The sequence below is a fragment of the Tenrec ecaudatus genome, chromosome 8 (assembly GCF_050624435.1).
Source record: "Tenrec ecaudatus isolate mTenEca1 chromosome 8, mTenEca1.hap1, whole genome shotgun sequence".
Taxonomy (NCBI): domain Eukaryota; kingdom Metazoa; phylum Chordata; class Mammalia; order Afrosoricida; family Tenrecidae; genus Tenrec; species Tenrec ecaudatus.
In genome coordinates, this window is record NC_134537.1 from 97,555,654 (window position 1) to 98,709,086 (window position 1,153,433).

The 1,153,433-nt window shown below is 41.6% G+C and overlaps 2 protein-coding genes, 1 long non-coding RNA gene and 2 other non-coding genes across 5 annotated transcripts; 2 read left to right on the top strand and 3 right to left on the bottom strand.

Annotated features, from left to right (window-relative positions):
• Positions 1-107,347: 107,347 nt before the first annotated feature.
• On the top strand, positions 107,348-609,307 carry ZMAT4 (zinc finger matrin-type 4). The gene is made up of 7 exons (XM_075555744.1): positions 107,348-107,475; positions 224,776-224,881; positions 301,497-301,586; positions 395,580-395,736; positions 444,957-445,184; positions 552,315-552,411; positions 607,108-609,307. Exons 2-7 carry the CDS (start codon positions 224,780-224,782, stop codon positions 607,121-607,123), a joined length of 690 nt encoding a protein of 229 aa, XP_075411859.1. The 5' UTR covers positions 107,348-107,475; positions 224,776-224,779; the 3' UTR covers positions 607,124-609,307.
• On the top strand, positions 594,895-595,038 carry LOC142455899 (small nucleolar RNA SNORA48). The gene has a single exon (XR_012786009.1). It is a non-coding gene; the product is annotated as a small nucleolar RNA SNORA48 (small nucleolar RNA).
• A 31,737-nt stretch (positions 609,308-641,044) lies between the features above and the next one.
• On the bottom strand, positions 641,045-661,571 carry LOC142454426 (uncharacterized). The gene is made up of 4 exons (XR_012785696.1): positions 661,472-661,571; positions 655,068-655,224; positions 653,810-654,754; positions 641,045-642,361 (listed from the first exon to the last, which is right to left on the bottom strand). It is a non-coding gene; the product is annotated as an uncharacterized LOC142454426 (long non-coding RNA).
• A 44,303-nt stretch (positions 661,572-705,874) lies between these two features.
• Positions 705,875-705,981, bottom strand: LOC142455722 (U6 spliceosomal RNA). Its single transcript, XR_012785868.1, has one exon. It is a non-coding gene; the product is annotated as a U6 spliceosomal RNA (small nuclear RNA).
• A 342,316-nt stretch (positions 705,982-1,048,297) lies between these two features.
• Positions 1,048,298-1,050,066, bottom strand: TCIM (transcriptional and immune response regulator). The gene has a single exon (XM_075556633.1). It carries the CDS (start codon positions 1,050,003-1,050,005, stop codon positions 1,049,685-1,049,687), a length of 321 nt encoding a protein of 106 aa, XP_075412748.1. The 5' UTR covers positions 1,050,006-1,050,066; the 3' UTR covers positions 1,048,298-1,049,684.
• Positions 1,050,067-1,153,433: the final 103,367 nt, after the last annotated feature.

A 1,153,433-nucleotide genomic window follows, 5' to 3' on the forward strand; every position in this document is an offset into this window, starting at 1 on the left:
AGAAAGCTGTGGAAAGTTAAATATGAACAGGCCCGTGTGTGTATTTGTTTATTTTTGCATAGAAGAAATAAACAGGAAAGCTGAAAACTCCATGCAGACCCTACAGGACTGAGTAGAACTGCTCTTACTCTTTCAGAGCCTGTTAGTCTTTATAGAAGCAGACTGCCTCATCTTAGGGGGCAACTGGCGGATCCAAACCAGTGACACCTTGGGTAGCCCAACACTTAACCTGTCATACACCAGGGCGCCTAAAAAAGGAGATCCTAATATATTGTTAGGGGCTTGGTTGACATAGTGGTTCAATGCTCAGCTGCCGACCGAAAGACCTGCCTTTCCAGTCCACCAGCTTCTCTATGGAAGACAGATGATCAGTTTGCTTCTGTAAAGATGTACAGCCTTGGGATCCTTAGGGAGCATTTTCTGAGTCTAGAGGGTCTCTAAGAGTTAGAATAGACTTAGGCAATGGATATGCTTTGTTATTGCTTTTATATTCATTAGCTTTAAGTTTCTCCTAAGCCATACATTTTTGTTTCTTTGGTTTCTTCTGCGATATCTCGTTCTTCTGATTTAGGAACAATTTCTTCCTTGCAGTCAGGACCAGTTCAGCGTGACGGGGGGAGCTCATGCGTGGGTTGATCTGACCGTGATCTCCACAAGTTCAGTGCCATCTCTTAGGGGCTTCATTTACCTGGATGTGCTCAGTGACCAGAGAACCCACATCTAAACCTTTAAGTTCAGCATTACTGCCTACTTCTTAAAAGCACATGCAACAAAACTTAGTTTTTAGGGCCACCGAACCTGTGTCCAACCCCACTGTTCGACCTGGGCATGCTTACCAAGCTCCACCATTGTGACATTGGGACCTCACACACACACTGCTTCCGTAGAGTGACATCTTTCAAACACTTGGTGGCTTTCTGGACATGCAGGCCGCTGATGCCCTGGGCAGTTTCACGTGTTCTTAAAATGGATCCAAAGAGTTGACCACCTTGATTTGTATGATTTTGTGGGGTTTCCTAGGTGAAGCAAGTAGTGAACCATTTTGACAGGTCCCTTCAGGTCACTGTGGGAAGAGGGCTTGACTTTTGAATATAGCAACGAGTCTAACCGGAAGACACAGTTGTTATTTTTATTTTTCAGATTGTAAATATTTCTAAGATAAAATGTTCAAAACGAAATGAACAAAACACCCATGAAACTCTCAGAGATGTTGACCAGGAGAGAGACTTGCCCACAGACTTCCCCTCGCCGACGAATGAAGAAACAGTACAAAGTACACAATTGGCATCTTTTTGAGGACAAAGCCCTCGGCAAGCAGATTAAGGTGATTCTGTGTCTGCTGTTCCGGGGTCAGCCCTCCTAGTTTATGGTTCTTTAGGGCACAGCACCTGACCCAGAGGCTTGCTTTATAAACCTTAATAGACTTCTTATTTAGAAAGCCTTTTAGTGATCCAAGTAGATGCCTTCAATCAATGGGATCCCATTCTTGCTGTGATAGTTGTAAAGGGGGTGTGGGGGAGAGGAAGGAGGTTAGCTCCACTTTGACCTTTGGTTTAGAGATTCTATGTCTTGGTGAAAGTCAACATGGATTTATTTTGTTGGGTTTTTTTGGGAACAAGCAGCTGCAGTGTCACCTTGCTCCACAGGGTGGCAGGTTCTGCCTGAAAAAGAGGCTCTGCCCTTGGGTGGCCGGCTGTCTTCCCTGGTGCAAAGCTTCACAGAATTATGTTCCTTGACAAATGTAATTTATAGCGATCACTTTTGTTAATGCTTTAGAGAGAATGTATGCTCGGGATGCATTTTTGTTAATGTTTATAGCCATATCTATTAAAACAAAACAACCTCAGACAAATAAGGCTCTAATTCTAGCAATGGATCTTCATTACAATGGATCAAGCAAAAATAATGCTCAGAGTTTGGGGGAAGAATGTTGATAGGAAGAGAGGAAAGACACGGCCACCCTAGATAGACAATTGCAGAGCCTTGCACGCAATTCTTTCTGTCACCTTGACAGTGAATGTCACATTATTGCCTCGTAAGTGATGTTGGAAATGGCTTGTTTTTCTTCCCTTCCTGTTGGAAAAATGATGCTGGAGAATGGGGATGGCTCTCCTTGTAAGTGCTCACCTACTTCCGGCAAGGCCCCGCCAGACCCTGATTCTGCCTTCTTGTTGGAATTGTTCCTGTTTGTTCTTAGTACGGGAGTTTCCAAATAAATAGCTCTTGTAGGCATATCCTATCGGAGAAGAAATAACGGCCCAAGGAGATGTGAAGAACCTCTTCCCTCTAAGCCTTTGCTCACCTGAAATGTAAGAGAGAAATCAAACATCCAAGAAGCCAACCAGAAAAACCATTGATATAATTTTAAACAGAACAATGATTTTTTCCTCCTTTTGGTAAACACATAATTTGTGCCAGACCTTTTCTGACACTTAGTGTTTTGTTATTTGACATTTCTTTTCCTTGAGTCAGGTTTGAACTCTCAGAGCACACCACTCAAAGGCTAGGAATTTGCAGACAGACAACTAAGATGACACCAAGCCCTTCCCACAGTGTCCCCCCACCCCCCAGTATGCCCCACCCCGCCCCTTCTTGGTCCCCAGCACCTGATCACCTGTTCACAAGTCATTGTGCGCTGGCAGGAGCCGAGCAGGAGTGCTTCTATTCTTGGAACCTCAACACGTGACTCAGCAGGCCAGAGAGGCCCTCTCAGACTTGAGGCAGAAATCACGGAAATGACTCACGGTCAATTACCCAAATAGGGAGAAGGCAGCCTGGCGGGGAAGGTTGCCCGGAAGCCAATGTCAGGGGCAGGCGGCAGGGGCAGGAGAGAGCAGCTGCACAGACAGAGGCCGCCGCTGGCCACGCAGGAGCTGTGGACTCTGGACAGGACACTTGCCAGTTGCTCCCAGCTGAGTTCCCAATCAAAGAGCCTGGCCCAACATTGCTTCACATAGTTTCCCTAGAAACAATTTTTGTGGAACACTTCTAATAGAATGCCACTTTTCCCCAAGGTGCTCTGCCTCAAGCTTCAAAACAGTTCTTTGGATTCTAAATCTGTGGCTTTTAAAGACTCCACCTGGCAGAATGAATTCTGGGGAGTTTAGCAGAGAGGCAGGTCAGAAATTTGAGCCCCACTCTTGTGGGGCTCCTAAAATACCTGACAGTCAGTACTGAGTGTTTGTCCCTTGCAGGCCCGTGGATACAAAGACACTCCAGCCCTTCCTCTGCTAGCCTGGAACTTCACCTCCATGACGTTCACCTTGGCTTTCATGAGGCCAGCATTCTGTATTTGCCTAGGCAGCTCTGAGGGAGGCAGCGATGGGCTTTTACTCACTTCTCTACTCTCGCATGGCAGCTAAGAAACACTTTTTTCTTTTTTCCCCCAATCCGTGACTTTTCTCTCCGGCTATTTCACTGATGGCATTGCAACACCTGGAGGAAAACTCTCAAAGACACTGAGCACCGTCTCCTACTCCACACCTTGCAATGTAGACCCAGTCCCTCCAGTCCTCCAAGTTCACAGCTCCAACCAATCTCCTGGCTCTCCTCCCTTGCAAATGATTTGCTCTCCAGCCTCTGGACCATGCCAACCTGCATACACACACTCCGTTATTTCTCCCGTTTCACAGACCGCAACCCAAATCAACTCTCTCTAGACCCCACTTCCTCCACCAGCCTCATTTCCCACTCTGTTTCCTTTTGCAACAAAACCTTCCTTTCCCTTCCCTTCCCTTCCAACAACCTGCTCTCACCAGGCTGGCTTGCCTCCACAAATCTATGGAAGAAGTTCTCGTCAGGCCACCACACTGTGAAGCCAGTGGCCATGTCTCAAGTTCCAAGTTATGTGACTCAATAGCAGCACTGGACACAGCTGATCACTTGTTCTTCCGTGTTGTTCTTTTGAAGAAAAAAAATCACTTGGCTTCCAGGAGACCATCCCCTACTTTTTCTCTTCAGCTTGAATCCTACTCGTTACCTTGCTCATCTCCTCTGCTGACTGTCTCCTCCTTGGGGAGTAGCTTGACCTCTCCCCTCCTCAAATGGGAGTGCAGGGACTCGTACTCCCTTCGCGCCTTCGGCAGCACAGTGGCTGTCATTCCTACCTCTATGCCAATGGGCCGTGAGTGACCTAAATGAACGGCTCAGCTGCAAACTGAAAGGTTAGTGGTTTCATTTCCCCTACAGTAGGGGTCCTCAGTCTGTGTGTCACGACCCCTTTGGGGGTCAAACGACCCTTTCACAGGGATCACCCGATTCATAACAGGAGCAAAATCACAGTTATAAAGTAGCAACAAAAATAATTTTATGGTGGGGGGGGCTCACCATAGCATGAGGAACTGTATGAAAGGGTCGCCGCATTAGGAAGGTTGAAAACCACTGCCCTAGAGAGTCTCAGAAGAAGGGCCACTGATCTACTTATTAAACAAAACAAAACAGCAACGGATAACCATCGGAGACACTTCAGAATGGGACATTCGAATGAGAATTGACTTGATAGCAACTGACCTTTGTAAGCGAATGACATTGGCCTTCTATCTCCAGTCCACTGGATCCCGCTGCTAAACATCCCACTACCCTCACATCCAATTGCCTTCTCCACATTTGCACTTGACCGACAATATTCCCTAGCGTGTGGACAGAGTAGAAGGGCATTGTTCACACTTCTCACTTGCTGCCCTCACAGGCTTTCACTCCCTCCTAGCAACGAACAGGACTCCTCTCTCTTAGATCAGCCCAAGAGGGGATGCTGTTGACTCTACCTTCAAGGGCTGCGTGCATGAAGAATTGGACCAATTGCTTGACATCTCCACAATGACCAGCCCGCCCCACGCCACTGTTATTTTCTTGCTCCTTGGAGGACAGGAGACCGTGGGGGCTACAAATGCTTAGCATGCTTAGCTGCGAGTCCTAAGGTTGGTTGTTTTGAGTTTACCCAAGAAGCCCTTTGGAAGAAAGGTCATGGAAGTGTCCTTCTGAAAAATCAGCCATTAAAAACTCTGTGGAGCCCTTCATTGTTTACATAAATAGTGCCCGGTCATTCAAGCTTTTAATATGTACAAACCAACAAGTCACATATTTTGGGATAAAAACCTTCTACACATGCCTACTTAGCTTTTCTCAACAGCTTTAAATCATATACTGTTTGCTAAATTAATGGTAATATCAATAGTATTGGAGCCCTGGGGGTGTAATGGTTACTCATTGCATTGTGATCTGTAAACCACTAGCAGGTCTGAGAGAGGAAAATGGGGTTTTCTACCCCCATAAACAGTTATAGTCTTGGAAACTCACAGAGGCAATTCTACCCTTTCCTATAGAGATACTTTGAGTCGGTATGTCCCGATGGCACTATGTTTGTTTGTTTTGGCTTATGGTATTACCATATGTATCATGAGGATGATTTATAATGCTCCCCAATAAAATCACAATATTGTATAATAATAATATTTCTAATAGGAGACATATATAAACCATAGATATATGAATACATATTGAGCTCACCATTAATCATAGCCCTAACCTAAGAACAATTAGACTTTTTTTCCTGTTCTAATGCTCTGTTTCTTCTTCTTCTTCTTAATATTAAATCATTTTATTGGGGGCTCTTACAGATATTATAACAATCCATAAATCAATTATATCAATTGAACTTGTACATATGTTGTCATCATTTTCAAAACATGATCTTTCTACTTGAGCCCTTTGATATCAGCTCCTCTTTTTCCCTCTTTCCCCTTAATAAATGATATATTATTATTATTTTCCATATCTTACACTGACCGCTGTTTCCCTTCACCCATGTTTCTGTGATTTTTCTCACTCAAGGAGGGTTATACATCCATTATTTCTATTATTCTATCATTTCTCCCTCTCCACCCTCCCTTCCCCTACCCTCATGGAATCAATACTCCCATTACTGCTCCCTCCTGAGGGGTTAATTTATCCTGGATTCCACATGTTGAGAGCTCTTATGTGTACCAATGTACAACAGGATTTCTGAGGTAGAACTGGGGTCATGATATTGGGCAGAGGAAGCATTAAAGAACCAGAGGAATATTGTGTGTTTTGTCAGTGCTATGTACTGAATGAATCATCCCTCCCATGTGTCCCTTCTGTGAGAGAATATGCAATTATCCACAGATAGGCTTTGTGTCTCCACACTGACCCCTCTCCTTCCCTTCAACAAAATTGTTTATTTTTGGTCTTCAGATATATGATCCTGTCGGCACCTTATGATCACACAGGCTGCTGTGCTTCTTCCATGTGGGCTTATTTGCTTCCCAGATAGATGGCTGCTTGTTTAACTGCAAGCCTTTAAGACCCCAGATGCTGTATCTTTTAATAGCCAGGCACCATCAGCTTAAGAACAATTAGATCTTATGAATGTAGCCCTGCTTGATACTTGTCCTCATGAAGAGATCCCTGAAGATATGGGTGCTATAGTAAAGTGTGGTAAAGAAAGCAGATGGTGCTCAGCCATCACAAAGAATAGTGCCTTGGATCTTACAGGCTTGTCTTGTCTTAGAACAAGAAGCCGTCTAAGTGAGACATCAGCATTAGCTAAATCCACACAGATGCAGTCCACCAGCCCATGTGATCCCAGTATTGCAAATCACAAAATCCAAATCTGGAAGAAGGAATAGTCTCAGAGAGTAAAATCAGAACACCCAGTTTTGTAGAAGGTTGTGGATGACAATCTTTTGCATGGTCCCTGCATGGATCAAGCCTCTGGGGAATCCGCACAGACAGGGGCCAGGGATGGGAATGGCCTTGCAGGGTGGATGGTGGCAGGTATTAGGTTGGAGTGTGACACCTTGTCATGTGACCTCCTTTTGGATACATTTTGCATTTTTTCTGTTTTTAGTGTTTTTCACTTTTTTAAAACAATTGAGGATTTCTTTGGTCATTGTTGTGTATTTTTTGTTTTTGTTTTATGTTTTTTCTGTATATGAATCCAGGATAGGTCAATCAATCGAGACCTGGATGTACCTGGATGAATAGTTCCCTAGGGTCCTGGCAGGGGAGGTTTCAGGGATATAGGGGAGCTAACAATAATGGGGACAAGAATGAAGAAAATGTCCTAAATTGATTGTGGGGATGATAACACCACTTAAAATTTTTTTATCACACTTTTTTATGTGACTGAACTATTGAGTTATATGCTGTGCACCAGATGTCCTGCTGGTGTGGTAAAGGGCCCGAGAGCACTTCTGAGTGGGCGAGGGACAGGTTTGCTGCTCTCAACTTCTGGCTATGAGGTTCAGAGTGAGTGGGCCCAGACATTCTTCCACAAAGACATAAACCATGCCCTGTCTGCTCATCACTGCATAGACTGTCTCTAGACTAGTACCTCATAGTAGATGGGTAAGCAAACCCACTGCCACTGAGTTGATGTGGGCTCCTCAGAGGCTACAAATATGGACCACCACAAATATTTCTCCCATGGAGTGTGGTTGGTGGGTCTGGACTCCGGGTCTTGAAGTTAGCATCCCAATGCTTACCCAATAGGGCCCTCAGGGACTCTTCCTAGATGGTGGCCTGGTGGTTTGATAGCCTCAAAGTGGAACACACTAGTCATTCTGCTGGAGAACGATGAGGCTGTCCGCTGCCGTGGAAACCCCAGGGAGCAGTTCTACTCTGTCCACGCTGTAGACCATGATGGGAGGGGACACGTAGTAGCTGTTTGTGGGGTGAATGACTTAAGTGAAAGGGACAGTTGCCTGGCTGGTCCTCATGACAGTTTTCTGTCTCTAAACACATTCCCATGAATAGCCTGGCACCCCTGTCGTCAGAACGATCCGAGATCTTGATGATCTGGGGTGCTTCATTCTTTGGCTCTGCAGGCAAATTCCCTGGGGCTGAATCCGGCTGTGTGACCCTGCATGTGTTGTTCGAGCTTTCCTTAGGCTGCAGCCCCTTCCTCTGTAAAAGAGGAGTGAGGATGGCACCGCCTCCATCATGAGGCCGCTGGCTGCCACTGCTCTCTTCACAACACTTCTTGGGCAGAACTCCAAAACCTGTCTTTGTGGTCCGAGTCACACAATGGATGACTGCACCCCGGAAGCAGATTTCTATGAAATCAGAATGTCACCATCAATTGTATTCCATGTTGCCAGATTGCACCTACATTTAGGGTTGCCCTGGCCCTCTGACCCCACTGTTGTGTGTCTGTTGGCGTTTAGACCAATCAGGAGCTCACTCTCGCTGCCCCATGGACACTGACCTCTCCTATGAAGAACTAGAACCATTCCTGGTTAGTGGCCATTGATCTGGCTCAGGCAGTTCTAATGGACTCCCTGGTGGACCATGGTGCCAGAGAACTTGTACCAAACCAGAGGGTGATAACAAGGGGCTGCTGGGGGCCAATATTTCCAGAGATGGTAACCTTCTGGGCCTATGACTCTTTCATAAGCAACTGGTTATTCCTTCTCCATTCTAATAGGGTGTCCAGACCACTGGCGATTCCTCCCTCGCTTTAGGCTGACTGTGGAATTAAGAAAGTTGGGGAGGGATTTCAGCAGTAGTCTGGTTAAATGATCATGTGGCAGAATGGGGAGGATTCATTTGTACAGAGTCAGCTCCATTTAAACATGTAAACAGCAACTGTTACCATCTGCTTAAGCCTCTGGGTATTTGCTTAGCAACTTCAAAAAGATGTGCTTTGACCAGAGTCCTGAAGTGCAAATGGGTTTGGAAATGACTTCTTGCTGGCCCCTGGGGCAGGGTGAAGGGAAGGGCATAGATGGGGGTGGAGGTGGTGGCAGTTGAAAAGTCTAAATTTAGTCCATACTCTGCTTTTCTGCCATTTTCTTATGACCTTGGACAAGTCACCTCTCTTTTCGAGGCTTCTAGGTTTTCAATTTTGTTTTACTGACAGTCTTTTTTTTTTTTAAAAAAAGAGCTACCTCACCTGGAAGCCAAATTTATAGCTATTCCCACCTAGAGCAAATATAAATCATGCTGAACTCCCCACAGAACTATGCACACATGGTGGCATATGGGCATTTTCACTCTATATCACCCCCACCCCCCACCCCTGGCTTTGCCTAACATGCAGTGAAGGTGCTAGACTGGATGACAATGAGTGATTTTATGAATTCTTGCTGCTGTGGGTATTCTCGAAGGGGCATAAAGGAGTGGGGTAGCAGGGGGAGCAGAGAGGAATGAGGGAGTGATGGCCTTGGGAAGCCTGAGAGGACAGGCTCTTCCAGGGAGAAACAATTTCCACGACAATAGCCTAACTGGATTCTGTCTGGAACCTTGACATCTGGGGGTCTTCTGCAGACATCCTACTCTTCCGGAATGCTCTCCAGTAAGAAGCCCTGCCCTGTTACAGCATAGGCATCGACATTTGCCAGCTGCTTTGTAATTCTTAGATGTCAGATTGCCTCATCTCCCAGTTGGAGACATAAAGATAAATGTGATAGGAGTCTGTCCTGGGGGAACTTGCAGTCTATGGAGAGGATGTTCAAGCGCCTGGGAAATATTTGCATGTCCAGGTGCTTGCAGGGAGCCCTGGATCATACAAATGGTTAAGGTACTCAGCTACCAAACAAAAGGCTGGCAGTTTGTGTCCACGCAGAGGAGTCTCAGAAGAAAGGCCTGGCGATCTGCTTCTGAAACATAAGCCACTGAAAAACGTCTGGAGCACAGGTCTAGTGGGACACCCGTAAGGGCACCATGAGTCAGAAGTGACTCCAGGACAGCTCCTCTGTGTGTAGGTTTACATCCTAGGAACCCTGGGGGAGCTGCCAGGGAAACACTGGGTTATTAACTGGGCTATTATCAGTGGTTCAAACCCACCAGTCATTCTTCGGGAGAAAGATGAGACTGTTTGCTCTGATAAAGATTTCAAATTGTGGAACACCACAGATAGGGCCGCTGTGTGTTGGAATGAAATCTAAAGCAGAGCTTCTTTCTTTCTTCTCTTTTCTTCTCCTTCTCCTTCTCCTCCTCCTCCTCCTCCTCCTCCTCCTCCTCCTCCTCCTCCTCCTCCTCCTCTTCCTCCTCCTTCTTCTTCTTCTTCTTCTTCTTCTTCTTCTTCTTCTTCTTCTTCTTCTTCTTCTTCTTCTTCTTCTTCTTCTTCTTCTTCTTCTTCTTCTTCTTCTTGTCCTGTGACTCTCCAGCCATATGCGGCTTTCTCAGTACATATACATGACTCTGAAGTCAAATTGGAAATGAACTAAAATGGTCATTGTTTCATTTAAAGAATATTATTCAGATAATGGTGATTGCATCTATTTGTAAAGATATATTTATGGCTCTCCATGAATTTTTAAATCGTTGGGAAGCATAGGATTGGCTCTTCTTTCTCAACAGTTTGCCGTCCCCCTGGTCGAGGCCAATTGTAGAAGGGAGGATTGGAGCTCGGAAGAAGACCTTTAGGGAAGGAGCAGTGGGAACAGAGATTGTGTGTGTGTGTGTGTGTGTGTGTGATGTGTGAGAGAGCTTCCAAAAAGTACCCCAAACCAAATACTCTGCCATTAAGTCAATGGCAACTCATAAGGACCCTACAGCAGCGGTTCTCAACCTGTGGGTCGCAACCCCTTTGGGGGTTGAACGACCCTTTCACAGGGGTCGCTTAGGACCATTGGAAAACACGTTACAATTTACATTGTGATTCTTAACAGTTGCAAAATTACAGTTATGAAGTAGCAATGAAATCATTTTATGGTAGGGGGTCGCCACAATATGAGGAACTGTATTAAAGTGTTGCAGCATTAGGAAGATTGAGAGCCACTGCTCTATAGGATGAGGTAGAACTGGCCCCTGTGGGTTTCTGAGATGGTAACTCTTTAGAGGAATAGAAAGCCTCATCATTCTCTTGCAGAGGGGCTGGAGGTTTCGAACTGCTGGCCTTATAGCTAGTAGCCCAATGAGTAACTACTAAGGCTCCAGGGCTCCTGATGAGAGAGCTTAGGGCTATGTTCAGACCAAATCTGTCTCCACATGGAAACTGGAGCATTTAAAGGGAAGGTCACATCTTCCTTCTCTGAGACCCACACCGCAGAGGAAAACATCTTTTCTCGCAATCCCCAGACACTGCGGTGGTGCTGTGGTTTAGGTGTTGGGCAGCCAACCTCAAGATTGGCAATTTGAACCCACTACCCACACTACCTGAGAAATTGGAGACTATCTGCTCCAGTAGATACATATAGCCTTGGAGACTCTATGGAATAGTTAACTCCATCTGGTTATAAGTTGGGATCTACTCAACAGCAGTGAGCTTGATTTTACTCACTATATCTATATGTGTATCTGTATTGTTAGGCGTAGTTGTTACACACATACACACATTTATTTCTGAGGAAGCAAAAGTAGCTACTTCAGTTCAGTAACTTCTCTCTTTTAATGAAAGATAAAACCAATGTTTGAACTTGGTTAAAAGTTTCCCTAAGAGTGGAGGCCTTCTAGCCTGGTCTGTTCTGCTTTCCCCTTCTCACTGCTGGGATATTCCGCCCTATGCTGCTCCATCTCTAGAGTGTCTCTACTCTGGTCTTTCTATTTTACGGTGAGAAAGCAGAGAGTCATAGCATGGAGAGATTGCCTAACTTGCCCAACACCACTCAGCCAATTAACAATTGGGGTGAGACTGGGACCCAGGTCTCCTGACTCAGATACTTGCCTTTTGTGGTAGTTACACAATTTCATGTCAACTTGATGCATAGAGTGAAGGGGTGGAGTTTAGCCTGTCAATCAGGTCACAGCCTGATTGTGCTTCCTAGTGGACATGATCTCATGTGAATTCTGGGAACTTCATTTCTTTCTCCCTGGAGGCGGGACACACTCTCTGTTTCACCTTCCTGTTGACAAGTCACATGGAGCCACACTGGTGACAGCCAGAGCCCTGGAGATGCGTCCACTGCCATTGGATGCAGAGGGCTTTCCTCCCACTGGCTGCGGATTTTCCTGCATTTGGCATCATATTAGACTAATAGACTAATATCAAACTTATGGACTTGAGCTGGGCTGGGGGGGTGTTTTATTGATGCATAATTACTTTTTGAGTTAGTTTATTGTGCCAATCTGGCCGATAAATGCATGCAGGGTTAATTGAAGGGTGGAGGGATAAATGGCTCAGTGAATCTCGCCTTTCTAGTTCTCGGGTCTCTTGCTTTCTGATGGTTGGACCAGGGTGCAGCTGCCTTAACCAGTTTCCTGCTTCAGCTGGCAAGGCTCACTTTGTGCAAGCCATCCTTGAGGAGAAGCTACATGGACCTACTCTGATGCAGCCCTGAGTGCTGAAGCATCTGTATAGAGATCCCTGCCAGCGCTGAGATGTTTTCACATCCACTGACAGCCTTCCTCCTGCAGGCGGCATCATTGCGTCTGTTTTGTGAGATGGAGGAGGACTTGTGGATTGGTGTCAGACATATGGGTTAATGTTGGACTTGTGGTCTTGGGCAGCACTGACTTGGGATGCTTTCTTGATGCACACTTAACCTTTATATAAAACTCTTTCTTATACATGGGTTTCTGTGGGTTTATTTCTCTAAAGTACCCAGACTAACACACTGCTTGATATCAAGTTCTCGCTTACAGATATATGAGTGTCTGGGTTTGTTTCTCTGGTCAGCCCGGACTGATACACCTTTGGCATCACACTCACGTTCCCCACATTGCTGTCTTCAAAAACCTCTCTTTCCTGAGTTTTCACAGTCACAGACTCTGAACAGAAAGGGCCGATGTAAATGGCGAAGATTGCTGACTTTGCTGTGGTTCTAACGTCTCTCCCTCCGTTTCTTCTGGCTCGTCTCCACCTCACCTAGTAGGAAGCTACTTTGGTCCAGATCGTTCAGCAGGTACAGCATCATATTCCGGTAGCCTGTGGAGTTTTGAGCATAAGGGTTCATTAGGAAAAGTAATTATTCACGTGCCGCAGACAGAGCAAATTTTACCTTTTCACTCCCTCCTCAACACCCTGCGAGCGGTGAGGACACAGAGTCTCCTCATCTGCATTCTTGCCATAAAATGTGTGCTTTAGTGATACGAGATGACGGGTCGTCTTCCTTTATTTTCAAAAGGCACACGTGAAACCAACACAAGAGTGGGAAGATCTAATCAAGGTCCTGAAAAAGCAAAGGCTGGTATCTCCATTATCTGGCTGGCGTAAGATGATTGTGTTCTTTCGCCTCTGTCACGGATATAAATGCGCTCTTAATTCCTCTTTTTGTACAGAACAGGTTAGCGTGCTTATATTCATTAATCTACTTCAGGGCTCTGCAGCAGAGCTGACTGGCCGCTTCAAGGGGCAGCCTCTCCTTTGGCGCCGTCACTGGGCCAAGAGTAAGGAGCACTGGGAAAGGCAATGCATCTTCCCCGGGCACCTGCCCTTTCCAGTTTGGGTGAGGAAGCCAGAGGCACCTGAGTGATCTTGTAATGATGTGAAGGATAGTCTCACCTAGGGCATCCCTGCACACAGGATAAAGTTTGAATGACTTACCTTAAGGAGATGGCCCTTCATGATGGTTTCTCTGCGGCGTCCGTCACCGGTCTCCGCTGTTCTCCCCGCACTGCCCCCGCGTTCACGCACAGTCATGCTCTGGGCAGTCCTGCTGCTCCAGGTTTCTGGCTTCTGCCCTGCCGTTGGAATGTTCTTCTTCTCCGCCACTTGGACTGAGGACCCTGGTGGACAGGGTCTTATTTTTCTTCGTAAGCAGGGGGCTTGACTCAATATCTGGCCCAGAGAAGCTTAAGCTTATTGAGGAAGGAGGGAAGAAACAGGAGGAGAAGAAATCAGTGAAGAGGGCAGGGCAGGATAGGTTGTGAAGGGAGGAAAAGGAATTGGACATTGGATTCTTCTCAGACCTAGACACTTGACGAAGACGGGCACATGGCGACCCTCCCTTCTTCACTCAGCCAACACTGAACATTAATATCGAACAACTCTCTTCATCTCGCGTACTTTGGACATTTTATCCCTGAAGAAGAGCATCATGTAAGGTAAAGGAGAGGGCCAACGAAAGAGAGGAAGGTCTCCGAGGAGATGGGTGGACACAGAGGCTGCAGCAATGGGCTCCAGCATAGGAACAGTGGTGAGATTATGAGCATGGTGCAGGACAGACAGTGTTCGGTTCTGTTGGGCATCAGGTTGCTATGGGGCGGAACCAACTCGATGGCACCTAAAAACGACAACAATTTCCTCTGCAGTTCTTGCCCTTGATTGACCTCTGGGCTCCATCTCCAACACAGCGGTTTCTCTCCATTCCTGTCCTTCCCCACCTTTTGCTGGATGACCAAGTTCAAGGCACTGAGATGTCTCTTTTAGAGCAGTTTCAAGAGCGAACAGGTTAGATGGGATGACAGTCTTCAGAAGAACATCCCTGGAAGTCTTCAGGAAGGCACCAGGAAGATGGGGAGATGATTGGGTGCTGCAACCCTGTGTCTCGATTTCAGGAGCAAACCCTTTTCGGTAATGGATCCATTCCGAAGCACAAAGCTCTATTATTATTAATTATTATTATTAATTTCTCTGCTTACTTCATCTGCCGCCTGCCAGGTGACTGACTCACGGCACCTCCCTGTGTGTCCGACAAGAACTGTGCTAAGTGTCTGGTCTTTTGGAGGTAGCACCTCAGGTCCTTTTGTCACAGGTGCTCTGGCTAGATTTGAACCCCCAGCCTTCCAGGTAACAGCTGAGCATGCAAACTGTTTGCAGCCCTCAGGGACTCTGTTTTACTGATTGACTGCAAATTTTGTCAGCTTTCCCAGGGGCAGATCAAGGATTTATGTCTGCATGATTTATTAAGGATATACTCCCCCGAGAAACAAGAACTGGAGTAGGGGAGAACCAGACACGAAGGGAAGGAGTTGAGTGGGCGTGTCTGCTTCAGCGCAGCTCTGACGTGAGGAGCATGGACCCCTCAGAGCTGTCCTGTAGCAGGCAAAGGAGCTGGGCTGTCACACTCCCAAAGAAGCTATTGGGGAAGGTCTTCCTGTCCCCTATTCTCCAGTGGGATGCCATTTGCCCGCCCTTCTAGGTCTCCATGGCTGTGGACAACCTGCTCAAGCAGCTCAAGGTCTGACAGGAGACAAGTCCCAGACACGGGCTACCAGACCCAAGACACGCAAAAGCAGTGACAGAGATCCAAGGGGAGCTGGGGGACGCCTACCACCACACCCCCTCAAGGTCAGCAGTTCAAAACCACCTGCCTGTTCTGCAGGAGGAAGGCAGAGCGCTCTGTACAGAGTTACAGTCTCAGAAATACGGGAAGTTCTACCCTGTTCTAGAGGTTGACTACGAATCACTATCAACTCGATGGTTGTGTGTTTCTACCTCCCTTTTTGATGTTGTACTTAGCCTCGCCATGATATTTCAATTAAAGGGCTTCAAATGGTTTGTGAGAAATTTCCCATATTTTTCCCTTTGATTTTCCCATAAATGATCTGAAGCTCTCTCAGGTGTGGAGGGAATGAGTGACTCTTTCAGTACGACACAGCCCCTGGGCACAGAGCTAGCACGTGACCACAGATGCTTGGCCCCTCAGTCCAAGGCTTTGTCTGCCAGGCACTGTGGAAGCCAAAGACACACACCAGTCACCCACTGTGATGCAACCCAGTCTGTTGGTTCTAAATCTGGCTGCCATTACTTTCAAAATAATTTTTTTGTGATACCAGAGTATTCTCTTGAAAAAAAAAAAAGCAGCTACAGATTTCCATTAAACTGCAAGGTCCCCTACTGTCTACAAGGTTCAATATTTTGCCAAAATACTTAGCGCACTCAGAAATGGAATACATTTAGCATCTCAGGTTTCCTGCTTCTTAACCCTGCTGGGCACTGCCCCCGCTCTTTGTAATAGGACCATTGACATTTGGGGCAGCAGTTTGACCCCAGTCCAAGAAATGATCAATGAATGTGTAGGGGAGAAAGCGCAGGCCTGTCCTCAGACACGTTGAAGGCCAATGCTAGCCCTACCACCAAGGTGGATTGCTATCCTCACTGTTTTTAAGTGGTAGATTTTTCAGGGAAGCTTTAAGGACAGTGGCATGCGGGACTTGAGATCTGGTCTCCACAAAAGTGAAGTCCCTCTGCTTGTCAGGAAGTGGCCAGCACGGCTACAAATCTATCTGCCGTGACACTTAGCACCAACTGGAAGCTCCGGGCTGCAAGTCCTGCAGAATTTCTAACACTGGCAAGCCCATCACATTCCGCCTCTATTGTATTCAGTTCTTCAGTGAAGTTTTGCCAGCAAATTACCCAGCTGCGGCAATCTTCTCCACACAGCACATTTACCGCCATCGCCACGGGCCTTTCAGGGGACAGAGAATAAGAATTTGGCACAAAGAGCTATACTTGACTCCCCGCCTGAATGGCATCTTTTCTGCGTCAGTCAGAAATAGCAAAACTTAATAAGATGCAAGAGCTGAGGGAGTGTTATTACCAGCAAGTGTTGAAAGTGCTACATCTTGGCTAATAGCGTTTTTAAAATTAGGGTTTTTTTTTATGACTGAATTTCTTCAGAGCATTTATTGACAAATCATATGGAAAAACAATAGAGATGTTTGGCAAAGAGCCATGAGATTTGGTGGCTTGGATGAGCGAGGAAGACCCCAGCAAGCTGGCAGAAGGCAGGGTTGGTGGCAGACAGGGAGGGGGAGCCCGCTGAGATCTACCCTGATCCCATTCACCAGCTGAAAACAACGGGAGCTGTGGCGGGGGCAGGGCGGGTGGGCACTGGAGCCGACGGGGTGTACGGGACAGATTGTAAATGTTGACAAATCAAGCTAATGGCTTTTGCACCAAACGCACACTTCGCTCCTTAGGCAGACACGATTTTCAGGGTCTTTCTGATTCCCTGTCCGAGACAGAGGTCCCAGGTTATGCCAAGGGCACACACTGGATTTCCAAATAGAAGGGATGATGGTTTGAATCCATCCAGGCCGGGGGGGCTCAGAAGAAAGTCCCCATGATCATTTTTCATAAAGCATACAGCTGATAAAACAGGATGGTGCCCATTTCCACTCTATAACCCGTAGCCTTGTCATGAGTCAGGATTGACTTGATGGCAACAGGTTTTTCTGTTTGTTTGTTTGTTTTCTTTTTCTGTCTGAGATAGAAAGTGCTTTGCTGATTTGAGAGCTGGTCAAGGATCCAACAAAGATTCTATTAGGGGATTTATTTTAAAGAGAGCCTCTTCAAGGATTGCCTGGTTTTGAGACAGTAGCTATGAATTGCTTTTAAGTGAAATTGAATGGATTGCACTCTGGTGTTTGCTCGCCGTCCTCTGAGAACCCTCAGACCTGTGTTCCAAGCCCCAGGAAAGAACGTCAGAATTTGGGACCCGGGCACAAGCACACACAGCGCCTCCTGCAGCCGGGGACAGCATTCCATTAGGAAACTTATTAATCTAGGTCCCCTCTTATGTTAAACTTAAATTGACTTAGAGGTATGGCATTCTTGTTACTGTCACATGTGCACCAAACAAACAACCCAAACTCACTGCCATGGGTCCGTTTTGACTCATAGCGACCGTGTAGGGCAGAGTAGAACTGTCCCTGTGGGGTCCCTAAATTGTTGAAGGTGACTGGCAGCATGTGGGTGAGCACAATCCAGTCTCTTGTGATACAGTGGTAACTCCGAAGTATTGCTGCTCCAGTCCCAGTTCTTGCTTGCCTGGGTTCATGTCAAAGGAAACATACTTACACATGTCTCTGTGACCAGTGGATGCTGCAGACAAGCACTCAGAGGAACAGACTTGCCTTAGTTTCATTAGTGTGTCTGCAAAGCAAGGGTCTGCTCGAGACCATGACTTTCAAGGGAACCTGCTCAGAAGGTTATGGTGACTGTCTTGGGGACATCCCAAGGGTAGTCTTGATAGAAAATGAGCCTTAGTGGCATAGTGGTTATGAGATGGGCTGTTAACAAGGTGAACAGTTCTAACCCACCAGCTGCTCCGGGGGAGAAAGATGAAGCTTGGAAGGAGTTACAGTCTTGGAAACCCACAGGAGATGGGTCAGTATGTAGGGTCAGTATGAGTTGGCATCGACTAGATGGCAGTGAACTTACTTTGGTTTGAATCTGGGTAGATTTTCTCAAAGAACACAACATGGTCACTCAAGTTTATTATAAGGAGGTTTTAAGAAAATTGAAAACTGTATCGGGGAGGAAAAGGCCAGGAAGGTTGTGCCGTGGGTTCCCCCCTCCCCGCCACCCCCTATAAGGCAGTGCCTCTGCCTACTCTTGATGGCAACCAGGGCAGTCCTATGAGGATTTCATTGGTCAACCTTACCCCTTCTTCCCTTCAACCTTGCTATTGCCCCTTCAGAATTATTTTTCTTTCCCAAACTCAAAGAATATTGAAAATGAATATGATTTGAGTGTCCTGAGGATAATAAAGTTGTTATTTTGATGTGGTATAAGTTGAAGAGCACAGGGTTTTTCAGGGAAGAGTTAGACAGATGGAAACACCGTCAGAACTGTACAGCCTCAGGTGGAGGACATGCCAGGAAACAATAGCTTCAGATTTTGATATTTTGTTTAAGGAACATTTCTATGACTTTAAGGCTGCAGTAGAGTGAAATTTCTTCTATCAATGGCTTTGTAACTTCCACCAAATGATTGGGTGGGGCTATGCAAATAAGGCGTGTGCAACCCTAACAGACATGACTGCCCAGGTTTAGTTGCCATTCTCTTGAGTATAAAAGAGCTGCGTATCTCAGAAATAGGAACAGAGAAAATTCCCAGGACCATTAAGGAAGAAGGAACCCAAGGCAAGGAGAGCATGAGACAGAACAGAGGAGCAGTGCTGCGTCTATGGGACTGTGAGGCAGAGCAATGTGTGGACTTCTAGTACCATGGAGCCCGAGGCCAAGGGACCAGGTGCCTGAGAGTCTAAATACCAGACAGAAAATAGGTTACTGGTTGACGAGAGGCACTGATATGAACCCAAGGCTGTATCCTTACTGTTTTAGGATCCTGACTTGTGGTCATCTGTCAATGTCCCTTCTTAAATCTCATAACTGTGAGTATTGTCTGTGAGCTCTGTGTGGACATTGCCATGAATGTCCACACTCCGCAGAAGCACAGAGTGACCTGGGGAGAGATGGTTGGTGTCAGAAGAAAGAAGATGGGGGCAGAGGCGAAGTCATGGCATTGGGCCATGGGCGGATGTGCAGCTGAATCCTCCTTCTCCCTTGTATAGGGCAGGTGTGGTCTCCTGTGTCATTTTCTCAGTAGCAATACTTTTTGAATTACCTTCTGAGATCACAGCAATTTTAAGGGGATTTTCCATGGTTTAAAAGCTTTATCTGTCAGAAAGAAAGGTTCTTACAATTAAGAGTGAGCATCTACAAGAGTCCTCATGGAAGCAGCCAAAGGAGGTGATAAAATCATCTCCTTAAACCCCTGAGACATTTGATTTCCAGCTTGAGCGGGGTGAATGTCACCTCTGGAAGTCATTCAATCTTTAAGAGTTTCTGAGACTCTGAGGTTCAAAATCTATCTCACAAGAGGTGGACAACTTCCCTCCATGCGTTTTTAGCTACTTTTCTCACCTGTGCAATGGGGGCAGCAATATCCCCTCCCTTCACAGTTGTCTGATGCTCGGTGTCTTAGTCAGATGGCCTACAGGGATGCAAAAGAGACGGTTGGGTACAAACAGGAGAACAACTTCCCTTTCCGGAGGCAAGGTCACCACACTTTCAAGAGCTCAACCTGCCAGTCTTCAGTTTTCTTATTCATACAATGGAATGAACACATGGGCCTTCTTGTATTAGAAATAAACATTTCCCTTGTTTCAGCCACTGAGGGATAGGACTCTTTGCTTTAGCAGTTTGGCATTTGCCCTACAAATACCAAACCAAACCAAACCAAATACTCACTGGGATTGAGTAGATTCCAACTCTTAGTGACCGTATAGGCCGGAATAGAACTGCTGCGGTGGGTGTCTCAGACTGTAAATATTTATGGGAGTAGAAAGCCTCATCTGTCTACCAAAGAGGGACTGGTGGTTTTGAACTCCTGACCTTGTATTTAGCAACTGACCATGTAACCCACTATGCCAATTGGGAGAATTGCTAAATAATTAGGCCTGCCTATCATAGGCAGGGATGAGCCGTTTCATAGCTGCCAAGCAGCAGGATTTGTAGTTCCACCCTCCAGGGCACTGCCAATAAGTGCTTTCCTCTTCCTTGCCTTTCACCACGGGGCCTCTCCATTCAGTTCTCAACTTCTCATGAGTGATTCTGGCTGGCCTAGCTTAGGCCAGGTCTCTACTCTAAGATTAATAAGCTTAGCCAGAAAGGTAGGACAACTACAGAAATGGGAACACCGAGGCCCTGTCCCTTTGAATGACAACCTTTGCTGGAAAGGGGTTGGGGGATGCATAGAAGAGCTGTTGGGTCATGGACCATGTCCACAGTAGAACAAGGCAAGGTAAGGATGGACCATGTCCACAGCAGAACAAGGCAAGGTAAGGATGGACCATGTCCACAGCAGAACAAGGCAAGGTAAGGATGGACCATGTCCACAGCAGAACAAGGCAAGGTAAGGATGGACCATGTCCACAGCAGAACAAGGCAAGGTAAGGATGGACCATGTCCACAGCAGAACAAGGCAAGGTAAGGATGGACCATGTCCACAGCAGAACAAGGCAAGGTAAGGATGGACCATGTCCACAGCAGAACAAGGCAAGGTAAGGATGGACCATGTCCACAGCAGACAAAGGCAAGGTAAGGAACCCATGGGGAAGGGAAAGTGCTTGGACTTGGTGGAGAGAAGTAAATGAATGGACAATTACATTATAAAGAAGTAAGAGCTTTTCCAGATGCTATCATGAGAGCTCAAACCATGCTCCCCACAAACACGCAGACAAACCAACCTACTGCCAGCTAATGAGGTCTGACTCGTAGTAATCCTATGGGGGGGCTTCTGGGGATCTAAATTTTTGAGGGAGCAATTGATCTCATCATATCCTGCAGAGCTGGCAGGTGGGTTTGGACCACTGGTCTTGTGATGAACTGTTCAAGTGGTTCCCTAGGTAGTCCAACACCTACCTGATAGCTCGAGGCAACTGATAAAAGATTTGAGAAAGGAGTGGGCTGCAGGGCGAGGTGAAATTGCTTACACGTGACACTTCTATCCATCTCTCTGTCACTCCCACCAAATGACAGGGTAGGAGTGTCCAAATAACGTGTAGAGGACTCTAACTCAAGTTGTGGTCAGTTTGCTAAACCTCTGGATATAGAAGAGCCTCTAACAGAAGCAGGAGGACAGAGAATCCCCAGGGCCATTGAGGGGGAAGAGCCCCCATCAGAGCACATTTGAGATCCTTGTCTGAAGTGGAAATGTCAGCAGAAGCCATGACACCCAGAGACCAGAGGCATCAGAGCCAAGGATCCATGCTTCAGAGACCATGTGACAGTGAGGCAGAGGGCAGGCAGGTGTCCTGGCCTATGGAAGCAGAGGCCAATGGGCAGCATGACTGACAGAGTGAGGACCAGACAGACACTTGGCTGCTGACTGAAGAGAGGTGCTGCTGTGGACAAAAGACTGTATCCTTTTGATACTGGCTTGGGATAGCCTGTTAACTTCCCTAGTAAACCTGCATAATTATCACTATACCCTGTGACTTCTGTGTGGCCATCGCAGTGGTTATTGAACTCAGCAGACAAGTGGAGCGCCGTGGGAAGTGACAGTTGGTGTCAGAATAGGGTCAAAGAAGGAGGGAGGGAGAAGGCATGTCTGACATCTGCTCTGCGGCCATTGGCTTGGGGCTGGCATAGAGACGGACTCTTCTTCCTATGAAAGCCAGTTTGTCAGATATGACTCTCTTGCCCTTTTCTCAGGCTGATAACCAATAGGTCAGTGGTTCAACCCCACCCCCCGCCCCCACCACCAGCCACTCTGCCAAAGAAAGTTGAGGCAGTGAGTGTGCTTTATAAAGATGTACAGCCCCAGAAACTCTCTGGAGCAGTTCGGCTTTGTCCTCCTGGGGTGCTGTGAGTCAGAATTGACTCAATGGCACAGCAGTGGGTTTGGTTAGGGTTTGGGTAGTGTGTTGGACATGGCCACAAGCTGTCTTGAGCTGAAATACCAACACTAGTGAGTGAACGAGGGCAGGGTACTCGAGTTACTTAACTACTCTGAACACGTTTGCTCGTGCGCAAACTGAAGATGATGATCTACGGGGTCATTGGGTATTTCCCTAGCCATCCTGGCAAAGAGGAAGGTGTCATCAGTAGGAAAGAAGGGTTGGTACAATGGTCGCCCTGCCTGCATGACATCAATGGGAAAATATTCCTAGATGCCCAATTGCCCACAATGAATTGCTTACCAATGACTATGCCCATCTGAGCTGACTGCCATCTTTCTTCTCTTTCCCAGGCGAACTGCACCCTGGGCCTTATGCAACATTAAGCAGCTCTTCCCTGAAAAGTAGGGCATTGGACATGGGTCCGAATTTTGCTCCTGGAAAAGTTCTTCTGCCTTCTTCCACATACCAGGGGGTAGCACCCCTCACCCGGTATTCAGAGGCTGCCCTGACATCATAGGGTGAGTTCCTGCTTCCCCTTTCTTATTGTTTTGTTTCTGTAGCTGTAGAAGATTTAGTTGTTTGCATTGTAGATGATCTTACTCCATGTATCTCCGCAGGGTCACTTTGCTGTTGCTATGCCAGTCATTCTCTTTTATTCCTCCCCCTCCTGCTTCCCCCACTTAGGAGATCTTTCTGAGGCACTGGATACGATGCGCATGCTTTCATATTGCCTGGGCTTTTGTGGACGATGGATGGTTGCATAGAGTGCAAGTATTTTTAGTACATTACTGGGGTGAGGTTGCTTTTCCTTGCTTTGGATCAGGGACATGTTTGTAGCATCTTTTCATGTTGATTACGTACTTCTAGTCTATTGTCTAGCACAGAGCACGGCATCATATGCTATGTGTGCCCTCACCTCATTTGTTCTATCCCTTCCCCCCAGAAATGGACAATTAGATTGCCCCTGCCTCCCACCAGCAATGCTGCAATAAGCAGCATCATATGGGGTAATTCATCTGCTATATATACATATACCCAGGCACAGAATTGCCAGGACATGGAGTAGCTGAATATTTAGTCTAAGTGCTTCTAGAACGCATGAGCCTATCTGCAGGTCCACCAGTACAGCATCAGGACTCCCCTCTCTTCACATCCTTGGCAACAACTGGCTTGCTCCAGCTTTTTCAAGTTTGCCAAGCTGAGGAGTGTTAAGTGATAGAGCCTGTTTAATTTGCACTTCTCTAGTTAATAATGAATTTGAGTGCCTTGTCATGCACCTGTTGGACTTGTGGGGTTTCCTTCTGTGAATTGACTGTTCAAAGCTAGTGAACATTTTTCTTTGGGGAATTTCTGACTTTGTGTTGATTAGCAAAAGTTCCTTAAAGATAGTAGGCTATTACTGGTTCAGACATTATAGTCTCCTGTATTGTCACGTCTCATTCAATTATCATCAGCAAAAATTATTAGTTTGATGGGATCAACTCTCCATCCCCTTTTGACTGAGGTTCTTTTTGAATTTTTGAAAAACTTCTTTTGTCTAGTCCTAAGTCAGAGATCTTTTATTACATGATCATTTATGTTGATTCTGGATTTATCTTTCACATTTCCATCTTTAATCTCCCTGGAGTTTACCTTGAGATGTAATACAAAGAGGTCCAAAGACTGGAATGTACATATATAAATATATTTATAGGAGTGTGGGGAAACAGATCTATGCGTATATAATAAGGCAGCAGATGGACATTGGGCCTCCACTCAAGCACTTACTCAATGCAAGAACACTTTGTTCAAATAAATTGGCATTCCAGGATGCACACCTTCCCGACAGGATTGCTAAAGAAAAATGTGTGCATAGGCAAATGTGGTGAAGAAAGCAGACAGTGCCCAGCTACCAAAAGATATAGCATCTGGGGTCTTAAAGGCTTTAAAAAAAACAAGCGGCCATCTAGCTGAGAAGCATCAAAGCCCACATGGAAGAAGCATACCAGCTTGGCCGAGCATGAGGTGTAGAAGAGACCAGTTGTCAGACATCAAAGAGCTAAAAACCATATCAGTGGGTGCTCACCTTTCTGACACAACCACTGAAGACAAACGTGTGCATAAGCAAATGTGGTAAAGAAAGCTAATGGTGCCCGGCTATCAAAAGACATAGCATCTAAGGTCTTAAAAGCTTGAAGATAAACAAGTGGCCATCTAGCTGAGAAGCATCAAAGCCCACAAGGAAGAAGCAAATGAGCCTGTCTGACCACAAGGTGCAGAAGGGGCCAGTTATCAGACATGAAAGAGCTAAAAACCATATCGGTGGGTGCTCACCTCCCTGATATGATCAATGAAGCCAAATGTGTGGATACGCAAATGTGGTGAAGAAAGCAGATGGTGCCCAGCTATCAAAAGATATAGCGTCTGGGGTCTTAAAGGCTCAAAGATAAACAAGTGGCCATATAGTTCAGAAGCAACAAAGCCCACATGGAAGAAACACACCAGCCTGTGTGATCACGAGCTATCGAAGGGATCAGGTATCAAGCATCAAGGAACATAAAATCATATCATTGGAAATGTGGGTGAGTGCAGAGTGGAGACTCAGAGCCCATTGGTAGCCAACCGACACCCCTTGCTGAGGGGTGTGGGGAGAAGATGAACCAGGCAGGGTGCAGGGTAGCAACGACGAAACATATAACTTTCCTCTAGTTTTTGAATGCTTCCTCGCCCCCACTATCAGGATCCCAATACTACCTTGAAAATCTGGCTGGACCAGAGGATGTACATTGGTACAGATAGCAACTGGAAACACAGGGAGTCCAGGACAGATGACTCCTCCAGAACCAGTGAGGAGAGTGGCGATGCCTGGAGGGTGGAGAGAATGTGGGGTAGAAAGCGGGAACTGATTACAGGAATCTACATATAGCCTCCTCCCTAGGGGAGGGACAGCAGAGAAGAGGGCAGGGGGAGATGTCATGGCAAAATAATAATAATATATGAATGATGAAGGGTTCATGGGGTGGGGGGAAGTGGGGAGGGAGGGGGAAAATGAGCAGCAGATATTAAGGGCTCAAGTAGAAGGCAAATATTTTGAGAAAGATGATGACAACAAATGTACATATGTTCTTGACACAATGGATATATGTATGGGTTGTGATATGAATTCTACGAGCCCCCAATAAAATGATTTCAAAACAAAACAAAACAAAACAAAACAACAACAACAAAAAGAAGGGATCAAATTCCAGTTTTCTTATAGTTTAATGAGTTAATTCCCCCAGTCCCATACACTAATTGTATAAAACCCTAACTCACTGCCATTGGCTCACTTCTGACCCCTAGTGACCCTATAGGGCCAGGTAGGATGCGTCTGCAGGTTCCTCTTTAGAGGCGTAGGAAGCCTCATCTGTCTCCCGAGGAGTGGCTGGTGGTTTCAAGCCACTGACCGTAAGATTAGCAGCTCAACGCATAACCACTGTGCAACATTGCCCTTCAATTTGAACAAGTAGATATACCTTTCATATGGACACAGGAATCCTAGCTCTTTCTTGTCTCCCATTACACTGTTTATTCTTCCATCAGGGGCCATGCTAGGATTTTTTTTTTTACCATGGCTTTTAAAAATCATTTTACAATCATTTCTCTTTTTAGCTTACCTTTTAAATATTTAAGCGCATCAAACATAGTTATTTATTTTTTTATCAAATACTTTTAGTGGGGATCTCATATGTCTTATCACAATCCATACATTCATCCATTGTGTGAAACACATTTGTACATATGCTACCATCATCATTTTCAAAGCATTTTCTTTTTACTTGAGCCCTTGGTATCAGCTCCTCATTTTCTCCCTCCCTCCCCGCCTTCCCTCCTACATGAACACTTGATAAAGTTATAGATTGTTATTTTCATTTCTTACATTGCCCTCTGTCTCCCTTCACCCACTTTTCTGTTGTTCATCCCCCTGGGAGGGGGTTATATATCTATCCTTGTGATCAATTCCCCCTTTCTCTCCCAACCTATCCCTTATTCACCTCGTATCTCTGTTCTCATTATTGGTCGTGAGGGGTTTATAAATCTTGGATTCCCTGTGTTGTGGGCTCTTATCTGTAGCAGTATACATGTTCTGGTCTAGTCTAATTTGTAAGGTAGAATTGAGGTCATGATAGTGTGGGGGAGGAAGCATTAGAGAACTAGACGAAAGTTGTATGTTTCATCAGTGGTATACTGCACTCTGACTGGCTCATCTTTTCCTTGTGACCCTTCTTAAGGGGATGCCAAACTGTCTATAGATGTGCTTTGTGTCTCAACTCCATATCCTCCCCCTCAATTCACTTTGGTATGATTTTGTTCTGGATCTTTGATGTCTGATACCTGATCTCATCGACAGCTCATGATCACACAGGCTGGTGTGCTTCTTCCATGTGGGCTTTGTTGCTTCTCAGTTAGATGGCTGCTTGTTTATCTTCAAGCCTTTAAGAATGCAAACACTATATCTTTTGATAGCGAGGCACTATCAGCTTTCTTCACCACATTTGCTTATGCACCCATTTTGTCTTCAGCGATTGTGTTGGGAAGGTGAGCATTACAGAATGCTGGATTTTTAGAACAAAATGTAATTGTGTTGAGGGGGTACTTGAGTGGAGGCCAAATGTCCGTCTGGTACCTTAATTCTTAACATATAGATATAAGTACATAGATCTATTCTCTATTGTTATATATAAATATTTTTACATATGTACATGTGTATATTTAGACTTCTAGAAATGTTCTTTGCCTCCCAGTTCTTTCCTCTATCTCCTCTTATTCCATTATAATGTTTGGCCTTCATTTGCGTTTAGTAATTCCTCGCTGTTACATTGCTACATTGCCCTTGATTAAATTCCACTAGGCATCCTACGCCCTTCTCTCCATTGATCGATTTTAGTTCATTTGTTGTTCCTTTAACCCTAGTTTGGTTGGCCCTTCCCTTCCTCTCTCCCACCTCCCCTTCTCCTGTGTTCCGCCGGAACCGTTGGTCCCATTGTTTTCATCTCCAAATTGTTTATCCCATCTATCTTATCTAGATAGACATGCAGAGACAATAATAAGCAGAAAACCACGGCAAAGCCAAAACAACAAAGGAAGACAAAACCAACAAAACAACAACAACAACAACAAATAATAACAACAGAAAGAAAGCCAATGGCACAAAAGAAAAAGCCGATAAATAGTTCCAGGTCTGTTTTTTGACCTTTAGGAGTGTCCTCCAGTTGAGTCTGATGGGGTGTCACACTCTATCCCCAAAGTGTATTTTTGGTATTTCCTGGGGATTTCATTGCTTTGCTCTCCTTGCTGCTCTGTTGCATGCCGTTAGAGTTTCACTCCAGTGTGATGGGATCAGATGGGCACAATTCCCACACTGTGTCTCTGTGTTGCCCCCATAGGGCTGTGGTTCAGTGAGAGACATCCTGTCTCGTGGTGGGGCCTTCCCTATGGTCTTCTCTGTGAATTGTCTGCTCCGAGCAAAAATATCATCTTTGGGGCTTGGTGGACCAAGATGTGTTCCCTCACTCTCCATCCCTCTTCGTTTCTCCTGTGTGCTCTAATCAGACGTGCCCCTGTCCCCAAACTGTTGCTTCAATGCTGTCCTCTGAAGTGCATTCTTCTGGGGGTCCACATAGTTGTGATTGGCGCTGGCCCCTCAGACCTCTCTATTGGTCCCCTGGTACATGCGATATGTTGTATTCACGTCTTGGCGCACCAGGTCTCTCTCCTTCTACTGTGAGGATATGAACAATACCATCCCCTTGGGTGGTTTAGTGCCCTGTGCCCCACCACCCATGTTTTTATTCTCTCTTTCTTCCCCCTCCTATTTAGTTGGCTGCCATATGTATCCCTGGATTGGGTTTGGCTCCTGCCATAGTACCCGAACCTCACCCCAGGAATGTATGTATATAGTAGCTTTCCCTCATGCCCCATTTTTAAAGCTTACTTCAGTGGACTCATGTTTTACTTGTCCTTTTGTGCTTGGATTACTTTGCTGAGCATAATTTCCTCCAGTTCTTCTGATGAGACAATGTGCTTCATGTGTTCATCGCTGCTTTTTAGGGATGCGTGATATGTATGTATGTACCACATTTTTTTGATCCATTAATCCATTGGTGGAAATTTGTGTTGTTTCCGACTCCTTGCAGTTGTAACTGTGCCACAGTGAACATTAGAGCTCAGATGTCTGGCTGTTTGTTTCTTTCCTCTTTTGGGTATCTGCCCAGTAAGGGGATTGCTGGATCATATGGTGGCTCAATTTCTATTTTAGATATTGCCAAATTGATTTCCATAATGACTGTGCATACCTAGGGGTCTACCAGCAGTGGACAGGAGTTCCTATCTCACCACAGCCCCTCCAACACTTGTTACTTTGTGAGTTTTTGAATTGGTCTGTCTTTGAGGGTGTTAGGTGGTATCTCATAGTTGTTTTAATTTACATTTCTCTTATGGCTAACGATCGGGAGTATTTTCTCATATGTTTAATGGCCTTTCTTATTTCTGCCCTTGTTAAACTTCTGTTCAGGTCCTTTGCCCAACTCCTGAGGGGGCAATTAGTTTTTAATCTTATTGTAAGCTAGCAAAGTAGTGCAGATTTTAGTAATAAGGCCTTTGTCTGATGTGTCATTGCTAATGATGTTTTCCCAGTCTGTGGGCTCTCTTGTTACTCTTGTGAACTCCTTCGACGTAAACAGGTGTTTTATCTTAAGTATATCCCACTTGTCAATTTGTGACTCCTCTGTATTTTTACCTTTCCCTATTTCTGATAGCCTGTGTATTTCTTGTGCCAAGGCTCTCAGGTTTGTCCCAATTCCCTCATTAATGACTCTAAATGTTTGGGGTTTTACCTCAAGGTCTGTGGTCCACCCTGAGTTTATTCTTGTGCATGGAGTGAGGTAAGGGTCTTGCTTCATTTTTCTGCAGGTAGAGCTCTATTTCTTTCAGCACCACTTATTGAAGAGGGCATCTGCTTCCCATTTGATAATTTTTGGGCCTTTATGAAAATCAGTTGTCTATATGCTGATGTTTTTATGTTTTCAGTTCTTTTCCATTGTTCTGAGTGTCCGTCATTATACCAGTACCACACTGTTTTGACCACTGTGGCTGTATAATAGGTGCTAAAGTCAGGTAAAGCAAGCCTTCCTACTATGTCCTTCTTGAGGAGTTCTCTGCTAATTCTAGGCTTCTTCCCACTCCATATCAAGTTGATAATCAATTTTTCCAATTCTCTGAAGAAGGATGGTGGTATTCCTATTGAGATGGCATTAAACTTAGATAGTGCCTTGGGGAAAACTGACATCTTTACAATATTGAGTCTTCCAATCTAGGAGCATGGGATTATTTTCCATTTGTTGAGGTCACTCTTGGTTTCTTGTAATAGTGTTCTGTAGTTTTCCTTGTACAAATCTTTTTTTTTTTTTTAGGTCAGGTATATCCCTAGATATTTCAATTTGTGCTTGGCTATTGTAAAGGTTACTTGCCTTTTTAATCACTTCTTCTGTGACCTTGTCTAATGTGTATTGCAGTCCCATAGACTTCTGTTTGTTGATCTTGTGTCCTGCCACTCTGCCATATTCCTCTACGGCTTCCAACATTCCACTTATGGAGTTTTGGGGATTTTCAACATATAAAATCATATCATCTACCAAGAGCTCTGAGCAAAAAGCAAATGTTTTGAGAATGATGATGGCAACAAATGTAGAACTGTGCTTGACACAATAGATGTATAAATGGATTGTGATAAGAGTTGTACAAGCCCACAATAAAATCATTAAAACAAACAAACACACAAAAATCATATCATTTGTGAATAATGATTGTTTCACCCCTTCCTTCCCCAAGCCAATACCTTTGATGTCTTTATGTATTTTCTTTGTCGTTAGCTAGGACCTCCGGTATGATGTTATATAGGAGTGGGGACAGGGGGCATCCTTGTCTGGTCCCCTTTTTCAGTGGGGTTGTTTTCATTTTTTCTCCATTGACAACCACGTTGGCTGTTGGTCTTTCATATATACCTTGTTTGATATTTACCATGGCTTTATAGTGCGTCCAGTTGGGATCCCTTTGATAGCAGTGAGGGCTTTGTTGTTGTTGTTTGTGTAGAGCCACTCTTTGCATGTTTCATTTTTAAAATTGAAGTAGCTTTTTAGGAGATTTATTTTTCCGTATAATTTTTATTGTCTTGTTTACAAAATAAAGAGACACGCTAGTCATTTATAAAGATGTGAAGAGCACGAAGAACAAAAACAGGAACAAATATCCCAATGGATACATTGAGACGTTATTTTTCAAGTTTCCAAAGTCCTATGTCCCAACTCATCCTGTTTCTTTACCCTCAGAGATAATCTCTGTCCCAAATTCAAGATTGATCATTCCCTCACTTAGCTTGGTAGCTTGTGCAGTTAAAAACAGCTTAGATTTGAATTTTTTTGTTCTTAGTTTAGAATATTTAACATTTATAAGTAAATATATGAATGGTATTATATACAAATTGCATTGCATGTGTCATAAATAGCATATGCATGTATTCCTCTACTCACCCCCATTCCAACATGATATTAATCAAAGTCATCTCGGTTGTTACATGTGTTTTAAAAATTTTAACAGTTTTTTTTTTTAATTTTAACAATTTATTAGGGGCTCATAAAATTCTTATCACAGTTCATACATATAAATACATCAATTGTATAAAGCACATCTGTACAGTCTTTGCCCTAATCATTTTTTTCTCCTCTTTTCTTTTTTTACATTTTATTAGGGACTCATACAACTCTTATCACCATCCATACATATACATACATCAATTGTATAAAGCACATCCATACATTCCCTGCTTTTTATTGACATAGTATTTACATATCATACAATTCAATAGTTCAATCACATCAAGAAGAGATGTGCAATCATCACCATAATAAATATTAGAACATTTTATCCATTCTTGTATCATTGTTATTAGCTCCCAGTTTCCCCACAGCCTCCCATGTTATACCAACAAGTAACCATTAATACTGTTATTGTCTCTATAAATTTACCTATCCAAATTTCATATACAGGAAAACATTTAAGAAACAAAATTAAAAGTAACAACAATAACAAAAAACAAAATTAAAAGTAAAAACAATAACAAAATAAATAGATTAAAAACCTCAAAATCAATAGATTAAAAGCCTCAATTGAAAAGAAAGCAGAAACCTCAATTGAAAAGAAATCACCTGTGTCACAAGGTGTTGATGGGATAATGTATCAGGCATCAGAAGACCCCAAATAAACAATCATATCAATACAAATGAGGTGAGATGGAGTGGAGATCCAGAGCCTATCTGTAGACAAATGGATATTTCCTTACAGAAAGGTCACCAGGGGGAGAAGAGCCTGTCAGCACTGATGAAACACACAGCCTTCCTCTAGTTCTTTAATGCTTGCTCCCTCCCACTATCAAGACCCTAATTCTACCTTACAAATCCAGTTAGACCAGAGCATGTACACTGGTAGAGATAAGAGCTCTCGACACAGAGGTCTAAGACAGATAAACCCCTCAGGAACAATAATGGAAGTAACGATAGCATGTAGGTAGGAGGAAAGTGGGGGAAGAAGAGGGAGAAAGGGGGAACCAATCCCAATGATTGACATATAACTCCCTCCCCCCCTCCCCCTGGAGGGATGAACAACAGAAACGTGGGTGAAGGGAGACAGCAGTTGGTGTAAGATATGAAAATAATAATAATTTATAATTTATCAAGGCATCGCAAGGGTGCGAGGGTGGAGGAGGGTGGGGAAAAAAGAAGAGCTGATATCAAGGGCTCAAGTAGAAAGAAAATGTTTTTGAAATGATGGTGGCAACATATGTACAAATTTACTGGATACGTTGGATGTATGGATTGTTATAAGAGCCCCCAATAAAAATATTAAAAAAATAAATAGATAAAATACAACCACAACAAAAAATGAAAAGAAAAGAAAGCAGAAAATATTAAAAAGTAGAATGAATTTTAAATGTATTAGAAGGAAAATCAAATGATAGGGTGCTAAATTTTATCCTCACTGCATCTGCAACAATCCACTTTCCCATGCATTCTGCATGATGGCAGGCTATTCACATCCCTGGTCCATGGTCAGAGGGGATTCACCTGATCACTTGTATTTCTCCTTCACTTTTTTGTTTTTTAACTTAAACAATTTTAAAATGAGTCAAAAGGGAGATCAAATGATAAGCTATTACATTTAAACCTAACTACATCTGTCATAATTGGCTTTACAATGTCTGACAAAAGGGCCATTCACACCCTCAGCTATGGTCAGAGGGGATTCACCAGAACCTTAACATGTGTGGACGCTGCAAGTGGATTGTGGGCTTTCACTGTCATCACAGCCTTATGCAAACCTGGTGTCCATAATTTTTGCTTGATACCATTACCTCCTTGAATTTGGATTATATTATCTACAATTCTTGGATCATACCAGCTGGTGTGCTTCTTCCATGTGGACTTAGTTAGCACCTCAGTTAGATGGATGCTTGTTTGAAGACAAATCTTTAAAACCTCAGATGCCATTCCATCTAAGAGCTGGGCACCGTTTAATTTCTTGATCACACTTTACGATAGCATCCATAGCTTCAGTGATCTCTTCACAATGGTGAGTATCAAGCAGGGTTGTATCATAAGAACTGATTGTTCTTCGATTGGGCTAGACATAAGTGCAAGCCCCCAATCCATTCATACATTTATGGTTGACATATGCCTCTGGTTTACCTGAGAGACATCATTGCCATTTTATATTAGACAACATTATCAATCATTCCATTGGGGCTGATTGCCATTACTTCCAATACCATTCAAAATGGACTCATAGCAACCCAATAGGATAGCATATAACTGTCCCTGTGAGTCCCTGAGACTGCAAATCTCGACAGGAGTAGAAAACTTCATCCTTCCCTTGAGTAGCTGGATGGCGGTTTCCAGCTGCTGACCGTGCACTGTGCATGGATAGTGTCACTAGGTTAGCCAGTGGTGTAGGATTTAAAACACTGTTGAGAAAAGGAAATTATACAAGTCCCGGGCAGCCGTGGACATGAATTGTTGACTTGCACACATTAAACTCTTAAGTGACTGGATATTCTTTACCCAAGCGATTGGGGTTGGTGTTGGGGCCATACTAGCAATAATATTCATTCACAACAGCAGAGTCCTGCCTAGCAGGTTAATACCTGTCATAAGGAAGCAAGGAGGGAATTAAAACAGTAAGAAGGTGGTAGTCCCGGGCCACCATTCATTGGGTCCCCTCAAGGCAAGAGAATCATACTAAAGCCCAGAGTTCTTCAGTTCTGTGCCCTTGGACTAGCAGTCACCTACAATTCTTCACACTAGGGAATGTCAGCCTTAAATCCAACAGCTACTGGCGAGCTTTGAAAGTGTAAGGTTTTTCAGAGACGAGAGACGGAGTGAGGTTTTTAATTAATAGGTCTTTAGGGAAGTGGGATTTATAGAGGATGGGAGCTCAAAGGGGTGTGTGTGTGAAAGTGATGAAGATATAGAATACTCACCCAGAGGAAAGAGAGTCAGCTCTTGCTCTGAAGCCAGGGCACTAACCAAGGGAAAGAGAGTGAGCTGATAGAGACCACAGGAGCCGACACAACAGAATACAAAGGGAAAGTTAAAGTAGACACATGGCAGGACTGCAGTGAAGTTCTCAGGTAAGAATAACTCTAAGGAGCTGCCAGCAGGCAGGACACAGACAAAGTCAGTGTCATGGGATGGGCACTGGGTGGGGAGAGGGCAGAACAGGGACTTTGTAAACAAAGAAAATATCTGGACCTGCTATCAGTAGCACTTCTGGCCCATCAGAAGGAAGAACGTCTAAAGTCCTAGTAGTCTATAGCACACGGACTACTAGGTTACCAAGGAGTGCATAGAAAGTAGGTCAAAAGTATCCAATTAAGAACTTAGTACCAGGCATATTCTCCCCTTGGGTTCTACATAAGGATTGTTAAGTGATTTTCCCCCAAATAGAGGTTGCTCCACATGGTTTTTCTGCCAATAAAGACCCCTTTGTCTTCTCTGAGACCTACATGTCCCCCTCCTCTTGTTTAGTAGTCCAGCCAAGACGATTTACTAGACTTCAGCCTTGCAAAGGAATTGGACAAGTTACTATGCAAATACGGTGTGATAAACCCATTCAAGGATGAGTTCATTCTTCCACAAACGAAGTGACCATGGCCCACCAACGAACTGGTCAGTTTTACCACTCTACTAGGCTTGTAAGGACTCTTACCAGAGAGGTTGGAAGTCAAATCTCACACTGTCAAGAGGAAACACCTCGAACTGAGTGCATCCTTCAAGCCTGGAAGAGAGAGCTTTAACACTGAAGATGGCGAGATAATGAGAGATGGTGGGCAATGGCACAGCATGAGTGGCATGGTCTTAGATGGCAGAAACCAGGAGATTGGCTTGAGATGGCTTCAACGGACCTTGAGGCTCATAAAGTAGCACAGAAGCAGTGGAATTGCTGGCCCACTGAGCAAGGGAGCCGAGGGCCTCATGCAGTGGACTGCTCGGTAAACGGAGTGCCTCTAGACAGTTGGTGGAGTCAAAGAATTGGAACATTTGTTCCGGCAAGGCAGAGGCCAGGCCAAGCAGACTCTCATGTCAGAATTAGTCAAAAGTCAAAGAACTGACAGTGGAGTTATGTCTGACCTCCCCATAGTAGGAGTTTGTTTGTGGCTTCAAGTGACTCTCATTCATCTCCCTGACTCTAATTAATGACATCAACAGAGCAGGCATCAACAGAACATTCAGAACACAAGAGACTAGGAGGAAAGATCTGATTATCTACATCGGAAACTTAAGTCCTCGTTCCACCAGGATGGGGGCAAAGTCCCCCTCTCTTTGATTGCAACAAATGCAAACCTCACGGATCATAAAGAACATTTTCCGGCTCATTTGCTTTGAGAAGTCACCAGGAAAAATTAATCACCAGATGAGGACAAGGTGTTTGGTGGGCTACAGCGCCAGCACAGGTGAGCTAGGTTGACTCAATAGTTCAAATGAGGAATTTGAAAGTGATAGCTGTCATGAAGATGATCTAGGACCAGGCCACATTGTGATTGATTGTACATAAAGTTGCTGGGAGTTGGCGTCAAATCCATGATAGTTATCCATCCTTATACCTACACAGTGCCGTCAAATGGATTCTGACTCACAGCGACCTCATAGAACTGAGTAGAACTGTTCCATAGCATCTCCAAAGACGTAAAGCTTCACAGAAGCAGGCTGCCTCAGCTTTCTCCCCGGCGCGTCTGCTGCATTTCAGTTAGCAGTCTAACGCTCATCCTACTTTGCTCCAAGTCTTCTTATTTATATCCTTATAAAGAAGAGAAATCGAGTCTCACTCAGAAATGTAGTTAGCAAGGTCATATTTCTTAAGAACCGTTTCAGATCATTGTGAAGGTTCGTTGTTGACACTATGGCAAACCTTGATAAAGGATCACTTTTTAAGGATTCATTGCCATGTGGAAACTGAAAACAAAGCAGTCACTTGCTTTGTAGCCTGTGACATTACAATGAACTGATACCTAAATAAATAAACAAACAAATATGCAATTTACTTGTGTTGTGGCTCTTGTCCTTCAGTGGACGTCTTACTCATGGGTGATGTGGTGGTACCCTACATTGATGATTTGAGTATTATTTGGAACTGCATTTCGCTGAGTTATGCAGATCTCACAAATATTGACCTCTTTTATTACACAAAATGGAAACACCACATTTATGAATGCCATTACTTTAATCAGGGAAATGTTTAAGTATTAGGAGGTTAATTTAGTTCATTATGATGAGCACAAATTTCTCAAAATTCCAATTTTTGCTTGAAAGCTTGAATTTAACCATAGGCAGCATGTAATGTCAGTTGTTTTTACTAAAATGAAAGGCTTACTTTATTCATTTTTCAGAAAATATCTCCCAAATATTTAAGTCTGAATGACCACTTTTTGTCTGTCGGTGTTCGTTTCACGTCAAAATGGTGTTCCGAGAAAAGGCAGGGGGTGAGGGTGGGGTGTCGGCGGGGGCTGGTTCAGCTTAGAGCTCAAACAACTAATCCCACAAGCGCTTTTCCTTAAGAAAAGCATCTTACTACAGTATGCAACTGAAGTTCTTCACGTCCATTTCTCTCTCTTTTTCACATAGAACTATTATTTTTAAAGCTTACGAAGGTGTGATATTTAATAAAAGAAATACTTTTTACTTCTTCAAGCTGGACAATGAATGGGGAAGACTGGAGAAGTATTGCTTCCTTTGAATTAGAGGAAAATGGAATATATCACGAACTACCAGAAGAATGAACCAATTCATCTTTGAAGAAGTGCAGTCATCCTGGTCCTTAGAACCAAGGATGGGGAGCCTTTGTCTTGTGTACTTTGGACATGCTATCAGAAGAGACCAGTCCCTGGGGAAGGGTAGCATGCTTGATAAGGGAAGAGTCGATGAAAAAAGGAAGACTCTCAACAAACTGGATTGACACGGTGGCTGCCAATCTGGCTCACGCTTAGCAACGTTTGTGAGGGTGGTCCTGGGATCTGGCAGTGGTTTGATTCGTCATTATTAGTAAGAACCCACTCAAAGACACCGAACAGCAACATGGCTTCCTGGATATTACCATTGATTTGTCTGTTTTATTATGTGCATGTGACTGTAAAGGGCACACATTATAAATGTGAACACAATGACAATGACCAATTGGTACTTTGTCTTAATATTGAACAGGCTTGACCTTGAAGACCCCTTCGAAGTGTCTGGAGGACCCTCTGGAGTTTACGGGCCACATGTTGAGAGCCACAGCCCTATAATAGTTCACCTGGGAATGAAATTGTTTGGTCGTAGGATATTCGTATAAGCATATTTTCTGGATAATATCAAATTGCTTTCCAAAGTGACTGCCATACATTTTAGTCCTAGTAGAAGTAATGGATGGATTTTCCCTATTCTGTCTTCTAATCACTGCTTGTTATGACCAGATATTTATATTTGGGCCAACCTGATCGCTACGCATGTGCACCTCACTGCAGCTGTCATCTGCATTGCCATGTGTATTAATACAGTAAGCATCTTTTCATCCACTTAGGGGACATTTGATTTATTTTTAAATGAAGTATTTGTTTTTTAAGTGTCTTGATCTTTTTTTCGTTGTTGCTTACCCTTTCCTCTTGGTTTGTAGAATTTAGAATCCTTACCTCCTTCCCCCTACCCTCAGCTTAATTTTGTTGATTTTGACAACAAACACAGGGAGCAAAGTATACACTAATTCAACAGTGTCAACATGATCCATTTAGTTGCATTTTTTCACTTCTTTTTCAATGGCTTAATTGGAATATACTTCGCCTATCATTTCATTGTGCGTCCACCGTAAGAGGAGTTGTGCAGTCATTGCCACAGTGTTTCAGAGCATTCTCTTCTCATCCTTGTTATTAGCTCCTCACTTCCCTCCTCCAATTTTATCTATCCCAAGTTCCTTTCCTTTAATTTCTTTCTTTTCTCCTTTTATTCTGGGGTCTCTCACCTTTTTATATAGAATTTATACTGTTTCAGGAGCAGCCCCCAGCCCCGGCCTCTTATTGTGGTTTTCAAAGTCTGTGGCCACTGGTCTGCCTAAGATGTACACATTGTGTTCCCCCAAGGATCCATTGCTGGGCTACCGCAAACTCTACTCTCCAGACTGACAGCTCTGCAGAGCGAAGTGTTCCAGGGGACACTCTTGCCCCTGAGAATTGCCTACTAATACTTCTGCTCCAGACTTCTGTTTTCTTAGAGATGGAGCTCATTGCACAGTAGCTGTCACAGGTGAGTAAGGAAGAAAAGGGAGAATTTTTTTTGGTGTAGGGAAGAGGGAATGAAGATATTTACACAGGCCAGGAAAGGGAAGATGCTAGAAGCTGTGAGAACTTCCACCTCAAACTGTGACAGTTCACTGGAGATGGAGCATTCTTTCAGAGGGATACAGTAGCTCAGCCAAGATCCCCATGTGCCAACGATAGCATGGAAAGAGCAGACCTCCAAACTAAAAGATCCACTGACAACATAGAACAACAACAACAGCATATCACTGCCATCCAGTCGATACTGAGCTATGGCAACTCTCCTGTGGGTTCCTGAGACTGTAACTATTTACAGTCAGGCAGAAAGTCAGGTCTTTCTACCTTGGAGCTATTGGTGGTTTTGCACAGTTTACCACGAGGATCAACACCAAGTTCATAATCACTACGCCATTAGGGCTCCTACTTGCAACATGGACAAGCTGAATATCAGCAATGACCGTGAATTACCGGGAATCAGTGGCCTTCGAATGGTTTCCTAGGTAGCTCATGAACCTAGGTTTTCTGAAGTGATGTAAGGACTAGGGTGTTGAACATGCCGATGATCAAATAGAGGGTGACTTCTTTTTCATCCTGGTGGGAGGAAGACTTAACGTTCGACTTAGAAATTTAAATTAGGAAAATGCATATTTCTTACATACAAGTTTAAAGACTGATACTTATGTCTGCTAACATCATAGCTTTGATTTTATTTCTGTGACTGAAAAACACTAGCTATTTGTGCTGATAACATCCATTTCCTTTCTTGCCTCAAGTTATAAATCCTATTTTCCTATGTTGACAATAAAGAACAGACCCATGAAAACATTAGTTCATTGAAGTGTGTGTGGAGCCCAGGTATGAGTGTTTTAAGGAATCCTCTAGCTTTATCACAGTGGTTGACGAGAAGCCTGTGTGATCACAAGGTGTCGATGGGAAAAGGTATCAGGCACCAAAGAACCCAAAGTCATATCATTGTGAATGAATGGGAGTGCGGAGTGGAGACCCAACACCCATCTGTAGGCAACTGGACATCCCCTTACAGAAGGGTTGTGGGAGGAGACGAGCCAGTAAGGGTGCAGTGTAACAATGATGAAACATACAACTTTCCTCTAGTTCCTAAATGCTTTCTCACCCCCCACTACAATGATCACAATTCTACCTTACAAATCCAGCTAAACCAGAGGATGTGCACTGGTATTGATAGGAACTAGAAACACAGGGAATCCAGGACAGATAAACCCCTCAGGACCAATAATGAGAGTGCCAATACCAGGAGGGGAAGGGGAAGGTGGGGTAGAAAGGGGGAACCAATCACAAATATCTACATATAACCCCCTCCCTGGGGGGCAGACAACAGAAAAGTGGATGAGGGGACACATTGGACAGTGTAAAATATGACAAAATAATAAAAAATTATAAATTATCAAGGGTTCATGAGGGAGAGGGAGAGTGGGAGGGTAAAAATGAGGAGCTGATACCAAGTAGAAGCAAATGTTTTGAGAATTATAAGGGAAACAAATGTACAAAAGTGCTGGACACAATGGATGTATGTATGGATTGTGATAAGAGTTGTATGAGCCCCCAATAAAATGATTTTAAAAAGAAAACAAAAAATAAATAGCAATTCTTTAAAACCCAATAAAGTCATACCACTGCTCTCAGTCAATATGGCAAAACAAAGAAACAAGCAAACCCAGGTGGTTGATGAGAAGATAAAGGTTTCATTCTATCTTGGCCTATTATCTTTCATGTAAGGTTACTGCTAGGATTAAAATGTTTGCCGAGTGGCCAGCATAAAATAGGGGCTCAATTAATGATAGCTTCAACTATAATGATTTACCAAGGAAAGTAATGTTCCATTTAGTTTAAAAGGTTGGATAGAAATTGATCAAAGAAGGATGAATAGGGGTGATCCGGTCCCAGAAGATCAGTACACTCATAGGAGAGGCTGTCATATGGAGGGCGTGGTGAGTCATTCTATGAGGCTGTGTGTCAGTCCGGGGAGACTAGAAAAACAAATCCAGAGAGACCCATATGTGTGTACAAAAGAGCTTTAGATACAAGCGCAGTTGAATATTGAAACAGCATCCCAGCACAGTCCAGATCAAGTCCATCAGTCTGATATTAACCCATAAATCAATACCAATCTACAAAGTCCCCTTCAGATTCACGAAACAAATACAATGACACTGAACGCAGGAAGACCACAGACCAGTGGGTGGAAAGTCCTGTGGATCCAGAGGTGTTGTAAGCATCTTGGCGCTGGCAGGGGTCTCCATGTGGCTTCTCCCAGTTCCAGAGGTCTGGCTCCATCAGTGTCTCTCCATGTGTCTTCTCCATAGAGATGTCTCACAGGAAGTCAGTAGAGAGTCTCACAGGGAGTGAACTTAGAGAGCAAGTGTCTCCTGCCTCCAAGGAGGAAATACAGGAGTTTCCAGAATACTCAGGAGAAGGCCATGCCCACAAAGAGGCCTCATTGCCTATAACCTGATTGACAGACTAGGCTCCGCCGCTGTATGCCTAATCCTCCAATTGACACCAGATTATGTAACTACCACAGCTGGGTTATGGAGCTAAAAGCTGTCTTCACAAGATGTTGCTTCAGAAGGGGCAAGGCTCTCAGTCTGTATGCCAAGTGTTTGAAATGGGAAATAGTGTGTTTGGAAAAATGAATAGAAGAGAGAATGGAGCCATGGTGATCAGCAAGAGGTTGTTCTAATAATCCATCCTCATTGCCTTACAGTGGTGCATGAGAGAATCTCTCAACGCCACTTTCAATTTTTGGAGTCTTCATTGAGTTGTTTCCTTACTAAAGTTGTGTGTGTGTGTGTCTTATATTTGTCACTATAGCAAGCAGTTATTGAGCTGTCAGTCTCCAGAGAGGGAGATCTTATGAGACTTCATGGCTGGAAAATCAAGGAAAGAAAGCTAGCATGCATTACAAAGTCAAGAGAATGGAGCATCCTCATGAATTATAGACCCAAAGCAATAACAAAGGAATTTGGAGCAAGTAATGCTAATTGATGTATGGATTGTGATGAGTTGTATGAGTCCCTAGTCAAATGATTAAAAAAAAAAAAAGAAATGCAGGTGGTGAAACTTTTCTTATTTTGGACTGGCATCAAGAAAGACCAATGGCTAGACTAAGGCATCCTGTTTGGTGAAGCAGAGGGTCAGCAAAAAATGAGGGAAGCTCTCAATGAGATTGGATTGACAGAAGAACCTCAGCAATGGATCCAATCAGACCAATGATCACGAAGATGGTCCGGGCCCAGCAACATTCTGTTCTGTTATAGTGACAGTAGCTACCAAGAACAACCAAGCTACTTCCTCCAGCAACTCTATTCTCATCTAGGTGATCCTGGGGTACATGAAATAGTCTTAACTTGGAGAGTGACTTTCAGTGTCTCTACCTTACTCAGAAAATAATCTACTAGATATTTCATGGGGAAAACAAAATGAAAGATAAAATAGGAGTCAACTTCTATAAGCTGATATTTCATGGGGAAATATCTACTAGATATTTCATGGGGAAAACAAAATGAAAGATAAAATAGGAGTCAACTTCTATAAGCTGCTGCTTCCTTCCCCAGAAATCTGATAAGATTTGTAGACAGAACATCCTTAGTCAGTTTTGGTCGCCATGCTTCTAGCCTATGATTTTGTTTTTCTGAAGGGAAACAGTTTATTTAACCTTATTTGTTGTGGTTTTTATTTGTAGTAGGTTTTTTAAAAGTAAAAAGTGAACCCATTTTTACTATGTTTGTTTGTTTTTAGGTAAGCTATTTATTTCCCCAAGGCATTAGTTTCTGTTTTTTTAAAAAACAGTTTTATTGGCATATAATTCATGTATAATAAATACAATCCAAGGACTTAGATATATTAAAAAGAGTTTTGTAATCATTGCCATAATCAGTTTTAGAAAATATTTTTCTTGTATTCATTAATATGAGCACCTCATTATCTTTTAGCCTTCCCTGCAATAATCCCAAGTAAATATTAATCTAGTTACTGTTTCTGTGAATTACTTATTCTAGATTTCAAATTTTCTTTCTATGAAATCTAGAATAAGTAATTCACAGAAAGAGTAACTAGACTGTAACTAAAACACAGAAATACCTCAATCCAAAAGAAAGCAGAAGATCATAGACACTAGAACAGATTAAATATGAGTCAAAATGTAAAAAATGAAAATATATTATATTTAAACTTAACTATATCTGTAGTAATTCACTTTGCAATGTGTTCTGCCTGAGGACAGGAGTATACACATCTCTAGTCAGTTGTCTGAGGGAGTTCAATGGAGGCATAACCTGAGAGAGGATTCTGCAAATGGATTTTGGGTTATCCCTGTCATCTATAGCCTTGTGCAAACAGGGTGCTCAGAATTTAAGCTGTAATACAACTCCCTTCTCTGATCCTAGATTTTATTTTTTACAATCCTTTGATCACATGTAGCCTCTGATTTTTATCCCCTTTTTTTCCTGGTGTATCCACGGCATCTAGAACTGTGCCAGGCACATATTAGACACTCTGAGATATTTGTTAGATGAATGAATGGCCTCAGAGAAAGTTATGTACCTTCTGCTCAAGTCTTATTTTTCTGTCTGCTTTCGCTTCATGTCTTTCTTTCCCAGCTCCCTAATATAGGCCAGTCTCATTTTCTAGTAGGTCCTTCCCATAGCCCATAAAGAACCCCAGTCTTCCACATGCGAAAATAAAGACACTCGATTCTGGCCTGTGAGCTAATATTTTGTCTACCTTCCTTTTCTTTCATTCATCTCTCAAGTCTTTCCAAGCACTCCTTCCCCTTTCCCTTGATCGAGTTCTGATGAAACTCCAGAAGAGCTCGCTCGCTAACTGCCCAGTTTTTCCACGACCTCCTAGTTTCACCATTGTCATCCTTGGACCCCACAGCTCATCTCTCAGAACCACAGCTCCGTCGTTCTAGCGTGAAGCGCATTGTCTTGCAGTGTGTTGTGAGCCTCTAGTCGAGTACGGTGACTCTGTGTTGCACAGCATAGCTGTCTCAGGGGTTTTTACAGGGCTGTCCTCTTTCTTGCCAAGAGCAGATTGTCAGGTTGTGCTCCCACAGAGCCACTGGGTGAGTTTGAACTGCCAACCTCGTACAGTGTTTTGGGCTCTGTGTCTAGTGGAGGCATAACAAAACTTTTCACAACTGAATACAACTGATTACAGTGTGTTTGGCTTCAGCTCACTTCAATTAACATTCACTGAGTTCCTTTCTCCACAGGCTGGCTAATCATTTTTGTGACATTTTCCCATAAAATATGAGAATCAAGTCTGCGTGGGATGGCTTCTCTGTGAAGTTCATATTCATTTCAATTTATATATGTATTTATTTTTCAAACTAAGACACAGACTTAGTTTAAAGTAAAATACTACTTGACAAACAGAACAATTTGTAACAAAATATAGCAACCCCTTCCTACTCCTCTGCCTTTCAGGCCAGAGGCAACTCCTCTCAGCTCTGTATCTATCTTGTGGTATTTAACTCGGCATTTCCAAGTAGCCCTGTCCCTTCAGTTGCAGTTAAAGGCCTTTTGGCAGACCTGTCAGAACCACACACGTGTTCCCTGGGCCCTGTCCCTTCTGTATGGCTGGTCTGCTCCAGTTGCCAGTCTCTACATCTCTTTGACTGAGGTCTTCCTTCTATGGTTCCCTTGGGTTCAGGATCCCTGGTAGTGTAGCGGGTTATGCTTTGGCCTCCTATCCATAAGGTCAGCAGTTCAAAAAGGGAAAAAAAGGCAAGACTTATTCTTTTGTTAAAGTTACAGTCTCAGAACCCCCCTAGGGATTTCGACCCTGTCCTCTCTGGTGACTATGAGTCAGCTGCCCAGGGCAGCTCAGAAGGGCTGGGGAATTCCCCTAGAAGCCAAGCTCAACAACCTAACTGGACTTGGTTTATAAATATCCTCATTCTCTCACCCCTTGGATGGGATAACATGAGATCTGAATGCTCTACTGCTCCCCAGCATTTCTGCTCATGATTAAGCTATAGTGGCCCAAGTGGGTTCTGGCTGCTAGTACATCCTGACTGTCGGTGTACGCTTCCTCTCTGACTCTCCCATCGGGCTCCTCTATGGTCTCTCCAGTTTGAGTTTAGGGCAAAAGATTAATTAATTACTGGTTTTCATACTCTGCAAAGTTGAAATATATGTTTACCTTCACTGACAAATTTGCCTAGGATCTATGGGGTTTGGGGTGGTTTGTTTTAAATTTTACACCATCATAAAACAGAACAAAAAAACAAAACCTATGTATAAATACTTTAATTCCACAGGGCACTTTAGGGTTTAAATTATTAAGACAATCATTCTTTTAACAGTGTCATATTTGCAGAAATTTAAGGTTTGGGCATTTAATTATTTTTTGAAGTCTGATTTTAAAGGAATTCCTATAAATAAACTCAATTTTAAAGGGCTGCCTCTAAGGAAACTCTTGAATAAAAACAAAACACTCAAAATTAGGAAAAATCTTGCTACAAAATTATAGAAGCCCGTACTAAACAAAGATATCCTACATGAAGCGACTCTATCTTAAACCTATCCTCCATCTCGATCTGTAGGCTTTGGAAGGTGGCGTTTGCATCTCTCTGGTGGCGCTTTGGATTACGTGCTGGGCTGCGATGAAGCTCTCTTCTCCGCAACATTTAGTTCAGAAAGAAACCCTACACAGGGTCCCTGTGAGTCAGAATTGACTAGAGAGTAGAGGGAAACCCTTCACCAACGAATTCTGTGATCTTCAATTTCCCCCGAGTCAAAACATCAGGGTTGCCACCCCCGAGGGACTCAAGTTGTGTTCCTTTGCACTTTCCTTTGAGTTTGGGGAACAAAGAGAAGTCTGGCAGGTCTGACAGTGGAGGCCCAAATCCATTTTCAGAGTCCCCACATGGATGAAGCCTCTGGTAAATTCCTTCTGCCCATAGACCAGGGCTGTGGGAAGCCTTGCAATGTCAGAGGTCTGTAAAGTCAGTTATGGCAGATATAGTTAGGTTAAAATGAACCACCTTATCATTTGATCTCTCTTTTGACCTATTTTAAAGTTATTTCAATTTTTAATATTTTCTTCTTTCTTTTCAATTGAGACTTTCCTCTGTCATTGTTGTTAGTTTTTGTTTGTTTGCTTGCTTCCTGTTTGTGCTTGGAATAATTTTCTGCATCTGAAATCCGGTCTGTATAAATCTATAGGGACAGTAACTGAATTAATAATTACCCAGGAGCATAGCAGGGGGTATAGAGGGCGATGGGGAGCTTAGCAACAATGACTATGAGAAAGAAAAAATGTGCTCTTAAATGGATTGTGGTGATGATTATACCACTTTTTAATATTATTGAAATAATCCAATTGTATATGAATTATATGACAATGAAACTATTTTAAAAAGACATCTGAAATGAACAAGATCAGGGGCATAGGTAAGGTTTCTCCGTGAAAGCCCCATAGGACAGCCTTTCCTATTCTCCAAGAATGAGCAGGTGCGTGGTTTTGATGAGGAAACTCGGTCCAACTTTCCTAGGCTTTTCCTTACCACTTCAGTTTTCTGTTTTCTTAAAACTTCTTCAAAATAGCCCCCATGTGCTGCTTCAGAAATAATGATCAAGATTACCCCCCGGGAATCTGAGAAAAGGCCCCATAACCTTTGGAGTTTGAACTGGCCAAGATGATTGGCAACTGGCCAAGATGATTGGAAGCCACTGTTTCAATTGGACATCTTTCTTGAAGATACCCTAACGAGACTAAGACAAGTGTGTTTCTGAGATAACGGGTCTTCAACGAGCCAGTGAACACAGAGGCTTGGTTAAGCCCACTTTGTTAGGAATATACTGTGCATGAATGAGCTGCAATGCCAGCAGCAATACTTTGTGACTTACTCTTGTATGTCTTAAATAAATGTTTGGCCCCAATCCTCCTCTTGTCTCAGGGTTGGCTTCTGGAACAATTCAAGTGAGGCCAGATCTTGCTATTGGTTTCCTGACATGGTGGCTCGTTCGTTATCTTAGTCAAAAATGTTCACTGAATGTCTACCATGGGGCCAGCAATAATCTCGCTTTGGGGGAAATAAAACCATACTCTAATATCAGAAACGTTGCAAAGTCAGATAAAGGAAAGTAGGATGATAAGAATGCTATAGGTCGGCGGGCATTGTTTTAGTGCAGCGGTTCTCAACCTGTGGGTCGTGACCCCTTTGGGGTCGAACAACCCTTTCCCAGGGTTCGCTCGATTCATAACAGTAGCAAAAGGACAGTTATGAAATAGCAACAAAAATAATTTCATGGTTGGGGGTCACCACCACATGAGGAACTGTAGGAAAGGACCGTGGCATTAGGAAGGTTGAGAACCACTATTTTAGAGCTACTGAACAAAAGTGATGCCATTCAAGTAGAGACTTGAATGAAATACAGGCGTGAGCCAGGTCCTGCCTGGGTTAAATGGTGTTCTAGGCAGTGGGCAGGGAAGTGCGAGGGCCCAGAGGGGGGCATAAACTTGGTGGAGGCTTTCGTTTTCTTAGTCCTCCCACCTCCCTCACATACTTCTTCCATCTTTCAATATGGCCCCTCCCCCCCATTCTGGATAGTTTAATAACTAGTTGCTACGTTCGTGAGGCTATGCAAATGTTCCCTGCAAAGCCACATAGTGCGGCGTTGGTGTACTACGGCGATGAGGAGGACGAGGATGAGGACTGCAGGCTTCTTTGTTCAGTAGACAGACATCATTCCCTCCCCTCCCATGGGCTAGCAGTCACCTGTGTCTACCAATGTGCTTTGGGTATGCTTCTCTGAAGCCTCTTCTGTAGAGGCAAGGAAGGCCATCCTTGTGTAAGGCATGGGAAGGGCATTTGGGAGGCTGGCTATTCTGACAACAGCTTCACACAGTTCTATTTCCGGCTGGTTCTCCCAGTGCCCCACCTTTCCCAGAACTCATGGCATTCCTTCTGGAAATTCCTTTCAAGGGCACTGATCCACTTAGCTTTTGTCGGTTGTGCATAGTGATTTGCCACTCCTTCAGCCACGGTCTGAGTTCTAAAACTGGTTAAAGTCTTCATTCTTTTGTAGCTTCCCTTCCCAGCGTGCCTTTGTGCACGCATTCATTTCTTTCCTACCACACCGCTGCTTTTCCAGGAGGGAGAATCTTTAGGCACCCTGGTAGCACAATGGGTTATGCGATGGACTGCTGACTGCCTCATTAATAGTTCTAACCCATCAGCTGCTTCGAGGGAGAAAGCTCCTGTAAAGATATCCAGTCTTAGAAATCCTACGGCGCAGGTCTCCTTCAGCCTCTCTGAGTTGGTATTGACTTGACATCTATGGGTTGGGGCGCCCTCTTTGGGTAGGTGGCTTGCACTGGCAACTAGTGGCTGCTCTACTTGTAGCCAGACTGCCCTTCTGCAGAGTGGGGCAGGGATGCCAGCAGGAGCAACAAGACGGGATGCTGAGGAGCATGGGCCGAGACTCAACCAGTGTGTCTGCTTTGCCACTTAGAAAAGGCTCATTCTCTGTGTCCCCAAGTCCTCAAGTATAAGTGAGGACTATAACAGTACCTGCCTCACAGGGGAATTATGAAGATTAAATAGGACCAGTCTTAGAAAGTGCTTTATTCTTTCTGAGCACAGAGTAAGGGCTCAACACAAAGGTGCAAAGTTTATGATTAGTAAAATGCATGTATGAATATATGAGTGTGTTCCTCAGAGATGAGGAAGTCTCAGCAAAAATCATCATCATCATCATAAACAAGAGGCCCTAAGGATTCCAACCAGGTAAATTCGATAATAAAATACAAACTCACTGCCATCGAGCGGATTCAGACTCCTCTGGACCCTGTAGGACAAGGGTAGACTTGCCCCTGTGGGTTTCTGAGACTGTAACTCTTTATGAGAGTGGAAAACCTCATTTTCCCATGTGGAACAGCTGGTGGTTTCGAACTGCTGACTTTGTGGTCAGCAGCCCAATGCATAGCCACTGTGCCACCATTTGCTATCTACCTAATGGAGTTCCTGGCTAGAGTAAATGGTACTGTGTTCAGCTGCTGTTTGAAATGTTGGGGGCTAGCGTACATCCAGAAGTGCCTTCACAGAAAGGTCTGATGATCTACTTTAGACAAATTGGGCACTCAGAAGGGTCATGAGGAAGAGACGAACCAGTCAGAATGCAGTATAGCACCAACAAAACACAATTTTCCCCTAGTTCTTTAATGCTTTCTCCTCCCCACCCCCTATCATGACCCCAATTCTACCTTGCAAATCCGGCCAGATCACAGCAAGCACACTGGTACAGATAAGAGCTGGAAACACAGGGAATCCAAGACAGATAACCCCCTTAGGACCAATAATGAGAGTAGCGATACTAGGAGGGTAAGGGGAAAATGGTCACAATGATCGATGTATAACCCCCTCCCAGGGGGTCGGACAACAGAAAGTGGGTAAAGGGAGATAATGGTTGTTGGAAAGCATGACAAAACAATAATTTATAAAGAATCAAGGGATCATGAGGGAGGGATGGTGGGGGAGGGGAGAAATAAGCTGATACGAAGGGCTCAAGTAGAAAGAAAATGGTTTGCAAATGATGATGGCAACATATGTAAAAATGTGCTTGACACAATGGATGGATGGGTGGATTGTGATAAGAGCCTCCAATAAAATGATTTTTTAAAAAAAGAAAAGAAAACCGACCACTGAAACCTGGAGGGGTCACAGTTGTACTCTGTCACACGTGGAGTCACCGTGAATTGGAAACAACTCGACAGCCACGGTAACATATCGAGTGCTACGCTGGGCACTGTCGGGAACCCAGGAGTCCTGAGAGGCAGGCTCTGTCTGGAGGGAGCTTAGAGTTCTGCTGGAGAGAAGGATTATAGAACAGTTAGACCCTGAACCATGAGTAACGGGCTGTCTTAAACTAGAGATCAAGGAGGGAGAAGATGGGGAATCAGATTAGGGCAAACTGCTTTGGGGAAGGTGTAGAATCTGAATCTCCCCCAGGTGGGATTGGCAGTGGAGGAAGGAGAAGCTTCACGTTTGCAGAGTGCAGGGAAAGGATGGTCCATTAGGAGGAGCAGTAGCTGGAGGCTTGGATATTTAGATGCAACCAGATTAAGACCAGTTTAGAGAGTGATGTCTAAGAGCAGGCGGTGGATGCTGCCGGCCCACAAGTCTGAGCAGGAGAAAGGCAGGCAGAATGGGCGCAGGGGAGACCTGAGGCATAGCTCCAGGCTCCAGGCTCCCTCTCACCCTCAGGATCATGAGAACTCTGAGAGGGAGAGGTTTCCACACTTGCCTAAGAAGTTGAGGGATGGGAGGGATGAAAAATTGATGTGGGTCATAAATATTGTAGGAGCAAATGCACTAGATACACTTCAGGATAAAGTTCAGGCAGAAACCTGCAGCTGCTGAGGGAGAAAGACGCTGGTAGAAACAAGGAGGGAGCGAGAGGGTGTTGGATGCTCATTGGTGGCCCAGTGCTGCTGCTCTCAGGGTGTAGTGCTCCTGGGATCCTTGGTAATGTTGCTGCCCAGAGAGGCTCCTGATGTAACAAGATTGAAACTGTCCATTCACCTGGGTCTGGGGAGCCTCTTCCCCCTTTCAACCCAAGGCTGCCTTCTGGAATTTTCTTCTGCTTCTACAGGAAGCATGCAGATTTGGTTTTGAAAAAGCTGAGGGCCCTACTGGGCTTCATTGGACTGTGTAGATATAGGGTATTTTTGCTGTTATTTTTATCAGCCTCTCAAGCTCAGGCTAGGGAGGTGTCCGGATAGAGAGTTTTGTTATGAGGATTCAGTTGCACCCAAAATTCCTTGTGACCCCAAACCCCATTGCTGTGGAGTTGAATTAAGCTAATGGCAACACCATCTGTGTCAGATAGAACTCTGATCTCTAGAGTTTTCATTGGCTGTAATCTTACAGAAGATGGCCAGGTCTTTCTTCCACAGTTCCCATGGGTGGATTTGAACTGCCAACCTTTTCATGCAAACTATTTGTGCCACCTCTAGAAGTCAACATTCCAGGGCTCTGTTAACAATTGCTCTGTTTTCTTCTTTGTCTCACCTGTACCTCAAAGAAGTATTTGGAGAATCTTCATTTCTAACCGGCAGAGCTGAGCTCTTGATTCTAACTGTCTTCTGAGAAGGGGCACAGATGAGTAAAGGGACAAGACCTAGGGTCTCACCTTAATGTATAAAGCGTGCTTTATATGAATATCAGGCCATTTCTCATTGGTTGGTGTCTGTCAGTTAATTTCAGGAGGAATTAACCTGAGAGTTTGCTAGACAGGCCAGCAATGGGGTATGTAGTATGAATGGAATAGTTAAAAGTAACTGAAGAAGGGAAGGGGCAGTTGAAAAGGCCCCACTTGGAGGTGCTAAATATATGTTTAACTATCAGTTATTTGGGGAGCTAAAAAGCAAAACAATAATAACAACAAAACAAAAAACTCATCTTCATGCTCGCTGACGGCTGTGGTGTGAACTCTCCCTCTGTGGCTGAGCTCCACCCACCCACGTCATGTCAACCCATTTGCCAAATTCCTCAAGTTGATCACTAGATTCGCCCACGCGGATTGAAATCTTCTCCAGCACATCGCTGCTCCCAGTCTCTCAGGAAGCTTAGAAAGCAGAGTTTCCATCATGCCTTTACCATCAGTCACATGGGATCTGGCATCTTGCTTCTCTGTGCCCCAAGTGGGGTCCAGAGCTTGGGTTCCTCTGGCACCTCGGGTGGGCCCCCAATGCAGAAGTGACAGCCTGGGCAGCCATGTGGAGCTCTGGAGGGCGTCTTTTGGTGCTGTGACTAGTGTCTGACTGCGCAGTTCATGTAGGTGCAGGAAGAAGGTGGGAGCAAGTGGGAAATTGCTGTAGCTGCCCCAGACTTGCCAGTCATTGATCTAGGTTTCCCTGGGTAACAAGTCTATAGATCACAACTCTTTTTGCAGCCTGGAAGGTTCCAGTGTAGCCTGTGCGTTCCAACAGACACCCTGATCACAATGGTTAATATTGATCGAGTTTTGTTAATGTGCTAGGCGGTGATATAGCTACTGTACAGGCATCTTCTAAATTAATCCTCACAGCATAATGAAGGGTGGGGATTAGGGGTGTGGGTGATTCTTATCCCCATTTTCTATCTGGGGAAACTGAGGCTTAAGGTACCCGGGGTGACACAGCTGGTGCGTGGAAGCGGCAAGACTGCCGCTGTTTCTGTCTGACTCCAGAGCCTGCCTTCCTCACCATGATATGGAGGAGGGAGGCCGAATCAGTAATCAACCCTCTGATTTAAACTGAACTCACTGCCCTCAAGGGATTCCAACTCAAGGTATATAATCAAACCACTCTTGCGGGTTTCTTTTTATAAGAGAGCCTCTTCTTCCTGAGGAGCGACTGGTGGTTTTGAACCACTGACTTTGCAGCAGTTAGGTGCAGGAACACATAATCTACTACAGAACCAGGGCTCCCTTCCCTCTGATACAGAAGCCAATTAACTGTTGCCAAAGATGAGGGACATCAGTCATCTGCGAAAGCAGCCCACCTTCCAGAGAAATTTTTCTCTGCCTTATTGATAGGATGGGGGAGACTTTAAATCGCAGCCTGGAAGTGAGGCTGCTCTGGAGGACGCTGTCAGGAAGATCCCAAGGTGCGGAGCAAGGAATGCCAACTAAGCTATAATCTAATGAGCTGCAAGAGGTCCATCATCAAGGATGGCAGCAGCTTATAATGACTGATAAGGAATAAGGAAGCGAAGCAGGGGAGACAAAGGCCCTGTCAGGGAGTCTGCCACATTTCGTGGAAGATGCAATTTCAAGTGGCCAGAACTGATTATGTACCCAGGACGCTCCATGCCCTGGAAAAGGTGAATTCATCACTCTTCCCTTGCTTGATTGACACATCCCCTAAGAACTGCCTGCTCTATTTTCTCTGCAAGTGTAAGATATTCCAAAGCTCCTTCTTCCCCCAGTCATGGGGTACCTCACCATCTTTCTGGTATCCCCACACCTCCACTATATCTAATGAGTTACTCAATTCCATGTAGGACCAGGGAGCACTTTGTTCCATTGTACACGGGGTCACCATCAACAGGGAACTGACGCCATGGCAGAAAAACACAACACAACACAACAAAACATGTGTCTTTGCTCATCCATTTCCTCTTCCTGAAATGACCATCTCCCTTCCCCTTGGGTACAATCTTCATTCTTCTTTCAAGATCTACAGAAATGGAGTCTCCTTCTGTGGCTCTGGTTCTCTCATCGCTCCCCACGCCCCCTGCTGGAGGAACCTCTCCCCCCTCTGCACCTTTCCTGTAACACAATCTCATCTGGACCACATTTACTTGCACAAGAGTTTCTCGAGAGCATCTTCCATGTCTAATTTTTCTCTAATGTCTCCACCAGAGTATCTCGTGGCATGTCGGGAGCATAGTAAAGTCTTAGAAGATATCTGCTGACAAAGAGCCTTCGTTTTATTTGGGGGCTGAGCCCATCCAGTAAAATTTAAAGTGGGGCAATGACCAAAAGAGTTCTTCAGTTAGGCCTTCATCTCCCACTGCAGGAATTGCTGCCAGTGTCTGGGAAGGTTGATGTCCCTGCATTGATTTCCAAATATGGGCTCCCCCTGGGATGAACCAATGACATTTAATTTATTAATCTGTAAAACGGAGACCCAGACAGACCCTGACCTTTCGTAAGTCCACCACCTCCACATACACACAAACCACAAACTGGGAGCTGGCTCACTTGGTGGGCGTCAGTCTGCACCATCCACAGAACGTTGGCATTTAAGGCAGGCGTCTCAATTAGATGGGGAAAGTTGTGATAATGTGTTCAGCGCAACACTTCAAAATGATGAAGTACTGAAGCTAGCCAGGCAGGGGATCCCAGACATCTAAATGTGGAATTGTGTAGAATTGCAAGTACCTTTTTCTTGGTCTGCCATGTGAAAACTGCCTCTGTCGGCTTTAATTTCCACTCTGCTGAGTAGCAGAAAGGTGAGGGCTGAGCAGCCAGAGTTGCAAAGTGGAGTGTGTATATCTGCCATCTACCAGAGGGAAGTGCAGCATTTCCAGCTGCAAAGAGAAGAATTAGCTCGGTGCCCCCCATCATGATGCCCGAGGGCCAAAGAGTAATGGGAGAAGTCAAAGGGAGAGAGGCACATTCCCGGACTCGTGCCTGCAAACCACAGCAGCCCGGTACATCTCCATCCACCAGCCTGGCAGGACCTCCAGTGCCGACTGCTGCGCCTGCTCCAGCCTCCGGGGCCACACAACCCTGGGGCTCCGCACAGCACACTGTCAGATGCTGTGAACAGGCAAGCCCATCCCTGCAGTGCCTGGATAGGAGGGCCTGACCCTGCCTCTTCTTGTGCTTGACTTTGGAGCTGAGCCTTCAGGTCTAAAGGTGGTCTCGGGACTGAAGCTGGCAGTGCTCCAGCCATTTCTCTTTAGCCCACCTTGAAGGTCCCCTGGGGCTTTGATGGACACGTCCTTTGCTTGTGGATAGCTTCTATATGTATTTTCTATCATTGCTTAACAAATGGCCACAGATGTACTGGCTTAAAACTTCATGCACCGTGTGTTATTTTGGAGTTCCCATGGCTGAGGAAGATGGGGATAGCTTAGCTGGCTCAACTGCTCAGGATCTCACAAGCTGAAGTCCTGTGGTTGGCTAGAGTTATTGTTTCCTCTGAGACCCAGAGGGGGTTATCTTCTGAACATCCTGTTGTTGGCCTAAGTCTTGCAGCAGGTGTAGGAATGAGATGGCTCTTTTCTTGCTGTTTCCTAGTAGTTGCTCTGAGCCCATAGAGATTGCACCCAGTTAGATCATTACCAAGCTATCCTCCCCAAAAGCTTATCTTTCCAAAGCCATAAAGAATGTCCGCTGCTGTTTCAGCACTCGTGTGTTTTCAGCACGCGTCTGACGAAGCCAGCCCTTCAAAGGATGATCTCTGAAGAACTGAAGTCAACTGATTAGGGACCTTTATGACATCTACACTCATTATATTCAGCAGCCGGTGCACACTCAAGGGAAAGAGATTCCACAGGGTGTGTTCTTTAGCAAATGGGAATATGGGGTGACAACTTAGATGTCTCTCTACCTCAAAATCCCGATTTGACTGACCGAGGGCTTTCTCTGACCACAGTAACATTGGAAGATCTACGTGAAAATTATTTTACACCTCCAGGACCAATTTTCAACCAAAAAAGGAAAGGGGTTGGTAAATTAAAACTCTAATTTCCTGGTCCCTTGTTGAGACAATTCCGAGCTGTGTTTCATGAGGTCTTACAAAAGCTCACCAGAGGGAACTGAATCCAGTTTCCTAAAGCAGTAACACATCCAGGGATATCCCTTTATTAGCTTCTCTCCCGGCCCTCTCTCAAGTCCCCACTTCTTCCTGGGATCACCAACTTTCAGGAATGGAATCCTGCTCTCTTAAGATATGTGTGAACTTGGCTAGACTATGATTCCCTGTATTATATCATTATTCTTTGCTTTGTGATCTCATGTAATTATCCTATGTGTTGTAAATCCTCACCACAATGATGTTAACAAGGCACAATTAAAGGTAGCATGTTAATAAAACAGGGTGCAATGCAGCATGGGATTGTATCTTAGGTCAATTCTTTGGAGAGATAAAAAAGACTAAACAAGGGAGAAGAGATCAGAGGGACTTAGTACCACCTGGAAAGAAGACCTGGGAGTAGAGTGCATCCTTTGGACTCAGGGTCCCTGTGTCTTCTAGACCTAGGGGAGGCTTGATGACCGAAGGCATAGAAATCTACAAAGAAGGCTGAAGCCACAGATACTGGACAAGAATCTGCCTTATAAACTGTGAGTCAGTACAGCGAAAAATCCTTCCTCTAGAGTAGCGGTTCTCAACCTGTGGGTTGCGACCCCTGGGGGGGGGCGGTGTCTGAGTTAAAGTTTATTATGCCAACCTGGCCAATACACACATGTGGGGTTAATTGAAGGGTCGAGAGATAAGTGGCTTGGTGAGCCTTGCCTTTCTAGTTCTTGGGTCTCTTGCTTTGTGATGGGTAGACCAGGGTGCAGCTGCCTTGGCCAGTTCCCTGCTTCAGCTGGCAAGGCTGACTTTCTGCAAGGCATCCATGAGAAGAAACCACATGGACTTACCCCAATGCAGCCCTGGGTGCTGGAACAGCCGTGTGGATACACCTGACAGCGCTAAGATGTTTATACATTCACTAACTTGGCTTTCTCCTGCAGTCGGTGTCATAGTGTGTGTTTTGAGAGATGGAGGAGGATTTTGTGGATTGGTGTTTGACATAAAGGTTAATGGACTTGTGGGCTTGGGCAGCACTGGGTTGGGATGTTTTCTTGATGTGGACTTAGCCTTTGTTTAAAACTCTCTCTTATACAAATGAGTTTCTGTGGATTTGTTACTTTAATGTACCCACACTAACACAGGGTCGAACAACCCTTTCACGGGGGTTTCCCGGTTCATAATAGTAGCAAAATTACAGCTATGAAATAGCAACAAAAATAATTTTATGCTTGGGGGATCATGACAACGTGAGGAACTGCTTTAAAGGGCCGTGGCCTTAGCAAGGCTGAGAACCACTGCTCTAGAGCATGGGTTCCCAAACCTAGCACTACTTTTTAGAAAACAAACAAACAAACAAACCAAAAATTCAGTCAGTCCCTCTGGCAATGAAAAGATTTTCAGTCCCTCTGGCAATGAAAAGATTTTGTACTATAGCAGATTAATGCAGGATAACATGTAGGCATCGGCTTTTGCCGCTCCCTTGGATCATTCCAGTGTGTCCCCCTCCGCCCCCCGGGGACGCTATCACCCACTGTGGGAAATACCGTACTGGAGCTAGCATGCTGAATTTGAACTTCTAGCCTCCTAAACTGTGAGATAATAACTTTCTCTGACTTAAAGCCATCAACATGTGGTATTTCCATTATCAAAACACTAGATAATTGGTTGGAAAAGTAGGATACAATTTGTTACCAGAACACTGGGTGTTGCTCTTACAGATAGCTAAAATATGGATGCAGTTTTGCGTAATGGGTAGAGGCGGAGAGAGTTTTAGGATGCTGAGTAGTGAAAGCCTAGATTGCCCTGAAAAGGCTGCTGATAGGATTACAGATAGCAGTAACAATTCTGGTGAGGGCTTAGAAGGTAAGCAGGAGAGTTATAACACCCGGGGCAGTACAGACAGCATGCAACAGCAGCAGAGAATCAGTGAAAGCTGAGCAACCCGAGACCACACAGGAGCTGACCCACAGAGCAAGAGAGCTAAGTGGCTGCAGGAAGCAGGCTTTCTGGTAGAGAGGAATGTCTCTGGGCATATGTCAGCAGTGTTAAGTTTGCTGACCCATGGAACAAGACAGCTGAGGCTTATTGGTGGAGTGGGGTGCCTCTTGGTATTTATTGGTAGAGCTAAAAGACCTTTGTAACATTTTCCTGAGCAAGGCAGAGGCAAGGTTGGTCTCAGATGCCCCAATGGCCAAGAATCCAAGAAACCATGAAGCAGAGGCTGAAGAAACAAGAAGAATTGGAAGCAGGACTGCACTGGCAAGAGTACAGTCACAACCTGTGGGTTCTCAAAGAGTGGAATCATGACTTGTTGGAGTTTCATATGGTGGGAATAGGGCCTTCAGGTTTCAAAGAGTCAGATCCTCACCACCTTGGTTCTGGAATGTGGAGCTGCTGTTCGTGAATGTCAGGGGGCATAAGATTAAATTTGCTATCCAAAGCTGATGGGGTGAAGCTGCCAGGCCCAGGAGATAGATGAACATGGTCTTCTAAGGCCAAGAAATGTGTTTACTACTTAGGGACAAAGAGAATGTGACTGTCTTAAACTAAAGATACAGTGTTGCCATCCCAGTGAGCCTACGAGGAAGTGCTGAATCCCATGACTGAGGGCTGGCGCTAAAACCGAATCTGGAGAGGTAGCTTCAAAGATATTGTTCTACTGAATTTTGGACTTCCTTGGTGAGATATAGTCAATTAATATGGGCCATCTAGCCATAATCTCATGTATTATACAAATTCTAGTCTCGATACCTGTGGTTACAAACCCACGTTGGAGGGAGTCCTCTGTTATGCTGATGGGCGGGTTTAATGCAGGCTGTATTCTGAGTCTCCATCTCACCAGAGAGTGTGAACCAAGTCAGCAACCTATGTTTCTTTGGTCTATGGTCCTATGGTCTTCTGAAAGACGAAACCCCAAACTCTCTCAAAGTCATTCCTCTGTGTTTAAGAGCCATCGCAGGAAATTCCCTGGAGCAGCAGAAGAAAAGCCACCAGTAGAGAACTCTGGTTAAGGTTGAAACCAGAGACCATGGACAGAGCAAGGGAGCCAGGCCAAGACCAGCAGCCGAGGCAAGGAGAGCATGAGACAGAACAGAGCAGCTCTGAGACTCTGAGGCTGTGGTCTCAGTGATATTGTTCTATAGTTTGAGCATTCTGTTCTATCACCTTTCTTTGGAATTGGTGCAAAAATGGACCTCTTCCAGTCAGTTGGCCAAGTAGCTATCTTCCAAATTTCCTGGCCTAGATCAATGAGTGCTTCCAGCGCTTTTCAGCTTGTGGAAACATTTCAGTTGATATTCCATCAACTCATCAACAATTCCAACTCTTCATCAATTGTTTGTAGCTAGTGCTCTCAGTGTAGTTCTTGCGCATAGTCTACTTCTTGATATGGTGGATCATCTCCTCATTCTTTTTGCTACTATGACTCTCTGTATTCTTTCCATCTTCTTTTGATAATTCCTGATTCGTTCAATAATTTGCCCATAGAATCTTTCAATATTGCAACTCAAGGCTTGAAATTTTCCTTGAGTTCTTTCCGTTTAAGGTATGCTGAGCATATTTTTCCTTTTTTGGGTGATTGTAACTCTAGGTCTTTGCATATTTCATTATAATATTTTACTTTGTCTTCTCCAGCTGTCCTTTAAATTTTCCTTTTAAATTCTTTGACTTCACCATTCCTTACATCTGCTTAGCTACTTTGTGATTGAGAGCAAGTTTCGGGGATTCTTCTGACAAGCACTTTGATATTTTCCTTCTTTCTTGTCTTTTTAATGACCTTTGGCTTTCTCCATGCATGATGTTCCTGATGCCCTCTCACAGCTCCTTAGGTCAGCTGCCAAAAGTATGTCAAATCTGTCCTTGAAATGTTCTTGAAGTTCAGGTAAGATAGACTCAAGGTTCTTTTCATTCGTATGGACCCAAATTTACGTGTGAACAATTGGCAGAACATTTGAATTCTGTATTGTCCATCTGGAGAAGTCACAGTTAGTTGCCTTTTATGTTGACCAAAAAAGGTGTTGGTTATGCTATCGTTGGTTTCGCAAAACTCTATCACGATTTCTGGCTTCATTTTTATCACCAAGACCATGTTTCCCATCTACTGTTTCTTCCTCTTTGTTTCCAACATTTGCGTTCCAATCATCAATCATATAAATGCACCCTGCCTGCATGTTTGATCAACTTCAGACTGTAGACATTGGCAGAATTCTTCAACTTCTTCATCACTAGCTTAAGTAAGTGCATACATCTGAATAATAGTTGCATTGGTTCGATTTCCTTGAATTTGAATAGATAATGTCCTACCACAGACAGCATTGCTCATGACGTTCTTGAAATGTCCTTTTTAACAATAAATGCAACACCCACGTTCTGGATCACTTCATTCCAAGCTTGGAATATGATTTTTGGATTCAATGGTCAATAACAGTCCATTTCAACTAAACCAATGCCTAGGATATTTATATTGATGAGTTCCTTTCATTTTTTACAACTTTCCAAGTGCTTAATTGACATTTGCAGTTGTTTCTTCTCATTTTAGGTCTTACTCCACTAGCAAATGATGGTCCCAACTCCCACAGGCTTTTTTTTTACATCATTCTGGTTGACTCTACTTTGTGAAGGGGGCTCTTCCTTGGTCATATTTTGAGTGCCTACCAACCTGAACTGGTTATCCTCTGGCACAATCTCTGACAGTGTTCTACTTCTTTTTATGAGGTTTTCAGTATCTGACAATGTTTTAATTCTATGAGGATTTCAGTGGCTAATTCCTCCACAGTGAACAACCTATTCCTTCTTTGTAGTCTGTTCTTATTTTGGAAGCACTGTTGAAACCTGTTCACTCTTGGTGACCCTGCTGGCACTTGACATACTGGTGATATAGCTCCCATCATCACAGCAACACACACACGCCACCACAAGGTGATAAACTGACAGACAAGTGGTACTGTTTCCCAGTACAATCCTTTTAATCCTGAGTGTGCGAGAAAGACGAGGTTTTTTACTCCCATAAAGAGTTATAGCCTCAGAAACCCACAGGGGCGGTTCTACCCTGTGTGATAGGGTCACTAGGAGTCAGCACCTTCTTGATGGATGCGAGTTAATCATGAGTATTGCTTGTGAATTCTGTGTGACCATTGCAATGAATCATGGAACCAGCATAGAGTGTCATGGGAGGAATGGTTGGTGTCAGAATAAGGTAGAGAAGGGTGAAGGGTGGAGGCATATTTGACCTCTACCTCATGGCAATAGGGAAGCTAGAGGAGGTCAGGTATAGTCTTCAGTGCTGTTTAGGCACCTAATGTTTGTTATTCCTCCTACTTGTAATAAAAATATCAACCTTGTGCCTCTTCTAGCATTGTATTTGGAAACAGATTTATTTGTCGTCTATATTTTGCAAGTGAAGAGGTATTTTTTTATTTTTAGACATTTAGGATGATATATATGTTGGTTTAGTGTGGTGTATATGAGACAAGGACATGAATTTGGGGAGAGTGAGTGGCAAAGGGTAGAATGTGATTAATTGAATTGAGTATCCTAAAATAAATGTCAACTTGACTGGTCCATGATTCTCTTAATTATGTAATTATCTTCTGTTTAGTGATATTATGTAATTATCCTACATGTGTTGTACATTCTCATTTCTTTGATGTTAATGAGTCAAGATTAGGGGAAATTATGGTAATGAGGCAGGATCCAATTTGAAGGACTAGGTTGTAGTTTTGAGTCAATCTCTTTTGGAATATAAAAACAAGTAAAGAACATAAGTAAAGAAAACATAAGCAGGACATGTCCTGTGGGCCCAGGATCCCTGTGATATGAAGCGTCTAGACCCAGGGCAAGATTAATACCAAGACATATGGAGATCTCCAAGGAATTCTGGGCCCACATATCCTGAAAGGAGATGAGAACCTTCTCCTAGGGAGAAAAATCTTCTGCTGGAGCTCAAACCAGAATAAATAGATAGATAGATAGATAGATAGACCTACTGCCACTGAGGTGGTTGTAACTCATAATGACTCTATAGGACAGAGTAGAACTGCCTCCCTGGGTTTCTGAGACTATAAATCCTAAAAGGCTAGAAAGCCTCATCCTTATCCCACACAGGGGCTGCTGGCCTCAAACTGCTGACCTTATGGTTAGCAGCCTCAGGCATAACCTACTCTATGTCCCCAAGGCTCCTCTCCTAGAGCTAGGGCCCTGAATTTGGGCATTTTGCCTCATATTCAATGAGACACAATATTTCTGTTTGTTAAAACTGTCCGTGTGTGGTCTTTCCATTGTAGCAGCCCCAGGTATGTAACATACCTCCTCAATATCCTTGTTAGGCACTGTCATGTTGATTACAATTCAGATTGATGCTATCTGACAGAGCAAAACTGCCTACAAGGACTTTGTAGGCTGTAATCTTTACTGGAGCAGAATACTAGGCCATTATCTCACAGAGCTGCTCGGTGGGTTTAAATCACCAGCCTTTCAGTAAGCAGTTAAGTACAGGTGTTTATGCCATCCGGACTCCGTCCTAAACAAACTATTTTTCTTGTGGCAAACTGAGATGATTGGACTTCTAGTGTACGAAGGGGTGGAGCCTAGCCTTTCAATCAGATCACAGCCAATGAGGACTCTGTGTGGGGATAACCTTCTCCTGAGGACTCTGGGAACTCCTATCTGCCTCCCTGAAGGTGGGACACACTCTCTCCCTGCCATTCCTGTTGACAAACCACATGGAGACACACTGATGGAGCAGAGCCCTGGAGCTGGAGGAGCCACGTGAAGACCCACACCAGCGCTGCGATGCTTTCTTCGCCACTGGATCTATAAGACTTTCTACCCACTGGCCTGTGTTCCTCCTGCATTCAGCATCCATTGTATGTACTGTGTTAGTCTCAAGATGAACTTATGGACTAGTATCCGACATAGGGGGTAATATTGGACTTATGGACTTAATCAGGACTGGGCTGGTATGTTTTCACACATACAATTGTTTTTTTACATAGAGCTCTTTTTTTATCCATATATGAGTGTCTATTAATTCTTTTCTCTAGTCAACCTAGACTGACATCTGTAATGATCCTATATGACGAAGAAGAACTTCCATGTAAGGTTGTCTAGGTGGCAATCTTCATGTGGAGCCTGATCATGGACCAAGAAGCAATTGTTCCAACAAAACAAGGGAAACTGCATGGTTTAGAATGAGGTGAGGCATGTTTCAGGGTTGTATCCTCTTGCCACAATCCATTTGTATAGTGAACAAATAATCTGAGAAGTTGGACTATATGAAGAAGAATATGGCATCCATCTTGGAGAAATGCTCACTAACATCCTGAAATATGCAGGTGATCCAATTGAGCTGGCCAAAAGCAAAGACGTCTTAAAGCACCTGTTGATGAAGACCTAAGACTGCACACATAGATATAATCGACACCTCAACATAAAGGAAGTACCATTCCTCGCAACTGGACCAATAACCAACACATCATGATAAATGTAGAAAATATTGAAGCTGCCAAGAATTTCTTTTCACTTGTATCTATGATCAATGCCCGTGGAAGCAGGTCAGGAAATCAAACCATGCATTGCATTGGGTAAGGCTGCTGCAAAAGATCTCTTTAAAGTGATATAAAAGCAAGGGTATTACTCTGAAGACCAAGGTGCATCTGACCCAAGCCATGGGATTTTCAACTGATATCTCTCTCTCTCTCTATATATATATATCTATATACACATATATATGTATATATATATATATATACTCTCTCATATGCATGCAAAAGTTAACCAATGAATTTGGAAGACTGGAGAACTGATGTCTTTCAACGAGGGGTTGGCGGAGAATATTGAGTACACCCGGAACTACCAGAAGAATGAGCACAGTGTGTTTCCAGAAGTCCTGCCCGAATGTGTTCTGGAAGCGAGGATGGAAAGGTTTTGTCTCACATACAGTGGCTCTGGTATCAGAAGGGACACATTCTGGAGATGGGCGCCATATGTGGTGAAGGAAAAGGACATGGGAATAAGAGAAAGGCCCCAGAGAGATGGATGGACACAGTGGTTACAAAGGGGCTCCAATGTAGGAAAGACGATGAGGATGGCACAGGACCAGGCAGTGTTTCCTTCTGAGTCAGAATTGACTCCGTGCCCTCTACCAGCACCGATCTGTAGGGATGCAGATCCGCAGGTCTTTTCTCCTGCAGAGCCACTGGTGGGTTCGAACTGCCCACATTTCACTTAGCAATGAGTGCTTAACCACTGCGTCACCAGGGCTCCTTCCTAAATACCCTATTTGCACCCAAATTGATGCTCCAGGTGCTGTTAAAGGTGAAATACATGTGAAGGCAGGCTTAACCTTTTATCACTGTGTCCACTTGGCTTGTCCCGTAGCAGCTCTGCTAAACATGGTTCATACTGTCTGGGTCTCAGCGACATCACCCCACTCCACCCCACCTCGTCCCTGCCCTCCTGGGGGTGGGAAGTGGCTCAGCCTACTAGATCAAACGTAGAAAATGGAGTCGATTCCTGCTACCTCTCTTTCTTTCTTATGATATTTTCCCCATCCCTTTATAATCCTCTGCCCTACATTCAGAGGAGGAATGCCTCTTTCCAGGGACAAGCCTGAGGCTCCATCCCTCCCCTCTGACTTGGACGCCTTGCCTCAGTCACAGTCTTTTTCCTTCTTGAGTCAATTCTTTCCTCACCACAAATTATCTTTCTTCTCACCAACATAGATGAGGGGTTTCAAAAAGTTCATGAAAAGATGGAATTAAGAGATCCACAAACTGTTTGAAGCTGCCTTTGTATCTCCACTTCTCCTCTGAAGCATTTATTTCTTTAGTTCAGTAGCCATCCACGGTTCCCAACCTGAGCCACCTTCTCTAAAAGCAAAGCTTGTGCTCCAGTGGCAGTGACCTTCCCACGCCCATGACGTTTCACTTCTGTCTCACTATCTCCTAGAAACTGCCTTGGTCATGGACCCTCCAAGCTCCGATCACAGTCGGTGGGGCCTTTCTTGGATTGCTTCTTGTCGCTTCCAGTGTTTCTGTGGGACATGAAGCTCCCAACTCTTAAAACTCTTCTCTTTTGGTTGTCTTGAAAGTGACTTTGTTAGTTTCTTTCTTTTCCTGACAACTCTTTTTGACTTCTCCGTTCATCTCCACGACCCCAATGTTGACATTCCGAACTCCCTGCTCTTTAGTCTTTCTTTCTATATTCTCACCCTTGGTGGTCCTGCCACTCTAATAAGTACCATTCTTGTATTGGCTCCCTGTCCTGGCTTCCCCACACTACTCATGACGGAGGCTGTCGCAAGCTCTTACCCTGCTTTCACAACCAACACTGGTCAGAGTCAGGAGCAATTTAGCTAATGGTCAACAGTAGTTTGAGAAATACCGCATCGACATGTAGGCAGCCTTGCTGGCAACAAGCTTTGACCTCTTTCCCACATCTAGATCTGGTTCCACTCTCTTTATGTGACCATGGCTTCACCTTGCCCTTCCGGGACTGGCGACCATAATGAGGGCTTACCTCATTGAACACACCAGGCAGGCTATGCTGAGTTTCACAGAAACCATACTATTTATCGTATTCTTAACAATGGACATGTAGTGTAAGCCTAACAATGGACACGCGGAGTGAGACCGTACAACAGACACACGTAGAGTTACTCTTTTACAACTGAATACACTGCGGCCTAAACCCGCTGCTATGGAGTCACCACTGACTCCTGGTGACTTTCTGCATGTCAGAATAGAATTGTAGCCCATCGAGATTTCTGCAGCTGATTGTTTTCTAAGTAGATCTTCGAGGTTTTCTTCTGAGGCAGCTCTGCGAGGACTCGAACTGCCATCTTTCCTATTAGTATCTGAACACTTAGCCCTTTGTACCACCCAAGACTCCAGAACAGAGGCTAGGGAAGAGAAATATTTAGCCCAAGAAACATGCCTTCTCTTTTCTCTGTCTGCACCACCTGCCACTTACTCCTCAGCCCTATTGTCAACCAGTCTCTTAAATTTCACATCGACAGCATCCATTAATTAATATGCCACTGGTTTCTCAATCCCAAATCATCCAGAATGGATTTCTAATCCGCTCCTTCTTTTGATTCCTTTTCCCTCTCTCGCCCTTCCTCACACTGTACTGACACCAGAGAACCTCATAGGAACCTCCTCTTACTCTTCACTAAATCTGTGATAAAGGCCAGCCTCCCCTCCTGAGATTTTTAAACTGCAATCCTCTGCCTCTATCCATCTTCTCCAGCCTCTCCTTCAACCTCTTCCCACATGGTCCATGCAGCTGCCCGGCTCTTCGGTGTCCCCGTGAATCTGTCCTAGACTTCCGTGCCTCTGAATCTTGCCCAGGTCCTCCTTTCTGCAGAGCACACCTGCTCCGAAAGAGCCTCCGCTCAAGTTCTAGCTGAAATGCCCATCTGGCCAGTCTTCTTTTATGCTTCCTCAACGTCACTGGGATTCCACCTGGTGAATCGGCCAGCCTCTGGAGTCTGTAACTAGCCTTCCCAGCTCCGTGTCAGCTCCTGGGATTGAAGGCTGCCTTTCCCAGCCGTGCATTCCACAGTGCAGACAGCGCCCGAGTCACATTAGATACTGTTTAGAGTCCACTCTTTAGAGTTTGCTCACCCAGTGCTTTATTCAGTCTTGACGAAACTGTGGAGGAGAATGGGGCTATAGCACCAGACCGGAGGGAGATAAAGCTAGGAATAACACTGGCCATGTTCTTCCGGGGAGAGCTGGGAGGACAGGGCAGATGGAAAAGTGATGAAGGCCACATGGCTGGCCTTCGTCCACCACCGCATGCTACCAGTCGGGGGCAGAGGTCCAATCCGCCCCACTGTCCTGCTTACCTACACAGCCCAAGGGTGCTAACTGTCCTTCCATTCGTCTTACAAGACTCAGTCCTCCTCAGCAGGCTGACCTCATTTGGCCCAAGTCTTCTCTGACCAGACAGGTGTTTCAACCTCTGGCTGTCTTGACTTGGAGTTGCCTTAGGCTATTCTCAGACTCTTCAGATCCAGAGGGTCCCCCCTCCCCTTTCCTCTAATCACCCTCAGACATGTGAGTTCATCAAGGAACTCGGTCTCCCTCCAGTTTCAGTGCTCACAGCCCGCCGGCTTAGCTGCCACAGCTTGTCCGACTTCCCTTTTGTCCTTGATTGAGTCTCCTCTTGTTCCCTAATCGCTTGCCAGTGTGGTCTTGTCACTCCAAGAACAGCGCCAGCTCTTTCCAAGAGGCCTCCGGCCTCCATACTGTTCATTCCCGGAGCTGCACCCACAGATGGCTGACTACCTGCCGAGCCATGCCTCCGTTCCAAATTCCCACGAGCCCCCGTCTGCCCTTTGTGGTCTTCTGTCCTCTCTGGCTGGAAAGTGGGGAGTCAGAACGACCCCACTACTCTCATTCTCTCTTGGAAAGCCTCTGTATCAACATGTGGACGAAAGGGGCTGAGAATTCCTGTGACAAAGAAACCTGTTTAATCTTTACTTAGCCTGCTCTGCCTACTTGGTATTCTGTGCCCACTCCAAACACACACACACACACACACACACACACACACACACACACACACACACACACACGGCAACTTTCAATATCCTGAGCTTATAAGCAACCTGCCAAGCAGAAAGCCACGGATTGGAGAAAGAGCAAAGGAACCAGCTGAGATCCTGCGCGGGCCACTGCAGCGGCCACTGCAAGGGCAGCGGGGGACAGGGCCCAGCCTGCCTGCGTCCCCGTGTGAAGGGCTCCCTGGGCCCAGGGCTGATGGGTCAGAGGCTGGGGGACTGTCCCTCCCCACAACAACCACCGCAGGGCAGGACGGCTGGGCAGCCCGGCCCTCTCTGGCTTCCTCCTGCCTCCCCTCCACCAGCACCCACCCTCCTGACACACCGACACACTGCGCTCCTGAAGGAGCCGGAAGCTTTAAAGCTCAGCCTCTAGCTTGGGTCCACGGAGGAAAAGAAAACAAGACAAACAAGTGCTGTCCCTGAGGCAGGCCGCGTGAGGGTGGGGTGCCGGCTGTGGAGGTGTGGCTCAGAAAGGCTGTGGGAGCCCATATCGTAGATTGGTATTCTTCGGATGGAATTTCCTCTTTGGCCTCGGGGAAGAGCCTGGTAGGTGGCGAAGCAGCTCAGTCCTGGGCAGTGGCGGATTTGCTATGCAAAGCACGTGCTACACCTCCTGGGGGCCACCTGAGGGAGAGTACAAGGCGCAGAGAACCCCTCTCCCGGGTGGCACCCCTGCCACACAGACCCGCTCTGCTGGGCAGCCAGGCCTGGAGAGACCTGCTGTAGCTCCCGATGCTGGAGTCCCGGGGCTCCCCAGGTTCGGCCTGATCAGGCTGGCAAACCAGCCATCACACCACCGAGGGAGAAGAGGTTCCAAGCAGCCAACCCAGCAGAGTTGTAATTATTGGCAAAGATTCCCTGCTTTATTCTAGATCTCATGATTAACAGAGAAGGTCTTAAGAGTATGCTGGCTTACTTACTGAGCTGGCACCCTGGGAAGCCAGACGCCTTTGAAGCCCCTGTTTTTCTGGGGGAGGTGCTCTGGAGTCTGCTGGCTGCAGCCACTTCTGTAGCTGGATTTTCAGAGAAGAGGCAGGGGGCCCAGCACAAAGAAACCCTGAACAACCTAGGTCTCTGTTGCACCTGCTGCTGCAGCGAGGCCCTGCAGCCGCTGGGAGCTGCGAGTTTCCCAAAGGTGGGACAAGGGAGGAGAGGGACAGCCGGGGGAAGGAGAGTCTTACTGTTCTGAGAATGTTGGGGATTCTATGGGCAACACTATGGCCAGCTGAAAGGTAAACAAACAAATAAACAAAACACACAGGCCATTGTGGGCACAGCCACGGCGGTAGAGTGTAACAAGCCTAGATTCAGATCCCGCCTCGACCACTTAATGGTCTTTGACATTTTTTGCTCACTTTTCAGAGTCTGGATTTCTTCATCCGTAAGATCAGATCATAATACACAGTTTAAAAAAGGGCTGTTGCCATTGCTTCCGTTCCCACTGCTGTGACCCCACTTGTGAGTTTTCTTGGCTGGAGTCTAGAGAGCAGATCACTGGGCCCGGCTGTCAGGGTCGGCCAGATGGGCAGGAGACCCATCTTCAGGGTCACAGCCAATGCCACCGATAAGTGACCTTGGATTATGATACCTGCCTTTATTTATTTAGCAAATTATCTGAACATGCAGAAATAAAAACGAAGCGTTATTCTCATTCCTGGAAGGAAAGCCGTCAGAGTCTCATATAAGATTTCCATCTGAATGCAAAAAAAAGGAGCCAATACATACTATCATGTGTCAGGTGGAAAAAACATAGTAAGAAAGGAAATAAAGCAGGGCTAAGGGGGAGAGAGTGAAAGTGTTCTCGTGTGGGTCTAGTCTTTTGATAGGGTGGTCATGGAAAGCATTTTGGATAACGTGTACAAGGAGGGAAGCTGGGAAGAGAACACTAGGGCCATGTAGATGCCCAGACCCGCGCTAGCTAGCTGGAACGGAACGTGCTGGTCGTGAAGAATGCTCGGGAAGCTCCAGGCACATCACAATGCTCAATGATCCTGAAGTGACCTGAGTGAGGCGCAGAGGTGTGTGTGTGTGTGTGTGTGTGTGTGTGTGTGTGTGTGTGTGTGCTGCCCCATCACACAGGCCTCACAAGTGAGGAGAGGAGCTAGTTTAGAGCCACAATATGATGCAACAAACATTTTAGGAGAATCATTGTGGCAGCTTGGTGAAAAACAGAGTTTTTAAGACCATAAAGGGGGAAGCAGGAAGACCATTTTGACTGCGGAATCTAGGTGAGAAATGTCGATGGAGGGAATAATGGCAGGGGGGTGTTGTGAGGAGTAATCAGGATCTGGATATGTTTTGCAGGTAGAGCTGGCTGGATTTGCTGATGGGTGGGCGTGGTGTATGTGAATGGAGAGAGACACAGCAAGGTGATTTCAAGGTTTATCCCAATTTACTGGTAAAATGGAGTTGCCAGGCACTGAAATACAGAATGCTGGCAGGGAAGAGATAGGAGCCACGGTGGCTCAGTGGGTTAAGCAGTAGGCTGCTGATAAAGGTCAGCAATTTGAAACCACCGCTGTTCTGCAGGGGAAAAAGGATGCTTTCTACTTCCAGAAAGAGACACGGACTCAGAAGCCCACGAGAAGCTTCTAGCCTGTCCGATAGGGCTGCGATGAGTCAGAATCAATTCGGTGGCAGAATGTGAAGCTTTCTGTTTTAAATCAGGGGAGAAGCCTGGAATCAAGCATTGGCTTTCGACATGTTAATTTGCAGATGACTATTGGACATCCACGTGTTGGTGCCAATTTATTGTATGTAGTGAGGTGCCATGGAGTGACCCTGTGTGCAACAGCAGACAACATTGCCTGGTCCTGCAGCTTCCTCACGACCATTGTCATGTGTGAGTCCATCCTCGGAGCCACCCTCTGTCTCGTCAAGGGCCTTCCTCTTATTTGCCTCCCTTCCATTTTACCAAGCATGATGTCCTTTTCCAGAGACTGGTCCCTCCTGACAACGTGCCCAAAGTACGTGAGATGAGGTTTTGCCACACTCTCTTCTATGGAGCATTCCGGTTGTATTTCCAAGACAGATTCGTTGGTTTTGGGGGCAGTCCACAGTACTTTCAATATTCTTGGCCGACAGCATAATTCAGATGCATTGTTACATCTTCAGCCTTCCTTACTCAGTGCCCAGCTATTACGTGTGTATGACGCCACTGAAACTACCATGGCTGGGGTCAGGTGCACCTTAGTTCTCACAGTAGCACCCTTGCTCTCCAGTACTCTGAAGAGATCTGCCCACAGATTTACCCAGATGCGACGTGTCCCTTGATCTCTGGTCTGCCGCTTCCGTAAGTGTTGACTGGGGATCCAAGCACCATGATCCTGACAATGTCCATCTTCTCTCCCCTAACCATGATGGTTCCTACTTGTTCGTTTGGGAGGATTTTTGCTTTTCTTTCCATGGAGATGGAATCGATCCTGAAAGCTGAAATCCTTGATCTTCACCACTTTATCAAGTGGTAGTGGGGTCAAATAATCAGTTCATTATGTGTCCCGGACAGAGGCGAGGGCTGGGGGATAGCACTGGGAGTCTTCAGTGGACTGGGGATCACCCAACAGTGTTTACACGTGAGGACTGCAGGAAATCAGAGGAGCGGGTGAGGATAGAGCAGAGAAGGGCTCTACAGGCTGAATCCTGGGATCCTCTGGTGTGTAGAAGTCAGATTAAGGAGAAAGAACCAGTACAGGAAACCAACACAGATCACAATACACAGAACAGGTACTCATGGAAAACACAGTCACCACCGCCGTCACAGTCAGCGTTGTCTGCATGGGCAGAGTGCCGGCAAAAAGAAGTGTCGAACAAAACCAGTAAGGGTCCAGGACGGTCCACCTACTCTCACTGTTCTGTTTTGTTTTCTCCTCTCTTGTTCTGTATCATTCACACTCTCACTCTCCCATTAGTTTAGATAAAACAAAACATCAACAGCAACAACAACAACAACATGCAGATATATAAACAGGCAACTCACAACTCAGTTAAGATACTTAGAAATATTGAGGATTTGGGGGATAATTGGAGTCCCTGGGTACACATAGTTAACACTCTTGGTGGCTGAGTGAAAGGTTGGAGGTTTAGGTGTACCCAGAGAGACCTCAGAAGAAAGGCATTGTTTACTTTCAAAAAGCAGTCCCTGGAGACGCGGTGGCACACTCTTTGTTCTGCGCGAACATGCATGGGGCTGCCATGAGTTGGAACTGATGCAACAGAAACTGATACTGGTTTGGGTGCATCTTCCAGCGAGTAATCATTAGGTAGGTTTGTAAGTACCAAGTGAGGACTTGATTTCTACCTCTTACCAACTCACCATGTTACCTTGGACAAGTTACACGCTGCCAGGCTTCATGCTGCCTAGTCTTGAAGAGTGTAGTGAGGTTTTTTTCAGGTGAAAACACAGAAAAATACATCATTTCTCGAATACATATGCCTCCATTGTCATTTGTTTTTCTCATCCCCAAAGCATATGGCTATCTCCTCAATTATCAGTGCAAATAATGACTCTGTGGCATTTTCTCAGCGAGTCCAACTTGAATTGTCAGCCACTACTCTGCGATGCTCACCTTTCTGATGATCGCTGAAGACAAAATGGGTCCATAAGCAAATGTGGATGTGGGGATGGTGCCCAGCTAGCAAAAGATATAGTTTCTGGGGTCTTAAAGGCTTGAAGTTAAACAAGCAACCATCTAGGAGAGAAGCAAATAAGCCAGCATGGAAGAAGCATACAAGACTGCGTGATCAGGAAGTGTCGATGGGATCAGGTATCAGGTATTAAAAGATCCAAAACAATTATATTGATGCAAAAGAAGGGAGGTGGAGCAGACACTCAAAGCCCATCTGTAGACAATTAGACATTCCCCACAGAAGGGTTACAAGGAAGGAACGATTCAACCAGGGTGCAGACTAGCACCTACGAATTACGCACCATTCCTCTAGCTAGTGAATGCTTCCTCCCCACCATGCCTGCTCCACCATGACCCAGTTCTACCATACAAAGCCAGTACAGATGAAAGCTCTCCACACATGGAATTCAGGACAGACGAAACCCTCAGGAACAGTAGGAGGAGTAGCGATGTCATGAGGGGAGGGGAGGGGAGGGCATCTCAAGGTTGGATATAGAGCACAACCCCCCATGTGGGATGAATAACAAATGTGGGTGAAGAGAGACAGCAGACAGTGTAAGACTCAAAATAATAATAATAATATATAAGTGATCAAGGATTCCCTAGGGTGGAGGGTAGGGGAGGGCAGGGAGAAATGAGGAGCGGATACCAAGGACTCAAGTAGAAAGAAAATGTTTTGGAAATGTTGATGGCAATGGCAACATATGTACAAGTGTGCTTAATGCAATTGAACGATGGCTCATTATAAGATTTGTAAGAGCCCCCCAATGAAATGATTAAAACAAACAAACAAAAAAAAATAAGTACAAAAAGAATTGTTAGCTACTTAGGACCCACAAAGCCTGCTAAGAGGAGTGACATTTAGAGGTGAGCCCTTAAAGTAACACATCCCATATATCCATGTCAGCATTGTGAGACCTAGGGGTCTCATTGGACCACCAGAGGGCCAATTTCTTGAGCCATACTTGTTTATTTCCTTACATCAGTACCTTTATTAAATTGTAGTTTAGGACTCAGGCCTGGGCTTTAATTAAACACTCCTAAGAGAATGGGCCAGGCGACGGTGTTCCCGGCTACATTTGCAGCAGAGCTGCTGTTGCAGACACTGTCCTTACACTACACAGGAAACACCTTCTCCCGGGGTGGTTTATGGAGCATGTGTCTGCAGGAGATTAATAAAATATTCATTATGGGAAAAGGTTAATAAGTTTGGGGAAAACTGGTGTCTTATCTGAAGGCTATCTCAGAGACTTTGCCAACAAAAACATTTCAGATATTTCGAAAGGAGATACCCTAGAGCATGTTTCCCATGCTACAGGAACATAGACCCTCCTGTGATGGTGCATCTCTGGGGATTAGTGTTCTGCGCACATAGCAGAAGAGACGCTGGAGGCTTTGTGCTCCATCCAGCATCACGGGCTGAGCCATGGGAAGGCAGACAGCCATGGGAAGCCCACATAAGCAATTAACTGGGGCAATAGGGGACAGGCAGGGGGTCATCAGTGCACAGTGATCCTCTGTCCTTACATTTTCAGGAGGATGCTCAAGGTCCAGGCTATGTCCCAATTGAGCTTTCGGTATTCATGGTGTCTGGGGATCCAGTTTCCTATATATCACTCAGCGTGCCTTCAGTTAAAATAGGTTTTCAAAAGTAGAGGTAGGAAAGGGCATAGGGTTGAGTCTGCCAATGTTTCAAACAGTAGTGGCCAGGGGGGGGGGGGAGTGGCTTGCTGATTGCTAGATGAGCTTCACACTTAGAAACAGCACTGAGAGTTTCCGTTTTCTCTTCCACACACATACACCTCATCAACCCCCCCAAGTTTTTGTCTCTGAAACTCCAAGAAAGTCCTTGGGAAAGCTTAGCTTAACCCCTTCGCTGGGCAGATCGACCCAGTATAGGTATGTGTGTAGATTACAAGTCCTGCTAGTGAATCAAGGTTAATTATTTAGAGGCTAATGATTTTATTTTAAAATGGGAATTGAAATATGTTTTGCTAAAGCTTCCAAAGGGGAGGAGGAAGGAGGGAGGAAAGTGGCAGATCAATGGGGAAATATGATTGCCTGCTAGTCTGAGTCCAGTCTTATCCCTAAGGCTCCATCTCTAGCTGGGTGGAACAGCTCCATAATCAATATCACACGCACCTTATGGAGAACCAAACCGGCCAAACTAACCAAGTCTGCTGACAGGGTTTCCAGTTGCGCAGATGCTCAAGAGATATGATTTAAAGATGTGCTTGGTTAGTTCTCTAACTCTGATTACTTTCTAGACCATCTATAACTTCTCCATGAGAGAGAAATTCCTAATGCTTCAAGATCTTTTGGTATTTGAAGGCCCTTGAACACGAGAAACTTCTGGGATGGGGCTGTGCCCTGCTATCAGCTAATCCTGTAGCTCCAGAGTACACATGAGGGGAAGGGGAGTGGAAAGCTATATCCATTGGTCCTAAGCCTTCCCATGCGTACTGTGAGGTAAACAGAACATCAGTGCAGCCTGAGAAAGGCTGACAAGACAGTATTACCTGTGGGGTGAGAGCATGGACTGACACTCCTCTAAGGGTTTACATACGTGTTGTTAGCTGTTGTCAAATTGGTTCCCAACTCATGGCAACCCTGAACTCAGGGTGACCCTGTACCCTACAGAACAATGTACTGTCTGGCCCTATTCGCTCCCCACACTCGGTTGCAGGTTAGACCACGCCATCATTAGGTTTCCGCTGGCTAGTTTTCAGAAGTGAGTTGCTAGGTCTTGCTCCCTCGTGTGCCCAGCCTGGACACACGACTGAAACCGATTCAGCATCATAGCAACCTCCACGCCTTCACTGACAAACAGGTGATGGCTATACATGGGGTGCACTGGCTGGGAAGCAACCACTGCTCCCACATGGAGGGCAAGAATTCAAACCCCTGAGCCAGGAATGCCATGAATGAGGAGATTGAACCAACCCTGGTATCATTTGGTGGGCTTGAGACACGGCCCCAGGAGCTTAGCTGCTCTGTGGTGGTTAAGCGGTGAAGCAATAGAGGGACCCACTTTAACTCTGGGCTGAACAACTCTCTCCAGCTCCTGCCCTGCGAGGTTTACTCTGTGTGTTTAGAGTAGAGGGGAGGGGAGGGGAGGGGAAGGAAGGGGTGGCTTCTCAGACACACAAGGATTGAAGACCAGGCGAGATAGGGAGGTGGCATGATTCTCTCAGATGAGAACTATAGGGGTGGACCACACCCCTCTCCTGGGAGAATTTGGGGGCGTTCTTTAGTTGGGTTCTGTCAGCTCTCCGAGTGGAGACAGCCACTTCACTCAACTTTTGTGAGGCCCGGGCTTCCATGGTGGTGTTCTCGGAAGACCTGCCCTTGGACTCCTGCTCTGTGGGAGAACACACAGAGAAAACGGGCAGAAGCAACTCCAGAGCCTGGAGTGAGGAGCAAGCAGGATCGTGCCTGCTGGGCAGCGATCAGGCTGCTGGCAGGAGCTTTGGTCGTGGGCTGTACTGGAACCTGGTCATCCATGTGGGAGTAGCAACTAATGGGTGCCCTCCGGCTGTGGTTGACAATTGGGCAGGGGTCACCTTGAATCAGTTGATTCATCATCCAAGAGTTGATTCCAACTAGTGGTGGCAAGCCCTGAGAGAGGTGTGCAAGCTGAACTGCGTTCCATTTCGATTTCAAAGGCTGGTATTTCGGAAGTACCCCTCCTGGCCTTTCTTCTCAGGTGCCTCTGCGTGGATTCCAACTTCTGTGCTTGGAGTTTGCAGCAGCCTCTTAGCTGTCCGCACGACCCCGAGCTCCCCCAGGGCACCCATCGCCACCCGAGGCTCGCGGAGCAGAGTCTGGTCAGAGGGCGAATGCTTACTCCTCACTCTTCCTTTCAACAGTTCTTTGGAGAGTCTTTCTGGGAATAACAAGAATATGCAAATAGGAATATGAAGGGGGGGAGCAGAAAGGAAGCTTTTCAAATCGGTGTCTTCCTTGTGGTACTCAGGTGGCGTGGAGCCGGTTCCTACTCCGCGTTACCCTATGGACGACAGAACGGAACTCAGCCCCGTCTGATGCCCTTCTCACAACTGTCCTTGCGTTGTGTCAATCCATCTTCTCAAGGATCGTCCCCCTTTTTTGCTGCCCTTCTGCTTTCCTAAGCATGGCGTCCTTTTCCAGAGCCTGATCTCTCCTGATCACATGTCCACAGTATGTGCGACAAAGTCTTGCCCTCCTTACCTGGTTAAACTGCTCTAAGATGGATTTGTTTGTTCTTTTGGATGTCTGGGGTGTTTTCTATGTTTGTTTATTTGTTTTCTAGCACCAAACACAGGCACAGTGGCTATTTACAGAGCTAGCTCTGGAGTAATGTGAGATTTGTTGATATGGCCCAAGTGCCAGCCTCCAGAAGAACCAGTTGGTCCCCTAAGACTCCTGAAGCAGATTGGGGCTATGCTGGAGCAGTGATCAAAGGCCCCAGAGGACATGGGCGGGCATCACCACAGCAAAGAGTAGCCACCTGGAGGCACCCGACTCATCACAACTTCCTCTTCAGGAGTCTTTGCTTTGTAGAGACCAGAGAGCTCTATTCACAGCAGGTGCTCCATAACTGCTCACAGAGCAGATGGGTCACTCATGAATGCCAGGCAGGGCGCCATGATTAAGGATGAGGGACCATGGGCTTTACTGCTTTACATTTTTATCCAAGGCTGGCCCCAGCAGCTGGACTTGACTTTCCATTTTCCTAAGGGTGAGCTGGAGTGACCCTATACAATGCAGGAATCCTGAAATATTTAGGAACTCTAACGTTGGTGTGAAACGAGAACAGAATGCACCTTGGATGGGAAATTCAATTATTCAGTAAGCGGAGTGCTCCCAGGACATCCAGCAGACTGCAGGCCCACCTGCCAGGCTGCCTGGAGGCCGGGCGCCCCACCTGATGGCGCTGCCTGGGAGACCCGTAGATCCAGTGTGCCGTTTGCCTCGTTTGCCTGGTGACATGGCCCCTCTTCATGCGTGCTCGGTCTGAGGTGCTTTTGCATGACAGAGCTTGTCATGCAAGTGCTGGCCCAGCCCTTTCCTTCGGACAGAGTACAAGTCTGAGTCAGGCCAAGGTTTGCTTTGAGCCCAGTTCTGTTGCCAGTCCCTTCCTGCCCTTTGTTCTTGGCAGTGCCATAAGGGGCAGGCACCACAAGTTCTCTGAATGTAGAGTGACTTTTTTCCTGACAAAGGAGCCCTGGTGGCATAGTGGTTGAAGCATTGGGTTGCTAGCCGAGAGGTGGGCAGTTCAAACCCACCAGGTGCTCTTCTGGAGAAAAATGAGGCAGTTTGTTCCCGTCAAGGCTTCCAGGCTTGTAATCCTATAGGACAATCCTAGAAATCCTATAGAGCAGCTCGATTCAGTCTTCTAAGGTTGCTATGCATCAGAATCGATTTGCTAGCAGTAGGTCTTTTTTGTTTTCGTTCGGACAGAGCTTGTCACTGTTTGCGCACATAAATATTCATGCAGGTGTGTGCTGGTCGGATTTTAGCCTTTCTCTGGAAAGCGAGGTTCAGAGCAGCATCAGGCTGGCGGGCTGGATGTTTTATTATTTTGAGAGTCCTGTGGGGGCAGCCGTCATGCCGTGCTACTCCAGCAGCCACGGCCTGCACAGAACAATGCAATGAAGACTGCTTCATCTAGCACAGGCGACCACAGGGGACAGTTGAGAATCCTGCCGCATTTTACATGTCTCCTAAGGGAAGAACTTCTATAAACATGAGCTCATGTTAGGGGTTATTGTCGTGGATGCATGGTTTAGCTCATTCATTCCTTCAGCAAACATTTATCCTCCTATGCACTGGGCGTATGCAGGGAGCTAGAAATGTCTCCAGGTTCTGCATATGTCTGAGAAGGCAGTTGTGTCCGTTCGTGATTTCAAAGCAGCATGGAAGTACGATGAAAGAATGGTGTGGGTTATTCATTCACCCACTCACTCCCCCATCCATAGCAGCTACACAGGTTAAAGTGCTGCAAATGTGATTTACTGCTAACTGAAAGGTTGGAGCTTCAAGTCCTCCCAGAGGTGCCTCACAAGATAGGCCTGGCCAGCTCCTTCTAAAAAACCAGCCGTGGAAAACCCTATGGACCACATTTCTCCTGTGACACACTTGCGGTTGCCGTGAATCCGAATGGATTTGATGGCAATGGGTGACGGTGGGAGGTACTGGATGCTCCAAATTTGGATCACTGGTATTCTAAAGGGGGAGAAGGAGATGTGACCCCCCCCCACCCCAACACACACATAAATGAAAACTAGGGATGTATCCATGGAGGGAGGCCGGAGGAGAGTGCTGGGGCATCGCAGAGAGGAAGGAGCAGTTTGGGTCCCTGAGGTCAAGCGGGTGCCTGCCTTGTGAGGCTCCTGCTGGGACTGCGGGGCCTTTCCGGAGCTTTGCTCCCTCCCCAGAAGTGTGAAGACTGCAGCCCTTCTGGGCTCCGGCCACATCTCAGGGTCACCCAGAGGCCATCACCACCTCTACCAGGCTGCTCTGTTCTCATGCTGGTGTTCTGGTGCCTCTCCTGTGAGGAGAGCCATAGCTGCGCCTCCATAGCAAGGTGACCTGGGTTCGTCCCTGGGAGAAGGTTGGAGGAAGGTCAAGTCCATGAGAAATTTCAAAGTGCGGAGTTCGTGCTTCTCCATCACCAACCCACCAGTTCCTGGGAGTGGGAGTGGGTGGGTGGGATTTCTTCTAAACCCAGAGACCACATATTCTCACAGCGCCTTTAGGGTAGACTTAGTAGAGATTCCCCTCCCACCCCTGAGGCAGGTGCTAAATATTCTAGAGAATTCTCTGCCTCCTCAGGAGTATACCTACCTCAGGTACTGAAAAGGTCCAGAGGGGCATTCAGGACCTCAGGACTTCAGGGAGAGATAATTGAGGAGAGGAGAGAGTGAGGTACCATGCCCAAACAAAAGCATATGTCCCAGAAATATGAACACATGTTCAGCTACCTGGCCATCAAATGAATTCAAGAGATAAACGGTAAAAAAAAAATTAACGTTTTTATTTTTTCCTTTTTGCTCATGTGATCAGTAAATAGTTAAAGAACCAAAACAACTGTGCTTGCTGCTGAGGAGGTGAGGAGAGGGATGTTTTCAGCTGTCGCTGCCGGTGGGGGTGTCAATTGGTGCAAACTTTCTGGAGGGTAATTTGCAATTCGTGTATCAACAATCTTAAAATGTTCATGCAGTTTCAGCGAGGGATTTTACTTCCAGGGATTTGTCCTAAGGCAATAATCAAATTTATGTACAAGATTCATGTTCCAGCATACCCATCTTACTCATTAGTCTAATAGGAAAAATATTAGAAGCTACCTCAAAGTTCTACAATAAGGGGGTTGGTTCCCTAATTGATGGCATGACTATAGAATGGAAAACAGTTCATTCATTAGAAAGGATTTTCTCAACGATTATCTTTAATGATGAGAGAAACTCATAAAAAAATAAGATGCAGAATAATAAGTGGGCTATTTTAATTTTGTAAAATTTTAGAATCCAAGCTGAAAAGAGAGCAATTAGCAGTAGAGATTGAACTGTAGGGGTTTTTAGCCCTGTATACTCTCCTATATTTAGGTGCTTATATAGGGAAACATATATTCTATGTGAGTCTCAGTTTACTAGTCTGTAAAATGGACTCACCATGCCTACATTATAGTCTTGTTGGGCAGATCAGCCACAATCCATCCATCTGTAACACTTCACACAGTGACCAGTACATGGTAATACTTAGTGATTGGCTTATAGTACCCTTGATTGGCAGCTGCCAATGAGCTACACCCAGTCCAGATATTCATTCAAAAGGAAGACAGAAGAAAAATGGATGTCTTTGAACTGCGCTAGTGTAGACAGTGCACTGCCTGAACAGACACATCCATCGTAGAAGACTAGAACCAGAATAGTCCTGAGAAGCCTGATGGCATGATTCCAACTTGCTAATTTTGTGACTGTTATCAGGAAAGACCGACTTGAAAAGGACATCATGTGTGATCAGGCAAAAGGTCCGCAAAATAAAGAACACCATCCATGAGATGGCTGCACACACAGAGACCCAATGATGGACTCATAAAGATGACTCAGGACCAAGCAATGTTTTAATTCTATTATGTAGAGCAGTGTTTCTCAACCTGTGGGTCGCGACCCCTTTGGGGGTTGCACAACCATTTCATAGGGGTTGTCCGGCTCATAACAGTAGAAAAAATATAGTTATGAAGTAGCAACAAAAATAACCTTATGGTTGGGTGGGGGGTGTCACCACAACATGAGGAACCATATTAAAAGGTCCCAACATCAGGAAGGGTGAGAACCACTGCTATAGAGTCATCGGGAGTTGGAGCAAACTTGATGCCTACTAACACCAGGCCACATACTGACCCATAAGAATTCCTCACCTTGTGCCCTTACCCTCCGTGTAATAGTTACACAATCTGTTGTCAATTTGAGACTTAATAGTGAAGGGGTGGAGTTTAACCTGTAATCAGGTCACAGCTTGATGACCTCATTTGGAAGTTCTATGGAGAAAAATAGCTTGCTGGAGGCAGGATACCCACTCACTCCCTATGAGACATTCCTGCAGACAAGACTCATGGAGCTGAAGGAGCCATGTGGAGACCCCCTCCCAGTGCTGAGATGCTTATACCGCCTGGATGCACAAGAATTTCTACCCACTGGCCTGTGATCTTCCTGCATTCAGCATCATTGCATGTGTTGCATGAGTCTAAAGAGAAATTTATAGATTGGTATCGGACATATAGGCTAAAATAAGACTGATGGACTTGGACTGGACTGGGCTGGGATATTTTCTCAATATTCAATTGCTCTTTTTATATAAAACTCTTTGTTATACACATATCAGTGCCCATCTCTAGTCTACCCAGAATAACACACTCCACCCCATTGTGGTAGGTTTGTTGTTATTGTTTTAATCTAAAGACTATAAGAGGATCCATTGAAAAATCAAAGTAATTATTACTGAAGCTCTATTCAACCTCTCTGCTTCTTTGTAAGGATTAATGCAACTGATGGCTTCTTGTGCCCAGTGCAGTAATCTCGTTCTTACCCAGTTCAGGGGCTCCCTCACAGCCTAGGTTGTTGATCCGCGGCATCTTACTCCAGAGCAGTCTGCGTTGGGATGATGCATGCTTCATCGTGTGCTGTTTTCTGATTGTGGAAATTCCTGGTCCCTGCCGCAGTTCAACGTTCCGTTGTGGTAGACTGCTCCTCAGTGATCGAAACAGTAGCTTTCTCTGTGAGAGTTCGTGTTTCAGTTCTCTCCTCCTTGCCTCTTCCCGCTTCTCTCTTTCTCTCTGCCCGACACTCAGCTCTCTGCCGCGTGAGGCCTGCCCACTGCAAATTCCGGTGGGAAACATTCCTTCCAGGTGGGACCAGAGATGCAAAGAATCCCGTGTTGAGTTTAACAAAAAAGGGGCGAGGAGGGGGGACAAAAGGACATGTTCACAAGATATGATTAATTACTCTCTGACTGACACAATCTGGAGTTTTAGTGTTGAACTAGTTCACCGCTAGGCACGGTGATGACATAATGATTTGCCTCATTTTGAAACCCGCAATAGGTGTTCTGATGGGTGGTGAGTTTGAGGTGCCTGGCACTTTGCTGTATTTATTTTTTAAGGGTATGTACACATGCCAAGACACCTTCTTGTCAGAGTGCCACAAGCACCACCCATCTTACATCTGCCAAAGGGATGGGAAATGGCGGAGGCTACAGTGGGAGGCATTTTATAATTCATCAACATATGATTTGTCTGGTTTGATAAGACATGCAGACTTATAAAAAAGGTCATGAAGCAAATAGAATGAAACATTGAAAGGGCCGGACCGGCTCAGCCATCATGTCTGCCATGAAACGTTGTGAAAGTCTAGTGCAACTGACCCTCCCTGCTCTGCTGTATTTTGTGGGGAGCAGAGAGAAGATAGAGGAATGTCAATATCATGCTTGAAAATCCACAGTTTCTTGTGTACTCCTGTTTTGAGTCCAAATTCAGAAGCTAGGACCTGTGTACACGAGATTACATGCATCTATGTGTTGCAAATGAGGGGCCCAGAAGAACAGGACCACTCACTGGGGGATTACAGGTTGGGGGTCTGGAATGTGAGAGTAGGACATATCACAGTGAGCCCTTCCAGGAGCCTGATGCACGCTGACACTGGCTTGTTGCCAGTGCCGTGCAGCTTGATACACACCGTGATGAGGTTTGGTCATTATCGTTGAGCTGGGCACCGTTGTTTTCCACTTAATCAGTGAAGAGATTCAGTTGCTATGAAACATGCATGGCACCCTGGAGATTCGGTTTCTAGCAGGGTCTGCACCTGTGACTTTGTCCCATTCTGATTAGGTCTGGTTCATCCCCATTTTACAAATTGGGGGTTGTTTCACTGTAACGTCATCGATGTGACTGGGGGTGACGGAAGTGTTTCCAAGTTAGTTCCCTATATTCTGGTTGTGACTTTTTTCTCAGTTGGCTCCTCAGCTTTAACAAGAGGATGTTGTCAGCAACCTGCTGCCGCCCAGAGACACTGTGAAGGCTTCCAGAGTACTGGGCATGATATGCTTTTAAAAAAAAATCACTGTTGCCCAGGAGTGGTATTATTTATGACCCCTGGGATAAGCTCTGTTCTTTTTAATTCATTTTAGAAAATAAAATTCTCCTTTGCTTTGATGCCACCTGCTTAGGAGGTGTTTACTGATGGGATTACAGAGGTCTTATGAGTAATGTTTGCTTTGCTCTGTTATAAAATCATATTGTAGAGAATTTAGAAAATACCCCAAACTATAAAAACACAAAAACCAATTTCACTCATAATTCCATCACAAAGAGGTAACCACTTTTAGTGGTTTTGTTTGTTTGCTGTCTTAGCTAGATAGTTAACTAAACAAATAAAAAAAAGAGAGAAACCAAAAAATCAATAAATAACCTTTCTGGTGGTTGATTTCCATGTCTGTCCAATAGAATGTGCTTGCAGTTACCTCTGAGGACTGGGGAAGGACAGGCTTCTTTACTTGGATTGGTTATCTTCTGGAAGATAACTCTTGCCTCCCAGTAGCCATGATGAAGACAAACCTGTTGATGGTCAAACATCTGTGGCTAATTGCTCCACCTGGACCACAGAAGAGCCCCAATGAATACTGTAGCGATTCTTGACTCAGCTCATGGCCATGGAGCCATTCCTGACCCAGAGGAACCCTCCAGGACCAGGTAGAACTGCCCCTGGGGGTTTCTGAGACTCCAACTCTTTACAAAAGTAGAAAGCCAATTCTGTCTCACGAAGGGTGGCTGGTAGTTTCCAACTGGTGACCTTTAGGGGAAACAGGCCAATCCATCACCACTATGCCACCAGGCTCCTCATTCTTCGCTAAGGAGGTGAGGTATTTGGCTTTGTATTGCATCCCTCATCAAAATGGTTCGCTCTCCTGGACCCAACCAAGAAGTCTAATTGCCTAGATTTTATTTGCAGTTTTAGGGGGAGTTTCCCTTGGACACCCCGTTCCTTAGCTTTGTTCTTTTATTTTAGAGACTCATTCTCTGTACTGCCGTTTAGTTCCTTTTCTGCGGGATCTTTCTCGTTTCCTAATGAAATAGTCCAGTGTCATTTTCTTAGGTCTTTCTTGTGTCTTCACGTTGCTAAGTGCAAACCATCTGATAAATAATAGATTGTTCTGCCTCTTGCTGCTGCTCCAGAGGTTGGGATGACTCCACGTGGTGACGTCCTTGCTGGTTTGTACAGTCTGCATGTTAGAGGAATCGTGGGAAGACACTGTTCTTAGGTGGGGTTGTGGAGCAGACAGAACATGTGCATAGGGAAACAGCATTAGGGAGAGAATGCAAATTCAGGCTGTAGCCAATGTTCTTAAAGAAAATTCAACTTACCATTCAAGAAAATGATTTTCCTCAATTCAAACAAAATCTCTCATTCATCCCTTTAACATAATGTTACCCCTTTCTTGGAATCTCATGAATTGGGCCTTTATTAAGCTAAACATTCTTTCTCTTTTTTGCCCAAGTAAACCACAGAGCATCTTCCCTTACTTTGAGTGGCAAAAGGAGACCCCAATTCCCTCCTTCCTGCAATACCAAGGACCCTCTTTGGCCAGGGGAGCGAGGAGAGCAAGGTGCTGACTGTGGTGGCAAATGAAGTTGCTCTGCCACAAGAGGGACAATGGGTGGACGTTGTTGACCAGTTTCTAAGCTTTTCTCCCCTCTTTCTCATCTGCATTTCCAGTCAAGGCAGGCAGGACGGGGCCTTTAGGGGTGGAGTGCAGGAGGACTAGAGGTGAGTGGGCTGGCTGAGAACAGTTGGTTACCGATGGATTTTTGAAAAGAACACCATGGGAGCAGCTGCTGCAGGAAGGAAAGTGCACAGCCAAGCTAGGGGAGCATTGAAAAGCAATTCTGCGATGAAGGAACGAACCCTTCTCAAGGATTCCAAGTAAAGCAGTGGAGTTATTTCGCAATTACTTTTTGGTTGCTAGACTCTGCAGGCAAAAAAAAAAAAAAAAAAGAAGAAGAAGAAGAAAGAAAGAAAGAAAGAAAGAAAGAAAGAAAGAAAGAAAGAAAAAAGTTCACTTAACTTTTATATACTAATCTTTTTCCCATACCAATAAGCAGTCTTTTAGAGACGTGGTTTAATGGCTATATAATGCACTTGACTTTAGCCAATCCCCTACTTTTGGACAGCTGCTTTTAATGATTTTTGTCCTTCGTAAATATTTCGATGCTGAGTGCTTTTTCTGTCTGGAACTCTGATTTTGTAGTTCTGTCAGCCAAGTTGACAACAGTACCAGTTGTAGTGGCTTTAATGCATTAAAGGTTGGATTTTCTTTTCTTTAATCATTTTATTAGGGGCTCATACAACTCTTATCACAATCCATACATACATCATTTGTGTAAACCACATTTATACATTCATTGCTCTCATCATTCTCAAAACATTTGCTCTCCACTTAAGCCCCTGATATCAGCTCCTTATTTCCCCCTCCCTCCCTACTTCCCCTTCCCTCATGAACCCTTGATCATTTATAAATTATTATTTTGTCATATCATGCCCTGTCCCACATCTCCCTTTACCCCCTCTTCTGCTGTCTGTCCCCCAGGGAGGATGTCACATGTGGGTCCTTGTAATCGGTTCCCCCTTTACAACCCACCCTCCCCCTACCCTCCCAGTATTGCCAGTCACACCACTGGTCCTGAAGGGATCATCCTCCCTGGATAAAGGGGGAGCCAATTACAAGAATCGACATATAACCCATCCCTCCAAGAGGGATAAAAAACAGAAATGTGGGTGAAGGGAGACAGTGGATGGTGTAAGATATGAAAATAATAATAATTATATGTAATTTATCAAGGGGTCACAGGCATGGGAGAGGAAAAAAAGAGGAGCTGATACCAAGGGTTCAAGTAGAAAGAAAATGTTTTGAAAATGATGATAGCAACATATATGTCAAAATGTGCTTGATACAATTGATGCATGGATTGTTATAAGATCTGTAAAGCCCTCAATAAAGTGACTTATTTAAAAAAAAAAGAAAAGAAGGTACCATAGACTTTGACTATCAACTAGACAAAGTTCTGCTCCTTTACTCTCACATCATTAGCATCCACAGGACTACATTTTCCTAATCTTTCTGAGACTATAAAGAACAGCCAGCCTCACCTTTCTAGCTGCCATTGATGGACTCTGTGGTAGTTACATAATCTGTGGTTAATTTGAGAGGATTAAGAGTGAAAGGGTGGAGTCTAGGCTGTCAATCAGGTCGTAGTTTGATGACCTCACTTGGAGGTGCTAAGGAGATAAACAGCTCTCTGGAGGCGGGACATACCCTTACTCCCTGCAAAACATTCTTGTTGACAAGCCACATGGACGCATGTTGATGGCAGCCAGAGCTTCAGAGCTGGAGAAGCCATGTGGAAACCCTTGCCAGTGCTGAGATACTTATACCACTACTGGATCCACAAGACTTTCCACTCACTGGTTTGTGATCATCCTGCATTCAGCATCATGACATGTGCTGCGTGAGTCTGAACAGGAATTTCTAGATTGGTATCAGACATATGGGCTACTACTGGACTTATGCACATGTTATGGGCTGGGCTGGGATATTTTCTCAATATTCAGTTGCTCTTTTATATAAAGCTCTTTCTTATACACTGTGTTAGTCTGGGTAGACTAGAGAAACAAATCCATGGAGACACTCATGTATATAAGGAGGGGGTTTATATATAAGAGTAATTTTACATTAATAAAGCATTCCAACCCAGTCCAGCCCAAGTCCATAAGGCTGATCTTAGACCATATGTCTGATACCAATCTATAAAGTTTTCTTCAGACTCATGAAACACATGCAATGAAGCCAAAGGCAGGATGGTCACAAGCTAGTGGGTAGGAATTCTTTGGGTCCAGTGGCATTATAAGCATCTCAGCACTGGCAGGGGTCTCTCTGTGGCTTCTCTGGCTTCAGAGGTCTGGTTGCATCCATGTGACTTGTCTTCTGCAATGTCTCCCAGGGAGTAGCAGAGAGAGAGAGAGAGAGAGAGAGAGAGAGAGAGAGAGAGAGAGAGAGAGAGAGAGAGAGAGAGAAGTGTCTTCTGCTTCCCAAGAAGGAAGTGCCAGAATTCTCAGGAGAAGGACATGCCCACATAGAAGTCTCATTGGCTATCTCCAGATTGACAGTCTAGACTCCACCCCTACACTCTTAATCCTTAACTTGACACCAGATTAGGTGACTAGCACATACACATATGAGTGTGTCTATGAATTTGTTTCTCTAGTGTACCTGAATTAACAGACTCAAACCACCAACTTTGTGTTAGTAGCCTGATGTTTAATCCGTGATACTATCAGTGATGCCGGAACTAGAAAATTCTAATTTTATATTCTCTTTTGCTCTTAGAGACATCTCCTTCCAAGGCTCTTCCCTCTACTCCAGGCTCTGCCTCCTCAGTGTCTTTGGTGGGAAACAGGCTGAATAGAATGGAGCAGGTCCAGGGAGAAGGAGCTTACTTCTGCTTCAGAATTCACATGAGTCTCTTATAGAGGGACCCAAGCTCCCTACCCATATCTGATCCTGGCTTATTTTCCCAGACACACAGCAAAGCTCTAGTTGACTCCAAGGGCTTTCCAAGGGCCCCTTGATTTCAAGACTGAAAATGACTCCCTGACCTTGTGAAATGTTATTAAATACCAGGCCCTCCAGTTGGGAGGTCCGGTGGGGAGGGGGAAGGTGGTGTCAGGTGAGATGCATTGACATTTCAAACACAACTGGCTGCTCTAGCCCTGGGTAATAACTCTTGTTGCTTTGCCGCTGATCCCTGGGATTGAACACCGAGGTGATTAAATGCTAATTGAGTTGAAAAGCTTCCCTCTCACAACTCCCAAACTTCCAGTTGGTAAAGGGCTCCCAGCCATGTCTGGATGGAGTTTGTGTTGTGGATAACTGCATTGGCTCCCTCTGTCCACCCTTGCTGCTGTACATCTTCTTGAAACAGCAAAGATTGCGAAACACAAATAGAAGTTTTCTTCTTCAGCAGAATGCCTGCTGCGGGGCTGCTGAATCAATACGCAGTAGCTGTTTGCCCTCAAAACTGCTGGTGCCGCAACCGGAAGCTGGCCTAACCCTGATATGCACCCTAAGGTCCAGTCACTGTGCTTTTCAGATGTGCTGGTTCAGCAGTTCTGCAGGTGGAGGTGGGGTGGAGGGGGGAGGGGAGGGGTGCTTCTGGAGGGACTTTCCCCAGGTGGATGTGATTTGGTTCTAGGGGCCCAGGAGAAAGGTGCTCATTTCCATATGTGTCTCCCTCCTCCCACCTCATCCACGTTGTTTTCTTTATTCTCTTCTCTCTGCCCTACACCTGAGAGAGTAACCGAGAATCAAGTCCAAAGATAAGATTTTTTAAGGGGTGGCGGGGTGGCGCGGGGATCACTGTATTATGTGCTTGGCCAGATGAGCCAACAAGGGAGCTTCATGAAATTTGTGGGAAAATCCCATTACCTTTTCATTCATTTTGTCCACAAATTTGGGACCCTGTTTGTACAGAGCCAGGAATTGGTCAAGTTTCCCAAACCAAATTAGACTCACTGTTTTCGATTCCAAGTTAGAGGGTAGAACTTCTCCTGTGGGTCTCAGAGTCTCAATCTTTATGAGACTAGAAACCCTTCTCTTGGAGCAGCCAGTGGTGCTTTGAACTGCTGACTTTATGGTTAGCAGCCCAATGTATAACCCACTATGCCACCAGCACTCTTCCTAGTCAAGTATTGGTGTTGCTAATGAATAGTGTAGTTGGCACAAACTTGCTTGCCAAAAGGGAGGAGGATTTGAAGCACTTGCTGAAGAAGATCAAGGATTTTGGTCATCAGTATGGATTGCAATTCATCATAAAGAACAAAATCCTCACAACTGGACCAATGGGCAGCATCATAATGAAGAAAAGATTGAAATTGTCAAGGATTTTGTCTTGCTTGAATCCACAGTTAATGTTCATGGAATCAGCAGTTAAGACATCAAAAGACACTTTGCATTGGGTCATTCTACTGCTTGAGATCTCTTGAAGGTGTTGAAAAATAAGGATGTTACTTTGAGGACTCAGGTGAGCCTGACTCAAGCCTTTGTATTTTCAATTGCTCATATGCAAGTGAAAATTGGACATCAAATAAGGAAGACTGAAGAATTATTGATGCATTGAATTTCTGGTGCTGGTGAAGAAGATCGAAAGTACCACGGACTACTAAAGGGACAAATTATCTCAGAAGTACAGTCAGAATGCCCCTTATAGGCAAGGATGGTGAGACTTTGTCTTGTGCACTTTGGACATGTTGTCAGGAGAGACCCGTCCCCGAGAAGGACATCATGCTTGGTAAAGCAGAGGGTCAAAGAAAGAGCTCCAGCAAGACATGCTGACATGTGGCTGCCCCAATGGACTCAGGCATGGGGACAATTGTGAGGAGGGTGCAGGACTGGGTAGTGTTCTGTTCTCTTGTGTACAGGGTCGCTATGGATCAGAACTGACTCGATGACACCCAACCCAGCACTTTTGTCACCCCTCTAGGCTCTGTGAGAGACCCACTCCATCTTTGGTCTTGCAAAGGTTAAGGGCTCTGCAGCCAGAAACTCTTTGAGAGAAAGACCTGCTGATCTGCTTCCTTAACGAAAACAACCTGGGAAACTGTGGGCAGCTCCCCTCTGTCACACGGGGTCCCCGTGAGTCGGATTCAGATTGATAGTACCTAAGGACAACAATGGCCGCATCTTTTGAGAAATAAAAAGCCAAGCCTGAGACCAGTTGAGAAGAGGGAGTGGTCCTGCTGGTTGGTGGTCCCTGAACCCTGCCTCCAGGGCTGCATGCACGTTTCTCCTGGGTGTGCTGCCTCAAGCCTTCCTGGAGTAGCCTGAGTCCAGCCCACCTTTCCATTGGTGCTTCCTGATGATCACTTAATGGAACAACGACTGAAAGACCTACTATGACTGAGGGGTCACCAAAGGAAACGGGCTGTGCCATATAAGAGTCCTAGAAAACAGCGATTGAACATTTACTGTTTGTCAGATAGGGTGTCCGCGCCTCACGCCTCGTCACTCACATCACTCTGTTAATAAATAAGCACTGTGATCAGGGTAGGTTTCATTGAGATGGCCAAGAGAAGCAAATAGCTTCAGAGTGGTTAAATCAAAACCAAACTCACTGCTGTCCAATCAGTGCTAACTCATAGCAACCCGATAGGAGAGGGTAGACTTGTCCCTGTGAGTTTCTGAGACAGTAGCATTTTATGGGAGTAGACAGCCCAGTTTCTCTGCGATGGAATGGCTGGTGGATTCAAACTCCTGACCATGAGGTAGGCAGCCCAATGTGTTTCCACATGACCAGGGTTCTTTAGCCAATTAAATCAAAGCTGCCCCTACATGAATGCGTCCATAATGTATATAGCAGCGGTTCTTAACCTGTGGGTCATGACTCCTTTGGGGATTGAACAACCCTTTCACAGGGGTCTCGCGATGCATAACAGTAGCAAAATTGCAGTGATGGAGTAGCGATGAAAATAATGTTATGGTTGGGGTCACCACACATGAAGGGCTGTATTAAAGGGTTGTGGCGTCAGGAAGGTTGAGAACCACGGGCATGTAGCGTAGCAGTTGAACTGTTTGCATGGCTTATTTCTTTGCAAGTAGATTTCCTGGACTTTCTTCCAAGTTCCCTCTTGGTGGACTCAAAGTGCTAACCTTTTGGTTAGCGGCCAAGCATGTAAACTATCACCCAGGACTTTCCTCTTATGTAAGAGGGCAGACAAAGCTTCATTTTTCTCCCTCTGAGTGGCTGGTGGTTTGGAACCGCTGACCTTGCATATCGCAGGCCAATGTGTAACCACTTTGCCACCAGGGCTCTAGTATATAATATATTTTATAAATTCCTCATATATATTTTACATGTGCTGTATGTATTCTATATAATTTTTTCCAAAACCTTGCAAAGTAGCTGCTTTTTATCTCAATTTATGGTGAAGGCACGGTCGGTCAAACAGGCTGGGGAATCTGAGCCCTGGTCCTCAGTCACAACTCACCTGTGCTGGGACAGCCCTTTGAGCCCAAGTCACACTGTTTGGGTCAGAGGTCCCTGCTCTGCGAGTGCTCCCACACATATTTGGGTCCAGTGATTCATACCACTTTCCTGCATGCTTGTCCCCAAAACAGCTAATAAGACCCTGTGATACTCAATTGGAAATTATCCCAAGGCAACCATGCAGCTGAGGAAAGGAGGCCGAGGGGTGGGGCCATGCATGAGCTGGCTAAATGCCCCTGGAAAATGGGCCTTACTTTGTAGAGTTCCTGTGTGAGCGATGGGTCTGGTTCCAGGTGTCCAGTACAGGTTCGCCTTACAGAAAACCCGAGCAGAGCACCAGTCTCCGCTCATTTACAGTTGCAGGAAATGATTCCTTTGTCTTATCTTGTTTTGTTTTGTAACCAACAAGGGGAAAGGATCCTTGTCATTCGGATGTAAAGTTCATCATGTCTACAGTTTTGGAAAAGCACAGTTTGGATCAGAAAGAATAATACTGGCTATTGGAAAACAACCACACTAAAAATGCATTGATTGGAATCCATATAAATGCAGACTTTGCAGAGAGTCATGGACATAGACTGTCTCTAACACATGGTTTTAAGGGAAAGGTTAAGGGAATCATTTTATTTAAATGAAGAGGAAGTCTCCTGAAATCGTTAGCAGCTGCTAATCCCTAATTTGTTGGCTAATGCTGAAGGCAGTTAATAAAATGACCTTTAGGGAAAAATCCACGAGATGTTTTGTAGAGCAAGGGAGCTAGGGGGACCGCAGAGACCATCCGTGGAATGACCCCATCATAAAGTTGTGGGAGCCGGGCCCTGGGGAGAGGAGCCTCCTGCCTGCGATCTGTAGGCTCAAAGCGACTGAAATGAACCCTGTGCGCAGGGGAAGCCTGGAACGTGACTGCCACTTGGCTTTCTAGCATCCGGCTGTTTCCTGTTAGCACTATTTACCTTTTAAGCTTTGTTTTCTTCCCTCCTCATAGCAACCTCTCTTTCTCTGATGACAAGAAAATGTTACGTTTTCATTAAAGAGAAGAGCAAATCCAAAGGCTTTAAGCATTATCATCATTCTTCTCAAACACAGAATATGTGCATATGATACAAAATCAGAAGGTTATCCATGTCTAAAACAGAACTTGTGGATTTGCAAACCCTTCCTCCGCCTGGCCTCAGCTCCCCCGGCAGATACCTGCATCCTCTGCCATCGGTGGCTTGCGGACATGTACACTCAGGGGTGAAAGATGTACTTCTCTTTGCCTTCTTTCTTCCCAGAAATCTTAGCCCACTCTGCATAGTGTTCTTCATCTTGCTTTGATTATTTAGCAACACACCGTAGAGACAGCTCACGTACCAGAGCCGATCGAGTGGTTTCTTTTACCATGTCTGTGTAGGCTTGCGTTCTCCAGGAGCTCAATCATTCATTTAACACCCTTTGGCCACGTCCTCTCCCTTGCTATTTCAAACAGTGCTGTGATACATATCTTGATGCATCCATCTTCTCCTCTCCCACCTGTGGGACTGGATCTATTGCATAAATTCCTACGAGTGAAATGACGGGGACAAACAAAGGGAGAGTGCTGGACATTTTGTTGATTTTGCCATCAGGCCTTTCAAGCAGGGTACACCAACTTTTTATTGCACTAGCAAGGCACGAAGGACCCTTGATAGGGCAGCGATGAAACACTTGCTGAACCGTCTGCAGCTGAGACCCACCAGCCGCTCTGCTCTTGGGGACAAAGATGTGGCCTGCTTCTGTAAAGATAAGCAAGCCTTGGGAGGTCCGTGGGCCAGGTCCACTTTGTCCTGTGGGGTTGCTCTTCCTCTGCGTAACTCTATAGCCATGGAGTCTCAGTTTAGCAAAGAATGGAGGGCCTCTTTCCCTGCACTGTGGCCAATCCTAGCATTATCGAAACTTGTACTTTTGAGCCATTAAAGTTGCGGTGGGGGAAGATCTGATTGGATATTCCATTTGCATTCAGAGTCAGGTTAAGTGTCCCTTGATGTGTTTAAGATGCTTTGTAGAAATAAATATGGCTTCTTTTGCTCATTTTCCTACTGATTACTGGGCTTTTGTCTCCTATTGATTTGTTAGAAATATTATGTATTAAGGATATTAGTTTCTTCTATTATATGTTACAAAGGCTATATTTTCCCATTTGTCTTTGTACCTCGGTTTATTGGGTTTAAACTTCTTAGACATGCACAAGGTTTTTTCCTTATTTAAATGGTCAAATTTATGGCTCCTTTTCTCTAATGGTGCTTGGGTTTTATAGTCATACTTAGTGAGACTTTTCTGATTAAAAACTATAATAACGAATATCCTCAGAGAACTTTGAGTACTTTTAGTATTTTCATTATCGTATTTTAACTTTGGATCTTTTGAAGTTTAAGTTAAATATGCGCCTAAAGGAACACCCTTGTTTCTCACGTAGCCAAGTTGTCTCACCACCTTAAAAAATCGATTTTTATTCCACTTTTTTGAAATTCCAACTTTTTCATGTGAATCTGCGTCTCCTTCTGGCTTTTCTACTGAGAGCCATTGATTATTAGCTTGTCTAGTCACAGAGGAGCCCGGCTTTGGTTCTTGTAATTTATAGTCTTTTAATAATTGCCAGGGCTCTACTTTAAAAACATTCTCCACTCTCCTTGTTTATGAAGTGTGTAATCAGCGTGTCTGCACCACTCGCCCAACAAAAGCGATCGCCAGTTACCTTACCTGTATAGATTCATTGGAGACAATTGGCATCTTTATGATGGCACCATATTAATGAAAATTAATCGGTTTGTGATACTAATTTTATAGCCAGCTAATTTTCTTAATATTCCTATTATTTATACTTCTAAAAACTGGATATGGATGCACACAAATGAAAATATATGGCTCTTGTGACATGCTTCTCGTTAAATTGTTTGTAAGTGTTCCTCAATTTTAAAGTTTTCCTTCCACTGCTTTGTGGTTGTTGGGTGCCATAGAGTTAGTGCTGGCTTGTGCACAGTGAGAACCATCGATGCCAGGTCCTGCGCCATCCAATCAATTATCTTTGAATTTATTAATCACTGGTTTGATCTTAACTAATATCTATTTTAGGGATATTTCATTTCTAACTATAGGGAGCTTAGTGCATTTTAAAAATTATCAATGTCTCGAGGCTTTCTTGTTTGTTAATATATTCTTAAGGAACTTTCTTTAAAGAAATGCTTTGGTTGTATGCCGTTGTTTCTATCATTTGCTGTTTTCACAGAGGGCCACTGTTTGGGGTGAACAACACATGTATATATATCACTACAGTTAAAAGTAGCAAGAGGTGAGGACTTTTGATTAGAGGCATAGAGATTCAGGTGTATTAAAAAAACTATTTTCTTAATTGTTTAGGAGAATCAAGTCAGGTCAGGTTAAAAGAAGCTTGGTATAATTTTAAGATACTGGATTATATCTATTGTTTGGCTAAGGAAGTAAATTTATTCCTGAGCACTGTCTTTTGAATGGATAAAGTAACATTTAGAGAGATCAGTATACTTTGTGTTCCACTATGGTTATGCCTGAGCCTATTGCGCAGCCAGGTTATGTAAGGAATGGGTTATGGGTTGGGCTGATAACCACAAAGTCCATAGTTCAAAGCTACCAGGAACTCTGTGGCAGATAGGAGCCTTTCTGCTCCTGCAGAGAGTTATGGTTTCTGAAACCCACAGGGGAAGTTCTACCCTGACTTACAATATTCACTTGCTCTTGTCTGTGGATTTGTTTCTCTAGTCTACCCAAACACAAGAGAGAACTACAATTAGTCAAAATCAAAAATGATAAAGGAAAAATACCCTCAGATTTTGAAAATATAACAATCTAAAGATCATAAATTATTCAACCATATGCAAATAAATTTCTAAATTCAGATATAATGGGTATTTTTCAAGAATATATGAAAAAAAACTACAATGTTTTGCTGCTATTAGGTGCCAGAGCATCATCGGTTGTGACTCACAAGGCCCCATACATACTGTAGAAGACACTACATGCAGGGCCAGATGCTGCCCGGCCCTCGGACATTCTCACAGGTGTGACTTTATGTCTATTATGGCAGGCACTGTGTTGAGCTCTCCTTGATGGCCCTTCACTTTCCCCCGATCTTTGACTGACTCATGCCCTGTCCTTGTGCCAGCATGTTCAACGTACATGAGACAAAGGCTTGCCACCCTCATGTGCAGGAGGAATTCTTTATTCGCACGCATGTGAGCTAATTCAAATTACAGGACTGTCAGGCATATTTTAGCACTCCCCTTTGCACTTTAACACTTTAAATAGGTCCTCTGCAGCAAATTTTCCCAAACAATTTTCTACTGTTTGATTAAATAAATAAATGTATCTCTGAGCACTGTCTTTTGAATGAATAAATTAATATTTAGAGAGATCAACATTCTTTATGTTCCACTAAGTTGCCCTTTTAAAAAGGATTCCCAGTGGTGCAGTGGTTTAAGCACTCTGCTGCAAATCAAACAGTACACCAGTCTGCACCCACTCCTAGTGCACTAAGGAAAGACACGGCAGTCTGCTTCCAGAGAGATGGCAGTTTGGGAAAACTTTTTCGGGAGGTCTTTTCTGTCCTAATGAGCCATTATGATTTAGAATAACCCCATTGCAGTATTCTTTGAACAAATCGTTGGTTTTCAAAATCCTATCATGCAATCTTCAGCTTCATTTATATCACAAGTTCATATTTTCCAAGTAGTATTGCTTCCTCTTTCTTTCCAACGTTTGCATTCCAATCACCAACAATTATCAGTGCATCTTGATTGCATGCTTGATCATTTTTAGACTGAGGTTGATGGTAGAATTCTTCAATTTCATCACCAGTACCTTTTGTGGTTGGTGCGTAAATTGGAACAATCATTGTATTGATTGGATGTTATTGAAGGTGGATAGATATGACCTTATCACAGACAGCATTGTACTTCATGATGGCTTTAGGAAGACCCTTTCTAGTAATGAATGCCACACTATTCCTCTGGAGTGTATTATTCCTGGCATAGTAATTCATATGATTTTTCTGATTCAGTACGGCCAATATCAGTCCATTTCAGCTCCCTCATGCCTAGGATGTCAATGTTTAGGAGTTCCATTTCATCTCTGGCCACTTCCAATGTTCCTAGATTCCTACTTTGCACATTTCAACTTCAGATCCTTAGCAGATGTTTGTAGCTGCTTCCCCTTGACTTGATTGGTGCCGCATCAGCAAACGGAGATTCCATAGGCTCCACTCCAATGGGCTTCACAAGACTCACAGGAGCATCGTTGACCCCAGGCCCTCCTCCTCAGACAAAATTCCTGTACCCTCAATGCTGAGGAGCATATCTCTGGGTGCTATCTCCGACCACTATCTCCGACAATGTTCTGCTTTTGGGGGGCTTTCAACAAACATTTCTGACCATGCTTCAAAACTATGCATAATGTTGGCAGAAGCTTCTTCCTCCACCGCGGGGAGGAGCCGAGTTCCTCTTTGTTGTATGATCTTAATCTGGAAGCTGTGTTGAAACGTGTTTACTCTGGGAAACCCTACTGGCATTTGAAATGCCAATGACCATTTCACCGAGAATCACAGCAGTACACAAACCACCAAGTTGACAGACCAGTGGTGGCTGTAACCTACAGTTCATGTATATTTTCTGCTTCGTGGGTTTCTTGGAGGGTTTCTGGTGATGCAGTGATGTAGCTGCCAAACACAAGGTCAGAAGTTGGAGCCCCCTAGCCGCTCTGTGGGAGAAGGGTGATACGTGATGCTCTAGCGAAGACGTACAGAGGGACAGCACTGCTCTGTTCTATTGTGTCGCTCTGACTTGAAAGCGAATCTATGGCAGTGAGTGTTGTGGAAGTGAATGTTTAAAAATCATTTTATTGGGGGTCCTTATAGCTCTTATAACATTCCATACATCAATTGTATCAAGCATATTTGTACATATGTTGCCATGATCATTTCTGAAACATTTTCTACTTGAGGCCTTGTATTTTGGGAGTTTTAAAAAACAATTTTATTGGGACATAATTCAGACACCATACAATTGCACAATTCAGCCATATCAAGAAGTGTTGTACAATAGCTACCAGAATCATTTTTAGGATGTTTTCTTCCTTCTTGAACTCCTTGTTATTAGCTCCCCATTGCCTCCAGACCTCCTCTGCCATACCCCCCAGGAGCCTTCATCTAGTGATTGTCTCTATAGATTCATCCGTCCTTGGTTTCTTACACTGAAAAACATAGAAAATGACATAACAGGGAGTCAAGGCTACCAATAATAACATAGGATTCTTGAGAAGTTTTTGATCCCTGTTGTACTTGCTGGTATTAAAGTAGGGACCCAACATGCCAAAAACATATGCTGTCTTGAAAAACTGTTGTATGAATTGGTCTGTCTTACTGAAGTGATTATGTAAAACTTTTGTCTCTGGCCTTCTGCCAAGTTAAATGAGGGTTTTAAGTATATTTACAATTTCCTATGTGTTATTGGGAAGGAGCACTGTTTGATATTATGCAATACTTAAATAAATATTTTCAATGTCTCATCTTAGATACTCTAGCATCAGAGTTTACTGGGACACATGTGTGCCATGTAATATCAAAAATCTAGCATACTTAACAAAAATTTTAAATTTCTCAGTGATTCAACATGAATTCCATTAGAGAAAAATATATATCTACACAATCTTACAAACAAAAAAGAATTTAGTAAAAGAAGAAATGAGTCAGAATTGGAATGGCTGTCTTAGTTAGTTTAGACAGGCCACTACAAGGGGGGACTATAAGATATTACAATCAAATTCTTTTGGTGAGATGAAAGAACATACTCTATTTTAGAAGAGTTTTCATATTGACAACAATGCTCTTGGTAGTGACTGATGTAAATAAAGTAAAAGGTTATCAGGGAGGTGAGTGGATCTTACAGAAAAACTCACTTCATATCATTAAGAAGATATTTTATTATTTGTATGCTTCCCACTTCCAGGAGCACATTTAACTTTTAAGTCGTTTTAGGCAGTATGTAGGGGCCTATCAAACTTCAGTGCAGATATTTGAGGGGCTGGATGGGGAAAGGTGAGAGAAGAAAAGTTGATGGGCGAGTTGCTTGTGGGCCTAGGAACTTGCAATATAGCATTTAGAAGATATTCTGTATCATTAAACGTGAGTTCAAGAAAGGAAGCGATTCCCTCCTGCTCACATACCATTTGCCATTCCTGGTCATGATCGGTCTTGCTCAATGAGCCCAAGGTTTAATCCCCAGGTGACAGGTTTCTCCCATTCATATTCTTTCTTCCACATATACTGTGCCACCCAGGCCCTCCCTGCACTCTGCTCCCACGGTCACGGAGCCACTCTCTCAGATGCCCCAAGTGACATATTAATTGCATAGCAACATTTAGTGTTCTTCATCCTTTTCATTTTTATTACGTTCTCTTGGTCAGAGCTTTTGATAAATATTTGCTCATCAGAATATTCATCACTGCTATTTTTCAAGACCATTCTCAGGATGAGCAGCTCAGCCATATGTTTGCTACGAGGCGGAAACGACTCCACAGCGCCCCCTGGCAACACGTTTTGAGGAATTCTGAATTCACGCTCTACCCTTAGTCGGGACGGAGAGTCCAAGTTAGGCTTTATGTGCACCTGGTTATAAGTTTTATAAAAACATGCACCTGGGAATCTGCCACAGTCGTGCTCCGACGCTGCAGCCCGGGCCGTTCGTTGTGCCTATTACAAGGGCAGACGGGTCACGAATATGGGAGGGTTCTCAGTGGCGCCAAACGGGAGGAATCATGAAAGAAATATCAGTTCATAGAAGCTGTAAATCAGAGGAGCTCAGCAGTGCCTTGGAAATTCGGATAAAGAGACAAGGAAACGATTAAAGGCACCCCACTCCTGGCACCGGCATTGCTATAAATACATCTGCAGACCCCTCCTTTCCCAGCCCTTCAGTGTCTTGAGCGATGGAGACTGTTTTAAGGAGATTGTGTCGATTTCAAAGCATTCCTTTGGAAGCTTAAGCCCGTCTTAACAGTTCTTTAATAGCTAAAAAGCTGAGTTGAATTCTGAAACCCCATAACTCAGACAATTTGTTAAACTGATGCTAAGACGATTTAACCTGAAATGTTGGCATCATCGTTCTTTATTTCTGATCTGCCAGCCTGATTTATCCTCCAACCCCATTGGACATTCATGCCATGTACTTAGAGATGGGGTTGGTCTTATTGAATTTCAGCACCAGGGAATCATGTGCTGAGGTTAAACTGCCTTTGAGTCTATGCCACCTTACGGTGACCCTACAGGGCAGAGTGGAACAGTCCCCTGGGGTTTCCCAGGCTCCACATCTTTCTGGGAGCAGCAAGCCTCATCTGCTGCTGGGTGACCTGAGAATAATTCCCCACCCCAACTCCTAAGGAAAGGAGCAGGGTGATGTCTGTGGCTGTTTGCCGTCCTGCCCTCACAGACACCTTCTTGTCTGAAGTCATTAAACAACAGAACAGTTTCCATTCTGGTTTTCTGTTTATACAAAGAGAGCTAAAATTGTGTTTACTTCTTCTGGCTTTGTCATGGTTCCTGTCCTCTAAATGGCTCCACAACCGTATTAAAAACAAAATGAAGCAAACCGACTCGAACCCACTACTGTTGCACTGACTCCGCGTCAAGGTGACCCCGAGCACTACAGAGGAAAACTGACCCAGGGCGTCTTCTTGAGTGGAATCACAAAGGATTCTAATCATCAGGTCTTTCTTCCACTAAGCTAGGTTGGCATCTGAGCACAAGTGCTTATACCACCGAGGGACCTATAACCACTATCAGCTGACTTTGAGAAGGGAGAGGACTCATTAGGGTTATTTTTCATGGTATTCTAAAGTTGGGAATTGGAAAGGAAGACGGGAATCACAAGGATAGCATAAAGAAGGGAATCCAAAAGCCTAGCTTTCAGGGGACTCTCACGAAATAATTCCCTTAAGAGGCAAGGGTCTTCCCTTTTCCTAATATATTGAAAGAGCTGGCACTGCTTTCTAGTCGAGATGGAGAGATTGCCTCTTCACAGCCAGCCCATCTGTTCCTTGCCACCACACACAACCCAGGCGCGCCTGTCCTGGTCTCTCTGGGAATTGGTCATAATTGGTTATTCCTCACATTTCACATGTGTGAGGAGATCTCTATAACGATTGAAAGTAGGTTCTCCTTTTCTTATAATCTTAAAATAGAGACAAAGAAAAAGTGTCTGGTCCACTTAAGAAATAGGCACTAAAATAGCCGTGTCTCTCAGGAGGAGGAAGGCGTTTTCTTGTAGGCGGAGTAGCGCTGAGGAAGGAGTCCTAGTAGTGCAGTAGTTAAGCATGAGGCTGCTAACTGAAATGTTGGCTGTTACAATCCACACAGTGTATCTACAGGGGAAAGAACTGGTGATGTGTTCTTGTAAGGCTCACAGACAGAAAAACCCAGTGTGTCACACAGTGTGTGCGCGTGTCAGAATTGACTTCAACAACAAGGTCAGGGAGGAGTTAGCTGGAATCAGATGAAATCTTCTAGTCTTCCTTTGAAGCAGAGCAGTTCACATCATTGACAAACACGTGGGATCAAAGGCTCAGAGTTCTCCTGGTACACCAAGGTAGACCTTGGTGCTTGGTGGGGAGAAGCCAAGGGAAATTGATGTTTGGGGAGTTGTTATGAAGCCTAAGACCTGTGTTCTGGAGATTGGCCCAAAAGAGGTGGCCCAGGCTCCAGCTTGGTCTTGAGCAGCCCTGAGCATGGGAGAAAGGGAAGTCGTCCTTCTCTTAGGGAAAAGGAAACTAAACATTAATGAGTCCAAATCCATGACAATTATGTGTATTACTTCCCAATTAACCACATTTTCATTTCCTTTAAGTTTTGAGATAAAATGTAGGGCAACTAATCATGAACCCTTGGGAAATGAGCCATTCATGAGAGTTGCCTGTTTTCAAATCCCGCGTGCCGTTGTAAAGGGAGGGAATATACTATGGATAATCTCAATTTTACTTACTAATTGAAGATCATACCTACAATTCTCTTGACACCTGTTGCATATAACGCATTGGTTATGCCACAGAAATTGGAAAGCTATGGAGTTCATTACTGCCCCCCCCGCCCCCAATTATCTTACTACTAGTCAATCCTGGATATATATAAATCCAGAGAACTGTGCAAAAAACATTCCTTTACTTTTTCCATCAATCACCCTTCCTCCTTAAGATGAGCCTACGATTCTTCCCCTGTCTGACCTCCCTCTTCAATTATCTCCCAATGCCCTTCAGTTTTTCTAACCTCTATTCTTCCCAAGTCCAAAGACCCCTTCTCTGTTTCAAATGGGCAAACTCTCTTGTATTGTCACATCGGGGCATAAGGTACTTCTTTCAAGTTCTTATTCATGAAGAAAACCAAAATTTTTCCTTACCAATGCTCACCAATTTGACCAGGTAACTTAGATGCTTCATCCTGCTGAGGCTCTTCAAATGGAGCAAACTGTTAAGCACTACCAACTCAATTACCCACCCAGAGGTACCTTGCTATCAAGGCCTGGTAACCTGCCTCTGAAAGAGCATCATCTTCAGAATCCTAGGAGGTGCAATTTTACTCTGCACACATGGGCTCCCTATGACCTGGAATCAATTCCATGGGAATTAGTCTTCCATTTTTATTTCCTTGTTGAGAAAAGAACAGGGGATTAAAGGGAAGGGAAAAATCAGGAGATAATTGTGATGCTCTTCGTTTTTGCTTTCAGACAGATGCTGAGCATGGTTTGACTGAATGAAAGTGGGATGCTTCCTTCTCCCACGAACACTGTCACTCTGTCAGGATGACATGGGCTGGATGTTATCTCAGATGTCTTCATTTTGTAAAAGTCGCTCATTGCCTCAGCTGTGAATGAGATAGATCTAGCCAGCTTGGCATTCACTATTCATTTGGGGAAGTCCTTAGTCTGCGTCCTGCCCTGTCTTAACTGTCATGGGTATTGGGGAAGGTTGATGGAGAGGGTGGAGCTCAGGATACTAAAGAATCTTACCTCCTATAGCAGATATTAAATCAGCCACGTGGAAACAGTAATGGAAATATAAATGAGAATGTAATTAATTGTGACTTGTGTGGTCCAGGGAAAAATTGAATTGAACAGGCAGATTGGTGTACTCAAGGCAAGAGAAATGTAGGCTGGACATCAAAGGGTGCTTACAATTCCAAGTTCAGAAAGCAAGGTGGGAGGTGCTGTAGGTGAGGGGCAAAACGGGAGTAACCACAGGCAGATGAAGACAAGCCAGTTCATGGGAGACCTAGGATAGCAGTTGGAGTACTTAGCATGAAGTGATTAAACAGGTTGAGTGCGCGAGTTTGGGCTATACTTCACCCAACTCCAGAAGCTAACAAGACATCACACTAAAGGCTATAGACCTGTCTTTCTCAAACCCAACCAGTTAGCCAGTTGTCAACCTCGACTCCTGGTAATCTCATTTGGAACACAGTAGAACTGTGAGGCACAGTTTTCTTTTAAATATTTATTTATATTATTATTATTTTGATAGTTTTATTAGGGGATCATACACACAACTCATCACAATCCATACATACATCAATTGCATAAAGCACATTTGTACATTCACTGCCCTCATCATTCTCAAAATATCCTCTCTCCACCAAAGCCCCTGGCATCAGCTCCTCATTTTTACCGCTCCTTCCCCATTCCCCTCTCCCTCATGAACCCTTCATAATTTATAAATGATTATTTTGTTATGTCTTTCCCTATCCAACGTCTCCCTTCACCCACTTTTCTGTTGTCCGTCCCCCAGGGAGGAAGTTATATGTAGATCCTGTAATCGATTTCCCCTTTCCTTTACCCTCCCTGTATCGCCACCCTCACCACTGATCCTGAGGGATCATCTGTCCTGGATTCCCTGTGTTTCCGGTTCCTATCTGTACCAGTGTACCCCCTCTGGTCTAGTCAGATTTGTAAGGTAGAATTAGGATCATGACAGAGGGGAGGGAGGAAGCATTTAGGAACTAGACAAAAGTTGTATATTTCATCATTGCTACATCACACCCTGACTGGCTCATCTCCTCCCCGAGACCCTTCTGTGAGGGGATGTCCAGTGGTCTACAAATGGGTTTTGGGTCTCCACTCCACACTCCCCTCCCATTCACAATGATATGATTTTTTTTGTTCTGATGATGACTGATACCTGGTCCTTCAACACCTTGTGATCCCACAGGCTGGTGTGCTTCTTCCATGTGGGCTTTGTTGCTTCTGAGCTAGATGGTTGCTTGTTTACCTTTAAGACCCCAGGCTCTATGTCTTTTGATAGACGGGAACCATCAGCTTTCTTCTCCTCATTTGCTTATGCACTCATTTGTCTTCAGCGATCGTATCAGGGAGGTGAGCACACATGATGTGATTTTTTTGTTCTTTGATGCCTGGTAACTGATCCCTTCTGCACCTTGTGATCATGCAGGCTGGTGTGCTTCTTCCATGTGGGCTTTTTGCTTCTGAGCTAGATGGCCACTTGTTTACCTTCAAGCCTTTAAGACCTCAGACACTATATCTTTTGATAGCTGGGCACCATCAGCTTTTTTCACCACATTTGCCTATTCACCTGCTTTGTCTTCAGTGGTTGTGTCGGGAATGTGAGCATCAGAGAATACCAATTTAATGAAAGAAAGTATTATTGCATTGAGGGAATATTTGAGTGGAGACCCAATGTCCTTCTGCTACCTTAATACTAAACCTATAAATATAGCTACATAGATCTATTTCCACATCCTCATATATAAACATATTTACACATGTATATGCCTTTATTTAGACCTCTATAAATGCCCTTTGCCTCCTAGCTCTTTTCTCTATTTCCTTTGATTTTCCTCTTGTCTGATTATCATGCTCAGTCTTCATTTGGGTTTCAGTAATTCCTCTTGGTTACATTAACCTTGATCACGCCCTACCAGGCCTCCTACACCCTCCTCGCCACTGATTTGGATCACTTGTTGTTCCCTTGTCCCTCGGTTTGTTAACACCACTACCTTTCCCCCCACCTCCCCCTCTCCAATGTCCCCCCTGGAATGGCTGGTCACATTGTTTTCTCCTCCAGATGGTTCATCCAACCTATCTTATTTAGACAGACCTGCAGAGATAATAACATGCACAAAATCAAGACAGAGCAAAACCAAGCAACATCATACAACAAAACAACAACAATAACAAACCAATGACAAAAAACAAAACAGGACACAACAAGAAGGAAAAGCTTGTAACTAGTTCAAGGACAGTTTGTTGGCTTTTAGGAGTGTTTTCCAGTCCAGTTTGTTGGGGTACCAAGCCCTGGCCTCAAAGTCCACCTTTGGCATTCCCTGGGGACCTTGCTACTCCATTCTCTTGCTGTTCTGTTGAACCCCTTTAGTGTTTGAGGCTAACAGTTTTCAATGGTTGATATTTTAAAAAGTAAATAGTCCTTCCTTCCCAGGTACCTACAGGTGAACTTGAACTCTTAACTTTTTGATTAGCAACTAAACACATTAAGCAGCATCACCACTCAAGCCTTTGACGCCGTGAAAGCCAGGATACTCATAAGTATAGAGCATCTTACCGGACCCTCAATTTACACAAACATCTGGGTGGAAATCATCCTTTACCCCAAGTTCTAAAGTAACCCTAGATACACACACACAATACAAAACTAGCACGACCAATTCATGCACATTTAGAGAAATGCCATCTTATAGCACACCTCTTGGAGGCTCATGTCACACCCATGGGTCCTGTCCTCCAGTGTGGTGTGCATCCATGGGGCAGTTGAAGATAGTTTAATTGTGTAATAGAAAGTAGAACTTGAATGGGGTTATCTGAATTTGTGTCCCTGAGCCTAGAGCATTTTTGTCTGCCTTTTGAAGCATTTTCAGGTCCCACTTTCACAGCTGATTGGACATCAGTTTCACCCAAACCTCTTGCCTAACTGGTTATGTATCTCAATGAAAGTGGCCCATGCCAAGGCATTGCTGCTACTATTACTATGCGACTAGGTCACCAGGTAGGACACTTATCTAAATAATGGTTGACTCATCATCAACTTTTCAGCAGTCCTGGAGAGAGTTGTTGTTATGACCCTGTCTTACAAGTGAAGTCATGTAAACAGGTTAGATGGTCCTTTTCAAGGGGCTATTTCTGCAAGGCCTTGCGTTCCGCCTGGTAGGGCAACTGGCAGCCATCAACATGGGCGCAGGTCTTCATTCTGAAAAGATGCTCCATGCTGCATGTGGCCTGCCAACTCGCAGAAGGCACACTGGCTTTCTTCCTCAAGTTCCTCAGCTCCTGGCACTTGGTACACTGCCGGGCAATATATGACGACAGCTTTCTGCTCCATGGAGGCCCTGGGTGGTGCAACCGGTTAATGCGTCCCTAACAGAAAGGCAGGAGGTCAGCGTGCACCTGCGGGGGCCTTAGGAGAGAGCCCGAGTGATGACTTCTGACGACTCGGTCATTGATAACCCGAGTGAGTGAGCACAGTTCTACTCTGACGCGCATGGGGTGGCCGTGGGTCAGACGCAAACCCATCGCATTTGTTCGTTTCAGCTGCATGCCGCTTGTGGAGCTGTTAGCTGAAGCCACAACGAGTTTAGATGGACGATTTAATCTTTGTCTCTCACGCTGTTCCTCTCGCGGGCAAAGTAGGGGTAACCTGCGGGTTAGTTGCCACCCTGACTCATCAGGTAATGAAATCATCATGTGAGCCAACAAACTCACCTGCCTTTATTTAGCAGGATATTTTATATCATAAGATCTCCCTCACTGTCTTCAAACCCCACGAAGCACAGTCTATTTTAATACCAAGTTTCTGAAGACTCATTAGTAATTAATGAAATCATTAAGAAGGCCCATGGTGACTGACACCCTCCTGGCAAGCACCGTCTCCTCGGGTACTTGGTGGAAATGCCATTGGCACCGGAACTCTGATGTGGGGCTGTGGTGGGTGGGTGGAGGGGGAGAGAATTTGATGGCCTGAAGTTTTACAACAGCCAGCACTTACCACTCAGAGCTCTGAGGATGCTTCTCTACGTGTCTTTGCTTAGGCTCTGTGCTTGGGGACGTTTTCTAAAAAAGCCGTTCATTCATCCAAGGCTGGTTGTCAGAAATCCTGCTCATATCATGTTTTCGCTAGATGATATCGTGTGGCTCAACTGAATTAGCAAAGATGTAGTGTTGAAAGTCACCCCCCCTGCCCGTTTATTTTTTTCTCCTGTTTTCACACATTTTCTTCTTTCTTGGCATCACTCACATTTATTCTCCTCTCCTCCCTGTAAGGAACAAAATTTGGCATAAATAAATGATAACTGAGAAAATGGTATAAACAGAAGAGTCAGGGCAGAGATTCTCCAGCTTCCCACTGGAGGTCAGGAGACTTTGTGGGAGAAAGTGGTTTCCCAACAAGAAAGACGGCGTGGATCCAGGCTGCTAATGTTTCATTTGTGTTTTAATAAAGAAACTCGCACTTTTTCCTTAATGATTCAAAATGGCACATGCCCGCCCCCCGCCCCCAACATGTCCCCAACAGCTTTTTAGACAGTTAATGCACCACAACTGTTCAACCACAGTGGACTGCTTTGCCAGAGTGCTGCCACCCCTAGAATGGGATTTGGTACATTTCATACCCCAATGAATTTAAATTGTATGGAGCTGATATTTCATACAAAGGCAAGTGCCAGTGAAATCTGCATGCTTAATATGCACTCTCTAACTCTCAGAACTAAGCAGTTGATCTATGGGGCACAAAGGGATCATCCTTCTTTCAAAGAGAATATTTTATGACCAGGCAGTTTAAAAGGCACAGCCATAAACAACAGTTTGCAGCCCTCACCCTCTCGTCTTCAAAAGTCAAAAAGTTCATGTGAGGCCATGGTGTTGTAGAAACAAGCATTCAAGAAAGCCACCTGAAATGTTTTCCTTTTCTGTGGGGTCAACTGGATGTCTGATAGCTACTCAAGAGAGTCCGTATAAGTTACTTTATTATCTCTCTCTCTCTCTCTCTCTCTCTCTCTCTCTCTCTCTCTCTCTCTTCTCTTCTCTTCTCTTCTCTTCTCTTCTCTTCTCTTCTCTTCTTTTCTTTCCTCAGAGTGGGGCAAGGGATTATGTGCAGGCACAAAGTTGAAGGCTTTACAGCTAAAATCATAAAAATGCCATTTACTGTTTTTACACCATCACTGAACATTCCAGAATTTTGGAGACGGTGTCAATTTGAAATGTATAGCTCAATTTAATCTCATCACTGTGACTTTGTCAGGTGATTTACTTGAATAAATGAAAGAAATGAAATACCTGTTTTATTATATTGCATGTCCTGACTTTTGATTCCTAATATGTGCTGAATCTTGTCTTAACCATGCTGATATTTGCGAAGCCATTATTTTAAAACAACATCTTTTTCTTTTTTGTTCTAACTCAAAAGACAGACAAACAAACAAACAAACTCACTGCCATCAAGTTGATGCCTGCTCATAGTGACCCTGTAGGACTGAGTAGACCTGCCCCCTGGGTGTTTCAGAGACTGTAACTCTTTTTATGGAATGGAAAGCCTCCTCTTTGTCGCAAGGAGTGGCTGGTGGTTTCAAATTGCTGATCTTGAGGTTAGCAGCCCAGCACTTACTCACGACATCACCAGGGCTGCTCCCGGAGGTAAACACCTCACGAATAAAATGAGCATCCCACATCACTTCATTACTTTCAAATGCTTCGTGGAGAAGGAAGATATGAAGCAAAGAGCTGCCTCATGTTTCTAAACTATGGAGGGAGACCGGGGTGGGGGGGAAGGGGGGTGGTGGGGGTGCTTGAAGAATTTCAGGGTTTAGTCCTGCCTCCTCAACACCTCTGGGGACTCCGGGGTCTCACCCTCCAGCAGAATGAGCAATCACAAGAGGAAAGATGATTCTGTGAGGTCAGAGCTGTGTGCACCTTACGTGTGGAATTATGTATGTGAATCATTTATTGAGTTCTTGGTGCTGTCTGCAGAGTTAGAGAGACTATATATATATAGTCTATATGTAGACTATATATATAAATATATATTTCTGTCTTTGCAGAGTTGGCAAAGTTAAGGAAGCCAGGCATGTGTGCATGAAATCGAAACTCAGTGTACAAGGCGGTGCGGTGCCTGCCATTTACTACAGAAGTTGCAGACCGGGAGCAAGATTGCAGTAGCTCAAAGCCACCATGTAGGCAGCTGGGCTGGCACCCAGCTCCACACAGGCCCCAAAGGAGCATGTCACCAGGGTAGGGCCAGGGGTTAGTGTTTGCCTCATCCTTTACTAGCTTGATTGGAGAAGATACCTTTTCAATTCCTTTTTTTCCTCCTACAATAAATAATAAATAAATAACAATCCACAACAAAATGAGCCATAGTGACCAAAGACTGTCCTTTCTGTATGATGAAAACGACATTAAGGGGAAAGGGAGGTTGAAGAGCAGGACAAGCGTTTCCATTGTGCCTGCGTCTTGGGAGGTTGGTTCTCTCTCTGGGTCAGGCTGAAGATGTGAACTGCTCCAACTTATCGCTGCCCCAAAGCGAGGGTCCACGCAGAGGAGTTAACTCTCCAACCTCGGTCCCCCCCCCAGATCGCCCAGTGACTGACCACTGGGGGGACTTGAGGCTTTTGGAGACTTTTAGAATCGCTCTTCTCAGATGTATTCTTTGGGATGCAAGGGACATTCTTATTTCAGCTTAGGGGGGTTAGGTGGGCTGCGAGGGGGAAGAACTGATGAATTCACACCAGTTAAGGTGCCTAACAGGTTCCCCCCAGATAGCCTAAATGACCTTCACATGCCCTCCATGGTAGCCCCTGGGAAATATCACCTTTCCTCAGTCCCTTACCTTGCTCTGCTTCCCAGAGCCTGGCTGACAGGGGCAGGCACGCCAGCGTGAGAATTCGCTCTGCCCTCAGGAGCCAATGTACCAGCGAGGGGGAAACGATGGCCAGAAAATTGTTGCTATGGGCTCTGTTTTGTGGAAGTTCCAATGCTGGAGCAAGAATCTGATTGCTTGATAGATTCATGTCTCTCTCTCTCTCTCTCTCTCTCTCTCTCTCTCTCTCTCTCTCTCTCTCTCTCTCTCTCTCTCTCTCTCTCTCTCTCTCTCTCTCTCTCTCTCTCCCCCCCCCTTTCTCTCTCAATCCCCCTCCTGTCTAGCTCTCCCCCGCCCCCACCTTTTTCTTTGCTCTCTCCCTCTCCACCGGACTTCCAGCCGGACCCCACCACGGGGCCGGAGGAAAGCCTTACAGGTTGTCAATGAAACATGGAATTATTTCCTTTGATGGCTTAGATAATAGTAGGAGCCAAGGCGGTGAGTGAGGTCGGCTGAAACCAATGCAGTCCGGCCCGGGTTTGGGGAGCCAATCGCAAGAGCAGAGGGCGGGGCGTCGGCGCCAGCAGATAATTGCTAAGTGCATCCCTAGCACAGTTGGCCCGGGCTGCTGAAAGGTCTGGTCGCAGAGACAGGGACGCCTAATCCTCAGCGTGCTTCCCACCAGACAACCTCCTTCCACCGCGGAGCATCGAGCCCCTGGGCACCGGCCCCTCTGCTCCGCGGAAAAGGTACTTCTGCCTGCGTCTGGGGGTGCTGCTCCTGCCGTTCCATTCGCAGTGCCTTGCGAGGTAGTCTCCCAAGAGGGTTGCGGAAAGAAGAGAAAAGTTTAAGGCAGGAAACGCATCAAAGGTGGGAAATCACGGTCTTTTGTTGGGAGGAAACCAAGCTGACAATTTGGAAAACTTCTGGGCTGTCGAGAATGGGGTTTGTTTACTACTGCTAATGAGCTCAGCTCAGCTCTGTGGGAGTAGGGCTGGTGTTGGGCTAGGGTGCCTGCAGCCTTGGGTTGTAGATTCAGGTTGGTTGGGTGAAGGGAGTTGGAGTCCCTGAATGTGCGCTTTCTTGGGTACCCATCCTTGGGAGGCGACTTGTCAGAAAGGTGACTGGTTGGTTGGATTTTGTACTGTAGCGTGTGTTCCCTGGTCATGGTTTTGACCTGCACTTCCCAAACTATTGTGACCTTCAACTTGAATCCTTTCTCAAACTTCTCCTCTGACCTCCTGCCCACCCTGTCTCAGTTCAGGTTGCTTGGCAGGAGTCCCATTCACTTCCTGGAGGGTAGGCTGCTGTGCTATATGACATGGTGGGCATCTATATGTTCCACGGCTTGCTGAAAACCAAAAACGACCCAACACGAAACAGTCGCTCAGAGCAAAAGAAACCTCTTGGTCAATTAGTGGCCCCCAAGCTCAGAACTGCTACCCTGGCTTGGTATGCACTGGCCTAAAAGGGCTGGAGCTCAGTTTTAGCCTGTGTCAAGGTGACATCCTTATCAGAGCAGAGTGGCCCAGCCCTAAGCATCCTTGTCTGTGGAAGTGGAGGCTGATGGGAGGTGGACACCCCTTAGGACCCTCTCTGTTTAGGTTTGTGGACACCTTTGGGCCAAAGAGGTTGCTGGAGTCACCAGCTATATGCACTTCAGATAACCTCTCTTCATTGCGCCCAATGGCACCCTTGAGCCTTCCAAACTCATGATGGTGGTGTGTGTATGTGAGGGAATCCCAAGCCCTCCTTTCCCCCAGAGTCCAGCAAGGAAAGGTGTCCTGTGTGTGCACTTCCTAGGAAGCTGGGTCCCCTGGGGGTGGTAATGGTGGGGGTGGTGCTGTGTTGGGTCTTGAACTTCCACCATGACTTCATGCAGGCGGTTCCTAATTTTATGCCCGCAGCATTTCACCAGGTGTGTATCTGACCTGCTGGTCACAAAGAAGCTGCCAGTCCAGGGCTGAGCTTCAGAGGAGTCCCTGAGGCCCAGGGGAGTTCAGGGGGATTTGCCAATGCTGCTGGGTGCCCTAGACCTGAAGCTGAGCCTTTGGTTCCGAAGCCAAGCTGATGTTCCGGGGAGGGAGTCTCCAGCAACACCTTTTCCCTCTGACACCCGCCCTGCTGAGGTGCAGATGACAGTCTGGATTCTCTGCCTCCACACATCGCTTTCACTTTTTCATCTTTAGTTTCTTTAACCCCCACAACAGGTTCTCTTTCACCTCCTTTAGGCAGCTATTTTAGGTGGAAACCGTTATTCCTGACATTCCATTCACCATTTTTCTTTTAAGCTTCCTGACTTTTTTGTTGTTTTCCTAGTCAGGTTACAGCTAGCACTTCTTTGCACATGCTGTCTGACAATAAACAAAACAAACTTGCTTGCTGCAAATTAGAATTCCTTTTCACTGAGTGGGGATGGGGACATCTGAAGATGAAGCTGACGTTTTTTCCTTCTCTGGGACTTAATTGATGGAGAGGTTGCTCTTTCTGTGCCCTCACTATGACCCCAAGCAAGCCCAGGAGCGGCGACACTGTGCCACCAGAGCATCTTGAATGGGTACACCTTAGTTTTCAGGAAGAGAGTGATAACACTAGAAAATGCTTTGGTGTGGAGGACCAGAAACAGGGAGCTAAACTGAGGGTCCTTTCAGTTGATGCTGAGCTGTTAGATTTATGTCATGATAGAGGACATGAAAAGTAATGCTTTTCAACCAGCTTCTGGATGGTGACTCATGTGCTGAGGAAAAGGCAGGGTGGGGGAGGGAGCAGAAGGGAGCTCTGGGAAGTACAAGTGGGACACACTGGGGCGCTGGCTTTCCCTCCCTCTCCCTCCCTCTTGTTCCTCTTCCTTGTATTTCCCCCTTTGGAACAGAGATCATTAAAATAACAACTTTAGACTAAAAAAAGGATAATAGGAGCTGAAGAATAATTGACGAAATGCAAAACACCCTCTTCGCAGCTTCACCTTGGATGGGGTGTGAAAGCCAGGATCCAGGAATCACCCAGCTGAGCTGATGTGTGGCGGTGTCTGTTGGTCTATGAAGGACTTGATGGATGCTCAGGGAATTAAATTTGTTGTTCATTATGTCATCAAACAGTCGTATTCACCAGGACCCCAGAGAAGCACCATCCTTAGAGCCAGTGACCGCTCCTCTCCACAACTGGCCAATTAGAACGTGGGCCCTCTCACCTCTGTGGGGTAAAAGTGTTGCCTCTTCTTGCTGTCACAAGCCCAGCAGCACTTACCTGATCCCTTCCTTTCTCTTCTCTTCATCCCTCTTGGTCACCCTTCCTCTCACCTCTTTTCATCACAAACACATCAGCAACTAATAATCTCTTGGCCAGCCTGCTTTCAGCCTGTCATTGTGTGCTGGTTTTTCTGTTAAAGAAACCTGTCCCCTGAAAGAGGACTGCAAACGTATTAAAATTTTTATCAAAGACGAGCCTTTTAGCCTTTCCTTTTTTAAAATTTAATTTTGGGATTTGGGGGAAATCAAATAAGCACGCTTATTGTGTTGGGGTGCTTTGGTAAGTGCAGTTAAAGTGTGTGTGTGTGTGTGTACATGTTCAGCCTCTAGTTAACTGAGGGGAGGGGGCGTCTGGAGGTCTGGAATAGTCTGGAGCATCCTCTGGAAATTGAAGTGATTGGAGCAAGAGCTGTCGGTTTCTTAAAGATGAGGGTGAAAGTGGATTCAAAATAATCTAGCCTCGAAAACCATATCTATCCCCCTTTGCCACCCTTCACCCCTACTCAATCATTTGTTTAGGAAAACTTGGCTGCCCAAATGATTAGGGTAGAGTTCGTCATCTGATTCGCGTTTCTTCACACACACTCCCAGATCATCTCCAGCTGGGGGTGATTTAACCCTCAAGCAGGTAACTGAATAATCTTACTTAAATGTGACCTGTAGGCACACCTGTCTTTCCTCTTTCCCGTCTGGTGCTTTCTTCTTGGTATTTAAGGGACACCCTGCTCACCTCACTTCTGAACGGGTTAAACTGGGGGAGTCTGGAATTCTGGGATGTACACAGGGAGTCGGTCCTGGGGGAGCAATGAGGTAATCCTTTCTCCAGGTCTGCTCCCGCAGACCTCACGAGAGAGCACATGGAATGATGCAGCTAACCTGCAGGAGGCAGGCCGGCCAGATGTTTCTGAGCGCAGGCTTGTCTTTCTATGGGGCTGCCCCACCAGACTCAGGTTGTCAGGATTCTCACTGGCCTGACAGCCACCCACCAGACTGACCTTGAATCACCCGCAAGGTGTGAAGTATGCCTTTCCGCCTCCCGGTTTCTTTGTTCTGTGCGCTTTGCTCACTCCCAAATCTCTCTATTAAGAATGAGAAATGAACAAACACACTCCTTCCTACCAAGGTGTGAACAGCAAACATTGGTACCTCCTGCAGGTATCCACTAGGAGGATTGGGCAGATCTGAGTTGAAATCGTTGGGATTATACTATACGGGGGCCCTTCGCATTTTCGTTGAGTCAGACCGGACCCCTGCTTGCACGCCTGTCAAGGACATGCTGCAGCACATCCTTGTGATGGCAAATATTCAAGGTTCAAATTCAAATATTCAAGGTTCAAATTCAAATATTGTGATGGCAAATACTCAAGGTTTGGCATCTGGGGCTGGGTTCCTTAGATTTGACCTTGGGTCATGGCCAAAGCCCTTTGTGATTGTCTGTTGTTTCATACGTGAAGCCAGAGGCTGGAACGGTAGTCTTTACAGGGCCCTTTCTTTTCCGGCCAGTCTCCCTGGATGTTGCTTCTGGGTGCCTCGATTCAGGAACCACGGGAGAAGGTCCCAGAGCTTACAGTGCCCACCACCAGGTTCGGTGAGGGCCTCCGAGCTAGGATGCCGGAGGGCAGGTCAGAGGAGTGGTGGATGTGATACCAGAAGAACAACAGGCTTAGGGGTGATGTAATAACTGATTTTGGTTTAGGAGGGGTTGTTATATGGAGGATGGGGACCAGCTGTTCCCCATCTCCAGTAAGGACTGAGCGAGAGAAAATAGACAGAAATTGCAGCAGATGGACTTAGATTAGGTATGAAGAAGAATTTTCCATCAGTAAGAGTTGTTAAAAAGGGAAGGTTGTGGTGCCTCTGTTGTGATCTTCAGGAACTGCGTGAGCTGGAGGTTTTAACTAGATGAGAAGCCAGAGGGTCGTGAGGAGGGGACAGGCCAGGGCCATGTAGTCTAGGCATGGAGCCTTCTCCCCACAAGGGCCCCTAATCTCTGAACCCCACTTCACTCTAACTACACTCTCCAAGTGACTGAAGATCAAAATCCTGAGACAACTGGGCAGAGGAGGATGGTCCACCCTGCCTGTGCTCCAGCGTAAGGAGCCACCTCCTTCTCCCACTCTCCCCCCAGCCACAGGGTGGCTGTCTCTACTGTCCTGGGCTCGGGGTTGGGGTCGGGGGAGTCCTTTCATGGAGTCTCATCCTTTCACTTCCAGATGTGGCACAAGAGGCCCAGAGAGGAGTCAGTGGAGACCATACTCAAGGTCCTGTATCTCCCAGCACAGTCCTCTTGGCTTTGTAGCTCCTTTTTCTTCTCATTTTCAAATTGAATACACCGTTTGCAACTTCTGGGGACCTAATTTCTCTTTAACCAATGGCTGAGACAGGGACATCTGCAGCTCAGCAGTGTTTATTGAGTGCTCATTACTAACATAGGTGCTCAACTCCAGCTTCCCTGATCCACAGCAGGCTCCTGAGTTCCAAGGAAGAGGCTGGAAGGGGCCTGTTGTAAGGTCAAAGGTGGGGGTGGGAGTGGGGGTGTCAGTGTGCTTGAGTGCTTCCAAAAGTGGACCAGAAAGGAGGGGACACAGAGAGCAAGGAACCGGGGGGGGGGGGGGAGCAGAGAGAGAGAGAGATGGAAAGAGAGAGAGAGAGAGAGAGAGAGAGAGGATTTTATCTGAATCTTTCAAAGGTAAAGACTTTAGATATTTAATTCAAACTCATCAATGGGTAAATAACACAAGAACTAGAAATGAAATGAGCATATCTCTGGGAAAGACACTTGGCCAATTATATTTACAAAACAAAATAGACTTTTGAATTTCAAAGTCTCATTTCAGACAGAAGCATGGGGCCGGAATTCATCATTCCTCCTGGGCAGACTTGAAACATGTCTGAGCCAGAAACATCTTGTGGGTGTGCTCAGAGGCCCCTGGAGGGGGCATTAGTGGTTGGGTGGAGAAAAACGGGTGGGGGGGTGCATGTGGTGAGAGGAGGGTGGGCCATCTCAGGGCCTTGAGTCTGGCCACTGGGCTGGGCAGGGAGAAGAGGCGCTGGTGCTACCGTGTAGCTGCAGCCTCTAGAAGACAGAGCTCTACTCACTTGGCAATGCACCAGAGACCATGGCTGTGGGACAAGGGGTGGCTTGAGTCACAGGAAGCAAGATAATTGGGCCAAATAACCCCCAAAATTCAACCAAAACCCACCGCAATTTTGTCAATTCTTACAGTGACTACTGCAGGACAGAGAAACACTGCCCCTTTGTATTTATGAGACTTTAAATGCTTCCAGGACAAGACAACCTCATCTTTCTCCCAAGGAGTGACTGGTTGGCTTGAACTGCTGACATTGCAGTTAGAAGTTTAATGCATGATCTGTTATACTACCAGGGATGCTTAGTGGGGCAAAGCGCACCACAAAGTCAGCGTGTAATCAGACAGTGCATGTGTGTAGTCACTGAGAGAAGAGAAGGCTCCAGGTGTGTGCTAGGTTAGGCCTGTGTATCAGCCGCAGGTTATCAACAGGGAGATCAGAACCCAGAGCTCATTGGTATCCTTCCCTGCTCTGAGACAGGCACTAGACAGAAGTTATTGCCCTACCTTCACGAACTGTCTTTATATTTCTATATGCATAAGAATGGGAAGACTGCCAGGGCCACAGGAGAGCCCCAATCTGCTGTGTGTCCACGGAATGGCTGGGACACAAGATGTGGAGGAGTCAGGGAGAGGAGAGAGGGCGGAGTGGGCGTCAGGAGCTGGATTGACCAGGGTCAGCTGCCTGGCTTTCAAGGGTGGTAGACAGGCTTGAAAACCAGCAAGGACTTGGGGTTGATGAAGACGAGGAAGAGGACTGGAATGGCAGGGGAATGGAGACCTGTGGGACTGGCAGGCACATGGGGAGAGAATTCTGGGAAACAGAGCCCCGCACTCTTGGAAATGAAGCAGAGGCTGGGGCAGGTTTGAATTGGGGTGGTTCCAGACCTCTGTGATGACTACGTCCTTCCAATGCTGTTCAGTTATTTTCACACGTCTGGGCTTAATGTCGAGGCTACAGATTGAGAGGAATGGGAAGTGACTGAGACAAAAGAGGTGGGGTCCTTGAGGGGCATGGGCATGTAAGCACTCAGCAGTGGAGTAGAAAGCTGGGTGATTGGAATCTACCTCAATGAGCTTTACAAGAAAGGGCTGGCGACCTTCCCAATGATCCCAGCCTTCAAATTGTGGGAGCATGGTTCTCCATTGCCACGCAGGGGGTTGCTAGGAATTAAAGTGAACTCAGCACAGGGGATATGGCGTATTCCACATAACTGGTATGTTCTGGTTGCATGCTTAATCTTATTTGAGATAGTTGGAGCAGGCATCTTGAAAAAAGTCAAACCCAAAGTGGGATGAGAAATAGATGATCTACAACCAGGTAAATGAGAGAAGAAGGCGGGGTGGGGGGCGGAGGGAGGCATTGCAGGGAGAGAGGAATCATGCAGGGAGAGAGAACCAGAGAGTTGCAAAACCCAGAAGCATGGAAGAGCATGGTGTGTGCTTGCCTGACACTCTGCGTCAGTGGTTCTCACCCTTCCTAATGCCGCGACCCTTTCATACAGTTCCTCATGTGGTGGTGACCCCCCAACCATGACATTCTTTCCATTGCTACTTCACAGCTGTCACTTTGCTAGTTATGATCGGGCGACCCCTGTGAAAGGAGTCTGGACCCACAGGTTGAGAACCGCTGCTCTACGTAGTCCTTGTTTGCTGCTGTGTCTGAGCCTGTGAGGTGTGTGGTTAGGGAAAGGAGCAGAGGAGGGTTGGGTGTGCTCCAGGGAAAGAGGGGCCAGCGGGTCAACCTGAGGAGTTGGGGCTAAGCAATTTGAACTGGCAACTTTTAGGCAGGAGCTAATGCACTTTAGGGGAAAAGAGAGATACTGCTATTTGTGAATTGGAGCGCAGGGGTGCAGTTTGGAAAGGGAATGGATTCAGAAGGAGGAGAAAACCTGGGACCTGCTGTTGTTGACAGGTGCCTTCGAGTGGCTTTTGACTCCTTGTGACGCCATGCTGTAGCAGGAGCCCCTGCTGGCTCTGAGGCCTTCTCACAGCCATTGCTGTTTCAGGCTGTTGCTGCCGCTGCTGTGCCAATCTAGCCGACGCAGGGTCTGCCTCTCTTTCAGCTGACCCTCTACCTTACCTCCTTCTCCAGAGACGTGTCCTTCCTGGTAACGCGCCCCAAGCACATGGAATGAAGTCTAACCATCCACTGTTCTAAGAAGCATTCTGGATGTCCTGCTTCCACGATAGATTTGCTCATTTCTGGCAGCCCGGGTATATCCATTCTTCTTGGTTAACAGTGCAATCAATTCTTCTTTCTCCCTTCTCTATTGTCAGTGTTCGCATGTGGATGAGGCGGTCGAAAGAACCAGGGCTGGGGTGACGCACACTTAGTACTCAAAGCGGCATCTTTGCTTCTGCCCAAGACCTTTTGCAGCAGACTTGGTGCATGCAGTACACCCTTTGAGTCCATGACGGCTGCTTCTATGGCAGTGATGTGGATCCAAGGAAAATGGAATCCTTGACAACTTCAGTAGCTGCTGTTTATCACGATGCTTCGTATTTGACCAGCTGTGAGGTGTTTGTTTGTTTGTTTGTTTGTTTTCCTCTTGGTGTGGAGCTGTGATCCCTACTGACAGATGTGTCCTTTGATCTTCATCAATAAGTACTTCTTTACTTCTCGCAAGCAAGATTGTGTCGTCTTCATCTTGCAGGTAGCTAAGGAGTCTACCCCCATCCCGATGCCGCGTTCTCCTTCCTGTTGTCTAGCCTCCCAGATTATCTGCTCAGTATAGGGACTGCATAGGTAGAGCCGCTCCACTTCCTTTCTGATCTCAAATCACCCAGTTTCCTTTGTTCTCCTTACATCACTACCTCGTGGTCTATGTCTAGCTTCTGCACGAGTCCAGTGAAGTGTTCTGCAATTTCCATTCGGCCCAATGCTATCCATGGTTTGTGCTGACTACCACACAGCCGTCTGCTTGTTGCGATGTTTGTGTGTTACTCTGATGCTGGAGACTGTGCCACCAACGTTTCAATTACCAGCGGGGTCACCCATGGTCAGCAGCTTTCAGCAGAAGCTACAAGGCTAAGAGAATAAGAAGGACCTGTTGACTCACTTAGAATGCAATGTCCAGTGAAAACCTTACGAAGAGGCAGACGAACACTGTTAGCTGTAGTGTCAGAAGATGAGCCTCTCACGTTGGAAAAACAAAACCCATTGACTCTATTGCTGACTCATCGTGACTCTTGAGAGTAGGATAGAACTGCCCTGTGAGTTCCCGAGACTGTATCTCTTTATGGGAGTAGACAGCCCTGTCTTTCTCCTAAGGAGCAGCTGGTGGTTTTGAACCGCTGACCTTGCACTTAGCAGCCTGACTGAGGCAAAGCTGCCACCTCAAACTAGAGTCAGCCTTAAGGACATGATTGGAATAAAGTTTTGGTGAGTTTGATTTACTGCGGTTGCCCATCCCAAAATGAGAAGAAACAACTATAAATATCTGTTCATAATCAGAAGGTATGAAGTATGACTCTAGAAAAATGGAAAGTCTTCAAAAGACAAAATGGAATGTGTAAAAGTTGGTGTCTTCGGGCTTTGGGAGCCGAAATGGCCTGGTGGTGGCTGTCTTGAATTGGACGGTCATATTAAGTGATGCTGGGACTGGAAATATTGAAGCCTTGGCTCTCGGGAGGGTTTAGGAGGTAATGTGCTGCTGCCCGAGTGAGAACTGATGGAGTCCTGGAGGAAGCCAACAGCAATGGTGAGCAGGCGGAGGGACAGCATCCAAGAGGCCTGCTTAGATTTTATGCATTCTCCTGCATCAGGGAAAAATGAAGCGGACACGTCCCCAGGAGAAGTTGATGGTTGATGAGGAAAGTAACCTGCTAGGTAAAGGATATTATTCCGAGCACGGGGCCCTTTGTGGAAGGCGGAGGAGAGGAAATGGGTTTCAATGACAGGAAAAGGATGCACGTCGGACATTAGAATTAAAGGCTTAATGGAGGGATTGTTAGACCCAGGTCAGCGTCATAAAATGAGAGCATGAGCAAATGCTCTTTTCAAAGGAATATTTTAAAAAATCAGTCTGCCCCTGATGGAAAAACAGGCAAAGGATATGACTAGATAGACCAGAACTACAAATGGCTACAGATGGTCTATCTCAAGAGTAGCTAACATGAGAGACTAAAAACAAGATCTCGCTATCGACCTCTCAGATGAGGAAAAATGAGCCATGATGACACTCAGTGTCGTCAGTGTTTCAAACTGGACATGCTCCAGCTGTACAGGTAGCACCAGGGGAGCCCTTTTTCAAAGACACACCCTTGGAATCAGTGAGCAAGTCCTCACCTAGAAATGTATCCTAAGGAACTCATCAGAGATGTGCAAGCTAGTTCTAATCAAGAGCGTGCCTTTCAGCATTATTCATGATAACCAAACATCTTGTGAGGGGATTAATTAAATCTACTATGGTTCACCCATAAAATGGAAAACCAAGAAGGCTATTACAATCACATTGAATAATATATAATAAGAATATAGCAAAATGCCACGTGGATTAAATAATTGGTGGTTTAAAGGTAAATAGCTTTTAACCTCAGTCTTGTGAGGATAAGGTGTAGATGTAGATAAACTAAAAGCCCAACCCCACCGCCCTCCAGTCAATCCTGATTCATCCCGACCCTAGAGGACAGAGTAGAATGACTTCTTTGGGTTTCTGAGGCTGGGACTCTTTCCTGGAGCAAAATACCTTCTCTTTTATTTCTCAGAGCAGTCCCAGTTTCAAACTACGGACCTTGCAGTTAGCAGCCCAACATGTAAACCACTGAGCCACCAGGGACTGTCATGTAGTTAATTATGGGAAAGAGACTGGAGTAGGAAATAACAATATATTCACAGCGATTATCTCTGGGTTTCAGGAAATACATGGTTCTTGATTTCTTGACTTTTCTTTATTTTCCACATTTCCTATAGCGAATCTATATGATCTTACCAAAGAGGAATAACATGCTTTTAAAATTCAAACCACGGATGTTTAGGCAGGATACTTACATCCACCAGTGGGTTCGGCATGATGCTGTGGTTACCTGCCTGTGTTTTCCCTGTGGCGAGAGAAGGTCAGTGGACCCGTGAAATCCCGCAGGTGTTAACCCCTATCAGGCCTTGCTGAACACCTGTGCTTGTGGCCCATGTGAGGGGCTCTGGTGCAGAGTCTGGTCTCAGTGGACTATTACATCCTTGGTCTTTCCTTCCTAGGCTCCTTCCTCTCCAGGTCCCTGTAGCCTACAATGGTCAGCTACACGTTTGTAACTCAGACCTCTCTTAGCATCTCTGCCATTCATCTGTCTAGCTTTGATACTTGAATTTTAAATTCCTGCAGGGCTACCCAAGGTGCACAGATTTCAGGGAAATTCCACACTAAGATAGATTAGGAAGGTTTGATGATCTATTTCAGCAAATTTACTCAGTTACTCAGTCACTCACTCACTCACTCGATCACTTGCTGCCATTGAGTCGATTCTGACTCATGGTGACCAAGAAAGACAGGGTAGAACTGCCCTGGGTTTCTGAGACCAGCATTCTTTATGGGAGTGGAAAATCTTGTCGTTTTTCACCAAGCAGCTGGTGATTTTGAACTGCTGACCTTGTGATTCACAGCCCAACTCATAACCATTATGCCACTTCAGCAAATTAGTCAACAAAGACCCTGTCGATAACAACAGAACATTGTTTGACGCCCCCTAGGTTGGAAGACACAACCCAATTGCTGCAACGATGCATTCTTACATACAAGGTTAATGAAGAGGCCGGAGCAACACTGACTTCACTGGGCAACTCCCAACAACATGGTAGCATTTGAGGTGGGGCACTTGCACGCACCAGGATGGTCAGTGTTCACACACACACATCCGAACATTTCACAGAGAAGAGGAGGCTCACTGAGGCTGAGACTCACCCAAGGTCATCAAGCTAGTGAATGGGCAAAGCTTGACATGGAGATAAAGAACTTTGATACCCAATCCCAAGGTCTTTCTGGGCAGCTTTTGGGGGCTCTGTGCACAATAGAAGAGGGCTGAGAGATTTCCTGAAGAAGGCGGGGGCTGCCTTTGCTCTCCTGCTTTTCAGAAGCCAAGTCTATGGCTTAGTTCACTTCTCAATTAAGTAGGACCCAATGGATCACTCTGGCTATCAAATTTGGAGATGCTACTTTGGGTGCTGAGGGCTCTCCAGAGGTGACCTCTTGGCTCTGCCTCCCGACTGCACATCTCATTTGCTTCCTGCTGTGTTTTCTTTGGTTGCATAAACTCTGGGCAGCCTGAGACAGCCCTGCGCAGGGTGGAAGTCACAGCTGGCTGGTTCTGTGATGTGTGCTGGGGCCACGTGGTGGCTCTCGAGTGCCTTCCCCCAGCAGGGCAGGGACTAGGTCTCATGGGCACCTCCTTGGGGCTTTTCCAGGCTTAATTGGGAAAAATTGGACAGGCCTTCTAGAAGGCAGGGCAGGATGTCGAGGGGTGTGGGTCGTGTGGATGATTTGCGGCTCTATTTATTTTAAGAAGAACTTGCATTTTTTTGGTGTTTTGTATTCACAGTGGGCAGGAAAGGTGTTACTTACCCCATTTTGCAGAGGAGGACATTGATACTTGGAAGGCAAAGCCATTTGGTTTAGATGGTACAGGCAGCAGGCAAAATGGCCAAGTGGGGAACAAGCCAGACTTCTGCTGTCCTACCTTGTGATCAATGACGACCCCTGGATGGTCCTATTCTGCCTGGGTTCAGGCCAAAAGAAGAGTGTGATACGATACTGGAAGACCTGCAGGAAACCATAGAAATCCAGCTGACTCGTTGCGTCGATTCTGCCTCGTGGTGACCCTGTAGGACCGCGTAGAATGGCGTGGGTTTTGAGGCTGTACGTCTTTAGAGGAGCAGAAACTTTCGTCTTTCGCCTGTTGAGAGACTTGTGGTTTTGAACTGCTGGCTTTGTGGTTCTCAGCCCACCTCACAACCCACTACACAACCAGAGCTCCTGCAGCACCAGGAACATGTACAACCTCAAAAGCAGACTCACGCTCATGGAGTCCGTCCTGACTCATGGCGGCCTGGAGGACAGGCCAGGGGAGAGCTGCCCTGAGGGGTTTCTGAGTGGAAATAGCCTCATCTCTTCCCCCCAGCACAGCTTGTGGCTTCAGCTGCTGACCTTATGGGTGATAGCCCAATGCGTCACGGCTGCACCACCAGCGCGGGTGTGTTTAACCACGCCCTGCAGTGGGAAGCCAAGGCTAGGTGCTGAGAGAATTGGGTGTCCTTCAGTGTGAGAGCGGTCTCACACTGGCTAAAGGTGGCATCGAGTCCTGAGCCCTGAGAACTGAAGGGGAAAGGCCATTTGGGTGGGCGTGGAAGTCTGGAGCCAAGAGCTAGCATGGGGCTCGCATGGCTGCTAGCTAAGGGGCTCTTTGGGGAGAGGCAGGGAGGGGCTTTGGATGCCCCATAATGCCAGGCGTTTCTTCATTCCCAGGAAACTCTTTACCCCAATCAGCTCCAAACAATTGTGGCCATGAAAGGCGAAGATCTAAGGTCAATGGGTGGAGGAAATATGTTGCCGGTTCTCCTTTCACCCTGCAGTTGCTCTCTCTCTCTCTCTCTCTCTCTCTCTGTGTGTGTGCTTCCTACTTCTTTCTCTCTCTGGTTTGCTTCTGTTGGAAATGAACTTGCCTGTGGGGGCCCAGGAAGAGAGCTTAAGAATTTGGAGGTTGTCTTTTGTACCAGTCCTCTTGCCTGTCAGGAAGGTGGGTTTTTAGAATACGGGGAAAGGAAGGAAAAGTGATGAGATGAGACAAAAACAACAAACAAACAAAGGAGGTGGGGGGACATATGTAGAAATAGATCGGGGATTTTAAGAGGGATGTTCAGGTATGAGGAAACAGGATTATAGCAAATTGAAATACGTAAGTAGCATCTCCTTTTAATTCTGAATTGTGGTATTTTCAGTGTAATAAGCTCCAAAACTTGACCCAATGTTACAAATGTGAAAACTACAGGAGCCCAGCGCTGGCCTTTGTTTCATATCTGTCATGTCTGGTCATCACCCTCACTGGACAGAGGTGGGAACTGAGATTAAGAGTGGTCCCAACTCCCTCCCCCATGTTAAGCTGCTAATGATTCTACTCATCCCCCGGGGACCAGCATTCTAAACCAGGTGACATAAGAGGGCCTGGAGGAGAGAGGGACAGGGATTACTCTCCAGTCTAGCCCCTGGAAGCTACTTCTCCAAGCTGCCCTCTCCTGATCCCTGGGGGTGGGGGCTCTGAGAGTCTCTGCAAAAGCTGACAACCTGGTTTTCTTCAGTCCATCTCTAGGACAGGTGAGAGAGGGATACCAGGAGGCACCTCCGGAGCTTGGGTTAGGGGACGCGGAGCTTTGATTGCCTGTGATGGGAGCAGCATGGTGCTCGTCCCTAGCCTTCGGTTTCCTTACTATGAGACAAGAACTCCTGCAATTGTATATATGTCCTCATTTATGCGCGCCTCAAAATATTTACCCAGTTGGAAAGGTTGGGAAAGCAGCAGTGGACAAACTACTCAATCTCCATGTGCTCGAGCTTGTGGTCTAGTGGGGACAGGCAGGTGACTGACAGCCAAGGGAGTCACAGGAGGGCTGCATAAGTGCAGAGAAGTAAATGAAACAGAGCAAACGGGCTAGAAGCCGGTTGGGGGAGTCCACCTGGTGCGCCTCAGAAGAAAAGCATGGAAAGATAGCTTAGAGAGTCCTAGGGAGCAGTTCTCTTCTGTAACACACGGGGTCCCCAATAGCCAGGGTAGACTTAATAGCAACAAGTTTGACTTTTGTGGTTTTGGGGGGAGAAAGTGTTCTCGAGGAGCCGGCATGGGAGGTCACAGAAAAGTAACAAATGAGCCTAGACCTTAAGGCAATGGTAGGTGATTCACTTGGCTATTTAGGGAAGCACCATCGGGCTGAAAAAAGTTCCTGAACCTGGAGACATGGGTGAGCTACTGGGTCAGCACAAATTTCTTTAAGCCACTGGGAAGTTTAGAGCAAAAGAGTGACATAGTCCAACCATTGTGGGAATGTGCCACTGTGGCTGCTGTACTGAAAACTCTCATAAGGAGGCTCGTGAGAAAGGACCAGCCTGTAGGCCTGATGGTATTCCCACAGGGTGGTTGGTGGTGTGGGTCTCAGGGTGGCAGCACTGGAGGACTGGGGAAGTGATCTAAATTCTGGATACATGTATTTTCAAGGTTGGGCTGCCAGGAAGTGCCAATGGTGTGAGGTAGGGTTTGATAGGAAGGGGGCTGGTTCTTGAATGACAACCCCCCCCCCCCCCCGCGCCAGGCTTTTAGCCTGGATGTCAAAGACTGTGAAAGGAGCAAATTAGAAGGGCAACAGGAAGTGATGAGTTTGTTTTGGGAGGTGTTAGTCCTTTGAATGAGACTATCCAGCAGGTGTTCGGTTAGAGATTATCAAGTGCATGCATGTAGGAAGATCTGGGGTCTCTAAGTCTAGATGGAGCACACACCCACTGCCATGTTTGATGCCCACTCATATTGACCCAACGTTGAGCTTCTGACATGATGAATCTTGCTGGGAGCAAGCAGCCTTGTCTTTCTCCTGTTGCGTGGCTGGTGGGCTTGGTTGGCTGACCTTGTGGCTAGCATTCTGACACCTAACCCACAGTACCACCAGGGCTCCCATGTAGAAGAGGGATCAGCAGACTTTTCTGAAAGGGTCAAAGAGTAAATCTTTTAAGCTCTGTGTGTCCTACAATCTTTGCTGCAGCTATTCAATTTGGATGTCATAATGTACAACATAATGTACAAACAGCCAGAGCGAATGCATAAACGGATGTCTATGGATAATGCATGACGCATAACTATTTTCTAATGGAAAATACAAAACCATAGTCAACATTTGGGGGTGGAGCTTGCTGACCTGAGATCTGGGGCGTAAGCATGAACTAACGAATATCACTGGAGGGAGTAGAGAGAGGGGAAACCAGCGAAAATGATTGCTTAGAAACAACCAAACATTTTCCAGGAAGCAGGGAGTGATACGCTGACCCAACCACTGCCGCTGTATGAAGCCTCTCAAGAGGGATGGACACAAGTGGCCGCAACAAGGGGCTCCAGCACAGGAACAATTGGGAAGGTGCCGTGGGGCCGGGCAGTGTTTCTTCCTGTTGTACACAGGGGCTCTCTGGGTTGAAACTGGCTCGATGGCCCCTGACAATAATGTGAACTAAGAAGAGGACTGGCCACTGAACCTTAGCAACCTGGAGGCCTTTGGTGACCTGCTGATGCAGGGTGTGGGGAGCTTGGTTAGAGGGCGCTCACGAGGGAGTGGAGAGGGGCATTCCAGAGAGCTAACGGAAGCTCTTTCTGTCCGGGGACAGGACAAGAACATCAAATGTGGAACGGAAGTCAGTTTTGTCTCCCAGAAGTGGGAAAGGTGATGACACCTGTTTATGCTCAGGGAAACAATCTAGAAGAGAGGATGCAGAGATGGGAGGGAACACCAAGAAACACACAAAAAAATAAAATAACCATCTCCCTGCTATTACGTCGATTCCAGTCCATACTGTTCCTAGAGAACAGAGCAGAACGACTCCATAGGGAACCTGAGCTGTCCGTTACTACAGAAGCAAACACCTTCCCTCTCCTCTTGGCTTCGACCTTTTATTTAGTATCACGGTGCTGAACCCGCTGTGCCACGTGGACTCCTGACGGACGTAAAGAGGGGCGGGAATATTGTAGTGATGATCCTGAGGAAGGGGGTGGGTCGGTGGCCTGAGACCCAGGGGCAGGGAGGGCCAGGAAGAGCTGGCAATTTGGGCAGTTGTGGGAGAGGAGCAGCGCCAGGAGGCACCAAGGCACGTGGGCGGGTGGGAGGCTGTGGTGGGGTGGGTGGGGTTGGGTATGAGAGCAAAGGGAAAGACCTTGGTCCACCATGCGAAGGGCATGGATACCCGTCCTCCCCTGTGCAGAGAGGCAGAGGGACTCCAGGCAAGGACAGTGGAGGGTCCCGAGTCTTTAAATCAGCATCCAACGGTTTCTGATGACGCTACCACTTGAGCTTTTCACGGGCGAGGAGGCTCTGTAAATTCTGAAGAGTTATGACTGAATTAATAAGGCCAAGATAAGGGCAGAGATGGAGAATCCTCAAAACGAGTAGGACTGTATTTAATTTTTTTTTAAGGAATCACGTGCCTGGTGGTAGTAAACGTTTTCATCAGAAGGCTGGCAGCAGGGCAGCCGGTGGGGGCCCGAGAGCCTCTGAGCCTGGCGTTAGGAGGGCTGAGGGGTGGCCCCCAGGGTTTTCTCTTTCCCTGGAAAGCTCCCCCCTGATAGAACTGGTTTGCTTCTTACACCTTCTTAGGACACTCAGAGAAGTCTCTGGGTGTCACGAATGATGAAGTGCCCAGCTTCTCACCCATTTCATGGTGGTTTCAAGCCTCCCTGAGGCACCTTGGAGGAAAGGCCAGGCTGTCTGAAAGGTCCAGTCTGGGAAACCCTATGGAGCAGTTGTAGTCTGCTCGGGGTCAGCACGAGTCTGAATGGAGGATCACTTAAAGAAAAATCAGGAGATGGAGGGGGAGGGAACACAAGGGAATGGTTATTCTCTTAACTTTTTTACCTTAAGAAAATTACCCAGAAAAGGAACGCATCCAGGGCCACAGGACTTGAGAGGAAGAGGGTAGAACTCAGAAGGTGGGGACTGAACCACTGACCTCCTGGTTAGCAGCCCAATGCTTAACCCAGTATGCCACCAGGGCCCCTTTAGCCAGAAGGAATTGAGAAAGCCCAGTGGAGTGGTGGAGGAAATCCTTGCAGAGGGAAGGGGCCTGTGCGGTCGTCCCAGTGTGGAAAAAGGGAAACCGTGTTAGGAAGCTTGAAGACATAGAGCAGCTCCTTCATTCTCTTTGGACAGTTCTCAACCCCACCCCACTGGCTGCCGTGCATCCACTCCATCCAGGGGAAGGAAAAGTGCTGGTGGCCCAGGCGCTCGCACCACCAGCAGCGCTGTGCTGGACAGCTGAGGCTGGCTGCTACTTCTGTCAAGACTGGCAGTCCCGGAATTGCTTGGTGCTGTTCTACTCTGTCCGAGAGGGTCACTATCAGTCATTATTGCTTCGAGGGCAGAGGGAGCACTGATAGCTCTGTGGATAAGTCACTGGTCTGCTAACCACAAAATCAGAAGTTCAAAATCACCAAACGCCTTGAGTGAGAAAGATGAGGCTGTCTGCTTCTGTAAAGATGCGCAGTTCTCAGAACCCCGACATGAGGTCACTATGAGTCAAGCTCACAGTGGGTTGGGTGGTGCAAATCAATGGTGAGGGTGTCCCGCTCTAAAAGGAAGGTTGGAGCTGTGTCTACGCAGAGGTGCCTTAGAAGAATCCCTGGCGTTCCACTTGTAAAAGAAAGTCAGTCCTTGAAAATCCTGGCACACAATTCTCTACCGACACCGTGGGGTCACCGTGAGTTGGAATTGCCGTATGGCAGCTAATTCAGGGAAAGAAAAAGGCACAGACCAGTAGGCCTCCTTGGGGTGTGCAGCTTGGAGGAAATGGACAAGTGGGGCCCTAGGGAAGGACAATGACTTGGACTTTGGGGAAGAGGATTGATTATCTAATGTCAAAAACATGCCCCAAACAGGGTCCCTGGGTTCAGCCAAGGTTGGAAGGTACACTCAGGGTACTTCAGAGAGACTCCCAGGGACCAGGTTTACATAAAGGCACCATCAGCCCAGCTCAGCTAAGCCTTTGGCTTTACAGGGTACGGGGTGGGCCCTGGGCCCAACACTTTTCCTAGAAGAAATGTTGGAGAGTAAAGGGTCTCAAACTGAGTGGTCTCCTAAGGAATGAGGTTGCTAGTGGGAGTGGTGAAGACAATAAGGACTTTGGGGTTGAGGATTCATCAAGGGGAAGGACTCTCTCCTGTTTTTTCTTCCAGAAAGCTTGTTTCTGGAAGCTGTTTAGAGGTAAGATGGAGATAGATCACATGGTGGTGAGAACCAGTTCAAACCAGCTTCCATTGAGTCTGACTCATGGCTGTGACCTTCCAGAGCACACGCCCAGACCTCTGTCCTGAGGATGTCAGGGTGGATTCAAAGGACTCACCTTGATTCGTCACTGAGCACGAACCGCCTGCATCTCTCTGGGCCACTCCCCCAAACTCTCTTCAGCCCTGGTTGCCAAATCTGTGTGGCTTCCCCAGAATTCAGTTTCTTCAGTTGCAAAATACCTAAAGATCCCTATCCCTGAATTGTGTGGTAGGGATTAGACAGAGTGCTAATGCACAATGTTCATAACTGAAAGGTGGGGGCGGTGGGGGTGTCTTCTCTCTGAAGCTGCAGGGTTAGTGGGCTGGGCTGAGGAGGAGCCTGGTTCTGCATGATTCTGCAGTAGTGAGTCTAAAGGGCCTAGTAAAAAGGCCAGTGGACTTGTTTCCTGAACTTCAGGGCTTATGTGAGTCCTCCTACATAGCCTGCTGCTGGTCAAGGATTTCTGGGTCTTTGGAAAAGAAACGGCAGAGAAAAACAAGGTAGCAGCGCTGAAGAGTGCAGTACCTTCAAAAAATAAATCCTAGGGAGGAAACTCGGAGCACTGCAAGGACCATAATATTGAGAGAGATTTAAAGTGCACCGAAAAATCCCTGCAATGCTTAAAACAGCAGTAACAGATTTCTCATACAAATCAAGTGATTTGTGGGAAAACCCTATCCTTCTCCCTAACCTGAGCTGAAGTGAGCGAAGCTCATCTGGAGTTGCAGAGTGAGCTCGGAGGCAGGCAGGCGCCAGGCTGGTTTAGGATCCTGCAGCATGAATTCCTGGGCCAGCAGGTGACTCCTGGGGGAGGAAACACCCTCTTTTCCCCCCTCCCCTCCCCGTCTTCCCTCCATCCCTCCATCCCTCCATGATTGCTTGGCTCAGAGTTGGTGGCCACCACTTCTCCGCCCCTAGGACTCTCACGGTTTGCCACCGTTCTGGGCACTTCCCTGTCCTGTCCCTGAAGAACGATCGTGATGGACCGGTGCTGGGCTGATTCTGCGTGCAAATGTAAGGCCGTCATCGGGAGCTGTGTGAGCAGCTGAGAGGTCCATCATTTTATTGAGAGAAAAGAGTCAACCCCTCTCTCTGCCTCCTACAAGGAAAGCAACGGATGTCTCAGTTGTGCTGTGAGAGCTGTGTTTTCAAGCTGGCCTGTGCTATTGGGTCCATGGACTTGAACTCAGCCATGACTTCTTGGCCTGCTCGCTGATGTTGCCCCGGGAACATTTAGATAAATTTTAGGGCATTTTGTGTAACTCGAGAGGTGTTAGGGAAGACTGATTTAAATTATTTTAAAATTTGGTTACAGAGGCAACGTTGTCATAATTCACAGTTCTAGGAAAACACTTGGTTGTGGGGCAGGGGGGTGGTGCAGAGAAGGGGCTGGGGATTGATGTGGGAATGTTCGTTCAAGGATAGAGGGTCAAAAATCCCAAATTCTGAGGGTATTTTTGTTTTTAGACAGAAAGAGCACTATGGAAATACAATTGCCAACTTCCGTTGGAAAAATGTTTGACTGGATGAGTAATCAATATTCATGCTCAGTGTATTGGCACTGAAAGTTAGTTGTTTGACTTTGTACAAGTCACTTATTTGAGCCTCAGTTTCATCCTTTGTAGCTTGAGGATCAGAGGACCTACTTCCTAGGGATGTCGTGTGGTAGTTAAATGTGATAATTCAAGTGCTTACAACCAATAAAAATTCCAGTAATAACAATAATAAAATGCTAATGAAAATGAAAATGAGATGCCATTTTTCCCACAATAAAATTATTGAAGGTTAAAAATGACATTGTGATACCAATGTTCTTTGCAGTTCTGCTCACAATAACCCCAAAGGGGAAACAGCCTTAATGTCCATCAGCACATAGAAGCTCTAGACCTAGACTGGAATGGTTACTGTTATTGTTATTATTAGGTACTGTGTGTCAGTTAGGAGCCTCAGTGGTGTAATGGTGATGCTAACTTCAAGGTTAGCAGTTTGAAACCACCAGCAGCTCCCTGGGAAAAAGATGGGGCTTTCTATTCCCATAAAGAGTTATAGTCTCGGAACTCAGGGCCATTTCTACCCTGCCCTGTAGGGTCACGATAAGTCAGCATTGACTCCATGGCAGAGAGTTTAGAGCATTTTGGCTGTGTTAGTTTTGACTCATAGGGACCCGTGAGCAGAATGGAACACTGCCTACTCCTGCAATGTCTTCACTCTCGTTGTGATGTTGGAGCCTATTTCTGCAGCCACTGTGTCCATCCGTCTTGTTGAGGGTTTACGGCTTTTCCATTGACCCTCTACTTCGCCAAACATCATGGCCTTTTCCATGAACTGGTCTCTCCTAATAACATGTCCAAAGTACATAAGACAAAGACTTACCTTCTTCCCTTCTTAGGAGCATTTTTCCAAAACTTCTTTTAAGAAAGATTTGCTTGTTTACCTGAAAGTTCATTTTATAGGCAATATTCTTCACCAACATCTCACTTAAAATTCATCTGGAATATTAGTCCACCATAAAAAGAAATAAAATTCCTGATACATCCTATATTAAGGCTGTACTTTGAGAATATTATGTTGAGTAAAATAAGGTTGTCAGAAAAGGAAAAATATTGTGCAATTCCACTTATGTAAAATACCTAGAATATGGAAGTATATAGAGACCAAAGTTTATTAGTGGCTACTAGGCCTGAACAGGAGGGTAGGGGGGCAGGAGGACTCAGTGGTAGGGGACATGGAGTTTCTGCATTCGATGATAGTAAAATTCAAGAATGGATAAAGGTTATGGTTGAACAATATGATGAACATCACTGAACTCTATATAGGTGACGATTGTTGAGAAGTCAGATATTATATATATACTTACCACTATATATATTTATGCTTTTATATTCATTTTTTGCCATTCCACAAATATTTTAAGGTGAAAATGATATGGTTTGTATTTCGACAGTGTTATTTCTTCTCAACAGTTTTATGGGGACGTAATCTACATATCATACCATTGAATAGTTCAGTTGTTCAAGCATATCAAGGGGAATTGTGCAGTCATCGTCACATGACATTGCTAGTGGCATGAAGGTGTGGTAGAGCTACATGTTATATTGTTGTGAGGTGCTGTCTAGTCCATGCTAATGTCAATATCCTTTGGCAACACCACAATTCAAATACTTAAATTCTTCTCTGCTCTTTGTTAGTCATTATAAAGGTTTTAATTGTTTGACTTTGTACAAGTCATTTAACTGGGCCTCAGTTTCCTCCTTTGTAGCGTGAGGATCAGAGGACCTACCTCCGAGGGAGGTTTTGTGGTAGTGAAAGGTGATATTTCAAGGCTTTACATCCAGGAAATCCACATACAGATGAGGCAATTGAACATATTACGATCCTCAAAGTGACGTCTTTGATCTTTGTGGTAGTTAGGTTTTGTGTCAACTTGAGTAGACCAAGGTTCTCAGTAGTGTGGCAGCAATCCCCCATGGTGTGATCTAATACAATGTTATCAAGTACATGATGGGATGTAACATAGCATAATCATCATGAATTCTGTGAGCAAGCAGTAATTGTGGTGGAATGCAGGCCCCTTGATTAAGTGACAACCTTGATGTGATCAGAAGAAAGACTACTTGGGTGTGGCCTACTCCAGTTTAAGCAGACTGTGTGGGAAAGCTTCACTGGAAAGTTTGCTGGATAGGGATCCTGCATTGGGGTCATTGACGTCCTGCCATATTGCCTGCTGATCCCAGGAGCCATCAGCCAACTGCTGACCTTGGATACATTTGACTTTGCATTTACCATCCTTTAGTCTTCCTGCTTCTTTGTTTGTCCATTTCTAGAAGCTCCACTACTCAGGAGAAAACTCCAGCTTGCTACCTGACCCATAGATATGAATTGGACTTAATCCAGTTCTACAATTGTGTGAGCCATTTCTTGATTTTAAATCTCTTTCTATAGACTTATACATATAACATCATTGGTTTTATTCTCTAGAGAACCCAGTCTAACACAGTTTTTAACACTTTATATAAATCTGTGTAGCAGATTTGCCCAATGTAATATGCTATGTAATCTCTTGACTGCTGCTTCCATAAGCATTGATTGTAGAGTCAAGGAAAAGGAATTCTTTGACACATTCTGTGTTGATCATGTGTTGTCTATTGGTCCAATTGTGAGAATTCTTCATATTGAGTTGTAATCCATGCTGAAGGCTACACTCTTTGATCTTCACCAGTGTTTCAATTCTTGGCTTTCAGCAAGCAAGATTGTGTAATTTGCATATCACTGCTAGTTAATGAGTCTTCCTTTAATTCTGATGCCATGTTCTTCTATGTATAATGCAGCTTCTGGGATGTGTTCAGCATACAGATTGAATAACAATGCTGAAAGGAGACAATCCTAGCACTCATTTTTCCTGATTTTAAACCACACAATATCTATGTACAAGTTTCAAATGAGCACAGTTAAATGTTCTGGAATTCCCATTCTTTACAATGCTGTCCATAGTTTGTTATGATCCACAAAGTACAATGTCTTTGCATAGTCAATAAAACACAAGTAAACATTTTTCTTGTATTCTCTGCTTTCAGCCAAGATGCACCTGACATCAGCAATGGCATCCTTCACTTTAAGTCTTCTTCTGTGTCCAGCTTCAACTTCTGGAAACTTTCTGTTTATTCAGTACTGCAACGATTTTAAAAAAATTTTCAGTAGTTTATTTTTTTAACTTTTCTGTTATATAAATGATACTGTTCAGTAATTTTCATATTCTTTAGGGCCAGCTTTCTTTAAAATGGGCACAATGATGGAACTATTTCATGTTGGCTGTGTACTGTATTCCAGACTTCTTGACATAAACCAGCGATGACTAGTGTTGCATCTCTAGGGTTTTTTTTAAAAAGCATTTCAATTGGCAGTCAGTCCACTGTCAAGAGTCTTGTTTCTCACTAATCTTTCAATGTAACTGGGACCTCTTCCTCCAGTGCCATTGGTTCTTGATCATAATGTTACCTTTTGAAATGGTTATTATTTTTGGCACGGTGGCTGTATTTAGTCCTCCTTTGGATGCTTACTGCATCATTCAATATTTTGACCATGGTGATAGTTAGACTTTCTGTTAACCAGGTTGGGCTAGGAGGTCTCAGTTGTTTGGAAGGTAGGGCCTAGAAATTCCTAACTTGCCTAAAATAACGTAAGAAAATCCAGAATAGGAGCTGTATGAGCAGCCTAGCAGTTATAAGAACAGACTGGAGTGCAGCCCCCTTCACAGCCCTGATGAAATTGAAAAGGAGTTTCGTTAGGGTATGTCCTACTTCCTACATGAGTAGATCCTGTGGGAAAGCTTGCTAGCATTTTGCTGGATCTGAATCCTGCATCAACCTCTAGTTCTTTGGATTTGAGCCAATAGCCTGGCATGTTACCTGCTGATCCAGGAGGCATCAGCAGCCTACCATCTGATTCATTTGCCTCTCCAGTCACAGACTGACCACTAACCTCTGATTCATTAGCCTTTGCAACCTAATATCAACCTGTGGTCTTTCTGCCAATCTTGGGTTCACCAGCTCTCAAATCTGTGTGAGTCAGGACAAGCCCTAGCTTAACATTTTGCCCATAGAATTTAGACCTGATGTGCCTTCTTCGATAACAATATGAGTTGTTTTCCCCACCCCCTCTCATTTATCTATCTATCATCTATCTATATATTTATCTATCTATATAGAGAGAGCGCCCGGCCTGACATATTCATAGAGTCCTTCAATATTTCAACTTGATGCTTGAATTTTTTCTCCATTTCTTTCAGCTTTGACATATGTTAAGTGTGTTCTTCTTTTTTGATTTCAAACTCCAAGTCTTCACACATGAATTATGCTGCTTTACTTTGTCTTCTTGAGCTGCCTTTTGAAAAAATCTGTTCAGTTTTTTTAATATCATAATTTCTTTCATTTATTTTAGCTATTATATATTCAAGAGCAAGTTTCTGAGTCTTTCACTTTGCTCTTTTGTTTCCTGGTCTTTTTAATAATTTTTTTTGTTTTCTTCATGTATTATCTTCATGAGGTCATCCTACACTTCAGTTATTCTGTAGTAGTTAGTATTCAATGTGTCATATTTTGTGGAAAGTCATATTTTGACTCTGTTGGACTTGTTTTAACTTTTTTCAGCTCTAACCTGAACTTGCATATGAGCAATTGTGACTTATTCTATAGTTGGGCCCTGACCTCTCTCTTCACACAGAAGTAACTTTTTTTTGACTCCTGTGTATTCCATGTGGCAAGGCCCATGTGTACAGATGCTGCTTATGTTGTGGAAAAGGGGTTATTTTCAATGAAGAAGTCTTTAGTCTTTTAAAATTCCACCATGTATCTTCAGTTTTGTTTCTATAATGAGGGTAATATTTTCCAATTACTAATTCTTCCTCTTCTTTTTCACCTTTGTATTCCAATCACCAGTAATTATACATACAGATTGCTTGCATTCTTGATTAATTTCAGATTGAAGAAATTGGTAGAATTCTTCAATTTCTCAGTCATTGGTTGATGCATCAATTGTCTTTTGTGCTTGATATGTAAATTTGAATAATAGTTGTATTAACAGTCTTCTTTGTAGACATGTAGAAATTATCCTATTGTGATGGTTAGATTTTATGTCACCTGGACATATCTTGGTGAAGGATGGGGGTGGAGGAGAGCCTAACCTGTCAGTCAGATTGCAGCCTGATGATACCTCCGTGGGAGTGTGGCCTTTTGTGTAAAAGAGATCTTGAACAAAACCAAGCTCTTTCTCACTCTGTCTTCTGCTGAATCTGGATTCTGGTCTGGTTCATCGATCTCCTCTTCTGTCACCCGCTAATCCCAGGAGCCATCAGCAGACTACTAACATTGAATGTATTTGGCCAAAATCAGATTCATGCACCTCTGCAAACTCAGATACATTCAGCTCTGTATCCACCAACCTGTGGCCTTCCTGCAGTATCCACCAACCTGTGGCCTTCCTGCATTGCCTCCCTGATTCCTGTTCTTCCGTTTCTGCAGCTACAGGAGTGAGGAAATGCCTCCAACCGACATCTGACTTAAGGATGTCAACAAGGCTGAACTTACCTACTTTGACAATGGTGTAAGCCATTTCTCGATACAAATTCCTTTCTATACACAACACATACATCACCGGTTTGGCTTCTCTAGAGAACCCAACCTAACATACCTACTAAAACTAGCATTACACTTCAGGATAGATCTTGAAATCTTTTTGACCATGAATGTGATATCATTGTTCTCAAATTTGTCATTCCCCATATAGTAAACCATATGATGATGCAATTCAAAATGGCCAACCCCAGTTTATTTCAGGTCAACAGTCTTTTGAATATTGCTCTTTAGATGTTCTGTTTTATGGTGGTGACATTCTGTTTTCCTAGATTCGTGCTTCAGACGTTCCGTGGTCCAGTTATTAATGGATGCTTGAAGCCATCTCTTCTTTCTCGTCATGCCCATCAACATATGCAGGTTCCCAAAGCTTTCCTCCAAGCACACGACTATGGTCAACCCCACTTTGAAGAGGCAGCTCTTCCCCTGCGTGTTTGCAGAGCCTTCCAGCGAGAAGGGCTCCTCTCCTAGCACTATATCTGACAGTGATCCCCTGCGAGTCATAGATTTTTAATGGCCAATCCTTCAGAATTGGATCCGTTATTCCTTCTTCCTACTCCATTCTTAGCCTGAAAGAGCCACAGAAATTTGTTCACCATGGATTACCCTGCTGGTATTTCAAATACTGGTGACGTGATTTCCAGCATCACATCAAGACATAAGCAACCACAATACAACAAAGTGACAGGAAAGTGGGGAAATAGATGAGAATGACATATTGTCCTATTAATGAAACCTAACTGGTGTTTCTTGTCTGGAAAGCATGGTTTTCAAGGGTTGCCATGCATTTTGATTCACTTCAGGGATTCTATTCTATGGAATAAATTAAAAATGTGGGAAAATATTTGTGTGCAAATGTTCATTACAATGCTATTGATTATTCTAAAAAACTGAAATCAATATTCTGCAACAATAGGGGACTAGTTAAATAAATTATGGTACATTATTCATACAAAGGAACTATATACAAGTTTGTAAACAATGCTTAATGGCGCAAAGTAATATTTCTGGAGGTTAATGTGAAATATCTTCTAAAATGGCTAATGAAATTTACATGTATATATCTTTCTGTGTATCTATCTATCCAGCTAACTGCTCTTGGGGGCTCTCAAAAGTTCATGAAATAATACAATTAAAAAATAATGGGATTTTTCAATGAACCTTTGGAAACTCTGTCCTATATGTGTGTGTATATCTACATATACATATGTAAGTGTAGACATACACACAAAATAAAGCACACCAAAATACTGGTAGAGATTTTCTCTGGATAGCATGATTATAGATTTTTTTTCTTCCTTTGAATTTTTTCTGTAGTTATCAAACATTTTATCATGAGTCACTATTAGTTTTGATAGTATAGTTAATTTCTAAAATAGGTAGAAAATAATATGCAAGAGCCTTCAAGTGGATCAGGGTCCTTCCTTGCTTAGGATGAGCATTTTTCCTATGAATTGGATCTGTGTGGACAGCCTGGATGTCTGTCAGAAGACTTTTACCACTTAACCTTCTCTGACTAATGTGGAGGAAACAAATGTTGGGGGGACAGAAGCAAACATTCTGGAATGAAGAGTAGACGTGGGTGTGTTGTGAAGACAGTGCCAAGCTCAGTGGATAGCCTATCCTTGTTTGTTCTCCGCCTTGAATCCATTAGCTTCTGCGAAGCCATAGCACGATGGACTCCCATGTGTTAGTCACGACCAAAGCCACAGCCCCACTGGAAACCTGCCTCTCTTGGGTAGCTGGGAAGCCAGGAGGAGGTTTCTTAAAACAAAAAAGCAGCCTTGCTTATGCAGTGCTCACAGAACATGGGGGCTGGAGACGCCAGGCATGGTGTACAGGGGCACTCAGCCAAGGCAATAGATTCACTCTGGAAGCTTCTTACAGGAGAAGACCCTTCCCAAGCTGTGGCCATCATAGGTGTTATGTCTCAACGATCACACTGCACTTGGTGAAGAATGCGGCATATGAATGAATGTCTTCACAAGCTCAGAGTACATTAAGTGTTCTAGCAGCGCTGATTATTTAACAGAGCAATTCTGTTATTCATACACAAGGCACTTGGCTCTAGAGCTAGGAGCAGGCCATTCCTTGGTAAAGAACAGAGGTCTTGACCTTTGCGGAAATTTACTGGGTTTGAGATTTTGTTGTTGTTTTTTTAGTTTTTGATATTTGTTTATTTTGTTTTGTAAGTTGGGCAACTTAGTTCTGATATATCTGTTTGAAACTCTGGGTTAAAATAATATGTTGGTTTTGCTTAAAGTAGGACACTCTTGCTTTAGGTCTGCAGAATATCATAGAGACGATTTTTTTTCATTTCCTGCAGATGTCTAAAGGGTTATATAAGTGGAAGTATATATATTTTAATCCCATTTTACTAATTCTGTATGAGATGGGGTGGGGACAGGGTCACAGCCTGTCGAGGAACAAGGGTGTTGGGGGGCATTTTCAGCTGTAGCCTCAGCCCTGCTGAAAATGGTCTAGGACAGTCGCCGACCTTGATGGAATCAGGCTGACTTTCGTAAGTGATCGCCGTCTGCTGGACCCTTGCAGACCCCTCTCTGAGGAAATGCTATATGTTCTCTGCCTTCCGTAGCCATAGCCCTTTCCGATTTTTAAAAAATACAATGGCCAGTGTATTATTCTTCAATCAACCCCAGTGCCAGCATGAGGTCGCTGCAAGCCTCTGAGGCACTGGGTTATGTTTAGCAAATGTAAATTGTAACTTTTCTCAAATTCTGCCTCTACTGCGTAATGTGTTGTGACTTGGATTCTTCCGCTTCGCTTTGGAATGAGCCCAGATGTTTTCCTGCTTTTAAAGATCTGACATGACCATGGCCAGCTCTATAAATAGTTCTAAACATCAGCTATAATGCTGGAATGATGCTGATTTTTTTTCCTTCTGCCACCCTCTGAAAGTGTTGGGAGAAAATCCTTTCTCTCTGCTCCCCCCCTCTTTCCCCCAGGCATATGTGTGTTTGTAGTTATATTTAGACATTAGTAAAAATCTTGAATGTGTTCAAAACCTAGAATTCTTTCTTTCTTTTTTAAGGAGCTAGGTGGAAAGGAGTTCAAGAGCTTTCTACAACAACAGACAACAAAGCATGATCCCATATCTGGGCATAGTGCTAGATTAAATTAGTCCCTGTCATCAAAACCCAAGTCTAGCAAGGGGGCAGCTTTATTGGTAACTAATTGCACTAGGCTTTGGGGGATACAACGTGAAAAGAAAACTTTTTAGCAATTCCTGATAGAGAGCGAATCTTCACCTGTCTTTAGGGTAATACTGTAGTTTCTGGCAACAACCTTCCCAGACATGGCAGTCCTCAGACCTGGCAGTCCTTGGGGTCATTGACTGTGTTGTCTATTGTCATTGAAGGCTCTTTGATTCCTTTTCATCTAACTCCTTAAAAAAAGAAAAGAGAACATTGAGATTTTTCCAGATTTCCAGAGTGATGAGACTACTCTCTTTGGTTCCTTATTAAAGGAGTCCTGGTGGTGAGCTGGGTTAAGCAATGGGTTGCTAACTGCAAGGTTGGTGGTTCAGCTCTTACCAACTGTTCAGTGGGAGACAGATGAGACCGTCTGCTTTTATAACAATTTTCGGTCCCAGAAACTCCAGAGATCAGTTTTACTCTGACTGTAGAGCCACTCCGAGCAGGAAACGATGTGATGGCAGCGGGCGTGGCATTTATTTTCCATCTCAGGTAACACATTTCCGCAATTCACATTACTTTTCAGTTTAATTTCATTTGCCAAATCCTTTCCTCTTGCCCGGAAAGGACGGGAAATAGCAGATCTTTACCCCTGAGCAAACTGAGCGGCTCAGTCATCTCCATGACTACATTGTGGTTGTTAGGCGCCATCAAATCGGTTCTGACTCAGCAAGCCTGCGGACAGTAGAAACACTGCCTCAGTCAATGGCATCTTCACAATTATTGTTTTTGTTGAGCCCTTTGTTGCAGCCACTGTATTAATCTATCTTGTTGAATGTCTTCCTCTTTTTTGCTTTCTCTCTACTTTATCAAGCATGATGTCATCTCCCAGGGATTCTTCTCTCCTGAACAATATGTTCAAAGTACACGGGACGGAGTCTGGCCTTTCTTGCCTCTAAGGGACGTTCTGGCTGTACTTCTTCCAAGATAGATTTGTTCATTCTTTTGTCAGACTGTGGCACTTCCAATATTCTTCACCGGCCCCATAATTCAAACACATTCATTCTTTTTCAGTCTTCCTTGTTCAATGTCCAATTTTCACATGCATGTGGGACAACTGAATCTATCGTGGCGTGGGTCAGGCATCCCTTAGTCCTCAAAGTAACATCCTTGCTTTTCAACACTTTGAAAAGGTCTCGTTTCCTCAGATGTACCCGTGCAGCTCATCTTTGGATCTCTCCATGGCTGCTTCCATGAGCACTGCTTGTGGATCCAAGCAAGACTAAATCCTTGACAACTTCAATCCTTTGTCCATTTATCATGATGTGGCCTATTGGTCCAGTTGTGAGGGTCTGGGTCTTCTTTACATTGAGTTATAGTCCCTACTGAAGGTTGCAATCCTTCTTCACCAGCACTTGCTTCAAGTTCCCCTTACTTTCAACAAGCAAGGTTATATCATCTTCATATCTCGTGTTGTTAATAAGCCTTCCTCCAGTCCCAATACCACATTCTTCTTCATATAACCCAGCTTCTCTGACTATTTTCTCAGCACACATAGAGATGGGAGAAGTATGGGGAGAAGATGCAACCATTGTGCACACATTTATTTTAAACCATGCAGTATTCCTTTGCTTTGTTCCTATAACTTTCTCTTGACCCATGTACAGATACATCCATGTACATCAGCACAAATTAAGTGTTTTAGAGTTCCCATTCTTCTCAAAACCATCCCTAGTTTGTTATGATCCACACTGTTAAGCTCCTTGGCATAATTAATCAAACACAAGTAAACATCTTTCTGGTATTTTCTGCTTTCAGCCAATATCCATCTGATATAAGCAATGATGTCTCTGTTCCACAACCTTTTCTGAATTCAGTCCGAACCTCTGCTATCTCCCCGCCAATGCACTGCTGCAACTGCAGTTGGATGATCTTCAGCAAAATTGTACTTGCCTGTGATGGCAATGATATTGTATTATAATCTAAGTCATCTTTTAGCTCACTTTTCTTTGGTGTGAGTCCATATGGATCTCTTCCAGTCATTTGGCCAAGTAGCTGTCTTCCAGATTTCTTGGCATGGATGAGTGAGTGCTTCCAATGGGTCATCAGCTGGTTGGAACATTTCAATTGGTACTCCATCAGTTCCTGGAGTCTTGTTTTTGGTGAATGCCTTCCGTGCAGCTTGGACTTCTTTAGTCTATTGGTACTTGAGCATATGCTACCTCTTGAAATGATTGGATGTTTACCAGTTACTTATGGTACAGTGACTCTATATGTTCTTTCCATCTTGATTTTGATTCTTCCTGCCTAATTTAATATAGCAACCATAGAATCTTTCAATATTTTGACTTGAGGATTCAATTTTTTCTTGAGTGCTTTCAGCTTAAGAGATGCTGATCATGTGCTTCCTTTTTGATTGTCTAAGTCTTTGGACATTTCATTATAATATTTTACTTTACTTCTAGAGCTGTCCCTTGAAATATTCTTTTCAGCTCTTTGGCTTCACCAGTTCTTCCATTTGCCTTACCTACTCTGTAAAGCAGGTTTCACAGTCTCTTCTGACATTCACTCCGATCTCTTCTTTCTTTCCTGTCTTTTTAATGACCGTTGCTTTCTGATCTTCTTGATGGCTATTCCACAGACCTTTGCTGTGTGTTAGTCTTGGTGAGATCCCACAGCTCATCCGGCCTTCTATTATTAGTGTTCAGTGGGCCAAGTCTATTCTGGAGATGTTCCACAATCCGGTTGTGGTAGACTCAAGGTAACATTTTGGTTCTCACGCACTTGTTTTCTCTTCAGCTTAAACCTGAACTTGCATACCAGCAATTGCTACCCTATTCCATAGACAGCATTTGGCCTGGTTTTAAGTGCTGCTATTGAACTTCTCCATGGTCTCTCCTCACAGCTGTAGGCCATTTGATTTTTCAGTAGAGCATCTGGAGAAGTCCGCGAGTAGAGCTTCAGTTTGTGTTGTTGAAGAAAGGGATTTGCTATGAAGAAGTGATTGGTCTTGCAAAAGTCCATCGTGCAATCTCCTGCCTCATTTCTATCACCAAAACCACATTTTCTGATGAATATTTCTTCTTCTTGATTTCCAACTTTTGTATTCCACTGGCCGACGATTAGGAATGAATCTTGAGGGCACGCTTGATCAGTTTTGAGACTGCAGGATTGCTGGCGCTCTTCGCGCTCCACATCACTAGCTCGAGTGGTCGGCGCGCACATTTGAATTCTGACCACTGTCACTTTCCTAGCTTCTTCTTTTGCCCATCACAAGTTCCAATTATTAATTGGTGTTTGCAACTGTTTCTTCTCTTTTGCGTTTGCCCAACCAGCGAGTAAAGGTCCCAAAGGCTTTATTCTCAAAGGCTTTCCTCCATTCACATATCCTTATTATCACAAACTGCACGTTGAGGAGGCAGCTCGTTCTTAGTCATATTTTGAGTGGCTTCTGACTGGGGTTTGGGTTGGGGCACTATCTCTGACAATGTTCTTCTTCTTCTGTTCGTTAGGTTTTCCGTATCTGACAGTGGTGCACGTCAGCCATAAGGTTTTCACTGGCTAATTGCTCAGAAGTAGGTAGCCCATTCCTTCTTTGTAGTCTGTTCTTAGTCGGGAAGCTTCACTCTATGCGACCCTGCTGGTGTTTGAAATGCTGGTGATATAGCTTCCAGCATCACAGCAACACGCCAACCACCACAGGATGACAGACGGACAGAGGAGTGGTGGCACAAGGCTCTGTAGCATGTCTAGTTTTCCTCTTTCCCATTCACATCTTGACCTGCCATTGGCATGGGATTTTTTTCTAATGTCAGCCTTGATCAGATGCAGTAGCAAGGCAGGATATTTAATGGAAGTCCTCACCTCAAGGGAGTGGGTAAGTGGCCTCCTCTGTATTTCCCTATGGCCTGCCCGGTCCTCAGCTTCATGCAGCCTTGGAGAGCAAGTACGATCTGAGCAACTCTGCACCCAGCATGACTGGTCCTGGTTTGTATATCCTCCTCCACTCTCTTCACTCTCTTGGTGTGTGTGTGTGTGTGTGTGTGTGTGTGTGTGTGTGTGTGTGGTGTGTTTCCTTCTTCCCACCTGGAGAATTGTGCATGTAATAGCTACTATTTTTATTGCCTGTGAGAGACTTAAAGATCTCTTTATGGTACAATTTGTGCTTAATTGCTAATGTAAAGCTTGGCAATTCGGATCCACTCAGTGGTCCCGCAGAACAAAAAGCCTGGTGAGAGGCTGCTTTCGAGGTTCCTACTCCAAACTCATTGCCATCAAGTTAAATCCGACCCATAGCAACTCTTTCGGAGAACGTGGAGGTTTCGGTGAGAAACTTGGGGGTTCCTGAGACTGTACGTCTATGTAGGAGTAGAAAACCTCATCTTTCTCTTGTGGATCGGCTGGTAGTTTCCAACTGCTGGTCATCTTGGGGTTAGCAACCTAGCATGTAACCCACTGTACCAGTGGACTGTACTAAACAGCGGTCCTTCTCTGCACCACACGGGGTGGCCTTGAGTTAGAACGGACTTGACAGCAGTGAGTTTGGTTGGGTGCTTCCCTGGGGGCTGCAAGCACCAATGCGCCATATTGGTATCACTTTCTTTTCAAAAGGACTCACATTCACATGCATCAGCTGCTGCTTTGAGCCCAGTCCCTCTTCTGAAACAGTGCACTTCCATGCTTGCCCCTCCTCACTCTATTATGCTTTTATACTCATGGTGGTCACACCTGAGGCAGGCCGTGGTACGTTCTACATCCCACGGTGTGTTCATATTACGTGTAGTGAGTGATCAAGAGGCTCTAGCTGTCCTACCGGAGGTGACACAGAGGCATTCTGTTTGTGCAGAAGCAATCCAAAATTCATTGAGAGAGAGCGCTAGACATCAGAAGGACAGGAATCTGGCAAGACACAAAAGTGGGAACTTAGTTCATCTCGGGCAATGCTGATACCTTCTTTTGGGTCTTTGAAGGTGGTCCGGGGTAGTTCCTGAGAGCAGCCAACCAAGTCTAAGACAGGCAGGGCTGCATTCTCCTGTCTTAGGCCTTGTTCTGCCTTCACCTGACTTGCTTAATAGCAGCAGATGCTTCAGACTGAAAACCTGCAGGAAAATGGGAAGAGGAGAGGCCCTTTTCTTCTGAACAATTATCACTTTCGATGTTTTCCATGCCAAGCAGGCTTTAAAACCACGCCCAGGCCGCCCAGGCCCAGAGTGATCCTCAGAGAATCTCCAAGAGGCCTTGGGCTGCCAATGAGACAAGACAACTAAAAATAAGTCCCGATAGCAAAAAAGCCACTCATGTGCAAAATTATAACCATCGAATTCAAATTTCTTTGAATTAAGCATGCTTAACTGCCCAGGGGAGGTTACAGCATTCCAAATGTAAAGCAGACTTTCATAGTTTCCATTTGGGGGTGGGAATGAAATGAAAGACACTTGGTGTTTGGCTTAGGGACCTGCTTTCCACTGGGCAGGTCAGCTGTAACTGTGGGGTGCGAACTGTGAGACTTGAGAAAGGAGGCTCATTGCAATCACAAAGTAGGAAACTCACTAAGGTGAATTTCCCCATTTACTCCCATTTTGAATGTGTGGCCCAGTAGACTTTGTACCCATTCACTTACAGACAGACAAACACAACTTTTATCCCAAACCAACCGACTTGTGTGGACTTGATTCATCCAAGAAAACTCAGTGCTATCAAGTGGATTGTGACTCCCAGCGACCCTGTAGGACAGGTTAGAACTGTGCCTGTGGGTTTAAGAGACTGTAACTGTTTCCAGGAGCTGTCAGCCTCAACTTTCTCCTGTGGAGTGTCTGGTGGGTAAGAACAGCTCATCTTGTGGTGAGCCGTCAAATGCTTCCCCAGCAGCACTGCCTGAGCACTTTCACCTTGTTGCCAATGCTTATTAGTATCTCTTACACCACCACCTTCAGCTGAGCCCAGAATTGAACTCCAGCTCCCTCGGCCTTTCTTCAAGGACCTGCCAATGATAGTGATCTTAGCAGCTGGATGTACAGGGTGCGGTCATTGGAGACAGCATGCTTACTAGACCAGTTCTGCCTCTGGAAGCGCACCAGAGCACTAATGTGAATAGACCCTTCCTCTGTCTTCAGAGGAGCCCTGCTAGTATAGTGGGTAATGCACTGGTCTTCAACCAGCAAGGTGGGACCCTGTGCACATCCGACTGAAACACCTGCTGGTCCTTATGTTTGACAGTATTGTTGTACTCACTGTGCCAATTTCCGTCAATGAGGGTCTGCCTCTTTTCCACTTCCCCTGTGATGATGTACTTTGTCAGGGAGCGGACTCTTGACCTGATGGTGAAGTGGTTACATTATAGGCTACTAACCACAAGGTCAGTAGTTTGAAATCACCAGCCACGATGAATCTTTCTATTCCTGTAAAGAGTTAGTCTCAGGAACCCACAGGGCTAGTTCTGCTCTGTCCTCCAGGGTCACTGTGAATCGGAATCACTTTGATGGCAGTGAACTTATTAGTTTGTTTTGCTTTGGTCTCTCCTGACAGCATGTCCAATGTACACGAGAAGTGTCCATATCTTTGCTTCCAAAGAGCATTCTGGATCTCCTTCTTCCAAGACAAATCTATTTGTTATTTTGGCAGTCCTTTTGGCTTCTATAACAGAGAAGTGGCTGAATGCAAACCACTATGTCCAAATTATCACAACATGTCTAGTAATTTTTGTCAATAGACTCCTTTCCCTGAACATCAAGGCTATGGCTCAGTTTGTTTTATTTCCAGCCCCCATCTCTCCCGGTTCCCCACTTACTGCCTACACTTTATCTAATTGCCTCACTCTGCTCTTCTCTACAGCTCTCTGTTTACTGTTTATGGAAGGCGTGCTGTTCCCCTCCCCCCTGAATGCGTTCCTTCAACATTGCAGGCTCCAATCCTATCCATCTTTCAATTTTTGTTTAAATGCTATGTCCTCCTTGGAACCTTTCATGATCTTCTTTCTCCTTCTGTCCCTAGCTTAAAAGATGCTCAGACTATTTTACATGCGCCATGCTCAATTATTCTTACTACTAAGAATATTCTTACATGTAATTAGTTAATTAGAAGAAAACCACTTTCCATCAAGCTGATTCTAATCTATAGCACTCTATAGTGGAAGCAGACAGCCTCATCTTTCTTCCCCAACGTGGCAGGTGGCTTTGAACCACCCACCTTGCAGTTTTCAGCCAAATGCCTAACTCAAAGCACTGCCAGGACTTCTTCCAGTTTTGAGTAGGCACCTACTCTGTACCAGGTATTGTTTTGTTTGTTAGTTTGTTTTTAAATCAATGAGAAAATAAAATACTTCTGCTTCCTTCGAGCTTCAGTTCTAGCTGAGGACAATCAATGTGGAGTGATAGAGGGAGTAATTCAATAAAATGTTAAAAAATGACACACACCCCTCTCACTGCCATCAAGTCAATCCCAACTCTTAGCAACCCTGTAAGACAGGGTAGAATTGCCCTGTGAATTTCCAAGACTCTAACTCTTTACAGGAATAGAAGTCTCATCTTTTTCCCACAGTACAGCTGGTGGTTTTGAACTGCTAACCTTGTGGTTATCAGCCCAATGTGTACCCGCCCCACTACTAGGGCTCCTGGTGATAAGTGCCACCATGGAACAATGAAAAGACAGCAGGACAATGGGGATTGAGAAATCTGAGGTATAGGATGGCACTTTAAATAAGGTGGTCAGAATCAGCTTTCTGAGGAAGATGGTATCTAAGCTGTAAGTTGTTCAGGGTAACCTGAGGCAGACATGTTCTCCATGCGTTCAAGCAACCAGGAACATGGTGTGTTTGGAGTTGAATCAAGTAAATTATGACTTATAGCAACCTTAGCCTTAGTGGGCTACGATCTTCATGGTCAGCGGTTCAAAACCACCAGCAGCTGTGAGGAGGAAACACCAGGCTTTCTACTCCAGTAAACAGTCACAGTCTTGGAAAACCACCAGGGCTTGTTGCGAGTCTGCATTGACAGGATGGCAGTGAGAGTTGAGTATAGGGTGGAGTAGAACGGCTTCCTAGGATTTCTGAGTTTGTAAATCTTGCTAGTAGCAGAAAGCTTCTTCGTTCTCCTGAGGAGTTGCAGGTGGGCTTGAACTGCTCACATTGGAGGTCGCAGCCCCATGGCCTAACCATCAGATCTCCTTTGAGTAAGAAAGAGGAGAGAATTAAAGACTAAGATGGGTGCAATTATGAGGACCAATCATATTTAGTCACATTTCATCTGTTCTGAAGGCTCAGAGAGATGAGGAGCCATTGAGGATTTTGAGCACACAAGTGACATGGTATGACTTATTCTTATTATTTTAAAATCACCGTGGATGTTGTGTTTAGAGCAGACTGAACAGAGTAGGGAAGGAAGAAGCAGGAAGGCCAGCTAAGAGACTGCTGCAGTAATCTAGGAGGTCTTGGCTCAAGATGGGAACAAGGAGATGATGAGAAAGTGGTAATCATTTTGTGTTTAATTTATAAATGAATGTTTTATTGTTATTAGCTGCTGTTGCTTCAGTCCTGGCTCATGGAGACCCATGCACAAGGGAATCAGACAGTTGCGATCCATCGGATTTTCATCGGCTGCTTTTCAGAAGCAGATAGGCAGACGATTGTGGTTATTCTGTCTTAGTCTGGGAGCTGCAGTGAAACCTGGTCAGCAGTCTCTCAACATGCAAGCTTCTACTGGCAGAGAATGATGGATGCTCTTGTGGTGTATTAATGGGAATCAAACCCAGATCTCCAGCCGGAAAGACAAGAGTTCTCCACTGGAGTTTGCAACAGATGAGAGAAAGCAACCTTCACCAGGAAGATTGTAAAATTTTGGCCTGGACATCTGGAACACCTGAATGGCTGACACTAGCAATAGGGATGACTGTGAGTGTGACAGTCGGTGAGTGAAGCTCTTTGGACGTGGTTCCCACTGGACTGGAAACTACTCGAAAAGATTCACAATATGATTCATCTGTGCCATTTCCTCAGGGGCACAGGAATTATAATCGAGGGATGCATCATATTTCAGGAACTGTTATGGTAACAAAGAACTCCTGCTATGGAAGGACACCAACTCATTTTATTATGATTGTTTAGGTTGGGTCTCTCTGTCAGGCTGTTTCCCCAGCTGGGCACCTTGGCTTCTCTGACATCATCCAGAAGTTCAGTGACAGGTCTCCAGTGGAGCATGGCAGTTTGAGGAGGGTTTGATCTTACTGGGGTTAATCCCTTGAGCAACCCGGACACTTGATGTAGGCACAGAATATTTTGTTGGCACTACACAGCAACCAACTCTTTTCCCTCCCAGACACTATCACACCTAATGAAGATGATTAATTGGTGTTAATTGGTATGCCGACGGAATGTGAGTACTGATAAGATTAAATGTTCCTCTTCGATTCCAGAAACTAAGGTGGGGGTTAGAAAGAAAGAAAAGCAATGCTTTGGGCTAGTTAGCTGACATATTCCCAGTAGGGTTGTATCCGTAGAAAGAATGCTTCTCTTTCTGCCATTTCACAAGGGGATGCCTCACTCCACAGGCACTTACAGAATACCTGCTCAGTGTCATTCACTTTATCGGGCAGACGCAGGGAGGTAAAGGCTGCTTGATATGCAGTCCTCCCCTTTAACACATATTTTAATCAGAAGAGAGACATGTGTGAAGAGTGCGAGGCAGTGTTAGGCATTGGAGGAAGAAGTGGTCAGCCACGCAGCTGAACCTGGAGGAACTATCTAGAAGAAATGGTAGTCGAGGCAGGTAGAGAAGGAAAGGATGTGCAGAAATCCGTGCTGCTAACATGGGAAGATTGGCTTACACAGATGGTAGCAGTGTGGTAGGAGGCAAACCTGAAGAGGCAAGACCCCAGCATGAACAGCTTTGTAGACCATAGTAGAAAGTGTGAACTTTGCCTCATGAGTAATAATAAGTAAAAAGGGTTTTTAAAGCAGAAGTGTTATTGTTAGGGATCTTTTTTAGGCCAGATTAACTAGAGAAACAAATCCAGAGATACTCATATATGTGTAAGAGAGAGCTTTATGTCAAAGAGCAATTGTATATTGAGAGAACATCCCAGCACAGTCCAGATCAAGTCCATAGGTTTGACATTAGCCTATATGTCCAATACTAGTCTATAAATTCCTCTTCAGACTCATAACATATGCAGTGTTGCAAAATCCAGGAAGATCACAAGCCTGTGGGTGGAAAGTCTTGTGGATCCAGTGGCCAGAGGATTTCCAGGGCTATGACTGACATCAGCGTGACTCCATGTGGCTTGTCAACAAGAAGGTGAAGCAGAGAGAGAGAGTGTTTTCTGCCTCTAGGGAGGAAGAGAGGCAGGAGAAAACCACACCCAAAAAGACATCAGGCTGTGACCTGATTGACAGTCTAGCCTCCACCCCTTCATTCTTTCATCAAGTTGATGTGAAATTGTATAACTACCACGGGATCCTTTGTACCACTACCCAATCCTGCACCATCTTCACAATTGTTGCAGCCACTGTGTCAATTCATCTTGTCGAGGGGCTTCATTTTTTCACTGGCCCTCTACTTTGCCAAGCATGCTATTCTTCTAAAGGGACCAGTCCTTCCTGAAAATTTGTCAGATGTATATGAGACAAAGTCTTCCCATTCTCCTTTCCAAGAGCATTCTGGCTGCAATTTTTTCATGACCGATTTCTTGTTCTTTTAGGAGTGAGTCCGTTCTCTGATAATGTATTCAATATTCCTTGCCAGTATCACAATTCAAAGACATTGACTCTTCTTCTACCTTCCTTGTTCATTGTCCAGATTTCACATGCAAATAGGGTGATTGAAAGTATCATGAAGTGAGTCAACTGCACCTTAGTCCTCCAAGCGGCATCTTTGCTTTTTAGCAGCTTAGAGTTTTTTGTTTTTGCCATAGCAGATTTGTTCTATGCAATCTGTTGTTTGATTTCTTGACTGTTGATTTCATGAGCATTCACTGTGGATCCAAGCACAATGAAATCCTTGATCCAAGCAAACTTTCGATCTTCCCTTTGTCTTTCATGATCGTGTTATATGACTTGTATGGATTTTATATCGACAGTAATCCATACTGAAGCCTGTATTCTTTTATCTTCATCAGTCAGTGTTGGAAACCATCTTCATTTGCAGCAAGCATTGTTGTGTCATCTGCATAAAGACGCTTGTTGATGAATCTTTCTTCTATGCTAATATATTCTTCTATATATGCAGCGGCTATTGTTCTCAGGTGGCAATAAGTCAGCTGTCACAGCAGGTCTATGTACACCATAACAAACATTGCCTGGGAGACACCTTCATCATTGTCTTGAGTCCATTGTTGGAGCCACTATGTCAATTGATCTTGCTAAGTGTCATCTTCTGTTTCATTGATTTTCACTGACCAAGAATGATGTTCGTTCCCAGGGACTGCTCTCTCCTGATAACTGAGTGCTCCTAATAACGAGAGATAGAGCCTTGCCATCTTAACTTGTAGGGAGCATCCGTCAAGTATTGTTTTCAAGATAGATTGCTTGTTATTCTGGCAGTCCATGATACTTTTTAATATTCTTTGCCTGTATATGTCCAACTTTGGGGATTATTTTCTAGTCATGCAGTGTGAGTAAGTATGGTAAAAGGATTACAACCCTGATCTACACTTTTTAAACCAGTGTCCCCTTGTTTTGTTCAAAAGAATGTTTCTTGGTCTATGTAATGGAATTACATGAACACAACTAAGTCTTTTGGAATTCCCTTTTGTTTGTGTGTGATGTTAGCCCCAATTTGTTACAGTTCACACAGTTGAATGCCTTTGCATAGTTAATAAAATGCATGAAAACTTCTTTCTGGTGTTTTCTGCTTTCAGCGAAGATCTACTTGACATCAGTGTGTTTAGTTATCATTGGACATCCTCTTATGAATCTGGCTTGTTTTGTTGGCAGTTCCCTTTTTATGTATTGCTGCAGCCATTTAAAAATTATTGTCATCAAAAGTTTACTTGCAGATGATATTAATGATATTGTTAGATAATTCCCACATTCTATTAGTTTACTTTTTTCAACTGGGTACAATATGGATATCTTCCAGTTCATTGGTCCAGTAGCTACCTTCTTATTTTTTCTTGGCATAGATGATTGAGATCCAGTCAATACAACTATTATTCAAATATATGCTACAACCACAAAAACTTGTGATGAGGAAATTGCAAAATGCTAACCATTGATTTCAGTTGGAAACTGATCAAGCAGACAATCAAGATGCGTTGATAGTTATTAGTGATTGGATACAAAACTTGGAAACTAGGAGGAAGGAACAGTAGTTGGAAAATATGGACTTGATGACAGAAATGATGCTGGAGATCACAAGGTAGAATTTTGGAAAACCAACGACTTGTGCATAGCAAATGAGTTTTTTTCAACAACATGGAAGATGACTATACACCTGGACATCCCTGGATGGAATGCACAGAAATCATGTTGACTACATCTGTGGGAAGGCATGATAGAAGAGCTTGCTATCAGCAGCTCAACGGTGGATCAGACCATCAATTGCTCATATGTACAGGATAAATCTGAAGAAAATTAAAACAAATCAACAGGAGCCAAAATATGACCTTGAGTTTATCCCACCTGAACTTGAGAACATCTCAAGAACATATTTTATGCATTGAACACTAATGACAGGAGATCTAAAGAGTTTTAGGAGGAAATCAAGAACATCACTCACGAAGAAAGCAAAAAGGTCATCAAAAAGACAGGACAAAAAAAAATCAAAGCGGATGTCAGAATGGACTCTGAAACTTGCCCTAAATCATCAAGTATTTAAAGCCAAATGGAAGAAAGGATAAAGTCAAGGAGTTGAATAGGAACTTTCAAAGGACAGCTCGAGAAGACAAAGCCAAATATTATGACTAAATGTGCAAGGACCTAGAATTAGAAAACCAAAAGGGAAGGACACACTCAGCATATCTGAAACTGCAAGACTCAAGAAAAAAGGCAGGCCCTGAGTTGCAATTCTGAAAGATTCTGTAGGCAAATTATTGACTAATGCAGGAAGTGTCAAGTAAAGAGGGAAAGAACACAAAGAATCACTGTTCCAAAAGAACCAGCCGACAGTCCACCATTTCTGAAAGTAGCACTTAAGTAAGAACCAATGGTGCTGAAGGAAGAAGTTCAAACTGCATTAGCCAAAAACAAGGCTCCAGAAATTGATGAAATGCCCACTGAAATGTTTCAACAAGCTGTAAACGCCCTGGGAGCACTCACTTGTCTATTCTAGGAAATTTACAAGACAGCTATTTGGCCACCTGACTGGAAGAAATCCATAGTTGTGCCCATTCCAAAGAAAGCGGAACCAACCAAATGCTCAAACTATGAAAACTGATACCATTGACATCACAAACAAGTAAGTGTTTACTTAATGTCATTCAACAATGGTTGCAGGATTACTTTGACAGGGAACTGCCAGAAGTTCAGGGTGGATTCAGAAGAGGATAAGGAACAAGGGATAACTTAGCCGAGGTAAGAAGGATCCTGAGTCAAAGCAGAGAATCCCAGAAAGATGTTCAATTGTGTTTTATTGACCATGTAAAGGCACTCGACTGTGTGGACCATAATATAGTGAACAACCTTAAGAAGAATGGGGATTCCAGAATACTTCATTGTGCTCATGAGGAACTTGTACAGGGATCAAGAGGCAGTTGTTGGAACAGAATGAGGGAATACTGCATGGGCTAACATCAGCTAAGGTGTGTGTCAGGGTGTATTTTCGTACCATATTTGTTCAATCTATATGCTGAGAAATCATCAGAGACTCTGGATTATATGAACATTATGGCATAGGGATTTGAGGAAGGCACACAGGTGACAACTCCTTGCTTGCTGAGAGTGAGGAGGAATTGGAGCACTTGCTATTGTAGATCAAGGATTGTAGCTTTCAGTATAGATTGCAACTCAATGCAAGGAAGACCCAAATCCTCACAACTGGATCAACAGTTATTAACATGGCAAAAAGGGAAAAGGTTGAAGTTGTTAAAGATTTTGTCTTACTTGGATCCCAATCAATGCTCTTGGAAGCAGTAGTCAAGAGATCTAAGAAAGCATTGGTCACTGTGCTAGTCTGGGTTGACAAGAGAAACAAATTCTTAGGCACCCATATGTGTGTAAGAAGAAGCTTTATATACAAGAGCTATTGAAAACTGAGAAACATCCCAGCCCAGTTCAAATCAAGTCCAAAAGTCTGATATCAGGTTAGTAGCCCATATGTCCAATACCAATCTATAAATTCCTCTTTAGATCCAAGAAACACATGCAATGATGCCAAATGCAGGAAGATCACAGGCCAGTGGGTGGAAAGTCTTGTGGATCCAGTGGAGGTAGAGGGCTCTTAGAACTGGCAGGGGGGTCTCTACATGGCTCTTCTGGCTAGCATAGCTCCATGTGCTTTGTCAACGGAAATGTCTCACAGGGAGTGAGCCTGTGTTCCATCTCCAGTGAGCTATTTATCTCCTTAGCGCCTCCAAATGAGGTCATCAAGCTGCGACCTGATTGGCAGGCTAAACTCCATCCCTTTGCTCTTAATCGTCTCAAATTGACCACAAATTATGTAACTACCTCAGTCACATTAGGTAAATCTGCTGTGCACGACCTCTTTAGGAGGATTGAAGAGCATGGATGTTACTTTGAGGACTAAGGTGTGCCTGGCCCAAGTCATGGTCTTCTCCATTGCATCACATGCATTTCAAAGTTGGACATAGAATAAGGAAAGCCATAGAAGAACAGATGCATTTGAATTACAGGATTTAGTCTTACATACTTAGGACATATTGTCTAGAAAGACCAGTGCCTGGAGAAGGTCATCATGTGTGTTAAAGTGGAGGTGTGTTGAAAAAGAGGAAGACCCTGGACAGGATGGACTGAGATAGTGGCTGCATCAGGCATCAGAACAATTCTGAGGATGGCGCAGGGTGGTTCAGTGTTTTATTCTGTGGTGTGTCACCAACTCGGTGGCGTCTAACCACAGATGAGGGAGTTCTTTCAGCTTTGCATTGGCACTATTCTCAGTGAGGGGATTGAGTGACATCACGAAATTCTTAGCTAAATAGAGAAGATTTGGAGTCTAATAAGTTTAAGAATCATGATAACCTTTGGCTACTTCTGACTTTCAGAAAACATGTAAGAAACTTAACAATATTTTTTGGTTGTAGTTTTTTGGTATAATTTTAAACCCACATACAACCATTCATATTCCAGGTGATACTAAATAAACTCTAATCATATACTGCATTGTGCCTTTGAAATTAATTTTGCAATCATATAATGTCTAATAGGCACCAGGGTTTGGAGGCAGATGAGGTTCCACACACCGATCAAAGAATTTAAGCTTTTAGAGGTCATGCTTACCTGAACATGTGACTTCTGGGCCCTCCTAGGCCGTGTTAGGTAGAGCAGCTTGTCTCCAGCCTGCAGAAGGGAGGAATAGAGAGATGTAAAGTGGGTCTTCAATGGTCGGCCCTGGAAATATGCACATATGTTTTACCTCTTCTGAATCTGGCTTGAATTTTTGTCAGCTTTCAGTTGACTTATTGATACAACCATTTAAAAATTATTTTTATAAAATTTTACTCACATCTGATATTGATGCTATTGCTCTATAATTTCTGCATTCTGTTGAGTTGCCTTTCTTTGGACACACTACAAGCATGAGTGTTCTCCGGTTGTTTAGTATGTGGTTGCCTTTCCAAGTTCTTGGCTTAGATGGGCCAGCCCTTCTGGTAGTATATGTTTTTGTTGGGACCTTTCAATCGGTATTCACTTCCACCTACAGCTTTAATTTTGCTAATTTGTCTAAAAAAAACCAGCAGCTGAGACTTCTTTCTCTAATGACATTGGTGTTGAATTGATTGCTTTAAATCTGGAATGGCTTAATTCTGAACAATCTTGTTATGCCATGGCGACCCCGTGATTTTCGCATTCCTCTGGTGCTTCTTGCATTGTTCAATATTTGCCCTATACAATCCTTCAGAACTTTAGCTTGATGCATGTGCTTTTTCTGTAGGCCTCTCATTTTGAGAACCATCAAGTGTACTCTTTGCATTTTGTGTGGAAGCCAGGTCTTTGCATATTTCATTACAGAATAGTGATAATTTACCGATTCTGTCCCCAAATGGCAGGATGAAGCAGAAAGTTGGGAAGTGGGACTTTGGTGTCAGCAAGACTAAAGGATTCTTGGCATAGGCAGGAAAGAAGTAATGACAGTCTGCACTAAGGCGTTAATGGGGGGGACAGAGTGAGTGGTATTGATAACTCTCCATGCTGAGAGTATTCATGATTCTCACAGGTCCTCTGAAGCGATAACGATGCCTCTGGTGATTTCCCCTTCCAACCACATGATGCCGGAGGCCTGGCTGTGAACTCACCCTGATGTGAGGGGAACTGATGCCCAGAAGGTTCAACTGGACAGGATGGGGTCATGTAACTGTTAATTGATTGAACTTGGCTAATCTCTGGACACTACTGTCCTTGGCCATGCTCTGTGGGCAAAGTTCACATCATTACCATGGTTGCATGGATGGATGATATCACTCCCACTTCATGGTTGAAGGACTGAGGGAGAATGAGGGTTCCACAGAGAGAGAGGGAGCAGGCGTAGTCCAGATGGCTCCTTGTTCGGGGATTCCCAAGTCTGGAGAAGTTTGAAATTGCTGTTGACAGATGCGAGGGTCCCCTAATTGACATGCTGGGGAAGGACGTGGTGAAAAAAGGGAAGAGAAACGTGCACTTGCAGGAGTGTGCTTTTGCCAGGCAGAGAAACTTTGAGAGGAGAGAATACAGTTCAAGTCCCACACTATCCCGGTCTTCCTGTTTTCTTAATCTGAAAGTGGGAACAGGAGGTTTGCTGTGAGAGGTCAAGGTGATCTTGTAAACCTGGTTTACTCAACAGATAGGAACTCCCTTGCCTCTTCTCACCAGGGGCCAAGGTGAGAACCTGCACCTCAAGAACAACGCAAGTCAGAAAGTGTGTGTGTGTGTGTGTGTGTGTGTGTGTGTGTGTGTGTGTGATTGAAGCTCTCTAAAGGTTCAAATTTTTAAAATCATTTTATTGGGGGCTCTCACAGCTCTTATAACATTCCATACATCAATAATATCAAGCATATTTGTATATAAGTTGCCATCATCATTTCCAAGGCATTTTCTACTTGATCCCTTGGCATAAGCTCCTCTTTTTCCCCTCCATACCACACCCTTCCACTCTCATAAATCCTTGATCAATTGTATATTATTATTATGTCATATCCTACACTCGCCATTGTCTCCCTTCACCCACATTTCTGTCATTTGGCTCCTTTGGGCATGGAGCTATATAGCCAACATCGTGATGGGTTCCCCCCTCTCACCTCTTCCCCTCTGAAAGTTCAATTTTTAACTCACAATGAAGTTAACTGTTTTAGGACCACTGACCTGGAAGTCTAGTAGGTCATGTGTTGGGTTAATAACAACATGGTGAGCTGTGTAAAACCATTAGCCTCTCTGTGGGAGAAAGATGAGAATTTCTACCCCCATAATGATTTGCTGTCTAGAAAACTCATGGGTGGGAGGAGGTGGGGGGGGGTAGGTGGAGGCAGTTCTACTCTATCCTATGAGGTCGCTATGACTCAGAATTAATGCCACAGCAGTGAGTTTGGATTTATGTTAACCATTTGATTATTATTCCAATATTAAACTCAACTGAATTCCCTGTCTCCTTCAGCCAGTCAGGGAGGAAAGGTGAAAGACCGGGAGGTAGTGAAGACACCTCCAGGAGAGCGAGGCCCTCTATGGTCCCCACCATCTGCATAAGGGGAGATTCTGCTAGGAAGTTCAAAGACCTGGAACAACTCCTTAATTCTAGTTCCATGTCTCTGGGAGTCTAGGGAACATACAGGGTTCCATGCTGGGCTGCTCACTTAATGTAGCCAGGCTTTTGAACACACCAGCCGCTCTACGATGAGGCTTTCTAATTTCATAAAGAGTGACTGCCTCCGGAGCCCCCACAGAGGCAGTTCCACTCTGTCCTGTAGGGTCTCTGGGAGTTGAAAGCACCCCAATGACAGTGAGGTTTGGGTTTGAGGGCTAGTTTCTTGAGGAGATGTTCTTGGATGGATGGATGGATGGATGGATGGATGGATGGATGGATGGATAGATAGATTGATTGATTGATTCTGCATACTTATTTTCTTTGTTAGCGGCTATGGAATAGCTTTGTACTGGCTCGTCAAAGTGCCAGATTAGGTCAAAGCCCGCTCTCTTTGGCTGCATCTTCCCTTGTTGCTGGATGACCTTGCTTTCTCATGAGAATCTGGGACACTCAAGAAAAGTCTTTTTGGAGGAAACACAACTACAACAATAACAACCATTTCATCCAGAAGATTGCAGGGCCTTCTGTAAATTGAGGGATCACTGTACCCGCTGGGCAGGGCTGAGGGTGGGGGGCCAGGGGGATGTCGCATCAGACACATCCTGTGGCAGGACTTCTGTCTCAACGGAAGACATTTCCAAAGCACAGGCTGGTGATTACCAATCCTCTGTTCACTCAGAGGATCCTTCCATTGAGATAGGCCAGCAGGGAAGGCTGCTGTTGATTTGGAAACATCTACTCAGCGACAAGGAAAGGTCATAGCAACAGCTTTCAGTGACTCATTTGCATCTTGGAGAATGCTCTAAAATAGCTTTATTTCGGAGCGTCATTGAATCCTGATAAGTGGGCATTTTTGTAGATAGGAAAACAAATAAGAAGAGACATTAACATTATCTTGTCCGTGCACATGTGCCCAGCGTGCAGGCGAGGCTGGCTTGGGGTTTGGGAGAACACCAGGGGGGCTTCCTCACGTGGGCTGAAGCTCCACAGCCCCAATGCTGCAGCTGCCCTTTTCGTCCCTCCAAAGGATACTTGCTCTAAATCTCTTTGTCACCTTGCATGGAGGATTTCCCCCCACCCCCGAACCTCTCAGGGCTTCAGAGACTGAGGCTTATTGGTACTGACAAGCCCTGATTATTTAAAACACTGGAGGCCACGGTTTCTGCTGTGATGGGCCACAGTGAATGCAGCTGGCCAGTCCCTGCTGACTGCTCGGGCCATCCCTGCTTTGTTAAGGACTGCACGGAATAGCAAGACCCCCACCTTTGAAATCGGAAACAGCTGATTTACAGGTAATACAAGCACAACCGCCTTCACTTCTGCCCCACCCTACCCTGACCGGCAATCCCCACCCTAACTGGCAATTCTCTTTCCCCCTGATCAAATCTAATCCCCTGACAATGGTTTTACTGTAAGCACCTAAAATGTTGCAGACAGTTCCTACAGGAGGGTTGGGATGACATGCTACTCTATCATCACCTCCTCCGATGCTCTGAGCACACTTGACACAGCCCCTCAAGACAGACAAGTAAATGCCCACCTTCCCAGGATCCAGGTGTTGAGAGAGCGCGGGAGGCACTTACCAGGTTTCACACTCTCTTTCTCCAGGGTGGAGAGACCTGAGGGGCTAGGGAGGCACTGTTACCTAGCAACAGACACATCCTATGGCAAGACTTCTGTGTGAAGGGAAGATGTTTCTACTGGCACTTGGAGAGACAGAGTCTCACTGACCCTCCTCTCAACCTGGAGAGTTCTTGGTGGTGCTCCATGGGGTGCCTGCCCTTCTGAGCTCATGACTATGATGTCTTTCCCAGTCTTCACAAGGTGCACCAGATGGATGTGTGTGACAGTGTATGTGTGTGGGTGTGTATGACCTTGTGCATGCATGCGCACAGTGGAAGTGGTGGGGATTGGAGAGGGTGCAGAAACATCATGTGATGTAAGAGGGCTCTGGGCATCCCTGGGTGGCACCAACTAGCTTCAAATGGAAAGATTGGTGAATTGAGTTCACCCAGAGGCTTAGCAAGAAAGGTCTGGAAGTCTAGTTCTGATAAAGCAGCCATTGCAAATGCTGCAGAGCCCACTTCTACTCTGACACACAGGGGCTCCTAGTGAATGGCAACTGGCGTAAGAAGCCTTGGGAGTTGCCCTTTGCACTAAGCCTTTTCCACTGCTGTAGCAACCATACTTCCTAAATTATCCCAAGGTGGCTCGGATTTTAAGTATTCTACTTGGAGACCATGTCACTTTGTTCCTCCTGAAAGTCCCAACAGTTGAGATTATCTTCTCTCACGTGCAGCTTGAACTCAAGATGAATAACAAGGTGTTGGGAGTCACAACATATGACTTGGTATTGTCATCTAGACTCATCAGTAGTTAGCTTATTAATTTATTTTCCGGGCACTTGTGCTTTTGGGGAAGAGAGGTGAGAAGTATATGAGGATCCTAGTCTACTCTGGAAGAGGCAAGCATCAATTGCAAAGGAAGTGAACTGCTAACGGGAAGACCATGCTGGCATTGGAGAGGGATTCTGTGTACACGGGTGTTATCCAGGGCTGGCCTTCTAAGTCATCCTTGGGGAAGTTGGTGAGATTACTGTCTAATAGATATTCTACCCAGGAATCTCTTTTTTATGTCTGTTTTCCTCCTTGCCTCATTGTTTTCACTCCTCCCAGGCCATCTTACCAGCTTGATGGCCATTGTTGTTGTTGGTAGCTGCTCTCCAATCAGCTACTGGTTCCTGGTGACCCCATACAAAATGGGATCAAACTGTAATCCATTGGGTTCTCATCGGATGTTTTTTGCAGCTATTATACCAGGCCTTTCTTCCTGGTCTCTCTTAGTCTTCAAGCTCCAATGAAATCTGTTCACCACCATAGCAACACACCAGCCTTCATTGATGCTGGCCAGGAATTGAACCTCATTCTCCTGCATGGGGGTCTGGAATTCTACCACTGAGCCACCATGTCCTTGAAGTCCAGGAGAGAGCGAATTCCCTTTACTGTGACTTAACACTTGATATCTCGGGTACAGCATCAGAAAATTATGGTGACCCTTTTTCTGCTGTTAACCCTGTTTGTGGCCCTCAGCCCTGCTGGCTGAGGTTGGGATCGAGTGGGTGGGGTAGGAAAGAGGCGAGAGGCACCATGGTTCCACACACGAAGAAAAGGGACAGTGGAACAGAAAGCCTTTGGTGTGTGTGTGTGTGTGTGTGTACCCTTTTAAAAGAGGGAGGAATGATCTCTTTAAGGAATGCTTTCTCGGTTTCATCTTCTTTACCTGCCTTCTGTCACCTGGCAGCAAATGTAGCAGTGTTCATAAAACGGCAGTTGTTGCCTCATGTCTCTGTGGGGCAGTCAGAGAGAAGTCTCATCCATCTCCTTTGAGGAGCCCATTCCCCTGGAGGATGGGAAATACTTCAAGTGAACTGTCACATCTGTCACCTGCCTCTTTGTCAGGTCATGTCGAGGTCATGGGGCTTGCTGTACAAATAGGGGAGCTGGTGACGGGAGTAAAGTGGCCCGTGGTGACATCGTCATTTATGTATTGGGCTGTTAGCTGTAAGACCAGCAGTTTGATTCCTCCAGTCGTTTTGAGGGAGAAACATGAGATTTTTCTGACCCTGGAAAGATTTACAGCTTGGGGAGCCCAAAGAGGCGCTTCTGCTCTGTCTTAGAGTGTTGCCGTGAGGTGAAATGGACTTGATGGCAGTGAGTTTGGAAGACTGGCTTGCCTCCCGGCAGTCTCTTCCTCAGATTGGGAAGGAAGGCTCTGGTTTATTTTCAAGACCACAATCCAGCACCATTTTGCCATTAGGTGCTACCGTGTGTGGTCAAATTGATGGCTTAATTTAATCAGTCATTCCTTTCAATCACTTGCTCAATAATGGTTTATTTTCAGCATCTAGTCTGTTGCCAGGTGTTTCAAGGGATGAATATGGGTCAGAGGTTACTGCGTGTCTAAGAATCTTCAGTCTGGGTACACGATGGGTAAAGAGAGGACAATGCACAGACTTTATTAGTACAAGAAAGATGCAAATAGAATCTACCATTAACTTCCCGTGAAGGCTAATCTTCCCTCCCAGAATTAATCAGCCTCCTTAATTTATATGCCATGTGAAAATTGGAAAGATCTTCAAGGATGGAGAAGAGGCCATAAGAACCCGAGGCCACAGAGAAAGAGCTAATGGGCCGTGATGTTGAGCCCGGAGAAGGGGAGGCAGAGAGGGCCTGGCAACGGCTGTCAGGTGTTTGAGGGCTTCTTCAGGAAATGGTAATGTATTAGCTTCAAGATAACGCTGCTGGTACTAGATTTTGATTTTTGATGATCTATCGTACACTACGCTGTGGTTTCAAATTGGGCTACCAGTGCAGGGTCAGCAGTTCTAGTCACTCCTAGGAGAAAGATGAGGCTTTCTATTACAGTCAAAAGTTATTGTCCTGGAAACCCACAGGAGCAGGGCAGTCCTTCCCTGACTGACAGGGTTGCTATGAGTTGGAACTGACTCGATAGCAGCGCGGATCGTACCCTGAGGAGCACAGTGTGAGGGATTTTATGTCCATCGTTCACTGACATACCGTGGTACTTTGGCTCAGGTGTTGGATTTCTCACAGCATTGTCTGTGTGCGTCAAACCCAATGGCCTTTCCGCGAGAGCAGGGCGAGACTGCTCCCTTAGAGATTTAGTCTCCGAAACAAATAGACAGTTGCTATGCCCTATGCCCGATTGGCTGGATCTCAATGGGTTTGACTTTTTGGTTTATTCATTCACATTTTCTTTCATTTTAGTGTGTGTGTGTGTAGAATATACACAGCCAAACCTACACCACTTCAGTCATTTCTTACAATTCAGCATCACATCCACTCCAACCCTCCTTTCTGTGTTGTTCTCCCTCCATGAACACAAACTCATGCCCCTCTCCCCCACAGTTCCAGCCCAATCTTTCTTTCCAGTTGCTGTTGCCACTCTGATCCCATAGAAACAGTTCCTAAATGAGCACAACGCTTAAGGCCGATATTTTAATATGGATAAGTCAGGCTATTATTTAGATTTAAGAAAACTTTAGGGGAGATTTTGGTTTAAGGTTTAAAGCTTCCTGCAGTGTGGTAATTGTAGGGGTTCGTCTGACCTTCATGGCTCCCAGACACCTGACATCCTCGAGAATTTGAAATACTATTCTGCATTCCCCGCCCCCCCTACCCCTGCCCTTTTTGTCAGACTTCTTCTATAGAAATGTTGATCAAAATGCCGAGGAAGGGTAGCTGAGCACCATCCAGTTCTTACGGTCTCTTGGCACAGGAGGCAGTTGTTCAGGGAGGCACTGAGCCACACACTTCATTTCATCCTCCTGTTCTCGAATCTCCTGTTTCCTCTATTGCTTCAGAGGAAGCTCAGTCAGAGACTCATTGCTGTGCGGTGGCTGGCTACTCACCAGCTTCCAAATCCCTCAGCTCTGCATACTGATCTGGCATAGAGAATGGAAGCCCTAAGCCAGCCATTTTCCTTCTCTCTGCTCGCTCATCTTGGGTCTTTTGGAATGCTGATGATGTCCCAGGGCAGGGTGTGATTAGTGGATTCTCCTTGGCCATGGTCTCAAGTCAGGGAGACTTGGTGCCCAGAGGAAGCCTTCAGGCAACGCAGGCACAGGAGGTATGCTAGATTTTGTTCTTTGTTCATCGTTTCCTAGGAATGAAACACATTTGCTCCTGCAGGTAGTCCAGAGCTGCTAGGAAATTCAGGTACAGAGAAGGGCTTGTTTCCTTTCAGTGGACTCAAATCGCCAAACTTTCAGTAGCACCCAGGGAAGGATTGCAGACCAGGGGAAACTGGCATGATATTGTTTCTCCATTTGTGTCCCTAGGCGTGTTGTCACTGTTTCCTGGATATGCCACAGACTTGTTGATGTATAATTTTACTGCCTGTTATACAGCCGAGTGGTGAGGAGTCAGGCTGTGGCATGCGAGGTCAGCAGTTTGAAACCGCCAGTCTCTCTGCAGGAGAAAGATGAGATTTTCTACTTCTGTGAAGAGTTACAGCCTCTGAATAAGATACACTATGAGTCATAATCAACTAGATGGCAGGGAGTTTTCTTTTTTGTTGGTGGGAGATTTCTAGTGTAGAACTAAATGGGATTAAAGCATTTTTATAAGTATAATGGAAAAATAGACAAAATTATTTGCTTATTTTCATTAAATGATATGTATATATTATTAATATATATTAAGGTGACTGGGTTAAGGTGATTTTGATAGGACATCTATTTCAGTCTGGCTCATGGAAACCATGGTTGTTCTGTGGCTATCCACGGGGTTCATTGTTGCTAGTTGCTGCCCAGTGCATATTGGAAGAGAATGTTGCCAGGTTCTATGCCATGGTCCTATGTTTGAGCCCACTGTGGTGGATATAGTGACACTCCATCTCATGAGAATTCCCTTCGTTTTCAAAGATATTCTCGAAAACGATTCTGGTCCATTGTGACCCCAAGTGTTTCAGACTAGTTTTCAATGGATGATTCCTTCCCCCCCCCCCCCCGCCCCCCGCCAGAAGTGGTTTGCCAAGTCTTTCTTTCAAAGTACTTTTGGGTAGACTCAACTCCCCAACCTTGCTTTAGCAGCCAAGCATGTTAACTGTTTGCATCAATGAGGAGATGATTACAGAGCAGGAGAAAATCATATAGTGTTCTCTCTCCATTTGTGTTCCTCTGCGTGTGTAAAATGTGTGGGTGTGTGCATGCACATGTGTACGAATAGGAGCTTGCAGTCAGATACCCCTCCTGTTTAGGATGCTCACACCCATAGCTCTGAATCGATCACCTTTATCTCTGGACTCCCTCTGCTCTTGCCAGCTACGCACACACATCAGAGCGAAGTAGAAGTGCCCCCCCCGCCCCCAGCAGGGGAGAGCAGTCTGGTCGCACATTTTGCAGGTGTTGCCCTCCCCTTAATTATTCTTCAACTTCCTTTCCCGACCCCCTCCTTTCTTTTTTTTTTTAACTTGTAAAAAAAAAAAAGGAAAAAACAAACAAACATCCAGATGTGAGCCTAGTCTCATCAGTAATCTATAAAACACCAGGCACACCCCACTCATCTCTCCTGCTTTATGAAAAGTTAAAATTAAATCAGGGAAGTGTTATTAAGCTAAGTGATTTTTTTCTGGGTTCACATGGATTTCTGTGTGTGCCACATCGTTTGCTGGAGATGTGCCTGGGGAGCCAGTGGGCTCAGAATGCAAATCCAACAGCTATTAGCAGGAAGGGATCTGCTCGCAATGGGGCACAGGAGGCTTCCCAGCGCTGGGACACTGGCATTGCATGCAGAGCCCTCATGCCCACAGTCCTGGATCTGACGGCTCCTCAGGTGCCTACCAGCCCTACAAAACAGGGAGGGGGAGGCAGGCGACCAAAGCAAAGGAAGGTCCTAGCAGACACCATCCTGTGGATGGCTAGGACTGCAACCTATCGAATTGCTGGACTGCCTCCTACCCAGGGGCCTGCTGCTCAGGGATGGGAGTGCCGTGTTCCCAGAAAGCAATGAGGCACCACTGTTGTTTCAGGTGTTCGGCCACAAGGTGTCTGGGAGCTCCAAGCCCACATCGAGCTCAGTGCATCAGCGGTAGCTCCTTGGCTCTGCTCTGAGCATTCCTTGGCTTCCTTTCCTTTTGAGAAGCTGCTAAGTTAGTTGGCCTGGCTTTCTAAAATCCAGAAAGTTTATTGGGGGAAAAAAAAAACCCAGATTGATTTTCAGGAAACAGGAGAAGGATTATCTTCTATAGCCTAGATTTGTCCAGACTTTCCCACATTCTGCCTGGTACAGTCAAACACTAGAAGATGGAGTCAAGAAGTCTGGGTTCCCAGCCCAACCTTGGAAATGTAATTCAGAACTATGAAGCAACTCGAGCACGCGCCAATGCCAGAGTTCCATCGGGCTTCCAGAGACTGGTGGTTTTTGTTTTGTGAGGTGGATCACCCCGCCTTTCTTCAGATGCACCTTTAAGCATACTACAGTTTCCAACCCTTTGGCTGGCAGCTGAGTGTCACATTAACCACTCGTACCGTCCGGGGACACCCTTTATAAATGGAGGCGATGTGCTTAGGTGATTAATTTTATGAGTCCCAGTTTCCTTCAGAGCCCCAGTAAATGAAGAACCGAAGTTTCTCCTCGGGAGAAGAGCCAAGCATGTCTTTCTATCCCCCAGCTGGGTGTTTAGCATAAAATCAAAGCAGAGTCAATGTTTGTGCCCATCCCTTGTAGGACTGGGAATGGAGAGGCCCAGGGTCCTGGACAGGGTTGCCTTGGGGGACCTATCTCCCGTCACTGTCACTCGGTGAGGGTGTGAGTGTGAGCACCGGTATTGGGCCATCTGGCTGGAGGGTCTGCCAGGACCCATTCCACACCTAAGCCTCCCCACTCCTGACACACCCGGCTTTCCACACTGATGGCAGCGCAGGCAGAATGGCACGGGAGATTCTAGGATGTTTTTGTAGGGGCTATTTTTCTGAGGCATATCAGTCTTGGCTTGTGTGGGCACGTTGACTTAGAATTCAGGCCTTCCGTGGGGGTTAGGACTCTGGACTACAGAACACTGTGTTCAGCTCAGGAGTGGGAGAAAGTGGCCTTTGTCACTGTGGCCGCCCGCCCTTGAAGAACTTGTGAATGCAGCTGACAGCCGATCCTTTCAGCCCTGCCTCTGCTGAGAGATACCCACAGAAAAAAAATGGCATATTTACAAAGGAAAACTTGCATCAAAATTTGCCAGAACGATTTAATTTCGCGTTGTCGCCTGACCCCGTTCAGGATTCATTCAGGAACATTCTGTGCTGAGTGCTGTTGTCACTCTTGCTTTTCTGCTTTTTTTAAGGACTCGACTTCCTAAATGGAAGGAGAATTTGAAGAAGCATTTCAATGAAAAGGTTCAGGATTTTATAGTTTTAGGAACTCAGTATGCCATAAATATTGGAATTTCCGATCATCAGAGTCAGCTTCAGTGCATTTCCAATTTTTGATGTGTTGTGACATATAGTTCAGTCTTTGAGAAATATAATTTGGAGGCTTTTTACAGCCTCCCCTACCATGCTGGAGGCTGTCTATATTTTTACTGAAATTCACCATACACCATCATAGTGCATAAAAAGACCAGTCCCTTGAGCAAATCACACCCCCTACAAGAGTCACAGAGTCAAAGAACTTCAAATCCAGTCCGCACCACCTGTGAGCTGTGGGGTTAGAGCCCTGTCACCTGCACACTGCTGCCCAGAAGGACAATGGCGGGGTGCCCAGGTTGCACGGGGCAAGCACATTGCAGGCCCTCCCTTGCCACCATCATCAAGAAGCCTTGGCCATCACCTCGGTCATCAAATCCACTCTTTCCTATCTCTAAGGGGAGGACTTGAGGTGTGCCAACTTGGCTCCCTCTCCTATGGTTGCCTTCTTTCCCACCCACCATTCCTGATCCTTTTGAGAGGAAAAAAAAACCACCCCACACCAATTTCTCTTGAACTACACAAACTCTCCTTATGTATCTATTTATGTCTCGGTACCGAGTACAAAATGACACCTTGAGAGCAAGCAAATAATTCCTTCAGAAGCTATTTCCTGTCGACTTCCAGGACCCTGGTAGATGCGTAGATAAAAGCCTGTATTTCTCATCTCCGGTGAAGCTGGCCGAGCCTAGGAGAGCCAGCTCTGTTTTATTAAACCCAAAGCTAAAGCCAGATGTGTTCATTAATTGGTAAAGTGATCCAGAATTTCATTTAATCAAGGAGCCAATTCTTTGTAGTGCACCAACAGTGACTACATACCTTCTGTGTTCTGAAAATCATGCAAGGTACAGGAGATCCAAAACTGAACAGCCTATGAATTTAAAAAGGCCCACATTCTAGGCCTTTAAGATCTTATTACTGAGCAGGTAGCACTGTACAATCAGAGTTTCATATTTGCAAGTGTTGCAATAGAAGTGTAATTGTGTGTATGCATGTGTCTTTAAGTGAGTATTAGATTTTGGGCATTGGTGATAGATAGCTGTACTTGGGTTTCTGACATACCTAATAATTTTCACATGGTCTACCATCATTAGTATCTCATAAGAGTATACTCTTTTGATTAATTTTGTAGAACTTTATTCCTCTGCTTCAATGACTGTCATTATATGGATTTCTCTAAAATCTATATTTCCAACCGAGATCTTGCACTCCATTTTACTCTGGCACATGCACTTACCTACTGGATATTTCTACGCAGAAGCTGCTTGGAAGCTTGAACTTTAATTAGTTGTCTTTGAACCCATTGTCCACATCCAGGTTCCCAGTCTCTGGTCTGCCTCTTCCTGGACGCTTCTCTGCTGCTGGGAATAGCACCCTCATTCAGGCTAGGGCATCATGTTTGGCTCATTTCTTCCGGCTAGCTCTTTAAACGGTTTCCAAAGACGTGCAGATACCAGCTGCCATCGAGTCAAGGTCGACTCGTAGCTGTAGGTTTCCGAGACTGTAACTGGCTATGGGAGTAGAAAGCCCAGTCTTTCTCCTGCGGACCTCCTGGTGGTTTTAAACTGTGAATCATGGGAATCACCTCCCAGTGTGAAACCACTAAGCCACAGGGCTCCTTATGCAGATCCCAGGCCCCATTCATTTCTTTTCTACCTCTCTTTTTCTCCAAATTTGATTCCAATTTCTATAACCACTTACCTCTGTCTTCCACATAGTGTTCTACAAGCCCTGTGATTGTGAGCTGCTGTAGGCTTGGTGTGGACTCATGCTGATCCCATGGGGCAGAGTGGAAGGGCTCCCTAAGGTTTCCCGGCTGGGACTTTGTAGAAGCCGATCATCGGGCTTGTCTTCCGTGGCGGCACCTCTAGGTGTGTTTAAACACCAACCCCAAGCATTGAGCTGCTTGTGCCACTCAGAGACCCCTTAGCGATTCTATTTACAACTTGTTTTCCCACTTCTAACGCTGGCCCTATGTACACTGTAGCAAGAGTAATACAATTGGGTCACCTCCATTATTCTGCTAAAAGTTCTTTTGCAGAGGTACATATTGTCCTTGGGGTATAATCCAAATGCTTTCAGATGGCCTACAGGTGCCATCTGGCTTGTCTACACTTTTCTTCTCTAGACTCATTTCTTGATACCATCCTGCCCCCAAGGTGATCTCTGGTGCACTTGAATGACTTTTCTGTCCTTTGAATGCAGCTTGTGTTTGCAATCTTCATCCTTTTGCACAGGCTCATCTTCCTGCCTGGCTCATTTTTCTCAGTCATAACCCATTCATCACCCCCAGGCAGAACCCACAGCATGGATCGGGTGCTGGACTAAGTACTGGGAAGTGAAACAGACCTCATCCTCTCCCTCCTCCCTCAGAGTGTTTTCAAACTAGTTGTGGAACCAAGTATTAAGTATCAATATATAAGCAAAAATGGTAATAAGTATTAAGAAGGAAAAGCAACCAACCAGGGACGAGAAGAGACTGTAAGAATGGCCTGAATTAGACAGGGAGGGCTCCTTCAAGGTGTCATGTTCTTGAGGCAGTGACTTTAATCCCAGCCTTATTCATTTACGTCATTTTCTCAATGCTTCTTCAAGGAATTTCCCACCCTAATCTCAACCAGTATGGATGAATTATCTCTCTACACCTCCTGTAGCACCACGCATTCCCCTCATTAGAGGATTGAAGTGTGTTGCAAATACGTCTCTATTTCTGGACTGAAAGCTTTTCCTATTCCAAGCAGAGAAGTAGGTGCTTATGCATATCTGTTGATAGTTCTTGGGTAAAGCTGCGAGTTCTTCCCAGTAATGTGTGAGAGACTAGTGTATAGTCTTTATTCTCTGCCAACATTCTTTATGAAGTGGAAAGACTTGGGAGCTGTGTTAGGCTGGGTTCCCTATAGAAGTAAAATCAGTGATATGTGTATACATATCATCATGTCTATAAATATAAAGGGAAAAAAGGAAGGAAAGAGAGAAATATATTTATACTGAGAAACTGCCTCACACAGTTACAGCAGCAGGTCAGTCCAGTCTGGCTCAAGTCTGTGGGACATGTGTTAAGTGAAGGCTTCCTCTGATGAACTGGGATGCAGGAAGATGAAGCAGGAAGATCACAGGCTGGTGGATGCAGAGTTGAGTGAATCTAAGGTTGGCAGGCATCTGATACCTCCCAGGATCAGGAGGCAATATGGCATGCCATTGTCTCAAGACCAAAAAACTAGAGATTAATGGATCAGATGCAGAATCCAGGCCCAAAAGAAGTGAATAGTTCCCCACAGTGTCTACTTAAATAGGAGTAGGTCATAATCCTGATGAAACATCCCTTTAATTGCATCAGGACTGTGAACTAATTAAAGAGTTAGCACTCTACCTACCCTGTATGTAAGTTTTTCAGATCGGTGGCTTGTGGTGTTATTGTGATACTGAAAGCTGTGTCACTGGTATTTTTCAAATATTGACAGCGTCACCCAAAGTAAACAGGTTTCAGCAGAGCTTCCAGACTAAGAACAGATTATGAAGAAGGAACAGGCTGTCCACTTCGGAGGAGTGAGCCACTGAAAATCTATAGCTAGCAAGGAAATATTTTCAGATACTGAAAACCTAATCAAAGTAAGTGGAGCAGTGTTGGAGATCGTGCCAGAAGATGAGCCTCAGATGGAAAGGAATTTGCATATAACCTAGGAAGAGCTGGCTTCTCAGCGTAGAGCAGACCATAATGACATGGGCAGAGCAATGTCTTCAGGACCTTCATCTGCTTGTGGGCCATGACTCAACATGAGGAGGAATTGCTGCAAATGTCAATTAGTAATTGGAACAAGAAGTAGGAATCTGGGAAAATTGGAAGTTGTGAAAAATGAAATGGTACATTCTAGTTACAATACAAGATCAGGGTTCTAGGTATTAGTGAGCTGAAATGAACTGGTATTTGGTTATTTTGAATCAGAAAAACCTAGACTTACTATGCCAGGAATGGCATTTCAAGATTGATCTAGACGTACAATGCTGTCTGTGATAGGATAATATCTATCCATAAACAAAGAAATTCCATTACCATAACTAGTTAAGTGAATTTATACAACCATCACTAGCTAATGAGGCAGAAATTAAAGAATTCTAGCAACATCTTCTGTCTGAATTTGATGAAATATGCAATCAAGATGCATTGATAACTATTGAAAATTGGAGTGCAAAAGTTGGAAACAAAGAAAAGGAACAGTTTTGGTAACAGAAATGAAGCTGGGGAACACATGGTAGAATTTTGTTAGATCAATGACTTCGTTATTGCACATATGTGTCTTCAACAACAGAAATGTGATTTTATACATGGGCTTATCCAAATGGAATCCACAAACAACAAATTGACTACATCTGTGAGAAGAGAGCAAAACAAAGTTCAATATTGGCAGCTAAAACCAGGTCAGGGGCGGAATATAGAATATAGAACAAGCCACCAGCTTTCCATATGCAAGCTCAGGTTGAAGCTTAAGAAAATTAAAACAAGTCCATTCATGAGAGCCAAAGTATGACATTGAATGTGGTCCACCTGACTTTTGAGAACATCTTAAAAATAGATTCGACTCTTTGAATACTAATGAAAAAGACCTGATGAGCTATGGGATGACATCAAGAATATCATACATGAAGAAAGCGAGAGGTCATAAAAAAGATAGGAAAGAAAGAGAAGATAAAAACTAATGCCAGAAGAGACGTGCTTTTTATCATAGATTAGCTGATGCAAGTGGAAGAAATGAGGAAGTCAAAGAGCTAGACAGAACAGTTCAAAGGGCAAGATAAAGTAAAATATTATAATGAAATGTACAAAGGTCTAGAATTAGAAACCAAAAGGGGAAAACAACCAAATATCTTAAACTGAATGCATTCAAGAAAAATTTTAAGCCTTGTGTTGCAATACCGAAAGACTATGAGCAATATATTGGATGATGCAGGAAGTATTCAAAGAAGACGGAAAGAATACACAAACTCATGCTACCAAACAGAACTAATCAACATGCAAACATTTCAAGAAATTGCATGGGAGAAAGAACCAATGGTACTGAAGGAAGAAGTTCAAGTTGCACTGAAATGACTAGTCTCTAAGAATTGATGGAATACCAATTGAAATGTTTCAACAAGAAATTTGGAAGACAGCTATGTGACCAACCTCCTGAAAAAGGTTCACAGTTTTACCAGTTCCAGAGATAGGTTACCCAACAGAATGCTCAAATTATAAAGCAATATCATTGATATTACCTGCAAGTGCAATTGTGCTAAAGGCTTTCCAACAATGAATGTAGCAGTACATTGAGGGGGAGCTAGCAGAAGTTCAGGCTGAATTCCGAAGAGGACTTGGACAATGGATAGCATTGCTGATGTCAAATGGCTATTGGCTGAATGCAGTGTATACCGGAAAGATGTTTCCTTGTGTTTCATTGCCTATTCAAAGGCATTAGGCTGTGTGGTTCATAACAAACTATGGATCACCTTGAGAGGAATGGAAATTCCAGACCACTTCATTGTGCTCATGTATAACCCATACAGGGAACAGAAAAAGGGGATACTGCAAGGTTTAAAATGAGAAACGTTTGTGGTAGGCTTGTATTCTCTCATGCTGAGCAAATAATCAGAGAAACTGTATTCTAAGAAGAAGAATAAAGCATCAGGATTGGAGTAAGGCTTATTAACAACCTTCAATATGTAGATGACCCAATTTGCTGGCTAAAAGTGAATCGAAGCTCTTGCTGATGAAGATCCAGAAGTGCACCCTTCATAATGGGTTGCAGCTCAATGTAAAGAAACCCCAAATCCTCACAATTAAACCTATAGGTAATAGTCTGATAAACTGAGAAAAGATTGAAATTGTCAAGGATTTTGTGTGGCTTGGATCCCTAATCAATGCTCATAGAAGCAGCAGTCCAGAGATCAAATCATGCGTTGCATTAGATAAACCTGCTGAACAAGACACCTTTAAAGTTTTGAAAAGCAAGGGCGTTACTTGGAGGATTAAGATGTGCCGACCCAAGCCATGGTTCCATGTCCCATGTGCATAAGAAAGTTGTACATTGAATAAGGAAGACTGAAGAAGAATTGATCCATATGAATGATGGTGTTGGCCAAGAATATTGAAAGTACCATGGATTACCAAAAGAACAAACCAATCTCTCTTGGGAGAAGAACAGCCAGAATGCTCCTTACAAGCAAGAATGGTGAGACTTCATCTCAAGTACTTTTTCCATGTTGTCAGGAGAGACAAGTCCCTTGAGAAGGATATCTTTCTTGGTAAAACAGAGGGGCGCTAAAAAAGAGGAAGGCCCAGACAATGTGAACGGACAGACTGGCTACAACAATGCACTCAGATAGAAGGACAATTATGAGGACGGTCCAGGACCCGCCTTGCTTGGTTCTGTTGTGGTTCCGGAAGTGACTCCGAATGGACTTGGTGGCACCAAACAACAACTGTTCCCTAATGCTTCCCTAACTGTGTAGCGCCTGATATCAGACATCATCATGGGTTTGTTTTATGTCAGATCACATGCCAGGAGAGATTTTATCTGCCAAACATGGAGAATACTGACACAGTCCACAGGAAATGCAGTTGCCAGAATTCTTCACCCCAGCTAGAAGTCCCCCTTTTAAGGTGGCCACCCAGCAGCTTCCTAGGCCATCTTCAGAGAGCGCCCTGTCTGATTCAGGCGGCTGATGGAAATCTCGCCACTGCTCACGAAAGCAGTATCGTGATGAAACGGCACACAATTGTCTTTTTAAAGCACCTAAGAGGGTGCTATTGTAGTGCAGTGAAGCTTTTCCTGTCCTTATTGATAAATTAATTATGCCTGTACGTTCTGAGGGGCAACGTGAGACAGTGACTCTGGTGAACACTGCCCAGCCCCGTGTTCAGCTTGGCAGTTGCTGTTTTGTGAAAGGTTCTTGTTAAATTTTCCCTCACCTCATGCTTGCACTGAAACCACGCAAGTGATTTTATTTTTTTTTTCTTTTTGGATTTAAATATCTCTAGGAAAAATGTTTTTTTTGAAAGGCTCATTACTGAACTCTGAATATATCTAACCAAGAACTCACTGCCGCTAATATAAGCAAATATTATTACCCATTGTTCACTCCCCAAATGGAAAACCATTGCTAGGGTTGATTTTGACTCATGGAGCCCAAAGTGTTTCTTTAGGAAATCATTAAAGGAGCAGATGGCCTCGTCTTTCTCCCTAGGAGTGACTGGTGGGTTAGAACCGATGACTTTGTAGTACATTAAGAGTCTAGTGCTACCTTGACAGCACTACTGGGGCAAAAACTGAGACTGGAAAGATGTGTGTCTTGCTGCAGGCACAAACCACAGAACTACGATTGGCCCTTGGATGAGCTCACCACCCAAGCCCTAGGGATTTTGCTGTCATGCATACAATTTTGTGCCTGCTTGGTCACTAAAGTTAAGAAATGTCTTTCTTCAGACTACCATGACCATCCTTGCCCATGTTTTACAGTCGCTTGAGTGACTGGGAAGGAGGCCTGGAAAGGGGATCTGTGGGGTGCTGCAGAGACAGGGCCCCTGTGACCCAAAGACTGCAAGGTGGAGCTGGCGTGCTTCTCCCCACCCCCTACTTAACTCTCCTCACCTAACACCTCATGTCCCCAGCTGCAAAGGACTCCTCTAGACGTTGGTGTAGACTGCAGGCTCACTTAAACTCCCCACCAATGCCACTGCCACTGGGTGACTTCCACGGGGACCCTGGTGGGAAATGTATGAACTGGTAGCAGAGTGACTACATCTTACCTAGCACTGCTGCTTCTGGGGCTGCTTTGATTATGTCGATAGGCTCACGGAGAGGAAGAGCTAGGTTTGTATCTCTTCTTGCCTGACAATTATCTTTTTCATTAAGATATTTGTGTGTGTGTGTGTGTATGTGCGTGTGTGTGTGTTTAGCTAGACCTTCCTACTGCCACTGACAGATATTTTGGGAGATTGAAGATTTGGGATCCTTTGTGTGCACTGCTTGTGGGAGGGGTGGAATGGAGAAGAGATGGAGGGACATGACCTTTATTTCTGTGGATTTGTGTCACTTGATGGAGCCTCTCCACCGTTTGATGAGATCAGGGGACCATCCTTGGCAGGGAAAACTGCTTGGGATTTGGCTCCTGGGCAGTTTCTGAGGCAGGCACGGGAGCAGGGAGCCCTTAGAGGCAGGCATGTGACTTCACTGAGAATTTTGCATAAATCTAATTTCCCAGGAAAATGCAATCCTTGTGAAGTTGCTGAGGTCAGGAACAGAGAGCAAGTCAGATGCCAGCAGCCCTGGCCCAGCTGGGGAGGGAACAACATTTACATAGTATTTATTTTCTTGTCAAGGACAATTACAAAGGCATTCTCTGGGTCTCCTGAGTCCCCCCAATTTATTTAGGTGTGAGCAAAATTCATCTCCATGATAAAAAGATGACCCTTTGCCACTGCTCAGAAGCCTTGCTTGGCTGCTGGCCCGCCTTTTGTTCCCAGGGCAGATAAATGGCAAAGGACTGTGTAGAGCGAATGCAGACAGGTTTCAATCTTTGATCACATTGGCAGGGAGCACAAGGGGCAGCAAAAAGAGCATGCTGGAAAAGAAGTGCAGGGGATCAGAGAAAAGAAGGGATTTCTACCTGGATACAGTTTGCTTGTAGCAGGACAACCCAGAAGAACTTTCCATAGGTTCATAGGAGAAAGGCGCGCAACCCTTCTTGTAATATCGTCGGTGATGGCCTTTCTTTTAGTCACGCCTCGGGGTCAAGACTTGGACGCTCAGCAAGACCCACAGAAATGGGCATCTTCTTCATTAGAGGGGCACTGTAACCTGTCATCAGGTTAAGCATTTGTTAATGCTTAAATACACTTGCCTATTCAATTTGCCTACCGTAGGACCCCGAGGGAACAGAGCAAATCGCCATCTCATTTTAATTCCAAGGGAACAGAGAGTTATTGTGGGTCTATTCTATGCAAAGTCCCCAATAAAAGGACCACAGGGAAAAAACCAGACTAAAACCAGAGTATAAAGTATGAAGAGTGAGTTTCATAAGAGGTGAAAATGAACACCACTTCATTGCTCAGTGATCCCCCTACTTTCTTAGTGCCAAATGTCATCTTCCTGCCCGCTTAGCTGAACCCTGTGACATCTTCTACTTTCTCTTTCTTCAGACTTCTTATGCCCCAAAATACCGAAGGATTGCACACTCTTCAGCTAAGTATACAATGCACCGCCATTTGACAAACGTTTATGCTGGGTTAGCCTTAACGCCAATAGAAATATACCACCTTTCTGTCACCCTCAGAGTTCATTCATGTCCCCATCAGTCAATAGCCCTCCCTCCCCCTAGACGACCAATGTTCCAATTTCAATCATGTACAATAGGCGCGTCTCTCCATGAACTTCACTTACATGGGTTCATACACTCTTCTGAGTCTGGCTGCTTTTGCTTCACATAACAATTTTTTACAGTGTTGTCCCAGTATCATTACTTCTTTAGTTTTTTCACGTTGTTTTATTGTATTAAAATATACCAACATCTGGTTATGTGTTTTCGTGCTGAAGGGCACTTGGATTATTTCTAGTTTTATTTTTCCTCCTTCAGGTTTTATTTTTCTAGTTGTTTTGTTTTGCTTCAAGTTGCTGTGTGTGTGTGTGTGTGTGTGTGTGTGCGCATATACGTCTTTTTGGAGACATGTTGTATTTCACTTCTTTTGAATGAATATCTAGGTGGAAAATTATTGCCTATGGGGCTATGTGTACGCTCATTGTTAATGAAGGCTGCTTAAGGTGTGTCCAGGAGGCTTGGTGTCATAGTGGTGACGGGTTGGGTTTCTAACTGCAACGTCGTCACCAGTCTGCTCCGTTGGGGGAGCAGGCTTTCTACTCTCCCTGAAGAGTTACAGCCTTGAAAAACCAGAAAAGCAGTTCTACTGTGTCCTACGGGGTCGCTGTGCATCAGGATTGCCTCAGTGGCAGTGAAGTTTGCTTGTGATGTGCTATTTTACATCCCCATGCACAGTGCATGAGCAGTCAAAAGTCTCCACTTTTCACCGATACTTGATATTTTGAGGTTTTTTACTTTTAGTGAGCCTAGTGATTGTGGTAGACAGTGGGCTGCTAACCACGAGCGAAGCAGTTCAAACTCACCAGCGACTCCGCAGGGAAAAGACGTGGCTGTCTGCTCCCATCAAAGGCATAGTACCCCAGAACCGTGCATGGGCTTCCCGTGAGTCAGAACCAACTGCACGGATTTCTGTGGGTGAGAGGATGTGTAGTGAGAGGTTCCTCACAGAAACACAGCTATCGAGTCCCGGCAATTCCTTCTTGATGCTGCCTTTGGAATTCATCTTTTTCTATCCTTTTTTAAAAATTGTATCCCCAGCCACCATCACAGCCCAATCAACTCTCCTCTCCACGAAGGCAGTGGTCTCTTCACTTGCCTGCTCCTGTCTGCTCAACCATGTGACTTTTCGTGCCACATGGCTCCCTGATCACGCCAGTCCTTGGCCAAAAGCCTTTACTGTCTAGCACCAGGCAGGTGTGTGGTAGAGGGAGGGGTGTGCTGCCTTCGGAGCAGAGTTGAGCTGGTTGAAGAGAGAGGGGAGCCCACTTACTCATCCTCACCATTTGCATCCTGCTTCGTTTCTAATGGCAGCCCCCCCCCCAGAGCTTCTTTTGCAGAAACCGAGGTGCTTTGGGGAGCATGCCATGAAAACCACCGACTGACCGTGAGCTGGAAAGCTGTGCACCGCTAGAGCCCCTGCCCTGGATGTCCTTTGCTCTCGCCACATCATAGTACCTATCTTTGTGGGGGTTGCTTAGCAAATGAGAAACGATGGGTATAGGTAAATACGCTTGTTGCTAGGTGCCATTCTGTTCATGCCCACTCACAGCCACCTGTACACAACAGAACAAAACACAGCCCAGTCCCGCGCCATCCTCACAATTGTTATGACAGTGAGCCCATTGTGGTACCCCTTGAGTCAATGCATCTGGTCACGGCCCTTCCCCTTTTTCATGGCTTCTCACTTTACCAAGCATGATATCCTTCTCCAGGGACTGGTCTCCCCTGATAATGTGTCCAATAGATCAGTGGGTACCCACCACCTCAAACCTGACTGTTTTCCCCAAGCTATGTATTTAATTAAAAAAAATAATCTTATCACCTTCAAAGTACTCTCCATTACAGTTAATATATTTGTCAAATCTGAGATACCATTCTTGGAAACATTTAAAAAAACTCATCTGCTTGGATGGCTGTCAGCATCTCCCTCATTTTTATTCTTCACCTTTTCTATGCTGTCAAATCGCTGTCCTTTCACGTACCTCTTCATTGGCAGAAATAAAAAGAAGTCACATAGAGCAAGGTCCGCTGAGTAAGGTGTGTGGGGAAAGAGAGGTATGCTGTTTTTTTTTTTTACCAAAAACTGGTGCACCGAGATGGCTGTGTGAGCAGATGCATTGTCATGGTGGCAAAATCAGTCCCCTGTCCGCCACAAACTGAGCATTTTTTTTGTCACACACTGTCATACAATCTTTTCAGAACCTCTAAATAGGAAGCTTGATTAACAGTCTCACCTGGTCGAAAGAACTCCAAATGTACTACCCCCTCATATCAGTAGAGCTTTATCCCGTTTTCTAAGGGGGGGTACCCCCTTGTATGTGAGATGAAGTCTGGCCATCCTTACTTCTAAGGAGCATTCTGACTGTACTTCTTCCAAGACAGACTTGTTTGTTCTTTTGGAAGTTCATGGCAGTTTTGATACTTCACCAGCATTATAATTCTAACGCATCGATTCTTCTTTCTTGGTCAATGTCCCACTCATATAAAACTGTTGAATTTTGTTGCCAACAGTTTAAACTACTTATCAAACTCCCCAGTATCATACTCAAGGAGATAGTGCTTTTAAAAAAGTATTTTTTTCTTTACTGAAGGTGCCCTGGCTCCTCTGTTTGGAATCATCAGATCCTCATAACTGGGAATCTGAGGGATTTCAAGTCATTTGGCATCAAAAGCCATCAAAGATGCTGGCAGGAATGCCCATATGTACCGCTGGTGGCTCCACTGAGCTCCATTAGGATTCCAGGTAGCGCATCTCTGCAGTTTAACACACCACATGGCTTGTCAGAAAAAAGCAACCGAGGCTCAAATGACTTTTGCTTTGGGCAAACCATTTACCCAGAGCCTAAATTAAGTGGGCAGGTGGCCAGTTTTTGACATTGAGAGTCATTGGAAAGGAATACAAACAGTGAGAGGGTGGAGGAAAATCACGAGTGAATGCTGCCGTGTTCAAATGAGCTGTGGCAGTTTCAATGTTGTGAGTATACAGTTGCCGTCGGACCTACGCTCCGTTTTTAAAGTGCACTACCTGCCCAAGGACTTTGAGCTTCCACCAAACCAACTTTCTTTATGTTTTCCCTAAGAACGAGCCCTTTAGGATCATCCATGCTGTAGCCCTGCTTTCTACTTTCCCTCACTCCAAATGTAGAACTGGATCTTTGCAGGTGTCCCACCAGGGCCTTTTGCCTCCACTGTAATAGATTAACTTCCAGAAACGCTTTTCAGGTATTCTGCTGCCGTCCTGTATGGATCCACCTGCGGTCCTAGGGATCATTAGGCCAGACCATTCCTAGGGAAGACCCAGAAACCGCGGCTGACTCTGAGAACTGACCTCCCGGTGCGCTGCCTGAGTAAACCCGTGTGACTGCCCGCAGGGCACGGTTCTGGAGGAAACACCAGCGCGCTCCAAGTTTCCCTTGTAAGCTCTCTTTTGTTGTCACTGACATTCCCTCGTGTTCTGCCGGGTACTTTTATGCACCCGTTGTTTACATAATTATACCCTGAACTCCTAAGGAAGGAAGGGACTTTGTCATTTATTTATTTTGCGCACTCCTTAATTTGATAGTCATAAAAATTTAGAACTCGGCCTGCCTACAGTTGGCAGTCTGTGAATATTCACGAAAACCACCCTGCAGTGTGGAAGGTGTTATTGGTAAGTGATCTAGAACAGGGGCTCACAACGCATGATCCGCAGACCTGGGTGTTCCCTGAGAGGTTCCCTGGGCTCTGTGGGGCCTGCACGATTTGCATACTACTATGAAGGCGTTATTTGATTTTTCCACTTTTAAAAACTTCGACTTCTGATACTGAGCAGAGATGGGCAAAACGGTTTGATGACTTGTTGCTGCGACCACCACATGCTGGACACAAACAGCATGGTCAACTCGGCTTCAGAATGCCCTTGCTGAGTTTGTGGAAATTATTCCTATGATTAAACACCTATCTTTGAGTACATGCCTCTTTAACACCGCGTATGACAACATGGCATGCAAGTAGAAAGTGCTTCAGCTCCACACGAAGTACACAGGTTACCTTGACGACGCGCACTTGCATGGCTGAGCTGTAATCCATTTAATACTACCCCCCCTCCCCCCCCCGCCGGACACCATTTTTAAATGAGGAAATGACCGGTAGATAATTGGCGGTGATCAGACTTAAAAAATGAATAGAATGAGCCGATAGTTCAAGAACATTTCCTTGACTGTGCATTCCCCAATCGTAGAAGTCAAGCATTCAAGTAAAAATTAGAATTTTGGAAAATTTGTATTCACAATGAGCTTGACAGTTTCTGAAATCCCTTTTTACTTCTCTGAAGAGATGTTAATGATATTAATGTATGTTCTCTAAAACATATCATATAATGACATATGTCAGTATTAAGAAAATCTACATGATTCAGTGAACTAACGTTTTCTAAATGATCAATGAATGATAGTAAAATAGAATCATCCAGGGGTGCACGATCCATTCAGAAAAAATGATACACCAGTAGACTGTCGTGTAAGTGGATAGAAAGCTTGCCAATAGGGCCTTAGCTTTCACATTGCAACTAAACTTTAAAGAGCTACCCATTGACGGGTTTTGGTGTCGTTCCAAAGAGAAAGAGCCATAATTATATGATGAAGCTATGAGAGCATCACTTTTGTCAGACAGGTAGGAATCTACGTGAGACCAGGTTTCTCCCTGTATGCCAATTAAAACAGCATTAAGAGCCCATTCGAAGCACATGCAGATTCGAGACTCTCTTTTATGAAGCCAGTCATTGAAGGTATTTGCCAAAAATATAAATAATGCCACTTTTCTCATGAGTGTTTTAAAAAGAATAAATTGCACCTTATTTATTTATATTGTACTTTATTTCATTAGAAACTTAACCTTTTTTTGGATTAGCCTTAGATGTACAGAAAAATTGCAAATTCAGTATGCTTGTTTCTATAAGAGTTTCCATATACCTTTATTAAGTTTCCCCTACTATAAACATGTTACATTACTATGGTCAAGTTTTCACATTTAAGAAATCGTTGTTGGCAAACTACAAATAACCACACTTTAGGCTTTATTTGGATTTCCCTTTTTCTGTTCCTGGATCTATTCTGACTACCACCCTGTATGGCAAACAGAAGACAAACCCAGGGTCACTATGAGTCAGAATCGATTGGGTGGTTGTAAGCTTGGCTTGATTTGATTTCATTTAATTTGATCATCAGGTGGATTCTGATTCATAGTGACACTCCTTAAGGTTTCCAAGGCTGTAAATCTTTAAAAGAGAAAACAGCCTCATCTTTTTCTCATTGAACAGCTGTTGGGTTTGAACCACTGACCTTGAGGTTAGCAACCCAATACTTACATGACAATGCCACCTACATTGCGTGCAGAATATAGGTAATTTACAATATAAATGCATTTTATATGCTAGTGTGTCATGTGTTATTATTGTTATTTTAAGATGAGTTAATAAATCAGTGGTAAAATACCTCAGGATTTATTTCGCATTAAACTTGACAGATAATGACCCACATGAGAAAACGTCTTTTGGATTCGTAATCATCTCTCAGTGTGTAGATGGGTACTAAGAGTTCACGAACTGCTGACCTAGACGATTCTGTAAGAGGAGAATGTTGGTATATTTATTTGCAAACGGCTAGCCTGTAAAGATCATCATAACATCGAGGATTTATAAAATGTCTCCAGAGAGGTTGTGTTTCGTCCCCACTCCCCAATGCGATCTATAAATATACATGAATGTGCAAAGCGACATTCAGCGAGAAAGACCCTGTATAGTAGAGGCAATCCTAGAGGAAACCACTTAATGTACCCAGTCTATCTGCTATGTACGTGGCAGCTTTGTAGGCACGTTCAACATAAAGACCGTATCTACATCCCTGGAGAGCTTCAATTATCTCAGGGGAGCTAGATGACAGCTACACACACAGGTACATGCATCACTGCACGCCCTGATGAGCACTCAAAGCGGGGAGCAAAGGGTGACGGGAGAGAGCGGACACAGCAGGGAAGGCGGATGAACACCTTAGGGCTTGGCCATCTTTGCAGGACAGTTGGATAAGTATCTGTGGGAAAATATTCTGAAGCATGACTTGGTGCTTTTGATTGAATTAGGAAAAGACCAGTCTGGCTGGAGCGTGGAGAGTGTGGAGGTGACTATGGGTAGACACAGCGAGGCCTCATCAGGGGCCAACATATTGTGTGAATTGCTCTGTCTTACTTGAAACAGGGCACCGATGGGGTGGGCGGATGGACTGTCTGGTAAAATCAGTCTGGAGAACTGGAGAATGCACCAGTGGCAAGAGGGAGTCAGAGAGATTCCCTAGGCTTCTTGCAGTAGCCCAGGTGGATGATGACAGTGGATTAGGCTCCAGGTGTACTGATACAGAAGGTAAGATACTGTCCGATTCAGGATTGATCATGGCAATAGAAGTAACATGCCTTGCTAATCAATTGTGTTGTGTGATGAAAAGAAAATAATGAAGAGGAAAGTGTAGGTTTCATTCCTTAGCAGCTGGTAGATGGTTGCAGCATTAACTGAGATGGAGAAACCATAAGGACAATACGTTTTCAGGTAATATCTGAGGTGGAAAGGAGCCTCGATGGCACAATGGGTGACGGGTTGGGGCTTCTAACTGCTAGGTTTGTGGTTCAAGTCCACCAGCTTCTCTGTGGGAGAAAGATGAGGCCACTCTGTGGAAAGGAGACAAGAATGTCTTTTCCTGTAAGGATTTTCTGGCTCAGAAACATGAAGGGGAAATTCTATTCTATCCTGTAGGGTCAGTGTGAGTTAGAATCAACTCAACAGGAGTCAGCTTAGATTTTGGCATCCAGAGCAGAGTATTGTCTGATACAGTATGGAAGATGAGGCCCTCAGGTTCTAGGCTCTCAAGAAATGACAGGGAAAGGATAGGCTCGTCACAGTAGAGTGTATCTAATGACATGGATGGGGTAAAACGTTTGACATCTTCATTTACTGATGCTTATGAAGACCGTGTACAGAATCGATTTTACTCACCGAATACTGATGACTGAGGACCAGATAAGTTGTGGGAGACCATCAAGAACACCATACATTAAGAAAGAAAAGGGCCATTAAAATGGGGAAGAAATATCAGACCAAAATGGATGTCAAGAGAGGTTTTGGAACTTGCTCTTGAATAAGTCTTTGCTCTTAAAGCACAAGGAAGAAATGGAGTACAAGAGCCAAACAGAACATTTCAAAGGGCAGCTCAGAAGACAAAGTAAAGTACCACAATTAACTATCCAAAGATCTAGAGTTATAGCACTAAACCCGAAGACCATGCTCAGCAAATCTTAAGTGGAGAGAAATGAAAAAAAATTCAAGCTTCAAAATGAAATATTAAAGGAGCCTGTTTGTGAGAGAATTGGATGACGCACAAAGCATCAAAAGAAGGAGCGAAGATACAGTCATTGTTCCAAGTGGAATCAGTCCGCATTCAGCCACCCAAAGAGGGAACACGTGACCAAGAACCAATGAAACTGAAGGCAGAGGTTCAAGTTGCACTGAATGCATCAGTGAAAAACAGCGGCTTCGGGAACTGGTGGAATACCAATTGCAATGTTTCAACAAGCTGATGAAACATTGGAAGCACTCAACTCGTCTATGCTAAGAAATTTGAGAGACAGCAACATGCTGGTAGAAAACCATATTCATGGCTATTAATAACAAAAGGGTGATATCAAAGTATGCTGAAATTATCATAGTAGGTCATTAATATCACATGTAAAATGTTTCTGAGTGTAATTCATAAAACAGTTGCAGTGGTACACGGACGAGGAGCTGCCAGAAATTACCTTAAATTTTTGAGAGTCTGTGGCTGAATCTTGTTCGAAAGCAGAAACTGCCAGATGTTTTAATAGAACTCTGCTATCAAGACCATGCTGATTCATAGCAACCCTATAAGTTAAATAGAAGTGTCCCTGTGAGCTTTTAAGACTTAAATCTTGTTGGCAGTAGAAAGCCTTATCTTCTTCCGCCAGGGTGGCTCATTAGTTTGAACTACTGACCTTGTGGTTAGCGGTCAAGCACATAATCCGCTGCACCACCATAACTCACTGACAGATACATATTTTGGTACCCAAATGTTAGACTTATTTCTGGGCATATTTGACCTGCTGATTCAAAAATGACACCAGTTTTCCCTTATCAGCTCTAGTTTTTGAGATACAGAACACATGCCATATACCGCTCATCACACAGTGCTCCCATTAAAAAATACATCAGGATATTTTAATGCAGTCTTAGCTAGCTTGAGGTAGAGGGAGTGCACGCTGGCTTCATTTAACATCCTGCGTGCTGTACTAAGTATCTGGTCCAGTTATACTTCACATGGTGTCCAAAGATGTCATTGAACAGTGCAAATGACATGAACTTGGAATTCTCTCCAAGTATCACTTCACCTTTGTTAGGAACTACATAGGAAGTAGTTCTAATTTGGAACTTTGTTGGGCCAGAAATAAGAGTTACTGTACAATATAAAAGGAGCCCCGGTTGTGTAGTAGGTTATGTGTTTGGTCAACTTTTCCAGCCCACTAGCCACTCTGCAGTAAGATAGACGAGACTTCCTGCTTCCATGATGGTTTATAGCCTCAGAAACCCACAAAAGATGCTTCACTCTGTTCTATAGGGTTCCTAGGAGTCGCAAGCTACTGACTGGTAGTAAAGTTGGTGCAATAAATAAAGATTCAGATGTTCTAAAACCCAAAGTGGGCCCATCAGAGTTCAAAGCCCTTTGTTAAAATTAAAATGTTTCCGTTTTGTTATAAGATGGCACAACTTCTCCACCTGTGCACAAAAAACTCTTACAAGTTAGAGTTTTTCTTAGAAAGAAGCTTGCCATCAACCTGACTTCTGAAACACTGACCATGAGTGAGTCATGGAATTCTATATAGTTGAACATTTTACATGGTCTGAAATGTTTACTGTATAATTTGAAGAAGAAAAATTTAGATCTTCAAACTATTTAGGAACATTTCTATGAAGTCCTACATTTTTTACACTTCATTGCCCATATACCTTCCATATATTTGCCTTTTAAATTTTCTTTCTTATTTTCCATTCTGGGTTTGCAGTATCAAACTTGTAGTGTGTGTATATATTGCACATACCAAAGAGAAACCCCACTGCCATCTAATCTCTTCTAACTTATAGTGATCCTACATGACAGAGAATAACTGCCCTTTTGGTTTCCAGATCTTTAAATCTTTTACTGGCTGAATGTATTCGTCTGGGTAGACTAGAGAAACAAATCCATGGACAGACATATGTGTATAAGAAAGAGATTTATATACAATTGAACATTCAGAAAACCTCCTATCCCAGTCCAGATCAATTCCATAAGTCCAATATTATCCCAAATGTCCAATATCAATCTAAAGTCCTCTTCAGACTCATGAAACACATACAATGACACCAAATGCAGGACAATCACAATCCAGTGGGTAGAAAGTCTTTGGGTCCAGTGATATTGTAAGCATCTCAGCGCTGGCAGGGGTCTCTCTGTGGCTTCTCCGGCTTCTGAGGTCTGGTTGCATCCATGTGGTGTGTCTTCTGCTGTGTCTCCCAGGGAAGAGCAGGAGGAGGAGAAGGAGGAGGAGGAGGAGGAGGAGGAGGAGGAGGAGGAGGAGGAGGAGAGAGAGAGAGAGAGAGAGAGAGAGAGAGAGAGAGAGAGAGAGAGAGAGAGAGAGAGAGAGAGAGAGAGAGAGAGAGAGATGTCTTCTGATTCCAAGGAGGAAGTACCAGATTTCCCAGAATCCTCAGGAGAAGACCACGCCCTCACAGAAGTCTCATTGGCTATCCCAGATCGACAGCCTAGACTCCACCCCTACACTCCTAATCCTTCACTTGACAGCAGATTGGGTGACCACCACACTGTAGACTGACTGTTGGGATCAAACCACTGGCCTATGCTTGGCAGTGTAATGTGTAACCAACTGGCTGCCAAAGGTCCATGTGCAGCTGGCCTGGGAAGTTCCTTAATACCGAATTATTTTTCAAGTATTTCTTACCTTTTTGTCTTATCGTGTAATTTTTTTTCTTTACAAACCCTTGTGTCGAGGGCATTATCCTGTAATTTGTGGGTCTCAATTCTTCTCATAAGTAAAACTAGGATCATAAATTAATAAATTAGTATAACTTAATAGTTAAAATCATAGTGGAGCATCGTCTCTAAGAAAGTCGAGCTGATGTGGTCTAGCCAATGCAGGTTTTTGAATCAGTGTCCCAGTAAGCCACGTAGCAGGCCTAAAAACAAAGACACGAACTTATTTTGTTGTTGTTGTTTAGCTGTGTTATGCAAAAGCATTCAGCTCTATGGATTATAACAAATCATATAGTATTTAGGAGAATAGAAGTTCCAGAACACTTCATTGTGCTGACGAGTGGACCAAATTGTTCGAGAGCAGATTAAGGGAATATTGCACGGATTAGAGTCAGGAAAGGTGTGTGTTAGGCTTGTATTCTTTTATCATATTCATTCAATCTGTATGCTGAGCAAATCATCCAAGATGTTGTACGTTGTGAAGAACTAGACATCAGGATCAGAGGAAGACTCATTAGTAACTTGAAATGTATAGATGACACACATTTGTAAATTCCAAATGGTTAATGAGCCTCTGACCCTGATGCCTCCTTCGTCGTCAACCCTGCTTTCTGAAATCAAGGATTTGAAGTATTCACTGATGCTATAGAAGACTGAGAGTTCACACCTTAATATGAAGTAAACAGTCCTCATAGCTCGGCCAATAAGCACCATCGTATTAAATGGAGAAGACACTGAAGTTGCCATAGATTTCATTTTACTTGGGTCCCCGATCAATGACCCCCAAGTGCTGGTAGCAGAGTTGTGAAGAACTCTGGAGTCAAGTGCAACTCAGTGACCTCATGGACACCAGAATGTACATGTGTCTCATTGAAGGTCGTCGTCTTTGTTTCTGACTCTCTACCAAATACAATGGTCTTTTTTTCAGCCACTGGTCTCTCTGGACAACATGTTCAAAGTATTTGAGGTGAAGTCTTGCCATCTTGACTTCTACGGAGCCTTCCAGCTGTACTGCTTCTATGACACGGTTGTTTATGGTTCTGGCACTCCATGGTACTTTGATTCTTTTTCAATCCCATCATTCAAATGCATCGATTCCTCTAAGGCCTTCCTCATTCATTGTCCAGTTTTCACATTCATATGAGGCAATCGAAAGTACCAGAGTGTGGGTCAGGCTCCCTTCGATCCTCCAAGTAACAGCTGTGCTCTTTTTCATCCTTTAATGAGGTCTTGTGCAGCATATTTTCCCGGTGCAACCATTGTTTGTTTTATTGATTGTTTCTCCTATGACCATTGATTGTAAATCCAAGTAAAACCAAATCCTTCACAACCTCTGTTTGCCCTGTTTATCATGATGCTGTCTATTGGCCCAGTTGTGATGGTTGTTGTTTTCTTTACATTGAGTTGCGATCCCTCCTGAAGACTGCATTCATTGATCTTCATCAGCACGTACTCAAATCCCCCTTATGTTCAGCAAGCAAGAAATTAAAGGACTATTTTGGGGGGGAGAGTCTGTTGCACAAGCCCTCTTCAAAGTCTTACAGAGTGAAAGCGTTTCTTTGAGGATTAAGAATCCTTGACCTAAATATGGCATTTCTAATCGCCTCATGCATGCCAAAGATGGACAATGAATAAAGAGGACGAAAGAAATGGTGAATTTGTACTATGGCATTGGCACAGAACATTGAAGATACCAAGGACTGCCAAAAGTATGGAAAAAAATCTGTTTGGAAAGAAGTGTAGCTGGAATGCTCCTTAGAAGTGAGGCTGCTGAGACTCCAGCTCCTGTATTTTGCATGTGCTATCAGGGACTGTTCTCAGTCTCTGGAAAGGGGTATGATACTTGCTCAAGCAGAGGTCAGTGAAAAAGAAGAGGATCCAATAATGTGACTTGACACATGGCGGCCACAGAAGGCTCAAGCGTAACCATGATGACGATGGTACAGGGCTGGGCACCGGAAAGTGCTTTGCTCTGTTGAATATACGGTCTCTGTTAGTCAAAATTGACCAGAGGGCACCCATTGATCCAATGTGCTATCACCAATTGCTCAGTGGTGTTTGCATGTTGCTCTGATGAACAAGTTTCAGTGGGACTTCCAGTTTAAGGCAGACTAGGGAGAAAGACCAGGTGGCCCCCTCTCCAAGAAACCTCCAACGAATACCTGATAGTTTACAATGGTTCAATCCCACTTTTCTTTTTTGTTGTTATTTTATATACCAAGAATGTTCAATAAAGGTGAGGATAGCAAGGCTTCATGTCATATACTTTGAGCATGATATCAGGAGGGACCGGTCCATAGAGCAGAACATTGTACTTGGTCAAATAGACAGTCAGTGACAGAGGAAGACCCTCAAGGGGACGGATTGACACAGTGGCTGCAACAGCCACACAATCGTATGGGTGGTGAAGAGCTTGGCAGCATGTGGGTCTGTTGTCCATAGGGTCACTGTGAGGTGACACTTACTCCATGGCACATGTGTACAGTCTCATTAGTTGAGGGTCAAGTTCACACCCGCTGAAAACATCCAGTAGTTCTGTGTTGGTTCAAGTCCAGATGGAGTCCTATTGGTTATTCAGTCATGTGCACTGCATGCATTTGAGTCAGTATTGATCAGGTCTCCACTTTATGCAAAACGCTGCTATAGCTATAGAAGGAGATCCTCATGAATGAGAAATAAAACATCACAGTACTAAAGATAATAAATCAAGTTTATCCCTCTGTGGTGTCACGGTACTTTGGAAGCAGAGAAGGTGATGTGATTCATGCCATCTGAGTGTCATTCTCTGTTCTTGGGGAGTGCTCTGAGTGGGGCTGAGATGCAGAAGAACATTGAAGAATCAGGGTAGGTGTGTATTCTTCAGTGCGCTGGGAGCCTGGTTGGGTGGCAAATTTGGCAATTTGCTGGAATCCAAAGCATAGAAATAGAATATCTTCTTTCTCTTGAAAAGCAGAGAGCATTTTATCTTCCCCTCCTTCTTGTGTGAGTGGAGAAAAGCCATTACTTAAAAATATATTACGAGTAAATAATGAAAGCACTCGGTAGAGCAGAAAGGAAGGCTCTTGGTTGTGGAGTCTCTGGCCACATTTGTTTTGTTGAAAGATGATGGAAATAGAGTGGCTGTGCTGTGAGTGGCCAGAAGCAAACCCCAGCCCATGCAGCTCAGGGGAAGGATTCCCAGACTTTGCTTCTTCCTCTTAACTCCCCTTCCTCCACCTGGGAAGCTGATTTGCAGGCTGGTTCCCTGACTCTCTCCAGGCAGCTGTGCAGGGCTGACCTGGCAACTTGTGAGGCCAGCATGGGGTGGTCCCTGCCAGACCACCAGCAGCTTGTCCTCCCTGCAGGACTTGCCATCTGCCAGGAATAGAGAGCAACAGCCTGCAGGGGACGGCTGAGCTTAGAGTCCATTCCAACCCAGATACTTTGGGGGTGACTTGACTGATGCAGGCACTGACTTGGCTTATATGGGACCAGGAACCGTAGCGAGGCGATTTTTGAAGTAAGCAAGGGAACAGATATGCTACATCACCCAATTCATTTCTATTCCAGCAAGGTCAGCAGTTAGCAAGAACCAGCCTTTCAGAGGGAGAAAGATGAGACTTTCTGCTCCCAAAGAGATTTGTAGCCTTGCACCCCAAAGGGGGCATTCTAATTTGCCCTACAAGGTCACTAATGAGTCAGAATCTACTTGATGGCAGAGAGTTTGTCTTTTGATGGATTTCATACCCTCACTTGTATGAATGAGAATTAACTTGATGACAATAAGCTTAGATTTGGATTGATTGAATACCAAGACTCATTCGAATAGGAATCAACTAGATTGCAGTTGATTTGGGTTTCTGTTTGGTGTACCAGAAATTCTCAGTCATCTTAAAACAAGATGACAAGAATGAATATCATGTACGTGGGGCATGTCATCAGGAGGACCCAGTCTCTGGGAGGGAAATTGTGCTTGGTAATGTAGAGAGCCAGTCACACAGAGGAAGGCCACCAGAGAGAGGTTGTCATAGTGATTGCAATGACGGACTCAAACGCCATTGTAATGAAGGCCCAGGGTGGCATAACATTTCATTCACTTAGACTTAATGAGTCAGAATCAACTTCATGGCACATAATAACAATGTGGACCAGGAGCGATGGGCGTGATGGTTCAGAATCATGATTTCCGTCTGGAGGACCTAGATTTGAAGCTGAGGCAATGCATCTCAATTCTATCCACCATCCGTGTGTCGGTGGTGGTTTACATGTTGCTACAAAACTGGATGGGATTCAGTGGCACCTGAAGACCAAGATGGACTAATAAGTAAGGCCTGGTAATCTACTTTTGATAATCAATGGACACCTGGTAGATCACAACAGTGTGATCAACCAGTGATCATGGCAATGGGGTGGGGTTGTGTGCAGTGTTTAGTTATGTTGAGTGTGGGGTCACTATGAGCCCTGGGCTGATTCCATAGCAGTTTATAAGAAGATGTACAAAGAACTACTGGTTGCTTTATATTCATTTTACTGCTTGCAATAATGATATGAGGTGGCTCTCAGTATCCCTATTTTACAGGTGAGTAAACAGAAGCTTGGCGATTCAAAGGGACAAGCCTAGCAGGTAGCCAAGTAGGCATCCAAACCTTCATGTTTATTTCCCCAAAGCCTAAGTTGTTTTTTTTTAACTTTCTTATATAGTATTATCTGAATCTCCTCTAATTTGCTTCCTATTTTTGTTCAAAAGGTTCAGTTCCTGCAGACATTGAAAATATCCACATTCTTTTACTTTTTCGGTGTGGTGGTGGCAGGAGTAGGGTGTTTCATGTAAACATCCTATTGGACTTTTGGGAATGCCCTGGTAGGCACTCGAGAGTGATCACTGGGGTCCCCAGGGTAGAACCTGGGGTCAGAAGTCTCAATGTGACTTGCATGTGGAGCGGGTGCATCACCTCCACGGCTTCATTCTGGGATCAGAGGCTTTCCCTTCACAAGCTATTCTCTACTATCTGAAACCCTTGCCCTTCATTTCTCTAGTTCATTGCATTTAATTTTCCCCTAATTAGTGCGAACATCTTTTCCCCAGGATGGCTAACAGGATGAGGAGATAGAGCGGGGGCACGAAATCGAGAGCTCCATCAGAGAAACCTCTTCTCATTTTCCACATTACCCACTGCCCAGGAGGCTGCCAGGTCCCCGTGGGCCTGAGGAAAAGTCTGGGGCATCAAATGAGAGGCCACATTGTGTGTGCTTTAGAAATAGGTTTCACATAACCCTTCTGTAAGTTAGCACTCTCTGGAGGCGAAGAAGAGCTGACCTCAGGTTTTCCTGTCACGGTCCTGCAGGCAGCAGACTTGATTTAAGCAGGTTGGACTGCACCTGGACGATAGACCTCCACTGCCACGGAGAGGGAAGCCAGGAAAGTTCCCAGGACAGGACACAAACCACTTCTGCAGGTGCCTTTATTTGCCTCAGCACATAATTGTAGAGAACACGGACGTTATTAGAGGGAGGCCATTCTTCCTACACTTGGCAATGGTAGGTTGCTGCATGAGAAAGCATTCTACAACAAGCAAGACCTCCTGACTGTCTCAGGCCTAGTGTAACTTTCAAAAGAGAAACCTAACCTTTTGTCATCCATGGATCGTAACTCATGTTGACTCCATGGTTTACAGAGTAGGCCTGAACTACCTGGAGTTTTCTTGGCTGTCATCGTTATGCCTGCAGACTGCCAGGCCTTTTATTCTGTGGTACTGTGGGGAAGAGATGTGTTTAAGCTACCAAACTTTAGGTCAGTAGCCCTTGAGGTTGTCGCTCTGCATGCTTTTGAGGTCAATCTGGCTCACGGTGACTTTATAGGCCAGAGTAGAGCTTCCCCATAGGGTTTCCTAGACAAGCCGCCATTTGTCTGTCAGTCCGTTGTTCTCTGGTAGATTTTTATGTGGCTGTGATGCTGAAAGCTGTGTCCCTGCTGTTTCAACTACCAGCAGAGTCACCGAAGGTGAACAGGTGTCAGCAGAGCTTCCAGGCTGATGATTGACTACAAAAAAAAAAAAAGAGTAACTTGTCTACTTCCTATGGAATAGCCACGGAAACCTTATAAATAGCATCAGGACATTATCATACATAGTGCCAGAAGTTCAGTTGGAATGTTTGACTGAGAAAAAACTGCTTTCTCAAAGTAGAATCTGCTATAATGATGTGGTTGGAATAAAGCCCCGGGGCCTTCACTTACTGATAAGGTACAAGTAAACATGAGAAAAGATAGCTGCCAACTTGTATTAATAACCCGAACTTGGAATGTATGAAGTCTGTATCTGGAAAAAAATGGAAGTCATAAAAAATGAAATGAAACACATAAAAATCAATAGCCTGGGCATTACTGAGCTCAAGTATTGACTAATGCATTGGCTGGTATTGACCATTTTGAATCAGATACTTAAATGGCTTACCATGCTGAGAGTAATCAATTCAAGAGGGTTGGCATCACATCCATCACCAAATGACATTTCAAGATCGTCTTGAAGTATAATTACAATACTGTCTATGATAGGACAATATCCAAATGCCTACATGGAAATCTAGTTAACACAAATATTTGTGCATTAACCATTAAAGTCAAGGATCAACAAATGTCATAATTCTACCACCTTTTTCAGTCTGATATTGATCAAACATACCATCAAGATACATGGATAATTATTGGTGATTGAAATTCAAGTGTTGGGAACAAAAAAGGACTAGTATTTGGTAAATATGGTCTTGGTGACAGAAGCAAAGCTGGAGATTGCAAGATAGAATTTTGCAAGACCACCAACTTATTCATTGCAAATACCTTCATTCAGCAATGTAAGTGGCAAATATATAGGTAGATTTGGCCTGATGGAGTACCCAGGAATCAAATTGAATCCATCATTTGGAAGAGACGATCTGAAACCAAACCAAACTATCTGCCATCTAGTCAATTCCAACTCTCAGTGACCCTAGAGGACAGGGTAGAACTGCTCATATGGGTTTCCAAAACTCTAACAGGAGTAGAGAGCCTGGTCTTTTTCCAAAGGAATGGTTGGGGCTTAAGAGCTGCTGACTTTGTGGTAGCAGACTACTGCACTATCACTAAGCTCTTCAGGAAGAGATGCTAGAGAAACTCAATATCACCAACCAGAATGAGGCCAGGAGATGCCTGTGGCACAGACCATCAATTACTCATATGTAAGTTCAGGTTAAAGGTAAAGAAAAGCATAGCAAGTCTATTGGGATGAAAATATGATCTTGAATGTAGCCCATCGGAATTTTGAGAGCATTTGAAGACTAGATTTGACTCGTTGGACACTAATGAAAGAAAGCTTCATGAGCTGTGGAGGACATCAAGAACAGCATGCAGGAGGAAAGCAAAGGGCATTAAAAAGACAGGAAAGAAAGAAAAGAGCAAAGCGGATCTTAGAACATACTCCGAAACCTGCTCTTAATCCTAGAGTAGCTAAAGCAAATGGAAGGAATAATGGAGCCGAAGAGTCGAAAGGATATTTTAAGGAGCAGCTCGGGAGGACAAAGTAACATATTATAATGAAATGTACAACGATCTTGTGTTATAGAAAACCAAAATATTGAACGAACTGACAAACCAGTACAGAACAGAATACCTCAGTCCTTGGGTTGTACTATTGAAAGGTTCTGTGGGCAACATATTGGACCAGGCAGGAAGCATCCAAAGCAGAAGGAAGGAATGCATAGAATCACTGTGACCACCCACCTCCCCAAACAACCACAAGAACCCAAACTGGTAGACATGCAACCATTTCATGAGACAGCATTAATCAATTGGTAGTGAAGGAAGTTCTCCAAATTGCACTTCAGGCATTAATGAAAAACAACACTCTTGGAATCGACAGATCACCAACTGAAATGTTTTTAAAGGCTGATGAAGCACTGGAAGCACTCATTTGTCTATGCCAAGAAATCTGGAAGACAGCTATTTGGACAACTGACTAGAGAAGCTCTATATTTGTGCCCATTCCAAAGAAAGGTGGCCAAACAGAATGCAGAAATTACGAAACAGTATCATGAATATTAGATGAATGTAAAATTTTCTGAAGATAATTCAAAACTGGTTGCACTAAGGCATCCACAGAGAACTGTCAGAAATTCAAGTCAGATCCAAAATAGGACCTGGCATGAGGGAGATCATTGCTGACAAGGAGCTGGTCCAAAGCAAATAATACCCGAAAGATGTTTACTTGCATTTTATTTGTGTATTTTGTAGATATTCACTTGCATTTTATTGGTCATGGAAAAGCATTTGTCTCTGTGGATGATAACCAGGTATTGCTAGCATTGAGAAAAATGGAAATTCCAGAACACTTCATTGTGTTCGTTCATATTGAACCTGTACGTGGACAAAGAAGCAACCCTGCAAACAGAACATGGGAATATTGCATTGTCTAAATCAGGAAAAATGTGTGTTTGGGTTGTACCCTTTAACGACACTAATGAAATTAGTATGCTGGGCAAATCATAGAAGAAGCTGTAGTACCTGCAGAAGAATGCAGTGGCAGGGTTGGAGGAAGGCTTATTAAGCATCTGTGATATGCAGATGACACAACCTTGCTTACTGAAAGTGAGGAGGACTTGAAGCATTCGCTGATAAAAATCAAGGACTGCAGCCCTTAGTACGGATTGCAACCCAGTATAAATAAAATCAAAAAGCCTCAAAACTGCTCCATCATGATAAATGGAGAAAAGATTGAAGTGTCAAGGGCTCATCTTGCTTGGCTAGCCAATCAATGTCCATGCAGCAGCAGTCAATAAATCAAGGAAGGCATTGCTTTGAACAAATATGCCGCACAAAACTTTGGTAAAGTGTGAAGAACAAAGCCGTCACTCTGAAGACTGTGATCCAAGCTCTGATATTTTCAGTCTCTTCATGTGCATGTGAAAGCGTGGCCATTGCGTAAGGAAGACCTCAAAATAATGGATGCATTCGGATTATGATGCTGGCAAAGAACATTGAAGATGCCACTCTATTAGTCCGGGTAGACTAGAGAAACAAATCCAGAGACACTCATACATCCATAAGAGAGAGCTTTATAGAAAAGAGTAATTGTGAATTAAGAAAATATCCCAGTCTAGTCCAGATTAAGTCCATAAATCCTATATTAGTTCATATGTCTAATACCAGTCTGTAAATTCCTCTTCAGACTCATGCAACACATGCAACGATGCCAAGTGCAGGAAGATCACAGGCCAGTGGGTAGAAAGTCTTGTAGATTGAATGGTGTAGAAGCATCTCAGTGCTGGCGAGGGTCTCCACGTGGCTCCTCCAGCTCCAAGGTTCTGGCTGCCAAAAGCATAGCTCCATGTCGCTTGTCAACAGAATGTCTCACAGGGAGACAAGCAGATAGAGTGTGTCTGGCCTCCAGTGAGGTGTTTATCTCCATGGCACCTCCAGATGATGTCATCAAGCTGCGACCTGATCGACAGGTCCATCCCTTGGAAGGTTGACAGGATATTATGTAACTGCCATAACCACAGACTGCTAGAAGAACAAACAAATCTGTTTTAGAAGTACAGTTCCTTGGAAGCAAGCATGGTGGGACTAGGTCTCACCTGCTTTCAACATGTTATCAGGAGAGTCCTAGAAAAGGACATTATCCTTGATCAAATGCAGCAGCGGAGAAGAGGGAGACCTTCAAAGAGATGCATCACCAGTTCCTGCAACAATGGACGCAAACAGAACAGTCGGGAGGATGGTGCAGGGACTAGCAGTGTTTTTACTGTTGTGCACAGGGTTGCTATGAGTTGGGACTGCCTTGATGGTACCTAACAACAATAGCAACAACAACATTTTATGCAAGAGCAGTGTGCCAGGTCTTTTCTTCTGTGGTGCTTCTGGATGGGTTTGAACCGCTAACCATAAGGTTAATAGCCCCTTGTGAAGCGTAAGAGAGCACCCTCTAGGTAGGAGAGGAGAGTGAGAAAACTTACCTGGGACATCTTTGTCCTCTCAAGTCTTCCCATTTCTGGTCCCTCCTCAGTGTCCCTTGCTTTAACTGTAGTTCTCTGTCTCTGAGTCAACCCCTTACTCATGGCTACTCTGTGCACAATGGAATGGAGTACTGCCTCTTCATGTGACAGTCTCAGGAGTGCTTGCAGATTGGGCTCTGGTGATCCATAGGGCTTTTGTCAGTGGGTTTTTGGAAGTAGATCCAAAGGGCATTCTTCCTAGTTCTTCTTGGTTGGGAAGCGCCACTGAAACTTGTTCAGCACCATAGCAACCGGCAAGCCCCCGTAGACAGAAGAGGGGTGCTGGATGCACGTGAAGTACATTGGCCAGGAATCAAAACCCAGGTCTCCCACAGGGAAGGAAGGCAAGAATTCCAGCAGTAAACCACCCCTGCCCCATTGGGAACTAGCAAATTGCTTCGGGAACTAACTGGGCTCTCTGGGCTCTCTTTCTCCACTCAAAATGCCAAGCAAGAAAGACCAAGGCAAGCGCCCTACCTGTGTAGATCATTGTAGTTCATGAGGTCCATTTAGGTATAACATGCTTAATTCACATAGCATCTCAGTGCAGCGCTCCTGACGAAGACTGTGCTGAGTTTGAAGAAGGGGGTGAAGCTTAGTTATTTTCTCCAAGGTGACTGATTGCCACATTTTTTTTTCATAGGGGCTTAGAGAATGAAGAAAGCATGTAAAGCTCACACAGAAAAGCTCAAACTTACTTATGCTCAAAAAAATTAAGACCTTCCTGGGCCCCTTTCAGCCTTCAGAGCTTGCAAAGGATGCCCCTAGTTCGCTCAGGCCGCCCCTAACGGGCAGTCTCACATGCCCAGCCTTATCCTCTGGCATCTCCAAACCCATCCCGCCTATTTCCACCCCCTGCCCCAGCTCCTGCTCCTGCGGTTCCTGACTCAGTGTGGACTTGCATCGAAATGGGGAAAGCCAATGGTGAGTGACGTGGAACATTACTGCTTTTGCTCATTAACGGTTTCCACCATTTATCAAAGGAAATGAAAAGCAAACAGTGCAGAGCTTTTAATTACTCTGCATCACAGAAGTGATCAAACACACCGTGACTTTAATTCTGGCATCCTGGGACAGGCAGCTCAGAGTCCACTAGGAGCTCAGTGCGGCTGGCACCTCGCCTGGCAGGCACCCACTGTGGAACACGGCTCACTGGCCTCAGGCCGGGGAGCTCCCTGGACCTTTCTTCTGTCTTTATGTTCAAGAAGAATGTGTAGAAAACAGACGACTCTGTCTTCCTGGGGAGGAGGAGACAGGGCCAATGATGGAATATTCCGTGGAGAGGGAAGTACTGTAACCGTCTTTCCAAAGACTCTACCACTCATCTCAGCTTGTGGTGGCTTCCCAGTTGCTATGGTGCTAGAATCTCTGTGACCCACACTTTAAATACCCGCAGGGTCAGTCATGGTTTCCGTAGACCTTCCAGACAGAGAATGGCACTGCCATCAAGTCGATGCCTACTCCCAGCGACTCTACAGGATAGGGTACAACTTCCCTGGTGAGTCTCTGAGACTGTTACTATTTATGGCAATAGAAAGGCTGGTCTTTCTCCCTCGGGGCAGGCTGGTGGTTTTGAACTGCTGCCTTTGAGGATAGCAGCCCCACATGGAACCCCTACCCCAGCAGGGCTTCTGAGTGGGAAGAGCGGATTGCCAGTCTAACTTCAGAAGATTCGCCAAGGCAAGCCCAATGGTGCACCCCCAGATATGGTTCAGTTCGGTGCTGGAAGAGGAGCTCTGTATTTTGCGAGTACTAGAACTGCCCTGTGGTCAGGAGTGCAGGCTGGCGTTTACCCAGGAGTGCATGTAGTCTCGAACCGGGCACCTTTTGCTTTGTTGCGCATGGGGCTGCTGGGGCGAGGGCCAGCTTAATGGCAACCAGCAACGAACGAAAAGAGCGATGTGAGACAAACAAGTGCCCTTGGGGAGTGCATTTGGATGGAAGCATACCGTGTGGCGGATGTTTCCCAGGTCTCTGCTAGTGCCGCATGGGCCCAGGCCTGTTTAGTGACATGTGGACAGATCAGGCTGCTCGTGTTCCTAATGGCCCAGGAAGGTTAGAGAGGAGTCGCTCTCTTGGTGGTTTGAAAGAGGCTGAAGTTTGAAATGTCAGTTCCCAGGACACACCAACGAGGAGAGGGCTTTGCTCTCACCCCTGCCTAGGGAATATCTGCCATGGACGGGCCCCTTCTGTCGCTGCCTTGCAGCCTTTCTGCACCAATCCTGGCAGACGCTCCGCTTCATCTTGTTAAATACATTTTCTTCCTCCTGGCTCCATCCAACTTTAGTTTATTTATTTATTTTTTTTAAGTAGTGAGTGCATTTAGCTTGTGAAGTTGAAACCTCTCCTAACAGGCTTTTTGCAGTTCTGGGGGACAGTGAACACAGGTTTTCACCACGCTCCCCAGGGGTCTCCAGGGGTTCCCACCCTGCGGGCCTCTCTTGCCTGTACATGAGCAACTGTCTCGCTTGCAGTCAAATTTCAGGGCTCTGCCTCCACCTTCTTTTCCCCAGAAGGCCGTCCCAACCTACAGGAGCATTTCACCAACTGCTGCAAAGGCTGCACTATCTTTCAGAAGCAGACAAGTTGCCAACTGGCAGACAGCATCTGGGAGAGACCGGGAGCCTGAGGGCAGCAATTTTTTCATTGCTTGGAGTGGCCCATTAATAAACCTTTAACTTACCTTCCCCTTTTGTGGACAAACAACAGAGCGCCGGATCTCGAGACCAAGTGTTTTCTCTGGAGAAGCAATGCTTTTGAAAATAATAATGAAGAGGCTTAAAAATTTTTTTTTGAGCTGTTTGTTTAACTGTATCGATCTGGGAGCAGAGGCAGGGGATCTGCGCACTTCTTTTAAGAGATGCTGCAAGCCACAGGGAACTGGGCAGCTGGGCTCATGGAAAGGTGAGGCCATCAAGGCTTGCGATGCACCGTTTAGTGGTGATTGATCTTCTGCCTAGAGCCTTGCTTAGCACCTGCCACCATGTTAACTGGGATTGAATCAAATGTAACCCTTCTCCAGGCACATAGTATATAATATCTTTGCTTTTGTCTCATTGATGCACACAGTCTACGCCACTGAGCCCACCCGGCAGACCTGCCCTGACAAATCTTGTCACTCCACGGCCATAGGTGTTTGATCTCTGCTCCTGTCCCTGTCCCCGACCATGTGGCACTAGGCAAGTCACTTAATTTCTCTAGGCCTCAGTTTCTTCAACTGCTGTATAGGAAAGACACTATGTGAGTTTAAAATTCCACGATGCCATCTGAGGCCACTTTAGAAAGTTAGAAGGCCTGTGTGTGAATGCAGGGCAAACTGTTATTTCATTTTAACGCCTACATTTCCTTTTCCCTCTTTAGCTATGAGCTCTACTGGTGATATCCTTGGGCATTTCTTAAAAGGCCCCGGGCTGTGCTAGAGAAGACATTCGTGGGGAGTAGTTGTGCTTTTGCTAAATCATTCCACTTCCAGTTGTCCTCTCCTGGTGTCCAGGTGTCTAGTGCCCGAGAAGCAGGATGGAAAGAAGGAAAGTGACAGATCCTGGAAGGCAGTGCCCTGACCTGATGGCTTTGTTTTCTCCTCAGGCCTCCAGGAGCTCAACCAACCCAAATCTGAGGTCAGCACCCGAGCCATTCTCCCCATTGTTCACGTCACACAGAGGTTTTGGGGTGGTTTCTCTTTGAGCCTCTATTCTCACTAGGATGTGCTGATGACTTGCAGGCACACATGCCCCAGAAAGTAGACGGAAAGCCGTCTCTGGTGTGACTCATGGGTATATTGAATAAACCATGCCCTTCTGCCACAAGCCATGGTGAGCGTTGATGGCGGAAGAAGTGCTCAGGACCTGGAGACACAGTCTGAACTACTTAGACTTGGCGGGTGCTGCCGCTGCTTTGGAAAGGTCAGTGAGGACATTCCAGGCCAGCAGGTAGAGGGAGTTTCTGTGCCCTTGGTATTCCTTTTGCTCCCTAGAAAAATAGGGATTGCAAGTGGAGCCATTCACAAGCTAGGAGCAGGGCTATGTGGGCTCCCACTGGGTCTCTGATCCAACCAGCACCTGTAAATTACAGATCAGGGCCTTTTTTAGGGTAGCCATGTGGGGTAGGAGTTGGACTGCCAACCTCAAGGTCAGGGGTTCAAACCCTACAGCTTACCCAGGGGGAGACAGAGGAGGCTGTCTGCCCTTTTAAATACTTACAATCTCAGGCACCTTTTAGAGGGCCTCGATGAGTTGGAATTGACTCAATGGCTGTGGGTTTTGGTTTTTTGTTAGAGTGCTATGGAACTGGGCAGTGGCTGCAGCGGTCACCCACATGAGAGGGGTTGGAATGAAGGGGCTGATTTCTGTTGAGAACAAGCTCCAGCACTGGTAGATATGCAGACAATTTGGCTTCATGATGAACGGAGGGAGCAGAAGGAACCTCATATTTTCCTTGGCCATGCCTCTCTGCCAGGGGCTTGTGGGGCTTAGATTTCTGGAGTGCAGATGCTTTGGGGGAGTCTTTTGAAAACTGTATTTTATAATACCCTATGTCTCTAGTGGGCTCAAGACCCGCCAAGGACCAGGCAGATCGGAGCTCGGTAATTATTACCTTCTTCTTGCGGAGACTTAAAGTGGAATTAAGTGATTAGAGGTGCCTAATTGCTTATAGACTCCCTTTATGACACTGGCAGGTGAAGACAGCTTGTAAATTGCTGCTTTCTCCTGACCCCCACATCAAGTGCAGCAACCCAGACAGACGCCGTGACAGAGCCGGGCCGGCAGCAGCTGCAGCTGGCACTGCCTTTCCGGACCACGAGATCTGGAATTCTGTCCAAGCCTCAAATAATTTCAGGGTTTTGGCAAATGCAAAGAAAGGAGTAGAACAGAAACATCTGAACATGAGGATTAAACCCCTGCTGTGGAGTCAAGTCCAACTCACTGTGACCGTATGTGCCACCGAGTAGAACCGCCCTGCCCCTTGGGTATTCAGTGGCTCTGATCTCAGGGAAGGAGATCTCCAGGCCCTTTGGCACAGTACTGCTGGATAGGCTTGGCCCACTCAGTCATCGAACACAAGCCATTTGTGCTACCCAGGGGCCTGGAAGATGGATTAGATAACCCTGAAAGCAAATGTTGAAATCATTTTCCTGGAAGCCTCTAGACAGGGTCAACAGACAAGTTCAGGTTTGAATACAGCCTGGAGCTGTCCTTGAGCTTGTTGGACCTTAATCACCACCTTCAAGGAGAATAGTGAGGGTTGTGGGAGGTCAATGTATGTGGGATTCCTGGACATGACTGAAAATGGGAGATGAGCAAATGTTGGTATGGTGATGACTATCTTCTGGGAGAAACTGTGTCCCATGCGCATGAGTCATGGTGGCTGGGGATAAATTGGTGGGTCTGGTGTGGAACAGAGATGGCATTGAATGGGATTGCAAGAGAACTGGGGGACTTGCCTCATTCTCTTGGGATGCTGCTGCCATGCTGCTCCTGCTGGTCCTTTTCCTTAGCGCCATGTCCTATCACTGCTAAGACCTAGTGTGAAGAAGGGACTTGCAGTAGCCTCTTCTCCAAGACCTGGTCCCAATCCCTGAGGCAACGCCCCAATATGGGATCCAGGACTCTGCAGTGCAAGCTGCTGAGAGCATCCTGCCCAGGACCCCCAAGATATGGCCTGATATGTCCTTGGAGTTATTTATGCAGGCGATGTTTCTAACAATTTTCTGGATATTGCTCTCTACTCAAACAATTGAATCAAAATGTTTTCTTTAGACGCCGTTGACGCTTGACAGTGCATTTATTTTTCCTATTGCTGTTGTTTTTGTGTACCAGCAAGTCGATTCTGACTCATAGTGACTCAGATATGATAAAGTAGATCTGCTTCACACGGATTCCTAAACTATAATCTTTGTGGGGGCAGACCGCCAAGTCTTTGCTCCTACAGAGCCACGGGTGGGTTCACACTGCTGATCTCTTGGCCAGAAAAGGGCCACTTTACTATTGCACAATCATTGCTGCTGCTTCCGGTTTTAACCACTGCAGCATTAGCTAAAGGACTTAGAGAGTGTTGGGGGCAGAGGTCGCTAGGGCAAACTAGAGAGGAGTCCTTAGCTCAGCCTGAGTGAGAGAATTAAGGAGAAGGACTGCAGAGTGACACCTGACACCGACTGGAGAAGAGGGGGGAAGGCTCACCCTTAACATGAAGGGGAAGGAAAGAGGATGCAGGGCATATGGTCGGTGTCCCAAGCCGTTTGGAATGGCTGGAGTGGGTTGGCAATGCAGCTGCCTGGGAAGCCTTCCCTGGTTCCCAGATGCGTTTACATTTCATGGGAATTAGTTTGTGTTCAGGCTTCTAACAGGTTCTCATCACACACTGTAAGAGAAGCTATGATCTTGGAGGATAGCCAACCAGCAATTGGGGCCAATTCTTTTCGATGTATTTACTGCAAAATGTCTTATAATGTACCCAGTTTCACCCGATGTTTAAACTGACCATGGGCCAAACGACATCTCTAAGTGACATCTTGTTATTGCAGGATAAAATAACCTGTGATTTAACACTTCTTCATGCCCCTCCTCCCCCTGACATCAGCACCCAGTGAGGTTCTATTGTATCAAGTTTCCATTTTTTTGTGGGGTTCCATAGAAAATTAGTCAAGGAACTCCCCCGGGTGCCAGGTGGCTTGAAATATCTCATTAAGAATAGCTGTGTGGGAAGAGACAATATTTTTGGCAGTGGGTAGGAAGTGTTACTGAAATATGACTTATTTGACATTATGGAACTTAGAATCATCGGTTCAAGTCAAGTGCAATAGTAGCCGTAACCACCCCGGGGACCCCAAATAAAAAGAATGAGAAATTGGCTTCAACACACACACTCTCTCTTTTCTGGTTTCACATTTTGAGAAAGCACTGAACCTGTCTCAGGATACAGTGTCACCAGAAACAACCCTATTCCTAGAATCACATCAATGTTACTGTAAGAATGGGTTTATGAAGTACTGGAGGAATTTCTGAGTTCCCTCTGTGGTGTAAAGGGTTTGTGCTCAGCCACTCACCTAAAGTTTGGCGGTTCAAACCCACCCAGCAGCACAGTGGGAAAAGGGCCCAAGGATGTACTTTCTTAACTAGTACAGGCAAGCTGAATAGATGCCAAGAGGAAAATGCCATCTCCCTGCCACCCAGTCGATTTCAGCTCATAGAAGTTCTACAGGCCATAGTTGAACTGCCCCATGGATTTCCCTGGATGTAAATCTTACAGGAATCTAAAACCTCATCTTCTTTCCTTGGAGCAGCAAGTGGACTTGAACAGCTGATCTTGCTCCACTAGGGCTCCCTTTGAGAAAACCCTATGAACGTTTCACAGGGGTTTATTCCAAACTCTATTCTGTGCCATGTGTAGTCATCGTGTGTTGACCTTGACTCAATGGGTTTGGTTTGTTTTTTGGAGGACTCCTGGGGATTTGTAAATTGGCCTGGTGTCGCAATGAGGGCTAGCACATCTACAGTGTTTAATGGAGGCGGACCCTAAGAGAGGCTACTGGCCAGGCTTGCTTCACAAGGAAGGCAGATGAGAAAAGAAAAATGTCGTGGTGTGGGTTCTCTGGGAAACTGAATGTTGATAGGGATGATTCTTGGGAGGGATCCTTACAGAAGAGAGGTGCAGAAGCCAGACAGGGCCGGATGAGAAATTGAACTATGATACAGAAACCACAGCCTCTGTTTCACCCATGAGAGTTCTGTGACCTATCAGGCCTGTTGCCTTTGAGATAAAAAGACGGGTTGTCTTACATTTGCACGCATGCATGTGGGTCACCCTGGGTAAGACTGTGTGGGGCACTCTGCATCAGCCATTCCTCTTGATTGTGTCATTCCCAGCAGGGCAAAACATATGATTTTCTGATTCAAGATGGTCATACCAGTCCATTTCGATCATTAGGCATTTCATTCCATTTTGGGATGACTTCCAATTTTCTTATATTCACACATCATATAGTTCTTAGCATCAGATTTTTGCAACTGTTTCTTATCTTAAGTTGTGCCCCATCAGCAAATGAAGATGCTGGTGGCTCCTCTTGGATAGGCTTCACTGCAGGAAGGTCCCCCTGGTCAACTCGACTTTGAGAAAGCAGCTCTTCCCCAGTCCCAGTTCAAATGCCTAGTGACTTGAGAGGCCCATTGTCTAGCAAGTTCTCCAGCAATGTCCTTCTTCCATTTATTAGGCCTTCGGTATTTGATAATCTTTCAGATAAGGTGTTCAGTGCCAGTTCCTCCAAAATGAGCAGCCAAATCCTTCTGTGTAGTCTGTTCCTCGTCTGGAAGCTCTGCTGAAACCTCTTTACTCTGGGTGACCCTGCTGGCATTTGAAATATCAGTAACATAGCTTCCAGCATCAGAGTAACATACAAGCTACCACAGTGTGACAAACGGTGGCACGGCAGACAAATGGCATAATGCCAAAAGAACAAATCAATATTCCATCATTTCAGGAGGTAGTATATGAGCAAAACCCAATGATGCTGAAGGAAGGAGTTCAAGGTGCACTGAAAGCACTAGCCAAAAACAAGGTTCCAGGAATTGATGAAAGACTGAGTGAAATGCGTCAATGAACCGATGAAGCACTTACTTGTCTATGCCAGGAAATTTGGAAGACAGCTACTTGGCCAACTGTCTGGCCAAGAGAATTATATTTGTACCCATTCCAAAGAATGGTGACCCAACAGAATGCTCAAATTATAGTACAGTATCAGTGATACCACATGCAAGTAAAATTTTGCTGAAGATCCTAAAACAACAGTTGCAGCAGGACATTGACAGGGAGCTGCCAGCGATTCAGGCTGATTCAGAAGAGGACCTGGAACCAGGGATGTCATTGCTGATGTCAGATGGATCTTGGATTGAAGCAGAGAATACCAGAAAGATGTTTACTTGTGTTTTATTGGCTATGCCAATGCATTTGTCTGTTTGGATCATAAGCTATAGATAGTCTTGAGAAGAATGGGAATTCCGGAACACTTCATTGGGCTCCTGCAGAACTTGTACACGAATCAAGAGGCAGTGTGTAACAGAACAAAGGAATTATGTATTATTCAAAAATCAGGAAAGGTGTGTGTCAGGGTTGTATTCCCACAACATACTTATTCAATCTGCATGCTGAGAAAATAATCAGAAAAGCTAGATTATATGAAGAAAAATGCAGCATTAGGATTGAAGGAAGGCTTAATAATAACCTGAGATAATCAGATAACATAAACTTGCTTGCTAAAAGTGAAGAAGACTTGAAGCCCAACTGATGAAGATCAAGAATTGCAGTCTTCACTATAGTTTACAACTCAATGTAAAGAAACCAAACTCCTCACACCTGTACTAAAAGGTAATATCATGATAAATGAAGAAAAGTTTGAAGTTGAAAACGATTTTGTCTTGCTTGAATTCACAATCAATAATCATGGTAGCAGCAGTCAAGAGATCAAAAGATGCATTGTTTATATTAAATATATCTCCTCCACAAGACATCCATAAAGTATTGAAAAACAAGGATGCTATTTTGATCCCTAAGTTCCTCCTGTCCTAAGCCGTGGTATTTTTCATTGTCTCATATACATGTGAAAGTTGGTCATTGAATAAGGAAGAATTGATGCATTTGAATGGTGGTGTTGGAGAAGAATATTGAAAGTACCATGGACTGCCAAAAGGACAAACAAGTAAGTCTGTCTTGGAAGAAGAACCACTGGAGTGCTCCGAAGAGATGAGGATGGTGATACTGTGTATACATACTTTGGGCGTATTGTCAGGAGAGACCAGTCCCTGGAGAAGGACACCATGCTTGGTAAAGTAGAGGGGCGGTGAGAGAGAGGAAGGTTCCCAAAGAGATAGCTTGGCACAGGGGTTGTCATCATGGCCCCAAGCATAGCTCCACGTAGGCAGATGATGCAGGAGGGCGGTGTTTGATTTGATTGTGCATCAGGTCACTGTGGGTCGGAACTGATTCAATGACACCTAACAACACCAACTACCCTGCAGCGGAAGCCTCACTGAAGGCTTACTGATTGCTGAAGGCCACCCACCAACAGCACTCCCAGCATTTGGGATAAGAAGACATAGCATTGGGATCAACCAAGCTGCTGCCCACTCACTATAAGGAGAACCAGGCAGTTGCTTGAATGGGGGTCCAAAGCCTCAGTAAGCATGTCACCTCCTACAGATTTGGGCGGATGGCTTTTTATTCATGGTTGGTAAAAAGTAGAAACTGTTGCTTGACATAGTGCTCAATTTAGATGGCATCAATTTTCAAATTTAGTGGCCCACTCGTACCCAAACATCATCACAGGTCAAGGATCTCTGAACTTTCTTACCTTCCACACACGCCCACCTGCACAATCTAAGAAGGTGATTGGAGAGGTGAACCACAGATCACAGCCCAGATGCTCGTTCCCCTTTCTCTCACCAGCCCCTCTCACCAGCCTCCCTGTGATTTGTCCAGGAAAATTGGTCTTTGGTAGACATATTTTCATGCTGACTTCAAGGGGTTAAAATCTCAAGGGTCTTGTTTGTTCAGAGTTGAAAAGGATGGCTTGGGTTCCTCCTGGACCCAATGATTCCTACAAGGTAGAGAGTGACTATTCTGGGCTAGACAGTGAGGTACCAGGAAAGATTGCTCTTTTACGAGTTGGTATCATGGCCTTTGCCTTTTATGTGCAGGGTGAACATGGGCAAGTCACACAATCTTCCTGAGGATGTTTCCATCTTATTCATACATGTTTAAGGATTAAGCTAATGTAATCCTTTCTGCTGCAGTGATTTCCCTGTTCCTCTGCCTTGAATTGAAAGTGGCCTTATTCCCTCTCCAATCTGCTCAATTCCTGATCGCCCAAGGCTCAGCCCTTTTCCCTTTTCCCTCTCTCATCTTTCAACCCCACGTCCCCTGCCAGGGCTGACTGTTCCTTCCCTGCTTCCTGGCTAGCTCTTTGGTGACATGCATCTTCTCTTTCATTGACAGCTTTTTTTCACTTTTAGCTATCATCTTCTAATTTCCATCAGATCATTAGGCGAGGCCATGCAAATAAGGTGTATGAAACCCTAATGTGGGGATTGGTCAGTTTGGCCATCCTGCGTGGTCTATTCCAAGACTGAGACCTTGTGATAACCAAGAAAGAAGAGTCAGGAGTGGAGTGCATTCTTTGGACCCAGATCCATGTGCTGATAACCTTTTGACTTTGGAAGATACACAGATACACACACACACAGAGAGAGAGAGAGAGAGAGAGAGAGAGGACTTTGTTGACACAGCATGAGGTGAGAAGCAAAAGTAGAGAAGTAGAAATAGCAGTAACAAAGCCACAAGACTGGCAGGAGACCAGCAGGAGAGCTGTCAAGGCTCATGGAGCAAGAATGCTGACCATCTTTGAATAGGACACTTGCTGGTAGTGTGCCTTACTGCTAGGCCCTTGGTGGAGCTAGAGCTGAGCATTTGGGGGCCAAGGTTACTGGCAGTGTAGTGCTTCGAGGCATGTGTCAACAGAATTATAAGAGCTTTCTTTAAAAAATAAAAAAAGAGCTTTCTAACACTTGTCCAAGCAGTGCAGAGACCAAGGGGTCATGGCTCTGAGAGATCAAGGGCAAGGGAGAGGTGTGCCTATGTACACTGCTGAGAAGAGACTATCCTGTTTGAAGAACTGCATCCTGAATAATTTGATCCTGAATTGCAGCCTGTTTGCTACTTCCCTAATAAGCCCTATAATTATGAGTATTGTCTGAGATTTTTGTGGACTTTGCAACCAATTATCAAATGCAGAAAGAAAGAAAGAAAGAAAGAAAGAAAGAAAGAAAGAAAGAAAGTAACCTGGAAGGGACAATTGGTTAAAAAAAAAGTTGGAATGTAAAGGCATGTCTGATTTCTCTCTCACAGACTCAATTTGAGTGTTGAGCTTGGTCCTCCTTTCTCTAGTGAATCGAGAGGAAATCAGATGCTTCCATCACACCCTTTTTACACAGTCCTACCTTCCCACTTAGCATATGGGATGAAGGAAGAAGGAGGCAGGGCCAGTGGAGTTGATTGTAGGTCAGTCTGACCTTAGTATATGGGGGCAGTGGAGGGAGGTGCTGACAAGGCTCCTCCAGGTTTGGGACGGTGGAAGGCTTGAGCAGAACATAAGGGGGGCGCACAGCCTCACACTGGAAGGCTCTCCACCTGCTCAGACCTAATAGGCCCATATTCTCCAGACCCAGAAGTTGCTCAACCAGGTGATAAATCTATATTAACTTAGTCTGATTTCATAGGAAATTCTCAATCCCAGCTCACGCCATTTGGAAAAGTGAGAAGAATAGCTTTAGGGAAAGAATTTGAAAGTATAGCTACATGAATAACTGGCCTGGTAAGATATGTGCTTCTTTACCAACATCAGGGCTGTTGCCAGACAGCCAAGCTGTCATTCTTGGCTAGGTGACAAGACCCTGATACGCTGATGTGAAGCACTTGCTCATTACCTGGCATCCCAGTGGTCATGGCCATCTGCTCACTTAGCCCCCTCACAACATGGCAAAGCAGATTTCATAAGACACCAGCAGCAGCGTTCCAGGAGGTGAGTGGGATGAATCTGCTTGAAGCCACAGAACATGAGAACTGTCTTCCTAAAAGGCTTCACTGGTCATTAACATGGTTCCCCTCATCAATGTGCCAGAAGACAGACCTCCGTTCTAAATTCGTGCTAGGATGTTCAGTAAACTGTTTAACCCCCGCGAGAAGAAACATCTTCTATTCAAACAGAAATTATCTTGTTATGATATGATGCCATCAAGTTGCTTCCAACCCATTGTGATCCTACTTACAAGAGAAGGGGGCACTGTGCCGTCCTACCTGCCCTTCCAATAGCTGCTATGCATCAGCTAATGGTTACAGCCGTTGCATCAACCCCTGGACACATTATCAAGAGGGACCAATCCCTGGAGAAGGACATCATCCTGGGCAAAGCAGTGGGTCAGCAGAAAAGAAGACCTGCAACAAGATGGATTATTTATTTCAAAAAATAGGTCTTTTGATCTCTTGACTGCTGCTTTCATGAGCATTGTCCTTGGATCCCACACAAGACGGATCCTGGACTATTTCATTCCTCTCTCTGTTGAACATGTTGCCTATTGTCCCAGGTTTAGGATTTTGGTCTTCTTTACATTTTGTTGTAATCCATACGAAAGGCAGCAATCCTTGAGCTTCATCAGCAAGTGCTGCAAGTGCTCCTCAGTTGCAGCAATGATTGTTGTCTAATCTGCATATGCCAGGTTGTTAATAAGTCTTCCTCTTGTCCCAGTGATGAATTCTTATTCACATCATCTATCTTCTCTGATCATGTTCTCCGCATACAGATTGAATAGGTATGGTGAGAGGAGATAACCTTGATGCTCACCCTTCCTGATTTTAACCGTGGGGGATTCTCTTCTGGCTGCACAGCAACCTCTTAAAAATCATTTTATTGGGGCTCATACAACTCTTATCACAATCCATACATCCATCCATTGTGTCAAACACATTTGTACATTTGTTGCCATCATCATTTTCAAAACATTTTCTTTCTACTTGAGCCCTTGGTATCAGCTCCTCATTTTTCCCCTTCTTCTCCCACCCTCCCTCCCTTATGAATCTTTGGTCATTTATAAATTATTATTATTATTATTATTACTTTTCAAGTCTTACACTGATTGATTCTCCTTTCACCCACTTTTCTGTTGCCCATCCCCCCTGGGAGGGGTTTATATGTAGACATTGTGATCAGTTCTCCCTTTCTTTCCCCCTTTTCCCTCACCTTCTCCTTCCCTTCCTGATATTGCTACTCTCAATATCAGTCCTGAGGGTTTTATCTGTCCTGGGTGGCTTGTGTTTACAACTCTTATCTGTACCTGTGTACATGCTCTGTTCTAGCTGGATTTATAAGGTAGAATTGGGGTCATGATAGTGCCGGGGCAGGGGGGGAGTAGTATTAAAGAACTAGAGGAAAGTTGTATTTTTCAGTGGTGCTATACTGCACCCTGACTGGCTTGTATCTTCCTTGTGACCTTTCTGCAAGGGATGTCCAATATCTATAGATGGCCTCTGGGTCTCCACTCCACACTCCCCCCCCCCCCATTCACAATGATATGATTCTGTGTTCTAGGTCTTTGATTCCTGATTCCAGATCCCATCGACACCTTATGATCACACAGGTGCACAAAAACCTCTTAATCCATGTACTAGTTTCACAATAAAGTGTTCTGGAATGTTGATTTTTCTCAGGGTGTCTGTAGTTTGTTATGGTTTACACAGTCAAATGCCTTGGCATAAACAATCAACCATAACTCAACATTTCTCTTGTATTCTCTGTTTTCAATCAAACCCCATCTTCCATCCATAATTATATGCCTTGATCCATGTTCTCTTCTGAATCCAGCCTACACTTCTGGCAGATCCCTGTTAATATACCACTGCAGTCATTGGTGAATAATTTCAGCAAACTTTAGTTTTATAAAAGACAGTGGTGAACCTCAATGTTTTCAGCCACAACAAGCTTAGGGGCTAACTGTGGACAGGCCTGTAATAAATCATGTACAAATGTAGGTTGAATGTAAAGAGAATTAAAACAAGTCCACGAGGGCCACAACATTAATTGAGCATATCTCCCTGGATTTAGAGAACATTTGCTGACACACTGAACACGAATGACTAGAGACTAGATGAGTTGCAGTGGGACATCAAGAACATTATGTGTGGAGAAAAAATAATTAAAATATTGGAAAGAAAGAAAAGACCAAAGTATATCTCAGAAGAGACTCTGAAATTTGCTCTTGATTGTACAGTAGCTAAAAAAAGGAAGAAATGATGAAGTAATCGAGCAAAATAGAAAATTCCAAAAATAATCTTGAGCAGACAAAGTGAAGCAAGATAACAAAATATGCAAAGACCTGTAGGCAGAAAACCAAAGGGAAAAAAACCTAACATCTCAGGCTGAAAAAAAATGAAAAAAATTCCAGGTTTGAGTTGAAATATTAAAGGATTCTGTGTGTGTGTGTGTATTGAATGACATAAGAATCAACCAAAAGAACATGGAAGGAACAAGCAGTCGCTGTACCAAAAATGAATTTGTCAACATTCAACCATTTCAAGAGGTAGCATGTGACCAAGATCAATGATACTCAAAGATGGAGCTCAAGCTCCAATGGAGGCATCATGAAAACCAAAGCTCCAGGAAATGACAAAGCACCAATTGGTAGGTTTCAGCAGTTTCTGTCTGTGCCAAAAAACAGTGGAAGAGAGTTCCACGGCCAACTGGTTGGAAGAATTCGCCTTTGTTCTCATTCCAAAGGTAGGTAGGCTAATATAATGGAGAAAGTATTGAATGATATCATAAATATCATCTGCAAGGAAAATTCGCTGAATGTAGTTTAAAATTGGTTTTAACTAATTAAAACCAATTTGTGGCAGTATATTGATAAGACCAAAAAAAACACAAACAAGCCCTAAACTCGATGCCGTAAAGTCAATTCCCACTCCTAGTGATCCTATGTAGGATCTCTGAGGCTGCAAATCTTTACAATAGCTGACCACCTCCTCTTTCTCCCTGGGAGCAGCTGGTGGTTTTGAACCACTGACCTTGAGTTTAGCAGTCTAATACTTACTGAGAAACTATGACAGATTCAGAAGAAGACTTAGACCAAGGGATATGATTGCTGATGTCAGATAGATCTTAACTGAACACAGAGAATATCAGAACAATGTTTGCTTTGGTTTTATTAAATATTCAATGGCATCTGACTTGGTGGGATATAAAATTATGAAGTGTGAAGATGGACAATTCCAGAACACTTACTTGTGCTTATACGGAACCTTCCCACAGACCATTTGAACTGAACAAAATTAGAAAATATGGTCACTAGGACCGGACCATTTTACCGCACTTATTCAATCTGCATACTGAACAAATAATCTGAGAAGCTAGACTGTATGAAAAATAATGCAGCATTGGGTTTGGTGGAAGCCTAGGAACCAACTTAGCAGATGGCACATCTTCCTTTCTGAAAGGGAAGAAGACTCGATGCACTTTCTGATGAAGGTCAAACAGCGCAGACTTTTGTATAGATTACAACTCAATATTAAAGGAAACAGCCTTCAGAACTAGATCAGTAGAGAGCATCATGATAAATAGAGAAAATAATGACATTGCAAAGGATTTTACTTAGTTCCACAATCAATGCTCATAGAAGCAGCTGTGAAGAATTCAAAGAAACTGTTGGAGTGGACAGAGCCTTTGCACGAGACCTTTTTAAAGTGTTAGAGAGAAAAATTGTAATTTTGAAGACTAAGACACTCTTGAATCAAGCCATCTTATTTTCAATCACCTTATCTGCATTCCAGGAGCCCTGGGGGTGTAGTGTATTATGAGTTGGGATACAAATCACAAGGTTAGCAGTTTGAACCCACCAGTCCCTCCTCAAGAGAAGGATACATTATCTCCTTGTTCGTGGATCAAAGAGACAGTTGTGCAGAAAGAACAAGGGAATACTTCATGGTTTTAAATCAAGAAAGGTATGCATCAGGGTTGCATCCTCTCTCCATATTTATTCGAATTTCATGTAGAGCAGATAATCAGAGAAGCTGGATTATGTAATGAAGAGGATTATGTAATGAGGAAAGTGGCATTAAGATTTGAGGAACATTTGCTAACAGCCTGTGATACACAAATGGCACAACTTGCTTGCTGAAAGCAAGGAGAACTTAATGCCCTTACTGATAGAGACCAAGGATTACAAGTTCCAGTATGGATTACACCTCAATGTAAGGAAGCCTGGATTTCTCAAACTGGACCAATAGGTAACATCATGATAAAAGAAGAAAAGATTCAAGTTGTCAAAGACTTTAATCTTACATGACTCCACAATTAAGGCTTTTGGAAGCACTGTTCAAGAGATCAAAAGACATTGCATTGGGTAAATCTGCTTCGCAAGACTGTTTTTTAGTGTTGCAAGTAGGGACATTAAGGATTAACGTGCAGTTGACCCAAGTCATGGTACTTTCAATTGCCTCCCAAGTCTGTGAAAGTTAGACATTGAAAAAGGAAGCCTGAAGGAGAAGCGATGAATTTAAATCATGGTGTTGGTGAAGATTATTGAAAGTAACATGGACTGCAAAAAACAAACAACTCTGTCTAGGAAGAAGTATGGCCAGAATGCTCCTTAGAGGCAAGTATTGTGAGGTTTCTTCTCGTGTATTTTGGACGAGTTGTCAGGAGAGCCCAGTCCCTGGAGAAGGGCATCATGCTTGGCAAAGCAGAGGGGCAGCGACAAAGAGGAAGGCCCTCGACCAGATGGACTGACGCCGGGGCTGCAGCCACGGGCTCAACCGTGAGAACAATTGTGAGGACGGCGTGGGACTGGACAGTTGTTCATTCTGTGCGCATGTGGTCAGTGTGAGTAGGAACTGACTCAATGGCACTTAACACCTCCAGCAACCGTGATGACGGTGACCACGACGTCAACAATGACATCTCCCATAAAGAGTTAGAACGTTGTAAACCTTAGCGAACTGTTCTACTCTTTCCTACACGGTCACCATGAGTCAGACTTGGCTCCATGGCAGTTAGCATATTCACGTGAAAGCTGGGCAGTGCATTGAGGCCTTTAGGAGACCTGATGCATTTGAATCACAGTTGTGAAACAGAATATTGGAAGCTTGCCAGCAACACAAGCACATTGGTCTTGGAGGAGGTGCAGCCAATATGCTTCCTAAAAGTGAGGATGGGGAGCCTTCGTCTCATGTATTTTGGTACACTATCAGGAGGACTAGTACTTGGGAAAGGACATCCTGGGTAAGCTAGAGGACGTGAACAAGAGGAAGCTCTTCCACAAGATGGCTTGACAGTTCAGATATAACAATGAGCTCACAAGAACAATTGTGAGGATGGCGCAGGGTTGGGCAGGGATGCATTCTGTTGAACATAGGTTCACTATGAGTTGGAGACAACTTGATGGTGCCAGACAAAAAGAATAACCTTCAATGTTCTTTTCTCAATTATCTGTACTCCGATAGGCAGCAGAGTTGGAGGGGTGTAAGTATGTGCTCCAGATAGTCTAGGGACTCCAGCTCTCAGAGGTCTTGCTGCCTGAACACGACTTCCTGGTCATCCCAGGGCATTGTGGGTAGAGCGAGCTTCCATGTCCAGCCTGCATAAAGGAGCAAAGAGCACAGGGTTGTGCAATAGGCCTTTAAGGGTCATGTCTGGAGATGTGTACATCATTTTGCCCACTTTTGACTGCTCAAAACTCTATTACACATCATACCAGCTGCTAAGGTGACTGAGAAGTTTAGTCTAATATTTTGTGAGCAGGAGCAAGGGGACTCAGACATATACCCAGTGGTGAGTCTGTCACAGATCATGTAGAGGAGCCTCTCTCGCTCTCCTTCCTCTCTCTGCCCTTCCCCCATTTCCCAATTTGTGGTAACTCCCTTTCCCTTACCTCCGTTATCCTACCAAAGTGTCACTACCCTACCCACTCTATCTGATCCTTCATCTATCTCTGTACGTTTTCATCTTTTGTTGTGAATGAATACATGTAACATTTTCCCAGACAAAGCTACCCTGTTTCCCCGAAAATAAGACAGTGTCTTATATTATTTTTTGCTCCCAAAGATGTGCTAGGTCATATTTTTAGGAGATGTCTTATTTTTCCATGAAGAAGAATATGGTACACATTTATTGTTTTATTAAAAGAGACCTTGCACTTCCTGTCTGCTTAGGCTGCCCTCTGCTCAAGAGTGAGCTGTGCGGCAGTGCCTGCAGCTACGGTCCAGAATCCAGAGTTAGGGTAGCTTCAGGGGCCCTTGTTTTGAGGGAGGTCTTATTTTCAGGGGGATGCCTTATATTTCAGTGAGAGGCAAAACTGTAAGTAGGTCTTATTTTCGGGGGTGTCTTACTTTCAGGGAAACAGTAATTCTCTCAACAATTTACATAGTACTATGGGACTCTATCTTCCTAGACTTTTGCCTCCCTTACCTGAGATAATCATCCTGAATCATGAATGCGTTCCTGTTTACCCTTCATTTTTTCCTGCACTCCATTTCTAGAGTCATATATATCTACAAAAGAGCCCGATGGCACTGTCAGGTAAGTATCGGACTGCTGACCCAAAGCTGACAATTCAAACTCACCCTTTGCTCTGTGAGAGAAAGACAAGGGCTGCCTCCTTCCATCAAGATTTACAGCTTCCAAAAACGCCATACAGGGTCGCTAATAGGCAGAGTTAACTTGATGGCAGCGGGTATATATCTCACCAAGGGTTTATTTTTTTATTTTAGTTGGTTTTGACTCTACAAAAGTATCTCATGTATCTAATCTCCCTTGACTTCCTTTTTCATGTAAGTATCATATTGCTACGATTCATCCACATTCTGGTGTGTTACTGTGCCTCCTTCATTTTGTGACTCTAACTCAATTTATCCATCTACTCTCCTCTAGAGTGCATTTGGGTTGATTATAGGCTTTGCTGTTTGAACAATGCTACTACCTTCATCTTGTACACGTCTCACATTGTGCACGAGCGAGAGTTTTTACTGCCTGGAAACTAGGGGTCCTATTGCTGGGCTGTTCAGCTTTATTAAACAATGCTTAACTTTTTCAGAGTGGTTACATCAATTTAACTCCCTATTTAAAATATATAAAAGGTCCTGGGTGTCTCCACCCAAGCATTTGATACAGATGCTTTAATTTTGCTAATTAAAACCCTATTATTGATTAGAACACAAACATCATAACCCTCAATGGTAACCAAGCTCTCTACGTTACCACCATTTCTACTACTTGTGATTGTCGTTGTTAGGTACCATTCAGTCAGTTCTGACTTGTGGAGCCCTATGTGCAATAGAATAAAACACTGGTTCTGTATCGTCTCCACAGTCATTGTCATGTCTGAGCCCATTGTTGGAGCTTCTGTGTCAATCCATCTTATTGAGTTTCTTCTTCTTTTTTTCCTTTGGTCTCTACCAAGTATGACGACCTTCTCCAGGGATTGTTCCTTCCTGATAATATTGTCTAAAGTATGTAGTATGAAGCCTGGTCATCTTCACATCTAAGGGGCAATTAGGCTGTACTTCTCCCAAGACATATTTGTTGATTTTTTTACTGGCAGTCTGTGGAACAAGTAACTTTCATGTCTTGGCAAAACTATAATTCAAAGACACAGATTCTTCTTCAGTCTTCATATTCATTGTCCAGCTCTCACATGCATAAGAAATGATTAAAAGTACCATAGCTCATGACAGAGACAACTTAGGCTTCAAAGTGACATCTTTTCTTTTTAATACTTTAAAGAGATCTTTTGCAGCCAATTTACCTAATGCAATATGTTGTTTGATTTCTTAACTGCTACTTCCATAGCCACTGTGGTAGTTAGTTTATTGTGCCAATCTGGCAGATAAACACATGTGGGGTTAATTGAAGGGCAGAGGGCTCCATGGCTCAGTGAGCCTCGCCTTGCTAATTCTCTGGTCTCTTGCTTTCTGATGGCTGGACCAGGGTGCAGCTGCCTTAGCCAGTTCCCTGCTTCAACTGACAAGGCTCACTTCCTGCAAGACATCCCCAAGGAAAAGCCACATGGACCTACCCTGATGCAACCCTGGGTGCTGGAGCAGCCATGTGGAGACCCCTGCCAGTGCTGAGATGCTTGCACATTCACTGATTTGGCTTTCATCCTGCAGTCAGTGTCATAGTATGTGTTTTGTGAGATGGAGGAGGGCTTTGTGAATTGGTGTTGGACATAAGGGTTAATGTTGGACTTGTGGGCTTGGGCAGCACTGGGTTGGGATGTTTTCTTGATGTGCACTTAACCTTTATATAAAACTCGCTCCTATACATGAGTTTCTGTGGATTTGTTGCTTCAAAGTACTCAGACTAGCACAGCCACTGATTGTGGATCCAAGTAAAATGAAATCTTTGACAGCTTCAATATTTTCTCTTTATCATGATGCATTGCTCATTTTTATATCCACTCCAGCTGCTTCTCAAGCAGGAGGTGTCCCAAGACCTCAAACCATCTGTCCAATCTGAAAAGAACTTCTGACCCCAAGGTGTTGTGGAAGTGGTAGAGCTTTGTCAGTTGGCGAATGTGTATCTCTACCTCCCCTAACGTGTCATTTAAAATACCCAAATCTTCTTATCTCAGCCACTCTAACTCCTTTTTGCATAGATACTTATCGTCTGGCTGATTCGAGGAAGACAAACTGAGACCAAACCAGCAGGGTCCCTCAGAGAAATGAAGGCAAGTTGTTATGCCTGGAGGAGAAGCGAGTTGAGATGATCTCCTGAGCAAGTGAGAGCCCAGTGAGCAGCCTCAGAATACACTGACAGTACAATCATAGCTCGTGCAGTCCTGCAACCACTCCGCATGCCTTGTGTGGGTGCAAACCCAGAGCTGGGCCTCCCCACAACCTGGATGGGATGGCCGTGTTGAAGTCTGCCCTCAATCTGCCGGGTTCAATGGGGGCAGCCTTGGAACGATAAGCCATGTAAAGCATTTACAGTGATGGAGACAATATTTTAGAAGGCTTGTAACTAGCAGTGAAAGCAAAGGTCCCCTTGTCTCCCGGGTTGGTAAGAACACTTACCTGTGTTAAGCATGCATCTGTTTTAGGCAGGTACCTCTCGTTTCTAATTGTCAAGAGAGAACCCCACAACTGCTTTCCTTGTTTGTGTGCAGCAAGAGGGTGGTGGCCTCACCTGTTATACCTGAGTGGCCTGCTCATCCTGGGCACACAGCCCTTCATGTGATGGCATGAATGAGGGAAACCATCAATAGCATGTTTTAATCCCTCATATTTTCTCCTCACCTTCTTCTCTTGGGGGTGGGTGGTTAGTGACCCTTTTTCCTATGGCTTTCCCCCTGTGATGTGGACTCTGAGACAAATGTGGCAACCTCATGGAAAATCCAAGCTCTCTACCCCGCTGCCCACATCTGCAACTCCTGAGAGTGCAGAGAAAGAAAGCACATCCTCCTGACCCACCACGACCAGTCCATTATCGTCCTACAAAAGCAAACACTGCTTTCACTGACAAGAGCACTTCATCACGCCGCCCAGACCATCAGCTCGGGTGCAGCTGGGCTCGCTGCTCCTTCCTGCCAGACACCTTGTGCCCTCCCTATTGGAAACTCAGATGCCTGGCTTTCATCTTTCAGAAGATCTGCTAGCCCTGCCTGCTCTGAAGCTCACATCCTCCGCCTACACTGTGCGTGCTCTCGACACAAAGGGCTAAGCTACAACCTTAGTGAGGATCTTTGGGTCATGATGGGGCAATTCAAGATCCCAGAATAACACATGAGAGAGCCAGGGCATGCGTTCTCCAGCAGGCATACACACTGATCTATCCGAGAGTGAGATGGGAAGCCTGTGTGTGCATCAGTGGAATAGGGGATACTGGATGCCAGCACATCAATCTTCCCCATCAGACTGGGGTCCTGTCGGTTTGCTGCGCCGCACACCAGCAGGAGGCCAGATCAGCAGGAGGCACATAGTAAATCCTCAATAAAAAGCCATTTAATGAATTAAAGAGCATCGTGGTGAGGCTTTGTACGGTCTTGGGCTTGGGCAGGGGCCATTAAGAACCACTTTGGAAATCTGAAAGGGATTGAAGCAGCCAGAGGCTCACAGTGCCTCTTTCACTAATGCCCTGAGATGGGCGACTCACACGTGCGCATTCGGACACAAGCCAAGGGGCCTGAGTGGGAGGTGTGCCAGGCCAGATATTGCTTGTGCCCTCAGCATCGGCCTGGGGAGCCAGCCTGCAAGCCAGGGCTGGCTTTGTGTTCTCCTCCTGCTATTGCTGTCACCAGGCTGGCATGTGCCCTGATATAAAAGAGACTGACAGCTCTGACTTTGTGGCCGGCGTGCCCGGCTGTGGCAGATGCCTGTGAGTCAGGAATCGCAGAGGCTGGTTTTACAAGTGGAGAAAATGCTGTCATTAAAAGGCAATTATTCAAGGGCGTGAGTCAGCTACGCAGCTCCTGGCAGTGCCAAGGAAGGGAAGGGAGTAGAGTGAGGACTTCTCTGTCTTATTCTATTTATTTATTTATTTATTTTTAACAAACTCGGGCTGGAAAGCAGGGCTTGTCCCTGCATCCAGACCATGTTTGTTGGGCAAGGTACCTGGGCTGCCAATACCTTGATCCAAACCCCATCAGGAATGGAGAGGGCAGGCTGAGAGCAGAAGAGAAGTCCCTGCCCTGAGAGCCAGGGCATCCAAAGGGCTCTTCAAACTTTTCACCAGTTTGCCCCGCCCCCGCGCTCCGCCCATTGCCTGGCAAGTGGTTCCCTGGCCTGCTGCCCTGGCCTGAGGGCATGTCTATGCTACATGATTTCAAGAAGACCAATAATGCTGTCATTTCAGGCCCACTTTACTTACCCGAAGTGTTGTCTTTTTACCTTTTTCAAAGGCTGGTTTCCTAGAGAGTCCTGATGGCACTGTGAATTAGGTCTTGGGCTGCTGGCTACAAGGTCAGTAGTTCAAACCTTGCAGCCCCCAGGTGAGAGAGATCACAGTCAAGATGACCCTTCTCTCAGACCCTATCTAGGGTCCTTATGAGTTGGAATCCGCTTGATGGCCGTGAATTGTGGGCTCAGGCTGTTTGGTCACCTGTTCCAGCTATAGGAATTCTGTCTTGTGTCACTCACCTGCCCTGGGAGCGAGGTGTCAGGAGGACAGAACAGACCCTGATTCGAATTCTTTTTGCCGAGGCTCTAGGGCGCATGCAGGGGGTGGTCAGCACGGAGATGCTTGCTGGAGCCACATTGTTTTGTCTCTGAAATCATTTGCCATTCGTTGCTAGGGAGGCTAGAGAGGAAAGAGTGGTTAGTTGCTCAGAAGGACAGTGACAGGAGCCATAGGGGACAGGAGCAAAGATCAAAGCAGAGTCACAAAAGCACCCAAAGTGGATCTAGGGACCCTTTTGCAAGTAGAATAAAACCTCACAACTATCACAAAGGAGTAGTCCAAGGCCTATTGGATTTTTTGGTATTTCACTGAGAATGAAAAAGCCTGAATCCCCACAAAAATATTCCTCCTCCCCGGCCAGAGAAAACGAAGCAGGAATGATTTCCATTGTTTTTGGATACTGTTAATGTCAAACTGTACTGGGAAGGGCACTGGACCTAAATGGCAGCAAAGCGCATCCTGTCGGTTGCATAGTCATCTGTTGCCGTGCAAACGAAGGAGGTTCATTTTCCTTGATATTTTCAGGCCACTCATCAGCGTGTCCTGGAACTCTGGTGGCTTAGTGATGACAAGTTGGCCTGCTAGATGGTAGGTCCGCAGTTCACAACCGCTACCCTCTCTGAGGAAGAATGACAGACTGGGTTGTCTGCTCCCCTAAAGAGTTAAAATCTTGGAAACACGCAGCGGCAGCTTTCCTCTGTCCTGTGGGGTCATTCTGAGTTGGCATCGACTCGATGGCCGTCAGTTGGGTTGGTTTTTGAGCTTACTCAGCACGTCAAATTTGAAGGAGATGAAACTGTGGTCCCCTGCACTGGGTACTGGGAAGTTAGTCTGCGGTAGTTGTGGTAGGGGGGAAGTGGGGTGTGTGGTACGCAGACCCGGGCTGGATGGAAGTGCGTCAATCAGCCTGGAAAGAAGAAGCAATGGCATGCCAGAGGTTCAGGCCAAGGCAGAGGGCTGAAGTGGGCACTCAATCAGCGGCGAGTCAAAGTTGCTGAAGCAGAGACCTTTGTGAAGGTGCAGCTTGAGGCAGAAGTAGAGCTCACAGGCCAACATCCATGCAGCCCAGCTTCACTCAGGTAAATGTGGAGAAGAGAGTGGGGGAGGCCAGGGCTGCACCTGGACAGCTGGGGGCGATTCAGGCCATGCCGTATTAATGCTAGGCAGATGTTTGCCCCCGCCTCTCGTTTAAATAATTTCCAATTGTTTGGAGTGAGATAGGCTGCCCCTTTGAGGTGCACTGACTAGACTAAGGCCCAGACTCCGTTCAACCACAGGGAGGCAGTCCAGGGTAGGGTAAGCCTATAGGTGCAGGAGTCAGACAGGAGGTGGAAAATGGGCAAATTCCCAAACTCCAAAGCCTTCATCTTTTCATTTGGAAACAGAGTCTGAGGACTGTGCTTACATCTTGGAGGACATTCACTCAGGTCATCACATAGAGCTCTTAGTCCATTATGGACTTGTTGGAAGCAATTAGTATGTTTACAGTACTAACATGGCATCCCTGTGCCTTCTGAGTCTGGTGCTTTCTGACCTAGCCCTGCTGGCAGCATCGTTGGAATAACCACACTCCTTGATTCCAGAGAGTTCACCAAGCCACGCCCAGTGGTGGTTTGGAAATGCAGAGCTCTGCCCTGCTGGCAAGATGAGCCCTGTAGTTGGACTGCCATGAATCTGAAATCTTTTACTTAAAGAGAGTGGACGATTCTATCGCATCAGGAGCTTTATAAATGATGAATACCGAGACCATGACTCAAAGACACAGCGCTACTGAAGGGGCATGCTGGGAAAGTCCGCCACATTTTTGCTAACTGCTTGGTAAGAATGAGTATGAGGCCATTTTCCATCAGGGTGTCGACCCACGCATCCCCTTCCTGCATCTCCATTTCTTATCACCAGCTACTGCTGTGGTGCTTTCTCACCCAGAGTCAGGTCAGAATTCATTTATTGGAGGCCAGATCATCAGTGTACAGAGTTTGGGCATGGTACCTCACCAACGCTGATTTGCTATGGGCGAAGGAGAATCAAAGGTCACATCAGCCCAAGGCCAATTCCTAGGAGCTAAAGGTCAGTCATGCATCTTCCCTCCAGGCTTCATTACCACTTGTGACACCAACCGTCCCTCCCGCTGTATTCTGCTTCTCAGGCGGGTTCCAGAACTCACTGCAAGGGCCACACAGAACTCAAAGCCATGTTCACAATTATGGGCTCGATTAGGGAAGTTAACAGAGTAGGATTCAGGTTCAGAAATGCTCAGACACAGTGTTCCAGGCAGCACAGTCTCTTCCTAGTGATACTGGACCTCTGCTGGGCCTTGGCAATGTGACATAGTTCTTTCAGGGCTCCTGATAAAGACCCAAAGGGCAAAGCTCTCAACTATGAACCTCAACTCCAACAAGAGATTGAACAAGCAGGTTCTCAGACCTCACTCCTCGGGTAAGCAACACTGGTTGAGTGTATGCCCCCCCCCCCAGTTATGCAAGTATGTCTCCTGCCTAAAGATCCTCAGCTGTGCTTGATCTGTGGTCAGGAAGTCCATCAGTCTGTCTTGTGCTCTGGTGCTTGGTTCTGAAGCGACCACTCTATTTACTGCCAAACTTCTGCTTCTCTTCTGGTATCATAGTTTTTGCCCCACATCTCAGCCCACGCTCCTTTGCCCGTGTTTAATTGTTGCCTGGATGTCTTAGAAAGCAAAGCCCCACCTCGATTACTCTAAAAGGTTTTCATAGATCAGAGACTGAAGGCTAAATCAAGTTCACTGCTAGTTACAACCAGTGATTCATTAGGGTGTAAGGGGAGTGGCTGTAGGGCCCCAAGTGCCGGGGTCACCTCAGAGCTACCAGCGTGGTGGGCTCTGTGTCTGGAGATTGTGGTCCAGGGGCCTCTGACCCCTCTGATTTTGTAGAGTGTGTGCTTCCTTAGTGTTCCCTAGGGAGCAGATCCAAAGGAGGAGGGAGAAGAGACAAGGTTCTCATCAAACCTTTTGCTCCTAGCTGCAACACTTACTGAAAACAAAAATCAATTTTAAATGTTTATAGTGCACGAGGCCTGCACAGGCATGAGGCCTAAACATTAGCTGGCAGGAAGAGCACCCAGCTGCCTTTCAGTGGAAGTGGGCCATTTTGTGGACAACATTGTTCAAATGAGAGAGCCAGTCTATAGGGACAGTCAGAGCCATAATCTCAGTACACTGACTGCCCTGTCTTCACCCGTAGTCTTTCATTTCTTTTTCCCTTCTTAAATGTACATAGCACTTCTCTTGAAAATAGGCATCATGGAAATGCAAAATAAATAATAACAATAATATTAAAATCATGCTGGCAATATTCCCTTTTGAGTGCCTACCAGATGGCAGAGCCTGTGCTGGATACTTTCTTGACATGATTGTCTGTGAGTAAGAATTCTTCTCCCATTTCAAATGAGGAAACCAGGATTTAGAGAGGCTATACACCAGCTAGTGAGTGAGCCAGTTTAGATTTCAATCAATGTCTCCCGGAGAGCCCTGTGAAAGTTCTTTGAGTGGTAAATTGTTTTACCCCTTCAGAAATATACAGAAAATAAAGAAAATTGCCCTTTCCAATGAATCTTCATATTTCTCTGGATTTTTACAATCAGATATGCAAGAAGCTGAAAGAAACACTAAGAGAATTATGCTGCTGCATCCCGAAAAAGACAATCTCTTGTACCTTGGGAGCATTTTAGGGCCTGGCTGCTCTCCCCGTCTCTCCTCCTCCCATCTGGGTCTTGAGATGTACGTGCCCTACTCTTCCTGGCATTTCATAAGCCCCCTTATGGTGAACAATCCCAAGTTAGCTCCACCATCACCCCTCTGTGTGTATCTTCTCATGCGGACTACTCAGCAGACTGTTCTCCAGGCCAGGGAAAAGAGGTAGCTTCTGAGTTGGAGCTCATTTCCATCCACCGGCCCAGTATATCCTTAAATTTTCAACTCTTGCAGCTCTCTGTGAGGAGTTCTTTAATAATCTCTCACGGATCTCTGGATTCCTGTACCCCTTTTGCTAGCCTCATTATATGAGCTGCCTACATCATAGGTATTTGTGGGCACATCTCCCTTTTCAGGTTGGTAAAGGTTTGGAACATAGGAGGTGTGCCTTCTGTGATCCCTGGGGCACACACGTAGCGGATGCTCAATAACCTTCTTACTATGCCTGGTTATCCTTCTGAGTCTGGTACTGTCACTGCTGTGCACATACATAAGAGAGCTATTGAAATGCAGGGATCTGGGGGCAGAAAATGAGAATCTGGCCAGACTCCCTGGTGTAATTCTGCTTACCTCCCACTTCTAGGCCTTTTTACTAAAACACAGACAGCCCTATCCTCTGCAGGTAGTCAAGAGAGACAGAGAGGTTGAGTTCCCGGTGTTTGCTTTGGAATCGGCCTGGGTTCCTTTCAGATCTGGGAAGATGGAGCCAGCCCTTCTACTCTTATCTTCCTCTTCTGAAGGTCTTGGGGTATATCACAGGCAGCATGCTCCTGGAAGAGCCTTCACCACACTCTGCTACCTGAGCAATGTGCCTGTTTCCACTACGAACACTGGTCAGCACCTTGGACAAGGCTCCAAAGGGCAATTGGATCTGCCTCCCTTTCTTTCCTGCTCCTGGGGACATCTGGAGGCTGGTGGGGCTCAGGACACTATTCTAAACAAGCTGGAGGATGGGAGAAAGTGGCAGCCTTCCCTTTTCAGAAATCTCATCTTTGTATCATAAATCAGACCTTCTGATTGTCTTAGTGACCCATTCTAAGAGATTTCTCTTTTCTTGGAGAAGAGGCCTCGTGAGTAAACCAGACTCACACTGGTCCACTAATTGCCTCCCACTGGAATTTAACTTATTGAGTTTTCCATTTGGGCCTCACAGATTTCACAGGGGGGGTCTTTATTGCCCTTTTATTGCCTGTGAGCGTACTCAAATCAATATCCTTATATAAAACAATGGAAAAAACCATGCTGTCTTCCCCTTCTTTTGAATTTTTTTTTTTAGTATGCACATTTTATATTCTGCCTTTAAAGCTATTTCTGCTGCACAGCTGCTTTGCCGAGACTCTGACTCCTACGGGCCCGCTCGGCCCGACACGTACCTTGAATATCCTTTCACAGTGTTTGGTTTCGCCAGTCGGTTGTATAATGAGGAAGGAGTGTGCAGAGAGTTTGGAGATTCCTATTAACCAGGTCACCCACGAATCTATTTTTGTGCACTTCTTTATTAGAAATAGAAGGGAACACGGTGATATTTAAACACAACCACTTATAGGAGCCGGCTTAAAAAATACACCTTAGTCAGTTTTCTTTTCTCATTTGACATTTCAAAATGTTGTACTACATTTCCCCTTCATCAAAACACCTTGTCTCCATTTCCATCCCAATGTGTGAAGAGAGACCATTACAAATGACAATTAACAGAAAATCCCCAGTTCGGATGATCTGTCCCTGGAGGCCACATCTGAGATGCTCTGTTCTGTTCTGGGCGCTGCCTCTGATGGTGGACCATAATGGAGCAGATGCAGCCTGCGACTGGTAAAGCAGAGTAAGGGTTATGTCAGGTGAGGGAGCCCCTAACAAGTCATCCCGAGCCCGGACGTGCAATTGCATAGCAATAATAAGTAAATATAATAGTAAAGTCGTAGAGAGCATGAGAGAGAGAATGAAATAATGGAGTCAGACACATTTCATGGTAGCATGCTCACCACAGCCTCACTTGGTGGTCCACATGGAGAGAGAGCGAGATTTATTGTTAACCAAGGCTTTTATATTCTCTGGGGATGTGCAAGCCCCCTAATTACAGGTGAAGACACGTGTCTCAGGAAAGGGCTGTACTATAGGTAATACAGTGATGGGAGGGGGATGATCTAGGGGTACACTATAGGAAGAGGAGGGTACATAAGTGACAAGATGGGCTGGCCCTAGATTAATGATGGCAGCTTGACTTGATTGCCTCAGAGTTAGAGACTTTATTTAGCCTAAGATTGCAGGGGAAGCAATCCACTGAACCTAACAGCAGGGAGTGAGCCCTGCCAATTGTGAGAGAAGCAATGGTGTCTGCTTGCTCTGGATGGCTGGAGTCTTCAGGGAGATAACTTGACAACCATTTACCATGAGTAGCAAGCAGTGCCGTAAGTCTAACATATATTTTGGGGGGGATGACTTGAGAGGAATCTTTCTGTTTCTCACAGTGTTAGCAGGAGATAGAAGATAGCTATCTTTCAATGGGCATCTCTGGACTGGGGAAACAGTTAAGCATCCAGCTCCCAACCAAGGATTTGGCAATTTGAAGCCACCCAGAGGTGCCTCAGAAGAAAGGCTTGGTGGTTAGCTTCAGAAGAATCACATTGAAAACCCTACATGAAGTCACCTTCCATTGCAATAGACACTGGAGGGGAGATGAGCTCTCTTGTGCAAAGGAAGAGTAGAATTGTTCTGTGTTGTCCCCAAATGCAGATCCATTCTGAAAGTTATGGTGGATGAGGATTCAACAAGAGAAAAACCTAAAGGCTAGAACTGCAAATTGTGAAACAGGCTGTTGTGTGAGGTAGTGAACCTCCAAGCCCTGTGGGTGCTAGAGCTAAGATTGGCCAAGCCACCTGCCAGAAATGCAATTGAAGGATTCGCCCCGAAATAACAAGTTCATGTCAGCTGTAAGAGCCAACCTGTGGTCATTACTCTCTGGTCATTCTGGGCTTTTTAAAACCAGAAGGACTCTTGTCTCTCAGGGTCTAAACCATGAGTCTTTTGTATTTTCAATAACAGTCTGAATGGACATTGGCAGCCAAGGTCAAGGGCTGACAGGGAGTTTGGAGTTGTTGAGGCCCCCAGCTTATTGTTTCAGCCCACTTTACTTATGTGGCTCCGCTATCTATGTAGTTGGTTACAAATATCATATAAAAGCACCACAATCCTGCATTTCATTGTGTTGGTCAGGATGTAGTTTGGTAGCAATTCTCACCTGTCTTTGCTTTCTTTATATATATAACATCACCTACCCTCTATTTCATCAGAAATCTATTTTAAAAACCATGACAAGAATCCCTTTCAAATGAAAAGAGTATTACAGCTCTAGAGCACCTGCCTTAGGTTTTTCTTTTGGATATTCAATAAGACTCTTCAAGGAGGGCTGGGTGAAAGCTCTCGGGGTATGCTGCTTGTGTTTCTAGGACGGTAACATCCTTCCACCTCTGTAAGACCCGTCATTTGTGATAGCTCACTATTGAAGGCATGAAACCTTGCCTGCATTTTGATTCTGAGTTTGGAATTTGAGGACATGTTTATTTACTTTGGGACTCAATTGTGGTGTGGAGTGGTGGAGGCAACCTTTTGAATTTCAACAACCCTGAAAATAGAAGAGAAGGCGCTGAAAGGTGAGATCCCCTGCTCACATTTCTGAGTACAAGGTTACAAGGCAAGTTACAGTCAGTCTGGTTTCAGCTTTTAAATTTCTAGTGTATGTGCCGCCGAAGCAAGCACAATCAGCTTTTAAGTTTCTAGGTGCAATTTTTGAACTCAATTTCATGTGCTTACCTGATAACAAATGTAATGTATATTCATATAGAAATATGTTTAAACAGAGAACATTGCAAGAGTAATTACCTATGATCTCCCAAAGATAATTGATATGAGTATGGTGTTACAACTTCTTGCAATGTTTTAATGCAATGGATACATAGTCAAACAATTCTGCAAAATACTGTGCATGCAAAAAAATACTGTGCATGCTGATAAATAGACTTCTTTTGTGGCTAGTGCTAAACTATTTTTATTAGCATTCTCTTATTTAGCTATCAATAAACTATTAATATTCCCTTAAAAGAATAATCTTCTTTGAATTTAGATTCAGGAGCTGTGTAGTGTTCTAATCCATTGCAGTATCAAACTTTATTTAAGTAATTTCATATAATTGGATGTCCAATTGAGTGTTTGCAACTTTCTTTTAGTATAAATGCCATGCAATATCCTCTCATGTAAATCTCTGACAAAGCACAACATAAATTTGGCTTATTTGAATGGAACTATTAAAGCAACATTCCTATTTCCTTAATGGTACTAGCAACTCTATTTGGTATTTATGAGAAAATTAACAATATGGGCATGTTGGATAGTTGAATGATAGCACAACAGAGGATTTAGGAAACACTAGCCCAGGTGGAATATTAGGTCACCTGTTGGGTTGCTAACTGAAGGGTTGTCAGTTCAAACCCACCAGCCTCCCCAAGTGAGCAAGATGAGGCTTTCTGCTCTCATAAAAATGTACAACTTCAGAAACCCAGAGGGACAGTGCCACTCTGTCCTATAGGGTGATTATGAATTGGTACGAGCTCCTTTTGGTTTTCCACCGTGGCTGCTGTCATCAGCAGCCCGGTACTTTGACCTCGGCCTTTTCACATGGCTAATGTCTTGCACAAGTGGCAGAGCAATGGACTCACTTTTTGTTTTGCTTCCTCTTGATTCTCCTTAGCCTGATGAAGTCCTCCGATATCGATCAGGATTTATTTACAGACAGTTACTGCAAGGTGTGCAGCGCACAACTGATATCCGAATCTCAGCGCGTGGCCCATTATGAGGTAAGGACCGTTTTCCGACTCGGTGTTAATAAATGGAAGAATGGGCAGGATGTGCCTGGTTGCAGTACCCTGTCACATACCCTTGTGGACTTGGGCGAGGTTTTACCAACCACAGGGCTTGAGGCTTTGCAGTCTGCGATCACACCAGATCACTTTACCGCAGTCAAGCAAGGATCACCATAGAGTGAGGCACACAAATGTTTCTGGTATTCCAGTCTGTATAAAGTCATGTTGTCACTATCTTTCCACCAGCCGACTGTGCAATGGCATTATGGAAAAGTTTAAAATAGTGGGAGGATTATGAAAATATGACACGGAGTCGGGAAGTAGGCTGTCAGGAAAATGGCGGTGATAGACTCGCTTGACATAGTGTTGACATAAACCCTTGATGTGCTTGGTTTTAAACGCAATATATATAAAGCGCAATAATGTAAAGTGCAATAAAATAAGGCATAGCTGTACACGGGCAGGGCTGGGGAGGGGAGCATCATTCTCAGGCTCCGGCTGGTATCCAGAATGTTCTGTGTTCTTTGTGCCTTGACCCCAAGACACCCAGTGGGCTTTCTCCACTTGTTAAATCCGAGTTCCTCACCCTTGAGGTTCTTTTCCGGGACGCAGGGCAGGATGCATTAGTGTCAGCTCCCTCTCCTTCCCTGACCCTGAAGATAAGCCCAGAGGCCCTTGGTTAATCACAGCTGAGAAACAGGGCAGCGTGAGTGATTCAGCCGTGACGGGTCCAAGTTAGGCCCTCAATTTCCTTCCACCTGTTTGCTGATGCACTCAGTGTGTTTGTCAGCGTTATAGAAAAGATTTGAAGCCAAATAGTGTTGAAGGACATGTATCAGAGGCTGTGGCTCTTTTGGATGAAAGGACACATGATTGACTTTTGTTCTTCTATTTGGATTTCAGCTACTAAGCTAAAGCTTGGTGGTTTGAATCCACTCAATGGCTTTATGGGGTTCTGAGGGGTAGGGGTGGGGGAGACCTGGCTATCTGCTTTGGCAAAGGTGACAGCTAAGAACACCCAATGGAGCTGGTCTACACATGGGGTTGACTTGACAGCTGTGCATTTTGTTTTGTTTTTTAATTGGGAACATGGGAGCAGAGAAGAAAGGCTAGCTTGCGTCTGAGGAGGGATCCAGGTGCCACTGATGGAGTAAAGGGGAGACAGGCTCCCCACGTGCAGAGGCTGCCCAGGGCATGTTCTGCTTTCAATGGCACATATACCAGTGGGAACGTGAGTTTTCAAGTGTAATAACTTGTAAGTAATTTTAGATTGGAAAGCTTAGCTGGTGATTTTCTTTTTGTCTGACGACTCTGACAAATGCCAGTTGTCACTGTCACTCAGCACATTCGCCTGAGATTGCACCGTGCGCAATGAAACTAATCATAATAACCCACACATTGACACGTGCAAAACACCACCAACACAGTGGCCCTAACCTTTTGAAATAGGATTGATGAAAATGCTTCCAGATCTAAAATGTTGTAAGTGTGTACAGTTATCTTATTATTCAGCATTAATTTTTGGCCAGCAATATTTTGTTGAAGGCCAAGAAAACCATCTCTTTAGAGAAAACTTAAAAGCAAGCATCTATGAAAATATGCTAAAGAAGTGAGAGCAATGTGAAGTAAAAGGGAAGGAAGTCATCTATGGAAATTCGGACAGTTCTAGCAATGGGTGCATTGCTTTAGAAACACAAACGTTTTTTATTGCTATGTAACCTTCCACCTTCCCGCAAGACACATGCACACACATCAGGGAGTCTAACTTTGCTCTGGAATTCCATGACCTCTTATTAGTCCCTCACACATGCACACACATCAGGGAGTCTAACTTTGCTCTGGAATTCCATGACCTCTTATTAGTCCCTCACACATGCACACACATCAGGGAGTCTAACTTTGCTCTGGAATTCCATGACCTCTTATTAGTCCCTCACACATGCACACACATCAGGGAGTCTAACTTTGCTCTGGAATTCCATGACCTCTTATTAGTCCCCCATTTTCTTCCTTCATTATGACGCTTCTGTTCATTTCCAATCATCTTACTAGATTATTGAGGACAGATGCCAACTTTTGATCATCTGGTTTTCCATGGTCCCTGGAGCAGTCACTTGTTTTTTGGAACATTTGTTATTCAGAAAAAAAAATGTTGAATGGCCAAGTGTGTCACAAAAACCTGTCCTGGTGACAGTGTCCAACGTTGCTTTGTTATCACCTGGGCTGGAAAAGTTGTATCAGAAAATTCAAAACATTTTTCTCCCAGAGAAGATCCAATTTGTTATCCAATCAAGGGCTTAGTTACCTGATCTCATTCTTCCTATTAATATACTGTGCTCTGGCTGTGGCACTTTTTAATTGTTTAGAGACTGTATTAGTATTTATTGAATGTAGCATTGAGGAGATAGTAAAAAAATACAGCGATTACAACAGATCCACAATTAACAGCATTAGACATCATCAAACAGCATTAAATAGGTCTTATTAAATGTGGATGGGAAGGGCAGAATGATGTACCACTTTCTGCCTCCTGCCAGAGGAGGGGTGCTCCCTTCAGGGAGAAAAACACCACACGTCGGAGTCTTGCTGCAGAACTTCAGGGAACTGGGAAAACCAGGATGCCCCCCAACCAACCCCATTGCTGCCCAGCAGATCTGCACTCAAGCCAGCTCTGATGCGTAGACCAGAACTGTTCTCCTTGGTTTTTAAGCAATGTGATCTTTTTGGCACTTTGTTCTCTGGTACCTCTGGGTATACTAGAACTCCAGCCTTTTCCCCAGGGACATCTGGAAGGAGACTTTATCCTGATTTCTGGTTTGGGGTTAGGCCATGTCTCCCACTCCTACTTCTCCAGTTCTGAAAGGATGGCTTGCAGAGAGGGTCTTGAAGGCTATCTGAGAACTGGGGAGGGAACTGCAGTGGAGGAAAGAGCCTGTGTTTCACTCCATCAGACTCCAAATTGAAATAAATGAGGCCTCCCTAGGAGCGATGGCACTCAAAGTCCGTTTCTTGATAGCTGTCAGGACGTGCCCAGACCTCCATGGATGGGTAAAGTTCAGGGGCTGCTGGGGTGAGAGAACTTGGAATCTCTGAGGAGCATTAAGGAGGCGAGCCTTGGCCAGGCTGGAGGGTTTTTCGGGGAGTCGGGGGTGGGCCGTGTGGGGAAGGGAACATAAAGAAAGGAGAATCCAGACTCTGGTTTTATTGGGGAATGAAGCTCTTAGGCAGTGGGACGTCTGGCTTTCTGACCGAGACTTCTGACGTCTGGCAGAAGTGGCCGGTGTATTATCCAGGGAAGAGAATAGCCTTTTCGATGACTTTTTTTCTGAGACCAGTTGCACTAGTCCTCTAAAGTAAGAGAGAAAAATAACAACCCCTAACCGACGGGTTATGGAGTCATCACGATATGCCCATTTAAAAGACCAGACCTTTGCCCGGCAGGATAGGAAGACCTAATACATGTTTAAGAGACCAACTCTTTCCATGCTAACACTTAAAAAATCTCTTTTTGCAAGTGCAGTCAGGAGGTAGAGAAAAAGGAAAGGAAAAACAAGGATGTTATTATTTTTCTTACTTGCCAAGCATTAATAACATGTTAATGTTTCAGTGGAAAATATAATTAGATGTTGTCTCTGCTCACTGGCTGCCTAGTCTGAATCAATAGCACAAGTAGACGGAGACACAGAAGGGACGAGAGAGAATTCAAAGGAGAGAGTCTGAATGTTAACAGAGGTTTACGAAGAGTTTCCCAGGGAGGCCATTTGAGTAGTTTGCTGGAATTTCCAGTGGCTGAAGAACGATATTCCCAAAAAGGGAGTGACTTGCTTGAGCGAGGGTGGGGGTGGGGGTGGGGGGTGGGGGCGTTGGGGGTGTTTCTGGCATGTAGGAAGAAGCGGAGTTATCCAGGGAAGACCATGAAAATGTTGAAACCAAAGGACGGAAAGGAATGGTTCCCTCATGTCCCGAGTAAGGCCACTGGAAGATGAGGGGCAGTGCTAGAAGCAGCACAGAGGCACCCTTGTGAGGCACAAGGTACCCAACATGCTGGTACTGATGTGGCTATTGCTGCCTGTGTGCCATGGCACCCCTGGGTGTTGTGGTGCCACATGGCTTGCTCATTGCTTCTTGGCAGCATCACCCTGGCACCTCTCAAGCAGGATGTAAGCTTCTGGAGGGCAGGGGTAGGTCGTGAGCTGAACTTTTCAAATGTATTTCAAATATATTCCCATAGCACACATTGCAGAGGTTTGTTCGTGTTTTGGGCTCCCTGGCACTTGCAGGCTGACACCAGAGACCATTTTTATGCACATGTGGAGGATGAGAGGGAGCAGTGGGGCAAGTGTAATGCAGACAGTGGAGAGAGTATCAGAAAAGGATATAAGAGGATGTTATAAAAAGTTTGTGGGACCCAAGCGGAAAGCAAGTTTTGAGAACCACGAGGGAAACAAATGTATAAGTGTGCTTCGCACAATTGATGTTTGTGTGGATTGTGATAAGAGTTGTATGAGCACCAATGCAATGATTTTTTTAAAAGTTGGTGGGAAAAACGCATTATCCTCTTTTGATTCCTCTTTTCCACAAACTTTTGAAGTTCAAAGTATGTGAAAGTTGGACATTGAATAAGAAAAACCAAAGAAGAATGGCTATATTTGAATTGTGATGCTGGCAAAGAGTACTGAAAAGGCCACAACAGCTAAATGGACAAAGTCTGTCTTGGAGGAAGTAGGGCCAGCATGCTCCTTAGAGGCAAGGATGGCAAGACTTCATCTTACGTACTTTGGACATGTTGTCGGGAGAGACGGGTGCAGGGAGGAAAGATGGTTCTTGGTAAAGTGCAGGGAGAGCAACAACAACAACAGGAGAGCCTCAATGCGGTGGATAGACACAATGGCTTGAACAATGGGCTGAGGCACAGGAAGGATGGTGAGGATTGCACCTCACCAGGGTTTCGTTCAGTTGTACACAGGTGACTATGATTTGGAACTAACTGGTGACACATAAAGCAACAGGATGTATGCTAGAAGCCAATCTGTAATCAAGAATGGGTCTACAAGGGATCGCTTGATGGTTTTGAAATTATGATAATGACGAATCCGCACTCCCTAGGAAGTTATTCAAATAGCTTTGAGTCTTGAAGTTATATCACTTCTGGTGAATGAAAGCCGTTAGTACACTTGGGAATGGTGGAATATTCAATATATTTAACTTATCAGTATAGCAGCAGGCGCATTAAGTCCACAGAGACATGCTGAAGCAGATTTTTTCCTGTTTCAGGTCTTTATATTATATGTGTTTAGCTGCTAATCAAAAGATTACCCAAAACAAAAACAAACTCAGTGTTATGAGTCAGTTCTCACTCACAGCGACCCTGTAGGCGAGGGTAGTACTGCCCCATGTGGGTTTGAAAGACTGTAATTCTTCAAGGGACTAGAAAGCCTAGCCTATCTCCCACGGAGTGACTACTAGCTTGTAATGCTGACCTTGTGTTTTGCAGCCCAGTGAGCCACCAGGTTCCCTCACTAAAAGGTTAGGCATACAAACTGCCCAGTGGTGTCTTGGAATAAAGACCATTCAATTTGCTTTAAAAAAATCACCCAGCAAAAACCCTATGGAGCGCAATTCCACTCTTGGCACACCTTGATCATGAACAATTGGGATTCACATAATGGTAACTGGGTAATTTTTTAAGCTTCTATTTAACCTAGTGAAACAATTGAAAAGATATTCTTCTGGCTTATGAACATTCTGTTTGAGATGGGATATAATTGCTCTGTAGACAGAGACAACAAATGGGGGGAGGGTTCCTAACATACTGGGGGGTACAAAAACAAAACAAAACAGAAAAAGCTCTGCTGGGTATAACTTTTGAAGTATGCATTTTTCCTTCTGGGCAAGAATCCATCGAACAACTCACTCTGAGTTAGTGCACCCAGTGGCATCACCAGGGAAGGTTCTCTCATTCTCTCCGGTCACAGTGAATTTTTTTGCAAAAGCCTTCTCATTCAAGCCTCATTTTTGTGTGTTAGCTGATTTAAGAGAATAGGATGTGGCTGTGAGTTTTGTTTCCTGCTCAGGAAAAATGTCACAGAAACTGTTGTGGTGTTAAACAGAGTTTACCAGGACAGTGCTATGGGAAATCTCAAGTGTACAAACGGTTTTCTCATTTCCAAAATGTTGAAATATCTATTGATGAAAAATCTCATTCTGAACATCCGTCAACTTCCCGAACAGACGAAAATATCCACCAAATCCTTGCACTTGTGCTTGAAGATGAACAAAGGACCATTGAAGAGATGGGGATGTCATCTGTATCATTTGGGAACTCAGTTCAGCAAATTTTCACAGAAGATGTGGGAATGAGAATGCTCACTGTGAAATGTGTGCCTTCGGTTCTTACTGATCAGAATAACAAATTCATAGACATTCATGTGCATAAGAGAGAGCTTTATATATAAGAACAATTGCATATCGAGAAAACATCCCAACTCAGTCCAGATCAAGTCCATAAGTTTGATACTAGCCCATATGTCTGTTTTTGTTTTGATGTGAGGTTAATAGTGCAGTTAGAGTTCATATCACCAAGTCAGACTGTTAAATCGAGCTTTATGTTTAGAGGTTCTGAAGTGATTGCTTAACAGTGAGCTACCAAAAAAAGCCAGATTTATGACTGACAGGGAACTGGTTTTACCACCACGACAATGTGCCTGCTCACGCAGTCATCTCAGTGTGCCAGATTTTGACAAAAGACAGCATGCCTCTCTTGTCCCACATACCTTACTCACCTGACCTTTCCCCACACACCTTACTTACCTGACCTTGCTCCATGCGACTTCTTGTTACAGAGAATGAAGAGGGACATGAAAGGATAGCGATTTGATGACGTAGAAGAGGTGAAGAAAAAAACGAGGGAGGTGTTGACAGCTATCCAAACAGATGAGTTTGAAACATGTTCCCAAGAATGGAATCTCAGATTTGACAAATATATTAAGTGTAATGGAGAGCACTTTGAAGGTGATAAGGTTGCTTTGTAAAAAAAATCTAAATACATAGCTTTGAAATAAAATCCCAGTTTTTGTGGGGAACCCCTTGCATGTTGATTAATGTTTCACGACTCTCCAGTGACACTAGTTTCTTTACTCATCTTCTCTTCCTTTTTTTTCAAACCTTCTTGTTAAAAATAAAGTTCTACTTCTACTTCTTCATTAAAACAAAACAGTTCTTACTCCAGTTGCTTCACTAAGCATGTAGGCTGGACAGCTCTTTCCGATGTATGAGAGTTGTAGGGTGCGGACACTGCCAAAGACACCTTCACACAGCAGCACTGCAAGAGCTCAAAGGGAGGGGGTCTGCCTGAGGGCTGGCAGGTGGCGTTCTCCAAGAGATTCAAATGCTGCCTGAATGGGGGGCAGGAAGAGGGGTTTACAGGAGATCCCGCAGAGATGCTTTCATGGTACTTTCATTGAGAATCACCCCGCTAACTTTTCAAACCTCATGAATCCATGACCTGCTTAATTTCTTTCAGAATGCTCTTAGCAAAATTATTGCTGTACTCTCCCAGGCAAAAACCAGTCTTATTTATCCCTCATCATAGTGGACTTTAACCTCGTCCTGAGAGCCCAAGAATCTCTAACTTCTGCTTCCTTGACTATTCCACTGAAGATTCCTGAGCTTCTGTGATGTTTGTAAACACTCTTTTAAAAAAAAATAAGGATCCGTTTAATGATAAGACTTTGCTATTAAAACCTGCAATGTAACAACTCTATAACAACACAGTTCTTACACAGGCTTTCTGACATAAAACACATGAAATGCACCATCTATTATTTCACATGGCATTGGATTGCATTTTCTTTCTTTCTTTTTAAACATTTTATTAGCGACTAAACACTCTTTATAGTCTTCTTACTTTGCTCCAGCAGGTTAAGCATGATGCTTTTGCTTTTCATGAATTATTATTAATGAAAATAATTTGGCAGGACACACAATGAATGGCTAACAATAGAGTGAAGAAACATTCAGTTCACACAACCCAGGCATTGGTTGAGAACAGTTGCTCTATGATGTGCTAATTCTCATTGGTTGAGAACAGTTGCTCTATGATGTGCTAATTCTCATTGGTTGAGGACTTGCAAAGGAAGTTCTGCAGCAAGAATTCACACTTGCTGAGAGTGTATGTTTTCGCTTAAATATTTTTGGAGTCAGGACATTGGCTAGAACTCCATCACATAGAACTACCTAACGACAGAACAATTGGGGAAAGCCATTTAAATGTGTGGCCAGAGGAAGAAATGGAATGGGTTCAACAAACACACATCACCATATCTGCTCCGGCGTACCCATCTGGTCTCTGAGTATCTGTTTCACACTTCCCATCCACCAGCACAGTCTCAAGTGCCGCCCAAGCACTGCATCCAGCTTACAGTTCCCGATCTCCAGGAGAGGAGACGTCTTCTCCAGCAGATGCAGATGTGACTCTTCTAGATCCAGTTACTTATGAGCAGAAGGAAAATTCTGCGGCCTCTGTCGAATACTTGGAATTAGTAGAGCAGGGATCAATTGACAGCAATAAAATCTTCCATTTAGAAAATAATGGAGACAAAAGACACTCACCAGACAGGATTCCTGTTTTAAGAAGTGGGGAAATTCGAGGGGTAGATTCAGGTTTTCTCTGAGAAGGACTTCCTTATTCACTCTTCTTTTTTAAATCATTGTTATTGGGGGCTCATACAACTCTTATCACAATCTATACATACATCAACTATGTAAAGCACATTTGTACATTCGATGCCCTCACCGTTCTAAAAACATTTGCTCTCCACTTAAGCCCCTGGCATCAGCTCCTCATTTCCCCCCTCCCTCCCCACTCTCCCCTCCCTCATGAACCCTTGATAATTTCTAAATTATTATTATTTTGTAATATCTTATGCTGTCCAATGTCTCCCTTCACTCACTTTTCTGTTGTTCATCCTCCTGGAGGAGGTTATATGTAGATCCCTGTAATCGGTTCCCCCTTTCCATCCCACTCTCCCTTCACCCTCCTGGTATCTTCACTCTCACCACTGTTCCTGAAGGGGCCATCTGTTCTGGATTCCCTGTGTTTCCAGTTCCTATATGTACCAGTGTACATCCTCTGGTCTAGCCAGATTTTTAATGTAGAATTGGGATCATGATAGTGGGGGGTGGTGGTGGTGGTAAGAAGCATTTAGGAACTAGAGGAAAGTTGTATGTTTCATCATTGCTACACTGCACACTGACTGGCTCATCTCATAGCCATGACCCTTCCATAAGGGATGTATAGTTGCCTACAGATGGGCTTTGGGTGCCTAAAGCCTTATTCACTTTTCAGTCACTCCCATCTCTGCCCTCCAGAGGGTCTCCCTTCTCCCTTCGCTTCTTTGGTCATTTCTAAAGTGGGTGTGGGGCCAGGGAGGCGAACAATATGCATAGCTTTATGTTTACCTAATGATGATATTAAGCCTGCAAGACATGCATGGGCTTTCTAACTCAGGCCTTTGATTTCTTTATTAAAACCATTCACCTGATAATAGAGAAAAGTTCTCATTTACTTTCTTTCAAAAAACTCTTAGTGTCAGTGAAAATAGAGTTCTCACCTAAAAACAGTTTTTTTTTTACTTTGTATTACAAATTGGATGAAGGTCTACAGAACAGAAAATCAGTTTTACATTCAACTCTTCAAACACATTTTGTTTCCACTGATCCATTGCAATCCCCTTAATGTACCCTCGCTGATCACACTTTCCTACCTGGGTTTCCTGTTTCTATTCCTGCTTAGTCCCTTCTTTTATGAATATTGTACATGGACAAATGCTGCTTTTTGGGTTTTAAATGCCTGATTATTCGACTCAGCTCCAGAACTGAAGGATAATTAAGAGCCATAGTCTTAGGGTCCCATTAGCCTCTACCTGACAAGTAAACCTGAGGTCCTTTGTAATTTTGACTTTTGTTTCACACCTTTCTCCTGGATTTGGTAAATAGGATGCTTTTCAGAGTTGCTTCTACAGCCAATTTCAAGATTATTCATCTGTTGCTTCTTATTTTGCTTTCTCACCCCCATGATGATCCATTTTTCAAGGTAGACTGAAAAGTCCTTCAAGACCGCTTCCAGGGGCCTTCAGGTGACCTGACAAAGCGTGGGAAGACTGCAACCATTGTTCAGATCTTTGTCGGGCGCCTGAGTCACGATGTTCAAGGAGAAAGCCTCACCGAGTCATCAGCACTTTGAAAATTCTGTTTCTCTCTGAGTGGCTGAAAAAGAAGGAAAAGTAAAACTGAAGTGGACTTGGAGTCTTTAATAACTTACAAGTTCATTTCAAACATAGGGGGAAAATTCCAATTCTCATTGTTTGGTGTCTAGAATTGGCCATCGGCTTTTCTAACCCTCCAAGTCCCTGATTTCTGCATTTAGCTACTCCATTTGCTAATGCTTCAGTTACATTTTGAACCTATTTTCCTTCGCAATAAAATGCAACGTAACACCAATGGCAAACCAGTTTAACAAACCAGGCCCATGTAAGCAGTTCCCTTTCTCATCTTTGTCTCCTGGGGCGCTATGTTCTAGGACGTCATTCTCCCTTTCACATAGGTTGGACAATACTTTTGCCAATCTTTTGCTACTGCATCCCTTGGATCTGCTGTATCTGTACCCTTCCCATTTGCCATCCATCTGCTAAATCAGTGCCATAGAGTTAGGGGTTGGCTTTTGTTGTTTATATTCGATAAGGTTGGCCAACTGCTTGTCAATGTCAATATTTTAGACACAGAGTCTTATCTCTTGCTAACATTCTGATCCTTTGTAGGTTTGGGGGAGGATGCTTTGTACCACAAAATCATGTAGAACCCCTGGCGACAGAGGCTCCGCCATATTTATTGGATGCTTGCTTTTGACATTGCTCTGAAGTTAATGGAAAACCTTTAAAGGATTATCCAGAAATGGTGATTTAATTTGTGTATAAACATACATGTTTGACTCTTGATTAATTTTTAAATTGTTGTGATGGACAGGATTGGCTCTTTCATCTCAAAAGTTTGTCAACCCATGGTCTAGAACATAAAGCTATATTATGATGCTGAATTAGGACTTCTCTCTTCATTTCCTCCAACTTAGTAAGTTGAACTTGAGAGGTTTTCCAATTCATAACTGGGACTTGGGTGCTGAGTGGGTCCACTGACTCCTAGAATTCCCCTTTGTAACTGTCTTGTCAAGTTCAGATACTCTTGTAACCCTGGGGCTGTGCACGGCCACCCTTGACTCCACTGCAGGTGATTCTAGCACCCATCCACTCTTGTTGAGGACACTGTTCTTGGTATCTTTGTGTCTTCTTGGGATGGATACTTGAGAGAATATTCGCTGCTCTGCCTTCCAGAACGAGTCCTTTCCTTGGTGATTTCAGTGACCGCTGGCTGAATAAGAATCAGCCTGCAATTCTATGATGCTCACCCTTCTGACACAACTGCTGAAGCCAAAACGGGTGAACAAGTAAATGTGGTGAAGAAAGCTGATGGTGTCTGGCTACCAAAAGAGATAGTGTCTGGGGTCTTAAAGGCTTGAAGATAAACAAGCGGCCATCTAGCTCAGAAGCAACAAAGCCCACATGGAAGAAACACCAGCCTGTGTGATCATGTGGTCCTGAAGGGATCAGTTACCAGGCATCAAAGAACAAAAAATCATATCATTGGCTGCACACCTCCATGATACTATCGCCGAGGACAAATGGGTGCATAAGCAAATGTGGCAAAGAAAGCTGATGGTGCCTGGCTATCAAAAGAGATAGTGTCTGCGGTCTTAAAAGCTTGAAGGTGAACAAGTGGCCATCTTGCTCAGAAGCAACAAAGCCCACATGGAAGAAACACACCAGCTTGTGTGATCATGAGGTGCCAAAGGGATCAGGGATAAGGCATCATCATCAACACAAAAAAATCTTACCATAGTGAATGCAGGGGGAAGTGCAGAGTGGAGACCCAAAGCCCATTTGTCGGCCACTGAAGACCCCCTCACAGAGGGGTCTAGGAGAGGAGATGAGCCAGTCAGGGTGCAATGTAGCACCGATGAAGAATACAGAATTCCCCCAGATCCTGGATGCTTCCTCCCCCCCAACTACCATGATCTGAATTCTACCTTGCAAGTCTGGATAGAGCAGAGGTTGTACACTGGTGCAGATAGGAGCTGGAGGCACAGGGAATTCAGGGTGTATGATACCTTCAGGACCAGGGGTGTGAGGGGCGATACTGGGAGAGTAGAGGGTGAGTGGTTTGGAAAGGGGGAATTGATTACAAGGATCTACATGTGACCTCCTCCCTGGGGGATGGACAACAGAAAAGGGGGTGAAGGGAGATGCCGGATAGGGCAAGATATGACAAAATAATAATCTATAAATTATCAAGGGTTCATGAGGGAGGGGGGAGCGGGGAGGGAGGGGGAAAACGAGGACCTGATGCAAAGGGCTTAAGTGGAGAGCAAATGCTTTGAAAATGATTAGGGCAAAGAATGTACAGATGTGCTTTATACAATTGATATATGTAGATATATGGATTGTGATAAGAGTTGTATGAGCCCCTAATAAAATGTTAAAAAAAAGAATCAACTTGCGTCTAATACCCCAAATATGGACACTGATTCATTTCCATCTTTCCACTTCTCAGTCATTTCTGACCTCGACCACCTGCACAGTTTACTCTCTCTCTGACTGCAACCACCCAGACCTAATGCACATATCACAAGTTAAGATGACAGTGTCCTTTGGACAGTCACCAGTTCGGCAGTCCACATGACCCCCTCTTTTACCTTCTGGCTTCCTCATCTCCTTTGGGTTTGATAAGTTGCTTGAACAACTCTTGGAACTCATAGAAAACCTATATTTATGTTTGTGAATGTATTATAGCACGGGGATACAATCACGGTTATCATAAAAATGAGATACATGGATAGTGTCAGGAATTATCCCTAATGCAATGCTTTTGCCTCCTAAAGAGAGTTCATTATTCTTTCTTTGCTGCTCAGGAAGTTCTCTCAGCTTATTGGCTAGCCATGCACAAGAGGCAAAATCATGTTTCCTGAGACTAATTGCTATTGCTCTCCCAGGTGGGTTTTTTCCTTTCTTGTCAGCCTCCATCTGCCAGCAAACATCCTCAGCTCTGTTCTTGAGTCCCAGACAAGGTATCCACTTAATTCAAGAGTTATTTCTCAAGAACCAAGGACAAAAGCCATCGCACTTTGAATAACATCAGGTCTTTGCCTCCATGCAGACTGATTCATGTTTCTTACAGAGCCTGGAGTCTGTGATTATGTTCTCTGTTGTGCCTTGCCTATCAAATTCATGCCATGTCCAGCAACCAAATAGCCTTTATGGATTTATTGCACTCAATATGCTTTTGGCTTTATTCATTTATTTTAAATCTTTGGCTTTCAATTATTTATTCGATTGTTTTCTGTATTAGATGCAGATATATTTTGATATATCTTATTAAAGTCTTTGAGGAAAGTGGTGGAGTACAAATATATAAATATTTAATTCTTCATTTTAACATTTTATTCAATTTTGAAGAGGCAATACATTTACATGATGCAAAATTTAAAAGCCAAAAAGGTATGCATGGAAAAAGTCTCCCACTTCTTCTTTTTCAAATGAAACTTCCTTCTTTGTATTATCCATTTTCTTTGAAATATTTTATGCAGATAGACAAAACTTAATTATTTCCATGCACCGAAAGATGAAACATCACTATCATCAAGTCGATGCTAACTCATAGCAACCCTGTAGGGCAGGGCAGATCTGCTCCAGGAGCTTCCAGAGACAGAATTCTGTGTGGAAGCAGACAACCTCGTCTTTCTCTTGTGGAGCAGCTGTTGGTTTCTAACTGCCAACCTTGTGAATCCCAGCCCATTGAATAACCAAGAGGCCGTCAGGCCTGTTCTCTCTCTCTTTCTCTTTCTATCTATCTATCTATCTATCTATCTATCTATCTATCTATCTATCTATCTACTCATTGATCCATATACATATGTGTGTGTTTTACAAGTGGCAACATACTTTATCAACCACCTTTTGCTTTAATTGTGGCACATATTTTCATTTTGTTACCATCTCATAATTTGAAAAGAGACATCTATTAAATTGACTAATAATTCCTGGTACCTTGATAATATCCTAGTAGAAAAAATACTTTTTGCCTGTGAGCGCTTACTTCGTGACTGTGTACTAAATACTTTCTGAATCCCAGATTGTGCTGATTGGTTATTGAACGTGACCGTATCTCTTTCAACCTCCGTTTCCCAACATTTACTGTAAAGCATACATATCTGACCTACAAGTCAGTAAGCTATCTAGATTTGTCATTTTTTTCTTTTTAAAAACCATGTGCATTAGTAATGGGGCATTTGTAGAGACTTCTGGTCTAAGTGGTGGTGGTGTTGGGGGTCGGGGTGCCTTTAATGCTGTCTAAGATGCGTCTTTACCTAAACTTCTTCTTTTGAGGTTTAGACAGAGTATTGAGAATGGAATGCTTTGCTCATTTTCTGTGCTTTAAGAATTTAATGAACTTCCACAGGTTTTTATTATGGTTATTTATTTGTTTTTCTTTAACATTTTAATGTGAACTGGATGGTGGCATACAGAGCAGATCTGCTTTCCAGTCAATAATTCATACACATTTTGTTTCATGTTGTTGATTGCAGTTCCCACAATGAAATATCACGTATCCTATTTCCTGCCTAGGTTTCCTGTTATCCCTACTCCTTCTTTCTTAACCCTTCTGAACTTTGTCCTTGGGTTAAATTGATTTAATTTGGGTAGAGGTTTACTAGATTTGAATGCTGTCACTTTTTCCAAGGATCATATATAAGCAGGGAAAGTACCTGGGTATAAACTGCCCACACCATCTTCAAATCTCTGTGTGCTGTGACTCATTCGGTCTTCCTCCATAGTCAGCCCCTTTAGCCTTCCTTGACCTCTGCCTCATTTTGGCACCAGCTACTGAAAGGACTCTTATGTCCCCTCTCTCCTGAGTCAAACATCAAAAGAGTCATTCCTTAACCTTGCCAAAACCAGCAGCTGATTTGAGGATCTTTAGAATAGTCCAAGAAAATAGCAAAAACAGAAAAAAAAAACCTTTACTACCACAGCCCCGAACAGTCCTCATTTGAGTCTTTAAATGACCTGCTCAAAGTACACTATGGTAAAATTGTCACACTAATGAAATAATATTGGCCCATTGATATTATCAATATCTAAACACCAAAAACTCATTCGCATCAGGTCAATTCTAACTCACAATAACCCCCTGTAGGGTTTCTAAGACTATAAAGCTCTCCAGGAGTAGAGAGCCTCCTCTTGCTCCCATAGGATCTCTCATGGATTTGAGCCACTGACCTTGCTGCCCAACACCAACTGACAGCACCAACAGGATTCCTTAATGACTGAAATGCATGCCTTATTCTGCTTCCCCCAATGCTCTTTTATGTTCTACTGCAGCACACTTAGATGTCATGGCTCCTAATGTTCCCGTAAATTCTCACAGTTTCTGCGATTTTCATTGTTTTTGATCATCGTGACAGGTTGAGGAATACCATTTTGTAGACTAACTCTCAGTTGGGATTTATCTGATATGTTTCTCATTATAGACTAGGGCTCTGGATGCTTGGGAAGAAGATCACAGAGGCCAAGTGCCACTTTTTGTGCCATATTAACAGCACATGCCATCCATGTTATTTATCATGGTCGTGGTTGAGCTTGTCCACCTAGCCGAATTCGTGTTTGTGAGGCTCCTCCAATGTACCAGTTTCCATCTTCCCATCCTTTCCCTTGTCATGCTCTTTGAAAGCAAGTCACTGTTTATAGTTTGTATATGTACGTGAATAAAATAAGGATGCCATTCTTGTTAATTTCTTGCGACTCCATTCAGTATTATGTTAAAAAACATGTATGTGCCCATAGACATCTAATCTGTTATATAATATTCAATAGTGAACATTTTGACTTTACTATTCCTTCAGGCAGGAATACTTAGATTTCTCTTTTTTTTTTTACTTAGATTTCTTACAATGTCAATTTACTTCAATGAATGTGCTGATAACCTTAAGCATATTTCCTAAAGAACATCTCTGGGGATCTTGCTGGGATTGATATACAACCAATAGTGGACTTTCTGGGTCATTAAACACATCATTACATAATGTGACCAAGTCCTGCTCTCTCTGCTCCCCCACCTGCAAAGTTCTCTTGTTCCCACATTCCTACCAATGACTGCTTTTTTCATTGTATTTGTCATCTGTGTGATAGGCCATATCTCATTGCTTTATTTACTTATTTATTATACTTAGGGTGAAAGTTTACAGAACAAATTAGTTTTCCAACAATTTACCCTGCTTTTCCCCAGCCCCCACCCGACTCCATGACTGAAGTTGCAGTTCCTTCCCTGTAATAGCACTTTTCCCATTTCCTCCCGGAATGTCCTGTTTCCACCTGTCCTTCTTTCCTATCCCCTTGTTGCCTGAGCTTTGTTGTGGGGCAGGTGCAGCCTTTATGCTTTTGTTTGGCACATTTTTCTGAGAAATGTGTTTCTCACGAGATTTTTTGCTTACTTTCCAGGCCTGTCTGTAGTTTGACTGCATAATCGTTTCTGGGAGTAGGTTCAGTTCTAGGTTTGAATGGTGCTGAGGGCAATAGTGTCAGGTGGCTCACCAGTCGCTAAGTATGGTCTTTTGTGACTTGGAATCTTTCTCTACCCTTTTCTCCCAATCGGTCCAGGACCATTTGTAGTCATGGACAGAGCAGTCCCTAGTGGTAATTGGACACCTCCTACTGGTCTTAAAGGACTTCAGAGATAGGCTTGAATGATTGTTAGGTCTCTGGACTACTTGTGTCCTTGAGTGCTTGATTTTCTTTACTCTTCGTTCCTCTATATGAGGATCAATCGATGGTTGCATCTTAGATGACTGCTTGCTATCTTTTTGATACCCCAGTTGCTACTAGACACAATGGGGGTAGAACACTGTCCTTGTGAACTATGTTTGGCCAGTTGATTTAGCTGTCCCTTGAGACTGTATTTCTAAGCCTCTAAATTTACCATCTCATTCCCACAAAGTGTTTGGTTATGGCTAAGATGTTTTCAAAACTTTTCTCTGTGAATGCTTTTCGCCCAACATGAAGAAGAATGTAGCATCAGGACAGGAGGAAACGTTATTGACTAACTTTGATATGCAAATGACACAACCTTTAATGCTTTAAGTGATGAGGGCTTTGAAGCTCTTGCTTCTAAAAATCAAAGATGTAGGCCTTTAGTCTGGATTACACTTCAATGTAAAGAAAATTTTAAAAAATCCTCACAACTGAAAAAAAATGGATGATATGCTACTAAACCAAGGACAGGCTATATCTGTCAAGAATTTCATTTTACATTGATCCACAATGCCTAATCCCACCTTGGATGATATACGGAACCTTTCTGTCACTCTATCCTATTGGCAGTAAGGGTCAGAGGGTGGCCGGCTTCCTTCCTGTTCTGGATTTCCCACCACATGCACATATTCCCTCTTGATAGGGCCCCACATGATACTTAGGCTCTCTATATTTTTTCTTAATTCTTTTCCCTGTAAAAATTGGTGTCAAGGGATTTTTCCTTTATTTTGCTGATCTTGTCTTTTATTGATTTCATTTCTACGCCTTTGTCTTAATGTGCTATACATCTGAAATTATAGCATTCATCTGAATTTCTAATTGCTGTTTTTGCAGGGTTTTGATTTCTAATTATTTCTCTTTTTTTCACTCATGTTGTTTTCCTGCATTCTTCAGGGCATTCTGTGCTCTCCTTGACTTTATTTGTAATTTTCTTGACTTCTTGGAGGGCCTTATGAACAAGTGTTTGGAATTCTTTACCATGTAGTTCCATTAGCATTTTTTTCTCAGGGATATTTTTCTTGTTCTGAATTTGGCCATTTGTTTGAATTCCCATGCAATTCCTTTGTGTGATTTGAAGTTGTATTTGTCTCTGAGGTATCTTGGAATTATTATATTTCATGGTTATATGAGGGTGATTAAAAAGTTATTGGGAAAATTTTATTATCTTTTTATTCTACTTTTCCACAAATTATTTGAAGTCCCTGCAGATGTTAGTTTGTTCTACCCTGATTTTTTGCTTTGATTTATTTTGACATATTCTAGAAGAAGGAGTAGGGATGACTTTGGTTGCTATTATCGCTGCCTTGGGGTGCTCCCCACATGTCAACCAGTGGTTGAAACAACAGGTGTCGGGTGGCTGAGGGTCTCTGCTGGTCATACAGAGCAGCTACAAGCATCGTGGTCAGGTGATAGTCACAGTCTATGGCTGACCTTGTAGTGTGGGAGCAGGTGGTGGCACTTTGCCATTGTGTGGTTGGTAAAAGACAAGTATAGGGTGTGTAGCTGACTAGAAAGGACACACTATTTTCCTCCAACAAGATGGAGCAAGGATACAAAACCAACTAAAATGGACGATAAAGCCAAATGGAGAAAAATGAAGAAGAGGAAGAGGGAAAGGAAACTGAAAAATTGGTAAGGAAAAAGAGAAACAAAAAGAAAAAAGGCAATATGGCAGTGGGTGTATACATCCCTAAGGTTGTGGGCACATACTGCCCTATTCTTATATGTACACATCCTCATGGTAATGGTAGCAGAAGTCTGCCGTGTGGTTCATGTGCGCACACACTATTGACTGTGGCAGGTGTGCGTTATATGATGTGCAGATGTCAATGCCCTACACTGCAGAAATGAGATGTGTGCCATTGTGTATGTGTGTGTGTAAGCAACTTATTCCAATTTTGGAGTCTGTAGGCGGAGCACATATAGTTCATGAGAGCGTGTCCTGTCATCCACCTGGGTACCAGCTGTGGGGCTTCTGCTGATGACATCGTGTGACAGAGGGCAGCAAAGCAGGTTTAGCCAATCTGGCAGTGATAGGCAAAATAAACTGTTTTACCAGCTTTGGGGCTGGAGGGGTATGGGGCCTCCTTCCTGGTACCTGGGAAGGGGTGGCAGTGGTGGTGGCGGCGTAGAAGAGCACGCCTTTCTGGTTCTTGTTCATTGACCTGGCTGTATGTACTTCTGAGTACAAACTTATCTGATGTCAGCTCACTTCAAGCAAGGTGGCAAACCACCCAGAGGCCATTGTCTCTAGCTGCCACCCCACAGATTTCCCCTGCTTGAGCACCCAGCCCCAACAACTAAGGACCGCGATGGCTGAGCTGTTTTAACTCTTCATTGGTTCCCTCCTGGCTTTGTGAAGGAGTCCTGATCACACCGTGGGTTAGATGCTGGGCTGATAACCACAAGGCTGGTGGTTCAAACTCACAAGTCCCTGAACAGAACAAAGATGATGCTTCCGTAAAGATGTTCGGTTTTGGAAAGCCCTCACGAGCAGTTTTTCTCTGTCCAAAGCGTCATCATGTGTCGTCACAATGCACTCAACGTCAGCGGTTTTGTTTTCCTGTTTTATGGTCACGTATGCTACTCTAGCTTCTCCTTGCTCTCCTTTCTTAGACTTGGCTTGTGCTTTGCGTCAACCTGTGTCACTCAACATTTGTTACACGATGTCTCTATGTTCTCGGTGAAGTTGGCTTCTTCTGCTGTCTTCTGTGTCTTTACGTGGTTGCACCATGTCCTGACTCTGCTCCATTTATCTCATAATCATTCTTTAATTAGGATGCCTTTCTATAATTAGTATTTAATAGCATTAGATAGTCTTTCATTTGATGCTCAGGAGTCCAGCATTATCAGCTGCTTTCTTTGGTTTCTCAAATCTTTGTTGTTGGAGAACTAGATGGAGTGTGTCAGTAGGCTAGCCATCTTGCCTCCTTTTTATTACTATTGCTTTAAATTGAAATTTTGTAATTATTATAGAGTATGAATATGATTTACTAGTCGATTACTTTTTTTTCTTTAAAAAAATTTGCTGGCATAGTTTGCTGAGTTTTTCTCTGGCGCTCTTGTCTTTTCCTCTTGCCTTTCCTTGTACATTCCTATAGGAGCTTAGTCATTGTATTAGTCTAGGTAGACTAGAGAAACAAATCCATAGAGACTTATATGTGTATAAGAGAGAGTTTTATATAAAGGGTAATTGTACATTAAGAAAGCATCTCAACCCAGTCCAGTCCAAGCCAGCTGATATTAGCCATATGTCCAATAACAATCTATAAAGTCCTCTTCAGACTCAGGAAACACATGCAATGATGCCAAATGCAGGACGATCACAGGCCAATGGGTAGAAAGTCTTTGGATCCAGTGGTGTTGTAAGCATCTCAGCACTGGTAGGGGTCTCCACGTGGCTTCTCTAGGTCCAGAATTCTAGCTGCATCCGGGTTGGTTCATGTGGCTTCTCCCAGGGATGTCTTGCAGGAAGTGAGCAGAGAGATAAGTGTTTCCTGCCTCCAAGGGGGAAATAACAGAATTCACAGAGTTCTCAGGAGAAAGCCATGCCCACACAGCCTCATTGGCTATGATCTGATTGATAGAATAGACTCCACCCCATTCATTCTTAATCCTTTCTAGTCCCAAATTGACACTAGATTATGTAACTACCACAGTCATCCTAAATGTCTTCTCCCATCCTGTCATCATTCTATTGGCTTGCCCTTAGTGTCCTTTGCTACTTTTGTTGATTTTGATATAATAAACTTAACCAACTTATTGTCTTACAATTTGTTTAAGAAGTCAACTTAGGTGAAACAGAGTGAAAACATATCCTGCACATCTTCCAGAATGATTGCTATGTTGCAGTCTACTGGTGTGGCCTCAGTGTCAATCCTGCTCAGTGAGGACTTCCCTCACTCTTGTACGCCCTCCACGTTACCAAACACGAGGTTCTCCAGCAATTAGTTCTCCTTTAGGATGCATTCCCAGACTAATTGATGTCTTGCACTATATTCTGTGATCCACTGGCTAGTTTTTGGACAGTAATTACCAGGCCATTCTTCCTAGTCTGTCTTAGACTGGACATGTCACTCTCCTGTTCACTAAGGGTGCCCCTCCTCATATTTGAAAAATGATGGGCACAAATTCCAAATCTTAGCAACACATTAGTCACCATTACATCACAACCTGATGGACAGGGGATGGTTACATTGCAGGCCATACCAAAATGATGTATTGAGCTTTTAAAAATTTTATTCTCTTATATTTCACATGTATGCTTTTATCCTAATTAGAGCCTAGTTTTATACGTGTGTATTGTAGTACTCCACTTTTATTTTGCTCTGTGGAGTAAACACGTTTCCCTTCAATTCTTACAGTCCATTCTTTCTCCATAACTTGTGTTGTCACTTTTATCATATGTTTCTTTTCCATGTAGCATCGGCTTGGATTGCACCTTTCTAGTTTGTTCCTGGGCTCTGTTTGACTTGATGTGGCTCATCCACACCGTTCTTAGCTACTCTGCCTTCACTCAGTTTCTGGTAGAGGCACGTAATAGCTTTTCACTTTTCTTTGCCAGAGTTCGACTTGTAGATTTTTTGTTTGTCCTTATGGATGTTTGGAAAGGTTAACAAAAAGTTGAATTTTTTGATCGGAATCGATTGTAAGACTCAATTTAAAGATAATTTGTGCTTTCATCGTACCAAATAATCTTACCCTAAAGCAGGGTTATTTAGCTATTTACTTAAGCCAAATTGATTTAAGCCAATTTCTAGGTTAACATTTTAGAGAAGTATAATCAACCTGTAAAACATAAGCACATAGAGTTTAGTCTAATTTGGTTCTTAATGATATATCTTATTGCTTTGAATTCTTTTGCCAGGATTCAATCATTATTCTTCAACTAGATTGTAATCCTTTTGAAGACAAGGGCCATGCCTTTCATTAATGTTCTTTCCAGCTTGTCTCAGCCTAGGGGAGGCACTTTAATCATCAGGTTATTATATTTCTTCTTTTCATTATTAAGTGGCATCCAGGGCAGCCTCCTGTTGGAGAGCATTTGCTCCTGGACTCCTTGTCTTCTTTCATATTTTCCTATTTTCTCTCTGCTCACTTATTCACTTGCTGCTACAGTATCTTTTCCTTGTTGCCTCCCCTGGGTGAGGATGTTTAATGTGGCTCCGTAATAGTAGCTCACACCTTACTCCCTTTATCCAGTGAAGCTAAGCACTTTTTTTTTTTTGCAGAGTAGTGCAGTTCCTCTGGGAAGAGCAATGTAACTTAAACCTCAGCTGTGTCAATAAGTCAAGGTGAGTTTTCGGCTTTATACACCTGCATTCCCATCCATTAGGAAGATGTTAACGTTTATCGCCAAGCTGTCTCTTAAAATATCCGGTAATAAAAAGCCAAAACATGCTCTTTTTTTCCCCTTTCCCAATTTTACCTTTAAACTGCATTTTCATTACCACATTTTCTTTGCAAAGTGCTATAATCTTCTTTATTGAGACCTTTATTGTTTCAGGTACTCCTGCCGTTATCTCCCACCATCGGGAGAAAAAAAGAGAGTTTCATTTTCATAAGAGCATGTTACAGGGGCACCTCTGCATTTTGCCAGAGCTGTATCTGACCCTTGCTGTAGGGGTTCCTGGGGGTTCATATCTGCTTTTCAATCTATATAGTTATGATGATCTAGAGGCATGGGTTGACCTGTAGCCTATCCAAATTGATATTATAATAAGCTATGCGAGCAAGAGGATTTTCTGGTTTAGAAAGGGTTTCCATTTGAATGTGTTCCCGTGTAAGGACAGGATCACGTCCATGCATTTTGTGTCTGAGGGCCGCGTGAAGGCAGAACCGAGTTCAAGTGAAGGTAATTAAAAGTCTACCACCGAATGAGCTGAGGGCACTGAACAGGCACCGTCTCCCCCGTGGCTCGTGGCTCATGCTGTAAGAGCCCCCATGCCTTTGAAATGGCCTGGCAGGCCTCCCATAGGTGAATCCTTGGATGGTGTTTATGGACTAATCAATATTCTGATTCTGTTTATGGGGAAACAACGTCTGAAGTTCATCTGATGTTGCTGCCTCTCCATGGCATTTAGAACTTCTCATGAAGTGTTTTCTCAGTGGGGGGACATGAAGTACAGCTTATTGCATTCATGACTTAAAGACCCAAATGCATTAGCTCAGAAAAGCAACCCTTTAAATAAAATACAGGGATTCATATGCTCTGTTTAATAAAAAATAAGATCCGGACTCAAACATAAGGCCCCAGGGTATTCCTTACGTCTTTGAAAGATACGGACACCTAGAGTCTGACATTATTCTTCATCCTCAGCTAATTAGGATCGACTCTTAAGATTCAGGAGGGTCTTACACTGCCCGCTAGGATCATTTAATTGGGGAAACTGCAAACCTCTTCTGCTTGTTTTTGTGACAAGGGTGTACAGAAGGATACAAAAGTGAGTGTCAACCAAGAACTAGAGTGTCTAAGAGGGGATCTCCTTACAGCGACTTCAGAGCACTCCCTTCTGAATCAGGGGCACGGGGAGGAGCAGCCCTGGAAGCCCTGCTAGATACTTAGGCATACATCCATTTTCTAACTTAAAATATGATAAGAATATCCATATAGGAATATTTGCCAATGAATGGTTTTTAAATGTGCAATTCAATGACATTCAGAGTACATTCTTCATGCTGTGTATGCCTTTCTGTCTTGTCACTCCTTTTTTCTGAATCATTCCACTGCTATTAACATAAGCTCAGAGGCTCCTAAGCAATAAAACTGCCTTTATTCCCTTCCTTCCACCCCTGGTTGTCCCTGATAAGCCTTAGTTTCTATACATTTATCTGTTTCTTTCTTTTTATCATTTTATTGGGGGCTCATACAACTCTTATCACAATCCATGCATACATCAGTTGTGTAAAGCACATTACATTTGTACATCATTGCCCTTATCCTTCCCAAAACATTTGCTCTCCACTTAACCCCTTGGCATCAGCTCCTCATTCCCCCCCCCTGCTCCCCCTTCCCTCATGAACACTTCATAATTTACAAATTATTATTATCTTGTCATATACTACATTATCCAGTGTCTCCCTTCTCACACTTTTCTGTTGTCCATCCCCCAGGGAGGAGGATATATGTAGATCCTTGTAATCAGCTCACCCTTTCCAACCCACTCTCCCTCCCAGTATCACCACTCTTACCACTGGTCCTGAAGAGATCATCTGTCCTGGAGTCCCTGTGTTTCCAGTTCCTATCTGTACCAGTGTACATCCTCTGGTCTAGTCAGATTTGTAAGGTAGAATTGGGGTCATGATAGTGGGGTATGAGGGGGGAAGCATTAAAGAACTAGAGGAAAGTTGTATGTTTCATTGTTGCTAGACTGCACCATGACTGACTCGTCTCCTCCCCGCGACCCTTTTTTAGGGGGATGTCCAGTTGCCTACAGGTGGACTTTCGGTCCCCAATTTGCACTTCCCCTCATTCACAATGATATGATTTTTTTTGTTCTTTGATGCCTGATCCCTTACTTTATCTCTTTCATCAAAAGATCATATCATATCTGTCTTTCTATACTTATTTCACTCAGTATCATGTTTTCAAGGTCCATCTGTGTTGTGGCATGAATTAGGACTTCATCTGCCTTTATGACTGAGTAATATATAATATATTTCAAAATTTGTGGAATTACTTTAACATTTTCCCCACGAGCTTTTTGGAGCTTCCTTGTATACAGAGTGAAGCCTATGAGAGATGGACACGAATGGGGCTGCCTTAGTTTTCTCCATCTCACAAGTCTTCTGCCCTTCACTGGGAGTAATCCTAATCAAATTTCTATCACTTGTTTTCGTGAAAGCATTTGAGAATTTATTTCAAGAAATTCTGTCTCTGACAGATTTCTGCCTTGAGAGGTTTGGGTTTTCATAGGTTTTTCTTTTCAATTGTTGATCATTCATTATTGACTGCTTTCCTTTAGAATAGCAAAACGTCTGCTATCCAACTATTTCGTGCATTAATTATGTCCTTCTGGTGGTAAGGAGTCTCTCCTGGGAGGAGTATTTGTGTATAGGAACCGACTTTGAAATGTTTATGATAAATGTCCACTAACTTTCCATTCAATTATTCCACAAAATTCTTGAAGTCCCCTTTGTACACACACACACGCACACGCACATGCACATGCACATATGTACATGCACATACAGGAGGGTAAGTAAAAGTATTGCTATTAGAGTCCCAGTTCATACATGCATGTGTTTATTAACAAAAACTCATGTTTAACATCTCTGTTATTAGTGGAATACTGCAAACAAGTTATCTCACTAATGTACTTGTTTTCATCTCTTTGGGGTGTCTGGCAGTTTGATTTTATGTCAACTTGAACTTGTGTGAAAGTGTAGGAGTGGGGTCCAAACTGTCAATCAGCTTGTAGCCGGGTGTTACCTCTTGACAGAAGAGGAGGGGGTGGCCTTTTAATGAGAGATATTATGAGAATGTTTCCTTCCTCTTGCCTTTCACCTTTCTCCCTGCTGGAACTCTTGTGTCTGCCTCCAAGGGCAGCCTCGTGTGGGCTGCTGACCTGAAGAACTTCTGTCACCCTGCATGTTTCTACCAAACTTGGATCCTTGACAATCTGCACCCAGTTGCCTGTGATCTCCCTTCCTCCCACATGACCTTTCTGCACCAAGGGGTGCAATTACATGACTCTGAAGAGGGCCTCAGCTAGCATTGGACTCATGGACTTAGGTTGGACTGGGCTGGGATGGCTTCTTTATGCAAAATCACTTCTCCATCTAAAGATCTTTCTTGTACATATATGACTGTCCCTGGTTTTGTTCCTCTAGGAAACCCCGCTTAGCAGGGTGTCTTGAGAAAAAAAAAAAAGGTTCATTCAAAAGGGTGACTTCTAAGGGCATCTGCTAGGAAGGAGGTCAGCTCTGAAGGAACTGGTGGCTGTTTTATGGATCCCAAAGGAGTTATCTTGGTAGATGTTCTTGGACACAGGGGAATCACTGGGACTTATTTTGTTTAATCATTTTATTGGGGGCTCATAAAACTATTATCTATACATCCATTCACCATGTCAAGTATATTTGTTGCCATCATTTTTCTGAAAACATTGTCTTTCTATTTGAGCCCTTGGAATCAGCTCCCCCACCCTCCCTGCTCCCTGTCCCTCATGAACCCTTGATAATTTATAAATTATTATTATTTTGTCATGTCTTACACAATCTGACATCTCCCATCACCCACTTTTCTGTTGTCTATCCCCCATGGAGTGGGTTATATGTAGATCCTTGTAATCGGGTTCTCCTTTCTACCCGACCTTCCTCCACCCTCCCGGTATCGCCACTCTAAGCACTGGTCCTGAATGGATCATCTGTCCTGGATTCTCTGCAATTCCAGTTTCTATCTGTACCAGTGTACATCCTCTGGTCTAGCCTGGTATGTAAGGTAAAATTGCGATCATGATAGTGGGGGTGGGTGGGGAGGAAGCATTTAGGAAGTAGAGGAAATTTGTATGTTTCATCTTTGCTACACTGCAACTGACACTGGCTCATCTCCCCGCAACCCTTCCGTAAGGGGATGTCCTAGTTGTCTACAGATGGGGTTTAGGTCCCCAATCCGCACTACCCCTCATTCACAATTATATGTTTTTTTTGTTCTTTAATCCCTGATACCTGATCCCATCGAAACCTTGTGATCACACAGGCTGGTGTGTTCTTCCATGTGGGATTTGTTGCTTCTGAGCTAGATGGCCAATTGTTTACCTTCAAGTTTTTAAGACCCCAGATGCTATATCTTTTGATAGCCGGACTCCATCAGCTTTCTTCACGGCATTTGCTTATGTACCCTCTTTGTCTTCAGTGATCGTGTTGGGAAGATGAGCATCATGGAATGTCAGGTTAATAGAACAAAGTGTTCTTACATTGAGGGAGTATTTGAATGGAGACCAAATGTCCATCTGTTACCTTAACACTAAACTTATAAAAACATTCATGTATATATTTCCCCTTCCTCATATATAAATATATTTACATAGGTACATGCCTGTATTTAGACCTCTATAAATGCCCTTTGCCTCCTAGTTCTTGCCTCTATTATGGAGGAGATTTAAGAAAATTGGAATCTGCATTGGTGAGCAAAGGCCAGGAACGTTGCCCAGAGGAACTTTCTTCCATCACGACAGTGCATCTGCTCACTTCTTGAGGGCGGCAAGGACTGTCCCACAATCACTTCAGAGGGGAACCCCATCGGCTTATTTATGTCCCTAATCTTTCCTCCTGAAGCTTCATTTTGCTCCCCAAACTCAAAGAACATTTAAAGGGAACACAATCTGAGTCCGTGCAGGATACCAAAGCTGTCGTTTTGAGATGGTGTAAATCAGAGAATCCAGGATTTCATAGGGAGGAGCTAGAGAGATGCTTTCAGAATAATATAGACCTATATTAAGGAAATACCAGAAATGAAAGTCCAAGAGCTTCAATTTTATATTTTTATTTAATAAAGACTTTGTATCAATGGTATTTTATTTACCCTTGTTATGCATCTCTCTCTATGTATATTTACATACATATATAAAATCTCCACACTGGGGTTTGAAAAGGTTCATAGAAAAATAGAGTTAAATATAATGGGTATTTTCCCATGAACATTTTGCTCCCCTCCCCATATATGAAGAGGTAAGCTGGGCCAGCAACATCCTAGTCATAGACACATGAAGAGATTGTGACCTAAGAGAAACCCTCTCTAAAGTAGAGAAGAGCCGTTCAGAAAGCTGGAGTTGAGAAGGCAGGGGAAGGTGGATATGCTTCTGCCCTGCTCACAACTGCAGCCCTCATTTTGCTCACAGCTAACACGGGACATTGGCTGAAGTCTACACTTGGGAAGCAATGCTGAGAAATGGAACCAAGATCAGTAGAAGCCAGGGGAAATTAACCTTAGCTGAGTGCTGCTTTGGGACAGCAACTCTGTCAATGAACTTTTCTTCTGTCAGAGCCAAGAGCAGTTGGGAGTGATTGGCACTATCAGCCATGCCAGTGGGGTCCTCCGTGGGTCTAAAATGGGTTGAAAGTTGATTTATGCAGTATATGGAAACTCAAGGCAGCTCTTCAAGGTAGAATTGTGCAGGGAATGTTGCTGTTTACAGATTTCTAAGTGTTATTTTTTTTTTATTTTAAGCAATGTTTAATCCCCCCCCCCCCAATGCTGGCAATCGGGGCTCGAAATGTAAGCTGTCCTGCCCACTGTGGTTTGTCATACATTAGCAGCCTGGTGTCAGGACTTCGGAACAGAGCCATGTAGGTTGGTAAGAACACATCCCACTGTAGGCCTTGATCAAGTGTTTGCCAGGGCTGGCGGAGGACCACTTCAGAAAGTTCTTTCTGAGAAGTGTATGGGGCATTACTGTATAGATCCGATCGCTGAGCATATCTTGCCTGGTTCATATTTAGACATAATTTGAAGACTTGACCAAAAGAAGCCAAAGGGAATGTGGGCAAAGGGCTTGAGCTCTCTGCCTGAAGTCCAGCACCCCTGCCCCCACCCCCAGGACTCTGCTTGTTTGCTCCCCTGCCATGAAGCTGGGCTGAACCTGGGGAAGTAGCAAAGACCCTGAGGAATGGTGACAGGCATGGGTGACCTACACCACTGCACTTGGAGAGCTTTTGCTTGAACTTGGGTGTCTTGTTCCACATCCAAAGGCTGGTAGCACAAACAAACTCAACCTGGAAGAAGTTGCTGCATGGGGTGTGTGACTTGCCCACTGAGTCCCTCCCTCTCTGATATTCTGCTCGATCCAAGCTCGGATATGTAGCAGTAGTTCCCACGTATGAGGACCAAACACTGAGCCAAGACTCTGTGCACCATCTCACTTCATCCTTTGAACAGCTCCTCGCTGGAAGTGGCTGTGTCTCCAGGACGGCATTAGGAGCTCCTGGGGGTTGGCATGCAGTTGTATACAAATCAAGTTTGTTGGGAGGCTATGCGGGAGTCTCAGTGGGACATAGACAGAGCCTGGTTTATGGGGGTGGGAGGAGAGGTGAGTCAAGTAGACTCACAGAAGGCAGTACAGAATGAGTCCAGTGTCAGCAATCAGAGAACTGAAGGAGGGCAATCGGAGTGGTGGGACACAAGTCCAGTCACTGAAAAAGGTGGCTGGCAGAGCTTTATTGACATGCAAAAATCAGGAGGTTTAACCCAGAAACCTTCATGGCCTGGCTGGGGCCCCTTGTGGAATGAGAGGTGGGAGCTAGTGACCAGGATAATGGATTAACTGCTAGTGAGGAGAGTAGCTAGAATTGGAAGCATTTGTGTTGAAGCGAAGTCTGTCCCCCATCAGGGCTGGTGAATTCTTAGAGCATCACAGGTTGCTACTTGGCTGGTGGACTTTTACAGGGCCCCTGAGATCCATAAGGCAAAGACAGAGAGAAAAATAAATAAATAAGAAGACCTTTGATTGAAAGGGGAAAGAATCCCAGATTGGATTTGATAAAGAAGCAAAAGGGGAACATGGTGAAAAACACCTCAACCTTGCAAATCTCGGACACCCTCCCCTCCCCCATGCGTCACTGTGTGAAGGTGTGGCGGGGATGAGGCAGCAATACCCTACCAATTAGTGCATTTTAAGATAGAACCAAAGATCGGCAGATTTGAAAGTTGTTCTTCATCTTCTCTTCTCTTCTCTTTTCTTCTCTTCTCTCTCTCTCTCTCTCTCTCTCTCTCTCACCACTGAGACAGTGATAAAGGGCTGGGTGAAATACAAAGGTTTCTGGATAGTGGACATTTCTCTTGTGAATTGCTGACTTAAGCACGTTCTCTTTACCTTCCTGGAGTACTTTTCTCCTCCTGTGCTAAATGGGACAAAAGAAAACATCCCGAGATAGACTATCAGTGTTCTCTCTCCCCATTTCTTCTCTGATGGGGATGAATCACCCAGTGGTGGTGGCTTCTCTGAAGGGAAGCAGAGGAGAAGGGACTTGATGCATCTCTCAGTTCACAGACAGCGGTTCAGCAGGGCCAACTCAGCACTCTCAGGTGCTCACTTCTCTACACTCTACAGGCACCCTGGGGACTGCTGTTGGGGGAGCCCTCACTGTGGATGCACACAGTCTGCTGCTGACACAGACTTCTAATGGAGCTTAAACTTCTGGGTTCTTGATATGAGCTGCCCTCCCTGCCAGGCAGCAAGAGGCGGGAGTAGAGGCTGCTCAGGAAGGGGAGGCAGCCCAGTCTAAACCCCTCTCATCTCCCCAATCAGAGTTGCTGCTATTGAAGACTCTGGAGTTAAAAAGACTTGGAGGAAAACAAAATGAAGCCCAAAAGACATAAGTGAATGCATAAGTTGACACTGTGGTCCTTAGAAGTGTAACATCATTTGTCTTTCCAACACTCTTCACCTGTTAAACTCAATGACATTAGTTAGGTTTAGGGTAATGTTTAACGACTCTACTTCTAAGCACTTATGTATTGAGTTCAGTGTGCAACAAGATAGGATGGAAACCCAGTTAGACAGTGTCTTGGCTAAAGCCTAAGACACAAGAGGGCTTCAAAAACGCTTTTGGAAAACCTCCATTGTCTTTCAAGTCCGTTCTTTTACACCAATGTTTTGAAGCCCATTTCTCACATGCTAGTGAATGGAACATAGACTGTGATTTTGGAGGCTCAATCAATGCCTTTGGTTTGCGATTTGCAGGAAGGAAAATGTTGATCATCAAGTAGGGGTAAATTTTATATGCAACAATAATGCAATAGATTATATCAAATAAATTTGGGGAGAAAGTTTATACAGTGAGTCACAGAGTCTCCTGCTGACAGATCAATACTTCAGTGAACTCCTGAGAAGAGTTCCCCAATTAACGTATCCATGCAGCCAGTCAACACATGAAAGAAGTCCCCAGGGAGGAAGCAGATACACCACTGAATTTCTCCCCTTAGCCTGGGCTCTGAATTGAATTTCTGTAACTGTAAATTCTAGAGTTAACTATGTTGGCCAGCAATTGCACTAAAAACCAGCCTCACAGGCTGCCTCCCATGGCATTTCATAAGGATACCTTGCAGCTCTCAATTTTTGCTCTTGACTGCCTGCTGGGACAAGAACCAATGGTGTTTCTATTTGTGTCTTTAGGTGTCAGGCTTCTTTTAAGGAACAGGGGTGGGGGGAGGATTTTCAGAAATGTTGTCCATGCTTAGCCCAGCATATTCGATGAGCTGCATGGCTGTAGAGATGGGCCCTGGGATAAGGACACAGTGGGGGCTAAAGCCAGGGCAGAGATGAAATCAAGCAAGGGTCTGGAGATTGATAAGGAGACTTTAGTACACTAGTGAGCAATCGAGGGCCAGAAAGGCTCCTGTGGGCTTTTCCTGGTGTTTCAGCGCTGAGCCAAAGCACATATTTCTGCTTCTGTACTCTTCCCTCCTCTGCGTTTCCAGTGTCCCCAACTCCTCTGCCGTTGGAGGCTGAGGTGGTGTTTGCTGCTATTCCCCAAACCACCCCTACCCGAATCTTAACATTCTTATCCTCTCATTAATACGCCATTGTTTCACAATAGCAGCGTGCCTCTAGAGCTGAGAGCCCAGCCGAGACAGTGGCTCAAGGCAGGGAAACTTGTATCTCCAGAGGCGGGTACATACTCAGGGCGGAACCCTAAGCCCATCAGGGAGGGCAGAGTTGGAGAGGCAGGGAGGGCAAAAAGGGAGGTCAAAAGGGCAAGGGTTCATGTGTGTCTCATAGCACAAAGGAACCGAGATTTGACCCCATTATGTGGTTTCCTGGCCGCACCGCATAGCCTGCTGAAGGCAGGCTCCTGCTTTCTTCCTTAGCTGTCATTCTCTCATCTCTAAATTCATGAAGAGTCAGGCAATAAAAGTCCCAAGAAAGCAGTGTAAGACATGACAAAATAATAATACTGTATAAATTATCAAGGGTCCATGAGGGAGGGGGGAGAGGGGAGGGAGGGGGGAAATGAGGAGTTGCTATCAAAGGCTCAAGTAGAAAGCAAATGCTTTGAGAATGATGATGGCAACAAATGTACAAATGTGCTTGACACAATGGCTGGATGGCTGGATTGTGGTAAGCGTGTACAAGCCCCCAATAAAATGATTTTTAAAAAAACTAACAAAGAAAGAAGCTCACAAAGACGCCTGATGCAGAAGCAATGCCTGCCATCACCTCACGGAGCTCGGTAGTGCTTTGGATGATTTGTGCTGGAGACAGACTTTGTGGAGTGTTGTTGGGTGTCTTTCTCTTCCCGCTGCCCCAGGTTCGTGTTAACAACTGTAGTGCACACACAGTCTAGTTCAAGTGCATTGCTATCCTAGTGCATTGGGTAAGGTCCTTTCAGAAGCACGTGATGTCTGCGTTGGGGCAGCATCTAACGCCCATCAATACTGACGCAGTCTCCTCGGCTTGTGGAGCAGACACATGGTTTCCTATCTTTGCTAACGGGGGCACTTCCTTCTTTACAGTTTTCCCAGACTCCCCAGAAGCTAGTGCGTTTCATTATCTTTGTGCTGTACTAGTTGAGCACGAAAGTTAATGGATTGATAGATTAAAAACATTTTTTTTAGTTGAAATAGCTCTGTTAGGGGTCTTTACAAATGCCTTCTCTGAAGGCAGCCACTAGATCACTAATTCCAAGAGGCATTCTCTTCCGTGAAAGTGGATGCTCTGTTCAGCTGAATGAGAGGACAGGGCTGGGGAGAGATAAACAGGGCTTGTGTCCCACAGAGGGAGACTTGCAGATGTCCTTGAGAGTGTACAGATCTTGGTGGAGGAGGGACTGTTTGCACAAATGTGTGTTTCTACTGAGATAGCAAAAGGAGTGGCGAGTATGTCACATTTTCCCTAAAGAAGGTCAGGGAAGGAAACCAGATGGAGTGTAATTACAGATGCCTCGACCAGGCAAACCCTTCACCTTGAGGCACATCAGGGTTAGAAAAAGACAGAGAGTCAAAGAAGACGAAGAAGGAGAAGAAAGAGTGGCTGGCGTGAGTCCTCAAAGATGTGCAGGCTTGAAAAGACTTGGGATGCTCCTTGTCACAAGCGATTCATTTCACTTGGAAATGTTTGCAAGCGCTGGACTTTTAGAGATGACCGAGAGATAGGATTAAACATCACCAGAGCACACCCCCAAATGGAAAATTTGCAATGCTTGAAAGGAAGGCATGAATTCTAAAAGGATTTCAAAGCTGTTGTTAAGTCATGCTCTTAGGAGAGAAAGGCCAGCCCTAGGCAGATTGGGAGATTGATGGAACATGTCTGTGGTACTCGCCTGTGCGCCCGGATGGCCTCTTCCACAGATAGCGCAAGGCACAGGCCTCCTCCTGCGGCGCACATCCCCCCCTCGGGCCTCACTGTCCTCTCCTCTCCTTATGAGCCGATGACAGGCCTGTTTGCTTGTTTTTTTATCCTTTTGGCTGGGAGAGCGACATTAGACTTTGACGACCATGCACAAATTGATAGAAGAAAACGGCCAAGATAAAATATCTCTTTCTTTACTCTGGTTATGAAAGAAATCTAAAATGTGGAACCATATGAAATTGCTACTATTTGAGTATCGGTTACAAAACAGCAGGATCACATGATTCAATGTAGCATGCATTCAGAGTCCAGGCAGTCCTGGTGTTGTAGGAATGCCCAACTTCGTTACAACAACTTTTTATGAACATACTCACGTCAAGCACCCCCACCCATCTCCCACCACCTGCCCAGCTCCCTGGATCCACATGGGAAGATAGTGCTGCATTATTGCCTGGGTAATCCCAGCACCAGACACTGGGGGGCAGGGGGCAAACCCTCTGCAGTCACTTCCTCCTCCTAATCTGCACCCTCCCCCTCCCTGCTCCATGCATTTCTCAGCGTGGCTATACCAATGTCAGTTCAGTATGCTCCTTGACCAGAGGTGCATTCCAGACAAGGACATGGAGGCCAGTGGGCATGAGCACACTGCTCCACAGCAGTCCAGGCCTCTGCTGTGTGGGGCACATTAGCGGCGCTTGCCCGCTCTGAATACCGGCTCTCTCCCCAGGAGCCTGAACTGCCCTCTCTCCTCACTGCCAGGTCTAGCAGTTCAGTGATGTGCATCCAGACATATTATTGGTGAATTTTTACGTTAATGATACTTGAATGTACCTATTAATTTTTAATGTATAGAAGTGTACACTGTGTACTATATTCTAAGACATTTGACTGCTTTCAGATAGGACTGGTATGAAGTGTACAGATTTACATACCAGGTAGATATAAAGACAGAATTAGGAATGGAACCTGTCTGTAATCCGAGGACTCACTGTCCATCACTCAAGGACTGAAATGTAGCAAATTGATGAAGGAATATAGGATTTTTAAGATCGGTAAAGTAATATAAACTTCCTACTAAGAATGCCCATCCAGACTTGTTTTATCCTTATACTTAGTCACGGCCTAAATTTTCTCTGCGAACACAAAGAGGCGAGCTTGCTGAATGTCTTGAACAAGCAGGGCTAACGATTGGATGTGGCCTCCCAAAAGAGATGCTGGAATTCTCCCTCTGATACCGACTGCTGTGAGCTTGCCTAGAAAGAATACATTCTTAAAGGATTTTTTTTGAGACAGATTTTGTTTAGGTTGTTATCAGTTCATGAGAGTAAATCCTTCTGCCCTGAACTCATCTTTGACTCATACTAACCCTACAGGACAGAGGGTAACTACTCCGTAGAGTTTCTGGGACCATAAATCTTCAGGGGAGCAGACAACCTTAACTGGTGACTTAGTGGTTATGCATTGGGCTGCTAACTGCAAGGTCAGTCATTTGAATCCACTTTCATGAAGCGTTACAGTCACAGAAACCCATCGGGACAGTTCTCTGTCCTGTAGGGTCTCTATGAGTCTGAATTGACTTGATGGCAGGGAGGTAGTTCATTGTGCCAACCTGGCCAATAAACACATGTGGGATTAATTGAAGGGTGGAGGGATAAATGCCTGTGAGACTTGCCTTTCTAGTTCTCGGGTCTCTTGCTTTGTGATGGTCGCACTAGGGTGCAGCTGCCTTAGCCAGTTCCCTGCTTCAGCTGGCAAGACTCACTTCCTGCAAGACATCCCTGAGGAGAAGCCACATGGACCTACTCCGATGCAGGCCTGGGTTCTGGAGCAGCCGTGTGGATACCTCTGTCAGTGCTGAGATGCTTACACACTCACTGATTAGGCTTTTCCCATGCAGTTGGCAACATTGTGTGTGTTTTGTGAGATGGAGGAGGACTTTGTGGATTGTTGTCAGACATATGGGTTAAAGTTGGACTTGTGGACTTGGGCGGCACTGGGTTGGGATGTTTTCTTGATGCGCACTTAACCTTTATATAAAACTCTCTCTTCTACACATGAGTTTCTGTGGATTTGTTTCTCTAAAGGACCCCGACTCGCACAGGCAGGGCGTTTGGATAGCCAACCATGCAGTTAGCTGCCCAGTGTTTCAACCACCTGTCCCTCCAGGGACCCCTGACAGAGAGAAGGGTCAACGTGCCTTCAGAGTGATGTCTTACAAAAGGGGAGAACGACACAGAAAGAGCACCACACATTGGAAGATGCCATGTGTACAAGCAGTGCTAGTGAGTAATGGCAGACTCCAGAAGTTAGGGGAGCGGATAGGACAGCTCTCTCAGAACCCCGGAAGAAACCCACAGGACTGAGGTCCTGGTTTGAATTCCCAGGCTTCATATTTTTGAGATGTGCAGTATGTCTCCTTGTGACTTTTGCTGTTTGCTGGTTGTGTAGTGAGTTGTGAGTTTGGACTGTTAATACAAGGTCGGCGTTTCGAATCCACCAGCTGCCACTCTGGAGAAGGATGAAGTTTTCTTCTCTCATAAAGATTTACAGACTCAGAAACCTACAGGGGAAATTCTGCCCTGTCTTATTGGGTCAACTTGGAGTTGACCTAATGGCAATATGTGTGAACAAGGGAGTTTTAAGCAACAATGATCTGCTGGCTATCACTCCTGACTGTTTACTGGAGCCTTACGTACAAGTCTTCCCTGGGTTAAAAAATCAATAAGTCAAATTTCTGTGACAGTTCAGTTAAGTATAGTTCATATCTAATGTCGATTAGTCAAAAGTCCATCTTAGATAGTCGAGATGGCCAACAAAGGGAGAGTATCGAGTTCAATTGTGTGTCCTGAGCCAAAATGCACAGACTATGGCCTGCAAAACCCCTGCCCAGGGCCACGGTGGCATGTGTGAGAGTAGCCAGTAGGTCTTGTTCGTGTGAAGGAAGTTTAGGGTGACATTGAGCTATAGGTGAAAAAGACCACTTGGGAGCATCGCTCCCATAATGATTGGTTTGTCTGGGAAGGCTTCAAGGTGGCTGCTGTTCCAAGTCCTTCGTTGGTCAGTTGCTTGAAGAACATCTCGCTCTGGATGATGGTAGAGTCCCTCCCCTCGTGAGTCTTTGTCAGCGCAGGAGACCGGATCACTGGATGGGGTTTGGTGCTGAAAGGACGATCAGCCAAGCTGCTGTCTGAACCAAAGAGCCCCAATGCACAACAGAATGAAGCACTGCGTGGTCCTGTGCCATCCTCACAGATATTCATAAGCCCGAACCCATTCCTGTAGCCATGGTGTCAGTTTATCTCCTTAGGGCCTTCCTTTACCAAACACGATGTCCTTCCCCAGCACTGGTCTTTCCTGACCGTGTCCAATGTGTGTGAGATGAAATCTCACCATGCATGCCTCAAAGGCACTCTCTTGGGGCAGGACTTTTAAAACCAAGGTGAGGTTGTTCCTGCTAGTTCTAATTTCTTGAGAGTTTTGAATCAGGATGGATGGTGAGTTTTTCTCAAGTGTTCTTCTGGATTTACTTCAAGAGGCATACAGCTCTTCTGTTTTAAAAATTTTGTCTGTGATTTTCCCATATTAAACCCACCTTGAATTTCTGGGATAAATTCTATTTGGTTATCCTGTATTAACATTTTTTATCCATTTTAAAATTCATTTTTTAACCTTTAAAAAATTTAACTGGGAGTTAATATCATTCCACATATCATTCCACAGTTCAATCACATCCAGTAGTATTGTACATTTGCTACTTCAGTCAGTTTCCAAACATTCTTTCCCTTCCTGGACTCCTGGAAATCATCTCTCTTATTTGTTAAATTTTAAAAATATTTTTTACATATAGGTTCATGAGGGAGACAAATTCGAATAATGCATTTCTTTGAGTGCTAAGATAATGCTGGCCTCAGAGTGAGCTGAGAAGTATTCTATCCTCTTTTATTTCCCTGGAAGTTTGTGTACTCTTGGTACTATTTGTTTCTGTGCAAAAATCAAATACAACAACAGAGAAGCCCCAAACACCAGGAGAAACCAGGAAAGAGAGGGCTGGACATGCCATTTGTCCAGAGAGCTCTCTATTGAGAAATATTCTTTATAACATTTTCTAAATCCTTTTCCTTTTTGAAAGAATTTTCTATGAAAGTGATCTGAATATGCCATTTCTGTGATTCGTTAAATTAAATGCAATTTATTTAAATAGATATGTATATATTCAGGTGATGTATATCTGCTTTAGGAAACTTTTTTTAAGGAAACTTTAGTAGTGTTGTTTTGAAAGAATTTGTTCAGTTAGTTAAGGTTATAGAATTAATTGTCATAACCTTGCTTACAATATCTCTTAATATTCTTTTTGTAACTATAGAATCTATAATGATATTACCTTCTCATCATAGTTATTAATAATTTGCATCTATTCTCTCTTTTTCAGTATTGGTCTGACTAACGATTTATCAATTGTATTGATCTTGTTAAAGAAATAGCTTTAGCTTTCATTAGTTTTCTGGGATGTTTTGTTCTGTTTTCAATTCCATAGATTTCTACTGTAGTCTTTAGATTTGTATCTTTCTTCTTTAATTGAGATTAAGTTACTCTTCTTTTTTTCTCAATTATTTAAAATGTGGAAGCTGACACCATTGCTTTGGTACTTTCTTTTCTAACGTGATTAGTGCTGTGACTTCAAGATGGGCATTTTTATAGTCTCTACTTCATGAATCACAGATTGTTAACATTGATCAGGACATTAGAAATTATGTTTTGCTTTTGTATTTAAGTTAAAGAAACATAACACATCTAGTGTCTCCAAATGTATTTGTATACTTTCATTGCTGTAAAATAATTTCTCTTAGAGAACTAATCAGAATGTTCACCTACATATAGGCTCAGAAGCTCCCTTAATTATTTTGGTTTGTTTTAGTCTTTTAAGGTTATTTCAAAGATTTCATTCTACTTACACATTCTTGAACCCAGAGTACTTGTGACCAAACCCCCACCCCCAACTTTTCTTGTGTTAGCACAACTTGTGTTTAATACATCTACTTTCAGTCCCAAAACTCTTGAGAGAGGAAAATACTGTTAAATGTCAAATTAAAAAGAAAATTAAGGAGTAGCAGGCTGCAAAAAGATGATTGAACAAATTCTTGTCAATAAGTTGTGAAGTCAGGGAAAAAGTGAGACGATAAAGAATAGGTCTTGATGGAAGGTGACATTGAAATTTCAAAAAAAATTAACTAGACAGGCCATGCTGACTGCTCTTTATTTTTGGTAGAATTTATTTTGGTGGTAATAACCCAGCAAAAATAATCCATATGCCAAATGACTTATGTTGGCAGTTTTTGAATCTTGTCTGTCCATTGCATGTATCAAGAATTGAAAATAAATCAATTAGTCAGTGATTGTAACATACTTCTATATTCCATGGGAGGGGACTTCAACAAGTTAGTGACAAAAAACATCATTATATTTTGACTCCACTTTGGCAAGAAGTTTTCAAAGCCTCCTTATATAAAATATATTCTCATTTACTCTTTATACAGTAATAGAATTTTATTCTACATTATATATTTTCCATAATCAATGACCATTTAATTTCTCTCACAACTGAAATATCATAGAACTTCTTGTATATTATACAGCTGGTTTCATTAGTAAAAGAAAGCTACAAAAATTAATAGGGCCTGAACATTAGTTAATTTTCTTTATCACCTTAGCCCAATTTCATAAATTTTCTCTTTGCTGAGAAATATAAGATTTGAAACACCAGGACTTAGATTTCAATGTGACTAGATGGAGAACAGATGGTTGTATTTAAGGCACTAATTTCTGCTTGATTCCTAATTCAGCAAAGAAGACAGGAGGCAGCAGTCGCAGCCTCCCCTTGACTGCTGTATTTCTCATGCAACTCAGAAACAACTGCAGTGGGCTGTCAAGGAGCTGATGACAGTCTGATTTTAATTTTTTTCAATAATAATATTCATAATTTTCCAACCTTATTCATCAGTTTAAAATTTTCAATATTTCTATGAAACAGCAAATCGTTCTGCGGGTGAAAGAAATGGGCAAGCTAACTTGAAATCTAGCTAAGCGCAGGTGGCAGGAGGGAAGGGCCATGCATGTTGCTGCATAATCACGTGGTGCCCGGACAAAGACTTCATTTTTCTCCTTGGATCAGAAACTGTCCACTTCTGAATACATGATTACACTGGTTAGACACTTCTCAGTCATCTTGGGCTAAATTCATACATGCCTATTTATCTGTGGGTTTGACTTTTGAGAAGAAATTTGGAATCAAAATTAGCTTGTCAAGAATGATGAGCGCAAGGAAGAAATTGTAGAAGACTGACCATGGGATTGGAGAAAGACAAGCAGGAATAAGTTTGACCAACAATTCTGTTACCTTTGCTTTCCCGTTAGTCTTGAGACAGTAAGACTAATTGATTGACTTTATAGACACCAGTTTGAATCAAGAATCACTTTTTGGACATCTACTATATATTGCTGCTTTGCTACAATACAGGAAATTCATGAAATATTGCCTTTTGCTAAAGGGGTCTGAGTTATGCTGAGATGTGTAGGGAATAAATAGGTTGTAAGACTGTTGGAAAAAGTGCTTGAATGGAACGAGTAAGAGGACTGAAATACATGGCGAAGGCAATAAGAGCTGTGAGAGCTTAGAAAGGGATGGGATGGGTGTTCTGGGAGTACCAGGGAAACTATCAGGCAGGAGTATGTCTTGGAGTAGACAAAGGGAAGTAGTTGCATTTGAATTTTTTATGGAGAATCATAAATATTTTCAGGGACTGGAGAAGGAATGAACAAGCATGCAGAAGCAGGGAATGTACAGTTTGCAGCTTTAGGATTCTAAAGGGGAAATTATTCTCTAGCACAGCATTATAATTACGACTGTTGTGTCTAGAGTCCCAAAACTTAGGTTCTGTTTCTGGTTCCATGTGACTAACTAGTTGTATAAACTTGTATAAATTAATTATTCTTTTTTAAAACCTCAAGTGCTGAGCTTTTAAATTACATTCCAGATTCAAAATGCATTCTGAAAATTAGTGCATGCTTCACGTCTCTCTTGCTATTTATTTATTTATTTATTTATTTATAGCATTTTATCTCTGTATCCCACTCTCATTTCCATCACCCTCCCTTGATATATCTCACTTTGTTTGTTATTCTTGCAAAGCAGGTACTAAAATTTTATGTGCATATCTTGAAAAGTCATATAAATAGTATGGTACAATAAGTGGTATTTTTCTCCTCAGGATTTTAGTTTTAAGATCCATTGATGTATGTTGCTTCTAATAGTTGTGTGGTACTTCAGGATATGCAAGCTCACTGATAATCACTCTACTTTGTGGGATGGAAACTTGGATGGCCCCCAGCTTATGACCTCAACATAGGACACTGAAGCACACATTCAAATACATAGTGTCTTACCATTTGTGACAAGGATTGGAAAGCCATTGCTGTCTTTCTGTGGCTACTCAAGAGAGGAGGTAAATCCAATTCCTCACCAACCCAAGCCCTGTGGCCACAAGGCAGAGGTCAGGCACGCCTCCACCCTTGATGCTTGCTTTAGCTTATTCAGAAACAAACTATTCATCCTAGGACACTGAACTTCTCATCTGGGTTAGGTAATCCTTGGTAATGACCACATAAAACCCACAGACAATACTCAAAATTATTGGGGTTTGTTAGCAATATTCAATGATTCTTGTAGTCATTAGTCTACAGTAACACCAACAGCCAAGTAAGTCCCTTCCCAGTCCTCAACCGCTCAGTCACACAGGATCCTTTGGCTTCAGTCTGTGTAGGCGAGGAAGCCCAGCTACTATGGTGCCTCATGTAATAGTTGTCTCTGAGCAGCTCCATTATATCTCATGGTCTCTTTGTCTCAGCCCCTGATCTTGGCCTGGTTCCTTTGTTTAGCCCTGTGGTCTTTGAGCTACAGACTCTGGCCCCAGTCTTCACTAATTCAGATTCAAAAATTAAAATCTAACGCACTGCCATCAAGTCAATGCTGGCTCATAGAGACCATTTGTGTTTATTGGAGGAGAAAACTGAGTCTTTCTCCCGAAGAGCTGCTGGTGGTTTCAAACTACCAACCATGAGGATCACCACTCAACACAGAGCCACTACACCAGGGCTCCACTCAGACAGAGATCTCAAATGTGCTTCTTCCTTGATGTGCTTTCTGGGGTTCTTCTCGCTGCTTCTGCTTCGGAAATGGCTCGTCCTGATAGCTAACGCCATGACAACTAAAATGGAGTGATCTCCTCTCTAGTGTTACACGTGCCTTATTTGCATGGTCCTACTCAGTCATTTTCTGGAAGTGAGAGAGATATAGATAGAAGGGTCATATTAAGAAAATGCACCGCATCATTCTATGAGAAATTTATTAGGGAAAGTCACTGAAGAGCATAAATAAATACATGTATCTTAGTCTGGATAGATTACAGAAACAAATTCACAGATACTCATATGTATGAGAGAGTTTTATATAAAGGGTAAGTTCATATCAAGAAAATATCCCAACCCAGTGCTGCCCAAGCCCACAAGTCCAACATTAACCCCATATGTCTGACACCAATCCACAAAGTCCTCCTCCATCTCACAAAACACACACAATGATGCTGACTTCAGAAGGAAAGTGAATCAGAGAGCATGTAAGCATCTCAGCACTGGCAGGGGTCTCCACATGGCTTCTCCAGCAACCAGGACTGCATCGGGGTAGGTCTATTGCAGCTTCTCCTCGGGGATGACTTTGAGGAAGTAAACCTCCCCAGCTGAAGCAGGGAACTGGCTAAGGCAGTTCCTGGTCCTACCATCACAAAGCAAGAGACCTGCGAACTCTAAAGGCGAGGCTCACTGAGCCATTTATCTCTCTGCCCTTCAATTAACCCCACCTGTGTTTATCAGCCAGGTTGGCACAATAAGCTTTATATCAAAATGCATCCATATTTAGCAGCCTAATGGTTACTCGATAATGGCACCAGGGCTCCTATATCATCAGTGACTAGTGGCCTTGTTGGAAAAACATTGGACTGCTAACCGTAGGTTGTTGGTTCTAAAGCTTCTTCTATGAATATTCACAGCCTCCCAAACTCCATACAGGGTTGCTGTGGATCAGCATTTACTTGATGGCGGTACGTTTAATTTGGGTTTGGAGATACTCAAGGTTGGCTACAAAATTTTGTTGAGAAATGGGGAAAATGGCATTTTCCTACTATTTTTGAAGCCCCCTTGTGTGTGTATGTATATATTTCCATTTGTTTTTAGTTTGTCCTATTTTGATGACTGTGTGTCGTTGTGATGCTGGCACCTAGACCACTGGTATTTAAAATCTTAGTAGGCTTACCTAAGATGAGAAAGTTTCAATGGAGCTTCCAGATTAATAACAGACTAAAAAAAATAGGTGGTCAATATCTGAGGAAGTAGCCACTTAAAATCTTTAGAATCGCAGTAGGACATTTTCTAATATAGTTCCTGAAGATGAGGTTATATGCTACACAGAATATAACTGAGGAAGACTGCCCCCTAATATTAGTCAGCCTTAATGATGTCAACGGAGCAACCTTTCCAGGACCTTCATCTGCTGATGGGGCATGACTTAAAATGAGAAGCAGCAGCTAAAAACATACTATCAGAACATAGCATGTTTGAAGTATGAATTTAGGAAAATTGGAATATTATCAAAAATGAAATGCCTGAAGATCTAGATACTAGACATTAATGATCTGAAATAGACTGGTGGGGCCATTTTAAAACTGAAATCCTATGAGTTATTATATCTGGAAGGACAGATTGGAGAGGAATGGCATCACATTCACTAAAAAGACCATTTCACCATCTATTTTGAAGCACAATGCTGTTTGTGATAGGTTAATATCCACATGCCTACAAATTATACCAATTGCTACTATTATTACTAAAATTTATGGACCAACTATTGTGCGAATAAACCAATGATAGAGAACTTAAAGAATTCTGTCTGAAATTGATAACACATGCACTAAAGATGGATTGGTAATTATTGGTGATTGAATATAAAAGTTGGGAACAAAAAAAAAAGTTGGGAACAAAACAGAGGGATCACTAAATAGAAATGATGGTCTTGGTGATTGAAACAAACCCGGAGAGCCCATGATAAAATTTTTAAGTCCAACAATGTCTTTATTGTGAATACCTTAAAAAACAAAGAAACAGCAGCATGACTACACGTGTGGACCTCAGCAACTGGACGTAAACAGGACTCAAATGCACTTAATCTGGAGAAATTCACTGTTATCAGCCAAAACAAAGCCAATCATACAACAGATCATCAATTGTTCATATGAGGGTTCAGGTTAAATCTGAAAACAATTAAAACGAGCTCATAAAAGTTGAACGCTTCCCACTTAAAGTGATCCATCTCAAGAATAGAGATCATGCATGGAACACAAATAACTGAAGACCAGAAGAGTAACAGGTGACATTAAGAACATCCGACACAATGAAAGCAAAAAGGTTTTAAAAATCACAGGAGGAAAGGAGAGGCCACAGTGTGTGGCAGAAAACACAGATTGTGGTAGACATCGTTCAACATGTTGTGCCATTTGATCTCTTTTCAGATCCATTTTAAAGCCGTTTCACCTTCTTTTTTAAGTGAAGGGAGATACACATGGATGAACCCTGGGAAACCCCCTCTGACCCTGGACCGGGGCTGTGAATAGTCTTGTTAACAAGCAGAATGCACTGGAGAGTGGATCGTTGCAGATGGAGTGAGGTTGAACTTTAACTTGCTATCATTGGATCTCCCTTTGGATCCATTTAAATTTGTTCTAGTTTTTCATATTTTCTACTTTATTTTCAATTGAGGTTTTTTATCTATTTTACTATGTTTTTCTTGATTGTTTTTTCCCTTTGTTTTTAATGTGTTGTTGTTTTTGTATATGAAATCCAGAGACAGTAACTGAATTCATGGTTTCTTGGAGGGTTATATCAGGAGAGGTTGGAGGGAAATGGAGAGCTAATAATGATGCATATAAGAATGAAGAAAATCTCCTAAAACTGATTGCAGTAATGATTGTACAACTCTTCTTGAAGTGATTGAACTATTGAATTGTTTGATATGTGAACTATATGCCCATAAAACTTGGGAAAGAAGAAAAAAACTCTTACCCTTGCTCCTGAACAGAGTAGCAAAAGAGAATTGAAAGAAATGATGAAGCAAAATAACTGAACAGAAAAATTCAAAAGGTGTTAAAAATAATATGAAGGGGGCCCAAGGAAATATGAGGGGGGCCCAAGGAAAACCAGATTTTATATTCAAAGCTACATACTGAATTTTTTTTTTTATAAAACAAACTTATCACCTTCAGCACACTCTCCATTACACTCAATACATTTGTCAAATCTGTGATTCCACTCTTGGAAACACTTTTCAAACTCATCTGTTTGGATGGCTGAAAGCACCTCCCTCATTTTTCCTTTTTTTTATCTGTTCTACTCAACAAATCACAGTCCTTTCATGTTCCTCTTCATTCGCAGAAACAAACAGAAGTTACGCAGAGTGAGGTCAGTGAGTCAGGTGTGTGGGACAAGACAGGTCTGCTGTATTTTGCCCAAACTGGCACACTGAGATGGCTGCATGAGCAGGTGCATTGTCGTGGTGGCAAAACCAGTCCCCCATCTGCTACAGTCAGGCCTTTTTTTTAAATCACATTGATATGCATTCTTTTCAGAACCTCTAAATAGAAAGCTTGATTAACAGTCTGACTTAGTGGAATGAACTCCAAATGCACTACATGTTGACATTTTTGTCCATTCGGAAGTTGACAGACATCCAGAACAAGGTTTGTCATCCATTGTCATTTTAACCTTTTTGAAATGAGAAAATCACTTGTACATTTGAGCTTTTCCCATAGTACTATCCTTGTAAGCTGGGTTCAACATCACAACAGTTTCTGCAGCACTTTACCAGAACAAAATTTCCCAGCCACACACAGTTCTTTCAAATTGGCCATCACAAAAAGCGAGGTTCAAGTGAAACTGCTTTTATGAAACAATTCACTGTGACCAGAGGGAACCTTCTCAGGCAATGCCATCAGGTGCACTAACTCAGAAAGAGTTGCTTGATGCTTACTTAGCCAGAAAAATGCATACTGTGAAAGTTTCACCCAGCAGAGCTTTTTTCCATTTTTTGAGATGTAAAAAACCAAAAAGAAGATCAGGGTCAGCATATCTCAAACTAAAAGAAATGAAGGAAAATTCAAGCCTCAGGCTACAATACTGGAGCATTCTTTGCATGGACACAGATCATTCCATGGCAGAAAATTGAGATTATCTGCACTAGGAAAGATTTACAGCACCAGAGACCCTGACTGTGTCACTCCGAGCCAGATTCAGCTCAATGGCAGTGCTTTTTGGTCCTTGGGTGAAATAGTAAATGATGCAGGAACCATCGAAAGAAGATCTCAAGATGTCACAATTACTGTACCCAAAATACTTGGTCAGCATTCAACCATTTCAAGAATTATCTTATGATTAAGAACTGATGGTCTAGGAGGAAGAAGGCTGAGTTACACTGAAGGCTTTACAGAAAACAAGGCTCTCAGAATTGACTGATTACCAATGGAAATGTTTCAACAAATTGGTTGGTGCAGCCCTGGAAGCACTCACTCACTCTTCCAATGCCAAGAAAATTGGAAGAGAGCTAGCTAGCTGGGAAAAGATCCATGTTTTTGCTGATTTCCAAGAAAGGTGACCCAATACAATGTGGAAATTATTTAACAATATGATTAATCATGTATACAAGGAAAACTTTTCTGATGCTAATTCCTAACTGAATGTAGCCATATTTTGACAGGGAGCTGCCAGAAATTCAAGCCTATGTCAAAAGAATACTTAGAATGACAGGTACCAGTGCTGACATTCGATGGATGCTAATTGAACTCAGAGGATGCCAGCTAGTTGGTTGTGTTTTATTGACTATGCAAAGGCATTGGACTATGTGGATTGTAACAAAATATGGATAGAGAATAGGAACTCCTGAGTCCTTAATTGTGCACAGACCAAGTGGCAGCTTTTCCAACAGAACAAGGGGATGCTTTATGCTTTAAAATCAGAAGAGGTGCATATCGGTGTTGAATCCTTTCACCCTGTATATTCAATTCGTACGCCTGAATAAATAGTCTGGGAAGCTGAACTATATGAAGAGAGGATGGACATCAGGATTGGCAGACGACTCATTAAGACCCGCTATATGTAAATGATGCACATTTGCTTGCTGCATGCGAAGTACATTTGAAGTACATACTAAAGAAGATCCAAGGCTACAGCCTTTAGCATGGATTATAACTCAATGTAAAGCAAACCAAAATTCTCACAACTGCACCAGTAGACAACTTCCTAATGAGAAAAGGTTGATGTCCAGAATTTCATTTTACTTGGATCTACAATCAACCCTCATGGGAGCCCCCCAACCTGAAGGCCAAATTCAAGTAAATTCTGATTTACTATGAAGTAAAGGACTGAGTAAATCTGCCCTGTGGGTTTCTGCAGTGGTCCATCTTCATGGGAGGGGAAGCTCCATCTTTTTCCCTTGGGGTTGCTGGTGGTTTGGCACCTTTGACCTCATGGCTAGCACTCTCCTGTTAACCCACTAAGTCACTGGGACTCCTGCAGTCAACAAAAAACCCAACCAGCATGTTATTTTGGGCTAATCTGCTGCATAAGATCTCTTTTAAAGTGTTGAAGAACAATGCAGTCACTTTGAGGGATAGTATGTCTGACCCAAGCCATGCTATTTTCAATGGGTTCATATGCATGTGAAAGGTGCACATGGAGAAGGAAGGTGGTAAGAATGGATGCATTTAATGATGATGATGGTTAGGACATCTGCCAGAGCAAGCAAATCTGTTTTAATGAAAGCAGCCAGAGTGATTTTTAGAAGTGACAATGGTGATACTTTCTCTTATGTACTTTGGAGGTTTTCAGGAGGGCCTACCCCTGATAAAGGCCAACATGCCTGTTCAAGTACTATGTCAGCAAAAGAGAGAATGTCGCTGGGTGATACAGACTGACACAATGGCTGTAAGGATGGACTCAGGGATAAATCACGTGTGAGAGTGGTGCTTGCTGGGTAGTGTTTTCTTCTGACATGGGGTCAGTATGAATCAGAATGAACTTGAAAACACATAGCAGCACCATCTCTATCTATCTATCTATCTATCTATCTATCTATCTATCTATCTATCTATCTATCTATCTGTCATTTATCTATTGATATACATATATCACACTTCAGACCATCTATACATTAGTGAAATTGCTAAATATATTATAACTGTCAGAGAAAAGACCAAGTGGTTGCTTATAAGATTTACAACCTGTAGTAATGATGAAAAATACAACTTTCCTCTAGTTCTTTAATGCTTTTTCCCACCCTACCCCCACTATCATGATCCCAACTCTATCTTACAAATCTGGCTAGACCAGAGGATGTTCACTGGAACAGATAGGAACTGGAAACACAGGGAATCCAGGGCAGATAATCCCTTCAGGACCAGTGGTGAGAGTGGCCATACTGGGAGGGGGAAGTGAGGGTGGGGTAAAAAGGGGGAACTGTTTACAAGGATTTACATATAACCCCCTCCCTGGGGGATGAACAACAGAAAAGTAGATAAAGGGAGATGTTGGATAGTATAAGATATAACAAAATAATAATAATTTATGAATTATCAAGGGTTCATGAGGGAGGGGGAAAATGAGGAGCTGATGCCAAGGGCTTAAGTGGAGAACAAATATTTTGAGACTGATGATGGCAACAAATGTATAAATGTGCTTGACACAATGGATGGATGGATGGATTGTGATAAGAGTTGTATGAACCCCAATAAAATGATTAAAAAATATTTACAACCTAGAAAATGCTATAGGGGGCAATTCTGCTTTGTCCCATGGCGTTTCTGTCCCGTGACTCGAGGGCATCTGAGCAATGAGAATGGATAAATAGAGTGAGCTGTCTAGTGCCAGCATTCCTTTACAGTCAACTCTCTTACAACCTTGGAGTGCATTGATGTTCTTAAAGTCACACATTCCAACAATATTTGATAAGATTTCTAATTTTACCTAGTAGATATAAATGACACCTCCTTGTTTTATTCGCATTTTTCTGATTTTAATAAGTTTTATTATCTTCTCAAATGCTCATTAGTGTTTTTGCATTTTCACTTATGGTAATCAACTTTCATGCCTTTTGCCAATTTATCTATTGAAATTCTATTTTAGGTGATTGAATGGAAAGATTATTATATATTCTAGGTACACATGTTTCAATTTTAGAAACTAAAGGCATATTTTTCCATTCTGTTATTCTGTTAAAATGCAATACTTGGTCAAAAACATCATTCATTTTTCTTTATTAGCTTTATGCTATATTTAATCAGATCTAAGAAATCATTCATTGTATGGCCCAATTTATTATAGAGACAACTGAGATAAAATACTGCTACTTGTCTGTCAGGTATCCATAGGATGGTGACTTGTGTGTTGCTTTGAGGTTGTATGGGCTACTGGTATTCAAGTGACACCAGGGTAACCGTGGTGAATAGAATTCTGTCGATCTGTAGAATGACTAGAAAGAATGACTTGGTTATCTACTTCTAAAAATATTGTCCACTGGAATTTTATGAATAACAGTGGAACACTATCTGATACAGTTCAGAGACATGAGCCTCACAGTTTGGAAGGCACTCAAAACATGATTGAGGTAGAGCTGGCTCCTCAACGTGGAGTTGTCCTTGACGAATAATATGGGTCGAGAAAAACTTTCAGGAACTTTGTTTACTAATGCAGTACAACTCAAAATGAGAAGAAAAAAAAGCTATATGTATCTATTAACAATTTAATGTGCAATGCATGAAATATAAATGTTGGAGAATTGGGAGTTGCAAAAATGACATGGGATATTTGGAGATCAATATATTGGGTATTAATGAACTGAAAGGGAGTGGTACTGGCTATTTTGAATTGGGCTATCATATGGTCTACTATGCCAGGTATACACAGAATCATTATATCAAAAAGAGCTGTTCAAGATTCAAGCATTTCAGGAGATAGCACATGATCAAGAATCTACAGTATCAAGGGAAGAAACTTAATTACACCGAAGGCATAAGCACAAAAATAAGGCGACTTGATGAACACAATGGCAATTGAGATGTTTCAACAAAAATGTGCAGAACTTACGGTTCACACCCATCTAAGAAATTTGAAAAACAGCTATATAGTCAACCTACTAGAAGAGGTATATATTCTTGTTCCTTCCACAGAAACATTATCCAAAAGAATGTGGAAATGATCAACAATATTAATATTCATGCGTGCAAAAATGTGTTGAAGATGGTTCAAAAATGTTTGCAGCAGTATATTGGCAGGGAGTTTTCATAAATCCAGTCCATGTTCAGAATAGGACACGGAATGAGGGATATTACTGATACTGACAAAAGTCAGAGACCAAAAATATAATGTTCCATTCACTATACAAAGGCATTTGACTATGGCTCATGAAAAATTTCACAATGGCAGTTGTCGATCAGGATCAATTACAGATAGCATTGCTCATGATAGAGTTCAGAACTACTTAATTGTGCGCAACTGGAGCCCAGACATAGACAAGAGGCAGTTTTTGAAATAGAACAGGGGAATACGGCATGGTTTAAAATCAGGACAGGTTTGTGTAAAGGTTCACCATACTTACTGAGTCTGTACACTGAACAAATGCTCTGTGCAATTGGACTGTATGAAGAAGAATGTGACATCAGGATTGTAGGAAGACTCGTTAACAACCTTCTATATGCACATGACTCAACCTTGCTTGTTGAAAGTGAATAAGACTTGAAACACTTCATGATGAAGATCAAAGAATACAGCCTTCAACATGAATACACCGCAACATAAAAAGCCTTCATAACTAGACCAATAGACAATATTATAAGTGGAGAAGAGACTGAAGTGTTCAAGGATTTTATTTGACTTGGATCCACACTCAATGATGATGGAAGCAGAAGGGAATCAGGTGACACATCGCTTTGAGCAAATCTGCTGTGAAGGAGTTCCCGAAAATGTATAAGCAAAGATGTTACATTGATGACCAAGGTGTGCCTGCCCCTGCACATGGTTGTGTATAGTGTTCAGTGTGACGTTGGAGATCAAGAAAAGCCAGGACATGCTCAACCGTCTCATGTGCATGTGGAAGCTACACAGTGAATAAGGAAGACCAAAGGAGGATCAACGTGTTTGAATTATAGTGCTATCCAAAAATATTAAATGAACTGTCAGAAGAATGAACACATTTGTCTTGGCAAAAGTATAGCCTGAATGGTTCCTAGAAGCTAGGATGGTGAGACTTCCTTTCCTGAGCTTTAGGCATTTTTTAAAGAGGGACCAGTCCATGAAGAGGGACACCAAGCTTACATTAATGAAAAATGCAAGATTCTCAGTGAGGTGGACTGGCTGCAGTAGGACAGAGCAGTGTTTTGACCTGCTGTTCAGAGAACTACTGAGAGTTGAAAGTGACTTGATAGCACTAACTACAGTAACAAGCAATGATGTGCAGACAGGAGAGATAGAGGGAAGAAGGAAAAAGACAGAAGGAAGACAAATTTCAAATAAAGAAAGAAATGCCTTCCTTTACAAGATCTGTCCTATTGCCAGAGTCGTTAAAATTTAAATATGTAAACAACCTGTAATTAGCTGTCTCGACTTTTTGATAGGTCTGCTGATCTATCCTTGTGTCAATACAATATACTTATTGTATATACATATTGTATACTTGTAAAATGAAAATCTCTAATTGAACTCTTGTATCTTTACTGATATTTTAAGAAACATTTCATAATGTGTGAATTATTCTCACACATATATTTTAGGGTAAGATTTTAGAGTTTCATTAAAAACGTATAGAAAATTTTGTCTGAATTGCATTGACTTTATATATTTATTTGGGCAACAGTAGAAATATTCATATCGAATTACTTCATCAACTAAATCGTTAAATTTAGAATTAGATCATCTTCTAAATTTTTCAAGAGTTTAAGATTTTCTCCCAATTGCTCTTTTGTATTATTATTAAAGTAATTTTCTACATAATTTTTAACTTTTGACTCTAAATCTAATTTTTAAAAGTTATACTTTCTATATGACTATTGGCATAGAGAATTATATTATTTTAATTGTGTCCATTAATCAATTTATACATTTTGGTTGTTATAAGTAATGCTACTACACTATAAACATTGTGCAGACATAATGTTTCCAAGTCACTTGGACAGATACCTAGCACTACAATTTCTTAGCTATCTGGCTCTCTAACTTTTGAAGGAACTGTAGAAGTATTTTCCAAAAAGATGTCACCATTTTTTCAAACAGTTTTCTTAGCATTTCATCCACATGCCATGCAATTCAATAATTCAATCATATCAAGAAGGCTGTACAATTGTCACCATATTCAATTCAAGAACATTTTCTCTTCCTTATTTTCATGTAATTATTTTTTTAAATTTGTGACAAAAGTACATGTGACAGAACATTCTCCAATTCCACAACTTCCATTTGTATAATTCAGTGTCATTGGTTATAGTCTTTGTGCAGTACGCTTATTGCTATCCTTTTCCAGTTTATTCCACCACCATGGTGTCTCCATTTTACACTGCCCCCATTAATGCCCAAAGGTTCCAGTTTATCTGTATCCTTATCAATCCATGCTGTGTTAGTCGGGGTACTTTAGAGAAACAAATCCACAGAAACTCATGTATAAGAGAGAGTTTTATATAAAGGGTAAGCGTGCATCAAGAAAACATCCCAACCCAGTGCTGCCCAAGTCCACAAGTCCAACATTAACCCATTAACCCATATGTCTAATACCAGTCCACAAGTTCTCCTCCATCTCACAAAACAGACAAAATGATGCCGACTGCAGAAGGAAAGTTGAGTCAGTGAACGTGTAAACATCTCAGCACTGGCCGGGGTCTCCACACAGCTGCTCCAGCACACAGGTCTGCATTGGGGTAGGTCCATGTGGCTTCTCCTCAGGGATGTACTGCAGGAAGTGAGCCTTGCCAGCTGAAGCAGGGAACTGACTAAGGCAGCTGCACCCTGGTCCGACCATCACAAAGCAAGAGACCCAAGAACTAGAAAAGCAAGGCTCACCGAATCATTTATCCCTCTGCCCTTCAATTAATCCCACCTATGTTTATTGGCCAGGTTGGCACAATAAACTAACTCCCTCACATGCTATTGTCTGCTTTTCAATTATAGACATCTTCATGGGCATAAAGCAGTATTTCTTTGTGGTTTTGATTTGCATTTTCTGAATATTGAATGATGATGGGCATCTTTTAATTAGCTCGTTGGATATTTGTGTATCTTCTTAGGAAAAATACCCATTCAGATTGTTTGTTTAACTTAAAATTGAGTTGTCTAATTATCTACAAGTGATAAGAAGTTAGCAGAAGTTTTCTTATATTCTGGAGAAAGGTCCATTATCAGATTTAGAAATATTTTCTCCCGTTGTGTGGCTTATAGTTTTACTTTCTTGCTAAAGTTCGTAAGGCACAAAACGTTTTAATTTGGAAAACCAATGTCTTTATTTTTATTAATTACTTTGCTAGCGTGGGACTTTTCGTGTCGTATCTAAGTTTTGGAACAGTGACATATGATTCCTCCGCTTTGCTCTGTTCCTGTCTTTCTGCTCTTCTAGGTTCATCCTAATTGTGACATCACCTTGTTTCTGTTTTCTTCTTGGATGCTGTAACACATAGCATTGCTTTCTTCATTTTACTTTGTGGCGATCTGTTGTTATGGCATGGAGATTCAGCTGATTTTGGTGTATTGATCTTGAATCTACCTGAATGAACGTTTTATTAGTTCTGATAGGTGTTTTTCCTCACTCCGTATGTTTCAGGACAAGGCCATCGCTAAGTAGAGCTTGTGTTACGACTTCCTTTTCCTTCTTTTCTGTGTTGCCTGCCTTCCTTGTCTAGGGCGTTTGGTAGGGTGCTGACTGGACGCAGTGAGAGGGGGGCCCTGTTTTGTTTCTGCTCTTTGGAGTAAGTCATTGTTCATCGTTCAGTCCGCTTCACAAAGGGACTTTGTCTGGTTGAGATGATCATTTTTCTGCCTAGTCATTAAATGTTTTTGTCATCAAAGGGTGTTGGATTTCTTCCAGTGTTTTTTCTGAATTTATTGAGATGATCACACATTCGTGTAAAAATTTTTTACTGATATAAAACAAGTATAATTAAATTTTATACTGATATAAAACAAATATTGATATATTTTCATATGTGAAACCAATAGGCCTCACTAGGTTATGGTGTGTAATTCTAATAGCTAATATCTCTATTGAAGTTGTTTTTATTATTTTACAGTTCTATTTCATATGGCTAATATCTAACTCCTTATCATGCTTATTTTAAATTCTGGGTTTGTTATTTTCCCCCCAAGATATTTGCTTCGCATGGTTTTGTGCTTGACTGCCCTTGAAAACGCTGATCCTCCAGAAAAAGGCAAGGACGTTGGAAAGGGGCTTTGACTGAGAAGGGAAGGGAGCGGCTTCTCTCAGGAAGCTCTGAGTTGAGGAGGATCGCAGGCCAATTTGCTAGCTGGAGGGAGTTGCTCGGAAGATGGTTAGAGAATGGGAAATGAAGCTGCGAGGAGGGGGGCCTGGCAAGATTTGGACCTCTAACAACTGGCACTCAAAGAGGTAGATAGCCTGAAGAAGTCAGAGCCTTGCCCCTGCCAACACTTCTCAGCCTGCTCTGTGCAGTTGCTGAGAGATTGGTCTGGAGACTGGGTTTTCCTACTTTGCCTGGCACTGAAGTCCAATCCTGCGGAAGCCCCGAGGGAGCCCTTGCAGTCTGTTTTCTTGTTCTGCTGATCTGGGCCCTGCAGGGGTAGAAGTGGAGGGGATTCTAGAGAACCCACTCAAAAGGAGGCAAAATAATGCCAGGGTTTTTTTTCCCCGTTTGTTTGTTTTGTTTTTAATATCTACTTGTCTAGGAACCATTTGGGCAGCTAGTAAAAAGCCCAATTCATGGGATCCCACTGGGAGCAATTTCTATTTTCAAATTTGCAAAAGTTTGAAGCCTGTCCTTTGAACAATCTCCCTGGAGATTCTGATTTTGGAGCCAGGGGACCAAATTTTGAGAAGGAATGGAGGGGAAAGGACACCCTGCAGTGGCAGGAATTCCTGCTGTCCTCTCTCTGTCCCCAAGGGCACCCCTCCTCATGCCATAACCTCTGGAAAGGGTGACCTGTGGCCTCCTCCCAGCTGTCCCTCCACCTGAGGGAAAGGGCGGCAAAGCGGCTCTGGGAACAATTGGGGAGGATTGAATAAAGACGTCTTCCACTGTCCATGTATATAGAGAGAAGGGGTCCTTTTGAAATGCACTATTTTTTCCCATCATGCTTCCAGGCCAAAGTAACCTGCAATAGACCAAGCTCTGCATCTTTGAGTTGGCAGAGAGAGAAAGGGAAGAGCAGGTGGTGATGGAGCTGCAGGTGGTAGCAGAGTTGCAGCTGCCAGGTGCAGATGTGGTCCCCTTCAGGTCTGTGAAGCGGTGTCGACCAAACAAGTACTGCTGGGGAAAGAAACACTGTGCCTCTGGAAACTGGGAGAGGGGGAGTTCTGAGGGAGAGAGAGAGAGAGAGAGAGAGAGAGAGAACAAAGGGCCCAGCTCTCTGCCATTAACCCCATTTTCTAGGAGCTGTCTAGCTGCATCCTACTGATTTCTGCACTTCTGAGGAGGCCCACCCCAGTGGGGCAATTTTGTGTGCCAAACCAAAAAAAAAGTAACCACAACCCAAACACAGGCACCAGGAGAAACGAGGAAGGGGAGATTTGGGAATATCCTTCAGTCCTGTAAGCTCTCCATTGATAAAGGTGCTTTGTAACATTTTTCGAGTTCTTTTTTTTTTAATTTCAGATTTTAAAAGTTAAACAATCTTATAGTAGTATTCTGGAAAATAATATGGACCTGATGTCTTTGAAAATAAACTTGAGTTTTGAGGGCACTTCGAAACATGACATTAAAATTAAATGATCTCTAGGATGAAGAATTCTCTTGTTAGGCAAATATTTTCGTTTATTTTTATGTTTGTCATCTATTTCATTTTGCAATTCATTTGCTTACAGTGGGTTCCCTTTGAGCTGCGCCCTGACATCTGAGTCACCTGGTTATTTAGATAGTTACCATTTGTTTTCAGGGAAACCTCTCTGTGAAGAGAATGTTTAAGGTCCATTGTGGAATTCGTGCAAAAATGACGAGAAACCAAGATGCAAGCCTTAGAGCACTGTTCTGTTTGAAAACAAGGATACACTACTTCCCAACAAATGTAAAATTATAGGCTGAGAGGAAAACTATCATGTATGCATGTTTTAGAAAGAAAGAGGCTGCCTGAACAGTCTGGGCAGCTTGTAACCTAGATGCTGCAGTTGTCAGTGCTACGTGTAGGGTGTCTTCCTGCCTTGCTCTGGCAACTCCTAGGACTCATAAGGACAGGGGCTCTATCTCACTTGTGATTATTGTTCACAGATGCAACCTTCTCCCAAATCACTGAGTGTTGACTATACTAATGTTTTTCTCTGGTGGTGGAAGAGTTAATCTTAGAAGGCTTCCTACCATGGTGTTTTGATAAAGCACTAAAATATATCTTAGTTCAGCCATGAATTTTATAAGAGAAACTGAGAGACCTTGGGAAATTATAGCCCGGGATCAGCTCATGATATTTAAGCTTTCACATTTCAGAAGGATTTGATGGCTTTGTGCCGAAAATCAGCCAGACTTTCTTCAGGAATCAGCTGGTGTATATCGCCCTGCACCCCTGCTCAGTAACTTCATTACACAAAAGCTTCTGGGGAATACAATTTCCGATCTTCCTCTTCTTTCTCCCCTTCCTTTCCTTTCTGCCTTCCCTCCCTCTCATTGCCGCAGACCCAAATCCCACCCAAACCACAGTGGATTCCAACTCATGGCAAGCGCATAGGCGCTGGTGGAATTGCTCTATAGCAGTGGTTCTCAACCTTCCTAAAGCCGTGACCCTTTCATACAGTTCCTCTTGTGGTGGTGACACCCCCCCCAACCATAACTTTATTTTCAGTGCTACTTCATCACTGTCATTCTGCTATTGTTATGAATTGGGCAACCCCTGTGAAAGGGTTGTTTGACCCCAAAGGGGTCGTGACCCACAGGTTGAGAACCGCTGCTCTAGAGGGTCTCCGAGTCTATCGCCTTTACAGAAACACAGCTTAGTTTGATAGCCCTTACACTACCACCTGGGTTCAGTGATTAGACCCTAACCAAAATTCTATGGACACTTAGTGGATTCTGATCACTGTCACCCCGTGAAGGGTTCCCACGATTGTCAGTCTTTATTGGTGCAGGTGGGTTTATCGTTCTCCGAAGGAGCAGCTAGTGGGTTCAAACAGCCAATCGAATGGGTCGTAGCCCAGTGCCTAAGCAGCTGAAATGAAGCGTTTCACGCGATCTACCCTTCCCTGTTCCTTTCTCGTGTGATTCGGTCGACAGTGCGCACAGACGGCGTGTAGGCACGCATCCACAGCTCTGCAATCTCATTGTGGACAAATCGGTTCCTCCAGGCTTTGGTGGTCATTGACGTTTTTGTGCTGCAAAACGTTGATTTAAAGTGATACAGTATTGATGTAGTCGTGTGGGGCAGACAGAAGGATGCTCTAGTGCAAACATGTTTGCACACGCAGGAATATCGCCTATCCATTTCACTTGCTGTATATTTTTTGTTCCCGGCAAATATATATCTTTTGCTAACACTTGTGTATGCCCTGCATTTCTCAATTCCACTTTTAAAATATTTTGAGGATAAAAAAGCAAACAAACCTGGAATGACCTCCTCTTCTTATACAGCTCCAGTCATTGGTCAAGATGACATGTACTTTTGCTCTCAAAGATTGGTTTTTCTTGGCCTATGATCCTTTCCCAGTTCTGAATTTCATGTAGGGATAATGTCTGCTGGGGAGAGCGGAAAAGATATTGAATGTCTGTATGTACAAAGAATGACAATGCGAGGAAGCAAATTCCTTGTGTCTGTGGTCTGGTAATGTCTTCACAGAGCTTGTCCCATAGAAACTATAACCAAACAACCTTGCTGCCAGGAAGTCAATTCTGACGTATGATGACCCCATGGGATGCACAGGGAGGGTTCATTCCCATTTGAGAGAATAAATGAATAATTGAAGTGCATAGGAATGGAACACAAAACCCCAGGAGAGTTATGCTCACTGAGTGGATTGTTTCTCCGGGGAGAAGGGTGCTATGTATCAGGATGATAGGAATACCAAAAATATGAATAAAGGAATTTTAGCAGGAAAAATATAGGGAGCTTATTGTAGAAACTTTGAGAGTTCTGCATTTGCTTCTGAAAATGGAGTGATTGCCTCATACAGACAGAAAGGAACCTACATGAACACTTAATTTAGTTATAAACACAATCATAGAGAAAGGTGAGAGGCTCTGAATTCCGTGATGCAAAAGAAGGAGGCCCCAAACCTTGAGTCACAGCAGCCTGTCTGGCCGAAGTGAAATGGATTGAACTGCTAACCGCAAGGCCAGCGGGTCAAAACCACCAGCCGCTCTGCAGGAGAAAGTTGGGGCTTTCCAATCCAGTAAAGAGTTGGAAGTCTTGGAAACCCACAGGGGCAGTGTTATCACGGCCTCCTGGGTTGATATGACTCGGAATCAACTCCAAGGCAGTCAGGTTGTGCTTTGTTTTTGAGCATCTGATGAGTCTGAAGCCTTAGAGATAGCTTAGGAATTAGTTCTGCCTCCTCTCAGCCCTTCTCTTCCTCGGGTGCATCGGGAGCCGCCTGTGCCGGGATGCTTGGGCAGTGTGTCTACCCCCCGAGCCTCGGCTTTTGTGCCCCTGCAGCAATTCTCCAGTCTTTTCGGAGTTCATCTTTCACGTGCAGTCTCACCTGCTGAGGTGCGCACTCTGCAAAAATGCCTGCAGACTTGTTGGTGCCATCTGTCTGTCCAGGACTGCACAGTTGCTGCTGCCGTCTGTCCCGGACTGCAGGCTCTCTGCTTCTCTCTGGCCTGCCCTGCCTCACCGAGGCTCCGAGATGGACACAGACAGGCCAGTGCTTTGGTCTGACATTGGAAATGGAAAGTGTGCTGTAACAGTGATGCCTTGAAATGCACTTGCCCACAATTACTCACTAAATGTTGGTTCTGGTTCTAGGGTGGCCCTATTCTTTTTTTTTTTAAATCATGTTATTGGGGGCTCATACAACTCTTATCACAATCCAAAAACATTCATCCATTGTTTCAAGCACATGTGTACATTTGTTACCATCAGCATTTCCAAAGCATTTTCTTTCTACCTGAGCCCTTGGTATCAGCTCCTCTTCTCCCTGCCCCCCCTTCACTCCCACCCTCCCTCCCTCATGAACCCTTGATAATTTATAGATTTTTTTCATGTCTTACACTGACCAGTATATTCCTTTATCAAATTTTCTGTTGTCCATCCCCCTGGGAGGGGACTATAGGTAGATCATTGTGATTGGTTTCCCCTTTCTCCCTTCCCCTTCTCCTCCCACTCCAGGTATGGCTACACTCAGGGTTTATCTGTTCTGGATTCCCTGTGTTCCCAGCTCTTTTCTATACCCATGTACATGTTCTGGCCTAGCCAGATTTGTAAGGTAGAATTGGGGTCATGGTAGTCAGGGGAAGGGGGAGGAGGCATTAAAGAACTAGAGGAAAGTTGTAAGTTTTATAGGTGCTATACTGCACTCTGACTGGCTCATCTCCTCCCCACGACCCTTCTGTTAGGGATGTCAGTTGCCTACAGATGGGGTTTAGGTTTCCACTCTGAACTTCGCCTCATTTACAATGATTTGATTTTTGGTTCTGGGTCTTTGATGCCGGATACCTGATGTTATCAACACTTAATGATTATACGGTCTGGTGTGCTTCTACCATGTGGACTTTGTTGCTTCTCAGCTAGATGGCTGCTTGTTTATCTTCAAGCTTTTAAGACCCCAGATGCTATATCTTTTGATAACCAGGCACCATCAGCTTTCTTTACCACATTTGCTTATGGACCCATTTCTTTTTCATTGATCGTGTCAGGAAGGTGAGCATCACAGAATACTGAATTATTGAAACTAAGTGTTCTTGCATCGAGGGAGTACTTGAGTAGAGGTCCAATGTCCATCTGCTACCTTAATACTGAACCTATAAATATATGCACATAGATCTATTTCCTCATTGTCATATATAAATATATTTAGATATGTATATGCCTATATTTAGACCTCTATAAATGACCTTTGCCTTCTAGTTCTTTCCCCTATTTCCTTTTACTTACCTCTTGTCTCTCTGTCATGTTCAGCCTTCATTTAGGTTAAAGCAATTCCTCTTGGTTACATTGCCCTTGATCAAGCCCTACCAGGCCTCCTACACCCTCCATGCCATTGATTTTAGATCACTTGTTATTCCCTTGTCCTTGGAGTTGTTAACACCCACTTTCATTCCCCGGCTTCCCCATCTCCCATGTCCCCCCAGAACCAATTGTCCTGTTGTTTTCTCATCTGGATTGTTTGTCCTGCCAATCTAATCTAGATGGACACGTAGAGAGAGTAATATGCACAAAAACAAGACAGAGAAGGTAAAAAAAGCAATAAAGGAAAACAACACAACCACACACAAAACAACAATAAAAAAGAGAAAAACCTATAAACAGTTCTAGGTCTGTTTGTTGACTTTTACGAGTGTTTTCCAGTGGATTCTGATGGGGTGCCACACCCTGGCCCCACAGCCTATTTTTTGTATTCCTCGGGGACTTCATTTCTCTGCTCCCCTTGCTGTTCTATTGCACACCTTTAGTGTTTCACCTTAGTGTGGATTGGATCAGATTGGCCACAATTCCCGCTCTGTGTCTCCAGTGTTGTCCCCCATAGTGCTATGGGTCAGTGAGGGATGTTGTGTCTTGTGGTGGGGTAGGTCCTATGGTCCTCTCCATACGTTGGCTTCTCTGAGCAGAAATATCATCCTCAGGGCTGGGTGGGCCAGGATATGATCCACTCTCTCTCCCTCCCTCTTCATTTGCTCTTGTGTGCTCTGATCAGGCATGACCCTCACCCTGAGCTGTAGCTTCAGTGCTGTCCTCTGAAGTGAATTCTTCTTGGGGGAGGAAGGGCTGTCTATGTAGTTGTGTTGGGCCTGGCCCCTCAGACCTCTCTATTGGTTCCCTGCTTCATGCCAGTATGTTGCATTCACATCTGGGCACACTGGGTTGAAGGATGATCCCTCTCTCCCTTTCCTGTGGAAATATAACTAACACCCTCCCCTTGAGTGGGTTAGTGCCCCGTTCCCCCGACTAACCATGTCTCCCATCCCTCCTCCTTTTTAGTTGGCTGTCATATATATTGGATTTAGTGTGGCCTCTGCCATATTATTTGGACCTCACCCCTGGAATGTATGTATACAGTAGTTTTCCCCCTATGCCCCTTTTGCTTTTTTAAGCTTACCTCAGTGGACTCATGTTGTACTTGTTCTTTTGTGCTTGGGTTACTTCGCTGAGCATAATTTCTTCCAGTTCCTCTCATGTGGTGATGTGCTTAATGCGTTCATCACTGCTTTTTAGCGATGCTTAGTACTCCATTGTATGTATGTACCACAGTTTTTTAATCCATTCACCCGTTGATTGAAATTTTGGTTGTTTCCAACTCCTTGCTATTGTGAACAGTGCTGCAATGAACATTGGAGCATAGATGTCTGGCAGTGGTTTGCTGGGTCATATGGTATCTCAATTTCCATCTGTTTTAGATATCGCCAAATCAATTTCCATAATGGCTTTACATACATACAGGCCCACCAGCATTAGATGAGAGTTCCTATCTCTCCACAGCCCTTCCAACACTTGTTACGTTCTGATTTTTTGAATTGAGCTATCTTTGAGGGTGTCTTATTCTTTTATTCATGCATTACTCAATTGCCTTTTTAAACTTTTTACTGTGTTGGAGGATTGGATTCAAGTGTCCACAAAATCTAAAAATCTCAGTTCTCTGAAAATCTACAGGCTACAGGGTCTTGTGTAAGTGATTTAGTCTTTGTGAAACTTCTTTTCATCATCTTGATGTAGGACTATTAGAACAATAATCCAGCAGTTTGAAATGAATCTTTAAAACTATGATTTACTCCTATTATTATCAAATAGCTAGGCCCCTTAAGGAATTTGGAAAAGAAAAATTTAAATCACTAATAATACAGGCTAAACAACATTCATAATTTTGTTTATTTCTTTCTCAGCCTTTTTCATGAAAAGATGAATTTTAAAGTTTGAGATTTGAAGTGTTTATTTTTAAAACTTTGGCATGGGCTACATTTTAGTTTGAACCTGCCTTTTTGTCATATTAGTATTAATATTTCATGAATATTTTAAATATCATATATTATTATTTGCTTTCTAGTGGTAATTTGGCAATCAAGCATGTAAGCAAACCAAAATCCCAGCTACCGTCTAGTCAATTCCAACTCATGGTGGCCTCATGCGTGCTGAGTCAGACTGTGCTCCATACAGTTTTCAAGGCTGTGGACTTTTCACAATCAGATTGTCTGTACTTTTTAGTTAGTAGTGGAAAGTATATCTGCTTGTGCTACCCAAGGACTTGCAGCTATCATATAGAAATAGCCTAGTATCTATCATAACATCTGACTTCACTTTAAAGTGGGGGGAGTGAGGGGGTTGGGCGGTCAAAGCATGTGGCTGCTACACAGAAGGTTGCTGTGTGGAAGTCACAGGCTGCTTCCCAGGGAAAGATGTGGCGGTCTGTTTCAGTAGAGATGACATCCTTGGAAACCCTGCGGGACAATTCTACTCTGTGCTAGAGGGTTGCTATGAATCAAGTTGATGGTAGTGAAGAAAGAAATAACATTTTCATATGCTTACCTTCTTTCCTTGAATGCATATCTCTGACTGTTTCCTCAAAATAAATTCATAAAAATAGGATTATTAGATCAAATAACTTTTGCCTATTGAATACTTCTTGCAAACTTTCTAAGAAGCCCAAATACATCTTCTTGCCCCCCAGTTATATAGCAAAAGTGCTCAGGCATCTTCACCAATATGGAAATATGGAGTATCTTATATAGTTTTGCCAGTTCTGTAAGTAAAACTATAAAAAAATTTATAAACTAAAAAAAATTTTCCTAATTAAAAATGATTAAAGATGATTGGATGAACTTGTTTATATATATATTTTAGCAATATGTTTCTAAAATACATATTTATATTGTTTGACTTAATTTTTCTTATTGGTTTGTTAAAACATTTTTATCTTGCGTTACAATTATTTTTCCTATTTTGTGGTCTCTTACATGTATATAATCTATTCATTCTGAGAACACCATTTAAAAAAATGTAGCCATAGGAATATCTATTATTGCCATTTCTTTTGTTATTTAGGAAACATTCTAATGATAGAAGATCAACTATGTTTTGCTATTGTTGCCAAAATAGTGGGTTTGCATATTTGGGGAATCATTCTTCTACTCCATGACAGCCACACTCAATTTGTTCTTGTCTAACTTATGTAAGTTCCCCAGTACTATTATTATTTAATTTCTTTATTTTTCCCTCTGAATTCCAGAAAGTATCTCTGCTTTTATCTGTGTACTGATATACTGGGCTGATTCTACTCTCAACTGCTTCTAAGGACTTTCGAATTGAAGCCTTACTATATTAAATTTTCTTCCATTATTAACTCATGCAGTAGCATCTTATCTTAATTATTTGTCTTATTTCATTTCTTAGCTTTTCACCACCAGGGCAATTTTTCTTGATTTAATGACACAAAACACGTGCCATTTAAAGATTTCTTCTATTAACTGTAGTGAATATTTTTTGGGGAAAAGGGTTTGATTTCTTCTTGAGCTTTTTTTTTTTTTTGCTCTCACAGGTCTCCTGTTTTAATATTACAGAGGTATAATAGACTCTGTTCATTCTTGGTAGAGCAGACTATTAATCCCTGTCCCGTGACCCCAGTGTATAAAGAAATGCCTTGAATCCTGTTGCTTAAATAACAATAAACTGGTTGTCATCAAGTCACTTCAAACTCATGGAAGATCCCATACATGCCAGAGTAGAGTTGTGTCACCATAGTTCATGTTCCTTCAGTTTTATTGACTTCTAATTCCAGAGCATACATCTCAATGGTGTAAACATAAACAGAACTGTGCACTCATCATTGCAATCTATTTCAGACCCTTTTCCTTATTCTTGTACTCAATAATATTAGCTCTCTACCCCCTGCATCCTCCCCTGCCACAAGAAATGATGAATCTAGTTAATGCCTCTATAGATTTACCTATCTTGGATTTCACAAATTAAAAACATACAACGCCCTGCCCTTCAACAATTACAAAATAAAACACAGAAAGACCTCAATTGAAAACAAAACAGAAAATAATATAAATTGGAACAAATAATAAGGTGTTACATTTAACCTAATGATATCAGCTTTTATCCATTTTCAATACGCGCTGTCTTATAGCTAGGCTATTTATAGCTCTGGTCAATAAAAGGGAATTCTCTGGAGTCTTAATCCATGTGGGGTCTCGGCAAATGGATTATCCGTGTTCACTGTCATCCATAGCTTTCTGTAAACCAAATTGCTCAAGACTTAAGCTTTAATAGTATTCCTTCCTCCGATCTTGGATTTTATTATATATAATCCTTGGATCACACAGCTTCTTTGATTCTTCTGTGGCGACTTAACTTTTGCCTCACTTGGATGTCTACTTGTTTTAAAACAAGTCTTTAAGACCTCAACACTATTCTCTTTGATGGCCTACACAGTCCGTTTTCTTTACCACACTTTGCTATAGCACCCATACCTTCTGTGGGTTTTTTGTTTGTTTGTTTGTTTATTTGGGTGAGGGCAAGTATCAAGTGGGGCCACGTCAGAAGTATTGATTGTCCTTAGATTAGAATTTACAATTAAGTACAAGCTAACAAATCCATTCAAATATTTATACTTAATATATGCTCCTAGTCCACTATAAATATATCATTATAATTTTATTGGTGAATATGATAAATCTTCCTCCTGTGGCATATGGGAATTCTATTGACAAAACAAAGAAACAAAATCAAACTCCTTGTCATCAGGTTGATTCTGACTCATAGCGATCCAAAAGGACAGGTAGAACTGCCCCTGTGAGCTTCTGGGGGAGCAGAAACACTCATCTTTCTGTGGAGGAGTGACTGGTAGTTTTACACTGTTGACCCTGCAGTTCGCAGCCTAACACACAAGCACTGTGCCACTAGGCTTCCTTGTCAACTGATAATAGCACTAAATTAGCTAGTGGTATGGAATTTAAAATACTACTTAGAAAAAACTCAAACATACATGTGTAGGGAAGTTTTTTAAACAAAATTCAAGGATTGTTGACTTGTACAGATTGAGAACTCCCGTGTTGTCAGACAGCACAGTTCCACTTTCACCCCAGATCAACAGAAACTCCTAAAAGGGTGCTCAATGAACCTCAATGGAAGTGCAAATGCAGACGTGTGGAGATGATCCCCATTACACAGATGATGGTTTCACTTCTGCTGGCGGTAAAACACAGAGAATGCCTCACACTACATACGGTAGAGACTTCCAGTGGGAGAAGGTGCCTTGTATGTTCTCACTCAGGCGCTTTTGACCACTTTTCTATCCAGCTCTTGGTGCCCCAGATCATGTGTTACAGACCAGCAGTCTGCTTTGGTTTGTTTGTTTTGTTCTTTCAAGCTGCAAACATCTGTGTAGGCCACACCCGAAGGATCTGGGTTGGAAACCCTACTAATGGAACCAGAGTGTATCTGAAGCACCCTCCTAGAAGATTAAAGGAGCTGCATTCATACCTTGGACTTGAGGATGAAATGCCCGTGTGTGTAAAGAACAGATGGCTATGACTCAAAGGTTATGGAGTGGGAAGCTTTGCAGGGCCCAATAATTGACATCCTAAAATTACCTTATATTTGCTATTGTCATACTATGTTTTGCTTTATTATGACATGCCTTAGTCCAACAGGCATACATCTACCTTAGAAAATGAGTTTTATGGAAAATGTTTCCCTACCCACACTCCAGGGTTTTTGACGGCTGTGTTGTTGTGGGTTTGTTTTTTGGGGGGAGGCGTGGCGGGGATAGTTGATATCCAGGCTCTTTTTTCAAGGACCCGGATGATGAGAAGCACCAGCCTTGGCTGACTGAACATGCGCGTGAAGCATGTGCTCCTTTCACCGCAGAACTCACCTCCTTTCCCAGTACATCTGAATCCTTTCAGCAGGATTCTTTTTGAATGGTCGAATTTCATAAAACGTGGACCTTGCAAAGCAACGTTCTATTTGCATGTGTTCTGCCTTCACATTTTTCATCTGTTCATATCCTCAAGGCCGTCAGGAGAGGTGCTCGCCTCACTGAAGGTAGGGGGACGGGCAGCCTGGGAAGGAGTGTGGCCTCCAAACCATGGAAAGTTGCAGCAGAGTCTGACCACTTCCCTTCCAGGTGATGAGTTGTCCCATCTTCCAGTCTTGGTCTCTGTGCCTTGCCTCCTCCTTGAGCTCCTCAGGAAATGTGCTTTACTTTGGGAAAGAAGCCCACTCATCCGAGGAAAGCTCCAGGGCTGTGGGTTTTCTATTTTGTTTGCTTTGTCTGCTGTCACCCTGACTTTAACCTAGTGCAGTTGTGCTACAGCTTTTTCAGGACGCTGCCCTTGAACCCTCCTTCAACTTTAGATTATTAGGTGGGTTCTGCTAGCAGACCCTCTCCTTTTTTCATGAGCTACAACCCTTATTGGGGGTTAACCAGGTAACTGTCCAAACGCCTCTGCAAATTAAAGAAGAAAATCAATAATAAAACACCTCACTGCCGTCTAGTTGATTCCGACTCAGGCGTCTTCTCCACCCCAGAAGCAGCAGACATGCTTTACAATGGGGGGCGTGCATGTGAACATCATCCTCTGAAATTACCAGGCTGCTCTAAATTTTCCTTTTTTCTTACACTCTTTGGCTTATTTTAGCTGGCTTCTGGAAGAGGTATAATTAGATATCTATGATAAAATACGACGACGACAGAGGCTTATCTAGGAGATCAGAGATGAATGTTTTTGAATGTACTTGAGATAGCACCTCTCAGCCAGCCTCACAACTGTGATTCAAGGGTGAAATGAGAGGAGAAATGTGCAAGGACTTTGAAGGCTGTTTAGAGAATTATGCAAATCCAGAGTTGCTTTGCTCGCTCTCTATTCTTTGAGACCCGAAACCACTAGTCTTTTTGGAGGCTGATTTTGGTGGTGATATTCTTTTGTTAAGGAATATGTGATAATGGCAAATTGTTATTTAGGGGAAGCACAAAGCCATCCCGTGTCTTCACAGCAGACATCTGAAATTGAGGTTTGTCTCCTCATTGTCCCCCTAAAGAGAAGGCTGGCCTGGATTTCCACCTTAGACTATTTCTTCTGAGTGCCAGGAGCTTGTTTCAGCAGAGGACAATAACCTGCAGATAGGTCTGCCCCTGTACAATGCTCAGCAGCTGGGGGCAAAGACTTTAATTAAAATGGGAAAGTTGGTAATTTTTGGCCTATCTGCGAAGCTTAACATTGATGCAGTTTGAATGAAAGTAAGAACTCTGCTTAAAATGCAAATATTAATGCAACAAATAGCCTGGAATTAACTGTTTCTCTGTGCAATTCAAAGAGATTATGATTTTTCTTCATATCTTTCCTCTTAAAGAAGTGGGTGTTTTGTCCCTCCTGGGACTCTGTCATGGATCCATTTAACATATGGGGTAGTTAGAATTCCTTTGATTTGGATGTTTTGCCTTATGATGGTTTTCAAAGTAATGTGAACTGTTTATATTAAGAGACCTTTGACAGTGTAATAAGATTTCCTGTTGTTGGAGTTTACTTGTTTCTTAAATTCAGATGTGAACAAACTCCTCAGGACCTAGACAGCATTTTTCTCCATGCTCAGTCTGCTCATACCCAGAAAATGAAAATGATCCGCTGATGAAAACTACACATATCTGTGATGAGATTGTTATGTGTCCAAATAAAGTTTTCCATTTTAACGTACACATATTGCGGCACAAGTATTCCTCTTGAGTTAAGTGGACACATATAATTTTCAATTACTGCCATGAAAAAGTGTGCCTTTCCATTGTTGATCAGAAATTAGCAAGAGTAGATGGAAATGTGGTCAATTATACCAATATGTATTAAAAGCTTTCCAGACCAGTGATGCTCTCTACTAATTACAATAATTGTTGATAAAAAGTGTACTTAAGATGGAACTACAATGCCTGGAACCTTGCAAAATTATTATTATTTTTGCATTTGTTATATAATTAGAATATTAAAGTCATCCATGTTTCCTCTATCTTGTATTTCTTTCTCTTGTTTTTTTGTTATTTTTGTCTCCTTTTTTCCACCCACTTTTTATTGGTATAGTTATACATTTTTACATCATTGCAATCGTGGTATCAATGCAATTTGAGGTGGACTTAGCATGCTTATTTTGCATGATGCAGAACATAAAGTTTGCACTTTCTAAGACTTCCAGAGATCCTCACATGCCCTCCTACTGCCCAGCATGTCGCTCTCTCCCTTTTCCTTTCTTTCTTTTTGGTCCCAATTTAATAAATCCAGCAATGGGTATCTTTGCCCTGGTTTTACTTTAAATTTTGTGTGAAGTATTTATTTTTATTAGAATAAAATCAAAGAGGCAGGATTGACAGGTTGAATTTCAAGACATTTCTCATAGAGAGGGAAGCTAGCTGAAAGAAGAAACAGAAAGGTGTGTGAGCATGGAAGGATGGAGAGGACTCACTAGCACGTCCTGCACCAGACCAACACTCTAACGGTGAAGGTCAGAAGTCTGGCGGGAGGGCAGACTGACAGCCCCCAGGGATAGACTTCTTCTAAACACTGCTTTGTCTACCAGAGGCACTGTTTCTTATGGCTGTCATATCAAAGTGCCACAAGTTGGGAAACTTCAAAGGATCGAATACCTCGCTTTCTCTCACAGTTCGGGGTGGGGGCGGCGGGGAGAGGCTCGGACACCAAAGCCCAGATGTTTGCAGGGTTATGCTCTCACTGAAGGCTCTAGATGAGGGATCCACCTGGCTTCCTCTAGCATCTGATGGTCTCGCAATCACTCCTTGGCTAGAAACAGGATAATGCAAGGTTGTCTTTTTCTCTTGGTCTCTGTGCCTCTTCTCATCAGGGCAATAGTTATGTTAGACTAGAACTCAACCTATCAGAACCTACCCTCATAGTTAACTGATTGTGTCTGCAAGGATCCCATTCCCAGTGAAGGTCGCATTCATATATGTCTGGAATTCAACCCCTATTACTCAGAGCATCTTTTGGAAGCGGCTTTGGGTTTGCGTCACACTCACTGAGAATGCGATCCCACATTCTTCCCGTGAGAAGATGATTCTGCAGGTGTTTCTTCCTGCCTAACATCACGATTAGCATGGTGGTTGGGGCAGGATCTGGGTCCAGCCCAGGCAAGCTGGAGAAGGCAGGTGGAGCCATTCAAGTTCATCATTGACTGTTTCCCTTTTCCATCCTTCCAGAATGAGGGGGTATTTCTTACTGCTTGTTTCTCTTTGACCAACCCCTTGGTCAAGGGCACCAAGTGTAACGCAGGTAGTCATTCTTCCATCCAATATGAAGGCTGGGAAATCTTTTTTCACTAATGCTGTCACAGGTGAGCTTGTCATTTATCTCCCCTTTCTTTTCAGCTAATGGGTTCTTACTTGTTTTCTTCCACTGTAATTAAATAACGCACTCAGTCCCTATTTTCTGAACGGAATGGTTTTTTTTAAGAAAGAAATATATTTTAGAAAAATAAGACATCGCAAACAAAATGAAAATCACAGCCACAAGAAAAACAGCATTATGGATTTCTCTGTTTTTTCCTTTTTTTTATTTGCAAACCCAAGACTTGGAGGAGATCCATGATGTAGGGTCCTAAAGTAAGAAATTTTCTTACAGTAACAAATGCAAAACTGAAAACCCACTTGAACCACATTTGAATTCACACTGTAACAGTTTGCCTTTCCACCAATTACCAGTCTGTCTGAGCCTTTTCATGTACATGGGCTCTGTGTCCTCAGTGTGTGTCTTTCAGGTTTTTAAATGTTAGATTTTTTTGCTTTTGACTACAGGAGTACTCCTGATATCATGACTACCCTCTAACCTCCAAACCGAAACAACAAACAACGGCTGTAGGTGTGTGTATAAATGTTGATAATCAGCATAAAATGTATTTTCAAAAAGAAAGTTGGCCCCTAGGAATTTTGCTCTGAGATCCCCTTTAAACTCTGCATTGCATTGGCTCATGAAATGAACAAAGTCACCTGTAAGTAGCGCACTCCTTTAAAGCCATTATCTGTGTGGCACTGATGGGTCAATGTTGTCCTAAAGCAAAGGAGAGGAGTGAAGAGAGCAGCGAGATTAGATAAAAGGAACTGCGACCGCCAGGATGGCAATCATCAGGCTGTTGACCCATTGTGAAAAGTACAACCAATTTCACTGGACTCTATATAGAAACTATATATATATGTATATATATATATACATGCATACACACACATATATACATACACAGAGATATACATATGTATATGTACATAAATTGCTGAAAGGGAACATAATTTGCTGTTTAAAAGACACTAACTTATTATAAGGCAAAATGAAAAAGCAATGACTTCAAAATGGAGTGAGTTGTTATGTATACATCGTTCAAACTGTGTTGATGTTAAAAATATACAAAAGCAGTTTGTATTGCATCATTCCAGAATTGATGCTGAATTCTTCTGCCCTCTGCTGAAATCCTCTGACATAGAAGCTGCTCCATCCCCTGTCCTATCAGTCTTCTAGGGAAGAACTTCAACCGTGAGGGGCTGTCAAGTCAGCTCTGACTCCCATCTACCTGATCTGTAACCAAAGGATGCACTGCCTGGTCCTGTGCTGGCCACATCCTGTTGCCGTGTTTGGGACCAGGGTCGCAGCTGCTGTGTCAGTCTGTCTCAGTGGGGGACTCCTTCTTTTGCATTGACCTTCTACTGTAGGAAGCATGATGTCCTTTTCCAGGGACTCCTGAGTCGGCTCTGAGAGCTATCCTATGTACAATAGAAGAAAACGCTGCCGTGTCCTGCACCTTCCTCACAATAGTTGTGTGTGAACCCAAGAGTGCAGTCACTCTGGCCCTCAATCCCATTGAGGGCCCTCCTTCTCACGACTTTCTGCTTCACGAATCGGGACATAATTCCATAGGGAACTGATTCCTTGTGGTAACGTGTCCCCCAAACAGGAAACAAGGGCTTGCTCCAAGACACATTTGTTAGTTCTTTTGATAGTCCCTGGCACATTTAATATTCTTTGCCATTTCACAACTCAGAGGTATCGATTCTTCTTCCGTCTTCCTTGTTCATGGACTACCTTTCTTGAGCTGCTGAAAATACCAAGGCTTGGATCAGATGCATATTAGTCATCAAAATGATGTTGGAATTACATTTTGGTCTTTAACATTTTTTTTAATGTGCAGCAGATTTGCCCAAGTGCGATATGTCATTTGATTTCCATGAGCATGGATTGTGGATCCAAATAATATGAAATTCTAACAACTTCAATGTGATTATGAATTGGGTCAAAATCCCCAGGTTTGCCATGCAGGCTCACCGGGAGTCAGCATGGACTCAATTTCACTGAGTTTTATTTTTCGTGGTCCAGTTGTGAGAATTCTTGTTTCCTCATGTTGAAGTGTAATCTATGCAGAAGGCTACAGTCTTTGATTTCAACAAGTGCTTCAAGTCCTCTTGACTTTCAGCAAGGTGAGCTTTGTCATCTGCAAATTGCAGGTTGCTAATGAGCCTTTCTCTAAAGCTGACGCCACATTGTCCTTCAGATAGTCTGGATTATCAGATTATTTATTTAGGTTGAATAAATATTTCGAAAGGATGCGACGTTAATGCATATTCCACAGTGCAATTATTAACCGGTTTGTAGGTGCTTTTTCTCACGTTGCTGTTAAGTACCACAGATTCCGCTCCAGCCCCTAGCAGCCATCTGCACAACAGAGCGAAACACGGCACCACCCTGCACCAGCCTCCCAACTGCTCTGACGCCCGAGTTCATTATTGCAGCCACGGTGCCAACCTTGTTTTCTAGGGCCTTCCTCCTTTCCCGCCTCTCCACTTTAACAAACATGACACCCTTCTCCAGGGACTGGTCTCTCCTGATATGTCCAAAGAATGTAAGATGAAGTCCTGCAATCTTTCCCTCTAAGCAGCCCTCTGGCCTTACTTCTTCCAAGACAGATGGGTTTGTCGCTTTCAAAGTCCGTGGTACGTTCACTATCCTTCTCCAGCGCCACACTTCAAACGCGTCAATTCCTCTACGGTCTTCCTTATTCAATGTCCCAATTTCACATGCGTATGTTGCCATGGAGAATGCCATGGCTTGGGTGAGGAGCACCTTAGTCCTCAAAGGACCCCTAAAGGGGTCTTGTGCAGCAGATTTACCGAATGCAGTACATCTCTTGATCTCTTGATGGCTGCCTTCTTGAGCATTGATTATGGGTCCAAGTAAGAAAAAATCCTAGTCCATTTAAACTTTTCTCCATTTATCATGATGTTAACTGTTGGTCAAAGTTGTGAGGATTTTGGTCTTCCTTACCTTGAGTTGTAATCCACACTGAAGGCTGAAATCCTTGGTCTTCATCATCAAGTGCTCTAAGTCCTCCTCATGTTCAGTAAGCAAGGTTGTGCATCTGCATTCCTTGGCTTGTTAAAAGTCCTTCCAACTCTGGTTCCACAATCTTCTTCACATAAGCCAGCTTTGCTGATGATTTTCTCACCATACAGCGTGAACAAGTATGGTGAGAGGCTATCACCCTGACACACGCCTATCCTTTAAACCTTTACACCATGCAGTAGTCCCTTATTCTGTTTGCACAACTGCCTTTTGATCCATGTACAAGTTCTCCAAGAGCACAATGATATGTTCTGGAATTTCCTTCCTCTCAAGGTTATCCTCAGTTTATTATGGTCCATCTAATCGAATGCCTCGGCATAGGCAATAAAGCACAAGTAAACTCTGCTTAGAGTCAAGATTCATCTGACATCAACAATGGTACCCCTTGTTCCATGTCCTCTTGTGAATCTGGCATGGATTTCTGGCAGCCCCCTATCAATTAATGCATTGCTGCAATCCTTATCGGGTGATCGTAAGCAAAATATTTCACTTATGTGTGACATCATTCCATAGTGTGGGCATTCTGTTGGTTTACCTTTCTTTGGAATGCCCACCAGTATGACTCTCTTACAATCAGTTGGCCAGGCAGCTGCCTTCCAAACTTCCTGGCATGGTTGAATGAGTGCTTCCGGTGCTTCTTCATCTCTGAAACATTCAGTGGGTGTTCCATCAACTCCTGGAGCCTTGCTTTTAAGCTAATGCATTCTGTGCTGTTTGAACTTCTTCCTTCAGCTCCATTGCTTCTTGCTGATAGGCTACCTCCTGAAATGATGGAATGTCAACTAGTTTAGTGCAGTGACTCTGTGTATTCCTTCCATCTTCTCTGGATGCTTCCGGCATCATTCAATATTTTGTCTCTTGGATCTCATCTTAAGTACCTACAAAACTGCATGCAGGGCTTAGCTGCTGGTACTATATTACACCTTGTTCCCTTGCTAGCCATAGGTTTTCACTGATTGATTATTTTTAGATGTCGATCACTGGGTTCTTATCTCCAGAAAGTCTTAAACTGGAGGCTCCACCGAAGCCTGTATATAATGGGTGACCTTATTGTTATTTGAAATACCGGTGGCAAAACTTCCGGCATCATAGCAATATGCAAACTACCCCAGGATACTAAAATGATAGGTGAGAGACTCCAGATAACCCTTGATTAAAATTCACAAGTGTTGGCAATGTGCTTCCAAACCACACTTGAGTGTTTTTACACATCTGTAATCTTTTTCAAGTTCTATTAGCACTTTTAAACCCATTTAAAGGCCTTCGATGCATTCACACAGTGTTTGAAAGCATGGTCCTCTTGCTTTGGGCACAAAGAGAAAATAGCAGATGCATAAGGAGAGCCAGCCAGCCAAGATTAATGTATCCTGTGCAGAAGACATAAACTTATTTTACCTTTCTGCATAATTCATAAAGATAAACTATATTGGAGATTTGACAAATACTCAAGTACGACTAATAGTAAAATGGAACTGTGAAGAAGGAAATGGTCTTTGTAGAGAAAGGATAAAAAGGATTGGGATTTGGTGGGAACTGACTCCGAAGAAATGGCATCATAGAGACCAGTTTAGAGTTAGGAAGTGGTACTGTCAGTAGTAAGACGTGTCTGGCAATGTGCAGATTGTCGTTTTTCATATGCATTATCTTACTTTATCCTCATGGGAGTCCTGATTCCAAGTAGTGTATTCATTTGCATATAGGGAGACTGAGACCTTAAGCAGATTAGCTACATGACTTGCCAAATGTTCGCCAGCTGGAAGCAGAGACCCTGGAGTAGAAATCTGAATGCCGACTACTGTCATTGTGTTCACGGCGCTGCCTTCTAACGCACGGTGATAGAAACTGCAACACGGAGATGCAGTCTTTTTTGGTGGCGCTGAAAGTTGACCAGGTCCAGCTGAGGAAAGGAGTGGAAGAAAGATACGACTAAGAATCAGTTACCCCATGAGAGACGTGGAAGGATGGAGTAGGGGACGCTCAGGGCAGTCAGAAGTCTAGACTGCTGCCAATCCTGCAGGAGCTGGACTTCATTTGAGTACCCTGTTTCCCCGAAAGTAAGACATCCCCTGAAAATAAGACTTACTTACAGTTTTGCCTCTGGCTGAAATATAAGGCACCCCCGAAAATAAGACATCCCCCAAAATAAAGCCCCCCATAGCTACCGTAAGCCTGGATGCTGGACTGTAGTGGCGGGCACCATAACATAGCTCACTGTTGGCAACAGCGCAGCCAGAGCAGACAGGAAGTGCGAGGTCTCTTTTAATAAAATAATAAACAATAAATGTGTACCGTATTCTTCTTCATGGAAAAATAAGACATCTCCTGAAAATAAGACCTAGCACAACTATGGGAGAAAAAAATTAATATAAGATACTGTCTTATTTTGAGGGAAGCAGGTTATCTGCCTGTTTTCCCCTTTGATTGCTATCCATATTTGCATATGCTATCTTTTTCTTGCTCATGATACAGGACCTAAGGGAATTCTTTTGGATAATGTATCAATGAGGATGTTGTGCAGGAGAACCAGAGAAAAAGGCATTGCTTGGGAGTGGGATGTGTGCCAGGTTCCCAGAGAGCTGTTGTCCCCAGATCCTAAGGGCCGAGCGTGCAGCAGAAGTGCAAGAGAAGACAGGGATCCACCTACTCCTTCACCATAGTTCATCTTTAATATTATTCTATTCACCTGTTGTTAAAATTAGGACAATTAAATGCACTGTCCACTTTAGACTTAAATATCTGAATGCAAAACAAATTACCTGAACACTTACTCTTTTTAATTAACTACGTTCTCTAATCCTGAATTTGCATGGGCTTTGTGACCTTGAACAAATCTGGTACACTATCTGAAACGTCACCCTACTTAACTCACAGAAATGACTGCATCACAATGTATGCAAGCGTATTCTCCACCTGTATGTGTTTGTTGCCTGTGCATATTCTGTTTGGTGAAATCCCTGCTCAGATCCTCAGCCCGTGTTTGTTTGGGTTGTTTAACAGCAGGATTTGTCTCTTTATGTCATTAGTCATCTTTCTTGCTGTTAGGTGCTTTGAATTGGTTCTGACTCATAGTGACCCTATGTACAACAGAACAGAGCACTGCCCAGCCCTGCACCATCCTCCCAGTCATTCTGTTTGAGACCGTCTTTGCAGCCACTGTGTCCATCTCTCTCACTAAGGGTCTTTCTGTTTGTCACACACCCTGTATTTTATCCAGCATGTCGTCCTTCTCTAGAGACTGCTGTCTCCTGATAACATGCTGAAAGCTTGTGAGACAAAATCTCACCATCTTTGCTTCAAAGGGACAACTTATCTCTACTTCTTCCAAGACATACTTACCGTATATACTCACGTATAAGTCGAGTTTTGCAGCACATTTTTAATGCAGTTTTTGTGGTAAAATTAGGTGCCTCAGCTGATAATCAGGTCGGCTTACACTCGAGTATATATTGTATTTTTTTCCCCTGGAAGTTCAAGGTGCTTTCAGTATTCTTGCCAGCATTTATTCAGTATTCCTTATTTTCTATGAGGTGGTTGAAAGTCCCCCGGGCTTGGTTAAGTGCACCTTTTCCTTTAGGCTGACATCCTTTCTTCTGTAACACTTGAAACAAAACTTTCACAACGCATGTTCCCGATGCAATATGTTGTTTGATTTCTTGACTGGTGCTACCATGACTATTGATTGTGGATCCAAGTAAAATGAAAACCATACCAATTTAAATCTTGTCTTGCTTTATTTTCTTGTTATTTATTGGTCCATTGTGAGAATTTTTGTCACCTGGGAAATGAAAATCAAGACCACCATGAGATACCACGGCATCCCCACAAGGATGGCTAAAGTACAGCAAACCAACCAACGAAAACAAAGAGAAAGTAAATGTTGTTGAGAATGTGGAGAAATTGATATTCTCAACCACTGCCACTGGGACTACAGAGCAGTACGTTCCTCGTAAAGTTAAAACAGGAGGACCCTACCGTTCAGCAACTCATTCTTACTTCCCTTTCAAACCCACTTGACTTGCGAGCCACAGTGTAGCCAGACACCCGTACACCAATGTTTATTGTAACACTATTCACAAAGGGTGAGCACAATGCAAATTGCCCATCCATGGATGGATGGATAAATCAAATGTGGTATATATTTGTACATACAATGTAGGATTGAAGTGAAGTTCTATTATGGGTTAGGGCATGGATCATGCCGAGTGAAGTAAATCAATCATCAAAGGACATGTGTGATCTCATGAATATGTCTACAGTGGGCAAAGGTATACAGACTAGACTGGAACAGTGGTTATCTGGGGCTGGAGTCTACGAGAGTCATTGTTTGGTAGCAGTGAGTTTCTGTCTATGATGACAGTCACACATCAGGATGGCTAGAACTGCTGGCACCAAATATCATATTTGAAAATGTTAAACTGGAGAGTGTTGAATTATATCTATTTCATCAGCAGTGACAATGAGAAAGAGTTGAAAGCAAAGTGTTTTCCAATGAAAGACTTTGCATTTGCATCACTGGTTATTTCAAAGGACTTGGAAGGTTTTCTTTTTACAGTAACTGCTTCTGCTTTTCCTCCAGAGTCGAAAACATGCCAGCAAAGTCCGACTCTATTACATGCTTCACCCCAGGGATGGAGGGTGTCCCGCCAAGAGGCTCCGGTCAGAAAACGTGAGTAGCCAGCACCATGTGGCATCCTTCGACTGGTTATTCTGCTGAACTGCTAATAACGTTGCAGGTTCGGAATTGTAGTCATGCTCAAGGTCATGGTAAAGCTGAGTCTAAATAGAGGTTTGCCCTCTATTTGCAACACATCGGACTGGATGAGAAGAGTATTTGCTCGGGGTTAGAAGGCAGCAAGGGACAGGAAAGAAGAGAGATGGGAAATGGTAAACACAGGAAGTGGGAAGAGCGCTGCTCCACTGTGAGGAGGACTGCAATCAATGTCACAAAGCAGAATGCTCATGAATTATTGAATGGAAGACCAATGTGCTGTGCAAACTTTCACCCAAATCACAGCACAAGGTGAAAACAGAAGGCTAAAGCGATGGTGGGGGAATTACAGAAAATATTACAAGTAACCTCATCTTTTTGTTTGCCTTCCTGCCAGAACTGGGCAGTATAGCATTCCTGGGGGGTTCCAAGATGGGTCACCAGGAGATCGTGCGCAGAGGGGCTAGGAGGGAGAAAGGGCGGCGAAGAGACAGCAGCCCTTGGAAGACCAGGTGTTAAAAAGCAGGACCGAAGGGCTCCGTCCAATCTGTCAAAGCGATAACCTTTTTCCTTTTTAAGCTATTTCGTTTTCCTTTGGCAGGTAAACTAAAATACAGATTTGTTCATTGTTCATGAAAAGTGTACATGCTTTGTGAATACGGAGACTATTTGATCAGCGCCTCCTCCAGTGTAGGGATCTTTCGTCTGGAAGATGGTTGACAATTCGAAAGTTGCTTTGACGGTGTGGAGTCAGAGCAAAGGGTTGATTTCAGCCACACTACGGCAACAGCTGATAAAATATAGACTCCTTGCTCCCAGGAAGGGCTACTTTTCCTAGTGACAGGAATATTCATATCCAGAGGCTCTTCATGATAAACACTGTGGGTGAACAAAGGAATTCTTCGCCATTGGGTTTGACCGGGCTCCAGGCATGGGATTTATTCCCCATGCTCGCGCGCCTTGTGATTCTGCTTCCCTTCGTCTGCCACATAGATGCCCGTCTGCCTTTCTGATGAACAATGAGCACATGATCCCCATGAAATGTTACAAAACCCAGACTAGAGTATGTCTCACGGGGGAAAGAGAGTGTGAGGGGACTGCATGTGACTCAGGTAGTCACCTTCAGGGCTACTGTTTGTAAGGGATTCCCAGGTGTACCTCTTAGCATCACTAAAGGATCTGTGCGTCCAGACTCATCTGGAACACCCCATGAGCTTTCTTTCCTGCCTTGATGCAGCTGCCTAGAGCTTGTTGGAAGCAAACAATGTCATGAAAATGTTAACAAGATTTTGATCTGAGTCTGGTTCTGTGATTTAAGTGCTTTATGACCTTGGGGGAATCATCAATTATCCGTTTTCTCAACCAAACTATTCTCACTGCCACTGAGTTGAGCCAGACTCAGCAACGCTAGCAGCAGAGGAGAATTGCAGAATTGCCCCCCTTCGTGCTTACGAGACTTTAAATTCTTAAGGGAACGAAAGCCTCTTCTTCCTCATTGGAACTATTGGTGGATTCAGAACTGCTGGCCTCCTGCTGGGAGGCCCAAGGCATAGCCCACCACACCTTCAGGCTCCTGTTCTTGAAATGGCTCTAGTAATCACACATTCCCCTCTGGCCCTTTGCAAAGATTCCACGAGATGAGAGCTCTGAGGGTCACAGGTATGGGCCAGGCGCCGAGGACACTAATAAAGAGTCTGCACCTTCAAGCAAAGAGACGTCCAAGATGAGGGCATTCAGAAAGTTCAATGAAAATGCAATTAAAAGATAATGAAACATCCACTTGAACTTTTTGATGCCCTGTCCTTAGAGAGAGGTTACTTTTTGTCCTCTAAAACATAGCAATGATCTAACAATATCATTTCTGACTAACCTTTTGTACAAAGGACCATGAAAATGAAAGACTTCCTGAGTTGTGCGGGAAGAGCCAGTAGAGAAGATATCACTGAAGAGCTGGCATTTGAGTTGGGGTCTCCAGGGGTGGATGGATTTTTACCAGAGGGGAAAGTGGGCTAAAGGGGATGGGTGTCTATTGGTTGGGTATATTCATGTCAAGAAAATGTATTCGGATATAGGAAACTTGGCCCAAACCAGCGTTTATATAATCCAGGGTCCAGCGCTCCACTGATGTTTTCCAAGAAGTAAATGAATGGTCTTTTTTGTTGCTGGTCCTTGAAGTTATCTAATGATGGTGTCTCTAGCCATTTGGCCAACAGTTATGAACCATCTTATCCTAATGGTCATAAATAATAAGGTTCATGGCCACTCAATAATTAGCTACGTGTACACTAGAGAGCTGAGTGGTGCAAATGATATACAGGTGACTATTAACCTAAAGGCTGGTGGTTCAAATCCACCCAGTGCCATCAAGAAAGAAAAGGCTGGTTATTGTCTTTAAGAAAGATTACAGCCAAGAACATCCTATAGAACTAAATTCCACTTGGATTCGTGGGATCACTGTGAGTTGCAATCAACACTATGGCAATCGTTTTATCTGGTTTGGTTTTGGAGGGCTACCTGTGATGAGCAGAAAGGTACACTAGAGTACTACAAGTTGGAATTGTATTTGTAGGAACATTGGGATATGGTGGTCATGGCTGCTTGGGATAGACCTGTGATTCAGCCACTCAGATTTTGCTCCTGTAAGTAACCTTGGGGACAGGCTGGGAAAGGAAGCTCTTAGGGTTTTCAAAGCAGGGAAGGTTGAGAATACTAGGTTTTGAAAGTGTTTGGTTTTTGCATAATTATTAGGCATAGTATTTGAAAAAACAATAAGTGGAAAAAACCAATTTTGTTGAAAGAGTTGCTGCTCTTTATTAGACTGTGTGCATATTTGATGAGTAAATGTAAGAGTCCCATTAGGTCTTTTCATATATCGGTCAAGTGCACATCCTCTGCTCCTTCCAGGGTTCTCACAGTCTTTGTAGAGAGTTATTGGGGTCAGCCATCTCTTGTGCAGGCTAACGCACTTGTGTCTTGTAAAATGGGAAGGATGTTAATAATATCTCATGTACGCGTTTACCATAAGGTCCAACGGAAAACCCGAAAAATCAAGCCTTTTACCACAGTTGATTTTGACTCCTAGTGAGCTCCAGGGCAGAGAAGAATGGTCCCAGAGCATTTCTAAGACTTCAGTGTTCAGAAGCAGACTGCCACATATGTATCTCTTGGAGTGGCTGGTGGGCTCAACCTACTGACCTTATGGTCAACAGCTGATCTCATTAATCACTGTGCCATTAGAGACCCTAAGACCCCACGGAGCTAACTCATAATTGTTAAGCATTTTATTTTCAAAATACTTTCCTCTTCCGTTATTAATATGTGTGCTACCTCTATTCTTGACAGGATACAGAGCTTCCACGCACCTTTCTGTTCTTACAATCCCACACTTTAACACTCCTTACTACTGGAAGCTGTGCCAGATTTGCTTCCCACTGTTACCTGAGAGAAAATCATTTCCACCTGTGCCTAGGAAATTCAACAAACTAATGACTTCTGAAAGCAGAAAGCTTCCCTTGGTTTTGAATGCCCCAATTTGGTGGTGTTACTGGGGAAGCATTGAACTGCTAGCTACAAGGTGAGCACTTCACACCCACCAGCCACTCTGTGGGAGGAAGATCAGGTTGACGACAAAGCCTAGGAAGCCCTAGACAGGGTCATGATGAGTCATAATTAACTTGATGTTTTGCGCTTGGTATTTGGCTGTATCACATATGAGGAAGCACTGGGTGGTGTAAAGGATAAATGTGCTTTGACTATTTCTTGAAAGGTTGGTCGTTCAAGTTCACCTACCGGTGTCTTTGAAGAAAGGCCTGGATATCTAGTTATACAAAATCAGCCATTGAGAATGGTAAGGCACGTTCGACTGGTTCTACGCAGACACATGCATTTGCCTTTAAGTCAACTTCATGGCAACTCGTTTGGCTTTTGATTTTTAACTACACGTCAATCTTCTGGTGACCAAAAATAAAGACATAAGCAAAACAAGACAAAAAACAAACTCACTGCCATCAGTCAATTCTGACATTTGACCCTACTGTGTTGCTTACAATGGAAATGGCTGAGTACTAGCAGCACCCCAGATTCTCAGCCCTCAGGCGATGTGTGCTTGTGTTGTAGTGGGTCCTCAAGTCAATCCCAATTGCTGGTACCTCGGGTATCCAAGTAGTACCTCTTCACAAAAGCAAGCAGGTTTCACTTGTTTCCCAAGAATGAAGAACACACAGTGGGTTCATACTGCCAACTTTTTTGGTTAGCAGATGAGAGTTTAAGGACCCCACTGCCAGCATTTCTCCTGGGAGTGCAGAGAAATCCTAAATTCACTAGCAGACAAGGACAAAAGTCTATTCTTCCCAAGGTAGTTCCAAGTTATTATTCATTCATTCATTCATAACATAAATACATTTCCGTCTCCTATTTTGGCCTTTCTGTGATTTATTTTTATGGCTTTTGTGTTGCTCTTCACATGTTTTCCTCATTATAATCTTCATTTGGATTTTCTAGTTCTTCCCCTTCCTGATTCTTAGAGCAAGACATTTTCCCCTTGAGGCCACAGAGTAAAATTAAATGTGAAACAAATTGTCATAGTTGATTGGCCTTAGAGAAATCCTCAGTAATCCCTCGAGTGGTGAAAGCAAACAGGACTTCAGAGACCGGAAAAGACCCGTTTTATTATCTTCTCCCCATGCATCACATATTCACATTCTTTAGCTGTGGGGTGTGTATGTGTGTGAATTGATTGATTGGGAAGCATCCCTTTTAAGTAAAAAGATGACTTAGTATCCTGAGGTTCTTTTTCCTATTCAAGAAAGACATACAACCCTTCCAACCCAAATCACCAGTCAGGATTGAGTAAACAGTGTTTTGACGTAGAGTTAATAAAATCCATCTAAAATAGACAACCCTGACATTTGGCTAATATATTCAGGTTGATCCCTCCCAAATACTTATAGGGTGCTTCTTAGCCTCATAGTAGTCCCCGTAGCCTGAGCAGCACCTCTTTTGCAGATGCCTAAACACCCTGGCTTTCAGTTTGGGAAGATTCAATCTCATCTCTCCATAATTACAATGGTGAAAATAAGGTCCGAAGACGTGGCCTCGCTTGTCCAAAGTGTGCCTTAATGTTAAGCACTGATGTCATTGCAGGGTCTAGAACCAGCGAGCACTGCTATACACAGTCAGTCACATGAGCAGCTAGTATGTACTGGATGATTCCTATGCATGTTCTCTTCACGTTGCCTCCAACGAATAGCGAACCTGTCTACATTGGACAGAATGAAAACCTGCCTGGCCCTGTGTCATCCTTATGAAGGTTCGGTATGAGCTCATTGTTACAGCTCAATCCCCTAGAATAAGAGGGTTTTAACTCATATTCTGGCATGCTCTCTGTATTTTCTAAATGCTTCATATATATTAGGACTTTCAATCTTTGCAATTCTTCTATACTGTAAACCCCAAACCTGACTGCCATCAAGTCTCCTTCCACTCATAGTGACCATTGACAGCAGTGATTCTCAACCTTCCTAATGCTGTGACCCTTTAACACAGTTCCTTATATCGCCATGACCCCAAACCATAAAATTATTTTCCTTGCTACTTCATAACTGTAATTTTGCCACTGTTATAAATCAGGTGACCCCTGTGAAAGAGTTGTTCGACCCTCAAAAGGGTCGCACTGGTTGAGAACCCTTCAGGTTGAGAATTGCTGGTTTAGAGAGTTTCTGAGGTCGGAGCAAACAGCCTCATCTTTCTCTGGAGGAGCATCTGGTGGGTTGGAACCACTAACCTTGCTGTTAATAGTCTAATTCTTACCTAGCAGCACCAACAGGGCTCCGCTTCTGTAAGTTAGAAAATATTATTATTCCTATCTTACCAGTGAAGAAATTGAGATAAAGCAACTTTGTTGTCATAGCTGTTAAGTGACAAAGTTGGGTCAGAAAGGGAGCAAAATAAAAATCTCTTCCGTGTCCACCATGACATTTCATAAGGCAGATACTATGCAGCTGTTACAAGCTGGCGGCACTAAAACGAAAAGATTGGGATCTTCCCTGACCCACATCACTGTCTAGCGCGGACGTCAGGTGTGCACACAATTCAGTTGCGAGAGGCAACAGTAGACACATGCATGGGGTATGATGGGACAGTCGGAGGGGCCCACAACTGAGCCTGCCTGGCTAGGGCAGGACAACATATCCTGGAGACAGTGATCTCATTCATGAAGGATGGAGGGGAGTGAGCAAAATGAAGGCGAATGTGAAAGGATTCTCCTGAGTGTGAAACAAAAGTCAAAGGAATTTCTAGAGTGTACTGTACTAGTGGGCAGCGGAGATAAAAGTTGAGGTTGGAGTGGAGGAAAAGGTGCCAGCATACTGGCATTTGTTTTATCAAAGCATTCTATTTTCTCTTGTTGTCAGTTGCTAGCTAGATTCATGGTGAGTTCTCAAACATGGGTGCACTTGCCAACCCATGCTGTGCATGAGGCAAACCATGGAAGAAAGAAAACGCCTCATTGCCGCCGTCATGTTGATTCAGACTGGTGCTAATGCCATATGCTGCAGAGGAGAATTTCTCTATGGGTTTTCTTGACCGTAGTCTGCACCAAAGCAGATCTCCAGCTTTTGTTGTGGTACCACTTTAGGTGAAGAGTTCATCCGTCCAGTGATAGCCATTTGTACTTCTTTCTGATGAGGCCTAAGCTATGCACAGAACTTAGCATTCAAGGCCAGGAATGGGAATTCTGTTGCTGACTCTATAGCATAAATGTTTTACAAACTTGTCGTTCTTTTTCACTGTCTACATTTTAGCTACTTTGGCTCTAATCAAGAACAATAATCACTACTTAACCTGACTCTCAAAAGTGCTACTACAAATCCACTGCCAACACAAGTCACTTTTGACGCATAGTGACCTGACTGGACAGGGCTGAACTACCCATTGGATTTCTGAGACTTTAAATATATATGGGATCAGACAGCCTCATTTTTCTCCTGCAGAAACAATGGTGGGTTCAAACTGCCAACCTTGTGGTTAGCATCTTCACGTGAAAGCCACCAAGTTACCAAAGTTCCTTTTTGAAAATCGTTGAGAAGTTCAAATAAAATCTTCTTGATGGTGAAGGGGCATGATAAACTGTAAAGGCTTGCAAAGGGTTGCTTATGAACTTTTTTCTCCTTTTTTTTAGGATCATACATTGATGGGTAATGTTGTTCATAATTACTTATTTCCCATAATTGATTAGTGAACTAAAGTCTAATGATCTTCCACCACGTCAAAGTAGGTGTTTGCATTCTGTGACAGGCACAGACAAAGTATCAAACTTGGAGCAGAAGAGAAAAAAGGTACATCATAATTTTTTTTTAATTCATTGACAATATGTGGCATCCTGACAGCAGTGGAGTGGGGGACCAGAGAGGTGATGATAGGCTGGGTGTTGGAATGGTTAGCAGGGACCTCCCGGTTGAGCAGATGTTGTCTGAGTGTGAGACGTGAGCTAGGTTAGTGCCAACCTCAGGGACTAGAATGAGGAACACCTGTGGGGAGACAGACCAGCAGCATCTCTTCCAAGCAGACTTTTAGTCAGCATTCATTAAGAGAAATCCTTTTAAAAACAAAAAGAGAAAATTACATGATCTCTCTCTCTTTTCTATGTATGGAACTTAACCGTGACCTGATAATAAAACTGCATTTGTTTGCATTTGAATCTCTTATTGTGTCTCAGAGGCTAACGGAAAAGTGGGTGGTTCGACTGCGCCAGCTTCTCTGTAGGAGAACGTGTGGCGTGGTGACGCCATGAGGATTGGGATCCCAATGCAGCAGCTCCTGTGGTCCCCTGCCTCGCAGCGCCCCAGCAGGGCCAGCCTCCTGTACCAGATCCCACCGCGCCCTCAGTCATGGCCATGATCAGATTTAACCATAGAATAATAACACATAGAGTTGTGAATGGCTTAAATGTCATACTTAGCCTAGGTGAGCACTGCCAAAATGGTTTTGTGAATCATTCTACACTGAATTAAACCATTAATAAGAACTGAGTTGAAACCCATTTAATTTTTCTTTTTTCTCTTTCATTACTACTTCATTCTCAAGTCCTACTTATCACAATATCATAGCTAAAACACTGGACAGTTTGATAAAATCTGACTATAAAAACACGGACAGAAATGAAATCAACAGTGCACGTATGCGGCAAGGGCGGCCAAACCACGTGATTGGAAGTAGCTTAGAAAGTGAGCAATCATAACTCTCACCCAACCGCCTGACACAGGTCAGCAATTAAATTAGCACAGGGCTCTTTCGCTGTGTGGGAATCTTGGCACATGTAAGTCAAACTGATAAATATTATTTTTGTTGTTTATAACTTTACAGGGATATTTTTGTAAAAAAATAATACCTTTTTGATGAAACCCTGAAAAAGAATTTTATAGCCAATCAGGTGGTATTCCCTCTATCACTAGGACCTGTCTGCCCTTCCTTTTTTGGGATACCAGTCTGTGGCAGCCAGCTGTTGGAATTGTTACAGCCTTGCAAACCCTAATAGCAATTCAACTTTGTCCTGTAGGGGCTCTGTGAGTCAGAATGACCCCACTCCATGGAAAGGGTAATGTCCATATCTATTTGGTAAAAACAGAGGTTATATTCTTGGATATAATTATGAAATATTCTTTAAATGCATGGATGTTTACTGACTTTTGTATTGACCATATGTCTTCTCTCAACCCCTTCTTTATTTCCATTTGCACACTTCCTCTGCTCAGGTCTGAACAAAAACTTCTTGGCAGACATTAGCCATTGCCAGTGGAAGCAACAGCATACTTTCCAGGGAGCAGCATGTATTAACCCCGTCCTGATCATAGCCATAGCAACCCTCAGGTGTCCAGGTTGGTCTGACGTCAGGGCTGGTGATGATGATGGAACCTGCTGTAACTGGGCAGGTCACGGAGGTTTAATACAAAAATACTCAACCCAGAGAGATGTGGTCATTCTGTGGGCTCTCGAAGCGCTTCCTGAACTAGGAGCCACTTCAAGTTTCCCAAAAGCAAGAGGCTTGTATATTTAGCTGATGGTAGCTTGCCCGACTAGGGATTTTGTGCTTGCTTCTGGTGGCTTTCGTGGCAGTCCGTGTACTGTACACAATCAGATGAGTCAAGCAGCCTTTCCGCTGTTCTGAACACCCACCCTTGAAGCAGGTGCTGGTCGGAATCAGGAGCCTCTGGGCTGGAGCAGACTGGGCATTCGGAAGGTAGTGGAGGCTGCTTGACTGAGCATTAAAGACCGAGCGCATACATGTGGGCTGCCACATTTACAGAGAAAGCACATAGTACTTTACAGATGTTTAAAAAGTGTGAATAAAAAACCCCACACACAATAACTAACTAAATCTGGACCCGTGTAAGGAAATACTTCGTTGGAGGAGCCGTTTACAACAGGGGCACACTGCAACTCCCAATCTGCAAGTCTCTCAAAGGCAAGGCACGAAAGGCTTTCCTTTTACAGGGAAACGTTAAACAAGACCAGAAAGACGGAGTGTGGGGCAGAGGTGTCATTAGCTGCTCCAATAAGTGTAACTTAGCAGGAAGTGTTTGTTTACTTGTGTGTGTTTGCAACAAGCTGATTGTCTCAAGGGGATGTTTGGGGCAGTGGTTTACTACCTCCCAATGCTTGTACAAACTCTCCAATTTTGTCTAAACTCAAGAGCGTGTCAACATTCAAGGAAGTGGGGGCAGGAGCGAAGCCAGACTCGGTTGGTCACGTCGTCAGGCATTTTCTTTAGACTGGAGGTGATGGTCTTAAGGCTGCATCAGGTCGGTTCCGACTCAGAGCAACCTGAGGCACGGCAGACAGGAGCACTGGCTGCTCCTCTGCCATCATCACTGCGGTTGCTACCCTTGTATACATTGTGCAGCTACTGTGCCATGTCCGTCTCACCCAGGATCCTCCTCCTCTGTGATGACCCTCTACCAAGCAGGATGTTCTTTCCCAGGCACTATGCCTGGATTCTGACTCACGGTGCCCATATAGGAAAGGGTGGGACTGCTTCGGTGGGTTCCTGAAGCTGTAAATCTTTACTGGAGTGGCCTCATCTTTCTCCCATGGAGCAGCTGGTGGTTTGGAACTACTGACCTTGTGATTAGCTGCCCAGTGTTTAACCCAAGCAGATGATATAAAGTCGTGCCATCCTTGCTTCTAAGGAGCATTCTTTTTTCTTTTTTTGGAAGCAGTACTATTGGCACACAATCCACACGTCGTATAACTCATTTACATCATATCAAGAAGAGTTGTACAATCGCAATCAATTTTAGAACACTTCCTTCTTTCTTCTGCTCACCTTCATTAGCTTACCATTCCCCCCAACCTCCCCTATCAAATCCCTAAAATTAACAATAACAAAGTAAAACCTCAATGGAAAAGAATGTAGAAAAATTTTAAAAGAAGAATAAACTTAAAATGGACCAAAAGAGAGATCAAATGATGAGGTCAAATTATAACCTAATTGCATCTGCAGTGATCCACTTTCTCTTGAGCTCTGTGTGGGAACAAGGCTATTGACATCCCTGGGTGATGGACACAAAGGGAGACTTCATCCACGTGCAGGTTCCTTTCACTTTTTTTTTAAGTGAAACAACTTTAAATTGAGTCAAAGGGGATTTTTAATAAGATATTACATTTTGACCTAACTAGACCTGCCACAACCACCTTTGCAATAATGTCTGTCTGATAACCAGGCGGTTCATAATCCTCAACTATAGTCAGAGAGGGTTCACCCTGAGGTTTCGTCTCTACATGGATCCTGCCAAGGGATTTTGGCTGCCGCTCTTGTCCAGAGCCTTCTACACACCAGGTGTTCACAAATTAAGCTTGGAAACCCTTCCCTCCTTGGGATTTGGACTACATGATGTATACGCTTTGGATGACACAGGCTGGTGTGCTTCTTCCATGTGAATTCCGTCGACACCTCATTTAGATGACTGCTTGTCTGAAAACAAGTTATTAAGATCCCAGATGCTATTCTTTCTGAGATCTGGGTGCCATCTAATTTCTTTGCCATACTTTGCTATAGCACCCATCACTTCAGTGATCCGAAGGAGCATTTCTGACTGTACTTGTTCCAATATTTATGTTCTTCTGACATTCCACAGTACGTTCAGTATTTCCATCAACACCGCCATTCAAAATCCCCAACTCGTCTTTGGGTGTCCGTCCTGATTGTGCAGCTTTCACGGGCAGATGAGGGGATTACGAATACAGTGACATGGGTCGGGTGGGTCAGGTGCACCTGAGTGCTCAAAGTGACATCATTCCCTTCAACACTTGAGAGAGAGCCTGTGCAGCAGATTTCCCCAATGCAATGTGCCTCTTTGTATCTTGAGTGCTGCTTTTATGAGCACTGATTGTGGAGCCAACTAAAACGAGATCCTTGGCAACTTCAAAGCTTTCTGTAGCGTGATGTTATCTATTAGTTCAGTAGCGAGGCTGCTTCTTTTTCTTTCTTTCCTTACATTGAGTTGTAATCCAAACTGAAGACTGCATTCCTTCATCCTCATCAGCAAGGGCTTCAAGGGCTCACTTCCAGCTATCAATGTCATGTCATCCAACTATCAGAGGTTGTTCATCAGCCTTCTTCCAATCCTGATGTCATTCTTCTTCATATGGTCCACTTTATCAAATTATTTGCTCATCATATATGATGAGCAAATAATTTGATAAAGTGGATCATATATGTATATATATAATATATATACATATATATCATCTAACTATGATTTAAGGATACCACCTTGACACACCTGTCCTTATTCCAGACCACAAAATAGTCCCCTGTTCTGTTTGAACTAGTAGGTAGGATCAAACAAATCAAGCAAGAAAACCTGGAAATTTTGAAGGAATTTTTCATAAGTAAGCAAGGGGATCACATATGAATCTTATCTAAGTCTGGTGAGAAGGCTGGCTCTTTTGTAGTAAGCTATTTCCTGTGATTTAAGGGAGGGGGAGTTCTTGTTTTGGGGGAAAAAAGGGCACAGATCAAGTTCAACTTGGTCATATTTGTGGGACACTGTGAAGGTTACTCACCCTAGAATCTAGACTGGCTTTTGACAGCTCCCCTTCCAGAGAGCTCATTTGATATAATACTAATGATTGCAATGGGGATTCTACACTTTTCTGATCTCTAATAAGCTCTTTGAGATTATTACAGAGTTTCTTGTTTATTTTATACTTTTGAATATTTAGAATTATTTTTTGTGTTCTGTCTGCGCTAGCCCATATTGAAAATTCTCTCTGCAGCATTGGAGAGTCACGTGTTTCTACCCTTTGTCATCTATTTATGTTAGGAAACCTCTTTGGTAGCCTAACTATTATGTGTTCAGAGCCTATTTATTCTCAAGGCTCATTTTTCTTTGCTTCCTTCTCGAGGTCTCCGGATATTCAACTTCTTCTATTTTCTCTAGTTAGTCTTTTTCAAAAATAGATGACGTATTTCTACTATTTCCACAAAGGGAAAAGAAGGCCATAGACACATTTAAAATACGGTTTTGTCATTTAGTGAAAATCTACATGCAGGGAAGTAACGAATAAAAACCCTAACCAATTAAATGATGCTGATTTCTATATCTCGGGGCCCTAACACACCCACACAGGGGGTTTTGGTTTTATTTTGTTAATTTTTTGAAAGAGGTATTTCTAGGAATCACAGTGAATAATGAAAAAATATTATGGATTTATCATGTCCTTGCCCTTATTGTTGCCATGGAGTATTATCTTATATGAAGGACGTACTTAAATATGGGAACAGAAAGAAAATACACTGAGAAGTCTCCCTCCAATGTTGCTCCACTATTTGTTGCCGTTGTGAGTCCTGAGTGGATTCTGACATACAGTGACCATAAAAGACAAAATAGGTGTACCCCCAAGGGATTTCTAGGTGATCATCTTTACAGAAGGAGGTGGTCAGGTGTTTTGTCCCAAAGATCCCCGGTGAGTTTGAACTACCGACCTTTTGATTGAAAGTGAACTGTTGAAACATTGTGCTAATTAATTACCCTTCCAGAAATATTTTATTCATATATGAAGAGTTTCCAAAAGTTTGTGGACAAATGGAATGAAAATATACAATATTTTTTGTATGAACTTTTTAGAGCTCCCTTGTATAAGCAAATAGATTTCCCCAATATATGCATGGATTATGGAATGGGAAAGATGAGGCATTCTACTCCCATAATGAGTTACAGTCTCAGAAATTCACAGGGGCAGTTCTCCCCTTTTCCAAAGGGTTTGCCATGAGTTGGAATTGACTCAAGAGTAGTGAATGTGAGGGGGGGTTTGTATTTGTTTTTTGATATACACTAATCCACTATTCTGCCTCTGATTGCTTCCATCTAATAATGTTTATCTCTGAGTTCATTCCACACGAGATGAAGATGCATACTCCCCTGCCTGCACATGCACAGGTACGCACGCACACATGGGCGCACACACACCCTACAGTTGCTCCATGTCCTGTAATTTATCTGGTCTGCTACCAGTGGGCATTTGATTTTTTCCTACTCATTTGCTATCACAAAGAATGTTGTGATGAATAATCGTGCAGGTAACTGTTTCTCTGTGCGCTTGTATAGAAGAACATTTTCTAGGAGTGGAATCTCTGGGTCAAAGTATTACGCATTGGTTATTTTCATAGAATTTGCTAAATTGTCTCCATAGAAGTTGTACTCCTTTTCACTGTCAGGAGAATAGCAACAATTATGAAGATGGCTCAGGACCAGGCAGTGTTTCATTGTCTAACATAGGGTCACTCTGACTCAGAACTAATTTAATGACACAAGCACAAGTGGTTGGGTAGGGAGAAATTAATCTACTGTGATAACTGAAACTCCTATGCAAATCAAAGATTTATTGGGACACAGCCACACTCATTTCTTTACCTATTGTCTATTACTGCTTTCAAGGTCCAGTAGCAACATTGAAAATTGTTTCAGAGACTCTGATCTGCAATATTAACTTTCTCGTGCTTAACCAAAAAGTTGGGGGTGTACAATAGCAATACCTGTTTATGAAGTGATACTATCTCTCTAACTTTAGTTTTGAGGTTATGTGTTGTTTTTTCTTTTGGGGAAGTCTAGTTTGGGTCCAAGCTATGGTATTCTCCATTGCATCATATGCATATGAAAGATGGACATTGAATAAAGAAGACTTTAGAAGAATTGATTCATTTGAATTATGTTACTGGAAAATTATGGAATGTCCCATGGACTGCAAAAGGCCAGACCAATCAGTGTTAGAAGAAGTAAGGTCAGAGTACTCCTTAGAGGCAAGGATGGTAAGACTTTGTCTTACATACTCTATATATTCTCATATAATCTGAGTTTTTTTTCAGCACATTTTTTAATGCAGGGGTTGTAGTAAAAGTAGGTGCCTCGGCCGATATTCAAGTCAGCTTATACTCAAATACATACAGTACTTTGGATATATTATCAGGAGAGACTAGTCCCTGGAGAAGGACGTCATGTTTGGTAAAGTGGAAGGCAGTGAAAAAGAGGAAGGCTCTCAACAAGATGGATTGAGACAGAAGCGACATCACTGGGCTCACTAATGGGAACAATTGTGAGGATGGCACAGGACTGGGCAGTGTTTCACTCTGTTGTGCTTAAGATCACTATGAGTTGGAGCTGACGGGATGTCACCTAACAACAACAACAACAACAAGTTAGCACCCAAGAGCACTGGAGGGTTAGTGGTTATGCATTGGGCTGCTAACCATAAGGTCACAAGTTCCAAACTACCAAATTCTCCACAGGGCAAGGATGAGGCTTTCTACTTCTGAAATAATCAGTCTTTGAAACCCACAGAGGCAATTCTACCCTGTCCTATAGGGTTTTCACGAGTCTGAATTGACTAGACATCAGTGAGTTTGGTTGGGGTCCAGCGTCCATGGTTGATGTAAAGTTAATGAACCTAGTTATTAATTGAAACAATGGAAATTGAAGTCTATTTCTGGACAAAAAACACAAACAGCCATCGAATTCCCTGGGACACACAGTTCTACTCGAACACACAGGGACTCTCCATAAGTGGTAATGGAGTCCAGAATGAATGGCTCACTGTCCTTCATGGGAAGCTCTAGATGGAGTCCCGGGATGCACTGGGATCTGGCCCTGGGCTCTTCATTTTCTCCTTTCCTCTGTGTGTGTGTCTTCTTTTCAGATGTCCATATCTGAAGCAGAGATTCCTGGTCTTTTACATTATTTTATGCCTCTCATAGATTTCTCAGGATTTGTTTGGTTAGATCCTAGAGTGCCACAAATTCAAGTTTACTATTTTCTTAAATCACAATTCTTTTGTGAACACTCTAATCTTTCCCTTTCATTTATCTTCTTTTTGGTTATGTATCTGGTTCCATTTATCATCATATTTTCCTTGGCTACAGAGAAGGGCCTGAGAGAATTGTGCCTCTTTGCCTTCATTTGTCCTACGTAGCATTGCGAGTCTTCACTCTCCTGTAGCTTTGTAATAAATCATGCTGGTGACCCCATGTGACCCATCTGTTTCTCCTTAGTAACCTCTGGGCATTCCTCTTGTTCAGAATATTGTTCTTGCAGAACGAGAACGTCTGTTACGTTTACTATATCCCGAGCTTACAACCTTGGCTTTATATAGCTTGATGTGTTCTTTTAGGAATATACACACACACACACACACATACGAGAGAGAGAGAGAGAGAGAGAGAGAGAGAGAGAGAGAGAGAGAGAGAGAGAGAGAACTATAGAACCCGCCAAGGGTTGAGACAGTAGAATATAAGATACATTTATAACTTCATTTGACCTGAATTTGGTGCAGGTGATTCTGAGACAATGATGAATGTCTCCCGATGGACGCCAGGAATCCTTGTAGAAAAGGCATTTCAAAAACAAGGGCCATGGACTAAGCTATACAAATCTGCAGTTAAATGTCTTTTTGGACTTGAATCCAGCAAACGTTCACCATGCACCTACTCTGTGCTGTGAACTACACTAAACTCCGATTTTTGTCGTCCTCCAAATAACAGAAGATTCTATCAAGTAAGCATTCCTGACCCTCTTTTGACACAGGTAATACAGAAACTCCATGGGGCAGAGTCAGACATGGACTCACATTTGAGGTTATCTAAGTCTAGAATCTTTTTCATCTTGCCATCTGCTGTGACACACTTTCGTACACTGCATTTTTAAAAATTATTTTTAAGAACACACTTTCACATTCTGGATCAGCCATTAAATATGTTGATGGCTCTCATAATGCCAGGTTCCTACAGAACATTTTATGAGAACGGCTCAAAAAAATTTTTAAAGTCTTGCACTTGCAGTCTGTGGTGGGCTAAGGCCGTGTTCAATGGACCAGTCTAACAATGTCCCCTGGATTCCCCCAGTCCATGCTCAGAAACACGACGCTATAAGGTAGTTAAAATCTGAAAGTTGTATGACCTCAGTTGTTATGCTTGTGAACTTTCTAAAGCCAATGAGCCTTGGTGTCCCAGGGTCTATGGTCTAGGTCCAGGATCTCATTGCCACAAGGAATCTGGGTATATGTAAGAAATATTTACAAAGCTGCCTTCTGTCTCCTCTACCACATTCATGGATATATTTTCTGCAAAGGTAAATGCACTTTTATAAACACCAGCTGTCAAGCATCCATCTAAGATACAAACATTGGTCTCTCCCATCTGGAGGGAAGAAGAGGGATGACCATCGACAAACGGGGTTGGCGGGGAATTAGTGCAGTGGACTGCTGGACTGTGTAAAACATCAGCCTCCTCAGCGTCCACAACCTTCAGACCAGAACTAGATGGTGCCTAACTTACATTACCAGCTGCTCTGAAAAGATCACATTAGAAGATCCTGGATAGAGTGGCAGAAAAATGTAGACAGGAACTCCAAATTATAAAAGAGACTGGGTTGACTGCTCGTATAGATATTGGTGGGATACTACCCCCAACCCCATGAAGTTATCCATCAGGTTTGTAACTGAACTCACCCTATGGTAGAGTAATCAACCATTTAAGATCAAAAGGGAAACATCCACCCAAAGAGAGAGATCAGTGGGTTAGGAAAGAATCAGGAAGGACAATAGGAAGCCTAAGGAGAGAGAGAGCTGAATGAGGATGCATTGAAGAGATCACAAGAAATGAGTTGAGGCAAAATGTCTGTGAATTGTTGAATGTGAAACTGATAATCTGTCATGTCAATCTTCACCTAATTCACGATGAAAAGTTAAAAATATATATCAGAGGAGTCTGGGATTATCTAATACAGCCACATAGGAAGGAATTTGACATCCACTCTGGGAACAACCTTAGAATTGAATCTGGCTTCCAGGGGCTGCTAGCTGGTTAACTGCACAAACTCCTTAAATTCTCAAAGAATTCATTTCTTTATCTGAATATGGCGGCCACAGCCATACATGCCAGGGCTATTGTGAGCACTATGCATGATATAAACACGAAGCAGTGGACGGTGACCCTGGAAGTGATAGGTGCTCTCAGCCTTTACTTCTTCCCTTTTCTATTGGATTGGGGAGTGATCGACATTTTACTGATTTTGATTTTGATAAGGGAGCTGAGAAGCCCCACAAACGGATGCGAATGAGTTACTGGAGCAGTTCAGTACGCTACCATCTGGGGTGGTTGCTCAGAGCTGTCTTCTATCGAAGTCCTAAGTAAAGGTTGAGGAGCCAAGAAAACAGTGCCAACGTGACAGCACTCTTGCTTTGAAGGAAAGAAAATGATCGCCATTGGCAACTTGTCCAATAAGCCAGGTGAGCACGGGGTTACTTGTGTTTACTAATTTGTAGCGCACAGCTTCACTTCGTCCCGCCCCCATAGGTGATTGTAAATTCGGAAAGCCTCTTTGATCCTGAAGGAAATGACCTGTGGGGTTGTGACAGGGACAGACATCAGTCATATCTAGAAACAGAATCTTTGATGTGGTTAAAAAATATGAATTTGTTCACCACAGATTAGTAAGTAAGCACAAGTACGAGTGTGCTTACATAGCTTATCGGGTAATTGGATGCTGGTAAGAGTGAAAAATATGGTGTTGGCATTTGTTTGCACTTCAGAGTTTTGCCTGGAGGAGCACTTATGTCTTGCCCATACCTGGCAGTTTCCCAGAGCCAACATTTAAGTCTGGCCAGAAGAGAGGACAGATATTCCCGTGGGCTCCAGGTGACAGCATGAAGCCCTTCAGCCATGTGCACAGCACAGTTGATGTGTTCCACTCCATTCCGTCCATGGGTGAAGTTATTCAGTCACAGCACTGCGCCTTTGATAGATATTAAACGTGAGGCTGTTTAAGCCTGTCATTCTTGAAGCCCCATTGACACTCTCTGTGGAAGCATATGTGAATGCACATGGGCCAGGGCCATTACCCGCTTGCCATCGGAACTGGTCCTCTTGATCTAAGACATTGTATAGCAAAATCGTCTCATAATCACATCCGATTCTCCTATTAGCTTTGTCTTTGTGCCAAGCACAGTTAGCAAGGGGAATTCTGTGGAGAAAGAGATTATTTTCATTGTGAATTCATGATGGAAAATAAAAAAGCATTTTTTGTCAATGTTATTAACTTGGGTTTCACAGCTGACCTTTAAAGGCATGTCTATGACTCCAGGTGCTCAAGAGCTCAGCAACTATTCTCCTCCATATAATTTAATCATCATTATAGCTGGGGTGTATCATAGCCACACTGTTGGCAGTTTCCATTTAAATTTTCATATTTTACTGTAAAGAAAAAAAATCTTGTTTTATTTGTTCATTGACTGATGGTTGACCTTTTCTTATTAAATTTCCTCTTCACATTTCAGTTGTACATGATCCTAGAAGGTCACTGGTTGGCATTAGCAACCTCAGAAATAAATGGTCCTACTGTCACAGCCTAAGGTTGACAAATTAGTTTGCTTGATCTCTCATTATGCCTTCTAGTCATTGTTGTAAAGGATGCTGGGAAAATTCACGATGGAATTAAGGTCTGAGACTTCCTGAACACCAGGAAAGAAGTGTCATTGGTGTGTTCCTTTTGCTTTCACCTCTTTACAGATTTTGTGTTTTTAGATTTTCTAGGTGCATTGTGACATAATGTTCTGGGCACCGGGGCCAGGCAACTGGATCAAAGAGGAATGTGGGAACTGTGGGGTGGGATCTCAGATATTATTTTACTCCGGGAAGCAACGGCAGGCCTCTGGACATATCACATTTATCTTACCTTGCCTGGAACACTCAAGTACAGGTGTCCCTAACGTTTTATAGAAACAGAAGAGGATATAATTACTAAGCTATGGGTTCCTCTTCATCTGGGGAATTGCAGATGGGTACAGCCCGTGCCTCCTTGCCCCTCTTGACCATGAGCAGGCTAGCCTTTTCCCCCAGTAGTATCTGAATTAGGAACCAAACACAGGGGATCCATGCTGTTCATCAATTCTCCCTTCCCTTGAGAGAGAAATAACAGACAGAGCCGGAGAGTTGAGGGGTTTCTCCACCAGGTGCCTTAAAAGGCCATCATTGTATAATCCCAATGAACCTTCCTGAGATAGTTGTTGTTGCTCCACCTTGCAGCAACCGTATGCTCAACAGAGCGAAGTGCTGCCCGTGCTGTCTCATCCTCACAACTCTTCATCTGTTTGAACGGCGGTTGCAGCCATGTGTCAATCAACCTCGTTAAGAGTCTTCTTCTTTTCTGTTGCCCTTCTACTTTGCCAAACATGATGCCCTCTGTCCAGCATCCTGTCCTGATAACATGCCCAAAGTATGTGAGAAGAGTCTCCCATCCTGCCTTGTTGGGAGCGTTCTGGCTGTACTTCTCCCAAGATAGATTTGTTCCTCCTTTTGACAGTCCATGGTACTTTGAATATTCTTTCTGTGTTTAGCTCCTACCATTCACCAAAATGAACCTTGATACTTTGCCAAATTAGACGCTCTTCATTCTCAGAAACATATACTGCTTGCTTTTCTCCATATTTCTAAAACCATTCATTCACTCTCCCAGAAATGTATGCTTCTTCTCCCCCTTCCTCTGTCTGTGGAATGCCCATTCTACCTTCCTGGCTCAGCTTAATCGACTCACACACCAGGCATCCTCCTCGAAACCTTAACCTGCCCCACAGCCAGCATTCATCAGTCTTTCACAGGTAGAGTTGCTGCTCTTCTATATACTCAAAGGACACCTTGTGGACTACAAGTCCAGGGGTTCAACCCCACAAGCCCCTTTTAAGGAGAAACAGGAGGCTGTCTTATTTCAGTGTCTGAAGTCCGTGTGAGTCAGGATTGGCTTGGGGTTGCATGCCGTCTAGTTGATTTTTTTCTCCTAGCTCCCTGGACTTTCTGTGCTAAAACCTTTCTGGAAGTGTGTCACCAGGTCTTTTATCCTATAACTGGTATGTTCAAAACACTGACATTAGTTAGCAAAAGAGTGCTTAACTCTTGTTGCAACACTGGTGTTATGTTTATATGAAGCGACTTCAAACATTTTTTGGGGGAAAAATCTCATATTTTCATAAAAGATGTGAAGCTCCTTCAGAGGTAGATGTGTGGCACCCTCATGTATGCCAGGAATGTGCACCATAGACCTTTCCAAGGCTGCTGTGTCAGAAGTAGATTTCTAGATCTTTCCTCTGAGATGCCTGGTGAACCTGAACCTCCGATTTTAGGTTAACATGGGAGCATGTAAAACAGTTGCAAACCAAGGACCCCTATTACACATATATTTCATATATGTATGACATACATAATAAACATACATGGTATCTGTAATGAATATGTAAGCTATAATACATATTTAATGTGTGCCTGTAATATATAAATGCATAACTAATATGTTCTAGATGGGTGTGTATACATATATGTACATATCCAGTGTAGAGCAGGCTAAAACTGCTCCTTAGGGTTTCTAGGACTCCGTCTCTAAGGAGCAGGAAGATTCCTCTTTCCCTGGTACAGCGGTGGGTAGTATGTTTGAACAGCTGACCTTGCAGTCAGCAGCCCAAGGTATAGTCCACTCTGCCCATTTAGAGCTCGCAAAATAATATAGCTATGGCCCAATATATATTTGTATATATATATATTTGTGTGTAACTTTCTTCTCATTTTGAGTCAGACCCTGTAAGTGAATGCCCCGTAGGCTTTGCTGATCCACTCCATCAAAGGAGCCTCTACTTTGAGCAGTCAGCCCTTCCCCACTCATGCTTTGAGCACCTTCTGATCTCAGAGGCTCATCTTCCGGTTCTGTATCAGATAATGCTCTGCTTCTGTTCATAAGGTTCCCCGTGGCTTTTTTTTTTTCAGAAGCAGGCTGCCTCTCCCTTCTTCCTAGTCTGTTCTTAGGCTGTAAGTTCTGCTGAAACCTGTTCAGTATGGGTGACCCCACTGGTACTTGAAATACGAATGGCATAGCTCCGAACACAGGACCAAAAAAGGGGGGGAGGGGAGTGGGATCTAGTTACATGTAGAAACCCTACTGACATTAAGTTACTTCTGATTCAGTGACCCCACATGGGGTTTCAGAGGCTGTCAATATTGATGGGAACTGACAGTTTGTTTTTCCTCCCTCAGAGTGAATGGGAGATTTGGATAGTCCCCTCACTCTGTACAATTTATTTATAAAGGAACTAGAGCCCGCATTTTAAACTGGAAGTCCAAGAACTTCCACGGGAAGTGTGGATACAGCCTAGGGATCTGTGATCTTAGACCAGAAAAAATATTACATTGAAAAGGAGTCCCTAGGCTTCCTCCGATTGCTGAAAACACTCAATGAACAATGTAACGTTGAACAAGAAAAGTCCACCAAGTATGTTGAAATACAATGATCAAAATATTTTTATTAGACACAATTATCTATATGCATAGGTTCTCTAGTTTTATATCCTAGTAGTTGGACATAACTGGCATTTCAAGATACTGTCGACAACAGTGCTGTGATTTTAGAATATTGGGGATCTGCATTGACATTGATAATAGCAGGTGTCGGAAACTGATATTATCACTATAGTCGCTTGATCACATTTAAAATGGAAAAAATGTACTGAAATTCAAAAGAAGATAGTGGAAATAATGATGCAATATTTTTTCTGGGTTGTCTCACTTGGCTTTCATGCATCGAATGATCTTAAACATACAAATCTAGCATACAGAACACAAATGAACTTATGCAAATCTAACATGATTAATGAGGTAAAAGAAATGTTAAAAAGCATAATAGCAAAGGGAGGAAATATTCAAGAACTAGAGAATAGTTATTTAGTTTTTTTTCATAAATTGCTTGGTTATGAGACCCTAACTTAATTTACAACTGAGTTAGACTCCTTGACAATTATTTTGCTTACTCAGAAGTCCTTGCAAAGCCGGGAAAATCTACCACACAAATTGTTTTCTAAATGTAATGAAATTTTCATGAGCACTAAATTTAACAATTAATGAAGTTGACATAATGATATGTTTTGTGTACATTTAATTAACATTTAGGAATAGTGCTTTTGCGGTTTTCTTTCCTTATTTTGGAACCTTTTTTCTTTTCTTTTTTAAAAGTATCAAAGAGTTTTGCCAGCTCTGGAAAGCATCTAGGCCCTTAGGCACTGGGCGGTTGTGACTAATGAAGCAAATGGCTCCAGGGGCAAATTAACTCCCCTGTACACACAGCTTTTTCCACAGAGCACATCCTCGCCTCCTTCCTTCCCTCAACGAAGAGGTTTCCAAATCCATCTCATTCGAGAGGAAGGGAACTGCTGCCTCTGCCTCCTTGGGGACCTAGAAACGCTCTAGCATCCCTTGCTTCTTCCTTAGAAGCAAAGCTGCAAGACGTTGCCTAACTTTGGGCTCGGCATCAAGAAAGACCACTCACTAGAAAAAGTACATCCTGTTTGATAAAGAAGATGGACAGGGAAAGCGAGAAAAGCCCCTCCCCCCCCCCAGATGGATTGGCATCAAGGGCATACGGGTGACCCCACCCATGCCAAGGGCTCTGAAGATACCCGGGCAACTGACAACAAGAGAAGCTGCTTCGGACTTCTTCCATTTTCTACTCGAGCCAAGCTGCCTCCTACTTTAGGGTTCACATGCCCCGTTCTTTGTTCCTGTTCTTGATCGGTGACGTTCAGCCAGGCCTCACAGATTGATGCACCCAGGTGATGGAATAGAACCGCACATGGGGTTTTCTTGGCTGCACACTTTATGGACAGATGCCTTTTGGTGCCATTGAGTCGACTCATCGTTACCTCCTGTATACAAGAAGGAAACCCTGTGCTGCCCTGCGCCATTCTCACCATTGGTGCCGTTTGAGCCCGCTGTGGTCAATGCAATCGATTTCTTCGAGGGTTTCTCTCTTTTTGGCTAACCCCCCACTTGACCAAGCATGGTGTACTTTTACAGGGACTGCTCTCTCCTGACCTCATGTCCAAAGTATGTCAGGCATCTCGTTTCTAAAGAGCATCCTGACTTAAGCCTGAGGAACCATTGATATTCTTCATCAACTGTATTATGCAAATACATTAATTCTCCCATCACGCCTATTCGTTGGCCAGCTTTCCCTGCCTTCGCAACAATTGAAAATACCAGTGCTTGGGTCAGGTGCACCTGAGTCAGTAAACTGCCATCGGCTTTGTTCTTTAACAGTGTAAAGAGGTCATGTCGCATAGCTGTGCCCAGTGCAGTACGACATTGAAAATTGATAGTGCTGCTTCCATGAAAATTGATAGTGAATCCAAATAAAATGGAATCTTTGACCATTTCATGTAAAGCACACAGGTCTTTCTCCCTTGAACCTCTGGGTGAGTTCTAATTACCAATAACTATGGTTCGCTGTTTGTAGCACCCGGAATTCTTTCCACAATTAGTACAGCAAGAAATCCCTGTGGAACTGTTCTACTCTGACACCTGGGGTCGCCAAGAGTTGTAAAGCCTGTGATAGCCACATCAAGAAACCCTGCTTTTGCTGTAATTGACCTGTTACGGTCTTCATTTGCCAAGTCACTCTTCTGCTCCCTGCCGTCCACTCACCACCATGAACAAATTCCACATCGCTGGCGACAAGCCATCTTTCCTGTTAACCTCGGAGCTTGGAGGAGGGCACTGAACTTTGCTCCAGCTCTGACTCTACATGTCCCAAGAACGCACTCAGTTCATGAATGAAGGCATGGCATTTTCTCCATTCCCATTCAACTGCCCCTTTCTGCAGTTGATGTCCTGTGGCATCGTCTTGCATGACTTCTCCTACAACATGAAAATGAAATAGACACACCTAAACTGATAGGCCTGTACTATCTTTAGTTTGTCCTACTCCGTGGCTACAATGTTTGATCTGGAAGCAGTATCCCTGGAATTTCCGAAGACCAGCTGGGCCACCCCAAGTGAACAGATTTCAGGGGAGTTTCCAGAACAAGATCAGACCTAGAATAAGGAATAGGTTGCTACTTCAGAGGAATTAGCCACTAAATAACTGATGGATAGCATCAAAACAGTGTCAGATACTGAACACCACATGCATAGTAGCCTAACACCATCAGATATAATGCCAGGAGGGGAGCCCCCGGGTCAGAAGGTGCTCAGAATGAGTGACGAGGAGCTGCCTCCTCAGAGCAGAGTTGGCCGTAATGACGTGGATGGAGGAAAGCCTGCAGAAGCAAAGCCTTCAGGACCTTCATTTGCTGATACGATGTGACTCATGAGAAGAAATGTCTGAAAACATCTGTTAGGAAATAAATCTCGCAATGTATGAAGTGTTAACCTAGAAACATTGGAAGTTGTCAAAAATGAAATGGAATGCACATGGGCCATTGTTGCTGATTTTGAATCAGAAAATTATAGGGTTGACTAAGTCAAGAATGACAGCTTCAAGAGGAGTCAAATGGCATTTATCATCAGAAATGACATTTCAAGATCTATCGTAAAGTACAATACTTCAAGAAGAATCATTCAATACAACTTTTATTCAAAGTTGGGGTCAAATCACTAAAGTTACTGACACAGAAATCAAAGAATTTTCCCAATGTCTTAAGCATGAAACTGCTCAAAGATGCAATCAAGATACATTGAAAATTACTGGTGATTAGATTGTAAAAGTTGGAAATAAAGAAGGAACCGTAGTTGGAACATATGGCATTGGTGATAGAAATGAAGTTGGCAATAACATGATAGAATTTTGCAGGACCAATGACTCCTTCTTTGCAAATATCCTTTTTTCAGCACAAAATGCAACTACACTGTGAACATTTCCATGTGGCATACACAAAAATGAAATGGACTATATCTCTTGGAAGAGAGCATGCTAAATATCAGCATCTAAACTGAGGTCAGGGACTGACTGTGGAGTAAATTATCAATTACTCATATACACGCTATTTTGAAGCTGAAGAAAATTAAAACAAGTCCACGAGCCAAAATGTGACCATGATTATGTGCCACTGAGTATCGCAAGAACAGATCTGACGCGTTAACCAGAAGACCGGATGAGTGTGGTGGGACATCAAGGACTCCATTCATGAAGAAAGCAAAAGTCTTTAAAAAGATAGGAAAGAAAGAAAAGTTCGAAGTGGATGTCAGAAAAGACTCTGGAACTTGCTTTAATAGTAGAGTGTAGCTAAGGCGAATGGATGGGATGATGAAGTAAAAAAGCTGAACAGAAAATTTCTAAGAGCAACTTGAGTAGACAAAGTAAAATATGAAAATCCCTAGAGTTGGAAAAACAAAAAAAAAGTTCTCTTAAATGGAAAGAACTCGAGAAAACAATTGAAGCTTTGAGTTGCAATATTAACGGATTCTATGGGCAAAATATTGAATGATGCAGGAAGCATACAAAGAAGATAGAAAGAAAACAGGGTTCTGTGCCCAAAAGTGCAGTTAACATGGAGCCATCTGAAGAGGTAGCACGAGAGAAGAACCAATGACACTGGAAGGAGTCCAAGTTGCAGGGAAGGCATTGACCAAACACCAGACTTTCAGGATTGCTGGAACACCGATTGAAGTGTCCCTGCAAACTGATTCATCTCTGCCGGGAAATGTAGAAGGAAGCTCCCTAGCCAACTGACTGACCAAGATCCTTATTTGTTACCCATCCCAAAGAAAGGTGGCCCAACATCATACTCAAAATATAGAACAATATCTTTAATAGCACATAAAAGCAAAATGTTGCTGAGGATCATCCAGTTGTCATTGCGGCAGTACTTGGCAGAGAGCTTCTAGAGGTTCAGGCCAGATACAGAAGAGGATGTGGAACAAGGGAGATACCAGTGCTGATGTTGGATGGATCTTGACTCAAAGCAGAAAATACCTCAAGGATGATTACTTGTGTTTTATTGACTGTGAAAAGGCATTTAACTGTGATCATAACAAAACTCTATGAGTAACCTTGAGATGAATGTGAGATCCAGAACCCGAGACAGTGTGTGAACAGAGCAAGGGCATGCTATTGCTGCATGGGTTATAATCAAGAGAGATGCGGGCCAGAGTGGTAGCCTCTCATCATACTTGTCCAATCTGTATCTTGAAAAAAGTATTCAGAGAATCTGGATTATATGAAGAATGTGGTATCTGGATTCAAGGAAGGCTTATTAACAACCTGTGATATGCAGATGACATAACTTTGCTGAAAATGAGGAGGACTTGAAGCACTTGCTGATGAAGATCGGAAATTAAGTCTTCTGTATAGATTACACCTCAGTGTGAAGAAAATCTGAATCCTCACAACCGGACCGATAGTAAGATGATTATCAACAGATAAAAGATTGACGTTGTCAAGGATTTTGTCTGTGTTGGAGCCACAATCAATGTTTGTGGAAGCAGCAGTCAAGAGGTCCATACATATATCGCATTGGGGAACTCTGTTGCACAAGACCTCTTGAATGCGTTGCAAAGCAAAGATCTGCCTTTTTGCACAAAGGCCCAAAAGACCAAACCCATGTCACTCCCATCAGCTCCAAATGTATGTGAAAACTGGACGTTGAATAACAAAGAAATGACACATTTGCGTTATGGTGCTGCCAGAGACTATCGAAAGTACCATGGACAATCAAGAGGATACACATCCATTTTGGAAGAGGTCCAGCTGGGGTGCCTTAGAAGCAAGCATAGAGACACGTTGTCTCACGTCCTTCGGACATGTTATCAGGAGAGACTAGTCCCTGGAGAAGCTCAGCACATGTTTGCTAAAGTAGCGGCCCAAGGAGAAGAGAGAACTCTGCTGGGTGAGACGAATTGACACAGTGGCTGCAACAATGGCCTCAAACATAGCAATTGTGCGGATGCCACCAGGCCAGGAGGAGGTGTTTCTTTCCAACATCTAATTGGCTGCTATAAATTAGAACTAACTGGAAGTATTTAAAAACAACAAAAATCATTCACCCAGCTCTGCAATTTCTAAATCTCTGCATGGTTTCCAATTTAACACATCTATTATCTCTAGTCCCTTAACCTTTCCTTTTTAACCCATCTAGTACATAACTTTTTGCTTTGCTCTTTTGGTTCCCAGAACCCATTAAAATCATACTGATTTTTGTCAGCACCTTCATTTTACTAATTATACTAAAGTAATGGTAGTGATATGAACAACTGTTGTTGTTAAGTGCCATAGGTTCAGTTCTGGCCCATAGCGATGCCCACACAGCAGAACAAACGCTACCCGAGCATGTGCCGTCTCACAATGGTGCTCGTGCCGGAGCCCATTGAGTAACTCTCATGATGCAATCATCCCAGTATGCTTGCCTCGTTAGAATCTCGGCAAATAACTGTTTCATATGCAGTCTTTCATGTGATCCCCACCGAAACTCTTGGTGTTAGATTACTATTATTATTCTTGTTCAAGAAAAACAAGTCGAGGATAAGAGAGATAAAATACCTTGTCTTAGATGATATGGTTTGAAAGTTGTTGAGCAAGATTCTGTATCATCCTCCAAAATGTTTCAAAGCCTTTGCAGTCAACTCTCCCAGGCAACATCCTTCCTGCTTTATGCAAGCCTACACCAGCTGATCAGCTCATTCACCTCCTGCCACATCGCCATCAGGCACCACTGGACCGAAACATTGGTCAAGAGTTACTAATGATCTGCTCATGACAAGTGCTAACAGGAATTGCTTTAGCCTTTTCTCGCCTGATTTTAGCATGTGACCCAAGGCCTCTTCCTATATTATTAAAACACCTTTCTCTTTTGGATTTTACTTCTCATTCTTCTCTCCCTTCTATTTTTAAACTTCTTTTTAATTTCCTCTGGTAGCTTGCCTTACATCGCCCATCTCTTAAATCCTAGTGCCCACAGGAATCCCATTCTCAACGCTCCTTTTCTCTCTGTCTGAATGCTCTCTATTGTTTTCACTCGCTTTCCACTCGGACCTTCCTTCTCCTTCAAGACCTCATCACAGGGTGGCCAGCAGCACCGTTTATTGCCAGCCAGAACTCTACCTGTCTTGTGTTTCCAATGTTGGTAATTGAGCATCCAAGCCAGAAATCATCATTTTTGCCTTCATCCCATTCTTTCAGTCCTGTCATTGTGCCTGCTTAGCCTGTCTGACTCTGATCCAGTCACCACATCTCCAAGTTTACAGCTTGCTCTTGCCCGACTCATCTCTCTCTCTCTTTCAAGGGATCCTTCTAAACTATAAAGATTATTTTGCCATTTATGTTTTTCTCTTCCGCATACTATGGCTTTCAGTCACTCTTAGTCTCCATCCTGTTGATTGATTCCCCCTTCCACCCCCCCCACCCATATGTACCATTTTATATACTAGGGAAGAACTGGTGAGCATTTTTGGTGACTCTTTAAAAATTATTCTTCTCTAATTTGATTGTACATTCTCCTAGGCAGGCATTCTGCAGTGATGTTTTTGTTTGTTTGTTTTTTTAACCTCAAGTGTGTTTACTATGTTTCATTCATTTTTTTGACATGGATGTTCAGTAAATGTTCACAGAATGAATAAGAATCATAGACACTATGTTGGGACTGCTATCGAAGCAGATTGCTGTGAAGGGATTGAAACAGAGATTGCAGGAAAGCACAGGCTCTTGGACAACATCCGAGTTTGTGACATGCCTGGCACTTCCTGACTGACATTTGTTCTTAATCTCATTTCAACATGATCGAGAGCCTCCTCCCAGCACCTCATGGGTCTGTTTTAGCAGTTCAGCAGAGTTAGAATTAGTGGAGTCGCCATCAGTTTTGCCAGTTGACCTATGTGTACTCTTTGTTGATGGTCCTCAGTCAGAAAAATAGAAGTGTTTGGTATTTTTCCCCACTGTCCCTGAGGCCACTGTGATTCGAAAGTTCCTGAGAGCTCCAAGGAGGTTACTTAGCTTCTTCCTCGCCTGTCTAATGGGATAGAAACTTGACTCGCTATAACGTTCACACGGCTTTGTGTCGTAACGGAAACACATAGTGCTATGTTTGCAATGTAGCACCAGTCCCTACGGATGCATTTGTCCATCGGTATCATCAAAGTGCAACCGGAATGTTCGAAGAACATTCTGCGTGACCGAGAAGTCATTCAAAGTCTACACAGCTAGTTCTTTTCCTATGGACTGGAGATTCTCTTTAAGCCTCCTCCCCGGCATTCCTGGACTTGGAGCACTGGTGCTCCAGTGCTTCCTATATTTAAATGGCTGTCTTCAGTGTCCTGCTAGAGAGACACGGAACCGACTGCTTCCCAGAGGAGGGCAAGCACGTATGATCGTTGGTCTCCTGGATGTTCATTCTCTGGGAGGCGAGTTGGGAAAGTGGCTACAACACACAACGTGTTTTTTCAGTCTTTGCAGTGAATCAAATTCCTAAACCATTTTTAATCAAATAATTTTATCAAGTTGCTTACACACAGTTTAGTAATGTTTCTTTTCTCTTTCACTGCCTGAAAATGGACTATTCTAGATGAATCTATCATGGATTCTTACTCATGTGAGAGGCAAGAATGAGTATTTAAGCACTTTGATGGAAACCTCTCAAAAATGTATGCAGCATTATCTTGTCTTGTATAAACAGAAACTATTTGAGTGTAATCCAAACGTTCCTGTGTGAAAAAGGTCATCTCCCCCCCTTTATTCAACAAATATGTACCAAAATCTAAATGGGAGCCAAGTACTATGCTGAGCCATCAGTGTTTAATACCTTCATTTGCAGACATATTACCACCAAATATTTCTTACTATAGATTATTTAACATGACTATTTTTTATTTTGCCATTAGTTATTAAATTTGGAGTCCTGAGTGATGATCAGGCAGGGTTTCTGCCTAGAGCATCAGATTTGGTGAGCAATTCAGATTGTCACATGCTTAGTCAGTTAAGCGCTGAGTCAGCCATGCCCCAGACTAGCCTTTTTACTTAACTAGACACAGGCACTTTCCCAAGAAATAGTTTGGAACAGTTTATGTTCTTCAAAATCAAACTCAGTGGGCTCTGTATTTTTGAGATCACGATAGATACTGATTTGATTTTATATTTGGAATACAAATTGACAAAGAGCCCACATGTTTAGGGCATTCTTTTTTATTAAAAATGTGTATACTCATTTAATTTTAAAGTAATAAATATTCATTGCAAAATTCAAATAATGTTGGCAATTTACCAAAAAATGCAAAATGTAATTTTCATGTGAACATCTTTAAACATTTCTTAAATTCAGGGCAGTTCAGATTTATTGTAGTAGGGAATTTTCACAATTAGCTTTGCTTATGAATAACTATTATGAAGATGTATGGTGTAGCGTAGAAATGTCGTATGATGTAAAGTGGATCTAACTTCCCTACTGACGTCCATTATAAACCAAGAGATCATTATCTATAGACCATGTGGACAACAGAGTGATGATCCTCAAGAGAGAGGTTTGATTACAATGGCCCAACTGAATGTTCCCGCATGCAAGCAAGTTCTTCGTCGTCGTCTGTTTTTCTGGTTTTCTACTTGGTGTTCACTTTCTAAATACAGACTCTGCCTCCACCCACCCCCATGCTCCCTGGACACTGGCCAGTCTCTCAGCACCGCCCTTCTTCATCACATGCATATCAGGTAGTTGAAAATAATGTTGCTTGGATGAAATCTACCTTTGTCATCAAATAAATATCTGCTCTTTAATCCTTTAAATAGGTGTTTGTCGTGGATTTGCCCCACACACTGCATTTTGATTTCTTGATGGCTGCTTCCCTAAGCAGAGACTGTAGATCCAAGTAAAGTCACCTTTAAGTCTACGCTCAAGTTGTAAAGACATTGTGTTCTTTTATTCTGTTGAGCCTCATAAAGTTGGTTGTAACTCACATGCAGATGCCAAGAACACATTTTCATCTCACATGACGTAGTCAGATGCTGTTGAGCTGGTTCCTGGTCATAGTAACCCCGTGTACGATGACATGAAACACTGCCTGGCCCTGCGCCTTCCCTACCTGTGTGCCATTTCCAAGCCCATAGTTGCAGTCCCTATGTCAGTGTTTCTCATGGAAGGTTTTACTCGTGTTCATTCACTGTCTATTTGACCAACCATGATGCCCTTTTACAGGGTCTTATTCCTCCTGATCGCATGCCAAAAATACGTGAGATGGAATCTCAACATCTTCTCTTCTTAGGAGCATTATGACTGGCTTTCTAAGAGGAGCCTGGTGGTATAGAAGTTATGCATTGGGCTAAGCACAAGGACAGCAGTTCAAAACCACCAACTGCTCCTTGGGATAAAGATGTGACTTTCTATTCGAGCAAAGAGTTACAGTCTTGGAAAGTCACGAGAGCAGTTCTGCCCTGCTTGGTAGGGTCACTGTGCATCCGCATCAACTCAATGGCAGTGAATTTGGTTTGTTTTCTTTTTTCTTCTAAGATAATCTTGTTAGGTTTTCTAGCATTCCGTGATATGCAAAATATTCTTTACCATCATTAAAATGCAACAATCCTTCCCCATCTCCCTTATTCACTGTCCAGCTTGCTTGCTTTCTTTTTTCATTGACCTGCTTTCATATGCATATCAGGTGACTGAAAAATACCATGGATTTGGATCAGTTGCACCTTAATCTTCCAAGTGATTTCTGTGTCCTTAAGTAGGTCTTTTGAAACAGATTTGCCTCATGCAATGGACCCTTTGCTTTCTTGACTGTTGTTGCTTCCACAGGCATTGATTGTGGAGCTAAGTGGAATCCTTGACACCTTCATTTTATTCTTGGTTTATGGATGCTTACTGGTCTACATGTGGCGATTTTTGAGTTTTAACCTATACTGCAGTCTTTGATCCTCATCAGTAAGCGTTTCAAGTCCGCTTCACTTTCAGCAAGCAAAGTTGCCTCACGTGCTTATTGCAGGTTGTTCAGGAGCCTTCTCCCAATCTTGTTCTTATAGCCCAGCTTCTTCTATCCAGCGTTTATACAAGTACATTGTTTCCAAAAATGTGATCGCAAATACCATGGGTTGGATCAGTTACACCTTAAGGTTCAAAGTGACAACTTTGCTCTCTTATTTTTTTAACATTTGAATTGTATATCAACAACCAAGTTAATTTTTAGAAGTGCCTCCACAGCTGTTTCTCTTTTCTTAAAAAAAATACAACCCAACAACAACAACCTAAAACAAGCAGTTTTATTGATACCTAATCCACATCACATACAATTCAATAGTTCCACCGTATTAAAAAGACTTGTACAATCCTGTGGTATATTGCTCAGCACTCAGATGGAATCGATGGTGAAAGGATACAACCCTAATACAAACCTTTCTTGATTTTAAACCATTCATTTCATTTTATTCTGTTTGTACTACCATTTCTTGTTGTAGGTACAGATTCTGAATAAGCACAATGAAGTTTTTGGAATTCCCATTCTTGTTCATATTATCCATCATTTGTTGTGATCCATACAAAATCCTTTTGTCCAAGTTTTATTCTGACATGCTCTGCTTTAGCCAAGACCCATCTGATGTCACTAATGAAACTTCTCATTCCAAATCCTCTTCTGAATGCAGCTGAAGTCTGGCAGCTCCCTCTTGATCCACTGCTACGACCTCCAGTTGGGGGAAAGAATAACTGAAAGTGCTTTTGACGACTCCAGGTGGGTAGGGAGTATATTAAGCTACGTATTATTCTGACAAATCTGTGACTGATTATTTCTGAAAAATTTCCCTGAAAACCCCATTGTTTGTGCAAATAGCTCCAATCCACAGAAGGATTGATTTCTGTACAAATGAATAATTCAAGTATTATGATACATAGTTAGCCTACATTGGCCCAGTATTCCTCTCTCAACAGAATCCAGAACAGACAAACCCCTCAGGACCATTATTGAGAGTAGTGATACCACGAGGGTAAGGGGAAAGTGTGGGGAAAGGGGGAGGAAGGGAGGTACCTGACAGCAATGATCGACTTACACTCTGCCCCCCATCCAAAGGGGGATGAACAATAGACATGTGGTTGAAGGGAGACAGCAGATGGTTTAAAATATAAAAATAATTTATAAATTATCCAGGGTTGAAGGAGTTGGGAGGGTGGGGAAAGGAGCTGATACCAAAGCCTCTAGTAGAAAGAAAAATGTTTGGGAAATTATGGCAGCTTTTGTAAAATATGCTTGATACAACTGATGTATGGATTGTTATAAGAGCTGTACAGGCCTCCGATAAAATGATTTATTAAAATGAAAAAAATTAGTATCAGGGACTAATCAAAGGGAATATTAATGAAGATCCTTATACCCCAGGGGGCATAAATCAACAAGGAGGTTTTGAAAGGGAGTCAAAGACAGATTAAAAACAAAACCCATGGACCTAGGAACAGGTTTTGGGCTCACACTAAATCTTAGCTCCAACTTAAGAACATCATGCTCCAACTTAATTCTTGCATCATGGCCCCGCTTGATACTGCCCTCAGGAAGGGAACACAGAAGATGTGGTTGCTATAGCAAAATGTGGTGATGCCAAATATATTCTTGAGATGTTCTCAAAAATCAGGTGGGATAGAGTCCAGGTTGTATTTTGACTCTTATGGATTTGCTTTAATTTTCTTCAGCTTTATCCTGAACGTATATAGGAGCAACTGATGGTCTATTCCATACTCAGTCCCTGGACTGGTTTTATCAGCTGATACTGACCATTTCCATAATCTCTTCCCACAAATGTAATTGATTTGGTTTGTTGAAAAAGCATAGGTGCTGAGAGCAAGTCATTGGCTTTACAAAATCCCCCATGCAATATTCAGCTTCACTGTGATCACTAAGCCCATTTTCTCCAACTGTTCCTTCCTGGTTGTTTCCAACATTTGCACTCCAATCACCAATAACTATTCATGTCTCTTGATTTCATGCTGGACCAATTTACAACTGAAGTCCTCGGTAGAATCCTTCCATTTCTTCATCACCAGCTCTTGTGGTTGATGTATAAATTTGAATAATAGTTGTATTGATTGGATTTCCTTGTGAAGCCGAATAGTTATAATCCTGTCACATAGAGCATTGAACTTCATGATTGATTCTACAATGTCCTTTTGACAACGAATGCCACACCATCCCTCCTGTTTGCTTTATTTCCAGCATAGTGAACCTTGTTTGTTCTGATTCTAAATGCCAGTGCAGTGCAGCTCACTAAAGCCTCATCTATCAATTGTCATGAGTGCCATTTCACTCTCGGTGACTTCTAGTCTTCCTAGATTCCTTCTGCCTACATGCAAAGTCCAGATGATCAGCAGGTGTCTTACAGCTGCTTCTCCTTACCTCCAGCTGTGCCCCATCACCAAACAAAGATCCCCAAGTGCCCACTCCATGTTTGCTTCCATTCATCAGTCCCTCAATGTCTGACAATGTTTCAAAGCAGGGCATAAGGTTTTCAGTGGCTACTCCTCCGAAGTGGGAGCTGAGTCCTTCTTCAGCGTCTGTTCCGAGTCTGTAAGCTCCACCGAAACCTGTTCACTTTGGGTGACCCTGCTGGCATTTGAAACACCAGCGACATAATCTCCAGCACTGCAGGATTAAACAAGCCGCCACAGTATGACAAGCTGGCAGACAAGTGGTGGAAGCCTATCACAGGGCTTGAAAACGTTGGTGGAAAAAAAAATGGAATTGAATGATAATGGAATTTTTCCAAAATCTTTTGGAAGGGCCTTCTGGCCCCTTAGTTCCAAATAGGTCCCATTTGCAGTTACTAGGGGCCTTTTTACTCCCACAAAGAGTGACCATATAGTCTTGTCAAACCACAGGGGCCTGCTTACTCTCTCTGCAGGATCTGATGCGTGTGAATTGACTTGATGGCAGTGGGTTTGTTTGAGGGGGTTCGAATTCCATCCCGTCAATGGAGAGCATGTCTACGGAGGCTCTATTGGACCCCTCTTTCTGGAGGGAAAGCCTTCCTCTTTTTGATTGCAAGCTGCAGGTGCTTTCCCAATGCTTTTCCCTGGTGTTTCTGGCACAACATAACTGAGTCTCCAGGAGGAGGCTTGTCAGTGGCAACTTGTGAGATTGCTGCTTAGGGACACTTCATATAGAACTTGATGGGATTTTCAAATTTTTCTGCCCAACTCTACTGACTTATTTTTGACTTGGAATTGCTGCACACAATCTTTTTCTTAGAGAAGATCCTTAACATCTCAGAAGGTAATGTTGCCGCGGTGGTGAAATTTTTCAATCATTTTCTTTCTCTTTATAGAAAACTTAAGGTCTCACGGTTGCCTAACATATTAGTGTGCATTTCAGAACCTGGTATTATGTCTTTTCTTGGTTCACCTGTAATTTATATTTACAATTCTCCTCCCAGTGCCCGCCCTGCTCATCAAAGCCTATGCAAACCCTAGCTGCGATTAGCACATGACATGGACTCGCCCCGCTTTTCCTGCCCTCGGGCCTTCTTACCTGTCTAGACTGATCATCGTTTCTACTTGCAGTCATGCACAGTTAAGACCTGCTATATTTCAATCCCTGCTGAGCTACCGTCTTTGTCAAGTTTTCTTTCCATTTCTCACTGAAATGACTTTCCCTACATTCTAATGTTCATAACATCCTCTTTTGTACCTGTCATTCATTCTTGAGTAGAGCTAGATCAACCCTTGGGTGTACCGTTAGTAATTTCCGCTCCTTTGGGGCAAGGATCATGTTTTATTCATAATGTAAGTCCTCAGTCATGGAGAAGCTAGGACAATAATCGTTGGCTGAAGGAGCGAATGAATGAAATGTGTTGAGTACACAGAATGCTGACGCAACCATCTTCCTGCTAATGCTGACCTCGTCTACGGTTCAGATGAACAGCTGATCTTTCTTAAGCGGTAGCCCACCTCTAATAGCTGTATGGATTCTATGTGTGTGTCATTCTTAATGAAATCTGAAAGTAGTGCCTAAGGCTCCACTGAGAGTAGCAATTCTCTCTTGCCTGTCCCTGAAATTGCCCTGACAGACTTCTAATAGGCTGTGACCGCCCAACAAACCCGAAAGCTGCCATGTTTCAGAAAGTTGTTAACAGGCCCCCGAACAACTCTAGTTAATTCTGTAGAGTGCACAGGATTCCCTTTGAAGTATGTAATATTGTGGATGTAAGTCTTGTGAATGAGTGTTATAACCAGCATGCCTACAAATTAGAGGCAGTCACCCTCATTCTGGCAACAACTTCAGAAAATATGGAGCACAACTCTGTCTCCAGACATTTTAAGCTGGAAATGAACTATGCGTGCATTCTGATTCTTACAAGGGCAATGGCAGGCTGCTCAAAGACCAAGAAGGAGGTCTGTTCTGATCAATGGATCCCCTACAATAACCTTATCCCTGACTGCAGAGCGAGATACAGGGCTTTCAGGATCTAGGTGATGCACAACATAAAGCACTGCTGACTCAACGAAAGGTTGGTGATTTGGACACACCCCGCGGTGTCTCCAGGAGCCCTGGTGGCACAGTGGGTTACATCTTGGCCATTTATCACAAGGTCGAAGGTTGAAAGCCGCGAGCTGCTCCTCAGGAGAAAGATAAGGCTTTCTACTCTCCGAAAGAATCACAGACTCAGAGGCAGGTCCCCTCTGTCCTCTAGGATCTCTGCGAATCCAGACGGACCTCGTTCTTCTGCCAGTCCACAGAACAAACACTCAAGATCCACTGCACGGGTACCTTAATTCAAAAACATCCATTCTCTTTGGATTTTCTTTCTCCATTGTCCAGCTCTCACACGCATGTGAGATGAATCAAGAATACTGCGGTGTGTCAGGCATGCCTTAGTCCTCAGGGGGATGGACGTCTTTGCCTTTTCCCATTCCGAAGAGGTCGCTTGCAGGAGATTTGTACAGCGCAGTACTGACTGCTGCTTCCTTTGGCCTTCATTGTGGGTCCTAGTAAAGTTCTTGACAACTTCGATCTTTACTCTGTTTATCAGGATGTTGGTTGTTGGTCAAATTATGAGGGGCTTTGTCTGCACTGGTTTCTCCATGTTCGGTGTAGGAGGCCTGGTGGCACAGTGGATGCAACACTGGCCGGCTAACAGTTTGAAACCGCCAGCTGCCCCAGGGGAGGCCGGGGAGCTTTTCTGCTTTTAAAGCCCCAGAAACCCAAGGGGGCCGTTCTACTCTGTCCTGTGCATTCCCTACGAATAGAAATCCACTCAACGACAAGCAGTTTGGTTAGTTTATGTTAACATGCCATCTACACTGAAAATGATCATCTATTTAATCTTTATCAGAAAGTGCCTCAAGTCCTCTTGTCTTTCAGGAAACAGGTTTACTCCTTAACAACCTATAATATTGCCAATCGCTAATGAGCTTTCTTCTGATCCTGATTCCTGTTTCTGCTTCATATCATCCACTGTGTCAAATATTTCGCTCAGCATACAGATTGTATTAGTATAGTGAAAGGAAACAGGCCGACACACACCTTTCTTGATTGCAAACAAGGTGAAATCCCCTTGTTTTGTTCAAATCACTGCCTCTTGATCTATGTACATTTCCACATGTGCATAACTAAAAGTTCTGGAATTCCCATTCCTTGCAATGTCATCCACAGGTTTTTAAAAATATATATTATCTACACAGTCAAGTGAGTTTGCGCAGTCCATAAAATATAGATAAATATCTTGCTGGTACTCTGCTTTCACCCTCCATCCATCTGAGAGAGGCAATGACATCCCTCATTCTACAACCTTTTCTGCATCTGACTTGAAATTCTGCAAGTTCTCTGTCAGTGTACTGATGCAACCATGTTTTAATTACCTTCAGCATAATTTTATATTGGTTCCAATTTGTGTTATTAGGTAAAGAGAGAGCATCACATCAAGAAAGAGCATCACATGATGCCAGTCATGCACATTTATAAAGGAAAAAATTATATTTTATATGACACAATATAAATACTTATGCCATCTTCCTAAATGGATATATTTATATCAACTCATCTTCATTCACAATTTTCCTTTTAGGCATTTTTTTATTGAGTTTTGGTGTATGCTAGATCACTAGTAAAAAATAAAGCAAAAATATCAGCGTATTTGCCTTTTAGATTATACAAATAGAACAGATTACTGTATTTTTACAATATGATTTTGGAGGACCAGCTCTTTGGGTCTGGGAAAATATTTTATTCAGAATATGCTCATGAATTAATGAATATGGACTTCCATTCATAGATAAGTGTGATAAATGTTCAATTTATACCTCTATTGTCATAGGTTATCATTTTTAAAGTTTAAGTTAAAACATAATGCATTCATATCATGTGAAATTCAAGTCAAAACTTCAGTGAATCACAAGTGTGCATATTTTAAATGCAATAATGGTTATTGAAATATGTTACTCTTTATACCTGGTCAGTCATGTTCTAATCAGTTCCAAATATTAAATAATATACTGAGCCTTTAAGAAAGAATCATACAGAGACTACTCATATGCATTAACTAAAAGTTCTTTGTTGCTTTTAACATTAGTTGATTTTGTTAGTGTTTAGTCAGAACCACACCAAGGTGTCTGTGTTATTAGATTAACATACTTGAATTTTATATGCTTCAACAGTTAACAAAATTTTAGATTATATTTACAGTTTTACTTTTTTATCATTTTATTGGGGCCTCATACAAATCATCACAATCCATACATACATCAATTGTATAAAGTACATTCATACATTCATTACCCTCATCATTCCTAAAACATTTGCTCTCCACATAAGCCCCTGGAATCAGCTCCTCATTTCCCCCCTCCCTCCCCCCTCCCCCTCTTTCATAAACCCTTGATAATTTATGAATTATTATTTTGTCATATCTTACACGTCCAACGTCACCCTTCACCCACTTTTCTGTTGTTCATCTTCCAGGGAGGAGGTTATATGTAGATCCTTGTAGTCAGTTCCCCCTTTCTACCCCACCCTCCCTCCACCCTGCTGGTATCACCAATCTCAGCACGGGTCCTGAAGGGATCATCTGTCCTGGATTCCCTGTGTTTCCAGTTCCTATCTGTACCAGTGTACATCTTCTGGTCTAGTCAGATTTGTAAGGTAGAATTGAGATCATGATAGTGGTAGGGGAGGAAGCATTTAGGGACTAGAGGAAAGATGTATGTTTCATCGTTGCTACCCTGTATCCTGACTGGCTTGTCTCCTCCCCTACCCTTCTGTAAGGGGGTGTCCAGTTGTCTACAGATGGGTCTTGGGTCCCCAATCTGCACTCCCCTTCATTCACAATGATTTGATTTGTGTTTTTTGATGCCTGATACCTGATCTTTTCAACATCTTGTGATCACACAGGTTGGTGTGCTTCTTGCATGTGGGCTTTATTGCTTCTGAGCTAAATGGCTGCTTGTTTATCCTCAGGCCTTTAAGACCCAGATGCTATGTCTTTTGATAGCCAGGCACCATCAAAAATCTTACTTTTATGTAAAGCAATACTCCCAGATTTGTTTCATTGAGCCTAACGTCCAGGAGTACAGAGATGTTTTATTTGGATGTTCAAACAAATAACCAGAAATTTTCCCATCATAAACTCGATTTTGACTCATGAAAATTAAATGCTTTCCAAATAGTTATGCTGTCCCATGCAGAATACAGAATTATTAGTGAAATAAGTCTGCTCAGCTAAAAATATTTCTTCATGAGAACATTTTCTCATCAGTTGAATTTGAAGAAAAGCCATGTATATCACATTTAGTACAAGTTACTTAAAAAGGAAGTATGGAGAAGATGAATAACTAAATTAATTTGTGGTGTATTCCTACTTGGGAGTACTATTTAGCCATATAAAGGAAAGGACAGCCAATTCACATAACTACACAGATGAGTCTCAAAACACAGTGTTAACAAGCCAAATGCAAATGAACATCGATCATTTCAATTTCTTCGTACGAAGTCTGAGGAAGGGCAAAATGAATCGGTGGTTGTTGATAATTGCTATAGAGCTTGATCTGTGTGTGCAGAACAGAACTACACCAAAGAGTTTTCTGGGCATTGACCCACACAGAAATGGATCACAAGGATCTGAGGTGCCTCTGGGTTGGTCCTACCTCCATTTACTCTGTGGTCGTTCCCCAAGGTGATTTTGTTCTTCAGGGGTATTTTATAATATCTGAAGATTGCTTTGAGGGTCATGTGTTTGAGATCTAGTGGATGGAGGCCAATGATCTTGCTGAACATCTTCTAACACACAAGAGATCCTTTCTCACCCCCATCCCTCCCAACACAACATTATTTGTTCTAAAGTCTTAATAAAGTCAAGGTTAATAAATCTTGCTTAGTTGAACCTCTAGAAAAATGTGGCCCCACAAGGAAAATCTCTGCCACCCACTAACCAGAGCATCATCACTGGGTGTTTTGAGAGCAAAAATAAATTCTAATGCATTATGCCTGGGTTTTTCATTTTGTTTCCTTGGTTTGCATTGCCCTAATTAAGACACCAGACTTCCAAATGTTACTGCTAAGAATAATATTTATAGCAATGTCCTCGTTATTAGGAAAAATTAGTGGGATGCATCTTAAGCCTTCACAGCAAGCAAAATTATACTTCCTCTAAACCCTTTTATTTCACAGACAGGGTCCGTCTTATGGTTTAACACGCTTCCTTTCTTGTTTCAGTGTGATTAGGTGGTTTGCTAGGAACATATGGTTTGCACTTCTAGATGTTCCCCTATCTCTGGCATCTTTATTTTTCCTAGCACCAATTCTCATGACTACTTATTTCCTCTTTAGGCATTTGAAATTTTTTTTGGAAAAATGTTTTAGGCTAGCTCATATTTCTGTGTAATGATGCAGCTCATAGGTAGAAAATCTATAAAGGAAATATTTATCCAACTTTTCAATGCTCCTTCCAATGCTCCAATGTTTTAAATTAGCCATGCGGTGTCATCCCAGAGTTTAATGAGATGTTTATCTTTGTTTAAGGATTCCAGGTCACAATGGGAGTTGAGTCATTTATAGCACAGGAAATGTTATCTATCTCCTTCCTATGTTTCATATATAAGCTCCTACTTGCTCATTACTAATTGGGCCGGCTTCCTCAGTGCATCTCACGGTGAAGAGATTCATGTGGCTCTAGAGTAAGCATTGTTGGTTGGTTACCCAACATACAGCCTCCCCCTCTTTTCCTCCTGGTAGAGGCCCAAGTTTGTTCAGGTGGCCACCTTTCTCCCTTAATTCATAGGTTTCAGGGAAGAGAGGTATTCCTGTATGCCAGCCTCCAGGTTGGATTCAAGTAGTGGTCCTCGTCCCCTTGTCAGCCTTTGGTTTAATATATACTCATTCCATGTTATCCTGGCTCTAGTGATATGAGGTGAAATCCGCTATGGGTGGGAGTGGGAATTCTTTTTGTGAATCTTGAAAAGAGACACTGGAGACAACAGTGGTTGTACTGCTACTGGCCACCACGGCACCTGCCTGAGAACACTGCACCCTTGCTGGCTGGGTCAGGGCCACAGGAGACAGGCCAAGGATGGCACGTCAGAAATATGGAAAGACTCTGAGTACTTGCTAGGCTTCGTAGTCACTGTATAACTAACCCTAGTCTTACATTATTTCTCCATTTATCATAGAAGAAGATACATTCCTTAAGCCGTTGATTTAGGATTTTCTTTAGCTTTTAATTGATAAACATCCTATGAAAATATGTTTCTGTGCCTCTCTGGGCAGCTAGGAGTTTTAACATTTCTTATGTTCCTATTAGGGCTTAAAGTGAACTGTGGGTTTGTGAATTAGAGAGTATAACATCCATTGTCATCAAATCCATTACAACTGAGTAATAGCGACCCTAAATAGGGTTTTCAAGGCCCTAAGAGCCTATGGCCTCATCTTTCTCCTGGAGAGCCGCTGTTGGGTTTCAACTGCCAACCTTAAAATTAGCAGTCCAATGCGTACACGACGACGACACAAAGATTTGCCTTTCATTAAAACATTTCGTAGGAGCCTAAATTCACTAGACTAAGCACCTGAGACCGACATTGACAAGCTTTTTAACTAAGTAGTTTATTATTATTATTACTTTAGCAAAAGGCCCCAAAGTAAATTTTTTGGCTTCACTAACTGTATGTTTTCTACCAAAACTACTCAATTCTGCCACTGAAGTGCACCCCCCACCCCTCCAGACAATAACCCAAGTGAGAGTCTACAGCTTTGCTCTAATTGAACTTTAGTGACACACACAAAACAGACAGAAGTTCTGATTAGGTCATGGGCCAGAGATCACTGACTTCTGACTTAAAGTTCCTTTCTAGCCCATCGGCTGTAACAGGGTTGAGAGGGACACCGCACAGCTGATGAGGAGTCTGTCCACTGGCTCACATTCCCTCTTCTTTCCCTGGCAGGATGTGTCCTCTAGGGGAGGATCCACTTCACCATAAAATGGCAGAAAGGATAGCAGTTAGGAGAGAGAGTGAGGGAGATATATATATATATATATATATATATATATATATATATATATATATATATATATATATATATATATATATATATAATAGCTACTTAATCAATTTCTGAGTAATAGATTGTTGGTTGCTGTTTGAAAACTCTTTATCTAGAAAAAGTGGTGGCCTTGAGAGGTCACTGCATGAATGATTTAAAACAAAACAAGACCAGTGAGCCAGCAGGAGCAGGTCCCCTCCCACCCTGTGTAGTCACACAAACTTTCTCTGACCAAATCCTTGTAAAATGCAGCATGTGTAGCTGCATCTGGGAAGTTTTGCTGCAAAATTTTTGTTCTAATTAAGGGAAATGGAAAAGACTATATTTTGGAAAGTGCCAGCTTGTAGTTAGCCACCGCACTCTGAAGCAACAGTCACTGCTAGGAGCAACACGGGGTGAGGGAAACCAGGGGGGAGTGATGCAGGAAACTACTAATGATGAGTGTCTGCCCAGAAATAGCCTGATAGTGATAGCAAAATGGAATGTAGAGCATGCTCTGTGGTAATAAAAGCCATACAAATGTGTCGAATGAATATTCAGTACAATGTTGAGTAACTTGATAGCATCCGTCCCTTATTTCTCGTCCCCTTGTTTCCTTAAATTCCCCCTGTTAGTGAAAGGAACTTGAACTGAAGCCATCATTTCGAAGTCGTTCTTAAGGGACGTATGCCCCAGAGTGACAGCATCCCAGCAGATTGCTGAAATGGTCCTTTCCTGTGATGGCCAACGTGTTTCCATCTTTGACTAAACAGCTTGCTTTTGAGCAATTGTTCCTTGAGTCCCACTTAGGATGGAAGTAGACACTGCATTGCACTAATACGTGCTGCGTGAGACATTTCCATCCAGCCCTCCAGTGGATTCTGATTAATAGAAGCAAACAAACAAACAAATAGATAAATAAGAAGCAGAGCCGAAGAAACTGCCTCTTAAGAAGGCATCTCAGGCAAGACATACCATTAGCTCTGTTTCTAATGAGGTCTTGGCGGCCTCTTTGGGGAGTAAGTGACCACCGTATCGAGTGTAATGCTCATCCCTCTACCTCTTTGGTGTCGCTGCTTCCCACGGGCTGATTGCTACTTTATAATTAATGGAAAAATCTATGCTTCTAAGTTGATGTCAGGTGACTTAGCAGGAACCAACACACTTACAGGTGTCACGGGAAGCGCACCTACACTGCCAACTAATTCTTAAATGGCTTCTACCTGATTGAGCTCCGCCGCAGGTGGACGCTAACCAGGGTGTCTTTGTACAGCAAAGTGGTTCACTTCCAAGTCACGTCATGATGAAACCGGACGCATTATTACAGGTTTACTACAGAGAAAATTACACAGGCAGATTGAACAAGAAATATTTGTCTGTCCCTGGATTACGAATGAGAACCGTTCCTAATTGGGCTCGTACGTCTTTAGGTGGAATTTGTGGGCTAGTCGGAACCAGTCCATTCAGTTCTTATTTAGTCCTCTGGCCGTGAAGAGGTGGGGAACATCTGGCCCAGGGGCCTAATAAAGCAATCCTCAACACCGGATAACAGCACACACCTCACCAAAGAGAAGCAGTTCTCGCCTTCATATTAGGGCTAAGTTCATTAACTGTTTGGCCAAATATAGCAGGTTCGTTTTTAAGGTGATCATTTTGTAGGTGCCCATGAGGAGTGATGTTATAAACATCCAATGACCCTTGATAGAAAAATGGTCCCCATCCCTGCTGGAGTGCAAGAAACTGCGCTCAGACTTCTCAGTGATTTAAAAGCTGCACACGAAGCAAGCGGGGCGATTCTGATGAAGAATTTATTGCAAGTAAAGGTTGGTTCAATTGCTTCAAAACCAGGGCAAATTTACACATTAAAGAGTTAGTAGAGTTGTCTGTCAATTGGAGGTTTGTAATCCAGGGACTTCCTGAACTCATCCCTTCTTATCTTCAATGAATAGCAATATTTTGTAAATGTGTAAGGAGAGTTGGCCCGTGACCTGCCTAATCAGCAGCTCAAAACCATCAGCAGCTCCACGGGAAAAAGACTGGACATTTGACTCCTGGGAACACGTCCAGTCTCAGGAACCCACAGGGCATTATTATGAGTGAATATCGACTTAACCAGTGAATTTTGAGATAAATTTGGAGCACTAAATATATCAAGTTACCTCTTCACCTAGATCTTGAACTTCATTTTCGTCTGATTCTTCCCTAATTTCTAGATACGTTTCTTCCTCTTTCTTCACCATCTATACCCTACTCAACATTTTTTCCCTTAGCTAGACCTCTCTCTTTCTCAGCTTCATGTGTTACCCCTGCTTGGTGAAGTCCCACTCACCCTTCATAACCTCATTTTAAATATGTCTTCCTCTCTGAAGAGCTTCAGCTCCCTCAGGGGGAGTCATTCTTTCTTCTATACTCCCCTTTGTCTATTAAAGAGCACATCAATATCCTTCTCTTTCCTTTAACTGCAAGTTCCTGAGGGTCAGAGTCTGGATCTTATCCATCTTTGACTCTCCAGGGTCTGGCATGTAGGAGATGATCAATCAATATCTGGGACTTGGAAGTGAACAATTGGAGAGCTAGGTGTCATCTGAAAATGGTGTCCGACGTTGTACTTCTCTGCAAAACCATTCAGAACAACATCAACGCAGATGCCAGCCATTGAGCTCCAAATCTTATTCAAAGCCTGGGGAATCATTTTACATCTGGATTCCCGGTGAGACTCAGGATGGCCACAGACAGCTGATGTAGAGTAACTTGCTTGTCATCCCTGTTTTTATAGTCTACTGCCAAATCAAACTCCAGGATGTAGTGAATCAATCTGTTTTCCCTTATTCCCTGCCCCTGGACAGCCCTGCTGGGTAAAGATTCAAGACCAACAAACGACTGGCTAATGAGGTTTAAGATTTGCTTGTGCCTGAAGTCCAAAAGGTAGGGCCAAAGGATACACCAACAGGTGCAGTGTAGCTTAAACGGATCTTAGGGAATAGTCTTAATGGGGGCCAGGTGTGGGATCAGTTTCCAGAGGGTTTTAGGATGCCAACTTGCTCTGAGGGCTGAGGAGGGACACCAGTCACCCCCACAACCCCCAGAGCGCATTTTCAGATTGCCCTGTGGAGAAAGTGACTCTTTGGCTGGCTCTGACCTCCCACACGGAGCATGGCCCTTCCCCAGCTGCAGCATCTTTGTCCATGACATGGGCAGGATTCGAGTTCCTGCCCCATTTCAGTCATACCTGAAGTACAGATGTATCATTTTGTAAAGATGTATTTGTAAATTGCCTGACATTTTGAGCCGTTTTTCTTGTAGAAATTATATTATAAAAGCTGACAATACTCCTACCCTGCCTGCCAATCCTCAATAGTCCTGGAGGCATTGAGGTAGCGAATTAATAGAGTCTCTTGTGCTAAACCCAGTTTTTGCAGGTGTATTGCTATCAGAAGGTATGTTTTGGGATCCATATATGGCCACTAATTCATACCTCTTTCTTTGCCCAGAATGAGATGGTTCCGAGCGCCTTGATAGTCACAGATAAGAGACACTGAGAGCTACGGCAGCAGTGAGTTTAAAGCAGCAGCTAGTCCAAAACAAGATACGGTTTTCCACTGCATCAACAGAATACATGTATGCACCTTCACAGCAGAACCCCGGTACTCAACCGCATCAGTACTTGACATAATCAGATTTCGATGTGAAATGTCGAGAAAATTTTGCATGGGAGAGCGAACAAAACGTCAGAGTCTGACCTGACACACGCGATCTTTGTAAACAAAAGCAGTTGTGTTTCGATCTCTCAGCATTAGTTAGAATCGTTAGTAATGTTGTTTAAACCTTTTGGGCTGTGTTCCAAATGTTTGCTATACTGTAATGTTGTACTGCTTTTAGATTAAAAAACATGGGCCCTAAGGAAGAGTTTTTTTTTTAAAGAATCCTCATGATAAAGAAACTGTTTAACTGTGCCATAGACATTGTTGATGATAATTTAGTAAACCCTTTTAGAAAACAGTTAAGGAAATGCCAACAGTAGACCACATTAGACAGATTTGTTTTAGAGAAAGCCAGCGAGGTCCTAGTGAAAAAAGGCAAAGAAGGGGAAAAACTCCTGAAAAGCAGCTACCAGTTCATTTTGTGGAAGGGGATTCCCCTTCCAAACGGTGACTCTCTCTCTATGCATCCTCTCCACATCCTGTCCACAGATCCAGATCCTCATCCATCTCAAGGTATGGGCCATACTGTAGTTGTTAAAACATTTTAAATGTTGTTTCATATTTAAATTATATTATTTAATTCCGAACTTATTTACTTTGAATTTTTTGCGTAATGTCTTGTAATAAAAACAGATGAACCCATTTTCAGTTATTTTTTATGGGAAAATAATACGAAACTTGACTGCATCGCATCTCTATACTCCTTCTAGAAAGGATTCGTGTCAGAGGGTTCTACTGGTACTGTTCCAGAGACCACTGAGCTATTAATCACCAAGTCAGTAGTTCAAACCCACCCGCTGCTCTGGGTGAGCTAAGCGAGGTGGTTTACAGTGGTTACAGGCAGCCTTGGTCGTGTAAGGGTTATTCCCGGGGCTTCATGATCTGCATTTGGAAACCACCTGTCCTTCCACAGGAGAAAGACTGGGCTTTCTACTCCTGTAAACACTGACGGGCTCAGAAATCCACCGGGGGTCACTGTGAGCTGGCATTGGCGTGATGACAGTGAATTTTTGTTTTGTGCTTGTTTTTGTTTTGTGGGGTGGTGTGGGGAGATTTAAATCTTGGAAAACCATAAGGACCGTTGTACCCTGTCCTCCAGGCTCGCTAGCGATGAGTCAGAATTGACTTGATGGCATTGAGGTTGGTTCCTTTGTCTGGGGTGGTATCTTCTTCTATGGACCCTGGTAGTTCTGTTGGGTCAGCGTTGGACCCGCCCCGTCACTCTGCATGTGAAGGAGAAGGCCCTGTGTGTAGCTATGGAAACCCTAGGAAGGGTCACTATGAGTAATCGTGGACTTGATGGCAGGGTGTTCCTTTTCTCAGATGCCTTGATGTGCGGTGGTTCAGCTCTCAGCTGCTCCTCGGGAGGAAGATGTGGAAGTTTGTTTCTGTAAATACTTTGACCCTGGAAACCCTTCCGGACCTTTCCAGTCTGCTCTGCAGAGTTGCTATGCGTTAGAATCAGCTCCATATCATTTTCTTCCCGCCCCCACCCCCACCCATCAGTCTGAGTCCTTTGGATATCTTCTCAAGGATTCTTAGGTGGAGAAGAGAGGGGCTTTTTTGTGGAGATAGAGCTTTGATCTTCAGAAAAAAAAGACAGAAACTTGTTCTGAGGTTAAAGCCAGGCTTATGTTGACAGTGTGTAGGTTGAGGAGCATGAGGACTTGTGTACAGGCTCCTTGACACAGATAGCAAGCACCCAGAGATGGATTCTATGGGTCACTTTTCTTAGGCATTTGTCTTCACATCGTTTCTGAGGGGCTTCATTCAGCCTACCCTGCCCCCCGGCCTTACGCTTGCTCCTACTCTGTGCCCCAAACTGTGTGTGCTCCTTCAGCCCAAGGGCAAGAAGGGGAAGGGTCGCCGCTGGGATTATGCATCTGACTCGATCCCTTTGGTGTTACCAGTGGGTTAATTTCATGCCTACAGGAAAAATGGAGGAACAGTTATTAAATGATAGGAGGATAGTGTGGATAAAAGTTAAATTTATGGCAATCTACCTAATTAGAGCTCTCTATAAAGAAAAGCAGAGAATGCTATAAAAACCGACTCTGAATCTTGCAAAAAGCAAGGGTGACGTGGGGGTGTCGTAGTGATATTTGAAGTCTGATGGTGTACTGCTCTGCTTATAAATGCAAAGTCCCTGCCCACCAAGAGGCTTCTTGCAAATAGGAATGGAATGTAGTCCAGTAGTTTGGCTTTAAGATACTGTATGGTGCAGGAAACTCCTACCCTCAGCGTCACCTTAACACTTAAAAATAGCTTCCTTGTGACACTTGTTCCTCTGCCTCTGAGCTGCCCCTCCACCCCTTTCCCTCCCTCAGACTGTGCTATTAGGAGACGCGAACTTCTAAAACAGTCTACCCAGTGATTCTGAAATTTTATGTGGCCCATGATCGAGCTGCCCACTGGTGTCGCACTCCCTGTTAGCCTGGCTTTATGATTCAAATGGATGGTTACTGGCAGACAGTGCTTTGAAATGGCTTTTCCCGTTTCAGTCATGACCGGCACAGGGAAAGTGGGACAGACTTCAATTTGCAAAATATGGGTGAGCTGGACCAGCAAAAATGATAGTTTGATAGCCTGCTGAAAAGTTAATCTCTCTCTTAGGAGCCACAAATCTAATACACATTGCATAGCCACCAAATCTCTTGACCAGTAGAATTGGAAATAGTGGTGTCTGCCTCTAAGATGGCATATCTATCTATCTATCTATCTATCTATCTATCTATCTATCTATCTATCTATAAATAGATCATGAGTTAGTTTATTGTGCCAACCTGGCTGATAAACACATGTGGGGTTAATTGAAGGGTGGAGGGATAAATGGCTCAGTGAGCCTTGCCTTTCTAGTTCTCTGGTCTCTTGCTTTGTGATGGTCACTCTAGGGTACAGCTGCCTTAGCAGTTCCCCCTGCTTCAGCTTTCAAGGTTGGCTTCCTGCAACACATCCCCAAGGAGAAGCCACATGGACCTGCCCCTGTATAGCCCTGGGTGCTGGAGCAGCCGTGTGGAGACCCCTGCCAGCGCTGGGATGTTTACACATCCACCGACCCAGCTTTCCTCCTGCAGTCGGCATCATTGCATGGGTTTTGTGAGATGGAGGAGGACTTTGTGGATTGGTGTTGAACATATGGGCTAATGGGTTAGTGTTGGCCTTGTGGGTTTGGGCAGCCCTGGGTTGGGATATTTTCTTGATGTGCACTTAACCTTTACATAAACCTCTCTCTTATACAAGAGTTTCTATGGATTTGTTTCTCTAAAGTACCCAGTCTCACATAGATAGATAGATAGATAGATAGATAGATAGATAGATAGATAGATGATATAGATATAGTCATAGATATTGCCTTCCAAATCTCCAATTTCAAGGCCTCAAATCATATTAATTTCCGTTCTTGTTATCATTCAGTACCCCCACCATCTCCCAAAAAACCCCAAACACAACGTGTCTATTTTGATGTGCTCAGACAATCATGCCAAATCAGACTTAAAGCCTTACTAGCAAGACTCCCTGCCATTCAGCTCACAGTGACGCTGTCGGGACGGGTAGACTGTCCCGGTGTGTCTCTGAGACTGAAATTCCTTACAGGAGTAGAGCCTCCTCTTCCTCCTACAGAGCCACTGGTGGTTTGGAAATCCTGGAGGGAAATAATGCAAGTGCTTCCAACCACCAGAAAATATCTAAATTCACCCAAAGCAGTCTAAAGCCTTTCTGGAAAAGCAAAAGTAGATTTAATTTTTGTTATTGGTTATTTATTTATTTTTTAAAATTGTATGTTTTCCTGTATATGAAATCCAGGATCGGTCGATCTAAGGAGACAGTAACTGGATTACGGGTTTCTTAGGGCTATGGCAGGGGAGGTTGGGGGGAAGTGGAGAGCTAATAATAATGAGTGTGAGAAAGAAGAAAATGTTCTGGGGTTGATTGTGATCATGGTTGTACAACTCTTCTGATGATTGAACCAAAAAAAAAAAATGAGGACAATCACTGTGAATGGTGTAATGGCCCTAGAACCGATCATGCTCAGTAACAGGGTCAATTGATTTGATCAACGGTGACAACAATCACTTTCATCAGAGTGCTTTCAGTTTGCCCATAAGTAATGTCGACATCTCCAAAATAAATGTCTCAGGTTAAATACAATGCAGAAGAAGTTGATAACACTGCCCCGATGTGGACATCGTATTGTTGCTTTAGAACTGGGGAGGGAAATCCATTGTTGACCTTAAATCCTGGCGAGCGGAGGAAGGCCTTGGTGACTGGTAAGCCTTCGGGAAGAAGACTCACCAGAACTGTCTCCAGGTCTTAATATCCAGAGAGAAACCCCCTGGGAAAGACAGGGCTGCTGAGCAGTGCGGGGCTCAGTGCCCTCTGGATCTGGATCACAGCAAAGGCCAGCACACTTGGAAAACCCTGTCCTTGCAACTTCTTATCTGTCGTGGATATTCAATTGAATATTCCCCATTGATTCCCTTCCCATGTTTGCATTCAAGTCTTAACATTCTCTTGGCAAGTTACTAAGTCGTAGAAAATGAAAAACACTGCATTGGCATCGAGAAGAGACCCGGGTTTACTTCTAGGTCTGACCCATTTCTTCTCTGGCGTGATCTGTCATTTGAAGTGCCACCCAAAGGTAGATCTTAGTCTTCATTCCTCCCATTTCTAACTCTCCTTGGGGCTCCAACCTGACGTCACCATGGAATCTTAGAACATATGTTTACATCCATGATTAAAAGGAGAAGTATTTTAGGAAGTGGAACCACAATCCATATGAATATTTAGACAGTTTTCTTCCACTCATAAAGCCATTTCCACGTGCACCCAGAAACTTTATTTATAGAACAGGTCTGAGATGATGGTTTAGATCAGCTGCTTGCAAACTTCTTTTTTTTTTGCTACAGGTCTACAATTATTGTGTGTGTGTGTGTGTGTGTGTGTGTGTGTGTGTGTGCCTTTCTGATTGTTGTGGGGTGAACCAGGTGAGGAAAAGGAATGAGGAGGTTGGGTGAACAGGGAATTAGCTGTACAGAAATGGCTGTCAGAAGGATTTTATCAAAAGAATCACGGGTAATTATTGTTTTCTCCCTCCGTTTTGTAAGACCTTCTTCCTGCTAGAGTCTTTAAATAAGCAGGCAAATTGTATAAATAACTGCCATTTCTTAAACCATTTGCCACCCTGGCCAGCCTAGAAATACTGTTACAAAGATCCAGTCCCCGGGAAAACTGGCCTGTTATCTCCAGAAATAGACTTGGTTATGAAACGCACTCCTTCCTGCATCCGCGGAGGGGCCACATTTGGAAGAAGGCCAGCCTGGCCTCTGAGACAGGGTGGTGACATGACTGACTCACACCGGCTTCTGTTAGGAGGCGAGGCTGGGTTGCTTTACGTTTAGAGTAAGCTTGCTACCAGTTCTGAAACTGTGAGTTAGTTGATGGCTATTTTTAAGTGGCTGTTCCATATGAAGGTCTAACCCAAACGTTGGCAGGAAGGAGTAGATGAGAACGGAAAAATAAAATGCTAAATGCAGTTTGGTGTCTTGGATTAGATCCTGGAACCGAAAAAGAACATTAGCGGGAAAACTGGTGAAAAATGAATAAAATCTGGAGTGTGGGTAACTGTAATGCCTCATGGGGGATGCTGGGTGCCACAGACGTTAATCAGAAGAAAGATCTAGCTATTGACGACTCACATGTTAGCCTCTGAAAACTCCACAGAGTACAGTTATACTCTGACGCCATGAGGTTGTCATGAGCCGAGTCTGCTCAGCAGAACTGGATTTTCATTGTACTAGTGAGGGCTTAAAGTTCATCCCTGAATGCTGACAACCGTGTCATGTCAGATGTCCACCTGAGGGAAAGCGGAACACTGAGGGCATGGAAACTCTGTGTACTGTCTTTGCAGCTTTCTCGGTGACTCTGGGATCCTAGTGAATTAAAAAAAAAGTTTATCTTGAAAAAATAAAAATGAACAGCTCACAGTAACATCCCTTTGTTAACATAGGTTCTTTGAGACGTCCCTGAAGTTATGATTATATATGAGAATTTTTAAGCGCATCTATTTTTATGGAATGTTTACTCTGACATACTTTATAGTACAAGGTATGCCATCTGGGTGGTTTAGTTAAGTTAATGCAGAAAGGCTGGTGACTTATCTTGGCCTTTTTGGGAACTTTCTGCATCAGAGGCCAAGTACATATGAAATGGTAAGTGAGACTCTAAATAATACCTTGCGGCGGGCCCCGGAGCATTGGGGCTTATGGGCTTTCGGTGTGTGAAAGATTTAATAGCAATGATTCACCCTACTGGGAAAAGATGGCATTACTGAGCAATCACAGATAAAATTACAGGATTATAAAAGAGATACCCAAAGTTGCACCTACTCTCCTTGGTAAAAGAAAGTTTTCATGCAAGAACAGTGTTTTATATCCGGAGAGATTAACTTACCAGTGAAACAATTTCACGTTGATAGATAGCCCGGCGGTAGAGGGAATGAGAGGGCAAAGTGGAGAAGCATGTGGCGCCCAGCAGCCGCAGGAGAAATTGTTGATGAGAACACAGCCCCCCATGAACGCGGGCTGAGCCCAGGAGTCCAGGTAGGTGGTGGTAGCTTGCAGAGACCTTGCTCTCAACAAGCTCTGTAAAGAATGGTGCCATCACAGAGATCTTTTGATAGAAGGCTAGATAGTTTGACCCTTAAATCAAACTGATTTCATTGCAAGGAACCCAAGTTTAAAAAAAGTAGCTAAATTAAGCTAGGGAATTCTTTAGTGTATGGTAGAGGAGCTTATTTTAAAAAATGATTTTATTGGGGGCTTGTATAACTCTTATCACAATTTGTACATCAATCCATTGTGTCAAGCAGGTTTGTACATTTCTTTCCCCCATCATTCTCAAGACATTTGCTTTCCACTTGAGCTCTTGATATCAGCTCCTCATTTTTCCCCTCTTTCCTTGTCCCCCCCATGAGCCCTTGATAATTTATAAATTATTATTATTATTTTGGCATAGCTTACACCATCCAATGTTTCCGTTCACCCACTTCTTCACTCTCTGTCCCCCACGGAGGAGGTTATATGTAGATCCTTGTAATCAATTCCCCCTTTCTACCCCACCTTCCCTCCACCTGCCTAGTATTGCTACTCTCGCCATTGGACAGAGGAGTTTATCTGTCCTGGATTCCCTGTGTTTCCAGTTCCTATCTGTACCAGTGTACATCCTCTGGTCTAGCTGGAGTTGTAAAGTAGAATTGGGGTCATGATAGTAGGGGGCGGGGAAGCATTCAAGAACTAGAGGAAAATTTATGTTTCATCATTTCTATGCTGCACCCTGACTGGCTCATCTCCTCCCCGTGGCCTTTCTGCTAGGGGATGTCCAATTACACAAAGATGAGCCCTGGGTCCCCACTCTCTACTCCTCCTCATTCACAATACTATGATTTTTTGGTCTTGGATGCCTGATACCTGATCCCTTTGATGCCTCATGATCACGCAGGCTGGTGTGCTTCTTCCATGTGAGCTTTGTTGTTTCTCAGCTAGATGGCCACTTGTTTATCTTCAGGCCTTTAAAACCCCAAATGCTATATCTTTTGATAGCTGGGCACCGTCAGAGGATTCTTAAATTACCTGGCATCCCCCACTTCTAGAGTTTCCAATGCAGAAGGCCTTTGGTGGAGTCATTAGAATCTGCATTTCCAGCAAAATCTGAGGTCAGCAAACGTTCCTGGTTCCAGCACCCTTCTACTGATTTGGGAACTACACTTCTTTTTCTGAATATTCTGTGAATCCAATTGAGATGAATTTCTTTTAATCCTTCATCAATTGTCTATCTTTTCTTTATGTCTGCGCTCTTATTTCTCTCCCCCCCAGTGCTGTTGGTATAAAGATAGCAGTGACAATTGGAGTAGAACTGTCTGTTTAGAAAGAATTGAGGCATTTGGAGTGTGTGTGAAAGGTACAAAGGCACAGGCATGTCTAGATATGGGCAGACACACCCAACCTCAGGATGCTTTGGCACATTGTCCCCATGAATTGTAGAGTTGTGGTATGTCTGATGTGTAGACTGTTTCAGAGTTTGAACTGAGCTCTGGGGGCATAGTGTTATGTGTTGGGCTGCAATCTGCAAAGACAGCAGCTTGAAACCACCAGGGGCTCAGCGGGGGTGGAGGGGTGGGGGAGCATGGGGCTTTCTTCTCCAGTAGAGTCACAATCTCAAAAACCACAGAGGCCGTTCTACTCTGCTCCATAGGCTTGCTATGGGTCAGCATGGAGGGGAAGGCAGTGAGTTAAAAAATTTTTTTATTAAGCCTGCGCAGACACATGAATTGATCCACACAGGGAACTGCTTACACTGGGATCCACCGGTCCCGGGTTATTCAACTGTGTCACAATGATGACGCTTTTACTGGAGAAGGCCTCTGTATCATTGGAGTTTTCCCCCCTAAAGAACTGAAAGGGAATCTGTCTAAAAATGGGTGATCTGCCCTCTTTCAATTACTACCAACTTTATAACGCTGGGGGATTGGAAGAGGGTCTTTCTAATTTTTGTTTTCACTCTTACTCTCATTATTTTCTTAGGATAAGTTTCCAAAAATGGAATTCCTGGCCTAAAAAGAATATGTTCTTAAAATGTATTTGTTCCACATTCTTAACTTGCTTTCCAGGCAGACTGGAATCTTCTCAAAGCAGTGCTTTAGACTTTTCCTTCCTTTTCAGACAAGATATTATTGTTAATATTATTGCATAAAGCATTCCAAATTTTAAAGGCAAATACATGGCAATTTATTAGGAAATGTTTTCATTAAATTACTGGTAAGTTTAATCATTTTTCACAAATTTTCATTGAACATGTATATTCCTTTTGTAAGGTTTTTGTTTGTGACCTTTTCTTAATTGTTAAGGGTAATCAGCTCCCTTTTAATACTTTCAGTGATTTTTATTTGAGTGTTTCAAAAATACAGAAACATACACACACATACATATGTGCAAATACAACAAGGGAGCAGATGGACTTTGGGCCTCTACTTAAATCTTACCTCAGTACAAGAATGGTTTGTTCTAATAATGTGAGATTGTGTGATGCTCACCTTCCTGACACGATCACTAAGGACAAAGTGGGTGCATAAGAAAATGTGGTGAAGAAAGCCGATGGTGCCTGGCTATCAAAAGATATAGCGTTTGTGGTCTTAAAGGCTTGTAGTTAAACAAGTGACCATCTAGCAAGGAAGTGACAAAGCCCACATGGAAGAATAACCAGCCTATCTGATCATGAGCTGCCAATGGGAAGAGGTATCAGAAATTTATAAAATTTGCAACTAAGTCAATATGAAGGGGAATGAATGTAGTGGAGTCCCAAAGTCCACCAGCAAGAAAATTGGACAGTCACTCTCAGCAGGGTCACACAGAACGGATGATAAATCCAGGGTGCATTAAGACCCCGATGAATCATATAAACTATCCTCTAGTCCTTTAATATTTTCTCCCCTTACTATTAAGGTCTTTATGTGTTATTCCTCACTAATAATGTTAGATTTGTGTTTGTTCATTTGTTTACTTAAGATCGATCACATGGTACATGGTATACAAGATAGATGACCCCTCATAAACAGTGACGGCGTGCAGGAAGTGTGTGTGGGGGAGGGGGAATAAAAAGGGGAGTTGATAGCATTGATGACTATATAACCCCACCCAATTGGATTGTATAGCACAAATGTTTGTGAATTGATATATTGGAATGAGCATGTCAATTAAAAATATTAAAATATAAATAAACACAAATAATTTTCTTCATCAGTTTGTTTCAATATATCCATGCTATTTCTTTAAATACAGAAATATTCATGTTTAATACTGTGAAAATCAATTATATATATACTGGGAACCATAATTCATTTTGGTAGTATGCATAGCACAGTATAACCTATCCTAAAATTGTATCTATTGCTTGTCTGTCACATTTTCACACTGCGGTGGCTTATGGGACAGGTTTCATTACTGATTACAGAGTAAGACAGATTAGGAAAAGTGAAGTGTGGAGCTTTTGAAATATTTACCACTGGAAACCTATGAAAGACAGAAGAATATGGTATGACACAGTGCCAAAGGATGAACCTCAGATTGGAAGGCAATCAAAATATGGCTAGGGAAGAGCTGCCTTGTCAAAGTCGATTTCACCTTAATTATGTGGATGGAGCAAAGCTTTCAGGCTTTCATTTGCTGATGGAGCACAACTCAACATGACAAGAAACAGCTGTATCAACTAATAATAAAAATACAGACTATAAGAAAGATGAATCTAGGAAAATTGAAGCTTACCGAAAATAAAGAGGAACTTAGAAAGATTAACATCCTAGCCCAGCGGTTCTCAAGCTGTGGGTTGCAACCACTTTGGGGGTCAAACGACTCTTTCTCAGGGATCGCCCGATTCATAACAGTGGCAACATTATAGTTATGAAGCAACAACGAAAATAATTTTATGTTTGGGAAGTCACCACAACATGAGGAACTGTATGAAAGGGTTGTGGCATTAGGAAGGCAGAGGACCACTGTTCTAGACTTTAGTGAACTGATATGGGCTGGTGTTGACCTGTTGTATTGAAGTCTTATGGTTCCTATGCAAGCAATGACAGACTCACATTCCTTTTCCAAAGAACATTTCAAGTTCTATCCTGAAATATAATGCTGTCAGAGATAAGATGTGTACCTTACACCAAGAGGGAAGATCAACTAATGTGATGATTGATCAAACTCATACACCAACCACTAAAGTAATCATGAGGAAATTGAAGAAATTGATAAAATTCTTTATTTGGAAATTGATCAAATGAGGTATATCATATTGATAATTAATGGTGATCATAATGGCAACATTGTAAACAAAATGGAAGGATAAGTAGTTGGAAAATATGGCCATGGTGATAAAACTGACACTGGAAGATATATATGAAAGACCAAGGACTTCTTCACTCCAGATACCATTTTTCAATGACATAAATGCTGATGATATATGTCGTAGTCGTTAAACGGAATGTTCAGGAGTTAAATTGATTGTGCCTGTGGGAAGACACAACTGAGATGTCCAGTATCAGAAAGAAAAAAAAAACAAGGTGAGTGCCTGATTGTAGATTAGACCATCAATTGATTATCTTCAAATTCAATTTGAATCTGGAGATATTGAAACAAGTCCACAAGAACAAAATTATGACCTTGAGTATTCCCCATCTGACTTAGAGACCACTTCAAAATAGAGTTGATGCACTGAACATTGTTAACTGAAGACAGGGCAAGTGTGGTATGACATCAAGAACATCATGTTTGAAGAAAGCAAGAGATCGTTAAAAAGATAGGATAGAAAAGAACAGGTCAAGAGGGATACCACAAAGGGCTGTGAAATGTAATGAAGCTAAAGTGACTGAAAGAAGTGCTGAAATAGAAGAGAATTTCTGAAATTGAGAGAAATGAAGTAAAATAGAAACAAGTGAAGTAAACATACCAAAGACTTCTAAGAGCAAAACATTGAACAATCCAAAAAATATCAAAAGGAGATACAGGGAGAAATTGGCATAGTGATGTTCCATTTTGAGAACTGTAATCAGTGAGCTGGAGCAATAGGGTATTAATTATTTCACAGAAGACTGATCTGCACTACAAACCTTCATCCAATTCACAATAAAAGGTTTAAACAAATTCATTAGAAGAAGAAAAATCTTAAACTTTATAGAGCACAGTTCTCCACTGACATATATAGAATCAACATATATAGAATCGACTAGATATCAACTCTGGTTTTGCTGCTTATAAACTCAATCCTACATGGAAATAGGGGCAGTTTGTTATGCTAATGAAATACCAGAGTAGGGTGGTCCTGAAACCTAATCATTTTTGGTCTATCAAAATGTCAGGTAGACACAGCAACAAACACAGGGTCAAGATAAAGCCAGGGAATATCAAGGAAACCATGGGTTTGTTTATAAGGGAAGACTTCCTTTTAGAGCCACACCCTGCATTCAAATTTCTATGCTTTTTAACTCTGACAAAATAAGTTTATGTTCTTTAATAAAGGAAGGGAAAGAGATTATAACTTAAGAAATAAATACAAAGAGTCGTACCTGGAAGAAGTGATCGATATCATGTAGGCAAATGGACAAGAACTAATTTTGGACTGAAGGCAGAAGTATGAACTGCACTGAAGACATTGGTGCAAAGCAAGGCTCCAGGAGTTGGAGGAAAATCAACTGAAATGTTTCTTTCACCGGATGTATTGCTGGAGGTACTCGCTCCTCTATGTCAAGAAATTTGAAGAAAGGTCTTAGCAAATTAACAGAAAGATCCATATTTGTGCCCAATCCAGAGACCACTGAGTAAACAGAATGCATATATTATTGCACATGAATATCACATGCCAGTAAAAGTTTACTGAAGGTACGTAAAAATAGTTGAAACAGTCCATCAATAGGGAGCTGCGAGAAATTCAAACTGGAATCAGAAGAGACTTTGGAACAAGAGATATCATTGCTGAAGTCAGATGGATTTCAGTAGAGAACAGCATAAAGATGTTTACTTGTATTTTACTGACTAGGCAAAGGTATTGGAATGTAGGCATCATGATAAATTATTAATAAAAAATTCCAAGAATGGGGATTCTGGAACTTTATTGTGCTCCTACAGACCCTGCACCTCGACCAAAAGGTAACTGTTTGAACAGAACAAGGGCACCCTGCATAGTTGAAAATCAGGGAAGTGTGCACCAGGGTTCGATTTCTTTCACCACAATGATTGTGAATAGCAAGTACTCCGAGAGTGGACTAGATAAGCAAAAGTTAAGCAACCGAATTGTAGAAAGACTCATTTAACAACTGGCATTATGTAGATGCATCGTTTTGCTTGCTGAAAGTGAAGAGGACTTGAAGCTCTTACTGGTGAAGGTCCAAACTACAGCCATCAGTTTAGTTTGTACTTCAACATTAAATAAGAATCCTCATTACTGGATTGATAAACATATTCCTATAAATAAAGAAAAAAGTATAGTCATCAAATATTTCATTTTACTTGGATTCATAATCAACACTTTTGGAGTCGCCAGTGAAGAAATCAAACCATGCATTGCATTGGGACAATCTGCTGAAAAAGACCCCATTAAAGTGTTGAAGAACCAAGATCTCCCTTTGAGGACTAAGGCGTGCTTGACCCAAGCCATCATATTTTCGATGATGGGAAAGCTGGAAAATGAAGAAGAAAGATTGCAGAAGAATTGATGCCTTGGGATTTTTGACATTGGAGAAATATAATGACTACAACATGGACTGCCACATAAACAATTCAAGGTTACCTGGGAGAAGTGTAGGCAAGGATGCTTCTTAGAAGTAAGGGTTGCAAGATTTTACCTCACATACTTTAGACATATTATCGGGAAGGACACCGTGCTTGGTAAAGTAGAGGATCATTGAAAAGAGAAAGACCCTCGATGAGACGGAATGAGAGGCTGCAACAATGGGTTCAAGAATTACGAGGGTTTCGTGGAAATGTGAAATAGAGACAAATGGGTGTTGAGTGTTGTATGATTGAAGGTTTTTAATTAGTGTTTAAAAAAAAGAATTATGAGGGTTTCACGCAGCTTAAAAGTGTTTGGCTCTGTTGCATATAGTGTTGCTATGAGATGGAACCAACTCGTGTCTCCTAACCACAATCACACTATATAAGTATTTCTATTTATTCAATCGAAGGAGTCCTAGTGTCACTATAGATTAGGAATTAGGCTGCTAACCACAACGTCAATGGTTCACATCCACTAACAGCTACAAGGGACAATTGTGAGAATGTCCGCTCCTGTGCAGATTTATAGTCTTAGCAACCCTATGTAAGGTCCGCGATGAGTTAGAATTGATGACAATGAACTTTGTTGAGTTTTTAATATATATTTGTCTTCTAGTTGTTTTAGGAATATATTATTTTCCAAAATATTTATTCAATTGGCCCCTTCTGTAAATAGCTAGAACTAGTCCTGGTTAATGGTCTTTGAGCTGACTCAGGCAGACTCCCTATTGGACAATGTGCTAGAGTGTATCATGCATTTAATGAATAATTAAGTTAACTTATAATTACACATAATGAATAATGCATAATCTTATTTGTAATTTCCTTTTAATAACAATAATTTGAATATATTTTTGTTTCTACTCTTATTCTGTTTTACTGTACATTTCTATAGCAGAAATCGTCTTTAAATGATATATTAAAGGGGACACAACTAATGTCATGAAATAAAATGTGTGTAACTTGTTAAATGGGAAGTGAATTTTCTCTGAAAACTCTCACCCAAACTACAATAGAATATTCAAAAAAAGTTATTATAGATTGACAATGTATTTTTATATCTGAGACTATAATTGGTTCTTAATTTTAAATTTCAAAATTATCTTACAAAAGAAAATTTTAATTATCTTTGTCCTGATCCCCTGAGATTGAAATTGCATTACAACTATAAGTAAATCTGAGAAAAAATGACATACAACCGACTAGCTATCTAATCCCTTTCTTAGAGACATTATTAGATGTGACTTGCTTGCACAGAGTATAGACTGATTCTCAGTTGCTGAGCTCTCTTCAACTAGAAGTTCTGTCCCTCTGGGTAGCATCTTTTCTTACCCTTATTCCCTTTTATTTTTCCCCCTAATATTAAGAGTGAATGCCTATGTAAAAGCTATGATGCCCAGGTTTCCAAGGAAATGAAGTTTTCCCTTTCTCCATCCCTCTTTCTTGACAGGGCACACTCTCTCAATTGCGTTTTCCTACCCAGGGGATGCCTATGAAGTGATATAGCTGACTGTCAAGCAATATGTTACTTTTTGCTTGTTTGTTTGTTTATCAACATAAGAAATCATATGGCAAAGGAAGGAGCCCGTGTGGTGTTGTAGGTTATTGGAATACTAACCACAAATCAGTAGTTTAAACCCACCAGCCACTTCTCAGATAAAGATGAAACTGCTCCTGTAAATAGTTACAGCCTTGAAAGCCTTATATATGGTTACATGGGTACATATACCTTGGGGAAGTGGGTTGAAACAATGGTAAAATATAGATATTTAGTGTTCCCAATACATACCAGTGTCTGGGTATAGGTTAGTGAAGAATTTACACGATATCCTTTTGGCTTTTGTTGCATGGATCTCAACTTTTCCTAGACACAGCACTGTTTAAACTTACAATAAAAGTAATTCCTAGTCTTAAGTATAGTTCTTGGCCTGGTAATACTCTAAGTACTTATCCATATATAAACCATTTAATCATCACTATAACTTTATGAAAAAATTGTATTATTTTTCATTTTACAACACATCTCCCTTGAGCGCCATATGCTTTGCAGTAGGTAGAAATTTGCTTTAAATTCTGGTATCAAATTGTCTATCAGACTAATTTTAGTGTGTCTTTTATCCTTTTCTGTCTTCATTAATATTATAGAGTTTTACTAGGGCGATATTTAAGGCTCATCACCAGATGCTATTTAAACTGGAATTCAATTTTTATAGCTTTTTTACTGTATTATAAAATAAAGCATACATATAAAGCTCTAAACTAGCCCAAACCCCACCAAACAAATAAACGGATATATCATGTCACCAGTTCAAATGCAAACACCTTTGTAATCAATTCTCAGATTTAAACTAGGATTTTACCAGTCACCCTGTTTGCCCTCATTTTGACCTTCTCTATTTCATAAGTAATTATTATCAGACTCTCTAGAATTACTTACTTAAGTTTCTGAATATGTGTGCGTGCATGTGTGTGTGTGTTTAAGCATGTTTCTCTTTTTACCATAGTTCTCCTTGTCCAATATTTTTTAACCTGGTGTATTTTCTACATCTATTTTAGTCAACAGTCTTCTTTATTTCTTCCTTTTCCTATAATTCACCTGCTCAAAATTCAGAGGATATTTGACGAATGTGGTTTCCCAAAGTCCAGGTTTTGTTGATTAGAGTGGATGGTACCCTTCTTCACATTCCGTTGTCCTCTCTAGTTCTTGCAAATTGGCACCCGGATATGGAGCACCGATCAAATATAGGTTTGATAGATTCGGCAAATCTGCATAGCTGTGAGCTCTTTCCTGAAGAGGTAGCTGACAGTGCAATTCTCCATTGCCTCTCTGTATTTTAGCAGCTGTGATTGTTCACTGCCTAGATTCATTGAAAGTAACAAAATCATTTTATGCCATTATTTATTTTTCATTAATTAATTGGAATTGTAGAACAAGTGATTTTCTTATTTACTGAATGTTTCTGTGTGCTATTATTTTTATAGTAGGATACATTATTCATCATTTCCCTTTATTGGTCAATATTCTGATTAAGGAATTATTTCCTCATTATTCTTTAAATGGAACAAAATAAGTATTTAAAATATTAGCGTGTATTGGCTTAAATATGTTTGGTGATTTTTGATCCAGTGCAAGCACCATTTATTTATTTACTTATTTTTTACTCAGAGATTGTCCCATCTTTTGCAAGTGGAAACCACTTCACGTTTTCCTCTGTGTCCTTGTGAAGTGTGTGTGGTGGTCTTTGCTATTCTTCATTGTTTGATATGGCAAAATATTTGAGGTACATTTCGAAGAAGCAAACATATTCCCCAAAATAACAGGTTTATTTATTCTTAGAACAGTGGGAAATACTGTTGTAAAAGTACTAGAGTATCTTAGTGCTAGAGACATTGTTGCTTGCTATTTTTATAGGTCTGCAGTTTATCAAGCTAAGAAATACAATGTGTTATGTTACTGGTACTTCCCATTTAAATCACAATTACAGGATTTTCAACTTAACCTCCTAGATTCTTTCTCTTTACTGCTTTTTATTTCCAAATTAAATATCCTTGTCTTTAGACATGGGGATGATAAGATTGGAAAATTTCACAATCTTCCATTTACTCTATCTACTACTATCCACATAATAGCTTGTAGATAACAATATTACACCGCTAATATAATTACTGAGAAATTAGAAATTTTGTAGCAGATGTTTTCCCTATTATCTTCCCATTTAAAAAGTTGTTTCACTATTTCTATATACAAAAGCATATAACCATTACATAATATATTTCTTTCTACTCACCCTATTTACCATAATTCTATAAGCAGATATGTATATATACTATCATGATTTTTATATTGAGGTCTCTCTAGTCATTGTGGCTATTTGAGTTTTATTTTAATTGATACCTCAGGGAGAGATTTAGAGAAGAAAATGTACTTTGGTCTTGGGTCTAAAATTATGAACAGTCAAGAACGTGGTGCATATTATTCTTTTGACCCCTTCCTGAGGTTTCACTTAAAATAAATGTCAATATCAAATATGACTAGAGCGACATCAGTATAAGATTAGTGATAACATACACATGCAGTTACTTGTAGACCTAAGATAAATGGGCTTAGTAGGAAGAAATACGCTATGTGATGGCTGTATGTTATGGCATGTGATTATAGTATAGTGACTTTTTTACTGGACACATAATGAGAGAGAATATTTTGGGCTTTTATGTATTTTCTATTGCCTCATATGCATGTGAAGGTTAGACATTGACTAAGGAAGAAGGAAGAAGTACTGATGCTTTTGAGTTATGGTGCCATAGAAGAATATTGAAAGTCAATGGACTGCTTAAAGGTCAAACAAGACTTTCTTGGAAGCAGTATGGCCAGAGTGCTCCCTAGAGGCATAGTGGTGAGACCAGATCTTACATACTCTTTACAAATTATCAGGAGAGACCAGTTCCTGGGCAAAGACATCATGCTTGGTAAAGTGGAGGGGCAGCAAAAATGAGGAAGGCCCTTAGTGAGGTGTATTATCATTCGCTGCAACCATGTGCTCAGCCATAGGAACAATTGTGAGGATGGCACCGAACCAGGCAGTGCTTCGGAACCACGTCAATAGCATCTAATAACAACAGCAATGTCTGAGAATCTATCTATCCCTCATCTTTCAGTTTGTTGTACTGTAGTGACTTTTGTGTTATTGTGGTACTGGAAACTACAGAAGGGTCACCCTTCTGTTTGGACTGGTTTCAATAGAGTTTGTAGACTAAAGAGAGTAGGAAGAAAGGCTTGCCAGTGAAAACATGCACAGAATTTTCGGATACATTAATGGAAAATGAGCCCTTCAGGTTTGTAGGCACCCAAAATACAATCGGAAAGAGATGCCTCTTCAAAGTTGAATTGGCCTTAAAGATATGGGTAAAGCTTACATTTGCTGATATGACAAAACTCAAAATGAGAAGATGCAACTATAAACATAAATTTATAATCAGAATATGCAATATATAATGTATGAATCTAGTCAAATAGGATGACTAGAGAGTCTATTGGAGAGTCTATTGTAACTGAGCTGAAATGGACTACTATTGGCTATTTAAATTGGACAATCAACTGACTGCTTATGTTGGCAATGAAGATGATTGTTGCCAATATGATTAGAAAAATCATTTAAAGATCCCAAAATAGTACATTTCTGTAATAGAATAATACATATTACCATTTAATATGACTACTTTTCAAATTTAAACTTCAAACATTAATACCAAAGATCAAGAAATTTATGGTTTTATTAACTTCTGCAATTGATCAGTCATGAATTTAACATGCAAACATAACTATGAGAGATTGGAATGAGAAAGTTGAAACCAAAGAAAAAGGATCCATAGTTGGAAAATGTGGCTTTAGCAATATAAACGATGCTTGCTGGAGACTGAATGATAGACTTTGCACATGCACAAAAAATAACCTGTTTATTGGAAATGTATTTTTTTCAACAACATATATGGTTACTGTGTTAGACAGGGTTTTCTAGAAAAACAAAACCAGAAGGCTAATATATATATATATATATCTGATCTCTCTATCTATGTAGATAGATAGATAGATAGATATAACATAAGAAATAAACAGTTAATTAAATTATAAAGCAATACAGATGACTCAATGTAACTCACTCCTGTGAGACAGCAGTACCACCGGTAGTCCTCTGTAGAGAAATTCAGGCTATCTGGGCACAGGCAGCAAACATCAATGCAGGTCACCAACAGTCAGCCAGATGACAGGATCCAACAGCCCACAGCTCAAGATGTATATTCCAGTAGTGTGGTGAACAGTTCTCAAAGGAACCTCAAATTATAGCAACACAGTCCACGGATTAAGTGTCCCACAGGTAGGGTCGCTTGCAAATTGAGGCACAGAACAAGCAAGAAAGCTGCACACTGGTCCGATGATCAAAAAGCAAGAGACAAGAAAGGCGAGCCATTTCTCTCTCCACCCATTTATCTCTCCACAATGAATCCCACATGTGTTTATTGGCCAGGTGGGCACAATAAACTAACTACCTCCGTTACTGTAAATGTGAACCTTTCCATATGAAATCAACAACGTTTGTGGAACGAGACAGTGAAGAAGCTCAATAATATCAATCATAACAAGACCAGAGTAGATGAAACAGGCCATTAATTGCTCATATGAAATATAAAGTTAGTGCTGAAGAAAACTATAACAGGTCTATGAGAACCAAAGTATGACCTGCTGTGTATTGCCTGAATTTAGAGACCATCTCAAGATTATATTTTATACATTGAACACTAACGACTAAAGACCAGATGCATTAAGAACTCATGCCTAAAGGCAGTAAACACAGAGAAACCAAGGTGAATGTGAGAGAGATGCTGAAACGTTCGCTTGATCGAGTTCAAGTGTATGGAAGAAATAACGAATGAAAGAGCTGAGCAGAAGATTTCAAATGATGGCTCAAGAAAACAAACTACAACGATTAGAGTGAAACGTGCAAAGCCAAAAGGAAGAACATGTGCAGCACTTCTTGAGCTGAAGGAACTGTTGAAAACTTTAAGCCTTGACTTACAATATTAAAGAATTCTCTGGGCTAATTCTGAACATATCCACTGTGCCTAAAAGAACTGGTCCATATTCAGCTATTTCAGGAAGTAGTACATGAACAAGGATTAACGGCACCGAAGGAAGCAGTCCAGCTTGCACGGAAGGCACTGGTGCAAACAAGACTGCTGGAATTGGTGCAACACCAATCAGGATGTCTTTAAGAAGCAAGTGTTGCTGGAAATATGCACTGATCAAGAAATCTGGATGAAAACTACCTGGCCAATAGCTCTCTTCAAAATTCCCTGCCACAGCCAAAGCACTGCTTCCAGTGCTTCTCCAGCTAGTTGAAATATTTCAATTCCTAGAATCTTGTGTTTTGCTAATGATTTCAGCTCAGCTTGAACTTGTTTTAGCACCATTGGTTCTTGTTCATTTGCAACCTCCTGAAATGGTGGAATGTAGACGAGATCTTTTTTGGTACAATGATTGTATATATTTTCCATCTCCCTTAGGTACGTCCTTCATCATTCAATATTTTGCCCAGATAATCTATCAATTTGCAATTCAAGACTTCATGTTTTTCTTGAGTTCTGTCTGTTTAAGAGCATGTTTTTCCTTTTTGGGTTTCCAACTCTAGGTCTTTTCTCATTACATTAGACTATTTTGTTTGTCTTCTTAAGCTTCACTTTGAAATTTCCTATTCACCTCTTTTATTTCATCATTTTCATTTTTTTAGCTACTCTACAATTAAGAGCAATTTTCAGTCTATTCTGATATCCATGTTGATCTTTTCTTTGTTTCCTGTCTTTTTAATGTCCTTTTGCCTCTTCATGAATAATGTTCTTGATGTCCTTCAAAGTTCATGAGGTCTTCTGTCATTAGTGTTCAATACATCAAATTTGGTCTTGATGTGTTCCTAAAATTCAGGTGGGATAGAAAGGGTCAAGTTCACATCTTGGCTCTCCTTTTGGGCTTATTTTCATTTTCTTGAGTTTCAATCTTAACTTACATACGAGCAACTGATGGTCTGTTCCCAATCTGACCCTGGTCTCATTTTACCTATTGATATTGAGTTAAATTAGCATCATCTCTTCCCACAAATGTAGTCAGTTTGATTTGTCTGTATCCTGTCCAGAAAAGTCCATGTGTATAAGTTGCCTTCTGTATAGTTGAAAAAGATATTTTCCATGAACTAGTTGTGGGTCTTACAAAATTCTATCATGTGATATCCAGATTTCTTTCTATCACCAAACCCACATTATCCAACCACTGTCCCTTCCTCTTTGTTTTCAACTTCTGCATTCCAGTCGCCAATATTTATCGATCCATCTTGATTGCATGCTTGATCAATTTCTGACTGAAGAAATTCTTCAATTTCTTCAATTTCTTGGTAGAGTTTTTCAGTTTCTTCATCACTAGCTTTGTTGGTTTGTGCATAAATTTGAATAGTAATTATATTGATTAGATTTGCATGAACGCAGATACATAAAATACTAGACAGAATTGTTCTTCAAGATTGATTTTGAAATGTACTTGTTGACAATAAGTGCAATGTAGGATGCAAATGTAGCTTGCTTAAAATGTAACACCTTATCATTTGATCTCCCTTTGACCCACTTTAAAGTTGTTTCAGTTTTTAATAGTCTGTTTTCTTTTCAAATTGAAGGATTGAATCTGTAAAATACTAGAATCATATTTTCACTTTGATCATCTTAAATACCTGACTAGATTTATTTTTGGAATACAACATTGTGGAAAGTTTGATTATAATCTCATTGTATTTAGCTTACAAAAATGTCACTTACTGATAGGCTCTAATATATTTTTTAAATTCTCAAAATTTCAGTAATCTTACTAAGATATATTTTAATTTTGGCTATTCTGAAAAAGTATGCTCAGATTTGTAGCATGCTGTCAAAATTTCTTTAATTTTAAGGTAGTTGTTTGTTTTAATTTGTAGGTTTAAATTTATTATTATTATTTTTTATTCCTTTGCTCTGTTTCAGTCTTTGGGATTTCCCATTACCCATATATTGAATAGTCTTTATGTCTTCAAATTTTTATTTGCTTTTGAAATTTTGTTTTGAATTTTTAATTAATCTCTTTCCCAACCCTATTGTTATTTTATATTTCTTATTTCTTAGGGCATTATTCATTTTGTCCATTCATCTTAGGTTTCTTTTACTTTAGCTTTTTATCAGTGAGATAACTTACTTTCTTATTATCAGTTATTTTTATTAGTCACTTCTGTCTAATTTGTGATCTTTTTTAGTTCTTATTTTTATTGTTCTTTGTACCTTGTATTATTTCCTTAAGCAGCCTTGGTAATATAATGGTAGAACAGTCAGTTGCTACCAACAGAAACAGCAACAAAAATAATAACTTTATTATATTACTCTGTTAGTCTGCTTTTAAATTTTAGCTAATGCTCTGATCATTTTTGTTAGCATGTATTTTGGCATGTTTTCATTGTCAACAGACATATTAATTTGATCTCTAATTAAATAATAACTTCCAATAAAATATAAGTTTGATATTTTAATCTACCTTTGATACATCCATTACCTCATGCTATTATATTTTCCTTAAATTCTTAGAAGGAGGTGAAGTTCAGGTTGCTTTTTCACTTAACAGAGCTCCTTTCCAGACACACACATATATAATATTTAAATGTATGTTTTCAAACCACATGAAGTACCTAAATGGCTATTTTCTGAGATTTTTTGGCTTTGTTTTCTTCTTTCCCTTTTATTTGAAACACCTCTTTTCTTTTCCTCTGCTATCCTTGCCCCAATCAACTTAAGTTCTACACTTGGCGTTTTGTCCTAATATGGAGATTTGTTCTAGAAAGAAGTTTTGGTTGGTCAAATTGAAAGTTCATGGGTTCTAGACTGGAATGCCTTATACAACCCTTTGTACCCATTTTCTCTTGAGGTCGAAAACACATTTTCTAAATAGTGGTGCCATGCCATTCCATGAGTATTTCATGGCTACCCATGGTTCTTCTCAGTTACTGACTCAAATTCCCTGCACCAATACTAAGAAATACACATCAGTAATTAATTCTCAGTGACTTGCATTTCTTAATTAATAGAAATGCCTTTCATGTAGCTTTTATCTCAATAGGAAGATTTCATTTGGATCCTTTACACCCAGTGTGTGAGTTTAAGTAAGGCTAGAGAGAGGTTGAAAGTCTGTGCCACTGTTAGCGCCATTTTACATATGTATGTATTATTTTGGACCCCTGGTGGTACTGCTTCGATAAGTGTTGGACTCCTAGCTACAAGGTTGGAGGTTCAGATCCAGCAGCCTTTGGAGGGAGGGAACTGAGACTGTCTGTTACTGCAAAGATTTACAGCCTCTGAAAATGTATATAGTTGAGCTTGAACTGACTCGCGGCGTTTTCCATTTTGTAAAATATGTATTATTTTTATCAGTGAACAGATATTTATTGAAAGGCTCCTGGTGAGACTTATTATAGACATTGGGTATAGAGCTGTAAACTGAACAGAATTTCTGTCCTTATAGAACTTGCATTCTAAGGAAAGAAGACAGGCTTTGTCCTTTTCACTGGTAATAGCCACGCATGTACAGAGGTAGGACTTGTGCTGTCTGTGTTGGAGATCTGGGATTAATTCAGAGGCAGGAAATAATTTTCAGTCACACATGTTGCCACCACCCTAAGGTCACTGTAGGACAGATTTTAGGAGGGTTTCTAGCATAAGGCCAATTAAGAAGAAAATGTGATGATCTATTTCTGAAAAATCACCTCTGTGTGGATCACCATGTCATATATGTAACAAATATTGAGGATGATACCAGGCTTCATAGCATTTCATTTCATTTCATTTCATTTCCCTGAGCATGGGGTCACCATGATTCTCCAAAAATTGACAACATCAATAGATGCATACATAGATAGATAGATCATTAGAATCATACTTTATATATTGCAAATATTGTTCCCATACCTTGCTTTATTTTATTGTGACAAAAAACTCATAGTTAAACAGGCAGGGAAATTTTTGTTCCTCATATAGCAGGAAGCAAGATTCCCATTCAACAATATAAGTGGCATCTAGAGCACTTGAGAGCCTGGGAGACATTGCTCCTGTGTTAATATTCTGCTTGTTGTTTGTTTTCCCACAATGCATCACATAACAAATCCTGTGCTGAGGTCTGGGGTGATACATTTTTAGCCCAGAGAATTAGCATTCAATGAGAGATAATAAGATGCATCCCTAATCATATGAAGGGTGTGGAGAGAGGTCTAATTAACATTCTGTAGGAGTTTAAGGAAGAATAAGAGAAGAAACAGTTCTGCTGCAGAAGCTTTGGTGAAGGAGTTGGGTTTTGAGTGGTTTTTAAAAGAAGAAATTTTAATTCGATTGAGCCACATGAACAAAGTCATATGGATATGTGGTGAATGCAATTAGGAGATGGGGAGAGCTCACTTATTGCTCATTGAATTCCTCATATGCTCCTAATTCAACAAATTCTTCTCTCTTCTTTTAAATCACTTTATTGGGGGCTCATACAATTCATCACAATCAATCCATATGTTCATTGTGTCAAGCATATTTGTACACTTGTTGACATCATCAGTTTCAAAACATTTGCTTTCTGCTTGAGCCCTTGGTATCAGCTCCTCATTTTTTCTCCTCCTCCCCCCACCCTATCTCGCTCACAAACACTTGATAATCTATAAATTAATATTATTGTTTTCATTTCTTACACTGACTGGTGTCTCCCTTCACCCGCTTTTCTATTGTCTGTTCCCCTGGGTGGGGGTAAAATGTAGATCATTGTGATCAGTTCCCCCTTTCTTCCCCTACCTTTCCCTTACCCTCCTTGTATCACTACTCTCATTATCGGTCCTGAGGGGTTTATCTGTCTTGGATTCCCCATGTTTCCAGTTTTTATCTGTACCAGTGTACATCCTCTGTTCTAGCTGTTTTTGTAAGGTAGAATGGGATCATGATAGTTGGAGGAAGCATTAAAGAACTAGAGGAAAGTTGTATGTTTCATCGGTGCTATACTGCACCTTGACTGGTTCATCTTTTTCTTGTGACCCTTCTGTAAGGGGATGTCTAGTTGCCTATAGATGGGTTTTATTTCTTCACTCTGCACTCTCCCTTATTCATAATGATATGATTTTTTTGTTCTGGGATTTTGATGCTTGATACTTGATCCTATCAACACCTCATGATCACACAGGCTGGTGTGCTTCTTCCATGTAGGCGTTGATGCTCCTCGGATAGATGATTTCTTGTTTACCTTCAAGCCTTTAAGACCCCAGGTGGTATCTCTTGATAGTCAGTCAGCTTTCTTCACCACATTTGCTTATGTACCTGCTTTGTCTTCAGCAATTGTGTCAGGAAGGTGAGTATCATGGAGGGCTAGGTTAACTGGACAAAGTCTTCTTGCATTGAGGGAGTGCTTGAGTAGAGGCCCAATGTCCATCTGCTACCTTAATACTAAACCTATAAATATATGTATATAGATTTATTTCCCCCTCATCACATGTAAATATATTTACATATTAACATGCATCTATTTAGACCTCTATAAATGCCCTTTGCCTCTTAGTTTTTTCCTCTACTTCCTTTGACTTTCCTCTTGTCCCACTATAATGCTCAGCCTTCATTTTGGTTTCAGTAATTCCTCATGATTACATTGCCCTTGATCAAGCCCTACCAAGCCTCCTACACCCTCCTCCCCATTGATTTTAGATCACTTGTTGTTTCTTTGTCGCTGGGTTTGTTAACACCCATGTCCTTTCCCCTTCCTCCCCCCGTCCCCCGTCTCCCATGTCCCCCCAGAACTGTCAGTCCCATTGTTTTTTCCTCCAGATTGTTTATCCCACCTATCTTATCTAGATAGACCTGCAGAGATAATAATGTACACAATAAACAAGACAGAGCAAAACAAAGCAACAACAATTACAACAAAAACCAAGGACAAAAAGAAAGAAAAGCCTATAAATAGTTCAAAATTTGTTTGTTGACTTTAGGAGTGTTTTCTTGTTGAGTCTTATGTGGTGCCACACCCTGGCCCCAAAGTCTATTTTTGGTATTCCCTGGGGATTTTGTTGCTCTGCTCCCCTTGCTCTTCTGTGGCACACCCATAGTGTTTCACCTTGGTGTGGTGGGACCAAATTGGGTGTAATTCCTGCACTGTGTTTCCAGTGTTGTCCCATGTAGCATTATGGATCAGTGAGGGACATCTTGTCTTGCAGTGGGGCCAGCCCCATAGTCCTTTCTTTGCATTGACTGCCCTGAGCAGGATTACCATCCTCAGGACTTGATGGCCAGGATGGACTCCACACTCTTCCTCCCCCTTGATTTGCTCCCATGTTCTTTGATCAGACATATCCCTCTCCCAAAGCTGTAGCTTCAGTGCTGTCCTCTCAAGTGAATTCTCCTGCTCTGTCCATATAGTTTGGATTGGTTCTCTCTATTGATTCCCTGCTTCATTCCGGTATGGCAACACATCCTTACTCATCTATTAAGTGCAAAGCACTCTTCTAGGATAAAAATAAGAGATAGATATGGAAGGAGCCTGGGCCTTGGGGAAGACAAGGACTGCTCTCCATCTTGATCCAAAACTGATTCCAAAATTATTAAGTCTTCTTTGACTTACCTGAAGGACAAGCAGCTGGGATTCGACAGGCAGAGAAATTCAATGCTGGGATTGGAACATTGCTGGACACTCCTAATTTTGAAAAATTCATTTGCTTGGAACGTATTATATATGAAAAAATGGGGAGGGAAAAGATAAGAAAAGTAGGTTAGATTTTAGTAGACTTTAAGTATTATGGAAAGGAATTTATTTTTACATTGCAAGGAGCTATTCAAAGGTTTGTGAGTTTTTCCCTCATTTTTTTAATGAGAAGACCAACATAAGAAAATGCCAATACAGTACAATGGCATCGTCTTGAAATCTGCCAGACTAGGATTCAAAAAATCAACTCTGTTACTCTTGACGCTTTTAAGATTATTTTTCTCATCTGTAACCATGGAGAAATATTCATTTATTTATTGACTCCATGTATTTTTAATTTAACAGATATTTATTCATTACTACAAGCCCAGTATTTTTCTAGAGCTGTATTATCCAATATAGCAGACACTGTGTGGAGCTAATAAACATTTAGATATAATTAGTGTAACTGAAATGTTCTGTAAGTGTAAAGTGCAAACCAAGTTTTGAAGAATAATTTGAGGAAAAGAATCTAAATGGCTTCATTAATAATTTTTATGCTGAATGCTGGTTTCAATAACCATAGCTTGGATATATTGGATTATTTAAGATATATTATATCAAATTAGTTTTATAGCCTCATTCTTTTAATGTGGCTACAGGAAAACTTAAATTTATATTTCTGACCAGATGTGTGACCTTCAAAGATAGTACTTTTCTAGACACTGGGGCTGCCAGGCAATCGTTTGATAGTAAGAGAAACATCGTTTTAAAAAGCTTACAAAATCAAATCCATATAATTGGAGAATATGAAATGAGTGCTACAGAAAATATAAAAGAGGAGTGTGAAATAGAGAGAACCAGGATAGAAAGGAATTTGAAGGTTAAAAAAATAGAGCATTGGATTGTGAGACAGGGAACAGGGACAGTTTGGGTATATAAATTTTAGAAGATAAGGTTACCAGATTTGCTGATGGATTTGAGGGATAAAGAAAAAGAAAGATAGAATAATGATAGGTATTGTACAATTCTTTAACGTATTTAAATAACTGATTGGTGTGCTTTTAAAAATAAAATACTAGAGGCACAAAACTAACGGTATTTGAGAATTATTTTGAAAATGAAAAGTGACAAGGTATATAAAGCACCTAATATATTTGGTGCATGTTACTTTTAGAAAATTATAATTGTGATTATAATACAAAGGCAGAGGCTGAGTGGCAAATAGTGGTACACGAGAGGAAGGATTCTCGGGCATACGTATTAGCCCAATTTTACTCCCACTTCCTACCAACCCAGACTATTTCTCAAACAGGAAATGCAGCTCCTTTTTTTTGTTTGTTTCTATCTGGAATTCTCAGAACCTTTAGTTATTTCCCATCCTTTCTTCCCACTCTCCGCTTTTCCCACCTCCATTCTCGGGCACATCTATTCCCTTGATTCACTTCTGCGAGCTACTTTTCTTGGTTAGTGGGGCTTATCTAACTTACATATTTGTCTTCCCTCAGGAATTCTTGCTAATGTCTTCTTTTTGTAACTGCTGTGACCATCTGTTGAAAGATTTCTTCAGTGACTGATAAAATAAACCCATGTGTTCCAAATGTCAATTGCATCCAGAGAATCCTACCTCTCTCCTGAATAGAAATCTTCATAGTCTCTTTTATGGTTAAAGTAACGATATTCTTCCATACTAGGAATATTGAAGGTTTTTATCCAGTGAGTGGGGTTCCTATACCAGTGGTAGGGCAGCTATTCCTCTGGTTATAACAGTGAAACAAATGCTCCATCTCAGCCTCAATGTAGACAGACTCCTATGGCAGTTTCTCCTGGGATAACTGAACACTGGCCACCCATTTGGTTGACAGACTATATTTCTTTTACCTACACACACTGTGACACACTATTCCATCCATCTCCATTGCTGCGTGGGTTTATGATATGTATGCCAATGAGACTTTTCCTGAGACAAAACAATGTTTGGAAGACATTAAGGGAGAGATTATTTTATGCAGAAAGCAGATTTAAGCAGCCAGTTCGTGAGTAACCAATTCAAGTCATTAATTCAGTAATGTGTATTTCATGTTTATTCAGCCTCTTCTATGTAGCTGGAAGTCCTTGAGTGGTAAAATAATTAAGAACTAGGCTCTTGACCAAAAGGTGTATCAGAAGAAATGATTGGTAATTGGCTCTCAAAAGGTCCCTCCCATTGCCATCAGGTTGATTCTGCAGAACTGCCTCAGCGTTTCCAAGACTGCACCGTCATTCGCCTACCAGTGTTTGGTAGGTTTGAACTGCCAATATGTAGATTAGGGTCCTCATTCTTAATCACCATGCCACCACTGCGCAATTGGATGACAAAAGGTTTCTCCAAAAGGCCATAGCCTTGAAAACCCCAGGGAATACCCTAGATTTTACACCCCATGGGGTCACTATGTGTAAGAATCAACCTGGCAGCAACTGGTGTCTCTGTTCTCAGCGCTGTGACAGATGCTGAGGATGCAGGAAGAATCAGTCCCCCAGCTTTTATAAAGTGGTTGCTTTCACGATGTTTTTACAGAGGTAATCCTAATAAACAATTGATTGTCTAGAGGACAAGAATTAATTTCAAGCTGTGCCAGAGATTGTTAGAATGGAGAGAGGTCAGGTATAGGGGATCAAATGGCCCTCCAAGTCCACATGTGTGTTGAATAGGTTGGGAGAAGAGGCAACGGCATGACCTAAATGGAGTGGGACAGAAGGCATGAGCGAGAGCAGTAGGAGATAAGATTGGCCAGGACATTGCTGTCAGCCTGGAAGCATGACTCTAGAAATTCCTTTTCAGTAAAGTGGGAGAGACGGGAAGAGATTTTCCTTCCTGCTTACTGCCTCTTTTCAAAGATAAATGCCAGACTGTCAGCAACAACGTGCACAAATACTGAAAATAGTTGCATTGATTGGCCATTTTATCTTACCACTGGGTATGTGCTGAGAGGTGCAATTATTTTGCCTTCTACGGAGGGTATCAGGTGGCTCGTCGTTAAGTGTGGCTTTTAGACAGCTGCAGGAAGACTTCCATTATAGCCATAACATCTCTTTATCCAAAATGAACATTAGTCACGAGAATTCCAAGAATGTCAAGCCAGTGCCCAGGAATTCTCCTTAGAACAGAGCACAAATGAACAAAATCATTCCATTATTCTCTCATTTCCAAATAAGTTTGTTCTCTACACAACTATTTCCCAGAAAAGAAAAGAAAATGTGTCCTTCAAATCTCAATATCCCTTTGGGCTTTTGAAATCATTTATATGCATCACTTTTCAAAAATTTATATATCTTTATTAATATAAAACTCACATATCACATTTCAACACTATTTCACATACTATGTAATTCACCAATTAGAAACGTACAACTAGATTACTTTTAGTGGTTTTACAGATTTGTACAACTATTACCATAATCCATTTTAGAATACTATGATCCACAAGAAGAAACCCTGTACCCATCAGCAGTAACTCTCCATTTCCCCTCTCCTTCCACTCCACTTGGCTCTCTTTCTCAAGCTGCCTTGATAAAGTTTGACCTTTTTAGGGAACTTTATATGAATGGGACTATGTGATATGTGTCTTCATTTATCATGTTTCATTGCTGATTTCTTTTTTATTGCTATGTGGATGATAACACATTTTATTTACACAGTTAACATTTGGCTTGTTTCCACTTTGTACTATTACAAATGATGGTGCTGTAAGCACGGCTGTACATGTGTAGATATGGTTTCATTTCATTTGGGTCTGTACGTAGAAGTAGGATTGATGGGTTATCCGGTAACCTTCTGAAATCCTCATAGTTTTCCAAAGTGACCATAGCATTTCACACTCTCACTACCAGTTTGCAAAGATTCTGATTTCTCAGCATTTTTTTTTAAATTTTAACAATTTATTGGGGCTCATACAATTCTTTTCACAGTTCATATATATACATACATCAATTGTATAAAGCACATCTGTACAGTCTTTGCCCTAATCATTTTTTTCTCTTTTCTTCTTTTACATTTTATTAGGGACTCATACAACTCTTACCACAATCCATACATATACATACATCAATTGTATAAAGCACATCCATACATTCCCTGCCCCAATCATTCTCAAGGCATTTGCTCTCCACTTAAGCCCCTTGCATCAGGTCCTCTTTTTTTTCCCCTCCTCCCTCCCCATTCCCCCCTCCCTCATATGCCCTTGGTAATTTATACATCATTGTTTTGTCATATCTTGCCCTATCCGGAGTCTCCCTTCCCCCCTTCTCTGCTGTCCCTCTCCCAGGGAAGAGGTCACATGTGGATCCTTGTAATCAGTTCCCCCTTTCCAACCCACTCACCCTCCACTCTCCCAGCATTCTCAGCGTTTTTTACCTACACTTGTGATTCTTGTCTTTTCGGGTCTAGCCTTCCTGGGACTGTGAGGTGGTGCCTCATTGGGGTTTTGAATGGCATTGTCAGATGACTGTTGGTGTCCCAGGAGATCTTTTCATGTGCTACTTGAATATTTGTAGAGCTTCTTAACAAGAATGTCTGTTTAGAGTCTTCACCCACCTTTCAAAAAAAATACTTTTATTGGGTGCTCATACAACTCTTATCACAATCCATACATGCATCCATTGTGTCAAGCACATTTGTACATTTGTTGCCATCATCATTCTCAAAACATTTGATTTCTACTTGAGCCCTTGGTATCAGCCCCTCATTGTTTCACCCACTTTTTAATGATCGTTTTTTTATTCCTTTGTAAGATTTTATATATACATACTCCGTGCAAATTTGTTATTGCATTTAATGTTTAAAAATATTTTCTCCCATTCTGTTAGTTGTTTTTTGACTTTCTTAATGGTATCCTTTGAAACACAAATGATTTCACTCTCACATGTAAGGATTTGAACTATTTGGGGCTAATTTTTACATATGATTTTAGACAGAAGTCCAAATCAATCTTTTGTAGTCGCATTTTCAGTTGTTCTATGACTAGTTGTTGAAAAGTCACCCACTGTACCCCCAAAACAGAATTATTGGCAATTGACCATGATTATACGGGCTCACTCTAGACTCCAAATTCTTATTTATTTATTTGTTTGTTTGTTTATTTATGACTCCAAATTCTATTGTATGATCTGTATGTCTCTCTTTATGGCAGTACCATGCTGTCTTGATAACTTCAAACTTGTACCAAATTTAGAAATCAGGTGGGAATAACTTTTTTTCACAATTGTTTATGCATAGAAAACTCAAACTTTCCAGATAAAGCTCCAATCAGCTTGTTGAGTTCTGTAAATAAGTTAGCTATAACTTGGATGAAGTTTGAGTTTAACGTGTAAATTAACTTGAGGAGCATTGCTGTCTTAACAAGGAACCCTGGTGTTGCAAAGAGTTAATCATGGGTCGGCTAACACAGGGTCTGAGGTTCCTACCCACTAGTTCTGTGGCACAAAGATGTGGCTGTCTATTCTCATAAAGAGACAGTCTCAGAAACCCTCAGAAGCCGCTCTACTCTGTCGTGGACAGTTACTATGGCTGAAATCAACTTGATGGGAGTGAATTTGATTTATTTGCTGTTTGCTTGTTTGGGCTGTCTTCTGATCTATGAACGTAAGATCTCCACCCATCTACTTAGGTCTTTAATTTTTTCATCATTATTATATAATTTTCAAGAGGTTCTATATTTATTGACATGGTTATCCCTAAGTGTTTTATTATTTTGATGCTATTGTAGATTAAATTGTTTTCTTAACTTTAACTTGGGGTTGTTGACTACAAATGTACAGAAATAAAATTAGTTTTTGCATATTTATATAGTATCTTTATGGAAATCAGTTGTGAATTTTAATAGAAATGCTTTAAGATTTTTTCATATACAAGATTATGTCATTTGCAAATTGTATTCACTTTACCTCCTCCTTTTCCAGTCTAAACGCTTTTAATTTCATTCTCTTCCTAATTTCACTGACTAGAACTTTCAGTTCACTAGTGAATAGAATTGGAAGAGATAAGTCCAATCCCTTTTATATGTATGTCATTCACTGTTATGTTCTCCCATCCATTTATCATTTCATTGATCTAAAACTAATATTTTCATTAATCAATCTATCTAAAGATTTATCAGTTTTGTTGATCCCGTCCCCCAAAGAAACAGCTTTGGTTTCCATTGATTTTTTATCTATTATTTTTCAATTTTCTATTTAATTTATTTCCACTCAAATACTTATACTTTTCTCCTTTCTTCTTGTTTAGCTCTTATTTGTTCTTCTGTTTTCATTATCTTATAGTTTGAGTTAGGATTTTGGCTTCAGACATTTTTTTTCTTAAGTAGAGGTGCTTACAAGTTTCATTTTTCCTTAAAGCTGGACCACAATTGCATCTCAGACATCTTGGTATGTGTGTCTTCATTTTTATTCATCTCAAGGTTGTTTGACAAATTGGTTATTTAGAAGTCTGTTGTTTCTACATATTTATGTCTTCTCCATATTTCCTTTTATTGGTATTTATTTTTATTCCATAGTTGTCAGAGAACAGTAGGTATATTTCACCCCTCTAAATTTTATTGAGGCTTTTTATAGACTAGCATATGGTCTATTCAGGAGAATGTCTCATGTGTACTTGATAAGAATGTGGATTCTGCTATATATAGTGTGTTCTATGAAAGTCTGCTAGATCTAGTTGAAGTTGACTTCTATTTTCTTGTTGCTCTAAGCATAATTGTTCTATTCATTATTGATAGCAGATGATTTATATCTGTAATCAATATTGTTGAATTGCCTATTTCTCCTTTCATTCTTTTAATGTTTGCTTTGTTTGTTTTAGAAATCTGTTCTTTTATGCCTACTTGTGAATTTATTACAACTCCTTGATGGTTTGGCACTTTAGTTATTTTTGAAAAGCTTCTTTTCTTCTAGTGGTGACTTTTGTCATGTGTTTTATTTGATCTATTTTTAGTGTGCCACTCTAGCTTGGCTATAGCTGCTGCTCACCTGCTATAGCCCTTTTCCTTATTTACTCTACTTGTGGCTTTGAATCTAAAGACTGTCTTTTATAGGTACCATTTAGATTGATCATATTAAAACCTCTAATCTTATAAGCTCTACTTTCTGATAATATATTCACATGGAATGCTATTCTCTAGATAATTAAATCTATGTCTGGCATTTCCATTTTTTTAGTTTCATAATTTTTTTCTCTATTTCTTCATTGCCTGAAATTGATGAAATATACCAATAAGAAGCATAGATTCTTATTGGCAATTGAAATGTTAAAACCCCACTCAGTGGGATAGAACAACAGAATTGTATGTGATTGGATATATTGGATTGTGTAAAACATGGGAGGGAAAAAAAGATTCCTAGGGGGTACAGTGGGGAAGGATGGGATCATAGGGGAGCTGATATCAAGTTGTCCAAGGAGAAAGAAAATATTTTGAAACTGATTTGGTAGCAATTTTTCAGTTCTGCTTGATGTGATTGAACTATGGAATATTATGATATCTGTAAAGACTCCCAATAAAATGATAAATAAAAAAAGAGAAGAAAATGTTCTGAAATTGATTGTGGTGATGATTGCACAAGTGTTTACAATTTGAAATAAATCATATTATATGCCAATAAAATTATTTTTTTAATCTGAAAAAAGTAAAATGAAGAAAGCATAGTAGTTGGAAAAGATGGTGCTAGAAATAAAGCTGGAGATTGCATGATAGCATTTTGAAAAACAAACATTCTTCATTTTCTTATGACCGTCGAATCAAATCTGACTCACAGCAACCCCATAGGACAGAGTAGAACTGCTTCCTTGCATAAGTGAAGCTGAAGATCTTTAGAGGAGTGGAAAGCCTCGGCTTTCTCCTACTGAACACTTGGGTTTGGGACAGCTGACTTTATGTTTAGCAGGACAACTTGAAGCCCATAGTACTACCAGGGCTCCAAACTTCTTCATGAGAAAAAGTCTTTAAATCACATAAATGCTGACTGTTCACTTTGGCCTCATTACATGGAATAAACCAGGATTAATTTTATGGGTAGAGAGGATGGGGAGCCTCAATATTAGGAGGCAAAATCAGGCTAGGTATTGACTGTGGAAGAGCCCATCGATCGCTCATGTATAAGTTCAGGCTGAAATTTAAGAAAATTCTAAGAAAGTCATGAGAGCCAGATAATTAATGTCCTTGAGTATATGCCATCTGAATGTTGAGCAGATCTCCAGAACAGATTTGACACATTGAACTCTAATGATAAAAGATCTGATGAGCAGATCAAGATGATATCAAGATGACGATATCCATCACATATAAAGAAAATAAAATGTCAAGAAAAAGACAGGAAAGAAAGAAAACATCAAAACAAATGACACTACAGACTCTGACACTTGCTCTTGAATGTAGAGTACCTGAAGCAAATGCAAGAAATGAATAACTGAACTGAAATTTCCAAAGAGCAGCTAGATAAGAGAAAGTAAAGTATTGTAATAAAATCTACAAAGACCTGGGGTTAGAAAGCAGTAGAGGAAGAATATGCTCAGTTTGTCTTACCCTGAATGAACTGAAGAAAATATTCAAGCTTTAAGTTGCAACATTGAAGGGTTCTATGTGCAAAGTGTTAAAGGATGCAGGAAGCATAAACAGAAGAGGGACAGAATACAGACTCACCGTACAGAAAAGTACTGGTCAACAGTCAATCATTTTAAAAGGTACAATATTCCTAGGAACTGATGTCCATTGAAGGAAGAAGTCCAAGCCCCACTGACAACATTAGTGAAAAACAGGGCTGCAGAAATGGATAGAAGACCAGTTTAAATATTTCAAAAAGCTGATGAAGCACTAGACTAGCCTATGTACATGTCCAGCCAACAGAAGAAACCAATATTTTGTACATTCTAAAGAAAGGTGACCCAAAACAATGTATCATTATTGAATAGTATCATTAATATCACACACATGTAAAAATTTGTTTCAGATAAAACAATTTCACTAGAGAAATAATTGCCTATGTCAGATGAATTTTGACTGAAAGCAGAGAAAACCAGAAAGATGTTTGCTTGTGCTTTATGAACTAAGCAAAGGCATTTGACTGTGCAGATCTTAATAAACTATAGATAACTTTGGGAAGAATGGAAAATCCAAAACACTTCATCGTGCTCATATAGAACTTGCACATAGGCCAAGAGGATAATTAAAGACAGACGAAGTGGCTACTCGATGTTTAACAATCCGGAAAGGTGTAAATAGGGTTGGATCATTTCACTGCTCTTATTCCGTCTGTATAATGAGCAATAGATCAGAGACGCTACATTATATAAAGCAGAACATAGCATCAGAATTGTAGGAAGCCTCATTAGCAACTTGTAATATACACATGCACAATCTTGATTTCTAAAAGCATGAAGGACTTCAAGTACTTGCTGATGAAGATCAACAGCTGCAGCATTCAATATGGATCACGACTCACTATAAACACAGCCAAAATCCTCACCACTAGACCAACAGACAGCGCCATGACCAACAGAAAACAGAAGGTGGAGGTTGTCAGCAATTTCATTTTATGTGGATACGTGAGGTGTCCACTACGTCCACATGGAAGAAGCACATCAGTCTGTGGGATCCAAGTTTTGGAAATCATAAAATAGAATTTGAAGGAGGGAGTTGTTTCAGAGCTTAAACTGTGAACACCTGGTTTGAAAAAAGCTATATCTGACATTAGAAGCCCAAACTCAGCATGTGGGGGCCACACATGGATGAAGCCTTCAGTGAAACCCTTCTGACCACAGTGGGGGGAATGAATGGACTTGTTACCAGACAGAGAGCACGGTAAAATTGATTAATGCAGATACAATGCAATCTATTATCCTTGTTCTTCCTTTGGACCCATTTTAAAGTTGCTTCAGTTAAAACAAATTAGTGAAGGGGACATGCACATGAACTAATCCTCTGGTGACTCTTCTCTGACCGTTGATCAGGGATTTGAGTAACCTCTATCATGCAGAATGCACTCCAAAGTGGATTCGTGAATATAGATGCATTCGGGTTCAAGTTGAACACATTTTATCATTTGATCTCCCTTTGACCTCTTTAAAATGTGTTCTAGTTTTTAATAGTTTCTGCTTTCTTTTCAATTGGGGGTTTTCTTTGTTTTACCATGTTGTTGTCATGTGTGTTGTCATGTGTATGGAGTGCAGGACAGGTACCTCGATAAAGGCAGCAACTGGACTCATTATTTTTTGGAGGTTTGGAAGGGAAGGTTGGGGGAAATGCGGAGCTAATCACAATGAGTGCAAGAAAGAAGAAAACGTTCTAACACCTGTTGTGCTGAAAGACGGGTTGGCACAGTGACTGCAGAGATAGATGAGTGCAAACGAGGACAGCTGTGAGCACGGCGCAGGACCAGGCAGTGTTTTGGTCTGTTGTACAGAGAGTTGCTGAGTCAGAACCGACTTGACAGCACCTCACAACACAATCATCTTTTTATTAACTTATCATAACTTTTATCAAGTTATGATCTGATATCACGCCTTAACTCCAGTGCACCTTTCTTCCCCACCTAACCCCTTTGTTGTCAAACCTAATATATTGATTTCAATTTCATAAATTGTGTTTTATATATTTTTCTTCTCGGTTCAAATCTAAATTTTAACACTCTAGTGAATTATTAAATGTCAGTCATTGAAACTGTGCCACATTGTCCATTTGGTTCTATTTCACAATTTCTATCTCTCTATTGATATTCTTGCTATGAGTCTAAATCAACTCGATGGCAGTGAGCTCTATTGATAGTCTCTGTTTGGAAAGATGTTGTTCTCATATCTTCCTTTATGTCTTCTGCACTTGTTTCCTCTAGTTCTTTGAACGTGTGAAAGGCACTTCAAAATGTTTGTGGGAAAATAGATTTTAAACTACCAAAGATTTAAAAAATAATGGAATTTCCCTTCAGACTTTTGAAGCCCTCTGATACTTAGGATGATGGCTCGGAATGTTACATTTGACACCTGAGATGTTCTTCTCTGGTTTTATTGCAAATTGGCCACACTTTCCTGTTTCGCTGTCTTCCAACTGTGTTGCTGTTGAAAACTGGACACATTAGGGAATCTAGGTTAGCGATGCTGGATGTTGATTCTACCACTTTTCAGTGCTTATTTTGGGTTCCTGCATACTATTTGTTTCTTGCCCAGACAGTTTTAGTCAAGCCAATTTCCCTCCGTGTATGCACCCTCAGTGCCTTGGGGATGCACATGGTCACGACAGGGTAATGGTTTTCGGAGGATTCTCTTTTTCCCACTCTTACCATGATTTTATCTGTTAAATGATCTCTACTGGAATCATATTCATTAGATTCTAATTACTGGTGCTTGATGTGGTTTTTGCTGTTGTTTTGGTCAAAGCTTTGGAGCATAATCTCATCCAGTCAACTTCAGGCCTTTTCAGGGCTACTTTAGGAGGCAAATCTTTATAGTTTGCTCTGGTACTCTTAATTTTCTTGGTTCTTTCTGGTAAATTAGATGGACTATGGCTTAACTTGTTCTAATGGGGTTACCCGCCTCCTCTTAATTGCATGCTAACACAATCTCCTTTCTGTTTGAGAGCATCCTTAGGCTTAAACTTCCTCATCTGCTATTTCAAGTAAAACCAGCTCCTGGGAGAGTGTTTATGCCCTGTCTCATCTTATGCACTCCTTCACCCATCTCTGTCCCGATGGCAACATCTCTGAGCTACTGTTGTGGAACTAGAGAGAGCTATACATGCTCTCGCAGACACTGCTGATGGAGATGGTATCCTCTGGTCTTGTGACTTTCTGACCTTGGCTTACCCCTGCTAGCATGGGGCATTTGCCCTGCAAGTGAGTGAAGTGAAGGCAATCAGGAGCTGCATATCCTTAGCTGGTTCCATCTGGGGTGGCTTCTCTGCCCTGTACATCAGGGAAGATGGGGGAAGAAAGCCTCTGATCTTTGGCTGCAGCAACAGAAACTTTAGTCTCTGCAACCCAGGACTGGGATAGATGACAAACGATGGTAGTGTGTTTCTCTTGGTATCTCTGGCCTGGGAACTGGTGTAAAAAGAATTAATTATTATTATTAATTGGGAAGTTAATATATATGACATCATACAATAGTTCAATCATGTCAAGCAGAATTATACAATTGCTACCACAACCAGTTTCCAAATAATTTTTTTCTTCCTAAACTCCTTGACATTGTCTCCCTTTTAACCCCCTGACCCTACTTTACAACCACCCAAAAATCCTAATTCTACTTGCTCTCCATATAGGTTCATCAGTCCTGAGTTTCATATACCCCCAAACAGGAAACCATATAACACAACTTCAAGACAGTGACTTCCAATGACATAACACCTCTAAGACAGACCCTAATATGAAGGAACCAAACAAAACAAAAATACAGAAAATGTTGAAACCAGATGAGGTCCAACATGCATCAGAAGAGACGATCACCTGACAAAGTTTGAGCTGTTCAAGTCAGCTTTATGCCTTTGATCTTCTGTCCTCCGCTCTCCAGCGCCCTCTGTTTCACAACCCCTTTCCTCCCATCCCGCAATTGTGGCTCCAGGGAGTTTCCGGGAGGCTTGTGTCCTGTGTAATTCCCACAAATGAATCTTGGGCTCTGACTGACATTCATAGTTTTCCACAAACCGGATTCTCACAATCTGGGGTCTGACTAATCCCTCCTTCAATTTCAGAGTACATGATTTACAATCCTTTGGTGACTGATGATTGTGTGTTTCTTCCATGTGCACTTAGCTGACATCGCACTTAAGTGGCTGCTTGTTTGGAGACAGGTCTGGGACACTATTTTATCTGGTAGCCGGGCACCATCTAATTCCTTTGCCACATTTTGCTCAAGCACCCAGAGTTTCTGTGTTCTCGTCCTGAGGGCGAGGATCAAGCAGGGCCATGATGTAAGTTCTAATTATTCTTAAATTGGAGCTAGGATTTAGTGAAAGCCCAAAATCCATTCCTGGATCTATGTTTTCTGTTTTAGTTTTCTTTTCTTTTCATTTATTATTACTTCTTGACGCTACCATCCCCCCTGGGAAGCTTCTGTCAGCCTGCTCTGTGGGGGAGGGGTTTGAGAATGGCCGAGGGCCGTTGCCAACGCCCCAAAGGTTCTTCCTGTGCTTATTGAGATTTATTACATTTTAAAAACTCGAATCCTTCTTATGTACTATTTGCTGTAAAGCAATTTGGAGAAATGTTTAGTTGTTATTGTTATACATATTATGTTGTTGTTTTTGTTGTTGTTAGTTGCTGTCAAATTGGTTCCTACAGGTAGCAAGCCCATGGACAACAGAAAAAAGTACCACCTGTTCCCAGGCCATTCTCACGCTCACTGTTCTGTGTGTGCCCTTGTCACAGCTACGGTTTCAGACCATGTTTTTGAGGGACTTCTCCCCCTCACCCCACCCTGACCCTCTACTTTGACCTATTTTAACTGTTTTGTTGGGGAGGAGTTCCTCAGACTGCATTATAGAAATGAAAGTCTTCCTCTTAGGCCACTTAAAGTAACAGAGATTCAAAGTAATGACCCAAATTAAGTTGAAAAAAAAGTCTGTATAAAAGAGACTAAAAGCCATTGGGACTAGATTTCTGCCCAGATTCAGCTAGGTTTTCCCATGCTCAGAGAATTCTCCTGAAAATTTCTTAATTTTGCTAAATGCTTTAAATGAGCAGCCTTAGAATATTACACTCCATTTTTGGTCCCCTTTAGCAAAGATGTGGACATCTTTTTTTTGTTTGTAGTTTTTGGCATTTGAATTTTTGTTTCCACTTTGAAAACCACCTATTTTTTAATTAATAAAAAATTTTATTGGGGACTCTTACAACTATTATCATAATCCATACAGGCATCCATTGTATGTCAAGCACATTTGTACATTTGTTGCCCTCATCATCCTCAAAACATTTGCTTTCTACTTGAGCTCTTGGTATCAGCTCCTCATTTTCCCCCTCCCTTCTTGATAATTTATAAATTATTATTATTTTGTCATATCTTACACTGTCCTGTGTTTCCCTTTGCCCATTTTTCTGTTGCCCATCCCGGAGGGAGGTTATTTGTAGATCCCTGGAATCAGTTCCCCCTTTCTACCCCACCTTCCTTCCACCCTCCTGGTATCACCACTTTCAGCACTGGTCCTGAAGGGATCATCTGTTCTAAATTCCCTGTGTTTCCTGTTCCTCTCTGTACCAGTGTACATTCTCTGGTTTAGCTAGATTTTTAAGGTAGAATTGGGATTATGATAGTTGGAGTGGGGCCAGGGGGGGTGTGGGGATTTAAGAACTAGAGTAAAGTTGTATGTTTCATGGTTGCTACACTGCACTCTAACTGGCTCATCTCCTCCCCGTGACCCTTCTGTAAGGGGATGTCAGTTGCCCAAAAATGCGCTTTGGGTCCCAGTCTGCACTCCCCCTCATGCTCACCTTCCTGATATGATCACTGAAGACAAACGGGTGCACAAGCAAATGTGTTGAAGAAAGCTGATAGTGCCCAGCTATCAAAGATATAGTGTCTGGGGTCTTAAAAGATTGAAGGTAAACAAGCAGCCATCTAGCTGAAAGCAACAAAGCCCATATGGAAGAAGCCCCCACCAGCCTGTGTGACCTCCAGGTGTTGAAGGGATCAGGTACCAGGCATCAAAGAAAACCACATATCTTAAAATAATCTCCAGTTCCCTTTACCATTCACTTCATAGCTTGGGGCCATTCTCAAGTCTTTAAGGTGTGGTTTTAAATGTATTCATTTAGGCTAGTTCATCAAACTTCATGGAGGTTTACTTTGGGCCATAGATCCACATTGCCTTGGGTGTTGTGAGAGGCTCCAATAAAGACAGTATGATTTGTACGTTGACGGTGCCAATCATGGGATTTAGTTAGCCAACAATTTCATAATTACAGGCTGGCATTTTTAAGACACTTAGTTCACCTGGAGATTTTGCTTTTTTCAGAGTGACTGTATTTCCTGAGGAGCATGGTGTGCTCACAGCGAGTGGTACTTCTTAGTTGCATTGACTCCTTTAGTGAAATAGTCCATAGAAAGCATGCCTTGCTGACCTCCAGCGCTACTTCACTACTTAATTGTGGTGGGAGGTGAGGGTAGGCGTCATTGCCCATGTCTTATCAACTACCTATTCGTTCTTGACTCTTCTTCCACAACTATGCCATCATATTTCACAGCACTTTATTGCATAACCATTGTTTCATTTCTTCTCTTCGATTCCTCTAAGTGACCATGTGAATGGTATGTCCAGAGGCGTTGTCTGAGTCATGAGTTCTTAAGGCTATGACATCTCAGAAACAAACAGGCGCTTCTTCAAAGATTTCTCTTGCTGGGTTCAAACCAGCAACCTTTTGTACTATTTGTACCACCAGGAACTCCACCCAGGAAAGTAGAGATCTAGAAACATACTTAAATTTAACTACCAAAGATGCTAAAATAAATCCTGGGGTGTGACCTCCTGCCTCAACCCTTAACTTAATTTATAAACTGTTGATACCTTGAGTTCTTCTTTTGGCCTCATTCCTTGTAATTTGACAGTTTGGTCTTGCAACTAGACATCCTTGCACTGTCCCTCTCCTCCTTTAACTTGTACCTGCTATGAATGGATCAGCCCCTCAAACCAACCGTCCACTTCCTTGGTTCAGTAAACCGTTGAGGATCCCCTGGATGCCAAGCATTGTGCTGGGTGCTGAACCTCCAATATTAAGGAAACAATTTCCATAACCTCAGTCTTATGAGCAGAACTACTATAAAAGCAAACACAATAGTTCAGTGTTCTACTTCACAGGAAGCAGGCGCAGAGATGACCCAAAAGGAAACACTCTCCGCTGTGAGGCAGTCGAGCTATAGTCAGAATAAAGTTTACCTCGAGCCCAGAGCTGCTTAAACTGCTTCCCCTCACAAACCCCTTTCCCCTGAGAAATTTGCAACATGGGCACCATGATGTCCCAACACCTCAGATTCATTATGCACTTGATTTTGAATTAAGTCTTGGTAGGTGTGCACTTAGAAGCCTTTTCCTGTTGTCAGAACGTTTGCATCTCTCATATTCAGTAACCCACCGTTCAGAATGCTCATTCACACTGGTCAGGTCAATTCCGACTCACAGTTACCCTACAGGACAGAGCAGAACTACTCACTGTGACGTTTCAATCTGTAAATTAAAAAATAGAAAGCCTCGTCTCTCCCCCAGGGAGCAGCAGATGGTTTTGAACTGCTTACCTTGCAGGTAGCAGCCGAATGCGTGAAGCCACTACGTCACCAGGGCTCCTGGCTTTGCTCTTCTTCCTGTTGTTAGGTGCCATTGGGGTGGTCCTGACTTACAGTCCCCCTAGGTACAACGGAACAAAGCATTTTCCATCTTCACAATTATTCTTATGTCTGAACTCATTGTTATACCACTTGTCAGTTTGCTGTGCTGTGAAGGCTTGTGTGTTGCTCGAAGTTCATGGCACTGGTATTTCCAATATTAACAGGGACACCCAAAGTGAACAGGTTTCAGCAGCGCTTGCAGACTAAGAACTGACCACGAAGCTGGGACAGGCTGTCAACTTCATAGGAATGAGACACTGAAAACCGTGTGGAGAGCAGCTTGGCTTTAGGCAGTGATGGTTAGTGTGGGGCATGAAGTTAGAAGGACGCAAAGCGGAGGTAGGATGAGGAAGTATTCCGGGGAGTAGAATGAGATGGAACTTGTTTTATATCAATGGACTTTTTACCATACAAGGAGTCAACTTGTAAATTCAATGCCACCAGGATTAATTGAATTGCCTTCTCATCAACTTCCTCTATGGTGACCCCATTTGTGGGGGGTAGGACTGCATTCCACAGGTTTTTCTGACTGTTTTTTGTTAGGTTGTTTAGCTTAGCGACTGGGGCATCCATTGCGCATGCTCAGAGGTCCGAGCTACCCGCCATGAAGGAGTGGCACACTGCACATGCTCAGAGGTTCGGGTTTCTGACCAGGAAGGGGAGGTACACCTGGGTGGGCACTGCACCGCACCTGGATTGGCCCACCTAGGCCAGGTAAATTCAACTCAGCTAATGGGGTCGACCAAAGTCATCCACCACGCCTCCCCGCGGAATAATTGAAAAGGCAGGAGCCCGGAGCTGACCACGTGACTTTCTGAGCAGCTTACAGGGAGGCTGCACGTTAGTGAGGAGCTTTGTGGGTGCCTGTGTAAACCTGAAACTTCTTCTAACGCTCATAAAACTCACTTGGACCACAAACCAGGCTTCGGCGTGATTTCTTTCTCACGCAGAGCCAAGGACCGGGGTCTATCTCTCCCCTGAGAGCTCTAACAGTTTTTCAGAAGTAGATCGTCATGTCTTTGGAAAGCAACGTGGTTCCGGGAGCCTTTGGGTTATCCTCTGAGTGTTCTAACCATATGCCCCACCCAGGGACGCCAGTGAACCCCAGCAGAGACTTTATTTACTTGATTATAATTCATTTCTTTATTTGCTGTTTGCCTTCCTTGTACCTCTTGGCACTGGCTTCCTTCAAAATCAGAAAATCCATCTAACACAGTATCGAACACAATGCCTTGTTTTGTAAAGTAAATGAATATTTAAGCCCACTGATGATTAGCCTGTCTGTGAGTAGTTCATTGCCCAGGAAGCTAGTTCTGAGTACCCTTCATGTAAACGCCTTAGCTTCCAACCTTTCTTTGTGAATGTCTACATGTTAGAGGCGAGGGGAGAGGCCCTTGTTCATAAGTGCAGACCATGGGTGCATTCCCTGGAAGCAGCATATGGTGTAAGTAGGTGTAGATTGTGGGTTAAGTACTGGCTTTTGATTATTTGCCTAATTGTTTAAAATACATATACTTGACCTGTTCCATGTATAAAACTGGTTTCCTTCCGATCAAATCTGGCCCATGGCAGCCCGTGCACATCACAGTAGAACTGTGTTCAAGCAGTGTTCAGTGGGTGCATTTGAGGAAGTAGATCCAAGCCTTTATTCTGGTGCAGGAATCAAAAATTCGCTTCCATACTGCCAACCTTCTTTTCAAAAGGCAAAGTACAATAATCTAAGGGAAAGTTCTTTGCTTGTTTGTTTGTTTATTTTGATAGTAGCAATTTTGTCCTTTTTTTAGCTATTCATCCCTATTTCACAGATTTCAACACTCCAGTCAGTATCTAATTCACGATCTCCTGGAATTCCTGGGTTCTCTATTTCCATAAGGGAGTCCTAGTTGTGTAATATTTATGGAATGCGCACTAACTGCAAGGTCAGCAGTTTGAAACCAACAGTCTCTATGCAAGTAAAAGATAGAGCTTCCAACTCACGCAAAGAGTTAGTCTTGACTATGTTGGACCGAACCATGGCATAATGTAATACCTGGTGAGTTGACTTCCTTGAACCAACCTGAATTTGCTCTACACTCAAGCAATTCCTTTCTTTTCCATGACAAAAATGTATTCCTTGGCTTCTTAAATATTATTGGTGGTGTTTTCTTTCTTACTGTTTAATTTTATCTTGGATTTTTATAATTCTGTTCTTTCTGCTTGATTTTGTTTTCTGATTTTGTTATTTCTGTTGGTTTCTCAGTTTATGAAGCACAGAAGGAGGGCATGCATAGAGACAGTAGCTGGTGTGGTAATTTCTCAGGAATGGGCTGCAGTACGGAGGGTGGCGGGAATGCAGGAGCAGAAGTGCATCTGGGAGGGTGGAGGCAGCCCTAAATCTGTGGTGATGATGTCCATGCCACTCTTTAAATGCAATTTCACTCTGGAAGTGTATTGTATGTGAATATTCTATCAAGAAAACTATTCGCAATACAAACAGACTTGACCTCTGAGAGCATGGTGAAGGAGGAAGGGCTATTGTTGAGGGGGCATGAAGCTTATGTTAATGGTGCTGGAACAATCCCGGTAGGGACCTCAGAAACAGTTGCACAACACCAAGAACGTAATCAATGGCAAGGCGTTATACGTGTAGAAGGTGTAGAATGGGAGAATGTATTGTCGTGTAGAGTTTTGCCACAATTGAAGCAAAGACATGAATGGCAAGGAGTACAAGGAGAAGAAAGTGTTCTGACATTGATTGTCGTGATGATTGTACAGCTCTTCTTGATATCACGGAACGAGTGAATTGCATGATACACGGATAAAGTGCCAATAAAGGTGTTCAAATAGAAGTTACAGTATCAGAAACCAACCGGGGCAGGTCTACCCTGTCCTCCAGCGTCACTAGACTCAGACTTGACTTGATGGCAGCGAGTTGTTCTTCCATGAGATGTCAAATTTCCTATGGGTGTCATGTCATATTTCTAGGCTTGGGTGGAGACAAGGGTGCGGAGGGGTCAACCTTTCTCTTTCCAACCTAGGATATTTCATGTCTCCTTTGTACCTCACAGACATTCAAAGGCATTACTGTACTTGTTTTTTTTTTTTTACTTTGCTTTGTTGTGCTTGGACTAAGTGGACACCTTGAAGCACTTAATCATTAAGCTTTTAGCAAGGGTATCTATCCCTGGTCTCTAACCTGGTCCTCTACCCTCACGGTTGGTTTTCCCCACCTGTGAACCTTTTATAATAGCTCCTTTTCTGTCCATTGCTTTCTCTTTGCCCTTCACTGTCCATTCCTACAGATTTCATTCATTAAAGTTGACAGAGAAGGAGAGAAGGAAACTGCATTGAACTAGGTGGTCTTCCTTACTCTGAGTTTTACACACACACACACACACACACACACACACACCACACACACACACCACGCATGGTATTCTCCTCCCAAGACAAACTCTAATTAGAAACTCGCTCCTTAGGAGGAATGGGTAGTTCAGGGAAGTTCACTAACTGCCAGTAATGTTCAAGGCAAATCTCTCTTGGAGTCTGGACATCTCATTATAATGCAAAACAATATAAAATCATCTTCCTTCTTTCTTCCCCACCTCCCACCCCTCTCTTTCTCTACCCCATCCTATTGTAAATTGTGCTCTTAGCACCTGCTGTGCGGTTCAAAGAGAGGCTACTATGGGGGCTGTGCTCTCATCCCAGCCAGCTCTTTAACAGAGGGAGACCTGACTACTGTGATTCCCTTACAGAATACATTAACTCTTTATCTGAGAGTCCCATTGAGCCTCCATTTCTAACTAGGTAGGAGGCAAGGCAATGGATTAATCCCCCCCTTACATAAGTATAGGTAATGGCTGACCTGTGTGCACAAGAGTAGGGTCACATGGTCCTGCCAAGGATTCTTCTGTTGTTGCTTTTGTTTTCTTGAGCATAACTCATTTTCATTAAGTCTTACAAAATACTAAAAATCCAGCTGGATTTAAGTATTTGGCGTAGCATTTCAGGAGCGATTCACTTCCCCTTGGGAGGAAAATTTAAATTAGACAACTTTCCCAGCAAAGTCAGCCAGTGTGATTGTCCTAGCTTTGTAACAGACTCACACTAATTATGAAAAATGTTCAATTACTTAAAGAAATCTTTAAAAAATAATAATCTGAACATTGCGGCCATGTATCCTGGTAAGGCTGAAATTGGTGAAAAGCAGAGCTGAATGTCGAATGATAATTTTTGCTAAGTAATTCAGGTCATCTTATCTCTGGCATAACACTTACTTTAATGAGCATAATGGGTGCAATTGGAGCCTGTTTTTCCACCCTGTGCCAAAGCCAATGTTCTCTCTTCTAATTGTGAGCCCCGCTTTTTCCTTCTGGTAACTCATAACTTGCAAATCTGGCCTGCAGTCCACTACCTGATATTAGTAGTCATCCAATTAATGTGTGTTGATGTCAAAAGATTTGATGATGCTTCTTTTGAAAAAAAGATGCCATCACCAAAGGTAGGCATTTTTATAAACTAGCCTATGATAAATCTCATTCACCAAAGAATGGGACGGGAATGCCTATCTTATGAGCTGGTTTTCTAATACTGAGTTTCGCTCCTTTGTCCCCTCACAGGGCAACGACGCTGACATGGTGGATAAAAACAAATGCTGCACGCTCTGCAACATGTCCTTCACTTCGGCGGTGGTGGCCGACTCACACTATCAAGGCAAAATCCATGCTAAAAGGTTAAAACTGTTGCTAGGAGAGAAAACCCCGTTAAAGACCACAGGTATGTGTGTGCACAGCGATCGTGGGGAGATGCTGGAAAGCCGGTCCTGTGCCTGTCACATTAATCACGCTTCCTCTATAGAGGCGGTCTGGCCAGACTCCGAGTCTAATGATAGATGCCATTCCAATCCTAAAGGGATGGGGAGGTATCCCTGCCAACCTTGCTGCCATAACAACATGAAATACAAATGCAGGTGCTCATTAGACCGGCCTGGCTTCTTGGATTCTTAATGCAACAGCGTGTATCTTTCTGAGAAACAGTTTATATACTACACAATGCTGCCTAGTACATCTATTATCTGTTATGTAAGACATATCTGTTATGTAATGAGCATAGTTCTTTCCTGAATGGCATTTAGGATCCAGTGTCAATGGGGGAGATTCAATTCTAATATTTGCATAATGCGATTTATCATCTGTTTCTTATCATGGAGTGAGGGGGAAGAATGGAGTATTTTGAAATATTATATTTTGCCAATCAACTGACGTTTCTCCTTGTTCTGAGATGGCATTCCTGTCATCTTTAAGGTGATCCTGTGATTCAAGCCTATTGTTTTCACAGTTAAAAGCTTAAATATGGATAACAGATTATTTGACCTTCTAATTGCTTAAATAAATTTTTTCTTCAGAGGTCTGTCAAAGTCAGAAACTACAACTCCATTATAATTTAATGAAGATAGGCTATGTGGAACAAGTTGACCTCCTGGCAAAGATGGTACTAGATTGGGTTATAATCCCAGGAAGTCAGGATTTGTTTCACGACGACTACTCTTGCAATGCAAATTGAAATGTAGCACTGCGTTTTATCTTGCTGTCTAATGAATCACACATAAATCATGGGTGTAATTATTTTTTAAATGGTATTTTAGAAATTGGAGAGAGTCTGAAAACATAGCTTGGCTTTATTCCTCACCCATGTTTTTCTTAAGACAAATGTCTTCTTTTACCTAGAGAACAGGAAAGGATCTTTGCACTGTAATTTACTAGTGCGCAGCTTGAATAAAGTATGTTGTTTCTTCAAAGGTGGCCGTGACTTTCAGGTAGAGGACGGGGTTGCAAATCACATGGAGACTGAGACACGCTCTGCTTGCTTTTGGGGGCTGGGGCACACTGTATTTGGCATTTGATAAGCAGCCACTCACTTGGAAATTCCTGCTCCTTGCTGCCTAAAGGATTGGATACCCACCTCATAACCTTCTTCCCATCAAAGCTCTGAAAATAGAAACCTCAGAGACACAGAAACTGGAACGTTTTTACCTGTTTTCCATGAATGAGTAGCTGGCCCATTTGTTCTCTCCGCCTAAGGAAAGCATTGCTGTGAAATGTAATTTTGGAGACGGTGATGGAAGAGGGGGAACAATATCTTTATTTATCATGTCAATTAGCAAGGGTGAGCGTTATTATTTCTGGGAAAAAAGAAAAAAGAAATATCACCACATGGTGAAAATAGTTCTTTGTGAATTAAAATACAGTCTCAGGACAACCAAGTACCAATTTCTTTTAACGAATTCAAATACCTTCAGTTTGGTAAATATATTTGGAATATGCTGGGAGTTGTCATCAGTATATTCTCAAGGGAAAATCAGAAGCACTTAAAGCACAAGCTCTTCACAATGGCTTGGTCCGGATTGCCCAGAGAGCTGTACTGGTCTACACTGTTACAGAAATCAGGTCACTCATTAGCCAAGATGGGATTCAGATGGGGTAGCTGAGGAACAGTTTGTGGTTGGGCTTGCAGATTAGATTCTAGTTTGCTTGTGACAGCATCCCCTGTCCTCCTCTAGTTCTCCTCCCATCTTACAGCTGGCCCTTTCCTCTTCTTCGGCACCTCTTCTCAGGCATTCCCCTCTGAAGCTACTTTCAGCAGAATGGACATTGGGGAGCAACACCGTGTTAGTCCGGGTAGACTGTAGACTAGAGAAACAAATCCATCGACACTCATATGTGTATAAGAAAGAGCTTTATATAAAAGAGTACTTGTATATTAAGAGAACATCCCAGCCCAGTCCAGTCCAAGTCCATCAGTCTACTATTAGTCCAAATGTCAAATGGAGGTTGGAGGAGGGAGGGGAAAAATGAGAAGCTGATTCCAAAGGATTCATGTAGAAAGAAAAATTTTTGGAAAAAAAAAAGATGATGACAACAACCAGCATGAAGCAGGGAACCGATAGAGTTGTCTGAGGGGATGGCCCCATTCCCAACTACATGGACAGCCCCCCTACCCCCTGACAGAATAGTTCATTTCAGAGGACAGCATGTAAGCTACAGCTCAGGCAGAGGGGCATGTCTGTATGGAGCACACAGAGCAAATGAAGGGGGGAGGAAGAGAGAGTGGAGAACAGCCTGGCCCTCCAAGCCTCGAGGACGATATTCCTGCTCAGAGCAGCCAATGCACAGAGAGGACCATAGGGTTGGCTGCACTATGAGACAGGACTTCCCTCACTGACCCATAGCGCTACGTAGGACAACACTGGCAACCCAGTGCAGGAATTGCACCCGATCTGACCTCACCGCACCGATGTGAAACTCTAATTGTGTGCAATAGAACAGCATGGGGAACAGAGCAATGAAGTTCCCAGGGAATACCAGAAATAGACGTTGGGGCCAGGGTGTGGCACCCCATCAGACTCACCCAGACAACACCCCTAAAGGTCAACAAATAGACATTGAACTATTTTTTTTCTACAGAGAAACAATTTATTGAAATTTTGAAAGTTATATCAAAGACAACTGGGTTAGAAGTCCCATCTCGGACTTTTTTTTCTTTTTTAAACATTTTATTAGGGGCTCATACAAATCTTACCACAATCCATACATATACATACATCAATTGTATAAAGCACATCTGTACATTCTTTGCCCTAATCATTTCTCTTTTTTTCTTTTCTTTTTTTACATTTTATTAGGGGCTCATACAACTCTTATCACAATCCACACATATATATACATCAATTGTATAAAGCACATCCGTACATTCTTTGCCCTAATCACTCTCAAAGCATTTGCTCTCCACTTAAGCCCTCCGCATCAGGTCCTCTTTTTTTCCCCCTCCCTCCCCGCACCCCCTCCCTCATGAGCCCTTGATAATCCACAGATTGTTATTTTGTCATATCTTGCCCTATCCGGAGTCTCCCTTCCCCCGCTTTTCTGCTGTCCATCTCCCTGGGAGGAGGTCACATGTGGATCCTTGTAATCAGTTCCCCCTTTCCAACCCACTCACCCTCCACTCTCCCAGCATCGCCCCTCACACCCCTGATCCTGAAGGTATCGTCCACCCTGGGTTCCCTATGGACCTTGAACTATTTATAGGCTTTTCTCTTTTATGTTGTTGGTTTTGTTGTTGTTATTTTGTTTTCTATTGTTGCTTTGTTTTCTCTGTCTTGCTTTTTGAGCATATTATTATCTCTGCAGATCTATCTAGATAAGATAGGCAGGATAAAAAATCTGGAGCGAAGACAATGGGACCAACAGGACCAACGGTTCAGGGAGGACATGGGAGGAAGGAGGCAGGGGAAAGGAAGTGGGTGTTAACAAACCTAGGGACAAGGGAACAAGTGATCTAAAATTGATGGTGATGAGGGTGTATGAGCTTTGGTAGGGCTTGATCAAGGGCAATGTAACCCAGAGGAATTACTGAAACCCAAATGAAGGCTGAGCATGTTAGTGGAACAAGAGGAAAGTAAAGGAAAATAGAGGAAAGAACTAGGAGGCCAAGGGTTTTTATAGTAGTCTAAGTACAGGCATTATATATGTAAATATATTTATATATGACGATGGGGAAATAGGTCTATGTGCATATATTTATAGGTTTAGTATTAAGGTAGCAGATGACTATTGGGCCTCTATTCATGTACTCCCTCAATGCAAAACACTTTGTTTTATTAAATTGGCATTCCATGATGCTCACCTTCCCAACATGATTGCTAAAGACAAAGCGGGTATATAAGCTAATGTGGTGAATAAAGCTGTTGGTGCTCGACTTTCAAAAGATATAGAATTTGTAGTCTTAATGGTTTGAAAATAAACAGGCAGCCATCTAGCTGAGAAGCAAAAAAGCCCACATGGAAGAAGCACACCAGTCTGTATGATCATGAGGTGTCGATAGGATCAGGCATGAGGGGGAGTTTGGAGTGGAGACTCAAAGCCCATCTGTAGGTAACTGGACATCCCCTTACAGAAGGGTCCTAAGGAGGAGACCAGTCAGTTAGGGTGCATTACAGCACTGAGGAAACATACAACATTCCTCTAGTTCCTTAATGCTTCCTCTCCCTCCCCCCACTACCATGATCCCATGTCTACCTTACAACTCTGGCTAGACCAGAGGATGTACACAGGTACAGATAAGAGCTGGAAACACAGGGAATCCATGACAGATAAACCCCGCAGGACCAATAATGAGAGTAGCCATACCAGGAGGGTAAGGGAAAATGAGGGGAGAAAGGGGGAAACAATCACAATGATCTACATATAGCCCCCTCCCTGGGGGACAGGCAATAGAAATGTGGGTGAAGGGAGACATTGAACATTGTAAGACATGACATAATAATAATACATTATCAAGGGTTTGAGAGAGAGGGAGGGTGCAGGAGGGAGGGGGAAAATGAGGAGGTGATTCCAAGAGCTCAAGTAGAAAGCAAGTGTTTTGAGAATGATGATGGCAACAAATGTACAAATGTGCTTGACACAATGGATGGATGGATGGATGGATTGTGCTAAGAGGTATAGGAGCCCCCAATAAAATGTTTCTTTTAAAAATGATGACAACATATGTACAAATGTGGTTGACACATGGACATATGTATGAATTGTGATAAGAGCTGTAAGAGCCCCCATATAAAATAAAAACTGGAAAAAAATTCCTCTTCAGACTCACTCAACACATGCAATGACACTGAATGCAGGAATATCACAGGCCAGTGGGTAGAAAGTATCGAGTCTCCACGTGGCTCCTCCAGCTTCAGAGCTCTGGTTCCATCAGTGTGTCTCCATGTGACTTGTCAACAGCAATGCCTTGCAGGGAAAGTGTGTGACCCACCTCCAGGGAGGAGGGCAGGAGTTCCCAGAGTCCTCGGGAGAAGGCCATGCCCACACAGAGGCTCAATTGTCTGTAATCTGATTGATAGACTAGACTCCTCCCCTTCCTCAGTTAGTCAGATTATGTAACTGCCACAAACCCTAACCAGTAGACTTAGAGGACTTGGGCAGCTAACCTGGTCTCACAACCTGAGTTTGGGTCAATACAGCCACTAGCAAGAACAGCCAAACAGTGCAGCCTGCTAACTGGCTGAGAGCCTTTAGGTACAAATATAAGCAGAGTGCTGCAGTGGGGAGTCTGCACAGGTTAAGAATTTGAAGGCCTGTAACAGACCTCCCTGAAGATGGGAGGTCTGGGTGCAGAGAACATGCAGAGAGTCAATCAGGGTACTGATGATGACTAAGTCTGACAAGTTGTAGCCAGACTCTGGGGGCAGGCCTGGGATTCCAGAGAAAGCAAAGATAGTTAACAGCATGTCAGGGCCACCATCATTTCTGACAAGAATTTGGCAATTTTCTCTTACTGTCCAGAGGATTCTGACTCATGGCAACTCCATGAATGTCAGGGTAGAACTGTGATCCATAAACTACTCAATGGATAATTTTTCAGAAGTAAATCATAGCACCTTTCTTCTGAGGCACCTCTGTGTGGACTTCAACCTTCAACCTTCTATTTGGTAGCTAAGTGTATTAACCAATGTCAACACTCAGAAACTCCTAAGACAAGCAAACTAAACTGAGAATCAAGTATGATCATGGGCTGCATATCCAGCCAAGATCTCATAGGTTATAAGTCAGTTCAAAAATCCTAACCAGAAAATGGTACAATGGGAATGTAACCTATTCCAGACCCCAACTAGTGTATCTCATGTCTCAGGTATATGAACTGATTGTAAGGCCCAGCATATAACCGATAATACATGTGTCTTAACAGTCAATGAATGCGTCTGTTACTGGATTAAGTGTGTCATGTCCTGTATTTCCTAAAAGCTTACCATGCGTAACAGTGTTTGCTTCAATTGTATCTCTCTGTTTAACTTGCTCTAGGACATATGACTGTCCCATCCACCCACTGCATTAAACCCAGTGCTAGTAGCCAGATGAGGCTAAGGGGCAGTAGTAATTTAGAAGTGAAACTAGAATGTATTAAACATCAGAGTGGTGGACAATCAGTGAGGGTCATTGCTTGCAATTTAGGCAAGCCACTTGACAATTATGAAGATCCTCAACAATAAGGAAAAATGTCTCTGATCTCACAAGATCGGCTCCATTGACAGGCACCAAGCAAACGGAAAGGCAAGAGGGGCCTGTTTTGGATGTGGAGCAATTGCTGATGCTGTGGATTGAGGACCAGACACAAGAGAGAATCCATTTAACACGTTGAGGATTGCAACTAAGACAGAAAGCTTGTTTGAGGCTCTTAAAAAGAGCTGGACCAGACCTTGATATGGTGTCCACACCATGTCTAAATCACGGATGAGCTATATCACAGTAGGATCAATAATGTGAAAGGATGCTGGACTATATAGGGAACAAATAAGAAACTAGGCAGAGATGGATAATAGGTCTCTGGAACTTCGGAGATATTGTAGGGTTGAGACTTTGTTTCAACTACTGGCACAGAAGGCAAGGCTAAACAGGCACCAGGCAGGCACCAGGCAGGCCAGGAGCTACCAAATGCCGCCCCTTAATTTTTTTAAATAGAGCCAGGATTTCCATCCACCAATTCAGTAGCACTTCCTGAAGGACATCACTCTCTGAGCGGTGGCTGCCCTGTGTACACCTAGGCACTGCTCTGGCTAATCAAGTGGATTGGCTTGAAATTACTTCTGTAATGAAAACTAGAGAGAAAAAATGAGAACATATAAAACCCAATCTACCCAATCAAGATGCCAGAGAGAAGCAATTCTCCCACTCAGGTATGCTGCTTAAGCTGACCCTCCATGAGTAACAGATTTTTGAGCTGGAGTGATTTCTGGACGGGAGTAATTGAAGCACAACACACTGTTTCTTGTAGCTGCTCCCTGTGAGGGGGTGAGCAAGTGGCATGTGAATCATTAACTTGACTCCTACTCAAGTTACCCTTGATTGGGCCTCACCTGAGTATCCCTCAGAATGAGCTGTGGTTGGACTTGCCCTCACCAGATGGGTGCATGCTGACTCCCATGTCTGGAATGCTTGGCTGGGTCCCTGGAATGCCCACCAGGGTCTGCTCTCTTTGGCTACTGTGCATCTAGTAAGTGCTCATCCAAGTTGTGGCTTCAGCAGCTCCTCATAGCAACCTGGAGCTTTAAATTTGTGATTCAGCCATTTGCACAGTCTGCAAAGCAAACTCAGGGGAAGATGGAGATAAAACTGAGGAAGTTCTCTGGGACAGCTGTTCTCCCACAGGACATAGGGCAGAGTTGTTGCCCAGAGTGGAGGTGAAGACGAGGGGGAACTGCACTGTGGGGTGGCTCTAGAGCAGGCTTGAAGGAGAGTTTAGGAGAAATGACCAGGATATGAATCCTCTAGTACAATCTTTGGCAAGGTTGACCACACTATTTCCTTGGGGGAAGGGGGCACTAGAATGATGTGGGAGGGTAGGGGGCTGCAAAATCAGACACCTACTCTGCATCCTTGAGTATGGGCTATCGTGCCAAAGATTTTCATTTTCAGGGAGTGTTGTGTAATTTTTTAAGGGGGTGATAGGCAAAATCATTTTAGAAAACCCTGCAGAGTAATGAAGGCCTGGGGTGACTGACATGGAAAAGAGGTGATTTGGAGCATAAGCTACCAAACAGAGACTTGTGTGGAGGAGGATGGTGGTGAGTGCATAAATATTTTTACATGCATGAAAGAGATACATTCATTGAGTTGTAGAACATTATGAAATTAGAGCAGAGCTCATAATAAGCACAAGTTTAATAATATCCATAGATGCTTAAAGTTGGAATGTGTGCCGGGATGGTTTGGTAACTTGGTATCTTCTGCAGGGATTTCGGCATCAGCTTAGTGGTTGACTTATGTAACATGTAAAGTGCCCCCAACCTGAGATTCCCAGTCAGATGGTTACTTTCAGCCTTAACCCACTGACGTAAGAGGCCGAAAGAATCGGTGTGGGATTCAGGCCCTAAATCTACCCCAATGTGTTATATAATCTTGAGTAGGCCCTGTATCTTTTCCAACCTCAGTTTTCTCATTTTCCATTTAGCTCTAATAGTTTTTATTTCACTAGATCATATATAGAGTGAATGATAATTTTAAAAACACGTGGGAAAGTAGAAGATCTTGTTTTCACAGGTGAGCATTTGGTAAGTAAATTGATGGTGTTGTAGTCTGACTTCTTTCCTATATCAGGAATCCTAAATTTTTAATTGACATCCTAGGGCTCTTCAAATGCTACCTGGATTTTAGAATAAGGGAACTGTGTTGTAGATCCTGAGAGACAAATTTTATGAGATATTCTGTAAAATGGGGCAGGATATGGTGCTAAAACTGCCCACTAGACCGAAGTGGAAACTAGTTAGGATGGAGACAATGTGTTTAAACTCAGAGACTAGGGATGGTCATAGATCCAAATAAGCAAATAAGCTCAAGAAACCTGTCAGGAGGTAAAGGGATCCCACTGTCAAGGTAGAGGAAGGGCCCTGGATCCCAGACTGAGGACTGGTACCTAGAAGCAGGTTTATAGAGATGCTGCAAAATAAATAGTGAGATATTTAGATAAAAAGATAAGAGCTCCAATTCAGAGGATAAAATAAGGGCTCTGACATCAGAATGAGGGTGTAGAACTGGGTCTTTGTCTCAGGTATATGGGAGGTGCCCTGTGATCCGAATGAAAATATAAAGCAATAAAAAGGCAAAGAACTTGAAGCTGAACATCAGAAGTCATGCTATGGAAAACTAGCTTGTTTAATGTTGAGAAAGGGGTCCTCCTGACCCCTCATGGGGAGCTGAGTGTGTAGGTCAAGATCCCTACTTCATACATGAGCAACATACTGGAGACTCTGAGTAAGCACTGGAGACCTGAGGCAGCCTGGATGGCTATGTACTCTGTGATGGCTTCATTCATTCCTGTGTGCTGGAATCTTTCCGTGTAACACTGAGCCTCTAGTTGTATTTAATTTTCCACGTGGCTGGGGTACCTTATGACCACATATTTTAGGGGGCTTCCATTGATAGAAGTCCAAATCAAGATCACTGGCTGTGGTAAGTGGATTAGGTCCCCGAAGATTTCGACATCCTTGTCTCCTGTGAATATGCTATATTACATAGCAAACAGGATTTAAGGCTGTTTCCCCAGGTTGTAAGACGTTGTTGTTAGATGCCATTAAGTCATCTCTGACTCATGGCAACCCCGTGTACAACAGAACAAAACACTGCACGCTCCCGCACCATCTTCACAATTGTTGTGCGTCAGCCCATGGTTGAGCCAACTGCATCGATCCATCTTGTCGAGGGACTTCCTCTTGTTCACTGACCCTCTGCTTTCCAAGCATGGTTTTATTCTCCCAGGACAGGTTTAGCCTGATAACGTGTCCAAAGCACATGAGATGCAGTTTCTCACGCCTTTCTTCTAATGAAGAAATCTGTCTTTCTGCAAGGCAGATTTGTTTGTTTTTCAGGAAATCCGTGGCACTGTCAACATTCTTCTCCAACATTATAATCCAAATACATCTTTGTATTTGGTATTCCTTATACATTTTTTAGTTTTGACATGCATATACCGAAAACAACACAAACTAAACTTTGCCTTCAAGTCCATTGTGACTCAAAGTGACTATACAGGATTGCTGAGGCTGTCATGCTTTCGGTGAGCAGGAAGCTTCACCTTTCTCCCACAGAGTGGCTAGTGAGTTTGAACGTCTGACCTGTGGTTAGCAGTCCAACTCATGCTCAATAGTAGTACAAGAGCTCCTTGAACATGCCATGGGTTGGGTCACATGCACCTAAGTCATCAAATTGACATCTTTCCTCTTTGATGCTTTCAATAAGCTTGTGCAAATGATTTGCCCAGCGCTGTATGCTGTTTGATTTCTCAAGTGGTGCTCCTATGGGTGGAAGTAAAAGGAAACCCCGTGTGTTAGTCTGGATCGACTAGAGAAACAAATCCAGAGAGACACTCACATGTGTATAAGAAGGAGCTCTATGTACAACAGCAGTTGAATATTGAGAAAAAATCTCAGCCCAGTCCAGATGTTAAATCCTTAAGTCTGATATTAGCCCGTATGTCTGATACCGTTCTATAAAACCCACTTCAGACTAAACTAAACACATAAATTGACACTGAATGCAGGAAGCTCACAGGCCAGTGGGTGGAAAGTCTTGTGGATCCAGTGGTGGTGGAAGCATCTCAATGTTGGCAGGGGTCTCTACATGGCTCTTCCAGGTCAGAACACTAGCTTAGCTCTATGTGTCTTCTCAGCTAGAACGTTTTCCAGAGAGTGAGCGTGGGTCCTGCCTCCGGCAAGCTATTTATCTCCTTAGGGCTCCAAATGAGGTCATCAAGCTGCGACCTGATTGACAGGCTGACCTCCACGCCTTCACTCTTCATTTCAAATTGACAACAGATTATGTAACTACCACACCTTGCAACTTGAATCTTTTCTATGCATATCATGCTGTTATATCTTGGCTATTGGTGAGGATTTGTGTTTTCCATACACTGAGGGGGAATCCATACGGGAGACTGTAGTTGGCGCTTCACTGGCAAGTGCTTCAAGTGCTTTTGGTGGTGTCATCGAATATGAGGAGATATGATGGATCAAAATTGGCTTCACCATAATGGCCCATCTATCCATCATCTTTCTAACACTTGCCCACTCGTTGTGAATAACGTGTAGAGGACGTGAGGACTGGCTGGTTTTGTCATTCCACTGAGCCACCTAAGAAGCAGGAAGAGGAAATCTCAGACTCACGAAAATGAAAATCCATGAGCGTAGAACAAGACCAAGTTCTCTGTGTGGGGGAGTGGCAGTGGCAATGGCAACACAGGCAGAGAAACAGACTTCCTGCCCAGGGAACAAGTACAGCAGGGTGACCTCAGACAGGGGCTGGCTTGCAGAGTGGGGTTTGGGACATTTATCAACACTTGCGTGGCTTGGAAATACTTGCCTAAACAGAGCAGAGGCCAAGGGACTACCTCATTGAGAAGCCAAGGACCAGGGGTGATGTGCCTGCCGGCATGGTTGAAAAAGATGCTGCTGTGGACACAAAGAACTGTATCCTAATTATCTTCCAGGCAGGAGTTGGCCTTTACATTCTCTCCATGGAAGAGCCATCTCTGTGCTAATCCTGCCGTCTGCCATCATCCCTTAGCCAAGCTTGGCTGGCAGGTTCCTCTTCATGACAGACTAGCTGTCCAGCCACTGTTCTAGGGAGTGCCTGTGCAGGTGAATGGGGCCAGGTGCAAGGTCCCTGGAATCTGGAGACGTGTCAAAGAAAAAGTCCAGAATCAATCCAGGGTTACTGGACAGAGAGAGGAAACAAAGGTGAGCTGACGGGAATGAGCAGCAAGCGACAGTGGAGCAGAGGTTTCATTTTAGGCCTATGGCGGTGGGGTGGGGCGGGGGGAGGTTGCCTGAGCCCTTCAGGGCTGGTCATTCAGGTTTCAAAAGGTTTTCATCGTGTTCTTGGAGGGTGCCATCCAAAGCACTCAGCTGGCTTTGAAATCCTGGATATAGCTAACTCATACTAGGGATGAGGTTCAAGAGCTGTCAATCTGTGGAGAGCCTGAAGGGTGGATGGCAGAAATGAGCTGTGAAACCCAGAAAAATCAAAGTAGAGTAAGGGTGAGAGAAAATCTGGAGTCTGGGGAGGCAGCTTGAGTTGAGAGGAACATAAGGTATGTCAGATGGGAACAAGGCAGAGCAAACTCAGAGCTGGGTGATTCTGCCAACCTTATTATTGCTTCTGTGGCCTCAATGACCCGGTCTGTTGTACTGCCCTGCAGCATTTGACCCCAAGCTCTACAAATGCTGTGGAGACATTGATTCATAACCACCACAGTGGCAGACTGAATGAGACTCACTCAGTGGACTCTCAACCAGCTCTCGTTCGGCTTGGCTGTCTGGCCTTAAGGCAGGTACATGTTCTACTGAGTTTAGGACCTTCTGTTGGCAATTGATCCACCTAGAACATCCCACCCCAAGAGGGTTTTGTTTTGTTATTTTTAGAGCAGGAGAGAAGGGACGTTACCATCACAACCTGCGTTGCCCAAGGCTGATTCTTATGAGGTAGAGGTCAGCTATGCCTCCAGTCTTCAACCTTTATACCAATTCTAGTGGCTATGGTCCCTCCTACAGCACTCTCTACTCGCTGAGTTCCATAGAGGCAGAATTCTTGCTGACTCTTGGTGTCTTGGCTTGGCCTCTGCACAGCTTAAGCAATGTTACAAAACTCTCTTAGGGCTGCCAGTAAAAGTCCAAAGGGCGTGCAACTATATTAAACTGGGATGACTAGAGAAATAAATCCAGAGACACTCATCTGTGTGTAAGAGAGAAATTTATATCAAAGAGTAACTGTATATTGAGAAAACATCCCAGCCCAGTCCAGATCAATTCCATAAGGCCAACATTAGCCCATATAGCCTATGCTAGTCCATAAATTCCTGCAGACTCACGCAACACATGCAATGATGCTGAATGCAGGAGGATCACAGGCCAGTGGATGGAAAGTCCTGTGGATCCAATGTTGGTGGAAGCATCTCAGTACTGGTGTGGGACCCATGTGGCTCTACCAGCTCTCTGAGTGTGTCTCCTCAACAGGAAGGTGAAGCAGAGAGAATGTGTAGCCCACCTCCAAGGAACAACACAATAAGTTCCCAGAATCCTCAAGAGAAGGCCATGCCCACAAAGAGGCATTATCACACTGTGACCTGATTGACAGGCTACACTCCACCCCTTCACTCTTAATATCTCCAATTTGACACGAGATTATGTAATTACCACAGCAACTATGCCTTAAACCTAAACTCCAAAGTGCCCAGCTCCCATTGTAGAGGTGACTAAAACTATCTCTCCCAATTAAATGCCTGGCAGCACCCATCTCCATAAGCCAGCTTCCAGCCCAAAGAAACAGCGTTACTAGCTCTAGGGAGGCTGTCAAGTTCATTGCTCTGTCGCATGCCCTGCCTCTGCTTCTGTTGCTGTGGCCCCTCCGATGTTTCTCAATCATCATAGCTATCTCCTGAATCATGGAAGTTCAATGCATAGAAGTTCTGAGGTCTAAAGGACACATTCCACTCCTAATGCTCATTCTTGATTTGCTGTCCTACTCCTTAGATGGCTCATTTTATACCCAGAAGGATGGCAAACTTACCAGCTTCCGCTTTAGTGTTCAACATTTTACAATCAAAATTACCACTAGATCTCGTACCTCCCTCAACGAACCCAATGCCATCGAGGCCACCTTGAAGTCCAGGGACAGCCACTCAGCTGAATCCTACCAGTATCACTCCCCACCTTCTCGCACCCAGACCCATCAGGAAAAGCTCATTTGGTGAAAGTTACAGAGACTGACTGGAAGAGCCCTATTAAATAATTCACTGCACTATGGGGAAGTATTTTCTAAGAGAGTTGTAATTATTTTATCTGGTGCCTTTATTAAGAGAGTTCATAATTTGAGATTAGATTGCATTATTTTCTTACTTAATTTTCTTTCAACAAACATTCTGTCCTGGAATTTTAAAGATGGAATAAATATTCCTTGTTCTTCTGGGGCTCATAGTGAAGCAAGAGAAAGGGCCTATCAAAGGCTTCAACAAGTCTCGGGATTCCAAGATAATGGACTATGTCCACAAACTTTTTGAAAGTCCCTCATGTATACCTAATCACAATACAATACACATCAAGAAGATCTACAAATACAATGGGAAATTGTGATTAGAGAATTCTGATAAGATTTATGAATAGGGTAATTTAGGTATGGCCATCAAGAATATGTAACCTCTTTTAGTAGTGTTGAGGACCATTCTCAATCTTTTATCAAGTTCAGGTTTTCTAATTTCAGTTTTGTTGACATCTTTGATTAGACGATTCTTTGATGTAGGAAGCTGCCATGCACATAGTAGGTTTGTTATCAAGATCCCTGACCTTTATCCACTAGACACTAGTAACACCCTATTACTTGTGATATTCTATGTGTGTTGCTAAATGCGTCTTCGAGGTGAAGAAGGTGACAAAATGAGACCTAGTTGAAGAGTAAGCAATCGATGACCCACAGCTAAATCTGGCCCCCAAACCTATGGCTATGGAGTGGATTCCAGCACATCATGACCTTTTGGACGGAGTAGATCTGCCCTGTAGGATTTCCACGTATGTCATCTCTACAGAAACAGGCTGCTGCTCCTTCTCCTGCAGGGCCCCTTTGGAGGAGCTGACCTTTTGATGAACAACAGAGCGCCTAATTACTGTGCCACAAGGACCCCTGTCGTGGTCACCTAATTGGCTGTCAGTTTATGGATTGAGAGTGTAGGGGTGGAGTCTAAACTGTCAATCTGGAGATAGCTAATGAGACTTCTGTGTAGGTATGGCCTTCTGAGAATTCTGGGAAATCTGGCACTTCCTCCTTAGAGGGGGAAGACGCTGCTTTCTCTCTCTGCCACTTCCTGGGAGACGTTGCAGACGATAAGCCACATGGATGCAATCAGAACTCTTAATCAGGAAAAGCCACAGAGAGACCCCTGCCTGCCAGCATTGAGATACTTACAACGCCACTGGACCCAAAGACTTTCTACCCACTGGCTTGTGATCGTCCTGCCTTTGGTTCATTACATGTGTTTCATGAATCTGCAGTACACGTTTTAGATTGATATCGGGCATATGGGCTGATATCAGACATATGGGTTAATATCAGACTTGATCTGTAACAGGCTGGGATGTTTTCTTTATGTTCAATCAATCTTGTATATAAAGCTCCCCCTTATATACATATGCATGTTTATGAATTTGTTTCTCTAGTCTACACAGATTCATACAGCTCCCTAAAACTGTCCTACTGGTGTTGTGCTGTCTACAGTTAAAAAAGGAGCAGGGTGCTAATGGTGTACTTGACGGACTGCTTACCCAAAGGTTGGAAGTTGGAGCTTACCCAGAAGTCCCTGCGAAGAAAGGCAGAAAACCCTGCGCAGCACGGTTCTCCTCTGACACACAGGGTGGCCACGGGCTGGATTTTACTCAGTAGCCAGGGTGTTATTTGTTTACATTTCTTAATAAGTCCCCCCCAAAATTACTCATTTAAGCAGTTTTCAAACTGACCAAAAAGAGAACATGTAAGAATCTTAATTTTGATGTCCTTCACTAAAGTTTTATTAAAACACAGCAACGTTCATTTATTTATTAACACAGGTTGCTTTTGCACAAAATCTAAGACATTTGCTGTGTAGGTCTTTATATAACAACTTTGCCAACTCCTGATCTGAATCGTGAATCAGCTCAAGGAACTCACAGCAAGGAGAGAGCAGTGTCGTTTGACACCACCATTCCATTGTCTACAGCACGTTACTTGCTTTGCCTGGCAAATCTGTCTAGATGTGTGTCTAAGAGATGCAAACAATAGTCTGTCAAAGAAGCAGATCTTCAAAGCAGCGCCCTTTCTGAGAATCAGAAAACCCGGTCTATTGCCCGACATCACCTCGAGGTAGATGCATTGGTTCCAGTGGTACCTTTAGCTATATTTATAAAGAAAATAAGCAGTGCATGCAGAGATTTGCAGGGCTGGCAGGAACTTCAGCCCACCTCACGATCATTTGTGTATAGAATGAGTATGCCTAAAAAACAGAAGGCACGTAGAATTGGAGTGGTTGAATTGGATATGCCTGAGAACAAAGGGATGTGAGATGCCTGCCTTAGGAGGCACCTCCACAGAGATTGGGGAGACCCCAGGGGCTTCCCCTTGTTACTATCACAGGCGTTTTCCCAAGAAGCGACAAGGCCTGAGTGATGGTAACTATCTCCACTGAGCCTAAAAATCATAACTAGTTTTTCCTACTATAGAGATGGAATTATACATAGAGTTGGCCCAAACTTAAATGTGTCTATGCTTGCTGATTTTTGTCTCCTATTTAAAATCTAAGTCCCAAGCCAACTTCATTAGTCTGGTGACAATTGGCAAAGGTCACAGGCCTGGCAGTTTTGCTTGCTAGCTAGTGAATGTCCTCCTCTTTTTCTTTATAGCAAGCCTATATGAGCAAGATAATTGGAAAAGAGTGTGTCTGTGTTTTGTACTCAAGCTACTATGGAACACATGATTTAATTGTGTTTTTTAGGGAATACAGTGATTTTTTTTTCTAAAAGGTAATGTGAATTATTTAGAAGGCTGAAGCCTAGAAAAATAGCTTTAACTGTAGATATTGTCCATTTTCTATCATTAGTCAAAGTGAAATTTTAAGATGATCCATATTAGGGATGGTGGGCATTATTGTTAGGGTAGACACTCATTTGTGGTTTGCACAGAGACATCACTCAGCAGAAACCCACTTACTGCCTCTGTGCCCTGGACTTTTAGCTGTTTGCAAGTGGAGGGCACAAACATAACTTTGGGACCAGGTTTCAAGATGGAGGGGGGACATTCCATGTACATTACACTGCAATAGCAAAACTAATCTTTTATCATAATACTTCAAAGCTGTTTGTTACTGCAGGAAAGACTAATATATCCTGGGTGATACATTATCAGTTAATGTTACTGTTTCACATAGATGCTTTTATGGAGAAATCAATCACTCCAAGCAGAAATTGAATATTGAACACACTTCTATAATTATAGAAATCATTAGTTTGACGGGTAATGGCATCAACTGTAACAATCACCTTTCTTGCATTTTGACTCTTGAGTTTGCAGTTGTGACAACTGGGTGATTCCCTAATGATGCTGGGAGATTGATGAAGATGAGTTCAACATTGGGTTCTGTAGGGACCAGGACATGCGCACTGTGAGACATTGTTATTGTTGTTGAGCTGATTTCACTCATAGTGACTCTGGGAAACACTGCCCTAATCTGCTTGATCCTTACACTGTTGCCATGTTTGAACCCCTTGGTACAGCCATTGTGTCAATCCATCATCTTGACAGTCTTTCTATTTTTTTGCTGGTCATCTACTTCACTGAGCATGATGTCCTTTTCTTGGTACTGGTCTCTCCTGATAACATATCCAAGGTCCATGAGACAAATTTTACCACTCTTACTTCTAAGGAACATTTTGGTTTTACTTCATCCAAGAAAGAGTTGATTATTCTTTTGGCAGTCCACAGTATTTTTTATATTCTTTAGCAACAACAAAATTTACATGCATCAGTTCCTCTGTGGTCTTCCTTAACATTAGCCAGCATTCACATGCATAGAATATGAGTGGGTCAGGCTAATCTGAGTCCTCAAAATGACATGCTCTGCCTCAGGACTTTAGTGAGTGCTTGTGGACTAAGTTATACCTAATGCAACACATCATTTGATTTTTTTGACTGTTGTTTCAATGAGCATTGATTGTAGATCCAAGGAAAATGAAGTCTTTTACAACTTTAATCAATTTTCTGTTCATCGTGATGTTGCCTATTGTGTCAGGGTTTTTTGTTTGTTTTTTACACTGAGTTGCAATTCATACTGATGTGTTAGTCTAAGTAAACTAGGGAAACAAATCCACAGAAACTCATGTGTATAAGAGAGAGTCATATATAAAGGGTAAGTATACATTAAGAAAGCATCCCAACCCAGTACTGTCCAAGACCATAAGTCCAATATTAGCCCACATGTCCAACACCAATCTACAAAGTCCTCCTCCATCTCACAAAACACTCACAATGATGACGACTGCAGAAGGAAAGTCGAATCAGTGAGCATGTAAGCATCTCAGTGCTGGCAGAGATCTCTGCATGGCTGCTCCAGCACCCAAGGGCTACATCAAGATAGGTCCATGTGGCTTCTCCTTTGGGACATCTCGGAGGAAGTGAGCCTTGCCAGCTGAGGCAGGGAACTTGCTAAGGCAGCTGCATCCTGATCCGACCATCAGAAAGCAAGAGACCTGAGAACTAGAAAGGCGAGGCTCACGGAGCCATTTATCCCTCCACCCTTCAATTAATCCCACATGGGTTTGTTGCCAGGTTGGCACAATAAACCTTAACTATCTCATTGAAGATTGCAATCTTTGATTTTCATCAGTGCTTTAAGTCTTCCTTGTTTTAACAATCATGGTTGTGTCATCTACATATTGAAGATTGTTAATCCCCAATCCTGATGTTTCATTCTTTATCTATATATTCCATTTTCTCAGATTATTTGCTCAGCATGCAGGTTGAAAACGAATGGTGAAAGGGTGAATCCCTGACACACACTTTCGTGGTTTTGAGCATGGGGTGTTGCTTTGATCTGATCCAATGACTCCCTCCTTGTCCATGTGCATGTTCTACATGCTTCATTGAGTTATCCGTAGCTCATTATGTATACATAGTCAAATACCTTTGCAGAATCAATAAAACACAAGCAGACGTTTTCCTGACATTCTCTGTTTTCAGATTCATTTGGTATCTGCAATGATGCCCCTCATGTCATGTCCTCTTCTGACACCAGCTTGACTCACTGGTGATGTACTGCTGCAGCCACTTAAAAATTGTCCTCAGCAAAATTTTGCTTGCATATGATATTAATATTTGAATATTCTACATCCTCTTGCGTTGCTTTTCTTTGGAATGGGCAGAATGAACATCCTATAGTCTATTGGCTTTTCTTTGGAATGAGCAGAACTATGAATCTCTTCCTGCTGTCTTCCAAACCACTTAGCATAGAAGAGCGAGAACTTCTAATGCTTCAGTGGCTTGTTGAAACATGTCATTTTGTATTCTGTCAATTCCAACATCCTTAATTTCTGGTTAATGTCGTCAAAGCTGCTTGTACTTCCACTGTCAATACCACTGGTTCTTGATCACCTTCGACCTCTTGTAACAGTTGAACATAAATCAATGCTTTGTGGTACAATGATTCTGTGTCCTTCTTCCTTCCTCTTGTGGTACTTCCGGCATCGCTCAGTGTTTTGCCCATGGAATCTCTCAGTAGTGCAGCTCAAAGATTGATTTTGTTCTTCAATTCTTTGTTTCATATATACTGAGCATGGTTTTCCCTTTGGACTTCCGAAGTCCAGGTGGTTATGCATCTTATAATACGCTACCTTGTGTAGCTGAAATCTTTTTGTTCAGCCTTTGAAAATTCGGAATTTCCTGCTCAGCTCTTTTACTTCATTTCTTCCATTTGCTCTAGCAGCAATCCAGTCAAAAGCAGGTTCCTGAGTCTCTTCTGAGACCTACTTTGGATTCAGAAGACACTCGGAAACTTGCTCTTGAATGGAGAGTCACTAAAGCAAATGGAAGGCACATACTAGACATGTACTCTTTGTTAAATGGACCGCTAAACCCACATTTAAATTGCTAAGATTATTCTACACATTAGAAGATGGATAAACATTATAATGACAGTGCAATGGCTGTCTACCTTCATTGTCATTAGTTGTTAGCAAACCAATTGAACTCATGTGGACCCATTGAGTGAAGGATTACACGGTGCTTGGCGGGATTTGGAAGGCATGACCTTCTGCAAGCAGACTGCCAGGGCTGCTTTTTGAGGGCCCTGTGGTTGGGCTGAGACTGCCAACCGTGCGACCAGCAGTAGAGCCCTTCCTTATTAGTGCCACTCAGGATCGGGTTCCTTTTAAATTGTCACTCGGGTTACTTAACATTCAGTGGTTGTTATGGTCAGAGACCGTCATTCTTCCGTTTCTCACAGAGGATCATGCTTGTTTTGGATTTGGCATGCCTGTCTGCTTGCTCAGATTTACACATAAAATAGGTGACATGCAGAACTAAGTAGAAGACTAACATGGGCTCTGAAGTCAGTCCCAGTTTTAAATTCTCATGTAGTTTTCTGACCCCTTACAAGTTATTTTAACTCGCCAACCCTCCACTTCTTAGTGGTAAAATTGTTATCATGCTAACATTATAAAGGTATTATAATAAAAAAAGAAATAATGTAAACTACTCAGGCCAGTGCCTGCAGTGATAGCTAAATGTTGAATGGCTATTTTATTGTGTGTGCATGGCAAAGGTTACTTTATAACAATTAGATTTATGAAAAAAATAACCATAAAAGGTATCTGCTCATTTCTTCACAGTAACATAAAAATTTATAGTATTTCAAAGAGCCTGAGGCATGGCAAATTTTTAGTTGATTTGGTTGAATTGAGTTTAAAAATAAAGTTAACAATCATAACTTATATTTGTAAGGATAATTTATCAGAAATATATTACATTCATTTAATTCTCATAAAAATCATTATGTAGAAAGTGTCATTAACTCAATTTTAATGGGGAGGAAATGGAGACTCTGCAGAGTGAATTAACTTGACTCAAGTTACATAAAGAAGCTCTGGAGGTTCAATGAGCATGGCTGCTAATTGCAAGGTTGGTGGTTCAAATCCACCAGTCACACCATGGAAGAAAGTGGTAGTAGTTGGCTTTCCTAAAGATTTACTGCTTTGGAAATCTCTATTCACATTTCTACTGTTCTATCTATGGTCACTATCAGTTGAAATCAACTTGATGGCAGTGAGATGTCTTATTATATAATAGGAAAATAACTGGATTTTCGCCTCAAGAATTCTGACTACGGATTTTAGGACCTTTCCTTAATGCTGTGACAAATTATGCTTCATCAAGTGGTATACTAAGTTTTTCTCACCTTCTGAGCAGTTCAAACTTCAAGGCTCTCACTAAGATGAGTGGAAGCAATATAGTAACAAGAACACAGACATTTATAAACTTTAAATCATGTCTTTCTCGTTTGTGGGAACAGTCAACAAGGTGAGTAACGGAACAGGTAAACAATATTTCCACTCAAGTGTACTTATCATATATCCTCTTCTTCTGAAACCTTGTTGGTTCTCTTTTGGCCTTCCTTATTTCCTGTTGAAAAGGAGAGAGAGAGATACAGAACTTTTCCATAAATTTCCATGCCAGACACTGACTAGCTTATTTGAATCCTCTGCGGAATGAATAAAGATCAGGGTATTCTAGATCAGCTTGAAAGTTACATAAATTCAAATTCTGAATAATACATGCACTCCAGGTTCAATCAACACCTCTTATTTGCATATAAGATTTTATACACCACAGCAGTTCTATCATCTGAATCAGGTTATTTGGTTTTCCTGGCACAATCTGTCTGGATACTTATTTTAATAGATGCAAACATTGGTTTGTCAAGCAGGAGTATTTTAGTAGCAGTACATTTTCTTTTAGATTAGGAAATCTGAGGTATTATAAGGCAACACTGCTAGATCAATGCCTTTGTTCCAGTGGTGTATTTGCTTATAAACACAAGCCTATTAATAGACTAGAAGAACTGAAGGGCCTTCCAATCCCAAACTGACTTGCTGACTCCATAGCCACCCTATAGGGCAGAGTAGAACTGTCCCACTGAGCTTCCAAAACTGTGATTTTAGGGATGGATCTTTCTCCCAAAGAGTAACTTTCAAACCCCAGTCTCCTGGTTAGCAGCCTAGCACTTTAACTGCTGCCCCACCAGGGTACCTTGAAAGGAACTTAAAACAAAACAAACCGTACTGTCATCATATTGTTATTGTTTCTGCTAGGTGCTACGTGATCGGCTTCAACTCATCAGGACCCTATGTAAAGATTGAGCTGCCATTAGCCTCACAACTCCTTGCATGTTTGAGCCCATGGTTGCAGTCACCTTGCCAATCCATCTTGTGGAGGGCTTTCCTTTGTACTGTCCCTCATCTTTACCAAGCACGATGTCCTTCTCCGGCTACTGGTCTCCCCTGACAACATATCCAAAGTACCTGTGACAAAGTCTTACCATCCTTGCCTCTTCAGAACATTCCTGTTCTTCCAACAAAGATCTGTTTTTTCTTTTGGCAGTCCATGGTACCTTCAATCTCCTTTGCCAACACTATAGTTCAAATGAATTTTTCTTTGGCTTTCCTTATTCAAGGTTCAACTTCTACATGCATATGGGGCAGTTGAAAATACTTGGCTTGGGTAAGGGGCACTGTTGTCCTGTAACATTCTTACTTTTCAACACTTTAAAGAACTCCTTCTTCTTCATCAGTTTTACCCAATGCAATGCAGTTTTTGATCTCTTGACTGATACTTTCATGAGCCTGCTCGTGAATCCAACCAAGATGAGATTCTTACCAACTTGAACCTTTCCCATTGATGATGCTGTTACTTACTGTTCCCATTGTAAAAATTGCGGTCTCTTTTACATTGAGTTGTACTCCATACTTAAGGCTACAGTCCTTGAGCTTCATCAGCAAGTGCTTCAAGTTCTCCTCAATTTCACCAAGCAAAATTGTATCCTCTGCCCATCTCACGTTGTTCATAACGCTTCCTCCACGCCCGCTGCTGGATTCTACCTCATAGAGATGAGCTTCCCTGAATATTTGTGCAGTGTACAGATTAAATAAGTATGAGGAGAGGATATGACCTGTTGTACACCTTCATGATTTCAAACCATGAGCAGTATTTCCTTGTTTTGTGTGCACTGCTGCCTATTGATCCATGTACACATTGCACCTGGGGACAATTACTAGTTTCATTATTATCATTCTTCTCAAGGCTGGCCATAGTTTCTTACGATCCACACAGTCAAATGCCTGGGGATAATCATGGAAACACAGTAAATGTCTTTCTGATAGTCTCTGCTTTCAGCCAAGGTCCATGTGACATCAGCAATGACATCCCTTACTTCCCGTCTTCTTCTGAAACTTCTTTTGCAACTCCCTGTCAATGTATTGCTGGAATCACTGTTGAATGCTCTTCAGTAAAATTTTACTTGAATAGGGTATCAATGATATTTTCTGCAATTTGAGCACTCTATTGTGTCACCATTTTGGTAATGGGTAGATATGAATCTCTTCTAGTCAATTGGTCAATCTTCCTGATTTCTAGAGGGAGGGAGTGTTTCTAGTGCACGCACTTGTTGAAACATTTCAATTGGTATTCCATCAACTCCTCAAGCCTTTATCTATCTATCTATCTATCTATCTATCTATCTATCTATCTATCTATCTATCTATTTATTGGCTAATGCTTTCATTGTAGCTTGGATTTCTTCCTTTAGTACCATTGGTTCTTGATCATATCCTATCTCTTGAAATGATTGAATGTCAACTAGTTCTTTTTGGTATAGTGACTCTATGTATTCTTTCCCTCTTTGTTTGATGCTTCCCGAATCATTCAATGTTTTCCCCATAGAATCTTTTAATATTACAACTCAAGGCTTGATCTTTTTCTTCAGGTCCTTCAGTTTAAGATATTCAGTGTTCTTCCCTTTACTTTGTGTTTGTAGCTACCAAATGGAATGTTCTGTTCAGCTCTTTGACTTCATCATTTCTTCCATTCATTTCAGCTACTCTCTGATAAGAGCAAATTTAGAGTCTCTTCAGACATCCACTTTGATCTTTCTTTTCTGTTTTTTAATGACTTTTTGCTTGCTTCATATATAAGATTCTTGATGTCATTTCATAGACCATCATGTCTTTTGTCAACAGTGTTTAATGTATCAAATCTGTTCTTGAGATGTTCCTGAAATTCAGGAGGGATCGACTCAAGCTCATATTTTGGCTCTCATTGACTTGTTTTCATTTTCTTTAGCTTTCTCCTGAACTTATGTCTGAGCAACTAATGGTCTGTTCCACAGTCATTCCTGCCTTGTTTTAGCTGCTGATGTTGAACTTCTCCATTGTCTCTTGCCTTAGATGTAGTAGGTTTGATTTCTGTATATTCTATCCAGAGAAGCCCATGTCACCTTTTATGTTTTTGAAAAAAAATTTTGTGATGAAGATGTGTGATGAATTTTGTTTTGCAAAATTCTATCACTTGATTTCCAGTTTCATTTTTACAACTACCACTTGATCTGGGAGCCCTGGTGGGTAGTGGCTATGAGTTTGGATTTGATTTGCAAGATCAACAACTTGGGACTACCAGTCACTCCAAGGAAGAATGGCGAAAGTGTATACTCTCCTCATGAGTTACCGCCTCAGAAATGCCCAGGGGCACTTATAGCCCGCCCTAGAGGGCCAGTATGAGTCTGTATCCATGCAAGGGCCAAATTTGGTTTAAGGTTTGATATTCTTTCCTCTTTGTTTCCAACTTTTGCATTTCAGTGGCCAATAATGATCAATGGATCCTGATTGAATGTTACATCAATTTCAGACTGAAGAAGTTGATAGAATTCTTTATTTAGCACTAGTGTTAAGAGTTTGTGAATACATTTGAATAATAATTGTATTGATTGGATATCTTTGAATGTGGATAGATAAAACTTTATCAGAGGCAAGATTGTATTTCAAGATAGATATTGACATTGCCTTTTTGAAGGTGAATGCAATACCATTTCTTTAGATTGTGTCATCCCTGCCATCTTATTTTACAGATAAAGAAACTGTAGTCCTGAAGGGTAAAAACCTTTGTCCAATTGGTTAATAAAATTGGTTAAAACAAATGTAGGTTTCCTTTCTTGCAGTAATGTCTCCAAGTCAGGAAAATAACAGATTAGTCAGACTATCAACTCAAAAAAATTTTTTTAAAAACCCAAACCTCAAACTCACTGTCATTGAGCTGAACTGGTCTCCTAGTGAGAATGAGTCCTACTCAGAGTAGAACTGCCCCTGTGGGCTCCCAAGACTGTAGCTCTTTAAGGAAGTAGAAAGCCTCCTCTTTCTCCTATGGAATGGTGGTGGTTTGAATTGCTAACAGCGTGGTTAGCAGTCTAATGCACAGCCTACCCCGCCATCAAGGCTCCTTCCGTCTGCCTATAAAGGAGATTAAATAAATTAGCAATAAGAAGTGAATCCAATTCCTTAGACTATGCCTTATATAGATCATGTCATCAGAGCATTGGGTCAAGATGAAGACTTATTTTAAAAAGTATTTGTAGTGACCAATAAAATACATGATCAATGAATAGACAGAATTACAAATTTTTACAATGAACCTACTGCCTATGTAATTTTCTCAGATATTTTAAGTACTATAAACTCACTTTCCTCTTTGATGTGATCAAATGGTGGTATAAGACAGTCGATGATTTCAACAATGTGTAGGATGTGGTTATACCTTTATTCCAGAAAGTGTTTTTTTTAAACACCCTATCATGAAGGAATATACTAGAACAATAAATAATAAATTTCCTCTGGTTACTCTGAAACTGCCAACAGGAGCCACAGCCAGGACCTGAAATCCATATGCAGACTGCATTGCTATTCAGAAAAGAATTATGTCTGAGTGAAGGACAGTCTGGAGACAACTCCTAAATCATTTATAAGGATAACAGCCTTACAGCAGTCTATTTTATGAAATTGTGAAGATACATAGAAAGCAAATATTTCACCTCAAATAATTGGTAGGACCTGTCCCAAATTGCATTCTCATCTTTTAAAATACCTATATAGTTGAGACATCAGAATTGAATGTCTTGCTTAACACTCATCTTGGTTTCATTAATCTATTTGCAGATATCCTTGTTAGGAATTCCTGCAGGGCAGTTGAATGAAATTAGTACTGTATTGAGGAGTCCAGCCAGTCATTCTTCCCCTCTTTAGAGTCATTCACGGAATCCCCTAGGCAGTGGACTCTGGCAGCTTTATGATCACTGAGGTTGCTGTTGTATTCTGGGGCTCCTTTGCCTTAGAGTGCACCCTTGAGTCTTCAGAAGTGGGTCTCTTGCTTGTATCTTCCTACCAAGTTGACATGATCTTTTCCGAGTTAGAGTCTTCTTCTAATAGAATCTGCACTTCTGGGATTCATGAAGCCATGGGAATGGAAACCTAGACCCTGCTATACTCTTTAATTCAAAAAAGTTGGGCCCTACATTGTTTCAATCTGCCCAGATTTCTCTAGTTTCCCTTGACATTCTCTTAGTAACTACTGTATAAACTCGAATATAAGATGACCCGAGTATAAGCCGAGGTACCTAATTGTTACCTGGGAAACCAGAAAAACGGATTGACTTGAGTATAAGCCTAGGGTGGAAAATGCAGAAGCTATTGGTGAGTTTCAATAATCAAAACAAATGAAAATAAAATTATTAAAAATTGAGACATCAGTGGGGTAATGTATTTAAATATTTATTTAAAATAAAAACATAAATAAAAGGACAAGTCATTTAACATTAGGAAACCAGCACAGTAAGTGGAAAATAGGTTCAACAAAAACAATAAAATATCAACAATTATATACCCTGAGCTCAGTCAGCAACCAAGCTAAAATGTAAAGAGTTAAAATCCAAAACTGGAATCCTCATCATCATCCGTATCCCAATGCAGAGCTTCAGCTGGTGTGAGGTCATCATAGATGCTGTCCTCACTGAGATCGCCGTCATCACAATCACTGCTGTCATTTTCATACAAAGCGCAGTCTTCACCGCCATCAATAGCATTACTAATACTACCACTGACCCATGTATAAGCCGGAACCCAGTTTTTCAGCACATTTTTTGTGCTGAAAAACTCGACTTGCACACGAGTATATACGGTAAGTTCTTAAGGATCTACTCTCCTGAAATCAGAAGTCAACACTGGGATCTCTTTGATCCTTAGAGCAACTGATTGTGTTCAGGAGGAACTTAATCCCCATCGACCCCATGTGTGCCAGGAGAGAAGAACTACCTTCCTTCGGGGTTTATAAAGACTATAATCCTATGGTAGTATATTATCACGTCTTTCTTCCCAGGAACCACCCAGAAGAGGACTTGAACCTCCAGCCTTTCAGTTAGCGGCTGAACAGGACAACTCTCTCTGTATCTCACCGGGATGCTCAGGCCAGCATAGGTTTTGTTAATTCTGTCCTGATTGCAGGGAAAATCAGATTTCATGACTTTTAGAAATCATTTGGAAAGGCAATGGAAAATTACCCCCTCTCTCTCTCTCTCTCTTTTTTTGAAGTGAGTCCATAAGAAAATAAGACAATTAATTCCTCCATAGGTTTTTCTGCTACATAAATTTTTATGTAACACAAACATCAAGTCAATTTCCTTATCTGAAAATAGAATGATAGAATTTCCTGATTTCTTAATCGAAATATCAGTCTTCAGAGAAATGGTTTCTCCATTTAGTGTGATTTCCTGCTAAGAGACTTTCCACAGTTGTCTGTTGAGCACACCTGTTTCTGGCTTTGCTTGTCAATTCACCCATGCATTTCAAAGGGCTTTGGCCACTTTGAGATACCAAGAGTTTCAAAGGCAAGACTGTGGTTGTTATCTTTCTGTGGAGTGGACCACCAACTTGTGGTGACCTTGTGCAGAGTGGAATGAAATGCTATTTGGTCCTGTGCTCGCCCCAGGATCAACTGGAGACCAAACTGTGGAACTCCACAGAGGTCTTCTCTGGGCTGATTTTTGAAAGTAGATTGCCAGGCCTGTCTTCCAAGGAAAGGCTAAAGAGGCTTCACTAATGCTTAACAATCCCATTTGGAAGACACAATTCTTATTAGTAACAGGGCCTAGAGATTTGCTTTCTAAATATCAAGTGTAATTCTTTGTGCTGAAATATACCGGAGTCAGTTGTTGAAAGAAGTGATGGATGCTCTATTGCTTCCTGTTGGGATCACTTCCCAGAGAAGCGGGACACTGGGGCTAAAGGCCTGCTTGTGCATTCTTGCTGTAATTATGTCTTGATTAGTGCAACCTACTAATCATTAGCATCAAATTTGGGACTTTTTAGTCAACAGAGTAGATGAAACCATAATATGTGGACCTCTAATTTTTAGTTATTAAAATTTATATATCAAGAGTGCTGATGGGTCTGGGCCTCCAGAACTAACTCCAGCATGTAAATGAATATTTTCGTTAATGCTTTTTTAACACACAGGAGTGCTATTTTTTCTGAAGAAGTCCGTGCATCTAATTAAACCTAATGATTTCATGTATAAGAATTTTGTTTTAAAAAATTATATCTCATTTAGAAGCTAGACTGTAGAATCAAATATGTCTGAATAAAATGACTATTTTATCCATGTCCCTGTTTCTAGGAAGATTCCATTTAATACTCATCTTCATGACCTGCTATAGTTTGTTTCCATCCTCTCCCCTTGCCCCACTCCCCCCATTCCTGCCACCCAACTGGATATTATAATACTCATGTGGTACAAATGTCCCCTCAATTGCCTTCCTACAAGTGGTCGGCATGTGGTATCACTGGAGATCTGCTTCCCTACACTTCATCTCTTGTAAACGCCTCCGCCTCCAGGTTCAGCTACTTCTGCCTTTCAGCAGCGTTGGCGAGCAGCTGTCCCTCAAGACCAAATCGATAATCCTATATGTGTCTCAAGTGTTATTAAGGTGCACTTCAGCTTCTCTTCTTCTGGATAAGTCATTCCAAATACCTTAACCTTGACTCATAAACTTTTCTTCCTTAAACCATCTTGCTCTTATTCTTCAAAGTGACCTGTAGACAGTTGAAAGAATCTTAAATTGCTGTCCTTACAGCAAACTTATGACCAGCCACATGAACACTGCACTAGAGGAATTGAGCTATTTTGGCTTGATTTTCAACCTTGTCCCTTTGCTGCATACGCAGGGCATCCCTGGTCTTTGCTAGGTCAGCCTCCACCTAGGCATGGGGCAGAGGAAAGAACTCAGAGGAGGAGTTTGGAGACCTGGGCTTCAAGCTTGGTTTTCTCTGTGATCAAGAGTCATAGGAACTAACCTTTAATCAGAAGACACTCGGAGTCCTTGCCCCAACCACATGTGGTCCAATTATTAGCCTCATGCTATTTTAGGGAATGGCTTTAGTGTTGTTAAAGCAAACTGTTCTAGATCTAGGATAGTGCTGTGGTTGTGCCCCCCCCCCCCCCCCCGCCATCCCCTCAGGACATTGAAATGGTTCGTTCTCAGTTGATCCCCTGCTGAGAATTTGCATTTCCACCCCAGATAGATTGAGCCAGAATTTATATTTTATTAAGATCCCCCGCTGATTCTGATAGATCCCCAGGTGGGGCTTATGTACCTGTAAGAATCACCTGGAGGTACTGTTAAGCAGTAGGCCTGATTCAGTATATCTGGGAAGGAAATGCAACTTCTTAGCTGATGGTGAAATGAGGATGAATGAGTTTGAAGCCCTGTTTTATAGACTTGACCCAGAATAGTGTTTTAGCATTTTCCAAGTGGCAATTAATATAAAGTACTTTATTTCTACATTAAATCCAAATAGATGCAGGGGAAATGTATGCATCCCTAATATTTGAAGTTCTAAATACACACTAGGTCCAATTTTTATTATGGCAAATGTTAAGGCCAATGTTACTTTTAGGACAGTATATCTGGGACAAGAACTCAACGATTTCTCCAAATGCTGATCATTTGAACCTACGCCAAGGCACTTCAGAAGACCCTCCCACTCTCCACGAGCACGGAGTGGGTCTCAACTCACAGCGGTCCCATTGGACAGACTAGAAGGGCTCCTTGGGGATTCTGAGACTGGGAGTCTCTGTGGCAGCTTCCACGCTCACGTTCTCCTGCAGAGCAGTTGGTGGGTTTGAGTCACCCGCTTTGTGGTTAGCCAGCCAAGGCGTTACCCACAGGATGCCTGGTACACTTTCCTCAGAAGAAGGCCTGGGGACTTGGTTCTGCAGAGCCTTGAAACTGTGGAGCGCAATTCTGCTCTGCACACAGGCAGTCCCCAGGGGTGGGTGGGATTCCAAGAGACAGCAGCTACCAGCCACAGTATCACTGAGGGAACCAACCCAAGTTAGAGATGCTAAAGATTCATTTGGCTGGGGCGGCAGGACAGGGACGCATGCGGGATGAGGGAGAAAGGAAGGACTTTATGCATTTCTACTCAGAGCGGTACTGGCCCTCCAAGATCCAAACAAACAAGCACGATCCACAGCCATGAAGTCAGTTCCAACACAGAGTGACCCTGTGGGACAGGGTAGAGCCGCACCCGGTGAGTTTCACTCCTGCTGCATGGTTGATGATTTCGAAATGCTGACCTTGCGCGCCTTAGCCATCCAACACAACCCACGACAACACCAAGGCTCCTTGTACCCGCACTAGCTTGTCTAAAGTTACTTCTAAAATGTAAGCTTCCTTTCAGCCCAGGCCAAAAGGCCAACAGCTCTCTTCTCTCCTCTCAAGGCAGCTGGTGCTTTATCTCTGCTGCGCTCCTGGCGCCGACCACTTTCCTCATCTTTGAATCCTCTATACATATTCAAAGCCTGTAAGAAATGATCCAGGAAGCCGAGGCTCCAGTTGAATAGCTAGCCGAGGCTGCCTGATAAGTAAATCATTCCCTCCCCCAGAGCATGGGTGTAGATTAGAGGAAGCCAGCGAGTGGTGACAGAATAAAATGAACAAAAGTGAGTATCAGTCCCCAGACTGCAGAACACCTTGCCCCACCCACCCCTCATAAGACCACGTGTCATCGCAGACATGCCCTCAAGTCCAGAAATCTAAGGCTGGCCTCCTAAGGCAGGTGTGGGGAGTGACAGTGGGTCAGTGAGTGCGGTCTTTCAGGGAAACCCACTCTTCCAGGCTGTGCCTCTGCCTTGTGTTTTATGTGGAATCTGAAGTTTGCGAGGAAGTGCTGTGATTTTCTTTCCCAAGAGCTAAGTATTGGCAGGTCCGTGATTCTATTCTAAATAATAGGTTAGGACTATAGAAGAATGAGCTCCTAACTCGTTACAAAGCGCTCTGGGCTCCAACTCAGGGTAGCCTTGTGTGCACCCCTGTCCATCGGAGCCCGAGACGGTGGTCAAGGACTGCTTTTTCCGCACTAGATCTCTAGGCGCCCTTGAGTGCTTTTTAAGTGAAGGCAACTCTGGAAGATAGGGTAAAACTGCCCCTCTGGGTTTGAGAGACGGGAACTCTTTGTGGAAGCCAATGGCCCCATCTTCCTCCCTCAGAGCAGCTGGTGGTTTCGAACTGCTGTCCTTGTGGTTAGCAGTCCATGCACAACCACTCTGCTATCATTAGCAAGGCTTCTGCACAAGTGTTTCTGGGTGTACTCCAACCTTCAACGTCCCAGTGAGCAGCCAACCATCTTAACCACACAAAGACGCCTTCCAAACTCATTTTAATTTTCAGGGTCTCAGAAATTTTACTGTAGCATCGATGTCTCCATCTATTTTTTTTTTTATTCTGCCCTTAGGTCTAAAGAAATGCCTAGCCATTCCAGGTATTAAATGTTGTGTTGTGGGGGCCGCTGAGTTGGCTTCTACAAGTAGAGACTACATACAGACCAAGCACCGTGCGCTCTTCTTGCCATTTTTCACAATGGTTATGATGTTTGAGCACGTTGTTGCGACCCCTGGCTGATTCATCTCCTCTACTTTAGCAAACACGACAGAGGAGAAGACCCAGATCTAGTCTCTTCCATTAGTGTGTCCAGGATCATGGCTCACCATCTTCACTTTCAGGGAGCATTCTGGCTGAACCTCTTCCAAGAAAGGTTTGCTCGTCTTGGTGGCCCATGGCCCTTTCTTTATTCTTCACTAGTACCATAATTCAAATATATCAAATCTTCTCTGGCCTTCTGTATTCATTGTCCAGTTTGCATGTGCATATCAGGTGACTGAAAATACCAAGGCTTGGGCCAGAGGTACAGATCACAGCTCGCAACACAGAAAATCCAGAACAGATAAACCCCTCAGGACTAATAAGGAGCGCAGCGATACTAGGAGGGCAAGGTTTGGCAGGGGGGAGGAACCGGGAGCTGATCACATATGGCCCCCATCCCAGGGGGATAGACAGCAGAAAAGTGGGTGAAATGAAACAGCAGACAGTATAAGACATGAAAAAAGAGAAGAATTTATAAATTATCAGGGGGCATCGGGGAGGGAGAGGGAAGAAAAATGAGGAGCTGATGCCAGGGGCTCAAGTCGAAAGAAAGTGTTTTGAGAAAGATGATGACAACATACGTACAGATGTGTTTGACAAAATGGATATATGTATGGATTGTGATAAGAGCTGTAAGAGCTCCCAATAAAATGATCTTTAAAAAACCCTCATTAAAGTGTTAAAGAACAAAAAATATATTTAAAATTGTATGTTTTAATTTCATTCTTAAAACTATACTTACTGATGCATGGCTTTGCTTGTTGGTCCTGGCTATTTTCTTGAATATTGGTTCCCATTGGACTTTGCAGCTTGACCTTTTGTTCCTTCTTGATTTTCATGCCATAAAAAATCCCCCCCCCATTCTAGCAGCCCAATGTGTCAGAATGATGATGACATCATTCAAAGAAATGTAGCATCTGACGTTGACTCTGAACCTGCAGCTTGTAGATCCTACGAAGTCTGACAGGGATTGCTCTATTTTCCTCTAAAATGTAAAATGCCTGATGGCTCTCTTGAGGACCACTGGAACTGTGGCCATATGAAATATGTTGACAATGAACTCAGAGGGAACGAATGACCTTAGCTGAATAACGTTTAAAGACCGAGTGGCCAGAGACAAACAGCCATTTGTAACATTAGAGTGGACAGTCAGATTCTGTCATTTGGTCCCAGGATTAATCATGACCAATTCGATGTATCAGTAAGATATCATAATCTAAAGTCATTTTTTCCTTCTCTTACATTACTTTATAGAGAATAAATTGCTTTCTTGATTCAACAAATGATTGTTTAATAACACATACTATAAACCAGGCCTAGATCTGGGTACATTGGATACATTTCTGAATACAAATTTTCCTGAAAACTTCTTGAATACAAAATTGATTGCACTTTTGGGACTTACATTCTTCTGTTTTCAAAGCATAGAAGAATGCAGAATATTACAGCCATTGGTTTCTTTCATTAAAGAATAAGCGAAAGTTATCCAATGACGATTACCTCCCTTAAAGTTCTGTGTTTGGGGTTTTTATTTTTGCTTTTCCTTCTCTTTCTTTTCTTTTAAAAAATATTTTATTGGGGGCTCTTCTAACTCATAACATTCCATGTATCAATTGTATCAAGCATATTTGTATGTATTTTGCCATCAACATTTTCTAAACTTTTACATTCTATTTGAGCCCTTGGTATCAGCTACCTTTTTTCACTCTCCTTCCCTGGCCCCCTTGTGACCCCTGATAAATTGAAATTATTATTAATTTCGTATTTTAAATGCACCACTCTCTCCCTTCCCCTGAGGTTTCTTCCTCCCTTCTCTCCCCACCTTCTCCCTACCCTCCTGGTATCACTACTCCCATTTCTGTGTCTGAGGGGTTTATCTGACCTGGATTCCATGTGCCCTGAGCTCTCTCTACCTGTGTACATGCGCCAGCCTAACCTGCAGTGAAAGGAAGATTTGGGGTCATAATAGTGAAGGGAGACTCCGGATAGGGCAAGATATGACAAAATAACAATCTGTGGATTATCAAGGGCTCATGAGGGAGGCGGGAGCGGGGAGGGAGGGAAAAAAAAAAGAGGCCCTGATGCGGAGGGCTTAAGTGGAGAGCAAATGCTCTGAGAGTGGTTAGGGCAAAGAATGTACGGATGTGCTTTATACAATTGATATATGTACATGTGTGGATTTTGATAAGAGTTGTATGAGCCTCTAATAAAATGTAAAAAAAGAAAAGAAAATGATTAGGGCAAAGAATGTACAGATGTGCTTTATACAATTGATGTATGTATATGTATGGATTGTGATAGAGTTGTATGAGCCCCTAATAAAATGTTTTAAAAAAATAGTGGGGGGTGAAGAAGTCCCAGGAACCAGAGGAATGCTGTGTGTTTCATCAGGGCTATACTTCACCCTGGTTGACTCATCCCTTCCTTGCAACCCTTCTGTGACAGGGTGTCCCACTGTCTATAGATGGATTTTAGTTCCGACCCCCCTCATTTTTAACAACATGGTTTGGAGAGTTTGTTTGTTTCTTCTGATGCCTGTTACCTGATCCTGTCAACACTTCAAGATCACACAGGCTGGTGTGCTTCTTCCATGTGGGCTTGCTGCTTCTCTGCTAGATGGCCACTGCTTTAACTTCAAACCGTCAAGACTCCAGATGCTATATCTTTTGATAGCTGGGCACCTCAGCTTTCTTCACCACACTTGCTTGTGTAACCATTTGTCTTCAGTGATCATGTTGGAAAGGTGAGCATCAAAGAATGCCAGGTTGTTAGAGCAAAGTGTTCTTGTGTTGAGGGAGTGCTTGAGCAGAATATCAAAGTCTGTCCATTTCCTCAATGGATTGCCATATAAATATCTGTACCTATGCCAATCCCTCTATTTTTCAGAATTAAAATATTACATAAGTGCACACCCATGTTTATACCTCTACCCATAGCGTTGTTTCCTAGATCTTTTCTATGTTTTCTTTTGCTTTCCTCCTGACCCACCATCACTCTTGCCCTTCACCTGCCTCTTACTAATTCCTCTCAGCTAGATTACTGTAGCTCCAACACCACAAGATCTCTACATGCTTTGCGTTGATTTTAATTCCATAGTTTTTCTCATGTCTATGGTGGTGTTCGCTCACTCTTCCCATCCCCTGCCTCTGTCTCCCCCTAAGCCCCTCCAGAATCTTTGGGTCCTATTGCTTTTCATGCCTATCTTATATAGGTAGGCAAACCAAAAATACCAAAAGAACAAAAAATTGAATAAGAATAGAAAAAAAGAAATAGAATATATATATATAAAGAAAATAGCAATAACTAGCAAAAAAAGAAAGAAAGAAAAAGTATAGATAATTCTGGGCTGTTCAATGACCTTTATGACTCTGTCCCCACTGATCCTGCAGGGTTCTGCGAAATGCCTCGCACAGCCTGACATCTATTTTGGGGAAGCTCCTCAGGGGCTTTGCGGCTTTGCTTTGCTCCCGTTGCTGATCTTTTATGTTCCCTTCTTGATTTGCCCAGATGTGAGGGGTTCAGACTGGACTCACTCCCCGCCATATGTCCCCAGTGTTGTCCTCTGTCAGTGTGCCCAGCGAGGGGCCATCATGTCTCGAGCTGTGGTCGGCCCTACAGTCCTCTCTACCTGAGAAGCTCCATTCAGGGCTCCTGTCCTCAGGGTTGGTGTACCAATATGGGTCTAGAACCCCACTCTCTCTTTTCCTCCTTTGTTTGCTTCTGTGTGGACAAGGCATGCCAGCCCCTCTCCCCAACCTGTAGGTTCTGTGTTATCCTCTGTAGCACATACTTCTAGGGAGGGGGTCAATTCAACTCTGATTAGGGCCAGCCCTGTAGCCCACTCTGTTCATGAGTTGCTCTACGTGGTTAGTTTGGTGCTTAGTGGTGGGGTCTGCATGCACACTCCCAAATCTGTGGAGACATAACCAATATCCTCCCTCTGGTTGGATTAGTGCCCTGCTTCCCCTGTGCCATCGTTTCCCTCCCCCCTTTCATCCCCCCTTTCCCCCCTCCCTTTTCCTTCCTTTCCCCTTCTTTTTGTTGGATTGACATATGCATCTTTGGGTTTGGCCTGCCCCCCCCCACCTAACTGTCTGTACTTCAGCCCACATAGTGTGAGATAAGTGGCTATTTAATAGCTATTTTCAAAGATTAAAATTCTGTAAAAACAAAACAAAACCCAACAAAGCACACTTGATATTTTGAACTTAACCAGTGACTGTAACTAAAGGAAATATTTCTATATTAATGAAAACCAATGATCTATGAGCACTCTATTAATGAAGATGGATGACATATGAATGCAGTTTGGATGGAGAAACAATTCCCCTTAATAGACTGATGAGACTTAGATTGAAGATACAAAATTGGATTGGAATGATGGTTAAGTCATTTTCATTTGTGTTTATTCTCAGAAAGGGTAGCGTGGCACCTCTTTGAAATATCAGATACTTTATGGTTTTCTCTCATTTATTTCAAGAAACCCTGGTGATGTAGAGGGCTACACACTGAGCTTCTAACCACAAAACCAACTGGGTGACCCCCCAGTTGCCCCACAGAGGAAAGATGAGGCTGTCTCACAGAAGCCCAAAGGGGCAATTCTACTCTCTGCAATGGGTTGCAATGAGCTGGAATCAATTCAAATGAAGTGAGTTTGGTTTTGTTAGTTTTCATTTCTTTTGTGGCATAAAAGAGACCTATGATCTTTTTCCTCCCCCAGAGGTCTCCAATCAGATAATTCCTTCTGAAACAAATACTACAGGACTTCAAATTGTTCATGGACTATTTTCATTATCTTTTGATGCATTTTTTCAAACTCTTTAAGCCGTCCTCATAACTGAAGGAAGAGGGATTATTCTATTTCATATAAATAAAATACATAAGATCTGCTCTTCAGTTAAAAAATAAGCAAAACTGTATTTCTTTATATCTATGGGAAAGACAGAGAAACCTGGAATAAAAAAAATTTTTATTAGGGGCTCATACAACTCTTATCACAATCCATACATATACATACATCAATTGTATAAAGCACATCTGTACATTCTTTGCCCTAATCATTTTCAAAGCATTTGCTCTCCACTTAAGCCCTTTGCATCAGGTCCTCTTTTTTCCCCTTCCCTCCTGTTCCCCCCTCCCTCATGAGCCCTTGATAATTTATAGATTATTATTTTGTCATATCTTGCCCTATCTGGCATCTCCCTTCACCCCCTTCTCTGTTGTCTGTCCCCCAGGGAGGAGGTCACATGTAGATCCTTGTAATCAGTTACCTCTTTCCAAACCACTCACCGTCTACTGGGAAACCTGGGACTTTTAACATCATCTGCTGACAAAGCCAGCTTTCTCTCAGCCTGTTTTCCCCAAACTCCTGAATAAATTAATAAATAAATCACTGAAAACAAAATCTTCTGAAGTTTAGCTTAAGACCAGCTTGTGGCATCGTAAGTCCCTTTCACAGTGTTTCCTAGAATTTGCACTAAAATAAGTTTCAGGAAATATAGCCCATATATAAATTATGATCTAAAAGTGTTTCCCTAAGCATCAATGAGCATGTCCATAAATATAAAACAAATCGGCTATCATCCCCCATTGAAAAACAACGATTACTAAGATATTTATTTATAGCTTTAGAACCCTGATTGCATAGCTTTTGTGAGTTGGGTTGCTAACTGCAAATGCGTAGTTTGAACAGCTGTACCACAGGAGGAAGATGAGGCTTTCTACTCCCATACAGATGTGCAGTCTAGGCGCCCCACTGGACAGTTCTACCCTGCCCTCTAGGGTTGCTACGAGTCAGCATCAAGGGAAGAGGGTTTAGTTTTAGAGCCTTTCCCGTGTTATGTCTGTGTCCATAACCATCACAACTCCCAAACCCAGCTCACTGCCAGCCAGCCCATCCTCCTGACTCAGAGGAATGCCACAGGACTGGCCAGAACTGCTTCTGAAGGTGCAGAGACAGGAACTCTTTAGAGGAGAAGAAATGTACACACCCATCAGAAGTAATTTGATTAGAACCCTACATATCATTTAAAAAAACTGTAGCCGAAACAACCCTCAGGACATTAGCTATTATCCAAAGCAGATTTTTAATTGGTATGTGGCATTCATTATATAGATATCCACTAATTATTTAATCTATAGCCCATTGTGTATAATAATTTAAATCCCCATGAAAGAAAAGTAATGAAATATATCAAAGATGTAAAATTTAGCTCTCCTAAAACCATCTAATAAAATATGAACATTTCAAACCGACATTAGCTAAAATTCACTAGTACATTTCTTCATTGATCTCTCACTACTTATTAAGTATCGATCCATGGCGTTATTGAGGAAGGCAAACAGTTAGCATGCTGATAATGGAAAGGTTGGCGCTTTGCGACCACTCAGAGATGCCTGGAAAGAAAGACCTGGTAATTTACTTTCAAAAAATAACTCTTAAAAACCCAGCGCAGGGTGTGAGGTCACATGCATTTGAGCTGTCTCGGTGTCAATAGGTCTCTCGTGATCTACAGAAGGGGCACTAGGCTCTGTGAGAGACACTAAAGAAATCAAAGTTAAGACCCCTGACTGCAAACTTTGCTCAAGTTAGGGCATTTACCTACTGAACAGGCTTGCCTACTTGGAAACAGCTCTCTACCTGGTCTGCTTTGACTGCAGCCTCTAAAGCCATGTCCTGGATGATCGAATCCAAAGGATTTGAACCCATAAAAAGATACTGGAGATTTGATACTATTTTTTGTTTGATTTAGGGTTGAGAATAATAGGGGGTACAGTTTAGTATAGGGACTGGAAATCAGATACTTGTTGTTAAAAAGAAATTGCTCGTTTCCAAATAATCCCCGCTGAGAGCAGATGTTGAAGTCTAGGAAATGTGTTCAGACTCTATAGTTAATCTCTTTGTTTATTTGTACTGTTGCTCCCTTAACATCCATTGGAAACTAGATGCGATTGAAATATGGCATTGGTCTAGTGCAGGAAAATTCGGTCTTTGCTACTTGTTAATCAGGGGGCCTGCACTAGTTACTTCATCTCCTTGAGTTTTAAGCTGGTGCATTGGCAAACAGAACAGTCAGACAACTTAATTAAGAAAATATGAGAGGACTTTAAAATGTTTGTGGAAAGATGGAATTCAAATGTTTTGAAGCCCTCTTTACATGTAACATATGCATTAGAGTTCATTGAAAACTTTGAATATGGGCAAAAGTAAGAACTCTGGCTAAGAATACTTTTCCTGAGAAAGCCACATACTTTCAAATGAATTGGTTCTGTAGTAGTTACATAATTGTACGTCAACGTAAAGATAAATAAAAGTGTAGATGTGGTCTCCAACCTGTTAAGCAGATCACAGCCTCATGGTGACTCCTCACAGGCATGACCTTCTCATAAGGAGGGCCAGGGAGCCTCCCCTCACTGCCTTCTCCGCTCTGCCACGGACCCTGAGAGCTGCCGGAGCATGCCATCTTTCCACTGACCTTGGATCCACGAGACTTTGTACCTGCAGCCTGTGATCTTCCTGCCTTCTGCATCCTTGCATGTGACTCTGAAGTGGGGCTTATGGACTAATGGACTCGTATGGGACTTATGGACTTGAGTTAGCCAGGGCTGCCAGGCTTCCTGATGTGTAATTGCATCTTGTAAAGCTCTTTCATATCCATCTATCCATCTATCTATCTCTATATCTCTCTATATAGATTTATTTATCTAGTCAACCAGGCATAACACAAATTCTTAGCACTCGTTTTCTATTTTAAAAGCACCTCATGATCACACAGGCTGGTGGGCTTCTTCCATGTGGGCTTTGTTGCTTCCCAGCTAGATGGCTGCTTATTTACCTTCAAGCCTTTAAGACCCCAGATGCTATATCTTTTAATAGCCAGGCACCATCCATTTTCTTTACCCCATTAGTGTATGCACCCATTTTGCCTTCATTGATTGTGTCATACAATGTGTATCATGTGTCATGATTGTGTATCATACAATGCCACATTATTGTTTTAGGTGTCGAAACAAGCAACCAAATTGATGTGAAGGGGTAGGGATGTAGTGGAGACCCAAAACCCATCTGGAAGATAATTGGACAGCCCTTCTCAGAAGGACCACATAGAAGGGATGAGAAATCCAGGGTGCGCTATAGCACTGATGAAACATAATTTGCCTCCAGTACTTAAATATTTCCTGCCTTACTATTATGGTTTTTGTTTGTTTACCTTATTAATCATGTTAGACTGGCTTATACTCATTTGTATAATTACGATTGTTGGATTCTTGTAAGCCAAGACAGATAACCACCCTTCAGAAACTTTAACAAGAGTAATGGTTCCCTGAGGGAAAAGGAAGTGAGGTGGGGTGGGGGTAGCTGACAGCACTGATGACTGAATAACCCCACTGGAGGGAAGCAAACAGCAGAATTGTATGCGAATGGATATATGGGATGGTATCAGTTGGGGCAGAAAACATTTTCCTTGTGGGGAGGGTGGGGAGATAGGGGAGCTAGTATCTAGGAGTTCAAGAAGAAAGACAATGGTTTGAAGCTGACTGTGGTAGCCATTCTATAATACTGCTTGATATACTTGAACTGTGGGATGTTATATCTCTAAAGCGTTAACAGAATGATTTTAATTAATAAAAGTAAACACTCCAAATGGCCTCGTTTGCTATCCTAAAGCATTAGAAATATGTAAGGAGAGAAACTAGGAGAACTGATAGAAGGAATCAAAATAGATGGTACGTGGCAAGGTTTAGAGGATGTCAGTAAGAGGCTCCTATGTGGGAGTGAAAGTGCATTTGTGGCCGTGGTCCTAATGGTGGGAAGGCGGGGGAGGTGCCCATTGCCAGCTGTGTTACCTTCTTGTCTGGCAAGGCACTCCCACTTGATCACCAATGAAGAAAGCATTGAAACCTATTACTAGATCCTGGGTGCTTGGGTTAAGCAAGTACCCCAACTCCCTGATTTAATGACTTCCAACCTTTTCCCAAGACATATTCCCAGGTTGAGTTATGTATCGGTCTGCTACCTGCAAGGTCCGCCATTGACATCTACCAGACTCTCTAAAGGAGAAAGAGCCGGCTTTTTGGGCAGCCGTACAGACCCAAAGGGGGGTCTAGTCGGTCCCATAGAATTGTTAGGAGTCAAAGAATACCTTGATGACAGTGATTTCGGTTCTAGATAACCCCAAGGTGATGTTCTATCCCCAGAAGCCAGTGTAAACAATGTGGCCCCAGACTTTGCTGCTTTAGCACTGAAAACCTTTAGCATAGCAAATTGGGACTGTTGGGGATTGATAGAATTACCTGGGAATCTTTTTCAAAGGTGGATTCCGAATTAGGATACCTGGAGTAGAATAGAAATTCTCAAAATGGTGTCCGAAGTGTGGCATGCCTCTTCTAGCCAGAGACTTTCTTTGTGAGTCTACCGAATGACTGGGTTTATTCCCTCTTTTTGTCCCAATCAGTAAGAGAAGATGGGTGGAGATACTGATAGATTACATAATTTAGTTATGAGTGACTGGTAACTGGGTTACCTGGGAGTGCTATTCTCCCGGCTATAAAGTGAGTCATCTCAGAAGCAGGAGGAGGGTCTATAACTACCATGAAGAGAAAAGAACCAAAGGTAGAGTCTCTTCTCTGGACCCTGCGATCCTGTACATTGAACCTCTCTGATCCAGGCACAGAAAGTTGTGATTCCAGAGAAGTTCCCGAGCAATGGCCACTGCAGAGCCAGAACACTCAGCAGAATGCTTAGCTTTGTGGTCAACAGAGCAGGTGTGAAGTGCAAAGCTTAATGCCTTTTGGCAGCCGGCTCCAGGCACTTCCCTGGGAGAGTTAGGCTTTCTGACTCAGGAAACTACAGTAGCCCCCAGTATCCACTGCATCAGTACTTGACATACTCTGATTTTGACACGCAACGTCGAGAGAACTTTGCATCAGAGCTTGAACAACATCAGAACATGACCCGACTCAAGTGATTTTTGTAAACAAAAGCACTTAGTATTTCAGTCACCCGCCTTTAGTTGCCATTATTAGTATGTGTTGTTTAAAACTTTTGGGCTGTGTTCCAAGCGTTTTGCTGTACTGTAATTTTCTTAGGTTTTGTTGCTTTTTGGACTGTTTTAAGACCAAAAACATGGTGTGTTAGTCTGGGTATATTAGAGAAACAAATCCACAGAAACTCATATGTATAAGAGAGAGTACACATCAAGAAAACATCCCAACCCAGTGCTGCCCAAGCCCACAAGTCCAACATTAACCCATATGTCTGACACGAATCCACAAAGTCCTCCTCCATCTCACAAAACAGATGCAATGATGCCGACTGCAGGAGGAAAGCCCAGTCAGTGAATGTGTAAGCATTAACTACTGGCAGGGGTCTCCACACGGCTGCTCCAGCACCCAGGGCTGCATCGGGGTAGATCCATGTGGCTTTTCCTCGGTGATGTCTTCCAGGAAGCGAGCCTTGTCAGCTGAAGCAGGGAACTGGCTAAGGCAGCTGCACCCTGGTCTGACCATCAGAAAGTAAGATACCTGAAAACTAGAAAGGCGAGCTTCACCAAGCCATTTATCCCTCCACCCTTCAATTAACCTCACGTGTGCTTATTGGCCAGGTTGGCACAATAAACTAACCACCTCACATGGGTCCTAAAAAAGCATTTTTTTAAAGAATCATCATGATAAGGAACTGGTTAACTGTGTTATCAATATTGTTGATAATTAGTAAACCCTTTAGAAGATAGCTAAGGAAACACCAAAAACAGACCACATTGGACAGATTTTTTTCAAGACAAAGCCAGCCAAGTCTTAGTAAAAAAAGGCAAAGAAGGGGAAAAAATACTCCTGAAAAGCAGCTATCAGTTGATTTTTATGGAAGGGTATTCCCCTTCCAAACAATGACTTTCTGTCCATACCTCCTTCTGCACATCTATGTCCACAGATACAGATCCTCATCAGTCTCAAGGTATGGGACATACTGTAGTTGTTAAGAAACTTTTTTTAATGTCATGTTTCTTATTTAAATTATATTATTTAACTCTGAACTGATTTATTTTGAAACTTCTGTGTAATGTTTTGTATCGAAAGGCAGGGTTGGGCTAAAACTTGGTGGTTGAGAACGGATTAATCCATTTCAGTTATTTCTTATGGAAAAATTGATTCAGAACTCGACTGCATGGTATCTTGACACTCCTTCTAGACTGGAGTAGTGCCGAGGCCCTGGCTTCTGCTGTAGAGCTTACTGCCTTCAGCTTATGTTGGAGTGGACTGCCCTTTGAGTATTTATTTTTAAGAAGATAAAAGAACTTTGTGACATTTATGGAGTAGGGCAGAGCCAATGAACCTTCTAGCTGAGAGGCTAAGAACTATATAGAGGACTGCCTTTAGACATTCTAAGAAGAGGGTGTACTGACCAGCAAAACTATCTTCTCAGTACTTAAGATCCTAAATTGTAAGCTGCTATCTTCCTTAAGAAACCACATAATCATGAGTCTGGGTTCAGTTCTGTATGGCCACTGTAATGGATTATTGAACCCAGGTGAGATGTAGAGAAGAATATAGGTGAGACAGCTGGTGTCAGATTTGGTAAGGATTATTGGAGAATGCAGGCATGGCTGATCTCAGTCTCTTAGGAACCAGCTGCTTCTACTGATGACTCTCCTCCTCCCACCAAGTGAAGTTAAGTTTTTTTTATAGAGTTGAACCAGGATGAACTGGTCCAAAGCCCTTGTTGGTACCATACAAGAAACTGAAGTGAGGAGTTGTGTACTATAATAAGCAAACCAGAATTAATAGCTTCCTGTTTGAATGTGAACTTAACCAAAACTGATTTCAGCCTTCTGAAACCTTATAGAAATAGGTCATCACAGCATGTGAACATTACAGTGGCTTTTAGTATATCCAGCGGAATATAAAGGGAGGGAGACAAGAACACGTTGCTTTTCCATAAGTGTTTACCCTGCCAGGATCTTGTCCCTTAATTGTTTATGTTTACATTGACTGGTGCAGCACCTACCTATCCAAGGTCTAAATAACACAATTTAGGAGAAACAAGTAAACTTAGTGTTTACTGCCAGCTTGTTCTACTTCCTGCCAATTCAGAGATCTTTTGTTCATCCATGAGTAGGTGTATGCAACAAAAGACATGGACTTCACACTGGCAAGGTAGCAGGTGTGTGTCTGAGAGAGTCTGGTGGTAGACGGTGTTACATGAAAGAGTGAGCCAGTGTCTGATGGAGGCACTCTCAGTCTGCCTTAGAGACACTTTTATTCTTAAATCTGTTACTCTGCCAGAAGGAAACAAGTATATTCTAGCATCAGCTGGTTTTAGGTAAGCAAGTTGTAGAACCAAGATTTATATTAATTACACTGAACTGACTACAGATCCATGAACTATTATTCAAAATATTTGGGAGATATTCATTTTGAAATTTTAGGATTTTAGAGCCAAATATACCATAAAGATATAGTATATGAAAACTATAAATAGTGTCTTGCCAATTTAGATCTGACCAAAAAAATTACGAAGAAATGTTTGGGTTTCAGGGATATTTGGATTTTCTGAATCAAAGATAAGTGATTGTGATATGCTTTTGAGAAAACAGAAAACAGAACGCTATCTGGTAGAGACATATTATCTTAACTTTTCCCTTACACACACACACACACACACACACACATTCACATGACCAAGTATAACAGACACTATAAAAAATGCCAAATGTATTGTTATTTTAGAGGAGGCAGAAATATGTTTTTACTTGGATTTTCAAGATCTCCAAGATATTACTAAATTGAGAAGAATCTGAGGCCTGGTATGTAGTTTAGTTATATGGGATGGGATGATACAGAGCATCTAATGGAACAGGGTAAAAGGATCAACCAGAGATAGATGGTAGGACATCTCAATACCACATGATTGACAAGGGGGCTTCAAAAAGTTTGTGGAAATGTTCTATTTTCTTTTAACTCCATTTTCCCATGAACTTTTAAAAGTTTCCTTACATTTTATTTGGGTATCTGGATGGAGAAAAGGATTCAGAATGGCTATTCAATTTTACCAATATTATTTTATTCAATGAGCTGTCTTTTTAGAGTAGACCTTTTATGTCTAGTGAGATGACAAACTTGATGAAAGTTTGCAAAAGATAAAGTCAAGCAATTTTTTGACTCATGATAAAGATGTGACATTCTGATTATCAACAACAGGAAAACTAATTCTATTGGTGCTGAATAAAAGGCTTTAATCTATATGAAGCCCTAAGAAGACTGTTTTATTGTCAATTTCAAGCAAAAATCTGGTAGTATTTAGTTCACTGACCTTCAATATTGGTTGGTAGTATGGAATCATGGGTGGAGGTCTAGGTAGAAGGAAAACACTTTAAAAATCGTCTAATGTTTGATTCTCACTTTAAAGATTCTGATCCCATTGTTCTGACCAAACTGGGATGGGCACAGGACTTTATAAAATTCCTGTATGATTCTAATGTTTAGCCAAGTTCAAAGCCCGCTCATACATTAACTCTTGATTTCAAGTTGAACATAGCAATATAGCACCAGTGCCTATTTTAAAATTGGAGTGAAAACATAAAGCATAAAAAGAAAAATTAGCAACATACCATCTAAAGAACTTTGTTAACAGCATAATTTTAACCAAATGATAACCTTCTGTCCACTTTTTATTAATTTTGTTAGAATACACATTTGCCAAAGAAATATAGATCTGAAGGTCTAAATAACGTCATGAATTTAGCAGTAAACCTTGAAATGCTCTGCCCTGTGTTGTTGTCAGGTAATCCTGAGTCAGGTCCAGCTCACAGTGATTCCAACTCAACCCAACCTTTTAGAACAGAACAAGACACCACTCAGTCCTGCACCCGCTTCATACTTGTTCTTCCACTTGAGCCCATTGTTGTGGCCACTGTGTCCGTCCATTTTGCCAAAGGCTCTCCTCTTTGTTGCTGCCTCTACACTTTACCAACCATGGATGGTGGCCTTCCCCAGGGACTGGCCTCTCCTGACAACCTGTTCAAAGTACCTGACGATGCTCTCAGGACCATTCTGGCCAAGCTTCATACAGGCGAGATCAGTTTGTTCTTTTGGCAGCCCATGGTCCTTTCGATCTTCTTCGCCAACACCATAATTGATGCATCTATTTCTTTTCAATCTTCCTTATTCAAGGTGCAGGTTCCACATGCATATGGAACAATTGAAAGTACCATGATTTTGGTCAAACTAAGCAGACCTCGGTCCTCAAAGTATCATCCTTACTTTTCAAAATTTTAAGAAGTTCTAGTAGATTTATGTGCTATAATGCATCGTTTGATCTCTTTATTGCTACTTTCAAGAGGATTGATTGTGGTTCCAAGCAAAATGAAATCCTTGACAACTTGAAACTGTTCTGCATTTATCATGGTGCTACCTATTGGCCAAGTTGTGAGGATGTGTGTCTTCTTTACATTGAGTTGTCATCCATATTGAAGGTTGTACTTCTTGATTTTCAGCAGCAAGTGCCTCAAGCCTCCTCACTTTCAGCCAGCAAGGTGGTATCATCTGCCTATCTCAAGTTATTCATAGATTTCCCTCCAATTCAGATGCCAAATTCTTCTTAATATAATCCAGCTTCTCTAATTATTTGCATCCCATACAGATTGAATAAGTATGGTGAGAGGATACAACCCCACCACGTACCTTTCCGATATTAAACCATACCATATCCCCTGTTCTGTTCTCACAACTTCCTCTTGATCTACGCACAAGTTCCACAGGAGCATGATGCAGTGTTCTAGAATTCCCATTCCATAGTGTGTTGTGATCCACACAGTCAAACACCTGGACATAGTCTTGGCTCTTCTCAATAAGAAACCTAATATGTGGTATTCAGTCAGAGGCATAAAATGGAGAGATGTTCAACAATTTGTTCCATCATTATGAATGGTATGATTAAAGTGAAAAAGAATACTAGTTTAAAAAGCTTAGTGATTTTGCATTCTAACCTTGTGGGAATTACAAAGTCACACAGCTTTTTTTGTGTTGGAAGTCAATGAAATCTAGATTGCTGACTTTGATTTAAGGCACTGTTCATTGCTTTCATGCTAAAGCCTTTGTTTGCCTTTACAGACATGAAGGCTATAGGAACTGGGTTGAAATTGGTGAAGACAGAAGCAGAGGTAAAAGAAATATGAACTTTTGAAGCTGTACAAAAACCAGAATTCTTTAGGAGAGCAGACTACAGGACAGATTCATTCAAATGACCTTCTTAGATGCCAGATAAAATTATCTTATTTGATGAATCTTCCATTGCGCATCCCTCCTGCCAGAATGTGGTGCACAGGTATCAATTGATAAAACCGACTCTGAAATGTCTTTTGTAGGTTTTTTTTAGCACATGGTTTAAAGAAAAGTAAATTATGCTTCAGGAGTCAAGGTTTATTCAGATCGTGAATATTTGATATGTTTTCCATTGTCATCAAAAACAATAGGTGGCTATAAATCCTCATAAATTGGTAAGGGTGCAGAAAACCTTGGAAGCAAGATTCAATCTTTTGGAGAACAGTGGACAGAGGTTATTTCTCATACAGGTGGCCTGCGTATCTATAGCTATGACTTGCATCTCTGAAGCATAGCAAACGAAGGCTGGGAAACTATTGGGACTCTGTGGCTCAGATTTTGAGCTTAATTTCAGATAGTTATGTATAACCCAATCTGTGATGAAGCTTTGGAGAAATGTATTCTTTCTTTCAGTTCCTATAGAAATAACACTATGAAATAGCATCCAAACAAAATCATCCCGATGTGACGGGATCTATATGGTGATGAGAAAATGATTTCCTCGGAATATTTGCACGAGACACAGACATATTTTGATTTAAGATGCCATTTTGTTGTGAGATGCCATTGAGTCGGTTCGTTTCATTTCTATCCTATGTACAGGACACTGAAACACTGCCAGGTCCTATGCCATCCTCACTCTTGTGATGTTTGAGTTGTACCCACTGTGTCCATCCATCTCCTGGAGTAGCCTCCTCTGTTTTTTGCTGATGTTACCTCTTTTTGCAGGGCCCCATCTCTTCTAATAACAGGTCTGAGTGTGTGAGGTTTTATCTTTGCTTGGAAGGAACCTTCTGGCTGTATTTTCTCCAGCAGAGAGTTTGTCCTTCTGGCAGCCCGTGACACTTTCAGTATTGTTTGCCGACACCACGTATCAAGTGCAATCTTCCTAATTTGTTGCCCAAATTTCACATGCAGATGAGGTGATGAAAAATGCCATGTCTTAGGCCAGGTACACCTTAGTGCTCACAGTGACTCCCTGCTCCTTAATACTTTAAAGAGGTCGTATGCAGCACATTTGCCTAGTACAGGAAGTACTTTTATTCCTTAACTGCTGTTTTCCTGGGCATTGATTGTAAAGACAAATAAAATTGAATGATCGGCAACCTCAATCTTTTCTCTGTTTATCAAGATATTGCCTGTTATTCCAGTCATGAGTCTTTGATTTGACATCATTTTAGCAAGTATTTATGTCTGTATCAATTATTTATTCTAAAAATAAAATTCTATTCAAATATCATTGAGTCTTGGGGAGATGATTAAGGGACTTATTTTTACTGAGCCCTAAAATTTCAGGTTTTTCTCAGAGCAACCTTATTTTCATGTTTTGTTTTTCATTTTTTTCCAAGCTGCATCTTGTCTCAATGACTAAACAACAAGCTGAAGGTGTTATGTACTAGATTGTGATGAACAGACCACAGGGGCATTGTAATGATTTTTTTTTTCTCAAAAGCATCAGGTCAGAATATATTTTTCATACCTAAATTAAATTATGTCTAAAGTACAATGATGAGTGAGGTCTGTAAGATAAAGAAAAAAACTCTGCTTATTAATAACTACCTGATGAGTCCTTGGCACTACTGGAAAAAATGCCAGCCTTGGAAATAAAATGTTTGGTTTTAGGCTCTGCTTTTTAATAACTAAATACCCCACCTTAAATCATGGATCTGACATCTCTGAGATACATCATCAGAGAAATAGGATAATAATTCAAGTCTCGTCATTTTTGTAAGCATGAAAGAGGTTTGGTGTCTCTCTTTAAATGTAAGTTATTTACATTGTCCACAGTCAAGTCCTTCTCTTTAGGTTCCACACCCCACCTGGCAAGGATGGAACTGAACTGTAATCACATAATGGAATATACAATCAGTTTAGATAAATAGCATCTATTCTGTAGTCTTTTTCCACACACACACACACACACACACGCATACACACACACACACACACACCACGTTCAGCTTCCATTTTAATGGGTATAAGTTGAAAATAAACTACTACAATAAATAGAAGTAATTGAAATTAAAAGCAGTGTGATTTATTCTGTTGGTATTTGCTATGCCTCTGAGAGATTTGCCTCTGGAATGTAGGCAAATCCTTTCGTTGTTCATTATCAACCTGTGTAGCACACATATGTTCCATTCACTAAATCAGAAACTTTTCCATTATGATTCCTCAGAGCTTCTTTCAGGAACCAGCTCCCACTGATTAATTGATAACTCTTTAATCCCCAAAAGTTTACTAAGTTAACCTCCTATTTCCTCCTAAGGTAGGGTCTCTTGAGCTATCAAATTTGAACCTAACAATGAGCAACATTCCCAGCTACATAAATTACAAAGTTATAGTTTTGCCCCAACTTCAGAAATGAAGACTGACAAAAAGACTTGTCCTGTGCTCACTGAGTTCTTGTGGACTTTTGAGCTCTAGGGTGAACTTGGGTTCTTTTAGCGATAGGTACCTGGAGACCTTTCAGCTTGAGCTATTGAAGAGATTGCATTCAGTTTTGGACTAATGTGGCCGTGGTTCTCTCTGGTTGTCTTCCTTCACAGCAACGCCCCTGAGCTCCCTTAAGCCCCCCCGAGTGGACACTGCACCAGTGGTCGCATCCCCCTATCAAAGAAGAGATTCCGACAGATATTGTGGGCTCTGTGCAGCCTGGTTTAACAATCCTCTGATGGCGCAGCAACACTATGACGGCAAGAAACACAAAAAGAATGCAGCGAGAGTCGCCCTATTAGAACAACTTGGGACAACCCTGGATATGGGGGAACTCAGAGGTAAGAGCCATTGTTCAACTTTCTGATCCCAAACTGGGCTTTCAGTGAACGGATTGTGTTTCCCTCATATTTACACTGACTGTCATGGTCCTCCTTACTGCCTTGATTATTAAGGAAAAAGTTAGGCTTGTCCAAAAGGAAAAGGGGAAGGTAATCAGCAGAAGGTGAGCTTTCGCTTCTTTGTGATAATCCCCCTTTTTCAGTGTTTGCTATGTTGTTTGTGGACTAGATATTAGATTTAAATTTCCCATCCATTTACCAGATTTCTGGGAAAAATGCTGTTTGACCTTGGAAGACCAAGAGTATGAGAAGAGAGGCTAATGAAGTCAAAGGGTTTTATATTTGAAGTTTTACTTTTGTCTTTAAAAATTTGGTTAAAGCAAGCAGTGAACTAGTTCTATTTTATGGGTTTGAAGTAAGTCCTAGTCCCTTTAGTAGAAAAATCTAGAAAGTGGTGATGGGATGATGCTGTGTGGCATTGTTTTAACACTGTGTTCTGACCACTTCAATGCCCAAAGATAGGCAGATATGTTGTCACTTGATGAAAGTCACGCAGCACTCAGAGGTTCATGTGACGGTTCACAGAAGCTGCAGAGCAGGCTCAGAAACAACAGGTTAAGAATGAGTCTTTGGATATCTTAGACATAGACTAATTTAGGAAACCTAAAATATTTTATTATCAACAAACATTTGAACAGGCATTCAATACCAAAATATTTTGATCAACTTATTTTTGGGAATATAAACATTCAACAAAATAATAGACTGTAACTTTCTAATAAGGTATATGTTCTCAGAAAAACATTGGGAAAGGTGGTATTGAAGAAATAAATACTCCAGGTATGGTATGGATAACTTCTGCAGACTGCTTAGGAGGTAAACATTTGTAGCAGATGCCAGCTATACACTGAAATTTATAGTTCAATTTTGAGATGACAACATGGGTTTAAACTAAATTCTTCCTACCCTCGCCTGCTTATAAGCTTGTAAGTGTGATGATTATCATTGTAACTGGAAAATGACCCTATATACGTCTAGATCAAATAACTTTGGCAGAAGATTGTGTATGTGAACTGAGAGGAAGTTGAGGTCACTACTGATCAGTTGGTTGGCCAAATTCTTCACAAAGAAAAGAGCTTGAGTTGGACTAGAAGTGTGTGCGGTTCTATAGCAGATGGAGAAGGGGATGAGAGCCTATACACACCCGAGTTCTTTAGAAAAGCAAAACCAATGATTTCAATAAAGATATTTACATCAAGGAAATGGCTCCCAACACGGCTTTAGAAGCAGGAAAGTCATCTAGTGCAAGTCTGTGAGTCAGATGTTCCGCTGTTAAGCGGGCTAGCGAATCAGCGAACAAGATAACACACAAGAAGGCAGGAGGATAATGGACAGACAGAGGCCGAGGTGGATAAATCCAACAGTTCAGGCTCTTTGTAACAGAGTCAAATGAATCCAAGGTCGATAGGCATTGTGGCAGGCCACTGATGGCATTCAGATTCAGTGGGCAAAATAGTAAGCTTTTGGTTCAAGACCAAAGAACCAGAATTCAAGGAGACAGATGCAAAATCCACACCAGCCAGAAGGGAAGTGCCTTCTGCCAGAGCCTCCTTCAATAGGAATAGGCCACAGCCCCGAGGAAGCTTCCTTTCAATTGTATCAATGATATGACCTGATTGAGGTGGTAGCCCTTTGCGCTAATCTTCCCATAACTGCTTGACTTCTCTCGGAAGATCCCATTATGGAATTGATTGCATTATGTTAAATCACATCATGGAAGGATCCTGACGAATTAATTTACGATAAAACCTAGCTATCACGAATGCATTCTGCCTGAGCAGAAGGGGCCCTGCATAGGTAATGAGACAGGGAAACCTAGCTGTAGATGGTGAATAAGGAGTTGGCGTGCAGGGGATCCTGTAATATAGTATAGATTTAAGATTGGAGGTTCAATTAACCCATCTACAGAGCTTGAAAAGAGACTGATGTTCCTCCCCAAATCCATGGTTAAAACAACAACAACCCTACCACCACAAACATGAGGAAAGAAAACATTGGGAATATTTTTCTGACTGTCTCCTATTACTAGGAAAGCACAATTGGACTCAGGGAATCCTATGCTCCACAAACCATCTTCTCACTGCGGTTTTGAAGTCCTTGTTAGCCTAGTGGGGGGCGCTTGTCTCAGCTGTGATTGGAATTGACCCCATGGCAGTGGGTGGGAGTCCTTATGTTGTCAGCGTTCCTTACTGTTGGGCGCCCTTGAGTTGATTCTGACTCCCCGTGACCGCACATGACCATGTAGAACTGGCCTACACAGTTCTCTTGGCAGAACATTTCACCGTCCTCCTGTTTAGCAGCAGTACTTAGCTGTCGTACCCCGGGGCTCTCCTTGTAGCTCTTGCTAATGATACAGGAGGGTTCCTGGTGACTGGTGCCTGCGCCTGCCACACACTTACTATTTTAATGCGCTCCTTGCTCTCCTGTGCCCTGCACTAGTCTGGTAGCTATGGTTCTGCCTTTGTGAATGAGTCTGACTATAAGTGTTGTCTTATCACCAACCTCCATTGTTTATGTAAACAATATCCAGTCACGTACGATTTTAACTGACACAAATCAAACAATGCATGTGCCACACTCTGAAAAGTCAGCCTATGCTCGCATCATTTCCTTTTCTCAACAGCATTTTAAATTATATACCTTCGGCTAAATTAATGCCCCAGTGTGATAATATGTAATATTCTCTGTCATAACGTGATGATGATGAGATATATATAAACTATAGATATACGAGGGGCCCCCACCCTCCCTCCAAACCAGAATTGTGCTGGGTCGAGAGGAGCTTTCGTGGCACGCATTTTTCCCGTAGGTGAGCATCCAGCAACTCACTCTGTTGGTGCACCCTGTGGAGTCGCCTGAGGAAGTTTTCTCTGGTCACAGTGAATATTTTCATTAAAGCCATTTCTCTCGAACCTCATTTTTTGTGATAGCTTATTTCAGAGCACAGTGTGCGGCCGTGAACTTTTGCTTCCTGCTCAGGAAAAACACCACAGAAACAGTTGTGATGCTGAACACAGCTCACAAGGACAACACTAACAGAAAAACTCAAATATAGGAATAGTTCTCTCATTTTAAAAATGATGAAATGTTGATTGATGACTAACCTCGTTCTGGATGTCCATCAACTTCCCGGATAATCAAAAATGTCAACTTGTAGTGCCTGTGGAGTTAATTCCACCAGGTCAGACTGTTAACAAGCTTTCTATTTAGAAGTTCTGAAAAGACTGCATAACAGTGTGTGACAAAAAAAGTCCTGATTTGTGGCAGACAGGGGACTGTTTTTGCCACCAGGACAATGTACCTGCTCATACAGCCATCTTCAGTGCACTAGACTTTTGACAAAAAAACAACATGCCTCTCTTGCCCCACACACCTTACTCACTTAATGCCCTCTGTGCAAATTCTTTTTGTTTCCACAAATGAAGAGGGACATGAAAGGACAGAGATTTGATGACATTGAAGAGGTGAAGAAGAAAACCTGGGAGTTGCTGTCAGCCACCCAAACATGCATTTGAAAAATGTTTCCAAGAATGGAATCACAAATTTAACAAATGTATTAAGTGTGATGGAGAATATTTTGAAGGTGATAAGGTTATTTTATAAAAATAAATAAATACATCTCTGAAAAAAATATTCTGGCTTTTTGGGGGGTGGGGGCACTCCCTTCTATGCTTGAGTTTTGGAAACACATTTGTTTCTAGCCCCAGTCTAAGGACAATGAGTTCTTATGTCTTGCTCCTGCTCAATGCTCACCCTCCTGAAGGGATCACAGATGATTTGGATGCTATATCAAAGTGTGGTGAAGAAATGTGATGGTGCTTGGTCATCAGAAAGAATGTATCTGAGGTCTCAAAGGCTTGTCTACAGACAGCAGCCATCTAAGTGAGGCCTCATGAACATGCACATGGAGAAAGCACACCAGATGATAGAATCTAAGGACTGTAAATGATAAATTCCAAATCCGAAGGAGGAAATGGACTCAGAGCTTAAACTGTGAACACCTGGTTTTCAGAGGGCAATGGATGATAGCAGAAGTCCCAAATCCATTTGTAGGGTCCCCACATGGATTCAGGCTCTGGTGAATTCCTTCTGAACAGAGTCCAGCATGTAAGTAAACTTGCAGTGAGACGGGGGCTCTGTGAAGTCAATGATGGCAGCTGTAGTTAGATTGAAATGTAACACCTTATCATTTGATCCCCCCTTTGACCCATTTTTAAGTTATTTTATTTTAAAAATATTTTCTGCTCTCTCTTAAAATGAGGTGGTCTATTTTGTTTTGTCATTGTTCTTGGTTTCTTTCATTCTTTGCTTTCTCTTTGTGCTTTGAATGATTTTCTGTATATGAAACCCAGGGGAGGTAAATCTATAAAGACAGTAACTGGATTAATAATTCCATAGGCTCATGACATAGGGTGGTGGGGAAAATGAGCGGCTAATAATGAGTCTGAGAAGAAAATGTCCTGAAATCGATATGGTGATGATTGTATAACTCTTTTTAGTGTGATTGAATGATTAAATTGTATATGTGAAGTAAATGCCAATAAAGCAATTTTTAAAAAAAATACAGGAAGAGCCTCCCCGTCAACTTGCTTTTCCTGGCAGCTAACAAGTGGTCTCAGTGACTCCTTCACGGGAGGGCAGTGAAGGAAAGAATGGAGTTTTATTTATGTTTCATGCCAGATATTATGGCTTGAAGAAGAATTATTCCTAAAGCACATTCTTCTTGTCTATTTTGAATTATCAGTGCTGCATCTTTTATGTACAACCACATCTTCATGATTTGGGTGTCAGAATTCTGTAACATTGGAGCAGCCTGTCTTTTATATAGAAGACAAAGAGGCTGCTCTTTGACTTGATAACTCAATATGACGATGAGTCAGTAGCACACAGCATTCGATTAACATTGAACACAATGTCCTTGAAGCCAACCTTTCCACCTACTGCAGGTGACATCTTGATATATTTTCTCTAATTAAATATTGCAAAAGCTTAAAGAATATAGCAGCAATGGTAATATGCCGACACGCCTATTTCTGGAATGTTCCCACTGTAGGCTCAAATCATTAATAACGGCAAACATGCTGATCAGTAATCTTAGATCCACAACTTTAAAGAGAAACGGCATCAGGCAGCTGGGGCATGTTTTGATGGTGCTACAGTGGCTCCATAGTTTTTCTTCCTTATAATTTTTTCCACTCTTTCTTTAAACACATTTCTTCTCATTTATTTTAATTTTCTTCTTTTCTGTTTCCCTACTTCTCTTATGAACTCTTAGGACCATGAAAGCAGAGATCAAATCTTATGGATCCTATTCATTGATATGCAGAAAGCATCCAGAAAACTGACGCATAATAGTACTTAGAAGTCATTGAATAAACATTAGAGAAATCAAAACACTAAGAAAAGAAAAGCTCCAATCCCAGGCCCTTTATACTTTTTATGCAATCATTCTTGGTTCTAAAAAGATTCTAATGCCATGCTCTCATTGGAAATGTGCATGAGAGCTTTATTTGTTTAATGATGCATGGAAATGCAGCGTTGTAGGGTATTGCCCTTTGACAAGGCACACACCTGTGTAACCCTCACCCCTTCAAGGTTCAGGACTTTCCCACCACTTGGGAAAATGCCCCTGTGCTCCTTCTGAATCAATTCCAACCCCCAACTCAGGCGGACCAGGTTTTGTATGTTTTGTTTTTTCCCCCACCATAAGCTCATTTTGCCTAAACATTCATATGAGTGGAATCATGCGGTATGCATTCTTTTGTGTAGAACTATTTTAGACTAGTTAAAAATATATATATATGTGTGTGTCGTTTGAAATGTATCTATTTCTTGCATGAAAAGCAAAGCAGTCCTAGTCGTGTTTTTGTTTTGTTTGTTACTACAAGGTATTGCACTGCAAAGCTCCCTGGTGATGTAATCGTCCAGGGCTGTGCTGCTCACAGAACAGCTGCCAGTTCAAATCCAACCAGCCTCTCTGCAGGCGATAACTTGGCTCTCTGCTCCAGTGGAGATCAGGGTCTAGCAATCCCTGTGGGGCAGCTCTACTTTTCCGCATGGGCTCACCGTGAGTTGATGGAAGATAAGAACAGTATTTCATTATACTAAGCCCTAATATGTTTTTTATCTATACTTTTCCCTTGGAATTTTAAATCGTTTGGGCACTGTTTTGAATTGAATTCCCATGAGCACCTAGTCCAAGCTGTTCTTGTTTAAGTTAACAAAAGTTTTATTTATCTTGGTCAATTCCTGGCAGTAGCATTGCTATTGTTAACTATTGCTGGGGTATAAGTTAGGTGGATTTTGAATTCAATAAGAAATTGCCATCAAGCTTTCTTTCAAAGATGCATTACTCTGCACCCATAAAAGCAAATAAAAGCATTCCATGTCCTCATCAATGTTTATTTTATGTCTATTAAAAAGTTGTGCAGCTATTTTAATAGGTATATGAGGAGATGTAGTGGATTACATGTGTACTACTAACTGCAAGTTCAGTAGCTCAAATCCACCAGCCACTCCTTAGGAGAAAAATAACCATTTAAAACCTCAGGAACCCATTGGGGCAATTCTCCTCTATCCTGCACTGTGACTACAAGTCAGAATTGACTCAGTGGCCATAACTTTGTTCTTGTTTTAGAGGTTATATGAAGGTACTTAATTATGACTTTGGCTTGCATTTTCCTGATGACTAATGGTACTGAAAATATTTTATGTGCTTTGTTGGCCATTTGTACATCCTTCCATGTGATGTTTTTGTCTGTCTTTTTTCTGTTTTATTATTTATTTATTTCATCGTTTCATTGCTGATTTGTAGGATTGTAAGTAGATGTTTTCACATACTTTTGTATAATTCTTATAACAGGCATGAGGTTAACTACAAAATATTACTACCCGGGTTCTAGGTCATGCTAAAGTTTCAGGTTACGAGAACAAAATGTGTTTAAAAATGTTCTGGCTCCAGACAAATTATCTCAGAAAGATAATGTCCCAGTCTCATTAGTGGACTTTTAAACTAAACAGTCCAATCAAAGCAATGACTTCCAAAGATATCGACTGGGCTAATTACATTTAAGGCAAAGAGAACAGCTCAGAAGCCTATGGTGAGTTTTTGAGATTCCAAAGGGGGTAATCTTGATAGATTTTCTCAAAGAATAACAATGGTTACAGGGGCTTATTAAGAAAAAGTTTCCAAAAAATTGAAAACTACACTCATGAGAAAAAAAAGGCTAGTAAAATTGTGCAAATTTTATTTTTTCTTATCCTGACACGCACATGTACATTTTTTGAGGGTAGCAAGGGTTGCCATAATGTAAGTGAAAAAACTGGTCCCATTCACCCTACCACCCTGACCTTCCTCCTCCATGCTTATGCTGTTCCCCAAATGCAAAAAAAAACAGTTAAAAGGAGCAGGAGTTGAGCCTTCAGGATGTTGAAATTGTCCTTTGGATGTGGTATACATCAAGAAGTAAAAAGTTCTTCAGGGAAGTGTGAGAGATGCAAACACCAGTTAGAAGTATGTAGACCTAAACAGAAGATATGTTAAAGAGCAATATCTCCACATTTTAATATTTGTGTGTAATAAAGGTTATTATAATTCTATAACTGTATTTTTGACTTTTCAGTGTGTGTGTGTGTGTGTGTGTGTGTGTGTGTGTGTGGCTTCAGTCAATGCGCCCCTTGTGAAAGATATTTCAGTTATTTGTCAGTTGCTGGAAAATTGTTTGTCATTGATGGCTTCAGTGCATCTTGGACTTTCTTCAATATCATTGGTTCTTGATCATACGCTTCTTCTCGAAATGGGAAAATGTCAATTCTTCTAGATTCTGTGACTCTGTTTGTTCTGTGCATGGCTAGCATCTTTCTTCCTCTCTCTGTCCTTTTTCATGTTTCTGGTCAAGCATGTTCTGGTTTCATGTTCTGGATAAAATAGGCCAATGTTTTATCCATAGAATTCTTCAACTCAAGGCTTGCACTTTTTTTCTCCTCATTTTTTTCAACTTGCGATCTACTGAGAATGTTCTTCCCTTTTGGCCTTCTAAGACAAATCTCTGAACATTATGTTATACTGCGTTTTCTTTGTCTTCCCAATCTATCTTTCAATTTTTTTTCTATTCAGTTCTTTTAATCTCTCTCTCTCTATCTGTCTATCTATCTATCTATCTATCTATCTATCTATCTATCTATCTATAGATAGATAGATAGATTTCATTTGACATAATTCTCTACATTCTAGGCTTGCTTGTTGTTGCAAGGTGCCGTGGAGTCGGTCTAACTCCTAGTGACGCTTTGTACAACCACCCCCAGACCCTGAACCATCCTCATTGTTGCTCTTATGGTTGCGTCCGTTGCTGCAGCCATGGTGTCGATCCATCTCAGGCAGGGCCTTCCTCGTTGTTGCTGCCCCTCTACTTTATCAACTGCTGTTCTTCTTCAGTGGCTACGTTCTCCTGACAACATGTCCAAAATGCATGAGATAAAGTCTCCAGATCCTAGTCTCTAAGGAATTTTCTGGAAATACTTCTTCCAAGACAGATTTAGTTGTTCTTTTGTCAAGCCATGGTCCTTTCAATATTCTTACCCAGCACCAAAATTCAGACACATCAATTCTGAGATCTTCCTTAGTCAATATTCAATTTAACATGCATATGAGGCACTTGAAAATGTCAGAGTGTTGGTCAGGCTCACCTTAGTCCACAAAATAACCTCTTCACTTTTTACACCTTCTGAAGCAGATTTATCCAGTACAATGCATCATTTGAGCTTGGGCTGCTGATTCCATGAGCATTGGTTGTAGTTATAAGCAAGGGAAATTCTTGACAGCTTCCATCTTTTTTTTCAGTTTATCATGATGTTACCTCTTGGTCAAGTTGTGAAGATTTGGGTTATCTTTACATTGAGTTCTAATCTACACCAAAGGTTGCAAACCTTGACCCTCATCAGCAAGTGCGTCAATTCTCCTCAATTTCAGCAAGCAAGGTTGTATCTGTAATCACAGGTTGTTAATAAGCCTTCTTCCAATCCTGATATTAAATAATTCTTCACATAATCTAATTTCTCTAATTATTTGCTCAGCCTGCAGATTGAATAAGTATAGTGAGAGGACACATCCCTGACACATAACTTTCCTGATTGTAAACCATGCAATATCCGTTTGTTCTGTCCCCACCATCACCTCTTTATCCATGTACAGAGTCTGCATGCGCACAATAAGTTTTTGTGGAATTCCCAATCTTCTCAATGCTATCCATGTGTGTTGGGATCTATGAAGTCAAATGCCTTGGCATAGTCAATAAAACACAAGCATACATATTTCTGGCATACTCTGTTTTCAAACAAGATCCATCAATGAAGATAACCCTATTTCTAATCCCTCCTCTGAACCTGACCTGACCTCTGGAAGCTCTCTGTAAATGTATTGCTGCAACCATTGTTGGATGATCTTCAGCAACATTTTACTTGTATTACGAATGATATTTTTGTATAATTTGAATGTTCTATTGGATTGCGTTTCTTTGGAAAGGATACAAGTGTGGTTCTCTTCTAGTCAGTTAGCCAAGTAGCTGTCTCTCAAATTTCCTGGCATAGATGACTGACTGCTTCCAGTGCTTGTTGAAATATTTCAGGTGGTATTCCATCAGTCCTTGGAGCCTTGCTTTTGACTAATGCTTTCAGGGCAGCTTGAACTTCTTCTTTCAGCACCATTGGTTCTTGCTCATAAACTACCTCCTGAAATAGTTGAATGTCAACTAGTCCTTTTTGACACGGTGTGTTTGCATATTCTTTCCATCGTCCTGTGTCAATCAATATTTTCCCCATAGTATCTTTCAATATTGCAATATTTCAATATTGGATGTTTTCTTTAGTTCTTTTGATGTAAGATCCACCGAATGAGTTCTAATTCTTTGGGGTGTTTGCACATTTAATTATAATATTCTGCATTGTCTTCTCGAGCTTCCCTTTGAAATATTCTTTGCAGCTCTAGACCTCATCTGTCTTCCCTTTGCCTTATTGACCCTACGATTAAGAACAAGTTCCAGAGTGTCTTCTGACAGCACTTGAAGCTTTTCTTTCTTTCCTATCTTTGTAATGACCTTTACCTTTCTTCATGAATGATGTTCCTGATGACCCCCCGCCCCACCCCCCACCAACTCATCAGCTCTTCTGTCATTAGTGATCATGTTAGTCTGCGTGGACTAGAGAAACAAATTCATAGACACACTCGTATGTGTATAAGAAAGAGGCTTGTATACAAGAGCAGTTGAATATTGAGAAAACATCCCAGCCCAGTACACATCAAGTCCTTAAGTCCAATATTAACCCATATGTCTGATACCAATCTGTAAAGTCCTCTTCAGACTCACTCATGAAGCACATGGAATGATGCCAAAGGCAGGAAGATCACAGGCCAGTGGGTGTAAAGTTTGTGGAGGTAGAAGCATCTCATCTCTGGCAGGGGTCTCCATGCTGCTCCTCCAGTTCCCAGGGCTGCATCAAGGCAGGTCCATGTGGCTTCTCCTAAGGGATGTCTCCCAGGAAGTGAGATAAGAGAGAGAGTTTTCCTGCCTCCAAGGAGGAAATACAGGAATTCCTAGAATCCTCAGGAGAAGGCCATGCCCACACAGAGGCCTCATTGACTGTGACCCGATTGACAGGCTAGACTCGACTCCTTCACTGTGAATCCTCTTCAGTCCCAAAATGACACCAGATTATGTAATTATCACAGTGACCAAAGCATTAAATCTGTTATTAAATCTGTTATGTCTTCAAAATTCAAAAGGAATATACTCAAAATGATATTTTGGCTCTTGTGAACTTGTATTAATTTTCTTCAGCTACAACCTACTTATCTAGGAGCTATTGGCAATCCGCTACACTTTCTTATTATTTGTAATGGGTATGTCTATTTTGTGACTAGAACACTGAAGTAGTTAGTTTATAGTGCCAACCAGACCCATAAACACATGAGGGATTACTTGAAGGGCAGAGGGATAAATGGCTGGGTGAGCCTCGCCTTTCTAGTTCTCAGGTCTCTTGCTTTCTGATGGTTGGACCAGGGTGCAGCTGCCTTAGCCAGTTCCCTGCTTCAGCTGGCAAAGCACACTTCCTGCAAGACATCCCTGAGGAGAAGCCACACGGACCTACCCCGATGCAGCCCTGGTGCTGGAGCAGCCATGTGGAGACCCCTGTTAGCACTGAGATATTCACACGTTCATGGATTTGGCTTTCCTCCTGCAGTCGGCATCATTGCATGTGTTTTGTGAAATGGAGGAGGATTTTGTGGATCGGTGTCGGACATATGGATTCATGTTGGACTTGTGGGCTTGGGCAGCACTGTGTTGGCATGTTTTCTTGATGTGCACTTACCCTTTATATAAATCGCGCTCTTATATATGAGTTTCTTTGGATTTGTTTCTCTAAAGCACCCAGACTTATAAAACCACCATTGTGCTTTGAAGCATCTAACTTGTCTTCTAGCTTTTAAATGAAGAAGAGTTTTTCCTTAGGGTTGATTTTGGACATGGAATATATATATGTCAACTTGGCAAGGCTACAGTCCTAAATGATTTGGCAGTTGTGTGATAATTCATAATTTGAAAGTTATATAATGAGACAATCAATCCACATGATGTATTCTGTGAGGGGATTCAGGTGGGAGGCTACACTCACTCATATCTCAGCCCTGATCCAATGTAAGGGAAGCTTCCCTCGGGTGTGTATCATAATCATATCATTCCCTGCATCATATTTTATCTTAGAGAAAAGGAGAAAAACAATAGTGAGAGAGACCTGAGTACCACCAGGAAATGCAGCTGAGTTGACAGACATGGGTGGATGTACTCATTAACCTTCCCCATTCTTTACAATTGCTGGCCTCAGAACAAAGTCCAGGCTTAGATGTGTGTTTGGCACCAGGGAAAGAGACTTTGTCTATATGGGTATGAAGCATTTGACTCAGACCATGCTTTACAAAATAGAAAAGAAAGTAGGAGGAATGGGCAGTGGTTTGGATAGGAGCCACCCAGCCCTGGGTCAAGTGTGAGTTTTGAATTCGTTTCTGGACCTTAGCTGAGTGCATTGGCTGAAGAGGGGGATGAAAACTGGAAACTGCTTACTCACTATTGAATCAGTTGGCTTTACTAATTGACTGAGGAAAAAATGAGTTTACAGGAGTTTACATGGCCCTTACAGTAGAAAGTATCTGAAGTGTAGAAGCTGTATTCTAAAGCTGATTTCATGAGGCTTTGAACTCAAGGATGCTCAGTTCTAGCTGGTTCAGTGACTGTGTAATAAGAATATTCAGACAACAAGCTTAAAATAAATACCATTAAAAAAAGTTATGTTAGGAGTATAGCCTGTGAATCCATGTTTCCTTCAGTGTGAACTTCCTAGACCCAGGAGAAAATTGATGCCCAACTACAAGGTTATAGCCAAGAGCTGCCAAATGCACAGATGTTAAAGGGAGTAGATACTTTTCCTTAGAGCCGACAGCCCCAAATCCATACTTTAGAGCTCATGCCCTAACCTTTATCTTTAGCCTTTGAGAGACAAGATTTGAGGGAATGCCTTGCGAAATTACTTGTAGTTCTATTTAACCATCAACTTGAAGTATTCCTGTTATAGCAGGTAATTTGGATTGTTCCTTAATCAGAATTTTTTTTAAAAAACGTATAAGTGTGAATCTATTTCTACCTATACTCGGTTCCACTGATCTATTTGCCTATCTGATGCTAGAACCAGCTGCAATTGACTACGATAGCTGTAGAGAAGACTTGGAATCCAAGAGTGCCAGCTTTGCAGCTTTGTTCTTTCTCAAGATCAGGTGACTAGTCAGAATTTTGGGTGTCTTATATATGCTTTATAGCCCGCATGTAAACTACTATCTAGAAAGAATGTTGGACATTGAAGTAGAATTTAATCTTTATCTCTAAAATAATTTTGGGGAATTATCATATCAGCAAAATTATGTAGTTTTCAGTGTAATGTTTTTGCATATCAATTGTTAATTTCACCCAACTCTTCTATGGTCTTCAACATTATTATAAATTATAATATAGTTTTAATAATATTATTTCCTAAATGTTTATTATTTATACAGTTATAATACCCAATTAATTTTGTATATTGACCTGATTTCTTTTTAAAAAAAATCATTTTACTGAGGGGCTTGCACAACTCTTATCACAATCCATCCATCCATTGTGTCAAACACATTTGTACCTTTGTTGCCATCAACATTTTCAAAACATTTTTTTTCTACTTGAGACCTTGGTATCAGCTTCTAATTTTTTACCCTCCCTTCTCCACCCTCCCTTCCTCATGAACCCTTGATAATTTATAAATTATTATTTTTTCATGTCTTACACTGACCAATGTCTCTCTCCATCCACTTTTCTGTTGTCCACCCCCCTGGGAGGGGCTTATAAGTAGATCATTATGATAGGCTCCCCCTATCTCCCCCCACCTTCCCTTTACCCTCCTGTTATGGCTACTCTCAATATTGGTCCTGAAGGGGTTATCTGTCCCGGTCCCTGTGTTTCCAGCTCTTATCTGTACCCATGTACATGTTCTGTTCTAGCCAAATTTGTAAGGTAGAATGGGGGTCATGATAGGGAGGAAGCATTAGAGAACTAGAGGAAAGTTGTATGTTTCATTGGTGTTATACTGCACCCTGACTGGCTCATATCCTCCCTGTGATGTCCAGTTGCCTACAGGTGGGATTTGGTTCTCCACTCCACACTTCCCCTCATTTACAATTATATGATTTTTTGTTCTGGGACTTTGATACCTGATCCTATCAATACCTTGTTATCTCACAGGCTGGTGGTCTTCTTTCATGTGGGCTTTGTTGCTTCTCAACTAGATGGCTGCTTATTTGATGCTATACCTTTTGATAACCTGGCACCATCAGCTTTCTTCACATTTGCTTATGCACCCACTTTGTCTTCAGCAAATGTGTCAGCAAGGTCAGCATCATGGAAGGCCAGGTTAATAGAACAAAATGTCATTGCATTGAGGGAGCACTTGAGTAGAGGCCCAATGTCCACCTGCTACCATAATACTGAACCTATAAATACATGTACATGGCTCTATTTGCCCATCATCATATATAAATATATTTACATATGTACATGCCTATATTTAGACCTTTTAAGTGCCCTATGCCTCCTAGTTCTCTCCTCTATTTCCCTTTACTTTCCTCTTGTCCCACTATCATGCTCAGCCTTCATTTGGTTTTCAGTAATTCCTCTCAGTTACATTGACCTTGATCAAGCCCTACCAGGCTTCGACACCCCCCTCACCATCGATTTTAGATCACTGCTTTTCCCTTGTCTCTGGGTTTGTAAACTCCCACTTCCTTTCCCCCGCCTCCCATCCCACATGTTCCCCCAGAACTGTTGGTCCCATTGTTTTTTCCTCCAGATTGTTTTTCCAGCCTATTTTATCTAGATGGACATGTAGAGATAATAATATGCACAAAAACAAGACAGAGCAAAAGAAAGCAACAAAAGAAAACAACAACAACAAAATACCAATGGGGGGGGGGGAGAAAAGCCTGTGAGTAGTTCAAGGTCTGTCTGTTCACCTTAGGAGTGTTTTCTGATCAAGTCTGATGGGGTGCCATGTTCTGGCATCATAGTCTATTTTTAGTGTTCTTTGGGGACTTCTTGCTCTGCTCCGCTTGCTGTTCTGTTGCACGCCCTTAGTATTTCACATCGGTGTGGTGGGATCATATGGGGCACAACTCCTGCACTGTGTCTCCAGTGTTGCCCCCTGTAGCGCTACAGGTCAGTGAGGGATGTCGTTATTGACCTGATTTCTGTGACCTACTCATAATTATCTGCTTATACATATTGTAAAATTTAACAGCACACATAATTTATACTTTTGGCATTTGTTATTGTTGTTTCATTTTGTTTGGGTATTTGCCGTAGAACTATGTTAATATCTCTGACCTTCTTTGCTTCAAATGGAAAATTTAATTTTAGAAGAAAAAGAGAACTATTTTTATGGAGCAACAAAATATTATAAGTGGTTTGGCTTTAATACTCATCAAAATGCTTGAAACTTGATTACTGACTCAATTTCAGCGCTTTGTTTTTCAAAAGATGGGGGTTAGTTATCTCTAGTTCTAAGTTTTAATTCAATAAGGACTATTTCTCATATTTTCCCAAATGAGTAGTGTAATACTGGAAACAGAACTGTTAGGGAATTCTATGAGTTAGAATTAATTTGATGACAGTGGGTTCAGATTTAATAGTAACAATGTATTTAAGAGGATTTCTTCCCTGTTTAAATTTTTCTAGCAAGCACAAAACAAATATAAAGAAACAGAAACTGCAAATTAGGATTTCAGAGTGAGGTAGAGAGAGAATATTCATTTTTCAGACCTTATCATTTTTGTTAAGAAAATGTTTTAGTACAGAAAATGCAGTTATTTGATTTCCAGGGAAATTGGGATATTGTATTGTAATTCTCTGAAGACACAGAGGAAAAAATTCATTTGAAAAATTGAATAATGTTTCAGAGATGCACAGGTTTCTAGGGCTCGAAAGGGCTTATACATCCTTGATTTATACCACATTATTCTGCAGAGCAGTCTGAGGCTCAGCAAGGAGAACCGACGATGCCTTCTAAGTCAGGGCCAGAATCCATGGCGCCTGGTGGCGAGGACACTGGATTTGTGTCTCACCTGTGATTAGCTGCTACTGTGCATCATGGAGATTTTTGTTTAAAACACTTGGGTTTGGAGACTGCTTCATTATTTTAGAATATATACAACCGGCTCTGAACTCACGTTGTCAAAGGGCACAGCAAACTCTCAATTTCCTGGAAATGGACTCATTGCAAAATCCATAATCACACCTAATGCAGAATGTTCTCCTCATTCATGCCTGTAGCTCAGCTGGGTTTTAGGGACTATCTAGAGATGCCTCTGTGCCCACTGATCTTCCGTGCCAGTCTCCCTTCATCGGTCACCTATGGAAGTGACTGTCTTGATATGGCTATGTCGTTCACAGTCAAGGATGTGGGCAAGCCCACAGCAACATAAAATGGAAACAAATATGAGTGACAAAAAGCCCTCTTACTTCCCTCTTCTTATTTTAAGGTAACGCTGCCTTTTCTGACTCACATACTGCTTTTTTATGATTTGAAGTTTCACATTTGCATGTCTCCTCCAAATTCAACCTCATCCTGCCAGTACAGGTAGCGGTTGCAAGGCACAGGGAGTAACAAACATGAGTGGCCCCTCCAGGGTAAGTTTTCCTCTTCACTGAATTTTCCCCCTCAAATACAGGCCCCGTGAATAGCATGAATCAAGGCATGGCTTTGTGTTCTTGAGAAGGGGCCAAGTACACCTTCAAGAGGGTGCTCGTGCATTCTGCTTTGGCCAGAGCATTTCTGACGTCTCTTTTTGTGGATCAGTCAATGACTGTGATTATTTTTAAGACCCCTTTTACTTTCAAAGTTACTGAGTTTGGCCAATAGAATATAGGGTACCTTTGGCCTTCATCCTCAAATGTCTCCATTGATGTAAATAATTAATGTGCTCAACTAGTAACCAAAAGGCTGGAGGTTCAAATCTACCCAGATCTGCTTCAGAAGACGTGGCATTCTACTTTTTAAAAATATCAGCCACTGAAAACTGTACAGAGCAGGTTCTGCCCTGACACATGACAAATCACACATGGGGTTATCATTAATCACATTTGACTCAACTGGAAGTGGTGTTGGTGGTGGTGATGGTGGTAGTAGTCTTCATCCTTGTTACTGTGGAAGGTGGGAAGATGGCAAAGCATTTATCTAATAGAACTATGGGCCCTTCTCCACATTTGGCTAAAGAGAAAGCAGTTGACTGCTCAAAAGACAAGGTCCATATTATATTTGAAATTGAAAGGATCTCCCACTTGGGTGTGTAGAGCTGGTTTCCATGGGCCACAACAAAAGAACAGAATTGTGCTCCTCTGTAATTGGGGCAGGGGAGAGGGAGAGGAGACGGCAATAGTCATCCAGGCATTCAAAGTCTCTTAGGCTGCTGTCTTCCCCAGGGCTTCCAAGTAGCATAATTCAGGTGTTGGGAAAGGAGGCATGATATCAAGAAATCATTATAAATTATAGGTGAATTTCCAAAATTATTTGAAAATGAGAGCTAGCAGAAGAGAGGGACAGGAAAGGATGAGACTGTGAGTGACCCGCCAGCAGATGCCTTAAGGTGGCACCTCCACTACTGTCATCAAGATGGCCAGTGCCGCAGAGCTCTGAACCAGCTGAGCGAAGACTGAGCAGAACCGCTGCCAGGGTCATAGAGCAGCTCGGTGGCATGCGGTATTAAGGAGCCAGCAGAGGTCTGAGTACAGAGGAGGCCTCTCCTACGCAGCTGTTGACTTGAGAGGACTGAGACGGAAAGACATGTCAGGGAAGGTCAGAGGCGGGAGAGCCTCTTGACGCCAGGAGTTGGTGAGTAAATAACTGACTAGACGGAGTCTTCTACAATATAACTAGATAAGTTTGCTATTTATTTAGTTTTTGCTGTGGTCCTTTTCAACCATTTGCAGAAGTGACAGGAGCTTATTAGAGAATATAAAGTTAAGCTGATAAATGATATAACTTGACGCTATATAATACATATGTGTATAAACTTATACATATGTATAGCTATGTAATGTGTGACTCTACCAGAGGAGATACCCACAGAGACAGCTAGCTCTGCCTTGCCTAGAGGGTGGTTATGAGTCGGAATTGACTCGATAGCAGTGAATTTTGAGTTTGGGTGACTCCAAATAGAAGTGGGTATGAATGCTATCTGGGTATATGCCTGTAACAGAGGATCATGCAAAAACAGTTTTAAATTTAACCTCCACATAGAAGTTCGGAATCATTTTGAAATTAGGATTCATTTTTGAATTCTCTCTTTTGATTCCACTTAGAGTGGATCTTGAGTTGTGTGCATTAACTTACTTGCATTGTATCTTCTTGTGTTTCCTGGGGGGGGGAGTATTTTAGCACAAGCTGACATGAGTTTAGAGGCATTTTGTATATCATTTTGTATTTCCCCTTCAAAAGAAAAGCTTACAATAGAAATGCAACACATTATGGTGAAGGATCAAACAAAAGGAAGGGAAAACTAGCTACAGAAAACAGCAGCATCCAAGCGATGAAGGCAGGGTCTTTAGTAACCACTGGAGAGGATGAAGCCGCAGAGCACTGCCTGGCTGAAGAATCTGGACTCCGTAAGGGACGTAAACGACGTCTGGATCTTTTCACTTCAAGCGCTGAAGGCCTGTGCTTCCAGGGATCTAATGGAACAGCTTCCAAATGCAACGCTTAACCATTAATGCATTCTCATCGAATTCCTTCCGGCTCATGGTGACCATATCGGACAGTGCAGAGCAGCCTTATAGGATTTCCAAGACTGAAATATTGTATATTGAAATATTTTATATTTAATATCTTATAAAAGCAAGAGGAGCTTCTATGGCACGGTGGCTCAAAGTACTTGACTGCTAACCCAGGTTGGTAGGTGGACCCACCAGCCCCTCCATGGGGGAACATGGTGGCAGTCTCGCTCGCTGACGCTCACAGTCTTAGAGACCGCATGGGCAAGTCTATTCTACCATGTAGGGTCATTCTAAGTCGGAACCAAATAAACAGCAATGGCTTGTTTGTTTTGCTTTGTTTTCAATCTTTATGGGAACTGACTACTATATCTTTCTCTCACAGAGCTCCTGGTAGCTTTGAACCACCAGCCTTTAGATTAGCAGCCGCTAACTTACTCATTACGCTATAACAAATCCCCTAAAAACTCTGTTGCTTAAAATGACAATTCACATGTGTTACCTCTCAGATTTCATCAAGGGGTCTGGGTATGGCTGGTGGCAGACCCCAATGGCTCAAGGCACGGTGATTAGGGTCCACCAGCTGCTCCATGGGAGAGTGCTGAGTCTGTCTGCTTTCACATGGGTTCACAGCCTCAGCAACCTAAGAGGAGGCGTCTTTATTCTGCCCCAAAGTGTTGCTCTGAGTGAGAATTGGCGGGATGGCCATGAGATTGGGGTTTGTCTGCTGAAGTTCAAGATCTGCTAACATTGCATTGATAGTATCTGCTGGAGCTGTTGGCATCAGAATGCTTGACAGAGCGTGAGCATGAGGCTTTCAAGGTGTTGCAATGCATTCTGGGAGACAGATTAGCACTTGTATTGGGAAGCCTGTTCTAGCAAGTGCCAGCAAAGAGGACAATTCACAGGTAATGGCCGTCTAGATTTTGATGGTGATAGGAAAGTATTTCTGCATGAGAATAAGCCAATAGAAAATACTATTTCTCTGAGGTCTACTCCCTGGTGATCTGAGCCTGCCCTGAGGTCAGGAGAAACAAGAAGGGCTGTCCTGTCTGGAGACTGCATGAAAATCCCCACACAATAGTTCGATACTTCTTGTTCTCCTCCAATAACTACATTGCCTTTGTAGACACCCAGATCTATAGGCTGGAGGAATTCCACAGGTTTTGAAATCAAATTAATTGCTGTTACTTCTCAGTCCTGGGCCCCTCGTTTGCAGGGGAGATGGTGAGAGCCTCTGTCCTGCTGAGTGAGTGTGGGCTGGGCATCTCCGAAACAGAAAGCCTGCTGGTTTTGACAGCTTTGCATCAGTCCTGGGCCACTTAGTCATTTGCACACGTACTCACCATTTTACGTGCATTTCCCTAGCATTGCTAGGACTCCGGCTATGTGCCAGGCACAAAGCACTCAAGACGGGAAACTGAACAAGACAGGGACAGTTCCAGTCCTGTGAAGAAGATGGCCAATAATTGAGGAAAGCAATTGGGGGAGGGGGGAAGGGAGAGGGGTTGTTAACTCTTCACAGCAAAGAAATACAGCAACAAGATAAATAATCAAGTGGACGCTTGAGGGATGAACAAGGGGCAGAGTTCTAAAGCAATTGAGCAGGATCCAAAATGAGGCTGATGAGATTTCACATTGTATAGGTCCTCATAGACCACTGAAAGAGTTTTCATTTCCTCCTAAGTACTCTTGGTGTTTGCATCTCCTCTTATGTATCCAAATACTTGCAATTTATCTGCTTACGGGGTTGTTTCATTTACATTCTAGGTCACGGACTCTTTTCTCTGCACAACCGTGAGCCTGGTCCCTGTAATTCCTGTGAATCTTCCCCTTTCCACTTCCTTTGTTTAAGTCCATATTTCTCCAGCCACCAGTAGGTTTTGGAATGGCATCCATTCATGGCTGGCAAATCTACAGCAAAAACATGGGACTCGTGACAACATCAAACAACTGACCAAGGTTTAACATTCTTGGCATAAATGGATGGGAGGACAGGCTTGGAGTTGAGAGAGAAAACAAGTTCAGGAGCAGCATGCCAATGCAATGCCCACGTGGAAGCAAGGGTGTGAAAGGGAAGACATCAGATGGACTCTGGCTGAAAGCGGGAAATGGAATTGACAAGCAATGCCTTTCAGTCTCCATTTCAGAGTAAAGGATTCTGTTCCTTGATTAAGCTTTGGCTAGTGGGGCAAGTAGGACCGTGGTGGCATATTGGTTAGATTTGGGGGCTGCGAACCACAAGGTCAGCAATTCTAAACCACCAGCCAGCTCCAAGAGAGAAAGACGAGGCTTTCTCCTCCTGTAAACAGTTTCTGCCTCAGAAACTCACAAGGTCAGTTCTACTCTGTCCTTCCGGTGGCTATGTGTCAGCATTTTCTCAATGGCAGGGAGTTGGGTTGTTGTTGTTTGGTTTTTTTTGAGGGGGGGTTGTTTTGTTTTCAATTGGTCAAGTAAAAGAACCAGATTGGGAAAGTGGTGGGAGTCAGGATGTAGAATTCCCAGATGTTGAGAATCAGAGGAGTCCGCTGAGCAGGGAGGAGATCCAGGCTAAGCTGCTGAGAGCAGGTGGGGTTGCAGTGCGCACAGTGCCCACACCCAGGGGTGGAGGCTGCTTCCAGGAGCTCTGTGTAGCCTGGACTGTGACATGAGCTTTGGGAAAGCAGTAAATGAAGAAGTAAACATCAGATGCAGGCGACAGCTATATACCCACCAGAGCAGTTTCTATTTAACCGTAAAGGCCATGCGAAATGACTCAAAGATGTTCACCAGGGAAAGCGCATCTTACGCAGTGGAACAACAACAACAACAATCTCTACAGGCAACAACAGGAAGGCAGGACTGGAAGGGAGCCCCAGTGGAGACGGGAGACTTGTTGACTTGTTGTGAGTCTAGCAACTTAACCTAGTGAGAAATTATGCCAACTAAAATGGAATAAACTAATGCTGGGTATATACACAAAGGGAACAAGATGGGAAATATTTTGATTACAACTTCAGCCCTTTTAAGAGCTGCTCCTTCCATAGAGAGAGCGGGTCTATGAGTTATACTTAACTTGCCATATCCCCTTACCAGAGACGTGCAGAAGCTGCTCTTAAGCATATATTCTAGTACTGGGCATTTGGTCGTATCAGCCCTGCTACATTTATTGAGTCTGGGTCTTGTCTAAAATTTATGGAGGGTAGAAATTTTTTGTGCCACGGCATTACCCAAAACAACCTGTGGCTGGTAACTGAAACAAACAAACAAACAAAAACTGTTTTTGGATTGATTCCTGCTTGTGGAGGCCCATGTGTTGCAGAATGCAAATATGAAATATGCCCCATTGGGTTTTTGAGGCTGTGCGCTTTTGGAAGCCATGGCTGGGCCACATGGGCCTCTGAGTGGAGTCATACTTCAGACCTGTTGGCTAGTAATCACGTGTTTCACCATTTTCCCCACCCATTGACTCCATTTGGTGGCTAGAAGGTTCTGAATGAATGCTTGTTGAATGTGTATGGTCTCACTCTTCTTAACCAATGGAAAGCCCAGAATTTCAAGTTTGCTACTTCCCATGATTCAAGGAGAAGCTTGAGCCCCTCCCAGGGGTGAATTCCTTATAACAATGACTATGTCATTGAAGATGTGTCTTTATTACACTTAATAAGTTAACACGAAAGCATTCATTCCTTCCTTACAGGAATATTTTCAAGTTTGGAAAGTGGTATGCATTTTTATCTAGTTAAGAATCAGCAGAAAATAGGACCTTTAAACAGATATGATAATTATAGAACACAATTCTAAATTGAATAGTAGGGGAGGAGGTGCCAGAAACAAGAACCCAGCTTAGATTACACCTGGTTATTTTTGCATTATTATTTTTAATGTGTTTTGACACCTCAGCTGTTGCATGTAGACTCACTCTGATCTTCAGAACCCACATTTTGGGTTAGATAATTAAACTGCTTAAATGGCTCATGCTCCCGTCATATTATTAGGGTAGGGTTGAAGTGGGAAATAAGGTGATACAGCAAAGGGAATCTTCATTCATTCAGCCAATCATTATTTCCTTCACAGTGACTAAGTCCCTCTTATGTGCCAGAGCCTGTGCTAGAGGCCAGAGTGAATGTTGGACTGTCTCTAACTCACCTTCGAACCTCCGTGGGTTTAAAATCTGGAGAAGGTGTGTGTGGGAGGAGGGTGTGTGCACATATTGCCATTACTAAAGTATGTATAACAAAATATTCTTTTGCATTAGGAACTTGGGGGCCATTTTGGGAATTAAAAGAGATTAACTATCAGCTCCCACTTGGAGTTGACAGGATATGTGATGAGCGGTGACAAAGTTCTTCAGAGCAGAGAGATCAGCACGATTAAAGGTACAGCAATGGGGGTGAATTAACGCATGATAGTAACAGTCAAGCCTGGAGCCTAGATTAGGTGTGTAGATGAGATAAGGCTGAGAAGATAGATTAAGATCAAATAATTAATAACCTTGAATGTCCGACAGAGCTGAACTGTATTTGATAGCTACTGGCATTTCTTTTAAGTAGAGGGATGGCCTGACTCATCTATGCTTTGGGAGGATGATATGGCGTGTACCGTGTGATGGATGGAGGTGAGGGAATTCTGAAGGCCAGGAGACCAGGTTTAATGGATGGAGATGCCTGAGCAATCTCCTGTAGGGTCGGAGGGAGAGTGGTCAGGCAGCTGGGGCGTGGGGTGGGGTGGGGTGGGGTGGGGGAGAGGGATACAGAATTGGTGAAAGATACATTGTTCTTTCTACAGTACAGCATGCTCTCTTACTTTCAGCAAAATGAAAAGATGCCAAAGCATTAGAATTCTCAGACACACGTTGGCAAGGCCTTGGGAACACTAATTGGAAAAATATAAATTTAATGAGTTATATGAGTAATAACTTAAATTTCTGTTTAATCTCAAATCCAACAAGAAGAGTATAGCTGATGAGCATTCGTGGAGTCTATTTACAGCCTGTAGGGCAATCCTTTCTTCAGCTGGGACAGGCTTTTGCCCATTACTGTTATTAATGAAGCTAATAAATGCAACACTGTCTGAAGAAGCTTGGCTAACTCTTCATCATCACTGCCTGGGTCCCAGAAAAGATGAGCCTAACTTGAGAATGGAATTATTTTTGTGCTGCTGCCTCCACGTATGCATTGTGAGAGAATTTATTCTTTGGAAAACTAGGAATTGACTTGGATTTCTAATTTCAGAGGAAGCTACTGCATAGGGAACTGTGTAATTTGATAGACAGGTAGCCCTCTCTTAGAGCAGGGACCTGTTCCAATGGCTGGACTCAGTCTGCTTTGACATCAGATGCTATTTTCTGCTAATGTTTTCATTATTGTTGCCTTTTCTTATCAGTCTCCTTATTCTTATAATTCATCCTCCCCTTTTATTTCCCCCTTTGGAGCTTGGCAGGGGAATGATAATATCAACTAATTATGTGTTCCAACATTGCATATAATGTGACTATATTACTACATGATTCACCCAAAACGGGACTGCTGTAAATTTAGCTAGATACACCTTGGACCTGTCATCAATGAGGGACTGTCTGTATTGAACCAGTGTCCTCTCTTGTGAGACACTGACCAAGAAAAGAAGATAAGCAACAGCAAAACCTCCCTCCAACACCAAGTCACTCCGCTCTCCTTTCGCTGCAGTTGTGGCTCCATGGAGAAAACTGACAGTGTCTTCGGAGACCACTCAGCAGCTCAGTTTCTTTCTTCATTGCTCAGAGGCCCTTCCCTGGTATTGATTGAAGATCTCTATTGTTTAGTCTCAGCTCGAGAACCCGGCGCAGCATATTTCAAGTGTTTTCATAAGACTCTGGGAACTTTTATCCATTATGCTAGTTCTTAAATAGCCTTGGTCTTGGTTAGTGCCATGCATTCATTTGACAAAATAAGGGATTATTTCACAAAGATGCAAAATCAGACAAAACCTTCCCTTTAACAAATGGGAAAAACATTTTGTTTGTTTCTAAATTTATAACTTTAACTCCATGCCCCGCCCCCCAAAAAACCCTTTAGTTTTAAAACTGTTACAGATGAACCTACTTTTTCTGCAGTAGATGCGATTCTATAAACTTGAATATGAGTTGAAATTACAGCATACAAATAAACTGTCAGGCTGACTCAAGGTGGAATATTTCTCCAAGAGATGGTTTTCTCACTCTTTAATATTCTCTAATATTAAATGAGTATCTCCCACATAAAAGACATTGGAGAAAGTCTTGGTATAGAAAGGTGGCATTATCCTGGATTATAAGAAAGACATTAATTACCCTCATGTTCCAGAAATCCAGAGCTGTGGCCAAGTGAAACCTTGCGCGAAGCTTTTGACCTGCGTACCTCAAGTGTGCATTGTGTACAGAAAGGCAACGAAAGAGAAAGAAGTAAGGATGCTGCCCATTCCATACATTTGTAAAGTACTTTCATTTACATCTCATCACAATCCATACATTCATCCAGTGTGTCAAGCACATTTTCACATATGCCGCCATCATTGCTTTCAAAGCATTCTCTTCCCACTTGAGCCCCTGATATCAGCTCCCCATATCTTCCCCCTCACCCCCCCCAACCTTAGCTAAGTTACAGATTATTATTTCCCTATCTTGTATCTTACTCTATTGTCCCTCATTCACTGTTCACAGGGTTCAAGGTTGATCCTGTGGTCATTCTCCTTTCGGCCCCCACCCTCCCCTAATCCTCCCAGCATCTCTACTCTCACTGTTGGCCCTGAGGGGTTTACCTATCCTGAATTCCCTGTGTTGCAGGCTCTTATCTGTAGCAGTGTGCCTGCTCTGGTCTACTCTGATTTGTAAGGCAGAATTGAGGTCATGATATTGGGATGAAGGGAGCACCAAAGAACTAGAGGAAAGTTGTGTGTTTCATTGGTGCTATACTGCACCCTGAATGGCTCATCTCTTCCCTGTGACCACTCTGTGAGGGGATGTCCAATTGTCTACAGATGGACATTGGGTCTCCACTCCATGCCCACCCCACCCCACCCATTCACCTTGGGTATAGTTTCATTCTGGGTCTTAGATGCCTAATACCTGATCCCATTGACACTTTATGATCATACAGGCTGGTGTGCCTCTTCCCATTCCATACATTCTTAACTAATTTTTCAAATAGTCTCTGCTGCTGCTGGAAGTTAGCATCTTATGTGACTATTTCACCAAGTAAATGGAGATCTTATAGTTGAAGTTGAGGTTAGGAAGAAAATAGCAGGCATCTTGGTGAATTGTGTCTGGTACCTAAATGCACTGTGGAGATTGGAGGGGGAGATTCAGAAAGCCAGGGAACCAGGCAGAGTGGATGGAGTGGCCTGAGGAAGTTCTGTAGAGATTGGGGGCAGAGGCGAGATGGGAAGGGAAGGGAGAAGGAGAACATGTCAAAGCCTATAGAATTGTTTGTAGCACTCAGCATATTCACCCCTTTCAACAAAGACAAAAACTCCCACCTGGATATGGAAAAGCTCTGTCCTGCAGGGGTGTTGATATAATGGGATTAGCTGAAGGATCTCTTCATTTGTTCATTCATCCATCATGCAAGAATTATATATTAGGTGATTTGATGTCATAAACACCATCTAGAGCCGCAGTTCTCAACCTGTGGGTCACGACCCCTTTGGGAGTCAAAGGATCCTTTCATAGGGGTTGCCTGATTCATAAAAGTAGCACAATGGCAGTTATAAAGTAGCAACAAAAATAATTTTATGGTTGGGGGTCACCATAACATGAGGAACTTTATTAAAGGGTCACAGTATGAGGAAGGTTGAGAACCACTGATCTAAAAGCTTGGGATGCTCTAAGAAGACATGATCTTGCTCTCAGGAAGATTCTAGTCTAGTAGTTAATATGAAGGTTTTTACATTATTTAAGGAAAGCATTTAAAATTTCCACATGATTTGAACATGTTGCTATACATGTCAGACAGGGTTCTCTAGAGAAAAAAAAACCAGGACACTAATAATTTTATACATATTTAAATATATATTCATAAAAAATAAAAAATCTATCAAGCAGTACCAATGTCTCAGAGCAACTCACTTCTGTGAGAAAGCTAGTACACTGGCAGTCCTTTAGGTCTTGAGGGCCACCAGGTAGTCAGTCCTCTGTAGAGCAATCCAGGCTATCCGGCCATAGGCAGCAAACAGCAAAGCAGGTCACCAACAGTCAGCCAGATGACAGGGTCCAACAGTCCCAGCTCAAGAGATGTATACTCCAGTAGCATGGCAAAGAAGGTCTTGAAAGAATCTCGAACTACAGCGACACAGTCCATGGTTAGGTGTCTCACAGGTAGTGTAGCTTGCAAATTGAGGCAGAGAACAAGGTAAGGCAGCCGCACACTGGTCCAATTATCAAAGAGCAAGAGACAAGAAAGGCGAGGCTTGTGGAGCCATTTCTCTGCCCACCCTTCAATGAAACTGCCCTTCAATTAATCCTACATGTGTTCATTCATTAGCCATGTTGGCCCAATAAACCTACCTATCACACTGTAAAACATGGTAAATGTATGCTTCCCATCTCCTGCCACCCCTCAAGTATCCTTAAAAAAGTTCTTTAACTTAAAAATACTGTCATCAACCCTAGTGATGTATTTATTAATTTTAGAACTATGGAAGCTGGTGTTGTGCTGTCAATAGAAACCTTATTTACTAAAACAGATCTTTTGTTTGGAAGGCGTGTGTGACAGTTACAGTAGCTAAGTTGCTTCTTAGACCGGGCTACATAATGAACAAAAATGGGCACTAACTTGAAGATGGAGTCTATTTTTACAAACTACGACAAGTACTGATACATTTACTGAAATAGCTAGCGGGCCAGTGAAGGTGGCCTCACTGCTCACAGATACCAGCTGGCAAAGTGTTGAATGATGTGAAATGCGTGATCAAGCAGCTCTGTGTTGTAAATAGGCATCTTGATTTCCTTTGCAGTTCCACGTGAAAGGGAAGCAGCCAGCCTCAGGATTAACCCTTTCGAAGGCGGTTTGGTTACATAGAGTCCTGTTCATTCAGTGAGGCTTAGGGTAGTGAGCTCATCCAGAGACTCTGTCCTTGTGATTTGTCTCTTTACTGCGCAGCTGTGTGATCTCTGCTTAACCTCTTCTCTGTAAAAATATGAAGAGTTGGGCTTAATGATCCACAAGTCCCATGTAACATTGTCTTTCCCATCTAGTTTTCTTCTCAGCCTGTGTAATCATTTCCTACAATATTGTATACTTGGATTGGAATTAAACTTCCAGAAGAGCAGTGGGTAGCAGATTGTCCAAGTCCTCTTTCAATGATGAATTAACCCTGCCTTAGGCCCATAGGAAGAGTTTTCTTTTGTGTTTCCTCTGTTCTCTGTGACCACCTATGGACTCCTGTAGCCCAGAGGCATTGTAAGGATACAGTACAGGTCTGTGCTAGTGGTATAAAAGCATTGTACTATTATTTGTCTTAAGTGTGCCCCAATTTTCTCTCTCCTCACAACCTGAGCTCAGCAAGCGAACACAGGAGAAACTGAAATCATCTTTGTTTACTTCTCTTCACACCCACGACTTGCTCACAGTAACCCAACGTCAACACTTTCAGGCCCTTCCACTCCCTCTCCCATCCCTCCATGGCATCCCATAACGGTCCATAAGTTTCAAGTATATATCTAGCAACTTTGCTCTCTTTTAGCTCTCAGACACGAACGTTCCTCAGTGGAGTTTTGGGTCATAAGCCACTAGAACACACTTACCCTCACATGCAATCATTGAGTGTATTATTCTGAATTGTCACTTCTTTTTTCAAGGTGCAGATGCCACGTGAGTTGAATTCACCATCATTGCAACCAAATCACAGGGTCTGTTTTGTTAATAGGGAGATAGATCCTATCAGACCAACTTTCCCATAAAGACCAAAAATAACGTAGTACTCACTAGCATTGAGTTTATTTTGACTCATTGTGAGCCTGTACAAAGTCCTAAGAATCTTGAGAGGAGAATAGAGTCCCATCTTTATTTGAGGAGCAACTGGTCTGTTTGACCCACCAACCTTGTGGGGTAGCTGTCCAATGCTCACTGAGTGGCCCCATCAGGCTCCTTATGGTGACTATACAGTCTGGAAAAACAGAATCACTCATTTGAAAGCAAGAAAGAATAAATGAAAGTGGTAGAAATAGTGGAGGGGAAAACACTTAAAAGAACAGAATGCCTTTGGGTGTGATTGCCAATTCGATGGTTTTTGCATGTCGGCGTGTCCTATTTGCTAACCGGCCTCACTGGCTAAAATTCCAATGAAAAACCACACTGTCCTGGTCTGGAAGCATCAGAGAAGAATTCTTGGAGGAGCCTAACAGTTAGAAAGCAAAGGGGAAAATTCTAGAAATAACAAAACTAGAGGGGAGAGGGCTCATCTAAAATGTACCAAGAACTCTGTTGATGTCTGTACAGGACACATAAACAACACCTTCTTGAGGCCAGCTCCAAGTGCCCAGTGCTGGCAGACAGACCTTACAGAAATTTCAGTGACTACTCCCACAGAGGAGAACATGTTTGGGGTTCTACTTTATCAAAGTTAAATACCTGCTTTCAGGAAGAAAAAAAAACATTTTGGAGGAATGTACTCGAATCCAGAGATGACACAGTGTATGATTCATTATGTCAGTCTGCAAGCCTACATTACATACCAACGTTATGGGTTGAATTGGGTCCTCCCAAAATGTGTGCTGTAAATGGTAACACCTGTGTTTGTGGAGAATAACCCCTGGTGGTGAAGGTTAAAGTGCTTGGCTGCTAAGGGAAAGGCTGGTACTTCTGGCCCACTAGCTGCTTCGTGGGAGCAAGCTGTGGCTGTCGACTTCCATAAAGATTTGCAGCCTTGGGAGCCTTATGTGCGCGCACTTTGTCATCCCGGAGGATTGCCGCGAATGAGAATGACGGCTGGGAGTTTTGGAGTGGGTAGGCATGTGCTTATAATCCCACTTGAAATGCGTTTTCTTTGTTGTGTTAATGAGACAGTATGAGTTTAAGGTGTGTTTCACATTGATGTCTTTTGAGTTCTAAAAGCAGAGTAAGGCAGGAAGCAAGTTCCAAATCTGCTTTTGATGAGTTTGAGGTAAGGCTTATCTCACTGGGACAAGTCTGTTGATTTGGGGTCACCTTAGCACTATGGTATACAGCAGCAACTGAATGGTTTCCTCCCTCTCCCACATCTTGATAAAGTGACCACAGCTGAAGTGAGGTTTCCTCTGTTGAAGCAGTTTTTAAGATGCACATATAAAAGGGGAAATAGGTGGTTCATGGGCACTACATAGGCTCTACATTATTGTTCGGGAGATGGGATTAGAATATTATATGATTGTATGACCTGTTGTCATAAGCCTGCCTTCTCTTTGGTGTTTACTCTTATAGTCGTGAACTCATATAATATATGAGGGAGTACTACAAATTAACAAGAATTGCACTGGGCAGAGAAGAGCTTTCATAGTATGCATTTTTTCTCACTAGGCGAGCATCCAGCAACTCACTCTGAGTTAGTGCACCCAGTGGCGTCCCCTGGGGAGGTTCTCTCTGATCACAGTGACTTTTTTTGTAAAAGCAGTTTTGCTTGGACCTCGTTTGTTGTTGTTTGTGATGGCTGATTTAAGAGAACAGCGAGTAGCTGTGATATTTTGTTTCCTGCTTTGGAAAAATGCTACAGAAACTGTTGATATTGAACACAGCTTACAAGGATAGCGCTATGGGAAAAACTCAAGTGTACGAGTTCTTGTTTCAAAAAAGGTGAAATGTTGATTGATGACAAACCTCATTCTGGACATCTGTCAACTTCCCAAATGGACGAAAATGTCGACTCATAGTACATTTGGAATTCATTCCACCAAGGCAGACTATTAATCAAGCTCTCGATTTAGAGGTTGTGAAAAGATTGCTTAACAGTGTGACCAAAAAGGCCTGATTTGTGGCAGACAGGGGGCAGGTTTTGCCACCACAACAATGCACCTACTCATGCAGAAGTCTTAGTGCACCAGTTTTTGGCAAAAAAAGCCCCCCAAACCCAGCATTCCTCTCTTGCCCCATGCACGTTACTACCTGACCTCTCTCTGTGAAACTTCTTGTTGTTTCTGTAAAGAGGGACATGACAGGACAGGGACATGATGGCCTGGAAGAGGTAAAGAAAAAAATGAGGTAGGTGCTGTCAGCCGTCCAAACAGATGAGTTTGAAATAAGTTTCCAAGAATGGAATTGCAGAGTTGACAGATGTATTAAGTGTAATTAATGGAGAGTACTTTGAAGGCTGTGGTAGTTACATAATCTTGTGTCAATTTGGGACTGGAGAGGATTAAGAGTGAAGAATGGAGTCTAGCCGCTCAATCCGATCACAGCCAATGCACCTCCGCGTGGGCATGACCTTCTCCTGAGAACTTGGGACCTCGTGAATTTCCTCCTTGGAGGCAGGAGAAACTCTCTCTCTGCTCACTTCCTGCTAGACATCCCTCAGGAGAAGCCACATGGGCCTACCTTAATGCAGCCCTGGGTAATGTTGGGGCCTCATGGAGACACTTGCCAGCACTGAGATGACTTTGCACCCCCTGGCCTGTGGACTTTCTGTGTCATTGCATGTATTTTGTGAGTCTGAAGATGACTTTATAGATTGGTATCGAGCATATGGTCTAATATTGGGCTTATGGACTTGATTTTGACTGGGTTGGGATATTTTCTCAATATTCAGCTGCTCTTGTATATAAACCTCTGTTTTATACACATCTGTGTATATATGAATTTGTTTCTCTAGTCTACCCAGACTAACTAACACAAAAACAATAAGGTTATTTTGTTAAAAAATAATTAAATACATAGCTTTGAAAAAAATTCCAGTTTTTCTTTTAAAACATTTTATTGGGAACTTGTACAACTCATCACAATCCATATATGTTAGTCTTGGTACTTTAGAGAAACAAATCCACAGAAGCTCGTGTATAAGAGAGAGCTTTATATAAAGGTTAAATGTGCATGAAGAAAACATCCCAACCCAGTGCTGCCCAAGCCCACAAGTCCAACCTTAACCCATAAGTCCAAGACTAATCCACAGTCTTCAACATCTCACAAAACAGATGTAATCATGCCAACTGCAGGAGGAAAGCCAAGTCAGTGAACATGTAAGCATCTCAGCTGCTCTAGCACCCAGGGTTGCATCAGGGTAGGTCATGTGTCTTCTCCTTGGGGGTGTCTTACAGGAAGTCAGCCCTGCCAGCTGAAGCAGGGAACTGGCTAGGGCAACTGTACCCTGGCACGACCATCACAAAGCAAGAGACGTGAGAATTAGAAGGGTGAGGCTCACCAAGCCATTTATCCCTCCACTCTTCAGTTAACAACACATGCTTATCAGCCAGGTTGGCACAATCAACTAACTCACCATATATCCATCCATTGTGTCAACACTTTTGTACATTTGTTTCCCTGATCATCCTCAAAACATTTGCTTTCTACTTGAGCCCTTGGTATGAGCTCCTCATTTTCCCCTCCCTCCCTGCACCCCTTCTCCCATGAACCCTTTAAAATTTATGAATTATTATTTTGTCATATCTTACACCATCTGACATCTCCCTTCGTCCACTTCTCTGCTGTCCATCCCCCAGGGAAGAGGTTATATATAGATTCTTATAATTTGTTCCCCCTTTTTCCTTACCTTCCCTCCACCCTCCCAGTATCACCACTCTCACCACTTGTCTGGAGGGGTTCATCTGTCTTGGATTCCCTGTGTTTCCAGTTTCTATCTGTACCAGTGTACATCCTCCTGTCCAGCTGGGTTTGTAAGGTAGAATTGGGATCATGATATGGGGTTGGGGTTAGGAAGCATTCAAGCACTAGAGGAAAGTTGTATGTTTCATCATTGCTACACTGCACGCTGACTGGCTCATTTCCTCCCTGCTGCCCTTCTGCAAGGGGATGTCCAATTGCCCACAGATGGGCACTGGGTCCCCACTCCATACTCACCCTCATTCACGTACTCCCAGGTGTTTTATTTATTACTTTTGCGATCAATAGTTTTAAGAAGCACTGACCAGATAGTTGTTAAAATACCCCTGTTGGGATTTGTGTGATTTTTCTCTCATGATTAGATTTAGGTTATTGGTTTCTAAATGGAAGGCTATAAGGGTCATGTGAAATTTTCTTTATAACATCTCAAGAAGACGTACTAGTAACATGGCATATCACTGCTGATGGTGAACTTGATTGCCTGGCTCTTGTAGAGTATGTCAGGCAACCCCTGCGTGACACGCACCCCCCCTACCCCCGCCTCCATATCGCCCTCTTTGTAAGGGAATCAGACCGCAGGAATCAAGAGTCATGTTCCATCTCCTGCTGGGGAAAGTATCTACATAGATCATTTTGGAACTTTGGCATTGGGGCATTTGTCTACTCTCTTTTTATGTATTATTTATTTAAATCAGTAGGGATGCTTGCATGGGGGTCCTGGTGGCATAGTGGGTGAAGAGTTGTAGTGGAAACCATAAGGTAAGGAGTTCAAAACCACCAGTTTCCAACAGGAAAATATATCCTGTGGAAAAAATAGAATGCTCTTTACTCCCTTAAAAACGTAGTTTCCGAAACCCCTACGGATCGTTCTACTCTGGTCTAAAGGTCGCTGTGAGTGGAGTTACCTTGATGACAGCGCATTTGTCTGTTTCTTTGGTTGACTATACTCCAATACTAACTTCTGGTGGAAAGTGTTCTAGTTTGGACCATTGGGCTCTTTGTTGGCTCCTCCTTTAATATGGCCACATAAGTGCCTGCTTTTTTCCTTTTTTTTTTTTACTTTCTAGCACATTAAAAGGCTCGTTTTATAAATGTTCTGCCCCAGTCCTAAAAGCAGCCATTTCTCAAAGGAGGCTATTTCCCTATTTTGGAGAATGATATTAAAAACCAAGGTCTGGATGGGAAGTGTAATGCTTACTTTGATTCATTTTCATCCTTTTATTACATCTGGTCAAATTCTTAGACTTTTTCTTATACTTTCTTTTATTTTTTTCACATTTAACCTATGCTCCTTAAGTTCATCATTTCATTCTGGTAAGAGTCCTAAATGCACCCCTCCATTTATATATTGACTTGTTGACAACTTGAGAGGTTTTTTTATATGATACAAATTTTATTATGCCACTATCTTTGTTTAAAGCAAACAAACAAGTCTTCATAAGCTCACTATTGCCCTCAGGAGAAAGTTTAAACTTCGGAATAATAGAGGTTTGGGATTCCTGCTTCTTTTTTTTCTCTCCAACTTCGTCTCTAAAAGCTCTCAGTTCTAGATAACATACCATGCATGCTGAAGTAATCATTGCTCCGGGCAAACCTGTGCATAGCTTTCTGTCGGGCACACTGACCTTTCTCCTCACTTCTCACCAGCTCTCTCTCTCCTCTCTCCTCTCTCCTCTCCCCTCTCCCCTCTCCCCTCTCCCCTCTCCCCTCTCCCCTCTCCCCTCTCCCCTCTCCCCTCTCCCCTCTCCCCTCTCCCCTCTCCCCTCTCCCCTCTCCCCTCTCCCCCCTCTCCTCTCCTCTCCTCTCCTCTCCTCTCCTCTCCTCTCCTCTCCTCTCCTCTCCTCTCCTCTCCTCTCCTCTCCTCTCCTCTCCTCTCCTCTCCTCTCCTCTCCTCTCCTCTCCTCTCTCTCTCTCTCTCTCTCTCTCTCTCTCTCTCTCTCTCTCTCTCTCTCTCTCTCTCTCTCTCTCCTCTCTCTCCTCTCTCTCCTCTCTCTCCTCTCTTCACTCAGAAGGTTCTCATTCAATCTTCAGATCTCTCTTCAAAGGACTTATCTTCAGGAAGCTTTTCCAAAAACACCCTGTGCTCTTCCAAAGGACCCTGTGTCTCGGTCTCCTATGGCAGCACTTGTCACAATGGCCAGCAACTACCTTTCTTCACATGTCTCTTCCCTGGGGACTAAAAGCTCAGTCATGTCAGTGTGGTGTTTAGATAGTCTCCTGTCAACTTGAGGATATTAAGAGTCAAAGGGTGGTGTTTAGTCCATCAATCAGGTCACAACCTGATGATGCCTTCTTGTGGACGTGGCCTTCGCATGAGGATTCTGAGGACTTCCTCTCTCTCTCTGCCTTTGTCTTCCTGTGGACAAGCCATGTGGAGCTATGCTGAGACTTGAGTGAATCATGTGGCAGAGAACTGTGCCAGCCCTGTGATACTTCCACTGCCATTGGATCCACAATACTTTTCACCCACCAACCCATCTTCCTGCATTTCTGAATCATTGAATGTGGGTGTGTGAGTCTGAAGAGGAATTTAGGGACTGGTATTGGACATATGGGCTAATATTGGTTTTATGGAATTGATCTGAACTGGGATGGGCTGTTTCTTAATATACAACTACTCTTAGATATAAAGCTCTCTCTTGTACCCATATGAGTGTTTCTGGATTTGTTTCTCTAGTCAACAGGTCGAACACAGTAAGAGAACTTCTACCTTTGTTTCATCTTTGGGTTACTAACAGCACTGGGCCTGGCATTTGATAAGCATGAAAGAAGTATCTGCTTATTAAGTCAATAAGCAAGTCATTGAGTGTTTCCCAGGCATGCTACCCAAAGAATATAGTAACCACTGACAAATTACCAAGGGAATATGTTATATAATTGTCCCTTGGTATGTGAGATATCTCCCTAATGCAGCAGCTCTCAACCTGTGGGTCATGACCCCTGTAGGGGTCAAACACACTTTCACAGGGGTTGCCAGATTCATACCAGTAGCAAAATGACAGTGATGAGGTAGCAATGAAATAATGTCATGGTCGGGGGTCATCACAACATATTAAAGGGTCGGGACATTGGGAAGGTTGAGAACCACTGCTCTAATGGGAAGCTGTGAACGTTTATTGCGAACTAGATATTGTTACTCATAATAAGGCAGAGATGTGGGGCCCCTTGCTTTTCATTTCTGAAACAAAAACTAAATGGCGAGTGCAGCTCCAGACCACTGGAGATCAGTTCTAATCTTGTGTGCGCGTGCATGTGCGCGTGTGCGCATGCCTACGTGCGTCTGTGCTTGGTTAGAGAGCCCTGGCAATCAGCCAAAGAAAAATAGGCAGGAACTCTAAAACTGCCAAGAACTTTACATTTCACCTGCAACTTATGGCTCAAATGTATTTCCAAACAGACTTCAGAGTGTCTAGGATTCCATTTCCACTTTGAGACTAACGCTCATAAACAATAAAAATAGATAAGATTTGGCGTTGCTCACCCACCTTCTTCTCCTCCTCCTTCTCCCAGAGAAAACTCGGGTGCCTTTGAAATGTCTCCCTTCAGAAATTAGGACAATCTTTTTACTCTCGTGAAACATGGTTTGTATCTGAGGCTTCCCGAGTTGCCCGAATGGAGTGGACATGATCTCTGAATATATTGCACAGAGATGCCTCTTCCTCTAAATATGGTGTCTATTCGAGGCATCCCCTCCAATGTTCTTACCCTAACGAAGATCTCCCCTGATGAGAAATGTAGAGATGCTAATAGCCCTTCTCCAGCAGGTGGATTTTCAAAAGGAGAAGCTAAGCCTGCCTAAGATTTGCCGGGTTTCTTATATAAAGAAATAAGAAATTAAACAAAAATATTAGATATTTGTTTGACATTAAATGAAGTGAGTTGAGAACACGAGTCTTAATGTACCGACTGTGTTTAATCAAGCGAGGAAATCCAGAGTGCTAAATACACTAGAGTCTATGGCTTCTCTAGCCTCCTGCAAGTAATGATGGTGGCCTACATATGATGTCCCTCTTAGTCATACTAATTTAAGATCACTGTGTTTTGGGGTTTTTTTTCAATGTGTTGTTTTTTTCATTGGTATAAAGGACACCTATTTCTGAGGACCCTTTATCATTTAATGCTCGTCCTCACTGGACTGTGCCGTTGGAGCACAGCTGTGAATTTCTTGGTCCTGCAGATTGCCTGCTAAAATACGTGATATCCATTAAATTTAAATTTCAGGTAAGAAAAATACTTTTTAGTATGACTTTGCAATAAGTGGGAAAAATATTTGTAATAAATTGGGGGGTCTTGGTAACATAGTGAGTGGGTAAGCACTTGTTTTGAGGTTTTTTTCTTAATCATTTTATTGGGGGCTCGTACAACTCTTATCACAACCCATACATGCATCCATTGTGTCATGCACTTTTGTACATTGTTGCTCTCCTCATTCTCAAAATACTTGCTTTCTACTTCAACCCTTGGTATCAGCTCCTCATTTTTCCCTCTCCTTCCCCACTCCCCCTTCCCCATGAACCCTTGATAATTTATAAATTATATTATTTTGTCATATCTTACACCGTCTGACATCTTCTTTCACCCACTTCTCTGCTGTCTATCCCCCAGGGAAGAGGTTATATGTAGATCCTTGTAATCTGTTCCCCCTTTCTACCTCACCTTCCCTCCACCCTCCCAGTATTGCCACTCTTACCACAGGGAGGAGATGAGCCAGTCAGGGTGCAGGGTAGCAATGATGAAACATACAATTTTCCTCTAGTTCTTAAATGCTTCCTCCCCTCTACTATCATGATCCCAATTCTACCTAACAAATCCAGCTAGACTGGAGGTTGTACACTGGTATAGATAGGAAATGGAAACATAGGGAATCCAGGAAAGATGATCCCTTCAGGACCTGTGGTAAGAGCACTTGGTTTTTAACCAACAGTTTGCTGGTTTTAACCACCAGATGCAATTTGAAGGTGGGAGAATGATGTGGCAGTTGGTTTCCCAAAAGATTTGGAGTCTAGGACACCCTGTGGGGCAGGTCTACTCTATTCTTTAGACTTGCTATGAGTCAGAATTGACTCTCAGACAAAGGGTATGATAAAAGTGTAGCTATTACTTATATGGCACTTAAATGTAACTAGGTATTGTATCTAATTCCATGATTTTGACAACTTTAATGACCTGTTTATTTCTTGAGGCTAAAATATCTTCAGATTGTCAATCCTTGAATAAGAAATCAAAGGAGGGACTAGTATCAGAGGTTAAATTATGACAGTCTGGTTTGCCGAAGGCAATGGATGACAGTGGGAGGCCCAGATTCATTTGTGGGAACTACACAGGGGAAAAAATGAAACCCTATCTACTGTAAATATATAATAAAATAAAATATCTTCAAAAGTTTTAACCTAGTAGACTAAAAAGCAATGTCAAGCGGGGAGAAAACTGAGTTCATTCCACTTTAACAAAATTAGTATAAGCTGTCTAGAATCTCAAAGTTTTGGAATTATTAAGCAACAATAATATAAGTACATAAAGGTGTAAGTCGTCAACAATTTTGAAATAAAAATAATATTTTTCTCCATAACTTATTGAAGCATTTAAGGAATGTCACAATTTCTCAGTTGCTACTACATTCTTTCTCTAAAAATTGTGAACATCGCCTAAGTAATACAAAGTTCTTCCCCATATCAGATAGAGGAAAGTTTGATTCCTTGTTCATGCTATTGCCACATCATACCTCAACCATCGCCTCTCTCCTCTGAAAGGATTTATATCAGCAATTTTCTTTATTATGGACCTTTCTGAAACCTTTATCTTCCGGTTGAAAATTTCATCTGCCATTAGACACTGATCTTTATAGAGGTTAAAAATACTTGAAACACGTTAACTAATTAGTGAGTGATTTGAGAAGTCCACGATGTAGGCCCTGGACCATGTACTGTCGTTTGCTGCTTGATTTTGTTTTGTTTAATGAACTAATTTAGCAAAAGCTTCTTACCATTTCCCCCCAAAATAAGTTAGATTGAAATGCAATAGCTCATTATCTGATTTCCCTTTGACCCTTTTTAAAGTTATTTCAGTTTTTTAAAAATGTCAAGGGGAAAACCTGTGGATGAAGCCTCTGGTGAATCCCCTCAGACAATAGGCTGGAGATGGGAATAGCCGTGTGATCATTAAGGGGGCATTGAAAAGTGGATTATTTCAGATGCAGTTGTTGAAATTTAACATCTTACCACTTGATCTCCCATCTGACTATTTAAAAATTTGTTCTAGTTTTTAAAATATTTTATTTTCCTTTTGATGGAGGCTTTTCTCTGTTTTACTTTCACTGTTAGGTTTTTTTTTTTTTTGGTTTGGTCTACTTTGGTGGGAGAGGGACCTTTGTATGTTTTTCTGTATATAAAATCCAGAATAGGTAAATTAATAGAGACAGTAGCTGCATTAATGTCTTCTTGGGCTTATGGCAGTGGAGTTTAGGGGGAAATAGGAGTTAATACAGTGGGTACCAGAGAGAAGAAATGTTCTAAAGTTGTCTGTGATGATGATTATAAAACTCTTCTTAATAGGATTGAACTATCGTATTGCATCTGTGCATTGTGTGCCAATAAAGCAGTGGGGCAAACAAAACAAAACTCCTAAGTATCAAGATAGGTCTCTGACATCATGGAATCAAAACGAGGAATAAAAATAAAATGCATCACCACAGCAAACATAGTTTGGGGCGTTGATTAGTAATTTAAATTGATGACTACAGCGTTGATGATCCAAAATATGAAATATAATCCCTCACCTAATTTGCAATTTTACAAAAAAGGTCAAAGGAGAAGCAAAACAAATCAACCAGAGGCAAACAGGAAAGAGCAGTAAAAGCAAAAAACGCACGCTCATTCGCAGCGTCGATGGTTCTAGCTTTGCAGTGCGAACCCCGGAGACAGCCCTATAGAAGAACGATGCTGCCTCCGTGCGGTCGAAGTGGCGTCTCTATTGGTCCACTTCATAGCTGTATCCCTTCCACTATCAACTGCTACTTGCATCTATTGGAGTCTTCTGAGCCGCTCTCCTAGCCTTCGTCAAGAGGCATATGAAGGAGGGAAGAGAAGTCTAGGTAGTAAAGGATCCTCTGTCCCTTTCCATTATGTAAAAATGTACAAATAAATGCTAGTGACAAGCGCCCACCCTCAAAGTTCTGAAGATTAGACACAAGTAGGAATTTAGTTACAGAGTCTTGGGTGTGTGTGTGCGTGCGTGTGTGTGCGTGCGTGCGTGTGTGTGTGTGTGTGTGTGTGTGTCCACCCTCCTGGTTACTCTTGCTAATTACAAGGCCCGCCCTTTGAAAGTACCTGCTGCACCACAGCAGGAAGATGAGGTTTTCCTCTCTCACAAAGAGTGGCCGTCTCAGAAACCCGCAGGGGCTGTTCTTTTCTGGGTATTGAATGGGGATCTACTCCATGGCTGTGAGTCTGATTTTTGGTTTATCAGAAAAGAAATTTTGGAAATCTAATGTTATGTTAGTAGAATCTAAGCAATATGAGGTTTTGCACTTCCCTTCCACCTCTATAGAGGGCTGTGAGTGAACCCCCATGACCTTAGATAGCAGGAGACACCCTGCCCAAACTGAACCCCAGAGGGGGTAGGGCACTCAGAGCCTGTCTGTTGGCATTAGTCCCAAGGAGCTTTGCCATCTCACAAGCAAATCTCCACTCTCTTTCAAAAGCCTATGGATTATTCTATCAGGGGACAATTTTCATGTCCCTAACTTTTTGATCAAGATCAAAAGATATGCCAAGCATTTCCAGACAATAAATAATGTGAACAAGAATAGCAAAGTCAAATGCAGGGTTTCCTGACAAAGAGTCTGTGATGTAATTTTCTACCCGCTCCAGGCCAAGGGCCTGCAAGGTGGACAGCGGGGGAATACGGTCTGCCAGTGTTGCGTGTACTACCACCATGGAGTGAGGATGGTGGGTCTTCAAGGAATTATTCCCTTATGATATAATGACGTACTTATGTATTCAGCTGATCGTAACTGTGGAGTAGACTGAACTCATAAAAGCTTTTTTAATGCACTTAATATTTATAATATACATTCTATTCATTATCCTTTTTATTCCTCCCAGATACTTCCTTATACATGTCCTCCATGTTTTCCTACTTAATACAAATCCAGTTGATGTTAATTGCTGAGCCTCCATTAGCTACCATTTTCTCCTAAGTACCTGGAGCTTTTATGCGAAGCCTTCATGCATCTTGATGTCTAAGCACAGCCAGATAAATGCAGAGTTAGAAAACAAATGACATTTGTCCTTAATCTTCCACTTGTTTCTTCTGCTGCCTTTTCTACCCTATGCTCTCCTTCAAGACTTCTCCTCTTGGGTCTCCTGTGGATGGCTTTTCAGTGCATTTCCTCTCCTACCAGCATGGATTTTTAAACCTTGCTTCAATAAAGTGTGCCATGAAGACGTTTGCTGTCACGTGGCCTCTAGGCAGCTGTGACCCAGACCAACTCTAAGGACAACCAAACGAAACGATCCAGTGCCAGCTCACACCTATCGCCATATTTGAGCCAATTCTTAGAGCGGCGAGGTCAAGCCGGCTCGTTGAGGCACCCTTCTTTTCATTGATCCACAACTTACAGCACGATCCCCTTTCCCAGGAATGGGTCACTCCTGGTAACGTGTCCAAAGCCCCCGAGAAGTCTGACTATTCTTGCTTCTAATTCTGGCGGCCCTTCTTCCAAGACAGATTTGTGTGGCCTTCTGATAGTCTGTGGTACTCTGCGTATTCTTCCCCAACCCATAATTCAAATGCATCAATTATTCCGTGGTCTCTCTTAGTCACTGGCCAGCTTTCCACATGCATTTGAGGTGGTTGAAAATAACCACGACTTGGGTCGGTAGCACATTAATTCTCAAATCTTAACGGTTGCTTCCATGAGCATTGATTGTGGATCTATGTAATATTAAGTCCTTGACAACTTCATTTTTTTTGATAAAAGACCTCTCTCATTCAATGAGTTACAAACAAAACAAAAGAAATAAAATAAATAGAGGTTGCTTGTTATTGACAAGAAAGTCTTCCCAGCGGTACCTGAATGATAGCTCGATGGCTATTCTCATATGCACTCCCCAAAGGTTGGTACAAGCTGTTGTGATGGACCCAAGGAGGCTCCTTAAACTCAAAAGTCACCTGAGCGGCATACACGTGTGTTTCAGAGAGCATCCATTTGCTCAGCATGTCATTACAACCCAATTTATCTCAAGAACCCCCTTTTCCCCCCATACTTGGTGTTTGCAGCAGATTATTCATTTAACTTTGATTTTAATCAGACCTTGGGGAAACTAATGTTTCCAAAATTGAATTTTATTAACTATTTGAGTGAATCAATTCCATCCTTTTGTCTTTTGTGTATGGGTTTGGGAAAGGTTGATGAATAGCCTTCGTGGGTTATATGTCAACACCTTGGGGTAAGTCACTTTAGTTAGACCTCTTCATGCGAACTTGAATTTGGAGAGCTGACATCTGCTGGCATTGCCATCATCTTCATGACTGAGTCAGTCTCGCTGCTGGTAATTCGGATTTGGTGTTCAGCAATTCCCTGGATAACTGTTGACTTTGATTGTCTCTCTGAAATTGGTTCCATTCTGAGAATAAGCTCAAAATAATTGTATTGTTAGGTTTCTCTTTCCGGGACTAGATTTCAGCCTCGGACTAGATTTCAGCCTCGGACTAGATTTCAGCCTCGGACTAGATTTCAGCCTCGGTCCTTGGCTCCACGCGAGAAAGATTTGACGCCGAAGCCAGGCTGGTGATCCAAGTGAATTTAAGGAGAGTAAAAAGAAGTTTCAAGTTTTACGTGGCACCCATAGGATTCCTTTGACCATGCGGCCAGTTCACGCAAGGATCTCTCTTCTCCCAAGAAGATGACCAGACTGCCCAAGCAAGCCAAGACCCCTCTCCCTCTCTGTCCCTGCATTTTCAAGGGTTCCCAGGGGAGGCGTGGTGAACGACCCCAGGTTGATCCCATTGGCTGAATTGCAGTCACCCGGCTCAGGTGGGCTGATCCAGGTGTAACGCCCATCTGAGCCCACCTGCGGGGAAAATCCAGCTTTGTCCTTTGCTGGCTCTCCTGGGCATGTGTAAACTGACTTCCCAATTCCCTAAGCTAAGCTACCTAACAGTATGTTATTTTATTTTGGTCATATTGCCGAAGCATTTCCCCCAACCCCTTCTCCGGTACTTGCAATTCGGCTGAGAAATGTAGCTTTGAGACGGAGAAGACATTTTACAAGTCCTGTCTACCCTATTGGGAGTTGGAGAGTTTTCTTCCTTTTTTTTTTTTCTTTCAAAATATTTCACACACACAAAAAATGAAACTCAGGCTCTTTTCTTTTGGGGGCAACTTTTGAAAAAGGTTATTTATTTATTTATTCATTCATTCATTCATTTATCTATCTTCAGGAACCTCACCATACACTTTCCCTGCAAAAGAAGCAATTACTTCTTAAGGATACCTCATTCTGCCTTCGGCAGTTCTCAGATCAGGAAAAGAGACTTCCTTACTCCCTCTGGAGGGAGGTGTTTGTTACAAAGATGAAAGGTTTTCATTTAAAAAACTTGGCAATTGCATCTTAGGAATCCAATGAAATTAAAATTGATCCTAGGGCCCCAATCCCTCTTAAAAGATTCCTCTGTGCCTCAGACATACCTGTTAGGCTCCTGCTTGATTGTCTGAGACACAAACGTCTCCCTGCCCGTGGCTCCATTGTCAGTGGGTTCTTGTTGGTACTCAGCACTCCACGATTTAATTACAAGTTCCTCTAGGCGATGTCACTTATGATTGTCCCCCTTTTTTCCCCCTCACTTATAGTCCCAGAAGCTTTAGCAGACACAGCAAATTGTCCTTTTTCTACTTTTTTTTTGGTTTCCTTCTCAGAAAGAATAATAGGAGGCAGCCGAAGAAATGTGAAGACATTTAAAGTTAACCTTCTGAGCACCACACACCCACACAAAAGCCCCCAAACAAAACACATTGTAAGGCAATTTTGATTGTGTTTGTCAGTCTAAATTGAGCACTGGCTTAAAAAAAAAAAAGAAACTGAAAAGATGGATATGTGCAGTTCTGAAGTCAACTGTTTGCCTTTGTCAGAGAGGCTGGTTTTTCCCACACTGAAAGCTTTTTGAGACCATCCTGCAACCCCTACTGCTTAGCTGAGGCAGTTTTTCAATTGCAATCAGTCCTCTGATTGCAAGCCTCCTTCGGAAGCTGATAAGGTGTACTGAAGGCGGTGTGTGCCTGTTCACCACAAACCAGCCCTCCCGCTTCCACGAAGGAGGCTTCCCATGCTTGTGACCTTAACAAAAGATTAAATAATAAGAGGCACGCTTAAGACATTGTAGGTTTTTCTGAAAATTCCCTCCATTTGGTGTTGTTGGCTCAACTGACCTTTCCCTCAACAAGTCTTAAGACGGGCCAGCACGCTGGCCCAGAGGTGGCAGCCTTTAGAGGTGGCCTGAACCACGAAGGCAGTGCTGGAAGAGGGCCAAAGGGCAGGGCGTGGGGTGATCTGACTCCTAAAATGTTCCAGAATCTTTTCTCCTCTCAATCTTCTTCTAATCAAATCACAGTGTATTTGGCCTGGTGATGCACCTCTGAAATCGGGACGGAGCAGACGTTGGGGTCACCATACTGGCAGGTGATCCATCTGTTTGCTTTGACCTCATGTGATCTTCTTTAAAATGCTCAAAGCTTACACCAAGGGCTCGAGTAGAAAATGTTTTGAAAAGGATGATGGCAACATAGGTATACGTATGATTGATACAATTGATGTATGGAATGTTATAAGAGCTGTAGGAGGCCCAGTAAAACGATTAAAAAACAAAAATAAAATCCTAAAAGGGTACCCTCATAAGACTCTGCTTGTTATTCACTTGCCCACTAATAGCAAATATCTGTTGGGGGCTAATCTGTGGCCTCGGAACCATAGTTCACAATGAGGTCATCGAAGCTACCAAGGTCGCAGACTTGTAACCAAGAGGGCAAGGATTCAGACCCAGCCCTCGCACAGGGGAGCCCGGGCTCTGTCTACGGCTCTGCCGCCGTGTTCTCAGTGGGTTTTCTTTGAAACAGAGACTGATTCACGGTGGCCGTTGAGTGGAGCCTGCTTTACTTTATAGCAACCTCATAGAACAAGGAAGACATGTTTTTTTTTAGGATGTGCGTTTTATAAAAGCAGATGTCCCGGTCTTTGTCCTGTGGAGGGTATGGGATGCCAACATTTTGGCGAGGAGACCAGGGCTCAGTCTCCCTGGCATGCTGTTTCAAGGACAAGGCATTTTGATTGCTTGGACTATGGTTGGGATGGGATATCTTGGAAGATCAGTGTGCCTGGATGCTAGACTCTGGTGTGTGTGTGTGTGTGTGTGTGTGTGTGTGTGTTCAGATGGGCGTGTCTTTAAAGAGAAAGCAGTCACCACCAGCGCACAGGGTCCTCTGCAGAGGCAGCAGGGGCGGTTAGGGGACTAGCACAGGAGGCAGAGAGCTAGTCGGCAGGAAGCGCTGACAAACGGTTTTCCGAGTCATCTTCACGGCTTGAAGTCCACTTCCTGGTGAGCACCCGGCACAAGACAGACAGCGGAAAGCCTTTTGTCAGGGCCCTTTGCTTTGTAGGTGCCTTGGCTCCATGGCCGCTCTGAAATCATGCCGGGGAAAATAGTTCAGAGTGGTGCCAGGGCATTCCTGAGAGCACGGCCCACATGCGTTTGGCCTGCAGCGATGTGTGTTAGTAATGGAGAAGTTCTCTGGGAAATCGCGGCCCTTACCTTTGAGGAGACCACCATCTACATGAGCAGACAATAGAGGGCTGCGAACTGGCCTTGGGAGATACCGTGAGGAAACACGTTCCGATTAATAGACTGCTAAGGACGTGAACAGTGATGAAGGGATGTTGGTAATGGAGTCATCAGCGTCGGCGGGAAGCTAGATTGCAAAATAAATCATGCATCGGCATCTTTACTATAGCCGTGTGTGGCCTCCATTCCTTAGAGGCTTTTACACAAAAGTGAATTGTGTGAGATTCTTGATGTTCGATTTTTTTTTTTTTTGGTAAAAAGATCAGAAGGCATTATGAATGCAAAGAAGGTAATTGAAGTTTAAGATCATCATGCTGAATGATTCCTTAAGAAATGAAAGTTTTACCTGCCAACAGTGCACATTCTTCCCCTAGCTCCCCACATATCGAATGAGAACTCTGGAGCCTATTAATTGCACATCGAATGACTGCCTGATGTATAACAACATTACAATGGCTTACTTGTAAGTTTCTGAGTAAAATTAAGGATGTGGAAATCATCTTACTATAGGATTCGTGTTGTATGATGTGTTTCTGGGCTGTAAAAGAGATAATTTCTTAGAGGTGGCAGCAAATAGAAAATCGTTCACTACAGCTGTGTCAGAGGACAACCTGGGGGTAATAGGAGGCACATGTTAAGATGTGCTGTGTTTAGAGGTGGAGAAGAATGGGTCACTCGTATTTTATCTAAACATTCGGGGTCTTTCCCATGGGCCTCGCCCTGCTGAAAAGAAATGAATTTTATTCAGTTCAATGCCCTTTAGTGCCTGCCTGTGTCTGGTATTCAAACGGCCTCTTTAGATAATGCTCCATTTGTGGACAATGACTCTAGGTTAGATTTAAGAAGAATTGATGCATTTGAATTAGGGTGCTGGTGAAGAATATTGAATGGACCATGAATTTCCAAAAGAATGAACTACTGTGGCTTGGAAGAAGTATAGTCAGAGGCTCCTTAGAAGGGGGCATGGCGAGACTTTATCATATGTACTCTGGACATTTGATTAGAAGAGACCAGTTGTTGACGAATGCCATCACATTTGGCAGAGGGTTGGGAAAGAAAATAAAAAAGACAAAACGAGGAAGAATCTCAACAAAATTGAATTGACGCTGAGACTGCGACAATGGTCTCAGACATAACGGCCACGAGACCAGATTGCACACAGCGTTCTGTTCTCTGGTCCAAAAGGTTGCTTTGAGTCAGAGGAGACTGACAACACCTAACGACCACAGCAACAACAATAACTACGTGAGGAAATTGCACAGAATTATTTTTTATGCCTCTGTCCAAAGTTCTTTTTAAAGATAATTTTGTTCCTTAGGCTTCTGGATAGTCTCTTTATTCCCAAACTCCTTTTCAAGGTGACCGTTGAATACGTCTGGAGGGAGCTATGGTTTACCTAATCTTGTAGTATAGGGAAGGTTCTTAGGCTCAGTGGCCTTCAGAGCTCTGTCCTCCAAGTTGATGTTATGTGGTCACCTGGTGACAGCTCTCTTGACTCCATTGATAGCTAGAGTCCCTGCTGTCATCATGCCAGTGCCTTCTAGGCATAGACAGAACCTTGGGATGCTCCTGGCCTACTTGAACTCCCCTCAGCCCCGTGGATGTTATAGACACCTCCAGTCTGTGTGCGGCACTGCTACTGCTGAATGGACCATTTGAAAGCTCTTTCCATAGAACCGGCTCTCCTCCACCGTGCTAACACTCACACAGGCTCCACAGCAAGATTCGCTCATACTTCTGGGTCCTATTTATAGCATCCCAGGGAAGCAATGGGCGCTTGGGAAGGTGAACCTCATGGCTCATTTCCTGCATTAATTAGGACACCAGTTCTTTTGACGTTGCTCATGAAATGGTAGAAATTTGGTGAAAGAGTACCTTTCTCCATACCATATTAACTTCTGCCCTCCAACTCTCTTCATCCCTGGTCACCTCTTTCACATCTCTCCTGCCCGAGGGTCCCAGTGGTGACACTTTTGTTTCTGCTCTCACATACTTTCTCTGTCATCAAGCATTGATTATCACTGCCAAAATTTCATTGTCAGAGTCCAAAGGAGAGCTTCTGTCTCCGTGGCAGTCAGTGAATGAAGGACCACCAGGCTTGGCTTTGGTATGTTCTATGGAAAGATTTGAGAGACTTGAAGGTGGTGTTGGGAAAACTAAAGAGATTTTGAAGCCAAAAATCTTTTTAGACAACAACCTAGTTCCTTACTTGGCCATTGTGTTACTGCACATCATATCTGGACTACTGAAAGATTAATATTATTTTATCTACGTACCCATGATATATTATATTCTCATTTCATATTCAACCTCTTAACCCAGGAAGATTTATGGGAGAAAGAGGATAAAAATCATACCCAGGAATGCCAAAGAGGAAAAACACAATAGCAAGCACCTACTATATGTCTGGTGTACTGATAACTTTTCTTCCCCTTATACTATAATTAAATTGGCACCTACATTATAAAACTCAAGTACATGTGCATCTGAGCCCCACAGAAAGGAGAACACGGTTGATGGGTATAGTGCTGGGGTTATATGTGATGTGTTGTTTTCCTTAAATTATAATCATATGGTTGCTATGGTATTTCCCTTGTGTTATCAATTGATAATAAACAGAGGGGGCAAAGAGCATGGCTTTCACAAAATTTGGATAGGATGGCCTCTCTTTTCTTTTTTACTCTGACACTCACTCCTATAGAAGTTCTGTGCACCTGGTTATCTTTTTATTTATTTTTATTTTTTACATAAATCCTTGCCTCTAAAAGCAAGCTGTGCAAAGCTGGTATCCAGACATCAGGAACCAAAGATCCCACCTCAGGAATCCCCAGCCCAGTATGTTCAATCAGTAGGCTGCCTACAAATAGAATCGCAGAATCCTTGGTTCCACTAAACTAGGGAGCCAAAGCTGGAAGAACACCCCTGTGGTTGTGTAAGTTGGTGAGAATGGGATATGAGCAGAAATCTAGTCCCAGATAAAGGAATAACTCAGTTCATATAGGGAGGCATACAATGCTTGCAGGGTAATGTTGACTTAAGAGGTTTAATCTGAGTATTTGAAATTGGAAATTTCATCGTGAACAGAATAACTGATTGCTACAGCCTCAAGTGTCAGGCTGTCATTTCAGTCTTGCTTCGGGGACTTTCTGAGAAGTGACTGTCCAACAGAGTCTTAGGTTTTCCCCCCAGAAGCTGAGAACAAGAAACCCTTTCTAAATACCTACTAAACACCATTCCATTCTAAATACCATTTCCATTTGTGAGATGTGGATGCCATAGAACCATTAAATATCATTAAGTTCCTTCAAGGCCACAGATGGTTTTATTCTAGCATAACTGATTCCTTGGGAAGGACACAGTTTGCTCTCGGCTACACCTATTGAAGAAAAGCCTGGCAATCTATTGTCATAAAGATCATAGCTGTTGAAAACTCAATGCCTACAATTCTATGAAACACATTGAGCTCCACAGCAAATTATTGTTTGTTTGTTTTAAGCACCTTTTCCCCTCGCCCAACCTCCCCTGCCATGCCCATAGGTTATTATTAATCTGTCTTTATAGATTTATCTTTCCAGGTTTTTATATACAGAAAATCATACAAAATGCAAACAGAAAGAAAATTAACAAAAACACTCAACAACAATGACTAGAAAAAAACAGAAAAATCTCAATTTAAAAAAAAAGCAAAAATTATGTTAAACTGAAGCAACTTTAAAATGGGTTAAAAGGGAGATCAAATGATAAGGTATCACATCTTAACCTAACTACATCTGCCATAATCAGCCCTACGATGCTCTCTTTCTGATAGCAAGACCATTCCCAAACTATGTTCAGAGAGAATTCACCAGAGGCTTAATCCTCGTGGGGACCCTGCAAATGGGTTTTCATTCTTTCTGATCCAGACACTGTCTAGCTTCTTCACCACACTTTGGTACAGCACCCACATCTCCAGTGATCTTCATTAGGGCAAGTGTCATTAAACTCACGTTCTTATCCCTCCATGCAAGCACGAATGGTAAGAAAAAGGCCACAGGGGAATTAGAGCCATCTTGCATTAAAATGGAGATTAATTGGAAGAATTAATACCTTTGAATTATGGTGCTGGTGAAGCACATTGAAAGTGCCATAGACTGCCAACAGGACACTCACTCACTGTCTTGGAAGAAATAAGGCCCAGGAATGGGACATCCAGCTTGGTAAAGTAGACGGGCAGAGAAAAAGAGGAAGGCCTTGACAAGATGGACTGACACAGTGGCTACAACAATGGGATCAAATATAAGAACAATTGTGAGGACGACACAAGACTGGTGGTGGTTTGCTCTGTTGGGCACAGGTGAGTGGATATTTCAATAATTATATTTTTGATATATTGCCAAAATCCAATCATATTTTGGAAATCTTGCCACAGAGTCATTTCGGACTCTTACTAACCCTGCATAAGGGTGCTAAGACTGTAAGTGATTATGGGGGCTGGCAACCTCCTCTTTCCATCAAAGAGCAACTTGTGGATTTGATCCACCAAGCTTGTGGTTAACATCTCAAGGCTAACCCTACCTACCTATCAACAACAAAGATAAAGAAGTGACTTGAACAAATACATCCATGCAACAGATATACTTTAATGATGACAAGAATTGAGTGATAGTGTTGTACTTCTAGTGTGTCTCATACCTTTTTTAAAATTGTACATATAATGCGAATTGGCCTTTAATTTCCTCACTTTTGAAGAAACCGAAGAATTCTATAAACTTCTTCCAAGGAAAACCACAAGGGACAAATGTGAACCAATAAATCATATTAAGCTAAACAGAAAAGATTAAAGTTGTCAAGGATTTCGTTTTACTTGGATCAATCATCACTGCTCATGGAAGCAGCAGTCAAAACCATATGCTGTACGGCATTGGGCAGATATACTGCACAGACCTTTAAAGTGTTGACGAGCAAGGATGCCACTTTGAGGACTAAGGTGGGCGTGACTCAGTCACGGTGTTTTTAACCACTTCATAGTCTGCTGAAAGCTGGACAGCGAATAAAGAAGATTGGAGACGAACTGATGCATTTGAATTACAGTGTTGGCAAAGAATACTGAAAGTACCCTGAGCTGCCAGAAGAACCAACGCATCCATCCTGGAAAAGTACCACCAGAATGCTCTTTAGAGCAAGGATGGGGAGACGTCTCGTGTATTTTGGACATGTGTTCAGGAGAGACTAGTCCCTGGAAAAGGACGTCACGCTTGGTGAAGTAGAGGACCAGTGAAGCAGAGGATGTTCCCAGCTGAGATGGATCTGCCCAGTAGCTCCAAAGTGGGTTAAACACAAAAACCGTGGGGAAGATGGCTCAGGACTGGATAGTGTGATGCGTTTCATTGTACTCGGGGTTACTAGGAGTGAGAACTTCCTCAACAGCACTGACAACAACATCAAAATACGTACATCATCCGTATACCCACTGTCCCTTCTCTCTGGAGAAGGACATCATGTTAAGCAAAGCCGAGGGGCAGTGAGAAAGAGGAAGGCCCTCAAAGATGGATTGACAGTGTGGTTGCAACTACGGTCTCAAGCATAGGAGCAAGGGGAGGATGGCACAGGACTGGGTGGGGTTTCCTGCTGTTGGGCATAATAAGGTAGCTATGGGTCAAGACTGACTTGATGGCATCTAATAACAGCCACATATTTGCACCTTCTCTCTCTTCCCAATTACTCCTCTAAATTGGTTTCTTTATAAATTTATTCTCTTATATTTTATTTTCTTCTAAAATTGTTCATGGGTCATCAATAAATTTTTCCCACTTGAATACTATCATCCAGATACATTGTTTCCCTCATTCAGTTTACTTACATTGCCTCCAAGGGGTACAGGATTGTCATAGTCGCTCAAGGAAATTTGAAAATAAATAAAATCCTGATCTCATCTTGAACTTTTAAAACACTTCCAAATGATAGAGTGTCAGCCTAAAGGTGGTGTGTGGTTTAGGGTGCTGAGCATAAATTTTATTTAAAGGCATCGTCAAGTGTCTTTTTGCAGCCTGCATCCTGCACTTGCTGGTTGTGTGATTTTGGAAAAGCCATGTCACCTACTGACCCTCACTTTATGTGTGCACTATTTCAGTGCAGTTCTGTGTCCGGCAGAAACTCATTTTCAAGGAATGTGAACCATATTTTTTAAGTTTGTACATAAAGCAAGAAAATTACAAAACTGGTTTAATGTACAAATAAACTGGTTTGATGTGCAGGACAGTGCTGTGAATACTTTTTTAGGATATGTGAGTATACTCCCTTGAAGACTTATTTGCGCTCAGATGAGGCTTTCTCCTCCTGTAAACAGTTACAGTCTTGGAAACCCTCATGGACAGCTCCACGGTCTCTGTGAGTCAGAGTAGACTCAATGACAGTGAATTTAGTCTGGTGCTGACACTGCAGACAGAGGAACCAAAGCATATGATATGGAATCTCTCATGTGGAGCAACAAATCATTAGGTAGGGTCGGTGATGCATTATCTGAAGGGAAGTAAAGAGAATTAAATTTGAAAAAAAAGAGTGAGAGTAAGACTTTCTCAGGTAACCATCCCAATGTATGTTTACATGATCTTACATATGATTATAGTTTTTATTTCCAACGCATGGCATAGCTACCATATACACTCTTGTATAAACCAAGTTTTTCAGCACAATTTTTAAAATCATTTTGTTGGGGGCTTGTAAATCTCTTACCATAATCCATCCATCTACCCATTGTGTGAAGCATATTTGTACATATGTTGTCATCATCATTCTCAAAACATTTGCTTTCTACTTGAGCCCTCATGGTTCCCCTCCCTTCCTGCTCCCCCATGAACCCTTGAAAATTTATAAATTATTATTATTTTGTCATATCTTACACCATCCGATGTCTCCCTTTACCCACTACTCCTCTGTCCATTCTCAGGGAGATGGTTATATGTAGATCCTTGTAATCAGTTCCCCCTTTCTCCCTCACCTACCCTCCACCCTCATGGTATCGCCACTTTTACCACTGGTCCTGAGGGATCATCTGTCCTGGATTCCCTGTTTCCAGTACCTCTCTGTACCAGTGTACATTCTCCAGTCCAGCCAGATTTGTAAGGTAGAATTGAGATCATGATAGTGGGGGGAAGGAAGCATTCAAGAACTAGAAGAAAATCGCATGTTTCATCATTGCTACACTGCACCCTGGCTGGTTCGTCTTCTCTCCGCAGTCCTGGGAAATCAGCACAATTTTTATGCAGTTTTTGTGGTAAAATTAGGTGTCTTGGCTGATTTTCAGGTCTGCTTACACTTGAATATACATGGTATTCTACAATATATTTAGAATAAATATCTACTTAGATATTTAGGATCTAAGCAGTAGCAACTTTATATAGTATAGACTTATATTGACATATTTTCTAGTATCTATTGCCTTTTTTTGGTTTTGTTTTAATTCTCTCCAAGTTTTAAAGGACCAAAAGCAATGTTGATATGTTCTTAATTCCATAATGTCATTTCCAAATTTTTGCCTCTATATTCAAGTTCTGGGGGCATTGTGAAATAAGTGGTGGGCTTCTAATGGCAAGATCGATGGTCCAAAATCCCCACCAGCTCTGCAGGAGACAGGCAGAGCTGTTGGCTACCATAATTAACAGTCGGTCGACAGTTGGCTGCTGAGATTTACAGTCTCAGAAACATAGAATTGCTGTGAGTCAGTGGCCATGAATATTGGGTTCCCTCCAAATGAGTACTCTTGTTGCTTTGAGGTTCCTACTATTATCTAGATCTTCTTGTCAACCCTTCCAGAAATTTCTTCTCTTTTAATTTCCATCCAAACTTAAAGAAATTATGACCTTAACATCTTTTACAGTATTAAGAAATCCCATTCCTATCTTGAATAATTTAACTTAATCCTTCTTAACCTTGTTTTATCTGTAAAACAAATATAAGAATAGTGCATACTTCATAAGGCATTTATGAAAAATACTTGAAATAATATATATGAAACACTGGCACAATGCTCGGTGTGAAATAAGCCTTATACACATTTTATTATTCACTCTTATGCCCTTTAGCCCTGTGATCCCTGTAGTTCAATCTCATCAGCTTTTCCTGCCTTCATTTTGCTTCTTATTTAGCCTGGATGCCATCATGTCTGTCTGCAATTCATCTCCGAGAGTCCCCTCATATCTCTTGCCTTCCAGTGTTTGTACCGACTCAACTGTGTGTCAACTTGGATTCACCCACCCAGGACACCAACTCTTCAAAAGGCAACCCACTTGCATTTGAACCCCGTAAAGACACGATATCCTTCCTGGACCTTTTGTTTTGCCTTCAACCTTCCAAAGTTATACGCATATGGCATACTTTCTCACTCCCTCTGAACAGACCATTCAAAACTGGGAGCCTGATTGAAGCTTCTGTCCCAGCTTTCACCATCTTCTCTCTCAGCAGGGGACTCCTCTCTGCAACAGAGACAGAAGTGATAGCTTGAAGGCTAACCCCTTGGTCATCTGCACCTGTGTCTCTGGGTTTAACCGCACCACTGCTATCTTCACTTCCTCCTCGTTCTCTTAAATGGATCACCAAGAAGTAGAACAAATCAGTCTTAAAGCTTTATTACCACATTTATTGACTGAACATAAGCAGGCCCATTTGATACCAGAAAAAAAGATGCTCCTATTGTTGGATTTAAAAATCTGAGAAAGCAAGTTGACATTATTCAAGTATGTAAAATTATCTTAGAAAGTATTTAAATACATGTATATGATGTTTCGATTACATTTTCTACTTTTTCCCACAGTTAAAATCATATTAAGATAGTATCAATAAGTGTGATTTTAAGAGCACACATGATTTCATTGTCTATGACATGCAGCAAAATAATGACTATATTAAATATATTTTGTTTCTCTTAAGGGAAGTCAAAAAGGATCCCCATTCATAGTGCACAGATGCACTCCAAATTAACATGTTTGAACATGTGTCTGTGATCAGTGGATGGCTGTAGTCAAGGGCTTCAATGATGCACTCGCCTTAGTCTCATCAGAGTTCCTTCCATCAAAACAGTGACGTCAGAGGATAGTTGCTGGCTCAATTCACATAAAAGAAGAGTGGTCAGCTCTGAAGGTTAAAGTGACTGTTTTGGGTTTTTTTGTTATTGTTGTTGTTGTTGCTTTTTGTTTTTTTATTCCAAAGAGGTAATCTTGATAGTTTTTCAAAGGACATCAAACAACCATGGGGATTTATTGTGACATTTTAAGAAATTGAAAACTTCAATGGTGAGAAAAAGGCAGGGAAGTTGTGCCAAGGCATCCCTGCCTCTAAGACCAATGCGTTGTGTTGCCTATTGTTCGGGGGTAGCACGGTCTGTCCTGTGAGGAGTTGTTGGGGAAACATACCTCATTCACCCTTCAGCCCTAATATTGCCCCTTCAGACTTCTCCACCACCCCCTTCCCCCGACTGAAGATTGAAGACAACAGGATTTTAGTTGAGTCTCAAACTGACACTTCTATCTGGTGTACGTAGGAGACTTCTGAGTTCTCCACAGAAGGTTTAGAGAGATGGAAATGCCATCATCAGAAGTCGATAGACTTGACTGGAGTATATGTCAAGGAACTATAACTTCACTTTTTGATATATTTAAAAAATAAAGGTATCTATGATTTTGAAGCTACATTTTTTCCATACCCTCATATATATACATAAACGCACCCATGTGCATGCACAAACACGTATACACACATCATTGTTGTGCTATTTATCTTTTGTTTAACTAAGCACTATCTTTCTAATTCTTGACTATGAACTAGGCATATCTGGTTCTAAAATACACTTGTTATATAATATAATGATACATCTTAGGGAGCTTAATGCCCTGGAAAGTCTCAGCTTCTATAATAGAATTTTCCACAGAAATAGTCTTGCGGTGAGGACAAGGCTCCAATTTTCAAAGGCAGATGAATTTCTAACCTCCTCCCTCATTAACTATGTAAGCGTTGATTGGCTCAATAAGCATTTATTAAATGTCTGCTGGAGCAGACATGATTCTGCAAGGAAAGCTAGTTGTGCAAATGCAGGTAATGACAATGCAGCTTTATGAACAGAATTCTTCAGGAGAATGGGAACCGGCCCCGAATAATTTAGTACACCTGTATCAGGCCAAGCGTCAGGGAGCCATATGCCCTCACTTTTGGATTGGAAATTCATTTTATCTGCTACATTTCCCCATGGCTATAGATACCTCCTTTTTACCTCAATTCAAATCAGTCAGTTGTGGTTTCTCCTACCTGGAGAGCTGAGTGACTATCTCCAGTCTACCCCGCATCTCCCCTGCTCTTGCCTCTATCTCGCCCCTTAAGCATTCATGGTTCCTGTCTGTGCAGCATCTCACGTTGGCTGTCTGCAGTTCTATTCCTCTGTGAACAGATGCAGGGCAGACTTACCATTCTCACAGCAGGCGAAAGAGCTAGTCTGTTCTCTCAGACACTTCACTAGGTTTTCTTTTTTTTCTTTATTTTATTAGGGACTCCAACAACTCTTACCACAATCCATACATATACATACATCAATTGTATAAAGCACATCTATACATTCCCTGCCCCAATCATTCTCAAGGCATTTGCTCTCCACTTAAGCCCCTTGCATCAGGTCCTCTTTTTTTCCCCCCCTCCCTCCCCTTTCCCCCCTCCCTCATATGCCCTTGGTAATTTATACCTCGTTATTTTGTCATATCTTGCCCTATTCGGGGTCTCCCTTCCCCCCTTCTCTGCTGTCCCTCTCCCAGGGAAGAGGTCACATGTGGCTCCTTGTAATCAGTTCCCCCTTTCCAACCCACTCACCCTCCACTCTCCCAGCATTGTCCCTCACGCCCTTGGTCCTGAAGGTATCATCCACCCTGGATTCCCTGTACCTCCAACCCTCATATGTACCAGTGTACAGCCTCTGTCCTATCCAGCCCTGCAAGGTAGAATTCGGATCATGGTAGTTGGGGGGAGGAAGCATCCAGGATCTGGGGGAAAGCTGTGTTCTTCATCGATACTACCTCACACCCTAGTTAACCCATCTCCTCTCCTAAGCCCCTCTATGAGGGGATCTCCATTGGCCGACACTTGGGCCTTGGGTCTCCACTCTGCACTTCCCCCTTCATTTAATATAATATATATATACACATACATATATACATATACACATATATACACATACATACACACACACACTTATATCTTTTTTTTTTTTTTGCATGATGCCTTATATCTGGTCCCTTGGGCACCTCGTGATCGCACTGGCCGGTGTGCTTCTTCCATGTGGGCTTATTTGTTTCTGAGCGAGATGGCCGCTTGTTCACCTTCAAGCCTTTAAGACCCCAGACACTATCTCTTTTGATAGCCGGGCACCATCAGCTTTCTTCACCACATTTGCTTGTGCACCCATTTGTCTTCAGCGATCCTATCATGGAGGTGTGTAGTCTATGATATGATTTTTTGTTCTTTGATGCCTGGTAACTGATCCCTTTGGGACCACTCGATCACACAGGCTGGTGTGTTCTTCCATGTGGACTTTGTTGCTTCTGAGCTAGATGGCCGCTTGTTTATCTTCAAGCCTTTAAGACCCCAGTCACTATCTCTTTTGATAGCCGGGCACCATCAGCTTTCTTCACCACATTTACTTGTTCACCCACTTTGGCTCCAGCCGTTGTGTCGGGAGAGTGAGCATCATAGAGTTCCAATTTAATAAAAGAAGGTATTCATGCATAGAGGGAGTGTTTGAGTAGAGGCCCAAGGTCCTTCCGCCACCTTAATACTTGACCTATAAATATCGACACAAAGATCTATTTCCCCAACCTCCTATATATATTTGCATGTACATGTCTTTGTCTAGACCTCCATGAATGCCCTTTGACTCCTAGCTCTTTCCTCCATCTCCCTTGACCTTCCTCCTGCCCTACTACCATGCTTCATCGCCACCTGGGCTAGAGTATACCTCTTCTCTAAGCAACCTTACCCTTGATCATTTCCCATCAGGCCTGCCACTCCCCCTTCTCTACCCTTTGGGGTCCCATGTTTTTCCCTTGTCCCTGGGTTTGTTAACACCACTTCCTTACCCCCCCTACCCCCCACCCCAAGTCCCCCCGGAACTGTCGGTCCCGTTGTTTTTCATCCAGATAGTTCATCCAGCCTGTCCTATTCAGACAGACCTGTGGAGTCACTAACATGCACGAAAACTAGACAGAGGAACACAAAGCAACAGTATACAACCAGACAACAAAACAACCAAAACAAACCACTGAAAAAGAACAGAACAAAACAGTTCACAAGAGAAAAGCTTGTAGTTAGTTCAGGGATCTTTGCTGGCCCTTAGGAGCGTTTTCCAGTCCAGTCTGTTGGGGCACCACGCCCTGGCCCCAAAGTCCACTTTCAGCATTCCCTGGGGACCTTGCCACTCCGTTGCAAGGCACCTCTGGGTCAACTCGAACCTCTGGCCATTTCCATTGCCCTGCAACTTTTCTCTGCTTTTAAACTAAACAGAAATCTCTGCCACTGAGTCATTTCCAACACACAATGACAGGGCAGAACAGCCCTTTAGTTTTCCTGACTGTAAATCCTTAGGAGAGTAGAAAGTCTTATCTTCCATGGAAAAATCACTGGCTTCAAACTACTGAACTTGTGATTATCAGCACAGCCCAAGCCCTCTATGTCACCAAGTCTCCAGTCTCTGCCTTTAAGGGGCTCAAAGTGCATCGGGGGAGGAGGATGTACGCATAGACTGGCAATGTGCTGACGGAGGACAACACAGAGGTTAGTGAGGAGCCCAAGGGGAGAGCAGGAACAGACCCTTCTAAAAAAGCGTAGACACTTCAGCCAGGGAGCAGGGTTTGCTGACTTGATATTTCTCATAATTTTCCACTGTCTATGTGTGAGGACACCAATCACTTCAACACTGAGGGTGCTTCAATGGGACTTGGGGAGCCTTTGTTCTGTGGTTTCCTCAGAGGTGAAACATAGAGGGAAAAGGGATCCTTCATCTCAGAACCATGTTAGAAACCTTGGACTCGCTCCACTGTAGGGACATTTCTAGGACATTTCTCCATGTCTCATGGAGTCCGCAGCCACTAACTGAAATGTTGCTGGTTTGAGTCCCCTGATTCATGCATCAGAATAAAGGCCTGGCCATCTACTTCTGAAAAAGCAGCCATTGAAACTCTCCGGAGCGCAGTGCTATTCTTCCACACATGGGGACTCTATCCCTTGGAATTGACTTGAAAACACTTGGGGTTTTGTTGTTGTTGTTTTGTTTTATGCCTCATGCTCCTGTGTGGTGCATGTCCAACCAGCAAGAGGACTGTGAGTCTCTGATTGTTGCTGACTTAGTGGCTGCAGGCCCCTTGTGCCGAAGTTGTAGGCAGTTTAGCTCTGGAGAGCCACAGTCGAGAGACAGCCAGCACTTGCTGTGAACTAAGGCAGGCCAAGCGAGACCAATTGCCAAGTTTGTTCAGCATCTTGGACTCTTTTTTGAATAAATGAATATTAATAAAAATTAACATGGCTACCATCATCAAATTAGGCCCTTCCTAGGGCTTTTTCATAGAGCATCGCATCTTCATTCCCATATCCGTACACATGGAAAAGAAGGGTTTTACTTTTCCCTCTCACAGAGCCATGCTTAGAGGAGCACAGGTGGGCTCCCTAGTCCCCACACCCCCGTGTGGTCCTGGCATCTCCTATGCCCCAAAGGCCCGGCCATGAAGAAGCACAGTGCTCAGATGCCCTACACTCACCTCCACTGGAACCGTCTGTCAGGTCCAGCGTCTTCCCCCTGTGCTCCGAGCATCCTGTAGTGCCAGCTTCCAGTCTTGCTCCGGCTTTGTGGTTAGCACTGCACTGTTAGCCTTCCTGACTAGAGGGAGGCATGAAGCACGAAGCATGTGGTGTTGTTTCTTTCATTCCTCTGGGTGCTCCTTTGCTTCAACACCGAGACTTAGGCCCAGGAGAGAATCGGTACATGTCTTCCAAATGACACATTGGACGGAGGACACCATGCTTCTTAAAGCTATACGACCTTAAGGCCAGAGACATTTGCACTGGCCTTCAATCACACCTTAGTGAAGAGGCATGAAAGCCTGGAGAAGTACAGAGAGCTTGCAAACCCTCTAGTTCAGTGGTTTGCAACCTTCCTAATGCTGCAACCCCTTAATACAGTTCCTCATGCTGTGGAGGCGATCCCCTAACCATAAAATTATATATTTTACTACTTCATAACTGTAATTTTGCTACTGTTATGAATAGGGCAACTCCAGTGAAATGGTCATTTGACCCCCAAATAGTTCATGACCCACAGGTTGAGAATCACTGCCCTGATTAGGGAAGAATGAATCCTTAGGTCTATTTTTATTTCCTCTCCAGAATCCTACATCAGTCATGCCAGCCTTGAATACGTTCCTAAGTATTTGAGACAATTTGTCCCAGGATCCTTAAATCATGTCCTGGGACATCGATTTGACACCTACACAAGAAACTCGTTTTGTTGAACAGATACCAGCAAAGTGTTCAAACTCTGGGTGTCAGGAATAAATTGCCTCCCCCCCCCCATTTCATTATAAATCATAGTAATTGGATAGCGAAAAGGATTATTAGGTCATTTATCAATTTCAAATATCCCCAAACTCTGCTGTGTTATCACGTGTTGCTGGATGTAGTGTGGATTCCTAACCATTTATTAATTGCTGTCTATTGCTTTTAGTAAGGCGTCCAGGTAGAGAAAACAGTTAAGCATTTGGCTGTTCACTGAGAGGCTGGTAGTTTGAACCTACTCACTGGGTCCATGCGATCAAGAGCTGAAGGTCTTTTTTTCATAAAGATGACAGCTAAGACAACCCATGCCGTGAATCAGAACTAATGTGTTGGCATTTCACAACAACATTACTCCTAATGAGGATCCTGGGTAGCCCACGTTGTTTGCTGTTGGCTGCCTAACTAAACGTTGGTGCTTTAAGTCTACCCAGGGGCACTGTAGTATAAATCAAAACATCCAACTTCACTGCCATTGAGTGGATTTCGAATCCTACTGTCTACAGGACAGGGTAGAACTGCCCCTGTGGGTTTCTGAGACTGCAACCCTTTACTGCAGTAGAGAGCCTTGTCTTCCTCCCAAGGAGTGATTTCGAACTGCCAACTTGCAGTTAGCAGTCAAATTCATACACACTACATTACTTTCTCTTCCTGTAGCAAAAATAAATAAATAGACAATAAGCCTTGTCAATTACTTCCCTACAGATTACAAGCAAGATGTATCAGCAGACACATAACAAACAAAAACATATTGCTGAGAATGAGGGGGCTGGAGCAGAGATCCAAAGCCCATCTGTAGACAGTGGAACAATCTCGCCACAGAGGGCTCACAGGGAGGGGCTGAGTCACCAGGGTGCAGTAAAGTATCGATGAAACACACTATATGCCTTTGGTTCCTTGAGGCTTCCTCAACCCCAGAAGCATGACTCCAGTGTTGCTTCTCACTTCAGACTAGACCAGAGCATGTAAACAGGTATAGGAAGGGGTGGGAGCTCACAACACACAGAATCCAGGAACAGGAGTGGGAATAGTGATAGCAGAATGGTAGGGGGGAGATGGGGGGAGCAAAGGAGAAAGGCGGAACCGATCACAATGATCGACACATTACCATTCTCCCCTCTTCGGGGGGAAGAACGACTGAAGACATGGGGTAAGGGAGACAGCGGTCGGTGTGAGTGATGGAAATAGTAACAATGTACAATCTATTAGAGGGCTATGGGGTGGGGGTGGACTAGGAAAAGAGCTGATACCAAGGGCTCAATAGAAAGTAAATGTCTAGAAGAGAATGAGGGCAACATTTCTACAAAGATGCCTGATTCAATTGATGTATGGATTGTGATAAGAGTTGTATGAGTCCCTAGTAAAATGATTTTTAAAAAAAGATTGCAAGCAAGAACCCCCACGGATCAGCTCTGCTCTGACACACATGCGTTGCTGTGTGTAGGGATGGACTTGAGGGCTCTAGTGTTGGTTTGCATGTTTTATGGAGCTTGCAGCACCTGCTCTCCCATAGAAGGGAAGGGAGTTTCTGTTTTTACTCCAGCAGATGAAAAAGTCCAATATTTATGGTTTCTGTTTAGTAAATACCATACCTTGCTCACAGAGGTGTAAACTACGAGACAATGGAAACAGGGCAGCTTCTTCCTTCGACTATCACTGGGTGTCTGCATGTCTCAGTCCTGGTCAGCATCACATGTCGATCATCGTTCTGGTTCCCAGCACTTAACTCCAGCACTTACTCTCTGCTGGAGCCCTGAGTTGTGCAAAGGATTAGCATGCTTGGCTGCTAACAGAAAGCTGGGTCGTTTAATCCAACTAGACATGCTTCAGAAAAAAAAATGCCTAGTGATCTATCTTCTTAAAAAGCCCCTGGAACAATGACTAGTTTCTATGTGTACAGAGTAGAGAGGATGATCAAAGTCAAAGGATCAACCAAGAGACAAATCCACTGCTGTAACAGCCCATAGGAATTTCACCTCTTCAAAACTCTAAGTAGAAGAGCTAGATGATGCTGCCTAGCTACCGATACAAAGGGCATTAGAAGGCCCTAGCCAGAATGAAAGAAAAATGCAGAATAAAGCTCAGATTTCTCAAAAAGTTAGATATACTGGACTAAAGGAGGCTTAAGGAACCCCTGAGACTATTGCCCAAGATAACATTTGAACTTAAAATTAAAACTACTTCTGTGAGTTACCTATCAGTCAAAGAATACATGGGCTTACAAAATAAATAGTATCACTATGAGTCATGTGCACCCTCACTCAGTGAGCTATATGGTACCTAACGGAAGATTTACCCAAAAGATTACGTGAGATGTCAGGGAGAAGATGGGAAACTAGATCAATGGAAATAAAACAAACAGAATGGGAATCCTGACTGGTACATTATAAAACTTGAAAACAATGGTGTGGAATAGTCTGCATAAAAAATTTCAAGGGGATACATTTGTCCCAGGTAAATTTTCACCTAAAACATATTTATATATAATAAATAATGTATATTCTATATAATTGTATATTATATATACTTAAAGTATGGGTCATAGTTGTACTCTAACCCATACTTACAAGGGATCCCCATGAGTCAGAATTGACTGGGCAGCAACTAGTAACTGGTGATACTGGGTGCTGCCATTTCTAATACTGTGGGTTTGGTGGATTTCCATCAGCTCAGGTGTTGTTTTGTAAGACTCAATCTAGAGCATCAGCTGGTAGAAACGTATCCTGCTTCTCATTGTATCTCTTCATATTTGAACATGAGCTTGGGTCTGTCTTCACTGTCTTGTCTCTGTATCCTTCAGTGAACCAAGTTTTCCCCTTGCCTAAGCATTCCAAAATTGATTCAAATTTATGCACCAATGACAAAAATCTAGTGATGAAAAATTGAAGAATTCTATAATGTCTTCAGTCAGAAATTGATCAAGCATGCATTGAAATAATGCATTGATAAGTATTGGCCACCAGAAAGAAAGAGTTGGAAACAAAGAAAAAGGAACAATAGTTTGAAAATATGGTCTTGGTGTTAGAAATGAAGCTGGAGATTGATTGCACAATAGAATTTTCAAGATCATTAACTTGTTCATCGTGAAATTTTTTCCCCCAACAATGCAAAAGGCAACTTCTCCAGATGGAATAGGATAAAAACTAAAATTGACTACATCTGTGGGATGAGATGGTAGAGAGATTCCATATAGCTAAGATCAAACAAGGGCTTAACTGTGGAATTGTTGATCAATTTCTAATATGTAAGTTCAGGTTGAGGCTGAGAAAAATTAAAATAACTCAACAAGAGTCAAAATATGACCTTGAGACTATCCCACATGGATGCTGAGGGCATCTGAAGAGCAGGTGTGACACACAGTGCACTAATGACAGGAAACCCGATGAGCCCTGAGAGGACATCAAGATCATCATCCTTGAAGAAAGCGAAAGGTCAGCGCAAAGACAGTAATGAAAGAAAAGATTAAAGTGGGTCTCAGAAGAGACTCTGAAACTTGCTCTTAATGACACAATAGCTAAGGCAAATGGAAGAAATGATGAACTTAAAGAGAGGAATAGAACTTTCCAAAGGCCAGCCCAAGAACACACAGCCAATTACATTGAAATGTGCAAAGATCTAGAGTTAAGAAGCTCAAACTAAACAATGTGCTCTCCATATCTTAAACTGTCAGAGCTCAATAAAAACTCAAGCCTTGAGTTGCAGTATTGAAAGATTCGATGGGCAACATATTCAATGATGCAAGAAGAATCAAAAGACGTTGGAAAGAAGAAACAAGGACATTAAGAAACTGGTCATGCTCCATCATGTCAGCAGATAGCACATGAGCATGGGTTAATGATGCTGTAGCAAGAGATTCATGCTACACTGAAAGCATTAACCAAAAAAGGGGCTTCAGGAACTGATTAAATGCCCATTGGGATATTTCAACAGCCTGATAAAGCACTGGAAACCCTCAGTTGTCAATGCCAGGACATGGTGAAGACAGCTACTTGACCAAATGACTGGAAGAGATCTGTATTTCTGCCCTTCCCAATAAAGGTGATCTAACAGAATGATCAAACTATACAACAATATTATTGATATCGCATGCCAGTAAAAGTCTGCTTAATGTCTCTCAACACTGATTGCAGGAGTGGATGGACAGGGAGCTGCCAGTGTTTCAGGGAAATTCAGGAGAGGACATGGAACCAGGGATATCATTGCTGATGCCAGACGGATCTTGGCTCACAGCAGAGAATAATAGAACGATGATTAATTGTGGTTCTTTATTGACAATGCAAAGGTATTTGACAAACTATGGATACTCTTGAGAAGAATGGGAATTCCAGAACACTTCACTGTGCTCATATGGAACTTTTACATGGATCGAGGGGCAGTTGTGCAAACAGAGTAAGGGAATACCGAGTAGGTTAAAATCAGGAAAGGTACATGTCAATGTTGTATCCTCTTATCATACTTATTTAATCCTTATGCCGAGCAAACAATCAGAGAAACTGGATTCTATGGAAAACGTGCTGTCAGGATTACAGAATGGTTTATTGACAACTTTTGATATGTGGATGACACAACCTTGCTGCTGAAAGTGAGGGGAGTTTGAGGCACTTGCTGATGAAGGTCGATTGCCACCTGAAGTGTGAATTATATCTCGATTTAAAGAAGACCCAAATCCTCACAACTGAACACTGGTAACATCAAGGTAAATGGAGAAAAGATTGAAGTTGTCAAGGATTTCATCTTGCTTGAATCCGCAATCAATACTCATGAAGGCAGCAATCAAGAGATCAGAAGACACGCGGCAATGGGTCAACCCTCAGCAAAGTAATGTTCGCCAGCAAGGAAGTTACTTTGAGACCTACGATGTGCCTCATCCAAGTAATGGTATGTTCAGTAGCTTCCTATGCATGCAAGTGTTGGATCTTGAGTAAGGAAGACTGAACAAGAATTGATGCTTTGTTACTGTGATACTGGAGAAGAATTTTGAAAGTCCTATGGCCTGCCAATAGACTAAGCATGTTGTCTTGGAAGACACATAGCCAGGGTGCTCCTGCCAGGCAAGAAAGAAGAGCTTTTGTTTTTACACAGAAGGACATCATGCTTTGTAAAGTGCAGGGGCAACAAAAACTGGAAGCGCTCTCATGGATATGATTGACACAGTGGCTGCACCAGTGGGAACTATTGTGAGAGTAGTTCAGGAACACAGTGTTTCATTCTGTCGCTCAGACGGGGGTATGCTTTGGAACCAACTCAGTGGCACCTAAACACAAGTTTTCTAGCATCTTCCTATCTGGTGGCTTGTCTAGGATAGGTGATGACCATTGTGAGTGCTAGTCTGTGTCACAAACATTCAGTCTGTGTCTGCACTGAGCAACTTTTTCAAAGTCATCCAGTCCCTCACAGGAGGGCTAAAACCCAAATCTCATTATCTTGCCCCCTGCCCAGCCATCTGCTCTCTCCTGTACACCATGCCCACCTTTAGTAGGTTAGAAGGAAGGAGATCAGCAATGGCGGATATCGCTACTCTAATAAAAGCAACCTAGGCCTCAATGTTGTGGAACAGAACACTGCTAATATTAGAATATAAATAATTCCATCAAGATTTTACTAGTCTTCCAAGCGGTTTAGGATGCATTGAAGATGAATAAGCAGCAGGGGATATTTAATCAAATGCCTCTGCTGAAAAAATAAATGTACAGCAGAGGCTTAAAAAGAGCTTGAACAACCAGGAGGCTTGTCTGGGGATAGCACTGCACTATAAACAGATCTCTCCCCAACATCCTTGTGGCACTTTGCCTCAAGAATGCTTAAGAGGCACTATAATTGCAGAATTATAACTTACCAGCTCCATCTGTAATAGGAAGACTCTGGTCGAAGCAATAGGGAACTAAGAGGTTAGATAAAAAGCCTAATAATAAAATTAGCGATGAGAGCAAGGAATTGCTGGTTGAATAGCTTGCGTTATAGTAATGGACACCAGCTTTCACCATGGGACCATCTCGAGATCTGAGAAGAGTCGGTCTCCCCTTTGCACAATGTCTTTCTTTTGCTACTAAAGGAAATTCCTAGATTTTTTTTTCCCCAGAAAGGATTGCCAGCTCCAAAATCATGTTCTTTAACAGAGGAGTAAACGTGATGTTAAACCATCCCTTGTCCTGCTTATGTGCTGTGTGAGGCACCAGTTCCACAGGGAAGAAGGAGGAGGGAGCCCCGTGACTGTCTCCTCCATCAGCATTGACTCCTATTAGCCAGATGCCCAAACTTAATTGTCACTTAAAAGTTTGCCTGTATCATGACTTTTCAGGCATCAGAGTGGCAGAGGTGAACTTTTCCCAAGGGTCAGTAGTCACGTCTACAAGCAAGTCAAACTTGTAAGTGACTAAATAAGCGGAGTCACTTTCATATCTTGGAATCTTCAGGAACTCTAATGGCTAGGGAGGAAAATCTAGATTTATATCTTGATGTCAAATGTCCTCCAAACGCTGGGATTTGGTTCGGCTAATAGCTCAAAGTCTGTGGAGCTGAATGTTAAAATGATGTAACCTACTTGTTATGAGTGAGTGATTCACTCAGAGAAAGCAGATGAAAGTACTCTAGACCCCTGGTAATGGACTGGGCTTTGAGTCTGAAACACAACTCCAAGGGCTGTGCTCCATGATGGTGATGGATAATCATGTTTCCATACTTCTTTCCCTGGCCCCTCTTCTTTCACCCAGAAAATTCAGCCCCAGTGCCTTTTAGTCACTTCCAAGTCATGGCCAAGCCTTGTTGTTTCAGAGAAGAATGCTCTTAAAATGCTCAGACTATAGCAATTAGGAAGCTAATTGCCAGGCCTGTCTTTTAAGTGTCTCTGGGTGGATTACAACCACCAGCCTCTTGGTGATTAGGCACTTGCTTACCTAATGTGTGACCCAGAAATTCTCATTCACCACATCACATCCCCTAGGATTTCTTTAAAATGTCAGCAGACATACTTTATGCTGAGAAATGGATAAGATAGAGTTCTTAATGTTTGCTATAGGGTAAAGAGGCAAGGATGGCTAGCTCATCCGACAGGCTTTAGACATGTTGTCAGGAGAAACCAGTCTCTGGAGAAGGATGGACATCATGCTTGGTAAAGTAGAGGGTCAGCGAGAAAGGAGATGGATCGACACAGTGGCTGCAGCAATGGGTTCAAGCAAAGGAAATATTGTGAGGATGGCACAGAACTGGGCAGTGCTGTATTCTATTGTGCACAAGATCACAATGGGTCTCAACCAACTTGTTGGCACACAACAACAAGAACAAAAGGGACAGATTAATCTACGAGTCCTTCCCTACATGTTGTTCGCTGCCTACAAATCCCCACTTCTCTCTGGGCCTAACTTGCTGGATCCTTGCTCCAGTGTGACTAAGCTGTCTTCCCGTTCTGTGATCCTATTGACTGAGAAAAAGGGTCTGTCACTGTGTCTCTCCCTGCTTGGCACTGGTGTACTAAAAAATCCTTTGCTCCTACCTCTGTGCGGATGCTTTAGTTTCTACTTTGGGGTCTGTCTGCCTTACAGGCAATCTGTGAACATCTGCTGGCTTGACCCTGAATCTAACTACCAACACAAGATAAACACTGTGCCAAATGTCTCAAACAAAGGATGCATCCTAAACAATGTGTCTAGTTTGATAAATGTTTCCTTTTTATCTCCAAGGTAGCCTCCTCAACTAGAAAGAACACTGAGCATTTGAGTGACATCCAATGCCAAGACCACTTGGTGTAGTCCCTGCCCATGACTTTAGTGCACTTCAATCTGACGTAACCTCATTGCCAACAGCAATGACTTTGCCTGAGGGCTTTCTCTGGTCACCAGAGCCCAGTTACTTGCCCTGTGACTGGCTGACTACGCCTGAGAATTCATACGAGTTACTGCCCCCATGCCCAAAAGCCTCCCACTAGTGACTTTCCAGGAGTTGATATATAACACACTAACTGGCCCCTTACCTTTCTAATCCACCCAAACCTACTGCCATCGATCAGTTCTGACTCATCGTGGCTGTACAAAGGGTTCCTGAGCTGGTCCATCTTGTCAGGTGCACAGAGCCTCATCTCCCTCCCTGTGAGATTTGAACTGTTGACTTTTTAGTGAGCAGACCTGTGTCACACAGAGCTAATTTACTACTGGAGAGCACACCCTTCATCGACTACTTTTCTCCTCCTGTCGTGTTCCCCTCACGCTCTTCTTATTGCTCTTTGGCATCACTCTCTGAGTAAATGTCTTGCACTTGACTCCTTGACTTGGTCACTTAAATTCAGAAGCCACTCTGCATGACCAAGAAGCAATGTGGGGCGGCTAGGTGTGTTTTCCAAACGAATGCCTGGTGGACCGGAGTGAGCTGCACCTTGGCCTCCCTGCCACTTTTGACTTTGTATGTGGCTGTGACTTACAGAATCGATATGAAAGTAAGGTGCTCAGTACAGAATTCCCACTCTATTTCAACCTTCACCATTCACAAACAAATTAGGAACTTGGATTTAAAAGTACCCCAAGCCCATTAGAAACCTTGTACTAAATAGTACCTGATTTTCTGCCAACATAAGCCGCGTCCTTTTAAAAAACACTTGCACAATGTGTCTGTATTTTAAGTCTGGAGCATCAGTTAGATACTATGAGATATATCTGGTGTCAGGGAATCTTATTTATACTTGTTTACTTTTTCTCCAGACCCTCTGACAGAATTGCATGTGAGCTTTTAGTTTCTTAAAGCAGTGTTGTGGAAGATAAACATCAATGACGCCTGTGAGACTCAGTGTGACAAATGAAATACGGCCTCGTCTTGCCTTTGTCCCGGACAGCTGAGAACAAACAGACATTTTGTTTTATTTTGCTTTGCTTCTTGTAATTTCACTGAATCTGAAAAGTCATATAAAGATGGTCGTACTGTGCCTGACGTTTGCTAGACTTGCTAAACACGTAGATACTGTGTTTTAACCCAGTGTCTGTAGGTCAATGTGTAGAGACCAATGAGGAGTTCAACTGCAAACAGGTATTATAATATCCATCATTAAATTTGATCGAACATAATTGTACAGGTACTGCCACCATCATTTTCTAAACACTTTTTTTCTTCTTGAGCTCTGATATCCTCTCCCTCCCAGGAGTCCTTATTGTTGTTATTATTATTATTGCAATGTCTTATACTGTCTACTGTATCCATTCCCCTATAGTTCTGTTATCTGTTTCCATTGAGTGGGGTTATACAGTCACCTTTGCTATCCTGATGTCTGAGGGTACAATCCAAAGCCAAACCAATTGCCCTTGAGTTTACTGTTCCCACTAGCGCCCCCATGTGTTGTAGAGGACAACTGTTCCATACGGTTTTCAGCCCTTCTGAACTTTCAGCAGCAGATTGCAGGCCTTTCTTCAGGTGACTCAGTGGATTCAAACCACCAATCTTTTGGTTGGTAGCCAATCCAGTAACGCTATTCACAGGTCTGAGACTCCTAATGGTGGAGAGTGAACAAGGGTGTGTGAGGATCTTTGAATGGGGGCTGCGTGAGATTCCTGGGTAGCACAAACTGTTTTCCTGTGATTGTTTTGTTGTTAGGTGGTATGAAGTCAGTTCTGACTCTTAGAAACCCTGTGCTGCAGAATGAAACACTGTCCCGTCTGGCACCCTCCTCACAATTGACAATATGTTCTAGCAAATTGCTGTAGCCACTGTGCCAATCCACCTCCTGAGCATCTTCCTCTCTTCCACAGTGCCTCTACTTTACCAGGCGTGCGATCCATTTCCAAGGAAGGGTCTGTCCTGACGGCATGTACATGAGATGAAGTTCACTGGCGTGGCCTCTAAGGAGCATTCTGGCTGTGCTTCTTCCAAGAGAGTTGTCTTTGTTCTTTGGGCAGTCCAGGGTACTTGCAATATTCTTCTCCAGATTCATACTTCCAATGGTCAGCGGTTCAAAACCACCTGCCACCCCATAGGAGAAAGGTCAAGCCTTCTACTCCCGTAAAGAGTTATAACCTCAGAGAAGAGTTATAACCTCAGGGGAAGTTCGACCTTCTTCTGATGACTAAAACCACATGAAAGTTGGTGGTTTGAACTCATTGACTTGCATCATAGAATAAAGACTTAGCAAATTGTTTTATAAAGATTACAGCCAAGAATTATTCATTGCATTGCCTTTTGGTCCTGTGTAAAGACCATCCTGACAGACTTCTCAGAGCTTGGGACTTTATCATGATTGGGATTTATTTCCCTTAGATAAATTTGGTTCCAATTAGAGTTCACACATGAGATCGCTTCACCTAGGCTGATGGGAAATCTAAAGGAAAATTTTGTAAAACAATAATGGTAGGTTTTCTCTAAGAAACTTTAAAAAATATAAACATTTATTTGATGTCTCCTTTAATGCTTCCCTCAAAAATTGAGCCTCTAGTTCTTATCTTATTTTTAAAGGGCTTTTATGTAAAACCATATCAGGCCCTTTCTAGAAGTTTCATGAGCTCTGAGCTCTCTAGAACACAGAATTTGAGGCAAGGATGAAAAGGTTGTATTGTACTTGGAAGTGCAAACCCAGGGCAGAAGAAAGGAGACCATTATGGAGAGGCCTCAAGAAGATGCAGAAGATGACCCAGCAGGCTCAGGATGTCTGTGGACTGTCTGTCTGAAGGAAGCTTACCTTAAAGCAGTCCAGATTGATCTCATCCCTGATTTTCTTTAGGCAAAATTGGCATCAAGGAAAGTTAACTCTGTTCCCTTTCCCTTTTGTCCTCTGGACCCCATGGTGGCTACGTGGAAGGCCAGAGGCCACACCTTGAGGATGGCATTCCAAGCCTGTTCTCAAATGAGTAGGCAGAAACTCAAGGCCTGCACCTGGCCTAGCAACTGGTCATGCTGATGATATCAGGTCCAGGAAACTGGCCATCTGTTGGATAAATGTGCTGGGTATGCAAGAAGAGATACTCCGTTAAAAAAACCACTGCCATTGAACCCTTCCAATTCATAACAACCGTAGAAGGCAGAGGAGCACTCCCCCTTTGAGCTTCCAAGATGGTAACTCTTTCCAAGGAGGCACTGGTGATTTCAAAGGGCTGATCTTATGATTATCTCAATGCCTAACCCTCTACTCTATCAGGCTCCTTCAAGAGTAGATCGGCAAGTTAATAAGTAAAAGAACAGGTTAAAAGGTGTGTATGTGGAATGTGATGGCAGAGAAGGCAGGAGGGAATGAAAAACCAAGCCAAAATGCTGAATGGAGTGCTAAGTGTCATACAATGCTTATTGACCATGTTTATGTGTTAGGTTAGGCCTTTCTAACTTAAACTTAGATTTTGACTGAGTAGAAGAGTGGTAAAACTATGGCAAGATAGAGGTGGGGTTGTACAGATGTGCTTTATACAATTGATGTATGTATATATATGAACTGTGAAAAGAATTGTATGAGCCCCAATAAATTGTTAAAATTAAAAAAAAAAAAAGATAGAGGTGGGGTAAAGTGAGATGAGGTAATGAATCTACCTTTTGACAGGTTGAGTTTAAGGTACCTGTAAGTCACATGGGTAAACATGTCATGCATCTGTGTGCATCTAGAATTTAGGAAAGAATACAGAAGTGATCACAGGCCACCAACACTGAGTTGATGGCTAAGGACCACGAGCGCAGAAGGCCAGTGATAAGAGCAAATAGAGCTGTGAATCAAATGCAGAAACTTGTGGAACATCAATTTGTAAGAGAGGGGAGCTGAGGAGGGTGACAATATAGAAAAGGACTTGCTAGAGATATGAAATCAGAATTTTTATAGGGATGTTACTTTGGACATGCTATCAGGAGAGACCCATCTCTGGGAAAATAACTTCCTGCTTGGCAAAGCAGAGCGGCATCCTAAAAGAAGAAGGCCCTCAACTACAAGGATGGACACGGTGGTTGCAACAATGGCTTAAACATCCAAACAATTGTGAGGATGGCACAGTACCAGGTGGTGTTTGGCTCTGTTGCTCTATGAGTAGAACTTACTCAGGAGAACCTTACAATTTACAATAAGTAGGAGTTACTGGAATTTCCTTAGCATAAAACCTGCATTTCCTACCCATTTTCTATGTTGACACACAGGTTGTCCTTGAATCTGTAAGGTTGTCCCAGAGTAGTAGTGGCTATCATTTAGCATAAGCACGCACGCACACACACACACACACACACACAGTACATGAGCATTCACTCAGTATCTGTGATGTGTCTCAACTGTGCTTAGTACTTTACATAAGCGATGTGATCTGCTTTACTGTTCCCCAATAAACTGGTGCCTTGTGACATAAATGACGATGTCTTAATGCCTGTGGAGGAGCAAGCTGCATCTGTTGGCATCCAGTGGTAAGCTATGTTGCTAGAATCAGAGCCCCAGAGATGCTGAGCCCAAAGCCCATATCCTTCCACTACACAAGACGACCTCTATCTTTCAATCATGACCACAGGGCACGAGGAGGGACTGTCCATAAAAAATTCCTGCTGAGAAATCAGTTCTGTAGGTTTCAGTGAGTTACAGACTCCATTTCTTCCAGTTTAGTGTCATACTTCAGTTGCTTGTCTGTAAAATTAAAATGATAGTAAAGTTTTATTTTTAACCTCTCTTGAGAAACCATTGGAACATTTGAAATTTTCACTTTTCATCTTTACTGATGTCTTTTACTCGTGTGCCGTATGCTGAACACCACTGCCAACCTTTGCTCTGGAAGGAAAGCTTACATGGCTACTGGTGTCGGACAAAATAATGCTTCTCTAAATGTGATGCATGCCCCAAACAGTCCATTATGTAAGAGTTTCAGGCAGATGCAATTAATGATGGAACATTGACATTGTTTAAACGGTCCACAACCTAAGTAGTGCTATAGCTGACATGCTGGGCTTGTATTTTTGCCCGGAATAGACTTTCAAATTTTGAATGGAATATTTATGCTCTTATGATAAAATAAAAGAGCCCAGTTAAGTAATCTATTACATGGTCCATTAGAACTACTTTTAAGTAGCTCTCTATAGCAAATGATTCCACAACTTTCGCATTTGCATAAGGAACTTTTCAATTAAGTGCAGGCTGCTGCTCTCAGACCTCAGAGACCAGTGCAGAGGCTTCCACCATGGGCCTTCTGGAAAAAAGATAATGATGTGCCCGGTGGTAACGAAGCGAAATCTCCATAACAGGCATCATGCGCACGAGCTCCCAAACCAAAGATCAAACTGACTGCGTTGAGCTGATTCCGACTCAGAACAGAACTGTCCCACAGGTCCCCACGCTATAAATATTTATAGACACAAAGGCCTCGCCTCTCTCCTGTGGAAATGCCTTTGGCTCGCATCCGAGTGTTTCACCCTCACCATCCAGGTGGCTCGAGTCAGCAAAGATCGGACTCTTGGTCATAGGGTCCATTCTGACTCATAGCCACCCTGTAGTGCTGAGTAGAATTGACCCATCGGGAGCTAAGGCTGTGAGTGATTGAGGGAGCAGAGAGCCTCAACTTTGTCCCACGGTGTGCTTGGTGGGCTCAAACTGCTGAGCAAAAGCAGCCCAGTGGGTAACCCACCATGCCACCACGGCCCCTTGGAATCAGTTGAGACTGCCCAATCATCCACAGGGCAACACCTTGTATTTTTGTCTGGGAATAAGAGGAACCTGCTGGTGTTGTACTCACTTGGAATTCCCTTCTGTGCTGTTTATACAACCTGCAATTTTGAATCAAAAACCTTTTCAGAGATGTTTGATTTCAAGGGTGCCCCAAGATTCCAAAATACAAGAGGCATGATCGCTTTCTTATTTATAGTCTCAAAGAAAACATGGCAAAAGTATAAACATCGAATTTATATATTCGTGTGACATCCAGGTTCTTTTCCCAAGTATAAAATATAACAGAATTAGATTGTATTCATGTCATTTATAGAATAAATGGTTCCAACTTTCATCTAAACAAAGCAGATAACTCATTTTCCCTTAAGTGGTTCAGCCAGCAATCAAGCTTCCCAAATAGATGCAGTGGGAAAAAATATATATGATTCAGTTGATCATCCACTTGATTAGGATGGTTTTGTGTGATTGTCTTTGGGTAGTCCCTCCTCAGATGAATTGCTCATTTTGCAGAGCCGCCTCACACAGTCTATTTTTCCTTTGTACTATTGTGTCTACCTGAGGCATGATGTGCTTACAAAGCCTCACTAGTTTCATCTTAGATAAAAGATTGGTATAAACTCAGGTGTTCTTTGTGCATAAGAGAGGGAAAAATTGTATGCCAACTTTATTCATGTGTGCCTCTGTGAATAATTTATCAGCTTTCTGGGTTTAGTGTATAAAATGGAAGCTTGCCAAAGGTAGGACTAAAAAATCAGTAGGGATTTATGTGTTGATTCTTTGTGGTTTTGTTTTGTTTTCTGAGTATTGACAATATCAGATGGTACTTTTATTCTTAAAGAAAATGTGTAGAGTTTACCAATTGAAATCTGTTCAAGTGAAAGTTCTAACAAATGTAAAGACTTATCTGGAACGGGCTCATTAAAGCAGGATTAATGTGGCCGAGCCCTGGATCCAGGGCTAGGCATGCCCTTGACAGGCTACATGTGTGGCCTGTATCCCCTGCAGAACCCTGGCTGCTGTGGACCGAAATGAAGCAGAACCCTGGGTTCTGTGGGCTGCGTGGCTCATTATAATAGGTGAGTGGACAGAGAAGAATTGAACCTAGGGGAAAACCAAGGTCTAAAACTAATGAGACGTTAAGAGCTTCTAAAGGGTCACAAATTCATTCTCAGTTAAGGCATCAAGAATGTGAGGACAGATAGGATGAACATTGGAAAGAATGCAGGAGGGGAAAGGCCAACTTACGTCTTCAAAGCTAAGATGAAAAATCTCTTCATTGTGATTTGAGCACAGGTTTAAAGAACACATGAGTTTTCTTTTCAATGACCCATACACATTTTGTTTCATGACCATTTGCAGTATCCACACTCCATTTTACTTTTGGGTGAAAGGTATATAGACACATTCAAAGGACCAATAGAGGTCAACCCGGCCATATGTGCCCAAGTGTGGGTTGTGGAAGTAGTAAATTCTTACCCAAAGGGGGAGTCGCTGGGCAGAAAGCCACTCAAACAGAGTCAGTCACCAGGATGTCTGAAGCGCAGTCTGTTCCCAGAGTCCAACAGGCACGTGGATGTCACTTAGACGGCCCAGCTCAAAATGAGTTCCAAGAACTGGGCCTTGTCGGAGAAGTGATTGAAAAAAAAAATACTGCTCTGACATGAGACTGATAAACAAATTTCAGTAAGCACTTTTAGAAACCTTTGGACTGTATTTTTATGGAGCAATTTTAAGCCTGTGGAATCTGATAATAAAATTTTGACTTATGTTTTACAGGTTTTGGTCTTTATTTTGTAGTTCCACCAACTTAATTGTTATTAGATTTTACAAATGTATAGTTCGCAGCATGTGGAACATCAAAAACCAAAAACCAAAACTTCAGTGATTTTCCACAGAGAGCTGAGAAATGGTGGTTATGTAAAACAGACCTTTGCCAGGCTCTCTCTTCTCCCCTCCCCCACGCCCTTGTCCCTTGTGGTGGTTGTTGTTGCTGTGGATTTGGATGGCTGAAGAAAGCAGAACCACAGGCTTGCCAAAACATTTAGTAGAAAATGTGATTTTTAATGGGTACCAGGAACCCCGATGGAAGTTGTGACCAAAATAGAAATCAAAAACAAGAAACACATACACACAGCAAAACAGAAAGCAACTACCTTTGTTAAAATCACAAGGACACATAACCCATGTTCTCATCTTATAAAACCTTGACGCTGTTCAGTCATACAGGGATTCGGGATTTCTGAATGTGCATCAGCAATGAGAAAGCCTCTTACCTCCGTCACACAGGAATGTGTATATGTGTGTTCCTCTGTACTTTGCTAACTGAAGAAGAAGTATACATGATGTGCACATTCTACTCACCTCCCTTTTTAAGAGCTTCTGCAAAAAAGGTCTCTAGGGCGCACATCGAAGTCTTTTTTCTTATGATTGAACTATATTACATTTTTAATCTAATAATTTAGTCCATCATTCCTCTATTGGTAAATGTGTCATTATTCTTATAGTTTTGCTATCAACAGGATGCTACGATGAATATTAATCATCTCTTAGCATGTCAGACCGTGGTGGCTAGCATGTATCTGTGATGCTGTGAGATCTCTGACTGGTATTGCAGATATTGGCAGGGTCACCTGTGCTGAACAGATCTCGGTGGAGTTGCCACGCAAAGACAGATGAGGAAGAAAGACCTGGTGGTTTACTTCCAAAAACTAGCCATTGAAAACTCCATGACTTAGACCAGAATATTGTCTGATTAGTACAGGAGGACTATCCTCTGAGGATGGAAGGCATGACCCTCATAATGAATGAAAACCACCAACTTCTGAAAATGGAGCAGTATTAGACATTGCTTGCTATGAATTGGATGTGATGCAATAGCAACTTAGAACAACAGCAAGCTCATACCTGAGTTTCTAAAATTATTTTCTTTCAAAAACTGAAAACATTTAGGCAATATAGGGTACTAAATATGACACCTGTTTTCAAGGTAGAAATAAACTTAATATTTTTAAACTTCTGCCATTCTGCTGTATTCCCGATATTTGGATCTCCATATCTAGATAGGGTAGATTGTTAGCCCCCAAACCACATCGTAACGAGAGACCAGTGTTACTGATATTCTACTCTGCTGGGTTTCCGTGACTGAAGAGGAGGATGCTACAGCTTCCTAGCCTCTCTGTGGAAAGCTGGGATGGGATTGGAGCAATGTTGGAAACTAGCATGAATAAATACTTCTCAGGGATAAAGATTCAGAGATCATAACCAAGTCCAGTCTGGCCTCCAGATTGGGGAGAAGATGGGATTAAACAGGTGAGACCCTGGGAACCCCACAGAAAGCCAGGTATTAGGATTGAGACCTCATAGCAGCGAATGGGGAACAGGGCCAGATCAGTAGTGAGTTTGACTTGCTAAACAATCCTGATGTGTGTAACTAGAAAGCCTTCCCTCCCTCCTGCCTGAAGTTGGGGTGGGGTTAAGAACTGCCCAAAGTGAGACTGAGCTTATTCTTAAGGGAAGGTAGCCCACATATGAAGGAGAAGAAAGGAGAAGTAGACAGGACTCTGGGAAGCTTCTGGTGACATGTTGTACTGAGTTGATTAGGAATACTTTCGTTTGAGATTCTTTTTTCTTGGTAAAACTTACAAACACGAGAAAATGTGTCTGAGACCAGAAATGAAATCAGAGGTACTGGGGAATTTTGAATACAAAGGGATATTTTAATCTGCTTCTCTGTTACTTGCCCTTGGGGAGATGACAGCTGTTAAGACACTGCAGAGAGGGGTACCCAGTCTTTGGAAAGAAGGTAAAGAAAAGCTTCGTCTCAGGCCACCTTCCCTGTGCACAGGCACATTTAACTAACCACCTCTTTAGTGTTCAGCCCTTTGTCCAAAGCTTTCAGTAGATGCTAGAAATAGGTAAAAAGATGCCTGTCTAGAGATACCAGTGTTGACGTGAAACAGATTGTAGTTTAACTGGAGAGGTTGCATGCACAGGAAAAACTAAATTATACTACCTTTGAATAATTCAGGACTGAGAGAAGTTCCAACTGTGAGAGCACATTATTAGTAGAGACAGCCGTCTCGATGATGTGCAGGATGACAAAGGCGCCATGCTTTTACAAAGATGGGGAAATGAAAGGGTTGGTGCTGGGAACCAAAGACTCGGTGAGATGGGTGATGGAGACCCGCCACACATGCTTTCCCATAATTCTCCTTATACCACATGAGCAAGCCATCACTGAGATGTAATCAATTAAGATGGCCCTTTTAGCCATAATTCCTTATGTGAGATATTTTAATTCTGTACTCTATGTGGGTGGCTATCATCCCATGATGGAGGGAGTTCTCTGCCATATTGCCATAATGGGCAGGGTGAAGGTGGGTTTAACTACTGGCCTTCTTTAATGTATAAACCAAGTGGCATCCTTTGTTTCCTTGGACACATCTTTAGACTCTCTAGAGGGTTTGTCCTAAGAAACGATCCTTCATTCCTCTTGGGGATATCTTCAACTTAAAGAACAAAACCTTACCTCCATCAAAGCCATTCCTCTGTGGATAACAGCCTTATCATACACACAGAGACACCCCAGCACCATTGGAAGAGCATGGTCTGGATCTCTGTCAGAAGTGCCAAGACCAGAAGAACCAGAGATGGTGGCACGGAGATTTCCCAAGGCTATGGAACTGGGAGTCAGAGCAACAGGCTCACTTCCTGGCCCACTGAGGCAGAAGCCAAGGCACCACTTGACTCTCAGTCAAGGTTAAGGACTGGAGAGAGATACCACGCTGAGCAGAAGATGTTTTACTACGAGCCAATGACTGCATCCTTACTGTTTAATGATCCTGGCTTGTGGTAACGTGTTACGTCCCCTAAGAACCCCCTATAATTGTGCGTACTCTCTGTGTGTTCTCTATGGCCATTGCAAAAGATTATCCAACCCAACAGAGTGGAGAAGGCAGAAAGGTAGGTGACGGACTGTATAAAGAAGGATAACGTTGGAGGCATGCCTGACCCCGCCTCATGGCAATAGGGAAGCCAGGGCAGGTCAGCCATGACCCTCTATGCCATTTATTGCAATTGCCGCAATTTTATATCCCTTTCAGATGTTTCAGCCCAACTCAATATCCGCCTCCAGGAATAGCTTTAGCACAGAAAGGCACACTTAGAGCACCATACAGACAGACATGCTTATTTGCTGAGTTCAACTCTTAGGATTAAAGAAAGCAAACAGTTCCCATGAGATGCAAAGCTCTTAGGTTTGTCCCTAGATTTTTACCAAGGAGAAGAGATCCTTACCTCTTCCAGTGGGGAAGATTCTTTAGATATGAGGATAAGCTTTCTTGGACAACATTTTTCAGTGTTTACCTGGACATTTACCTTTCTAGGTTCATGAAAACCCTGTGTTGTTTTCTGGTGCTTTGGAGTCAGTTGCCACTCACTGAGACCCTGTGTGCAACAGAACCGAACCCGATTCAATCCTAGGCCATCTGCCCCATTTGTTGTGATGTTGGGGCCCATATTTCAGCCACTGTGTCAATCATCTTGTTGAGTGTATTCCTCTTTTTTGGTTGGCCTTCAACTCTTCCAAGCATCATGCCCTTGCCAAGCATCATCTCCAGGGGCTGGTCTCTTCACAACATTTCCAAAGTATGTGAAACGTAGTCTCACCATTCTTGTCTCTTTCCTAATAACATGTCCAAAGCAGATGAAAAGAAGTTTTACAATTCTTGCTTCTAAAGGGCATCCCCACTGGACTTCTTCCAGGACAGATTTGCTTGTTGTTTGGGCTGTCCATGGTGCCTTCAATAGTCTTTGCCAGCATCATCGTTCAAATGCATCGATTTTTCTTTGCTTCTCTTTAATCAATGTCCAACTTTCGCATGCATATGAGGCAATGGGAAAATACCCTGGCTTCGGTTAGGTGCATCTTACTTTTCAAAGTAATAAACGGCCTTGCTTTCCCAAACTTTAAAGGAGTCTTTTGCAGCAGATGTCGCATTGCTGTGCTTTGCTTTATCTCTTGACTTCTACTTCCATGGCATGATTATGGTGTGTGGCGGTCACCGAATCTGGTGTCAATTTAAGGATTAAGAGTGTAGGGGTGGAGTCTAGGCTGTCAACCTGGAAATAGCCAATGAGACTTCTGTGTGGGAATGGCCTTCTGAGAATTCTGGGAAATCTGGCACTTCCTCCTTGGAGGTAGAAGACACATTCTTATCTCTCTGCTACTTCCTGGGAGACATTGCAGAAGACAAGCCACATGGATGCAACCAGACCTCGGAAGTGAGAGAAGCCCCAAAGAGACCCTTGCCAGTGCTGAGATGTTTTCAATGACACTGGATCCAAAGATTTTCTACCCACTGGCCTGTGATCTTCTGCATTCGGTGTCACTGAATGTGCTCCGTGAGTCTGAAGAGGACTTTTTAGATTGATATTGGACATATGGGTTAATATAGGACTTATGGCCTTGATCTGGACCAGGCTGGGATGTTTTCTGAATGTTCAATTGCTCTTGTGTATAAATATCTTTCTTATACACATATGTGTGTCCATGCATTTGTTTCTCCAGTCTACATGGACTAACACAGGGTGGTTCTAAGCAAGATGAAATCCTTGACAAAACTTTACATGATATTAACAATATTGTTCTGTGATTTACATATTCTGTCGAGTCACCTTTCTTTGGAATGGGTACAAATATGGATCTCTTCCAGTCAGTTGGCCAAGTAGCGATCTTACAAATTTCCTGGCATAGAAACATGTATGCTTCCAGTGCTTCATCAGTTTGGTGAAACATTTCATCAGTTCCTGGAACCTTATTTTTGGCTAGTGCCTTCAATGCTACTTGGACTTGTTCCTTCGGTCCCATTACTTCTTAACCATGTGCTGCTACCAGGTGAAATGGTTGAATATGGACCAGTTCTTCGGGAACAGCGCGTCTGTGTATTGTTTTCATCTTCCGTTGATGCTGTCTGCATTGTTCAATGTTTGCCCATAGAATATTTCAATATGGCAACTTGAAGCTTGAAATTGTTTCTTGAATTGGTTCGGTTGAAGATATGCTGACACATCTGCTTCCATTTTGGTGTCCTAGCTCTAGTTCTTTGCACGTTTCATTATACTTCACTTTGTCTTCCTGAATGGACTTTTAACATTTTCTGTTTACCTCTTTGATGTCATCATTTCTTCCATTTGCCTTATTTACTGTACAATTAAGAGAAGGTTTTAGAGTTTTAGCCGACATCCACTTTTATCTTTTTTGTTCCTGTATTTTTAATAAGCTTTTGGTTTCTCTATATATGATGTTCTTGATGTAATACCACATTTCATCAAGTCTTTTGTCATTAGTGTTCAATGTGTTGCATCTGTTCGTGAGTAGTTCTCAAAATTCAGGTAGGACATAGTCAAGGTTCTATTTTAATGACCCCAGAATTATTTTAATTTTCCTTAACTTCAATATGAACTTAAACTAAAACCCAAGCTCAGTGTCAACAAGGAGTTGACTCCAACTCATCGTGACCCTGTAGGACAGTGCATAATAACTCTGTTGATTGGATTCCCTTGTGTGTGGATGTGTGTGATCCTAACACAGACAGCATTGTTGTTCAAGATAGATCTTGAAATGTCCTTTTTGATGAGAAATCCAATGCTATTCTTCTTGATCGTGTCATTCCTAACATAGCAAACCACATGTCAGTCTGATTCAAAACGGCTAATACCAGTCCACTTCAGCTCACTAATGTCTAGGATATTGATCTTTATGTGTTCCATTTCATTTTTGATGACTTACAATTTTCCTACATTCATACTTCAAAAATTCCAAATTCTAATGATCAATTAATGTTTGCAGCTATTTTCTCCTTTTTTGATTTACACTCTATCCCCAAGTGAAGGTCCTGAAGGCGTTCTGCACTCCATCAATGCCAGGATGCTCGATTCCACTTTGAGAAACCAGCTCTGCCTCAGTCGGATTTTGAGTGCCTGTTCATATTTTGAATACCTTCTGGCCTGAGGATAGCTGACCATGTTCGGCTGTTAGTCACCAGGTTTTCAGTGGCTACTGTCTCAGAAGTGGATTGCCTTCATAGTCAGTTTCTTCATAATCAATCCTTAGACTGCTGAAACCTCTTCACTTTCGGTGACTGCTGGTATTCAAACTGCCAGTGACATACCTTTCAGCATCACAGCAACATGCAAACCACCACAGTATGACAAATTGACAGGCAAATATAGGTAGGAAGTTCTTGTCTATACATAGATATGTATGTATAGATATATGTGTAGGAGATAATATGTGTGTTTGTGTGTGTGTATGTTTGAAAATCAGAGGCCTCTTGATAAATTTTAACTATAGGCTTCAACAGAATACCTACTGCATTCTAAGCCCTGCACAGGAATGCATAAATGAAGGAGACATTTCCAGTCTGTAAGGAGGCCTAGATGGTCCATGATTAAAACACAATGGAGAGAGAAAGGTGAGAAAAACAATATAAATTGGAATCCAGGGATCTGGGAAGCTAAGCATTTCATTTCAGAAAAAGTTCAAAGTAGAAGTCAATGTCAGGAAGTTGCAGAAATTCAGAAAATCTCAAATGTAAACCTTTTGATTCGTTTGACTGTATCTATCTTATTGAATTCGCTGTTTTCCAAGCAATGCCTGCCACTGCCTCCTCTCCAAATTGAAACTCCTGGCTAAAAATCAATCATTTGTATTGGCCTAAGGCTGATAACATTTAATTGCTAAATAGGGAAACAAAGCCCTACAAAAACCAAATCAAACCCCTGTAACAATCTAAATAACTGACGACAGCTATACAGTTGGAACATCCTTGGGGAGCGCTGCCTGGCTGTCGGGCTTTCTCTCACGGAATCCTAGTGCCTACATTTCATTTACTTTCCCATAGCGTTCAGTTAGAATTTCAGAATTAATTATTATCTCCTTGAAAATATATACTGTGCACCATTGGAAGTAAAAAAAAATCTCTACCCTTCTGAAAGTTAGTTTTGAAATTCTCTCAGAAAAGTTTTTTTTTTCATTTTTAATCATTTTATTGGGGGCTCATACAATTCTTATCACAATCAATACATACATCCATTTTGTCAAGAACATATGTACATTTGTTGCCATCATCATTCTTAAAACATTTGCCTTCTACTTGTGCCCTTAATATAGGCTGCTCATTTTCCCCCTCTTCCCCACTCCTCCCTACCTCATGAACCCTTCATCATTCATAAATTATTATTATTTTGTCATATATTACATTGTCTGACATCTCCCTCCACCTTCCTCTCTGCTGTCCCTCCCCCAGGGAGGAGGCTATACATTGATTCTTGTAATCAGTTCCCCCTTTCTACCCCACATTCTCTCTACACTCCAGGCATCACCACTCTCGCCACTGGTCCTGGAGGAGTCATCTGTCCTGGATTCCCTGTGTTTCCAGTTGCTATCTGTGCCTATGTACATCCTCTGGTTTAGCCAGATTTGTAAGGTAGAATTGGGATCATGATAGTGTGTGTGTGTGTGTGTGGGGGGGTGTTATTTAAGAACTAGAGGAAAGTTATGTTTCATCGTTGCTACCCTGCACCCTGCCTGGTTCATCTCCTCCCCACAACCCTTCAGTAAGGGGTGTCCGGTTGACTACCATTGGGCTTTGAGTCTCCACTCTGCACTCACCCACATTTTCAATGATATGATTTTTTGTTCCTTGATGCTTGATACCTGATCCCTTCAACAGCTATACTTTGCTATATATAGCGAAATGTTATAGAGTAAAATGAAATGATAAAAGATAAAGAGTTGGGAATGAATGAGATTTTTACTAATCAAGAGCACTTCACTGAGATGAATGCCAAGTATAGTGGTTCTCAACCTTCCTAATGTCGCGACTGGTTAATACAGGTCCCTCGTGTGGTGGTGACCCCCAACCATAAAATTATTTTTGTTGCTATTTCATCACTGTAATTTTGCTACGATTATGAATTGGGCAACCCCTGCGAAAAGGTCTTTTGACCACCAAAGAGGTTGCGACCCACAGATTGAGTACCACTGGCCTAGTGGCACTGAAGGGATGGCCAGACCATCAGGGGGATGAGCAGGCAAGGGACAGGGCGAGGGAAAATGTTCCCAGCAAAGAGCCTTAAGGATGTGCAAAGGGAGAGTACATGGAGAGGAAGTCAAAGAGGCAACAGGTGGGAGGAGTGGACTTGCAGGCCACTCTGATGAGACCTTAGCTGGTAAAAGTTCTTCATTCTTAACAGAAAGATTGGAGTTTTAAGTTCATTCAGAAGTTCAATAAAAGCAAAGCTTCGCAGTCTGTTTTAAAAACCAGTCCTTGAAAACCATAGAGAGGCCAGCTCTACTCTGACCCATAGAGAATAGGACACATATGAGTTGGAAATGACTCGATGACCATCAGTTTTACTGGTGATGACTTTGGCCTTGAGATGAGAAGTTTTGAATTAAAATGTTAGCAGGATCTCTGTTCTGATTGCTTCTTTTAGAAACTTCAAACAGGGGGCAAAGGCAGCGCTAGGGGCTGGGGAGGAGGCGAATGGCAATCATCCCAGGGGCAATTTCAGGACTGTGGAGGCTTGAACTTGCTTGTGGCAGCAGCAGCAATATCAACAAGAGGTTCTGGGTCGATTCTTTTTTTAAAATTATTTACTGTGGTTTTGTTTGTTTTTAATTTTAATAAATCATTTTATTGGGGGGATCTTACAGCTCTAATAACAGTCCATACATCCATTGTATCAAGCAAACTTGTACATATGTTGTCATCATTTCCAAATCATTTTCTTTTTACTTGAGCCCTTCGTATCAGCTCCTCTCTTTTCCCCTCCCTCCCCCTATCACAAACCCTCATGAACCCTTGTTAAATTATAAATTATTTTTATATTTTATACCATCTGCTTTCTCCCTTCACCCACGTTTCTGTTGATTGCCCCCAGGGGCGGGGGTGGAGTGGGAGTGTGGTTGTATGTCACTCATTGCTATTGGTTCCTCCTTTCTCTCCATTCTCCTACCCACCTTCCCCCTACCCTCATGGTATTGATACACTCATTATTGGTCCTGAGGGGTTTATCTGTCCTGGATTCTCTGTGTCGAGAGCTCTTATTTGTACCAGTGTACATGCTGTGGTCTAGCTAGATTTGTAAGATAGAACTGGGGGTCTGGTAGTTACATAATCTGTTGTCAATTTGAGATTTAAGAGTGAAGATGTGGAGTTTAGTCTGCCAATCAGGTCACAGTTAGATGATCTCATATGGAGGCACTAAGGAGATAAGTAGCTCATTGGAGGCAGGATACACACTCACTCCATGGGAGACTTTATGGACAAAGAGCCTGACAGAGCTACACTGATGCAGCCAGAGCTCTAGAGCCAGAGGAGCCACATGGAGGAGATCCCTGCCTGTACTGAGATACTTCTATTACCACTGGATCCACAGGCTTTCTACCTACTCACCTGTGATCTTCCTGCATTCAGTGTCATTGGATGTATTTCGTGAGTCTGAAGAGGAATTTGTAGATTGGTATCAATCATATGGGCTAATATAAGACTTATGGACTTGTGTACTGAGATACTTCTATCACCACTGGATCCACAGGCTTTCTACCTACTCACCTGTGATCTTCCTGCATTCAGTGTCACTGGATGTATTTCGTGAGTCTGAAGAGGAATTTGTAGATTGGTATCAATCATATGGGCTAATATAAGACTTATGGACTTGATCTGGACTGGGGTAGGATGTTTTCTCAATATTCAGTGGCTCTTGTAGATAGAGCTCTTTCTTATACACATATGAGTGTTTCTATGAATTTGTTTCTCTAGTCTACCCAGATAACACAGAGAGGGGAGGAAGCATTAAAGAACAAAGGAATGTTGTGTGTTTTGTCGGTGCTGTACTGCACCGACTGGCTGGCTCATCCCTACCTTGTGACTCTTCTGTAATGGAATGTCCAATTGTCTACAGATGGGCTTTAGGTCTCCACTTCTCCCTACCCCCATTCACATCTATATGATTCTTTGCTTGGGTTCTTCTGATGCCTCATACCTGATCCCATTGACACCTCATGATCACATGTGTGGGTTTGTTTCTTCCATGTGAACTTTGTTGCTTCCCTGCTAGATGGCCACTCGGTTAACTTCAAGCCTTTAAGACCCCAGATGCTATATCTTGTAATAGCCGGGAATCAACAGCTTTCTTCACTACATTGTCTATGCATAGAGTTCATCTTCAGCAATCAGGTTGCGAAGGCGGACATCACAGACTGACAGATTATTAGAACAAAGTGTTATTGCATTGAAGGACTTGAGTGAAGGCCCAATGTCCATCTGCTACCTTAATACTTAACCTATAAATATATGTGCATAGACCTATATCCCTATCATTGTATATTATTCTAATGGGAAAGCCGTCGCCTGCGCTGCAGAGCTAGAGAGGTCAAAGGAGAGAAATCAAGTGTTAGCCTGAGCGTCGGTAAGTAGGAGATAGAGTACTGTGAAAGAAAAGGTTTTTAGTGAAGGGTAAAAGCTTCATTAGGGAAAGGTGGTCATTTCATAGTTAAATCTCTCTTTCTGTTAGAGGAGATATTTTAACTTCATTTTTATCATTTTAATGATTTGGGGGCTACCACTGAATTACTGAATTGATCTCCATCCCAGCCCCCGTTCTGCTTTTGTTCCCTTTGAGCTGCATCTCCACAGAGCAGTTTGAATGTGCGTCACGTCTTAGCCCCACGGCGCCTGTCCTCTCCTATGAAAAGCCAGGCGTCTCCGTGGTCTGTTCGTCTCACACAGCCTGGGTCCTCCCACTCCATGTGTATGTGATTCCTACGTAGAATGTGAAGGTCTGTTTAGGTAGCCTGAGGTCAGCTGGGAAGTCAGCGGGAAAGGCTGGAGAGGAATTGTTAACGGTCACCGCAGCTGCTGCCTGCTCAGGGTTCAGAATGGCCTTGGAGAACCAATGGCATTATCCACAGCGATTGTTGATGGAAGAGAAACGTGAGTGCTCAGATGGATCCTTGAGTGTGAACCTGAAGAATGAGAGCGATGCCATTCTGTGACTTCCGGTGCACCCACCTGCTTTTTCCTTTTTATCTAATTTATGAACTCAGATAATTACCCATTCTATAGCTTCAGTCACTCAATTTGAGAACAAAGCAGGCAAAATATATTGAGATCCAATATGTCAAAAGTGTTCTAAGAAGCAGCTCTTGGAATGTCATATCTTCGATGTTTTAAAAAAGTTTTAAAAACTGAATAGAGATCATTTTCAATTCAGCTCTATTCCAAGCAGATATATAGGATGATTAGTATATAAGTAAGCATTTGACCTGTCAAGCAAGATGTGTATAAATACCATCTGTAGAGAAGGCAGCCTGCCAGAATAATTTGACGATGCCTCGGGATGCCAAAAGGGAGAGCACTTTCTGGAACGTCAAATTATTATGAATCCTACCACTCAGGAGCCAGGTCTTTATCTTTGTCCAAAGCAAAGCATTGAGGTGATTAAAAATAATAAACATTTTTTGTTTTTGCTTAATTGTTCAACTATATTAAATTACTGTACTTTCACACTAAGTCTCTGATGTGAGTACATGTATCATCTCCATTTTATGGATTATAAAAGTGAGGTACAAAAACGATTTAAAAAACCCAAGTGAAGTCTGAGAAAGCAGCAAATGGAGTTCCTTCCCTTGAAAACGATTAATAGGTATTTCAGTTTTCATTTTCTTTCTTCCCAATAGTCTCAGAGCCCAGTAGGTTTGAGCACTGTTGAATCACGCTTCGTTGGTTTTGTACAAGGTTTTCTTTTTCTAAAATCAGCAGTGTATCTTATCTACAAGTTGTCCAGTCTATTGTTTTCTTTCACGATGTAAACCAACAAGATCAGGCACATTTCTCTAAATAGGTAGGCCTGCTGTGGCCATTGCATTCAGTAGGGCTGTTTCCTGCCATGCATTTCAGAGACAGGCCCTGGTGGAGCTGCCGTGTATCATGCGTCAGTAGCAGGCTGGCCCAGGAAGAAGGTAGGCCAGGCAGCTCCCTGGCCGGGGTGATTGGAGGGCTGCTGTCTTCGTATGTTTGGAGGATTCCGTTGGCAGTGCAAATGGCTAACACACGCAACTGCTAACTGAGAAGCTGGAGGTTTGAATCCACTCAGAGGCACCTCAGAAGAAAGGCCTGGAAACTCACTTCTGAAGTCACCAATTGAAAACCCTTTGGCACATGGCTCGACAGTGGCACATATAGGTCCCAATGAGTCAGAGTACGCTCCATAAGATTAGTAGTTTTCATGAAGCCTTCTCCAACTCAGTGAACCAAACCTGCAACTCCATGTTTACCAAGTGTTCTTCTGGTGTGGGAGGCTTCTTAATTGCAAACAACCCCTATTAAAAGGCTTCTTCTACATGGAAACAACATATAACCATGGATTGACATAGAATTTAATCACGTGCCACAGAAGGTAAACATGTACTGCTATAAGCATGAAAAGGGATTTATAAAAACCTAGAAGGTCTGAAAGATGGCATTCATTAAACCAGCAGGTAGCCTCTGCGTAAATGACAGATGAGAGTTTGCAATCTGATTTATAGTCCTCGGGTCAGGTGCCGTCAAATCGGTCCCAACCCATCGTGACCCTTGCACAGTAGAATTAAATTGTGCCGTCTTCCCAATTTCTCCTATGCACGAGCCCATTGCTGTAACCACCTTGTTAGTTTAGCTTCTCTAGGGCCTTCTCTGTGTCACTACCCCTCCGCTTTTCCAACCATCATATCCTTCTCCAGGGAATTCTCTCTCCTGACAATAATTTGCAAAGTAGGTAAGGTGAAGTCTTACCAGACTTGCCTTGAGGACGCACTATGACCATACTTTTTCCAAGACAGATTTGTTTGTTCTTTGCCAGCACCACAATTCAAAGGCATTGAGTATTCTTCAGTCTTCTGTATTCAAGGTCCAACTTTTACATGCCTAGGAAGCAATTAAAATGATCGTGGCTTAGGTCAGGGTTTTAGTGCAGGTTCACTAGAGAAACAAATCCAGAGACACTCAAATGTGTGTAAGAAAGAGGTTTATATCAAAGAGTAATTGTATATTAAGGAAACATCACAGCCCAGTCCAGATCAAGTCCATAGTCTGATATTAGCCCATATGTCTGGTACCAATTTATAAATTCCTCTTCAAACTCATGCAATACATGCAATGACATCAAATGCAGGAAGATCACAGACCAGTGTCTGGAAAGTCTTGTGGATCCAGAGGCAGTGGAAGCATCTCAGCATTGTCAGGGGTCTCCATGTGACTCCTCCCGTTCCAGGACTCTAGCGTAGCTTTAGGAGTCTTGTCACCAGGAAGACAAAGCAGAGAATGTCTGTGTGTTTCTGGCCTTCAGTGAGCTATTTATCTCCGTGACAACTTCAAATGAGGTCATGAAACTGTGACCTCATTGACAGGCTAGACTCCATCCCTCCACAAGTTGACACCAGATTATGTAACTACCACACTCAGGTGCATCTTAATCCTCAAAGTAACATTCTTCTCTTTCAATACTCAAAAGAGATCTTTTGCAGCAGGGTTACCCAATGAAACACTTCATTTGATCTCTTGGCTGCTGCTTCCATGAGCATTGATGGCAGATCCAAGCAAGATAATGTCTTTGACGACTTTAGTCTTTTCTCCACTTATCACGGTGTTATGCATTGGCCTAGTTGTGGGAATTTTGGTCTTCTCTACATTGAGTTGCAATACATACTGAAGTCTGCAGTACTTGATCTACTTCAGCATAAGCTTCAAGTTCCCCGCACTTTATGCAAGCAAGGTTGGGTTAACTGCATACCACAGATTCCATAAGCCTTCTTCCAATCATTCTTCCTATAATCCAGTTTCTCTTATGATTTGCTTACCAGACAGATTGAATAAGCATGGTGAGAGGGTACAAATGTGACACACACCTTTCCTGATTTTAAATCATGCAGTATTCCCATGCTTTGTCTATACAACTGCCTCTTGATCCATGTGCAAATTCATCGTGCGCACAGGAGGTGTTCTGGAATTCCCATTCATCGTCTCAAGGCCATCCGTATCTTGTTAGGATTCATGTTGTCAAATGGCTTGGCATTGTCAATAAACACAAGAAAACCTCTTTCTTGTATTCTCTACTTTCAGTCCTTCGATTTATAGCATTCACAATTAAAGCTTTTTTTTAATCCTTCACATTTGAACTTTGAGTTAGATTAGGGCTATTTTGGAAATCACCACTGAGGCTGCTCTTACTTCCTGAGCTTTTTGATTGCCCAAGTCACCGGCATATCTGCAAAAACTAAGTGCAGAGGAAACAGAGCTTCTAGAACTGACCAAAAGAGTTGACAGTCATGCTGTTCTCGGCTGATATGTCTAAGAGGCCAATGCCATAATTCCCTGACAGCTATGAATGACGGTAGCTCCTTCGGGAAAATCACAGTGGGCAAGGATCCCAAGACCTAGGTAAGAACTGCAAGCAAGCTGGGAAGAGACATCACTGCCATCTAGCTGAAGTAACTCCCAGTGACCCTGTGGAATCGAGTAGAGCTGTCCCAGAGGGCTTCCTGGGCTGTCATCTCCACAGAGACACCTCACCAGGTCTTCTGTCCCATGGAATGACTGATAGCTTCCAACCCCCTATCTTTTGCCTAGCAGATAAGCACTTTATCACTGTACCAAGAGAATGCTCTTGGGACACCACCCCAGGGTGGAAAAAGAAGGGAAGAGACACATGCCTAGAGTATCAACTAGTCCATCCCACCATGCACACTGCTTTGTCCTAACCCGAGTTAGGTAAGCAACTGAGTGACTTTTAGTTTCATTTCTAAATCACCATGTTTGGAGTGCAGCCCACACTTCATGCAAAAAGAAGTCTTTAATACATAAATTGTGTCCTGGAAAAGTAATCTTATCAAAGTGTTTGACATGAAAAATTGCCCTGCCATCTTATTAGTTACCAATACTTATTGAGACTCATGGTACTACCATGGGACTCAAAGGAAAAATATAATTTCATTTCTATGAGTTTGCATTTTCATTGTATCAACACCCAGACCTGGAAGAAGGCATTTCCTCCATCTGTTGTTATTTAATAGAAATCAAAATCATCTGTGTACATTTCAGAAGAATTAGATTCACTCAGAGTGGGTACATTTATTCCAGTTTTCTTACCATTCAATTGAGATCACTGAAAACAGTTCACCTCCTTGGTTTCGCCTGCACGCTGCTTATAGCAATAACAGTGATTATCTCCAAGGCTAAAATCAAGGTTGTGTGGAGGCTGAAGTGATCAAAGTATAAAAAAACATTGGCATCCTTCCTCTTCCACCTAGAATACATTAAACCAATTTTCAATAAAACAACTCTTTAAATATTTCGGATGAACTAATCTCTGTTCCTGCAGAATCTTCACAGTGGGGTGACAATTTCCCAGTCCTTTCTCGGGTCAGCATCCAACATGGCCAAATTGTCTTTTAATTACTAAGAATAAATTTATTCTGAGCTTTAGGTTTTGTTTGTTCTGAAATAGCTTTTGATGATGCAAAGCCATTTGCTTCCAGATTTCATTTTGAAAGCTTAGCATATAAACTATTTAAATAGAGAAAGAATTGGGGTTTTCTTTGGGGGGGTGCGGTGGGGAGTGTGCTCTCTGTTTAATTGACAGTTTGGTGCCCTGCAGTCTAGGTCTGCAGGCAGAAGAACACATTCTGAAGGCTTTGCATTTAAATATCCTCTATGTTGCGATTACTCTGATACAGAACAGTAGAGTAATACAGGCTCTTCTTTTACGTTAAGTGTGGCCAAACCTGATCTTAGTAAATTCATGGGAAGAAGCCATTCATGTACTGCCAGAGCTGCCCTTTATGAAGACAGCATGGCCAATCACATTGGTTTCAAACAGTATTCCATAGAGCCATGCTGCTCCCTTGATGGCATAGATGAATTCTCATTGTGTCTTCCCAAAATATGTGTCAATTTGTCTAGGGCACTGAAATGGGGAACGTTTTTTGTGACAAGGGCCATTTGGATATTCATAACATCATTTGAGGACCATACTGGCCAAACATTTAATTAACGCACCTCACCCCTGATATAATGCCTACAAGAAGTCCTGATGGCGTAGCAGTTCTACACCAGGCTGCTAACCGCAAGGTTAGTTTGAAATCCCCAGCCACTCCATGGGAAATAGACAGAGCTTCTGCTCTCCTGAAGAGTTAACTGCTAACCCCACAGAGGCAATTCGACCCTATCCTATAGGGTCGCTATGAGTTGCCATTAATGCAGTAACAGTGAGTTTGGTTGTGTGTGTGTGTGTGTGTGTGTGTGTGTGTGTGTGTGTGTGTGTGTGAGATGAGGGAATAGGGAGTGAGGGGGTGAGGGCTAAAAGGAGCCCTGGTGTGTAATGGCTACATGATGGGCTGCTAACTGCAAGGTCAGCAGCACAATCAGCCACTTTGTAGGGGAAGCCTGGGCTTCCTAGTGCCTTGAAGAGTTACAGCCTTGGAAACCCACAGGAGCTATTCCACGCTGTCCAGTAGGGTCACTGTGAGTCAGCGTTGACTCCATGGAAGTACATTTGGATTTTCAGGAAAATGGGATATTGGAATGGGTTCTCTTTGGTGAGGCGTGTGATGTTAGCTGGTATTGAATACTCTGTGGGCCTGATGCTCCCCACTCCTGGATTCCTAGTATAGTGTGATTTTCCCCCATTTTGTGATGTATTGTAAATTTTAACCTGTGTCAGTCATTAATGAGGCAGAAAGAGGTTACAGTAAAGAAGCTCTGGCTATGTTCATTATGTTAACTAGGCCGCATTCGTATGCAGCGCATCACCCTTCAATTACAGTCTTACTCAGGTCTCACTCCTGTCTAGTGTAACTGGAGTTATCCTGATATATGGCCTGCATCTCCCTCCACCTTCTGAGACTAAACCAAGCTTTCTAAAACGCAGTCATCTCTGACTCACAGCCACCCTATGCAATAAAGTAAACCTCCCTTGCGGCGTCCAGCCTTTGGGATATTGGGGTTTCAGGAGTCTCTAGATTAGGCGTTGTGTTAGTTCAGGTTGACTAAAGAAACAAATCCAGGGATGCTCATATGTGTGTAAGAGAGAATTTTATATCAAAGAGCAATTATACATTAAGAAAACATCCCAACCCAGTCTAGCTAATGTCCGTAAGTCCAATATTACCCCATAGGTCAATACTCGTCTATAAATCCCTCTTTAGACTCACGTAGCCATGCAATGATGCTGAATGCAGGAAGATCACAGGCCAGTGGGAGGTATGTCTTGTGAATCCAGTGGTGGTAGAAGCATCTCAGTGCTGCTGTGGGTCTCCTCATGGCTCCTCCAGCTCCAAGGCTGGGGTGCCATCAGTGTAGCTCCATGAGGCTTGTCATCAGGAATACAAAGCAAAGAGGGTGGTTCTGGCCTCCATTGAACTATTTATCTCCGTACCACCTCCCAATGAGGACATCAAGCTGAAACCTGATTGACAGGCTAACTCCCAAACCTTCACTCTGAATAGTCTGAAATTGATACCATAGTAGTCTTAGGCTTTGAGAATCTGGAGGAGAGTAGAAACCCCCTCATCTTTCTCCTATGTAGCAGCAGGTGGTTTTGAACTGCTGACTTTGTGGTTGACAGTCCAACACATAGGCCATTACATTACCTGGACATACATAGTAAGAGGAGTTTCAGTACCTCCATGAAAGAAGACCTTGTGGCTGCAAATCCTTTGGATCCAGTGTCCGTTTACCTAGAACTTCTTAGACCCAGGTGAAGATTAGACATCAAAACACATGCCAAATGATGCCATATTCCTTGAAATAGTGGACCTATAGATTTTGACAAGAGAAATGAGCCTTTTTCTTAGATTTAACAGAGAAAGATCTTTCCCCTGGAGTTGGCACCTAAAATTCAGATTTCTCACTTCCTAAACTCACAGTGAATACATTTCTGTGGTGTGGTATTTCTGTTATACTAGCACTAGATGACTAAGACTCTGGAGAAGCCCAAGCGAGTTGAACTTGGGCTTGAGGAGAACCTGACTTGTCTCCCTCAACACTAGCCCATCTCAAACAGAGCAACCAAGCTTTCGCTGTTGCACAGGTTAGACTCCAGAGCTTAGTTTGAAAACACAACGTTTTTTGCTTCTCTTCCTTCACTTCCATTTTGTGCCCTATTTGAAATCCAAAATCAGTCAATTCAAATCCTAACTTTTCCAAGCACTAGCTTTACAACTATAATGCATTTGTACTGTGTTTCTGTCATCTATAAAAATGATGGAATCATGTTCATAAAATGGCTTAAAGGATTAAGTATGACCATAGCCTCTTCAAACATCTAGAAAAGTTTTATTAATATTAATTTTTGACATTGCCAAATCATATGCCAGTGAAAGGTTCAGTAACAGAGCACAACCTCCATGAGTCAAATGTCACAGTTGATAGGTGCCACTGAATTGGCCCCGATCCATAAGACCCTGTGTAGAACAGAGTGCGACACTGCCCACTCTGTTCAAGTGTTACTAGAGTTGAGCGCATCGTGTCAGCTGCCGGGTCAATCCATCTCATCGAGGACCCTCCACTCTTTTTGCTACTCCTCTAATTTACCAAAGGTGATGCCCTTTCCCAGAGTCTCGTCTCGCTGTTTAAGACGAAGTCTCACCATCCTTGCTCCCCAGAAGCATTCTAGCTGTCCTAATTGAAAGACAGATTTTGTGTGTGTGTGGTGGAGGTTCTTCACCAGCACCACAGTTTAACTTCAGTGATTCTTCTTCAGTCTTTCATGTTCAGTATTCAAATGCCATATGCCTAGGAGGCAATTCCAAATTCTATGGTTGGGTCCAGTACACTGAAGTCCTCAAAGTCACCTCTATGCCCTGTAACTGTGTACGAAGTATTGTGCAGCCAATTTACCCAATGCCATTAAAGCTTGATCCTTGACTGCTGCTACCAAGAACAGGGATTATGGATCCAAGCAAGACGAAATGCTTGACAATTTCAAGAATTCTTTTCTCCAATTAGCATGATGTTACCTACTGGACTATGTGTTAGTCTGGGTGCATTAGAGACACAAATCCACAGAAATTCACAAGTATAAGAGAGTTTTATATAAAGGGTAAGTGCACACCAAGAAAACATCCCAACCCAGTGCTGCCCAAGTCCACAAGTTCAACATTAACCATATGTCCAACATCAATCCACAAAGTCCTCCTCCATCTCACAAAACACACACTATGATGCTGACTACAGGAGGAAAGCCGGATCAGTGAACATGTAAGCATCTCAACGCTGGCAGGGGTCTCCACTTGGCTGCTCCAGCATCCAGGGCTGCATCAGGGTAGGTCCATGTGGCTTCTCCTCAGGGATGTCTTACAGGAAGTGAGCCTTGCCAGCTAAAGCAGGGAACTGGCTAAGGCAGCTGCACCCTGGTCCAACCATTGGAAAGCAGGAGACCTGAGCACTAGAAAGGCGAGGCTCACGAATCATTTATCTCTCTGCCTTTCAATGTGTTTATCGGCCAGATTGGCTCAATAAACTTTAACTATGCCATTGCCTATTTCAGGTTGTTCATAAACTTTCCTTCAATCCTGGTGCCACATGCTTCTTCGTGTAATCCAGCTTCTCTGATTATTTGATGACCTACAGATTGAATAAGTACAGTGAGCTGATACAACCTGACATACACATCAGGGTTAGAGTGATAAATAATCATGTATTTATGCTAAGGATGAACCAAACCAGTTGTTGTCTAGTTGGTTCCAACTTACAGTGACTGCATAGGTGCTCCACAGGTTTTCAGTGTTTGATATATTGGAAGTAGACTAATAGGTACCCCTGGGTAGTCTCAAACCTCCAGTCTTTTGATAAGCAACCAAATGCCTCAACAGCTTCTACTGCCCTAAAACCCCATTGTAAGGACCAACCACTAGGTGTGTCACACATATCTGGCGTAGGACATGACACTGCAGGAGGAGTTCTAGTGGAAGGTGGAGTCACCTAGGCCTTCCTCCTACCTGTTCATGAAGATCAGAGAAGTGCTATGATACCATGCACACCTAGCACTCCTCTCGCTTTCCTGGCTTCTCTTTATATATTGGAATGACCTAGGACTCTGTGTTGCACTCTCCTCTTTTTATCTACACCATTGCCACAGAGGATCTCATTGATTCCTGCTTTTAAATACCCCTCTATAAGCTGATGAAGGAAACCTGATGGCGCAGTGGTCAAGCACTCAGCTACTAACCAAAAGGCCGGCAGTTAATAGAGGATAGCTACCCCACAGGAGACAGATAGAGCAGTCTGTCCTGTAAAGATTAAAGCCTTAAAACCTTATGATGGCAGTTCTGCTCTGCCCTGTAGATTGCTGTGAGTCAGAGTAGACTTGATGGCAGGGGAATATATGCAGATGATTCCTTTCTTTACCAGAGTATCCTTTGCATTGACTTTCTGTGATTTGTGTTGATCCACTGAAGCTGGAAAAGCACAGACATGACAAGAATGCCACCAGCACCTGACTCTTCACCAGTGACAGACTGCGAATCGATCAGGGCACTCTTTCCCGATAAGCTGAGATGAGAGCTCATAATCTTTTCAGAACACTTCAGGCAGCCCCTACCAACCAATCATAACTGTCACAGGAGCTAAATGATATTTGCCATCCCTAGAGGAATGGGTAGAATTTATTGAGGTGGAACTTAATGGGGATAAATAGCAACATGTAAGTAGTCAAGTATGAAAGTAGAGGAACTGAAGATTTTGCTTTGCACAAAGCTATTTGGGAAAGACAAGGGAAATGATTGATAGACTCAAAATAAGTATAGATTATAGTATATCATGGATCTACATGTGACCTCCTCCCTTGGGGATGGACAACAGAAAAGTGGGTGAAGGGAGACATCAGACAGGGCAAGATATGACAAAATAGTAATTTATAAATTATCAAGGGTTCATGAGGGAGAGGGGAACGGGGAGGAAGGGGAAAAATGGGGAACTGATGCCAGGGACTTAGGTGGAGAGCAAATATTTTGAGAATGATGGGGGCAATGAATGTACAAATATGCTTTACACAATTGATATATGTATGGATTATGATAAGAGTTGTATGAGCCCCTAATCAAATGATTAAATAATAATAGTAATAATAATAATAAATAAAAACTAAGAAAAAAAGAGCTGTAAGAGCCCCCAATAAAGTGATCTTAAAAAAAAAAAGACATTTGGACACACATATACACACACACTTGTACTCAAAGCTTTATTTATCAAATAAAGTAATAGTGCACAGGGTTGTGATAGTCCAATTCTAGTCGTTATTAATGTGACTGCAGTAGGGATTCTGGCATCCGCTGGAGAATAGTAGTTTAGGAAAGGTATCAGTACACAGCAAATGTTGTCCAGAAGCTAGAAATGCTGCAAGACATTTAAACTCATATCATAATGAACGTTCTAAAAATGCCAATGGACTTTCAGGCTGATAAACAGAGCCTCAGGGGACGTTAACTTTTACCACTTGAAGTAATTGAAGAGATTGGCATGAACTTGTGTTTCACCTCCCATTCCCCCCATACACACACACACACACACACACACACACACACAACTAAGGTTAGGTGGTAGAACTCTGAGCTTTAATTTAAGGAATTGACAGTTTCTAAAATAGTTGTGTCATTCAACAGTTTCTCCAGGAGTGTACAAGAATCATAGTTATTCCAGGCAGCCACTCTTATATAATCACATTTGTGATTATAATGGGTATACAATGATTTTCAGTTCTTTGTGTTAGCATTATTCCTGGTGACAAATGATGTTGACTATCATTTCATATCACTTCATGATATATTTGGTCAAGCTTTCTACCCTTAAGAAAAAAGTCATTTGTATTTTTATTGTTGGATTATAAGAATGTGTTATATATTCTTCTTATTATATTATATAATATATTATAAAGCACCCATTAGATATATGTATTGAAAATGTTTTCTCCTAGACTGTAGCTTACCTTTATCTTTTCTTAGTGGTATATATATATATATATTTAATTTTAATAAAATTCAAGTTATTAATTTTTTATGTTTAATATTTTTGCTTCTAAGAAATTGTTGTCTATCCCATCATTGTGAAGGTATTCTTTCATTTGCTTTCCAGAAAAGTCATGGCTTTGTTTTCTGCATTTAGATCTATAATTAGTCTTAAATTTAATCTGTGTTGGCCTAAAGAAGTTGAAGTTCATCGCTGCATGCCTACACATATGTATCCAGCAATTTTAACATCATTTTGTGAAAACATGCTTTGATCCTTTGAATTACCTTGACACCCTTTTTGAAAATCAATTTTCTTTATTTTTTGTGGGTCTAATTTTGGCCTCTTCATTCAGTTCCACTGAAGCATTGCTAAAAGTGCTATGATTTTTGTGGCTTTTATAGTAAGTCTTGAAATCCTAAAATGTGAGTCCCAAGGGATTTTTCTCTCTCTTTTTTCATTTATCTACTGTAGTTCTCCTTAACTTCTGTCAGCAATGTATTGTACTTCTCATCTTACACATCTTTCCTATTTTTAAAAAGTATATATTATTTGATGTTATTATAAAACCAAATGCACTACCATCCAGTTAATGCTAGCTTATAGCTACCCTACAGGATGGGATAGAACTTGCCCAGTGTGTTTCCAACACTGTAACTCTTTACCAGAAGAAGAAGAAGTCCTGTCTCTTTCCTACTGAGCAGCTGGTGGTTTCAAACCGCTGAATTAGCATTTCAGTGGGTTACCATTACACCACAGAGCTAGTCTACTTTAGCACTTTTTATTTTCTAACTCTTTATAACTATTTTATGATACAGAACTCTGGATGTACTTCCTCCAAGACAAATTCATTTATTCTTCTGCCAGTTCATATTTCCAATATTTGTCACCAGCACCATAATTCAATCCATTTCTCTTGTGGTCTTCCCTTTCTACTGCTCCGACCTTCATTTCCAAAAAAAAAAAAAAAAAAGCGCCAAAATTGTATCCTTTCATCAGACTTATTCAAAGTGAATACTCAGCAAAAAATCTGAAAAACTGGATTATATTAAGAACTAATTCATAATTTTCCCTATAGTTACTACCATATCCATTGATATATTTAAAATATAGGGGTACCCCCCCAAAATTAAATGGGCAAAACTCTGCTGGGTGGAGCCTTCGTAGTACACATTTTTCCAGCTAGGTGAGCATCCAGCAGCTAGCTCTGAGGTAGCGCACCCAGTGTAGTCACCTCGGAAAGTCTCTCTGGTCAGAGTGAATATTTTATAAAAGCAGTTTCCCTTGAATCTTATTTTTTGTAATGGCTAATTTAAGAGAACCACATGTGGCTGTGAGATTTGGTTTCCTGCGTGGGAAAAATGCCACCGACACTGTTGTGATGTTGAACACAACTTACGAGGACGGCGCTATGTGAAAAAGGTGTAATGTTGATCGTTGACAAACCTCATTCTGGATGTCCATCAACTTCCTGAACAGGTGAACACGTCCACTCATAGTGCATTGTGAGTTCGTTCCACCAGGCCAGACTGTTAATCAAGCGTTCTATGTAGAGGTTCTGAAAGATTGTTTAATAGTGTGCAACAAAAAAGGTCTGGTTTGTGGTACACAGGGAACTGGTTTTGCCACCATGACAATGCACCTGCTCATGCAGGCATCTCAGTGCACCAGTTTTTGGCTAAAAGCAGCATGCCTCTCTTACCCCACATACCTGACTACCTGACCTAGCCCCTGCGACTTCTTTTTTTTCCCATGAATGCAGAGACCATGAAGGGACACCGATTTGATGATGTAGAATAGGTAAAGAAAAAAAAAACAGGGAGGTGCTTTTAGCGATCCTAATAGATGAGTTGGAAAATATTACCAAGAATGGAATCACAGATTTGGCAAATGTATTAAGTGAAATGGAGAGCACTTTGAAGGTCATAAGGTTGTTTTATTAAAAAAATTAAATACATAGCTTTGGGAAAAATTGTTCGTTTGTTTGTTTTGGTACCTGCTCATATTTAGAGGAAAAAGAAATACATTTTATATATATATATATATATATATAATCATTCCCTGTCAATTAGTTCTGTAGATTTTCATGGTGTTCTTAGGCAATAGAATCAACTCAATGACAGTAAGTTCTTTGGGCTCATGGGTCCCTTAGAATTTTCTATCTAAACGATTGTACCTTTTATAAATAAAGACAATTTTTCTTCTTCATCTAAAATAAGTATACTTTAATTTATTTTTATTGTCTGCTTGTGCTGCCTGCAAACCAATGATGAATAGAAATGGTGGGCACATATGTCCCAAACATTTTCCTGATCATAGAGAAAAATGTCATATTCTGTCCATAATGCCTATTAGGCCCATGGAGACCAGGGGCCAAGGGACTACCTGGTGGAGAGACTGAACACCAGAGAGACTTGGCTGTTGGCTATGGAGTAGTGCTGCTGTGGGCCACTGATTATTTCCTGACTGTTTAGTGATCGTGAATTGTGGCAACCTGTTAACTTCCCTAATAAGCCCTTATAAATGTGAGGGTTTTTTTTCTGTGAGTTCTGTATGGCCATTGAAACTGAATTCCCAAACCTAGAAAATAACTGTGGGAGGAATGGTTGGTGTCACAATAGGGTAATAAAAGGATGGGTGAAGAAAGCTGATGTTTCCCGGCTATCAAAAGATATAGAGTTGGGGCCCTTGTAGGCTGGAAGATAAACAAGCAGCCATCTAACTGAGAAACAACAAAGCCCACATGGAAGAAGCATACCACCTTGTGAGGTCACAAGGTATCAAAGGGATCAGCTATCAGGCATCAAAGACCAAAAAGAAAAAAATTGTGAATGAGGGGGAGTGCAGAGTGAGGATCTAGGGCCCATCTGTGGGTAATTGGACATTCCCTTGCAGAAGGACCATGGGGAGGAGACAAGCCAGCCAGGGTGCAGTGTAGTAATGACAAAACATACAATTTCTTCTAGTTCTTGAATGCTTCCTCCCCTCCCACTATAATGATCCCAATTCTACCTTACAAATCTGGCTGTACCGGAGGATGAACACTGGTACAGATAGGAACTGGAAGCACAGGGAATCCAGGACAGATGAGCCCCTCAGGACCAGTGGTAAGAGTGATGATACCAGGAGGGTGGAGGGAAGGTGAGGGAGAAAGGGGGAATGTATTACAGGGATCTACATATAACCTCCTCCCTGGGGGACGGACAGTGGAGAAGTGGGTGAAGGGAGACATTGGACAGTGTAAGATATGACAAAATAATAATAATTTATAAATTATCAAAGGTTCATGGGGGAGTGGGGAGCAGAGAGGGAGAGGGAAAATGAGGAGCTGATACCAAGGGCTCAAGTAGAAAGCAAATGTTTTGAGAATGATGAGCGAAACAAATGTACAAAAGTGTTTGACACAGTGGATGGATGGATGGATTGTGATAAGAGTTGTGTGAGCCTGCAATAAAATGATTAAAAAAGAAAAGGATGGGTGGGGTGTACATGACCTCTGCCTTGGGGTAATCTGCCTCGGGCGCACATGGAGTTGGAGTGTCCTTCTCCCTTATGTTCAGCTATAGCCCCCTCCTGGTTACTCAAAGAACGCAGGCTATTATTCATTGTTTTATTGTTTAATATAGGATTAACTCTAATGTTTCCATCTATACTTTTTTTACTTAATTGAGAAAATTATTTTATAGTTTTTAAGAACATGTATCATGGATAGATGTTGAATTTTCCAAATGCTTCCTTCTGCATCTATTTATGTCCTTTCTTCTTTTGTCTCTTAATATGGTGAATTAATTACTGTAATTGATTTTCAAATCTTAAACCACCTTGCTTCCTGGAATAGACTCACCTAATTAAGATGGAGCCAATGTACACCTGTAAGTTAAAGTGTATTGAAACTAAGGCTCCAGTTTATACCAAATAAAACGTGCTCAAAATATCTCACTGTGATCAGGGATGGCTACAGACAAGTTCCTTCTGCAATATATTTGTCTTAGTCTCAGAGGTTTCTTTGCTCAAAACTGAGGACACTCCTTATGCCACAGGAATGGAACAAAACACAAGTCCAAGTTCAGGCACTAAAGCTTTTTTAACAAAACTCAAACGAACATCTTAAATCGTTGAAGCTTTGCCACCAGTTTATTGGAATGCCATCTCATCTAAAACAATACTTTTTTTTGATGGCTCAGCATTTTAAAGAAGATTGAGAAGACCTCAAACATGAACCACAGAGGGAAGGCTAACTAATGAATGAAGAAATTATGACCGATGTTGAGAAACTGGTTGAAGAAGGTAATACAATTTCCAACGATGAGATAATTACTGAAATTAGACTCTCACATTGGTTTGGTATTTTCATTTCTAAGCTAGTATGTTGGCCTCAGCAACCTTTGGCCTCTGTGAGTGACAGATGTGTTGTGCGAAGATCAAAAGCTGATCTTTCCATCAGTCTTTAAGATTCAAGGCAAGGAAAACAGTGTAATGAAATGAACCATATCTATCTATGAGTCTTGGATATGCCTGTGGTGATCTGCTGGGCCAGTTTAATTTATGATAACTATTTTTTATTTGTTTGCTTGTATTTTTTTTAAGCAGAGTGTTTCCAAAAGAATACTCTTGGTAGATTTTTCAGTGGACATAGGATGATCACAGTGTTTTAATAATAAGGAGATTTAACAAGTTCAAAATTTCATTGCGGAGACAGAAAATTCCACTGAAGATTTTATTTTCCTCCTTGGGACAATGCCCCTGCCTATATGTTAAGGGTAGCAAAGGTTGTCCTATGAGAATTTTGTTGAGAAACTTCACCCCATCTGCCTCACAGGCCTGCCTGATCTTGTCTCCTCCGACTTTATTATCTTGAAAATTCAGAGAACATGGCTTGAGTCCACCGCAGAAGCCAAACTGCCATTTGACGTCGTATAAATCAAGGGGCCCAGGGATCTTCGGTGAAGGGCTAGAGAGATGAAAACACTCCCTTTAAAAGTGTGTAGATTTAGATGAATGTCAGAAGATGATAGCTTTCCATTTTCTATTTTTGTTTAAATGAAAACCACGTCAAGCACTAATGTGCACCTGCCCCAAACCACAAGCAGGACAAGTCGTACGGATAATGGAAGAATGGATGCATTTGAATTATGATATTGGTGAAGAATATTTATGTTATGGACTTCTAGAAGATAAACACAAATCTTTCCTTGGGAAAAGTACAGATACAGTGTTCCCAACACGGGAGGGGGATAGACTTCATTTTTGTACATTGGATATGTTATTAGGAGGAGCTAATGTGCTCAGAAGCAGCACATAATACTTGGTAACGTAGAGAGTTCTTGAACAAAAAAGATCTTCAATGAGTAGCATTGTAACAAAGTGGCTGTAAAAGGGGCTCAGACATGACTATTGTAAGGATGGCCCAGTTCACCCAGTCCTTATGAACTGGGACAGACTGAACCGCAGACAACAACAGTCTAATTTGGTTTAATTTATTTGAATTTTCCTAGTTTTATAGGATTGAAACATTTAGTTTTGATTTTAAGCTTTTCTTTATTTTAAATATATGTCAAAATTGTACATAGTATTTATTTCTCATTTATTTGCTTATTCAGTGGAGAATATTTCTCATATCCTTTGACATGTTTTCTTGGGGAGCAGAGAGGCTCATCTTCTTAGCAGCCCAGCTCCCTCTCCACCACCAGGCCTCCTTGCAATAACATTGTTTGATGAATTTCTAATGCAATTTTCGGTCTAAATAGTTAGTTGCCTTTCAAATAAATTAGTGTAAATTAAAAAAAATAGCGAAATGACCACAGATTAATCATCTCTTAGTTTTTCCCCCTCTACTATAGATCCAATTTGCCATCTGGTGTCATTTCTTCTCATTCTAAAGGACTTTACAAGCCCACTTCGAGCATCGAGCTATAGGAAATCTATTATCTTTTGTTTACTTAAAATGTTTTGTTCCACTTTCCGATGTTTTGCTTCAATTTTGAAAGCGATTTTTGTTGGACATAAAATTCTGGATTTGCTCCTGTTTTTTCTCTCTCTTTCACTGCCTTTTGTTCCTTAAACAATGAAATATATTTCCACTAAGTCTACGTATGATGGCTGCAGATCGATGATTGTTGTTTACTCTCCTTGGACTACTCTACCTAGGTTTCTATAACAAGGGCTAAAGCCTCATTCCTTTGAATTTCCTTCGCATTTCTCAGAGAACTCTGCTGAATACCCCATCCCAAATTACTCTTCTTCCTGTTTATTTTCTTCCTTATTTCTCATTTTACTTTATTTGTAATAGTTTTGTACTTACTCCTGTTGTGTTTTTTAAAAGTTAGTTTGCTTGTTTTACACTTTCTTTCTGATTAGCTCCATTTGTCTTATTCTCACCTGTATTCCTGGGAGAATACTTGGCACCATATTAAAGGCTCGATGATGGGTCTGTGATGTTTTTGAAGCAGTAGGGACACCGAGTTTGCTAGACTTGAAAAGACACTTGAGTCCTCACGTAATCCTAAATCCTCAAAGCCATCTGTTTTCAAAACACTGTACAAGATAACAACAAAACAACCAAAGGGCTACATCTCTGGGAAGATTTTTTCGGATGTCCTGAGTTAGAAACAGTCTTCTGCTCTAATTCCCATAACATTTTACTTCAACCTGCCTCGTGGTCCTTTTTTTTCTATTTGAAATATTTTCAGTTGTACTTATAGATGTCCTTCCTCTCAAGCTGGGCAGGACTGTCAGCATTTTGCAGGAAGGGACTATTTTTCCCAAAGCTCACAGGTGTTAAGTATCGGTGAGTTGGCCCCTACGCACGCGACCGGGTACAACAGAACACAACACTGCCGACTCTTGCGCCAAACTCAGTTATTTTATACTTGTGCCCATTGGTGTAGCTACTGTGTCAATCAATGGCATCAAAGGTCTTCCTCTTTTTCGCTGACCTTCTCAAGGTCAACAGTTCAAAACCACTAGTCAGTAGCTCCAAGGGCAAAAAAATGAGGCTTTCTACTCCAATAGACAATTATAGTCTCAGAAATACCATGGTCGGTTGGGGTTGGAGGGGGGCGTACTTCTACCTTCTCTAGGGTCACTGTGAGTCAGAATCGACTTGATGGCAGTATATATTGGGGGCACTTTTTCTTCCTTACTAAGCATGATGTCCTCCTTCAGGGTCTGGTCCCTCTGACCATGTATCCAAATCAATGGATGTTAGCCCTAGTCTCAACATCCTGACTTCGAAGGAATATTATGGACTGTTTGTTTGTTCTTCTGGCAGTTCATGATATTTTCAATATTCCTTGCTAACACCATCATTCCAATGCATTGATTCTCCCAAACCCTGCGGAAACAAACTTCCAGTCTGCACAGGTTTGAGGATACTCTTAATGTGATATTTGGCTGAAAATGAATAAGGACATTAACAGTTTGGTTTGTTTGTTTAATAATCAGATTCTCTTGTTCTTTGAGAGGAAAAAAGGAGCCATGTAATGCCAAAGTAATTAGGATTTCAACTGAGCATTAATAAAGCACTAAGTTGATACCACAGGCACTGTGCTATGTGTGGGGGGGGTCTGGGAGGGGGGGGACGGCTCTGGCCCTCTCTGCCTCTGTTCTTTACACACACTGCCTTCCCAGTTTATGCTCCCTGCAGTTTGCATCGCCATAAAGTGCCAAGTGCTTCCTGCCCACGCCTCTGGCTGCAGAGCACGAGAACAATAATTGAAAGCAACAGATCAGAATATCTTTGAGATTTGTTGGTGTTCTTTAAAATGCCTGTTTTTTAAGCATAAAAAAGTAAGCCCATTGCCAAGTGGAAACCACCTCTGTTACAAGGAGACCTTTGATTCGTCTGTGGTTTGAAGAGGGCCCATGTAAATGGTAGTCACTGTTTGTTATGACAAGATGGATGGAGAACTCCGGAAGGAAGAAGGCCCGCAGCTGGTTTTCATAGGGTGATTCCATGCTTCACAGAGGAGAATGGATCAGGCCTGGAGAAGTATTCAAACAGTTATTGCTGGTTGCAGTAACTGATGGCCTCTGGGTTTGCAGACCACACTAATCTTGGAGAATCACGCACACCTGTGATGCAAAGGTGCCTAAGCACATTGTTCTTCCGGGAGCTGCAGTTCTTTAGAGACCCTGTGTTTTTTCTGATGAGTTCAACTACCAAAAAGGAATATGAATTCGTGGGACAATGTTTTGGTTTTTGGTAAGTGTACGTATACGTGGGGGTGGAGTTCACACACTTCTCCAGGCAGAGTGCCTGGGAATCTGTATCCCAGTGGTTTGCTAGTGGATGCATCTTCAGGAATATTTGAGAGCCATTGCTCCAGTGACTACGGGACCAACAGGTGTGTATTTCATCTCTGAGCTGTCAGTTTGTCCCTGCAAAATAATCGTGAGTCACTGAGATTATCTCTCGAGAAGATTTCAGATGTGTCTATGACTTTAGTATTTTTTCCTCATAATGGAACTGGCCAATCTATACGGCAGTGCCCAGTCATGCATGCAAGATAGAAGCACAGACAATTTCCTGATTGATGTTGCCAAATGTCACTAAAAACAAACAACCGCCGAATCTGTACAAACCACGTTATTTATATTTCACTTTAAGGCAGCACAGCTGTTAGGGGAGAATCTGTGAGAATGATGTCTAAAGTAGGATCATGTGCTTGAACTTTATCTCAAACTGACCAAAGTGGTGTCTTTCCTACCGTGGGATATTAGCTTTCCAGATTCCCTCTAAGTTAGGGAATCCAGTCCTGGTCATATTTCCCTCCGTGTTAATTTCCCACAATGGTAGGCCACATGATTATTTAAAACACAGCTCACTAATATCAATGATATTGATATTTATGCATTCCAATTAATTATTTATTAAATCCCAGTTTTCCTACATCCATACTTTTCACATTCCATTTTCTGAATATTAATAAATTTTGCACCTGTTTCTTCTAATTTTGCATAATCCCACATTGGAAAATAAAGACTGAATGCATTATAAATCCACCTCATTAAGGTCCACTCTGCTTTGAGGAGGCAGCTCTTCCCGTCATGTGATTTGAGTATCTTTCACCCTCAGGCGCTCACCTTCTGGAAGTCTTATCCGTCAATGTTCGGGTGCTAGTCAGAAGATGTTCACTGGCCATTGTTTCAGAACGAGGCCATCGGAACCTTCCCTAGTCTGTTTTGGTCTGGAAGCTCAGCTAGAGCTTGCTTACCTTGGGTGACTCTGCTGGTATTTGAAATATTGGTGACTTAGCTTCTAGGAACACAGTGACCCACAAGCCACTGCAGTGCAACACAGTAAGACACTGATAGATATGTGCTTCAGTTGGCTCTAGATGAATCAGTATTATAAAAGTCGAGATTTTTACTTGAATGCAAAGAGCATCTTGTTTATCTTGGAATTTCTAGTGCCTGTCCCAAAGTCAATATTCTATGACTTAAACGAATAAGGAAATGAATGAATATGTTTTCTTTTAAGCTCTCTTTTGGGAAGTTAGGCTTCGTGCAAATTAGATCGATGTGCTATTCTCCAGGGTATTTACAATTGTAATATTATGCTGGAAAAAGAACCCAAATGAATGATATTGAAAGTTGAATTTCTGATTTTCACTGAAATAGAGGGGCAATGGGATTGCATTGGGGGTAAAAATCTTTGCAGTCTCCTAAGAATCATTACAATAATGACAGCCGACTCTCCCTGTAAGCCTTGGGGGACCGGGAGTCTCTCATGCCTGTTGTTTGAGTTATGTTCAGGAACTTCTACATCAATGTAAAGATTTATGCTCTAATAATTTCAGCCATCAAGAAATGAAGCAAATGGCTTATAACATATCCATATACATCTGGGCTTTGGAAGGAGAGAGGGGTGGACCAGATGACTCCTGTGATACTCGATTCTTGAGCTATAGCAATTCTTAGAGATGCAGGTGGATGAAGGCTGGGTACCGCTGACCTGGTTTGTCTTCTGCTGTCCACAGGTCTGCGGCGCAATTACAGATGTACTATCTGCAGTGTCTCCCTAAACTCAATAGAACAGTATCATGCTCATCTGAAAGGATCGAAACATCAGACCAAGTAGGTATCAGTTATTTTGCGTGTATCAGTATCAGTTGTTTTGCAAGATGAATAAAGGCTATGCATTTTGCATATTTTACAGTAAATAGATGGAAGCTCCTCCTATTTATCTCCCAAATCCCCTTGGTTTTCATATTGCACAGGCCTCCACGGTCTCCTTGGAGCTCCTTGAAGATAGACTTTAATTTCCTTTTGTTCACACAGGTCCTCAGAAGTTTTTGTTTGGTTGTTGTTGTTTTTCCTCTCTCCTCTTTCCAGTTTTTAATGGGCAGCTCAGTATACTTTTTAAAGGTTGGGGAAGCTTTTAGACCCAAAATGTTTTAAAATAAGCAATTTTGCGCCTATTTGGAGCATGTATTAGACTCCGGTGTTGTGAAGTCAGACTCCATGAATATTTTCTATCCTTTCCATTTCTGGATGAATATTGTCAATGATAATGGAAACTTAACAAGCCCCCAGGTATATTAAGTCTTATGCATAGCTATTTCCATTTAAGTGGTACCTCATGACACACCCCTCCCACAATTCTTATTCATTGAAACTGGAAAAAAGACAAACTGGCAATCATTCCCCCTATATGTATATTCTGCATCTCATTACAACCCTCTGACATTAGCTTTGTGAACATTTGTAAAACAGCTGCTATGACTGCTAATAAAATAGGAGGAAAAACTATTCTCTGGAATAGAAAATATGAATAGGTTTAGTCTTTCCTTTTATAGAACCAGGCTAGGGAAACTACCATATAAACAATGAGATTGCTCTGTAATGCCTTCAGGTTTGCACCTGGAATTCTGAGTATAGAAACAGGAAGAACTAAACAAGGTGTCTCCCGGCAAGCTTGGAACCAAGTTAGGCGTGAAGTTTGAGAACTGCAGGGATAAGGTCCTAGGCCAATGTTCCTACGACATTGGTGCCTCGTCATTACTCATGCCTATCTGTTGTTATGAGGTCCCATGGTTCCTATTTAAAGCAGCCCATGTCTTGCAGAGGACAAATCACTGCTCAGCCTGCTTAGTTTTCACAAAATGTTCCTATATTTGAGCCCCTTGTCATAACCACTGTGTCAATCAATGTCATTGAAGACCTTCTTCATTTCCATCGACTCTTTACCAAGCAGGATATCCATTTAAAGAGTCTGATCCCTCCTGATGCCATACCTCAAGTAGATCAGAAAAAGAAAAGTCATCCTTGCTTCTAAGGAGCATTCTGGCTGTACTTCTTCTAAGACAGATGTAGTTATTCTCTGGCTGTCCCTGATATATTTAATCTTTTCCTCTAGTACCACAATCCCTAGGCATCATGCATATTAGAGCTCTCATAGACATTTTAAAACATTAAATTAATATATAAATTTTGAAATCCGACTTACAATTTCCCAGTGATATTGTGGCAGGAAATTTGCTTTGCAGAACTATCGTAAAGGTGTGGACTAAAGAGTGGCCTTGCCCAGAGGAGGTCCATTAAACCCAGTGTTAGTGGCTTAGTGGTTTCTTTCAGATGGTATTTTCTCATAAGCCAGAGTTCAATTTGCGACTTGCTTTACTCTGATCTCTTCTAGGGAACTCTTATCAATATAATTCTTTTAAAATAGTTTTCCTATCTACTATGGACAATCTAGAACAGCGGTTCTCAATCTGTGGGTCATGACCCCTTTGGGGGGGTTGAACGTCCCTTTCACAGGGGTCGCCTAAAACCTTTGGAAAACACATATTTCCAATGGTCTTAGGAACTGAAACACTGCCCCTCTATCCATCTCCAGGCAGGTCCACCCACATGCAGATACACCCACATACGAGTACCTGACGTGAAGACTGTTACCCATGCTATACCATGCTTCAAGACAAAATTTCATTTATTTTTCTTTAGAAATAAATATTTCACAATATAGAATTATATATTCTTTTGTGATTCATCACTATGCTTTAATTATGTTCAATTTGTAACAATGAAAATATACCCTGACTATCAGATATTTACATTATGATTCATAACAGTTGCAAAATGACAGTTATGAAGTAGCAACGCAAATAATTTTATAGTTGGGGTCACCACGGCATGAGGAGCTGTATTCAAGGGTCCCGGCATAAGGAAGGCTGAGAACCACTGGTCTAGACGGTTGTACTTGGGCTTCAAACCAGCTTGTTCAAGTCTGACTGCTTATGAGAATTTGGTATTTCACCCCAGATCTATTGAATCAGAATCCGAGTTTAGCAAGCTCCCCAGCTGATTCTTAAGCATGTATAAGAATTAGCTTGGGATCTTGCTCCAAATAGAGTCAGATTTAGGGTGTCACTTGACGAAGCTGTCAAAATGCAGATTCTAATTGAGTATATCTGAGGTAGATCAAAGAGTTCTGGTGGACTGTGGAATGCGTTGGGCTGCTAAGCCAAAGGTCAGAGGTTCAAACCTACCAGCCAATCACAGGAGAACAATTAGGTGACACATGCTGCTCCCATAAAGATGTACCAAGCTCAGAAACCCCTTGTGCAGGGTCACTGAGTCAGAATTGGCTGGATGGCAGTGAGTGGTTTGGGATTGGGCATACAAATTCTCAGCGGGCGGTGGAACAAAAACAAGTCAGTTGGAAGTCCCAGAGGTTACATTACTTTTGTCCATATTCATCATCTATTGAAGCAGGATTCTTTAAGATAGCTTATACAGTCTATTTAACCTGGGTCTGAAGCACAGACAGACAAAGGACAAGTAGCTGTAACAATGGATGACAATTTCATAAGAGCTATTTTTCTTTTTACTTTTAATAAATAGACAAAGGTAGAAATGATGACTTTCAGTGGCAGGAATCATCCGAATAACTAAAGGAAAGAGAGCCTCTAGCTTCAGTAAAATACCTATGTTTCTACATACCTGTGCATCAAAAGCATGGACTAAGAGAATCTTTGCGAGGCACTTTGAAGAGGAGGCTTCAAACTAGCTCATTCTGTGCCAGGAGCATTGGCGGTGGGGGGAAGGGGGCGGGCTTATAAAGCATATGGGAAAATTCCATTGTTTTTTCATTTGTGAACATTTTGAACCTCCCTGATATTTTGATCTGTTATTTTACATGAGAAAAATGAGACTGAGAAAGGTTCCATATCTTACCTGAAATCACCTTTCCACCAAATGGTAGGACCTGGACTGAGCCCATCAGGGTCTGATTTATTCCTCTCCTGTTTTATTGTACTTAAGTGATCACAGACCCCACTTGGAGTGAAGTGCCAATGGATGTCCTGCTGATGAATCCTCCCATCCCTAAATATACCACATTACCGCAGAACGGACAGTTCTACCTCAAAAGCATGTAGATACTCTCCGTTGGAAGAGATAAATGAGAAAAATGTGAACAAGATAATCGCAACAGTCTTGTCTGAAATGCCTATTTCCTCAGATGTTTATACCATTTACATATGTGTGTAACTGTGGTCAAGTTTTTTGCCTATGTGGTGATTCAAGCTGTCTATTTTTTTAGTGAGCTGTAGGCATTCTAGTCCTAAAAGTTCTTTATGTATTCAGAAGAGGAATATGTTCTGAATATAGGTATCTCTGGGTGCATATACACAACACATAAACACAGACAAACAAATCTATTGCTTTCAAGTAAATTCGGACTCGCAGTGACCCTAAAAGACAGGGTAGAACTGCCTCCGAGGGTTTTCAAAGCGGTAATCTTTGAAGAAGGAACATGCTGCTTTGCCTTTTTCCTGTGCTGGCTAGGAGTCAGCTGTTAGGTTTGAACCACTGGCTTTCTGCTGAAAACTGAGATCTTAACTACTGTACCTCCCTAGCAGGGATCCTTAAGGATATAACCCACTCACTGTCATCAAGTCAACTCTAGCCTATAGTTTACCTATGGGAGGGAATACTCTTATTTCCTAAGTTTTGATGCTGTATGTAGGCTTCTAATTAAAAATAATGTTAACAGTTTGATCGATATGTAATTCACATAGCATCTAGTGCAATAGCGTAAACATGTTAAAAAAGTTATGCAATCATTAGTTCAATCCATTTGAGTATATTTCTAGTTTTGAATTTAGTCTAGTTTGTCAATGTGTTCCTTTAAAGTTATGGATCTTGTGTGATATTGGATTACTCTTTGTCCCAAGGTGTTTAAGAAAATGCTCTTATGCTATGAACTAGAAATGATATATTTTTTCCTCTCAAATATAGATCTTTTATTCTTTGAGTCTAAATTTTATTTATAATGTGAAGAAGAGGTTCAGATTCATTTTCCCCTATAAAGATATACAATTGAGTTAAATCACTTACTAATTGAGTTAAATCACTGCAGAATTTCACAATGTTGTATCTTTTAATCCATTATTCTGTGGTATCCCAGAATTTATATTTTCTTTCTTAAAAATATTTTCAGCCAGTGATGTTTAATTCCTTTCTTCTCCATGTGTCTGTGTGTGTGTATTATAGTTAATTATAGTTCTGACTCATAATAACCTTATAAAGGTTTCCCAAGGCTGTAATCAGTGCTTCTCCAAAGGAGCGATACAGCCCTTCTAAGGAGTGTGGGAATGATCCCGGGGCATTACAAAAGCAAATACCTATACTTCATCCTAAATTATGAGTTAGAGTACAAAAATTTTTAATTACCAACGGAGTACTGAGTAATTTTTTTCTGAAAAGGGGCCAGTATGCCCAATAAGTGTGAGAACTTACATGTCATTATGGGAGCTGAAAGTCTCACCTATCTCCCATGGAGTAGCTGGTGGGTTTGAACTGCTGACCTTGCAGTTTACAGTCCAACGTTTACCCTTTTAGTACCTCCAATTATTATGAATTACCTCTCATTGTCGTTATTAATACTTCCTTAAAATTCAGTCTGTCTTCAGGGTTTCCTTGTCTCATTCTTGATTTCAACATCATTCATAGTCCTAAAATGCTTATCTATAAAATTTGAGTTCAGCCTCAAAATTTTTCTCAAAATGTATCCCTATATATCTGTTACAAATTTATTGGGAGCAACACAATATGAAACCTGTTCAATTGTTCTACAAGTATTGCTCCAGTCATATTTTTATAAGTAACTATTAACTTTTTTTAGGTAATTTAAATCACTACTCCAGTAAAATCATTGACTATGATGGCTATGACAATATGTAAATAAAGTTGATGATGATAGTGATCTTATCATTGATAACTTTATTAAATTTGTATATAGCAATGCATTTAAATACTTTGGAATTATTATCATATGTAATATTCATAGCATACCTACAGTTGACCAGATCTCTACTTTATAAATGAGAAAATTGAAATCTTAGATTAGTTAAGTGACTTGTCCAAGGCCCAAGATATGAGTTTTTGGCAGATCCAACACCCAAAGACTATCTGCTCGTAATGCTATTAGTTAAATGAGGAATATACATATGACTAGTCTGTTTGTCTGTGCTAGTAGTAACACAGAATCTCTTTTTGCTAATGCCATAAACAGTATAATGACACTCAAAGTTTTCTCCATTGTTAAACAGCAAGAGAAACATTAAGTATCTAATGAGATTAAAGGTTTAGAAATGCAAATAGTCAGACTGATACAGAAAGCAATTGCCATTAGTAGGTTTTTCAGGGTTCCCAAGGGATCTAGTCTGTCAATTTGTATAAATGATTAAAATGAAATTTAAGGCACATGAATCTATATCATAGATTAATGAACAATTTCTCTTTGATGTACTTGAATCTGAGCTTGGGGAACTCTCCAGACCTTGGGATGCTATATTACTCAGAAATAAAGGGCATACATTGTCATTACTTACTTGAATATTTCAGTTGGTTGACAATGAGGCACAAGCGTCTAAGAGGATAAATCTGACTGACCAAAAATGAGTAATTTCCAATTTTGCTGGTTCCTTTGAGAAGCTATAAGCAATGATACTCATTGCTTTTTCTGATGTTTTTCCCAACTGGGAGCTCTTCAGACAAAGGTCTTATATTATTCATTCTGCATGTATATTCAGTTATTTGCAAAGTGAGTGGTTGTACAGCCTAATTTTCAGGTCTGGCATAAATGTGCTTTTAAATGCCTTGGAATTTGATTCAAGCATTCTGGAGAAGAGTGATTCGACAGAGGGGTGCAGGGTGGTAAATGGCTTTGAAAGGTAGGCCGTCCGTGGAGAGCCTCTCAGTGCTCACTAACAAAAACAGTTGAAAAGTCAGAGGATGTACTTTCTTTGAAAATAGGAAACAGGCACAGATGAATGTGGGAACTTCCTCAAATGGTAAAAATAAATAAATAAACAAACAAGTAAACAAATTAAAATTTTTATCTGTAATGTTCAATGTCCTGTTGGCATTAACCTAGAGTGAAAATATGCGTGGGTTTGGAACTTTGGAATTGTACTATATTTTGGGTTTCTTTTTGCATTCCTGCTATAAAAAATTCTTCTCTGAGAGGTATAAAACATCAATGTAATATTCTAAGGCAAATAGGGCATATGAGCATTTTTGAAAAAGAACAGTCCAGACCCTGTAGAGTAAATTTATGTTTTTCTCCTCAACTGATAGTCAATCCTCTAGAGGCTGCTTGGATAGGCTAAAAATAATCAAGTAAAATCTGGAACACAAGTTCGTACTTGCCCAGTTTCATGGTTCTGGCTGTGCAAACTGTATCTCAGAGCAATGAGTGTTACCAAGACTTGTAACTGAAGTGAATTCTAGGCACTAGCACACAGGGGCCTGCACACAGAACAGGGCTTGCAAGTCTCTGTCCACCCTAAGGCTTAGAACACAGCCCTCTCTTCTCTTCAGTAAGACCTTCAGTAAAATAGAATTGAACTTCTTCAATAGAAGAGACATTATCCTGTAGGGAGAAGAAATTCAAAAATGCTCAGAAAAATTATATATATATACACACACACACACAGAGGCAATTTTAACAGCTCAATTTTTTTTCTTAGCCTCGATCTTGTGATTTTTCTATATATGCCATACCTAGTGATACATTATAATTACAGTATGTGAATAGATTATGCCTTTTACAGGCTTGAAAGAGACTAAATGGGGAGCACTTTCTTTCATATTACTTCTGGAATTCATGATGACAAGTAACATTCCTTAGTGCGCTCATTTCCCTCCCCCACTCTCTTCCACGGAGGCGCGTGTCATCATTTTGTCTTGCTTGCAATTTACAAGAGTCGTGGCTGTCCCCCGAGTCGTTCTGCGCTGATCCTTTCATAGCTCAGGTCTGATTGTGGGCACCCTTGAGTAGTCTCTGCCTTCCTTGTGAGGCTACGTCAGGTAGCCATCTGGTGTCAGTCACTCTGAGTTCAAAGCCTTCCTTGATGTGGCTCCAATCAGTTCATCTGCATCCAAACAGAAAAAAAGCCCTAAGGAGGAGGAGTGAGCCAAAGAAGCCCTCTTGGAAAGTAGGTGACCAGACTCCCACTGTCCGCAGTGCCTCTTCTAACTTGCCGACGATTAAAAAAAATTGATTGTTTTTCAATCTGCCTCATCTGTGTATAAGACAACGCGCAGATGTCAATTGTACATTCAGTGGAGTTGGTACTTGTATATGCCACGGAACCACCAGCCCCCAGAGATGTACAGCATGGTCACAGCCACCTGAAGTTTGCATGGATCTCTATTGTCAATTCCTTCCACCAGAGCCAAACACTTTCCAGTTTGGACATGGAATCGTTTGGCCTGCTTTAGAACTTAATGGGCCAACACAGGGTGTTTTCGTTTCTGTCCAGCTTTTTTCACACAACGTGCCTTTGAGATTTATACCCTCTGCTACAATACCAATAGCTCTTCCCTCTCTGTGTTGTTTTGAGCAAATTACATCCCACTTCTGAGCTCCAGTGTCCTTTGAAACATGATGATTCAGATTCTGAGGTAGTCAATGCCCCTGTCAATTATAACATTGTCTACTTTTACGGGTTCAAGAAATCACTTTTCTTACTTCCTCCTCTTTCTCTTTCTCCCTTTTCTTTGTGTCTTAGCTATCACGAGGTTGCCCATATCACCTTTTATTTTCAGTATTTACTTCTCAAATGCTGGCAGGCCAGAGCTATCCAAGTCACTTAAAAGTTAGGTCCAGTACAAGAAAAGGAGGGAGGGTGAGATAGAAAAGGGGAACCACTTACAAGGATCTGCATATAACCTCCTCCTTGGGGGGAAGGACAACGGAAAAGTGGGTGAAAGAAGGAGACATCGGACAGTGTAAAATATGACAAAATACTATTAATTTATGAATTATTAAGGTCTCATGAGGGAGTGGGGAGTGGGAAGGGAGGGAGAAAATGAGGAGCTGATATCAAGGGCTCAAGTAGAAAGCAAATATTTTGAGAATGACGATGTCAACAAATGTACAAATGTGCTTGACACTATGGATGGATGGACGGATTGTGATAAGAATTGTACGAGCCCCCAATAAAATGATTTTAAAAAGAAAAGAATAGGCCTCCCAGAAGCCTATTTGTTGTATTCTTAAACAAAGGGCAAGGGAACTTTTCAAAGGGCTCTGACTTTTGGGACAAAGAATAAAGCTGGCTGTATAGAAAGATAGTGGAGAACACAACTTGTTCTAACTTTATTCCGTGCTGTGGCTGAAGAGCACAAACTCTCATGGCTTGTCAGACAAAGAGGTAGGTAAGGAAGAGTCATGACGGTTGTAAAGCAGACCCCAGATGCTGACCTTGATATTCATCTTATATTTTCTATGTGCTGCAACCATTCTTATGCATCCCAGCAGAGTTCATTAGAAATTAGCATACATTCATTTAGGAATCTTTAGCTGCCAGTTGACATATAATTCATGTGCCATATAATCCAATGGCTTTAATATATTTAAAAGAGTTGTACAATTATCACCACAATCAATGTTAGAACATTTTCTTCCTTCTTGTACCCATTATTATTAACTCCCCATTACCTCCAACCTCCTTACAATAGTCATAAGGATTGTTAATCTAGTTACTCTCTCTATAAACTTACCTTTTCTAGATTGCACATAAAGAAAAGCATACAGAAAGGCTAACAATGCCAATAAAATAAAACAGAAAAAACCCTCAATCCAAGAGAAAGCTGAAGATAACAGAGACTAGAACAGATCAAAAATGGGTAAAAGGGAATACAAATGATAATATGTTAGGTTATACGTGGGCTGCTGTTATTAAGGTCATTAGTTCAAAACCACCAAATGCTCCACTATCTGCTCCTGGAAATAGTAACAGTCTCCAAATCCCATAGGGGCTATCCTACCCAGTCCAAAGGATTACTGTAAATTAGAATCAGCACAATGGCAATTTCATTAACCTAATTCCAGTGCACTCAGCCCGAGGGTAACACCGTTCACATCTCTCATCAGTATTCTGAGGGACTCCAATGGACGCTTGATCCACGTGGGGCCTCTGCAAGTGGGTTTGTCACCCAGAGCCTTCTGAAAACCAGGGGCTCAGAATTTAAATTTTAGTACCATTTCCTTCTGTGACCTTGGATTTTATTATTTACAATGCTTAGATCAAAAAGGGTGGTGTGCTTTTGACATGTGCACTTGGCTGACACATCAATGAGGTGGGTGCTTGTTTGAAGACAAGCCTTTAAGACCGCAGGTGATATTCACTGAATAGCTGCGCACCATCTGACGTCTTCACCATATGTAGTTATGTCATCCATATTTGCACTGAACACTTCATCAGGACAAACAGGGCCACATCATAAGAATTAATTTTCTTGGACTAGGGTTTAACATTGAGTGCAAGCTCAAAATCCACCTGCGTATCGAAAATTTATATGTATATACCCCTGGTCTACTTTAGGGGCAACATTATAAGCTTGTTGGGATATAATTTAAGTAGCCCCCATGAAATATTTGGTGATGTTTATAATCATATCCTTAATATACCAATTGTTATAAAATTCAAAGGACAATAGACAAAAGGAATATATATATACATATATGAAAGCTTTCCAGACTAAATATGGGGCATTCACTTAGGTTAAAAGCTTAAGTAATTAAATGTTGTTAAGAAAAGAATGAAGGTTAGAAACAAGGTCAAAATTTCCATAGTTCTCACTTACTACAGCAAAATTATATCTTCAGGGCTAAGACATACCACGAAAAGCAAAAGAAGTTCGGGAATAGAATGCATCTGGTAGTCTTGCATTGCTAATTATATGGAAACTCTAAAGCAAAATATTTGAACCAGTGTCTATTGACTTCCAAATCCACACACTTGGGATTGGAGTCATCTGCTTCTTCTCATACCAGGCTGTTCCAGCTCTAAGTACAAAGGAGTATTTAATGTCCTATAATCTGTAACAGGTGGATTTCAAGTAAAGTCCAGTTCCCTTAGTGGGGCTTCCAAATCAGCCATTGATTTTAATTCAATGTAACCTAAGTAGAATATTGAGTTTGGCTTGTCTAACCTCTTAAATGTTAGCTTGGAACACAGTATGTCAGATAATTGAATACACAGCAGACCTGGGTTCATCGAGTTAGGTTTTGTTGTGGAAGTAGGGAAGGGGAGGAAATAGTGAAGGGATGCAATGACACTTTTCTTCAAATACTGACTCTAGGTCTACATCACTGCTTTTGCAGTAGAATAAAGGATTGTGTGGCTGATATTTCCTTATTGTGCTTGGTTGTTATTGAAGACGGAGAGTGAACCAGTTCAATCCCACAACAAAAGTTGATGTCTGGTGCTACTATATATGCTGCTATATATCGTGTTAAATTGGGCCCTGGAGAAAATACAGTTAATTATCAAGTAATTATAGCTCTCAAAACAGGGCTTGCTCAGGTGCAGAAGTACAAAACATCATCAAGTCATTATAGCTGAACTCAAACATAGAATTTGATAAGGAATTCAAAAGAAGTAACTATTTTATTTGTTTGGGAACCCATCAATCGTTGGAAGGATTTTCTCAAAAGTCAAAATCAAAAGCCCTGTCTCCAAGTATGTACCTAACACATTAGTGTTAATCACTAATATTTAAGTTATAACTTAGTGATAGCAATGCTGAACAGTTGTGTGTTTTCTATTATAAATTAACATTACCGTGCTGGTTGTATGTTGTGATAAGAATACATATGCAGATGCCACGGGACTCTGGACCTCAGTCAGAACTTGCTTTGTATAAGCATAATTGTAGTCCTACATAGCTGCCACCCACAATAGGCTTTGGCAGCAAACTGGAAATGTGGTTTTGTTTTCTTTTGTTTTGATTCTCCTGCTTTAAGGGTCCCACAAAAGGCTCTGTCCGTTTCAGGCTGAGCAGTCAAAGACAAGTCAAAAATCTATAAAAGTAGCTTTCAGAAACGGTGGTGATATTTCAAGCTCTGAGACACAATTAGTTCAAAGTCCTACCCACAGCCTCTGGGGCTCTTCTACTCTCCAGAGATATTTGTGTCTGTTCTCGTCTTTATTCAAGTGCCATTCTTTCTAAAGACACCTAACAGGATATAACATGTGCACTTTGCGCTTTTTGATCTCTAAAACCATCATCACTGAACTTGCTTCTGCTCCAACACAAAGATCTTCTAATAACCTTACCTAGATGAGTGGCAGACCTCGGGTTCTATTTCCTTGATAATGGATAAAGTTCTAAAAATGTTTCCTACCATTTTTTGCCAGTGCTTAATAAGATAAACTCGCTACATAGCTCAGATTCTCATGGACAGACGCCTTACTAAATTGAAATCTAGTTGTCCTTGAGTATCTTTATCAAAAAGGATATTTTATGTCTCTGTTACAGATGGGTGTTACAAGGTTTCTCATTTTAAATACAGTTTCAGGACAGCATAATTCCTACTCAGGGCAACTGAATTTAGAGAGCTTCAGCTTTTTCAATAGCCTCCACACTTGACAGGTTCAGAAGCAAACCACATGGATTTCCATTTTTTTAATTTGGAAACTCTCGGCTATCCTTTTGTTATCCCATATCATATAAAGTCTTGAAGGTAATAGGTGCATCTGTGTTAGTCTGGGTACTTTAGAGAAACAAATCCACAGAAATTCATGTATAAGAGAGAGTTTTATATAAAGGGTAAGTGTGCATCAAGAAAACATCCCAATCTAGTGCTGCCCAAACCCGCAAGTCCAACATTAACCCATATGTCCAACATTAATCTACAAAGTCCTCCTCCATCTCACAAAACACACACTATGATGCCGACTGCAGGAGGAAAGCCAAATCAGTGAACATGTAAGCATCTCAGCGCTGGCAGGGGTCTCCACACGGCTACTCCAGCACCCAGGGCTACATTGGGGTAGGTCCATGTGACTTCTCCTTGGGGGTGTCTTGCTGGAAGTGAGCCTTGCCAGCTGAAGAAGGGAACTGGCTAAGGCAGCTACACCCTGGTCCGACCATCACAAAGCAAGAAAGGCGAGGTTCACTAGAAAGGCGAGGCTCACTGAGCCATTTATCTCCCCACCCTTCAACTAACCCCTACGTGTGTTTATCGGCTAGGTTGGCATAATAAACTCACTCAGCATCCTAAGGAAAACTGTAACCTGAGAAGATTCTCACAGTCGGGATCTCTGATGGCTGCTCTCTGCTCCTTTCTTCTCCAGATGATGGAGAGAGAGGGGCTTCACTCACCCAACGTGGCACGAAAACATCAGTGTGAGGAAAGCACTTACTGATGCTCTTCAGTGTGGATGTGCATGCGAGAGGTTCTAAGCATGTCTGCCGAGGGACAATTAGCTCTGGTAAAGTTGGTTCAACTCAAGGAGACCTTGTGAGCAACAGAACTAACCACTTTCCTGTTCGAGTCCATCATTGCAGCTGTTTTGAATTTTTATCTTACAAACTCACTGCTAGTGAGATGATGGCGACTCACAGAGAGCCTATAGGACAGGGAAAAATTGCCCTTGGGAGTTTCTACACTGTATCTCTTTATTGGAGTAGAAAGCTGCGTCTGTCTTCCAAGGACTGGCTGCTGATTTAAACAGCTGCCTTTGTAGTTAGCAGCCCAATGAGGAACCACTACGTCACCAAGGACCCCTTGCTTTCTCTCTATTTCACAACAGGATGGTTTCCACCTGTTATGGACCACTCCTGGCAATACATCCGATGACCTGCAATTCCTAAAGTCTTCATTGACTGATCTTTAGAAGTGGATCTTGAGGCTTTTATCCCTAAACTGTCTTAGTTCAGAAGCACCCCTGAAACCTGGCCCTCAGGGATGATTGTGCTGGTCCTGAAATGCCACTGGCATAAGTTCCATTACCAAACAGAAACACACATACCGCTACTTTCTGGCAACATGATAGATGCGTAATGGAAGAAGTAATTAGTCAATCTTCTGAAGTTTTTAAGTGATATGTGTTTTAGCAACTTTAGAAAGTTCATTTCTGTGGACAAAATTGCATTCCTCACCATCTGGATATTTGAGTATCTATATGCCACAGTGAATGCATGCGAACATACCCACTGACAGGACTGAAAGTTTGGTCTAACAGACTAAGTGGCCGCTATGGGATGAATTGCTTGGAGAATGGCAAATAAATTGCATTTTCCATCTTGAAGGCACTCACATCATAGTTAAAAGACCCAAACACTAGAGCTTTCTGGTTCCAGAGGGAGACACTCTTGCTGCTTTGGTCCATTGAAATTGCAGGAGGAAGTCCAAAGGGTTTCTTACAGAGATGAGGTTTGGTGAACACTTGAATAGTTTTCAGGGACGTGGAGCTGGTGACAGTGAGTGCCAAGTTGTATCTATTGTGCCTTCAAACACCTTGTCATCACCAGGCATCTAAGCTCATGAAGCAGCCTGAGAGATGAGTAGAAAAGGGGGGGAAAGAAAAATGCTCAGGATCAAGGGGGAGATCACATATAAACTCGATATGAAAATGAAAGCAGGGCTGCTGTTTTGTTTTAAGGGCAAGGGCTTATTTTGAGTTTTAAGGCCTTAAATTCAACACTCACTGTCAGTGAGTTGATTCTGACTCATAGTGACCATCTAGGACAGGGTAGAAGTTCACCTGTGGATTTCCGAGATAGAAACCACCACAGAACAGTGGTGGTTTCAAACTGCTGACCTTGAGGTTCGCAGCCCACCACATCAGCACTACGCCACCAGGTTTTAGCCAAAGGATATTTAAACTTGCTTCAATCGTAAATCCATATTTTCTGCTGCTGCTGTGAAAAGTTCTCATTACTTAGATATGGTGATTCAAATCTTGTAGAACTTGATAAGATATTTCACTGCTATTAAGTGAGGGAAGAACCGGGCATGTAAATTACATTGTGAATAAATTGCATTTGTGACCAAAGAATGATGATTACAAAAGTTATCTGTCCAACTTCTGTTCAAAATCATTCTAATTATTCCTCCTCTTTCGTGCTTACAGAGCTTTCTGTAGCGTGTGGCTCAGGGAATTGCTAGTTGACGATTAGCTCCAATAGGATAAAGTACAGATAAAAGAGCAAGGCTGATAAGTCAGATTTTCATTAAAAAATACTTTATTGTACTGAAACATTTTAAAACTACCCATGCAGGTAATTTTTCCTGTTAACCTTGAAAGTAGGATTATTTCTGCATCTTTTGATTAGCATATCTTATCCTGTGCCCACAATGGATACTCAACAATTCATATTCTTTCTTTTCCCAACTGTTTAATTAGGGTGGAAGCCAACACAGGATTTGAATGACTAAAGTCAATGAATATCATGAATATTATTCCGAATTGTTTTGTGCTAATTGTCAGTAATTTCTCATTCCCATGAGAGCATGTGGCAGGCTGTATCACTTGGAGTGGCTTATGAGACAGTTTCAGGAAACTGCTTTCTTCTCTCAAAGAAAGACATTCAAAGTATCACTCTACCTACACACCTGCTAGCTTATTACAACCCCCCCCCTCCAAAAAAGACCCACCACCACCAACAAAAAAAGGAAACCAAGTCTACTTCCTCATACACAATTCAGGGAAATGGCGTACTGAAATATGTAAATTAAAAATATATATCAGAGTCTCAGAGAATATTAGTATATCAGAGAAATGTACCTTACAGAAGACAGAGGGGAAAATAGAAAGGGTGTTATTTTGTAGGAGAAGAAAGATGGCAGGAAGAGGAAGCCAGGAATGGCAATGACAAACTTGTCCTGCTTGAAAAGAAAGAAGCCACTTCAATACGCTCTGGTCCTACCACAGAGGAGTCCTTGCTTCAGTGGGTTAAAAGCCCTCGGTCACAGGATCCTATTTTCAGGCTCCTTGACCTTCATGGTTGCTCCCATTGCGCTTTGGCTTGCTCTTCTCACTCGGCTTTCATACTTCAAAGATCACAAATGCTTTGTAACAAGTGCACATGTGCTTGCATGCGAGGGACCCTTTTTTTCCTGTCAGAGCATGGACAGGAAATGATCATCTTCATTACCCAGAGCAGCCAGAGAACGGCTAGCATGAACAAGTGGAGTAAACCTTGATGGGGTTTTTCCACAATATTTCTGAAGCCTCCTCATAAAGCAAGAAGTGGTGTTAACAAACCCAGGGACAAGGGAAAAACATGGGACCCCAAATGGTAGAGAAGTGGGAGTGGCAGGCCTGGTGGGAAATGATCAAGGGTAAGGTTGCTTAGAGAAGAGGTATACTCTAGCCCAGGTGGCGATGAAGCATGGTAGTAGGGCAGGAGGAAAGTCAAGGGAGATGTAGGAAAGAGCTAGGAGTCAAAGGGCATTCATGGAGGTCTAGACAAAGACATGTACATGCAAATATATATAGGAGGATGGGGAAATAGATCTATGTGTCTATATTTATAGGTCAAGTATTAAGGTGGTGGAAGGACCTTGGGCCTCTACTCAAACACTCCCTCAATGCATGAATACCTTCTTTTATTAAATTGGAACTCTATGATGCTCACTCTCCCGACACAACGGCTGGAGCCAAAGTGTGTGAACAAGTAAATGTGGTGAAGAAAGCTGATGGTGCCTGGCTATCAAAAGAGATAGTGACTGGGGTCTTAAAGGCTTGAAGATAAACAAGCGGCCATCTAGCTCAGAAGCAACAAAGTCCACATGGAAGAACACACCAGCCTGAGTGAGCGAGTGGTCCCAAAGGGATCAGTTACCAGGCATCAAAGAACAAAAAATCATATCATTGACTGCACACCTCCATGATAGGATCGCTGAAGACAAATGGGTGCATAAGCAAATGTGGTGAAGAAAGCTGATGGTGCCCGGCTATCAAAAGAGATAGTGTCTGGGGTCTTAAAGGCTTGAAGGTGAACAAGCGGCCATCTAGCTCAGAAGCAAATAAGCCCACATGGAAGAAGCACACTGGCCAGTGCGATCACGAGGTGCCCAAGGGACCAGGTATAAGGCATCATGCAAAAAAAAAAAAAGATATAAGTGTGTGTTTGTATGTGTATATGTATATATGTATGTATATATATGTATATATATCATATTAAATGAAGGGGGAAGTGCAGAGTGGAGACCCAAGGCCCAAGTGTTGACCAATGGAGATCCCCTCATAGAGGGGTTTAGGAGAGGAGATGGGTTAATTAGGGAGTGAGGTAGTATCGATGAAGAATACAGCTTTCCCCCGGATCCTGGTTGCTTCCTCCCCCCAACTACCATGATCCGAATTCTACCTTGCAGGGCTGGATAGGACAGAGGCTGTACACTGGTGCATATGAGGGTTGGAGGTACAGGGAACCCAGGGTGGATGATACCTTCAGGACCAAGGGTGTGAGGGACGATGCTGGGATAGTGGAGGGTGAGTGTGTTGGAAAGGGGGAAATGATTACAAGGATCCACATGTGACCTCTTCCCTGGGAGAGGGACAGCAGAGAAGGGGGGAAGGGAGACTCCGGATAGGGCAAGATATGACAAAACAACGATGTATAAATTACCAAGGGCATATGAGGGAGGGGGGAATGGGGACGGAGGAGGGGAAAAAAAAGAGGACCTGATGCAAGGGGCTTAAGTGGAGAGCAAATGCCTTGAGAATGATTGGGGCAGGGAATGTATGGATGTGCTTTATACAATTGATGTATGTATATGTATGGATTGTGGTAAGAGTTGTATGAGTCCCTAATAAAATGTAAAAGAAGAAAAGAGAAAAAAATGATTAGGGCAAAGACTGTACAGATGTGCTTTATACAATTGATGTATGTATATATATGAATGGTGAAAAGAATTGTATGAGCCCCAATAAATTGTTAAAATTAAAAAAAAAAAAAGCAAGTTCTGGGGTCTCATGTGATGAGAAAGTGGAGACTCTGCTCGGTTACTTGGAGAAAGCTCATAACTGCACTCTCAGGAGACAGACCGTGGGAAGCAGGGGTTTGGTCTAAAAGGAACAGGCATGCGCCATTCTCTCTAAGAAGGCCTGCTGCGAGGTTCCGGTCCCCCGATCCATCCCAGTTTCTTGTTGTTTTTCAGAGTCAAGCAAGAAGTACCTTTCCCAAAATCTACTATAGTCAAATAAGTCATTTTCTTACCCTCTCATACATGTCGTTCCAAACAGAGAATTGAAGGGGGAAGGGAGATAAGTTATCAAGTTATACAGAATCATCAAATTGGAAAAAAAATATATAAAACATAACCTCTGAATCAGATTTGAAAGTCTAATTTAGAATATGCATTTTTCTCTTTGCAATTTTTTTTCTCTTCCCTCAAGTAGTTCTCCAGGAAGATGGAGGATGTCTCTTGTGTTCAGATGTAGGCAGCAGAGGTGGCGGTGATTTTCTGGCATGTTCGTGTTGGGTAGAAAACTTAAAACATGAAAGGGATTCAATTTAATTTAATGTTTTCTGCATGCTTACCCTGTATTTATCCAAGTGCCAATCACTGCAAGGATATAGGAGCAGCCAAGGGTGTGAAATCACGTTCAATAAGACAACAGTTTCATTGAGAACTAAACAGACAGGAAATACCTAAAGACTATTGAAACACTCTTTGCCGTCATTTAAAGATGAGTCATATGTGAAATGATTTTACACAGCACTTTGCAAGGAATTGGGAAGGTTTCTGGTTGGTGCAAATAGTTTGTGCTGAACTACTAACCCAAAAGTGGGTGGCACAAACCCCCTGGGTGCTGCCGCACAAACTGGTGCAAAGAGCTCTGGGTGGTCCTAAATGCAAGAGAAAGCTCACGTGGTTGCGTAAGGTGCCCCAACTGGACTGAGAAAGAGGAGGAGTTGAGTATTGAGTGGACCCACGTCCTCAAACATGGGAAACATTCGAGAAGGCTGGTGACAGTGAGTTAAGCATTAGATTGCCAACTACAGGTGGGTGGATTGAACCCCCCAGCTGCTCCTCAGGAGAAAGATGAAGCAGTCTGCTTCTCTAGAGATATCAGCGCCTTAGACACTCTCTGGGGCAGTTCTGCTGCATCCAAGAGGCCATCCTAGAATCAATCAATAGGTTTGGCTTTTGCTTTTGGGGGCTCTCTCTGATAGAGACACCAGTGGGGGTGGCAGGAGTTCAGAGAAGAGGTGAGGTTTGGATTGATAAGGGATATGAGCTCATGGGTGATTGCTGGATTGGGTGAGATGGCAGTAGATACGAGGATTCAGGAGTTCTGCAGAGTGATGACCTCAAGGATAAATGTGGGCAACGCACCTTGTGTAATGACAACAAAAAAGTCAACACTATCTCAGAATGAAATGTTTTATGTTTATTCTCTGTGTAATTGGCTGTAGCAGAAAACTGCTTTAAAGGTCAAAAAGGAATTGGGGGGCAGGGGTGGATATAGGTCTTTTAAGCATATGGTGAATCCCCTCTGACCATAGACCTTAAAGGAGGGGGTAGAAGTGCCCCCTGGGTGTTTCTGAGGGTGTAATTATTTACAGGAGTACAAAGTCTGTCTCTCTTGCATGGAGCAGCTGGTGGTTTCAAACTGAGGACATGGAGGTTCCCAGCCTAGTGCATAGCCACTATGCCACCAGGGCTCTGGAGATGTCAGACAGGTAGCTGGAAAATAGATTTGATATGGGGATTTTAGAGCCTGCCATTGAGATGAGTTATAGCTTGGGAAATAGAGAGAACCGCACCTTGGGCCGTGTAACTGAGCTCAATCAGAGAAACAAAGACAAACAGGATGGGTGGGGAGCAGGCTTTTGAGGCACACACCGTTTTTGTAAAGAATTTGACTTTAGGCACTTGTGAGAGCTGATTACTCACAAGCTCCAAAGTCACTGCTTTTGAGTGGAGTCCAACTCAACGACTAAAAGACAGAGTAGAACAGCCCCTCTAGGTTTCCCAGACTGTAACGGTTCATACAAGTGGAAAGCCACATTTTCCTCTTACAGAGCAGCCGGGTGCATAACCCACTTTCACCTCCAGTCTGTAAGCTTTGAGATGGGTGCTGGAAAGTGAAGTCTGTTGAACAGACAAGAGAAGATGGCTGTGAAGCAGGGAGAAGCCAAGGCGTTCTGGAACCTCTGAGGTTGGACTGAAACCCGCGGTCCACACACGCTAGTCCCCCAATAAACTCAGTGTCCTTCAGGGGAATTGGTTGCCTACTTCTGTATACTTCAGAAGTGTCACCTTCAGAGTGTAAAAGGACAAAGCCAGAAAATGTGGGAATTTTAGGAATGCAGTCTTTCCTAACTAAAAGCAACACAGGTTTCACCCCAGAGTTACTTAATAACAACAGGAGAATAATTAAGTGCCAAATGAAAGGCCAACACAGTTAAGTGCTGCATCTTTTTGTCCCTCTTTGGACTACATCATAGATAGAGTGACTTAAGAGGCTGCCCATTTTCTCAAGGAAATAAACTTAATTTAATAATGACATCTGTCTTTAGGTACACACAAAAATTATAAATTTGAAGCCATCTTTTCTTTTAAATGAACCATATGGTTTTAATAAAAATTGTGAAGAATCATTAAAATCAAACAAAAAACTCCCTCCTCTCCAGTCAATCCCACCTCCTAGCGACCCTCTAGGTCAGGTGGAACTATTCCTGATATAGGATCTGTGGGTTTCAGAGATGGTAATTCTTTACGGAAGAAGAAAGACTCATCTTTCTCAGGAGTGGCTGGTGGTTTAGAACTGCTGACCGTGCAATTAGCAGCTCTACTCATAACCACTGCACCTCCAGAGTTTAGTCTAGAATTATATATGTAGATAATTATCAAATAGGAAAGTATTGTCACCAAGGTGCTAAAGAATTAAACCATCACCAGGAGAATACATGGTTTCATCTGCATATTGGCATTAATTTTTATGGATAAGTTATAATGATTTGGTTTCTTAAACGGACCACTGGTGACTAAAAAAGAAACACAACATTTGCTAAAGTTTCGGGACTCATTGCAGAGCTTTCACGGAAAATGGGCCATCTGTGATTAGAAATATTATTTTTATAATTTGTTCAGGGTAACCAGTTGTGACAAAATGTCCAATTTCCCTGGGTTAAATCGTCTCCTTTGCTGTACACATTGTTGCTAGCCGCCTTCATTCAGCTCTGCCTCAGAGAAACCCAGTGTGCAATGGAACGAAACGCCCAGCCCCCACGGTCTCCACAACTACTCTTACATTGTTATGGTCTAGCTATATAGATACATATACAAAAATATATACATACCCAAACACACATATGTATAGCACCCTGGTGGCATGGTGTGTTATATATGAAGAGGCTAACCACAAGGTCAGTTGTTCGAACCCACCACATGGAGCTGTCGGCTCCTATGAATATTTCAAGTCTCAGAAACCTGAAGGCGTGGTTTTATCCTGCCTGATAGAGGTGCTGCGTCAGGTTACATTTAATTACAGTGGGTTAGGTTTTATAGATAGAACAATAATAGATACATAGATAGATACTCACTGCTATAAAGTCAGTTCTGATTCATAGTGACCCTCTAGGACAGGGTAGAACTGCTTCTGATTTTCCAAGACTACAACCCTTTATGGGAATAAAGAGTCTTGTCTTTGTCCTGAAGAGTGGCTGGTGGTTTTGAACTGATGACCTTCTGGTTAGCAGCCCAAAGTGTGACCACCATGCCACCAGGGATGCATAGTGTGTGTGCTTGACACTCATATGGAGAATCATTAAACAAAAACTTGCTTACGCACTCTGTGATTGGGTGGATCCAGGAAACTTGATAAGTAGCTTAACTGTTGGCCATGGCAGGAAGCCTGGCTGGCGTCAGCAGGCGGAAGTTGGAGAGGGGACGCAAACATGCATTTACTGTGTTCAGCATGTGTTTACCCCAAGCCCAGCACTTTACAAAAACAGGTGTGAAAACTCTAATCATGTACCGACAGATATAATTTCATTTAAAAAATAAAGTTTCATGCATTACTCTAATTAGTCCAGTTTAGGGTGTGTCTTACGTTTAATCACTTTTGAGATATGAAAGGGAAAACCAGGCCAAAAGAGGAAGAAGACGTCGCGTGGAACTTACCAAAGGGCCGTGGGATACCAGGGCTTTGGAAGTTGAAACAAGGATTTTCTCCCAGAAGGGATGAGGAAGCCTTCCTCTAGTATCAGCACCAAGAACCCCACTGCCAATGAGTCAGCGCTGGCTCATAACGAAGCCCCCACGACTCTCTGAGACTGTGTATGGGAGTAGAAAGCTTCATCTTACTCCTTTGGGGCTGCTGGGGGTTTCAAACTGCCAACCATGCATTCGCAGCCCAATGCCTGACCACTGCACCACCAGGGCTACCCTACCATCAGACTTCTAGGAATAAACTAAGAAAATTTTGGTTCAGTATAATGAAACACTTATGGCATTTCTGTTACAGCCGCTTCAGCAAACTAAGACATACCTGTTTGCCCACAACAAGACCACTGGGACTATTTCTAGGTCCTCTCTGCATAACTCTCCAGTAAAGCTCTACTCTTAATTTCACAGATATCCTTAGATCATTGAATGTATGTTTTCAATGTCAACCTTCCTCTGGAACTCCCGACTCCAACACACGTCTCACCTTTACTGTGGTGAAACCAATACTTGGCCTCCTTTCTAGACCTCCTTCTCTCTGGACCTCATCTTCCCTAAGCGACCTTACCACATATCGACATTTTTGCACAAGGGGAAAGTCCAGACGTTAGCCTTTGTTCTCCTCTCTCTCCTCTCCGTTTCCATGTCTACACTGGCAGCAGCCCTGTGAGTCTGCCTTTGTATCCTGATTCCCCCCCCCCATTCTTTCCTCACTACTAACAGCCTAGTTCATGCCATCGTGAAAATTTAAAATGCAGTCCGTTTAGCTCCACCATGAATGTACTCTAATAGAAGCAGAATAATTAGGAAACGATTGTGTTAAGGATTTTGCCACAGGAAGCAGGTCTGCAATGACATTACATTGTACATGTAGAAACTGTTGAGTTGGTGAATGTTTTGTTGTGTGTATTTGCATGATGATTTTAAAAGGCAATCTAGGTTACGTTCTCTAATGCCCCAGATCCTCTGACGGCTCGCCATGGTTCTTGGGAGAGAATCTAAACTCCTCTGGTGAGTTCACAGAACCCTTATGATTTCTCCTTATTCACCTCGGTCTCCATTTGCATCGATCATCCTCCACCCAAAGTGCTCCAGACACACCAGGCAGCCTTCTGTCTGATTGCTAAGCCTCCCAATGTTCTCCCATTGTAGCTTTTGCCTGCTACACTATTTATGATTTCTTCTTGCTGCTATTTTCCCCAATCATCACATGAGCAGCCTCTTCTTGTCAACCAAATCTCTTGCTTAAATATCTTCTCTGTGTTATAAGTCACACCATCTTATCTTAATTCTCGACCTAGCCCTTACACCTCTCTGACCTTTCATCTTTTTAAGCTGTCTAACTAGGTAGCAGATTGGTATTTATTGTGGCTGTTAGGGGCTGTCCAGTGGATTCCACCTCACAGCAGCCTTGTGTACAACACAGGGAGCTGCACCACTGCCCAGACTTGGGCATTCTTACTATTTTATGCTTCTCAACCTTGTGGCCAAGATCAAGTATAGATCACGTTTAGAGAGATAAGTGTTGAGAGAGAGACAGAGAGAGAGAGAGAGATGGATGTAAGTGATCAAAATGTTTTCCAACTGAGTAATGGTGCAGCGGAGCAGGGATGCTGTGGGCTGCCTTCAGTACTGTATCTCCTGTGCCTATCAGGGATGTATCACCCAGAAGGCATCTCCTACATTATAGAGACAAAAGGAGATTGTTTTAATATAAGGCAATAAGCATCAAAGTTCATTCTCTCTCTCTCTCTCTCTCTCTCTCTCTCTCTCTCTCTCTCTCTCTCTCTCTCTCTCTCTCTCTGCTATGGAGTCAATCATGGCAACCCATTTGGGCAGTGTCTTGTGAGTTTTCAGGATTGTAACTCCACTCAGCAAGCTTGTGAAATTTCCTGGAAGAAGTAACTTGAGGACTTCAGGACCAGGGCTGAGAGTGGTGATACCGGGAGGGTGGAGAGAGGGTGGGGTGGAAATGGGAAACCTATTGCAAGGATCTACATATAATTTCCTCCCTGTGGCATGGACAACTGAAGGGTGGGTGAAGGGAGACGTCAGACAGGGTAGGATATGACAAAATAATAATTAATGAATTGTCAAGGGCTCATGAGGGAGAGGGAAGTTGGATGGGAGGGGGGAAGTGAGGAGCTGGTGGCAGGGGCTCAAGTGGAGAGCAGATGTTTTGAGAACGATGAGGGAAATGAATTTACAAATGTGCTTGACACAATGGATGGATGTATGGATTGGAATAAGAGTTGCATGAGCCCCTAATAAAATGATTTCTTAAAAGTTAAAAAAAAGAAGTAACTTGAGTTGTTGAAGACTGTGTGGGTGCAGGAAAAGAAGCCAAAGCTTGTTTCAGGAGAGGATAGGATGCAAGTAAAGACCTAGACTCCTAGGAGACACATGGTGTCTTCAGAAAACTATCAACTTTGAACCTTCATGGCTAGAAAAGAGCCTATCACGCAGAAAACGATGAGAGAGGAGGCATGAGACATTACCCAGTGCTGGAGATGAGAGTCGCGATACTATCTTTTAACAGAGACTAAAGAGTACTTCTTCCTGTAGCTGGTGAAGTGTGGCATTGAAGAGGTTTTAGATCATTCATACGATGCCTCAGAAGTGGGCTTTACGGTGCTGATTTCTGGAAAGAGACGACAGTTGAGAGATGGTAAAAGTGGTCTGGGAGAAAGGCCTCACATTTCTGAGCCAAGTGCTCATGTAGAGCTGGAAGGACTTAGAAATATCAGCGCCGTGTCAGGTATGAAGTACACTGAGCTGAAGACAGGGATGGATGAGAACTCAACTTCACACTTGGTTGGATGATGGGGACACCACTTAAATCAGGGAGAGAAAACTACTGTAAGAGAGCAGAGGGCATCATGAATTCAGTTTTATCCTTTCAGGTTTCAGCTATCCACAGATCATGGGGGAATATTTTAAAATTGGCATTTGATTAGAAGCGTAGGCAGAGCTAGGATTTCCAGCTTGCTATGGGAATCCTCCTAGAGGTACAGACACTGAGGGGGCTGCGGGACGAGTTGAGCTGCTTACCTCATGGTCAATGGTTCATGGAGAAAGATGAGGCTGTCTGCTTCCACAGAGATTTACCGTCTCAGAACCCCCCTCAAGGGTTGCTTTGAGTCAGAATGCAATGGATGGCAGTGGGCAGGGTGGTAAGTATGTAGCTGGTAGTTAAAACTGTGAGCATGAGTGCCATGGATGGAAAGAAGACACACAGTGAAAAGCGGGGCAACAATGAAACCTGCATGATTTTTACAGTGCGGGCAAAAGAAGATAATGACATGAAGAAGACTCGAAGGAGTGGTATCTCGGGACACAGAAGGGTTTCTCATAAGGAGGGAACTGTCGACAGCTTCAGAATGCAGGAGAGACATGGTGCTGAAAGGAAGGAGGTGGGAGGAGTGGGAGCCACCAGGTCAAGCTTGTCAGGAGAGAAAGAAGGGTCATCTGTGAAAGGGAAAGCAGGAGAGGAAAGGAGCACAGAGCGTGGCCCGGGTGGTGGTCCCCCGGCTGTGATCTTGGAGTTACGAGGTATAAGAAATGGGGGAAGTAACTTTTCTAGATTTCTGTTTCCTCCTCTGTAAAATGGGATACCTGATCTGGCGTATGTAGTTTTGAGAATTCAACTAGATCACGGCCATGCAGCTTAGCTCCATGCTCAGTGTGGCCAAGTTCTCAGCAACTGGAACTGCCATTGCTGTTCTTAATGTTAACCTTGAAAACTGTAGGGGATGTTTTAGATTTAAGCCAACAGGTATTTGAGAAATGGTTGATAAAAGGACAAATAAAATGATTTTTAGAGATGATTTATGACTCACAGAGAAACGGCATATGACAGAATGGTATTTTCCCAAAGGTTTGTGCTTCATTCCAGTATGTTTTGATTGTTCAAGAATTTCTTTAAAAAATACCCCATGAGGACAGATTTTTGTTTTTGTTGTAGTGATGGAGCCTTAGGCTTGGGTTAGTTTGTTTTCATTGGTCGTAAAAGGCAGATATGGATTTGTAATTATCAAAAGCAGAAGCAGGAGTTGTTGATTGAGGTTATAATTGAAACCTACCCTATCTCTGCCTCGTATTTAAACACAATAGGCTTTAAAGGACAAATATTACTTCGGGATAATACCACTTTTTATCTTGTCAAACTTAACCATGAGGACTAAAAGGGGATGTAAATACTAAGATTAAATCAGAGTGTCTTTGGTTTGGGTGTAATACCTATAATCTGGGCAATCTCTTATTAATTTCTCTAGCCCTCAAGGGTCCTTATCTGAACACTAATGTTAACAAGAGCTATATCACTGCATATGATGATTATATAAAATAACATGTACAGTAGTTGGTTCACTTCTGGGCCCAGGATAAATGGTCAGTATTGATTTTTTTCCTCTTCTGTAACTATTAGCAGTCTCGGACTTTGAAAGTAATTTATATTAAATTATATTGAGTTGAAACTTATTATTTTTGAATCCTGATAGCCTTACTCACTCCTTACCAATAAAACATTAGGCAATGCATTTAATATCAATGATAAAAATGTAGAATCATTTTCCTACTTCCCACCTTTAACTTCAGGCCAATTCCTAAGCATCAGAATATTCACTTTTTCTGGATTACCTATTCATTATTATATAACAAATTGCCCCAAACCCAGTAGTTTAAAGCACCAAGCTATAATCTTACCGTTTCTCTAAGTCTAAGACTATGCAGTGTAAGCAGGTGGCTCGTGCTTAGGTTTTAGAGGGAAGGGGCGATTAGTAGAGCAGCAGTCATCAGCCTGGGGCTGAATGGCCGAGGCGTCTGTTCCTCTCTCGCAGGAACCTCTCACATGAGGAACCGGCCTTGCATGTCCTAGTCTCCAAAATGACACCCAGGAACTTCCATTTCCCACTGGGCTTTTTTTGGCAAAGAATATGGAACAGCCCCTGGGCTTCCACAAGAATGAACAAATATAGTTGGAAGAAGTGAAAATACAGCCAGACTACTCCTTAGAAACATGGCTGGTGAGACTTCGCCTCACATACTTGGGACATGCCATTAGAAGGGACCTGCGTGAGGTCATCTGACTTGGGAGAGGGCAAACAAAAACAGAAGAAAACACTCCGTTGTGATTGACGGATGTGTTTGAAACAACCCCAAATGTGGCCATCATTCTGAGGATGGCACAGGGCTGGGTGTTGTTTTGTTCTGTTGCACACAGGGCCACTAAGAGACTTAACTATTACAGCAAGAATCAAGGTTAAGCACTCAAAGCACAGCATGCGCCTCCATTTATCAAGCGCTAAACCCTGTGGGAAAAGAGTCTTGCTGGTGCTGCTGGTTAATCACTGGGTTGTTAACTTCAAGGTGGGTGATTCAAACTCACCAGCTGCTCCACAGATCTCTTACCTTCATAAATATTTCGTCTTGGAGAACCTATGGTGGAGGTCTATTGCATCCCGCATAGTTGCATTTGGTTGGAGTTGACTGGATGGCATTGGGTTGGTGGGTTGGTGGGTTGGTAGACCATGACGTCTAAATGTGGAGCCAGACCCTGAACAATGACACTAGCAGTTTGCTTCGTGGTGAAGGGACCTGAAGAGTGGGAATCACTATAGGGAGATTTCTAAGGCTTTGAAAGAAAATATTTCTTTTCAGCTTTGAAGCTGGGTTATAAAGCAAAAGAGTAAATGGGTGCGGCAATCTAAAGAGAGGGTTATCATGAGAATCCTTTCCGGAAAGATTTTTATTTTGGAGACATACCAAGTGGCCAGTGTATCTAAGACATCTGAAATGCAGTACATGCTATTACATGTAGATTCAGTCAGTATATCTCATCCATTCCTAACAAACACTGTACAGGATTTTTTTAACTATTCTTATTTCATTGGGAATTCATGCCTGGGAGGTTACGCACCTTGTTCACAGTCACTCAGTCAACAAATAGAAAACTTGGATTTGAATTCAAGTGTTTAAACATTATTATGTCACCAATTTCAATTCTGTAAAGGATATTGCAAGTGCAGATATATCTTGTTTAAAACAATATTTCTTAAAAGTATATCTCTTCAGATAAAAGACTAATATAAGAAGGAGTTTGGGGAGCCATGAGTTAGGTGTTGGGCTGTTAACCGCGAAGGTAGCAGTTCAAACCCACCAGCTGCTCCTCAGAAGAAAATTGAGGCTGTTTGTTTCTCTAAAATTGATAGTTAAGCAAACTCTGTGGAGAGTTGTTAAAAGTCAGAATCAACTCAGGGCATTGTGTTTTCTGGATGGTGGTGGTATAGAGGAAGCAATATATCCCCGTCTCATAGAAAAGTTTTCTTGAACACCCAGCCTAAGCCCCTGCATCTTCTACTGGGTAAAAACAGTCCAGCGTCCTCAAATCTCATAAAGAGAAGGCCATATGAATGCATTTGTTTTTCTTGGGTCTTCTTTTTCCTTTTGTCTACTCAGCAGAAGTCAGTAAAGAGCTAAAAACAAATATATTCTGATTCATAGTGATCTCATCCATACATTACAGACTAGAACTGAGCCATAGAATTTTTTGACTGTAAATTTTTACAGAAGCAGATCTCCAAGTTTTTGTTTCTCCTCTAATTGCTAAGTGATTTCAAATTGGCAATCTTCAGATAAGTGGTTATCACTACCTGAAGACAAAAGGGACATCCACCAGACATACAATAATTATTGCATCATGAGACGCTGCAAAATAAACAACTATATCACCGAACACAGTAGGGACTCTATCAGCCACCTCCTTGTCTTTGTCTTTTCCTGTTTAATTTTGAGAAAATTAATCCTTGAACACTCTAATCTGATATTAACAAGAAACTGCATATAGTTTTCAAGAGCACTTTTGTTTCTGGGCAGGTGATGATGGATGGCAAAATGTTATCCGATTTCCTTGACAAAGCAACTCAGAAATTACCCTCAGAGATCATCAAACTCTCTAATGTTTTCCCCCTAGATTTACTTCTTTTGTTTAGGCATTATGACATTGATTCAGACAATATAAAAACTTTCAACCAATATTGTATAGCTGAATCACATTTTCGTGTGGAAGAGGAAATGAAGGATGGATGCTTGTGAATCTCTGGGGAAGGTGAACAAGGTTACAAAATAGCATTTGCTGAACATCTGTGCATGCCAGGAAATATGCCGAGAACATTTCTTCTTCTTTAAAAATTCTTTAAATCCTTACAGATTGTACTACTTGGTTCAAAGCATGTCAATGATTTCCCATCATTTCCCATTGCATAAAAGTAATGACCTACAAGGGCTTACACACCAAAACCTTCCTCCTTCCAGTTTCGTATTTGAGCTTCTCCCAGATTCTCATGCTCCATTCCAGTCAACCCAGTCAACCCACCTCTGCAACTCTTTGAGAACCTCAGGTGAGCTCTGGCTTCAGAGATTCGGGCTTCTTTGATCTTTCTGCCTGCTTGTTACCTTGACGACTGCTCGCCAGGTCGTTCCTGTCCACCCTGTTTTAATTGCACACTCATTTTTGCTTTATGACTCTTTATAGTACTTACCACTTTCTTAGGGGACCTATCATTTATGTGCTTTTACTCCTTGTCAATCTCTTAATATGAAAATGCAAGGCATGGGGGTTTTTTTGCTTTGGTTTCCTGCGGAGTCCCCTGCACATTACAACAGTGCCTGCAGCTAGGTAGGTGTAACGTGGGGAGATGAGTACTCCCATTGTGTAGAGGGGATGACTGGGCTGAGGAACCTTAAGCAATTCCCTAGGACACGTGATTTGTAAGTGGCAAGGCTCAACTTCATCGCCAAGTCAGCCTGGCTCCAAGCTCTCAACACCGGTCTCTGGTCTCTGCCCTCCTTCATTTGTAAAGTACAAAATGAGGGAGCGTCAACAAGTTCGTGGAAAATTCACCTTATCTTTTGATGCCATTTGTCCACGAACTTTTTGAACCCCCCCTTGTACTCTCATAGATTCCATGGGAGCCTTCCTTGCAGACTGTTACTGCTTTCTAGCTTTTGGAGACCCACCAGCCTCTCAGCGGGGAGAAAATATGGCAGCCTTCCTCTGTAAAGAGTTTTAAACCAGGAAACCCTATGGGGCATTTTTGTAGTTCTGTCCTACAGGGTCCCGATGAGTTGAAATTGACTGGGCAACAGCATTTTGGGGCAGAGAGTCAGACTGTAAATGAGATGTGTGAGAGGCCAAGAAAAAATAGAAAAGAGAAATCTCAGTCACCTAGTGCTTCCTCAACAGAACTACTACAACTAGGTGGCTTTTGAAAAATGAAACAATTACTGTCTCACAGTTTTGAAGCCTAAAGTCCAAATCAGTCTCTTGATTCTGCTGATTCCTTTGATCAGCCAACCTGCTGGTTTCTGACCTCTGCTACTGTTATTTGGCTTCTCTTGGCATCTGTCATACTTCTGTGTGTGTCTATGGGTCATTAAAATGAATGGATGGATGGATGGATTGTGATAAGCATTGTACGAGCCCCCAATAAAATTATTAAAAAATACCTTCAGCAAAATTTTCCTTGATTGTAATTAATGATAATGTTCATTATTTTAATTTTTATTTTCTTTGCATTTTGATTGATCAACTCTCTTGGGCATGGGTACAAATAGGAACTCTCTTTTATTTAGTTCTCCAGGTTCCTGTCTTCCGAATTTTTTGGCATAGATGACTGAGTGCTCTCAACATTGCACTTGTTTGTTGAAACATCTCCATTGATATTCTATTAATTCCTGGTTCTTGGTTTTTGTTGTTGTTGGCAATCCTTTCAGTGCAGCTTGGACTTCTTCCTTTAGTGCCATCTGAAATGGTTGGATGTCAAACAATTTTACACCGACTCTGTGTATTCCTTCCATTTTCTTTGATAATTCCTGTGTCAGTCAATATTGTGCTTAAATATTGCAACTTGGAACCTGAATTTTAAATTTAGTTCTTTCTTTTAACTCTAGAAATGTAAAGTGTCTTTTTCCTTCCCTCTCTTTTTTGCAAGTCCTTTTTTCTGTTTTTTCAAATTCCCCTTTCTGGGATCTTCTGTTTATCTCTTTTACCTCATCATTTATTCCATTTACCTTAGCTACTTGTGGTGGTTATATGTCAACATAATGGTACCTGTGTGAAGGTAGGAATGGTGTCCAACCTATCAGGTCATAGACTGATGATGCCTCCTTGGGATATGTTCTTTTTATAAGAGAGAGTTTGAAAACTTCTGTCTTCCTGGATCTTCACCTTCCTATTTGGCCGAGTCTTGAGTCTCGGATCTGGGACCTGCAGCCCAGGTGGCAGACTTCGTCTGGGAGCGTTGGTGCCCTTGCCACATCCCTGCAGACCTTGGATCCATTAAATGCTGCACCCATTAGCATGTGCTCCTTAGTGTCAAGGATGGTGAGACTTTATCTTACATACTCTGGACATGTTGTCAGGAGAGACCAATCCCTGGAGAAGAACATCTTGTTTGGTAAAGCAGAGGAGCACAAGGAGATGGATTCACATGATGGCCCCAGCAATGGGCTCAAGCATGGAGGAAGGCAGAGGACCGGGCAGCATTTAATTCTGTTGGCACTGAGTCTCCATGGGTTGGGACTGACACAATGATACCTGACAACAGTTATGACTGGCTTGTGATCTTCCAGCTTCCTGATTTGCCTCCTGATTCATCCACCAGCAGTTGGCTGAGTCAGAAGGGGGTTCCCACTAGCACTGGATCCATGGACTTGAGGTGGACTCTGGTGGAGCATTTTCATGATATAAAATTATTTCTTGATATAAAGTTCCTTCTTAGAGATATATGAGTGTCACTAGTTTTCTTTCTCTAGAAAATGCAACCCACTGCAATACTCTACATTCAAAAGAAAGTTTCTGAGTCTCTTCTGACCCTGTTTGAGGCTTTACTTAGTATCCTGTCTTTTTAATGACTTTTAGCTTTAGTTATGTATGATTACCTTGATGTCATCCCACAACCCACCCTTTCTTCAACCCCAAATGTTCAATGCATCAGACCTATTATTGTGCTTGTATCTGGATTCAGATGAATTTTAAACTTGTTTATACTCAGGCCAAAGTAGACTTGTTTTAATTTTATTCAGTTTCAATTTGATCTTGTCTATGAGTAAACTATAATCATTTTCACATTGTCTCCTGGACTTGTCCTGGATGATGATTTTGAGTTTCTCTTGAATCTTTTCCCACTAATTTAACAGAGTTAATTCTTCTGTATCCATTGCACAAGATCCATATATTAATTGATGTCTATGTTGTTGAAAAGGGTATATGCAATGAGTAAGACATGGGTCTGCAAAATTAACATGCAATCTCTAGTTTCCTTCCCATTTTTAAGACAACATTTTCTAGATACATATATTTCTTTATTCCAATCACCAGTAATTATGAATGCAATCTCGACTTTTTACTTTATTAATATGACTGAAAATAATGGGCAAAATATTTAATAATATCTTTGAAATTAATGGATATGCATAAATTTGAATAATAGTTGCATTAACTGGTCTTCTTTGCAGACATATGAATATATCCCTACCATTGACAATTTTGACTCTAGGAGAGATCTTGACTTTTAAAAAAAACATTTTTGGTAATAACTATAATACCATTTCTCTTTAATTGTAGACCATATGGTTATCTGACTCAAAGTAAGCAAGAGTAGTCCAGTACAGCTCACTAATGCTTCAATATCAATCTTGAAACATTATAATTCAATTTTGATTACTTACAATTTTCCTAGGTTCTATATCCACTGTCCTACTACATTCAATTAACTCTGTGTCTTCTCATGTTGAGTTGTGTCACACGAGCAAATGAAAATCCCCCAAATTTTACCTTCCATGTTGTGAAGGTAAACTCCACTTTGAGGAGAGAGCTCTTCCATGGTCATATTTTGAGGACCTTTGGATTCTACCTGATGGATTCAACTTCTGGCCATATCTCGGATACTAGTCCACGACTACTCATAAGGCTTTTACTGAGCAATAACTGTAGTAGTTTGCCTAGCCTTTTTTCCCAGTCTGTCAAGTTCTGAAAACTGAATGGAAACCTGCCCACCATGAGTGATTCTGCTGGGCTTTGAAATACCAGTAGCAAAGCTTCCAGTGTCACAGCAACACACAGCCACCGCAGTATGATTAGCCATGAGATGATGGGTTTCATTTAAAGGTACCAAAAATAAACAAACAAGCCAACCAATAAAGCCATTGCCAAGTCCATTGTGACTCATGGCAATTTATCGACCTTCAAGTAGAATTGTGCTCCACAGAGTTTTGAGGGCTATGACTTCCTGGAAGTACAGCACCAGGCCTTTCTTCAGAGGCATGTCCCACCCTCACAGCTGTGGCTTTGAACTCCAAGACTTTCATTTAGTAGTTGAGTGCTTCATTAATAGTCCGTTCCAGGAATTTGTATTTGCCAGTACAATGTCAACACATAGTTCATGGAGACAATTCAATCCATAACAAACAACAACAGACAGTGCTTTGGATGTTTAATAGGGTTAACTTCCCTGTGATTCATAAGATCACTGAAAGAAAGCCTTCTTGCCAACACCCAGCCTGGATCACTCATGGATGGTGGAAAAGCCAGTGACATGCACAAGCTAGCCAAGGGTTCCATTTAGATTGCACACCCACATGTCTCATTGGAATTTGTGGTTTATTAACATAAGCTGCTTTGCCATTCAAAAATGAGAGCTAATCAAAATATTGCAAATGATACATCTTGAGAAATGTCACTTGATCATGATTGCATTTCCATATTCTTCCATGTTAGTTTGTTGCATGTTTGTGTGTTAAATGCTTTCAAAAATTATAATCTACTAGGGTAAACTGGTATGTAGGGGTATGTCTGAGTCTGTGCTCAACTGCGTTGGCAGAATGAAGCAAAATTTCCGTGCATTTTTATGTGCTGCACATCACCTACATTCCTGTATCAATTGATAAGAGTTCATCAGTGTCTTGGCATTCATGTCTCACACAGAGATGTGGCAAGTATTTCCTCCCGTCTCTTCCCTTCCTGTGCAAGCCTCCAGGAAGTGAAGGTCATTGGCTGGAAGCAGATTATTTTGCTGCGTCAGAAATCAGTGCTGTCCTCTGAAGACCAGTTTGCTGTTAGTTCGTTCCTTCAGTCTTTCTTCTAGAGTATTAAAAAAGTCAACAAAAGAGGATTTTGTACCCCATCAGGCCTTGCCAGCCCTAGAGGACAGTTCAGTTGTCAGCGTGAAGTTTAATCAGGGAGCCTGCTTTTCTTCCCGGAATTTTCCATGCTCAGTTTCGTTTTGCCTATTAGTTGAAAGAGAGTATTTATAGAGTTGGAACATTGATGCCTCCTAACGTCTGGGAGACCTCGCAGTCACATTCAAATTTGATCATAACAATAATGTGCTTCTCATGATGTCCTAACTCAGGTCAAAGATTTGTCAGTTGATTTTTTTCTTGTTAAAATTATTTACACTGTGGGTTCTTTAAATAGGTCATTTAGTGCCTTGAAAATGTAAATTAATTTATAAAGGGGTCAGATGTTCTCTCTCATTTTTTCTGCTTCAGAAACAAATCTATATAGGAGGTGGGATGAATGTGTCTTCTCCTGAGGTTGACAATTTTCAGACGACATTTTTACCCTCGCTTAGTTTTCTATGAACTCTCTGGACTCATTTTCCTTTGTGAGGTGTGTGAAGGAGGTCACTGTGTAAGGTGCATGTCACCAGGCATGCCATTGGTCTTACACTTTCTTCCATGATCAGAAGAACCTTGTGGTGACGGTTATTGACTAGAGCTAGCTACTCAGAATGCGCTCTTGTGTGCTGGAGCTGACTGAGGGGACACTGGTTTTTGGTGGGACACATGGATCAAAAGAAATTACTCTGGAGCTGTTCTTCTCCTTGTCGATACTCCACAACAGCATCTTTCTTCACATTCATTGGTTGTATATTGTTGATTGATTCTTAAAATGCACTGACTTAAAACAACAGTGTTTACTATGACATAGTTTCTGTGAGTCAGCAATCCAGGCAAGGCTTAGCTGAGTCCCTGCCTCTTGGTTTCCCACATGGCTTCATTTAAGTTTGTGGTTATCTTAAGGCTCAACTGGGTGTGATTTCACTTCTGCGCTCAATGTAGTGATTGTGTTTTCTTTCATTTTCTTTTTTTAAAATGTTAAATGAATAGTATTTATTTTCCCCAACAGTTTATTGGCACATAATTTACATATCATACAATTCAATAGCTCAATCGTTGAATCATATCAAGGGGCAGTGAACAACCACCATCATCTTTTGTTTTGTTTTTCAAAGCTATGTATTTAATTTTTAAAAAATCATTTTATTGGAGGCCCTTACTCTTATAACATTCTGTACATCAATTGTATTAAGCATATTTGTAAATATGTTGCCATCATCATTTCCAAAACTTTTTCTACTTAGGCCTTTGGTATGAGATCCTCTTTTTTCCCTCCCTCCCCCAACCTCCCACTCTCATGAACCATGATAAATTATATATTATTATTATTTCATATCTTACACTGTCCATTGTCTCCCTTCACTGACAATTCTGTTATTCGCCTCCTTCAGAGGGGGTGATATATATCCAACATGGTGATAAGTTCCCCCCTTTCTCTCCCCTTTCCCCCGCCCTGACCATTCCCCTACCTTCATGATATAGCTACTCCCACTGCTGTTCCTGAGGGGTTTATCTGTCCTGAATTCCATGTGTCCAGAGCTCTTATCTGTACCAATGTGTGTTCTCTGGTCTAATTAGATTAGTAAGGTAGAACTGGTAAGGGGGGTCGGGGGAGCATTCAGGAACTAGAGGAATGATGTGTGTTCCATCAGTGCTACGCTGCATCTTGGTTGAACCATCCCTTCCTTATAACCCTTCTCTGGGGCGACATCCAATTGTCTACAGTTGGGAAAACCCCCTCCTTTACATCAATATAGTTGTTTTTTTTTTTCAGTCTTTTAATTCTTGATACTTTATACCTGATCTCTTCAACACATCATGATCATGCAGGCTGGTGTGCTTCTTCTTTGTGGGCTTATTTGCTTCCCAGCTGGATGGCTGCTTGTTTAACTTTGAGCCTTTAAGATTCCAGACACTATATCTTTTGATAGCTGAGCATCATCCACTCTCTTCACCATGTTTGCTTATGCACCTATTTTGTCTTCAGTGACCATGTCAGGAAGGTGAGCATTAAAGAGTGCCAGATTATTAGAACAAAGTGTTCTGTGTTAAGGGAGGCCTGTAGTAGAGGTTCCAAATCCATCTGCTATTTTAATACATAACATATAAATATATGTACATTGGTCTCTATCTCTTTCATTATAAATTATTATATTTACATATATACATGCCTATAGTTACACCTTTTTAAATACCTGTTATAGTTAAGGTTTATTGTGCCAACCTGACCGATGAACACATGTGGGATTAATTGAAGGGTGGAGAGATAAATTTCCAGTGAGCCTTGCCTTTCTTGGTTCTCAGGTCTCTTGCTCTCCAATGATTGAACCAGGGTGCAGCTGCCTTAGCTAGTTCTCTGCCTCAGCTGGCAAGGCTCACTTACTATGAGACATCCCTGAGGAGAAACTATACAGACTTGCCCTGATGCAGCCCTGGGTGCTGTAAAAGCCTCATGGAAACCTCTGCCAGCACCAGCGCTGAGACGCTTACATGCTCACTGATTCAACTTTCCTCCTACAGTCGGCATCATTGCATGTGTTTTGTGAGATAGAGGAGTACTTTGTAGATTGATGTCAGACATATCATATGGGCTAATGTTGGATTTATGGGCTTGGACAACACTGCGTTGGGATGCTATCTTAATGTAACTTTACCCTTTATCTAAAATTCTCTCATAAAATATGAGTGTCTATGAATTTTGTTTCTCTCGTCTACCCAGCCTAACACAATACCTTTTGCCTCCTATTTCTTTCCCCTATTTCCTTTTACCTACTATCATGCTCACCCTCCATTCAGCCCTTAGTAATTCCTCTTGGACACATGGCAGTTGATTAAACATCACCAGGCATTATATACCCTCCTCACCATCCATTTTAGATCTCTTGTTCAATTATCCCTGAGTGTGTTGGCTCCCCACCCCCACCTCTCCCATGTGGCCCCTGAACCACTGGTTCCATAGTTTTCCCTCAGGATTGCTCATCCTGCCTATCTTATAGAGGTAGACATAAGGCAAAAGGAAAACAAGAATAAACAAAGAACAAAATAAGAAAAAATGAAACAATAGTTCCAGGTCTGTCTGTTGACCTTTATGTATGTTTTCCAATCAAGTCTGATGAGGTGACAAGTCCTGTCCTTAAGTCAGAAGCCTATGTTCAGGATTCCTTGGGGACTTGGTTACTTTTGATCCCCTTGCTGCCCTATTTCACTCCCTTTGCATTTCACCCTGCTGTGCATGGGGCAGACTGGGAACCCTTCCAGACAGGGTCTCTAGTGCTGTCCCCTGTAGTGCTATGGGTCAGCGAGGGAATTTTGTGTCTCATGGTGGGGCTGGCCCTTGGGTCCTCTCTGTGCATTGGCTGCTCTGAACATGGATGTCTTTCCTGGGGCTTGGTGGGCCATGATAAGGTCCACTTTCTCTCTCTTCCTCCCTCCTTCTCTTCCCTTCCTCCCTCTTAGCTTGCTCCTGTGTGGTCTGGACAGACACACCTCTCTCCCCGGGCTATATCTTCAGTGCTGTCCTCTGTATTGCCTTTTTGGGGGGATGGGGTCAACATAGCTTGGCTTAGGCCTGACCCCATCATCTTTTCTGTTAGTTCGCTGCTTAATGCCAGTGCATTGCCCTCAAGGCTTGATGCTCTGAGATGGGGTCTGGTCCCTCTCTCCCTTTCCGGTGGATACATAAGCAATACCCTCCCCACGGGTGTATTAGTGCCCTGTTCCACATCACCCTCACTTTTTCTTTTTGCTTTTTTGTTTTCCATTTTTCTTCTCCCTCTCTTTCCCCCTCCTTTTTAGTTGGCTGCCATATACATCCCTGAGTTGAGTCAGGCCTCTGCCAAACTGCCTGAACTTTGACCCAGGATTTATGCATTAAGTAGCTTATCCTCTGGGCCCATTGTACTTTTTGAGCTCACCTCAGTGGACTCATGTATTTGTCCCTATGTGTTTGGCTAACTTTGCTTAGCATACTTTCCTCCAACTCTTCCCATGAGACAATGCGCTTCATGTGTTCGTCACTGCTTGTTGGGGCTGCACAGTACTCCATTGTGTGTGTGTGTGTGTATGCAATATATATATGCAATATATATATGCAGTATATATATACCAGAGTTTTTCATGCATTTGTCAGTTGATGGGAATTTAGATTGTTTCCAGGTCTTTGCGAGATTGTGAACTGTGCTGTGATGAACTTTAGAGTGCAGATGTCTGGTTGTGGTCTGTATCTTACTTCTTCTGGGTCTATGCCCAGTGGGGGATTGCTGGATCATATGGTAGCTCAATTCCCATTTGTTTTAGGTATCTCCAGATCAATTTCCTTAGTGGCTACACTACCTACAGGAGCACCAGCAGTGGATGAGAGTTCCTATCTCACCACACCCTCTCCTGCACTTGTTACTTTCTGAGTTTTTGAATTGAACTATCACTAAGGGTGTTAGGTGGTATCTCATAGCTGTTTTAATTTGCATTTCTCTTATGGCTAATGATTGGGAACATTTTCTTATGTGTTTATTGGCCATTCAGATTTCCATCCTTGTGAAACTTCTATTCAGATTTTTTGCCCACTTCCTCAGTGGGTCCTATGTTTTATTCTTTTTGTAGGCTGGCAGAGTATCATATATTATAGTAATAAGCCCTTTGTCTGATGTGTCATTGCTAAAGATGTTTTCTCAGTCTGTGGACTCTCGTGGCAAAGTCTTTCGATGTACACAGGTGTGTTATCTTCAGTATATCCCACTTATCAATTTGTGCATCCTCTGTGTTTATGTTCTTCCCTGTTTCTGATAGCCTGTGTATTCCCTGCACCAGAGTGCTTGGACTTGTCCCAATTCCCTTGCTGAAGGCCATAATAGTTTGGGGTTTTATTTCAAGGTCTGTGATCCACCTCAACTTTATTCTTGTTCATGGAGTGAGGTGAGGGAGGTCTTGCTTCAGTTTTCTGCAGGTTGATATCCATTTTTTTCCAGCACCATTTGTTAAAGAGGACATCTGCTTCCCATTTGATATTTTGGGGGCCCTTACCGAAGATCAGCTGTCTTTATGCTGATGTTTTTATTTCTGGATTTTCTGTTCTTTGCCCTTGTCTGAATATCTGTCATTATACCAATACCATGCTGTTTTGGCCATTGTATTATGGCTGTACAATGTGTGCTAAAGTCAGGTAAAGCAAGCCCTCTTAATTTGTCCTTCTTGTTGAGGAGTTCTCTGCTTATTCTGGCTTTTTTTCCTCTCTGGATGAAGTTGGTAGTCAGTTTTTTCAATTTCTTGAAAAAAGATGTTGGTATTTGTATTGGGATAGCATTATATTTATATAGTGCCTTGGGTAGGATTGACATCTTTACTATATTGATTCTTCAAATCCATGAGCATGGGATATTCTTCCATTTTTGAAGGTAACTTTGGTTTCTTGTAATAGTATTTTGTAGTATTCCTCATACACATATTTTGTTTATTTGGTTTGGTATATACCTAGATATTTCAATTTGTGTTTTGCTATTATGATGGATACTACTTTTTTTATCTCCTCTCTCATGATCTTGTCCAGTGTATATAGCAATCCTATAGACCTCTGTGTGTTGATCTTGTATCCTCACACTCTGCCACATTCCTCTATCACTTCCAGCACTCTTCTTGTGGAGCTTTTGGTGTTTTCTTTTTTTTTTTTTAATAATTGTACTGGGGGCTCGTACAGCTCTTATCACAATCCATCCATCCATCCATTGTGTCAAGCACATTTGTACATTTGTTGTCATCATCATTCTAAAAATATTTGTTTTCTACTTGAGCCCTTGGTATCAGCTCCTCCTGTTTTCCTACCCCTTCCCCAATTCCCCCTCCCTCATGAACCTTGATACTTTATAAATTATTATTATTTTGTCATAAATTACACTGTTGACATCTCCCTTCACACACTTTTCTGTTGCCCATTCCCCAGGGAGGAGGTTATATGTACATCCTTGTGATCGGTTCCCCCTTTCTACCACACCTTTCCTCCACCCTCCTCGTATCACCACTCTCACCACTGGTCCCAAAGGGATATCTGTCTTGGATTCCCTGTGTTTCCAGTTCCTATCTGTACCAGTGTACATCCTCTGGTCTAGCCAGATTTGTAGGGTAGAATTGGGATCATGATAGTGGGAGGAGGAGGGGAGCTTTTGGGGTTTTCAATATATAAAATCATATCATCTGCAAATAGTGATAGTTTCACCTCTTCTGTCCCCAAGATGAATTTTTTAATGTCTTTCATTTGCCTTATGTTGTTAGCTAGAACTTCCAGTATGATATTGAATAAAAGAGGGGACATGGAGCATCCTTGTCTGATCCTCTGTTTCAGTGGGGATTTTCCATGTCTTTTCCACTCACTACTATATTGGCTATTGTTTTTTTCCTATATTGCTTGTATTATATTGAGGATTTCCCCTTCCATTTCTAACTTCTTAAGTGTTGTAAACAGGAATGGGTGTAGGATGTTGTCACATGCTTTCTCTGCATCTTTCACTATTATCATGTGGTTCTTATCCTTTTTCTTTTCAATGCAGTGAATAATGTTGATGGACTTTTGGATAGAGAACCATCCCTGCATCCCTGAAATGAATCCCATTTGGTCATGGTGAATTATTCATTTTATATACTTTTGTATGCTATTGGCCACTATTGTGTTAAGTAGTGATTGTTTCCTGTGGAAGTTGGACTGAGTTCTCATTTCCTCATGAGCTAGTGATGGGAGAAATCTCTGGTTTCCTTGCCTCATAGGCTTTTCCTGAGGACAACACGACAATCATACTCAGCACATGAAAGGGCAAGAAGGGTTTGTGAATGTTCCTTTATAATCAGTCTTCAATAACCTAATATTTGAATGTGTAGTTTATTCATATTCCATTCCTTAGAAACAATTCACCAGGGGATATTTCACAAGGGCATGTATAAAGCAAAACCAGTGACATATGGACTTTTATGCCAAGAAAGTGGCTCACGTAGTCATAGAAACAGTTATGTCTGTGTATCAGATGTTAAGTTAGAGGTTTGTCCTGACTCCCAAAGTTTCTGGGGCCAAAGGTCCAGTAAGCAGAAAGACCACAGTCTGGTGGAGGCAGAGACAGATGACTCTATGTCAGCAGGCAATATGGTAGTCCTGTGACAGTCCCCAAGGTCAGCAGATCGCTGAGCCAGATGCAAATTCTAGACCAGCAGGATGAAGTAAGCTAGCTTCCCTCTAGTGTGGAATTCTATAAGAGTAGGCCACGACATCCATGAAGCTCCCTTTCATATGTGTCAAGGCTGCGGCCTGACTAAGGACCTAGTCCTTCATCCTAGTCTTCCCACAATTGCTTAGATGTTCATAGGAGATCATGGAGTTGATTATATTTTATTGGATCATATGGGAGAATCCTGGCCCAGCTAAGTCAACTCAAAACCTATCTATCACAGCATTTATATCAGGGGTAAGGATGTGGGGGGTCCATTTTGGAAGGTGCTACTATTGTCTGCCCTCTGGGTTATCTTTCCTTTTTAATTCAAAACTAGCACATTTCCATGCAACTAATTCTTTTTGTCTACTTTCTGCCAGTAGAATTTTGGGGTCCCACTAACTTCTTTTCATTGTGTACCAGTTTCTTGCTTTTCAGTTTAAGGTGACAACATTTCTGCCAATGTTCAATTCTTAGAAATTTTGACTGATTTCTGTGATCCCCTGCCCTGGCACATTTAATTAATCCTTTTATAGGGAGTTTATACAGATATCATAACAATCCAAAATTCAATTAGGTCAAGCATAATTGCACAGTTGCTACCGCATCAGTTTCCAAACATTTTATTTATTCTTGAACTCCTTTATGCACTCCTTCCCCCTCTCTATTCCCAACTGTATACATAAATATATATTATAATATATCTATATTCCATATCTTACCCTATCCAATAAATCTATTCACCTACAATTCTGTTGTTTTGCTTCCTTTGAGTGGAGCTATACAATCATCCTTGCTGTCCGACACCCTCCCCACCTTCCCATATCCTCAGGGAGACATTACTCCTGTTACTATTTCTGAAGGGTTATTTTTCTTGGCTTTCATGAATCTAACGATCTTAATTTTACAAATGAATCTATGCAGGTCTAATAAGATTAATGTGGTAAAACAAAAACCGTAACAGTAAGGAGATGAAATATTAAAGAACTAGAGGATAGTTGTATGTTTCATCGGTGCTATAGCATACCATGGATTTATCATTCCTTTCATGTGGCCCTTCTGTGAGGGACTGTCCAATTATCTTACAGGTGGGTCTTTGCTCTCCACTTTGGCCATGCTCCTTCACAACCATTTAATTGCTTGTTTTTGAACTTCTGATATCCATTCCATTGACACCTCATGGTCACACAGGCTGGTGCGCTTCTTCCATGTGGACATTGTTGTTTCCCTGCTAGACAGCCGCATGATTAACTACAAGCCTTTAAGACCCCCAGAAGCCATATCTTTTAATAGCAGAGCACCATCAGCTTTCAATTTCTGTGATTCTTATTGGAGTTTAGGACATTAGACCAAAGTTCTCTTGGCAAATCTCTTTGACAGGAGCCTTTCTCTGCATTTCACTCCTGCTGAGAAGGCTGAGATAATGCCTCTTGTTCAGTCAGACAAACTGTGAACAATTTTCTCTCTTTAAAGGGTCCTTTCTGTGACTGGGTGACAACTCTTGCTTTGGGAGCCCTTTGTAGTCCTAACCAGGGGTTGTCTCACTCTCAGCTTATCTCTCGATCCCATTGTTCCTGATAACACTTGGAAGACTTTTCTTAATTCCCATTTTGCTATTTTGTGAGACTGAGAATTTTCAAATCTTTACGTCTTAGTTCTTTTAAGTGAACCTTCCTTCTATGTATCTTTTTATCGCATTTTTATTATGAGCAGCAAAATGAAGCCAAGTGACATCTCAAATACTCAATTTAGAAATCACCAAGTTCAATCCCCTGGCTATGGGCAAAGAGACACCTAATGAGTGGTGGTGCTCTTATATCAGTCAGGGGCAGAGCAGACTGGCAGCCCTTTGTTCATCCTAGCTTGATGCCTAGATCGTGGCCAGAGCTGTTTCAGTCCTAGGGCACATTAAAAAAAAAGAAATGACCAAGTTCATTATTGCTCATCAAAATGCTTATTCCTCTGTCTCTGCTGATTCACTGTCCTTTGTAGTTTCTGGTTGGCATGCTAACATTTTCAGCAACCCAAGTTTCACCAATATCTTTCTACTAAATCAAGTACTTTATATTTAATGCATTGCACTCTTGGAAATCTGTGATAACAGAGATTCATCAGAGAAGCAAATAATTGGTTATGTGTTAGTTGGTTAATATCACACTCTCTTAGCTCAATTTCAAGTTGACTACGTCGAGTTGACTCAGTCTCATAACAGTCTTCTGGGGCAGAGTAGAGCTGATCCATGGGGTTTCCAATACAGCAGGTATTTATGAAAGCAGACTGTCTCCTTCTTCTCCCTTGCCGTGGCTGGTGGGTGCAAACTGCTGACTTTGTGGTTAGCTGTTCAATGTTCCACATGCCTCTTCACCAAGGATCCTTAAGTTAGTTTTAAAACTTATACTATACAAAGTTACACTGTTAATAGTTTACAGTTCATAATAATGATATCACCAAAAGGAGCAGGTCAACCATCCATACAATGGCTCCTTGGGAAAAGCCCGACTTGCGGCTCTGGTCCCATGAACATTATAACATAGAAAACTCAATAGTACCCACAACAACATTTTTACAGGAGAAAACAGCCTTAACTTTGTCCCGAGAAGAGGTTAATGGACTTGAACCATAGACCTTTTGATTAGCAGCCTGGTGCTTACTCCACTGGACCATCAGGGCTCCTTTGCTGTCCCTGCAGGGTATCAATTCACTAGAATGACTTACAGAATTCAAGAAAGCCCTGCATTTAAGCTTAGAGGTTTATTTTAAAGGATCCGTATCAGGAGCAGAATGGAGTGAGGTCTGCTAGGGTCACCAATCAGGAAGCTCAGTGAACTTCCAGCCCTAGACACTTTGGGCCGTTTTCTTATGTAGGTTTAGTTAAGTAAATCACTGCTCATGAGGTTGCACTCTGTCTGCAGCCCAGCTCTCTTCCTGTGGGCCAGACTACTATCACCTGGTGGGTCTCGCTGGCATAGCCGGCCCCTACCCACATGTTATTTCCCTAGCATGCGCTGTCAGGGGTGGCACAGATTCTCCCTGAGTAACGCTGACTCCAATCTCAGTTAACATGTCAAGCATGTAGTTTCTTTACCAGAAACCAGAAGCCAAAACCAAATCCATTGGGTAAAGTTACCTCTACACCCCATTAACAAAAACCTTACAAAGAGTTTTCATTAATCTATTTATTGTTCACCCCAAAACTTAAGCAGTGGCTAACTTATCCTGAATTTAGATATTGGAAAATTGAGCCTCAGTGATAAAGGAATTTTATACTGACTATGGGATTCATATGACATCATCAGACAGCAAGGCCCAAGAGTCAGCAGCACAATACCCCATTCATAGCATATGTCCTACTGGGACAGGGTGGAAGGTCCAGGGATTTGGGGGAACAAAGGGAGGAAACTAAGGAGAATTTTTACCCGCACAATTCTTACAGATCGCCAAGTAATTGCCCACATTATTGAGTTTACCTAACACAGACACTGAAGATACCACTGCCTTTACAGATCCCCATCTCTTTTTTTTTATGACATCTGGCAAGACCCATCACAGCCCACAGACTTTCAGAGATGCTCCATGCACATGTGCTGACTCTCTCCATCCCCGACCCTGGGCTACCAGATCGAGTTCGACTCTGATTGCAAAATGCGCTGACAGTTGTCAGTAGTGGATTTGGACATCCGCTTACACGTGTGGCTGTTTGTAGGTGGAAAGCTGAGCCTGAAGGGGAAAGGATGGAAGGGGTTGGAAGAAAAGAAGAGAACGTTAGTATAGCACCCTCCCTTTCTGTGGATGTATCATTTTGGAGTTTGAGATAATTTAGATGGGCTGTCAGAAAACTGCTGATTTTGGAACTGAGCGACTTAAAGGATTGAGTCCAGCTTGCTTGCAGTGGCCTTGGTCAGGGCACAAGATTTCAACATCTCAGAGGTGGAAAGGTCCTAGAGAATGTATTAGCCCAGTTTTATCATGGAATGAATGAGGAGATTGAGGTTTGGGGAGGTGAAGGTATACTTGCAATGGGATGTAATTATTCAGTAGTAAATCTAGGTCTAGCACCCACATTAATATATATTTTTTATTTTTAAATCATTTTTGGAGGGCTCGTACAACACTTATCACAATCTATCCATCTATCCATTGTGTCAAGCACATTTGTACATTTGTTGCCATCATCATTCTCAAAATATTTGCTTTCTACTTGAGCCCTTGGTATCACCTCCTCATTTTCCCCTTCCTCCCAGCACCCCTCCCTTATGAGTCCTTGATAATTTATAGATTTACTAGTATTTTGTCATATCTTACACTGTCTGATGTCTCCCTTCACCCACTTTTCTGTTGTCTATCCCCCAAGAGAGGATGTTATATGTAGATCCTTGTAATCAGTTTCCCCTTTCTACCCCACCTTCGCTCCACCCTCCTGGTATCGCCACTCTCACCACTGGTCCTGAAGGGTTCATCCATCCTGGATTGCCTGTGTTTCCAGTTCCTATCTGTACCAGTGTACATCCTCTGGTCTAGCCAGATTTGTAAGGTAGAATTGGGATCATGATAGTGGGAGGAGGAAGCATTTATGAACTAGAGGAAAGTGGTATGTTTCATCATTGCTACACTATACCCTAACTGACTCATCTTCTCCCCACAACCCTTCCATAAGGAGATGTCCAGTTTCCCAAAGATGGGCTTTGGGTTCCCAATCTGCACTCCCTCTCATTCACAATGGTATAATTTTTTGTTCTTTGATGCCTGGTGCCTGATCCCTTCAATACCTTGTGATCATACAGCTGGTATGCTTCTTCATACGGGCTTTGTTGCTTCTGAGCTAGATGGCTGCTTGTGTACATTCAAGCCTTTAAGACCCCAGATGCTAAGTCTTTTGATAGCCAGGCACCATCAGCTTTCTTCACCACATTTGTCCATGCACCCATCTGTCCTCAGCAATTGTATCTGGAAGGTGAGCATACAGTGATATGAGTTTTTCTTCTTTGATGCCTGTAAAAACCTGATTCCTTCAACACCTTGTGATTATACAGGCTGGTGTACTTCTTGGCGAGGAGGGTATAAGAGGCCTGGTAGGGCTTGAGCAAGGGTAATGTAACAGAGAGGAATTACTTAAACCCAAATGAAGGCTGATCATGATAGTGGGACAAGAGGAAACAAAAGGAAATAGTGAAAAGAACCAGGAGGTAAAGGGCATTTGTGGAGGTCTAGATGGAGGTATGTACTAATGTAAATATGCTTATTTATGATGGTGGGGAAATAGATCTATGTGCACATATTTATATGTTTATTAGTATTAAAATAGCAGATGGACATTGGGCCTCCACTCAAGTATTCCCTCAATGCAAGAATGCTTTGTTCTGTTTAACTTGCATTCCATGATGCTCACCTTCCTGACATGATTGTTGAAGACAAGTGTGTGCAAAAGCAAATGTGGTAAAGAAAGCTGATGGTGCCCAGCTATCAAAAGATATAAAGCTAATATATTTTCTGAGCTCGTGTGTTCCATGGCATAATACTATTTAAGCATTTTGCTCGTACTGGATTTATCACTGTCAAATGATGATTCACATGCATTATTCACAGGCGTTATCTTACTGCTACTCCTTTTACCATCACAGGCCTCATTGAATCCTCAGGGGTCCATTCCTTGGTGGAGACTTACACTCCTGCCCTCGTTCTCCCTGTCCAAGCCTACACAGCATGTCTGCAAGCTGGGCTGCATCTGACATTTCCTAGTCTTCTTCTCGGCAATCTGACTCACAGAGTCTTTCTTCCTCAAACCTCAATGCTTCTGTGTCCAGTCCTCCCTCTCCCTCTGATCATGCCACCCACCCTCCCCCCTTTCCATCTCCCATTTGATCAGACAACTCTGAGCTCTGCCTTTCAATACTGTACCCAGTGGCTGCGTGTGGGGAACTCCTTTGCATTTCTAAGTTTCTTCTCTGGGACAACTCGGAGCCAGCTGGCGTGAATGGCCTCCATGTTGTCAAGGTTTGTACAGGAGCTGAAGAAAAAGACTCAGAAAGTGGGTCGGCCATTTTGGCATATGTTTTCCCTCTACTCCTTAAGGTTAGAGACTCTAAAATGTTTCAATCTTTGCATATGACAGTGGCCAGTCTACCCATAAAATGTACCCATTGTTCTCCACTTGGGGGATGGGAGGGATGGATTTTATGTGGTTAAGGAAGAAAAATGTCCCTGGTGGTTTAGTAGGTTAAGCACTGGGCTGCTAACTACAAGGTCAGCAATGGGAACCCACCAGGTGCTCAACTGTTGCAGACAGATGTGGCTCTTGGTTCCCAGAAAGATAGACACCCCAGATACCTTAAGGAGCACTTCAACTTTGTGCTATGGGGTGCCGATGAGGGAATGAAGAAGTAACTCTGAGGTTTAAAAAAGATATGTTAAACTGTTCTGAAAGACAGCCTTTTTAAAAAAGGCATGGAGCTATGTGGTTTAACAAACTTCTAATGGTTCTAGATCAGCACTATAAAGACACAAATGCTCTGTGTTGAAGGCCACGTGCATCTCTGAATGACTTGAAATGTGACTAGTATAACTGAGCTCTTACTTGATTCTAGTCTTCCATTTTAAACTATGTAACCACATGTGGTACCATTGTATACTATGCACTCTGGGATATTGTTTTACTTTTAAAAAATTGACGCCATCAGCCCATCAGGTATCAGCATCCCTCTCATCTTCATGCCTGGCTTTAGTGTTTCTCATAACCCTTCACTTACCTTGGAAACAAGAGCTGTCCTTGTGTCTACAAGGGACATCCAAGTTCAGCAACCCACCTCTGCTTCTGCAAATTATATAAGACACAAGAATCCACTTAGTTGCGTGATCATTGGCAAGGGCTCATTCACTCGTACAACAATAATAATGGTGATAACAATTACCTGGCATTTATGTAGTGCTTCATATTACTGAATACATAATACCTCCATGTATTAACTCACTTAATCTCCATAGCAACCCTAAGAGGTCAGAATACGTGTCTTCTTTTGTTTTTTTTATGGATGCGATCACTTAGGAAAGAGCCCGACAATAATGACGGCAGGGCGGCGACTTGTGGTCAGGCACTGGTGCTAGCACTCGCTCTCTGGCCGGGCCTGAACTGCCTCTACCCTGGACTCTACTGCAGGGAAGGTCCTAGATCAATACCTCAGTGCATATGTGAATTCCACTTGAATCCTTGGCTCTGTCTATGAAAACCCATTGCTACCAGGTATGTGCTAGTCATAGTTATTCTACCGGACAGAGTGGAACACTCCCATGTTGTGTCTGAGACGAAAACTTCCCAGGAGCTGACTGCTCTGGCTTGCTCCATCAGAGCAGCTGGGGGATTTGAAATGCTGGTCTTGCAGACAGCAGCCCGTGTTGAACACCCTGCACCAGAGCTCCATGTTCACAGAGGGATTAAGACCTGCAGCAAGTAAACAAACACTTTCCCGGCTTTCGTTCTTATTAGAAGCATCCATACACATCACCTCATTTACTCCGCTCAATGATGTGGCCAGAAAGATATTACAGAAATCTTTGCTTTTCAACTGGTTAAACTGAAGCTAAATAAAGCCTAACAGAGCCACTGTGCATCATCACCCAGTCAGCAACAATTGGTGTGAGGAGTCAGAACCAGATTTTGTAACTTGAATAACAGAACTGTGAACTTATATGAAGCGTAGTAGAAGTTAAAGGTGGCAATAGAGCTCCGAAGGCTTAGCTGTTTCCAGGGTAGGGGAGGAGGGTGATGCAGCAGGAACTTGATTTTGGAAGTTAACAGGCATTGGCCAGGTCCCTAGTCCTGCACCCAAACCAAACCAAACACGACCAGTGAGTCCATGCAGGCTCATAGCAACCCCACCCCCACCCCCACCCGCCTGTGGGTTTCTGAGACTGCAACTATTTACAGAAGTAGAAAGTCCAGTCTTCCTCTCTGGGAGCTGCTGGTGGTTTTGAACTGCCAACCACAAGGACTGCAGCCCACTGTGTACACCAGTAGTTCTGTAATGGAATTAAAAAGAACCAGTGAGCTCTCTCATCCCCAAAATCAAAACACGCAATGTCATTCAGTCAGTTCTGGCTCATAGGGACCCTACAGTTTCCAAGACTGCTCTCCTTAAAGGAGCGCAAAGCCCCATCTTTCTCCCATGGAGCACCTGGTGGTTTTGAACTTGTTAGTCTCGGGTGAGTAGTCCACTGTATAACCACTGCACCACCAGGGTTTGTACTCTCATCCCCAACCCTAGTTTTTGGAAGGTTTCTCCCTCTGCCTCCACTCAGCTGTGGCTCACTGCCCGGCACCAAGTCCGTTTCCACTCAGAGCAAGCCTACTGGGCAGAGTCGAACTGCCCATGGGGCTTCCAAAGACAAAGTGTCTTTTCTCTGGCGGAGCCCCTGGTGAGTTTGAACTGCTGACCTGTCCTTTAGCAGCTTCACATGTAACCATGACACCACCAGGGCTCCTCAGCTGGGACTAGGACCTTCTCCAGGGAGAAATGGTACCACCTTGTCTAAGGACTCTGGGTGTGAGGGCGCTGTCCTCCAGCATGATCAGGTGTGTGTGTATGCGTGTTTGTGTGTGTGTATGTGTGGGTGTGCACACGCATGAGCACGCCATCAAGCGTTCTCATCTGTAAAATGAGGATTTCCGATATCTCTTTATGATCCCTGGGGTCCCTACTAGGTCTAACACTTCATTATTTTGTGATTTTATGAAAAATGTTTTGCAAAGCAAATGAATAGTGTAAACAGGATATAAAGAGACTATTTGCCTTCTTAAGGGAATAAATTTTTCTCCAACACATCAGGAGCATTCATTTGCATATAAACAATGTAAATTCTCTATAAACAGAGACTTGTTTGCGTAGGTGCTTGGTGAGTCCATTACAGATCACGCTTGTCAATTCCTCTAGTCTTTATGCATTAGGAGGTAGTAGAGCTTCAGTATTTGAAATAATCTATGCTTCAGAATGTTCACAATTAGCCTGAATTTTCTGACTTTACACCATCTCTTTATAAAAGAGACTATATATGTGATATTTGTTTTTTCCAAAAGGATTTGTAGAAATTCATCTTTTTGCTACTCAGCTAGCTATTAGAGATGTCCTCTGAATCGCTTTAAATTGGTCTAGGAATACGCCTAAAGTTCTTCAGCCTGTTAGGATAGGGGCAGAGCAAAGGAGGAAGACCTGAAACAAGATGGATTGACACAGTGGCTGCCTTCAAGAACTGAAACATGAGCACAATTGTGAGGCGGCCCAGGACTGGGTGGTGTTTCATTGTGTTATGCAAATGGATGTTGTGAGTCAGAACCGACTCCAAGGCACCTACCAGCAATAACATCAACAACACCAATGTGACCCAAAGCCCTACCTGCACTCTTCACCCCCAAATCTTATCATCCCGCTTTTTACTTCGTTTGTAACTGTAAATGGTGCTCCTCTGCCCCCACAATGTCAACTGTACTACACAGATTTCCACTGGGAATTAAGCTTCTGCCAGTGTGTTAGTGGATGTGCAACCGTTTTAAATAGTTGAACATCATACAAAGCTACTACCCTAATTCTCTGCTCTCTCTGCCTCATCTCCTCCTCCGTAGGCTGTCTCTCTTCCTCTCTTTTTACCCCAAATGGCTTCATTCTCCTCCCATCCACCTTTCTTAGGAGAAAAACAAATTACAGCCCTCACTTTAAACATAGTCATTGAGAGATCACTTCCAATAGCTTAGGCAGATTTGGGGGATTTGTTCTCCACTGCCGATTGGTAGCTTAGAATAGGCCACATACATTGTCTTTTGGTCAGACTGATGCCAGGGAAGGACTGGTCACAGTAACAGGTGTCCAACTAGAGGTATGAGTGGACCCGGTGAAGTAAAGGGTGGCCGTCAGGCCTGGGTTGCGTGTCCTAGACAAGAAATAACCCATGTAAACCTTAGAAGCAGTGATAGCCAGGCTAGTTCAGGAAGATCTACTAATTCTCTGTGTTTGGAGCTTGGAGTTGTTGTGGGATTACCTTCTTCATAAAAGGCCTTTGGTGTTTTCTCTCTTTTAAAAAAAATAAAATATATCAAGATGTTTGAACTTCTCTAGTAGGTGATGGGGGATCCAGTGAGGTAGTAGAGCTGCAGGGTGACGAAGCAGTAGAGATGACTGCAGATGTGTCAGGTGGAAGTCTAGCGCAACGCCAAGGGCCTGGAGGAAACATGGGGCAGGGAGATGGAGAGGAGGCGGCATATTTACAAGTGAACTAGGTGGTCAACAAGTTCGTGATTCATCCGTTAGTGGCATGGGAGAGAGAGTGGGCAGGATAGAAGACTCCCAATTTGCGTGTCCTGCATTTTACTTGCCAAATTAGAGACTACAGGAAGAGAAAGAACAGATGTTCACTTTTGGAAGTATACCGTAACTTGATTGATCATTGTACTATTATGTTAAATACATGAGGCAAACGTATCAAGTGTTTCTTGTGTATGATTCATGGTTCAAAGTCCCGACTCTGTGTAGCAACACGTTTGTGAAACATGGCTGGCACAGAGCTCTTCCTCATCCGACGGCTTCTGGCCATATTGCTTTTTGTTAGCCATGACCACGGTTTCATTTTCACTGCCACTGTGAGTTTGCTACCTGTCTATCAGAAACTAGACTTCATAGTGGCCGAAGATGTTCTGCTTTGTTTTTTAATTGGCCTACTGGACCGTTTAAATTCAATGTTACACCAATAAACAATGTACGATCCTCCCTAGCCAACCACTTTCAAACACACCTGGCCTGACTCCCTTCCCAGCATGAGGCTTTGCAGGAAGATTGTATTCGTTCCTGATCATGTTCAATTGTGAGAACAGTTGAATTTCTGTAGAAGACTTCTTTTTAGACACTAAGACATTCTGACTAAACCACAACAAGATTGATATTTCATATCCAGTTTGGGATCCTATCCCTTTTCTGTGCCACCTTGGGAGGAATGTGAAAATGGCGGTGGGGGGGCTGATTACAAAAAAGAGGGACACTTATTTTTTTTCTTTTCACTTAGCCGGTCTGGTGGACATGCATCTCACCTGGTTTATCCTGGGTGGCCATCATCCCGGCCTTGCCTACGGCAGACGCTCCAACAGGGGCTCACATTCACAGAAATCATGCGCAGGGGCCCTGGTGTGGGCACCACGACCAAGTTTCTAAATGACCAGGAGGCGTCAGGAAAAGAGATCAACAATTAAATGTGATTCCTCCAAGAATAGTATGCTTTTCCTATCTGAGTCTGAATACACAGCAGGACTTGGCGAAGTGAAATGTATTAATTACAAGACAGAAGCTGGCAGCTGAGCAGATCACACTGGCTCAGAAGTCATCCAAGGAGAGGCGGGACTTCTCCTTACCTTCTGATTTTTGTTGTAAACTGAAGGGGACAGTTACACAACCCTTGACACGTATGCCCTTGCCTGGCATCATGAATGAGTGAAAGAAAAAATTAATTAAACAAAATAATCCTCAGGTCAGGCTGGTAGGTTTCCTTATTAATTAGAGTGTGTGTGTGAATACTTCTGCCAGGGATGCCTCCCACTTATGCCTTATAACTGAGAGACATAGAAAATGCCTCACCAGGCTAATGCCATCCCTGAAAGCCTGTGTGATGCTGGACGTGAAAAGTAGATTTTTCCCAGTATGACACAAGGGTGGCACAGTCGGGAAGCCGGAGGCCAGTTAGAAACCTCCGTTTCTAACCTGGGATTGTATCTCTTCAACTCTTATGACTTTTAGTAAAATAAGTAGCCATCTTCCAAAGTCCAAAATGCTAACAGGGAGGAACTGGGAAGACATGTGCACCTGACTCACACATGACAGGGATACTTCCTATTTTTGGAGTGTAGACTTACCCATCCCATCTTGTCCTATGTTTCTAGCTGTATTTCAAGAATCCAACTACTTTCTTACTCTCCCTGCTACAGTTTTAAAAATGGTTGAAATGTGATAAGCCATATTGTCATTCTTTTGAGGGTCTTATGTGTCAAAAACAAAGTGAGCTCTATTAACATGAATAGTATCTGAGCATGCGAGTCAGAATCATCTCTTCAAAATAAATAACATTTAAAACTCTCTGAAACCAAGGTGATGCCATATCACAAATGAGGAATATGTAGTGGACTCTTTTTCCCAGTGCCTTTCTCCAATTTTCTATTTAAAGAAATTTCTGAAAATATATGAATTATGCAGCTTATCTCTCAGATGAAAAATAATTTTCTTTTTGGATTGGAAGGCTGCCTATTTATTAATAGCAGTAAAATTTTCCATGTTCTTTTGTATCAAATGGGATGCTGACTAAAATATGAAGCTTTCCCAGTAATAATAACAGTAACGGGTGAATCATTATCAACACTATATGGAATTGAAAGGTACTTTAATTTGTCATTACTTCTGTGTTGTTCAGAAAGGATCTGAATAATTATGCTGACTTCAAAAAGGGAGAGTGTGATATTTTTATCTCATTATGGATCAAGTTCTTCATATTCCACTATTGCTCTAACGTAGGGAAAAGCCTCTCACTGTCTTCCTGTACGGATGCAGTCATGACTTGAAAACTGGTCGTCTGCCAATGTGTTTGTACCTGGGTCTTCTTACTGTTCCACGGGGGTGCTGCCCTTCAAACTCACTGTCATGGGAAAAGTGCTCCATCTTGGCAGTTTAAAAAGAAGGGAGGTATTTCCACAAAGCGGCTGTCCAGCTTCGATGTCACATTAGTTCAGGATGGTGACAGCAACAGTTGAAAGTTCTTAGGTGGTGAACTGGATAGCGGTCAACGGTGGGAATGGAACGTGAGAGTGTAAAATGGCCTTTTCCCTTTTTTTGTAACAAACATTTTTAAAACGTAATGGGTATCAGGGCCACTAGAGCACAGAATTTCAGTTATTTAACAAACAAAACAGAAACACAGAGTCTTGTTTCTTTTCATCCGTACTGTCACAACCTTCAGATCATGTTCTCCAGATGGTGAGAATATTCTATGACAGCACTTTCTTTTTCTTCTCTCTTTTAATGAAATTCTAAGGCATTCTATGTGCTTCTTGATGGGTGGCAGAATTTTCCTATCTAGCTTGTGGACTTCCGTTTCATAGTCACATAGACACTTGATCTATTAAAGAGAGGGGAAATTATTCAAGGGTTTTAACTTGCTCCAGTGCTGGTGCCATTCCCCATCCTCTAAAACACAGCTTTAAGGTTGGCTGCATTGAAAACCCACTCAGAAGTTCTGTTCAGCACACCCAGGGGCCACAATGAATAGGAATTTGCTCCAGTGCAGCAGGCTTGCTTTGGTCATCGCCTAGGAGATATTGCTTCTGCAGCATCTTTGCAACCAGAGAGAACTCCCCCTATAGACAATTATGATCCAAACCCTGCTACCTTCTGATTCAGTCTTTGGCAGCCTTCCACTCCCACCTATGTCGACCCTTGGCTATTATCTCGGCCAGTTTAGGACTCAATGTTCTTGTAAAACTAGGGGAGCAGGGAATGAAACCCACAGTAATCAGTGGTTATGGGACTTGAATTATAATGTAAAATAAATGTGCACTTCTGGACACAGTATAGACATGCAATAAATGGTAGTCCCTTTAGAAAAACAACAACTAAGTGGTCCTTTAAAAAGGTAGCTATTTATTTGACTTATACCGGAAACCTAAAGATGGTAATATGCAGCATGCCATTCAAAAATCAAGTCATTCTTAAGAACTCTCAATAGGAATTTAGTGTTTGTATTGATAATTTAAAGGTATGAATCTGCTTTCATATACTTGGAGATAGCATTGGAAATACTTTTTTAATATACAAAGGTTGTTCAGGACCTAGGGGAATCACCTTATAAATTCTGATTTATTTTAATTTGATGACTAAAGTAATGTGGGGGTGGGGATAGATTGAGAAAGAGAAATTGGAATATGTAATTATGAAAGAAGGTAAGACCATGTTCCCTTCTGTCTTATAGCCTGAAGAATAAGTAGTGAAAACATCAATCAAGAGATAAGAAAAAATGTCAGGATTTCTCTGCTGTGGAGAATTGCTTATCAACCACCAGAGGCGGATTCTTTCTTGAACAATGAACATTTCCTATGAGGATTCACAGATTAACATATGACTAATCTTGGTTTCGGAAAATGAATGAGGTTTATTTCTCTCTCTCTCTCTCTCTCTCTCTCTCTCTCTCTCTCTCTCTCTCTCTCTCTCTCTCACACACACACACACACACACACACTCTCTCTCTCTCTCTCTCTCCCTCTCTCTTTTTAAACTTTGTGGTAAGTTATAATATTTGAATGGATTTTTAAATTCTTTCCTGATAACATACTCAGCACATGTTTGAAGTTGTAATCATGTAGCAAATGTAAAGACAGTGGAAAACTTTAAATTTCCTATTTATTCTAGATTTCTTCAGAATATATTTATTCTCTTAAACCCTCCATGATTGTGATGTAAACCACCTTCATCCAAAACTAAGCATCTTTCTTCCTCATACTGAACATGAGTGGTGGCAGCAGGCTCATGGCTAGAGGGAACCCCTGTAAAGTGGAAGACACAGAAGAGAGCAACACTGGCTTGTTTGTGTCGCCTCACGCAGATGATCCAGGTCGACCATCCAAACAAGGAGAAAGGAGAGGAAACAGGAGACGCCGCATCAGTTTCTTTCTACTCATTCAAGAACAGTGTCTCAAGGTTAAGCCAACTTCCCTATCTTTGCAAGCTGCCAATACAAACAAACAAACAAACAAAAAACCTTAGGAAAAGAATTAGTTTGCCTGCATGATGATCCTCTTAGGCAAAAAGAAAAAAAAAGAAAAAAATGTTTTTTCAGCACTTGACCTTGATGAAATGCTTTCCCAAAGACCCTGAAAGAATTCTCAACACCAGAGTGGGATGGAGGTAAATGGGTGTTTCTGACTTGTGAGCTTTTCTTTGGGGGGGACTAGTCACTTGGAAAGAAGTGAGTTAAACCTGAAGAACTGGGAGCTCTGGAAGTTGAGGGCTCCTGTCCCCCTGTTTTCCACTGAAATCATGCAGCCGAGCCTGAGTCGATCATTTGGGAAAGCGGTCTCCTGCCGGTATGGCAGACTGAACAAGCATCCCTCTTAGCTGGCGAGTGTTTCTGAGTGCCAATCATAAACTCCTTGGGTCTGAATTCCGCCAATGGGACTAGTCTTGGTGTCCTGCAAGCTGAGCACAATGCAGACCTTTGGCTTCAGGTGATGATGGGTCTGAACGCTCCCACTGCAACTCCCTCCAGCCGGGCTGCCCTGTGTAAGTGTGTCCGCGACCAAGGATTCTTCTGCTGTCAGGATTTTTCTGGACGCCTTTGTTTTTTTCCCACAGAGAGCTGAGGTGGTTACAACTCAGTGAGCAATAAATGAAACAACGTAGAAATGCACAATGTCGTTAGAGGTGGCTGTCTTCCTGTGTTTGAAGTTTGGCGCCATTCCCCCAGGGCGTAGCCGCTCCGGAGGAACTGGTCTGCCAGGTTCTGTGCCTGTCGGGAAAGGCAGCCACACTTGACTGTCAGAAGAAGGAGTTGGATGGGAAGCAGTCTTTTAGCAGTTTTGGAAAGCACACGACAGAACTGCAAAATCCCAGCAATGGCTTTTCTCTGAATGTGTAACATAAGGCTTTACTTGTCAATTCCGCTGTAAAATAAGCGCTGTCCAAGTTTAAAAACAAGACAAAAAAAGTCGGCTCTATATGTGTTTAGTGAGTGCGTTGATACTTTGAAGTGTATGTGTTTAAATTACCTAATAGGAAAAAATCTATGATTATAGACTTCTTTTGCTTTACAGAGAGGCCATAATAAGGCCTTTTATTGATAAGCTCCTACATACAATAATAATCAGATCATTTCAGAATTCCTCATCCAAATACCATTGTTCCTTGGCCACCCGCCAAGTCAAAGTGAATCCCCAGGCAATTTCTGTTTGTTTGTTGTCCATAATTGTTTACTTGTACCCTTGCAGGTAAGGAAAATGAACACTCCAGGAACCAGGGAGGCTCCAAATTCAGTTTTTGCAGGAAGTGCCCATGCATGCTTTTTTGTTTTGGGTTGGTTTTTTGTTTTCTGTTTTGTATTTTGGGGAGTCCTGAATGAAAACATGCCTGCTTGGGAAGCTAGCTGGTCTTTGTTGTTTGTTTAATTAGACCATGTCTTAATTGTCAATTTTATTATGAATTAATGGGTTGGGTTCCTGTGGTAATAAATGTATGGTAATAAAAAATGTCTTCAAATTGCCAAACTGCTTCTGGTAGAGAAGAAAACAACTCACCCTTTCACTGCCTTAGCGCAAGCAGGGACCTGGAGCTGCTCAGGAAGTGCCTCAGGCTCTGGAGAAGAGGCCCCCACAGTGAAGGGAGTATTCAGGGGAGCCAGGGAAAGTGAGAGCCCTGGTGGTAAGAGTGGTTAAGTGTAGGGCTGCTAACTGCAAAGTCAGCAGTTCAAACTCACTGGCCATCCCTCCAGAGAAAGTTCATACTCTCTGTTCCCAGAAAGATGTACAGTCTTGGGGGCCCTCGGGGCAGTTTGACTCTGTCTGGTTGTGTCCCCCTAATCTACAGGCGTAGGGAAGCAGCTGGCATTCCACTCACATGGTTTTCAGGTGATGTGAGACACCAAACCTATCAGAAAAGTCTCAAGTTGAGCAATACCTACAGTTCTCTGGCTCTTCCCAAATCTACGTGGTTCTGTCATCGAAACGGACCAAGCAATATCCATTTGCTGTTCTGCTCCAATGGGGAAAACTTGATTGAAAATTAGCATAAGGGCCTCCTCGTATTAGAGGAAAATGATAATCTATATTTTAAAATATCCTGCCAACTGGTTGAAATCATCTCTCCCTTTTTTACCGGATAAAAAGTGACAGCCCTCTTCGTTCAAGGCGTGTTTCTTCTTTAACCCAGAAGCGAGTTTCAAGCTAGCACCTGCACGAGTATCCACAAACGCCATGATTATGAAGCCTGATTAATGAGCCTTCATGATATACCGTCTCTGTAGCCCAGTGCACAAATAAATAGGGTCATAAAGCAATCTGCTAAACACAGAAGACCACAAAGATGCCCCTCTGCTGATCAGGGTAGTAATAAAACTCTCCTCTTCAATTGCTTGGCTTCCAGGACCAATAGAATTTGTTTGTAAATTGCCTCCGATGATATGCAAACATAAATTAGAACTGCAAGCTTCTGAGCATGTTTCTATTGAAGTCAGTTTATTAGGCCAACCAATTCAAAAGAGGAAAAATATGAGATGGATGAAAAAATTCCCATAAGGAAAGTTGAACCCTTAGGGGGCCTAACCTCTTCTCAGGATGATCTATAAGGGAGGTGCTTCTGGCAGGTCTGTGTGAGCACAGCATATTAGAAACCCCGTGAGAAAGTAACCTTTCTGTCTGCCGGGTAATGAAATAGTCACATTCGCTACATTCCATCCCAGCCAAATATTCATTGTTCAATTGACCGGCTCTTACAAGGAACGGATTGTTCTTTTTTTGTGACAAGTAAAAGGAAAGTCTGACCAGAGGATTGCTGGGGACAACTTCTTTCTCTGCTTCTTACCCAATTCAAGTCATGCGAAACTACCTCATAGAAACGTGGTGTGTATTAGCTAATTCATAAATGTCAAGTGCTTAAAAATATAAGCCTCCCTATAGCTGCTGCCTCTGTCTTTTTTCTAGCTTCAAGGTATACACACCAAATCAACAAACTGGGCATTTCGTCGCAATACTTTGTGCTACTAATTTTGCCTTTAAGTTCAGTTTACATGTATCTTGCAGGAAGAAATGCTGCAGTCTCAGCATGGATGGGGAGGAGTGGTCCTAGGTCTGCCAGAAACAGCAGCAGCTAAGGAACCGAGAGCACCGAGACGCAAAACTGGAATGTTTGTTGGCTTCTGCGTTTTTCATTTGCAAATTCTAAAGGGTATAGAGCATACTTCTGTATTTGAAGAGTTCACATGCTGAAGTTTTTGTCAGTCATATGTAACAAACATATGAGAGTGGGCTTAAAGTTGTGCCTATACAGTGACACTTATTCTTTTTTTTTTTCTTTCAATCATTTTATTGTGGCTTTTACAGCTCTTATAATAATCCATACATCAATTGTGTCAAGAATAATTGCATATATGTTGCCATTATTATTTTATAAACATTTACATTTTATTTGAGCCCTTAGACAATGGGGGATGGGCGACTGAGCTGACCCCGCCACACTGAGGCAAACACTGGGGGTGTGCAATGGAGCAGCGGAGGAAGCAGAGCAAAGGGAGCCCGAGGGAGTATAAAGGATGGTCTAAAGGCCAACGAAAGGACCTTGAACTACTAGCAATTTTTCTTTTAATATTTGCTATCTTTTTGCTTAGTCTTTTTTAATTTGTTTTGTTTTTTACCTTGTACATTTTGTATGTTAGTGGCTTTTCTGCTTATCAGTGTGTCGATGTTGCTTCTGTCAAAGCCATGTTCTTATGGGCCACTTGGGTGCAGTCAAAGTCATATCCATTTGTATGCACATATTACTATGTCAGCAGGTCCACCTAGACACTTATTCTTAACGCCCTTCCCTCAAAGTGAGTGAAAGGGCGAGGGAAGGATCATGGCTCACCTGCTTCTTTCTGAAAACATCCCAGAGAGGGCGAGCATCTGCTCTCATCTGTCGTCATGGGAAACAGGCAACACTTGTTTTCAATGCCATCATCTAATGGAAAAGGTAAAATTCTTATGTAACAGAAGAGTCTTATAGTCACGTGAAGGCTCTATGGAAACTAGTCACACAAAAAAATCATTTCACTCTTGGTTCGACTTACTTCCCTTTGTCCTCACTTGATTAACTGTTCCTTCACCACTCTCCTCAGGAGCAGTGTGATTTGCTCATGTCAAGTCCCTCAACGTAATGATCAATTCATTCTGACCCATAAGCACCTCATTCTACAGTCTTCAAATTGTATGGATGGAGGGAAAAACTCTAATTTTACCTGCCTCCTATCCCCCATCCCCTGACCAAATACCACTGGCAGGTGCCATGGTTTCGGCAGCTCAGTCCAAATACTGCAGTGGGCCAACTTGCACATCAACTGTAGTTGCTTCCAGTTCAGGCTAAAGTTCCCTCATCCCACAGGTCACTGGCACCAGCAGAGGCTGATTCAACTTCAGAGTTAAAAGGAATGCACTGTGTGACATAGTCAGTTGGTAAACCTTCTTTGTTAATGACAGGAAAAAGAAAGTTAAAATAATTGTGGACAAGAATGAATGTCTCCCCTGCCCCCTGTTTACAACTCTATTGTGAGAACATGCTACAATGTTTCTACTCGGACAGCTGTCCCTCAGATGTCTGGCTAGCACATCATTTTTCAATGACCAGTTAAGGGTCCTTTTGGGGAGCCAGTCCAGTGGTCAAGATTTCTGCTTTAATGGTCTGTTCTTAAATTTCTTGAAATTGTCTTCAAAGTAGGAGTTGGGGTCTTAATTAGCATCCATAACAACATCACCTCTAATGATTTTATTGTTTCTACTTCAAAGATGTGATATATTAAATCAGTCCTGTGCCCCATCAATCCACTATGATGGCTGCGAGTATTCTCTGAGAAACTCATAATGGAACAATATGATTAATTCCTTTACTATTCGTTTCAAGGAAAGTTTGAGTACTACATACATATAAACTAGTTTCCTATTTGATCTGTAAGATAGTCTATGTCAGCGGTTCTCAACTGTGGGTCATGACCCCTTTGGGGGTTGAACGACCCTTTCACAGGGGTGAATTGATTCATTATAGTAGAAAAATTACAGTGATAAAGTAGCAATGAAAGTAATTTTATGGTTGGGGGGTCACCACAACATGAGGAACTGTATTAAAGGGTCACAGCAAGAGGAAGGTGGAGGACCACTGTCTTATGTGGTGAGCCTTCGAATAAAGAAATGGAGGATGATATTGGACAGGGAGGAGTGTCAGTAACTCTTACCTTGTACAGGTGGTCAGAGACTCAGAGCTCCTGCAAAGAAAATATTTCTAGATATTAATCATTTTCTTTGGGATTATTGATAAATGGATTAAATTTTTATTTCTTCTTGTGCATATTCATATCTATCACTTGTTAAATCCATTTTGTGGCCTTCCGGTTGACTGGTTAGAAGGACCAGATATTCAGAGCTTTGAGTGGAATGTTCTATTTTCCATCATAATTTTGCTTAACGAATACTATTTTTTTAACAAAAGGGATGAATAATGGGCAGTTTATGGCAATCATTTGCCATTTTGAAGATATCTGCTTTTTTAAAAAGTGAATGGGTTTCCTTTTTTGACTAGGTATAGATATTTTTTTAAATGTCTCTTAATTTTCCTCATCTTTACCACTTAATTGAAGGCCAATTACAGGCCTATCTCCTAGCTGCTTTGTATAGGCTACCATCTCTCTGTGTCCTTTAGGTGTAGTGAGTTTAATTGTGATGAAAGATAATCAACTAATGTTTACAAGCCACCAACAGGGCATGTAATAAAGTGAGCATTCCACCTGGGGGACATATATCAGCCGTTTACTTTGATAGGATTAAGATGTAAACCAACTCAATACTTGCATTGTTTCAGCCACTCCTTGGTTCTAAAACTTCTCATCACCCCAAAGAATTATGCGTCTTGCTTTGCATGGGCTGGGTCCCAGCCGTCCCATTTCTTTTATAATAGAACTCAGCTTAGTGACTTTCTTCTGTAGATGATAAGTACAGACCCTACATTCAGGAAATATTTCATGTACAATGATTTGAAGAGAACAAATTCTTTTTCTTTTTCAATTATATTCTTCTGAGAGTAGAAATGGGTATCCCTAAGAGAGAGAAATGCACAAACAAAAACCTACTTCTCATTTGCAAATTTTAGTGATGCAGTTTATAAAAAGTACTGATGCAAATGGATGTATTCATTGACATATATACATGCAATAATGTTATAATTATTGACCACAAAGTGCCAGGCAGAGGGGCTGCTGGAAGGGAAATGGTAAAGGAGTATGAAGGTCCTGAGCTTGGAATCTGGTTAAGCCTTTTGTTATCATTCCTTTATGATCTTGGGCAAGTTAAGTCATTTTGCTGAGCTTCAATTTATTAAAGTCTATAGTGAGACTAACGATTCGTTCTATATATAGCTGTAAAGATTAAACAATCCGTCAATTTCAACCTCTCTCTCTCCTTTCCCCTTCTTCCCTACCATCCTATATGTGAACTGGAATATATCTTGTAGACTCTCACCCATTTTCTCATTCTTGAGCATTCTCATTAAAATAAAAATATGATTCATTGAAACTTCCATGGGAAAGGGTTAAGGCCAGTGCGACTCCTGTTGGAAATTGCTTCTCAGAAGAGAAAAGCTCAGAGTGTTCTAGAAGGTGTCGATGAAAATTCTGGAGGGGTACCCTGAACTTCTTATCTGCTCCCCACACTCTGTCTTTTCCCTTCAGTCACTTACCTGGTTTCAGAAAGATGCATGCTCCTCTGCCCCAGTTTCTGCCTGCCCACTGGGCCTTCAACCAGGACAAGACACTCGTGGTTGTGCGAGGATCAAGGGAAGACATTACAGTTCTGGATTTTGGAACCATTAGTGAGGAGAACACCGAAGAATAAGACACTCTATATATTTTTGTGGGCAGAGTAAGGCGCACCATATGTTTTCAGAGAGTATCTGTGTGTAGCAGATATGCATGTATGATACAAAAATGTAACCATCACACCATGATATATTCATCTCTACATTCTTTTCTGTTTTTTTTTTTTTTTTTGGTAAAGACGTAGGATGAATAGCACAGCTGTTCTTTATTCCCCTTTGTTCTTTTGTCTCATGATCAGAGCCATTTAGCTGCAAAAATAAAGCGGGATTTATGACTGCCAGTCTGTTTGAGTGGTAATAACTGTCAGACAGACATTGCAGAGTCATAAACTCTGTGCGTTTGAGGCTAACCACTGCATCCATCAGCTCCCTACACGGGAGACCCTCCCCCTAGAAAGTCGGCTGATTACAAAGGGACATGGAAATCTCCTCTCTCCAAGTACATGGGCCTTTGACACCCTGTTTTTTCGTTGCTAGCAGATTAGAAAGAATCCTCTCCTCCTGAGGCCGGCAAACTGTTGCGATAGAAGAGCCAATCCTGTCCCTCACATTAAAAAAGTATTCAAATGTCAAAAATAGATTCTTACAAACAAACGGAATCACCATTATATGAATAATATCCTTGAAGGTTTTTCAGTTTTACTTCAGAAGCGCATGTACAGACCAAAAGAGTGATGTGTGACTCTCAAGCCACAGTGTGCAGATCCCTCCTCTGTTCCATTACGCAGAACACTTCCATGCACATGGAACAGGTTTCTGATGCCAGAAAAGTAGTCATGGGTCAGTACCGAGCCAGGATGGTCATCACTGTGTGCGCTTGGAACCAAGTCCTGGTGGGGTGCTGCAGGGTGAGAAGGCCCACGTGATCCATTCCCTGGGCCAAGGAGACACCTATATGGTCAACGGTGAAGTCTGGGAATATATTGTTGTTCCCCTACATCGAGCCTGTTGTACTTGAACTAGTCGGAGTCCTAGATATTCAAATGTCAGGCCAAAGTCTCTCCATCCAACCCTCAGTCTCAAAGTTGTATCCAGTGTGCCTGATTGTTTGGTTCATAAGTCTGATCCCCTGTCCCCATTCCTGCAGCTCAATCCCTCAATTCAAGGTATGTGCATTTTACCAGCTCCCCCAGTTTGGAGGGTGTGTAATTAAGGCGGACTCTTGAAGGTCAGCTGCTGCTCTCCCACTTGGCTTCTCTGCACGAGGTCTTAGTTACAGATAGATCTCTTGCTTCAGAGAATCTTCCCAATATCTGTGGATGAGGTTCTCGGTCGTCCTGACAGACAGGAAAGGAGGGGTGGGGGGAGGGGAATGGATTTATACAGTCTGTACACACAGTCTCACTGCTTCATATTATTGAGAGGGTTAAGGAAATCATTCATAGGTATAATAGTGAGTGGAATTTGCAACTGGGCCCAGAAGGTGTGAGCAGCTAGGAAGCAGGCTACTTCATTCCTCCTCAGGCTCAGCTTTTGTGGGGGAGGCAAGGGGGGCAGATTAGAGGACCCCGGTGACTATATAAAATATGAAATGAATGGAATATGAAAGACAGTGACTGTGCATTTTTAACGCTGGTCAATAAAAGGGAAGGAGTTGCTTCTGCTCTTAGTTGACTTCAGTATCCAGGGATGTGAATTGAAGGAACTCAGAAGAGGGAAGAAGACCAAATCATAAGAGGGCAACTCGGATGCCACCTGCATCATTAAATGGAGTTTGCAATGACTTTGCTCAGCGTATCTCATGATCATAAACTCCCAAGGAGGTGCAGAGAGTCTCTGGCATTTCCTCTTGCCCTTGGCTGCAATAGGACGATCGCTGCTGGGTCTCCATTGACTTCTCATGTGACATGAGCTCTGATTTTGTCACTCTTCTTTGTCCCAATTGTGCAATTGTCCAATATTGTGCTAGTCTCCACTCACAATGACAAACCACCTTAATTTTCTAACCAAAATATGGCAGACATCCTTTCCACACAATCTAGGAGCAAGTCAATCCTAGCTCAGGGACAGCTGAAGGAAAGCTCTCATCACAGCCCGCGACAATCAGACTGCCTTTTGCAGCCTAGGTATCTTCAGAAAGACAGCTGCGTGCCCGCCATCAATCGTTGCCAAGAGGCATCCCCCTTCCCTGCCAGCTGAGTGTTTGCAGCCCCAACAAACAGCTCTGTTACTACTCCTTCACACCCAAGTCGCAAAGAAGCAGCACACACCACAGAGCCCCAGAAGGGGAAGTGAAGCGGGCTGCTTTGGCGTGTCTGGTTTGGGGCCATGCTGGTCAAGGTCTGTAGGAGAAGCCCAGACCTGAAAAAGGTCACTTCTCACGTCTGCAGCCCCTCAGAGGCCCAGGCCCAGCATCACAGCAGCTTCAGGCTTGTAGCTCTCTCCTATGGATCGCATTCCCATCCGCCTCCCACTGGAGGGACATGAAGTGACTGCCTGCTGTTGTGGAGAACGCCCACTCAGCGCAGGGTGGGACAGAGGGAACAATGGAGGTAAAGCATTGGAGCTCAGCCAAGGGAAGAAAAGAATCGCTGGGGTAATAACACGGCCCCCACATCTGCTCACCGCAGGGAGAAAACTCACTTGTGTAATAAGGATGGAGAATGTAAATAACAGGGAGAGTTTAAATTGAATATTTGACAACACAAATCCTATGTGCCCTGCACTGAATTCTTATTTTTTTAAAAAAATAAAAACGTCATTATAACACATAGTCCACAAAGGCATCAAAAAATTGTTTTTTTCACTTAGTAGAGCCAATACTTTCTCTCCCCTTTATCGCTGAAAATGAGAGCTACTCCCTCTTATGTGGAAGAGAAAATAAAGTGGGAGGGGGGAGGCCCTTGGGGGAAAATGTTTTGGAAGCTAATTTGCTTTCAAAATAACACGTTTGGCACACTGCCCACCATCACATTGCATATCACATGGTAATAATGCTCCCTAGAAATATTACGGCAGTGCATTTGTTCCACTTCCCAGACAAGGAGGACAGGGAGTGAGGGAGGACTGGGCTCTGTTAAACTTCAGTAGCTAAGCCAGGGATCCAGCTTGTTAGGCAGAGAGGAAGGAAGGGGGGGAGGGGGAGGGGGGTGACAAAGAGGAATTCCGGCAAAACTATGACTTTGGCAGAGGGGGAAAAGTAATGAGTTTTCTGAAATTTCTTTAGCAAGTTGTTATTCATCTAACGAAGACAACTCAGCAACTTTCCCCTAGAAGGCTCCAGCTCAGAATTCTCGTTCTGGATCTGCCCTCTGTGCTATGACTCTGAGGATGCTCATCGCTGGACCTTGCTTTTTTCATCTATAAAATATAGGTCTGGCATGCGATGATTTTTCTGGTTCCTACTCAGGTCACAATGTCCCCACCAAGCTCGCTCTCTCAGTCTCAGAAAACCCTGCCAACTGAGCTTCCCCTCCTCTGAAGCACAGTGTCAGAGGGATAACTCTTATTGATTGGGAGGGATCAGTCACTCACCCTTTTTCAACACAAGACCTTTCGAAGCGGAGAGGCTGGGGGAAGCCCCAGAAGACCAACCCTCACTGACCTGCAGTGAACCCCTCAGCCAAAGGTGTCTTGCTGTGCAATGAAAAATATTGTCATAGCTCCCATGCCTTCCCAAGTCAACTCCATCCTATCTCTGGACGGAGACAGGAGAACAAGGAAGCTGCAAACACTTCTGCAAGGGCCTGCTTAGCAGGCCCGTGGCACCTTTTTCAAATGACTTGGCAAACTCAGAAATGATTCAGAAAATGATTCCTGTCAGTGATGGATAAATCATGCCCCCTCCTCCAACATAAGTATTAGAAGTCTAAATCCTAATCCTATGGCGATGACCCCATTTAGGAATGGTTGTTGTTGTTATTTTAGGAAGGTGATATTAATGTAGGCTGCACTCTAAACCGGGTAACTTCTGAACTACAAGGAACAGCATTGACACAACCTCGAGACAGAAAGCACAAACAAGAGAATGATGGGTGCCAGCTAAAGACCACTAAAGGAGGGAGAAATTGCAGAGTACAGAAGCCAAAAGAGGCAAGGCTCTGCCCCAGAACCAGCAGAGACATGGGGGTGTGGGGTGGGGAAGAAGCCTTCTCCCAGAGCCAGTGCCTTGAATTCAGACTTGTAATCCCCTGATCTGTGAGAAAACCTATTTCTGTTCTTTTGATCTGCTCATTTGTGGTATCTTTGTTATGGAACACCATGACACCACCCTCCAGTATGCCTACTCAAATTGGGGTGCACTCTGGTGCAATGGTGAACATGATCCAGCCGGAAGCAAACGGTTGTTCTGCAAAGGCCGGAACTGGAGGGAATAGCATCCAGACTCCGGAGTTACAGTCCCACCAAAATTCCGTCAGACAAGGCAGTTGTTTGGAATTTATGTGGCTCTTTTGGGAGATAGCAAAAACCGGACTCGGGATGAACCCATGTCTCCAACCCACCCACTCCAGGAGATGAGAGAGCACACCGACTCTGGAGCAATCCAGAATTGGGAGCCAGGAAACAGAGTGGATGGCCTCACCTCCCTGGGGATACCTAGATGCTGACCCAAGTGGACAGAGTAGGAAAAAAGGTGTACAAATACCAGGACACTCTGCTGGATTACTTGGATGTGGTTCCAACTTAATCCAGATCCCTCGATGTGATCCAGAGAGTTTTTGCCCCAGACTTACAGGGATTCAACCCACAGCCTCCTGTGGCCAGAATACTGATGAAGTTCTGTTGACAGGTTAGCTGAGGTGCCCAGAGGATGCTGCAGCTACTGCCCGGTCTGTGTCAGTGGGCGCTGAGCTGCTGATAAACACTCACGGGGTCAGGGTTGCTTTACAGAGTTAGAGAAATGGAGCCCGTGTCCAAGGGACCCACAGATGGGCCAAGACTGTCTATAAAGGTTAACTTGGACGCCTTTATGAGGTCTCAAATGAACACAAAAGATCCATTTTGTGGACACAGTTCTGTGTCTCATTCCAGTGCATCAGAGGCTGAAAAGACAGTATCGAACCATGTTTGTGAGCTAAGGAGAGCACTGTGTGCATACTAAGCAGCCTCCATTTTTAATGTTTACCTATGTTTATGACCACAGAGACTTAACTGTGGACTCTCCAACAACAAAAACAAAAACAACAAAATTGCTTACCTTCTCTTTAGAAATGCATTTGCTAAAGACCAAATTTTGGATTAGAATTTGTGTCACTGAGAAATGTAACCACTGACTGTTCAGAAGGGCCAGCAGGGTCATGCTAAGCAGAGTGATGTGAAACTCTCAACACACAGAACTGAAATGCTGTCTATTGGATTAAAGACCAATGTGTTCTGCTGTTCACTAAAAATAACTTGTCATGTTAATTCTCCCTGGTAATTCGTGAAATAGCACAGACCAATCCAACCATCAATATGAGTTAGTCATACCTTGCATCTGGTAAGACTAACGGTATTTGGAATATGTATCTTTGTTCTATCTGGAACCCCCCCCAAAAAAAAAAATCTGGGGGAATAGATGAAATGAAATCAGTCTGTGAAGGCGCACAATGGCTTCATTATTCACCCATTTGCAGAAAGCTATAGATAATTTATGTGTTCCTTCAATGAGGGAAGTCTATTAAATATAGTAACTGTGGAAAAAGAAAATTAGCTAGCCCTCATTAATTCTCCTCTAAAAGTAAGCTACAGTGATTTCTTTAAGAGCCCAAATGCAGTTACCCTGGCTCTTTCCATCCATTTTCTGGTACCGTGATCGTCAGACATGGAACACTTATGAGCTGGATACAAACTAATTAACAACATCACAATGAACTTGGTCAGGTCCCCGAGCCAGAGCTGGTACAGTTGAGTCAGTAAGATCTGGAGCTTCTTTGTAGACTCGTCCTCACCTAGAGACGGCAGCGCCCTTCTCTAAGGCCAGGCACGTGTGACACCACTTCTTCCTCTAAACCCCTTTGAGCACACCAATCCACAGCTGAGCCGTTGAGTCAGAGAAAAGGGGGATGACTAGCGTGACGTTTCCAGTGCTTCACTGAATCTGTCAGTGCGGCCCAAAGGGGGCTAGCACTGCGAGGTGTGGGCAACCTTTACATCATCGTGCACGGCATGCACCAGACTGGAGTGCAAGTGGGTCAGCAAAGGGGCTCCAATCATCACTGTGCCCTGACAGCACGTGATAGGCCCCTGAGACGGGATAATTCTGTAGTCAAGCCTTAAAAAAGAAATCCAACAAAGCCCATTTTGCTCCAAAATCATGGCAATCCCTAAGCTGTGGTAAGGGGGTTTAAGTCTGCAACTTGAAGTAGATTGTTGGTGATCCCACACAAAGATGGGGAAGTGCTCCTCGGTTCACTTCTGGGATGCGCTGGCCTCAAACCAGAGCATTAGCCTGGGCTGGTGCAGACACTGTAGCAGTACCAGCTGGGGCTACTGTTTCTTTGTCAGTGACTTTGCTACCACTTTTCCTGGTGTTGCCTGTCACACGGTGTGTTAGTCTGGATAGTCTAGAGAAACAAATTCATTGATGTTCATGTGTGTATAAGAAAGAGATTTATATACAAAAGCAATTGAATACTGAGAGAACATCCCAGCCCAGTCCAGATCAAGTCCTTAAGTCTGATATTAACCCATGCATCCAATATCAATCTATAAAGTTCTCTTTAGACTCATGAAACTCATACAATGATACTGAATGCAGGAAGATCACAGGCCAGTGGGTGGGAAGTCTTGTGAATCCAGTGGTGTTGTAAGAATCTAAGCACTGGCAGGGGTCTCCACATGGCTCCTTCATCTACATGTGTCAGCTGCAATGTCTCCCAGAGAGCGAGAGTATCTCTAGCCTCCAAGGAGGAACACCGGAATTCCCAGAATCCTCAAGAGAAAGTCATGCCCCCACAAAGTTCTCATTGGCTATAACCTGATTGACAGGCTAGACTCCACCCCTTCACTCTTAATCCTCTCAAATTGACAAACAATTATATACCTACTACACCCAGTATGTTTTGTATGTGAGACAATGTGCTCTGTCATTCGGAATTGTCACTACAGCCTAATGGCTACTTTCCATAAGCACCTATGTATGTGTCATGTCTGAAAATTCAGTTTCAATATTGTAAGAAATCACTTTTCCAGCACCCACCCTCCACCCCCGCCCTATCTTTATCAAATGCTTCTTCTCACTGGTATTTAAAACACCTTCTGCTCAGGGACTTATTGGACCAGTTGAGCTTAATGATGTCTGGGAAGCATTTCAGTCCTGAGTCCAAACACAGCCCAGACAAACAAAGGCAATGTCTAGCTGGCTGATTTGAGCACACGGCTACATCGGGGGAGTAATAGACAGAACTGATGCTCTCTTGTTCTGGTGTGTGGCTCTTCTAGTGGTTGTGAATGTTCTTAATCTAACAGTTAATAAGCAAAGTAACTTCAGTAGTTGAATTATACCAAGTGAAGAAGTAAAAAACAAACAAATAAAACCAAGCTCCAAGCTCTTTACCTGTTAAAGAATCTGCAAAGCTACCTGCAACTCTCCGGTCTCTATATCTGGGCCAGGGCCTAACCAACGGGAGGTAGCAAATAGCTTGACATGCTTGCAGCCTTGATTTTCACCGAGTTCCCACGGAGATGTGATTTCATGAGCACTACCTTTTCTACAGCAGAACTCAACCTTGACCGTTAACCCAAGAGCAAGAAGGTAGGAGCCGCTCCCTGCCCCATGTCTACTGTCCTGGACAGGCTGAGCTCTAGTTGACTGATTGGATCCTCTGGTCCACTGTGCCCTGGGCCTGGGGGCTCTCCTTGTAGTCTTTGCTCTCGTCCTCACCACTAAACCTGCAGAAAGGGAGGGTCTGCTTCCAAATTGGGTGATCTGAACAAAGGCTATCTTTGGGGCTTTATTCTTGTTAATTCCTTCGTTTTGGGACAGGATTTAAAAATTGACCCCAGCTCTGTCTCTGTTTTATTCTCCATCTGCCCTATGCAATTCTAAAGTTTCGCTTCCATATTTCTGTGTAAGATTCTTCCCTCTCTTGGGATCTAGGAACCATAAACCAATGTTAAAGTGCAGCTGTAAGGATTCGGTAAGATAGTATTTGCAAAGGGTCATTGCCCTTTGCGGTTAAGTCCTTTGCGACCATAGCAACCCCAGAGGACAGAGTATAAGCGTACTATGATTTTACCAAAAGTATTTCAAAACCTTGGTGCACAAGTTTCATAGTCATTATATCCTTCTTATGGGTTGGTGTAAGGACTAACTTTTTTGTCATACAGGGCACTGTGGTTTGTTTTTTTTTTATGGTCCTACTTTCCTTTGCATCCACTTTAATTCGTTAATCTGTCTTTCCTAGTTGTTAGCTGACCCGTGACAACATTAAGTAACACAGAATGAAACATTGTTGCAGCTGCAGTATGAGTTCCTATCTCTCCTTAGATCCCACCCCATATCAGCTTCACAAGTCACTTTAGTTCTAATGTGGTCCTTACAACATGTATCTTCCTGAGTGTCTTTAAACAGTTACAGAGAGACTTGACATATATTGTAAATAGAGTGGCATCATGTTTGAACATATAAGAAGGAGCCCTTGTGATGTAGTGGTTGTGTATTCAGCTGAAAACTGTAGCTCAGCAGTTCAAATCACCAGCTGCCCCCTCCAGGGAAAGGACAAGGCTTTCTACTCCTATAAAGAGTTAAAGCTTCGGCAAGCCTGACCTCATTGACAGACTGGCTATGGGTCAGAATTCACTCAATGGCAATGAAGTTTTTTTTTGGGGGGGGGAGGGGTTAGTTTAAAGATAGATGTTTTGTTTTGCTCCTTATTGCATGTAACAAGGATCAGAGAGTTTTGCACCCACTGTACCCCCTTCCATGTCAATCCATTTTATTGAGGGTCTTCCACTTTTTCACTGACCTTCCACCAAAGTCCTTTTTCCAGAAACTTCTTTCTAACCAACTAACCATAGGTTTAAACCCTGAATTTATGGACACTTAAAAAAACAAAACAGGAATTGCTGCATTTCTTAGGTGTTTTTCAGTGGTCAAGTGCCAGATATCTACTTCAAATCAGCACAATGAAAAGAGTATTCTCACTGGCCTTCAGAACTGAGAGGGAGGAGTTTCTCAGGGAGGGTGCAGAGGAAGGGGGGAACAGCAGGCAGCAGGTGTGGAGTGACTCCACTCTTCCCCGTTCTTCCTCATTACTGTTCCTCTCTGCTTGCATCCCGCTGCGGACAATCTCACTTCCCTGCACTGGGGACAGCCCAGGGGTCTTTTTATAAGCGGTCCTGAGATGGACTCCCGTTGGGTATGTCTTCCTCTGTCTGCTGTCTCCTGTGAACTGAGGATGAGGAGAGGGGTCTGTGGTAATGAGGAGAAGTTGGGGAGAGCAGAAAACAGGTTTAATCATCACTATTATCAAAGTGCTTACAGTGATTTGAAGACTTTCCAGAAAAGCAATAATTTAAGATAAAAGGCAATACGTTGTATGCATCAATAGTTGGAAAATGTAGGTTTTATGGTTAATTAAAATCATCATTAAACTCCTGGTCTGATTAAAATGAAGGTCTCACCTTAAGAATCTTCTCATCTAGTTTTGTCATGATATGTAAAAGTAGCAATTTTAGCTGTCATAAGAGATATAAATATAAGTTTTATAGACTATTTTGGGTAAATTTCTAAATATATAGTTTTATGAAAGATTTAGAATCTAATTTACTTTAGATAATCTGTAAAGAAATGCTAGATATATAATATTTCTCTATTTGAAAAAGGAAAAATAAAGATACTGAGATTATGGATAGACTATATCAGACTGAGGGCAATAGTTTTAAGCATATTGGTATTTTAACGATGTAGCTAAATTACTATTTTTTAAATTATCTTTACTGTTTTAGGAATGACCTAGTGAAAGACAGAAAATGACTGAGAGCATTGCTCCTAGAATGTGAGCCTACATGTTTGCTTACCATGGGTGATGAAGGTACTATACGGGGTGCTAACATTTGCAATCACTTCGTTGTTCTTTTGGTTTGGGAATAAAAAATAAGCTTATCTAGAAACTTTTGGGATTTCTGACCATCTCTGGATGATTTAAAACTTTTTTTAAAGATCCTTTAACTGGTGGCCCTTACAGCTTTCATAACAATCCATACATCAATTGTATCCAGCATATTTGTGCATATGTTGCCATCATTAGTTTCTAAACATTTAAAGTCTATTTGAGACCTTGGTATCAGTCCCTCTTTGTACCCTCCCTACGCCCTCCCACCCTTGTGACCCCTTGATAAATTATAAATTATTATGAACTTCATATCTTACACCAATCGATTTGAAACCTTTATTAAGTCTCTCTCTCTCTCTCTCTCTCTCTCTCTCTCTCTCTCTCTCTCTCTCTCTCTCTCTCTCTCTCTCTCTCCCCTCCTCCCTCCCCCTAATGGTGAAAAGCCTCCTTGGTGGTACAATAGTTATGCGCTCAGCTGGTCATGAAAAGGGTGGTTCAAGCAGACCTGGCCGCTCTACATGTATAAAAAGGAAAGGGCCATCTGCTCTTGTGAAGGTGGCTGTTGTGTTCTCTGAGTTCTTTACCACTCACAGTGACCCTCTCTGAGAGGGTCAAAAGGCCCAAGGAAAGCTTCTGGAACAATTCTGTTCGGTCTCATGTGTCACTGTAAGTAGAAAGTTACTTCCTGGCACAGCAACACAATAACAAATAGATAGGTTAAAACAAAACCTGCCGATTCGACAGTCCTCACATACACTCAAACCCACTGCCATCAAGTTGGTTCTGACCTTATAAAAGATGCCCAAGACTGCAAATATTTACCAGAGAAGGTAGCCTCTTCTTGATGCTGCACAGCAGCTGGTGAATTGGAACCGCAAACCTTGTGATTAGCAGTATAATGTTTACCTGGCAATGCTATGAGGGCTCCTTTCATATGTTCAGTCAGTGACACGATTGTTTACACTCACCACCAAGGACACTTCTCAAGTGTTTCTAGCACACACGGAAACCCAATGTCCCCTCAGCACTCTATCTTCCTTTCCTCTTGTTCCTACCCATCCTTGGAGACCACCAATCAACTTTGACCTCTGTACTGTCAGGTCCAGGCTCTTCCAACACCTGCTGACCCTATACTGCAGGTTATTGCAGCCTAGGCAGCAGGTTATTACAGGATCATATCACCAGGTCTTTTCTCCCTCAGAACTGATGTTGGGTTTGGACTGTCAAGCTTTCGGCTAACAGTTGAGAACTTGTCCATTGTGCCATTTGATCTCTAGATACTGTCCTATTCTGAGTATTTCATTTAAGTGGGATCACATAGTATCAATCCTTTTGTGACTGATTTACTTCATTCATGCTGGCTCTTCATCTTTTTTTCATGCATTTTATTCACTTTCCATGACCGCGTTCAATATGCACCCTGGACTTTTCTACTTGTGAATACTTTTCATTGATTATATACATCATTGTGGTTTCTGTATCATTTATTCATGTTAATTTTAGTTGTTTTTATCTCCTTGACTTTTCCGTGCCCTTCTTCTCCCACTGTCCCCCCCTACCCCCCACCCCCGCCCCAGATAAACAATCAGGGTAGACTTTTAAAGCTCATCTTTCAGATGACTTCTTTGATTTTTCACAATATTGATCCTGCCTTTTTGGACTTCTAATACAAATTGCAGTTCTATGATTACATTTCAATTGTCTGTCATCTTTCCTAATTTTTCTGGCTACTTTTCTTTATTTTCTTGATTTCCTGCCACCTGTCTTTGGATCAATTTGGTTTATGTTTTAGAGTTAACATTGCAACTGTCCCTTTATAGAAGGGACAGTTTATTCACGTTCTTGAACGTTCCTGAGAACATTAAGCCACATTAAGCATTAGCTCTCAAAGCACCTGTGAGACCCACATACTTGCTGTTGATGAAGCAAAATGGTTTCTCCTTTATATTTCAAAACTATTATCTGGGACCAGATGGTCACTTTATTTTTATTGTTGCTCATCCTTAAATAAGACGTGGGAAATTAAGGTCCCTGAAAGGGAGATTCTCCCAGATCCCCTGTTTTTATAATCCGATTGTTACATAGCACACTGAGGAGTATATTGAAGTTAAGAGGCTTTAGGCAAATGGCAGGAGCCCAGCCTTTATTTCTAATCCCTGATAGTGCAATGAGCAGGCTGAGTGTGCACTCCTGGTTCACACTCACCAATGACTCTGTGAGAGAAAGGATCCACTTATCTGCCCTCTCATTAGCCTACACAATTCATGCCTGCCCTCTAGCGCTGCTCTGTGTCAGACTCTACCTGCCAGCACAGAACCCACAACAGCATGTTTTAAGGAGTAGCTGGGTAGGATAAAGAAGGCTGGCAATTTGAATCCACCCAGAGACACCCAAGAAAAAGGCCTAAGGATGTAGTCTGAAACCCGACAGTCAATAGAAGCCCTGTCGAGTTGTACCCTGCCATACATTTGGCTGTGATCAGTTGGAATTGACAGAGGGCAACTCTTTTGTTGTTGTCACCACTTTGTAACCCAGTTAATGGGCTTCCCCCATAGGTGTCCTGTCTAACGTGGCAGCTCCTGGCCACTTGGAAGCCTCGAGGCCCAAGTTATAATGCATATACACACCAATTCCATCATTGCCGAAAGTCCTATTGGAGAGACAGAAATACATCGGGCTCACACTCTACAATTATCTATGTAGAGTGGAGTTTCATTGTGTAAAATTAATATATTCTTTCGCTGAACGAAGCTTGGAGGAAATGTAGAGCAACTTGATGATTTCCCAGTGAAGGGAACTGGGGAGCAGAGCAGTAACAAGTCTTTGTCATACAAAGACCACACACCTGGATATTGGATAAATCTGGATTCCATTACAGGAGGCTGATCTGTGGCAGTGGACCAAATAAGCATCTTGATGTCTCCATTCTCATATCTTCAAAAGGAGATGGATCATACTTGTCTTATGGGATTTTTTTTGGGGGGGTCATGTGTGTTAGATTGTCACCCCACAAAGAACAATTATAATTATAGTTATTATTTTCCAAAGGCACACAGAGAATTAATATCAAAGTGAGCTTTCTTTTCTCCCCAGGCCTGTTCTCAGTCTACTTGATGCCATCTGCTCCCATGTTGCCCAAGTCCTAAGCTAGAGAACCACCGATGGCTGGGGAACTTGGCGATGAGGCAGGGGAAAGGCAGGGTTGGAGACAAGGTGGACTTAACTAGCCTATTGGCCTTCCTCCTCCTCCTCCTTCTGGGTTGTATTGAGCAGGAGTAAGCAAACGTTTGAGGCAGAAGAGCCAATCCTGTCCCTCACAACAAGTTTAAAGTAGCCATCAATAAGGTGCTGGCAAGCAAAGGAAAGCATCATCATCTGAAAAAGAGCCTTTACATTTTTTCAGTTTTACTGCAGAGTCACATGTATGCACCAAGAGAGACGAGCATGGCTTGAAAGCTGCAGTGGGCCGGCCTCTGGTACAGAGCATCCAGATGTACTCAAAGTGCAAAACCCAATGGCGTGCTGAGTTCTCTTGCTAGAGGTGAGCAGTTTCCTGAGGAGACCTTCCAAGTGGCCCCAGGTATCACCAAGCAGCAAGAAAAGCCTCTTTTTAAAAGTTTCAGTAGTAAAATCTGATGGCACTGCCTCTGCTCAGGAGGCAGGAGTGGGCAGATCCAAGGTTCATACCAGTGAGAAGAGAGAATGCAATACAATCTAGCGATGAGGACCCCAGTAGAGTTGCCCCTATTTTTCACCCATCCTCATGGGACTCGAGACAGCCCCCCTTTCTGCTGTGCCTTTTCTCCAGCTTCATATCATTTAAGCCAGTGGTCAGCAAATGTTCCCTCTGATGGGCCAGCTTATAAATATTTTAGGCTCTGTAAACTATAGGGTCTTTATCACAACCATTCTCCCCTGCCATTGCAATGCCAACACAGCCCTCGTCGAAACGCACGTAAGCGTGGCTACCTGCAAGAAAGTGTTACATATGGACCATGAGATGCGAATTTTGTATGAGGTTTCAAATGCTGAAACAATCTTTATTCTTTTCCAACTTTTAACAAATGTCTTACTTCAGAGGCCAGAGTGTGGCGGTTTGATTGACCTTTGATCTCGGGCCAGAAGAGACCATTGGAGATCATTTCAGGGAGACTAGAAAGGCTTCGTGAACACCCTGTGAAGTAGGAAAGGGGTCTGTGTCCAGGACCCCTCCCTTTCTTCTCAGGACTGTCATCAGGCTTTCCGCTCGCACTTGTGAGTTCTGAGACTCACCCTGGTCCTTAGGCCACCCAAGAACCTCCCCAGGGATCCCTCCATACACCTGTCTTCTCTGTCCAATGACCCCTCCCTTCCTTATGATGACGCCTAGGAGCCTTGATGAGATGTCAGTAAATTAAAAATCATCAATCAATCAATCTATGTTAAACAATTCACACCGTCAGATATAAGGCTTCCTCTTATTTTGGATAAATTGCCTGTCTTTCTTGAAAAGGCCAGTGGTGTTTGAATTGGCATCCTGGGTGGAAAATAATGAAAATAGTCCCCAATTCTGCTAGCTTACCCATGATGCTTCTACTACATCTGACATTTCCTCTTGAATCAGGCCAAAAGAAGGGGGTGCATGGCTGACATTCCTTTCAGGAAAGTTGTACACCCCCACACTGGCATTTCTGTTTCCTGCCGTCTGCACTGCTAACACAGCCAGACTGGCAGGATCAGGTCCTGCATGGGTGTCCAGCATGGAGACAGACTCAAAGAAGCCACCCCCTTTGGCTGCAAAGATCCATGCAGGCCAAGAATCAGGGGTGTTTTCCTGCAATGCCAAGGTCCATCACTCACCAGAGAACTGTGACACATTCCATGTTGGTAACTTTGACTAGAAATACCGGATAGCAATTGAACGTAGTAGGGACAGAAGGTGGCAGCAGCAACAGCCCCAAGTGCCACACAATTACAGCAGAGCTTGCCATGCCGCCTGCAGGCTGGGACACTGAAGAGGGGTCCAGTTATTGGTATCAACTCTGGTTCTTGTCCTTCACTTGTTTCAGGTCCAGTTACTGGTATCAACTCTGGTTCTTGTCCTTCACTTGTTTCAAAGTGCCAGCACTTAATTGGTTCTTGATCACTCCAGGGTGCTGCCCCCAATCCCACCTTCCTGCCTATCCTCAAAGATAGTTCTGCTGGAAGAGCCTTTAAAGTGTGGGGAAAGAATACAAAAACATTATGAGTCCGGGCTCCTCCTAAACAAAGCACCCACAGTCACATAGCCTCTCTTGTCCTGGGAATTTCATAAACAAGGAACTGGACCAAGTCTGTGCTTCTCCACATGCTGCAGGGACAGTTTGGGTGGGAGAATGAGCTGACCTGTTTTGGAATCAGTGAGGGAGCCTTTGTAATTAACCTGCCAATCTCATCACCCTGCTACAACCCAAATATACCAGAATTCGGTGGGAAGTTGACAGATCTTTGCTAGGCATTCAGATAAGAAAACCCCATCCCAGGTGACAGATGTGGGGCTCAATGCTCCCCGAGGACCCCTTTCTATGAATTACTGAAAGGGACGGCCTGTGCTTCTGGGGACTTAACAGAATCACCATGGGTCCTTCTCTGATAATCCGTTATGGATTAAGGAAACACGTAGTTTGGAATAATACAATCCTGAAATCTGGTTTATATTGATTAAAAATAAAAGTATATAGGCAACTTGATCCTTGTAGTCTCTTCCCGTAAGATAATAACATAAGACTTGGCAACTACTGTGGGCTGAATTACATGCAGGTGCCTCTTGTGAATGAGAGATGTGCTGGTACCGGCAGAAGTCTCCAGGCATAAGTTGAAGGATGGATGTTACACTTTGATCTAGACAAGACTGGCATAGACTGGGGGCGAATGGGCCTCAGGTGGTGTTCCAAATGTTTGACCTGTCAATATTTAGGTTCTTTAATTAATTTTCCCTGATTTTTTTCTGATGTGATGCATTTGGTTTGTGTGACTATGTATTTGTTTGTTTGTTTAAGTTTTTCCTACTTTTCTCCGAAGGTCAAGATGTGTGCCCACATCATATCTTCCCAAAGCCTCCTGTATCTTCTATTTGGTAACACTTGTCGCACTTGTAATTAATTGCTTGTTGATTTGTCCTGTATCTTGCACTAGAATGGAAGCTCCATGAGGGTAGGGATCCTGTCTGTCATGTTCAACTGTGTGCTCAGCATGGCACCTGGCACGCCATGGAAATTCAATAAAAATCAGTTAAAAAGAGATGCTGTCTTATTGCTTAAAGATTCTTTGAACAGGCTGACTCTTCCCCAAAGAACAATTGATTCTACACACCACACAAGCCGGAGTCTTGAACACGTTTCTTCCTCCCAGCGTCTTGCTCAGCCTCAGTCTATTGAATGTTCTGGTATCGTGAGCCCATAGTCTATGCCATGCTTCATGCCATGGGTGAGAGCCAGTACCACCCCCCACACACTCACACAAACATTGTTTCATAGACACCGATCATCATCCACATCTCCTGGGGTTGTCCCCTGGCCCACAAAGCATAACCTCTCCGAATAAGTATGTGCGGAGGCAATTGCCCATGAGTGTCACCTAGACTTGAACACCTGGTGTACTCTAGCTCTGAGAGAGTGACAGAGGGAAGGAAGCTTCAAGTGTGAGCAAAGAAATGTAAGCACTTCTATTAGACAAAGAGATCGCTGTGTGAAGGAGAAATACCTAACAGACAAATGAGGCCCATACACCAGAAATATTGCAAGATAACAAGTCTTCATATTCCTCATCTTGAAATGAAGGACTGGGTTTAGTTCACTCTCAAGTTCATTCAGCCTCAAGGAGTGTGGGGACTGAGCCGGGAAACAAGGCCCAGAGCTCAGGCAACAATGGCAAGGGAAGAAGGGGGCCACGGGCGGAAAGCAGATGTCATGTTTTTGTATTAAAAGTGGGTTTTGCTTTATACAATCCATTCTTCTTTCTTCCCTGCCTCCACTCTTGAAAGAAGAAAGAAAGAAAGAAAGAAAGAAAGAAAGAAAGAAAGAAAGAAAGAAAGAAAGAAAGAAAGAAAGAAGAGATAGGAACCTTTGAGCAAATATTTATAAGTTCTGAGACAGGACCAGAGAAAGGGTGAATGGGTGAATGATGTTTGTAATTCATATGAGATTTTTCCCTTCAGAGGCTAACAGTCTTTGAAGCACTGTACACCACCCTGCATATTTTTTGTGGTCTCAGATTCTATAATTTAACTGAATTACCCTTCATCACCCAGGGGGTTTTCACGGCCGGGAAACCAGGAAAAGTCGTGCAAAAGGAATGAAAGAAGCAACGTCAGAGCTCTTTGAAAACAGTCCACCCACCGGGGGAGATTCACAAAGCATAGGAAAGAGCGTCTGAAAAATGAGTTGACTTGTATTTATCCAAGTTCACAGGGCTCAGAGCAGAGTGCAGATGCACACTTTAGACTAGAGTCTAAATAAGCCACAGGGGTCCAACAAGATCCTGAATACCGGGAAACCAAAAAGGCCTAATGGTTCAGCTGTCACTTCCTCTGTTTGGCAGGAAGAGTTTGTGTCAAGCCATTTCTTCACATTATCAAAGTCATGAGGTGGTTTTATATCTTTCAATAACACTCAGAATTTGGCAGGCTTCAAACAGGGTTCCTTCCCTGCCAATATGCTGGATCGTCTCTTTCCAGGTAACCCCACACAGTCCCAGGGTTTATTTGTCCCAGTCCAGCAAGGAAAGAATGACAGCGGAGCGGGGTGCCTTTACATGTTCATGGAGAGAAGAAAGGTGCCTACTCCAGGAACTGGGAAAGCTTTCCTGGCAGGGCTGTTGCATAAGGGCACAGGGAGTGGTTTTAGAAACTATCCTGGTTCAGGTCAACATGGGGGATTGTCTGGAAATAATCTTAAAGCAGTAACATACGAATATTGAATAGTGGCCAATCTACTTTGGTTTCTTTACACCATCGCCCTGCCCCAGCAATTCTAAACAATGTCGGTGGCCAGCTCCCTCCCTCTCCCACCTTAAAAGTATAGGTGCTTATAAGTGGCTTAAACCAACCCTTAAATTACTGAGGAGGGAGCCTGAGACCACTGTATCTTGCTGAAAGCCCTTCAGCGGGAGCCTTTGATAGAATGCAGGCCTCTTTCCTGACTCCCAGAGGCCCTGTCCCTCCATCACAGGGCCTCACTCTGAGGTTCTAAAACACTGCGTAGACCCAGCAACTGGGCAAAATTTGATCCTGCCGAACAAACGAAGGAATAAAAAATGCTGTGAAAAATCCTGACAGCTGCCCTGAGCCCCTGCCTCATTGATAATCCATATCACTTGCAGATCTTCATGCTATTTATTTATGTCCTGCCCTCCTTTATGTAAACATTTATTCTTTTTATATGAGAAAATAAAACTACGTTAACTTCCACTTTTAAATCATATGTGAGCCTTTATTTTTTGTAAGTTTGATTGTGTCGTGGGTATGAATTTCAATTCTGAAAAGCATATGTCTAAGAAGAAAATACAAGAGGGCTTCAAAACCTTCGTGGAGATTTTTATGATCTTCTCATTTCATTTTCCATCGTCTTCTCGTTTCACATATGTGGGTGGTTGCTATTGTGTTTGCTGCCCATTCCCCTGCAAAGGGATTCTTTACAGCAGCGCAGAATTGCCCCAGACGGGTTTTGATACTTCAATCATTATGGGAGTGGAGCACTAGGTCTTCAGACTTCTAGGTAATTCAGACTTCCAGCTTTCATCACCCCCAAGGAAATCCAACCTCAAATGCCTGGGCATTCTTCCACTTCAAGGTTTTCCATCCTTAACCATTCGTTGCAATTTAGCTCCTCCTTCTGGGAACTCCCAGGCCATCCATCCCAAATCCCTGCCTGATTCTCCTTAACACCTTGGCTTCCTCTCAGAGGAGTTTCCCTTCCCCTGAATAACCTTCCTTCCCTGGGGCTACTTAGGGAGTGGGCTGTTATTGAATTCCTAGGCATTTGGTATTTATTATCACAGATTTTATTTTTCTTTCTAGGTGAATTATTTTGCTCCTGGATTTTTGGATCTGAAACATTATTTAAGACCCAACTGGAAATGGAATTAAGTCGAAAAATGCATCCACATGCTGGAAGAATGGCAAGAGTGGGATTAACTTGACCAATACCCAAGTCATGAGTGAATTTATGTTTGATTTATCCATATGAGGAAAGTGAATTCATTACCTGGGATGTCTTATCTCCCTGAGTTATTTCCCAGGCTGACCTCCCTCCACCCACCCCACCTGCTTTCCAGAGAAGAGATAAAATAATTTGTTCATGTCATATCTTTGCCTTCACTCATGATCTCCACATGTCAAGCATTTGCCAAATGCAATTTATTCCCATCTGTTTTGCCAAGCAAGATAGAATAGAGATAAAAGGGCAGGACACACAGGGCTCAGAGGAAATGGGAACAAACTGGAGTGTGTGTGTGTGTGTGTGTGTGTGTGTGTGTGTGTGGTGTTATCTTCCTGAAGGAATGGGTAGAGAACAAAGGTGATTACCTGACTATTCTGCCTTCTGTTCCTCCTCCCCTCAAATGTGGGTCAAGAAAAACCAGTGGTCATTTTGACTCACGTGCGCCAGAGGACTGTGCTCTAAAGCAGTGGTGCTTAGCCTTCCTAACGCCGTGACCCTTTAATACAGTTCCTCATGTTGTGGTGACACCCCCCAAAATCATAAAATCATTTCAGTTGCTACTCATCACTGTCGTTTTGCTATTGTTATGAATCAGGCGATGCCTGTGAAAGGGTTGTTCGACCCCACAAGTTGTGAACCACTGCTCTAAAGGATTTCAGAGGCTGATTTTTCAGAAGTAGAGCACAAGGCTTTTCTGCTGTGTCACCTTGAATGGACTTGAACTTCTAACCTGGTGGTCCCTAGTCAGGCACTTACCTGTCCATTCCATCCACTTACCTGCCCACGTCACCACTCTCAGGATAGGTAATGAAGAAAATAACTAGAACTACATTCTACTCCTGTTCTCTTAAAATGACATAACATTGTCATTTGATTCCCTCTCTCTCTCAACGCGCGCACGCGCACACACACACACACACACACACACACACATCAGCTTACTGCAAAGGCTCTTTACAATTAAGGAAATACAACTTTACAATTTTATCAGGGAATGTCCTACCCTGGGTCATTTAATATATTCATAGCAAATGGGTACTCAGATGGCCAATCCCAATGGGGAACATTCTAGATCAGTGGTTCTCAACCCGTGGGTCGTGACTCCTTTGGGGGTCAAACGACACTTTTACAGGGGTCACCTGTTTAATAACAGTACCGAAATGATAGTTATGAAGTAGCAACTAAAATAATTTTATGGTTGGGGGGCTCACCACAACATGAGGAACTTTATTAAAGGGTCACAGCATGTGGAAGGTTGAGAATCACTGCTCCAGATGTTAGAGCCAAGCTTGGACAGAAGGGCATCCATGGCCTTAACTCAAATCCTAACTCAAAGAAGCATTCGTTCTGTGACCTTGAGGAAATCTTTCAAGGAAACCTCTTTGGGAATTATTGTCCAAAATTTTCAAAACAATTTCTGGTGAGAATTAAATGAGTACATAGTGAGAAGCTCTCTACTTGTTACTTACAAAACGGTTGCCCCACTGTGAGACATGATGGCCCTCACTGACCCATAGCCCTCCAGGGGACAACACTGGAGACACAGTGTGGGAATTGCACCCAATCTGATACCACCATGCTGACGCAAAACATTAAGGGCGTGCAACAGAACAGCAAGAGGAACAGAGCAACGAAGTTCCCAGGGAATAGCAAAAATAGACTTTGGGGCCAGGGCTTGGCACCCCATCAAACTCGACTGGAAAACACTCCTAAAGGCCAACAAACAGTCCTTGAACTAAAAAAAAAAAGTTTACTGATGCTACTCTTGTTCTGTTATTTGTTCACATCACAAGCTACCTCAGTTTTCCTATGAAGGACTAAGCTCATGACAGGGCAGATCGACATACATATGATTTTAAAAATGGATAAAAACACAGATGTGGTAAGCAAAAAAGAGGACAGTAAGTTATTCATACCCTGTTTCCAAGTTCTAATAAGTATTTTGAGAAGTTTTGAGCTTCTTTAAAATAAATGTGAAATTCTTTCTTATCACCAAGCCAGATCTCAGAGCCAACACAGAAAGTGGGTACAGTCCTGTTGTTCTTGGGGGAAGTCAGTCGGCTCCTGCCCATAGCAACCTTATGAGAACAGAACAAAGCGCTGCCAGTCCCATGCCAGCCTCACAGTCTTCCTCTGCATGAGCCCATGTATGCAACCACTGTGTCAGTCCATCTCTTTGAGGACTTTCTTTTATTTCGCCACCCCTCCGCTTTACCAGATATGACATCCTTCCACAGGGACTGGTCTCTCCTGAAAATATGTCCAAAGTAAGTAAGATGAAGTCTTGCCACCTTTGCCACTAAGGAGCATTCTGGCCTTACTTCTTCCAAGACATATTGGTTCGTCCTTTAAGTAGGCCATGGTATGTTCAATACTCTCCTCCAGCAAGGCAACCATTCTCCTATGGTCTTCCTAATTCAATGTCCAACTTTCACATGCACATGAGGCGATGGAGAATACCATGCATTGGGTCAGGCACTCCTTACTCCTCAAGGTAACAGCCTTGCTTTTCAACATTTTAAAAGAGGTCTTGTGCAGCAGACTTATTATTGCAATACCTCTTCTGATCTCTTGACTGCTGCTTCCATGAACATTGATTGTGGATCCAAGTGAGAAAATATCCCGGGAAACTTTAACCTTTTTTTCATTTACCAAGTTCCCTACTGGTGCACTTTTTAGGATTTTGCTCTTTCTTGCATTCAGCAGTAACCCAGACTGAGGGTCACAGTCAGCAAAGACTTCAAACCCTCTTCACTTTCAGCAAGCAAGCTCATGTCATCTGCATACCACAGTTGTTGACAAGCCTTCCTCCAATTCTGATGCCGCACTCTTCTCCATAAAATCCAGCTTCCCTGCTGATTTTCTTAGCACGCAGATTAAACAGACATGGTGAGAAGATACAACCCTGATGCACACCTTTCCTGAATTTAAACAATGCAGTATTTCCTTGTTCTGTTTGTACAACTGTCTATTGATCCATGCACACAGTCTAGAATTCTCATTCTCCTCAAGGTTAACCATAGTTTATTATGGTCCACACAACTGAATGCCTTTGCACAGTCAATGAAACAGATCACCATGTTTCTGGTGTCCTCTGCTTTGAGCCAAGCTCCATCTGACTTAAGCAATGATATGCCTTATTCTGAGTCCTCTTCTGAAACAGGCCTGAACTTCTGGAAGTCCCCAGTCAGTGCACTGCTGCAATAGTTATTGGGGGATCTTAAGCAGACTTTTACTAGCATGTGATGTTAATGATATCATTCTATAGTTTGAGCATTCTGCTGGGTCAACCTTCTTTGGCATGTGAATAAATACGGATCTCATCCAGTCAGTTGGGCAAATAGCTGTCTTCCAAATTTCCTGGCCTAGACGAGTGAGTCCTTTCAGTGCTTCATCCGCTCACAGAAACATTTCAGTGGGTGTTCCATCGACTCCTAGAGCCTTGATTTTGGCTTATGCATCCAGCGTAGTTTGAACTTCTTCCTTCAGCACCTTTGATTCTCGCTCATATGCCACCTCTTGCAATAATGAACTATCAATGTATCATTTTGGTTCTGTGTGTTTTTTCCATCTTCGCGATGCTTCCTGCATCATTCTATATTTTGCCTAGAGAACCTTTCAAAATTTCAATTTGAGGCTTGAATTTTTTCTTGAGATCTCTCAGCTTCAGACACGCGGCGGGTGCTCTTTCCTTCATGCCTCCAATTCTAGGCCCTTGCGCATTTCGTTATAATGTTGGTTTTGTCATCTCAAGCTGCCCTTTGAAATGTTCTATTCCACTGCTTGGTTTCATCCTATCTTCCATTGGCTTTAGCTACTCTAGGATTTAGAGCAACTTTCAGAATCTCTTCTGATATCCACGTTGCCGTTGCTTCTTTCTTTCCTGTCTCTCTAATGCTCTTTGTTTTCTTCATGAATGATGGTCTTGGTGTGCTGTCACAGCTTATCACGTCTTCTGTCATTAGTGTTCAATGAATCAAATCTGTCTTGAAATTCAGGTGGGATAAGCTTACGCTTGTATTTTGGTTTTGGTGGGTTTGTTTTAATTTTCTATTTTTTTTAAATAAAACATATTTTTGTTTTGTTTTTTAAATCATTTCATTAGGGGCTCATATAACTCTTATCACAGTCCATTCATACATCAAATTGTATAAAGCACATTTGTACATTCATTGCCTCATCATTCTCAAAACATTTGCTCTCCATGTCAGCCCTTGGCATCAGCTCATTTCCCCCCTCCCTCCCCGCTCCCCCTGCCTCATGAACCCTTGATAATTATAAATTATTATCTTGTCATATATTACACTGTCTGACATCTCCCTTCACACACTTATCTATTGTGCATCCCCCAGGGAGGAGGTTATATGTAGATCCTTGTAATTGGTTCCCCCTTTCCACCCCACCACATGTGCCCTCCCAGTATCACCACTCTTGGCACGGGTCCTGAAGGGATCATCTGTCCTGTATTCCCTGTGTATCCAGTTCCTGTCTGTACCAGTGTACATCTTCTAGTCAAGCCAGATTTGTAAGGTAGAATTGGGATCATGATAGTGTGGGGGGAGGAACTAGAGGAAAGTTGTATGTTTCATTATTGCTACACAGCACCCTGACTGGCTCGTCTCAGCCCCTCAACCCTTCTGTAAGGGGATGTGCAGTTGTCTACAGATGGGTCTTGGGTCCCCAATCTGCACTCCCCCACATTCACAATGATTTGATTTTTTGTTCTGATGATGCCTGATACATGATCCCTTCAACACCTTGTGATCGCACTGGTTGGTGTGCTTCTTCCATGTGGACTTCGTTGCTTCTGAGCTAGATGGCCGCTTGTTTGCCTTCAAGCTTTTAAGATTCCAGACGCTATATCTTTTGATAGCCAGACACAATCAGCTTTCTTCACCACATTTGCTTGGTGTTCAACGAATCAAATCTCTTCTTGAAATTCAGGTGGGATAGACTCAAGGTGGTATTTTGGCTCTGGTGGATTTGTTTTCATTGTCTTCACTTTATCCTGAACTTTCATATGAGAAAGGAATGGTCTGTCCCACAGGGGGTCCCGTCCTACTGTCCTACTTTCTCCGGAGTCTCTAGCTGCTGCGCATTCGCACATGTGTGCAGTTCTGCTCTAGATCTCATGTGGCAAGAGGTGCCATGGGCCTCAATGGAAATGAGCCAATTGTGTCAGTCACTTTTGATTTGTCCATATTTTGACATCTAATATATATTTTCTCTCAGCAATTCTCCAGCCCAATCTTGAATATCCCAGTGACATTTATTCTGTAACAAGATACTGTTAGGAAGATGAGAGGGGAAAATGCTAGGATTACTTTGAATCCCAATGCGGACAAGATGGACTGAGACATTCGGATCACGACTGCTGAAAGGAAATCATTGGTGATGGGGTGGGGGCTTTCCCCAGCACTGGCTGCTTCCTCTAGGTGGGACGAAATAGTGGGTCTAACCGTCCCACTCTTTCATTCCTTTATCTATTCCACGATGTTAGGTGGCATGAGTGGTCTGATTAGAAATTTGGGGAGGAATAAAATGCCTCACTTTATCCCCCCCAGAGAGCTCTCCCCATCAACGTTTTCAGTGTTTCAGTGTATTTCTGTTTTCTTTCAGGTGTTATCTCAGCTTCTGCATGGCATTGGCAGGGCCGTGAGTTCTGAGGGATACCCTGGTCTAGCTGTATCATTAGGAGGTGTGTAAATCTGCCTACTTCAGGCTTCAATATTAGAAAAGCTAAACTTCGTAAATATCGGTATTATTTTTAGATGTAGAAGGGATTTGTAAAAAGGGTGAAATTTGGCATCTCTCTCTCCTTGTCTAATGCGCTACTCTGTTTAGAGTTAAACAGAGGAGAGAGGGGATATTTATTGTACTCCCTTAAAGACCCTACCAACCCCTTGGATGTTCATGATGTAGCTTTAGCCCTGATATTCTCTGCTTTGAGCCAAAATGCTTTTAAAAGTTCCCTAAATGTGTGATGGGTCAAAATGCAACATGGACTGTAAAATTACAAGAAGAGGGTAGAAGAAGACACGAGGTTTCTGCTTGGATTAATATGTGTGTGTGCTTGTCTTCAGGTGCACTCATTTATATTTAAAATAGCCAAAGCAAACTGAAAGCAACTCATATGCTTTTAATGGTAAACTTATTTTGTTAAAGATACCAAAGTTGTGGATTCAAAGACCACTCTTTAGTTAGCTCTACAGACGCAAACATCTATTTTTGCTGTAATGACCTTGGAAAGCTATCTTGCAAATCCACGTTCATGGTCACAGGGGAAACCTCAGGAAACAGTATAAATGTATCCACACAGACCCATTCCCACCAAGGGACTGTAGCTCAAGGATGGAAGGCTGATGTGTAAGAAAAGTATGAAAGATCAATGTATTGACTGTACTAAATATAATAAGAGCCACACGAGATTATAGCCTTCAGTGTTTTAAAGCGAGAAAAAATATTTCATTAAAATATTTATTGCAAATTTGCTATTGAGCTAGGTGTTCTGGTACAAATCTATGAACACAAGTTAGGCTCTCCAGAAATACTTGCCCACTAGGATGTAGTAGGAAAGACACATCAAAAACACTGAAAAACTAGGGACGCAGATATGAATGTATCCAAATAGTGGGAGATGAAGCAAATGCTAGACAGTTTCATGGTGTGCTAGGTGTTCAAGGAGAAATGATGAGCAAGGTTTTAATGTGAGGGTCATGTTGGGAAGTGGTGAGGGTGAGGGAGGGTGCACGGGGTGGGTGGGGGTGGGGTGGGTGACAGTGATGAGAGAGTCTAAGAGGGAAACACAGCTGGAACGTTGGGTCCAAGTCAGCAGTATGAAGACAAACCAGAAGTAGTTGTGGTGTGTAGACTGGCATCCATGGAGAAAGATTTGTTTAGCCAAGTGGGAGATCAGTGAGAAAAGTGGGTGGGGATCAGATCATGGGATCAGTCAGAGGCTGAGCTAAAGAATTTGGACTCTAGTGTGGAGATCATGAAAAGCCCTTGAATATTCTTAACGAGGGGAGCAGTAGGATAAAAAATACTGATTTTTTTGATATTTTAAAATCATTTTATTGGGGGCTCATACAATTCTTATCACAACCCATACATACATAAATTGTGTCAATAACATATGTACATTTGTTGTACATTCTCAAAACATTTGCCTTCTACTTGAGCTCTTAATATCAAGGCAAATGATTTTTTGATTTTAAGCAATCCATCTGGTACTGGGAAGGATGTATTGATGAGGAGGAATCTGGAAACAGGGAGCAAAGTTAAGTGGATGATAGATTGGTTGAACCAGGAGGAGTTTAATTAGCATAGTTGTAAAAGGCTTTTTGGGAAGAAGGAATTGGTACTAAAGATAAAATGGGGGAGTGATTATTAAGACTTAATTACAGTTTAGATATTAAGAAGAGATTAGAAAAAAGGTAAATCCCACAAAAGTTGCAGATGAGATGTCTGAGAGAATGGCAGGACCAATTCATCAATGAGGAAATCCCATGTGGAAAGGAGTTCAGTTTGGGCAGGAAGCACTTCCATCCGTCACTCCTGTGTCCTGTCCTTATATTGCTTGAGTGAAGGTGAAAAGCGTTACCTCTTGCAGTCTTTGTCCTGTGCAATTTCTGCAAACCCAGGTTTAAAGATTTTCAGGAGCTCTTTCTTGCTCAAGTGGAGAAGCTTTGCTGTGAGACTCCCAGGCTCATGGACTCTATCTGTACCTCCATATTTCATGCCATTTGCTTTGCTTAAGGTTGGAATTTGATGTTCCTAGTTGAGGAGCCTAGGTGGTGTAGAGGTTGTGCCTTGGGCTGCGATTTTTATGGCTGGTAGTTCGAACCCACCAGTAGCTCCTAGGGAGAATGACTAGGATTTCTACTCCTATAAACAGTTACAGTCTTGGGAACCCACAGAGGATCATTATGAGTCAGCATTGACTTGATGATGGTGCATAAAGAGTAAGAAGTTCAGGTTTGCTCTGGATCTAGAGCTGATTTCTGAGTTCAGATCCACCCCCAGATGCTTTCCCCTGCTCTTTCTACATTTTCCCCTAATTCTGCTCATTGCTACTGACATCTTCTGCACATCACCTAGTGTTACCTACGTGATTTGCCATGCGGGTGTCTTTCTAAAGACTATTGCCATTCACTTCTCAGCTTACAACTAAGTTGTCTCCATTAAATGTGGGCATGAGTCTCTTAGAGTGAATTTTAGTTTGCTTCCGCCCTTGATCATGCTCCTGTTTATGGATACGTGTCCCCAAAGGATATGTTGTAAATCCTATCCTCTGTCTTTGGTTATAATCTCACTTGCAAATGAGCTGTGCTTTTATTTAGATTGGTGATACAGGATTTATGTAGACTGGATCTTGAATGCACTTCTTTTGAAATGCAGAAGGGACTGGACAAGTGAGCAAGGAAAGCACAGATGAGGGGAGAGCCATGCTGGGTCCCATGAAGATCACCTAGAAGAGACAAAGCAACAGAGTTCAGCCTTCCCTTAAGCCCAGTGCTCTGAATCCAGGCGTCTAGCATGCTACACTGTGAGCAAACACACGTGTTTGTTGTGACCACCCTCTGGAAGTCTTCCTGGTGTAGCAGCACCAACCAGTGACAACAACCAGAGAGGGTGAGCTCTCCTTGCTGGTTATCACCATCAGTCTGGGTTTAGTATCAGAACCAGCTCTCTGCTGGTTGAGTTCTTTGAATTCCTATGAGATCTATGACTCTGCTTGTGCTATTGATGGAACCGTGCATGGTAAAAATAACATGCAATTCACATGTTAGTGTTACAGCTATGATGTTGGAACAATTTTTAGAGTCATCTCCACATACAAACATGACAGTAACTGGTAAAATAAGGTTTAGACACACAGGGACACAAATGAGCCTGTCGTAAATTCTAATAGCAATGCTTTGCATCACGGAGTACTTCAATTTTTATTTCCCTTTGAAACTAAAATACTGGTAAAAAGAAGCTCTATATTTGGGACAGAGCAGAGCACCCAGTTTCTACCTCAATAATTTCTGAGAAAAGGCATTTTAAAAATAAGCAGAAGTTAAATGCCTAACCCTTGACAAATTCTAACCTTGGAGAAATGAAAGGAGAAAGAAGAAAAGGAGTCCTAGAAACAGCGGCAGAGGATCAAGGAGGCCGAGGGCAGGGCCATGAGTGGAGGCCAAGTGAGAGATTGTATGAAGTTGCAGGGACAATCCTAAAGAGATATTGAAGTGACAGCCACGCCTGCTTCTACCTGACCCAGGGGGGACTGCTCTTTCCTATTTTTATGTCCCCCTGTCAAGAAAAAGCTTATCATACTAAAATAATGTAGAAAAGAAACCTTTCATCGTATGTACTTTTATATTCGTGTGCACAGGATTGAAGCCAGAGGCCTTGCTAACCTGCCGATGATGGCTCGGGTGGGACTCAGCAGAGTCCGTGTGTATAGCCCTGGGGACCACAATAGCTTTTCATCTCGTTTTCCTGTGTCCGAAGGACATGATTTCAGGATAGAGAACAAGTGAACATGTTCAATTCGATAACAAATAAAAACATGTCACAGGCCAGACCCAGTAGATAGTCTGAGATTGGCCTTTCCCCCCTTTTTACTCTCCCCCTTGGCCTTTATATTTTCTTAAATGTAACCAGCTAAAAGCATTGTTCAACTTTTGAGATGATTTCCCATTTAATTGGGAAGCTATGAGCCACTGTAAAAATGGAACACCAAGTCTTGAGCCCAGTTATTCTCCAGAGATTCTGGATTGTCCTTGATAATAACGGCTCAATACATAAAGATATATAAAGGAGCAAATAGAATGTAACTATGAGAGTTTGTGGGTATCTAGATTCAGATTTGAGGACTATGACACAGTATTCTCTGTCCTGAGAGTACTGGACACCATCCAATAAAACTTAAAAAGTAAACATCTGGAAACTCCTGTGTCATAGGTAGTTTAAATTCCGCTTAAAAAGTTAAACAAAATATTGTGTTCAACTATGTTCAGAATTATTTGACATGACTATAAATCAAAGGAGATTCATGTATGATAAGGGTATGATTAGGCAACCAGATCGCTCTCCAACGTGGCACCAGAAGATGTACTGTTTCACCTCTCATTCTCCTCTAACACACTGGGGAATATTATGGTAACGTTCCAGTAATTCATAATATATTTGGGTCCCAAGGCACAAGATGGTTAAGAATGGGGAAGGGGACCAAGAAGGTCGAGTGAAAGTCAACCAAAGGTTAAGTTCTCTTTCTATAGATGGAACTCTATGCAAAATGAGACTTTTCCTGAGTACTGGTTTACTAGTCTGAAAAAATTAAAGTCTTCATAGGTGCTTCCATATTATTATAGAAGTTGAATGTGGCAATACATAAGAAAAGCATGGAGCTCTAAACAAGCCCCCAGAAAGGGCAGTTTTACAGCAGTGTTGGCTGGCAGAAAACCTCAGGATTCAGAGTTAAACTCCCAGGAGAGAAAATGAGTAAACGGTCCTGGAGGAAGAAGTATTAAGATAGGTTTCATTTCTAAAACAATGAGGATCTCCAATATTGATTTTCTTGGCAGACTAATTTAGAATTCTGTTAGTGATGTTTTAAAGGAAACTGGCACATTCTTAGTTCTTGGGGACATTCCACAATATATAGATGATTCTGGTGTTTGCTTAATAATAATAACACAAATCGATCTATGGAAAAATGCTTCCTATGTGTGACAGGGAGTAGTCAGGAATTCAAGCTTGATTCAGAAGGGGACTTGAAACAAAGGATATCATTGTTGATGTCAGATTGGTCTTGGCACAAAATAGGGAATACCAGAAAATGTTTATTTATCTTTTATTGATAATACAAAGGCATTTGAATATGCAGACCTTAATCAACTATGGATAAATAACACTGAGAAGAATGGGAATTCCAGAACAGTTCGTTGTGCTCCTGTTGGATCTGGGCATGGGTTAAGAGGCAGCTGTTCTAAAAGAACAAGAGAATGCTATATGCTTTAAAATCAGGAAATGTTTGGCAGAGTTGTATCTTGTCATCATGCTGTATGTTGAACAAATAATCAGAACATCTGGCTTATATGGAGAAGAATGTGGCATCAGGAATGGAAAAGGGCTTATTAACATCCTGCGATATGCAGATGACACAGCCTTGCTTGCTGAAAGTGAAGAGGTCTTAAAGCGCTTGCTGATGAAGATCAAGGACTGCAGGCTTCAGTATGGATTACAACTCACTGTAAAGAAACTCAAGTCTTCACAATTGTACCCATAGCTATCATGGTGAAAATATTGAAGTTGTTAGGAATTTAATCATGTTTGGCCCCACCATCAATGCTCATGGAAGCAACAGTCAAGAGATCAGGGGCAATATAACCACATGGAGCAACTCGTGAATAGAAAGGTCCATAGGGCCGGCCTCAATCAGAGCCAAACTGACCCCTCCCTAGAAGTATGTGCCACAGAGGACAACACTAAACCTACAGGTTGGGGAGAGGAGTCCACTTGCCATGCCCGCCTGGAAGCAAACCAAGCTGGAAAAATAGAGAGTGAGAGACTAGATCCCATACTGGCACACTGAGCCATGAGGATGACGTCCCCACAAGGAGCTGCTGAGGCCCAGAGAGGACTGTAGGGCTGACAATAGCTCAAGACATGATGTCCCCTCACTGGGGGCACACTACAGCGGAGGACAATACTGGGGACACACGGTGGTGAGTGGTGTGAATGAAGAAAGGAACATAACAGATCAGCAAGGGGAGCAAAGCCATGTCAAAAATCTCTGAGGAAGCCCAAAATAGACTTCAGGCTAGGAGGGGCAGTTTCCAGAAGCCCCCAGGACCAATGGGGAGATAGTCATAAAAGTCAGTGTACAGATCTGGAATTACCTATGCTTTTCATTTTTTCTCTCTCCTTTTATTCAATCTTTTGTTTTCTTTTCTGTTTTTGTCTCCATTATTGTTTTGCCTATAAGATAGGCATGGGAAGCAAGCCTGAGGAGAAAACAATGGGATTGATAGTTCTGGTGGGACTGGGGAGGAAACATCGCCATAGACAGGGAATTAAAATCAACCACAAGGAAGATGTAGAGATCCTGGAAGTGTTGGAACAACAACAATGTAGCTGAAAGGAATGACGGAGGCAGAAGAAGGCTGAACATGGTGGTAGGGCAGAAGGAAGGTAAAAAGAAACAGATCAAAGATCAAGGAAACAACGCTATGGATAGAGGTATAGACATAGGTGTGTACATATGTAAATATAGTCATTCATAAAAATAGAGGTATTAACCTATGTATATATATTTATGTAACAATACATTGAGGAAGTGGACTGATTTTAGACCTCCACACAAGTCCTCTCTCAACACAAGAATGCTTTGTTCTAACAACCTGGCTTTCTGTGATGCTCACCCTCCCAACATCATCGCTGAAAACAAAATGAGTGCATAAGCAAATGTGGTGAAGAAAGCTGATGGTGCCTGGCTATCAAAAGATGTAGCATCTGGGGTCTTAAAGACTTGAAATTAAACAAGGAGCCATCTATCTGAGAAGCAAATAATCCACATGGAAGAAGCACACCAGATTGTGCAATCATGAGCTTTTGACAGGATCAGGTAACAGGCATCATAAGACCCCAAGAACAACCAAGAAAACCCATGTGGTTAAGAATGAGGGGGTCAGAGCAGAGACCCAAAACCCATCTGTAGACAAAAGGACATCCGCTACCAGAAGGGTCACAAAGAAGGGATGAGTTAATCAGGGCACAGCATAGCACCAATGAAACACACAAAATTCCTGTTTTTTTTGAGACTTCTTCATCCCCCACTGTCATGACCCCTGTCCTGCCTCTCAGTTCTGGCTAGATCAGAGCGTATGCACTGGTACAGATAAGAGCTCACATCACATGGAATCCAGGTCAGATAAACCCTCAGGAACAGTGTTAACCAGGAGAGTGGGGGAAACTTGGGGGGGGGGGCAGGAAGGGGGAACCCATCACAATGATTGACACATAACATCTATGTAAGATATGAAAATAATAATAGTTTATCATTTATCCAGGGGTCACAAGGATAGGAGGCGGGTAGAGAGTGACAAAAGAGGAGCTGATACCAAGGGCTCAAGTAGAAAGCAAATGTTTAGAAAATGATGATGGCAACAAATGTACAAATGTGCTTGATACAATTGATGTATGGATTGTTATAAGGGCTGTAAGAGCTCCCAATCAAACAATCTTTTTAAAAGAAACAAAATGACACATTCCCTTGGATAATTCTGCCACACAGCAGTTCTTTAAAATGTTGAAGAGCATGGAGGACACTTTGAAGACTCAGGTGCTTAAGTATTTTTGATCGGCTCATATTCATGGCAAAGCAGGACATTGACTAGGAAATACTGAAGAAAGATCCACTGTGTTTGACAGAGGGTGCTCGTGAGAAGTATCAAAAATACCAGGGACTGCCACAAGAACAAACACACGTGTTCTGAAAGAGGTACAGTCAGAGTGCTCTTAGAAACGAGGATGGAGAGCCATCATCGCGTGGACTTGGACATGTTATCAAAAGAGGTCAGTCGCTGGAAAAGGACACCACGGTTGGTAACGTAGTGGGGCTGCACAAAAAGCGCAAGCCTCGGACTAGAAGTTACTGACACAGCGGCTGCACAGCAGCTCCAGTGTAGAAACAGTTGTGAGGATGGTGCAAGCCTGGGAAGTATTACCTGCACATTGGACTCATCATGAGCGGAAGCCAACTTGACGGCACATAACAACCACCACCGCCACGCACGTGACGCCTCAGAATAAGCTCACATTATGCTGCGCTCAGATGCAGGGAAGCTCTGTGGATAATGCCTTCTATCAAATACATATGATTCATGCACGGAGTCATTTGGGGTCAGATATCTATCCTCTTCCTCTCTCGTTTTTAATATACAGAGCAAATAAGGATAACTATCCAATCCTACAGAGCATGTTGCCGATGCCATGGGATCGCAGACATTCGAAAGAGAAAGCAAAGGCATGCTGAAACAGTTGACCCCCCGTCCACTCCCTCCCCAGGTGCAGGGTAAAACTGCTCCATACTATCCTCAGGGGGCTCTGCTGCCTTTTCAGAAGCAGATCAGAGTGTTTTCTTCTGAAGCACCTCTGAGTGACCAGTTCGCAACCTTCATCTTCTTAGCTGAACACCCACCCAATTGCAACGAACACTACTGGTGCAGTGACTGACATGGAGGGCTGCTAACCACAAGGTCAACAGATCAAACCAACCATCTGCTCTCTGCAAAAGACGAGACTTCCTCTTCCTTTGAAGGCAGAGGAACAGGAGTTACTCCTGTCCGGTGGGGTCGCTGTGAGTCAGAATCGAGGAGATGGCAGTAGGTCCGATTTGGATGGATTAATTTGATATTCTGCTCAGGAACCTCAAATATACATAAACTGCATGGCCAATAGCACTAAGACTAAAGGATAAAATTTTGACATGCTAGTTCTCATTGCTGGTTCAGACTTCAAACAAAATAACTTAGAACAATTTGGCTGTGTAGACTCTTTTAAAGACTGCATGCGATTGCCAGAAGCTTCTTTTTAACTTTTACCCCCCACCTGCATTTTCACTCCTGCTTGATCAGTACAAAGCTGCAATTGGATTCACAAAATAAGAAAGTTTCCTACTTGGACAGCATTTTAGCTCTTTGTCTAATTAAGTCAGTACTTTCTTTTTCAAGTAGCACATTTAGTATTTTTGAACATCAAAATTGTTCTTAATTTATTACATTAAAATGTCAATATTAATTATTTAAGTGACCCAAGCAATAGTAACAAGAGCAAAACAATAGTAGCTTGACTCTGAATATTTATTCACAGCTATTTATTTATTTTTCTCCTTAAGCTCAAGCTATTTATTTTATTTTTTTCTCTTTAAGACTGAAGTCCTAATTGGACATCCCCTCACAGAAAGGTCACAAGGAAAAGACAAGTCAGTCAGGGTGCAGTATAGCACTGATGAAACACACAACATTCCTCTAGTTCTTTAATGCTTCCTTCCCCCACTATCATGACCCCAGTTCTACCTTACAAATCCAGCTAGACTGGAGCATGTACACTAGTACAGATAAGAGCTCTTGACACATAGAATCCAGGACTGATAAAGCCTCAGGAGCAGTAATGGGAGTAGTGATACCAGGAAGGTAGAGGGAAGGTAGGGGAGAAATGGAGAACTTATCATAATGAGAGACATATAACTCCCCTGCTCCCTTGGGGCTGAATAACAGAAACATGGAAGGGAGACAGTAGACAGTGTAAGATATAATAATAATAATTATTATTATATAAATCATTATTTTATAATTATATAATTATATAATGATAATTATATGGATAATAATTATATAATAAATATTATTATTATATGTTATCAAGGATTCATGAGGGAGGGAAGGGGGGGAGGGAGGGAAAAAAGAGGAGCTGATACCAAGGGCTCAAATAGAAAAAAAATTTTCTGAAAGTGATGATGGCAACATATGTACAAGTGTGCTTGATACAACTGATGAATGAATTGTTATAAGAACTGTAAGAGGCCTCTATAAATTGATTTAAAATTTTAAAATAAAATAAATTATTTAAATAAAACTAAGGTCTTGGTTAGGTTTGAAGAGGTAAACCTTGAAAATAGTTCCGAAATATTTGGAAGATAATTTGAGAAAGTGAAAATTGTCTAGAAACTAGAGCTAGGTGTGGTTTAACTACTGACAGATTATTTAATGCCATGCACGTCATTTTCTTACGGCAGCCACCGCTGTAGACGGAGATCCAGATGTACTTCTGCAGTGCCTTAGCGGTTCTCCCTGCTGCTGCTCCTTCAAAGAGAGCTCATTCTGAGTGTGGGGCTGGGGGTGGGAGGGGCTCTCAGGAACAGTAGAGTCCCTCTGCGAATCCATTCTGTTTGTGTTACCTGTGTCCTGCTTGCACAGTACTACCCAATCGTTTGCTGGGAGTCAGAAAGACTTGGGTCTCAAAACCCTCCAAATTCACTGTCATCAAGTCCTGTCTGACTTCTAGCAACCCCCTGGGAGAGGTTAAAATGGCTCAGGTGGGCTTGTGAAAACTACCATATATACTCGAATATAAGCCGACTTGAGTATAAGCCCAGGTACCTAATTATTACCTGGGAAACCAGAAAAACTGATTGACTCAAATATAAGCCCAGGGTGGGAAATGCAGGATATGAATTAACACAGAGACCAGAGGGGAGAGACGGAGCACAGCCACAGACACATCCTTAACAGTTCAGCTGCCTGCACGTAAGTGAATCACTACGGGTGCTTCTGCAAATTGGAACCATCCACGTCATAGGATGGCTCTGATTGCTTAGATGTGAGTAAACAAACATTCAAAGCCCTGCAGTGTCAGCGGGGCTTTGAATGAACAGCAAAGGAACGGCAATCATCGCGAGATGGTACACCTCGCTGGGGTACCACTGACCCATGTATAAGCCTAACCCCAGGGTTTCAGCACATTTTTTGTGCTGAAAAACTCAGCTTATACACGAATATATAAGGTAACTCCTAACTGGAGCAGACAGCGTCCTCTTTGCCCAGAGGAGCGGGTGGTGGTTTCCACCTGCTGGCCTTGCAGTGAGCAGCCCAGCCCAGAACCAGGAGAGCTGAAGTATGCAATTTCACGCCATCGCAAAACTTATTAGATACCTATGTGGAAACAAGAAACAATCAACTGAATACACACATCTACACCTAAAAGTAACTAAGATTCTGTCTTCTAGGAGCTGGTGGTTTGTAAAAGCCTCTATGTAGGGCCTCTGTCATGGACTGGATTCCGACTAATGGCATAGCTAAGCAGCTTCTGAGGCTGTAAATGTGTATGGGAGTCGAATGTCTCTTCTTTCTCTCTGCAGTGCCTGTAGTTAGACAGTACTAAGTCACCACACAACAACTGTAAATGAATAGGAAACTGAGGGGCCTACAGAATGGAGCTTGGAGCTGGTCTGAAAGGTGTTTGGGGGAGCTACCTTGAAGGAGGTCCTCAGTCCTCACTCTGAAACTTCACAGGAGATAAGTCATGCTGAGAGGAACCAGACTGCCGACTGGCAGTGAGCCTCAAAGAGAAAGGTTGATTGTTCTATGTGGGCAAAGAGGACTGTGGTTTAGAAGATGGCAGCACCGAAGTATCTCTTGTATAGCAGTTCTAATCGGAGGACTTGCCAGTGCCCAGGGAAGCTGGGTGGCCACTCTGCAGAGAGGGGTTTCCCATCCACAGCAGCAGAGAACGTTGCTGTAGACACAGAATCTGTCCAGACAGTCCCGGAGTAACCCAGGGAGAAGGACAGCCTCGGTGGAAAGGAGGCACTTGAACGTGCCTGGAAATGGCCCTGTGGCTCCCACAGCACAAGAAACAGATGATTGGGGCTAACCTTCATGCTGATCTACTATGTGGCAGACCTAGAACTCCAGATGAAATATTAATGTTTGTGCCCTCTGTCTATCGTTGCACTGGGTAAGATTATCTATCTATCTATCTATCTATCATCTATCTATCATCTAGTGTGTGTGTGTGTGTGTGTGTGTGTGTGAGTGCACGCGTGTATGCGCGCTGTCACAGTCAGCCCCAGCTTAGACGTCCACTTTATGAAAGGAGGTCAGCTTTCAATGGATTTACCCTGGTTTAATGAGTGGCTGTTAAAATGGCAACACACAGAATTATGTGCACTTTTTTGGATGGTAGTTCTTGTCCTCTATATTTGTGTGGGCTCGTGTCTTTATGTTTCCATGTATGTGCCTTTGAAATGCAAACAACGAAGAGGGAAGAGAGGAGAGTAAAAAGAGATATCTGTGCCTGGCACGTACACGCCTACTTTCTTTGTGAACGTCCTGCCGTTTCTCCCAGCGAGCGAGGCTGGCTTGCCTTGGGGTGAGAATGATGCTTCACCAGCGATGCACGAAACAGGATTGTGACGTGCCGCCAACATTAGAACGACTGATGCCCTAGCATGAAATCCTGTCAGGATGCAATCAGGACATGCTGCCTCTAAGCTTTTAATTTAGTCGGAATTTGAGACATTTGAAGGACATGCATTGGTATATATTTTTTCTATTGTATTTTCTTTCTTACCTTTATTTTTTTTAATATAATTTTATTGGGGGCTCATACAACTCTTTTCACAATCCATACATGCATCCATTGTGTTAAGCACATTTGTACATTTGTCGCCCTCATCATTCTCAAAACATTTGCTTTCTACTTGATCCCTTGGTATCAGCTCCTCATTTTTCCCCTCCCTCATGAACCCTTGATAATTCATAAATTTTTATTTTATCATATCTTACACTTGAAACAGGAGATGACAGACAGACAGAAGAGGAACAGAGACACTCACAGGGCACATTCCCAGAGCTTTGCCAACGGGATGCTCCGCCAATGATTTCCCTTTCGCCATGAGCAATCTCACCTGCTACACTATCTCTCAGGTGTGCCCGGAGCAAGCAATCTCTGATAAGCTGCATAGCCCTTAAAACCATGCAAAGCCAAGGACTTCAGGGATGAAGATTGAGAACATCTCTGAGATTTACATCACAAAATGAGAGCTGTCAGTTGCAAACATCAGTGCTCCTGATAAAGTGGCTGTTTCCATTTTTATCCAAAGGTTAAAGAAGCATCCGGTGAAAGAAATAAACTGGAGGTGAGGCTCAACCAGATCTGAAAGTGGATTTAATCCCACGTTGAGGGTATTTATCTTACTTGAAAGCTGTGGGGATGACAATCTTTTAAAATTAGCATATTGTTAAATGCCTTTAATAGCCCTCCTGTCTTCCTGATTGCTCCATCTTTCTCAGTTTTTCTGTCATCATGCGCTCTAGCATAAAAGAATTACCTGAGTACAGGATATTGGTTAGTGCTATGTTTGAAAAAGAAGAAAACAACGATGCACTGATATGAATTCTGAATTCTGACGGGCAGGGGAGCACAAAAATGCCTGTGTCTTTGGGTGAGCAGCAAAGAGGTGTATCGACCCCATGCAGAGTCTGCTGCATTTTAATCCTGATCTTTGAGGAGTGAAGTAGCAGCATCACTCAGGGAAAAAAATTACAGTCGATCTTGTGGCTCATAGGCATTTATTGACACAAAAATGCCTTGTTTCTTGTCATCAGGAGGGGAAAATCACAAGCTCTGTTGTTGCTTTCAAAAGCAATTGTAGCCTGGCTGAGAAGACTGGTCTAGGTTTGGAAAACATCTTGGCAAGATGCCGAGTGGAAGGGGCTACTGAGAAGGTTAGGGTGGAGAAGGGGAACCTGGGCTCTGTTATAGAACATGCGGTACACTATTTTGACATTTTTCATCTCTGGCACATGGAGGCAGGCTGACAAACTGCACCTTAATTACTGACATGAGCCCAGGAATGAGACCTCAAGGTATAGTATGGAATCCCAGTGTGAGGAACCTGGGATGTCCACAGGTCTTTCCAGGAAGCATAGTTAATAGCTTGCTAGCAGGACACATGGGTCCCTGGAATAAATATGGAGATTAAAATGGCTTTCTCCACAGTCTCTGCTCTATTCCCCAACTCAATCTTTTAGGACCTTACAGTATTTCAGCAGAAACAGAACCAAGACATGAGAAAGTATTAAAGTTAACACATGGTTGTGATGAGCACAATTCTTATATAGTTAAGCAAAGTATTTAAGGAATTTGATTCTAAGAGGGCTTACCATATATATTACATTTGAAGCTTCCACACCAGACGATGGCTACTGACATCTAAAATCTAACAGGTAAGATTATGTGTGCCAACATCTAAACTATAACAGGGTTTCCACCACTTGTCTGTCGGTTTGTTATCTTTATTAGTTCAGTGGCTTGCCTATTGCTGTGATGCTCAATGCTATGTCAGTGGTATTTCACTTACCCTGAAGGTCACCCAAGGTGAACAGGTTTCAGCAGAGCTTCCACGCTGAGAGGAGACTCTGAAGAAAGGGTAGCTTGTCCATTGCTGAGGAATTCCCTGCTGTGAATCTTATGAGTAGCAGTAGAACATTGTCACACCTGGGGCTACAAGAGGAGCCCCTAAGGCTGGAAGTCACTCCGCATCTGGCTAAAGAAGAGTTGCCTTGTTAAAGCCGAGTCCACCGCAGTGGTGGCTGGAGGATGCTTCTGGAATCTCTGATGGCTATTGGGGTACAGCTCAAAATGGGAAGAAGAAATAAACCTTGAAACACCTATTAATAATTGGAACTTGGTATGTACAAAGTAGATATCTACAAAAAACTGAAAGTCATCGAAAAGGAAATGGAACATGTGAAGATTGATTCTCCAGCATGAGCGAATTGAAGCGGACTGTATTTGGTCATTTGAATCAGATAATCCTATGGCTTATATCCAGGAATGACAAATTCAAAAGAAAAAGTTAAAAATGTCATTTCAAAAATGGTGGGGGGAGATAACAAATTCAAAAGCAACAATGTTTAAAAGGACACTTCAAGATCTGTCTTGTGACAGAATAATATTTATATGCATACAAAAAGAAGTCAAGTTATTAAAACCTTTTTTTAAAATTTACACTCCAACCACTAAAGTAGTGAAGAAATCGAAGGATTCTACCAACGTCTTCTATGTGACATTGATCAAACGTGAATAACTTTTAGCAACTGTGAGGCAAACGCTTGAAACAAAGAGGAAGGAACAGTAGTTAGAAAATATGGCCTTGGTGATGGAAATGAAGCTGTAGATCCCATGATAGAGTTTTGTAAGATCAGTGATTTCCTCCTCGCAAAGATCTCCTGCTACATCATAAATGGGGGCTATGCAGGTTGACTTCTTTAGCTGGCATGCACAGAAATTAATTTGAATACATCTGTGGAAGATAAAATGGAGAAGGTCTATGTCAGTAGTGAAAATGAGGCTGTGATTTTATTGTGGAACATATCAGCAGTTGTTCATAAATCCATTTAGGTTGAAGTAAATAAAACAAGCCCACCTAGCCAAAATGCGACCTTGAGGATATCCCACCTGGATTTTGAGAGCATCTCAAGAATAGATTGGCCTCATCTAAAACTAATGACCAAAGACCCGATGAGCTGTAGGATGAAGTCAAGAACACAATACACGGGATTCTAGCACAAATCAAAACAATTAAATTTTATGACTTGCCCCTGCTTGATGCTCACCTTCATGAAGAGGTCACTGAATATCTGGGCGCTATAACATAATGTGGTGAAGAAAGCATAGTGTTTGGGGTTGTAAATTCTTTTCTGAAAGCACACATCCTGGTAAGTGAGGCGTCAACTACGTAGGTTACGCTGTGTGATCCAGGGATCACAAACACTAAAACACAAATCCAAATGAAAGAATGTCAGAGCTTAATCTGTGGACATCTGATTTGCAGAAGGCCATGGATGACATTAGAAGTCCAAAATTCATTTGTGGGGTTACCACATGGATTCAGCCTCTGGTGAATCTCCTCTGATCCCAGTGAGGGATGGGATGACCTTGTGATCAGACAGAAAGCTTTGTGAAGCCTCTTTCAGCAGATGTAGTAAAGTTGAAATGTAATACCTCATCCTTTGGTATCCCTTTAGACCCATTTTAAAGTTGTTTCAGTTTTAATATTACCAGATTTATTTTTTATTGATTTTAATGTTTTGTCTAATCATTGTTGATGGGGTTGCTTCTTTGCTTCCTGCTTGTGTTTTGTATGCTTTTCTGCATATGCTGTCCAGCTGATGAAGCACTGGAAGGAGTCATTCATGCCAAGAACCTTATAAGACAGGTACTTGGCCAACCAACTGAAAGAGATCCATATCTGTTCCCAGTCCAAGGAAGGTGACTCCACAAAATAGGGAACTTACTGAACAATAACAATAATATCCCATCCTTGTAAATTTTCCTGAAAATCATAAAGTAGCAGCAATAAATTGACAGGGAACTTCCAAAGGTTTATGCAGGATTCAGCAGAAGACATGAAACATGGGATATCCTTGCTGATGTCAAATAGATCTTAATTGGAAGATAATACCAGGAAAATGTTTACTTGGCTATGCAAAGGCATTTGACTGTGTGTATCATAACAAACTATGGACAGCATTGAGGAGAATGGCATTCTAGAATGCATAATTATGGTCCTGAGAAACATAGAAATGGACCAGTCGGCTGTCATTTGAACAGAACAAGGGAATACTATATGGTTTAAAATCAGGAAAGGTGTGTGTCAAGTCTGTATCCTCTCACCATACTCATTAAATCTTTATGTTGAGCAAATAATCAGAGAAGTTGAATTATATGAAGAAGAATGTGGCATTAGGGTTGGAGAGAGGCTTATTAGTAACCTACAATATGCAGATAACACAATCTTACTTGCTGAACGTGAGGAGGACTTGAAATAATTGCTGATGAAGATCAAGGACCTTCAGCCTTCAACAGAGATCACAACTCAATGTAAAGAAAACAAAAACATTCTCATGTGGACCAATAGATAATATCACAATAAATGAATCAAAGACTAAATTTGTCAAAGTTTTCATTTTGCTTGCATCCATAATCAATGCCTATGGAAGCAGTAGTCAAGAAATCAAAATGCACATTGCATTACATGAATCTGCTGCACAGGATCTCTTTAAAGTATTGAAGAATAAGGATCTCACTTTGAGAACTAAAATGTACCTGACCCTTTTCTATCACCTGACTTTCATGTGAAAGTTAGACGTTGAACAACAACAACAACAACAACAAAAACAGAGGAAAAATCGATATATTTCAATTTTGGTTCTGTGAAGAATATTTCAAGTACCTTGGGCTGCCAAAAGAACAAATGCCTCTGTCCTGGAAGAAGTACAGCTAGTATGCCCCTTTGCAGTGGGGATGGTGAGGCTTTGTCCTATATGTTTAGCACATGTTATTAGAAAAGACCAGTCCCTAAAAAGAGCCATGGAGCTAAGTTAGGTGGAAGGGAAGTTAAAAAAAGAGAGAGTGTCAGGAAGATGGATTGACACAGGGAGTGCAACAATGGGTTCAAGCTTAAGAATGAAGCGGATAGCCTAGGGCTGGGCAGTGTTTCACTCTGTTATATATCAGGTCACCAAGTGTCCCAATCAACTCAATGGCACCTCACGATAATAACACCAAACAATAGCAACACGACTTGGGAATGAAACCTTAAATGGACCTTCTTTTGCATTTCTTTGTATCTGCTACAATCCTTCTGGTTCTCTTAACTTCCTCAATCAGATTATCAAAGTCTCTATTACTATATCTCTGTCTGTTGTTACTTGTTATCTAATCTGCTTCAATTTATAGTGACCTCATTTGTGATTGATACACACGTTGCCCAACCCTGAACCTCTTCACAATCCTTGGCGTGTTTGAGCTCCTCATTGTGGCTACTATATATTCGAGTATCTTCAAGTCTGCCCAGCACTATAGTGACAATATTATGCTATGATTTATAGCTTTGTTTGTAGTCTGTCTTAGATCAAAAACTCTGCTTAAATCTATCTACCTGGAGTAAACCTGCTGGGTTTTTTAAAAACATGGGAGCATCATTTCTTGCATTTATGGCAACATATACGCTACCACTGTATAACACACTGAGAGATGGATGGACGCCATGTCAAGTAAATGAGGACAAATTACTCCCAGCTCCTGATCTGTTTTGCCTCCTCCACACTCAGGTCTAATAAGGGGTAGTGACTGTGAACTTTACCACAAGTGTGATGGTTCTTCTATAAATAAAGAAGGTAACACCACATCATGATTGACCCCCATGGTTCTACTGCTTTGCTTAAAGGAAGAAGACCTCAAATTTTGAGGTAGCAGAAAAAATACTGAAATTAATGAAGCAAGGGCCCCCAACCTTTTTTTTATAGCTTATTAGAAACATTGCTTAGAATTATAAACATTGTTCCAAAAGAATTTAATTTTCCCCACTTTGCTTTCTGAATCAGGGGCAATGTTTCAGTCCCCAATGCTCAATTTGGAAAGATTCAGTGAACCTGTATATTGAAAATGAATTACACCACAATCAGATCCTAAGCCCTCCCGAAGTTGTTAAGCCTCAATATATATGTTTTTAATATTAGTTGATGTGAATTTAATATAAACCAAGTATCCTAGTTAATTAAACAGGTTGCTAGGAATATTTTCAAAGCTTAATTCAAAGTCATATTCAATGGCCTTGGGCACCATTTTCGTACCCCTGGAGTATTATTGGTTCATCTTGGATGAGTAATAAACACAGGAAGTAGGCAGTGAGTAGTGTGTGCATTCACTGCATTCCTAATGCTAGTTGGCTATTTAATCTAAATGTGTGTGTGTATAGAAAAAAATAAAACAAAATAAAATGAAACAATAAACACAATACTGAATCTTCAGGAGTTACCTTCCAGGTAATACAGGTGATCCCCACCCCAATCTCTTTCTTTACTCTCTGAAAAAGAAACTTACCAATATTCCCCCCAGACAAGTATAAAAACAAAACAAAACAGATTTTTTGTGGCCGATACCTTAGGGAAGTGATTCTCAACGAGAAACAATTTTGTCCCTCAGAGGATATTTAGCTGTGTCTGGGGACATTTGGGATTCTCATGCATCTGTAGGAGAGTGTGCTGCTGTCACTAGGTAGAGATAATGGATGCTCGTAAGTATCCGCCAATGCACAGGACATCCCCTTTGACACAGAATGATCCAGCCCAAGAGGTCACTAGTGCCAAAGATGAAAACTCTGTTGTAGGGAATTAATTTGTTGAAGGTGTGCTGAAGATGTGCTGAAGATAGTTTCTCAAAAAGATAATGTCCTCCTTTCTGAAGTGTGCACACAACTAGGCTTCGAAGCATACACACTTTATGGTTCAAGCCACGCCTCCAAACTGCTTTGTTTATTAAGTTTTCTTAAAGTATTCTTGTACATACCAATGGCTTGTATGCCTGCATCAATGCACTTATGGACAGATCTTTCCATAATACAACAGGAATCCAAACTAAAAACCGTTTCCATTGAGTTAATGCTGACTTATGGTAACGCCATGTAAGTCAGAGAGAACTGTGTCCCATGGGGTCTGCAATGGTCATTTGGGAGGTTTTGTTGTTGTTGCTGTTTACAATGAGATTTTCAGGCACTTAATTCTGTGTAGACATGACCCTCCCACCTTTGGTTAGCCTCTTGTACCACCCAATGTGAATCCAATCCACAATCTAAATGTTAACTACTCAAAATAAATACATACCCACGTCTCCTCAGATTTATCTCCTCAGTTAGATATAAGCTCCTTCTCTTTCTTGTTTGAGTAGATAAGCAACATCCCAGAACCTAATGTAGAATTAACCTCAAAACAGGGGCTTTTTACATACTTGTAGCTTGATGGGATGACCTGTATTTATGTATTTGTTCTAAATTACAATTATTTGCTGCCTTAGATAAAACAAAAAGCATAAAATAACCACGCCACAATTGAAGACATTACAGACAAACAGACAAGCAAAATAAGCAATGACTTATGATTTGCCATGAATATATGAGCTCAGAGAATTTGAAAACTTGGCAGAAGAAACCACTGCGATAATAGCTACCGTGTGAATAGCTATTGAGTGTGTAAATATTAATAACTACTTTTCTGAAATTACAATATCTAAAAATAGAAATAAGAATGCCTTTGGGGATAGGATAACATAAAATAGTTATACCTGCCAAGCATTGAAAGACTCCTGATGTGGGAGGGGCTTGCTCATTAGATCTGGGTAAGATCTGAAATTCTTACATACAGATGGATGGGTAGAAATTGTCTAGCTGTTTTTCAGTACAAGTGGGCTATTGGCAGAAGTAGAAAGGAGGAGGAGGGAGGGGGAGAGGGAGAAGAAGAAGGAAGGAACAAAAGAAAGAAAGCAAAGATAAAGGTAGAAAATGTGCGGAAATTAGACTGAATAATTTTCAGGTGATTTGAGAAGGGTCGAAGATAAAAGCACACGAGAGTATGGGTAACAAAGGATGTTAAATGTTTTGCTTGGGCTTCGAGTTTAGAGGGAGAGTTCTCTTCACTCAGGTTCAAGGTCTATGGACAACTGAGAGAGGGTGTTGTTTCTGGAGATGCTTTCCAGATTAATGAGTGAAATGGTTAAAACTCCACCAAGGAACACCAACTTGTTCAAGCAGACTCAGAATGCACAAGTTTAAATGCCATTCCTTTCTCTGCAACTGGGCAGGATGATGAAGACATCAGGGAAGAATTCCTGGCTGTGAACATTCTTTAGAATGTGGAACATCCATCCGTGAACCCTGTCTCACGTGACAGGAATTCAGGAGGATGTGCATCTGCTGTGAAGCAGCCACAGGAATGGCTGAGAGATTCCACAATCTTCTCAGTCCAGTACCAATTACTCCTGTTTTCTGCTCTCCTTTGATAGAATGAACAAAAGCATGCAGGAGGTATTGGTCTCAAAGAACTGCAGGAAAAATGTCAGAATAAACAATAAGACCAGAGATGTTGGTAAGAAGCTGGCATTGAAACTAGTCTGTCACTTTGGGATTGTTACACTTTTTTCCAACAACTGTGTTATGGCTTGTCAACTTTCCCTCTTAGGTGAGAATAAAATATTCCTCATTTCCTCTTTTACTTCCCTCACCATCTTTTAAAAATAGTTTTTAAAGATACATAGTGTTTAAACTATACAAAAGTTTACACTTACATCAGTGGGGAACTTGGGATATTCAGAAAGGGACAAAGAAAGATGCAAATATAAGAAAAAGACAAGTCACCACATTTTAACTTTCAGAGCTTAAAATCTGGTTGTGATCAAATCAGATAAAAGCCTCATATTCTATTTCAAATGAAAGTCATGGCTGATTTGACAAATTTGTGTTTTGTTAGAAGTACTATCACTATATGGGATTCATGACTTGTAAGGATACCCAAAAGTTTAGAAAACATTTACTGCCATAAAACCAGAAGAAACCATTAAGAAAAGGGCAGTATACAGAAGATATGTTTTAAAAATACAATGGCACACAAGTCCTTTTTCATGGGAGAGAAAAAAGATGTTTACAACCATAATGATTTAAAGTCTCAGAAACCCAAAGAGGCATAGCTGTGCTGTCCTGTAGCGTCACTATGCATCAAAACCAACTCGAAGGCAGTGATCTTGGTTCGTTTGCGTGTTTCGATGTCCTAGCAACATTCAGAGGTCAGGAACATAAAGAGATGCCACCAAAGACATACAAGGAGTGGTCTGTGATGTTAGAGGTAAACCACAACATTTCAGTACATTAGAGGTTGAGTGAAGAAAATGTCCGATGAATGAAAAGATCATAAAATTATATCAAATTGCACTGCTGAATCACATAAGGACTGAAAAAGTACCGTTGCATTTAGCAGTGTCAACGTGATTGGTAATCCTGACAAGAGCAGTTTAATTCCAGTGGAGTGGAGGGGAGCTGGAGGGGGAATGCTTGATTAGAGTAAAATCAAGAGCTAAAAAGGGAAATAATTTCATGACAATGAGTATCTTTAAGTTTTGCTTCAGGAGATTTAGAGAAGGAAGTGTAAAAAATGGGAGAAGGAAGTGAAGAGAAAAATTGGGTCCCCACCTGCTACGTCAGGTGATTTTCTTTTCTTTCCAAATAAGCTCGGCTTGCTGCTTGCTGTTTTGTGATCCTGAATCCATTCTGTTTTGAGAGACCAAGAGCCCCTGGACACGTCAGACCAGTTGCATCAACCAGGGCCAGGATTTGTAAAACTTAAGCATACTGGCACCTTGTGGATGCTAGTAAGCTCTTCACTGGGGAACACAAGGCAGCAGGTTTAAACCTAGAAATCATTTCTTCGGAGAAGGAGGTGGCTCTCTGCTCCCAAAAGATTAAAAAAACTTCAAAACCTCCATAAAGGTTGCTGTGAACCTCGGGGCAGGTATATTTTAGTTTGGTTTAGAATGATGATCAGAATGGGAAAAATTACAACTCGATTGCTTGCTATAAAATTAATCTCTCTTAGAAAACCAGGACAGTGTGTATGCTGCATAACAACAAATCTCTTACCTGGAAAGTCAGAAACAGTCATTGCCAGTTCAAAGACTGTGGTCAACAATAAATGTGTGTCAACATTACTGTCCTGGTGATAATCCACTCTCCTGCATCAGGTCCTGAAAGGGCTGCCAACACCTCTACTCGGTCTTCAGGACTTTGATGGTCATTTTTCCCGTTCCAGTAAAGACACTCCACAGAGAAAGTGGGACCAGACTTCAACCCAGTGCCACAAGGTGTGAATTCAACATTACGGTGTGGAGCAGGGAACCAGTGGAGAGGTCTGGGAGGCTGGCCCCAGCACCAAAATTAAGTGGATTCCTGCCCCTCCCCAAAGAAGAATTTGTTTCAAAGGACAACATTGATTCTGCAGCTCCGGGAGAGGGGCATATCTGATCAGAGCACACGGGAGCAGATGAAGGGGCAGGAGGAGAGAGTGGAACACAGCCTGGCCCACCAGACTGTGAGGATGATGTTCCTGATTAGAGCAGCCAGTCCACAGAGAGAACAACATGGCTGGCCCCACTATGAGACATGATGCCCCTCAGTGACCAATGGCGCTACAGGGGACAGTACCAGAGACACAGTGTGCGAATTGCACCTGACCTGATCCCACCACACTGAGGCAAAGCACTGGGGGAGTGCAGCGGAACAGCAAGGGAATGGAGCAGCAAGGTCCCCAGGGAATGCTGAAAGTGGACTTTGGGGCCAGGGCATGGTGCCCCAACAGACTGGACTGGAAAACACTCCTAAAGGCCAACAAATGATCCTTGAACTAACTACAAGCTTTTCTTTCTTGATGTGTTTTGTTTTGTTCTTTGTCAGTGGTTTGTTGTTGTTTTGTTGTCTGGTTGTATACTGTTGCTTTGTTTTCCTTTGCCGTGTTTTCATGCATGTGATTGTCTCCACAGGTCTGTCTAAATAAGACAGGCTGGATGAACTATCTGGAGGAAAAACAACAGGATCAACAGTTCTGGGGGGACTTGGGATAGGGGGAGGTGGGGGGGGTTAAGGAAGTGGTGTTAACTAACCCAGGGAACAACATGGGATCCAATTTGGTGGTGAGGGGGGAGTGGCAGGCCTGGTAGGGAATGATAAAGGGTAAGGTTATGTAAAGAAGAGGTATAGCTGTAACCCAGGTGGGGATGGAGCATGATAGTGGGGCAGAAGGAAAGTCAAGGGAAATAGAGGAAAGAGCTAGGAGGCAAAAGGCATTTATAGAGGTCTAGACAAAGACATGTACATGCAAATATATATGAGGATGGGGAAATAGATCTATGTGTCTATATTTATAGGTTTAATATTAAGGTGGCAGAAGGAGCTTGGGCCTCTACTCAAGCACTCCCTCAATGCATGAATATTTTCTTCTATTAAATTGGCATTCTATGATGCTCACCCTCCTGACACAACTGCTGAAGCCAAAGTGGGTGAACAAGTAAATGTGGTGAAGAAAGCTAATGGTGCCCGGTTATCAAAAGAGATAGCATCTGGGGTCTTAAAGGCTTGAAGATAAGCAAGCGGCCATCTAGTTCAGAAGCAACAAAGCCCACATGGAAGAACACACCAGCCTGTGTGATCACGTGGTTCCGAAAGGATCTGTTATCAGGCATCAAAGAACAAAAAATCATATCATTGGGTGTACACCTCCATGATATGATCGCAGAGGACAAATGTGCATAAGCAAATGTGGCAAAGAAAGCTGATGGTGCCCGGCTATCAAAAGAGCTAGTGTCTGGGGTCTTAAAGGCTTGAAGGTAAACAAGCGGCCATCTAGCTCAGAAGCAACAAAGCCCACATGAAAGAAGCACTGTGCGATCAAGAGGTGTCAAAGGGATCTGGTATAAGGCATCATGAAAAAAAAATCTTACCATAGTGAATGAAGGGGAAAGTGCAGAGTGGAGACCCAAAGCCACTGGAGATCCTCTCACAGAGGGGTCTAGAGGAAGAGATGAGTCAGTCAGGGTGCGACGTAGCACAGATGAAGAATGCAGCTTTCCTCCAGTTCCTAAATGCTTCCTCCCCTTCCTACCTTGCAAGTCTGGATAGAGTAGAGGTTGTACACTGGTGCATATAGGAGCTGGAAGCACAGGGAATCCAGGGTGGATGATACCTTCAGGACCAGAGGTGTGAGGGGTGATACTGGGAGGGTAGAGTGTGAGTGGGTTGGAAAGGGGAAACTGATTACAAGGTTCTGCATGTGACCTCCTCCCTGGAGGACGGACAACAGAAAAGGGGGTGAAGGGAGACGCCGGATAGGGCAAGATATGACAAAATAACATTTTGTAAATTATCAAGGGCTCATGAGGGAGGGGGAAGCGGGGAGGGAGGGGAAAAAAGAGAACTTGATGCAAAGGGCTTAAGTGGAGAGCAAATGCTTTGGAAATGATTAGGGAAAAGAATGTACAGATGTGCTTTATACAATTGATGTATGTATAAGTGTAAGATAAGATATAATAATTATTTATAAACTATCAAGGGACCAGGCGGAAGAGGGGAGCGGGGAGGGAGGGGGAGGGAGGGAAAAAGGGAAACCGAGCTGATTCCAGGAACCCAAGTGGAAGGTGAATTTTGAGAATGACAAGTGCAACGAATGTATAAGGGTGCTTTGCTCAATTGATGTATGTACGGATTGTGATAAGAGCTGTATGAGCCCCAATAAAAAGATTTATTAATTAAAAAAATTTACTGGGATTCCAAATGGAATTACATTGAGTGCTATTTGTAATCATACAAAAAAAAAAAAAGAACCCAAGGAAGGACATAGGAAGTAACGCAATTGATGGAGATATAAACATAGTGGTGTACATATGTAAATAAATTAATCCACAAAAATAGTTATTGGCCCATGTACATATATTTATACAGCAGTACACTGAGGTAGGGGATGGACTTTGGGCCTCTGCTCATACCCTCCCTCAACACAAGAACTCTTTGTTCTAAGCAATCGGCAGTCTGAGATGTTTATCCTCCAGACACAATTGCTGAAGACAAAACGGGTGTATAAGCAAATGGGGTGAGGAGTCATAGGGACTGGGTAATAGACATTAGCAGACACATAACAAACAAAAATATATTGTTGAGAATAAGGGGGGCTGGAGCAGAGATCCAAAGACCTTCTGGAGACAGTGGAACAATCTCCCCACTGAGGGGCCACAGGGAAGGGATGAGCCACCAAGGTGCAGTAAAGCATCGATGAAATGCACTATATTCCTCTGGTTCCTTGAGGCTTCCTCACCCCCCACTACCGTGATCCCAGTGCTGCTTCTCAATTCAGACTAGACCAGAAAGGGATGGGGGAGCTCACAACACACATAATCCAAGATCTGGCGTGGGAATAATGATATCAGAAGGGTAGGGGAAGTGGGGGAGATGAAGGGAGAAAAGAGGAAGTGATCACAATGATCGACACATAACCATCCACCACTCTACAGGGAGAAGAATAATAGAAAACATGGGGGAAAGAAGATAGTGGTCGGTGTGAGATATGAAAATAATAACAATGTATCAGGGGGTTATGAGGGTTGGGTGGAGGGAGGGGGGAAAAAAGAGGAGCTGATACCTAGGGCTCAATAGAAAGTAAATGTCTAGAAAAGAACGAAGGCAAGATATGTACAAACGTGCCTGATTAACCAATGTTTGGATTGTGATAAAAGTTGTATGAGCCCCAAATAAAATGATTGTTTAAAAAAAAGAAGGAAAAAATAGTCAAAGTGGAGAGTGGGAGGAGGCCACGTAGTATGATTACAAGGCCGCTTTAGGGGTGACATTGAGATTCATGCTCATAAATTTAAATGAGAGAAGTCAGCATGATTTTCTGTTTTGTTTTGTTTTTTCGTCTCCACGAAGCTGGTGCTGAATAGAGGGCAGTTGAATCTCACAACAGATGGAATCTTACAAAAACGATTATGACAATGGACAGTCAAGGCAGCAAAGGGACCATGGTGAAACGATTATGTTGAGCTACCTTAGGAGAGGAGAGGAGAGGAGAGGGGAGGAGAGGGGAGGAGAGGGGAGGGGAGGGGAGGGGAGGGGAGGGGAGAGGAGGGGAGAGGAGGGGAGAGGAGGGGAGGGGAGAGGAGAGGAGAGGAGAGGAGAGGAGAGGAGGGGATCCGTGCGGGAACAAAGACGGAAAATCGTGCAGGGAAAGGTGCTTGTGGAGCGGGGGCTGCAAATGTTGACATGGGAAAGCAGCCAACACGCTCTTTGACATTTAAACTGTGGAGCAGTTGAGTCACTGATAAAGACGTTTTCAGTTGGGCTTGCTTACAAGACGTCCAATGTGAGATAGCAGAATTGGTTAGACGAAATGAGAAGGTCAGGGCAGAGGCTCCAGCTCATGATTCGGAGCAGGTGGTGGGTAAGGCTGCGGAAGTGGAGTGTAGCGAATGAGCGAGCAGCTGCCACCATCACCAGCCTTTGGGATTTAACAGAGATCAGCCTTTTCTGTCAACTGCAAAACGGAAGATTCCCTTGGGAACTGAAACCCATTTGCGCATGTGCACAATGAGGCAGCATGCATTGAGGTGGGGACTCATCCTGGGCAGAGGGCCTGAGCCCCTGTGGTATAGTGGTTTAATAGATAATAGCTCTTCTAGCCTTTGTCACGCTCACCAAATGTCTGGGTGGGATCATGCAGATGAGGTATGTTTCCTCTTTTCCACTTGGGTCTGGGTAAGGGAAAGTATGAGAAAATTCTGATAGTATTACATAGTCAGAACTAGGAACAGGGGGTGGCCCCTCCCATGCTTTCAAAGGCCCCCATAAAGGAGGTTGAAAAGAAATCAGGCGACCATCAGACACCTATGAAGACCCTAAACTGAGCATGCTCATGCTCAAAGCCTCCAAGCCAGGTGGGAGGCCTAACACCTGGGCAGGCCAAACTAGGCCAGGCTCACGACATCACCCAGGTGGGCCTAACTTATCCCATGATTCAATCAATACCATCAACCACACCTTCCCCCAGTCAGGGGGGTGGGTTAGAATAAAGGAAGGGAGCACGCCGTGGGACGTTCTCTTACCCTGCTTCTGGTCAGAGGCAGAGAGAGGGGGAGGGTCTCCCTCCAGCGCGTGCGCCTACTGGGGTTCACTGCCTCTGGGTCCTCTCGCCTCTACGGTTCTTTGGCTTCAGGCCTCCTGGCATTCCCCTAAGGTCCGCACACTAAAAAAGGTGCTTTTTTTCCACGTGGTTGTTCGGGCCCAGTGGTGAACCCCTCTGAGACGGTAAAACCTGAAACTTGCCCCGCCTTCATGAAAACCCACTTGGATTACAAAGCGGGCTTCGGCGGGAATTCTTTCCTCGTGAAGAAGCCAAGAACCGAGGTATTGCTGACTCCAGAACCTAACAATAGCACCATATGAGGCAAGTGTGAATATGTGTTGACAGAATTCATCAACTTAGAAGTCTAATGTGCCAATTGATTAATTGTGCCATCCTGCTGGATATGAAATGAACCATCTGAGATGCTGAAAGGTTTCACAGCCATCTAGAAAGGTGCGCCAGAAATGTATCCTTTGGGCCCTCCTGGTCTTTGTGTATTGAATCTCTGCAATCAGGAAACTGAGAGGACGTCAGCGTTGTGGGGTGGCACCAAGTCGCGGCAGCAGTGGGATTCGAGGTTCGAATAGAATGACGGACTTCTTGACAAAGCCAGTGAAGCTGAGAACCTGTGGACAGAAAGCTCCCTTGCAGAGCAGGGTGTATCCACGCACTTACATAGGAAACTCGGTTTGCTGAGTGCCTTCCGGCTGAGGTTTGTGGTACAGTGGGGTGCTTTGGGCATTTAGAAACCACCCTAAAAGAGCTTTAACATGCCCGGAGTAGGTCAGAAGCCAAGTGGTCACATGTCTGAGAGGCTGAGGACCCAAGAGAGGCCTGCCTGCAGTATACCTGGGAAGAGGAAGTCCTGCCTTAAAGAACTGTGTTACAAGCATTTCTCATCCTGAATTGTCGCTGTGATCTTTGAATAAGATTGACCAGAAAAGAAATGATGCATTTAAATTATGAGGCTGGTGAAGGCTATTCAAAGTGCAGCGGAAGCCCAGTACTGGACCGCATCAGTATTCGACATAAATGGATTTCAACGCAAAATGTCAAGAAAATTTTGAATCAGAGCTCGAACAAACATCAGAATCCGACCCGATGCATGTGATTTTTGTAAACAAAAGTACGTCACTCAGCATTAGTTGGCATTGTTAGTATGCATTGTTTAAACCTTTTGCGGCTGTGTTCCAAGTGTTTTGAGATAATTTTCTTTGTTTGTGGCTTTTTGTAATCTAAAGATTAAAAACTGTGGGTTCTAAGGAAGTCATTGCAGACAAGCAAAAAGGAAAATAGAACTACAATTGCACTGAAGAAAGAAATTATTGCAAAGTACCAAAGAGGCATTCGTGTGACTGATTACATCCCGGTTTAGTTTGCCAAGATCCACCCTTTCAGAAAACAGTTAAGGAACACCAACAGCAGACCACATATACTTTTTTTAAGAGAAAGCCAGCCAGGTCCTAATGAAAAAAAAGAGGAAGAAGGGAAAAACTCCTGAAAAGCAGCTACCAGTTGATTTTATGGAAGAAAATTCCCCTTCCAAACTACGACTAGCTCTCCATTGCTCCTCTCCACATCCGTGTCCACAGATCCAGATCCTCATCCATCTCAAGGTATGGGCCATGCTGTAGTTGTTAAAAACTTTTTAAAGGTGTTTCTTATTTACATCCTATTATTTAACTGTGAACTTATTTCAAAATTTCTGTGTAATGTTTTGTATAAAAAGGCAAGACTGGGGTAAAAACTTGGTGGTTGAGAATGGATTAATCCATTTTCAGTTATTATGGGAAAAATTTATTCAGAAATCGACTGCATCACATCTCGACGTTCCTTCTAGAATGGATTAGCATAGAGGTCTAAGGTTCTACTGTACCCTGTGATCTTCAATTTTATTTCTATTGCCAATCCCATATCTTCCAACTACAGCTCTTTGATTCTAAATTTTGAACTCTTATTGGCAATAATTATCTATGTGAATTGATAGCATGTTTGATAAATTTCAGACTGAAAAAGTTGGTAGAATTCATCAATGTCTGCATCACCGTCTTCAGTGGTTGGTACACAAATGTGAACAACAATTATATTAACAGGAATTCTTTTGGGTACATCCAAAGCATCTTCTCACAGACAGCGTTGTACCTTAAGATAAAATTTGAAATACACTTTTTGATCATGAATTATGTGCCATTCATCTTTAATTTGTCATTCCCACCATAGTAAGCCATATGACTGATTAATGATGGTTCGTATCAGTCCATTTTAGCTCACTAATGCCTAGGATATTGAACTTTATGATTTCCATTTTATTTTTGAAGATTTCTACTTTTCATAGATTCATATTTTGTACTTTCCATGTTGCAATTATTAACGGATACTTGCAGTTCTTTTTGCTCAGTTTGAGTCATATCCCATAAGCAAATGAAGGCCCCCAACGCTGTACTTTTCCGCAGCACTATGCTGACTCCGCTTTGAGACGGCAGTTCTCCTTCAGATGGATTTGAGTAGCTTCCGACCTGAGAGACCCTTCTTACAGGACTTTATCTGGCAGCATTCGTCTGCTATCCAGAAGGCTTTCAGTGGCTAACCTCTCAGAAGTGGACACCCGATGCCTTCTTTGTAATTTGTACTTAGCATTGAAGTTCACCTGAGGCTGGTTCATCATGGGTGGCCCTGTTGGTGGTTAAAATACCAGTGGCATGGCTTCCAGCATCCCAGCACATCCCAGATGATAACACAATACCACATGCAAAACAATGAGAGACAAGTATATTTGTGTACTTATGCATATATTATATACATATATATATCCACTCACATACACATACGTGTGTGTAAGAGTATGTATGTATATATATATATATATATATATACACACCCTGATGGGATAGTGGTTGCATTGGGCTGTGATCCCCAAGTTTACCAGTTCAAACCTCTACTGCTCCTTGGGAGAAAGAAGGGGCTTTCTAAGCCTGTAAAGAGCTACAGTCTCAAACTCACAGACTAGTACTCTGTCCTATAATGTTGCTATGAGTCAGCATCAACTCAATGGCAGTGAGTTTGTGTTATATCTACATATTGATATTGATAGATAGATATTCAGCTCCTGGAAGGATTGTTGTCTTGTATTGACATGAGAGAACATTTAATTCCTTATTTTAAATTAAGTGACAAATAAGAACACTGTTTTCATTGGATTTTTCTGGTTGGAAACTGTGACAAGTGAAATGGCTGGTCCAAATTCCCGGGAATGGAATACCTCCCTTACATCTTCTTCACTAGTGATCTCAGATTCATCTGGAAGACTGATAAAGACACAGTTTTTTTAGGCTGCATCCACAGAGATTCTTATTCAGGAGCTCTGCAGTAAGACCAGTGAAATAACATTTCTTTGAAGATCATTCTGGGTCTGAGGGACACAATTGGGAACCAGAGCTCTTGCCATACCAGAATGTCCATCTTTGTGTAGGAAGTTCAAAATTCAAGATCACCCTGAGGTCAAACACTAAATACGGCTACACTTCTCTCTGCGCCCTTAACTCGATGAACACTGAGCATCTGGCCCGCGGGCTGCTGAGAAAGTCCAGTATTAGAAGGAAGCTCCACCATTCACTGTAAAACTTGTAAGGCTTCATGGAAAGCTGAGAGGGGTGCAGTGCAGTGTCTGACTAGAGAGACTGGCAGGCTGTTTGATGCATAAAAATACCGAGTGGTCGGGTACCTTCCCTGTGATACCAAAGATCTTCCTTTCTACAAGACCCTATATTACTAGTATTCAGACATCCAGTTGATGTTTGCAGAATGCCTAAGAGTATTGCATGTATTCTTAGTACACGTAAATATTCTTATGACATGAAAATATTGGGTTTAGCAAATAATTTGCACATAGTGGTACAGTGATTTGCTTGCTATGCCTCCTTTAAACACAAAAGACATGGTAGGGCCTGGCAAGTAGGGTGTACTTATTCTTTTCTGTCATGAAATGGTAAGGGAAGATGTGTATCGGAGTATATGACTCAGCTGGAGATGTTGCCAACTGGGTTTCTTGTAACAAGGTAACTGTAAGAAAAGTGAAACTCATAGGAGATCTTATCAGGTGTTAGATCCAATAATTAAGTCTACTGTCCATGAAAAATTAATAAACCATACTCATAATTGCTGCATTTTAATTATGTAACTTTCAATATAGAAAGTTAAGAAGTTATCATTCAGAATCAGAAATGCACAGGACACTATATTTTGGCGAGGACAGCTTCATCAAACCTCTGCCTGCTCTAGACTCCAGTCTCTGTCATGTGGCCTTTTGGCCTCTGTCTTGGTTAAGCAGTTATAAAGCTCTTTTAGCATTCCCTATAACTGCCTACAAGACATTTCGCTCTAGTGTAAGTCTCAGCCCCAAGGTGTGAGGCTACAGGTCCGGTGTCAGCAAATGTAGCGATTTCAATAAAGTGCCTGGAGGCCATCTACTCCTCAAGCAACTCCTCTAACCACAGGCAGGCAGCTTTACTGGCTCTCTGCGCCAGGAAGCCAGCCCATCACTCTCTCTTTTGCTCTTGGTTCTGGCTTCACCTTTCCTTGGGTGTCACAACGATGTCTCCTGTTTGGGGGAGGTTCAAGGTGCAGGGATCTTAGGGTCCGAAGAACGGGCTCCATCCCTGGTTCTTCTTTCTTGATGGCTGTGAGATACTCCCATTATGATTCGGAGATGAGACATTTTATATTCAGCAGGATGGCCCACAGTTAGTGCAGCTCACAGGTTGAGGCAGAGAATTAGCTACAGCAGCAGCATGCACGCTGCAGCACACTGCAGCATGGTCTGATTGCCAGAAAGCAAGGTGGTGGGGGGAAAGGGGGTGGCGGGCCTTGTAGAGCCATTTATCTCTTTGCCCTCCAATCAAAGTGTAACGTGATTAATCCCACAAGTTCCTTTTGGTCAGGCTGAGCACAATAAGCCTAACTATCACAAAATAAATTTATCTTGGAAGAAGTGCAATCGGAATGCTCATTGGAAGGAAGGATGTCTCATTTCCTTTGGGCATGTTGCTAGGAAAGACCATTCCTGGAAGAGGACCTCATTATTGGTAAAGTAAAGGGGCAGCGAATGTGAGGAAGGCCCTCAAAAGATAAAACAGCGGCTGCAATAGTGGATCAAACATAGAGCTGTTGTGAGAGTGACACTGGGCTGGAAAGTGTTTAGGTCTGTTGTACACAGGATGGCTGAGTCAGAACTGACTCAGTGGCAACTAGCAACAAGAACAATAGCAGTACAAGCAAATGTGGTGAAGAAAGCTGATGGTGCCTGGCTACCAAAAGATATCGCACCTGAAGTCGCTGAAAACAATGGGTGCACAAGTAAATGGGGTGAAGAAAGCTGATGGTGCCTGGCTACCAAAAGATATAGCACCTGAAGTCTTAAATACCTAAATATAAACAAGCAGGCATCTATCTAGCCGAGAGACAACAAGACCCACATGGAAGAAGCACACCAGCCTGTCCCGACTTGATAGCTGAGGACAGAGAGGGTGTATAGGTAAAAGTGGTGAAGAAAGCTGATGGTGCCCAGCTATTGAATGATGTGGTGTCCGGGGTCTTAAAGGCTTGAAGATAAACAGGTGGGCATCTAGCTAAGAAACAACAAAACCCACATGGAAGAAACACACCAGCCTACCCCGACATGAATGCTGAAGACAAACCAGGTGCATAGAAAATGCAGTGAAGAAAGCTGATGGTGCCTAGTTGTCAAAATATATAGAATCTGGGCTCCTATAGGCTGGCAGATAAACAAGGGACCATTTAACTGAGAAACATCAAAACCCACATGGAAGAAGCACACCAGCCTGTGAGATCACAAGGCATCGAAGGGATCAGATACCAGGCATCAAAGACCAAAAAAAAAAAAAGTCATAGAATTGTGAATGAGGGGGAGTGCGGAGTGGGGACCCAGGCCAATCTGTGGGAAATTGGACATCCCCTTGCAGAAGAGCTGCGGGAAGGAGATGAGCCAGTCAGGGTGAAGTACAGCAACAATGAAATATGAAATTTCCCTCTAGTTCTTGAATGCTTCCTCCCCCCCTCTTCCCCCCCAATCATGATCCCAATTCTAACTTACATATCCAGTTGGACTGGAAGATGTTCACTGGGACAGATAGGAGCTGGAAATACAGGAAATCCAGGACAGATGAACCCCTCAGGACCAGCAGTGAGAGTGGCGATATCAGGAGGGTGGAGGGAAGGTGAGGGAGAAAGGGAGAACAGATTACAAGGTCTACATATAACCTCCTCCCTGAGGGACAGACAGCAGAGAAGTGGGTGAGGGAGATGTAGGATAGGGTGAGATATGACAAAATAATTTATAAATTATCATGGGTTCTGGGGGAGAGGGGGTGCGGAGAGGGAGGGGAAAATGAGCAGATGCCAAGGGCTTAAGTAGAAAGCAGGTATTTTGAGAATGATTATGACAACATGTACGAATGTGCTGGACACAATTGATATATGTAGGGATTGTGGTAAGAGTTGTATGAGCCCCTAATAAAATGATTTTTTTAAATTGAGAAAGCAAACCAAAACAAAACCAAAAAACCCAGCAGCAATGACAAGCTGGATTGACACTGTAGCTACAAAAAGGGCTAAGACGTAATATTTGTGGCACAGGACTGGGCAGTGTTTTGTTTTGTTGTACCTAATGTTATGAATTGAAACTGGCTTCACAGGTACCTAAAAACAACAACAACAAAAGCAATGATGGATCATCGTGGGAAAGACAGTGGGTGTCAGTTGGACAGTTGGAGGGTGGAGGCGTATCTAATATCCATCTCAGAGGAATGGAGTTGATGTTGAATTTGATTTCTCTTCTTCCTTGCCTTAACAGAGGAGATCAGGTGCTACCCCCATGTAATTTGTTACAACCATATTCGTAGAACTTAAGAGCCTTGGAGGTTCAGAGGGTTAAGTGCCTAGTACTAATCTGCCTCGTGCTCAGTGTGAATTTGCCCAGAGGTACTTATAAATCAACCTAGTGGTGCCTTGGTAGAATTTTATTTTTTTAAGCAGCTAGAGATAATGCTCAGAAGGTTAAGTTTGTGATGAGTCAGAATCAACTTCAGTGGAGAAGACAAACTTTACACAACCATACAGAGAAATACAATATTTTGCTTTATAGTGTAGAGCAATGATAAATGCTATGAACATGAGTAAAGCAAGAGTGCTGAGCGTGATGGACGCTACTCTATTAGAAAGCATGATGACAACTCCTCACCGAGGTGACCTCATATGCTCCCTGCTTCACTCTCAGAAGCCCTGGGCACCTCTGATTCTTCAGACAAATCCTCTTCTAAGAAAAACAAAACAAATGCTGAGCAGTGCAATATCTGAGAAAATATACATGTTAAACACAAACAGAACAAAATCAAAGAAGTATTTTGGTGGTAAGGCCTCCATCTTCTTCCTCTGAATCTTCAAGCTTTTACTTCAGACAAGGAATTCTTAAAAAAAAATCATCTGGCAATTGGCTTGTCCAATGGGAAGATTAAATCTGGGGACATTTTGCCCTGAGAAATGCACAGGACCCTAAAAGTCTTATACAAGTTGTTGTCATTGTCATTGGACAGTAATTCCCACTTCAAAAATTCCAAGTTCCGATCATGAGAAGATTTTTGCAGCCATTTCACTTTACCTTGAGTTGTGCCTCGTCAGCACTTGAAGATCCCAGAGGCTCCACCCCCACAGGCTTTGTGTAACACATGTCACCAGGCTCAACTCCGCTCCAAGAAGTCATCTGCTCCTTAGTCAGCTCTCGAATGTCCTCACCACCCTCTGGCAATAGCTCAGAGTATCTCAACAACACACAAACTGGCAGAAAGTGTCAGAGAGCTCCAGAGGTTTACCCAGAGCATGGCTTGGCTTCCAATGGTTGCTTTGTGCTGTTGTGTCGATGGTGGCTTGGCGTGACCCCATGTGGTAGAGTAGAACCAGAACTCCGTGTCTTTCTCTGGCAGAGCTGCTGGCGGGATTATGCTGCTAAACTTTAGTTCAGTAGTTAAGTGCTTACCCTTGTGGCACCAAGAATCCCTGAATTCAGATTAGAGATCCTGATTCATATTCATTCCATGAATATTAATATTCACAACATTATTATTATTAATATCTATACAACAATGATAGCACTACAATGCATTACATACTTAATTGCCAGTCAGTTTGCTAAGGCTATTTCTCAAATATAAATGATCTAATTTAATCCTCACAAGGTTACCATGTATGACTCTGGTATTAACAATTGAAAATGAGGAAATTGAAACTCTACATGGAAAAGCAAGGCAATAAACAAATTAGAGGCAATGCCAAGGAATCACTCAGAATTATAGTCACACTTACTAGGATATTTTGCTTTACCTTCAATTTTTAAAGAAATACTTTTACATACAGAGACAAGTTGCCAAGACAGTACAGAGGCTCCCCACATGCCCTTCAACCAGATTTTGCTAATCTATCACATAATCATGTTATCTCTATCAAAACTAAGACATGCACTCTAGTAAAGTTTTGTTAAATAACTGCATACTTTGTGTCGATTTCATTCATTTTGCCACTAATGACTTTTTTTTAACCTGATAGAGAACAAAACCCCTAGAAGATTGATTTTCTAGTTCAGTACATATTAGAAGGGAGTTGAGTTTCTAGAGGTAGGAAGACACACACACACAAACTGCTATCTACCATCTCAAAGAGAAGACAGGAAAGGCTGCTATATAAGCTGACTTGGTATTAAGATAAAAATTGGCTAAGAAGCTTCACTCTATGATACCCAAGAATGACATCTCACCAAGATGATTAAGGAATGCCAAGAAAATTTAACAGAAAGAAGGAGTCCCAGGAAGATATGGGAAGGAGAAACAGGTAGAAACCAGGAACATCAAAGCAACGAATATCCTGTGATATTAACAGATATTTTCCATTTCAGAAAAACTCATATTAACTAGGATATTAAGTATGTTGTATATTTCAGTTGTCAGGAGTGTGAACTTTGGAACCAGGCTGCTTGAGTGTGAGTTTATCAGTCCCGCCATATTGACTTATCCTCCTGTGATTTCATTTTCTTACATACAAATTAAGAACAGTGGTTGGGCCCCAAAATATTGTTGAGTTTATGAGTTAAAATTAGAACAATGTCTGGAATGTGGTGGTTTTTCCGTACATTTTAGTGATGGTGATAGCAATACTATATTTATGTTACAGTATATACCTATCATAGTAGAAGTAATGGAGTCTACCAAAAGTTTCCTTATTATTCTTCCAGTGATAAGAAAAAAATCCAGGTTTTCTCATTGTGTTTTCATTCAGTCCATTAGGATCAACCCCAGATGGGTGGCCAAGAGGGAGGCCATTGGGCATTCATGGGATGGATCCCATTGATCCTCACACTTAAAAGGGGACTATTCCCTTTTTCTCTAACATGACTTTTCACCTACATTCTTCCCTTTGTCTTGTCACACTCTTAGCTCTATTCTTTGAGGGCCCGGGAATATATAGACATTCTTCATTGTGTTACGATTTAATTATTTTCCCATTGAGTAACTTTAATGTGTTATTTTGAAGAAAAATAAAAGAGCTGTTCCTCTCGAGTAAGAGAGAGAGCTATGCCCCCTGTTATAATTGTATTGCGCAATCAGCAGTGGGTTCTACTCCATCCTCAAAGAGTTGTTGTTGGAGGTTAGTTAAAGACTGTTATATCTGAGCCTCCTAAGTAGCAGGTAGTAGCTAGCCGCATGGGAAGTATACTGGGCCCAATGTCATTGTATGTTCACCACATTTGCATTTTGGAGCACCACGGTTTTCAAGTTTCAGTTCTAAGCCTTGTAAGGTGTTGTCGGTTGGACTCCCTTTTGCTGTGAGGGGAAATGGGCTTCCCCCGATGCTGGAAGTCAATCCTCTCTGTTTTGCCAATTCACAGCCTCCTCACTTAATAAAGGCCAAGATTCCTTCTTAGTTTTGCTTCTTTTAAGGACCATGATAGGTCTACCATTTACCAAGTTTGCAAGTCGGTCAGTTAACCTGCTGCACTTTCACAGGGGCTGGCAGAAGAAGGTCCAGAGCGTGTAGGTCAGAGACGAAAGGACTTTACGGATTATGCCACAACACCTAGCGTAAGCCCTCACGTTGCCTACGCCATGGGATTAGGCGGGGGCGAGGCCTAGGTCAGCACTGCACACACAGTGGGTTTGTTTTAGGCGGGAAGCTTCTAGGTAAGGGAATCCTAAAAACTTACAAGAGGACTAGTAGAAAATGGTCCCAGTCTTTTGCCTTTTTCCTCAGAGGGTGTAATTGAAATTTTAAACTCTATTAGATATGTAAATATCCTTTTATGAGCGTTCAGAAGAGAAACTTTCAATGCCTTTTTGCAAGATATGCAGAAATGCAAGAGCCCCTTACAGAACTGTCTTCAAAGAGTTTTGCAAGGCATCACTGGCTAATCAGATGATGGTTATAGACTTTGGATTGTGCTAATATTCTCCCCTCAAAAATAGATCTCCAGCGAGCTGGGGTGCAATGTGTTAACCTGCATGAATAGAGAACTACCTACATTAGGAATTGTTTGGTCTTGAGATCTAATGCTGAAAACCAGGATTCTTCATTTCTAATCCCTGCTGAAATCATCCAGGGCATATTAATTAGTTTTAGGCGATCTGTTCAGTGTCCTGTATTTCATATCCTATTGTCTATCAGACTCACAAAGAGATGCTAAAGTTTAGCTGTAATATAACTAACAGTAACCAGGGGTGGATTAACTAGTAAGTACAGGTTTGCTTGTGCTTGGTCTTTGTGCTAAAACCACATGTTCATTGCTATCTCGAACCATGGCAAAGCTATAAAAGAATTCTTGAACCAAAATTGGTTGATAAAAGGTCTCATGTGCCCAGAAACTCCCTCAGTCTCCCTGCTGCACTCAGTCCTGAATGACCAGGAGCCTGGAGGCGGCAAGCCTTCAGTAATGAACTTGCAAGCTGTGCCCTCGTTCAACCATGCTCCAAGACAGGAGGTACATCCTAGTTAATGTAACAAAGTACCCCGAATATTAGTGCTCTAGTATAATAAAAGTTTATTTTCTATTCACTCCAAGGCTAAGAAATCATTCTCTATAGATTTGTAAGCAAACACACGTAGTACTTACCTTGCTTACTTGGTACTCCATCCCTATTCAGGACTGTAAATTTGAAAGAGGCATTGATTCTGTAGGAAGATCCTACAGGACTGGGAAGAGATGCTAGCCATATCTAGAAGCTGACTATTTTATGTGTTAATATATGTGCACATGTATGTATACATACATAACTGTTCATTACAGATTGGTAAATAAGCACAAGCAAACTCCTGCTTATTTTATGAATTGGATAGCCTGACACTGAGAGTGAGGGCCTTGACAACATCTCTGTTAGTATTACTCTCTAACAGAGTGATTTATTTCTCAATCCTTTTGTTCATAGATAGATAGAGAAAGTCATTGTAAGAAGTTTAGTAGATATTATTCTTTCCTAACTACCCACTTCTCCATAAAAATGTAAAACCACAAAACTCCTATGTATCTGTTTATGTTCTGTGGCCCTTTGGAAGGCCCTTTGGACAAACCATTGAAATGTCCAAATTTTCCTGTCAACCCTAGAGCAAATTTTCACCCCTTTGAGACTGCTGTCGGCCCCATTAAGGATGTATGATCTAGATTCTAGAACAATGCCTTATTCAGCAGGGATAGTATTATTCCAGGTCTTACAAGAAGCAAGGGAGGGGTACATATCCTGGGATTTATTAGTAGAAACATTCCTATAAAAGGATATGAAAGAAGAGAGCAAAATAAGCCTGAGGGAGCTTAAGATCTCGTCAATTTAAACCCATGAGAAGACAGAGATGTGTCATAGGGTGGATGTGTCCTAGGGTAAGATGTAGCCTAAGGAGGTTTGGCAAAGCTGCAAGAGAATCCTTGAACCCCAATTGGCTGATAAAGGGTCTCATTTCCCCAGAAACTGCCTCTGTCTCATTGCTGTACTCAGCCATGGCTGGGCAGCAGCCTAGAAGAGGCAAATCTTTGGCAATGAACGAGGAAGCTGGGTCCAGCCAGTCCTGCTCCCTGAGACAGGAGGCCCATCTTCATGGCCACCACAGGCTAATGAACTCTAGTTAATGTATCATGCTACACTGAATATTAGTGGTGTAATATAATGTAAGTTTATTTTTTTATTCAATCCAAGTTTAATGCAGATGTACGTTCTGGCTCTCCTCGGATTCCACAATTCCATCCACTCTGCTGCTCTGATCTTTACCACATGCCTCTTCCCCTGGGCCACGCCTGGGAAGGACAGAGCCTGAAGAGGACTCCCCTCTCACCTTCTCTGGATGGCTCTCATCACTGGATCCACTGGGTTGCAAGGTGGGGGTGAAATGTGGGCTAGCTGTGTACCCAGTAAGAAACATTTGGGGGAGCAGCTATCAATATCAGCTACAACTTCCCAAAGGCCTGGACCCCGTTTCTCTGATCGCCGCGTTCCTGTAGCCCCACCCAAATGCCACTCGGTAAGAGAAAGCCTGATCTGCCAACGTCATAACTGTTCTTCAACCTCGCCCTCTTTCTTCTCATTTCAAAACCCCACGTGCAGTATGCTTCTGACAAAGATTCACAGGATTGACTCCCTTGAAAGTTTGTTCCTGGGCCCTTGGGCTTCCACGTGTAGGTCAGCATGATCCAAGTGGCATGCACATGTGTGTGGCTAGATACAGCACATCTGCTTCTTTCTGAAAATAGTGAATTGGCATCCCAAGCAGACTACAATTGGATCCAAGTCAGACATCTACTTTAATCATACCATCTGGATCCAGATATACCACTGCAGCAGTTGCCAGGGATTCTTTGCCCTCCTCTACCAGATTCATAAACTCTAGTCGCTCTAATATAGAACTCAGGCAAAAAAGTTTTCTAGGCTCAGACCATAAAAGCTCGATTAGTTGTGATGACTGATGTAGATGCTTGATACTTGCTTTCTGCACTGCAGACCTCTTACTCTTTGGACTGGCCACCGCTAAGCTCAGGAAAAAGACTGAAGTCCTAGGATGGGCTTGGGCTAACATATGGAACAGAATCCAGTCGTTTCTGGCCCGGCTGGTCCTAACTGTGTGTGCCTATACTTGCACGAGGAGGCTTCAAAGAATTTGTGGACAATGGAATTGGAAGATGATGGAATTTATCTTTCATTTTTAAGGACTATCCTTAAAAGATTATCACCTAGATCATTTTACTTTCAAATCGTCATTATTGTCTTTAAAGATATTGGCACCCCTGAAGTTTCGCACAGGGCTTGCTAGCAGAGCTTGCTTGCTCATACTAGTTAAAGAGGGAGCCTACTTTGACAAAACAAAATAACAACAAAAACTCCACCACTGTGCCTAGAATTCCCCTTCTTACGTATGAAAAGAGAAACTTATACATTTGTTCCTCTACCTTTGCCCCTGTCTTCTCCTCTGACTTCAGCTTCCCATGCTATTTGACTCCCGGACTGGTGATGCCCACCCCATTCTTCTCTTCCATATGAAGCAAGTGAAACAAGTCAATCTGTAGGCCTCTCAAAAGGTGTGAGATTGTGTAGCAGAGCCAGCGTTTACGGTATTTTCATTAGCACTTGTTTAATCATGAAACCTATCTTCCCTCATGACATCCCTCCTGTCCTCAATGTCAGATATAAAAATATTTCTAATCTCATCAAAAACTGGGAGTCCTTTCTTCCTTTGGCTCCCAGGTGGTCAATAATTTAGCGCATGCCTCTTTAGTGTTTCTGGCCTGTCAAAAAAGAAATGACTTCAGAATAAACAGCTATTTAACGTTCATGGCCTTTACACCATCCACTACTTCTAGATTCCCATAATGCCCTCACCTCAGAGAAGCTAACTCCTATCACAGCTCCCTGCATATTTAGACCATTGTTACAATTTATTATCCCTTAAGACCAATTGTATCTTATTTCTATCTCACTCCTATGTATTCCAAAACCACGTTTAGGGTAATTCAATCACAGTTTGCCTGGCTCATCCTATTTCTGTCAGCTGAATGTCCTGAGGATTTCTATGCTCATAAAGAGCTACAGCCTTGGAAACCCACTGAAGCAATTCTGCTCTGTCTTGTAGGGTTGTTATGAATCAGAATCCACTTAATGGAAATGAGAATGTCCTAAAGAAGGTTGGGATTTAATGTGGACAATGTTGGATAAGCTTATAAGCAAGGTATGCATCTAACCAGAGCACGTTTCTTTTAAACATCAAAGATTCTGCTTCTAGATATGACTGGCATCTGTCTTTCCCAGACACAGAGCACATTCATTCAAAACCAAAGGTTTATTTTCAAACTTCCCATCTCTAACAGGGAAAGAGTACCCAGTAAACAAGGCAAACTTGGGTTTATTTGTTGCTTACTTCATCTTAAGTGAAACATATCATTTGGTAAAAGGTGAGAAACCATTGAATATATAATAGTAACTGAGCACAAATAAATGTATACTTACCTTGCTTGTAAATAATCTGTTCCTAGGCGGTCCTCCCCAGACTTCCCTATCACTTATGGAATTTCTACTTCCTAAAGTAGCATTATGTTCCTTAAACATTTTTAGTAAAACATTTACCATCTCCCAACATAACTTTAAAATGCTACTATTTTAAACATTCTCCTTCTCCAGGAATTAGAAAGCAATGTGGAAGATGAAGGGGGACAAGGAAATATACTTGTTACATCTCTTTTCTTTTTGGATGATTCAGAGTATCACAGCCTGTGAATCAAGAAGAAGATATTTCTTTTTTTAAAACATTTTATTAGGGACTCATACAACTCTTATCACAATCCATACATATACATATATCAGTTATATAAAGCACATCTGTACATTCTTTGCCCTAATCATTTTCAAAGCATTTGCTCTCCACTTAAGCCCTTTGCATCAGGTCCTCTTTTTTTTCTCCCCTCCCGCCCCACTCCTCCCTCCTTCATGTGCCCTTGATAACTTATAAATTATTATTTTGTCATATTTTGCCCTATCCCGCATCTCCCTTCACCCCTTCTCTGAGGTCACCTGTAGATCCTCGTAATCAGTTCCCCCTTTCCAACCCACTCACCTTTTACTCTCCCAGTATCGCCCCCCACACCCCTGGTCCTGAAGGTATCATCCACCCTGGATTCCCTGTGCTTCCAGCTCCTATCTGCACCAGTGTACAACCTCTGCTCTATCCAGACTTGCAAGGTAGAATTCAGATCATGCTAGTTTGGGTGGTGGTGGGTGGGAGGAGGAAGCATCCAGGATCTGGTGGAAAGCTGTATTCTTTATCGGTGTTACATCACACCCTGACTGACTTATCTCCTCCCCTAGACCCCTCTGTGAGGGGATCTCCAGTGACCAACAAATGGGCTTTGAGTCTCCACTCTGCACTTTCCCCTTCATTCACTATGATAAGATTTTTTTTTTTGATGATGCCTTACACCTGATCCCTTCAACACCTTGTTATCGCACAGGCTGGTGTGCTTCTTCCATGTGGGCTTTGTTGCTTCTGAACTAGATGGCCGCTTCTTCACCTTAAAGCCTTTAAGACCCCAGACACTATCTCTTTTGATAGCCGGGCACCTTCAGCTTTCTTCGCCACATTTGCTGTTTACCAGCTTTGGCTTCAGCAGTTGTGTCAGGAGGGTGAGGATCATAGAATGCCAATTTAATAGAAGAAAGTATTCATGCATTGAGGGAGTGCTTGAGTAGAGGCCCAAGCTCCTTCTGCCACCTTAATACTAAGCCTATAAATATAGACACATAGATCTATTTCCCCATCCTCATATATATATTTGCATGTACATGTCTTTGTCTAGACCTCTATAAATGCCCTTTGTCTCCTAGCTTTTTCCTCTATTTCCCTTGACTTTCCTCCTGCCCCACTATCATGCTCCATCCCCACTGGGTTACAGCTATACCCCTTCTTTACTTAACCTTACCCTTGATCATTCCCTACCAGGCCTGCCACTCCCCCCTCATCACCAATTTGGATCCCATGTTGTTCCCTTGTCCCTGGGTTTGTTAACATTAATTCCTTACCCTCCCACCTCCCCCTATCCCAAGTCCCTGCAGAACTTTTGGTCCCGTTGTTTTTCCTCCAGATAGTTCATCCAGCCTGTTTTATTCAGACAGACCTGTGGAGACACTAACATGCACAAAAACAAGACAGAGGAAAACAAATCAACAGTATACAACCAGACAACAAAAACAAACCACTGACAAAGAACAAAACAAAACACATCAAGAAAGAAAACCTTGTAGTTAGTTCAAGGATCATTTGTTGGCCTTTAGGAGTGTTTTCCGGTCCAGTCTGTTGGGGCACCACACCCTGGTCCCAAAGTCCACTTTCAGCATTCCCTGGGGACCTTGCCCCTCCATTCCCTTGCTGTTCCGCTACACTCCCCCAGTGCTTTGCCTCAGTGTGGTGGGATCAGGTCAGGTGCAATTCGCACACTTTGTCTCCGGTGCTGTCCCCTGTAGCGCCATTGGTCACTGAGGGGCATCATGTCTCATAGTTGGGCCAGCCATGTTGTTCTCTCTGTGGACTGGCTGCTCTAATCAGGAACATCATCCTCAAGGCCTGGTGGGCCAGGCTGTGTTCCACTCTCTCCTCCTGCCCCTCCATGTGCTCTGATCAGATATGTCCCTCTCCTGGAGCTGCAGAATCAATGTCGTCCTTTGAAACAAATTCTTCTTGGGGAAGGGGCAGGAATCCATTTACTTTTTGGTGCTGAGTCCAGACAGACCTCTCCACTGGTTCCCTGCTCCACACTGGAATGTTGCATTCACACCTTGAGGCACTGGGTTAAATTCTGGTTCCTCTTTCCCTGTGGAAATATAAACAATACCCTCCCCTTGGGTGGGTTAGTGTCTCATGCCCCCACTTCCCTTTTCTTCCTCATATTCATCCTTTTATTTTCCTTTCCCCCACTCCTCCACAGTTGTCTTCCATGTGCATCCCTGCTTTTGATCTGGTCTCTGCCATACTACACAGTCTTCACCCCAAAAATGTTTGTATACAGTAGCTTTTTCCCTATGCCACTTTTGCATTTTTTTTAATACTTACCTCAGCGGGCTCATGTTGTACTTGTCCTTTTGTGCCTGACTTACTTCACGTAGCATTATTTCCTCCAGTTCTTCCCATGCCGCTATGTGCCTCATACGTTCATCACTGTTTTTAGTGATGCATACTACTCCATTGTATGTATATACCACAGTATTTTAATCCAATCGTCAGTTGATGGAAATTTGGGTTGCTTCCAGCTCCTTGCAATTGTGAACTGTGCCGCAATGAACATTGGAGCTCAGATGTCTGGCCTTGGTTTGTTTCTTGCCTCTTCTGGGTATATTCCCATTAGGGGGATTGCTGGGTCATATGGTAACTCTATTTCCATCTGTTTTAGGTATCACCAGATTGATTTCCATAGTGGCTGTACATACTTACAGGCCCACCAGCAGTGGATGAGAGTTCCTGTCTCCCCACAGCCCCTCCAACACTTCTTACTTTCTGATTTTTTGAATTGGGCTATCTTTGAGGGTGTCAGGTGGTACCTCATTGCTGTTTTAATTTGCATTTCTCTTATGGCTAAAGATCGGGAACATTTTCTCATATGTTGTTGGCCATTCGGATTTTTGCCCCTGTGAAACTTCTGTTCAAGTCCTTTTCCCATCTCTCTAGTGGACTATTAGTTTATTTTCTTTTTGGAAGCTAGGAGAGTATTATAGATTTTAGTAATAAGGCTTTTGTCTGATGTATCATTGCTAAAGATGTTTTCCCAGTCTGTGGACAATCTTATTTCTCTCTTGGTGAATTCTTTCGTTGTACACAAGTGTTTTATCTTCAGTATATCCCATTTGTCAATTTGTGCCTCTTCTGTATGTGTGTCCTTCCCTATTTCTGATAGCCTGTGTATTCCCTGTGCCAAAGTTCTCAAGTTGGTCCCAGTTCCCTCATTGATGGCCCTAATAGTTTGGGGTTTAACCTCAAGGTTTGTGACCCACCTTGAGTTTATTCTTGTGCATGGAGTGAGATCAGGGTCTTGCTTCATTTTTCTGCATGTTAATATCCATTTTTTTCCAGCACCACTTGTTAAAGAGGGCATCTGCTTCCCATTTGATATTTTTGGGGCCCTTATCAAAGATCAGCTGTCTGTATGCTGATGCCTTTTATTTCTGGGTTTTCAGTTCTTTTCCATTTGTCTGAGTATCTGTCATTGTACCAATACCATGCAGTTTGGGGAACTGTGGCTGTATAGTATGTGCAAAAATCAGGTAAAGCAAGCCTCCCATGGTGTCCTTCTTCTTGAGGAGTTCTCTGCTAATTCTGGGCTTCTTCCATCTCCATATGAAGTTGGTAATCAGTTTTTCCATTTATTTGAAGAAAGATGATGGTAATTGTATCGGGATAGCATTGAACTTATATAGTGCTTTTGGCAGAACTGACATCTTAACTATATTAAGTCTTCCAATTCAAGAGCATGGGATATTCTTCCATTTGTTGAGGTCGCTCTTGGTTTCTTGTAATAGTGTTCTATAGTTTTCCCTGTATAGATCTTTTGTTTTTTTCAGTCAAGTATATCCCTAGATATTTTAATTTGTATTTGACTATTGTGATCTCTTCAAGAAGATATTTCAACATCTAATTTTCACCAAACGTAAAAGAAAAATCACTGTTATCACATCAATTCTGACTTCGTGTGACTATATAGGACAGTATAGAACCAGCACTACAATCATAAAGCCTTTATAACAGTCCTGCTTGGAACATGGGGCAGAAGGACTTGATTCTTCCCATGGGAGATCTGGTCTTTTGGATTGATTTATTCCAGGAAGTTAAACTTTTCAAGTATTTCAGACCTACAGGTAGTTATGATGTTCATTTTAAATAAGATTCTCATTAAAATAAAAGCATTATAATTCAAAAATAGACTCCCATTGTATTCGTAACGAATGTATTTTTCAGTAAATATCAGAAACCCTGGATCTCAACAGAGGAAATACAGAAGAATCAAATTGACTACCTCTGTGAGAAGATGGGGAATGTCAATATCAGCCACCAAAACTAGAGTAGGGGTCAACAGTAAAAGAGATCACTAATTGCTAATATGTAATTTCAGGTTAAGGTGAAAAAAATTTAACCATATCTATAAGAGTCAAAATAAAACTTTAAGTATGTCCCAAATGAATTTTTAGAATATCTCAAAAACAGAATTGACACATTGAACACTAGTAACAAAGACCTGATAAGCTATGGGATGGTATCAAGAACATCATAACATGATGAAACCAAAATGCTATTAAAAATAAAGCTCAATGCAAAAATAATTTCTTCTGTTAAATTGGCATTCTATGATGCTCACCTTCCTGACACAACTGCTGAAGACAAAGCAGATGAATAAGCAATTGTGGTGAAGAAAACTGATGGTTTCCGGCTATCAAAAGGTATAGTGTCTTGGGTCTTAAAGGCTTGAAGGTAAACAAGTAGCCATCTAGCTCAGAAGCAACAAAGCCCACATGCTTGTGCGATCACGAGGTGTTGAAGGGATCAGGTATCAGGCATCATCAAAACAAATAATCTTACCATAGTGAATGAGGAGGGTAGTGTGGAGTAGAGATCCAAAGCCCATTTGTTGGCCACTGGAGATCCCCTTGCAGAGGGGTCTCAGGGAGGAGATGAGCAAGACAGGGTGCTATGTAGCAACAATGAAAAATACAACTTTCCTCTAGTTCCTAAATGCTTCCTCCCCCTCTCCCCCACTATCATGATCCCAATTCTACCTTGTAAGTCTGGCTAGACCAGAGGACGTACACTGGTACAGACAGGACCCAGAAACAGGGAATACAGGATGACCCCTTCAGGATCAGTGGTGTGAGTGGCGCTACTGGGAATGTAGAAGGAGGGTGGGTTGGAAAGGGGGAACCAATTACAAGGTTATGCATGTGACCTCCTCCCTGGGGGATGGACAACAGAAAAGTGGGTGAAAGGAGACATCGGACAGGGCAAGATATAACAAAATAATTTATAAATTATAAAGCATTCGTGAGGGAGGAGGGAGCAGGGAGGGAGGGGAAAAAATGAGGACCTGATGCCAGGGGCTTAAGTGAAGAGCAAATGATTCGAGAATTATGAGGGCAATGAATGTATAAATGTGATTTACACAATTGATGGATATATGGATTGTGATAAGAGTTGCATGAGCCCCTAATAAAATTATTTTAAATAAATAAATAAAGGAATAGGAAAAAGGATCATAGTGTGTGTCAGAGGGTACTCTGATATTTGCTCCAAAATATAGAGTAGCTAAAGCTAATGGAAGAAATAGTGAAGTCAATAGCTGAACAAAAAATTTCAAAGAATAGCTCAAGAAGACAAAGTATTAAAATGAACAAATACCTGAGTTATAAAGCCCAAAAGGAAGACATGCACAAAATATCTCCAGGTGAAAGAAATGAAGAAAAATACTCAAGCCTCAAGTTTCTCTATTGAAGGATCCAAGGGGCACAATATGTGAGATAGGAAGCATCACCTGTAGGAATACACAAAATCAAAATATATATAAAAAAAACACTGGAGGACTTTCAACCATTTCAAAACTTACCATATGACCAAGAATCTGTGATCTTGAAAGAAGTCCAAGCTGTTCTGAAGGCATTAGCTGAAAACAAGGCTCCAGGAATTGACACATGTACTAATAGAACTATTTTAACAAACTGATAAAGCTTTGGAAGCACTCACCCATGTATGCCAAAAAATTTAGAAGTTAGTACTCCAACTAACTAACTGGAAGAGTTCCATAGTTATGCCCATTCCAAAGAAAGGTGACTTAACAGATTGTGGAAATTGTTGAATAATATCAGTAATATATCATGCAAGTGAAATTGTACTAAAGGAGAGTAGAGGGAAGTTGGCAGAGGAAAGGAGGAAGGGTGAACCAATTACAATGATGGACATATTACCACCCCTCACCGCCCAGGGGGATGAGCAACAGAAATCGTGAGGGAAGGGAGACAGCAGTTTGATAGAAGATATGAAATTATAATCATTTATAATTTATCAAGGGGTCTGGGGGGGTAGGAAAAAAAGAAGAGCTGATACCAAGGGCTCAAATAGAAAGTAAATGTTTAGAAAATGATGACAACATATGCACAAGTATGCTTGATACATTTGATGTATGGATTGTTCTAAGAGCTGTAAGAGGCCCCAATAAAATGATCTTTTAATTTAAAAAAACAACAGTTGCAGCAATACTTTGACAGGGAGCAGCAGGAATTTAAGCTAGATCCAGAAGAGGATGCGGCAAGAGGGATATCATTGCTGACTTCAGATGGATCTTGGTTGAAAGTAGATAATAGCAGAAAAGTGTTTACTTGTTTAAAAATTTTTAAACTATGTATAGGCAATAGATTGTATGGGTAATGACAAGCTATGGAAAACATTGAGAGAAGTTGAATTCCACAGTATTTTATTGTGCGCACACATAACCACATTGTTTAAAATTAGGTATGTGCATTAAAGTTGTGTCATCTCACCATGTTAATCAATCTATATGTAAGTACATAATCTGAGAAGCTAGGCTATATTAAAAAGACAGTGGCATTGGGATTAGAGAAAAACTAAGTAAGAACCTGAGATATGCTTGCTGAAAGCTAGAAAGCCTTGAATCACTTGATGAAGATCGAATGCTACAGCCTTTAGTACAGGTTATGCTTCAATGTAAAGAAAACTAAATTCCTCACCACTAGAACAACAGAGAATATCATGATAAATGGAGAAATGATGGAAACTCTTTTAAAAATAATTTTTAATTTCCCTAACCCTAACCCTGGAAACTCTTAAAGATTATATATCTTGTTCGGATCTACCATCAATGCCCATGGAAGCAGCAGTCAAGAAAGCAGATGACATGTTGTAGAGCATACATCTGCTGTACAAGACCTCTTTAACATGTTGAGGAGATAAGATGCCACTTTGGGACCAAAGGTGTGCTTGTTCCCAGGCGGGATATTTTAAATTTTCTCATATGAATGTAAAAGTTGGACAATGAATAAGGAAGATGGAAGACAAATGGATGCATTTGAGTTATGGAGCTGGCAAAGAATATTCAAAGTTACATGGCCCGAGAGAAAGACAAACACATTGGTCTTGAAAGAAGTACACTCAGTCCCCCTTAGAATTGAGGATCCTGAGACTGTCTTATGTTCTGTGGACATGCTATCAGGAGAGATTGGTCCCTGGGGAAGACATCATGTTTAGGAAAGTAGAAGGTCAGCAAAAATGAGGAAGACTCTTAATTAAATGTTTTGACATGAATTGCAACAATGGAGAGCAAATTGTGAGGATGGGGGATGATGCAGCTGCCTCCATTCTGTTGTGCATTGGGTCACTATGCGTTGGAATCCTCTAGAGTGGCTCAAGCCATTTGTCATAATTATTTAAATCAAGTATGTATATAATATGTAGGATTATGTTTCTAAATTGATGCTCTAACTACAACGTAGCATTGAGTGAATCTATTGGAGATTTCATTGGCCTTCCCATAAAGTGGCCAAATGTCTGCTTCAACATGAGATGATAGGTCTTCATATGATATACTCAAAGGAGGAATTAGGAGGGTAGCCAGGAGAATGAGAAAGAACAGAAGATGTAAGTGAAAGATGGTACTTTTGGAGATCCAATTATTTTTATCAGAGAGGACAGGCTTTAGAAGCTCCTAGACGACTCCTTGTTAAATTTCATTTGTCTGGATTGAGTCAATAATGCTCCCATAGCCATGAGAATGGAAGTTGGGATCCTAAATTTTGGCCAAGTACATTCATAATTCATCTCTTAGGATCTGGGACTTTGCTATGGGAACAAAACTTTGTAGCAAAGAACAAATGTATAAATAACTGTCAAGGAAACAAAGTAAGTGTTTGCTCTGGCCACACAGTAGAGATGGTAGTGCATTGTGCAAAATGCTTGTATATCTTTTTGGATTTGGCAGTTTGTTCTCTTCAAGGTTGTTGTTTTGAAAATTACACCCCAATAAGAGAACATTCAAAATTCTTGCATGCCTTTCTCAAATGAAAGCATTACATTGATTTCAGTCATACTGTGTATCATACTATAGGAAAACAGACACACGAGTTGTGTGGGGATCAGGACTGTGTTTTCATCTGCATTTTCCTGTGTTTTTTTATTGTATTTAATACCAAAAAAATCAGGGAAAACATATTGTACCTTAATGAATAAAATGAACCTACAATTCACAGAAGAGAATTGGCGAGTCCAAGAGAACCGAACCAGTTATGCATATGGCCAGATCAGAATTTGAGTCTTTTGACTTATGGTTTATTTGCCAATTTTTCATTTTCACTTGCTGCTTGTAAGAAGGATGTTTATAAGGATATTTTTAATGTATCATAGAATCAATTCTTTAAAAAACCAACTGTGAAGGCAGAGACATAAGAGGACAGTTTTCACACCTAAGATGACTGGGGGAGCTGAGGAGAGAATGTAAAATGACCTTAGATGAAGGAAGCTAGAGCTCTTGGATGACACTTATTTCAGGAGTTGGAAGAAATTATTTTTCAGTTGCGGAGAACTGTCCCACAATTTCAACCGAGCTTCCCTGAACCCTCGGTGAAGAGTTGAGTTGCACTGCCCGGTCACTCTCCTTACTCCCTGAGTTGACATTACTGCTTGATATTTGTTAATGACTTCCCGGTAACTTGACAACTATCTATCAACTCTCTTAAGTCTCAGGGTGTTAGCTGAGAGATGAGAGAAATTCTCCTCACAGTCTTTTGTCCTTTCCAAGCCATCCCCTGCCAGAAGAATGACATTTGTTTTATGAGACCATAGACAATTAGCATTTTACATGTCAATTTAGCAGTCACAACTGAGTCCAGGAACATAAATAGTAGATGTTTTATTAGGAGCAATCTTAAATTGTGATTTTTTCTATTAATAAAAAGAAAGTTGGAAACAACTTCCCTTTCTAAACTCCCTTTACTACATCAGAGCCAACTATTAATCTGGATAGAGAGAGACCTGTATTAAAGAATCCTTAGAGCTCTCCTCCCTCTTTCCGTTTCTCTGCCACCAAGAGTGTGGTGGTGCTCCGACTTCACCATGTCGTCTCATAAGACTTTCAGGATCAAGGGATTCCTGACCAAGAAACAGAAGCAGAATCGGCCCATTCCCCAGTGGATTCGAATGAAAACCGGTAATAAAATCAGGTACAACTCCAAGAGAAGACATTGGAGAAGAACCAAGCTGGGGCTGTAAGGAGCCCCCTGAAGGGTGGCATGCATGGCCGTATTTTCCCAGGCTCAAATTTTGTCCCCATCTGATGACTTGAACTTCTATTGGCAAATAATCTGGTTGATTCCTTGGTTTTTTGCTTCCTAATCAAGTTTAACAATAAATGATGTAAGGCTGTTGGTGTGGAAAAAAAAAAAAAGAATCCTTAGCGCTTTCCCCAGAGAGAAAGACCAACAAGATGGATTGACACAGCAGCTGCAACAATGGCTCAATTTCAGGAACAGTGATGAGGATGATCAGGGTTGTGTTTCTTTCTGTGGCACATGAGGTTGCAGTGGGTAGGAACCAACTTGCTGGCACCTAGCAACGACAACAAAGAAGTTGGGTTTGTGGAGCATGATGTGGTCGTGGTGGTGGCCATAAGGGTGGGCAATGATATTTAGGTTGTTGGTGGAGGAGAGATAAAGATATAAGGAAGATTGGTGACGTAAGGCTTAAGTCTCATTTAACACTTGAATAATTAAATATATGATAAAGTTTGTCCCCATTTGAAGTAATGTTTAAAAAAGTCAATATGCCATTTATAGTACCAATACCAACAACAGGTAAAACATCTGGGGAATAAATTGAGAAGAATGATAAGAGAACAATGTTTTAATAATTAATTGTATGTATTTAAAAATTAATAGTTATATGTATAGAAATACATGTTTTTGTTAAATGATCCTGATACAAAATGCCTAAAATCTATAAATTTAACATTTCAATCAAAACCAAGATGGATCCTTGGGGTATTTAATAAAATAATATTTTAAAGTTAACTTGCAAGAATATTTAAAATTAGTTTAATAAAATAATATTTTAAAGCTAACTTGCAAGCATTTAAAATTAGAATGAAATCATCTCTAACAGAAAGTTAAGCATACTAAAATCTTAGATATTTAGATTGACACAGTAATAGAGAAAATAAAAACAAACCAACTGCCCGGGAGTCAAATATGACTCAACGGCCCCTAGCAACAACAATACACCCACTTATTGTATTTGGAAGGATTTGAAGCATATAAAGCTGCAGTGAAAATGAAGAGACAAAAAGACAAACTAATTAAAATATAGGTATATGTACATTGGTATAGATAAGAGCTTTCAATACATGGAATCCAGGAGAGACAAACCCCTTATAAAAAGTAATGGGAGTAATGATTCGAATAGAGTATGTGAAGGGAAGGTGGGGAAGAGCAAGAAGGGCTAGTAATAATGGTGGTATAACCCCCCCCCCTTGAGGAGGATGAGTATCAAAATTGCAGGTGAAGGGATACATTGGATGTTGGATATTTAATAATAATAATATATGATATATTAAGGATTCATGAAGGTGGTAAGTGAGGGGAGGAAGGAAGGGACTAAAGAGGAGCTGATACTAAAGGGCTCAAAAAGAAAATGCTTTGAAATTGATCTCAATATCTATACAAGTTCGCTTGATATCATGGATTTATGGATTGTTATATGTAAGAGCCCCAATAAATGACTTATAAATAAATAAAGCTACACTTTCATCACACCCAAAATAAAATAAAATAGAGGAGGGATGGCAGAACAAGTCTACTAAGCAAATATCCATATAAAGAATTTGCATTTGGATTGTGATGCTGGGGAATATTGGAAGTACTCTGGATTGCTAAAAGGAAACACCAATCTGTCTCAGAAAATGTATGGCCGTGTGCCCCCTAGAGTCAATGATGAGAGTTACATACTGCGGACATATTGTCAGGAGAGACCAGTCCCTGGAGACGGACATGACGTTTGATCAAATAGAGGGGCAGCCAAAAGAGGAAGGTCCTCAAGGAGATGGATTGACACTGTGACAACTACAGTGGGCTCACGCACAGCTGTGAGGATGGCACAGAGCTGGGCACGGTTTCACTCTGTGGTGCATGAGCTTGCTACGGTTGGAAGCAACTCAATGGCACCCACCAACAGCAACATATCGAGAGTACTTGTCTTTTAAAAGTTGTTTTACGAATTAGTCTCTGCACTTCCTTGTGGCCCAAGCAAAAATAGAAAAGGTATAGAAAAATCCCCACAACTCTCAGTATATAAGTTAAAGTAAATTAATAATGCAATTTCTTACTCTTGATTTCTAATGACCTCCTTTTATACAACTATTTTGATGATTTGGGGATTGTAGAGGATACTGGGCAATGTATGTTCTCCGATGTTATTTCTGTAACATATGCTGTAACACTTTTAAATTTGAAGAAAAAACTTCAAATATTTCCATGATCACCTTCAAATAACATTTTCTAGGAGAAATATTTTAACCTTTTCCAGTTACTAAAAGCCTACTAGATTAGAGACATAGAGCAATGTCCTTAGATTGAGACTGCTTTGTCCATAACCACTTTACTCATAAGAGCCCAAAAGGTACACACAATTCAGGCATCCTTCAACAGATGACTAGTTAAATAAATCATGGTACATCTATTTCCACAATTCATAGCATAAAGCAATTTTCAATACATTAATAAAGAATAGGTGATGGATATACTATATTCTCTAACAACATGTAATTAAATTAAAAATTAAATTAAAATACATACATTTGGAAACCTTCAATCAAACTTCAAAATAATTCAAAGTTTCATAACTTTTATGCTGCTATTCTACTTTTCTGTAAAAGAAGAATAAATATAATATGGAATTTATGGAATTAAGATTAAACTTCTTAGTAGATATTAAGATTTAGCACATGGTACAAAGAATCAAAGCAGTAAGTAATACCTTTGTCATATGACATGTTATGGTTGCTAGATGTCATCTGTGTAGTTACAACTGTACGAAACAATGCCACCCTCACAGTTATGATTAAGTCCATTGTTGAAGCCACTGTATTAATCCATCACATTGATGGTCTTCCTCTTTTTCCTTGACCCTTCACTTTACCAATCATAATGTCTCCTTCCAGAGACTGGTCTCTCCTGATGGAATGGGAAACGGTTCATTCAATGGAATGTACAAAGCAAGTGAGATACAGTCTTGCTGTCCTTGATTCTACACAGCATTCTAGTTGTATTCATCCCAAAATGATTTCTTTGTCCTTCTGGCAGTCCATGGCACTTTCAGTAATCTTCACCAACACCATATGACATAGTCCATCCCATTTGTCTTAGAATTTATATTCAGAATGCAAATAAATTCAAAAGACTTAAAAAAAGAAAACCAAACAACCCTTATCCTTTTTGGTAAAATGAATAGTTGCTCCTTTTAATCTAAGCATGTTAAAGGATAGTTAGATTCTAAATCATATGTAGATGCTTACTATATAGCATTTTACATTTGTCCTACTAGTCATTCTTCCATAAATCAATTATGTTATTCTTCTAAAAATCCATTAACATGGGTGCTTCTATGATCCACTATGTGGGCAGAACGGAGTTGGAAGGCATTTTTATTAGAACATCAACTGTTTAGCTGGTATATTTAGATCCATGACCTTTCTGTCCTGTGGCCTAGAATTCTTAAAAGAGGATGTTTCAGTGTGAGGGACCAAGAAGCGCTTTAAAGAGACAGAGACTTTATTGCATTGAGTATCTTTCCTATGGTGGAGGAGTCATTCCACTACTAAATGGCTTTCTGTGGCAAAGGCTGGATCCCATTAAGGAGTGCCTGACCCTGTGTGACCAGAAGGTTCAGGCCAGTCCATTAGTAAGATATGTGGTGGCACTGGGGCCAGACATTAGTATGGCTGAAATGATAAGTCACATATATGCCAAAATGTAAACAATTTAGTCATATTTCTGTGGTCCAGAGGCCAGTACGAGGTTCCTACAAAAATTGTAAAAATTCATATACCCAGACCACAACAGCAAATCATTATGGCTTCAGTGAGCAGAATTATGACTTTTAATGTTGTCTAGGAAATATGATGTGGTTGTCAAATGGAGGTTGGTAAGATGTGTTCTAGTGGCCTCCAACTCATAGCACATGAATATGCAACCCAGTCTGAGGACTTCTTCACAACCATTGCTGGTTTTGAGCCCATTTCTTTGAGGTTCTTCCTCCTCTTTATTGACCCCTTACTGTACCAAGCGTGATGTTCTTCTCTAGGGACCAGTTCTTCCTCATAATATGTCTAAACTAAGTGAGACAAAAGTCTTGCCATCGTTGCTTCTAAGGCACATTCTGCGTGTACATCTTCCCAGAAAGGTCTCTTTGTTCTGTTGGCAGTGCATGGTACTTTCAATATTATTTGCCAAAGCCAGCATTTAAATACATCCATTCTTCTTCAGTCTTCCTTATTCAGTGTCCAACTTTGACATGTGTAAGAGGCAACTGAAAATACCATGGCTTGGGTCAGGTCCACCTTAGTCCTCAAAGTAACATCCCACTCTTCAAGACATGTAAAGAGACCATGTGAAGCATATTAATCAAATAAAGTATGTTCTTTGATCTCTCAAGTGTTGCTTCCATGAAAATTGATAATATTCACAACTTCATTTTTTTTCTCGGTTTATAGTGATACTACCTATTGGTCCCATTGTCAGGATTTTGGTTATAATAACATTGAGTTGTAATTCACACTGAAGGTTGCAAACCTTGATCTTCATTAGCAAGGGCTTCAAATCCTCCTCATTTTTAGCAAGCAAGATTGTGTCATCTGCATACTGAAGATTTCTTATTAAACTTCTTCCAATCTGGAGGCTTCATTTTTCTTCATTTAAGCCAGATTCTCTGATTATTTGCTCAGCATAAAGATAGAATATGTATGGATAGAGAATACAACCCTATCACACACTTTCCCTGATTTTAGACCAAGCAGTATTCCTTTGTTCCGTTCACATACCTGCCTCTTTATTCATGCATAGCGTCCATATGAGCACAATGAAGTGTTCCATAATTCCTCTATTTCTCAAGTTCATTATGATTCACATAGTCAAATGCCTTTGTATAGCCGACACAATACAAGTAAACATCTTTCTGATATTCTCTGCTTTGAGCCATGTTCTATCCGAAGTCAGCAATGGTGTCTCTTGTTTATTTCCTCTTCTGAATCCAGCCTGAGGCCCTGTCAACGTACCAAACTAACTTTTGTTGTTGATCTTCACAAAATTTAACTTAAAAGTTATATTAATGATATTGTTCTATAGTTTATGCCTTCTGTTGAGTCACCTTTCTGTGGGATTTGTACAAATATGGATCTCTTTTTGTTAATTGGCCAAGTAGCTGTCTTCCAAATTCCTTAACATACAAAAGTTAGTGTGTCCAGTGCTTCATCAGATTGTGGAAACATTTCAATTGGTATTCCATCAATTCCTGGAGTCTTCTTTTTGGCTTATTCTTTCAGTGTATGTTGGGCTTCTTACTTTACTATCGTTCTTAATAATATGCCACCTCTTAAAATAGTTGAATGTCAACTAGTTCTTTTGGGTACCGTGACATGATGTATTCTGTTCATCTTCTTTGGATGCTTCCTGCATCATCCTCTATTTTGCCCATAGAATCTTTTAATATTGTAACTGGAGGCTTGAATATTTTCTGAAGTTGCTTTCAATTTAGGATATTCTGAATATGTTCTTCCTTCTTTGCTTGGTAAGTCTAGGTCCTTGCACATTTTAGCACAATATTTTACTTTGTCTTCTTGGGCTGCTCTTTGAAATTTTCTGTTCAGCTCTTTTACTTCGTCATTCCTTCCCTTTCCCTTAGCTATTCTACTATTAAGAGAAAGTTTTAGAGATTCTCTTGACATCCACTTGGATCTTATCTTTCTTTCCTGTCTTTTTAATAAGCTTTTTAATTTATCATGTTTGATGCTCTTGATGCTCAAACAAATAATCTAAGAATTGTATGAACACTCAATAAAATTTTTTTTTTTTTTTTTAAAGCAGCAGTCTGCTGCTCAAGATCTCTTTAGAACAGTGGTTCTCAACTTGTGGGTCATGACTTCTTTGGTGGTCAAGTGACCCTTTCACAGGGGTCACCCAATTCATAACAGTAACAAAGTTACAGTTATGAAGTAGCAATGAAAATAATTTTATGGTTGGGGGGTCACCACAACCCGAGGAACTGTATGAAAGGGACACAGCATTAGAAAGGTTGAGAACCACTGTTTTAGAGTATTGAAAAGCAAAGATGCTACTTTGGGACTAAGGTGTGCCTAACCCAAGCCATAGTATTCTCCATTGCTTCATATGTTTATGAAAGCTGGCCTTGAATAAGGAAGATGGTGGAAAATTTGATGCATTTGAATTGTGGTGCTGGAGATGAGTGTTGAAAGTACCATGGGCTGCTAAAAGGACAAACCAATCTGTGTTGGAAGAAGTACAGCCAGAGGGCTCCTTAGAGGCAAGGATAGCAAGACTTTGTATTACATAATTTGGATATGTTTGCCGGAGAGGCAAATCCCCGAAGAAGGACGTCATATTTGGTAAAGTGGATGCCCAGGGGCAGAGAGGAAGGACCTTAATAAGACTGATTGACACGGTGGTTCCGTCTGTGGGTTCAGGCACAGCAACAATTGTGAGGACCCTACACTGTTTCATTTTGTTGTGCATAAGCTCGTATGGATTGGAGTTGATTTGATGGCACTTAACAAGAATAATAACAACATTCTGAGTTGTGCCATATCAGAAAATTAAGATTCTAAACGTGTTACTTTATCCATAGCATTAAAATCAACCAAACGTTCAGGAGGCAGATTTCTCTTACTGTATGTTGAGTGTCTTCCAACATCTAGTTTTCATCTGTTAGTGCTACATCTGACGATGCTCTTTTGCCAGTTACATGATTTATTTTAGTGATGTCTCTGTGCTACATATCACCAGGCTCTTCCTCCTTGTCTATCTTAGCCTGGAAAATCCACTGTTTCCTGTCCATTCTGGGTTATCCTGCTGGTATTTTTGAATTCCAGGTGGCATGACTTCTACTATTAAAATAACATGCAAGCCACAACAGTATATATATATTTTAAAAACTGTTAAATGCAAGGTAGAAATTGAAGTGCACTAAAATATAGAGGTCCACATTCATGTCCACAGGGGCAGGGGAACAAAATGAATATGTAGTCATTAGTGCTTACACCGGTACCCCTAATTATTAGCTGCACCTATGAAGTTTTGGATAAGGTTTTCTCAACTCCACAGTCTACAATCTACAAAGATAGTATTAATATGACTTTCAGATTTTTGTAATATTATATTCACTTTGATGCTAATATCTAGTTTATACTGAAAGAATTCATTTCATACTTCATTTTATTAACTTTTTAATAATCTCCTTGCATTACTCTGTGTGTTAGGCTGAGGATTTTGTAGAAAAAGAACCAGTGATATTCATATATCTATAAGAAAGAATTTTATATCAGGAAGTAATTTAATATCAAGAAGCCATCCTTGTCCAACTGAAGTCCTTGGGTCTTATGCTAGCTGGAACCGTCCTCGGATTCACATCGCTGAAGGTCAATGGTACAGAAAGATGAGGTGGGATGATGGCCAGCCATTGGGTACAGAGTCTTTTGGGTCCAAGGTCAGTGAGAACTTGACAGGCTGTTGACACCTCCCAGTTTGACTCCTATATGGGCTGACCCTGGAGGCAGACACAGAGTCCCAGCTAGCAGAGAGGGTATAGGAGCAGCAGGAAGGAGAGTTCCCCAGACTCCCTATTAGAAAAAGGTTATACCCCCAAGAAGGTATCATCAGGCTGTGACCTGACAAAAAGGTTGGACTCCACTCCTACAAGTTTACACAGGTGCAAGTTGACATAAAATCTAACTGCCATACTCTATGTCAAGTTATGTAAGCAATTCAGTTCGAGTATTTGGCTATCATACAAAATTACAAGTGGACTTTCTTCTCTTCCATCTTTCATTGATTCCCAAATTACCATTTATTTTGAAAATCCATTTTATGAAGCACACTTACATAAAATTAAGTGCATTCATTCAATTGCATATGAGTGTGGTTAAATTGCCCCTGATCAAGCCCTACCTGACCTCCTACACCCTCCTCGTCATTGCTTTGGATCATTGTTCCCTTTTCCGTGGGCTTGTTAACACCTACTTCCTTTGCCCCCTGCCTCCTCCTCTCCCACATCCCCGCAGACCATCAGTCCGTTGTTACTCCTCCAGATTGTTTATCCTGCTTATCTAGATAGACCTGCAGAGGTAATCATATGACCAAAAATCAAAGCAGAGCAAAACAAAGCAACAAAACAAACAAACAAACAAAACAAGGACAAAAAGAAAAGCCTGTAAATAGTTAAAGGTCTGTTTGTTGACCTTTAAGAGTGTTTTCCAGTTGAGTCTGATATGATGCCACGCCCTGGCCCCAGTGTTTAATTTTGGTATTCCCTGAGGACTTCATTGCTATGCTCCCCTTGCTGTTCTGTTACAATTCCTTAGTGTTTCATCTCAGTGTGGTGGGGTCAGATGGGGTGCAATTCCTGCACTGTGTCTCCAGTGTTGTCCCACAAAGTAGTATGGGTCAGCGAGGGATGATGTGTCTCATAGAGGGGTTGGCCCTATGGTCCTCTCTGTGCATTGGGTGCTCTGACCAGGAATAGCACCCTCAGGGCTTGGTGGGCCAGGTTGGGCTCCACTCTCTCTCCTGTGTGCTCTGATCAGGCATGTCCCTCTCCCTGAGCTGTAGTTTCAGTACTGTCTTCTGAAGTAAATTCTTCCTGGGGGCAGGGGGGCACTGTCCAGGTAGTTGGGATTGGGGCTGGCCCCTCAGACCTCTCTATTGGTTCCCTACTTCATGCCGGTATGTTACATTCATGTCTTGTAGCACTGCGTTGAAGTCTGGTACCCCTTTCCCTGTGGAAATATAAACAATACCCTCCCCTTGGGTGGGTTAATGTCTTGTCCCCCCACTACTCATGTCTTTTTTTTTCTTGTTTCCTCCTCCTTTTTAGTTTGCTGCCCTATTTATCCATGGATTTTTATCTAGCCCCTTCCATACTACTTGAACCTCACCCCAGGAATGTTTGTATATAATAGCTTTTTCCCTATACCCCTTTTGCATTTTTTAAGCTTACCTCAGTGGACTCATGTTGTGCTTGTCTTTTTGTGCTCGGCTTACTTCACTTGGCATAATTTCCTCCTGTTCTTCCCATGCGGCGATGTGCTTCATACATTCATCACTGCTTTTTAGGGATGCGTAGTACTCCATTGTGGGTATGTACCAGTTTTTTACTTAATTCATCTGTTGTTGGAAATTTGTTTTTTTCCCAATTCCTTGTCATTCTGAACTGTGCTGCAATGAACATTGGAGCACAGATGTCTGGCCATGGTTTGTTTCTTGCCTCTTCTGGGCATATGCCGAGTAGGGGGATTGCTGGGTTTTATGGTAGCTCAATTCCCATCAGCTTTAGATATGGCCAAATCGATTTCCATAGTGGTTGTACATACCTACAATTCCACCAGCAGTGGACAAGAATTCCCATCTCACCACAGCCCCTCCAACACATGTTGCTTTCTGATTGTTTGAATTGTGCTATCTTTGAAGGTGTTAGGGGGTATGTCATTGTTGTTTTACTTTGCATTTCTCTTATGGGTCATGATCAAGAACATTTTCTCATATAAATATATTGGCCATTCAGATTTCTGCCTTTGTGAAGCTTTTGTTCAGGGCCTTTGCCCACCTCTTCAATGGGCAATTAGTTTATTTTCTTTTGGGAAGCTAGCGGAGTATTGTAGATTTTAATAATAAGGCTTTTGTCCTATGAGTCATTGCTAAAGGTGTTTTCCCAGTCTGTGGGCTCTCTTATTACTCTTTTGGTGAATTCTTTTGATGTACACATGTGTTTTATCTTCAGTATATCCCACTTGTCCTTTTGTGACTCATCTGTATTTGTGTTCTTCCCTATTTCTCATAGCCTATGTATTCCCTGCACCAAAGTTCTCAGGTTGGTCCCAATTCCCTCATTGATGGCCCTAATAGTTTCGGGTTTTACCTCAAGGTCTGTGATCCCCCTTGAGTTTATTCTTGTGCATGGAGTGAGATAAGGGTCTTGCTTCATTTTTCTTCAGGTAGATATCCATTTTTTCCCAGAACCACTTATTGAAGAGGGCATCTGCTTCCCATTTGATATTTGTTGAGTCCTTATCAAAGATCCGTTGTCTGTATGCTGATGATTTCATTTCTGGGGTTTCATTTCTTTTCCAATGGTCTGAATATCTATCATTATACCAATACCATGCAGTTTTGACCACTGTGGCTGTATAATATGTGTAAAAGTCAGGTAAAGCAAGCCCTCCAACTCTGTCCTTCTTCTTGAGGAGTTCACTGCTAATTCTGGTCTTCTTCCCTCTCCATATGAAGTTGGTAATCAGTTTTTCCATTTCTTTGAAGAAAGATGAGGGTAATTGTATTGGGATGCATTAAACTTATATAGTGCCTTGGGCACAACTGACATCTTTACTATATTGAGTCTTCCCATCCTTGAATGTGGGATATTCTTTCATTTGTTGAGGACACTCTTGGTTCCTTGTACTAGTGTTCTGTAGTTTTCCTCATACTTGCTTTTTTAAAGTCCGGTATATCCCTAGATATTTCAATTTGTGCTTGGCTATTGTGAAGGATACCACCTTTACTTCCTCTTCTGTGGTCTTGTCCGATGTGTATAGCAGTCCAATAGACTTCTGTTTGTTGATCTTGTATTCTACCACTCGGCCCTATTCCTCTATTACTTCCAGTACTCTCCTTGTAGAGCTTTTGGGATTTTCCATATATCATATCATCTGCAAATAATGATAGTTTCACCTCTTCCTTCACCAGGTGAATAACTTTGAGGTCTTTTCCTTGCCTATGCTGTTAACGAAGACCTCCAGTAGGATGTTAGATAAGAGTGGGGACAAGGGGCATCCTTGTCTGGTCCCCTTTTTCAGTTGGATTATTTTCATCTTTTCTCCATTGACTACCGAGTTGGTTGTTCATATATAGCTTGTATTATATTGAGGAATTCTTTTCCATTTATATCTTCTTGAGTATCATAAACATGAATTAGTGTTGGATGTTTTAAATTGCTTTGTCAACATCTATCGATATTATCATGTGGTTCTTTTAGATTTTCATGTTAATGCGATCAATGATACTAATGGTCTTTCATATGTTGAACCATTTCTGTATTTCTGGCAGGAATCCCACTTGGTCCTGGGGAATTATTTGTTTTGTATTCTATTGGCCAGTATTTTGTGAAGGGTTTTTGCATTGATGTTCATTAGGGATATTGGTCTGTAGTTCTCATTGCTTGTGGGATCCTTGCCTGGTTTATGTATCAGCGTTTTACTAGCTTCATAGAAAGAATTTGGAAGTTTGCTGTCTTGTCCTATGTTGTGGAAGAATTTGTGTAGGATTGGTGTCAGTTCTTCCCTGAATGGTTAGTAGAATTCTCCTGTGAAGCCATCTGGCCCAGGGGAGTTTTTTGTTGGTAATCGTTTGATTAACCTTATCCACATTTTCTATTGCTATGGGTCTGATGAGATTTGTGATGTCCAGCAGGCATAGTCTAGGGAAGGATTATTTTTCCAAGAATTTGTCCATGTCTTCTAAGGTGTTGAATTCAGGAGAGTGCAGTTCTTGGTAGTACTGTGTAATTATCCTTTGGATTTCATTAGGGTCTGTTGTAATGTCCCCTCTTTTATACCTCATCCTTGCTATTGAAATTTCTCCTTCGTTTCTTTGGCTAGGTTTGCCAGCAGTCTGTGGATTCTGTTTATCCTTTCAAAGAACCAACTTTTAGCAGAATTAATTTTTCCCATAGTTTTCTTATTTTCCCTCTCCTAGATTTCAGCCCTGATTTTTATAATTTCTTTGCTTTTGCTGTTAGTAGGATTGTCCTGTTGACTCTGTTCTAGTTGTTTTGTGCTAGCATATCAATCATAAGTCTCTCTTCCCTTTTCGTGTGTACATGTATTGCTATGAAAATTTCTCTGATAACTGCCATTGCTATGTCCTATTAGTTTTGGTATATCGTGTTCTCATTCTTGTTGGTTTCTAGAAATTTCCTAACTTCATATCCGATCTGGGCCAGTACACACTCCTTTTCAAATAGAGAGTTAGTCATACTCAAAATTGTTTTCCCTTGTTTTCTTCATCTTCCTTTTGTTGGTTTCCAGCCTTATGGTACTGCGGTCAGAGAGAGAGGTCTTTATGATATCAATGTGATTAAATGTGTACAGATTCGACGTATGCTGCAGCATGTGGTCTATCTTTGAATATGTGGACTTGAAAAGAATGAACTTTTTAATATTTGGGTGGAGAGCCCTGTGAATATCTAGCATATCAAATTGTCTTATTGTAGTGTTTAGATCTCTAGCCTCCTTGTTGAATGTCTTCCTCTGGTAATCCAATTATTCTGATGTTTCTTTTCATAGCATCAGACACAGTGCTTAGCTTTTCTTCAGCTTCTCTGATGAACTTTTTAGAGTTTTGTTTGTGTTTGTTAAAGTCTGCTTGGCTGTCCTCTAGGTCATTAGTGTAGTTCTCTGCCTTCTCCAGTTGTTTGGGGAAGCCCATGAGTCTGCTACTGGTTTTTGTTATCTTGTCCATAAACTCTTGTATTTCCCTTTGGCAGATGGTCTTTATCTACTCTATCATATCATCCTTTTTCTTTATTGTTTCCCTCATATCCTGTATGACTCCAAGCAGCATTCTGAAAATTTCTTTTCGTGGCAGATCAATATCCATTTCCTCTGTGCACATAGTTAGGATCAGAACATTCTCTGACATTGCCTTTTGTTTCTCCTGTTTTTTCATTGAGGTCGTTGGGGCTGATTGCTGTTTGCGGTTCATTGTCTTAGAGGTGTTTGGGGCCATTTTCCAGAGAGTCGAAGAGCCCTGGGCTTTGTCTGAGAGACTTGGGGGAATGCTTTTACAAACTGTCTGCAGCTAATTGCACTATCAGCCTACCACTTTATCCTCCTGTGGCCCTACTCTTTCTCTAGTCAACCAGTATTCTATTATTTGGAGGTCAAGTTGGATGGTCCTCTCAGGGAATGCTGATTGGGCGGTTGTGAGCCCGCAAGGGTGGTGCTGCACTGGGTGATCTCACAAGAAGTCATTATGGTGTGGCCCATGGCTATTTGGGGCACCACAGAGGGCATGAGGGGGGTGCCTGCTGAAACGGAAGTGCCACATAAGGCAGATGGGTTTACCTGCTTTGGTGTAGAGCACCACAGATGGTGGGCAGAATTTCCCTGATCAGCTAGATTGCAGTGGGGGTTGTGCAGAGGTTCCAGCATCAGCATGGAGGCTGGAGAGTGTAGGCTGAGCTGCCTTAGTCCATGTGAAGCACTGTGGCAGGTGGTAGGAAGTTCCCTCAGGCACGTGGGACCACAGAGTACAGGTAGGTGCTCACCCAACCATGTAGGCAGGACTTTCCCTGTAAGAAGGTGGGCAGGATTTCCCTAGCCAAGTATTAAGCTGAGGATGAGGATGAGTGGGAGGAATTCCCCCGGAGGAAGGTGGGCGGGGTTTTCCTCAAAGGATGGTGGGCAGGATTTCCTTAGCCATATGTTAAGCACTGCAGAGGGCATACAGGCAGCCAGAATTTCTCGTGGAGGGAGGTAGGTGGGCTTTCCCCAGCCTCATGTTATTCTGTAGAGGGTGGAACTCCCCCATACTGGTGGAGGGAAGGGGAGTAGCATGGAGGTTGGTAATGGTGAAAGGGAAGAGAAAAAGACAAAAGAACTGAGCCAGCTGAGAATGTGAGCAGTAAGAGATAAGAGAGGGAAACAAAAGTAACAATGCTGAGTCCCATTCCCTTACCATGGGGCTGGAGGGGTTTAAACCCTGCCTTGTGGCTGTGGCAAGCTGTGGCTGTGTTGACATAAAGCCCTTGGGCAACCTCCAAAAGATACAGGCTCTAGCCAAGACAGTGGCGGGGTTAAGGCTTAAACCTAGCTGGCCTCCACAGTGGAAAGCCAGAAGCCCCAAGCTCCTCAAAATCTAGTGGATCTGTGCTTGTTTTGCTTTATGTGATCTGGGAGTATGGAGTTTCCCTCTTAGTGGCTCTCCTGTGCTGATTTCGGCAGCGTCTCTCTGGTACGTGTTACATAGATGCCATCTTGCCAGAAGTCCTTATGAATGTTATTTTTAGTCAACTTGGATTTTGTTCTTGTACTAGAAGAGAGTTGATACTTTGATTTAGCAAATAGCTTTATTATATTCAGATTTGAGCCTTTTCTTACTTGTCATGAGCAGCTGCTCACACTGTCTTTTAGCCTTCATTGAAAGTGATTCTAAGTCTGCTTTTCATAGGTGTACTTTAAGGATCACTATATATTTCACATAATTGGGATAAAATGTGTCATTTTGGGGATTGAGTTTTTTGGCTCAGCATTTTTTCAATGTTCAGCCATTTTTATGGTATGTATCAGGACTTCATTTCCCTTTATGAATGAGTGTGGATGTAAAAAAGTATCTTGAAAGGACAAATATTTTATAACACTTCTATTTATCACAATAAAAAACATTTCTTTGACACATTTGGTGTCAGTGATTAGGGGGCATAAACACACACACACACACACACACACACACAAGGGGGTTCAAATAGTCCATGGAGACGAAATGAAAAGATAAGGGAAGATTTTTGCAAGCTATATTTTTAAGTCTATGTTCTATTTTTAAAATATGGAACACTTCACGAATTTGCATTTCATCCTTGTGTGTGGACTATGCTAATCTTCTCTGTATCTTTCCAATTGTAGTATACATGCTGCTGAAGTGAGCACTTGCCCAAATTCTTAATGTCCTATCATGTATACACTTATATTTGTATTTGCATTTACATATAATTTTAAAAAATATTAGTATCCCAATTCAGAAAGGGTGAGCCTGAGGAAATAAACACAATGAAAATTGAGCATGAAACACTCTAAAATATTCCATTTTTGTATAGAATATGGTAAACTAAATATTAATATCAAGTCTAAAAATAATAACGTTTTTAAAAGAAAATAATCAATGGCCTTACTGAATAAGCAGGAAACAGAAAATACAAAGTAGTTGTTTTGCAATTTGAACAGCATAAAACCCTGTAATATAATGTTTGGATAGCAAATGAATGTGTTGAAATCTGCTGTTGGCCAAGAGCAGATGATAGAACAGTGACATACAGAATCAGGCATAGAATTGAAATTACAAGCTGTTTGTGGTGAGACGACTGTTCCTAAATACCCAGGAAGTAGATGTGGAAATTAACATTAGAATGATATTATTACAGCATAACTTTAATTACTTGAAATGTTAAGTAAATCAACCCCTTTTTGTAAAGTTGTTTCCTACCAATAGTTTGAATCTGTTTCAAGCTGAAGTTAACAGAGAAGTAATCCAATTCATGTTTCATTTGGAGGAAAACACATCTGGTACTCTGATATTGTCTGCCCATGTTTCATGATGGGAGTTTTGGAAGACTCTCACACAAATGTCTCATGAAGAGAGATGGTAGTGTTGTCATAACAAATATCACAAGTATGTGACTTTAATAAATACAAATTTGGTCTCTCACAGTATAGGAAGCTAGAAGTCTGACTTCAGGGCCTTAGCTATCAGGAAGACTTCCTCTCACAATTGGCTCATAGCTTAAGAGAAAGATCCTTGTCTCCTTTTGGCAGATGTAGACATGGCATTCCATGAAGCTCCCCATATGTTTTGGCATCAATCTTTTCTTGGTTCCAGGAGGTTACCTGTGCAGAAACTTGGTTCCAAAGAATGAACTCTGTTCCTGCCTCTTTTTTTCTCTTAGTAGTAGCCTGTTCTGCTCTCTCACCTCTCTCTTTCATCTCATAAGATAAAAGGTATTACAGGTCATCAACCATATGGAACAAAAGAACAATATTTACCCAAGAACAATGTCCAGAAGACTTAGGCAGGAAGGAGGCTTGGTGACAGGAAGCAAGGAGGAAGTGAGATAAGCTATGGTATATTGTGGGCATTGCAACCAATGAAACAAAATAAAATGTGCACAAATTGTTGAATTAAATGCTACTCAGATCTGTCCATCTTCACCTAACTCATGAAAATCAAGAATTTTCTATGAAAAATTATATGTAATCTATGAACAAATTTTGTGTATTAATGCTGGTGGGGACTTTACATATCTTAAGAAACCATCAACACCACCATTGGGGTTCCTTGTGAATATCTCTACCATTACTTTTCCTGCCTATTTTAGGGCACCATTATTTTCAAATTCTCATTACTTGCTGTTATTAAAGTTTGTACCTATATCAAACTGAAAGCAACCCAAACCAGTTGGTATTGAATTGATTCTGACCAATGGTAACACCTTGTGTTTCTAAGATGATCTTCACTCCATTGGGTTTTCAACAGTGTTCAGTGATAGATACATTATCCTTAAATAAGTTATTGTTTATTTTTAATTTTGTACATATCACATCAGCTTATGTTTTTCTAAAACTTTCCATTTTGTTAGTAAAAATTTTCTATTTTATATAAGTGGTTGTAGTATTCATTTTCGTAGCTATATAGTATTCCATTGCATGGTTATATGATAGTTTATTTATTCATTCTCTTTATCAATATCCTTTGAATTTTTCCCCTGGTTTCATTTGTGTGTGTGTGCACAAGCTGTAATATATTTGCTAGGAGTTTTATTTACTTTTATAATATTTACATAGACTCTCAAGTTTCTTGTTTATCACAATTCAAACTCAAATACTCAAATCTGGTGATTATTTCCACTTGGACATATCACAGGTACCACAAGTTCATAGTCACATATCCCTCCCTAATATTCAACCTGCTTCTAATTGTTTATAAAATCCTGATAATTTACCCTTAAAATATTCTTAAATCTAGTTTACCTTGGCATTTCTGCTGACACTATTTTCTTTTGGTTGTTGAAATAATCACCAGAGAGTTATTTGTCTTTATACTTGTCCTTTTGATTATATTAAGCATACATTCACCAAAGTGATATATGTTAAGTCACATCACTCCCCAATTTTAAAAAGTCCATGGCTTTGAGTCAACCGAAAGCTGAAAAGCAAACTCATTACCATGGTTTTTGGGTGATGAGAGGAAGTCCTCAGATTATAAATGCTTGGAATTACATACAACCCATACTCATGCGTCAAACAGTACAAAGTCCACTATATTAAATTTTTGAGGTACCTATAATTGTTCATAATAATAAATGGATGTACAAAAAAACATTAATACTTTATCACTATGGCGAAGATATTTAGTATACACAACAAGTATTGATTGTTTTTCATGTATCAAAAGATACATGATATCCTATATCCTAAGACAAAGTTACTGATTGAATAATTGATGCTAGTTACACACTGAAACTAACCGGGCTGATTCTTGTTCAGTTTGACTTAGAGACAGAATGAATGGAACCAGCAACTGTCTGTGCGCAGCCTGGACTCATTTCACGTTCTATCTATTTTACACATCTCATTTCATACACACAAAAATATAGTATGCGACTTTTGTCCCTCTAAGCCTTTGCTTCTATAGTTCCCTCTGCACAGGATATCCTTCATGTCTTTCCTGTGCTATTCCATATTTTAAATCAATATTAAGCTCAGTTATCACCTTCTTACTATATCCCATGCCTACTTTTGTCATATAATTTAACACACTATATTGACAGTTTATATATCTATTTTCTCTACTAGAATAAAAACTCCTAGCAAAGAGCACTCCTTTTATTCACGATGGCACATGTAGCATTTAGCATAATGTCTAGAACCTAATATTTCCTCAAAGGATGAAATGTAATTGTTGACCTTAAAAAGGATCAAAATGTTTTATATTAAACCTTGTCATAGTGGCCTGATGGGCTAACGTTGAGACTAACTTTTCTTTCTTCGTCCCCAAACAACTTTCTCACGTTGATATGGGGTCCCAGAAAAGAGCTGTGTGCTGCCATCAACCAGTGTGCTGTGTCAGCATGTAAGCCCACTTACTCAACATTTGAGTTATTGCTGCGTCACAACTCAGCCCAAACTTAATATTGTAAAACAGTAACCATCTTATTGTGTTCTCTGACTGGGAGGATCAAAAGGTCAGCCAGAGTACAGTAGGAGTTAACTTGCCTCTGCCTTACAATGTCTTGGTCCTTAATTTGGGTGAAATGGACGTCTTTGCGCTTCTTCACTCACATGAATGGGACTTATTTTGGCATTATTGAAGACTTGAACCATCTACAGCCAATGGGGCATTTATCTAACATAGAACTTATAGCAAACATTGAAATTGCACTTTACAGGATCATTGACAAGAATAATGAATATCATCTGCAGTTTCTAAATTGTAGCCCCTAAATTCAAGCTCCCAGGGACACTTTCTAAACTGTGCTTCTTCATTTCCACCCTTTCTACATCCACCAGTGTCAATGTGAGTAGATGCTGATGGTGACAGTTAGAAGTGCCTCCTCCCCTCTTGTCCAGCTTCCACAGTGAGGCACCTCTCACATTCGCATCGCTTTGGAATGCCATTGTGAACCTCTGCACATCACTTTGGAATGCCATTCTGCACCTCTCACATTCTGCATCGCTTTGGAATGCCATTCTGCACCTCTCACATTCGCATCGCTTTGGAATGCCATTCTGCACCCCTTGAATTTGCTCTTAGGTACTAGTTTCCCTTCTCGGCTGCTATTGCTACCGCTCTGTGTTTATTCTATTGAGACAGGATATTGAGCATTAATAGAAACTGCCCAGTGGCGCTCCTCTTTAAATGCTGCCCAGGGTATGTGTTATATCTTCCATAACATAGATACACCTCTGATTACCCATGGCCGCTCCACATGGCTTCAGCTTTCTGTAGCATAGTTGGTAGGGACTGAAAGGGATCTTCTCCAAAAACCTATCTATTATCTATCTATCCACTTCTGCCAATTCTATTGGTTGAAGTAATACTCACTTCATAAGTGACATTTATAAGAGTTCCAATGTAGATAAAAATTCTAGACATTTGAAGCTGAGGATTAGAGCCCAAAGTCACAAAATAGGTCATTCCCTATAAGTGACCTGTCCTAGTGCCCAATTGGCACCATTAACTGGTATTCTTATTGCCCTCATTTACCTGGAAGAGGTAGAGTTATTTATTACCCTTAGTGGAAAGAATGTTTCCACAAGTGTCAATGTGTTGGACATTATTTGCTTCAGGGGGATCCTTAACCTTTAAGATTGTTGATCTGGGTATAAACATGACCTTAGGTGATTTATCTCAGCCTTCTCTGTGGAGAACACACTGACAGATTATTACTCCCATGTTCCAAAACAATACCTTTCATGGTCTCACCCTCTTTTCTCCTCCTGTTTTGCACTCAGTCACATTTATATGACTCTTTAAGGGAGTATTGCCACAGGGGATAAATATTTTCCATAACTTCAGGCTTCACCCTAGTGCCAAACTTCATGCCAGTTTTGTTACCCTCTTCTTCAGCTAGCACGAGAATATAGTAGCTACATTCACCTGGGGTTTCTGATCCCACACCCTGCTCTTCAACCCGGACATGCTGGGCCGGTAGCAGTATCACGTGCCATTGAATTTAGTCGGACTCATGGTGACCACCTGTGTATCATTGTAGAGCTGTGCTCCATAGGCTAAATGTTTGGAAGTAGATTTCTAGGCCTTCTGAATTGGGTCTAGGTGGACATGCCCCTTTAGCTTTTCAGTTAGCAGTTAAGCGCCTTGTTAACTGTATAATTAAGAGACTCAAGGGGTCAGGTTTTCTATTTTTATCTTACCCCCTTCAGCACGGACATACTTACGCCGTCCTGCAGGGGCGCATGCTTCTGTCCCTTCTCCCAGGCAGGTAGTCCCTTCTCCCAGCCAGACGTGTGTTTATAAAGCTCACATTCCATGGGAGTATGGACTGTACATTTTTCACCTTAAAAGTTAGATCATTTTGTGTTCTTAGGATAAGTTTAGGATGCTCCCTGCAGGAGGTTTGGTGGCCAACTTGTTATGCATTAAACTATGATTCTCAAGGTTGGTAGTTCGAAACCATCAGCAGTTTCTCCAGGAGAAAGTTGGTACTTTTTACTGTTGTAAAACAGTTACAGTCTCAGAAACTCACAGGGGCAATTCTGCTTGATCCTATAGGGTTGCTATTGGTCAGTATTGACTTTATGGCAGTGAGTTTCACTCTTCTCCAGATACCTACGTGTACATGCAATCCTATTCTGGCCTTTCTACACTTCATTTTTGGTTACATTTTTTTTCCTCTTAAATGAGCTCTACTAAAGGGTAGCTATTTGACCTCAGAAGCAGACCTCCAGAATGACTTCCATGTCAAAAATCTGTTGTAGGTTGATTCTCTGATTCCCGACATTTTTCTTGCGCTGCTTAACTACTCCATCTGTTTTCCATCTATTTCTCTGAACAAGTGATTGAAAATCCAAAGGAGGATCCCAATATTTCAGGGGTGACAGAGCAGGTGAGGGAGAAAGGACTTGCACAAGGACCAGAGGTTATAAACCATTTCATGACCAAGACATTTTAGTTTGTTTGGATTGCAGGTTTTCTTTTCTTGGTGGGTTTGGGATTTATAGTTTTCTACTTCAGATCAGGGGCATTGCAAATGCTGTTTTGCTTGAAGGGAGGACTACAGATCTGGTTAGCACTTCTCAGGCACCGAAGTTAGCAGATTTGTCCCATGGCAATTGGCTCCTGCTGCCAGAACTGGCTGGGCCTGCAGTGTGGAGACTGCAGGACACCAGGCCCCCTGCTTCAGTTTCCAAATGAGATGGTCCCGCTGGCAGCAAAGCTGCTGCCTTTTGTCTGGCTCTCCTGGTGCATCCTTTACAGATAAGTGGGCTGCAGCCCTTGCCAGATGGACTGCTAATGGCGCAGCTGCCCCAGCTCAGTAACAAACTCTGGGGTGAGGGAAATGGGTGTGCTGGAACAAATGGTGCCTGTCTTGCAGAGAACAGTGCACTGTTTGTCTGCCGGTGCTCTCTGGGATTTAAGGACCCATAGAGAGAAACAAAACCAAATGCCTGAGAAGGGGAGGACAACCTTGCCTGCTGAAGGGCAGGATATGGCAGCTCCAAGCCCGGGGGCCGAGCATTTGATGGCATCCTCTTTGATGACCAATGCTTTGGCTATTGAAAGGATAATGATTAATGTGCACTCGAGTCAGACATGGGTGCAAGTCTCCTCGGGCGCACCGTGCACCATGGACCCATGCAAATGAAACCCTCTGAGCTCCGTTTTGTTTGTGCAGTGAGGATAGTCACACCTGCTCTTGCGAATTGCTGTGATAATCAGCGGGAACTTCGAATGCCCTCAGCTTCTAGGCAAAAGGTGGGAGGTTACAGTTTACCCAGAGCAGTGGTTCTCAACTGACCCTTTAATACAGTTCCTCATGCTGTGGCGACGCCCAACCATAACATTATTTTCTTGGCCACTTCATAACTGTCATTTTGCTACTGTTATGAATCCGGTGACTCCTGTGAAAGGGTCACTCAACTCCCAAAGAGATCGCGACTCAAAGGTTGAGAACCACTTACCTAGAGGGATCTCAGAGAAAGGCCTGGTGATCTCTTTCTAAGAAATTAGTCATTCAAAACTCTATGGAAACATTCTTCTTTGACACACATAGTGTCAACTTGATGACACCTGCTTTGTTTTATGATTAAATGACCATGTGCACATAATGCACTTGGCCTGGTGGGGAAGGAAAAACAGCAACATTGGCTTCACAGTCAGACAGTAATCTGAGCTATACCACAAACTAACTCTGTGACCTTGGAAAGACCTAATTTCTTAGAACTTCAGTCTATTAATATTAATAGCTTAACAGTCGTTTCCTAAATTGGTTGTTATTAGAATGAAGTGGAGATTTATGAGCATAGGAAAAGTGACCTGCACCTATCAGGCACATACATATGACAGTTTCCCATGCCTTTGTATTCCACTTTCTCCCACCCTTGCCTGTGTAAGAAGTGATCTCCCCACCACCTTCACCAATTTATCAAGGCCAACAAGAGCCTCCCTTGTGCAGATTCCAGGCACGCAGTTCATAACTACAATCAGGGATGGATTTTCTACCTGGGATGGCCAGAAGAAAAGGTGCATTAATGTAAAGCCATCAAACCATACATTTCACAAAGACCAGTAATCACACACAAAGGGCACCAGCCCCTCATTCACATTGTGAAAAGTCAGATTCCTGTCCTTCCTCCCGGGACCCCACAATGAGCTGTAACAAGAAGGCATGCCATTCATTTTCCTCTGTTCAAAAAATACGAGACCGAAGCTGTAAAGCTGTGGAATATAAAACAGCAAATACGCTATTCCTGAAGGGAAGAGGCATTTGACAAAAGAAGAAACAGACAGAATTAAAAGGAAATGAAAACAATGGGATATTCAAGGACTGAAACTAAGACACAATGCTACCTGAAGAGCTCAGGTCCTTGGAGGAGGACACCTGAACACAGTGGCAAAGCTAGAGTGACAAGAAAGGGGAGGCACAGGAAATAGGTCAAGGACCATCTTTTCATCCTCTGCTAACCTCCAGCTTAGGACATCACCTCTGAGCTGCAGAGAGCACCCTGATATGAGTACGGTGTGCTGGCAACAAGTTGGCTAGACTTCCTTGGAAATCTGAAAGATTTAGGTTATAGAAGCCCAAGTATCTAAGATGCCTATGTGCCAGTGAGGTAGGCAGGGAGTTGTGTTCAAGAAGGATGAAAGATCAATGCTCTGACTCACAATCTCAGAGAATGGTGGTAGACCTGGGACTTTCGGCTGAGGGAGGGAGTGGGATAGTATCAAAGCTAGGTCAGTGAGAAATTGTGTTGGGCATTCCAGGATTGTGATCGCCAAAGACAGACTCCGACAGCACAGGGAGCCGCAGAGTCCTTCACAACTCTCGTTTACGTGGGATACTCTCAGTGGACTCCAGATTCAGAAGTGGGGTTGAGAGAGCTGCAGGAATTATTGCTTATAGATTTTTTGTCAGATGGGAAAGGGAGTATGGACATGATTAAAATTATTAAGTGTGAGATATTGAAGTCTGCTTGGTAATAAATGCATACCTGAGGGTATGCATACCATAGCTCACCAAAAACACAGAAACTCATATACACAGAAAGCCATGAACATAGACTGAAAATGTGAGCGGTTCAGAACACAGGAGAGACATAAACAAAAGCAAACCTCACATTCTGTTTACAATCTGCAGCAACTGGGGAGTTCTGAGCTTCCTAGCAACCAAGACAAAGGAAAACAAATGACCTTGAAGATCAACCTGATCCAACCCCCTCATTTTATGGATTAGAAAATAAAGGTCTATATTATTTTTAAAAGCTTTTCATCAATGAAATGTGTTTCTGTAGTTTCTGTAACTAAGGATGGAATTGTTTCCACTTTAATGTTTCAGATTGATTTTTTGACTGGGTTTTTTTTTTTTCAGGAGGCACGGCTGACCTCCCAGAAACCAATTACGCATTAGAGCGGTGTAGAATGTTAACCTTCACAGAGCTGAAAACAATTCACACAACAAGCAAACAGTCCTTTTACTCTGAGTTCCATTCTCCTGACCATCTGCAAGCCCTCGCTGCTTCCTTCAGCCACATGACTTCAAATTCTTTAATGCTTTTTTATGATTCTCAATATACTATCCTGACCATCACCTAGTTTTCCACGTTTGCTGATAATTATAGGACTTTTGGTAAAGTGAGAGATGTCCCATCTGAACTCTGATTTGATATTGATTATCTACTGAGCCTTACCCTTGGGCAGCCAATTAAGCAGGTCACTGGCCAGTCTGTAATATACTTGAGAGAACATTCCTTCTACCTAATTTCTTTGTGTGTGTGTGTTATTGTTTGAAGTGAACTTGTTTGTCGCAAGACGCCAAGTCCATTTCACTTTCCCTTTCCTCCTTTTTTCTTTAAGCCACTCAGACCACTGTTTAGGTTTCAGGGATAAGGAATCTGGAGAGTCTACCTAATTTCTGGCAGGCACACCTAACCATGCTGTATCCAGAGGAGTTTTTGGAGAAGTAACCCTTGAACCCACAGACTTTTGAAACCTCTGAAACAGGGAGAGGAGAAATCCAATTGGAAGGAATTTCTATTATATTGCCGACATGATGAGAGTTGTATCTCTTAGTTGCCAGCAGTATTGAAGAATAGCAAGCACTGATTCTGCCCTCATAAATTTCCCTCCCAAATGCACAATATTGGATTTACTTGGCCTCGCCGACTGTAGCATCCATTCTATGTGGGTTCTACACCTCTTCACACAGTCGCAACCCAACAGCATCTCACCCCAAGCAAAGGGAAGTCACTTGTCGGTTTCTTTTTTCTTCTTCTTGGTGATTCTCTTCACAGGATACTGCATGTGGAAACTGAATGGAAGATGGTAGCATCTTGGGAGAATGGTCCCTTGAGACAGAGCATGGTGACTGTCTCCTAAATGGACTCCATGGGTGGTCAAACAATGAGTTGGCTTGGCTACTAACAGAGAGTTGGAGGTTCAAATCAACCCAGTGGTACCACCAAAGAAAGACCTAGAGATCTACTTCTGAAAAAATCAGTCATTTAAAACTCTATGAAGCATTATTCTATTCTGATACATCTGGAATCACTGTATATTGTAAGTTAACCCAACAGGAACTGATTGGATATTATGAATGCATTTTTGGCTCAGTTCTCCCACCTTCTGTATTTTATTTCCTTCATCTTTGTCTTCTGCCCTGTGGGGTTGTTTATCGAATTAAAAATACAGAATCTCCTGCTTCAGGCTCAGCACCTGACAAGTTGAGGAACAGATAGATATTTCCATTCTAGGGCCATTCCTCCTGTTTACAATTCAATTGGATTAGCCATCTGGCTGGGGCCACTGAGAGGTTATTTAATTTTTGTCAGCTTGATAGGTGATGTTGGCCATCTAGAATGTGGTGTAGTCCTTATGAGTTGGACTTCTAACCACAAAGTCAGTAGTTCAAATTTCCAGCAGCTTCACCAGAGAAAGAGGATGCTTTCTACTTCATAAAGAGGTACAGCCTCAGAAACCTGTAGGGACAGTTCTAGCCTGTCTGCAGGATCGATATGAGTCATAATGGGCTCGCTGGCAGTGAGTTTGGGTTTTGGTTTTGGAGACTGAATTTAAATAATTGGATAGTGTCTGGCTATCAGAAATAATAGCATCTGAGGTTTTAAAGACGCATTTTTAAACAGACATTTAAGTAGGGTGGCAGCTAAGCCATGTAGAAGAAGCCTATGTGATCCAAGGATTCTAAATAATAAAATCCAAGATCAGAGAAAAGAATGGGTTTAGAGCTTAAATTCGGAGCACCAGAAGTTTGCATAAGGCTGCGGATGGCAGTGAAACAAACTCTATTCTCAGTATTTTCCTGCGCATTAAGCCTCTGGTGAATCTCGCTAATGATTGACCAGGGGTATGAGCAGCCTTGCTATCAGGCACACTGCATTGGAAACTGGAAAGCAGACTAGCACGGATAAAGTTAGGTTAACATCTAACATCTTGCTATTTGTTTTCCTTTTTGACCCATCTTAATGTTTTCCTAGTATTTATTATTTCCTGTTACCTTTTCAACTGAACTCTTTCAAGGTTTCATTTTGCTATTTTTCTGTTTTGTTTTGTTTTTGTATAATTTTCTCTGTATGAAGTTCAGTAAGTGTACAGAGAAAGTACTGGGTTAGTAGTTTTTGGGGTTATGATAGAGAAACTAATACTGATAGGTACAAAGAAGAAAATGTTCTAAAATTGACTGAAGTGATGATTACACAACTATTTTGGAAATGTTTAAACTATTTTGTTCTGTAAATTTTCACACAAACCACAAATATATATATATATATATATATATATAATTATTTTATTAGGGGCTCATACAACTCTTATCACAATCCATACAACTCTTATCGCAATCCATAATACATCAATTGTGTAAGCACAATTGAACATATGTTGCCATCATCATTCTCAAAACACCTGCTCTACTTGAGCCCTTGGTATTAGATCCTCATTTTCCCCCTCCCTCCATGCTCCCCCTCCCCTCTGAACCCTTGATAATTTATACATTATTATTATTTTATCATATCTTACACCATCCTATGTCTCTCCTCACCCACTTCTCCGCTGTCCGTACCCTAGAGAAGAGTTTATATGTAGACCTTGTAATCTGTCCTCCATTTCTCCCTCCCCTCCACCCTCCTGATATTGCCACTCTCACCATTAAAAAACTCATTAGTCCCCAGTCACTGAGCCGCCGCCTAGGACTCAGCAGCCTCCCCCTCGAGCCCCCTCGCTTCCCGACGCTCCGTCCCCCCTGCCCGCCTTCTCCAGCCGCCGCCTTCCGCAGGCCATTTCCACCGAGGAAAAGGAATCCTATCACCCCTTTGCTGATGCAAGTAAGGGTGATGACCTGCTGCCTGCGGGGACAGAGGATTATATCCATATAAGAATTCAACAGCGCAACGGCAGGAAGACCCTGACCACTGTCCAAGGGATCGCTGATGACTACGACAAAAAGAAGCTAGTGAAGGCCTTTAAGAAGAAATTTGCCTGCAATGGTACTGTGATTGAGCATCCAGAATATGGAGAAGTGATTCAGCTCCAGGGTGACCAGCGCAAGAACATATGCCAGTTCCTTGTAGAGATTGGACTGGCTAAGGACGACCAGCTGAAGGTTCATGGGTTTTAAGTGCTTGTGGCTCACGGAAGCTTAAGTGAGGATTTCCTTGCAATGAGTAGAAAAATTCCCTCTGTCCCTTGTCACAAGTTTAAAACCTCACAGTTTGTATGATGTAACCATTTGGGGTCCACTTTTAACTTGGACTAGTGTAACTCCTTCATGCAATAAACTGAAAAGAGCCAAAAAAAAAAACAACAAAACTCATTAGTATTGAGGAAGTGCGTGTGAGGAGTCCCGATGTCCATCTGCTACCCTACTACTGAACCTATAAATATATGCGCATAGATCTACTTCCCCCATAGTCATAAATATATTTACATAGATACATGTTGGTATTTAGGTTTCTGTGTATGTTCTTTGCCTCCTACTCCTTTCCTCTATTTCCTTACATTTTCCTCCTGTCCCACTACCATGTTCAGCCTTCATTCTGGTTTCAGTAATTCCTCTCAGTCACCTTGCCTTTGGTCACTCCCTACCAGTCCTCCCATCCCCTCTCTCCACTGGTTTTGAACCACTCGTTGTTCCCTTGTCCCTGGGTTGGCCAACACCTCCTCCCTTCCCCTACCTCCCACACTCTCATGTCCCTCCTGGACCGTTGCAATGGAGCAGCGGGGGAAGCAGAGCAAGGAGGTCCCAAGGGAGTATAAAGGATGGACTTTGGGGCCAGGACGTGGCACCTCATCAGAGTCATCCGGAAAACAGTCCTAAAGGTCAACAAACAGACCTCGAACTACTAACAGGTTTTTGTTTATTTTTGCTGTCTTTTTCTTCTTTTATTTATTTTCTCTTCTTTTAAATTTTGTATGTCAGTGGATTTTTCATTTGTTAGCATGTCAGTGTTGCTGCTGTCAATGTCATGTTCTTATGTGCCACTTTGGTGCTGTCAAAGCCATCTGCATTTTTATGCACACATTACTATAACTGCAGGTCCACCTAGATAAGATAGGCTGGACAAATAATGTGAGAAGAAAATAATGGCACCTGCGCGCATTCCCTCAATACAATAGCACCTTGCTCAGCTAAACGGTTATTCCATGATACCCATGTTCCTGACATGATCGCTGAAGACAGACGTGTGCATAAGCAAACATGGTGAAGAAAACTGATGGTGCCCGACTATCAAAAAGATATAGTGTCTGGGATCTTAAAGGCTTGAAGAGAAACATGCGACCATCTAGCTTGGAAACAACAAAGCCCACAGAGAAGAAGCACAAAAGTCTAAGTGAACAAGAGGCGTTGAAGGGATCAGGTAGCAGACACCAAAGAACTAAAACCATCATTGTGTGATCACCTTCCCCACATAAACACTGAAGACAAATGTGTGCATAAGTAAGTGTGGTGAAGAAGGCTGATGGTGCCCGGAAATCGAGAGATATAGCATCTGAGGACTTAAAGGCTTGAATGTAAACAAGCAGCCATCTAGCCCAGAAGCAACAAAGGCCACATGGAAGCAGCACACCAACATGTGTCATCATGAAGGGCCGTGGGGACCAGGTTTCAAGCAACAAAGGCGGGGAAAACAAAATCATATCATCCTGAATGAGGGGAGCGCATGATGGCGACCCAATGCCCATGTTTAGACAACTGGACATCCCTTGCAGAGGGTTAGTAGGGAGGAGATTGGTCACTCAGGGTTCAGTGTAGCAATAATGAAACTCACAACCTTCTTCTAGTTCTTAAACGCTTCCTCCCCACACCCGCAACTATCATGATCCCAATTTTACCTTGCAAACCTGGTTAGTCCAGAGGATGCACAGCAGTACAGTTGGAATCTGGAAACATTGAGAATCTAGGACAGATGAACCCCTCAGGACCAAGGGTGAGAGTGGTGATCTGGGAGGGAAGGAGTGGGGATAGAAAGGGGGAACCAATCTCAATCTCGGGGATCTACATATATCCTCCTCTCTGGAGGATGGGCAACAGGACAGTGGGTCAAGGGAGACGCAGGGCAGTGTAAGATAAGAAAAAATAATAATTTATAAATTATCAAAGGTTCACTCCATAAGGGGATGTCCAGTTGCCTACAGATGGACTTTAGATCCCCACTCGGCATTCCCCCTCATTCACAATATGATTTTTTTGTTCTTTGATGCCCGATACCTCATCTCTTCGACACCTCGTGATCACACAGGGTGGTGTGCTTCTTCTATGTGGGCTTTGTTGCTTCTGAGCTAGATGGCCACTTGTTTACCTTCAAGTCTTTAAGACCCTAGATGCTATAACTTTTGATAGCCAGGCTCCATCAGTTTTCTTCACCGCATTTGCTTATGCACCCGCTTTGTCTTCAGTAATCCTGTCAGGAAGGTGAGGATCATGAATGCGAGTTTAATAGAACAAAGTATTCTTGCATTGAGGAAGTACTTGAGTGGAGGACCAATGTCCATCTGCTACCGTAATACTAAACCTATAAATATATGCACATAAATCTATTTCCTTATCCCCATACTAAATATATTTACATCTATACATGACTTTATTTAGACCTCTATAAATGCCCATTTGCCTCCTAGCTCTTTCCTCTATTTCCTTTTACTTTCCTCTTGTCCCACTATCATGCTCAGCCTTCATTTGGGTTACAATAATTTGTCTTGGTTACATTACCCTTGATCAGGCCCTTCTAGGTCTCCTATACCCTCCTCACCACTGATTTGGATCACTTGTTGTTTCCTTGTACCTGGGTTTGTTAACACCATTTCCTTTCCTCCCACCTCCCCCATCCTATGTCTCCCTGGAATGGTCATTCCCATTGTTTTATCCTCCAGATTGTCCAGCCTATCTTATTTAGACAGACCTGCGGTGATTATAACATGCACAAAAACAAGACAGCACAAAACCAAGCAACAAAAGAAAACAACAATAGTAACAACAAAAAGCCAATGACAAAACAAAGCAAAACACAACAACAACGAAAAAAGAAAAGCCTATAGTTAGTTCAAGAACTGTTTGTTGGCCTTTAGGAGTATTTTCCGGTCTAGTCTTATGGGTTGCCAAGTCCTGGCCCCAAGGTCTATTTTTGGAATTCCCTGGGGACTTCGTTGTTCTGTTCCCCTTGCTGTTCTGTTGCACACTCTTAGTGTTTTTCCTTGGTGTGGGTGGGATCAGATCAGGGGCAGTTCCTACACTGTGTTTCCAGTGTTGTCCCCCATAGGGCTATGGGTCAGTGAGGGATATTGTGTCTCATAGTGGTGCCAGCCATACAGTCTTCTCTACGGATTGGCTGATCTGGGTGGAATATCAACGTCAAGGCTTGGTAGGCCAGGATGTGCTCCACAATCTTTCCCCTCTTCATTTGCACCTATGTTTTCTGATCAGATATGTCACTCTCCCTGAAAAGTAGCTTCAGTACTACCCTCTGAAATAAATTCCCCTGGGGGGAGGGGCAGGTGTTCACGTAATTGGGATTGGAACCAGCCCCTCAGACCTCTCCACTGGTTCCCTACTGCACGCCAGCATGTTGCATTTACATCTTGGAGCACCCGATTGAAGTCTGGTCCCTCTTTCCCTGTGGAGATGTAAACTATACCCTCCCCTTCGGTGGGTTAGTGCCCTGTTCCCCTGCTATCCTTTTCTTTTTTATTCGCCCCACCCCTTTTTAGTTGACCCTTGATTTCTTGACTGCTGTTTTAAAGGACATTGATTGTGGGCTTAGTAAAAAAGAAATCTTTGACAACTTCAATCTTTTTTTTCTGTTTTGCATGATGTTACCTATTAGTCCAGATGTGAGGATTTTTGTTTTCTATGTGCAATATATACTGAAGGCTGTAGTCTCTGACCTTCATCAGCAAGGGATTTAGGTCCTCTTCATTTTCAGCAAGCTAAGCTATGTGTTATCATAATGCAAGCTTTTCTTAATGAGTCTCATCAGACCCTGATCTTACTCATATTGCGGAGTTTCTTGATTCTTTGTGTGTGCAGCATACAGAATGAATAAACCAAAGTCTCACTTTCATTGAGTCAATTCCTACGCTAAGTAACCCTATATAGGATTTCTTATACTATAAATGTTTAATAGAGCAGACAGACTTTCCCCCCCAACAGAGTTGAAGGTAGGTTTGAACAGCTGACCTTGTGGTTAACAGCCCAATCCCTAACCCATAGAACTACCATGATCCTTTATAGGTTGAATTAATATGGTAAAATGATGCAACTCTTATGCATAGCTTTCCTGATTTTAAACCATATAATATCCCTTTGTTCTGTATGAATGCCTCTACGTACAAGTTCTGCATAATCAGAATTCAGTATTCTTGACTTCTCAATTTTAACAATGTAATTTATATATATTTATAATCCATAGAGTTAGTCATCTTTTAACATTCAATAATGACAGATAATTATATGAATATGAAAATTGAGCATTGGATAATGAAGACTGAAGAAGAATTAATGCATTTGAATTGTACTGGCAAAGAATATCGAAGGTACATGGACTGCCACATGCATAAACAAATCTATCTTAGAAGAAATACAGTCAGAGTAATCCTTAGAGGCAAGGATGGTGAGATTTCATATTACATGCTTTATACATGTTCTCAGGAGAGACCAGTCCCTAGAGTAATATATCATGCTTGGTAAAATGGATGGGCTGTGAAAAAGAGGAAATCTCAATGAGATGGAATGACACAGTGGCTGCAACAGCAGACTCAAACATGGAAAGAATTGTGAGGATGATGCAGGACTAGGCAGTGTTTTGTTCTGTTATGCACAGAGTCACTATTAGTTGAAACCAACTCAGTGGCACTTAACAAGAATAATTCTATTGGTATTCTCTGCTTTCAGATAAGATTTGTGTGATGTCAGCATTGATAACTTTGTTGCACATATTGTTCTGAATCCAACTTGAATTTCTGGCAGCTCCTTATTGATATACCAGTGCAACCATTTAAAATTATATTTAGCAAAATTTTGCTTGCATATGATAAAATAGTCTTTGATATTGTATGCATTCTCTTGGATCATCTTTCTTTTGAATTGGTATAAATATGGCTCTCTTCCAGTCAGTTAACCAAGTAGCTGTCTTCCAATTTTCGTGACATAAATAAGTGAAATTTCCAGGCTGGCATCTATCTTTTAAAACATTGTAATTGGCAAATAGGTGAAGGAGAAATTAAACTCTCTCTCTCTCTCTCTAGTTATAAGCAGCAGAAATATTCAGTAAGGTGATAGAATTCAAATTTAACATACAAAACTAAATTGGAATCCGGTCTACAGATGAAGAGAACACTGAAAAAAAGTCAAGAAGACAATACCATTTGTATTAGCCACACAAAAATGAAATACTTAGGAATAACCCTAACCAGAGAAATAAAATTATGTACAAAGAAATGTATAAGAAACCAAAAGAGACCTATATAAATAGAAGAATGTTCAATGCTCATGGATAGGAATGCTTAATATTGTGAAAATGCCAATACTCCCCAAAGCAATCTATAACTATAATGCAGTTCTAATCCAGATCCCAGCTTCATTATTTTAAAAATGGAAAAACTGACTTCGTGGGTGCCCAATGAAAGGTGGCCTAGAACGACCATATATGTGCTATTTTAATGCCCTCCTTGCTTTACTATCCCATGTATTAATCTAATAAATAGGCAAGGGTTTTCCCTTGTAAATGAATGTTACTACAATTTTTCCTTTATAACCAACCCCTATTGTCAATGTAAACAGTGCTCAATCATTAAGAGCACAATCTGTACAAATGAGTAATTCATGGACCAAAGTTCACAGCTGGTCTATACATCCATCATTTCCTTGTTATCAATAATATTTTAAATTCTATGTCATTTGATAAATTAATGACACTATCAATAGAATTACCTTATAGTCAAAGGGGGTGATTGATAATGTTCTATATCATAAAATGAGAATGAGGCCTCTAATTATCAAGACATCAATAATCAATAGATATAAAACAGGACATGCATAATCCATAGAGAAGCAAATAGATTTTGGTATCACACTTAATTCTAGTCCAATTAGAGAACAATTTGTTCTTAGGACATGGCCCTACGCAGTGCTTGCTCTAATGAAGAGATCATTGAAGAGATGGGTGCTACATCAAAGTGTGGTGAAGTAAACAGATGTTGCCCAGCTATCAAAAGAATCATGTCTGAATCCAAAAGACTTACCTTTAAACAAGTAGTCATCTAAGTGAGGCTTGAGACAACTAAATTCACATGGACGAAGCTCTCTAGCCTGTGTGATCCAAGGACTGTAAATAATATACTCCACATCTGAAGGAGGGAATGGTGTCAGAGCTTAAATGGTGAGCATCTAGTTTGTAGAAGGCTATACATGACAGTGGAAACCTGAAATCCACTTTCAGGATCCACTCATAGATTAACCCTCCAGTGATTAATGCTTTTCAATCATGGAGGGATGTGTCTAACCCTTGTTATTAGAGAGTACTGTAGAGACGAGTGTAGTAGATATAGCCAGCTTAAAATATAACATCTGATTTAGTCCCCCTTTTGACCCATTTAAGCATTCTATCAGTTAAAAAAAGAAAGTGAAGGAGAATACACCTAGATTAAGCTTCTAGTGAATTCCCTCTGACTTGTCAGCAGGGATATGAATAATTGCCTCACTATCATGCAGAGTAATTGGAAAGTGTACTATAGTAGAGGTAGTTAGGTTAAAATCTAACATCTCAGCCCCCTCCCTCTGCCCTGCCACTTTCTCTAGGGGAAAGAACAGTAGAAACCATGGGGGAAGGGAGACAGGGGTTGGTGTGAGATATAATAATAATTTATAATTTATCAGTGGTCATGAGGTGTGGGAGGGTGGTGTGGAAGGGAGGGGGAAAAGGGAGCTGATACCAAGGGCTCAATAGAACGTAAATATCTAGAAAAGTGTGATGGCAACATATGCACAAATATACTTGATATAATTGATATACAGATTGTTATAGGAGTTGTAAGAGCCCCTAATAAAATGATCATTAAATTAAAAAAATTCAAAAACTAACATCTTGTCATTTGAACTTCCTTCTGACACATTTTAAAGTTGCTCTTCTTTTAAATATTTTCTGCTTTTCAATTAAATATTTTGTATTTTTATTCATGTTAGCTTTTTTAACGCTGTTTTTTTCTGTATATTTTTTGGTATATGAAAAATATATGGGTGAATCTATAGAGACAGTAGCTGGATTAAAGTTTCCTTGTGCATGATAGGGAGGTTGGGGAGAAATGGGAACCTAATAACAAGAAGTACAAGAAATAAGATAATCTTCTAAAATTGATTGTAATAATGATTGTACAATTCTTCTTGATATTATTGAACTATTGAATTGTATAAAATTTAGATTTTATCCCAATAAAACTGTTTATAAATAACATGAACATACATCTACACTTATGTTCATTTCAGCATTATTCACAATAGCAAGAAGACGGAAACAACCTAAATTTCCATCCATGGAAGAATAAAGAAACTTTGGAACACACAATGGAATACTACACACAGTGGAATAAAAAACACACGAAGCACCTCATGGCAGCCAGCCCCCTGGAGAACAGTGTAATGCAATTAGTAAATCACAAGAGGACAAATAATGTGTGAGGAAACTGTTATAAAGAAAAACAAGACATAGACTTTCATACCAAAGGGAACAGACTTGAGTGATTGACAATAGAGAGAGATCAAGGGAGTAAAGAAGAAGCCATAGGTTAGAGGGGTGAAGGTCTTAAGCTGGGTGAAGAGGAAGGTAGTAATCCACTAGAGGGAAAAGAGAAATCAAGGAAGGGGTGTTAGGGTAAGCTATAGAGGGGTTAAGTGGGAGGTGATAAGAAGTTTGAACTTTGAATATAAAAATGATGGTCTAAAATGCATGACTTCAGCCTAATTGACAAAAAGTAAATTCTTTAAAATAATTTCCTGCAGATTTATGTTATCTACTTTCCATTTCTATTTTGAAAATTTTAGACTTGAACAAATGGCAAATTAATCCATGTGTCCTTCCTCCCTAAAGTGGGTTTATAAGCCTTTAATGCAATACAAGGAAAGCACAGTTCTAATAATGGACAATGAGAGAGACACGCATGTCACTTCTCTTAAGAAAAAAAGAGTTTAAAAGATAAAGAAAGAACACGTATTATAAATAACAACTTTGTATTACAAATAACAACTTAGGTTATTTATTGTTGAGTAAAATGTGAATCATAAATTATAGTTGAACATTTAATCCAAGAACTAGCTAGAATGACCTAAGACTTTTAAATTTAATTTATTTTTAAAATCATTTTATTGGGGGCTCATACAACTCTTATCACAATCATACATCCATGCATTGTGTCAAGCACATTTGTTGTCATCATCATTCTCAAAACATTTGCCTTCTACTTGGGCCCTTAATATCAGCTCCTCATTTTCTCCCTCCCTCCCCACTTCCCCATCCCTCATGAATTCTTCATAATTCATAAATTATTATTTTGCCATATCTTACACTGTTCAATGTCTCCCCTCACCCAGCTCTGTTGTCCACCCCCCAGGAGGAGGTTATACATAGATTCTTGTAATCGGTTCCCACTTTCCACGCCATGTTCCCTCCACCCTCCAGCCATTGCCACTCTCATCACTGGTCCTGAAGGGGTTATCTGTCCTGGAGTCCCTATGTTTCTAGTTGCTATCTGCACCAACGTACATTCTCTGGTCTAGCCAGATATGTAAGATAAAATTGGGATCATGATAGTGTGGGAGAGGAAGTATTTAAGAACTAGAGGAAAGTTGTATGTTTCATCATTGCTATCCTGTACCCTGACTGGCTCATTTCCTCCCCACACCACTTCAGTAAGGGGGTGTCCGGTTGCCTACCAATGGGCTTTGAGTATCCACTCTGCACTCACCCTCATTTACAATGATATGATTTTTTTGTTCTTTAATGCTTGATACCTGATCCCTTCGAGAGCTCATGGTCAAACAGGCTGGGATACTTCTTCCATATGGGCTTTATTGCTTCTGAGCTAGATGGCCGCTTGTATATCTTCAAGCCTTTAAGACCCCTGACACTATATCTTTTGATAGCCGGGCACCATCAGCTTTCTTCATCACATAGGCTTATGCACACGTTTGTTTTCAGTGATCATATCGGGAAGGTGGGCACCCACTGATATGATTTTTTTATTCTTTGATGTCTGATACCTGGTCCCTTCTACACCTCGTGTAATGACCTAAGACTTAAGGCAATGTTAAAACACACACGCACACACACACACCCCTAAAACAAGAACTTAAGAGACTTGTGTAATACCAATTCTGTGAGAGAAAAAAGAAATCCAAAATGCTTTCAGGATAGGTCACATCAAGGTAAACATGAGATGTTTTAGGTGAAAAGCAAGAATGAATGCTTGCATGGAAATAAGTTGTCTATTTGTGAACCTCTCTTGTGCTGTTTTCACCTTTATGGGAGGAACAAAATATGATCTCCAGAAAAGTCCCCTGTTGAAAAACCATCTGTGAAGTTACTATGAATAACATCAACTGTTCTTGATATGAAAATCAATAGCATGTGTGTAGACATCTCTTGCCAGAACAATATTTTTATTCTGAGAATATGAAACAGATATGACTCGATGGTCCTGTCCATTACAAGATTTTGAGTTTAGATTTCACATTATTTTTATTTTCTTGCTAAATTTATGTTTAGACAGTCTAGCTATTTTCTTCATATCCCATTAATTGCATCAATAAATCTCCAATTGGCCTTTATTATGGTTCATGACAGATGACTTCAATAATAATCTTAAAATAATTTTTATAAAAATGTCTTATGCCCATAAAGTACTCTGACTCCATGGGCTTAGAACCGTTCTGAAAGGAGATCTTTTAAAATGTTCTTTGTATTTTCTAGTGAACAATAGATATAGATACTGTTACTCTGAGAACCTTGGGAACAGAATTAAGGTGATAGATCTGAGTATGTGAAAGATGGATTGAAAGGGAAAGGGATGACAGGAAGATATCTCAAGACGGTTAGAGAGTGCATGGTGTTAATGATGAGTATAGAGATAATCTGCAGAGTATATATTTTGGACAAAGATAAAGGAAATAGAGTCATCTTTTAGTCAGTTTTAAATCTGACTTTGTCAAGATTGAAAATGCAAAAATCCTTCAGGTTTTTGGATGTTAGGAGAAACTGAAATTTGGTAAAATAAGCTGGATATGGTGATGGTTTGGGAATTTCCTTCTTAAAGTCAAGATGGAGAAATAGCATGCTTGCTGCAGCAACACTCCACTCATGCTAGTTACTTGATGCAATGCATGAGCATAACAACCTTTGAAATAATGTTCTTTCCTGCCCATTTATAGCATCTTTTTGAGAAAAGGTCAAATTTTAGGTACGCCACAACCTGTTGTCATTTACTGATCGTGGGAATCAATACCTAGTGAATATTAATTGAATTTTTTAAGGAGAGAAGGATGTAATATAATGAAAAAATTGTGTCAAATAATAGTTTCTATAATATAAATTCTAGCTGAGAGAACCATAAATTCTTATACCAGTTAATAGACTGAATATTGACCCACCAGCATATACATTCATGTCCTAATCCCTAGATTTTATAAATTAAAAATACTTTAAGGGTTTTTTTGCAGGAATTCTTAAGCAAAATGATCTTGAGATGAGATCATCTTAAATTATATAGGTTAACTTTACTATAATAAGTGTCTTATAAGAGACACAGAATAGAAACTTGTGTGAAGACAGAGGCAGAGGACAGAGGTATGCAGTCAAAGAATGCATATATCAACCAGAAACTACGGAAAACCAGAAAGCCTTCTCCAATAAAGCCTTCAGAGGAAGTAGACCCTTTGCACTCATTGATTTGGTCTTCTGGCTCCCAGCCTGTGAGAGAGTATACTTCTATTGTTCAAGCCACCCAACTCGTGGGGATGCATTGTGCCAGCCTTGAGAAACTGACATGTTAGTATTAACAAAGTGAGGAGAGTCTTCTCCCACAGCCATTTTGCATATCCCATACATGTGGTGGAAAAGAACAGATACATGGGGCCCTTGAGAAGGTAAACCAAGGTCTCTAATTATTAGGGAATGAGAGCTGCTCCAAGCAGCAATGACAGATTGCACTCCAAGGATTATGCTAGGAGATGCAATACCATTAGTGATGTGAACATGCTAGTCACAAAGCAGAGAAAACTGAAGACAAAACAGTGGCAGAGGAAGCAGAACCTGAACGCTGTGGAGAATTTCAGTGGCCATCCGACAGATTCAAATATTTGGATTTTTCTTGGGACTAAATTCTTCATCAAGATATAAACTTCCATAAGCCTTCTGCTGGGAACTCCATGACAAATATTTCTATGGCTGTATTCCTCCTCTTAAATACCAGGTGGATATGACAGGGCATGGTTTCTAAATCATTGTTAATCTATATCATTGTACCAAAATCAAAATTCTTTCTGAGGGGCTAATTGCATGGAAGAATCTAGCAGTATACTTTCCAAAATTTTTTCTACTTTAAAATACTTGTTTGTTCTCTCTTTAGTTTCTGTTCACTACTTTCCAAAAGAAATGCCTTCTTAAGAAACACACTGAGTTATTTTTCAGTCAGTTCCCACTCCACATACAGGAGATGGTAACAGAACCTGGTCAAGCACCATCAAACAACTGTTGCTATGTGGGAGTCCATTGTTAGAGTCATTTGTCCATCCATCTTGTTTATCGTTTTCCTCACTTTTGTGGAACCTCTGTTTTATTACCCCAATCTGAAGTCCTTTTAGAGTGCCTGATCTCTCCTGATAGTATGTTCAAAGTGCATGATGAAGAGTCACCATCATGGATGACAAGGAGCATATTGGATGCACTTCTGAGGTGGAGTCGATTGTTCTTCTGGCAGTCCAAAGAACTTTCAATATCCTTTGCCACCATCATAGTTCAAATGCATCAAGACTTCTGTGGCATTCCTTACTCACTGCTCAGCTTTCACATGTATATGAGACCACTGAAAACACCATGACCTTGATCAGGAGCACCCTAGACCTCCAATGGACACCTTTGCTCTTTGACTTTTTAAATTGATCTAATGCATCAGATTTGCACATTATAATATGCTATGTGGTTTATTGACTGCTGCTTCCATGAGCATTGATTGTGGGACAAAATAAAAGGAAATCCTTAACAACTTCAGTGCTTTTCTCTGTGTATTATGATGCTGGCTGATGATCCAGGTGTGAAGATTTTTGTCATCTTTACACTGAGGTACAATCAACACTGAAGGCTGTCTCAGTAATCTTCACCAGTAAGTGCTTCAAGTTCTCTTAGCTTTAAGCAAGCAAAGCTGTAGCATCTCCATATTGCAGGTCATTGGGGAACTTTCCTCCAGTCCGAATGGCATGAACTTATTCAAAGGACCCAGCTTTCAGGTCACAGATATGAATAAGCATGGTGAAGGGCTACACGCTAACAGAAACCTGCCCTGAGTTTAAATCATGCAGTAAGTAGTCTCTTGTTCTCTTCAAACTAGTGTCTCTTGGTCTGTGTTCCGGTCCCGAGGGAACCTAAAGATATGTTCTGGAATTTCCACTTTTTTCAACGTTGTCCATGGCTTGTTATCAACTATACAGTTAAATTCCTTTGCAGAGTCAATAAAATAAAAGCAAATATCCTTCTGTTTTTTCTGCTTTCCGGTAAGATCCATCTGACACAAGCAACGATATCCTGATGCCACATTCTCTCTTGAATCTAACTTGGATTCTGGGAACTCCCTGTTAATATACCACTGCCACCATTTTAAGCATGATCTTCAGCAAAATTTACTTGCATGTGACATGAATTACATTGTTTGATAAGATCCACAGTCTGTCGAGTTGCCTTTACATGAAATGGGCACAGACAAGGATCTCTTCCAGTTAGTTTCCCAGGTAGTTGTCTTCCAAACTTTAAGGTACAGACTAATGAGGGCATCTAGCTTCATTTCATGTTGTTGAAACCTTTCAATAGGCATGCCATTAATTATTGGATTCTTGTTTTTAGCTAATGCATTCAATGCAGCTTGGAATTCTTCCTTCAGTATCATTAATTCTTAATCATAGACTCCCTCTTGAAATGGTTGAATGTTGATCATCCCTTTTGGTGCATTCCTTCAATTTTCTCTAGATGCTTCCTGCATCATTCAATATTTTGCCTATGGAATCTTTCAATATTATAATTCAAAGCTTCATTTTTATCGCTTTTCTTTATTTCAGCTTAAGATATGGTGAACATGATTCCCCTTTTCGTTTTCTAACTTCAGGCCTTTGCACATTTCATTATGATACCTGTACTTTTTCTTCTCAGCTGGTGTTTGAAATTTTCTCTTCAGCTCTCGTCACCATTTCCTCCATTTACGTTAGCTGCTCGATACTCTAGAACAATTGTCCAAGCATCTTATGACATCCCTCTTGACCTTTCCTTCCTTTCCTGATTTGTTGTTTGTTTCTTTTAATGACCTTTTGTTTTTATTATATATGATGCTCTTGATGTCATCCCTCATCTCATCTGGTTTTTGGTCATGAGCGTCCAATGTGTCAAATATTTTCTTGAGAAGTGATGTGCTCAAGGTCATATCCTGGCTCTCTGGGACTTGTTTCAAATTTCAACCTGGACTTGCATCTGAAAAATTGATGGTCTGTCTGTTCCACAGTCAGCCCCTTGCCTTGTTTGGGCTGATGATATCGAACTTAGCCGGTCTTTTCCTACAGATGTAGTCGATTTGATTTCTGTGTATTTTATCTAGTAAAGTCCATGCTTATATTTACCATTAAGGTTTTTGAAAAAGATATTTTTAATTAAGAAGTCACTAGTTTTGCAAGGTTCCAGCTTCATTTCTATCATCATAGCTCTGTTTTCCAACTACTGATCCCTCCTCTTGGTTTCCAATTTTAGCATTCCAATGACTAGCAATTATCAATTCAGTTTGAGAGCATTTTTTATTAATTTCAGCCTGAATAAAGTGGTAGAGTTCTTTATTTTTTTCATCACTGGTGAGATAGTTAAAGTTTGTTGTGCCAACCTGGCCAGTAAGCACTTGGGATAATTGAAGGGTGGAAAGATAAATGACTTGGTGAGTCTCACTTTTCTAGTTCTCAGGTCTCTTGCTTTGTGATGGCCTGACCAGGGTGCAGCTGCCTTAGCCGGTTCCCTGCTTTAGCTGGCAAGGGTCACTTCCTTGGAGACATCCCCAAGGAGAAGCCACATGGACCTACCCCGATGCAGCCCTGGGTGCTGGAGCAGCCGTGTGGAGACTCCTAATAGCGCTGAAATGCTTACGCATTCACTGATCTGGCTTTCCTCCTATAATTGGCGGCATTGCGTGTGTTTTGTGAGGTGGAGGAGGACTTTGTGGATTGGTGTCGGACTTGTGGGCTAATGTTGGACTTGTGGACTTGGGCGGCACTGGGTGGGTCGGGATGTCTTCTTGATGGGCACTTACCCTTTATATAAAACTCTCTCTTATACATATGAGTTTCTGTAAATTTGTTTCTCTAATGTACCCAGACTAGCACAACTGGCTTTAGTGGTTAATATGTAAATTTGAATAATATTTGTATTAACTGAATATCCTTGTACGTATATAGGTATTATTCTATTACAGACAATGTTGCTTCGAGATAGATCTGGAATTTTTTTTTCCGATAATGAATGTGACAACATTCCCTTTGAATTTGTCATCCCTGGCATAGTAAACCATGAATGTTTGATTCAAAATGGTTAAAAACAGTCCATTCCAGCACATTAATACTTAAGATGTCAAACTTTTTGTATTCCAATTCATTTTTGACACCATCCAATTTTCCTTGATTTATACTTTGCACAATCCACATTCTGATGATTAACAGATGCTTGCAGCTATTTCTTTTAATTTTGTATCATGGCACATGAGCAGATAAAGGCCCTGAAAACTTTACTCAATTCATATCATTAAGGTCAGCTCTACTTTGAAGAGCCAACTAACACTTCCCTTTAAAATGTTGAATGCCTTCCAACCTAGCCAGTCGTCTTCAATGTTGCCCTGGTATTAATATGTTTTTCTGTGGCTAGTCTCTCAACAGCATAAAACACATTTCTTCTTCCTCAGCTGTTCTTAGTCTGTAAGCTGTGTGCAAACATCGTCATTCTGGTCGATGCTCTGGCATTTGAAACACTGCTGGCAGAGCTTGGAGCAACCCAGCAACATGCAATCCACAATAATATGGCAAAGTGACACATGAAGGGTTGGAGAAATAGATTAGTGGTTTATAGCTCCAATAATTAAATAAGTATATCATTCAGTGAGCAGTGACAAACTGTTATACGTTTATTTCCTGCTTGTGTGGTACAAACCTCCAGTTTACAGTGATTTCCGGTAAGAGTGATAAACAATACCTCAACATAGGTCCATACTAGAGAGGACTATCATTTCTTTTCCTCATTTTTTGTTTGATTCTACCTATTTAGAAACAATTTGTAGTTGTGCATGAAAATAAATTCATTAATACTACATTAAAAAATCATTTTATTGGGGGCTTATACAACTCTTATCACAATCCATCCAGCCATCCATCCATTGTGTCAAGCACATTTATACATTTGTTGCCATCATAATTTTCAAAACAGTTCCTTTCTACTTGAGCCCTTGATATCAGCTCCTCATTTTTTCCCCCAGTGCTACATTTTTGTGTTGAAATTTTGTACTTCATCAAAGGGCCTCTTGGGTAGCTACCTTTCTGTCTGATCTTTAATTCGGGTCAAATGCCAGCCCCAGCCAGCCTGTTTTCACCAAAGACTTGAATCTATAAATAATTGAAAGCCCAAGCATGGAAAATGGCCCACCAGTCTAAACTATCTCCATTCTTCAAGGCCCCGTGTAGATCCTATGATTTCGGGTGAAGTTTTCAGGATATTGTAGTTCAAGGAAAACTCTTTCATTTCAAGCTAGTGAAAATATTTTATATTTGGGAATTTAATTAGTTAACATTTTCCACTAAATTGTTAAGTTTAGAAAGCATTTTACCATAAGTTATATTATAATCTTCATGAAAGCCTTTGAGGTAGGCTTTATCATTATTGTTTTCTATTTCTAAGACAAAGTAACTACCAGTAATTTTTTACAGTAATCACTGCCAACCTCTGGGTTCTGGCACATTTCCTTATTCATTGATTATTCACAATTAATGTATTTCATTGATTCCAAAATGTACTATTTTTCCTTACATGTTAGCATCTTGAAAAATTGTATGATGTGTTTCATTGGCAATTTATGCTTCATAAGAATGCAAAATATAATGAATTTCATAGAAAAATAATATCTTGGAGGAAATGGAATGTTGTGTTCATTAAGGGCTTGCAATATGTCTGGAATTTTGCTAGGTATTAGAACTAAAACTGAAAAACATATTAATGTTTCCCCATCTATGAAGGCTTCAGTGTTTTACCTTGGACTATCACACTACCCAAATACAACCTGCTATCCATTATTTTCTCTTTGGTCCCACCTGCTAGAAAGCAATAGTCCTAACAAGGTCAGGCAGAATAGCTTTTCTTGTATGTAACCCAGGATACTACTTCAATGTACTTTTTCTGAAGGCTTATCCTGACATTCCACATCTAATAAGGAAGGGCCCCAGGTGGAAGAATCATTATATTGGTTCAGAGTTTTAAAAATATGATTTCTAGAATTTGGGAAATCAGACCTTATGGAGACACTAACACCAGTGCCACTTTGATACACTGCAATTTGACCACGTTCAGGGCTGGATGCTTTAGCAGCAGTGGCCCACCATTCCACTTCACGCCACCACTGCCACGTCACCACAAACAAGACAGCCCCCCTTAGCAGCATCCTTGGGACCAAATACCTTACTTTTCTGAGGACAATGCACAGAGGGAACCTCAGCATTAGTCCTGACCTCCCTGCTAACCTTGCATCCCAGAGGGATTTTTATATACCAGCGTCTGACCCTCTATTTACTTATTTCTAAAATGAAAATAAGGAACTCTGGTGGTTCAAGATTAACCACTTAGCTGCTGAATGCAAGGTTTCCAGTTCAAGCCCATTCAGTGGTTCCAGTGGAGAAAGAGCCAGCAGTCTGCTCCCATGAAGATTACGGGCCATTTTACTCAAGAGGTTACCGTGGGTGGAAAGGAACGTGGCAGCACATGACAAGAAATGCAGGTCATAAATGGTCTGTACCAAGTTTGGCATTTGAAAGCCAGCTCAGTCTTGGTTTAACTTCCTAGCATGTGCTTCCACTTAATCGTTCATGTGGAGCTGGTCTCCTAATTAGGGGAGGCAATATCAGGCCAGTAAAACTGGCTCAGGGCGGTCCATGTCAAGGAACGAAACCAAAACTCCCATTGACCTGACTCATTTCTACTCACAGTGACCATGTATGATAAAGTAGAACTGTCCCACAGGGTTTTTAAAGAATACGTCTTTATGGAAACAAACCCCAAGATCTTTCTCTTGTGCAGTGGTTGCTGGAATCGGATTGCCTACATTCCTTCAGCAGTCAAGCACTAAACTTTGGTACCACAGGGCTCCTTGTCAACCGAACAATAAGAAGCTTTCCCAGCATTTTATTAATTACGTTAAGGTCATAAGGCACAAGAAGCTGGTGACAAAACACATCTGTGCCCTGGTGAAGGACAGAGCAGGGGAGAACAGAAAGGGTAATTGTGGACAAATTGTATCCTATTACAGAGAACCACGTACAGTCTCTGTGTCTGCTTTTCTATCCAGGTCATGTCTCCTGGCTAAGGAAGTGACTGATGTGAGCTTGCAACAAATTCATCTTCCAAATCATTACCCTCCTTGGACTCTCGGGGGAAGTGACTTGACTTGAAATACAAGGTTTCAGATGATCACCGTTCTTGTGTTCCTATTTATTTTTTTAAGTGAGAATATAATTGCTTGTCTGTGTCTTTGTTTTGAAATCGCATATCCTAGGAAGGCACCAGCTAGTTTCATTTTCTATCTCTGCACATCTCTCTGAGAAGGGGTTAAAGTGTCAGGAGTTCTCAAAATACCTAGGACTCATCCTAATCACTTTCAACTCATTCCTGCTTGTTGAAAGATACTTTCAGAGTCACTAAGAGTGTTTTCTGCACAATTTGTGAGATAGAGAAAGCAAATATAACAAAAGACAAGCCCAAAGCAATCAAAAGTTGGGACGAACCTTGAAGATACTCTTGTCTAAATCCTGCATTTTAACGATGCAATGATATAATTTGGCCAAGGTTGGTTAATATGTGGACTCTGTGTTCTCCATTCCGTTTGATCATCCTGTCCATCCCACTTCACTGAATTCATGACCATTGGGGAACGGAACTCTGCAATCAATCAAAGACTGCACATGATGTACAGCCTGTCATGAGGCACTCGACAGGAAAGCTGAGAGTTTACCCAAGAGAGTTTACTCAAAACAGTATCCCAGGAGCAAGAGGTAGAGCGCAATGTGAAGAAATATAGCATTAAGGTGAAACTATTTTAATTAATAGAAATATAAAATTTGAAAGTTCCCCTAGACTTTCACTTTGGTGATTATTAAAATTGTGTTTATTAGCTTCTCAATTTAGAAAGAGACACAATTATGTGGTGAAAAACAGATACAATGTGGTTTGTAGCTTGAGCTACCATCCTCTCTGTGGTAATTAGATAATATGTTGTCAATTTGAGATTTACCAGTGAAGGGGTGGAGTTTAGCTTGTTAATCAGGTCTCAGCTTGATGGCATCATTTAGAGGTACGAAGAAGATAAATAGCTCACTGGAAGAGGGACACATGCTCACTCCCTGGGAGACAATGCAGCTGACAAGACGCATGGAGGTATGTTAGTGTCCTGAACTGGAGGGGTCATGTAGAGACCCCTGCCAGCACTGAGATGCTTATACCACCACTGGATCCACAAGGCTTTCCATCCACTGACCTGAGATCTTCCTGCCTGCATTCAGTGGCATTTCATGTGTTGCATGAGCCTGAAGAGAACTTTATAGATTGGTATTGGACATATGAGCTAATATTAGACTTATGGATTTGATCTGGACTGGGCTGGGATGTTTTCTCAATATTCAATTGTTCTTGTATATAATGTTCTTCCTTATATACATATGAGTGTCTATGAATTTGTTTCTCTAGTCTACCCAGACTAACACACACTTCTTGAGTGGTAGAGGAGGTTTTCTGCTCCCACAAGCCTTAGAAATACACATCAGAAGGTCCCCTCTGTCCTATAGGATCACTATGAGTTGAAACTGACACCAGGGAGTGAGGTTTTTAAGTGAGTAGATCCCAGCTCTATCAGTATGCCGCTGATTGGTGCAGCTCAGAAAGCAAAGCCTAGCATATAGATTCAGAGACACAAAGGCTCCAATTTTAGCCCCAACACATATTAGTGATTCTATGCATTACTTAAGGAACCCTGATAGTGCAGTGGGTTAAGCGTTGGGGTGCTAACCACAAGGTCAGCATTTGGAACCCACCAGCTGTTCAGAGGGATAAAGTGTGTCTGTCTATTCCCATAAAGATGTACCCTCTCAAAAGCGCTAACAAACAGCTCTACTCTGTCTTATCGGGTCTCTATGAGTCAGAAACCACTCCATAGCTGTGAGTTTGGGTTTTTCATAGGCCACTTGATAGAACTCTGGTGGAGCAATATTCAAACACAGGGCTAGGCACTGAAAGATTGGACTGTACTGACATACTTCTGTGGACGAATGCCCTGCTTTTCTACAGATTACTGGCAAGAAACCCCTATTAAAAGCAAAGAGGACTTTGGCATAAAGAAAGATCATTCCTTAGAAAAGGATCTCATGCTTAGTAAAATAGAGGGCAAAAAAAATAAGGCAAGCCATCAGTGAGATCAATTGACACAGTTGCCATAAAAACGGACTGAAACATGATCATAAAGATAGAACAATACTAAATCACATGTATTGTTTCACATACATGTATCCAGTCAGAGGCAACACTGTCAACAATTACCATCTTCTTATCACAGAAAAGAGACATATAATACATTAAAAGGTTCTAAGGATTTCTATATTGATCTCTTGAGTCAATGAGACTAATACTGATAGAGTTTTGAGAATAAAAGGATAGCTGTTAATAAATTAAACAATGGTAACAGATAAAACTGGCACCGTAACAGGTAACCCAAAGTGAACCTGGACACACACAGTGTTCCTCCAGGGAGAAACAGCAAGAGTGTGTCACCTTAACCCTGAATCTTTCATCAGAAAAGCCCAGCCAGCATTTCACAAGCACAATGAAGCTGGGATGCGTTACAATGGACTTCAGCATCCTTCTAGTTCCTTAAAGATGGCAGTTCAAACTCATTAGACCTTCTTTAAAGGGCCTTCATGGCCTGGCTCTAGCCTGTCTTTTTTTATAATCTCCAAAGTCTTTCTTTCGTCCGTGACACTATTTTCCGATTAATGAGTTTTCCACTCCTTCTTTATCTCTATGGCTTGCAGGTATTGTTGCTTTTCCCTAGCATGCCACTGACCGACCGATTCGTGCAAATAGCACAGTTTTATGGATCTTTCAAAAACCAATTGAAAGCCCATCTTTTAGCCCCTTTCATTAGCATATGAGTTGCTTGCATTAAGAGCTGTACTCAGATTCACAAAGAATAAGTTGTAGGGCCAGGTGAATTTTCTGGATAATACCAAAGCAGAACCAAACCAAACATAAACCCAGCAAACCACTCATGGTGGCCTTGCGTGACACAGTCGAACTGTGCCATGGGGCTTTGAAACTAACTCTACAGAAGCGGATGGCTTCATCTTTTTCTCATGGAGAAGTTGCTATGTTTGAACCATTGAACTTGAGTTAGCTGCTCAACATTTCACTCAGCACACCGTAACTGACCCTAAACCCAGTTGATCTAGCTGTCAAAGGACTAGAATGGAGTTTTGTTTGGGGTCAGAAAATGAGGGACAAGAGATTATGAAAAGGCAGGAAGTTCAGGAACATTGCAGTGGAAAATGATTGAAAACTCAGATGAAAAGTGATGAGGCTGATGAGGGAGGCCCAGATGTTGCAGTTTCCTTAGCCATTTTAAGACAGCAGCATATAGATCTATAAGATTGAGCCAAAGGTGATCCTAATTTACTTATGATTTCAAAACGGTTAATGCCTCTGCTGAATTCCTAAGGTCATCAGGTCACTCTTGGTGTATAACTATCCAATTCTCTTGTACACCATGAAAAGAAAATGACCTCTCCATCTTCATTATCGCTTTGATTAGAAAGATGTCATTAACCTTTCAGAAACTTACGATTTTGTTTTCTTGAAGTTTGGTCAAGGGCCTACATTTATCTTGAAATTGCTAGTTTCTGCACTAATTTTAATTGAAGGGCTTTAGGGCAAATTCAATTAAGTTGTGGTATATGAACTGAAACTTGCAATATATTAAAAATATTCCACTGCACAGCTCACCAATTACCCAATTTTAATTTGAGTCCCACTATCATTCCAACTTTATATTCCAACTCGGAATGTGTACTCAGAAATGGTGACTGAGGGTTTCAGTAATCATTGGTATGTCCCAAATGCATTTGGGCTTGCTTAAAGATAATCTGTCTGAAATTCTTCTTGTCTTACTGGTACTTACCGTCTCACAAGGCTGGGAAAGACCCTTGAGATAGTCTTTTAAACACTGCCTTTCATAGATGAACAAATTGAAATCTAAAGTGGTTAACCTACTCAGCAGAGATAGCAGAGCTGACAGTAGGCATGAGGGAGGGTCCTGTGCAATGACTGTGTTAGCATTGACTGAGATTTGGGTGGGCATTGGCATTCTAGAGGCTGGGTTGATGATGGAAAAGGGGACACAAGTGGAAATAGGCCATCGTAGCCTATTCTATTCTAGTTCAGCTTCTTCCTCTGATAGCTTTGTACAAATTACTATATATACACTTCATTGTACTCATATTTCATAACCACTAGTCAGAATAGCATCTGACATTCTCCTGTGGAACATATTCCCAGAATTATCACCCCACGAATGTTCAGTCCAGGAGGGTGGAGTCTGAGGAAAGAAAGTGAGGGGAGCAGATGTGAATTCCTGGATCTGTATTTAAGACACTCTGTGTCTTAGCAATACTAAAACACACTTCAAGGCTAAATTGCAATTATCTATCAGCAATTGTTTTTCATTAACCACAGCTGTCTGCCTCTTGTTAGTAAAGCCAAACCATCACCAATGAACAGCTGCTTCATATCCCTGCACAATTGTTAGGGCAAATGTCCATAAATCATTATGCAAATATGCCGACTGTGACTATGATAGAATGGTTCTCAACTGAATGTACTGATTTCCACATTTAAGGAATAATATTCTACCTTATCCAGAAGATTGTTTTACAGGGAATTAAAGAAAGAACTCAGACTATGGTGAACAGTATTTGCTTTTTTTTTCCTGCTTAATATTTGTCCCAGCAGCATCTTTAAAATTAACATAATGGAATTTAGTAATGGATATAGAACACTGCCAATTCATCACCCAAGACGATTCTTTTACTTTTGTCTTTTTGTTTTTCAGACTTTAAAATTATGCTCACAACATTTGATGTTTTTATTGTTGCTAACTGCCTTTAGTTGGTTCCCACTCATGGCAACCCGATCCACAACAGAAGGCAGCCCTGCTCCATCCGGCACCAGGCTCATGCTTTGTGTGAGCTCATTGTTGCCGCCACTGGGTTAACCCACCTTGTTCAAGGCTTACTCTTTGTCACTGATCCTCTTTGATGGTTTTTTTCCCCAGGGACTGATCTCTGAAGATAACGTGTTCAAAATGTGTGAGACAAAGTTTTGCTATCCTCAGTTCTCTGGAGCACTCTGGCTGTATTTCTTTCAAGACAGGCTGGAAGTCCACGCTGTGTTCAATAATCTTGACCAGCACTATAATTCAAATGCATCTATTCTTCTTTGGACTTCTTCATTCATTGTCTATCTTTCACATGTATATGAGGCAATTAAGAATACCCATGGCTGTGGTCAGGTAAAAAGTCTTCACATTGACACTCTTACCCTTTAACACTTTTAAAGAGATATGGTGTAGCATATTTGTTCAATGCAATACATTATTTTATTCTTTATTGCTACTCCCAGGAACATTGACTGCGAATCCAAGAAATATAAAATGTTTTCCCAAGTTCAATCTTTTTCCCATTTATCATAATGTGGCTAACTGTTTCATTTTTGAGAACTTTTGTTTTCTTCAGAGTGAGTTGCAATCCTTTCTGAAGGTTGTGCTGTTCAGTTTTCAGTAGCATGTGCCTCAAGTCCTCACTTTCATCAAGGAAGGTTGAAATTTAATAGTAACATGTTTTCGTCCCTGGAAGATTTTTAAAACACTTCATACACAATAAAAATTTTATCTTGTTTTCTTAAATAACTCTAAATGCTAGAGAAGAATATTATGCTGCAGATAAATACCGAGTGTACCGGGGACTGCTAAAAAACTGAACAGAGCTGTATTGAAAGAAGCAAGGCCAGAATGCTCCTTAGAGAAAAGGATGGCGAGACTTCATCTCAGGGACTGTGGGCATGTTGTCAGGAGGGACCAGTCCCTGGAGAAGGACATGAGGTTTGGTACAATGAGAGGATGGTGAAAAGGAAGGTCCTGGATAAGATAAATAGACACAGGGGCTGCATCCATGGGCTCAAGCGTAAGACAATTGTGAGCACGGTGCAGGGTCATGCAATGTTTCCTTCTGTTGTGAAGAGGGTCCACGTGGCACCTAACTGGATAGCACCTAACAGCAACAACTATTGCTGCTAGGAAAGTTGTCTCAGTACCACACTTGTTTTATCTCATAGGGAGCCTGCAAAAAAGGTCAAATCAAAACAGCAGCTTCCCAGAGGATTTCTGAGGCCGGTTCATTCCAAGGTCCCAAGGGAGTGAGTCAGCAAGAGAGTCAACTGCATTCATTTTTTTTTTGTTTTTATTTGGATGGGAGGGATTCTTAGAGGGTGAACTTGATCAATTTGCGTGAAGGACACCTGAGCTTACTCTGACACAAAAATGAAAACTGCATGGATGAGAAAAGAGCCAGGAAAGGTGTGATGATGATTTTTTTCTTTTCCATCATGAAAATTAATTTGCTCATTTTTGAGAGTAGCAAGAGATGTCCTAGGACAATTTAATTGAGGAACCTTATCCCATTCACTCCTCAGCCCTGCTCTTGCCCTTCAGACCTCTGGTTGTTCTCAAAGGAACATTCTGAATGTTCTGAAAGATCATTAAAAAATAACAATATTTTTTAGTCCATGGGAGATGCTGAAACTACTCTTTTGATGTGCTATAAGAAAACACTACATTCAGGAATGTATAGATCTACATGGAGGATATGTTGAAAAAAAGTTTGATTTTTTTCTAGTAAAAGTGTAGAATTTTGATTTTTTAAATAAAGGTTTCCATAATTTTGTAGCAGCACTCTTTTTTCTCAGACTACAAATACATGAATTTTTGATTTAAATACAAACTAAGCTCTTAATGACCGGACACTGCACAAACAATAGGGTATTATGATAGGGCAAATTTTCAATAATACTAATTAGCAAAGGCAAAACCATGCCTACAAGATTACTACATATCATAAAAAGGCAAGGAGGGCATTAATTTAATAAAAATATTGTAGTCCCAGACCACCATTCATTGGGCATCCTCAAAGAAAAGTCCAATACCTGCTAATTTCATAACCTTGAGATTGCACTTGTATGCATCCAACAGTAGGAAATGGCAGTTCCATAATTTTATCATAGGCGAGTTTGAGGTACAGCTCAGTTCACGGTGGAGTTTCCTGTGAAGGATACTGAACTGTTGGAAAGGACAGTCTAAAGCCTAGCAGTGAAGAGAATACTGCCTACGGTAGAAACGAGGTCAAAAGTGTCCAATTGAGAAGATCACTCACCCAATCATCGCCATTATGTCGCTGCTAAGACATCCTGACTCTATTGGACTGGGTAGAACTGCTCCTGGGGATTTCTGAGACTACAATTCTTTATGGGAACAGAAAGTCCCATCTTTCTCCTGCAGAAAGGCAGGTAGTTTAGAACTCCTGACTTTGTAGTTAGCAGCCTAACACTTTACCACTATTCCACTGAGTTTCCTAATTAGGGACATATTCTCCCCTTGGGTTCTAGATAAAAATTGTGAGTCATTTCCCCCACAATGGGAGGTTGATCCTCCCAGTTTACTCACCAACAATAATGTAATCACATTCGCAGAGACATACATTCCTCCCTCCTCGCCATCTTGACTTGAATTTCCGGTCAAGTTCCCTTATCCCTCTAGTGGGAGTGTCTATTGAGTGGGAGTGTCCTTAGCACAAAGTGACATGGCAGAAACTGGATGGTTTGCTACTTCTCCCTCCATCATGACAAATGTCCCTGGCTGAGGTGATGTCTCCTCCATCACAGTGGTTTTGAAGAGGCACCGAGGAGCTGATACATGCTTCCCGGGAGCCAGGCACGCTCTACTCCTGGTAGCACCACTTTTTAACTGACTCTTATAAATGGCTGCCATGAAGCCATTTCTAATAGTAACTTATTTATTGCTCCTTTAAAATTATGTTCTTAGGAAGATATTTCATGCTTGGATTAAAGAGGTGATCATTTTTATGTTAGTTTTTTGCATTATTGTAGTGATTTCCGACAGGAAGATGCCAAGTTGGGAGCCTACCAGCAGCATATCTGGGTTATCAGTTTTTTAAGTTTCCACCATCACTGTTTGTATTAATTAATTATATTTGTTAATTTGATAAGGTAGACATCATCCTCAGATTTCTATATTTGGCATGAATATGATCAACCGATTTGTTAATTCATTCATTTAACGACAACATTTAGAAGTATTTCTTGTGTAAATATCTTGCTACGAAATGGGAAAAAGAGTGATAGATGAAGTTCTCTATCCTAAGAGGACCCCCACCCCAGTGATGACAGGGGTTGATTACCCAATAAGCAAACGAAGCCCTAGGTTCCTTATGCTTACTTACTAACCTGTAGGGATCAATTTCACATAGCTTTCAATCCCTCTTCTTCCTCCTCATCTTCTGTATTCGCCAGGGAGTCATAGCCACCACCTGTGGGTTTCTGAGACTGTAACTGTTTATGGAGTAGAAAGTCCAGTCTTTCTCCAGAGGAACTCCTGGTATGTCCGAACTGCCGACCTTGTGGCTTGCAGCCCAATGCACAGCCATTTCACCACTAGGGCTCTAGTCGTCTTCTTTAAGTAGCAGAGAATACGACCACGAGCCTCTTTAACAACGTTCATCTTAGACATTTAAAGTCCCGCTTTGAACTGGTTCCTTCTTGTTCTACCCTCTGCTAAGAATTTGCATGTCTACCCCAGAAATGCTTAATCAGAATCTGCATTTTAACAAGTTCTCCAGGTGATTTTTTATTTTTATATTTTTAGCATGATTTGGTTTGTGTGGTCCATTTTGAGGAAGCTGGTGTGAAGAAGGCACCTTCATAGGGCAATAGTTCTACAGTTAGACCTATTTCAATGACTGGTACCTCAATGGGAAAAAGATGGAGCAGTCTGTTTCTGTAATGATGTATAGCCTTGGAAACCTTATGGAGCAGTGTTATTGTGTGACATAATGGTTACAGGTTGAGCTTTTAACCACAGGGTCAGCAGTTCAAAACCACCAGTCATTCCATGAGAGAAAAACGAGGCTTTCTTCTTCTGTGGACAGTTAACACCTCAGAAACCCACAGAGGCAGTTCTACCCAGTCCTGTAGGGTCACTATGAATCTGAATCAATTTGATGGCCATGAGTTTATTGTTTGTTTTTAGAGAGTTGGAATTGACTTTTAAGCAGTAAATGGGATACAGAAGATAAGAACTAAGTATTTTCTATTCACTTCACTATTGGTAGAGAAGTTGCGATTTATTTTCACTGGATATACCACACCATCATATCGTGAGTTGATCCTGACCTTCAGGAAGACCTTACACCACACCACACAGGATTCATATGCTTTGGTGTCCTCTGCCTATTCAGCCTGATTGAGAGGCTTGATTGGGCTAGATCTGAATTTTTATGGTCTTGGCTCTTGTTTAACCTCTGCCTAGACCTGAAACCCACCACTGCGCTCTCAGCTTACTGTCCTGTGGTAGCTTATGTGTTGTTGAAGCACATGGAAGTCTTGCCCTTTCCCTTACTGGTTTTCTGGGATTTTGAGGCAAGCAAAAGGAAAACCTAAGGAGAGCTTGAACAGATAGCTGAGACAAATAGTTTTTTGTTGTTGTTTTTAATGTGAGAAAGATCACTCTGGCAGCTACAGAGGATGGATTGCTATAGATTGAGGTTAGAGGCAGCAGCACCAGTTGGGAGGACTGTTCTATTAATCCAAGTGAGAAATGATGAACGCCTGAGGTAAGACAGTGGCAGTAGAGACAGTGATGGAGAGATAGACACTAGATATTGATATGACTTCATGAATCATTTAGTGGATTATTTTGCAGCAAATATTAAGAAAACAAACAGCACAAACTAGCTTAAATAAGAGATGAATTTGCTTGCAAACTCTTATGGATTGGATTGTGGCCTCAAAATATGTGTTGCAAAGTCTAACCTGTGGCTGGCACCCTATTTAGGAACATTTCTTTGCTATGTTAAGGATGCCGTGTCCATATCCTAAGGCGGTATGTTTTCAGCTAGAAATGAAACGGATTAGGCCCAGACGCAAACAAGCATGAATGGAGAAGAGGTAGGTGTGATTTGGCAACCTCCCAAAGAATGCTGAGAAAAATGCTGGAGAAGCTGAGATAAGAAATAATTCTGCACTCCATCCAGAGTGGACAGAAGAGCCCTGATGATTATGCTTTGGGCTTTGAACCTGGAGGCCAGCAGTTCCAAACCACCAGCAGCTCCTTGGGAGAAAGATGAGCCTTTCTTAGTTTGGAAACTCACAGAGGTCGTTCTATCCGGTCCTTTAGGGGTTGCTATGACTGGCGGGCGAGTTTGTTGTTTTAGAGTGGACAGAGAACCGTCTACTATTCTACAACTAGTACTTTGAATTAAAAATTGTAGTTTTCTAAAATTTGAGAAAATGTATCTGTTTATTACAACAGCCCACTATTTTCTTATAGCAGTATTAAGAAACTAAGGCACTAGCCAATCTAGAAAGAAAGCAGATTTTAGGTTTCCTTCTAGTGACTCTGACTTTGAACTTCCACTTGATTTCCTTAGCTGTACAGATTCTTTATGTTGACTTTATTCCTAAAATGGTAGCAAAATGCAACATGGATGTAGCAGTTCAAGACCTCATGTTCCTGAATGAAATGATCCAGAGAGAAGCATCATTTCCAGAAGCTTCCCAAGTGAATCGGGAAGAACTTCCCTAGAAACTCTTGGTAACACTCGCCTAAATTCGGTCTCACAGCAATTTCTTCCCCCAGAGAATTGCAAAGAGGGTTGTAATGATGAGGTAATGTGATCAGAAGCAAATCAGTACTGTTCTTAGAGTTGGGGAGAATCCCTGGGAGCATTAGAGGCTAAGCATTGGGCTGCTCGCTGCACGGTATGGCTCAACAACCACTCCGGAGGAGAAAACGAGGCTTTGCACTTTTATGAAGACTTTCCGTCTTGGAAACCTGGGGAGCAGTTCCACTCTATCCCACAGGGTCATTATGAGACCAAATTCCCTTTCTGGCAAATGGTCTGTATGTGGAATGATGGGGATGGGGAGAAGGAAGAAACCTGAGCGCAATCGGAGCTTTCTTGGAAAGGGGAACATGAGGAAGGGGTTGTCAGTGAGCAATCAAGAGTGCTCAATACAGTTTGCAGTGGCTTTGCTAGGAGTAAGCGAGCACTGGGACAGTGACTATTTCAGATTTTCTGAACAGAGAGGTTATGTCGGTTTTCAGGATAACAAATGAATAATAAAGAAGTTTGGACAGAAGGTCACTTTTTTTCAAACGTTTTATTAGGGGCTCATACAACTCTTATCACAATCCATACATACATCAATTGTGTGAAGCACATCTACACATTCATTGCCCTCATCATTTTCAAAGCATTTGCTCTCCACTTAAGCCCTTTGCATCAGGTCCTCTTTTTTTCCCTTCACTCCCCACTCCCCCTCCCTCATGAGCCCTTGATAATTTATAAATTATTATTTGTCATCTCTTGCCCTGACATCTCCCTTCACCCCCTTTTCTGTTGCCCGTCCCCCAGGGAGGAGGTCACATGTAGATCCTTGTAATAGGTTCCCTCTTTCCAACCCCTTCTCCCTCCCAGTATCACCACTCATACCCCTGGTCCTGAAGGTATCATTTGCCCTATCATCCTCTGCTCTATCCAGACTTACAAGGTAGAATTCGGATCATAATAGTGGCGGGCGGTGGGGGAGGGGGGGAGGAAGCATTTAGGAACTAGAGGAAAGGTGTATTCTTCATGGGTGCTACATCGCACCCTGATTGACTCATCTCCTCCCCTAGACCCCTCTGCGAGGGGATCTCCATTGGCCGACAAATGGGCTTTAGGTCTCCACTCTACACTTCCCCCTTCATTCACTATGGTAAGATTTTTTTTTTTATGATGATGCCTTATGCCTGATCCTTTCAACACCTTGTGTTCGCACAGGCTGGCATGCTTCTTCCATGTGGGCTTTGTTGCTTCTGAGCTAGATGGCCGCTTATTTACCTTCAAGGCTTTAAGACCTCAGACGCTATCTCTTTTGATAGCCGGGCATCATCAGCTTTCTTTGCCACATTTGTTTATGCACCTGTTTGTCCTCAGCGATCGTATCATGGAGGTGTGCACCCAATGATATGATTTTTTGTTCTTTGATGCCTGATAACTGATCCCTTTAGAACCACAAGGTCACACAGGCTGGTGTGTTCTTCCATGTGGGCTTTGTTGCTTTTGGGCTAGATGGCGACTTGTTTATCTTCAAGCCTTTAAGACCCCAGACACTATCTCTTTTGATAGCCGGGCACCATCAGCTTTCTTCACCACATTTGCTTATTCATCTGCTTTGTCTTCAGCAGTTGTGTCGGGAGGGTGAGCATCATAGAATGCCAATTTAATAGAAGAAAGTATTCTTGCATTGAGGGAGTATTTGAGTAGAGGCCCAAGGTCCCAGAAGGTCACTTTTAAGGGAAATCAAATTCATCCATGTATGTTTTCGAATAAGCAGTTGAACTAACAAAATGGTAACAATCGATATGCTATTAGCATGTGAAAGTTAAATAGCATAGGAGCACACATTGAGGCCATTGTTTGGGTGATATCAAACCCGAAGGAACTTGTAGGGTGAAGAGACAAGAAAGGGAAAAGGCATCTTCCCTGGAAAAGGCCAAAGTGTAAGGCTGGAAGTAGCTCAGTGCATTTGCATATCAAAGAGATGCTTCTTGAATTTGGATAGCTGTTGTAGTGTAATTTTCTACATTACTAAATAATTTCTAACCTCTCTTTGACAGCTCATTATTTTTAAAGGAACATTCTCCCCAGCCAAATTCACTTACCCGAAAAGAGTATGGAGAGGGCTTTGGAGTTAGTAAGCAATTGGATTTGACCTAAAATAATAAATACTTCATGGGTTGTAAAAATGTTTGGAAGTCTTTTATGATAAAAATAATCAGTAATGGTTAATAGTTTGGTGGGTTCCTAGTGAAATGAAGAAATGTTTGGTGAACTTCTAGATGGTGACTTTGCTGAAAGCTGTAATAATTTAAGCTTGGCAACCTTATAGAAGGACCTTAGCAAGAGCTCAAAGAATATTAAGGTCAAATCCAACTGAAAATCTAAGAATATCATTCAACTAAATTGAAAGCGAGAGAATATATATAAGAATCAAGAAAAATCAGCAAGACTTTGCTAGATTTCTCAGAGATATGAGAACTGAAATCCTGGCTTTCCATGCCTTTAGGCCCCCATGGAGGGTAGACTTGCCCATGCCTGGTGCAGAGATGGGAAAAACCTCTCTCCCAAGCTTGCATACTCAGACAAGGGAAGCAAAGCATTTCCTAGTTACCTATATGAGCTGATCCCCACTAAAAGAGGCCAGGGTTAGCAAAATGCAGAGTGAGAGAAAGAAAGCTATACAAACAGTGCTATCAAATTCAGAGCTGTATGTCTTGTTTAGACGATATTTATTAAATTCTTAAAAGGGGTCTTTCAGATGGGTTTTTTGAGCCAAGGAGAAAAGATTGTAGTTTTTACCGTTAAAATGTGTAGTGTTCTAAAATTTGAGAAAAAATGTATTTGTTTACTACAACATCCCACTATTTTCTTATAGCAGTATGCTAAACAGGAGCAAGCAAGTGGCCAGTCTTGGCAAATGCCTTGGGGAATTCTGAGAAAGCTAGACAGGGAAACTTTATTCCCTCCATGTCCAGGTAAATCATGTAATCACTTAGGAGCTTATGAGTGGACAGGAGTGAGGCACAAAAGTCAGTGAACTCCAGGCATTTGCTTCTAGTTCCGGAGTTCTGTGTTTCTGTTACTGACAGACACCCACCTATAGAGAAGAATACACAGGCTGAGAAGCCTGGATTTTACATCTCAGTTGCTTATTCCATATGACCTTGCAGGTCACCACATGTCTTGGCTTTTACTTTGTGCAGTTGAAAAATAAGTCAGTGGAATGGCTGATCTCTCAGAGAGAGAGAGAGAGAGAGAGAGTCAAAGTAGTCTTTAATAGCGGAGAAAACGCTCCAGGTTCAAATCCTGATTTAATCTTCTTGTTAGGAGCCATTGAGTCACTTCTGACCCAGAGTGACCTTCTGCACAACAGAAGGAAACATGGCCCTGTCCAGCGCCATCCTCACAGTGGTTGCCAGGCCTGAGCTCATTGTCATACCCACCATGTCGATCCATCTCCTTGAGGACTTTCCTTCCCTGTGACAGAGGGGTGTGACTTAGCCTCCATCTCCAGCATGTCCCTTATCTATAAGCTGCTCTTCAGAACAACACCTAGCACAGAAGGAGCACCATGTAAGATGGGGGTACTTTTATTCTGGTGCTGATAGGAGATAGACTTGTCATCCTTGAACCAGAATTTAGTATGAGCCGCACAGCCCAATGCCAACATTCCTGGGAATTAAAAGTGCTCTGATAGATCTGGACACATCTTGGGAAAGTACCGTAGCCAGAAGCAAGTGCTTCTGAGCTGCCTTTTTATTACTTTCAAATATTTCTAAATCCTTCTAGGGGAGGTTGTTTTAAAAATAAGGTAAAGAATTTCAATTAGGCTTTGCAATATCTTGTAAAAACCTTGCCCTGAAGTATCTCTCTCCTTTGTATTAATTGAAGCCATATTAGAATTAATTTCCAGTTGAGATGGATGAGAGTCCATTGGCTGCTTGATGAGAGGTCTCACTGTCCCGGCTCAGTAACTACATCATAGATGGTTGTGTGCTTTAATTGCAGGGGAGTGGAGGAGGGGCGAGACAATATCCACTCTGGCAAGAAAGGATCAGCCTTTCAGGATCAAGCATTCATCCTTCACTCTCCCCTGGTCCCTTTCTGTCTTAACCCTTTGAGTAAGAATACACCAAAGAAGCAATTGGGGTTGCTTGTTAAAATGTAAATTCCTGACCTTTTCTCTCTAATTTAGCAGGTCTAATTTGAGGCCTACAATCTTCATTTTTAACTCATACACCAGAGGGTTCTCATGCTCATGAAACAATTTCAATTTCATAAAGCATTATTTGGCCGTGAGGCATGATAAAGTCAATGGTAGACAGATTTGAGTGAAATGTGGATAGTTTAACCAGTTGGAATGTTTCAAAGTGAGTTTTCTTCAAGAATTTATATACATCTATTTTTTTCCTGTTGAAATGATTCTGACTCATAGCAACCCTATAGGATGGCGTAGAACTGCTTCATAGAGACTTGGTGTCTTTAGGGAAGTTGGGAGGAATACGCAGACTTGGTGTCTTTAGGGAAGTGGGGAGGAATACGCAGACATGGTGTCTTTAGGGAAGTGGGGGGAGTAGGCGGTCCTATCAGAGAAGTGACACCAAAGTGAGTCTCTAAAACTCTTGTGCAGTGTTTTAGCAGAAATATATTACTTTCTAAAACACACCCCTGTAGCCAATTATGTATTGTTGCACACAAGGTGGGCTAACAAAAAATGTTTTTGTTATAACTAACTATGCTAATTCATTTTGTAAAACATTTTATTGTGGTTCAGGTGAAAACTTATAGAGCAAAACTGTTTTCTAAAATGCACACGCATTTTGTTTTATGACATTAATTGTTATCTCTTCACTGTTACTAGCAGTATTCCTACTTCCTCCCTGAACTTCCCCTCTGTATTTGTCTTCCTTTCCCACGCCTTCCTTACTTCTAATTTGTTTTTTCCCTTCTCAGAAAAATTCTGTCTTATGTGGCTGATGGTTGCCATGGTTTCTCATGAGGGTTGTCATTCACTTCTTAGGTGTTTGTTCAGATCTGCTGTTTGGCTGGAAGGTGATTCCCAGACGTAGGCTTGATTCCATATTTGAAGGGAGTCTGAGTGACCCCAGGGTGTCTGGTGGTATAACGGCTACATGTTGGGCTGATAACCTCAAGGTCAGCAGTTGGAAGCCATCAGGCATTCCAAAGGAAAAGATGAGGCTTTCAACTCCCCTAGAGTGTTATAGTTTCAGAAACCCACAGGGGAAGTTTTGCCCTCCCTATGGGGTCATTAAAAGTTGGAATTGCCTTGGTGGCAGTGGGTTTAGCTTTATTTTTAGGAACCCTGGTGGCTATGTGGGTAGATGTTAGTCTACTAACATCTAACACAAGGTAGGATGGTCAAGCCTACAAGCTGCTCGAAAGGAAAAAGATGAGGTTTCCTATTCCCATAGTCTAGGCAATCTTACACCAAGCCCCTATGTAGAACTATCCTCTGCCAAAGCAGTGTGTGCTGGAAGGTTAACTCCCGTTCAGCATCTCACGTGTTCAGTTTGCATGTCTAGCTATGCACTCAGCGATTATTCTCAGCCTGTAGATTCTCTTGGTTCTTTCAGGGGAAAGTCTTAAAAGACACCAGAGTTCACATTTTAGGATGGCACAGTTCGTCATTTTTAGTTATGTTTGATAGACAATTTGTGCCATCATTTAGGGTCACTAAGTTTCCTCCTATGTTCTATTACATAATCGTTATTGTTTTAGCTTTTACATTTAGGTCTTTGATCATCTAGAATTACTATTTTTGTCTGTTAAGCAAGATTGAAGCTAATCTTATTGAATGCATCATAGTTAGGGATGAGTCTGAAGTTATCAATAAAATCCCAAGAGTTAGTTCTAATCAAAATAGTGACTTCTGAGTTGACCTACTGGGACAGTTAAGTTCAATTCAAAGAGATGAACACAGAAAGTTGTGGGGATTGTTTCGGTTATCCCCAAAGTGTAACCTCGGTAGATTTTCTTAAAGAACACAAGATAATCATAGGGACAGTTAAGGAAGAGACTTTTTGGTATTATTTTTGTAAACTATATGATAAGAAAAAGCCCAGGAAGTGTATGTACACCAAGGCATTTTATCCTGCCACAACAGTACTAGTGTTTTATTTGCTGCTGCTGTTTGTTATTATTGTTGGTAAGTAACATTGAGTAAATTTCAACTCAGAGCAACTTTATCTCTATGTACAAAAGGATGACACTGCCCACTCCGTTTGCAGGTTTGACCTCTCCTTTGAGATGCTGTGTTAATCTATCGGATTGAGTTTCTTGGCCTTTTTTTGCTGACCCTCTGCCGAGCATGATGTTCTTTTCTAGGAATAACTTGTCACTAATTTTGTCATATTTTCTGGTATTAACTTTCATTATTATAGTACAGTTTTCTCCTGCCTTTTTATTAACTTTTAAAAATTTAGTTTTAATGAACTAATGAACACATCATAAATTTCAGTAGTTCAACCATATTAAGAAGGGTTGTACAATCATCATCCCAATCAACTTTGGAGCATTTTCTTCCTTCTTGTACATGATAGTACTAGCTTCTCTTTCCCCCGACCCTCCTCTTTCACGCTACATAGAAGAAGAAGGAAGAAAGAAACAGAGACAAAGAACAGAATAAAAACACCCAGAAGTGGTGATCAAATAAAACAGTGAAATAGTTCAATCCAAGAGAAAGCAAACAATATTTAAATATTTTTGAAAGTTGAATAGTGATTAAAGAATAAGAAAGAGAGAAAGAAAAAATAAACATTTCCTCTCTGTTACTAATGTCCAAAATCCAAACCCACTGCCTTTGAGTTAATTTCCTACTGAAAAAGATCCTAAATAGGGTTACAGAAGCTGTCAGTCTTTTTTATTTTTTTTGGCTGTCAGTCTTTATAGGGACAGGTAGCTTCATCTTTTCTTTATAGCGACAGATAGCTTCATCTTTCTTCCTTGATGTGGCTGGTAGGTTTGAACTGCCCACCTTATGGTTAATAGTCCAATACTCCCACCAGTACCTGTAATAACTAATAATGATATAATTCAATGTAGAAACGTTTTACAAAACAATTCAGTTGAGAGTACTGATACAACCTAAGAAATATTATGGGGAACCGTGATAGTGTGGTGGTTATGTATTGGACTGTGATCCACATGGTTGGCAGTTCAAAACCACCAGCAGCTCCAGGAGAAAGACGGGGTTCTCTATTCCCCCAAACAGTTACAGTCTCAGAAACCCACAGGGAGTCACTCTGAGTCAGCTCTGACGCAATGGCAGTGAGAGAGAAGAAATATATTGAAGCAATTTACAACCACATCACATTAGTCTATAATTGTAATCAATAATGAATATTACTAAGGTTTTTGTCCACCTCTTATCTGTCAGTTTGTCGTTCTGTGGTGGTTGTGTTGCTGTGATGCTGGAAGCTATGTTACTGGTAATTCAAATGCCAACAGGGTCACCCAAAGTTTTAGCGGCGCTTTCCAGACAATGAACTGACTGAAGAAGAAAACAGCTACTCTCTTTGGAAGAAGTAGATGCCCAAAACCTTATGCACAGTATAGAAGCATAGTCAGATACCAAAGGTGTAATAAATGAAAACAGAAGATTGTACGGGATAGGACTGAAGGATGGGCCCCTTAGGTGGGAAGACACTGGAAATGTGCCTGATGAGAAGCTGCTTTCTCAAAGTAGTCCCAACCATAGTGGTGCAAGTGGAACCAAGCATTTGTAGCAGTGGAGACTTTCGGGTCTCAATATGCTAAGGAGGACAACTCAAGGTAAGAAAAAAGCGCTGCAAAGCATACTAATAATATTAACTTGTAATGCATGAAATATGAGTCTAGGCATATTATAAGTTGTCAAAAATGCAAAGGGATGAATAAAGATTGATATCTTAGGTATGAGAGAAATGAAATAGACTGCCATTGGTCATTTTGAATCAGAAAATCATATTGTTTACTCTGAGAATTCATCAAGAGGAATGGTGTTACTTTCATTGTCAAATAGTACATTTCAAGATCAATCTGGGAGTGCAATGTTAGCCATGATAGGATTATATCTACCTGCCTGTGTTTGCATTTTTTTGGTATATGGAAACCAGGACCACTGAGCCTACAGAGTCCTCAAGTAGAATAAGGGTTTTGGTAGGAGGGGGCACAGAGGTGGGGGCAGGGTGAAGGGGTGAGCAGCACATATAAAAAAATTGTTAAAAGGTTTGCTTTGTACATTCTTAAAAATAACAAAATTAATGAAAATTTAGCCAAAAACTTAAACAAAAGGCTAAAGTGGATGACAGAAGAGGCTCTGAAACTAGGTCTTAGTCATAGAGTGTCAACAAGTTGCATGTCAAATGGAAGCAATGATGAAGTCAAAGAGCTGTCCAGAGAATCCCAAAGAGTAAATCAAGAAGACAAATGAAAAGATTAGAGTGAAATGTGCACAACCTTAGAGTTAGAAAATCAAAAAGAGAGACGATGCTCAGTATATCTGAAACTGAAAGAACTCAAGAAAATATCCAAGCATCATGCTGCGAAATTGAAAAATTCTACAGACAAAATATTGGTTGAGACACAAAGCATCAAAAGGAAATGGAAAGAATTCAGTCACTGTACCAAAAAGAAACATTTGCCATTGCACCAGGAGGTAGCATATGAACAAGCACCTTTAAGTTCATACTTTGAGTTCATACTGCACTCAAAGCATTAGCCAGAAACAAGGATCCAGGAATTGATGGAATGCCAATGAAAATACTTCAACAAGCTGATGAAGCATAGAAGCATTCACTTGTCTATGCCAAGGAATTTGGAAGACAGCTACTTGACCAACTGACGGAAGAGATTCACATTTGTACTCATTCCAAAGAAAGATGACCCAACAGAAGGCTCAACCCATCGACAAAGATCATTAATATCACTTGCAGGAAAATTTTTTCTGATGATCAGCAATACAGATTATTGTAGTACATTGACAGGGGTTCAGACTGGATTCAGAAGAGGACGTGGGCAAGGGATATCATTGCTGACTTCTATTAGATTCTGGCTCAAACAGGAAATACCAGAAAGATGTTTCCCAGTATTTCCTGGACTATACTAAGGAATTCATTTGTAGATCATAACAAATTATGGATGGATAGTCTTGAGAAGAATGGAAATTCCAGACACTTTATTGTGCTCTTGTTGAACATGTACATAGATCCAGGGCAGTTGTGGGAAGAGAAAAAGGGACGACTGCGTGGCTTAAAATGAGAAGTATGCACCAGGATAATATCCCTTCACCGTAACTATTCAGTGTGAATGCGAAGCAAATCATCCGAGAATCTGGTGGTGTACGTGAAGAAGAATGAGGCACGGTATCGGAGGCTAATCAACAATCTACAATATGCAGTTGGCACGACCTTGCTTCCTGAAAGGGAGGCAAACGTAAAGCACACACTGATGAAGATCAAGGTTTAAAGACTTCAGTATGGATCACAACTCAATGTACAGTAGACCAAACACACAAATGGACCAACGGAAAAAATTATGATAAATAGAGAAGAGATTGAAATTAGCAAGGATGTTGTTTTGCTTGGATCCACGATCAATGCTCTGGGAGCAGCAGTCAAGAAGGGAAAAGACACGTTTCATTGGGTAAATCTGCTGCTATGCAAGACTTCTTTAAGAGTGTTGGAAGCCAGGATGTTGCTTTGAGGAGTAAATTCACCTGACCGAAACCATAGTATTTTCAATCGCCTCATAGGAATGTGGCAATTACACATGGAATACAGAATGAGAAGATTTGATGCATGTGAGATGCAGTGCTGGTGAGAAATATGGAGAGTATCGGGGACTGAAAAAAAGGACAAAAAATTGTCTCAGAAGACACACAGCCAAGGTGCTCCTTAGAGGCAAGGAGAGGGAGCATTTGTCTTACTTTGAGCATGTCGTCAGAAGAGATGAGTCCCCGAGGAGGGACACCTTGCCTGGTAAAATAGAGGAGCGGCGAACAAGAGGAAGGCTGTCAAGGAGATGGATTGACACAGTGACTCTAGCAGTGGCCTCCAGCATGGAAATAATTGTGTGGCTTCAGTGAGACCAGACAGTGTTTGATTCTGTAGTGCCTCGTGTCCCTAGGGTCAGACTGACTTGGCACTTCAACACAAAGCCACCAGCAAGGATTCTGTATGATCCACTACAGGTTTGGGTGGCGACAGGTGAGTTACCACCGTGGGTGACACTCGCCTGGTGTCATTACTTCCATGGTATTTCTAAGGTTATAAATAGGTATGCAGGCAAACTGCCACTTCGTTCTCCCACAGAGGAGCTGGTGGGTTCCAACTGTCAGCCTCTTAGCCAGCAGTGGAGCTCTCAATCACTACACCATCAGAGCTCCGAAATGTGCACCTTTATTTAGTGGCATTTCTTTGGTGACACTTTTATTTGGAAACATATTTTAACTAGTGTTTCTATCAATACATATTATATTCACGAATGCTGGGTCTAATAACTCACTTATATTGGCTGCAGCAGACTCACTGCTCTAAAAAAGATCAGCAAAACAGGCTTGCATCAAGCATTATGATTTGAACTTGCCAGTTTCAAAGGATTGTCATTGGTTTCATCTTAGATTATGGCTTCAACATGCACGTAGTTCATTTATATTTTTAAATTTTAATTTACCTTTGAGGCTCCTCTTGAAGACAGGACTAATTAATATTTCACTAGTTATTAATAAGTCCCTCTGGAAAGCTGAGTTAATTGGTACCATGATATCCATTTATCATGGTGGTGCTTTCAGGTCCTATTCAACATGATAAGTCATTGTTCATCTTTTTTCCCTCTACCCCTGTGCATGTGAGGTCACTGAGTACGAGTAGGAAAGAGAGTCAAAGAGGAAAGAAAGGGGATTGAGCCAGGCAACAGCATCAACTTCCGTGTCCAGAGGTCACAGTCAATTACCCAGAATGTGAATATTATTGCTATCCAATATGGGTGGCAAGACACTGCCAGGAAAAGATGGTGGCAGTGGCTCAGTGCAAATTACACACTTGTAAAGGTATTTTGTCATAGGTGAATATTTTATAAGAAAAGTGTCTTGATTTTCAGAAGAGGTACTGGCAAGGCTTAGGCCCGCAGATCTACAGTGATCAGCAGGAGCTCACATGTATGAACAGAGAGGTGCATCCAGGCTGGAGACCGTCCGTAGAGCTCATGGATAGGGGGGCGTTCAGAGTTTCACCTACGACCAAAAGTCTCTATGATAGAGCAGCTGACCAAATGCAGCCTTCTATCCCCTGGAGATAAATTGCATCACAATATCTCCTATGCAGCATAGTTGTTTCAAGATAAAGGCAGACTTAGATTTTATACTTGCTTCTTGCCAACCCCCAAGAATAGGGTGTTACCTAGCTTTCACTCTGTTTGGAGAATAAATATAGACCCCAGAAATTATACCTCCAAAGGGTCAAGACTGTACCCCCAAGGAGGCATCACCAGGCTATCACCTGATTAACAGATTGGTTTCCACCGCTACCTCCACATAAGTACCATTAAGTTGACATAAAATCTAACCATTACCGAGACATAGCATATATCCATAATAGTGAGAAACATCCCATGGGGGAAAAAGTGATTAATGATTCAGGGGAAAGTAGATAATAGCTAAGATAATATCTAAGCTTCTGGTTCTTTACCTGTGTAAACTGGGTTGGTAATTATTTTGTCTACCTTTGATAATGAATAATATACAATATGAAAGTACCAGGGGGGTTCAATAAGTTTGTGGGGAAATTGAATTAAAAGGTAACAGAAATTTTCCCTAAACTTTCTGAAGTATTCCTCACAAATGACACCCAGGGACAATGTCAAGTACTTTCGGCATCAACATGTGAATCCTTCTCTTGCCTGGTTTTCAGGACACTCGCAGTTTCCAAGAATAGTAACAACCTTTTATCTACCTGGTACCTACTGTAGACCAGGCGTTATGTTTCTTAAACATTAACTTTAATCCGCACAATAATCCTTTCTTCTAATTTCCAGGATGAAAAAACGGTACCTATCAATGTCTCCCTAAAGTTAGGTACTTAATTTTATAGCTTAGGTGAGGCAGAACCAAGCTGTGAAGCCAGGTGTTTCTATAAAAACCAAACAAACAACAACAAAAAAACATGTTCTATTTCCTGTCTTCCTATCTAGGTTCTTATTGCCATTTGCCTGACCTTTCTCTGTTGGACTTAACTCTTTCCATTCTCTTGTTTGTTTTCCACCATCTTCTTTTGCATTGTTGAAAACCAGTCCTGTAAACAACACTATAGTGCAACTGAGTTCCCCTTTAAGAAGCATTGTGTTTTGGTGCCATTGATTTAGACAGCAAGGCAACCTCTAGGGATAGAATGGAGCTCCTTATGGGGTTTCTAAACAGTAATCTGTAAGGTCATTACATGAACGCATGCCGAATACTTAACCATTGCTCCTCTAGGGGCTGTGTAACAATGTGACTGTCCTTCAGAGATTGCCCTCCTCCCCATTTCCACCATGAATCTCAAGTGATGAGCTTTCGCATGTAGAACAGGGACTTTTGAAAGCCTCTGAACTCTAGCTCTGAAAGTCAATAGCTAAGTCAGAATGAAAGAGTATTCAGTCCACTCATGATGTTCATTTAAACATTGCATAGTTTTTCAATTCAGGTTCCCCCAAACTTATGATCTCAACATCGTTAAGAGTCAAAACTGGCTGAAAAGTTGACATGTATTATTTTCACTCCTCTTCTACATACCACTGTCCTATCTCTTTTCTTCTACTCACTCTCTCTTGCTCTGATGCACACACACGCACACACATGCATTCACGCGCACACACGCACGCACGCATCTCTTCTTAACAGAGAATCTTTTTTTCCTGGCTTCCTATCGTGCTTGGAGAAGATTTGCAGAGGATGGAGTGACCTGCCACTGTTGCTAATAGGTTGGATCAATATCACGAAATGTGCCACATCCTTCTTCATTTTCTCATCATGTAGCAATCGATAACCTTGCTTTGGCTGTAAACTTTTCTCAGAGATTTGACACTTTTTCATTTCCTCATGTTGTTTCCTGAACAATGTGGGGAAATGAACACACACTAAGACACTGGGGACCCAAAATGAGAAGCTGGTTCTAAATTTGTCAAGTTTCAGTGCCTTGTGCTCACTGATCTGTTGCAGCCAGGGCATGTGTGCAGGTATACATGAACCACTGGGTAGGTATGTATACATGCTCCTGTAGTTTCTAAATACAAGTAGATCAATAGCATCTACTTCACTTTATCCTCCAGGCGAGTTGACTTATCTGGGAAGGAGCAAAGTGCAGAAGAATTTATTCTTTCATCCAAATTGCTGTCATGTAGAAAAACTCCACTGCTCTGATGCTTGGATAAAGCATGCGATTAGAATAGGCCACTGGCACTACCTGGTTTCGGATGATTCTGTTTGTGTTTTGTTTAGGGCCCTCATTTTGCTTCCAAAAGATACATGCTCTGAGAAAGGACTTGCGAGATAATGTATAGGACCTTAAACTAAGCAAATGTCAATATTTTGTGATCTGTAATCTAGAATGATTTATGTTCTCATGTACAGAAATTAAGCTGTCCCAAGGCTCTGCGCAATACCTCAGACTTGTATAAGATAAGCACGAGGTATTAATGGCAACTGCTGAAATCAAATCATAATTTAGAAAGTAATAATGTAAATCCATTCATTCCTGAGAGTGAATTATCAAATTGTATCAAGTTAATTTCACCTTGAAAATCCCGAGGGAATACAGGACAGGAAAGATAGGCTAGCCAGGAAAAAAAGGCCTTCCAAAGCTGTCCGTGTCCGACTCAGCAGCCCCTGCTTGTATGCCACACGACAGAAGGGGCATTGTGGATGTGATTCAGGGACGGCCCACCTACAATTAATACTCATGGAAGCAGAAATTAAGGATCAAATGACACTTTGTATTGGGAAAATCTGCTGCACATGACTTCTTTAAAGTGTTAAAGAGCAAAGTGTCACTTGGAGAACTGGGTGGATTATCCCCCAATCCATCAGGAACCAATGCAGGCACACAAGCCTGTAAGGGTAGAGGAGGAAGATCGGAAAGAAGCGTCATCCTGGTGACTGAAAGTTTAGAATGAGGTGATGTGGGAAAGACGCAATCTGTTCCTGGTGGGTTTGAAGCTGGAGGTAGGAGGTCATGGAGGAAGGAGAGTGAGTGGCTTCTAGCGACTGGAAAATTCAAGGACCCAGATTCTCCCCTGGCATCTACAGAGGAGCTCCACCGATCCAATATCTTGGTTTTCCTCCACCAAGCCCATGTTACACATCTAAGTGACAGGGAGGTAAGGCAACGCATTCATATTGTTTCAAGTCGCAATGCTTGTGACATTTTTATACTTCTGCAATATGAACCAAATAAAAAAGTCATGCCTTGCAAGAAAAGAAGTTCAGACCCCTTGAAGTGAGAGAAAGAAACGAGGCGGGGGGGATAAGAGTGGCTGCTAAATAGAGCTCTGGGAAGACAGACAGTATCTCTGGGGAATCTACAGGAAGAAGCATGCAATGAAGCAAAATATCAGCCTTCTCTATTGTCTGTCAGAAAAGCTCTGAATTGAAGTGTTTGGTACCATTCTTGCAAAAGACGGATCTGTGGGAGATACGGCTCAAAAGGGTCCTGGAAAGATGTGAGGCTCATTGAGAAGCGTGTGGAAAGGGAGGCTCAGAGTCGAGGGGCTGAGCACCGCAGGACGAGGAGGAGAGGAGGAGACAGGAGATTGGGCCCTGGCTGCCTGCAGCTTTCCTTTCAGATGATGAAAGGTATTTCATGTTCCTGTCCGGCAGCCTCAACGTTTGTTTTCCACACCTTGCCTTATCAAGGGTTTGTGGTTGAAAGGACTTTCTCTCAACTCAGGCGAGAGTCTCAGCCATTAGGCCATACGCTTTCCTGACATGCAATGGGAGGCTTGTCAAATAGCTCCCCAGACACAAAACAAGAGAAGGAAAGAAGGTTACCAGCGTAGCAGGGATGATGGCTGTTTTCAAAAAGAACCGTATTTGCTGCCTGCCTGATGTAAAATATCATATATGTGTATAATATTTGAGACACATGCTGTGTGTGTATGTTTTAGGGAGCTGAAATAAAAATGTACCAGAACAACACAGGCATGTTCATATGATTTCCAATACAAAGGACTGGAAATTGGTAGCTTTCAGGGTCAAAAGGCACCTCTCTTTGCTCAGGGATCCTGTCTGCAGAGTGAAGACTCGGTGCCAGGTGGTGCATAATGATGAACACAACTAGCAATATTGATCTTTCTTGACATTCTTGTTCCATACGCCCAACTGCCCTGAGTGGGAATTAAAGGGATGACACTCAGTGTAGGTTATGAGGGGACGGACGGTTTGTCCTCCAAGGAGAAACGTTTTTCTTCTCTCTTCTCTTGATTTTATGCCATGAAGTTTTCAGGTGAGTAGTTTCACAGGCTACTGTCAGGGAACATTCTTCACACATATCTCCATGCTCCCGTGAATACCTGAACTACGGGCACTCACTCATTACAAGGTAATATTAAGTGTAATGAATGGAAAATGCTACATCAATGTCAAGAGTGTACACTGAAAATCTGTGGTTAAACCTGGCTACAAAGATCCCTTTTACTCACCCCTCTCTGTGCTTCAGACATTGTTTTCCAGATGGATACTGGAAGCCTGCAGAAGCATTTGCTTCAGTTTTCAGCCTCCTAGTTCTCAGGACGCCCCACTGGGAGTTTCTGTCTCCCCTACACCCTGCAATTAAACAATAGACTCCTCCTTCAGTAGGTTATGTTGGGCTCTTATCATGTATCTTATCAGAAACTCTCCCTGCGTGCCTCGTGCCTCGGGGCATTGCTCTTCTGGTTGCCACTCTTGAGAATCTGTGTACTACAAAGTGATCTCCCAATACCTAGGGACACTTTCCTCTGTCACTTTCTAGCCCAAGCGACAGAAATAAAAGTCCATCCCCTGCAGTGTGTCTCTGTACAGCCTTTCTCTATTTCCATTGCTTCCCCTAAAGTAGCTTTTACTCTTTGAGACAAGCCCTGCCTGTGGCACTTTCTGTGCTAGGTGCTTCTGTACTTTGGGTTTACATATCATTTTGTTTAGTTGCTCTTATTGTCATTATGCGCAGCATGGGCTTGCTAACTGGGAGACAGTAATCTGAATTCCCCTTTCTCAGGTGTCCAAATTCCTGAGCAGTTAGGAAGGTTTGCAAAGTACTTAACTGTTCCAGATTTGCAGTCCCTCAGACCAACCCCGTCAAAGAATACAGTGGAACGGACAAAAAGAAGAAAAAGGACAAAAGGAAAGTAAAGGGAATGAGGAGGAGGAGGGGATAGGGAGTTTTAAAAAACACTTTCATTTATTAAAAAGAAAAAGTGTAATGTAAGAGCAGGCCTTCCATTCCTCTACAATCTAATAAGAGTCAGCAACCCAGATGCTAAGCATGTGTTAATGTCAGAAAGCTAGGTTTCCGCTTTCTGAATTATCACCTTCAAAGACACACATAAGTCACCTTGCCATTTGCCATAGTCCTTGGACTCAGGAGACGGTGCACAGGTGCCAAGAACACAATCCCATCTGCAGCGGCCAACCAGGTTAGCAGAAGACTGGTGAGGTTCTCCTTGTATGCTGCTTGACACGTGTTCCCTGCAACATCAACCTATGTCCACCTGGGCGTCTTCCCTATGCTAGGCACAATCGATGGGATAATGAACTTAGGCTTACAAAAACAACTAAACCAAAAAAAATCACTTCATCTTTGCCTTTGGTTCCCTGAGAGATAACCTCTAAAGTCTGGGAATTTTCCCAATGATGAACGTGTCCTGGGTGAGACCGCTAGACCATATCTGAAGGTGTCTCTTGGTGAGAGTTGCTCAGACCAGCAATACTCATCAGGAGATACCAGCCGACTTCAGAGGAATGGGGCATGGTGTCGTCAATCCTGCCGACTCTGGGCAAGGGCGCTCCATGAGCTTCCATATTGATGACACACACAGGCGCTGATGCACCTTGGAAGGCAGCACATCCCTTTTGGGAACATGGAAGCTTCCCTCTGGTAACCTTCCCCGAACATATCCGCTGAATTTCTTCATTGTATCCTGTTTACTATATTAAAAAAACAAAACACTTAAAAAATTCTGTGACTCAACATGAATTGCAGAACCCAAAAGAACAGGTCCAAAATGGGAAAGCCATGGAGACCTCTGAGCTTATAAATTGCACCTTGAAGGGATGGTAGAAAAACGTCAACTTTGTAACCTACAGGTGGGAAGTGTGTTAATCTGGGGAGAAACAAATCAATAGCCACGCATATGTGAATAAGAGAGAGCTTTATATACGAGAGCAGTTGAATATTGAGGAAATATCCCAGCCCAGTCCAGATCAAGTCCAAAAGTCTTATATTAACCTGTATGTCCGATACCAATCTACAATGTCCTCTTCCAAACACAGGCAATGATGCTGAATACAGGAAGATCACCGGTCAGTGGGTGGGGAGTCTGTGAATCCAGTGGTGTTGTAAGCATTTCAGTGTTGGCAGGGGTGTCCATGTGGCTTCTCTGGCTCCGTCAGTCTCTCTTCATGTGTCTTCTCCACAAGGATGTCTCTCAGGAGTGAGGTGAGAGAAAGTGTTTCCCACCTCCAAGGAGGAAGTACAGGAGTTCTCAGAATCCTCAGAAGCCCAGGCCCTCACAGAGGCCTCATTGGCTGTCTCTTGATTGACAGGCTAGATGCCACCCCCTCACTCTTAATCCTCACATGGACACCATATTGCATAACTACCACAGGAAGTGAAAGTGTGGGGAATTTAAAGCTTGCTGCTGGCATCTGAGGTCTTGGACAGACGTGGCTCTCTGGAAGATTATAATCTGTAACTTGTGAGGTCTGGCCTACCCCTTGGGGCCTCTCATCAGGGGACAAAGGACTGGATACATGTTAAGTGGATGTCAGGAAAGAAGTAGAAGAAAGGAAAACAGAATTGATGATGATTAATCCTTAGAAATTGGTGTCATCAAATTGAAATAAGATTTTTCCTGGCAGAACACTCTAAAACTCATATTCAGAGCCCTTAGGTCTGTAGGGAACTGACGGGTTAAATGAACCATTGCAAGAAAAGCCAAAGAAAAATAGACATTGATCCAAACTTGGAGGTGAATTGTGTGAAATTGTTTATAAATTGTCTGGATAATTGTAGGCACAGAAGTGGGACTGTACTATTTCCATTCTCTGTCTTTTGTGGGTTTTTTTTTTTGTTTTTGCATGACTGTAATTAGCTTTTAGATAGGAAGCAATATGTTCCTAGGAACCAGGTAGAGTTGGATTCAAATCCTACCATCACTACTTATTAGATGAGTGGTTTTAAAGCAGCCATAATTTTTATCAAATTGTAATTTTCTTATCTGTAAAATGGAGATAAAATTCTCCTTTGAGTTATTATTATAAACACTAAGTTGGGATAATTTACCTAAATCACATTGACCAGGGTCTGACACATATCAAGTGCTCATTGTCCATTCACTTCTTGGGATTCTTTGATCCTTTTAGAAGTAGAATCTTGAGTCTTGGAATTTTCATACTGTATGAATTTATCTTACAACATCCCCCCCCACCACCACACACACTGCAGGTTTACTTTTCTGCTTGATCTCCATATCTCTATGAAGATATCTGTGCTGGAAAATTTCAGTTTACAGCAGCCCCTGCCTTGCGGTGCTCTCTCCTACCCTTTGCACTCTATTCTCTGTGCCAGGAGACTTGTCTTTAAGTGCTATATCAACAGACTCCTGTGCTATATGTTTCCAATTGGGTGTGTCACTAGGGGCTTCAGCAAGAGAACACAGGCGTGAGGGTGGTTCAGGACAGGTGCTATTTCCTCCTCCAACAAGGCATCGTGGATTGATTGCTTCCATTGTCAAATGATAAATGCTTCTTTCAGTTTGGTATGCTTCTAGACTTATCCTTTTTATATTGCTCATCTTTTCTTATCATTTTCCCTTTGAAAGTAATTCTATTATTATTCCTTGTAGTTCTTCTCCACTCTTCCAATACCTTCTTAGTTCCTTTGAACAAACAAACAAATGAAAGAAATCCCTACAATCATCCGAATACCATAGATTATCTGCTGCCTCTGTGTGGTAGTTACATAATCTGGTGTCAACTTGTGAAGGGGTGGAGTCTAGCCTGTCAATCTGATGACATCATTTGGAGGTGCCACAGAGATAAATAACTTACTGGAGTCCATATACACAGAGGCTCTCTGGAGCTACTCAAGAGTCCTAAAGCTGGAGAAGCCACATGGAGACCCCTGTCAGTATTGAGACGCATCCATTGCCACTGGATCCACAAGACTTTCCAACCACTAGCCTGTGATCGTCCTGCATTCAGCATCATTAAGTGCGTTTATGTCATTGTATGAGTCTGAAGAGGAATTTATAGATTGGTGTTGGACATATGGGCTAATATTGGATTTATAGACTTGATCTAGACTGTGCTAGGAAGTTTTCTCAATATATAATTGCCCTTTTGTATAAGTCTCTTTCTTATACACATATGAGTGTCTATGAATTTGTTTTTCTAGTCGACCCAGAGTAACACACAGTAAGAACCCTAACTGATTCAGTGACAACTGGTTTTCAGATGCTAAAATAAAGAATCTAGATGTCATTTCAACCCCCCTTTCTTGTATCCACATTTCCCATCAGTCACTGGGACATATTTTATTTTAACTTGTACCTGTATGAAAGTATAAGGGTGGGCCCAAGACAACAATCAGGCCACAGCCTGATGATACTTCCATGGGGTATGACCTTTTAATATGAGAGACAGTGAGAAGCCTCTTTCTTGCCCTTTACCTCCCTTCTCTCTAGGACCTGTGTCTGCCTTCAGGGTAGCCTCATGGACATATGGGGTGCCCTGTCATGTTTCCAATGACCCTGGGTCCACAACTCTGTGCTCACCAGCCCTCCATGTTCCTTTTCCCACTAGCTTCTTGAAGCTATATGAGTCTTAAGAGGGCTCTGGCTAGCATTGGACCCATGAACTTGAATTGGACTGGTCTGGGATGGTGTCTTGATATAAAATTATAAAATTACTTCTTGCTATAAAGTTCTTTCTCAATCACAAAAGATAAGAGTGCTACAGAAAGTGGGGTGAAGAAAACAGATGTTGCCAGAAATAGTATCAATCAGAATAGTGCCTGGGGTCTTAACGGCTTGTATTCAAACAAGCAGCTATCTTTGTGAGAAGTCAACCAATGTCTTATGGAAGAAGCACACCAGCTTTTCTGGTCCAGAGATGACAATTACAAAATTCAGGTTTGATGAGGAGAAAAGCGTCAGAGCAAACATTTTGAACATCCAAATTGTGGAGGGCTCTGGGGGGGCGGAGCCCACAACTCACCTGCAGAGTATCTAGTCAGCTGAATTACTGGCAGATCTTGCATTCTTGATTATATTGGGTCGACCTTGATACTTGGCCCACTGACCACCCAATAGATGGGACTTGAACATACTCTGGGTGTAACTTCCCCTTCCTGGTTCCATGACAGAAATTTCTTCCCTGACTTTTGAGTGTTGTGGATCTGTCCCTTTTTACACATTATTTGTATCTTTGTATACTATTATGTTTTTTATCCTTACCACCTTAGTGTTACTTTATTTGTCATTGTTTTCTGTTGGTTCTGCAAGGTGTGAAGCACGGGAGAGGATGCATGATAAGAGTCACTGATACAGGGGATATAGGGATGCAGAGATGGTGGCAGATGATGGGGATGGTAAGAATCTTGGGAGTAAATGGGAGAGAGGAAGGGCGGTGGGAGCACTAGGATGGATTGGGATAGCATAGCTCACCTTGGCGGCGATTGAACCATGGGAGGGGAATTGGTTGGTATGGGGGTGGTTGCACAATTCTCCTCGATGCGGTTGAGTGATTAAACTATTGAATTATGTGATATGTAAAATTACTTGCCAATAAAAATGTTGGGAAAAATAAATGAAAATACAAAAAAGAAAAGTTATTTCTTATACTTATATGAGTTTCCCTAGTTTTGTTTCTCTAGACAACCAAGCCAGACAAACACTGTGATGCTTTACCACCCATATATTTCTGAAAATGGGTATATTTCTTTTGTCTCTAACGATTATATTTTAGTTTAGGTCTGATCACTTTTTTTAAATTTCTCGATTGGCTGCTAAGTAATTTTCCTGCCTCTATATTTACCTTAATTTTTTTCATTAATTGTTTATGTACCAAAAAGGATGGTACATTTCACTTACCCCCAGCACTTAAAACTCAATGCCCAAAGACCCCTGAATGGCACACACCATGCATCATATACATCATAATATAACACTTGGCCACCTTCTTAATTTCCTTTTCAGAGTCTTCTCTCCCTCTGCTCCTAACCACTAGCCTGCAGGCTTTATATCAGCTCTGCACTCTAGACATTGGTGGTCCCATGGGAAGCACATTTAACTATAGACCGTGATAGAATCTTGACCTGTGAGAAACGGGCGTTGAGAGAGGAAACAATTTAAATGGCTGGGTGTTTCTGGCACCAGCTCTATTAGATGCACATTGTCCTGAGCTACTCTGGAAGATAGGACCCATGAACCAGGTTCACACCCTCCTTCTGCCCTGGCTTGTCACTCCTCTTTCACCTCTCATGAATGTATCACTCTTAGGAATCAGAGTTTGAAGATACCATATATACTCCTGTATAAGCTGAGTTTTCTGGCACATTTTTATAGCAGTTTTTATGGTAAAATTAGGTGCCCTGGCTGATATTCAGGTTGGCTTATATTTGAATATATCTGGTAAATATATTTTGCTGAACAAGCCAGCTCCATCATCTGGGGCTTCAGTGGAAAATGATGATCTGTCTCAACATCAAAAAACTGTCTCTGCAGCCCATGGTAAGAAGGGATATGTTAGTTTCCCAAGAAGTTTCCAGAAGTATTTTACTATTGAAATCTTCCTTTTATAATTGCCCACTTACTTGTTCTGGAATGCCCTATCGTCCTCCATGCTGTTCATCTAGCTGAAGTGCCACACCCACTCTTGTCTTGCTCGATAAAGCCGACATGTTCTTCAAGACACTGTAAACTAGGCAGGCACTACGTTATTTCGAACACAAAGCTCTTGTCTTTTAAGTAGGTATAACTATGTTCCACCATTGGACTGTGAATCCTTTGAGGAAAGTGACTAATCCGCCTCTGTATTCACTGTGCACCTTGTTCTTATTTATTCCATTCTTTTTTCTGCTTGTGCTCCAGTTAGAAAGAACACTTCCTCCGTAGAATAATACTCAGAGTGAAGCTGCAGCGCGTTTGGTGGTTTAGTGACTAGGTTTGTTAGTTCTGCCGTGGGGCCTGATAGAGGTGTGAGCGCATCCGCGAACCATAAGGTACCGTGCGCATCCTGCTCCAGGAGGTAGCTGTGTCATGGTGCTGAGTCATATTTGCCTCTTAAAAAAGCGAGAGTGTTCCATCATTTTCCCTTTGCATCAGAGAGCTCCACTCAGCTGCTGATGTGGGATTTGACTAAAATGTTCCCTTTTTACAGTACAGATAAGAGTCCAGACAAAGCCAAAGGTTTTTATTGAAATGGGTTTCATTAAAGAACTTTGTATAGCGACATAGGGAGAATTAATGGACTAAGAAGGGACTGTGAAACACTAGATCCACACTAAGTATTACTATACTTCGGCCGAAGGAGTACGAGGATGAAATGTTACTGCAACACAAGACTTGAGCCGTGGAAACTGGAGCTTTTCCCAAAGCAACTGAGACTATCTACTGAGAAGAAGTAAATTCCCAAGATAAATCTCTTTCACCTATCCAGCTCTGTAAGAGCCTCTAATGGTTGAATACAAATTAGAAGCCAAATGATAATGAATTTCTGGATTGACCATCTATGGGCATTAATTTCACGGGCTTAGAATAAGACAGAGAAGGATAGAGAATAGATTTGGAGGGGAAAATATATAAAACTAAATAATAGTCCATTTGGAACACTTGAATAATCATCCATGCATTCAGGTTGGCTTAGCATTCTTAAGCTTCTTCAGAGTGAGTGCCAAACGATCGGAGAAAAAGTCAAACATTTATCATCTATCCCAACAATTATGACTTGGCAAAAATGGCTCTATTGATTTCTTTGGCAAACCAGCATTTCATCATCTTGGCTATGGGAGTGAATTTACTCATTCACATATTGGTAAGGAATTTAAATCTATTATCTACAATTTCCAGTTCCCATCCTGACAGGGGAGAAAAGTTTACTCCTGATCAGTTCTTAGATAGTGTGTGGGTGGACATTCGCTTTTTGATGCCATTTTTTATCCATGCAGGCATCCAGGTAGATTGCTTCTATAGCCCCCACAAAGCCTCCTGGGGGACCTGGCTCCAGATAGCACATCTGTACCACACAGAGGCCTATGCCATTGTGATGAGCAACCTGGAAGGAAAATTCCTGTCCCTTCATTCTTACAGAGCTATCGCAGATCCCTTCTCCAACCTTTCCACACAGTTGCTTGGTGCTTCTCCAGTGTTTGGGCAGTCTGCACACTCAGTTCAGAGACCCGAGGGCTGAGGGCTGTCTTCTAGTCTCGGTGTCTTCTTAGCTTAGCAGTGCTGGGGGAACACTGTCCACATTTCCTCAATTGTGCTAGAGTTTGGGGGATCAAGTGGTTTCTCTATATTCGTCTATTTCAATAACACTGATTGGGTTTGTGCTCCTAAATATGTCGTTCCCGCTAATCTTAGAGATTAAAGACTGCCTCCAAGGTCTCAGACATCCCCCCCACCCCCCAGGGTTTGGAAATCTTCAATACTCTATTATCCCGTCTTCCTTTCGAATCATGTGCCTCCGACAACCAAGATAATCATTTAGAGCGTCAGGCATACAGAAATTGTACTTTTTTCATATAGTCCTTTAAACACCAAAGTTAAAAGAAAAATAGCTTCATCCTTCCTCTGGAATAACCAGAGGAAGGCTAAACAAATAGGAGACTTAGAATGACGGATAGGGGAAGAACAGTATAACAATATCAGGTAACCAGAGAGATACAATTCATGAGAATTTAAGTTTCATAGGAAAATCTGAGCATATCAGACAATTCTTCATCTTTTCTTGGGCCACAATTCAAGAACATAAATGATTGTGCCACGTTGTTGACCAAGGCTCATCACACCACTCCCACATTACTAGTGGTGCTGTCACTTGGGCCCTCCATTTTGGCAGTTCAGCCCTGCCTTCTTAAAGGCAATGAGTGCAGAGGGCAAGAGAGCGTTCCTGTCTCCCAGGAAAGAGATGGAATTTCAGTGAAGCCTACGAGGCATATGAGTATGTAACCGACATGCTCATGAATAAGTGGCTTTCCAGCACATTTTTAATGCAGTTTTTCTGGTGAAATTAGGTGCCTTGGCTGGTAATCGGGTTGGCTTATACTCAAGTGTATACGGTAGTTTATCAAGATGTTTGAATCGCTTGCCCAGCTTTTCTAAGAGTAAGTAGTAAATGGAGACAGTGTTATAGACATTTACTGTAAGTAGACAAAACCTAATATTTAATTGAATTGGAAGACATGACCCCACAGAGTATCTGGGAAGCGAGAGGAAAGCACTCGAAGGAACGTTGGAAGGATGCTGAGTCTGTGCAGGTCACATGTGCAAAGCAGAGCCTGAGTAGATGCCCAGGAGCTCACCGTCAAGGGTACGACAGAAACATCTCAAGAGAAAAGTGAGCTGAGTGATCTGCATTTTGTGCCTCTTGATGATTGGTCATCTAGAGACACAGCTTAATGAAGCAGCATCGAGAAGGCACCAAGTATGTGACTAATTTAACTTTCTGAAGTTCTTGACAGTAAGGTCTTCCAATTCATAGGATCTTGGATAGAGGACAATATTTTGTTAAATAAAATTACAGGTCATGTATACATGTGAGCAATATACATCCAATATAAATGTGGGAGTGCAGAGAGTAGAGTGGGTTCCACTTGGGCTGCTACTCACAGGGTCCACAGTTGGAAACCACTGGAAGGTTCCCGGGAGAAAGATGAGGCTTTCACTCCCCTAATGAGCTTTAGTTTCAGAAGGCCACAGCGGCAGTCCTATAGCATCATTATGAGTCAGAACAGCCTCGACGGCAGTGAGTTTCATATAAACAAACAAAGAGTGTGCGAATCCACAGGTTCTAGACTTATGGTAAGGATCCCTGGTGGCACAGTGAGTTAAGCATTGCTCCTCTGATTGTATACTCTGCATGAGAGAGAGAAAGCTGTCGGCTTCGGTGATGCTTATAGGCTCAGACAGCCTAAGGAGCAGGTCCACTTCGTCCACTAGTGGCACCATGAGTCACAAGGGATTCAACTGCAGTGGGTTGGTTTGCTGGGATGTATGCTTAACAGGTCTTTCTAAACTGAGACAAGTTTTATTCCCACCTCACCCACCCTTGCTTTTTCTTGAAAGAAATCCTGCAGGGATTTTTTACAAAGAAATCCATCGAGGTGTCAATGGGATTAGGCATCTCAGTAGTTGGGGTTGTAAAGAATTAAACATGCAGATTTTCTAAATATCTCTGTCAACTTTGAGGGACCCGGGTGTCACCGGATGAAGGCTAAGTGGCCTCTTACCCAGTAGTCTCACCAAAGTATTACCTTGGAAGTTTCATTGTTCCACGAGGTTTATGCCTTGTCACTGTCCTGGAGTCAAGTCAACTGCAAACGAATCAACTGGAAACCAAAGCACACAGGAGAGTGGAAGCTTACTAGCACACATTGAAAAATATTTTGCCCTTTTGAGGAGACAGCTCCTTCCCGGAGAGGTCAAAATAACAACTCCTCAGTTGCTGAATCAGAGCAAAGGGAGGTGGAGTGTCTGGGAGATTGCTATCTAGGCCATAGCAAGGCATGATGAATCATTCTCTGATGCCCTACCCCTTGTTATAGAACATTTTTCTAGTAATTAAATTAAGGTTGTCTTTCAGATTCAGAGTCTTCTTAGCTTGGACGATGTTGGGATAACACTGCCAATATTTGCCTTATTGAGTTATACATTGTGGAACCTGTGCTGTCTTTGTGCGTACATTGCAATACAATTGATTAGGGTTGTGTTGATAAATATTAACTTCACTTATGCATTAACTCTGAGACCAAGGTCACCTTGTGTGGAATTAGGGACAATCTAAAAATCCTTTGTTCATATATTTACATACAGTGTTTTGCTCCTCTAGATTTCTAGACTTTGTGTGTGGAAATACTGGGATTTTGTCTCCAAGTTCTTAGGAGACACATCCCCCCAACTCAATACACATTTCTAAAATTACCTGAAAACCTGAAATGTGACAAGCAGCTTTGGGTGAAAACAAGAAGTGCATTTTCAGGCACAAGATACTAGCAGAAGCCAGGATAGAAAGAGAACACTTTTTAAGGGTTGAGAGGGAATTAATTTAAAAAACACTTTTAAACCAACCGTTTAATAAGTACAAAATCAATTTCCCAAGTAAATGGTATGGGTTAATGTTGAAGGAGAAGCATGTACACACACACACACACACACACACACACACAAATAAATTCTTGACAGACATTTATGGATTATTAAAACAAATGAGTACGATTGAAGGTCATTCATAGCGTGTGAAGCTATCAGCGGAGGTAGCCAGGCATTCCCACCGTGCAAGCTTGGGCACTCCATTAAAGAGATGACAATGGGTCAGGTGGACTGTGACCTCTTTTCCACAAAGACAATTTTTTCTTTGCTTCCTCACCTCACAGGCAGTTGTTGATCTATATCTATGATCTCTATCACCCTGAGAAACAGATTTGGAGACTGAATTTTGTGTTCAAAAGCTGGAGGCAGAGGAAAAAGTTGGGCGATGGAATGTTTACAATGCAGACCTTAGGAAATCCTAGGAATGTGGATGGCTGGTTACCATTGTCCTGCCCTGGATTCAGAAGGTCACCTTGTAATTAGTGGGCTCTCCCATGTTCCTTCCCAAGACCAGTCATTTGCTGACAGCTTTTCCAGAAGAGGGATTGTGACCTTATACAAAATGTCCTTTGACAAAGCCTTCAGAGAATGAGACTTGCGGGAAAGCCTTTCAGTCACAAATACTTTCAGAAACCGAGGAAATTAGTGCGTCAGTCCTGGGCAGCACGATATATAATATCCACTGAGTGGGTGCTCACATTTCCTAACCATTTAACAGCATCTGTTTAGGACCCTTTGCCATGCAAATAAGAGGCAATCCATTTTAAGCTGAGGTATTCCTTGCAGGGGCGAGGGTTCACTAAGAGCTGACAACATTGGCAGAGAAAGGCATCACTCCAGTACTGATATGACCATTCCATCAAAGAGTAGTACGTTTCCCATGCTAAGCCACATCCATCTGCCAAACCAACAATGAAGCAACACATAAGCTGCCCAGCCAAGCCCCTCTTCTCACCCTGCTCAAAAAGGCAAGAGTGTCTTGGGATGTTGTTCAGAAAGTACCACCACCCTCTCTAGTAATAGTGGCTGACTTATCCATAGGTTTAGGGGTGGAGGCAACATTCTCAGTACTATTGGGCCTCATCAGGCTGGAGAGCCAATTCAGGAAACCCGTATTCCCATATTTATGATCTTGTTTCTCTAGAAACATTCTGGTGCCAATTGTGTTAGGCAGGGTTCTCTAGAAAAACAAAACCAGGACACATGAACATATATATATATATGATAGATCGATTTATATAGCCCGAAGGAATATAACCGCTAATTAGCCCATGCAGCAGTACAGAGGGCTCAGTTCAACTCACTTTCATGGAATAGTTAATATACGCAAGATCTTTCAAGTCACTCCGGCTGCTGGTCCAAGATTAAGGAAGAAGACAGCGGCGTTTTCCTACAGGCAAGACATATAGCGTGGGGGAACATCAAGAAGATGATAAGTTGAGGCATTGCAGAAGCCGGTGGCCAGCGAGCATAGCGACGCTGTCCTGTAGGATCCTCAGGAAGCTTGGTGAAGCAGGCGTCCATGGAATTACAAGCCATGCACACACAGCAAGGTGACATGATTGAGTCACAGGCTGGCTGGGCCCCCAATAGCACAACACGCAGTGTAGGCAAAGGACTAGCTCAGGCAGCAGATGGCTGCTCCAATCACCCAGTGAAAGAGTCAAGATGTCACCAGCGGCACAAAGTGTTGATCTTGGTCCTCTTCCACTCAAGCTGCAACCTGATGAAACTCTGCCACATGTTCCTATGTAGGCCTAGCTGGCCCAACAAACCTATCACAGGCAGGATAACATGCTTTTGACCCCTGACCCTGTCAAGGTGGGACCTTGTGGAAGGAAAAAGTCTTCTGTGTTATAGTTCTATCATGGGGAAGCATTCAAACTAACAACATTGTCCATTGTGGGGGGTGAAACACCCTTGCCTTCTCTGGTGCAAAATACCTTTGCTATCGCCTTGCCTTCACCTCTGCCTCTCTCCTTCTCTTAGACCAAAATCGACTGCTGGGAAATGCTATGAAATACAGTATCATTAAAGAGTAGATGAGTCATAATAGTTTCTTTCCCCACCTCCTGCCGGATATTTAACTTAAGTCATTTGCCAATCAGCTATAATTCAAATAAAGCATTTGTCATATTCTTGACAGCACATGGCAGGGGACAACAATTTCTGGAGGCTGTGCAAGAGACTGACAGTTGTCTGCTCACCATGATTTTTCCTGTTTCTTTTTGCTAACAGAAAACCCAATTTTGTTCTTATTTTTAATGGCACTGTGTGCACGTAAAACACAACATTTTCCAGTCTTCCATGCAGTTAAGTGTGGCCTCATTGGTGTCATTAGCAGCCACTGGGGGAAGCATAGAGGAAAGAACTTCAAGTTGAAGTGACATCTGGCAGGCTGTAGCTTTTGTTCCATACATCTTTCCTTCCGCTCCCTCATTGCCATCCTTCCTCCTTGGTAAGGCCACTTATGTGATAACTAGAGAGTCAGCTATCATTTTGAAAAATAGAGGTAACACTTAGGATGATGGAACAGAAAGTTAGAAGAAACGTAGATCCTTGAAAATTCTAGCCTATTGTACCAACACTGGACTGCCTACGTGCGTTACATGAGAGAACAATACACCTCTACATTGTTCAGGTCACATATGTGGGTTTTCTGTTATCTACAACTGAAATGAAGTCTAATTCATACAGAACCCAGCTCCTGAAGTGGAGCCCTGAAGACAACAGAGCATTGTTAATGCAGTGGGAAACCTTTGTTCTAACTCTTGCCTGTTGTCCTGCATCAATCACGCTGCATGCTGGCAAAGGCTGCAGTCTAAGGAAAACAGTATTGATAGCTACCCTCCAGTTGATGCCAAGTTGTAGTGACCCTCGGTACAATAGACTGAAACCCTGGCCAGTCCTGTGCGATCCTCACAATTGATAGGCTTGAGCCCATTGTTGCAGCTATTGGGCTAACCCCTCTTGTTAAGGATTTTCTAACTTTTTGATGGCCCTCTACTTGATCAAACATGATATCCTTTTCCAGGTACTTGCCTCTCACAATATCATATCTAAAGTACATGAGTCAGAGTCTGGCCATCCTTACTTCTAAGGATTGTACTTCTTCTAAGACAGATTTGTGTGTTTTGCTGGCAGTTCATGGCATTTTCTATGTTTTCTGCTAATACTATCATCCAAATGCATCAATCCTTTGCCACTTTTCCTTATTCATTGACCAGATTTCAAATGCATATGAGATAAGTGAAAATACCATGACTTGGGCTAGGTGTGCTTTAGTCCTCAAAGTAAAAACTTTTCTCTTTAATACTTTCAAGAGGTCTTGCGCAGCAGATTTTCCCAGGGAAAGGTGTTATTTGAGTTCTTTAGTGTTGCTTCCATGAATGTTGACTAGATCCAAGTACAATAATGTCTTCGCAACTTAAAATGTTTATACATTTATCATGTATCATGCTTTCTGGTTCAGTTGTAAGGTTTTTTGTCTTTTTAAAAATTGATTTGTGATCCATATGACTGTGGTCTTTGACTTTTATCAATCAATTCTCCAATGTCTTGGCTTTCAGCAAGCAAGGTTGTCTCACCTACCCACTGCAGGTTTTTAATGAGCCATCCTCCAATCCTGATTCCATGCTCTTCATAGAGTGCAGCTCCTCTGAGGATTGTTTAGCACCCAGATGAAAGACATTCGGTGAAAGAACACACAAGTACCTGTAACACGCAGGGGGAATACCCATGTACTAAGCCAGATGCTTCTACGGAGAGTGTACACTTAGGACTGATTCCAGTTCCATATGTAAGCCCCTTCGGGGTTAAAATGCCAAATGTATTTCAATCCCCAAATGAAACACTTATAAGCGGTAGTTGTAAAACTGCTGCCTTAACAGGACACACGACTTCCCCTAGAAAGTTGAACTATGACAACTACAGAAGTAAGACTCTTGCATTCCCATTCCAGCTCATTGTTTCAACTGAGACAAAGAAATGACCTCTAATTTGGCAAAACAAAGCAGAGCAGACCCCAGAGCCCAGTAAATAAAAGAGGAACATCTTCATCTCTTAAAAGCTCTTTCTAGTCTTTGCTTATGACTCCTTTGCATACAAATGAATCCCCTCACCAAGCCTGGGAGCTTCCCATCTTTAGAGTCTTGCCAGAGTAGTCAAACCGGTGATGGCCATGGATATCCTGACGCTGCTCTACAGCCAAAGCAACCCACACACCCCAACTGAACCAGGCAAGTGACTCCTAAGAAGCCTATTGTGTTGTTGCTGTTGCCATTGCGTTGATTGCTACTCGTGGTGACTGTGTGTGACAGAGTAGAACCGCTCCGTCGGGTTTTCTTGATTGTGACTTCAAGAGAAGGAGAGCACCGGGCTTTTTCTTTTCTGGTAGCACTGGGTGGCCTTCAATTTCCGACTTTGGTTAATAGTTCAACACAACTGTTTTGCTCAATTGAGTCCTCTCTGGTAGGTCTTACAGCAATGGACATAGAGGCTATTGGACAAAATGTCCAGGGTCCAGAGGCCAGAGCAAGAGCAATTGCAAACACAGAGAGAGAGAGAGAGAGATTCTTTTCAGAAAGGAGAACCATATCGGTCCAAAAAACTAACTCATCAAGCCTACTACTGAAATTGTCCAATAAGAGCTACCAGTACTTGCTCTTCTTACCCAGAACGAGTTCATAATGACTATGGGTCAATTTTCTCATTCTCTTTTTTGCCAAATGGGAAGTTTTTGTTTAGTTGTGCTTCATTTGGGTATCCCATTTCTTTCCTACTCTAATGCGTTAACTCTTTGTGAGAAGATAGTTTGCTTTTTGCAGCCATTGAATGACAAGAAGAATCACACAAATATGGAAATGACTGCACACCATTCATATGTCCTGGATCCTGTAATTGGATATGAATTTGGAAGTAACATACCCAGGAAGGTGGCCAATACCATGCTATGTACAGAACAATACTATTCATCAATCTGGGGTAATGAAAGGGCAGACTGTATAGTGATGCTGACTAGTTGCCTAACCCATTCACTGTCCCTGTTTTCTTTTGAAAGGAACTTGAATGTTCTTTTTTGAGCTGATAGCTATGATGACCAAAAAAATGTTCTTTTAAGCAGGTTACTTTAATGTCCTAGGAGGCTAATGAAATATAAATGCAGTCATAGGGACCTTCCAGGAAAATCCATGACAAGAAGGTGATCCCTCTGAGAGGTGTGCTCTTTTGAATTTCCCCTCTTTTCTTCGTCCTGCTAAACGATCAGGCCTGATGGCTGGAGGACTGCCAGTCAGCATTTTCCATAAATCAACCTTGAGTCTGAAGCTATTTTCTACGAAAGAAGGAGGCGGACTCCCTCATAACCATGCCTACATATTAGTCCCGCTTCATTTACTATCAGTTGTTATTTAAAAGAGAGAGAGGGAGAGAGAAATAAATCCATGGTCTTTAAGCCACCTTCTTTTCCCTGTTATATGGAGATTAACATATCCTTAGCTGGTGTCATGGGTGGTACCCCAGCCTTCACAGCTGAGAAGCAATTGCTTGCTTACATTACCTGTTCATAAGGCTGACCTAGGTAGGGTCATGGTCATTCCAGTCTTGGGTAGTCCTCATCTTCGGTGTAAAACTAATGTTTATAAGAGACTATAAACAAATTACACACAGCATGACCTCTGAAGCAACCCAATGACAAAAGCTGATCCCAACACTTCGTGACTCTTCGTGGGGTTCACAAGGCTATGAATCCTTATAGGAGCCAGTAGTCTCATCTTTCTTCCTCAGAAATGGCTAGCGGTTTTGATCTGTTGATATCGTCATGGTCAGCAGTGCAACACTTACTGATAACAGCACGAGGGCTCCTGCTTTGAAGCAAAGAAGACAATAGATGTGCTTTCTATGTTTGCTGGGCAATAGACTATTTAGATGAAGCATTTAAGTCCATAGAAGACTACAGACAAATATTAGAAAAGCTTGCGGTGGAGCTAGCATGCTCTAAGTCTAGAAGTCTAGACATTTGCTGTTCTCAAAGTTTCGTTGTATGGGAAGTGTAGTATCAGTTTCACTGATTTAGAGTTAGTAATCTGTGTTAGTCTGGGTACTTTAGAGAAACAAATCCACAGAAACTCATGTATATGAGAGGTTTATATAAAGGTTAAATGAGAATTAAGAAGACATCCCAACCCAGTGCTGCCAAAGCCCACAAGTCCAACACTAACCCATTAACCCATATGTCCAACACCAATCCACAGAGTCCTCCTCCATCTCACAAAACAGATGCAATGATGCCGACTACAAGGGGAAAGCTGAGTCAGTGAATGCATAAACATTTAAGCGCTGGCAGAGGTCTCCACACAGGTGCTCCAGCACCCAGGGCTGCATCAGGTTAGGTCCATGTGGCTTCTCCTTGGGGATGTCTTGCAGGAAGTCAGCCTTGCAAGCTGAAGCAGGGAACTGCTAAGGCAGCTGCACCCTAGTCTGACCATCACAAAGCAAAAGACCCAAGAACTAGAAAGGTGAGGCTCACCAAGCCATTTACCTCTCCACCCTTCAATTAATCCAACATGTGCTTATCGGCCAGGTTGGCATGATAAACTAACTCATAATCCTATAACCTAGCAGAGAGAAAAATTAGAGAAGGGCTCCAGTTTTTATTATGATCATGTAAAGATAAGAACCATGGCTTGTTGCATGGTTTCATTTTTCCAAGTGCATTATTGCTCCTGTTAGAGTAATACTGCCCATAAACTTTTCTATTCTATAAGCTTTATCTGACAGTTCACCAGGCCTTTCTCCCATGAGAGTGGCTGGGTTGGTTCAAACCTACAACCTTTCAGATAGCAGCGAAGTGTTAAACTCTGTTATCACCAAGGCTGCTTTCCAAGGTTGTTAGGAATCCTAGAATTATACTAGTTTTCCATTACTCTTAGGATATTACCATAAATCTAGTGACTTGAAATGACCCAAATACATCCTCTTCCGGTTATGAATACGTCATCAGGGCCTTGTTTCTTCTACAGGCAAATGGAGTAATTTTGCTTCCTTATATTTTTAGTTTCTAATTCTATCTTCGTTCTCTGGCTTATGTCATCATCTCTCTTCTTCAAAACAAATTCATGGCATCTTCAAATCTCATTGTTGCTCTATTGTCATTATCATGTCGTGTTCTGCCTGATTCTAAATCGGCAACCTCTCTCTTACAAGCACCTGGTGGTTATACTCCCATCAAAATAACATACGATAACTCCCCCCCCTTTTAAGATGGTTAACATAATCACAACTCTAAGTTCTTTTTGCCACATGACATGCCACATTAACCAGATGGTAAGGGTGTGGATGTGTGTGTGTGTGTGTGTGTGCGCGCGCATCCAGCCTACCACAGACACCACATCAACTTGATGTCCTGATGCATATACTTGTTGACCTATATTGAATTTTTCTCCAGTTTACTAAATAATTCCTCCTGCAGCCCTGCCATGTCATTAGAATTTTTGTCATTGACGCTTTTGTCAGGAGGCCTTTATTAAAATAAATATACCTCAGACACTGTTAATGTGTAAAACTGTCAAATGTCCTTCAGATTCCCTGGCAATTTGCAGTTTTCTCAGAGACAGGTAGAAATTGGCACTAGGCCAATTAAATTATATGGGAGAAATTAAGAAGGGTTGTTTTGTCAATGTGAGTATGCATGAGATGCTGCTATAAAAGCCTTAAATGAGATTGGACATTTGAGGGCAACATGTGACAGTGATTGGTACGGATATAAAAAGGTAATACTCAGAAATAAAAATTGAGTATTAGATGAAAATACAGAAGCATTCTTTTATTTTTCAAAAGTATTTATGGATGATGTTATGATAAATGTTATTAGGTGACTTTGTTAAATGCCATCAAGTTGGCTTTGAATAATGACCCTTTATGCAATAAAACAAAATATCGCCCAGTCCTACAAAATAATCATGACAAATACCTATCATTAATTGAACTCTTATTATATACCAATAGTGTAGAATAAATTCTTCTTTCTCCTTTTATGCATATTTACCCATCAAGGTCATGGCTTTGGTCATACAACCGTAAAGATCATTCCAAAAAAACTAGAGGTATTTCCCAGGTTCTTGGCCTTGAACTCATTCACATAATTTGTTTGTAACCATGAGACACCAACACAAGTTCAAATGACTCTAAGCACTTCCTTACAGTCAGTATTGGCTAGACCAAGGTATGCAAGCACATGAGTTCCCCTTCATCACATTTCTGCTTCCTCCAGACAGGTCCCAAGTGTAGAGGTAAATATTTCCTGGACATGGACAATTTCTTTAAGGGAAATAGAGTTTCACAGAATGAACACGGTATAACATTGCTGCTTGCTTTTCTCCCAAACTAATATCTACTCTTTTTCGAATGTGGTTGGCATAACAAAAAGCTGGCCTACATTAACAAATTGCCCAGAGATCCTTTTGATCAGTTGATTAGCTTAGCCAATGACACAGGACTGAATGCAGAAGATAGGGTGGTCAGGAAATTTCTTTTGCCCATTTCTATGCTTTGGGTTGCATATTTGGTAGGGACTTTATCTCCTTTGTATTTCCAGGTCCCTTCAGATAATATTTCTGTATGCACTCACACCTATGAACAGCTTCTGCTCAGAATCAGTTTTCAATGAGTAGCTCCTTAGCTGTGACCACTTTGTTCCTACCGTTTCTCCAGCCCTGGAGGCATAGCAATTTCCAGCTATTTCTAGAATTCAGGATTTCCTCACAACCCACCCTTGGAATGTGAGATCCTTGATATGTTTGTGTTTCCCGTATTATATTATCTGGAAACACACCAGAAAAGAAGTTCAAAGCTAGCACAGTGAAATTAAAAGTAAGAATGAAGAGAAAACCGAGCGGAGAGAAAAGATGAATGCTATAGGACATAAGGGCAGGTGTGGGATTGTTACTTATGTCTCAGATTTACTGTTGATGCATCCTGGGGAGCAGAAAACTGGATTGGGGGTGGTGATGGGTCTGGGTGTAAAATATCAGCCCAGCATTTCTTATTACTGTGAGGCTCAGACCTAGCCTGACCTAAATTTCCAAGAAAAGATTAGTATGAGTTTCTCTCCCTCTTTGTTCAAGTCATCTAGAAATGCTTTGTTTTCGGGCACTTCTTTTGTTGAGATTCAAATACTGTCATAAAATATCTTCATCACAATAAAAATGCAAAGTACAAAGTTGCCGTTGTTCTGCGCCACATCACAGAGGGATGCAGTGATATTATTCAAATGTGTTCAGGGCAATTGCTGCACATGCACTTGCAGGCTGATGTGGACTTAAAATAGCACATTCCATTAAAAGGAAAAATAAAAGACTCTTTGGTAACAAAACAAGTGACTGTTCTCTTTGTCCCCCTTTTTTTCATAGGCACTACAAACCCCCACCCAACCCCTGCCATTAGATTCTTTGCAGAGTTTGCGATTTTTCATGAAACGGTAGGACCAAACAGTATATCTGCTAGGGTATAAAGGGGAAGTAAGGAAAGAGAAAGCTACGCATCCAACATCAGTTACAGCAGCACCTGGACAGGAAGCTGCCGTAAATTCAGGCCATATTCTGAAGAGGATATAGAACAAGGGACTTCATTGCTGATGTCAGATGGATCTTGGTTGAAAGAAGAGGATACCAGAAAGATGGTTAAATATGTTTTCTTTTTGTTTTTTAATCATTTTATTAGGAGATCTTACAGATATCATAACACATTCCATCGTTCAGTAACATCAAGCAATATTGTACAATTGCTACCACAGTCAATTTCAAAACATTCTTCTTGAACTCCTTGATAGCATCCTCCCTTTATTTCTTCCCTCCCCCATCCTACCACCCAAGGAATCCTTTTTTAAAAAAAAAATTGCTGCATCTTATACCATCCAATATATCCTTTTACATACAATTATGTTGTTTGCTCCCATCGAGTGGGATTATTCAGTCAACAGTGTAATCAGCTGTTCGCTCTTCTCCTCCGCACTGCCTGCCCCCTGACTTCCCATCCCTTCAGGGAGCCATTACTCTTGTTACTGATTCTGAAGGGTTATCTATCTTTGTTAGTCCAGGTTAACTAGAGAAACAAATTCATAGACACTAATGTGTATAAGAAAGAGCTTTATATACAAGAGCAATTGAATATTGAGAAAACATTCTAGCCTGGTTCAGATCAAATCCATAAGTCCAATATTAGCCCATATGTCCAATACCAATCTATAAATTCCTCTTCAGACTCACATGAATAACACCGAATGCAGGAAGATCGCAGGCCAGTGGATGGAAAGTTTTCTGGATCCAGTGGTGGTGGAAGTATCTCAGTGCTGGCAGAGGTTTCTACATGGCTCCTTCAGCTCCAGGCCTCTAGCATAGCTCCATCTGTCTTCTCAACAGGAATATCTCGCAGGGAGTGAGCGTATTCTCCTGTCTGTAACAAGCTATTTATCAATTTAGCACCTCCAAATGAGGTCATCAAGCTGACAAGCTTGATGATTGACAAGCTAAATTCCACCTCTTCACTCTAAGTCTCAAATTCACAAGAGATTATGTAACTACTACACTTGGCTTTCATGTATCAAACTATCTTAATTATACAAATGAACATGCACAAATCTAATATGATTAATGAGGTAAGACAAATAAAACCCATACTAGTAAGGGGAGGAAATATTAAAGAAACAGGATTGTGACATACTTCGTCAGTGTTATACACCCTGGATTTGTCATCCCTTCCATGTGGTTCTTCTGAGACGGCCTGTCAATTACTTTACAGGTGGGCGTTGGGTCTCCACAACATCCATTTCCCTTCACATAGAATTGGTTTCTTGGTTTTGAATTTCTGATACCTTTTCCCATCTACACCTCATGATCACACTGGCAGGTGTGCTTTTTTCCATGTGGGATTTTTTGCTTCCCTATTAGATGGCTGCTTGTTTGACTAAAAGCCTTTAAACCCCAGCCACTATATCTTTGAATAGCCAGGAACCTTTGGCTTTCTTCACCACATTTGTTTATGCACCCATTTTTTCTTCAGCATTCATGCTGGGAAGGTGGGTGTCATACAATGTGACATTATTAGAAAAAAATGCTCTTGTACTGAGTAAAATTTAAGTAGAGGCCAAAATCCATCTGCTCCCTGTTGTGTCTGTATTTATATACATATTTAAACAAATATACCCATATTTAAATAATTATATATTTACATATATATGCCTATTTTTTCTTTGACCTTTCCTCTTTTTCTTCCCTCCCTCACCTGCCCTGCTATCATGTTTATCATCATTCACCTCTCAATAATTCTTCTCAGATATAATTCGATTGATCAGACACAAGCAGAAAAGCTATATCCTCCTCTACATCCATTTTAGACTCCTTACTATTCTCCTGTATCTGTCTCTTTTGGATCATCACTCTACCTGCCTTTCCCCCACCTTCTCTTCCCATTTTCCATGCCCCCAGGTTCCATCTGTCCTGTTGCTGACTCAGGGAGATTGCCTACCCTGCCTATCTTGTATAGATAAACTCACAGAGAGACACACACAGAAAACATACAAGTAGTCACAAGTCTATCAGGGATCCTGACACAACAAATGAATATCTCTCTGTTAAATAGAGAGAAGGTTGTTTATAATCCATCAGCCCAGTCCCCTTTTCTTTCAGGGTTCAGTATCCCAGGTCCCACTTAGCTGACAACACATACAGATTTTTGGTCTTCAGCATTTATGTCTGAAAGGCACAGATCCTAAAAGTCCCTGTTGCTATTCCTGCAGTCAGAAATGGAGCCCTCTACTACCTGCACTTCCTGTGCACACCCCCCAACCTGTTACACTGTTAGACTTTCAAAGTGGTACCCTCTGTATAACCCCAACTACTTCAGATGGGATGCCAAGTGCTGTGCCCCCTCCCCCCAATCAAAAGTCTACAATCAAGATTCCTCAGGGACTTCATAGCTTCGCTCTCATCACTGGTATATTGCACTTCCCTCTTGGTTTGCCTGCCACACCTGCCATTCTCCCCAAACTGTATCTTCACGGCTGTCTTCTAGCACACTGCCATCTAGGGAGGGGACATCAAGTCTCAAACTGAGGCCAGCCCTGCAGTCATCTCTGCGAACAATGAACAGCTCTGATAAGGAACATTGTCCTCAAGGATTGGCACACTAGAATGAAGTCTACTCTTGCTCTTCCTTTCCTGTGAAGCTATAAAGAAGACCCTCCCCTTGGGTGGGTTTGTGCCTTGATCCCGCCATTACTCTCTGTTTGCTTCTCCAAACCCTCTGTGGGCCTTAAAAGCATATGGGAAGATGAGGGTATTTTTGTATCTGTTTTTGATGATGTATGAATCTGTCATCATTGGGTTGGCTTATGCCAGAGTATCTGGTACTCAGCCCTGGAATTTTGTGTTGTGTGCTTTTTTTATTGACTATGCCAATGCATTCCATTGGGTGGATCCTAACAAATATGGATAGAAGAAAAGAAATCCTAGAATACTACATTGTTCTCATGCAAAATATGTACAAGGATTAAAATGCAGGTCTGTGTATAGAACCAGGGTAGACTGCGTGGTTTAAAGTCAGGAAAGGTTGTATCCTTTCACCATACTTAACAATCTGTATGCTGAGCAAACAATCAGGGAAATGGGGTTATATGAGGAAGAATGTGGCATCAGGATTGAAGGAAGGCTTATTCACAATCTGGGATGTGCACATGACACAGACCTGATTGCTGAAACTGAGGAGGACGTGAAGCACTTGCAGATGAAGATCAAGGAATCCTCCCAACTGGACCAATAGGCAACATCATGATAAATGGAGAAAAGATTGAAGTTGTCAAGGATATAGTCTTGCTTGGATCCATAATCAATGTGCATGGAAGCAGCAGTCATGAGATCAAAAGACACATTGCACTGGGCAGCTCTGCTGCATAGGACCACTGTGGAGTGTGGACAATAAGGGAAGATACTTTAGAGATGAAGGTGTGCCCAACCCAAGCAAATGCGTTTCAATCACGTCACATGCACATGAAGAACAAAGAAGAAGCAATGTATATGAATTGTAGTGGCAAAGAATATTGACAGCACCACGGACTGCCAAGAGAACAAACAAATCTTACTTGGAAGAAATACAGCCAGAGGGTTCCTTAGAGCAAGGATGGTGAGACTGTCTGACATGCTTTGGATGTGCTAACAGGAGAGATCAGTTCCTGGAGAAGCGCATCATGGTAGGTCAATAAGAGGGGCCGAGAATAGAGAGGCCCTTCAAGGAGATGGATTGACACAGTGGCTGCAACAATGGGCTCGAGCATAGGAACAGTTATGGTGATGTGGCAAGACCAGGCCGTGCTCAGGCCAATTGTGCACAGGGTCGGTATCGGTCAGATATGACTCAATGGCATCTAACAACAACAGCAACGTGGGCAAGAGAGTTAAGGACCATCTTTCTCTTCTGGTTGTCTTTTGTCTTTTCATATCCCTAGATAATTTATCTATCAGCCCGTGCTTAAAGATATTTCTAAAGAGTGCTTCAGTATGTGATATTGGAGGGGGAGGATGCTTTGTAGAAAGATCAAGTTGTCAATATTTTAGAACTGGTTTGCTTTACATTGCTGTTCTAACGGGCCCGTGTGTATTCCGCATAGGGAACCGAAGACCGAGACAAGAAAGTGGCTTTCCCAACATCACTCAGCTACTGGGAGCAGAACACAAACACGCACTGTGGACCACCCTGGTTCTTTCCACTCAGATTTAAGAATAGTGCTCAGTTCAAGAAATGATAAGCCCAGTAACTTCCACTTAAATGATTTATTTCTAAGCAAAGGTAATAGGAACCTCCCACTAGAAGTGGCTGGGGTCAGTGTCCCAAGGACGCAGCATCAAGAATCTTAGTGGCACTTTCACCTGGACAGTTCTACGTGAAGCATTTGGGCAAATCTTAGGGCTTCCCTCAAACTCACTTTCCTCATTAGCACACTGGGCAAACCCACAAACATCATAACGACTGCATAGGATGTTATGTAGCTAAAATGAAATGGGAAAGACGACATGCTTGTAGATGCTAGGACACGGTAGAGGCCCAAAAGCATTTTCTGAAGGGCCAGATAGAAGCTGCTTTGGGTTTGAAGGCCTGTTTGCAATCTTTATAGTAGCTGCTGAACCCTGCTGTTATACCAAAGCAGCGCAGACAGCCCCAAAATAAATGTGACTAGTTTCCAAAAAGACTTTATTTACAAAAGCAGACAATGGGCTGAATTTAGCCCATAGGTCATGGGTTGCAAACCCCTGGGGTAAAGCGCTCCCAGTTTGTTAAGCTCATCTCCCCTGGAAAAGTCTCCCTGCCTCCTCCAACATATCCTCTCCCTGGGCGCAGGGCTGGATGACTCAGCCACATCTTATCTTTGGAGCACCAGCTTTTAGAAAGCCAAACATAGCTCACTCGAGGAGGCTAAGACACATTGTCATCTGCACCAAGGGGGGAGAAAGCTTAGAGTTCATTTCTAACCACAGCCACAGCCATCTTTCTCTAAGGCTAGGTTCATAGCTGCATTTAGACACCGCCACCTACATGCAGTTAAATAGAAAAAGAAATAGAAAACTACAGCTGTGGTTCGAAACTTATCAGTGAATCTCATTGAGACTCAAATAAGAACCTAGGTGTCGGCATAAGCAACGCTTGATATTTATATCTAAAATCTAGCTTTTAAAGTGCATCTACATTTATTGTCACTTATCACCATGAGATATGAGGGAATTGTGACAGGTTTGAGAGGAAACAGACACTTACCTAGTGTCAGAATCTGACTGGTTGGAGAGCTGGGGCTCAAAGAAGCTCAGGTGCATTGTTTTGGGAACCAGCTGAGTGCTCTCACCTCAGCCTCAGGAAGGAAATTACCCTGAGACCTGTCCTCGGCCACAGAGCCCTGTCAGCCATTGTGGTAGTTGCATAATCTGGTGTCAGTTTGAGGCAGGGGTGGAGTTTAGCTTGTCTATCAGATCGCAGCTTGATCTCATTTGGAGGTGCTAAAGAGATAAATAGCTTGTTGGAGGTGGGACACATGTGCACTCACGAGAGAGCGCACTGTCTACTAACAAGACACATGGAACTATGCTGATGGCAGAGAGAGCCCTGGACCTGAAGAAGCCACATGGAGACCCATGCCGGTGCTGAGATGCTTCCGCCATCACTGGATCCATCACATTTTCCACCCACTGGCCTGTGATCTTCCTGCATTCAGTGTCATTGCATATGTTTTGTGAGTCTAAAGAGGACTTTATAGATGCGTATCAGACATATGGGCTAATATCAGACTTATCGATTTGATCTGGACCAGACTGGGATGTTTTCTCAATATTCAATTGCTCTTGTGTAGAAAGCTCTTTCCTATACACATATATAAGTGCCTATGAGTTTGTTTCTCTTGTCTACCCAGACTAACACAGCCATTAATATGCTCCTTATCATTTCCTGACCTTGTGTCACAGAGTTTCTTCAGAGAAAATTACCCCATTCTCTCCTTGATTAAAATTATGCCTGCTATGTCTCAAAATAAAGATTATTTTAAATATGTTGAAAAAGTAAACAAATCCTCAAAATAGAACTGGAAACACAACAATTACTTTAAAACAGAGATGAAAATGTAAGGACACTAGATTAACAGAATCAGAACAACCAGAATAGAAAAAACTGAAAATAGTCACACGTTGTGTGTGAAGAAGGTAAACAATGCCATTGAACATGTGCAGAAATTGTTGAAAAGGACTCTGCACAGCTTTGTAAACCTGCATCGAAAACTCAGTAAGTTTAGAGGAAAAAAACAAAAAACTCTGGGGATTTGGATAGAGGCCGATTGATTATTGTATGGACCTTTGGACCACAGAGGAATCCTCTATGGGTGAACTGGAATTGGACGTGACCCTCAAGCTTACAGCATAAATTGGCTATGCCTAAAATTCTCTCTGAAATCTACGATGGTGACCATAAGCCTTGATATCGAGAAACTGTGGGCTGCAACTGATTGTAGAAGAGAGAAAATCTAGACTCTATTTCGCTTTAGAAGAAAGCGTCAAGAAGCTTCCTGGTGTAGCAGCACAAACAAAATCAAATAGGTAAGTAAATTAGAGGAGTCTGTAGTTGGGCAAAATACTTCATGTGTGTGGCTTCTAACAGGAGTAGGTTGGTGGTTGGGTCTTGGAAGAAAGCCCTAAAAAACAGCCACTGAAAATGCTAGAGAGTAGCTCAGAAGCAACAAAGTCCACATGGAAGAACACACCAGCCTGAGTGAGCGAGTGGTCCCAAAGGGATCAGTTACCAGGCATCAAAGAACAAAAAATCATATCATTGACTGCACACCTCCATGATAGGATCGCTGAAGACAAATGGGTGCATAAGCAAATGTGGTGAAGAAAGCTGATGGTGCCCGGCTATCAAAAGAGATAGTGTCTGGGGTCTTAAAGGCTTGAAGGTGAACAAGCGGCCATCTAGCTCAGAAGCAAATAAGCCCACATGGAAGAAGCACACCGGCCAGTGCGATCACGAGGTGCCCAAGGGACCAGGTATAAGGCATCATGCAAAAAAAAAAAAAAGATATGAGTGTGTGTATGTATGTGTATATATGTGTATATGTATATATGTATGTATATATATGTATATATATCATATTAAATGAAGGGGGAAGTGCAGAGTGGAGACCCAAGGCCCAAGTGTCGACCAATGGAGATCCCCTCATAGAGGGGTTTAGGAGAGGAGATGGGTTAATTAGGGTGTGAGGTAGTATCGATGAAGAACACAGCTTTCCCCCGGATCCTGGATGCTTCCTCCCCCCAGCTACCATGATCCGAATTCTACCTTGCAGGGCTGGATAGGACAGAGGCTGTACACTGGTGCATATGAGGGTTGGAGGTACAGGGAATCCAGGGTGGATGATACCTTCAGGACCAAGGGTGTGAGGGACGATGCTGGGAGCGTGGAGGGTGAGTGGGTTGGAAAGGGGGAACTGATTACAAGGATCCACATGTGACCTCTTCCCTGGGAGAGGGACAGCAGAGAAGGGGGGAAGGGAGACTCCGGATAGGGCAAGATATGACAAAACAACGATGTATAAATTACCAAGGGCATATGAGGGAGGGGGGAATGGGGAGGGAGGAGGGGGAAAAAAAGAGGACCTGATGCAAGGGGCTTAAGTGGAGAGCAAATGCCTTGAGAATGATTGGGGCAGGGAATGTATGGATGTGCTTTATACAATTGATGTATGTATATGTATGGATTGTGGTAAGAGTTGTATGAGTCCCTAATAAAATGTAAAAGAAGAAAAAAAAAAAAAGAAAAAAATGATTAGGGCAAAGACTGTACAGATGTGCTTTATACAATTGATGTATGTATATGTATGAACTGTGATACGAATTGTATGAGCCCCTAATAAATTGTTAAAATAAAAAAAAAAAAAAAGAAAATGCTAGAGAGCACCAGTGCACTCGGGCACATGGATGGGGTCACTAGGAGTCAGAAGAGACTCACTGGCAACCGGTGGAACTAAGTGGGAAGGAGCATGCAAGAGACCCACATAGATTACATGTCACTGTTAGGTGCCATGGAGACACTTTCAACTAGCATTATGTGAGTATGGGTAGACTAGAAAAACAAATTCATGGAGACATAACAAATGCAGGAAGTTCAGAGGCCAGTGGGTGGGAAGTCTTGTGGATCCAGTGGCATTGTAAGCATCTCAGCACTGGCAGGGGTCTCCACATGGCTTCACCAGGGTTCTGGCTGCATCAGGGTAGGTCTATGTAGCTTCTCCTCAGGAATGTCTCACAGGCAGTCAGCCTTCTCAGTAGAGTCTCCAAGGGAAGGCACACCCACACTGAGGCCTCATTGGCTATGACCTGAATGACAGACTAGACTTCACCCCTTCACTCTTAATCCTCTCAAATCCCAAACTGACACCAGATTACGTAACTACCACAAGGAGCAACCCCAAGTGACAGAGTCAGACTGCTGTATAGGGTTTTCTTGGCTGGAATCTTGATGGAAACAGATTGCCAGGTCTTTGTCTCAGGATGCCACTGAGTGGACTCAGACATCCTGTCTGTTACTAGCTGAACTCTCAGCGGTCTGGGACCCTATATGAGAGGAAATCTATTGCCTATAAAACAGCTTCAGGATGGTTTCAATCCCAGGGATTCCTAGGGAAAAGCATCTTTTTGTTTCAGGGAACTTGCTGTTGAGAAGATGACCCCGGAGACCAAATAAAAGGAAGAATAGAAATATTATCGGGGTGGGGGAGGGCCCTCTTTAACTATCAACAGCACTCACCGACATCTGTATCAAACTGCCATCCGAGGATGTTTTTCTCACCTGTAACATAAAGCAGCTGACGTTGAAAACCAAGCTGAGCAGCAGGGAGAATGCAGGGCAGCCAGTGTCCAATTTATATGAACCTATACTCAATAAGTATCTATTGGAATAAACTGAATTTGAATAAAAAACTTTGTCAAACACCACTTGTACTTAAAATGTCTCATGGACATAAAATCCTTTCAATATTTACTGTTTTATTTAAAACCGGGGTTCTATTTATAGTCAATTCTTGCTGGGGTTTCCTGATTTAGAAAGCTGATGGCACATTCCCTTACAGACATTGTCACATTTTATGATTCTTAAAGAACATTCATGTTCAGGAACACATGCATTAAAAATAGGCTTTCCTGATTTGGGCAGGCCAGCCAAACATCCTGTTTTAGTATTGTTTATGTGGCAATTCATTCCAAACAACTGATTTATAAATGACTACTGTCTCCTAAGTTCATTTGTAAGCGTGAGACCACTAGTGTAGACACAGATGTGTGTTTATTTGGCACCATCCAAATTCCCTATCTGTCATGAAAAATAAATAGCTACTCTTTTCAAAGCCTGATGCCCAATGCATTGCTTTTGTTTTTGTTTTGCTTTATTTTTAAAAAGTATTCATGAATATATTCGCTTATTTCTATACCCCTTCAAATGAAAAATTGTTTGCCAGAAATAAATGCTTCCAGTAGCACCTTCTACTCTGAGCCCATTTTACTCCCCAAAGAAACCTGCAGAGCCATCCTGGGCTTTATCTCTATTGTGTGGAGTAAGTGGAATCACTAAGGCTATATTTCTTGTCTATTTTAAATAGCAGCAAAAAGAATATGGGGAAGAAGAGGGCCCGTACAGTTATTTCCTGATGACAGTCACAATCAGAGAGATGGAAACCTTCCCAGAAAAGCGAGTGAAGGACTCCACCAGGACTCTATCTACCATTCATTCCCCTCACAACTCAGCCAGGTCGACTCCAGTAACCCAGTCCAGGGGTCAGAAATGTCACAGCAAGATCCCAAGACTTACAAGGAGGCTGGACCCTACTCTTTCCTAATTGTGAACCTCTGCCTCTGGGATTAAGGGGAAGCCTGGGAGACATGGAAAAACATGTATTGAAGATACCAAGTCTTTGAGAGTGAGAATTGAAAAGGAAAAATGGAGTGATCCGCTTTGCCAGACCCTACTGAAAATCAGGGCCCGCTGATTTTCGAATCTCCTTTGAAGCTTGTGAGGTTAAACTGCTTTTCCATAGCGAAGCTCATAGTAAGCTAGAATATATAAACACTGAGAAGCCAGAAGCTTTCACTTCTATTGAAGACACGTCAGAAACAGAAACTAAAACAAGCAAAACAAAAACTGCTGGAGACACCAAGGTTCATAGCTTAGACACAGGAACTTTCTAGATCTGTCCCTGGAGCAGAATGAAGATTTAAGGTGATTTGCCAAGAGGAAAAAGGAATCCTTTGCTTTGAGAGATCAGGGGTGGAAATAAAGGCTGAATTATGGATCAAGACTGTCCATCTGTAGAGTTCACGATATCTGTGGTGTAATAGAAAGTAGATGTAACTTGAAGTGAGAAACCTTGCAAACGAATCCCAGCTGTATCACTAGTTGGTAATAGTTTTTGACCTTAGAATAACATTCATACTTTCTGAAGCTCAATTTCTTCACACAGTGGCATTAATAGATGCTCTCTTTAGTGTCTATATTTTATCATAATCAAATGAGACAATAAACTGAACACATTAGGAATACTAGAACATTTAGTGCAGATAAAAGGGTGTTATAACATTTTACTCTGTTTAAGGGGATTTAATCAAGTCAGGTGTTAATAAGGCATGATTTCCACTATTTTGAAAAATGGATTCTAACTAAAGTTGCTATTAAGACTCGGCTGGCATGTAAGTAGTTGCTTCAGCTCTATAGCAGACCTATTATTTCGGTGTATTCCTGTTCATTAGTTACATTCCATAGCATTTCTATTTGGATACTTAGCATATAAATTGACAAATGAACCATTGCTCTAATTTAATTAGATCTGCAACAATATTTTAGCACATAATGACTTTCTAATTTATCAATTTACATTTGGACTTTTTGTATTGGTATGGGTGAATAAGAATAATCATTCACAGTTATATAGCATTTCATCATTTACCAAACACTTTCACACACCGTGACTCAGTTTATTTTCTCAAACATTCTATAACATCCACAGAGTATGGATTATTCTCTCTCTTTTCCAGATAATGGAGCTAAGGTTTCATGTGATTTTCCCAATGTCAGACAATATGTGATCAGACTATATGTGCCTGGAACATGATGTCAAGTGCCCTAGCCACAAGATGACACTGGATGTCTCTAATCCCAACACTATTACCATTACCTTGGCCTTGCCATATCGGAACATATTTTTGGCTACTCATAGTGAGCACTGTAACTGAAGGATGTATGAAATCATGAATTTTCTGAATGCTTACCACTCATGTAATAGTCACATAATTTATTTTCCTTGGCAAAGAGGATAGTTTCAAAGAATAGCAATAGAGTTCCCTCTGGACAATTGTGGACAAGGAATTTAGCCCATCCTTATTAATGAGGCCCACCACTGTCTGTCAGTCTGCTCTACTGTAGTGGCATGTGTGTCATGGTACTGTCTGTGTTGCTATGATACTGGAATTTTTGTCACCGGTATTTCGAATGCCAGTAGGGTCACCCAGAGTGAACCGGTTTCAACAGAGCTTCTAGACAAAGAACAGATTATAAAGAAGGAGTGGTTGATGTTGAATCATTTCAAGAGACAGCATATGAGCAAGAACCAATAGTACTAAAGGAAGAAGTTCAAACTGTCACTGAAATGTTAGCCAAGTACATGGCTCCAGGAATTGATGGACTACCAATTAAAATGTTTCAATAAGCATAAAGTCCGAGAATCCCTCACACTCAGTTGCCAGGAAATATGGAAGAGAGCTACCTGGTCAACTAACTGTAAGAGATACATACATGTACCCATTCCAGAGAAAGGGGACCCAACAGAATGATCAATTTATAGGACAATGCCTTTAATATCAAATGCAAGTAAAATTTTGCTGAAGATAATATATGAATGGTCGTTGCAGCACATAGGGAATGGCCGGATATTCAGGCCAGATTCAGGAAAAGTGTAGGTCAGGGTTGTTTCTTCTCACCATACTCATTCAATCTGTATGTTGAGGAATCCATCAAAGCAGCTGAATTATATGAAGAAGAACTCGGCATCAGAATTGGAGGAAGACTTATTAAAAATCTGAGGTGCAAATGGCACTGCCTGGCTTTGCAGGTGAACATCAAAGATTGTAGCTCTCAGTATGAATTAAACTTCAATGCAAACAAGACCAAAATCCTCCCAACTGGATTAGTATATACCATCATTGTAAGTGGAGAAAAGATTGAAGTTGTTAAGGATTTTGTCTTAATTGGATCCACAACCAACCTTTATGGAAGCAGCAGTCAAGTGATTTAACCACACATTGCATTGGGTAAATGCGCTGCACAAGACCTCTTTACAGTGTTGAAAAGCAAGTCCATTACTTTGAGAGGATCCAAACCATAGCATTTCGATCACCTCGTATATATGTGAACGTTGGATGTTGCATGTGGAAGACCAAAGAAGAACAAATGTATTTGTATTATGTTGCTGGTAAAAAATATTGCAAGTACTAGGGACTGCCAAAAAGAACAAACTAATCTGTTTTCTAAGAAGTACAGCCAGAATGATCCTTAGAGGCAAGGGTGGCAAGACTTTGTCTCGTGCACTTTGGGCATGATACCATAATAGAAAAGTCTCAGGAGATGCAACTTATGCTTGCTAAAGTAGAAGGGGAGGGAAAAAGAGGGAAGTCCTCGGCCAGATGGATTGACACGACGGCTGCAGCAATGGGATCCAGCATAGCAGTAGTTATAAGGAAGGTGTAGGACCCAGGGGTGTTTCATTCTGTTGGAACCTTCTTGAGGGCTCCTAATAACAACCTTAATGGGTAATTCAGATGAAGCATTTTAACATTTATCTCTGGGCTCAAAAGGGTCAGATACTTGTTTTAATCATGGAGTCTTCATGAGTCAGAATCAAGTCAATGGTAACTAATTTGTTTCCTTGTTGTATTCATGACCATGGCTTTCAGGCACACACTTCCTAGATGCTCACATGATAGATTGAACTCTAGACATAGTAATGAATGCCCTTCATTATTCACTGAGCTCACCTTTACTCTGGTAGAAATGTATCGTGCCTCTGAGGGCAAGAAACAGCTAAATCCAGGGTACGTGAACTTAAATGTTTCTTTATGGTTTGCCTTTTTAAGTAGGCTTCTAAAATCAATTATAGAGACAATATATTTGAAACATTTCTGAATTGGAATGCAATATCCATGAATATTGGGGTGGGTTTTTATTTTGCCTTGATTTGTTGGGGTGATTTTACTCTGAAAGTTGTTTGTTGATTATGAAGAATAAAATAATTCTTGAATTATAGCCTGAAGTTTACATTATAGTAGAAGAAAAAACCCACAAGGACTGGGGAACATATGTTATAATATAAAAGTGATTTAGTACTCCAGAATTGATAATGATTCCATAGATTGGGAAAGAGAGAGACAAGAACAGAGCCAAAGAGGTGGGAGTTAACTACTACCCTAGAAGCTCCGATTTGAGATTCTTGGGAACAACTGGAATGAGATGGGGTATTCATAGTTTCACAAATAATGCTCAGATCATAATGGGGTTGCTGGTGTAGAGTAGAAATGGCAACCTGACCATTTTCTTCCGACCTGAGAAACTCAGTAAACATTACACTATCATGCCTACCAATGTTGTCTTCCTTTAGAAAATAATATTTTAGCATATCTAGGAAGGAATGTCTACCTGGACGATTGTGTTTTTTTTAGGAATTTCTTTTATGCCATCAAATTGGCTACAGCAACTCAATAACTTATTTAGGAAATTTAAGGGAACAGTAGGTTAGGAGAAGTCATAGAGAGAGAATTGAAAAGTAATACAACTTCAAGAATATATTCAAGGTCACTGGATGATACATGAAATTGAATTAGTTGAACTTCTTGCATCAGTGTATGCTCTGCTGTGTCTATCTCAGCCATATCGACAAAATAATTTTTATAAACTAAAAATTTAGGAAGCAAAAATAAGAGCCCAATCTGTTGACATTGAGTTAATTTCTAAAGACACCAACTCCCTGGGTGGTCAAAATGATTTGCATCCAGCGGAAATCCAAAATGTTGGTGGTTTAAACCTATCTGGCAAAATGCTGTCCTAAAGTTTATAGCCAAGAATAGCTGTGGTAGTTACATAATCTGCTATCAAGTTCAGACTTATGAGTGAAGGGGTGGAGGTTTGCCTGTCAATCAGGTCACAGCTTGATGATTCACTTGGAGGTGCTATAGAGATAAAGAGCTCATTGGAGGCAGGACACAGGCTCACTACCTGGGAGACACTGCCCTTGACAAGACACATGGAGCAACTCTAGTGCCCTGAGCTGGAGGAGCCACATAGAGATACCTCCCAGTGCTGAGATGCTTCCACCACCACTGGATCCACAAGACTTTCCGCCCACTGGCCTGTGATCCTCCTGCATTCAGTGTCATTGCATGTGTTTTGTGAGTCTGCAGAGGACTTTATAGATTGTTATCAGAAGAACATTATGCTTAGTAAAGTGGAGGGGCAGCTGGGGAAAAGGAAGGCCCTCAATAAGATGGATTGACACAGTAGTGGCAGCAATGGCTCAAGCATTGGAGTGATTGTGAGGAGGGCAAAGGATTGGACGGGGTTTTGTCCTGTTGGGCATAGTGTTGCTATGAGTTGGAACCGACTCAATGACACCTAACAAGATAGCGGTGGAAATAGCATGACGTTAAAAAGGCACAAAACACCCCGGGATTATATACTTAAGGCAAGATTCTGATATACTCATAATCTTCTGATCTATTAAGGACACGGGATCATGTAAAGTGCTATCCCTCTGCGAAAAGGTCATGGAACCAGGTAGAAGTTCAAGCAATGTGGGAAATTTGTCTATAACACTCTAAGAGTTAGACTTTGCTCATTCCACATATCACCAAGACCACTAATTTCATCTAGAAGCATCCATTTCCAGCACCCATCATGCTGACTCCCAAAGCCTCTGAAGCTGATGACGGGTAATACATGCGTATTGTCCATCTACTTATTACTGTAGTTGTTGTTGAAGTGCCATTGATTCATAGAGAGCCGTGCAATCGAGTAGAACTGTTCCATAGAGTTTCTGGTCTGGAATCTCTGTAAGAGCAGATCTCCAGCTCTTTCATCCATGGTGTCCCTGGGTGGGTCACTGGGTCACCAGCAGCTGCGTGCTTAACTGCTCTGACACCGGGGTTTCTTTCATGTGCTATTACAACATAGTATGTATAAAGCATTTCAATGGTTGCCTGGCATAAGTATTCTGTGTGAACTCAGGATAAATAAATAAAATAGTGGCCACCTCCAGAGCATGCCAGCTTGCAATGCTAGCAGGTTAACTTCCAGAATAGGCAGCTGACTGCCCTAGTATATAGTTTTAACAAATATACAAATAATGCCACACTGACTGAGCTGAACCCATCTTAAGCAAACTATGGCATCCAGACGCTAAGAGTCTAAACCAAAGGGATCCACACACGGAATGCGTTGCCTCTCGAGAGATGCTTAGGGAGGATGTGAGAAATGCAAAGGAATTGCCTAGAAGTCTGGACAGGAGGATGAGCCTGACACAATGAAGCTTACACACAAGAGGCTGAATTATTTTTTCTGCTCCATGGGTTTAAGAGAATTTCCTCCATCGCTCTAGCATATGGACATTTTTCTTAAGCCTCTTCAGATTCCACCGTGGTTCGGGGCATTGCTTTAGTGCAGTGCTCGGCACCTTAGAGTTCTCTGCATTCTGTAACGCAACCTAGCTTAACCTAAATACATCATCAGCTTTTGATTCCCATCCCATCACCAGAAGTCGTATTTTATAATCCAATTTTGTGAGTTTGAAGTATGAAGTAACTATTTGCCATCTTATGCTCTTTAAATATTATCTCCAGATAAATCACTGTTGGCCCATCTCTATGGTAATCAGCTAGCCCCTCCCCTCCCACCACACCTCAGTGATCGAAGCTGTGTCCGAACTATCCATCTGTTGTCTTTCTGGGACTCGGCCACATGTGCTTCATGCCCACTTGCAATTGCATTGCATTTTTATTTAGAGACATTCTGCCTACCCTTGATATTTGGGGTGACTTTTCAGTGACTATCTCTTTGGCAATCAAAGGAACTGGTGAGCTGCCTCGCCCCCTAACATTCCCAGAGCCTGGAGGGAAACCCGCGATGGGTAAAGATTGCAAAAAAATGACCACATGAGTCGAGGCTCTTCTGCTTTGTGCACTTCTTTCGGGCAATGGAACTGGTGCAATGCGGTGAGGTGGCAGGGGAAAAAGAGGGAGGACAAAGTGTAAGGGCTGTGGATCCTGATCTAGTGTCACTAGAATGGAGCCTCACATGATATTTTGAGTATGCAGAGAGCCTAGTATCTCATTTTACTGACGTGAAATTCGCCATGCATAAAATTGACCATTTTGAAGCATATAATCCCGGGGTGTCTTGTACCTTTATAATGTCATGCTATTACCACCACTATCTTGTTAGGTGCCACTGAGTCACTTCCAACCCGTAGCAATCCTATGCCCAACAGGACAAACCTGCCCAATCCTTTGCCCTCCTCACAATCACTCTAGTGCCGGATCCCATTGCCACCTCTACTGGGCCGGTCCGTCTCATTGAGGGCTTTACTTTTTCCCGTGCCCCTCTACTTTACCAAGCATAATGTTCTTCTTCAAAGACTGGTTTCCTCCTGGCAAAATGTCCAAAGTATGTGAGACAAAGTCTTACACATCTAGTTTCAAGATATTTTCATCTTGAAGAAAACTCTACACCTATTGAAAAATTGATCCCTGTTACTTCTCCCTGCACACAGAGCCTACCAATCTACTTTCTGTATCTATGAATTTGTTTATTCTAAATATTTCCTATAAAAGGAATTATATATCATGCTGCCGTTTGTATCTGACTTCTCCACTCAGCAATAAGGTTTTCATGATTCGGCTCTGTTGTTTTATGTATCAATACTGCATTTTTGTATACCTGAATAGCGCAATTGTATGCATATGCCACATTTTGTTTGCCTATTCTTCTATGATAAATGTTTGTCATTTCTTCACTTGACACTTTTGTTGGTGTAAAAGATGTGTGTAGTTGAGGGCATATTTTCAATTCTTTGAGTACAAGGAGGTGTCCCACCCCCACCACGGAAGAAAGCTCTACTGGGTGGGGTTTTCAAAGTACCCATTTTTCTCATTAGGCAAGCATCAGCAACTTGCTCTGAGTTAGTGCACTCAGTGGAGTAGTCTGGGAAGGTTCTCTGGTCAGTGTGAGCATTTCTATGAGAGCAGTTTTGCTTGAACCTCGTTTTTTTTTGTATGTGTGTTGGCTGATTTAAGAAAGCAGCATGAGGCTGTGAAGGCTTGTTTCCTGCTCAGGAAAAGTGCTGCAGAAACTGTTGTGAAATTGAACACAGCTTACAGGACAGCACTAGGGGAACAACTCAAGTGTACAAGTGGTTTTCTCATTTCAGAAGAGGTGAAATGTCGATGGATGACAAACCTCTTTCTAGATGCCTGTCAACTTCCCCAATGGATGAAATGTCCGCAGAATTCATGCACTTGTGTTTGAAAACTGACGAGAGACCATGAGGAGATGGGGAAGTTGTCTGGGTTATCTTGGCGCTCAGTTGAGGGAATTTTAACAAGATTTTGGAAGGGGAAGGGTTGCTGTGAACTTTGTGCCTCGGGCTCTGACTGCCCGGGGAGAAGAGCATCGAGTGGAAGCACGTCGTGACTTGGAAGAACAGCTCCGAAGAGACCCGGGGACTTTTTTTTCTCCAAGGTCATTACTGATAACGAGACATGGTGTTATTCTAACCCAAAAGCTAACATCAGTCAAGCCAGTGGAAGACGCCATCATCACCACCCACTCACATGCACGTGCGCGCGCGCACACACACACACACACACACACACACACACAGCTCTTCATGTGATATTAAAGATCAAGACGATGCTCTTTTTTTTATGTGAGGGATAGTACACTTGAAGTCTGTCCCATCAAGTCAGATCATTAATCAAGCTTTCTCAAATTTAGAAATTCTGAAAAGAATTGCATAACAGTGTGCTAAAAAGGCCTGATTTGTGGCTGATGGGGGACTGGTTTTGCCACCACAATGTACCTGCTCATACAGCCATCTCAGTGTGCCAGTTTTTAGCAAAATACAGCATGCCTCTCTTGCCCCACACACCTTACTCACCTGATCTTGCTCCATGTGACTTCTTTTGTTTCTGTGAATGCAGAGGGACATGAAAGGACAGAGATTTGATAGCATAGAAGAGGTCAAGGAACAAATAAGGATGGTCCTGTCAGCCATCCAAAAATGAATTTGAAAAATGTTTCCAAGAATGGAATCGCAGATTTGACAAATGTATTAAGTGTAATGGAGAGTACTTTGAAGGCAATAGTTCGTTTTGTTAAAACAAACAAACAAAAAACTTAAATGCAAAGCTTTGAAAAAATAAATCAGTTGGTTTTTTTTTGTTAGACCCTCATCTATACCTAAAAGTGGAATTCTTATACCACAGCATAATTTTGTGTTTCACTTTAAAATTCATTTCCATGGTGAGTGGATTATTATTTTAACTTCATAATCAGCCATGGATGAGTATTCTAATTCCTCTATGTTCTCACCATTTTTTTTACTATAGCCATTCTAGCTAAGTATAAAGCAGTGTTTCATTGTGGTTTTGATTTGCATTTCCCTAATGACTAATAAGGTTGAGAGTCTTTTCGTGGACTTGTTAGTCATTATGCTTCTCTTCCTCAGAGAAATGTTTGTGAAGATTTGCTGCCCATATTTTAATTGGGTTGTTTGTCTATTTGTTCTTTATAAATTTTGGATACTTGAACTTAATTAGATATACATTTACAAATATACCTTTCCTTTTACTTTCTTTACAATATTCTTTGATGCACAAACGCTGTTTAATTTGGGGAAAGCCTGATTTATTTTGTTGTTGTGGTGGTTTGTGGTTTTGATATCATGTTTAAGAGTCTATTGGCAAGTTCAACATTATAAGTATTTACCTGTATGTTTAAGTCTAAGAGTCTAAATATTTTTGTTCTTTTACTTAAGCAGTAGATTAATTTTGAGTTAATTTCTATATATGATATGAGTTGGAAGTTCAACTCAGCTCATTTACATGTATGCTTAAAATACCATTCTTTATCCTCAATATGTCTTTGACATCGTTATCAAAAATCAAGTGACCATACAAAAAACCAAACCCAGTGTCATCAAATTCATTCTGACTCATGGTGACCCTACATGTATGGTCTGATTTCATGGCTCTTAACTGTATTCCATTACGCTATGTATGTATTATTGTGTTAGTCTGGGTTGACTAGAGAAACAAAGTCATAAACATTCATATGTGTATAGGAAAGAGCTTTATATAAAAGGGCAATTGTATATTGAGAAAACATCCCAGCGTAGTCCAGATCATCCATAAGTCCGATATTAACTCATATGTCTGATACCAGTCTATAAATTCCTCTTCAGACTCACACAACACATGCAATGACACTGAATTCAGGAAGATAACAGGTCAGTGTGTGGAAAGTCTTATGGATCCAGTGGCGGTGGAAGCATCTCAGTGCTTGTATTAGTCTGGATACTTTAGAGAAACGAATGCACAGAAACTCATGTATAAGAGAGAGTTTTATATAAAAGTTAAGTGTGCATCAAGAAAACATCCCAACCCAGTACTGCACAAACCCACAAGTCCAACATTAACCCATATGACTGACACCAATCCACAAGTCCTCCTCCATCTCACAGAATAGACGCAATGACGCCGACTGCAGGAGGAAATCAGTGAGTGTGTAAGCATCTCAGTGCTGGCAAGGGTCTCCACATGGCTTCCCTAGCACCCAGGGCTGCATTGGGGTAGGTCCATGTGGCTTCTCCTTAGAGATGTCTTGCAGGAAGTGAGCCTTGCCAGCTGAAGCAGGGAACTGGCTTAGACAGCTGCACCCTGGTCCAACCATCAGAAAGCAAGAGACCCGAGAATTCAAAAGGCGAGGCTCATGAGCCATTTATCCCTCCTCCTTTCAACTAACCCTGCATGTGGTAATCAGCCAGGTTGGCACAATAAATTAACTACCTGAGTGCTGTCATGGGTTCCCATATGGCTTTTCCAGCTTCAGGGCTCTGGTTTCATTAGTGTAGCTCCATGTGTCTTGTCAGCAAGAAGACAAAGCAGAGGGAGCATGTGTGGCACCTCCAGGGAGGAAGACAGGAGTTTCCAGAATCCTCAGGAGAAGGTCATGCCCACACAGAGGCATTATTGACTATGAGCTGGTTGACAGGCTAGACTCTACTCCCTCATAAGTTGAAAGGGGATTATGTAACTCACACACTTATTCTGCCAGTACTCAATATTTTGATTATGTTTGTAGGAAGTTTTTAATTTGGTGATTGTGATCTCTTCAACGCTGCTCTTTTCAATATTGTTTTGACGATTTATAGTTACTTAGAATTCTCTATGAATGTGATAATCGGTCTTTCCATATCTGCCAGTAAAAAGGTCATTGTAAATGTGATAGGAATCACTGTAGATCACTTTAGGTAGAGTTGCCATATTTAAAATATTATTTCTTCCAATCCATAAGCACAGAATGTGTAACATTTAGTTAACCTTTTAATTACCTTTTTTTGTAGCTTCAAATGATCCAGGCTTTTCACTTCTTTGGTTAAATTGATTCCTAGATTTTTAGTCTCTTGGATGCTATTCTAAATTGAACAGTTTTCTTAATTTTATTTTATTAAACTTGTGTAGAAACACAACTGATTTTTGTGTGCGTTGATATTGTACTCTGTATTCTGCTTTGCTGAATTAAGTTATTAGCTCCAGTAATTGTGAATGTGTATATTCTCTGAGATAACAAATATAGAACCGTGTCACCTGTGCACGCATCCTAATAATACCTTTGCTGACAATTCAGATCCAGGATTGAGCGTGATCCCTTGACAATTTATCACCGCTACATCCGTTTTCTAAGAATAGAATGGTGGAGGTGATAATTCTAATGAGAAAGAAAGTCTGACTCAGCAGACCTTGATTGAGAATATGTGCACACAAATACATACTAAGAACTTTATCAGACATAGAAAAATATGCAGTGCAATCTCACCTTCGGGAATAGTTCATTCCCTTTACCGCTGTCTGTTTTACTCCTATCAAGCTTTAATTTTCCTTTAAGACTGACCCCATATTCTGCCTCACATGAAAATGTACATAGATAATCTGAGAAGAACTTCTCTAGTTTGTTGTTATATTTATTTTAAAAATTAAACCTCGGTCCACTTTCCTCAAATTGATTTCAGCTTAGATTGACCGGGTAGGACAGAGTAGAACTGCTCGTAAGTCGGCAGCTCTCTACAGGAACAGAAAGCCTCATCTTCTCCCTAGAACAGACTGGGGACTACAAACTGTTAACCATGTTAGCTGCCCAGCCACTAGGTCAATGGAACTCCAAAGGATAGAGAACATCAGGCAATTTAACAGGAAAAAAATTAGTAATCGTCTTGGTGCTCTTGGGTAAGCACTGGATGCTAATTCAAGGTCATCAGTTAAAACCCACTAGCCACTCGATAGAAGAAAAATGAGGGTACCAGGTCCAGTAAAGGATGACAGCCTTGAAAATCCTTTATTGGGCCTCTCAGTTGTAATCCACCACTGTCCTGTTTGACTGCCACAGCATGACAGCATGGTGACTTGCGTGTTGCTGCAATATTGGAAGCTAGGTCATCATACTTCAAATGTCCAAGGTGAACAGGTGAACAAAGCTTTCATATTAAGAAAAAAATATGAAGAAGGAACAGACTTCCAATTTCTGAGGGATTAGCCACGGGAAACCTTATGAATAGCAGAGGAACATTGCTAGCTCTAGAGCCAGAAGATGAGCTCCTGGGGCCAGAGATGACTGAGAAGAGCTGCCTTTTTGGAGTGGCATCAACCATAATGACTCAGAAAGAGTAAAGCATTTGGGACATTCATTTGTTGATGAGGTAGAACTCAAAAGATGCAGAAACAGTTGCAAGAAGTTATTAATAATTGGGACATGCATTGGAAATATTCAAAAATGAAATAGAAAGCAGAAAGATCACACATTTAGGCACTATTTGGTTGTTAGGTGCCACTGTGTCAATGGATCACGGAGGGCCTTCATCTTTATCACTACCCCTCCCCTTCCCAAGGATGACGTCCTGTTCCACTGGCTGCATAAGTACCTATGAAGATGGCTCGCTTTCCACACCTCCAAGGAGCATTCTGGCTCTATTTCTTTCCCGATAGATTTGCTTATTTTTCCTGGCAGTCCACAGTGTATTCAATATTCTGTGCCTGCACAATTCAAATATGTCAAATGCTCTCCCATTGTCCTTTTTCAGTGTCCATCTTTCACATGCTTATGAGATCGGTCAGGTTTCCCCCAGTCCTCAAACTGACACCTTTGCTTTTCGTACTTTAAAGACCTTGTGGGTAGCAGATTTTCCCAGTGAGGTGTCATTTATTTCTTGACTGCTACTTTCATGATAATTGATTATAGATCCAACCAAGACCCTATCTTTAACTACTTCAATCTTTTCTCCACATAGAGCGATGTACTCTGTTGGTCCAGCAGTGAGACTTTTAGTTTTCATTATGTTGCCTTGCAATCTACACCGAAGGGCTGCAATCCTTGATCTTTATCAGCAAATGCTTCATTTTCAGCAAGCAAGACTGTGTTGTCTATATATCACATGTTGTTAATGAACTTTCCTATAATCCTGATTCCTTCTCCTTCTTCATAGCGTCCAGCTTACTATAATATAGTATCCACTTTGCACAAAGATTGAGTAAGAGTGGCGAGACGATAAACTCCTGATGCACATCCTTTAACCCACTCAGTATTCTATTGCTCTGCTCAAATGGCTGCCCTTTGTTCATGAACTGGTTCTATACGAGCAGAATGAATTGTCTGAAATTCCCATTCTTATCAATTATTTACATGGTTTGTGATGATCCACATAGTAAAATGCTTTTTCGTGGACAATAAAACACAAGTAAACATTGTTCTGGTACTTTCTGATTCCAGCCAAGATCCACCTTGTGTCAATAATAATACACATTATTCTATGCCTTCTTCTGATTCTGGCCTGAATTGCTGGTTGCCTTCTGTTGCTATGTTACTCTAACCATTGTTGAATGATTTTCAGCAAAACTTTACTTGCATGTGATAGTAACCATCTTGTTTGATAATGTGTGCATTAGGTTGGGTCACCTTTCACTGGAACATATACAAATATGGAAATCTTTTAATTAGTTGGCCAAGTAGCTGTTTCCCAATTTTCTTGGGCTAGGCAAGTGTGTGCTTCCAGTGCTTCATTAATTTGTTGAAGCATTTCCATTAGTATTCTGTGTAACAAACTGAGAGAGACGTAGTGTATCCTAGGCTGAATGGACTGAAATGGACTGGTATTGGTCATTTTGAATCAGACAATTATATGATACCCTTGGCCTAGAATGATAAATTCAAGAGGAATGACATCGCATTCATTATCAAAAGAACATTTCAAAATGACCAAACTTAAAGTAAAATCCTGTCTATGATAAGGTAATATGTATATGTATTCAATGAAATAAAATTTATAAGACTAGTATTCAGATTGCATATGATCTACATATAAACCACTAAAACTAGTAATGAAATTGTGAATTCTAACAATTTCTTCTGTCTGAAAGTGATCAAGATGCATTGATCATTATTGGTGATTGGAACACAGAAGTTGGAAACAAAGAAAGGAAGGGTCGTTGGAAAATATGGTGTTGGTGATAGAAATGAAGAAGGAGATTGCATGACAGAATTTTGCAAGTCCAATTAAATTCAAATATTTTTTTCAATACCATAACTAATGACTATATCTATGGATGTAAACTGAAGTAATACATGGGAATCAATTGGGTACTTCTCTTGGAAGAGATGAAAGCAGAGCTCAGTATCAACAGCCAAAACCAATCAGGGACTGACTGTGGAATACACAATCAATTGATCATATGTAAGTTCAGGCTGAAGTTGAAGAAAAAAATTTAAAGGCCATGGAAGCCAAAATATGACCTTAGGTATATCCTATCTTAATTTCAAGAGTATCTCAAAAATAGATTTAAATTACTGAATACTAATGACCAATTGGTAATCTATGCTTTATTCAATTGGTATTCTCTGCTCTGGTCTGTTTCATAACTTCATTGCTGCAATATCTAATGATCAAAGGTCAGATGATTTGTGGGATGACAGCAAGAACATCATACATAAAGAAAGCAAAAGGTCATTTAAAAAAAAGGATAAAAACATCAAGAGGAATGTGAGAAGAGACTTGGAAATTCACTCTTGAGTAAAGACCAACTGAAACAAATGGTAGGAATGATGAAGTAAAAGAGCTCAACAAAAAATGTCAAAGGGCTCTTGAGGAGATGAAATACATAAAATATTGTAATGAATGTGCAAAGTCTTGGAGTTAGAAAGCCAATAGGAAATCAAACCACACCCATCATCTTAAGCTTAGAGAATTGAAATATTTGATTCTGTGAGCATAATAGTTAATGATGCAGCAGCATCAAAGAAAGGAAGGAAGGAATACAGCAAGTCACTGTACCCACTCATTTGAAATAATAGTGTCTGACCAAAAACAAATGGTACCAAAAGAAGTAATCCAAGCTTCACTTAAGGCATCAGCTGAAAACCTGAAACTTGTAACTGACAGCATATCAATTGAAATGTCTCAACAAGCAGAAGAAACACTGGAAGCACTCATTTGTCTAGTCCAAGGGATTTGGAAGACAGCTCTTCCTCGTGGTCTTAATGTTGCTTCTCTTCTCTGTCTCATAATCTCAGTTCTGCTATCTCTACGGCTTCTGTGGCCTTGACCGCTTCAGACAGGGAATGGGCACAAACTCCAATAGTGGATTGTTCTTGGTGGTTGTGGGTTCTCTCTCTCTGTGCTTCTGAAATGACTCACTTATACACCCAGCGGAATGGTAAAAATTATCAATATCCTCTATTAGGATGTCACACACCCTGTCTGCATGATTCTTCCAATTATTTGGCAGGCGCTACAAATGCACGGTTCTAAGGGCCACATCAAGTAATTTTACTTGGCTGAAAGCTAGTGAACTAAATACCAGATGTCTGAACCTGTCTGCTGATCCCTGGGTGAAATAGTTTGCTTCCATAAAAATGTTTAGCCTCGGAAAGTCATCAGATGATGTCCCATTGACTGGGGAACAATTCTATATAGTTGCTATAACAACAAATGGTCGCCACAAGTTGGCAGTTGACATGATGGCAGGGAGTCTGTTTTATGTTAAACGTGAGGATGGAAGTTCTACCCACTTAGATTCATATTTGACTTGAGGTTTTCGCCAGGTCTGTTCGACAAAATGAGATACAAAGAATCCAGAATGGAAATGAACAAGTAAAACGATATTTGCAGAGAACGTGGCTTTCTATAGAGAAAATCCTAAGAAATCCACAAACTATAATTAAAATGTATAAATAATTCCATTTATGTGAAAGACGTACAATGGGCAAATATACACAGATGTAAAAGTGACTCATGATTGCCTGTGTCCGAGGCTTTCTGCTCCTGTAAACGGGCATAACCTCGGAAGCCCTCCGTAAGGTAACTATTAGTGCTCATCAACGCTGCAAGAGTTGGGGACCTCTGACGCTGGAGGGTGGGCGTGATAGAGAAGAGCGGCTAGGTACATACTGAGTTTTTGGAGGGAGGTTTTGAAATGTGTTAAAGTTAGATTGGAACTATGGTTGCACACCTCTGTGAACATAAGAAGGAGCATTACATTATTTTCAATCAATGATTTACATAGTATTATAATTATATTTCAATAAAACAAATCCTACAATTAAAATGTCCTGTGAGCCTTGGTGGAATAAAGATTGAAGGGGAGAAATAAGACACTAGGAGAATGGGACAGTATCCAAGGAACCAGTTCTCTTTCTGAGACATTGAGGAAAAGAGTACTAAGTAGCACTTACGTAAATCGGCAACTATGGTAGTTCTTTGGTGATGTGTTGGTTATGGAAGTTACGGTAGCATACGCTGTACAATTTTTTTAAGAAGAAAGATAGAGAAGTAGGATAATTTTTCCCAGTGGGAAGATAAATGGAATCAACAGAGATCAACTATGTGACAACTCGTTAGCGCTTTAGAAAACTTAGATGAAGGGAATGTTTTAGGACTAATAATGAATCTAGGGGGTATCTGCCAGGCTGACTTACAACCTTTCTCCTTTGTGGCTGCTGCATCCTTCTCACACAATTTCAAACGTATTAGAATTATTCGATTGAGCCTCTGTGTCAAATGAACGTGCCTCTCATTTGCAGAGAATTATGTCTAATGACATAGTTTTAAAGTGTTTGGCTGCTAACAAAAAGGTAGGAAGATTGAGCACCCCAGCTTCTTCTCTGAGAAAGATGGGACAGTCTGCTTCTTTAAAGACGTATAGACCTTGAAATGCTTTGGAACAATTTTACTTTGTGCTCTACGGTCCCTGTGAGTCACAATTAACTCAACCATTACATTTTTAGGGGCACATAATGGAGGGTCATGTATATTTCTGCTGGTGTTAGACATAAACAGAAAAGGAATTATAGCTTGCATTGAACTGTCCTGATAAACTAAGAGAGTGTTCTTAAGTCATCAGATGATACTCCATTGAACTGTCCTGATAAACTAAGAGAGTGTTCTTAAGTCATCAGATGATACTCCATTGAACTGTCCTGATAAACTAAGAGAGTGTTCTTAAGTCATCAGATGATACTCCATTGAACTGTCCTGATAAACTAAGAGAGTGTTCTTAAGTCATCAGATGATACTCCATTGAACTGTCCTGATAAACTAAGAGAGTGTTCTTAAGTCATCAGATGATACTCCATTGAACTGTCCTGATAAACTAAGAGAGTGTTCTTAAGTCATCACATGATATTCCATTCACTGATCATGTGTTTCCCTTTCCTGCATTGTTTTTCATAAGTATTTTGGTTGCTAACATTCTACATTTCCTTACTTAATTTGTAGTTAATTTTTAAATATTTATAGTATGGAGATTAAGATAATTTGTTTTCTCTCAATTATACATACCATTTATATAGTTTTGGTATTAATAACGTATTGATTCTGAACATTTGAAAGGAAATACGTACCTTGGGAACAGGACCTTCAGAGAAGCATCAGAATAATCTGAAGAATTTTCTAGAATTTGCCAGCTGGTGCTGCTTATTATAAGGCAAGGATATCTAAGGAATGGGTAAGAGCATCGACATGAACTCTCCAGAGATAAGACCATATTATAGAGGGTTGGAAAAGAATAATACATGTTCAGGTTTACCTTTTTAAAAATCTTTTATTATTGAATGAGTCATCATTTGTTGATAATATAGGGTGGTCCCTACAGGTTTCCTGTGCCAACATGGCTCCATGGGACCATGTGGTCAGAGTTCAGTCTGTCAATCAGGTCACATCTTGATTGGAGGGTGACCTAGATAAATGGCTCTCTGAGGCTGGCCTCCTTCTCTCTTTCTGCCTGGCGGTGGGCCACACACCCTCTCTCTCTCTGCCTTCACCTTTTGGTTGACAAGCCACGTGGAGCCACACTGAGACTTACAAGAGCCCTGGAGATGCTTCCACTGCCACTGGATCCACAAGCCTTTTCACCCTCTGCCCTGTGATCTTCCTGCATTTTGCATCCTTGTGTGTGCTGTACACGTCTGAAGAGGTATTTGGATTTATGGGCTGAAATCGGACTTACGGACTTGATCTGGACTGGGTTAGGCTCTTTTCTTAATATTCAATTACTCTTTGAAATAAAGCTCTTTCTTGTGCATGTATGGCTATCCCTGGATTATTTTTCTCTAGTCAATCTGGTCTAACACAGTTCTCCAACCCCCCCTAAGTGGAAGGGCGTCAAAGTGGATAAAGAGTGACAGATTGTGGAACTATTGCAATTCAGAGAACAAATGTTAGCCACATAAAGCTTTGACCAATTGTATTACTGTGAACTTGGAAGTTAAAGGATCGCATGATGGAAATAAACTTACAAAAGTCTCCATTGGCCTGAAACCCTATGGCAATTGTCACTTGGAAGTGGGATAGCCTGATAAATAATCAGATGAAGTAGTAAAGCGTCGATGGCTTGAAATGAACTTCACGGATTGTGGAAAGTCTATTGTTTTGTGAGATGTGTAGTGAAAACAGCTGAGAATAGTACGTGGCACACGTTCTTGTTGCTAGGTGTCGCTCAGTCAGTTCTGACAAAAGAAATCACTGCCAGTGTTCCAACATCCTCACAATTGTTCAGACCGAGCCACTGTGTCAATCCATCTTGTTGAGGCTCTGCGTCCCACTGACTGACCCTCGACTTCACAAAACAGGAAGTCCATTTTTAGGGACTGGTACTTCCTAAGAACATGTGCTAAGTGAGGGCTACGTGTTTGTACTGCACACTGTATGACTTGAAAACACCAGCAGTTCTTTGGGAGAAAGAACGGGCTTTCTACTCCTGAACACGGTTACACTCTGGGAAACCTGCAGGGCATCGCAGTGAATAACCATTGGCTCCATGGCAACGAGAAGCCTGTGAAACAGAATCCATCATCATCAAGTCTAAGGAGGCTTCTGGCTGCATCCGGCTCTTCTGGCGCATAGTAATCGTTGTTTTTAAAAAGGCTGATAGTCCAGACATCCCTAAGGGTGATTGAGGAGATGATGCTGTCTAGAAGGAGCAGATGAGTCTAAAGTATGCCTAATTGCTCTGGAAGGGGAAATGAAGATTTCCCCACCCCCTGACTAGTTTAGCACATTGCCAGGATTCGGTGTGTCCTTGGACAAGCTATACACTTTCCCAGGGTGGATGTGGCTGCTGGGAGAGACGGTTCTGAAGTATAAGTGCGGGGTTCAAGAATAGGTTGATGTCCTGGCTTTCTGCTAGACAGTGGCTCTAAAAGTGGTGCTGTAGACCTCTGTGGATGCAGCATGGTTATCGCCTCTCTGCCCTGACTGCCCCTGATACAGAGAACAGTGTTCAGGAGGTTCTCAGGAATAGCAGAACTTCCAGGTCATCTACTTGCCGTGACAGGACACTAAGAAAGTGTGACCAGCGTGACCGCAGGTCAAGCGGTGGAGTTGCTCTCTGCAGGGTGTGGGCAGGTGCCTGTTCCCAGGCATTAAAGAGGAGCTCCATGATGGTGCCTTCTGTCTGCATCGGCCCCAAGACAGAGGTTGCATAAGAAGTGCCCCCTTTTCTACTGTGGCTAATGCAGAGGCAGCTGTGCTGAGCACACACGATGTCCTGGGGGATGTTCTAGGCATTAAAAAAAAGACTTTGTGTGAAGAGGCAAAATCCCAGATGCATTTACAAGCTTTCCCAATACACCCAGGTTAAGTGCCATTTTTCCATGGGCTTTAAAAAGAAAGAAAAGTCCGAAGGGGAGGGTACTCTGGGCCATCTTGTTTATAAATGAGAGTAGGGAATTGATTTATACCTTAACCTCCCAAATGGAAAGGCCCAAGGCTTTTCTACTCACTGCTGTGAAGCCAGTACAGGGCAGCAAGAAACAGCAGCACCAGGACGATGTCCACGCAGTCCAGGAAGACAGCTAAAATACTCCTCTACAAAGAATGTGCTAACGACCTTTATTGACACAAAATTATGCAATTAGATGAAAACCAGATATCCTTAATTTGAAGGCTACATGTTTTGTTCAACCCCCCCCCCCCCGCCCCACTGATAACAGACCCTTTGTTGTGGAACTCATCTGTCTGCTGCTCTTGAGCCATGAAATTTATTTGCCATTTTTCTCCAGTGAACTATTAATGGAGAATAGTAAAATTCAATTTAGAGGTGGGAGTTACTGCATAACACTATTGCTCATGATGGATTATGGGATTTAAAGGCATGTCCACATTTTAACTTTTTAAAAAAATGTTTACAAAGCATCAGAAAATAATGGCTTCTTGAAGATAACAATATAGAAGAAGCCAAATATATTATTGAAAAAAATAGTTATTTATGAGATTTCTTCACTATCTCACGAAGAAAATAGGCTTAAATTCCTTGTTAAGAGTTCAAATATGAGCACCAGAGATATGTACAAGAGCCTTCAAATATTTCATAGAAAAATTTCATTATCTTTTAATTCCATTTTGTCAAAAAAACATTTTGAGACTCCTCTCATTGAAATCCTAAAGCCTATGCTTTTGAATGCATTCCCATTTAAGAATAGAATTTTCTTTGTTATGTTAATGACCCCATGTGCATTCAAGTTATGTTTTAAATTTACCTTGAGATATTAAAAAAAAGTGCAGATAAGGCACAGGGAAGCAGACAAAAATGTGGGAAAGATAGATACCATGAGGATATCTCCAAGGAGCACAGAAAGGATGCTGGAGAAACAGAGACCCAATTTCCCTCTCGAGATCCGCAAAAGCCAGTGTCCTGGTTTGGACTTCTAACCTCTTAAATTATGGGTTGGTGGTGGGGAGGGGTGGAGATACATTCTGATTTTTAAAAAAATGCACTTGTGGTATCTCAGTTAAATTGCATTGAGAAATTAATGCAGGCTTGGCTATCTGGCATGGCTATAATGAAACCCCTCAAGTGGATGACGTTAAGAAACATATTCTCATGCACATTAGGAGGTTAGAAGTCTGGATTTGGTTGCCAGCTCCAGGCAAATGCTTTCTCTTCTATTGACCTTGGAGAAATGTTCTTGTCCCCTTTTAACATTTGTGGGGCTGGCATCACAGCTTCAGGTTGCCATGTTTCTTGGCAACACTGGGTCTAGAGGACTTCCAGGGACTCTGGGTATAAAGAAGGGCATTCTGCTCATGGCTCTTCTGTTTTGGATGGTAAATGGATCCTTTCTTCTCTGCTCACTTGTTCTTCACTCTTATATATCCAAGGAAAATGATTTGAGATACAACTTCATCTGGTGATTTTTTTATTGTGCTTCATTAATGTAACTGCCTGTAATCCTGCCTTATTAGCATTAGAGAAGATGAGCACTCCCAAAACTCTCAAACGCACTGCCATTGAGGCATTCCCAAACCATAGCGATGCTATAGAATAGGTTAGAACTGCCCCCTTTGAATTTTTGAGACTGTAACTGTTTTTGGGGTAGAAAGCCTCGGCTTTCTCCCAAGCAGTGGTTGGTGGTTTCTTACTACTGACTATGAAGAATGCAGTCCAATGCAAAATCAGTATGCCACCAGGACAATTACACCTGATCAAGAAAATGGAGAATGATCATATCAGATCACAAAATGGAGGAAAATCAGATATCAAACAATGAAATAAAGAATAGTTGTATAATACTAAGAATCTAAGAATCATGGCTTAGCCAAGTTGACACAAACTTTGATAGGGTACAGTTAAAATCATAACAACTCCCAGAGAAGAATCCAGAGATGATTGCCTGGTTGTGACAGCTACTTCCTCTCTTTTCCGGGCCAACCTAGATGACACTTTCCAGTCTCCTTCCATATGTTGAGGTACAGTCAGATGCTCATATGCTGGGCAATTGAATGTGACTGGAAGTGATAAGTACCACTTCTTTGCGTTGCACACAAACGTTTCTTAAATGATATATGCCATGCTCTTTCTCCAACATTATATCCTTACAAACCACATGTAAAAGGCAGTAGAGCTAGCAGAGGAAAGGAACAGGTTCCTGAATGAATGGGGAGAAGCTGACCACTAACGAGAGACTGACTTAGGTTTTATATGAGTGTGAACTAATTTTCTATTGGGGTAAGCTACTGGGATTTTCAAATTATCTATTATATTTGTGGCTGGAAAAAAAAAACCAACAAGAACTCTGCCATCGAATTGATTCCAACTCATAGTGACCCAACAAGACAGACTTAAAGTCCTAGGATTTTTGAGGCTGTAAATCTTTATAAAATATTTACCTTTTTATTGAACCTAATGGACCACTGATCTTTAATAATAGTGTTGAACTAATATGGATTTTGATGTCAGACAGACCAGCATTTTGTAAAAAAAAAATCATAGTAAGTTAATAATCAATATTGATTGAGGTTATTTAAAATGTTGTTGTTTATTGTCATCAAATTCATGAAACAAAGCAGAGTGAAATACTGACTGGTTCTTCATCCTCTTCACAGTGATTGTCCTGCTGGAGACCTGTGTCAGTCCATCTCATTCCAAGTCTCCCTCTTTTTCATTGAGCCTCTACTTTACTAGGCATGATGTCATTTTTGACTAACTGGTCTCTAGGATAACAACCCCAAAGTACGTGAGATTAAGTCTTGTCATCTTCATTTCTAAGGATCATTCTAGCTATTCTTCCAAGACAGATTTGTTTATTTCTTTAGCAGTCCATGGTATAGTCATGACAGCACTATAATTGAAGTGCATCAATTCTTCTCCTTTGCATAACTTTATTTGCATGTGATTTTGTTCAGTAAGCTCTACATTCTGTTGAGTCACCTCTCCTTGAAATGGGCACGGTAGACTCTTTAGTTAATTGGCCAGGTCGATGTCTGTGTTAGGCTGGCTTGACTAGAGAAAACCATCCAGAGAACTCATATATGTATAAGAAAGAGTTTTCTATCAAGAAGTAATTGTATATAAGGAAAACATCCAGCCCGGTCCAACTCAAGTCCATCAGTAGGATACTAGTTCATAGGTCAAATTCTATGCATAAGTCTCACTTCAGACTCACAAAGCCACAAACAATGATACATAATACAGAAGGATCACAGGTCTGAGGGTGCAAATCTTATGGATCCGATGGCAGAGGACATATCTCCAGGGATCCCACAGGTCTCATTAGGACTCTTTAGTAGGAAGCTGAAGGCTGAGAGAGAGAGCGACACATCCCCAGAGAGCCATTGATCTCGGTGGCAGCTCCAAATGATATCATCAAGCTGCGACCTGATTGACAGGCCAAACTCCACCCACATTTTCTTCTGGGTGCCATGTTGGCACATAAAACCTAACTATCAAAATATCTTTCAAATTCCTTGATATACATGAGTAAGCACTTCTGACATTGTATGAGTTTCTTGAAACCTTAATTGGTGCTGCATCACTTCCAGGAGACTTGATTATTTCAATGGTTTTAATGCATTTGAACATCTTTCTTCAGTAGCATCAATGACTGTTCACATATTACCCCCTGAAATGTATCATCCTATTGTTATCAAGTCCATTCCAAACTCATAGCAACTCTTTAGGACAAACTAGAACTGGTCCGTAGGGTGTCTGACCCTGTACATCTTTATCAGAACTGGTTTCACCTTTCTCTCATGGCGGGACTGATGGGCTTGAACTCAGAAGTTATGATCTGGAGATCTATAGACTGAAACAAATCCTCAGCTACATTTTGTTTTGTGCATACACAGTATTAAACATTTTTAGATCGTTGCCAATTAAAACAAAATCCAATTTGTATTGATTGGATGTCCTTGAAGTCATATAGATATAATCAGCTAACATTGTGATCGGTGGTTTAGCAGTTCTGTAATGATGTAACTTGACAGTTATATAAGATGTAGTCCTCTCCTCCCATTTTGTGATCTAATGCAGTCTTCTCCAAGTTTTGTGTATAACACCAACGTTCACATAACAACCTGGTCTTTGGAACTTAACCATGTTAATAAGTGAAACCTCTGAGTCATTTTTTTTAAATTCATACAACAGACTTAAGAAAGTGATGCTAATATTCCCACTTATGGGAGATAAAGTAGAGGCATTGGGATAGTAAGTAATTTACCCTAAATTCATACAGGATTGAACCTGAGATTTTAACCCAGTAAGTCCAACTCCAGTTAGTGCCCTAAGATTGCTATGTCACTCACTGTTCCTTTAACATTAATCACAATGCCTCTGATGCCCTAACTATTGGGTGGATGAGCATTGTCCACTTGGGTCAAGGCCTCTTTGTCATCACCTTAAAAGAGTTAATGGTCTATTTTTAATACAAACTAGGGAACAGACTAGAGTAGCTCCATGACTCAGGGAGGGAAATTTCATTATCAATGACTGGTCAGCACAGAAAAAGTTCCAAATAAAATTGGGAAGTAGTACAGTTCAGAGAAAGCCTAAGGGGATACCTATCTGATGTTTCTTTTTTCCAGCTCCATAGTAGGAAGTAAACTCCATGCAAGAAGTGTCCAGTTTCCTTTATCTTGTAATAATTAGGAGATAATTTCTAACCAATGTATTTGTGGTCCTCTCAATTCTATATAGACCTCTAGCTAAGACCTCAGTAACTAAAAAGAGAATCAAGTACAGATGAGACAGCCATCTTTGGGTTGTGATTATCTTAAAGCCGTGTCAGGTAGATGATATTAACAATGTCACTATTCAGCTACTGAAACCCCTAAAGTAATAGGAAGTTGGATGACTCCTCTGTGTTCAGAATTTCACAGATCTCCTGACTCTTAACCAGAGCTCTAGCCTTCTCTCTCAAGTATTCCAATAATAATCCCTAAATTATTACAACACCTGTGGGATGGCTTCTTCAAAGCAAAATAGTCTTTTTAAAATTTCATTTTGTGTCTTATTACAACTCTATGCCATAAGTAAAACAAGTTTTATCAAATTTTTCGGATGATAAAATTGGAGTCTGAGTACAATAGAAAACTGCCCCTGTTACCTCAGGCTAGAACATTATAGGAAAACACCGTTCGGTTTTCCGATTCTGAGTTCCATGAGTACTTGAGTACACTAGCTTCCTATGTGCCGCAGAGGGCTGAACCCAAAGGAGTTTTCCTGGGGTAAAGTAAAAGGGTCCTGTTTCTAGGTCTAGCCTCTTACCTGATAAAATATTGGAGATTCTGTGGAAATAGAAAGTATGAAAGAAGCATTGCCAAGGCTAAGAAGTCAAAAAACAGTTACAAGCATGAGAGATTGAAAGTCAGCAAGATCATATAAGCATCTAGCAAGCTGAGTTGAAAAAAGTGTTAAGTATCAGTTAGAATTGCATCAGCTGCCTGTGATAGAAACCCAACCACAGTGACTCATCCAAATGTGGGTTTATTTTTCTTATGTAACAAGTAACCTCAAAATTGGAAGTACAGGGACCACCTCAATGCCTAAGGTTCCCAAGCTCCTTATTAGCTTTCCATTCCTTCATCCTTAGCATGGGATGCTCATTCTCATTCTCAAAATATGACTGTTCTATCTATGGACATGATGGTCACAGTTCTAGAAGGAATCAGATAATAGCTTAAGATAACATAAGCACACCAGGTGAGCTTGTTTCCTTTTACAGAAGTCTCCTACTTCTGATGCAACTTCCTATTGGCCAGAATAATGTCACTTGACTGATCTCGGCTGCAAAGGAGTCAGGGAAATTGTTTTTGTTTGAACTTTGAATGCATTGTATTGCCGCCCTTATCTCAGTGATCCTAACTTGCTTCCTGCTTCATTTCCTAAGAGACGTCATCTGTTGCTATCATATCCGTTTGTGCCCAGAGAAGTTGTCACTGTTGGCCTACTAGGATTACTTGGAAAGAAGTGGAGAATTTTCCTTAAAACAAATGAGTAACAATCTCAGGATTCATCCTCACCCTTATGCCCCACAGTTTCATGTTCTTCTCACTTTCCTGTTTGGCATTGGTGTTAGTGCTTAGCTTTGGGCTCTGTTTATGTAGGCAAATAAACTTTCCTAATCCTGTTTTTTAATCAGTGAAATCGAGACAGTTTCCTAGCTGAATGTGGTTTACCAGTCAGAAATGATTGAGAACAAGCAGGTCCACTGAACAGAGGAGAATGGGTTATAGAGCAGGTAGAGATAGTGACGCCCCTGAAAACAAGAAAGTGGAACATTGCACTGTTTATATAATGCTCTGAAAATTCTAATCCTACTGTTGATTATTTTTACATGAAAAAAGATTCAGTTTAAGATTTCTGTCATGCCCCACACTCTCCACGGGTACCTCAGGTATAATTGAATTTATGTACATTTGATTAGCCAGCACCTTTTCCTGAACATCTGATGGAGTTGGCACATAAAGATAGTAACACCAGCTGGTTGGTTGGTTGTTTATTCAACAGAGCGGCTCATGCAGACAGGCAGGACTCTTGATAAGTCTTAGTTGTCGGCATTTCAAGGGTGATTGAGTTAGAGAATCATTTCGTGATAACTAAATTCACAGGAGGTGGAATTATAATTAAATGAACAAAATCATTTCTAGGTCTAGGATTTCTTCATATAGCAACTCCTGGAACATCTTCCCATTGTTCTCTTTCTCCTGGAAAACTCTTCCTCCACTATCACCACCATGTCTTTCTATCAAGTCCAGAATTTGTTTCTTTGTATTGTTTGTTTTCAACATTTTGTTGTTTATTAACAAAAATTTACAAAACAAATTCTTTTTCCAATCAATAATTCATGCTCACATTATTTCATGAATTTGTTGCCACCCCATAATGTGTAAGTGGTAACTCCATTTCCTCCTTGGGGACCTCATTTTCATATGTCTGTTTTATCTGTCCTTTGCTGCATTCTAATCTTCAGTTCTGGGAAGATGTTGCCCTTTGGGTCATGCGCAGGAGGGAGCACATTATCACAAGTATTGTTGTTTGTTCTATAGACCTGTGTATTATTTGAATGAAAGGTGGCCTCTCGGAGCAACTTCAGTTTCAAGTTAGAAGGTTGTCTAGAGCAATAGTCCCAGGGGATCCTTCAGTCTTTTCCAGAGCAGTAAGTTTGTTGTGTGTCTGTGTGTGTGTTGTCTATTTGTTTTAAATTATTTTCTACATTTTCCCCACATTCTAATTAGAACTTTCTATGGCGGTCCTGGCCAGAATAGTCAGTGGTAGTAATTCGTCGCTCTCCAGTTCTTTGAGTCTCAAGTTAGAAAAGACTGTGATTCATGTGGACCGTTGTCCACTGGACTTATTGCTTTTGCAAATCTTTGGTTTTCATAACTCCCCATTTTTCCAGATGGGAAGATAGCAATAGTTGGTTCTTACATGGCTGCCTACATGCTTTAGAAACACCAGACACTACTCAAGAGACTTAAAAACTCAAAACCAAACCCACTGCCATTGAGTGCGTGCTGACTCATAGTGACCCCATAGGAAGGAGAGGGTAGAAGTGCCCCTGTGAGTTTCTGAGACTGTAGCCCTGTTCAGGAATAGAAAACTTCATCTTTCTTTGGAGGAGTGACTGGTGGTTTGAACTGCTGACCTTGCAGTTAGAAATCCAATTTGCAACCACTATGCCACCAGGGCCCCTTTCATCAGTCTAGGATATAGAAAGTTATATTTATGAAGGGCATTTTGCCAATTGACCCAGATGTCTCCTGATATTATGGTCCTAAGCCTCCAAGTTCAGGACTTCAGTCCTGATGTCAAAGTAAGTTCTATAACTGTATCTCTTATATGTTCAATTATAAAGACTCATATATTAATACATGCTTGCACTCTTGTATAACTGTCCTCACCTATTTAGCATACATATTTGCCTATATACTTACAGAGAGATTATTTTTGTTCTTAGTGTTATGGCAGAATTATATGCCAGTCAGTTAAAGAAGTATTGTTACAAAATCATAGAGAAACTTATTAGATAAAAATATCAAAAGTTGAAACTCTCATTCCGCAACTATCCTCCATCTTGGTCTATATCCTTCTGAAGGTAGGGTTTCATCTTCCTAATCCTTACTTGAAGAATTCTGCTCTCCTCCATTTACATCACATCTAGTCAGCAGTTATGGCATCCTTGAGGCTCAAGTTGTCTTCCTCAAAATTGTCCTTGTGATTTGGGAACCAAAAGTAATCGAAAGGGTAAGATCAGAGATGTAGAGTGGATGAGCCACGTTTTCCCAACAAAATGTTCACAGGGTAGCCCTTGCTTGTCTCAACAAATGAGCAGGGGAATTGTTACCAAGGAAATATATACAGATAGAGATAGATAATGTTCTTGGTCCTTAATAGTTTTTTTCATTTTCATGATTTTTTCATAATAAACATCTCTGATCTTACTGTGATCTTCAATAAAATATATCAAGATTATGCTTATGAAGTACCAAAAAATAACCGCGATAGTCTGCGTTGACTTCTGGCCTTGAATTGAATTGGTCCAGCAGATTCCCTCGGAAGCTAGTGAATCATCCTGGTAAATGCAAGACTCACATCTGCTACAACTTATTTCATAAAATTGTTTTAATTGACTTCTATCTATTTTTAAATACTTGAGGATAAATCAATTCTTTGAGTTAGCTGGTCAGGTAATGTTTTCTTAGGGTACTTTTTTCCCTCTAATGCAACATAACAAGACTAAGACAAGTGTCTATTGAGGGAATTTGTCTGCAGCCATCGACTGATTTCAGCAAACAACAAAAAATATCTGTGGCATTGAGCTAATGCTGACTAATTCTGACCATCTAGGACAGGTAGAACTGCCTCTGTGGGCTTCCAAGGATTTAACTTTTTACAAAGGTAGAAAGCCTCATCTTTCTCCTACTGGGTGAGTGGCTGGTGGTTTTGAACTGCTGACCTTGTGGTTAGCAGTCCAACATGTACATGTAATCCACAATGCCACCAATACTTAAGTGGATTGTGTTTGGAATAAAACCATGCGTGTATGAACTCAACCCATAGTAGCATGACTGTTTGTCTCACCCGTGCACATGTTTGAGAGCATACACCGTGGTTTCCCTTACTCGTGCATCCCTCTAAGAGCCTTGGTCACCTGTGCTAGCTTCCCTCGTCCTGTGTGTTGCCTTTTACTTCACCAGATGCTGATGAGGCTGTGGGGAAATTGGAACTCTTCTATACCATTGTGGAATTGCAAAATAAGATATAACCATGGAAAATTAAATGGAGCTTTCTCTAAAAGTGGAAAATGCAAATACTATATATGGTCCAGCAATCCCTTAAAGAGTTATATCCTAGAAATATAAGAGAGCCATGACCTGACTATATGCATGTTCGCCTGTTTTCCTCACAACATGCTTCATACTAGCAAACAATGAAATCAATAGCTGATGAATGGATAACAATCTGACCTGTGTACAGAAAATGGAATGCTATATAGCAATAAAAGAATAATGACAAATCTTCAAAATATCTCATAATGTGGCTGAATCCAGAAGACATTATGCTGAGGGAAACAAATCAATGACAAAAGGTCAAGTGTGAGGGACTTCAAAAATTTAGTGAATAGAGTCCATTGACTTTTTCTGACACATATTTGATTTTATAATGATTCTATGCAAGGTGACAATTATGGCATTTATAGACTTGTACTGTTAATTGGCTTAATAACCATATGCTAAATTTAATATGATTTGCATTTTTCTGACTCTGCTGCCAGTCTTAAAAATATCTTTGAGTTCAAAAACTATATATTTTTGTTTACAATATCTGTTCTAATAGAATTGTTTCTACATAATTTTAAAAGTAACTTAGGTCAGGGTTTATATTTCATATTATCATTGCATCCAGTATTCCTAATCACTAATCAAAGCCTCCATTAGTCCACTCCCACCCACTCCTCTTTTTCTTTCTCCCCCTACGGGCCCTCTACAACATGCTTCCGTTGCATCAGGTATTTCTGTGCGAAGCACTCACTCTCTTGGAAGTGCCTGTATAATGAGCACTTTCTTCAGCACTCTTTATGCTCTTTTCTATCTCTATATTCCTCAGTATAGACATGCCACTAGAATGGATTATTATGTTCAGTTTAATAATAGGTGAGATTTCTTGTCATTGGGTAGAAATCCCCAATATGGCCATGGCTCAGGGAGTATGGAGTGGGTGCCTAAAGCATTGGGTTGTCTTGGGGTATGTGTCATTGCTACCTGGAGGAGCATCCCTGTTCTAATACTGAGAATAGCTCTGTGCATGCAAATTATCATGCAAGTGATGCACGAGGGAATGATTGACGTGGTTGCTGAACATTTCTCTATGAAAGAAAGCAGTGTGACCAAGAGCCAGAGAAGCCTGGCTCTTGTCGTTGGACATGGAATCTATAGCGAATGGCTTAGCAGAATACTTCCTTTACCTTGTTCAAGGGTGACAACAATTTCTGCCTTCATTTCAGGAAACTCCAAGAGAATTTTCCACTTGTACGGGTGGTTGTGGTTGTCAGAGCAGCAAACCCTTGGCTCATTGTGTCCACCAGTGGAGACAGGGGCCCTTAATGCTGTTTGCATTCATTTATATTCTGCAAAATGCCATTCACTTAATCATATCATTTGGATTAGACAGTTTTGCTGAACATACATTTTTTTCTAATTTTCTCTGTAGCTTAATCATGGCACATTATAAGCAACTGATAGAGGCTGATATGTGGTCAATCTCACGCAATGTCATGATACGTGGGGACGCCAGTGGAGTCTCTTTTATGTGAGTAGTTCAGGCCTTTTGTTCTTCGTGGGGACCATTCAAGTATTTCAATCATTTTATCATAACTCCCCTCTCATTTCATTATTCTCATTTCCTGTGTCTCTGGTGATACCCTCAGATGATCCCCTTGCTTGTATACATTTACTTCAAAACATACAACTTAATCCAATTATAAATTAAAATTGATCTTATTGTAATTTTATTTTAGCATACTTGATTAGAGGGCTTCAAAACATGTGTGGATTGTGCTGTGTTTAATTCCATCTTTCTACAAGCTTTCTTGAAGTTCCCTTAAGAATATCTAGAATCTAATCTCATTCAAAATAAAACGTTTAGACTTATTAGGAGATAATATTTTCTGAATTGTATCGGAAAATAAAGTTTGGGCCTGTTTTATCCTTTACAATACAAAACAAGCTAAGCTTGTATTTATGCAGTGTATACAATTATCTATTAAAACAGTAAATTGAAGATAAAAGCTTTACACAATTTAAACTTACACTAGACTGTATTTACTTCAATATCCTATATGCATATTTCTGGGCCACCCTGTAAGTTAAGTGTAATTCCTAAGATTCATATGTGTGATAAAATAATAGTGAGGTCCCCATGATTAAAACCTTACTGTCTATTTGCAACTAATCATCCAGGTACCATTGATGCAAGGTCTTCATCCCATAGTGATTATTCTGTCACTCAACTTTCTATGTGTGTTTTATCTACCTTAGCTCATGTTAACACATGTGTTTTATTTTATAATTGTCTATAATATGTAATTTCTGCCACTCGTCTGTTTGTCTGTTATACTGGGGTGTCTTGTGTATTGCTGTAATGCTGGAAGGTATGTCACTGGTATGCAGCAGAATCACCCCAAGGGAACAGATTTCAGAGGATATTCCAATCTAAGAACAGAGTAAGAAGAAAAATGAGCTATCCAGTTCAGAGGAATTGGCCCCTGAAAACCCTGTGGATGATAGCGAAACGTTGTCAGCTAAAGAAAACCTAATGAATAGAAGCAGAGTATTTTCAGAGAGATAGTGCCAGAACCCAGATCCCTCAGGTCAGCCAGAAGATACTAAAAAATATGACTGAGTAAGAGTTGCCTTCTGAAAGTAAAGTCAACAGTAATGATGTGCATGGAGTAAATCCTGATGGAATAAAGCCCTTGGGACCTTCACGTGTTGATGGGACACCGCTCAAGGTGAGAAGGAACAACTTCACCACTCTGCTAATAACTGTACCTTGGAATGTATGAAGTATGAATATAGAAAAATTGGAAGTGGTCAAAATCAAAATTGGATACATAAGATTGATACCCTAGGCTTTAGTTAACTGTAATGCACTAGTATTGGCCATTTTCAAACTGGCCTAGAGATGACTCAAAAAAAAGCCACATTAAAATATTGTATCTTTGAAAACCCTATGGAGCAGTTCTTAGGAGGTCACTGTGGTACTTACATAATGTCAATTTGAAAGGATTAAGGATGGAGTTTAGCCTGTCAATCAGGTCTTAGCTTAACTTCATTTGAAGGCACTAAAGAGATAAATATCTCATTGGAGGCAGGACCCAGGCTCAGTGCTTGTGAGACATTCTTGTTGATAAGCCACATAGAGACAGGCTGAAGGCAGCCAGAGCCTTGAGGCTGGAAAAGCCATGTGGAGACCCCTGCCAGCGCTGAGATGCTTACAGTGCCACTGGATCCACAAGACTTGGCACCCATTGACCTGTGATCTTCCTGCGTTCAGTGTCCTTGCATGTGTTTTGTGAGTCTGAAGAGGAATTTATAGATTGGTATTTGACATAGGTGCTAATATTGGACTTATGAACCTGATCTGGGCTAGGCTGGGATGTTTTCTCAATATTCAATTGTTCTTGTATATAAAGCTCTTTCCTATACACATATGAGTGTCTATGAATTTGTTTCTCTAGCCTACCTGGACTAACAGTCATAGTGAGTCAGAAATTACTTGACAATAATTAACAACAAAGCATAAGATTGACTATTACATTGAGTTTTAGTTTTCACAAAAAATAATTTTGTTGTCATGAATTTAATTTTAAGGTAACATGAAATCTTAGAAATACCATGCCCTCTTATCTATGTTCTTTCCCCTTCAATAAGACTGAAGGACTTAAAGCACAGCTCATGTAGCAGAAGAATGCTCCTGCCTTCATGAGAAATCTGATTGGGATTATCAACACCCTTTCAAACCACACTATCGACAGCCTGCTGCTTAGTTTTGTAATTGCATATTGACCTTAATGCAGTGAATGTCCAAGTGCCTTGTCCAGCTGCCTGTGACTGAGAAACCTCTCCCTAGGGTCTGCCCCAATTGATTCATGGCTATTGAAGCTTTTGGTCTCTTTATAGCTGAAAGAATTATTCCCATCAAGGTTTTTAGAGGCTTAACATTTTCTTTATTTTTTGTAGTAAAGATTAAAATACAAATCTCCAGTAATAGAAAATAAAGTTTTGTTATTCATAGATTGGGGAGAGTTCAATTCAAGAATATATGACAAAGAAAACATAGCTGATACTATGTTAACACACTCTGACATCTACAAACCCAAACAAACCAAGAATATCCATGTTGAATTCTTTGTCAACAGATTTATAAAACCACATAGAGTCTAGTTATCATTTGAACGGTCTTATTCTACAGCTAATTAAATAAAAATATTTATAGGTTAACTTGTCCAAAGCTATGATTATATAGCTAAGTACCAATCTTATAAGCCTCATTCCAGGTCTATTTTTTTTCAGTGTTCTGATTGTCTTAATTTCCTGTATTCTACCACTACTACATTTAAAATATATTTCTGATTTGGAAATTTACCTATATACAGAACTTGTTTCAATTCCTCTCTTTAGCATGCCTCTAAAAGAAATGAAATATATAGTTGTATCTCCTGAGGACTGATTCATTACAATGACTTGTATCCCAGTTGAAGCTATGGAAAAACACATAAAATAAGAGAAAGAATTGAAGACAGGACCAGTAAAATTTCAACAATTGTCGACTGATTTTATTTGACTGGTAAACATCCTTTTCTTGCTCCTGGCTTGCCACCATCAGTTTGTCATACTGTGGTGAGTTATCTCTTGTTATGAAACTATGCTATTGCCAGATGTCAGCAGACTCACCAGGGTAACAAATTTTACCAGAGCTCAAAATGAAGACAGATTAGGCAGAAAGGCCTGGTAATGTTTTTCTGGAAATTAGCCAATGGAAATTCTGTAACTACAACAGAGTATTATCTGACACGGTGGTGAAAGATGACACTCTGGTTTGGAAAGTTCTCAAAAATACACAGGGGCTGCAAGAATGGTCTCAAGCATGCCAGTGACTGTGTAGATGACACAGAATGGGCCGACCTATGTCTTCGTTTGAACACGTAGTCATCTTGAGTTACAGCCAAGCCTGGGCAATTAACCACAGCACACCTTGCACCTTCATTTGAAGACAACTGCAGGACCAATAGTGCAGCTTTGGAAGCCCCTTAAACCCCATGTCCATACCCCTCAAAATATGAACATAAGTGGATGTGCAACATAGAAATATTTATGACCCATTAAGTGAAGTTTGACATAAATATTTTACATATAAATACTTAAATGCTTGCCTGTTAGTCTAAAACTCATCTGTTACTAACTTACTAAAACACTCTGCAGAAAGAAAGACTGAATGACCTGTTCGTGTAAAACTTACAGCCGAAGAAATCCTCTGGGACGGTTCTACTCCATCATAGTAAATACGGATGGACTTGACACTATACAACAACAAACTAAATTTTATGAGGTAGTGCAGAGTGCTAAGTCTTACTAATCCCCTACCTAATAATACATTGACTGGAATTCAGACCTGACCTAGGCCATGGCTAGAAAATTATAATCCCCTATGAATATTATTTATATAAATGGTATATGTTGTAGGAGCATTTTTCCATGACTCTGAAGAATTAAACTACAAGAAAGAGGTCAAAAGGTATTTATGGCTAACTGGAAAAGACTAATTTGAAATCTTAAAAAGGAGAATGTTTGTGCAACATAAATCTTGGGACAATCTAGCTCAGCAGGTCATACATATGGTGCAAAATTTCTTAAACAACTAAACCGGGTGATTCAGAATAAAGTTTGCAAGAAAACAAACATAATGATGAAAATCTGATTTATTGTGGAAGTGGGAGACATTTTTTTTACCATGGGTTTGAATATGCGTACAAAAATTTAAAGCCAGTTAAACTTGATTTTTTTTCTTACTCTGTATTGATTATGACTTCTTAATCTTCAAGACAATTATATTTCTGAATATAATCTTTTTCAGAAAGATAATTTCCATGGTTGGGTAGGAAGCATTATATTTCCCCCAAAATTGGCTTGATTATCAGAAACTATGTCTTTTGATAGCCAGGCACCATCAGCTTTCTTCACCACATTTGCTTATGCACCCATTTTGTCTTCAGCGATCATGTTGGAAGAGTGAGCATCACAGAATGTCAGGTTGTTAGAACAAAGTGTCCTTGCATTGATAGAGGGCTTGGGCAGAGACCCAAAGTCCATCCACTTCCTCAATGTATTGCCATGTAAACCTATGTAATAGGCCAATATCTCTATTTTTATGAATCAATACATTTACATAAGTGCTCATTATGTTTATACCTCTATCCAAAGGTTCACTTCCTAGATCTTTCTTCTGTTTCCTTTCACTTTTCTCCTGCCCCATCATGCTCACCCTCTGTCTCTTAGCAATTTCTCTCCGCTAGAATGCTTTGCTCCAACACCAGCACGATCTCTATATTCTCCTCCTTCCCCAAGTCCCTTTGGAACTGTCAGGCTATTGCTTTCTCCTCGAGCTTGCTTCCCATGCCTATATTTTATAGGTAGGCAAAACAACAACAACAAAGGCAAAACAAAAGATTGAAGAAAAAGAGAAAAAACACAGAGCATACATAATCCCAGGTCTGTCTGTTCTCCTTCCTGACTCTCTCCACTGGTCTTGGGGGTTCCAGAAACTGCTGCTCCTAGCCTGAAGTCTATTTGGGGGATCCTCAGGGGCTTTGTGACTTGGCCTTGCTCCCCTTGCTGATCTGTTATGTTCTCTTCTGGGGGCTGGGAGGATGGAGGGGTGGTTGTCAGAGAGGACTCACTCCCTAACATTTGTTCCCAGTATTGTCCTCTGTTGTGGTATGCACCAGGAAGGAGACATTATGTCTCCAGCTGTTGTTGGTCCTACAGTCCTCTTTGTTTCTTAGCAGCTCCTTGCAGGGTTGTCATCCTCCGGGCTTGGTGTGCTATGTGGGGTCTAATCCCTTGCTCTCAGTTTGTCCTTCTTGGTTCACTTCTGTGTGGGCATGGCAGGCCAGCCCCTCTCCCCAACCTGTATGCTTAGTGTTGTCCTCTGTAGCATATTCTTGTAGGCAAAGGGTCAGTTTGGCTCTGATTGGGGCTGGCACTGTAGACCTCTTTGTCCATGAGTTGCTCCAGGTGGTAACATTGTCCTCAAGATTTGGTGCACCACAGTACGGTCTGCACTCACACTCCCATTTTTGTGGAGACAAAAACAGAACCCTTCCCCTGGCTAGATTAATGCCCTGTTCTCCCAGTGCCATCGTCTCCCTCTTTCTTTTTGTCCCCCTTTCACACACCCCCACACCCTTTCCCCTTCTTTGTGCTGGAATGACATTCACATCCTTGGGTTTGGTATGTCTCCCACCTGACTGCATGTACCCGACCCCAGAAAATGTGAGATAAGCAGCTATTCTTCTATACCTACTGTGCTGATTACACTCACCTCCGCAGACTCGTGTGGAATGGATTACTTGGCCCTTTGAAGCAAGCTATTCAGGAAGGGTTTGTACATATGTATAATTGCGTGTGTATATAATGGTCCTCGGGAAAGGAAGCATACTGTATGGTAGGCGTAAGTATAAGTCCCCAAGTGTCTCCTTTCCCATGTACACTCTCAGTGTGGTGTCTTTCCTTTCAGTGTGAAGACTTGTGATTTTAATCATTGTTCACTTTCAAGATTAGGTCACTAATTTGTTCAGTTTTAGCTAATCAAAAGGGAGATGAACTTCCGTGAACTCTTTGTTGAGGGACTGGACCCTGGGTGGAGAGAAACTTCTCCTCTCACACTGGAAGAAGTGAACTGCTTTCGTGAGGGAGGACTTACTGAGGGAGTTCATGGCAACGGCTTATGAGTAGATTTTTTATTAGAAGGGTCCCTTTTGAATTCTATGTAGAAAACTTGGACTTCAACCAAGTCCAAGCTGTAAGAAGATGGATTCAACTTAACAACCATATAAACTTGGAAGCAGAGTATTAAGATCAGAGGAAAGTACAGTCACAGTCAACAGCATGTGATCAGTCTGGTGAGAATCTGAACAAAGAAGAGAACTCAGCTAACTGATATTTAGATGAAAACTAAATATCATGAAAACTAATAAACCATGAAAACTTTGAGATGATAAAATTGAGTTGTTTTAAACAATTAAATGTGTGATCATTTGTTCCACAGCAAAATACATGAGATTTGGGAGTCAGCAGAACTTGCATGAGAGTACAAATAGAAGCTTGGAAAATTTGTATGCAAATATGTTAAATGGATTAAAGATAACTCTTTACTGATCAGTCCTGTGGATGGAATGAAAAACAAAGAGTCAAAAGACAAGAAGCTGTTTCAGAATGATCAGGCAAAGAGGAGTGAAATCAGAAAGAGAATGCCAGGATAAGTCATTCTCTTTTCTCCAGGCAGACAGCAACAGATGGGGAGTTTTGTACCCTCACTCTTTGCTCTATTTACTAAGACAGGCAAAGTTGAGCCAACAGGAAAGCAGACACTGAGTCTTGGGATTCAGGACCATAGTCTTGGGAAACAGGAAAGTCTGTTGGCATAACAAAACACCAATATTCTATAGCCCACATTGATGAGTAGTTACTAGAATCTTTCAAGCTTTTAATTAGTCATTGAAAGTGCACCTGTTGATCTGTGGAAAATAAGAAGATGAAAGAAAATCAGATGCATGGAAAGAATTAGAACAACAGACAAATGTACTATGCAACCTTCAGCCCCCCTAGGCCAAATGAACAAGGTGGTGCCTGGCTAACCCAGGAAGTCCCATCTCTATCCTGTGAAGAAGCTAATGGCTTTGAATCTCTGACCTTGCTGTTAACCAACCAACATGTAACCTACTTTCTTTTGCATCCTTGCACTCTATGCAAGTATTTGTTCTTTTCCATATTTTCTTTTTAATTCTTTGTCTTATTTTTTTTCCTCTAATAGTTTGGAAGCCTCATATTCCATTCCCAATCCTTTAGTTTTTATTTGAAATATTTTAACATTAATATATGCATCTAATATCAAATTATCTTAATTATGCCTTGGGCTGCAATCCACATTGTCAGCAGTTTGAACAACCTTCAACTCTGCAAGAGCAAGATAAGACTTTCTACTCTTGTAAACGGTTACAGTCTCTGAATATCCACAGGTTATAGTTATGAGTCAACATTGACTCAGTGGCAGTGAGTTTGTTTTCTTTGGTTTATCATAAAGTTTAAATTTATTAAATTTAACAATCACTTTTCAACTTAAAATTTACCATGTCAAATATTTTAGTTTATTATAGGCAACCCCATAATTTAAATATTTTAATAATATATCTAGGGGGCCTTTAGTGATTCAATGGTTAAAAGTTGAAATAATAACTAAAAGTTTGGTACTTGTAATTCTCATCTAGAGATACCACAAATGACAAGTCTGGAGCTAGACTTCTAAAAATTCTATAGAGATCTGTTTTGCACACAAGAGATATGTTGGAATTGCCTTGAGAATAATTGATAATATTAATAATTTTAGTGTTCTTTCAGTGGTAGAAACAAACATTAAACTACTCACTGAAAAATTGGTGGCTCAAAGCGACCCCAAATCACTTCAGAAAATAGGCCTGGCAGTCTTCTTCCCACAGGCCTGTCACTAAGATCCTACAGAGTAGTTCTGTTCTACAAACATGGAGTCACCATCAATCAGAATCAACGGGAACAATTATATATTACATACAAAGTTTGTTTATATTTTTTTCATTTGTGAATATCTTTATCTTGCTTAGAATTGTTTATCTTTCCTTAGCCTGAGAGACCCATTCAAATATTTAATTTGTTCTGAAAAATTGTTCAGTTTCTAAATGCTTGTGAGTGATTTTTAACTCAGTTATTTGGAGAGTAGAACTGAGCCATAGGTTTTTCTATGGTGTAATCTCTCTGATTGTCAGGGATTTCAATTGCAGAGACAATGAATGGACTTAAAATGCCAACCTTTGGTTACTGCCAAGCTTTACCTCCTTTCTTTCTATTTTTTACCGTGAAACTCTAATTAGTTGAAAGCTTGATCTTTTCACTCGCTTTTATGTGCATTTTAAATTTTCTTTCTTTCTTGTTGTAGATTCCATTTTCAAATTATGAGAGTTTTATTGGCCTATAACTCACATATCACACAGTTCAGTAGTTTAAATGCCTTAAAAGTGTTGTGTAATAATCACTAGACTCATTATAAAACTTTTTTTCCTTTCTTGTACTAGTTATTAGTCTCCCATTCTCCTTACCGCACCTCCGCTGCCCTAACTCCAGGAGACTATTAATCCAGTTATAGTCTCCACAGAATGATCTACCCAGGATTTCATGTAAAGGAAACCATATAAAAACAAACAGCGAATGGACAAAAACACAATAACAATGAGAAAATTAAATGTAGACAACATCAGTTGAAAAGCTAACAGTAAATAACAAACACTAGAACATATTTAAAATGGGTCAAAATATTTTTATTTCTCTCTTATATTACATTTTGGTAATTATTTTTCAGGATCTTTTTAAGCTCACTAATTCTCCCTTCAATCATCATTTTCTAATGACCGTAAGTAAATGTCTGTAGAAAAAATCACTTTAATTCATTTTGAAATTTACCTAATCAGTTTAATGATCTTATTAGTTAAGCATGCTCAAATCTTAATTTTTAGTCATTTCCTTATGTGTTTGTGCATTATGTTATGATGTGCTATGATGTATTGTAGCACATTTTGACATTTCATATTATTTGATTATTCCAGTTTCAGCAGATGTATAGCTTTAATTTATTTTGCTTATTTTTCCTGAAGACTATCTTTTAAAGTGGTTTATTTCTGTGCCCTTTTTGTGTGTGTGAGCTGCTGTTGTCTGGAAGTATATTATAGCAAATTTTCAAGCTTGAAATAATTTCAGTTTGTTGGATATCAGTAATCACTGCCTACCTCAGAAGACTTGAGAGTTTTCCAGTGATAGAGAATTTCAGATGACATCGGTAACTTAAGTCCCAGACCAATTCGGCATGAAGGTTGGCTTGTGATTAATCATTCTCAGGAACGAATGGGATTTTCACATTTCTCTTTCCCTGAATTGAGAAGCAAAGCTGAGAGTGAAAGATTTCTTTACTCTCTCCCTCTGGGGCCAAGGTTTTTTCTTGTTTACCTCATTCTGTGCTGTTGCTGTGTGTGTGTGTGTGTCCTCATCAAAAATGGAAGTTTATTGTCCATTTTCATTTTTCATCATCTTGAACAATATAGCTCTAAACCATAAGACACTGCCACTTGGCCTTGGACCAATAGTCCCTTCACTGTTCATTCTACTTTTGGATTTTTCTTCTCTCAACATTTTTAGCCTCTGAGAATATCTCAAAAAACCTTGCCCACTCAGCTATAAAAAAATCAAATTGTCTTTTAAATATTTTATTCAACATTTCTGGGTCTTTTCACTGGAAGAGGAGGCAGGTTTCAGATGTTCCTGGGCATCTGGTTTGCAATGTTGACAGCAATTAAAATCCACTTTCATGAGAATTTGAAAGAATGATTGATTCTTATCTTCCCACAAAGGATAGCACTGCTTACAACATAATTTAAGGGGTCAGAATGACTTTGACCCAATCTTTGGAGTTTGGGGGAAAATGAGAAATCTTTGTTTCTCTAATTATAAAGTTGTAGGTTCTTGTGATATTGATATGAAGTGAATCACTTATATATAAGAACTTAGTGTATACTATTCTTTTCTGCCATAATGATAATATAATCAACAAAGTAAGGCATCAGTAATTCTAGAAATAAGCCACCGCAAATCTGTCAGCTTGTCATTCTGTGGTAGCTTACAGGTTAATGTGAGGCTGGAAGCTATTCAAAAGTATTGCTAATGGCAGCAGGGTCATCCACGGTGGAAGTGTTTGAAAGGAGCTTCCAGACTAAAACAGACTAGAAAGAGGGCACAGCAGTTTACTTCTGAGGGATTACCCACTGAAAACCTCAGGAAGAGCAGTGGAACATTGCAGATATGGTGCCAGAAGATGAGCACTCCAAGTTGCATCTCCAGCTCTCAGAACAAACGAACACAATACTTCACTGCCATTGAGAGCTGAGTAGAAGTTGCTCATTTGGGTGTGTACGACTATAAATCTTCACAGCGGATAGCTTCATCTTCATCCTGCAAAGAAGCTGGTAAGTTAAAACCCCTGACCTGACACTTAACAGGCCAATACTTAACAAAAGACATCACCAGGTTCCTTCCACTCAGATGGGAAGGCTCTCCAAACCCAACAGGAGAAGAGAAATCTCTCCAAAGTAGAATAAGCCCTACTGAGCTGGGTGGAGCAAAACATGCAGGACTGGCATGTGTTCCTGGGGTGTAACGCAAAAGGAGAATGCCCGTTAATAACTAGAACATAGAATGTTGTTAGTATGAATCAAGAAACCTTGGAAAATGTCACAAATGTAAAGGAATGCAAAAGGATTGCCATCCTCGGTGTGATGTGCTCAAATGGACTACTTTTAGCTATTTTGAGAAAAGAAAATTGGAGGTAAGTCGAGGTCATTTGGAATCAGTTTTCAAAAGAAATCAGTGCTAGCTAAAGACTGTTGCCGTGCCGTTCAAAGTGCTTTGAGTCAGAAATGTCACCAAATTAAAGAGAAATCCCCCCACCCCGCCCACCCACCCTGAAACGTGGTGGGACGTTATTTCATGCTGGCTATTCTAGCCACTCCAAAGACCTCGAATAAGAAGTTGTTTTCTGCTCAACTACCTGAGCCAAATTGGTACAACGTTCACTAAAAGGAAGTTAGATATTAAAGAAATGAAAATGGGAAAAACATGGCCACATAGCCAGAGGCTTGGTAGCACCCTCTTCAAATAAAACTTAAAAAAGGAAAGAAAGAACAGAGAAGCCTCAGAAGCCAGAGCTTTAAACTTCCACAGCAGAAACCTGTACCAGATTGGTTTTTTTTCAGAATGTGGAAGACAGCACAAGGAACCCCGAGAAAACTCATGGATTCTTGAATACTCTGACAGGGTGCCTCCTTGTCCTCCCAGTGATCTCAACATTGGCAGAAGAATAAAGGGAAAGGTGATCAGATTCATCATTTACCACACATGCTCCTCCGTGCTAGCACTGAGACCAAAAATACAGAAGACGGTAACATTTATTCCCCAACACAACTGGTGAGAGGTTGGCTGGCAAGCCTGCTCTGGGCAGGAATGAATGTGATTGAATTCAGGCAGAAAAATCCAATGTCCACTTAAGTCAGTGAGATGAAGCTCACACACCAGATTCCTATCATACTGGAAAGATTTGAGTCAGCGGGAGGGTTGTTGTTAATGCCAAGCTTAGAGGACTGTAACAATCTCTCCTTGGCATATTTGGGCGATGAACTTGTCCTTGGGGAGGGCAGATTAGGTTAGCCTGCATCAGGGGAAATTAACTTGAGAGAATTTAAGTTGCAATTATCCAAGGCCCCAGAGTTAAAAGGGGCACAGACCATTTATCAGTTCATGGTCACAAGGAATTAATTTAAAGAGATAGCCCTGAGACCAGGACCCTGATGGGGGCAATATTTGTTTCTGGCCATCCACCCCTGCTCAGAATATGCAATTGCCACATGGCCTATCTACTCTTGCCTCTTCAAGAACTACAGCAGAAATTACTGTTCATTCCAGAGAGAAATGTAAAAACACCACGTGTCAGAAACAGGAACTCATCTCTGCCCGTATGAGAAAACAAGGAGACGATAGTCAAGTGGACTACATGCTGAACTAGAGCCAAAGGAGGCTTTAGATGAGGGTGAAACTTTTGATCTTCCTATGAGGAAGTTTAGAGGAATGATCTTCAGCTGGGTTACAAAAATGCAGGAAAAACTTGAAATATAAAATCCACAAATAGGAAATATAAAATCCACAAATAGGAATTCAGATGTCAACATTAAGATATTAGAGCTGGATAATTCTTTGAAAGAACAAAACAGAAGAACTGAAACAATGGAAACACGAGTAGGTGATCTCAAAGTGAAGTATCTCAAGACCAAAATACAAGAAAACCTAAGAATTCTATAGGATACTACCCAAAGGAACAATTTACATTGATAAACAATCCAGAACAGAAAGACAAAAAGAACAACCACCGAGAAATAGTCTAAGAAATATTAGAAGAGAATGTCCCTAATATTATAACAGAACACAAAATAACTATCTCAGAAGTCCAGAAGGGAAAACACAGAAATCCAATTGAATATATCTGTGGGAAGAAACAGTGGAGAAGCTCAATACCAGCAGCTCAAACCAGGCCATGGACTGACTGTGGAACAGACCATCAATTGCTCATATATAAGTTCAGGTTGAAGATGAAGAAAATTAAAACAAGTCCACCACACAGCCAGAATCTGTCCTTGAGTCTATCCCACCTGAATTGTGAAAACAGCTCAAGAACAGATTTGTTTCATTGAATCACTACTGAAAGAAGACCTGATAAACTTAGCATAATCCGTCATGAAGAAAAAAAAAAAGCAAAGAAGCAAAGGGTCATTAAAGAGATAGGAAAGACAGCAAAGATCAACATGGATGTCAGAAGAGACTCTGAAACTTGTCCTTAATCAGAGAAGCTATGGAAAATGGAAGAGACGATGAAGTCAAAGAGCTGAATGGGAAATTTCAAAGGGCAGCTTGAAAAGATAAAGGCAGATACTCTAATGGACTATGTTAGAAAACCCAAAAGGAAGAACATTCTCAGCATATCTTAGATGGAGAGAACTGAAGTCTTGAGTTGCAGTATGGAAAGATTCTGTGGCAAATAATGAATGATGCAACAAGCATCACAAGAAGATGGGATGGACACGCAGGTATTGTACCATAAAGAAGCAGTCAACGTGCAACTCTCGCCCGAGTTCACATGAGCATGAGCCAATGGGACTGCAGGAAGAAAGTGAAAATGCGCTGAAATCGGCCCAAAACAAGGCACCAGGAAGCAATTGAGATGTTTCAAAGAGCTGATGAAGCACTCACTCACCTTTGCCAGGAAAGCTGGAAGGCAGCTATTTGGCCAATTGACTGGAAAAGATCTTTGTTTGTACTCATTCCAAAGAAACGTGACCCAACGGAATGCTCAAATAATAGAACAAAATTATTGCTATTGCATGCAAGCAAAATGTTGCTGACAATCATCCACCCATGGTTGCAGCAGTACATTAAAGGAGAGCTGTCAGAGGTTGAGGCCGAATTCACTAGAGGACTTGGACCAAGAGATATCATTGCTTGTGTCAAATGAACCTTGGCTCAAAGCAGTGAATACCAGAAAAAAATGTGTACTTGTGTTTTATTGACATTGCATTTGTCTGTGTGGATCACAACAGATTATGTGCTCATGTTGAACTTGTCCATGGATTCAGTCGCTGTTGTGAGAACAGAACAAGGGCATCCTGCATAGTTTAAAATCAGGAAAAGTGTGTGCTGGGTTGTATCCTCTCACCATACTTACTCAATCTGTATTAATAAACTCATAATCAAAGAAGCTGGACCGTATGAAGAAGACTGAGGTGGCAGGATTGGGGGAAGACTTATTAACAACCTGCAATATGCAGATGACACAGACTCGTTTGGTGAAAAGGAGGAGGGCTTGAGGGTCTTGCTGATGAAGATAAAGGACTATAGCCTTCAATATAGATTACAGCCTGTGTGAAAGGAAAACAAAATCCTCCCTGCTGGACCAATGGGTACCATCAGTGGACTGTAGCATGGAAACAGGTTTGACGTTGGCTTAGGATAGGGCAGTGGTTCATTCTGTCATGCTTCGGGTTACCGTGAGTTGGAATGGAATGATGGCATCTAGCACGTGGCGGAAAGGTTGAGGTTGTCGAGGATTGTGTCTTGTTTGAAGCAAACTCAGCGCTCCTGGCAGCAGTAGGGAAGAGACCAAAAGTCACGTTGCACTGGGTCCATATGCTGCTCGAGACACCTATACAATGTTGAAATGATGTTACTTTCATGATTGCGGTGCACCTGTTCTGAGGTATGGTATTTTCCATCACATCATATGCATGTGAGAGTTGGACATTGAATAAAGAAGACAGATGAAAAAATGATTATTTTGAATTGGGCTGCTAGTGAAAAGCATTGAAAGTACCAGGGATTGCCAAAAGGAGAAACACATCTGTCTTGCAAGGAGTGCAGCCAGAATGCTCTGTAGAGACAAGTGGGGAGATGTCGTTTCATATATTTTGGGCATGATGTTAGGAGATACCCGTCACTGGAGAATGACATGCTTGAAGAAGTCAAGGGACATCAAAAGAGAGGAAGGCTTTCAACAAGATGGACTGATACAGTGGCTGCAACAAGGAGCTGCTGCAGCAGCATCGGAACAGCTGAGAGGATGGTACAGGACCAGGCAGTGTTTCATTCTGTTGTGCATTGGATTGCAATGGATTGGAAAGGTCTTGATATCACCTAACAACAATAACAGATCATTGCAGAATGGAATTCAGATGGCAGCGCTCTAGTGTATGGAAAGTGGGAATGTTATTCTCAATCATTTGCTCAGCATGTAGATTGAATAAACGTGGTGAAAGAATATAACACTGCTGCAAACCTTTCCTAATTTTAAGCCAGGCAACATTCCCTTGTGCTATGTGAACAAATGCCTCTTGGTCGATGTACAAGTTCTCCACGAGCTTAAGCAACTGCTCTGGAATTCCCTTTCTTTTCAAAGCTGTCCATAGTCTGTTAAGATCCACCCAGTCCAATGCGTGGCATGCTCAATAAAACACAAGCAAACATCTGTCAGGTATTCTCTGCTTTTAATCAAGGGCTATCTGACAGCAGCAATGACATCCCTTATTTCATGTTCTTTTCTGCATCTGGCCTGGCTCTCTGGCAGCTCCCTGTCAATGTGGTGCTGCTGCAGCCCTTTGGGTAATGGCACAGTGGGGGGTAAGCTTGTGGGAAGTCTTGAGGGGCACGGAAGGGCATAACCGAAAGAAGAAAACATTGCCTTCAATTTATCCTGACCCACACAACCCCACAAGTCAGAGTATAACTAACCCATAGAGTTTCCCAAATATCAGAATCGACTCAATGGCAGTTTTCTTTCTTTCTTTTTAAATCTTTACAAAAGTAAATATGTTGCTTTCAGACCTAAAATCCACCTGACTGAAGTAATGGTTATTTCAATCACCTCATTTTTATGAAAAACTTGGGCAACAAATAAGGAAAACAAAGGAAATACAATTGATGCATTTTTATTAAGGTATTGGTAAAGATATTGAATTTGCCGTACCTACCTGAATAACACCTGTGTGGAAGAAGTACCGCTAGGATGATGTTGTTTAGAAGTGAGGGTTTTGCTATTAGAAGGGACCAGTTCCTAGAGAAGTACACCATGTGCAGTAAAGTAGAGGCAAGTTTAGGAAAGTAGAGGGTCAATGAAAATAAAAGGAAGATCCACAATGAGAAGAGATGGATTGACACAGTAACTGCAAGAACAGGCTCAAACCTAGTGTGATAGTTAAGATTCATTTCAAGTTGACTCACCCAGGATTCTCAGTGCTTTGGCAGTTAAAGCTTTCTAATCTCCCAAGTAAATCTTCTTATGACTGTGGTCTTCCAATATAAGACGATGCTGTGGGAAAGCTTGTTTGCTTTATTTATCGCTCTTTATTCTGTATATGGAGCATCATCTTACCTCTGGTTCTTTTGACTGGAGCAAGTAGCCTGCTGTGTTTCTGGATCCCGAGAGTCATCCGGGTCTCCTACCAGCTGACCTTGGGCTAATTTGCTTCCACAGCCAGAAGTCTGCTATCCTATCGGCCTCTGTAGGGTCCATTTAACCTCTGAATTTAACTTTTTATAAAAGAAGTTTGCCAATATTTGTCCTATGAAGTGGTTTTCCCACTATTCTGTTGGAAGCCCAGTGCTTATTCACTGCATTACCAGGCAGGGCTCCTTACAATAAAAACATATTTTCTAAAAATTGAGAACCATTGAATGAGCTAGGTACAGGAAATAAAGGAAGCAATGATAAATGATTTTTTTTTGCTTGAGTCAGTCTATACATAGTAATGCCTATACTTGTGATAATAAATTAGAACCAAAGAAACATTTAAAATTAGAGAAGATAAATTAAAATTTACATAGGTTTAAAATACGAGGTCATGAGACAAAGGAGGATATAGAACTACACTAAAAACTTGGAAAGCTATCTAGCGTGCATGAACCCTACACAAGAAAAAGTAGCAGTGTGAAGAAAGTCAGGAAGGATGTAAGCACATTACATTTTAAATAGAAGGACAGGGAATTAATAGGATTTAATTCACCTACCCTTAACTAATCCACTGCAAACAGCCTCTTTAAAGGTGATAAAATGCAAAGAGATCACTTTGAATATGAAAGTTGTCCGGCCTCAGTCATAGTATTTTCAATTGCTTTCTATACATGTGGGAGATGGATAATATATAAAGAATAAACAGAATAAGAATTGATGCCTTTAAAATACCAGGCTGACAAGGAATACTGGATACACGTCATGGGCTGCTAGAAGAATGAATACATCTGTCTAGGAAGGAGGACAGCCGGAAAGCTCCTTAGAAGTGAGGCTGGTGAAACCTGGCACCACATTTTTTGGACATTGAGGAAAGGGCCTGGGGACCAGTCTGACCTCTGACTACACAACTTGGAAGGAGAAGCCACACCACATTTTCCCAAGGGTGATTTCCATGAGGTCGAGATCAGGTATGCTTCACCCTCCAGCCTCCTTCACCGTACTCTGACCTCCACCATCCTTCCATAGCACCTACTGCTCGGCGAGGTCCAGTGACCCGTTGCAATGGACACATGGAATTGATTGACAAAACTCAATTCTGGGGCAGATTCAGGACGATAACAGGTTGTATTAACTTGCGATTCTAAAGCATGAAGGAAGCAGTTCTATTGTACAAAGCACATCCTCACAGGTAGGTTCTCCTCTGGTCTTCTAACTCAAATCCAAGTTGTCCCTTGGCCCCTGCCCTGTTAAGACAAGTATTACAACGGCTGTTAGCACAAATCAATGTCCCCAAAGGACCACATTGTTCAAGTCATCCTCTTGCCCAAAGGCGATCAGCTTTACTTTTTCTGTAAAGTCAGCCACGGTGGCCTCTGATGACACCATAGCTCCTTCTTCACGGTCTCTTTGACACCAGTACTTTTCCTTGCACTGATCCCGGATCAGCATGGATTCTCCTTCCAGTGGGTGCGGGATTTTCCATCTTCCTGATTCTGAGATGGCGCACTCCCACTGAAATCGATCAATCGCTTTCTTAGCCTTCTCTACGGTTTATTTGTATACTTCCAACAAGTCCCGTGGTGGAAGTTGGAATGCTAATGGAGAGAAGTGTACCAGCTACTGTCACTGCACTACAGACATGTCACCAGGAGGGAGCTGTCCCTGGAGAAGAACACCAGGCCTGGTAAGTAGAGGGTCACCGAGAAACACGAATACATCACTGAGATGGTCTGACGCAGGGGCTGCAGCAATGGCTCATTGTGAGTTGATGCTGGTGGACAGAGCTTCATTCTCTTGTTCACAGGGCAACTCTGACTTGTAGCGGATTCAGCCGTTTTAACCCTCAAGCCTACTCTGATGACTCCTGAATTTATATCCCTAGACAGAAGCTCGCCCTACAATCACAAGCTGTGTACTCAACTCATTAATTATCTGCTATTTGGTTATATAATAGGAATCTCCAATGTAATATCTCTGAAATATCTTTCTTGACGTCTCAAATCATCCCATGACCAGTTTACTGTTCTCTGGGCTTGGCATGTCTTTGCAAATGACAGTTTGAGTCTTACAGTTGCTCAGACAAATACGTTAAAATGGTCATCAGTGTTTCTCTTTGCCTCCAAGATAGCAACACATTTTCTCAGTCTATTTTACTCATTGCTAGTGGGTTAAAGTCAACTCATGAAGGCACTAGAGGAAAGAGTAGAAATTTCCCAGTGGGTGTCCAAGGCTGTAGCTCTTTGAGAGAGTAGAAAGCCTCACTTTCCTCGCAGGGTGTCTGCTGGTTTTAAACTGCTGACCTTGTGGTCGGCAGCACAGTGTGTCACCCGCCATCAGGCTTCCTTCGGTTTGTTTTCAGTCCCTCAAACACATTCTGATTTGGACCAGTTTGTACCACATGCACCACTGTCATGAGAATCCACGTCACCACCATCTTTTACGTGTTTCCAGCTCCTGAATTATTTTCCTGTAGCTCATTCTCCACAGTACCCAGTACAAACTTTTCAGTTTTACTATTTTTAATTCAGAACATGTTTATAGAGTTAAATGTGCACTTATTAACTGCAAAGTTTATTGAATTTTGATCGACACACTTGTTAATATATCATACCAACTCTTGATAAACCTGATCCACACCCAGTTGATGTGAAATGATTCTATTCTTCCAGAAAGCTCCTTCATGCTCCTTCTGAGTTATTCTCAGACGCCATCAGCACCATTGGTGGCAACGACTGCGCTGATTTACTTCACTGTAAGTTTGTTTTTCCTCTTCCTGGGTTTTAAATAGATAGGGTCACAATGTGATATTTTGTATATAATTATTTTCACTCTGCAAAATAACTTTGAGGTTCTTCCATGATACTATTTCTATCAATAGTTTTGTTTCTCTTTTATGGCTAAATAGTATTCTATTACATGGCTATTCCATATCTGGTTTATGCATTCATACATGAAGGTTAAGTCATATTGACTTCACTGTTGGCTTGGTACAAATAAAGTTGCTATATTTTTTAACAGTCTGATATACTTTGTGTGTATGTGTGTGTGTACATACACATTCATATCTCCTAAGTAATTATCTAGAAATAGAATTGCTGAGTTGTACCGTATGTGTATAAACAAACTGATTTACAAAGTTTCAATATTTTCTATTTTGCATTTCAACTACCAATGACATCATTACATTCAGGGAATAAATCAGACTTTGTCATGAAATACCAAGAACTATCAGATGTTAGGATACACGGAAAATTTCCTTCCTCAAAGCCTGTTAGACCAGGTTGACTAGAGAAACAAATCTAGAGACATGTGTATGGATACAGGAAAGAGCTTTGTTTCAGAGCAATTATATAATGAGAAAACATCCCAGTCCAGATCAAGTCCATAAGACTCATGTAGCGCATGAAATGATATGGAGTGCAGGAAGATCACAGGACAGTGGATGGAAAGTCATGTGAACCCAGTGGTGATGGAAGCATCTCCACATGGTTCCTCCAGCTCCAGGCCTCCGACTGCCATCAGTGTGGCTCCATATGGCTTGTCAACAGTAATGTAAAAGCAGAGAAAAAGGGTGTCCTGATTCAAAGGAAGAAGAGAGAAATGAGAAGACTATGCCCATAAGGAGGCATCAGTCTGTGACCTTATTGACAGGCTAGAGTTCACCCCTTCACTCTTATTTATCAAGTTGACATGAAATTGTGTAACTACCACAAAACCCCAGAAAGAATCAACATGGCTGAAACCTTGATTTTTGATTTTCAACCTCCATAAATGTGTGACAATACATATCTCTTCTTTTGCTTTATATTTGTTATAGGAAACCAATACAATTACAAGCACTTGTTGAGGGTGTTTGTATCTATATTCATAAGCAATATTGAGAATCTGTGGGATTCACTTCTAATTATGTCCTTTCGCCAACTGTGAAGCAGATCATCAATTGCTCATATGTAAGTTCAGGCTGAAGATGGAGAAAATGAAGCAAGTCCATGAGATTTAATATAAATATTGAATACAGCAGATCAGAATTTAGAAATGATCTTTTACGCCTTGAACATTAATGACAGAAGACCAAATGATTTATGAGATGGCATCAAGAACCCCATACATGAAGAAAGCAAAAGGACATTTAAAAGGCAGGAAAGAAAAATAAAAAGGCCAAAATGAATGTCAGAGGAGTCTGAAATTTGCTTTAGAATGTAGAATAACTGAAGCAAATTAAAGAAATAATGATGTAAAAGTTAAAAAGAAAATTCCAATATTCCAAAAGGCATCTTGAGAAGGCAAGGCTCACTTCATAATGAAGTGAGCAAAAACTTGAACTTTGAAAATCAGAAGGAAAAACGATGCCACGCATATCTTAAAACGAGAAAAAAATCTAAATTTAAGCCTCAAGCTGCACTATTGAAGGATTCTATGGGCATAATACTGCATGATGCAGAAAGCATCAAGATAAAATAGAAAGAGTACACAGTCACTACACTGAAAGTAATTGATTCATATTCACCTATTTCTAGCAGTAGATGCCATCAAGGCCCAGTGGTATTGAAGGGAAAAGTCCAAGCTGCACTGAAGGCATTAATACAAACAAGGCTTCTGGAATTGAAGGAATCCAAATAGAAATGCCTCAACAAGGTAATGAAACACTGGAAGAATTCACCCATCGATGCCAAGAAATTTGAAAGATAGCTACCTGGGCAATCATATTTGTGCCCATTCTAACGAAAGAGAATCCAACAGAGTTTGCAAACTATCATACAATGTCATTAATATAACATGTCATTAAAATGTTGCTGAAAATAATTTTTTAAATGGTTGCAGTTGTACACCTACAGGGAGCTGCCAAAAATTCAAACCAGATTCAGAATAGGAAGTGACCTGAGAAATACCATAGCTGATAGCAGATTGTTGTTGACTGAAAATAGAGCATGAAAGATATTTGTTTGTGTTTTATTCACTGTGCAAGACATCACAAACAATAAATAACCTTGTGAAGAATGAGAATTTCAACACACTTCACTGTGCTCATGTGGAGCTTGTATATGGATCAAAAGGCAAAGATTTACACAGAAAAATGGGACCCTAAATTTTTTTTAATCAAGAAAAGTGTGACTTGAGGCTGTATCCTCTCATTATATCTATTCAATCTGTAAATTAAATAAACAATCTGAGAAGCTAGATTATATGAAGAAGAATGCAGCAACAGAATTGAAGGAAGACATATCCATAACCTGTGTTATACAGATGAAACCATGGTTACTGAAAGTAAGGAGGCCTTGAAACACTCATTGCTAAAGATAAAATATTATAGCCTTCAGTATGGAACGCAACTCAATTTAAGAAAGTAAAAATCCGCCAAACTGTAGCAATAGACAACATTGCAATAAATGGAGAAAAGTAAGATATGACAAAATAATAATTCATAAATTACCAGGGATGCTTGAGGGAGGGCGGAGCAGGTAGGCACCGGGAAAATGAGGAGCTGATACCAGGGCCTTAAGTAGAGAGCAGATGTTTTGAGAATGAGGGCAACAAATGTACAAATGTGATAAAAGTTGTATGAGCCCCCAATCAAACGATTAAAATCAAAACAAAACAAAAAACTCAAACTGATTAAAAAAAAACAACGCCAGATTTAGTGGTCTGATAGATACTGGTGGACCCACAAGAAGATTGATGTTAAGGATTTCATTTTAGTTATGTTCATAATCAACACTCATAGAAGCCGCAGTCAAGAAATCAGAAAATGTACTGCTTTGGAGAAACCTGCTGCTCAACCATCTTTTAAAAATGTCAAGGAGCAAAGGTATGGCTTGGAAGACTAACACCCACCTGACACGAGTCATGCCATTATGGTAGTTACATAATCTGCTGTCAAGTTGAGACTTCGGAGTGAAGGGTTAGAGCTTAGCCTGTCAATCAGGTTGCAGCCTAATGACCTCATGTGGAGGTGCTAAGGAGATAAATAGCTCACTGGAGGCAGGACACATGCTTACTCCCTGGGAGACATTCCAGCGGAGAGGACACAGGGAACTAAGCTAGTGGTTTTGAACCGCCAACCATGCAGATCACAACCCAACGAGTAACCATTGCACAACCAGGGTGCCTCCAACCTCAGAGGATGTATCTGAAAATATTATTTCCTCTTCTATATTCTGGAATAATTTGAAAAATCATAGCGTAATTGTTCTTTAAGCATTTGATAGAATTAGTAAATGAAACCATCTGGGCCTAACCTTTTCTTTGTGGGATGTTTTAAATGGATAATTTGATCATTTTACTTGTTATCAGCTCATTAAGATATTGTTTCTCCTTGAATCAATTTCAATAGTTTTTATCTAGGAATTTATTCAGTTCATCTAAGTGATCTAAGTGTATACAGATATTCACAATACAGTATCTTGGCTTTTCAAAGATTCTCTTTATGACACCTCACTGTTCACAAGACCTACTACATTCGTCCCTGTTTTCACTAACTGAAAGAAATACGATAATTTTCACTTGACAAAAAAGGGTGAATAGTGAAACTAATGCCCAGCATTTGTTATGCAGTTAAGCTGATGATAAAGAGGTCCAACAGTGGGAGAGGAGTTACCAAATTCCTTCCCTGGGAACTGCATCAGGATCTCAACACCAAGCAGCTTGTTAACATCAAGCAGTTTGTGAACAACTCAATAGTTTAGGTTTTATGTGTTATTTGGTATGGTTTGTCAGGTTGCTTTTGGGGATCTAGGAATGCTCAAAAGTTTTTCCTTTGTAAATTAATGGTAATTGCTTGATGTCATTTTGGCTTACAGATGTTTCACAGGAATGCTGTGGGAACAGAGGAACAGCAGGGGGGCCTGCATTCCATTACCTGTATTCCATGATAATAGTTTGCAGTTTTGTAAAAGGTTATAGCAATGTCCTTTCTTTCAAACCTAGCTAACAAATTGGGCCCTTTTATTTAAAATGCTAAGCCTGTCTAGCTAAATGTTGGAGAGTCCTGGTGGCCTCCTGGATTTCACTTTAGACTGCTAACAGTAAGGTCAGCAGTCCCAATTCACCAATGACCACAGGGGACACTTAAGCCTCAGAAACCCAAAGGACGGCTCTATCCTGGTGTATCCAGTCCCCACAAGTTGGAAACTACTCCGAGGGATTGAGTTTGATTTGGTTTTAAGCTCGATTGTTGTCAAATTTGTTATTTTTTCCCCAAGTTACAATATTTGGTTGTGTTGATTTTCTCTGTTGTTTTCCTGAGACCACCAAGTGGGCTATCATGTTTTCATTATTATCTAGTTTAGAATGCTTTCCTGGATTTTTGTGTCATTCCCACATCACACACCCCCTCCCCGCTGAGGAAAGCTCAAAGTTAGCCATTTTCTTAGTACATGCGAGCCTTTCCAAGAATATGTTTTTAACAGTTTCTAATTTAATTCTTTGGTGGTCAGAAAAATATCCTGTATACTATTTTCGTCCTTTAAATTCTAACTGGCTTTATATTGAGCCCAGAGCATGGCTTGCCTTGTGGGTGGTCCGTGTGAATTTGAAAGTCACGCAGGCTCCACAGCTATTGAGGGCAGTGTTTTACTTTCTAATTGGCACATATACCTTCGGAAGGCCTTCTCTTAGTAATTCTGGGTGTTCATGTCTACGATGACTTTTCTCAGCATTTTAGCATCTTAAATTGTCTTTAAGCATACCTGAATGTAATGTCTATTCTGAAGCTCTTGGGTTTAGCCGTCTATAACTGTGAACTGACCTGTAACTTGGAGAGTGTCCTTTAATATTACTCATGGTGTATGCCTATAGCAGCAACTTGTCCCCACTCTTGTCTGAAATTGTCTTTATTTCACTTCTGGTTTTGAAAACTAAATTTGCTAGCTGTAGAATTACAAGTTGATGTCTTTATAAAATTATAGTTGCACTACCTTAATGTTTGTCTTATTTTCCAGGTCATGTGGTTTCTATTTAAAGTAGGGGCTCAATCGTGTCCTTGATTCCCTTATGCTGGTTTTCTCTACTGCTTTTAGGGATCTCTCTTTATTATTTTTTTCCTAATAGCTTCAATATAGTACACTTTTGAATGTGTGTATGTACCCTACTTGGATCTTTTTGGGTTCACTAGATTGACATTGTGAAATATTTCATCTGGCTTAGATTCACAATCAATGCTCCTGGGAGGAGCAGTTAGAGATCAAAAGGTACATTGTTTTGGGTAAATCTGTTGCACAAGAACTTTTTTAAATGGTGAAAAGCAAGGATATTACTTTGAGGACCAAGGTGAGCCTGATGCAACCATGGCATTTTCAAAGGCACCTGATGCTTGTGAAGGCTGGATGATGTAGAAGGAAGGTCAAAGAGAAAGGATGCATTTTAATAACGGTGCTGGTACAGAATATTGAGAGCTCAATGGACTGCCAAGGACAGCAGTTTGAAACCAACAGCTGCTCTGTGAGAGACCGTGATGAGACCACTCCCATCAAGAAATTCGCAGCAGCAGTTCTTCCCCGTGCTATGGGATTGCTGTCTGAATGCATGAGGGCAGTGAGTTGGGTACCCTGAAGTTTGGTATAGTTTCTATTGTGCTGCCGTAGTTTCCATTTCTTGATTGAAATATAATCTCTTCTTTAGTTATGTTTATATTTTCAAATAAATCCTGAAATATATTTATAATAGCCATGCCAATATCTTTGTAGACTTAATATTATTCTATCTGTTACTATGCCTACTATCTCAGAATCCTTGGTATTTTCCCCTGCTTCTTGAGAGATATATATATATATATATAATCACTCTGATATTGTGATACTACATTGTTGAATGTTAGAATTTTTCTCTCTTCCTTTAAATATTACTGAGTTTCTTCTGAGTAAGATTTATTTTCTCAGGACTGTTTACAGTCTTGATAAGGAGAATCTAAATAGCTACAGAAGCCTTTCTCTAAGGGGGTGACCTTCCTTAAGTCTTTACTAAATACATGGGTGATTGAAGAACCCAGGGTTAATTTGGTGAAATGACTCCTAATGTGTAGAAGTAGAAGTCCTTAGTAATCAAAGCAAACAAATAATCCAAGTATACTCTCCATATTATTTCCTTTGTTGTCCAACCCCCAATACTTTAGAGCTTCTCTATACTGCTCTGGAACGAACTCTAATGGTGCTAGGATTCGATGGAGCACTGCAAGGTCAGCAATTCAAATCTGCCAGTCACATAGTATATTGCCACACCTATAGGTGACTTTGGGGTAGATACTTAAAATAAGTGCAAGAATCAATCATGCAGATAACAAGCCAAAGAGCATTTAGTCAAACAGTACTACACGTGAGCATTCTGAAAAATATACTGAATGAATTGCATATGTATATACATTTATATACCAGTACACATATTCTCTAATTGTTATTTCCCTACCCAACTTTATTTTCTTCATAGCACTTTAACTTATTTGCTATATTCTAGCTTCATTTAAACTTAAAATCTTTATTTGGCTCTCAGCTTTTTACAGTGTTTCCATGACCAACATCCAGTAGTCCTGACCTGAACATGTTATTCAAGACTCCAAGATATCTCCTTTGCTGTTTTTTTTTGTTTATTTCCATTCTCATTATTGAAATACAAATGCACAAATATTATTTTACTCTTGCAACATGAAAGAGTGCCTCCTAATTCTATGGGTTTATTTCAGAGTTTTTGAATTTTTACAATAAAATTGATCTCTATAGTTGAAGGAAATGCCTCTAATTTATAATCCTCAGTGAAAGCATGACATTTTAGGATTATTAAAAATGTTTAGACTTACTTTATAGCAAATCTAAGAGAGATCTCTGTAGAAATTATTAAAGGATTTCCTAAATAACACTGAGAATCTTTTTGCAGAATCTTTTTGGATCTAAACTATGTGTAGATCCAATTATCATAATTAAATAGCTTTATATATATATTTAAAAATCCAGATTCAGGAATAGATGGAGGCTAAACTGGTCAAACAATAGGGGAAATTAGGAAGAGGTAGTAAGGGACTTAATGAAATTGATGAGTAGGTTTAGGCTTCATCAGGGAAATATGAGAAGCTAAGGTAAAAATGCATACCTTAATGGGAATAGACGAAGGGTCTAGAGGTCATGCATGCTAAGGGAAATAGCATACAAAATGCTAGTGATGATGGTTAGGTGGAAGAACTCATTAATTTAACTTTATTTTTTAAAAATATTTTAGGGATTATATGCTTTCAGTTATAACTTGGTATAAACTCCTCCATTTTCCTATGAGAACATGAAGGCTCACAGAGGTGATGTGCTTCCTCCAAAGTCTTCTGGCTACTGAAGTCTGTCTGTATATAGCCGAGGTCCTGACTTACCCATGAAGAACAAGTCTACCCTGGCCAACATTTTCCACCCAATCATCCCTTCAAATAAGGCGCCAGCTGTTGGCACTTATTTTTCCCCAGTTGATTGCAAACTTCAAAACTCAACGACAAAGAAAGGAAAATGTCTAAATAGAGCATTTATTATTTTCCCCGTCGTTCAATAAGTTTTGGGCTTCAGAGCCTTCGAAAGTGTGTTTTTGAGACAAGTTAAAATGTAACAGCCTTCAGGCATTTAGTTGCCAGCAGGATGCCCGTCTCTAGCTGACAGGACTGGCTGCCTTGTGTTGTTTGGGTTTCTAACCAGGTTGTCTGACAGCGGGGTACTGTTCAGTTTGATCAAAGACAATGGGCTCTAGATCAACACTCCTCATTTGTTAATTTGTTAAGCCTTCCTCTCTGATTGGGAAAAGCTCACAGCAACTTTGGCTGTGGATCCAGTCTGGACCAAGAGAGAGGCAAAAGAGACCCAAATGAATGAAGAGCTGCCCAGCAGTCTTTTAGATTCATTGTGGCATGATCGAAATAAGTATATTTAAGAAATCAAGAGACCAGGGTTCCCGTTCTCTTCCACTATTTCCTATGTACATGTTAGTTAGTAACATTATTTTACCTTACATATGAAGCCTTGCTATCATCATCGCCACAGAGAAGTACCCTACCTTTTCTTTAGGATCCATTCTTGCTCAAAAATCTATCCGTCCATGGAAACAGAAAGCAATCCTTTTTGTGTGTGAGGAACCAGGAGGCAAAACAAGAGTGATCTGAAACCTCCTAAGTAATTTCTGATACTGTTGATAATGAGCCTTATGCAAGAAGTGATTTGTGATGAATCAAAGAAAATGAAAGGGTGTTGAGGACTGTGCTCTTCTTGTCCAGAAAAAAGTTAATTCCTTCCATATGAAAAAGAAGGAGATGAGTAGTCCTAATTCAGGACAGTCAATAATAAGAATAGATGAGCCCTGATTCTAGAAGTGTTTGCTGATTGCTCTGTTTAATATTGGATATCAATTGTTTTGAACCCACAGATGTTAATTGTAGCCAGAAAAAGACCATGTGGTAGCTACATAATCTGGTGTCCATTTGAGGATTAGGAGTGAAGATGGGGAATTTAGACTGTTAATCACATCACAGCTTGATGACCTAATTTGGAGTCACTAAGATAAATGACTCATTGGAGGTGGGACACACACTCACTCCCTGTGAGAAATTTCTGAGGAGAAATCTCCCCAGAGGCAGTCAGAGTTTCAGAGCTAAAGGGACCATGTGGAAACCCCTGCAAGTACTGAGATGCTTACAACGCTACTGGATCCACAAAACTTCCAACCCACAGGCCTGTGACCTTCCTGCTTTTAGCCGTGCTGGAAACCCCTCGTGGGAGCTGGGAAAAAAGATGAACCATCACATGGCTTGGAGTTGCCCTTAGGGGATTACAGGAAATGATAACTGTACAACACATTAGTCTGTAAAGAAAGATATCAAATTTGATAAAGCAGTGGGTGAGCAACAAAGAGGAAGGACTTTATTGAGATGGGGTGAAGTAGTGGCTGCCGCATTCGGCTTAAACACATTGTCTCTGCAGACAGGGCCAGCTGCTAATCAGGGTAAAGGCATCAACTGCTGTCTACGTTCATACATAGCAAGAAGCCCCGATGTCACAGTGGGTTGAGCTTCAGGTTATTAACAACAACAACACGGATTTGAACCCACCCGCTGGACTACTAGAGAAATATGAGCTATACATTAAGATTTACAGTCTTGGTAACCCATATGGCGCAGTTCTGTTCTGCCCTATAGTAACATTGTAAGCTGACATCAACTCAGTGGCAATGATCACCACCACACTGATACATACAGAGAGCGCTAGAAACAAGACACATGGCATTTGCATTGGGTCCACACTCAGGTTTACTTTGTGTACAAATAGGATGACAAATAAGAAATAACCATAAGTTTACTTAAGGGGAAATATCATTTGCTAATTTTTATAGAGATTTAGAGAGGATAGTTATTATTTCATACTCTTACAGAATTCCAATTTAACATGCAAGTTTACTGTCAGCTTCCATGATGGTTTTATGCCAACCCAAACTACAGGTATTGGAGAGAGCATAGGATGGAGTCAAATTGTTCTATTTATTTTAAAGTTAAGTGACCTTGAGTAAGGGGAAATTTACTTCAAGCCTCTGTATTTTTATTTATAAAAGGAAGGGAGCAATGATTGTCTGACAAGATTGCAGTGAAGAGCAAAAAAGTTAATATAAGCAAAAGAGCTCTATAAACTTTAAGAGGCCTATACAAATGCTAATTGTCGCTATTTTCTTCTCCCTTAAGGGTACACTTGGCCTCCTGTAAGCTTTTTTAATAAAAGAAAAGTTATCCCTAGGTTTTATAAAAAGTGAAACTTTCTGGTACAATCTTCAAGTCACTATTTGAACAGAAAAAAAGAATAGATTACTTTTGAAATATTAAAATTTAGGATATGCATAATTTTATTCATGTCTATGGCCAATTCATACTTCTCATCTCTTTGTGGTGAGAATTTTCTTTCTGATCACACCCTTTTCTCGGTATACCACTAAGAAAAGAAGCTAGCTAAGAAATCCTCAGGAGAAACTTCAGGAATCATGGCAATAAGAAACTTCAACAAAGTAAAATTAAAGGATATTATTCAGATAATGGTGATTTCATTTGTTTCTAAAAATATATTGATGGGTCTCAAATTTTGAGAGGGATAGGATTGGCTCTTCCATCTAAAAAGTTTGCTGACCCTGTTCTGGGAGATGCAAATCAAAACAAGGATGAGCTATCATATGACACCCACAATAATAGCCCAGATATACATATACACACACAACCCCCCAAAACAGAGAACAACAAATGCTAGAGATGGTACGGAGTAATTGGAACTCTTACACACTGCTAGTGGGCTTATATATACATACAGCCATTGTGGAAAGCCATATGGCACTACCTGAAGTAACTTGGAACAGAACCACCACAGGAGCCAGCAATACCTTTGCTGGGTGAGGGAGTTAGTTTATTGTGGCAACCTGGCCGATAAACACATGTGGGGTTAATTGAAGGGCAGAGAGATAAATGGCTTGGTGAGCCTCTCCTTTCTAGTTCTTGGATCTCTTGCTTTGTGATGGTTTGACCAGGGTGCAACTTCCTGAGCCAATGCCTTGCTTCAGCTGGCAAGATTCACTTCCTGCAAGACATCCCCGAGGAGAAGCCATATGCGCTTACTCTGATGAAACCCTGGGTGCTGAAGCAGCCGTGTGGAGACCCCTGCCAGCACTGAGATACTTACATGTTCACTGATTCAGCTTTCCTCCTGCAGTCGGCATCACTGTGTCTGTTTTGTGAGATGGAGGAGGACTTTGTGGATTGGTGTCAGACATGTGGGTTAAGGTTGGATTTGTGGTCTTGGGCAGCACTGGGTTGGGATGTTTTCTTGATGTGCAGTTACCCTTTATATAAGCTCAGTAACAGAACCCCAGGGGAGCATACACCTGATACTGTGTTCCTAATTGGACACTGTTGACATGGTTTCTATCCAGCCCTCAGTTACCTGGGCCATGACCTATAGAGTACTAGCACTTTAAATTCTGTGTATAACACCCTTCAAATGCTACACTGGAAAGATTTAATATGGAAACCCCATTAATTGAACTGGACTCTACCTCAAGCTCACCTGTAACAGATTAAAGATATTTACATACTCCCTTGGACTGAAGGTTGAAATAGTCTAATGTGTGATGCAAGAAGCAAATGACTGTTGTGCCAGGGAACGGTGATGGTTGGACTTTGGTGCGGCTCCTGTGCTTTAAGGATGGCCAATGAATGTGGCGTGGGACCCATATACTTATTATTTTAATGCTGCCCTCAATGTTTTCTGTGATATATTACTCTGGCAGGCCTGGTCTGCCTTGGCGAATAACTGGTGTTAAAGCCCTGCCACCAAACCCCTGTGGTTCATGGAAATAGTGCCCAGCCACTTAAGCCTTTAATCTGTTCAAGGTAACAATTCATGTCTTGAAGTCTCTAAAGCTGTATAATTTCCTTTTCTCAAGAGTGTTTTAAATTCTCTATCATTGGCTAAATTAATAGCTCTATCAATAGACCACCTTATGTCCCAGGGGTACGATTTATAATGTCCTCTAACTTAAAATGATAATGATGTTTCTAAATTGAACAAGAGACATATATAAACTGTAGGTATATGAATGGATTTGGGGGCTTCAACTTAATTCTAGCTCCAATCTCAGAACAATTATTCCTTATTACTGGCCCTGTTTAATACTCACCTTTATGAAGTGATCACTGAAGAAATGGATGCTACAGCAAAATGTGTCTAAGAAACCACAAGATGGTTAGCTAGCAGAACGAATAGTGTCTAGGGTCATAAAGGCGTGTCTTCAAACAAACAGTTATCTAAGTGAGGCATCAACTAAGTCTACATGGAAGATCTACAAACCCATGTGGCTCAGAGATTATAACTAATAAAATCCACAGATGAAGGTAGGAATGGTATCCTGGTTAAACCTGAACCCAAGTTTGCAGAAGGCTGCAGATGGTAGTTGAAGCCCACAATTCATTTGCAAAGTCCCTCCGTGGACTAAGTCTTCACTGAAACCCCTCTGACCATAGTTGAGGGATATGAATAGGCTTGCTATCAGACAAATTGTAAAATTTATTGTGTCAGATATAAGTTGTTAAAATGTAACACTTTATCATTTGATCTCCCTGTTGACTCATTTTAAAGTTGTTTTAGTTTTTAATGTTTTCTTTTTAAAATTTATTTTCTTTTTAAATTTTTTATTGAGGCTTTTCATGTTTTGTTATGTCTGTTTTTTTATGTCATTGTTGCTGTATGTTTCCTGGTTGTGTTTATTATTTTCTGTATATGAAATATTTATGGAGACATTAACTGGATAATAATTCCCTAGTACTTTGGCAGGGGAGTTTTGATGGAAAGAGGAAATTAACAAAATGAGTATAAGAAGAAATTTTCTGAAATGATTGTGGAGATCATTGCAAAAACACTTATTAGCATGATTGAATGATGAAATTGTCTTATATATGAATTATATGTTATTAAGAGTATATTAAAAGAAACTTGATCTGAAAATTGTAGTTTTATGTGGGGCAGCATTCTATGAACTTGTTACAAAACTACAGTAATTTAGAAAGATGCCCGAAAGAGTTTTGTTAAAAATTTGATATTAACCTTGATCTCAAAGTTGTCATTTGTTTTTCATGGTGGCAATGTATCTTTTGTCTGTTTCAATGCGCACTAATGAAAGTAAGATAAATGTTTTACTAAGAGAACTTGTCTGCAAGTATAGATACAGATAAGTGTTTAAACATGTGTGTTTTTCTCCTTAATTTCTTTCTTTAAAAAAATGATTGTACTTTAGTTCAACGTTTATGGAGTGAATTAATTTGAAATTCCACAGTTTGTGCATAAAGTATTTATTCTATAACACTGGTTTGCACTAAACATATTTTGTTTAGAATAAGCCCATGCATATATGAACTCATATTCTAGTAGCAATACTTATTAGGTGATCCTCTTATTAATAGTACAGCTTTGCAATTCTGGGGTGATAGATTACAGTCTTACAAAGATATTTATATTGATTCATTTATTTTAGAATTATTAGAGAGTTTTAAAAATTTTATGGAACATGAGGTTAAAAGACAATTGAATTTTTCCATGATCATTTTGAAGCCCCCTTTTTTAGATACACAAACATACACAAGTATATATATATATTATATTTGAATGGTTATAATATATCATAGTATAGATAATATAGCATTGTACAAATATGTAAAATTAATATATATGCACAAATTATATACATCTACATTGAAGAGCAAAGTGGCCACTTTGAGGTCTAAGTTGTGTTGCATTAAAGATAGAGCATTTTCAATGGGCTCATATGCATATGGAAGCTGGACAATGAATAAGAAAGACAGGAGAAGTGGGGCATTTAAATTATCGTGCACCTTCGCAAAGTCCATGGGCAACTCGTCTAACAACAAGTTTGTTTTGGAGGAGGTGCGGCTGGAGAGCTCCTTAGACAGAAGAATGGTGAGACTTTACCACATGTCATTTGAACATGTTATCAGGAGAGCTTAGTCCCTGCAAAAGGACAACAAGCTTGTGAAAGTAGAGAGTCAGTGAAAAGAGGAAGACCCTCAGCTAGATTGACTGGTACAGTGCCTACAACAACGGGCTCAGCTATATTAAAAATTGGTAGGATGGTTCAGGACCAGGGAGCACTTTTTTCTTTTGTATCCAGTGTACATTCTTTTGCATAGAATTTTCTAGATCGCGCCAGTCAACAAATAACCACAGCAACCCAAAAGAAGCAAAGGATTTAGTATACCACTCTTAATTTTAACTTATATGCATTCAAGAAAATACCTAGAAAGTTGGGAAAATAAGAGAGTAGATTCAAGATTGACCATCATTTAGATTTTAAATACATATCACTTATCTTTAGATATTAAAATATATTAAATATTTACATATTAATTTTTTGTGCTGCTGATCATGAGAAGCACAATAACAAAACATTTAGAATGTAGATCACAACACTTGGCTTATTCTGACTATCAACATCCCTCAAAGACAGGAAGAGAGTGTGAAATGCCCACAAAACAATGTTATTCCACAAAAGTACCACATGGGCTTGCATTAGCTATAAAAGATTGATACCTGTGGGCTCCTTAATAACTAGATTATCAAACAGGATAACATATCATCAACCTTTCACTAGTATCCGAGACTCCCTGAGAATCTCTCACCCACTCATGTGTGGTAATCTCTGATTCTCAGGTAGTCTTCAGCGGTCACCCTGCAGGGATACATGTGACACAATTTGTTCTGATCTCCTCCATGACCAAACTCAACCCACATCATCACAGGATGACTCCTAGACAGACCGTCATGCTAGCTACTCAAGACAGCACATGCTGGTCCAAGAACGGTACAGTAGGCTCCTTCACAAGTAGAGCAGGCTTTCACAGCTCATGCCTGGGGCTGCTCTCATTTTCTCTGAAATAGACTTTAAGAGATGCTTGGCTGCTTAACATCATTACCGAAAATAACTCACAGGAGGACTTTTAAGCTACCATAGCTGACTATACCTTTAGGATGCTAGTAAAAATCCTGCTCTATATGCTTTTTGTCCTAACCTGATTTAGGTAGTTTATCCTTATATTTAGAGGGATATGAAAAAACTCAACAATGTGTTTTCAGATTATAATATTTATGGTTATTTATTTTATATATTTTGAAAATTAGGTAGTTTATCCCTATGTTTTGAGGGATGTAAATAAAACAACAATGTGTTTTCAGATTATAATATTTATGGTTATTTATTTTATATATTTTGCAAAATGGCAACAAGATGAATATATTAAATTCATCCATAGTTCTGTTAAAAAACCTTTCTTCAAACTTAGATGGAAATCAGGACTACAAGTAGATGGCATGTCCTTTCAAACTCAGAACAATGCAGAGAGCCATTCACAAATTATTTAATGCCAATACACGTAATGTGAGACCCAAGTAAAAGCCACAACATTGGACATTTTCTAATTCTTATATAAAAAAGTAAAAACAAGTGATTAAATTCATTTTTATAATATCTTGGTTAAAATTTGGATTGCTAAGTGAAAAGTGAGTATCTATATCCTACCACCAACTCTGAGGGAAAAAGATGAAGTTCTCTGTTTCAATAAAGATTTGTAGCCACAGAAGCCCTATACAGATTCGCTCCAGTTAGAATTACTCAATTGCAGTGGGTTTATTTTCTGGTGATGCATTATGTCATCATACATTTGCATTACACAGAAGATAATATCAACTTAATATGTAATCATTATATGTATTATCATTGTCAGCTGCCTTACAGATGGCTCCTGATTCATGACGACCCCACATAATGGAAGGAAATGGTATGCAGGCTTGTCCCGTCTCTATAAAATGATTGTGGATCAGGCCAATACAATGCACAGGGATTTCATTGCTGATTGATTTCCAGACTCTTCTTCCTAGACTATCTTAGTCTGGAAGAAATCTAGTCGGTACCTGTACAAGTACCTGTAAGTCTCCACTATTGTTGTGGTTGTTAGGTGCCATCTAGTTGGCTCCAATCCATAGAGATGGTATGCACAGTAGACAAAACACTGCATGCTCCTGCACTGTCTGCACAATTATTCCTACTCCTGAGCCCATTGATATACCCACTGTGTCAAGTCATCTTATCTAGGGCTTTTGTCTTTTATGCTATTGCTTCACTTTACAAATATTGTGTCTTCCTCCAGGAAATGATCTCTCTTGATAGTAAGTCCAAAATATGTATGGTGAAGTCTTGCCATCCTTGAACTGGCCTAACTTTTTCTCATACAGAACAGATTGTCCTTTTAATATCTCATGGTACTTTCAATATTCTTCTCCAGCTCCACAATTCAAATACATCAGTTCTATGGTCTTCATTATTCAGTGTCCAATTTTCTACATGCAAATGATGCCAGGATTTGGGTCAGGTGGACCTCAGTTGTCAAAGTAACATACTTGCTATTCAATGGGTGCGTAAGCAAAAGTGATGAAGAAAGCTGATGGTGCCAGGCTATTAAAAAATACAGCATCTGTGGTCTTATATGCTTGTAGTTAAACAAGCAGCCATCTAGCAGGGAGCAACAAAGCCCACATGGAAGAAACATCAGTCTCTGTGATCATAAGATGTCTGATGGGAAGAGGTATCTGAACTTCAAAAACACGACCAAATCGATGTGAGGGGACATGGATGTAGTGGAAGCCCAAAACCTTCCTGAAAGATCATTGGACAGTCCCTCTCAGAAGGGCCCACAGAAGGGATGATAAATCCAGGGTGCAGTATAGCACCGATGAACCACATAACTATCCCCTAGTTCTTTAATATCTTCTCCATTTACTATTATGGTTCTCATTTGTTTTACCTCATTAATCATATGAGATTTGCATATGTTCATTTGTATATTTAAGATCATTTGGTACATGAAAGTCAAGACAGATAACCCATCAGAAACAGTAACAGGTGTAAAAATTGTGTAATATATAGCATTAAAAAAACTATTGAAGGGGTGTTAGTCTGAGTAGACTAGAGAAACAAATCCATAAAAACTCATAAGAGTTTTATATAAAGGGTAATTGTACATTAAGAAAGCATCCCAACCCAGTCCAATCAGAGCCCATACATCCAATATGAACTCATATGTCTGATACCAATCTATAAAGTCCTCTTCAGATTCACGAAATACATGCAATGGCACTGAATTCAGGACAATCGCAGGTCACTGCATAGAAAGTCTTTGGATCCAGTGGTGGTGTAAGCTTCTCAGCACTGGCAGGGGTTTCCACGTGGCTTCTCCAGTTCTCAGGGCACAGAGTCTATCAGCGTAGTGCCATATGTCTTGTCAATAGAGTGTCTCTCAGGAAGTCAGCATTGTCAGCAGAGAGTCTCCAAGGGAGTGAGCCAAGAGAGAGTCTGTCTCCTGCCTCCACGGAGGAAACCCAGGAATCCCTAAAATTCTGAGGAGAAGGAAATGCCCACACAGAGCCATTATTGGCTGTGATCTGATTGACAGACTAGACTCCACTCCTTCAGTCTTAATCCTATCAAGTCCCAAATTGACACCAGATTATGTAACTACCACAAGGGGCAAGAAAGGGGGATTCTGGGGGTAGGGTGGGAGATGGAGGGTATAAAGGGGAACTGCTATCAAGGAGTTCAAGAAGAAAGGAAATGTTTAGAAATGGATAGTGCTAGCAATTGTACAACACTGATTGAACTATGAAATGTCCTATCTGTAGGAGCTCCCAATGAAATGATTAAAAATTCAACAAAAGAGATCTTGGTTCTGCACTCTTTTTCATATTGTCCAGCTTCTCTAATGATTGCTAAGCATATAGATTGAACAAGTATGGCGAGAAGATGCAACCCTGATACACACCTTTCCTGGTTGTAAACCATGCCATATTCCCTTGTTCTGTTCACACAACGGCCTGTTGATTCGTGTACAAGTTCTCAGTGAGCACAATACAACATTCCAGAATTCCCATTCTTCTCAAGGTCATTTACAGTTTATGATCCACACAGTCGAATGCCTTTGCACAGTCAATGAAACAAAAATCAACACTTTCTTGTATTTTCTGGTTTGAGCCAAGATCCATCTGATATCAATAATGATATCCCTTATTCCACAACCTCACTGAATCAGGCCTGAATTTCTGGCACTTCCCTGTTAATATACTACTGCAAATGTTGGATGATTTTTGGCAAAATTTTACTTGCATGATATCTCAATGATTTAGTTCAATAGTTAGTGAGCAGTCTATTGGTTCACTTATCTTTGAAATGGGCACAAATATGGATCTCTTCCAGGCATTTGGCCTGGCAACTGTCTTCTAAATTTCCTGGCACAGATGAGTGAGTATGTTCACGGCTTCTTCAGTTTTCTGAAACACTTCAATGAGTATTTTGTCAATTCCTGGTGTCTTAGTTTTGGTGAATACAATCAGTGCAGTTTGAACTTCTTTCTTCAGCAACATTGGTTCTTGCTCATGTGCTGCCTCCTGCAATGGTGGGGTGTTGACTCGTTCTTTCTGGTACAGTATAATCTTTTCATCTTCTCTTGAAGTTTCCTACGTCGTTCAATATTTTTCCTTTAGAATCTTTCATAATTGGACTACGAAGCTTCATTATTTTTCTTGAGTTTGTTCTTTCAGTTTTAGATATGCTGACCCTGTTCTTCCCTTTTGGTTATATAATTCTAGGTCCTTGTACATTTTACAATAATTGGCTTCTCGAGCTGCCTTTTGAAATATTCTATTCAACTCCTTGACCTCATCCTTTCTTTCATTTGCTTTAGCTACTCTATGATGAATAGTAAATTTCAGAGTTTCTTCTGACACCCATATTGATATTTTCTTTCTTGTCTTTCTAATGACCGTTTGCCTCCATTAATATATGTGTATTAGCAGTACATGGGGTTTAATGACTGGCATTTGAATCAGAGTTTCCACAAAGAGTACAGAGATTCAACTAAAAAATCATGAACAATAGAAATAAAGAGGCACAGACTCATGAGGAGAATAAATTTTTAGACTTAAAAAGTGCAGTTTTTGCCCATGAATAAAGCTTAGAAGGAAGGATGGGATAGGCAAAAAGGATGGATGGAAATGGTGTACACAGGGCACAAGTGGAAAGTGTGCTGTTACATTGTGGGGATTACAATCAATGCCACAGACCAAAATGTGGATTTTTTTTAATGAAACACTGGTTTTCTCTCTAATGTTTCACTCAACTCAGAATAAATCAAACAAAAAAAATAAATTTAGTGTCTGTACAATTTAGTTTGTCTTGTCTCTTTATATAAGTGAAGTCATACAATATTTCCCTTTTGTTATTGCCTTATTTCACACAGCATACTACATTTGTACCCATTTCAATGAAAGACAACACAAGAAATGTACAAATTATAGAATGATATCATTGATATTACATGCAAGTTAAATTTTGCTGAAGATCATCTACCAGTTGCAGCAGTGTATTGATAGAGTTGTCAGAGGTTTGGATTGAATCCAGAAGAGAACACAGAACAAGAGAAAGCTTTGCTGATGTCAGATGGATCGTGCTCAAAGCAGAGGACACCAGTCTGTTAGCTTGTGATTTCTTGAGTCGGCAAAGGCACTTGTTTGCATGGATCAAATGAACTCTGGATAATCTTGAGAAGAATGGGAATTCTAGACCATTTCATTGTGCTCCTGTGGAAATTGTGCATGGATCAAGAGGCACCAGTGTGAACAAAACAAGGGAAGCCTGCATGGTTTGAAATCAGGGAGGTGTGTGGCAGGGTTGTCTCCTCTCACCATATTTATTCAATCCACATGTTGAGCAAATCGTCAGTAAATCTGGGTTATATGAAGAATCTAGGATCAGGGTTGGAGAACGGCTTACACAGATGACACAAACTTCCATAATGAAAGTGAGGAGGACTTGAAACAATTGATGATGGAGATTAAGCATCAAAACCTTCAGTATGTATAACAACACAATGTAAACAAATCCAAAATCTCCACAACTGGACTAATAAGTAGCATCATGGTCAAGGGAGAAAGGATCAAAGTTGTCAAAGACTTTGTCTTGCTTGGCTCCACAATCAATGCTCATGGAAGCAGCAGTGAGGAGCTCAACAGATGGGTTGCATTGGGTAAATTCCCTGTGCCAGACCCTATTAGAGTGTTAAAAAGCAAGGAGGTTACTTTGAGAACCAAGATGCACCTGACATAAGCCACAGTAGTTTCAAATACCTCATATACATGTGACAGTTGGATCCTGAATAAAGAAGACGGAAGGAGAATCGACGATTTGAATTGGTGTTGTCAAAGAAGTTTGAAAGTCTGCTAAAATGACAAACAAATCCGTCTTTGGAAGAAGTATAGCCAGAATGTTCCTTTGAGGAAAGGATGGCAAGACCTTGTCTCATGCACTTTGGACACGTTATCAGAGTAGAGCAGTCCCAGGCGTAATCAAGGTTGAAGGGCAGCAGAAAGAAGGCGGCCCTGGACAAGATGAATTGACACAGTGGCTGCAAAAATGGGCTCAATCATGGGAACGATTGCGAGCATGGCGCAGGACTGGGGAGTATTTCATTCTGTTGTGCAGAATGAACCCTGGTCACCGTGAGCCTGAACCAATTCAATGGCAACTAACCACAATAACACGAGAGTTCTATTTTGGGGCTATTCTGAGGAGCTCCCACACTGCTTTCCACAACAGCTGTACTATTTTTGCAACCCCCCAAGCAATCTATAAAGGGCTAAATTTCCCCACATCCAACAAATATTTCTTTTTATTTCTGTTCTTTTTTTAAAGCCATCATAGAGGGAGGGAATTAGCATCTAATTGTACTTTGTTTGCAGCTTTCTGATGGGTAATGATGCTCATCATCTTTTCATGTGTCTGATGACTCCTTTTAAAAATATTTGTTTATTAGAGCTTTACAGTTACTAAAATGTTCAGAACAATAATAACAGTAATGAAAGAAATTTTTTTGTCTTATAGCTGGTGTTAGCAGCAATATCATTTGTGTTTTCATCATTAGGTGGAATGTTTTTGGAGAATATTTTTAGCGTTAATGGTATTTTGTTATACATCTGTTATTTTTTTTAATTCTGCCATGTATCAAATACATTATTTCTTTTTCTTTGATCTACCAATGGCACAAATGATATCCATAATTCTGCCAATATTTAATATACATTACATACATACTAGGAGCTAGGGTAGCGTAGTGGTTACAAGTTGAGAGTCACTTCTGACCCATACAATGCTTTGTGCAACAGAACAAACACTTCACAATTATTCCCAAGCTCAGCAACTTGTGATGGTCACTGTGTCCATCCATCTCATTGAGGACCTTCCTCTTTTTCACTGGCCTTCCACTGTAGCAAGAATGATCTATTCTCCAGGGACTAGTCTCTCCTGACCATATGTCCAGAGCATATAAGATGAAGTCTCGCCATTCTTGCCTCTAAGGAGCACCCTGGCCTTACTTCTTCCAAGGTAAATTTGTTTCTCCTTTTAGAACTCCTTGGTACTCTCAATATCCTTCTCTAGTACCACAATCCAAATACATCGATTCTTCTTCAGTCATCCTTCTTCAGTGTTCAACTTTCACATGCGTATGAGGCAAAGGGAAATACCATACTTGGGTCAGGAACAGCTTAGTTGTCAATGTAACATCCTTGTTCTTCAACACTAAAAATATACAGTGCAGTAGATTTACCTAATCCAATAGGTCTTTTAATCTCTTGACTGCTGATTCCTTAAGCATTGAGTTTGGATCCAAGTAAGACAATAGCCTTGACAATTTAAACCCTTTCTCCATTTATCATGATGTTACCTATTGGTCCATTTGTGAGTGTTTTGATCTTTCTTACATTGAGTGGTAATCCATACGGAAGGCTACAGTCCTGGATCTTCATTAGCAAGTGCTTCAAATATGGATCTCTTCCAGTCAGCTGGCCAAGTAACTCTCTGGAATTGGAGCGGGAGTGCTTTCAGTGCTTAATCAGCTTGTTGAAACACTTCAATGGGCGCTGCATTCTTCTAGCAGTGCATGGGAATTTTATTATTCATCATCAATAGCATAATTCAAATTCATAAATGCTTTCTCTTATATTATCTAGGTATCACACATATATCAGGTAATTGAGAATATCATAGTTTTGATCAGTTGCATTTTTGTCCTCAAAATGACATATTTACTCTTTAATACTTGAAAGAAATTGTTTGCTTCAGATTTGACCTAGGCAATACGTCATTAGATTTTTATTTTATCAGTTCAATTGCCAGTCTGTCAACTTATGAAGCTTTGCTTGGGATTAATTGCTTTCAGGGTAGCTTGGACTTCTTCCTTCAAGATAGTGGGTTCTTAATATTTGGCTCCCATTTGAAATGGTCGACTAAGGACAATTCATTTTGTTGCAGTGTCTCTGTATATTTCTTCCCCCATCTTTAAATTCTTCCTGCACCATTCACTATTTTGCTCACAGAATCCCTCAATATTGCTACTCAATGCCTATTTTTCTCCCTTCAGTTACTTCAGCTTGAGGCATGTGGAATGTCTTTCAGGTGTGCTTTTCTAACTCAGAGTCTTCCACACTTCATCACAATACTTTTTTATGCCTTCTTACACTTCCATTATTTCAGTTTAGAGTAATTTTGAGTCTCTTTTAACAACCATGTCAGTCTTTCTTTATGCCCTGTCTTTTTAATGACCTTTTGCTTTATTCATGTATGATGTTCTTGTTGTCATCACACAATTCATTTAGTCTTTTGTATTCTCATTCAATGCAACCAATATGTTACGGAGATGTTCCCTAACTTCAGGTGTGGTAGACTGAAGGCATATTTTGGTTCGCCTGGGCTTATATTAATTTTCCCCAACTTTAACCTGAACTTGCATCTGGGCAATTCATTAATTAATTTTCACATTTGTTACTGACTTAGTTTTGGCTGATGATATTGAACTTCTCTGTTGCTCTTCTCACAAAGGCAGTCAGTATTATTCCTGTGTGCTTAATCTGGTGCTGTCCATGTGTGCAGTCTCCATTTACATTGTTGCAAAACTGTATTTGCAATTCCTACAAAATTCTATAATGCAATTGCCAGTTTGTTTCTATCACCAAGGCTGTGTTTTCCAACTACTGATCCCTCTTTGTTTCCAAATTTTATTTGCAATTACCAGTAATCATCAATGTATCTTTTTTTGTTTGTTTGTTTGGCTTCTTTTTTAAAAAATGTTTTATTAGGGGCTCATACAACTCTTATCACAATCCATACATATATCAATTGTGTAAAGCACCCTTGTACATTCATTGCCCTCGTCATTTTCAAAGTATTTGGTCTCCACTTAAACCCTTGGCATCAGGTCCTCTTTTTCCCCCTCCCTCCCTGCTTTCCCCTCCCTTATGAGCCCTTGATAATTTATAAATCATTATTTTGTCACATCCTGCCCTGTCTGACATTTGCCTTCACCCCTTTTTCTGTTGTCCATTCCCCAGGGAAGAGGTCACATGCAGATCCCTGTAATCGGTTCCCTCTTTCCAACCCCCTCTACCCTCCCAGTATTGCCACTCACACCTCTGGTCCTGAAGGTATCATCCGCCCTGGGTTCCCTGTGCCTCCAGCTCCCATCTGCACTAGTGTACATCCTCTGATGTAGCCAGACTTGCAAGGTAGAATTCGGATCATGATGGTTGGCGGGAGGGGGGGGGGAGGAAACATTTAGGAACTAGAGGAAAGATGTATTTTTCATCTGTGCTACATTGCACCCTGATTGAGTCATCTCCTCCCCTAGACCCCTCTGCAAGGGGATCTCCAGTGGCCGACAAATGGGCTTGTTTGCATATTTTAACAATTTCTATCTGAAGAAGTTGGTTAGAATTCTTCCATTTCTTCACTATTGACTTTAATGGTTGGTGGGTAAGTTTAAGTAACAGTTGTATTAATGAGTCTTCCTTGTAAGTTTATAGATCTTATCTTACCACATATAGCAGTGTACTTCAAAATAGACCTTGAAATGCTCTATTTTTTTAATAAATAATTTATTGGGGGCTTTTACAACTCTTATAACAATCCATAAATCAATTGTATTGAGCTCATTTGTACATAAGTTGCCACCATCATTTTAAAAACATTATCTTTCTGTTTGAGCCCTTGGAATTAACTCCTCTTTTGCCCCCCCCCCCCACCACCGCCACCCTCTCATCCTCATGGATCTTTGTTAAATTATGCATTATTATTATATTCATATCTTACACCATCCACTGTCTCCCTTCGCTCATGTTTCTGTTGTCCGTCCTCCATGGAGCTGATTACACACAACCATTGTAGATGGTTCCCCATTTCTCGCCCTTCTCCCTACCCTATGGTATGGGTACTCGCACTACTTTTCCTGAGGAGGTTACTTGTCTTGGAATCCCTGTGTCGAGAGCTCTTATCTGGACCATTGTACATGTTCCGGTCTAACCAGATTTGTAAGGTAGAACTGTGGTCATGATAGTGGGAGGAGGGAGTATTAAAGAACTAGGGGAAAGATGTGTGTTCTGTGGGTGCTATGCTACACCCTGTTATAGCCCTTCCTTATGACCCCTCTGTGAGGGAATGTCCAATTGGCTATTGATAGACTTTGGGTCTCCTCTCTGACCCCTGTCATTTGCATCAATATATTTCTTTATTTTGGGTACTCTGATGCTTGTTACCTGATCTCCTTGACACCTGTGATCACACAGGGTGCTGCACTTCTTCCATGTGGGCTTGTTGCTTCTCTGTTAGATGGTCACTTGTTTAGTTTCCAGCTTTTAAGACCCCAAGCACTATATCTTTTAATTGCCAGGCACCATCATCTTTCTTCACTACATTTGCCTCTGCACCCATTTTGACTTCAGTGATAATTTTGGGAAGGTGAGGGAATGTTCTTCCTAATGATGGATGCTAATCAAAGGTCCTTAAATTTGAAATTTACAAAGGGGCAAACTTTATTTTCTAACAGAAAATGGTTAATACTTTTAAATGTCAGCCCACTAATGCCTAGGATATTGATTTTTTTGCATCCCATTTAATTTTTTAACAACTTCTAATCCTCCCACTCACTGCAGGAGCCTAGTCCTATAAAACTGAGCTTAATTCTAGACTTTAGCTGCAATGATAATAATTTCTATTGTTCGCTAAGCCACTGGAGTCTAAAATGCAGGCTGGGCAATAAATCTAGACAGAAATGACCTGAATGACTGGACTTGAGATGGAGGACGCGGACCTCACCATCCTAAGAATTGAGCCCTTACATTTCTATGTGATACGCACCTTCTTTCCTTCTCCTTTCTCTATAGCTATTGCCTTCTTTCCTTCGCATTTTCCCTCTCCATCCAACCTTCTCCTTGCCTATGTCTTCATCCACTTTCTGATGCCCAGGTTCGCTGGTCTTCTGTGAATGCTAATGAAATTATCAAGCCTAGGGGCTTGGTTGCCACCCACAGAGAAGGAACACTGAGCGAATATGCCTTCTCATTCAAACGCAGAGCTATCCCGAGACTCATTTCAGGACATTCACCTGCCACCAAACAATGACATCTGCTGCTGAGAAGAAATTAAAGCTCCTGCTAAGTAGAGCAGCACAGCACAGCACAGCACAGCACGTGATAGTCTTGTTGAATAAGGGAAGATGTTGGGTGATGATGGCTGTGAAACTAGGTCTGATAAGGTCTTTACCCATGTTGCCTACAATCCCAAAGCAGCTGGTTGTGCAGCTGTTGCTATGGAGTCTGGCACCCTTTCCACTACTGGATGCCATGAAGCATGTTCAGGTGTTGGGGTAAATCCAATGAGGCAGGGAACAGCTTGGTCAAGACAAGCTCTCTTTGTAGTAGTAGGTCTGCGGAAAGAAAATTCCAGGGAAGGGACGGAATTAAGGGCAGAGAAGTGGTTTAATCAAATTTGCTGCAGTGAGCTATAAAACAGAATATGAATAAGATCTGACAACCCTTCCTATTGAAACGGGACCCTTGTCAAATAAAATAACCTTCATGAGTTGGCTGAACGCCCACAGCAGGGTAACTGACCTCACGGTCATCTGGCAGTCATGGAAGCTAAAAACTAGCTCCAATTAAATTTTAAAAGAAAGAAAATAGCTTTGTGCTTAACAGTGTTTTCCCCTCTGAGGCAGTGGCCTATGTTACTCCCCCTCCCCCCAGGCCCCTTACCCACCCTCTGCCACTGCCCCTGGAATGATGATCTGCTGGGTTTACTCTGCAAAGGACAAGCTTCCCATTTGAATGACTGTTCTTTCTCCTAGGCCTTCAGCAAGGGTTGACTCAAAGGCTTTTGATGTTCTTGAGCACAAACATCAAACTATGTTGTAGGAGAAAAGATAAGAACCTGCGGAGCAAGATCAATTTCCCTGCATATTAACTACAAAACAAGCCTAATCACAGAACCACCCTGAAATCATTGTTTACTTACTGTATATACTTGTGTATAAGCTGAGTTTTTCAGCACATTTTTATGCAGTTTTTGTGGTAAAATTAAATGCCTCTGCTGATATTCATGTCAGCTTATACTCGAGTATTTATAGTACATAAAAAGAATGGGGAAAGTGAAGCATAGATTGCTTTTATCTTCCCTGATAAGAATCTTTATATCCTCAGAAACGGAAATAACCCTTAGATTAGGTTATGGATTCAATACACAAAGTATAGCTTACTATACCAGCCAATAGGAACAGTGCACAATCGAATTATGGTGGTCTAGGAACATATTCTTCTATTTAGCCCACTGGGCAGGAATGGAGGGTTGCAATTCATGTATTCACTCAAAGGCAGGTGTTAAGGGTCTACTGTGTATCACAGGTTGCGTTAGACCTTAGGAACACGCCAGAGTAAAAGGTAGACATGCTCCTTATCTACGGCCCTCAGGATGCTTTTGGCTCCATGGAATAGTCCTGGCTCAAAATGACATAGATGCTGAAGATAAAACAACTTACATGCCTAGAAAATAACAAGATAAAACTGGTTTCAAGGTTTGTTTGCTTCATCAAATGACACTGAGGTCATTTTTTCCTCCAATTGTCATGATGTTTATTTCATAGGATTTTCAGTGACCGAGTTTTGTTTTTTGTTGTTGTTTGAGATGAATTTGTTTGTCACTAAAACCTCAAGGTCAATTTCGACTTTTGTAATTTTTGTTGGTGGGAGTACGAGGCCTTTCTTTCTTGAGTATTTAAACATCTCCAACCTTTTGGCTATCAGAAACTCCATTCCCCATCCCCTCCCCCATGAAACCAAACCAAACAAAAACAGCCATCGGATCAATTCCAATTCCTAATGAACCTATATGCCTGGTTAGTGGGCTAATTCTTTATGGGAGTCTACTGCTTCATCTTTTTCCAACTTGGAGAAACTGGTGGGTGCAAACCGCTAACCTTGCAGTTAGCAAATCAACATAGAACCTGAGCCCATTCACTTGCTTGCCTCACTCAGGGATTCCATTGAGGGCCTAAGCGATTCCATTTCTTTCCATCTCTGCTCTGCTTTGCCCTGGCTCTGCCTTGTGATAGGGCTGGGATCACTGCCATCATTTTAAGAATGCTGACCATATGACTGTCCATTCTTCTTTATACAGGAGCCCATGTCCCAGAAGCTGCTCATATAATTTAAAGAGTCACATGCATCCCCAACAATGTTGGGGTCAGTAGATTGGACTATACTAATCACATGTCTTAGCAGTTAGGTATAGTTGTAGACAAATCAAATCCTTGGGCTAATTTAAGTAGGAGAGAGACCCAGTAATTTTAGGTTTGGCAGGAAGAGAAAAGGGGATGCATGTTGTGAGGTAATAACATAGAGAAGTGCTCCCATATATATTTTCCATTTAGTTTGGTAACTTTTCAAAGTAGAAGCTCTATCAAACATAAAATAGAATTGGGTGATGCTTTCTTGTGAAAAATATATACATCAGTAATGAATATGTCACCTCATATTTAATGATGGAGTAATTAAGTAACTAATTTTTCAGTAAGTGGTGTGAGGTACTATGCAGCACATGGAAAAGGGATGAATTTAGATTCACTCTCATTCACAAGTTGCTGGTATAGTAGAAGCCTAGGGTTGCTGTAGTTCAGATATTGATCTGTCAACAGCCAGGTGTGTTAGACAGGGTTCTCTACAGAAACAAAACCAGAATGCTAAACATTTAATATATATATTTATATAGATAGATAACAGAGATAAACAGTTAATTAAATTATAAAGCAGTACAAATGGCTCAGTGCAAATCACTCCCGTGAGACAGTTGTGAGACACTGGCAGCCCTTCAAGTCTTGAGGGCCGCTGGGTAGTCCTCTGTAGAGCAATTCAGGCTATCCGGGCACAGGCAGCAAACAGCAAGGCAGGTCACCAACAGTCAGCCAGATGACAGGGTCCGACAGTCCCCAGCTCAAGAGATGTAAATTCCAATAGTGTGGCGAAGCATGTCTTGAAGGAACCTCAAATCACAGTGACACAGTCCATGGATTAGGTGTCCCACAGGTAGTGTAGTTTGCAAACTGAGGCACAGAACAAGCAAGGCAGCTGCACACTGATCCAATGATCAAAGAGCAAGAGACAAGAGAGGCGAGGCTCCTTGAACCATTTGTCTGTCCTTCAATTAATCCCACATGTGTTCATTGGCCATGTTGGCACAATAAACATTAACTATCTCACCAGGTCATTGTTTCAAAGATATCAGCCATTCCTTGGGATAAAGGTAAGGCTGTTTGATCATGTAAATAGACACAATCTCTGAAGTTTTAGATAGGGTTTCTCTGAATTACAATCAACTAGATGTCAATGGATTTGTGTTTCATTTTTGTTTGTTTTACAATAGATAAAATATTTTATACATGTGTAAAATAATATATATTAAAATGAATCCATGCAATTAAGTTCCCAATGAATGGACTAGACATTATTGTTCATAAAAATTTTAAACTTTGATGTGCTTAAGAATCACCGAGGGACTTGCTAAAGATGAAGATTGAGTGAGTGAATTGAGGAGTCCCAGAAGAAGATCTTTTGTTTGGTTTTTGAAACCATCATTCTAGGTGATTGCTATAAAGAGTGGGCCAAGATTGGCTTGGCTTGTTTATTGGTCAGAAAGGTGCTAGGTAGAAAGCAAGAAAGATCATAGAATTGTTTTGCTTGTTTGTTTGTTTGCTTGTTTGTTTTTGCAAGTGAAGGCAAGAGCTTCAGGTGTTCCTAACATGCCCATCACTAGACCTGTACCTTCTTCCTCATGATAGATACATGGAATGTGTAAGACTGGTATGGGTTCTGTGGTAGTCACCTCATCTGATGTCAAGTTGAGGATTAAGAATGCAGGAGTGGAGTCTAGCCTGTCAATCTGGAGCTAGCCAATGAGACCTCTGTGTGGGCATTGCCTTCTCCTGAGAATTCTGGGAAATCTAGTACTTCCTTCTTAGAGTCAGGAGACACTGTCTCTCTCTGCCACTCCCTGGGTGGCATTGTAGCTGGCAAGACACATGGATGGAACCAGACCTCTGAAACTGGAGAAGCCACAGAAAGACCCCTGCCAGCACTGAGATGCTTACAATGGCACTGGACACAAGGACTTTCTACCCACTGGCTTGTGATGTCCCACATTTGGCTTCATTGCATGTGTTTTGTGAGTCTGAAGAGGACTTTATAGATTGGTATCGGGCATATGGGATAATATCAGACTTAGGGTCTTGGACTGTACTGGTTTGGGTTGTTTTCTCAATGTTCAATTGCTCTTGTCTATAAATCTCTTTCTTATACACATATGTGTGTCCATGGATTTGTTTCTCAAGTCTACCCAGACTGACACAGGTTCTGTGTCTGACCTCCTCGGGCTTCACAGGAGGGAAGAAATCACCCCACAACTGATTTCTATAAGGCAAAGGCCAGAAATGCCACCAATCTCTAACTTTCTTTAACCATTCTGACAGAAACTGTTGTTCCCACTATACTACTCCTCTGCTGAATTAGATAATCCATTGCATGGGCCACACGGAATTCACAGACAAAACTCATGATCATGTGACTTATTAGGTAAATTAACGGATTAGACTTAAGGATACAATTCTTTTGTCTGAAGCATTCTTTTGAGCCAGGCTGGCAGCACCCCTCTCTCTGGTTCTGAGCCTCACAGCCACAGAGCTGCTGGACCCCTGCTCTTTTTGGCTGCGCTAATACTTTACCAAGATGATGTTCTTCTCCAGGGACTTATCTTTCCTGAAAAAATGTCCAAAGTACATTAGACAAAGTCTCACCATCCTTGGCTCTAAAGAACATCTGGCCGTACTTCTCCAAGAAGTACATGTTTGTTCTTTTGGCAGTCCACAGTATTTTCAATATTCTTTGTTCGCATCAGATTTCAAGCTCATGGATTCTTCTTTGGTCTTCTTTTTTCATTGTCCAATTTCCTCATGCATATAAGACAACTGAAGAAACCATGGCTTGGGTCAGGCACACTTTAGTCCTCAAAGTAATCTCTGCTTTTCAAAACTCTAAAGAAGTCTTGTTCGGTAGACTTACCCAAAGCAACACATCATTTCATCCCCTCCATGCTGCTTCCAGGAGCATTGCATGTGTGATCAAAGCATGCTGAAATCCTTGGCAACTTCAATCTTTGCTCCGTTCACCGTATGTTACCTACTGGTCCATGGGTGAGGATTTTGGCATTCCTTTAAGTGCCCAAAGGACATCCCACTCTGCAGACCAGCCTGCTGCCTAAGGGCACTCAGCTTTCCTCGTTCCATTGACTGGGAACCTACCGCTCTGCCCATGCTCTTGGTGCCGCAGGAGTCTTGGTGACCAGAGACATACTCTACTCATGACTCTTCGTCCTTTATAACCAGGATCCCCATTTCTGCTTCTGAAATGACTAATTTCATACCTAGCAGAATGGAAAAACAGACCAATTCCCTCATTCATGCTCTATCCTCTTTTCATATTTTTTTCACATTTGGTGAGAGTTATGAAGTCTGGGTACACAAGAAATGCCAAGTAATCCAATTGCACTACAGAAGGTAAGAGAATGAATCAATTTACCATGGGTAGTTATCACTAGAATGTGAGTTATCATGTTTCTCTCAGAGTTGCTATAAAATAAAGAGGAAAGGTAACTAGATTAAGAGTCCATGGCCCTGGTTTCCAGTCCTAGCTTTACTTCTTAGTAGCTGTGTGACCTTGTCAATATTGCGCCCTCTTTCCAGAGCTGCTGCTTTGTTGGTAAAATGAAGGGAGTGAACCAGATAATCTCTGACATTCTTTGGTGCTGTGACAAAATAGCACTGCTTGTACCTTGACAAGACTTGTATTGTACATTTAATTTATTCTTTTGAACTGCCAAAGTAAGTACGGCTAAAAACAAATGCATACGGTGCTCAACAGGAGAGTAATGGTCTCTTTCTAATGATCTGTTCAAGCAATGTAACTGAACTTAAATTTATGATGAGAGTAGCACATCCATTGGACGGATCAGGATGCAGCAAATTAAAATGTACTGCTGCCCTTTGCCTGTTAATTTAAAGTCATCCCCCTGCCACTGGCAACAAAAGTCTTATCAGCATATGAATGAGGTCCATTAGCAAAGCAAAAGTTGTATCACATAATGTCAAAGTCCTGCGCTAGACACCTAACCTTGTAAATACTGCACTTGCATTGAAAGTGAAATTCATGTCCATTATTTCTGGCACTGGCCCAGCAGCCCTTCTGTCTGTAACTGGATCCACAGTCATCTGTTGCTGGCAGTGTTGTACCTCACTTAAGGCCAAGCTAATATTTAGATATCAAGAACAAGCCATTGCTAATGGGCAATTCATAGTTTCCATACAGAAACATTATGCTCTTAAAATTAACAAAGGGTTTTATTACAACTTTTAAAATGTATTTTAAATAAAATACAGTATCTCAAAACTAACATTATAGCCAACTTCTCAAAAATATGTCATTACTTTCATAAATGAACTCAGAGTCCCCACAAGGTAATAGTACCTGGTGTAGCTCATTACTAACATCTTTTTGAGCATTCTAATCAACCTGCAAGATAAGTATTGCCTCCTACCTATGGGTGAGGTTCAAGGGGTTTAAATCACCAAAGTCACACAAGGTTAGGCTTCAAATTTGCATACAGCTGGCCCAAAGGCACATCCTCATTCCTCTATAACTTACTGCTTAAATGAGAAAACAAAAACCCTCAGTAATATTTAACAGTACTCCATCCTCCTGAAGCACTCCTATTATAAATGAGATTGGTTTCTATTGCTGCCAAGTCTAGTGTACATTTTCTTTGTTTTCACTCTGAATAGCTATAGTTTCTGATATATATGCTTGGACTATAACTAAAGGTGTAATACCTCAGACAAAATTAAGACAAAGTTTCTAGTTTTCCTGGGACATTTTTTATAATTAAACAATTTTGGATCATGAGTATTTTCATAATGCTGAATAAAACATTTAAGATTTATTATTCCAAGTTTATCTTATGCCTTATATCTATATAACAACTTATAATTATATCTAATATCTTTGTTTTTAAAAAGCCACTCTATATAAAACTATCTACAGTTTTATGTAGACTCAGCATTGGAATTAGACTCTACTTTTCTAAGTGACTTAAATTAAAATAAGTGATTTGACCTACATATCTACTCAACTGTAAAGGACACATAGATGGGAAGTTTTTAGACCTATAATACCTTCTCCATAATTCCCAATGCCAAAGAGTTGTATAAAATTAAATTAAATATATATATTAAAACTTCTTCAGTTAAGAAATGAACTACAGAGATTATGAATGTTTTGCCTAAGAAAGTTTAATGAATTTGAGAACAAGTACTGAGTACAGATACTCCTTTTGGAGTATTTGCTTTAAAATATATAGTACATACAATTTTGACTTTATAAAATTTCTATTGAAGAGACTGACATGTGAAAAATAGGCTATTGCAGAAATGATGGTTAGTGACATATGAATCTATGGCATAAAAGTGCTGCTGTATTGTCATATCGTCAAACTCTTCCTTGGATCACTTGCTCTGTGAAAACAGCAAAACTTTTCTTTTAAAAAAATTATTTTACTGGGGGCTCGTACAACTCTTATCACAATCCATACATCCATCCATTGTGTCAATCACATTTGTACATTTGTTGCCTTAATCATTATCCATCCATTTTATTTCTACTTGAGCCCTTGGTATCAGCTCCTCAGTTTCTCCACTCCATACCCCCTTCATGAACCCTTAATAATTTATAAATTATTATTATTCTGTCATGTCTTACACTGTCTGATGTCTCCCTTCACCCACTTTTCTGTTGTCCATCCCCCAGGGAGGGGGTTATATATAGATCCTTGTAATCAGTTCCCCATTTCTACCCCACCTTCCCTCCACCCTCCCAGTAATTCCACACTCCCCCCTTCCCCACCCCACCCCCCACCCCCGGTATCGCCATTGGTCCTGAGGGGTTCATCTGTCCTGTATTCCCAGTACTTATCGGTACCAGTGTACATCATCTGGTCTAGCCAGATTTGTACGGTAGAATTGGGATCATGATAGTGGGGGGTGGGGGACATGGGGAAGGAATCATTTAAGAACTAGAGGAAACCTGTATGTTTCATCATTGCTGCATTGTACCCTGACTGGATCATCTCCTCCCCACGACCCTTCTGTAAGGGGATGTCCAGTTGCCTACAGATGGGCTTTGTGGCCCCACTCCGCACTCCCTCATTCACAATAATATGATTTTTTGTTCTTTGATGCCTGATACCTGATCTCATTGACACCTCGTGATCACCCAGGTTGGTATGCTTCTTCCATGTGGACTTTGCAGCTTCTTAGCTAGATGGCTGCTTGTTTACCTTCAAGATCCCAGACATTATATATTTTGATAGTTGGGCACCATCAGCTTTCTTCACCACATTTGCTTATGCACCCACTTTGTCTTCAGTGATTTTTGCCGGGAAGGTGAGAATCGTGGAATGCCAGTTTAACAGAACTTAGGGTTTATGCATTGAGGGAGTGGAGTACTTGACTGGAGGCCCAATGTCCATCTGCTACCTTAATAATAAACTTATAAATATGTTCACATCAATATATTTCCCCATCATCATATATAAATATATTTACATATGTACATGCCTGTATTTAGACCTCTGTAAATGCATTTGCCTCCTAGTTCTTTCCTGTATTTCCTTTTACTCTCCTCTTGTCCCACTGTCATGGTCAGCTTTCATTTGGGTTTCAGTAATTCCTCTTGGTTACATTGCTCTTGATCAAGCCCTACTAGGCCTCTTACACCCTCCTCACCACCTATTTTGGAGCACTTGTTATTCCCTTGTCCCTGAGTTTGTTAATACCACTTTTTTTTCCCCAACTCCCCATCTGCCATGCTCTCCTGTCGTCTTTTCATGAAGACACACAAGCTACCCTATGTACAGTCCAAGTGGTTAAAAACTAAACTGCCTGACAACTACCAGGTGATTGGACGACCTTAAAAGAAAATCCTCCACCTTCAGTTGTCATGAAAACAACTGCCTAAAGGATCCCAACCAGACCCATCTAGTTGAGAGGCTTTCCAATTTTTGACCCATGGAAGCTGTGTGATAATAAACTTTTGTCATTTAAAGCACATTTTAGATACCAAACCAAACTCACTGCTATGGAGTCAATGCTGCCTCTCAGTGACCCCCAGTGAGTTTCCTAGACTGTGTTTACAGAAATGGAAAATCCAGTCTTGCTCCTGCAGAGCTACTGATGGTTTTGAATTGTGACCATGGGGCTCACAGCCCAACACATAACTACTGTACCAGCAGGCTCCTACATAGCAAATCGTTTTTTTTGAAGTTGCTGTAAACGAACTGATTCAAAGAAATGTGAACGGATGTGTTATTCCTGATACTTGAGTAATAAAATATGCTAATTAAGAAGGAGTTTTTAAGACTGCATAATATAGAACAATTGCTGGTAGGCTGATCAGGAGGAGAATGGGATTCTTTTGTTTCAGTATCTCCAATTGACACAAGCAGAACATTTCTATGTGCCCTTGGTTTTTCAAAGCACGCAACTTACTGTGTGTTGCAAATCATCCTTGTTCCTGCTAGTTAAGAGCAATATTGGCCTATGATTAGTTTATAGATCAATTGGTCTGTAATTATTGGCCTATGATTAGATTATTCCCAAATCAGAAAGCACAATGCCACTGAAAAGGAGAAAGTCTTTCGTCTTCAAACATGTCCTGCTTTTTCAGATAACACTCCAGCCACAAGTAGTACTTCCATTCTTCTGGATCCCTACAGAAAACACTTATGTTCAGAAAAGAAGCCTAAAAGGTCAAGGAGAATAAATATTCCTTGATTAATATTCATATGTATGCAATTTACTATATTTGGCCTAGTTTTTATGCTACTTCAATCAGTTTCCTTTAAATATAAATATTGGTAGTTTTTCCCCCTAGTGTATAACAAGCAGGCAAAAGTGATATCTAAATATATTGTTTTTAGAAAAGAAGCATAGGAAATTTGGTCTTTTCAGGAGAGAAACAAACTAACCACGGTGTCTAATTCCTTAGGGAATGTGAAGATACTTTTTAATGTTTATGTTTGTACTGGTTATCCATTGTTGGATTGACTACAATTTACTACAAAATTGAGCAACTTTAACCAATCATTTATTCTATCCCAGTTTCTGTGCGTAACGCTAGCTATTTCTGTCTCAAGACCTTTTATGAAGCGATGTTCGCAGTGTCAGCTAGAGCACCCAGGACCTGAGGATGTGACTAGGACTGTTGGCAGGCAGGATTTCCTCGACACATTCCTGGGTTGCTCGAGTGTCCATGCTTTGGACAAGTGATCTAGGAGACAAAGCAAGCAGAAAGCTGCCATAGTGGTACGAATTCTTCTTAAAAGTCACATATTTTGATGAGCAAGGTGGAGACCTAAGACACTAAACCAAACACACATCCATTGAGTGGATTCTGAATCATACCATCCTTATACAGGTTTCCAAGTTCACAAACCTGTATAAGGGCAGATAGTGTTATCTTGGTGCCCCAGCCTGGGGTTAGCGGCCCAACCTCGCCCCCAGAGACCTAAGGACTCTTTAGGGTTGTGTTAAACAGACTCAAAGATTTTTCTCAGTATTTCTAATAAACATGAAACTATTCAGAAGAGGAAGATACTTAGCCAAATGACTCCATGAGCAGTGAATTAGGTGGTGTCTTATGCCAGTGATCCTCATAAATATTGAGACTTATCTCTAGAAAATGGCCCACACAGCTGTACTGTTAAGACTGGCAAGTCCCAGGTCATTGGCTGGAGGCTCTTCCTGACTCACCAAGTTCCACTTTCCTCCAGGTTAGAGACTTCTGATTCACGTAAGCTACAGGGACTGATACACCCCAAATAAACTGGCAATATGGCAGACCACTGGCACAAGCACAAAGAACAAATTATAATGAGCCCAACTTAGATGTAGATGGTATAAAAAGACAGTTTTGCCAGACATACATATTGAATGCAGACCATTCCCCGAATGAAACTCCCCTTCAACTGACTGGTTGCTCAGAGCAGAACATGTCACAGAAATGATTACATAATATCAGACTCATCATGGCGGATGACCATATCATTATATGACTGACAAAATACATTGCAACCCAGTCAAGTTAGCACACAACCAAACAATCACATGATGAAAACATTCTTCTGGCCTCTCTTTCAAGACTCTCTCCTTCATAAACCATTATAAATACCTAATACTTAGGTTGTTGTTGCTGTTAGGGTCTATCAAGTCATTTCCAACCCATAGTGACCTAGATACACTAACAAAATGCTACCCCGATCGACACCAGCCTCACAATTGTTGTTATGTTTGCACTTATTTTTTCATCCACCATGTTAATACTGATTGTTGTGGGTCTACTTTTTCGCTGCCTCTCTAGTTTACCAAGCACGGCGTCCTTTTCCATGTCTATCTTGATAATATGTCCACAGTGCTTGCGATAAAATCTCACCATCTTTGCTTCTAAGGAGCATTTTGGCAGTACTTCTTCCAAGACGTTGTGTTCGTTCTTTGGCAGTCTATGGTACTTTCAGTGTTCTTCACCAGCACCTCAATTCAAATGCATTGATTCTTCTTTGGTCTTCCTTATTCCGTGTCCAACTTCCACATGCATAAGTTAGAGTGGTATAGCACATCTGGCATACCTTAATCAGCAAAGTAACATTCTTGCTTTTCTAAATTTTAAAGAAGTCTTGTGCAGCAGATTTTCCAAATGCATGATGTCATTTGATGTTCTAACTATTGCTTCAATGATCATTGATTGTGGATCCAAGTAAGATGGAATCCTGAACACATTCATTTTTTTTCTCCATTTGTCATGAGATTGCCTATTGGTACTGTTGAGAGGGTTTGGGTTTTCTTTACATTGAGTTATCATCCATAATGAAGGCTGCAACCCTTAATTTTTGGCAGCATGCGCTTCAAGTCCTTCTCACTTTCACCGAGCACAGCTGTGTCCTCTGCACTTAACAAGCCTTCTTGAAATCCTGATGCCATTTTTTGTCTTCAGGCAGTTCAGCTTCCCTGCTTTTTGCTCAGCATTAGATTGAACAAGTTTGATGAGAGGACTCAACCGTAATGTAAACCCTTCTTAATTTTCAAACCGTGCATTTTGTCCTTGTTCCTATCTAACGACTGATTCTTGATCCTGTTCAGGTTCTGCATGAGCACAATGAAGTGTTCTGGAATTCACATTCTTCTCAAAGCTATCTATAGCTTTTTATGATCAACACAGCTGAATGTCTTTGCACAGTCAATAAAGCATAAATGAACATCTCTCTGATATTCTTTGCCTTCAGTCAAAATACATCTGAATATCAGCAATTATATCCCTCATTCACATCCTCTTCTGAATCTGGCCTCAATTGCTGGAAGCTCCCTGTCAATGTACTGCCACCACCATTGTTGGGCGAACTTCAGCGAAAATGTGCTTGCAAATGATGGCAATGATATTCTTCTGTAATTTGAGCATTCTATTTGGGTCATCGTTCTTAGGAGTGGCTACAAATATGGATCTCCTCCACTCAGTTGTCCAGGGAGCTTGTCTTCCAAATTTCTTCCTGTAGTCAAATGGATGCTTCCAGTGCTTCATCAGCTCATTCAGAGATTTCATTTGCTATTCCGTCAATTACTGGAGCCTTGTTTCTGGCTAATGCTGCCAGTACAGCTTGGACTTTTTCCCTCATTGCCATTGGCTCTTGATCACACGCTACTTCTTGAAATGGTTGAAAGACTACCAGTCCTTTTTGATAAATGCTCTGTGTATTACTTCCATATTCCCCTGATGTTTCCTGAATCATTCAATATATTGCCCATAGAAGCTTTCAATTTTGCAACTCAAAGGTTGGGTTTTTTTCCCTCTAGTTCTTTCAGTTTAGAATTTTCTGAGTGTATTCTTACTTTTTTTTTTAACTTCTAGATGTTTGCACATTACATTTCAGTATTTTACTGTGTCTTCTACAGCTACCCTTTGGAACTTTCTGTTCAACTATTTGACGCCATCATTTATTCCATTTGTCTTATCTACAATATGATTAAGAGAAAGTTTCAGAGTTTCTTCTGACATCCACTTTGATCTTTTCTTTCCTGTGTGTTTTTATGGCCTTTTTCTTTCTTTACATATGATTATCCTGATGGCATCTCACAGCTCATCGGGTCTCCTGTTATGAGTGTTCAATGTGTCAAGTCTGTTCTTGAGATACTCCATATATGTGGGGTGGACTCAAGGTCAATACTTTTGCTCCTATTTAATTGTTTTAATATCATTTTCTTCAGCTGCAACCTGAACTTACATATGAGCAATTGCTGGTCAATTCCACAAGTGGCCCTGGCCTGGTTTTAGTTGCTATTATTGAGCTTCTCCATCGTCTCTTCTCACAAATGTAGTTAATTTGATTTCTGTATATTCCACCTGAAAAAGTCCATGGGGTATCCTTTTGTGTGTTGAAAAAAGGCCTTTGCTATAAAACAGTTGTTGGTCTTGCAAAATTCTATATTCTTTATTTCTATCACCAAGGGTATATTTTCCAGATACTGTATTTGTCTCTTTATTTCCCACTTTAACATTTCAATTATCAATAATTATCTAGGAATCTTGATGGCATATATGAAGAATTTCAGACTGAAGACTTGAACACCTAATTGAAGTTTTTAATTTCTTTATTCTAAAGTGTGTCAACATTATAACATGTGTCTACAACTACATCCATAGAAGCAGAAGTCAGAAAACTAAATGATGTTCTGAATTTAACTAATCTATGGCAAAAGATCTCCCTAAAGTTTTAAAAAGCAAGGTGCCACCAATAACCGAGGTGCACCTATTTGAGCGTGGTCTTTTGAATTACTCCATATGCTTGTGACGCTATAGAAAAAGAAAGAAGAATCAGTGGATTCGACCTCAAGTATTACTAAAGCCAAGCAAATAAACCCTGAACTACAAGAGAATGAGCAAATTGGCCCTAGAAGAAACATCACTCTAATGGTGTTTAGAATCAATAGTAAGACATTGGCTCACTTACTTTGATCACATCATTAGGAAAGACCAATCATTAAGAAAGGACATTGTATTTGGTATGGCAGAGGGTCCAAAAAAATTAAGGAAATATTCAATGGGATGAGTGGAGGCAATAGCCCAAACTGTGGAGTTTATCATCAATCATCATGGTGATTGGCACAGGACTGGATAAAGGGCCTTCTGTTATGCATAAGGTGGTCATAAGTGGGCACAAACTTGGTGGCAGCAAATAACATAAGCGATACATTTGTTCATGTCTCCCTCTGTCCAGTAGCTAGTTGAAAAGTATAAGTCAAAGATAATTTGATGAGAGGCTGGGTTCCATTAGGGAGTCTCTGGGGAAGTATGGGAAGAGCAGTTTTTTTTTTTTTTCCTCTAATGAGTCCTCAGAAGGATCCTATCAAAGAAGGGAGGGACACAGTGCCTTTCTGGTCAGGATGAAGAAGGATTCAGTGGGAGTGAAGAAACTTTCTGGGCTCTTAGAACACTACATTGTCCCTGTGGTCCAGGGAGTCAGCTATGTGATCAACTTGCCCTATTTCTTATCCATGAAGTTGCAAGGGTGTTTAAGGCTGAAATGTGGAGTTTTGACTATAATGTTGATTGAGCACAACTTCAAAGGCCTGCCTTTTCTATGTAGCTAAATCAGCTCAGTACATGTGCTAGTAAGCTACCATCGGCAACTCTTGTTCTTGTCCTTCAAACCAAACCAAACTCACTGCCATCAAGTAGACTCTTATTCATAACAAGCTTATAGGGCACAGTAGCACTACCCCTATGCATTTCTGAACCTTTAAATCTTTACAGGAAGAGAAAGCTTCAGCTATTGCCCACAAAGTGGCTTGTGGGTTTGAAAGCACAGCTTGACTGATAACCTTCTATGGCACCAGTGCTCCTTGTATAGGTACTTATAAGCTACTGAATCTTTCCCGAGCTCTAAAGATTTTCTTGATTCTGGAATCTGTTGTTTCCTCCCCAATAATGCACTTTTGTAGACGGAGATAGTCAGAGTTCTCTCCTGCTCTATTAAGTAGAGGGTAAGCATGTTCATTGCAGTGATGATGGTAGATAAAAGATGAGAAAAGAGATGAATGGTAAAGAGTAACAAAACTGATCTAGGCAAGCATATGTCTAGCAGAGTTATATATTACAGTTATTACTTTAAAATATATACCTTTAGATAACCTTTTCCTAGCTAAATATGAATTAGATAGGCCTGGTGATGATGTTGGTTAAACATTGGGCTGCCAGCTGCAAGGTCAGTGGTTCAAGCTACCAGATACTCTGGGAAAAATGAAGATATTTGTTACCATAAAAATGTACAGTCTTGGAATTCAGATAGGACTATTACAGAAATTGCTCAAATTTTTATTAGATATTACTTAACCCCTCACTCAATCACCCCCAGCCAAGGATTTGGACATGATATATTATGAGATTAGTCCCTACAACAAGTTGACAGGCTAAGGAGACAGAAAATCACCAGTCAGATGAAAAGGCAAAATAATAAGGCACCACGATGATTTGTAACACTAAGCCTTTCATTAAGGAGTTCCTGGTTGCCTAATGGTTTGTGCACAGGCCTGCGAACCACAACATCAGCAATTCAAAACTCCCAGCCACTCCACAGGAGAAGATTAGATCTTTCTACTCCTGTAAAGATTTGTTACAGGGCAGTTTGACTCTGTGCTATAGGGTCTCTATGAGTCAGAGTTGCCTCCATGGCAGTGAGTTTGTTTTTAGCGGTGTAGTGGGTTTTGCCAAGGTCAGCCATTGAACTCTCAGCCCCTCGGCAGGAGAAAGATGAAACTTTCTGCTCCTACAAAGATTCGCGGCCCCAGAACCCCCAGGTAATCGCTGTGTTCTGTCCGGTAGGTCACTGTGAGTTGGAATTGACTTGGTAGCAGGGATGTGTTGTAGAAAAATTATATTTATATTTATCTTGGCATTGTTGGATAACGTACATGGTTAACTACATTGCTGTTAACCTTTTCTTCCATTGCTGGAAGAAAGATGAACTTTTATACACCTATAAAGAATTATAACCTTGGAAATTCACAGGGGTACTTCTACCTTGTTTTTGGACTCCCTAGGAGTCAGGATGGACTCAACATCAGTGAAGAACCCTAAGATTGGATGTTTGAGCCTACCCAGATGTAACACCTGAGAAGAAAGATCTGGCAATTTACTTTTAAAAAATCAGTCAAATCTGATTTGTAAGGTAGAATTGGAGTCATGATAGTGGGGTGAAGGAAGTGCCAAATAACTAGAGGAAAGTTGTGTGTTTCATCGGTGTTATACTGCACCCTGACTGGCTTATCTCTTCCCTGTGACCCCTCTGTGAGCGAATACCCAATTGTCTCCAGATGGGCACCCCACTACCATGACCCCAGTTGTACCTTACAAATTAGATTAGACCAGAGCATGCACACTGCTACCGATAAGAGGAATCCATGATAGATAAACCCCTCAGGGTCAACAAGGAGAGTAGAGCTACCAGGAGGATGAGGGGAGGGTGGGGTTAGAAAGGGGGAATCGATCACAAGGTTCAGTCAGGGCTCACTTCCTGCAAGACATCCCTGAGAAGCCACATGAACCTACCCCATGCAGCCCTGCATGCTGGAGCAGCCATATGGAGACCCCTGCCAGTGCTGAGAGGCTTATACATTCCCTGACTCGACTTTCCTCCTGCAGTTGGCATCATTGCGTGTGTTTTGTGAGATGGAGGAGGACTTTGTGGATTGATGTCAGCCATAGGGTTCAATGTTGGATTTGTGGGTTTGGGCAGCAGTGGGTTGGGATCTTTTCTTGATGTGCACTTAACCTTTATATAAACCTCTCTCTTAAACATGAGTTTCTGTGGATTAGTTTCTCTAATGTACCCAGACTAACACAAGGCCTTAACCTCATTGTTGCTCATTCTCAGCATAAAAATGCCAACCACACACATATATTTTGGCCTTTAGTGAGGTTTTACTAAAGACAGTAATAGATAGGATCAACCAACCAGTTGTTGACAAGTAAATTCCGCGATACATAGTAAAATTGTGCCCTCTTGAGTTTTCAATGACTGATTTTTTAAAAAAATACTTTTATTGGGGCTCTTACATCTCTTATAACAGTCCACACATTCCTTCAATGTGTCAAGCACATTTGTACATATGCCGCCACCATCATTTTCAAAGCATTCTCTTCCCACTTGAGCCCCTGATATTAGCTGCCCATTTTCCCCCTCCCTCCCCGACCCACCTACCCTCCCTCACAGACCCTTGATAAGTTACAGATTATTTTTTCCATATCTTATATCACCCTCTATTGCTCTTCACCTACTTTGATTCCCTACTGCACCTACTTCACCTACTTCTACCAATCTGTCAGTAGAAGTAGGGAACTGGCTCAGGCAGCTGCACCCTGGTCTGACCATCACAAAGTAAGAGACCCGAGAAATAGGAGAAATAGAAAGGCTAGGTTCACTGAGTCATTTATCCCTCCCCCTTCAATTAACCCCACATGTGTTTACAGCCAGATTGGCACAATAAACTAACTCAAGCCTTCATGGTACTTCTGAGGCAAGTAAAACCACAGATTAATGTGGAAATTGTTTTTAGTTGTCAATTTAGAACCACAAATTGTCATAGGAACCACACCCACACAGAGTAGAACTGGTGGAAGCAGATCCCCAAACTTACTTAAATGCACCTGTGAGAGGGGTAGAAAAGACAACCTTTTGGTTAGTGGTCCTGTGCATAACCTTTTGTGCAACATAAAAAGAAAAAAAATCTAAACCTAGTTGATTATATAACTCATAGAGACTATATAGGGTTACTAAGACTATAAATCTATGGTAGCAAGCAGATTGACTTTTCTCCTGTCGGTAGGCTTGAACTGCTGTTACCTTGGTTAGCAGCCCATGTATTCTTAACAGTCTCACCAGGGTTATTATGCACCATTTCAACAAAAAACAAAAATAAAAACGCACGGCCATCAAGTCAATGCCACTTAAGGACCCCTAAACTGAAATCACTCATAACTTCCTCCCCAAAAAATATTGAAAGGAAAAAAATTATTGAAAATAGGAAATGCAATCCATTCTTGGAAAGGTGATGCAGCTATTAGCCATCTGGGTCACATGGACCCGGGTTATACGCTTCCAAAATATCCCTGTGATACGTTGTTGTCAGGTGCCGTTGAGTTGAGCCTCTATAAAACAGTAGGAAACACTCCCTGTTCTCTGCCAGTCTCACAATTGTTCTTATGTTTGAGCCCCTGTCTTTTCTGTTTTGCTTTTCAACAATTTTAATGGCATATAATTCACATATAATACAATTCAGTAGTTCAATCCCTTCAAGAAGATTTGTGTACGCATCACAGTTTCTTCATTCCTGTCCTTATTGTTATCTGCTCACCACCGTCCCTACCCGCCAACCTTCCCCGCCATTCCCAGGAACCAGTGATCTAGTCACCGTCTCTATCGATTTACCCTTCCTGGTTTTCATATATAGAAAAACATGTAAATCAAACATAATAGAATAAAAAACCATAAAAAGCAAACAAAAATAACAAAGTAGGCAAAACAGAAAAAACTTCAATCAAATAGAAAGTAGAAAATATTTTTAAAAAAAACCTAGGTCAATTTTAAGTGAATCATAAGGGAGATCTAATGATGGTGTGATAAATTTTAACCTAAATGCATCTGCAAAAATTTGCCCCAATGCAATCTGCGTGTCAGCAAGGGCATTCGTTCACATCCCTGATTCAACAGAGGGGATTCACCAGAGACTTAAGCTATGTGTATTTCCCCTACAATTTTTTGGCTCTAAAACTGAAGTCGCTTTAGAATGCTGTGAAAAGGGAGATGAATCATAAGATATTTTTACTTATGATTGACGTCATTGACTCTTCAGTGCTCTCTGTCTGATAACATCCATAAGTGGTCATCCGAGGGCATTCACGGGAGCCTTCATCCATATGTGCACCTGCAGCATGATTTGGGATCCCATTGTCATCTGAAGCCTTCTGAAAACCAGGTGTTCACATTTTAAGGTCTGATGTTATTCCCCCCTTTAGGTTTGGATTACATTGCTTACAACCCTTGGAATACACAGGCCGCTGTGATTCTTCCATGTGACCTTAGTTTACATGTCACTTAGAGATTGCTCATTTGAAAACAAGCCTTCACGAGCCCAGACATTATTCTTTCTGGTAGCTGGGCACCATCCAGTCTCTCCAGCACACTTTTCCATAGCTTCCCTAACTTCCGTGATTTCTTCATGAGGGCAAGCATCAAGCAAGAGCCTGATATTGACGTCATCATGTCAATACAATCCTTTCAGGGTCTTCCTCTCTTAAAGTTCCCCTCTACTTGACTAAGTACAATGTCCTTCTCCAGGTATTACTCCCCCTTGACAGTATCTCCAAATATAAGAGATAAGTCTTATTGTCCTTGCTTCTAAGCAACGACTTGACTGTACTCCTTCCAAGACAGATTGGTTTGTTCTTTTGGCTGCCCATGGTGCTTCCAACGTTCTTTGCCAGCACCATAATGCAAGTGCATTGATTCTTTTTTTGTCTTATTTATTCAATGTTCAACTTTCATGTAAATATGAGGCAATTAAAAATACCACGGCTTGGGTCAAGAACACCTTAATCCGCAAAGTAACATCCGTGCTTTTCAACACTTTGAAGTGTTCTTGGGCATCACATTTACCCAATCTAATGCATCCTTTGATGTTTTGACTGCTGCTTCCACGAGCATTGGTTGTGGATCCATGCAAGATGAAACCTTTGTCAACACCAACCTTTTATCTGTATATCATATTGTTACCTGTTGGTCTAGTTGTGAGGCTTCGTTTTCTTTACATTGAGTTGCAAACCACTTTGAAGAATGCAATCCTTAATCTTCATCAGCAAGTGCTTCAAGTCCTCCTCCCTTTCACCAAGCAAGACTGTATCATCTACATATCGTAGGTTGTTCATAAGCCTTCCTTCAATCCTGTTGCAGCATTCATCTGCATATAACCCATATCCTTTGATTATTTACTCAGCATACAGATTAAACAAGTATCGGTAGAGGATACAACCTTTACGGTTTTTAAAACATGGAGCATTTCCTTGTTATGTTCAAACAACTGCCTCTTCATTCACGTACATACTTATTTCATATGAGCACAATGTAGTGCTATGGACATCTCATTCTTCTGAAGGCTATCCATAATCTGTTATGATCAACACAGCTGCATATGCATGTTCCATAAAACACAAGTAAACTTATTTCTGCTATTTTCTGATTTCAGCCAAGGTCTACCTGACGTCAGCAATGATGGCCCTTGTTCCATGTCCTCTTGTGAATCTGGCCTGAACCTTTGGTAGCTCCCTTTCACTGTACTGTTGAAACCTGTGTTGGTCGATTTTTTTTATTGGCATAATTTTACTTACATGTCATATCAATGATATTATTCTGTTATTTGAGCATTCTGGTTAGGTCGTCTTTCTTTGAAATGGGTACAAAAGTTGGTATAGAAGACATTTCTTGGCATAGAAGAGTATTTCCAGTACTTCATCAGCTTCTTGAAACATGTCAATTGATATCCCATCAGTTCCTGGAGGCTTGTTAATGGCCAGTGCTTTCAGTGCAGCTAGAACTTCTTCTTTCTGTATCATTAGTTCTTGCTCCTACGTTACCTCTTGATATGTTTGGATGTGAACTAGGGTTTTTGTGTACAGTGACTCATTTATTCTTTCTATCTTCTTTTGATGTTTCCTGTATCACTCTACATTTTGCCCATAAAATCTTTAAATATTGCAACTCAGTGTTTGAATTTTTCTTGAGTTCTTTCAGCTTAAGATACGCTAAATGTGTTCTTCCTTTTTGGTTTTACAACTCTAGGTTTTTGCATATTTCATTGTAATATTTTACTTTGGCTTTTAAAATTTCCCATTGGAATTTCCTATTCAGCTGTTTGACTTCTTTTCTTTTATTGCCTATGCTTAAGAACAAGTTTGAGTCTCATTAGAATCTATTTTTGTCTTTTCAATGACCTTTTGCTTTCTTCATGATATTCTTGATATCAACCCACATCTCATCTGATCTACTGTCATTAGTGGTCAATGTGTCAAATTTGATCTTGAGATCATCTCATGTCAGGTGGGATAGACTCAAAATCATATTTTGGCTCTCATGAATTTATTTTAATTTACTTTAGCATTAACCTGACCTCATATGTGATCAATTGATGGTTTGTCCTACAGTCAGCCCTGGTCCAGCTTTAGCTGCTGATGCTGTTTCTCCATAGCCTCTCCTCACAGATGTGCTTAGTTGGATTTCTGTAGAAATCCAATTGTACAGTCTCTATTTGTGTTATTTAAAAATATTTTCTATGAATAAGTTATTGGTCTTGCAAAGTTCCATCATGCAATCTTCAGCTTCATGTCTGTCCCCAACACCATATTTTACAACTACTACTCTTTCTTCATTTCAATCTTTTGGGTTCATTTGCCAATAATTATCAATTAATCTTATTGTATGTGTGATCCATTCATGACCGAAGACATTGGTGGAAATCTTTAATTTAGTGGCTGGTGCATAAATGTGAATAACAGATGTATTGACTGGATTTCCTTGTATGCAGACAGATATTGTCCTACCATAGACAGCATTGTATTTCAAGATTGATTCTTGTACAGATTTCCAAAAACCCAGATGGACTAAAAATGATCAAAAAGGAAAACCAATCTGACCAATTAATGAAAAAATACTGGTAAGCTTTAGAAATGAGGAATTATCAGGAAAATCCCAATCAATTTTTGAGCCTGAAGGATGAATCTTCTCTTTTGGTTAAAAAGTTAATTCATACGTGCACCGTTCATTTCATTATTCATGCAACACAAATTAAATGGCTTTGCTATTTCAATAGAGATTAATTACATTAGGCACAAAGCACAGTTTCTGTTCAGACCATGGTTTCTACTTCATTTAATTCATTACCCCTTGTGCAATTCACTGGCATCCTGTAGATAACAGCTAATTTCAATCGCATATGTCTTCTTCTGTAGTTTTGCTTTGCTTTGAGGTTTTTCTAGGAAGATTGCTAGCCAGAGTACAAAGGGGCAAGATGTGTACTTTGACCCAAAGAAGTTTACTTTGAAGGCTGTTCCCATCTTCTGTTTTTGTTGTTTGTGTTGGCCTCATAGAGAAAGGTATGGCTTCCATGAAAATAGCTCCTTTGCTATTGGATGTGCCCAGAGGAAAAACAGACAGGTGGGCTAAAAAGGGCTGAATTAGTGTTGTGGACAGAGTGCCTTTTATTTCCTTTGATTATCTATGTGAGAAAGAATCTGATATTAAGTAGACCTTTCCTGTCTTATGCCAACTTATTTGCCTTAGCATCCTCCTGGCAGGCTAATTTGTGCCCAGCAAAAAAGAAACATCTGGGGTGTGTGTGTGTGTGTGTGTGTGTGTGTTCATGTTTTTCATAGAGTTTTTTAAAAACAGAGCTCTATGGAGATTAACAGCCAAGAATGCTGAATTTTCTTTCAGGAGATGTGAATATAGGTGTAAGGCCGAAGAGTGATTCTAAAGTTTAGAATGGATAGGCTTCCAACCCCCCAAATATATTATGAAAATACAGTTAAAATGCCAGGCACCTGGAATATACTTACTAAAAGGCAAGTTTAAAAGTGTTCTCCTGGGCTCCAGCGGTAAGCCTCACTGGGGGTGGGGACAGTCTGTTCTGAGGACTAGGACCTTGAGAGATTTGTGAAGGGCAGAGGAATACAGGGAAAGGCATTTTGCAAACCCCTAGGACTGCCAATACAAGATAATGGAAACTTTATTTATATCCAGCTTTGTCAAGGGAAAAAAATTAAGATTCATTGACATTCGCTTTTTAAAGAACAAATTCCTGAGCCTTGTGATTAGTTCAAAAGGCCTTTGTGTCCTTTAATTTCCCCTGCTCAATTTCTCACCTGCTAGTTTATTTCTGATAGAAACATTTGGGTATGAGACTGCAAAGTGATACCAGACAGGACATTTTAACAAATTCTCTGAAAAATGTTTCTTTGCTCTAAGAGAGGGAGGGTTGTTTTCCCTTACTGAGTCTTTTTTTTCCCTCATAACTTCATCTTTCATCTAAATTTTATGCTCTCCATTCCTAAGGACTTTGGCAAGAACAAATCCACCCCCTCCCCTCAGGTCTGTTGTTTTCTTGGCAAATCGAAGGACCTCTCAATGATTTCCATGCCTGGTCTTCTTGGAGCTGCAGATCCTCTTAGTAACTTCTGCCAAAACAACACAAGAGAAAGGGAAAGATCATCAGAAACCATCTAAAGACAATCAAGCAACCATTAATCCCTACTCTTTCCACCCACAATAAACATTAGCTGTAGCTCAATTAAACTCTACAGTTCACAGATGTTCCCAATAATGCCTGCCTCACAAGAGCTTTCTGCTCGTTAAGGTGTTTGGGACCTGTGCATCTGCCACGTCCTCCCCACCAGGGACCTGGGAAACGGAGGAGACACATAGGTAGCAGGCGTGCCTGGAATATGAAGCAGAAGACAGCTGCCTGCTCTTCTGAGAAAAGGTGCATCAGCAGGATTTATCATCATGTTTTTTGCCAACACATCACCCCTTGCTGCCCTTTGAGTCATTCACAGTGAAAATACAGGAGCGCGTGACAGGGACGGGGACCATAAATGTGTCCCTGGAACCGGCAGCCATCTGGAAGAAACACATGTTTTCTGTTCGTGCCTGGGTGCTGCCTGAACAGCCTTCACATGGAATGTGTTTTTTGCCTTGTGCCTTTCGATGCCCCAGACACTTCAGATGATGTTTCCTTTGGGGAAATCAGTTGCTTAACAGGGATATGGAAAGTACTGGATACAACGTTTACATCGTTCGTTCGTCCACATGGTGTCAGTTGCAAGTGGTATTCCTTTTCTTGAGACAGCAAAGGAAGGAGAGTTCCACTTTCCTAGCTAGAAGTCCCTGCACATGCGCTGTCAGTGTTGCGTGACCTGATAGGCAAGGTTTATTTGTGTTCATTTATTAATCTGTAGAGAACTTTCTGATCACAGCAAAGATGCCGCTTCCGTTCTCCCATCGCTGCGTCCTTTTCTTATGAAATCAAAACCTCTTTTCAAATGTATTCATAGGGACAGAGTACATAGTAAGAAAGGTTAACAGCAGCGAACAGGTGAAACCCAAGGGAAATGGAGATTTTTTAACACAAGAAAGCACGTTTACTTCGTTTATTGGCTAACCCAGCCTAGCTAACAGTGTATAAAAGCGTGTGAAATGGTTCACTAATAAAAATAAATAAATATCAGTCATCCCATATTTACCTTCTTTTCTGGGTAATCTGCCCATCCACTCACAGTTTGAAGGACAGTCTCCTGAGGTCAGGATGCATCCTCCCTAGGCACCGGTGGTGTGTGAGTCGGGGTACTTTAGAGAAACAAATCCACAGAAACTCATAAGTATAAGGGAGAGCTTTATATAAAGGGTAAGTGAACATCAAGAAAACATCCCAACCCAGTGCTGCCCAAGCCCACAAGTCCAACAATAACCCATATATCCGACACCAATCCACAAAGTCCTCCTCCATCTCTCAAAATACACACAATGGTGCCGACTGCAGTAGGAAACTTGAGTCAGTGAATGTGTAAGCATCTCAGCACCAGCAGGGGTCTCCATACAGCTGCTTCAGCTGCATCGGGTAGGTAGGCCCGTGTGGCTTCTCCTCAGGGATGTCTTGCAGGAAGTGAGCCTTGCCAGCTGAAGCAGGGAACTGCTAAGGCAGCTGCACCCTGGTCCGACCATCACAAAGCAAGAGACTCGAGAACTAGAAAGGTGCAGCTCACCGAGTCATTTATCCCACTGCCCTTCAATCAACCCCATCTGTGTTTATCGGCCAGGTTCGCACAATAAGCTAACTCCCTCAGGTGGCATCATTAGGCCATCCCACTCGAGTTCTCTGCTCTGTGTGTGTGGCCATTTGTTACAATCTCAAGCACCCAAGGCATGGCCATCAAGTTGATCCTGAATTAGGGCCCCTCCACCTGCTGAATCCACAAGCTGTCACTGAGATCTGTGTTCCATAGGGTTTTTGATGCCTGTACCCTTGTTGAAGCAGACCGCCAGGGCTCTCTTCAGCGCGGCCGCTGTGTAGATTCAAACTGTCAATCTTTCAGCTATTATTATTCCAGAAAACATTTGCCCAAACCACTTAGGAATCATGACTCATGTTACAATCTCAGATAAGCATATTCATGAACCCTATTTTCACATGAGAATAAAATGTGAAAACTGAACCTTGTGTAAGTTGTTGTGGTGTCATGAATTATTTCATGTTGCTTTTATTCTAGTTCTTTGGAAAAGTTGCTTGAGAGATCTGCCCTCCCCACTCCACCCCTGGAAAAAAAAATCCTGACCTTTTCCGTTTGTTCATTTGTTTGTTCCTTAATCACAGGTTTGTTACACTTCCTGGTAAACTGTAAACAACTTGGTTTTAATACTTTTTGTCTGGTCTTGGATTGCAGCCTGACCGTGATGATTGGTCAACAGACTATAAAGTTAGGTAAATCGCAGCCTACAGTGCAAAGGAAATATTGTAGCCTATGCAGAAGGCATCGATCAGTTTGTGGGCCTGCGTTCCAGGAGCGCAGAAAGAAGCAAGAGGAGAGAGACAGAGGAGTAAGAGGGAGCAAGAGAAATCTCCTGCAGAGAGCTGTAATTCAGGTGGGTCAAAGGCTGTAAACACTGAAAACAGCAAACAGCTCAGAAGGACTGGCAGCCACAGACCACATGACAGAGAGCAGTCTTTCCACAGGGGGGGGTCAGAGGTGTCTTGCAAAGCAAAGAGATACTAAGAAAGAATTTGCCTACAAGCTTCTTGATCTATATCCTCAGTTGTAACTGATTGATATGGAGCCCAAGTTGTACTCAGTTCCTTAACACACCACTTAACTGTTGGAACAATTTGTGATCTCTGTGAGACACTGCAGAAAGTTGCTGAAGTCTAATGGGAACTAAGTCAGCACTAGGGGGAAGGCGAGTGGCTGGTGTCAAAGATGGAGCCGGACAGCATCGTGGGAACGTGGAAATCTGCACTGCATTCAACTTCTGCCTCCCAGGAGTTGTCTTTGCTTTTAGTCTTCTACTTGAAGTGATTTATATAAAAAGAAACCTGAGATAAAGAAAAAATTCAAATATTTTCCACACACACTGTAGAAAAGTTGTAAGACTGTACCTGGCAAAGGTGCCTTGTGAGCCCCAGTCAGTAAGGCAGTTCCATGAACACTGGATCTCACAGCTTCACTGTAATCAATGTCTAAGAAACATTTGGAAAACTGCACATTGGCCTGCTCAGACACGCATCTTTTAAAGCAGTCACGGCGCTACTGCAAGCCTAGGAGCTGTGGTGTATGGCTGATGGTGACAGATCTATCTTACAGTCTCTTCAAGACTAAACTGCATGAGTGCCTTATGCTTCCTACACTTTATCAGAAGCTGTTATTTGGGGGTGACAGGAAGATGTGGCAGTCTCTTTCTGCACATATTTACCACCTTGAAATTCGCTCTGTGCTACTCTGACCAGAAGGACCCATCTGGTTAGGGACAATACAATGGCAGTGGTGTGGTTGTGATTGGGAGTTATTGAGCACCGTGGATGGAAACCTTCCAGGTTCTGCAAGGTCAGATTTGAAAATCCATTATTGTAATTGCATCTCTCTCTCATGGCTGTTGAGTCGGTGCTGACACAGAGTGAGCCTATAGGACAGGGTAAAACTGCCCTTGTGATTTTCTGGGACTGTGACTTTTTTGTTTGTTTTACCACTTTATTGGCACATAATCCACACATTGTACAATTCAAAAGTTAAATCATATCAAGAAGAACTGTACAGTCATTACCACAGTCTATTTTAGAACATTCCTCCCCCAAGGTTAAATCGCCTTTAAAATAAATTGTGCAATCACAATCAGTTCTAGTGCTCCCTCCCTACTGCCACATATATTATTTGCTCCCCAAGTCCCCTCACCCTCCCTATTTCCCACCCCCCCTCCATGTCTCCTATAAACTCTTGCATTAGTTATTATCTCTGGGCATCTACTCCTGTGCTTCAACTGTAACTTTTTATGGGAGTAGAAAGCCTGGTCTTTTGCCTGCAGAGGCTCTGATTGGTTTCAAACTGCCAGCCTTTTGGATTGCAACCTGTAACTACATCTAGGGAGTAGAAGATCCTAGTACTGAGTTCATTTGTTTAAATTGGAGATATTAGCCTTGTTTTCCAGTAGAGGAAATCAACCTACTTATTAAAACAGATTTTAAAAGGGTGAAAGAGTTTTTGATGCTAAAAGATCTAAATATGTTTGGTTCAACAATTTGACAAGCCTTGTTATTATTTTAATAATCATCTCAAGCCCACTCCTTTCAAGTCAATCCCAACTCCTATATCAGATTCCCATTGAGTGACTGATGGAGACACGCCCCTGATCTTGTGGAGAGCTAGTGGTCCAAAGCTTGCCAGGCAGCACTTCCGGACTCCACTTGCCTTTTAAATGACAGGGAGTTGGGAAAGGACAGCTTCAAAGCACGTTCCATTGAGACTGGAATTAGGCAAAGCTTCTCTATTAGCACTTCTCCTCTTCAATCTCAGTGCTTCAGTTATTTTTATTGCTGCACCCACCCGCTAGCTCCCTCCCCTGAGATAAACACATAACAATAAAGGCAATTAATCCACTGTCCCTTTTCCAGTGGTTGATGCTTGAATCTCCATTTCCTGCCTCTGGTTCTCTTTTTCTCTGTTCATCTTTCTCCATGGATAGACATTGTCCCTTCCCACCTTGTTCTCTGTGAGTCTTCCTCCAGCCCTCTATTATGGCTGATAATCATGGCGACAATCACTGTATACACTTCCATATTTATTTACTTAATCACTAAATGATAAGGGCAGCATGCTACTGAGAAGGATAGAGAAAAAGAAAAACAAGGGACCTTGTAGCTCCAGCAGTGTGTGTGGAAGATGCTGCAGGGACCGTGGACCCCAAGTACCAGGGACCCATTCAGGGTCCTGCAGGTCAAGACCAAAATTGACAAAAGAAATATTTAAAGTGCAAGATAGATCAATACATTTTAATATAGCAGAGCATGGATATAGCTCATTTAATTATATCAGATGGCACATCCATCAGCAATTAACTTTTAAGAAAGTAGCATTTGCCAATATTTTGGCATTATATCACAGGAGAAGGTTGGCAATTATCTCAAGCAATTATTAACACAGTCTTCCCTTTTCTTCCTCCGCTCCTCCCCCATTCTTCTCTTTTCTAATGATATGTCGCTGTAAATCAGGATTTCCTTTGTATTCTTCACCCAAATCAACATAGCAGAACAGATTGAATAAAGAAGCAGATAGGAGCACCCAGCTGCCTCCCATTAAAACAGACATTGAAGGGTGGCAAAAAATGGAAAATAATGCCTTTTTTTTACTTTCTTGGGGGATTGAGGCATATATTGTTTTTCATTTCATTAAAATATGTTGTTTATGCTAACATGATTGGACTTACTTTATGACTTTAAATGAATTGGTAAAATCCACTTTAAAATGTTCTCAATATTCATTTCCAATGTGGTAAATATTGATAGATGTAGCCCATATAAACGAAAGCTCTTTGAAGTGTTCTTAGCAATTTTAAAGAGCATAAAAGATATCTTAAATTAAAAAAAAGAATTGAAAAGCAGAAGTATAAATGATATCCAGGAGCCCTGGTGATACAATGGTAGAGTTCTTGGCTGCTAACCAAAATGTTCATGGTGCAAATGCATCAGATGCTGCATGGAAGAAAAGGCCCGGTGGTTTAAGAAAGCCAAGGGGACAGTTTTACTCTCTCACACTGGGCCACGATGAATTGGAATCCACACGAAGGCACACAGAAACAGAATTGCTTCCAGTTAATAAGATAAGATCCCGAAGCGTTGAGAATAAGCAACCAGTCTTTTATTGTCTTTTCCAAAGATTATTTGGAATCTTGCCTATTGCGTTTGAGTGACGGTCTGAGTAGTATTTCCATTCTGTCCACAGGCCTTACTGCAGTTAACTCTACACGAGGGATTCTCAATTTGGGCTCTACAGCTTCTTAAAATTGAATTTAAAAAATACCCCAAGTCTCTATAATCATGTGCTTGTGTATTTTCTAGGGAGACTTCCTACATCATCTCTGATTTAGTGAGCAATCAAGAGTCATACTCTAATCAGAAAGCCAAGCTTTGCCCCAGCTTCTGGCTCCAGGCAACATGCTCACAACACCCAGGAGGGTCTCCTATGTAGGTTCAGTTTTGAGTATTGGTTACCTAGTCTCTGTCAAAATGTATCTGACCTCTCATTACAAGTGCGTTGAGGAAGAGAGAGGAAAATAATAGGAAAATTTTAAATTATTATGAGTGGGACAGTATAGGGGAAATTCCATAAGAATTGAATTAACACTCAAGTGACAAGTTCAAAAACAATGAAGAAAGAAATCTTTGTTCAGTTAGGAGACATGCTCTCCTTCTTTAAAAAAGTTTTTTTAAAAAAGTAAATGCACAATGTCGATTTGCTCTTTTCCTATTAAAAGGTGAAAAATCTCATATAAGCTCCTTGATATTATTGGAAGCTAGAATAAGGAGTGGATAGCACATTCTTTAGCTCAATGACTCGAAGATAGGTCCGTAGATCCAGCGAGCGCACAGACTGCTTATTACCAGTTTATGGTCAGATAATGTGGGAATTGAAAATCTGCATCGAGAAGCCACTAAATTTGCATTGCTAAAACCTTCAAATGTAGACACATCCCCAGACAGGTGTTCTAACTGGAAGCCATCTTGAGAGGGCAATCGGAAGAAGGTTTAGTATCTATGAGCCTACTATTTTTGTTGGCTTTTTAAAGAGTGTCTTCTCATAAGAATTATCTTCCTTATGAAAAGTGGAAGGATAATGATTCTCCAAATCTTTGCAACTCTTGGAAATGAAAATGCCTTGGAAAGTGCTCTGTGCTTCTCGTTTGGAATGGGTGCTACTTATCCAAGGCCAGCGCTGGTCCAGGAGTCCATCCAATGAATTTCTCTCCAGCTCAGAAATCCTTGGTCTCAAAATGACACTCCATCGTGTGACCTTGGATGTGACCTCTGTGGCACACCGTGCATACTCAGGGAAGAACTTCGGAAACAATCGCTGAAAGCGTCCTGATCCCTCAACAGTGGCTCACTTCTAGCGCAGTCAAGAGCATCGGCAATTCTAGTTGCTGTTTCCCACACAGCTCTTCCTCTATGCTTTGGGGGGAAAAGAACAATAGTGATAAATATTTACATTGGAAACCAAAACAGTTTGACAACAATTGCAGCTGCTAAATGATTTCTGAAACTTGTGAAATCAAATAGAGAGATACAAGACAAACATGTTGCTGCTGAGAAGGAAGGCTTTCCTGACTTTGATTTAGTAGTTGTGGCAGGTTCTGTGGAGTATAATTATAAAGTGAGACTTCTTAAGGGAGTTTGATTTAAAAATTATGATAAATTTAATTGCCATTTGATTATTAGCATTTTGGTGTCATTAACCTTTAGCTGACAAATTGTCTACTTAGTAGAGACCTGTTTCAATTTAACTCTTGGAAGGCATGGTGTACTCTATATATTCGGGTCAAGAGATAGATTTCTGGACAAAAAGAGGGAGATATCTCTATGCATAAATAGTTTGCAAATAATCAAATGGATGAATAAGCAATAAAGTATGCTTTGTTTATTTTAAAATCATTTTTGCTGAAAGTGTGTAGATGACTAGATAGCCCCTGTTTGGCATTGAGTTCCATTCTCACAAGCTGAGCTGCAGCCCTCCACATTGAGAGTTCTAAGTTGAAATTTCCCTGGTGCTGAGCTCCTCACTGGGAACAAGCCTGTGTCAGAGGGTGGCAGGTATACAAAGCAGTCAGGAAGTTCCAACTTGCATCTCTTTGTGGATTAGTATTAATGCAATGACCAGGAGAGCGACTTATTTTCTCTGAGTGTTTTCTCACAGGTAACATGGCCTCAAATTCAACTCGTGGCCATTAAGTGAGTGCCCACTCTTAGTAACTCTATAGGACAGAGTAGAACTGACCCTGTGGGTTTCTGAGATTGTAACTCTTTGCAGGAGCAGAGCCTCGTCTTTCTCCGACAGAGTGGCTGGTGGCTTTGACTTGCTGTCCTTGAGGTTAGCAGCCCCCAAACTAATAGAGCTCCTGGTAGTACATGATTTATGATCTAATTCAAATATAGAACCTGACAGCCTAACAGAAGCTAGATGACTTGTAACTCTAACAATAATTAAGCACCCTGTTGCTAACTTAACAATGAATGCACTTAGCTGCGATGCAGGAGAAAGACCCAGCAATCTACTCCCACTAACGTTATAGCACAGAAAACCCCATGGGTGGTTCTCTCCATTTCATTGGGCCACTGTGAGTTGAAACTGACTTGTCTGCACTTGACAACCACAACCTTTGCTAAAAGAGCTTGGGAATTATTTGCTTGGGCTTATATTTATTGAGAGCCCCTGAGTAGTACAGACAGTGAGCATACTCAGCTTGCCAGAAGATCTGATTCTACCCACAGGCATCTCTGATGAATGGTCTGGTAACTGAGAGGCAGAAAGAAATTCCTGGCAGTAGAGAAAGTTCATGTGCAAGCCTTGTTGAATCCCTTTGATGGTGGCTCTTCCTGTGGTGGGTGGTTTTAATGAGTGGGTGGGTGGGTGATGAAGGCCAATACAAGATCTCTCTTTAGGGTCATAGGAGTTAAAGCAAAGAAAAAAAAAATCACTTTGGGATGCCGGGTGAGGGTAAACATTATTTCAAGGGTGTCTTGATGATGGGTAAGATTTAGATTTGAAAATAAAAGACTGAAAGGGAACAGACAAAAAATGTGATGGCTAAAATTTACATGCCCTACGTATTCAGATGTCAACAAGGGCGGGATCAAAAACAGACTAATAGGCCCGGGAAGGTAGAGCAAAGAAAGTTTCTGATAACACTGAGTAGCTGCTGCTGTCGGTCACCTTGAGATAATAGAATCAACACACGCTTTAATGCCAGTTTAATTCAGTTTACCATGGGGCAGATATCAAATACAAAATGTGATGGTGCTATATTTAGAAACCTATGATGATGTAAACAAATAGAAAATGCACACAAATGAAACACTGCAAAGATCACAGAAGTGGTGTCTCTTCCTTTTTCCCTTCCAGTTTATAATTAGATGTTTTACTGCAATGCAAGTGTCTAAAGTTCCTTTCATGCTTATGGAGGTTGGCCGTGCATACAGAGAGAGATCCTGTGCTGTGGTTTACCATTCATGAGCAAGTGGTCTACCTCCTAGAAAAAATATAGGATTCTACTTTCTGTTATACGGAAAAGGGAGAAAGTTGTAGGGCTTCCCCAACCTTTCCTCTAGAACAGGTGTCCCCAAACTATGGCCCCGCGGGCCACATGCGGCTCGCCAAGGACATTTAACCAGGCCACTGGGTGTTTTTGGCTGTTTTCCTTTTTTACTTCAAAATAAGATATGTGCAGTGTGCATAGGAATTTGTTCATGGTCTTTTTTAAAACTGTAGTCCGGCCCTCCAACAGGTCTGAGGGACAGTGAACGGGCTCCCTGTTTAAAAAGTTTGGGGACCCCTGCCCTAGAAGGTCACATAGTAAATGAACAGTCCTTATGATCAAAAGATCATATACTATCTTACTAACATCTTTCCCTCTAACTGCAGAGATTGGGAACTCAAGACACCCAAACATTTTTAGCCTTTGCCATATAAATATTTAAAACCTTTTTAAGGAGAAGTATCATGATCCCAATTCTACCTTACCTATCCGGCTGGACCCGATGATGTTCACTGGCACAGATAGGAACTGGAAATACAGGGAATCTAGGACAGATGAATCCCTCAGGACCAGTGGTGAGAGTGGCGATATCAGGAGGGTGAAGGGAAGGTGAGTGAGAAAGGGGGAACAGATTACAAGGTCTACGTATAACCTCCTCCCTGGGGGACAGACAGCGGGGAAGTGGGTGAGGGAGATGACCAATGGTGTGAGATATAACAAAATAATAATAATAATTTATGAATTATCAAAGGTTCAGGGGGAAGGGAGGAGTGGGGAGGGAGGGGAAAATTGAGTTGCTGATGAGCAGGTGTTTTAAGAATGATGGTGGCAACACATGTACGAATGGACTGGACACAATTGATGTATGTATGGATTGTGATAAGAGTTGTATGAGCTCCTAATAAAATGATTTTTAAAAAAGAAATATATTTGGAGTCATTTTATATTTCTCACATAAAAATATGGTGAGACACTGAGTAGTCCCTTTACTAGTGGCCGTGGGCATCAGAGAAGCACCGTGACGGTGTCTAAGTGCTTTCTGAGTCAGTTCCAGTTACCCCAGCACGCAGCTTGAGCAGGTAGCCAAGCTCGATGGGAGATCCCAGAGTTGTAAACTCCTTGTAAGCATCTGGAAGAAGACTCATGGATTTGAAAATGATGGTTCCAGTATTCTCTTCCTTAAGGGTCTTCGAAGAATATTAGAACCGAGAGCGGCCCACATGTTAGGCACATATTTCTTAAATGCCCTTCTATGTCTCTTTAATAACTTTAAAGTCGTAGACCATTCTTTCCATGTACATCTGGATAAGGGGCTTGCGGGGTGTCAAAAGTGCAAATGCCTGGTCCACATCCCAAGTCTAATGACGGCCAGTCTCCTAGAAGTTAAAGAAAAGGATTCAAGAATCTGCATTTTGGAAATATGCTTCCTGCTAGGTAATTTTCAAGCATACCAACATTACAGAAACATCTCAGGATGAATTTAGAAATTTACCAAAAAGAACAATGAGAGACAAAGTCTACTCAGAATTTTTCAATGACCTTTTCTTGTAAGAATTAAAAAATGAACTCTTTGATTATTGTTGTTTTTAATAAACCCACTCCAAAATGACCAGAAGCGACGTGGCTTGTGCTTAACTATGGGCCAAGTGCCATCTTAACTTCTTTTCATAAATTATCTCTTGTAAGACAACCCAGTTAGACACTATGTACTATTTATGACTTGAAGTTTAAAGAAAGAAAAAAAAATTAAGTGAGCTATTCTAAGTCCGATTCTACTCAGTGAAAATGAAAAAGAAACAAACATACAAACCCACTGGCATCCAGTTGATTCTAACCCCTAGAAACCTTCTACTGGGCTTTAGAGATCCTCAGACTTTACTATAGTCAAGATGATTGCCTCCTCTGTGTGCTTTGAGAGGGCTGGTGGGTTTGAAATGTAGATCTCCTGTTTAGCAAGACAGTGCTTAATGGACAGTATCATCAGTGTTCCTTGAAGGACTATGGGGTCTTGTCAAAAGCGGTATTTCTGGCTAAGTTCTCTTTGATTACAGGGATGAACAAGGTAAAATCAGGTTAAAAGGTTCAAACTGCCTTTTGAATGCCAGAAACCAAGATAAAAACTGCTATATTGATACAATAAAGATCCAACATTCTGTGTCTATTTTTCATTGTTTTTTATGTTTTGAGAAACGTGACGTGGTTGAATTCCTCTTTCGTTCCTTATTCCTGTGTATAGTAGAAAACACTGGACTATTCCCATAAGACACATGCCACTCTCGCCATGGACTTATTAAAAAGACCCCCGAGAGAGGAGAGTTATAACATCTGATCAAGTCAGCAGTTCCAGCTGTGTAATTGGCATCCATTATTTTCTATTGACTGCTGTGCAGGACTTCAATTTCTGTAGCATAAACAGAATTCCCATTTCTTTTGCAAGGAGACTGCCAAGGGGTACAGCTAGAAATAAGATTCATCAGCACAAAAATTTCATAAATTTCCAGAGACTTTCAGGAAAGTTCCTCAGAGGATGGTTTCCTATAACTCTACTTCTTCTCTGGAAATGACTTTCATATTTCAAGTCATTGTATTTGTTCTACATGATTTTCTTCTACGTATAACACAGAAAGTAGACAGTGTACAACCTCCTGAAGTAATAGGGAACAACCGAAAACACTAGGATATTGGAAAACAACCAAGCCTTCCATGTTTCCTTCTTTTGTCCTTTGCACATTCCTAAAAGTAAGAATATGCTTTCTGTCAAAATTAAAGCAATACATTTATTAAATGCTTTATAATAATTATTGCTTATGTAATCCCCAAACATACCTCCCCAACCACTTGGGAAAAAAAGCTTAAATACTTCTTAGGTGAGACTCATAGACTCTTTATCTGAAAAGTAGAAATTGAAGCAAGTGTCTTTGTAAACACGGGAGATATACCTACCCTTCTTGCATTAATCCATTAAAAATGCGGTCCTTGGAGTGTATTGGGCACCTTGAAGATCCAGGGTTCAATGCCCCAGTGTTCCATGATGCTAGGTCTGGGTTCCCAGGGCATGTACAGAACTCAGGCCATTGTGCTTATTAGGTTCATGCTACCATGCACACTCCTCCCTTACGGCCTTTAAAAGAATTGTTAGTTGTTTTTCCCCACTAGGAAGTGGGGAGCTGATGTGGAAACCCTACTAGGTAAACGAGGCTTTATATTTAACACGCCTGTAACCTAAAGACCTAACACTAAAATTAAATCACATGACATGGGAGGAAACAGAAGACAGCTATACCGAGAGTAATGCAATGTCCCTAGGCAGACCAACATTGACTCACTACTTCAAAGCCCCACTTGCTGTATTAATAAATGTATTGCTCTGACAAACCTGTGATTGGCAGTGTCAGTGAATATTATTTTTAGTTTTTTTTTTCTGACAACCAGCTCCCATTGTTTATGTAAATAGCATACAGTCACAAAAGCTTTATTCTGTACAAGTGAATAATCCAGGTATTGTGAAATGTAGTTTAAGCTCCCTCTCTCAATAGGTTTAAAAAAATTGGGACCAGGAGCTAATCGATGACACTCTAAATAGAAGGTTCTTATGCTCCAGGGAAGTGATTGACAAGATTTTCTACGACAAATTAACAGGAATGTCTGTAAATTGAGTCAGAGGCAGATTGGAAACAGATTCAGGAATGGATTTGGTACTCGCGGTTGATCTAGCTCCAATCTTTGAACAATTACTTCTTACTACTTGGCTCTGCTCAGTGGATGCTATAGCAAAGTGTGCTAAAGAAATTAGATGGTGCCTGGCTGTCAGATAGAATAGTGTCTGAGTTTTTAAAGGCTTATTTCCAAACAGACATCTGTGATGCAAGACTTGTAACTATATAATCCCACATCGAAGGAGGGAATAGTGTCAGAGCTTAAAACGTGAGATTCTGGTTTGCAGAAGGCTGGGTGACAGTGGAAGCCCAAAATACATTTGAGGGATCTGCATAGAGAATAAGCCTGCAGTGGTTTCTCTCTAACCATAACTGAAGGATGGGAACCCGACAGAATGTTGGTGAGTAGGCTATAGTAGATTAAAGCCTGAATCGTTAAAATTTTGTCACTTAATCTCCCCTCTGATATACTTTAGGCTATATCTAGTTTTTACTGTGTGCCTGTGTGTGCCTGTGTGTTCATATTGGGTTTATCTCTGTTGTATTTTGTCATTGTGTGTAGTCTTGCATCTATTATGCATTTTTCTGTTTTATGGTATATGAAACATGGGATAGATAGAGCTGTAGAGACAATAGCTAGAATCTGTGTTCTTGGGAGGTAGCATGGGGGAAATGGGGTGATGCATAAGACAAAGCTAATATCAAGGGGTTCAAGAAGGAAGCAAATGTTTTGAAACTGATTTTGGTAGCAACTGAGCACCACTCTTGATGTGCTTGAACTGTGGAAGGGTATGATGTATGATAGCTCCTAGAGAAATTTTTTTCGGGGGAAAATGTGGTCAAATGTAGTACAAAAAGTTCCAACCATTACAGAGATAAGATAAGGCTCTGTGAATTCTCCTGAATCAGCAAGATGGTCCACCACAGGTGGGACAATGACGAAAGAGCTCGGAAACTCTTCTTTCAAAAGTCTGATTAGATCCATTTTAGTACATTATGAAAGATGACTATGGTGCATTGCCTCAGATTGCATTGTGGAAAACCAGCTGGTCTGCTGTTGGTTACACCACTGAGAGACTAGTGGGCACAACGTTAAGCCCCAAATGCCCTTATATTTACTTTTCTGAGGGTTGCATGTTTTATTAGCCAGAATGAAAGATGCTTGTACTCTTCTTTTAAATCATTTAGGTTGCTGTTTTTGTGCCACATCCGTATGCCCATTTTCACTGCAGTTTCTTTGTTGGTGTCCTGAGGTCCTCTGCCGTCCACATGGACCCTGTGCACCACACATGAAACACAGCCTGTGCCTGGGTCATGCTCATGATTGCTACATTTCAATCCATTGCTGCAGCAGCTGTGTCAATCAATCTAATTAAGGATCTTCTACTTTTTTGTTGCCACCCGGCTATTTTTTTTTCACTGTAAAAGAAATTGAAATTACTTCTGCAAACTTCTTTGAGGAAGAAGAAATAGTTTCAAGTTAGCATAGTACACTTTGAGTAAAGTATTCCAGTATTTATGACAGTACGTGCTGAATCTGCTCACCTTCACTATTTCTCCTGGTGCAGAGACAAGTTTACAATGGCCAGTTTCTGTAGGTAAATGGCCTAAAACCTATTTCCCTTGAGACTGCAGAATAGGCTAGTTGCTGCCAAATATAAGTGATGAAGACTCATTTTTATGCAATTTGTTTTTCTTAAATGTATTAAAAAAAGATTTATGGTAACATTTTAGATTCCAGTTATATGATTTACAAAGCCTTTCCTAGGTAAAGTGGGAAGTGCCAAATTTTTTAGTTTGTTCTTTGCTTTGCTTTTAAAAATAGTTTTATTGGGGCATTATGCAATTTAAAATTTCAATCATATCAGTGAGTTGTATAATAATTACCACAATTTTAGAACATTTTATTCCTTATTGTACTCTTGTTTCTAACTCCCTATTTCCCCTACCCTCTCCTGCCAATGCCCTAAGAAACGAGTAATTCAGTTACTATTTCTATAGATTCACCTGTCCTGGATTTTGTTTACTGAAAACCATATCAGAAACAAAAAACAAAACCTAACAACAATAAAAGTAAAATAGAGAAAGCCTCAATCTAAAAGAAACAAAAAATATTAAAAAGCTATCACAACTTTAAAATGGGTCAAAAGGGAGATCCAATGCTAAGCAGTTGTATTTTAACTGAACTACATCTGCCATCACCCACAGGCCAATACAGTCTGCATGACAGCCAGGTTATGCCATCCTCGTCTATGTTCAAAGGGCATTCATTGGAGGATTAATCCACATGCAGTTCCCCTTCCCATCACAACAGAGTAAACCCATAAAACTGATACAACATTCAAATGGTTTATAAGGGAATTAAATAAGATGCTATATTTTTACCTAACTATATCTGTTATGATCAAATAGACAATCATTCTTATTTCATCTTTTAGAGATAAGCTCAAAAGGATGGGGGACGGGGAAAGGGTTTACATTCACTCAGTAATGATCCTATAGAGCCAGGATTTAGAATATAGTGCATCTTTTAATTCATAATAGTCTTTGATGGAGTAGGTGTATAACTGAAGAGCTGGCTTGACCTGGGATCATACCAGGATTAATATTCAAGTGAAAAAGTCTATTGATGTTTTCTTTGCTTTTTCTCTATCTCTCATTTTTTAAAACATTTTTTGGCACCTAATCCACATATCATACAATTCAAAAGTTCAAGCATTGAAGAATATCAAGAAGAATTGTAGAATCATTACCACAATCAATTTTAGAACAGTTCCCTGTCCCCCATTGTTAAATCACCTTTAAAATGAGGAGTCCAATCATATTCAGTTCTAGTGCTCTCTCCCCCCTCTGGCCTTCATTGTTTACTCCCCAAATTCCCTCACCCTCCCTGTCTCCCAACCCCCAACCCCTACATCCCTTATAAACCCTTGTATTATTACCTCTATACATCCACTGCTTCTGTGCTTCATAAACTTGGAAATCCAATAGAAACAATAAAAAACAAAATAGAAATCAAGTGATAAGGATAAAATAATAATAATACAAAGATAAAATACAAATAATGAGTAAGAAAGAAAAAGACCACCTGCAATATTTAAAATGCCAGGGAAGAAATGTTTGTCATGTATTTACTTGCAACTAGAACACATTCAGGTTGGGTCAGTAGAGACGTCAGCTGACCTAGTATCAAGTTCCATCCAGCATAATCAAGATTACAATGACTTCTGTCTGATAGCAAGGTTGTTCAGGTCTCTTGTCTGTGGTTAGTGAGGGTCTGCCAGAAGCTTAATCTAACTAGTTACTCTGCAGATGGGTGTCAGGCGCCCACTGTCCTCCATGGCTTTCTGGCAAGTGGGTGTTCATAAGTTTATCTCACACTTTTACACTTCATCCTATTTGAATTTTGTTACTGTCATTGTTGGATCACACAAGCTGGTGTGCTTCTTGCATGCGTACTTATTGACTCTTTGCATAGATGACTGCTAGTTTGAATACAAGTCATTAAGACCCCAGGCACAATATCAATTGATAGCAGGACACCATCTTCTTTCTTCACTACACTTTGCTGTAGCACCTTTATCTTCAGTGGTGTCCTCATGAGGGTGAGTATCGAGCAGGGCCATGTGATCAGATCTCATCGTTCCTGGATTGGGACTAGAATTAGTATGACCCTGGAATCCATCTACATGTCATGGCATATACGCGACTCAGGTTTACTTTGACAGCCGTAATATAAAAAAAATCAAAACCCCATAAGACCAACTACAGCAATAACAGCAACAAACTAACCAGAAAGCAAACAGAAGAAGAGGGAAAAACAAAAACAAACAATCAAAAAACAGCTAAAGGGAGGGTAAAAAGACAACCTATAAACAAAAAGGTGCAACATTGTCAGTCAGCCCCCTGGGGTGTATAAGGCGACTGCACGATGATGACATGGTCAATTTCCCCAATAGCACAACACTCCAGACACTGCATGTATGCAGAGTCGACGTGAGCATAGTTCCACCTTGAGTCACAGCTCATGAGGTGGTCTCCGACATGGTTGCATCTCCCATACGATTGTGCCCTGTGTACTCTAAATATGGGAACTGGTGCCGGGTTGGGGGTGGGGGGAGGAACCTTCCTGGATGAAATCTCCCAAGGTCAGGTCAGATCCCTGCCAAGCAGATCAAAACCTGTCATGTCACTGTGAGATGGGCATCAGGGTAATAAATACACGGTGATTCTGTGTCGCATTTGTTTGCCATTTTCAACACTCCACTTTCTTTCCTATTATCTCCTCTTCTCATTCCAATATGGTGCCAGATATGATATCTATGAGTCAGCATCAACTGGATGGATGGCCATAAGTTTGGTGTGTTTGGGTGGGGTGGGGGGTAGGGGGCCTGTGCTTCATATCCCTACTTTCCTTGGCCTATATGCTTCCCTTTAGTTCCTCCCCTCTATGCCCTATACCACTTCCATACTCTCCCCCCTTAGACCATTTCTGTTCAAATGCCCCTATTCAGAGCCTAGCCCCGTACATTGTACTCAGTGTACCTTTCTCTCCATCTTTTTTCACTGCATTATATTTACTATATAATTTAATACCATCCCGCATCTGTCACTTTGTCATACTGTGGTATCTGTCATGTTAATATGATGCTGGAAGTTATGTCACCATTATCTCAAATATTTGGAGGGTCCCCCAGAGTGGACAAGTTTCAGCAGAGTTTCCAAGGCAGATTAAGAATAAATGCTTGCCATTTTATTTCTGAAAATTAGCTAAAGATCTTGTAGATCACAGTAGATTATTGTCTATTATAGTGCTGAAAGATGCGCTCCTTATATTGGAAGCCACAAAAATGGGCTCAGACATACCATGGATTGTGGAGATGACCCTGCAGATTCTATTGCTATCGGACCTGATGCCACCATGAGTCACATTCCTCTAGATGCCACCTCACGTGGATAGCAACACAGCTTAATAAAGTTTGCTTTAAGACCTGGTTCACTGAAGGTGCTCTGTCGGTATTATTAAGCTCTTCTTCATCTCTCCTTGCTCCACTTCTGGAAATCTTTGGGTGATAAGAGAACCCCCCTGAGAGATGAACGAACAATACCAAAGGAGCACACCCAAAATACACTGCAGAGAAACTCAGAGTTGCATAGCAGTGGGAAGAGAACTATTTAAAGTCATATATTTAGGAATAATAAAAATTGGTCTTTGTATTTTTAAGAATAAAAAAACACAGACCCTAATCAGTTTGCTTTATTATATTGTAAATTAATGAGTCTTCTGTGTCTTAAACGAGTTCACTCAGGAAACCTACCTTAGATGAAACCAGCCCACCTGCAGCAGGCCTCAGGTGACTTAGAATACCGTAGCTTGGGTCCTCAAAGGAGCTTCCTTGCTTTTCATCGTGCTAAAGAGGTCTTATGCAGCAGACTTACTCAATGCAATGTGACTTTTAATCTCTTGACTGTTGCTTCCATGAGTATTTATTGTGGATCCAAGCAAGATGAAATCCTTGACAACTTCAACCTTCCGCCCATTCAGCATGATATTGCCTATTGGTCTCATTGTGAGAATTTTGCTTTTCTTTACATTAAATTGCAATCCATTCCCGACGCTGCAGTCCTTGATCTTCTTCAGCAAGTGCTTCAAGTCCTCCTCACTTTCAGCGAGCCAGGCTGTGTCCATCTGCATAGCACAGGTTGGTAAAGTTTTCTTTCATCCTGAATCTGCATTTCTTTATTCCAGCTTCTCTGGTTATTTGCTAGCTGACAGATGGAATAAACATGGTGAGAAGATACATCCCTCACACACTTTTTGTGATTTTAAACCATGCAGTATGATTTTACTCTGTTCCCACAACTACCTCTTGGTCCACGTACAGTTTCTGCATGAGCACAATGCAGTGTTCTAGAATTTCCATTCTTCTCAACCATATAGTTTGGCAGAATTCACAGTTTGACTCCCAGGGGTCATACACAGGGTTTCCAAGGCTGGAAGAATTTATGGGAGCAAATAGCAAAGAGGTCGGTGAGTTCGAACTCATGGTGAGCAGTCTCCAACATTTTTCTGACAGGGCTTCCAGGGCTCTTTCATAAATGATTATACTGACCTTAAATTTAAGAAACGTGCTTTATTTTCAAAATATGAAGGTGATCAAAATATAATGATTATGTTCCTCATTATAAGGGATTGATACTTAAATGATTAATTAATTTCAGAAGGTGCTACTTTACTTGCTCCTGAAAATGTTTACTTATTCATAAACTGATTGCAGAAAACATAAGCTGCCATTTGTCAGTACAGGGATAAATCTAAATTATTGCTTGTCTCTTCCCACTACTGAATTCTGCTTCCTTTTGTCACTCAGTTTCTGAGTGCCTTTCTGATGGTGTTTGCTATTGTTTCTTGAGTAGCATGGTGGTGACCTAAAGCGGGGAATGATTATACCTTTAGCCATGGGTATCTACAAAGAGAGTCCATTCCTTCAGAAAACACATTTCTGATCATTATTTTCAGGCAATTGTGCAATTTTGGGGCATTATGCTCTTATCTCATAAGCACATGGAGTGTTTTATTAACCATCCTTTCCAGTCTCCGGCTATTTAGGACCATTTTTATGGCAGAGTCATTATAATAATACAAGAAATATAATACAAGTGGAATTTGTGCTTCCCTTTCAAGGTGAAGCAAAGGTAGTTTCCCTAACTGTGTTATCTAAGGCTTATTTAAAATTAACCATAACTCAAGGTCACAGGTAAAGCAGTCTGAATCTCCATCCCCCGGCGTTTTCTAGCAGCCTAAACTAGTAAGGTTTATACATTAATTTCAGAACTCTACCAGTGTTGGCAAAGGGTTAAACTCTTTGACACTGACTAGGATGAGAAGAAATTCACAGCCTCTGCTCCTCCACATCTACTGCTCACCTATTCCTCACATGACTTTGGCCTGTCTCGCTCGACTGCTGAAATTCAGAAACATGGGACTGTCAGGCCCTCGTGCCAGTTCCTAATGGACTTGCAGATGGCTGTAGACGAAAGTAGTGTCTAAGCTGTAGAAACTACCAAGTCTTTTTTTTTTCTTTTTGAACAAATGTGTTACACTATGCTTGAAATTCAAAACAAAACAAGACATAAACAAAAACAAATGGGAATGGAAATGGCATCTGACATAGAAAACCTATCTTTTCACCTGCCTTATCTGCCTCACATTTCTCTTTCTCTCTTGAGTTTTTTCCAGGGTGGGCAGAATTTGATTCCTAATCGGAGGGGATTATGAGAAATGTGACTATGGGCAACTCTCCCGCGGAGTACTGTGCTACCATGAGTTAGTCCCGGTTCTGTGGTCAGTGGAGATCCCTGATGAGGAAGGAAGGAGGCTTGAGGCTTCTCAGGTGGACACAGAAGGCGACGTCAGACGGGTATCCTCTACGGCCAATTGGGATCAGAGTATGTGAGGCTGGGCGGAGCTGAGAGAATATCTAAGATTCGCACATCTGTCACCTTCCAGTCTACAGATAAACTACGGGGACTACTATCGGAGACTGAAAAAAATGTTGGGTAAACAATTCGAAATCTGAATCTGAGACCTGTGAGAAAATAGTGTGGTTGATTATGCATATCTACCAGCCTTCTGGCTAAGAGAGGAGTATCATAAATATGTCCGACCCGGTGGGCTCTCTGTCTAATTTTCTAACTTTAATTGAGTCAGACTCAGTCTATGAAGGCTTACTAATCAAATCCTGATGATACACACGTAATCCTTGTATGCCATTGATTTGATTTGGAGTTGACATCCTGAATTCTAAACATTCCCCACTCACTCAAATTCTTGAATAAAACACTTGTTTACTCTTAGTAAAAATGTTTGTACAAATGATATGTAATGCTTGTATTAGCCTAGAGAGCCCACGGTTCAACACAACATGATTTTTTTTCTATCAAGAACTGCTTCTCACTTGTCTTCCCTCTTTTACCTCAATACATTTTTAAGAAACAAGCTATCTGAAGTGTGTCAGTAAAAACATCACCTATTCAATAGACTTAACAGTGAATTACTTATCAGAAATCATGGAGATCAGACATGACATATTACAAATATTGAATGAAAATAAAATGTCAATCAAGAGCTCAATAGTTCAATAGCAAAAAGCATCCTTCTGAAATAAAGGGGAAATTAAGATATTATGAGATCCACCCAAGCTGCGAGAGGCCGTCACTGCTGGAGCTTTCCCACAAGAAATGCTAAAGTGAGTCCTTATACCTGGAGGACGCGAACACTAGACAGCAAGCAGCTCAAAGCCCTCTGAGGAAATACAGTTCCTGTATACAACCAAGTTCCCCAGAGCAGAACAACTCCTCACCAGCATAGCTTGTGAACATATATTTTCCCAAATAGAAATGTCTTAAACTCTTAGTTAAATTTTAGTACTATTTTTAAAAGATTCCATTATTTTAAGGGAAAAGAAACAGATGGACTAACATTTAAAATAACTCTTCATGCAGATATTTGAATACTTTAGAAAGCACTGTTAGAGAAAAACACTTTTATCAGCTATAGGAAGCCTTCATTTTTATTAAATTATTTACCATTTGGGACAAAGATGACTTCCAAATTTGGAATTCTGTTTCTTTACAAGTGCCTTTTCTTAGTGCTGTAACCACATGTGTCTTGCTATTCTTATTTAAAAGCACAAAATGCAGTGTCCCTCCAGAGAGGGCAAGCCATCGATCAATAAAGTCCCGGGCCCAGGTCTGGTAATGTAATGAGAGGACGGATGTTCTCTGGCCCAGCGAGAACTGTTCTTATGAAGAGTAAATATAAGAGATTGTCATCTTATCAGTCTGCTAATCTTCCAACTTTCCCCATGAGTCAGCAATACATATGACGGATGCATTGTATATACATAGAGAGTGTGTAAGTTACAGAAATAAAAGCCCCCAAGTACAAGTTCAGCAAATTCTGGCTGAGCTTCAGTTCCCGATTATAGACGCATAATGTTGCCACAGGCTTGTTCAGATCATTCCACATAGGTTTAGGGAATAGACCGACCTCGTAGTACCCGTACTCAAAGGATGTTTTAAGCCATTAATTTAACCACGCGATGTAGCCAAAAGTTCTTTCTATCACAAGGTAGTTGAGGCTTACTGAAGCAATTCAGCACAACTTATTTTTTATAGATACTACTTAACTGAAATGACTGCGCGGACGTAATGTGCCTATAAATAACCCTATAAGAAGCAGTAGTGCATGTAAGGCAGGCTGTGGAAAGAGTCTGGGAGAGTCAAGGGAGGTTGGCTACAGAAAAGGGAGGGTACCTCGTGACCAGAGGCGAGGCTGTGTTAGGTGCCAGTGACAAGTAGTTTTCTTCAGCCATTTGAGTTACTGAAGGCAATCTCCCCGAAGTCCCTTTTTCGATACTTAGTTATTCATGGATGTGTTGGAAAGTCTAGTTAATTGTGGATGATAAGCATGTGATGGATCTGTTAGAAATATACCTCAATGGTGAGTCACAGCAATTTAATAGTGGATATTCGGGGGAATATTAGAAAATTTCCGCAAGCATATTCTAAGTCTCCTCATGAAGTAAAAGACTATTGTACTCTTGGGACTTGTGTGCGCATCCACTGTGGAGATGCTTTCCCTTTAGATGCAGGCAAAGCCCTCCCTTATGGAGAAAGCTGGGCAGGACACACCCTGTCTCTAAGCTTGAAAGCAAGACCCCCTATTTAGAGGCCATATACCCCAGAACAAGCACGCTAAGCTTGCCCTATCTTCATTTTTGTTTGTTTGTTTGTATTTTATTTTAAAATGGTGAGAACAGGAAGCTACTGCTAGTCATGATCATTCTTGTCGATGGTGAGTGCTAAACATATCCAGTTATTATTTTTGAAGGCGGCAGTAGTTCGGTGGTAGAATTCTGGTCTTCAGTGCCAAAGATTCACGGCTGACTTGATGGCAGCTAACAACAACATTAATCATTTTAGGAAAAGGAAAATATCTTTGGCTAGTTTTGAAAAGTCAGGGAATAAACGTCTTCATTTGTACCTGAAATGAAGGTAACACTGAAATACCTACTACAGTGGAAGTCCAGACCAGGCGCCAGAAAACACAGCTTTCTTTCTACTTACTAAAGCTGTCTTAAATGGATCAAGTTCATGAAGAAATACGAGGCACATTTCTTTGGACTCCTGAGGCATTTTGAAACGGAGAAGTGCTATTTTTCTTCTGTATTTAGTTTAAATTTGGGGAGAAGCAAAACAGACAGGTGAGTGAGGAAATGGACACGCATCCCCATCTATGACAACAACGTCTCCGCTATTCAATTATGCCAGTCATTGTTTGCTGAAATCTATCCATTTTGGGAGAGATACAGATGTTAATTGTATTTGCTTATAAACTCAAATAAGTCTCAAATCATAAGAGACCAAGAGAGTTGATAATTAACTGCTGTGTTCTCCATGAATTGAATTAAAAATCTAATTCTGAACATATTCAGTCTAGTTGATTGTGTCTCTTTGTAGCTTGAACCTTTCCCCCCCCACAGCGATCTCCCAAAGAATCATTAAGGACATTTACACTTCTCTTGCTCGCAAGAACATTGATTGCTCTTGCTGCAGAAGAAAAATTCCAATCCAGTGCGATTTATATTTGCATAATATAGTGTAAACACAATATCAAAAGAGCATTTTGCAAAAAAGCAGAGGAAGGTATTAAAATTGAGGTTTACATAAGGGGAAAGAAGGTTATGAATAATCACTGTCAAAGAAAGCAGCTTATTCCATCAGTTTGCGCCAACAACACTAAGCCTTTTTTTCTCTTAGAAGTGATTCACCTGTAATGCAGAAACTTTGGCAAAGGTGTGCAGGATGGCATGAAGCAGACACCCAACTGACTTCGAGCTTTGTGTTCTACTTTCACCTGCTTAGGTGCAATGCCAAGGAGAAACAACGTTTAAAACACAATCTTGCTTCCTTGGCCTCCTGTGACTCAAGTCATCTGAAACAAGTTACAAAGATGCTATTTTCTAGATTAAAAAAGAGGCAAGTTTCCATGGAAAATTAAAAATGAATGGTATAATAAGCATCCATTGAAACTGAAATTTTTGACCATCTAAATCTATAAGGGAGCCCTTGTGCCATGGAGGGTAAGCACTCAGAATTTCATGGGATTACAATTACATCTGTATACAATGTTGCTCTAGTATAATGTTTCTCATAAAGTACAGATGTAAAAGTCCTCTAAAATATTCACAAATTAATCAATAAGTATATTAAAATAATATAACAAAATATAGTGGAGCTTATCATAATAATTAAGGAATGCTGGTGTTCCACTGGGTTATGGGTTGAGCTGCTAACTGAAAGATGGGCAGTTTAAACCCACCAATTGTTGGAGGACAGGCAGGTGAGGCCATCTATTCCAGCAGAGTTACAGTCTCTACAAGCCCGAGGAGCTGCTCTTCTCAGTCCACAAGAGTCATTATGAATTGTAATCAACTTGATGTCACAGAAGTGGGTTTGAATGTTAATAATAACATGTTGATTTAACAAAACTAATGGAGAAAATACTTAGGATCATCTCAGGAGCCAGAAAAACATATTAATAAAAGTCAGTATTTATTCATGATTTTTAAAACAAAACAGGTATAAAAATCTCTGACTGATGTTGGGAACTTCTTCAGTCTTCCAAAGAATATGTATGAAAAATTAATTGCTATAGCTTATATTTAATGGTAAAATGCTGTATGCTTTCTCCCTAAGATCATGAACATGGCAAAGATGCACATTCTCACTTCTTTTTTTTTACCTTGTAATAGTTTAGTAAAGCTGTAGGATATAACAATAGCCAATTATCAATTGTACTTCTCTTTACCAGCTATAAGTCATGCAAAATTGAAAAATTGTAAATATAAATTATAATAGCAAAAAACACAAGGCCTCAGAAATCTAACAAAATATGGCAAGATTATATTCTACAAATGATACAACTCTTTACAATATTGAGGTAAGCTCATTTTTTAGCAAGAACACAAAAAGGAAAAAAATAATAAATTTGAACCCATTAAATCAAAAGTACCTCTTCTTTGAAAGGCCTAGATGAAAGAAAATCAAGGACTACATAAATGGAGAGCTAGCCTGCCCTCACAGATGAGGAGATTCAGTGTTCCTGTAATATCATCTCTCACCTAAGTGACCTATAGCTTCAAGCCAACCTCAAAACCCCCCAAGATTTTTGTTGTTGTTGTTCATCAATAAATTCAATGTAAAATTCATGTAGAAATCCCAAGGAGCTAGATTGCCCCACATAATTTTGAGAAAGAAAAAAAACCACAGGACTATCACTATCTGACTTCCCTACTTTAAAATTCTATTTCTGAACACATTGTGCAAATGTCAAAAGGATAAACACATAAATCAATACGATAAATATAGAATAAACACACACATGATATGGTTAGTAGATTTTTGACAATGTTGTCAAGATAACTCAGGTGAGAAAGGATTTTTCAACAATAGCGCTGAAATAATCAAATATCCACATCCCCAGTGGTGAACCTTGACCCATTCAAAACACCCTATTTAAAAATCAATTCAAAATCAATCACACATGCAAATATAAAACCTAAAAGTATAAAATGTTCACAATATTGAGTTAGGCAAATTCTTCTTAGTGAGAACACAAGCAGAAAAAAATAAATACCTTTGACCTCATCAAATTAAAAATGCACCCATTTTGAAAGACAAAAAATACATACAATGACAAGCCCCACACTAGGACCAATATCTGTAAAGAACTGGTAACTTTTAATGGATATTTTACATGGAAAACTTTATAAACTCAATAATTAAGATATATAAATAACCAGCCACATAAAAATGGAGTGATTCATCTGGTAACACCATAAAATAATTGAGATGGATGCACATGAAAAAATGCTGAACACTACTAAACATTGTTTTTGCTGTTAAGTGCCATAGAGTCAGTACCAACTCATAGCAGCACCATGTGCAATAGAACTCCACACAGTCTGGTCTTGCTTAGTCTTCACAATGCCTGAGCCCCATCTCATCAAGGGCATCCTCTATTTCCCTGCCTCTCTAATTTACCAAGAACGATGTCCTTCTTCAGGAACTGTTCCTCTCTTGACCACATGTCCAAAATGTATAAGACAAAGTCTTGTCATCTTGCCTCTAAGGACACTCTAACCATGCTTCTTCAAAGACAGATTTGTTTGTCCTTTGGGGCATCCTGGTACTTGCTACATCCAGTACCATAGTTCAAATGCTTCAGTTCGTCTTTGGTCTTCCTTATTGAATCCCCAACTTTCACATACAAATAAGGCAATGTAAAATACCATGGCTTGAGTTTGGCACATGCTAGTTCTCAAAGTAACATCCTTCTTTTAAAATGCCCTAAAGAGATCATGTGCAATAGATTTGCCCAATGCAATGCAACATTTCATCTCTTGCGTGCTGCTTCCATGAGCACTGATTGTGAATTCACGCAAGACAAAATCTTTAAAAGTTTCAATATTTTCTCCATTTGTCATGAGAAACTGGACCAGTGTTAGCTATTGGTCCACTTTTGAGAATTTGTCTTTCCCTTGCATTGAGTTGTGATCCTATTGAAGACTATAGTCCTCAATCTTCATGTGCAATTGCTTTGTCTTCTTCACTTCCAGCAAGCAAGTCTGTGTGATCTGCATATTCCAATCTTGATGCCACATTCTTCTTCCTATACGCCCGATTCTCTGATAATTTGCTCAGCAGACAGAACAAGGATGATGAGAGGCTACAACCTGTGTGACACTCCTTTTCAGTTTTTAAACCAGGTAGTATGCCCTTGTTTTCATTTAAAAAAATCCACTCAATCCATGTACAGGTTCAGCATTAACATAATAATGAAGAGTTCTAGAACTCCCATTCTTCTCAAGGTTATCCATAGTTAATTATTGTCCATACAGTCAAATGATTTTGCATAGTCCATAAAGCACAAGTGAACTTCTTTCTGTTATTCTGTTTTCAGTCAAGATCCATTTGAAGTTAGCAATGTTCTCCCTTGTTCCAAGTCCTCTTTGAATCTGACCTGAACATCTGGCAGCTCCCTGTCAATGTGCTGCATTAACTGGTGTTGGGTGATCTTCAGTATAACTTTACTTGCATGTGATGTCAATGATATTGTTCCATACTTTGAGCATTTTGTTGGACCACTTTTCTTTGGAATGGATACAAATATCGATATCTTCCCATCAGTTGGGCAATAACTGCCTTCCAAATTTCTTGACATAGATGAGTGAGTACCTCCAGTGTGTCATGAGCTTGTTGAAATGTCTCACTTCATATTCCATCAATTCCTGGAGCCTTGGTTTTTGCTAATTCTTACAATGAAGCTCAAACTTCTTCCTTCAGTACTGCTGGGTCTTGTTCATATGCTACCTCTTAAAATTATTGAATGTAAACTAATTCTTTTTTGTGCAATGACTGTGTATTCTTTCCATGAAATTTTGATGCTTCCTGCATCATTCAATATTTTCCCCATAGAATATTTCATATTGCAACCTGAGACTTAACTTTTTCCCCAACTTAGTGTAACATATGCTGAGCATATTGTTTCTTTTTGGTTTTGTAATTCTAGGTTGATGCAGAGCAAATTTCAGAGTCTCTTCTAACATCCACTTTGACCTCTTCTGTCCTTTTAGTGATCTTGTGATTCTTCATGTATGATATTCTCGATGTCATCCCTCAGCTTCTCGTGTTTTCTGTCATTAGTGTCCAGTGCATCAAATCTGTTCTTGAGATACTCTCAAAATTCAGGTGAAATATATCCAAGTTTGTATGCTGGCTCTTGTGGACTTGTTTTCATTTCCTTCAGCTTCACCCTGAACTTACATATAAGTAATTGATGGCCTGCTCCACAATCAGTCCCTTGCCTGGTTTTAACTGCTGATATTGACCTTATTCGTTGTCTCTACCTACAGATGTCGCCAATTTTATTTCTGTGTATTCCATCTGGAGAAGTTCACATGTTGTGATAGATAGGTTTATTGTACCAACCTGGCCAATAGGAGCATGTGGGATTAATAAGATTTCGGTTTGATGGAGGGCAAAGAGAGAAAGGACTCGGCAAGCCCCGTCTCTCTCTTTAATGCTCTCTAGCTAGTTCGCTGCCTCAACTTGTGAGCTACACTACCTGTGGGACTGCTAACCCATGGATCATGTCACTAGAGCTTGAGGTTTCTTTGAGACCTGCTGCACCATACTGCTTGTGTATACATCGATTGAGCTTGGGATTGTCAGATCCTGTCCTTTGGCTGACTGTTGGTGACCTTCCTGCTGTTTGTTGCCTGTGGCCAGACTGCCTGCATTACCTGTTGGAAGACTCAGCTGTTTGCATTCCTTGACCTTGGACCAAGCAGCCCTTGTGAGTTGAACACCTTCCAGTATATTAGCTGTTTCACAAAAGTGAATTGAACTGAGCCCTCTGTACTGCTGTGTGGACTAATTAGCTGTTATATCCCTTCGTGCTGTATATAAACTATCTACATATATCTATATGGATAGATACACACACATATATATAAAATCATAAGTGTCCTGATTTTGTTTCCCTAGAGAACCCTGTCTAGCACACATGGATAGTCACATTTTGTGGTGCTGAACTAGGTGTTTGCTATGAAAAAGCCCTTGGCCTTGCAAAATGATGTTACGCAGTCTCTACCTTCATTTCTATCACCAAGACCATGTTTTCTAACTACTGTTCCTTCATCTTTTGTTCCCCGACTTTTGCATTTCAATTGCTAATAATTATCAATGCATCTTGATAGCATATTTGATCAATTCCAGACTGAACACCTCAGTAGATTTGCTTCATTTTTGTTTCACAAGCTTTAGTGGTTGGTGCATAAATTTGCATAATAGTTGTATTGAATATTATTTTCTCTTCCCTCTTTTCCTTATACCATTGAATTAATGCTGACTCAGGTTGACCTCCTATGGTTTTCCAAGAGTGTAACTCTTTACAGGATTAGAAAGCCCAGTCTTTCTCCTGCCGAGGTGCTGCTGGTTTCAAACTGCTGACCATGAGGCTCACAGCCCAGTGCATAACCACTACATACCCAGCAATATTATTTACCTTAGGGAAATGAAATATTATTTATTTTCAACATAATATTAATCTGTGAATAATAAATAAATTGTATTTATTTGCACAAATTAATTTATGCATGATAAATATTATTTCTTTATGCAAAAATGTGCAAACACGTTTCTAGTGGCTTTATATACTAAATTGGAAGCAACCCAAATTCTCATCAACTGAAGAAAAGGTAAATGGTGGCACATTCATGAATATACTAATAAATCTATACATAAAGAGTCAATCACTGGTAATTCTTTAATTTAATATGGAAGACTCTTAAATGAACAATGTTACATGAAAAAGTCCAGGCTCAAATATCTACATGCTGTATGATTCCATTTGTATGACATTAAGGACTGAGACACATTAGTGATTTTATAGTATATAGGGGATTGATAATAAAGGGCACAGAGAAATGTTTTTGGTGATGGAATTATTGTATCTTCTTTGTAGTAGTGGTTATACAAGTATAGCAATTCTCCCTTATTGACATGCTAAACTTTCAAAGACTAGGTCATCTTGTGAAAATACTCATTATCAAGAAATGATAGGTGACCACATCTATCACAAAACTGAGAATGACTACATAACTTACCAATTATATCATTACAAAATTCCCCAACACTGAGCAACCTGGTGCAGTGGAGTTAATTGACTGAACTTTAACCATGACAGCCTTGAACATCGGTGATGTTTACTGTCAGAAATTTACTGTTAAGGTACAGAATAGTTAGATAGATAGATTTCTTTTTACTCTTGTCATAAATGCTCAATGTTAGGTTATTATGGTTGACATGAGCCTAGTGCATAGAAGGTGAAAATTCTAACACTGTAGTTTACTTGGTCATTACTAGATGATTGAGTATAGAAATGGTTATCTTCGTACATTGCGTAGAGCCTTACTTGATTACTAATTGAGGGTCTGATGTTTGGGAAGTAGATGGCCAGGCCTTTCTTCTGAGGCATTTCCGAGTAGATTCTAAATCCCCACCTTTTGGTTAGCTGTTACACATGTTAATCATTCGAGTCCTTTCTCCTAATTAAACATAACCTCTTGAAAGCAAGTATAATTTTATTTACTTTGTAGCATGAACTATAGCATTTTACTGGGAGAAGGTGGAAGCTTTATAGTCGTGTGAAGATTTTCAGCCTTGGAAGCCCACGGGGGAAGTTCTAGCCTGTCCTGTAGGGTCACTGTGAGTTGGAAACCACTTGAGGGTAGTCAGCTGAGTGAGAACAGCTAGTACAGTATGGGGCACAGAGTGCTTAGAAAACAATAAGAAATGCAGGCGCCAGCTTCCTGACAGCTGGATGAAATATCTGTATGTGCTAGATTAACTTCATTATGATCTTGAAGACATCCTGTTATTTCCAAGTGAGAAAACCTAGTGTCTGGTAGAATTCCTCTCTCTTCCATGAAACTATTTCAAGCATGCAGAGAAAAGGAGATTAAATTGCATTGACTGGCGTCTATCTCTAAATGGAGATTACTTTTTTTTTAACCTTTGTGTTTTAATTGGAATCTTGGCATTAAGATCATTAAGTAACTTTGTTTACTGGGGAAAGCAAATATATGTAAAGAAGATGACAAAAAGAGGCAGGAATAAAATCTGAAGGAATGTACCAAAGTGATGAGACTATTGTAGCAAATGAACTGAAAATAGTAGTAAAAAGATGTCAGATCTAGGAACTTGTTTTGCTAGAGGATATCAAGAATATATAATAACTATTAAGACCCAAAGGTGTGAAGTCATAATTAGAAATAATGATATCAGTATATTAGACAGAGGTTTAGGGCTTCTTTAATATGGTATATATGCATAGTTAAAAGCTATATCCTTGAGATGAAATGTGTGGGAAATAGTTTTGTTTTGTTTTTCTCATGGACAGGGTAACACTAACCAAAGTGAGGCCAATCAATTATAACAGTAATTTCATGGATAGGATTATTCTGTAAATATGTCACAAAATACAGCTACAAAAAAATTATATCTCAGAGGGGAGACAGCTCCATCAGCGAAGACAAAAATAACAGCACACCAAGATCGATGGGGTAAATTTTAGCAAATCCAGGTTGTATGGCTTGAATGTTATCTAACTCAGAAGACCTATGTTTTAAAAGGGGGAGCTCCTGGTGGTATGGCGATTCCCTGCCCAGCTGCTAACCCACATATCCAAACCCACCAGCTTGAGGGCATTCAAACCACCTGCTGTTCCTTAAGAGAGCGATGTGGCAGTCTTGCTCTGTGAAGAGTATAGCCTTAGGAACCTTGTGAGGGAGTTCTACTCTGTACTATTGGGTCATTGTGAGTCAGAATTTTAAAAAAATTGAAGGCCATCTAGTCTCTATCGCAATTAGTCTTGCCATTGCATTATAAAAGCAGTGATTGATAAACAGGATGAGTGAGATTGTTTCCAGGAAATCTTTATTTACAAAAATAGTCATCGTGCCTACAGGCTGTAGTTTGCTGACTCCTTGTGTAGCCCATCTGTGGTGAAGACACTCCTCCTAGCCCTGGTATTGGTTAATTATACTTCTTTCTTTTTTTCATAGGTCTATATCAACAATTTAAAAATATATACATTAATAGTATTGTGTGAGAGTCTGTTGATACTCTTGTCATAGATTTAGTAGTTTGGTAGTATTTTTGTTTCAGTGTATAGGTTTCATTTCATTATCTCCAGGTTTTCGTTATTGCTGGTCAAAAGTGAAGCAAATTTTAAAAATGCATGCCTATTGAGTTCATTCCTATAGGATAGGCTAAACCAATAGGTTTCTGAGACTCTACGTCTTTATGGGAATAGAAAGCCTCGTGTGTCTTTCTGGAATTGGGTAGGGGTTTTGAAGTACGGACCTTGTGGTTGATAACCCAACAGGTAACTCACTGCACCACGAACTCACTGCACCACCGAGAGTCTTATCAAGGTTGAAGATCAGTCTAAATGTTATTACTTTGGAGGTAAGCTCTCATTTCATTGTGTTTTTGTTGCTGGCGTGTGTGTGTGTGTGTGTGTGTGAGAGAGAGAGAGAGAGAGAGAGAGAGAGAGAGAGAGAGAGAGAGAGAGAGAGAGAGAGAGAGAGAGAGAGAGAGATATTTTGGAGGGTGTTTCTTTTCTGTACTTGGTGTCTGTTCTTTTACTATAATTTTGTGACATGTAATTTAAATATTTGATGTGTAGGAGATTCACTGGGATGCTTTAGTGTCTTTTAATGGTGTCTGGGGATTTCTTTTTGGTCTGGGAATTTCTTAACCATACTTTCAGACTGTCCTTGCCTTTCTCTCCTTTCCTTCAGGAATTCCAATTAAATATACATTGGATCTTCTCATCATCTGTCCTATGCCTTAAGTTCTCTTTCATCCTTTTTAGTGTTTCATTTTGCTACTCTGCTTTCACACTATCTTCTGACTTAATTTCCTCTTCATTTATCTGCTGTTTGCTATGTTCTATTTACTTTTAAATTCACCTATCAATGAATTTTAAATATTGTAATCAATATTTCCAGCATTTCTCTCTGACACTGTTTGCTAAGAAGCTAACTTACTTTGTATAGTTTACTTTTATTTTAGTTACCTAGGGCTGTTGAAACAATACCACCACCACCACCAATACCATCAGGGAAGTGGTGCTGTTCTTTAAAGAACAGAATCGATCTAGCAACAGTTCTGGAACTTAACTATCCAAATCCAGGTCTTCACCATGGCAGTTTCTTCTGTTATCCTCTCTGCTAGTTCTAGTACCATCCTTGGTGCTTCATTGGCTGTTAACAGGTCTACAAATGCCATTTGTCTTCCCCAATCGTGTGTGAGTGCCTATTCTGCTCTTTATATGTCACTGAGGATAATTTAAGTTAAGGGGCTACTCTACTCTGGTATGACCTCATTAGCACTAGAAAAGAAAATTATATTTCCAAACAGGGTAATATTTATAAGTTAAAAAATACCCTGCTTTCACTGAGACTATTTTGACTCACAGTGACTCCATGGTATATAGTAGACCCTCCCCATCAGGTTTCCAAGACTGCAATTTTTACAGAAGCATACTGTCTCCCATGGAGAAGTTCGAGGTTTCAAAACACCACTTTCTAGTTAATAGCCAACTGCTTCACCTCTGTGTTGCTAGGGCTGCTTACATACAGGCTTAAGGTTTAGGAATTCAATTAGTCAACATAACTCTTAGGATGGGACAAACTGAATCTATAATGCTTTTCCTAGCAGAGGTTGAATTTTTCCTTCTTTAAAATAGTTTTAATGGTTTATATTTCACATATTATGCACTTTATTTATTCAACAACAGGAAGAAGAGTCGGGCAATAATTACCACGATCAGAACATTTTCTTCTTGTACTCATTGTCCACTCCCCATTTCCCTGATCTCCCTGCCCTGCCTCTAGGTAATTATTAATCCAGTGATTTTCACTATAGACTAATATATCCTGAATTTGATATACAGAAAGTCATACAAAACACAAACAGCAAGCAAAACAACAATGACTAGACCAAACGGGAGGAAAATACTCAATTAGAAAAAAAACAAAGTATTAAAAGCTGGAAAAATGTTTCATGGATAAAACGATAAGGTATTACATTTTAACCTAACTGACATAATCAATTTCAAAATGCTCTCGGACTGATAGCAAGCCTATTCACATCATTCTTTTATGGTCAAAGGGGTTACATAGAGGAGTAACGCATGGATTTTTTGTTGTTGTTCTCCAGGGACTTGTTTCTCCTGACAAATTGTCCAAAATATGTAGGACAAGATCTTGCCATCCTTTCCCCCAATTAGCAGTCCAACCGTAGTTCTTCCAAGACAGATGGGCTTGTCATTGTAGCAGTCCATGGTATTTCCAATGTTTTTCTCCAGCACCACAATTCAAATGTATCAATTCTTCTTAGTTCTTCCTTATCCAAGACCTAATTGGACCTTATCCAATGGCCAATTTCCACATTCAGATGAGGCAATTGAAAATATTATGGGTTGGGTCAGGGTCACCTTAGTCCTCAAAGTAAAATATTTGCTTTCCAATTCTATAAAAAAAAAAGTCTTATGCAGTGGATTTACCTAATGTCATCACTTGTCTGTCAGCTTGTCATACTGTGATGGCTTGTGTGTTGCTGTGATGCTGTAAGCTATGTGATTGGTATTTAAGTGCCAGCAGAGTCACCCAAAGTGAACAGGTTTCATTGGAGCTTCCAGACTAAGAAAAAACAATGAAAAAAGACTCGGCTCCCCACTTTAAAGGAAAGTCACTGAAAATTAATGTGGGAACTCTGAAAATGGATTTGGGGTCTGTCACTGGCATCCAGTCTTCTGCAAACCAGGTGCTCAGTATTTACACTCTGGAACCTTTCACTCCTTCAGCTCTGATTTTATGATTTACAGTCCTTAGATCGTGACGGTTAGGATGCTTCTTCCATGTGGACTTAATTGACCACTTAGTTAGATGGCTGCTTGGGTGGGGCTGCTGAAGCTCTGTTGCTAGGACACCATGAATGTGGGCAGGTCTGTGCACTCAGAGTGGGGGCTCGGGGGAAGCATATGTGTTCCAGAATCTACAGGTTCCCCCCACCTTTTTTTTCTTAAATCTTGCGACAATGTATTTTCTTAGGATTGTGAGGTCATACCAGGAGATCAAATGGGAAAAAAGTAAATAACGCAATAAACACATTATAATAGAATAAAAGCACAAAAACAAAGAAATAAGAAAGAGTAAAAAATAAACTGGCTAGTGGTTGAGGAATCCTGCTCCTTTGGTTGTGTTGTTTTGTGTACATACGTGCCATGTGGGAAGGTGAAGCACATGAGGAGGGAAAGCAATGGGGTGGGTATAATGCAGAAAATAATGAAGAAGGGTACTGAGGATGTCTGCACCAAAATGCTCATGTGATCTGCGATCCACACAGGGCCCCCACAGGCCAGCAAGGTTCCCTGCCTGGGGTTCCCCCCAAGCAGAAAAAAATTCACCTGCGCTGGGGAGGAGCAGCCTCACAGAGGCAAAGGCAGTCTGTTAGCAAGTGCTATTGCTCTCACACTCAAAGAAATTTGGGTCTACTTAGCTTTTAAGTTGTTTTTCTCATTACCAGGAAATGCAGATCTCCTAGGGGGAAATTGTCTGGTAGTTACTAAAGAAATCTTTCTGTGTTTATCTGGTAGCCATATTTCCTGGTATCTTGGCATTTTTATTTATTTTGTAATTAATGATATTTCATAATTTAGTCTTATAATGTTTATTCTGATAAAAGAAGTATCTGTTTCTTTTTTCTTTCTTTCTTCCTTTTTTTCTTTTGATATTTCTTGGTCATTTTTGGGGGGTTAATTTTACCCTTATTTATTTTTTAACCTTATACTTTTTTTGTCTTTCAGATGCCTTTTTAATGAGAACTCTCTCAGGTCTAAGATTCAAAAAAACAAACATTTTTTTCCATAGAGTACCTAAAGCAATAGTATTTCCCTACCACTTTAAGTTAAACTCATAGTCTAAAGATAAACTTACTTTCATTTTTTTTGGCAGGTAGATAGATAAACTTGCTTTAAAATCTGTTAAAGAGACAGATTTTCTATTTTACATCTCAGGAATAATTTCCCCTTCCTACCCCTTATGCAGGGTAAAGACAACTTTTTAAAATCATTTTATTGGGGGCTCATACAATTCTATTCACAATCCATACATACATCCATTGTGTCAAGCACATTTGTACATATGTTGCCATCATCATTCTGAACACATTAGCTTTTCACTTGAGCCCTTAATATCTGCTCCTCACTTTACCCCTCCCTTCTTACCCCCCTCTCCCCCATGAACCCTGGATAATTTATCAATTATTATTATTTTGTCATATCTTACACCATCAGACATCTCCCTTCACGCACTTTTCTGTTGTTCATCCCCCAGGGAGGAGATTATATGTAGATGCCCCTTTCTACTGCCCCCCCCACTTCCCTCCACCCTGCAGATATCGCCACTCTCACCACTAGTCCTGAAGGGATCATCCATCCTGGATTCCCTGTGTTTCCAGTTCCTATCTGTACCAGTGTACATCCTCTGGTATAGCCAGATTTGTAAGATAGAATTGGGATCATGATTGTGGGTAGAGGAAGCATTTAAGAACTAGAGGAAAGTTGTATGTTTCATTGTTGCTGCCCTGCACCCTGACTGGCTTATCTCCTCCCTGTGAACCTTCAGTAAGGGGGCATCCAGTTGCCTACAGATGGGCGTTGGATTTCCGCACTGCACTCACCCTCATTCACAATCATATGAATTTTTGTTCTTTGATGCTTGATACCGGACCCTTTAGACACCTCGTGGTCACACAGGCTGGTGTGCTTCTTTCATGTGGGCTTTGTTGCTTCTGAGCTAGATGGCTGCTTGTTTATCTTCAAGCCTCTAAGACCCCAGATGCTATATCTTTTGGTAGCCAGGCACCAGCTTTCTTTACCACATTTGCTTATGCACACATTTGTCTTCAGCAATTGTGTCAGGAAAGTGTGCATTACGGAATGCCAATTTAATAGAAGAAAGTATTCTTGCATTGAGTAAGTACATATGTGGAGGTCCAATGTCCATCTGCTGCCTTAATACTAAACCTATAAATATATGCATGTAGATCTATTTATCCACCATCCTATATAAATATATTTACATATGACATGCCTGTGTTTAGACATCTATAAAAACCCTTTGTTTACTAGTTCTTTCCTCTATTTCCTTTTACTTTCCTCCTGTTCCACTATCATGCTCAGCCTTTATTTGGGTTTCAGTAATTTCTTTCGGTTACATTGCCCTTGCTGAATCCCTACCAGGCCTCTTACACCCTCCTTGCCACTAATTTTGGATCACTTGTTGCTCCCTTGTCCCTGCATTGGTCAACACCACTTCCTTACCCCCAACTCCCTATCTCCTATGTTCCCCCAGAACCATCAGTCCTGTTGTTTTCTCTTCCAGACTGTTCATCCAACCCATCTTATATAGATAGATCTGCAGAGATAATAATATGCAACAAAAAACAAAGCATAACAAGACAAAGTGACAAAGGGGAATACACAATGACAAAAAAAAGAAAAGAAACCAATGACCCATAAAAGAATAAATTAATTTAAAAATTAAAAAATTTAAAAAGAAAGAAAAACCTGTCAATAGATCAAGGTCTGATTTTTGAACTCTAGGCATGCCCTCCAGTCAAGTCCGATGGGGTACCACACTCTGGCCCCATAGTCTATGCTTTGCACTACCTCGGGAGCTCCCTGCTCTGCTCCCCCAGTTGCTCTGCTGCACACCTTTAGTGTTTTGCCTTGGTATCCTGGGGTCAGTCCAGGCCAATCCCAACACTGAGTCTCCAATGTTGTGTCCCCAGTAGGATCATGGGTCAGTGAGGGATGTTGTGAAAGACAACTTTTTTACAAGACCCTTAGAGTTAATGTATAAATAGATCTTACTTTTTATTCATCTTTATCTTAAAAATATGATTCTTTGGAGTCTCTCCTTAAATTTATAAAAATCCCCTCTTAGATTCTCTATGTCCCTGGGCTCTGAGATCATCTAGAGCAGTGGTTCTCAGTCTGTTCTCAGTCTGTGGTTCTCAGTTGCGACCCCTTTGGGGGTTGAACAACCCTTTCACAGGGGTCACCTGATTCATAACAATAGCAAAATTACAGTTACGAAGTAACAACAAAAATAATTTTATGGTTGGGGGGTCACCACCACATGAGGAACTATGTGAAAGAGTCACAGCCTAAGGAAGGTTGACAAGCACTGATCTAGAGGGATGTTTAAATGATCTTAGATAGAGAAGTGTTCCCAGAGCAAAAAGTGACTTCTGTCCACTGTTACTTCTCTAGATTCCTCTCACCCTAATTTTATCCTGACATTTCTTTTTTACTCATTCAATCCTTGATGTTTAAAAAAAAAAGGTATTTAATCAATCATTTGATTGTTCGTAGTGGGAGACTTGGTCTACATAATCTAGACCACAGTACTAGAAAGGGAAGTTTTAAAAACCTTCACTAGAGCCCTGAGCATTTCCTCTTTTACTTTGTACGTAGGAGTTTTAGTGCGATAAGCTTTGATTTCCACCCTCTGTGTTCAATTAGTAACCTATTGTGATTCGAGACTACAACTGCTTAAATTGGAAACTTAGCTATTAGGGATTTGGTTCTACCTTTGAAATCCTAGTACCTGAAGCTAAAAGCATGGAAAGCTTCCATTATTTGTGGTGCTATTTTTGATCTGCAGTAGTGAACTGGGACTAATGATGATAGTGACTGTCCCGAAGAGCGTGCAGAGCCTGCATTGATGGACTGCTGCAGGTACATGTGTCTTCATCGCGTGTGCCTGCGCCCTCAGTTATGGGCGGGGAGCACGCCTTCAAGTCCTGGCTTCATCGGGTCTCTTATGCATCTATTCACTTGGAGGGCTCCTTGATGACTGCGCTCTTTATTTGGCACGAAGACAATAGAGCTCAAGCGGAACCGTTAAATATTACTATTCCAATTACAGTGGTTCAAGTCCCTGACAATGAGTACAGGAGCTCACCGTTCCCGGTTTTATTTGAGAGTTCCCTTTGCATAGAGGAGAAGGAACCATATGCTTTCTGCTCTAGGCTTCTCTTCAGGTCATGGGGACAGTGGGCTGGTCTGTCTATCAGACTAAACATGTCTGAGCACAGGATTTGAGTTATTTGGAAGCCTGAAATCCATTTATGAGTCTACACATAGATTTGGATTTATTCTGGCCAGGAGCTTGAATAACTTTTCTTTCAGGCAGAGTGTATTTGAGAGTAAATTTGCTGCCACGCCCCAAACCAGTGCAGAGAGAAGTAGCATAGCCCTTGAGGACTTGATTTGGTGTGCCCAGAGTGGGATTTGGCTGCTAGAGTGGCACAATCACCAGAGTCATTCCCTGTTACCTTGGGAGGAGGGCTCTAAACCAATCTTGTAAGCGCTGCTGTCTCAGTTGATATATGTGTCCCAATCATAGTCCTGTTCTTGTTTCTGTAGTCCCGTCTCAAATTGTGATCTGATGATCTACCACCAATCACGGTTTGTGTCAGTTTTTTTTCCTGCCATATCTGGTTCAGGTCTCCAAATCTCTGAAAATCTTTAGACGCCTCATCAAGATAATGCATCTTTGTCTTGTCTTTTCCTGTTCAAGACTTGATAAAGGCTTTCCTTAAATCATATTTGAGATATGGGGTGTAGTACCCTACAGCACCTTTATTAGATCACTGCTCCACGAGATACCACTAGTCTTTGTCTCCACTGTTACTAAAGCCTTTCGGACGCTGGAGATTGGGAAACAATGGCTCTAGCTTCTTCTCTCCCTTCCTGACAATCAGGGAGAACATGATTGCAATCATCTCTCATTGTATAAGCGAAACATGTTTGCAACTCTGCAAGTGCACACTAAAATGACGGAAGGTGGTACCACACCAATGTTATAATCCCATGCAGGGATGGATTTTCTTCACTTTGTTAACAAGGAACTGTTGGTGTTAGGTGTAGTCAGGTGGGTTCACATTCATGGTGGCCCTACGTCATCCTCACAGTTGTTGAGATACTTGAGTTTACTGTTGCTCTCTTAAGTCCATTCATCACATTGAGGGTCTTCCTTTTTTTGCTGACCCTCTGTTTTACTAAGCATGGTGTCCTTCTCTAGGGACTGGTGTCTCCTGATAAGATGTCCAAGAGATGTGAAATGAAGTCTCCCCACGCTCACTTCTAAGGAGCATTCTGGCAGCATTTCTCCTAAGACACATTTATCTGTTTTTCTGGCAAGCCGTAGCACTGTCAATATTTTTCAACAGTGCCATTGTTCAAATGCATCATTTCTTCTCCAGCCTTACTTATTCATCGTCAAGATGCATGATCATGGTTCAAGTTCATAAAGGCAGGCAAATGATGCAGCGAGGTACAGCAAGAAGCACGGAGATCACTGGCTGGTGAGTGCTGAATCACTTGGATCCAAGGTCCAGGGAAACATGGTAGGATGCCCATAGCTCTCAGGGTCAGGAAGTGCCCATGGGGCCAACCCAGGAGGCAGGTACAGAGTCTCAGGCTAAGCCCAGCAAGGAGGAAAGCAAAGGGCAGAAAGGAATTGCCTCTGTACTGTTTTGCTCTCATAAAGCTTCATCCCCAGAGAGGTGAAATCAATCTATTATTGATGGATAGGTTGGATTCTACCCCTAGCTAGAAGTGTCTAACTGACACAATCATTAACAATCACACCATCCTTGCTTCTTAGGAGCATTCTGGTTGTATCTTTTCCAAGACAGATTTGTTTGTTCTTTTGGCAATCCATGGTACTATTGATATTCTTTGCCAGCATGATCATTCAAATGCATCAATTCTTCTTCACCTTTCTTAATGTTTACCTTTCATATACAAATGAAGCTATTAAAAATACCACTGCATAAGTCAGACATACCTTAGTTCACAAAGTAACATCTTTTCAACACTTTAAAGAGGTCTCCTGCAGCAGTTACCCAATGGGATGCCTCATTTAATCTCTTGATTGCTGTTTCCATAAGCACTGATTGTGAATCCAAGCAAGACAAAACACTTGACAACTTCCATCTTTTTTTCCATTTATAATGTTACCTTCTGGTCCAGTTGTGAGGATTTTGGTTTTCCTTGCAAGGAAATGTGATCCACATAGAAGGCTGCAGTCTTTGCTCTTCATCAGCAAGTGCTTCAAGTGCTCCTCACTTTTAGCAAGGAAGATGTGTCATCTGTATATCAAAAATTGTTAACAAGCCTTCCTCTAGTCCTGATAACCTGTTCTTTCTCATGTACCTATTTCATCTTCCCTGATTATTTGTTCTACATGCAAGTTGAACAAACATAGTAAGGGGATACAACGCTGACTCACATCTTTATTGATTTTAAACTATATAGTACATTTCCTTGTATAGTTCACACATCTGTCTCTTGTCCCATGTACAGCTTCCACATGAGCATAATGAAGCGTTCTAGAATTCTCAAGGCTAGCCAGAATTTGTTATGATCCCAACATTCTAATGCCTTTGTATTGTCAATATAACAGAAATAAATATTGATTCATCTCACATCAAAAATGTTCCACACCCTCTTCTGAATCCAGCCTGAACAATACAAAACTGCAACTGTAATCAGTAAAATTTTACCTACATGTGCTATTGATGATATTGTTATATAATCTGTGGATTCTATTAGGTCACTGTTTCTCTGGAATTGGTACAGATATGGATATCTTCCAATTATTTGGCCAAACTGCTGTCATCCACATTTCTTGGCATAAGTGTTTCCAGTGCCTCACCGCTTGTTGAAACTTTGCAAATGCTATGCCATCAATTCCTAGAGCCGTGTTTGTGCCAACGCCTTCAGTGCAGCTTGGACAGCTTCTCAGAACCATTGGTCCTTGCCTATAGGCCGGCTACCTTCTGAAACAAAGGAATGTCAACCAGTTCTTTTTGGTTCAGTGACACTGTGCATACTTTCTATCTTCTTTTGATACTTCCTGCAGAATTCAATATTCTGCCCATAGAATCTTCCAACATTGCCACACAAGGCTTGGCGTTTGCTTCGGCTCTTGCAGTTTAAGGTACGGGGGAGCGGGGAGGGAGGGGGAAAAAAAAAGAGGACCTGATGCAGAGGGCTTAAGTGGAGAGCAAATGCTTTGAGAGTGATTAGGGCAAAGAATGTATGGATGTGCTTTATACAATTGATGTATGTATATGTGTGGATTGTAATAAGAGTTGTATGAGCCCCTAATAAATTGTAAAAAAAAAAAAGAAATAAAATGTTTTAAAAAAAGAAAAACATATTTGTTATGAATAAGTCATTAGTCTTGCAAAACTCTCTCATGTTATCTCTAGGTTCATTCCTATCATCAAAGCCATACTTTCCAACCACTCTCCCTGTTTGTTTGTTTCCAACTCTTGTATTCTAATTATCAATAATTATCAATGAATCTTGATTGCACATTGGATCAATTTCAGACTTAACTTGTTGATAGAATTCTTCAATTTCTTCATCACTACCTTTAGTTATTGGTTCATAAATTTGAGTAATGATTGTATTAACTGAATTTGTGGGGATTCATGTTATCCTATCACAGACAGCATTGTACTTCAAGAAAGATCTTGAAATGTCCTTTACAATGATGTATGCAACACAAGTCCTCCGGAATCTTTCCCTCCTAGCATAACAAACCACAGGATTTTCTGATTCAATAGGCCCATGCCAGTCCATTTTAGCTCCCCAATGCTAATAATATTGATTTTTATGGAGTCCATTTCATGTTTGTTGATATCAAATTTTCTTAGATTCAAGCTTCATGCATTCTAAGTTCTAATTATTGATTGATATTTGCAGGTTTTCATCTCATTTTGATTCATGCCACATCAGCAAATTAAGGCCTGAAAATCATTACTTCTGAAGGCTTTATTTCTTCCACACCATTAGTCTACTCTACCCTCAGAAAGCAGCTCCTCCACAGTCGTACTTCCCCATGCCTGCCATCTGCTGGGCCATCTTCTGGAGCTGTCTCGGACCATCTTCTGTTGTCACTCATGAGGTCTGCAGTATCTGACCACGTTCTGCTGTTCTTTGTACATTTTTCAGTGTTTAATTCCTCTGAAATGGACAGCCTATCCCCTCTTCATTGTCCGTTCTGAGTCTGGAGGCTGTGTTGGAACATGCTCACTTTGGGTGACACTGCTGGTGTTTGAAATATGAGCGCCATGCCTGAAACCATCACAGCATCACTCAAGTTCCACCGTGCAACAAGCTGACAGACTAATGGTGGCATAACGAGGCAATGGACCCCAATATTAAAACACCCTTTAGCATCCCTGAGCGGTGAATGAAATGCATGCATGTTAACCGGTTCCTCTACAAAGAGTGCAGACCCCGGGAACATCCCTACCATACAAATATCTGGTAATTCTGGTAGTGTTTGGTGCCATCAGGTGGCTGTTGTAAGCTCCACGTTACATATTGCTGAGAACAATTCTGAGTCCAGTGCATTTACCAGATCCAAATAATGATTCAAGGAATCACCAGATAAGCTGGTAAATGGTTCATCAACGTTTTCTCCAGTAAAGCAAAGGCAAGCCTGGAGATGCTTGGATCGGGGTCTCTCTCCCAGCGTGCAATCTTTCCTAACCGGGGTTGCTTCCCTCTTCCCTACCTTCTCCTACATTTACATTCTCACTTCCTTTCATCATTGCTCTCACATGTATCCTGGGGGAAAATATGAACCAATGGGACAGAGCAAGGGGACAGAGTTGGTTCCTTTGTATCTTTTTTTTTTTAAGTAAAGCTTTACAATACAGGTGTAATGATTCCTGTCTAGGCTTAAGAAGAATGCTGTCTTTGAGCAGACCTTTAGGAAGCAATGGGGGTGAGCTCAGGAGGCTCGCTGGTACTATAGATAAGTGGAAGACTCACACCCTTGACTAACAAATTGACTGCTTAAAATACTTTGTGCTTTCCTCAATTTCTTTTCCTGTGGCGATTGTCAAGGAGGCTTGGTAATAAAACAGTCCAGCGCTTGGGTGATAAAACAAAGCTCCCCCCCCCCACCCCCAGAAAACACCATCACGGTGATAGAGTCGCCTCAAACTCCTAGGGGCTGTATGAGGAGAACTGCTGTGTGGGGCATCAGAGACTGTACGTCTTTGTAGTAGCGGAAAGCCTCCGTTTCTCCCCCCAGAGTAGCTGTTGAGTTCAAACTGATGGACTTGTAGTTAGTAGCCCCGCACATAATCCACTACATTACTAATCCATCTGAACCCACCAGCAAGTCTCCAAGTGGTAGGCGTGACCGTCTGATTTCTTAAGGACTCAGAATTAATTCTATAGCTAAAGACTTTTTTATTCTGCTCTATTTTGTGGTGTTTTTGCTGTTCTCTGGACCCAACCTTCTCGAGCATAAAGCTGCCCAGATGCTCCCGGTACAGTTCCTGTCATTTCACCTCGGGATGAGACTGTCCTATGACAGGCGACATTTCAGTGGTCATTACTACTGAACTTTCTAGCTACGTACTTATTCCCGATTGGTTTCCAATATTAAGAAGCTTTCTTGAGGGAAAAAGAAAATTCACTGGTATTCCTCCTTAAGCATACTATGAACATGCATTCTCTGAGCCATCCGGGATAACCGTATGAAACCACTGTGAGGTACAACCTTGCCCCGGACAGGGATGATTTTAAGTGAGTCTCAAGCAAGAATTCCTGCAAAAATCTTTCTTACAGTGATTTATTTAATCATTATAACACTTTGAGATTATCTTACAAATTGTCTGCACTCATAAATCAGAGAGAAGGCAGTAAAAAGTCTCTAAATCACATTCTGAGGAGTTATGTGAATTGCTTAGTAGAAATGTGAACAATGGGGCAATGATGATAAGAAAAGCATTGGCAAAGAACATAATTATTAAAAAATGCTGAAACACATAATCTATAAATCTTAACACCAAACTGGCAGGTTCTATGGAAAAATATCCTTTGAGAGGAAATTTCATGACATTTTCATGCATATGCTCCTTGAATTCCCATCAAGTCTGAAACAAACTGTCAAAATTTAAGAAAACATTTGCATCAGGGACTGCAAGAGTAATCAACTTAGATTTTATTTTATTTTTCCCCTGTTTGCTTTGTCTCACTCTTAGTAAGGTTGGTATACAAGGAAAGTTCCTGCCATTTGTTTATTTACTTTTAGCTTGTCAGAAACATCGAGAGCTGCATCTACGTTGTACTGAGATTTTGACAAATGAAGGAAAGGGGTCAAGTAAGGAATCACCGAAGCTCATTAAGGGAGCACATGCCTCTTTTGGAGTCGGCGAATGACTTAAGCAAATTGAATGAGCAAGCTAAGGTGCTCAGGTCATGTTCAAAGTGAAAATATAAAGTCTTGATTAATGAAAATGATCTAAGGTGATGAAAGGATTCATCTTACTTCAAAAATATCTTATATAACTACATGGGGAATTAGGAGACCTGATGATGTGGTGAATTGCGCATTGGCTTACGCTCTGACTTTAAGAAATCAGTCAACTCCCAGACCCTCTCTCTCTCTGAAGAACCTTTAAGCCTCCTCTATTAGTAATAAACACAATGAACTAATTTTCCATAATAAAATGTCATATTCAATGTGCTTATATCATAACAGATTTCTTTAATAAAGCATAAAGTTTTCCATTCTCCCCACAAACCCCAAAACCACAGCCATTAAATCAATTCCAACTCTTAGTGGCCCCATGTTGAGCTTTTGAGATTGTCCATTTTTTATAGGAGCAGAGACCCTCACCCTCAAGTTTCCACACTTGACCTTGTTTTCAAACAATCAGAAGTGGCTATTTTTATTCCAGGAGTGTGTAAGATGCAAAGTTAAATCAAAACATCACTATGAAATCATATAAACGTTGATTAAACAAAACTATCAAAAATAGAGCTAATGTTTCTCAGCATGTCTTCCAGCTAGGTCTCTACTCTTCTGAAAGCAGTATTTCCACTTCTCTGAGCTCCACCCGCCCCCATTCTGCACTCTTTAGTTTATGTGTCACCCAAAATGCATAGTTTTGAAAGGGCAAGTCCAGGGATGTAATTGTTGTTTTTAGGTGCCATTGAGTTTGTGTAGATCCATAGCAATCATATGTACACAAAATGGAATCCTGCCCACTCCCATGCTCTCTTCACAATTGTTCTGCTCGAGCCCACTCGTACAGCCATGGTGTAGTTCCATCTTTGAGGGCCTTCCTCTTTTTTGCTGCCCCTTGTGCTTATCTGCTAATCTATAATCAACAGTTTCACCTTTATTACCCTAGGTTATGAAGCAAGCCCATGCTTACCTTGTTTACCAGGTAACCCATCCTTAGTCATGAATGACAGGGATTCAAGACACTTGGAGTCTAGAGTATAGATTCCCAAACATAGTTGACTTTTTGCCCCTTTTTCAGAAAATAAAAACAACACAGCACTCTCCGGTCATGAGATTTTTTTTCTTACTATAGGCTATATTCCAGGTATCTGCTTTTGCAAGCCACCCTGGAATGTTCTAGTGTCCCCTCCCCCACCCCCAGTGGTTGGTATCACCCATTTTGCTTCAGGAAACACTGATCTAGAACAAATGGATAAGCAGCTGAATTTTGGAAACAACTCCATTGGTGTAGGTAGTAGGTAGGGAGCCTTCAGAAACTAACTTTGAATAGTTTAAGGAAAACACAAAATTAATAAGGACCAGAGAAGTTTTAGGCAGCAAAACTGGTCCTACCAGCTTGTGTCATGGCTCCTAGCAGATGTGGACCGCTGCAGCTCTGTGGGTTCTGTTGGCTCTGGAAATAGGGACTTGATGTTTTTATCAGTACCAGAAAGTATTTCTCACACTCTTGGCTTGTTTGCCTTTTTAGCTAATGATTAGAGGTGTCTTGACAAAATTATCTCATTGTCCAGACCTATGTTAGGGGAAAAACAAAAATTCATAAGAGTTTCCAAATTTTCCTTATGCTGTTTTTGCTGGTCTAGTAATCCTTCTGGAAAAATGAAAATCTCAAACATACTAAAGACTTGATAAATAAACTTAAGAAATCATGAATGGATATGCATGACATTAAAGGACTTATGAACTCAAAATAAGTTAAATATAGCCCTGACTGAGATGGTGCTACAGCAGGTACCGTACATACTCGAGTATAAGCCAACCCGAATATCAGCTGAGGCACCTAATTTTACCACAAAAACTGCATTAAAAATGTGCTGAAAAACTCAGCTTATACACGAGTATATATGGTAATCACTTGCTAAGAAAAGGTCTGTAGTTCAAACCTTTCGGGCTCACTACAAGAGAAAGATGTGGCATGTGACAACAGTGGGTATCACTGCAAATCGCTGTAGCTATTTTCATTAGGTTCCATGTGATATTGACCCAGGTACAATAGAGTGAAGCGTAACTGATGCTGTGCCATTCTGACAGTCGTTCCTTTTCAGAACTCATTGTTGAGATCACATTGTGTCTTTTTTGCTGCCCCTCTACATTACCAAGCATGACGTCCTTTTCGCAGGCCTGGTCCACCCTGACATGAGTCTCAGACAAAGGAGCGTCCTGGCTGTACTTCTTGCAAGACAGATCTCTTGTTCTTTTGGCAATACATGATACTTTTAATTAATATTGTTTACCACCACCATAATTCAAATTCATTGATTCTTCTTCATTCTTCTTTATTCAATATCCAACTTTCACGTGTATCTGAGGCAATTGAAAATATCATGACGTGGGTCAGGCAAACCAAAGTCCTCAAAGTAATTTCCTTGCTTTTCAACAGTTTAAAGAATTTATCAAATGCAGGAAATGTATTAAATGAAATTACTGTAAACACTTGTTTACTATATTATATAATATGTATGGAAAATATTAATAATCTTTATATATATAAATGACAAGAGGAATATGGCAAAAGCCTCATTATATTGAAAACTATTGAAAACGTGGTAGAGATAAGAGAGTGGACTAACTTTTTTATACTACATAGAAGGGAGACATTAGACATGGTCTCTTAATTGTTACTGATGATTAGAAACATAGTAACAAGGTTTGTATGTTTTCTAATTTGTAAATGAAAAATTGAAGACAGTGTAGTTAATAAAATAAATTAGAGAACACTAAAATATAAAAACAAAAAAGTAAGCTTGAGAGTTACAAAATCAAATGTTCTAATTTTGACAATAAATGAGATTTGATGTGAATTAATATACTGCTATATTTAAAGCCAAAGGGTTTCTTTCCTTATTTGTTTTTAATTGAAAAAATAATCATGAACATTTAATCACAGTTTCAATATTTATTCTTTCTTCCCTAGCTAACACAATTCAGCTGTTTTAGAGATATTATATTATCCATCAACCCCTTAAGGTATCTTGGATAATTTAAAGCAATCAGTGCACAGAATTACCCTGGAAGCTGTTATTAGTCAGGAGGTGGATTTATGGTTTCAGCCTGTTCCATCCAATTGAAGGGAGGAAAAAAAAATCATAGTTTAATGTATAGGCAATCTTTAAAGTACTCATATGTGGCAAAAAGATTTAAGTGAGCTGAAATGATCCTAGGTTCTTGATATATATTTGAGTCACTATTATGCCACCTAGGTTTCCAGATATGTGAGACAATGAATTTTTGTATATTTAATAATGATACTTCTGTTACTCCGAGTCAAACAGAAAACTCCTATCAAACACACTTGTAACCTCTACAGTTTATTTTTAAATGTCAATGTTATGTTAACCATAAAACAAATACCTACATAATAAGGTTTTTTTTGTTGTTGTTATTGTTGTTATTATTGTTAAGGGCCCTTGAGTCCGTTCCAATCCATAGCGACCCTGTTGTTCCCAACAGAACACACACTGCATAGTCCTGCACCACCCTCGCCATCGTTCTCCTGCCCCAGCCCACTATTGGTAGCTGTGGTGTCAATACATTTGTTGAGGGCCCCCTTCTTCTCTGCTGCCCCTCCACTTTATCAAGCATCCTGTCCTTCTTCAGGGATTGGTCTCTCCTGACAACATTTCCAAAACATTTCCAAAAATGAAGTCATGCCATCCTTGTTTCTAAGGAGCACTCTGGCTGTGCTTCTTTCAAGGTAGATTTGTTTTTCCTGTTAGTAGTTCATGGCACTTGCAAGATTCTCCTTCCAACACCACAATCTAAATACATTGTTTCTTCTTTGCTCTGCTTTATTCAGTGTCCAATCTTTACATGCATTTGCCTCACTGGAAAATACCATGGGCTGGGTCAGGTGCACCTTAGTTTTCAAAGTAAAATCCATGCTTTTCAGTACTCTAAAGAGGTCTTGTGCAGCAGATTTATCTCATACAATGTGTCTTTTGATCTCTTAACTGTTGTTTCCATGAGCATTGACTGTGGGTAGAAGTGAGACAAAATCCTTGAGAACTTCCACATTTTCTCCACTTATCATGAAGTTACCTATGGGTCCAATTGTGAGGGCCTTGGTCTTCCTTTATATTGAGTTGTTATCCTGACTGAAAGCTGCACTCCTTGACTTTCATCAGCAGTTTTACCTCACTTTCAGCAAGCAAGGTTGCATCATCTGTAAATCCCAGGTTGGTAAGAGGAGAAAGACCTATACGGTATGGTGAAAAGATACAACCCTGACTTTCATGATGTTAAACCATGTAGTGTTCCCTGTTGTGTTTAAACGCTGGCTTTCCATCCATATCTAAGTTCCTCAAGAGTACGATGAAGTCTTCTGGAATTGTCATTCTTTTCAAGGCTAGCCATATCCACGGAGTCAAATGCCTCAGCTTAGTCAATAAAACACAAGTAAATATCTTTCTGGTGTTTTCTGCTTTGTGCCAAGAATAATCTGGCATCTACAATAATATCCCTTCTTCCATATCCTCTTCTGAATCTGGTCTGGATCTCTGGCAGCTCCCTGTTAATGTAATTCTGCAACTGTTGTTGCATGATCTTCAGAGAAATTTTGCTTGCTTGTGATCTGTGATGTTGTTCTATAGTTTGAGCATTCTGTCGGGTCCCTTTTCTTTGGAAAGGGTGAAAATGTGGATCTCTTCCAGTCAGTTTGCCAAGTAGTTGTCTGCCAAATTCCCTGGCATAGACAAGTTGTGTTGTCAGGGTAGACTAGAGAAACAAATCCATAGAAGCTCATACGTGTATAAGACAGAGTTTTATATAAAGTGTCATTGTACATTAAGAAAACATCCCAACCTAGTGCAGATCAAGTCCATAAGTCTGATATTAGCCCATATGTCCAAAACCAATCTATGAAGTTTTCTTCAAACTCAGAAAACACAACCAGTGATATCGAATGCAGGACAATGGGTAAGAAAGTCTTTGGATCCAGTGGCATTGTAAGCATCTCAGTAATGTCAGGGGTCTCCATGTGGCTTCTCCAGCACCCAGGGCTGCATCCGGGTAGGTCCATGTGGCTTCTCCTCATAGATGTCTCACAGTAAGTCAACATTGTTAATAGAGAGAGAGTGTGTCTCCCACCTCCATGGAGGGAAAACCAGAATTCCCTGAATCCTTAAGGGAAGGCCATGCCCACACAGAAGCTTCATTGGCTATGACCTGATTGACAGAGTAGACTCCACCCATTCACTCTTAATCCTCTGATGTCCCAAATTGACACCAGATTATGTAGCTACCACACCAGTGTTTCCTTTGGTCCTTGATCCATTTCAATTGGTATTCAGTCAATTCTTGGAGCCTTCTTATTGGCTTATGAATAGCCTTAGCCAAGTATATTAGGGGACTTCTAGCATGAGATATTACTGCCATTGAGTTGAAGCAGATTCACAGTGACCCTGTGGTAGAAACAGGGTGGAAATGTCCCTGTGAGTTTCCAAGACTATTAACTTTTTAAGGGAGTAGGAAGCCCCATCTTTCTCCCTCAGAGTAGCTGGTGGTTTCTAATTGCTAATCTTTTTTTATGGGGGGTGCCCTTTTAATTTAGTTATTTTAAAAATAATTTTATTGGGGGCTCATACAACTCTGATCACAATACATACATCTATCCATTGTGTCAACCACATTCATACATATGTTGCCATCATTCTCAAAACATTTGCTTTCTGTTTGAGCCCTTGGTATTAGCTCCTCATTTTCCCCTCCCTCCCTCCTCCCCTCTCCCCCATGAACCCTTGATAATTTTTAAATTATTATTATTTTGTCATATCTTACACCATCTGACGTCTCCCTTCACCTACTTCTCTGCTCTCCGTCCCCCAGGGAGGAGGTTATATGTAGACCTTGTAATCTGTTCCCCCCTTTTCCCTCACCTTCCCTCCACCCTCCCGGTATCACCACTCTCACCACTGGTCCTGAGGGGTTCATCTGTCCTGGATTCCCTGTGTTTGCAGTTCCTATGTTTGCTAGTGTATGTCCTCTGGTCCAGTTGGATTTATAAGGTAGAATTGGAACCATGATAGTGGGGGCAGGGGGAAGGAAGCATTCAAGAACTAGAGGAAAATTGCATGATTCATCATTGCTACACTGTACCCTGACTGGCTTGTCTCTTCTCCATGGCCATTTTGTAAGGGGATGTCCAATTCCCCACAGATGGGCCCTGGCTCCCACTCTGCACTCCCCCTCATTTACAATGCTATGATTTTTTTTGTGGGGGGTGTTCTTTGATGCCTGATATCTGATCCCTCCGCTGTCTTGTGATCTCATAGGCTGGTGTGTTTCTTCTGTGAGGACTTTGTTGTTTTTGAGTTAGATGGCCACTTGTTTATCCAGCCTATAGGACCCCAGATTCTATATCTTTGACAGCCAGTCACCATCAGCTTTCTTCACCACTTTTGCTTATGCACTCGCTTTGTCCTCAGCGATCATGTCTGGGTAGGCTAGTGTGCTTCTTCCATGTGAGCTTTGTTGTTTCTCAGCTAGATGGCCGCCTGTTTATCTTCAAGCCTTTCAGACCCCAGATACTATATCTTTTGATAACTGGGCACCATCAGTTTTCTTCACCACATTTGCTTATGCGCCTGCTTTGTCCTCAGCAATCGAGTCGGGACAGGCTGGTGTGCTTCTTCCATTGGGGGTTTGTTGTTTTTCAGCTAGATGGCTGTTTGTTTATCTTCACGCCTCTAAGACCTCAGAGGCTATATCTTTTGGTAGCCTGGCACCATCAGCTTTCATCACCACATTTGCTGTGTACCCATTGTCTTCAGTGATCGGGATAGGAAGGTGAGCATCTCAGACTGCTGAATTGTTAGAAAAAGTGTTCTTGTGTTGAGAGAGTACTTAGTAGGGGCCCACTGTCCATCTGTTTCCGTAATACTAAACCTATAAATATATGTACGTAGATCTCTTTACCCCTCTTCATATATAAACATATTTACATCTGTATATGCCTGTATTTAGATCTATATAACTGCCCTTTGCCTCCTAGTTCTTTCCTCTATTTATTTGTACTTTCCTCTTGTTCCACTATCATGTTCAGCCTTCATTTGGATTTTAGGAATTCCTCTCGGTTATATTGCCCTTGATCCAGCACTGCTAGACTTCTTACACCCTCCTTGCCACTGATTCTGGATCACTTGTTGTTCCCTTGGTTTGCTAATCTTGCAGTAGCAGCCCTATATATATCCACTATGCCACCAGTGCTCCTCTAGAATGGAGCCTTAAGCAACTAAAAATAAGAGTAGGATTAACTTTAGTGGAAGCAAACTATAAAGCAGTATTAATCTTCTATAACATTTTGATGTGTATTTAAAGAATACTTGGTTGACTCATATAAGGATGATAGCTATATGTCTGTGGATAGGGATGAGAAGAAGAATTAGAGTCACTATATATGGTTCGGTTTCCCTTGAATTTTGTACCTTGTTGTTGTTGTTTATCTAAAGGACAGGTAAATTAAAGTAGTTAAAGATTAAAATAAAAGTAAATAAAGATTAAAGCAAACTTTTTGAAAAGGAAATAGAGTCACACAATGCTGACATCACCTATTTCGTAGAAGGCTATGGGTGATAGTGAAAGCCTCATAGCCATGGTCAGTGTCCTCAGGGGATAAAGCCTCCATGGAATTCCCTCAGACTGGGTCCCAGAGATGCCAGCGCTCATGCCCCCAGACTGAGTGCATCAAAGATGGATTATTGCAGAGATAGTTAGGTTAGTGTTTAACATATTTGTTTTACTTTTTGACCCATTTTTAATTTGTTCTAGTTTCTATTATTTTCAGTTTTCTTTCAGAGGGAGGTTTTTCATATTTTATTTTGTTATAGTTGTTGGGATTTTTGGTATAATTTTCTTTATATGAAATACAGGATTTATAAATTCAGTTATTAGATTCATATTTCCTAATTAGTGGGAGACAGGCGAAGTTAGGGTATAATGGAGAGATAATTATTATGCGTACAAGGATGAAGAAAATGTTCTCAAATTGATTGTGGTGATGATTGCATAAATATTTTAAATATATTTAAACCAATGAATTGTATGATACATGTATTATATGCTAATAAAATTGTTAATCAATAAAGAGATGCTGGGGTCAAAAACTTTGTATCAGTAGAGAAAATTTGAGCGAATGTAAAAAAACACTAAGTGACAAGATGTTAAACAAATAATGGATACAATTATGAATAGTACTACAAAAGGTCATGATTCTTCTGTGTCAATGTGTGGGCCTGTGGTTTCTTGCATGTGGCTTCAATGCCAGAAACCATCACTGCTATTTTAAATACAATGGAATCATGCAAAGTAAACATGTTTCTAGACTGAGAGCAGATGACAAAAAAAGACTAAGGGCACCGTCGCTGAATGACCAGAACATTCAGAGCAGTTTCTTCCTCCTTATAGGCAGCATTTTAAGCTCCCCACTTCCTCGAAAACTCCCCTGCCATAACTCTGAAAAGCTATTAATTTAGTTACTATCTGGACAGATTTATTATGCTGCATTTCATATAAAGAAAAACAAAAACAGCACTAAAAAATTCCATGATAATAACAAAATAAAACAAGAGAAACCGCAATTGAAAAAACACGTGGAAAATAATTTAAAAAAATAGAACACATTTAAAATAGATGGAAAGTGAAAACAAATGATAAGGTGTGAAATTTTAACACCTAGCTATGTATGCATTTGTTCATGTTCCAATCCACTCTGTCTTCTAGCAAGGCTAACATATCCCTGGCAGTGACCAAAGGAGTGTCACCAGAGGCTGATTCCATGTGGGGCCCTACAAATGAGTTTGGGGCGTTCATTGTCTTCCATAACTTTTTACAAAATGGGTGCTCAAAATTTAAGCTCTTCCTCTAGTCTTGGATTTTATAGATTACACAAGCTGGTATGCTTCATGCATGTTAATTAGCTTATGCCTCACTTAGATGACTGCATGTTTTAAGACATGCTTTTAAGACTCAGACACTATTATTTCTGATAACCAGGCACTATCTGATTACTTCACCACCGTTTGATAAAACATCCACATTCCAATGGCCTTGTCATGAGGGTGAGCAGCAAGCAGGGCCGTTTCTAAGGAAACAACAAGTAGACAAGATATGAAAAATTGATAATAAAAAGGTAGGGATTCAGGGTACTTGATGAAGAATACATAACATCAGATGAATGCAATTCCCAGAAATAATCAATAGAGAATACTTTAAAGAAGGAATTATTATAGAATTAAATCAAGAATGTTGCTGATGATTAAAGAATCAAAGTTTAAAACGTCACCTTCTTTCTTCCCAGAATATTGATTAAAATCAGTCCTATCCTAATATGCATAATTATGAAGAGATAGTGCATAAAACACTGTGATTTTAAGAACTACGACTGTTTTGAGAGGATGGGTGCACTAGCTTGAACATTTTGAGGGATAGTTTTATATACCTAGAACTATATAGCGAATCAAGGATTCAAACACAAAGATGGAATAAAAACATATTGAAATATTTAAATTATCTAATGGAAAAGTAAAGAAGAAAGAGAGAGAAATAAAATGTAGGCCTTCTTTCTCAGGGAGAGAGGATATTGTCCACCCTAGAGCCTAAAAGCATACTGGTGGTTGTCCAAGGGAATCCTAGAATGTTGGCATCTTTCACACAGAGAGATCTATGAAGGAAGCCCAAAGTAATAAGTAGGGAAGAAAAAAGAAAGATAAAAAAGGGGAAGATATCCAGAATTTTTAACTGTTGAAAAGAGTTTCCTTATATAAAATAATAGACAAAACAAATCCTTAGCTCAAACTCAGTCACCTGCCCATGCAAAACTACAGGGAAAACTGATAGATTACGCATTGCAGTTTGTGCAGGAGGGAAGGAAGTACACTGTATTGATAAACAGAGTTCGTCTGCAGTCGTACCTGCAACAACACAGCACATGCATTTAAGCTGTCGCAGCTGGAACGGCGCTGCTGTTTCACTGGTGTACTACAGGAATGATCAATAGCTTAGATTGACGTTTTCACATCGGAGAGTTTATAAGAACATCATATTATCTAAAGAAACTCTAGTAAAACTACAGAATCTCTGGACACCCTTTAAGTTTGCCTGGAGATTTGAATTGGGCAAAGTTAATGGAACCATTATAATCATATCTGAAATCCTTTCAGGCCCTCGTCATCATTATTCTTTTTTAATATTTTATGTTTTTCTACCCCATTCGGTAATTATATAGGAGTTTATTACTACCAGGTTGTGATCAAATTCTAGTTTCAGGAGAATTTCTGGTGCTGCCTTTACGATGCTCTTGAGCCTCTTTAGAAGAAACAAATGAAGGACTTCAGAGTGTATAGTCAAAGGCGAAGAACGGTTCTACCCATGAAATCCTTCTGATTTCCAACTGGTATTAACTGTGATCAATAGAACATTTCTACGACATTGAATGTATGCAGGATCTTGGAAAATTCAACCCCTTAACAGTTCATCTGTTACTAGTTGCCAACAAAGAGCGATAGATTGTTTGTCTTGTCTACGTGATGCATGGTCACTGAGGAGAGTGGCCATCAAGGAGGTTCTGCTGTGCAGAGAGAGAGGGTTGCTGAGACACAGAAGTTGCTGAGCTTGAGAAATTTGAAGATATCTTTCTGCAAATAACCATCAATCACACTGGGTGCTCTTCTCAGCAGGTTTTCTGACGTGTGCATAGGCACAGACTGTGTGCATACGTCTCGAGTTTACTTTTAGTGTCATCACCCAGCTCTCTTTGGAAACACTTGTCTTCTTAAGTATCATTAATTTGCTGATCGCTGTTGAGTATTGATACGTGCTTACAGCGTCACTCTTAATACCCCAGCCCTCACACACACCACACGCACACATATGGATTCTGTTTTGACAAATTGTACAAAGGCAAAGGCATTTATAGGAAGTCAAATTCGTTTGGCAGTTAAGCATTACCAGCAAAAATGTTTTAAAGTCATTTCAGGGACTCAGGCTAGTAAAATTATGTCACAGAATTGACAGGTCTCTGCGGGACACTCTGCTTTGAGCGTTGCGCAGATTTCAGTGCCTTTTCAGAGAAATAATGTATGCTATTTTTACCGAGCACAAGCTATGCTATCAAACTTATTTGGAATCTGTCAGCTGATAGAAGCTTATCTGGATAAGTTATTTAATATCTTTCTGAGATTAAACATATTTAGTTTGTAGAGTCATTGCAAGGCTTAAATTAGATAATGAATGTAAGTTTCAGCAAATTCTTGTATTATTCAAAGTGATGACGATGAGGAGGGCAATTAGATCATGAAGAAATTCTGATTCCAATTGAACACCCTGGTTTGTTTCAACTGCTAATCTCTACCCCTCTTCTTTTCTTTTTACCACCAACTAAGGAATATTACTGTGTTAGTCTGTGTTAGTCTGGGTAGACTAAAGAAACAAATTCATAGACACTCACATGTGTATAAGAAATAGCTTTATATATAAGAGCAGTTGAATATTGTAAAAACATTCCAGTCCAGTACAAATAAATTCCTTAAGTCCAATATTAGCCCATATGTCCAATACCAAACTACAAAGTTCTCTTCAGACTCAGGCAGCACATGCAATGACACCGAATGCAGGGAAGATCACAGGCCAGTCGGTAGGAAGTGTGGTGGATACAGTGTGGGTAGAGGTGCATCAGTGCTGGCAGGGGTCTCCACATAGCTTCTCTAGCCCCTAGGGCTACATAAGGGTAGGTGCATGTGGCTTCTCCACAGGGATGCTTCACAGGGCATAAGCCTTGTCAGTAGATAGAAAGTGTCTCTGGCCTCCAAGGAGAAAAATTAGGAGTTCCCAGAATCCTCAGCAGAAGACCCAGCCTTCACAGAGGCCTCATTGGCTATATCCTGAATTATAGGGCAGACTCCACCCCTATTCTCTTAATCCTCAAATTGACACCATATTATGCAACTACCAGAATTACCAAAGTTCCTTTTCAGATATGTACACGTGTTCTATAAAACAAGGAATATCAAGAAGACATACTTAGCCAGAAGTAGAGCAAAGTCCACATATGTGGACATGAGTCATGACAGTGTAGTGATTAAGATTCACAAGATTCAAATAATTGTCCCACTGTTTCCCATCCTGAACCTGGAGCTCGTTAATCATTCTGTTACCTACTTTCCCCTATCCTAAGAATGGAGAAAATGATATCGTTCTCATAAAACTGACATAAGTCCTTTAATGTTTACTTGTATAAACAATAAAACCTGTTTCTGAGGTTGAAATAATTCTGAGTTTTTTGAGATTTAATTCTAAAGTTTATAGTTGGTGTTGTCCTTGGCTTCACACATGGTCAAACAGTCAGCATGTTGGTGAGCCTAATCAACCAGAGTTGCTTTGGAATAGAGTCCTGATAATCGGCTTCCCAAAGGACATGGTCCTGAAAACTGAAATCCTGATCGTAGCAGGTAACATAAGGCATGCATAGAACAGTTAATGCACTTCCAGTCTAGGGTTAGAATGAAGTGGAGGGAACTAGGGAAATCGTGTTTTTGCAGGATTTTTTGTACTTGGCGGTGATACGTCCCCACATACTATTTGAGTAAGTGCAATAAGGTACAGTCAGGTCATCTCTACACAGTAGTGCATCTAGTCCTTTGTCTTTTAGTTATTGCACAAAGAAATTATGAAGACCAGTGAACAAGGCATGCGGACTCCTGACAAATAAACCAGTTTCACAGCGGGAACAGTACACAGGCCGGAATGGTCATCTTTATGGGCTGGAGATGTTTATTTCACTGTGGGACCTAAATTTTGGATCACCATTCTTAGCTCTTCAAGATACTGCATCTTTATGAGCTCTGCATTTCTTCAATGTGCTCTTACTCGCTTCTCTCATCCCCTTCTTCCTTTCTTTCCGCATATTCTTTTTGAAATGAAAATACCTTCGTGAAATTTTAATAGTAACTAGCACTCAATGTCAATATAGTTTAATTTAGGTTACTCAGCTGCCCGTCAATAAAGAAAGAGCAGGTACTCAAGGGAATCAGAAATTTCTGGATGCTTCCATTAAGCTTCCCGAGCTGGGCTTGACCATCTGGTCTTAATTGGCATGTGCACAGTTCAGGAAGATGGCAGCCAGGAGTTCCTGAAGAAAAACGAAATTACCTGAGATGGGAGAGCTGGAAACTGTGGCTAGGGCTCATTTTCAGGTGACATCAGTTCAGTTGTGGCTCATACGAACCCTATGCTCCACGGAACAAATGGCGCCTGGTCCTGCGCCATACTCTCAAGGGTTATGGTTAGAGCCCCTCGTTAATTCATTTGCTCCCAAGTCTTCCTCTTTTTCTCTACCCTTCAACTTGACTAAGTGTGATTTCCTTTTCCAGACACTTGCCCCTTCTTAATAACATGTCCAAAATACTTGAGACAACATCTCCCCGCCTGTGGTTCTAAGGACCATCCTGACTGTACATCTTCCAAGAAAGCTTTGTTTATTCGTGGGGCTCTCAGTGGTACAATATTCTTCGCTAGCACCATAAGTCAAATGCATGAGTTTCTGGCGGTCTTCTTCCGTCAACGTCCAACTTCTACATGCATATGAAGCAAATGAGTATTCCATAGTTTGAGTCCAGCACACCATAACAGAAATCCTTGTCTTCAACAAGATCTCTTCTCATGCAACATATTTACACAGAGAAAGGCATCATTTGATTTCTTCTCTTCGACTTCCAGGAGCATCGATTGCACTTCCAAGGTAAGACCAACCCTGACCACTTCAATCTTTTGTCTGTTCGTGAGGATGACAGGCACCTTTCCTGGCGTTGAAACACTCCGTATCCCCTTTTCCTCTGAACAGTTCCCTCTTGATCCTTGCTCAGGTTGCACATGAACACAATTAAGTGTTCTGAAACCCCCATACTTCTCAAGCATCTCCATGTTTTTATGATAAACACAGTTAAATGCCATTGCATAGCCAGTAACACAAGAAACCATCTCTCTGGTATTTTCTGCATTTAGTTGAAATTCATCTGACATTAGCAAGGGTGCCCTTGTTCCATGTCCTCCTGTAGCCCTGGCTTGGATTTCTGGAACACTCTGTCGATGTCCTGTTGCGACTGTTCGTGAAGGATCTTCAACAAAAGTTTACTTGCACATCACTGATATTTTTCTCTCAAGTACTCATTCCGCCAATTGGTTTTCCTTCGGAAGGGGTGCACATAGTGATTTCTTCCAGTGGGTTCCAAATTTCTCTCACATAGGCAAATGAGCACTTGCAGTGATTCATCAGCATGTTAACATATTTCACTTGGTATTCTGGTGATTTCTGTAACCTTGCTTTTCACTAATGCCTTCAGTACAGCTTGAATTTATTCTATCAATAAATGTAGGACTCAAAATTTAGATTTTTTTAATTTGTGTTTTAGGCTCACATTCAAAACCATAAAAAGGCACAATATTTTAATTGACATTCAAAATTATATTCCTTGTTTCCAGTCCTCTTCTGATTCCATCTGAACTCCTGGCAATTACCTGTCAACTACAGCTGCAACCATTGCTGGGTGATCTTAAACAACATTTTAATTGTGTGCGATATCAATGATATTTGTTATAGTTTGAGCATACTGGTAGGTCACCTTTCTTTGGAATAGACACAAAGAGAGATCTCTTCCAGTCTGTTCACAAAGAAGTTATCTTTCAAAGTCCTTGGCGTAGATGAGCGAGGACTGCCAGTACCTCTTCAGCATTCTGAAACAGGTCATTTGGTGTCATGTCATTTCCTGGAGCCTTGTTTTTGGCTAATGCATTCAGTGCAGTGCAAACGTCTTCCTTCAGCACCGTTGGTTCTTGCTCATATGCTGCCTCCTGAAATGGCGGTGAATAGTTTTTTCGGTGTATAGTGAGTCTGCGTATTTTTCCCCTCTTCACTTGATGCAAATTATAGAACAGTAATATTAATATCACATGCATGTGAAATTTTGTTGAAGATCATCCCATAAAGTTTACAGCAATACATTGACTGGGAGCTTCAAGAGGTTCAGGCGAAATTCAGAAGAGACTTGGCAACAGGGATGTAATTGTTGATGTGTCAAATAGATCTTGGCTGAAAGCAGAGAACTCCAGAAAGATGCTTACTTTTGCTTTATTGGCTGCGCAAAGGCGTTCAGCTGTGTGTGTGTCATTAACAATCGATGGATAGTCTTGAATATAATTGGGGTTCCAGAACAGTTAGATGCTCTCATGCAGAACCTGTGCATGACAAAGAGGCAGTTATGTGAACAGAACAAGGGACTAATGCATATCATAGTCCACAAAGTCTACATTCTATGTTGATGAGTAGCAATTGAGGTCTTATGAGCTTGCAAGTGACCATTTAAAGTACAATTACTGGCCGCTCTTTCCCTGTCTGGAGGAAAGAAGAGTAATGAACGTGAAGACACCTGAAAGCAGTTGGTCCAAAAGAACTAACAGAAGGTGCCAACATCAGTCCCCACGACCCTGAGATCAGAACTCGATGGGGCACAACTACCACTTCCAACGGCTCTGAAAGCGATCCATTAGCAGATCCCGGGTACAGTGAGTGAACAACGTAGGTCAAAATTCATAATCATTAAGCTGGTCATATAGAAACTAGGGGAACCTCTGAAACCACGATGCTTGATCACTCTCTGGGTTTTGAACTGAACTCACCCCTGTGGATCCATTGTCCTCTAAGAGCTGACAGGCCTCTAAGGGGAATCATAATACTACTGATGTCAGATATGAAATGAAATACTTAGGCTCAGGAGAGAGATGGAAAGCATACTTTGACTTAGGGGTCAATATAGCATCATTTGTTGGGAGCATCTGTAATTTTAAAATGTCAAAAATCTTTTTAATTCTTCTGCTATGGTAAGAGGTATGGGGACATTATTACTTTTCTCTTTAAAAATCTGAAATAGATACGTTAACCATTCATAGAGTTCACACACTGACTATCCTTTTCGGTTGGTATTTGTTGTCATGTTAGCACGAATGCATGGTTCATATACAAAAGAATGAACTGTTGTCCAGTTGCCTTCACTGCCACTCATGTCTTCACAGTCATTGCTGTTCCCTAGTGGAGCATGGCAGCCACTGCACATTTTATGTGGTTTCCAACCTAGGAGGTAAGTTTCCCAGCATTCCCAACACAGACAATTCTCTGTGCTTTTATCCAGAAATACATCACCGAACCTTTCTTTCCACATGATATTGGATAATATTTTACTATAATCAATAGGATTTTCGCTGCTAATTTCCAAAAGTAGATCACTCAGCCATTCTTCCTAGCCTGCTTTACGCTGGAAGCTCTTCTAAAACCAGTCCACCGTGAGTGACCTTGCTGCTATTTGAAATACTGGTGGCACGGATTCCAGCCTCATAGCAACACAAAGGACGCCAGAATAGGACAAACGCCCACAGACAGGTGGACTCCTTTGCTTGTACTCTATGCAATTCACGTGTCTTATATCCTGAGACAAGTGCAAATTGTATAAATAAGGAATGGAAAGGTTTTGTTATATGATCACAATCATTCTCTGCTCTAGCTTCCTCATTAAGCTATTTCCTTTATTTAACATCACCAGTAATGTAGTTTATTAACATCTTTAAATTTCCTGAAGTATTAGCACTTTACTTTTAAATTTCTCCCTTTTTCAAATATAGAGTCAATAGGTCATCATTTTAGTAACTTTCTTCTCAATACCTCAAATTCTCTTGCCTCCCTGTCACATTGATCTGGCAAGATTCATACAAGATGAACCCAAGCATGTTTTTTGTCTACCTTACAGCCACGTGTCCAAATATTACTAAAAAAAAATCACATATAGGATAGATTGCTATTATTCTAGAATCATGGACAGTCATCTCAAATCAAAATCAGAATCTTAATCTATTAGGTTAATCTATTTTCTCTTACAAATATTTCAAGAAGATGCCCTCCTTATATATTTAACTCTCACATTACAATGTATTTCACAGAAAAAAATAAGTGATTTAAAAAATTAACTCTATTCATAATTGTGCATATCTTATTTTATTTTCACATATGGTTTCTATAATATTCTCTTGAAACTGTGAAAGCATGCCTATACTTGAGATTGGCATTCTACCTACATCTTCCCAGGATTTTGCACTACCCATCTCCTAATTTTTCTTCAGCTTGTATTCAGCTTACAATTTAATATGTAATTTCTAATATTGTGTTTCTAATATAGTACAAATGAATTGCCATTATCATCCCTTGAGAGGAATAGTTACGATTGAAGCATGGAGAGCTCAGTGGTAGTTGGGGGGTGGATTTTCTTTCTCATTTTTACTGATCTATCTTCCTCTTCCCAGACACAAAGATATCATTTGAGAACAAAGACAATAAAAAGATTATCAGGTTAATATCTCTTACCCTTACAGGACAACCAATTACAATTTTTGTGTTTCTCAGTCTGTGCCAGCATCAGGCCAGGTTGATGAGAGAAGCAAATCCAGTGACACTCTGAGATGTGTAAAAATGAGCTTTATATGAAGAAGCCATTATATATTAAGAAAACATCGAAACCCAGTTCAACTCAAGTCCATAAATCTGAGATTTATTCATAAGTTCCCCCTTTGGACTCACAAAGCCACATGCAATGATGCAGATGCAATGTCTTTTGGATCCAGTGGCAGTGGATGCAGCTCCAGGGGTCCAACCAGTCTCCTGCAGGTGCCTGAGAGGTTTGCCAATAAAAAGGTGAAGGGAGAGAGAGAGAGAGAAGTTTCCCAAGATCCTGATGAGAAGACCATACCCACCAGGAGGTACCATCAGACTATGACAAGATTGACAGATTACACTCCACCCCTACACTTCAAGTTGACACAAAATGGTGTAACTACCACAGCGCCCCTTTAGAGTTATTCAAATCATTTTGTTTGAAAGGGGAGAATGGGTATTTCTTTAGATTTTGAGGGTTTGGAATATGTGAACATATTCACAGTAATATATCTCAGGATGAGAAAATTAAAAATTGTGGAGAATTTTGTACAGAATAAAATGCGGAATGCATTCAACATCAGGTGTCTCTGGATAGTACCAGAGAGATGGGTGAACAAAATGGCAAGCAAAATAGTACTGAAGAGACAAAGGTCCTCTCCTCCTACACACTTTTCTATCTTGGTACTGAGATAGGGATATTTTGCTGGTAAGTGGAACTACAGAATGTACCCCAGTACTGTTTGTCAGCGAGACTGCACTTGCTTCTTAATAGTCCTCATTGCCTGTCTGCGGAAGTTTGAAGAATGTCATGTTTGGAAAGCTCTTCAAATGCAGGGTGGCAATTTCCCCTTACCCATGAGAAAAAGCAGAGGCTTTATCCCCCTACTGCTAATGGTTGAGTTGTTCTCCGAGGGTGGTACCTCTGTCATGCTCAATGAGTCAGGAAAATGTTTGACTGGAGAAATCAAACACTCTGGCTTATTAAGGACGGTCCCAAAGGCCCTTTACGATGTGATATTCACAGAGATATGCTTAGTGTAAAGCCCAGAAAATTGCTAAGGTGTTTTTTTTCCCTTGTTCAAACCAGAGATACGTTGCGAGGCAGATAAACGATAGCAAATTCTTTGATATTCTTACCTGAAAGACAGCGGTTCTCTATCTGTGGGCCGTGACCCCTTTGGAGGTTAAACAACCCTTTCACAGGGGATCACTCAATTCATAATGTAACATAATTATAGTTATGAAGTGGAAATGAAATATTATGGTTGGGGAGTCACCACCATATGAGGCACTGTATTAAAGGGTCGTGGCATTAGGAAGGTTGAGAACCACTGCTGTAAGACATGTGCTCTATCTCTTCACCTACTGTTTGTTGCTGACTGACCCGTGACTAGTCTGCCAATATGGTAAGTAGAATGGGTGCTAGGCTGATCCTGGGTCAAGCTTTTAAAAGAAAGGAGTCACTTTTGCCTTTCCCTTTGGCAGCACTAAACCACAAAGTCCCAGTCACCTACTGGCCTAAGGTTTCATGGACAGATGGAAGAGACAGAGACACAACAATATCTGGCCTTCAAGCCCCCAACGGAGACACTCAACAACTCACCAAACCCACTGCCATTGAGTTGATTCCAACTCATTGTGATACCATAGGATGGGTAGAACTTTCCTTGGGTTTCTGAGACTACTCTCACAGGAGCATCAAGTCTTGTCTTTATCCCACAGAGCTGGTGGTTTTGAACATTTGGGCTGCTAACCTTGCATTTACCAGCTGAACATGTAATCACTACTTCACCCAGGCTCCTCGGCCTACAAATAATGACATCTTGGTAGCTGCAGAACCAACCAGCCACCAGATGAATAGCACTGAATTAGTCTATGCAGGAGGGAGCAGCCCAGCTGAGCTCTGCCAGAACTTCTGACTCATGATATTGTGACATATAATAAAGTAGTTGCTATTTGAAGTCACTATGCCTAGTAAGAGTTTGTTAAAAATAAAATAAAATATGACGTCTGGAACTGAAGACGCCCCCATATTAGGAAAAGTAACTCTTTAAGATCACAATAGCAGCATTTTCCCAAGAGAAAAGTACGGAGGATTAGAGAAGAAGGTTGATGAAAGCAGGGAACACAGGGAAGACATGGATAAGTGATACTACATTGGGATTCCAACAGAGGATAAACTAACTGTTGAATATAAAATTGATATTGTAAATCTTCACCGAATCCACAATTACAAAGAAGTTAAAAAATAAAAGAAAATAACCCAGTTACTTTTTAAAGATCAAATCTAATGTATGATGACTTAGTAAATGTAAAAGTTGATCTGCGTACCATGGGGTTTCCAGAAGTAGATTTCCAGGCTTCTCTCCTGAGGCACCTCTGGGTAGTCTGAAGCCTCCAACATTTCTGTGATGATCAGAGTACATTCAGAGTGTGCACCACCCCATGATACAGCAGCAGTGAAATCGAACAATTGGCTAAGACAGTGAAAGACTAATGAAACTCATCTTTTACTTTTTAATCTTCCTGTATCCTATCACTGAAGGATTCCTTGTGAGGGTGAACAGATCAGGTTTCGAGGTTTTTCGCATGTGTTGACTAGATTTCTAGACGAAGACTCTTTGTTATTCACTGATGATATAATTCAGTAACCACTTGAGAGTATGTATGTATCTGATACATCACATGTAAATTTAAGACATAAATGTTATGTTACATCAGAAAGAAAAATACTTAAAATTATATGATATCAAACATTAGATAGTATTGTGTCAACTTGAATAAGCTAGGATTTCTGGTGGTTTGGCAGTCACGACAATATTCCCCCATGATGAGAGCTAAGATAATCCTTTTTACTGAGATTCACTATGAATAGCGAATAAATTGAAAGGAAGTTTCCTTGGGATTGTGATTTACTTCTGCTGTGAAGATACAGATGTAGCTGTGGAAAGGCTTTCCTACTTTTTGCTGGGTCTGAATCTTGCATCTAACCCATCAATCAAACTCTGCCTCTTTGAACTTGAGCCAATGGCCTGTCCTGTTGCCAGTTGTTCCTGGGAGTAATCAGCAGCCTACCATCTAACCTGTTAACTTGGTTTGATTTCTTTATCCAACCAGAGACTGCATTGGCATGACTATCTTGAGAACTATTAGTAACCTATCATTTTACCTGCTGACCAAGTGTTCACTTTCCTCTGTTATCAGAAGCTCTCATCTGAACTGATCTGGGATCCATCAACCCCAGTGGCTATGCACGTCAGGAGAAACCTCCAGCCTGACTCCAAACCACAGACAAGGAACTTGCCTGCATTGAACTGGGTGAGCCATTTCCTATCTGTAGACCTCTCTCTATATATGCATGTTTAAGCTTCACTGGTTGTACCTCTCTACAGAAGCTTCTCCAAGACAAAGAGGGAAGACCATGACAAACTTGCCCTTCCTATTAAAGCAATGAAAACAGAGGCATAACAATTAACGTAAACCATTTCAAAACTCCATCCTCTAACAAAAACTACAGGTCGAATTTAAAAATCATATAACCAAGAGAAACTATCAAGCCTCATTTAGGTGGAATGTGGCGGGGGTGGGGTGGGGCTGGAGGGTTCTGTGATGCTTTATTTAGAGTTTAATATAGAGCTATTCTATCCCCCTCCCTCCCTCCCTGGAAAGTAGCGAGGTAATTGATATGTGTCAGAATGTCAGAGAATGAAGATACTTTTGGCGCTTCCTTATAGCTACCACCCTATGTACTCTGCCAATACTTTGTCCAAATATGTACTTTGCTGAGATATTTTCTGAGGGTTGTGGCCATTTAACTGATTCAAGGCTCAGCTCAGCAGAAGGAAAGAGGGGGTAGCCTCCTTGAGGTACATATAAGCATGAGAATGTTTCTAAATATCTGTAAAAAAAATTCCATACTCTTCTAATTACATTTTATATGAATTTTCAAAGTCTCTCTGTGCATGTAGATTCCTAGCAGCATCTCAGTAGCCTAAGGCTGATATTTCATTTGGGCAAAACCTCGTCTAGATAGAAATTTAGAAAAAAAAAAATTCTGGCGAACCAGACAACCACTGGGCATTTTGGAAAGTTCCCACATATTCCTGATGACCTAGAAGAATGTCTGAATATACAGAAAAGACCTGGGAATAGAGAATATACCATTCACTCACCTCTGACTGACTTTAAAATCTCATCCAAACAAGAAGTGAAAGCTAAGACTATCTTGCAAACAGCTACAAGTTTGGGGGGTTTCATTTCCACACTGAACATTTTTTCAAAGAAGGGAGTTGTGAAAGCATAGTATTTAAGTAAATCTTAGCCCCCCACTATCATGATCCCATTTCTACCTGACATAACTGGCTGGACCAGGAGATGTACACTGGCATAGATAGGAACTGGAAATACAGGGAATCCAGGACAGATGAGCCCCTCAGGAACAGTGGTGAGAGTGGTGATATTGGGAAGGTGGAGGGAGGGAGAAGGAGAAACAGAAAACAGATGACAAGGTCTACATGTAACCTCTTTCCTGGAGGACAGACAGCAGAAACTGGGTGAGGAAGATGTCAGATGGTGTAAGATATGATAAAATAATAATTATTTATAAATTGTCAAGGGTTCAGGGGAAAGGGGAGCAGGGAGGCAGGAGAAAATGAGGAGTTGATGCCAGGGGCTCAGGTGGAGAGTGGGTGTTTTGAGGATGATGATGGCAACATATGTACAAATGTGCTAAACACAAATGATGTATGTTCAGATTGTAAAAAGGATTGTATGAGCCCCTAATAAAATGATTTTTTTAAAAAGAAAGAAAACAGCCCTCAAAACAGGACAGTAATATAGGAAGAACAAAAAAAGAAAATCTTAGCCACCAATCACTAACTACTAAAATCATACTGACTTATATGTGAACCTTATATGTGTCCTATAGCGTCACTATGAGTCAGCATCAACTCGATGGCAGTGAATGTTTTTGGCTGTGTCACCCTGAGGAAATGAGGCTTAAGAATAAAATGAAAACTTAAAATAGACTCAGATATTATGCATTTCACAGAATGCAGAATTTATACAGGAAAGTTGTTAAGCAGCAATAGGAAAAATAAAAGTACCAGCAACAAACTTTGGGAATGAAATAATCTGATAACCAGAGCTATGGCGGTATACTATCTAAAATGCTTAGCTTCAAAAAAAAAAAAGATGACATGTGTGCTAGTCTGGGTAGACTAGAGAAATAAATCCATAGAAACTCATATGTGTATAAGAAAGAGGTTTTATATAAAGAGTAATTGTACATATATTTATACATGAGGATGGGGAAATAGATCTGTGTGCATATATTTATAGGTTTAATGTTAAAGTAGTAGAAGGACATTGGGCCTCTATTCAAGTACTCCTTCAATGCAAGAATACTTTGTTCTATTAAATTGGCATTCTATGATGCTCACCTTCCCGACACAAGTGCTGAAGACAAAGGGGGTGAATAAGCAAATGTGGTGAAGAAAACTGATGGTGCCCGGCTATCAAAATATATAGTGTCTGGGATCTTACAAGCTTGAAGATAAACAAGCAGCCATCTGGCTCAGAAGCAATAAAGCACACATGGAAGAAGCACACCAGCCTGTGTGACCACGAGGTGCCGAAGGGATCAGTTATAAGGCATAAAAGAAGAAAAAATCATATCATTGTGTGCTCACCTCCCTGATACGACCACTGAAGGCAAATGGGTGCATAAGCAAATGTGGCAAAGAAAGGTGATGGTGCCCGGCTATCAAAAGATATAGCATCTGGTGGAGGGTGAGTGGGTTGGAAAGGGGGAACTGATTACAAGGATCCACATGTGACCTCTTCCCTGGGAGAGGGACAGCAGAGAAGGGGGGGGGGGGAGGGAGACTCCGGATAGGGCAAGATATGACAAAATAACGATGTATAAATTACCAAGGGCACATGAGGGAGGGGGAAAGGGGAGGGAGGAGAAAAAAAAGAGGACCTGATGCAAGGGGCTTTAGTGGAGAGCAAATGCTTTGAGAATGATTGGGGCAGGGAATGTATGGATGTGCTTTATACAATTGATGTATGTATATGTATGGATTGTGATAAGAGTTGTATGAGTCCCTAATAAAATGTAAAAAAAGAAAAGAGAAAAAATGATTAGGGCAAAGACTGTACAGATGTGCTTTATACAATTGATGTATGTATATGTATGAACTGTGATAAGAATTATATGAGCCCCAATAAATTGTTAAAAAATTGTTAAAAAAAAAAAGATATAGCATCTGGGGTCTTAAGGCTTGAAAATAAACAAGACAGCCATCTAGCTCAGAAGCAACAAAATCCACATGGAAGAAGCACACCAGCCTGTGTGATCACAAGGTGCCAAAGGGTCCAGGTATAAGGCATCATCAGAACAAAAAATCCTACTATAGTGAATGAGGGGGAGATTGCAAAGTGGAGAGACCCAAAGCCCATTTGTAGGCCACTGGACATCCCCTTACAGAAGGGTATCAGGGAGGAGATGAGCCAGTCAGGGTGCGATGTAGCAATGATGAAAAATACAACTTTCCTCTAGTTCCTAAATGCTTCCTGCCCCTCCCTGTTATGATCCAAATCCTACCTTGCAAGTCTGGCTAGACCAGAGGATGTACACTGGTACAGATGGGAATTGGAAACACAGGGAATCCAGGGCAGATGATACCTTCAGGACCAGTGGTGTGAGTGGTGATACTGGGAGGGTAGAGGAAGGGTGGGTTGGAAAGGTGGCAATGATTTCAAGGATGTACATGAGACCTCCTCCCTAGGAGACGGACAACAGAAAAGTGGGTGAAGGGAGACGTCGGACAGTGCAAGATATGACAAAATAATAATTTATAAATTATCAAGGGTTCATGAGGCACAGTTGGGAGCGAGGGGTAAATGAGGATCTGATGCCAGGGACTTGGGTGGAGAGCAAATATTTTGAAAATGAGAGGGCAACGAATGTTCAAATGTCCTTTACACAATTGATGTATGTATGGATTGTGATAAGAGTTGTATGAGCCCCTAATAAAGTGATTTAAAAAAAAGAAGAAATGCTCACTGAAGATAAGGGGCTACAGCAAAGTGGTAAAAAAAAAAAAAAAAACGAAAGAAAAGAAAGCATCCCAACCCAGTGCAGTGCAAGCCCATAAGTCTGATATTAGTCCATATGTCCAAAACCAATCTAGAAAGTCCTCTTCAGGCTCATGAAACACATGCAATGATGCTGAATGCAGGACGATCACAGGCCAGTGGATAGAAAGTCTTTGGATCCAGTGGTGTTATAAGCATCTCAGCCCTGGCAGGGGTCTCTACGTGACTTCTCCTGCTTCCGAGGTCTGATTGCATTAGAGTAAGTGTTTGTGGCTTCTTCAGCTCCATGCACTACTGCAGTTCCATGTGTCTTGTCAGCTGCAATGTCTCACAGGAAGTCAGTAGAGAGAAAGAAGTCTTCCCTCTCCAAGGAGGAAAAAGCAGATTTCCCAGACATCTCAGGAGAAGGCCATTCCCAAGCAGATCTCATTGGCTATGACTCCATTGACAGATTCGACTCCACCCCTTCACTCTTAATCCTCTCAAGTCCCAAAGTGACACCAGATTATATAACTACAACAACATGCAAAGAAATAGGAACTAATGAATATGCACAGGGAAAATGGTCAAAACAGGCAAAGCCTTTGAATCAGGCATTATGAACCACAATAATTTATATAAAATATTCATTAGAGGAGCTTAACAGATTTGAACTGGTAGAAAAAGAATCAGTGAACTCAAAGGTAGGTCAATGAATAGTTATTATCCAATCTGAGGAGAATGAAAAAAAAGTTAAATAAAATAGTTACAGAGACTTGTGTGACTCATCAAGTGTACCAACATATGGCTAATGAGAATCATGCAAAAAGAATAGAATTATAGGCAGAAAGAATGTATTAGACAAAAAAGATGTAATAGACAAAATCTTCTCTAATCAATTAATCAACATATTAAAGCTTTGACAGACATGGTGTCCCCCTCTAGGGACTGGTCCCTCCCGACAATATGTCCAAAGTACATAACGTGAAGTCTCTTGATCCTTGCCTCGAAGGAGCATTCTGGCCACACTTCCTTCATGACTATCCGAGTTGTCCTTTTAGCAGTTCTTGATACTTTCTGTATTCTCTAGCACCAAAATTCAAATGCATTCCAATGTACTGTAAACCCTGAAAATATATTTGATTTCAGTTGTAGCTTGAGTTATTTATTCATTTTGGCATTTCTTCCCTGCAACTAAACTCAGCATGAACACAAGAGCTCTTAAGTAAATATTATCAAAAAATAAAATTTTAAAAATAATAGGACATGAAGCTTTGAGCATATGTGGGGTTTGTTCCATTCATCTTTTTTTCTCCCATGCATTGTACTTTTCTCTGTAATGTACATTAAACTTGCAAAACCGAGAGCCTGTTCAAGGCAGAATGAAACTTATCAAAGAAAGAAAACTCAAATATTTGCCACTAAAAAGACCATAGGAAATGTTAACATGACACCCTGTCAAAGAAAGGACGCTCTTGAGATCTGGTTGAGTAAAGCAGTCCCACTGACCTATCAATTCCAGGTCTGACACAATCCACCCAATCTCCTATAGACTCTGTAGTGTCTGTCCCAATGTCACCCAAGTTTTCAACTGCCTTTTTTCCATAGTCCAGCAGCTGCTTCTCGCATATATGAGTTTCAGAAAAACTCTTTCAGCACTAGCAAATTGAATTAGGATCAGAAAACCTAAAGAGTTGACCCTTGACCATATTCTAGACTGAATAATGCGTTCTGTTTGTTTTTTACTCTTCTCTGACATTTGCCATGCCATGGCTTTGTTTTCATAGCTTTCTTAATGATGCATGATGAAAATAAAAAATTAAGCTAAATGGTGATAGCGATGCTTCAGAATATGAAATATATAAATATATATCAGAATATTGAAACATATATATGTAAACTGTATGGAAATATATACCATCTATTTGAATATAAGCCAACCCAAGTATAAGCCGAAGTACCTAATTATTTCCTGGGAAAGCAGAAAAACTGATTGAATCGAGTATAAGCCTAGGGTGGAAAATGCAGAAGTCATTTGTGAGTTTCAATAATCAAAACAAATGAAAATAAAATTGCTAAAAATTGAGACATCAGTGGGGTAATGTATTTAAATATTTATTTTAAATAAAAAACATAAATAAAAGGACAACAAGTCATTTAACATTAGTAAACCAGCATAGTAAGTGGAAAATAGGTTCAACAAAAAAATAGGGTATCAACAATGATACCTTAAGAGTATTATTCCCTGAGCTCAATCAGCAACCAAGCTAAAATGTAAAGAGTTAAAATCCTTCAAAACCGGATTCCTCATCATCATCTATATCCCAATGCAGAGCTTCAGCTGGTGTGAGGTCATCATAGACGCTGTCCTCACTGAGATCGCCGTCATCACCATCACTGCTGTCATTTTCATACAAAGCGCATTCGTCACTGCCATCCATAGCATTACCAATACTACATTTCTGGAAGGCACGTCACACCATGTCTTCTGGAATGTCTTCTCATGCATCTCGAACCTGCTTTGCTATTAACTCTATGTCAGGCTTCATGAGATTTCCTCCTTTTGTTAGTCGGGCTTGACCAGATGACATCCATTCATGCCACATCCTTCACACATGGTCTTTAAAAGGGTTATTCAAAGATACATCCAGAGGCTGCAGTACAGATGTAAGCCCACCTGGAATAACAGCTAAAGTAACCTGGAATAATGGCTAAAGTAACTAGATTTTGCCAGTTTTTTTATGTCATCTGATAGGTGGGTTCTGAACATATCCCAAACAAGTAACGGCTTTTTCTTCAAGGCAGCTCCTCGTCGTCAGTTCCAAATTTCTTCCAGCCAATTTTTTGGTCCATCTTTATCCATCCAGCCTTTAACATGTGCACGCACAGTAATTCTTGGTGGGAAATTGGATCTTTTTAGGCAAAGTCTTTCTTTTAAAAATAATGACAGGATGCAGCTTAGTTCCATTACCCAAACATGATAGAACTGTAGTGTTTTCTTTTTCATTTCCTGTGGTTTTGAGAAAAATGTTTTTTTCTCCTAAATTTGCCACAGTTCTGTTGCTTGGAAGATCAAAAGTCATGGAATTTTCATCCATATTCCCAATATCTGCCAGGTCATAAGTATAAATCCTTTTTTGTTTTATAATGGATGACTGTAAAAAATACAAATAAATAAATGACTGGAATGACATAATTTTTCTTCAAGGTCTTATGGCAATTTCTGGGAAATCTCTGCTCTTTGTCTCATACATAGTAGGCCAATGTTATTCATGAATCGGGTACACCATCCTGCTGATGCAGCAAATTTTTCAATGCCTAGTGCTTTATATTTGTCATCCTTAGCCATTTGTAGAGCACATATGTGGATTCCCATGCGTGTTATGCAGTAACCATTTTGACGACACTCCATAACGCATTCATGCAATTCACTCTATAGAGCCCCATAAAAAGACGTTAAACCATGAAGAGCTTTTTTAGCTTTTGGAATCTGTTCCTAGTCAGCCTTCATTTTCCACCACACTCCCTCACTTGCTTTTCGTCAACACAGAATTCCCTACTTGCAATACTGTTATTGCTCTCTTCTGTTCTTGACACAACCTTCATTTTGAAACCAGCCTCATATGAGCGGCGTTTTTGTTTTGGTTCAAGAGTATCCATTTCTAGTAGGATAAAAAACCAAGACTTTGAAGAAAAAGAGCTTTCATGGTAATATGCCCCCCACCCCACCCCGCGACATGGTAGCCGGGAGGAGGGGGCCAGTCCATGTAAGTGGGGGATGCAGGATGTGAATTAACACAGAGACCAGAGGGGAGAGACTAACCTCAGCCACAGACACATCCTTACCAGTTCAGCTGCCAGCGTAAGTGAATCACTATCAGTGTTTCTGCGAATTGGAGCCATCCACATCATAGGACGGCTCTGATTGGTTAGATGTGAGTAAACAAACATTCAAAGCCCTGCAGTTTCAGTGGGGCTTTGAATGAACAGCTGAGAAACAACAATTACCTGTGAGATAATGGGCGCTTGTCCCATTATCTGGGGGAGGGGGAGGAGCAAGATGTTACACCTTGCTGGGGTACCACTGACCCATGTATAAGCTGAACCCCAGGTTTTTAGCACATTTTTTTTTTTGCTGAAAACTGGCTTATACATGAGTATGTATGATATATACAAACTTTTTACCCTAAAAATTACCCTGCCCTCTTGCTTTTGATATGTGATAAATAGGGACTATAGGTTTCCTTTAATGGGTGAAACCTATGACCAGAGCCCAGTTCACTTTCTGAGAATATACTTTTATTGAACTGAAGAAGTTCATCTTTTGGAGGACATTCAAATGAATAATTCACTAGATTTTCAAAAATTAAAGAAATCGATCTTTTGCTGTGGTCTCTCTCTCTCTCTCTCTCTCTCTCTCTCTCAAACCTTTCTTTCCCCCTCCCTCTCTCTCTCCTCATTCTCTTCTCCTCTCCTCTCTTCTCTTTCTCTTCTTTTCTCTCTCTCTCACCTTCTTCCCTCCTTAATAAAAACCCATTTGGATCACCAAAAAAAAAAAAAAGAAATCATAATGGGGGCCTCACAAAGAGCCACATGACCATGAGCTGAAATTGATTTTCCATGAATTGAACATATTTCTAAATGGTCATGGATGAAAAAAATACACAAAGTGGTCATGGATGGATGCAATTTACCCCTTTTATATTGGATTATGTCAGAAACTGCAAGCTCAGAATCTGATTTAATTTGAAAGAGGACAAATTTGTATGTCTTCGCTGTTTCTCCAGGTGGTAGAAGTAGAGGAAGAGGGTTTGTGTGTGTGCGTTTTCCCAGTTTCCACCCGTCCTCCTTAAGTTAATTTGACAGAAACGACTTTTACAAGACAATATGTGATAGGAATTGCATCAAAGATAATGAAAGTGTCAGACGGATGGCAAAGCATAATTGGAGCAGCTTGTTTTCTTTTTTTCTGAAATTGTAATACATTTGAGAAACCAAGATGCTGTGCCTGCTATGAAACCATAACGAGGGCAATTCACTGGTACCACTAGATACTTGATACTAATTAATAACAACAGGAGTATTATGCTAAGTAGAATTTCTTAGTAGCATTTAGAAGGACAGAATTTTATCAACAAATATGAACCCCAAATGTATGATGTATATATATATCAGAATTTTATGAAAAATCTAAGTATCTATTTTATACATTTATTATTCTTATCATAGATATGTATTTATATAGTCACATATATGTTATTGTTAGGTGCCATCAAGCCATTTCTGATGCCTAGTGACCCTATGCACAACAGAGCAAGACACTGCTCAGTCCTGCATCATCCCCATCATTGTTCTGATGGACTTCACTGTGTCAAATCAATGCACTGCAGTTAGGGTAAAGTAGAGGGCCATCAAAAACAGGCATCTGGTGGAGCGCCTTCCTCTTTTTGGCTGCCCATCTACTTTACCAAGCATGGCATCTTTCTTCCAGAGACAGTTCTCCCCAGACAAAAGGGGGTGAAGTCGCACCAGGTTTGTCTCTAAGGACCATTCTGGTTGTCCTTCTTTCGAGGCAGATTTTTTTACTCTTTTGGAAGTCCATGGTACTTTGAATAATTTTGGTTTGCATCAGAATTCAAACACATAGATTTTGCTTTGGTCTTCCATATTTAATTTCCAAGTTTCACATCCATATGAGGAAATTAAAATTGACATTGCTTGTGTCAGGCACACCCTAATCATCAAAGTAATATGATTGCTTTCCAATTCTTTAAAGAGGGCTTGTGCAGCAGGTTTACCCAATGCAATGCACCCTTTGATCTCTTGACCACCGTTCCCATGAACACTGACTGTGGATCCAAGCAAGAAAAAATATTTGATATCAATCTTATCTCCAATGATCTCAATTTATGATACACATTGTTCCAGTTGTGTGGACTTTGGTCTAGTTACATTGAATTGTAATCCATACTGAAGGCTGTACTCCTTGATCTTCATCAGCAAGCAGTTCAAGTCCTCCTCTCTTTCAGCAAGTAAGGTTGTGTTATCTGCATAGTGAAGTTTATTAAATATATACAGATTATATATTTAATAAACTTCAAACTTCAATATTTGATTGAAAACTATCTTAAAAATAAGAGAAAATGAGGGACTCCCGGGAAAATGGCAAATGAGTAGCACATAACAGAGAGACCCTGCAGAAATCAGCCCAGGAGAGTTATAAGAGGGAAATCTGAAACTGCTGGATCGCAGGAGGAACATCATAAAGATAAATGGGCACAGATCCACAAGGCACAGTTCACAATCGCAAGTAATTGGAAGCAACCCAAATTTCCATCAACTGGCGAGTAGATTAAAAAACTGTGGTATAAACATACAATGGAGAACTATGCATCGCTAAAAAGTAGGGATGAGTGTATGAAGACATCGCTGCATGGGAAGAACTAGCGGAAATCATGCTAAGCGAAGTAAGCCAAGCACAAAAGGACAAGTACAACATGAGTCCACTAGGTAAGCTTTAAAAAAATGCAAAAGGGGCATAGGGAAAAAGCTACAGTATACAAATATTCCTGGGGTGAGGACCAAGCAGTTTGGCAGGGGACAGACCAAATCCAAGGATACAACTAAAAAGGAGTGGGGAAAGGAAAAGAAATGGGTAGCTGGGGAACAGGACACTAACCCACCAAGAGGCGGGGGATATTTTCTGTATCTCCACAGGGAGAGAGGGAACCAGACTTCAACCCGGAATGGAGAGGTCTGAGGGGACGGCCCTAATTCCAACTATGTGGACAACTGCCCCTGCCTCCAGAAGAATATATTTCAGAGGGAAGCACTGAATATGCAGCTCAGGGAGAGGGACATTTCTGATCAGAGCACACGGGAAGAAATGAAGGGGGAGGAAGAGGGAGTAGAGCACATCCTGGCCCACCAAGCCTTGAGGACAAGATTCCTGCTCAGAGCAGCCAATCCACAGAGAAGACTAGATGGTCAGCCCCACCATGAGATGTGACATCCCTCACTGACCCATAGCCCTACAGGGGACAGCACCAGAGACACAGTGTGGGAACTGCACCTGATCTGATCCCACTAAACAAGGCAAAACACTAAAGGCGTGCAACAGAACACCAAGGGGAACAGAGCAATGAAGTCCCCAGGGCATACCAAAAATAGACTCTTGGGCCAGGGCTTGGCATCATCAGACTCAACCAGAAAACACTCCTAAAGGCCAACAAACAGTCCTTGAACTAATTACAAGCTTTTCTTTTTTGTTGTTGTGGGTTTTTTTCTCATTGGCTTTTTGTTGTTGTTTTTGTTATGTTTTCTTTTGTTGCTTTGTTTTGTTCTGTCTTGCTTTTGTGCATGTTATTATCTCCACAGGTCTTTCTAAATAAGACAGGCTGGATGAACAATCTGGAGGAGAAAATAGCAGGACCAACAGTTTGCGGGTAGGGGGGACATGGTAGAGCGGGAGGTGAGGGGAAAGGAAGTAGTGTTAACAAACCCAGGGACAAAGGAACAACAAGTGATTCAAATTGGTGATGAGAAGGGTGTGAGTGGCCTGGTAGGGCATGATCAAGGGTAATGTAACTAAGACAAATTTCTGTAACCCAAATGAAGGCTGAGCATGATAGTGGGACAAGAGGAAATTAAAAGGAAATAGAGGAAAGAGCTAGGAGGCACAGGGCATTTAAAGAGGTTTAAATAAAGGCATGAACATAAGTAAATATATTTATATATGATCATGGAGATATAGATTGATGTGCACATATTTATAGGTTTAGTATTAAGTTAGTGAATGGACATTGGGCCTCTCCACTCAAAAACTCCCTCAATGCAAGAATACTTTATTCTATTAAACTGGCATTCCAAGATACTAACCTTCCTAACACAATCGCTGAAGACAAAGCGGGTGATTAAGCAAATGTGGTGAAGAAAGCTGATGGAGCCCGACTATAAAAAAATATAGCATCTAAGGTCTTAAAGACTTGAAAGTAAGCAAGCAGCCATCTAGCTGAGAAGCAAAAGAAGCACACCAGCCTGTGTGATCACGAGGTGCCAAAGGGTTCAGTTATCAGGCATCAAAGAACAAAAAATCATATCATTGTGTGCTCACTTCCCCAATATGATTGCTGAAGACAAATGGGTCTATAAGCAAATGTGGCAAAGAAAGCTGATGGTGCCCAGCTATCAAAAGATATAGTGTTTGTGGTCTTAAAGGCTTGAAGGTAAACAGTGACCATATAGCTCGGAAGCAACAAAGCCCACACGGAAGAAGCCCACCAGCCTGTGTGATCACAAAGTGTTAAAGGGATCAGGTATCAGGCATCAAAGACCAAAAATTCATATCATTGTGAATGTGAAGGAGTGTAGAGTGGGGACCCAAAGCCCCTCTGTAGGCAACTGGACATCCCCTAATGGAATGATCGTGGGAGGAGACAAGTCAGTCAGGGTTCAGTGTAGCAACGAAACATACAACTTTCCTCTAGTTCCTAAATGCTTCCTCCCCTGCTCCCCCACTATCATGATCACATTTCTACCTGCTCCCCCACTATCATGATCACAATTCTACTTTACAAATCTGGCTAGACCAGAGGATGTACACTGGTCCGGATAGGAACTAGAAACAGGGAATCCAGGACAGATGAACCCTTCAGGACCAGTGGTGAGAGTGGCGATACTGGGAGGGTGGAGGGAAAATGGGGTGGAAATGGGGAACCGATTACAGGGATCTACATATAGCCTCCTCCCTGGGGAATGGACAACAGAACAGTGGGTGAAGGGAGACGTCGGGCAGTGTAAGATATGACAACATAATAATAATTTATAAATTATCGAATGTTCATGAGGGAAGTGGGAGCAGAGAGGGAGGGGGAAAAATGAGGACCTGATGCCAGTGGCTTAAGTGGATAGCAAATGTTTTGAGAGTTATGAGGGCAACAGATGTACAAATGTGCTTTACACAATTTATGTATGTATGTATGGTGATAAGAATTGTGTGAGCCCACAATAAAATGATTTTTTAAATAAGAAAAATCATATGGTTTTCTTCTAGCACTGTAGTGATTATATGACCTAAAGCAAGTAATTTTTCAATTTTCATGCATCTTTTAACAATTATTTTCTGCATGTTATGCCAGGTCATTTTCTAGGATACAGCGATCTATTAGGGATTTGTTTTAAAGACTGAACACCTATTAGTAAATTCTCTTGGAGCTTGGGAAATTTGCAGAATGACTAATTATGTAGGGGGAAAATGTAATTGCTATATCCCAGCACTGCAGTCTTCAAAGGAAAACAAAATAACCATTTCTCACATAATAATACATACAACCAATCTAGGTTAGGGGTGTTATGTTCTTTTCAGTTATCCAGTGCTATGTGTTTCATCCAAGTTATTGCTTCACCATGTCCCCTAGATAGTGTTGTTGTCAGAATACTAGATTCCAGGACATTGGCATAGGAAGAGATAATAGATAACAAAGAACTGAAGTCCATACCACTCTGAATATGTCCAGTCCTCTCTGAGCTCAGAAGCTAAGCAGTGACAGGTCTGATTGGCACTTGAATGGGAGACCACCTGGGAATGCTATCAGGAGCTGCTATCAGGAGCCGTGGTGACATTACAAGTGACACTTTGGGTTTCTAATGGGGTCACTGTGAGCCAATGGACTCACTGGTAATGAGTTTGGCATTTTATATTTGTTTGAAGTCCCAGATCTGGAAGCAGGACAATTATTTCTTTTCCAGTGCCAAATCATGTCAGATGTTTCAACAAAGGAATCTGGACATTTTAGTTGAGCTGGGCAGGTGTGTCTTTAGGGAGAAAAAAAGATAAATCAGAATGAAGTGGCAATCAGGTCTCTCTGAGGAAGGTAGAAAATATAGTAAACATATTAATTGCTATATTTCTCATGTGTAAAGCACAGATTTTGAGTTAATTTGAGAATTTGAAACTATAGCTCTTGGCAAAAAAACAACCTCTACTGTGCTCACTTTGCATAATAATACAACTTTTTAAAATAAAAAGATTGCAAGCTTGAAAGGACAGCACGAACACATTGAAAATTTCAACACTCAATAAAATGTAAGAAAGAAGTTTGAATTATTGGTCGAGAGATGCCTCCTCTGGTGAGCTCCTTCCTCTTCCCAGTTATCACTGTCAACTGCTTATAGCTGGAATCTGAATTCTGCGGCTCTCTAGGTACATTTGTTGTAAAATATTATATCTGGGCAAATCTAAGATGTTTAGCCTTTGCCTAAAATGTCCTCATGTATCTTCATTGCCGTGATAGGGGCCAGCCTGGCCTCGCAGACCTCTCTGTTAGTTCACTGCTTCATGCCAGGAGGTTGCCCTCAAGGCTTGGCACACCAAGTTGAGATCTAGACCACACTGGAGCAAATTAAGAGGGAGAGAGAGGAAGAGGAAGAAGGAGAGTGAGAGAAAGAGAGAGAGAGAGAACACAACATCCTGGACCACCAAGTTTCAAGGACAGCATTCCCTCTCAGAGCAACCAATGCACACAGAGGACTGTAGGGTCAGCTTCACCATGAGACATGTCCCCTTACTGACCCTTAAACCTAAAGGGAACAGCCCAGAGACAAAGTGAGGGAATTGTGACCCATCAGACCCTCCCACACCACAGCGTAACATGAAGGGAGTGCAACAGAGCAGCAATGGGAGCAAAGCAACAAAGTCCCTGAGGAATCCTGAAAATAGACTTCGGACTCAGTGAGCAGGGCTTCTCACTGCATCAGACCTGATCAGAAAATATTCAAAAGGGTCAGCAGACAGACCTAGAAATATTCAAGCACTATTTTTCTATTGTCATGTCTATCTATATAAGATAGGCAAGAAAAGCAATCCCAAGGAGAAAACAATGGGACAAATGGTTGGGAGCATGGTGGGGGCAAGGGCAGTGAAGGCAGGGGAGAGGGGGTGGTGGTGGTCAAGGATGGGGGAGCCAACGAACCCAGAGACAAGGGAACAAGTGATCTAAAATCAATGGCTAGGAGGGCATAGAATGTCTGGTGATGTTCAATCAAGTGTAGCCGAGCGGAAGTACAGAGAGTTAAATGAAGGTCAAATATGATGGTGGGACAGAAGAAAAATAAAAGGAAATAAAGGAAAGAACTGGGAGGCATAAGACGTGTATATGGCAACAACAAAACACACATTACTCCTCTAGTTCTTTAATGCTTCCCTCTAGCCCCCACTATTATGACCCCATTTCTATCTTACAAATCTGGCTGGGCCAGAGCAGGTACACTGGTACAGAGAAGAGCTCTCGACACACAGAATCCAGGATAGAAAAATCCCTCAGGACCAATAACGAGAGTAGCGATACCATGAAGGTAGGAGAATGGGTGGGGGGACCAATCTCAATGATCAGGGTACAGTCACCCACCCCACCCCAAGAAAGATGAACAACAGACACATGGGTGAAGGGAGACAGCGGATGGTGTAAAATATGAAAATAAAATAATTTATAAATTATCAAGGGCTCATGAGGGTGGGAGGGTGGGGAAGGAGTAAAAAGACGAGGTGATACCAAGGGCTCACGTAGAAAGAAAACGTTTCGGAAATGATGATGGCAACATATATATAAATGTGCTTTATACAATTGATGTACAGATTGTTACAAGAGCTGTAATATCCCCCAATAAAATGATTTATTAATTTTTTAATGTCCTAATGGTACCCTAAGCTAAGTATTGGACTCCTCACATAAAGGTCTGCAGTTCAAACCCACCAGCTGCTAGGCAGGAGAAAGGTTCAGCTGTCTGTTTCGGTAAAGTCTTGTCTAAATGTTCTTCTGTTCTACTGGGTCACTGTGAGCTGGAATTCACTGGATGGTGGTGGGCTGGGTTTGGGTTTAGTTATGTGTGGATCTGCCTTTCATAACCACAAGCTTGCTCTGTGCTAAGGTTTGGGGTTAAATTATCTAAGCTTCTTCCCGTTGAATGAGATTCGAAATAAGTAAGTAGAACATAAAGGTGATCTGGACTTTTTAAATATCTATTCACAAAAGAAAATTTATTATTAACAAAGACGACACATCCAATCCAAAACATATGTGCTTTCTCCTAACCCCAGGGACACAGGTTCAATAGATCTCTGTAGGAATGAAGAAAGTATCAACTCTTCCAATCAATGCATAAATTTAGTTAAGGTCTGCTACTATTTTGACCTCAGGAATACAAAGGAATAAAGGATCATTTTTATACCCAAATTTAAGCTCTTCTAAAAGCCTTCAAAACCTATAGTAAGTTGGACGCAAGCCACTGAAGTGAGACTTGGATACAGGGGGAAAATGAAAGCAGAAAGTTCACATCCACCTCAGCCCAATCCTGCTTCTGCGTTAGTCTGTGCCCCACTCAGCTCAGCGGTCAGTGACCATCTCACTCTTCCTCCAAGTTTTCCTTCAAGTTCACGTTGGGCCAATGTCTTCCACAAGAATTCTTTTTAAAACACACGACTATTTTAACTAGAATGAAACTATTTCTGTGCATGAAATCCCAAAGGTTCTTAGGAAATATTTGCTCACTTTGAGTAGATTTGACATCTCTGTTTAGGGCCGCACTGTAGAAATTGGCAAGGTAGGTGACAAAGATAACACGATTCTCCCTCCTGGGCATATTGCAGAGAACGTTCATAAGATAGGACCTGAAGGAAATTCTACATTTCTCAAGATTTGCCAGTGCCACCCAGTTAGCATGTAGCAGCATTGTCAGCTCTTTAAACTTGAATACATTTATATATAGAACCTACTATGTTATATTGCTCAAATGCACTGTGCATTTTAATTTCAAATGTCTTATTTGGAGCTCTGGTGGCTAGGGACTTTATAAGTTTGGCAGTTAGTCCAAAAGTCAACAATTTGAATCCACCCCCACCCCCCACTATGGAAGGAAGTTGAGGCTGCCTACTCCCATAAAAAATTAAATCTATGGGAACACTCAAGAGCAACTTGACTCGGTCTTCTGGTGTAACTATGCGTCATAACTGAATTGATGGCATTTAGTGTACTTTTTCAAAACATAACTGATAAAGTGACATTTAAATTCTTGAAAGAACCTATTCATTAGAATGTCCTATTTTACAGAGCTCTTGGGTGGAGTTGATGGTACAGAAACAAAGAAAATGGTTGAAAAGGAAAGGTCATTGTCAAAACTTGACTTTGCTCTCACTCATTCTCTTTCTCTCTCTCCCCTTCTCTCCCTTCTACTCTTCCTCCCATTCCTTTCTCTTCCCTCCATGACTCATTCTCTTTTCTTTTAAGTTTCTTTTGGACACCTGCATCTTAGGCTTTTCTTGACTTGAATTGTGTTGTCACTTAGCACCAGTGGGATAATATCAATCCAAACGAGTCATTTAGCAAGGCTTTCCTACAGTGCTCAGTTGCTTAAATAGGATAGTGTTTGGTTTGCTTCCTAAAGCGTCTAATCTGTTGTGGAATGTGGTTATATCATATTTACACACAGAATATAACCCCTCAGACTAAGATTTAAAAGGAAGCTAATATAGTTCTGCTTCCTGAATTCGGCTCTTATCTTTTAAGAAGAGAGATTCACTCTGATCAGACAGAGTAACCATGCTGGAGAATTTTATTAGAGACTCCTAAGAAGGAAAGGTGGAGAAAGATAAAGCTTTCCACTCCTAGAATGATTTACAGTCTCAGAAACCCACAAGGGCAGTTCAACTGTATTCGGTAGGGTCAATATGCGTCAGAATTGACTCAATGGCACTGAGAGAAAGAAGCCATAGCCAGTGAAGTTAATACATTGGTTTCTCCCCGAGCACATGTATTTGGAGAATGTTTAATGACTCTCACGAAGTACATGAGATTCCAAGAACATTGCAACTTGCTGCGTTACCACGAGACGACAACTGGATTCTGGGGAATTTGGGAGGAAGAGATTTGGTCCACAGGATGGATCTGGTTCTCAGTCTCTTATGCAGCATTTCTGTATGCGCAGAAGCAAAAAAGCCCACATGGAAGAAGCACACCAGCCAGTGCAATCACGAGGTGCCAAAGGGACCAGGTATAAGGCATCATGCAAAAAAATGGATATATATGTATATATATGCATATGTGTGTATATGTATGTAGGCGTATATGTATATGTGTGTGTGTATATATATATATATATACCACATTGAATGAAGGGGGAAGTGCAGAGTGGAGACCCAAGGCCCAAGTGTCGGCCACTGGAGATCCCCTCATAGAGAGGTTTAGGAGAGGAGATGGGTTAATTAGAGTGTGAGGTAGTACCAATGAAGAACACAGCTTTCCCCCAGATCCTGGATGCTTCCTCCCCCCAACTACCATGATCCAAATTCTACCTTGCAGGGCTGGATAGGACAGAGGTTGTACACTGGTGCATATGAGGGCTGGAGGCACAGGGAATCCAGGGTGGATGATACCTTCAGGACCAGGGGTGTGAGGGGCAATGCTGGGAGAGTGCAGGGTGAGAGGGTTGGAAAGGGGGAACTGATTACAAGGACCCACGTGTGACCTCCTCCCTGGGAGATGGACAGCAGAGAAGGGGGGGAAGGGAGACACCGGATAGGGCAAGATATGACAAAATAACAATGTATAAATTACCAAGGGCACATGAGGGAGGGGGGAGCAGGGAGGGAAGGGAAAAAAAGAGAACCTGATGCAAAGGTCTTAAGTGGAGAGCAAATGCTTTGAGAATGATTGGGGCAGGGAATGTGTGGATGTGCTTTATACAATTGATGTATGTATATGTATGGATTGTGATAAGAGTTGTATGAGCCCCTAATAAAATGTTTTTAAAAATTGGAAAACCAAAAAAATATACCTTAAATATTTACTTGAGAGAGAGAGAAAGTCTGACTCTAATTGTTTCTCTGAGCTCTCATCCAGCAAGGAAACTACTCCCATTTTTGTTTCTGGTCTAGGTTTCTACTCTTGCTCCTTACCCATTTCACTTCCAATAGTATGAGTGCATCATTGCCCACATAAACTAACCTACTGATCTTTGAAGATTCACTGTTCTTTTGTATTAACTTTCCTTAACAACTCTCACTCCCTACCATCCCATGGAAGCTAGTTTTTTTTTATTCTCTCCTATGTCCTGTAATAGTTTGTAAATCTTGAATCACATTAACTACATTTATTTGCAAGACCGTTACTTGTTTTAGGCCACGTCTTATAGAATTTTATGACTTCAGCTACAGGCTACCTATTTTGAATTGATTGGATAAATAAGCAAATGAATGCACATTTTAAAAAGCTATGCAAGAGTAGTTAAATCAGTACAACTAAAAGTGAAATCTTCTATCAAAATGGATTTAACTACGCACTGCATTACTTAGTCTTTCTGTTTAAGTCCAATGGGTATTATTGGTCCCTAAGGCTGGTCCATAAGTACTGTGGATATATTATTAAGAGAGACCACTCCTTGGCAAAGACATCGTGCTTGGCAAAGTAGAAATAAAGGAAACTCCCCAATGATAGGTTTCAACACCATGGTTGCAGCAATGGGTGCAAACATAGATACAATTCGGAGGGTGATGCAGATTGGGTTTCATTCTGGTGCACACAGGGTCACTGTGAGTAGGAACTGACTCGACATCACCTAACATCAACAAGGCTGAGAGATGCTTTTAAAAAATATTGTGAATAAAGAAAGTAAGACTATTCAACGCATATAGGAGCTGGAGGCACAGGGAATCCAGGGTGGATGATACCTTCAGGACCAGGGGTGTGGGGGGCGATACTGGGAAAGTAGAGGGTGAGTTGGTTGGAAAGGGGGAACCGATTACAAGGATCTACATGTGACCTCCTCCCTGGGGGACAGACAACAGAAAAGGGGGTGAAGGGAGACGCCAGACAGGGCAAGATATGACAAAATAATAATTTATAAATTATCAAGGGCTCATGAGCGAGGGGGGAATGGGGAGGGAGGGGGAAATAAAGAGGACCTGATGCCAAGGGTTTAAGTGGAGAGCAAATGCTTTGAAAATGATTAGGGCAAAGAATGTGTGGATGTGCTTTATACAATTGATGTATGTATATGTATGGATTATGATAAGAGTTGTATGAGCCCCTAATAAAATGTTTTAAAAAATTAAAGAAGAAAATAATAAGTGATGCAGTTTCATGCATTAGATTTTATAATCCATTATTTACCTTGACCTTAATAATTCTTTTAGGAAAGTAAATTATTATATTGCTCTGTCATGAAGAAGGAGGATAGGGATCTGAAGGGACTCGTCCATTTTTCATAGCAAACTCAGGAACCCAATTTCACATTCTTAGCGCACTGTTCTTCTCACTATATCTCATAACGTTGTTGTTAGGTGTCATTTATTTACTTCCAATCCATAGCGACCTATGCACAACAGAACAAAATACTGCCTAGTCCTAGCCCATCCTCACAATTGTTTCTATTCATGAACCCATTGTTGATGCCACTGTGTCAATCCATCTCGTTGATGGCCTTCCTCTTACCAAGCATGATATTATTCTCCAGAAACTGGTCTCCCTGAAAATATGCCCAAAGTATGCAAGATGAAGTTCACCATTCTTGCCTATAAGAAACATTCTGACTGTACTTCTGCCGAGACAGAGTGGGTTGTCGTCTTAGCAGTCCATGGTATTTCTAGTATTTGTCGCAGTTGAAGTAAGGTTTATTAACAACGTGTGCTGTGCAAAAGACCCAACCCTGATTGCTGAAAGTGAGGAAGACCTGAAGCATTTGATGATGAAGATAAAAGAGATGCAGCCTTCCATATGGGCTCTGGCTCATTGTAAAGAAGACAAAAACCTTCACAGCTGAAACAATACGTAATTTCATGATAAATGGAGAAAAGGTTGAAGTGGTCTAGGATTTTGTCTTGCTTAAATCTATAATCAATGCTCACAAAAGCAGCCATCAAGAGATCAATTGGCATATTGCATTAGATAAATTAACTGTGCCAGACCTCTTTAAATTGAAAGGCAAGGATGCTGCTTTAAGGACTAAAGCGTGCTTGACCCAAGCCATGGTATTTTGAATTGTCTCAAAATCATGTGAAACTTAGACACTGAATAAGTAAGATTGAAAAAGAATAGATGTGCTTGAATTGTGATGCTGGAGAAGAATAGCTTATAATGGACACGGAGAATGAAGTATCAATTAGCACACTTAATAGACAATAGAAGTCTCTACCCTCTTTAATTCAGGGTCCCTTTGTTATTTCAGTTTGTTGTATGTGTGTGTTTGAAATAGTTTAGATTTCAATTGTTCATCTAAGGTGTTGGTAACGTTTATACATCTATAGGTAGGAGGTTGCCCCAAGTAGAGAGATTTATTTAAACACTTCTCCCTGAAAGTTCAACTGACAAAAATGTGAACAAAGGACTTTGATTATTTTCCCCACAGTTGTCAATGTATCACATATATTGTACACCAGTTGACCTCACCCCAAACTGGGACGGCTGGGTGCTCTTTTCTACAAAGACTGATATTTTCAGAGTAACTTCATTGTTTAAATGGACTTATGAATTGGAAGCTTACTCTTTTCCCACAAAGTTAAAAGGTAAACCTTTGAATACATTTAGAGTTGTGTTTGATTGTTGCTATAGAATTGCCTGAGATAAATTATATAGTAGCTTTTTGTCCTGATATTTATGATCTTTGTGGTGTCTTATTAAGATGAGTATCAGGGATAGTTTCAAAGGCAGAAATTAACATGGAAGTTATAGCAAAAGGTAACAAGTCCTGATGGGGAATTGAGGAAGGAACAGACAATAACAGTATCATTCATATGACAGTGAGGCATCAGATGTGCCTATGGGAATAAGGCTAATGCTGGTGGGGACTGGGCCAGAAGGAAGAAGGAAGGGCACTATATAAATACCAGTTGTCAGCATCACCTGCTTATCTTCTGAATCCCTGCCTCCATGCATTACAGAGCAACCCCAGTGATTTGGGATACGTCGCAATATAAAGACTTCCTCCTATTTACCAGTTCAGTGAGACGACTCATTCAGAGGCGGATCTGCATTCTTGATTGGTTTCTCGGATAGAAGTATAGGTTTCCCGAGTCTAATTAACAAAGCTCAGAACAATTGCACTGTCAGCTAGTGATTTGTCCACGGCCCTGATCATTAGAGGAAATCGTTTATAAAACAAGAAATCTTATCTCATTCCAGATGATTTCTCATACTTTTTTGCTACGAAATGTCACCTTCTCAGGTGAGAGAACAGACTCTATCACGATTAAAGAAAGCATTGACATGTGACTCTACTTGTCAGAAGGGTCCCTTTAAACTTCTGATTGCTGCAGCATTTGTTAGACGTGCACATGTGCGTGAGATATTTATTAGAACCGTGTGTGTTGCATATTCTCGAGAATGATTACATAATTTTTATTGCTCTCAGCAATGACTGCTGCAAGAAAACTTTCTTGTCTTTGAGAAACTAATGAACCATGTTTATGAGCTACAAATTTGCATTGAGTAGTGGAGTAATGCCCACTGACCTGTTGGGGCACTCGGTTTCCACCTTGTGCTACATTACTACACAAACCGAGCAAAACAAATTAGGATAATTATTTGAGAAAGAGGTGCATAGTGCTTCTAAGTATAATTTTTACCAACCAATTAGCAAGGTGTGAAGATATTAACATCTAATTAGACTAAATTAGAAATGGACAGCAATTTTAAATGTCTGGACAGCTTCTTAATCCTATTTTGTTCTTCCTAATAATAGTAATGCTTCAATAGCCACACCTGGGGCTGCTACTAACCATTTTCACAGTCAGCCGCTAATCCAAGACTGTAAGTTTTAGCTCACCCAGAGGTGCTTCAGAAGAAAGGCCTGGAGAATGGGTTCTGAAGAATCAGCCCTAGGAGACCTGATGGAGGGAGCACAGTTCTCTCCTGACACACAAAGGATGGCCATGAATTAGATTAGACAATAGGGGGCTGTAGTCTGAAAAAAGCAAGGATGTTACTTTGAGGACTAAGGTGCACCTAACCCAAGTCATGATATTTCAATTTGCCTCATACACTTGTGAAATTTGGCCATTGAATAAGGAAGACCGAAGAAGAATCGATGCATTTGAACTGTGGTGCTGGAGAAGAATATTGAAAGTTCCATGGACTGCTAAAAGAACGGACAGATCTGTACTGGAAAGTCCAAGTGCTGCATAGAGGCAAGGCAAGGAAGGCAAGAACTAGTCTTAGATACTTTGGGCATGTTGTCAGGAGAGACCATCCCTGGTGAAAGGCATCATCCTTGGTAAAATAGAGGCGTGATGAAAAAAGAAGGCTCTCAAGGAGATGGATGGGCACAGTGACTTCATCAGTGGATTCAGACATGGGGACAATTGTGAGGAGGGAGCATGACCTGGCAGTGTTTCATTCTGTTGTGCATAAGGGCACTATGTATCAGAGCCGACTTGATGTTACCCAATAAAGACAAAAGGGCACAGCTGACTAATAGTTTTGTCCTTTGTAGTAATCAGCTTCAGAATTTGCTTCTTGATTGTGCTGCCTCTACTTGGGGAGAAGGGGGAACTGTTTACTTGCTTCTCTTCCATATCTGAGAAAGAATTGAAGGGAGCAAGAAATGGGCAAAGGTGACATTGGTCCTATCGATACCTTCTCAATCCCTCTCATACTATGACTCCTAGTTTTACATTGAGTTAGAAAAAAGTATCAGGGATGTTATTTGTTTCCTTCAAATGTCCTCCTAAAACTAAGTTAAAGAAGGACAGACCATCTCTGAACCAATATCATTCTCTAGTGGATTAACCTTATAAAAACAAGAAGCAGAGGAGTATATAAACAATCCACAAAGAGTTACTGGTTCATTTTAATATTTCAATGTTCCTGGTTCATGTTGCCCAGTGGAAATCAACATTTTATCATTTTTCATTGGGGGAAAATTGAGTAATAAAATTTAAAAATATCAAAAGTTGTTCCTGTCCTTCTAAGTCCTTAGGAAGAAGTCAACACTCTGTTTTATTAGCTCTTCTTCAAAGGCTTAGGTATGAAGTTACTTATAAGTGTTATTAAGATCTAGAGAAAATTCTTATAAAAATGAAGAAACACTACAGCTCTGAGAAAATCTTAATCTAATCATATAGGTAGCATTTTTAACTGGCCCTTGGAGAATCAGAATAACTAAATTTACTCCTGTAGCATGCATGAAATCCCAATGGAAAAAAATAGGGCCAACTCAAGACGATATAAAATATAGGTGGTGGTGATGGCAGTGCAGAGAGCCTCCAATTTTCAAAATTTAGCATAAGCCTATTTTCCACTATTTACTTTAAATATTATTACCAATTAAATAGCCCACATAACTGTCTAATTTTTTTTGCAAGTTTATTTATTTATTTATTTTAACAATTTATTGGGGCTGATACAATTCTTTTCACAGTTCATACATATACATACATCAATTGTATAAAGCACATCTGTACAGTCTTTGCCCTAATCATTTTTTTCTCTTTTCTTCTTTTACATTTTATTAGGGACTCAAACAACTCTTACCACAATCCATACATATACATACATCAATTGTATAAAGCACATCCATACATTCCCTGCCCCAATCATTCTCAAGGCATTTGCTCTCCACTTAAGCCCCTTGCATCAGGTCCTCTTTTTTCCCCCCTCCCTCCCCATTCCCCCCTCCCTCATATGCCCTTGGTAATTTATACATCGTTATTTTGTCATATCTTGCCCTATCCGGAGTCTCCCTTCCCCCCTTCTCTGCTGTCCCTCTCCCAGGGAAGAGGTCACATGTGGATCCTTGTAATCAGTTCCCCCTTTCCAACCCACTCACCCTCCACTCTCCCAGCATCATCCCTCACACCCTTGGTCCTGAAGGTATCATCCACCCTGGATTCCCTGTACCTCCAACCCTCATATGTACCAGTGTACAGCCTCTGTCCTATCCAGCCCTGCAAGGTAGAATTCGGATCATGGTAGTTGGGGGGAGGAAGCATCCAGGATCTGGGGGAAAGCTGTGTTCTTCATCGATACTACCTCACACCCTAATTAACCCATCTCCTCTCCTAAACCCCTCTATGAGGGGATCTCCATTGGCCGACACTGGGGCCTTGGGTCTCCACTCTGCACTTCCCCCTTCATTTAATATAATATATATACATATATACACATACATATATACATATACACATACATACACACACTTGTATCTTTTTTTTTGCATGATGCCTTATACCTGGTCCCGTGGGCACCTCGTGATCGCACTGGCCGGTGTGCTTCTTCCATGTGGGCTTATTTGCTTCTGAGCTAGATGGCCGCTTGTTCACCTTCAAGGCTTTAAGACCCCAGACACTATTTCTTTTGATAGCCGGGCACCATCAGCTTTCTTCACCACATTTGCTTATGCACTCATTTGTCTTCAGCGATCCTATCATGGAGGTGTGCAGTCAATGATATGATTTTTTGTTCTTTGATGCCTGGTAACTGATCCCTTTGGGACCACTCGATCACACAGGCTGGTGTGTTCTTCCATGTGGACTTTGTTGCTTCTGAGCTAGATGGCCGCTTGTTTATCTTCAAGCCTTTAAGACCCCAGTCACTATCTCTTTTGATAGCCAGGTACCATCAGCTTTCTTCACCACATTTACTTGTTCACCCACTTTGGCTCCAGCCGTTGTGAATTGTCTAATTTTAAATGGACTTCATTAGCCCAAGAATAAAAGAAAATAGTTACAAGGTAAAGCAAGTTCTACTTTTCACATTCTGCATAATAAGCAACCTGGTCTAGTGGAAAGGACAAAGGCGGACTTGGCTCCTTATTTCAGAGGTAGAAGACACTAAAAACCTTACCCATAGCACCGCAGCACTGGCCAATACTGACAGCCTAGACAAAGGAGCAGAACCCTGTCAAAGGCACTGCTGGAGGACGGCTCCCTCCAGTCTGAGAACACTTGAAATGTGATGGAAGAGATGACTTTTCGGAAGGGGCTCGAACATGATGATGCTCATGGGGACTTGTGGAATGAAGCCATCACTATGTCTGTTTGCTGACGGGGCACGACTCAAAGAGGACCCGCTGCAAAAATCTTCTCATGATTGGAACTTGGAACGTGCAAAATACCAATTTAGGAAAATTGGAAGTGGTCAAAATTGAAATGGAACACATAATGATCAATATCCTATGCCAGTGGCTCTCAACCTTCCTAATGCCATGACCCTTTCATACAGTTCCTCATGTTGTGGTGATCCCCCCCCAACCATAAAATTACTTCATAGCTGTAACTTTGCTACTTTTATGAATCATAATGTAAATATCTGATATGCAGGATGTATTTTAATGGTTACAAATTGAACATAATTAAATCATAGTGATGAATCACAAAACAATATGTAATTATATATCATGAAATATTTATTTCTAATTAAAACTAAATTGAATTTTGTTTTGAAGCATGGTGTAACATGGGTAACAATCTTAAGAGTAAACTACATTGCTACATCTTGCTGCAGTGTAAGTAAAATGCCAACATCAGTGCACAGGTTGAGAGAGCGTCTTTCTCATTTTAGTTTTTTGTTGAAATAATTTCATTGGGGCTCGTACAACTCTTTTCATAATCCATACATCCACCCATTGTGTCAAGCACATTTGCACATTTGTTGCCATCGTCATTCTCAGAATATTTTCTTTCTACTTGAGCCCTTGGTATCAGCTCCTTGTTTTTTCTCCTCCCTTTCCCACCTTCCCTCCCTTACAAACACTTGATGATTTATAAAGGAGTATTATTTTTCATGCCTTACAATGTCCAATGTCTCCCTTTACCCACTTAGAACTGGAAACACGGGGAATCCAGGACAGAAAATCCCCTCGGGACCAATAATGAGATTAGTGATACCAGGAGGAGAAGGGGAAGGTGGGGGAGAAAGGGGAACTGATCACAATAATCTACATATAACCTCCTCCCTGAGGGATGGACAACGGAGATAGTTTCTTTCTCCCCAGATAAGCATATCTGCCTGTGGACTGACCCACCTGGAGACAGAGGAGTGGTGTCTTAGTTACTAGGACCATCTGAAATATGTTTTCCAATGGTCTTAGGTAACCTCTGTGAAGGGGTCATTCAATCCCCCAAAGGGGTCACGACCACAGGTTGAGAACCACTGTCCTAGGCAACAGTGAGCTGAAATGGATGGGTATTGGCCATTTTGAATCAGAAAGTCATATGATTTCCTATGCTGGGAGTAACACATCAAGAGACATGGTGAGGCATTCAACATCAGAAAGGATCTTGCAAAAGCTATCATGAAGTACAGTGCTCTCTGTGATCTGACTATTTCTGTTGGCCTTCAAGTCAATCCAATCAAGACAACTATAATTCAATTGCATGCACCTACCACAAAAGCCAGTGATGAAGAAAATACAGAAATATCACTGTCTTTGGTCAGAAATTGATCAAAAGTTCATTCAATGCATTGATAGTTATTGGTGGTTGGAATGCAAAAGTTGGAAACAAAGAGGAAGCATTGCAAGTTGGAAAATATGGTCTTGGTAATAGAAATGAACCTAGAGTAGTATGACAGAAATTAAAAAAAAAAACAGCAACTTGTTCACAGCAAATACCTTTTGATTCAATAACACAAAAAGCCACTAATACACAAATGCTTCCTGAGATGGAGTACACAGATATCAAATTGACTACATCTATGGGAAGACATGAAGGAAAAACTCAATATCAGTAAATAAAATCAGACCAGGGAGCAATTGTGGAAGAGACCATCAATTGTTTGTATGTCACTTCAGGATAAAGTTGAAGAGAATTAAAGCAAATCCATGAGAGTCAATATACAAGCTTGAGTCTATCCCACCTGAATTTTGAGACATCTCAAGGACAGATTTGCTGCATTGAATACTAGTGACAGAGACTTGACGAGCTGTGGGAGGACATCCAGGGCATCATTCATGAGGAAAGCAACAGCTCAATAAACAACAGGAAAGAAAGAAAAGATCACAGAGGATGGCAGAAGAGACTCTGAAACTTGTTCATAATCATGAGTAGCTAAAGCAAATGGAAGAAATGATGGAAATCAAGCAGCTGAACGGAAAATTTCAGAGGGAAGCATCAGAAGACAAATCATTGGGAAAATAAAAACAAGGGAATACCGCATGGTTCAAATTCAAGAAAGATGTGTGCAGGGTTGACTCCTTCTCACTGTACTTATGTAATGTGCATGCCGAGTAAGGCATCAGAGAAGCTGGACTGTCAGAAGAGTGGCATCAGGACTGGAGGAAGGCTCGCTAACCATCTGCAGTGTGCAGATGACACAGCCTTGCTTGCTGAAAATGAGGACTGGAAACACTTGCTGATGAAAAGCAAGATTTCAGCCTTCAGGAAGGATTGCAACTCAATAGAAAGAAGACCAAAATTTTCACAACTGAACCAACAAGCTACATCCAGGATAAATGGAGAAAAGATTGAAGTTGTCAAGAACATTATCTTACCTGAATCCACAATTAATGCTCTTGGAAGCAGCAGTTAAGAGATCAAAAGATGAATTGCATTAGGTAAATCTTCTGTACAAAGCCTCTTTAGAGTGTGGAAGAGCAAGGAGTTTACATTGTGGACTGAGGTGCTCCTGACCCCAGCCATGGTGTTCTTATTGCAGCATATGCATGGGGAACTTGGACACGGAATAGGGAAGAAAACAGAACAATCAATGAGTTTGAATTGTGCCATGGAGAAGAACATTGAAAGTATTGTTGACTTCTAAAAGGACAAACCAATCTTTTTAAAAAAATATTTTATTGTGGACTCTTACCAATCTTGTAACAATCCATCATTCAATAGTATTAAGCACACTGGTGCATATGTTGTCATCAACATTTCCAAAACAATTTTTTGTGACTTGAACCTTTGGTATCAGCTTCTCTCCTCCCCAACCCCCACCACCTCTACCTTTCCACCCTCATGAATCCTTGAGCAATTATATATTATTGTTATTTCATGTCTTAAACTGTCCATTCCTCCCTACAACACCTTCTTGTTATTCATCTCCCAGGGGGATGCTATATACCCAACTTTGTGATGGGTTCCCTTTTGCTCTCTCTTCCCTCCCCATCACCCCTACCATCTCCCTACCTTCATGATATCACTACTCCCACTACTATTCCTGAGGGTTTTATCTGTCCTGAATTCCATGTGTTGAGAGCTCTTATCTGTACCAATATGCATACTCTGGTCTTGCTGGATTTGTAAGGTAGAACTGAGTCATGGTAGTGGGAGGGGAGCAAATAGTCAGAACTAGAGAAATGATGTGTGTTTCATCTGTACTATAAAGGAACCGTGGTTCAATCATCCCTTCCTTGTTACCTCTCTGTAAAGGGATTTCCAATGGTATACAGATTGATTTGTGTCTCCACTTCAACCCCCCTCTTTCACATTGATATAATTGTTGGGTTGGGATCTTTCATGAAACCTCCCGTCGACACCTCATGATCACACAGGCTGGTTTGCTTTTTCCATGTGGGCTTATTTACTTCCCTGCTAGATGGCTGCTTGTTTAATTTCAAGCCTTTAAGACCCCAGACATTACATCTTTAGATAGCTGGAGACCAACTGCTTTCTTCACCACATTGCTTATACACCCATTTTGTCTTCAGCATTCATGTCAGGAAGGTATCAAAGAGTACCAGGTTATTAGAACAAAGCATTCTTGTGTTAAGGGTGACCTTGAGTAGAAGCCCAAAGTCTGCCTGCTAGCTTAATACTTAACATATAAATATAGTTACATTGGCCTCTATCCCTTTCATTATAAATTAATGCATTTAAATATAGATATACATATTTGCATACCTATAGCTATACCTCTATAGATAGCTTTTGCCTCCTACTTCTTTCCTCTACTTCCTTTCACCTTCCTCCTATCCCACTATCATGCTCACCTTCCATTCAGCTCTCAGTAATTCCTCTCAGGATACATTGCACTTGATCAAGCCCCACCAGGCATTATATGTCCCCCTTGCCACCAATTTTATATCACTTGTTGTTTCCTTATCCCTGAGTTTGTTGGCTCCCCCACTCCCTCTCCCTGCCCCCTCCTCTCCCGTGTCCCCTGGGAACTCCAGTCCTGTTATTTCCTCCTCGGCATTGTCCTGCCTAGCTTAAACAGATAGACATAGGGTGAAAGAAAAACAAACCAAAACCAGGACCAAAAAGCAAACCAAGAAAACCCAATAGATAGTTCCAGGGCTGTCTGTCTGCTGTCCCTTATGTGTGTTTTCTGGTTAAGTGTGATGAGGTGCCAAGCCCTGTGCCCTGAGTCCGACACCTCTTTTCAGGACTCCTCGGGGACTTGGATGCTGTTACACCCCATATGTATTTCACTCCACTGCGCGGGGCAGACCAGGTCCTCCTTCAGCATAGTGACTCCTGGGCTGTCCCCCAAGCGCTATGGGCCAGCAAGGGAGAGCCCAGTCTCCTGGTGGTGCCAGCTCTATGGTCCTCTCTGTACATTGGCTGCTCCAAGCCGACCAAGCATTCTTGAAAGAAGGCAGGCCAGAGTGCTCCTTAAAGACAAGATGGCAAGACTTTGTCCTACATACTTTGAACATATCGTCAGGAGATACCCGTCCCTGTATAAAGACATAATGTTTGGTAGAGTGGAGGGCTGGCAGAAAGGGCAAGGCCCTCCAGAAGATGGACTGACACAGTGGCTCCATCGTGGGCTCAGACACAGGGGAGGGCTCAGACCTTGGGGAGGACTGGGCAGGACCATGCAGGGTTTGTTCTGTGGTGCATATTTTTGCTGTGGGTTGGACCCAACTATATGACACCCAGCAACAACAAGAAGCCTCATGGGCACTGGTTGGTATATGATTTAGAGGAACTGAAATGTTCTCTATCTGTGAGTAAACACATAATCTTCCATTATAAAGACCTTTGCCATCACGTTATTCTCCTAAATAAAGATTATATAATGTCAAAGCTGGGAGAAACTTGATAGATGAACAATGCAAAGCTCCTGTCCTTCAGATAAAAGAACCAGGAAATGTTTTCATATCTTTTTCAAGGTCAAGTGAAAACACATACAAGATGTAATCAAAGTCTCTTGTTTTAAAAATGCCTTTTCCTCCAGGGAGATGCTTCTGTGAAGAATCATAAGAATGTGTTGTTGGAGGCTCTGTAGCGCAATGGATAGCACATTGGACTTTCAGTGAGTAAGAATGTGTTGTGCCTAAGAATGACATTTTATAAGTATTATTAGTATCTGCCCAAGTATCAGCCCTTGTGCGTGGGATTAACAGGAGGTAAGGGGCCTACTCAATAGCAGCATACAATAAGTATCAGTCATATATTTTTTTAAAATCTCAAAGATGGAATTTTATATACTTGATTAAAACTGAAAATTTGGATTTACAACTTTAAAAAGGTAAATGAGACATTTAAAATTATAATTAAAATCCACCCAATTGAATATTTCTTCTTTCCAGTAATTATTTTCATACCTTACACCATTTTTCCTGAGAAGATTGCAGCTGTTATTTTTTAACAGTCGCTGATAAGAGAATTACTGTGATCTGCAGTTTTTTCATGGTGTCCCTTGTAGACACCCTTGCTAAGAATGATCGACTTCCCTCACCCCCCCCCCACCTTTTTAACCATTCTGACTCAGATCATGTTTTCATTTAATGAAATGACGTCTCACTTTTGTTAGCTTTGCTTTATCCCCTCTGTTCTCTAAAGCAGCCCAAATGTAATGACTGTTATGTTTAAAAAGTAAACACACACAGGTTTCCTTACTTGCAAATAGGTCTTGATTTAGTTGATAAATGTCTGTAAATATTCTATAAAGATGAAATTCTAGTAAATTTAATCACATCTTAAATAAGGTTAAGCACATATTTTCAAACAATCCCACAGTGAATGTTCTCCTTACTCTCATTTTGGGGATTTTAATTTATCTAAACTGTAGCCCTGGATTCTATTCTAAGTCTAATTTTAAAATGAAGCTTATCTTAGTTATCCTGTAGTGCTATAATTAAAACACATCATGGGTGGCGTTAATAAACAGAACTTTATTCTCTAACGATGTAGGAGGCTAAAAGTCCATGTTCAGCATGTCTGATCTAGGGAAAGTTCATCCTCTGTTTCCTGTTTCCAGTGCAGGGACAATAGGTCGGAAAAGCATATTCTCTTCACGTTGGTGGTAGATTCCCCGCTCACTGCTTAGATCTCTCGCTCTTTATCTCTTGTCAGATAAAAGGAGTTTCAAAATACACCCCAAGGAAACTTTTGTTACATAGGATCAGGGCTGTGAAGTATTAAGGGGGTTGTATATCATCTTACCACGATTTGCTCGTGTTTGTTCTACTTTGGTGGCTTGTGTGTTGCTGAAATTTATGTCATTGGTATTTCAAATACTAGCAGGGTCACCTGAAGTTAACTGGTTTCAGCAGAGTTTTCAGACTAGTAACAGACTATGAAGAAACAATAGGCTATACAGAGGAATTAGCCACTGCAAACCTTTCTGATACTTTAAAAACATTGTCAAATATAGAAAACCTAATGACTAGCAACAGAAACTTGTCAGAGATAGAGGCCGTAAATCTTTACAGGGGCAAGCAGCCTCACCTCCCAATGACTGGTTGGGTGGAACTATGACTGTAATTAGGAGCCCAATGCTTACCCTACTACAGCACCATCAAGGATTTTTTATTTGCCGTTAGAGAGATGCAAATCAATATATTAATGAGATATCATTTTCACCCCAGTATTACTAGCTAGATTCTAAGACACAGAAAAGAACAAACAGCTACTGAGGGTGTGCAATGACTGAGACCCCCAAACTATTGGTGGTACTATAAAGTGGTCCAACTTCTGGGAAAAATGGTGTGATGCTTTCTTAAGTAGTTGAAAATAAAATACTATATGATTCAGCAACCCCAGTGCAAAGTATACCTTCTAGAGAAAGATGAGTTATGACAGAAAACACAGACATATGACTGTGTTCATCACAGCATTATTCATAATTGCTAAAGATGGAAACAACCTACGTGTCCATCGATGCATGAAGAATTAAGAAACTGTAGTGTGTAAACACAGAGGAATGCTACACAATATTAAAAATTAATGTTGACTTAAAAACACATGGATGAACCGGGAGGACATTATGTTGAAGACATTATATTTAGTTAATCACAAAAGGACATATATTCAATTCACATGCTTATGAGGTGATTGAAAATGCGTTGGCTTATAGCAAACACCATTACATTTTGTGAATGTGGTGCCTACGACCTCCTTAAGGTGTTGAAGAGCAAGGATGTCACTTTGAGGATTGAGGTGCGCCTGACCCAAGCCTTGGCATTTTCAATCGCCTCATATGCAAGTGAAACTTGGACATTAAATAAGGTCGACTGAAAGAGTCAATGCATATCTAGTACGCTGCAGGTTAAGACTATTGAAAATAACATGGACTGCCAGAAGAGCAAACACATGTGTCTTGGAATAAGTACAGCCAGAAAGCGCCTTAGCAGCCAAGATGGCAGGACTTTATGATTTTTGTTTGCTTTACATTGAGTTGCGATCCATACTGAAGTCTGCAGTTTCATCTGAAAGTATTTCAAATTCTCACTTTAAGCAGCAAGGCTCTATCATTTGTATATCAAAAGTTGTTAATAAAACTCCCCATCCCGATGTGGCATTCATCTTTATGAGGTCCACCTTCTCAAACTACTGATTTGGACAGCCTACAGATCGAAAGGATGATGACAGGATACAATTCCGACCCTTGCTTTTCTTATTTTATTTTATTTTATTTTATTTTTCGCTTTTCTTATTTTAAGTCATGCAGCATCATGTTGTCCTGTTCCAATCACTTACCCTTGACCCTGTTCAGGTTCTGCATGAAAACCCTTAATTCTGGAATTCTCATTCTTCACTGTGTTATCCATACTTCAGCCTGATCCTCACAGTCAAATATCTTTGCATTGCAGAAAAACCATGTACAACTTTTCTGGTTATATTTGCTTCCATCCATGAGCCATCCTAAGTCAGGAATGACGTATCTCTTTCCACATCCTGTTCCAAATCTGCCTTGAATTTCTGGCAATGTCCTGTAGATGGCCTGCAATCATTGTTGAATTAGATCTGCAGATTTCACAGGCATGTGAGCATAATAACATTGTTAGATAGTGTCTTAGTTCTGTTGGGTCATCTTTCTTTGTAATGCACACAGATTTGGGACTTTTCCAGTCAGCGGGCCATGCATGTCTCCAAATGCTTTAGCATGGAGCCATGAGCGCTCTCACCGCTTCTTCAGTTTCTTGCACCATTTCAGCTTATGTTATGTCAATGAAAGGATGCCTTCAGTGCAATTGGGGTTTCTTCTTTCAATACCATAGGTTCTTATCATATCTTACCTCTTAACTACTTAAACATTGACCAATTATTTTTTATGTAGTGACTGTATATTCAATTCAATGTCTTTTGATGCTTCCCTTTCTTTATAATTTTATTTGGAGCTCTTGCAGATATCTTAACGTTCCATAGTTCAATCACATCAAGCAGTATTGTGCAATAGCTATCAGAGTCAGTTTCAAAACATATTCGTTCTTCTTGAACTCCTTGGTATCACTCTTCTTTATCTCCTCTGTCCTCTGCCTCTCGCCCCACCCTGCTTTGATACTTCCTGCATTATTCAGGATTTTTCCGCTCGAGATATGCTAAGAGTATGTTTTCTTTTTGACTTTCTAATATTAGATTCTTGACCTTTCAGTTTCTTCTGATCTGAGAGGCACATCTTTTGCCACGGTGTTTCCCAATGTCCTGCTGTTATTCACAAGGTTGTCAATGGTTAATCCGTTCTTCCAAGACACCTGTGCATGGTATCAAATCACCAATTTTCATGTACTAGTCAGGTACTTGATCTTCTGTGCCCAAAACACAAGTGTAGCTTTCTTTAATAAAAAGCACATTCTCTCTTTGTTTTCAGAATTCTACTAGCTGATTTATTATAAATATATTTGAATGCTGTGTACATAGTTTTCCAAAATGTGTCTGCAAAATAAATAAACACATATTATAAAGTTAATAGGTTGGCAAAAAGCTAGAATTGTATTATTCAGCAAGTTTCTTAAAATTGGAGAGTATATATTGGAGTATCCAACCATAATAAATCCACATACAATGTAATAAGGGCTATTTTGCAAAAGGAATGAAAAAATAAGTCTTGATAGAGCCATAGAAGCAAAGCAATGACTTGATTGTTTCAAACAAAGTAGATTTGTTTGTTTTGTTTTTCTTATTTTGGAAACACAGCTGCTGTAATTGAAGCCAAAATTATTCTGAGGTATAAAAACCAACAAACTAAAACATTCACACCTGTTCCCATGTCAGAAAAAAGACAAGAACACAAATCCAAACAACGTATATACAACAATTCCAACAATGACATGAGAACACGGAACCACCTCACACAGTCAGAGAGAATGGAACAAACCTTGAGGGGCCACTGAGTCAGACACAGCTATGTTCGGGGTTCAAGTGAAAAGAGGAGAAGGTGTTGACTTCTAGTTCCTACTTCAGGTCTGTCCATGGTTGTTGTTTCCTCTTCCTACACCAGCTTCCAGTTCTCTCTTTGGTGACTTATTATTCTCATCCCAAGGGGGCAATAGAACGTTGGTGCAGTAAAATGGCATGAAATGACAGGATGCTGAGAAATGCTCCAAGCTGCTCTAGACACAGCAGAAGCCTCTAGAGGTCTCTGTATATCTGGAAGAAGTGAATGGTTCTTCCATTTGCTTACATCATCAAGCAGCACCCTCTTCGGCTCTTGCACACCCAAGATGAAGTGATGGAGGTCCAGAGATGTAAACAGAAAGTCCTTGTAGCCCATTGCCCCTCAGAGCCCTGTGTATAATTATTACTAGCACCTTCTGATGCTTACAGTGAGCACAGGTCAGGCTATTGACTTTGATACTAGGAATGGAAACAGCTGGCTTCAAGGAGATTTGGGGTTATTGTGATAAAATCATAATCGTTTGATGCTTTCATTTTCTTGCCTTTAAAATAAGGATGAGGTAAATAAAATAGTCTCCATACACTGTCTAATCTTGGTTATGTATAACCCGTGATTTGTTCTAGAACAGCTGCAGAAGAGTGGATAGATGGTGTTCTTACAAACATACCTCGAGAGGCCAAGGTGCAGAGTTAAGAGCTGCAGATTTTCATTTATAGTGATTCTGAGGTTTTAAGCACCATGGTAGCTTCTGATAATGTTGCTATTGTTATAAGTTAACATTCAGAAGGTTCTAATTCATGGGAACCTATGAATGGTAGAACAAAATGGTTGCCTGTTCAAATACCATCTTCATGATCACTGGTGTGTGTGAGTTCATTGGGGTGTCTATTTTATCAACCCCTCTCCTGGAAAATGTTACATATTTCCATTGACTTTCTATTTTGCTCCAAATGATGTCTTTTTCTAGATGTTGGCCTAGGAAACAAGTCAAAGTGTCTTGCTTCTAAGAAGCAATTTGCTTATTTTCTTCTGAGACAGATTTATTCATTTTTTTGAGAGTCCACAGGATATTCAGCATTATTCACGAACATTACAATTCAAAGACATGAATTCTTCTTTGTCTGCCTTCATATTTATTTCTATTTGATGTTTCTAATTGAAGGTATTCTAAAAACTCTAAACCTTGCTCTTGAAAGTACAGTGGCTAAAGAAAATGTCAAGATCCCTAAGGGCAGTTTTAGAACATAAATTAATTTCTATAATGCAATTAGCAAAGATCTAAAATTAGAAAACAAAAAGGGAAGAACAATTTTAGATTATTTCAAATTATAATAACTCAGAAAAAATCCAAGCCTTGAGTTGAAATCCTGCAGGATTCAGTGGGCAAAATATTGCATGACGCAGGAAACATTCAAAGAAAGTGGAAGGAATGTAACCACTGTGCCAAAATGAGTTGGCTGAAATGCAACTATTTCAAGAGGAAGTACATCATAAAGATTTGATGGTATTAGAGGAAGAAGTCTAAACTACACCAAAGGAACTGCTACAAAACAATGCCCTAAGAATTGAATAAATACCAATTGAAGTCTTTCAATAAATTAATGTACCACCAAAAGCACTCACTTGTCTATGCCAAGAAATTTGGAAGACCAGCAGCCTAAGTAAGATCCATATCTGTGACATTCCAGGAGCAAGGTGACCCAAGAGAATGGCAAAGTTATTAAATAGAATTTATATTCACAAGTAAATTCTACATATATTATATATCTGCAAGTAAAATGGTGCTGAAAATAACTTCAAAAATTCCAGCAATACGTTAACAAAGAGCTGCCAGAAAGGTAAACTGGATTCCCAAGAGGACATGGAACAAGGGATATTATTACTGAAGCTAGATGGACCTTGGCTGAAAGCAGAGAATATTAGACACATGTGTACTTGTGTTTTATTGTTTAGATTCATCATAACAACCTTGGGTAACATTGAGAAGAATAGAAAATCTTGGGCCTATCATCGTGCTCATGTGGAATTCATCAGCGTTTCATAAATTAGGCAATACCTTCCCATGGGGGAGGCTGAAAGGATCTGTGGGGTCTGAAAATCAGATTCATATACTTTCTCCTGGATTATGGGCTATTGTACAAAAGTCTTTCATTGCCAGCAGAGTGTGGAGTAAAGTTTTTTTTCTGAAAAGATGGTATTCCAAATAAATATGGGAACCCCTGTTGTATATAGACCAAGCAGCCGCCAAATGAACACACCAAGGGGATTCTGAAATGTGTGCCTCAGTGTTGTAGCGCTTCCCCAGATGCATTCCATCTGTATGCTGAGTAGATACTTCGAGAAGCTGGGCTAAAGCTTCCTGAAGAAGAAGGTAGCAATCAACACAGAGGAAACTCACTAACCACCTGTAATATGCGGATGAAAAAACCTTGCTCCCGGAAAACGAAGAGGAGATGACCATCAAAGACGACAGCCCTCAGTATAGACTCAAACTCTGTTAAAAAAAAATCTTCACAACTAGACCAATAGTCAGCATGGTAACTGGAGAGAAGGGTGACATTGTCAAAGATTTCATTTTACTTTGACCCATCGTAAATGCTAATGTAAGCAGCATTCAAGAAATTAAGTGACCTACTCATTGGGTACATTGGCTGCATAAGACCTCTTTAGTGTGTGAAAGAGAAAACATGTCATTTTGAGCACTAAAATGCACCTAACGTAAATCTTGGTATTTTCAATCTCCTGGTATGCACGTGAAAAGTGTACAATGAATAAAGAAGAGTAGAGAAATTGGATGCTTGTGAAGTATGATGTTGGTGAGTGGAGAATATTGAAAGTGTGATGAACTGTGTGAAGAAGCAAATCTGTTTGGGAAGAAATACAGGCAGCATGCTCCTTAGCAGCACAATTGATGAAACATCATTTCACGTATTTGGACATATTATCATGAGGGGCGAGACCCTAATATGGCTGGTAAATTGAAGATCAGCCAAAAGGAAGAAGATTCTCACAGAGATGGATTAGTACAGTGACTACCGCAATGGGCTAAACATAGCAACCATTGTGAAGATGTTCCGGGACTGGACAGTATTTAGTCTGTTGTTGTCAGGGGAAGCCAGCCCCTAACACATCATTACAGGTCCGGTAGGCACAATTGTACAGCAATAATAAGTAAAGATCATAGTAAAGTTATAGAGAGCATGAGAGATAGAAGTATTGAAATAAATGGAGTCAGACACGATTTAAGGTAGCATGCTCAGCTCAGCCCCGCTTGGTGGTCCACGTGGAGGGAGAGAGAGAGTTTAATGCTAGCCCAGGCTTTTTATCTTCTCTGGGGACATGCAAGCCCCCCAATTACAGGTGAGGGCATACATCACAGGAAGGGGCTGGGCTATAGGTAATACAGTAATGAGAGGGGGTGGTCTAGGGACATACATGCAATAGGAAGAGGGATTGGGGGTATACATGTGACAAGATGGGCAGATCCTAGATTTAGGATGGCAGCTTAACCTTGGATGTCACAGAGCCGGTTTGACCTGTTCCCTGGCTCAACTGATAGAGACCATTATCAGTGGGGTGTGAACTCCACCTACAGGAACCAATCTAATGGTCGCAGGCCCCCACCCCTGAGGTGTGGGGAGACAGTAATCTGGCAGGGACTGCCTCAGGGAAGATGCCTGTGAGCATCTGACCTCCCCCCACATAAGGTTACTATGAGTCACAGCCGACTAGATAGCCCTTAACCAAAAACAGTGTGAAAGTACAGCCTCTCAGGTAGCTTCTCCTAGATCTGGACCATAATGAAATCACATGAAATTGTCAACATGTTTCCAACCACCAATACAGATATAGGTAGATAGCTAGATGATAGATAGATAGATAGATAGATAGATAGATAGATAGATAGATAGATAGATAGATAGATAGATAGATAAAAGAAATGACCCTAGGTGGCACTAATGGTCTGCTCAGACAACCCTCCAGAGTGGTGTGTCTTGGACCTCCAGAGTGCAAAATAGAAGAACTACTTGGCATTCTACTTCCATAAAGATCACAATCAAGGAAAGCTCTGGAACAGTTCCGCCTTGTAACACTGGAGGTGACCAGGAGTCAGACCCAATTGGAGGACCCTCCCCCACAAGTTTACCCAAAGAGAGTGTAATGTTTGCCTCTCAACTTATCTATATTCCAGAAGTGCTCCTCCACCCCTCTACCCTCACCTGCCTCTTTAGAGAACTAGTTTCTTGTCTGATTCAAGTTGCGCTTTTATGATGGGGATAATGGGCACATAGTTAAGATAGAATTCCAGAGGCTTAGGGACAAGAGGACTGGGAAGCATTAGTTGAAGAACACAAACACAATGGTGACAAGAGCACGGCTGGGTTTTACTCAGGCACTTTCAGTGGAGGACTGTTGTAGCAATTTCAGAGGAACATAGATGGGAATGGGATGTTAACAAGGTTGTCCAGGGATGTATTACTTATATCCTCTTCAGGCTTCAAGAGAAGCAAATGAAGGAGTTATTTTTGCATCTTATTTAGTGGTTAGAGCTCTGAGACCAAGGCATGTGGTATCAGGGTGTCAGCTCATTTTGAAGAGAAAAAAAAAAACACAGGATAGTTGTTGAAGTAATAAATGAAGATTAAAAACTTTGCTTGATTCACAATTTATTCCAACTTAGTTATGATAAAAAACAACCCTCCCTTCCCAAAGGAAAACAGACACAACTCGCATTCATTACATCTTGATTTCTGATAATGTCCTGAGTGCCTAAGGCATCTATCTGACCAGAGATGCCCTCTCTGGTTTCCTCAACTGCCCTTTTTCCCCAACTCAGATGATAATTACGATGGCGATAGGAAGTGACTTTGTTATTCAGGCTTTCAGCACAAAAGCATGATTGTCATTATGCCAATAAGCAACCCGAGGCGAATGGCAATGAGACTGATGCTGAACTCAATCCAATCTCACAGTGCTTCCTGAGCTGTGAGCTCCAACAGGCCCTCTGTAATTGCCTGTAATGACCAGGAAGTCACTCTCAAATTCCCAGTGTCTGACCGGGCTGGGGGCTTACTGGCATAGGGGAGGACTACAGGACAGGGGGAGATGCTACATAGCCTGCTCCCTATTTTTAGCGATGGAACTGTGTAGAGGGCCCTCAGTTTCAGAGAATTAATGATCCCGTGATTTAATTCAGAGAATTTACTTCCTTGTGACAAAAAGCTCTTGTGTATTAAAATCTTCACTAATAAACTGATCAAATTAGAATTGTCTCCAATATTCTCCTCTGGTAAAATCACTTAATCAAACTACACATTTTTCAAAAGAGACAGGGTTGCATGAGTTAATGAGAAGAGTGATGTTGGGAACTCTTGGCATCACAAACGGAGCTGAGGGGAATTATGCCACTGGAGGCCTGGGGAAAACAGACACAGACTTTTGACAGGGTGAATGGTGCAAAGGGGAGTGTTTGTAACATTCAGAGATGAGAGGGGAGCTTGGGACAAACGAAGACTCCATCGAATGCTTCTGCGAGCCAGTCTGCTGTGGCTGTTGTGCTAAACTTGAGAAGACAGAATTGTCTTTTTCTATTCCACACCCTGCAAGAAAAATCATGCATCAAAAAAATCCACATTTAATATACGATTTGACTCTTCTAAGAATAAGCACAAAATGCAATGATTTCTTTAAGCTGGTCAAATACAATATGAAAACAGTTTCAAACTAGTCAGGTGCAGTTTTTCATGAGGACATCTGAAACAAATTCATTTGATATGTTTACATAAAAATAGATAAATGAGTATATATGTGTGTATATATTCATACACATATATGTATTTACTCTGTCTGCCCAACCACCCAAAATACATAGACCACTCAGACTCGGATAACTGCTCAGGGGAATGAACAAGCAGAGAGAACAAGCTGTGGGTACCACTTCCTATTTAGAAACGACACAAACAAACTCATAATTGTCTCCACTGTGGAATCTGGGTGACTCTGTGAGGGTCACATTGTCATTGTGTCTGACACATTTTTGTAATGGCGGCTTTTCAGGAAGTAGCAGACCTGGTGGTGTAATAGGTTCTGCATTGAGTGGCTAATCACAAAACCAGCACTTGGAAACCGCCAGCTGCTCTGAGAGAGAAAGAAGAGGTTTTCCATTCACGAGCATATTTACAGTCTCAAAAAGTCACAGAGGCCTTTCCACGCTGTGCTATGGGGCTACTAGGAGTCAGAATTGACTCAATGGCAGTGAGCTTGTTTGGGGGTTACTCTTCTTCTGGAAGTAGATCATCAAGCCTTTTCTCAAGATTTGGGGTTTTTGTTTGCTTGTCTGTTTTTTCATGGACTGAAACCTCCAGCCTTGCATTTAGCTATGTATACCATCCAGGGACTCCCCGGCATCCCTGCCTCCACTATTGAAATTCCTCCTAAATTGCTTCTTAAAAGCCAGCCTCCAGTCTCACTGCAGTTCCCCATCAAGACTCTAACTTTTCTCTCAGAAGGCGTTGGGTCGTGTCAGCCATTAGGGGGCAGCAGTGTTGCAGAATATGTTCCTGTCCATTGTTACCATGCTGCTGGAGTGCTTAATTTGCAGCAATTTGGTCAGCAGTTTTTGAATAGACCGCAGGTGGCTTTTGATTTAATATTAACAGATGATGATCCTTGATAGATGGCTCTGTCATATTATGTTGTAAAACTTAGCCTGTTATTTTAAGGCACACAAATGATAACCTTAACCTCTCTCTTCAAATCCAATTATACTCCCCACCCCCAATCTTTTGTTGGCTGGTGATGTAAGCCCACCCTCCAGTTGTTATCTACAAATGCCACACTTGAAGATTCCCTACCATCTAATGGAAAGTTAAAAAAGTCAAAGAAGTATCGCCACGTTTCCATAAAGATGTGTTGTCGGTAGATGCCTTGGTTCTGAGTGACAGAGTAGATATGCTTCATAGTGTTTTCCTTGCTAACCTGTTGGTTAACAGCTCAGCAATTAACACTAATAAACTAAAATATCATCTTAATAGAAGATATGTTCTATTCAGATATAGTGGAGCAATTATGTTGAAGAGATTGTCGAAGTACGTCGCTTCAAGGATTTACCGAGCTGAGCTATTAAACTACAAGGTCATTCCAAAGGGAATGAGGGAAGCCAGAACAGAGAGCAGGAGGCAGATGGGATTTCCTTTTTCTGGTGTTCATTTAGTAATGGCCCATGTTTTTAGTGCAGAAAAATTGTATGAAATGAATGTGACAGTACGCAGGTGAAGCCCATTAGCAGCTGTAGGCCGCTCCCTCTGCAAGTTATTCATGAAAAGCTTTGGTATCAGGTAGGCCAGTGTATTTATTCTTTTTAATAGGCACCTGAGAAAAATGAACAGGGAGGAATTATTTTTTTCCCTTGAAATTCACATTATAAAACATCCTAAGGTCTAAAAAAAATGGCAATTGGATTATCTGTTCCACCGTTCTGTTTCCTTAATGCATATAAGTGATATTTGAAGGTAATTTGAAAATGTCACTTGAAAAACCAGCAACAGCCAAGCAGAAATAAGAGCAGATAGATCAATGGCTAAGCCATTAGACTCTCTGTTCATTACTGAGAGGTGTTGTACGTCCTTGCTGGATGCCACAGTCCATGTGTCTGGACCCACTGTCCTTTTCACTTCCTATTCACTTTCTGGTCCACTGAGTTGAAGCTGATCAGAGGAACATGATACTAAATATTATCCAAGGTCATGCGTTTGATTTCTATACACTCAAGATGCTATGGTTGGTGTGTTAGTCTGGGTAGACTAGAGAAACAAATTCACAGACAAACTCATATGTGTATAAAAAAGAGCTTGATATAAAGAGTAAATATACATTTAGAAAGCATCCAAGCCAAGTCTATAAGTCCAATATTAGCCCATATGTCCGATACCAGTGTATAAAGTCCTCGTCAGACTCAGGAAACACATGCAATGATCCCAAATGCAGGAAGATCACAGGCCCGTGGGTGGGAATTCATGTGGATCCCCTGACAGTGGGAAGCATCTCACGCTGGCAGGGGTCTCCACGTGGCTTCTCCAGTTCCCAGGACATGGGTTCTATTAGTAAAGTGCCTTGTGTCTTGTCAGTAGAGCGTCTCTCATGTCTCTTGCCTCTAAGGAGGAATACCAGAGTTCCCAGAATCCTCAGGAGAAGGCCACGCCCACACAGAGGCCTCATGGGCTACAACCTGGTTGACAGGTAAAGTTTACCCCTTCACTCATAATCCTCTCAAATTGAGTACAAATCATATAACTAGCACAGTTAGGAAGGGCCTTAAGTTGCTACACTGTTACAAAGAGCCATTAATAAGCCCCCTGCCCACCAGTGTCTCCTCTAGGCCTACCATAATGTTCACAAATCTAGGAGTCTTTCTGTTTTCTGTTTCCAATACTTCCGTGCTGGAGCAATCCTTTCCTAAATCCCATACTTGGCTATTGAAAGCCTAGCCATCATTTCGGGTCTAGCTGGAAAGCCAAATTCTATATGCAGACTGCTCTGAGGCCCATCAAGAATCCTCCTCCTGTGAACTCTCATGACACTGTGTGTCCCTAGTTGTGTCAGCTTGCTGTTGTATTGTTAGGTGCCATCAAGCCTGTTCCGCCTCAGAGTAGTCCTCTGTGCAACAGAACACAACCCTGCCCAGTCGTATGCCATCCTCACAATGGCAGTTATGTTTGGATCATTGTTGTTGTAACTGTGCTCCCTGGTTTTCTTGAGATTCTAACCCTTGTTCACTGGCATACTTTACTAAGAACGACATCTTTCTCCAAGAATTGTTTTTTTAATAACACATCTAAAGCGTGTGAGATGAAGTCTCGACATCGTCACTTCTAAGAAGCACTTGGCCAGTACTGCTTCTCAGCTAGATTTGCTCATTAGGGTGGTAGCCCACGATCTATTCAATATCCTTTGCCAGCATCATATTAAAGTGTATCGATTCTTCTTGGTCTTCCTATGTATTGTCCAACGTTGGCATTCAGCTGAGACAATTGAAAATACCACAGTTTGGATCATACATACCTTCTTATCCCTTAAGTGGCATTTTTGCTTTGTAACACTTGAAAGGGGCCGTTTGCAGCAGATTTGCCCAATGGAATGGATTGTTTGATTTCTGGATTGCTTCTTCCACGGGTGCTGATTGTAGATTCAAACAAAATGAAATCCTTCATCAACTTTTCTCCATTTATCATGATGTTTTCTGTTGGTCCAATTGAGAAGATTTGGGCTTTCTGCTTATTTAATCGCAATCAATAGTAGTGTTAGTCTGGGTTGACTAGAGAAACAAATCTAGAGACATTCATATATGTATAATAGCGAACTTTATGTCAAAGAACAATTGTATATTAAGAAAACATCCCAGTATAGTCCAGGTCAAGTCTATAAGTCCGATATCACCCCATATGTCAATACTAGTCCATAAACTCATGCAACACATGAAATGATGCCAAGCACAGGACAGTCACAGGCCGTTGGGTGGAAAGTCTTTTGGATCCAGTGGTGGTGAAAGCATCTCAGCGCTGGTGTGGGGTTCCATGTGGCTCCTCTAGTTCCAGGGTTCATGCTCTATCAGCCCGTAGCTCCATGTGGCTTGTCAACAGGTATGTCTTGCAGGGTCCGCAGTCCCTGTGGGTCGCAGAGTCTCTATGGATCCGGCCTCCAGTGAGCTATTTATCTCCATCGTGTCTCCAAATGAGGTCATCAAGATGTGACCTGACTGACAGGCTAGACTCCACCCCTTCGCAAGTTGTCAGAAGATTATATCACCCAGAAGCACAATGTAGGGATGTGGGACTCACATTCTTCTCAGCTATTCATAGTTTGTGATGGTACCAACAATGGAAAGTCTTTGAATAGTCAACAAAACACAAGTAAACATCTTTGTATTCACTTCTTTGAATTAAGATTTGACTTCAGTAATGATATCCCTTGTTCCACATCCTCTTCTGAATCTCTGGCAGCTCCCTGTCAATGGGTGGTCTTCAGCACAATGCTACTTACATGTGTTACTCATGATATTGTATGGTGACTGTGTATTCTTTTTGGTACGGTGACTGTGTATTCTTTCCCTGAATCATTCAATATTTTGCCCATAGAATCTTTCAATATTGCAACTTGAAGCTTGAATTTTTTTCTGTAGTGTTTTCCATCTAGATATGCTGAGCATGTGCTTTCTCTTTGGTTTTATAACGAGGTCTTTGTACATTTCCTTATAGTATTTTACTTTGGGTTCTCAAGCTTTCCTTTACATTTCTCCGTTCTGTTGTGATCATCATTTCTTCTATGTGCCTTAGCACCATATGATTAGGAGTAAGTTTCAGAGTCTCTTCTCATATCCGTTTTGATCTTTTCTTTGTTTCCTCTTTTTAGTGAGCACTTGCTTTCTCCAGGCATGTTCTTGATGTCACATGCAGTTCTTCACAGTCTTCTGTTCAAGTGTTAAATCCGTGCTTGAGATGTTCTCAGAATTCAGGTGGATGGACTCATGGTCATATTTTGGCTTTCATGGACTTAGAACAAACGGACAGGTAAATGGTGACTTTGTCCATAGAATTCATCAATATTGCAACTCGTGGCTTGAATTTTTCATCTACTTCAGCTTGAGACATGCTGGGAATGTGCCACCTTTTGGTTTTCGAATTCTAGGTCATTTCACATATTAGTATGATACTCGGTCTTATTGAGCCATCCTTTGAACTCTTCCGTTCAGTTTTGTTACTACATGTTATGCCCCCCCCAAATAGCTAATCTATGGCACTCCATGTTCAAGAGCAAGTTTTAGAGTCTCTTAGGAAATCTTCTTGTTTTTAAATCCTTATATTCTGTCTTTTTTTTTTCATGTCTGATGTTCTTGTATTATGTCCTCTATTATCCTCTATTATCTTGTATTATGTCCTCTATTATGACCATATCTCCATGTTCTAATATACTCATTACCTGAGGACAGGGGTAATTTCTCATTCCTAGTGTTTACTACACTACTTACATGCTCTTTTATGGGGATTAGATGTTCCAACAATATTAATTACTGAATTGATATATTAAGTAATGCTATTAACAAATTAACTGTTATTGAAGCATCAAAGAATAGTGAAAACTTGTCCTGAAAAAGTATATAAAAAAAAACCAATTCAAGTGTACGTTATAGTAATAAGAGATCTACTTATTAAATAAAAGTCTTCCTTTTTCTTTTTCTTTTCTTTAAGTTAACATTGCATTATGAGTTCTAGACTAAGAGGCAATGAATGAATTACCATGATGAATACAGCAAACAAAGCCAGAAATAAAATAGGAAGCCTTGCTATTTGTAGTTATGCTTTGATTTATTCTTAGTGCGTGCAGCATGCAAAGAGATGAATGACAGACTGGATAGTTTATGTTTCAGACTCCTACTTCCTCTCTCTGAATAGAGGAGATTCTTTTTTTTTTAAACATTTTATTAGGGGCTCATACAGCTCTTATCACAATCCATGCATATACATATATCAATTGTATAAAGCACATCCGTACATTCTTTGCCCTAATCATTTTTTTCTTTTCTTTTTTTACATTTTATTAGGGGCTCATACAACTCTTATCACAATCCACACATATACATACATCAATTGTATAAAGCACATCCGTACATTCTTTGCCCTAATCACTCTCAAAGCATTTGCTCTCCACTTAAGCCCTCTGCATCGGGTCCTCTTTTTTTCCCCCTCCCTCCCTGCTCCCCCCTCCCTCATGAGCCCTTGATAATCCACAGATTGTTATTTTGTCATATCTTGCCCTATCCGGAGTCTCCCTTTGCTCCCTTCTCTGCCGTCCATCTCCCAGGGAGGAGGTCACATGTGGATCCTTGTAATCAGTTCCTCCTTTCCAACCCACTCACCCTCCACTCTCCCAGCATCGCCCCTCACACCCCTGGTCCTGAAGATATCATCCACCCAGGATTCCCTGTGCCTCCAGCCCTCATATGCACCAGTGTACAACCTCTGCCCTATCCAGTCCTGCAAGGTAGAATTCGGATCATGGTAGTTGGGGGGGGGGGGGAAGCATCCAGGATCTGGGGGAAACCTGTGTTCTTCATCAGTACTGCATTGCACCCTGACTGAACCATCTCCTCTTCTAAACCCCTCTTTTTTTTTCTTGTGTGTAGGGGTCTGTTCTGTGTAAGTGGGAACCGATCCCTTGGCCCCTAATGAGAACACAGTAAGCCAGCCTTTTTAAAATGGCTCCTCTTGCAATCTTCAAGCTACAGAGTTGTGAGACTTCATGGAAAGCCCAAAGATTTAGCAGAAGCATCCAGGGTAAAATAGAAATTAGAAACTCAATCGGCATCAAGGTTATTACTGTCCCTGTGAAACTAAACACCAATTTAAGGAGCCCTGGTGACTCAGCGGCTTTTGTGTTCAGCTGAGAACGTGGACGTTGTCTGTTTCTGTCACGAGTTACACTCTTCGCCTAAACCCCTCTTTGAGGGGATCTTCAGTGGTCGACACTTGGGCCTCGGGTCTCCACTCTGCACTTTCCCTTTCATTCACTATGGTATACACACACACACACATATATATATACACATACATATGTATACATTAACACACACACATATATATATTCTTTTATTTTTGCATGATGCCTTATACCTGGTTTCATAAGAAAGAATGGTGCTTTAAGACAGAAGAATCTATTACCCTAAAAGAACACTAGAGGGAACCCTTTCCAATCCAGTCTTAGGCAAGAAAAGGACCTTTCATTTATCTGTGAGGAGCTTCGTTGTTGCAGTGGTAAAGGGTTTGACTTTTAAGCTGATGGCTTGAACCATCAGCTGCTTTGAAGGGGAAAGATATGGCACTCCATTTTTGTAAATATTTATAATCTCAGAAACTTTATAATGGCAGATCTAATCTGCCCCCGTTGACTACTGTGAATTGGAATTGACTACAGGGAGTTGGGTTTATATTTTTTTAGTGTGGGGTCATAATGAGTCAGAATCAGCTCAATGGCAGTGGATTTTTTAAGGAGCCCTGGTGCTGCTGCAGGTTGGTTGCTGGTCTGCTAACCAAAAAGTCTATGGCTCAAGCCTAACAGCTGCTCCCTGGGGGGAAATTGAGGCACTCTGCTTCTTGGATACCCTGTGGGGCAGTTTTCTTCTGCCCTTTAGAGGAGCTCTGAATGACAGTGGCCTCCACTGCAGTCCACTTGGTTCCCATCCCTGTTGTTTTCTTCCCTGTGGAGGCATCACTGATGCACAAACTCACTTTTTGCCTTTTTAAAAGTCAAAAACATGAAATTTTTTAAAAAGATTAAATAAGCTGAGTTAGCTAATAAAAATATTGTCCTATAGTTTTATTTATTTTTTCCTTTTTATGCTAGAAACAGGAAATCAAATTGATTTTATTTAGCAGTAGCTGATTATCTGTATTTGTATGTGCTAATTTTTTGCTATTTAGCATTTTGTGTTTTTTGGTGTTGCACTATAATTCAAGGGAAAGAAATATTTGGACTAAAACTCAGAAGATCTGAATTTCATGTGATTTCTCCCATTGCATGACTTTAGATAATTAACTATTTTTATTATTCAGTTTATAGGAGTAGAGGGCTGAATTAGATAATTTCTAAGGTCTTTTACTGAGTTTATGAACTATAATAGATGTAGTGAATTGGTAATATTTAGAAAATGGTTATTAAATGGGCATAAGTTACTGATAGCTAGCAGTTTAATTCTCTTCCTTATTTAAAAAATAAATGTAAAATTGAATATGCTGAAAATTGACTATTTTAGGAACTGGTATTGTTACTTAGGTACCTGAAATTCTGAAGTCAAAATATTTCTGTGAATTTTGTACTCAAGCACATTACTCATATGATCTTGGGGTGACTCATTTTGGTGACTAGGTTAGATCTATAAATACACCAAGCCATACTTTATCTTTGTGATTAGTGTGCTGGCCTAAATGATCATTTTATTTTACTTTATTTGTGTGGGTGGGGGTGGGGGCAAGAGGTTGTGATGACTAGAGTTTTTTGTTTTGGTTAAAGGACTTACCCAATGGCTATCTTAATTCAGGGGTGAACTTCATCATTGCTATGTCGTCGGGCTAAATTGCTTCCATCCTGTCTTCTGTCATAGTTGTAGTTATCATGCTAGTTTGTGGGATTGACTCCTGGGATCCTTTGTTGGGCTGCTTCCCTCTCTTCTTCCTCACCTTGTGTTCTTGTCCTCCTGGATACTAGGAACCTTAGGGTCCTCTATCAAGAGCCAGCAAGATTTTTCTTTTTTTTTTTTTTTGGTGTGATCAGAGCTGACATTTATTTTATAAACTAAAAAACAAGTAAACAACTTTTCATTGTGAATTAGGTGAAGGTTTCCAGAGAAGGTCACAGTTTTACACATGAATGATTCATATACAAGGTGCATTCTGATTCACTTCATCCGTTCCAGTCTCTTCAGTACACCATCGTTTCTCCCAGTTCACCACTAAGCTCTGTATTTCCATTCCTCCTTCTTTTTAGCGCTCTGTACTTTTTCCATGGGTATTTGCTGCCTTTTGGTTATTAAAGGCTTGGTTATTGTAATGGGGAGGTGGGTTCTTAGTCTTTGAGTTGCTATCAATCTAGTTTCTTTTCTTTTCCTTCCACTCTATAGGGGGCTTTGAATGCAATCATGCTCTGAGCAGTTGGTAGTGGTACCTGGGTACCATGTAGTTCTTTAGCTGGTAAGATTATCTAATGACCTGACCAATCCTGTGGAGGAAATTGGAGAGCATTAAAAACAATGAATGGATGAAATTTCAAGGGGTTACTTTCTGGGGAGAAGTAACAGAAAAGCCCAGGCTTGTTGCCTTTGGCATGAATGAAAAGGCAAACAAATAGTTTGTGGATATCATGAGATGAAAGCTTTGGTTGTATCACATAAATGAGGAAAGATGGAAACAAAAATGGTGTCAGCTTTGTAAACTAATCTGAGAGATTTGGAGGAGAAAGATACTTTGAATCATAGGAATGAGTTTCCTTCTGCCATCTGCTCATTCAGCTTCTCAACAAACATTGGGCTTCTTCGTGTGTCAGGCACGGCACCAAGCCCTCGGTCTCCCAGTTGAAGCTGATGTGCTTCCTGGTTCGAGGGAGGTGTCAGCTGTGTTAAGTCTTTGATGATGACAAGGTTTTCAGTACAAGCAGAGGGGGGACTTTTGGCAAGTGGACAGGGGTAACAATGGCACCGTGTTATGTGTATTCCGACAACTACAATTTGTTTGGTCTTCTTCAAGAAAGGGGGTGGAAGAAGGTGAGGCTGTGAATCACATTGGCAGATGCCCCGTGAGCCATCCTAAAAAGATGCTTGCAAATTCCCTTCAAGGTGGTATGCTATATGTGGAGACATACAAGGGAACATCAAAAGATTGGTGGACCTGTGGAATTCAAAGATAATGGCCTTTTTCCACTAGCTGTTGAAAGCTGCCTCCTATGTTTTGTATGGCGAACTGGACAGCCACACAACTACTTTAGAGACCGATGCTGGGACAAAAATAGAGCTGGAGCAACTTGCTAGATGGTTCTAGGCAAGGTATAATGAGGATCTACTGCACGTCACCTCGCTGGCCGTTTCTGACTTTTGATGTGGCATAAGTACATCTCTGTCATTGCCCAAGCAAAACACTCCTTGCCATCAAGTCTATTCTGACTCACAGTGACCCTGTGTCAGGTTTCTGCGGCTGTAAATCTTTACAGGATCTGGCAGCTTCATCATTCGCTGTGGAGAGACTGGTGTATTTGGACTACTGAGCTTGAGGTTAGCAGCCCAATGTTTATCCAAAAGTGCCACCTAGGTTCCTGTGAATCTGAGAGGATTGTGTCATTAAAACAACAGCAACCATAAGACTCTCTCACCTCATTGTATCCTGTCTGGCAGGTTGGGACAGGGGGCATTGTGGATCTCACTTTACTCATAGGGAAACGAAGTTAAGGGCCCATCGGGAAGTTGGGGTTAGAACTTGCAGTCTTACATCTGCCTCTTCGCTTCTGTTTTTCTCCTTTTTCTTCAGTTCCCAGAGACCTCTCTCTGAAATCGCTAAAGACATGCATTGTGAGGCAGGCAGTGCTCAGGGTACAGTCAATATAGTTGCTGAAAAACCAAACAATAAACAGCAGCGTGCGTTTTATGGAGGAAAATCTGATTGCCGTGTGCATTCGGTTTCCTGGTCTATAAGTGATTGACTTGCTTAAGCTGCTGAATTTGGGCGCACCTGGCCAAGCTTTGTTCCTGGTTTTTCTATGTACACAGGTTAGGAGAAAACGGAAATAAGTGGAGAGGGATCTGGCTCCTTGGAAACCCGCATTGCTGAAGGCTTCTTTCACATATCTGTCTCTGAGTCGCAACCATAATGCCAACCATGTGTCTCTCTGCTGTTGGTGAAGGACGAAGCCAACACTGCAAACCTATTACCGAGCAGAGAATACATTTCTTGAAAGGCCAGATTTCTCCCTGAGGATTCCTTCGGACATTTTTACCCACCAAACCTGCCCAACCAGAAAGGTCTTTGCTAGGTTTCCACCTGGTTGCAATTATGAGTTGTTGTTGTGTGTGTGTGTGTGTGTGTTTTCCTTATAAGTAGGTATAAAGGGACTTAATTTTCTCTGCTCAGAATAACCCAATCTCTGTTACCAGGTCTCTTGGTGCAAAACCAGGAAATTTTCTTCATGTAGCACTTTTTCGTGATTCACATCTTGCTCTCTGAAGTCATGCTCCTTAATGGGCAATTACTCATAAGGTTGTGATGTTGTGTGAGCAAAGCTGCAACCACACTTGTCAAGGAATAAAATTCTCCAGAAAAACAAACACGTGCTATAAGAGTTTCCCGGATGTCTCAATACGACCTCGTAATAAGTGGCATACGCCCCGTGGCCTCCTGTCTGACGAAGCTGCTGAGCTCAGGCTTGCTGCAGGAGCCTTCCAGGACACTAGCTGTGCATCCGCTTACACGCTCTTCATTGTAATTCCAGTTCGCTTAAAAAAGAGTTCATTTATCTGATTAAGGCCCTGGCTCCCAAACAGATGCGGTACAAACTTTCACAGTGAGAAAGGTCTTGTTTCTCTAGAGATGAACATTTATAGAGAAAGCAAAGTGGTGAAGTGTCCTAATTCCCTAGCTCATTGCTACCCAGGCAATGCTGCTGGAATGCTGCCCCCAGGGGTTCCAAAGAGGTAAACCTTTAAGGAAGCCAACTGCCACATCTTTCCCCTGAGGATCAGCTGAAGAGAAGGGAGGGAGGGGGCGGGGAAGGGCTAAATGCCCATCATTTTTTATCCGCCCAATACTTTAGCCCTGGTAGAACCAGGGCTCCCTGTGAAGGGCGGGTCTGAAGAATCAAGGGAGGGCTCGTTCTCTCTAGTTCTTGCTCTATTTGGTCAGCTTTCGTCACCGCATGCTTTCAGAGTCCATTTTGCACCAAGATCAGAATTAATGGAGCTGTTCACAGGAGCTCAATTACAAAGCACTCACCTGAGAAGCTGTAAGGTACAGGACCATAAATCTTATGATCAAATATTGAATTATCGCTAATTTATTTACTTAGGGAATTGAGAGCCCAGAGTCCTGCAATCAAATGTGTAAAGATTTATTATGAACGAACATTTTTTAAGAGCAAGAGGAACAAAGCTTTTAGATTTTTTTCCTATGGTAGAAATTTCTTATCAGTAGGATTGTTAAAAGGCCAAATCTAATTTAGGAAGTAGTAGGTACAGACCTTTTGTGCCTGGCTCTAGTACACTTCAGTGAAATCACCTTCAAAGGTTCCTACACAGCTTTCTCTTGCCAACTGTCAAAAATGAAATGCAAACAGAAGTACCCAGCCCCCACCCCAGCCCAGCAGAATGAAGTTGGCTGGAGACAATTGTGGCATCTGTTTCCCCCTCTGCTTTTTCCATGTAAAAGAAACATACAATTATCCCAGAGAGGATTTCCAAATGAGTGTCATCAGCCTTTGAGATGAGATAACATAAATAAACGGACTATATGCCTTCAGGGATTATTTCTCACCGTCCATGTTCACAGCCTTCCAACAGAGAACACCATTTGATTCCTCTTATGTCTTTAAAGGTACAGATTTGTAACAGAGAACACAGAATTGGATTTTGCAGGAGATCGATGAATATAGAATCTGGGGTATTCCATATGCACTTCATCACAAATGAGATTACCGAAAACATTTTTAAAAAATCAGACCAAATAAAGCAATCATCAACAGGCTATAAATCCCAGATACTCGGCAGAGCTTCAGAAGCAAGAGATTTCCGAAAGGGGCAAGAAGCCTGGCGGCAAAAGGTCTTCGTCACAAACAGTGGAGGTCCACTGTCTATAAAATCGCGATATCGTTAAACAGCTTCTATAAATTTTACAGCTGAGAGATAAAACAAACGGGACAAGCAAGGAATGAAGGTGGGGTGTATTTCTTCATCACTGTCCACGACCACCCCCAAGCTCCACGGAGTGAAGCAGCTGGGGAGCTCTGGGCTGGAGACTGCTGAGAAGGACACCGGAGAGTTACAGAAAGACCGACCAGAAATCTAGAGATTTACCAGAGATTAGATACCCTGGCCTCCCAACACATAAATGCTTTGAAACTAGTATTTAAGGTAATGATTCTCCAGCAATGGTGGGTTTGTCTTCCAGGGGCCACTGCTGATGCTGTGAGCCATTTCTGTCCCAGTGGAGTGAGGGAAGGCAGTGCTGCTGGCGTTTGTGGGGAGAAGCTAGAGACGGCTGAACACAAGCTTAGGACAGTCCCCACAGCAGATCTGTCCCCAAATGTCAATAGTGCTAAAGTATGTACAGGAATAGAACATAAGAGTGTATTTTAACCTTTTTCGGGGTAGAGAAATCTGATATGAAGTAGGTTTACTTCTAAAAATTGTGTATACTCTGGTCTGTGGCCAAAATCAGCCCGCAGGCTGTTTGGATAAATATCATTTTACCAGGACACAGCCATGTTGATTCGTTTATGTGTCATCAGGTGCTGCTTTCATGTGACAAAGGCAGAACTATAAGGCATTGCACCAGAGACCATATGGCCCACAAAGCCTGAAACATTTATTTCTTTACCCTTTAGAGAGTTTGCTGACCCTGCTTCAGAGTAATGGTTTCCACAGTGTGATACGCATTTTGAAATATGAGTAGCAGTTTTAACTTATGAGAAATTTGGATGACATGAAAAATCACAATAGCATGAAACAGTCAGTTTTGTTAGTTGTTATTTTACCCACAACTTAAAAAATTCTCCTTTTGGGGTGAAAAAAATCACAATAGCGTTCAACAAGGGCGTATAGGCAAGGGAAGATCTAGATTGCATGGGGCCTGAATAGTCCACAGTTTTAGATGGCCTTCTAAGCAAGAAGACCTCTGCTGGTGTAGAGGGTTACAAGTTGTGCTGCTAACTGCATGGTTAGCAGTTCAAGTCCACCCTTTTTCTCTGTAGAAGACATATGAGGTTCTCTGCTTTTAGCAAGGTTGACAATTGCAGAAGCCCACAAAGGCAATTCTATTCTGTTCTATAGTGTGGGCATAGGATTGACTCAATGGCAAGGAGGTTTATGTGTTAGTTTAAACAAATTACAAAATTATGATTCTAAAGTTGGGTACAAAATTACTACTTATTTGGAACAGCAAATATAAAAGTCTCAGCAATTAACAGAACCTTGAAAACTCCAGTCCCTTTCTTTTAAAATCTGTTCTGGAAATCTTCCAGAAAGGCTGACCTGAAAGGACTTCCTGATTGCATTTTGACCTCGCGTCCTCCCCTGGAATAACCTACATCTCACCAGGTCCCAGCAACCCCAGTGGCCAGTGCAAGCTTGGGCTTTCAACCTTAAATTCCATTAGTCTCTGCGCAGATCCAGGTCTGCCCAGATGTGTTTAGAACAACGATTTTGTAGAGCAATTGGTGAGCACGCTTGAGTTCTAATTGTGATTCTGCAACTCATTAACTGTGGCCTTTGGCAAATGAATGCACCTCTGTGACCTCATTTCCTTAGACAGTTCAAAGAAGGTTGTCCCTTTACGTGTCTAAGGAGCCCTGATGGTTCTGTGGGTTGTGCTTTGCTTTTGAACCCACCAGTTGTTCCTTAGAAGAAAGAGGAGGCTACTAGCCACTCCCAGAGCAATCTGTCGCTGTTAGATTCCCGTCAGTTCCAACTGTGTTGACCCCATGATGTGCAATGGAAGGGAACACTGCTGCTCCTGAACCTGTTGTTTCAAACCATAGTTACTGCCACGGAGTCAATCCACCTCCTTAAGCATCTTTCTCCTTAGGGCAGGCCCTCTGTCTCACCGTGCCTCTTGCTCTTTCCCAGGGCCTGGTGTCTCCCGGTAACATGTCCAAAGTAGGTGAGATGAAGTCTCTCCATCCGTGCTTCCAAGGAGCATTCTGGGTATTTTCTTCAAGACAGATTTGCTTGGTCTTCGTATGTAGGATCACAGAACCATATATACTATTGTTATGACTCAGTGGCAGTGGGTTTGGTTTGATTTGGTTTGGGCTTCAGTACCTAATCTCTAGAGGGTCTTATTCAATTGTCCTTGATTTTTGAAAAATGCATATGCTCTTGAGTTTACCTCCAAAAGTTATTTGTTCTATTGTTGTGTTTCCTCCCAATTAAAAGAAAATTGGTGTCTTAAGACCAATATTCTTAAAATATTCCTGAACTTTCTGTTCATGGGTTATTTATAGTTTATAGGGTTTCTCTCCTACAACTTGTTCAACCAAGCCTGATCTTCATCAAATCATATGTTTCTCATTCTATTGCTGCTTTTTCATGCTTAGAAATAAGCTTGGAGCACCTCATGGAAGAGGCACACATAATTCAGCTATAAGAATCTGGGAGGAATTCTTTTATTGCCGAAGATTCTGGAGAACATTCATGTGGTTACAGATCTTGTCAATTTCCCCAAATTATCAGCATATTATTATGTTGCTTGCTCATATCTCAAACATGAGTAATTCTTTCTACTGGATTTCTTCACTAAAAATAGTTCTCTAGTGCATAACTTCAAATCAGATTCTAAGTTTAGTATGCTGATCATGTAAAAAACTGATGAAATGTTATCTCAAGCTAGGCCAGGAGTGATCTTGTTCCAAGTTCCACTAGTGAAAATGACAACAAAAGACGTGGGGAGAGATTAGCTTTGACAGATGGAAGAGAAAGGCCGGTGTAAATTAGGTATATGCGGGTGGTGGGGCGGGGGAGGCAATCAATTTCTATACATTTCCATGTTTATGATGTTTCCAGACTTTTACATTTCATTATACAAGTTGCATTTATCTATCATATCCCTAAGGAGTTCTAGTGACATCGTGGTGAAATGCTTAATCACTAACCCAAAGGTTAGCAGTTCAAACCCACCAGTCACTCTGTTAGCAAAAGATGTGGCAGTCTGCTTCCATGAAGGGTACAGCCCGTGAAACTATTGGGCAACTCTCTTTTGTCCTATGGGAGTGATATGCGTCGAGATCAATTTGATGGCACATGGAAATCCTCTGTCCCTATACTTGTTACTTATTTTCAATCAGTCCTTATTATATCTTGAGTTTATGGCAGAATTGAACCTAGCTGTGACTGTCAAATACCTTAGAGATAATTTTTGATGTAGGCAAATTGAAGAGCAGGGAATTTTAGTACAACTTACAGTAAGTAAAATTACCCACGCTGAAAGATTACTAAGTCTTAGTGGTAAACTATTTCTAAATAAATGATTTTGACTTTGAATAAATGAACAAATATAAATTTTTAAAGTATAAAAAGATTTTCAAATCAAAATAGCTTTTCCTGACCCATACCTCCAAACCCATCAGTCCTATACCACAAAAGCCAAAATTTCAGAGGGCTCGATGTTTATATATCTAAATAAGATGTGTATATAACAAAGTGGAGGGAAGTCCTCGATATGATGGATTGACACCACTCAGAGTCAGTCCTAAGAAAAACTCTGAGGTTGGAGCAGGCCCAGGGGGTTGGTGCTTCATTCTGTTGTAAAAGGGTCGCTCTGAGTCAGAATGGTCTTGTTGGCACCAGACACCACCACCAGAACAATTTCCATTAATGAATGCAACCTACCGATCGCTCATTGTGCGAGGGACTTCGGGTACAATGTAGGGTTAGCGGGAAAGGCAAGAACCTTGAAGCCAGAGCGCCTGGACTCAAATCTGTCTGCTCATCATCTGTGCAGAGGCCACAAGACTTGTCCCTTTGTCACTGGATGTGTGTAACGATTAGACGGAGGAGACCAGGTAAAGCATGTAGAAGAGTGTCCAGCACACAATGAGTGCTCCCTACCTTCTGATAAAGGTTTAGCTGTTACGGAATCCCTCGATGGTACAGACTGTTAAGCGCTTCACTACTAACTGTTCTTGTTCGTTCAGAGGCGACTTAGAAATAGAGCCCGGCGATCAGCCTCTGAAAACTCACACTCTGGAAAACCCAAGGGTCAATTCTACTCTGCACAGGCGGAGTCACCATGAGTCAGAAGTGATTCAGTGGGAATTTGATGAACTTTATAGGCCTTCCTTCTACCTTCCATTCTCCAAGCACTACATTTACTTTTGAATCTCTAGTGAGTGAATATATTATGTCCAAAAATTATTTAAGAACTCTGAGCTTTTTGATCACTTTAAATACATTTTATTTTTTGTCCAGAAATTAATATTATTTTCACTTATAGGCAGCAGTTCTCAACCTGTGGGTTGCGACACACTTTGAGGGTCGAATGACCCTTTCACAGAGGTTGCCCTATTCATTAAAGTAGCAAAATGTCAGTGATGAAGTAGCAACGAAAGTAATTGTGTGGTTGGGGAGCGGTCACCACCACATGAGGAACTGTACGAAAGAGTTGCGGCATCAGGAAGGATGAGAACCACTGACATGAGTAGTACTCGTTGTCTTACTTATCACTTGAAAGATGCCTATTTAAAACACTGTAACTCTGAGGACCATTTTTCTGACTGATGTCCTTTTTACAGAGAAAATTAAAGTCAAAGTAGGGCTGATTATTACATTCTGCTTTTCCATCATGACGACATATTCTCTGTTTTAGGAATAGCCTGATTTTCTCTTGTTTTTAATTTTCTCATCTTTGGGGAACACATTTTCCAGGACTTTTCACAGAAAGTGTTCATGGAGTATACATCTTGACACACTGTTTGACACTGTCTTTGCTCTATCATCACACCTGACTGGCCGCTTGGGCTATGTGTTGAACCCGAAGTTGAAAATCATTGCTCTCAGAAAGTTTAGGAACCCTGTTCTCTAGACGTTGATGTGTTCTGTACTCTTCTGATTAATGACCTTTTAAAAAAAATTTTTTATTATTTTTCTGAACTCTTGTAAGATCAGGAGAAGTCCGGTGATGTCGTGGGTTACATGCTGCGCTGATAACCCCCCAGTCGGCGGTTGAAGCTCACCTCCACTCCTGGCTCCGGGGAAGCTTGGCGGTTCCGGGAGCACCGGACGAGGAGAGCTCCACTGTCCGATAAGCTCTTGATGAGTTGGAATTGGCTCAGTGGAAGTGTGCTTTTGTGTGTTTGTTTGTTGTTTAAGCCTTTGGTTTCAGTGACATTTCATAATGACATTTTTTAGAGTTTGTGGTTGTTCTTTCATTAATCGTGTTTGATGTTCAGTGGGTGATGTAAGCATAGAGATCCTCGTCCTTCCGTTCTGGGAACATTTCTGGAATTATTTTAAAAAATAAGTTTCCTTCCCTTCATGGACATACCGGTTTTATTTTCCCATTGTTTCCTCTTCGTGCTTCTACTCTTCTCTTTCTACGCTCTGTCTTCTGAGATGCTTCTTCACTTTTCCTCTGATTCTTATTCTCACATTTTTACTATCAGCTATTTTATTATCAAAAATGATTATTTATTCTCTATTAGCTTAATTTACCTAAGGAGCTCCGATAGTGAAGTGGCAAAGTGCAAGGTCTCTACCTGGAAGTTTGGCAATTAAAGCTCACCGGTCACTTCCTGAGAAAAAGATGTAGATTTTAACCTCTAAAGATTCATGGTTTTGAAAATCCTGTGGTGCCATTCCGTTCTGTCTTAAAAAGTCATGGTTAATTGGAATCAACTTTACATAATATCCTGTTGTTTTTTCTTCCCTGGGGGAGGAAAAGTGGGATTCCCGAAGATCTTCATTGAATTAAATGTTCACAATGTTTTTTATTGTGGTTATTGTATTTCTGCACTGATTCCATCCATAGCTTTAACCATGTATACCGTATAAGGTTGTAAGGGTTCAACTTCAGGAACCACAAAATTCATTTTTAAAAGAAGGCAAAAAATAAATGAATAAAAATAATGAGACATCTGTCAATACAGCCAGATAACTCATATATTTTCACCAGGACAGTCTTTCTCTATATGAAGTCTTAGAAACTTTATCTCTAACTCTGATAAGCATGGATTTTTAAAAAAACGAAATTGTCTGATATGAAATGAAAAAACAAGCAACCGTTCCCCTACAACAGTGTTAAAATGTGTCTTTAGTTTTTATTCCTATACTTGCTTTAGCCAAATCAGCCTACTTTCTTGTTCAATCCTTAGGCTTGAAAATACCAAATGGGTGGAACTGACTCTAACCAATTTTTACAATGAATTAGAAATCTAATTTATAAACATGCACACACACATACATAGAGTCAGAGACACACGGAGAGACAGACAGAGAAAGAATGAGCTAGAGATATAGGTGGAGTTACGTGAAGAGAGACAGAGAAAGAGAGGGAGAGGAAGAGGAAGAGAGAGAGGGAAATCAGATCCTCACTACAGATCAGTTACATCAGATTCCTTTGGCATGGTCCCCTAGCATCTTTTCCCAGAAGAAGCCCTTGACTAATAATATATGTTCTTAAAAATTCCACGAAATAAATGTTAAAACTAATTTCCACCTAAAGTTTGTGTAAAACAGAGTTGAATTCAAAGTCAAAATTCCCTGGAAGACTTATCTAATTTCTTTAGAAATCTGAATCTCCTAGGCTTTGAGCCCACAGTCAAAAATGGACTTTATTGTCACACCAAGAGAGATTTCCAGTGCCAAATCTGCCAAGATGTGCTCTCTTGGCTACGATATTTAAGCTCTGGAGCCTGAGTGGATTCAGCGGTAAGTCTGGAACAATAAACACCAATGTGCTTGGACTATGACAGAGTCTTAAAAAATGCATAATGCTAATTTTCTCTCTCTTCTAATGGTGTTTTGGATGAGTGTTTCTTATAAGGCAGGAGACCTTGAACTCACTGATGTATCTCCAGTTCCTTGCTGAGAGGGCTTACTCTTGGTCGATCTCTTTTCCACAGTTAATGCCATCTGTGGGGTGTGGGTCTTCCTTAAATTCAGTCCGAGACAGTGGAACTTCCTGATCTGAGAGCCTTATCCTGTCCCTGGATTTGTGATTTCCTGCCCTTATCCATCCTCAGAGGCAGCTGTGGTGGAAGGGAAGTAACATTGAGATTTAGAGATGACCATGGCTCTCTCAATTTACCGATTTTACACCCTTTGGCGTTTCAGTCTTTGCTTATAAGCATCACACAACAAAATGTACATTTATGTTATTATGTGTAGACTGTTTATTTCCTGAAGATAGATAGCTATTCTATATTAAATGTGGGATCTGTCTTGAGCAACAACTGTATCTCCCAGTTCTTATTACAGCCCCTGGTTTATAGTCTCCCTGATGAACTAGGACCCTGGTCTATAAACATATGTTTTAGAAATATATATATATGAAATTGGGTTTCCTTGAATTGCCTTGTAATTTTACCCTTTATTATACTGATTTTGTCTTAAAATATTAATTTTATATCCCAAAATTAGAAACTGTAAATTCTAATATCTCTCCAGTATGAAATATTTCTATTTCTTTGTAAACTCATTCAACAACAGCTTCCTTTTAGTACAGATCTTTTACATAATAAATCATTTCAATAATTTCTTCCTGTAATAACTTGTGGGGCTTTCTTCAGAAATTATAAAGATAGCATCTTCAAACTTCCCAAGTGTAATTCAGTGTCTTCCATTAATTCAGTACCTATTAGGCACCTACTATGTATGACCCTACTATTATTGTAAAATTATATTAGTACTATCATACACAGTACTGAATGAAATGTTTCAGAATGTGAAACAGGCTCTGGAAGCACTCATAGGTCTATGCCAGGAAATCTGGAAGACAGCTACTTGGTTGGTTGACTGGAAGATATCCATATTTGTGTCCATTCCAAAGAAAGGTGGCCCATATTTCACCAAATATGGTTATATCCATAGTTCACCATTCCAAAGAAAGGTGACCCCCCCAAAAAAGATGCTCAAACTACAGCACTCTATCATTGATGTTGCATACAAGTACAGTTTTGCTGAAGATCATCCAACAACAGTTGCAGCAGTAAATTGACAGGGAACTGCCTGAAGTTCAGGCCAGATTCAGAAGAAGATGTGGAGCAAGGGGTGTCATTGATAATGTCAGCTGGATCTTGACTCAAAGCAGAAAATACCAGAAAGATGTTTGCTTGTGTTTCATTGACTACAAAGAGGCATTCAACTGTGTGGACCAGAATAAACTGTAAAGAGCCTTGAGAAAAATGGGAATTTCAGAACACTTGATTGTGCTCATGAATAATTTGGACATCATGGATCAAGAGGAAGTTGGATGAACAGAACAAGCGAATACTGCATGCTTTAAAATCAGGAAAGGTGCACATTAGGGTTGTATCCTATCACCATACTTGTTCAATCTGTTTGATGAGAAAATCATAAGAGAAATGAATTGTATAAAGAAGAGTGTGTTATCAGGATTAAAAGCTTATTAACAACTGACAATATGTAGATGACCTGACCTTGCTTGCTGCAAGTGAGGAGAAATTGAAGTACTTTCTGATGAAGATCAAGGATTGTAACTTTCAGTATTCGTTACAATTCAATATAAGGAAGACCCAAATCCTCACGCCTGAACCAATATGGAACACCATGATGAATGCAGAAGGTTTGAATTTGTCCAGGATTTTGTCTTACTTGCATCCCCAGTCAATGCTCATGGAAGCAACAGTCAAGAGATCAAAAGACATATTGTGTTTAGTAAATCTGCTACACAAGACATCTTTAGAGTATTAAAGAACAACTATGCTTATTTTGAGGACTAAGGTACACCTGACTCAAGCCATGATATTCTCCATCACATCATATGCATGTGAAAGCTGGACTACCGAAGAATGGATGCATTTGAATTGTGGTACTAGAGACAGGTATTTTAAGCACTGTAGACTCCTAAAAGGACAAACAAATCTGTCTTTGACGAAGTCCAGCCAGAGGGCTCCTTAGAGATGAGGATGGCAGGAGGAGAGACCGGTCCCTGTAGAAGGACATCGTGCTTGCCAAAGTGGAGGGGCAGAAGAAAACCCTGGAAAAGATGGATTGACACAGGGTGGGGGGACTTCACCAATGGGTTCAAGCATAGGAACAAATGTGAGGATGGTTCATGACCTTGCAATGTTTCATTTCGCTGTGCGTACAGTCTCTGTGTGTCTGAGGTGACATGATGGCACCAAACAACAACCACAACTAATCCAAAGATACACAGTTTGCCTACCTGATCTCGATAGCTAGTGAAGTCAGTAAAGGAGGCATTTTACAAATGAGCATCTAGTTACACAGCATGATGGGAGAGTATGTGTGGAACACTGGGGCGTGATTTCAACCAGGATCATAAGCAAGGTTTCTCTGATTAAATGAAATTTGAGATCCAAGTGATAAATCGGTGTCATATATTTCCAGTTAGTATTATAAGCTGAATTGGGATATTCATTTAAGGGGAATTTTCCTGAGCTATTGAAGTATAACTAGCTATTCAGTGTCACATACAATCCAGGAGCTTAGGAGGGGAAAGATGTAGCTAGAAATATAAGATGTTTTCAATCACTTTTTTCCTTTACAATAGGCAGTTTCATATACTAAAAGTTCAATAATGAAGTAAGCTTGGCAGTGGCTTTATCAGCAGTTTGACTTAGCATACTATTCCCAGTGTATCTAAATCCAGTTGTTGACTGAACATGCACGTGGCTCTTCTTGGAATATTTCCTCAAACACTGTAGCATAGATCTGGTGACTGGCCTGGGTCATGATTAGTGAAGTATAGGCCTGTTAAAGTTCGATATTTTTTCTTTATGCTTCTATTTGATTGATAGATGAGTCTATCTATATTGGACATTTAATTCATGCACCATAAATAAAAATCTTCTGCCTCTAAAGATAAAAACCAGAGGCTCTGGAGTAGCTAGTTGGCAACACTATTTAGTAATTCATCACAAAATATATGGCTAAGTTATTAACAATAATTGAAATGTGAGCACTTATATTTTCCAGGCAATGGCCTAGTCTTGGTAGTAACCTAAAGTCATTCACTCTTAAATATGTAATTCTATTAAAGGATGGCATCTGACAACTTCAGCCCCACTGTAAAAAAAAATTTTTTTTAAGCAAATATGTTTTTATCACCAGAACTCAAGTCTCTAACTCTGCAGGGGAGAGAAATAAACTGGAGAAGTAACTGAGAATCTGAAATGTTAGGAATCCCATATGTTAATCAGCCACAAGTACTAGATATAACTCAAATTGCTCAACCCTTTGGATATATAAGCTCTATAATACTGTCTACAGAAACAACCAAAAGCACACACTTTGTGTCCAAATCTCACCCTTGCCATATATTTGTTATTCAATCTAAGACAATGTACTTACCCATTTTGGAAAACACTATGGAATTCTGGTGGAACGGTGGGTTGAGCAGCACAGCGACCTTATGGTTCTAACCCACTGTTCACTCCATGGGAGAAAGATGAGGCTGTCTGCTCCCGTGAAGATTTGGTTTGGGAAATCCTAAGGAGGAGTGTTACAAGGTAATTATGAGGAATCCATTCAGTGGCAGTGTGCTTTATTTTAATTTCAGTCTCAGGGAAGACAGAGCCACTTTATAACAGCATCCTTTCTGTAAGAACGCTACAGGTCCCCTGCAGGTTCGGTCCACAACTCCTGTCGGTCTGCAGAGCGGAAGTGGGAGAGAAGACTGCTTTGAATTAAGCAAGCTTGTTATGTCAAGTTGCCATTCTAAGCACTGACCTGAGATTATGATTTATAACCTAAAAATAATCTAAGACTTTTCATTTCTTGGAGGCCTACCAAAGTTTTCAGAGAGTCCTGGTAGGATAGTGGTTACATGCTGGGAATGCTAACTACAAGGTCAGCAGTTTGAAACCACCAGCTGCTCTGAAGGAGAAAGAGGAGACTTTCCACTCCCTTAAAGAGTTGCCGTCTCAGAAACTCACCGGGCTCTTCTGCCCCGCCCTTTGCAGAGTTGCATGAGCTCAAAGACCCCGAGTTTGGTTTTGGTTTCGTTTGGGTTTTCAGAGTTTAAATCTAGGAGTAGGAAAAGAAGTGTCACATAAGGTTTAAAGGGAAAATGAAAGTCAACATAAAGTTGCTGTATGCCTAGACTGCATGAGTTCATCTTGTTTAATAAACAAATTTCACAAAAATCTTGTGCAATCATCACTAAGTGCTCTGCGTTACAGGAAATGTTGCGGAGATGCAGGAAATTAAGTATAATCACAAGTTTACGAAGTTGTATCATTCTAGGACATAGGAACTACATCTTACCAATGACTGAATCGATAATAACAGTAAATCCAAGAGCAGGAGACCCTGTCCCTTAAGACTCTTCATACTATTGCTGCAGATGGAGACACTGCCATTCCTTGTCAGCAGTCACCAAGTAGCTCCTGCCTCACAGCAACCCTCCGGGACGAAGCAGTGCCCATCCTGTGCCATCCTTGCCATCACTGACGTGCCTGATTCCACTGGGAACGACACTCATGAAATTGAAAACCTGAGTTTTAGTTCACGTTTTGCTCCTGGAAAGTAATTAGACAGACTAGCCACCTAGATGTTTCTTTCCATCACTATATTTTTAAATGGAGGAGGAAGTGGGCTGGATAAGTTATATGATACCTTACATGTTTAACATGATATTATTTGATTAGCAGCATTACTCATAATAGCCACAAATTAGCTGCAACCCAACTGTTCACCAGCAGAAATGTGCCACCGCCATACAATGGAATATTCCTTGATGATGAAAAAGAACCAGATTCTGGTCCACGCTGCTGCATGAAGGATTCCGTGCTAAATAGAAGAAGCCAGTCAAAAAATGACAGCATGTCATGTGAAATGAAGCCAATTAATGTGGCCCTTCTAGCCATAATTCCTTATGTGGTTATTATAATTCCGGATACTTGGCTTGGGACTATCATCCCATTGTGGAGTTCTCTGCTATCCTAACGGACTCAGGTGGAGTTAAGTCCCGCTGTTAGTAGAGAGCGTGAACTCACTCATACCCTCTGCTTCCTTGGGCATGTCTTCAGACCCTACCAGAAGGTATGATTTCAGACATCATCCTTCATTTTCTTTAGGGGTATAGTCCACTAACAGACAAAGAGTGCCCCTCCATCCAAGCAAGTACCTCTATGTCCAGCAGACATCTCAGACACAGAGAGAAAGCCCAGGACCCTTGCCAGAGGACATCGGATGCCTTGTTGAAGTGGCAGAGACCGAGACCAAAGGCACCAGAGACTGGCCCAGAGACTCAGCGGAGCAGCACCAGTGCTATGGGGGGGGGGTACCTTCTCTTCCTTTAGCTGAGACTCTGTGACTGGGAGACAGCAACGGTCAGGCTGGCCTCCTGGCTAAGGGACCAAGTATGTGGTTGAGAGAGGGGATACTAGAGAGACACGCCTGTGGACTGAGGAGCGGTGTTGCCGTGGACCAGGGACTGCCTCCTTCTTCTCAGTGATCCTGACTAATGGCAAACCATTAACGCCCCTCATTGCACTGTGCTAATACGCTGCACAGACCTTTCCAACATGTGTGAAAAGCAAGGGGGTTGCATTGAGGACTGAGGTGCATCCGACCCAGTGGTATTCTCAATCACGCCATAACCATGAAGTTGGACATTGAATAAGGAAGACCCAGGAAGAATGGATGCGCTTGTATTGTGGTGCTGGCAAAAAAATATGGAAAGTACCATGGACTGCCAAAGAACAAACCACTCTGTCTTGGAAGAAGTGCAGTGAGAATGCTTCTTAGAGGCAGGGATGACAAACGTTCTTCTCATGGGTTTCAGACATCAAGAGAGACCAGTTATCAAGAGAGACCAGTTCCCAGAAAAGGACATCGTACTTGGTAAAGTAGCAGAGCAGTTTAAAAGAGGAATAGCTTCAGCAAGAGGGCTGAAAGCAGTGGCCTGCGTAGATGCATATGGATATGTATTAGGATGGCCCGGGACTGGGCGGCGTGTCGTTCTGTTGTACCTAATGAACAGCACGCTGTACATCGTGGGGAGAGTCAGGCCCAACTAGACGGCACAGAACATTGACTCACTAGTGCGCAAATCAAAACAACCTCACAGTGAGTCGATTCTGCGTCATAGTGTCCCTAAGGTAGAACTGACCTTTTGGGTTTCTGAGACCGGAAATCTTTAAAGGAGTAGAAAGCCTCGTCTTTTTCTTTCAGAGTAGCCAGACGTTTCAAACAACAAACCCTGCGATCAGCAGCCCAATGAATACGCACTATGCACCAACGGCTCCAACTCCCTAAAACCCTGCAGGACGGTGAACATTGTCGATGAGTTCTGAGTGACCGTGGCCATGAATTATTGAACCCAGAAGAGAAGTAAAATGCTTTTGGGGAAGCAATTGGTAGATGTAATTGATGTATAGATCGCTGTACTATATCTATAAGAGCCTCGAATAAAAATGATTTTAAAAAATAATAGGAGAAGCAGCATAAAGCATATCGGCAGTTGTGGCCCCTGGCCTGTGGCAGAAGGCAGCCAGAGGAGATCCGCTGCACCGTATATCCTTTTACCTGGAATGGACGGAAGAGGCAGATTATCAGATATAGAAGATAGATTCCTAGTTTCGAGGGCTTGAGAGGGGGTTGGTGTTGAAGGGAATTGATCGCTTTTAGAGCAGGGTCTTTTGGGAGTGATAAAAATGCTCTCCATAGATTATGATGATTCAGTTCTGTGACTATATTAAAAGACTGAATTCACACTTTAAATTGGTGAATTACACATTATATGAATTATAACAAAATAAAGATGCTATTTAAAATTCTATGATTATCGTTTATCAATTAGAAAAAAAGAATCAGCAACCACATTGAGAATTCAGTAATGTAGAGCTCAAGAGAATCTGATAAACACATTTCCTGATAACACCAAATCCATTACAAGATGTTATTCTCATGCATTGCATTTCAGTAGTATAAATTTAGGTAGAATTTGTCAGAGGATCAAAAAAACAGAAAACCTTTAGGGCCAACAAACTAACTTTGCCATTTTCTTTCTTTTAACTCTGAATTGGTGATATTAAGACTGTGGTTAATTAGCATCACTAATGGCATTCAGGTTCAAGATGAAAATTTGAAGTGTACAGGTGATTCCTAAACTAAGTGTTGACAAATAATTCCACTTTGAATTTTCTGTGAAAGGAAAAGACATGAGTGACAAGCTGCTACGAGGTTTCGCTCACACGAATCAGCGGATTCACACTCACCGCAGCTCTTAACAACGCGAGCGCTGGTCTCCTTCCACACAGGAATAAAGGGTCAACTACTGTCATAGAGCCCAAAACTTATCCTCACTAGATTGTAGATCTACATATTTCATTAAAACAGACAAAGCTTGAATGTAGAAATGGGATTGTGTCAGCTCTTTTTTGCTTCATAGCTATCAGAATCTCTGTATAGCCTATTAACTAGGGCATCAACCCCCTAGGTTAGCAGTAACGGCTTTGTTAATATGACCCTATCGCGTTTCACATCATCAGACACCAGCCACGAACTCCCCAGACATCATGGCGACTTTCTTACTGTTCTGCAACTAGAATTTACTTTTCTAGTTTTTTTATGCAAGCTCTGTCTTTCCTTAAGGAAAGATGCTAGTTTGAACTCAGGGTAAATGTCTGATCTCTCTGCATGTCTGCTAAGTAATGAACAAGCTCTCCAGAAACGGAACCCCCACAGTTTGCTTCAATACTCAGAAGATTTGGTGCTAAATAGAACCTAGGAATAAAAGAGCCTAGGAGGAGCATGTCCTTTCCACAGTCTGCAGAACCCAGGTTGAGCTTACCTGACAAAACCTGCTGGAACTCCGCAACCCTGTTTCGCTTGGGAAGGCGATACCATTTCACACAGCAGGCAAGAATCCCATGGTGGGGACATGAGTGTGAATTCTCACACAGAAAAGCAATCATAGTGTGGAATGATGTCTTCTTGGAAACCGTACGGCCACCCATCATCAATAAGAGTATGTGACCTAATGGACTTGCAGGGTCTGCATGGAGCACATGTGTACCATCTCCTGTGGATTCACAGAAATAGTCGGATGAGATTTTGCAAGGAACCGAGTCCCCTTAGTACAAGAAGACACGAGTCCGCCAAATTGAATTTGTTCATGAGACTTACTATGTGGACCAAATAGGTTGGTGACTAGCTCAAATAATGACAGTTTGAACCCACCCAGAGGTCATCAGAAGACAGGCTTGCGATATGCTTCCTAAAGGTTACGGCCTTGCAAACCCCGTGGCCAGATTCTCCTGCAGATTGCTCCCAGCAAGGGCGATGCTAGTATGTAGAGGTTGAAAGGAGGCATGAGTTACCAATTGTTGCAGACTCATAGGCGCTCCCTCCCCCCAATACATCCCGCCAGACCTGTTCTCCACAGGATTTTGAATGGCTGATTTTTCAGAAGCAGATGGCCAGGCCTTTCTTCAGCGATACCTTTGAGGGAATTCTAACTGCAAAGCTGAGCCTTTTGGTGAGGAGATAAGTGTGTTAACCTGAATTATATAATATTGAGTTATACTCCACATTTTACCCACTCTGTCCAACGAAATTAGGTGGCACTTTCCTTCACTTCATGGCTCTTTGCTTCATTTTCAGTCTGTTTTGTAAGACAAATTACCAATTGATCGGAGTTGCTTCTTTATGTCTTTTGAAATGTCTGGCTTTAGGATTATATATTCCAAACTTCTCAGTTTATGGCCACAGCTAACAGAATTTAAGCCAGCTGCCCAAGGTAAACAACACAGATATAATTAGCTGGAACACATGGATTATGTTCAATCTCTCCTAATTGTGGATTTATTGTGTGTCTGAGTGTGTGTATGTGTGTGTATTGCATATTGTTTGTTTGCTTGTTGTGGTGGCAGGTGTGTTCCTGTGATGCTGGAAGCTGTGTCACAGGTATTTCAAATGCCAGCAGGGGCACCCAGAGTGGACAGGTTTCAGCGGAGCTTCCAGACTAAGAACAGACGATGAAGAAGGGCAGTCTGGAGGAAGGAGCCGAGCTGGAAACACTGTCGGCTACTCAAGGCCTAATGAATGGAAGCAGACAATGCCAGAGAAGGTGAGGGAGGATGGCCTCTAGGGTCATAGGACACTGCCATGTGACTGCCAATGAGTTGACTTCTTGAAGTGTAGTCAGCCAGGCCTGTGGGAACAGAACCTTCAGGATCTTCATCATGATAAATGGGGGGAGGGGAGATTGGACGTGTCAAGGATTTTGTCTTTCTTGAAACCACAACCAATGGTTCATGGAGGCAACAGTCAAGAGATCAAAAGATCCATTGAGTTAGGTAAATCTGCTGCACAAGACCACTTTAGAGCATTAAAAACAATGACCTTACTTTTACTGTGGTGCACATTAGCCAAGCCCTGGCATTTTCAAGTGCTTCATATGTATGGGCAAGTTGGACACTGAAGAAGGAAGACTGAAGAACAATTGAGGCATTTGAATTGTAGTCTCGGAGAAGAACATTGGAAGTATCATGAAATGCGACAAGGACAAACGAATCTGTATTGGGAGAGATAAGGCAGAGTGCCCTTACAGACAAGGATGGCAAGGCTTTGTCTCACATGCTTTGGAGATGTTGTCAGTAGAGGCCAGTCCCCAAAGAAGGGCATCATGCTCAGTAAAGCGGAGGGGCAGCACCGAGGAGGAAGGTCCTTCAGGAGATGGACCGACACAGTGGCTGCCACAGTGAGATCAGACTCCGGAACAATTGCGAGGAGGTGCAGTCCTTGGCAGTGCATCACTCTGCCGTGCACAGGGCCTCTGTGGGTCGTGATCGATTCTATGGCACCTCACCACAAAAACGTTGTCTACTTATTGATCACTTCTCTATTGATTCATTTTTCATCCTGCTCATATACAAACCCAACTGTGTATGTTCAATTAAAACAGCACTGGAACAGCCTATATCATAGAAAAAGAATGACTAACATTGATTGTTTAGCACCTACTATGATACAGAAACTGTCCTCAGTAACTCACACATTTTATTTCATTGTCTTGGTGACAGTATTGTGGTGTAGATGTGACTATTACTCTTTTATAGATGGGTAAGCAAAGGGTTATACGGCCAATCACCTGTGTAAAGTCCAGCAACTATTAAATGGTGGAGTGACGGTATGAATCCAGGCCTGTGTCATTCAGATTCCTTGCGGAAGAAGCTGCAGAGCAGATGCCCAGCTTTTGAATAACCAAGAGGTACCCGAACTCTACAAAGTTTTTGTGCCTGAGTTTCAGAGATTTGTAGGTATCATCAAAGGAGTTCAAGCAGAAAAGAATCATCAAGCATCTCCTCCAAAGGGCATATTTCCCAAAGCCAACCCAGTGGCTATTAAGATTTGCCTGAGATTTTGCCAGGAGGTTGGGATGACCCCAACAGATAATGTGAAGAACTCCTAAATTCCATTCACCTGTGTCCAGTTTGTATGTCAGCAAGGAAGCAGCTTCCATCTAAGGATCAGATAAAAGTGAAGGTTGATGTGGAATTCTTCTAAATATCTATACTGTCCTCAGGGCAAAACACAAGGGCCTGGCTCTCCTTTGATTCACCAGTGCAAAGAGCAGCGAGGCCTCCAGGCAATCCCCTGATCTTGGGCTTTCATTTTGAACAAGGCAGGAAGTGGCTAAAGATTAACAAAGTAAGCAAACTTGTTTGCTGTATAAACTATGGATAAGTTTAAGGTTAACTTCAGGAATTCTGAAGCCCTGGGCTGTGCTCTGTGGTTTCCATAACAACTAATGACAGAAAACAACAACAAAAAAAACCCTAGGCGGACCAGCATGACTCAAAGTGTTTCCAGTTCTCTGTGGCCAAATTTGGTCACTGGGAGACCTTTGAAGCGTAGAGTCATCTCTGTCTTCCTAATCACATTGAAAGGGCAGAGGGTTTCTCTGTAAACGCAGATCTCTTCATGAGTGGCTGTGAGGCATATTCATTCATCTGTGGGAAACAATGGGGGTGTCCCCACTCATCACACATGGCTCCTCCCTTCTTAGGCATTGCTTCCGAAGAGTGTACTTTTGTAAATATGGGGACATCAGTGTGTTGCTGCATGGCCACACGAAACAGAGAAACTAGGAGAGTGGTCCACAGGGGCTTGGGCAGCTTCCTCACACGCTTATTAGGATGGAGCTCTGAATTGCTCTAAGAATAAATTCTCTTGGAGAGGCTCAAGGTAGGTAGGTAGTTGTAAGAAAGAGAAGACGGGGTGGGGTGGGGTGGGGGGGGGGACTGCTGTAGGTCTCTTGAAAGCTCCCTGTGGCCCTCACAGTTGGTAGTCCATGTCATCCTCACTCCTATTTTACAGCTACCACGGGAGCCAGGCTCACAGAGACCTTCAACCTAGAACTGCCCCTGTGAGTTTCCAAGACTAAATCTTTTCTGGTTGTACAGCACCTGACATTTTCCCCAAAAGGGGCTGGTGATTTTGAACTGCTGACGTTATGGTTAGAAGCCCCAGGAGTAGCCACGACACCAGAAGGGCTTCTCAAAGGCATAAACAAAGTTGCCTCTCTGATTTCATCCCCTGTGACCCTTTTTTTCTCCACATCAAGGTCATGGCACACAATTCTTCCCTCTTTGGCAGATTACTTTCTCCTCCAACACTTCTAGCTACTTCCATACTTTTTGTCCTTTCCACGCCATTGAGTATGATTTTCCTTTAACTTTATTGCCACCACATTCCTTACTCTTTCCACATCGACTTTAATCCCTCATAGACCATCCACATAGACACGAGGGTGAGATTTGCAAAGTATAAAAAACCATCTTGCTATCCTTCTGTTGAAAGGGTTCAGTAACTTCCCCTTGCCCTCGAGTGAAATTCGAATTCTGAGCCCCTGCCAGTCTTCAGGCTGGTTGTCCACTCTCCTTTAGATCTGAAGGGCTTCAAGTGCCCTTTCTTGACTGAAGGCTGCACAGTGGGTCTTCTTTTGATGTTCTTCTCACAATACCCCACAGCCAGGTTCACAGGATGCCATTCTATTTTTATTTATATTTGAGACAGAATTTTTTTCTTGCATATTCAGCTGTAAGGTCAATAAACACAAGAACAATGACTAGCTTGTTTGTCACGCATAAGCTAGAACACAGTCTTACAAATAGGAACTACATCCATTTTGGTTAAATCAAATGGAATCCTTCTTATTTGAAGATAGTAAAAGTGGCATAGGAAAGTGGAATCATTTACACTGCTATGTACCTTCGTTCAAAGGTAGAGATTATGAAAGTACATCAATTTAACAGATGCCATTTATTTTTTATTTGGGGACTTTTTGAGTCAATGCAGTAAAGTATTCAGGGAAGGTGTGTGATGTAAGTTCTTTATTAGCTTAGCCTCAGAGGAAACGACCAAGCTTGTTCTAGCTAATCTTGGTCCTGAATCATTTCCTGTGAGCTCCGTAGACGCCGTGAGTGAAGTGGCGGCAGAGCTGCTTTGGGAAGGATCTTGGCTCGTAGCAAATTAAGCTGGACTATGTGACGCCATATGTTGCAAACAGGACCTTCGTGTGCTGAGCATATGTCTCAGGGAAGCCCTGGGATTTGAAATTGGTGAGTCAGCATGAGAATGACTGGAACAGAGTGCCAAAGAAAGGCTCTGTGAAAATATTTTGCGTGGTGATTAATTGCCTTTTCTTTATAATGGTAAAATTATGAAACAAAAATTTATTCAGGGGAATTTCAATTCATAATAAAACTGAAAAACCCAAACACCAGTGCTCTGGAGGGGTTTCCAACTGAAAGCCACCCTACAGGACAGCGCACAACTGCCCCACAGAATTCCCAAGGCTGTGGGTCATTAAAGAAGCAGATTGCCACAACTTCTCCCTTGGGTTTGAAGTACCCACTTTACAGTCAGCACAGCTCAACCATGGAGCCACAAAGACTTCTCCTCATTAAACCATAATACAAGATGAATATTGACGTTTCTGGATCTTGGAATGTCAATTGTTTCTGACAAGGTTTTCAATCTGCATCAGAGCGAAGGGATTTAGGAGCAGGAGGAATAGAAATACGAGCAAGTACTGATGAATTCACTGAACTGAAGAGAAGTATTAAGGAGCAGGTGGAATTATCTCAATGGTTCAGATAAAGAAAATGAAGCTAAGAGGGGTCAAGGGACTTGTGTAGTGACACAGAGCTGTGTTGGCACAAGGCAGGGAGGAAATGCAGCGCTCGGGCACACTCAGGGACTGGGTGCTACACTCCCAGGTGAGTACAGGCTGCCCGTTACCCACAGGAATGGTTTTTCTCCAATCCAGGATAAGCAAAATATTGGAAAATAATGGCGAATTTTTTTTATCTTTTCTAAAATATCGAGATAACTGGAAGTAAGTATACCATCTTCTTGATTGGGTAATGTGTTTTCGTTCAAAACATATTAAGCTGCCATTTTTGTAACACAAAAGCAATCAAGGGTCGGCAATTTCAAATTACATTTGTGTTTGAATTCTCTGTCATTTCCGACTCCACTCTATGTTAGATCTATCTTTAGCACTTAGCACATTGTCAAGTACAGAGTAGAAAGCCAGTAGATGTATATTGAAGGGATAAGTTAAGGGTGATACACATAAGCTATCATGCAATCTAAAATAGGCTAATAATGCAGATGAAATCTTACTAGTGGCATCTTGGAATACAGGAACGTGGGTAGGCTTTAGAGTGACTTTATTCGTCCACCTGCAGTGTGAGACGTTGGAGGATACTCCTAGTCGCTGTGGTCCTGAGTGTCTTCCTTTATGAGATGGGAACAGCAATGGACGCCTGCAAGGATTAAGTGGATTGAATGGCGCTGCATTTGTTCAGAATTAATTTCATAGCAGGTTCTGAGCAAACATTATCCCCGGCGTAGGCCGAGGAGAGCCCCGGTGGAGTAGCAGCTACATGCGGAGCTGCCATCTGTGGGGTCTGCAGTTGGAAACCACCATTCTCTCCGAGGGAGAAAGACTGCTTTCTACTTTGGAAAAGAATTAGCCCTGCAAACTCATCGAGGCAGTTCTGCTCCGTCCTATGGCGTCACTGTGAGTTGGCACATCTAGAGTCACATACACTCCATGGCTGTGACAGTCAGAAACTGTATTGTTTGCTTTTCAGGTTTTTCCTCATAGTAACCCTAAAAGTTCACCCATTACTTTCCCTTCTAGTTGATTTCAATTCAGAACAACTCTATAGAACAGAGTAGAAGGGCCTCATCAAGTTTTTGCGGCCGTGCAACTTTATCGAAGCAGACTCTCGTTTTTGTCTGGAGGAGCAGCGTGTGCGTGCAAACGGTTGGCTTCTCAGTTGCGATCTCAGGCTGGACCCAACTCACATGCTTAATAGGCATGAGAAGTTTTTGAACTTAAAAAAAAAATCGGTGCTGTATAGCACCGATGAAAGATACAGCTTCCCTTGGTTCTTTAATGATTCCTCCCCCACCCCTGCTATCATGACCCTAATTCTACCTTACAAATCTGGCTAGACCAGAGCATGTACACGGTACAGATTAGAGCTGGAAACACAGGGAATCCGGGACAGATAAACCCTTCAGGACCAATATTAAGAGTACCCACACCAGGAGGGAAAGGTGAAGGTGGTGGGGAGGGGGAGAAATGGGGAATTACCTATCTCTAACCCCCTCCCAGGGGGATGGACAACAGACAAGAGGGCAAGGGAGACATCAGACAGTGTGAGACATGACAAAATAATAATTTACAAAGTATCAAAGGTTCATAAGGGAGGGGGGAGGAGGGAGGGGAAAATGAGGAGCTGATACCAAGGGCTCAAATAGAGAGAAAATGCTTTGAAAACGATGATGGCAGCATTTGTACAAATGTGCTTGACACATGGATGGATGGATGGATTGTGATAAGAGTTGTATGAGCCTGCAATAAAATGATTTAAAAGAAACATTTAAAAAATCATCCAGTGATTTGTAAAATATGCGATAAAACAATATTTCTCAAGCATTAATTATAATAGTTTATGAATACAGCATAGTAATGTAGACACAGTTAAGAAAATAAAACTTCAAGTTTTTTTTCCTTGTTGAGAGAGATATTTTTAATAAGACATTCTATTTTCATACTGTGAAATGGTAAACTTCCTGTGCTCTAAGTTCATTATCAATGCCCCGCCCTGGGAAGATGATCATGGTCAGCAAAACAGGGCTATTTTGGTACAAATTCAGGCTGCAAAAGCCTCCTCATCAGCAAAATTGAAGGGAGCGGCAGGGAAGAAAGCTGGTATGTTTGTAATTAAGTGGAACCTTTGATATTTAATAGTAAAAAAACAAAACCATTTTGTTGAGCTAAAACAACACTTTGATATTTTAGGAAAAGAGAAAATTTTCACAAAAAAAGTCTTAGTATTTTTTCTTTTTCTTATGTGTAAAAATGTACTTAATTAAAAAACTGAATATATATATATATATATATATATATATATATATATATATATATATATATATATATATGATAGAGGGTAACTTCCAGATGTTTTTGGCTATTCAGTTTTTAAACCGGGTACCCAGAACATTGCTTTTGTTTATATCTACTTTTGTTTTCACTTGATTTTTGTTAAAATTGCAATGAAGATTTTAACATAGCTTCAGTCATTTAATTTCCCAGAGGTTAAAGCAGGCAGGGAGGGCATGGCATGGTAGCTTGTTGGATAGACAGAGCCTCAGAACTCCCCACTGATCTCTTGCATCAGATTCTGTATTGTATCAAGATCTCTAGGTGACTTCTATGCACATCCATGTTTGAGAATCACTGGGCAGTTTGCATTGTATCTCCCACAGATCGGTGTTGGAATTCTCACCTTTAGGTGGTAATTGACTCCATGGCAGTGTGTTTGTTTTGTTGTTTACTTGTTTGTTTTGTTTTTATAGCTGTCAGTGTAATTTCCTTTGGGAAACGAGTTTCCATTGCTATGTTAATGAGACTGTATCAGGCTTGGGTACGGCATACATGTATTTACATGTGCTGTATATAAAGAACATATTAGGCATTGAGAAGTAAGCATGAGTGGGAGAAACATAGATGCCCCATGGTTCCATTCAAGGTATGCTGAGCACAGTAAAGAAGTTGAGACTGGGATATGCCTTCCTACGTGGACAGAGAGAGCCTTCCCCTTGAGACAGTCCCTGCCCTGGGAATGGTGGTCTCTGAAATACCAGTTGCTCCGGTGGTCCAGTCGGTTAACTCCTGAGCTGCTAACCCCCATGTCAGTGGCTCAAGTTCACCAGCGCCTCCATGGAGAAACACTGAGGTGGTCTGCTCCTGTGCAGATATCCAGTCATAGGAGCTCCATGCAGCAGTTCTACTCTGTCCGTTAGCGTGGGTTGGAGTCAACTCAACCACAGTAGGTCTGGGCATTTAAAATTGTGAGAAAAATGCATTTTCTATAACCCACTTGTATCATTTCAATACAGCAGCAGTAAATAACTATAACAAGCACAGAGCATGAAAAGAGTGGAGCTTCTTTAGAAAACAGTGATATGGACAGGAGGTGGGGAGATGGAGCCTAGGCCAGAGGGCAGGATCTAAGTGGTAGACAAGCTGCGAAGGTAGAGTGGATAAAGGTAATTAGAGGAGTTGTCTTCAATCATAATGGGGCAAAAGCAAATTCTAGTCAATACTTTCCCTAACAGAATTAACCATTCCCTCCTATGAGTCATTCTTATCTAATAAATATTCCCTTTGTTATTCTTACTGACCTGTGGCAGTTACATAATCTGGTGTCAGCTTGAGAATATTCAGAGTGAAGATGTGGAGTCTAGCCTGTCAATCAGGTCACAGCTTGATGACCTCATTGGGAGGCAAAGGAGATAAATAGCTCACTGGAAACTAGACTCTGCTTGTCTTCCTGGTGACAAGCCACATGGAGACCCTTGATGGAACCAGAGCCCTGGAGCTGGGGAGCCACATGGAGACCCACACCAATATGCAGATGCTTCCACTGCCACTGCATCCACAAGACTTTCCACCCACTGACCGTGATCTTCCTGCATTCGGAATCATTGCATGAGTCTGAAGAGGAAGTTATAGACTGGTATCAGACATATGGGTTAATATCTGACTTATGGACTTGATCTGGACTGGGATGTTTTCTTAACATCCAATTACTCTTTGATATACATTTCTTTCTTGTATATAGATGAGCACCCTGGATTTGTTTCTCTAGTCAGCTCGGCTAACAGCCTGACCTATGCTAAAATTACACATTTTCAAGTGTGCCCTCTATCACTGTATCATGGCTAGCATTTTCAAGCTAAATGTATTCTTCTTTGCACCCTCTGAACCTAGTGCTCAATAAATGATTGAGTTGAGCTAGCTCCATTATAGCTACACAGCATTAAAAAGTGAGGCTGTGGCCCAGCATCAAGTTCCTTATGGTTCAATATTATGGATTAGATTATTAATTATTATTCGTTCACTTATTCAACAGCTATTAAATGAATGACAGCAGTCTTTCTGCCTTCCCTTCCAGTCCTTCCTCAACCTTCCTGTGATTATTGGTAACATTGCAGGCCCACATTCTGACACACAGATCTTCCTTAGTAAAACATAAGATTTCCGCTTTCCATGGCCATGGAGGGAAGACTGCCTGTGCTTAGTAGCAGCAAAATATACAAGAAAACCTTCCTAAGAAATGAGTTTGGGTCCAGGACAGTGGTTGAGTAAAATTTACCTAAGTAGTGGGTATAAAGAAGGCATTAACAGAAGGAAGAAAAATTGAACTGTAAAGAGACAGATACTTTGTAACAACTTACAGGTAAAAATGAGCCCAGCTTCTAATAGGTACTGAGCATATATGGAGTATATGATGACTATAAATTATTCAGGCCAATATTGGGAGAAAGAAGATTCCAAAGACTGGATTAGATCGATGATAGATGATATATCAATCGATAGAGAGATAGATAGAGAGATAGATAGATCGATCCCTGGTGGTAGACCAGTTATGTATTTGGCTGCTAACTCTAAAGTCAGCAGTTCAAAACCACCAGCTGCTTCCAGGGGAAAGACAAACCTTTCTACTGCCTTAAAGAATTAGTTTCAAAAACCCACATGGGCAGCTCGACTGTCCTCTATGGGTCATGGTGGGTTGGAATGAATTTGATGGCAGTGACTTCGGAGTTACTTTGATTGAGTCCCTGCTACATGGTTGCAGCAGATACGTTTGGAGTAGTAGACCATAGAGGATCTTCGATGTCAAGCTAGTGAAGTAGGCCTGTGTACTGTAGGCAATAGATAGAGCAGAGAAGTTATGTGGGTGGAGTGGCCTCTTAGAAAGACAAATCTAGCTGTTGAGCCACTAGCTGGAGTCAGCAAACTCTCTCAAAAAGAGCCTCGCTCGGGTGGGAAATAGAAAGCTTGTGTTGCGTGGCTAGAGTCCTAGGGGAAATGACTGTGAAATTGTGCAGAGGATAGTCAATGGTTCAATAAGCCTTGTCGATATTTTCTCAGATATTGTTTCTAAAACCCAAGTCATTCTCCATCTCCATTTCCATCTGTTAAAATCGGAACAACTACTATACCCACTTAAACAGTGTGCATTTTTACCGTATTGCTGCCTTCTGGTCCATTCCCGAAATTGCTGCCAGGTCGACAGTTTGAAAACACAAATCAGAATATTGCCATTCCCCAATTTGAAAGTTTCCCATGATATCTTCTGGAGCGATTTCAAATTCAAACCATCTGGGGTATGTGCTGCCTTTAACACTCAGTAAATTTTTCATCCCTCAAGGTGAAGTGGAAGTTCTATTGTGTGTAAAGATGGTGCAATGCTGAATGTGTTGCCGATGATGTTACTAGTATTTAAGAACCAGGCTCACAGTGGCCAATAGACTAAGGGCTTGGGATCCTGAGATAGAAGAAGAGAGAGGTGCTCAGGCACCAGAAGGAAAAGGTAAAAAGACATTCAAGGGATTCATGCCTGCCTTTGTCTCATTCCCAGCCTGGGCCACTCTTCCCTACTCATTGCACACCAGCAACGATGCCTTTTTCTTCTTTTCCTGAACACACTCTACTTTCTCAACACCGAGTTATCGGACATTAGCCCCACTCTGTGGAATGTCCTTTCTCCCAATATTTGCCTGAATGATTTATACTCATCCTGTGCTTTGTGGTTTAGTTGACACTAGTAATCTTTCTTAGCACCTTTGCTTTCTGCTTAAACAGATTTATTACCTGTTAAAGCTATTTCGTAATGTGTCTGTCTCCCCACTGACGTGTTCTCCATGAGATGGAAACCTTGGATGTTAGTCAACGTTTGTTGTTCGAGATGATGCAGAGTCATGCAAGCCTGCTCGTCACAGGTTAGGCCTTCCACGTCAGCAATATGTTGAAGGCTGTTACTCGAAATTGAATGACACATGGCAAGAAAAGAGAATTCTCTTATCCTGCCCCTAAAATTCATACCACATTTTTATAACACAGAGATAAATCTAGGAATTATCCATTTTATGTAGTCCCAGTTCTTTATGTTACTAAAAGGACTGAAACCCACCAAGCATGTGACTTTCCCCTTATCAGATAGCAGAACAAGGCTAGAATCAGGTTACCTGATTCCAGATGTTTCTTGGAGTCTCTCAGGCACTGAACACAAGAGTGAAGAATAAAAGCTATTAAGCATCAGAGTCAAAGCTATGCAAGGATTACAGTTTTATCATACATACAGTTGAGCAGTCAATAATATCAAGAGGAAAATTCTTCTTTCTACTTCCCTACATTCTTAAGAAGTTAGGAGGACATTAGACAAGTCAATGAACCTCCCATAGCCTCAGTTTGTCATCTGTGCAATCGGGATAGCGATGTCTCCCTTGAAGAGCTGTTGAAAGGATTAAATCAGATTATTCTACATTTCAGCAATGACTGGCACTATTCAGGTACTGAAAATGTACTGCTTAAGCTTTTCTGCACTGCCAATATTTTGTATATTACTGGGAACATGTTCAGTAAAAAATCAGTGTTCATTCATTGTACTAGCGTTAACAACATGGTCTAAAACGGCTTTTGATTTAGTATTTTTCTCGTACTTTCTTTCCAGTTTAGCATGGTCTCTAACAAAAGGTCAGAGGAACAGCAGAAGCAGATGGCCTTCCTGGAGTGCGTGCCAAAGGGGGTCCGTGCAGTGTCTTAGGTGTGACGTCTCCACCCATCACACAGCGTGGAGGCTCAAGGGCAGATCCGCAACATTGTGCTGGGCTCTTCCTGAGCACTCCCTGGTGCAGACTTCAAGTCTGACAAGGAAAATGTGCTGTGATCATCACCCAGGGAGAGGGCAGCTGCTCCAAGGTGGAGTCTATTGTCAAAGTTCTCCAAGTAACAAACAGAGGAAAGGGCCTGTCAAAGCATTTCCTGCCCACAGGAGCCATGTGTTTCCATTAATTCTTTTCTCTGAGTCAGTCTGTCTCCTCAGGCTAATGTCCCTCTATGTTCAGTAACACAGAGAATAGAGCAGCCATTTTTAGCAGTAAATTCTACGCCCTCTCTGAGGAGTCTGGTTTCCAAAAAAAAAAAAAAAAGATAACCTATCTCAAACACCCAGGTGTATTTCCATATATATTATATATGGGACTTGGCATTTAAAAGGTGTGATAGAGTGGTTATGGTTTCTCAGATTCTGTTTCTGTTCATAATTAATACTTTAGCACTATGGTGGTTGTGTTGGAGATAACCGAGGACGCTATTCTTCAGGAACCGTCAAGGAATAATCGAGAAAACAAAAGAATAATCTCTGGATTTTACACTAATATTCACACCTAATGGAAGAAAGTAGTCACTATGAAAGTAAGTTACAACTTTTTTCAAGATGAATGCCTATCATTTTGTGAAGCAAAGTAATCTGAATCAGATGTCAGGAAGCATGGTTGGAGTGTACCTATCGTCATCCTTGTTGTTACCAAAGCCTCTTCAGTCAGTGGTAATTCCTAGTGACCCCATACAACAGAAGGACATACTGCCCTGTCCTGCACCAGCCTCACCGAGGTCACCTTTGGGTTTATCGTTGTGGAGATTGCATCATTGATCAAGCAAAGTGACCCTTTATTGTACCCTGCTTCAGAAAAGAACAAAGAAGCTAGCTTGTACCAACCATGGTACCCCAAACACCAAGTTTCTGATCTTTCTTGTAGCAAGAGAAGATATTGAGTGGCAATTCCTCTAGTATGTTTCATACAATCTTTATAAGAAAACAGGATAGAACCCACATCTGAGCTCCAAGTGCATTCACTAGGCTGGAGAACCCACCTCCTTTCCAACCCAAGGCCAGTTGCCTCAAAGCCAAGGTTAGACAAGCCTGTACACGCCATCCTTTCTTTCTTTTTTCTGTTTTTTTTTACATGTTCTGACATTGTTCCTCCCATGACACTTCTGAGTTTGCTAATCCATTGCAATGGCCACGCAGAACGGAGAGGTATACTCATAATTAAGGAATTCTATTGAGGAAGTTAGCGGGCTCCTGCAAACCAAGATTCAAAAGATTAAGAATATAGTCTTCTGCTTATAGCAGCAGCGGTTTTTGGAAAGCCTCTTCCTTCAGGTTCCCAGCCTCCCAGTCCCTAAGTTCTGCCTTGTTCCGTAGGCTAGGACATCCACTCGATAATCCTCGAGTCTCGCAGTCTCATGGCTTCTGGTCTCAGGACTGCAGCTTCTGTTCTGTGTGGCTCCTTAGCTCTGTTTCCTAGCCCCTGAGCCTCTGTAATTTCAGACAAAGGTCTCATATGCATGTGCTCTGCAGGTGGCTCTTGCTTTTAGGTAATCCCAAGATTCACTCTTCCTTCTGAAATGCCTCATTCCTATTTCCACTAATCCCCTCTATTAATGTCTCACACACCCTGTCTCCATTGTCCCACCCAATCATTCTGCGGAAGTTACATTGGCAAGGATAGAAGAGTTATATTTAGAAATTTCACTTCATCACACCTGCCCAAGCAGCCAGAGCTGTCTCATTTACCTTCAATCATGACATATTTATCTAAGAGCAAAACTGAGCTGTTAAACTCAGAAAAGAAATTAGTTTGTCTATATCAGTCATTAATTTCATTATATGATTCTTGGATGCTCTATGAAAATGACCTCAGTAGTCTTATGGAATACGTTTAGTTGTTGTAATTATTTTACCAATTAAAAACAGATAACAGCTAATGGCCTTTGGTTCCTACAAGGATGTTGTATGACTTTATGCCACAAACCTTCCCACACTTCTCATGCACAGGTTAGGGAGATCTCTAAACCTGGCCCATTCATTCTGAAATTCTTACTACATGAGATAAGACATATAGAATTACTGCTGTGATCAACAGCCTTGTCTTAGTTTGCATATCACTTGGCATTGTTAAGCCTTCCCAGCATTGTGCCCTCCTTTCCTCACACTTGCCCAAATGAAATGCCAAAGTTGTGGCCGTGACTGGCTATTGTCTCTCTAGTTGGAAGGAAAATAGAAGGAAACAATACTTTCTAGTTGCAGATCCAGCATGAAAACTAGGTCAAAAACAACAGAACGAGACCCAATCAGCAAAATCAGTGCACAGATGTTCAGAGAACTTGTTCACTTCCACAAAGCATGTGAACACCCTTCATATATAATGAAAACCAAACGAAGTGCTAGTGGCAGAAAGGCCCCATGGCAGAATGCCTTCCCAATGTGGCTCTTTCATTGTGAACTGTGGCCCTTGTCATGGTTCGCCGATGTGGAACTAAGGGACCACTGTTGTCTGAGCCATTTGCTGAGATGCTAAGGACACAATAAAGCAGGCAAATGGTTGCATACTGATTTCAGAGATTATAAAATGGTGCATGAAACAAATATTTTATGTTAGTTAAGTGATATGTGCATGTGTTTACATTCAACCGATACTTTTTAAGTACCAACCCAAAGATAGATTCTGTGCTAGACCTTGTAGACTATTCAACTCCTGTGTTGTAGTTACTGTTAGGGGCTATCAAGTGGGCTCAGGCTTCTCACAACCGTGTGCACAACAGAATGAAGCCCTGTGCCATCCTCACTCTTGGTGGTATGGTTGAGCCTACTGTTGCAGCCACTGGGTCAGTCCGACTCATTGAGAGTCTTCCTCTTTTGTACTGGTCCTCTATGTTAGCAAGCATGCAACCTTTTCTGTGGACTGGTCTCCCCTAATGTCCAAAGTATGTGAAATGAAGTTTCACCATCGTTACTTCTAAGGAGCATTCTTTGGCTGTACTTCTTCCAAAACCGATTCTGTGGCTGTACTTCTTCCTGTCCCTTTAAGAATTTCACTCATCAGTTTCTTACTTCTCATGTACGATTACATTGAGTTTTTCTTGTTGTTGCTAGCTTCTGTGGAATAGGCCACCTCACTAATGCTAACATAATGTGCAATTGAACAAAATGCTGCCTGGATTGGTAACATCCCTGTAATCAGTTGCAGACTAGAGCATCATCATTTCTTAGCTAACTTTTGGAAATAGATTGCCAGGCCTGTCTTCTAGAAAAGTAAGTACACGCTCCTCAAAATCATTTGTCCTCTTTTAGCAATCTCTTTTCAATTACAGACAGATTCAAGATGTGTTTTTAAAAACTCAGATCCATGCCAGAAAATCAAAGTCCTTATGATATAAGTATAAAGGGCCGTCAGTCACACAGATATGGTTCAAAATATTTGATGTCTACTATAGGAGCCCCAGGGACACTGTGGGCTAGATATTGGACTTCTAATCTTGAAAGGTCAGGGGTTCAAATCCACCAGCCATAGGAGAAATTACTGGGCAGCGCCTCTTGAGAATGGAAAGTAGATGAGGCTGTTTGCTCATGTAAACGTTTAGTCTTGGAAACCCAAGATTGGGTCACTGTGAGCTGCAATTGATTTCACGGCAGCAGTTTGCTTTATGTTTTCTCGTTCACTGTGCAGTTTTATGTCAAGATAGGACCTAGGTACCAAAGAGTTTTTTGCTTACGGAATTATGTCTGTTTAAGAATCCATGGGTCATTGTTTTTCTCACTAATTATGGACATTTGCATACTGCCTCTGCCATTGCTTGACTATTTTAGTGACATTTGAAGATCGCAGCTTGCATTTTGGATTGAGACACAATAGACCCAGAGGTGACATTGGGATATAGAAAAGGTTGACATTTTGAAGGATTTTATCTCACTTGTACCCCACTATCAAAGCTCATGGAAGCAGCAGCCAAGCTATCAAAAGACACTGCTATACATTCAAAATATTAACTAATTCACCCTGGCATGGGTACCAATATTGTTTAGAAAAGAGATGACTATTTAAAAATTCAGACGAGTTCACGAGACGTTGTTCACATTGTGACTTCAACAACCATTACTGCTCGGACACTAAACCCAGTGCTATTGCGTTGACTCTGACTCATAGCAAACCCTCACTAATGTCAGACGAATCCTGGCTCAGAGTGGATAATACCATAAAGTTGCTTACTTGTACTTTTTCACCATTGCAAGGCATTTGACTGTGTGGATCATAAGACACTCTAGATAACCTGGAGAAGAATGAGAATGCTGGAACATTTTATTGTGCTCATGCAGAACCTGGATATGGATCAAGATGCAATTGTGTGAACAGAACAAGGGAATTATACTGCATGTTTTAAAATCAGGAAAGGTGTGCATCAGAGTTATATCCTCTGACCATATTATTTCATCTGTATGCTCAGCAACTCATCAGAGCAACTGGATTATATGAAGAAGTTTGAGGTGTCGGGATTAGAGGAAGGCTTATTAACAACCTGAAATAGGCAGATGATACAGTCTTGCTTGCTGAAAGTGAGGAGGACTTGTGTCACTTGCTGAGAAAGATTAAGGGTTGCAGTTTGTATTTTGGATTGAGAGTCAATGTAAAGACCAAACTCCTCACAAATGGGCCAAGAGGTGACATCATAATAAATATAGAAAATGGTTGAAGTTGTCATGGATTTTTCTTACTTGTACCCAACAATCACAGCTCATGGAAGCAGCAGCCAAGTGATCAAAAGACATGACATAAAGACCTCTTGAAAGTAAAGAAAAGCAAGGATGTTACTTTGAGGACTAGGGTGCACCTGACACAATGCATAGTATTTTCCATTGTCTCATATGCATGTGAAAGTTGAACAACAAATAAAGAAGACCAAAGACCAACCGATGCATTTGAGTTGTGGTGCTGGAGAAGAGGATTGAAAGTGCCATGGCCTGCTACAAGGACAAACCAATCCATTCTGGAAGAAGTCAGGCCAGAGTGCTCCCTAGAGGAAAGGATAGGAAGACTTCATCGTACATATTTTGGACATATTGCCAGGAGGGATCAATCCCTGGGAAAGGAAATCCTATTTGGTAAAGTAGAGGGGCAGCAACAAAGAGGAAGGCCTTCAATGAGATGGATGGTCACAGTGGCTGCAACAACGGGCTCAGTCATAAGAGCAACTGTGAAGATGGTGTAGGATCATGACGTGTCTCGTTCTGTTATTCCTACGTTGCTATGGGTTAGAACCGACTACCTAGCACCCAACAACAACAATCACAACCAGGCTATAAATATTTATAGACGTAGACAGTCTCACCTTTACCCCAGCAAGCCACTGGTGCTTCTGAAGCCCTGACCCTGTGCTTAACTGTCCAATGCTTATTCTACCACCGGTGCTTTCATCCACCATTACTCAAGCGCAACATTTTGATTAGTTTTTATTTTGTGGAAGAAAAAGTTTTATCATATATGGATTATCAGTTGATCCACAAAACTTAAATCCTACCAAATATGATGGTATAGTTAATATATCCCTCTTGTGGGGAATAATATGTGGCATCAATCAAGGATCAAAGACCTCATCCAGTCAGACTTTGTTCTCTGTTTTGTCTTACCTTTTTTTTTGGGGGGGGGCAGGTGTCTGTTTCTGGACACATGAAATCTAGATGTCCAAAAATAATGTATCAAAAGAAGATTTGGGTAAAGCCACAGACCTCAGACACAGTCTGCTTCTGCTGAATGACATCATGCTGCTGCCCACAATGGCTACCAAAGGCCCCGAAAGGATATCTCCTGTGCATTGAACATCTGGAATATATGTGCACATGTGTGTAGTAGGATGAGTGTATGGTGACAACAAAAATTCTGACTTCATCAAGCTTTCTTGTTGAAAATATACACAAGAAAACATACACTAATTCAATAATTTATACATGTAAAATTCAGGAACATTGATTGCATTCTCAAAACCCCTTTTCTAAACTTTTCTTCCTCATGAACCCACTTACCCCTAAACTTCTCTGATCCTTCTAGTTGCTGTTGTCTATTTTAATCCATAAAGATAACTCTTCAAATGAATGTGTTGGCATCAGCTCTCTAAAGCATGGCTATAGCTTGCTGAGGAAGGATGCTTATTTCTAAAATTCTGCGTGATATTTTTGTGAATATATAGTGAAAGCATACTGACTATGTTAATGTGTGTAAACACTAAAGTAGAAAGCATCTGTTTATCGCTTATAAATATCTGCCAACTTGGTGTATAGAAGAGTTAATCAAGTGAAGATCAAATACATGTCTTACTATCCATTCATTTTTTTTTTTTTTGCTTATTGTTAGATGCCCTAAGGTCACCTCAGAGCAATCGCAGTCCTGGATGTAAAGAGAATGAAACACCGCCTGGTCTTGTCCCAGCCTCGCAATTGTTGGCATGCTAGAGCCCATTGTTGCAGCCACGATGTTAGTCCAACTCCTGAAGGTCTTCCTCCTTTCCACTGCCCTTCTGCTTTACCAAGAATGACGTCCTGCTCCAGGGACTGGTTGCGCCTGACAGTCAGTAAAAAGTACATGAGACAAAGTCTCACTGTCCTCACTTTTAAGGATCATTATGGTTGTACTTCTTCCAAGAGAGACGGTTTGTTCTTCAGGCAGTCCATGGCACTTTCAATATTCTTCTCCTGCACCACTATTCCATTGAATTGACTATTCTTCAGTCTTATTAGATGTACAATTTCACATGTAGATGAGAACATTGCAAAAATTATGACTTGGGACAGGCACATATTAGTCCTCAAAAGGATATCCTTGCTTTTCAGCACTCTAAAGAGGTCTTCTCTAGTATATTTGCCCAATGAACATGTTTTATTTCTCAACTGCTGCCTCCATGAACCTTGATTGTGGATGGAAGCAAGGTGAAATCCTTGACAACTTCAAACTCTCCTTAGTTTTCCTGATGCTATGTATTGGTCTAGTTGTAAGGAATTGGACTTTCTTTACATTGAGTGAAAATCCACACTGAAGGGGGCATCCTTGATCTTCATCAGCAAGTGCTTCAAGTTCCCCTGGCTTTCGTCAAGCAAGGTTGTGCCATCTACCCAGGGCAGGTTGTTAATTGGCCTCCTTTTCATTATGATGCTGTATTCTTCTTCACATAGTCCAGCTTCGTGGATTATTTGTTCAGCATTCAGAGTGAATGAGTCTGGTGATGGGGTATCACCTTTACCATGCAGGGTTTTACCTTTACCATGCAGTGTTTTACCTTTAACCATGCAGTGTTCTCTTGGTCTGGCCAACCAAGTGCCTTTGGATCCCCGTAGAGGTTCCATATGAGGCACATTGAAGAGTTTTGAAGCTCCCCAGGTTTCTGAAGGTCCTTCACAACTTATGATGATCCACATAGTGTAATACCTCTGCCTGGTCCCTGAAACACAAGTCACAACTTCCTGTTATTTTCTGTATTTAGCTAAAGCCCATCGGACATCAGCAATGACATTCCTTGTGGCAGTTCTCTTGGGAATTCAGCTTGAGTCTAGCAGTTCCCTGTACTGGTACGACTGTTACTGAAAGATCTTCAGAAAAGTTTACTTGCATAGGGTATTATTATTGGTTGTAATTGTTGCTAAATAATAAGACTCATTATAATGTTAAAAGCAGAACTGCATTGTCTTAAATGATTACAGGATGTAGCTTGCTTTTACCAAAATCTTCCCTAACATGTCTTTCTCTATATTTATTCTTCAGCTTCGGTTGACATCCCAAACCCAAACTCAGTACCTCGGAGTCAAGTCCATTCATAGCAACTTTGTAGAACAAACTAGAACATCTCTCTCTGGTTTATGAAACTGTAAATCTTTAGAGAAGCTGACTGCCTCTTCTTTCTCCCATGGGCCGCTGGTGGATTGCAACTGCTGACCTCACAGTAGCCCAACCCTTATCTTAGAAAGCCCCCAGGGTGCTTGTTAGTCCACAAAGCTGCGTGCTTATTCATCAGTGAATTGCTAAAGTCCAAGGTAGCTTTTCACAGCAAGATACCTATGAGGCAACCAAGTCACTGTGGAATCTGACCATGTGCTCAGCAGATAGAACATCAAGCCGTTTTCCCAAATATTAACCACCTCCTTTCCGAGGGCCCTATATACAATAGTTAAGTAGTAAATATTATGACTTTATTTAATATTCCTCAATGATTCCCTACTACCTTCAGGATAATATTAGCACTAAAGTTTGGCTTTCAGACCTACTGTTAGATCTCTCTCTCTCTCTCTCTCTCTCTCTCTCTCTCTCTCTCTCTCTCTCTCTCTCTCTCTCTCGCTCTCTCTCTCTACCTCAGTCCTTGATTTTGCATGAGAAAGAATTCATGCTGAAGCCTGGTTTGTGATCCAAGTGAGTTTTATGACAATTAGAAGCAGTTTCAGATTCTACAGTAGATGGAACACAAGCCAGATAGTCCGCGGCATGGTTGGCGGACGTGGCACAGCTGCGTTGGGCTGTGCAGCCTGCCTTGCTGGACTGCGTGTCGGAGCCGCGGAGAGAGTGACCAGAGCAACACCTTTGGCTTTTCAGGGGCCCATTGGGAGGCATGGTTGACAATACTGGTTGACCTCTTTGGCTGAATCAAATTCACCTGACATAGATGGGCCAATCCAGGTGTAACGTCCACCTAGGTGTACCTGGCCGGGATCTGGAACCTAATAATAACCACATAGCTGAGTTTTATAATAGGATGGATGACCCAAATACTCGGCACACTAGCCATGCAGAACCATTCAGAGGCTCGTGAGCAATTCACGTTATCTCCTGCCTCCGTGCACTGGATATGTTATATTTAAATGAAAATATGCTTCCCTACTCTTCTGGCTTTCGGAAACCCTGTAATACAGAAGTCTTTCTATGGGCTGTTCTAGGGTTTTCAGTTACTCAGCCTCACCCTCAACACATGCACACAGGGGGACAGATGTCATTTCTACCCGTGTTCCCACCCTCTTTTAAACCTCCTATCAGATCACTCTTGCGTTATTTATTTTAAAACATTCTCTGGCTCCTCTGGTAGAGAAGAAAGGTGTTACTATTATTTTGTGCATTGTTCCATTTGGCCATGGTGCCTAAGGGGCACTTACTACATTGGCTTTTGGTTGTTTTTTGTTTTGCACAAAGAGACAGGTGCAAACCCTGCTTCTTACGGAATTCCCTAACTTAGACCCCGAGTCCCTGAGTGTTTCATTAATGCCGCACCCTGGTGACTTCACTTGCTACACAGAACAGCTATGCTCCATCGGCTTCTCTCCACTGTCATCTCTATGGAAGCAGATCTTCAGGAATTTTCCCTGGAGCCTCTGGTTAAAACTGTGAGACTCCACATCATTAATTGAATATAAGCCACCCAGAGGCCTTCATACAACACTCTAGTTCTGTGGTTCTCAACCTGTGGGCTGCGACCCCTTTGGGTTGCCCGATTCATAACAGTAGCAAAATGACAGTTATGAAGTAGCAATGAAAATAATTGTATGTTTTGGGGTCACCACAACATGAGAAACTGCTTTAAAGGGTTGCAGCATTAGGAAGGTTGAGAACCACTGGTTAAGTTTCTGTGAAAGGGCTTAAGTAAACATGACGCTATTCTGGGAAACTCTTGCATAGAGTTTAGAAGATAGATAAGGCAATATTAAAAACAAGAACACAAAAACCTCGAAACTCCCACCATAGAGTTGATTCCGACTCTTGGGGACCTCATAAGACAGTGTAGTACTGCCCCAGTGGAATTTCAAGATTATAATTATTGTCTTTCTACCTTGGAGGGGTTGGTGGTTTTGAACCGTTGACCTTGAGGCTGGCAACCCATCTTGTAGCCACTACACCACCAGTGCCCCTAAGACACACAATTTCCAGACCATGACTTATAATAATTTGTTGATTAGCTCATCAGACTTCCTGGTGAGCATTGACTGCATCTCTGTAACTGTTAGTGGAGGAGAACATGACTGAGGCATATATATGTCCTGGATTGTTCCCAGAAGGTGCTCTAGCAAAGTGCTGGGTTGCCACTCTGAACTCGAGGCAGTCTCCTTCCATGACATTACATACAACCCTGGAAAATGTATGGGGCAGGTCTACTCTGCCCTGTAAGACACGCGGAGCCAGAGTTAATTTGAGATCAGAGGGATTTGCTTTGTTTCGATGTGTTGGCAGGAATTTTGAACAGAAGTCGCTATTCTTATTTCCAAGATTTTTCACTTTCATGTCCCATTAATAAAAACGATGAAGTAGAAAATCCTCCTTAGTAATCACATTGACGCCAACGTTTGTCCTCCATGAAGAACAAAACACATGTTTGTGTAATAATTTACTCAACGAGTTATTCTCCCCAGTGTTTGGAGCAATATCCAACTCTTATTTTTGGCCCCCCTGCCCGCGTTACAGTGCTATGATCAGAAGTTAGTGATAACATGCTTGAGTGAAAAGGGAAGGGGCCTTGGTGGGACTGTGGTCAAAAGTTCCGCTGTTAAGTGACAGGTCTGTGGTTCGAATCCACCAGTGGCTCCACTGGATGCAAGACAGTGAGATCTGCTTTCAGCCTAGGAATCCCTGTGGGGCAGCTCCATTCTGTGATCTAGTCTCAGTGTGAGTCAGAACCTACTCTATGTTACACAATAACAACACGAATGTGGAAAGAGGGCACTGGCCCCTATTGCTAACAGCACAGGCAGGGTCAGTCCTCAAGAGTAAGTGCGGGGAAAGCAGCCCTTGGACTGGGCTCAGCATCCAACACGGGCCTGAAATCTTTGAAAAGAAATGATTTTTAAAATGTTCTTGGGAATTAAAAAGTATAATGGGTGTCCTAGGAATGATTCATTTTCTTTCCTAAGAAATGTCTGTGTGATGTTTGGTGGTTTTCAATAGAGAGAGGCCATGTGAGATTGTAGGTCCTATCAGAAGTGGGGAACTGACTCCTAGCGGGCACCCCGAGGCTCATAGGTGAGTTCATCAAGCACACCCAGCTCTCCAGGAGGGGAAATTGGCTCAAGGAGCAGAGATCTTTTTGGCTTTTTCACTCTGACATTTCCAAGTGTCATCCACCCTGTCAAACCCTTCCTCTCTGGGCCTTCTTTTTGAGTGTGGGGCCTGGATGTCTTCGTAATGTGATAAAAATGAGAATATCCCTCCTCAACCAATGCACAGAGAGACACATATACAACATTCTGCAACCAAATTCATGACTCTCCTGGATGTGTTCATGGGGAAACATTTGAATGAGATAAATGTACGTTATAATCAGGAAGAGTCAATTGATATACAAAAATGGGTTTTGCTATTTACTTTCTTAATTTTTTTAAAAGCATTAAAATCTAATTTGTGCCCTTTCCCAGCATAATTTCATTGTTTACTTGTTTCATTTTACTATGATCAGCAGTTTCAAACCCGTTTGTAGTTGTCCCTGGAATGCTCAATTTCTGGGGAACTTGTGTTCTTCTTGTTAGGAAAGCATAGCAGGCATTGATGCATGCTTTCTTAGAAGTGCTTTATTATAATTTTATAAGGATATAAACAAAAAAAATGCCTGTAATGCTATTCCCATATTGGTGTACATTAAATAAACATTAATAACTCATAGACTCTTGATCATAATTCAGGTTTCCCAACTCAAAAATATATTCCTTAGGGAGAAACAAATATTTGTTTCATAACACCATGTGCTGGTCTAAAATGAGTTTTCAAGCAAGACATGTACACAACTACTACAGTCACAGAGGAGACATTTAAATTTCAAACATATGGGGAGAAAGCCTTTTAAAATGCACCCTCCATGGAGTCATAAGCAAAGATAATGATAAGCCAGTCCATGAATTCCATGTCCACATTTTATCATGGAAAGTTATGACAAAAAATGTTTTAAATATTTGATGTAAGAGTTCATTTTAAAAGAGTTTGGCAATTAATTCAATACTCTTTTAAAAGCACCTATATTCTTAGTGCCAAATCCTTAGAAAAGTTTACAATAATCGAAATTTAATTTCCTTTTTCCCCCTTGAGACCAATCATCACACACCAAGAGAAGCTAAGTTCATAATAATTTATTATGGTTGCATCTCACTCGCCATTTATAATAAATTATAGAAACCACAGCATCTTCATCAACTATTTAGTGTATCATACTCATTTCCCAATGCTTAATGCAATAACTGAACGAACTCTCATTAGATTATATTTGAGCATTAGTCAGAAGATAAAAACCATTATAAAATATTTTCACAGCACTTTCAATTTATGAAAAAACCCATTATTCTAACTTATGCGCAACCAATTTTAAATGTATAAAAGTCTTTACAAACCAGAGCATGATATATGGTTCAACTAAGCTGCTAAGAGTATTGCAGTTCTTGAATTTGCACTTACACCCACACGATGCACATTTTCAAGCATTGTAATAAATGCAAATAAATAATTACCGATCTCTAAAAATGCTTTACCAAAAGGCAACAGGAAGGCTTGGCAACATTGTGAACATTCAAATAGAAAACTTCAGTAAACACTTTGAACATAGTATTTTCTTTCCCCATTCCCCCTCTTCTACCCTCCCCGATTCAATTTTGCTTTTGCTGTTGTTTGACAAGTTCACGGTGAATTGAAGTTGTAAGAGTCTGATAAAGTAACTCTGGATGCAGCTGTTTTCTTCAGTTCGTATTACATCTGCCTAAACTCAGGTTCTTCTCTTGACACCGGCAACAGTCCTTTCCTGTAGGGAGCATTTGCAGTCCTGACTGAAAGCATTTTGTCCTCCCCTGTCACAGCCCAGTGCCTGGAAGTGGGGTGAGTCGCGGTACCCAGTGAGTTCTGTTGCTTCAGGGCTCTGGAGTCCTGAGGAGCTCACAAGGCACAACCCAGTGCTGTGTGTACCCGGGGCTCGTCAACTCACTGTTGGTCTTTAAACGTCCGTCCGTCTTCTTAGCCCTGCTCCGGTCTCAGTGCACTTTGATGGAATATTTCCGCAGTCTCAGAAACTGGAGGAGCTTGTCTTTCGTCCTCTTCTTCAGCGCCATCAGTGCTCTTGTTTTCTCTTCCAAATCTTGATCAATGGCAAAAATGATCTTAGCCCGCTCCTCGGCTTTCTTGTCCCCGGAGTTTTTGAAGAGCCTCTGCAGAGATTCTTGGTCGATGTTTTCAAAGATGTTGCCCACAGCCTTCTTGCGGGCAGCCGTGTCGAAGTGGTAGCCATGAATGGACGGGCTGACTCGCAGCGATGTGGACATGATGATGTCTTGGTGGCTTCCCTTTGCTTTCATCGATGTGGGTTCTTCCGGAGGAATTCAGCTCCTGGCTTTCCAGAGTCTGTAGCAAAGTCAGGCTGGGACTGCTATTTAAAGTGGGAACAAAGCCCTGGGCTCAAGTTACACTGGTGACATCAGAGTGATCTCAAGAAGGAGTAATTGCAGACAGGTTTAACAGTTGAGTTGCCAACAGCCTGTCTTGTGCAAAAGGTTACACAAAGCTGTTTCCAGTGATGGGTAGCAGAGGTCATGGGAGGTTGTTTTCACTTCATCGGTGGCAACAGGAGTATCCAAACTGGGACTCCTCTTCCAAAGGAGCTAAAATCAGAAAAATACAAAGATAAGATGCAAGCGAGGTGGTTTAGAAGCTCAAAATTTTCACATGTGACAATTCAAACAAGTGATTTTGTAGCCTCAGAAGGCTTTACTCTCCGAGAAGCGTCCAAAGTGCCCTCCAAACATTTGGCAGCCCGCTTCAGTGCCCTCTGGACTTCCTCTCCAGGGTAAGGGAGAGCTTCCAGGGCAAAGCGGAAGAATGTCCAGGCTAACCGTTGGACTCTTTCATTACAGCAAGAAGAGCCTTGTTGCAACACACTGACCCAGCTTAGTCCCAAACCTGACTTTTCTGAGACTGAGTACAAAGGCTACTCTAGCATCACTAAACAACACTGTAATAGAATATTTTTAACAATCAACACTCTGGCCCTTGATGCATGTACATATCAACATTAGCTGTTAGCAAAGTGTGTCAGAGAGGCCTAGTCAAGTTCTCAATGTGCACAGCATCCAAAAGGACCTGGTGGACCCTTTCCTTTAAAATCAGTGTGGACATCACTCAGAAACAGGCCAAAGAATTTATATTTTCTCTTCCTCTATGCCGTCAGATTCAGCCACACAGTACCTCCATTCATTACATGAAACACTACATCCAACTAGGAAGCAAAATAGCAACTTCAAAGGACACTGAAAAGTTCATTCCTTCATGAAAGCAGGGCTGACTTAATGATATTCTAGAAACTGTGGTGGCATAGTGGTTAAGCGCTGCTCTCTCAAGTGAAAGGTCAGTGGTTCAAACTCACCAACTGCTCCTCAGGAGAATGACGCGGCAGCCTGCTTCCGTAAAGATTGCAGCCGAGGAAATGCAATGGGGCGGTCCTAGCCTGTCCTCGGGTTGCTGAGTTGGAATCAGGCCTACTACTGAAGGTGTGGTGTGAGTTTTCTGACTCTTCAAGCCATGTCTAGAAAGCTCTTAAAAGAAGATGGCATGTGCATGTTATCTACAAGGAAACCGAATTAGAAACTAATTTTGTGTTTATTCCTTCCTTCATGCGCTCACTTATTCGACAAATTATTGACGTTCCATCATAAGCCACTACTTTCCTAGGCATCAGAAATACCGCAGTAAGCGAATCCTAATCAAAGAAGACATGATCCCTGCCTAATCTTAACCAAATATATAATCCGAGGGAAAGGAAAACAGGAAAAAGTATATTTAAAATACAGAGAATGCCAGAAATAAACAGAGTTGTATCGAAAAGGCAGGGGGAGGTTAAATGGATCATAAAATATCCAGAGCTCTTTCATCCTAAAGTGGCATTGTGCAAAGAGCGCAGGAAGTGGGGAAGGGAGCCCGGTTGCTAGCTGAAGGAAGGGCGTTCTGGGGAAGGAAACAGCAAGTGCAGAGAGCGCACGACCAGAGTCCACACAGCAGTTGGAGATGACCCTGCCCAGCGTTCGGAGTGGATGGATCAGAGAGAATGGAGGAGAGGGGAGAGCTGAGGCCAGGATGAGGAAGCAGTGGGAAGTGGTAGGGTCAAAGTTCATCGGACCTCACACAGGATTTTCTCCTGAACGAAATAGTAGAGTTTTGAGCAGATAAGCTGGTTTTGTACAGTCTACCTTAAAGAGACCATTATCCCTTTGTATGAAAGAGTGAATTTTAAGAAGGTAAGGGTGAGGACGCTGGAAAACAAGTTAGGAGACTTTGAACATAATCCAGGCAAGAGTGAATGGAGGCTGCATGCTCTCATGTTCAGGCATTGAGAACGGATCACCTCCAGCTCAGGTTTTTATGTTCCAGCCAAAGACCGTTCTATGGGATCACATGTGAGCAACGAAAGACAAACAGGATCCTAGGATGCTGTCTTCCTGAAAGTCGCTTCCTCCAAAGACTTTGCAAGGAGAACTGGTAACCAGATCAGTAGCCATGCCTGCTGACTCTTTCTGCCTGACCCCCCCCCCGCCCCCAAGAACCTTATTATGGGGTTTAAAAGTTAATTTTACTCCAAGAATTTGATCTTTGTTTCTGGTAACTATCTTAGTAATCTAATGCTGCTGTACCAGAAATTCTATAGGCATGTGGCTTAATAAGCAGGAATGTATTTTCTAAGAGAATTTTCTGACAGGAAGCTTGAAGTCTGAATTCAGGGCACTGATTGTCTCTAGCAGGGGTGTGTATCTCTTTTCAGCTTCTATTTCTTAGTTCCTTGGAAAAATCATCTGACGTGACATTTATCTTTCTCACTCACGCTTACTTAATATTCATTTTTATTTAGAAAGACATTGACTCAAGAGATACCTACAGTAATTCTGCCTCACTGATATAACAAAGAAATTCATTCCCAAATGGGATTAGTCACAGGTAAAGAGGTTAGAATTTACAATATGTATTAAAGTCAGGCCAGGTCAGAGCAGTGACTGAGCGATAACCTCCAAAACCTTAGAAATTCCCTGGTATTTAAAGTGTCTTGGATGATGTCTCCACCCAGACCTGAGGGTTGATGTTGATGATGCCACTCAGGTGGGTGTTCCACAGGCCAGCCTGACCACCCCATATCCCCAGGAAGAGAATCCTAATACCGCCAGTCATACATGTGCAATAAGGCTTTCAACAAAGTCTTGGATTTGGAAGTTTCATGAACTTCCTGGTTGATGAAAGACACCAATTCACACCACAGGAAGCACTTTTGTTTCTGCCACTTGGCAGATCTGCGATGAGGATCCTCTGAGGCCTCTCACCACATAGCTACACCTGTCCCCTTTTTGCTACAATAAAGGTGCAATTGGAAGAGTAGCATTTTCTGTGGGTCTGTGATCACTCTGGAGAATTATCAAAACCTGAAGAAGTACTGGGAGGGAGTTGTTAACAGTGAGGTGGATGGGGAACCCAGAGCTTATATCAGGTGTTGCCTGCATTTTAACTGGCAAGTGAGAAGAGATCTTGGGAGGAAGTGGCAAAATGTCTTCTGTGTGAAGTGTGTCCTAGCAGCTCCAGGTGGTCATGGTCTGAGGAAGCAATGCCGTGTGTGTGTGTGTGTGTGTGTGTGTGTGTGTGTGGCTGGTGTCCAAATACCAATGGCAGGAAAGTGATAATTTGGCATTTGATATTTTCCTGTATTCTTATGTTTTGCTGCACAGAACTGCACATATGTATTGACAGCCATATATAACATGCCTTGTGGCAGTCCATCTCCACTGCTAAAAATAGTTATTATTATTATGGCAACAAGGACTTACTGTACTTTTTATTATGTGCCAAGTAATTTTCTATACCAATCTTATTTATCATTACTCAGGGTTTTATCAAGTTTCTCATGAGGTGATGCTTCTGTGTTATCATAAGATTTATTAATACTAATTCATTGATCATCCCCAATTTTAATTCCTAGCCAATAGCCTGCTTTCTGAAATGTAGATTCACTTACCTAACTAATCAATACAAATGTACATATCCATTATGCATATACCTGATATCACCCTCTTCTTTTTGCCTTATGTATAATTTATCCTGGTATTCTGTCAATTCTATCAGCAATATACTTCTCAGACCATCAATTTTTATTCTATCTTGATTGCTGTCGTGTGAAGTCAAAGTCCATATGGTGGGTGCTGTGATGAGCAATTGAGAGCTCGCCTCAGTCATCTCAGATGCTTTGCTCTCAGCATGTGAATTGTCAGTGATGGAGAAGGACAACTCATCTGCGAGTACACCCTGATCTGCATCAGGTAGATGCAAAGGACCTCCTTGTCGCCCAACACTGAGGGGTCGGAGGGGTCATTCTTACCTGCGTTCATTCTTAATTATGAGCACTTGTCACATCTGCCTAATCCTGGTTTTTTTCCTTTCACATCTGCAGGTGTTGATCCTAAGACAACTCTGTAATATATCCCTTGTTTGCTGACTTTCCTAGTAGTTTAATCTGTGATACTTACTATGGGTTGAATTATGTCCCCCCCCCCAAAGGATGTTAGCCTAGGAATGTGACCCTTGATGGAGATAGCATTTGTTATGTTTATGAGGGTATACCATCGCTAGCAACCCCATCTGAGTGCATCTCCTTATAAAGGACATTGCTCATGACAGGAAGGAAGGTGGCCATCATGTGACAACAGATGCAGTGATATCTACAATCTCAGGAATACCAAGAATTATGGGCAGTTATGAGAAGCTACCAAGACCCTGGAAGATGTTCCTTTACAGTCAATGCATGGGAAGCATATCCCTGCCAATGACCTGACTTTGGACTCCAGCCTCCAAAGCTGTGAGACAAAAGATTCTATTATTTCAAGCCACAGCATTGTGGTCTTCTGTTATGGTGGCCTTAGCAAAGTAAAGCAGGCCCAATCCTCTCTCCCCTCTTCTTGATATTGCTACTCTGATTTTTCTCTCCATCCCAACACAATGCACTAGGTAATCTTTTAGATTGGCCTGTGTGATCATATCACTGTCATCAATGCTTTCAGGATAAACCTGAAAATCTTACCATGACATGTTAACGTGGTTCACTCTAATCCTGGACGACTACAGCATCATGCATTCTCAGTCTTCTCTTTGTGTTTTTATGCTCTTGTTTCTTGATTACACCACACTCATCACTGCCGTGGGTCTTTACACATGTTCTTCCTCTCCCTGACTATTCTTCTTTTTTTTCTTTAATGTCAGCTATTGATGTTGTTATCCATTGCTATTGAGTTTACCCTGGCTCATTGGCAACCCTAGCCACCTCAGGATCAGAACCTTGTGATCCATGGGGCTTTCCGTGACTCACTCTGGAACAGAGATCTCTAGGTCTTTCTTAATAGTGATAGGCTAGAGACCTTTTGATCATTGCCACATGTCACCCTCCACTGACGGATCAGTTGTAGCTGGACATGAGGTACATTTCCCAGGAATCCCATCACTTATCTACTAGGAATTACTTAGTTAAGTAACACCCATTTATTTGTCATATCTCAACTACACACTAATTGCTCAGCTACGTCTTTCTAGATACTTCAGCAATCTTTTCCAATGTATCCTTTATTCTTCCCTAGCAACTTTCCTTGAAAACAACAACAAAATGAATTTCCTTGTAGGCCATGTCAACTCATGACAACTCCTACACGTCAGAGTAGAAGGGACAGCGGGCTTTCAATTGGGTGTTTTTATATTTTACTGCATATTCTAAAGAGCCATCTCTGCGTGGTCTGAAGCCTCCCACTGTGTAGATGGCTTTGCACAGCCTCCGGTCTCCCGGTAGCACTTATGATGTTGTTGTTAGGGACCCTGGAGTCCACTCCAGCTCATAGTGACTCAAGACCAACCGAATGAGACATTGCCACGTCCTATGCCAGCCTCACAAGTGTTCTTGTGTTTGAGCCCATCAATGTAGCCCCCGTGTTCACCCAACTTTTTGAAGGGCTAAGATGATGCGACTTCATCTCACACACTCTGGACATGTTATCAGGAGATGCCAGTCCCTGGAAAGAGCATTGGTCTTGTAAAGCAGAAGGGCAGGGGAAACGAGGAAGCCCTTCAAAACTCTGACTGGGGAAGAGCTGCCTTTGCAAAGTAGAACTGATCGTTACGACATGGACGGAGTAAAGCCTGCAAGAGCAAAACCTCTGGGACCTTCATTTGCTTGTTTGTTCATCAGGCATGACTCAAAATGAGGAGGAAACCTGCTAACAGCAACTAATAATTGGATTTTGGAATGTACAACATATACGTTTAGAAAAGCCAGAAGTCGCCGGAAATGAAATGGAATGCATAAAGATCAGTATTCTAGGTGTTAATGAGCTTAAATGGACTGGTATTCATGATTTTGAATTAGAAAATCATATGACTTATTAGGTTGGAAATAACACAATCTAGAGGAATGACATCACATTCCCGGTCAAATATATCTATCTTGAAATATCAATGCTGTCTGTGGTAGGACAATATCTATATGAATACAAGGGAGTCCAGTGAATACAGCTATTGTTCAAACGTATGCACCAACCACTAAAGCTAGTAATGCAGAACCTGATGAATTTTACCAGTGTCTTCAGCGTGAAATTGACCAAACATGCAATTAAGATACATCGATAGTTATTGGCAACTGTAATGCAAAAGTTGGAAGTAAAGAAAAGGGGACAGTACTTGGAAAATAGAATTTTGCAAGACCGATTACTTATTGCAAATGTGTAAAAACAACAGAAACAACAACATCCTGGATTATTCAGGTAGAACTGCTGTAATCATAACAGTTTTTTAAGAGGGAGGAGGGAGATAGAAGAAAAGATGATATACTGCTGGCTTTAAAAATGAAGAAAGAAACCTTGAGACAAGGTTTATATAAAGCCTCTTGAGCTATAAAAGTCAAGAAACAGAATCTTGCTTGGAGTCCCTAGAGAGAATAAAGCCCTTTAGATCTATTTCAGACTTCTGATTTCTAGAACTGCACCAAATTTATTTTATTTATCAGTTTCTAGCAAATTATTATAGAAGCTATAGAAAATTAATATACCTGCCCAAAATTTAAATTATAGCAAGAGCATTCTAACCCAAAGATATCTTGACTTCAAAGCCCCAAATCTTAAACTTGATGCTACCTTGGTCTCTCATCAGCTGCAAACGCTCTCTTCCCAAAGTCTGGATAATATTTTTAGATGACATTGAACAGAACTCACTGAGTACTGCTCAAAACATTCAGATGAACTTGAGAGATTGAGGAGTTTCAAAATTGTGTAGAGAAGCCCATTCATAAGGGAACAATGCAGGTTTCTGTTTCTGAGAACAGAAGCCTTAAGGTTAGAGTTGGCTGGTGTGTCCTGCCAAAGATTACCTCTGGTGTACTTGAGCAGACATTCACACACAGCTCTTGTCCTGTTCTTTGTCATATATATATATATGACATCTCACGGGACTTTTGATTTCTGTGGTACAGACAGGAGATAATGAAGGTTTGAAGGAAAAACAGAAACAAAAACAATGATTTCAGGATAACTCATACTTTCTTCTGGGCACCAGTTTCCTCTTTTTCAGACAAAAGCATTGGGTCTCTGTTTGGTAGTTGTAAATATTCTTGGCTAGTTTGGTGTCTGATAAAAAGGTTTAGGACACAAGGAGAAAAGCTAGAACTAGCATTTATTAAATGATTAATATAACTAGCTTGCTACATAAAATATATACTTTCGCAACAATACTAGAAGTTGACATTATTGATTTTTCTATTTTAAGCCCAGTTGGGAAACTGGCCTCTGAGAGGCTAAGGAACCTGTCAAAAGTAAGTGGTGGAGTCAACTAATTTCCGGGTTATTTTTAAATCTCTCCTGGGAAGGTTTCTCTGAACCTTTGCTGTAATGTTTACCTTTCATATTTACATTGCTAGTACCCTGTGTTTACTTTTATACATTAAAAGAGTGTGACTTATTTTTATTACATTTCCAGAGGCTGGTGCATGGTATGTATTCAATAAATATTTATTGAATTATTTAATGAATGAGAGAAATAGTACACAGAATTATTTTCAATGCAGCCTTCATATACCAATATATCTCCCTAATAATTTTCCCCAAATGAAGAGAATATAGAAGCTGGCATTTGGAAAATTATCTACTAAACTTCATGGGCATTATCTCTAGATTCTATCCTCTCTCAACAACAAATATTTGAATTAGAATTTACAAAATGCATTTACATATATTATCCCCTATTTTGATCTTTACAACACCCCTGGCATTATCACCTCCACATTACAAATTTTTTAAAATGCTATGTTTTAAGAAATTAGGTAAGTTTCTCAATATCTTGAAATTAATTAAATGGCAGAGGGCAACCTGAAATCCTGGTCTTATGATTCCAAATTCCATAAAGCATTGTGATTAATTCTATTATTATTTATATATTTTCTTACAATAACTTGTCTAAACTTGCCTTTTCATTTCTTTATTTGCTGATCGATAACAACAGAATCTTCCACAAATATGACCAGGAGAATGACATATTTACATGTGCCTAGGGAATTGGTATTCTAAAGAAAAGAAACCTAAAATTTTGATAGTTAAAGAAACATAAACATATAAAGAATCTTATTATGTATTTACATTTTATTTTTAAACTTATTTTTCATTAAATGATTTAAAGAGTATATCATCAGTTTCATATGCAACCATGAACAGGCATATTGTTCCATCTCATTCCATGCAATCTCCTCAATGTAACATCATCCACTTTGCCTCCTCCCTATGTCCTGCCTGCATTACTCCTTTTTAAGTGGACTTTGTCCTTGGGTCAGTACTGCCCTCTCGATTGCAGATGGTACACACCTCACTCGTGTCACTGTTGCCTCCTGGACCACTCCTTTGCCTGTAATGGAGCCATGAGGGGGAGTCCAGGGCCAGAAACCCAGGGTAACCAAGGTCAAGAGTCTCAGGGGTTCCACTGGCCTTTTCTGAACAAAATCTTGATCTATAAAGAAAAATTTTATAGTATCAAGTCTTATAAAGAATGAAACAAGGTGAGTCTTAACTTAAATTGGTTAGGTCAGGAAAAGACATTCAGAAGAAGCAACATTTAAACATAGGCCTAAAATAAGTGTAAAAATTAACCAGGCAAACAGCCTGGGCAAATGGCTTCACGTGGAAACTATAGGTTGGAACGAGTCTGGAGAGCAGGAGAACAAGCACAAAGACAAGAATGGAGAGCCTCAAACAAAGGGGTTATGAGAGGAAGAGGAGGCTGGATATACAGGCAAAGTTTCAATGGTGTAGGGCGTTGAAGGCCATGTTACGGATGTGAAATTCTTTCCAAAGTGCCCAGGACAGTCTTGAAGGTTATAGTCATTAAAAAGGAACTGTTGTGTTTTTAATTCCTCTGGTTTTTGGCCCATCGATGGCAACCATTAAAGAGAACCACGTTGTTTCAGAAACATAAAGATCATTGTAGATGTATATTGGAAATAGACATATTGGAAGCTGGTCATGAATAAGCTAGGTGACGGCAGTAATAAAGGTCAAGGGTGGCTCTCTGATTTTAGTATTGGGACACTTGGTAGAAAAGGACAAGTTATGGAAGGTGAAGGTGGAGAGGAGTTGAGGGAAAGTTTAAAAGTCCAGTTATGCACACAGTTATCCGTGACACAACAGTGGTATGTTTTCTTAGCCGTGAAAACACTGGGTATGTGAGTGTGATTGATTTATCAATGTAATGTTACTCTTGTAATTATGCTGTCAGTTCGCACGCACAGCAATTCTGTGTACAACAAAGGAAACATTGCTTGGTCCTGTGCCATCCTCATAATTGTTCTTATGTTTGAATCCTTTTGTGAAGCCACGGTGTCAATCCACCTTGTTGAAGGTCTTCTTCCTTTTGGATGTCCTCCACCTTTACCCAGTAAATGTGCTTTTCCAGGAACTGGTGGCTCCTGATGATGCATTCAACGTACATGAGACCAAGTGTTGCCAGCCTTGCCTCTAAGGAACAATTCCGACTTTACTTCTTCTAAAACAGATTTGCTAGTTCTTTTGTCAGCCCATAGTACTTTCAATATCCTTTGTTAGCACCATAATTCAAACTAAATTTCTTTAGTTTTCCTTAGTCCACATTCAAATTTCACATGTGCATGAGGAGATTGAAAGTGCCACATCTTGCATCAGATGCCACATCTTGCATCAGGTGTAACATAAGTAGCACCCTTATGTTACAGAGGTGTTATGCAGTAGATTGCCCTCAAGCAAGGCATCGTTGATCCCTAGACTGTTGCTTCCGTGACCCTTGTTGTGGATCCAAGAAAGACAGAATCCTTGACAATGTCAACCTTTTCTCCATTTATCATAATAGGAGGATTTTTTTTAACAATAATGTATAATCCACACTGAAGGCTGTAATGCTTGTTCTTCATCGGCAAGTGCTTCACTTCGTCCTCCCTTTCAGCAAGCAAGGTTGCATCATGTGTATATGTCAGGTTGAGCATAAGCCTCCCTCTGATTCGGTTGCCTCATTCTTCTTCACGTAAGCTAACCTCTCTGATGGTTGCCTTAATATTCTGATTGGATAAGTATTCTGAGAGGTTGCAACACTGAACGCAGCTTTCCCGATTTTAAACCATGCAGTATTCCCTTGTTTGGGTCACACGACTGCCTCTTGGTATATGTATAGGTTCTGCAGGTGCACAATGTGGTATTCTGGAAGTCTCATTTTCCTCAAGGATATACATAGTTGGAGGGGTTCCACAAAATGGAATGCCTCATCATAATCAATAATACACAAGTAAATATCCTTCTGGATTTTCTGCTTTCAGTCAAGATCTGTCCATAAAAATGAGGGGGTACCCTCCTCACCCAAACAGACTTTTTTCACAGCTATGTATTATTTAAAAAAAAAAACACCTTATCACCTTCAAAATACTTTCCATTACACTTGGTATGTTGGTCAAATCTGTGATTCAATTCTTGAAAACATTTTTTAAACTCATTTGTTTGGACGGCTGACAGCACCTCCTTGGTTTCTTTCTTCACCTCTTCTAGGTTGTCACATCGAGTCCTTTCATGTCCCTCTTCACTTGTGGAAACAAAAGGATGTCACATGGAGTGAGGTCCATGAGTAAGGGGTGTGGGGCAAGAGAGGCATGTTGTTTTTTGCCAAAAATTGGAACACTGAGATGGCTACGTGAGCAAGTGCATTGTCATGGTGTTAAAACCAGTCCCCAGTCTGACACCAACCAGGCCTTATTTGTCATACTTTGTTACATAATCTTTTCAGAACCACTAAATAGAAAGTTTGATTAACAATCTACCTGGTGGAACAAACTCCAACTACACTATCACCCTCACATCAAAAAAACAAATGAACATTGTCTTGATCTTTGATTTCACTTGATGAGTGTTTCTTTTTGCATGAGGTGATGATGCATCTTCCACTGGCTTGATGAATGTTTGCATTTGGGGTCATAAGGATAGCACGAAGTCTTGTCAGCGGGAATGGCCTTAGGGGAAAAGTCCGGTCAAGTTGGAGCTGTTCTTTCAAAGCACAGCATGTTGATGCTCTTTTTCTTGCTCAATCAGAACCCGAGGCACAAATTTCACAGTGGCCCTTCTCATTCCCAAATCTACTGTTAAAATTTGGTGCACGAAGTTCCAAGATAGTCCAGATAACTTCCCCATCTCTTCAATGGCCCATGGTAGGTCTTTGAGCACAAGCACATGGATCTTATAGACATGTTTGTCCTTTTGGGAAGTTGACAGACGTCCAGAACAAGTTTTGTCATCCATGGACATTTCACCTCTTTTGAAATGCGAAAACCACTCTTACACTTGAGTTTTCCCCATGGCATTGCCATTTTAAACCGTGTTCCACATCACAACCATATCTGCAGCATTTTCACTACACAGGAAACAATATATCACAGCCACATGCTGTTATCTTAAATCAACCATCAAAAAAAAAGTTTGAGCAAAAGTCCTTTTAGGAAAAAATTCACTGTGACCAGAGAGAACCTTTCCAGGTGACACCACTGGGTGCACTAACTCAGAGTGGGTTGCTCGAAGCTCGCCTCCCAGATAAAATGAAAGCTATGAAAGTTCCATCCAGTGGAGCCTTTTTCCATTTTTTGGGGGGGTACCCCATCATAGATAAACCCAGGATCCAAAACAGTACCCACTAAAAAGCAGATAAAAATAGAAGAGTGCTTCCACATAGGAGTCCCGGTGGTGTAGTGGTTATTAGCTGGGCTGCAAACTGCAAGGCCAGCAGTTGGAAACCACCAGCCGCTCCTCTGGAGAAAGAGGAGGCTGTCTGCGCTCACAAACAACCACAGTCTCAGAAACTCACAGGGCAGTGCCACGCTGTCCTAGAGGCTCAGTATGAGTTGGCATCAACTCAGGGGCAGTGAGAAAGAGGTAATTTTACATCATGAAAATATAGATGCGTCAAGGCAGAGTTAAGTTAAATACAAAGATAAAGCTGGTATTGCCCTTGTTGTTTCTGCTCATCTACTGTTGACGGCTCCTCGGTGGTTCCTGTGTCTAAAAGAATCAGAAACAAAGATTCCTCTTGGTAATTGTTTTAATCCACGATCAAATTAAAACCTACTGCAGATTTTTGTAGATTTTCTATAATTGCAGTTAATCTCATTTTTAATTAACCAGAAAGCATACTTTTTCAGTAAATTTTATTTAAAATATGTCCATTCCTTAATTTATTACTGATGAGAAAGGATAGTAGTTTTATTTAGAAACTTTGATTCTGATATTTATTATTAGGCACAGAAAGAAAGTAGTTATAATTTATAAAACTCTGTGTTTTAAAAAGAAAAAATGTGTGTTGAAAGTCTTCGGTCAAAATATGGGGACGGGGGAGGAGTGTAATGCATTCTCTACTGACGAGAACCAAGCCATTTTTTAAGCTCTTCTTTTTAAATGATGGCTTTGCATGTGAAATGAAACAGCTGTCTTTGCTTAAATCACCAGTCTATATTTGAAATATGTTCTTAAAAAAGGAACTAAAGATAAGCTGTTACTTTTTAAAACTGTTTAATTAGCTGCTCAGATTCAGATATCGAGTCCTCGGTATTTATAGCTTCGTTCAAAAGAAAACAGTTGTGAACATAGACGAACATGTTTTCCTCAGGAAGTGAACAGGAGCGATTTCTATGTATTTATAGTAGCATGTGTGTTTTTAAAATCTGTGACTAAAGACAAAATCATTCTTTATGAACCAGCTCCTCCCACGCAGAGCTCCCACCCGCTCACCATGGGCTCCTCGCCGAGAGCTGTGACGTTAACCCATCTTACTGTTCTTCAAGTGGTGCTACCAGGAGGCAGGAGGACTTGCATCTGCTTCCAGATTTTTAAAGTCGTGCTGCAAACAAAGTCCATCGCCATTGCCAAAGTTCATGATCTGATTATTTTCCCCGTGCTTAGCAGATTAAGAGACCCATCTGATTCTTCTCTTTGTAATATAAAGCAATTAAAAAGTAAAACAAATTGAAGAGCCAATTTATGGTAACCCATGTGTGCGGAATACAAATAGCCCAATGGGAATGCTTTAAAAATATCTTATTGAGTTGTTCTATTTAACAATATTTATACATATTATTTAATGGCAATTGTTATTTTCATAATTTTCAACATTCTCATGCATTCTGATCCATTAGTACATGCCCATTATACCCAATCCTCACTTATTTACATGGATAGATTACAATAAGGAGGCCATAAATTGAAAATGAACATTAAGCTAACGTGGAGGATGACCACACCGATCAATTACATAACTGCCAGACCACTGAGAGTCATAACATAATCAAGTCCTAGTCATTAAAATACGTATTCTTCTCGCCTAGAACCTAGGCATAGAATTGAAATAGGAAAGCCCAAAATAAAGGACATGTTCAGCATATCTCAAGCTTGAAGTTTTACAAAGCTGAATCCAAGCCTGGAGCTGAAATATTGAGTTCCACGAGAAAATACTTAATGGTAGAGGAGGCATCAAAAGACAAGACAAGAAAGACAAGAAGACACAGAGTCGCTGTACCAAAGAGACTTGGCTACATGAATATTTCAAGAAGTCACATATGATCAGGGATCAGTGGTATTGACCGGAAAGTCAAAGCTGCGCTGACAGGATTAACAAAATCCCAGCTGTCAAGGATTTATGAACACCAGTTGAAATGTTTTAACCAGCACTTACTACTTACTACTTTATGCCAACAAAAATTTGAAAGAGAGCTATCTAACCAACCGATTGAAAGCAGAAAAGTGGGTGAAGGGTGTGGGTAAGACATGACAAAATAATAATAATAATCTATAAGCTATCAAAGGTTCATAGGGGAGGGGAAAATGGGGAGGGAGGGGGAAAATGAGCTGATACCAAGGGCTCAAGCTGAAAGCAAATGTTTTGAGAATGATGATGGCAACAAATGTACAAATGTGCTTGACACAATGGATATATGTATGGATTGTCATATGAATTGTACTTGCTACAGCCCTTTTGTTAGCTTTGCAGCTGAGCACATGACATCAGAAAATCCTTAGTTCTTTTTTGACTTTGAGGAATGTGATGAGGTACAGGATAAGGAAAGACCAGTTGGAGGTCAGCACAATACTTGAAATATTTTCTTATTGGATGGGAGTGGGGGTGGTATTAGAATTTTGTGCTGAGAACCTCACTCCCAGAAGTTGAAACGGTATCAAAATAGTATATATTGTGTGAAACTTAGAAACTCAATAAAATCTAGTGTGACAATAAAAAAAAGAATTGTACAAGCCCCAATAAATTGATTAAAAAGAAAGAGATCCCTATGTGTGTCAATTCCATGAAAAATAACTAAATAAAATGTGTAAATTATTACACAGTATCCTTAATATCACATTCAAGTAAAATGTGATTGAGAAGCATTACAGCTGCAGCAGTGGGTTGATAGGAAGCTGCCAGAAACCCAAGTAGGACCCAGAAGAGGACATGGAATGAGGTATAGCACTCTGGTGTCAAATGAATCTTTGTTGAAAACATAAAATATCAAATTGTGCTTTATTAACTATGAAACACCATTCAACTGTGTGAGTCACTGCAAACTACAGCTAACACTGAGAAGGATGGAGATTCCAGACCAGTTCCTGGAGCAGGTACATGGAACAAAGGTAGTGTTCAACTACACAAGACGTCACTGTGTGGGTGACTATCAGCAAAGGTGTGGGCCAAGGTTGTATCATTCTTACTATGCTTATTAAATCCACGTGCTGAGAAAATAATAAGAAAAATTGGACTGTATGAGGAAGGCTTTCCATTCCTTGTCACGTGTAGATTATACAATCTTGCTCAAAGAAAATTAGTAGAACTTAAAGTTGATGAATATAAGTCTGAAATCTGCAGCATATACTGCAACTCAATGTAAAAAAGTTCTAAAGTTAATTTTGTTGATTATTGTATACATCTTTTTAATAATCTTGGAGTTTTGAGTAGTTTAATATGTGAATTATGAATCAATTAAAATTTTTTAAAATTATAAAATTCTTAAAATCCTCATGATTTAAAAATCCTCACAATTGGACCAATCGATAACACATTGATAAGAAAGAAAAAAAATGATGTTGTCAAGGACTTTTTGTGTCTGGGTCCACAACTAATGCTCATGAAATTGATAATCAATAAATAAAATTATGTGTTGTTTTGAGTGAATTCAACCCATGGTATTTTCAACCACCTTATGTGTATGTAAAGGAACGAATAAGGAAGGACAATGAATAAGGAAGATTGGAGAAGAATTGATGTCTTAGAATTATGGTGTTGGTGAAGAAGATTGAGAGTACCATGGACTGCCAAAAGAACAAACAGGCTCAAATGTAACAATGACTATGAAGACAGCACAAGTCAAGGCAGTGCTTCATTCTGTTGTGCATAGGTTTGCTATGAGTTGGAAATTACTCAGTGGTACATAGAAACAGTAGCTGTGTAGATTATTTTCCTCTCTGAGGCTTTTGTTTCCTTCCTATTTTGCTCTAAAGTAGGAGAGACTGTTGATTGAATATGGCCGAGCCACGCAACATCTTTTAAGATCCTAGAGACCCCCAAAAGCCCAAGAGACGATGTTTTCAGAGACCACTCACCAGACAAGGTGGCAGAACGTAAGTTTTGTGAACTATATTGGGCCAACTGATTGAATTGTCCCATGAAATCATGGTCTTAAGCCTGTCAATACAGAAAATCAAATTTACAAGGTGTTTTTTAATGTCTTAGAAGTATAAAGTATACTTCACAGTTTCCCCATGTGGTTTATTATATATATATATGAATACATATGCATACACACATATGATTCTGTACATATGTTGTGTGTGTGTACATATGAGGTACAAAGGGTTGGTGGGAAACTTCCATTATCTTTCAATTCCATTTTCCAAAAATATTTGGAAGCCCCCTTATATATGCATGCATAAATACAAGAGAAAATATTAAAATATTGCTACTCATGTTTTAATTCATATGTATATGGGTTCATTTTTTTTTACATTTTATTAGGGGCTCACACAACTCTTATCACAATCCATACATATACATACATCAATTGTATAAAGCACATCTGTACATTCTTTGCCCTAATCATTTTCTATTTTTTTTATTTCTTTTTTTACATTTTATTAGGGGCTCATACAACTCTTATCACATTCTTTGCCCTAATCACTCTCAAAGCATTTGCTCTCCACTTAAGCCCTCTGTATCAGGTCCTCTTTTTTTTCCCCCTCCCTCCCCATTCCCCCCTCCCTCATGAGCCCTTGATAATCCACAGATTGTTATTTTGTCATATCTTGCCCTATCCAGAGTCTCCCTTTCCCCCCTTCTCTGCCATCCATCTCCCAGGGAGGAGGTCACATGTGGATCCTTGTAATCAGTTCCCCCTTTCCAACCCACTCACCCTGCACTCTCCCAGCATCGCCCCTCACACCCCTGGTCCTGAAGGTATCATCCACCCTGGATTCCCTGTGCCTGCAGCCCTCATATGTACCAGTGTACAATCTCTGCCCTATCTAGTCCTGCAAGGTAGAATTCGGATCATGGTAGTTGGGTGGGGGAAGCATCCAGGATCTGGGGGAAAGCTGTGATCTTCATTGGTACTACCTCGCACCCTGACTGACCCATCTCCTATGAGGGGATCTCCAGTGGTCAACACTTGGGCCTTGGGTCTCCACTCTGCACTTCCCTTCATTCACTATGGTATATATATATATACACACACACGCACATATATATATATATATATTCTTTTTTGCATGATGCCTTATACCTGGTGCCTTACAAAATATGTTTAAACACATTTCTGCAAGCAGTATGTAGAAGGCGGTAGACTAGTGATAACACAAGTTTTAGTCTTGCTACAATGGCTTCTTCTCACTTGTCTGTCAGCTTTCCATGCTGTGAAGGTTTGCGTGTCTCTGTGATCCATGAGCATAATAAAGTGTTCTAGAATTCCCTTTCTTCTCAATGCGATTCATAGTTTGTTATGGTCCACACCATTGAATGTCTCTGCTTGATTATTGCATCAGTAAGCATTGTTCTGATACTCTCTGCTCTCATCCAAAGTGCATCTCACAGCAGCAATGGTATCCTTTGTGCCACATCCTTTTCTGAATCCCATTTGACGTACGGCGCTGGAAGGTGGGTCCCTCAGAGGGAGGGTGCTCAGAACAGGATGGAGGAAGAAGCTGTGCATCAATCCAGAAGCAGTCATTTGAACTGAACAAGGGAGCAGTGCACGGCTTAAAATCAGTAAAGATGTGCGTCAGGATAGTAACGTTTTACCAGATTTATTCAACCTGTACGCTGAGCGCATCCTCAAAGAAACTGTACTACACAATAAAGAACGTGACCTGAGGATTGGAGGGAGGTGCTTTTAAAACAACGTTCAATACAGAGATTGCTGAAATACAGCTTTCGATATGGAGATTTCACTATAGCCTTGCTTGCGGAAAGTGAGGTGATAAGCACTTTCTGGCGAAGATCAAGGATTGCGGCCTTTAGTGTGGATTACGGCTCAAGGTCAACCAAACTGAAATCTTCACACCTGGATCAGTGGGTGCGATCATGAACAGTGGGAAACATTTTGAAGTTGTCAAGAAGTTCATCTTGCTTGAATCTGCAGGAAATTCCCATGGATGCTGCTGAGTCTAAGGACTGCACTGCCGTGGTGAATCTGCTCCTGAAGACCTCCTTAAAGTGTTGAAAAATGCGAATGTTACTTTAAGGACTATGGTGCGCTTGACCCACGCCATAGTGGGTTAAATCTCGTCCCATGCATGTGAAAGCTAGACGCGCCACAAGGAAGACTGCAGGAGAATCCACTCATTTGAATTATTGTGCTGGGGAAGAATGTTGAAAGAACAAAATCTGTCTCAGAAGAAGGACAGCCAGAAAGCTCTTTGAAAGGAAGGCTGGTAAGACTTGATCATATTTACGTTAAGCGTGTTGTCAGGAGAGGCTAGTGTCTGGAAAAGAGCATCATGCTTGGTAAAGCCGTGGCGCGCCGCAGAAAGAGGAAGAGCGTCAACAAGATGGATGCATCAAAAGACTGCAAAGGAAGGATGAAACAAAAACAGAAACACGAGGAGGGCAGGCGGCTAGGCCTCAGGTTGCACACTGAGCTGTGAGTCGGAACAGACTTGAAGGCTCCCAGCGACGACAAGCTTCTCCGTAAAGATTCAGTAAAACAACTGTTTCTGAGTGGATATGCTGGGCCAATTAAACTCCGTGCAGAGACATTAGCTCAGGAGCTTAGGGCTCACTGCCATGGAATCACCACCGACCCCCTGTGACTTTCTGAGACTGTAACTGTTTACAGGAATAGAAAGCCCATTCTTTGTCCTGTAGATCTGCTGGTGGTTTCAAACTGCTGACCATGTGGATCACAGTCTAATGAGTAACTACCACATGGCCAGGGCTTCTAGAAGGTTCTGGAAACTTTTTTTTTAAAGGGAGAATTCCAAAAAGCTAATCTTGACCAATTTTCTCAAAGGACAATTTTCTCATAGGAGACGTACTGGTTGTCATTGAAGTCAATTCCAGCTTATGGTCAAGTCCACGTGCGTCACAGTGGAACTTTGTGTCACAGGGTTTTCAGTGACTGTGTTTGGGGCCTTTCTTTTCAAGACGCCTCTGGGTTAACTCAGAGCTGCAACTTCTCACTTGACAATCCTGCACCTTTATTGTTCACAGCCAGGGAGTCCATCCTAGACCATGTAGGCAACAAACATCATAAACTGAGACACTTTAAAAATAAATTGTTATATTAACTAGCTTTATGCTCTTCTCTGTTTTCCATTTTATTGCAATATTTCTTTCACTAAAAAAAATAATTTGGTCACAACCCACTAAACTGATGCTACTACTCAACTAATGGGACATAACTTACCACTTGAAAACCATGAGCTAAGCAATTTTAATGACATTTCCAACACTGAACATAGATGATCGTCCTTTTCTCCAATTAATTTTTAAATAAAACACTGTTGCTAATGGTTATTATTACTGTTGTTTTCACAATTGTATGTGTAAGCCTCACAACCCTAGAATGGCGGACAGTTCCGCAAAGCTGCCAGAACGACAAGTGTGATTGTACATAGTCAGGAACGTCTCTAGAACTAGATTGTCTAACCATAGCTCTACTCGCTATTTCGTTCAATTATTCCTTCAAATTCAATAACACGTAATGGGTGCCGCCTATCTCTTTGGAGGCCTCCTAAAGAAACAAACACCATGCATGTTTATAGTTCTGCTTGCCACTTTTCAAAATATCCCAAAGGGTTCCCTCTTCTGTTTATGCAGCAGGAACTAAGGAGATGGAAGCTAGAAGGCCAAGGGAGTGAGCTTGCCCCTGGGAAGATGTGTAGCTCTCAGAGACCCAGAGGGGCATTGTTGTGCTGGCTTGCGAGTTGGAATCTACCCAATGGCAGTGCGTTTGAGGAAATAAACGGCAGTTACATATCTAAATGTGTGTCTCTATAGAGAAATATTACCCTTGTTCTCTACTCAAGGATGTCAACCTCAAGTATATTTTAGATAGTCTAAAAGGGTAAGAACCAGCTAGAAAGGAAGAGAAAGTAGCTGTTAGTATATGTATGTCTCTTAGCATCATACAGGAAGTATCACTCTATAGGAATTTATTATATGTTTTTTTTGTCTCAGGAGGCTAGATAACAAACATGATCTGTAAGTTTTGTTGTCTGTTTTTGTTTTGAATATTGATAATCTGGCATGAACACTGAACAATTCTTATTAAGTGCTTGCCAAGAAGCCCGGGAAGCTTACCCCGTTACCCATTGGGTTGCCAACCACAGGCCAGCAGTTTGAAACCACCAACCACTTTAGGAGAGAAAGATGAGGCTTTCTACGTTTATAAAGAGTTATAGTAGTTAGAAACCCACCAGGGGAGTTCTACTCTGCCCTACGGGGTTGCTATGGGTCAGAATTGTATCCAGGCCATCCATTTGCAGCCCTTTAGAGGATAGAAATCTCTGTACATTGACATTTTTTTAAGCTTCGGTCATCAACTTATTATGTTGTCTTCTGTCTTTCTACCCTTTTCTCTGCAAGGTGTAGCATTCTACAGACACTCACAGCTGCTGTTACATTTTACTCCTATTCAATTGTGTTCTAGGTTTTACTGTATGTTGAATAATGTCTCCAGTGTAAAAATGAAGCCAGCTGAAATGTTGGTTGAGCCAATCCTGCTGTCTTATCATGTCAATTCGGGACAAGAATGGCACCACCCTAGATGCTTCACAGAGCATCATTAGATTCGGGAGGACATGGTATTGCCCTGTGGGACATGGTATTGCCTTGTGGGATATGGTATTGCCCTGTGGGACATGGTATTGCCCTGTGGGATATGGTATTGCCCTGTGGGACATGGTATTGCCCTGTGGGATATGGTATTGGTCTGTGGGATTACCAGCAAGGCTTTAAACCAAGGAGTCACTGACCACCCACAAAACTGTGTTGAAGGTAAAGTTTCCTTTTAAAGCTCTAGCAACCTTTTCCATGATTCTTTCATTTTTTAGGTATCGGGTGACTTTCTATTTACTCAAATTTACTCTCATCTGCTAGAACCTCTCACTCCATACTTTAAAGCACAGAAAACCACACATCTGCAGTGCTCTTTAGAGGAGACCTGTGCATTTAAGCCCCTGTTCTCATCACACACTGATCCACATCAGATAGTCAAAGCAACAACGTAATCAGCTCTCCTCGTTGCTCTGAATTTCTGCTCAATGTCTTAACCATTAAACCTCACGGTATTTCACTGCCAGGTTCTGGCTATCCACAAATCACTAAGTATATTTTGAGAGTCTGTTAAGTGTCCAGCGTGGTGCTCACTTAATTTTGACTTTCAAAAGGAATTTGCATTGCACAATGACAAGTTAGTCTCTCTTGAACTATGGCGGCCTCTCTGTCTCCAGCTCCTAGCTATTTCACATACTCTGTTTGTCTAACTTTAAACCCACTCCCGCACACTAAGTTCCCGGACTTTCCTCTTCTCCGATTGGACTTGTGTCCCCAGAGTGTACTGCCATTCTTGGCAGGACGTCCACCCCTGGCTTTGCACACACAGCTAGAGGCTGCTCTGTAAACAGCTGTGAAGTTCAACTGCTGCCTGGCCCTTCGTGCTGCTCTCTGGATCCCAACTCCCTGGGGCTGCACAAAAGGTTCAGGCTGTGAAACACTGTCCTTGCCTTCCTTCCTCTCTGGACTTCTGGCAGGAAGTCACTGATACAAGATGACAGTGAAAAAAAATCAAAAATAAAATAGTGCCTCAATATCAAGTTTAATTCGGGCTCATCTCTGTTCACCTAGAAAGGAGATAAAAAGCTGTGGAAAAATAAGTCACAGTCCACAATCTATGGTATGGGTATTTGGAGCATGACCTTGTCCATGGAATCCCTTAGACCAGCCAGGAGGACCAGCCCCCCCAGGTTCCTCGTAGAAGGGCCTCGAAATTGGCACTGCCAGCGAGCATCACACCCCTCACCAAAGAGATGTCACTCCAGGCACCACGTTAGGGTGAGTGGATGAAACATCCAACGAACACACAGCAGGCTAATTTTTAAGTTGATGCTTTTGTCTACCCTGCAAATGATGTCATAAATATCCTCATGACCCTTGGCAGGAAAAACCAATTGCCCACCCTGACCTTGGACTAAAGTCAAGATGCCAGAACCCTTGCATCAGATTGTGTCAACACCGAGAGGGGCTGCAGCGTCTCTTTGAACAAATGTCCAGGGTGGGATCAGTGTGTACTGCTGCAAAGCTCGGTCCCGGCTCTCTGAGGGCTAATGTTCTGCTGCGAGATCATCGGCATGACTTCAGTAGAGCCCAAGACTGCATTTCAGACGTTCCCACAACTGCAAGGAACGGTGGTCATTTCCTCCCTCTGGGCCAAATACACAGTCAATATTTTAGGGAGGTAATGAGATGTTTCTCTGAATTTTCCTCCTGTACTTTTGGGCATTGCTCCTCTGATCTTTCCACAGTTCACTGTAGTACTTAGCTCACGTGTTTTTCTGAGCTGCCCTTTGAAATTTTCTGTTCCGTTCTGAGGCATTCTTTACAAGGGAATTTTAGTGTCATATTTTAATTTTAATAATTAAAAAAAAGCGAAGGTCCTAAATGCCACAACCAAAGGACTCTAATTTGTTACAATCGTACAGAAGTAAGTGTACACTTGACTGTGGTGTATCAAACTGTGGTACAATATATACTTGGTCAGCAGACCTCCCTCTTGACCCAACCTGAGTTTGCACTAAGCTCAAGTGTTTCTTTCTTGTTCTATAACAAAAACTTCTTCCCTGGTGTCTTAAATATTGAGGGTGGCGTTTCTTTCTGACTTGTTATTTATAATTTTATCTTTATGTTATTGTTATTTTGTCTTGCTGTTTTGTTTTTCATTGTTTCTCTCGGGATCCATGTTTATGAAGCCCAGAAGGCGTAGATGCATAGCCATAATAAATGCCACAATGGTTTATTGGGGAAGTGGTGAAGAGGGTGAGGTGATTTGGGGAGCAAACAAGGAATGCGGGGTGGAGGAGAGTGCACTGGAACTGGTTGTGATTGTGTTTATCCAAGTCATTTTAAAAGTGACTTAACCATGCAAGCATATGATAAGTGAATACTATATCAAGAAAACCACAAAAAATGGAAAAGAAAGAAATAAGCAAACAATATGCTGCCAAGTTATATTGACTCCTAGCGACTCTGTAAACAGACGAGGGCTGTCCCATAGGGTTTATAAGGCTGGAACTCACTAGAACAACAAACTTATTTTGAGTAGCTGGTGACTTTGAACTACCGACTGACCTTTTAGTGAGGAACTGAATCCTTAACTGCTGTTCATCTCAAATCATGAGTAACCCTATGAAAAGAACCCTAATTTTCTAAGCATGACTTATCTTTGTTTACCATCTAACTAGTTTTATTTTATTATCTGAAAAGTAATGGAAATTTATCGATAACATTTACAAAACACAAAACAAAACATATAAATATAAATCTGTCACAATCTCACTTGCTTCAGATAACAACTGCTAATAGTTTGGTATATTTTGTTCCAGTTGGTTTGTGTGCACATATGCAGAAAAATATGTGCACAAGAATTTGAATGTATTTGCCATAAAATTGATACCATATGGCATGCAGATTTTGTGTTCCTTGCTATGTGGATTTTGTGTTTGTAAACATGACTTTAAGTATCTGTCTTGTTTTTCATTTCATGAATACGCTATAAATTAACATGGACGCTACTGTTGAAAATGTTTATAAGTGATGTATCAGTAAATTTTGTTGTATACAACCTTCGTGTGCATTTTTCATCATTTGTTAGTATATGTCCATTTTCACAGAGCACACACACGCACTCACACACGCACACACGTGTGCATACACGTATCTGGGCAAGGAGCGAAAGTCTCTGAAGGAAAACATTCAGGGGCAACTGGAGAATTCAAGGAGCTGTGATCTCAGCTGTCGCCATGTCGCGATCAGAAGTCATGAGTGTGAGTTGTAGTGACACCTTGTATCCTACCCCCCGAAGGGCAATGGCTGTGTTGTCCTGCATAGTCTCCCACTCAAACTGGCTCACCGCGAAGGCGCCTGTGCTTGAGGCAGTAGAGGAGGACACATTGATTGAAATCTAAATTCTGTCATCAAGATTAAAGCAACAAATCTTTCGTCATGATGTCAACCTCTTAAGTGAAAGTGGAATATCAAGCTGTATGCCCTCCATAAATGAAATCATTGACGATGTCTGTTTTATTGCTTTGCTACTTCTGCTTTGGTGGCAGGGAAGTCCAGAGTTAAATTGTGACATTCGGTTGTAAATATTCTTGGTCAGTGTTTTCTGGCTTAATACAGCTTCCCTCTTTTTTTGTTCCAATCATTGTTTATTATTTAATTTTATAGGCCTTCTCAAATAACTTTGGAAAGTAAGTTGAGTGTAAACATAATGTGTATTGTGCTCCTTGTACAACATCTGCCAACGCTTTTCCTTTTTCACATCCATGTCCCTCTCTCTGTACGCCTGCCTCTTTCCTGTCTCCCTTTGTCCTTGTGGGGTTTTTGTTTCGAAATCTGAGCTCATAGATTTGGGGAGGAACTAGTGTTTGACTCAATTCAGGATCTTTTGTATGATCTTTTAGAGGACCAGTTCTAAAGACTCATTCTTATGTAACAGATTCTCATGTACAGTAAAGAGAAGTAGAAAACAGAAAAGGACATAACTTTTCTAGCGAACAGCATAAACCAGAGGCTTAAAGTTTGTCCAATGGCCCTCCAGCTTTTTTTTATCCTGTACAGACAAACCTTAATCATAGTGTGCCAAGCCAGGAAGAAAAGAATACGATGCACTTTAGAATCTCATGGAGAATTAATCGTCTGATACTTCCCATAAATTCAATGCCATTTTCCTGAATTCCTATTAGCACAGCACATGGCAAGGAAAACTGCCAGTGACTTTAAGTAAATTATAGAGTATTACCAACCTTAGAAACTAAGTTAACACCTGTGACATTTTAAATGTGTTCACAAGGCAGCATAAAATGCCTTGCAATTAAAGCCGAAGGAAATGGCGATGGTAAGCCCCACACAGGCCTCACTTCTTATTTACAACACTCTCCGTGTCCTGGAACATTTATTTTACCAATTACAAAACTAGAAAGGTGAAGAGCCACACTCACACGCAGAGAAACACAGACACGTGAAATATACCCCTTTGTCATTTCAAAATATTTTTTCTTAAAGCAACTAGTGTCACCCAGCATCTTAAAGGAGAATCGGGACTAAGCAGCCCTCCTCCTTTCTGACTGCTTTCTTCTCTCCCACCAGGGCTTCTGTGGTACCTAATGGTCATAATCCATATTAAACTTATAATCCTTCCATTAAATGGGCAGGACTTTGTTTGGATTTTTAATCGATGTGTTTACGTGTACATCTAGTTGTGTGAAAGAGAGAGGGGGAGCCCAGAAAGAGAAGGAGGAGAGAAAATGGATTGGCAGAGGGAGAGAGAGAATTAAAACCATCAGATAGAACTTGGACGCACTTGGTCGCTAGAGTGCATGTGTGCGCGCTATTAGAAAGAGACTATATTTCTCTTGCTCTTGATTTTCATAACAGGAGGTCCTTGTAAAGAACTGTAAAACTGAAGTGGCTAGGATGCAGGTTCTAAGACCTAGTGACTGATCACAAAATTACACAACATTACTTTTTAAAATAACCTTTTGGAAAACCTCTCTCTGCTTTGGATTTCTTTCTGCAACTTAGACAAGGGATGCCCGGAGTGAAGTGGCACAGCGATTGCGACCATAAGAGCATCCAATTAAAAAGAACACAAAAGGTCGAGACACTCGGATTTGCCAGTTAAGAGAAGGAATGACCACTACAAAGGTTAACTGGCACAGAACGCATGCCTTATAGGGCCCATATGGATTCTGTAAGCTTAAGCTAAGCAAATACATTACAATCATGCCTATTCTCAACATGGGTCCAGAGGAAGTAGAAATAAATAGTTTCTAAGTTACATTGCCTAGTAATTACATTTCCTCAAAATAGGCAATGTTAGCTGCTTAACAGAGTAATGAGAAGTCTGAATAAAATTCTTAGATCGTTGGTTATCTAATTGTATAAAATGGCAAATATGAAACAGAGACTTCACAACTGAAAACAACAATGGCATCCCTTGTCCACTACCATTTTAGGAATATTTGATGTATCTGCGGACGGGTGTGAAAAATTAGACTCCTAATCTCAAAGACAGATAATGATCATTTATTTAATTGGACAAAAGTACAAGGAGTCTATCACTTTCTTTTGGATAAAAACTTCTCTTGGGGTAGCAGTATTCCTGAAGAGCCAAAAAATGCTCTAGAAAATAATGGATACAAGACATCATAGACACAACTTTGCAAGACTTGTATTTTTATACTCATTTTACACTAACTCACTTTATACTCATTTTGTTATCTTAGTGATTGGTAAGGGAATTATGTCAATAAAGAATATTGGGGAAATATCCAATACAAAAATTATTATCTAATGTTTAGTAGATTGCACTTATTATTATGGATGGCATAGTAACTGCAAAGTCAGCAGTTTGAGACTACCATCTGCTTCATGGGAGAAGGTGAGGATTTCTAGGTCTGTAAAGAGTCATAGTCTCAGGATCCTGCAGAGGTAGTTTTTCCTCTGTGTTGTCCTACAGGGTCTCTGTGATTCAGAATTGTCCTTATTTCAGTGAGTTTCATTTTATAAATTAATCCTGCTACCTGTTTGTCAGTTTTCCCACTGTGGTGCTTTGCGTGTTACTGGACTCCTGTGAGACATGCCATTGATATTTCAATCACCAGAAAGATCAGCCAAAATGAACAAGTTTCAGTAGTCTCCAGAATTTTAAAAAAAGTTGAGGAAGAAAGACCTGGAGACTTGCTTCCTAAATAAACCAGGATAAAACAACCCTATGGTTGTAGCGTGAAAAGAGTCTGATACAGCACTGGAGGCTGATAAAGTTCTAGGTTGGAAGGCACTAGGAATACAGGGGCTTGAGCCATGGACTTGCGTATATCAACCATTGTGAAGAGCACCCAGTGCTGTGTTCTGTTGCTCCTGGGTCACCATGAGTCGGAACCGACTTGTCAGTCACTGAGAAAAGCAGCAATCTTCCTTTGGCTCCAGCTGTGAGCTAAGAAGTAATTCATGGGGAAAGCCAGGCTTTAGGGAGAGTCTTTGTTTAGAAAGACTTCTAACCGGGGCCAGGGATTACAGTAAATGTCCTCTTTTATAGCAGAGACTGCTAGTTGCCTACCAAATGTCTATTCTGTTTCTTTTCCTTGTGAACAGACTCTGGCTAAACCATGCAATTTCCAGTTTTGCTTGCAGCTAAATATGGCCATGTGACTGAGCTCTGACAGAGCAGAGAGAGTGGGATAATTAGAAGTAATGGTGTGGGGCTTCCAGCAAGTCTCAGGAAAGGAGATGGACACCACTGCTGACTGCTTTCCTTCTTCCCCTGCCCTCTAGCTAATGGGCTCAGGAGCATGCGAGTCATACCTCACAATGGAGACAAACAAGAGAAAGACAATTGAGTCTCTGGATAAGTTAGGGAATTTCCATGCCAATGTTGGACTGCCTACCGCCAGAAGAACAGAACAAAGAAACGCACAAGGCCCTCTAAGTTGTTTATATCGTTGGGTTTAAAGTTTCCATTAATAACAAAATATGAATCCTAAGAGATCCAGATAAAATAGAGAACTGCATGTGGACTATATTCAGATGTTCAACCTTTCTTAGGTAATAAAATGAACTAGATTCTAGAATGCAGGTGATATTGTGGGTCTTCATATTGCTCTAATGTGTGGGCTTATATTAGCATTGTTGCCTACTAATGGATTAGTAATGGATAATATCATTAACTAACTCAATACTAGTATGGGTTTCAAATGGTTGTCTGTTCATTCATGGCCTGGGTTTAAAGTCAATCACTACCTGCTAAAAAGTCATTGTTAATGTAGTTCTTTGAAAGATTCTAGTCTCTAGTTTTTAGGGTAGTTTATTTGATTCTAGGGAACCTTTGCCTAAATTGTCATTTGCACATAGTCACTTGAATGAGCTGGAGCATGAGTTCTTGATAAAATTCAGAGTATTTAGGTCAGGGAAGTCTCTTTTCCATGGCGCTGACTACTAATTTGCTAGATATTCTTTACGCAGCCTCATCAGATTCTGCCCAGCACCCCAAAACCAGCCTAAGTTACTTTTTTTTGCCTTAATTTTGGGTGACCCCAGACCTTTGTCAATTATTGAAAAACATGTTGCAGCCTTCCTGTTTAATAAATGATAGTGAATAGAGCTAGAGGGTGAAGCAACAGGGACCCTGCATATGAAAATATGGTACATGCTTTGCTAAAATAGGATAAAGATGAAAGGTCTCTAAGTCACGGCGTGTCCATCCATTGTGCTGTGCAGGCGACACTGACTCACTGTGCTGACAGAGAGGGGAAATCCTGTATTTCCCTCTCTGGGATTTTTGGTTTCATCTTCCTTGAGCGAGGCAGCCGCCTAATTGTTCTGCTGGGGCCCTGGGGCCAGTATTCTAGACATGCTGTGCTGAGTTTCAGGTGGCTTCTATAAATTATGCCATTGGAACTTTTGGACATAAGAATTTCCTCTTCTATTGTTTTGACACTTGGCAGCATTAGGGTTGTATATGAACGTGCATCTCTTTTCCTCGGTCCAGCCAGGTCTTCATTGGAACATCCTCTCATGTTTACCTGCCATGCTCAAGAGGAGTTCATCATCTTAGGAAAACTCTATATTAGTTTTCAGGTATTATTTCATCCTATCAGAACATACTATCAATGTTTTCACCTAGTTACATAGTAAAGTGTCGGTTCTAATCCTTTTGTGGGAAGAAACCCAAAAAGTAGTTCAAGACATGGAAATAAGCCAAACAAGTAGAGGACAACATGGTCTACACATACATAGTTCCTTAGTTGTGTGATTACAACTTCTCGCTGCCAACTAGTCAATGGTCCCTCATAGCAATCCCGCTGTAGGTTTCTTAGACAGTAACTGTGGGATTCAAAAATCCAGCTACTGATGGTTTTGAACTGTCGATGATACAGATCAAAACCCCATGTATAACCACTCTTTAACACTCTTAATGCCTTTTAAAGCACTTTTTCTGAATTTTTATTCTGAATATGAAGGCACACGGTTCTACCCCAAACCTACTGCCATTGACCTGGTTTCAATTCATTGCAATCTTCTAAAGGGTTTCCAAAGCAGAAGGGTCACAATGAAGGGATGAGTCACCTATGTTTACCTGCCATGCTCAAGAGGATTCCATCATCGTAGGAAAACTCTATATACGTTTTTAGGTATTATTTCATCATCTCAGAACATATTATCAATGTTTTCAACTAGTTACAGTGTAAAGTGTCTATTCTAATCCTTTTATGGGAAGAAAACCAAAAATAGTTCAAGATATGGGAATAAGTCAAACAAGTAGAGGACAACATGGTCTACATTTACATAGTTCCTTAGTTGTGTAATGAAAGTAGCGATGCCATGAGGGTGGGGGCAGGTTGGGGGAGAAGTGGGAGAAAGGGGAAACCAATCACAAAGATCCACGTGCAACCCGCTCCCCCCTCCAAGGAGATGAACCACAGAAACATGGGTGAAGGGAGACAGAAGATTATGTAAAATAGGAAAATAAAAATAATTTAAAACTATCCAGGGTTCATGGGAATGGAATGGTAGGGGAAGGAGGGAGGGGGGGGCAAAGAAGAGCTGATACCAAGGACTCAAGTAGAAAGAAAAATTTTTTGAAATTTGATGGCAACTGTGTTTCTCTGGGTAGACTAGAGAAACAAATCCGTGGACACACATATGTGCATAAGAAAGACATTTATTCTATGAGCCCTAATAAAATGATTTAAAAATTTATATACAAGAGTAATTGAATATTGAGAACACATCCCAGCCCAGTCCAGATCAAGTCCTTAAGCCTGATATTAGCCCATATGTCCAATACCAATATATAAAGTCTTCTTTAGACTCATGAAACACATGCGCTGACGCTGAATGTAGAAGATCACAGGCCAGTGGGTAGAAAGTCTTTGGTGGTAGAAGCGTCTCAGCGCTGGCGGAGGTCTCTGCAAGGCCATTCCAGTTCCCAGGGCTGCAGTAGGGTAGGTGCATGTGGCATCTCCTCAGGGATGCCTCGCAGGCAGTCTGCCTTGTCGGTAGAGAGTCTCCAAGGGAGTGAACTGAGAGCGATCGTGTCTCCTGCCTCATGAGGAAGTACCACATTTCCCAGAATTCTCAGAAGAAGGCCATGCCCACACAGAAGTCTCCTTGGCTATCTCCAGATTGACAGCCTAGACTCCACCCCTACACTCTTAATCCTTAAATTGACACCAGATTAAGTGACTAGCACAGCAACATATATACAAATGTGCTTGATGCAATGGATGTGTGAATTGTTAGAAGAGGTGTAAGAGCCCCCAATAAAATGATCTATTAAAACTTAAAAAAAGGACAAAATCCTTCACAACCCCACCTCCTCCCCTCCCCCCAAAACAAACAAACAAAAAATAAAAAACAACCTTCAAAGCAGGAGACAGCTTCGCCTTTCTTCACCAGGTCATGATGAGTTTGCCCTTCTGACCTCATGGTTAAGAGTCCAAAGCTTGACCCTAGAAGCCAACAGGGCTATAGTCAAGCCCACATTTACCTTGAGCGTGATGAGTGACTTGAGGGTCTGAAGGTTATACAGGTCCTAAATCACACCCCAAATTCATTGCCATTCAATCAATTCCAACTTATAGTGACCCTATGGGACAAAGTAGAAATATTCCATAGGGCTACTGAGACTATAAAAATTATGGGAATAGATAGCCTCCTTTTCTCCCTTGGAATATCTGGTGAATTTCAATGACCAATCTTTAAGTTCAAAGCCAATAATTTACCCACTGTACCATTGTGCCCTAAATTGGAGTGGATTGAGAAACAGAAATTTCATGGGAGGAATGGAGTTGAAAAACTTGGCATCAAACTTAAAATATGTTAGCAAGGAATAGTAAATGAAGAACCTGTCTGGAAAAAAATGATTTGATAGAAGAACTAAACCAAAACCACTGTCATGGGATGGCACTCATTCATACCGACCCTATATCAGTTTCTGAGACTGTAAACCTCTACAGAGGACGGCTGTCTCATCTTTATCTCACGGAGCAGCTGATGGAATTGAACAGATCAATGCTTAGTCAGCAACACTACTAGATCTCCTTAAACACGATAACCTCTTGAGCCTCCTTAACAAGTAACCTGTTAAACAGCTCAGATGAGGTGGCATTGTAGATTACGTTGAGCTCAGTGCAACAGACAGCAGAACCTGTAGAGAGATTCAGGTACATGGTGATTATTAAGATAATGTTTACAAAAACATTAATAAAGTAAGTATTTGATGAAGATGGTTGAAACTATTTTTTAAAAACTCTGGTTACCAAGGTTAAATAATAAATTTACAGATATTAAAATGCAATGTCTAAATTATAGAATGATGGCATTGTTAGGGACAAAAGAAATCATTGCTGTCATTGCTGTCATATTACTTCTGAAAAACTTCCTCCTGGAGCCTCACTATAATTTTCCCTTTTCTTGTAGCTCACACACACTGGCATCCACAGTCTGGTGCAGGTCACGCAGTTTAGTTTCTTGAAAACATTCCATAATTTAGACTTAACTGAGGTATTTCCCTAATTGTTCTGAATAAGCAAAGTGTTCCATCGTCCCAGCGAGTGAACTCTGGTTTTGTATTCGGGGTTGCAAATAGTTGGAGGTCAGTGCATCTTGGGATGCTGCTAAAAGAAGCCCTGTCGGCGTTAGGTCTTATTGTCAAGGTCCATTGCTTAGAATTGGTTTTCCACTTCCGATGCTCAAAACAAAAAAATTCACTTGGCAAGTAGTGTCAGTTTTTTTTTTTTTTAGAAAGGCAGGAAAGGGCAGTTATTTGATAACATTCATTTTGTTTAAGTTCCTATCTTTCTCCCTCTACTCTGCTCTTCTTTCTGCTTTATTTTTGTTTAGCGTATTGTTGCCTATGTCTTTGACTTCACTGAGTTCTCCTTTAAATCTTGAAAGCTTGATGAACTTAATCTTTTGTGTTTGACACCTTGGTTATTTTCCATGGAGCTACTCCTGAGTGAAAGCTGTCATTTTGAGAGCTATCTAATATTACAAATTCCTCTACTAGCCACCAGTTCAGGAGTGACAGAGCTATCTGTCAGAACTTCTGTCACGCACAATGATGGGCAGCAAATTTGATAGCAATAATTTTAATTTTAGTACTATAGGAAACACTTTTAATCAAGGACTTTACATATAAAACAGTCATCTAAATATAACTAGGTCAAATCTTTGGCAATAACTGCTTCTCAGCTTGGAGTAGACATGGTGATTTCATTCTAATTTAGAGAATATTTTCCCTGTATGTGACCTTTTGGATTCCAAATGTTCAATTTCCAAGTTCTTTTTTATCATTTGCATGCAACTTATGTATTGTAAGAGCTTGTCCTCACATCAAAGTAAGTTTTAAGATGAAAAGGTTTCATAGTTATTAAGCATCTCTCACTGACATGATGGAATTGCTAATATGCTAAAATATACTGGTCTCAATTCAGTTCAAGAAAATGACCTAAGAAGACAACTAACCTCTTTGGTGATTAGGAAAATGTAGCTTCTTCTATTTCAAATGTTTAAATATACTTTTTATTCGATGCTTCCTATAGTGTTCATGTTCTTTATCACAAACTGCAACCACGTATTTTAAAGGACTATGTCTTCCGTTTGTGTCATTCCACAGTGCTGGATGTCACTGTGTGCACATTTATACAGTGCTTTGTGATTGTTGGCTTCTTTAAAAAGAACATATTTTATTTGGTTCCTATTGATACTGTATCCAGCTACCAAAACACTGCTATAGATTGACTTTGACTCACTAGTCAACCTCTATAGCATTTGAGAGGTGTAGATTTTTCCCGAAAGCAGACAGGTTCATGTTTCTACCTCAGAGTGGCCGGTGGGTATAAACTGGAGCAGAACATACAGTGATTCAGCTATTTCTGCATGTACGATGAAGTAAAAACATATACTTTAAAGCTAAAGTTCCATAATTGCTAAGCTATTTTCAATCTAATGTTATTTTACTGCCAAATATATCCAGCACAGTGATTTTGTCAGTCAGGTAGAGCCTTTTATTTGAGTTCTCACACTATATCGTCTAGTGATAAGAAAATAATTTGAAAGATGCATCTATAACTTAAGAGACTCTTGGAAAAATTAAACACTTCAACAAAGGAAAGAAGACTTCAGAAAATTTCAATTTTAAAGCTTCTGGGGGGAAAAGGTGTTAACTCTAACATTTCTGTCAATTGAGTCAAAACTCTGTACTTTTATTCTGTGCTAATTAGGTATTAAATTTTTAAAAAATATTTCTGAAGAAAAGATGATTAATTCTCACTTTTAGAAGGATAAATAGAGACCGGGATTACCCTGAACCCTCCAAATTACAAGTTACAGATGTTTGGCATATGCTGTTTACAACCATTATCTTTGCCTTGTGGCAACCGAGGCAATTGAACTCCTGTCAAAATGCCTAAAATTTTGCTGTATCACTGGGGGGTTGATTTACCTCATATGCTTCCCAGAGAGGCAATAATAGAGTTGTGAAGATTGCATTAGCATTTTTACACCTTTATAACAGTAGGTAGGTGATGGCTTTGCATTCTATTAAACAAAAATAAAGATACTTTTAAAGTGTTCTGCTACAGCTCGAAGGTGTTTGGAGTTTCCTGGTTGACTTAATGTACACCTGCTGGATCAGAGTCAGCAAAAGAGCAACAAAAGAATCAGGATTTATGGCCAAAAGGTCCTGGGGGAGGGTTTATTTGGTGTCCTCCAAAGGACATTTACTTTTGTCTTCTACCAGTAGACAGTAGATTCAATAATTCACTACATATTATATTTGAAAAATCTATGACCAAAAGTTGGGGAAATTGATAAAGACCATGAGAGATCTTGTTTAAATAAGAATATTAAAAATTCAATTTCAACCTAAAATTGATGAGTTAAAAGTATTTCTCAGAAATTCATTCACTGCATAGAGCAACTAAGAAACTACTTCCTAGGAAACCGTGACTTTCCCCCCCAAAAAGAAATGCTTGTTGTAGATATTCGAAGTCACTCACTTTATATCACATTTAAATAGTCATTTTCCTTTTCGGGTTGTTTGTGTCAGATTAGCATGATTTATTTAGATGATTATCTTAAAGTTTTAAGAGAAACTGGTCCTCTGTGGTGCTGGAAACTCTTTGTTAATATAATGTGTCAGAAACATAAACTTTCCACAGGGATTGTTTGGTTACTATGCAACTTCAGGAGAAATTGTTTTCTTCTGCTATCGCTTACAGAAGTGATTTCATAGAGGAGTCAAAACTCAGGCCAAAGACAGATGCAGACCAGTTCAGTCATCAGAATGTTGTCACTTGTGGGTAGAGGGCAGGACATGGTGAATGCCGTACATCAGCAAAATAATTGGTTGCCCTCATGGTAAAGAGTTCCAAAAAGGTCCTCTTTTGGGTAAGACTTAATGCGTACAGATGTATTGACTAGTGATTTTACTATTAGCAGTTCCTGAAGTCTTTCTGTGACTCAGGTCTTTATCGATAACTGTAGGAGTCTATATTTGTAGATAAAAGACAGGCCAAATGATTAAAGCCTGGTAAACAATTCTAAAATACTAACAAGGAAAACAAAAATACCCAAAATAAAATGGGAGTTATATATTAGGTTTTCAATTGTTTCCTCAAAAATATGTGCTGCAAATCCTACCTTTTATACAAATGGGTATAGTTTCATTAAGAATCTAGGAAAAATCAGAAAACATCAAAAATGAAATGGAAGACATAAAGTCCCATATCCTAGGCATGAGTGAGCTGAAAAAGATTGATATTAGCCATTTGAAATGGACAATAATCTGGATTTCTATGCCAAAGATGAAAAATTCAAGAATGGTGTCACATTCATTGTCAAAAATATATACTTTAAGATCTGTCTTGAAGTGCAATCTTATCTGTGATAGAATAATAAGTACACACCTACAAAGAATTCCGGTTAATACAACTAATATTCAAACCAGTAAAGCCAGTGATGAGTAAATTAAAGAAATCTACCAACTTCTGCAGTCTAAAATTCAGTACACATGCAATCATGATGCATGGAAATTACTCGTCACGAGAATGGAAACACAGAGGAAGGATCAGTAGGTAGAAAATCTGGTCTTGGTGTTAGATATGAAGCTAGAGATCATTCGATAGAATTTTTTCAAGACCACATGCTTCTTTGTTACAAATACCATTTTGAACAGGATAAATGAAGACTGTGCTTGTGGGCCAAGCCAGAAAGTACACACAGGAACCCAACGGACCGCATCTGTGAGAAGAGCCTACGCATTGACTTGAACCAAATCATGAATTCCTTCTATGCAAGGTCAGGCTGAAGCGGAAATAATTAAAAACAACTCCATGAAAGTCAAAATACAACCTTTAGTATGTCCTATTTCCATTTAGAGAACATTTCAAAAATACACTTGGTAAATTGAACATTAATGATCAAAGTCCAGACAAGTTGTTGAATTACACCAAAAGCATCATTCATAATGAATAAATGATTAAGATTGTATGCAAATAAAATTTTGATGAAGATAATTTAAAAACAACTTCAACAATACTTCAACGAAGAAAAACACATAAAAAGCCAACTCATTTCCATTTGGTCTATTTCAATTCATAACTAGCTATAGGCACAGTAGAACTGCCCCTGTGGGTTTCCCAGACTGAAAATCTTTACCAAAGCAGAAAGCATCATTTTTCCCCCAAGGTTTTGAACTCTGACCTTGTGGTTATCAGTCCAATTTACTACACTTCATCTTAGCCAAAAGGCCGAGAAGCGATTATCAGTCCAATTTATAACCCACTACACCACCAGGGCTCCTACATCAACAAGCAGCAGACAGAAACTCAACGTAGATTCAGAAGGGGATTTGGAATGAGGCTATCACTGCTGATGTCAAATGGATCTTGGCAGAAAGTAGAGAATGCTAACTCGAGAGGTGTTTGCCTGTGCTTTATTGACTATGATGGCATAGAACATAACAAACCACAAGCCTGGGATAAAAATGCCATAAGCATGGAAAATCCAGAACACCTGCTTGTGTTCAGACAGAAGCTATACATAGACCTAGAGGCAGTTATTGTACAGAACAATAGAATGCTGCATTATTTAAAATCTAGAAACATGCTTGTCAGTGTTGTATCATGCCACCAAACTTATTCAATATGTATGTTGAGCAAATAATTTAAATAGCTAGACTATCTAGAGAGGAACACAAAATCAGGCTTACAGGAGAGCTCATTAAAGACCTATCATATTTGGATGTTACAACTTTGCTTACAGAAAGGAGATCTTGAGACACTTGCTGATGATGACAAGAATTGAAGCTCAACATGAATTGCATCTCAACATTAAAAAAATAAATTCTCACAACTGGAAAACATCATGATTAATGGGGAGAAAATGACATTGTCAAAATTTTAATATAGTTCCAAAATCAATCCTCCTGGAATCAGCAGTCAAGAAATACAATTATGTGCGAATCTTCACAAATCTGCACAAAATCTCTTCAAGATATTGTAGAGCAAAATGTCACTTTAAGAACTAAGGTGAGTTTGACTCAAGCTATAGTGTTTTCTATTGCCTCTGCATGTGAAAACTGGGCACTATGGGAGGAAGACCATAGAAGAATGGATGCGTCTGGATTGTGCTATTGATGTAGATTATTGACATTCCCATGGTCTGCCAGAAGAACAGACAAATCTGAATTGGAAGCAAGTATGGTGAGACTTTCTCTCACATGCTTTGGACATGTTATCAGGACAGAGCAGTCCTTGGAAAGGACTTCATGTTTGGCATGGAATAATTGAAAAGAAGGAAGACTAGGTAAACTAGATGGACCGCCATGGTGGCTGAAGTAAAACCACGATGGTGAGGCTGAAGCAAGATCTGGGTTATGTTCTCTTGTACATAGGGTCACATGACTTAAAGTTGACTCCATGGTTCTTAGCAACATAATCCCACTTGACAATATTTTTCTCTTTGTTGGGCTAGTGGGACAGTATTCATGTAGAGTATGTCTTAAGTGACTCTCTGGAATAATATCTTAATTCTTGAGGCATAAAATAGATTAAATAAGCAAGTATAACAAGGACAACTGAGGACAGATAGCTATCAAGCCATAAGCAGATCACTCAAAATCAAACAGTCAAGACACAAATCATTTTCTCTATAAGGTAAGGAATAGAGAAAGCCTTTCCTGAGTGCTGGCACCCTGAATTTGGGCTTCCAGCCTCCAAAACTAAGAGATAATAAATTTCTCTTATTTTTATATTTTGGTTATAACAACATTATCTAATTAAAACAGTATACATATAACAAGGGCATTTATAAAAGAAAAAATACCAATGGCTAATAAACTTTTGGTAAGTTATCAAAAACTCACTAACAATCAAATAAAGGAGAGCAGGTGTCCCAGGGAATCTGTGTTCATTGGATGCTCCTGAGGGCGCCCTCTCAGGATGTTCCTGGATCTGAGGAGACAGGCTTCAACCTGCCTCTCACACCCCTGGGCACTGATACCTCTTATACAATTAAATAATAGTTTCTGGGATCTCTGCCTCCCTTGGGGGTTCTTGTGGCCAACAAGATCCCTGCTGTTTTCCTGTTTCTGTAGATTGTGTTTCATAATAAAGAGAAAAGGTTGGTTTAAAAAAAGTAGTGGTTTGAACACATCAAGCGGTACACAGAAGAATATGTGGCTATCTAATTCCATAAAGATTATGACGAGGCAGCTCTACTTTGTCCTAAAGGGCTGCGATTAGTTGGAATCGATTCAACAACTTGGGGGAGCAAAGAAACATGATTGAAAAACTACTTAGCAATTTTTATCCACCATATTGGAAAGCAAGCAAAACTAATACTTTTTAAGAAATAAAATAATTCAATCCACTTTCATCTCCTCCTGGCTTTACTACAATTAAAGAGCAAATTGATAATTAGTATTAGTTAAATTTTGAAGTTTTGAAACACTTTAAAACATTGTGAAACAGAAAACTCACTTTTACAAATTTGTTTTATATACATATTATTGAAAATAAGTGTTAATTGCAGTAATAATTTGAAAGCTATATACCATTTTAAAGAGATTTTAGAATACCTTTCTAATGGAATATAATATAGTAATAATATTCTAAAAGTATGATTAATACTTGTGAATTTGTTTATAAAATATGAAGTGAAAAAAGCAGATTTAAAAAGAAGTATGATGTCAATTTTTATTATAAAGTTATATAAATAGAAAAACAGTAGGTGCCTAAACCAAAATTTAATATCAGGTGTATCTATGATATGGACATATAATTGAATGTTATAATTTCTTTGACCTTATGTATTTTTCTATGTTTAAATTGGAAACACAAGTTACTTTTAAAATCAGAGAAGACAACAAAAGTAATTTTCTAAAAGAGAGAGAATAATAATGATTTCTAGTAGCCCTTCATCAACCCTGAAATGAAAGCGTATAGTGACACATTATTACCCATTCACCAGTAGGTGAAGCTTTGTTTTCATAGAAGTTCCTTTCACCAAGCATGCCGCTAAGCGGAATAAAATGAAGGAATACACATTGGTAGAAAATATTGATTTGTCTGGCAATGGACTTCATAATTTTATAAGCCATCAAAGTTTTACTGGATGACAGCCTGTCACGATATGCCATGTGTTGATTCCATACATAGTAAGATTATGTGCCAGAGTAGAACTGCCCTTTGGAGTTGCCTGGATGCAATGCTGAAATACTTATTTCTGTCTGCCAAGAAATTCAGAAGACAGCTGTACGGCTAACCAACTATAATAGGCCCCTCTTTGTGACCATCGCAAGGAAAAATTATCCAACTGTATGCAAACGTTGCTGCTTAATATCATTAATAGTGCATACAAATAAAATATTACTGGAGATAATTCAAAAATGGCTGCAGCTGTACATACCCAGGGAGTTGCCAGGAATTCAAGCTGGATTCAGAAGAGTACATGGAACAAAGAATATCATTGCTGATAACAGACAGATCTTGACTGAAAGTGGGAATACCAGAGAGATATTTACCTGTGTTATACTGACTATACCAAGACATTGAACTGTGTCAATTAAAAAAATTATGCATAATATTGCAAATATTGCAAAATCCAGAAAATTTAGTGGTTCTCATGCAAAACCTGTACATAGACCAATAGGCAATTATATGAACAGATCCAGGTGATACTGCATCATATAATACTATAAACTTTAAAATCCAGAAAGGCATGCCTATGGGTTGTATGTTTCCTCATATTTATTCACTCTGTATTTGATGAGACGACCTTGGCATTAGGGTTGGAGGGGAATTTATTAACACCCGGTTATATGCAGATGTCATACCCAGAGCTTGCTTGCTGAAGGTGAGGACTAATGAATACAGCCTTCATTGTGGCTTATACCTCAGCATTAAAAAAAAAGCCTTCATAAAGGGAACAATGAACAACATATTGATAAATGGAGAGAAAATTTAACTTGTAAAGGATTTTGTATTACTTAGATTAATAATCACGGCTTATGGAAATGACAGTCAATTTTTCAAAGAATATTTGCCTTTGGAAAATCTGCTTGCAAGGCCTGTTCAAAGCTTTAGAAAGCAAAAGTGTCTCTCTGAGGACTAAGGTCAGCCTGACCCAAGCCATTGTGTTCCAGTCACCGCATAGGCTTGACAAAGCTAAGCAATGAAGAGGGAAGATTGAAGAATCGATGCTCACGAATTATGGTGCGATGACGAACATTAACTCTTCTATGGGTTTCCAGAAGGACAAGCAGATCTGTGTCTGAAGAGGTACCGGTAGAATGTTTCTGCAGAGGGAGCACAGTGAAAGTCGGGCTCATAGGGTTTGGCCATGCTAGCAGGAGGAGCAGTCCGTGTAAGAAGACACCATGTTAGCGAGGTAGGGGCCAATGCAACCCGCGGAGAGATGAGTTGGCACAGCGGCTACAAAATGAGCGACAACATGGCAAGACGTAAGTGATAGAAGAGGACTGTGAAGTGCTTTGTGTAAAGCACTCATAAAGTCAATATGAGTGGGGACTAAGGACTTTAATAACAAGGTACGGTTTCCTAGGCTACAATTTTTAGGTGAGCAGCTTGTTGGCTATTTTATTTTGTAAAAGAACTGGATGGATGTGAACCTCTACCTTTGCAGTTATCAGCAAAACTCCAAGCAAAGTCACTGTCGTTGAATCAATTCTGATGAACAGAACCCGTGAAACGCCAGGTTGAAACGGGCCCGTGTGGGTCTCCGAGACTGTCGGTATTAAGGGAGTAGGTGGCTTCAACGTTCTCCTACAGAGCAGCGCGTGACTTTGAGCGGCTGACCTTGTGGTTGGCCCTGTGGTTAGCAGGCCAAAGAGTAGCCACTATGGCACCCGGGTGACTTTAGGTTAGTCCAGCGCATTCGATCGCTGCTTGCCCAGCCCTCGTACAGCAGGAGAGCATAGACTCTAAATACTGGCCAGAAGCTGGATCTCTACTGGCCAAAGACACCTCCCCAGGATTCTTTAGAGAGTTTCTCCAGTGCTTCTTTTACTGGAGCTGCAAGAGCTATTCCAGACACCTTTAACCTATCTCCTCACATTTACTTTCGCCTCCTTTCACCTGCTCAAGAACTCACTTGTCTGAACCATGGACTAGATGAATGGGCTCCCTTGTCCTCTGACTTCCTTTTGTTTTCTTCATTGGGCCAAATGGTAGACAGCAGATCAGAGCAAAGGGGGAAAGGTTTTCAGTAAATACCTCTTGGAGTCTCCCCTTGACAGATCCCCGGAGTGGCTGGGCCTCTTGAAAAGGCCATAGGATTTTGGGGGGTTGTTTGTTTGTTTCTCAGATGACACACACCCATGCTCTAGCCCTTCCAATCCTTGTCAGTATTCACTTATGTTGCTAGCCCAGCAATAAAACATTGCGGTATTCTGTACTGGTGTCCCTCCAGCTGACCCAGGCTTTTGTTCAACTAACTGTGTGTGGGAGGGGGCAGGGGGTTATTCCTTCATTAAATCCTCCTCAAATTGTCTCTTTGAGAATGTCATATATTTCCCATTGGTATTGAGATCGATAGGTACTACCCAGATTGTGCTGTGTTTCTAGAGGCAGATGTAGAACAGCTATCATGCACACACGCAGAGACAGGACCATCAAAGGAAGAAGAGCGAGGAAGACTAATGGAGGATGACATGTCTATAAGGACGTTTTAAAAGTAGTCACATGAAGAAAGGTCCTGAGGTCCTGAGGTCGCACGTGTGTCCTTGAATCTCACATCTCAAGCCAGGAAAAACAAAAACGAAGTGTAAGAGCACATAATGAATTCTGAAGTTATGATGGTGAGTGATTTATTCATCTGGAGAGGTCACAGGTGATCCGTTTATTGTTTGTTCTTACAAGTGTGCACATCTGTTTTGGACATTCTTCAGGTATGATGTATTTCACAATAAAACAAATGAGGGTGGGCAAGCCTGGAGAGAATGGAGGAGAAATCCTGTCTGAAAAATTGAAGACGTGGTAGTGAATAGTGGAGGAGAAAAGGGGAGAATTAAAAAAGAGGACAGAAAAGGAGGAGACAAAGGAGGGGTAAGAGCACAAAGGAGGGCCCATGCTAAAGAAAGCTGCTGAAGATGAAGACAAAACATATCACAAGGAGCAGAAGACAGAAGACAGGGCCTCAGGGGAGCCCCCTGTCAATGGGTTGGCACTTGGAGACCTTCCTGGCCTGAAATGGAAGTGAGAATGGATAAGTAGAGTCATTCTTCACTGGCTCCCTACTTTGAAATGTGAACCAGCGCTGTCACGCTTTCTTCCCTCCTTAGCCATCTCATTTTCAATTCTCCAGGTATTGCCCCAGCCATCTGGACTCTTGGCCTGTTCCACCTGAGCTTCCCAGCTGGTTCCCAGGAATCGCTTCCTCCCTCCCCTTAACCAATCACACACTGTTTTGTTAGCCTTGCCTACCCAACCTTTGCACTCCCCAGCCTCATTTCAGATGCCACCTCTCTACTTCCTGAGCCCCTTCCTCATACCACCTCCTCTCAGACAGACAGAATTAGTGAAGGGGGGAGGGTAAGGGAGGTGGAGTCAAGCACCAGAGCAGCCACCCTCTTTCCCCTTTGTTGTGTAATAAAGAAATCATCACATTTCTCTTTGCTTTTTTTCCTTTAGTTGAAGTCTGATAAATCACATAATACCTGAATTCTGTGTCATCACAATACTTAATATGTATTAGATAGTATTTACTGTAATTTAATCTTCATATTAGGATTTTAAGTAGAAACATCGGCTCCTTCTTGCAGCTTTTTCAGAAGTGTAAGAAAGTGGTATATGATAACTGGCAAATTTTTGTGAAACAATTTCACCAGTTTTATGAAACAATATGAAAAAAATTAACAATTTTATGAACCAATTTAAAAATTGTGAATAATGCCCAGACCTGGTGTCCTGTTTAGCCAAACACTCTTACGTGCCATTTCAAATCAATTTATGAGCAAAAAGTGTTTTTAATAAGTAACCACAGCTATGTGTTGCTTAACATGTACAATCTGTCCTGTGAAATAGGACATTATGTGATTTGGACCTTGTGTGAACTACCATCTGTGTGTGTAGTCTCCATACAATTGCAGTTAAATCCCTATAGTGTCTATTATATTAAAATCTTAGAGGAGCATATTGGAAAATGCTCCAGAGCTGTATCCACTGGATGTAGCGGGCTGCTCGTGTAGGCTTTGCACCTGGGTAGGTCAGAGGCTGAGCGAGCAGCAGATAAGGACTGAGTGTACCTGGGCACACAGGGTGAATTGCCCAAGAGTGTGAAGGACCAGACTTGTGTATGCCTGGTGGCCCTGGCTGCTGCCCTTCTTGTTGGTGCACGTGCTTCCAGATCGTGTGTAGCCACCAGTACTGTTGTCCAAAGCTGCGAGTCAGTGAACATGCCTACTCCAGGGCAGAGGAGCAGCTGCAGGTTCCTGCCCTCCAAGGGTGAAAGGTTGCCCTACTGCTGGCCATGTGAATGAAGGCAGGGGATGGGGAAGGCAGAGGACTGTGGAGATTGGGAGGTACACTGGAGGCTGCCCGTTGTGAAGTCTGAGGGTTTCTGAGGGAAGGGATACACCAAAGAGTGAGCTTTGCCTTAAAAACCCAACACAAAAATTAACTCATAGAACAAGGATGCATCTGCACTAGAGTGTTGCTCAAACAGATGTTAAGCACCTCATAACTATTATCTGCTAAAATGAGTTTTCATCATTAACAGGAAATTCTAAAGTTCAATGAATGCAGAGTCTAATTATTGCCAACTTGTGAAATAGCCTTAAAAATTCTAGCTTTAAAATATTTATCATACTTTTCATCAGTCTGGCTTTGAGAAGCAAAGAAAATTTCCAATTTAATACAGTTATCACCCTCAAATAGAACGCTTATGAAAATCTTACCGGGATGAAGCTTGGCAGTCTAGCTAGTTTCTAAACAGAAAATTCTTCAATACTTATGTGTTTAAAGTCCCCTTGTGATTGACCTAGCAACGGAGAATAGTTTCAGGGGTAAAAACAGAAAAGTGTTTATTATGTTCACTCCCTACTGAGACTATAAATGAGTGGAGACATTATTATTAAACCCCCTTTGAATTGGATTTTTTTTTCTCCAGCAACTCACATTTACGGCTGCTAGTTTCATTTCTGAGCCAACATGAATTCCGATGCGAGGAAGGAAATGCTTTATTCATATGAAGTTTCTGCGATGATTTATACAGGAATGCTGCTGGCAAAAAGTAAGATGAAAGCATTTTATTCCACATTTAGAATTCTTTTCCATGGTTCAGTCTTAACAGTCCTTTACACTGTGCTTCTTGAGTTTAAAGCCCTGGAAAAAGTCATAGGATTGGTGCTCTCTTCTTAGACCCAGCCCAGTCCCCCTGAAGACATTGTTGAGGCAGAAAGTTTAGAATCTCAGAGACAAAAGCATCTTTATAGAAACCAACCAAGAGGGTGAGGAAAAGAAAACCCAGAGTGTCTAGACCGACACCATTCCTCTGGTGATCGAGTGCGTTAAAAGTTGGAGAGATTGGGCAGGGTTGGGTATTGGAGAGACTTTTAAAGCAGATAGAGAAAGTTAGTATTTTTCACTTATCAATAAGAGGTAGTAATGAGTTTTAGAGAAACATAATGATGGATTACGAAAGGAATTTTAAGACTTTTGCCTTATAGTTGTACACCAGCTTAATTGTGTGCAGAGAGGCAAAGTTTTGGAGTGATGCACAATGGGACAATATAGAAGGACAGTAGACAGAGATGCATTTGGACAGTAGTTTCAAAGAAAGAAGGAACCTTTGATAAAAATGCACACTTCAAAAGGAGACAGACAACATTACATGCAGTTTCCTGCCTTCGAGACTCAGAAGGTCATGGACAAAACGAGGACTTAGTAAAGTGGTTTCCATTTGCCTGTAATTTGTGATAGGGAGGATCCGTTTGACTTGGGGATATTGAGTTTGTGGGGAGCAGGGAAGAAACTACTGGATGTGCCTGGTAAGAAGTGTGAGCGGTATGAATATAGAAATGTAGAGAAATATTGGTAGGGGCTACGTCTCCAATGGAATGAGAGTGAGAACAGAGGAATAGGAAAGACCCCCTAATGGAAGAGACAAAGCCTTCAAGGAACGCAGAGTGAAGGAATAGGGAGAGAACTCCGAGCTGCAACAAAATCAAGCACATGAACATTGAGAACAAGTCACCTTGATGAAGACGTTCATTTTCAATGGAACAATTAGGGTGAAAGCTCGAACATAGCAGGGGAAATTGGACTGTCAGACAGCTAAATCTCTGTGTTGGATGTAGACCACATAGTAAGAAAGAGCAGGAACAAAAGAGTTTGTTAATTGCCATCAGGTTGGTGCAAGTTCATGGTCACTGTATGTTTAAGAGAACGGAACGTTGCCCAGGCCTGTGCCATCTTTATGGTCGATGGCATGGTCCATCCCATTGTTGGAGTTACTACGTCAATCTCTCAAAATTAAGGCTTCTCTCATTTGGCTGGCCCTGTACTGCCAAACATGGTGTGCGCTGGTCATGCCTGATGTTGTGTTCAAGGTAACACTGTGTATCACAGGAGAAGTACGGTCACCTGAAAGAGTTTATTGTAGGATTTGGGATTCCATGGGCTTGGGAAACTTTGGAAACTGCTGCTAAAAAAGTTCAGATTCCAAGACACTGCCAAATCGCAAGTTATCACGATGCATCTAATAATATACACAATCTTATAAGCTATCTTTTGGTTTTGTGTGTGTCACTTGAAAGGAAGAGTATCAAGCAGCCTATACTACTGAAAAGATAAAGAAGCATGCTACAATAATTTATGTATTCCTTTTCATTGTGAAAAAAATCTCACTGTGTGCTTGTTCTAACTGGCTTAAAACCAATTTCTTCAAAACCCATTTACTTCTTGCTCAAACTGTGTGGATACACTAGAACCAGATGTGTTTTGACCTTCTGAAAACCTACACACAGACAGAAGGCCATAGCATACCATTTAAACACAGCCCACATGTTGCTAATGCAGGACCTCATTTTCCATGATGCACCTAAGTGTCTGGGGCCCAACCAGTTTACACAAAGGCCCCAGGCTAGGTTTTAACAAAAGCATGTGCCTCTGAGAGAAATGTCCGTGCCCTAGACAGGTAAGTCCCACTGAGAGAAATGCCGTGCACTAGATGGGTAAGTCCTAACTGAGAGAAATGTCCGTGCCCTAGACAGGTAAGTCCCACTGAGAGAAATGTCCATGCCCTAGACAGGTAAGTCCCACTGAGAGAAATGCCCGTTCCCTAGACAGGTAAGTCCCACTGAGAGAAATGCCCGTTCCCTAGACAGGTAAGTCCCACTGAGAGACATGCCCATGCCCTAGACAGGTAAGTCCCAACTGAGAGAAATTCCGTGCCCTAGACAGGTAAGTCCCATACTGGTCACACTTCAACACTGAGATACATCACCTTACAGTCTAAGGCACTTAGGGAAAATGTGATACACTATAGGGATTCTTTCTCATGATGAATAGATGAAATAGAGAGAGGTTCCTAAAAGGTCTTCTTTCAGAAACTAGAGGAAAAGACAAACAAAATAATATTTTAGGTTTTTTTTTACTTGTTTTTCCACATGACCCAAGTAGTAGAGTTTTGCCATTTCCCTTGTGCGTCAGTTCAACCATCCGGCAGGTATCTCAGTGGGGATTCTTTTTTAACATTCAGCTTTGACATTTGTCTTAATTTCTTTCCATTGCTTTTTCTAGGCCACTGTGATAATATTTTATTTTCTGCTCTCATACACACACATGCACACTACACATTTCTCTGATCCATCCTATTGTTCACCTTAATAGACTTAGGCAAAGTCCTATATTCACCCTCAAGTTTCAATTTTTAAAATAATTTTATTAGGCGCTCCTACAACTCTTGTCAGAATCCATTCATACATCAATTGTGTAAAGCACATTTGTACATTCATTGCCCTCATCATTCTCTAAACTTTTGCTCTCCACTTAAGCCCCTGGCATCAGCTTCTCATTTTTTCCTCTCCCTCCCTGCTCCCCCCTCCCTCATGAACCCTTGATAATTTATAAACTATTATTTTGTCATACCTTGCTCTGTCCCATGTCTCCCTTCACCCACTTTTCTATTGTCCATCCCCCAGGGAGGAGGTTATATGTAGATCCTTGTAATCGGTTCCCCATTTTGCACCCCAAACTCCCTCCACCCTCCCAGTATAGCCACTCTCACCTCTGGTCCTGAAGGAATCATCTGCTCTGGATTCCCTGTGTTTCCAGTTCCTAACTGTACCAGTGTACATCCTCTGGTCTAGCCAGATTTGTAAGGTAGAATTGGGATCATGATAGTGGGTGGGGAGGAAGCATTTAGGAACTAGAGGAAAGTAGTATGTTTCATTGTTGCTACACTGCACCTTGACAGGCTCGTCTCCTCCCCAAGACCCTTCTGTAATGGTATGTCCAGTGGTCTGCAAATGGACATTGGGTCTCCACTCCGCCCCATTCACTATGATATGATTTTTTTTGTTCTCATGATGCCTGATACCTGATCCCTTCGACACCTCGTGATGACATAGACTGGTGTGCTTCTTCCATGTGGACTTTGTAGCTTCTCAGCTAGATGGCTGCTTGTTTACCATCAAGCCTTTATGTCCCTAGACGCTATATCTTTTGATAGCTGGGCACCATCAGCTTTCTATGCCACATTTGCGTAAGCACCCATTTGTCTTTAGTGATTGTGTCAGGAAGGTGAGCATCATGGAATGCCAGTTTAATAGAAGAAAGTGTTCTTGCATTGAGGGAGTACTTGAGTGGAGGCCCAGTGTCCATCTGCTACCTTAATACTAAACCTATAAATACTAAACCTATAAATATATGTATATATGTATATTTCCACATCCTCATATATAAATATATTTACATATGTGTTTGCCTGTATTTAAGCCTCTATGAATGCCTTTTACCTCCTAGCTCTTTCCTTTATTTCCTTTTACTTTCCTCTTGTCCCACTATAATGCTCAGTCTTCATTTGGGTTTCAGTAATTCCTCTCGGTTATATTACCCTTGGTCATGCCTTACCAGGCCTCTTTACACCTCATCACCAATTTGGATCACTTGTTCCCTTGGTCCTGGGTTTGTTACCACCACTACCTTTCCCCCCTTTCTCCCCCTCTCCCATGCTCCCCTGCCCCCGAACTGTCGGTCCCATTGTTTTCTCCTCCATATTGTTCATGTGGCCTATCTTATTTAGACAGACCTGCGAAAATAATAACATGACTAAAACAAGACAGAGCAAAATCAAGCAACAAAATAAAACAAAACAATAAGAACAAGGCAATGACAAAAAACAAAACCCAACAAGAAAGAAAAGCTTGTAGTTAGCTCAAGGACAGTTGGTTGGCTTTTAGGAGTGTTTTCCTGTCCAGTCTTTTGGGGCACCAAGCTCTGGCCCCAAAGTCTATTTTTGGTATTCCTGGGGACTTCGTTTCTCTGTTCCCCTTGCTGTTCTGTTCCACACCCTTAGTGTTTTGCTTCTGTGTGCTGGGATCAGATTGGGTGTAATTCCCACACTGTCTCCAGTGTTGACTCTGTCATGCTATGCGTCAGTGAGGGACGTCAAGTCTCATAGTGGGGCCGGCCATGTGGTCCTTTCTGCGGATTGGTTGCTCTGAGCGGGAATGTCTCCTTAAGGCTTGGTGGGCAGGATGTGCTCCACTCTCTTCTCCTCCCCTTCATTTGCTCCCGTATGCTCTGATCCAATCTTGTCCCTCTCCCAGAGCTGCAGATTCAATACTGTCCTCCGAAATAAATTCTTCTGGGTGGGTGCGCAGGTATTCACGTAGTTGGGATTAGGGCCGGCCCCCCAGACCTCTCCACTGGTTCTCTACTCCATTCCGGAATGTTGCATTCACATCTTGAAGCACTGGGTTGAAGTCTGGTCCCTCTTTCCCTGTGGAGATATAAACAATACCCTCCCCTTGAGTGGATTAGTGCCCTGTGCACCCACTACCCATTGCTTTTTAATATTTTTCCTTTCCCCCCTCCTTTTTAGTTGGCTACCATATATATCCCTGGATTTGGTCTGGCTCCTGCCATAATACCTGGTCCTCACCCCAGGAATGTTTGTATACAGTAGCTTTTTCCCTATACCCTTTTTGCATTTTTTAAAGCTTACACCAAATATGCAGTAAGCAGTCAATTTATTTGTCTAATTTCTTTTGAAAATCACTATATTCCTTTCGGGGAAAATGATAAAGGGTTCTTATCCAGAATATAAAAGTTGAAAAAGAAAGAGAAGTTTTAAAATTCTTTCAGATATCATCCAAATAGAATTTATAATAGACATTGGTTAACTATATTTTCATACATATTTTAATTATATTTATAAACATATTTATAAAATATATTAAACATATTTATAAAATATGTTTTAGTGTTCCAAATTGGAATTATGTATGCTTTTATAAATACCTTTTATCACCCAATATGCCATGAACACTGTTCTTTCTCAAAATTACAGAATTATATCATTACTTTAAATACTTGTACCATATTACATGATTTATACACACTATAACCCTTTTAAAAGCAATTCCCACTGGTTGTCACTTAAATGATTATAAATCTGTTTTGTTTTTAATCAAATCATATACTTATAGCTATATAATCTTTAATTTTTCCCTAAATATTTATTGTCTGCTGACAGTCCCTTATCGCTTAGCCTCTTGATATTTATTCCTCCCTTTCCATCTTGACAAGAGAACTGGAGATTAAACTTCAGATATCTACAGCACTGTTATGGAAGAGATGGTTTGCTCTATTGTTCTAAGCAGATGAACTGACATCAAAGGTTGAAGGTGGTGAGAGGGGCATATTAAGGATCAATACACAGAAGTATATTTATCAAGAAATGTCACAAATAGATGAGATAGTATAGGTGTAAACATGTATTGAAAATTTTATGGCACATACTGGAGACAATCTGTGTGCCACTGTGCACATTCAGGAGAAAGTTTTATATTAAATAGACTATAAATGCCATTAAATATACATAAATGTGCTTAAATTCCATACTGACAAATAAATGAAACACCACTTTTCAAAGAGAAAATAATCCATCTTTAAAACTATATTTCTTTTGTATTTTGTATTCTAGATACATGATTTAATTTGGCCTAAAATTTCAAATTGCTAAAACAGACAATCTTCTCTACACCAACGTTATATAAAGAATTTTCAGTCTTTCATTTATATTCTCTAAGAACTGATATGTTACTGTCACAGCTTTCCAAAGTCCTCAAAGCTCAGTATTTATTCATTTAACTAAAATCAATTTGGAAGCCCCCAAATTTGAATAGCACAAGCTTTGAAAAACTACATTTTTTATGATGTAATTATTAAAGGGGTTGCTTCTTCAATAAGTGAAGTCCTATTTGCAATGAAGCTCAATGACTAATTTTCAAAAATCAAAGTAAGTAGATCTTTATTAAAAGTTTAAATAGACTTATCCCATTTATAAGTTTCTAACATTCCATTATGGAAGAAAATATTGGCTTGTGGTTTAACTTCAATTTCACCTCCCTATAGCTGTCATCTCCATATTAATATATCTTTAAAAACACTTTTTTTTCAGATTCTTGAAGATACTTGGGATGAGGGCATATTCCAGGGCCTCAATCTAAATGACAAGTTTTTAATTTCTGTAAATAAGTTCCCAACTCAGATTTCATGAGTTTCCAATTTAGGACTATCTCAGAAACCATAGCCTACATAACACAAACTTTCAACTCATGGAATTTTCTAGGTTGTAGGTCAACTGTATGGACAAGAAAGAAATGGTAATAAAAGCATGCCTATTGTAATATTGCATCATCACCCTAGATAAAAATGACAAAAATAGAATATACAATATGTCAAGGTACACATAAATGAAAAATTTCAACCATAAGCCCAGGAAAAAGAAGCAAAACAGACACTTTAATTTTGACAGTCGTTGCCACTAAGATCTCCCAAACAGTTCTCATTTCTAAAATTTATCCCTGGCCAGCTCCTAAGGACCCGAACCAGCCACCATGTAGAAATATTATCTTTATTGCAATTTTCTTAGCCAAATTCAGACACTAAATTAACAGAAACCAGTATTACTACAAGTGAGAGGTCAGAGGTTTGAACTCACCAGCAGCTCCCCAAGAGGAAACACTTAGATGTCTGCTCCTATAAATATTTCAACCTACAGAACACTAGGGGGGGGGGTTCTGCTCAGTCTTATAGCTATGAGTTTAGAAGACACACAACAGAACAACGTATCTTCCAAAGGATCATAGAAGATGCATATTAGGAGAGACTGTGCATGGATTTCAAAATTATTTTGCACTGAAATAAACATGTACGAAGTTGTTCATACAACAGCAGCTCCTAACAACAACGTGTTACAAAGGAGCCTTGGTCCTCTGTGGGCTAGGTGTTGGGATACAAGTTTCAAAATGAAAAACTATCAGGCTCTCTCTGAGAAGCAGATGCAGCTATGTGCTCCAGTAAAGCAGGCTTAGGAGCCTGATAGAAGGTTCAGAGGCGGAAGGGTCTCCTGCCAGTGGGTTTGTTTTTTCATTTGTTATGACGTGTGCCCAGGAACTAGACTGAGGCACAGAGAAAAATAAGACATCAGTTTGGAAAGAGTGCCTACCAGAGCAACATGAATTCTGCTAAAATTGCAGTGCATTTGACTGTTCTTTGGGCTGTTAATCACATGGTCACCAGTCAGTTCTAACACACCAGCCACTCCAAGGGAGAAAGATAAGGTTTTCTTCTCTGCTCAAGATTGACAGCCTTGGAAACCCACACATAGAGCTAAACTCTGCCCTAAAGATGCACTATGAGTTGGAATCGACTCGATGACAGTGAGTTTTTAAATGACTTGTGTAAAAGAACAAATCACTGCCCTGTCCTGTGCCAGGCTAATGATCCTTGCTCTGCTTGAGCCCGTTATTGCAGCCACAGTACCAATCAATATTATTGAGTGGGTTTCTCTTTTGGCTGACCCTCAGCTTTTCCCAGCAAGAGGTCCTTCTTTAGGACTGGCTGCTCCTCATTATAAGTCCAAAGTATGTGAGAAAGCATCTCACCATCTTCACTTCTGAGGAACATTCTGGCAGTGTTTCTCCCAGATAGATTAATTCGTTCTTATGGTAATACATGGCATATTCCATAATCTGTCACAACACCCTAATTCAAAGGATGGAATTCTTCCTCTCTCATTGTTCATCTTTTGCAGACATTTGAAAATACTATGCCTGGATCAGGAGATCCCTTGTTTCCAAAGGGATTCTTGGCTTTCGAATACACTGAAGAGATCTTTTAGGTAAATTTGCCCAGTACAGGGAATATTTTAATTCCTTGACCACTACTTCAATAGCCATTGATTGTGGATCCTAATAAAATTAAATCCTTGATCATTTTAGGATTGTCTCTGTCATGGTCCAACTATGCGATTCTTGTTTTGTTTTGAGGGATGAGCCATACAGAATCCACGTCCTCTTCATTTTAAGCAAGCGAAGTTGTGTTACATGGATATCTAAGGTTGTTAATGCATCTTCCCCCAATCCCAATGCCACATTGTTCTTTATGTAGTCCATATTTTCAGGCATGTTACCAGGAGAAACCAGTCCCTGGAAAAGAAATCATGCTTGGAAAAGTGGAGAATCATTGGGAAAAAAAGGAAAACCTGAACAAGATTAATTGATATAGTGGCTGCAACAAGTGGCTCAAGTATAACAACTATTTTATTAATAATATTAAGTATAGTAAAAGAATATGACTGACACACACCTTTCCTAATTTTAAAGCATGCAGTATCCCTTTGTAGGTTGGATCAGGTTCCATTAAAGCACAATTAAGTGTCACGAATTCTCACTCTTTGCAATGTTTTCCACAATCTGATATGATCAGCACAATTGAATGATAATCAATGAAACAAAAGAATAAACACATTCTAGTAGTCTCTGCTTTCAACCAAGGTCTTCCTAAAGTCAGAATTTTATCACGTGTTCCCCATCCTCTTCTGAATCTTGCTTGAATTTCTGGCAGTTTCCTGTTGATGTGTGTTCCAACAGTTTTTAATTGTCTTCTGCAAAATTTTACTTGCCTGTGATATTGAAAGTATTGTTTAATAATTTCTTCATTCTGTCACCTGTCTTTGGAATGGGAAAAATATAGATTTCTTCTAGTCAGTTGGTCTCACAAAATTTTTTGGCATAAATTAGTAAGTGCTTCCAATTCTGCACCAGATTCTTGTCACAGATCAATTGGTATTGTGTCAATTCCTGAAGCCCGCTTTCACCTCTGCCTTCTGTGCAGTTTGAGCTTCTTCCTTATCAGTTCTTAGTCATTTGCTACTTTTGACAATCAGTTTTGTCTGGTGCTCTGTGTATTTCCTTCGTCTTCTTTTGAATATTTTGCTCATTCAGGAGTTTAATTCAAGCCTTACAGTTTTGCTTCAGTCCCTTCTATGAGCATGTTCTCCCGTTTTCATTGTCTATCTGGGGATCTTTGTACGTTTCATTGTCCAGCTTCATCTTATCTTGTCAAGCCACCCTTCAAAATCTTCGGCTCTGCTGCTTAACTTCATTTCTTCCCATGGGTTTAGCTAAATTACATTAAAAAGAAAGCCCCATCAGAGATCTATTATGGTGTTTTATTGTTTCCTCTCTGTTCAAGGTCCTTTTTCTTCCTCCATCTGTGGTGCTCTTGATGCCATCTCCAACCTTTCTAGTTTTTGGCCATTGGTGTTTTCAGTGCATCAACTCTATTTTAGGAATGGTCTCTGAATTTAGTTGGGATATACTAGATGTTGTATTTTGACTCCTCTTAATTTGTCTTAATTTTTTCAGGCTCAATTTGACTTTACATATGAATAATTGATTATATGTTTCCCAGCTGACTCCTGATCTTGTTTTGATTGATGATGTACAGATTATTTTATCAACTTTTTCTACAGATTGAATCTACTTGCTTCCAGTCTATTCCATCCTGTGAGGTCCACTTGTGCAGTTCCATTTAAATGATTGAAAAATGTATTTGCAAAAAATATTTTATTAGTTTTTCAAAATTTTATTTTGTGATATCCAGCATCATTTCTTATTTTAGTTGATCTATAATTAGAATATGCTATACTTCAATGATTCAATCATATCAAAAAGATATTTGAGTCCCTTGTCTGTGACCAGAGGGAATCTGCCAGATGCTTAATCTGACGAGTTATTCTGCAGATGGATTGGGGGCTCCCATTGTCCTCCATAGCCTCTTACAAAGTGGGTATTCACAATAACTCTGATAATTTTCCCTTCATCATATTCGGACTTTGTTTTTGTCATCTTTGGATCACACTTGCTGGTGTGCTTCTGTGTGGACATAGTTGTCTGAATTAGTTGGCTGGGGTTTTGTTTGTTTGTTTTTAATATCAGCCTTTAAGACTCCAGACTCTGTTCCAATTTATAGCCAGGCACCATCTGCTTTTTCACCACACTTTGTGGTAGCACCCTTATCTTCAGTGATCACTTCTTGAAAGCGAGTCTTGAGCAGGGCCATGCCATTAAGATCTAACTGTTCTTGGACTGGGGATAGAGGTAAGTGTGAGCCCAGAATCCATCTGCTTGTCCACAGGTTATGAACAACTCTGATTTACTTTGGCCATCATATTATGATAAAGAAAGAAAAAAACCCAACAAGAACAAAAACAAAAGAAAACAAAAATAAGCAAAGAGAAACAAAAAGGAAAATAAAAAAATTAACAAAACATAAAATAACATAAACAAAAATGAAAAGCATTTTCAATCACCCCCCTGTGGTATAAGGCAACTGCATTGAGGGTCTTAATCGCTTATTCAATATCATGGAGTTTACATTACTGTTGCTATGAGGAGTTTATGTGAGTGTAGTCCAACCGTGAACTGCAATCCATGAGAGGTTTCTTTGTACAGATGGATTTCTTAATTGTTCGAGCTCTGTTTACATTGAGCACGGTGGTTGGTGCTATGGGAAAATTTAACGTACCCTTTCTTACAAGGCAGATCCTTGCCTATCAGATTCATACTTATATTAGTGTAAGGGGAGCATGGAGGTAATGGTGGGTCTGGGTTGCCTTTCATTGTATGCCCACTAATCCAGGGGCCCCGTCCAAGGTCCAGTGACTGCCCTTTCCACAATCTTGGGGTGTCCATCTTATGCTACCTCTCCCATCAGGGAGTTTTAGTCCTAAGTCTAAAACTGCAGGTAATTTTGAAGTAGGGCCAAGTTTGCTCCTTTGGGTTTCTACATCACGTCCTCCTGGTGTGGCCCTTAGAGGATGTCATGTTCCCTCAAGGTCAGCATCTAATAAGGTCTTTCTTGTGCTTAGGCCATGGTCTGGTGCACCGAGGGCTGGGTAGAAATTGGTTCACAGTGTGCATCGAGGACCTTAACACAAGTTTTGATCTCCCCTTAGGTTCCTTACAGTATTGTCTAGCATCCTTTCCCCATGTGAGGGTGCTCCTTCCCATTTACCCACCATCCCCGGCAACTGAAGTACAAGTGCCTGCTTCAAAATGTAGACCCTCCCCTCCCCCGGTTTAACTTGATTTTCCAGCAAGGTTCTCCTCTCATTGCTGAGGAAGCTCTGCTGCTGTGTCGCAGCCTTGTCTCACTTTTGGATATCAACAAGGGGATGCTAATCTCTCTTTTCCCCTTCTTGAGAGGGTGACCCCAGCCGATGTGAGATCTCTTCTTTCAAGGTGGTTCTTAGTAAGTACACATAAGGAGGGTGATATATATGAATGGCCATTGTTGATAGATCTTTCCTTGGTGTATGCTCTATTCTTTTATAATTATATGTATAGGGAAACTAAGATTAGTGGAAATATGAAGTTAATAATGAGATTGATGATTACATGGGTACATTGAGGGAGAAGGAGGGTGAGAGGGAGGGTAAATGTTTAGTATCATTTGTTTAACCAAGAATCTATTTTCCAATCTTCTTTGTGTCCGTAAGTCATATTTCATTCACCTGTAATTGTCAATGAATTTTCCTTACATGCTTAATCAATTTCAGATACAGGAGTTGACAAAAATCTCAATTTCTACATCTTTTTATTTAGTAGTTTATGCATAAATTTGAATAATTATAGGGTTCACTGGTTTTCCTTGTAGGGGTAGGCTTATTATCCTATCAAGACGGGGTTCTACTTCAGGACTGATCTTGAAATGTGGCGTCAGGATAGTGGTATTAAATAGGTTGTAAAATGCTTCTGTGTTTCCTGTTGTCCTCTCATTGTGACCTACTGTTGCCTTAAGAGCAATTCTTGGGCTAATATGCTGACATAAAAATAAAATCATGTATGTTTAATTGCTTTAAAGAGGTAAAGACTTTTCATGTTTAGCAATAAGAGCAATTTATTCATTTGCTCCTCCATGAGAACTCCCCAGGGTCAGAGGACACTTTGAAAAATAAAAACCTCCCCAAGATTAGAAAGTGTTTTCATTTGCATCTCCATCCTTGTTTTCTTTTTGTGTCTTAAAATATGCTACATATTGAAGTAGTGTGTGAATCTCTTCAGAATACAGTGACCTTGTTTCCTGGAGCCCAAGGCTAGTCTTTCTAGATGGCTTATTTCCATCGCAAGGGTTATCAGCCTACAAAGAAGGGGATTCTTAAAGCTCAACCACAAAACATCTTTCTGCTGCTTGCATTTTTGTAGGCTTTGGTAAAATCGTGATTTCATATCAAAATGAAAAGAAATATTATGATGTACAATGCAACATTTATTTTCATTTCTGCTGTTTAACCTTATGGACATATCATTATTGAAATAAAAGCTCAAAACATATCTGATTGACCTTTATGGTCAATCAAATACACAGCACTGAAATAGTCTCACCAGCCTTGGAGACACATCTGTGTAAAATCCCGAGAGGAATCAAATTAACCTAAGATAGTGCACACCCTCTCAGCCTGGTGCGCAAAATCCTTCACAATGTGCTCTCAATAAGTTCCTTCAAATTCTTCCACTGCCCTTATATCTGAAATCTAAACTCCAGCTGGCATGTTCATCCCCCCATTACCCTGCAGACATTCCAAGTTGAACACAGAGCCTCAATGTGTTCCCCCTTCGAGGGTGCATTCTCAGCTTCCACCTCTGCCGTCAATGGTTTTCGAGCTTAGGACAAGTAAGTTCTCCTGAAGCCCCCATGCCTCATCATTAGTCTCTCTCCTCTACCTCAAACTGGAATGTCTTCATACTGTTTGTGTTTTGTGGCAAAATCTATTGTTTGGTTGAAAATCATGTTCATACATTGTCTTCCCAACCAATATATCATATTTGTCAATGGGAAGATGTTTATTATTTTCCATAGCTTCTGTACAATGTCAATCACAACACGCAGATAGCACTTCAGAGACTCATCACACATGAGTTTCTCATTATAAATAGAGAGATAGAGACAAAGGTAGAAACTTGACCTCTAGGTACAGGAGTGGGAAAATTTAGAGGAGAAAAGAGGAAAATAGCTTTTCATCGGATCTTTTTCAATGACAAATTAATTAGCTCTGATAGTGACTGGTTTTATATATAGCCCACAGGAAATTGAATTAGAGATAAGATGAGAGAGCGTGTTTGCACATCACAGATTAGGTCAGAAATGCAGAGGCTTTGTCTGATGGAAAAGATTATTTCCTCTGTCCTCTGAGGAGTTCTCATGTTGACTGGGGAATGGCCTTTTGTTTGCAGAAAATATGAGAAGCTGGTTTTTTGTTGTTGGTGGTGGTGTTGTTTGTTTTTTTTGTGATTTCTCTCATTTGTGCCAAGAACTAATTTAGTTCAGTTTGAAGATACATGACTGTCTTCTCTATTATTCTTTCATCACCACCAGACTTTCTGTTTAAAATTTGTGAAGTCTCTTTCATTGAGTGTGATGTCATTTCAATGCTTGGTGGCTTATGATAAATGAAAAAATGTCATTGGTGGAGGTATTAAATGAGACTATCAAGTAGAATAGGATTTCTATACAATACTCATGTCCTTTAAAATAATGGCCAAAGTCTATACTAATATAAGCACTGGTATATGCAGTTGACATTATTAATCTAATCATAATAAGACCCTATGTTAAAGATACCATTATAATCAGGATCAGGGAACAGAATATTTGAATTGATCCAACTAAGCCACTATGACCAGATCCAAAGTCTATGTGTCTATTCAACAGTGGAAAAGGATATTTAATTTAGACTTCATTAATTTATAAGTATATTTAGGATATAAGAGAAGTTCAAGTTAGTGAAACATCCCTTCACATTACTAATTTAAACTATGAAACATCCCATCACATTACTTATTTAAACTATGGACAATCTGTGTCTAGAAATACAACTTTGGAGAAGTTTTTTTAAAAGTGCAATTGAAATAATTACCTAAATAAAAATGTTAATACCCCCAACCGAGTGTAATACAGCGTGATGAAGACTTTGTGGAAGGCCAGAACACCCATCAACAGAAGAAATGTTAGAGCCCCATTAGGCAACCAAAATGCAAGCTACTTTTTTGGTTTTTGTAAATGACACATAGTGACATATGTTCGGGTAGTATGGTTATATTTACAGAAAGTTATATTTATAGAAAACTGGTATGTGAAATAAGTAGAGAATGAGGGAGAGAAAATAATTGGAAAAAGAAACCCATAAGGAGACCATGCCCATAATCCAAGATGCACTTCCCGAGAGAGTGAAACGAAGAAATGCTGCCAAGAAGGCGTCCTCAGAAGTAATGTGTCAGAGCAAAGCGAGCAGGAACAGGGGATGAAGATCTCTGCTCTACGCGGAAACTGACTTTGAACCCCAAGGTCTGACACATACTACTTCTCAATGTCTTAGAATGAGTGAGCTAGAGATTTTCTGATCAAAAGAATTGTTTTTAAGGGAACGTGATGGACTCCATTTTGTAAAGTTACTTTAAGCCAAGATTATATCCACATGCATGTCCCACAAGCAATTTAGGAAACATAGGATTCTAACGTGAAAACGAGTAACAAGCTTAAGGTAGTGAGTGAAAGAATTTAGTGAGAAAGTTATGAGACACACAGTGATATGCCTAGCTACTTGTTCCAAATCATGAAAACACAAACAGTCATGACAGTTTTACAGGTAAAATTTTGGGAGTGGCTGAACATAGGCTGACCCACAAAATAATAAAAACAAAGATGTTAATTCATTATATCATAATCCAAACAGTGCCTATCGTAGAAGTCTCCAATGTCTGCCTTCATTGAGTGGGGTTTAGTAATTCGGTGAATTATTGGATTGGGTTGTACCATTTTACCGTCCAGGAAAAGACTCATGTGGCAAAATTATTTGGTGAGTTAATTCCCTGAATGCAAGATAGATTTTAGAGTTTTGGTCGCCTGCCTTAATTTTTGCTAAGACAACTTTGATACAACTTTCTCCCAGGAGAAAGGTTTGCCCATAGAACTAGTCATTGAATTTTAAAACCCAAGAGAGATCACTGTCACATCGGTCCTGTTCTTCTATGTTTCTCTTTAATACCGCCCTGGTAAAGGAGCGCTAGTGGCGCAATGATTACGTGCTCAGGCGCCAGCTAAACATACCCAGGAAGAAGCAGCCTGGAAATCGCTGTTTCACAGATTACAGTGCAGCTGTCAGACACTGGGTTCTCTAGCGAATCAGAACCGGTGCGATTTCTATATACAAAGAAAACAGCTTGCGCATTTGTAAAAGTGAGCAAACTCCAGGTTCAGGCAAGCTCCAAATCGAAGGGTCAGATGTTAGGCTGAGGGCTTCTCTGAACTCATGTCGCTGTGTGAGCTGGTGCTCCGAGCTTGGCAGGAGTATGGTCGGGATGATTGTTAGGCTTGGTCCTAATTTGCTTGGACCGGTATTCTCAGTAACATGGACAAGTGTTCAGGCCCTTACAGGATATCACTTAACATAATGTAACAAACTTCATAATGGCATCTGCAGCCCATGGTACTTTCAATGTTCTTCTCCAGGACCACAAGTCAAAAGCATCGATTCTGCTGTGGTCTTCCTTATTCAGTGCGCAACTTTCACATGCATGTGAGGCCATGGAAAACAACATGGCTCGAGCCAAGCACATCTTAGTTCTCAACATTAGCTACCTTCCTTGGAAACACTTCAAGGGGGTCTTGGGCAGCAGCTTTCCCCAGGCACTGCAGCCTTTGATCTCTGGGCTGCCGCTCCCATGAGCCTGGAGTACGAATCTCAAAAAAAAAAAAAAAAGAAGTTGACAACTTCAACCTTGTGTCCATTTGGCATGGTATTGCCTCATAGTCCAGTTATAATCACGTGTTTATTGGTTTTTTGCCCTGACCTGTGATCCATATGAAAGGCTGCATTCTTGTGTCTTCGAGAGCAAGTACTCCAAGTCCGCGTCATTTTCAGCAAGCAAGGTTGTGACATCTTCATATTGTAGGGTGTTAATAAGCCTTCCTCCAAGTCTGACGCCGAATTCTTCTTCCTATACTCCAGTTTTCTGATTATTTGCTCAGAGTACCGATTAAATAAGCACGGTGAGAGGGTGTGAGGGAGGGGAGGTGGGTGTGGCTTACATGACATATGAAAACAGATAGCTAGGATTTAAAAGAACACAATTTGAAACATTAGGTTAAAAAAGACAAAACAAATATAGATAAAGTTAAAAAATGTAGTTACTGAAACTTTTCTCAATATTGTTATTTATTATTTGCAGCAAATGCACCATACTAATTTAGAATGTTAATAATAGGGAAAGTTGTGCTTGGAGTATATGCTAACTCATTGTAATACCTTCACAATAGTTCTATAAAAATAAAATGACTCCAAAACTATTTTAATGATTAAGAATATTTGCATGTGCCTTTATTAGCAAAACTCCAAAAAGTCTCTTTCCTATGCGCCCTATTGATTCATCCTTCTCAATGACTGCACTTAAGAGTACACAGGATACCAGGGCTACTCAGAAGGGCAGCAGGGGAACCCTGCCGAGTCTGGTGATTCATGGTTTGGATAGTAGTATGGAAAAGTTGTTCAAAGTCTTTAGAAATCAGTATTTTACTTATCTGCCCACCCTCTCCTTCATTACATTTGATTTATGGATTATGGCGTTCAATGTAGCAAAATCTTTAAAACGTTAACAACTTGTTCCACAGAAATGAGATGGCATGGGGGATGCAGCCCACGTTTCTCTGACATAGTGAAGAAATACAATTGCCAAAAGGGAATACCAGCATCACAATGTTGAGATGATTCCAAAATCCAATAACTGCTCTTAACCTTCTTCCCGTCCCTTTCTCTTTAGCCCAATCCGGTTGACCCAACACGAAGCTTCACTGTTAGCAGTCTCTGGACCCCGGTTGCTTAACTTCCCGGCCTTTGTAAAACAGTTAAAAATGGACTTTGAAAGAAAAAGTCAAAGCAGAAACACGTCCCAACAGTATTTATATATTCTTAGGATTTTGACATTTTTTCTACTTGTAAATTTTAGAATAAATTCCTAAAAATAGGGTGATGAGGCTAAAGTTCACGCAATTTTCTGAGCAGTCACTTTGAAGACTGTTGTCGTCACTTGTGCAATATGTTGATCTCGGAGGACAAAAAGAATAGCTTAAGGCCTAAAAACTGACCTCTAGACAGCGAAGGCCATTAGCAAGGCTGTAAAGCTAGAACAAGGTATTTAAAATAAATAAGAAAATGTTGTAACCGAGGTGTATGGAGCTTTAAGATTTTCCCCTCCTTCTAGGTCAACTTGTTATAAAAATAGGGCCCTGTAAATGTAATCTATTTATTCGTCAATTTATTAAAGTTTCAATGATAATATGTTGTTAGGCCTCCTGTCCCTGCTTTCTACTCCTTATTTATTTGAGCCCTTGGTTTGCCTGAGCTCACGTGCTTTCAATTTTCTATGACAGTGAAGTGGGGCCTTTCTCTCTCGTCAGTAGAGAAAGCCTGTGTCCAGAAGACACTGGGAAGGAGAAACGTGTCTAATAGCATCTGGGACCGACGTAGGCACAGTCTAGGATAGGGACAGGGGTCAACCCCACAAAACCGCGCCACTAGACTATTTCAAGAAAGGATGCTGCTGACAAACAAAGTGACAAAGGAAAGCAACTGTACAGGAGATGAGTGGGAGCTATGGCCCAATTAAGGCTTTGAAATATCCTCAATAATTTGAAATAAGATTCTCAAGTTGATCCATTGGTATAGTAGCTTTTTACAAATGGACCTGCTTCGTTTCATTATTGGCAATGCCCTTCTCTCTTATCATACAACCAGAATGAGGTTACTCTTAGTTTACCAGGAAGACATGGGACACAAATTGTGAAATCCACTTTGAAAATGTCCTTCCATATCATCCTCGTTCTGACTTCCCCTGCTGACGTATCGAATTTCTTATTGAAGATGCCAGAGCAGTTGGGATTTCAACATTTTAAAAATCTTTTTAAGAATTTCAACATTAAATACAAAATCTTTTTAAGGGTGCAGAGAGGTGGAGGCAGGAGAGAGGAACTCTTCTTCTTTTTCTATCTTCTGAATAAATACAATTTCACATAACTAGGGCCTCCTATCTTGCGTGCAATAGGCCTTCCTGACCCCAGGACCTGCTTTTGGAAGTAGTGTGACTCTTTCGTTATAAAGGGAGAGCATACGGTCATTGAATTGAGGTTGACTCATAGTGACCCTACAGGACAGGGTAGAACTGCCCCTGTATATTTTCCACACCTGTATTCTTTAGGGGAGTAAAAAGCCTCAGCTTTCTCTCAAGGAGCAATGGGTAGGTTCCCATCTTTCCCACTACCACACCAGTAAAAATCACTGTCTGGAACTTCTCTTATCCTTTGCAGTAATTACAGTAGTTCTGAGCCTGTAGTGCAGGTAGCAGAAATGTTGAATTGGTAAGGGCATGGATTAAAAAAAATAAATGAACAAGTGAACGAATATATTGAATAACAGTGGTAGACGTGAACAAAAATAGCAGGAGGAAGAACAGCAGCAGAGCAGAGAATTGGGTCAGAACAATTTCACTGGGGCAGTCTCACTGTTTCCCCTGCAACTCTCTGAATGGAATTGCTTTATTATTTTAATACAGTCCTAACCAAAAAGTGAGTGAGAGTTTCCAAAGAAAAGTGAGGGATTTTCTAAATGCAAACTTCTAAATTAACAGCCTTTTATGGCCATGAAAGTCAGAGGAGACAGATTTAAAATGGCTTTCTTTTCCCAGAATCCAAGGGAAAAAATATCATTGAACATCTTTCTTCAATCAAGTCTACATTTCCAGTAATGAGGAAATTCAAGCAATCTCATTTACTGTTAGTGTAATTTCTTTTCTTTTTGTCCCTGGCTGCAAAGGAAAATATTCATCTTGCAGTAAGAGTCACTAACTACCAGTAATCCAAAAATGCACTATTGGACTTTCATGTTTCTTTGGGCTGCTAACTACAAGGTCAGCTATTCGAAACCACCAATTGCTGATGAGGCTTTCTACGTCATTAAAGAATTACCAATCACAATGATCAACATAGTAGCCACCCCCATGCCCACCCCCCAACAGGGGACAAACAACAGAAACGTGGGCAAAGGGAAACAGCGGTCGGTGTAAGATATGAACATAACAATAACTTATCAATGATCAAGGGTTCATAAGGGAGAGAGGGAAAAATGAGGAGCTGATACCGAGGCTCAGGTTGAAAGAGAATGTTTTGAGAATGATGAGGGCCACAAATGTACAAATGTGCTTGACACAATGGATAGATGTATGGATTGTGATAAGAGCTGTAGGAGCCCCAATAAAATAATAAAAATAATTACAATTCTCTTCTGTTCAATAGAATCACTACGGGTCAGAATTGAGCCACTGACAGAGAGGGCTGTTCAGCTTTGTTCTTCCCACTGGTGCTATGTCCACAAGGGACGAAAATCTGCATGTGTACTGTTTGGTTTCCTTTCATGCCCAAAGATTTGGGGAAGCACGTTTAAAACCAGGCATAGACTCTTTCTGGTTTGGGTGTTCTTTCAGTTTGAGATTGATTGGTTCCACTTTTTAAAGCATATCTGTGCGATTTGGTGCCTTTTAGCGAACCCTTTGTTAAACAGAACCAAGATGAATAGCACATTACACGGCTTTTAATTTTTTTTATCTGGCAAATGCCAAAGCATCACATTTGTTCAGACTGCACTTTCATTCTGCAGTACATTGTTAAGGTAGGTCACTGAGGAAGGGTCTTGACACCATTACTGAGTGATAGAGGGCCGCGTGGAATCTAGTAATCTGTTTGTGGTGTAAACTTTGTAGCCTGTATGCTTTTGTTTACCTTATCCCGGTTTTGTGTTATGCTTTGCGTTTAACTGTACATTGACATGATTGTGATGCCAACTTGGTGCTTTATCTATCTCTATATCTATGTGTGTATGTGTAATTTTGCCTTTGACATCCACATGTGTTTCCTGCAACAAGGGAAGTCTCTTACAAAATCAAAGCACAGAGAGGCCCTAACAAGGGGCTTTATTCTAACTCCCTCATAAGTTGCTTTTGATACCAGTACCCATTTAAAATGTTTTCATTATTATTATTTTTATTATCTATACAACAATATATAATAGTATGATACTATAATACTCTTAAATAGTAATAAAACATCTACCATTGAAAATCTGAGACTTATAACATGTCAGTTACATGCTTCAGCATTACATGTAGTACATATCACTAACAATATACTATGCAAAATCAAAAGAAAGCACACTAAAATATGATGACAAACGTAATTTGGAGTAAGTCCTTTAAGTCATAAGGTAAAGCTAATACAAATTTCAAAATTGAGACGTTTTCATCAGTGCAGTTCCATTATTCAATCTTTCACTTGCAGTGTGTTCTTCAGCTTTGAACTTCCCAAAATCTCATTATGACTGTTGTTGTTCTTAAGTGCCCTACAGTGAGTCCTGAACCAGAGAACCTGGAGACTCCAGAGCGAAACCCTGCCTAGTGCAGGGCCATGCTCACGATTGTTCCCAGGCCGGAGCTATTGCTGCTACCTTGGTGTCACTCCTTTTGTTGGCAGCTTCCCTTTGTTGCACTGCACCCCACTTTGCTTAGCACGGTGTCCTTCTCCAGCACTTGTCTCTCCTGACAACATGTCCAAAGTGTGTAAGAGGAAGTCTTTCCATCCTTGCCTCAAAGGGACACTCTACTCCTACTTCTTCCAAGAGAGATCAATTTATCCTTTTAGCAGCTCACAGTAATCTCAATGATCTTCTCCAACACCATAATTCAAATGTATCTATTCTTCTTCAGTCTTCATTCAATGTTGAAATTTTATATACATACGAAGCAATCAAAAATACCATCGCTTGGGTAAGGTGCACCTTAGTCCTCAAAGTAACATTCTTAAATTTCAATACTCTAAAGATAGGTTGTGCAGTAGACTTACCTAATCCAAGAAGTCTAATGAACTCTTCACAGCTGCTTCTAAGAATATTGATTATGGACCCAAGAAAGACAAACTCTTTTGACAGCTTCAATCTTTTCTCCATTTATGATGATGTTAACTATTGGTCCAGTTGTGAGAATTTTGATTTTCTTACATTGAGTTGTAAATCATACTGAAGAATGAAATCCTTGATCTTCATCAACAAGTGCTTCAAGTAGCTCACCTTCAGCAAATCATAGGTTGTTAATAAAACTTCTTCCAGTCCTAAAGACATACATTTCTTCATATAATCCAGCTTCTCTGATGATTTGCTCCACATATAGACTGAATAACTATGTCATGCCTTTCCTGATTTTAAGCCATGTTCTGTTCATACAACTGCCTCTTGATTCCTGTACAAGTTCTGCATAAGCACAATAAAGTGTTCTGCAATTCCCATTCTTCTCAAGGTTATCCATAGGCTTTTATGATCCACCTAGTAGAATGCCTTCGCATAGTCAAAAAAGACAAGTAATCGTCTTTCCAGTATTCTCTGCTTTCAGCCTTGGCATAGTCAATAAAATCTGACACCAGCAACAATGACATGGAGACTTCTTCCATGTCATCTGTGAATCTACCCTGTATCCCTGGCAGTTCTCTCTCAATGTATGGTTGCAAACTGTGTTAAGTGATCTTCAGCAAAATTTTACTAGCATGTGATATCAATGATATTGTTCTATAATTGGAGCATTCTGTTGGGTCACCTTTCTTTGGAATGAGTATAAATTGGAAAATATCCTGGTATTATCTTGTATATTTTCAAACTTAGGTTTATAATTGAAATATTGCACAAAAAATTTCAAAAAGCATCTAGTGTACTATCAGCAGTGTCATTATCCTAAGAACAATGAATGATAAATTAATCAAAATGAATGATGAAACAAATGCAACTATCCATTAATAATCAGAATGTGAAAATACACAAAGAACAAATCTAGGAAAATTGAAAGTCATCGAAAATTAAATGGAACACATAGAAATTGATATCTTAGGCAATAGGGAGGTGTAATGCTCTTGTTTTATAATTTTAAATCAGACAATACTGTTTCAGGAATGACAAATTCAGTAGAAATGTTTCACATTCACCATCAAAAGGAACATGTTGAGGTCTATCTCAAGTCGGTGCTCAATATGATAGGATACATATCAAAACCCTTACAAATTTAACCACTTACCATGTAAGCCAGTGTTGATGTAATTGAAGAACTCTTTCCGTTTCCTCAGTCTGAGATCGATCAAACATACTCCTGTACTAAAGATTCCATGACAATCATTGGTAATTGGAGTGAGAGAACGGGAAACAAAGAGGAAGGATCGATAGTTGAAAAGTTTCTAACACACCTTGGTGATAGAAACAAAGCTGAAGATCACTATTTAAATTTTCAAGATTTGTGATTTTGTCACTTCAAATACCTGTTTCAACAACATAAACAGTGGCTATAAACAAAATGGCAGACCTCCCTCACCAAATGGGAACATAAAGGACTCACATTGACGTAAGAGATCAGGTTTTATATCATTAGCCAAAAACAAGGCCAGGTACCAACTAGAGGAGAGACCATCTTAAATGCAGGTTCTTGTGAAAACTGAAAATTAAAAAAAAATTAAGTAAAACAAGTCCACAAGACACAAAATATAACCTTGAGTTTATTCCACCTAAATTCTAAGACAGTCTCAATAATGTGCATGTTGCATTGAACATTAATAATTGAAAACCTAGCACATTGTGTGCTGATATCAAGAGCATCATATAGGCAGAAAGAAAAAAGTCAATAAAAAAGTAGAAAGGGGGGAAAAAAGTGAGACTTTGAACCTTGCTCTTGAATGTAAATTAATTAATGCAGAGGGAAGAAATTCCAAAAGAATGCTCAAGACAAAGTGTTATAATGAAATGTGCAAAAACCTGGAATTAAAAATCAAACTGGGAAGAGCTGGTCAGTCTGCCTAGAGCTGAAGGAACTGGAAGGAAAAACAGAAAGCTTCAAGCCTGGATTTGCAATATTCTATAGGCAAAATATTGAGTGATCTGGGAACCATCAAAAGATGAAATAAGGAATACATACTCACTGTACCTAAAAAATTGGTCAACATTCAAAAATTTCAAGAGGTAGCTTTATGACAAAGAAGCAATGGGACGGAAGAAAACGTCCCGGCTGCATGAAGCCATAGCACAAAGGAGACTCCAGGAACTCAGGCAACGTCCATGTTTCCAGTAATGGACCCAGCCTTGGAACACTTCCCGTGTCTGTGCCAAGAAACTGAGAACACAGCGACCTGTCTGGCCAACGGGAAGAGGTCCACATTAATGGCCAATCCAAATTAGTCAACGGAATGTATTTGACCATAGCATTCGCATCACATGCAAATACAATTTTGATGAGCCTAATTCACAGTGGTCGCATCAGCAGTGGGCTGCCAGGCCTTCGAGGGCCATGGACACCAGGATGCCACTGCTAATAAAAGATGCTTCCTGGCTTCAAGAAGAAAAAATCATAAACATGCATTTCTGTCTTTTATTGACTATGCAAAGACGTTAAACTGTGTGAATCATAACAAACTATGGATAGCCTTTTGACAAATGAGTATTCCATAACATTTGATTGTGCTTCTGGGAAACCTGTTTATAGACTAAAATGTTTTTAGAACAGAACACGGGTATATGCTGCATGGTTTAAATTCAAGAAAGATGAATGTCAGGGTTGTATAATTTTCCTATACTTCTTCAATCTGTATGCAGAGAAAATAATATGAGAAACTAGATGATATAAAGAAGAATGTGCCATCAGAATTGAAGGACCTTTTAGAATTTATGACACATTCTTACTTGCTGAAAGCAAACAGGATAAAAGTCAATGAATACACATTGATGAAAGTCAAAGAATACAGGCTATAGTATATATTACAACTCAAGGTAAACAAAATAAAAAATCTTCCCAACTGGACCAGCAGACAACAGAATGATAAATGGGGAAAAGACTGAAATTGTTTAAGACATTCCTGTGTAGAATAGAATTGCATCTTGGCTATTTCAAGACTGTTGATCTCCTGACTGCTGCTTCCATGAGAATTGACTGGAGACCCAAACAAGACAAAATCCTTGACAACGTCCCACTTTTCTCCCTTTGATGATGTTATCTACTGGTCCAGTGATGGTGATTTGCTCTTCTTTACATGGGTTGTAATCCACACTGAGGGCTGCGATCCTTGCTCTTCCTCCCTCAGCAAGTGCTTCAAGTCCTCTTTGTTTCCAGAAAGCAAAATTGTACGTTCTGCACATCACAGGTTGTTAAGACCTTTCTTCATATATTAAGGGAGACTCGGATAAAAAATTTTAAAAGAAGATAGTCATAGTAGGATATTCATTCCGTAGGACAGATGAGAATACAACATATAATAAGAGTAAAAGAGCTAGTGCTTTATCAAGGGATAAAATATGATACATTTTTATTAGATTCTTGTTTGTTGATTCTGGTCAGTTCCATGAGTCAGTAGTCACACTTAGATGAAACCAGACTCTTTATATAATAAACCTTTAAGGCAACTCTTCTGAGAGTCAAATATTCTATGAACAAAATCCTAAAACTTTTTTTTAATTGAATTTAATTGTCAAAGGGACCGTTTGCTTGAACTAAATGAGAGCGTGTACTCTCTAAGGGCTTTAGGAACATAATGGGTTGACAGAGTAAGTCCCAAAGAGGTATGTGGTCCAACGCTCTTTGTAGATGTGCTCCAGAAAGATCATGGAAATGGAACCTTCCAAATGGGCCAGGAGAGATGTGGGCAAGGAGGCACTAGTTATACCCGGGAAGTAGAATAAGGGCCTCATGGAGGACCATGATGCATTCTAAATTTAGGGAGCTCTCTAAGTATCTGTTCAGTGGAATTCAAGAATTGTTAAAACCTCTGCTGACTGCCTCCCCCAATCTTTTTCTGAAAAGAAATTCTTACTGAAATATACAAATTTTCTTCCTCTCCTGAATTTTTCCTGGATTAATTGTAAGGGATCAGATCATTTTTTTCTTTCTCATGCATAAGCCTCTGCATTAAGAAGGTTCATATTTGAACTTGAGAAGGAGACTGCTGCACATTTTCCCTGGCATGAAACTACACAGTGTCATCCAGAGAGCATGCATTTTGAGCTTGAAGCTTTGATTTAACTTTTGGTTTGTTTCCTGATGGTCACGGGTGTGGACCTTTTGCATGTGGGAAGAATAAGCAGAACATCCGGTGTCCAGAAGTAAGAATGGTGGGAATGAATAGCTAAGACTGTGAGTAATGGATGCATTTCAATTGTCTTTTAAGAAGTACAGCCAGAATGTTCCACAGAAGCCAGGACAGTGGGACTTCATGTTATGTACTCCAGACATGCTATGTGAGTGGGAGAGGTCCAACGCCCAGTGCGGGAACTCATACTTGGTCCAGTGGCAGGTCAGCGAGTCAGAAAACAGAGGAGGATTATTTGTGAGATGGTTTGACATAATGGCTACAACAATGAGCTTAACAAAGAAGAATTGTAAGGAGAGGGCACGGCTGAGTGGTGTTCTGTTCTGAGAAGATAGTAAATTAAACCAGTCAAATGTCAAAATATCAAGTCTTAGTTTCTCGAAAATTTTCAGATTTAACAATATTCTTTTCTTAAAAACTCGAGCACTTAAAAATGGGTAAGTTCTCTTTCCTCATTACTAGTTGACAACACTTGTGAGAGAAGTGTCAGGAGTATCATCATTACGTTCCTGTACACTGGGTGCCAATAAGTAAAGGAATGGAAAGATAAATGTAGATACAGGTAATTATTTTAAATCTATATCAATCGTCCCTTTGATATATGCAACTCACTTTTCAGCAGCTAAATGCAGGAGGGTGTGATGTAATCCCTCCTTTTACACACACTTACATATCTGCAGTCTAGTGATTCCACCATTTAACTACCACATAATCTGCCGTATTCTCTAACTTCAGTGGCTTAATTTGGAACCTCATTATCCATTGCTTGGACTCTTGCCATAGCCTACTAATTGGATACTACATCTTCTGCATGTTTGCCTTGTCATCCATTCTTCACACGGTCCTCTTAATGTAAAGCCAATCATTCCACCGCGTTACTAAAAACATTTTAAGGTTCAATTAGAGCAGAATAAAATTTAACTCCTCAGCAACTCAAAAGGCCCCTTATCTGGGTCAGAAATATTGACACACCTCATTTTATTGTATTTCTCTTTATTATTCTTCAAAGATATTGTGGTGTTTTTTTGTTTCTTTTGTATTTTTTTAATAAATTAAGGGGTTGTGGGGAACTTACATCAAGCAAGTCTATCATGGTGATTTTTCCAACAGCTGTAAACACTTCGTATCTCTGCATTGCATTTTGGTAATTCTCACAATATTTCAAACATTTTTCAATGTTATTGCACACTTAATATACTACAGTATAGTGTAAATCTTTTTGTATGCGGTGGCAAACCAAAATATTCATGTGACTGGCATTTTATTTTAATATTCACTTTATTGCTTTGGTCTGGAACTGAACCCACAATGCCCCAGAAGTATATATGTATTTTTCAGCAAACCTTTAACTCATTGTCTCTCCTCCATATGTTATAACCATGCATGAACTAAACTATATAAACATGCACAGGCCGTGCTATTACTTAAGAAAAGGGTTATTTGTTTGCCTGAAAATCACCTACCCATCAATAACAAAATAAGACATCACTTAATGCTACTGTTCATTAAATGTCTATTATGTTCCAGGCATTGTGGTAAACTTTGCCTATTGTTAGTTGCTATTAGTTTTTGGAGTAGTCTCTGACTCCCAGTGACCCCTATATAGAACAACTAAATGTCGCCCAGGCGTATATCATCCTCAGGGTTGCTGTCATGTTTAAGTGCATGTTGAATTCTAATTTAGGGGACTTGTCTCCTTTTATCAGACAACATTCTGCTATGATCCACAGTGTTCCTGTGGCTAACTTTCAGAACACCATGTCTTTCTTCTTAGTCTTAGTCTGGAAGCTCCCTGACTTTTCTGCCATGATGACCCTGTTGTATTTGAAATTCTCGGGCCCTGGACTCACTGCACTTTGAAGCCTTTGCCTCTCCTCCTTGTTATAAGTGTGCGTGAACCATTTCACTGGACCTGCTATTCCTTAAGAAAGGGCTTCGTTGTCACAGAAGCAAGCCCCAAAATGCAAAGCTGACTGCTAGTGCTTCATTTTCAGAATCTATTACCTGATTATCCTTAAGATAATAGGACAGTAAGGAAACTAAAGACAAGAGATTAAAATAAATTCAACAAATTTACACGACGAATACGTTGCCGAGCTTGCTGCAGCCCTGGGCCCTCTCACTGAAAGTCCATCATGACTACAGTCCTGAGTTTGTCTCAGGGCCGAGCGGTGCAGGGAACTGGTGCTTGGCTGCCAGCTACAAAATGGAGAATTCAAATATACCCGCTGTTCCTTGAGAGAAATGTGAAGCTCGCTCCAATATCATATGATCGTCTCAGAAATGCTACAGAGAAATTCTACTTTCTATAGGGTTCTCGCGAGTTAGAATCCATCTGAAAGCAATGAACTTGGTTTAGTTTCTTTGATGATATTGCCTTTAACCAAATCGAAATGTTTGCACCTGTAAAGTGCCTTTCCTGAGATCTTGAGGAAAAGTTACTACCAATGCGTTTTGCCCAATATTATCTCAGAACTAGTGCATTATCGTTACTTGTGATACATGGATTTCATTAAGCAAGCTATGTGTTCTTCAAAGACGAAGGCCATATCTTATTTATATTTGAGTTTTCATTATAAACTTAATTTCTGAACATAGTGGTCAGGTAAGACTACGTAGCAAACATTTGGGTGGAAGGGAGGTTTATGACAAAGCAAGAGCATGCGCCCATTCAAAGCGCACGGGAGAAAGAGAAGTACAGCGCGAAGAGAAGAAGAGGAAGGAGAAGAAGAAAAGAGAAGAATATGAGTAATTGTAACCCAATGGGGACTATTTATAAAATCCTCCCCAAATTAATAGTGATGTCTCTAAAGCGAATCAAGGACATGCATAAACCACAGACATGTGAATGGATTTTGAGCTTACATTTAATTATCAACCCTCATCTCTAAGAGCAATTAGTTCTTATCATGTGACCCTACTGTGCACTTACCCTCATGAAGAGATCACTGAAGATATGGGTGCTATAGGAAAGGGTGGTGAAGAAATTGGATGGAGCCAAGTTGAGAAAAACATATGGTCTGGGGTCTTAATAAAAACAGTGATATAAGGGAGGAGTTTTTTCACGTGGAAGAAGCACATTAGCCTGTGAGGTCCACAGACTGTAAATAATAAAATCCCAAACTGGAGGAGGGTATAATATTCGACTGTTGATTCTGAGCACCCAGTGTGTAAAAGGCTATGGATGACAGTGAAAGCCTAAATTCGATGTTCAGAGTTTCCACGTGGATTAAGCCTCTGATAAATTCTCTCTGACCATTCTCTAAGAATGTGGATAGCCCTCCTATCAGTGGGAATGCCCTGAAAAGTGGAACAATACAAATGTAGTTAGGTTAAAATTTGACATCTTATCATTTGTTCTCCCTTGTGAATCATTTTACATTTGTTTTAGTTTATTATTTTCTACTTTCTTTTGGATTGGGAGATCCTGTGTGTTGTTTTTTTGTTAGTGCTTTTGTTTTGTTTTGGTATGCTTTTCTTTATATGGAATCTAGGATGGGTAAATATATAGAGACAAGCTGTGTTAATAGTTACTGAAGATAACTATTGTTTGGGGAGAAACGGGGAGCTAACAGTAACAAGTACAGGGTGGGAAAAAATGCTCTGAAATTGATGGTGGTGATGAATGAACAACTCTTTCCCATATCTACACCTTTAAATTGTATTGTATATGAATTGTATGCCAATAAAACTTTTAAAACTCTAAGTAGAAGAATATGAACAATTTTAAACTAAAATAAACATCACGTAAGTATAAAGATGGTTTGAAATACTCTTTGCGTGCCTACAAATTAGAAGACTTAAAGGTTAGAAATTACAAGGCGGGAAAGTTTTAGAGTTGAAAAGAAAGCACTGGATTAAAAAATGATTTGCTGTTACAAATGCACAGTAGCACATGGCACAGGGGCCTATGACAATGGCCATAGGCAACTAATGGCGTCATGATTTCGTCTGAAGACATAGAATGATGGTCCAGGAGCTAAAGTAGACATAAAATGTGAGTGAAAGCCACTCCCAGTGTGGAAGAAAAACAATATCAAAATCAAGAGTGTCAAGAACTTGCAGAAGTAAATGATAATATATTGAGCAGAGTATATGGATAAACACATTTATCTACAAGGTGATTCAAAGTACTATAGGATCATATTAGAAACCTATTACATACATCAGGATCATTGATCCCCCCCAAAAAAGTTCACTGAAAAGTCTTCCAAATATTTTGGAAGAACTAGTAGGTTGATTAATATTAATGAACAGCATAAATGTGCTAAAGAATACCGAGGCCAGTCTCTTTTTCAAGATGGGGCAGAAATACCCTCCACATAATTTCCTGAAAAACACCAGCCACATTACAAGGAAGTCTGAATCATTTGGCACATTCTCTAAACTTGGTGCTAGGAAATTAGCCAACTGTGAGAGAAACTGTTGAATTTGGGAATGTCTGCACTCCAACTGTCTTCAATCCAATTCTATTGCAAATACTCGTGAATACAGAAAAGAACCCCACCCCCACACACACACGCACACAGCAGGAACGACACTCCTGTGCTTTGTGCTATCTGGCTGGAGGGATTGTTGAAAGCCCTGAAGAAACAAATGGAACCACCACCAGGATCAGTGCCAATGCTGGGAGCCATTCGGGAGGCAGTGGGGGTGCTTGGAATGGAAACTTATCTTTGTGGCATTCTGAATAGGGGGGAGAACATCCAAGGTTAGCCCCAGTCGGGCCGAGGAGATACGCTAGCGGAATGTGTGAACAGAGTGAATCACTTACACTGTAAACACACATCAGAAACTTTCCAAGGAATCATTTTTTCAAACATGGTTACACAAACTTTTTACTCTTTTATTTTGCTACCCAAAACCTTCTTTACCTTGTGCTACACCCAGGAAATGAATTTTATACACAAAGAACATCTGTTAGACATTTTCTGATCCAGGAAGTTGTCCTTAGAATCTCCAAAGACTGATTATTCTCAGGTGTGTGCACCCTGCTGGGGTTGTTGTGTCCCTTACAATGCTATTGTTTGGCTGAAAATTGAACCCTAGAATGTGAGATCACCTTCAGACAGGAGTGTGACCAAGGACCAGATTTACTGGTCAGCTAGAGACTGGTGGAACCCCTGAGACTATGATCATCCAATTTACTCTTTTGTAAATTTAATTATCATCTGTTTTAAAATGCAACAGGAAATGTTCAATATATAGAAATATAAACAAGCAAATATGCATCCATCAAATAGATTCAGCAAATAAACTTTTTTTATTACTTGGTATAAATTGCTAAAAACTCTTAAAGAGTATGTCCACCTTTAGGACTGTGATCTAAGGAAAATTTCATTTCTAATGAAATATACTAGGGGGTAGTATTTAGTTTACAAGGCCTCTAGTGCTGATGTACAAAGCATAGTTTTTAACTAATTCACTTTCTGACAATAATAAAGTTCTATCTTTCTGAGACTCAATCTGTTGTTGTTAGATGTCTGTGAATTGATTCCAACTCATAGCAACAGAATGAAATATGTAATGTAGATATAAACCTAAACAAACAGCACTTAATTCATTAAGAATAAAATATTATGGCAATAACACAAAAGGGCTTCCAAGAGGCTAAGGCAGCGACTTTCAATCTGTGGGTCGTGACCCCTTTGGGAGTCAAACGACCCTTTCACAGGGGTCATCCAATTCATAACAGTAGCAAAATTACAGTATGAAGTAACAATGAAAATAATTTTATAGTTAGGCATCACCACAACATGAGGAACTGTATTAAAGGGTGGGGCATTAGGAAGGTTGAGAACCACTGGTCTAAGGAAAAATCCCATGATCTTCAAATTTTCAAAGAACTTTTTTAACCTCATATTATTTATTTTTTTCACAACTGATTTGAAAAGCCACTTCTTAAGTTTCCATGTCTGACCTGTCCTGTGTTCCTCTGCTGTTCAATTGTTTTAGTTCTCCGCCTTGCCTTGTTACCACATGTTTCTCCTTGTTGCTGGTTGGCTAGAGCTCCTAGTAACCTTGTCTATGACAGAAGAACATGTTACCAATGCTGTGTCACCTTCATGATTGATACAATTGCGTGTCAACTTTATTAGGCCAGGATTCTCAGTAGTTTTGTAGTTAAGACACAGTAATGCAACCTGGCATTTAATACAATGTAATCCCTCCCGTAATGAGATCTGCTGTGAGAAGCTAGTCAACTGAAAAGAAATGTTATCAGGGCTGTGACCCACAGACACACTTTGTGAACACTCTAAGAAGGCCTCTAGGTCTGGGTTCTTCCTTTGGTGTCGCATCTAACATCCCATTCTTTGGATTTGAGCCAAAGGTCTGCCATACTGCCCGTCAATCTTTGAATTTATTTGCTTCTGCAACTTAAGTTGGCCCTCCGACTTACCAAATTTGAAGGTCCCAGGACAGTCTTCAACCTTACCCGTCAACTTTTATTTGCTCACTTCTCTGGCCAGAAGCTTGCTCGCTACCTAAGCTGTCACTCTTGGGTTCATCAACTCCTATAGCTGTGTGAATGAGAAGGTACAAGCCTGATAGCTGATCCACACACTTGGAGCATGACAGCCACTACAACTTTGTCAGCGGTATATAGAGACATATATGAATCTCACTTATGTTGCTTCACTGGATAATTCAGATTAAGACAATGATATTTGATATGTTGTAGCTCATCATGGAGCCACGCATGTTAATTCCTCTCAATGGGGGCTTCCTGTTATTTCACTTAAACTCTACTTTACCAAAGATGATATTTTTTTCAAATGACTTATTTTTCGTGATGATATGCCCAAAGTAAACATGGTTCTTAATTAGTAACCTTCTAATAAATTTTTCAATATGTATTTGTGAGCCAATACTTCTTTTCTTTTCAGATAGTCTCGGCAAATCTTGACACATTATTCTTCCATTTCATTTTACATTTCTTAAAATAAAGCAAACTGTTGGTTAAAAGTCCATTGCTGGAAGCAATAGAATCACAATGGAGAGGCACATCTTCTCGTTCATGAGCATAGTTCATATCACCAGTCATTTGTCCTTCAAACGTTATCATTTTTTCCACAAAATATATGGCCTACTATTCTAAAAAGTAATTCTGTCTACTATTTTGTTCTTGGGGACAGATTTTTCCAAATCGTTGTTGTTCTTAGGTGCCATCGAATCTCTTCTTAACCACCGGAGCCTTATGCACAGGAATGAAACCCTGCCCCGTCCTGAGTCATCCTCCCAAGTTTTCCTATGCTTGAACGCATGGTGGCAATCCAGCTAGGCACGGGCCTTCCTTTTCTTTGTTGTCCTGTTTCACTAAGTGGGATGTCCTTCTCCAGGAACTGGCCTCTCTTGATAACGTGTCCAAAGTACTGAGATGAAGTTTGCCGTCCTCACCTCTAAGGGGCATTCTGGCTCTACTTCTTCCAAGAAAGATCTGTTCTTTTGGCACTCCAGAGTGCTTTCAATATCCTTTGGTAGGTCCACGATTCAAATACATTGCTTTTTCTTTGATCTTCCTTATAAAATGTCCACATCTCACAAGTTTATGGGACAATTGAAAATACTATGACTTGGGTTAGGCGCATCTCAATCTTCCAAGTGACATGTTTGTTTTTCTGCACTTTAAAGAGATCTGGTGCAGCAGATTAACCAATGCAATGTGTCATTAGATCTCTTGAATACTACTTCCATGAGCATTGACTATGGACCCAAGCAAAATAAAATCCTTGACAACTTCCATCTTTTTCCATTTATCAACTTGTAATCCCTATTGAAAGCGACAATCCTTGGTCTTCCTTAGGAAGTCCTTCAAGACTTCCTCACTTTCAGCAAGCGAGTTTGTGTCATCTGCTTATCACACATTCTTAATAAGCCTTCCTCCAATCCTAATGTTGTGTTTTCTTTACAAAATCCAGCTTCTCAGATGATTTGCCTACCATAGAGTTTGAATAAGTCTGGTGAGAGGATACAACCTGACACACAGCTTCACAGATTTTAAACCATGCAGGATACTCTTGTTCTATTTGTACAAGAGATCCATGTGCATCCTTCCTTTCAGTTGACCCCAGTTTTCCAATCATCGTCCTTCCAGTTCCCTGACCATCCAGCCAAGCCATTAGCCACAGCCCATGAATCAGTATAGACTCTCACATCTGGCCATTGGAGACACAGCACCATATATTGGCCTCTGGTTTAGAGCATATACAGCTTCCTGGATACAGGTTCCTCTTGAATACAATGAAATATTCTGGAATGCCTATGCTTCTCAATGTTATCTATGGTTGCTTTGATCCACATAGTCAAATGCCTTGGCACACACACGGAAAAACAAAACACACACACACACACACACACACACATTTTTCCTTGTAGTCACAGATTTGAGCTATGATACATCTGATGTCAGCAAGAATATCCCTTGTCCTCTTTTGAATGGAATTTCTGGGAGCTCCTTGTCAATGTACTACTATAAATATTGCTGAAAGATCTGCAGCAAAATTCTACTTGCATGTGATATCAATGCTATTGTTCCATAGTTTAAGCATTCTATTTGTTTGCCTTCCTTCAGAAAAACTACAAAACTGGTTTTCTTCCACGCATTTGGCCAGGTACCTGCCTTCCAGATTTCTTGGTATAGACAACTGAGTGCGTCCAGTGTTTTATCAGCTAGTTGAAAATTTTTTCATTGTTATTCTGTCAATTCCTGAAGCCTTGATTTTCACTAACGCTTTCAGTGAAAACTTGGAGTTATTCCTTCAGCATCATTGGCTCTTGGTCATATGCTACTTCTCGAAATGGCTGAATGTTGACTAATTCTTTTAACAAAATCATTCTGTGTATTCTTTCCATCTTCTTTGGATGCTTCTTGCATAGTGCACTACTTTGTCAATATTCTTTTAAGAATACAACCTCATACTCCAATATTTTTCTTTAAGCTTAATATATGCTGAGCATATCCTAGTACATTGACAGGAGCAGCCACGGGTTTAGGGCAGATTTATCAGAGGATGTAGAAGAAGAGCTATTATTGCTGATGTCAGATAGATCTTGACTCAAAGCAAAGTATACCGGAAGGGTGTTTACGTGAGTTTTATTGGCTATGCCAAAACATTTGACTGTGCAGATCATGACAAACATGGATAACCTTATGAAAATGAGAATTCTAGAACCCAGCGTTGTGCTCATGCAGGATTTGTACACCAATCATGAGGCACTGTGTAAGCACAAGAAGGGGATACTGCATGAGTTACAATTAGGAAAGGAACGTGAGAAGGTTGCATCTTCTTGCCATTGTGTTTGATCTTTATGCTAGGGCATCATCAGAGAAGCTGGATTCTCTGAAGGAAAGTGTGGCACCAGAGTTGGAGAAGTCTTACTAACAACCTGAGATCTGCAACTGACAGAACTGTGCTTGCTGAAAGTGAGGAGGACTTGATGTACTTGCTGATGCAGATCAAGGATTATAGCCTTCTCTATGTATCACTGATCAATGTAAAGAAACCAGAATCCTCACAGTTGGACAGCAGGTTACATCATGATAAATGGAGAAAAGGTCAAAATTGACAAGGATTTCATCTTGCTTGGATCCACAAGCAATGCTCATGGAGCAGCAGTCAAGAAATCAAAAGACTTGTTGCATTGGGGAAATCTGCTGCACAAGACCTCTTTGTTGTTGTTGTTGCTGTTGTAGATGTTGTTGGAGTTATTGTTGTTAGGCTCAGTGGAGTCAGTTCTGACCCACAGTGACCCCTTGCACAACAGAAAAAACACTGCCTTGTCCTGTGTAGCTCTCACCATTGTCCCTAAGTTTGACGCCATTGTTGCAGCCACTTTGTCCACCCATTTCATTGTGGGTGTTCCTCTCTGTGGATCTACATCATCAAGCACGATGTCCTTCTCCAAGCACAGATCTCTCCAGTAATGTCCCAAGTCATGAGATGAAGCATCACCACCCTTGCTTTTAAGAAACACCCTGAAAGTCCTTCTTCCAAGACAGACTTGCGTGTCTTTTTAATAGGATGTGCTGTTTTCGATATTTTTGACAGCACCTCAGTTCAGCTGTTCAATTCTTCTTTAGTCTTTGCTATTCGAAGTCCAAATTTCATATGCACACGAGACAATTCAAATAACCATTTCTTGAGTCAGGTGCAGTTTAGGCTTCAAAGTACCATCGTTGTGTTCAATAGTCTGAGACCTGAAATCCTTCTCTTTGTCTTGATTTTTGAATGAATGCTTTCAAGTTTGACCAGAAGGATTTTCAAGTTAGCATTTGAACTACACTTTGCTTTAAAATTGTTTCAGATAGAATTTTGTTCCTGAAAAAAATATGTGTTAAAATTTAATCCCTCTATAGTCCATTTCATAATGTTGTTTGTTTGTTCATTATATGAAGATGTTTTAACAGTGTAGTCTGAGTTTCAAGTTAGTCCCTTCTGAGCTATAAAAAGAACAGAGGAGGACAGTGAAACAAGCAGATCTGGGGGAGACAGACAGATGGCATGCAAATGGATATCAACAGGATCACCAAGGAATAAGAGCCGAAAGGCCTTTCACCTGAGCCAACAGAGAGAGAAATCTTTGCTTAGAACTGGTATCCCGAATTGAGACTTCTAGCCTCCTACACAGTGAGAAAACGAGTTTGTGTTGCTTAAAGCCATCCGTTTGTGATATTTCGGTTACAATAGCACCAGATAACTAAGAGCAGAGGCTGCAATTGGAGTTACCCCTGGGTTAAGTGATAATCATAATCCATGGTTTTTATCCAAGATGAATCTTTTTGGGGGGGGTACAGGCCAAATAGATATGTTAAATAATATGTGGTGAGAGTCACCACCCTGAATTCTTCAAGTCCTTGAAGTTGGCACAAATCGCAGTGTTGCCTTTGAAATGCACAATGGCCTGCGTAACTAATGTGAGATGGATCTGAGCCCATACACCATGAATAATTTTAACTCCATTTGCCCCCACTGCGACTTGTGGGTCACAGTGACATCTGGAGACACTTGAAAATCGTTTCAATAAAAAGCCAGCATCTAGCAATCCCCTTAAAATCTGATTATTTTCTTTTTTCTCAGTGAATAGTCTTGTAAAAGACTGTAAGTTCCTTCGGGAAAGGCCAGAAGAAACGCAAACAATATACATTTTTGGTGACATAGAGGTGTTCTTCCTCGAGTGGGCTTGACCTGCCCTTCATGTAAGGGTTTATGGGTCTGGACAGTGGTTCAAGTGTGCAATTAAGGGACAGGCCATGACTCTCTCTGTTCTAATGCTTCAAGTTAGACTGTTGTTCGCTCAACCTAGAATTCTTCCATTGTATACATCGCATAAATATTTACTAGGTTTCCATCTATTTCACTCCCGAGGGCACTTTACCAAAATAACCAACACCATAAATCCATATGAGTCAGACTACTTTGATTACAACGTTGACTCAGCTGTCCACTAGGGAAACAGCACCCACCTTGTCTTTATCAGTTACATGTTATCACTTGGTCCCTATCACCCCTGGGTCCAACCAAACCCATTGCATTGTAGTGTCGTGATTCAGCGAGGGCAGTTCTCACTCTCAGATAAGACTCCCATAAAACAGTCATCATAGTAGACGTCAAAGACCCTGGATCCCCTGTGACAAATTTGTTCCTCACTGTTATGGTAAAAAGTGTATATTCTGAGCATTTCAAGGGGAGGTTACCTGCGTCTGTCTAACTTGATAAATATAATCTAATGTGCCAATTCCCTTAAGCTTTTGAATTCTTTCTTCTGCAATGTATCTAGGCAAGTCTGATACTTAAACTGCATCTATTGTAAGTCATCACACAATCCATTTATCTTCTAACCACAAGGTCAGCAGTTAGAAATGACCGGCCATCCTGTCAGTGAACTGCGAGGCTCTATAACCCTGACAGAGTTCCAGTCTCCGATCCAAAGGGATAGTGCGCCCTGTCCTACATGGTCACTAGGACTCAGCACATACTTGCTCGTGGTGAGGGATTTTCGGTGTCACGTGATCCACATTACAATGAATCAAATCAAAGCAACTTTCAGAGCCTTTCCGATTCTCGCCAGCTGAAACATTCACTGGAAATATTTTGCTTAATGAACTCACATTGATTATCTCAGACTCATCCAACTTTCTATTTCTTGAAGCATTATCCCAGACTATCAATAGCCATTCTCAAAGACAGTATCCAGTTTATATATATTAGAAAATTCAAGCTGGTATTTTAGAGGGTAACATACCTCTTTCTGTATCACAAGGTGCACCTCACCTTTTAGGATTCACTGGAACTTAAGTATAGTGAAATGTTTAGAAGCAATGTGTGGTGAGGGGTGTTTTTTGTTTGTTTGTTTTTTATATCAGATAATGCCCACTGACAAATTCCCAGTTCCTACTCAAATTGATATCTCAGAAAAATGACTCCTCACACTTATGTTAATCTCACCACATAGGAAGTTGACTTTGTTGACAGCAATGATTCTATAGAATTTAGGGGCTCAGTGTTCCCCACTTCCAAATTACCAGTGCATATGTTCCTATCCCAAGATGTCTCATTTTGTTTCTTCTCCAAAATGACCTCACTTTAATATCAGATAACATTCAAGTTTAAGAATTCAATTGGCATCATATCCAATCTATCTCATGATAAGACTTGGGATTGGGATGTGGTCATATCTTCTCTGTTACTACATGAAGTACTTTCTTTAGATGGAGAAATGAAAACTTCAAAGTTTTATGCATTGTCTGGAAGTTGTGTCTACCAAGCTCTGAGCTCCTTAACCATACTATTTCCTTCACCAATTAACTAGTATAAATGGGAACCATCTAATCATTTTCTCTCTATTTATCATCCTGAATGAAATTTAGAAAAATATGAAACACACTGTTATATTGCATTAGACTGAGATGTCTTGAGAAACAAAGCCAGTGATTATATATATAAGAAATAGATTTACATCAAGAAGTAATTTTATATCAAGAAGACATCCCTGTGCAGTCCAACTTAAGGCCATGGGTCTGATGATAGCTAGAGGTCACTTCTGACACACATCACTACAGAAAGGTGAAGTGGGATGTAGGGAGATCACAGGCTGGTGTGTGCAGTCACATAAATCCAAGGGCAGTAGAAACATGGCAGGGTTCCTCTCGCTCTCAGAGGCAGGTGGCCCACATGGGCCACCCCTGGAGCCAGGCACAGAATCCCAGCAAGCAGGAAGGCGAAGGGCAGAGAAAAAAGGCCACATCCCTGAGGAGGCATCTTCACACTGTGATCTGAATGATAGGGTCATCTCCCCCGTATATTTTTATAGAAATTCAAGTTATCATAAAATCTAACTACCATCAATACACAGCCTTCATCAATTCTTCATTCTATGATGTTGTTATTTCATATATTAATGCCACCTGATGCTGTGGACTAATAGTACCACCTCTCTGATGGAAGCCTTGTGCCTTTAAAAGTAGTTAGTCTCTAAAGTAAATTTAGAAAATGTTTCTTAACCCACAGCCTAAATCTCACATGATCCCCTTATACCACAGAACAGCACCCCCCTGGGTCTTGAACCATCCTACAGGCATCACTCTGACTGAACCCCACCATTCACGTTAACTATCTCTTGAGGGCAGCATTCTTTCCAAGCCCTATTTTGAGGGCCTTCTAATCAGAAGGGTTCACGCTTAGCACTATAGGAGACAAGGTTCTGCTGCTCTATCTAAGGGGTCGGTGTCTAATTTTCCAGAAGTTGACTTTGTTTTTCCATCTTCCTAATCTGCCTTTGTTCAGAAACTCTGCTGAAAGCTCCCTACCCGTGGTGACTCTGCTGTAGTTAAAATACTGGTGGCATATCTCCCAGCATCGCAGCAATATGCAAGCCACCAAAGCAAAGCTCGATGAAAGGGAGTGAGGCATCTCAGCGAATCTTTATTTGCCTTGATTCTGATCATTGGTAGGATTCTTCGAGGTGAAGATTCATAGTTTTTTACCAGGACTGAAAATTCTCAGCCATTTGGTATTTGAGTTGTTTTCTGTCCTCCCATTATCCTTATTATCTTCTTCTCCATCTCCTATTGGGCACATCCACCCTTTTTTCCTTACCTTTTTTGTCCCTTTATTTCATTGGGCTATCTTCTATAGCATTTTGCACATGCTATTGTTAGTTCAATCATCCTTCATTCAGTTATGTATTTTGCTTGAATAATTTGCCTTCATAAACTTAGGATGTTTAGAGAACGTATCTTGGCCTCCTTGTGTCCCAGGACTTACATGATTGGGAGTAAGGGATAGTATGCATCAGATCAACAGGCTCGATGACAGTTTGCATGAAAAGCCTTAAGTCTGGGCAGCAGAAGAGCAGTGTTGAATGTAAACTCAAATGAATAATTCTCAATGTTTTGTGTAAAGTACACTTCAAAAGAACAAGACTCGATACAAGTCACTAGGTTCAGGTTTGTTTGGGTTTGGTTGGGTTATTTTGCAGAAGCTGAGGTAGCATAAGAATGATAGTTAAGGCAAGGTCATAGACTCTGGAGTCAGGTGTCTCAAGTTTGAAATACTTTATTGGGTACACGCTAGCTCTAAAATATTATGAATGAAACTCTTGTACCTCCAGATCCCTTTCTTGCACATTTAGTGTCCCTATCATTAAAATGGAGGTTAAAAACAACTGAATTTATTGTAAAGACTGTATACACAATTTGTATACCAGTGTGCAACACATCATAAATGCTAAATAAATTTGAACTCTCATTATCAAGTGTAAAATGGGAAAGAAAGATTAAAACTAAAGAATGATTCTTAGAATTTTGGTCCAAGCAACTGGCTGAAGGGTGGCAGCATTTTCTGAGAGGATGAGCACCGGTTGAAGAGCAGATTTGGCTTATCAAGATAGAATCAAGAATTAAGTTTTGAACATAATGAATTTCTAATTTCTGTTGGCCATTGAGAGGATGGCTCAGGACTGGGTGGTGCTGCCTTCCGTTGTACATAGGGGTCATGATGAGTCCAACCTGTCTCAAAGGCACCCACCAGCATAACAAGATCAGATATTGAAGTGGAGCCATGTACAGGTAGTCTGAGAAGTGAGTCTGTAGATGAGAAAGGCCAAACCAAAACACACTACCAACTCATGGGCGCCATGTAGGTCAGAGTGGAACTTTCCATAGGATTTCTAATGCTGAATCTTTACGCCCTGAGATATTCTCATCTTTCCCTCACAAAGCAGCTGGTGAGTTTTCACTGCCAACCTCACAGTTACCAGCTCAATGTTTAACAAACTGCCACCAGGCTTCCTTGGGACATGAGAGAAACAGTCCATATCACTTACAAATGTAGATGTCGGAGTTATAGATACATGTATGTACATATGGTTTTATAGGTGTGTCAATTGATATGCTGACAGTCTCAACATTTATATAAATGTAGTTGAGATACTCTAAGGAGGTAGTCTTCATGCAGAAGGCAAGGTGTTCCAAGTACACACTTGAAGGCAGCCCAGCATTGAAAACTTATGGCAAGAAGGAAGCCTAGCAAAGACGGCTGTGAAGGAGCCGTTGCTGTGATAGAACCAGAAGAACATGACCACATGGGCATGTTGCAAATAAAGAGCTTTCGAAGAGCCTTTCTGCCAATCTGCTACTGAAATGTCAAGTAAGATTAACATTGAGGACTGGCTGTTTTAGTTGTTGGTGTGGGGATGATTGTTAACCTTGATAGCAATAATGCCCAAGGAGTGGTGAAAATATGTGAGTAGATTTTAGGGAAAAAAATAATAAAGAAGGAAAGTGAAGGCAGTAATATGAAACAAAAATTATGAGATGGCATCTGTCAGGCATTTCTACTGTAAATTTAATCTTTTCCTATTTAAAGCAAATATTTTGATGCTTTGAGTTGCTTTGAGTTTATACCAATATCACAATTCAATTCAAACATTCAATTCATTTTATTATTTTCATCTAGAATAGAAATCATTATATTTTCAGTCAGATATACTCTATTAAGGTAATGAGTTGGTTGGATACCCATATTTTTTCTTGATATAACCAGTAGGACCTCCTTAAGCTGTCTATTGTGTGTATTCTCTTCGCAATGTTTGGCTATGATATCCCCTGACAGACGGCGCCCCTGCATGATGCCTTTTGGACCCTTTTAGCGATATGATAGTCTGTGTCATCTCCTACACCCATCATGATTCTCTCTGCTGTATTACTGTGACTCAGTATATGAGAACTGAAAAAACTGAATTAAAAACTCAAGTCTCTTGAAGATAAACAAACACCATCTAGCTCAGAAGCAACAAAGTCCACATGGAAGAAGCCATCATGAGGTGCCAAAGGGATAAGTTATCAGGCATTAAAGAACAAAAAATCATATCATTATGTGCTCACCTGCATGATACGATTGCTGAAGGCAAACATTTGCATAAGCAAGTGTGGCGAAGAAAGCTGATGGTGCCCGGCTATCAAAAGATATAGTAACTGGGGTCTTAAAGGCTTGAAGGGAAACAAGCAGCCATCTAGCTCAGAAGCAACAAAATCCACATGGTAGAAGCACACCAGCAAGTACGATCACGAGGTGTCGAAGGGATCAGGTATCAGGCATCATCAGAACAAAAAAACCTTACCATAGTGAATGAGGTGGGAAGTACAGGGGGCGGGGAGTGCAGAGTGGAGACCCAAAGCCTATTTGTAGGCCACTGGACACCCCCTTACAGCAGGGTTTTTGGAAGGAGATGAGTCAGTCATGGTGTGATGTAACAACAATGAAAAATATAGCTTTCCTCTAGTTCCTAAATGCTTCCTCCGCCCGCCCCCACCCACTATCATGATCCCAATTCTACCTTGCAAGTCTGGCTAGACCAGAGGATGTACACTGGTATAGATGGGAACTGGAAGCACAGGGAATCCAGGGCGATTGATCATTTCAAGACGAGTGGTGTGAGTGGCCATACTAGGAGGGTAGAGGGAAGATGGGTTGGAAAGGGGAACCGATTACAAGGATCTGCATGTGATCTCCTCCCTGGGGGACAGACAACAGAAAAGTGGTGGAGGGAGCCATCAGACATGGCAAGATATGACAAAATAGTAATTTATAAATTATCAAGGGTCCCTGAGGAAGGGGGGGGTGGGGAGGGTGGGGAAAAATGAGGACCTGATGCCAGGGGCTTAAGTGGAGAGTAAATGTCTTGAGAATGATGAGGACAATGAATGTACAAATGTGTTTTACACAATTGATATATGTATGGACTGTGATAAAAGTTGTATGAGCCTCTAATATATATATATATATATATATATATATAAAGCTCAAGCCTCAAGTTGCAACATTGGGATATTCTTCTTTGGGAAAAACACTGAATGATGCAGGAAACGTCCAAAGGAAATGGAAAGAATAGCCAGAGTCACTGTACCCAAATGAACTAGTGGAACTGGGACATCCACTGTTTCAAGATGTAACACATGAACAAGAAGCCGTGTTGCTGAAGGAAGATGTTCACGCTGCACTGAAAGTGTTTGCCAAAAATGAAGCTTCAGGAAGATCTGGAATACCAATTGAAATGGGTTAACAAACTGATGAAGCACTGGAAGTCCTTACTCATCTGTATCAAGAAATTTGGAAGGCAACTACCTGCCCAATTGACTTGTAGAGATACATATTGGTACCCAATCCAAAGAAAGGTGACTCAACAGAATGTATAAACTATAGCACAACATCAATGACATCACAGTACATGAGACAAAGTCTTGACATCACATACAAGCAACATTTTGCTGAATTTATTCAACAACAGTTGCAGGGGTACATTGGGAGGAAGCTGCCTCAGGCAGGATTCAAAAAAGGACAGGGGACAAGGGATAGCACCGTTGATGGCAGATGGACCTTGGCTAACAGTGAGAATACCACAGAGAGGCTTACTTGTGTTTCATTGACTACGCTAAGGCATTCAACCGTGTGAATCATAACAAACGATGGATAACCTTGAGGGAATGAGAACCCCAGACCATTTCATTGTGCTTACACAGAATTTATACAAGGCTCAAAAGGGAGTTGCATGAACAGAACAAAGGAGTACTGTATGGTTCAAAATCAGGAAAGGTGAGCTTCAGGATTGTATCCTTTCACTTTACTTCTGGAAGTTCCAGAGAAGCTGGTTTATATGCAAAAGAATATGGTATCAGGATTGGAGGAAGGCTTATCAATAGACTGTGAGATGCAAAATACACAAGCATGCTTGCTGAAAGTAAGGAGGACTTGAAGTACTTGCTAATGAAGATCAAGAATTATATTAAAGTCTCAAATACAAGAAGGAAACAATCAACTACTGTTAGTGCTTTTTGCCACATCTACTCCTAAAAGGAACCAAATCGAAATTATGAGAAGGAAAAAGTAACATTCTGTAGTCTTCCTCACCACATTCAGGACTAGTCAGACAAAAGGGACCTCACCCAAAGCCAAAGGCCCTCCAGTGGGAGGGGTCCCCGCCTGAGTCACCTGCTGATGAGCACCCTGAAAGGAAGTGGCGGGCAGACAAGCGCCTTTATGAACAGTCTCCCTCGGGGTTTGTTGTGGGGACGGTTTGCTCCAGGCACTGGGGAGAAAATATGACTTGGACTAAACACTTTATAATGACCTGTTACAGTCCCAGGTAGACTTTCTTCTGGATCTAGGTGCAGGGGTTGGATTTCTTTTTTCTTTGTTTACACTGAAAGCTGAGTGATGAAATTGGTGAATGTTTCTGTTTTATGAAGTTGCTTCTCCTGAGATTATGCATGGCCTTGTTCAACTGTCTCCTTATATTCGTGATAAAGGTTTGATAATTTTACAAGAAATTGCATCATCCTGAAATTCTGGTTGTATTACAGTGATTTCTAATGTCATCAACCATGGACACTAAGCACAATAATATTTTCTATAATTTAGGTACAATTTTAAACTAGAATAGTATTGGCTTTGCAGCGTGTCCATCTCCAAGGAAAATATTCTAAATTGCTTTTTGTCCACCCACCAAGCTGATAACTATTATTGTTTATACTCAGTTCCATTTTGCAAAGCTTAAGACAGTTCGCAAAATGCACAGGGGAAAATGCTAGAATATAAAAACCGAGGTGATGGAATGAGTTAGAGCACAGGTGCCCAGGTGAAGAGATAAGGAACATGTGCTGACTGAGGAGAGTCTAATGATGTGTTGAACGATTCCATTTCATCAGTTGATTCACTGCCTCCAACCGGCTAGAGACTTGCAGACATCAGAATGCTCCCAGCTGGTTCCGAACGGAGATGTTCTGACCTCTCTGCTTAATCCCTTGTTAGCTCATAAAATTGTAAATCCAAAATAGTTTAGTAACTGCCTGGGATAATAATAATCACAATTTCTATCACTTTTTACATGCTAGGTTCCTGAAATACCTTTGGTAAGCAACGGATTATGTAATTACTAATCCGTGCAATCACCTGCACGATAGCTGTACAGCCAGTCCCTGGCTGATAATGTTTTCTTGTTATGACAAAAGCACACTTAAGAATTTCTAGTTTTTGTTTTTTAAAATTCTATACATACATACATCAGTTGTGTAAAGCACATTTGTACATTCATTGCCCTCATCATTCTCAAACATGTGCTTTCCACTTAAGCCCTAGGTATCAGCTCCTCATTTTAACCCCTCTCCCCACTTCCCCCTCCCTCATGAACCCTTGATAATTTATAAATAATTATTATTTTGTCATATCTTATACTGTCTGACGTCTCCCTTCACCCACTTTTTTGTTGTCTGTTACCCAGCCAGGGGACTATATGTAGATACTTGTGATAGGTTCCCCCTTTCTACCCTACCTTCCCTCCACCCTCCCAGTATTGCCACTCTCACCACTGGTCCTGAATGGGTCATCTGTCCTGGATTCCCTGTGTTTCCGGTTCCTATCTGTACAAGTGTACATGCTCTGGTCTATCCAGATTTGTAAGGTAGAATTGGGATCATGATAATTGGTTGGAAAGAAGCATTTAGGAACTTGAGGAAAGTTGTATGTTTCACCGTTGCTACCCTGCACCCTGACTGGCTCGTCTCCTCCCCGTGACCCTTCTGTAAGGGGATGTCCGGTTGCCTGCAGATGGGCTTTGGGTTTGCGCTCTGCACTCTCATCATTTACAATGATAGGATATTTTTGTTCTTTAATGCCTGATCCCTGATCCCTTTGACACCTCGTGGTCACACAGGCTGGTGTGCTTCTTCCATGTGTGCTTTGTTGCTTCCGAGCTAGATGGCCGTTTGCTTACCTTCAAGCCTTTATTTAAGAAGACCCCAGACACTATATCTTTTGATAGCCATACGGGTAAAGAAAATGAATTCCTGTTCTTTAAAACCCCCACTTGTCATATTTCTACAACAACACTAGGCCACTGATGTCCATCTGCCCTGTACTTCCACAGCCCTTGGATCACCTGTGGCTATGGCCCACATTTTTAGAATGATGAGAAGTTATCACCACAAGAGCATACATCTCTCTTTTGCTCTGATTTATGACAGCCTTCAGTATCCTAGGGGTTTGTCCTCTGCACATAGGTGTAACCCATACATGTGTGGAAGGGGTTGATGACCTTGGCAGTTTCTGCCAGCCAGTGGAGTCATGAGTCCCTCGATAAACCGTCCGCCTTCCCCATCAACTTCATTGCCCGCGTAGGCTAGCCCTGGTATCCGCACATCCTAATGTGTGGTCTTCTACTGCCGTCCTGTTCATCTGCTCTTCCAAGGATTGCCTCCCAAATTGCTCACCGAGCCACAGTCTTTGCCGAAAGGTTTTCCTTTTTGGAAAGCAACAACCACAAATCACACTGCTGCGTCCATAACAAGTAGCAGGACAGCACGGAGCCCTGGGCTCTCTCTGCCCACCGTTGAATAAGAGTCCTTGTAAAATGCTGCTCTGCTATATTCCCCACCCGCATCCCCACCGGATGATCTTTTGGGTCCTGGTCACTTTTGAGAGGCACTCGCTCTTCTCTAGAGCAAGCTTGCTTACTAAAAGCCAAGCTGTGAAGTAATTGTTCTTCCAATGTGGTGTTCCCGTAACCTCACTGGCAGCCTCGGAGCCACCGACCTGTGACAGGCTGGCAACTGGCACAAAGTAAGCCATTTCCAGCCTCCTTGCCAGTTCTCTCCGTCCTTTGTTTATCAGAACTGGCTGGAATCACTGTGTAGAATCGCTCAGGGGCGGCCAGGAGATGCAAACAACCATCACTGTCTACACTCCATTAGCTGAGGCAGACAGAAGCAGCAGCGCAATACAGCATTAACTTCCAGACATAGGCATTTCGTTTTAGACAGTCTCTGAAAAGGGAGGAGAGGACAACGAAGAAAACATACCCACATAGCAAAATGCAAACAAGCAGCACACCAAAGGCCCTTTGTCAATGATTTCCCCACAGGGTTCTGAAACCCGTTCTTCCGGAATTGCTGAAACATTTGTTTGTTCAAAGGCATTTCTCTAAAATCCAAAGGTCAATGTAGTTGATTCATGACAGTGCCACCTTCACCGCAACATGTACGCCTCGGACCTGTGGCCTCCTTTCACCTTTCCTTGGGATGAAGGTGGGGACCTGCCATCCATTGACGGATTTTTTCCCCTACTACCTACCGTATCCCAGTTGCTGCCCCACCACACATTATGCTCTACCAGGAAGAAATCATAAGCAAATTTGTTTCAAGGGTACTGAATTAGACGTGATCAAACTTCAAGCACCTCAATATCTTTCTTTTATGCATCTTTGCATCCCTTTCCTAAGTATAGTGTCTGGTATTTAGCAGATGTTCATTAAATATTTGTTGAGTCCTTGGATGCATGCATGAATGAATTAAGGATGATATGAATAATTCTTCCAGCTTGAAGTATTGTGGCTTATGATATGAATATATTTCCTGAGTAATTAGCTTTGTGCATAGTGGGTACTCAATAAATGTGAATTAATGGATCAATAATGTGCCTCAAAGAGCTTTGCAGAGAGTAAGTCATAAAGAGAGCTTCTTGGATATGCCCCCACCATGTTGAAGAAATTGCAGGTGATCTCCAGTGAGTAAGTATAACCTCATATAAATTACTCCTGTGATAGTTTTAACTGCTGGAGTTGGTAGGAATGCATGTTATTCAGGCTTTCTATTTCAGCATATGCCTTTTCCCATATCCTGCTATGTACTAGTTTTTCTAGACATCCAGGCAGGGCTAGAGAGTGGGAGGAAGGGAGCAGGATGAGAGCCATTGCAGGCTTTCAGATGGGTCCCCTAATTTAATTAGAATCTATGGTCCTCAGCGTAGGCAATTAGTCCCTGAAAAAGACACTAGTTATGTTATCTACAGTATACGGTAAGCCTGTAATACTTTTATAAAGGCATAATAGGCCAATAGGTACAGTCATTCACTATTATATTTTTCCATGTGAAGATATTTTAGAGTGCTATTGCAAATGCTGTTTCCTGTTTTTGCTTTATAAGGTTATGGTGAAATTAGGCATTTTTCTTCCCTCTTCGTCATATAGTGTTGCATATTATATAGCACAGAGTGGTGCATAAATAGTATATCTGAAGTCATCATTATTTAATAGCTATGATAATAGTTTTACAAGCTGTCATTTTAAAATATTGATTAGATATGCCTAGTACATATAAATTCTCATCAAAAGTTTCCTGTTGCAGAGGTAACCCTAATAGCTGAATGGAGAGAATAACATGCTCTGGGTGGAAGGAAATCCCCTTACTGACAGACCCAGTGTGTGCTCAATACACTCATGAATAAAGCAGTCATGATGGCGAGGCCAGGGTTGGTCATCACCTCAGGAGGATGACTTCCTTCACTAAGAGCAGCATAGAGATACAGCTCGCTGAATACCCATTTGGCCACTACTATTGGCAACTTGGTATAGCTTATTTGCTGACAAGTGAAGCCACTTTTCTGACAATAGGATTTTGGGTTTATGCACCTTCCACTTTTATGGATCAACGATCTTACCTCGCTATGACGTAAGCTCCAGGGTACCTTCATTCTCCAACCTTCCTTACAATTATGATAGCAACCATTCTTCCCACGGCACTCTCTGTTCTGTCGATTGAAAAATCTGCCGAAATGACCATACAGAACTCACAAGCAATACTCACGATTCTGGGATCAATTAGGAAAATTGACTTATTCGAATATAGGATCAGAAATGTTTAGGATACAGTTTGTCCAGTCACAAGATTTACTTATTTATCTTCCTGTCCCCTATTATTGAATAATCTGTTTTTGTACTTATACTTTTGAATATAAAATGAAATTACAGCAGAATGACCAGAGAAGGCATGGTTGTCAAGCACTATCTTTGATGGTGGAGTGGATTTCCAACCTACAATATTTTAAAGTATATTTGTTTTAAATGTTAAAACTCATTATATTTGCTGTGGAGACATTTTTGAAAGTGTATTTAAGAAAGATAAAAGATTTCCTCGGGGCAGCATGTTTATTGAATATTATTTGTGAGTGAAACTTTCCAGTATTTCATGCCCTCTTCCCAAAAGCATTTTATTAACTTCATGGCTAGTGTTTCAGTCTTTGTAGAAAAAGTACTACAGAAACCTGGTTCAACAATGAATTACTGTAACTCTCATTTCCAGTAGCATGGGAAAGTATGTATATATCTTAAATACAGCCAATAGATATGATTATTTTTCTCTGCATTTTGGATTTAAATCATTGGAAAGTATTCTTCATAATAATAGAACCTTGACCAAATGGAAGTTATCATTGCTTAACGCCTTGCTCAGCTGCTCCATCCCCACCTTCCTTTCCCCTTCCCCCATTTTAATCAGTTGGTGGATCAGAATCATCCATATATGTTGGTCAATGAGACTTTACTATTTTACAGTGTTTTTAGATTCATCTGCTTGCAACAGTTAATGATCAACCTGAACTGCTTTAAAGGCCAGGATCCCAGTTGGCTTTTCTTTGTAGTGGGATAGAACGCCTTCTTCAGTGTGAATCAAATACTTAATCATGAATGTCCTTCTCCCTGTCATTTCTACTTGCATCTTTTTAACTTTTCTTCCCAAAAGGACCAGGTGCCGCGGTCTAAAGCGTGACCATTTAGGCAGTGGAAAGTGTGGGTGCAGTGCATTTCCTTTTAAGGAATATCAGCAAAGCAGGAAATGATCACTGTCATGAGTGCAGCTTTGCTGGAGAATTGTCGGGAAGGCTTCAAACCCCACTGACCTATCACACCCCTCAAATTGCATTTGCATAGCTCTTTACTTAACACATATTCTCTTTCAAAATACTGTGCAATTGCTTACGTACTAAAGAAGATATGCCTTATTAAGATGCTTTCTTTTCAGGAGTTAGCTGATATTCTGAATAGGTATTCAGTCTCAACAGTGTGCGTGGGGAGAGTTGTAGTGTGCATCTAAGCTGAGAATAAAGTGAATTGTATGGGGTTCAGTAGCTAAAAGATCAGAAACAAGATTCTGAACCAGAGCCATGGATATGGACAGCATGAAAACGCTACTTAGTACCTACTTGGAGAGAATATAAAGCTTAATTTGGGGATCCATGAGCATGAAGGGTTCTTAGTGTCACTGAGATCACATAGGCAGAGTTAACAAGGAAATAAGGTACAAAGTCCAGGGCAGGTACAGAGTAAGGACAAATAGTTGTGGACAATGGTTCATTGTGTCTTGACTTTTTTTTTTTTTTAATAAAGGAGCATTACTTGGCTTAAGTAACCTGGAACGTCCAAGGGAAGTCTTGAAACTAGTCACAGTAGTTTACAAATGTTCCTTAAAGTCACTATTTCCCTTTGTCTGCCTCCTTCATTTTTCTTTTTCTCTTTCCTCTTCCCTTTCCTTCTCCTGCCATCCCTGCAAATCACTTGGCTCTATTTCACATTGCCCCTTTGTTCTCAGATTGGGTTTATTTTCACAGTCAGCTCCAGACTTACCTTGTATGGACTTTACTCAATACTCTAATGACCAAAAAAAAAAAAAAAGTGTGAATGGCCTTTTTGGGGTCACCTGTAATGTCCTCCTATTATCTGGTGGCCAAGTATATCTTAGGCATGGTCACTTTGCCTGTCTACATATGTATATAAAAAGTGCAATTGGTTCTTTTATTACTGATGAAGTAGAAAAAGATTCATTCTTACGTTGAACCCACAGTGCTATAGAAATGAAAGTCTGCCCTTGCAAGTGAGTTAGAACTGGGCTGGTGAGGAAGCAGGCAGGAGTTCACGAAGGTGTGTGAGATGATTGCACACAAGGAACCATGGGGGTGGAGGGAAAGGAAGACAAGATGTTCATGCCAGTGTTTTGTTAGGAAAGATGTGTCAGAGGAGGCCACAAAATCAAACAATTTTGCCACCTAGCTTGTCGATTAGGATAGCTATATTAAAAGGAAGGGGGGAGGAGTAGCAAGTCTAAATTTCCTGATGATTTCCTGGCTCTGATTCTGGGATTGCCACTTCCTCCAAGGGTTTGCATACGTAGGAGAAGAGCTCTCATTTCCCAAGAAGCAATGAAAGACGTATTGTTACAGTGCTTAGAATTTTAAGGAAGTCTACTGAAAACTATGAGTCTTGGGATAGCTTAAAATAAACAACAACAGCTAAAGAGTTGATGAAACAGAACAAGGAAATACTTCACGGTGTCAAGTTATGAAAAGTGCGCATGAGGATTGTGTTACTTCACCATATTGATTCAATCAGTCTGTGGACGAAATAATTCAAGAAGCTGTTCTACGCAAGAACAATGCAACATCAGGATGGGAGAAAAGCTTATTAGCAATCTATGATATGTAGATGTTACAATCTTGCTTTCTGAAAGTAAAAAAGATTTGAGGCAATTCTTGGTGAAAATCGAGCATTTCAGCTTACAGTGTGAATTACAATTCCATGTACAGTAAGCCAAAATTGTCACAACTGGACTAATAGCATTATACATAATGGGAAAATTGCAAAGTTGTCAAGGACTTCAATTTATTTGGGTCCACAATCAAAGATCCTGGAAGCAGCATTCAAATGAAGCACAGCATTGGCTAAATCTACTTTAATCATTAAAGAGAAGAGATATGATGAAAGCGGGACATTGACTAAGAAAAGCCACCAAAGAGTTGTGCATTTGAATTTGTTACTGTGAGGGCATATTCAGAGTACCATGGGCCACCAGAAGAACAAACCCATCTGTCTTGGAGGAAGTTCGGCCAGAATCCTTAGAAGGGAGGATGATGAGATTTTTGCCACATGTCGTTCAGACATATTATCAATATGTTATCATGTCCAACGAGAAGGATTTTGTACTGAGTATTATAGAGGGTCAGAAAAAAAGAAGTATATCTTCAACAAAATGAATGGATACAATGGCTGCAATAGTGAGGCCAAATTGAACAATTATGAGGATGGCTGTGGTTTTTACATAATCTGTTGTCAATTTGAGGATGAAGAGTGAAGGAGTGGAGTCTAGTCTGTCAATCCAGTCATAGCCAATGAGGCCTCTGTGTGGGAATGGCCTCCTCCTGAGGATTCGGCGAATGCCTGTATTCTTCCTTGTAGGTGGGAGACCCACACTCTCCCTGTGGTCACTCCCTGAGAGACATTGCACCTGAAAAGACACATTGAACTGCACTAGTGCCCTGAGCTGGATTAGCCGTGTGGAGACCCCTGGCAGCACTGAGATGCTTATAGCACCACTGGATCCACAAGACTTCCCACCCACTGGCTTGTGAGCTTCCTGAATTCGGCATTATTGCATGTTTCATGAGTCTCAAGAGAACTTTATAGATTGGTATAAGACATATGGCTCATATTGGACTTGTGGACTTGATCTGTACTGGTTGAGATGTTTTCTTAACGTACAATTACTCTTTCTATAAAGCTCTTTCTTATACACATGAGTGTCTATGAATTTGATTCTCTAGTCAACCCAGACTAACACAATGGCACAAGAGCGAGCAGTCCAAACTGAACTGAAGGCCCAAACAACTAGAAAAATTGCTAAATTATTTTCCTGTGCTCTATGTAAAAATGTATATCTGAGTATGATTCAGCCTCTTAGTTATAAGCACCACAAATGCACACCATGCAGCTCTTACAGGGATCCTGAGAATTGCATCTTTGGATCTATTTCTCAATCCATAGGGTAGTAAATCTTTGAGGGAAGAATAACACAAATGCACGATTCGGCAACAGCATTAAGGTCTCAGAGTGGAGCACTAAAGAATCACCAAATCAAAGTTTTCTTCCCCCAAGGAGGTCCGTGACAGAGCAGGGGAGATACTTGGAAGTGTTCCTGTGGAATGTCTCTATATTCCGCTACACTGAAGGGTGATTTATGATGATCTCTGGAAGAAGGAAATATTAAAAATATCCTCTGTGTAGCTCGTCCTCTCACCTTTGAAGTTCCCCGGAAATGATAGTTGGGGTGAGGATGCATAAGAAATGACACGGTCATGGTGATTTCCACTGAGAACTCAAAGGGACATCTGCTTTTAGTTTCTGCTCTCCTTTCTCTCTGGGAGGGGATCTCTTGCAATTGTTGTTGCCATTACCCTGGCTTCTAAATTAAAGACTTCTGAAGTAACTGGAACTGTTTATGAAGTATGAATTAGAGATTCGAATTCAATGGCCTGACTCAGTGGTCATTGCAGAGCGACCACTGGAGGGAACCTCTCTGCCCAGAGCCATTAGTGTACATTCCCCAACTAGTCTATCACTCTGGGACCCTGTGCACCTGAGTTTCTGCTGCCAGAGGAGCAGGGGGCCAGGAGGAAAATCTATTAAGGGCAGTGGCTAATGGACTGAGCCCACCCTTCAGGCACTGGGGCAGACTGCCTTCCAACATGCTCTCACCCTTCCCCCACTAGACATCCTGTTGTTGTTGTTTTAATTGCCTCTTTATTGAAAGAAACTGTGTCATGAAAGAATAGGAGAAAGACAACTAAGTTTAGAACCAAAAAATATTTTTAAAAAACTGTCTCTTAGTTTCCTCTTGAATTTGAGCAAATCATCTACTTCCTTGTTGCGGGATATTCTTCACCTGCAAAGCTGTAATAATAATAATAATAATATCCAAATCCTCAGAAGGTGGTAAAAATTAAATGAAATAATATTTGCAGAAGCATTTTTTGACTTCTCCACATCTGTTTTCTTTACTATATCCCCCGAATACTTGTGTTTAAACTATTCCCGGTGCTTATATTGCAGGTCTCGCTGTTCAAAGCTTTGCTTGGTGTAAATTTAAATAAGATTCCAGAGGTATCAAAGTATAATGAAGGAAGAGCTACTTAGAATAAATTTTCCCAGACTACAGATTTTCTTCAGATAATCAGGCTCCCTGGCAAGACAGGCTTTTTGCTGTTGTTTGTTTGCTTTTTCCCCTTTTTAAATTCCTTCTTTTTCACTACACCTGTGTTTACATGGTTGGCTCTACCCCAAATGAGCTCTCCCACGCTCTCTGAATGTATTCATTTCTTCATTCATTCAAAGATAGTTATCCAGTGTTGATAATGTGAGCCATAGAGAATATACAGATAAATAAAACAAACTTATGGCTTCACTCTGAAGTTAATTGGAAGAAGTAGTTACGGTGTAAACAGATCATGATAATTCCATGAGATAAGGACAGTAATAAATATAAGGCACAAAGGTTAGAAAACACATAGGCAAGGGTGGGAGGGGATCCCTGATGGTGTGGTGGTTATGAATGAAAAAGAAAATTGAAGGAATGAACAGTCACTACCCCAAAAAGATTGGTTAGTGTTCAACTATTGTAAGAGGTAGCATGTGTTCAAGAACCACTAGTATCGAAGGAAGAATTTAAGGCTCTACTGAAAGTACTGGTGACAAGGAAGCATCCAAATGGAGACGCTTCCACAGACAAATGCAGTAAAGGAAGTGTTCACGCTTGTACGCCAAAGCACTCAGAAGACAGCTCTCTTGTCAGCCACTGGAAGAGCTCCATATCGGGGTCTATTTCAAAGAAAGACAACTCAACAGAGTGCAGAGATCGTCGAGAAATATCACTGAGTGCATAAACATGCACACTGTGCTGAACATATTTTAAGTGGTTGTAGCACTCTCTCAATTGTACACTGCTAGAAATCCAAGCTGGATTCAGAAGAGGACACAGAGCAAGGGCTTTCATTGCGGATGACAAAGATCCTGGATGAAAGCAGATGATGCCAGAAAGATGGTTACGTGTGTTTTATTGACTATGTAGAAGTATTCAATTGTGTGAATCATAACAAATTATGGATATGATAAAGGCTGGGGATTGCAGAGTAGTTCACTGTGCTCACGGGGACCTTGTATATAAATCAAGAGACCATTTATCAACAGAGCAAGGAAATACTTCTTGGTTTGATATCAACAAAGGTGTGTGTGTGTCATGCTTTTATCCTTTCATCATTCTTTATGAAATCTCTATGCAGAACAGATAGTCCTCGAAGCGACGCTGTGTGAAGAACACGGCGTCAGGATTAGAGGAAGACTCATTGACAAGAAGCAATATGTGATGACGCATTTGCCGGTTGCAAATAATGAGGAACTTGAAGCGTTTCCTGTTAATGAGCCACAACAGCAGTCTTCTATATGGATAGCACCTCAACATAAAGAAAAAATATGCATCTTCCTGACCGGACCAATTAGAAACATCATAACAAGCCAAGGAAAGAGGGAGTTGTCCGGGGTTTAACTTTCCTTGAATCCATAATCAACACTCATGGAAGAAACAATCAGGAAATAAAACTGTATATTGCATTTGAAAATTGTGCAGCAAAAGAGCGCTTTACAGCAGCGGTTCTCAACCTGTGGGTCACGACCCCTTTGGGGGTCAAACAACCCTTTTCCAGGGGTGACCCGATTCATAACAGTAGTAAAATTATAGTTATGAATTAGCAACAAAAATAATTTTATGGTTGGGTGGGGGTGTTACCACAACACGAGGAACCCTATTAATGGGTTGTGGCCTGAGGAAGGTTAAGAACCACCGCTTTAAAGGGCCAAACAGCAAAGATGTCACATTGATGACTAAGGCTCTCCTAATTGAAGTCACGGTATTTTGAATTGCCTCATACACCAATGAAAGTGGAACCATACATATGGAAGACTGGAGAAGAAATGATGCATTTGAGTTAAGCAGTTGGCAAAGAATACTCAATGGACTGTGGATAACATACTGGCTTGGAAGAAGTAGACCTGAGAAGCTCCTGATGTGAGTATTTCAGCCACTTTTTCCTGCAGACCACTTGGACCTTCGGGTTTGCTCCAGCCTGGTGTCTTATGTACCACTACCACTTAGGATGGAGTGCTGCAGGACACAGCCAAACTATTGTTAGTGTATGTGCTGCTGAAGTGAGCACACATACCCAAATTCATGATTCTGTGGGCAAGGCAAAACCCATTTCATGTTGGGCAGATCATGTTGCATGGTGACTTGGTAGCAGCCCATGAGGAGACCATTCTGTTTCCACTAAGCCCCAGAAACAGGTCAAAAACTTTTTTTCTAAAGGTGGGTAGTTGTGTGTGTAGGATATCAGAGCTTTGCCCCGTGGGGAATAAGCTGCTTGTGCCTTAGGCGAATGGGACAGGACCACCACCTTCCAAGGCTCCAGGCCGTGGAAACATGCTGACAGCTCAACCCAGGGAGTTGATGAAGCAGCTGCTGGCCTGTCTTTCTGCCTGAGATAAAACCGACACGTCCTCCTATTCCCTGGCAAGAGCTGCAGAAAGCAGCCGTCTGCAAACTTATCAGTTACTTCATGTTCCCGGCCTCATCCTCCCCTCCTGTTTATGAATAACTTGACTGGAGTTTTTAATGTTCCTTTGTATGCTCTCAAACAATTGTGACCTGGCTTTTGGGCAAACCTATCACACATGGCAGGCTCCATGCAGGGAACATGTTTAAACCTGCCTCCAATAAAGTTTGTGGCCCTGGAGTGTCGATAGTGCAGGGACCCCTCTGCCCTAGCTTTGGCTTTCCCTTTTACATAAGTCTCCTCCTCCCGATTGTACCTTCTAGAATTCATCCGTATATTAAGATAAGAGCTGACTTGTACATTAGCTTACATTGCCCTCAAACCCCTACTAATAAACATGGGTATTTTAAAGACTCCAGACAATATCTGTATTTGCTGGTGATACCTCATGCACCCTTCCATCAGCTGAATTATATGACTCAAGTGGCAGAGCAGTTTATATGCCGCCTTTATAATTCTGAGATAGGCCAGTTGCAATAATGTATCCTTCACTTTTGTAGTAGTATCTTGGCATGCCCCACCCCACTGGACTCTTAGAAATGCCATGGAGGTGGGAGGGGCTTGAAATTTTGTCTGGTTATTTTCCCACCCAATAGCTTGCAGATGCTTTAGCAGTAAGTCAAAGTCATTGATATGTTTGCTTACTAGATCCAGTCAGCATCATGTAAAGAATGTAATGGACTAGTGTGACATTGTGGAAACAAAAGGTAATCAAGCTCCTCAAGGACGAAATTGTGGTATAAGGCTAGAAAATTGATATAACTCTGAGGGAGAATAGTAAATGTATATTATTATCCTTACCATATTCAGGCAAACTGCTTCTGGTGGTTCTTTGAGGCTGGGATTGAGGAAAAGGCAGTGGCTAGATCAATAGCTGCATTCCAGAAGAAATATTAATTTGCTCAAGCAATAAAACCAAATCTGCCACTGTATTTGGAATCTCCACCAGGTGAAGTTAACAATAATCTATGGTTATTCTCCAAGATGCATGTGAGTTTTGCACAAGTCAAATAAATGGGCATGTGGTGAGAATCACCATCCGCATATCCTTCAAGTCCTTGATGGTGGCACTCATCTCTCCAGTCCCTCCAGAAATGCAGATTTACGGGTTTTCTAGGCAGAGGTGGTTCTAATAGCTTCCATTTAGCTTTTCCTACCACCCTAGCTTTTACGATGCATTTCAGGTACACAATATGGGGGTACCAATTGCTGAGTATATCTTCTGATAATGCATTCTGGAACTGGAAAATCACTGCAAGATGGATGCAAGGATTCATTGTGAGGCAAACCTGAATTAAGATTCCATTAATAACCTCTATGCCTTCAAAATGTTTTTACCTCCTGTAATTAGTGTCAGTCAGATCCAGTTTCCAGGAATCCTCTAAAAGTCTGATTATTTCCTTTTCCACAGTGAAAAAAATTACTCTTTTGAAAGGCTACAGATCCCTTTAGGGAAGACTGTGAGAATGACTAACAATATTAAGTTTGATGGTGCCTTGGGGTCCTTCCTCAATGGAATGTGGCTTCTCCCTCATTCAAGGGTCTGTAAATGGTCTCAGGTCTGAAAATTGAATGAGGACGGGACTCGCTATACTGGAAATTTGAATTAGACTGCTGTTACCTGATTCAGAGTTCTTCTGCCTGCATAGCTCAGGCAAACATGGGCTCCCTATCTGTTTCATTCCTAGGGACACCCTGTCTAAGTAGCCAGCACCATAGGTCCACAGGACGTCAGGCTATTCTGATGACTACTTTGACTTTGCTGCCCATATGGGAATCATGCTCACCTTGTCTCCATTGATTATTTCCTCATTGCCTTTGGATGCCCTCTTCTATAGAATACCAAGGTTGGTCTAGTACTTCAACTTGACTTAGTGTAGGCTATCTCTCAACCCATACTTCAGCCAATAATCAAATAAATCGTTAGATCCTCCCCAACCCTCTCAAGCTAAAATATTGATTGAAGAACCTGTGGTTACTAGGCCTATATTGATAAACTCACACTTTATCGCACCTTATGTTTCATACGCCATTATTCCACATTCTTAATAAACATCCCCACACAACCCCCCCCTTTTTTTTTGCTCAGTACATATGAGAAAACTCTAGCAGTTCTTCAGCAGTGTAGTGCACACAGTTTAGTGCACCTATTCCTGGAACACCATCTAGACTTCATTTTTAAGAACCTGCTGTGACTTAAGTCAATTATACGTCTAGAAGTAATTATAGGTGGTCCTGGTGCTTCCTGGAAGCTTAAAGCAATAGCTTGTAAGGCATCTGCCTCAGACAAATTTCCAGGTACAGCCTCAGGGGCTATATCAAAACGCACAGTTGGACTAACAGCCTCAAGAGTGTTGTGTGGGCAGAAGGTTTTACTGCTGTTGATGTTGTTGTTAGGTGCTGTATTAGACAGAGTTCTCTAGAGAGAAAAAAATGGATTGCTAGTAATTATATATATATTTATAAAGATAGATATATAACACAAGAAATGAACCATTAAATTACACATAGATAGCTAGATAGCTAGATAGATAGATAGATAGAAGATAGATAGATACAAGAAATTAACAGTTAAATTATAAAGCAGTGAGACACTAGCAGTCCTTTAAGTCTTGAGAGTCACCAGTCCCTTTCTGCAGAGAGAGCTGGGCTATTTATACCCAGGCAGCAAACAGCAAGGCAGGTCACCAACTGTCACTAACTGTCGGTCCCCAGCTCCAGAGATGAACATTCCAATCATGTGGGCTTAAAGGGACTTTAACTTACAGCGACACAGTCCATAGGCTAGGCATCCCACAGGTAGTGTACCCTTTAAATGGAGGCACAGAACTAGCAAGGCGAGGCTCGCCGAGCCGTTTATCTCTCTGCCTTTCAATTAATCCTTCTTGTGTTTATCGGCCAGGCTGGCACAATAAACTATCGCAGGTGCCATTGAGTCTGTTCTGACCCATAGCAACCCTATGCACAACAGAATGAAACACTGCAGGGTCCTGCACCGTCCTCACAATTATTCTTATGCCAAAGCCCATTGACAGAGTCACTGTGCCATCCGCCTCGTCAAGGACCTCCCTCCTTTTTGCCACGCCTCCTCTTTACCAAACATGATGTATTTCTCCAGGGACTTGTCTCTATAAATCATATGCCCAAATTTTGTAAGAAGAAATCTTACCATTCTTGCCTTGAAGGATCATTCTGTCCGTGTTCTTCTAATATAGATGTTTGTCCTTTTAGCAGTCCATGATACTTTCAATATTGCTCTCCAGCACCACCATTCAAATGCATCCCTTCTTCTATGATCGTTCTTATTCAATGTACAATTTTCCATGCATATGTTGCAATGAAGATGACCATGGTTTGGGTCAGGCGCAACTTAGTCCTCAAAGTAGCATCCTTACTGTTCAATATTCTAAAGAGATCTTGT

Coding starts and splice junctions, on each gene's coding strand:
- ZMAT4 (XM_075555744.1), top strand. CDS start 224,780: ATGAAGTCCTCCGATATCGATCAGGATTTATTTACAGACAGTTACTGC. Junction 224,882..301,496: donor AGCGCGTGGCCCATTATGAG/GTAAGGACCGTT, acceptor CTTTTCCTCCAG/AGTCGAAAACATGCCAGCAA. Junction 395,737..444,956: donor AACCCCGTTAAAGACCACAG/GTATGTGTGTGC, acceptor CTTCCTTCACAG/CAACGCCCCTGAGCTCCCTT.
- TCIM (XM_075556633.1), bottom strand. CDS start 1,050,005: ATGAAAGCAAAGGGAAGCCACCAAGACATCATCATGTCCACATCGCTG.